The 1,153,433-nt window shown below is 44.6% G+C and overlaps 1 protein-coding gene and 1 long non-coding RNA gene across 2 annotated transcripts; one reads left to right on the top strand and one right to left on the bottom strand.

The window, feature by feature from the left end:
* Positions 1 to 194,870: 194,870 nt before the first annotated feature.
* Positions 194,871 to 763,341, bottom strand: LOC144828117 (band 4.1-like protein 4B). Its single transcript, XM_078686237.1, has 10 exons — positions 763,328 to 763,341; positions 762,982 to 763,135; positions 755,570 to 755,590; positions 752,912 to 753,037; positions 663,017 to 663,084; positions 514,567 to 514,671; positions 432,460 to 432,646; positions 346,627 to 346,704; positions 301,576 to 301,644; positions 194,871 to 195,032 (listed from the first exon to the last, which is right to left on the bottom strand). The coding sequence occupies exons 1-10, from the start codon at positions 763,339 to 763,341 to the stop codon at positions 194,871 to 194,873; spliced, it is 984 nt and encodes a 327-aa protein (XP_078542363.1).
* Positions 659,097 to 660,531, top strand: LOC144827447 (uncharacterized). The gene is made up of 3 exons (XR_013610190.1): positions 659,097 to 659,165; positions 659,278 to 659,381; positions 660,103 to 660,531. It is a non-coding gene; the product is annotated as an uncharacterized LOC144827447 (long non-coding RNA).
* Positions 763,342 to 1,153,433: the final 390,092 nt, after the last annotated feature.

The raw sequence follows: 1,153,433 nt of genomic DNA, 5'->3' as shown, positions 1-1,153,433 counted from the left end.
CCGAAACCGCCCTCATCGCAGCCACTGACGACATCCGAGCCCTGCTCGACAACGGGGAAACAGCGGCACTCATCCTCCTGGACCTCTCTGCAGCATTCAACACTGTCTGCCACCGCACCCTAGTTCAACGCCTCAGCAACATCGGCATCAAGGAGAAGGCACTGGAGTGGATCGTCTCGTTCCTCGCCGGAAGAACACAGAGAGTTCGCCTCCCCCCGTTTCGATCCGAGGCCACTGAAGTCATCTGCGGCGTACCACAAGGATCATAACTCAGCCCCACCCTCTTCAACGTCTACATGAGACCTCTTGCAGCCATCGCACGCCAACACAACCTCAACATCATCTCCTACGCCGACGACACCCAGCGGATCCTCTCCCTCACCAGGGACCCCGACACCGCCAGAACCAGCCTACACGAAGGGATGAAAGACGTCGCCGAATGGATGAAGACCAGCCGCCTGAAACTGAACTCAGACAAGACGGAAGTCCTCATCCTGGGACCATCACCCTCCACCTGGGACGACTCCTAGTGGCCCCCCGCCCTGGGCACCGCTCCCAAACCAACAGACCACGCACGCAACCTGGGCCTCATCCTGGACTCCTCCCTCTCGATGACCAGACAAGTCAACGCCGTCTCATCATCTTGCTTCCACACCCTACGCATGATCCGCAAGATCTTCCGATGGATCCCGACCGAAACCAGGAAGACGGTCACCCAGGCCCTCGTCACCAGCCGACTGGACTACGGAAACACCCTCTACGCCGTAACCACAGCCAAACTACAGAGAAGACTCCAACGCATCCAGAACGCCTCCGCCCGACTCATCCTGGACATCCCCCGACGCTGCCACATCTCTGGCCACCTGAGGGACCTGCACTGGCTCCCCGTCAACAAGAGGATCACGTTCAGGCTCCTCACCTACACACAAAAGTCTCTCCACGACCTGGGCCCCAAGTACCTCAACGACCGCCTGACCTTCTACACACCCACCCGCCAGCTACGATCGACCAGCCACGCCCTCGTCACCGTTCCACGCGTCCGAAGAGCCACCGCCGGAGGAAGATCCTTCTCCTACCTGGCGGCCAAAACATGGAACTCCCTCCCCATCCACCTTCGACTGACCCAGGACCATCTCGCCTTCAGAAGACAACTCAAGACCTGGCTGTTCGAACAGTAGCGGACCCCTTCCCCCCAGCGCCTTGAGACCCTCCCGGGTGAGTAGCGCGCTATACAAGTGTTATGATTGATTGATTGATTATGCAATGCACTGCTTATGACCTCTCATATTACATTGCAGCGGAGATAGCGCTGTCACAGAGGCTGTAAATACTCAATCTCTGCCGCCATTGACGGCGTGCAGCGAGGCCACGCCCACTTCGAGGCCACGCCCCCCGCCCTCTGTGTATTTAAGCGCTGAATGCGAGCGCTGTGTACATGAGTCACTTTCCCTCCTGAGGCAAAGTAGCCGGGAGATAGATCTACCATTTTTATCTTTTGTGTCACTGGTAACTTGTTGCTTTTAAATAATAGCGCACCTACTTTGTTTGCTGGCACCTTCAGCTCGAGCGTTCTGTGCAGCGGAGATAGCGCTGTCACAGAGGCTGTAAATACTCAATCTCTGCCGCCATTGACGGCGTGCAGCGAGGCCACGCCCACTTCGAGGCCACGCCCCCGCCCTCTGTGTATTTAAGCGCTGAATGCGAGCGCTGTGTACATGAGTCACTTTCCCTCCTGAGGCAAAGTAGCCGGGAGATAGATCTACCATTTTTATCTTTTGTGTCACTGGTAACTTGTTGCTTTTAAATAATAGCGCACCTACTTTGTTTGCTGGCACCTTCAGCTCGAGCGTTCTGTGCAGCGGAGATAGCGCTGTCACAGAGGCTGTAAATACTCAATCTCTGCCGCCATTGACGGCGTGCAGCGAGGCCACGCCCACTTCGAGGCCACGCCCCCCCTGCCTCTCTTACCCCCCATAAAACATGTGCATCCATCGGACGCGCAGCGGACGGGGGCAGCGGGCGCGCCTAAGGCAAGCCCGTCTTCGCCTGTCCTCGCCAAGTCATCGCCTCTCGCCAGTCCCCCTGGCCGGCCTTCATCAGCACCCCGTCACTATGACAGGGAACAACTACTTGCATATAACCTGGGAAGGCCCTGTGTCCACCTAACAGGTACGCTTGGTCAAACATGCCTCAAATGTAAGAGCTGTCATTTTACTACTGTTACCCCCACCGCATCCGACAACTCCAGAACTCGCCTACAATTATCCCTATTACGGTCCTCCATCTCAATGTTAGGTCACTCTCCAAACATTATTCCGAAGTTAACACCCTCTTACTGGATGAAAACTCAGACATCTTGTTCCTCTGTGAAACCTGGTTATTCGATGGCATTTCTGTCATACCTAATCTTACGCTTCCAGATGAATACCATATGCGAAATTTGAATAGAGATGGGAGAGGTGGAGGCATTGCTGTAATTTACAAGAAAACTTACACATGCACATTCACCAAAGAAGAACTTTCCATCTGTGAATGTGCTCACTTCAAAATCAATATTAACCCTAACTTCACTATGTCAGGTCTCTACATATATCGTCCTCCAGGACCTGCCTCAAAATTCATTGAAACTCTTCTTGAGACAGCTAACTCGTTAGTGACTAATACGGCGAACTTTACCATATTGGGTGACCTCAATCTTCATTTTGATTTACCTAATGACCCCACGATCAAAAATCTTCTTGCCGACCTCTCCGCCCTGCAACTCAACTCCCTTATCCACACCTCTACGCATCTAGCTGGTCACACCTTAGACCCAGTATTCACAAACATCGAAGAGGCTAAAACTGAGGTGCCTCTACCAATGGGATGGACGGATCACCACCTCATTAAATTGACTATCCTAATCAATAAAATTACGTATAAAAATGCACCAGTCCAACGGCCAAAAAGACCATGGCATAAACTTTCCACTAGTGATCTTCAGGCCACTCTTGGGGAATTCCATCTTGAGACTAAATCAGACATTGATTCTATCTATAGCAGATTCCATAGCTGGATCATGGGAGGACTGGATACTCTTATTCCAGCGAAATGGACGAAAGGACGTAGTACACCGACTAATCCTTGGTACAATGACATCCTTAAAGCCATGCGTAAAGACTGTAAAAGAGCTGAGCGTCTCTGGAGAAGAGAATACAACAACGATGACAAAAGTAACTATCTAGCTAAACAAAAAATTTACCACAAAGCCATCCGTGGAGCACGAACCGCCTTCTATGCGGATAAAATCAGCTCGAGTGCCACTCCCGCCAAAGAAATCTTTAAGCTTGTTAAAGAACTACAGAGCTGCAAATCCCCCTCCCCCAATATTTCCACTGCCCAACAATGTGAGGAGCTCGCCACGTTTTTCGTCGACAAAGTACACAAAATCTACAGCTCCTTCCCACAACACTCCCCTAACCGTGTTAATTGCACCAACCTCCACCCCAACTGCATCATTATGACCAACATTCCAGCAATATCCTTCGACAACCTCATCAAACTGTGTCGTAAAATTAAAACTGGCTCCCCGTTAGACCCCATGCGTCCGGCTCAATTTCTGGAGTCATTAGACTTCTTCCTACCTTCCCTGGCCTCTGTTCTTAATCTCTCTTTCTCTTCAGCCATAGTACCATCTGCATGGAAGCAAGCATGGGTTTCACCTATCATCAAGAAACCCTCCCTAGATCCCTCCAAACCGGAAAATTTCCGACCGATCTCGCTGCTTCCATGGCTGTCTAAACTTGCTGAAACCCATGTTAACAGCGTCCTGTCCCAACATATGGTCCAGAACAACATCCTGGACCCATCTCAAAATGGGTTCAGACCGGGCCATAGTACGGAGTCTGCTCTCCTGGCCACCACCGAGTACCTCCGGACGGTCCTAGATGCCGGTCAAAGCGCTGCGCTGATTCTTCTTGATCTCAGCGCGGCCTTTGACACGGTGTCCCATGACATCCTTCTTGATCGTCTGGAGACATTCGGAGTATCCGGCCTGGCTCTAAGATGGTTCCATTCTTTCCTTAAAGACAGATCCTTCCGGGTCTCAGCACCCCCTTTTCTATCGAAATCTCATCCTATTGCACAGGGAGTTCCGCAGGGCTCTGCGTTGAGCCCATCTCTTTTTAATCTTTATGTGCAACCTCTTGCAACAGTGGCCAAAGAGTGGGGTCTGACACTGGTGTCGTACGCAGACGACACACAGCTGGCCATTACTCTGACGGAAGGCCCATCCATCTCGGCTTCTAGATTCAAAAATGGTCTCTCCGCAGTAGCCCAATGGTTGACGGACAACTGTTTACAGCTTAATGCTGGAAAAACAGAAGTGCTACTCCTTGGTAAGAACACCAGCCATTGGAATGAGCACTGGTGGCCGTCTTCCTTAGGCACCATACCACCTCCCAAATCCCTAGTTAAAAATCTAGGATTGTGGATGGATACCTCACTTAACTATCAGACCCACACCAAAAAAGTCGCCGGCACGTGCATCGGCTTGCTGAGAAATCTCAGCCATATACTGGGCTTTTTTGACGCTAAAGTCCGCCAGCTTATCATACAAGCAACTATCCTATCGCGTCTGGACTACGCCAACGTTCTCCTCTTAGGCGCTTACAAAGGAGAGATAGCATGGCTGCAACGTGTACAAAACTACGCGGCGAGAGCCCTGGTCGGCCTTCCTCGTAGATGCTCGGCCAGAGCTACCATTCGTAAACTACATTGGCTACCTGTTGACTCCATTGACTCCAGAATTAAATTCAAAACCCTTATCATGACTTTTAAAATCCTTAAATTTGACAGTCCTACATTGCTGCGACCCCTTCTCACCCCTTATGTCCCATCGCGCAATCTGCGATCTTCCAACCAACATCTTTTATGCGTCCCTCGCACAAAACTCTGCCGCATGGGCGGCCGCTCCTTTAGGGTTTTGGGAGCCAAGTTATGGAACAAACTACCTCTTAACATTCGCTCTTTAGAAAGCTTATCTGCCTTCCGAAAAGCTATTAAAACTCACCTATTCCCCTCCCCGTAATTCCCCTCACCTCTGCGCCTCTAGGTTAGGTCTGTGACTTCTATAGCGCCGGGACGCCTCGTTGCTGGGGCAGCTGTTTGCGCTTTACCAAATAAAGAATAGAACATTACTCAGGACATGGTCAGTGATGTCACTAATCACATCACTAATTACATCTCAAGTAACATCTGTGATCACAGCATGTTGACATCATACAGTTAGTGTTGTGTAAAAGTGTTTGACACTGAAGGATATATACTGAGCTACCGCATACGTTAAATTACTATTCTCTCTGTACTTCCAATAAGTGTTAGTATTTCTAACATATATCATCTGAGCTATAAAAGCGTTATTAAAGTGGGTGTACTATTTATGAGTGAACTAGTCTCTACGCAGACACATGTCCCCTCCTGATGTATGTGTATGGAAGTGCTTGCGACACATCAAGCTGTTCATTGAGACTTTACCACATAGTGATGGCTGAGCTAGTTGTGCTTCACAACAAAATTACCACTTTGTTTAGACCTCTCTCCTTTGTGATGAATAAGTGTAGTAGCACTTTGCAATGCATTCATCTGTTCACTAAGACATCTATTTAGGGTGATGGCTCAGTGTAGTAGTGGTTTGCAACAGACTGACCTCTCTGCTGATCCCATCTGTAACTTAGTCCGAACAAATTTTCGATTTCTATTCCTTCATCTTTCAATACTGCAAGCATAACATAAGACATTCTTGTGCATCTGGTTGTATATTGAGTGTAAATTATGAAGAACCAGTACATATATCCAAAAGATGCCAGAAGCAGTGTGGATTTTAGTTTGATCAGTTACCAATTTTTGAAAAATATAATGTAATAAAGAACATACTCTTTTTTCTCCATAATTTCATGATGAGGATCTTCTAGATAAAAGACAACATTCACATTTACATTAGCATAGCAGTTGATACCTGAACTATTTTCTAACTGGTATCCTACAATATCATTAACAGTGTCCATTTTCATTTTCTTTGCAGCTTCTTAATTCTCTTGAACTATTTTCATTTTTTGAATCGCACTAGAATGTTTTCCATATTTCCATTTTGGACATACTAAATGTTTCTCATATATGGGATTTTCACATAAGTTAGGAGCAGAAAGTCTTCTTAACCGATTATACTCTCACAATTTGTATAAGCACTAATCTTATTCTCGTCAAAACCAATCAAATACAAACCAGATAATGTTCTTACTCGAGACAATGCAAAGTATGCCATGCCCTCTTTAAACACTGTACTTCCACTATTTACCAGTTCACTGTCTACACTTAAACCTTGCGATTTATGAATGGTCAACACATATGCTAAAGAAAGAGGAAACTGTTTTCTGCAAACATACAAGTCTCTTACAAGCAAAAAACAAACAGCACAACATCCAATCTGTTTACCTCTTCAATCTGATCAAATCTAATCTTTAAAAATTCAACTCCATCCCTGTTCTGATAATTAACAAAACCAACAACTGTTCCCATTGCTCCATTTACTAAACCTTTTTCTACATCCATATTATGCCGTAAAATTACCTGAGTGTTCGCACATACATATAAAGTCTTTTCTAAACCAGCAGTCTTAGATACAGACCTCCAAAGAATCCAATTTTGACTGTAATTTCTCTGAGAGAAGAATAGTAACTCCTTCGTGTTCCATTGTATCATTGGCTTCCATTTTCACTATTGGTTGTTTTTCCACTTTAAAAAAATTGTTATTGAATGTAGAACACTCTGGCAGTGTTGGCATTAGGCAAACTATAGACTTATTTTCTCCAATTTGTTTGTACATTATTTCAGGTGCAATGTTTTCATTTGGAAACAAGTTCATTAGCAGCCAACTTTGTAAAGCTTCTTTACCATGTTTTGTCAAAACACCAATTCTCATATCTTGAAGAATGTTTCCATAATGTTGATCACTTGCTTGTCACATATTCTTAATATATTCTTTATATTCAAAATGAGACCAAATGTTTACATTTCCAATACTTCCCAGAGATTTCCTAGTATCTACATGGACAAGTGTTTTTAAAACCTGTTGCCCTTTCACGGGAGTAAGTTGAAGTAGATCACCAAATTCAATAATATTCTCTCCTCCAAATAAAACATCATAATCTGTTTTTAAAATCTGTTGCATTCATAAATGTACAAAGGCAAGCATTAAGTTCGAATCCATGCTCAAAACATCAATGATCAGAAGTTTCATTTTCTTGAGTACTCTTGAGACTTCATAACAAACTTCTCCAAATAGCTTGTGATATTCCAACTTATTTACATGTTCAACTACTAGCAGGAGTAATCAATGCAATGTAATCCCTTTAATGGTGTGTGCTGCTAACCCAGTTGGAGCAGTTATAACACAAGATAAATGTGATTCAGTGGTTTTGTGTAGATACCTGGTCAAAACTTTAATTAAGAAACATGTTCCTGTTCCAGCTTTACCACTGATGTACATTTGAATAGGTTTAAATGACGTGCATTTGCATTCTTTTTTTCATGCAGTAATCCAAGCTCTATCTGTTGTGTCACTTGCTGTTCAATATTCAGTTGTTCTTCCAAGTTTCCTAACTCAATAATATTCTGTTGTGCTTGTTGCATTGCCATTTCTACTTCATTCAAGGCTATTGCTGCTTCATTTTCAAAAATGGGTTGTCCTAATGGATCTTGACTTAGTGGAGCAGAACTTTGACTATTTTGAGAACTGTCTCTAACTATTTGAGCAACAATAGTAGTTTCTTGTTCAATCTCTTCATTTAACATTGGTAGATAATTTGGAAAACATTGTGCATTGAATGCTATCTTTACATTCATTAAATGAATCTTCATAGCAGTCAAACTCTCCAAGTAATTCCATTTCACTACACCAAGGCTTGAAAAGTAGCAGAAGAGCTAAATAGAAAAATTCCCTTTTATATGGAGTTTCGCAACTGAGTTTCCTGTGGTTAATAAGATTTCCTTTGGCATGTTTTACCAAACATCCGTCACATCCAATTACTGCATATTTTTCTTCATTTATTTTTTTCTGTAACATTTCTCATAAACTGTAATGTTGCAGTATTTCAAAGAGACATATGTTTTCCAGATGTGGACTTATTTTAGGATAGTATGTATCCAACATATTAATTTGTACAATATCTATACTTTCTGGTTCATTCAATGCTACGTATTCAATTTCTTGTACAGAGTTCAATACTCGATTTCGTGTTGCAGCAAGACCTAGACTTACTCAAATGATTCCTCTTGACTTTGAATATAAACTTGCAGAGGTCAACCGATCAGAACATTTGTAGGATCCAATCTCTTGCTGGGAAAGCATCTTCAAACTAAAGCTGTACAATTATTTTACTGAGAGTCTTCTCTCGTGAAATTTCTTCCCACATTACTTTCAACTCCGTCTTTTCAGATTTGCTTATATATGACGTAACATAGCTAGCAATAGCAAGCAAATTATCTGCAACATACTGGATATCCAGGTTTGCATTCCAGAGTGTCAAAGTCACTGTATTGTAGTCATTAATATACTTTGAATCTTCAGTTCTTTTTATGTTGTAAGAATTCTTCAGAGATTTTCGAGTTATAGTATGCCTTACTGCTGACATGAAACTGTTGTCTCTTCCTTTTGAAATTAGTGGACGTGGGAATCCAAAGCGACATTTTGTATAACATTTTCCCTGTGACTTGTATTTCCGTCAACAATATTTTCCACATCAATGACTTTGAAACCATAACACTTGCTGTCTCAAGTTGTTTTCTCCTCCTTATTTTGGAATGGCACAGGTAATATACTTTTCAATGAAAGACAAGACACTTATCAGTATAATTTCCAAACTTTGGTGCATTCTTGATCCATTTTATTTTATTTTTTTATTTTTTTTTATTTTTAAGACCTTTATTGATCAACAGGGGTGATAGACAGCGTTCCGCTTACAACCCATCCGGGCCAGCCGCATGTATGTCGAGTCGTTTCACAGGTATGTAATGAACACAGCCTCAAGGCCGACAACCCTGAGGTTCGGCGGCGTAAACGGTCAATATCAACACTGTACAATTATACAGACATTTGGTGATGTGGAGATGTGGGTCTGTAGAGTTTTCTTTTCTTTGTAATATGTGTGATCCCGTGGGTATAGGGCTATGCTAGTTCTCAGCAATGTCTCCAAACGGAGTGTGGCTCGCTTAGATACCCATTGGGTATGAGGAGAAGTGTCAGTGGAGCGCTCCTCCCAAGAGGACGTGGGGCAGTAATAGTGAGGGATGAGGTTAGTCAGCATCCCAAGTGTGTTGATGAGCGAACACCAATACAGTTTATCCACCCCAGTGAGAGTGTTTGGTATTTGTACCGGTATCCAGAAAGGATCACTTCGGCCATGTCTGTTACTCTCAGAGGCCTCATGGTGTAGCGTGTGCGATATCCAACTTGGAAAGGCTTGGCCCAAAGAGAATGGGACCAGTATATCAATAAACTTTAGAACAGTAACATGAAAAATATATACGAGAGGGAGGGTAATGGAGGTGGAGATTGTCATGGGTTTCATGGAGGGGAGTGTGGTGCTAATGCATCGGTGGTGGTCCGGTTTGTGGACAGGTAAGAGACCATGGCGGGTGGCTCGCCCGCATGCTAAATGGTCAAGGAGGGATCGCCGTCATAGGGGCGTGTTAGGTGCGGTAATGCAGTATTGTTAGCGTGGCAACCGGTGGTAGAACCCCCAGTGATGGGTGGACGTGTGAGGACGTGGGTGTGGGAGGGGCAACACATTCACCAATGCGGGACTGCCAGATCTGTAGCGTGCGGCGATCGATGTATGGGGGTCATGCATGCAGCGAGCATCGCGGTGTATGCGGAGATGTAACTGTGCGCAGGCGGTGGAAGAGCGGGAAGAGGGAAAATCATATGAGTATTGGAGTCCGTTGGATGCGGATGTTCCACATGGTGTCATTGTAGGGAGGGGAAAGGGGTGCAGTATTTATGTCTTCACGTGATACCCTGTTCCACACATTTCTGTTGAAAGGACTGGAGGATGTCATCCCAACATTGCGCAATTGGAAATTTCCTAAGGCCTGCTGTCTCTTCCCGGCGTAGGACAGCGCTCTCCGCCCTCGCCCAGTTTGTGAGCGATAGGTACCAGTGTCGGATGTGTGGGGGTGTGGCAGCTTTCCACCGCTTGGCAAGCAGTCGCTTGGCCTTGATCAGTCCAAGATCCCAGTATCGAGCTGGGACCTTGTTCAGCCGTGTGCGTTTGTACAATCCCAGTATGCAGGCCTCCCATGTCCTCGGCTCTTGTTCTTTGGTGCAATGTGTAAGCAGTGTGAGTATCCCATCCCAATAATGTTGAAGGGCAGGACAGAGCCAGAGCATGTGGAGGAGGTCTGCACCCACCAGGGAGCAGCGGCTGCAGGCGGTGTCTGTGACCAAAAAGTACCTGTTTATTTTATCCAGGGTGAGGTATGCCCGGTGAAGTATGTAAAGCTGTATGATTTTAAAGCGAGGGTTACGTGGGATGTTAACTGGGCCAGCTAGGACCATCGCCCATTCCTTGTCTGTCCAATCCCTCCCCCTGGCCGTCGCCCATTTCTCCCTCAGTTGCACAGTGGTGGGATGAGCATGTAGAAGGAGAGCTTGTGCCAGCCAGTGAATTATGTGCGTGCCATTGCTCATAACATGGAGGTATTGTATAAAGTGGTGTTTGGGCAGCTCGCCAGATATGTCGCCCCAGGCGGCAGTCAGCGTGTGGGTGAGGGATGCGTGTAAGAGGAACTGTCCAGCCAGGAGAGGTGCGTCTTCTACGAGATTGGCGAAGGGGAGGAGGGCGCCATCAGAGTACAAGTCCCCCAGTGTGTCCACTCCTGCAGCGGTCCAGCTTTCAAGCTTCACGGCCGTCAGAGTCCCCGCTGCAGTCGGGGTGCCCAGTAGGGGGAGTATCGGGGCATACGGTATTGTCACCCGGGTGAGGCGCAGGCAGCGGAGGAAACATCTGCGCGCCACTGCAAGGTACAGTTGTGAAGGGCGGGGAGTCTGGGTCAGCGGGTGGAACAGGACTTGAATCTGTAACTGAGACCAGACAACGGTGTCCGTGGCGGTGTCCCCCAGGTTCTTACCACCTAGCCATCCTGACACCCATTGCATCTGTGCCGCCAGATAATATAGTTCCATGTTGGGAACCGCCAGTCCCCCCGTCTCGGAAGGCAGATATAGCTTCGCCAGTGCAATGCGCGGCCGACCCTTATTCCAGATCAGGTCGCGTAGCAGGGTCTCGAGGTCGCGAAACAATCGGCTAGGGAGATAGGATGGAATATTGGCAAAGTAGTACAGTAGCCGCGGCAGGACTATCATTTTTGTTAGGGAAACACGGCTGGGAACGTTCAGTGGTAACGTTTTCCAGAACCCTATTTGTGATCGGATGGATGCGATGCTCGCATCAAGTTTCCCTCCAATATATCTGCAGGGTCACGGTAGATGTGAACCCCAAGATATCGAAATGTCGTGGGATACCACTGTAGTCTCTCACCACGGATGTGTATCTCGCTCTCGGGAGCATTCGGGTCAAAGGAGTAAGCTCCTGATTTGGCCCAATTCACTTTCAAGCCCGACATTACCTCGAAGGTGCAAAAGATGTCAGTCAGAGACGCCGGGACATCACTCAGGTCTTTGATATAGAGGAGGAGATCGTCCGCATACAATGACACCGCGTGCAGGCCATCCGTGGTGCATTCTTGATCCATAACAGCATGTGTATCTGAGGGGCACCTCTGGCTTGGTACTCCTTTCCCCCCAAAAAATCAATAACTTCTCCAAGAGGTGGATTATTTTTTATTACAGATAAAAAACATCATAGCTTGAAACCTATGATTAAAATATCTGCACACATTTACAGGATCCAAGGGAAACAGATATCCAGCTGTCTTCAATTCAATGTTTTTAATATTAGAATTTGCTTCTCATAGAAATTCAAGTAAATCGTCCCATGCGTATTCAGCACAGCTAACCATAACAAACCACGTAGGGGATCCTGAGTTTCTTAAATTACATTTAAGTGCGCCGTGGTGATGATTCAATACTCATTAGTACCACGTTGACTCGTTCACTGCATATGAAAGTCCAAACAAGTCACTTTCAAAAAGAGGATGAAATTAATATGGAATACACTTTCGAAATCTTGGATCATCTGAGTACAATCTTGTTGTACGATATTCTGAAGCTGGAATCTGTACTGGTCGTTCATCATATTGTCCACCTTTTCCAGTAGGAAAGATCTGTGGAAAACAAAAAGCTTCGAAACTTTTTTCCCAAACACTCATGGCAGTTCCCTTCGCTTTCTTCATTTGGAATAATTCAATAGTGTTTCCTGTCACTTCTTTTGAATGTAGAGGATGTATACTATAATGTTCATATATTTCTTCACTCGGGTGTTGTCCACTTTTTCTATTTGGCCAGTTGACATTTCTCTTTCATTTTCTAAAGATATTTCTTGTTCTTCCACATATACATTTTTATAATAAATATTGTTTTGTACAAGATATAATGTAGACTTTTGAAGTTTAGTGACATCTACTAACTCTTGCCATATTTTCCGACTCTTTGTTGGTGCACCATTACTAGAATAACCAAAGGTTCACTTTCCTCTCTCTCTACACCAACAGTTTCAATATTGTTCTTAAAATCTAAAGGTAAACACACAACTTTTCCCTTTAACCCTCTTTGTAAATCTGTTGGAGGCAGCTTACCTATTTTAGGCTCCATATGAACTATAGCCTGAAACGGTTGCACAGATTGAATAAGAATGGACTCATACGTATTTAAATCTACCAGTTCCGGAGGAATAGGTACCAACTCTAGATTATATGGTACAGTTTTAGCTGGCCTTTTAATCTCTTCTAATTTGTTGTAACAATATTTACAAAAAGGTTGATCACTACCCAATTCAAAAAACCTTCCACCAACAAATAAGCACCAAATTGCTCCCACTTATCATTGTTTTCCTATTTACTTTTTAAATACACATCAACATTCCTAGTTTGACTTCCATGGTGAGTACGTTGACAACAAATACAAACAAAATTTGTTTTTTCACAAGAAAATACCTTAAACTTTGTAATTTCTTCTGCAAACCTCTCAGTAGTACTATCTTCTACCTCTTCTTCAACACCTACACTTTTTCTACACTCCTCTTCAGGACCAAAGAAACAAAACTGTATATCATTAGAAACTTTTTTTACATCCAATACTGAACCATGCAAAAGAGCAGTGTTCATTTCACTTAAAGATAATGCAGGACTTTTTACATAGTACAATCCTAACTTCCGCCTTTCTGAGTGATGTACTGCTAACATTCTTAAATGATGAAAAGTACTTCAAAACACTTTTCTAGAAAGACATACCAGAGAATGACCCTGCAAGTTAGTATATTCTCTCACTTTACAAAGATCTAGTCCTTGCAACATCTTAATCTTCTGTTTAACACTTTTTTGTACCATAATCTCGTAGGAAATTTTGTAATATATCAATAGATTCCTGTCATATACTACAAATACTACTACAATCCCACTTATACATTGGAGCTTGTGTACGTCTCCCTTGAACTTCTTCAGCTATTACTTCTTCCACATTTCTAGGAACCATCTTTTTTTTTCAATTGGACAACAACCCTTGGTATCAACTGGATGAGCTAATGTATTTTGTTGAAAATAGCTTTCTTCATTAAAAAAGGTTGAGTACTAGAAGTGTGCTTTCATTCACACGAAATATTTTTGCAAAAGTTAGTTTTATTAAACAGTTTATTTCTTTTACTTTTCTCCTTCATAAAGTGCATTGTTTTATTCAATGTTTTCATTCTCTTCAATACTAATATAAACAATTTCTTTTCAATTCAAAAGCCTGTTTGACCACACTTTGAATCTGTTCTTTCTTCTTGTAAAAGGATGATCTTCTTTTATATTTTTTACAATCTTTCAATAAATTTTGTAGTACTCTACTTTTATACAATCTCTTCCTAATGTCTTCATATTCTTTCATCCCTTTTTCAACATGGATTGTTTTCCTATCACCTGATTTTGCATTAATTTCTCTTTTTTTCTCTTCCTTTTGATTGCATTTAGTACTTTTCTTTCTCTTTTCCCCATTTTGAAAATTGATTACATTTTTTGAAAGACTTTTAACACATTATTTTGTTCTCTTACCAGAAGACTTTTTCTTCAACGTCACATGTTGTACTTCATCTACTTTCTGCTTTTCTCTATCCTTTAAATAGTTCTGTTTTCTTTGTTGTCTTTTCTTTTCAACTTTTCTGATCATATTGAATATTTTTTAATAATTATGGAGAATTTAAAAAAAAGTTTATTATCGTTCTAAAAATATTTATTATTATTAAAATAATTATATATAAATATTGTCATCTATAATTAAGGAAATAAATTGAGTAGTGCATAGATGAATAAAGAAGTGCAACAGTAGGACCTGGATGATTCTACAACTGCAAGGGTAGCATATAACTAGTCAATCAATAGGAGTGTAGGGGGAAATAAGGTACGGCCGCCCCCCGCTTAATCAACTGTAAACCAAAAAATCGCCTTACCTATTCAACAGAACATCAGAACTACACGACCACTAGAGGGGGTCTGATATATCATACTTAATCTAGACCCCTTGAATGTGTAAAGTGACACTAATCCCATAGGTCAAGGATGAGTATTTATAAAGAAGAGCAGACACAGGTCCCACAAGACACAAAAAATAGTGTGAAAACAGAGAGAGTGCCTCACGGTCGTGACACCCGAGGGGGTTCCTGGCTAGCAATTACCAGTATACCCGCTTCTCATCATCGGTCACTCTCTCTGTGTGTAGTGTGTAAGAAAGAAACCGAAACTTTCGCATGTGCATAAATGATAATAGTGAGTTGTAAAAGAGATGAACAGATACCAATGTGCACTATTACAAACCGTGTACTAATGCACCTAGAGCCCCAAAGAAAACAAACCAATGTGTTTGATTCAACCAAGATTCGAAAAATATATGGTGCGGGTTGCTGGCTATCTGTCTTTATTCTGGTGCTGCAAGCCTCCCAATTAAAAATGGTTACTTATATACCATCCGTATTTATATAGTGCCAACATGTTTCATTGCTCCACTTTCAGCACCTTCATCAGGGCAATCTTGGGTTCTCAATTCTTAATCTTCACACTTTCATTTACGTCGGACCTGCGTCAATATTTAAAACAGAACACAGTGGTGAGTTTATGCAGACCCTCCAGCCGAGGGTTTGTATTTGAGGACACTTTAAAAACCACACATTGAATATCCAAATGAGGATGAATTACCTTGTGATTGCCAAGTCAGAGCGTACCAGCAATCATGCAAAGGACCCCGTGTCACGTGATCACGTGTCCACCAGTGGCTCGGTATATCTCAAGCCCCCTAAATAATACCAATGTGTAAAAGAAATGCCGCATGTCAGGCAATAATGCATATATCACATAAAGACTCCACTCGGTTTGTTAATATGCGATATTGTGAGGGTGGCCCCGCTGTTCCTCAAAAGTTAAGTTACGCCGTTCATCATAACACCACCCTGTTTATAGCATCACATCGCTCAACCCACCAGCCATTTCCACGATTGTTGTGCGCTTTGAAATGTGAAAGTTGGTCGTTCACACTGTCACTCGAGCTGCTCATTTTATGTTAATTTACATCTACGGCCAGCCAGGCACATAATGGCCACCACCTCTACTTATTAATGTTGGTCATAAAGGAGTGCCCAACCGAACACTTCAAAACCCATTGCCAGTAATCATCACAATGGTGTCCATAGACACCGGGCACATACATTCATACTTTCAACCCACGCCTTACTAGTGCCGCGTCCTCCGGCGCCTCCGACGATCCCACAAACAAGCTCCCATCCGGACGCGGAAGTAACCACGTTGTGTGACGCAAAGCGTCATGCGTAGCCACAGCGGCCATATTGGGTAGGGATACTATCAGAATGTGCTGATTTCGGATTAGTCATAGATGTGAGCGGTGGGCTATAATAGGTTTACAAATTTGCTAGCAACATTTTCTGTAAGAATGATCTTTGCATGGAGAGAACAATCCTCTTTGTGCAGCGGAAAATTATTAAATAATTGCCACATTAAAGAAGACAATAGAGGTGAATATACCACCACCTTCCAAAAGAGGAAGGGTTTTAAATTTTTGTTTACTACCAACGCAAAGCTATCTAGCCATGCTGGTACTCACACCAGGCACTGTAGTGTAGGGTTGCCACATACTGAATGGCTGCTCATCCCTGCATGGGCTGGGCACCCAATCCCCTACGAAAGACTGGAACAACAAGGGTCATTTGATTATCAACAGGGGCCAGACTCAATGCGGGCTTAGAGTTCAACATAGTGGAATAATGGGAAGTACGCTCTGCACAGTGGGAAATTACATATCCATCTCCCCATACTACAGACAGGACAGAATGGTACAGGTACCCTTAGTAATGAAATACTGGGACTGCAGGATTCACCTCCTACTCACTTTATTCCAATCAATATTTTCATTCAACCCCTCCCGGTCCGCCATTTCTGAAAAAATCCACTTTGCCTCGCAAGAATTGTCTCCAAGTTGTGTGCATCTCCCACCACCTTCTCAAAGACTGTCCATGTGAGATCTTTTTGGTCATGTTCTTTTTCCATAGTGTTGTACTAAGCGGGTGGTAAGTTTCTTGGCTCTAATCGTGCTGAGGTGTTCTTGTATACGGATCTTTACTCTCCGAGAAGTGAGACCAATGTAATAAAGCCCACAACTACAAGTCAGTCTGTAAATAACGTGTGATGTATTACAATTACTGAAGCGGTTTAGGAACCAAGTTCTCCCATCGTGCAGAACAACACTTTTAGTTGCCGAGGTGTAGCTGCACACAGAGCAGCTCCCACAGGGATAATGTCCAGTTGGAATGGTACTTGGCTGGGCTGCCGAGGGGCACCGAGTGTGGACCAACTTGTCAGGTAAATTGGACGCCCTTTTGAAGGCAAACCTCGGTGCCGGCATCTTACTTGTGACTGTGTCCAGAATGGACCTGTGTTTTCTGATGATGTCTCATTATGGTGGACAGAAGGTCAAAAGTAGTAACCACTGGGAGACATATTTGCTTTTCTTTAACATTTCTTTCCAAAAGCGCTTCCCGTGGAGTGTTCAATGCCCTCTTACGTGCATGTTTTATCACCTTTGCTGGGTATTCTCTGTTCTTGAGTTTAATAACAAGCTCCTCTGATTGATCAATAAAGGCTGCTGTGGTGGAGGAGTTACGCCGGTATCTCAAAAACTGCCCCACCGGAAGGTTGTCCCTGAGTGTCCTGGGATGAAAAGATTTATAATGGAGGAGTGAGTTTCAGTCAGTACTCTTGTGGTGCACGCTCGTGGTCAATTTGCGATCCATCACGGCAATATCCACATCAAGGTATACTGCTGATACATTGCTGATAGTCCAGGTGAAGCGCAGACTGGTATCCGCTTGATTAAGCCACTGCAAAAACATATGGAGTAGGTCCTCTGTACCTGTCCAGATACAGAGGACATCATCGATATATCTTCTCCATAGTGAGATGTTTCCCAAATATGGGTTGGAGGGATGGTACACCACATTCTCCTCAAACTGGCACACATAAATGCAGGCCAGACTCAGGGGCAAAAGTGGCCCCCATCAAGGTCCCCGATGTCTGTAGATATAGCTGGCCCCTATACTCAAAAAAATTCCTGGTAAGTGCCAGCTCTATACATTGCATAACAAATGTCTGCGGCGTATCGTAGAACCATTCCATTGCCCCCAGGGCCCTCGCTGCTGCCACCAGCGTGGCATCCTGGGGGATGCCGGTATACAACGACTCAATGTCGATGGTAACCAGCAATTGATTCTCTGAATCAAAATCAATATCTTTCAAAATATTCAAGATATCAGTTGTATCCTGTACATAGGATTTTTGCGTGACCACTGCCTCACTAAGAAAAAAGTCAGCGAACTGGGATAACGGTTCGAGGACTGCCTGAATCCCTAAAACAATCGGGCGACCCGGGGTCAGGCGTTGGGATTTATGGATTTTGGGCAAGATTTAAAATGCCGGTACCCGTGGTTTAGTGTTGATGATAAAATCTGCATCTTTCGAGGTAATCCACTTTTTAGCCACAGCGTCCGCCACCATGTTCTTGATGGTCTCAAGAAGTTCAGAGGTTGGGTCACGCATAAGAGGATGGTAATTGGTGCGGACCTCTAACAATTTGGATATTTCAGCTTCGTAGTCATCAGTATTCAGCACAACAACCGCTCGCCTTTGTCGGCTTGCTTGATAGTAATAGTGGTATTCTGTTGTAAAGATCTCACGGCCATCCAGTCGTCCCTACTCATATTCTGACCCTGCTGTCGCTCTTGATTATGTTCAAGGGATTCTATCTCTTGTAAGATCCGTTGTTCAAATACTGCGATTTCGGGGCCCAGTAGAGAGTTGGGGGGACAAAAAGTCGAGGGGCGATGTAAATTGGTATCAAAAATCGACAAAGGAAATTTCTCCTTGTCAGCAAAAAATTTATGCAGCTTAATCTTCCTCATCATTTCGGATATCTCAAACCTGCATAAAAAGGTGTCGTGTCTGGGTGTAGGGACAAAGCCCAAACCCTTATTTAGCACCCCTCGTTCAATAGATGTGAGTTCATGAGAGGACAGATTAACCACTATATCATTACAATTGATTACTTGGGGTCCATGCTCATCCCCTAGTTCTGGAATGATCTGCCTCTGCTCCGTGTAATGCGGGGCGAGTGCGTCTGCCATGTTGATTGGGCTCTGCCCCTGCCTTGACCCCTTTGTGCCTGTCCGCTGCCTCCACGGGCGCCTTTCGGGGGTTGCCCTAAAAAAGCTCTCAGTAGAACCCCCAAATCCTCCTCCGATCTATTCTCTGGGGCAAAGTTCACCCTGTTACTAGTGAGTGCTGTATAGCCGTTAGGTACCTCCTCCTCCTAGCTGCTCCTATTCTCAAATCGCCAGTTGCTGGGTGTACGTCTATTGTCTCTCTGGCCCCAACTCTGGAAATACTGTCCCCGCCTCTGAAAGTTGGAACCACGAGGTTGTGCTACTGGTTTGTCCTAATATTCATCTTAAGTATAAGGAACGGCCCAAGTGTGTATAAAGCGTTCCAGATTTTTCTTAAGCTCCTTGATCTTCTGGTTGACCATGTAAGTTTTATATTCTAACAAGTCTCCCTGAATGCGTGCTAGCTGTTCCTTAGCATCAGTGAGTAAAGAGTTGTTCTTCAAACTGTCCTTTAAATACAAGATCCCTTTTAAAAGGGCCTCGCTCAATCGTCTATCAGTGTTGATAATCAGAATGAGCCAGTCCCTAGTGCATTTGTTTGCTATGAAACTCCAGTCTACGCGGAATTGCTTGTCCTCAAATCTTGGGTTCTAATCGCACTATTAGACTCGGGGGGGAAGCACCTGCCCTCAGATTGACTTGTAGTTTTTGGCTTTATTACATTGGTCTCACTTCTCGGAGTGATCCGTATACAAGAACACCTCACCACGATTAGAGCCAAGAAACTTACCACCCGCTTAGTACAACACTTTATGGAAAAAGGACATGACCAAAAAGATCTCACATGGACAGTCTAAGAGAAGGCGGTGGGAGATAAACACAACTTGGAGACAATTCTAGCGAGAAAAGAGGCAAAGTGGATTTTTTCAGAAAAGGCGGACCGGGAGGGGTTGAATGAAAATATTGAATGGAATAAAGTGAGTAGGAGGTGAATTCTGCAGTCCTAGTATTTCATTACTAAGGGTACCTGTACCATTCCGTCCTGTCTGTAGTATGGGGAGATGGATACGTAATTTTCCACTGTGCAGAGCGTACTTCCCATTATTCCACTATGTCGAACTCTAAGCCCGCATTGAGTCTGGCCCCTGTTGATAATCAGATGACCCTTGTTGTTCCAGTCTTTCGTAGGGTATTGGGTGCCCAGCCCATGCAGGGATGAGCAGCCATTCAGTATGTGGCAACCCTACACTACAGTGCCTGGTGTGAGTACCAGCATGGCTAGATAGCTTTGCGTTGGTAGTAAAAAAAAAATTAAAACCATTCCTCTTTTGGAAGGTGGTGGTATATTCACTTCTATTGTCTTCTTTAATGTGCCAATTATTTAATAATTTTCCACTGCACAAAGGGGATTGTTCTCTCCATGCAAAGATCATTCTTACAGAAAATGTTGCTAGCAAATTTGCAAACCTATTATAGCCCACCGCTCACATCTATGACTATCCTGAAATCGGCACATTCTGATAGTATCCCTACCCAATATGGCAGCTGTGGCTACGCATGACGCTTAGCGTCACGCAACGTGGTGGGTGTGGCCACGACCCCCGGCTACTTCCGCGTCTGGATGGGAGCTTGTTTGTGGGATCGTCGGAGGCGCCGGAGGGACGCGGCACTAGTAAGGCGTGGGTTGAAAGTATGAATGTATGTGCCCGGTGTCTATGGACACCATTGTGATGATTACTGGCAATGGGTTTTGAAGTGTTCGGTTGGGCACTCCTTTATGACCAACATTGTTAAGTAGAGGTGGTGGCCATTATGTGCCTGGCTGCCCGTAGATGTAAATTAACATAAAATGAGCTGCTCGAGTGACAGTGTGAACGACCAACTTTCATATTTCAAAGCGCACAACGATCGTGGAAATGGATGGTGGGTTGAGCGATGTGATGCTATAAACAGGGTGGTGTTATGATGAACGGCGTAACTTAACTTTTGAGGAACAGCCGGGCCACCCTCACAATATCGCATATTAACAAACAGAGTGGAGTCTTTATGTGATATATGCATTATTGCATGACATGCAGCATTTCTTTTACACATTGGTTTTATTTAGGGGGCTTGAGATATACCGAGCCACTGGCGGACACGTGATCACGTGACACGGGGTCCTTTGCATGATTGCTGGTATGCTCTGACTTGGCAATCACAAGGTAATTCATCCTCATTTGGATGTTCAATGTGTGGTTTTTAAAGTGTCCTCAAATACAAACCCTCGGCTGGAGGGTCTGCATAAACTCACCACTGTGTTCTGTTTTAAATATTGACGCAGGTCCGACGTAAATGAAAGTGTGAAGATTAAGAATTGAGAACCCCAGATTGCCCTGATGAAGTTGCTGAAAGTGGAGCAATGAAACATGTCAGCACTATATAAATACGGATAGTATATAAGTAACCATTTTTAATTGGGAGGCTTGCAGCACCACAATAAAGACAGATAGCCAGCAACCCTCACCATATATTTTTAGAATCTTGGTTGAATCAAACACGTTGGTTTGTTTTCTTTGGGGCTCTAGGTGCATTAGTACACGGTTTGTAATAGTGCACATTGGTATCTGTTCATCTCTTTTACACCTAACTATTATCATTTATGCACATGCGAAAGTTTTAGTTTCTTTCTTACACACTACACACAGAGAGAGTGAGCGATGATGAGAAGCGGGTATACTGGTAATTGCTAGCCAGGAACTCCCTCGGCACTCTCTCTGTTTTCACACTACTTTTTGTGTCTTGTGGGACCTGTGTCTGCTCTTCTTTTAAATACACATCCTTGACCTATGGGATTAGTGTCACTTTACACATTCGAGGGGTCTTAATTAAGTATGATATTGTCACGATTCGCTCCCTGTGCTCACATGCCCACCACTAGGGGGCTGAATTGTGGGGCTTTCCAGTGTTCTAATATGCCTCCAGACACTCCCCTGTATGCATATCCTGACTTCCAGGCATTTGGACATCATTTAGGAATTGACATCCATTCCCAATCCATGCCGGGTTTTGTGAAAGCCAGCCTGCTTAGACTTAAAGCCAGCTTACTCATGCCTGAAACTCCATTACCCAGAATTTCCTTTTCACTGCTTTGTCTCCACCCCTGCAGGCCAGGGATGGGTGGAGGAATTCAGCTCACCTGTGGCTGGCTGCTCCTAGCCTGCTCACACCAGCTGTATGTGATTACTGTGAGCTCTTTTAAGCCCCAGCTCCCTTCAGGCAAAGGTTGGTCATTGTAGCTGTTTACAGGTGAGACCAATCCTTGGTTCCAGAGTTCCCTGAGCTTTTGCTATTCTTGTTTCCAGTGTTTCCTGAGCTTTAATTATGCCTTGTTCCTGACCTGCTGCTGTTTTCCCTGTTCCTGAATTAGCACTGCTTGCAGTGCTACCCTGACCCCATAGCCTTAGTATTCCTTGTTCCTGAACTGCAGCAGTTTCCCTTCTCCTGAATTAGCACTGCTTGCAGTGCTACCTTGTTTCCCGAGTTCCTGAACTATAGCTATTCCCTGTACCTGAATTAGCACTGCCTGCAGTGCTCTTGTTTCCTGAGTTCCTGAGCTATAGTTATTCTTTGTTCCTGGGCTTCAGCTATTTCTTGTTCCTGATTTGCACTGCTTGCAGTGCTCTCTTGACTCCTGAGCTGTAGCTATGTCCTGTTTCTTGAACTAGCACTCCTGTAGTGCTACCTTGACTCCAGAGCTTTGGTAATTTCCCTGTTCCAGCAGTGCTACCTTGACTCCTGAAGCTTTGGTAATTCCTTGTTCCTGAACCTGCACTGTCTGCAGTGCTGCCTTGACTCCTGAGCCTTAGCTCACTTCTTGTTCCTGCCCCAGCACTGCCTTCTATGCTACTTTGTTTTCTTGATTCTTTAACCTGCACTATTCTAGTATACCCCTGTAGCCTCGCCTTCTGTATATCCCTCTCCAGTCCCTGCCTTTCTTCCCAATTCCTTGATTCCACTTCTAGTTTGCTGCCTTTCAATTCTGCTGTCTTACTTCTGTTACCTTGTATGTTTGTTACCTGCTTTCTGCCAAGTGTGCCCGGTCACTTCCTTCCTTTCCTATTAAGCACTCCTCCTTGCTAGCTCTTTGTCTATTGTGCTTGTGTTTAGTTCTACCCCTTTGCTGTTACTGCCTTGCGCGTTCCTGTTTGATCGCCAGGATCCCTGGGCTCAGCTGACTACCTAGGTGGTGTTTCTTGTTCACTGTGAGTTTTGTTTTTGAGTTACATTTATAACATCACTATAGGTATAAGCTCCACAGACCCTGCCTTTGTATCCATAACCTACATGTGGGTATTTGCAGTCAGTATCTGTAACAGCAATTGCGGGTAAGAAACTTACTGAGCTTCAGTCTTACCACGTGGAGCTCCTGAGTGCTTTACCCCACACCCCCCTTTATTGTTAATGTTGTATTATATGTATGTCTTGCACGTCCGTCCTGGGTGTAGTTAGTCTGAATGCTAAATTGCCTTGTGAGTGCCCTTCCTTTCTGACTCTTACCCATCTTGTTCACTTGTACAGCCTTTCCCATTGGATCCCTTTTTCTCCTCTGACTCCCTGTATGATCCTGGGCAGCACTGTACTCCTCCTTTCTGTGTATGTCTTCTACCCAGTTCCCAGTCCTTGTCCAAGTCCCTGACTGTGTTCCCCACATAGTCCCGGACAGTCCCTGACAGATATATCAGACCCCCTCTAGTGGTCATGTAGTTCTGATGTTCTGTTGAATAGGTAAGGCACTTTTTTGGTTTACAATAGCATATAACTAGTGCCTGGGTATTTGCATGACTAAAGGGGTAATACCTGGAGGATTACTGGAGTGCATAGCAAATTAGTGGATGATTTTATAACTGCACAAGTACTGCTTGGGTGATTGCAGGAGTGAGTGCTGAGGGAATGCCTGAGTGATTGGAGGAGTGCAAAGGTAGTGACTGGGTGATTTTATAAGTGCATGAGTATTGGCTGAATGATTACATAAGTACAAGGGCAGTACCTGCATGATTGAAGGAATGCAAGGGTAGTACCTGAGAGATTAAATAAGTTCATGGGTAGTGGCTGGGTGATTGAAAGAGCGCATGGGTAAGTGCCTGGGTGATTTCATGAGTGCAGGACTTATGCCTGAGTGATTACAGCAATGTATATGTAGTGACTGGATCATTGGAAGACTGCATGGGTAGTACTTGGGTGTTTTTATAGCTGTATGAGTGTTGGGCCTAGCCAAATATGAGGAAGAAGACTATTACATGACTCAATTATAAGTCTCTCCATGTTGTTAAAAGCATGCATACATATGTCCCTACATTTTCAAATCATCATCATATCTAAAATAAATATGCATACAATATTTCTGGAATATAGTGAAACTTACACATGAAACATGTAATAGATCTGCCTGAGTGATTGCATAACTTCATGGGTAGTGCTTGGGTGATTGTATGTGTGCAAGGGTAGTCACTGGGTAATTGTAGGAGAAGATGGATGGTGACTGGCTAAATGCATGAGTGCAGACATAAACATGAGTGCATGGAAACGTGTATGAATAGCACCTAATGGTACAGATGACTCATTAAGTAGTGCCTAGGTGAATAAATGAGTGCAACAGTAGGACCTGGATGATTCTACAACTGCAAGGGTAGTGCCTGGGTTGTTGCATGAGTGCATAGGTACAGCCTGGATGATTGCATAACTGCAGGAGTAGTACATAAGTAGTGCCTGGTTGATTGCATGACTGCAAGGGTAACATCTGCGGTATTACTGAGTACATAGGAAGTAAGTGGGTGATTTTATAAGTCCATGAGTACTGCCTGGGTGATTTCAGAAGTACTAAGGTAGTGCCTGAGTGATTACAGGAGTGGAAAGGTAGCGCCTGGGTGATTTTACAAGTGCATGAGTATTGCCTGAGTGATTGCAATGGTAGTACTTGTTTTTATAAGTACATGAGTGTTGGGCCTAGCCAAATATAAAACAGCAGACGGTTACATGTGCCTGGGTGATTTCATGAGTGCAAGACTAATGCCTGGGTGATTATAGCAGTGTATATGTAGTGACTGGATTATTGGAAGACTGCATGGGTAGTACTTGGGTGTTTTTATACCTGCATGAGTGTTGGGCCTAGTCAATTATAAAGAAGGTGGCTATTACATGACTCAGCTATAAGTCTCTCCATATTGTTAAAAGGTCAAGCTTGCGTACATATGTATCTATGTTTTCAAATCATCATCATGTCTAATAGAAATATGCATATAATATTTCTGAATTATAGTGAAACCTAGAAACCGAGACATGTAATAGATCTGAATGAGTGATTGCAAAACTCCATGGGTAGTGATAGGGTGATTGTATGACTCCAAAGGTAGTTGCTGGGTAATTGCAGGAGAAGATGTATAGTGACTGGCTAATTGCATGAGTGCACACATAAAGGTTCAGTGCATGGATAAGTGTATAAATAGTACCTGAAGGCATAGATGAGTCACTAAGAAGTGCCAAGGTGAATAGATAAGTGCAACAGTAGGGCCAGGGTGATTCTATGACTGCAGGGGTAGTGTGTGGGTTATTACATGACTGCATAGGTAGACACTGCATGATTCTATGATTGCAGGGGTAGGTCATAACTAGTGCTTCGGTGATACCATTTCTACAGGGATAATTTCTGGGGGATTAATGGAGTACATAGCAAGTGAGTGGGTGATTTTATAACTGCATGAGTACTGCTTGGGTGTTTGCAGGAGTACTGAGGGAATTCCTGAGTGATTAGAGGTGTTCGAAGTTAGTACCTGGGTGATTTTATAAGTGCATGGGCAAAGGCTAAGTATTTGGAGGAGTGTGTTGATCCTGGCAGGGTGATTGGAGGAGTGCAAAGGTATTGCCTGGGTGATTTTAGAAGTGCATGCATACTGGTTAAGTGATTAGAGGAGTGCATAGATCCTGAAAAGATAGTTGGAGGAGTGCAAGGTTATTGCCTAGGTGATTGAACTAGTGTATAGCTAATGCATTGGTGATTGCATGAGCTCAGAGGTAACATCTGGGGGGCTACAGGAGTACATAGAAAGTGCCTGGGTGAGTTTATCAGTGCATCAGTACTGCCTGGGCGATTAGAGTAATACTGTGGTAGTGCCTTAGTGATTGTAAAAGTGTAAAGGTAGTGCCTTGGTGATTTTATAAGTGCATAGGCACTGGCTACGTGATTGAAGGAGTGCATAGAGCCTGACAGAGTGATTGGAGAAGTACAAGGGTCGTGCCTGCATGATTAAAACAGTGTTTGGTTAATGCATTGGTGATTGCATGATTGCAGGAGTTATGTCTGGGGGATTAGAGGAGTACATAGGTAATGCCTGGTAATTCCATAATTGCAGGAGCAATATCTGAGAGATTACAGGAGTACATAGAAATTGCCTGGTGGTTTTATAAGTGCATGTGTACTGCCTGGGTGATTTGAGTAGTACTGTAGTAATACCTGAGTGATTGGAGAAGTGCAACATCCTAAGTAGTAGAAGAATACTGAAACTGCAGCACAAAAGTCAGGTCTATGACATGGTGTGCACTTTTGTACTGCAGCTTCAAAATTCTGTAACTACTCAGAGTGTTGGTGGTACTCAAAACAAAACATAAAAGCTAAACACGAGTCTGTTATAAATCTCACCATATTCCTGAAGATATGCATGCATATATGTCTGCCTTTTGAAATTATCATCATATATACCAGAAATAAACAAGTAGATTGAACTTTACATTTTAAAGACACGTCTACATTTCTGCAGTGTATTTCAAGTGTACATTTCCCCAGACTCCTAGAAAGTAGCCTAATCAGCAATCCCTTCTGCTAACATGTCTTAAAACTCACTTTTGTGCTGCAGCTTCACCATTCTACAAATATTGGGCCTAGTCAAACATAAAGCAGCAACCTATCACATCTACTCCAACCATATTCCTAAAAGCATGCATGCTTCTATCTATACTTTTTGCCAAATAATTACACATATTAGAATACATGTGCAAGTAGAAACATAACCACACTCACAAGACCATAAAGGCCTTAAAACTTGATAGACTACACTTAACATTTCAAACAAACCTAGATTTATTCAGCAACTTTCAAGTGAACTTCTCCTCTCCCAACATATCTTACACATCACTTTTCTACTACTAATTCACTATTCTAGTACTAATCAGGTAGAGCATTGCTAACAGCAAAGCAACACATCACTTATCTTTCATGAAAGTCTCCCCATATTTCTAAAACCATGTATGCATGTCTGTACCTTTTGCTAGCAACATCATATATAAAAGTAATACACAGATAAATGTATACCTGTGTTTTAAACATCTATCATCTTCAGACTCATAACACATACCATAATATATGTGCAAGTAGACACATATCTCAGTCACAACACCATTCACAGTTTAAAACTTCACAGACTACACTTCAATTTTCAAACAGACACTAAAAATTATGCGGTATATATAAAATATAACTTTCTACACATCATACAAATTGTAGGAGGATGGATATCTGACTATGGTTACCCCCAACTTTTTGCCTAGTGTTTAGCTGGTTTTCGACTGGGATCATGCTATTCAGGGCCCCAGGCTATCTGCTCTCACTGTAAAATGGACTCCATGTACATCTCTAATTGGATGGTGGGTCACCTTTGTGAGCTCCTGTATAGTGTACCATAGGTACCCAGGACAAAGGTGCATCCAAGGCCTACCAGGGGCTGCAGCATATCTTATGCCAACCCTGGCTGGCCATCAAATTGACACAACTGGCTGATCACTCAGCTGGGGCAATGTCGTGTAATCATCCCTTGCTTAGGTATAGTATTCCTATACCTACCATTATATATAGACACATATATACCTATAAGTCACTCCTATGGCAGGCCTTAACAATCCTGGAGGAAGAGTGCTTGGTTTTATGTGAGATGAGGCTCTAGCATGAGCTGAGCCTGTCTGCAGCTTTCAGAACCATGTCCTTATAGCTGTTCTATGATATAGCCATACCATATACTCTTAAGTGCATTATAATCCTCGCAGTTATTGCTAACTTTGGTTTGGCTTTATCAAAACATGTCGTGTACGGTGTTGTATGCTTTGGAATACTACCCCCTCGCCAGTTCTGGTGTAACCACCCCCTTCCCTGGTCCCACCCATGGGAGGGACCTAGCAGGTAATCCAGCCCCTTTGATTAGTATAAAGGTAGGAGCTGAGCCTAGAGACTTTAGATTTATCCTGAACTGAAACTTGAAACAAAACTCTGGACCTTCTACATTCTACTGCAACTAGAAGACTGAAGAATCTGCCTTGTGGCCAAGGAGTGACCACCCTGTGCAAACAGGCACCAACAGTGACTTGCCGGTTTGCTTTGTTGATGCTCCCGCCGGAGCCCGAGCACAAAGCCAGACAGGAACTGGACTTCCAGATTTCTCTGACCCCGATCCACAGCCACAGCACAGCTGAGACCCGTGGAGGTGACGAGAGACGTGGGACCAGACATCTTGGAAAACCTGCTTATTGCTAATTGTGCAGCTTCTGAGGCACCCTCGAAATTGTGCATTGGGGATTGAGAAGCCCCAGCCCCGAGCACCTTTTGCACCGATGCACAGCCCTCCACACTCACCGAGTGCTGCGTGGGGCCTGCGTGTGTTTTTGTGCTTGATGCGCCTTTCTGGTCACTTGCCCATTAGTTTTTGGCCTCTGTGAAGGCAAACCCTTGAACTTACACTGCTTGCCTGGTCGCTTCAGGCTTGCTCCTGCTTCCCTGAAAAGGAGAAGCCCCCCAGACCTTGCTGGTCTGAACAAAAGTCCATCTTTGATTCCTGCGTGGGTTGCATTTGCCAAGGCCTATTGACTCTGATCCAGAAGTCGACAATGCCGAAAGTGAGATCCTTTGTGGGACAGTCCATATCTAGCTTCTGGTCATCGCCGACGCCTCCTGGTCCACGTGGCTGCAGAGACAAGCTTTGCATCTGTACCTGATCACACCCGACATCGCCTGGTTCCTTCCTGGTTCCTTCCTGGTCACTGGCTAGTTACCCAGACTCTGTCCCCTCTGCTTTCAGGTACTCTTCATCCTTGATCCACCCTTGGATCCAGCCGGACATCTTCCTCCTGGTCGCCTGCAGCATCTTTTTTACAGGTCTCCTTAGGATTCAGCGACGAAACCTGACACAACTTGACACCTATGCACCCGGCTCCTGTGGGTGAGGTAACGCTAGTACTCCGGTGCTCCTGTGGGTATTGACTATCCAAGTGTCCTAGTTTTCAGTAGCTTTATCCTAGTCCATCTGGAAGTGTCCTAAATCAACTAGTTTCTAACCTTTACGTTCCCATTGTATCCCTATGGTAACTCGTGTGTGTGTTTAGACACTGCTCACGCATCCTGTGGGCCTCCTGCTTCCTAACCTTTGGTAGTCCAGTGTAGCCCCAGCGATTCCCTAGGCCCTAGGCCCACTCCCTGTTCGTGATGTAGTTCTTATACCACTATTTTAGTATATGGTTTGCAACGCCCCTAGGGCTAGACTGTATTTTATGCAACTTATTGTATGATAATTAAGTAACTTTTTATGTGCTTTGGCCTCTGACTTCATAAAGAGTTCAGAGGGGTTGTGTTAGTAATAAATACATATATGTTTTATATATAACCTGTGTGGTGTCCTTTCATTTGGTATTCAAGGGGTTACATATGGTAAAACAGCTGGCTTCACATGCTCTCTGAAGTTTTAGCCTAAGACTGCTTTGTCCATGCTACCACTAGGATAGCTGGTCTATAAGGTTGACTTTACAACCATCAGCATAAGGGTTGTTTGGACTGATACAGGGTGCCCACTAGAATACTAGAATAGTGGACATCACATATCAGGCCAACTTCTCACACAAATTGCTCTAATAAATAACACCTCTACAAACATCTCAAACCTCACTTTCGGGCTGCTGCTTTACCACTCTACAAGTACTTTTAATGTTACACCCACCCAAATACAAAGCAGGAACCCTTCACATGTCCTTACTAAAAGTCTCATCATATTCCTAAAAGCATACATGAATATGTCTGTACCATAACACTATTCAAATCTTAAAAATTCAAAGAATAACTTCCAATTTTGAGCACACACCAAACATTACGTGGCATATTTCAACTGTACCTCTCTAGCCCACTTCCACTACTACCCACAGTCTTGAGCCTACCACATAAAAAGCAATAACACCTATTTGTTATACATCATGCACCTTCGAATGTATAAGACATATGAAAATACATATACAAGTAGACACACACTTGAGACAGAAGTTCATGCACACCTTAAAACTTGAGAGACTCCACCTCCAATTTTAAAGCAACACCTAAAATGATGTGGTATGCTACAAATATACATATCCACACACTAAAAAGAACTACCATAGTCACTAATCCATCTTCCAATATACACTATTACCATACAAAATCTATTTCAAACAATATTTAACTACAATAAAACAAACTACAATACCTATCTCTACATGTATTATTTATATTTCAAACATCACAGTCCATCAATAATTTTTTAAGATTAAAAATAAACCTAATACATAATACAACTCAATTCAATTCAATTATTCAATTCAATTAGTCTTTATTTCGACTTTTGAGTCATAAAAGACACAAACATTTAAAAAAAAAAATACATTACCAAGCATTAATATTTACAGGAAAGACATCTTTAGAAATTACAAATTGTTAGTTCCACAAACAGGGTATTTCATCTTGACCAATAAAAACATAAATAGTATGTTTGGATAAAAATATTTAAAAAAGATTGTTAAAAGAATTTCCACAATTCATACCATAATAAAATTATATGAGCTACAATGCTTTCATTTTGGTACTGCGGATTAGCCACATCCACTTTAAGAATTTTGCTAGTGCAATCACAAAAACATCAGAACAATCTGTCTGGAAAATCCTCAGAGCTGCTGTCCCAGTCTGAATCCCCTTTTGGATACAGGTTGACCTTATCCATTTAAGACGTGGAGCTTTATACTCTGGGCATTCAAACAGGACGTGAGCTATACTTTCGGTATGTAATATACAAAAGGGGCACAAATGATCATTTTTGCTTGTAGACCATTTACTGGTAACTTGGTTGAGAGGAAGGGTCCCAACCCTAAATTGATGGAATAATTTCCTATCAAAAGGCGATGTGATTAAGTCCCAATATCTCTCATACAGAGGAGTATGTTTCAGCTCCAGGAAGACCCTAGTAAGCGAAGGATCAGTGTGTGACTGAAACACCTCCTGTGATACCATCGCCCAATAAGCTTCCCTTAGCTTAGTTTTTGAAGGGAATATGCTCTCCTGGGGGTTATCCCATAGCTCTCTCATACCTAAGGCCTTAAGTAAAGATTTAACCTTCCTGAACCATAAAATGTTGCCCCCTGTGTCCATATTGCGTGTTTCCAGCAGAGCTAACGCATAGTGAGAAAGTTCAGGTGTCACCCACAGTCTCCTCCAATATGCTAGAGGTCTATATCTGCAGATGTCCTGTATGCTATTGCACCCCAAATCCAATCGTAGTGGTACAATAGGTGTGGATTGTGGGAGCCCTGTTATACAGCGAAGAAATTTGTTATGTGACATTTGCAAGTTCGTAATGTCAGAGACCCCCCAAAGCTCTGCTCCATATAACATAGATGATCTAATTTTTGTGTCGTAGATTTTAAGTACTGGGGCCAGTGGTTTAGTAGCTGAGGACTTAAATTCTCTGATTAAAACACCAGTCAACTGAGCATGCTTGGTGTTTAGATGTGACATGTGTGGTTTCCACTGGAGCCTAGAACCTAGTATTATACCCAGATAGCTGAAACTGTTCGTCTGTTCTAGGGGTTCTCCATTCATAAAAACTCTACCCCTTACGTTCTTATTCTTATTCATGACCATGAATTTAGTCTTAGATACATTTACAGATAACCCATGGTCAGTACAGAATTTTTCGAAACAGCCAATTGATTTCTGTAGCCCCTCCTGGGTTTTTGATACTAGGAGAGTATCATCGGCGAACATTAGCAAAGGAACCGTGATACCATTCTGTTTGGGAGCGTCTGTATGGGAGTCTTTATAGTATTCAACTACCCGGTTGATGTATAAAGTGAATAATGTGGGTGCCAATACACATCCTTGCCGGACGCCTCTTGCCGTTGGAAATCTATCAGTCACCTGACTCTGGGTACCCCATCTCACCTGCGCATAATTGTCTTCATGTAGGTTGATCAGAACTGTAAGCAGTTCTGGGGGCATGCCTTGATCATAAAGGGCACGCCATAACCTGTCTCGTGGGACGAGGTCAAAAGCAGCCTTTAAATCAACAAAGGCTGCGTAAAGTGAGCCGCCCCCCAAAATCACCCATTTCCAATAAATTGTGGAAAACCTAAAAACTTGATCCACTGTACTGGTGGCTGGTCGGAAGCCAGCCTGAAGCTTGGACATGACCCCCGATTCCTCTATCCAGTTCTGAATCCTAAGAAGTAACATTCTGGCCACAACTTTCTGGATGCAAGCTATAAGGCTTATAGGCCTATAATTAGCTGGGTCAGTACGGTCCCCCTTTTTATAAATAGGTATGATTTCTGCTCCCCGCCACGTATCCGGCAAAGCAGTGCCTTTTACGATGGCATTTGCCAACAGTGTAATGTACGGGACCCAGACTTCTCTATTGTGCAAAAAGAGATCAGCTGGAATTTTGTCAAGGCCCGGGGCTCTGCCTTTGGGGATTAAATTGAGGGCATTATCAACATCTTTCATAGTAAACAAAAGTGTACTAGTAGATAATGGACGGATAATTGAATCCAAAGCAGTTGATTGGGAGCAATTATCATTGGAAACTGAATCCTGAAATACTCTATCCATCGTTCTGGAGGTACAAGATTTTCAGGCACTGGTTTTTGGTTCCCTTTACCCCACCTTACCAAGTGCCAGAATGCCGTCATATCTTTTAATTTGCTAGCTTCCAATAATTCCTCCCAATATTTATTATCCCACGCTTTCTTTGCTTCAAATTGCGTCCTTTTATAATATTTCCTCGCTTCTTGTATGATCTCTCTATCGGTCGATCGTACTGCTAAGGCTAGAGATTTATATTCTGCCCTACATTTTTTGTCATACCAAGACTCGGGTTTCAGTCTACCTTTGCCAGAATGTTTCTTCGTTTGAATACTAAAAAAATTACTTAGTTTAAAAAAAAGGGTCGAATGAATCTGAACTACCCTATTGTCATAGTCTACTTGTGATGTCTGTCCCTGTATTTCAACAGTTGCTTCCTTTACCAGAACCTCCATCTCATTAATAATATTTGGGTCATCCAAGCACTCAGCCCATCTTAGCCGCCTTGTGTCATTAGTCATAACAATATCATCTGTTGAGTCAGCTTTCACTGCGCCTTGTCCCTTAAATAGCAGTAGCTCGAGACTAAGCGGGTTGTGGTCGCTCTCAGGTCGTGGAATTATACACATTTCACAGACAGAGGACCAGAGTTCAAGATTCAGTATTATATAATCTATTCTGCTTGAACTCATACCGTTATTAAATGTTGGTTCACCCTGCTTGTCCCCTGCTGTTCTCCCATTAACTGCTCGTAACCCATGTTCAAGGGTGAAGGACTTAAGTTGAAGTGCTGCTTGGGTCCACTTTTTTATTGGCGATAAATTTAATGGGGGAATTTGCCAACAAGTATCTTCCTCCTCAGAGAGCTCTAAGTCACTGAGGTCCAGAGGCTCGTAGGTGCAATTAAAGTCTCCACATATAAGTAGGTTTGCACCTCCTCTCCAGGTACTGACATACTGACCCATTGCCTCAACTACCTCTGACATCTTCCCCCCTGGTTTCCCTCTAGCATACACATTAAAAATTATAAGGTCACCAAATTGAGGGGATTTCAACTTTACCACCAATATATCTCTGGAATTTGTTTCAAGTTGAGTAGTTGAATATCTATCATCCTGTTTGATCCAAGTGGTCAGGCCCCCCATTGGTCTGCCTTTGTTTGTGTGTGTTGCCTCAATCGCAAAGTGGAGATACCCAGATCTATATTGTGGTTCGGTGGCCCATGTTTCCTGCATGGCTATAATCGTATAATTGTCTATAAAGGTGGCCCAATCCCTGGACGCCAGCTTACTTTTTAGTCCTGCCACGTTCCAGGATGCCACATATTGACCTCCCTTGTATGACTGCGTTTGATTTTGAACCCAGTTATTACTTGTGCAAACTTCCCCGGTCAAAAAACACCCCAGCTCAGTCTGGCTTCTAACCTGTACTCCTGCAATCGGTGTTTCTCTATCCAACATCACAGAACAAATAGAATTGTTATCGTCTGTACACGTATTGGTTAGAGTAATACCACTTACACTATTACTTGCAGCAATATTAATTGATTCAAGCAGTTTATTCTCAGATGAATAGTTTAGTCGGTGGGTATTTCCAGTATGGAAATTAGGGAATGCATTCACTACCTCCTCTACTATCACTGTGTCATTGTCATTATTCCAACCCTGAGTTTCGGGAACGCACCAGGAATGATAAACTGGGGTTGACAATTCTGCTGCTGGGCTGATTTCAGTGTTTGAAATATCTACCTTGGGAACTCCTAGTGCATCAGCCTCCTTGAATCCATCAGTACCAGGGGTATTAGCATCTCCTCCCCCCTCCCCTCTTTTCCTTAGTCTTCAATCGCAGTCTTCCAAACCACTGAATATTTCATACCTATTAGATATCTCCAGAGGTGTAAGAGGTAATAGGCAATTAAACCTGCTGGGTGCTACATAATTATGCCTGGGGGGTATAGTGTCCCACCCTGGCGTAGTAGGAGCTGAAGTTGGATAATATACAGTAGGTGCATTGCTCATATACTCCATATTTGAAAAATGATTAATGGAGATGGCATTAGTTTGTAAATTTTGTTGTTGGAAGACTGCAGATCTAGGATAAAAATATGTTAGTGGGCGGGGGTTGATGTTATTGGTGGTACTACCCTGTCGCCAGTTTAAAATGTAACGAACTGCGTTCTGGTCCCTAAAGTTGACTACAACCACGTCTCCCCCAATGTCTTTTGGTCTTCCTCCTAACCACTGTAGGCGACGTACATGAACTATGTCACCATTAATGTGACTAGCAATTGGCCTGTATGTAGTCAACCAATGCATGACCTTATTTTTCAATTGAGAGAAGCCTTCCCGCTTATTCTCGGACAACTCAGGTACCCCAGTGAGAACCACCACGAACGGTACGGCTTCCGGCGGAAGTTCAATAGGAGGTCTCCTGGTGTGTGCCCCCCTAGGATACCTGTTAGCCCCCTCATCCGATCTTGGTTTTCCATTCAATGTTGGACCCAAATCCCTTGTTGACTTGCTAGCGGGGATGGTTGGAATAGAAATAGATTTCATTATTGATCTATTAGGGGGTACTTTAGGCTGGCTTTTATGTGTTGTTAGGGGGTTATTTGGTACAGGTGTTGTACTGATAGGCATTAGGTTAGATGCGGGTGGCAGAGCCGGCAACGCAGTGGTTGACGGAGTGGTGGCAGAGGATGTATATTTGTTTAATACAATTGGGGGGGGTTGGGCAGATGATAAGCTTTGGGTTAGTGTTGGTACATTAGCTACCTCTTTATTTTCGTCTATCCTGGGTATATTTTCCTTATTACTCAAGACAGACTCAATTTTCCCTAGTCTAAGCTCCATATTTTTGAGCCTTTCTACAATTGCTAGGGTGTAGCTTCTCCTTATCAGTTCAATGCTATCAAGTAGATCTGTATTTGGAATTGATTGTGTCCCATCACCCACTTGAACAGAATCGGTATGAGCCTCACTATCTGGTGGTAGAGAAGGTGGAAATGATGGAAGTGTAGTTGTAATTTCAACAGTATCTATAGCAGCGGTAGTACCCTTGACAATAGGAGTGGTAGTTTTAAGGTTTTTGCCAAATTCAGTATGACTCAGCTTCTGTTTGGTTAAGCCCGCTTTTTTACGTCTTTTTTTAGTAGGTGGTGGGCCATAGATTTTATGTGAAAGAGTTCTCTTGATCTTGCCATTATCTCTAGCTGGCTTAAGGGGCGTAGGTGTTGGTACCGTAATCACCTCAGATAAACTGAGTATGCTATTAGTAGTAGGAATTGTATTGCTGGCGCAGATTTGGATGGGACTGATAAAGGGCGCCAAACATTCTCTAAGCAATAAGGGTACATTGTCCATTGATAGCATGTCATTAATAGAGTCTGAACTTTGCATGTTGTTAGAATCTAAAGCTTGTATTGGCTCAGTCACAGACCTACTCTTAAGATTGCCAATCGAACGACGGCGCTCAGCTCTCCGCTCTGCTAGGAATAGGTCTTTAGAACTTTCTGCGGGGGTTTTGATTATAAAATTATCCAAAGTTCCATTGGTCATTCCCCCAGTTCTTTTTCTCACAACAATTTCCGGACTCAGTACTGTGGAAGACATTGGCGTATTTAAAATCGTAGAGCGATGCAAAGCACAGCAAAAATAGAAATGAGGATAGGCGTGGATCAACTTACTCCAAGTTCCCTAGAGTGGAAGTCACTCAGCCAGGGGGTCCGGCCCAGCCCAGTCTCCTCAGGCCTCTGAGGGCCTAAGAGGGCCCGCCCTTTGCCCGGGCTTTGCTCAGCGCGCGTCCCGCTAGCGCGTCAGTGGCTGATTCTAAATAGCGGGAGGGGGCGGGAAGAGGACCAGCTGCGGCGAGTTGGAAAACGCTGCGCCCGCTGGTCCTCGCAGTCCCTGAAGCTGTTGGTCTCCGTGGCCGGTCACCTTGCAGTCAGGCAATCCAAATGTGTAAATGCCACGAGCGGCGCCCGCGGAGCGGGGGCCGCGAGGCGTGGGACGGGAAACAGGCGTGGAACGGAAAACAGACACACAGGCTGAATCTCCTCAGGCAGCAAACGAAGGGTCCGTCAGAAAGCACACCGCAATGAATTTCCCAGCCCTTAGTTTTTGAAGTCCAGGCGGGAGGGGGCGGGAAGAGGACCAGCTGCGGCGAGTTGGAAAACGCTGCGCCCGCTGGTCCTCGCAGTCCCTGAAGCTGTTGGTCTCCGTGGCCGGTCACCTTGCAGTCAGGCAATCCAAATGTGTAAATGCCACGAGCGGCGCCCGCGGAGTGGGGGCCGCGAGGCGTGGGACGGGAAACAGGCGTGGAACGGAAAACAGACACACAGGCTGAATCTCCTCAGGCAGCAAATGAAGGGTCCGTCAGAAAGCACACCGCAATGAATTTCCCAGCCCTTAGTTTTTGAAGTCCAGGCGGGAGGGGGCGGGAAGAGGACCAGCTGCGGCGAGTTGGAAAACGCTGCGCCCGCTGGTCCTCGCAGTCCCTGAAGCTGTTGGTCTCCGTGGCCGGTCACCTTGCAGTCAGGCAATCCAAATGTGTAAATGCCACGAGCGGCGCCCGCGGAGCGGGGGCCGCGAGGCGTGGGACGGGAAACAGACGTGGAACGGAAAACAGACACACAGGCTGAATCTCCTCAGGCAGCAAACGAAGGGTCCGTCAGAAAGCACACCACATAATACAACTCACAAATGTATAACTCACCTTCCAAATTGATTTGTAGAATATAAAATATCACAAACTCATAAAAGATTTTCATATGCACACAATCAATGTAACGCACCACTCTCAGCAAAGTAAAACCAGTAATTGCAAACTTTCCCTCTCTTTCTCCACACAAGTACATGTAAGTAACAAATCACATTGCTTCCTACATGATTTAAAATGATAAAACACATTTCTATTGGTTAGACATATTAACCCTTACCAACTGACTTCTAAAAGTGCCCAAACTGGTTCTGGAATTTTTTTGAGTCACAACTCCACCGTGCACCAACACGATGGAGTCGCAAATCCATATGGGAGTTCAAAAATATATTACAAATAAAAATACCACTATTTTTTCACAACACACTACTTCTAAACATAGTACTGACTTGGGAAATTATACTTTAATAACATATCATGTATATATAAAATACCATTTCACATTTTAAGTCCACAGTTAAGTTTCAACCCTTCCTCCCTTCTGCTTAATGCCAGTTTCCATAGTAACAGTTCATGGAACATTCAACTAAACTAATAGGTCACATGTTCACCATATTTTCAAGTTCAGCACACACGGTTACAAATGCAAACATCAGGTGTGGTTGACTTTTACAAAATATGAGCTTATCCTATCTACTGTACCTTTCAAACATTTTTTACTAACCAATAACAAACATGCTTTCTAAAGAAAGTAAAATGCTTCCTATTTTTGAGTATACAATGTTCTTAAACAACCAATCAATTCTCTACTTTTTACAAAACAGCATCATGTCCACCATTTTAGATACCTCTCATTCTACCAACTGACTACCTCAGCTACAGATATCTTTTCATTACTTCCAGACATCCCTTCAAGATGCTTACACTATGAATTGTTGGACACAGCTATGTTTTGTGGTGCAAAAGCAATGCTGAGCGCAAAGGTATTAACAAGGACCTATCTTTGCTAAATGTGGATATTAAATGGATTGCACAGAGAGGATTAAAGTGGCACCAATTGATGCCTTTGGTTGAAAACTTTTTCCAACTCCAACACCCTGACCTCACGATTTTGCACTGTAGTGGCAGTGACCTAGGCACATTGACTGGTATAGGTTTGGAAATGCTAATGAACGACACATTTGCACAATTGATGTTGCTTTTACCTCAAACTGTCTTTGTATACTCTAATATATAGCAAAGACAGAAATGAAAGTGGTCAAATCAATGCTGTCCACAGATTGAGAAAGCTAGAAAAAATGTCAATAAAGCTGTTTCTGCTTACCTCAGAGACCATAGGATTGGCTCAATCTATAAAAACAATCTACGTTTTGATATGGATGACATCTACAGAAGTGATGAAGTACACGTCACAGATCAAGGAAACAGAGTCTTTCTCAACAACCTAAAGCTGTGCATTTGCACTTACATGTAGCAACAACAAATTCATAATGAAAACAAGCGCTCTTTTTAGAGCCACCCTATAACATAATAGTGAATATAATTTTTTTTTACACATACATATTTATTTTTTGTGGATTTGTGCACCCAACGTGAATCTGCAAAAGCATGAATTCAACGTACTACAACACAATACACTTTTCAAGATTAAATATACATTTTTAATTTTACATATTTTTACCAACTCTATTAATTGTAATCTTGTCATTATCTTCAATTACAGTAACTCTTTAAAACAACTTCACACATATAACACTACCTTCTAAATTATATACTACTTAATTATGTATTTAAGGTGAATTCGCAGAATCCAATGCAACGTTACACGGGGGCCTTGCTGAGAGCTGCGCTGGGTTCTCTTCCATTATTCGCTATTCACCCCGAGGACCCCATCTCGGGGGGCCTACCAGAATTACATTTTTTAAAATAATTAGAAGGGGGACCGCATGGCCCCCCTCCTCAGGCCAATAATGGCAAAGGGGACCACATCTCCTGGGGCCTGCCACCATTAAAAAAAATAAGAAGAAGAAGAAGGGGGACCATGTGGCCCCCTCCTCAGGCCAATAATGGCCCTGGGGACCCCATCCACGGGGTCTGGCCTAAGCGCTGGGGACCGTGAGGGGAGCCCCAATGCCCCCATTGTCCCTGCCAACTCCCTGCCTCCTGCGAGTGCCAACTTTGCTTTTGGGCAAAAGGAGCTGCTAACATGCAGGTCCCCTTGCCCAAAAGCAATTCTGCTTTGCTTCTTGGAAGTGGGAGCAGGTTTCCTACTCTCGCTTCCAAGAAGCAAAGCAGTGTTTGCTATGACAGGGCGGTAGCCATGCTTCTGCCGTGCCATAGCAAATAGCAATGTCTCTGGGGTGGGCACCCCGGGACATTGCAGACGCCAGAGAGTGGTGGTCCCCAGCACCATTGAGGGCTCCAGGAGGGGGGCTGCGTGGCCCCTTTCCCTTCGTGAAAAAAGTCCCGGGGAGGTGGTGATCCCTGGGGGAGTGTGGGGGGCTTGAGCCCCCTCGCACTAATTATTTGTCACATCCCCATGGAGGTGGCAGTCCCTGGGGCTTGGGGGCCCAGGAGGCCCCCCGCCCTTGTAGAAATAAAGTCCCGGGAAGACAGTCCCCAGGGCTGAGAGGGGAGGCTGTGTGCCCCCACACTTTATGTATAAAACCCCAGGGAGGTGGTGATCCCCGGGGCTGCGGGTGCCCCGTGGGCCCCGTGGGCCCCGTGGGCCCCTGCTGTATAATTACACATTGCCCCCGGGACATGGCCAACCCAGGGGCTTAAGGAAAATGAAGCGCGGGAGACCACGCTTCATTCTTTAGAAATTTTCTCGGTGGGATTCGCGCACCCAGTGTGACTTCTGCCAATAGAAGAACAAAAAATGCTTTTCTTGGCCCTGGGGGTCCCTGTGGGTCCTTGTGGGACCCCCTGACCAGCCCTAGGGGGTCATGGTGCTTCTACCCTTACCCCTTTCCTACATTTAAAACCTTTTTCTACTTTTTTTATATCACTCGGTTCTACCGAGTCACAAAATGGCTGCCAACAGACTCTGGTTTGGTCTGTTGGAAGCCAAAAAGAATGAAGCTCATACTCAGGCGGATTTGCGGCTCCTCCTCGGTCCTCGGTCCTCCTCGGTGCTCAGATATATTCTCAGGAACTACTGAACAGATTTACATCATTTGAAAAAAAGGGCACTTTCTGAACCAAGAGCTACCTTTTTGCCAAATTTGGTGTACTTCCGTTCAGCAGTTCGGGCTGTAGCCTGTTCCAAACATTCCTACGGAAATTAACATTGGGAAAACGTATTTTGGGACCGCCCTTTTTTCTCAGCCCCCACTTAACGCATCATCCCGAAACTTTCAAGACAGGAGCTGACCTGAGTGAACCATTAGTTTTAAAAGATTTGCAAAGATTTGTCAAACGATGATAAAGATATTGGCGAAAGAAAAAACGCTTTTTGAATAGAAATGAGGTCCTAACTATAACTACCTACTGTTGACCGCCAGTAGGATATATTTATATATATATATTATATTATATATATATTATATATATATTATATATACATAATGGATGTTAAGTACTCATTTTAAATAGCACTTATAGCTCTGAAGATGCCCAGGCTCAGGAGTCATTATGCAGCGAAAAACATATTACGACATGTCATCATCCACAAACGTCTTCATTTCTGTGCCCTGACCTCAGTTACTTTCTATCACTTAAAAGTTGCTCTAGTCTCCACAGCTACTATCTCAGGAATGTAAATAAAAGATCAATGTATTGTATCAAATGACGACAATTTATTCCACTAACTATAAAGACCAATGACCAGGTGAAAGTCGTGTTGTGGATATGAACGATAGTTTGTAGTGTAGTTCCTATATTCCCAATAGGCTCTGCGCATTGGAATAATATATTCAGCAGTGTAGACGTAGGACTGAAGTCGACTAGGTCTCTACTGATTATATTAGACTTAAGTTTTGCCAGCTAGCTCAGAGGTCACTAGAAACTTTCTCGAATAAAAGGAGGATTATAAAATAATACTGTAAAAGCATTGATATGGTTTCTTAGCCATATGATACTTTAAAATAGATAAAATATATACATACAAATATACATTGACTAACGTACTCAACTGGTGCTTCTAAATACGCCTACCCCGGTGTACCTGACTTAAGCCTAATACGTGGGAAGGAGTAAGTAAGTAGCAGTTTAAGTTAAGTTGGTTTTGCCAAGGAATCTGAATCAAGAATTCTCTTAAAGGGTTTAGTCATTCCGTACCTGGGTATTAGAAAGCAGGAGGTCTGGTATCTCTCTCTCCGGACTCGATATTCCAGTAACCCGCAAGAGTATCTGGAAACACCGGAGCTGGATTTCTCGGCAGGAGAAAAGACAGCGTCTCTCTCAGTGCATCAAAGAGGAGGGGCGGCATCTGTGGGCTCTCGCATCAGCTGGGCTCTCGGGCAAGTAGATAACTGCTCTGCTCCAAAACCACCACCGTGTGTTTGCTTAAGGCAACATTGGTATATTTATACCTGAAAGGTGCCGGGTTTTGACGTAAGGTTGGACATAAGACGTCAATAAAGATGTCACTAAGAACTGGCCGTTCTTAGAGTGCTCACAGGAGTTCTAGGACGAAATCAAAACAGAAGCAATGGGGAATTCCCAGGTTGCTGGAGGTTTGGTTTGTTTACAGAACTCGTTGTACTTTCTAGGAGCCTGGGGAAGTAGCCTTGCTTAATTTGGACAGCATGGGCTATGACTAAATATGGATATGATTCTTATGCCTTTATAGGGATATTATTTATTATAACCACACAAGGGCATAAATCAGGACTATCGAATTTAGAGTCCTAGATAGAATTACAACACCCACTGCACGATCGAATGTCTCTCATTACTTAAAACTAAGCAATAGTAAACATATAAACATATAATGATGCATGTGTTTTCCAACCCACCCCAAAATACATAAATTTGCATATTGAAATGGTATATGGTAATACACGAAAATGAGTATTAGTACTGTACGCTTTTCAAGCAGTGTTATCATTCAGAAAAAAGGATTGCATATAATTATCAGCTGAATGATTTGCGAAAATTACACATGAAATGGCTCTTAATACAGAAGAGAAGGTCGAGACCATTCCATCACATATTAATACAAAAATGCTGTACATGTGCTAGAGGCTGAGGTAATATATTGTCTCTAGAGTTCCTAAAATAGAAGCTACGTTCTTTAAGAATAGTTCTACTTTAAGCAGAGTACATGTGCCAGAAAAAGGTACATATTTTGGAAGTGGAAAAAAAAAAAACGTTTTCAAGGGAAAAATAGTTCCAAATACTTTCAGTAGCTTTTGTTTATCAAAGCTGAAGGCTCGTTGCTTAAAAAAGTTATTCTTTCTGTTCAGGGGAGAACATCATTTCAGACAGACTCAAAAAATTGGTCTACGGCTTCAGGTGAAAGTTCAACCAAGTTTGAAAATGCCGCAACAGTACAGTCGTGAAAATGATTGCTATCATCGATGTCAGGATCAGCAATGCTCACAGAAGGTCGTACCTGGGTGATGCTGCTCTCACCTCGTACTTCACTACCCCCTAATCGTAGTGGTGAAGTCTCAACGAATGCCGTCATCAGAATGGGTAGCCGGTGGGGACAACACGATGCATAAGCCGTTATTGGACTTAGCAAAGTATCTGTATCCAATGGTACTGCTGATGGTAGTGTAAGACAGACGTCCAACACGCACTCTTCTCCGCATAGCATACATCGAAGCACAGGTAAGATGCAATTCTGCCAGATGGGTCTGAATGAAAGAAACCAGGTCATATTAAGATCTCTTAGCCGGGCTAATCCAAGGACTTTAGTTATGCGGTCCCGATAGCGTATAGCTAGGATCGTTTCTTCCGTCGTTGCTCGAGTCTTGTCTGCGACTTTGCTTGCCATATCGGAGCAGAAGGATCAAAAATAAAATTCCTGCTACGAGTCTCAAAAGAAGTGGTAGGCCGCCAAAGACAGAATGGACAAAATTAGGAAAAATGCCCAGAACTGTTTCGAAGGGTGTTAACAATCTCGAAAAAAGTGTCTTAAATACATGTGGGATGCCACTGGTATCTGACATATTTAGGATTTGGCTTAGCATTTCTATGAAATGCATGGGGCAATTTGTTGATAAAAGGGTATGCATCTCTGCAGTTGTCCTTGCGACTTGCAGATCATACGTTTCTTTTGATGACGTTAAGGGCACCATTGTCTGTAAAAGAACAGACTTTATTCTGCTTAAAGTATCAATTCGAATAGAAGAGATATTCAAAGAAGTCCAAATTGTTGCCTCCGTATCTGGAGTGCTGTTTGGATACAATACTTGCATACAGCAAGTGACCATGGAACTCCCGCTCACGAGATAGGCTTTTCCTGGCACCATGCCACAACAGCTGTGGTCCACTATTAGAATGTAACTCCCGTTAGAAAGCTGTCTAAAGAATGGCACTATTTGTGTTGCAGGTGTGCCATGCTGGTGACATGAAAGGTTATTTGAAGTCCCCTCAAAGGCCCCATGCAAGTTAATACCTTGACAAAGAAGTATACCGCTCAGTGATCGTTTACAATTATTACCACTAAGAAATACATTCTGTTTCTTTTCACTGTAACATGTGTGTGTATATGGTAATTTCCATGATGACTTGATGTACCCTTTATCCAACCTTTCATACTGGCCCGCTGGTATATACTCTTGGCAGTATTTAAATTGGAAAGTTGTTATCGGAATTGTGATTATTCCATGTATTATCCATACAATGACAGGTCTTTCTGACATTGTCAATGGTAATCTCTTAAGTTTTTCAATGCTCAGAATCGTATAGTCTGCTCCTTTTTGTGCCAAACTGATTTGTGTATCAGTAAGGTTAAAGATAGTGAATAATGACGTTGTGTTGATTAAACGCCAGGGCACGTAGCCTGAACGCAGATTTTGCAACGTCCAGCCAAGCTGTACAATAGAACGTAACTGGGACTGACCATGTTGTAACATTAGTAAGTCCTGCTCTATTATATCAATAGCAGATGATACAATACTGTCCAGTGAATATATTCTGGAGGACAGAGTCATTAACCCATTGTCCACAACAGAAAGTGATTTTTCCAAATGAATACGATCAATTTCTCGTATTTTTTCTGCTGTTTCAATTTGCATTACTTTCCAAGCTTCGTTGTACGCAGCGTATATACCGGCCGCTATGAAACGTTTTTGACGCTGCTTGCGTGGTCCCATTATGAAATCACGCAAGTCAGCACCGCCTTTAAGTAAAGTCAAGTGTTGCTTAATTTCAGCCAGTGTGGATTTCTGTAGCCATTCGAGGCAGAGTTTCCCTACACTGTATGTTGTGACTATCCCTGGATGTTGTCTCTGGGAGTATCTAGGGTCTGGCCTGGTCATTTTGAACCCCTGTATTTTGTTCAGGAATCTATCTTGACAGTTATTTGTGTCTGTGGGCCAGATCAACCATTTTTTCCAATCAGGGTGTGTTCTGTTTTGGTTAAAAATATGGGACACGTCTATCTCCACATCAGTAGTGCTATTACTATCTGGCATGGGCATTGGAATAGACGGTTTGTTTAAGTCTTTAATTTTGGCTAGACCAAGACAGGTTGTCTGTTGAATGGTATCATTCAAGAATATTATTTGTTCTGGGATCATGCAGGCTCTAAATAATGCTTCTAGGCCTTGGACCTGCCATTCTTTTGTACCCCAGATGGTTTTTGTTTCAATGTTATTTTTCCAGAAATCAAAACCAAATGTAATCATTTTTTCATAAAATGTTTCTGAATAAATCAATTTAGTATTTGTCAGCATCGTTTTCATTCCTGTCTTATTTAACATTTTGAAATAAAACGTTTCTGCATCAGTTGTGTTAAACCCTGAGAAGTATGGGAATTTCTCGTAAAATGTTTTCGAACTGCTTTTAGGTGGAGTTGCACAATGTTCCCATTGATTATAATTAAAAAAAAATCTAGGTTGAGCAGATTTATGCAAATAGTGATGTGCAAAGTGATTATAACAATACATTTCTTCATAATTCGATGAACCCTGTAAGTAATCATGTTCTGTAAATTTTGCTGACATTACTAAATCTGACATCATATCATTAATACTTTCAAAGTCCCAATCATCAGAGAATGTACTCGGTTTTATTAAGTCACTTAATGAAATTTTTAACTGATGTGGATATTTCAAGAGCTCAACCGGGCCATAGATTTCGTAATCCGTTTTGTCCCATGCTACCCCACCGGGTATTGGATTGGCTGTGACATTCACTGATGATAGTTCTCTTTTCTCGATGTTAGATGACTTGTGTGGCTTTAGGACCAAGTTGATGTTCTGACTTGCTGTGTCCATTGTACTGTATTTTCCTTCAATTAATTTTCCCAAACAAAGAACCATGATGAGCCAAAGCAGAAGGAAAAGTACGCCTAACACACTCCAAAATTCAATCCATGGAGAAATCAGATACGTTTCTTTGAGTTGATGAAAGAGTTCTGTTACTTTGTCTTTAAAAGTTTTTGCTGTTGGCTGTTCTTCAGGTTCGCTTGGATCTTCAGAAAAGTCATCGAAATTGATGAAGTAGCCAGATGCAGTTCTGTCAATTGTTGGAATTGCTTCCGAATTTTCATTTGCTTTTGGATTTTTCTTCGTTTCACTAGCATAGTCTGAGGCTACATCGTTGTAGACTGGTGTTTCTTGACGAACTGTTGCAATTTGGGTTTCAAGAGGCACAAGTTACATGGCATTGTTGCATAGTCCTTTTTTATTCACTGCAGGTTTATCGAATGTGATTAGTCTCTCAGTTTGAACCTCTTGTATTGTAGCAAGTTTTGGTACTCTGCTACTTCTTGGGAGTCCACTGGGCCTACTACTTATTATTGGCCACATGATTGTGGTTTTACCAGGTCGATGGATACAACTCGGTTCTCCTTTTTACCAGCAAGGGGCGGTAGTACAACTGATCTTGTTCCGCTGACAGCTAAGACAGGTACTGCTTTTCTGTAAGAAGGCCCAAATTCCTTCTTCACCGCGATCTTCTCTCTGACTAGATCCCCAATCTTTGGAATCCAGACAGGTCTTGCTGGGACAGGTGGTTTTTCTTCAGTGGCTGTTGGCTGCTGTTTTAACTTTACGTTGCTCAGGCTTTTTCTTGTTTCATTTAAGTCCTGTAAAATAGCCAGACGATCTTTGATATCAAAGCATTTTTCTTCTACCACTGAAGTCTGACTATCTAAGTCCTGAATTTGCATTCTAGTCCCGAACAATAGTTCGTACGGACTGAAACCTTTTAGAGAATTTCTTGGCAGACTATCAAGACTACGTTGGACACTTGTTAAATGTTGGACCCACCCATCACCCAAACCTAATACCCTCACCGTTATAGATTGCTTTATGTCCCGGTTTTTTCTTTCCACAATCCCATTTCCCTCAGGATGGAAGGGACAAGAGTACCGCAATGCAATGCCCATGCTGGTCATGGCCTCCTAATAAGCTCGAGAGCTAAAAGCAGGACCCTGGTCAGAATGTAGCATGCCAATTGCGTATGTGCCGATATGGACTCGCAAATCTTTTATAACAGTTCTGGCGTCAGCCGAGCGCTGGTGTCTGCATTTTAAGTGAATCTGGTCTTAAACATAAATGGGACGCATTTCTCCTATTGGATTTCTGCGTATAGATAGCCTTATGCTTTCTAAAAGAAGGGTCCTGGCAATACTCCGGCCGGTTCGCCACTGCGATCTCTGTTGCAGTTTTGACAGCCCATTGCAAATTTGTAGTTGTGCAGGCTCATCCCCGGCCACCAGTATTCTGATTGTAATTCTTTCAGAGATGTCAAGATCTCCTGGTGCCTTAGACCTAATCCCATATGTGCTTCTTGAATCAAGAAGATCCTCCTGTTCGTGTTTGGAATCACTCTATCCCCCACTCCAGGGATTCGAGCAAAAGGAACGGAGTTTGCATCTATTACGTATGTATAATTGAGTGGATAGTTCAGAGGTAATGCTGCACGGTCGCCTTTCAAAGACGTTTTTACCGCCAGCATGGTTTCTCCGTCTATGTATTTTTCTGAACGCTTTTTTGTTGCTACGGAAGCCGGATTAGTTACTTCCGCTGTGGCTGTGTTAGCCAATGAATTCCCTGCAACGTGAACGCCATCACGCTGATGACTCAGTGTATGTATCACGTGAGTCTTTTGTAGTTCCTTCTGCAAAAGAACTACCTGTTCCCAAAGCTTTTTATGCTTTATTGTGGCACCTGTGTCATCTTTGAAACCGTTTTGAACCCAGTTCTGCAAGTCATTATTGTAAGATTTGACGCAGTAATGCGAATCGCACACTATCGGCATTTTCAAGCGCCATCTTTAAAGATCTTATTTCAGCTCGCTGAGTTGAACAGTTTCTGAGTGATTCAGTTTTGGTAATTAACGGTCTGAATTTACCCAACCGCCAGCGACCTTTAACAATCGCACACGCTGCGTTGTAGGATTTTTCCTCTACATCGTAATGTTGTGCAAATCTGTCCATGTAGATTACACATGTGTATTGTTCGAGAGGCAGAATTTCGATTGGCAGAGGATATTCTTTTTCATATGTTAGATCTTTCAGTTTTTTCATATTCGGGTCAAAATAGTACTTCACGTCTTCTGCAGCAAGAGAATTTTCCCATTGTATCCATTTTGGATCTAATGCCACATTAGTCAGATTGCGTGGGCTTCTTAATGCCTCAAAGGCTGATTCTACTGCAAAAACAGTTATCCTTTTGCCTTGTGCTTGGGCTCTCTCTTTTGCTACAGTAGTTTGAACCGCATTTATAATATTTTCTGTAAGACTGAACGTCTTTTCGGCTTGTGTGTACAAGTGTGATTTATAAGCTATTGGTACCTTTTCTCCCTTATTAGAGGTCAGGTACGTGAATCCACATCTTCCTGGGATGACTCGGATTACAAGGTTGCATATGTTTTCGCGTGTTTGTAATTTTGTTTTAGCTAACATGTCTGCTTGCAATGATCTTAAAATTTCTGTGTGTTTTTGAGTCCAATTGATTGGTTTAAAATCAGGTTTTATTAATTCATAGAGAGGTTTACCCTCTCTGCATAATTTAGAATGTATGTTCTTCCGAAATTCAGGAAACCTAGTATTGATTGTAAGTTCTTCAGCGTTTTTGGTGCTTGGAGTACAGCGCACTTCTCTAAGAAGTTGTCTGCTAGGCTTTTGCCTTCACTTGATAATTCATATCGTAAAAACAGGACTGTTAGATGGGCAATTCGTGACTTTTTAAAGTTGAATTTGTAACCCTCAGCTGCGAACCCAAGTATTATGGTGTTCACTCTTTTCAAGTGAGTATCCAAGTCATCATCTGTTAGATAGATGTCATCGAAATAGGATAATGCTTCATCATCATATATTTGTAGTAACTCTGTTACTCTTGCTGAGAATAATCCTGGGCTATTCTTGAATCCCTGTGGGAGTCGACAGAAATTTCTGTGACCCCAATATTGAGAAAGCGGTCAAATACCTGCTTTCAGGTGCAATGTTTTGACAAAAGAATCCATTAGAGATGTCTAATGTTGTTTTGTAATTTTTGCGCACGATGTTATTCATTAGTGCTGCACTGTGTGAGTTTTGTACTGCAAATGTTTTGCAACATGAGTTAAGATGTCTGTAGTCCAAAACTAGACGATATGAATCGTCTGGCTTGGAGACAGGAAACAAAGGATTGTTCATTTGAGAGGTGCATGTTTCAATCACCCCTTGGTATTCAAGTTGATCTAAGATCTCCCTGACTTGTTTTTTCGCTTCTTGTTTTATTGGGTACTGCCTTTGTGCAGGGGTTGAAATAGAAATGATTGCCTATGCCTCCGAGCTAATTAGAGTACACACTGATTCATGTACAAGTAAACCACAATTTATTAGTTTACCCAAAAACAGTTTATGTTTTCAAATTTTGGTCAATTTACAAAAAGGATATTTAGAAAAGACAGAACTAAGGCCACTATCAACCTCATGTCTTAGCCATATACAACTTCAAACAAACAGTTTATACATATATACAGTGAAACACACATAAATTAGACATTTTAACACAAAGGAAACTTTTTAACATAAACAAATATCACCATGAATACATTTATAGAGCATGGACCACATGACCTTACACATTTATAAATGATAAAGAACTTTTACCAACAATTATACATGAGAAGGAAGAAGTAAAGAGTGTTTTCAAAACAAATTCAACTCCCAAGACCTGAATACGACACAATCAATTAAATGTCAGGAACATTGCCCATTTCTGCATAAATCACATTGGCCAACTGGCCAGTAAACGTGAAAAAAGGGGGATGCCGACGCGTTTCGAATCCTGATTAAAGACTTGCAGGATTCTCGTCAGGGCAGTATAAATCTAGTCCATGGGAACTTATGTTAATTCTGCCCACAGTCACTCCTGTTTATAGAGGAATGTCGTCTAGGCTGTATGGTTTACGCTGCGTTCTACGTGGAATCTTTGCCACACTGTGCGGTGTTTTTAACCACTTGTGATTCTGCTCATTCAATTTCTGTCTTGCTCCATTCATGTCAATGGGAACTGCAGTCGACCCTCCAGCATTTTAACTGGATTTTGTGAGGAGGAGAGTCCTCATCCCATCATACATGATTTTTGTATAATGCAGGAGCTTGGGCTACTGCCCATTTTCTTGCATATGTATATTTTCTATGAATCAGAATATGATTTGAGAAGGCAGGCATAATCATTTCTTCGCCATGAGGGCACTCCCTGACAAACTCTGGTGGCCAATCTTTTTCAGCTAAAAGGATGTCATAGCCTTTTGAAAGATTATCCCAAAAGAGACCCCTTACTTTCCTAGTCTTATCTCCCTCTATACGCAGTGTTATTTCGTATAATTTATGAGGTTTGCTAACTATGGTATCTGCAGTTTCCACCTAAATGTATTCATTCGTGTCCACTGTCTTCAGAAGATTCATTAGGATCTTGCAAGCTATGATCACTTCTGCTGCGCTGTCTAGCATTGTCTGGGCCCACTCTCTGTTTTTCAGTTGTGTCCTCAGTATCCTCGGCATGTTTAATTATTTTAATACTGGCTACCTTCTTTCTTGGAAATTGTTATTTTTTACTTTGATGAGCAGGTTCCTTGTCTTTGGACTTGACGTGCTCTTCCCTGTGTTCTGACCGTCCTCTTCTTTCCGATTTCTGCGAGTAAGTCTGAAAAGATCGAGAGGGACGTGTATCAATATCTTGATATCTATCAGGTTTTTTCAAATTATCCCTATTTCTAAGGTTGTATCTTTTCTCAGAGGGCTCCCTCTGGGCTGACTTGTTTCCTCGGTCAGGAGATCTTTCTCTTCGTTGAGGAGACCTTCCTCTGGACTGGAATCTTTTTTCTTTGGGAGGGGATTGTTTATTTCCATCCCAGCTCTTTTTTGGAGTTTTTAGATTATTTTTAATAAATATTTTTTCAGGATTTTCAGTTAGTTGGGGTTTCACTGGTTTCCCACCCAAACTATCTCTACCTAGTTCTTCATAGGATTTTTCTATGATTCTGGCAAGTTCAAATGGCTGTTCTGCTATATCTGTTTCTTTCAATTTCTGGCAGATCGCCAGAGATGCTGCTTCTCCTTTTATATTGGCTAATAATATAGCCGAGACCTGCTTGAAGTCTTTCAGTAATTTCATACCCAGAGTTAAAGCAGGTTCTGGACCGTATTCATTTTTAATCTGTCTTAGTACATCTGGTATTACCGCCATGGACGGAACACCATGTGTTTTTGTGTAAATGGAAGCAAAAACTGTGCCCCAAGTGTCACAGTCCTCCACATGTGGTGCGATCCCCATTGGAAGACAGATAGTCAGGATTCTGTGTTTCTCTGTAGGTGTAGTATCTGGAAATACTGCCTCTATTTGAGTGATTTTTTGTGCTAACCAGAATGGAATTTGTTCCCATTTTGCGGGTGTTTTACCAAGACAGGATTGTATGTTCTGTGGTGTAATTTTGTTTGTGTTCCCCTGATGAGGGGTCAGCTGTGGAATGTTAATTGCTGGTTGGACCGTTGTGGTCCGCATTACATATTGGACTAATTGTCTATGTATTTTAATCAGTTGTTTTAGCTGTGCTAAAAGTTCTGGTACTGACATTTTTTCGATGTCTGGATGTGGTGTGTAGCTGGCTAGAACCGGGCACGTTCCTCCTGGTCTACCTAGTGGACCGAGCCTGGTGATGTGATTGTTATGTTTTAGGGCGCCTTTAAACCAGAGCAGGTGCTCTTGGTAATTTAATGGGATTTCAATCTCCTCGAAAGGAGTGTATTCATCCGGAGGTTCCTCTATTTTGTAATAGTGGAAGTCGTGTGTGACAGCGTTTGCTGCTGGAAAGTTTATCCATGAATAGAATACCTCTGTCTGCCGATATTCATGGGCCTCTATCACGAATATGACTATACCACCTTGTGATGTCAGTCCGTTTTCTATAAGTTTAATAGTTATAGTTCTTCTTATGTTGACCGGAATGAGTAAAGCATTCGGGTCATTCTGTTGGAGAGTTGTGTCTTCCAACAACAGTTGAGACGCTGTAGCATCTCTTTCTTCGTCTCCGTCAGGCATTGTACTGACAGAAGGTTTTTTTGGTTGCAGATCAGGTTTCAAGGAAACAAAGATTAGGTGCACAATATTTTGGAACACTGTATCCTTCAACGTTGACTAAACCAAAAACTTTACATAGGAATCTCTTCCTACTAAGTTCCGGCGGATTTTAACCTTTTACCCACTCCAGACGTCTTTTGGAGTATTTACGGGAAAAGGGTTCTGTGTGAAAAAGCACGACTGAGTTACTCTAACGTCTTGCGTTAGATTTATCGACCTACCAAACGTTGGGCGCCATGTAGTGTAGTTCCTATATTCCCAATAGGCTCTGCGCATTGGAATAATATATTCAGCAGTGTAGACGTAGGATTGAAGTCGACTAGGTCTCTACTGATTATATTAGACTTAAGTTTTGCCAGCTAGCTCAGAGGTCACTGGAAACTTTCTCAAATAAACGAGGAGGAGTTCAACCTCCCTGGATAGACAAGAAGGGATTAGCTTCTGACAACCATATAACATGACAACTTTGCTCCCTCAGAATAAGAGTGTATCTCTAGAGTCGTGTGAAAACAATAGACAGCTATTTCACTCAGTCAATCGTGCATACTTAGTTTCACCAGAGTGCAGAGAAAAGAGAGACGGGCGTTTTCAATAAAAGGTGTTATTTATTGAGTAGTCTTCTTTCTCATACAAGAGAAATTAATTGCCATAATTGCAATATTCATAGTAAAGTAAAGTGCGTACAGTAAAAGGAGGATTATAAAATAATACTGTAAAAGCATTGATATGGTTTCTTAGCCATATGATACTTTAAAATAGATAAAATATATACATACAAATATACATTGACTAACGTACTCAACTGGTGCTTCTAAATACGCCTACCCCGGTGTACCTGACCTAAGCCTAATACGTGGGAAGGAGTAAGTAAGTAGCAGTTTAAATTAAGTTGGTTTTGCCAAGGAATCTGAATCAAGAATTCTCTTAAAGGGTTTAGTCAGCTCCGTACCTGGGTATTAGAAAGCAGGAGGTCTGGTATCTCTCTCTCAGGACTCGATATCCCAGTAACCCACGAGGGTATCTGGAAACACCGGAGCTGGATTTCTCGGCAGGAGAAAAGACAGCGTCTCTCTCAGTGCGTCAAAGAGGAGGGGCGGCGTCTGTGGGCTCTCGCATCAGCTGGGCTCTCGGGCAAGTAGATAACTGCTCTGCTCCAAAACCACCACCGTGTGTTTGCTTAAGGCCACATTGGTATATTTATACCTGAAAGGTGCCGGGTTTTGACGTAAGGTTGGACATAAGACGTCAATAAAGATGTCACTAAGAACTGGCCGTTCTTAGAGTGCTCACAGGAGTTCTAGGACAAAATCAAAACAGAAGCAATGGGGAATTCCCAGGTTGCTGGAGGTTTGGTTTGTTTACAGAACTCGTTGTACTTTCTAGGAGCCTGGGGAAGTAGCCTTGCTTAATTTGGACAGCATGGGCTATGACTAAATATGGATATGATTCTTATGCCTTTATAGGGATATTATTTATTATAACCACACAAGGGCATAAATCAGAACTATCAAATTTAGGGTCGTAGATAGAACTACAACAAGTTCTAGTGTCCTAATGAATGCCAGAAAAGCAGAGGATAGAACAGAAAGCATTTCATAGTCTCGCAATAGGTGGCCACTTTGGGTGTGACTGGAGTTCTAGAGGAGATTTATGGGATATCAAGAAGTGGATCTGTGACTATGCTTCTTATTAATGCTTTTGGTAGAAGTTAGCAGTGATATTAAAAATAACTGTTCTGGGTGATCAGTCACCATCTCAGGAGGCAGAATTGGACATATTCTATTGCAAGTAATTTGAGCACATGGATATCCCTTGTATTGGCATGCTTATTAAATCACAAACCCTGAGTCAAGTTGCAGGAATTTAATAGGCATTCTTTTTTACATTTATGACTTCATTGGAGTCACTAGAAGCAGGGCTAGCTCACTCATTGCTTAGATTTAGGACTTTTAACATCAAATATGATTTCCTAGCATTATAAAATGCTTCAAAGGTAGCTCATCATGAAATTATTGCAAATGACTAACATACTGGATATCCAGACTGATGGTTACAATTGTTAGACTTATTTTGACTGTATATTATTTCACAAGAGGATAGATAGTCGAGAAATGCAAAGAACAGATCAATATGAGATATTATTTTTATGCCCAGTTACACATTTAAACTAAGCTTATCTATTTATATTTACTTAACAGGAGCAGATTCTGCATGTCATAGCAAGTGCTTTAGAAGTACTGCCTGCTGTTCTTTCTCCTCTCTCTTCCCAGTTGCTACAGGGTTCTTGCAACACTGTCTACAAATCCAGCTATAAGAGTCAAAGTGGTGGAGGGTGTTATCATCAGTCCTGACAACCCCATTGATCTGACCAGGTATTTGGCAGACAATAGGGTATAATAGGTTTTGTCTCAACCATTTCAGAAATTAATGGAATTAAGAAATAGAAAAAAAGTAACAGAAGAAAAAACTTATATTGAGAATATGAAGAGGAATAAAAATGTGCTTGATGAAAGTTTTGAATTACAGTTCCTTTCAGTCTGAATACTTAACCACATACTATGTGATTATCACATAAACCTCAGGTATCTAACACTCATATGAATGTGTAAACCAAGTGGGAGACTGGAGCAGGGCAGTCATGACAGGTTACTTGTACCGGGCCACACATTCCAGAGGGATAAAGTTAGGATAGATCAGGGGTTCATGACCTGTAGCTAGTAAGTTTTGTTTGTTTTCACTAATATCATTCCATCCCAGAAGCATTTAATTACTACAATATGGATTACATTACAGACAGGAAGCTTCACACCAAAGTGAATACTAAGTAGTGGGTGTCTTCAAGAGATGACAGAACATTATTTTTTTACATTAATTAAAATAGTTGATTTGAAAAAATGAAACAATATAGCAGTGATTTTTTGCTCCTTGATCCCTGAATTTTACTTTCCCATAAAAGGCATTTTTTAAAATAATTTTAAGAAATTCTGCCGTGATTCCTAAACCAATAAAGTAGTAGAGAAGTGTAGCCCTGGAAAAGCACTTGTACATTAAGTACCCACAAGGAGGACTCCTTTGTGTGTTGGTCTAATTGGCACTAAGTTGAAAAGGAGCTTGCCTACATCCTGGCCTGCACATGCAACATGTACAATAGGGAGAGACTGTGATATCACAACTAAAACAAGTGCAGTGCTTCCCTCCTTGTCAGCTGTTCCAAGAAAACTGCAACCAGTAGTACCCCTCAGGTGAAGAAGGTACATACACACCACTGGTTGGAGGCCTTACTCTAGAAAATGTATTTGTATGCATTGAGCTCAGCATGACAATGAACAGCCACTACCCTCTTGACACATGGATAGAACGTTCTCCTCATAGGAATAAACTCTTAGTTTCTCTGGGCCAACCAAACAGTTCATGCACACTATGCATATTCGTACCAGGCTGCATCACACAGCCTGGTCAGGAACATGCACAGGCTCCCTGTTAGAGTCTGAGCACCGATCCAGGGCACTCAGACCAATCACAACGCTGCATTGCAGCGTTGTGATTGGCTCAGGTGAACCTATGTGCTTGGTGCTACCTGCTGCCGGCCGGACTGGAGATGAAGAAGGAAGAGGACTCAGGGGAGGCGGCTGCTGGCCTGCCATTCTAAGGTTATTTCTTTTTTTATTTCTTCATTATTGTCTTACCGGCCCATCATCCTGCTCCCCATGGAGGCTACTCGACAGTCCTTACTCTCCCAGCTTGATTATCATGTCTGGTGTCATTGGAGTGACCACCGGCCCATCGCTCTCCTCATAACTCTCTTTTGATCTCTTGGAGTCACTAGCGTTGTCTTCGGAGTCTTTTAACATAGCCTCTAATTTATTGCTTGACCCCAGGAATGATTCTGTTGGCTGTCTGCCACCAGTTTGGCCCATTCTGCCTCCACCTGGGACCTTGTTAGGGCCACTATCTGGCCCCCGCATTGTCTCTTTTGAAATTTCTGACTCCTCCACTCCTGCTGCGTTTACTAAGCATCTTAGTCTGTGAGGGGGTAGTCCACTACTACATCCATTCACAGGCATCCCAGGCTGAGTGAAAAAGTGTGCCTTACTCTTGCACACATCTGCAGTTTTGCATGGAGGAATAAAACATATTTAAGGTTCAGTGTGTGAAAAGTGCTGCTTTACTCAGTAGAACATTTCCCATTGTTTTTCGGCAGCTCTAGTGTAGTGGGATTAGATGTTCACAGTGGTGTCTCACATCTTCCATTCTCCATGAGCTTGAGCCACCTGTAGGATGTAGTCATAGTCCCCGAAATTGAGTAACTGCACCACTATCAGTCTAGGTAGCGCCCCAGGTGCTGGACTTATGCTGGGTACTCTGTACACATTTGATCGTGAAAATCTTTCACACCTTGCCCCCAGCACTTCCTTGAGGAGTCAGCCCTTCAAGAATAGCTCCCCTACAGGCCCCTCTAATCATTCTGGGACCCCATCTATTCTCACATTGTTGCATCGGGTGCTCCCCTCTGTGTCCTTAATCTTTTCCTGGAATTGGGCAACCATCCATTGGAGGGATTGGAGTGCTTTGTTGCTCTCTTGACTTTGGGCCCTAGATCTGCCAGGACCTCTCTCCACCAGTTCTTGTGGTCCATCCGCAAAAGTCCGAGGTCCAAGGCCACAGCATGGAACTTGTTCCCCAAAGTGGTTTGTGTAACCCTAATTGCCACTAAAATGGTGACTGTGGGATTCTCCAGGCTATGGGCATCCTCTGGGGGGCCTTATCCACTATCCTTGTCAAGATACCTCGGAGGTTCTGCCGTTGAGCCCCATCTTCTGTGACTTGGGGTGAACCATTCCCTGCCAGTCTCTTGGGGCATCACTGAGTTATCTAATGGCCAGGACTGACTGTGTTGTATGGCTTGGTGAGCTGGAGGTCACTGTGGCAAGGCTGACTTATGCAGAGGAATGCTCAAACCACCCAACCCATTGGGGCCATCCCTCAAGACCCCCAACAGGTCTGGTCATTTGTCAGCCCTGGCCACCGGGTGTACCTCAGCAGGATACCAGCCACCAGGCACTACCACCCTGCCTACTTCAGGGTTTCCCGGATCAGGGGCACAGTCTGCCACATCAGCTGCTCCTTTGTCCACTGATGCCTCCTTTCATCTGGGTCCCACAGCTCGCACCCGGTCAATGAATTAATCCAATGTATGGGGGAGTGCCCCACATTCTCAGTCGTTCTGTTAGCACCCCGATCAGGCTGTGTCACTAGTAGGCCTTGTGTCCCAGCAGAGGTTACATCCTTCTCACCATGTGCCCCATCCAGCCTGTGGTGCCCTTCTTAGGGCACAACCTCAATGGGGGACACAGCGGCACTCCAAAGTCCCTGAGGGCGGCACTGGCCCTTTCAATGTCTTACCATAAGGGACTCAGGCCTAAAGCTGCCCTTCATGGATCTCTGCAGCAGGAGGCTGTTGCCAGCTGGTACGACTGGGCCACAGCTGCCCCCCATGCCTTAACAGGTTGCTTGGGGCCCCTGTCTCAGATAAGCTCACGCTGTGCGAGGCCACATAAATAGGCAGCCATTTGCGGCAGCTGCGACTCCCCAGGTGCCGTGGGTCTTCCTTCCTCTCTTCCTCTCTGTGTCCTAGCTGCAGCCTCTCCTCAACTCCTCTTGCAGTTGCAACGTGCCCGCCTCGAGCACTGCAGCTACCAGACCCATTGCTTATGCGGCCCAAATGGCCCGCTCTCCTTCAGCCATGCAGGATGCCCAGGCCAGCTCTTATTTGCTTTCATTTTGCGGGGCCTCTGGAACCTGCCCACAGTGCTAAAACATCACTGGCTTCTGTCCTGCAGCTCCGGGGGCAAGTGCCACATTGGAGCCAGTACAATCAGGAAGTTGGACTAGGCCGCAGAAGGAGCTCCTCAATGCACATCCGTTTTGGCTGCCATCTTGGCCACACCTCCTGATTTTCACATCTTTGTTGTGATGTGCCATGTATGTTGTGCTTTAATTGCGGTGTTAACTTATTTTGTGTATGTTATTATGTTATTTTTAGCGGTTTACTTTCGATAAGTCAACCAACACTGCTATGTATCAAGCTAAACGCAGCATGTGTGTGGAAAGATTCTGTGATAAGCAACTATTTACCCATTCTAAAGTGATAAAATATAGCTGCTCCAGCTTTTCAATCACAACCTGAAAAAATAACCCAGGATGACATAACATAAAAATATTTAACATTTTGCAAATACATTTACGTTATCATTATTTTTTTATAAATAGGTTTATATCTTTTTAACACTATCCACTCATGCCCTAATAAAACCCACAACCCAAAGAAAATAATTAAATACATTTAATAAATAATGTAAAAATATTTCAACATATGTTTACCAATTTAAATAATTAAAGTTAATGACAAATCCTTCGTAATTAATATTTCTTTTAAATGAGGTGTTACCCACCGAATACCGCATTAAACTACAAAGCTGAACCCATGACATATATCAAAAAATATAAAACAACCTATTTATTTGAACTTACAACTTAAACTATAATATATATTTATAATAATAAAATAACTATATTTTAAATTAATATTGTTAAAAAATATAAAACTATATACTCAGCCCATATATTTTCCCCTCAATATTTTTATTGTCACAATATTTTGACCACAATATTATGGTCAAATTTATTTTGGAGTTGATATTTAGAACCTGTAATAACCAGTGCCATTCTGCAGGAAATCGTGACATGAATGTGGCTTTCGGACATGGTTAGGTGATCGCAGCTTATATATGTATAAATCACCATATCCTTATATAGGCATAGAAATCATAACCATATTTAGGCAGAGCTCATGCAGTCCAAATACGGCAGGGCTACTTCAACTAGTTCCGAAAATCCACAACGATTTCTTGGAAAACTCAGCTTCAGCAGCCGGGGACTTCCCCTTGCTTGAATATTGATTTGTCCAAGAACTCATGCAGTTTTCAAAGAACTGAGACTCTTTGATGACATTATTATGTCCAACTGTACGTCAAAGTCGGCACCTTCAAGTTATAAATATGCCCACACTCGCCCAAGCAAACACACAGTGGTTTGGAGCGGTACGGCTTTCTACTTGCCCGACGCGCCCTGCTACAGCAAGTGCCGAAGGAAGCCGACCCTCCAGCAGACACACTGAGAAAGACGCACTGAGAAAGACGCTTTCTTTTCTCCTGCCGAGAAATCCAGCTCCAGTGTTTCCAAGCTACCCTTGCGGGTTGTTGGGAAATCAAGTCCCGAGACTGACCTTCTCCATTCTAAACTAAGGTACGGAGCTGATTAGACCCTTAGAGAAATCTTGGGCAGATTCTTGGCAAAAGAATACTACATTTATGCTACACCTCACTTCTTCCCTCGTACTAGGCTTAGGTTAGGTACATCGGGGTAGGCGTATTTTAGAAGCACCAGTTGAGTACTTTTAGCCTCTGTTATTTATGTATGTATTTATATCTGGTTTAGGAACCATACAATGCTCTTACAGTATTATTTTATTCTATTATTTATACTGTACGCATTATATTTTACAAAGAGTGTTACGATTGTAGTAGTTCATTTCTTAGGCTTGAGAAAGAAGACTGTTCAATAAAACCTTTTATTGAAAACGCCAGTCTTTCTACTTTCTCTGCACCTCTAGTGAAAAGAAGCATGACTGATTGACTAGGTGAAATATCTATCTATTGTTTCCACAACTCTGAAGATATGTTTTATCTTGGGGAAACAAAGTTGTCATGTGTATGCGGTTGTCAGAGACTAATCCCTTCTTGTGAATTCGAGAAAGTTTCTAGTGACCTCTGAGCTAGCTGGCACACACAATTAAGTCTAGTATATTCAATAGAGACCTAGTCGACCTCAGTCCTACGTCTAATCTATAGGATATATTATTCCAATGCGCAGAGCCTATTGGGAATATAGGAACTACACTACATGGCGCCCAACATTTGGTAAGGCACTAATTGACGCTAGATACTAGAGTAACTCAGTCAGACTTTTCACAGAGACCCCTTTATCCCATAAAAACCCCAATAGACGTCTGGAGTGGGTTAAAGGATAAAATATCCGCCCTAAACTGAGTAGGACTAAAAATCCTATGTATTCGTTTTTGGGTTTGTTCAACGTTAAAGGATACAGTTTTCTAAAACATTGTGCACCTTATCTTTATTTCCTTGAAACTTCTCTGCAAAATTTGCAACAAAAATGCAAGTTAGAAACAAAGAGAGCGGTGGAGCTACAAGAACTGCAGCCCAACCGGTTTAAGACACTACAGGTCTCCAACAGAATGACCCGGATGCTATAATCATCCCGGAAAACGTGAGAAAAGCCATTGCTATAAAGCTTATAGAAAATGGCCTATCACCGAGAGGTGGTATGGTTATATGTGTCATAGAGGCACATGAATATCGGCAGACAGAGTTATTCTATTCATGGATTGTCTTTCCACAGGCAAATCCAACAACATATGTGTTCCACTTCTACAAAATGGAGGAACATCCAGCGGAATACGTTCCTTTCGAGGACGTTGAAATTCCACTAACTTACCAAGAGCATCAGCTCTGGTTTAAAGGCGCCCTACAACATCAAAATCACATTACCAGGCTCGGTCCACTAGGTAGACCAGGAGCTACATGACCGGTACTAGCCAGCTGTCAGAACCCCAATTCAGTCGCTGGCATTAACCCGCTCAGGGGTGAGTCAAACAAGCAATATACTACCAAGAAACCATTCCTGGACCAGACTTGTTCGAAATCGGCGTTCCAAGATGGCCGCCGATTTCGATAATCAAGTAGCGGTCTAGTCTTCTGCCCGCAGCTGCTCGAGAATTCAGGTGAGGCGCGAGTGTGAAAGGAAGTGCGCACTTCACCTGAGATTCGACCGGAGAAGGAGCTAAATTAAGGCATTCTTAGTTTTAGTCAGGAGATCAAATAAGAATATATTTTCGAAGTTATTCAGAGATAAACGAAGTCTAGAGAGAGTGAAAAGACATTAGGTTATAGAACGAGGAGAATATAACCTAACGTTAGATACTTACAGCATACCTGAAAAACCACAGAGAAGACAGCGGTTGCGTCGAACTGGAGTTCTTCAGCGTCCGTAATCTACCTGGAAAGGAGCGAGAGCACACAGAAAGAAGAATTAAGCTAAGTGTCATTGAAAAGATAATTGTTTACAGAATTAAGATATTGGAAACTATACTTACCGAATAGACAGTTAATAAACTTCATTCGCCAATGGCGTGTTTTCGAAGGTTTGCACTAAAGAATTCACTAAAGAGTTAATTGGATATTAAGACACGCACACTACACCAACTAAGGAAATTAAATACAAGATAGACAGCCTTAGCAAGTAAGTGTAAATACTAAGAATATAATGAAGAAGTAATAAAATAGTTGATAAGGTAACTGAAGATAAAAATTGTGTATTCTAGTATCTGAGGTGCGATCCATCCAACAGAACACGAACACAGAACAAGAAAAGAAAAATAGGAAGAGTTAACAAACGAAAATTCAAATAGTGAAGTAAGTAGACGACTAAAAAGATAATACTAGGGAGTTAGTTAATATGAGAACGTCACGTGATTAATAGTACATATTACGTTACAGGTACAACTATTTGACTAGAACAGTTAACAAGAGTAAACCGAAGAGAAGCACAGATCTTGGGAGTTCCCCGGTATGTTAAGAAATAAATAATAGATATTTGAAGAGAAGGTTCAGGGAAGAACAGACAGGATTGGAAGATTATTTTATCCAATTCCCCCTTCCCCCAAAGGAATAGTTTAGTTTCGCTGCGGTTGAGGTACAAGTGTTCGAGGTATTTGTTGTGTTCCTGAGGTAGATCGGTTGCATAGTTCGTGAGCTTAAATGTCGGTCTCTAAGTTTTTCAGGTGTTCGTTCCGCTGCCTCCTTCATTGCTTCCTGTGGATGCTCTTCTCTTTGCCGGGCTGGTGTTCGTGTTTTGAGCATCAATGTCTTCTGTTGGAGGCCCTTGCAGGTATCTCTTTAGTTCATTCGGGTCATCAAACGTTTGTGTGCGTCCTCTGTCCGTGATCTTCAATTTAGTTGGTCCTGCGAACGTGAATGTTATACCGCTGTTTCGCAGCTTATCTCTGAGGGCCAGGAACTCCTTTCTGATGTCTACCGTGTGTTTGGAGTAGTCTTGCATTATTATAAGCTTGTTTCCATTCCACGTTAGGTTCTTGCCCTTCCTTGCCATTGCGAAGATTGCCTCAGTGTGGTTGGCTCTTAGTGGTTTAAGTATGATGGGTCTTGGTCCTTGGCCTTGTTTTGGTTTGAAAGCCGGCACCCTGTAGGCTTTGTCTACTTCGAACTGTCTGATGTACTGGATCCCCGTGATCTGAGGGAACAGTTCTTCTATTAGTGCTGTGCAGGATCCCGTTTTGTCTTCCACGCCTTCTGGAACTCCCAGGAGTCTTATGTTGTTCCTTCTGAGGCGGTCTTCCTGCTCCGCTAGCTGTTTTTCCATGATGGTTGATTTCTTGTAGATGCCCGCCAGGTGTTTTTAGGCTTGCGCACAGGTGTCTTCGATGTCACTGATCCTTTTCTCCGCTGCATCGATCCTGCTGTTTGTCTCACTTTGGTCCGCTCTGATTCCGGCTAGCTCTAATTGCATGTTGTCTATGGTCTGCTTGGTCGCTTTGGCGAGGTCGCTCCCTTCGTTTATTTTTTTTAGTAGCGTCTCTAGTGTGACTTCATGCTTTAAGTCCATCTTGGTTTTTGCAGTATGGTTGTTTCTTTGGAGCTACGTTTAAGGACCGCCTCAGCTATATGGCCAGCTGCTTCACTGAGAGCCTCCCAGCCGCCTCCCTCGTGTTGGTGCCTTTGGGCCTTTCCATTGACTTGCCTTCGTGTTTGCGTGGTCTACCTGTTTCACTTTGTATGATGGCGACGTTCTCTGTGTGTGCGGTTGGTTCTCTTAGAGTGGCGCTAATGACTACCATTGAGGAGTATGCACAAGTCTCAGGATACAAGCTAAACAAAGACAAGTCAGAATGCAAACCAATGAACATCCACATCACAAAAGCATCCCTGAACAATTCAGGCCTGACGTGGCAAACAAAACACCTAAAATACCTAGGCCTGTACTTCGGAAGGGACCTACAGTCGACCCTCGATTACAACGGAAGCAGACTTCTTAAGAAAGTGAAAGTGAGCATAGATACATGGTCTCCCAAATTCATTAGCTGGTGGGGGAGAATAGAGTCAGTGAAAATGATGCTAACGCCCATAGTCAACTACATGCTTAGCATGCTGCCACTGACACAGACGAATGACTTCCACAAACAACTAGACAAACTGCTCAACAACTTCATATGGAGGGACAAAAAGCCAAGAATAAGCCTCCAGAAACTTAGACTGAGCAAGACCTTGGGAGGCCTAAACCTCACCAACTATAAAATATTCCACACCGCATGCCTAGCCAGGCAAGGCATCCACTGGGTAGCCCCAAGCCAAGAATACAAACCCGCATGGCTGTCCCTGGAAAGAGTACTAATAGGAGGGCTTGACCCGATAGCAATGGTGACGGCAGACAAACACCCCCAGGCTAACAACACTATCCTGAAGAACACAAAGTCAGCACTACTCAGGGTAGATAAAAAGCTAGAACATAGTATCAGAGACACTGAGTGGATGGGGGCGTGGCTAAGCACGCAATGGCAGAGGTCGCACTAGGGTAGAGCTCCGGGTTAAGCTCCCCTTCCCTGGGCCGATTCTCCGCCATAATTGACTGCTGCAGCCCGAAATTGCAGGCGGACCTTCCAGACACCATATTCGGCATCCTCACCGACTTTGGTTCCGGAGACCCGGAGCGGCCAGCACCGGCCTGTCCTATGACCCTCCTGCGGGCCCTGGCGCTTCCCGCGCGGCGGGCGGATCACGCGAGGACGCGGATTGGGCCCGGCGCCCAGGCCTCATCCTGGCCGCACGCCCTAACAGACGCGGCCGACCGGCCAGCTGGCACTAACCTGCGGGAGACCTCTGACAACCCTGCACCCCTCTCCTCCTCGCTACTGGCCACCAGTGAGGGACCCGGCGTGGGAGGCGCGCTGCTGTTGAGCTGGGCGGGGGGGCGCGGCTGCCTGGCCCCCTGACGCCGCACCTGAAGACGACGCAGCTCCTGTGCCGTCGCCAACGGCGTACCGGTGGAGTGCTGGGGCCGGTTGGCAGACCCCCCCCTGAGCCTCGCCGGGAGATCGGGCCTACCTGGTAAGACCCCTCCTCGATTGACCGCGCTGCTGCGGCGGATGCTCCCAGGAGCACACAGAGAGCACTGACGCCATGCGCGAGGAGTCCGCTGATCACCTGCTGATACTTCTGGCACATTTTACACCTCCCGCCCGACCTGCGGCGACGCAGCCCGGACAAATGTACTAACCAGCGCACACGCACGCGTGGCGGATTGGCCGCTCCTTGTGCCGCAGACCTGCGATAGCCCGCCCCGCGCCAGACTCTTCTATATGCCAACTACGGGGCTGGCTGCTACCCGACCAGAGGCACACGACACGCAAAACCGTGGTTTGGACCTGACGCCTGGGCCCACGGACGCGGCCCACAGACGACGTTGCCCTGCCTCCTTGCCTCCATGCCTTTTCGGACGCGGGCCCAGAGAGCCTGCACACTGTCTTGGCCCTAGATCCTCGTTACACCCTGCACAACGCAGAGACTCTGCTTCACGGAGAGACGAGGTCCTACTTGACAGCCCTTGCCAGTCACGCCGACGGCGTGTGCTACCGTTCCACCCTACCCACAGGCCTGGGACACACGGAAGTGGTGGCGCAGTTTGGCCGCTAGCGTGGGAACTGGAGATAACGTGGGAAGTCTTATCAATTGCGGCCATTGCCTGAGTCGCTAGCTGGACGAAGTGTTCCTCTTCTGCTGCGCAGTTTGCGCTGTCCACCGGGCGACCCTGCACATGTCCGGAGGGGTGCGGACCCGCACTGGGACTGGAGGTGCCCCGCCAAAGGGTAAATCAGAAAAATCACAAGGCAAGATGGCTGCCGATCAAGTGGCCGCGAGACTGGACAGCGTACTGGCAGCCATGGAGCGCATGGAACAGTCTCTCCAGCTGACCAGAACATCGCTGGAGTCCAAAATAGACAGTGTTGCCATCGATCTCACCCACCTGCGAGATGACCACAGGAAGCTGACTGATCGGACTAAGACGCTGGAGGGAGCAGTCAAGGAACTTGAACCCACAGTCACCCAGACGGATAAGCAGGTACAGGACCTCCTGAACAGAGTAGAATTCCTGGAGGACCGTGCTGAGGACGCGGAAGGGAGGGCGAGACGCAACAACATCAGGCTTGTGGGGGTCCCGGAAAAATGGGAAGGGAATCAACCTGCCCAACGTGTGGAGGACTGGCTCAGAAACTTGCTACCTGAAGGTACGCTTTTGCCATTCTTCGTGGTGGAGAGGGCACACCGAGTTCCTACGAGACCCAGCACCACGGGCACTAACCCGAGGCCACTCCTTTTCCGGATATTGAACTATAGAGACAGGGACACGGTGTTACGGGAAACCAGATGACTTGGAGAAATCCGCATAGACAATGCTACAATAATGTTTTTTCCGGACTACACGGTCCAGGTGCAACGTCAAAGGCACCATTTCTTGGAGGCAAAACGACGTCTCCGCACTGCTGGCCTGAAATATTCTCTCCTCTTTCCTGCGAAGCTGAGAGTGGTGGCACGGGACAAAGCCTACTTTTTTGACACCCCAGAAGAGGTCGGCGAGTGGCTGGACAGCGGTACGGACACGATGCCCAGGCAGGCACAGGGAAGCGAGGCGCGGCCACGCACGCGAGGGCCACGCCGCCGCCGCAGGAACAGAGGCCAACAGACCCGCCACCCGGAGGACATGTCACGACACTCCCCGCCAGCAGATCAAATTATCCAGGAACAGCGAGATGCACTCCGGAGAGTCTCTCAATTGAGCAACTCGCCCTCATCGGAAGCTATCCTGGAAGACGGCCCACAGACAATCCCCAGCGATGATGACGCCATTTATGGCCTACCAGACTCCCAGGTATCCGTGGAACTGCCGGAAGTCACGCCGCAAACGGCGGACATGCTTCACTAAAGACATTTAATCACCGTTACCGGACCCTGCCGGGGTGCAGGGAATGGAGCCGAGGACGTGACGGCCACTGGACACTTTGACTACTAGTTGTCGCACTGCACGATCCTCACTGCTCTAGTGCTGGATGGAGTGACCTTCCTACAGCGAGAGTGCCTCCCGGACTAATAGACACTGAGCAGGTAAGGAGGTGGTGGAAATGTATTGCGCTGCACTTCTCTTCCCCGCCTCTCTTCCATGATTGCTACCCCTCCCATCTTGAGACTGGTCACTACTGGGCAGCTGGGAGCTGAGGACTGCTTGCACTCCCCCAACATTGTTGACCCAGCGGCGGTCCGTGCGACGCGGGGACAGCAAATGGTTCCCCGGATACAGATTTTGAATACACGGCGCATTCGACATAGGGCCCAGGGAAGAGCCACTAACCCTCTTCCTCTCCTTTTATCTATTTACACCGCCGATACTGTGATTAGCACATGACACCCCCTAGACTTGATTATTGAACTTTTACCTCTTTGGTGTGTTTGGACGGCGACATGTTCAGTGGCCGACCTTATGGTATTTGTTATGGTTTTGCATTGTTTGAGCATTCTGTTTTTTCCCCTACCCTTGCCCTTGGCACTTTACCCAACCTATTCCTTTATGACCAGGTGCCTATGTTTGGACTGAGCGAAGGGGGAGGGCTGGGGGGCCTGGGGAGATGTACGCCAGGGGGGTGGTGGGCGGAAGGGGCGGACGCTCCGTGTCAACACTGTGATTATGGCTGAAATCAAGATTTGCACCTGGAATGTCAGGGGCATGCACACACCGTCAAGGCGCTATCAAATCTATTCCTACTTGAGACGTCACAAGTTTCATGTAGCACTGTTACAGGAAACCCATTTGAACACATCAGAAATACATGCACTGCGCCGCAGATGGCGCGGGCAACTTTACGCTACCGAGTATTCCTCCTTTGCTAGGGGGACACTCATATGGGTTCGGTCAGGCACCCCGTGGGCGGTTATGGACACGCAGATTGACGTAGAGGGCAGGTATGTGATTGCCCGGGGCAGACTTGATGGACGCCCTGTCGTGATCGCCTCTATATACTCCCCTAACATTGACCAGGGTAAATTCTTTGATAGCCTCTCCATGAAACTGGCCCCTTGGCATGGAATCCCGTGGATACTCGGGGGTGACTACAACTGCATCCTAGATATTAACCTAGACAGATCCACCGCACCCACGACCACAGCTCTGACACACACCACCACGAAAGCTCTTCTAAACTGGGCCATGCGATGGGACCTCCGTGACGCATGGAGAGCTCACAACCCCACTACACGGACGTACTCCTACTGGTCTGGGGCCCATGCACTACATGTCCGGTTAGACAGATACATGATCTCTACTGAACTTCTCCCACTAGTCAAAGATACCCAGTATATGGGCCGCACACACTCGGACCATAATCCACATACTCTAGCGATTGCTTGGGAGAACCTGCACCCACCTATCCCCACATGGTGCCTGCAACCAGACCTCTTGCTAGATGCGACCTTTCATGAATCCCTGCTCACACAGACAGCCCAATACTTTGAACTTATCACTAACACAGCTTCCTCCCCCAGGTCGAGTGGGACGCCTTCAAGGTAGTGACCCGGGGACTCTGTTTGGGTACACAGGGACACATTAAGAGACAACTGGAATCCGAGCTGACGCGTATTGAGACTGAGTTACTAGCCCTCGAGAGCGCTGCGGAGGGGGATGCGGACGCTCGACTGACGGAGGCCAGGGCGGACCATGACTGCCTCCTGGAACGTTTACGCACCATTAACTTTGCGGCACATTCTACCCGCATACATCGTCAGGGTGACAGGCCTGGTAAGCTGTTAACCTGGCTGATCACACAGGAGACCCGCTCGTCTCCCATCTCGGCGATTCAGGCGGAGGGAGGTGGGTTACTCTACACCCAACGTCACATACATGAGGCGTTCACCAGTCACTATATCGTTCCCGTCTACGCGCCTCGATGTCTGACATAGCCGAATATCTCCTACCGCTACCTCTGCCTGTATTAACGGCTGGGCAGCACGATGACCTTGGAGCACCCTTAGACCCCGAAGAGCTCCATGACACCATATTCAACCTTTCGAATGGCAAGTCTCCGGGACCGGATGGCTTGCCGGCCGAATTTTACAAGGCTGCCTCTGGCGTCCTTATCCCCCAGCTGGTGAAAATGTACGCGGCAGCGACGGACGATTTTTACTTGCCCCCGACGCTTAATGAGGCTACCCTCATATCGCTGCTCAAACCCGGCAAGGATGGTGAGCTGATGGGATCCTACTGCCCTCTAGCTCTCCTAAACACGGACTATAAAATACTCGCCTCCTCGCTCGCTCGTAGACTGGCCCCTTTGATGCCCACATTGGTGCACCAGGACCAGAACGGGTTTGTGCCGACGCGCCACACCTCCCATAATATCCGCCGCCTACTCTGACTTCAGGAATATGCTCCACGACAATGGCCGCACGCTGGATGTCTGGTGCTAGATCTGGAGAAGGCGTTTGATTCCGTGGAATGGCCCTACCTCCGAGCGGTCATGGACAAATTTGGACTAGGCGACGACTACTTGACCATGGTTGGCCTCTTGTACCGCGGGCCTACTGTCCGAGTCCGCACTGGTGCTCTCCTTTCTGACCCAATACCTGTGCAGAGAGGCACCAGGCAGGGCTGCCCCCTGTCGCCCCTGTTGTTCTCATTAGCTGTGGAACCCCTGGCCGAAATACTTAGGTCCCGTGGAGAGGAGTGGGGTATACCGATGGCGGATGGCCTACATGTGGTATCGTTATATGCCGACGATCTTCTCCTTTATGTGAAAGACCTTAGTGATGTTCCGGAGTCCCTCACTGACATTTTTGACACTTTTGAGGCGATGTCGGGCTCGAGAGTCAACTGGGCTAAATCGGGAGCCTATTCCTTTGATCCGAATACACCAGAACGTGAGATAGACATCAGTGGTGTGACCCTGCAGTGGTATCCCACAACGTTCCGGTATCTGGGGATACATATCTACCGGGAACCTGCGGATATCCTAGACGGAAATCTGCTGTGGGCGATTGCATCCATCCGCTCGCAGATTGGGTTCTGGAAAACACTGCCGCTGAACGTTCCCAGTCGTGTAGCTCTGACGAAAATGATCGTCCTGCCACGCCTCCTATACTATTTTGCTAATATTCCGACGTACGTCCCCAACCGGGTGTTTCGGGACCTCGAAGCCTTATTACGAGACCTACTCTGGAACAAAGGCCGCCCACGCATCGCTCTGGCGAAACTATATATGCCGACCGAAGCGGGAGGGCTAGCTGTCCCCCATCTGGAGCTGTACTATCTGGCAGCGCAAATGCAGTGGGTGTCGGGCTGGCTGGGCGGAAGAGACTTGGGAGATACGGCCACGGATGTCACGGTCTGGACTCAGCTACAGGTCCAGGTGCTATTCCACCCACTGACCAAGACCCCGCGCCCGTCGCAGCTGCATCTCGCAGTAGCACGCAGATGCTTCCTCCGCTGTCTGCGCCTAGCGCGGGCGACAACGCCATATGCCCCAATACTCCCTTTATTGGGCCCCCCGACTGCAACAGGGACACTAACGGCTGCACAACTTGATAGCTGGACCACGGCAGGCGTGGATAGGTTGGGGACCTTTACTCCGACGGCGCTCTCCTCCCCTTCGCCACCCTCGTCGATGACACATCTTTACCGGCTGGGCAATTCCTATTGCACGCGACCCTCACACACACGCTGACTACCGCCTGGGGGGACATTACTGTCGAATTGCCCACCCATAACTTCCTGCAGTACCTACACGTCATGAGTAATGGCACACACATAATCCACTGGCTAGCGCAAGCTCTCCTTCTTCATACACATCCCACCACGGTGCAATTGAGGGAGAAATGGGCAGCTGACAGGGGGCGAGACTGGACGGATAAGGAATGGACAATGATTTTGGCTGGCCCGGTTAATGTCCCTCGTAACCCCCGCTTCAAAATTATACAACTATACATACTGCACCGCGCCTACCTCACTCCGGACAAGATCAACAGGTACTTCTCAGTCGGGGATACGGCCTGCAATTGCTGTTCCCAGACCGGAGCGGACCTTTTACACATGCTCTGGCACTGCCCTACTCTTCAGAAATATTGGGATGGGGTGACCATGCTACTGACGCAATGTACTGATGAACGAGTGCCGAGAACATGGGAGGCCTGCTTACTGGGATTGTACAAACGCACACGCCTAAATAAAGTCCAGGCCCGATATTGGGACCTTGGGCTCATCACGGCCAAGCGACTGCTCACCAAGCGGTGGAAGGCCGACACGCCTCCACATATCCCACACTGGAGCCTATCGCTGGCAAACTGGGCCCAGGCGGAGAGCATAGCCCTACGACGGCTGGCCTAAGAAAATTCCCGATTGCACAACACTGGGACACTATCCACCAATCCTTTCAACAGAAATGTGTAGAGCAGGGGATCACATGACGAAATGTAGACCATCCCTGCTCCCCCACGCAGCGATGAATGCCACACATTGTGATCACTTCTGGCGAGTCTTCTCCGTGTACCTTCCCCCCCCCCTGGCCCTGCTGTGATATTGAGACGTGGCTGCTGCTGCACTGCTTGCAGGCCCCCAAGGCCCCCGGGTCTTTGCCACTGTATGCTACGCACTAGACTGTTCAGTGCCGACGGTCATGCAGCCTTTTCCACACCCATGCCCCCACACACACTACCATAGATAGGAGTCTTCCTGCTGACTACGTGCGGAATAATACTACCCTAATACAACTGCCACACTCTCGCACTGGGAGCCCCCCCTTATGAACCTGACGTGTGAGCGAACCCCCTCCCGCACACCCCGCGCTACCCCGCCCGCTGATTAGTTACCGACATATAGATGATACCTCCCCCCCCACCACATAGCTACCTCCATCCCACTCCCCCTCTTCCTTTCATGTGCGTTTCCCAAGTTATTGTTATAAATGTTTTTCGACCTTTGGTCCCCCACTCCCCTGGACCACATTCTTCCCTGCTGCTTATCATACGCGTTGCGCCTTTTTGGTCTTGGGGATTACCTGTTAGGGCTGAGGTAATTCTACCCATCTACGACTATGGATGCCAGACGTCCCTAACGAGTTGACCATGTTATCTACTCCCCAATGACTGCCATACTTGCGGCACTGTGCAACATTATCCCTCCTTAATGCAATTCCGCTCCCTTCTAGGGAACGGGCTATCTTATTACCCTTTATGTGCCTTACAAGTGTTCTGGCGGGCCATGGCTTACTGACGGTCACTGATGAGTACTCCCAAAGCACTGAGTTCTTCTTTAAAGTTTGATTATAAGCATAAAAGAGAAAATGAAGACCTACAGACTTACAGTCGTTATTTTCACGTTGTATCCTTGCATTGCTGAATGTACACATGATTACGAATTTCAGAATCGATCATTTCAACGTCGCCGGACCTCCGGGTTGTCGGCCATGTGGCTGTGTTTTATTTATTTATTTATTTATTTATTTATTTTTCTTTCTTTCCATGCATGTGCTGCGATTTTACCGATGTGCGGCTAGCCCGGATGGGTTGTCAGCAGAACGCTGTGTACTGTATATTTCCAACAATAAAGGTCTTTTAAAAAAATAAAAAAAAATCAGAGACACTGAGTGGATCTCCCTATGGCATAACACGAAGCTCAAGTACAAAGAGAGAACACTAGACATGAAGGAGTGGTATAAGCGAGGGATCTCCACACCGCAACAACTAATGAGACAGGGACACCCCCTCACCTTTGACTCACTCAAAAACAAGTACAACCTCCCAGGCCTTGAATTGTACGCATTCCTAAAAATAAAAACCACAATTACTAAAGCGAACCTCAGCAGAAACCCGCCCTCCATCATAGAGTACATGTCAAACATAAACAAGCTAGGACACCAAACAGCCCACCTCTACAAACTACTCAGCCCGCACACATCGAGACTGAACAATAAAGCCCTTGAACACATGGAAAGAGACATGGGGAGAGGTCTGTAGGAAAGGGAGAAATCAACCATATGGCAAGCCGCAACTAGACATAAGATAACCCCACAACTAGCCCAGACGAAATACTGGCTGCTGTCCAGAGCGTTCTGGACTCCAGCTCACCTGACCGCTGCCGGTATCAGGGAAAATAACAAATGCTGGAACTGCCTCAAGGAGAAAGGAGACCTGGAACACCTAATCCTACACTTCTCCAAGGTTAGAAAGTTCTGGAACAAGATAAGGCAATTCATATCTGAAATGACTGGCCAACCATTACAAAGCAGCATCAAAGAAATCACCGCGATAGCCCTAGCCCCGAGCCCCAAAGCCAAAGATGACAGAGATCTGATAGACCTCCTCCTAACATCAGCGGTGAAAATAATCCTCACGAACTGGAAGGACACCAGGAAGGCCACCTTCAAAGTCTGGCTAAACTGGATCACCTTCTTGAGAGGGGCAGACAACATAGCCTCACACCACTCACCGAACCACCACTCGGGGGAAATGTGGAAGGCACTAGATCAGCACCTGATCACCCTCAAACCCCGTAAAAAAACCCCTCGGCCTCCAAAGCAGGAACCAGCTGACAGAGCCCTTCACCCCCCCCCCCCCTTGGGTCTCTTGCTTCTTTTTCTTTTTTCTTTGTCTCTTTCTCTTTTCCTAGTTTCTCCACAAAAATCCGCGAAGGAGGGAATGTAATTGTTTAATCGTCTGTACCACATAGCCCTATGCGCAGATGCGAAGATACCGCTGGACACCACGCTGTACAACCCTCGTTGTATTGAAATGAAACACGGAAACTGTACTGTATGTATGTATATATAAACACCTGTTTTTTTTAAATAAAAAAGTGTGAAATAAAAAAATTAAAAAAACTGTTTGGGGCACAAAAGATTGGCAGGTACAAGGTTTAGAAGCATTGTTCAGAGCCTGCATCATCCCAGAACAAATGATGTTCCTAAATGACACTGTTCAACAGACATCTTGTCTTGGCATTGCTAAGATAGAAGATTTAAACAAACCGTCCATACCTAAACCCACACCTGATAGTAATTTAACTTCAGATGAGGAGGTAGATGTAAATTATATTTTACAACAGAACAGAACAAATCCTGATTGGAAAAAATGGTTAATCTGGCCCACAGACACGAATAACTGTCAAGATAGATTCCAGAACAAGACACAAGGGTTACATTAACTCGGCCAGATCCAAGATATATCCAAAGACAACATTCAGGGATAATAACAACTTACAGTTTAGGAAAACTGTGCCTTAAATGGCTACAAAAATCCACACTTCTAGAAATAAAACTTATCCTTGCTTAAATATGACGTTGATTTGTGAGAATTCTTGATGGGACCTCGTAATCCACGTCATAAACGTTTCATATTCGCCGGTATATACGCTGCATACAATGAAGCATGGAAAGTCATGTAAATTGAAACAGCCGTAAGAAATTGATCGTATTAATTTAGAGAAATCACTCTCTGTAGTTGACAATGGGTCAACAACTCTGTCGTCCAGAATATATTCTTTGGACAGCATTGTATCATCTGCCATAGACATAATGGAACAGGACTTGCTAATGCTACAACATGGCCAGTCTCAATTACGTTCTATAATGCTATTAGGCTGGACGTTGCAAAACCTTCGTTCAGGCTATGTGCCCTGGCTTTTAATCAACACTGCGTCATTGTTTACTGTGTTTAACCTTACAGATAAACAAATCTCATTGGAACAGAGGGGTGCAGACTATACGGTGCTGAGCATTGAAAAAGTGGAGAGATTACCATTGACTGTTTCTGAGAATCCATCAGTTGAATGAATAATACATGGCACCATCACGATACCAGTGACGACTTTCCAGTTTCAGTATTGCTTAAAACACATACCAGCAGGCCTGTATGAAAGGTTGGGTAAAGAATACATTAAGTCGACCTGGGATTTACCATACACACACAAATGTTGGAGTGGGGGAAAGGAAGTATTTCTTAGTGGTAAAAATTGTGAAAACTCACTAAGCGGTACACTATTGTGTCAAGGTATTCATTTACACGGAGCCTGCGAAGGTTCCAAAAACCTTTCTTGCCACCTGCAGGGTTTGCCCAAAGCGGTTATAGATCCAATTTTCAGGCAGCTTTCCAATGCTAGCTACATTATGTTAAATGATCACAGCTGTTGTGGAATGATGCCAGGAATAGGCTATCTCGTTACTGTGTCTGCCAGGGTCACTTGTTGTATGCAAGTATTGTTTCCTAAAACCAAGACAGACGGGGAGTCGCCACTATGGCCTTCACTGAACATCTCTTCTATACGAAGTGATACTTTAAGCAGAATGAAAGCCATTCTTTTGCAAAAAACTGTGCCACTGACCTCGTCCAGAGAGATGTATGATCTACAAGTTGCAAGGACTTCTGCAGAGATACATGCATTATTATCAACAAACTGCCCAGTACATTTCTCAGAAATGTTAGGTTGTATCTTTAACATGTCTGATACCAGCGGTATTGCACATGTTTTTAAGACTATTTTTTCGGGACTGTTAGCACCCTTTGAAGCAGTCCTGGGAATTTTTCCTAACTTCAACCACTCTGTGTTCGGCGGCCTGCCTCTCATTCTGGGACTCGTAGCAGGGATCTTATTTGTATTCCACCTGCTCCGTTATGGCAAATCCGGCCACCAGCAATACCCAAGTCAGCATGGAAAATGCACTCCAGGCCATGAGGTATCATGAGAGAATAACACAGATCCTTGGCTTGGCTCGTTTGAGAGATCTGAATGCCACATGGTTCCTGTCATGCTGACCAATCTGGCAAGATTGCATCTTACCTATTATACGATGCCTGCTTTGTGGAGAGGAATGCGTGTTAGAGGTCTGTCTAACACTACCATCGGATATGCTAACGGATGTTGACGCATTACTGGGTCCGGTAACGGCTCATGTGTTGTGTTGCCCCCAGCAGCTACCAATCCTGATGATGGCATTATTGAGATCTCACCGGCAAATCCAACTGGAGGTGAGATACGCGGACCAACAGGCACACAGGTACCATCTGATATGAACATTGCTGACGCTGACGGCGATGCTTCACATCTGTGCACAATTGACCTGCTTAATGAAGTATTGGAACTTTCATCCAATGTGGTAGACGTTTTTTTTGCCAGCCTTGAATACTTAATGTTTTCTCCTGACACCGAGAATAACTTTTAAAATTAGCACACAGCGTTCTTTCGAACTCTGAAATTCAACCTTCAATTTTTTCAAAACAAAAACTACCAAGTTTGAATCTCTATATTTTCAACAGATTTATTTGACTTTTTCCAAAAAACAAAATGAACTTTGGCACAAAAAGTAATCTGCTTAAAGTAGAACTATTCTTAGAGAACAAGAATTCCTTGAACACTTCCTAGAAACAATATTGGCCTAATCCAGAAACCAAAACAGTTTGTATATTCTGCTATGGGATGGTCTCGGCCTTTTTGTTCTGTAACTATGAGCCATTTCATAAATGTAATTTTCGTGATTCATTCAATTAGCATTGCTAAATATCATATCCTATGCTTACAATGAAGTCATTTCCCTTAAATGTGTACTATACAAAATGCTCATTTTTTCGTATGCAACCATTTCAAATGCATTTTATATGATTTTTTGGGGGGTGTAAACACATGCTCTAGATTATATGTTTTAGTGCTTCAACTTAGATGAACATGATAACGTGGAGTGGGTGTTATATATCATTTTAGGACCCTATTGTAAGTTTCCCGATTCAAGGCCTTATATAGGTATAAATCACCATATCCTTATATAGGCATAGAAATCATAACCACATTTAGGCATAGCTCATGCAGTCCAAATACGGCAGGGCTACTTCCACTAGTTCCAAAAATCCACAATGATTTCTTGGAAAACTCAGCTTCAGCAGCCAGGGACTTCCCCTTGCTTGAATATTGATTTATCCAAGAACTCATGGAGTTTTCAAAGAACTGAGACTCTTTGATGATGTTATCATGTCCAACTGTACGTCAAAGTCGCCACCTTCAAGGTATAAATATGCCCACACTCGCCCAAGCAAACACACAGTGGTTTGGAGCAGTTCGACTATCTACTTGCCCGACGCGCCCTGCTACAGCAAGTGCCGAAGGAAGCCGACCCTCCAGCAGATGCACTGAGAGAGACGCTGTCTTTTCTCCTGCCAAGAAATCCAGCTCCAGTGTTTCCAAGCTACCCTTGCGGGTTGTTGGGAAATCGAGTTCCGAGACTGACCTTCTCCATTCTAAACTAAAGTACGGAGCTGATTAGACCCTTAGAGAAATCTTGGGCAGATTCTTGGCAAAAGAATACTACATTTATGCTACACCTCACTTACTTCTTCCCTCATACTAGGCTTGGGTTAGGTACACCGGGGTAGGCGTATTTTAGAAGCACCAGTTGAGTACTTTTAGCCTCTGTTATTTATTTATGTATTTATATATGGTTTAGGAACCATACAATGCTCTTGCAGTAATATTTTATTATTCTATTTATACTGTACGCATTATATTTTACAAACAGTGTTACGATTGTAGCAGTTCATTTCTTATGCTTGAGAAAGAAGACTGTTCAATAAAACCTTTTATTGAAAACGCCCGTCTTTCTACTTTCTCTGCACCTCTAGTGAAATGAAGCATGCACGATTGACTGAGTGAAATATCTATCTATTATTTCCACGACTCTAAAGATACGTTTTATCTTGGGGAAACAAAGTTGTCATGTTTATGCGGTTGTCAGAGACTAATCCCTTCTTGTGAATTCGAGAAAGTTTCTAGTGACCTCTGATATTGATGGCACACACAATTAAGTCTAGTATATTCGATAGAGACCTAGTCGACCTCAGTCCTATGTCTAATCTATAGGATATATTATTCCAATGCGCAGAGCCTATTGGGAATATAGGAACTACACTACAGCACCCTACTGTTGAAACCCCCAGTTTGGCATAATGACCAGTCTTGTCCTGCCTATTTCTAAATGCTGACCACAAGCAGAGAGTAGGTACTATACAATTAGTATCCAGAGGAAATGTATATTTACTAGCTTGCCTCAGTTTCTTGTAGCTTCACAGAAAGCTAGATGTTGCTCGGAACAGCCGGCAGAAAGCTAAAGAGTATGTATAATAACAGTACCAAATTATAGCAATGAGTGATGATTGTAGTTTTATGCAACTTTTTTAGGTGAAGTAATTTTTGAAAGCACACAACTTGTAATTAAACTTAAAAATTCTGTGCATCTTTTTTTTTTTAAAAAAACAGATCATCTGTGTCGACCTTGCAAGAGTTGAACTGAAACTCAAGTGACCCCTCTATAACTTTGGCTGTTTCAGTAACATTGAGTATTAATAGAAAATTAGCTGAACATCTGAGCTACTTTTGTGTAGAAAACATTGCTGCTTCTAAGACAACTAAAAAGATTGACACATCCTTGGGTTAAAGCAGCATATGAATGTTATGGTTCTGGTTTAATATACTATAAAACAAGGAAGCCTCCATATCCTAGTAGAAAAACAAATTCTAACTTCCTTAATACAGAATATGTGACGTTACAACGCATGCTAATACATCGCATGCCGTTGCAACGCAAATTTTTACTCTGACTTTCTGTCAGGGGGGCGCTGGAAGTTGGAAAAGATACATTTTCTATTCCAACTCCAGTGTGTGCAACAGTAGGGAAGGTGTTGGAGTTAAATCCAACACTCCTTTTGCGTTGCAACGACATGCGATTTAAAAGCATGCGTTGTAACAGTTCCGTTGTAAAGGCTGTTTCCCATCTAGTTGAGACATCTCTTGTCAGTCACTTGTAATAAGAAAATTACATAGTTGCTCAGTTGTGACGTCATAATACCTGCATCAGCGTAAAAAGCTGTTTAGGAAGCATCATTGCAGCTGCAGTTTAAACAACCAAAGCAAGGACTGTCTTTTCTTTTTTGTGGATAGTTTTTTAAGCCATCTGCAGTAATCAAAGGAAAGGGAGAGATTTATGACAAAATGTTTATATTTTAGAGATAATTTATTAAAGGAAAAAAACGACCTCCCTAACTTTCAGCTCTTTCTTCAATTTGTTTACAGTAAAATGATTGGCGGCTGGTGAGATTTGAAAGTGGTGAGGCAGAAAATTGTTGGCGTAGAACGGCGTGCGAGCGAGCGCAGCGAGCTGGCCCGACCCACCTAAGGAGGGTTCGGGGGGTTCTCCCCCCGAGAAAATTTTGAAAAATTAGCAGCCAAATGGTGGATTTTCAAGACTTTCGGAAGCCATTGTGCTTAACAGAAACAGGCCACTGCCTCCCCTAAAACTATCATCAGTTCCAAGGCCTCATGAATAAACCATTCTAAATTCACATCATTTGAACACTTACAGCAATGTGCAAGAAATGTTTACTCAGTCACCTGGCTGTCATTGGATTCCACATTAAACGTATGTGTCACCGCTATACAGGTATTAACGTCGTATGCTGAGTACAGTAATGAGGACTTCTAGTCTGCATATTTAAATGAAATCACTGTGAAGGCAGCTGAAATCTGCAAAAGGTGCTTTTTCAGTGACACTCTTTATACAAAACCCTTAATTAATCTTGAGAGATCACCACCAGTACTACACAACATAACACCCATTTGTGTCGTTCAGGAACAGTTAAAGCATGTCTGGAGTCCTATAAGTTATTTTTTCAAGCATTGCAATCTGTATCCATTTTACCTTTGTATTTCATTGACATCTTTATTTTTTTCATTGACAAATATGTAATGTCTAATGTTTTTCACAGTGCTGCTTCAGCTGGTTTTGCAGCCATTGTACTGTAATTACCGAGGGCCTCGTAGTTAAGTGAGTGAAGCATGTTGTCCGCCTCATTAGAAGTAAAGGCTGCAGTACCCCTACTGAGGTTCAAACAGTTTACACATAAACCCCCAACAAATGTGCATTACTGGGACGGATAGCCACACATATATGCTAATGCATACATACACGTGCTCACCATGTGCATTAAGTGCGACGCATACAACATGTGGTTAAATACTCATAGCTGCCAAGGTTTCAGATTGCCATGTGTGACATTTTCATAATTTCTGTGAAATTATGAGTGACATTTCAACAACTATGAGTGACACTTTCTCGCGAGCTAAAATCATCGAATGAAGACGAGGGAAACTTCGAAATATCAGAAATTACAGCCATATGAGCAACAATAAACTCCAAGAAGTTCTTGAAACTGCTGCAGAGCACCAGAAATGAAAGTGCACTAACCCTAGTGCTCCCTCCTGTAACATGACTGCACTGTAAGGAATGGGTAGGCATGCAAACAGCGGTGTGCCCTATACTACATGCTCCGCTTTTTGCATCTTCTTTTACCATCACCACATCACGTCTTTCCTCTTCTTCTTCACGTGTTATTCTTCAACCATCATCAAATGCTGAACTTCTTTCTTAGTTCTTACCAACCAAACACCATCCGCCTTTCGTCATTAGCCCATTGGATACCTTTCTTTGCTACCTGTACCTTACACCATAACTGCATCCTGCACCTGTCCCCACTCACCATCCCCTTCACTTTCACCATCACTACTACTAGCCTTCCATTACAAGGTGTACTTCGTTTTCACCACAGCCATAATTTGCACCATTAACAAACGCCGGGCCCTGCACCTTTCATCATCATTGCACCTGACCTGAGCCTTTCTTTCACCATTTCTAAAGAGCGATCCTAACACCTTCTTCAACACCAGTATTACACCATAACTGCATCCTGCACCTGTCCCCGCTCACCATCCCCTTCGCTTTCACCATAACTACTAGCCTTCCATTACAACATGTACTTCGTTTTCACCACAGCCACATCTTGCAGGGTCAGTCTGAGGATAAGAAAATAAGTTCAGATCTCCAAAAATGAGGACCTACTCCAAAACAAATTAAGCTCTGCCATTATCACAAGTACCAACCCGCTATTCCATTCAAGTGTGAGTTGCCCAATTTGACCATTAGTTGTGCTGTGGCGTTTAGGGTTTTCCTGCATTTTCTGAACATTACAAAGAATTCCACACTAGGCAAGATGTCTCTCGGTTAAATAAAAACCAGGAGTTATAATTACATTGCAGTCCTACAGTCGTCGTCATCGGGTACCAGCAACTGTTGACAGATCTCATACTCTGCGTATCACTGAAATGGCAGCAGTCAAGTGTGGGCAGCCCACAATAGAAACAGCTGCACTTTATCTCATTGTGTTCCAGCAGATTGTCTCAGAGAGCATCACTACGCTATCCTCACACTACCAGCCAAGTCTGCCCTGAGATCCCTGCGCCCGGTGTTGTGTTACTAGTGGCTGGGTGTCAGCAAGGCAGACGCACAACAGCTATGTCCTCCCTGCCCTGCCAGCCTTACCTGCCCTCACCCCTACCCCCGCACAAGGTCCTACGCATTTGGTGTTGAAGAATGTAGTGAGCAAAACACTATGCCCTTGCCACTATTAGTGAGCTCATTATTATGAACACCTATGATGCAAATGCCCTTGTAATGTATAGGTGAGGGAAAAAACACAAAGTGCTAGTGTGATTCACAAAGCTAGCTCTCTTGCTAGGTAAACAGACCCTTTCATCACACTGGAGAGCCACCAAACCCACAGATGTCTTGCAGCTGCACATTACACTCCTCCACTGGGGGTGGCCGATAGTGTAGCCCTACATTACGAGGAAGCCTGACAGCTATGTAAAAGATCTGTAGTGGTAGCCCGGGACGCCATGCTCACCCAGTTTACAAAACTGGTACGTTAGGACACCCCGTGACCAGTACTGCCCGTGACCAAATGACTGCATATAATTTTGCCCTAAACCTGGCCCTCTGCTCTGACCTCAATCGCTGACACACAGAACAACATGGTTTGAATTTGATTGCACATAGGCAGGTCCCATGGGCCGAGGTGGTGCCTTAGATGGATCTGCTCCGTGGGGGCTCCCGCCTGCACATGTATTATCTGAGGTTACCCTGCCAGCCCCTGCTCGTGCAGCTGTTCAGTTGCCCCCTCCCTAAAAGTTATGACATTCTTCTCCCCTTCTATCTTTTGCAGTTACACATACTTCATAACTTAGTATTGTGGCTCAGATTCCACATAGCGGACTCAGCCGCAACACACATGGACAACACCAGCACACGCTATTCCCTATGCAAGATCTGCCTTGAAGTTTTATATTTCCCTCAAACACTAGCCTGGTAATAAAGTGCAGAACGTAGGCTGAGCTTCGCCAACATCTAACTCGTGCTAATTATTTCTTTTGTGGCTGTATCTAATATTCAGATGTATCCAAACCTCTACAACTTTTTTTTAAAAAGGGGTGTTTCTCCTTGTACTACAATTTGTAAAACACTCTACCTCAGAGACACCAATGCTTTTAAAATGGAAAGCGTGCGATGCTTCCTTAACAGTGTCTTGTGCTTAACAGTGTCTTGTGCGGGAGAGAACTGTACAATTTCCTTTAAGTAAATTATATTACCAAACGTTTACAGATATGAGATATCATAATACCATGCCTGAATGGAAGATCCCACTGTGACTTGTTGCCGGGGAAGCCTTCTTTCGTTGAAAATAAATAATGTTCGAGCATATTTTGCCAGTCCTTTGCCACACTCTTTAGAGAGAAAGCAGTTCGTGTGTGTGGTGTGTGATTGGTGCGTGCTCCACACATCAATGCACCATGTGCAGTGTATGTTCAGCCCTTACGCCACTGCAAATGGCTAAAACATAGCGAATGTATTCATTTGGTGATGCAGATATCTATCTGTGTGCTATCGAATGTGGTAAATCACTCAAGCAAAAGAAAGCAAAGCATTATATTCGCTGCAAGATTTAGGCTGCCTCCCTACTTAACCATGATATGAAATTAACTGAAAAAAAATATATCCTACTTGCAGTGCTTTATTTTAGCTGGTGCTTGCAGATGAGTTTCACAGACACTTTATTTCGAGGTACAGGACATATTTTTAATCATTAAACTTTGACTCCCCAAAAGAGGAAAAAGAAGCAAATTATGGCAGCAGCGCCAGTGGACGTCTGAGAAAAATTTGGGGCCAGGTACTTATTCTTTCACGAGTGAAGGCTTTGCATACTCGTGAGATTTTTGGTTTGTGTCAATACTGATGTGTCAAATTACCACTAGTCCAATACTACTCAATACTACGTGTATCATTAGTTTCAAGTAAATTGTCACAACTTGTGACGCCGTTTATAATCTGGTACTTAAACTGCAAATTGGTCTAAACTGCTACAAAATAAATGTTTGTTTTGTGACTGATTTTCTAAAAGAAAATCGTATAATTATATTCTTTTTATTAAAACCGCTCTCTCGTCGGGATTTTGAGAGTATAGAATGCTGGGACATGCAGATTTCGTCCTGGAGGCTTTGTCAGTATTTCCAGTAAGGGGAGGGTGGTACCTTATTTAAAATGGAATGCTACAGTTTTCTTAGCACACTTTCTTAAAGCGCTCAGTAGATTTGGTTACAAACAAATATGTGGACACTGGACGTTGTTGAAAATAGTATCGATAATTATGTGCAGCAAGGCATTATCACAATTTAACGATCAACGGTTATTTTTCTCCTTTCTGGCTTTGAAATAATGATTTCAAAACACCATCGAAATCCTGCACAAGGCATGCAGTTATTTCCCAGGCTTTCTAGGATGTGCTGAGTGCATGAGTCGGTTTCTAAGTTTAGAACGTGAAATTTTCACCTTCGATCTGAGATATTATATTTTTGACACCAGAGTGTGTGGGTCCTAACTTATTTTGCAATTAAACCTAACTAAACTTTTCACTAAATATTTGTTATTTTCTGCACCTTACAAGATGATGCTTGGGTGTTTCTCTTAGATCTGATCTGAAATTTCGGTGACTAGCATCGCATGTTTGTTTATAGGCCACTCTAGTTTTATTTGGAAATCTGCAGTTCAACACCATTTATTTTCTAATCTGCGCCACCTTTCATAACTGTAGGCCCGGCCGCCCGGCCGAGACCTGAAGAGTTTGAATCATGAAGGGGAGGACTCAGAGAGCGCCGCGGCATTAGAAGACACTCAGACAACGTCTAGGTCTAGACTGTGACAACACATTCCTGGCTCCGCTTAATCAATTAATTAGGATGCATGATTGCGATGTGCGAAATAAATGAAAAACTTCCCGCCTGTGGGGCCCTACCTGCCCGAGTTCAGTTCACACGTCTCACTCTCTACTCTCTGCGGAGCCCGGTGACCGGTCTGCCCAGCCTGCCTGCAACCAAAACAGCAGGGCACGACCGGTAGAGTCGACTGCTTTCCTTCAGGCTCCCCGCTCCGACCTTGACCTCGTCGGTTAGCTTGAAAGACAGTCCGTCACTGACGGTCTAGAAAATGGCTGCTAGTCTTCTTCTCCTGATGCGCGGCGGCGGGAAGAAGTCAGAGTCTGCGCAGACGATACCCACTCGTCACAGGGGTGGGTCCACCACGCCCTGTGACGAGTTGGGAGGGGTGACAGTGACACACACGACAGCAAGCTCTCCTCCTCCACCTGATTGACGTGGAGACGTTAGCAATCCCGGGCTTGTGTGAAAAACGCCCGGGGCTAACTTAATCTCAACGCCATCAGGGGGTGGAGACTGGGCATCCAGGCTATGTCTTTGCGAGCTGATGACATCACAGCCTTCAGGGCTCTGAGGGTCTCAGCCGGCAAAGACATAGCAGGTGGTGCAGCGCGGCGGTATTGGCAGTGGGGGGCAGCAGACTTCGAGGCAGTGCCCCGTGTTCTTTGCCCCGATTTCATTTTTTTATTATAATTGAAAAAGAAACTAGTTAAGAAAAATTGCCTGGGGCTAAATTACCTGGGGCGGAGCCCCAACGCCCACAAAGAGAAACCGCCACTGGATTCTAATACATTTTCTGCAACTAATTACTAATGACTTTTTGGTGTGTTTAAATTTGCAGTAAAGAAGCTTTTAGTCGTCATGTCTGCAACCATATTATCTCTTCCATATGAAGGAGCAAGACCCAAAGGATTTAAGAGGTTTTGGGAAAAGTGATGGTTTGGCAATGTATTGTAAGGAATAAAATACCCTCTTCCATATATCATAAGGATATTGGAAGTCACTGTAAAGTTCCATGCCTGTGCCTGAACTTATCCTTCGGCTTTATTCCTTCATATGATCACCGAAATCCTCAGTGACAATGTCCTTAGAACAAGCTGCAGAAGGTACTTTATATCATATATTACTGCGTAAATTTGTTAATAGAAAGAGCTCCACATATAAAATAGAAATCCAAGAGAAGAGAAAACCACAGTAGTACACCATAATCTAATCAATGACATAGTATATTATGAAAGCTTAGAAGTTTTCTCACTAGCATCGTTTTCTTTTGTATCATTCGTATTACATTGTTTATTCAGCTTCCAGTTTATATTGGAACGCAAGTCTAGCACAAGCGGCCCGCGAGCTTAGTATTTGTGTAGTATTTTTTCAGTGTTTAACTTTGAGTCCGCGTCATGTGACATGGAAGTAGCCCCGCTGCCGGCAACGTTTACTCATTTATATTCAGTCTTAGTACATGGAAGCGCAAGAAGACGTCACAGGTGAAATCACGCGTTAATTTGCCGGCACAAAGCAGGCGGTTAGTAAACGAATATCGCTCTACTTTTCACGTTTTAACATTCGAGCTAAGTCTCGTTGTATAATTGAACGTTTGTTGACAGAGTGTTCTCATGTTTTTTCTACGCAGCAATTGTTAGCCACGTGGATTTCAGCCAATATGTAAGTCGCGCATTATTAATTTTTCCGCATAGTGTTGCACTATCGATCACGATTACTTGACTTCACAAGTTTTTTTTTCACCCCCACACGAGCACTGATAAGCACACACATCCCACAAAGTCTTGCATGGTTTGGAGCTACCATTGTACAATCTTGTACCCATTGTAATTCATTTCTGATTTTGATTGTGGTGCTTTTCATTTTTAATAGTGTTCGCTCCCTGACGAAGGGCACCAAATGCCCGAAATGCATTGGAGCTCATAAGAAAAATACGATGTGGAGCTCATAAGAAAAATACGATGTCTATATTGAATAGAGAAATGAAGGAATAAAAGAAAATGAAAATGTTGCAATGAAACAATTGTAAACAATAAAGAATGAAAGTGGACGAAACCATAACATGAATGGAATTGGAGTCCTTATTTAAAGGAACCATTATATGAGTGCCTGAAGGGGATGTAACCAATGATCCATTGGAAGCACGTCTATATACTGACATAGGACGCCACTGACGGAGGGCGTTTCCCATCAGAAGCACCTTGAACCAGTTCAAAACTGAATTTAATATTTACCTTAAGTACGCAGGCTGTGCACCAACACTATCACTTGGAAAGCTTAGATGCCTCATAAGGCAACAATGAAAATACCCTAACATCATATCACATATGTTTGTAGCATCCACTTTATGAAAGCCATGTCCTTAACTGGGTTTGGGACCAGTTCAATCAATAGCAAAAACATATGTGAATCCTCATTCATTCAGCAGCCTACAACAATTTCAAGAGGGGATGTCTAGACAGTGATTTTAAATGCAGAAATAATGTGCACGAGAGCTTGTACATGCTGACTAAATAAGCTGCTAGGGACCATTTTACATTGAATATTTTTTCTATGCAAGGTCAGTAAATGGCTTAGATTGAAAAAGCAAGAAATATTTTCAGTTTATAAATTTCTACATACAGCATTTGAAGGTCTGAAAGGAAGAAAACCTTAACTTCTCCCTTAGAAAGGAAATGGTATTTCTGCAAATGTGTCTGGAACATAATCTTTATTTCATATGAGGTGATACTGAATACTGACCTGACACAATATACAGTAGCAACCATTTACTGTTGTTCAAATACTGGTAATTCTCTATATGTGACAGTCTCTACTAAGTAACCAAGAAAACCATATTCATGTACTGGTTATCCTGGCTATCCTTGGTTAGCTTGGGATTTCCACCTGACTATGCCCTAATTTTATCTTGCCAGTTTTCTTTTCTGGGCTGGTCCCACTCTCATTGGTACTGGGTCTAGTGCTTCAGTGGACTATTGGATTTGCTCTTGGGATGTGTGTTTTTCCTAATAGTCAAAGGCTCAATTCTTTCAAGGCGACAAGATGACTACCACTGAATTTAGTCAAACTGAGCATCTGCTGTTTATCTCCAAGCCACCCTGAAGGGTATATGTACGCTTTACAAGTACAAAAAGGATTGTTACAGGGAAGGACATCCTTTGTACCAGAATCCTCTCTCTGTAGTGTCAATGTTTGCTGCCTCTCCCCTGGAAGATTTTCCAAATTGAACTTTGTGTCAGTAATTGCGCTGGGCGTGGAGTTGAACTCAAATCAGAGGTTTTGCAGGACTGTGTCACCATTCAATCTTTTGTGGCAGCTATCTCTTTTTATTGAGGTAGAAAATATTGGTACATATGCATTATATTGATTCTCGAATAAAAAGCAAAAAATACACAATTAAAAAGAATTAATTTCAAAATATTTCCATACACTATGACATTTTAATTAGCTGTTGTTTTGAAAGCATACTTAGATTCTAATGATCTTATTGCTCTTATTTTCATCTGTCATTGAATAAAAGAAGATACTTCAGTTGCATTCCAGCTCTGTGTTATTAAAGATTGAGGATAGACATAGAAATAATTGCAAGCTTTCATTTTGAGCAATCTAAATCATTTCAGCACATTCCATAGCTGAACGATAATGTACATGGGTCTGGTAGAATTTCATATCCAATATGAAGCTCAAAGGTTCAGAGATTTCAACCCAAAAACTGTGAAATCTCTGACAATTTGCTGCCATATGATGCCAACCCCCCCAATATATTTTTGAGAGCTTAAAAAAAAAGAAGAGGAACAATCTGATAAAATGTATGAATAATTTTTGTGGTATGGTAAATAATCCAATGTGAAAAGAACTCCATTCTTTGGACGGTTGATGCACAAAATGATTTATAACAAAACTGACATTTCTAATCAGCTATTGCATTGATATCTACACACTTGATTCTTTTTCAGATCTACTTAGATGATGAATTAATACAAATTCATATGGCTTTCTCTTAAGAATCTTTTAACAAATTCCAATTTCTTAAAATAAGCATCTAAAATTTAAAATAATCCTAATCTGTTTAAAAAAGGTCCAGTAAAGTAATTCATTTTATAAATCACTGATTTGGGGCTGAATCCATGATTTTTCTCTATCATTAATTAAAAAGACTTTCAAATATAATTTTCTTCCCACCTTTTAATAATAGCATCTTCAAAACAAAGGCCAAAATATCTACAGTCCTTTAAAGTTAAGTACTGATGTAGCTTTTGGCTATGAAATTGTTGAAGAATTCCTTTTTCCTGATGGTGAGTAATATCTTATTTCAAGGACAAACGCCGGGCCCTGCACCTTTCATCATCATTGCACCTGACCTGAGCCTTTCTTTCACCATTTCTAAAGAGCGATCCTTACACCTTCTTCAACACCAGTATTACACCATAACTGCATCCTGCACCTGTCCCCGCTCACCATCCCCTTCGCTTTCACCATAACTACTAGCCTTCCATTACAACATGTACTTCGTTTTCACCACAGCCACATCTTGCAGGGTCAGTCTGAGGATAAGAAAATAAGTTCAGATCTCCAAAAATGAGGACCTACTCCAAAACAAATTAAGCTCTGCCATTATCACAAGTACCAACCGCTATTCCATTCAAGTGTGAGTTGCCCAATTTGACCATTAGTTGTGCTGTGGCGTTTAGGGTTTTCCTGCATTTTCTGAACATTACAAAGAATTCCACACTAGGCAAGATGTCTCTCGGTTAAATAAAAACCAGGAGTTATAATTACATTGCAGTCCTACAGTCGTCGTCATCGGGTACCAGCAACTGTTGACAGATCTCATACTCTGCGTATCACTGAAATGGCAGCAGTCAAGTGTGGGCAGCCCACAATAGAAACAGCTGCACTTTATCTCATTGTGTTCCAGCAGATTGTCTCAGAGAGCATCACTACGCTATCCTCACACTACCAGCCAAGTCTGCCCTGAGATCCCTGCGCCCGGTGTTGTGTTACTAGTGGCTGGGTGTCAGCAAGGCAGACGCACAACAGCTATGTCCTCCCTGCCCTGCCAGCCTTACCTGCCCTCACCCCTACCCCCGCACAAGGTCCTACGCATTTGGTGTTGAAGAATGTAGTGAGCAAAACACTATGCCCTTGCCACTATTAGTGAGCTCATTATTATGAACACCTATGATGCAAATGCCCTTGTAATGTATAGGTGAGGGAAAAAACACAAAGTGCTAGTGTGATTCACAAAGCTAGCTCTCTTGCTAGGTAAACAGACCCTTTCATCACACTGGAGAGCCACCAAACCCACAGATGTCTTGCAGCTGCACATTACACTCCTCCACTGGGGGTGGCCGATAGTGTAGCCCTACATTACGAGGAAGCCTGACAGCTATGTAAAAGATCTGTAGTGGTAGCCCGGGACGCCATGCTCACCCAGTTTACAAAACTGGTACGTTAGGACACCCCGTGACCAGTACTGCCCGTGACCAAATGACTGCATATAATTTTGCCCTAAACCTGGCCCTCTGCTCTGACCTCAATCGCTGACACACAGAACAACATGGTTTGAATTTGATTGCACATAGGCAGGTCCCATGGGCCGAGGTGGTGCCTTAGATGGATCTGCTCCGTGGGGGCTCCCGCCTGCACATGTATTATCTGAGGTTACCCTGCCAGCCCCTGCTCGTGCAGCTGTTCAGTTGCCCCCTCCCTAAAAGTTATGACATTCTTCTCCCCTTCTATCTTTTGCAGTTACACATACTTCATAACTTAGTATTGTGGCTCAGATTCCACATAGCGGACTCAGCCGCAACACACATGGACAACACCAGCACACGCTATTCCCTATGCAAGATCTGCCTTGAAGTTTTATATTTCCCTCAAACACTAGCCTGGTAATAAAGTGCAGAACGTAGGCTGAGCTTCGCCAACATCTAACTCGTGCTAATTGTTTCTTTTGTGGCTGTATCTAATATTCAGATGTATCCAAACCTCTACAACTTTTTTTTAAAAAGGGGTGTTTCTCCTTGTACTACAATTTGTAAAACACTCTACCTCAGAGACACCAATGCTTTTAAAATGGAAAGCGTGCGATGCTTCCTTAACAGTGTCTTGTGCTTAACAGTGTCTTGTGCGGGAGAGAACTGTACAATTTCCTTTAAGTAAATTATATTACCAAACGTTTACAGATATGAGATATCATAATACCATGCCTGAATGGAAGATCCCACTGTGACTTGTTGCCGGGGAAGCCTTCTTTCGTTGAAAATAAATAATGTTCGAGCATATTTTGCCAGTCCTTTGCCACACTCTTTAGAGAGAAAGCAGTTCGTGTGTGTGGTGTGTGATTGGTGCGTGCTCCACACATCAATGCACCATGTGCAGTGTATGTTCAGCCCTTACGCCACTGCAAATGGCTAAAACATAGCGAATGTATTCATTTGGTGATGCAGATATCTATCTGTGTGCTATCGAATGTGGTAAATCACTCAAGCAAAAGAAAGCAAAGCATTATATTCGCTGCAAGATTTAGGCTGCCTCCCTACTTAACCATGATATGAAATTAACTGAAAAAAATATATCCTACTTGCAGTGCTTTATTTTAGCTGGTGCTTGCAGATGAGTTTCACAGACACTTTATTTCGAGGTACAGGACATATTTTTAATCATTAAACTTTGACTCCCCAAAAGAGGAAAAAGAAGCAAATTATGGCAGCAGCGCCAGTGGACGTCTGAGAAAAATTTGGGGCCAGGTACTTATTCTTTCACGAGTGAAGGCTTTGCATACTCGTGAGATTTTTGGTTTGTGTCAATACTGATGTGTCAAATTACCACTAGTCCAATACTACTCAATACTACGTGTATCATTAGTTTCAAGTAAATTGTCACAACTTGTGACGCCGTTTATAATCTGGTACTTAAACTGCAAATTGGTCTAAACTGCTACAAAATAAATGTTTGTTTTGTGACTGATTTTCTAAAAGAAAATCGTATAATTATATTCTTTTTATTAAAACCGCTCTCTCGTCGGGATTTTGAGAGTATAGAATGCTGGGACATGCAGATTTCGTCCTGGAGGCTTTGTCAGTATTTCCAGTAAGGGGAGGGTGGTACCTTATTTAAAATGGAATGCTACAGTTTTCTTAGCACACTTTCTTAAAGCGCTCAGTAGATTTGGTTACAAACAAATATGTGGACACTGGACGTTGTTGAAAATAGTATCGATAATTATGTGCAGCAAGGCATTATCACAATTTAACGATCAACGGTTATTTTTCTCCTTTCTGGCTTTGAAATAATGATTTCAAAACACCATCGAAATCCTGCACAAGGCATGCAGTTATTTCCCAGGCTTTCTAGGATGTGCTGAGTGCATGAGTCGGTTTCTAAGTTTAGAACGTGAAATTTTCACCTTCGATCTGAGATATTATATTTTTGACACCAGAGTGTGTGGGTCCTAACTTATTTTGCAATTAAACCTAACTAAACATTTCACTAAATATTTGTTATTTTCTGCACCTTACAGGATGATGCTTGGGTGTTTCTCTTAGATCTGATCTGAAATTTCGGTGACTAGCATCGCATGTTTGTTTATAGGCCACTCTAGTTTTATTTGGAAATCTGCAGTTCAACACCATTTATTTTCTAATCTGCGCCACCTTTCATAACTGTAGGCCCGGCCGCCCGGCCGAGACCTGAAGAGTTTGAATCATGAAGGGGAGGACTCGGAGAGCGCCGCGGCATTAGAAGACACTCAGACAACGTCTAGGTCTAGACTGTGACAACACATTCCTGGCTCCGCTTAATCAATTAATTAGGATGCATGATTGCGATGTGCGAAATAAATGAAAAACTTCCCGCCTGTGGGGCCCTACCTGCCCGAGTTCAGTTCACACGTCTCACTCTCTACTCTCTGCGGAGCCCGGTGACCGGTCTGCCCAGCCTGCCTGCAACCAAAACAGCAGGGCACGACCGGTAGAGTCGACTGCTTTCCTTCAGGCTCCCCGCTCCGACCTTGACCTCGTCGGTTAGCTTGAAAGACAGTCCGTCACTGACGGTCTAGAAAATGGCTGCTAGTCTTCTTCTCCTGATGCGCGGCGGCGGGAAGAAGTCAGAGTCTGCGCAGACGATACCCACTCGTCACAGGGGTGGGTCCACCACGCCCTGTGACGAGTTGGGAGGGGTGACAGTGACACACACGACAGCAAGCTCTCCTCCTCCACCTGATTGACGTGGAGACGTTAGCAATCCCGGGCTTGTGTGAAAAACGCCCGGGGCTAACTTAATCTCAACGCCATCAGGGGGTGGAGACTGGGCATCCAGGCTATGTCTTTGCGAGCTGATGACATCACAGCCTTCAGGGCTCTGAGGGTCTCAGCCGGCAAAGACATAGCAGGTGGTGCAGCGCGGCGGTATTGGCAGTGGGGGGCAGCAGACTTCGAGGCACTGCCCCGTGTTCTTTGCCCCGATTTCATTTTTTTATTATAGTTGAAAAAGAAACTAGTTAAGAAAAATTGCCTGGGGCTAAATTACCTGGGGCGGAGCCCCAACGCCCACAAAGAGAAACCGCCACTGGATTCTAATACATTTTCTGCAACTAATTACTAATGACTTTTTGGTGTGTTTAAATTTGCAGTAAAGAAGCTTTTAGTCGTCATGTCTGCAACCATATTATCTCTTCCATATGAAGGAGCAAGACCCAAAGGATTTAAGAGGTTTTGGGAAAAGTGATGGTTTGGCAATGTATTGTAAGGAATAAAATACCCTCTTCCATATATCATAAGGATATTGGAAGTCACTGTAAAGTTCCATGCCTGTGCCTGAACTTATCCTTCGGCTTTATTCCTTCATATGATCACCGAAATCCTCAGTGACAATGTCCTTAGAACAAGCTGCAGAAGGTACTTTATATCATATATTACTGCGTAAATTTGTTAATAGAAAGAGCTCCACATATAAAATAGAAATCCAAGAGAAGAGAAAACCACAGTAGTACACCATAATCTAATCAATGACATAGTATATTATGAAAGCTTAGAAGTTTTCTCACTAGCATCGTTTTCTTTTGTATCATTCGTATTACATTGTTTATTCAGCTTCCAGTTTATATTGGAACGCAAGTCTAGCACAAGCGGCCCGCGAGCTTAGTATTTGTGTAGTATTTTTTCAGTGTTTAACTTTGAGTCCGCGTCATGTGACACGGAAGTAGCCCCGCTGCCGGCAACGTTTACTCATTTATATTCAGTCTTAGTACATGGAAGCGCAAGAAGACGTCACAGGTGAAATCACGCGTTAATTTGCCGGCACAAAGCAGGCGGTTAGTAAACGAATATCGCTCTACTTTTCACGTTTTAACATTCGAGCTAAGTCTCGTTGTATAATTGAACGTTTGTTGACAGAGTTGTCTCATGTTTTTTCTACGCAGCAATTGTTAGCCACGTGGATTTCAGCCAATATGTAAGTCGCGCATTATTAATTTTTCCGCATAGTGTTGCACTATCGATCACGATTACTTGACTTCACAAGTTTTTTTTTCACCCCCACACGAGCACTGATAAGCACACACATCCCACAAAGTCTTGCATGGTTTGGAGCTACCATTGTACAATCTTGTACCCATTGTAATTCATTTCTGATTTTGATTGTGGTGCTTTTCATTTTTAATAGTGTTCGCTCCCTGACGAAGGGCACCAAATGCCCGAAATGCATTGGAGCTCATAAGAAAAATACGATGTGGAGCTCATAAGAAAAATACGATGTCTATATTGAATAGAGAAATGAAGGAATAAAAGAAAATGAAAATGTTGCAATGAAACAATTGTAAACAATAAAGAATGAAAGTGGACGAAACCATAACATGAATGGAATTGGAGTCCTTATTTAAAGGAACCATTATATGAGTGCCTGAAGGGGATGTAACCAATGATCCATTGGAAGCACGTCTATATACTGACATAGGACGCCACTGACGGAGGGCGTTTCCCATCAGAAGCACCTTGAACCAGTTCAAAACTGAATTTAATATTTACCTTAAGTACGCAGGCTGTGCACCAACACTATCACTTGGAAAGCTTAGATGCCTCATAAGGCAACAATGAAAATACCCTAACATCATATCACATATGTTTGTAGCATCCACTTTATGAAAGCCATGTCCTTAACTGGGTTTGGGACCAGTTCAATCAATAGCAAAAACATATGTGAATCCTCATTCATTCAGCAGCCTACAACAATTTCAAGAGGGGATGTCTAGACAGTGATTTTAAATGCAGAAATAATGTGCACGAGAGCTTGTACATGCTGACTAAATAAGCTGCTAGGGACCATTTTACATTGAATATTTTTTCTATGCAAGGTCAGTAAATGGCTTAGATTGAAAAAGCAAGAAATATTTTCAGTTTATAAATTTCTACATACAGCATTTGAAGGTCTAAAAGGAAGAAAACCTTAACTTCTCCCTTAGAAAGGAAATGGTATTTCTGCAAATGTGTCTGGAACATAATCTTTATTTCATATGAGGTGATACTGAATACTGACCTGACACAATATACAGTAGCAACCATTTACTGTTGTTCAAATACTGGTAATTCTCTATATGTGACAGTCTCTACTAAGTAACCAAGAAAACCATATTCATGTACTGGTTATCCTGGCTATCCTTGGTTAGCTTGGGATTTCCACCTGACTATGCCCTAATTTTATCTTGCCAGTTTTCTTTTCTGGGCTGGTCCCACTCTCATTGGTACTGGGTCTAGTGCTTCAGTGGACTATTGGATTTGCTCTTGGGATGTGTGTTTTTCCTAATAGTCAAAGGCTCAATTCTTTCAAGGCGACAAGATGACTACCACTGAATTTAGTCAAACTGAGCATCTGCTGTTTATCTCCAAGCCACCCTGAAGGGTATATGTACGCTTTACAAGTACAAAAAGGATTGTTACAGGGAAGGACATCCTTTGTACCAGAATCCTCTCTCTGTAGTGTCAATGTTTGCTGCCTCTCCCCTGGAAGATTTTCCAAATTGAACTTTGTGTCAGTAATTGCGCTGGGCGTGGAGTTGAACTCAAATCAGAGGTTTTGCAGGACTGTGTCACCATTCAATCTTTTGTGGCAGCTATCTCTTTTTATTGAGGTAGAAAATATTGGTACATATGCATTATATTGATTCTCGAATAAAAAGCAAAAAATACACAATTAAAAAGAATTAATTTCAAAATATTTCCATACACTATGACATTTTAATTAGCTGTTGTTTTGAAAGCATACTTAGATTCTAATGATCTTATTGCTCTTATTTTCATCTGTCATTGAATAAAAGAAGATACTTCAGTTGCATTCCAGCTCTGTGTTATTAAAGATTGAGGATAGACATAGAAATAATTGCAAGCTTTCATTTTGAGCAATCTAAATCATTTCAGCACATTCCATAGCTGAACGATAATGTACATGGGTCTGGTAGAATTTCATATCCAATATGAAGCTCAAAGGTTCAGAGATTTCAACCCAAAAACTGTGAAATCTCTGACAATTTGCTGCCATATGATGCCAACCCCCCCAATATATTTTTGAGAGCTAAAAAAAAAAGAAGAGGAACAATCTGATAAAATGTATGAATAATTTTTGTGGTATGGTAAATAATCCAATGTGAAAAGAACTCCATTCTTTGGACGGTTGATGCACAAAATGATTTATAACAAAACTGACATTTCTAATCAGCTATTGCATTGATATCTACACACTTGATTCTTTTTCAGATCTACTTAGATGATGAATTAATACAAATTCATATGGCTTTCTCTTAAGAATCTTTTAACAAATTCCAATTTCTTAAAATAAGCATCTAAAATTTAAAATAATCCTAATCTGTTTAAAAAAGGTCCAGTAAAGTAATTCATTTTATAAATCACTGATTTGGGGCTGAATCCATGATTTTTCTCTATCATTAATTAAAAAGACTTTCAAATATAATTTTCTTCCCACCTTTTAATAATAGCATCTTCAAAACAAAGGGCAAAATATCTACAGTCCTTTAAAGTTAAGTACTGATGTAGCTTTTGGCTATGAAATTGTTGAAGAATTCCTTTTTCCTGATGGTGAGTAATATCTTATTTCAAGGAGATTTAGAAATGTTTTTGAATGCAGGAAGGTCAACAGCTGATTCAGCGACCATTATATGGATTAGAAGAAATTTACATACAATGAAGAACTTATAGTATCTTTAGAGCAAGAACGGGTACTTGCCTGAATGACCTAGTAATATAAACACAGGTTTGGTAGTGCTAATCCACCATTCACAATTAAAAAAAGATATTTTTAATCATGGGCTTTCACCCCTCCAAATGAAATCTACATTAATTCAACCGATTTGATAAAAAATTCTTTGGGAATTTTAAAAGAACATTCATAATTATAAAATGTAAACAGTGTGAGAATTGACTACTTAACCAAGTTTAAATCAAATAAAGTATTTTTCTAAGTTCTTCTGACTACTTAACTAGTGATATTTTGACAATAATTAAAATTAGTAAGATTAACCACATATCTAGCAGCTTTCTATCTTTTAGTAATATAAAGACACAATGTAGTTCCAAAAAGAGTTGCATATCTAGTTATAGTATAGATACCTATCTAAACAATTGTTCTGGAATACATCTAGATTTAAGATACTCTGGACAATTGTCTGTAGTTGCATAAAACACTAATTTACAGATTTGCAATGATTAGTTTTGTACAGTCCAATGCAAGTAAATTGAAAGATTTCATCTTGGTATAATTGATTTATCTGCTCGTAAATAAGGATTCATAATGTAGGACTGCAGTTTACGTTTTCCCATTCATGTATATGGAAAGAGAATATTGTGATCTGAATGAATCACAATAGCCAATGGCACAATAGACAGTATAAATAGAAATAGCGATATTGACCAAACTTGACAAGTGTCTTGATGGATTTTAATCTTGCCTGCAAGTTTTGAATTATTAATTCTGGTAGTGGAGTCCTTAGAATATAAATTGTCCAATACAGTAACAAAACAGCTTGAAAAAGCATTTTTTCATGAAGTATAATATATTAGACCCCACAATTAACCGAACTGAAAACAAATTCTGCATTGATCATCATTGCAGACGTTTTACAACTATTTTGTAGGAAATATTCTATAGCTTCTATTAAGTGGTGTGTTTTAGCAGAGATTACTAGATAAAACCCCATTTTGATCTTGATGTATTAATTGTTGGACAATTTGTATAATGAGACTCACCAAGGTTTTAGCAGAAAGTTTGTAGTCTGACTTGAATGGACTAATTGGTCGGAATACATTTGGGTCATGTTGTTTGTCTTTTTAAAAGAATACTGCTAAAGCTTAAAAAACTTCATTGGATCTGACCTCCTTTTATAATGCCATTAAATACCTTGGAAGTTTTTGGGGGCAAAAGAACTGCCTTAGAAAACTCAGTTGGAATTCTGTCCTACTTGGTAGTTTTCCCACTGTATATGTTTTCAAAAGCAGTTCCAATTTCTTCAGCCAAAATCTTTTTAATTATCTCTGATCCTGCATCTCTAAATAGTTTAGAAGACAAAATCTCTTCTAAATATTTCATAATTACACTATCTACAGTGTAATTCACAGATTGGCAGATGGTTTTATAATGTTGAGGGAACACACATTTAATTTTGCTCTTCTTCCTCTCTGAGCAAGTTACTGTTTGGGTTGACAACTTGCAAACTTTTCTTATGATTGTTTTTTGATTTGGCTGCCCAAGCTACCATCTTCCCAACATGCCTGCTTTCATTGTAGGGTTGCTGCCCCATAGTTTTTTCCATTGACTAACTCTTCAGCAAAAGAAAAGAACGTTAATAACCTGTCTGGCTCGATTCAAATTGTTTATACTTTGCTTGAAACCTAATAATATTGGTGAGGTAGCTTTTTCGGATTTCAGTAGTTCTAGTTTAATTAGTCACTACCTATTCTTTTTTACAGTATACACTATCACCTGACTTTTGAAAGTGTCTTAAACGAATCTGTTAGATCTGGGGGTCTCTAGTTGGCAATGGTATTCACCTTTGTCAAAATAGGGACCCGTACTTCTAAGTCAGGATAAGGGGATTACACTCCTTAAATATCCCTGCTAACCCCCTTGGTAGCTTGGCACGAGCAGACAGGCTTATCTCAGAGGCAGTGTGTTGAGCATTTGTGAATATACACAGTAAAACAGTGATAACACTACAGATGGACACAACACAAGTTTTATAAAAATAAGTATTCTTTATATAGACTTAACACAAGACCATAAACAATAAAAATCCACAATACTACACTTAAGATTACTTAAAAGATGATTAAAGTCTCTTAGTTCAAGTTGATGGTAAGTGTGACAAAGTTCTCAACAAAGTACCTGGATGTTTAACGCAAATTGAACAAAAGGCTCGCAAAAGGGGAGATGCATTGGTTCCCTGACCCGGGGGAACAGTTGCGTCCTTCCTCAATGCTTGCGCAGAGTAGGGGACTCGTCGTGAGCCTTACCGGAGTGGAGGTGATGCGTAAATTCTCGGCCTGCGGGCCCTTTGCGGTGCGCAAGATGTCACCTTGATGCGATGCGATGATCCGGTTGCGATGCGAGAAGATTGTGCCCTTGATGCAGCAATGCGATGACGATGACGATGCGATGACGATGCGATGACGCCCTGGCAGCCTTGCGACGAATCTGTACTTTGGAGCCATGACAGGCCCTGCGACACGCTTCTCCGGTAATGCGATGGCCACTCTTTCGATGCGTCACGCTTCTCTGGTGATGCGACAGCAGAGAGCTTCAATGAACACCCGCTTCCAGGGAGATGCGGCGAAGGCTTGCTTCTCCGGCGTTGTGATGATTTCAGCTGTGGCGGCAACGCGCTTCTTCTCGATGCGTCGCGCTTCCAGCTCCCAGCGGCACACAAGTGTCTGGAGTCAGAATTCCCAGCAAGGAAATTCAGGAGGGAGCTGGAGGTGAAGTCTTTTGTCCCTGAGACTTCAGCAGGAGGAAAGCACAGTTCAAGCCCTTGGAGAATATTCTGTAGATGAAAGTCCTTACAAAGTTCTTTCTCCTTTCCCTTGGCAATGAAGCAACCACTGCAGGCCAACCCAACAAACAGCACCCTGGTAGAGGGGCAGTCCAAACTCCTGCAGCTTCCTTGGTTCTTCTCCTTGGCAGAAAGGTTTCTTGTCCAGAAGTGATCTAATTTCTTGGGATCTGGGTCCCAATATTTATACCCCAAAATCCTTTGTTCCCTGAAGGCAGAGGGGCCTCTTCCTAGTCCAAACCAGTTCCTGAGCACTTTGTTTACATGACTCTCTTCTTCCTTTCACTGTGCAGGGCAGAGACATCAGCCGCCCCACAGGAGGTGGACCCAGCACAGGGGAGGGAAGATTCAGCTCTGGAGCACTCTGTTGACATGATTCCTTCTCTCCTTTCACAGTGCAGGGCAGAGACATCTGGCAAGTCACAGGTGGTGGAGCCAGCATTGTAGATGGAAGGCCCTATTCAGGTCCCAGGTGCAACTCCTCCCTCCCATCTAGATGCAGATCTCTCTATTCACCACTGGGCTGCCCCAGCCTGTCTCCTGGAAGGAATCCCCCAGCCCTGTCACTCACAAACCCATGCAAGGAATAAACAACCCAGCAGAGGCAGGCCTGGATAGTTAGGCAAGAAAATACCTACTTTCTAAAAGTGGTATTTTCAAACACAGAATATTAAAATAAACTTTACTAAAAGATGTATTTTATTTTTCTGAGTTCAGGCATACTAAATTCGAAGTTCTACCATGTTCCCTGAGTCAGTTAGGATTATAAGAATGTAATAATCTAACTGCCCATTCTGGCCTATGAGAACAGGTAGCCTTCAATAGTGAAAAACGAAAATGGCTGTAATTCACTGTTAGAACATGCTACACACATCAGAGCATGTCCTACCTTATACTTACAATGCACCTCGCCCTTGGGCCTACCATAAGGTTGTCTAATATGAAGCGAAGGTTTAGGGACTGGCAAGTGGGTGAACTTGGCTAAGTCGACATGGCAGTGCGAGACTGCACACAGGCCTCGCAATGGCAGGCCTGAGACACACTTTACAAGCTGCTTCTGTGGGTGGCACAACCAGTGCTGCAAGCCCACCAGCAGCAGTTGATTTACAAGCCCTGGGCATACATGGTGCACTGTACTAGGGGCTGACAGATAAATCAAATGACCACTATCATGGAATAACCAATTAGTACATCAATTTAACATAAGGAGCACTTGCACTGTGGCACTGATTAGAAGTGGCACAGTGCCCAAAGCATAAATCCAGCAAAAAACATATCAAAACAGAGGAGGCAATCCGTCAAAAATGGAAGGGAGACTCACGCCAATGATGCCAGGTCTAACAGAATCCCATGCTATTGATAATGGGGCAGTATCTAAATGAATCTGAAAAAAATCCCTAATAAAGATACAAGTTGAAGTCAGCCATACCTGATCCTGCAGAAGTTGTTTATGAAAGGCCAATCTAGATGTGGGAGAAAAAGTATTTATGGTTTCTATTTGACCAACAGAGTGAGCAAAGAGACTAATTTGCAATGATTGCAGTATTTTTATGAAGTATTGCTTTGGAAATGAAAAACAAATCTACACAGGCAGTAGAGTTGAATCTTTTAGAAAAACATGTATAGTGTAGTACTGGGCTATCAACTCTCCATGGATCAATGAATCCGATTTAAGGGAAGAAATAAATCTATTGGTTTTTGGTTTCAGTTATTTCTTAAGGAATCTATTTCAGTCCCCTGTGAGAAATGTAAATCCCCTCCTAATTAATTGGGCTTTATGATAGAATTAGTTGACTATGAAGTTGCTGTAATGTACTTGATTGATCATCGATAAGGCCCCAGTAGCTTAGAGTATTATGTAGTTGCATTGCAAGAGCGGGTGTGACCCAAAACTATCTGCCTAAATTATTTGCCTTGAAATGAATATCAAGATTCCTCTGTGTCTTGCACTGGCAGAAGAGAAGACAGTGTAAGAGACCCAGCTCAGTATCAATATTGGGGGTCTATTAGTTTACTACTGAGTTGGTGAAAAACATATTATGTCAGGTTCTTATCTTCAAACCACTTTAAAACTGCACAGCATTTTGATTTGTAATTCATGTCATTAATATTGCAAGCTAGGATCTTAATAGATGCTTTTGTTATTAATTTTCTTCTGGGTCAGACAATCTCAGTAAATTCCTGTTACAACGCAAAATGGAGTGTGTTGGAACCTGGGATGACAGGTTACCTAGGGTAGCCTGGCCTAGGGTAAGACACAATACTAGAGGCTTAAGTGTGAAGGTTGCAAACCACCCAACAGTAAATCCATGCAATAGCACACAAAAAGGACACTACACCAATGTATGTAAAAATATGTACTGGTTTATAAAAAAAAAATAATATCTCTGCTCTTTTGTTCCAAAATTTACAGCTTAGGATATTTCAGTTTGTCTTGGAAATAGCAAATATACCTTATAAACTGCTAAGCAAATTATCAACTAGCTTTTTCAGTACATTACATTTAGTCAAGCACTATAACCATGTCTGGCAGGTAACACTAATATTTTCATAGATCAGATAATTACACAATGTACTCTGCTTTTACTCCTCCATAATTCTACTCCATCAGGGGGGGCAAGTTGTCACTAATTGTCAAGAACCAGGGGTTAAATGAGGCCTTTATATTCCTTTCACCCCACAGGTAAAGCCAGGCTTCTTGAATCGGTCAGTTTTGGGAAGTTATGTCACTCGTTTTTCAGGCCCTCCACCCTCTTCCTCTCAATCAGGGTTGCCCAGTGTGAGGAGGAAGCCAGACGATCAGGAGGCCTAACCAGCTCTCCCTCGCCACCCCTCACTCTTCCCTGCTTACTTGCGAGGGTGGCCAGCAGGCGGTTCTTCCGCTCACCCTCTGTGCCTCAAGACGCTTCTCCTCAGCTGATCGGCCCTCCCGCCCCCTCACAGAGGAGCGGAGGCCCTCCAAGGAGCAAAACCGAGGTGCTGTCACGGTGATTCAGCCACTCAACAGGGCTGCTCCTCACCGACAAGGATCTGTCCCTCGGCGCTCGGATCGGTCCCCAGCCACTCGACGAAGCCGCCTCCTCCTCTCAGCTCTCCTCAGCGGCGGAAATCGTCGATTCTCACACACGGGTTCTTCTGCGCATGCGCGGAGGTATAGTGTCTCCGCACCGGGCCTGCTCGGCCCTAGGCCCCTCCTGCAAGGCAGTCCCCAATTCAGTGGGAAATTAGCGCGCTGGCGCCGGACATGAGCACTTCGCTCTCACTCTCCTGATCCAGCCGGGCGCTGTCACAGAGCGCGGAAGGCGCCCCCGGGGTCCCGATCACAGCGATAGCCTCACAAGACTGCCCAGGCCTAATGGGACCTTTCTCCGCTCTCCGCCACCTTGACAGTTGGGAGAGTGATTGCTCACTTCAAGTCCAGATACTGGGAAGAGGAGCCCAGCGCTACCCAGGCCAGGAGCTTACTACTTGCCCTAGGGAGGGAGGGGGGATCAAAAGGGGGCTCCCACAGGATTAAGCCACAGTGCACTTTTCCAGCACTAGACCACCAGCCCTCCTTACTGGACAGATTTAGGGGCACAGGAGACCTCTTAATTCAGTTCCCAGATCACGAAAGTTAACCCCTACACCTAACTGTCCAGGGTCAGCAGGATGAACTAGCTTGGCTAGGACAACAGGAATGGGCGGTGGGAAAGCCTTGACAGAAGGCTACTCTTGTAGAGCAATCCACCCTTCAGGATCCTACCCCTACCAGACCTCAGCCTTCACTCTAACTGCTCCTCACTGACAGACAAAATGGCTGTCCAGCATTCGGCCTTTTATAGGCTGACCCTCAGGAGTCCAGAAGGGACCAGAAAGTTCTGGAACGCCCTATACTAGTCTATGGGCAAGTTCTGGGTTTGGCAGTTAGGGCAGTTGGTAGCCACCATTTTGTGGTTCCAACTATATTCCTGTCAGAACAGGACTCTAGGCCTGAGGTGAAAAACTATGGGGGGGAAAAGAACACCTATCCCCTTGACCAACACCTAGAAAAAGTTAGTGGACACAAAAATTAATTAAGGTATGAGGGGCAAAAAGGGGACAAAATAAATAATAAATTGGAGGGACTACGCAGAAAGCCAGACAGGTCTAACACGCGTCCCCCCCAGCTGAAAGTGGGGAGAACTACCCAACCCCTTGGGAGTCCTCATCACTAAGGCGGAAATACCTGGAGAGACCGTCTGCATTGGCGTGGTCCACTCCAGGCCGATGTTCCACCCGGAAGTCCATTCCCTGTAGGGAGATGGACCACCTCAACAGCTTGGGATTTTCCCCCTTCATTTGCATCAGCCAACGAAGGGGTCGGTGGTCAGTCTGAACCAGGAAGTGAGAGCCAAATAGGTATGGCCGCAGCTTCTTCAGAGCCCACACCACCGCAAAAGCTTCCCTCTCAATTGCACTCCACCTCCGTTCCCGGGGAAGCAGTCTCCTGGATAAGAAGACCACAGGCTGATCCAGGCCCTCTTCATTTAGTTGCGATAACACTGCCCCAATGCCATGTTCTGATGCATCTGTTTGGACAATGAACTCCTTGGAGAAGTCTGGGGCCCTCAGGACCGGTGCTGCACACATTGCCTGCTTTAGTTTCTCAAAAGCTTGCTGACAAGCTCCTGTCCAAATTACCCGTCGAGGTTGTTTGTTAGAGGTGAGCTCTGTGAGAGGCGCTACAATAGTGCCATACCCCTTCACAAAGCGACGGTAGTAACCTGTGAGGCCCAGGAAAGCTCGGACCTCAGTCTGTGTCTTGAGGGGTTCCCAGGCCATGATTGCCTCAATCTTTGCCTGCAGGGGCTGCACTGACCCCCTACCCATCAAGTGTCCAAGGTACACAACCGACCCTTGCCCAATCTGGCATTTGCTGGCTTTGATGGTCAATCCAGCTTGTTTCAGGGCCTGGAGAACTGCTTGCAAATGGTCCTCCCAACTGCTACTGAAGACAGCAATGTCATCCAGATAAGCAGCGGAGAAACCCTCCATTCCGGAGAGGACCTGATTCACCAGTCGCTGAAATGTGGCAGGGGCATTTTTGAGCCCAAAGGGCATCACACAAAATTGGAAGTGTCCCTCAGGCGTGGAGAAGGCTGACCTTTCCTTTGCTCCATCTGTCAAGGAGATCTGCCAGTACCCTGAAGTGAGGTCAAAGGTACTTAGGTATTGGGCAGCTCCTAGCCGGTCAATTAACTCATCCGCCCTAGGGATCAGATGAGCATCAGTCTTTGTAACTGAGTTCAGTCCTCGGTAATCCACACAGAACCTCAGTTCTGGTGTGGTGCCTGGTGGGGCGGCTTTTGGCACTAGCACCACCGGACTGGACCAAGGGCTGTTGGAAGGTTCTATCACTCCTAGCTCTAGCATCTTGGCAACCTCTCCATGGATGCTAGCCTTCACCTTGTCTGACAGCCGGTAGGTCTTTGACTTCACTGGTGGGCTGTCTCCTGTGTCCACATCATGGGTACACAGGTGGGTTCTTCCCGGAACAAGGGAGAACAACGAAGAGTACTGCTCCAATATCTGGCGGCAGTCCTCCCGCTGCTCAGGAGTTAGGGATGGGGAGAGAATCACTCCCTCCACCGACCCATCCTTCTCTTGAGACAAGAAGAGATCAGGGAGAGGCTTGCTTTCTGCTTCCTCGGCACCATCAGTCACCATCATCAGGATGACCTCTGGCCTCTCATGGTGGGGTTTGAGGCGATTGGCATGCAGCACCCGTAGGGGCTGTCGAGGGGTCTTAAGATCCACCAAGTAAGTGGCCTTACCCTTCTTTTCCAACACCTCAAATGGGCCTGTCCAACGATCCTGAAGGGCACTTAGCTCTCCAGGTTCCATCACCCACACTTTCTGGCCAGGCTCCAATTCCACCGGGTGAGCATTGTGGTCGTACCATTCCTTCATTACTGCCTGGCTGGCCTCCAAGTTGTCAGAAGCTTGCTTCCACAACTTGGCCATTTGGCTCCGGAAGGCCAGCATGTAGCTCACCACATCCTGAGGAGGCTTTCTGGGAGACTTTTCCCAGCTATCCTTCACCAGGCTGAGAGGTCCATGCACAGGGTGCCCGTACAACAGTTCAAAAGGGCTGAAGCCCACTCCCTTCTGCGGCACTTCTCGGTATGAAAACAGCAAACAGGGCAAGAGGACGTCCCATTTCCTCCGTAGGCTCTCAGGCAGACTTCTTATCATGCCCTTCAGGGTCTTATTGAACCTCTCTACCAGTCCATTTGACTGGGGGTGATAAGGAGTGGTGAACCGGTAAGTCACTCCACACTCCTTCCACATCGCCCGCATGTAAGCTGACATGAAGTTGGTCCCCCTGTCGGACACAACTTCCTTGGGGAATCCCACTCGGGTAAAGATCCCCATTAGGGCTCTAGCCACCACAGGTGCAGTGACTGTCCTCAGAGGAATTGCCTCTGGGTACCGTGTGGCATGATCCACCAGAACCAGGATGAACCTGTGACCAGCGGTTGTTGGTGGATCTAAAGGCCCTACAATGTCGATGCCCACCCTCTCAAAGGGTGTGCTAATGACCGGTAGTGGTTCCAGGGGAGCCTTCAGCTTCACCCCTGTTTTCCCACTGGCCTGGCAGGATACACATGTCTGACAGTAAGTGTTGGACGCCACTTTCATCTGAGGCCAGTAGAAGTGGAGGACAAGCCGAGCAAAGGTCTTGTCCTGGCCTAAGTGTCCTGCCAGGGGTATAGCATGAGCCAATTCTAGCAGAAAGGCTCGGTATCGTTGCAGGACTACCAAGGCCCTTGATGAACCAGGCAAGGGTACCTTGGGTTCACTGTAGAGGAGTCCATCCTCCCAGTAAATATGGTAATGTCCCGTAACATCACCTGCTGCCTGGGCTTCAGCCTGTCGCCTCAGTCCCTCAAGGGTGGGGCACTCCCTCTGCCCCTTACAGAATTCCTCTCTGGTAGGACCTCCCTCCACATGCCACTCAGCAGGGATGGGTAAATCCTCCAGAGAGTCTACTTCCCCCTCCACGGACTCCTGGTCCACCACCGCAGGTGGCCGATCTGTCACATGGGGTGTGGAAGCCGAAGCAGGCTCTTCCTGTCTCCGGGTCTGTCCCTTTTTGGCAGCGGGTTGGGCCATTGTTCCAGGCTCCAACCCAGGCGAACTCCCTCTCCGGGCAGTCGCAGACCGTGTGCTCACACAGGCCCAGTCAGGTGTACCCAGCATCGCAGAATGCGTCCGGTATTCCACCTCTCTCCAAGTGTTGTGCTCCATGTCATTCCCCAACAGACAATCGACTGGCACGGCAGGGCTTACGGCAACTCGAAGTGAACCTGCAACCCCCTCCCACTCAAAGGGAACCTCAGCCACTGGATAGTGGCCCATTCTGCCGTCAGCCATCGCGGCGGGGTGGAGTACATTGGGAACCACCTGCTCTGGAGAAACCAGTTGACTTCTCACCATAGTCATACTGGCTCCTGTATCTCTCAGAGCCTCCCCTCTCTGGCCATTGATGGTGACCCACTGCCCATACTTTGTAGTATTTGGGGGCACCTGGATCTTTGGAACCATCTCCCGTTCTCCCAGGGACACTAAGGTGACACCCGCCCACTCACCCCCCTTATCTAAGGGCAACTCCTCCCCGAGCACTACACTAGCTACTCCCGGTGGTTTTCCTCCGGTGGGAGGGGGTGGTCGCTTTGGGCATCTGACATCTCCCTTATAATGTCCAACACCACCACACTCAAAACAGTGGAGAACCCTTGGCTGCTGGCTTTGGCCAGGATTAGGGTTTCTGGGCGGGATTGCCTTAGGGGTGAAACCTGTTCCCTTCCCTTGGAAACTGTTTTGGGGACCTTTAGAGAACTCCCTCTTTTTGTCTCCCCCCTCCTTCTTCTGAGGGGCGCCCTGTCCGGCCTTTTGGGAATCCCCTCCAGTCCCCTTTGAGGACACCCGGGTACTTGCCCAGATGTCCGCCTCCTCTGCAAGCTTCCGGGGATTGGTCAGCTTGCTGTCCACCAGGTGTTGGCGCAGCTCGGGAAAACATTTCTCGAGGAGGTGCTCTTTCAAAAATAGATCATACAACCCCTCATAGTCCCTCACCTCACTGCCCTTGACCCAGCCCTCCAATGCCTTACGTGCGTAGTCAAGGAAGTCCACCCAGTTCTGAGTGCTTAACTTGTGGCTCCCCCTGAACTTCTGGCGATACCTTTCTGGGGTAAGCCCAAACCTCTTTACCAATGCTAGCTTCATGATGGGGTAGTTGGTTTGCTCCTCTGGTTCCAGGGCCAGCAAGGTGTCCCGACCAGTAGGAGGCATGTACCTATACAAACCACCCCCCCAGTGCTTCTCCTGCACCCCATGGGCTCTTAAGGAGACCTCATAGGCAGCCAACCATTTGGCTATGTCATCTCCCTGACTAAAGCTAGCAATAAGGTCTTTTGGCAAATAGGGTCTGGACTCCCTGGCTGTCTCTTTGGATTCGCTGCCACCATTTATTACAGGAGAGGGCCCCCGTTGCAGGGCCTGGAGTTCCAACTCTTTCAACCTGAACTTGTGAGCCATCCTCCCATCTCAATTGCCTTTTTTCCCTCCTGTCAGTAAGCTCGGCTTCAGTTAAGCTTCCCCCAGAGGCGCTACTGCCCTTGCTGGAGTAGGACACTGGTCCTGGGAGTAGGTTTTCCCCCTCAGGGTGGAATAATCCCTCTATCTCCACAACCGTGTCCCGGTCTGCCCCTTCATCCTCCTCCTTCCCTTCTTTGTGTGCCTCCACCCAAGCCCTGAGACTGGTCTGGAGTTCCCCCTTCTTGGCACCATGCTTAAAAAATACCCCCATTTTCTGGCAGAAATCCTTCAGCTGAGCCACAGAATAGGTATCTAAGTTTTCTAGTGCAAACTCCATTTTACAACAGGAAATACCAAGTTATACACACCAGGAAATTAGAGTTGCAAGGGCAACCTAAAGCCACCTCCCCCCCACCACCAGGAACAAATTTGGAAAAACAAAATTCAAATTAGGAGGGCCGCAAGGAGAAAACTCCTGGTGTAGGCCAGTGTATTGCGTTGAATTACTATTGAGTAGCTGCAACCAAGTCAGGATCCCACCGCTAGACACCAATATGTTGGAACCTGGGATGACAGGTTACCTAGGGTAGCCTGGCCTAGGGTAAGACACAATACTAGAGGCTTAAGTGTGAAGGTTGCAAACCACCCAACAGTAAATCCACGCAATAGCACACAAAAAGAACACTACACCAATGTATGTAAAAATATGTACTGGTTTATAAAAAAAAAATATCTCTGCTCTTTTGTTCCAAAATTTACAGCTTAGGACATTTCAGTTTGTCTTGGAAATAGCAAATATACCTTATAAACTGCTAAGCAAATTATCAACTAGCTTTTTCAGTACATTACATTTAGTCAAGCACTATAACCATGTCTGGCAGGTAACACTAATATTTTCATAGATCAGATAATTACACAATGTACTCTGCTTTTACTCCTCCATAATTCTACTCCATCAGGGGGGGCAAGTTGTCACTAATTGTCAAGAACCAGGGGTTAAATGAGGCCTTTATATTCCTTTCACCCCACAGGTAAAGCCAGGCTTCTTGAATCGGTCAGTTTTGGGAAGTTATGTCACTCGTTTTTCAGGCCCTCCACCCTCTTCCTCTCAATCAGGGTTGCCCAGTGTGAGGAGGAAGCCAGACGATCAGGAGGCCTAACCAGCTCTCCCTCGCCACCCCTCACTCTTCCCTGCTTACTTGCGAGGGTGGCCAGCAGGCGGTTCTTCCGCTCACCCTCTGTGCCTCAAGACGCTTCTCCTCAGCTGATCGGCCCTCCCGCCCCCTCACAGAGGAGCGGAGGCCCTCCAAGGAGCAAAACCGAGGCGCTGTCACGGTGATTCAGCCACTCAACAGGGCTGCTCCTCACCGACAAGGATCTGTCCCTCGGCGCTCGGATCGGTCCCCAGCCACTCGACGAAGCCGCCTCCTCCTCTCAGCTCTCCTCAGCGGCGGAAATTGTCGATTCTCACACACGGGTTCTTCTGCGCATGCGCGGAGGTATAGTGTCTCCGCACCGGGCCTGCTCGGCCCTAGGCCCCTCCTGCAAGGCAGTCCCCAATTCAGTGGGAAATTAGCGCGCTGGCGCCGGACATGAGCACTTCGCTCTCACTCTCCTGATCCAGCCGGGCGCTGTCACAGAGCGCGGAAGGCGCCCCCGGGGTCCCGATCACAGCGATAGCCTCACAAGACTGCCCAGGCCTAATGGGACCTTTCTCCGCTCTCCGCCACCTTGACAGTTGGGAGAGTGATTGCTCACTTCAAGTCCAGATACTGGTAAGAGGAGCCCAGCGCTACCCAGGCCAGGAGCTTACTACTTGCCCTAGGGAGGGAGGGGGGATCAAAAGGGGGCTCCCACAGGATTAAGCCACAGTGCACTTTTCCAGCACTAGACCACCAGCCCTCCTTACTGGACAGATTTAGGGGCACAGGAGACCTCTTAATTCAGTTCCCAGATCACGAAAGTTAACCCCTACACCTAACTGTCCAGGGTCAGCAGGATGAACTAGCTTGGCTAGGACAACAGGAATGGGCGGTGGGAAAGCCTTGACAGAAGGCTACTCTTGTAGAGCAATCCACCCTTCAGGATCCTACCCCTACCAGACCTCAGCCTTCACTCTAACTGCTCCTCACTGACAGACAAAATGGCTGTCCAGCATTCCGCCTTTTATAGGCTGACCCTCAGGAGTCCAGAAGGGACCAGAAAGTTCTGGAACGCCCTATACTAGTCTATGGGCAAGTTCTGGGTTTGGCAGTTAGGGCAGTTGGTAGCCACCATTTTGTGGTTCCAACTATATTCCTGTCAGAACAGGCCTCTAGGCCTGAGGTGAAAAACTATGAGGGGGGAAAAGAACACCTATCCCCTTGACCAACACCTAGAAAAAGTTAGTGGACACAAAAATTAATTAAGGTATGAGGGGCAAAAAGGGGACAAAATAAATAATAAATTGGAGGGACTACGCAGAAAGCCAGACAGGTCTAACAGAGTGGATTTATCGTCTCCAACTGATGAAACCTTTTGGATTGAACGATCGCATCAAATTCAGTTGTTATCTGTAATTGTACTTTTATGTATTTTTTCCACTTTTTCACATTTTCATGTTTTACGCATTTGCTTACTCGTACTTTTACAACCCACCCCTGAGTGGTGACTTTACTTTGCTCTTTAAGTACGTCCATGCATTCTCACTTCTTTCACTCTTTTTACACTTTTTTCACTTTTATTGATAATACCGTTTCGGATCTTTTTTTATGATCCATAACAGCATGTCCGTTTCACTGCTCACTTTAAAACTTTATTACCTGCCCTTTGACCAACCTAATATGGCTCCCACACCAGTCCGTCATTTAGTTTTAGTTTCCCATCACCTTGGCTCATCCAATCACAACGCATAGGCGTTATATACCTCATCATGTTCTTCCCCGTATCTTTGAATCTGGATGCCGAAAACCGGCGTCGCCCCACGAAGTCGCGTTTGCGCAACTAAGTAAGTCTTCCACTTTTTTTGACGGTATATCCCGCTGGTTACATTTTGTTAGTCCATTACTAATGTAGTGTTTTCATTTTTTAGCCTTCTGGCTTAATCTGACGTGCCACATATTCACTTTGTAAGTACGTGATTTATGCCACAACCTTATCACCCCACTTTTGCTGCATAGAGCCCCAACCACAGCCCGGTCACGATGGTCGGTAACGTCACGTTTCCTTCACTCGCATTTATCCTTTTTCCTGAACCAGACACTAATACACCTTACCTACACAGTCGAACCTTGAACACCACGGCTTTTTGTAAACTACGAGCACGGGCACCTTGCACACTTTTTTAACCTTACCAACACGTTTATTCACATAAGCTTGGCTTGACTGCTTGTTATATCTTCTTCATTTTAGAACTCCTTGATAAAGGGCTGGGATGCCCGAAATGCATTGGAGTCTCAATTGAATGGCATAATAAAACTCAATATGTTATAAGCCTGAAACCATTTGCAACTGATATGCCACAAATATCATGAATATAGAAACTTGATGAATAAAGGAACTCATTAACATTTTTGGAGTCTTTAATGAACCCAAAGGAGTGCCTCAGATACAGGGATGCGCCCACAGTGATGTGTGCACTACTTATTATCATAATGTAAGCGTCACCGGATGGAGACACCACCTGGGAGAGCACCCAATCGTTCGAAGTTGAGCCACTACAACTTGTCTTTGAAATTCAATACAACCACCAGCTGTGCACCCTCCACCCATCACTTATTGTCATTACTTTCTTTCCGCCCATAAGAGGGTAGCACGCCCCTATCAGCACCACCATGCAATTTGATGAAATTAGCAAATCAACCGAAGCGAGAGCTAACATCCTCGCCTACAGCGATGAAGAACGCCAACGCATCTATTCGCTTATCGAAGAAGATATCAGTCAAACTCCCACAGGACGCACCAAAGAGCAATGTATTAAGCAACTTTTATACTTTTCAAAACGCCATGTTAACCAAAAGCTCCATGTGAGCACACTACTTAAATACCATAGAGCCTTAAGAATTCTACGCGGACTACGGATAGCCCTAAAGCCCTCCCTTTGTAAAAACTCAAAAGCTTTCAAAGAGAAATGGAATGGTATCCTTAATAAATGCAGTCTAGACTTAATTCTATTAATAGTCAAAGAACTATCCTGCATCCTCAAAGATTTGGATAAAGACATCAAAGAAATCGAAGGAGAATTAATTGACTTGTTAACGTCTGATGAGTTGTCTAAAACACTGGAAGAAATCAACTTACAACTAGACAAACACAGCAAAGAAATTAATGAAAGAAAGGTGAGAAAGTTCAGGAGGGACACCCTGGACTATAAGCTGGACGAAGTCTACACTTGGGCTGATGTATACGCCCAAAGACGCAGAAATAAACCGTATAGTGCCCAAACAGATACTTCATCATCCGGGAGTGACTTGTCTAACCGCCCACCTAGAAAAACCACTATGCAGACCACAACTGTCTCTAGACCTGACCAACATTCAAGTAATGAAGCCTCCACTTCAAAAGAAGGACAACGATCCAGTCCTGTCGATTTTTTAGAATTGGGCCAGGACGAAATAGAAGACCCAGGAGGAGCAAAAAGAAAGGAAAGGGAAAAGAGCCCTCCAAATACGCAAAGCACGGTCACGAAGAAAGACCCTAAACCCAAAAAAACACCTAGTCATAAACATCTCAGATACCAACCTTTCATCATACCAAATGCATCTGTTGGAAAAAGGGACGTCATTTATCCCTTCCACACAAACCAACTTGTTAGAACTTGAAGTCAGCACGTTTAAATTCACACGGAAACTAAAACTGCGCCACTTCTTCGATAATGTGTTACCACCTAGGACAGAAGAAAAACCAGATAAGCTTAAGGGACTACGACCTTCCAGTAATTACCAAGCACCATGCAGCCACAAGTGCATAGACTTATTTGAAAACTTGGTCAAAAACGACCTGACTAAAATCAACTTCAAAAAAAAAAATAACAACAATATCACACAAAAAGATAAAGACATGCTAAAGAGTTTGGCCAACAATCCGGACATTAAATGCATTAAGACTGACAATGGCGGCGCCCTTGTGATCCTAAACACTGAGATGTACAATAGGAAGCTCAATGAACACATAAATGACGATACCACTTATATGAGATTGGACAACAATCCCACACATCAATTTCAAGACACGCTCCAAGCCATAGTGACCAAGGCTCATGATGCTGGCATCATCGAGGATCGCACAAAAAATTACCTTTTACGAGATCATCCAAAGAGTCCGTCCATACACATGACTCCTAAAATCCACAAATGCCTTGAAGATCCGCCATTCAGGCCTATCGTGTCTACCAAAGGGTCCTTGCATGAACCGGTGGGAACATTTTTAGACAAGTACCTTCAGCCCTTAGTTACTAAGATGAAAAGCTACGTTAAGAACACCACCGAACTTTTGTTGAAACTATCTGAAACCAACATTAATGAACTAGAACCTCTAGTGTTATGTACTGCTGATGTCAGTTCCCTCTACACTTCTATCCCCCACGCAGGGGGCATTGAAGCCATAGAAAAAGCCATCCTCAACAGCGACATAGACCCCCCCATGCAAGAATTCCTCATGGAACTTATGTTATATACGTTGTACCACAGCTATTTTAAACATGACAACACCTGGTATCTCCAACTATCCGCAATCTCAATGGGGAATTGTGCGACTCCCACCTACGCTAACATCTATATGAAAGAATTTGAAGAGACACATATTTATGGCAACAAGTATTTCAATGACAGGATTAAACTATACATCAGATATATCGACGACTTATTTATTATCTGGAACGATACCAAAGCCATCTTACAACAGGCATTGAGCGCACTAAATACCAAGGATGAAAGAATACAACACACATGGCAAATGAGTGAAACCAATATTACTTTCCTGGATGTTACCAATAAGAAAACAGCACAAGGATTCACCACAGACTTGTACCATAAATCCACGGATCGTAATAACACTCTACATTATACTAGTTTCCACCAGGGATCTCTTAAAAAACACCTTCCGTACTCCCAAATGTTACGTGTGAAACGCATAGTGTCTGACGAGAACATATTCAAACAGAGAATCAAAGAGATGAGTGATCGATTCACAGAAAGAGGATACCCAAAACCCATTCTTGATGAAGCCATAAAGCGTGCTGAAGCAATTAGTAGGCAAGATGCTTTAAAAAAAACATCATGTCAAAGGACCAACGTATGGTATTAGTGTCAAAATTCTCTACGTAAAGTGTTACCTTCAAGAAAATCATTCTCAAACACTGGCCCATTTTACAAATGGAACCCGATTTCAAAGACATATTTAAATCACAACCTATATTTGCCTACACTCGTAGCAACAACATCAAGGAAATCTTGGCTAAAAGCATGGAAACCACAACAGAAAATAAAGGCACTCGTCCGTGCATGAATTGCAACAACTGCAACTGTATTATCAAAGGCAACAACATCACTCACCCCATGAAAGGCAACGTCATTAAACTTAATGTCAATGCCACTTGTGACACATCTAACCTTATTTACGCCCTCAAATGCCCCTGCGGGAAAATTGATGTAGGGAAAACTGAGAGAAAAATCAAAGTGCGTATTAATGAACATAAGTCGAACATCCGCACTAGGAATGAAAAATCCAATGTTGCCACACACTTTTCAGAACTTAAACATAATATCGCTCAACTGAAATTCATGGTTCTGGAAACCATCACAAAAACTGAAGGAAGAGACAATCGTAAATTCCTGTTACAATGCGAAATGGAGTGGATTTATCGTCTCCAATCGATGAAACCTTTTGAATTGAACGATCGCATCGAATTCAGTTGTTATCTGTAATTGTACTTTTATGTGTTTTTTCCACTTTTTCACATTTTCATGTTTTACGCATTTGCTTACTCGCACTTTTACAACCCACCCCTGAGTGGTGACTTTACTTTGCTCTATAAGTACGTCCATGCATGCTCACTTCTTTCACTCTTTTTACACTTTTTTCACTTTTATTGATAATACCGTTTCGGATCAGTTTTTTATGATCCATAACAGCAGGTCCGTTTCACTGCTCACTTTCAAACTTTATTACCTGCCCTTTGACCAACCTAATATGGCTCCCACACCAGTCTGTCATTTAGTTTTAGTTTCCCATCACCTTGGTTCATCCAATCACAACGCATAGGCGTTATATACCTCATCACGTTCTTCCCCGTATCTTTGAATCTGGATGCCGAAAACCGGCGTCGCCCCACGAAGTCGCGTTTGCGCAACTAAGTAAGTCTTCCACATTTTTTGACGGTATATCCCGCTGGTTACATTTTGTTAGTCCATTACTAATGTAGTGTTTCATTTTTTAGCCTTCTGGCTTAATCTGACGTGCCACATATTCACTTAGTAGGTACGTGATTTATGCCACAACCTTATCACCCCACTTTTGCCGCATAGAGCCCCAACTCCAGCACGGTCACGATGGTCGGTAACGTCACGTTTCCTTCACTCGCCTTTATCCTTTTTCCTGAACCAGCCATCAATACACCTTACCTACACAGTCGAACCTTGAACACCACAGCTTTTTGTAAACTACGAACACGGGCACCTTGCACACTTTTTTAACCTTACCAACACGTTTGTTCACATAAGCTTGACTGCTTGTTATATCTTCTTCATTTTAGAACTCCTTGATAAAGGGCTGGGATGCCCGAAAGGCATTGGAGTCTCAATTGAATGGCAAAATAAAACTCAATATGTTATAAGCCTGAAACCATTTGCAACTGATATGCCACAAATATCATGAATATAGAAACTTGATGAATGAAGGAACTCATTAACATTTTTGGAGTCTTTAATGGACCCAAAGGAGTGCCTCAGATACAGGGATGCGCCCACATTGATGTGTGTACTACTTATTATTATTACTTTACAGAGTTTGCCAGCGAAGCAGTACTTTTCTTTTTTTGTCTTTTTTTAAACAACATTGTTTTCCCTGGTGGAGAAGTGCACCAATCGTGGGGTACTGCGATGAGTGATTGATCGGTGGATTGTTAACTCTAAACCATGTTCTTACTGCTTCCATTTCACAAGCTTTACTTTGCTTTTCCCAGGATGTTGGTACTTTTTATTTAGGCAGCATATTGCTCTCTTGCGTAGGGCGTAATTTCAATGGAGTTGCAAGAATATTATGGTTCTAAAAGCACTCACTACCACCTTCCTGGCCTCTAGCAATTTTCAGAAACAATACACCAATGTCATGATAACGCTGATGGTTACTGTTTTTTCCTGGAGAGAGATCAGAGTTTTGTCTAGTGGAAGTTTTGGCTCATGGAAATATATTGTATTCTATTGTAATTGCATTTATATAGCTTTTACTATCCCTGACAAGGCTCAAAGCGCTTTTTCGGTGAGTAGCACGCTACTCCAGGACCCATAGAGGATTAGTGTTGAATTAGTATAGTGAAACATGCAAGTACATTTTAAGTGGTGGATAGGTTAGTCAGTTATTTGGATTAGGAATAATAGTAGAAGCCATACTTGTCAGAGAGATCTTTTGTTACTTGAAGTTTGTAAGTTAAAATCCTAACATACAACAGTGAGCTATTAACTCATCTAAGAGCTGCATGCAGGATGACAATTAATTTACGCCTCACCACTTGGAAATGTCACCAGCCGCCTTATATAACTGATTGAATATGGAAAAATCATTGAGTCAGATCGTTTCGTATTAGCAGTTAGAACATCTGTTCTCTCTACAGATGAATTAATGAATTGATAATCAGAGCTTGCAGATTTTGATCAATTTGAGTGAATACATATGTATTAAAGAAAGAGTGAATTGCAATCTCTATTTGTTGATCACCTTCATCAGATTTTCGTGGTGGCTTTCATATTTCAAACTCAGCCAACAGCCTCAGAATGATCTGATTCTGTATATATAGCGCCTTATGTCTTTTAAGATACATTATTGCGTTATTATTAGTTGCTTATAACAGATTCAAATGATATTGCCCTATTATGCTCAATCAATGAATTGATCTGATCAATCAAGTAGGCTTTGCAGCTCATCTGAGCCTACCACCTCTTAAGTTGTTTTTGCACGGCTGGCTGTATTGCACCAATTGGTCCATCCTGAAGATCTTTTCCACTGCTCTTCCCTCTTGTTGTTCAGTAGGTGCAGTCATTGGGGGCTGTGATGGTAAATGGGTACTGCCTTGCTGACTAATCCGTGAAAGAGTGGATTTGAAATTTGAGAAATTCCTCTTAGCCTCTTCGAAGTGCCTCCACGCTCTTTTCTAAAGTTTGGATTATGAGCTGGCTTAGATCAGGCAGGTTATTCCATGGGAATATGGTTGCTGCATGTTTGTTTTCATGCACATGACCCCTAAAACCAGCACCCTTGACCATAGATACGCTAAATGGAAGAAAATTAAAGAAGATAGGAAGGGGGAAGAAATACAATTATGCAATTTTTAATTAAGCTTATAGCTGCTTGGCAGCTGAGTATATGAAGTGTTTTTAACTTTGCTTTAACAGAAATAGATAATGGTAAATGACATCAGCAGACAGCGTGCGTATATAATTGAAAACCTTAGCAAATGTGGCTCGTGCCCGGCTCCACAAGCATGTGTGCACTTACCTTGGAGGTGAAAAGATCATTGAGATTCTCTTTAAAGTTTTACTGGTTTTACTTGTGATCCTGCACCGAATCTTCGGGGCAGTGCAGACCGAGCTCCTCATGCCCGTCAGTGACTGGACACTCCTACAATCCAACATGGCAACTCGAATCTAAAGTTCTTGATTTTCACTGTCACAGCACGAACTGTCCCCGGTGATCATTCACAGCATGATAAGACAACATTCTCAGTAAGTGACAAGGAAATTCGATATCTACTGATAGCACCAAGGAAAAATTGACACGGCTTGAGTCAATTCACAGTTTTGATTTCATTTAATAATATACAGAAAGCATTTCAAGGCTGTGTTTTTAAAAACAGGACCCAATAACAACAGGGCGCCACATGTTGTGGAGATCTTGTTGAAACATGAAAAGCCGTGAAGACTGAAAAACAACGGCTGGGTGACAACTCAATTGCACTACACACCAGTCTTTAATACAAAGCAATTGACTAACTCTAGCTTAACATGTGAAAAATAACACATTAACACATATTAATCGTGGGCCATACAAATAACAAAATGAGCTAATTAAACAGTGCTCCATCACAGTAGAATCTGACATCCGGTAGAAGAAAATATTCTCAAAGGAATGTATTGAACAGTTATAATTTCTACAGTTAATAAAAGCCATTTTACTAAAAGCTAGTCAACAGGCTAGAGCAGTCTCTGTCTAATTTGATAACATGCTATAGGTTGTCTAAGTATCAGGCTTTGTTATTATTTGCTACAGGTATTGTAAAAATGTTTATTTTTTATAATGCTGCATAGTGGAAATCCAATGCTTTAGGTAAGAAAGTGGCTTGGCTCCTCAGATACTGAATGTACCAACTCTAAATAATGAGTATGCTTCTTTGTGTGTTTTTAAATGTATTTATATAAAAAGATATAAATTAAATGTGTCGCTCGCAATATGAGGGCCTATAATCGTGCCTTAGAGGTTACAGGAACAGAAGCATCTGAGTAATTCTTCTGTAACCACTGGAAATGTATATTTTTTTCTCTACAGATTAAGAGCAGGACCTGAAGTAAGTAAACAAAACTAAGGCATCAGAAAAAAATTCAAATGGTTCAATGTTTTATATTTTGAAATGTAGCATCAGCTTGGTAATATGTCTGTGATGTCGAAGCTTGCTCACAAGGTTAACTGTGGATTACTGCTCTCATTTCACTCCACTAATGCAGTAGGATCATTGCTTAACAATGAGCGAAGAAATTAACTCAAACTTCTTGCGATTATCATTTTAGGAAAAGTTTTCAATGTTACCATAGGAACTCAAATGTTATAAAGTAATTTAATGACATTTGAATCAGTTATTCTCTAAACGTACTGCCAAGAAATGTGAACAACTTAAACACTTAGCAAATTCACATTAATGCGTCAAGTGCTCAAGCAAAAACACAAGGCCAGCAAGGTAAATTCCTAGCATTATGACACAATATTCTTAAAACGTGTTAGAATGTCTGTTAGAGCCGCTTCGTGTTTGGAGGAGGTTGCTGTGTGTCAGAGAAGGACTGCAAGTCCCAGGGGGCCTGCTGCTGATTGCCCGCACCTGAGCCTGTCACACCCTATTTCACAGCTCGCCGCTCCTGCTTCGCAGGAGCCGCTTCGTGTTTGGAGGAGGTTGCTGTGTGTCAGAGAAGGACTGCAAGTCCCAGGGGGCCTGCTGCTGATTGCCCGCACCTAAACCTGTCACACCCTATTTCACAGCTCGCCGCTCCTGCTTCGCAGGAGCCGCTTTGTGTTTAGAGGAGGTTGCTGTGTGTCAGAGGAGGACTGCAAGTCCCAGGGGGCATGCTGCTGATTGCCCCCACCTGAGCCTGTCACACCCTATTTCACAGCTCACCGTTCTCGCTTTGCGGGAGCCGCTTCGCGGGAACCGCTTCATGTTTGGAGGAGGTTGCTGTGTGTCAGAGAAGGACTGCAAGTCCCAGGGGGCCTGCTGCTGATTGCCCGCACCTGAGCCTGTCACACCCTATTTCACAGCTCGCCGCTCCTGCTTTGGGGGAGCCGCTTCGTGTTTGGAGGAGGTTGCTGTGTGTCAGAGATGGACTGCAAGTCCCAGGGGACCTGCTGCTGATTGCCCACACCTGAGCCTGTCACACCCTATTTCACATCTCGCCGCACCCGCGTCACGGTACGCGCAGGTGCGCACGCTGGGCGAAGCCCAGGCCAAGGACGTGCCCATTAGAAACCAGATGAGGCCGGACTGGGCCCACCCACTGAGACTGCTCACCTCGTAAGGTTAGTCCTCGTCAGCATACTGTTGTTAATTAGTGGAGTACACAGAGGAATTTTGCTGTGTTTTTGTTTAAATTCTTCTCCTCATTCCATCTAAATTTTCACCTGAGAATGAACCTGCGAGAGGGCAAGGGGAGATTGGGGCCGCCCCCAGGAAGTGTGGTGGGGACTTTGGACCAGTTTTTAAATAGAGCCAGCTCGGTCCTTGCCCATGAGATAGCGCTAACCGAGCGTCGTCTATCTCTTGATCCCCAATTTTCTAAACGATCATCTTTGGGCGTTATAGCGTCTGCATGTACTCCTGAACATTCTTTGGTAATAGACGCTGACTCCCCTGATAAGGCAAGTGATGCTGGTCAGTTTTGTAATGGGCCATTGGAAACCTCTGCATCGCTGGTTACTGATAATATATCCCATCATGCTGAGTCGGTCCAGACGAATGCAGCACCCACCCAAAGCAATCCACCTCCACGTATTGCTACAAAGTCAGCACCCCAATGTAAAAACAAAGTTCCTGCTCCAATCCCCGATCCACCGCTTATATGAAAGCGGGCCCTCAGAGACAGAAACCGGTGAAGACCCAAAGGACAAACACTAATGGTGGAAGTATTACTTCATCAACGGTAGTGACGGAGGATTCGGCCCTCAGTAGGTCTGGAATCCTGACCTCAGGGATTACGGGTGGCTCCTCTGCTGAAGCAAATGAGGCTATGTGGAACAAATTGGGGAATTTAATTGTAACATCCTTAACTCCTATTATCCACAGATTGACTAAGATCAAGGAGAGACTAAATAACTTTGAACAGAAGGTCACGACAAATCACAATACTATAGAGGGTTACTGACTCAAGCCAACTGATTATCTACATCTTCCGAGCTGAGCAATGCGTTAGTAACCGATTCCAACGCGTCAAATCTACCGGCAACTAGGTTGATGTTATTGCCGTGGGGGAACAATGGTACTGTGCCCATTAACCATGAAGCTGGGATAACGAATGTGGGAAGAGAAGTGGGTGAAATAGGGAATGTGCTTAGTGGTTCTGGTCTAGCTACCCAGGGTGCTTGGAGAGGGGAGGAAAGTAGACTATCCATAGGGCTAGTAGGTGAAATTGTACAACAGTCAACTACCCGTGCACCAATAAATCGGGTTAGCTCTATACCAGGGCCACATGGCCGAGAGTACCCCCGGATGCACAAGGGACTAGACAATACCCCAAAGTTAGAGGGCTCTAGAGTCTTACACCTTCCCCCGGCCACAGCCCCTTTGGTGGTGGTTCTGAGGAATGTCCCAGTTTTACAGGACGGTCAGATCGAAACCACCGATCAGCTGATGGCAAAAACCATGCACTGGCTTACAACACAACTGAAGGAGGCTGTGGTGGGGAATTGGGATATCTGTAACCAGATGATTATGGCCAGACAATCATCATCGATAGGTCATTCTACAAAGGACGGGAGAGGGGACTGTATAGTTGCTAATTTTAATAACGAGATTGTTGTAAGATTTCTTTTGGACCACCTAGGTAGCACTAATTTAGAGTATCATACAAGAAAAATCTCTCTTCTACCCCTAGGGTTCTTTTATAGACCCCGCCACACTCCCTTGATGGGTTGGGCAATTCCACCTGCATTGAACCACTCAAGGGTACCCCACAGAATCGTATACTGACCAGTTGACTTAAATGTAGTTAATAGATTTGCTCCTCTTTCTGGTTTAGATGCCTGTGATTGACTACCAACCACAAATTTGCCCATTAGGTCTTTTTCAGATAGGGGGGTTAGCATTGCTCCCCCTTATTAAATATATTATCATGGAACATTGCTGGTCTTCAGACAAAAAATAATCTCTAGTGAGTGGTTGTGCTTTATAGAGAATCAACATGACATTGTTCTACATTCTGTCCATCAACTGTGTTTTTTGCAATTTTCACCCCGAGTGGGCTGGGTATGCATATAGCCAGTGTCTAACCCAGGGTGGTGTGGAGTGCAAAAAAACGATGGATTTAGGCCCAGATCCTTGTACTGGGGTGAATGTATGACATTGTTCTACATTCTGTCCATCAACTGTGTTTTTTGCAATTTTCACCCTGAGTGGGCTGGGTATGCTCAGACGTGAGTCCCAGGCTCTCCACACCACTGGAGTCAAGCTATCCAAGCTGAATGAAGGCTGATAGCCAGAAACCGGTCCTTGGATGCTTGATTCCGGTCTCGGAAAGACATGGCTTGGTAGTTCGGACTGGACTGTTCCCATGAGGCACAGGGTCAGAGCTGATTTGCATATAGCCAGTGTCTAACCCAGGGTGGTGTGGAGTGCAAAAAAACGATGGATTTAGGCCCAGATCCTTGTACTGGGGTAAATGTATGACATTGTTCTACATTCTATCCATCAACTGTGTTTTTTGCAATTATAGAGAATCAAGACATGATTATGTTCCAGGAGACTTGGTCATTGAACACGATCTATCATTCTGGGTATTTGGCTTTTGGTAAATTGGCTGTTCCCAGTCATAAAGGGAGACCATCTGGGGGTTTGCTTATCTGGGTTAGATAGCAGGCATGTTGCCAGGTGGAAGAGCTATTAATAGATGACCCTGACATCCTGGCTATCAAAATTCGTTTTGAACATGGCTAGATTTCATATTTGCCAATGTTTATGCAAGAGGGCTAGCGGGAGGAAAAGCCTCTCCTACTATCTCTAAACTTGATTTATTCATCAAACCATTGAAGGGGGCAAACCACCTAGTAGTAGCAGGTGATTTTAACTGTACTTTTGAGCCCCTGGTCATAAAAGATGGAAGCCTGTCCAGGGATGAGGTGGCAACCTGGGGTATACCACTGCTGGAGCTCACCCCGATTAACAAATGGTCAGAGGCAGTCCTCCAGCTGAAAAGTTTATCTCTGGAATTAGGCCCGAGGGCTGTAAACGGAAGGTTGAAATCAGACTGAGAGGGTACTCATACTCTTAACAATGGGATAAGAAGTGGCAGAATCGACTACTTTCTTATCAATTTGGAACTGTGTGTAAGGCTAGAGGATATGAAGGTCCAGAGTAGACCGGAGAGTGATCATGACCCCTTAATTTTAACTCCTAAAACAATTGGTCATTCTACGGCAAGTGCAGGTATTGAAATAGCCACAGCTGAAGTGACTATGTCCAATGATTGCCGTAGATTAAAGTGGGCACAGGTCTCAGAAGGTTTGGGTACTATGGACCTGATAAAGTTAACCCTTGAAGATACCCAATTAGTTCTCTCACAGCTTGATTTGCATGAGACTTCTCTTCCTGGCCTTACAAAGGTTCATGAGGAGCTATTCATGAAGTTGAAAACCTTTTTTACAAAATATGAAAGGAGCTCTAAGCAGGTCATGCAGAAATCTGCAAAATGGTATGATGGGGCATGCAGGGCTGCTTTTAGTCACCTCTCCCAAGCTTTTAGGTCAGGTTTGCCGCAAGAAGTTAGGGAAGCTATGGTTAGATATAAGGAAACCCAGCGAAGGGCAAAGAAGACCTTTGATGACAAAAGATGGCAGGATTTACTAAATGCAAGTAATGGGAAAAATTGGGTGCGGTTCTGGCAAACAGTGATACAGGGCCCTCACTAACTAATAATGTCCTTCCTGAAGCATGGGCCCTCACTAACTAATAATGTCCTTCCTGAAGCATTGGCCATGCACTATCAGACCCAGTCTGCCTCAACGAATAGTAATCCAAGCCATTATCCACAAGTAATGTGTGACACTGTGTTAACCTTTGACATAGGGGAAATTAAGAGAGCACTGGATAGCGTGGCCGCAGGTAGGGCCGCGGGTCCGGACTCTATCCCAGCAGACATTTTTAAATGTGACAAGAAAAAGTGGCTCAAATATATACATCATACGGTCAATGGACTAGCAAGAGGTGCTCCTTTGCCAGAATCTTGGCGTGGGGCAGAAATTATCCCTATCTACAAAAAAGGGGATCGTGCCTGCCCAAGTAACTACAGGCCTATAAGTCTCATAGATACCATGCAAAAGAGTGTGGCCAGACTTGTGCTGAGTAGGGTAAATACTTTGATAGATGACTAAGAAATTCTATCCACTATCCAAGCTGGCTTCCACCCTCATGTCAGCACTATTGACCAAGTTTTTAGATTCATGATGATTTATTGAAAACTGTGGTTTTAACAGGTGGACTTGCTACGCTGCATTTATAGATCTAAAGTCAGCATTTGATCTGGTGCCCCGCTCTAAGTTGTGGGATTCACTTAAGGAAGTAGGGATGCCCCCTGCGATTTTACATTTCATCATTAAACTACATGAGTCTAATTATGCTCAGGTTTGGTGCGGCCAACAGGGAGAGATAACAGATCGGTTTCCAGTGTCCAAGGGGTACGGCAGGATTGTGTTTTGGCCCCACCCTCTTTTCTCTGTTTATAAATAATGTTATCTCGTACTACTCTGAATATCCAACTGATACTCATACTCTTGCTGGCGTGAGGGTTCCACTTTTAATGTTTGCAGACAACACCCTAATTTTATCCAAAAACACAATCAGGTCTGCAACGAGCTCTTGATAGATTCACTTTATTTTGTAATGACCATGAGCTTATAGTTAATGTTGGTAAGACTAAGTTCATGGTGCTGCACAAACACAAAAAAGTGAAAGGCAGAGTTGTAATGAATAACGCACCGTTGGAGCAAACTGACACCTTTACGTACCTGGGCATGACAATGAGCAAGAGGATGAATTGGAAGCCTCAGATAGATTTACTAGCCCTCAGGCATAATCAATTAGCAGGGGCCCTTTTAAAAGAGTACCGGCTGTCCTATGCTAAACCAGTAGGTCGAGCACTTGCCATATACAGTGGAAAAATCAGGGCCTCCATAATTTATGGTGCAGAACTCTGGGGCTTCGATAACCTAGGCCCCTTAGTCCTGGCCCAAAACAAGTTTCTGAGATCTTTGACTGGCCTTCCCCAATCGTCCCCCCTCAAATCCCTACTTTTAGATCTGGTTTGTATTTTTATTGAGGAGGCAGCGGGCTTTAGACCCCTTGCATATTGGAGACGACTTTTGACAACCCCTGAGTTAGTACCATATGCCAAAGCAATTAAGCATATCAGAGAAGCTGATATGTCTTCAAAAATTACTTGGCTGAACAAAATTAAGGGCATGTTGGTCGACATGGGGCTTAGGCACTTGTGGGAGGACCCAGAAGGGAATCAGTTCCCATCTAAAAATTATTTTAAATCTCTTTATTGGGACATGGTTTGTCTTAAGTCCCTGTCACTGGTGGATAGTGTATCCCTGACCGGCCTCTTTTTAGATCAAAAGTATGAATGTAGGTTGGTGACCTATTGGGATGTCATCACGAGACCTGGGGACAGGAAACTGTATCACCAATTTAGAGTGGGTACCCTCCCCTTGAAAACCTTTACGGCAAAATGAGGAGATGGCGAAACAAAATGCACTGTGTGTACATCTCAGGATGAGTTCATACTCCATGTATAAATGGATTAAGCCGATTTGCCACAATAGCATTGCGTATCTTACAGATAGACATAAGGGAACCTGTAGTCATAGCTATGGCAAAATTCTTGAGCTGGTCATGGGCCCTTAGAAGGAGTAGTTTGAAAAACAATGCAGGCTCCATTTTGCATTGATGAAGAGGATTGTGCTTGATGTTTTTTTTCTCTGATGGCTATGTGGGAATATTGTTTCTTCTTTTTATGCGGCTCCCTCCTGACATAATTATGCTTTGCAATGAATGTAAATTTTACTTGTTTTTTTTATATAACTAATTTAGTTTTTGATAATAATTGTATTCTATGAAGTGTGGAACACTTGGTTTTATATAATGGTCTTATATGTGTCTTTTATGGTTGAAAAACTATCAAATAAAGACAAAACTGAATTCATCACGGTTAGAACATTTAAAAGTCCTAATTTACAGACGCCTAAATTGTACCTTCAAAGAAGCATATGTTCTAAAAAAAGGTGCATGGAGTAAACTCAGTGAGAATTAGAATAGTAAACCCATACCTCTCTATAAAGGCTTACCTTGACAATATACTGGTAGTCAATACTACTGAGTTAATATGTGTGTCTGTTGACTGACCACAATATTGTGAGATGCAACCTGTAAATTCTAGTCAGTTTATCAGATGTGTCTGCATAGCTTCAAATGATTAACTCATTAAATGAGAATTTCAAAGACAAGGAGAGTTCAAGACAGTCTTGTACCGACATAATGCTTACTAGAATAAACCAGAATCAATATGGAGAGCTATTTTAGCTGAAGCAATAATAGAATTACTCACCAAATCTCAAAATGGGTGTCATAATAGTTGGAATTTTCTAGATTTTGACTTTGTTTTACATTTGCTTGACAGTATTTTAGATAAAAACTGATTCACCTCATCAAATTTCAGCATCATTGAAAAAAAATTCTTTAACTTACGACAGCTATTTTGGAGCTCATACATTTTTGTAACCCTATTTTATCAATCTTCTTTTTGTTCACTGCTACCTGAAACACACTCGTATTTGGTGTATCTACATTTCTTGTCACTTTTTTCCTTTGGTCTATACAGCTTATTTATGATTGTAACTTTGTCCTGATGAAGCACATCATTAAATATTGTATGTCATGAAAGATGTGATGGCAGGCAGTTTTCAATTAATAAAAGTTGGTGGAAGGGAAGCATTTATAAGCTTATCATTGTATTACAACTTACACAGTGTTGCTTATAATTGTCCTCTTTATAGTATTCTGGAAAAGATGTTCATATATTTATTTGCTAAATCTAAATTTCTGGGCTCATCTAAGGTCGGCAATAGATATGCAATATTAAAATTAGGAAGTTGGATTGCTAATTGCCTGACCATCCTAAAGATAGTCAGAGGTAAGAAATGTTCTCTAAACCTTTCCTCGTTCCAGGCTGCAGCAAAGACAGACATTTAAATCAGTTAAAATGGAGAAAAGAGAAGTAATGTGCACATTTCTTGTTAGAAAGTGAACTGCTTTTCGGTACACACTTTGGAACACTGTGAGGACTGCAAGGCAGTCACACCATAAAAGAAAAGGACCGTCCACAGCAGACATATCCTCTTAGCATGGGTAGCAAGCCATAATGTCCATGAATGGGAAATTGCACAAGGGATGTAGGAGGGGATAAAAGAACTTGACTGCATTTATTTTCAATGCATTCCTTAACAGGACAAACCATTTCACTCTATGCTCTGGGGCAATACTTTCCAACATATTAACATCTGTTACCACCAACATAGTAAAAGTGGTTAGAACTTAACCACTGAGACAGCAGTCCAATATGACTCATCCCAGCTCTGAGCAACCTAAATATATTTCAAACACAAGTCAGCTCTACAGACTGTATATGTAGCCAGTCTTACCCTGAGAAAAGTGTCCAGTGATAGCTTTGGCCAAACTAACAGTTTATGACACATAATTTCATTGGTTCTTACCAAAAGCTTTTGTCCACTATTTTCTTGACACAGGGCGTGAAAACAATTCACGTAAAAGCCCTCCCAGCACCTGCAGTTGCTGCACCATAGATAATTAGCTCAAAAGTCTCCAGTAGAATACAGAAGTGAATTCTTATGAGAAATACCCCTTCTCAAGGGAAAATGAATACCACAACATAATTCTGCAGTCGTCTGATGAGTATGTGTCCCAGTGCACAATGCTGCATTCCTTGTACTGTTTGTACTCGGGTAAACTTTCAATAAAAAGCATTACAAATAACATAATTTGCTAATCCATGCTGCACGTGATCAGACCACAGGCTAAGCTATTTTGGGGCGAATGTCTTCAATGATAAGTTCCTGACATTCGTAGAAACCTCTCCATGCCTCAAAGATAATAGAACCATTTAATATGAAAAGCCAAGAAGACATGACCTCAGGAAAGATTCCCCACAAGCAACCAATACCATTGCCTCCATCCTCCCAGGGTGAAAACAGAATGTCTGAAGGATGAAGTACAAGAGAGCAAGTGATGAAGACTACCCATCTAAGATGGTACCACTTCATCTCATTTGCTTCCATCATAGCAGTGATACTCTCGCTGCCACTTTGAGGTTTGAATCTCTAGGCCTCCTGTCCTGTGAATTATTGGCTGTAAAATCACACAAATATATGTTGCACCTTAAAATCAGGTTAAGCCTTGTAATTTAGAAGCTAGTGAGAAAAAGTCATATAGAAGTGCTGAATCAAAACCACAAAAGTAGAACTATGGCATGTTCATGAGCACATATCTTTGAAAACAGAACATCTACCCTCCTCATTAGCTTGATACCTAGGTCAATATTAAGCTCGGATTTCAAAAGCATTGGAGGAAAAATCCTTGCTCCCTAACACAAATGTTTTTTTTTTTAAACATTCAACACACCAGCTGAAACTAACATTTCATGAGGGGTACATTCTACAGGAGTCAGTAGGTTAGTGTGGCTGCAATGCTGCATACTCCTTACCCAAATGCCCAGGACAATCCTGAAATCCATGTGTTCATAATAAGTATTCCCAGTCACCTCTTCCTGTTTGTTCCTTCTTGGATTTAAGGACCAGTCTATTTCATTCAGATGAACTAAAGCAAATCTGACTTCACACTAACCATCATGATTATTCGTAACCTCTAGCTCATTTATGCTCAAACCCCTTGAGAAAGCTTTCACATAGTCAAAAGGAGTGTTTCAAAGTAAGCTGCATATATGACTCTCAACATTGCTATCAGATAGTCCAGTTTTGTAATGTCTAGGTGCATCTGCTTCAGGTGGTACAAGGTGAACACAATCTCTCTATTTGATGTTAATACCAACACCTCATATTAAAAAACATAAAGGGTACATCATTAGCTAGAGGGGGAACATTACTGGAAAACAAATGAGTATCTGCAATCAGAGTTCAGGATGTGCATTTATTAGTTCTCCCACCAGTATTGTGAATATCAGGGCATCATGCGATCAACAAAGGTGGGACAACAAGGGATAAATGCCCACCTGTTTATATGAAACTTCCAACTTACCCAAAATCGGAAAAAAACAACTGGGACAAACTGGGAATGAAGGTAGAAGTGGAGGTCAAAGTTTACCCTGGTACACTGGGGAGAGGTGAAAGGTCCAAACTATTAGGAGGTGGAAATGAGCAGAGAAATGGCTGGGTCCTTCCAGCTTGGAGTCCAACTGCCTGTGAGAGGCTGTGATGTGGGACCGGTAGTCTGAAGGGATATAAAAAATGGGGGGGGGGAATGCTGTGAGCCAGTCCCCCAATCGCATTGTGGATTAAGCAGGGCTGGAAAAACAGGGTGTAGATCCCAAGTAGCGAGTTCCGGGGTGGGGGTTCAGACATTAGAGGGAGCTCTTGATGAAGAAGTGAGCACGACGTGAGGCTCCATAAAATTTGACAGGAGTCGGTCCCATTCATGAGCAATGATAGACAGAGGAGACACTTGGCTTCCTCTCCATGTAGAGCATGGCCTCGACTCCGAGCCCACAACCTGTGTAAGTTGTCAGGCCTTGCTAGTGGGAGGCAACAGGTTTTTCCACTTTAATGGAATTGCATGCTTCACAAGGATTACGGCCAATTCCAAGAAGCAAACAGACGCCTTCCATGTCAACGGCCATCTGTAAATGGACAGCGCCCCTGCCTTCCATAAGGTCACTCTCAGTAGGTATGTGAGGGCGAGAATGTCTGTGCAGCCTAACATTCTTTATGAGGAAATCCTGAAACCTTGATGCTGCGAGATCTATCAGAGACTTGGGGATATCCAGTTTCGAATGGTTAATTTGATGCCTAACTCCTCTAGTAGCAGTAAAAGGGAGTGCTGGTAGATTGCATCAAAATCAGGGGGGAATGTTCAATAGGAGCTGTGCAGCAAATCCATTTCTGTCTGCTCTAGTATTGAGGTGATTTAATACGAAAATAAGGGTGGGTTTGGTGGCTCTCTCCAGGTAGAACCCGATTTGCAGGTCTGAAAATTGAATATTTTAATCCATTGTTTTTCTGATATTTTAGAATCACAGGCAGGATTCTTGAGACCACCCGAAATCCTGTGCTTCCTCTGCTCAGAAACTGCTATTGAGGGCACGCACATCAAGTTAAACATTATAACAAGAAGCACTTTGGCCACATCCTCAGTTCCTTTGCATGCCAGCAGGATACCCAAAATGTGTGTCAGACGTTTGAATCCTTTCTAGTGTATAAAACATTTGCTTAAGCCCCAGAGTCCCTGGGGGCCCGCAACAGGTCCCCGCAAGCAGACTCTGCAAGCCTTTCCGTGGCATGCGGAAGGCATTTTCCCGCCAACATTGAAATATGCCTGGCGGTGTCTAACAGACACCGCCACCTTCTTGAACCTTTTCCACCCGGTCGACTTGACAACCGGGTGGAAAAGCCGCAGACGATCTTTCCGTCCGCCGCGGACCCCCCAGCCATTGTAATATGGCAGGGGTCTTTGCTGAAAGGATGGCGGGCGGATCCCCCCGCCAGTCCGGCGGTGACTCCCGCCAGCCCAGCTGTGGCGATCCGCCCGCCTTCATAATGGGGCCCTATGTTTGCTTATTGTACAATTTCTTTCAACACGCACACCAAGGGACCGCTAACATTGCAATATTTGAAAAAGAAGAGAATGGAGAGCAGATGACGAGGGAGTTTATAGGACCCAAACTTCCATGATGAAAAATATACGTGCATAACCTGTGCTTCTTCTCTCTAGCGATTTTTCCTGAAAGGGGGGGAAGACATTAAAGCACTTGCATTAACATCTCTGTTTTTTGATAATCGCAAATGCTGTTAGGGTCACTGGGGGCCAGCCCTTAATATTTGGGACCATTAGGAAAGACGGACACCGTCTATCTAACCACTCCTGCTCAAAGTTAGCTATAGAAGGTACATAGATCAGGAAAACTTGGTGGAAGTCTACTTTTTACTTTTTCTTAATGTTTTCTATTTTTCTGTTTACATTTCTATGTAATATATCTACCTACTTTGTTCTTAGAGGATAGTTTTAATTATTGTGCCTTCAATTGATTTTCAGGGGATCTTTTTATCATCATTTTTCCATTGGTGACATTTTCCAGTAGCTGCCTTTCTAACATTGCTTTTGGTAGTTATTTTATTCAATATTAGTGATTTTTTAAAATGAATTTTGAATGCTATATTCTCTTACCACAGGATTTGTATTTGTTTACTTTTATTCTCTCTTTTATCACACCATTTGGGCCCCTTATCCCTTTTGCTTAATTTATTTTAGCTCTGTTATTACATTTTAATATTTTATCACAGCAAAGTAAGCCATGTTCTCCTCGATTGAAACTACCTCATCACCGTGGACGTCAGTGTGGGTAATTGCCTACACTTTGTATCTGTAGGCATTCCTGAGGGTCTGTTCTGGGACACAAATGTTTGTTGCATGCTTCACAGAACTGGTACTATGGCGATCTGTGCTCATGGGTACCATGTAACCATGTTTACCCCTTAGCTCATGGTACAGATGTAGTCCTGGCATAGAAGAGGACGACCTAGCTCAATAAAACTGTGCAGAGTAAGGATAGGGATGAGTAATAATAATCTAAAACGTTCATCATATAGCCCTTCATAGCTGGCTATACTGACTATTAAAGGCCTGCTCCAGTGTTAAAGGCCTGAGCCGATGGCGAGGGCCTTTAACAAGGGAGTGGAACTTTAATAGCTGGTACAGCCCAGCTACGAAGGGCTATAAGGCTATTAGAACATTCTGCCCCTAGAGGGCAGAATGTTCTAACAAATAAAACAAAGGCTTTAGGGAGCGCAAGGGGATTGAAATACCCTCATGGCTCCCCAAAGCCTTTATTCACAGCCAAAGCTGTGAACAAAGAAGCATTGGAATGTTGGAGCTCTGGGCTTATACCAGCCAGTATAAACCCGGAGCTACTCCATTGTTTTCAAAGGAGCTTCCAACATTCCAATGTTCTAATATCGTTTATTGAAATGTGCAACTTACAAGCAAGGGAAATACTCTGATAATATATGGAGGCACTTTCTTCTCAGATATGTCCTCTTTTTGATAGAAATGTTATGTTAAAAATGTTTTACACTCTATGCATCAAATTTGCACTATATGTTTGCCATCACTGAGCATTAAAGGAACAAATAATTTTCAAAGGAATAAGCTCATTATAGTTTGATTTAAAAAAAAATGTGCTAATTATTGCCTTGAGGCCTCTGAACATCTCCAGTGAGATCACAAGTAATTTTCTTTTCCTATATTAAGAACCCTCTTAGCTTGGAAAAATCAGATTGCCTCTTCTGTAAATGTTTAGGGATTAGGGGATAAGAAAGACATTGAAATTGTCTACCCGTACCTGAGCAGAGATGATTGTCAACATACCTCCTCATAAAATGTATCCACACACTTTAATTAGTCAGGATCGTGAAATGTTTTTTGTTGTTCTTGTCAACATCTTTAAGGTTAGTGTACGAAAAACACGCCACTAAGGAATGGGAAAGGAGTGCAGTGATATGGAAAAATAAAGAAAATGTATGTGCAGTCATAGTAAAAAGATGTGACTGTTTAACACTACAAGGAATATTTATCCCACTAGTTTTAGATCAATTTTCTAACACTCAAATGCAGAAATAAATATGCAATGCTATGGTTAATAGTAACTCATTCAAATGGGAACTGCTCAATACCCTTCCTGGTAGTCCCAAACAAAAAAACAATATTTTAAGTGCTATTGTTTGGGGGCTGTCTCAAGGGCACACAAGGATGAAAGCCTTCTCTGCTCTCTATCTGTAGCGGAATAGGTTTGACATTTAAAGTGCACAAAAATCAAACAGGTGTCTAGTTCACTGGAACAGAAAGGAAAGTGATTTTAAGCAGGATAAATAATTGTATTGTCTTTTTGTTACTTGTTCACAGTTTAAAAAAACATTGCCACTGAAAAGGTGGTAAATGGCAATGTAGGAGGAGACACATGAACTTAAAATGTGATCACATTCTTTGTAAATGCTCAATGTGCAGTTTCAGCTTAATTTGGTGATGCAGAATACAGCAGCTGTCACTCCTCATTGCAAGCCAAGCTTCTGTGCACATGCCCCAAGCGGTCTGCTTTAAAATACCCCACCAAACGATGGTCATGATGACATCACTCCAAAACGCTGACCTCCACTTCACAGTAGCAAAAAACACAAATAAAAGGTGTGCACCCTCCAAACAAATCAGAAACCCCATAAAAGGCCGGAGGAAGGAGGGTAGCTGAGAAAAGTCAAAAGTGTGCTTTCTTACTTGGCAGGTTTGTCCATGTGAGTATGGGATCACCGACATAATATAGAATGACAAAATATAGACTTACCAAAATATAGTCACCAAAATATAGAATGCCAAAATATCGAATTCCTATCTACAAACAGGTAAGTACAAAAATATCGAATCCAAAATATAGTTTGTAAAAAATAGTCAGTCAAAATATCGAATTTTTTAAAATGTCTTAAAAGTAATTTAAAATTAATGAAATAATAAATATAATTAACTAAAACATACTTAAAAATACTCAAATAACCTTAAAATTAAGATATAATGAATTTAAGTTATTAATAAAAAATGTACAATATTTTACCGTAGGATAGCAGGAGGGTAACATTTAATATTACCACTCCAGTGAGTGCAACAGTAGGGAAAGCGTTGGATAGCGTAGGGGTAAAAAATACTATTCCCACTCCAGTGAGTGCAACAGTAGGGAAAGCATGGATAGCATAGGGGTAAAAAATACTATTCCCACTCCAGAGAGTGCAACAGTAGGGAAAGCTTTGGATAGCGTAGGGGTAAAAATTACTATTCCCACTCCAGAGAGTGCAACAGTAGGGAAAGCGTTGGATAGCGTAGGGGTAAAAAATACTATTCCCACTCCAGTGAGCGCAACAGTAGGGAAAGCGTTGGATAGCGTAAGGGTAAAAATTACTATTCCCACTCCAGAGAGTGCAACAGTAGGGAAAGCGTTGGATAGCGGGAGGGTAAAAAATACTATTCCCACTCCAGTGAGTGCAATAGTAGGGAAAGCGTTGGATAGCGTAGGGGTAAAAAATACTATTCCCACTCCAGAGAGTGCAACAGTAGGGAAAGCGTTGGATAGCGTAAGGGTAAAAATTACTATTCCCACTCCAGAGAGTGCAACAGTAGGGAAAGTGTTGGATAGCGTAGGGGTAAAAAATACTATTCCCATTCCAGTGAGTGCAACAGTAGGGAAAGCGTTGGATAGCATAAGGATAAAAATGACTATTCCCACTCCAGAGAGTGCAACAGTAGGGAAAGCGTTGGATAGCGGTAGGGTAAAAATTACTATTCCAACTCCAGAGCGTGCAACAGTAGGGAAAGCGTTGGATAGCGTAGGGGTAAAAATTACTATTCCCACTCCAGAGAGTGCAACAGTAGGGAAAGCGTTGGATATTGGAAGGGTAAAAATTACTATTTCCACTCCAGAGAGTACAACAGTAGGGAAAGCATTGGATAGCGTAGGGGTAAAAATTACTATTCCCACTCCAGAGAGTGCAACAGTAGGGAAAGCGTTGGATAGCGTAGGGGTAAAAAATACTATTCCCACTCCAGAGAGTGCAACAGTAGGGAAAGCGTTGGATAGCGGGAGTATGAAAATTACTATTCCCACTCCAGATAGTGCAACAGTAGGGAAAGCTTTGGATAGCGTAGGGGTAAAAATTACTATTCCCACTCCAGAGAGTGCAACAGTAGGGAAAGCATTGGATAGCGTAGGGGTAAAAAATACTATTCCCACTCCAGAGAGTGCAACAGTAGGGAAAGCGTTGGATAGCGGGAGGGTGAAAATTACTATTCCCACTCCAGTGAGTTTAACAGTAGGTAAAGTAATGATTTAATATATTATTAAAAATGTATTAAATATCAATACCCATAAAACATTAATTGAAATTAATAACCAATTTAATATTATGTAATAATTAATTAGAAATACAACTACATATTAGTTATTAAAAATTAATAACATATTCATAATTATTTAACAACTAATTAATTTTCAATAACAAAAACTAATTAATAATAAAAATTAATACCAATTAAAAATTAACAGTAAATTAATTATCAATACACAAAAAGTATTTTTAATATGTAATTAATTACAATTACATTACTTCCCACCCTATTCCCCTATAAACCCACATCCCACTACAGAAAATACATTAATACAATTATCATAATTATCAAATATTTAATTAATACAAAATAATTACCAATTAACAAAAATTAATTGCCAATTAATAGAAATTAATTACCAATTCAAAATTAATTAACAATACATTTAAAATCAATACCAATAAATGAAAAAAATTATTTACTTAATTACATTTAAATTACTTCCCACCCTATTCCCCTATAAACCCACAACCCGCTACAGAAAATAAATTTAGAAAATTAACATAATTAACAATTAATCAATTAATACAAATGAATTGGCAATTAATAAAAATTAATTACCAATTAAAAAATAACAATAAATTCAAAATGAATACCAATAAATAAATAAAAATATTTAATTAATTACAATTAAATTACTTCCCACCCTATTCCCCTATAAACCCACAACCCGCTACAGAACTAGAAAGCAAAATTTAATTAAAAATTAATAATAATTGCTCAAAATTAATTTTTAATTTAATATAATTAAATTACTTCCCACCCTATTCCCCTATAAACCCACAACCCGCTACAGAAATAAATTACGCAAAAATTAAATAACATAAAATTCATTACTAAAAATACATTAAACATACATTACAAAAATTAATATACACTTTTCACACATATACTAACATACAAAACACTTTAAAAAAATTGATATTATTAAAAAATCGATTTATTTAATGGCTATATTGTATACTTCGATATTTTGACTTCTATATTTTGAAATTCGATATTACTTACCTTAAATTCGATATTTTTAACCACTATATTGTGTCCATTCGATATTTTGTCCATTCTATATTTTTACTTCGCTATTATGTCCATTCTATATTTTGGAATCGATAGTATGACTGTTTACCGTGAGTATGGATGGCAAAGAGTCAACAATTGAATGGAAGATACAGTGCATGCATGGATAAATGAGTGAGCGAATGGATTTTGTTACAAGAGCCGGAGGCTCCGATCCTGCTATCTTTTCTTGCTTTTATGTCAATAACAGCTATCTTTTCTAGAATTTACCTGAATAACAGCCAAGATAACTAAAACTCTCAGCATGCCTAGAGAAAATACCTACAGTATGCTGTCATAGAGAGTAACAACCAATCACAAAGGCGACTCTATAAATGTCTTGACAGGGAGCAACATGTCTTCTTTTCTTGCTGCTTGCAGTGAAGATAAGTATATGTACACCTATATCTTTAATTGTCTGTAAAGAATTGCGAAACTTTGAATAATTATATTTATTAGGGCTTTTTCTTAAGGTTATGTCATAACCCTCATCACCTGGGTTTTAGCTGACTTTCATTAGCCCAATGTCTTTTTTCTCAGCGCAGTACCCATTTTTCCCTTAGAGGCACTGAGATGTTTCTCTCACAGCCATTCTGCGCCCTTCTGATTCCCGTTTTTTGGGTGTCGGAGGCTGTGCATTTCATATGCAGCTCTCGCTGAGGCTGCAGATTTGGACTACGATGCTCCATCTCACTCTACCTGTTGCCTCTCGCCCTGACCCTGGCTCTTTTCCTCAATGACATGTCTACAGGTCCACCTGCCATCTTTAGTTCATGCCCCTTGGCCAAAACATTACACATGAATGTTTGCACAAGCCAATAGTTCATTTCTGCTTCAGACTTTTCAAAGAATTTTGAACTTAACAAAATTAGATATTTAAACCATAACATATAGGGGCCGATTGCGATCCGGGTCGGAAGGGCACCGAACGCGATCTGGCCGAAAAAACTACGAGCCGTACGCGTGTTTTCCGCCCGACTCGTACAGCTGTACGACCGAGCCAGTATGATGCGAGCTACGTGAAAGTCACCAATCGAGTCGTTTCCGGGTCCGAACCGCTCCATACGTCTCAGCCGTAAGCTGACCTTGGCGTGCAATGTATGCGATTTACAACCAAGCCAGTACAATGCATGCGTTGGACAGCCGGTGCAAGCCGAAGTGTCCGGCTCGCAAAACGTCCAGGAAGCTGCCTTTGGGGGTCGCCGTCGGACCCCCTCTCACCCACAGCCCTACGGCTCGGACACAGGGGAAGACCCAAGGGTCTCCCAAACACAGGCATGTACTGTGCGGATGGCACTGACGTGTACCCACTGTAGGGGGCGCCCTTGCGTGAGACGTACCCATTCAGTCAATGGGAGCCCATGTACGTGTCGTACAACCGGCTCCAATTGACTTCTATGGGAGTCCGACCAATCCGAGTCCGGCAGCATACGGCCGCACTGTACTCGCTCGATCGGACTGCAGGACTCTGGCTCGGTCGGAAAACACTCCGGATCCGGCTCGGTCGGAGAGCTTTCCAACCCAGATCGGAATCGGCCCCATAGTGTTATAATTTATAAACGTATGTATATATATTTATTTGCTGCCCTCCTTTCTTGATTTTTTCCACTTTCTATATATTAAATAATGGAGATTTACTCTGAAGTTGAGGAGGCTTAAATATTTCAGGACGTTTTTTTTTTATGGACGATTCAGTGCAGCAGGCTGATTCAATGTCAAATATTTCAAGACTTTCGAAACTTCCATGCAAAAGACATTGGTGAATGATTCTAAAGATATTGATGCCAAAAATGCCCCAAAACGTCTTTCAGATAATACAAATACGCCTAAAGACTCTCCTTTTCAACCTCTTTCTGAGGGAGGTGATATTTCAAACAAGCTTAAATTACCTATCAATGTTGTTCATTTACGAGACACAGATGACGATATTGGTGATACGGATAATGATGTGAAGAAGGATGATCCAGACATAATCATCTTGTCTGGGCCTGTGAAGCGGAAGCATAAAACTTCTCTTAATGCATTGGGAGAGTCATCTAAAACTAGTACTAATAATCTTTCTGAAACCCTACTTCTTTTTATAGGTCAACCTATGCTTGATCCTACTCTTATCTGTCACCAATATTCAAAGGGATGGCCTCCTTATGAGCATGTATCCCTTTATATCTCTGACAATCCGAAGCAACCTTTGGATACATTTCCCATAGTTCAATCAATCAATCAATCAAGACATTTATAGAGCGCACTACTCACCCGTAGGGTCTCAAGGCGCTAGGAGGGGGGGGTGCCGTTACTGCTCGAACAGCCAGGTCTTGAGCTTCTTCCTGAAGGAGAGGTGGTCTTGGGTCAGGCGCAGGTCGGGAGGGAGGGAGTTCCAGGTCTTGGCGGCCAGGTAGGAGAAGGACCTTCCTCCTGTTGTCGCTCTTCGGATGCGGGGGACGGCGGCGAGGGCGTGGCTGGTGGATCTGAGGTGGCGCTTGGGAGCGTAGAAGTTGATTCGGTTGTTGAGGTATCCTGGGCCTTGGTCGTGTAGGGCTTTGTGTGCGTGGGTGAGGAGACGGAAGGTGATTCTTTTGTTGACGGGGAGCCAGTGCAGGTCTCTCAGATGTCCGGAGATGTGGCTGTTTCGTGGGATGTCGAGGATGAGTCTGGCTGAGGCGTTCTGGATCCGCTGGAGTCTCTTCTGGAGCTTGGCGGTGGTTCCGGCGTAGAGGGCGTTGCCGTAGTCCAGTCGGCTGGTGATGAGGGCCTGGGTGACAGTCTTCCTGGTCTCGGTGGGGATCCACCAGAAGATCTTCCGTAGCATGCGTAGGATGTTGAAGCATGACGAGGAGACGGCGTTGACTTGTCTGGTCATGGAGAGGGAGGAGTCCAGGATGAAGCCCAGGTTGCGTGCGTGGTCCGTCGGTTTGGGTGCGGTGCCCAGGGCGGGGGGCCACCAGGAGTCGTCCCAGGCGGAGGGCGAGGAGCCCAGGATGAGGACCTCCGTCTTGTCTGAGTTCAGTTTCAGGTGGCTGGTCGTCATCCACTCGGCTACCTCTTTCATCCCTTCGTGCAGGTTGGCTCTGGCGGTTGCGGGGTCGTTGGTCAGGGAGAGGATCAGCTGGGTGTCGTCGGCGTAGGAGATTATGTTGAGGTTGTGTTGGCGTGCGATGGCCGCGAGGGGGTCATGTAGACGTTGAAGAGGGTGGGACTCAACGAGGATCCTTGAGGGACGCCGCAGATGACTTCGGTGGCCTCTGACTTGTACGGTGGTAGGCGGACTCTCTGTGTTCTTCCGTCGAGGAAGGAGGTGATCCATTCCAGTGCCTTCTCCTGGATTCCGATGTTGCCGAGGCGCTGCACTAGGGTGCGGTGGCAGACAGTGTCGAATGCCGCGGAGAGGTCCAGGAGGATGAGGGCCGCTGTTTCTCCGTTGTCCATCAGGGTTCGGATGTCATCGGTGGCAGCGATGAGGGCGGTCTCGGTGCTGTGGTTGGCTCGGAAGCCAGACTGTGATGGGTCGAGGGATCCATTCGTCTCGAGGAAGGCAGCCAGCTGTTTGTTGACGGTCTTTTCGATGACTTTGGCCGGGAACGGGAGGAGCGAGATGGGGCGGTAATTCTTGAGTTCGGTGGGGTCCGCTGTAGGTTTCTTGAGTAGAGCGCTGAGTTCTGCGTGCTTCCAGCTCTCCGGGAAGGTGGCGGTGTTGATAATGTCCCGCAGGTGGGGTGCGATGACAACGTCGGCCTTGTTGAAGACGTGGTGAGGGCAGGGGTCGGTCGGAGATCCGGAGTGGACGGAGTTCATAGTGCGGATGGTGTCTTCGGTGCTGATCGGAGTCCAGGCGCGGAGGGTGGTGGTGGGTGGCGTTGCTGCGGTTGTGGCGTGCGTTGGTTGGATGCTGAAGCTGTTGTGTATGTCCGCGATCTTGTTGTGGAAGTAGGAGGCGAGGGAGTTGCAGAGGTCTTGCGACGGGGTGATGTCGTTGTTTCCGGCGTTGGGGTTGGAGAGCTCTTTCACGATGTTGAAGAGTTCCTTGCAGTTGTGTGCGTTGTTGTCCAGCCGGTCCTTGTATGTATTTTTCTTGGTGGCGCGGATCAGTTGGTGGTGTTTCCGGGTGGCGAGCTTGAGGGTGGTCATGTTGTCCATTGTTGGTTCCCTTCTCCATACTTTCTCGAGGGCTCGGCAGTTCTTCTTGGAGCTCTTGAGTTCGTCGGTGAACCATGGGGTTTTTCTGCTGCCGGGTCTGCTGGGCGGGGTCCTCAGAGGGGCGAGTTCGTCCGCGCAGTTGCTGATCCACTTCGTGAGGTTGACGGCGGCCTGGCTGGGGTTCGCTGAGCCGGCAGGAGGGTGCTGGCTCAGGGAGGCGGTGAGCTGGTCGGCTGTGATCTTGTTCCAGCTTCTTCGGGCAACCTGTTGCTGGTGCTGGTGGATCGTCGTTCTTTTGAAGGTGAAGTGGACGCAGCTGTGGTCCGTCCAGTGGAGTCCTGTTGCGTGGCTGAAGGCGATGTCTTTGCTGGATGAGAAGACGGCGTCGAGTGTGTGTCCGGCGAGGTGGGTGGGGGTGGACACCAGCTGCTTGAGTCCGAGGTTGGCGAGGTTGTCGAGCAGGGTGATGGTGTTACGGTCGCTGTTGTTCTCCAGGTGGAAGTTGAGGTCCCCCAGGAGGATGTAGTCGGCGGAGGGGAGGGCATGCGGGCTGATGAAGTCGGCGATGTCCTCGCTGAATCGTGTGCGTGGTCCTGGGGGTCGGTAGATCAGGGTGCCCCTGAGGGTGGTCTTCGGGTCGGTGTGGATCTGGAAGTGCAGGTGTTCGGCGGTGGTTAGGGTGTCATCGGTGTTGGTCGTGATGCGGATGGTGTCTCTGTGGATGATGGCGATGCCTCCTCCCATCTGGTTGGCGGTGCGGTCCCTCCGGGTGATCTTGTAGCCCTCTGGGATGGCGATGGCGATGTCGGGCGCTGAGGAGGCGTTCATCCAGGTCTCCGTGAGGAAGGCGATGTCAGGGGCTGTGGTGTCGAGGAGGTTCCAGAGTTCGATGGCGTGTCTGTGGACGGATCGGGTGTTGAGCAGGATGCATTTGAGGTGGTTGCTGCTGGTGTTCGGCTTGGCGGGTGCTGGTGCAGGGTAGGTCCGGATGCAGGTGAACTTGCAGGCGTGGCAGCTGAAGGGTCCGTGGGTGTGCTTCGGGGTGGCTCAGTGACATCCCGGGATGCCGCCGGTGTTGAGTGCGATGAGTTCGGCGGCGTTGTAGGTTCGTCGGGTCGGCTTCCGTCGGTGGGGGCCAGGGGTCCTGGCACTGGGCGCGGTCCAGGCGCGGACGGGCGCGGACGGGCTTACCTTTGGCGTGCCTTCGGCGCACAATCGGCGCGCCCGCTGCGCGTTCGCACGGTCGCCATATATGGCGAAGTGCGCGGGGGGCGGAGCAGCTGGGAGGCGGGAGCGGGGAGGGTACAGAAGGCAAAAAGGGGCGGGGTTAGCGGCGGTGGCGGGAAGCGGGGAGGGAGGACGAAGGGCAGCTAAGTAACAGGCAATGCAGAAAGGAAAGGAAAATACAATAAACTAGAAAAACAGGCAATACAGAACGACAAAATACTATTCAAAAACAGCAAAGACAACAGGGGCCGGTCAGGCGAGCACGGACCACGCCGCTCGAAGGCAGGGGGCGTGGTCACGCGGCGGCAGCGAGGCAGTCAGGCAGGGTAGGCACACTCAGCAGCTGGTGGCCGTGCGGCGCGGGGGTGTCCTAGAACTAGGTCACACTCACCTGCGTCGCACGGTCGCCATATATGGCCAAGTGCGCGGGGGGGCGGAGCAGCTGGGAGGCGGGCGCGGGGAGGGTACAGAAGACAAAAAGGGGCAGGGTTAGCAGCGGTGGCGGGAAGCGGGGAGGGAGGACGAAGGGCAGCTAAGTAACAGGCAATGCAGAAAGGAAAGGAAAATACAATAAACTAGAAAAACAGGCAATACAGAACGACAAAATACTATTCAAAAACAGCAAAGACAACAGGGGCCGGTCAGGCGAGCACGGACCACGCCGCTCGAAGGCAGGGGGCGTGGTCACGCGGCGGCAGCGAGGCAGTCAGGCAGGGTAGGCACACGCAGCAGCTGGTGGCCGTGCGGCGCGGGGGTGTCCTAGAACTAGGTCACACTCACCTGCGTCGCACGGTCGCCATATATGGCCAAGTGCGCGGGGGGCGGAGCAGCTGGGAGGCAGGTGCGGGGAGGGTACAGAAGGCAAAAAGGGGCGGGGTTAGCGGCAGTGGCGGGAAGCGGGGAGGGAGGACACAGGGCAGCTAAGTAACAGGCAATGCAGAAAGGAAAGGAAAATACAATAAACTAGAAAAACAGGCAATACAGAACGACAAAATACTATTCAAAAACAGCAAAGACAACAGGGGCCGGTCAGGCGAGCACAGACCACGCCGCTCGAAGGCAGGGGGCGGGGTCACGCGGCGGCAGCGAGGCAGTCAGGCAGGGTAGGCACACGCAGCAGCTGGTGGCCGTGCTGCGCGGGGGTGTCTTCATTCTGAATGTCATGTCCTTCTTTGCTCAATAACGTTACTGCCACGCCCACTATAGATCGAAATATGCTTTTATTGTTCACAAAATTTGGAAACCTCCTCTAACAAAAAATGTTTTAATGTGGCATGTAAATGAAATTTTACACACATTTTCCTTCTATCAACCTGATAATTCTTTATCTCTCAATTTTGTATCTCCAATATTGACAATCCTTCTATGTCTAATGTCTTTAAAGCATCTTTCTGATGTCAAAGCTCTAGATGTCTGTACAATATACTTTTCAAGTGTATTTTTCCAAATTCGTAGAAGAACTGAAACAAAGTTAATGTCTGTGTTTTACCTTTACTTTTCTGATCAACAAACATTATACGCAGGAAGTTGCTTAGGAGAATATATTTAAAAACTAAAGATCTGAGGAAGTGATCTGCTCCCCAGCTTCTTATATCCTTTAAAATTCCCCACAATCCTGTTTCATCTCCTACCTTAGCCCATTGGATTAAGTGGTTTATAAGTTTCTAGAGCTCGCGCTACCAAGGGTGCTATGACATCTAAGGCCTTTTGGGCTGGAGCGGGTCTGGATAACATTCTCAAATCTGCTGATTGGACAAATATTTCCACTTTTAGAATTTTCTATTGCAAACCTGTTTCTCATGTTGGTAATACAATTCTTGCTATGCTTTAAACTAGCATAACAGGTAACCTTGGGTCTTGTAATAAAATGGTGATTCCCTTAGCTTTACTGAAAGAAAGTATTGATTTTATTAAACACACGGACATGAATATCATCCCTCCACATGTGCATTCTAACCATCCCTTTCTTTTTCCTATAGCGTCAGTCTCATCCACTAACCTTACTTCCTAAGAAGGAATTTCAACTTCATCATATTCTTGGATCTCATCAATTTCCAACTTTTTCCAATCCGTCCTATAAGGAAGGACATGTGGATTAATAATAATGTCTTTAATCCTCAGTACCCTCAATTTAGTTCTTTTATTAACTGTTTTAAGAACTGTTTTGCCCTACTTTTGTTTTTTTCTATTGTGTATGATTACAGTTCCGATGTTTCAATATTTTAAGCTGCTCCTGCAAGTAAAGAGGACTTGTTGCTCCCAGTCAAGACATTTGTACGGTTTACTTTATGTGATTGGTGTTTACTCTTTATGACAGCATACTGTAGTTATTTTCTCTAAACATGCTGGGAGTTTTAGTTATTGTGGCTGTTATTCAAATATATGGAAGAAAAAATAGCTACTATTCAACTAAAGCAAGAAAAGATAGCACAATACTCACCGCTGTGTCTATAATAAAATCTAGACTTTCTTTCCCTAATTTTAAGAATATCTCCACGAAAGGTTATAAAGTGACTGCATGGCTGGATGCAGATTGTTTACACCAATCTTACAGAATGAGGCCTTAGAAAGCACACACAATATAAAGTATTACTAACATTATGCAAGGGCAAGGATTACATCAAGCGTGGGTACTATCATGCCACAATTTCCCGCAATATGTCAAGGATTACCATATACCAGTAAAAGCATTGCACATAGATATGTGCCCTTGTGTCAAGAATTCAACAATATATCAAAATGTATCACCATTGTGAATGTTCATATTTTCCTCATAAATCAGTAGTGCTTAGTGTACGTTCAGATTTGAAGCATCGCTCATTAATCATACCTATATGTTTAGATTTGCCAGTGCATGTTCAAACTAGCAATGGACAAGGCTGTAAAAGCCTAAATTACAAAACACTGAAGCTCGATAGATGAAGCACAACAGAGTAAAGCTGGTCAATAGCCAAAGACAGAGGCAACTATTGCAATGAAGGCCATGCTTTTACCATGCCTCCCACGGACACTTCTCTCACTGCTTCTGTTGGGTTCTGCTGTTGGAGTAGGTTGCCATATTATTTAGCGATGTTTAACTGGTGGACTTTATTTGCTGCATTGGGCCCTGAGCTGAAGTTAATCTAACTAGTGCAACCCGCCATTATGAATTACACATGCCCCATCCATGCTGCTTAGACCAGTGACCCCCCCCTTTCTAATGATGCACCGCAGACTACGCTGAGATATTCGTGCATTCCAACTTTACCCAGTGAGCCTGAAGGTTTACCCTACTCTAGCAAAAGTTATGGATTTCACCCCAGTTGCCGCCTAAATCCACAAGCTCAACTTTACCCACATGGGCCCATGTTACTATCAGGGTACAAAGTCCTTGTTTGCACCATGGCGCACCTTTAAAACTGATGCGCAGGGTGCCAACAGGGATAGTGCACCCTATTATGATGCACGCTCTGTCCTCGGGGAAGATGTCAACTCATCCTGCCCTGGGGAGGCGCATTCAGAGATAGAGCAGCTGCTTCAAAGCCACTCCATGCTTCTCCCTGAAGGCAACCCCTGTCGGTGCTTTAAAGAAAGGTCAGAGATCGCCCTGCAGGTGGGGACATTGAGCGACTGCGCTCACTTGCAGGGGGATATCTGTGGCTGCATTAGAAACCCCCTTTCCACCTTCTGTAGGGATGCCCTGAGGGGGCACACTGACAGCGCACCACCTTTTTGTGGTGCACTGTCAGTGTGCTTCCTTAGGGGACTGTTTAACTCTGCACCTGCATCCAAATACGGCGCAGGTACATACGCAAAGCATTTATCTCATTTGGATGGGCCTATATCTGCATGAAAATAGGGGAACACTCTCTCAAAATAGCACTGGTGCTACATGTGCACCTGTGATACCAGTTGTACAGAAGGGGTTGCACAAGTGTCTGCAGCCTCTTTTGTGATACCGCGGTGCGCTGGGGGTGCACAAAGCTGACGCACATTCCCGTTGCATCCCCAGGGTACTATGTATGATACAGCGCCTGGGCTCTCATGTCTTATATTAGCACAACTCTCTATTGCATCCTTCTTCTGTCCAAGAGTTGTCATGAAACAATATTGAATACCAGTGTCAGGCAACTAATCCATGAGTCTCCTGGGCAACAGGAGAACCACCATAGAATTAGAGGAAGAACAAGGGAGTGCGGACCTGCTTGCGACGTGAACTTCCATTAGAACCTTGTTTGTCATACCAGTGGTGAGCATAAGGAGGCCTTAGGTACTTCCAAATAACTACTAAATTGTGGGGTGCTGTATATGTTTTTCATAATTTGGGGATTTTCAATTAGCAAGAATGGGTACCATTCCAATACAGTTGCTTTTCACCATAATTTGGAAAATAAGGGCAAAGGTTAAAGAGTAAAAGCTCCAAAAAGAGATAAACGAAAGATGTAATTTCCAAACCTGCAATGGCACTTAATGCCAAATCAATAAGACATGCAAACTGAAGCAAGTCATGGATCAGGGAAGACATCTTGAAAATAGAGCTTCCCTCAATAACACCAACACAGGCCGCATTATAAAAAAATAATTGAAGTACAGTAAACAAATATAGACAAATTTTGTGTCTTCCATGCAGCATTCTTTTCGACAAAAAAAATCTTTTTTTAAAAATACACCTGACAAAGATCAAGGTGCATTTATATTCTTATTTAGCTCCTACTTCAGGCAAACGTTACTGACGCAATGAAGCAACTGCGGATGCCTCTGAAAACAACAAATCTCTTGCTTTGCAATGGATGCTCTGTTTAAGAACAAATTCATGAATTCCCAATCCGATAGCAGTAATGTGGCAGTAAGAAAAAACATTATCTGAGCTGAACGAAAATATGAACACTTTATTCAAGCAATGGCTAAAAGGGGCTGACCCAAAGAATCCAATAGCAGAAAGGGCCTGATCCAGAGGCCCTTGCCATCTAATTTTGAGGACACAAACTTTGGTGAAGTTATATGTGTAGAGTATACGAAGCACTAAATGAAGGAACATAATTATAGTACGTTTACAAACTTGTGTAAACTTTTTGAAGAAAATCAGTAAAGATAACCAGAATTCCAAATTATAAAACAAGGGGGAAATGTGACTGGACATAAAGGAAACAAGAGGATTTGATTTAATGGAAGTTCCTTGGAGGTTCCTGAAAGTGTCTCCCTGTTTTAGACATAAATGGATCACTTTGAAACAACATGTCGCTCTGCTCTTGTAATTTTAATATTCTTATTTGCAGCTACTGGAAAAAAGGAAAGTTTTAAGCCAGAAAACATTATTTCTGTTTCTTATATGTTTAATAATTAATTTCCTTCAGATTAACAATAATGTCAGCTGCATCAGTTGGTTTGTTAGTGCTTACTGCTCAGAGGCAGTATGTGGAAAGAGTTTACTGACTCAGGATATCTAAATTAGTTGGCATGACACATGGTCTGCAAGCCAAATCTTTACTCTACTTTCTATTCATAATGAAATATTTGTATTAAGTTAATTTAAAATACTTTTAAAAAACAAAAGGAAAAGTTGCAGGTCCTGGGGTGTTTGATGAGTACTTTGTGGCTTTGAAGGCAGGAAACTAAGGGTCTCATTTATGGCATTTTGGCGTAAGGCAGCACAGCAACGCACCTTGCTGCGCTGGCATATGCCACAGAGAAAGGGCAGGAATGCGCCGTATTTAAGCAATACAGTGCATGTCCTTTTTGCCTGCGGTGACTCCGTTTTGGCAGCCTAGCGCCAACGGAGACGCCTTTTTGCAAGGGTGGCTCCGTTGCAGGCAGGTTTGTTTTTGTGCATAAGGGGCAACAATCTTAGGAGGCGTTTTCCTCTTTCTATGCGTGCTGCAGCAGACATGGAAGAGAAAAAAGGAGGGGTAAAAAAGATTTTTCTCCTTGTTATACCTCACCTCAGGAGGCGTACGCATTTGGCTAACATCATTTAGTAAATCTGGGGGACCGCCAAATTCCATGGGTGGGTCTTGGGAAAACCCACTACAATGCCCATGGAACACATCCTGGTGCAGAGTACGACAATGCAGTGATTTGCGCTGGGTTGCCTTACTCATGACTTATGAGGCCGCTCAATGTAACGCAGGGTGGCATTGCATGGCTTCATAAATCCTTATGAGAGCCCTGCGTCACGCATTTGCCACTTTACGTGCTGCAAAAGTGACACAGGACTCTCATAAATTAGCCCCTTGATATACATACAACCCAAAAATGTGCCATCTTTGCATGCTCATTTAATACGTTGTATGGAGATAATCTGTTTTATTTCCGCTCTTGTATTGTGAAATTTTAAACTGAATTAATTCACGATATCCGACAGTGAGATTATATTTCCTGAGATGGTAAGCCTGGAAAAAGTCACATGATAATAGTTTGTGCAGAGACACATCATGACTGTTACTTTGAATTTAAAAAAAGCACATTCATTAAAACTGACAGTTTATAATCAGTTGATAATGGATTAAGTTATAGATACGGCGATGTTTGTCACTGAGCATGTTATTTCAAATGTCAATCAGCAATTCTGCAACACTAACAAAATAGCTTGAGTAAATAGGATGTCTTGTGGCTATACAAAATACTCAAACATGGAAATATTACAAACATATTTATCTTCTGTACAATACAAGGCTCCGGGTGATATGTATAGCGCTCATTGAGTTCTGCCAACTCACATACTGGTTTATTCGGTTCAGTTGGTGATTCATGACCGATAACACCTCATGTATAACAGGCCTGCGTATTTCAAAGCAAACAACATATTATCTTATACATAAATGTATGGTGAGTAGACTAGCTTTTTCAGGGAATTTTTTTCCCTACATTTAAGGTCATTTTCCTTGGCCCTCAGTTACGAAAACAAACAGTTTCCGCAGGTCAATGTCATATTTAACACATGGCGCTTCTGCATGTGAGAATTATTCAAAATGGCACATTTTGTCTTCTATAGGGCTATTAAAATAGTGTGTCACGTCAATCTCTGTTCAGCTCTTTACATATGTACAGTACAAAGCTTTCTGTGAGGAAACCATTGTTCGGTAGTCCCCACCCTCCTTTCTTCTTCATTTTACCTAAAATAACCTTCACATTCTTTCACGAGTGGCGTATCTCAAAAGTGCATTTCAGCAAATGTAAGAAGGGGTTGTTGCTGGCAGGTCCTCCCCCTATGATGCCATAAACCATCTTGCTTTTCTTTCATGCGTATGCGCAACAAATTCTCTTCAGCAGTACTTGAGACCACCAGCGATGCAGCGGAGGGCAGCCAGATGCTCACAGCAACACCCTTCGAGAGGCCATGTGGTGCGAGCGCAGAGGAATGTAGACAGATGGAAGGCACGTGGAAGGCCCCGGTCCATTCGCCATGGGTTGTGAGGCGGCATCTCACAGTTCGGTCATCAACAGCCTTTTCATCATCTTCTCTCGTTCAAGTTCCCGCCTTAGAGCTTCGGAGCTGAAATAAGGCAGAGGTATTTAAAACCACGAAGTACAAACTGTACAAGAGACACAGTAGTAGTGTGTGTACCATGAGCCAGTGAAACCATGTGGAAAGCTAAAACAGTGTATGCCTCACCCAAGCATATGACAAGTAAAACAAAGAAAAACCAAATAAAAGTTCCTGAAGGAAACTCGTGAGCTAATATTCTCAGCATGAAAATTCAAATAATATTTTATTGGTTTTTTAATAAGATCTTATAAAGCATTATATATTAAATAAAAAGCAGGTGGAGGTGACTGGGGTTCACCCAACAAACCCTTAAAGGGCCTGGGCAGGTGTGAGAAGAGGGCCCAGGGTTGCCTTGGAGCTAGGGTGCCAATCAGCAAGCTTAGGCTGCAGCCCCACGGGGGCTGGAAAGCTGCCCCTGAATTCAGAATCTCCTAGGAGACAGACAGGCTCAATCCACACTTTGGACCTCTGCAGGTAAGGGCCTATCAAACATTTCACTCTAGCAATACCATTTGTATACAACTTTACTCACTCTCCTAGCCAAATAATCGAGGGCAGAATCCCTAAAAAACACAGCTTAAACAGCTCACAGCAGATGACTGCTGTCTCAGAGCACCATCTGTTCACTCTCTGCTGTAGAATATCCCTGTTGCTAAGGGGGAAGGTGGGGGGTCTGGTTTCATTCACTTTCTAACACAAAATGGGAGCTGGGGTGGATTGATTAACATACAGGTCTGAGCACAGAACAAGGGAGAAATTAAGGGGGGAAAACAGGTAGTCATGGGGAATGTGAGAAAAAGAAAAAAGATTTTGGACTGCAAATCCCATAATTCAACAGGTTACATGAAACAGTCACAGGCAGGTAAAAATCACAAGTTTCCAATACTATAGGTTAAATTATGTAATCACAGGCAGGTTAAAAACTTCAATTGAGAGAATTGATACAACCACAAGCAAAAACAGTTAAAATGATGCAATCACATGAAGGGAAAATCGCTTTTAAAAGTTCAGGAAAGAGACAGCACTAGTCTACCTCCTTACCACCGCCTGGTCTTTGGTTCACTGCAATCTGGGGCACAGGAAAACAGCAGCTCCAAAAAATGGAGGTGCATGTTTTTGGGTTCACCCAAAAAACCCTTAAGGGACCTGGGCAGGTGTGAGAGGAGGCCTCAGGGTTGCCTGGGAGCTGGGGAGCCAATCAGCTAGCCTAGGCTGCTGCCTAAGTGGGCTGGAAATCTGTCCCTCAATTCAGAGTCTCCTAGGAGACAGGTTCAACCACACTTTGGACTTCTGCAGGTAGGGGCCTATCAAATTTGTCCCTCTAACAATACTGTTTGTATAAAACTTAACTCACTCTCCTAGCCAGAAAATCGAGTGCACAATCCCTAAACACAGCTTTAAACACAGCTTAAACAGCTCACATCAGGTTACTGATGTCTCAGAGCACACCCTATTCACTCACTGGTGTAGACTATCCCTGTTGCTAAGGGGGAAAGGGGGGGTCTGGTTACTCTCACTTGCTAACACAAAACGGGAGCTGGGGGTGGATTGGACTGCAAATTCCACAATTTAATAGGTTAAATGAAACAGTCATGGGCAGGTAAAAACCACAAGTTTCTAAACAAAATAGGTGAAAAATTATGTAAGCACAGGCAGGTTGAAATCTTTAAGTTCTAATCTGTAACCAGAAGCAAAAACAGTTAAAAATGATGCAATCATGGGTAGGGAAAATCGCTTTTTAAAGTTCAGGAAAGAGACAGCACTAGTCTGCCTCCTAATCACCTCATGGTCTTTGGTTCACTGCAATCTGGGCGACAGGGACACTGCAGCTCAGAAACAATGGAAGTGAATGTTCTGGGGCTCACCCAACAAACCTCAAGGGGCCTGGACATATATGAGAGGAGGGCTCGGGGTTGCCTGTGAGCTGGGGACCCAATCTGCAAGCTTAGGCTGCTGCCCAAAGGGGCTGGAAAGCTGTTCCTCAATTCAGATTCTCCTAGGAGACAGACAGGCTTAATCCACACTTTGGACTTCTGAAGGTAAGGGCCTAACAAATTTTGCCCTCTAGCAATACTGTTTGTATAACACTTTGCTCACTCTCCTAGCTAGAAAATCAAGTGCACAATCAATAAATAATACTTCAATTTTTAAACTGTTACAACCACAGGCAACAACAGTTAAAAATGAATCAATCACTGGTAGTGAAAATTGCCTTTTAAATTTCAGGAAAGACAGCACTAGTCTGGCCTCCTTACCACCTCCTGGTCTTACAGCAATCTGGGGCACATGCCCCCTCGACAGGTCTCTGTTGTAGGATATCAGTGTAGGGAAAGGTAACAGGTGTACAGGTTCTAGAACAGAGAAATTATTCATGAGAACCACTCCTACACTTCCTTTGCAATCGCCAAATCTTCCATTGTTAGAGAGATTTAGATATTTCCATGTATCATCAAATTAGGTATGTAGGCACTTGCTTCATCAATAACCAATTGAGTGAACATTCACCCAGAGTGACACTTTAAGAGTGATAATTTCTTTCCTGAGACCCATTTAATAATGTTGTTAGAAATTAGTTTCAAATCAAGGTATTTAAGTTCATCCTGAGCCAATAAAATTACATCTGCAATATAGCTTCAATACAGTTTGATTCTTGTAATTTAACTGCCCTTCTAATCACAGAACTGACCGGTTTTTATTCATTTGGCAATATATTCTTCAGACTTGAAGTACTACCAATTAATTGCAAATGTTTCCACAGGGAGAGGACAATAATGAAGGGCTTTTTCCAAAGGCAGTCTGAGACATCTTAATTTGAAGACACTAAAACTGAAGATTTAGATGCATCTACATCATCCTAAGTGTGTTCATTATTCAATTGCTCGTCTTCATTTGAGCATACAGTACAGTCTTAAAATGTTTATTTACAAACATCCGTTTTGATAAAGCAAAGTTTACAAATTATGACTATCTGGGCTGTTCTTAGATGGTGATATGATATACAACCAATTCAAATTTGTATCCAGCATCGTTAATTTGTTTGACTTAGTAGAGGCAAAGTTCTTTTGTTTTGGCCAATGTTTGTCTAAACATTTTGCCTCAGGCTACAAAAGGTTTTACCTTTAAAATGTAAAATATAGTCTTACTAAATCAAACAAAGAAGTATCTATATTCTGGGCCCTGCCCACTATCCAGCTAGCAGCGCGGCAATAGATTTTTGCACTTCGCATGCCGACGCTTCATTAATGCTTTGCTGACGCTTAGTATCAGTTGGTGCATTCTTGTAGTTGTCAACAGGACTCCAGTAAAACTAGGATAGGATGCTCAAAATGCTAGGTGAGTACACACCCCTTAATTTGAAAAATATTATGTGCCAGGGCTCTGACCAGGAGGAAACTGCAGCTTGCACCACCCATCGCTCTTGTCATTGCTGCCAAAACAACTACTAACCATCTCTCTACCATGTAAATGTGACAGGTCAGATTATTCCAGGCCTCTAAAGTTAAAGGTATGGCTGGGGAGGCAGGTATTAGCAATTTTAATGTATATTGTATTCTTAAACAACCGTTGTTCTGCTTATCTCTAAATTAGATAAGCAACACCACTATGTGGTAGACTGTTCTAAGTATGGTGTTGAGAATTAGATGCCGTTGTCGAGCACTGGAAACCAATTAGGTGCCGGTCCCGAGCACCGGAAAGCACCTGCTCAAATTAAGCACTGAATTCCCCTGCTCTACAGAGAATACAGCTGAAATAGTCTCCACCTTTACAGTTGCACTCTTCTAGCTCCCGATAGGACTGCAGTAAAATCAGGGCATGATACTCAAAGTCCTCATGCTATGTATGTACTCACTCCTTCTCAAGAGAGAACACAGCTTTTGTCTTTTAGAGGCCCAAGGTGAAAAATCTTCAAACTCACTATGTAGGAGACAATTCTTCTAGTAAGTCTTAATGTTCCCCGAATCCAGAGACTATTAAACTTGAAGTCCCAATTATGGTGTGTATAAAAATCTGTTCTTCTTTAATATGATAGCTGGGTATGGGAGACACAAAAGTTTGTGAATTAGACTTCTGAGGCCTTATGGGTCACTGACTATAAAAGGTCAGTGAAGGGGTCAGTGCCTGACAACATCTCCCAGTTATTTTGGCTTAATTCTCTTCTGTCAGTTTATCACTCAGTGTTTGCGATCCCTCGCTGTTTGCTATTTTTCCCATCTAGATTACCTACTTCTCTAGAATGTTTTTATTTTCACCCCTGTGTGCCTTCTATTTTCTTTGCTTCTTTATCACTTTGACCAAAAGTCTTCTTCTGCTCTCCATCTTGGCAGCCCCTCTGTGGTATTTGAATCAGCTCCTGCAGCAACCTCTTCAACCAGCCTACCGAACCGATATGCTGCCACACTTTGCTTAGGCAGTCCCAGATCCTCTCCTTCGCAATTCAGATCCACGCTTGATTCTTGGTAGTACTAGGGCTAGTCACAGAATGCCCTCACCCTGATTGAGGTGAACTATAAAAACCATTGGTTTGATATATTCAGTTTTTGTCGATTTGCAAAGTTTCATACTGCTTCTTCACTCTCTTGCTTTCTCTCGAAGATACCTTAGCATTGGTTCCTAGACTATCCAATGTTGCTGTTGGCCCCAATCTGAAGCCATGTCTCTGGTGTTTTTTCCCTTCTCTCATGCTTCCCTGGTTTCTAAACAATGTACTATCATTCAGTGCCTTGGATGGAACACGTGGATGATTGGGAATGTCATCTATAATTATTTTGGCGAATTACACTACTATCCTTAAAAACAGACAGCTTACTACACCTCCTATTCTCCTCATTGCAGTTTCTGGTGACAATCTATTGCAAATACTGGCACAACCAATGCCAGGGAACTTGAATCTGGTCAGTAAGCGTGAGCTCTTTTACTAGATTGTATAAATCAGTTAACATTTCTTTTTTCTGAGCCCACCAACTGTGCTCAGTGAGAGTCTAGTACCACCATAGAGGATGTGACCAAGTGAGTAGTTCTAAATTGGGTTCTTGAATCAAGACAGCCATGAAAAATAGAGTCCCAAGTAATCTTACACCAGCTGATTAATTGTCAAGAGAACCTTGTTTGTTCTAAACCATTTTTGCCCAGTGCCAGTTACAGTGTGTAGTGAATGTAAATAGTTTCCATACATACACTTCCAAGGTTATGTTTATCTGGTCTTGATTAAAAAAAGATGTATTAATATAGGCCACACTACTTATCTTATATTAGAGCTCATGTTCAATGTTTTATGATCAATTCATTGACCAGTTCCAGGCAGTATTTGGTAAAAGGCAAAACAAACAGATTGCTCATATTGAGCTATTGGTTTCTCGGTAAGGTAACCAAGATTTGGTAACAGATATAGCAACTTTCAACAATTGCTAGGGGAAATCTATGACCTTTTGAAGCAGCAGCAGTTGCTTTCCATAAGAGATTAAAACAAGAATTGAAAGATGCGTGATCTTCTAGTTGTTAATCATCCGGCCACTATAACAGTGTTAATTGATTTGGAACTTTACATCAACTATCAAGAAGTAAATCTCAAATGAGGAAGACAGCGAGTTTCTCTGAATTTGGAATGGAATATCTTCAAACAAATGTCAGACAGTCTGACACTTGAAATAGATCTCTTTCCATTAAAGGTACACGGAAACGTCTTTATTAATAGAAGATAACTAGCGGAGATGAAAAATAACCTTGTCTGTATTGTGGCCAATTAAGTAATTTTTTTAAGCTATGTCCTGTGTTGTTGGGAAAGCTCACAATAGACAGATGGAGGTCAAGCTTGAAGATTGCAAATTCGTATGTAGGCACACTTTTATATGGCTGTGGCCCTTTTGACAACCAAATAACCTTTACCGATTTTCACTCTGGTTTATTTGGAGCTACTGCCTGCTTTAAGGATACATTTTATTTGTATTTCAACAAACAAATGATATTCAATTGTAGGATCAAGCCGCCAAACCTGAGGAGATTCAAGTTATAGACCAAAAAGCTCTTACATCTTGCATTTGCAAAGAAACAAACAATATATTCAAGGCCAAGTAGAAGCTATTGTGTTTGACATCATTGATGATGTAGCTTTTTCAGTTATTGTGGAAACCTCTTGGTTTAGACAGCATGGCGCTAGGATAGACTGGGGATTAAGTCTATTTGGATTGGTTAAGAGTATTGCTGGAACACATGCGTTCCTTAAAAAGAGGTGAAAACGAATCAGAATCTTAGTTTTGTACTTGTACAAAAGGCAAATAATATTCCAGTTACAGGTAATAGTTATGAAGAAGAAACAATTCTTGAGGTTAATAAATATTTCAGAGAAGCTGACAATCTACCACGTGTGTCGCCGAGATCGGCTTTAGGCTAGTGTGGTCAGTCGTGCCTGGCGTCTACTTTGAAGACTTCATCGGTGGATTGCTGGCGACCCTGTAGCTGTTCGAATTAAATAAAGGGAAAGCGTTTTGATTAAGAAGCACTTGGAGAAGAGGGTGGCCCGCGTCTCTAGTTTGCCACGCGTGAAATATTGACACTTGATGATTAAACACGGTCCAGATTGAGTGTGCTCTGGACAGCCGTTGGAGAATTATTTTTGGTGGAAATAGTAGTTACCTATTCACCCTTGTCCTGAGGAGGCCAAGATTCCTGGAGGCCGAAACGCGTCCGCGTCGACAGTTGATTCTCGACAAGAGGAGTTTGAGGATTCTGTGTACCTGAGTATTAGTTTGGTTAAACACAAGTTTGAAGTCAGGTTCATATATTTTTCTCGAACCAATTGTGTTCGTACACGACTTCCTCTTAGTGGACCTCCTGATTGAATAGGGGGACACTGCCTATGATTGTTATTTTTGTGGGGTGAAAATAGAATTGTTTTATGCACTTATTTCCTGATTTATGTGACATATTGATGCTGTTTGCGATTATAAAATTGTTCAGTAGATATAGGTTTTTCAAGGTGATTACAGATAATTGTATATATGTACATTTGATATAACATAGAATGTGATTTGTTAAAAATAGTACTATCAGTTTTGAAGTACAGATTACTATAAATAAAATTAGTAATCATGATTATGACTAGTTTTGTGATCATTGTACAGTAATGTGCCAAATAAATTGTAGAATTGCTTTCTGTTAGTTTGGGAATTAACCAACCCCGACTTGTATTGATTGTTTGTATTAATCCCTCCCAACCAGTTTGTGCTCCTTTTTGAAACTCTACCACTTCATCATCCATTTAACTGCACTATGGATTTGATACCAGAAGCATGCATTCCACATGGGAAAATAATAGTGGTTTATTCGCTATTCTACCTTACCTGCTGGAGCCCCAATCTTTGCTATACCAAAAACAATGGGGAACATTGGCCATGTGTGGGCTATCAAGAGTTGAATTCCAGAAATCTATCAATTTGAACTCTGCCCCTAATATTAGTCTTGATGGATCAAATCAAGGAGGTTGTGATCAAGCTGGATCTTTGAAAAGCCTACAATTGGGTCAGAATCCGTGAGGCAAATGACCAGAAAATAGTGTTCAATACTAATTATGACTGCTATGTGTATTTGTTGATGTTGTTTGGTTTATGCATTGACCCTGAAGCATTCCAGAATTCTGTGAGCAACATTTTTAGAGGTCTATTAGATCATTTCATAATGTTTTATCAGTATCAAACTCTTGTCCTAGAAGTTCTTTCTCAATAATGAAAACATTAATTGTACGCTAAATCAGAAAAATGTGTATTTGGAACTGATAACATTACCTTTTTGGATTTTCAGATATCCAGCGATGCCATAAGTGTGGACATAAAAAAAAGTCAGAGCCGTTCTGATAACTTTACCTTTTTGGATTTTCAGATATCCAGAGATGCCATAAGTGTGGACATAAAAAAAGTCAGCCCCACCACCTTTAATGCAAAGATAAAGGCTTTGAAGATGTCTATAGACATTTTATTGAACTTTTCCACCAATGTGAGGCTGATCACATTGCTCACTGAAAAAGAACAACTTTGTATATGAGGCAAGGAAGACAGGGCAGCATTTCAGACCTTGAGGGCAGCATTCATAACTATGCCCATTATCAGACATGCTTATACGCAACTGCCTTTCATTGTTGAAACCAATGCTTCAGCCTTTATTACTGGAACTGTCCTGCTGCAGAGAGAACCTGCGACAGAAGCTGTGCATTTGGTGGCATATAACTTAACATTTTCCACTTCTGAATGCAATTACCCAGTTTATGATATAGAACTTCTGACAATTAGAGAGGCTTTAACATCGCGGAGACACTACTTGGAATGGGAGATACATGAGATCAAGGTCTTGAGTTCTTAGGAAATTGGGTTACTGGTTGAGGAGGGTGAAAGTCCACTCAAATAGCAACCACAAGTCATGTCAGGGTGAAGTCACAACTGAACTCTAAATTAACCACTGATAGCTTGGCCCAAAGCAGCCTGGCTCAATGCAGCGGCAATGTGTAAAGTATTTATGCAGCAAATCATACAGTAATAACGTGCCCTTAAGCCTGGGAGTGAGACTCGCAGAGGAGAACTACCAAGTACTACAAAAATATCAAGCAAGCCAGGAAGCAACATTTAACACAGCAGATTGCACAGGCCGGCAACTGCTCTAAGGAGCTTTTTAACATTTTGCAGAATTTTATTAAGCCGACTGCTTGTGACAGCTCTGAGGACTTTTCACAAGACCTATGTGATGAAGTCTCGAGATATTTTGAGGATAAAATAAAAAACATCTACGAAAAAATAGTGGCAGCCAATGATGCTATAAAAATCTCCAACATAGACCATCCCTATCCCCAAATATCGGTGTCTGGTAATAAACCCACCCTTTCATCTTTTCCTCCGATTACCAACACAGAGCTCCTTTCCCTCTGCAGCCACATTAAATCTGGGTCGCCTAATGACCTTATTCCAACTAAAATGGTCGGCCCCATGATTCCCATTCTGGGCCCGCACATGCTGGATGTGATTAACATCTCCCTAACTAAAGGCCAGGTCCCTGCAGATTGGAAAAGGGCGGTGGTGAACCCGATCAGGAAAAAGGCATCCTCTCCTTGGACAGACCTCTCCAATCTACGACCTATCTCCCTCCTGCCTCACCTGGGTAAGGTTACAGAGAGACATGTGAACACCTATCTCTCTCAACATCTGGAAGCGACGGAAGGCCTGGACTACTCACAATCTGGTTTCAGGCCTAACCACAGCACAGAATCAGCCCTTCAAACAGTGACCAACAACATCAGAATGGCACTGGATGAGGGCAGTTCCCTGATTCTGGTGCTGTTGGACCTTTCCGCCGCTTTCGATACGGTGTCTCACACTGTGCTCCTTGACCGCCTAGGTGAGGTCGGCGTGGAGGGAGGAGGTCTGACTTGGTTGAGGAGCTTTCTGACTGGTCGTGTCCAAGAAGTTAGGCTGGGCTCCCACAAATCCATGCTAAGGGAGCTCAATAAGGGCGTGCCACAAGGCTCATGCCTCAGCCCTACACTTTTCAATGTGTATGTGGCACCCCTAGCCAACTTAGCTAGATCTTTCGGTTTCACCCCGGTGTCGTACGCTGACGACACCCAACTCCTTTTCCCTTTTAAAACTCTCACATCTGCAATAAAAAGATCTTTTGCAGATGGTATGAGAGCCATTGCAGACTGGATGTCAACTAACTGTCTGCAGTGCAATGTGGGGAAAACGGAGGTCATGTGTTTTGGACAAGCGGCAACATATTGGTCATCTGATTGGTGGCCCGTGGAGCTTGGCCCTGTCCCCACCCCCAAGAGTTCTGTTAGGAACCTGGGAGTGCTCTTTGATCAGCAACTCACTTTCAAGGGACATGTCAATCAGGTTGCTGGTACCTGCTTCCGGGCTATCGGGATGTTGAGACGAGTCTTCCCCTATATTCCAGACCATCATAGAAAAACGCTCGTGCAGGCTCTGGTCATCAGCAGGGTGGATTACTGCAATGGGCTGCTCCTCGGAGCTAACGAGGAGCAGCTCAGTAAATTGCAAGTAATCCAAAACACAGCAGCAAGGATTGTCCTGAATGTTCCAGCTAGGACTCCTTCCAGTCCCCTGCTGAAGAGACTCCACTGGCTTCCAGTGAGGAAGCGAGTCCAATTTAAGACTCTATGCACGATTCACAAGAGCATGATAGGGGAGGGCCCGAAGTACATGATTAAGATCTTTCAGCCCTACATCCCGGGGCGTTTTTTGCGCTCCAGTCATCAGCAGCTCCTGCAGATACCAAGAGTAAAAAAAACCAGACAAGGTGGCCGTGCATTAGCCTATGCCGGCCCAACACTCTGGAATTCCTTGCCCCCAGAACTCAGATCAATCTCCAGTCATCTGTGTTTCCGGAAGAATTTAAAGACGTACCTGTATCCAGATAAATAAATTACTACTCAGTTTCTGCACTCTTTATTAGTCATGCTCTCGTAACTAGCACAATCTCGTGGTACAGCAATAGCGCAGAGATACCCCTTCGGGAGTCTAGTCTGGCGCTTTATAAGAATATAAAATAAATAAATAAATAAAACTTTGGCCCGACTGGTGTTCCACTGCGGGGAGGCGAGCTGACACCTGGGAGGTGTATAACAACCTCGGAGGCGCTTTGCGGGACTGCGAGGACCAGCCTGCATTGCGGCATTACATCACCTGCAGCTGGTCCTCTTCCCGCCGACGCCCGACTGCCTGCATAAATCCCCCTGCAGCGTTTTGTCCTGTGGTGCCCTTAAGCCTGGGAGTGAGACTCAGCTTTTTCTTGGACTGTTTCCTGCTTAAATCACCACCTCTCGCGGCCCCCGCTTCGCGGGTGCCACTCGTAGAGGAGAACTTTGGCCCGACTGGTGTTCCACTGCGGGGAGGCGAGCTGACACCTGGGAGGTGTATAACAACCTCGGAGGCGCTTTGCGGGACTGCGAGGACCAGCCTGCATTGCGGCATTACATCACCCGCAGCTGGTCCTCTTCCCGCCGACGCCCAACTGCTATTTAAGCCTATACTCCTCCGCGCATGCGGAACGCGCACGGGTGAGCGCCGGGCTAAGCCAGGGCAAAGGGCGGGCCGTTTGAGGCCGTTCGAGGACGCTAGAGACCGGACCGGGCCACCTCTCTAACTCCCATCACCCGGAATCCACACTGAAATCGTATGTACTGTTACACTACTGACTCTCCATTTGCGAGCTCCTAAAGACTCAGCTTTATTGACCTTCTGTTCATGTAAGACATTAACTTCCTGTATTGGTCTAACAGGAACAATGGTGTTAACCAGAGGAAACAAAAGTAAGGTATCGGGGGTGGGGGCAAGCTGTTAGGCCCCATGGACGACTTCATTACCAAGGCAAATTTATTTATTGACCAAAGTATCACTCTGATGGAAGGTGGGGTGTCCTTGGATTTAGCGTTCGCTAAGAGATCCTCTATGGGTAACTTAGCGGACGCAAGAACCCCCGTAATAGACAACAACTCTGGGCAAAGGACCCTTTGTGAGGGTAGGCGTAGCCAACCAAACAATGTGGACCTGTCGGCTTCCCAGCTCTCCGACTAAGATAAGTTCAGACCTAGAAAGGACACCAGAGCTGTTACCCCAAATTACACCGGATGAAATAAGGCAAGCAAGAGGGAGGAGGGAGGGCGCCATAAGGAAAAGAAAGAATGATCTGAAAAATTCCATCCCCAATGAGATCGGTGACACGCCCAGCATGATAGAGAATGCACCCCCTAGAGCTGAATAGGTAGTAGTTTCTGCGATCATAAACCAGTCAGCACATGATTCTCCTGACTCCATTAGCCTGAAATCCCCTATTCATTTATCCTATAGTAAGGAAATAACCGATAGCAACAACTCACAGCTGCTAAATAACATCGCAGACTTATTGAAATCTTTTCTTGAACCAGTAGAAGCAAGACTAGTGCAGATAGAGTAGCAGCTATCTAATCTTACAAACCTTACAAAACCCATGCAAGTGCCGGGGACCCAAAAAACGGGGGAAAACAAACAGAACAAACAGATCCTTCCCAAGCTCGCAGCTACTCAAAAGAATGTATCTATACCTTCAGATGTAACACCTAAACTAACACTCCCTGAAACATTAAATAAGAACAGACTAGTGAAACCCTCCACTAATGCTGCCATAACTCTACCCCAGGGTAATGCCCTGTCAGTAACAACACCGGCGCCTAAGACATCGGCGCCTAAAAAAATTGGTGCCTAAAACTCCGGCTTCTAAAACTCCGGCTTCTAAAACTCCGGCTCCAAAAACCTCGACCCCAGTATCCAACAGAGTTGGCCCTAGGGGACCTCCCGAAGTTAGATTCCCTGTTGATATGCCACCGGAAGCATGTCCCTTTGTAGTGGTAATGACAGGTGTGCCCGAGTTAGTGGATTACAACGCAGAACCTACGTGGTCATTGAAAAACAAGGCCCAACATTGGCTAAACACCAATCGCCCCATTCCATCAACTTGGCCATGTAGGATTCTGATGGTACGTAGGACTCCCTGGGTGGGAAATGGCAGAAAAACAATTCCGGGAGATTGTATCGTGATTACATTCGAAGACCCCCGAGTAGTAGACTATATTTGCTCTTGGGAGTACTCGAGTGTAAATGGAGGTATAGGCACCAAACCACTTTCCTTTTTCTACCCTTCAAGACATTGCAATTGGCCCTTTAATGATCATGATACCCCCTGGGATGTAGCAGCTCCCCGTCACTTCGAATATGGCAATACAAGGCAAATAGCAGGCCCTCGTTGCCATGATTATGATAGCTCCTGGCACACAGTGGGCCCATGCCATCGGGGAGGAGGATGGGATGACTGGGGTCCGCACACGCAGAGGACGGCTTATAGAGAGCCGCCTCGCTGGGATGCCTGATTCAGCATCCCGACGAGGAATAGATTTAGTGGCCTCGAAATGGTCGATTGACCACTAACGGCGGCCGAATCTACTAATCCTAAGCCACCCCATTTAACGCCTAAAATAAAAACAATTTGTTCAGTAAATGAAGCTGCGGCGGTTAATCCAGAACCACAGCCCCAACCTATCCTCTTCTGGAATGCTGCGGGTCTCCATCCTAAAATTGACGATGGGACTGCCATGTACTTTTTGGAGCCGGGTAAAATTATCTGCCTCCAGGAGACATGGTCCATGACGGAGCTCCACCTCTTGGGTTATAAAACATACTTCATTCCAGCTCTGGGCAGCAGTGTAGGCAGACCTAAGGGAGGGCTGACTACGTATATTGCAAACACTGTGAACCACCTAAAAGTGTCCATAGTCGATTCTGACCCAAATTTTCAATTACTTTGCCTTTCCTTTAAGAACAAGGAGTCTATCCTCTTGATTAACCTCTATAACAACTTAGAGGAGGGCCAATTCCTGACCCTTCTCTCTAACATCCAGGAGAAACTAACCCAGTTCTATCAATCTAAAGCAGGAAAAGGGGCAATTCATCTTCTATGGGGAGGGGATTTTAATCTGCATCCATGCCCACATGCTGAGAAAAATCGTTGTGGGATAGTGGATGAACATGACGCTCCACTCATGCATTTTGCCCATACTAAGGTGGGGATTGCTATGAACAACGTGTTATCTGACTTAGATCTCGTAATAGCTAATAGGTTAAGCTCAGGCTCAATCTTCCTACAACCAACATATGTGGGAAGGGGATACCAAACGACAGTTGACTACATCCTCCTGTCGCCTGGATTGTTACGCATAGCTAGATCTTTCGAGGTCCTGACTAACACACTAAGCGATCATTCTGCCCTGAGGATGGATCTTTATTTATTAACTCCAAACCCCTAACTACAGGTATAGCGAAAACTCTTGCCCAGAACAAATTGGAGCTAGGTAAACAAAATGGATATACATTAAAATGGGGGAAGATAAACCCAGCCGAAATTACCGATAAATTGGTAAAAGCGGCATACTCAAACATAATCAAATGTCTGGATCTACTAGAAATGGACGAAGAAGTCCTACATAATTTTACCCAGATATTAGAGAAAATTAAGGGACTTCTTACAGTAAATCCAAGGAGCCCGAACCCAACCACCAAAGGGTGGTTTAACCATAGTTGTACCGTGGCCCTAACTAACCTAAAGCTGGCCCTGAATAAAACACCCAGAGATTCGGAGCAGATCCAACTCCTTAGACAGCAATACGGAAAGGCACGTAAACCAAGAATACAAGAACTAAAACAGAAACTATGGGACGATCTCCATACTAGTGCCGTCTCCAAAAACAGTGAGGCTTTTTGGCGAACAGTTAGATCCCCCTACCTAACAGACGATAACAGCCCCAAGATAGAAGTGGCTATAGAGGAAGACACCTGGGTGTCCCACTTCTCCAAAATCTTTAAAAATACAGTAACATCAGTAGGGACAGAAAACACACATCTAACAGTTGAATAACCAATACCCCTGCATTTTGACATCTCTGAGGTACTAGTTGCACTGGAAACAAGCAAAAATGGGAAAGCTCCAGGTCCAGATGGGGTCCCAGTGGATCTTTTTGAATACAACCTGGATCTCTGGGCCCCCATTCTCACTAGAGTGTGTACCGCAGCTGCAAAAGTGGGACTGATAGAATCCTGGACCAATTCTATCATGGTCCCAATTTTAAAAAAAAGGGGATCATCAGGATGTCAAATGCTACCGCCCCATCTCACTGCTGGACTCTCTGGGCAAGGTCGTTGGCAGGGTAGTCCTTGAGTTACTCCAGCAGTGGGCTGAGGAGGGAGGCATTATTTCCGATCTTCAGTTTGGATTTCGGGAGGGGTTTGGAACGGTAGAGCAGGCTCTTAATCTTAGCCTGATAGTGGGCAAATATACCCAAGCAAAGAAGGACACGGTCTATATGGTGTATGTAGACCTGTCCGCCGCTTTTGATTGCGTCTCGCACGCAAAACTCTGGATGGTTTTGATACAAATGGGAGTGGATCCCCCTCTTTTAGATTTTTTGAGAGAGCTTTATTCTAAAGCCTCTGCGAGGGTGCGCTTCGGCGCGAAGGGGGAGCTGACGGCATCTTTTGGAGTGGAGCGTGGAGTCAGGCAGGGGTGCGTCCTGGCCCCCTTTCTCTTCTCATTGTACACGAACGGCCTGGAGGAAGAGATGCTGAGGGGGGCCCAGGATTTCCCACGGGTAAAACAGCGCCTGATTCCCACTCTGCTTTATGCAGATGATGCTGTCATTCTGGCGCGCACTCCGAGCGAACTACAGAAGTCTCTGAATAGGTATATGGATTTCATGGGTGGGCTGGACCTACATGTGAATGTCAAAAAAACGTTTGTCATGGTAGCAGGCAGTGGGAAAAAATTAGCAAAGGATATCTATCTCAAAAACCAAAAACTTGAGGTAACTGCCCAGTACCCGTATTTGGGTATCATAATTGACGAAAGGCTGAACTGGAGGCCAGCAGTAGAGGCAAGGTGTCATCTCTTTAAAAGAGCTATAGTGGCCCTGATGAGCTTCTCTCAGAGACTGGGGAGGAGGGCACCAGTGGAGCTACTAAAAATGTATAGCGCAAAGTGTCAGGCGATTGCACTATATGGGGCGGGAGTCTGGGGTCACGTAGATGTTAGCGCCCTTCAGGTGGCAGAAAACACCTTCCTCAGATTCCTTCTAGCAACACCGAGACGCACCTCAATCTACGCATCCCATTTGGAACTTGGTATCCCTATTTAGAGGATTTGTTAAAGATCCAACCATTATTGCTTTGGCGGTGCATCTGGACCTCTGACAAAAATGCGCTGACACAGGCAATCGTGGTAGACTCAATGGCTCTTGATCAAACCTCAAAAATAACATGGCTTCGGTATATTAGAAACTTCCTCAAAGATCTTGGCATTGAGAAGTATTATCTTCAACCCGAAGGTATTATTGATCTACCAAAGAGAGCGTTGAAACAACTGTCTCTGAGACACCTAGAGTCCTTGAGGTTGACCTCTGAGTCGACAAAACCCTCGGTCCTCCATGCCAACATGATCCAGGCCACATACTTTATCCAGCCTTATTTAACATTACAGATTAGTACGTATGATAGAATGTTACTGACAAGATTCAGACTAGACTTTTTCCACAGATTAGTAGCTTTTCCCGATAGAAATAGATGGGACTCAATTCTCCCTGCTTGTCCCTGTGATGAGGAATCAATACAGACTAATTTACATACAATATTGTTTTGTAAATTCCATCATCCATACCGGAAAATCTGGCTACTACCACTATTAAGGCGATGGGGACTTAGACAATGTCGTCCTGCAATGCTACGTCTCCAACTGCTAGAATCTGAACCTGTTTGCTATCATGTCCTTAATTTTCTAAAATGCGTTACGAAGCATAGGAAAAACCTGTAAAATTCATGCTGGATTTAATCCCAGATGACGCAATGAAATAATTTGATTTCTTGTTTTAAACATATTAACTTCCCTTTGTCTGAATTTTATCCTGTAACATGATCTTTTTTTTTTTTTATGAGAAATTGTAGTATCAAATGTTGCTTTTATGGTTTTCCAATGTGCAAAGCCGAATAAAGAAAGAATTTATTATTATAATAACATGAAAATGCAACACAAGAAAAATCCCACACCAGTCTAAAAAACATAGATTAAAATGTAAAAAAGTATTTGAGACCAAAACGAAAAAATCCAAATTCCTAAAACCATTGATATGCAATTTAAAAGATTTAAGTAGAATGAGTGCTTACAAGCACAAAGCGCCACTTGTGGTTATCTGGTTGCAATGAACTAGGACAAAGTCACAAGTAAAGGCCAACCATGATAGAGTGCGAGCCAGCTACAGGAACCAAGTTAGGTCCACTGAACAAAGTATCGTAAATCCTGGTTGCGGAGCATTGTGAGGTTCATCGTCTCATACACCAGTGGTTCTGGGGAGCTGCTTGGTTGCGATGCACGGTTCTGTGTCAAGGATGCATTGTGCAGGAGCTGTGGGGCTGCAATGAGAGGTCCTGAATCAAGGATGCGTCGCACTGCAGTGGTTCCAAGGAGCTGCGAGGTCCAGCTTCGGAGATGTGTTGCACAGCAGTGTTTCCGATGCGTGGTCTGCGAGTCAATTAGTTTTGCTGTGTCAGTTCTGCTTGGACCACAACTGGGCTGGCAGTGCACCTGAAGGCCTATGTCCAAGGGTCCATGACTGGGGTGGCTCCACCTGGGGGGCTAGACTAACAACAGGCAGAGTCTAAGTGCTGGATTCAAGGTGGGTGAAGCCTTTTCTGTTCCTGAGGCTCTGAACAGGAGACAGCCAACTAGCCCTCAGAGCCACTCTGGTGGTCCTGGGTTTAAGATGCAGGTCTAATCCTTTTTACTCAGGCAGTAGGGCAGCCGACTAGCAGTCCTTCTTGCAGGAGAGCTTCACAACAATCCTTCTTAGTCTTCCATGGGTCCAGAGGCGTAGTGAAGAGTTGGATCTGAGGGTCCAATATTTATACCTGGTGCCAGTTTTAAAGTAGGATAAGGTTCTGGAGATTTTTACCTCGAAGTTGTTTAGAATTTTGTGCCTCTTTGCCCTTGACCCAGCTTGTCTGGGTCCACAAACGACTAGTGTGAAACCCTTTGTGAGTTTGCTGAGCCAATGAAAAGGAAATGAAATGAAAAGGAAATCTATAAAGCGCAAAAACATTCACCCAAAGGTGTCAAGGCGCTAGCTCATCAGACGAAAGATAACAAACAGATTTTACCACATCAGAGATAAAAAAAAGCCAAGTTTGTAATGCCTTTATGAAGGCCAACAGATGAGTTTCTTCTTTTAACCTTAGTGGAAGTGAGTTCCAAAGTTGGGTTGTACCGACCAGGAAGCTTTTTCCACCCCAGGAACACTTTTTAAACTTGGGAACTACCAGGTTATGAGCATAAGATGAGCGGAGATGGCAAGTCAGAATATAAGGCGGCAGACTTTGTTTAAAAAAGGCAGGTCCTATGTCATGAACAGCTTTAAAAGCTATGCAGAGGGCCTTAAATTCGATTCGTATCTTCACCGGCAACCAGTGTAGCTCTTTAAGCATCATAGAGACAGATTTATGTTTTGGAACATTGACCAGCAGGCGTGCTGCTGCGTTCGGCACGATCTGCAACTTGGTCAAACATTTCTTCCAAAGATTGATAAAAAGGCCATTACAATAGTCGGCCTTGGATAAAACAAGAGCCAACATCACTAATTTCCGCAGTTTAGCCGGGATAAAAGGAAGAATCCTTCTAAGTAATTTTAAAGTGTAAAAGGATGCCGAGGTAACCTGGTTCACAAGACCCTCGAAAGAAAGCATGGAATCAAACGTGACACCTCAGTTCTTTACTTTATTCACTGGATTTGGTAAAGAGCCCATCTCCAAAAGACACAATGCAGGAGACCAGAAGTTTGTGTGGCTGCCAAAAAGAAGAACTTCGGTCTTACTGGAGTTTAATTTCAGACAGTTCACTGCCATCCAGTCACCCACTTGACGAAGACAGGTGTGGAACTGTGCTGCTGTGTCTGACAGTGAGTCTGTCACTGAAACCACAATCTGAGTATCATCGGCATAAGAGATAGCCGAGAAACCCAGTGATCTAATCAACCTTGCCAATGGAGCAACATAAATATTAAAAAAGAGTGGGGCTCAGCGAAGAGCCCTGGGGTACTCAACAGGGCAATGTACAATTAGGTGACTTAATATCTGACAGAGCCACAAACTGTTCCCGATCTGATAGGAAAGACCTGAGCAAGGCAAAAGCTTTACCCTTAATGCCAATCCTATCTATAACTTCCAGTAACTTTTCATGATTCACAGTATCAAAAGCGGCCGAGAGGTCAAGCAGCACAAGTGCTGCACTACCTCCCGCATCCACTGTCTGCCTGATCAACTTGGACGCTGAAATCAATGCCAACTCAGTACTATGAAGCCTTCTAAAACCAAACTGAGTGGTATCCAGTTCAGAAAATAATGTTTTCCAATGTAGTGCGATAAAACACCATTCATGGATTTTTCAACCATTTTTGCAGGTAAGGGGAGTCTTGAGATAGGGCGGTAATTACTAGGATCTGCCCCATCAAGGTTTGCTTTCTTTTAAGAGGGGAAGAACCAAGGCCAGTTCCAATTAGTGGGAAAGATACTAGAGATAAACATTTTATTAAAAAAAGATACCCGATGAGACGCAAAAACGTCGGTAATACATGTAAAAGTTTGGGTGGGCATGGATCCAGAGGAGAGCCAGATTCAGTAGATAGCAGAAGATTATGCCACAATGCTTGTGTCAGTGCTGGCCCATTCTGCCAATACCTAATCCTACTTTGTCTCACTGTCTGGGAATACTACGCAAAGATCAACTGCGAGCTACACCTCGTCAAATGATCCAGGACACAAGCTGCAGGCACCAAATGGTTGGGACAAGAAATACCAACTTTCTAAAAGTAGTATTTCCAGAATTGGGGCTTAAAATCTAACTTTATCATTTAAGATAGTTTCAAATTGCAATTCTTTAGACACCACACTTGACATTACTACCTGTGAGAGCCATCAGGCTTAGGGTTGTCTTCCCCTAAACGTTTTCCTTTCCTTCTCCTTTTTGCTGATATCTTTTCTGTCCTTAGGACTTTACCGCTGCTAAAAAATGCTAAAGGGCATGTGCTCAATTTTTAAAGCATGGCTTACATTGGTGAAGTAACTGAGCCGTTTTCATGCTACATGACCCGTAGCGGTAGGTCGAGCATGGATTACTCCACTTGAGTGAGTATATACATGCAAGGGCTTTTGGCCGGATAGAGAACAGATTTGAATAAGGAGAGGCTTTTTGAACCTTGTGATACGGTTCATAGCACATTAAGAGGGGCACACCGAGTTTGGAATTGAGCCATTAATGGCTTTTGCACCATGTTGGTACCTTTACCCTTGTCCTGAGGAGGCCCCGAAGAAATTGGGGGCCGAAACGCGTCAACAGTTTTGGCAAGAGGAGTCCGCTCTAATACAATACATTTTTCATGACTTTTCATGCGCACTTGATTAATGTTTGTAGAGGTATTGTAACTTTGTGTGCATAGAGGGCTACCTCACAATGGATTACCTAGATTAAATATGTGAACACTGATGTTTATAGAAATAAGTGGGTACTGGCAACTTTAATTTAATCTATGTTCTTTTGTTTATAAATGTTTGTGATGTAAATTTCTACATATATATGTATGTTTATGTCTCTCAGTTTAAATACAAATAATAATGAATGATCTTTTCAAAGAATGTCTTCATGGTATGTGTTTTGTTTAAATGAATTCTTCATAAATTAAAATGGGACAATGAACCAATGATAGGGTAATTTAATGTTCCCTAATAGTAAGTAAATGAAGAGATATTAGTTCCTCCATGCCACCTCTTTTTGCATGGTAGTTTGTTTACCCAGGTGTAGGAGGGTGATTTGGGTATACCCCGTCGTTTATATATATATTGGTCATTCAGCATCCCGTACAGACCAAACAGACTCTGGTGCCTGACATATTCAGGGTTTCTACTAGTGAGCCATATCCAAGCAGGGTGGCTTCCTGACTACCTTTCTTACCAGGGTGCCCTCCATTACGACGATGCATACAACATCAAACTTCATAATATCCCAGGCACAAAGAAATAAATATAGCTTCCTGTACCTTCATAACTTACTTGGCAGGGAGTCTACCGGATTCCTCTCCTTATTCGGGTGCCCTCTATTATATCGATGCTTACAGCAGCAAACCACGAAATTCTCCATCCTATGAGAGCAACTTGTAAGCTTATAACTTTTAAATAATAATGAGGTACAACACCTGGATTGCAACAGGTCTGATCCTGATATCCATGTGCCAAAATTATGAACGTTTGACACAACTAATCTTTTAGAACAGGTTGACATCTCGGCATAAGCTTGCGACTAATATTTTGATTTAAGTGCGCAATGTGATTTTAACACAATGGCTACTTGAACAGCTTATATCGAAATTCCAGATATTTACAGTTTTATAATTGATTTCTACACTCTGCTAAAAAGTACTTTCTCCTCAAACTACATACTGGATGTCCCAATTGATGAAGAGGTTCTACATATATATATATTTGCAACCGATGCAGCTGCATTCAATGTACCAGTTGCTTATTAAAGATTTATTTGCTTTTTGACTTCTTATGAACTCTTCCCTAGCCCTGTATATGGAACAGGAGAGCAGGCTCTCATGTATTATCATTATTCCATTTTCTGAACTTGAAAGTATTGTCATTTTGAAACAACTGTCGAGGCATTAGAGACGATTAATGGCACCAAGACTATAATCCATGGAAAATGTAATGTGCGATTTTGACTGCATGACATTTTCTGATATAAAGTTTTGCTAGCATAAATGGATTTTCATCTAGATAAATATATAGACCATAGCAGACACTAAGAAGAGGTAATGGAATTGTTATCCTCTAAGGTACGTTTTATTGACTATGTTGTTTATTTCAGCAAGCAATCTCTGTTTCAGTGTCCATACGCCTTAAGTACTAAGTAATTCACACGTTAGCTCACACTATCACACTTATCACAGCGGGACAACTTGTTTATCCTTTCTTTCTTCCCCTCTTCCTACCCCCTCCTCATGCTAAGTCTTACTTGAATGCTTACACCTGGTTCTGCCAGCACTTATACAATTAGCTTCACACCTATCTTATTCCTTCTCCTTAGGGGGCCACCAATGATCACCATGTGTACCCTTTTAACACCATAGGAGGCTTGAACTGAGCATTTTTCTATCATATCTTCACAAGAAGTGATTGGTGTCCCCTCACTCCACCCTGTGGGGGTGGTCACTTAGGAACTTGGGATCCTTAAATTCTGATCATTGTTTGATTCTTATTTTCCCATCTCCTTTGCAGCCTTGAGAAAGTTCCAGGCGTATCAGCCATAAGGGATGAAACAAGTGTCAGCTGTCTATAAAGATTGCACTGTACAACAAACAGCACTTTTTCATCTTTATTAGAAAATGGAATTACTTACATGGAATGTTCACCCACAACAAAGGCTGGGTATTTTAATAGACAGGAAGATTGTGCAGAACCCTACAGTCAATCAATATGGGGTTGGTAAACCGCAACTACTCACCCGTGAGGGTCTCAAGTCGCTGGGGGGAAGGGGGGGGGGGCTCAGTTGAGTGATGGGGTCATCAAAAAAGCCAGGTCTTGTGGTCTTTCCTGAACTGGGGCAGTGTGGGAGATTGCCGGATGTGGAGGGGGGTGGAAGGGGGTTTCAGGCTTTGGCTGTGAGGTAGAAGAAGGACTGTCCTCCTGTTCTAGTCTTGCTGATGCTTGGATGGTGGCCAGAGAGAGCTGGGCTGATTGGAGGTATCTTTTGGGTGCGTGGAAGGAGGCAGCTGTTCAGGTATGCGGGTCTAGTGTTGTGAAGGGCCTTGTATGAGTGGGTAAGGAGTTTGAAGGTCAGTCTTCTTTCGACTGGAATCCAGTGGAGATCGCGGGGGATCAGTCTGGGTGCGACGTTTCGACAGTCTGCAGTTTGTAGAGAAGTTTAATGCTGATTCCAGTGTAAAGAGCGTTGCAGGAGCCCAGTCTGCTTGTGATGAGTGCATGCGTGACATGAAGAAGGTCATTTAGATGATGATGAAGAGGGTGGGGCTGAGGGAAGAGCCCTTGGGCACTCCACAGTTGGTCTCTGTTGGTTTTCAAGAGGTAGGGAGGGTTACACACTATTATCTGATTGAGCCATCCACATGTATACCTCCTTTAAACATATCTCAGTCTGCCATTGCACCAAGGTGTGCAGTTTTAAACTGCCAGTTTGACCTGGCAAAATAAACTTTTGCGAGGCCCAAACCTTCCTTTTTAATACATATAAGTCACCGCTAGGGTAGGCCCTGGACATCCCAGACGACTGGGTGCAGTGTACTTAAAAAGTAGAAACGTTTTACACGTCCTGGCAGTGAAAAACTTAGAAAATTCTTTTTTCACTACTGCAAGGCCAACCTCTCCCATAGGATAGCATTGGAGTTACCTTATTACACTTAATAAGCTGTAATTTGCAAATGGGAACAGGTGACCAGTTCATGTTTGGTGTCTTCGGAATGTAATGAAAAATCCACTCTCATGGTGAAGTCGGATTATAAATGATAATTTTGTCATTTTCCTGCCTTAGCCATTTAGTGCTTTTAGACTGCCTCTGGGTCAAGTGACTTAGTGTGGCTCAAATGGCTAGTTGGCTGTCCTCCTGACCAGAGGGTCAGGGACAGAAGGCTCCAACAACCTTGTACCTAGCACCTGAACTCTGCCATCTGTGAGTACGACCTTCAAAGTGGTACCACCCCCTGAAGTTCCTCTGCCAGCCCATCTGTGGTTCCAGCAGAACCGACGCATCTCCTCCACGGTGTATCTCCAGCAGAACCGGCGCATCACCTTTGCTGTTCAACACATCACCTTTGCAACCGATGCATCGCCTCTGCTGTGAGGGTACTTCAGATACAAAAGCCTTTGCATTGATTCCGCAGCTGCACTGAACCGCTGCCTGTGAGAAGCTTTCCGGATGCAGTCCCACACGTCTCTCATTGATGGCAGCCTGGACGACAACAAGATTCTCGCACCACAGCCGTACAGCTCCTTGGAACTGATTTATCTCCTCTATTGCACAATGAATCTTCGACGCCGGACTTCGCATCACAAGCCCTCCTTGACGGGACCTTTGACAATGACACAGTACCTCGTGTCATACCTTCGAATCACCTCGGAACCAACATATTGCCTCGGCTGCACAACGCATCCTCAGCGCGGAAGCTTGCAACACTCCACAAACCTGGATTTAAGGTACTCTTGTAAAGCAGGCGTAACTCAGACCCTGTAGCTGGCCTGCGCTCCTTCGTGGTTGGCTGAATTTGTGAATTTGTCCCAGTCCGGTGTGACGAGATATCCACAGTCGGCTCTTTGTGCTTTCTGGTGCTATTTTCACTGAAATCTTAAAACCTACATATCTCCAGTTTTTCTAATTGGATTTTTGTTGTTTTGGTCTTGTTTATTTATTAAGAAGAACTCTATTTTTCTAAACTAGTGTGGGATCCTTTTGTGGTGTGTTTTTACTGTGTTACTGTTTGAAGTGTTGCACAAGTACTTTGCACATTATCTCTGAATTAAGCTTGACTGCTCTTTGGCAAGCTACCAGAGGGCTGAGCACAGGTTAAGTTCAAAACCTTTATTCGAATACCATAGTATCCATGGAAGTGTAAAATTACATGCAATAAAATACATATGAAATAAAACAGTTCATAAAACCAGTCAGCTAAAATACTAGCTCTCACAAAGATAACAGACAGTTGATACATCAAACACTGTAGCAAGTCTGCTCAGTATTAGTAGACCTACAAGCTCGTACCACTGCCCTTAGGAATGCACCTAGATCAATTGTCACTTCATCATTCTTAAATTGGAAAAGTACATTTAGAGCTTCTCTGAGATTACTAATATAACACTTTTTATTAAAAATGAAGCAAAAAATGTCTTGGGTACATAGCATAATATCCACAGAACAATTTAAAATCTGGCATTGTTTGACTAGACTTCCCATCACTGGAGCATGGCAGGGAATCAAGATTGGAGTTAAAACCCAATGGGAAACATAGCATATATTTCATTTTGTCTGCCCTGTAGTGGAACAGTAAGCTCTGTTCCCAGTGCCCTGTTGATCTGGTCATGTATCCCACAATCTGACCTGAATATAGACAGCCAGACTCGTCTTCCACCTCTCAATTAGCGTTCTTTCAATATCAGCTAATTCATAAAGAGCCTGGCATAAATATTTTTTAAGTAATGTCAAGGTGCATCTCTGGGTCCGTAGAAACCTTGTATAAGTGGACCGAACATAGGCCATATTCCACACTGGCAAGCCAGGGGATCTCACAGCTTTTGTTGCAGCTAAGGAAATCCTTAATAATAGCTCTGGTAAGGCTTGCCTCCTTATATTTCCAAAAAAACAGACATTGAAAGGGTGGTGGCGTCTAACATAGTCTTCTATGTATGGGATGCTCAATTCTCCATGACAGATCAGATGAGAGGGCAAAATAGGTGCCATTAAAACCTATTCTCGTCGTCGGTCTGTACAATATTACATTTACGGATGCCCCAAATTTCAGCCCTATACGTTGCAATGGGTATACATTGTGCTTTATAGAATTGTAACAAGGGTGACAGGGCAGCCCCTCCTCTGGGCTGGGGTAAACTAAATAAAGTACCAATTGCCTTTGTGAATTTTTATCCTACAATGGGTCATATGAGGTGCCCAAAATCCTGTGGAAGCAAATGTTAGGCCCAAATATGAAAAAGTGTTAGTGCAATTTAAAATCCTTTCATCTATTAGAAAGGTGGGCATACAACATTTCTTAGGGCCGCAGGCCATGATATAAGGTTTAATAAAATCGGCTTGTAGGTCAAGTGGGGCCAAAAACTCAACACACCCATGAATTAAAAGGTGCAGTTCCTCTGGGTATAGCCCCATCAGGACAACATCATCTGCGCACAGGAGGGAGTGTAGTATGGGAACTTTAATTTTAGGGACATCGGATGTAATGTTCGTTAAATACGGATGGAGGTTATTAATGTATGAAATAAATCAAAGTGGTGGCAAGATACACCCTTGTCTTATACCACGAAAACACCTATGCCATAAGTAATCTCCCGAGCTGTAGATATTCTAAACCTGGTCCTCATGTCCTGAGCCCCAGGTGGTTCCAGTTTATTAGTGTTACTAGTTTTCTCCTGGTCACCTTCAGTTGATTTAATGGCATTATTTACAAGAGATTGTCTTTCAGGAATTGCCCTATTATTTGTCATTGAATTAGTCAAGGCTATTGATGCAGGCCTGGCATTCTCCAGAGTTGTTAATTTTTTACTAATGTCGATCATGTTGCTTTTGATGTGACTTAACTGGGCCTTAATAGGCTTCAGCTTGTTCTCTAAAAGAGAGCATGACCTTTCACACAGGGTGTCTTGGTTAAATGAGGCTGTATTAACACAGGACGATGTCTGCGTCGATTGAGTATGTGACTGGTTAAGACGCCATGAGGAAAGTTCGCCCTGTCGTGTGGCATTAGATCTTCTGGCCCCTACAAGTGACTTTGTAACAACCTTTTTTCTTTTAACCACAGGCTCGTGTTCTGATAAAATGCTAATGGGGCTCTGAGGGAGTGGTAGCCTTCAATTCCGTTGATAGCCAAGTCCTGATAAGCAGGAGGGATCCATGGGTCAGGACTCTATGCAGCATTGCACGGGGAAGGATTTCCCAAGCAGGCCATATAGTCGGGCCACGAGCAAGTAAAAGTCAATGCTCAGTTAGCATTAATCCCTTCGAAATCATCCCCATGGCCCTTTCAAACATACTATCAATGGTTGTGGTGGAGCTGGGGATGACGGCCGTGCCCGCTGAACCCCCACCAGCCTTGTGTTTGCCCATGTTAATAACAAATGGCAATTACTAAAGGGACAAAAGATGATAACTTGAAAAGCAATAAAGCGAAAGAGAGTGGGCTCCGCATAGCCTTGTCCAGACGTGCGCAGACAGGAAGCAGGGAGTGCTTTTCAGCGTATGGCTGGACTTGCCCCCCTTGTGCGGTACACTGCAAGCTCACCTCCTGGCTTGTATGGTGGAATGTTATGGCCTCCCTCCAAACAGGTAGGGCCACAGTAGCCCAAATCACCCTTCAGTTCTGCACAGGTTAATTTAGGCTTTGCTTGTGGCTTCACCCTGACAAGGATTGTGGTTTCTGCTTAGGTAGGATTTCACCCCCCCCCCCCCCCTCAATCAGAAACCCAATTTCTTACACTACCTGCTCCCAATTGAAGTTTATCACTTATTAAATGTAATAAGGTAGCCCAATGCTATTCTATGAGATAGGTAGTATTTGCCGTAGTAAAAAAAATGAATGTAAGTGTTTTTCACTACCAGGACATGTTAAAGTTTAAAGTACATGCCCAGCTTTTTACTTACATCGTACCCTGCCCTATAAGCTGGTTAGGACCTACCATTGGGGTGACCTATATGTATTAAAAAGGAAGGTTCTGGCCTGGCAAAAAGTTTATTTTGCCCAGCCGAAATGGCAATTTAAAACTGCACACACAGGCTGCAATAGCAGGCCTGAGACATGTGTAAAGGGCTACTTAAGAGGGTGAGACAATGAGCTTCTGGCCCACTGATAGCATTTAATTTACAGGCCATGGGTACATGTAGTATCACTTTACAAGTACATTAAAAGTGCCAGTTCTGTGCAAGCCAATTTCACCATGTGCAGTCCTAAACCCAACACAAATACATTCAGCAAAACCAGGGGGAGTATTGCAAAACGTTTGGGGGTAGACCACACTAAGACTGACAGGTTTAACAAGTTCTATGGAGTCCTTCAATATAAGGCAAGAGAAAGGCCACTGCGCCTTGGCCTGGTCGCCCCCTCGCTCCTCACCTCTCCTGCCCCAGAGCCTCCTGCTGCCTGAGCACAGCGCCGCTGAGAGCCGACGCCGACTGCAGCGCCCCAGCCGCCGCTGGGCCGCCCGCTTTGCCTGCTCCCGTTTTTCCCGCCGCTTCCTGACTGCGGCCCCGCCCCCACGCCAGACGATTGGACTACACGATCCCGCCTCCCAGCTGACCCGCCCTCCCGGCTCCCTTCTTATGACGCCCCCTCAGCGACCGCGCAGCGGGAGACCGATTGAGCGCCGAAGGTGCGCCAAAGGTAAGCCCGTCTGCGCCCGTCCGCGCCTGGCCCGCGCCCAGTGCCAGGGCCCCTGGCCCCCACCGACGGAAGCCGACCCGACGGACCTACAACGCCACCGAACTCAACGCACTCAACACCGGCCGAACGCCGGGCTGCTACCGAGCCACACCGAGACGCACCCACGGACCCTTCAGCTGCCACTCTTGCAAGTTCACCTGCAACCGGACCCACGCCACACCAGCACCCACTAAGCCAAACTCCAGCAACACCCACCTGAAGTGCATCCTGCTCAACACCCGCTCCGTCCACAGACACGCCGTCGAGATCTGGAACCTGCTCGACAACACAGCCCCAGACGTCGCTTTCCTCACGGAAACCTGGATGAACGCCTCCTCAGCGCCCGACATCGCCATCGCCATCCCGGACGACTACAAGATCATCCTGAGGGACCGCGTCAACCAGACAGGAGGAGGCATCGCCATCATCCACAGGAACACCATCCGCATCACGACCGACACCGACGATACCCTCGCACCCGCCAAACACCTGCACTTCCAGATCCACGTCAACCCCAAGACCACCCTCAGAGGCACCCTCATCTACAGACCCCCGGGACCACGCACACAATTCAGCGAAGACATCGCCGACTTCATCAGCCCGCACGCCCTCCCCTCCGCCGACTACATCCTCCTCGGGGACCTCAACTTCCACCTGGAGAACAACAACGACCGCAACACCACCACCCTGCTGGACAACCTCGCCAACCTCGGACTCAAGCAACTGGTGACCACCCCCACCCACTACGCCGGACACACACTCGACCCGGTCTTCTCTTCCAGCAAGGACATCGCCTTCAGCCACGCCACCGGACTCCACTGGACGGACCACAGCTGCGTCCACTTCAGCTTCAGGAGGACCCCGTTCCACCATCACCAGCAACAGGTTCCCCGCAGAAGCTGGAACAAGATCACTGCAGACCAGCTCACTACTTCCCTGAGCAAGAACCCTCCCACCAGCACAACGAACCCCAGCCAAGCGGCCACCAACCTCACGAAATGGATCAGCGACTGCGCAGACGACCTCGCCCCTCTGAAGACCCCGCCGAGCAGACCCGGCAGCAAGAAAGCACCATGGTTTAACGACGAACTCAAGAGCTCCAAGAAGAACTGCAGAGCACTCGAGAAAACCTGGCGCAAAGACCCAACACCGGACAACATGACTGCCCTCAAGCTCGCCACCCGAAAACACCACCAACTGATCCACGCCAACAAGAAAACCGCATTCAAGGAACGACTGGACAACAACGCACACAACAGCAAAGAACTCTTCAACATCGTGAAAGAGCTCTCCAACCCCAACGCCGGAAACAACGACATCACCCCTTCGCAAGACCTCTGCAACTCCCTCGCCTCCTACTTCCACAACAATATCGCGGACATACACAACAGCTTCTGCACTCAACCGACGCACGCCACGACCGAACCACCGCCCCCCACAACCACCCTCCGCGCCTGGACCCCGATCAGCACCGAAGACACCGTCCACACGATGAACTCCATCCACTCCGGATCTCCGACAGACCCCTGCCCTCACCACGTCTTCAACAAAGCCGACGCTGTCATTGCACCCCACCTGCGGGACATCATCAACACCTCCTTCGACACCGCTACCTTCCCGGAGAGCTGGAAACACGCCGAACTCAGCGCCCTACTTAAGAAGCCATCAGCCGACCCCACCGACCTCAAGAACTACCGCCCCATCTCGCTGCTCCCGTTTCCGGCAAAAGTCATCGAGAAGACCGTCAACAAACAACTGGCCGCCTTCCTCGAGACGAACGGCTCCCTCGACCTCTCGCAGTCTGGCTTCCGGGCCAACCACAGCACCGAGACCGCCCTGATCGCAGCTACCGATGACATCCGAGCCCTGCTCGACAACGGAGAAACAGCGGCCCTCATCCTCCTGGACCTCTCCGCGGCCTTCGACACTGTCTGTCACCGTACCCTAGTACAGCGCCTCAGCAACGTCGGAATCCAGGAGAAGGCACTGGAGTGGATCATCTCCTTCCTCGCCGGAAGGACACAGAGAGTCCGCCTCCCCCCGTTCAGATCGGAGGCCACCGAAGTCATCTGCGGCGTTCCTCAAGGCTCCTCGCTCAGCCCAACACTCTTCAACGTCTACATGAGCCCCCTCGCAGCCATCGCACGCCAGCACAAGCTCAACATCATCTCCTACGCCGACGACACCCAGCTGATCCTCTCCCTCACCAACGACCCCGCCACCGCCAGAGCCAACCTACACGAAGGGATGACAGACGTTGCCAAGTGGATGATGAACAGTCGCCTGAAACTGAACTCGGACAAGACGGAAGTCCTCATCCTGGGATCTTCACCCTCTGCCTGGGACGACTCCTGGTGGCCCCCCGCCCTGGGCAGCGCACCCAAACCCACAGACCACGCACGCAACCTGGGCTTCATCCTGGACTCCTCCCTCTCCATGACCAGACAAGTCAACGCTGTCTCCTCGTCATGCTTCAACATCCTGCGCATGCTACGTAAGATCTTCCGATGGATCCCCACCAAGACCAGGAAGACGGTCACCCAGGCCCTCGTCACCAGCCGTCTGGACTACGGCAACTCCCTCTACGCCGGAACCACCGCCAAACTCCAGAAGAGACTCCAGCAGATCCAGAACACCTCAGCACGACTCATCCTGGACATCCCCCGCCGCAGCCACATCTCCGGACACCTGAGAGACCTGCACTGGCTCCCGGTCAACAAGAGAATCACCTTCCGGCTACTCACCCACGCACACAAAGCCCTACACAACCAAGGCCCAGGATACCTCAACAGCCGCCTCAACTTCTACGCTCCCAAACGCCAGCTTCGATCGACCAACCACGCCCTCGCCGCCGTCCCCCGCATCCGAAGAGCCACCACAGGAGGAAGGTCCTTCTCCTATCTGGCCGCCAAGACTTGGAACTCCCTTCCGACCCACCTCCGCCTGACCCAAGACCACCTCGCCTTCAGGAGGCAGCTCAAGACCTGGCTGTTCGAGCAGTAGCGGACCCCCTCCCCCCAGCGCCTTGAGACCCTCCGGGTGAGTAGTGCGCTATATAAATGCTTTGATTGATTGATTGATTGTTATTCTCCTAATTATAACATAAAATCACCTATAGACAAGAAGATAGCCAACGCAAGTTTAATACATTGTCTACAAATGGTTAAGAAAGAGAAGACTCAGTGCCTGCTCATAACATATTATCAGTTGCCACTGAAGAAAGAGAAATTGTAGATCAATGTATGAACCAAGGCTGATTCCAGCAATGGCAGATGAACAGTGAGTAACGGCTGCAGAAAGAGTCATAAGATTGAAGAAAAGTGGGAACACCCCAATACTGGGAAGATGCCTTTTATTTGCCTCATCAGGGATTGCAATTTAAGGTCATGAAGTGACGCTACGATTCTCCTATCGTAGGACATTCTGGTCCTTGAAAGGTGCAAGAGTTACTACAAAGACACTTTTGGAGGCCCAATATGCCCATATCTGTCAAGAATTATATCACATATTGTTCAGTTTGCCTTCAGGGCAAAACAGACAGATAATCCTACAGGAGTACTGCAAACTTTTTACCATTATCACAAGGGTTTACGATGTTGTTGCTGGTGTTGAATTATTTTACTCAAAGATTGTGACTCTGAGAGGGTTGCCAATGGAATTAGCTCAAATATTCTTGGCGTACATCTTCATGGACTGACTGATGTCATTATCACTGACAGAGGAGCTCAATTTATTGCCAATTTTTGGAAAGAAAATGATGAAAGCCATAGGTGTTAAGCATTTTCCATCTACCTGGTATCATTGATGCGTCAAACCAGGGAACAATATCTCCAGTGCCTTCAATTAGTGGATCAGAATGAGTGGAGCAACTGGATTCTCACTACAGAATCTGTCCATAACTTGTGATGTATTCCTATAGGTTCTGTATCGATCCCCCTATTCCTGACCCTGTTCTGGTTAACAATTAACTAGCAGCCATCCCATGATGCAAAAACCGTTATCTGATTAAGCCACACCACAGCACAGGAACGCGTTATCTGATTAGGTCATAACGCTTGCCATCTAATTAGGCAAGCAATATTCCTCCAGCCCCTGATAAGGCATACGGAGTTCTCAAAACAAATCAAACCTATGACAACCTGGGAAAATCCCTGCGGCCATTGTTTTGATTTCACCGAGAACTTCAGTAAAGAATGTGCTAACGACCAGTTCGTATGACATCCTTATTGATGTATCTATGTCCATCCTTACGTCAATCTCGGCACCTTACAGGTATAAATATTACCGACATTGCCTTAAGCAAACACACGCGGTGGTGACGAGATCGGAGCAGCGAGACTTGCCGAAGAGGCCAGCACAGAGCGGACCCCGCTGGCGCTGCCCCGCCTTCCTGACGCGCTGAGAACGAGACGCTGCTTTCTCCTGCCGAGAAATCCAGCTCCGGCGCTTCCAAGCAGCCCTTGCAGGCAGCCTGGAATATCGAGACCAAAGACGAGAGATACCAGCCCTCAACCATTCTAGATCTCAGGTACAGAACTGAATAACCCCTTACAGAGAATTCTTGAGTCAGTCACTTGGCAAAACAAACTTAACTTAAACTGCTACTTATCTACTCCCGCCCACGTATTAGGCTTAGGTCAGGTACACTGGGGTAGGCGTAGTTAGAAGCACCAATGGAGTACGATTAGTCAAATGTATATATGTATGTATCTATTTTATCCATTTTAAACAACCATATGGCTTAGAAACCATATCAATGTTTTTACAGTATTATTTTATACTTCTGCTTTTATCGTATGCACTTTACTTAACCATAAGTATTGCAATAATATCGATTCATTTCTCTTGTACGAGAAAAGAGACTGATCAATAAATAACATCTTTTATTGAACACGCCCGTCTCTTCCTTTTCTCTACACTCTGGTGAAACTAAGAATGCACTGAACTGACTGAGTAAAATAAGTTGTCTTTTGTTTTCACACGACTCTAGAGATACACTCTTGATTAGGGGAGAGCAAAGTTGTCATGTTCTATGGTTGTCAGAATCTAAATCCCTTCTTGTCTATCCAGGGAGGTTCAACTCCTCCTTGCCTATTCGAGAAAGTTTCTAGTGAACTCTGAGCTAGCTGGCAAACCCAAAACTTTAAGTCTAATATCGTCAGTAGAAGACCTAGTTAACCTCCGTCCTAGGTCTATACTATTGAAGGTATTATTCCAATGCGCAGAGCCTATTGAGATAATAGGAACTACACTACATGGCGCCCAACGTTTGGAAAGGCGATAAAACTAACGCAAGACATTAGAGTAACTCAGTCGTGCTTTTTCACACAGAACCCTTTTTTTCCCATAATACTCCAAAGACGTCTGGAGTGGGTGAAAGGTCATATCCGCCAAACCTCGCAGGAGGAGACTCCTATGTATGGTTTTTGGTTTAGTCAACGTTGAAGGATACACTGTTCCAAAATATTGTGCATCTAATCTTTGTTTCCATAAGAAACCTGATCTGCAAACAAACGGAATAACCTTCCTGTCGGTAAAATGGTAGACAGTGAAGAAGAAAGAGAGACAGCTAGAATAGCAGCTGATCTAGAAGCAGCTGATAATACTATGCAAGAAGCAGACCCGGATATAATACTCATCCCGGTCAACAAAAGGAAATCTGTAACTTTAAAACTTATAGAAAATGGACTGACACCTAGAGGTGGCACAGTCATATTCGTAATTGAGGCACACGAATATCGGCAGACAGAGGTATTCTATTCATGGATAAACTTTCCAGCAGCTAATGCTGTAACAAAGGTCTTCCACTATTACAAAACAGAGGAACCTCCGGAAGAGTACATTCCTTTCGAGGAGGTGGAAGTACCACTCAAATTCCAAGAGCACCTGCTCTTGTTTAATGGCGCCCTAAAACATAATAATCACATCACCAGGCTCGGTCCACTAGGTAGACCAGGAGCAACGTGGCCGGTCCTAGCCGGATACACACCACATCCAGACATCGACGGGATGTCTGCAGCAGCTCTTTTAGTACAACTAAAACAATTAATAAAAGTACATAGACAATTAGTCCATTATGTAATGCGGACTTCAACAATCCAACCGGCAATCAAAATTCCACAGCTGACCCCTCATCAGGGGAACACAAATAAAATTACACCACAGAACATACAGTCCTGTCTAGGTAAAGTACCCGCAAAACGGGAACAAATACCTTTCTGGCTAGCACAAAAAATCACTCAAATAGAGGCGGTGTTTCCAGACACCACTCCTCTTGAGAAACACAGGATTCTGACTATCTGTCTTCCAATGGGAATCGCACCACACATAGAGGACTGTGACACTTGGGGTACAGTCTTTGCTTCCATCTACACAAAAACACATGGTGTACCAGTAATACCAGATGTGCTAAAACAAATTCAAGATGAATATGGTCCAGAACCCGCTTTAACTCTTGGTATGAAATTACTGAAAGACTTCAAGCAGGTCTCGGCTATATTACTAGCCAACATAAAGGGAGAAGCAGCAAACGTGGCGATCCGCCAAAGGTTAAAAGAAACAGATATAGCAGACCAACCAGCTGAAATTGCCAGAATCATAGAAAAATCCTATGAAGAACTAGGTAGAGATAGTCTGGGTGGAATACCGGTGAAACCACAACTGATTGAAAGTCCTGAAAAGGTATTCATTAATTTACACAAAAAAAGAGCTGGGAAGGAAATAAACAATCCTATCCAAAAGAAAAAAGATTCCAGACCAGAGGAAGGTCTCCTCGGCGGAGAGAAAGATCTCCTGACCAAGGACGCAAGTCTCCCCAAAGGGAGCCCTCTGTGAAAAAATACAACCTTAGAAATAGGGATAATATAAAGAAACCTGATAGATATCAAGATAATGATACACGTCCCTCTCAATCTTTTCAGACTTCCTCGCAGAAATCGGAAAGAAGAGGAATATCAGAACACAGGGAAGAGCACGTCAAGTCCAAAGACAAGGAACCTGCTCACCCAAATAAAAAATTACAATTTCCCAAAAAGAAGGTAGCCAGCATTAAAGTAATCAATAATGCCGAGAATACTGAGGACACAACTGAAAAACGGAGAATGGGCTCAGACAATGCTAGACAGCGCAGCAGAAGTGAGCATAGCTCGCAAAGTCCTTATGAATCATCTGGAGACAGTGGACACGAATGAATATATTCAAGTGGAAACTGCAGACACCAGAGTTAGCAAACCTCACAAAATATATGAAATAACATTACGTATAGAGGGGGATAAGACTAGAAAAATAAGGGGTCTATTTTGGGATAATCTCTCACAGGGCTATGACATCCTTCTAGCTGAACGAGACTGGCCACCCGAGTTTGTCAGGGAGTGCCCTCATGGCGAAGAAATAATTATGCCTGCCTTCTCAAATCACATTCCAATTCATAAAAGATATACACTTGCAAGAAAGTGGGCAGTAGCTCTAGCTCCTGCTTTATATAAAAATCATGTAGGATGGGATAAGGACTCTCCTCCTCATAAAATCCAGTTAAAATCACAACCTACTGCACAAAGGCAGTACCCAATTAAGCAAGAAGCTAAAAAACAGGTAAAAGAGATCCTAGATCAACTTGAATACCAGGGGGTGATTGAAACTTGCACCTCACAAATGAACAACCCTTTGTTTCCTGCCTCCAAACCAGACAACTCATATCGTCTAGTTTTGGATTACAGACACCTTAACTCATGTTGCAAAACTTTTGCAGTGCAAAACTCGCATAGTGCTGCACTAATGAATAACATAGTGCGCAAAAAATACAAAACAACATTAGACATCTCTAATGGATTCTTTTGTCAAAATATAGCACCAGAGAGCAGATATTTGACTGCGTTCTCGGTAAATGGCTCGCAAAAAAGTTTCTGCCGTTTACCCCAGGGGCACAAGAACAGCCCAGGATTATTCTCAGCGAGAGTAACAGAATTACTACAAACATATGATGACGAGGCATTATCTTATGTCGACGACATTTACCTAACAGATGATGACTTGGATACTCACTTGAAGAGAGTGAACACCATAATACTTGGGTTCGCATCAGAGGGTTACAAATTCAACTTTAAAAAGTCAAGAATTGCCCATCTGACAGTCCTGTTTTTAGGATATGAATTATCAAGTGAAGGCAAAAGCCTGGCTGACAATTTCCTAGAGAAATGTGCTGTACTCCAAGCACCTAGAACACTAAAAAACCTACAATCAATTCTAGGCTTCCTAAATTTCGGAAGAACATACATTGCAAATTACGCAGACAGGGTAAAACCCCTTTATGATCTAATAAAACCAGATTTTAAAAGAATCAATTGGACTCAAAAACACACAGAAATTTTGAGATCTTTACAAACAGACATGTTAATTAAAACAAAATTAGAAACACGTGATAACACACGCAATCTTGTGATTCGAGTCATCCCAGGAAGATGCGGATTCACATACCTGACCTCTAATGAGGGAGAGAAGGTACCAATTGCATATAAATCACACTTGTACACAGAAGCTGAAAAGAGTTTCAGTATTAAAGAAAACATTGTTCATGCAGTTCAAACGGCTATAGCAAGAGAAAAAGACAATGCTGACGGTAGACGTATCACAATCAGAACAGCGGAGTCAGCCTTTGAGGCATTAACAACCCCATGTAATTTACCAACAACAGCGTTGAATCCAGAATGGATACAATGGGTGAATTCAATTACAACGGACAGAGTAAAATACTACTTTGATCCAGAATTAAAAGAATTAAAATATCTAGAATATGAAATGACATACCCCTCTGCCAATCGACATTCGGCCCTTACGACAGTACACCTGTGTGATCTATACAGACGGCCATGCTCAACCACCAGGGTGGGGAGAACAAGCATATAACCCCACATGTGAAATCACAAAAGAAGTGTGGCACGGAGGGAAACTGAGACCTCTGCTAATAAAAACACACTCAGTAGAAACTAATTCAGAAGAACAAACTGAAATAATAGCATTGAAAATGGCGCTAGATAATGCAGATCGCGAATTCCCGACACTTATAGTGTCCGATTCATATTACTGCGTCAAATCATATAACAACGATTTGCAGAAATGGATTCAAAACGGTTACAAAGATGACACAGGTGCAACAATAAAGCAAAAAGTGCTTTGGAAACAAATAGTTCTTTTACAGAAAGAACTACCAAAGACTCACGTGATACACTCACTGAGTCATCAGCGTGATGGCGTTCACGTTGCAGGGAATTCATTGGCTGAGACAGCCACAACGGTAGCAACTGAATCGGCTTCCGTAGTTAGAAAAAAGCGTGCAGTAAAATACATTGACGGTGAAACAGTGCTGGCGGTGAAAACGTCATCAAAAGGCGACTGCTCAGCACTACCGATCAACTATCCACTCAATTATACATACATAATCGATGCAAACTCCATTCCTTTTGCTCGAATCCCTGGAGTGGGGGACAGAGTAATTCCAAACACGGACAGGAGAGGCTTGTTAATAGCAGACGCATATATGGGTGAGGGTCTCAGACACCTCAAACTAAAGGATTCTCTGGAAGAATTACAATCAAAATACTGGTGGCCAGGCATGAGCCTGCAGCATCACATTTTTGTAAAGAAATGCCCTGACTGCAACAGAGAACGCAGTGGCGAGAGAAACGGTATATTACCATGGCGTTTCACTCCAGAATGGATCAACAATAAAAAATAATGCGTCTAATTAACATATAAAGACTAGTTTCCACTTGTAATGTAGATCCCCAGCACTCGGCTGACGTCTGAACTGTTATAAAAAGATTTGCGAGTCTATAATGGCATATACGCTAGAAGCATGCTACGTTTGGCTAATGTTTTTTCCTCTTGCCCTAAAGCGTGTGGAAAAACATGGTCAAATGAGCATAGCATAGCGGGACTCTTCTCACTTCCTACCTGAGGGAACGGGATGGTGTAAAGAAAAAACCAAAGGCATAAAGTAATCTATAACAGCGAATGTATTAGGTTCGGGAGCTGGGTGGGGCAAACATCTAATAAGTGTCCAACGTAGTCTAAACAACCTGCCAAGAAATTCTCTGAGGGGATTCAGTCCGTACGAATTATTGTTTGGGACTAGAATGATGGTCTTAGATCTTGACAGTCAGACTTCAGTGGTTAAAGAAAAAAACTTTGATATCAAAGATCGTTTGGCTATTTTACAGGACTTAAACGAAACAAGGAAAGACCTAAGCAACATAAAGTTGAAACAACAGCCAACGACCACTGAAGAAAAACCACCTGTCCCAGCAAGACCTGTCTGGATTCCAAAAGTCGGGGATCTAGTCAGAGAAAAGATCGCGGTAAAGAAGGAATTTGGGCCTTCTTACAGAAAAGCAGTTCCTGTCTTGTCTATCAACGGGACAAGATCAGTAGTACCACCGCCCCTTGCTGGTAAAAAGGAGAACAGAGTTGTATCAATCGACCTGGTAAAACCACAATCATGTGGCCGATAACAAACAGTAGGCCAAGTGCACTCCCGATAAGTAGTAGAACACCAAGGTTTGCTACAAACACAGAGGTTCAATCTAAGAGGCTACTCACATTTGAAATGCCTACAGAACAAGGACAAGGACTATGCAACAATGCTATGGAACTTAAACCTCTAAAAACCCAAATAAAAACATTTAGCAGAGACACACCAATCTACAATGAAGTAACAAATGACTATGCTGCTGCAACAAAACACACTAATAAAGCAAACAGTAATCCTGAAGCAATTGGAACAATAGACAGAACGGCATCCGGCTACTTCATCAACTTCAATGACTCATCTGAAGATCTGAGTGAATCAAAGGAACAGACATCAACAAAAACCTTTAAGGATAAAGCTAAGGAACTTTTTAAAGAACTGAAAGACACCTATCTGATTTCTCCATGGATTGAATTCTGGGTGGCCTTAGGTGCACTTATCCTCATACTTTGGCTCATCATGGTACTATGTTTGGGACATTTCATTGAGGGAAAATATGCTAAAATGGACACAGCAAGCCAGAAAATCAACTTGGTCCTCAAACCACACACGTCTTCACACGTCGAGAAAAGAGAACTTTCTTCAGTCAACTTCACAGCCAATCCTATACCCGGTGGGGTAGCATGGGACAATACTGATTATGAAATCTATGGTCCGGTTGAAATCCTGAAATATCCACATCAAATCAAGATCTCATTGAGTGACTTTGTAAAACCAAGCTCATTTGCTGATGATTGGGACTTTGAAAGTATTAATGATATGATGTCTGACCTAGTAATGTCTGCTAAATTTACAAAACATGATTATTTGCAGGGTTCGTCTAATTATGATAAGATGTTCTGCTATAATCACTTTGGTAACCATTATCTGCATAAATCTGCACAACCTAGAAATGTTTTAAATTATAATCAATGGGAACACTGTGCAACCCCCCCAAAAGGTAGCTCAAGAACTTTTTATGACAAATATTCATATTTTTCAGGGTTCAACACAAGTAATGCAGAAACATTTTATTTCAAATTGTCAAATAAGACAGGTACGAAAACCATGCTTACAAACACTAAATTGATATATTCAGACTCATTTTTTGAGCAAATGAGTACATTTGGTTTTGATTATTGGGACAAAAATGTTGAAGTAAAAAGTGTTTGGGGTACAAAAGAATGGCAAGTACAAGGTATAGAATCATTGTTTAGAGCCTGCATGATCCCAGAACAAATTATATTTTTGAATGATACTGTTCAACAAACTACCTGTCTTGGCCTAGCCAAAATTAAAGACTTAAACAGACCGTCTATTCCAAAGCCAACAATGAACAGTAATAGCTCTATAGATGAGGAGATAGACGTAAACCATATATTAAGCCAAAACAGAACACATCCTGATTGGAAACAGTGGTTGATCTGGCCCACAGATACTAATAACTGTCAAGACAGATTCCTGAACAAAATACAGGGGTTCACATTGACCAGGCCAGACCCTAGATATTCCCAAAGACAACACCCAGGGATAATTACCACGTACAGTGTGGGCAAGCTCTGCCTTCAATGGCTACAAACTTCCACACTGGCAGAAATTAAGCAACACCTAACTTTACTTACTGATGGTGCTGACTTGCGTGATTTCATTATGGGACCGCGCAAACAGCGTCAGAAACGCTTCATAGCAGCCTCTGTATATGCAGCTTATAACGAAGCCTGGAAAATAACTCAAATTGAAACATCAGAGGAATACGGGAAATTGACCGTATTAATTTGGAAAAATCACTTTCTGTAGTGGACAATGGGTTAATGACTCTGTCCTCCAGAATATACTCTTTGGACAGCATTGTGTCTTCAGCAATCGACATAATATCGCAAGACTTACTGTTGTTACAACACGGTCAGTCCCAATTGCGTTCTATTGTACAGCTTGGCTGGACGTTACAAAATCTGCGTTCAGGCTATGTGCCTTGGCGTTTAATCAACACAACGTCACTATTCGATATCTTTAACCTTACTGATAAACATATCAGTATGGCACAGAAGGGTGCTGATTATACAATCCTGAGCATTGAGAAACTCGAGAGATTACCAGTGACAATGTCAGAACGACCTGTCAGTGAATGGATAATACATGGGATAATTAATATTCCAATATCTACTTTCAGGTTTCAATACTGCCAAAAATATATACAGGCTGGCATGTACGAAAAATTGGGTAAAGGGTACATTAAGTCAACATGGAACTTGCCCTATTCACATGCATGTGTCAGTAATAAAGGCCAGAAAGTGTTTCTTAGTGGCAATAATTGTGCGATGTCACTAAGCGGTACACTTCTGTGTAATGGTATTAGTTTACACGGAGCCTGTGAAGGGTCCTCAAATAACCTTTCATGCCACCAGCTAGGCACACCTGCAACACAAATAGAACCATTCTTTAGGAGACTATCGAACGGGAGTTACATTGTAATTGTAGACCGCAGATGTTGTAGTTTGGTGCCCGGAGTACCTTATCTCGTAACTACGACTGCGAAGGTCATGTGCTGTGAACAAGTATTGTTCCCCAGCGCAATGCCAGACAGGGAGGCAAGGTTATGGCCGAATTTGAAAATTGCTTCTATTCGAATTGATACTTTAAGCAGAATGAAAACAGTGCTCCTTCAGACGCCGACCAGGCTCACGTCATCAAAAGAAACGTATGATCTCCAAGTTGCAAGGACAACGGCAGAGATTCATTCATTGTTATCAACTAATTCCCCCATACATTTCGCAGAAATCCTGAACGAAATCTTAAATATTTCTGATACCAGTGGAGTCTCAAATGTATTTAAGACAGTGTTTTCGGGGGCTTTAACACCATTTAAAGCCATTCTGGGTATTTTTCCGGACTTCGTCCATTCCATCTTTGGTGGACTTCCTCTCCCTTTGGGACTAGTGGCAGGAATCCTATTTTTGATCCTGTTATTTCGCTATGGCAGACCGTGTCACAGACAAAACACCTGCGACAAGGGAAGAAACAATCCTAGCCATTGGATACCGGGACCGGATATCTAAGATCCTTGGACTATCCCGGCTTAGAGACCTGAACATGACTTGGTTTCTTTCATTTAGACCAATGTGGCAAAGATGTGTTTTACCTGTATTAAGGTGCTTGCTATGCGGAGTAGAATGCGTGTTGGACACCTGTCTGACGCTACAATCGGATGCGCCAATGGATGCAGAAACTTTGTTGGGTCCGGTCACGGCTCATGCATTGTGCTGTCCCCAGCGGCTACCAATCCTGATGACGGCATTCGTGGAAACTTCACCACTACGATTGAGGGGTAGTGAGGTTCAAGATGAAAGCAGCATCGATCAGGTACGACCTTCTGTCAGCTATGCTGATCAAAACATCAATGGAGGCAATCATGCTCATGAATGCATGGTGACCACTTTTTCCGAGTTAGTGGAACTTTCACAGGAAGCTGTTGACAGCTTTTTCGACAGTCTAAATGATATGATGTTCTCACCAGAGCAGAAATAATGACTTTTGAGCAAGCTAGCACGCGGCGTTCCAACCACGGTAAATTTGGACTTCAACTTTAATGCTAAAGTAACGTGAACAATTTTTCTCCAGTCTACGAACAGCAGTTTTTTCACAACCCCCAAAATATTTTTATGATTTTTTCGGGACACTTATCTTCTGCTTAAAGTAGAAACTATTCTTAGAGAACTAAATTTCTATTTTAGGAACTTTAGAGACATTAGCTGTCTTCTGGCATGTTCATGGATATTTTATTTTGTGATGAAATGGTCTCGCACTTTTTCTTCTGTATTAAGAGCCATTTCATGTGTCATTTTCATATCTTATTAATAATGATGTATACATATGCGTGATTAATTTAGCATTCCTCTACTGCTTATGTGCATATGATTATATTTTTCTCGTATATTACATAATTTCATAATTTCGAAATGCATATGGATGTATTTTGGGGTGGTACGGTATACACATACACTACTGTATATTTACTATGCCTAGATTTGTAAACATGGACATAGTCTGCGTGGAGTGGGTGTGATGTATTCCTATAGGTTCTGTATCGATCCCCCTATTCCTGACCCTGTTCTGGTTAACAATTAACTAGCAGCCATCCCATGATGCAAAAACCGTTATCTGATTAAGCCACACCACGGCACAGGAACGCGTTATCTGATTAGGTCATAACGCTTGCCACCTAATTAGGCAAGCAATATTCCTCCAGCCCCTGATAAGGCATACGGAGTTCTCAAAACAAATCAAACCTATGACAACCTGGGAAAATCCCTGCGGCCATTGTTTTGATTTCACCGAGAACTTCAGTAAAGAATGTGCTAACGACCAGTTCTTATGACATCCTTATTGACGTATCTATGTCCATCCTTACGTCAATCTCGGCACCTTACAGGTATAAATATTACCGACATTGCCTTAAGCAAACACACGCGGTGGTGAGGAGATCGGAGCAGCGAGACTTGCCGAAGAGGCCAGCACAGAGAGGACCCCGCTGGCGCTGCCCCGCCTTCCTGACGCGCTGAGAACGAGACGCTGCTTTCTCCTGCCGAGAAATCCAGCTCCGGCGCTTCCGAGCAGCCCTTGCAGGCAGCCTGGAATATCGAGACCAAAGACGAGAGATACCAGCCCTCAACCATTCTAGATCTCAGGTACAGAACTGAATAACCCCTTACAGAGAATTCTTGAGTCAGTCACTTGGCAAAACAAACTTAACTTAAACTGCTACTTATCTACTCCCGCCCACGTATTAGGCTTAGGTCAGGTACACTGGGGTAGGCATAGTTAGAAGCACCAGTTGAGTACGATTAGTCAAATGTATATATGTATGTATCTATTTTATCCATTTTAAACAACCATATGGCTTGGAAACCATATCAATGTTTTTACAGTATTATTTTATACTTCTGCTTTTATCGTATGCACTTTACTTAACCATAAGTATTGCAATAATATTGATTCATTTCTCTTGTACGAGAAAAGAGACTGATCAATAAATAACATCTTTTATTGAACACGCCCGTCTCTTCCTTTTCTCTACACTCTGGTGAAACTAAGAATGCACTGAACTGACTGAGTAAAATAAGTTGTCTTTTGTTTTCACACGACTCTAGAGATACACTCTTGATTAGGGGAGAGCAAAGTTGTCATGTTCTATGGTTGTCAGAAACTAAATCCCTTCTTGTCTATCCAGGGAGGTTCAACTCCTCCTTGCCTATTCGAGAAAGTTTCTAGTGAACTCTGAGCTAGCTGGCAAACCCAAAACTTTAAGTCTAATATCGTCAGTAGAAGACCTAGTTAACCTCCGTCCTAGGTCTATACTATTGAAGGTATTATTCCAATGCGCAGAGCCTATTGGGATAATAGGAACTACACTACAAACTCTTGGCAATCTTTTGTGGGAACCTCTCCCTCCTAGTGTTCTTTTGGTACATATCCCTGCACCTCCTCCACATGTATTTATCCTACTCAATTTCAATAAGTCACATGTCTCTTTAGGCACATCATGGGGAAGTTAGAAGCATGGTCCAGCTGCATTTGCTTAGGACAAAGTCAAATATAACAGACAGGCTGATAGTCATTGTAGACCTGCTCCATATTACAAGGTTGGAGGCAAAGTAGATCTGTCTTTGAAATATCTACATCTGCCACAGTCCCACCCTAAGTTTGATCCTTGGATTATAGGTCACTTGTCTATTTTTAGATTAGTATGATAATCTTGAAGCAGCTTGAATTACCTAAGAGGTGGACAATGCTATCCATATTCCGTATGTCTTAAATCAAACCTGCAATCACTACGTTAGAAACACTACCACCTTGCATATTAGTTGATAGCTAACAGCCATAGGAGGTGGAAGCTATTCTTGTTTCCATTTTTCAATTTAGTCAGCTCCAGCATTTAATGTTTTGGAAAGGGTAGGATGCCTTGGAAAAATCCTTGGAGACCAAATACTCTATGCATGCTTCTCGACCGGTGTCTCAATTTCATCAGCTAAATCCAAAGAAAATAGGTACCAGTTTAAAATCCAGTGAGAGGGGTTCTTCAGGTGGGGAGGGGTTACTATCTGGAAAATCAGGAAAGTTAGCACCAGCATAGTCCAGTTACTCAGGCATACATGGTCAAGATCCTCCTTTCAGTTCAGAAGAGGTTAGGCTTGGCAAGGATGGAATTAGGAACGTGCAAGCTATGCTAGTGCTCACTTCAGGTTGTTTACTGCACTTCTGGGTCATTATGGGTAAGAATGTGTGCTCTCTTACCTCTGTGTGCCCTATATCTAGAAGTATGACTCGATTCTTCATCTCTGCAGATGCTCTATAACATTCTGTATCAGCCCTGCTGCAACCTCTCCATCTGCTGAAACAGCGTGCTACTTCATTTCATTTTGGCATCGGCAGATGCTCCACCATTCGACTCCAGACCTGGTTCCTGGTAGGTTTGTGGCTAGTCAGATTATATCCTCATCAAGCGAGAGGTGTGTTATAAATGCCATTGATGTCATATATTCAGGTCTGTTTCTTTGTCTCTCTCTCTCTTGAAGCAGTTGTTCTAAGACTACCCTATGCTGCTTGTGGCACAATTTCGACCAAGTGTCTCTGAAGTCTTTTTCCATCCTGCTGTTTCCTTTGGGTCCTAACCAGAATTATTATTTAGTACCTTAGTTGCAACAGTTGGTCATATAGTATATTTGGAAATATTGTTTTTGGCGAATAACAATTTTATCCGTAAACACTGCCATCTATCCACTGCAACTCTCAATCTCTCAGCCCTCTCTACCTCATCTAAATGTGCTCTTTTAATCCCACCTCCCTGTAACTCTGCCCCATATACTTAACCTCTCAAACTCATCCGTTGCGTTTCCTCACTTCTTCCTCTCTCCAGATCTCTTTATTTAACCTCCCTCTCAGTTCTTTCTCTCCCTCCTTTATTTCTATCTCAACTCTCCTTCAACTTCATTTCTCTCTGTATTATCTCTCTCTTACTACCTCATCTCTCTCTATTCCCTCACACTACTTAACCTCTTAATATACCTCAGTATTCATTCACTACTTCACTTCACCATGTCCCCTCACTCTTTCTACCTTTGCTCTCAGTGCTTCCCATTTTTTTCTTCATTTCTCCCTTTTTGCAACTGCTCTTTCTCTGCTTCCTTTTTAAGCCTGTCATTACCTTCCCTTTCTCTCCCTCTCACCTCTTTTATGTTTCACGTGCCCTCTCTAACTCACATCTTTCTTTACTACTTGCTCTTTATACATCTCTGTACCTCACTTTTCTGTCTATATCTCTTTCTATCATACAATACTCTCTACCTCACACTCTTTCGTACGGCCTATGCATCAACTTCACTTCTCTTTTTTCTCTACCAAACCTCGGTCCATCAACCTGATCTTCTTTTCTCTCTACCCTCATCTCTTCTTTTACTCTTCACCCCTCTTACCCTCTCTACTTTTTTTCTCTGCCTCACCACTCTTGTTATCTGAACTGTCATTCAATGTCTTCTCATTTTGTGTCCCGCTTTACCTGACCACTCTCTATCCTGTATCTCTCTACTTTGCTCACTACTTCATCTCCAAGATTTGTCTACAACAACATTTCTGTTCCTCTACCTCTTTCTAATTTACCTCTTTCTACCATAGTTTCCTCTCTATCTCCCATCAGATGTATCCCACCCTTCCCTCTCTCTCTACATTTCCTTTGCCCTATGTCCAGCTCCGTTCTACCACACACTACAACCTTACATCTCCCTCTTTCTCTACCTATTTCTTCCTCTTTCGACCTCTATGTCTCTCCAAATCATTTCGAGCTTATTTTCCCGTTGTTGACTTCTATATCCATATCATGTTCTGTACCTATCTGTCTTCTTTGTTCCTTCCCCTCCAATTTCACTTCCTCATCAGAGTTGGAGGTCACTCTCTAGCCAGAAAAGTGTCACAAAGAAAGAGGAGGGACATGGCAGACTAATAGAATTAAGAAGAAAATTATCATATTTCATATAAGAAAATGGTAAAAATCCTTGATCTCACTGTTGCAGCAAGAATTCCAGTTATGAAGAGGGATTTATTTGTGATTACAAATATCCGATAATTAAAACTACAATTTTAAGCACTATATCAGTATCTTATTTTAATAATATGCACTATTATACTACAATGAGGAACAGGCTACAAGAGACAATTCCAGATAATTATTGTTGTTGCAAAAGATAAACTCTAGAATAAAGCAATTCTACTTTTATCTGTCCTCATTTTTAAAAGTTGAATGTATAACTGCAGGTATCTTTACTCGATCTGGATAAAATCTTTATTATATCGGCATATTAAGAGGATACATTTTGCGCTAAAATACAGCACCAAATTCCAGTTTTTGAATTTTGCATAATTTTTCCAAAAAGTGTTGTACTTACATGTTGCACGCCCCTAATGTTTACCCTCTGCTGAAAAGGCAGATCGGAAATATGTACAGAAATGGGACTCGGAATCACATGTGGTACTGGACATGGTAATTCTGTGTCCCGTATCTTATTTCACATTCTGGGTTTGAAAATTCTTGATGGCCAGTAACTGGACGAGAGGAAACAGTCAACATTGGTAACTACTGGTCTGGTATTATCCCCTCCAATAGCCAGCAACCTCGCAATGGGGCCCACTGAAACTATGGCATGATAATAGAACACAAATCTGTTGATTTTAAAGGTCTGGAGACATTTTTTTAAACTTAAAGATAGATTACATTGCACACCAATCAAGGAAACAGTTGAATAATACATTACCTGTCTACTAAAGATATAGGCTTGTGCGATGAATGACTTAGCTGTAGTACTGATGCCATCTCCATGGAGGGTCTCCTTGCTGTCATAGGAACTGGAGATAATCTCTTGGGGGAATGCTGCATAGCATAGCACTGAAGAGTGTTTTCTATCAATTCTGACTGCAAAAATATAAAGCCCAGAACTGTTTAGTACTTCTTCAAACTCCACTTTTATCAAACAAAGTAGTACATCAAAAATGCTCCCAAAACTGGAATGGATTAATTAAGAAAATGAGAGCAAAGCTGATCTCTTTAAAGGGATTACAAGGCTCTCTACCAACATATCAACCAAATAACTAAGGAACATATGTTCAGAATGATTTAGGGTTGCTTAAGGCTCTTTCTTGAATCATAGGGTGGTTATTAGTGGGGAGTGGGGTTTTCTCTTTCAAATTGTCTATAATTCCCACTTATATTTGATCTCTAGAACACAGCTGGACTAATGCAGAGGCCACACTCAGTCTACCAGATGTCGCCCCAGCTTTAGAGACTGTGGCCCTTAAACTCCTACTCAAAGGACTATAGGATACCGGAATATAGACTACAGCTCTAAAATGGTTTCGGTTCTACCCCACAGGCAGAACTTAAATTGTACCTCTAACTTCATACCTATCAGCCCATTCTCTCGATTGCACTTCTCTTACTCAATGCATACTTGCCCCCTCCCTGAGGTTATAAACTCCTTTAAACTCAATGGTTACAACTACATTGACGACGCACATAGTATTCTTAAACTGGCAAGATCATCTGACCTTGTGAAATCAGGATTGATTAAATGCCTACAAACAGGCAACACATGGATATTACAAAACTATCTGAAACAAATTCCTTAAAATACTAAAATCTTAACCAGTAGAACATGGAAAACATATGATGCAACAACAGTCAGTCCAAAAGACACTGGGTCTTCGCCTAGCAGTACCTAAGGGTGGTCATGGACTCCAAGCTCACTTGTAAGATAGGTGAAAAATCTGACCAAATGTGCCTTTATCTTCATGAGAACATTATGAAGGATGTTTCCCTATCATGGCTATTCCCATACGATCTAAGCCTCAACTGCCCTAGTACCTAGACTATTGCTATGCACTCAACATAGGGGTTACAAAGTGTTGCTGAACACGTTTTATGCCTGAAGAGACATAACTGCATCACCACTGCTCTAAAAGCCTTAAACTGGTTACCTGCAACATAAAAGATATCCTTCAAAGTGCTCTGCATTGCCTACAAGACAATCTGCTGCACTAAACTTGTTTTTCTCCAAAACACATTCCAAGTATACACCTAAAGGAGAAAGCTCAGATCAAGATTGGAATCACTAATATTCATCCCTCCTTACAGTCAGAAGATGCTTCTTGGTATAAACCTGCAAACTATGGAGCACACAGCCAAAGAAAATAAGGATGCTCAGCGATCACGTAGATTTTCAGGTCAGAGATGAAAACTTGGCTTGTCCCCAAAACATGACCCAATGTCTACAAAACTTCATATGATCTCTTGATGAAATTGATCAACAACAACCACGATAGATTATACGAAGGGCTAGGTGGCTTAAGGCAATAGTGCAAGTAAACCAGAAATCCTTGGGCAGACTCACCATTGGTTCCCACAACTGTGGGCAGGTGGATTATACAGGCATTATCTAGGGTTTAATCTCTTTGTATAACAATCTTAACATACATACAGAAAGTACATGCATGTGTGGCAGTAGCTATCTCTTAAATTCTCTGAAATGTGCACGCCCAGACTAGTGAGGTGCTACACACCATCTCTAGCTTGCCACCAGTTTTCACTTACTACATCTAAGTTTTATCCATACAGGCCAATCTACAAGCAACACGCTTTGACTCACGTACCTGAAGGGAGCTCCAGAAACAGATGAAAATGAGAGTGCTTCAGAGACATGGTCATGGCCATGAAGCGAAATATAAATTATGCATAATGAGTAGCCACTGACTTAGCAAGAGAGAAGAGCTTTAGGTCTCGCATGAAGTATGGAAAGAGCTTCATAAATACTAGTGCATCACAATACTATAATTAGTCTCGTATTCCCCAAAGTTTTCTGCATGTAGGTTTTTCACATTAAAAGCTCCCTTTTTAAGTTGTTTAAAATAATACATACAGTGCCAAGGTTGCCTGGAAAATGAATTGAAAGTTCTCTTGCTCAAGTTTCAGTGCAATTGGATTCATGAGTTTATCTTGGGGGGCCTCTGTATATCAATTATGAAAACAACTTTAGGGTAATATGGTGATAACAATGGACCATGGCCAAGCCACAATGGTATAAAGAAGAGTTTGACTGTCGCTCCATGCATCACGGGCAATTATCCTGGAGAAGTCTATCATTAAAGAACTCATCACTGCTGTAAGCTATGTTGCAATTTTGAAACTCACCCTGCTACATATGTGCCAAAAATCAACTGTGAGAATAAGCCCCCCGTGCAGAACCAGATGGAACAAAATGGCACCTGGGCCATGAGGGATCATCAACCAATGCACTACTGAAATACCAACCTTGTGTGGCCACCAAGGCAGAATAGAGTCATAAGGAAGCAATCCCTCTTGAACTATTTGAGTAGGACCTGAGTTCACTCAGGGGAAGCATGTGTGGTAGAAAAATGTTGCTTAACAAGTTGGGGCATAATGCAGCATCACTAAGTATATAGCACAATCTGACTGTAAAGTGTTCCCTAAGATAACAAAATGTGCCCAGTAAATTTAGGATGTCGACTAAACAAGTAGAACTGCGGCTACGATGAACGTGCTCTTCATGTTGAAAGAAAAAGCTGGGAAGTATTCCGCAGTCCAAATCAACACTTGAAGATGACAGCCAGAAAGTAATGCCACAAGATAACTCGAAACCTAACAAAACAGATTTCTTTGGGACTAATAAGGAAACCAGAACATCACAGGAATTCAAAGTAGACGTTGCCGAATTAGATCTGAATCTGGTAAGGAAAGACTTGTGAGCCATTACAGAGAGGGTGTCCCAAGCTAAAAAGCAAGTTGTGAATACTGAAAGTAAGGTGACCACACTACAGGTAAAAGATGACAACCTCCTATATTAATTAAAAATACTAGAAAATAGAGCTGAAGATGCAGAGGGAAGATCATGCTGCAACAAACTGAGACTAGTGGGCCTCCAAAAGATAGAGGGGGAGTGTTTGGATTTATATCTGGAAGACTGGTTCACAGAAACGCTCAATCGTAAGAATCTTTTCCAATGCAGCATGCTCAACAGCTTTCTTTCAAGTACTCAAACTGTTTTGCCAGGCCATTGGCATGGGGCCAAAGAGGAGTCCTTTTTTCATGCTTTATAATTGAGGTGATTTAGAAATTCTTTACATTCTCGACTATTGAATGGTGGGCCGTAGTCAGACCTTAATAATGCAGGTACACCCCATGTCACAAAGATGCCATCTAGTTTTTGAATGACCTTTTCATGTTTAGTGGATAAAAGGTCTTCCACCAAAGGGAAACAGGAGTATTCATCGACAATGACCAGAAGATGGAGTTCATTCTCAAGAGGGCCAAGGAAATAAATAGCAATTATGTTTGTGACAGGCTCCTACTGGCATGTGCCACGATATGTCCCTGGTCATTTGGCTGTGTGCTGTGCTGTGCAAGGATTGTGCCCAACCCGACAAGGCTAGCATTAACTACAATTCTAACACATACAATTATGGGGGACCCTAGGGCTAGTTTAATGACCGTGCTCTGGATACACGCCCTTCCAAACCTTTACAACAACAAGAGTACCAGAGGGTCAAAATAATAACATGGAATGTTTGGATAACGGCCGAGAATTAGTACCACTAGCCATATCCCAACTCTTCTTAACAAAATAAGAATAATCCAAACAAGTGTATGGTCTTAAACACCCATCAGTCACCACTCGGAACCGCCCTTCATCATTTGGGGTTCCAGGGACCCACACAACAAACTTCTTGATAACAATCAGAAAAGGGCCTCATAGATGATAAACGGTCCGTCCTGTGGGCAGTGTGGGGTCACTTTTTTGTCAGGAGTAGTTGGTTATATATATATATGAGTGGAGTGGCTAATGGGGTAACAAACTAAAGTGCCGTGCAGAGAAACTGTGATACCAAAAGATGCGGAAAAAGTGTAGATAAATTGGTTTAGGAAGCAGAAAACTATTTTTAATCGGATATAGCTTCCAATACCAACATTAAAAATAGCCAAGACAGAGAAAAATTATAAACTGTCTAGTAGTGGAACGTGGTCAACATGTTTCAGCAAATAACGGCCATGTGGCCTTGCTTTCTTCAGGACCTTGTCAAAACGACTACTGCTACTGCACACAAAACCACAATGTGAACAAAATAAAAAGAAACAGTGTTCTAAAGAAGTGAAACAACTCAGATACTGGTATAGAAGTCACCTGGACCTCCTAGGTGTACTCTTCCGTATCTTCTTACAAATTCGGTTGTTCACTAAAAGAGTTAAAAGAATAGCATGAGTATATCACACACAACCTGTCTCCAAACATCCTTGTCTACATTGTAATGAGTAAACTTCATCATCAATAAGGCCTGTGAAATAATGAGGCCGATTGCACTGTATGTACTAGTGTCTCCTAGTTTACACAGAACTTGAAGATTTTCAAATTTCATATAGTACATCTTACCCGATGTGTAAGATGTGCAGACCTCACCCCACCTGGCTGCGGCTCAGGACATAAGTGAAGCACCGCTCTGTTGAGGTGAATAAATGCAAAAAAGATCACTCACCACAAACGTATTATAACACAGCATGGAATTCGCTCAATTTAATAATCTCCGATTAGAAGATGGTGAATATCACTACCTTCTGTTCATCATGTAAAAAAACGTCTATTTATAAGGTACTGCTCCCAAGAGCGTTCTACTACTGCACTTCATGAGATGAAACTGCAAGGATGAACTCAGCATGTTTTTCTATGGCTGAGGTCTGTTATCAAAATCACGTAACCCTCCTCGTTTGCATGGACTTAACCCACTGGGGGGAGTGATATTGTTCTGCCTTTAACGGGTCTTCAAGGACATTCCGCTTATCGTATAGTGAGCCTGAAAAGCACCCGACATCATAGCATCACTAGGAAGAGCAATGTCGTAATAGCTCTACCGATCTTATATCGACACCATAAGTGGAACAGGCCCCCCATGCCTCGCTGTGATCATATAATAGTGTGTCTAAGGCACTTACACGCTTGAAACTTGTGCGCTAGAATATCAAAAATAACCAAAAATAACCCTACCTCTCCATCGGTACTTCAACGCGGCATCTGTGCCCTCTGGGGAGGTGGCGCCGGCTCGCCGGGAATGGGTTTAAGTTAGACTGCCTAGGATAGGCCGAGTATCCCACGTGATAGAGAAACGGGCTCCGCGATAGGTCGAATCTACGCCGGCCAAGTACCGAGTGCTGTGATAGGTTGAGCACTCGATACAGTGACCAGTCCCATCGCGGTGCCTCGTAGTCATGGTGAAGTTAGTAAATACATATCGGCAAGGTACCAGGACGAACCCGACTAGACTCTGCAGTGTTGCACGCCCCTTTCCAACTGTAGATACCTGACACTGTGCAGCCTTAGTTCACCGGGCAAGAGCAAATATTGCCCCACGGTCAGTGACATTATATTAAGTATATAAAATGTAATGTTACTGATGGCAAATCATGGGGTCATACAAACAGAACCTTAACTAAGGGAAAGACATAGCGTCTACTGGCAGAGTTCTAAACTCACAGAGAGGACCAAGGTATGTCATCATTGAGCCCTGTATGGTCGGTGCTAAGTTTCAGCACCCATTTTTGTTCCTTCACCAACAAAAAATTACTCACATTGGTTACATGTGAAGGAATAAACGGTTTCTCTAGAACCGTCCATTGGAAAGAAGTGGGTGAGTGATTTGAGTTAATGAAGTGGGTAGTGAGTTTAGTCGCCTGTCGTTTACAGTTGATGGTACTCCTGTGTTCAGACACCTCACCTTGATTTTACGGGTTGTCATCCCTACGTATCTGAGTCCGCAGGGACAGGTGATCAGATAAATCAGTTTATCACTATTACAGTTGGTGAATTTTGTTTGTCTCCAGGGCCTAGAAGTGCCAATGTCAATTTCAGTGGTTTTAGAAGTCTGTGCACACGATTGACAGGTACCACATGGATGGTGGCCAGACACTGGAGGCAAGTCCCACAGAGTGCCTACTAACCTGGGTGCTTCTTCTCGTGGTCTGGTGTGGACCATCCTGTCCCTTAGATTAGGTCCTCTTTTAAAGGCAAACAGAGGCTGTTGAATAGATTGAGGTCCCGAATTTAAAATAGGCCAACGTCTCTTTACAGCCTTTTTGATGTTATTGGATAATGTGCCAAAGGTATGTACAAACGTGAGCCTTTCCAAGGGTTCCTTTGGAGGGGACGGTTCCAGTAGTGCTGCTCGATTGTTGTTGCTCGCCCGTTTCATAGCACGGCGTATCAGGCGTGGAGGGTATTTCCTCTCCACCAGCTGGTTATTGAGAGCGGCAGAATGAGCTTTGAAGGCCAGACTGGTGGAGCAGTTTCTTTGAACACGTAAAAATTGCCCAAACGGCAAATTATCCCGTAACGACTTGGGATGGTGACTGTCGTACATCAAAAGGGAGTTCCTAGACATGGGCTTTCTGTACAGTTCAGACTGTAAACCGTTGGCAGTGGCCTTGATCAGAAGGTCGAGAAAAGCCAAACTGTTTCCACCAATCTCTATGGTGAAACGTAGGAAAGCATTTCTGCTATTCATCCATCCAAGAAAATCCTGGCAGCTAGATCTTGAGCCCCGCCATATCACCAATATATCATCGATATATCGTTTCCAGGTTTTTATCTGGTCAATGTAGGGGTTGGACTCATTCAAGATGTGTTTTTGCTCGAAGGAATGTACATACAAATTCGCCAGGCTGGGGGCATAAATGCTCCCCATGCTTGTACCTGACACTTGCAAGTATGTCTTTCCCTCGAACTTGAAAAAGTTCTTTTTCATGGCCAAAGTTGCACAGGCCATAATAAAGTGGACCGGTGTGATAGTGTCAATCTCGTTGGTATCCAGCAGGGAATGGATGACTTCCAGGGTTTCGTCCTGCGGTATAAAGGTATAAAGGGCCTCCACATCGAATGAGACCGGAAGGTCGGTCGTGGCATCAAAGTCCAGATCTGGCAGTAGACGTAAAACGTCGGTGGTATCTTTCAAGTAAGTAGGCATCTTCTGGACCATTGGACGTAAGAAGTAGTCTACGAATGTCGACAATGGTTCCAGAATCGAACCAATGCCTGAAATAATCGGTCTTCCAGGCGGTGGGCGTTGTTCCTTATGCACCTTCGGTAAAATATAAAAATAAGGTGTCACCGGATGTTCTGTGTTTAAGAACAAAGCCTCGGACTCGGTCACCCAGCCCTCAGCTAGAGCCTCCTCAGTCATGTTACGAATTGTTCCTTGTAGTTCCATAGTCGGATCATGATCCAACAGGCGGTATGATCTTCTATCGCTCAGTTGTCGCAAACACTCGGCTCGATAGGTCTCTGTGTCAAGGAGGACAGTGGCCCCACCCTTGTCGGGTGGCTTAATAGTTATAGATTTGTCTGCAGATAATGATTTCAGAGCCTGATGTTCGGCTTTTGGGAGGTTGCAGAACATTCTATTGTCCTGTCTACACATTTCCTCTATGTCGCGTTCAATAGCTTGTTCAAAGGCCAACACATGGGCCGGCATAAGATGGGTAGGTGGATTAAACGTCGATTTTTGTTTCAAGCCTGTGTTAGTCACCTGATCGTATTGTTCTGATCCCTGTTTATCAGCGAAAAAGAAGTGTAATCTCACTTTCCTGATGAATCTAGCCAGTTCTAGTCGAGTCTCAAAATGTTCGTTCCGATGTGTCGGAACAAAGCCAAGTCCTTTGTTCAAGGCTGCTTGCTCAGTCTGAGTCAAAATGTGTTTACTCAGGTTGATTACGATGCCCCCTCCGTGTTGTTCTGTTCTTTGTTCTTGGCTGACGTGCTCCGTAGATTCCTGGTCGAACTCGATGTTGTTGGGGCGCTGAATTGTACTTGAGGTTGTATTTGAGGGTGACCTCTCCTCCTGCCCCGTGATCTGCCGTGGCCATGCCCTAAAAAAGGCTGTCCGTTGAAATTAGTAGGGAGATTGGATGGATAGTTAGGTGGAAAGGGGCCCATCGGTGGATGGAAAGGACCTTGTTGGTTGGGGAAAAAAACCGGACCTCCATACTGCCAAGGATTTGGTGGCCACCATTGTTGTCCTTGATTTTGTTGATTCCCTCTCCAGGACTGATTGAAATTTTTCTTTCCGCGACCTCTACCATGCCTTGCTTGGTGGTCGCTGTCAGAGTCACTCCCAGAGGTGCTGCCATCTGAACCAGAGGTACCATAACTTGAACTGGTTTTTTGATTGTTTGGATTAAAGACGGGTGGAATATATGACTCACTGGTATATGGGTACATTCGGTCAAATTTAAATTTGTCCAAATCTTTCCTGAATTTCTCCATTTTGGTAAATAGAGTGTGTTCCTTGTAGTCACTATTGCTTTTATCAGACTCATCTTTATTCTTTTGGAAAACCTTATTGGAAAGGGTGGCTTTAATTTTGGACTAAGTGATTTGAATTTCAACAAGAATGGCATCTGCTGCCAATTTTGAGGTCTTAATAATCAAGATTAACCAATCTCTTGTGCACCGCCAAGCGATCAATGCCCAGCTCTTTAGAAATTCCTTATCTTTGAGGAATAACCTCGGGGCATTAGTGACAATAAGTCCAGTGGGGGCACAGTTATTGCGTAGATATTGGGCCATGATGGTACCGTGTAATGCCGTCCTAGTCATGGATTTTTTGAGGCCCAGAAGCTTGCCCCATTCCTCTTCATTGGTCGCAACCGCCACGGGTACAACGTCCAATAAATCGGGAATGTCGGCTAAAGCTAACTGTAGGTCCTCATCGTCAAACGAAAGGCCATGGCTGTCAGCCATGATTGGGTGATGGAAGGAGTTATTTAAGCGAATGAGCAAAGAGATGCCCAGGAGACTGCTGTGTGCTAACACTAAGAGAGCAGATAAACCCACCCAAATTAGAGGTGGATTGCGTACAGCCTATTGAGATCCGTACACTACATAGTATGGGTCCACAGTCATGCGACTGCTCAAATACAATTCTAACACATACAATTATGGGGGACCCTAGGGCTAGTTTAATGACCGTGCTCTGGATACACGCCCTTCCAAACCTTTACAACAACAAGAGTACCAGAGGGTCAAAATAATAACATGGAATGTTTGGATAACGGCCGAGAATTAGTACCACTAGCCATATCCCAACTCTTCTTAACAAAATAAGAATAAGCCAAACAAGTGTATGGTCTTGAACACCCATCAGTCACCACACGGAACCGCCCTTCATCATTTGGGGTTCCAGGGACCCACACAACAAGTTGGCCTATTTTAAATTCGGGACCTCAATCTATTCAACAGCCTCCGTTTGCCTTTAAAAGAGGACCTAATCTAAGGGACAGGATGGTCCACACCAGACCACGAGAAGAAGCACCCAGGTTAGTAGGCACTCTGTGGGACTTGCCTCCAGTGTCTGCCCACCATCCATGTGGTACCTGTCAATCGTGTGCACAGACTTCTAAAACCACTGAAATTGACATTGGCACTTCTAGGCCCGGGAGACAAACAAAATTCACCAACTGTAATAGTGATAAACTGATTTATCTGATCACCTGCCCCAGCGGACTCAGATACGTAGGGATGACAACCCGTAAAATCAAGGTGAGGCTGTCTGAACACAGGAGTACCATCAACTGTAAACGACAGGCGACTAAACTCACTACCCACTTCATTAACTCAAATCACTCACCCACTTCTTTCCAATGGACGGTTCTAGAGAAACCGTTTATTCCTTCACATGTGACCAATGTGAGTAATTTTTTGTTGGTGAAGGAACAAAAATGGGTGCTGAAACTTAGCACCGACCGTACAGGGCTCAATGATGACATACCTTGGTCCTCTCTGTGAGTTTAGAACTCTGCCAGTAGATGCTATGTCTTTCCCTTAGTTAAGGTTCTGTTTGTATGACTCCATGATTTGCCATCAGTAACATTACATTTTATATACTTAATATAATGTCACTGACCGTGGGGCAATATTTGCTCTTGCCCGGTGAACTAAGGCTGCACAGTGTCAGGTATCTACAGTTGGAAAGGGGCGCGCAACACTGCAGAGTCTAGTCGGGTTCGTCCTGGTACCTTGCCGATATGTATTTACTAACTTCACCATGACTACGAGGCGATGGGACTGGTCACTGTATCGAGTGCTCAACCTATCACAGCACTCGGTACTTGGCCGGCGTAGATTCGACCTATCGCGGAGCCCGTTTCTCTATCACGTGGGATACTCGGCCTATCCTAGGCAGTCTAACTTAAACCCATTCCCGGCGAGCCGGCGCCACCTCCCCAGACGGCACAGATGCCGCGTTGAAGTACCAACGGAGAGGTAGGGTTATTTTTGGTTATTTTTGATATTCTAGCGCACTAGTTTCAAGCGTGCAAGTGCCTTAGACACACTATTATATGATCACAGCGAGGCATGGGGGGCCTGTTCCACTTATGGTGTCGATATAAGATCGGTAGAGCTATTACGACATTGCTCTTCCTAGTGATGCTATGATGTCGGGTGCTTTTCAGGCTCACTATACGATAAGCGGAATGTCCTTGAAGACCCGTTAAAGGCAGAACAATATCACTCTCCCCAGTGGGTTAAGTCCATGCAAACGAGGAGGGTTACGTGATTTTGATAACAGACCTCAGCCATAGAAAAACATGCTGAGTTCATCCTTGCAGTTTCATCTCATGAAGTGCAGTAGTAGAACGCTCTTGGGAGCAGTACCTTATAAATAGACGTTTTTTACATGATGAACAGAAGGTAGTGATTTTCACCATCTTCTTATCGGAGATTATTAAATTGAGCAAATTCCATGCTGTGTTATAATACGTTTGTGGTGAGTGATCTTTTTTGCATTTATTCACCTCAACAGAGCGGTGCTTCACTTATGTCCTGAGCCGCAGCCAGGTGGGGTGAGGTCTGCACATCTTACACATCGGGTAAGATGTACTATATGAAATTTGAAAATCTTCAAGTTCTGTGTAAACTAGGAGACACTAGTACATACAGTGCAATCGGCCTCATTATTTCACAGGCCTTATTAATGATGAAGTTTACTCATTACAATGTAGACAAGGATGTTTGGAGACAGGTTGTGTGTGATATACTCATGCTATTCTTTTAACTCTTTTAGTGAACAACCGAATTTGTAAGAAGATACGGAAGAGTACACCTAGGAGGTCCAGGTGACTTCTATACCAGTATCTGAGTTGTTTCACTTCTTTAGAACACTGTTTCTTTTTATTTTGTTCACATTGTGGTTTTGTGTGCAGTAGCAGTAGTCGTTTTGACAAGGTCCTGAAGAAAGCAAAGCCACATGGCCGTTATTTGCTGAAACATGTTGACCACGTTCCACTACTAGACAGTTTATAATTTTTCTCTGTCTTGGCTATTTTTAATGTTGGTATTGGAAGCTATATCCGATTAAAAATAGTTTTCTGCTTCCTAAACCAATTTTATCTACACTTTTTCCGCATCTTTTGGTATCACAGTTTCTCTGTACTGCACTTTAGTTTGTTACCCCATTAGCCACTCCACTCATATATATATATATATATATATAACCAACTACTCCTGACAAAAAAGTGACCCCACACTGCCCACAGGAGGGACCGTTTATCATCTATGAGGCCCTTTTCTGATTGTTATCAGGCAGTTTGTTGTGTGGGTCCCTGGAACCCCAAATGATGAAGGGCGGTTCCGAGTGGTGACTGATGGGTGTTCAAGACCATACACTTGTTTGGCTTATTCTTATTTTGTTAAGAAGAGTTGGGATATGGCTAGTGGTACTAATTCTCGGCCGTTATCCAAATAGCATTAACTACAACCTCTTTATGTAGTTTGGGATTAAAGTAGGCCATTTCAGTGGCATTCTTAATGGCTTGCTTGATGTGTTGGAAGCTCTTCTCACACTCTCGTGACCAATGAAAAAATTGATTATTTTTTGTTAGTTCTCATAATGGTGCACTGACCATATCAAAATTAATCTTGAACAGTAACTGGCCGGTCAGAGAAAGGATCGTAACATAGAAATATCTTGTGGGGGGATTTTCAGCAGATAATGCTTGCACTTTTGCTGGATCAAGTTTCATACCCCCATAAAAAAGACATGACCAAAGAATTTCAAACCGTTCTTGTGGAATTCACATTTGTTTGCATTCAGAGTCAAGCTTGCATTGGTCAACAAATGACATATTTGCATGAGAGTCTAGTCATGTTCTTTCTATGTGGCTCTGAAAACTAATATGTCATCACTATAGTTATATGTATTTACTACTAAAAATATGAATACTGGCTGTCTGACACATTGAATGATGTCTAGGGAAAGTAGTCCAGCAGAGGATACACCAAACCTCAATTGCTTATAGCGAAACAAACCAATATGTGTAGAAAAGGTTGTAATGCACCCGAATATTTCTTCAAGCTCCAATTGGTGCTATCCTTTATTTAAGTCGAGTCGAGAGGAGAACTTTGCACCATTTAGTTCAGGTATCAAATCAGTAATGTGTGGACCCGGAATTCTCTATTTCTCATTTGCCTTGTTGGCTTGACACATGTCAAAGCATACAAGTAGAGCTCCTTCATTGTCTGTTTTGGGCACTACGACAATGGGAGAAATCCATTTAACAGCGCCTTGCAAGTAAAACGCAATTCATCTGTGTCTTTGATCAATAGGACGAACATCTTAATTAATGTGTAACTTTACTTTAATTATTTTGAGTTTCCTAGCCCATGAAAAAGTGAAGAAAATCGACATACAATTTCATGATGAGCATTCATATTGTAGTTCACATATATATCCGTCCCATATCAGCAACAGTATTAAAACTCAGCAAACAGGCATTTGAAGCTGTTCCTTGAAGCACATAAATAGCGCTTGCACCATATTTTTCTTGTATTTCATTGTGGCTACAAAGGATCCTTGTCTTTTTAAAGGCATCAAAGCAGTCCACATGTATACTTTTGTCTTTGACTTAGTAAGTTGTAGTAACAGAGACAGTTCTAGATACTTCTCCTCAGGCATGATATTTATTAATGCACCACTGTCAATTATGAATGGTGTTGAACACCCATTTATCTTACAGTGATGTTTGGACAATGTTTGAAATTGTTTGGTGCATCTTCATGTTGATTTTTCTTTACTTTGAGTTTTTTCACACATTTGACAGTCCCACGTGAAGGAAACATCAACACTGCACAATCATCATTGTCACTTTCACTGGAAACTTATACTGAGGAACTTTTGTCGATGATTTAGATGACAATCGCCTTACTCTGGTGCTGATTTGCCTCAGTTAGTGTGACAGCTTGGCCTTGTGGGAGCGTCTCGAAAGTCACTGATGTAGCATTCCGTCGGCCATTTTGTCTTCACACTGTGACACACTTACTTTTCTTTTTGCCCTGCACGTCATCACTAAATGGTTCACTTTACCACTGCCGAGGCATGTTTCTCCAAAGCAGGACCTTTACTTTTGTGTGGAAATGACCATCAACATCTGTAACATGTTCTTTTTTTCTGTGGAGACATCACATTGTGTTCCTCAGCCTTGTAACTTGACTTACTTTTTAGGCTAATGACTGACGGCCTTTGGGGGCCTCTGGCCTCTATGTCAGTCGCTTGACAATTAGCACACTCTTCAGCACAAGTGGCATTTAGGACTTGTTCTAAACTCAGAGTTTTCTCCAGCATTTGTCGTCAAAAGGAATCTGACAGACATCCGTTGATTTCTCTGAGGAGAGTAGCTTCCTCATCGTTAAACTCATTGAATCTACAGAGCTTTACCAGAACATCCAGTCTCTGAACAAATTTATCAATGATTTCACCTGGTCACTGGCATTCTTGACTGAATATGTATCTTTCATAATCCACATTTGGCACTGGATTAAATTTACAATCAAGGTTGTTTTGATTTGTTCGTACATCACTTCACATTCTTGTGGTAACTTTTTCATGGCTTCCTTCACTCCTTCACCAGCCATGTTCCTCTGATACTTTGTAATCTTATTTTCATCTCATCTATGAAATCTTCCAAAGTCTCTCTCTCTCCATGCAGTCGATCTATTGCCAATATTGTGGTTTTTAGCCGTATGAAATACAGTTGACGGTTTTTTAGAATGCAACAGATGGTTATGGATTGGTGGACAGTAGTGGTCTTTCAGGTGCTTTGTGTGGCACTTAATCAGGCAGAGCTTTTATAGTGCCTTGAGTTGTGTTGGCTGTGGGGTCAGCCCTGCCAACTTTTGCCGCTTGGATCTTACCCTTGCTCTCCATTGGAGCTCTTTATTCGATGGCTGTCTGGGGGTGTTCTGGGCCCCTATGTTGCAGCTTTGGTGGTAGGCCTGTTCTTCAATGTAGCAGCTCCACAAGTACCACCCCAGACCCTTCTTCTGGGGTCACTCAGCAGCACATCATTGCACGGTGATTTGTTAATGGTTTTGGTAAGTAGATAAACCTTGCATTCTATTAGTTCATGAAAGCAGATAACGTTATGATTTTTGTCGGCTTTGTGCTTAAATGTTTCTTCACAACCACCTGGTTAATCTCTGCTTCATAGCACATGAATACAATTTCATTTGTAATGAAGTATCATTGTGTGCTGGTTTTGTAACCTGGTTTCATCCACCTTTAGCGTTCTTTACTCCTTATAGCATATGGCATTAATTTGTGGATTGGTGAAGTACCTTTTATTTTCATCCATGTCATTCAGTTGCAGGCCACCAATATGTACGCTTTCAATTTCTCTTTCTTTATCTTCAAGCATTTTGTTCCGGCTGGCATTGCACTCAGACTCCACTTGTCCCAGTGTTGATTGGACACTTCGACTGCAGCACTTGCGGCATGCACAAGCAGTTTGCGGTACCACGACAAACTCTCTAGAAGAGCGTTTTCTGTGCAGTGTCCAGATCCTCTATCTTGTTGCCAGTTGTAGTGTCCTGCCAATCTAGGCACTCCTTAATGAATATGCCACACATGGGGAATAGTTTTACAAATATTTATCCCGCTGTGTGTTAGTTAGATCTCAAGATACTAAACCTGTCTTCACCTCATCCCTCCAACGCTTACATCACAGGTCTGTCACAGGCCCACGGTTTACAGTGGGAGGCAAAATAGTTCCAGCATTCTTTTATTACAATACACTACACCTAGTATACATATGCCTAGAATACCACTCTCTTAAAAGTGAATACACATACTATGCACAACTTCATAATATGTACATCATGATTTACTTTGTACTGTTTGGCAACACCTATACGCAATACCTGGCAGTGCCACGTCACATGGGTATGATGCTGTCAGACCACTCCCAGACTCATGTTTAATATAACATAGGTAGCTATAGGGTAAAATACCTACCAGGAGATTTCCAGTTTAACCCCTGAGGGGGGTGACATTTAGCAAATCCATGGGCACTGCAATCACAATTTATTTTACATCAAACTAGAACACAGCCACTGATATTGGAATAGATTTGGATGCCTTGAACATTGTAATATGAGTCACTGCAGTATCCCAGGGCAAGTATCTTGTCAAACAACTGGACACTACCCTACTAACTAACGATAGGAACCTATCCAGGTTACATGGGGAATACACTTGGAGAGGGTTGTTAAGAGGACCTCCCCTCTAAGATAATAGCAAAAGCAATCGAGGAAGAATTACTTCCGAATACATCATTTAGTCAAGCATTTTTTAGAGAAAGGGCAAAGCTGGCAAATTACTGTCCTGGCTTCTGAAGCATGACCAGGTGTCCACATAAATTACTGCGATTATGGACATACAAGGAATCACAATCCACCCATAAAAGATGACACATCTACAGTCATTTACATCTGCTCCAAACAGCTATAGAAAATCTTTGTCAGACCCTAGTACAGTGCACTGAGTGTGCCAGGGTTTGTAAAACAAATGCTGCTAGTGAGCTTACATCACTGGTTGTATCACCCAGTACGGTGTTTCTCTGGTCTGTCATTGCAGAGCCTGTGTGCATTCTGGTACTGCCATGCTGAATGGGCAAGTGCACCCACTTGTCAGTCCCTAAACCTTCCCTTTTCTGCATATTAGCCACCCCTATGGTAGGCCCAAGGGCATGGTGCATTGTAGGTAAAAGGTAGGACATGCCCTGATGTGTGTGGCATGTCCTAATAGTGAATTACAGTCATCATTTTCGTTTTTCACTATTGCAAGGCTAACTGTTCTCCATAGGCCAGAATGGGCAGTTTGATTATTACATCTTCTAATCCTAACTGACTCAGGGAACCAGGTGGAAATTCGAGTTTAGTATGCCTGAACTCAGAATGATAAAATACATCTTTTAGTCAATTGGTTTTAACATTCTGTGTTTGAAAATACCACTTTTAGAAAGTAGGTATTTTCCTGTCTAACCATCCAAGGCCGCCTCTGCTAGGTTGTGTATTCCTTGTCTGGAGTTTGAGTGACAGGGGCTGGGGGATTTGAGGAGACAGGGTGAGTCAGCACAGAGCTGAATAGAAAGATCTGCAAGTAGATGGGTGGGAGGAGTTGCACCTGGGACCTGAATAGGGTTGTGCCTTCCCTCCACAATGCTGGCTCCACCTCCTGTGGTGCGTCTGATGGCCCTGGCCTACACTGTGAAAGGAAAGAAGGAGTCTTGTCAACAAAGTGCTCCAGGACTGACCAGAACCAGTTTGGACTAGGCAAAGGCCTCTCTGCCTTCAGATAACAAAGAGAAACTGGGGATAAAAGGGGGAACCCAGACCCCAGAACTTTAGATCACTTTTAGGAAACAAGAAGAAACCTTTGCTGAGGAGAGGAACCAGAGAGACTGAGGAGAGACTATCCCTAAGCGTGAGGGATTGGCCTGCAGTGGTTGACTGACTGCCAAAGAGAGGAGAAAGGACTTTTGTGCAAGTTTCATTCAACTTGTGAAGGATCTCCAAAGGCTTGAGGTAGAGCTTGCCTCCTGACTGAAGTCTCAGGGCTAGTAGACACCAACCTCTGCGCACCACTACTGGAAATGCTGTTTCAGTAGCTACAGAGGAAGGGAGCTGCGACCGGCTCTGACGACCGGCTCTGTGTCCCGACGGTATCGGCCAAAAGCACAGTACGCATCTCGTACCGCAACCCTGGTGTCACCGACGACGACGTCCGCTGCCGCCGCTGTCACCGAACCGCTGCTTGCACCATGACTTGTGGGCACCGCACTTCGCACCGCCTCGCTTCACCAAACCAGACTGGTTTGAGCGACGCTGTCGCTGCTGCTGTCTTCGATTTCCAAGACAGCATCATGGTTGGGCCCTGCTCGTAACTTGATAATGCACCGCCTCCTTCCACACCACATCTGGGCCGACTGACGCCAGCTCCCGCCAACCGGCCCTGTCGCTGCAGCGCAACCTGCTAGCACCGCATTGAGCACCGTCTCGCCCTGCACCGCATGCCTTGGCTTCACAGACGCTGTCCCGATGACATCACCGAGCCGCTGCCTGCACCACATCAAGAGGACACCACGCCCTGCAGCGCTTCCATCTTGCAACACAACCGCAATGGTTGCCACATCCGGCTCGCACCCTCGTGCCCGCCGCAACGAGTAAAAGGTACTGTGACCGAGTCTGTTCACACTTGTGCTGACCCGTATTGATGCGGTCAGCTGGATTTGCTGGACTCTGTTGTTTGTACCATCGTAGTAGCCCGACGAAACTACCGACTCGTATGAACTTTGATTTTCAAGTATTCCCATAAAGAGCATAATTTTTGATACAGTATTGTGGATTTTTGTCATTTATGGTCTTGTGATAAGTCTATATAAAAATGCTTATTTTTAATATACAACCTGTGTGGTGTCCATCTGTAGTGTTATCACTAGGTTACCGTATGTGTTCACTAATGCTTGACACACTGACTCTGAGATAAGCCTGTCTGCTCGTGCCACGCTGCCAAGGGGGTGAGCAGGGGTTATTTTAGGAGTATACCCCCTTACCCTGACTAGACGCAAGGGTCCCTATTTGGTCAAAGGTACCTACCTCTGCCAACTAGAGACCCCCAAATCGAACATAGAGGTAATAAAGAAGAGATGAAAAAGAGATTTCCTTGCTATGCGTGCGGCAAGTTGGGACATTGGAAATGCGAGTGTAAGGTTTATCTAGAGAATAATGAAATTAATCAGGATTTTAATCAGCAAATGCAGGCTGGGGTGTGTAGAAATCAGATGCAACCGCAACAGGTAGTTATACAGGTACAAATACCACAATCCCCGATGCTAAACAATGTGAATGCTCAAGTACAAAGATACAGTGCGAATGTGGGTTTGAGTGAGTTAATAATAATCAAAATGCGCAAATGGCTTCACAATACTGGTTGCAGTGCCAGGAGAATGATTCAGATACATCACAATGACAGTGTTTGAGGGGGGAGGAGGAGTGCGTGCTTGCCGCATTGCTAGAGGTAGATCACTGTGGTCCTTTTGTGGATGGAAAAATTGAAGATAATATAATTACATTCCTTGTAGGCACTGGTGCTACCCATTTCACTGTGAGAACTGGAAATCCCTAATCTACCCCTCTCGGGAGATACTATCCACGTTGTAGGCGTTTCAAATCAGTTTATCAAAACTCCAGTGACAAAACCAATGAAGGTACACATTGGAGATTTTAGAGACTCACATTGTTTTGTGGTGTGTGACACAAGTCAAGTTAACCAGCTAGGTAGGGATTTACTTTGTAAGGTGAATTGCATCATCTACTGTGCACCAGATGGTATAACATTTCATATGCAGGACGGGTATGTGGAGTTCAAAAAGATGATGGCAAGATAAGGGACAGAAGTGAATGATTCATATCCTTTATTTATCTGCCTGTTGAATTGAGAGACACAGTGATGACTAATGTATAGGAATTTTCAGGGAAAGACATTGGATTGATGAAAGGAGCTCATCATATTCAGATTTCAGTCAAACAAGGTGCAGTATTTTCAAAAATGCCATAATACAAAATAAGCCTTGAGACTATTACAGGAGTAACACCTGTAACTAAATTAATGATTGAACATGGCATTTTGAGAGAGATACTAGGGAGTCCTTGTAATTCACCTATTATGGGGATAAAGAAACCGAGTGGGGAATATAGGATAGTTGAAGACCTGAGGAAGATTAATAAGATAGTGATACCTTGTTGCCCAATAGTGCCAAACCCAGCAGTAATTCTTTGCCAAATTTCTGGTGGTGCGGAGTGGTTTACCGTGATTGATTTGTGCTAAGTATTATTCTCGATACCCTTGCATCCGGATAGCCAATATTTGTTTGCATTCCTGTTCAGAGACCGTGTTTTGGCATGGTGACGAGTTCCCCAAGGGTATACAGAGTCCCTCCATTTTTAATCAGATTTTGAAAAAATGCTTAGAGTCATTGATGATGCCAGAAAACTAGGTATTGGTGCAATTTATTGACAACTTACTTGTTGCATCGAAGACGCTGGAAGCATGTCTGATAGATACAATTGCTCTACTGAAACTTTTGGCAGTAGGTGGGCATAGAGGTCACCTGCTAAATTGCAATTTTGTCAAAAAGAAGTTCTATATTTGGGACACAACATTGAGAAAGGAGTCAGGAAAGTATCACAGGATTGAATAACTGTGATCTTGCAAATGAATCCTCCAAGAACACAGAAAGAAGTTTGAATGTTCTTGGGAATGGTTGGATGCTGCAGACAATGAATCAGTGGCTTTTCACTGACAGCCAAGCCATTACAGAGATTGACACAGAAAGATGTGACCGATCCTATTGAACTGGCTGAAGAATGCATGAGGGCATTTATAGAGTTGCGAGGCAGCCTTTGTTGAGCACCTGCATTGGGAATCCCAGACTACAGCAAGGACATTGCACTATTCTGCTGTGAGAGAGATGGTTGTGCTCTTACAGTTCTAAAGCAAACACATGGAACAGCACACCGTCCAGTGGCATATTTTTCTGCCATGTTGGATTCAGTGGCAGAGGTGTTACCAGGGTGTTTAAAAGCAGTTGCTGCTACTTGTGTGAGTTTGGAACAAAGTGAATTGATTGTGAGGGACATTCATTGAGAGTGTATGTGCCACATTCTGTTGAGATCTTGTTGATACAAAATCGAACACAGCATCTTACAAATAGTCGGTTGACAAGATAAGAAGAGTGATTCTGGGAGGAGAGAATTTTACAGCGACAAGATGCACAAATTTGAATCCAGCTACATTATTACTAAGGCTTCCTGTTTTCCGTTATTACAGATTTTTACAGATAAATACAGACAGAAAACATTTATTTTCTTGTCTGTAATTATTTTTAAATGTAGATAAAAACGGAAATTGGGTTGCTTTTTGAGTGATTCTAAATACTGTCTGCATTACTGCCAGGCCAATAGCTGTGTCGATCGAATAGTAAGGGGGTTAAAAAATTAAATAAAAATAATTTTAGCAAAGAGGCTTAAACAGAATTAGCTATGCATAAGGTTGATACTGAAATGTGCATATTTTCTTATAAGTGCATTGACTTATCTTCTGTGGAGGTTTACAACATGGAAACCTAGTTGCCACTCAAGCATGAGTGCATATTTAGCAGTTAAACAAATGTGGAAGTATACTAATTTCAGCTTCATTTTTCCACAAAACCCAAAATAAATATGGATAAATACAGATAAAATTAGCAAAGCATAAATATGGATAAATACAGACAGAAATGTCAAAAAAATAAATACCATAAAACCGGGAGCCCTAATTATTACAAGTCAAAGTTGCAAGGAAGTGGTGGACAAAGCAGATTATGATTGTTTGGATGTGAATGAATTGTGTACAAAACTAACCCTGGGCGGAGTTCGCGGAGTTACGCTATGTGGAACTTCGCGAAGTGGCCAAAAAACTCAGATAACGCTATGCGGAGCTCCACAAGCGGCGGAGTTCCATAGAAAAATGCAGTTTGTGGTGATTGCACAGTGCAGATGCTTGTCCGCACTGTGCAATCATCGCGAACGACACCCTGCATAGCGCAAGCAGTCCCTTCTTTCCCTTTTCTACCGCTTGAGTAGATTTTTACTTGAGCAGCAGCTTTCTCAACACGAACAAGCAATTTCTCATAGTGAGCGGTCGCGAGCATACGTGACCACTCGCAATGACAAACCTGACCACCCCGCGTTGAGAAATCTTGCAGGGACGTTTTTTTTCCACGCTTGCACTCGCCAAATTGATGTTTACTATCGTGAATTTGAAAAAATAGTTGATTTTCCTTGCACACATTTCTGAATTGGTCGCATTGACCAGGGCATGTATAATTGGCAAAAATGTGTGAATAACCATATTTATTGATAGTCAATATGATTTTGGGGTTGTGCACTGTTCTGGACAATTTCAGGGACAATTGTGGTTGCAAAGTGGATTTTTGACATCGTCTGGTTCACCAAATCGAAATGGTAACTATGTTAAGGAGTTACTAGATGCACTACAATTTCCCACAGAGATTAGAATTGTGAAGTGTTCTGCACACAAATCTGGAAATGATTATATGACCAATGGTAACAGATACGCTGATCAAGTTGCATGTTTTTGCGCCCAAAATTCAATTTCAATTAACAAAGAAACACAGAAATCTGATGCAAATTGTCATCTAATGTTTCATTCAGTGGAGAAATTGGAAGAAATTAGGCAATTGCAGGAAGAAGCTAGTCTGGAGGAGAAAGAGATTTGGATCAACGCTGGTTATTCACTTAGGGCAGAAGTGTGGGTGTACACTGATGGAAGGCCAATAATGTCAGACAGCTTGTTGTCATAAATGGCAAGGATGCAGAATATGGATTAACACCTGTAGGCAGAGAAGCAAAGATTAGGCTTTTTAAGAAACATGGTATAACTCCAAATTCAGAATCATTGCCAGAGGTGCATAACTTGCCAGCAGCAAAATGCAGAGAGTAAAACTGTTATCAGTGGGGAATAAATTGGAAAAGCAGCAGGTCCATTTACCAGACTGCAGGCAGACCATACCAAGCTTCCTCTATGTAATGGATTGAAATATATGTTGGTAGTGGTCTGTCTGTTCTCTCGTTGGGTAGAAGCTTATCCAACAAGATTAAATGATAGTCTAACTTTTGCTAAATTGCTGCTAATAGAGACAACACCCAGGTCTGGATTTCCAGTCTTTTTAGAAACAGATAGAGGAAAACATTTCAACAATGAAATAATTTGGATGATTTGTGCAGCATTGCAAATTGAGCAAAACTTACATTGTGCCTTTCGACCAGAAGCTTCAGGCATGGTCAAACAGATAAATGGCACTATCAAATCAAGACTTTCAAAAGTGTGTGCGTCCACAGCACTAAAATTACCAGATGCTTTACCATTAGTTCTGATGAGTTTGAGAAGTATTCCTGATTAAAAGACTGGATTATCGCCCCACAAAGTGATTATGGGGAGAGCAATGAGGCTGGCCATAGTTCCAGCAAATCAACTGATAAATGTAACTGATGATCTAGTGCTCGATTATTGCAAAGCATTGGCTGATGTGGTGCATTCTGTGTTTCATCATGTTGGAGAAGTTGCAACCACAACACAGCAAGAACAAGCACATGACCTAAGTCCGGGAGAGTGGTTCCTGGTAAAGAAACATGTAAGAAAGTCTTGTTTGAAAGCACATTGGCATGGGCCATACCAAGTGATACTGTTGACAACGACAGCAGTGAAGTGTGGTGGCTTACAGAATTGGATCCACGCAAGCCACACAAAAAGAGTCCCAAGTCCACTTGAAAGAGAATAAACAAATGAAAGTAATCAAAGAAATCAAGATCAGGCTGAAATTCAAACAGAGTCTGAACAAAGTCGAATAAAGCGGACAGCAGCTACTGGGTATCGTGAGACTGTTGTCAATGCCAATGAAGGAGAATGTTTGATTCAAAAACAGGTACAATTGATATAAGACGCAAACAAGAGAAGTTTTGAATCAAGTCATGAATCCGGTGATTCTGTGCATGTGAAAAAGACAAGAAAAGGAGATATATGGCCAAAGGGAGTGAAAAGACTGAAATACGCTTTAAATGAAAAGGTTCCAAATACAATAATAGAGCCAAACAGAATAAAGTGACTCTGAAGGAGATACAGTTCAGAGAACAAAAAGAGCAACAGTTCCAAACAAGAAGTACACAGCACCTGAATGGAGATACGTGGTGCTGAACCAGCTGAACACACAGATCAGTGTGGGGAAAAGACTATTACAGAATCAAGTCACAAGAACTGTTATGAACCACCCTAAATGATCTGTGTAAAAAAATTGGGGTGCAGGAGATTGAAAAAAATCAGGAAGAGTGCAGAAAATTAAGTTGGTATTGAATTAGAGGCTGTGAAGATATTTAAAAAAGAGAGGGGTGAAGCAAGAAGACTTAAGAAGTGCTTGGATACACTACACATCATTTTTCACTAATATTTTGTGCCAGTTTTTAGTTTTTGTTTAGTTTTTAAGGTTTATGTTTTTTGATTTTTCTAGAAAATGGCAAAGGTAAAATTTCAAGAGACTGGATATCAAAACCAAAGTTTTAAACGTAGATATACTAATGCTTGCTTTATAAGTATTTTACTACTAATGCTTGTTTGGCTAACACTAATTGTTGTTGTGCCTTATTTTATGTATCCTACTATGAATAATATTTCTAATAATTTGGTGAGTGAGAAGGTAGATGTGGAAAATCTTAAAGAAGACCGCAGACTAACATTGAGAAAGTAACAGGTGATAATATATATCACAAATATATTAATGATTTTTCGTTAAATGTTTTCACCAAATTATAGTAAGAGTACATGGATACTATGGATGTGACAGAATGTTATGTGTGCATGCAATTACCTTTGTCTGTGTTTAAGGGGGTGACATATCATCACCTACCTTTAACATAAAGAGTATCGTGTAGTGTAATAACAAGTTTGGTCTATGAAAAACGAAGTCTGCAGTACTTCTTTTCAAATTATGATTTAGTATTTTATGAAGTGCCTATTAGAAAGAATATGAATAAGGTGAATAGTTTGAAAAATGCTTAGTATTTTAGAGAGTTCTTTCAATCTACCAAAACGGTGGATACTGTGTATGCACATCGTAATATTTTCACTTGTAGTTTGCGTCAGCAGGAGATTGAATTTATAAATTTAGTGGAAGATAGGAGACAGAGTTTCAAGACGAAAGATGCTGAACAAAAGTTGCATACACCTCCTTGGGCTTTTAGAGAAGGTGATTACAAAAGGGGTGAGACATATGCTACAATGACTCTAGACTGGCATCATTGGGGAAAGCTATGCACCCTAAGACAGAAAACTGACTTCAATAATTATGTCATTGGTTCTAGTGAATGTGATCATATTTTCCTAATTATTGGAGGTTGGGGAATAAGAGGTGGTAAGGATCATGTTTTCCTTGGAATATATTATGTGTGTGGTAAGAATGCCTATTATAGGCTGCCTGCACATTGGTATGGGTGTTGTTCTATGGGAACTGTGTTTACAAAGATCTATCATTTGGATAAAAGTCATGGAACCAATGAAAAGAAGAGTGAACTAACACAAAATAAAAGGGGAATTAGGGCTGCAGAGATTGTGGATGATTTTTTGGAGCATTGATACCTTCAGTTGGAGTAATTTGAAATTAACACAAATTTAGAAAATTGTCCACAGTGATTAATCGTTTATCAACAGACACTGCTGGTGGGTTCTTAACGATTGATACAGAAATGTTTTCTATAAGATCTATGGTCTTACAAAATAGACTTGCTCTAGATGTATTATTGGCAAAAGAGGGCGGAGTCTGCAGTATGTTGAAAATTCAACAGAATTGTACATATATCCCTGACAAAAGTAAGAACCTGAAGGGATAGATTACAAATATTACACATTTATGGGAAGATTTAACTGAACTGAAGGTTGATGGTTCTTGGGAGAGACTTGGCAAGGGTTTCTCCTCAGTGGGTAATTGGTTTTCTACTTTTGGTAATAGCTTGTTAGGAAAAATACTAACACCAATAGTTGCTTTTGCTACAGGTATACTAATTATTTTTTTTTTTTTTAAGACCAATGGTCCCAAACTTTATTTAGTTTCACAGATAAGTTGGTAAGTATTCACTCAATATCATAACAATGAAGTACTATTACAATTGGTACTCAACGAGTAGCACATATTGACAAGCCAGTTATACATGAGTGAAAAGAAACAGTAGCCAGAGGAGATGCATTAGTCCGCAAGCGGCAGCGCCAGGAAATGTCTCGTGTTGCAGTGGACGCGGTCCGCGACACTGCAAGAGGACCAACGTGGTCATGAAGACCAGCAACCAATGACTTGAGTCGTGTTCCTCGGTTAGCACAGCAGCAGTCAAGGGCAGGATCATATCCCACATAGGCACATGGGACGTTGGGTTGCAGTCTCCTGTTCATGGCAGTGTCCAACCAGTGTTGTGCGAAACATAAACAAGGAGGGGAAATCGAAGATTACCATGAGTACAGCATAAACAGTCTCGTTATCAACCAAGAGATTCAACTGGGAAGTAAAAGAAGAAGAGGGGAAGGGAGAAACTTTTCAACAACCGTTAGACTAGCATTTGCGTGTGCAGCAGTGTATCTGAATCTCTAGCCGTGCGTGGTGTACTCCATGTGGGCCGTGTGGGGGCGGGGATAGCTGAGGATGTGATGTCGCCGCAACTGCGGGGCGGGGGGGGGGGGAAAGGGGTGGGCGGGGGCGGGTGGCGGCAGGGGACATCTCCCGTTGGGCAAGGGCCTGGCGGTCGGGGAAGGCGGCAGGGGGGGGGTAGGGGCGGGGGAGGGGGGGGGGGCCCGCGTCAAGTCCGGACAGTAGTCAATTGGGTCCCCTCTATTCCGCGTCGGGATGGCACTCTATACCGGCCTGCGCGCACGCCCGATGGTACGCATTCAGGGCAGTGTCCCAGTCCTGGGCGATCGGGTACTTCCGTAGGCCCGCAGTCTCTTCCCTGTGCAGAGACACACTCTCCGTGCATGCCCAGTTGCCCAGAGAGCGACGCCAGTCTGCAGGGCGCGGTGGGGTGGCACTTTTCCACCGTTTCGTGATAAGGCGCTTGGCCGTGATGAGGCCCAAGTCCCAGAAACGCGCCCGTAGCTTGGTCTGCTTGGTTCTTTTGTAGAGTCCCAGCAGGCATACCTCCCACGTCTTGGGGAGGGTATCGCCTGTGGCCGCCGTCAGTGTGTCTGTGACCGCCGACCAGTACGAGGTAAGGTGGGCGCAACTCCAGAGTGCGTGCAGGAAGTCCGAGTCCAGGAGGCCGCATCTGGGACACGCCGACGACGTGAGTCCAAAGTAGCGATTCAGTTTGTCTGGAGACAAATACGCACGATGGATGATATAATATTGGATGGTCTTAAAGCGCGCGTTGCGAGGAATATTCCTGGCGCCCGCTAATACCGCGGCCCACTGCTTGCCTGTCCAGTCGGAACCTCGGTCGGTCGCCCACTTCTCCCTCAGTCTGTGGGAGGAGAATTGGGTATGACTGTGCAGTGCTTGTGCCAACCAGTGCACTATATGGGAGCCATCGCCCATCACATGTAGGTACTGGATGAGCAAATGAGTGGGTGGCTCGTGGCTCATGTCACCCCATGCCTTCGTTAGCTCACGGAGGAGTCTGGCGTGTGCCAGAAATTGTCCCGCTGGCAGATCCGTATCCGCAGCCAAGGTCTCAAAGGACAACAACTCTCCGTCGCTGTACAGGCCGCCCAGTTCGTCCAAGTCCGCCGCAGTCCAACTGCGCAGCTCGGCCGAGGACAGCATGCCAGCGCCCAAGGGAGTACCTAGTAGAGGTAGGTTCGGAGCATAGGGTACCGTACTTTTGGTGAGTTTGAGGCTCCGCACAAAGCACCGCCTCGCGACTGCTACATGGACCTGAATGGGGAGCCGGCCCCTCGTTAGGGGGTGGAAGAGTGTCAGCACCTGCACGGGGGACAGGGTGGTGTCAATCGTGGCCGTGTCCATCAGGTTCTTGCCACTCAGCCAGTAAGCGACCCATTGCAGCTGGGCTGCTAAGTAATATAGCTCCTGATTGGGAACCGCCAGGCCTCCAGCGTCTGTGGTCGCGTATAGGGTCTTCAACGCTACCCGGGGTCTCCCTTTATTCCAGACGAGGCACCTGGTGAGGGTTTCCAGCTCTTTGAATATGCGCGCCGGTACATACACTGGCAGGTTAGTATAATAATAGAGGAGCCGGGGGAGCATTATCATCTTGGTTAGCGACACTCTGGCCGGCACGTTCAGCGGAAGGGAATTCCAGAACGTGACCTGGGCCGAGAGCGAGGATATAGCCCTCACCAGGTTGCCCTCCAGGAGGTCCACAGGGTCTCGATATATCAAGATCCCCAGGTACCTGAATACCGTCGGGTGCCACCGGAGTGTCTCCCCCATCATGCGCACATCACATTGTGGCATCTCGCTACTGAATGCATAGGCTCCCGATTTGGCCCAGTTGACGCGGAGCCCCGACATGTCCCCAAACGTTTGGAAGATGTCCGCGATTGCCGCAGGTATACAGGTGAGGTCTCTGATATATAACAATAAGTCGTCGGCGTACAGAGACACCGAGTGAATGCCATCAGCCAGCGGGATGCCCCAGGTGTCGCCGGAGTTGCGGAGCAGTTCCGCCAACGGCTCCATCGCCAGGGCGAATAATAGAGGGGAGAGGGGGCAGCCCTGCCTGGTACCCCTCCCAATGCGGATCCTATTAGAGAACAACCGCCCAGTCCGGACTCGTATCTCGGGCTCTTGATAGAGAAGCCCTACCATCTGTACATAGGCATCACCCAGGTCATATTTCTCTAGGACTCGGAGGAGATATGGCCACTCCACCGAGTCGAACGCTTTTTCCAGGTCGAGTATGATGCATCCCGAGCGCGGCCAGGCGGGGGTCGCATACCGTTGGATTCTGAAAAAGCGGCGTAAATTATATGACGTGCTCCGGGTGGGCACAAAGCCGTTCTGATCGGAGTGCACTAGTGTGGGGACCAGTGGCGCAAGTCTCCGAGCCAGCGTCGCTGCTAAGATTTTGTAATCGGTGTTGAGGAGTGCCAATGGTCTGTAAGAGCCTAGTTCATTCGCTTCTCTACCCGGTTTTAGCAGGGAGATCACGTTAGCTTCATTCAGGGACGCCGGGAGTTCAGCATCCTCCAATGCCGCCGTATACACCTTCAACAGTTCTGGTATGAGCACCAGTGAGTAGGCTTTGTAGAACTCAGCCGGGAGTCCGTCAGGGCCCGGTGCCTTGCTATTGGAGAGGGAGAAGATCACCTCCCGTAGTTCCTCACCGGTGAGTGCAGCACCTAGCTCTGTCTGGTGGGCAGCAGTAGCTGTCGGGAGCTGCAGTGTCGCCAGGTAGTCCGCGATCTCCACCACCGTGGCCCGTAGCCGTGAGCTGTATAAGGACTTGTAATGAGACGTGAACGCTTCGTGAATCTGTGTCTGGGTGTAGACCTCAACGCCCTGGGCCGTGCGGATCGACAGAACCGACGCGGACTGTGAGTCCTGTCGTACCAGCCACGATAGAAGCCTACCAGGTTTGTCACCTGCATTGTGGGTGCGCGCGGAGTGTGCTGCGAAATTAATGTTCTTCAGTCGCTCCATCAAAACAGCATGATCCGCCCTGGCTGAGATCAGCTGGGAGTCATCGCCCTCCGCTGCTTCCCGTTCTTTATCCAGTAGTGCCTCTTCCGCCCGTATCAGATCTCTCTCCACCTGGCCTCGCAGGCTCGCCTGTATACTGAGGCAGCTACCCCTGGTCACCGCCTTGAAGGCGTCCCACTCGGTCCTCGGGGAGGGGGTCGAGTCACTATTGTCCTCGAAATACTGTATGATCCTCCTGGATATCTCCTCTCGGAATGGGGTGTCGAGCAGGAGATCTGGTTGCAAGCGCCACGTGGGTATAGGCGGGCGCGGGCGCCTCCATCCATATACCAGAGTGTGTGGGTTATGGTCCGAGTGTGTCCGTCCTAGGTAGTCAGCGTCTGTCACGGAGGGAAGCAGGTCGCGGGACAGCATGTACCTGTCAAGCCTGAAATGCAATGAGTGTGCTCCCGAGTAGTAGGAATACACTCGGGCGGTGGGATTTCTGACTCGCCAGGCATCCTGTAAGTTCCACTGTGTTGCCCAATCAAGTAGGGCCCTGGAGGCCGTCCGCACTGGAGCGACTGCCACTGGGGGGGACGAGCGGTCAAGGGAGACCTCCAGTACACAATTGTAATCCCAACCCAACAACAGGGGTACGTCTGGCCAAGGCGCAACTACTGCCGATAATCGCGTGAAGAATTTCCCCTGCTCTACATTAGGTGCATAGATGGAGGCTATGACAATCTGCTGCCCGTCCAGTCTGCCCTGTATGAAGACATAGCGCCTCTCGGAGTCGACATTACTGTGTGTCAGTGCAAACTGAACTCCGGGCCGAACCCAGATCAGGGTCCCTCGCGCATACGCTGAAAAGGTCGTGGCGAATATCTGCCCCCTCCACCTACGGCGGAGCGTGGCTACCTCAGCGGCGACCAGGTGTGTCTCCTCTAGTAGTGCAATCTGGATCTGATGTCTTTTAAGATAGGAGTACACCTGATATCTACGTGAGGGTGTGTGCATGCCCCTGACATTCCAGGTACAAAATTTAACTGTAGCCATCACCGTATTCATTTCGCCCAAGCACCCGCCCCCCCCCCCCCCAGACCCCAGCCCGCCCCGCCCACACGACCACAGCAGAAGCCAACAATGACCATCTTTCCCCCCCCCGTCTCCACCCACCGACCCAAGGATGCACGCTGCAACACTTCAGTGCCAACACTAGTCTCAAAAAGAGGAACTTGAACAGAAACATAATACCAAAAGGGCAACTACAAAACAAGTCGTCGCCCATACGCTCTATCGAGCTCAATCAATCCGTGAGTTCAATGGGGGGATGTCAAAGTACAGCACTAAGGTAGAACAGGGTAGTGTGGTATGCCAAGAGAGCCGTGGTGGCTCCCCTCCACGGGCAGTGGGTCAAAGGGCACCCAAAAGTCAGTGGCAGTGCCCGCAGATGGGCCAGAGTTCCCAATGTCACTGGGCTCGGATGATTAGTCCCAGGGTGGATCTCAACCGTTAGTCCCCCGGGGGGGGGCACTCACCTCTAGGGGTCCGTCCACCCCACCAAAACTGTGATACCGATGGTGCTCCTGTGGAACCGCTCCAGCACCTCCCCTGGCAGCCGCGGCGACTCCACGACCGGCCGGCAGGTGGGGGGGTTCGGGAAGAGAGAATAGACCCCAGGGACGAGGCCGGTCGTGGCCACCGGGGCCTCCAGGTGCATCGGTGTGGACCCTCGATCGGGTCAGCCTCGGAAGTGAGCAAGCTGCTCCATGATGACAGTGGCAGTGGCCTAGCCAGGGCTAGGTCGAGGAGGGTTGCCTATGCTATTAGGTCCGATGTTTGGGGTGTGACATCCGGTAGGCCCTCTGCGTTCGGATCATCAGGCAGTCCGTACATGTAATCGTCGTCTTCGCTCCCGCGTGACCGAGGGCTGGCGTTGGAGATCAGGATAGGTGATTGTGATCCGCTGATCTCAGCTGTTATCCGGAGGGCCTCTCGATGTTCGTTCTGAATTTGCACCGGAGTGGGGCCGATTGTTGCGTCCACGGCCGGTGATCCGGCTCTCGAGACGCGCCGCTGCCTCCTCCTGCGGGTGCCCCGGTTTCGGCGTTGCTCCATCGGTGCGGGCCCGTGGTTCGCGTCCACTCCCGAATCCAGCCAGGTTGCCGCTGCCTCCGGAGAATCGAAGAAGTGGGTCTTGTCCTGTGCCACCACTCTGAGGCGTGCCGGGAACAGCAGTGAGTACTTGAGAGCCAGGCGCCTGAGCCGCTGCTTCACCGCGAGGAACGATTGACGCTGTCGTTGAACTTGTATGGTGTAATCAGGGAAGAACATCACCTTGGCGTTGTCCACCCGTTATGTCCGACAGTTTCCGCGTTTCGCGGAGGATGGCGTCCCGGTCACGGTAGTTCAGCATCCGCATAAGCATTGGTCTCGGGTTAGAGCCCTCTGGTGGTGGGCGGGATGGTACTCTGTGTGCTCTTTCCACCACAAAGTGTGGTGACAGCGTGCCCTCCGGTAGCAGCTCTCTGAGCCAGGTCTCCATGTGTTCCGCCGTCTCCCTCCGCTCCCATCGTTCCGGCAGGCCTACTATGCGTACATTGTTCCTTCTGGCCCGTCCTTCTGCATCCTCCGCCCTATCTTCGAGGAACTCCACCCGGTTGAGCAGGTCTCGGACGTGCTTATCTGTCTGTGCCAGCTTGGGCGAGGTCTCCGCTATCGCATGTTCCAGGGCCGTGGTGCGGTCGGACAGTTTCCTGTGGTCCGCCCGGAGAAGTGTCAGGTCCACTGCTACCTTATCGATCCTGTTCTCAAGTGACGTACGGGTCAGCTGCATGGATTCCTCCAGTCGCTCCATGGCCGCTAGCATAGTGTCCAGTTTGGAGGCGGTGTGGTCTGTCTCCGAGTTCTTCGCCATCTTTCCTTTGTTCAGAGTCCCACCGGTGCCGGTCTTAGCTCTGGTCCCCCCTGACATGTGGCTGGTCGGCGCAGCGAGGCGGCCGGTTGGGCTGGCTCCCGCAATGAACACAGTTTGGGCCTGTGCGCGTGGGCCTCCTAGTGAGGTACTCTGCTCCACTCGTGCCGGGAGGTGCGTGGTCCGCGGGGAGGGGGGACCGCTATACCGCAGATCTTCAGGGTTTGGCGCTATGATCCCGTCTGGGGATGACAAGATGGCTGTGTCGTGACTGGTATGGGACCTCCCAAGCGTGCTGGGAGCCTCTGCGAGCGTCTTCTTTGCAAGTCACCTCCCAGCCGTGCCTCGTGGCAGTCCGCCAGGCCGGGCCGCTTGGTCTCTCCGATCGCGCCCGCCTCTGGGTCTGGGAAGGTACGCTCTGCCAGGCGACTCCGGGCGCCGCCAAGCGCCACGTGGGGTTCCGCGCAGTTCAGCGGAAGGCAGTAGAGGTGAGGAGTGCGGGGCCACGTTGGTTCCCCGCCCGTTCAGGCCTGGGCAATCCTCCCAACGTAGGGCCGGCTGCCAGTGGGGCCGCTCCTTTGTGATCGCAGTCTGCGCGCCGTGCGGGCCGGGCCCCCGAACGCTGGACGGGTCCGGCGCCGGTTAGTGTCTATGTCAAGGCGGTGGGCGGGCACGGGGGTCTAGAAGATAGGACCTTGCAGCCTCCGTCGCTGGTCGTTCGGGCCCAGGGGTAATATCGTCCGCGTGGGTCCCCAAACAGTCGAGTCCGATCTCCCTCCTGTGTACGCTAAGCTTGGCGGGGCGTCCCCAGGGACGGCGGGTAAGGTGGTCCGATGTTACAGCTCGTCATGAGCCAGCGCGGAGTGTCCGCCTACAGCGTCCGGGGCCCCCCGAGTAGCTGGGTCGCCAGGGGCAGCAGCTGCTGCGGCGAGAACTCTCTCTCCTTGCTGGGTCAGGCTCAGGGCGGAGGGCAGGTGAGGAGGGCCCAGGGGACAGGGCCGGTCAGCGTCCGTTGTTGTTTGTCGGGACCCTGGAGCTATTGCATCACCGCGGTGCCCCAAGCAGCTGGGTGTGATCTTCCCCCGGTGTCCACAAGGCTCGGCGGGGCTCCCCCAGCGTCGGCAGGCAGGGAGGGTCGGCGTCGCAGTTCGCCGCGGGCCAGGGTGGTGTGCCCACCGTCAGTGTCTGGGGCCCCGGAGCGGCTGGGCCGTCGGGGGGTATCAGGTGTCGCGGCGTGATCTCTTACCACCACTGGATCGCGTCGGGGAATGCGCTCGTGCCGCGGCCTACCTCGTAGGGCCGGATCACCGGTCTCCAGTGGGTAAGGTCGCCGACCGGAAGTGAGCCCCGGGCGGGCAGGTGCCGAGGCTGTCGCCGGTCGGAGGGTCAGGCATTCCGATACGTCTACAAATTTTTCTGGTGGCGGTTTGGGCTCCCGGGTGCACTCGGTTCGAGTGTGGGCTCGTCGCCGCTGGAAATTAAGGAGAAATGGCCCGTGGTAGGGGAGCTTTACTCGGAGCTCAACCCGGGCACGTCCGCTCACATCGCGTGCTTAGCCACGCCCCTTGCTACAGGTATACTAATGCTGATATTAATATATAAGTGTTGCAAGTGCAAGAGACAAGCACTAGGTACTAAACGAAGAGCAAGAAAGAGAAAGAGAAAAGAAATAGAGTTGGAAGACATAAGAGGAAATGACTATGAAATAGTAAAGAATATAGATGGAGTTATGTTGAAACAGAGGAAGACTACTGCTTTCAAAGTAGAATAATATGATGACAATCAGATTTTTATGTTTATTTTATATGATGGTTCAAGTCGCCATCAAAGGGGGGATTGATGGGGCAGGGTTTTCGAGAAATAAAACCTGCCCGGATTGAACTTCTCATTGTGTGAATTATTAACAAAATGGTGTGAAAATGAACAGTGCAAAACTAAAAAGAGGAAAGATGAAAACTGCGCAAGCGCGTGCTGGGGAAGTTAGTGTAGGCCTTAAATGCACACGATTAATGCAGACAATAACTGCCAAAATGCCACTAATGGTTTGAAAATAATGTGCAGAGCGTAAAAAAATGCAAGCAAAAGCATTTATAAAGTGTTTAATAGTGGAGTTTTATAAAATAACAATGATAATCACACTTGTATTTGTTTCTCCTAGAGTGCATTTTACTGCTCTGGAGAGAAGGCCTAAAGAGTCTTTTTAGGTTTAATTTGCATATTAGAATGTAGGAAGGAGAAATATGTCATCTGTCTTTTGTGAGTTCCTGATGTGGCAGGTTGGGCAGAGGAAACAAACATTATGAATGGAATCTCCTTGCCAGGTGAAGTATGTGGACACTTGTATTCCAAGATTGATACATTTGCGAGATGGAAAAATGTACAAGCCACAGAAGAGCGATATCATGAATTTCCTCTGCTGAAGGTTGATGACCTTTGCTGTCAAAGACAAAGGAACTGTTGAAAAGTTAGGTACTTCAAGAGTGGCCGCTGAGCTGGAGCTCCCCATGGAAGCTCCAGGGCTTGGGATCACTCTTTTGTGAATATCCCTGGGTATGCCCTCCATCCACCCTGCTGCTTGACATCAGCTTAAAGAGTAACCTGTTTGGAAAGTAATGATATGACTTAAAAGCATTTATTGAAGTAATTGAGGCATCTATCCTACCTTTTGTTCTTTCCGCCGTGTTGTTAATGCTGCCTAGGACTGCCTCAGACCGGAGTGTGAAGCGGAACATTCTGAGTCCTGTTGGATGCTAATGCTCTCTGTCCTGCATGAGTATCTCTCATCGCCTGGAATCTTGTGCCTGCTTCCCACAGAATCTGGAGCTCGTATTGTTGTGGTGAGGATTGTGTTTATGGCCTATGTAAAGAGCACTCCACCCCTCCCCATCCTGGCCGTCGTGATCCAGGAGTTGCCCTTGCCTAGAGGGTCCGATCCGTCTGGCGGCTCACTTCATCCCATAGCTCTGCTGTTGATATGCCCCGTGCTCTGTGGGGATGCATTAATGATCTGCGGATGCAGACTTTGGCTCCCGAGCATTGGAGTTCCTGGGGCGGAGGGAGCTTCAATAGGGCGAAGTAAGGAGCCCATCCATCACACCGCCCCCTTCAATGAGGCCGTGATACCGGAGTCCAAGATCAGATCCACCCTCGGCTGTCGACGTAAGTGCCGGCCCCCGCACCATGATCTTAGGCCCACAACTCCTGTGCTGACTCTTGAGGTGTTCCTGGAATGAACTCCATACTCATAGAGAGAAAGAAGCACCGTAGGTGCCGTGATGCTTCTTGCTTCCCTTAAGGCCAGCAATTCTGCCTCATGACTGGTGTCTGATGACGGACGCTGGTGGGACTGCTGATAGCCTTGGTAGAGGCGTCGAGTGCAGTGTGGGTTTGGTTGTAATCGACAGCCTTCGTACTATGCACTATCATCTATGCCTCTGGAGAGGTGCTCGACGGTCCAAGTGGCTATTGTTTTCAAAGAACTCTCGCTGCAGCTGTCCAGAAACTGTCCTCTGCTCGCTGCGATCCTGTTGAGTTTCAATGGAAAGTGCTATCAAGTTCATTTCAGGTGATGCGTTCATTGGGTTCTGATCTCCCTTGGTCCTGTATGACCTCCCTGACTTCCCCGCTGTCTCGCTAGTAACAAGTAAGGGAATACTGGCATGTGTGCTACTGATCCATCCCTTATTGCTGTTTTGTGTTTACATACAAGCCAAACTGGGTCCGTTGTTTCCTAGCTCAAGTGGGGCCCTTGAGATTAGTTAGGCACATAATTAATGCCCCTTTTGTTGTCCGTTTCGGCCTCCTCCCAGGCAGTGGAAGAAGGGTGCCCCCCTCCAGGAGCATTAGGTACTGCTGCTATGGAAAGAGAAATGAGCCCGTTATTTATAGGGCCAGTCATGGAAAGTGTACTAGGCCTTTTCCTTACTCAGCATTGGCGGCCATCTAAGAGTGGGCTCTTCCTCACATCTCACCCACATGGGCCTGCTTAGTTCCCCCTTACCCGAACAGAGGGTAATGATTTTATTGCCTTTATGAAGCGGCTTGCCTGAACTGCTTACCTCTGAAGGTGTAAAGTACATTATTGCCTCCTTGGAGTAGGCTCTTCCCCATATATCCCACATTGGGTCTGCTTTGTTTGCCCTTTTCCCAGGTTACTAGCGTACTTAGCCTTCCTGGGTGAGGAGGCGTGGCGGGGCGGGTTGGGAGCCGAACCCTCCGAAGCTCCTTTCTCCTAACCTAGGTATGACAGACCAGAACGCTTTATGAATCATTTATCCTCCGAACCTATCAAAAAATGCTGCAAGAAATTTCAAGCATAGACTACTTAAAACACATCCAGAAACTATTATTTTAGACCCCATCTTCTCCATCGACAAGGGTATCTCAAAAAATGATCTCATCTTCTACACCTAAAGACACGCTCAATGGAGGAAGGCCATTTACTCTTCTCAATATCTCCTTTTCCCGCAAAACTCCACAAGGTCTCAGAGTGACCATTGCGTCCTCCCGGCCTTTCAGAGCTGAAGCCACTATCTCACCTTACAAGAACGGAACCATCCTTATCCAAGCCTCTGACCGCAATCTATCGCTGTTTGAAAACTTTTTCCCCACCATCATGAAGACAGTCGATAACTTCAGTGTCGCTCCCCATAGTGGGGCTAGTCCCGCAAGGGTTCCCTTGTCTGTGCAAATTATATCCCCCTCCTCTGCATCACCAGTGGCCAACCTGACATCTGTCCGGGAGCTCCCCCCTTTTGCTACATCTATTCAGAATACCAATTCCACCGCACTGCACGTTGTTCCCCATATGGTGCAAATTCTATCTCCCTCCTTGTCATCACCAGTGGCCATATCAACATTTGCCCCAAAGGGCCCCCCTCTAGCTACCTCTCCTCAGAATAACAATTCTTCCGTACGGCATGTAGTAAATGCGAGGGTTCCCCCTACTGTCCAATCTGTATCTCCTGCCTCTTCACCTTCACCTCAAAGCCTGTGGTTCCATTTCCCGGAATCCCTTGCCCTAGGGCCCACTCACTCGCCACCGGCCCCTCTTGTCCCTTCCCCCATTAGCTATCCTCAGCAGCAGGGTTCCCAGGACCTTGCTTCACATTCCCATTCACACACCTCATGGAAGACCGTCTGAATGAGATTGTACTCTGCCTTCAACAACTTAAGGCTGATATTCGTAGCCTATCTCACATCACTGAGGATCTCTCAGCTAATTCCAGATTAAGTCGCCCCCATTTGACCAATCTACATCTACGCTTGCTCCCTGACTGCGGTTGCACCTGGCGTCCCCCCCCTATCCTAGGTGAACCACATCCCACTCCTCCCACACAACCCATAGTTGGGCCTCGACTGCGCACCCTAATAACCCCGCTCGCCCCCTAGATGTAGATCCTCCTTGTCTGAGAGTGATATTCAATCTCTCCTACTGTCTTATATTCTGCCACTTCCTTCCACCTCATTTAACTGGCATCTAATTGAAGCAATCCCCTCTGATCCCTTCAGGGAACCTGAGCCAAATACAAAGAACTTTAAATTTGAACAACCTCAAGACAGTCACCGCCATGCTACCCCCATCAACGGACATCCCCGTCAATCTCAAATGTGCGCTCCTAAACTGCAGATCGGCTGTTAAACACACTGCAGATATTGCCAATCTCATCCTTTTCTAAGATCTTGACCTTTTAATGCTGACAGACACTTGGCTAAATGACTCAGCCACTCCTAGTCTGGACCTTTTAATGCTTCCCAATTTTTATATCATTAGGCTGGACAGAACTAGTGGCCATTGGGGAGGCATTGCATGCCTATATCGTAGTAATCTAAATCATTCATGCCGACCTCCTGCCGTTTTGTGAATATCTATGCATTGAAGTGATGGGGGCAACAAGCACATATGCAATCTACATATGTTATACCACCCCCTCGCGACAACCTTCCCTTCACAGAACAGATCATGGATATTATTTCATCTAACACAGATTTCCAGGGTACTCAGATCTTACTGGGAGACTTCAACCTCCATTGGAATGATATGAATGATATGATTATCAACAGCCTCAAATCCTTCCTAATTGACCTTAACCTTACCAAACTATGCGACAGGCCTACTTATAACAAAGAAGCCATACTAGACCTGGTCATTGGTAAGCCCAATTCTCTCCTCCTGGAGGTGATCCTTCCTTGTGACTGGACGGACCACTACTGCATCACCTTCCTTGTCCTTGAATCGTTAAGAGCAAGCAGATTCCAACCTAGGAACCCAAAACAGTTGAAAAGATGCCTTCGGAAAATCAACTCGCAAGATCTGACGGCACTCTGTGATAGCGTCTTGCCACCCCTTTTGAACATGTCTGATGTTCATGACCTAACTGCCCACTATAACCATGCAATGCTTAAGGTTCTTGACTCAGTAGCACCACTTCAGCTTAAACAAGTGTCCTCTAAATGCTCCAAACCATGGTTCAATGATACTCTTAATGCCGAAAAAAGAAATTTAACACTTGCAGAAAGGAAATGGCGATCGCATCCCTCCCTTGAACATCTCTGTCACCTGAGATCCTTACGAAGCACATACAATAAACGCATCAGATGCTCGAAGGCCACCTTCTTCAGAACCCAACTGGATAAGGCAAAAAAGCCGCCCTAAAAAGCTGTTTGAACTCATCAAGTTCCAAGCTAATAATCATCCCAACCTTTCCTCGCTGGGTCAAGGGGCACTCCCGAACTGCGAAGAATTCGCTGTCTTCTTCACTGATAAGTCTACCAAGATTTAGATGGAATTAAGCTTAGCCCGTGATCACCCGATGCCCTTCAGAGTTGACTAGCACTGACCCGTCCCAGCCCTTCCTCCTCAAAAACAATGAATCTTGGAATCTGTTCCAAACCTTGGATGAACCGTCTATACGCAAAATGCTGTTGACATTGATATCTTCCATTCACTACAAGGACCCTTTGCCATCAAACCTGTTCCCGGAAGTGAGATCCTCCTTACTAACACTCTGGACGACAATAGTTGATGCTTCTCTTATGCAAGGTGCTATTCCAGATTGCCTTAAATCAGGTCAAGTTACCCCGATCATAAAGAAACCAAATGCTGATCCCTTGGACCTCCTTAATTTTCGCCCATCACTAACATCCCTACCTTAGCAAAACTCCTGGAGAAATGTGTGCTCGCCCAACTATGTCATCATATTGACCACTCCCAGCTCCTGGATCAATGGCAATCTGGTTTCCGCCCAGGTCATATTACAGAGTCGGCGCTAACACACATCGTTGATGATGCGCTTAGAATGCTGGATCACAATGAAGCGTGTCTATTGATCCTTCTTGACCTCTCATCAGCATTCGATCCTGTCAAACACGATCACTTAATTGACCTACTGGAACATAGGATGGGGATGCTCGGGTCGGATCTAAACTGGTTCTCTTCGTTCCTTCACAACAGAACCCAAAGCTTCAAGGTGAACCACTCCTTGTCTCATCCTGCACCGGTCACCTTGGGCGCTCCCCAAGGTTCAGCACTGTCCCCCACCCTCTTAAACCTGTTCATGGAGCCTCTGACCAAAATTCTAAAATCATCCAGCAATCATTATCATATGTATGTGGATGATACCCAAGACATTCAGTCCCTCAACTCAGTCCTGCTGGAAACACAAAGCTGGTTGACAAGTAATCACCTGAAGTTAATGCTCTTAAAACGGAATTCTTATTGATCTCACCCCACAACCAATCTCCTGTCATGGAACAATGGCTGAACGAGCTGACTGCTCTTAACTGTAGACCGCACCTTGTGGACTCAGCATCTTCTCTGGGTTTCATTCTGGACGAAAACCTAAACATGCAGAAGTACATAAGTTCCCTCACCAAAGGAGCGAACTTCCAACTCACCCTACTCAGGAAACTCGAACTCTTTCTCCCTGTTCATGACCTTAAGGTGGCAGTACAAGCATTAGCTTGACTATGGTAGCGCAACTCTTTGCGGCCTGCCTAGAGTTAGGACGGCTCCGCTTAGGGCCTCCCTCAATTCTGCTGCTAGACTCTTAACTGGCACAAAAATACCACCACATATCTCCGGACTTGCGAGTCCTGAATTGGCTTCCATATGGAGGTCGGATTTTGTTAAAAATTGCATGCTTGGCTCACAAGGCCATCCACTTCAAGACCCCACTGTACCTTGCTTGGAAACTAGAGCTCTCCTGCGGTTCCAGAGCCTCTAGAAGCGCCAGCACCCTTTTGCTAAAACCACAAAAATTCAAGAAAAAAAAAGACCTACAACCGAACCTTCTAGGGATGGCGCCGAGGATTTGGAACTCCCTTCCACCTGAAGTCAGGGTGAACCCCACCACTGTCTTCTTCAAAAAAGAAGTTAAAGGACTCCGGATGAAGAAATGTCTTCTTTAACATGCCTCCTTTATTTGTTTTTGGTCCATACCCGCTGGCTATGGCCCAACCACTTGGTTCACAATTCTTCTTGGACCTTTCTAGATTTGGTCCTTATTGAGCTGACAATTTTGTTGTGTTTTTTTTTCCTTAGGATAATGTTTGTCAATTAGACTCTGATTTTGTTGCCTTGCTGATTCTGTATGTTTGATTATAACCCTTGTGATGCTCAATCTGTAAGGCGCTCTGGTACCCTCGGTGGTGATGTTCGCGCTATATAAAACTTTCAAAATAAAATAAATAAGACACCTGTTGGATTGAACCAATTACATTTAAGAATTCTTGTGTAATGATACATGAGGGGTTGGATCTTTAGTGAATTGAGGGTATAACTATTAGTAGTAAGAGGGTGGGGGCTTGGGCGTGTTTATTCCAACTTTGCGAGAGGAGAGAGCTGTGTTGCTGTTTCCTAACTTTTTGGCTGGCTGTTGTTCTGCTGATCCTGACTCTTTGACTTTGTGCCTCAATTCTTCTTGGGGATGCCCAGCTTAGTCTTATGGCCAGAGGGTAGCTTTCCAGATTCCTAGTACTTTGAGTGATTGGTTAGTATGATATTCTGAATTTGCATAAATCTTATTTGCAATTGGCTTTATCCTTTTGTCTTTACGCCTATGCGCTCTCTCATTGCGATGTACAATCATGAATTATTTCTTTGCTGTTCTTTTGAATGCTGATCTATTATTCAAGCTGTATTGTCCTTGATTAGCAATTCACATTATTTTAGATAAAGCATTTTGACTTATAAACAGAGTTTGTCATTATTAGCGTAATTGATATAATTATATTGAATGATTATTCTTCATGATGATAATCTTTAGAATTCTGATAATATGTGCAAATCCCTATCTACTAAATAAAGTTATATCGGAGAAGGAAGAGGATAACTAAAATGATAAGCAAATTGGTAAGTTTTGGAAGTGGGGGTCCTTATCCCTCACTGCCCCCACCAAATGCTGGAGGCGGGAGTCCCTTACCCCTCGTGTTAACGTTAGGCTAAGTAAGGACACCGTCTGAGATAGCCCTGCTCAACCCCTTAGTAGCTTGGCACTAGCAGCCAGGCCTATATCCAAGGCACAAGTGTACAATATGTGCAACCACACTCACAGAAACCCAATGATGTCACCACAAATAGACTCCACACGAGTTTTTATAAAATGAGTATAATCTTTATATAAGAAGTTATAAGATATGACCAAATGATACAAAACCAACATATAAGAATGGGTTGTATTCCTTCCGGTGGTTTGGTAGGTTCTAATCCCAACCACCACTTTTAACCAACAGTTAAGCTCACTTCTAACCATTTCCAAAAGGGTAGACAAGTCGTATTGCTAGAATCACACATGTTGCGAACTAAAAGAAATACTGCAATGCGTAACGATATTCTCTTGTACTGTGCAACAGAGAAACAATGCCATACGTAGCACCACAATCATGTACTTTGCAATAGAAGGAATAATGCCAAGCATATCACTACCAGCATGCCCTGTACCACGAAGAAACAAAGCAATGTGTCACGCTACAATCATGTACTGTCCAATGAAGAAATAATGCAATGTGCCACATTATAATCAGGTACTGTGCGATGAAGAAATAATGCAATGCGCCACGTTACAATCATGAACTCGGCAAGGGAAAAATAACGCAGTGTGTAGCGCACCAAGCATGTAGTTCGTCAGGCACAAATGAGGTCAGGAGTCATGCGACAGTTCGATAGTTTGTTAGCAGCAATAATGCAAAGTGTAATACGACAGTTTATGGGCTCCGTTAACACCAATATGGATCAATGATGACACAAAAGTACTGCTTCTCACTTCGGCCACAGTACTGCCCTCCTTGGGCCAGCACGGGCCTAGATCCGAGCCGAAGCAACAGGCTCACGCAGTTGACAGAAGCGAGAGGCCGAGAGAGTGTCCCTCCGGGGCCGCATTCCACCCAGGTGATTATCCACGTTACCTGGGAGGGTGCGACCCCCACTCTCCTCTCCTCCTTCAGCAACTTGGACCTTGATCCAGAACTCCGTCAATGGGTACGGCGAGCTCGGGCCAGCGCTCAGCTCCTCCGGGGCTGCTGGTCCGGGCCGCTGCTGTTTCACTCCAAGGGCCCAATGACCTGACTGCCCCTCCTTCCAGCGGTCTGAGACCCACCCTCAGCACTGTGGAGACTTACTTCGAATTCGGGGCACTCACTACCCAGGCACTCCTCACCAGCGACTCTGGTTGCACCGTGACACACACACTGCGCGTCTGAGACTCGCCTCTTCTCTGGAGCTCACGATGACCCGGATCTCTTCACTAATGCCTCTGCTTGCACCTCGACACGCACCCCGCGTGTCCGAGTCTCAACTCTTCTCCCGGTGTACACGATGACCAGGCGCTCCTCACCAACGCCATGGCTGCACCATGACACGCACCCTGCACGTCTGAGTCTCACCTCTTCTCCGGGTGCACACGTTGTCCAGGCACTCTTCACCAACACCCTGGCTGCACCATGACATGAACTCTGTGCGTCCGGATCTCACCTCTTCTCCCGGTGCACAGGAGGACCAGGCGCTCTTCACCAATGCCCTGGCTGCACCAAGACATGCACTCTGCACATCCGAGACTCGCTCCTTCATTCGGTGCACACAACAACCAGGCACTCCTCACCAACGCCCTGGCCTGCAACATGGCACGCACTCTGCACGTCCGAGACTCATGCCTTCATTCGGTGCCCACAACGACCAGGCGCTCCTCACCAATGCCCTGGCCTGCGCCACGACATGCACCCTGTGCATCCGAGTCTCACCTCGTCTCCCCGTGCACACAACAACCAGGTGCTCCTCACCAACACCTTGACCTGCACCTTGACACGCACCCTGCGCGTCCGAGACTCAGCTTACTCCTGCTTGCCCACGATCACAAGGCACAACCTCTGAGGGTCTCAAGCTGCAAAAGCATGCGCACACCGCGTTGCTTGGGACTTCTCCGGAAACTTTTATGTTCTTGTGTTTCCAAACAGGGAGCCAGCTCACCTCGGGCCCTCGGGGTAACAAGACACAGCACAAAGCACAGTCTTCTTCAAGCAGGGGGACCCAGCGCCTCCAAGCACAGTCTCAACAGCCTCTCCCTTGGTTAGAACAGCAAACTGCAGACAAGCCCCAGATCACGAAGTAAGGATTGGTCTTGCCACAGCAGTGTCTTGCCACAGCAGTCTCTTCAGTTGCTCCTTCTTTAGCAGAGGTTCCTCTTGACCACCGAATGGGTTCAAGCCTTTTCAGTCTCAATCCATATCTGTTTCATTCCAACGTTCAGAGGTTTCAGCTCTCATAGTTATACCCCTTAATGCCTTTGAAATTCGTTTAAGCTCAGGGGTCCCTGACCCCTCCCTAAATGAGTTCTGGGTGTCTCCCTCCCAGTGCCACCTTTCTCTCTTTGATACTGGGGGTCTGGATCCTGTATCACTCAGCAGGAGATGGGTCAATTGGTTTATAGCACCAGCCCAGGCCTTTTCACCTCCCGGGCTTCTCCTCCCCCTATTCTCCAGATGCAGAGCAGCCTGGTGCCATCTCAACCCCTCCCTGGGTCGAGACCTCTTCCAGCTCCTCTCACCTTTCAGGTCCAGACAGTCAATCTACATTCAATAGAGACACACAGAAATGCTTAAAGCTCAAAACTCAGACACTTTCTAAAAGAGTGGTTTCTGAACACACAGTGACAAAACCACCTTCATAGAAAGATGTGTTGTGACATCGTGAGTTCATACATACTAAACTTCACCTCTCCATTTTAAACTTACAGGAAACTAGGCTACCAGAACACAATACCCAGCCTCCCCCATTCTGGCCTAGGGGCAGAATGGTCTTTCACCAGTGAAAACGAAATGGAGTGTTTTTCACTATCAGGACATAACACACACCTTAGGATATGTCCTGCCTTTAACCTACACTGCACCCTGTACAAGGATTACCCGGGACCTACCACAGGGGGGCCCAATGTGTATGCAAAAGGGCAAGTCAGGCCTGAAAAGTGGTTGCACTTGTCAGGACAACATGCTAACTTAGCAAACTGCACGCAGGCTCTACACTGCAAGCCTGCGTTCCCTTCTCGGCGCGCCTTTGCATTTCTAGTCCTGGCACATAGAGTGCACATCACTAGGGACTTTATTAGTAAGGCAAACATACCAATCATGCTCAACCAATTACCATTACACTTTACATAGGGAACACTTGTACTTTGACACTGATCAGCAGTGGCAAAGTACCCAAAGCATCTAAAATGTCAGGAAAACGGTCTGGGGGAAAACAAAAAGTTTAGGGAAATTTAGCCAAAAAAGCCAAGTCCTACAGTAAGTTTAGTTTGAACTCATGCAGCGTGAAAGGAACTGTAGGTATTAAATTAGGTCCAGATGATAGAAATGTTGTCAGTCCACAAACGCTGGATAACTTAACTCTCTCAGTGCTGGGAAAAGACAAATTGAGACGTAAGCAAAGATAACAGCTAGAATCATTCATATTACAATAAGTAATCATAGAGGCCATTAAGGAGCTAAACACTATTAAAACTCCACTGATAAACTTCCTGAACAATGTTACCAGATATATAGTGGTAGGCTGGGTGACAGACTATTGCAGGTATTTCAAGAAGGGAAGTACCGCCTGGACTTTAAGGCTTACCATCCACTTTTGCTGCTGGCTACAGACACTAAGGTATTACACAGAGTACTGGCATCACGTTTAAAAAATATAATTTGGCACCTGGTGCACTGTGATCATTGTCGGTACATACGAGGTAGGAGGACAACTCTTAACATTAGATGCCTACATCATATATTGAGTGAAACAATGGGCAGTGCAGATCAAATGGCTCTGTTGTTGGCACTAGACACACAAAAAGCGTTCAACACTGCCTCAAGGCATTATCCGTTTGCGATACAGGAGGCTATGAATTTTAGCCCCTCGTTTATTGCCATGTTCAAATTACTGTTCATGAAACTGTTTGCTATAATGAAGATGAATGGAAACATATCAGAGGTTTGGGAGCACAGAAAGACACGCAGCAGGGGTGCATACTTTTCCCACTGTTGCTCGCTCTGGTGATGGAGCCCCTAGTGTGTCAATTCTATTGCGCCTTGGACAACTGACATGGACATCATTTGGGAGTAGTCAGGGGTAACAGCTGTGACCTCAAGATTGCGCCCTGCTAATCTAGGCACTTTGTTTGAGACCCCTGGCTTAGAGGAGGCAAAGGTTTGCCCCTTCTGAGGTCAGGGGTCTCAAAGGATGTGTCAGGATTAGCAGGGAGCAATCTAGAGGTCACAACTGCGACCCCTGACTACTCCCAAATGATGTCTATGACAACTGGGTGATGAAAAATAGGGGCAAACAAACATTTTGTTTCCCTGGATGTAAAATAAATCTTACTGTACCTAAGAAAACCAGCAGGGGCAATGACACCCATACTGGCAATACCTAATGAATTTGGCAGAAAGTAAATAAATACAAATGTCACTTAAATACCAAATAGCCTGGTAGTTAACGGTGCCAATACAGAATTTATCGATTTTGGGCATGCCTTGGGAACTAGATATGTTTAGATACTTTGGTATTATGGTAATAAACGCAGAATCCAAAATGCATGCTTTGAATACCCTAAAACTGATTGGGTGGGCCGCAGAAGTCCAGGACTCCTGGGTGTCTCTTCCCCTAACCACAGCAGAACGCAATAGCAAATGCAAAAATGTTAGTGCTGCCTAGATATCTGTACTTGTTCCATTGCAGTTTACACACAATCTCAAGGCTGTATATCAAACAACACAGAGCAATATTGAAAGCTTTAGTGTGGGGTAAAAAGTGCAGATATGTCAAGATGAACATCTTACCATACACACCTGAAGACAATGGGCTTATAGTATTGGATATGGAAGGCTATCTTTTGGCAGCCGAGCTACAGTTGATAGCGGGATGGTTTGGAGAGGGGACACACATTGATAGAGTTGAGGGTAGGTCTGCTAGATGGGAACAAAATGATAATGTGCCTTTGCTTGGGGTTTGGGAAACCCCATGAGACACGTCCACTAGTCACAGACATGAAACAGATGTGGAAAAGATTCTGTGTCAGATAATGTAGTCAGATGCTCTATGCTCCCTGCTTGCAGGTATGGCAGCTACCACAGTTCGTATAGTTGAACAGTGTATGGACAAGTCAAAAAGGAAGAGAGGGGAATGCGTTACATTGGGAGACTCATGAAAGTCGGAGCCCTGACCTCACTAGATGTGGCCATTGTAGGAAGGTGGATACCTGACTATGGTTACCCCAGATTTTTTGCCTTGTGTTTAGCTGGTTTTCGACTTAGTTGGCCTGGGATCCTGCTAATCAGGGCCCTAGGCTATCTGCTCTCTCTTTAAATGGACTCCATGTACTTTAGGTACATCACCAATTTGGTACTGGACACCTTGTCAGCCCCTGTACCATGCACTATAGGTGCTCAGGGCATAGGTGCATCCAAGGCCTACCAGGGGCTGCAGCATATGTTTTGCCACCCCTGGCTGGTACTTACATCGACACAACTGGCTGTTCACACAGCTGGGGCAAAGTGGTGTACTCACCCCTTGCTTAGATATAGTATACCTATGTCTAAACCTATATCTGGACACATATGCACCTATAGGTCACTCCTATGGCAGGCCTTTACAATCCTGGAGGCAGAGTGATTGGTTTTATGTGAGATGGTGCTCTAGCAAGAGCTGAGCCTGTCTGCAGTGTTCGGAACCATTTCCTTACTGCTGTTCCAGTGATACTGCCATACCATATACTCTTAAGTGCATCATAATCCTTGCTGTAAATGCTAACTTTGGTTTGGCTTTATCAAAACATGTCATGTTTGGTGTCATTCACTTTGGAATACTACCCCCTCGCCAGTTCTGGCGACGGGGGTAGCATTCCACCCTTCTAGAGGGAGAAGACATGTTACTTTACTTAAAACGCGGTTAATCCTAACCAGAGCCCCAGCATCACAAAATCCTAAGTAATTGTCAGAACCAGCTTTTGCACCAGCACCTGGTGGACTCAGATCTGACCTCTCCACAAGAATTGGGTAAGAGGGCAGACAGATGGGTCAGAACCAGGATTAGGCCTAAGAATCAGGGTAATGACCAAAAGAAGGCTCAAGAGAAGGGTGGGGATAAATCTAAAGAAAAATCTCCCACAGGGCCCCAAAACTCCAAGAATGGGGGTGGGTCCCAAAACAACTCCTCTACCCAGAAGAAACCTTACTGCCATGACTGTAAACAGCCTGGCCACTGGAAAACAGACGGCTGTTGTCTAAAGAATAGCAATAAAGAAAATATTCCTCCAAGTAAAGCTCCAACACCTCCTGTTACTGTCAGCAGTAATCCCCCAGGTGGTGGGAGCACCCCCAAGAATTTGGGTGGGTTTTCTTTTGGAACTCAGGTGGACTCTGGCCTGACCAGGTCCCCTAATACAGATACTCTTGTCTATGAAAATGGCATGGGGTTTGCCAACTTCACTGATTGCCCAAACACTTTGAGCAAGTATAGACAGGAGCCCACCATCAATGATCAAAAAGTTGAGGCCTACAGAGGCACAGGGGCTAGTATCACTATGGTGACTGAGAATCTAGTCCCCTCAAGGCAACTTTTACCTGGTGCCACATATCAGGTGACGAACATTGATGGAGTGCAGAAAAATCATCCCATGGCAGTAGTAAATCTCAGCTGGGGAGGTGTCACTGGCCCAAAGAGAGTGGCAGTGTCAGCAAACTTGCCTGTAGATTGTCTACTTGGGAATGATTTGGAAATCTCAGCCTGGGCTGAGGTTGAACAGGAAACCCATTCTAAAATGGTAAATGTCCATGGAAAGGTTAGTGGGGCTGTGATGGCCACAGCCCCAATCCAAGATGTCCTTCCTGAAAAGGTTGGTAGGGCTGTGCAAGACTCAGTCCCATCTTCAGCAGAATCCCTTCCTAAACAGATTAGCAGGGCTGTGATGGTAACAGCCCATACCCAAACCTAGTCCCTTCCTGAAAAGGTTGGTGGGGCTGTGATGGCCACAGCCCAAACTCAAACTGATTCATGTGTTGTGAAGCCTGAAACTATGGATCACTCCACACAAACAGAGAGCATTGAGGAGGAAGAGAAATCTCCCTCCCACCAGACATTAGGAAAGGATCAGCCTCCTCAAGGAACTGATCTTACCCCTTGTGAAGAAATGGCCCCAGAGGTAGTCAGTCCTAGCCTGACAGAGCCCCTGATGTCAGTGGACCCTTCCAAGGTGGGACCCAGTCTGGAGCAGGTAACCTGCCCCTCTCTACCCTGCCTCAGTCAGCCCAGGGCTGCAGAGGTCAAGGAGGTCAGTGAGCCCCAAAGGGCCCCCTGTCAAATAAAACACCCCATCAGCAGATTAGGGGCACCAAAGCTAGCAGCCCTAGCCAGGTGAAAACTTTAAGAATTCCTGAGGGATCCCCCTTACAACTAGTTAGGGACCTCCCCCAAATGGACACTGCTGGGCACAGCCAAACCTGGGACCCCAAGGCCCCAAACCTGATCTGTCCCTCCAGTAAGCCAACAGAGGGGACCCAGCCTCCAGCTGTAGGCAGCCAGAGGTTGACCCTGAGAGCACAGTGCAACTCATTCAACGAAAGAAAGGCACACATGGTGGAAGAGGATTGGAGGAAGCTGAGCTCTACATTAGTGGAGCCTCACTTCAGTACTCCATCTCAACACCAGCCTATTACTTTACCAAAACACACCACAGGTAGTGATTCCCTATGGTGGAGACCCTCTGATACCCCTAGGGTGAGGGATTGCTTAGTGGACCATGAGACAGGGGTTAACCATGCTAGTGCAGGTACTTCCTTATATGGCCACTTAGGCAATATAGGCTTACCTGGTCAAGGATAGCCTTATCTCCTTTCGTTTGGGGGGGCTATGTAGGAAGGTGGATACCTGACTATGGTTACCCCAGATTTTTTGCCTTGTGTTTAGCTGGTTTTCGACTTAGTTGGCCTGGGATCCTGCTAATCAGGGCCCCAGGCTATCTGCTCTCTCTTTAAATGGACTCCATGTACTTTAGGTACATCACCAATTTGGTACTGGACATCTTGTCAGCCCCTGTACCATGCACTATAGGTGCTCAGGGCATAGGTGCAGCCAAGGCCTACCAGGGCTGTAGCATATCTTTTGCCACCCCTGGCTGGTACTTACATCGACACAACTGGCTGTTCACACAGCTGGGGCAAGGTGGTGTACTCACCCCTTGCTCAGATATAGTATACCTATGTCTAAACCTATATCTGGACACATATGCACCTATAAGTCACTCCTATGGCAGGCCTTTACAACCCTGGAGGCAGAGTGCTTGGTTTTATGTGAGATGGTTCTCTAGCAAGAGCTGAGCCTGTCTGCAGTGTTCTGAACCATTTCCTTACTGCTGTTCCAGTGATACTGCCATACCATATACTCTTAAGTGCATTTTAATCCTTGCGGTTAATGCTAACTTTGGTTTGGCTTTATCAAAAGATGTCCTGTTTGGTGTCATACACTTTGGAATACTACCCCCTCGCCAGTTCTGGCGAAGGGGGTAGCATTCCACCCTTCTAGAGGCAGAAGACATGTTACTTTACTTAAAACGCGGTTAATCCTAACCAGAGCCTCAGCATCACAAAATGGATGCTGCTGCCCCGACACAAGTCTGACCTCCTGCTGCTGACCGACACTTGGCAGGGGAGGCCTGGACAAAGGGTTTCCTGTCACAGGGAGGTGCTACACCACCCCAGACAGGAGATAGTGGATTGGAGCAGGGAGGGCTGAAAGAAACTAGACACTGCCTGGGGCGCACAAAGTGTCCCAGGCAAAATCCAGTCAAACCGGTTCTAGGGCACTCCAGCCCCAGCTCTGGCGCGAAACTGGACAAAGGGAAAGGGGTGTAACCACCCCCTTCGTGGGTCCCACCCATAGGAGGGACCTAGCAGGTAATCCAGCCCCTTGATTTGGAATAAAGGTAGGAGCTGTGCAGATGCACATCAGATTATCCTGACTGAAACTTATGAAACGAAACTCTGGACCCTTTGACATCCCACTCGACGTGGAAGACTGAAAAATCTCCCTTGTGGTCAAGGAGTGACCATCCTGTGCAAACAGGCACCATCCAGCACCTCCACATTTGCTTTGTTGCAGTTCCCGCCAGAACTCGAGTGACAGAGATCAACAAGACCCAGCGTGCCTGCCTTCTAACAGCCCGATCCACAGTCCCTGCAAAGCTGAGAACCGTGGATGCGACCTGAAGCGTGGGGCCGGCCATCTTGGAAAAACTACAAAGCGCTGACCGTGCAGCATCTAAGGGTCTCTCGAAGCTGTGCATTGGAGTTTAAGAAGCAACTTTTGCACCGAAGCTCACCCCTCCACACTCATCAAGTGCTGCGTGGGGCCCATTTGCATTTTCCTGCTTGACGCGTTGGTCCGGTCGCTTGCCCGTTGGCTAGTGGCCCCAGTACCAACGAACCTTTGAATTTGCTCTGCTAGTCTGGTTGCTCCAGACTGGTCCTCGCTCCCCTGAAAAGGAGCACCCGCTCAGTCCTTGCTGGTCCGAGTAAGAAGCAATCTTTGAATCCTGCTGGGTTGCATTTGCCAAGGCCTGTTAACTCCGATCCGGAAACCGACACCACCGACAGCGAGAGCCTTTGTGGGACAGCTCGTGATTCACTCCAGGACATCCTTGGTGCCCCAGAGTCCACGTGGCAGCGGAGACAAGCTTCAAGACAACCACCTGATTGCGTCCGACATTGCCTGGTTCCTTCCTGGTTCCTTCCTGGTCACTGGCTAGTGACCCAGACTCTGTCCCCTCTGCTTTCAGGTACTCTACATCTTCGATCCACCCTTGGATCACACCGGACACTTCTCTTCTGGACGCCTGCAGCATCTTCATCTCCAGGCACCATAGATCTTCGTGACGAAACACGACACATCTTTGCACCTGTGCACCTGCTTCCTGTGGGTGAGGTAACTCTTGAACGCCGGTGCTCCTGTAGTGGTTTACACCTCTAGTGTCTAAGTCTAAAGTTTCGTCCTTCTAGTCCAGTCGGAAGACTCTTAAAACTGTAACTCGATAACTTTTACGCACCATTGACTGCATTGGTACATGCGTGTGCTTTTAGCGCTGCACCTGAATCCCGCGGGCTACTCCCGTCCTAACTGCTGTTAGTCCAGTGTAGTCCCAGCGATTCCCAAGGCCCTAGGCCTTACCACTGATCGATTAGTGATACTTATACCACTTTTTTGATATATGGTTTGAGTGGCCACTGGCCTCACCCATAATTGTGCAACTTTCATATGTTATACTGTGCTTTTGTTTAAACGCTTGTGCTTCTATACTCATAAAGAGTAGAGGGGATTATTCGGAGAATAAATACATATATTTTTAAAATATATAACTTGTTTGGTGTCCTTTCATTTGATATTACAGGATTGCATATGGTAAAACAGCTGGCTTCACATGTCCTCTTGAGTTAAGCCTTTAGGCTGCTTAGTCCATGCTACCTCTTGGATAGCTTGTCTTTAAGGTTGACTTACAACCACCACCATAAGGGATTGTTTGGACTGATATAAGGTGCCCCCTGAATTGGAGACATCATACATCAGGCCAACTTCTCACAGCCATGGAAGCCTTGAAGATGATGCCATACACAACACAATCCATCAAATATGTGGAGATACGCAGAACATATGGGGAGAGGATGTGGTCCGTCGGCTAGACTGCCGACTTTGGTGCTGGAAACCAGGGTTCGAGCCTCAGGGTCGCGTCCACATCCTGTGATTCTGGGCAAATCACTTAGGGCCTGATGTAGGTAATCGTGAAATACTGAGTCCTTAATAGCGAATTTTACCAATTCGTTATTAAGAATTCAGTATTCTAGATGCACGTAAAGATTCAGTAAAAATTACCGATTCGGTAAAAATCGCCAAAAAAATAGCGATTTGGAATGAATCGGTAAAAATAAATACTGATTCCCCATAACCGATTCGTTATCACCGAATCCGTAATACCGATTTGGTAATTAGCGATTGGGTAATTCAGAAAATCAGTTATTGTCCAATCAGCCAATCCTGTGCATACTCATTACCTCCCAAGCAGGAAGTGGCCACACCCATGCAGGAGCACTGAACCTGGAGCTGATTGTGAGGCAGGGAGCAGAGCAAAGAAGCCAGGAGCAACTCAACTGAATTTTGCAAACAAAACTGAACAAAATGGATAACCAGCAGGAGAGGGAGAAGGAGGCAGGTGACAGAAAAAGGAAGCACAAAGTCAGTGAGAGGGAGCTGGAGGTCCTTACTGAGAATGTGACCAAGGACCACAACAAATTATTTGGCAAACAGTCCCTGCATGTGCCTGACTCACAGGAAAGGCATATTTGGCTTGCAAATATTTAAAAAAATGCTGCTATGATCTGAGGAAGCGTGCAAAGGGGAGGGTGCCAGAAAGGCAGAAGCAAGCCATCCGTACAGGTGGAGGGAGGAACACAGCACCTGCGCCAACTGCCCTGGATCTCGTGGTCGAGTCCACCCTCCAGCCGGAGAATGTGAGTGGGATTGGGGATGCAGACAGCTCAGTTAGAGCTGCTAACAAACAAGGTAAGATGCACTCACAGCATGCTGTGCCCTCACTCCCTAACCCCCAATCCCCAATGAGGCATAGTGACTCCCACTCCACTACATGTTTTACTTGAAACCTGCAATGCATTATGGGAGATGTAGTCAGAAATAACACATGTCAGAACAGTCAGTCCACTGAACCCAACGGCATGTGACACCAATTAGCAATTAACAAGCAGAGGACAGTCAGTGTGATTGGCAGGCATGACATTTATTACAATACAAATGCTGCCAGATAAGTGAGCAAATGTGCATTCTGTCTTCACAGGCGAGCCATCTCGCAGGGCAGCAGAGGGGAGCAAAGGAAAGGCACCCAGGACAGAGAGGACACAAGAGGAGAAGGGTCAGTCGCCTGCAGGGCACACTACCCCACCACCACCACCGCCACCATCAACACCACCATCACCATCACCGCCACCACCATCACCACTGCCACCATCAACGCCACCAGCACCGAGAGGCAGGAGGCATGCAGTGGCCAACCTCTAGCAGATGGAGGTGTCCGAGGAGGGCAGCATAGGAGGACAACAGTCCACGGTGGCTGAGGATGCCAATGGTGCAGGCTCAAAGTCCCCCACAGAGCGCGCCCGCACATGTTCCAGACGCCGCAGGGCAAGGGCAGCCAGACCTCATTCTCAGCGCAAAGATGAGAGTGTGTTCGCTGGCCTTGAGGTGAACATGTTGAAGGTCCAGTGCCTGCAAGGAAAAGCCATTAGGTCAGTACAGCAGCAGATGGCACAGATGAATGGCCACATGCAGCGTATTGAGAAGGGAATCTGTACCATGAACACTACTGTGGCTGAGGGCATGAGGGACGTGTCCGAGGCAGTGAGGCTGCTGTGCAGCAAATTAGATGAGGACCGTTTGTCAAAGCGCAGGGAGAGGGAGAAACTTGACAACTACACCAAGGATGTAAACCGCCTCTCCTCTGCAACCTCTCTGCTCTGCAGGCGCTCGGTGGCCATGCAGGAGGAGATGGCCCACTGCAGCCGTGATGTGGCAAGGGGGCTAGTCACAGTGACCACTACACTAGAAGTGCTCCAGACCAACCAAGTGGCCACTACAGGTGATGGGGGGAAATTGAAGAGGCTACTGGCTGCAGTAGTCTCACGTCTCCTATTATAGAGTCCAGGAGGCGCAGCGAAAGGCACAGCGCTGCCACAGGACAGACTGGCAGTGAGGACAGTGGGGGCAAGGAACGCAGCAGTGCAGCGCGTGGGCGCAGGAAGTGAAGCCAGCCATAACATGGTTTTCCTCAAATGGGTGATGTAACCCATTTTCTGTATGGACACTGCTTTTGATTTAGGCCTGGCATGTGACGCACATCACGTTGTGGTGGTGTGCTATGATCATTAAACACCAGCACTCACATAAAGAAACTGGCTATGTCTCCTTACTTACTCAGAAATAGTTGCATGTTATCTCAACCTGTCTGTGTCTCCCATCTGGTGCTGCTGCCACACCTGCTGCGCTGTTCTCTGGCTGTGGACAGTCCTCACCCTCGTCCTCAGAGTCAGTTAGTTCCACTGCTGTTCCTTTCTTTGTGGCAAGGTTATGCAGCATTGCACATGTTGCTATTATTTTGCAGCAGATGATGGGGCGCTACTGACGTGCACCTCCACTTTTGTGGAGGCAACGGAACCTGCTTTTTAGTAGTCCAAAGGTGCTCTCCACAACGTTGCGTGCGCTTTTATGTGCCACATTGTATCTTCTCTCACTTGGGGTGGAAGGGTTGAGCTATGGAGTTAGGATAAATGACCGCACGGCATATGCGCTGTCACCTGAATGGGAAAGGAAGTGCCATTAATAGGAGTCACCAATACATTTATCCAAGGTATACATCAGGGTGTGTCACATTGATTTACCTAGCAGGTATCCTTCTCGAAATTCAGCAGCAGTCAGACGTGTGTAGATCTCACTGTTCCTGAATATGTAGGAGTCGTGGGTACTCCCTGGAAATTTGGCCACGATGTCAGTGATGATGTTGTTTGCATCACATATCACCTGCACATTGATGAAATGCGTGGATTTGTGGTGAGGTATATGTATTCTGTAGCAGCAGTTGGGCAGATTGGAATGTGGGTCTCATCAATGCACCCTATTACATGTGGGAACTGTGCCTTTTGGTAGAAATCAAGCTTTGTCTTCTGCTGTTCCGCCTGTGTGCTGGGGAAGCGCATGTAGTGATGCATTCTCTGCATCATAGCATCCAAGAAGGAGTTGAAGAAACGGGACAGGCAACTCTGTGACACCACCTGCCACAGCTATCACACCCTGGTAACTTCCTGATGCAAGTAGGTGCAGGCTACAGACACCTGAACATGTGTTGGTATGGCGTCCGCCCTTGGTGTCTGATGCTCCAGGAATGGGTGCAGGTCCCGTATCAGGTCTAGGATGGTTTGTGGGCGTAGCCTGTACCTCTCATGTATTTCTGCCTCAGTCATTTGGAAGAGTGTGACACACGCTCCTCCCGTCTCCAGACCCTCAGTCTTGCTGCTCGCAAACGTAGCTGCCTTGCTATAACGTAGAGGGGCGCCATTGTGTTGACACTGTTGCATTTTGGGGCTGTTTATATGCAGTATACCTTCTTAAATAGCGATTTTTGGGAAATTCGGTATTACCAATTTTGGGTATATCGCATTTGCGAATATTTACCGATTTCTTATTTACCGAATCGGTATTTTGGTGTTTCAGTGTCTGCCAATCGCTAAATAAGGATTCGGTAACTTGTTTCCCTTATTTTTACGGATTCCTTATTAGCGATGGCGTTCGGTAATACCTACATCGCACATGGGTAAATACCGGTCGGTAGCACAGAAATTAACCGAATTTCGGCATTACCGACCGGTATTTAGCCTCCTACATCTGGCCCTTAATCTCCCCGTGCCTGAATGTGTTATGTAAAAACGGTGCTCATGTAAAGCCCTCCAATGCCTTCTGGTCGAGTTTGCGCTATATAAATATGCAAAAAAACAAAAAATATATCAAAAGTTCTTCTGTTTTAGTGCCTCCTGTTAGCGAATCACGGGCGCAGGCATTACCACGATTACCCAAGTAAGCATCTGCTGAGGACGTGTACACAGTTGGGAGGTGGACTCACGCTTATATGCGAGGTGTCTGGTAATGCAATGTTTCGGCTTCTACACTTTAATTTGGTAAGCAAAACCTATATATTGCCAGCTATGCTATGCTACACAAAATTAAATTGACAGGGGCCACGTCCTGTCTCAGATACAATTAACTTGACACCACATATCTTTATTCGGTATGGAGTTGCCCAAGGATAGCAAACTAGTGCAAAAAAGAGAGCTGTTAGAAACAAAACACATACATGCTTCACAATTCTAATTATCCCACTGAGTTTATTAGGTATTAATGGCATAAATTCGAAACGCAAGATTAAGAAAAGGTTTGTATAGTTGACTTTACTTTTAGCTTAGAACGAATAGCAATCACATGGCTCAGAAAAAGGATGGCAACATTAGAAAACCTTTGTTTTTAAATGAGGAGACCTCAACACAGAACACAGCATTACAACTCATTTCTTGGTTTTTTATGCGCTTTTAAGAATGTGTGTGTATAATAGTTTTATTTGTATATATGGTCAATTGTTATGGGGCAAACGTATCTAAATAAACTTATACGTTAACTAACAAAAAATAAATTGCAGTACTAACTGATATTGATGAAGTGTTTAAAAACTGCCCAATACATGTAAATAAAAAAGTATAACTTACAATCAATCTTCGGCAATACTTCTATGTTTAGTCAAAGCAGTACAGTTTTATTGTACGATATTCCCTCTTTGTATTAATATACTTCTGAGTTTCAATAGAAACACAAAACTGAATGTAAAAGAAGACAAAGAAATAACTTGACAGGATGACGTATTTGCATTAGACACAGAGAAACGAGACCTTGGTGTACATCATACTGTGGCATGCTCAGCCACTCCACTGCGATTAACTGATGTCTGCACTATAACTTCCAAATTATTAAATTATGCATGGTAGCTCATCCAACCTTTATCGTCCAGCCATTCCGATATCTGCAGGTCTGCAATTTTAAAGGCTTAAAGCTAAATTGCGAAAGAAAAGAAATGAACAGGACATGCCAAACTATTTACACCAGAAATGGAGTCATGCTTCCTTTTTTGCTGCTAGTTATAGTACGTGCTATTTCTGAATTAAACATCGGTGTACCCTGTACTGTACCTGCCGTGTGTCTGCCAGAGATCATGCACTGCTGTTGTCCATGCTGCTGTTTCATGTTTGTTTAAGAAAATTAAGCTTTCGCTATCTCCTGTGCTGCCATTGCTGTTTCAAAATTAGATTTTTGCTATTGCTGTCTTTGCTGTAACTATTCTGTTTTTGAGAATAGCTTGCAGTATTGCCTCCTTATGTATGTATCATTATCCTTCCCGCTTGCTCGGGTGTCTACAAGAGAAGTCTGCACTGCTTGCCTATTCAAATATTTTGCTTTGGCTGAGAGTGCAAACTGCTGTCCGTTTTGCACTAATTCTATGTCAGGACGAAGGCGAGGATTATGCAGTCCTTTCTTCTCTTTATTATAATAGCAGATTCAAAGAAAATAACATAAAACTTTCTGGAACTACAACTCCCATGAGCACATGGGGCACAGTGTCCATAGTAACCGCCAGCCAATGGTGATGGTGTCCTTGGTATAACTGGCCGTGACGTCCCTTCCGCTTCCTCTTTCTTCTCTGCTCGTCAGATAAGTCAATTTCATATCTTTCTGACTTCTGTGGTATTTTATTGTTAGAGATTTGTTAAGCGATTTGTGCCTAGGCATTACTGCTATGTTTCTTGAAGTGCGCTTACTAGCGCTGTTGAGTCGGCAGAGTGACGCGCGCCAGGCGCTGCTTGCGCCGATACTGCCGCTTCCATCGCGGACCGTGTGAGGCGCGCCCTCGCGTTTTTCCCGGCTCTGTGGGGCGCCGTGGTGTGAGGAGACGCTGCGCTCGCGGTCTTCTTCTCACTTTGCGGCGCGCTGAGGCGTTATACCTTTCGCCTCACCAACCCTCGCCTGACACCCTCTGCGGTGATCCTTAACCGCGCGTTGCGGCGCGACGCCATCTGGTGGCGGAAACAGGTACAGCACCTGCATTTTTAGCAGATAGGCTGCGAGAGCATCGGCGAGGGGGCTGCCCTATTGTATTTTAGGATAAGGGCGTTTGGTGCTCACACCCTCACATTATACAACCTCAGTGCAGGCAAAACCCCCCTTTCAGGAGGCGGAAAATGTATGCATCTTCCAACCCTTGCCGCCGGCGGTGGGTCGCGCGCTTTCACAGGCTCTGTCACGGTGCTGGCGCCCTGGCGGGAAGGAGTGGACGCTCTTGCCCATAGTTTTCCCGGGGTGTCTGGTACCACAGTGCCCGTCGATCGTGGACCTAGAGGCGCGCAGGGTGGGGGCAGGAAATCTGCTAAACGTCACGCGGGGCACCTGGGGGAGTTGACCGCTTGAGGGACTCCTTCAGTAAGAGTGCGCGGACGTTAACACATGTACCCTGCCGGGAGGGGTTCTTCCCCGGAGACGATGGCGACGAGGTGGCCCCGGAAACGGACCAGGAGAATGGTTTCCCCGTGGAGGGAGAGGGTGTTATTGATGAGGACTCCTCAGAGGATGAGGAGGAGTTTTTCCGATAGGCCTTTTGGGGGCCCAGGAGGGTGACGACATGACCTCTGACATGTTTTTGACCCGGCAAGGATTTACCACCCTAGATTGTTGGAATGGATCCCGGATCCTAAGCTGGCGGCGTATGTCGCGGGTAAAGTTCGCCAACCCCTGGACTAGGAGGTTTGGAAGCGCATGCGGGGTGAATGCCCTCGCCCGAAATTGGAGGGCAGGGTGGCTGTCACCCCGGATATTGACGAAAAGTTCTGCGCGTTCTTTGCGGAGTTCATGAAGGATCCTAAGAAGGGCATAGATCGTTCATGGCGCAACTGTCAGGATAAGCTCCAGGACGCTGTGGGCCCCGTGACTCAGATCATCCAGTTGGCCGGGAGGGCCAAGGAGTCGGGGACGGCGATGTCCACGGAGGTCGTGGCAGGTTGGGCACAGCGAGCCCTGTGCTTCTTGGGTACTGCGAACTGTGCATTGGCGGCGGAGCGGAGGAGGTCTCTCCTCATTAAAATAGATCCCAAGCTTGGGGACCTGGCCTCGTCAGACGCAGGGCCTATTGCACAAGGCAAGTTGTTTGGCGAGCCCTTTCTAAAGGAGTTAAACAAATTCGTCACTACTTTCTACGCTTTGGACAGAGCGCAGACGTCAATCAATCAAAAAGATATTCCCGGACGGGTTTTTGCTAGGGCCCGAAGAGGACGAGATCGCTCCTCCGGCCACCAGTACCAACAAGGCCCTAATAATAACAAGTACCAGCAGCGTCGTAACAACGGCTGGAACGACGGCCGACAGGCAAATTTCTACCCCAGTAGAGGCGCCGGCAAAGGGCGCGGAAGGGGCTTCCGTGGCGGAGCCAACGCACCGGGAGGTACCCCTTTTTTTCCCCATCCGTCCTGGGGGGGAGGCTACGGGACCGTCTCCACAACTGGTGCAAAATCACTTCAGACCCGTGGGTTCTCCAAACAGTCCGGGGTTTCCGGACAGAGTTCTACGGTTCACCCCGTCAGAGTGCACGGTCTCGCCCTCTAGTTTTTCCTCCGAGGACAGGGTTCTGATCGACAACGAAGGGGCAGAACTCCTCAGGAAGGGTGCGATTCGCCTTCACCCGTCGAGGTTCTTAAACTACATCTTTTTGGTCCGGAAGAAGGACAAAGGGTTTCGCCCAGCATAAACCTGCGGAACTTCAACAAATGGCTGGTCTACCGCCATTTCAAATGGAGGGGATTCATCTCCTGCGCGATATCTTCCTCAGGGGGGGATTGGATGATACGTCTGGACCTGAAAGACGCCTATCTCACAGTCCCCATCTTCCCGCCTCATCGGCGTTTTTCCCCAATTCCTATGGGGCGGGGAGGTTTGTCGAGTTTCTAGCACTCCCCTTCGGCCTCTCTTCGGCCCCATGGTGCTTTACGAAGCTCCTGCGACCAGTGGTGTAGACACTACGCGGGAGGGGCATACAATTGATCATATATTTCGCCGATATACTACTTCTCGATCAATCGCAGGACCGGTTGCGCTGCAACTTGACTATTGCTCTGCCCCAGGAGCTGGGGTTGGTAGTTAATTCCCAGAAGTCTGTCCTTCTTTCGATGAGACCGATCACTTTCTGGGGTTCCTCATAGACTCGGAGTCGTCCTCCCTCAGCCTCCCTCAACATAGGTGAACAAGATTCGCAGGAGCTCTCCCAGGTCCTGCGGAAAGACAGAACCTCCCTTCGACAGCTAGCTAGAATCGTGGGCCTCCTTCCATCCTCATTTCAGTAGCAAGATAGATGGCTCACTGGCAGTTCACAGGGACTGTGAGTGCTTTTCGCTGCAGCGGTATAACGATAGGGGGCCGCTGGTCGGAGGAGGAACTCCAGCTCCACATCAATTGCTTGGAACTCCTCCAGCTTCACATCAATTGCTTGGAACCCCTAGCGGGTTCCTTCGCGGGGTAGTCTCTGACTCAGAAACAGGGGTCGTGCTGCTTCTTGCTGCGCATAGACAATGTGTCAGCGGGACAGTATATCAATCGCCTTGGCGAGCCTCGGTCTCGGGCCTTGGCAGACCTGGCGAAGGACTTCTGGCACTATTGCCTGGAGAGGCGGATTTTGGTGTCGGCGGAGTATCTTCCGGGCACACAGAATTCGATAGCGGATTGCCATTCCAAGAACTTTCGCGACTTCAGCAACTGGCGACTGCACCAGGCGGTCTTCCAGGTTTTGATGGACTGGCGGGTGGACCTTTTCGCGTCCCGCCTCAACCGTCAACTCCCGAGGTTCGTGAATTGGAGGCCGGACCCGGAGGCAACAGCAGTTCATGCGTTCTTGCAGGACTGGACACTAGAGCAGGCTTATGCATTTCCACTTTTCTCATGATTTCACGAGTGGCGGCTCAAGTTCGCCAACAACAAGCGTCCCTGATCCTAGTGACCTTTTTTGGCGAGCCCAGGCCTGGTTTCCTCTATTGGAACTGTCTTGGGACTGCCAGATTCGACTGCCCTGTTCCCTTTATTGCTATCGGGCCCTTCTGGAAGAGCCTCACCCGCTGGTGCTTCAGGGGATCTTGCACCTCCTGGCTTGGTGGATTTTCAGGGGACGTTGGCAAGACGGACACCTTTCGGCGGAGGCTGAGGACCTCATCTATAGAGCCTGGGCTCCGGGAACTGTCAAGAGGTACCGCTAGGCTTGACAACAGTGGTGAAGTTGGTGTCTGGGAAGACACGCCGATCCTGTGGGGGCAGGCGTTAGCCACATCCTGATTTTTCTGGCCGTATTGGCCCAATCTGGACTAGCCTACCGGACTATTAATTCTTTCAGGTCCACCATGTCGGCGGGACATGCCCACATTGACGGTAAACCGGCGGGGGAACACCCTTGGGTATGCAAACTGAGGAGGGGTCCACACCCTCTAAGCCCCCGGAACCCAGGTACGAGTCCCTCTGGGACGTCAATTTCGTACTACGGTTCCGTGGCTCCTGGCGGGATAATCAATACCTTACCAGGAAAGAGTTGTCGACCAAGCTAGCGATCCTGCTGTGTCTGGTTTCGTGCAAACACATCTCGGATGTGAGGGCACTGGTTATCACGGCACGTATGCTCACCCCAGATGGAGACACTTTAACGGTCGTTAGGAGGACCAAGACCTGTATCAGGTCGGTATCATACCCTTCTTTCCAGACCAACCCATGCTGTGTGTGGTGCGATGCCTCAAGGCGTATGAGGATATGACGGCGGAATATCGCTCTCCTGGAGAGCGTCAGCTCCTTATTGCTCTGCAGAAGCCTTTAGGGCCGTCTCAGCTCCATCCATCGCCCGGTGGGTCCGTTGGATCATGACGGAGGCGGGGGTGGATGTCACCAGGTTCGGTGCTCACTCCGCGAGAGGAGCAATAGCCTCTAAGGCCGTGCAGGTGGGCGGTCGACTGGAGGATATTATGGCTGCGGCGGACTGGTCCTCCGAGTCCACATTCAAGTAGTTTACTTTAAGCCCATCTATGGCGCGGCAGAACTGGTGGTGAATAAGTTTTAAACCTGCATAATCCTCGCCTCCGTCCTGACATAGAATGAAAAATTTCCTAGCTTACGTAACGGAAAGTTTCAATTCTATTAAGGACTAGGAGGCGAGGATTATCCCTCCCGAGACTTGCTGGTCTCGACCCACACGTAATCCTCGTATTTTGGTAAGTAGTGACTTAACGTTTACTTTGATGTGTTATGATGCTGTCTGGACTACGTTGGAATACAGTTATTGTATGTTCAAATGGGTTGTGTTCTCCTTGACATGGTTTCAATGGGGGGTGACTTCTTGGATGTGCGGTAGACTGCCTTTATATGCTTCCTTACACGGAGGAAGAACAAGATAACTTTGTCTTGTGTTGATTTAGGACACGACCTGACGGATTGATGAACGTTCCCGGGATTTTTCCTCACAGAGAAGAAGAGGAAGCGGAAGGGACGTTACGGCCAGTTATACCAAGGACACCATCACCATTGGCTGGCGGTTACTATGGACACTGTGTCCCATGTGCTCATGGGAGTTGTAGTTCCAGAAAGTTTTATGTTATTTTCTTTGAATCTGCTATTATAATAAAGAGAAGAAAGGACTGCATAATCCTCGCCTCCTAGTCCTTAATAGAATTGAAACTTTCCGTTACGTAAGCTAGGAATTTTTTCATTCTTCTATAGCACCCCTATAGTAATGTTCTGTGCACAGCTTAAGGAATAGAAGGTTAGTCCTATGTCAGCCGTGCTGAGAAGTTCTAGTACTCTCCCATGGTACTTTCTCATTACATGGAAAGCTTCCCATCAAAAAATGCCAGCTCAGCACTTGTTGTGCGTATGTTCGCAAAGCTTCCACCACTGATGCTTGTGCTTTACCCTTTCTGGGTTTGCAAAGAAAACCCGTGCGACCCTTTCATGTGCATCAAACCTCTGTTTCCATATGAAACATGCACTGATGCTAGCTGTGTGTTTTTGTGAAGTGCTTGCAGTGATATCGCTTCATGTGCACCATAACATTATTCATCATACCTGCTCAGGGGTATACGAGAGGATGCCACATTCTAGGCCCATGAAAATATTCAGTAATTTGGCGAACACTTCCATTCACAGATAAGACCAAATTGAATCACTTGTCTCTGTTCCTCATTGACGTTTTTTTCCCCTACTCTCACTGATTAGCATTTTTAATTTTTCTATTCTTCCTGTTTGACATTTTAGCTTTTTCCTAAAATCATGTCCCTGACTGGATGGTCTGCATCTGTACCTGCAAAAATGGATTTTGAACTGGCCAAACTTGAGGGCCACACTGTAGCTCAGCTCAAGGACTTTGGACTTCTTGTAAAGAGCACCACCAGGAAGGTGGAGCTGCAAAACTATCTGCAAGTCTGGTCAGAAGACCATGCTGCATTGAATGTGAGCCCAGAGGAGGATGAGTATGAGGAGGAGGAGCGGGATGAAGAGAATAATTTGGACCAGAGCCCAGAAGAGGGTCTTGGACAGCTGTCTGTTGGGGAGGGGGTAATAGCCTTCCAGTATTGGAGATTCCACCCTGAGCAGGGAGCAGTGTGTCATCCAAAGGCCTGCCCTAGAGGAGCTTTAGGATGTGAAGGAGGAGAGGAAATTGAAATGAGTACTGGCTAAGCTCACATTGGAGACGGAGAAGGCTTAGAGGAGTAAAGATGAGCCATAGAAGAAAGGTAAGTGCTGTTGGCTTAGGAGCTGAGCCTGAAAGAGCTGGACATAAGAGCCAGGAGGGCTGAGTCCAGCCAAGAGGTGCAGCATTTCTTGAGTGTCCTCTGACAGGAGGGTCCACGTGCCCAAGGGTCTGGTGTCTGACTTTGTGGTGGGAGACAACATAGATAGATGGTTTGAGGCTTCTGAAATTGCCCTAAAGATGCAAAGGGACCCAGAGAGGATTGGGTAAGCATATCCCTAGTGAGGGGAGGGGCACTCTACTGCCTCTAGAGGCAGGTGACATATGATATGATATTCCCACATGAGGCAACCATTAATCAGGAAATTTGGTCTGATCCCAGAGAAGTACAGGCAGGAGTTCAAGGACAGTCAGAAGCTTCCCCAACAGACCTGGGTGGATTGTGTAGATTCCTTTTGCAAAGCACTGGATGGGTGGGTGAAGGGCAGTGGTGGTCAAAAGATCACCAAGGGCTATATAACTTGATTGCACAATAGCACCTGTTCAGTCTTTGTTTTCCAGATCTGTGCCAATACCTGATTGAAAGTTGGCACACTATTCACAGGGAGATCAAAGAAGATGCAGACAGGTTCAATGGTAAGGGGGGAGGAAAGGGTTCCCATGCCCCTTCTGAGAAACAGGGAGGAGGTTCTGGTGGGCGGTGGCCCAGGCAACCCCACTGCTTCGATTGTTCCCAGCTAGGACACAAGCAGGAGGCTGTCTGTTCTAAGAAACAATCTAAAGGTGGTAGCTCTACAAGGGTGACCAATGTGGCCTTATGGATAAGTAGTCCCCATGGGCAGGTCATAGAACATGCCACGATCTCCCTCAGCTGGGAGGTGGAGAGTGAGTTGGTGATCCCTGAGGGTGGGAGTCATCACTTCCACCAGGTGAAAGTGAATGGGGTCCCAGTCACTGCTCTGAGGTACATCAGGGCTAGCCTAGCTGGACCATGGTAGTGGAAAGGTTGGTTTCTCCAGAGCAGTACACCAGCCTGGCGTGTAGAGTAACTTCAGCCAATGGGCAGGACTGTATCGCCCTATGACCCTAGTATCCCTAGAGTGGGATGGGCAGGTGACACAGAGGAGGGTCATAGCTAGTCCCCAGATGCCCATAAATGGCATTCTGGGGAATGAGTTGCCCCCAGTGTCAGGGAAAGTGGGAGGGGTGGCCACCACAGGCAGGTGCCTTAACAGTTTAGTTTTCTGGGGTACTCCTCCCAAGCGTGGAATACAGGACCCAGATGGAAGAGCAGGGTAAGGCAGAGCCCACCCCTTTCCCCTGTTCAGCCTAAGGCTGGTTGGGTGACCAGTCTCAGGATACCACCCCTGAACAGGTGGGAGGAGGAGTGGAAAACGGGTGCAAGGCACCTGGGGCTACTGCCCCCCACTCTGTGAAACAACAGAGGTCAGAGGCATTAGGATGACCTGGGGCCTGGCTGTGAACACTGACAGCGGTCAGTGGCCTCTGTAGGTTGTTGTCTTTATGGACTGAGTTTTCTCTGGGTTGGGGACATAAGTCATGCCCAAGGGGTGGAATGGGCCACATTACGTTTTTGGACATGGTGGTACTGTCTGCATACTAGGATGCATCTGTGTGGCAAATAAGGTTAGGTGCTGCACAGATGGGGTCCACAGATGAGGAAAAGGGGTTCACATGTGTCAGTTCAGTGGCACAGGAGAGTATCAAAAGAGGGATCCAAATTGAGTTGAGTGAGGCATAGAACTGACAAGTGCCCCCGCAGTAGTAGGCCATTGCAGATGTTCTATCTCTTAAGCAGGTATTGATTAGTCCACCCTAGCTTTAGGCTGGGGGGGGGGGGCGCTCGTATTGAACCTGGCACTGTATTGCAGAATCACCCCTAAACCTTTTGCCTTCTTCCTCTTCCCTTTTTTTGCTGGATTTGTTTTTGTTAGCCTTAGAACTCTGGCCATTTAACCACTGCTAACCAGTCCTAAAGTGAATGTGCTCTTCAAACATGGTAACATTGGCTTATGCACAATTGCCATATTTAATGTGCTTACATGTCCCTAGTAAAGTGCACCACCACTGCCCAGGGCATGTAAATTAAATGCTACTATTGAGCCTGCAGCAGTGATTGTGCCATTCACCTAATTAGACATTTACACGTCTCGGCCTGCCAGTGCAGAGCATGTGTGTGCAGTTTTAAACTGTCATTTTGACCTGGTAGGTTAACCTCTTGCCAGGCCCAAACCTTCCTTTATAATACATCTAAGTCACCCCTAAGGTAGGCCCTTTAAAGCCCCAATGGCAGAGTGCAGTGTATTTAAAAGGTTATACAGCTTTACATGTCCAGGTAGAGAAAAACTCTTAAATTAGTATTTCATTACTGCAAGCTCTATCTCTCCATTGGCTGATATTGGGATTAGCTTATGCAATTTTATAAGTGTAATTTCCAATTGGGGAAAGACTGATATTTCAAGTTTGGTATCTCTGGACTCACAATTTAAAATCACAATTTAGGGTATAGTCGGATTTTAAATTGAAATTCTGAAAATACCACTTTTAGAAAGTTGGTATTATCTTTAGCCGCTTGGTGCCTTTGGCCTGTCTCTGAATACACTTCTGGGGTGGGTGACAGCTAGGCTTTGTGCATTACTTCTAGACAGCTGTTCACAATGGGAACTTAGGTGTAACTGGTTGGGCTTAATGGGCCATTAACTGGCTTGATGGGGGCTGAGATAAACACTGTCTCATTTACACCTGAATAGACTGTGTCCTGTCCACACACAATAGGTCTCAATGACCCTGCATTGTCACTCCAGCCAGCTTGAGGCCAGGTCTGGGGAGGCAGGGCATCTGTGCACATCAAAGGCATGGCTCTGGAAGCGTCTTCCCTCTTTAAAGGCACAACTGTGCATAAAATAAGGAACTCATACAACACCACTTCAGTACACTTCTGGACCTTTGGATACTCTGCCAGGAAGGACTGCTGTGCTGCTGAAAGTACTTTCACTCTGCTGGACTCCTGTTCTGCTGAGCTGTACTGATCTGTGTTCTTCTGCCCTCCTTGCCAGGTAGTGAGAAGGACGGGACCTACATCTCTCCAACCCAGAACCAAAGTGACTCCAATAGATTGCTGGGTTGCCTCCTGTTTTCTGAAGTCTCAGGGACACAAAAGACTTCCACCTCACCTGCTACAATGCCTGGACTCTCCTATTTGTGAGTCTACCTTGCAAAGTGCTGCCACTATAGCCCTGGACCCTTGGAAGTGGGCCTAAGGTGCTCTGCCTTCTGTGGTCCTGTGGAACCGACACCATATCACGCGAAGCCTTGAAAAGCAACACCGTGCAGAACGCGCACCAGGATTTAGGGTATTGTGTTCAGAAAGCACAGGTGGCTCCCTGGAGCTGGCCCATGCTCCATTGTGGTCTGCCTGGACTTGTGACTTTGTCTTGGTCTGGCGCGACCAGATAACCACAGTCAGTGCTTTGCGCTTTTATGTGCTATCTTCACTTAATTTAAAAAAAAAAAAAATATCTCAAGTTCTATTTGTTGGATTTTTATAATTTTGGTCTTGTATTGCTCATTAAATTAACGTGTGGTGCCTTTTTGTGTGGTGTTGTCACTGTTTTAAGTGATGTACAAATACTTTACAAGTTGCATCTTCAGTTAAGCCGGACTGCTCTGTGCCAAGCTGTGAGAAGTTGGTCTGGTATATGCTGACCACTAATTATAGTGGGCATCTTGTACCAGACCAAACAACCCTTATTGATGATTAGGTTAAAGACAACTTTTATTGAAACCTATCCTAGTGGTAGCTAAGTCTCGAAGGAATGTAAACTAGCTTGTTTTACCAGATCAGAACCTCCTGAATGACCAAATGAAAGGAGAACCACACAAGGATTATATAAAATATATGTATTTATTACTAAACACTCTCTACGAACCTCTTTATGAGATTAGAGGACAAAGCACACAATATTAAATCACTAGAACGTCAGTAAATAGCACAATACACAGTGGGCTCCAGGGGGAGGCACAACCATATACTAAGAAAGTGGTATAACAACCATGACTTGACTAGACACAGTGTCTAGAGCAGGTAGAATCACTGGGACCCCAAGGAACCTCCCATGGTAGTGACACAGGGGACCCACAGAGGACGGGTGCAGTGTGAGAACACAGGCAAGAGCTCCGTACAACCCTATGGGAAAGTCGTGGTTGGAATTTTGATGATTAAGGACACTTCGAAGAGGACTTTGAGCACACCCTGTCAAACATAGAACGTTCTAAGGCCAGCACCCTTGTGAGCACTGGAGTACTCGTTTTACCTAACCCAGGGAAGCCGGGTGCATAGGTGTCAAGTGATGTTGGGAATCTTTGTCGATTTCAATGGCATGATGCGGAACAGTGCTGCTGCGTGAAGAGGAAAAGTGTCCGGTGGAATCCAAGCCTGGATTCGAGGTGAGAAGAACCTGAAAGCAGAGGGGACAGAGTATGGGTCGCTTCAGGGTGAACAGGAGTTGCGTAGACAAATGCCCACCAATGTCCGATGCTTCAGGTGAGATCACATGATGCTTGACTCTGCAGCCACGGGGACCAGGAGATGTCGATGATAACCAGAGCCTGGAGGTGAGCTGTCTCATTAAGGATGTCGAGTGCTGGGGGGGTCAGTATTCGGATGGAACACCAACAAGCATTGGCAACCGCAACTCGGAGGAAATCAGCTTCTGTGAAGACCAGCAAGGTCCTGGGTACTCTCCAAGCAATGGATAGTCAGGGCACGTCTGGAGCAGCCAGGAAGGCACACAGAAAGTCAAAGTTACCTTCACAGGGACAACACAGGCCAATGGACCAGGGATTGCGAGGGGACCTTGAGTTGAATCACAAAATACCAACCCATGGAACACTCGTGGAGTGTAGGCTGGAAATCTTCTGTGCAATTGTTGCTCGGGGTCAGGACTATAAGTAGCCCAGAGCACAGCCTCAGGGATCGCCGAAAACCATATGCTACTGCAAAAGTATTTGGTGCACAGGGGTTCTGGTGCACGGTTCCACGAGGGATACAGGCCTCAGAATAGCTGAGAGCGCAGATCAACCACAGAGAGCTTGGGAACCCATCTCATGTGTTGCATAAATCTTCGGAGTCCTCAGGAGCTTCGGAGATGCAAACCGGTCATATGCGTTTAGGTGCCTACCTAGCAGGGGAGTAACTCCTTTACTCCAAGGGAGATTCTTCAGTCATCCAGCATTGTGCAGATCGTTGAAGTACTTGGTTTCTGTAGCAGAGTTTAGTCCAGGTAAAATCTAAAGTCCTTTAGTCAGGAGTTCCTATTTTATACCCAAGGAAGGGGTGGGACAAACTCTGGGGACCCACCTATGGGAGGGTCAGGACAAAGGGGTGGCAACACCCATGTCCTTTGTCCAGTTTCGCGCCAGAGCAGGAGCAAATGGCTCCTGAAACCGGTTTGAGCTGGACTATGCACAGGGACACCAAATGTGCCCCCAGTGCAGACATCAAAGCACTCTCAGAGTGCACCCAGCCAGCCCCAATACACTAAAGCCTGTCTAGGAGGTGGTTACAACTCCCTGTGACAGGAAGCCTATTGTCAAACCTTTCCCCGCTCGAGCTTGACTTAGCAGCAGGAGGGCAGACTTGTGTCTGTGGCTGGCAGCATCTATTTTGTGATGCCAAGGTGGAGAAAGCTGGTACTGGGTGTGTCGCATATGTCCCTTTAGGAGGGTGGAATCATACCTCCACTGCCAGTTACTGGTGGGGCGGTATGATTCCAAGGTGTTTGACACCAAACACATGTTTCTAAGGAGCCGTTTTAAAGTCAGCATTTACCGCGAGGTTATAATGCACTTGAAAGGGGGCGTGGTCTGGCCACGCAGGAAGATGGCCGCCTGATCGAACAGCTCCGCCAAGGGACGGACCCCTGATGAGCTTTCTGCTCTCACCTGGTGATCAGGATCCTGTCTTTCGTTCTCCTTCGCCAACGGAGTTCCTGCTGAGCTCCGCGGTGGTTTTCTGAGGCTCTGCGACGTCGTTTTCCTCATTTCCCGGCATGTTGTCACGGAGCCTGTCAGCCCTGCAGCGCGAACCGTGAACTGAGCGCGGATGACGCCGGGCCTCTCCTCAGGGTAAGCCGCGCCCCCTGCAACTCTAGAGCCGGGCTTCCTCACACTCTAGGCCGCGCCCCCTCAGACGACGAGGCCGCGCTCCTCAGCTTACGGAGAACATGAAGCGCCTAACACTGTGTATATTCCTAATACACGGCGCCTTGTTTTAACAGTGTTTTTAGGGGATTTCTTTGAAGTATAACAAACGAACCCCTTGAGACTTTCTTTCAGATGACGTACTTCACCCTCTAGAGCTCCTCTACACTATTTACTAAAGGATTTTCTGTTCTGCCTCTTCCAACTCAGTTTTATGTGCCTCAGTGTGTTGATATTGCAAACATACGGACTAATATTGCTTCATATTGTTGGAATTTTGCAGGCAGGACTATAAGTATTATTGTCATCTTTAATATTTCAGTTTGTTATCTTACTTGGACTTTCTACCAGTTCTGTCTCCAAGAAACTTTTGACTTTTATTCATAGGCATTGTTTCCTATATCAATCCTACAAGCTCATACTTTCCTCTGAGGCAGACCTGGATGTATGATATTTTTCTTTCCTCACATGTTGCCTCCTTCTTTGAGATGCGCTTTACCTTCAAACTCAGTGCGCGCTTCTTGATGTGTATGACCATTTTCTCGCCATTACATTGCTACTATACTGCTGTACATATTTACTGTATTTACATGCTTTGCTTTTGAGGGAGTCTTGGCACGCAAGGTTGCTTCTTCCAGCAGCTCCCTGGTTATGTGAGATACTATTTAGTATTTTGTTACAATGCTGTAATACCTTTTCCGATTTCAGGCACTAGCTGTATGCTATTTGTATTGGTCATTTTCTTGCTGCATACAATTTATTACCTACTTGTTGTTTGATATTCCCCTGGCTTCACCATTGCCACATATTTCCAATATTTCCTCTATTCGCTATTGTAGACCGCCATTGAAACGATACACAGACATGTCTAACAATAGGAATGGTGGTCGCAGGCCTAAACAACCACTTTTCAATGAAGTGGTAAAACAACCCTCTCCTTTGGCAGTTAAAGGTAACGGCTCTACGTCACCCCCTTCGTCGCAAACCTATTACCTCAGAGCGACAAGTCCCTGTCTGACACTATGCAACGCATTTTGCAAGAACTTTCTGGGGTCAACCGGTGATTGGAAGGCCTGGATATTGCTATGACTTCATTGACTGCAGAAACTAAGTCTATCAGGGCAGAACTTACTACTTTTCATACCAGGATTGACGTCATTGACCCTAAAATACTGGACATAGAGGGTCAACTGGATTCTTTTCAGGGTTCCGATCAAGATCTACTCTTCCTACATAGTAAGATCGTCGATTTGGAAGATCGCAGTCGTAGAGACAATATCCGTTTTTTTGGCTTTCCAGAAAATATTGAAAAACAAGATGTGAAGTCCTTTCTTTGTGATGCCCTTCCAACTTTGACTGGAATCTCTTTTACTCCTCCTCTTGAGCTCCAACGTGCTCATAGATTGGGACCACCACGTCCTGGACCTTCTGCAAGACCTAGACCAATCATTGCTTGTTTCCTTCAACATGAGCAAACTAGACAGATTCTGGCTCGTACACATGGCTCCTTTCTGTTTCAGGGTCATACCATCCAAATGGCTGCAGACTTCTCTAAAGGAACGAATGAACGGAGGAAGGCGTTTCTCTCCATGCAACCCCAGTTACGTCAAATGGACATCAAATATGGATTATTTGAACCTGCACGTTTTCGTATTACTAGGAATGGAGTGTCCAAAGACTTCTACGATCCTGCACTTCTACAGCAGTTTCTGGATGATGTCCGGTCCGAGGATATGGAAACTCAGTCTCCTTCCACTGCCTGATCCTCTCATTCCAAGCCCTCATCTACGAATCTGCCAACATCTCATTTATATACCTCTCCTGATTCTAGACAACGTGGCAGAGATCTCACTCGTCTGCCTCGTTCTCAGGAAGACAAAGATTCGGCTCTACGCTCCGTCTCTTCTCACACTAATACACAACAAAGAGACAAGTCTAGATCGCATCTTAAGATGCCATCTGATGCTGACTGAACCCTTGTATAAGCTTATAGCAGTGTTTACTGTTCACAATGCTTTTGTTGCTTGCTTAGCTCACTGAGATTTTACTGTATGGTATAATAAGGTTTATTTTCCTTAGAGTTCTATATAGTGTTTTATGCCCTGCTCTTCTTCTATATTTGCTACTAATATGTGTTTTAGTTTTCTAGTTATTCAATCATTTTCAGAATTCACTTATTATATGCTATAAGGCTGTTCCTTATCCCACAGGAGATCTCTTTGTCCCCCCTGTTCATTCCCCTAGTTACGGTGTTGTTATTGCTGCCACGTCTCTTGCTAAAATGTTTCATTTTTTTTATTTTTTATCTTTTACCTATTATCTCTTTCTCCCCTTCTCTATGACATTGTTGGTTTGTTCCCTTTCTGTATTTTTTCTTTTCAGTAGCTTTATTTTCTCGTCTTCTTGTTTTATTATTCTCGTCCAGGTTTTATTCTAAAGTCGTGTTTCCCTGTTGTAGTATGATCACTGTTGCCCTCTGATTCATAATGGGGCTTATGCCTTCATGTTCATATATGTTTTTGCATTAGGCGTTGGGCCTCCTCAGAGTTTATATATGATTGCAGTGCAGGTTCTCCTTTAAAGTTGCTATTTTTTCCCTGGTGGTCCTTTTTCCAATGCATTCCTTTTCCTGTGAAGCTGTGCTTGTTGTTGTGACATTATCTATTTCCTTCACCCCGCTTTGGACGGTTTCACGTATTTTTTCTAATAAGTTTTGCTGTTTTCTTAGGCTTCTTTTCATATGCATTCTCATCTATACTTTTTATTTCCTGGCCTCCCCCCCCTCCTTATGATGGTACCGGATCTTCTTATTCTTCTCAATTAATTTGCATATTTCTTTCACTCCCCCTTTCCTGTCTTTTCTATTTCATATTTTCATTTTCCTGGCTTTCATTTCTTTCTCCTCATATTCTTCTCTTATTATATGGTTCTCTTCTCAAGATTTTAATGATCTTTCTATTTTACTGACTATGTTCCATGAAAGTATTGTATGTTTTTTTTTTTTCAAAACTTTATTGTTGCAACTATGTTCTCAATGCATTTCATAATATTTGGTATTATTAATTATTCCCCCAGATCCCCCTTCTTCTTTGCTTGAAGGGGGTCTGGCCTCCCTTGGCGCTGTTGTCGGTGCACCCAGACCCGTAGTTAACAGTCCAGGTTATTTTTGTCTTCTACTTTCATACTCACTTTTCTTTTTCCCTTTCTTTTTCCTGCTTTCTTTCTTCTTTTCCCTAACCCTTTTTTCTACCCTCTATATACTAGTTTGTTTTCGGTTTCGGTTTCGGTTTCCCAGAGTAGCATTTCTCTTCTTTTTTGTCTCTGCTTTTCCTCACTTCTTGTTCACTCAATCCTATTATCATGCCTTCTATCCATCCGTTGTCTGTGATTTCTTGGAATGTCCATGGCCTCACCCATTACATAAAATGTAAGAAAGTTCTTTCCTATTTACATTCTAAGCATGTGGACGTTGCTCTATTGCAGGAGACTCATTTGGATGACATTGAGTCTAGCAAGCTCGGCAGGGACTGGGTTGGTAAAGTCATCCATAGTTCAGTCTCTAAACCTGATCCCACTAATCCTAACCCTATTTGTAAATGCGGAGTAGCCATCCTTTTTCGAAAGTCACTTCCTTTCACAATTTTAAAGTCATGGTCTGATCCGGAAGGTCGATATGTTTTTGTCAAATTGAAGCTTGGCAATTCCTTCATTTGTCTTGGTTCTGTATACGCTCCTCTCGGTTCCAAAAAGCAATTTTTTCTTCGACTTAATCGTCTTCTTACGGTAATAAATGCTTCTCAATTTTTCATTGGGGGTGATTGGAATTTGGCACTGGATCCTGTTCTTGACATTCTTGCTGACACTGGTCTTGTTGACCACTGGAGACTAAGTCACCCACAGGATAAAGAATACACGTTTTTTTCTTCTACTCATGGTACGTTTTCGTTCCTTGACTACTTTCTTCTTTCGCAACATTCAGTCCGATTGGTTACTGATTCCAAAATTTTAGAAGCAGCTATATCTGATCATTCTCCTGTTCTTTTGTCTCTGGATTTGGGTCTTATGAGCCCGGGGCGCAAGTCGTGCCGTTTGAATATCAACAAATATAAAACGCCAAAAGGTAAACTTCTTTTGAAATCCCACTTACGTGATTATCTTCTCAATAATGAAGACTCAGTTTCCTCTAAACGAATGGTCTGGGCAGCTGCTAAGGCAACCATTAGAGGTCAACTTATGCGGGACGCTGCTCTTTATAATAAAAAGCACGCTGCCAAGCAAATTGATCTAGAAAAAAGTTATTCGCCGACTCTCTCAATTATATATTTCGAAACCAACTCTCCAAAACCGAAAGTTATTGGAACAGGCGCGTATGTCCCTCAATACTCTTCTTACTTCTAAGGCGGAATATGCCTTATAAAAAATGAAAGGGCGTCACTATGAACGAGGAGAGAAAGCTCGTCGGTTATTGGCTGCGTAGTTGCGTCAAAGAGAGGCCGCTATGGCGATTCCAGCAATCAAATCAAGCGGTGGGGATATTCTTACTCGGCCTCAAGAGATAGTTGAGGAGTTTGCCTCATTTTACCGATCTCTCTACTCCCCAAGTACTCAGGTAGACACGCTAGCGATGTCTAAATTTCTAGATGAAGTACATCTTCCGCGGCTTTCCGATGATGGCAGAGCTCTACTTGAGGGAAATATCACGAAGGAGGAAATTTCCTCAGCTGTATCTGCCTTACCGTATCATAAAGCTCCGGGAGATGATGGTTTTCCTCCTGAATTTTTTAAATGGACTGGTCAGAGTATGATTGATACTCTTCATGCTGCCTTTGGGGAAGCCGTGGAGGAGTCTTCTCTTGGTTCTATCTCTAACAAAGCCATCATAGCGGTTTTGCCAAAACCTGGCAAGGATCCTCTATTATGCGGTAGTTATCGTCCTACATCTCTCTTAAATTCTGATGTTAAGATTCTTGCCAGCATTCTCGCATCACGACTTCGCAAGGTTTTACCTTCTTTAATCCATAACTCCCAAGTCGGTTCTGTTCCCGGTCGTTCCTCCCGAAATCACTTACGTACTCTCTCCCATGCCCTATGGTCCGCTAAGCATCTTGCTGATGATGCCCTACTTCTTTCTTTGGATGCTGAAAAAGCATTTGACCGCATCGAGTGGGAATACCTTTTTACCATAATGCAGAGATTTGGATTAGGCGATCAGTTCATAGCTAAAGTGCGACTACTTTATGATAGCCCATCTGCTCAAGTTAACTGTGGAGGTTTTCTCTCTACTCCATTTCCTATTCGGCGAGGTACCTGTCAAGGTTGTCCACTCTCCCCTCTTCTTTTCCTTTTGGCTATGGAACCTTTGGCTGCTGCAATTCGTCAATCGGCTGCTATGACCGGTGGTCCTCTTCCAATTGGTCATTCAAAAATGTATTAATATGCAGATGATATTCTTCTCACACTTACTGATCTTTCCCGCTCTCTCTCTTCTCTCCTCCGTGTCATTGATGATTTTTCTTCTTTCTCTGGCTATAAGATAAACTGGGATAAGAGCGAAGCCTTGCCTATGTCCATTGGTACTACAAAGGATGCAATCTCTGGTTTTCCATTTCATTGGCAACCTTCTCGGCTTAAATATTTAGGGATACTCCTCAATAGGGGATTGGATAACGTTGTCACAGACAATTTAACTCCTTTAATTGCGCAAATGCAAAGAGACTTCGATAAATGGAAGGCCTTGGGTTTATCTCTTTGGGGACGGGTTCAGGCGATTAAGATGGACACCTTACCAAGTTTTCATTATGTTCTGGGTATGCTCCCTTTGACTATTCCTCTGGTTACTCTTCGGTCCATTGATTCCAAAATTAAACTTTTTATAAGGGGTACAGCTAAACCGCATCTCACCTTAGCCAAATTAAAATCCCACCAATTGCAGGGAAGTTTGGGTCTTCCCTCTATCGAGAATTACTCCCTTGCCCTTCATCTTTCCCATCTTTCTTTCTTTTTACCTAAGTCTAAAGACATCCCTCAATGGGTTCCACTTGAACGACACTTATTGGCTTCTGGCCCTGGTTTGTACCTTTTATATGGTAAGGGTTCCAGCTCTCGTGACCCCAAAAACCCTATATTATCTGCTATGTATAAGTCTTGGCAAAGAAGTAATCGTCTCTTTAAATTTAACTCGCAGCTTCATTTTAATGCTCCTATATGGTCTAACTCGGCTATTCGGGTTTGAGGTCGCACTGTGTCCTGGCCCCTGTGGCAGGAGGCTGGTATTCACTCCCTGGAACAACTGTTTCATGGTGATAATTTTAAATCCTTTTCCCAATTCAGTGAGGAATTCCATTTACCGCCCACGCAATCCTGTAAATATTCTCATCTTCAACAAGCTATCACAAAACATCTAGGCTCCCCAACTGAGATGTTGTCCGCTTCTCCTATTTTATCTTATCTGAATTTATGGGGAACTTTTAAGGGTGTCACCTCTGGTCTTTACAAGACTTTCCTACATCCTCTATTTTCGCAACCCCTTTCAAAAGCTCTTCAATTGAAATGGCAATCACGTTTATCTGTGGCATGCTCAGATACTCAGTGGGATCTCATTTTAGAAGGCTTACATAAGGGTGTTGGAGAAGCTCGCCTTAAATTTTGTATTTTTAAAATTCTTCATGAATGGCACTGGTCCCCGGTCAAATTACATCATGCTAAGTTACTTTCGCATTCTTTGTGTTGGAGATGTTCGGCTTCCGGTTGTGATATAACGCACATTATTTGTGAGTGCCCTCGTACTAGGTCATTTTGGCTTTTTGTACGAAAGACTTTGGCTCATTCTATGTCATTACCTTTACCCTTTACCTCTGCAAATATAAGTTTACATGATTTTCTTGGCCTTTCAAAGTTTACTAAACCACAGACCCGTCTTTTTCATACTGCTCTAGCCACGGCAAAAATTAGTAAATTGCGTCATTGGAAGTCTTCATTACCTCCTTCGCTGGAGGAGTGGTTGGTGGCAATGATACAAACAGCTTCCTATGAACGTATAATCTATAATTTGCAGGATCAAGCTTCTATCTTTCTCCAAGACTGGTCTCCATTCCTGGAAACCACAGTGGATAATGACTCTGTCTCTACATCTTCTTCTTCTCTGGCTACTTTTCCTTCTTAATTCCACCTTCTTCATAACATGCTCACTCTCTTTTACTCCTCTCTTTTGCGCTCCTTCTCCTTCTTCTTGCTTCCATATCTCTTCCCAATTAATTTGCTACTCTGGGCATTCTTTTCTTTTTCTTTCTTTTCTTTTCTTTCTTTCTCTTTCTCTTTTTCCTTTCTTTTCTCCTTTTTCTTCTCTTTTCTTTCTTTTACCCATATTTTTGCCCTATGAATTCTAGAGGATTTGTTGTTTTATGCCTCCTTTGTTATATTTTATGAATTGTTTCCTCATTTATGATATGTTTCATTTTTTCCTCTGCATATGTATCTGCATTTGTGATTTATATAAACTTTTCTTATTAAACAATTTCAACACAAAAAATAATGCACTTGAAAAAGTATATGGTTGGCTGCTTCCCAAACAACCCCGGAAAATAGGTCCCAAGGGCTGCAGAGGGGCTCTGCTCATGCATGGGCAACCTCTCACACAAAACTCAGTACCCTGCCTTCAGGATTGATAAGGCCTGTCATATGGGTGACTGATAGGTTTATATGTGCAGTGATATAAGGTAGATATATTGAATCTATATCTAAGTACGGTTGCAGTAGCAGACCTGTGGCGTCAGTTTGAGTGTTCTCTCAGGGGTGGCACAATAAATGCTGCAGCCCCTGGGGGCCTCTGGGGTACCTATGCCCTGGGTACATAGTATACCATATACTAGGGACTTATAAGGGTACCGCAGAATCCAATCTTGAGTGCACCTAAAGTACATGCAATCAATTTAGAGGAGAAAGCAGCTAGGCTGGGGTCCTGGATAGCAGGATTCCAGCCAGTCTAAGTCGAAAACAGTAAAACATCTGCTAAAAGTGGGCGTAACTATAAGAAGCAGATCCTACTCTCCTACACAAGCTACCAGATGGTGAGCACAGGTTAATTTAGGGTGTGTATCTGACTCACCCTGACTACGTTTGTGGTTTCTGCTTGGACAGTGTGCATACCAAACGATAACCCATTTTCTAACATAGTGTTTTTTTCTGAGACCGCAAACAGCTATAGGTATTTGCAACAATGTGGCTGAAATCCAACTTTCTGCATGATCACCCCTGATGTTATGCCTTTTTCTGGAGCCTAATTGTAGCTAGTTTTAGGACTCTGTCTCATGTGACACTAGATATTCAGTGCACAGCTTGTGTATCTGGCCTAAAATGCTATTGGTAAAACTGGTTTTAACCAAATTGATTTATTAACTTTAATGTAATGGCATGGTAGATGGAGGAGAAATTGCACCAGTGGAAGAGAAATGAATGTCATATGTGGGCTTCAGTGAATATTTGCACTACTAATATACTTGACAAAAGACTTAGCTACTTGTAGAATCAATCTTCTTTTGTAGGGCTGCAGTTTAAAGGCACTGAGTAACATATAGGTAGGAAAATTGCATTTGCTTTTTAAGGAAGTCGATTCCTTTTAATGTCAGCCCTAAAGGTGCATTGTAAGCCCATAAGGCAGCATGCCTGTAATATAAAATGTTGCACATTATATGCTTAAAATAGGTGTAAAATAGGACTACAAGCTATTTTCACTATAGTCGTTACGCAAGATTATCCATAGACTAGCCTGAGTGTAATTAATGTGTATATTCATTATATTTTTAATGTCTGCGCAGTCCCCAGGATGTTTCTCTATTGTCAGTCTGCCCTATTTTGTTAGTGTTTTTGTCTCGTGCATTTCTGTTTTGCCATCAATGAATGTTGTGTTTAATGAACTCCTTTGTCCATTGTATTTCTGACCTTATATGGTCCTTCATCGCGGGTGTACTTGTTACTCAATTAAAAGCAATGAATTAGTTCAGTACACGTAACTCTATCTGAGCCAGAAGTAGCTGAAAGCCAATTCTTCCACTATCACACCACCAGATACAAATATATATTTTTGGCAGGCGTTGATGACTCTGCCTGAGCAGAATACCCTGTCCCCAGAAACCAGGATAGCAGAAGTGTTCAGCAGGGATTGTCTATATGGGAAGCATAAAGCACAGCTGGTAGAACAAAAGACAGCATAAGCAGTTCTTTTTTCTTACAGATCCTGAATTGGGCTTAAAGTGTCTAATTCCTGTCTTTTTCAGAATCCTCCTAAACCCACTGGCTCCAACTACAACAGGAGGGAAAACAGCTCTGACCCTGACAGAGGAGTGGAAAGCTCATGTAAATAGGGGATTGGCTTGAGATATGCCTGGAGATCTCCCAGAAGGATGAATTGTTCAGCCATCTTGAAGTTTGGAGTTCTTGGAATATTTACACTAAAGTGTAGAGGAAGTGCTGCAAAAGGTGGTGGGCATAGGATGAGAGAAGAAAACAGCCTGGATTGGGTTCGGAAAAATCTCCAGTCACTGACTATTGAACAGAATAAGACTGGCACATCACTACCACCTCCTAGAACTTTCCTGGATGTGGGTAGACTGCACCTGTAGAAGAAGGCCCTCTTGAAAGAAAGACGGCTCATGACGGCTCCTGAAGAAGAGGAGTACTGACTGCTGCTTGGCACCCACAAACTGGAGCAGCTATCCAAGGTTCAAGTTGCTGTCTTTGACAGCTCCAGGCCCTAAAATGGAGAAGAACTCCTGACTCCAATATGGTGACAGAGAACTGGGCTCTGTAGGTGACCTGATTATAGAGATACCTAGTATCTGCTCTGAGGGTCTGTGGTTTCCAGGAGTGACCAGAAGGAGCTGTTCCAGCTGTTAAAGAAAAATGGACAAGGTGCCGAGGCTTGTCTGGAAAGTCTCACCTTAGGCATACAAGAAAAACAGGTTTGTCTTGCTCTGAGTTTTTGACGCACAGAAAATGAGATGAGCTGGATTTCGCAGAACATGTAAGTGGTATGGGGGCGCTAAGTGGCGCGTGAACAAAATGGCTGCAATGATGTTAGGCTCTTGCAGCTCACCGCCTTTATCCAGGACATAATCCTGCTTCTTGTACCTTAAACTACTTCAAGCTGTGAGGAAGTGGAACCCAAAACCCGGTGCCAGGACAGGCCGATTTTGGTGCGGGGGGCAAGGCGGATGCCCGGACTACAGAGAGAGAACAAGTGGTGCCGCCAAAGAGCCCTGTATGGCCTGGAGCTGCGGCCGGGCTTGCCTGAGCACTCAAAGACCATGGCGCCCATGTGGCTACTGGGCCGCGCCATTGCCACACTGCAGAAACAGACTCAGGGGTGAGTGGGATGCAAGCTGAACCAGACGAGCTGCTGGCCAACTCTGCTGCCATCGCGGGAGGAGATACTGCAACCAGGGAGGCCGGTGTAACTGCTGCAGGCCCCCTTTCTCAACGCTAAGCATCACCCGCGCAATTGAAAGTGAGCTGCATGCCATTCATCGTTACCTAGATTGCCGCGGATAACAAGGGCAGTGCAACTGGGCAAAAGTCACCCGGCAGATAGCAGGAGGCGTCGTTGACACCGGGCTATCCCAAGACAACCCTGTGCTGCTGCAGACGCGGCCTGTATCTGGATCATCCGCTGAGGGCAGCAAGACGAGGAGAGGTCCATCCTGTTAGAAGATACTCGCCCCCAATTGCACGGCGCATGAAGGACATAACGCTGCTCTTAGAGACTCACGCTGCCATGTTATAGCTGAACAGCGCTCATTGCCTTTGGTATAGTTCTCCTCACTGGAGCCTAAGTCTGCCTCTAATCAGTCCACGGTATGGGACCCTAATGAGATACCTGGCACTGAGCCCTCCTGGAGGAAAAAAAAACTGCAACCTGAGGAGTCGGGGGAGCACAAACAGGGTGCTGGGTGGCCTTCCACTGCTCCCCTAGGGACAATCACGGACCCTCCTGTGAGGTGATGCTAGCTCAGAACTGCTAGTCCTCTAGACTGGTGTGCGGCCCGCCTCGAAAGGGGATTGTGAGAAACCTGCTTTACCTGCTGGAAGTACACCGGACTAGCACACACGATACATACCGCCCACCCTTGAGAGCTGCTGAGCCCCTACCTACGATACCGGGCGCTGCTCCATGTCAGCCATGGGGAAAGCAGATGCCAGGCAGCCCCGCCTTACCTTTGAAGCCAAAAAGGTGGGCCGCACGCAGCAGGAGGAAGTTGGAGATAGCGGGAGGATGCTGTGCAGGGGGCAACCTCTCCACCGGAGGATGATATGAAATCTCTGCTAAAAGAGGTGCGCCAGCACCTTACTACCATTGCAGACAGAATGGATGCCATGAGTAACCGTATGGATGCCATTGTCCATAAGCTGGAGGGGCACGATGAGCACATTAAAGAAACAGAACGCCGTGTTTGTGAAAGATAGCACCTCCAATATACAGACCCATGTGGCGCAGATGGATAAACTACTCAAGATAATAGCAGCAAAGAACACAGACTTGGAGGCGTACAGTCGTAGAAATAATATACACGTCCTGGAAATTCCGGAGAGTACGAACACAGGTAGAATGGAGGATTACTTTGAGAGGCTGCTGACAGAAACAATTGGCGTGGCATCCATATCCTCTCAATTTAGCGTCGAAAGGGCGCATCGAACTCTCGGCCCTAGGCCTCCACGAGGAGGCCCGCGGCACCCCATAATAGCGCGTCTTTTAAATTACCAAGACCGCAATGCCGTTCCCAAAATGGCACGAGAAAAGCGCTAACTTGTTTATGAAGGCTAAACATTCATGATTTATCCGGATTTCATGAATGCACTACAGGAAGAACAAAGCAAGTTCAACTCTGCCAAACAGAAGCTGAGACAGGCCCAGATAGACAATGCTCTTCTCTATCCTGCGAAGCTACAAATCACACACCAGGGCAAGCAATCCTTTTTTACCAACCCTCAACAGGTAGCTGACCTCTTAAAGAGGCTGAAACGACAGAACAATTCCTCGACGCCGGACAGGTCTCGTAGTAAAAACCCTGATGATACAGGTCAATTGCTGAGAGCGACACAACAATACAAGGCTCGAGAATCCTGGGGAAATATCCCCCTGCTATCTCTGATGCACTGGATGGGATTTATCAGGCCTACTGGTATAAGGACAAGCTACATTAAGTACCAAGCACCCTCACCTTCGAGAGACTTGATTGTTCCAATGTCCTCCCTCTCTGGGGGCGGGGAGGAATCCTGCTTGCCCCTGGCAGTTCCCCCCAAAGGGTGCACCCCCCTTAGCTCTTGTCGCAGATTAATCTGCAGAGGTTACTCGTTGATGTTGGGATGCGGGGAGGGGGGGATTGTACTTGCTGGAATGTTTGGGATGCTCCAGTGGAAGGAGGGGGAGAAGGGGTTGTTAATGGGGTTACTTTGGTACATAAGGCATGCTACATCAGACAGACAAGGTTCAGATGCTCAATACGACGATCATTATTTTCTAACGTTCTTGAATGGCTAACACATTGCATCCCCAAGGTCTAAACGTCCTCACTTGGAATATTAGAGGGCTGGGCGACCCTAGAAAGCGCTGGAGGGTTTTGTCATATCTAGATCGCCATCAGACACAAATTGTGATGCTCCAAGAAACCCATCTCAATCCTCACCACACCCGCACCTTTGCATCCAAATGGGTGGATCACCGATCGTTTTCATCCTACTCCTCATACTCCAGGGGGATGGCCATACTCATGAAGAAGAAGACTGCTTTTGTGGTTGCTGGCACGGCCAACGACAGGCAGGGACGCTATTGCATGGTGTGGGTTAAATGTGCCCCGAATATGTCACTTTGGTGTGCTGCTATGGCCCCAATATTTATGCTATGGAGTTCTTTACTGAGCTGTGGGGAAAGATACTAGATATTGGCTCCACTCACATATTATGGGGTGGAGATTTCAATGTATCTCTAAATCCTGGTAGGGATAGGTCTAATCCCACACCCCATTACTATACTAAGGTGCAAAAAATACTGCAAGACATAATAGATGATGGAGAGCTGAAAGATGCATGGCGTCAATTACATCCTCACACTGCGGAGGCCACGCGCTTCACAGCACAATCTGCTTCCTGGGCTCGGCTAGATTATTGTCTCATATCCAGGGGCCTTGTACCTGCTCTGCTATCCATCAAGCAACTGGCACGTACCTTTTCTGACCACTCTCCTGTAAGGATGGAAATCTCCCCTCTTGGGGGGCCTTCCACGCCCGAATTTTAGGTTGTCGCCCCTTACACTGTTTGATGAGGTGTTTCATGGCGAACTAGGTCAGGAAATTGCTGACTTCTTGCAGAGTAATAAGGGCTCGGTGGAAAGTGTTGAGTCAGTATGGGAGGCGTTTAAGGTTACAATCAGGGGGTTCTACATATCAAAGAGTTGTGGCGTCCTATGGGACATCCAACGCACCCTACGGACACTGGAGAAGGAGCTTAAGGACTTAGAGACTAAACTTTCAAGGGGCACTGATGGCAGAACAGAGAGTGAGCTCCGGGATACTCTTTCGGACTACGCGGACACAGCAGACAGGGAGACAAAATTCAGGGGAAAGTACTGGCTGGCTAGACTCTACGGGGAGAGAGAGAGAGCAGGCAAGGCTTTGGTAGAGACCATACACAAACCTAGATTCTGCAATTATATACTGGAGGTTGAGGGGCCTGAGGAAGTGGTATACAGGAACACAGCTGACATTCTTACCATATTTCGATCCCACTACTCCGGACTCTACACTTCGGGGAGAAGGGACACACTTGATCTAGACACTTACCTTTCTGATGTGGCACTGGGGTGGTTGGGAGATTCACAGAGGGAATTTTTGAGTGCACCATTTGAACTAGACCAGATCAGGGAAGCCATTATGCAAATTAGATCAGGGAAGTCCCCTGGGTTGGATGGGCTCCCCATTGAATTCTACAAAGCGTACATTGATGTACTCGCTCCCATTCTCCAGGAGGTATATGAGGATGCCCTAGAACAGGGTAAGCTCCCACACTCCATGAGAGAAGCTCTCATCATCTCATTACTTAAACTTGGAAAACCACCAGCCTCTTGCGCCTCATACAGACCTTTGTCACTTATTAATTTATGATGCCAAAATTCTCGCTAAACTCATTGCCAATTGCCTGAGTCTGCTTATGGAAAAACTGGTCCTCCCTGACCATTTGGGATTTATCCCGAGACGTTAGACCACACATAACTAGGTTATATTTGAGATGTCATCGGTGATGTCATCAGTGATGTCGCTGACCATATCATGGGTGATGTAATATGTGACTTCATCAACAGTGCATTGCGGGGGCGCGAGTTATAGTTAGCTGAACTAACTATAACAGGGAAATTTTTATGGTTTTGTACGAGTGAAATTTCCAACTAACTATAACTTTCCCTAAAACCTATATTTTTTTCAGTGAATTTCTAAGGTTTTTTAAATGCTAATTTCTAACTATAACGTGCCTGAAACCTATGGTTTTTTCAGTGAATTTCAAAGGTTTTTTTAAAATGCTAATTTCTAACTATAACGTGCCTGAAACCTATGTTTTTTTCAGTGAATTTTAAAGGTTTTTCAAATGCTAGTTTCTAACTATGCCTACAGAGGTAGGACATGTGAAGAAAGAAGAATAAACGCACAGAAAGAAGCAAAAGAAATGCAAAAAGACGCAACAGAAATCCACAAAGACGAAGAAAAGTGCAGGAAGAAGCAAGACATGTGCAGAAAGAACCAATAGAGGAGCAGAAAGAGAACTTGTTGCAAAATCATCCTGTGCCTACAACTCTTTCAGACAGGGACTGGTGGTAACTGACTGACTAACCAGGCCTAGAGCCAGTGCTATGCTAAAAGACACTTAGAATACAGTGAAAACACCTACATACACTAGGCAACACTATGCGTTGGGGTACCCCTGTGATTAGCATGACCACCTCTATAAGGCCTAGTACATAATAGGGCAGGGGGATCAAAACTACCTCTTAAATTGCGCTACGGCGCGCGTTTGCACAGTGGGGAAGGGAGGGGGGCCTGAGGTGACGTGTGCAAACAAGCCCTGTGGTCGTTTTAAGTTGAGAGATTACGTCCCCTTGAATACTGACGGTCCCTGGGGTTCAACTAGCCAACCAGGTACCTCCAGTAAGCACCACAGAGCTGCGTTGCAGAGAGGTGTAAAAAGTGGTGTGGTCTGGACCACCCCTGTGAAACACAGGCCTGCGGCACATTATTGGAGGTACCTGGTGGCCTAGTTGGCACCCAGGGGCCCTTAGGATTGAAGGAGAATTAATTCCCCAACTTAAAAAGCGCCACAGGGCATGTTTGCACACGTCACCTTAGGCCCCGCTCCCTCCCTTTACCGCTGTGCAAACGGCCCCGTGGCACGTTTTAAGTTGGGGATAAAATCCCCTTGAATCCTGATGGTCCCTGGGGTCCAACTAGCCCACGAGGTTCCTCCAGTAAGCGCCACAGTGTAGCGTTGCAGACAGGTTTAAAAAGGGGCGTGGCCTGAACAACCTCTCTCCAACGCAGCCCTCTGGTGCTTACTGGAGGTACCTGGTGGGCTAGTTGGCCCCCAGGGATCCCCAGTATTGAAGGGGAATTAATTCCCCAATTTAAAATGTGCCACAGGGCGTGTTTGCAGAGTGTTGCAGGAAGGGGGCTGCGTGGCTCCTCTTCTTTTCCCTTTTTGTGGGGTCTGCAGACCCCATCCCCAGGGCCTGACCCCTTTTTAAAAAGAAAAAAAAAATGAAGTGGAAGGGGGCCGCGTGGGACCTCCTCCCATGGCCATTTCTGGCCCCGGGTGCCCCATACCCCGGGGCATGGCCACATTTTGTTTTTATTTTATGTGGAGGGGAGCTGCGTGTCCCCCCTCCTGAGGCCTCTATTGGCTCCGGGCCGGCCGTTTTTAAAATATATTTCTTTCTTTTTCTTTTTTTATTTTGGGGAGGGGGGTTGCGTGGCCCCACTCCCGGGCCACTTCTAGCCCAGGGGACCCTATACCCCGGGGCTGGCCCTCCCCTTTGGGGAATGTGGGGGGAGCCCCAAAGCCTCTACGGTCCCTGCCAGCTCGCTGCCTCCTGTGGGAGCCGGCTTTGCTTTTCCCCACAGGGAGCTGCTAACATGCAGCTCCCTGTGTGGAAAAGCAACATGCTTTGCTTCATTGAAGCAAGAGCAGGTTTCCCTGCTCTCGCTTTAATGAAGCAAAGCAGTTCGCAATGACAGGGCTGGAGCTGCGCGGCTCCGCCCTGTCATTGTAAACAGCAGTGGTCCGGGACACTGCAGGAGCCGGCCCTGGGGTGTGGCGGTCCCCAGGGCCATCACTGGCTCCAGGAGGGGGGCCCGCGGCCCCTCCCAACATTGACAAAGCCCCGGGGGTGGTGGTCCCCGGGTCTCGTAACAGACCCCCACATTTAAATATTAGTGCCCCAGGAAGGTGGCAGTCCCTGGGGCCTGTGGTTAATTAAAAAAATAAGCCCTGCTGGTGGCCGTCCTCTGGGCAGTGGGGGGCCGTTTGCCCCACTAATGAATTAATAAAAGGCCCAGGGGGTTGCCGTCCCTGGGGTGTGCCCCCTGCAAATATTTCTGAAAAGCCCCTGGGGGGTGGCAGTCCCCGGGGCAGTGTGGGGTGATTGGGACCCCCCACACACTTTTGAATGGCCCCTGGGACCTGGTCCACCCGGGGACTTTAATACAACAGAGCACGGTAGCCCGAACTTCATTTTTTTAAATTTTTTTTGGCTAGATTCGCACACCCAGCGCAAATTCGGCGGATTGTTTTTTTTTAATGCTTTTTTGGGCTCTCGGGGTCCTTGTGGGACCCCCTGAGCAAGCCTAGGGGGTCAGGGTATTTCTACCCTGCCCATTTTTCTTGTTTTACACTTCTGTTTTACTGTTTTCGTGTTCCTCGGTTCTACCGAGGCACAAGATGGCTGCCAACACTTCCTGATTTGGAGTGTTGACAGCCAATTAGCATAATGTTCTCAGAAACTACTGAACGGATTTACACCATTTAAAAAAAGGATGCTTTCTGAAGCAAGCACTACCTTTTTGCCAAATTTGGTGTAATTCCATTCAGAAGTTTTGGCTATAACTGTCTAAATTGATTTTTTGACTTTTATTTTTTTGAATTTCTCACAAACTACTGAATGGATTTCCACCATTTAACGAAAAGAGTACTTTCTGAAACAAGGGCTACCTTTTTGCCAAATTTGGTGTAATTCCGTTCAGCAGTTCAGGCTGTAGCCGTGTCTAAAGTTTCCAATGGAATTAACTTTGAGAAAACACGTTTTTGGACCCCCCCCTTTTTTCTTGCCCCCCCCCGCTTGACGAATCACCCCGAAACTTTCAAGATAGGAGCTGACTGGAGCGCCCCTCTAGTTTAGAAAATTTCGCGAAGATTCGTCAACCGGCACCAAAGTATGTATATATATATATATATATTCACTGAAAAAACCATAGGTTATAGACCATATATAGTTAGGTATTAGCATTTAAAAAACCTTTTTTTACTCACACAAAACCATTGAAATTCCATATATAGTTAGTTGTACTAACTATATATCGCGCACCCGCAATCCACTGCTGATCATGTCACATATTACATCATTCATGACATGGTCAGTGACATCACTGATGACATCACTGATGACATCTCAAATGACATCACTGATGACATCACTGATGACATCTCAAATGACATCACTGATGACATCACTGATGACATCTCAAATGACATCACTGATGACATCACTGATGACATCTCATTTGACATTACTGATCACATCACTGATGACATCATTCATATGATAATACGATGAACCTCTTCAGACTCTAATATAACCTTAGATACACTCAGTGTAAACAGACACTCACAGACTGTCACTCATCCATGGAGTTACTCACACACCTAGTCAGTCATGCAAAGAATCAATCACACCTCCATTTCCTCAACTATACAGTTATACACACCTTACTTATTCAAACATATACTAACACATATTTACTCTCTTTTACAATGCCTGATACAAGTTCACAATGATCAATACAGCCACTCACACATTCACTGGCTCTTATGCACAGTTATTTATATATGTCAACTGTCACATGTACTGTGTTTTACATATGTACTTACTTTGACATGTAGCACTGAGATATCCATTCACTCACCAATGCACTCAGTCAACCGCCCATACAGGTGTTTCTACATGCACTTTTGAACCCATACATCTAGTGAATCAACTGCTCACACATCTATGCACAGAGTCATACACCTCCCAGCCACCCCCACACACACACTCAGTCTCCCATACAAATACTTGGGCAACCAATCAATAACCCATATACTTACTCATATAGCTACTGATCAACACATGCAGCAGTTTACAGAACAACAGACATAATGATGCACAAATTAAGACAGTTTAGTCACTAACCCATGCACTCAGTGACACACATTTATTCACTCACTCATACAGTCAGTCATGCACCTACTAAATCCTTCATCCAGACACTTATACATCTACTCATTCTTCAATATGTAAGACATATTTTAACTTTACAGAAACATACAGTCACTGGATGTTGTCATCAGTGATGTCATCAGTGATGTCATTTGAGATGTCATCAGTGATGTCATCAGTGATGTCATTTGAGATGTCATCAGTGATGTCACTGACCATGTCATGAATGATGTAATATGTGACATGATCAGCAGTGGATTGCGGGTGCGCGATATATAGTTAGTACAACTAACTATATATGGAATTTCAATGGTTTTGTGTGAGTAAAAAAAGGTTTTTTAAATGCTAATTCCTAACTATATATGGTCTATAACCTATGGTTTTTTCCAGTGAATATATATATATATATATATATATATATATATATATATATATATATATATATATATATATATATGTATATATATCACACCAACGATTGCTTCATTAGCAAAGCAACCAGAGGACACAGCGGGGAGCAGGAATTCTTTATTTGAACACCTTCGGCATAATGCATTTCGGCACATTTGCCTTCCTCAGATGCCGCTGATGACACAAGGGTAACACCCACACCACTTTTGACGATCTTACGGCTCTCCCAGTGGTGGGAGTTCAGCTGTCCACACTTTGGTAATTAAAGTCTCTGCTGTGTAGTTTCGAGTCCTACACTACAGCTCCCAGCATGCCACAGGCCGGGGGAGTACTTGCTGTGGGGACCAATGTTCTCAAATAAGCGCTTTTTATTCCGCACAAAGGGGTGCTTTGCTGTTTAGTGGTGAACCTGGGTCAGGGGGTGTCCTGGATCTCCTTGAGTCCCCTTCGTCCGGCCCCAATCCCGAGAATCAGCCGGGCCCTGGAATGCCGGTACAGTGACTGCATTCACCCGTGAAGTCACGGACTGCTTCTGGCAGAAGCCACTTGCTTGGCCCGATCTCGAGGCAGTCCTGGGTTTCCCAATCCCTTGAGAATCTACCACGTTGCCAAACAAACCCCCAGGACACTTCAGGACGGGTCCTCCAAACGCGCATCTGGCAAGCGCGTGAAACATCACACCAACGACCGCTCCATTAGCAAAGCAACCAGAGGACACAGCGGGGAGCAGGAAATCCTTTATTTGAACACCTCCGGCATAATGCATTTCGGTATATTTGCCTTCCTCAGATGCCGCTGATGACACAAGGGTTACACCCACACCACCTTTGAAGATCTTGCGGCTTTCCCATTGGTGGGAGTTTAGCGGTCCACACTTTGGTAATTATATATATATATATCTCCATCACAAAGAGAGCATCCATTTGAGGAGCCACACCCAGAAAGTTTAAATTGCCTTTATTGAGAAAAACAGCTTCGTGGCTTTCAGCAGGAAGACTTTCTTCAAACAATATTCCCCAACGCGTTTCGAACAGTGTCTTGGTTAAATGCTTGTATGGGTTTAAAATGTATACGATATCCGCTTTGGTTGGGAATAAATATATGCATGTGCTTGAGCGACCAAGCTCTCATTGTGTATCGCCTGTGAATAAAAAGAAGGAAAGATGTAACTTATGTGAAAAATAATCAAGCTGCTAGTTGTCCCCTCGATTTTCAGATGCCAGCAACCTCTGACCAAACATTTGCGTCAAAACCAGCGGCGGATTGATTAGCAGCTGGCCTCTGACCCTTGTTGCGGAAATAATATTCAGTTTAGCCCAGTATTTCAAAAACGAGATCCAAAAGCCTTTGTTATGAAAGAAGAGACAGGAAGAATCACAGCCGCTTCCCTGGGGCCCAACTGAGCAGAAAGTGTGACTAATAAACAGTTGTATCAGATTCCCAGCGCGTGCTTTCGTCCCAATTAGACTACCTGTCCCATAATGCAGCTTACTGACCGATGGAAAGCGCGGTAACACAGGCTCGAGTCAATAAAGTCTTTGTAAAATAAACCAAGCAAACTAGGCAAAGTCTCGAGGTGGATAGCAATTTGTAAAAATAGTCTTAAAGTGGGGAAACAGTCTCAATGTCCAGAGTGACATGCAGCAAAAAATAAAAAATGGTATCAAACCAGGCGCAAGTTAGAGATTGAGGGGGACTGATGAATGAAATTAGGATACGTCAAACCCACCTCACTGCTTCGGCGTAGGCCATCCGCAGTGCCCAGTCACCAGGTGGCGCCGGTATTCTGGGGGAGGCATTTCTTGCTGGTATATATACATATTCGTACTGCAACTTGGTAAGAGTGTCGGTTTATATATAAATATAAATATATATATATATATATATATATATATATATATTACCTACTGGCGGTCGCCAGTAGGTATATATAGTTAGGATTTTTTCTCTATGGGATTTTTGAAAATTCTATGTCTAATAACTTTGGCGTTTGTGGACGGAATTGGCTGAAATTTTCTGGAAAATGGAACATTTTGTTTCTGAGCAGCCCCTGGAAATTTGGGGGGGGTTCGTCAAGGGGGGGCCGAGAAAAAAGGGGGTCCCAAAACGTGTTTTTAACATTGAGTTTTCCATAGGGCGGTTGGCCTCACTTTTAGCCCGAACGGCTGAATGGATTTCCACAAAACTTGGCAAAATTGTAGGGACTGGTAGCCCGATGTGCCTTTGCTAGGTCTCAATATATGTGCTTCAGTGGATTTTGAGAAATTAACGTTCAAAAAAAGATATATATCTGTAACAGCGGACCGGGCAGCGCTCCGGTTCGCGGACTTTTCGCGGTACGGAGCTTTGTGAAGCGAAGCTGATTGGTTCTCCGGCGTCTGTGAACATTCCAAACAGTCCGTAGCGGCCGCCATCTTGTCTCTCGGTAGGATCGAGAGACAAGAGGAGGCCAAAGCGAAGGGGCAAATGACCATAAGGGGGCATAGTAGATCCTCGCTGACCCCCTAGGTTTGATGTGGAGGTTTTAAAAGGGCCCCGCGGGGCAAAAAAAAATAATAATAATAATAATCGAACGGCTGAATGGATTTGCACGAAACTTGGCAAAATATTAGGGACTGGTAGCCCGATGTGCCTTTGCTAGGTCTCAATATATGTGCTCCAGTGGATTTTGAGAAATTAACGTTCAAAAAAAGATATATATCTGTAACAGCGCTCCGCTTCACGTACTTTTCGCGTTACGGAGCTTTGCGAAGCTGATTGGTTCTCCGGCGTCTGTAAACATTCCAAACAGTCCGTAGCGGCCGCCATCTTGTCTCTCGGTAGGATCGAGAGACAAGAGGAGGCCAAAGCGAAGGGGCAAATGACCATAAGGGGGCATAGTAGATCCTCCCTGACCCCCTAGGTTTGATGTGGAGGTTTTAAAAGGGCCCCGCGGGGCAAAAAGAAAAAATAATAATAATAATCGAACGGCTGAATGGATTTGCACGAAACTTGGCAAAATTGTAGGGACTGGTAGCTCGATGTGCCTTTGCTAGGTCTCAATATATGTGCTTCAGTGGATTTTGAGAAATTAACGTTCAAAAAAAGATATATATCTGTAACAGCGCTCCGCTTCGCGGAGATAAAATTATCTCTGTATTACCTAGCTGTTGCTAACACCAGTTAGCGACCGCTAGTAGGAGATAGCGACCATCTTGGGCCCCACTTTGCATGTCAGTGATATTTATCACTAATGACATGCAAAGTGGGCATGCCAAGATGTTAGCGACTTGAAACAGTCGCTAACATCGCTATCTCCTATTACCAACTTTTGGAGATATTCGTGCTAAGCGCGAATATCTCCAAAAGCTACCACCTGCCCTGAGCAGTTCTTAGCCATGTTATCCAATGGGAGGTGGATAACATGGCTAAGAGCATTAGCTCGGTAATGCATGAATATCGCTGAGTTTTCAGCGATATTAATGCATTGCGGTCGTTTTTTATGGCATTTGCGATAAACCTTGATAATAGCAAGGTTTATCTGCGATAATTTCTGACGATGCTTAGCGGTAAAAAATTCGTTGCTAAGCATCGTTAGGGATAAATATCGCTTAACTTTGGTAATATGCCCCAACGTCTGTTAACGTTCGATTCGAAGGAAATCAGGAAGTGTTGAAAAACATTGTCTGCGCCATCTTGCCTTTTTTCAAATGCCACACTTTTGTCGTGCACGGCAGCCATTTTAGATGACTTGACCAGACCCACTCTCTGCACGCTGTCGATCCTTAGCATGGCTCCCCACCCTCGCAAGCATCTCCCCCAGGCACTGGTCACCCCCGCTCTCTGTCTTATGCATGGGTAATAAACCTCCCCCGATCTGCGCTGCTCTTCCCTGAGAATCACACCCTGTGCCCGCCCGACACCTCCCTTTCGCCCTATTCACTACCGCACCCTCTGACACTCCTTTTCCTCTGTGTCCGATTGTCCAGGCCGGTCCTAGGCTATCAGCTAGCCCTGCAGATGTAGTTTATGGCCCCAGCTGTAAAGAATCACCCCTCTTCAAAGGAGTTATAGTAGATCAAGGCCCACACTCGATGAGATCCGTCACAGCACACGCGTTCCTACTATCTGAAAACCATCCTGTATTGTGATTGGGGAGGGGACCGAGCCTGAAGCGGAAGATTCCAGGGATGACTCTTTGTACATCAAAGTTTTTACAATTATGTGTCACATTAAAAATATATAGCACTCCAACAAAGTAGTAAGATTATAAAACTTTAATAACTTATAAATATATACAACAAAACAAAAACATATAAACATTTTTAGGGAAAAACAACGAAGTAGCGGTCGGCTGTGCGAATAGTCCCAACGCAGCACAACGTCCAGATTTCTGGACGGCACCCAGGTGATGTTGCCTGGGTGCCGCACTGATTTCGGCATCCGGCGTGGGGCGTCGCGGGGGTGGGTCATCAGTAGCAAACTGTTGTGCGAATAGTTCCAAGGCAGCAGAACGATGGCACCAAGGTGATGTCCAGTAAGTTGCCGCACTGGTTTTGGTATCCTACAATGCTGCTCCGAATAACGGCGTGGGGCGCCCCGGGGGGGGGGGGGGGGAGGCGGCGTGAACGGGCCTCTCCAGGTGGAGTCTCGTCTGTTGTAGTGGGGCGCCCCTTTACCGTTTCAGTTGCCATTCCGTCCGCTTTTGGTCCACTGTGTCAAAAGCCGCAATTCAGCTGAGTTGCGCCCACTCTTGCGGTGCAGCGATAGGCGGCTGCCACAGGACTCTCAAAATGGCGGCAGGCTCTTTTCTTTTTGGGCCTGGTCCACTGAAATGGCCCTGGGACACCTTGGAAATCGGACGACTGTCTGCTAGGTCTTGGACCCCATTCTCGAAAGCGTCCCCTCCGCCTTGAGGATTCAACAAAAGTTTTGGGGGCTCCCGACTCCTGCAGGCTTCTGGTGGGGAGCGGCTGCCATGATTGCTCGCGGAATGACCACGACGGAGCCACGAGATGGTGGTGCTTTCATGCTGACGCCAGCTTCAGTCTGAAACATCCAGAAACAAGGTGGGGCTTTCATCGTTTGGGAAAAAAAAAAGTTTTCATCCAATGAAAAGTGTTATTTTTAGGTCATATGATCAAGCCTTCCATCATTAGGAAACCAAAAGTAAAATGAACCAATGAAAAGTTTTATAAACAAGTCACATGACCTGTTATGCGGCATAGGGTATAAAATGCGGAGAAAATACGTTGGCACGTGAGGCGGCGTCAGTAGCGGACCGATGTGCGAATAGGCCGAAGGCAACACAACGCGCCAAGATCCGGATGGCACCGAGGTGGTGTCCAGCAAGTTGCAGCACTGGTGTGGCCATCCTACAATGCTGAAAGTCGGCGTGGGGCGCCACGTTGGCCTGTGAGTTCGCGTCAGTAGCGGACCGATGTGCGAATAGGCCGAAGGCAGCACAACGCGCCAAGATCCGGATGGCACCGAGGTGGTGTCTAGTAAGTTGCCGCACTGGTGTGGCCATCCTACAATGTTGAAAGTCGGCGTGGGGCGCCCCGTTGGCCTGTGAGATGGCGTCAGTAGCGGACCGATGTGCGAATGGGGCCAAAGGCAGCGCAACAATATTTTCGGAATAGAAGACACCACAAGGCGCTGAGATGCCAACATCCGGATGGCACCGAGGTGGTGTCTAGCAAGTTGTGGCACTGGTGTGGCCATCCTACAATGGTAAAAGTCGGCGTGGGGTGCCCTGTTGGCCTGTGAGATTGTGTCAGTAGCGGACCGATGTGCGAATGGGGCCAAAGGCAGCGCAACAATATTTTCTGACTAGAAGACACCACAAGGTGCTGAGATGCCAAGATCCGGATGGCACCGAGGTGATGTCTAGCAAGTTGCTGTACTGGTGTGGCCATCCTACAATGCTGAAACTCGGCGTGGGGCGCCCCATTAGCCTGTGAGATGGCGTCAGTAGCGGACCGATGTGCGAATGGGGCCAAAGGCAGCGCAACAATATTTTCTGAATAGAAGACACCACAAGGCGCTGAGATGCCAAGATCCGGATGGCACCGAGGTGGTGTCTAGTAAGGTGCACTGGTGTGGCCATCCTACAATGCTGAAAGTCGGCGTGGGGCGCCCCGTTGGCCTGTGAGATGGCGGCAGTAGCGGACCGATGTGCGAATGGGGCCAAAGGCAGCGCAACAATATTTTTGGAATAGAAGACACCACAAGGCGCTGAGATTCGGTTAGCACCGAGGTGGTGTCTAGCAAGCTATGCAGCTGAGTTGCGTGCGCACTTGCGGCGAATAGGTCGAAGGCAGCACAACAATGTTTTCTGAATAGAAGACACCACAAGGCGCTGAGATTCGGTTACCACCGAGGTGGTGTCTAGCAAGTTGCTGCACTGGTGTGGCCATCCTACAATACTGCTCCGAATAACGGCGTGGGGTGCCCGAAGGGGGGGGGAGGCGGCGTGAACGGGCCTTCCTAGGTGGAGGCTCGTCTGCTGTAGTGGGGCGCCCCTTTACCGTTTCAGTTGCCATTCAGCTGAGTTTTGGCCGCTCTTGATGCTACAGCGACAGGCGGCTGCAACAGGACTCTCAAAATGGCGGCCTGTTCTTTGGATTTGGGCCTGGTCCACTAAAATGGCCCTGGGACACCTTAGAACTCGGACGCTCGATTTTTTTTTCCTTTCCTCTACATGCAAAAAAAGGTAAATGCCCGGTACGTTATATGCTTCATCTGCCACGATGTACTCTCCAGAGGAACCGAAAAAAAATATAGTTATGTTAACTATACCATGCATCGTCATATGGAGAGGTGGCACCAATTAATTATAGTGCTGCATAAAAGAGAGATTTGGAGGAGAACCCCCGACCTGCCAGTACATTCATCAAAGAAGTGGCACTGACAGCATCAGAGGCAAGGGAAACGGTCCCAAATATTTAGAAGAACTTTGCAAAGATTGAAATGACATGTTTAGATTGTGGCAAATTAATTTCATGTGGACAGATGAGTGTTACTCTATAAATACAGCATATGAACATCATCATAGTCGATGGTTGGTAGAGACATTTTGACTATATCCTGGACCTGCCCGTCCTCGCCCAAAATGGTGCCGGAATAAATGGGACTCGTAACTCCTTGTTGTGTACTGGTTGCAGAACCTTGAAATCACGAGATACGTATGCAGTTTTGAAGCACATGGCGGGCGGGGACGAGAATTGATTGAGTATTTCGACATCCCTATTGATATTAAGTTCTGATGTGTTATTGATTACTGTACTATTGAAAGTTCGAATTAACGTCACGCATGGTACTTGCCCGCAAATGTATATCTAGATAATTTTATTGTAACTGGCCCTGTCGTATTTTAATTATAAAATGTACGTCCACCGATTCCGCAACTGTTAGACACCTTAGTTCTTGCAACCTAATGGCCCGCCCGTTACGTTCCTCTACAGTGTAAATGTCTACTCATCATATACGATTACAGTTTGCTCCGTGGCCGGCCCACGTGGTTATAGGCTCGTATTTGTATAATGAAATTTTCACAATAAAGGTTTTTAAAAGAAAACATGGTAGTAGTATATACATTGGTAAAGTTTTTAATAATAGTCACTGTTTTAGAATCATTAAAAGGCAAGTGAAATAAAGCAGACCAATCACATGAAGGGTAAAAGGTATAATACGCAGGAACGCAGTAAAGATAAATGGTCAAGGGCTGTTGTGTTTTCTACTCCTGCAACATAAAGTGATCGATAAGAATCTCTTATTCAGGCGTATCGGCGACTAAGACAGCAGGTCGACCCTCTTTTGCTCAACGGCTCCGTCATGGGACGAAGAAACGCCCTTTTTCTCGAAAAAAGAATATATTTTACTTGCAGGACAGTTGTAAATTTTCCGGGAAAGTACATTTGCCTGGAACATTATAACATATATTTAAGAAAAAATAATGTTCGGAAGTAATAAAAAGCGTAATTTTTAGGTCATATGACCAAGCCTTTCATCATTAGAATAAGAAAAGTAAAATGAACCAATGAAAAGTTTTATTAACAAGTCACATGACCTGTTATGCTTACGTTACGCGCTGCGCGTCGCGCCCCGGATGACTTCCGGATGCGCTAACGCGGCGCGTCATATGACGCATTACGCGACAACGCAGGTCCAGAATATAGTCAAAATGTCTCCACCAACCAACGGTCGGAACACAACCCCTTTCAGCAGGCTAAATAGTTCTGTTAAATGACAACAGAAGGGACAGGCAACAAGAACCATCAGTCAAAGAGGGGAGGGCTAGTTCTTCTCTACCGGGTTACATTGGGGCGCTACCGGAACTGATCGAATTGGTAGTCTACAGTGTTTCTGGATGTTTCAGACTGAAGCTGGCGTTAGCATGAGAGCACCACCATTTCGTAGCTCCGTCGTGGCCATTCCGCGAGCAATCATGGCAGCCGCTCTTTATCGTTATTTTGGGCGGGGTGGGTGGCGGAGCCGAGCTGTATTGCAGCCATCATGGTGTGGAGTTCAGTTCATCTCACTAGTTTCGTATTTGTCATGAGGGGTTGTTCTTAATGTTTCTATTTTAGCGAGGTCAAAAAGAGATCCCATTAGTGGCCTACTGATTTTGCTCGATTCCTTTTGTTTTTTTACACGATTTTTCGTTATCTGCAAAGACTAAACAGAGTATTGCGACTCTGTGTTTGTTTGTAAATAGAGAATGATCCAAAGAGAACCAATTCTAAAACAGTAAATGCTTGGATAACAATCAATCAAATGGAGAGAGAAGCAGGCACGACGTATTACAACGGGGGCAAAGGCCTGCGTTAACTACCTTTCACTATCTGCAAAGAGAGAGTACTCCTAATAGAAATGAGGGGGGGGCAGCATTCAAAGCAGATCAGTGTGCATAAACACGAAAATGTTTTTACTTACCACGTACTTGACATTCGACAGCTTATGATATTTGCTATTAAAAAACCATTGAAATTCACTGAAAAAACTATAGGTTATAGACCATATATAGTTAGGAATTAGCATTTACAAAACCTTGAAAATTCACTGAAAAAACCATAGGTTATAGACCATATATAGTTAGGAATTAGCATTTACAAAACCTTGAAAATTCACTCAAAAAACCATAGGTTATAGACCATATATCGGTAGGAATTAGCATTTAAAAAACCTTATTTTACTCACACAAAACCATTGAAATTCCATATATAGTTAGTTGCACTAACTATATATCGCGCACCCGCAATCCACTGCTGATGATGTCACATATTACATCATTCATGACATGGTCAGTGACATCACTGATGACATCACTGATGACATCTCAAATGACATCACTGATGACATCACTGATGACATCTCATTTGACATCAATGACCACATCACTGATGATATCATTCATGTGACAATACAATGCATCTCCTCACATTTTAATATAACCTCTGTTTCACCCAGTGTTAAATACAGAATATAATTTTTGAAACCATTGACACACCAATACTAGTTACTACATACGCACTCACTGATTCCTACGTCTACACACACCTTCACTCATTCACCCATACAATCATTCATACATACAATCACTCATCTTTACAACACTATCATATGCACTCATACACCTATACAGACACTCACAGTCTGCCACTCATCCATGGAGTTACTCACACACCTAGTCAGTCCTGTAAAGAATCAATGACACTTCCATTTTCTTGTCTATACAGTTAAACATAGAGCACCTTACATTTTCAAACATATACTAACACATACTTACCTTGTTATACAATCATTGATACAAGTACACATTGATCTGCACAGAGTCACACACCTCCCAGCCAGCCACACACACACTCAGTCTCCCATACAAATACTTGGACAATCAATCAGTAACCCATATAGTTAATCATATAGCTACTGATCAAAACATGCAGCAGTTTACAGAACAACAGACATAATGATGCACAAATTAAGACACTTTAATCACTAACCCATGCACTCAGTGAGACACATTTAATCACTCACTCATACATTCAGTCATGCACCTACTAAATCCTTTGTCCAGACACTTATACTTCCACTCATTCTTCAATATGTAAGACACATTTTAACTTTACAGAAACATACAGTCACTGGATGTTGTCATCAGTGATGTCATCAGTGATGTCATTTGAGATGTCATCAGTGATGTCATCAGTGATGTCACTGACCATGTCATGAATGATGTAATATGTGACATCATCAGCAGTGGATTGCGGGTGCGCGATATATAGTTAGTGCAACTAACTATATATGGAATTTCAATGGTTTTGTGTGAGTAAAATAAGGTTTTTTAAATGCTAATTCCTAACGATATATGGTCTATAACCTATGGTTTTTTCAGTGAATTTTCAAGGTTTTGTAAATGCTAATTCCTAACTATATATGGTCTATAACCTATGGTTTTTTCAGTGAATATATATATATATATATATATATATATATATATATATATATTCACTGAAAAAACCATAGGTTAGAGACCATATATAGTTAGCTGGACATTTTATTGACATAAAACCAATGAAATTCCATATATAGTTAGTTGCACTAACTATATATCGCGCACCCGCAATCCACTGCTGATGATGTCACATATTACATCATTCATGACATGGTCAGTGACATCACTGATGACATCACTGATGACATCTCAAATGACATCACTGATGACATCTCAAATGACATCACTGATGACATCATCTAGTGTCTGTGTGTTTTTGTAAAGTTTAAATATGTTTTACATATTGAAGAATGAGTGGATGTATGGAAGACTGAGTGTGTGTGTGGCTGGCTGGGAGGTGTGTGACATATCAATGTGTACTTGTATCAGTGATTGTATAAGAGAGTAAGTATGTGTTAGTATATGTGTGAAAAGTATGGTGTTCTGTGTTTAACTGTATAGATGAGGAAATCGAAGTGTGATTGATTCTTCACAGGACTGACTAGGTGTATGAGTGCATATGATAGTGTTGTAATAATGAGTGACTGTATGTATGAGTGATTGTATGGGTGAATGAGTGAATGTGTGTGTAGACGTAGGAATCAGTGAGTGCGTATGTAGTAACTGGTATTGGTGTGTCATGATGTCATCAGTGATGTCATTTGAGATGTCATCAGTGATGTCATTTGAGATGTCATCAGTGATGTCATCAGTGATGTCACTGAAGTATGGTGTTCTGTGTTTAACTGTATAGATGAGGAAATGGAAGTGTGATTAATTCTTTACAGGACTGACTAGGTGTGTGAGTAACTCCATGGATGAGTGGCAGTGTGTGAGTGTCTGCATAGGTGTATGAGTACATATGATAGTGTTGTAATAATGAGTGACTGTATGTATGAGTGATTGTATGGGTGAATGAGTGAATGTGTGTGTAGACGTAGGAATCAGTGAGTGCGTATGTAGTAACTGGTATTGGTGTGTCATGATGTCATCAGTGATGTCATTTGAGATGTCATCAGTGATGTCATTAGTGATGTCATTTGAGATGTCATCAGTGATGTCATCAGTGATGTCACTGACCATGTCATGAATGATGTAATATGTGACATCATCATCAGTGGATTGCGGGAGCGCGATATATAGTTAGTGCAACTAACTATATATGGAATTTCATTGGTTTTATGTCAATAAAATGTCCAGCTAACTATATATGGTCTCTAACCTATGGTTTTTTCAGTGAATTTTCAAGGTTTTGTAAATGCAAATTCCTAACTATATATGGTCTATAACCTATGGTTTTTTCAGTGAATTTCATTGGTTTTTTAAAAGCTAATATCTATAGCTGTAAAATATATTCTTTATTACGTGACGTATCACGTAGCCACGTGAGACGCCTCATGACGCGTCGCATAACCGTGACGTATCGGCTCTGCAGCGCAAACAAAACCCGTAACGTAAGCGTGCCGGAGCACGCTTACAGATATATATATTTTTTTTAACCTTAATTAGACAAAATCCACACGTGCACATATCTTGAGGCCTTGCAAAGGCACATCAAACAAACAGTCCCTACAATTTTGCCAAGTTTGCTGGAAATCTATTCCCTTAGTTTTTTTTTTACTGTTTCTCTTGGTTTTCCCCTTGTTACGCTTACCAGGACGCTACCCGGTACGCGAACCGGACGCTCCAAAAACACAAGATGGCGGACTCCCGTTACGCTGCCGGTTAGCTGCCCGGTTCGCGTACCGGGAAGCGCCTCTACCGCGAAAAATCGCGGGGGACTTTAATATCCCCCTCATCAATCCTAGGGGGTCAGGAGGGGTTTACCTTGCCCCCTTTCCTTCATTTCCCCCTTCTTTTTTCACCACATCTTGTCTCTCGATCGTACCGAGAGACAAGATGGCGGCCGCTCCGGACTGTTTAGAATGTTGACAGACACAGGAGAGCCAATCAGCTTCGCTTCGCGAAGTTCCGTTACGCGTCAGGTACGCGAACCGGGGCGCTAACCGGAGCGCTGTCACAGATATATATTTTTTTTAAACGTTATTTTTTCTCAAAATCCACTGGAGCACATATATTGAGACATAGCAAAGGCACGTCGGGCAAACCATATCTACAATTTTGCCAAGTTTCATGTAAATCTATTCAGCCGTTCGAGCTAAAAGTGAGTCCAACCGCCCTATGGAAAAATGAATGGGAAAAACGCGTTTTGGGACCCTCCTTTTTTCTCGGCCCCCCCCTCGACGAAACCCCCCCAAATTTTCAGTGGCTGCTCAGAAACAAAATGTGCAATTTTCCTGACAATTTCAGCCAATTCCGTCCACAAACGCCAAAGTTATTAGACATAGAATTTTCAGAAATCCCATAGAGAAAAAATCCTAACTATATATACCCACTGGCTATCGCCAGTAGGTAATATACATATATAAACATATATAATCTGCATATCTATATAAATATAAATGCATGCATACATATAAATATATGCATACATATGCATGTTATTTACATGAAAGTTTTAAAAACACTAATAAAAGCAAAGCTAAAAAGCCACCTCATTACAAACAGAATGGCTTTAACTTAAACGAGGGCGAGATCTATTGCATTTTCAATGCTTGTTTACTTTGGTTCTATCAAGAAGGCATTCAGATGTGTCACACATTTGCCATAAATTCTGAATGTTAGCACTCTAGTTGCTCATTAGATCACTGTAGTAAAGCTAGTGCTCACCAGGGAAGTCTGCTGCTAATCATGGTTTGCAGCCATTTTCCCGCATTTTTTATCCCGCAGACTTTCAGTCCGCATACCATTATCCCGCAAGGTCATTGACCTCGCATACCATTATCCCGCATTTTTTCAAAACGCATGTGCATTTATCGCGCATGCCTTTACAAAGAATTACGTTTTAAAGGCATGTATGGTAAATGCATTTGCGTTGTGAAAACCACGATGACGAGAGAGGTAAGTGGGTTTGTGTTAATTTTTTCGTGGGTTAGTGATTGTGTAGTGTAGTGTAGTGTTGTGTAGTGTAGTGTTGTGTTAGTGTAGTGTAGAGTTGTGGTGGTTGTTTAGTGTAGGGTCATGCTGGGGGTAGTGTTTTAGGGTTTAGGGTTGTGTTGTAGTGTTTGCGTAGTGTAGGGTCATGCTGGGGGTAGTGTTTTAGGGTTTAGGGTAGTGTTGTAGTGTTTGCGTAGTGTAGGGTCATGCTGGGGTAGTGTTTTAGGGTTTAGGGTTGTGTTGTAGTGTTTGCGTAGTGTAGGGTCATGCTGGGGCTAGTGTTTTAGGGTTTAGGGTAGTGTTGTAGTGTTTGCGTAGTGTAGGGTCATGCTGGGCGTAGTGTTTTAGGGTTTAGGATAGTGTTGTAGTGTTTGCGTAGTGTAGGGTCATGCTGGGGGTAGTGTTTTAGGGTTTTGGGTAGTGTTGTAGTGTTTGCGTAGTGTAGGGTCATGCTGGGGTGTAGTGTTTTAGGGTTTAGGGTAGTGTTGTAGTGTTTGCGTAGTGTAGGGTCATGCTGGGGGTAGTGTTTTAGGGTTTTGGGTAGTGTTGTAGTGTATGCGTAGTGTAGGGTCATGCTGGGGGTAGTGTTTTAGGGTTTTGGGTAGTGTTGTAGTGTTTGCGTAGTGTAGGGTCATGCTGGGGTGTAGTGTTTTAGGGTTTTGGGTAGTGTTGTAGTGTTTGCGTAGTGTAGGGTCATGCTGGGGTGTAGTGTTTTAGGGTAGTGTTGTAGTGTTTGCGTAGTGTAGGGTCATGCTGGGGGTAGTGTTTTAGGGTTTTGGGTAGTGTTGTAGTGTTTGCGTAGTGTAGGGTCATGCTGGGGGTAGTGTTTTAGGGTTTTGGGTAGTGTTGTAGTGTTTGCGTAGTGTAGGGTCATGCTGGGGGTAGTGTTTTAGGGTTTTGGGTAGTGTTGTAGTGTTTGCGTAGTGTAGGGTCATGCTGGGGGTAGTGTTTTAGGGTTTAGGGTAGTGTTGTAGTGTTTGCGTAGTGTAGGGTCATGCTGGGGGTAGTGTTTTAGGGTTTAGGGTAGTGTTGTAGTGTTTGCGTAGTGTAGGCTCATGCTGGGGGTAGTGTTTTAGGGTTTAGGGTAGTGTTGTAGTGTTTGCGTAGTGTAGGGTCATGCTGGGGGTAGTGTTTTAGGGTTTAGGGTAGTGTTGTAGTGTTTGCGTAGTGTAGGGTCATGCTGGGGTGTAGTGTTTTAGGGTTTTGGGTAGTGTTGTAGTGTTTGCGTAGTGTAGGGTCATGCTGGGGGTAGTGTTTTAGGGTTTAGGGTAGTGTTGTAGTGTTTGCTGGGGGTAGTGTTTTAGGGTTTAGGGTAGTGTTGTAGTGTTTGTGTAGTGTAGGGTCATGCTGGGGGTAGTGTTTTAGGGTTTAGGGTAGTGTTGTACTGTTTGTGTAGTGTAGGGTCATGCTGGGGGTAGCATTTTAGGGTTTAGGGTAGTTTAGTTGTTTAGTGTATGCTAAAGGCATATTCGTTCTAAAAGTTTTCGTTATTTTAATTTGCGGCCTAATAGTACATGCGGGATTTTTTTTGCGGACTGATGGTATGCGGGATTTCGTCATATATTCGCTAATCATACTTTCAATGGCAAAATGAACCCCCTCATTTTGTTCCTTTTTAAATTAAATGTTTTAAGAGTTACCACTTTATTCCAATCAAGATGGCTTCAGGTGTGCCATACCTTTGTAATAAGTAGTACTGTTAGCACTCTAGTTGTTCTTTAGAACACTCTGGGACATTCTGTCATTGGGCTATAGTTGGGCTACATCTGGCTGATATTTGGGCTACATTTGTTTTTTTTTGTCTCTGGTGGCCATCTTTGGGCTACATTGGGCTACATTGGGCTACATTTGGGCTCCAACATATATATAGCCCAATGTAGCCCAATATATATTTTTCAAAGTTAATTTTCGTAAAAACCACTGGAGCCTATATCTTGAGACATAGCAAAGGCACATCGGGCTACCAGTCCCTACAATTTTGCCAAGTTTGGTGTAAATCCATTCAGCCGTTCAGGCTAAAAGTGAGGCCAACCGCCCTAAGGAAAATTGCATGGGAAAAACACGTTTTGGGACCCCCCTTTTTTCTCAGCCCCCCCTTGACGAAACCCCCCCAAATTTTCAGGGGCTGCTCAGAAACAAAATGTTCAGTTTTCCTGAAAATTTCAGCCAATTCTGTCCTCAAACGCCAAAGTTATTCGACATAGAATTTTCAAAAATCCCATAGGAAAAAAATCCTAACTATATATACCTACTGGCTATCGCCAGTAGGTAATATATATATTCAAGACTGCGGACGCAGTCGAAACGCGTTGGTTGCTTTTTGTTGCTAAATCCCCCACATGGATTGATGAAATAAATCACCTTTATTGAGAGAAGCGTGTCAGTGCCGTCTTTCAGCGACTCCATTCCTCCCCGGGACCGGGGAGATCCTGTGATAATATATATATATATATATATATATATATATATATATATATATATTGCGCAACGCGTCCAACAGCAGACAATGACTCCCACCCTGCTGCAAAGACACCTATTTTATTTTTAAAGTGATAGTGCCAGTTTGAATTTCACCATGTGACAATAGCATTAATAGATATAGAAGAAAGGTTATACTTCAACTTCACAACACGAATGTACAACATATATCGTTATCACAGTAAAATACAAATAGTTACTTCTGCAATTGGTTTCAAATCATACAATATAATGCGTAGCATCTTGTTTGTTGTAGCCACTGATATACCCGTTTGTCTTGGCAACATAATTGACATACGAAAAGCTTATGACATTTGATGGGGTATGTCAATCGAAGCACTGGCCCGAAACATATTAATATAGGACCTTATGTGGTATGTTGATAAAATACTAAACTCAAACCAAAAAATAATTTAAAGTGCATTCGTATTAAAATTCAATTGAGTTATATCAGCACGATATGTATAATAACAAATATCATTTAAAAATCCACCAAGAGCATATTATTTATATTTTTACAGCTTTCTTATAAAGTGCAAAAAATGCAAAGAAGTGCAAATTGGCAACGTAAACATGACATCTCAGTAACCATGATATTTATGAGTACATTATATACAGGCATAATGCATTGCTTGTTTCAGCTAATATAGTTATCCTCCTACCTGGATATATAGGATTGGAGAACAGTCATAAATGTAATCTCAATAAGCTGCCAAATCATGTGCAAAAATGCAAATTAGTGCAAATTAGTAAATCATGTGTAAAAATGCAAATTAGTGCAAATTAGCAAAAGATGTGCATATGTATTTCTCAAAATCATACTTGCTCCTTGTTGCCAACAATATCAGTGTGCCCTAAGATTGATAAAATGCCAAGGTTTCCAAAATCACTACTCCAATAATTCATATCATTATCATCTCAAAGTCTGACATGAACTAAAATTCCAATTAATAATGAGATGTCCCTTTGAAAACTAGCAGCTTGGATTGACTTCATATGTCTTAGACTTATATAAAGTGCATATGTGCATCCAATTCTACAGCTCCTAAAAGAGAAGCCACGAAGTAATCTTCAACTGATGTCATGTTATATTGTGTTAAAAACCTTTCTCCTAATAAAATAATCATCATAAAAAGTGCCAAAAATCAGAGTGAGAGTATATACATGAGATTAAAACACATCTCATCTAATGTACTCAAAAATAAATGAAAAACAAGAAGAAAACTGATATACTTAAAATAGTAAATTCTCATCATAACGCAGCAACAGTAGTTCAATTCTACATATAGGAGGTTTTTTAGATTGATTTCAGTTTCAGTTTATCAATGTGTGCAAATCATGTCAAGGGATCCACTAATTCCTACAGCAGATAACGACTCTCGCCCTGCCGCAAAGACACCTCGGACACGGACCATCCAGTTAGTGCAATATTTATTCAATTGTAGCAGATATATGCCGCATGACGTGTCGGCTCTGTGGAGCCTTGCTCACATGACAACATCCATCATTAAAGTGATCATTTTTAAAGTGATAGTGCCAGTTTGAATTTCACCACGTGACAATCGCATTAATAGATATAGAAGAAAGGTTATACTTCAACTTCACAACATGAATGTACAACATATATCGTTATCACAGTAAAATAAAAATAGTTACTTCTGCAATTGGTTTCAAATCATACAATATAATCCAATATATATATACAAAAGAGCTCCACTCATCAGGCACGAGGCACAAGATATAATAGTGCATTGATTTAATTTCTGCACCAATACATATTTTTTACCATGGCACTCATGTTTGCTATCTGATGTTCTATAATGCTCTGTAATTAAGACACTGGGATGAATGACTTTGAATGGACTGATACCTTTTTCTGAAAAACATAGTTTAAGGTTTTCCCAAAACACAGTACAAATTCAAGGAATATGCAGAAAGCGTTTTTCAAACTAAATAGTCATTGCCTCAAAAGCAGATTCAAAAACGTATTCATTTTAATTGTAATTTCTACTTACTGAAAACTGAGGCACACTTGGAAAAGGATCATAATAAGGATTAACTGCGTCAATGGGGAATGTTTTTATCTGAAAAAAGCAAGACAAAGAAAGGACATGTTTTTTTCTGAAGATAACATGACATTTTTCCAATAATACCAGAGTTGAATGAAGCAAAGAAAGGGTTCATGTGCATAGGCATATGCAGCACAAAAATACTCAGATGTTAATACTACACCAGCATATTAGAAACCTGAAAGTAGACAAGTTGTCACCTCTACACTTTAAACAGAACGACTGGCATATTGAAGTCACCGATGCATTTTGATACACATACTTACTTTTATAATCACTTCATTTTACCTGCACTATAGATAAATCCACAGTTTTTGCAGACAAAGATTAGTGTAATGTTAATAATAGTCTACATAAGCAACTACTGTGATTACTCTCTTCTGTTATCCAAGCTAGATTAAGACTTTGACAAGGTGTTACTTTTAAATGGCGATAGCCCTCAATCACTGGGGAGAGAAGATGTGGCTATCAGCTAGAGCTGCCGACTTTAGAACTGGGAAAAGAGTCTTCAATCTCGGTGTTGACTCAACATTCTGTGATTCTGGACAAATCACCTAATCTCGCTGTGCCTATTAAAAAAACAATAATGAATGTGTTTTTGTGTAGTGTAACTGGTGCTCATATAAAGTGCTCCAATACCTTTGGGTTCAGTTTGTGCTATATACAACTTCTAAAAAAACAAAAGAAAAGATTGATGTCACATGATTAACCATTGGGACAGCTCCACACTCTGCAGCCAGAGGAGGTTACCCAATACAAGCTCTTGTAAGAAACTCTTCGTAATGGGTAGAAAGATATCTCCTGTGTGTGTCGTTACTGTTATACCTGGAATTGTATACCATTCTAGTTGTTCCTAGCCGTGAGGTAGTAAAGGAATTATATAACTTAAAATAACCATTAAATAGAAACAATATTTTTTCACTATCTTCCTGATGGTAAGGTTCTAAAAAACTGAATAGACTGACCAAAAGTTGTAGAGGACAGGTTTCATTTGACAACCTAATGGGTGTCTTTTGCTACTCTATAGGATGGAAAACAACTGCAGGGTTGATGAGAGTCATTCAGACACTGCTGCGTGGCCCACGCTACCCTGCAGGGTCAGTGGGATCATTGCTTGACAGTAACATTGTCTCAGGAGCATGGAAAGAGTATCGGGCTACCAGAAACCCATAGTGGAGCCGGGCACCCAAAGGCCCTTGGCAGGATAAATTCACCCCTTTCTTTTGCTACATCCATCTCTCTATGTGATTGCAAACGTTGTTTTTTTGCAACATGTTTTGTAGTTGCTGATTGCACGGAATTTTCACTATGGCAATTGAAGCGTGGAAGTTTAGCTTTAGTGATAATGTCAAACAGCTTTTTTTCTTTCCATACAAATCTCTCCTGCTTTAGTTCTGCATGTAGGCTCAATCCATGTTCAGGGATATCTAGTAGGCCTGCCTTTATATTGTTATCCACATATTGTTTGGTCACAAAGTTGTGTAGTCACACAGGCTCAGTCATTTCAAGGGGTTTTCCTTGCTGCTGCATGAAATGAAGAAGGCTGTTAACATGCTTATTAAAACGTTCCCCTCACTTTCCCCGCAAGTTTGTGGTGTGTAAAAGTTTTGCGATGGCCCATTAATTTTTAATTTATCATCTCTCTGAAAACATTGCAAATAGAAAGGACGTCATGGTAAACTAGCTGCCATTGAGCAACATATTCACTTTTACGTGTCTGACCAACAATTCTCTTGGAGATTTTTTTAGACCTGTGGATTGTCTGTTCCAGTTTCATATCTGGAGCATTGAACATTCCCTCTCTGTCTTTACAGAATGCCTTTGGATTAATTTTCTGTAGAGGTAAGGTTTTTCCACCTCTAGCTTCTTCACTCTTTCCATATACCAGGACCCATATATCAGGTAGTTTATGCAATTCAATACACAAAACACAGTAATAAGTGACTCCACAGTTAAACGTGCAGCTCCCAATCACCGTCCCCTTCACAATGTACCACGTTTTTCACTAGAACTATCATGTGTAAAACACTTCTGATTTTTCGTCACATTCTTTGACAAACTCTATGAACTTGGTTTTCTGATTTGAAACAGAGTGTATTGAACATTTCCTGGCTTTGCATTATATTTTTTAAATGAAGTGCACCCTGTACCTTGTTAACTTCTGAGATAAGATATGCAAAACCTAATTTGTCATTCTTGTTCCAGAATTATTCGAACACAATATTTCTATGGCCTCAGATGTGATGAGCATCCCTTGTAGTGAACAAAACTGACTGGACGATTTAGTTTCCAAAGATTTCAGTCACAATAAGTGCATCATCTATGCCACATCCACTTAGATAACTTCCTGCACACCACAACACAACATTTCTCATGAGGAAAACACCCATTATTGAATAAAGATCATCAAATTCTACTGGATTGCTCATACAAATTCTAGCTACTGGAGAGAAAACACATTCATTAATTGTAGAAAATTGCCAGGATAGGCTGGTCTTCAAGCTGAGCATGCATATTTTGGAAATTCTTTAGAGCTGTGTATACTTTTGCGTAGTTTGTGACAGGTGATGGTATTACTTGTAAAAACCCAACCTTCTTCATGGGACTGTATTCTGGGAGATTGGAACATGAATTCCAGCCCACGGAAGAACAGGCTTTTTTCATCCTTCAGTCCGCACCGAATAAGCGATATGATAAATTCTGTTAAATCAGCTTTGTGAACAGCAGGATCAGGTAGAAAAAGATCCATGTCAATTTGAAACATTTTGGTAGACTGAGACATATTGATGGCTTGTAGTGTTTTTGCACACATTGGCAAAGCAATTGGCCATTGATACAGTCTTGAAAAAGCACTTGTAGTGAGGATACAGGTTCAACTGCAGACATTGCTATGTTAGCATAAGTGAGGTATGTGCTTAAACACCATTTTGCTACTTTTGCCGCTTTGCACACAACACTATATGGCTCTCGTAAATAACCTGCTTGTGCTCTTTCACATGAGAACTGTTTGTTTTTCACAAATCTAGGCGCGCTGTGCCCTCAGTCTGCACAGCGCGTTCAAGGTCAAATAACAATGTATGCTGTTGATTCATGTTGATCAGTCCCACACACAATAGACATAACAAAAATCGCAGCTCCTCAAACTCGGGTGCTTTTACTATTGCATTGCATGCATGAGGAGGCACTTGGAGACAACCTTTCCAACATCGAGGAGCTGTACTTGTCCTGGGATGTGATTCATTCCATCTGATCTTGGCGGTATGGGGTCCCCCGTCAAAGCCTAGAGGTCTTCTATTATACATTAAAACTAGCTCCGAGCACGGGGAGGGTGGTAACGGCACTATAATCCTGTTTCCACTGTCATTTATAATATGATTTCCCCTTTTGTGTTTTATGGAATTGTAACATTGCTGATCGTTTTATTCTTATGCATCTGTTTGTTAGTATTGGCGAAAGTATTGCATCTTAGAGCACGTTAGTTAAAATAAACATTTTAAACTATACTATGTCTCTGATTACTCACGTTGTGGACTGGTATGAGAGCTAGAATGAAAGAGTGTTCTTGATTCCCACTATTCCTGAGAGTTTCCTAAGTCGCATGTTCTAGGTTGTCTAATCATTGGTAGCTCGCTGTTGCACGGAGAAAGAATGAGACACTAATGCTAGTCAGATCGGGGTTCTGGGCACTGAAGTGGGTTTTTTAGTACACCATAATACACTGAGGTCCTTGTTTTGTGAACGTATGGTAGCCATCGTTCTTCTAAGGGGCAGGACATTGGGTTTGCCTGTTGCCACTTTCACGGAAGACTTTGATTTTTGTTGTGATTCACTGTTTTCTGCTTTTTTTGGACAAATCTTTTTCAGGCTTTTTTCCATTGTATAAGACGTGTAGAACTTGTTACAATGATAAAATATTTGAACCTCTCCACTTATCAGTTTCACTCTTTGCGAACTTCGCCTTGCCGTATTTCTGCATCATTTCGAACTCTCTACTATCCAGCTGCAGTTGATGTTAGCTTTTCTTTCGGATTAGTTTGGCATATGACACATTTTTCTTTGTTGAAGGAGTCCTCAGATTTTGTGGTTAGCAACACTGTCAGGAGGTAAGAGTCATCTGCCACCACCTGCTTCGGTCATGATTACAAGTTTGAATTAACGGAAAACTTGAATCAAACACAATATTAAAATAAATTACCAATATGATGGATGAAACACTTCATTATAGATCTGCCATTTTGGAAAATTGTGGAAGGGTTGATCTGAGGAGGTATTTTCTGTCTCTATAAGATTACTTGACCCCCAAAACCTATGTTTTTACATAAAAATGAAGTATATAAGTCTTATGGTTCCTGCAATATTAAATCATCAATGCAACACATTCGCCATTTTTAAAAATGTCGCCCAGAAAAATTTGGCCCGCATTAGCAATGTCTACCCAAGCTAAATGACTTCTCAAATGATACAAAATCACAAATCAAACATATAATTTTCTGGACAACTATTTTTTTATGTAGGTGTATAAATGGGTCAGAACTATATCCATCGCTTAGAATTTGCATAAGTGTGGTATGAATCACTTCCTTAAAAAAAATTATTTTTATTTAACACTTGCACAATATTGATTGGGAGAAACTAATTTTGCTTTGGTCCATGTTAAAAAAAGGTTCCTCATAATGGTGAGTCTGAGGTAATTTAATAGAAAAACAACATGTTTCCTACCTATCACTCATTTTTGGTTATTCTGTAATCATGTACCCATTTCTTATTAAGCAAGAACAAAATAGCGAACAACTGCTTTTCTTTATGTTTTCCGAGGTCAATGTGTTGAATTTTGAGCGAAGCTTGCGTGTTCCATTCCACTCTGTGGATGCACCAACAATCATGCAATATGTACATTTGTCTTTTATGCACTGGAGACAGTTGTAACTCCCATTACATTTACTTCATTCAGCGCTCTTTGTGTTAATACCAGTGGGAAGCAAGACGTGTCTTTCCAAATTTTGAAAAACGAGTGTACGGAAGGGCAGTTACACACTTTTCCACTTTGATTTATTTGTTTAAATGCTATCCATTCAAACACACTATTTTAGATGCGTCATTGTAAGGCCTAGCATGACATGTATTCAGTCTACACATTACTGAAGATAATTGACTGAAATGTGCTGCTTTTATTCAACCTGGTTAACTGGTGTAGCAAGCCACCGAGCGCACAGCCATCGAGGGTGGCATATGGGGCCTCTTGCTGCCTCATTTAATTCAATACCATCAGCAACGGCACCAAATTTCATATGCATTGGAAATTCAAAGGAAATCCCAAGCATCATTAGGAAGGACTGAGTGGTTACTCTAGTTGCAATATCGTGAATAAAAGCACACAACCTAATTCGTTGCCTTTGTAGTCTGTGTTATGTTAGCACAGGGAGTATGGCAGGTGCATGCAAACAGAAACACACATCGATGAGAACGGGCAGATAGAACAACTATTCAGGCCCATAAAAAGAGACATACAAGACACTCCCTAAAACATTGTCAAATTTCCAAGTGCCAGGCAAAGCTGGGCCGACATATTTGCTTGAAGATCTTTGTATTCACAACTGATTTAAATTTCAGAGGCCATTTGGGCAACCTATGCTTTTGGTCTATTAATGGATCTAGGCACAGAGAGCGCAGAGCCTGATTACACAAACTAACCGTGTGGAGCTGTTTTTATTAGGTCTTACCTGTGTGAGCATGAGTTAGCGCATGCACTCTCGCCAGGGCCGGACTGGCCGTAGCGGGCATGGGCGTTTCCCCTGTGGGCCGCCAGGGTGGGGGCCGGACTTAGACCCCTGGGGACCGTTTTTGCTGCAGGGGGCCAGCAATATCAGCTCCCTGTAACAAAATTGGCCGAAACCGGCCCTAACATACAGCTCGGCCGCACCCTCTCCTCACCCCAGAGGGGCCGGACAAGCAGTTTTCCAGGGCCGGCATCGATTCCCAGTCCGGCCCTGACTCTCGCTTACAAAACTCTTATTTAGTACTGCTTACCATTCGTTGGTATCACTGCCTCTCTTTTTTTCTGCCTTCTGATGGGGCAGCGCTTGCAATGAATCACCTCCCTTTCTTTCTATGGCACAAGGACCAAGCACAGATTAACTATGCTTGATTAGTGTTCTTCAACTGGCCTTCAACAGCTCCAGCTGTGAATCAGGTACTATTTCTTCTGAAAAAAACCCACTAAGTACGGTCAACACTAGCATTATCATAGCACTATTTGTAACCTTCTACCCACCATGTGCCTGTTTCATTAAACGCAGTGCTGGCCACTTCATAGTGCTTTTTAAAATGATCCGGTTATCTACCCCCCGTTACCCACCCTCAACCCATTGCCAAAGCCAATGCTTGTTTTCTGCCCTAGTGCTGCACTAAAACATGCATGTTACAGCCGTTCCCCCGTGACACCACTGGCTTTGTACCCATATCAATGTCCTGAGGCGAGGGCAGTCTGTCCTTCATCTGGGAGGTCATGAGCGCACAGAGCTGAATCTCTTGCTCAAATTGTCTGATGGGGGCTTATAAGATGCATTCTATTGGAGTAGGCTACCCATGTCTCTTGCAGGATTGCCTACATTCGTTTTTTACATTAGCTGAAATAACTCCCTAAGTCTGGTCCTGGACGCATTTCAAACCTCTCATTACTTTTGGGTTCCCATGGGACAATTTGAGCAAGAGTTTCAGCATCAGACTAGTGATTGAAACTATGTAAATTATTAGACTGATTCAAGTTTTATTTTGAAGCATGTGAAGTCTAGTCAATGTTTGAAATATGTATGAAACACCAAATGCATTTGATTTATTTTTTATGTGCAATATTGTGTTTAAGTGATCTTTTGTAAACAAAAGGTTTATTGATTTTAGAAAATTGTAATGTTCTTGTTCTAACCATTTGGTACCTGCTGCCTGGGTCGTAGGTCACATGATTAAGTGTAGTTAATAGATTGCCTTTGTGTATTTCGCCCAGACAGTGACACAACGGGGAACTCTGTTTTGGCGGGATGGGCCATTCTGCCAAGAGGGTGTAGGGTAAATTTGTACCATGTCTCTATTACATTTTGAGGGGCTGTCCGAGCACACACTAAGGTACTTGACACTAGCTCATTGTCACTCCAGACAAATCAGAACCTCAAAAAGGAAGAAGTATCCAGAACCAGATGTGGGCATAGGTGTTTCCTCCTACTTCAAAAGCTAGCACTAGATATACATATTGAACCTCTTGAACCACTCATTAGATCACTTCTAGACATGTGAAAAACTCAGAAGAAGGGCTACCCTGATGCCCTGTTTCTGGAAAGACTTTCCTGCTGCAATAAGAATTGCCCTGCTGCCTGAGGAAGGAAGACTGGACCTGCTCCTTGAATCTAGCACCATCAGATTGACTCCAAGACCTGGCTAACTGGCCTCCTGTTCTGAGTTACAGGGATATAACAAGCTCCAGAGACCTGGTCCACATCTGCCCAGCTTCCCAGACTCAATTGGAGCTGCCTGTGCCCTGCTGCTGGCTTCGGAGTGAGTTCTGATCCCTAAGAGGTTCCCGTCAGGTCTTGGACCCTTGGTTGGCATCAGAGTGGACTCCTCCCAGCTCAACTGTGGGTTCCCTTTGAACTGATGCATCATGGCATATTTTGATGCAGGACCTTGTAATGCAGCATGTCACAGCTCCTGATTGGTGGCCTCATCGGAACTGATGCAGCACCTCACACTTCCTGATCGGTGGCCCCATTGGAACAGACACAGTGCGATGCAGGGCCTTACATTTCAGTCCAATTATAACCAAGTACATTAACCGGGGTGCTGAATTCTGCCCTGTACCTGGCCCGCGCTTCTCCGTGGTCAGCTTGAACTTGTAACTTTGTCCCCGTCTGGTGCGACCAGATAACCCCATTCAGAGCTTTGTACATTTTAGGGCTACTTTTACCTACGACTTTAAATTTGCTTATCTCCAGTTTTACTTATAGTATTATTGTCATTCTGGTATGTTTTTATTAAAATGTACTCCTTTTTTCTAGATTGGTGTGTTTTGTTTTCACTTTATTACTGTTTGAGTGCTGCATAAATACTTGGCACATTGTCTCTAAGTTAAGCCTGACTTCTTTTGTGCCTACCTACCAGATGGTTAAGCACAGATTAATTTTGTGACTTTTTATGTTGTTACTTGAGAATTGTTCCACCCCCTAAACCAATAACCCAATTTCTCACTGAGAGGCTCTTTGGTAAGGTAAATGTTCACCCTCAGGTGTATTAGGTTTTATTTTAAAAGAGTAGTAGCTATTTGTGTTGATTCATAAACAGTCAAAGTCCTGAGAGGGAAGAAATATGAATTTGCCCAATTTATTTTCAATCCAGAATGTTCACTAAACTTTGCTAACGTGGACATTACTTCCCCTATGCAGGTGCCCCTATTTTGTAAATGTAAGGGCATGTCATCCACTTACAATGACACTATATGCAGTCTTTGACTTAATTGTACACCCTATTTTTAGAACCGTTCCTCAGTAGGCAAGAAAGCAGCCGCGGTCAAACAAATTGTGTTGCGCGCACTGCATTGCATTTGGGGATGCAGTGCACGCATCGAAATTTGTTTGATTTATTTCAATGTTTACTTACCTGCAAACCTCCATTATCCATACATTACTAACCCCCACCCTGCCCCTCCCCCTCCCCGCGTCACCGCCCCGGCAGGTACTCCCCTACCGACCGCGGCTGCAAGCCAGTGGCTCCATGGCAAACAATACTGTGGACAAGAGACAACACTGTCTGGTGTTGCTTACAAATTTTTCACAAAGCAGAAAAGACTTGCCCTGTCTTAATCCTGGCCATTGGTGAGGAATTATAATATCGACATCCATGTCAAGTCATATGTCACAATACCCATTTTCCTAACCACTTCCTGAAGGTATAGCCAATTCAGTGTGTTGAATGCTTTTTCACAATCTAGTGAAGCTACCAAAGGATCCTGTCCACCTTCAGGATTGCAGTCCATCATATAAAACAGGTGTCTTTTGATCATGCATACGTCGATTAGGTTGTGCCAACTATGCGACTTCTACAGTTCCTGGTTAGCTTGTCCAATCCACCCATCTTTAAAGGCATTTCCTGAATGTGCGCTATGTGTGTTGACATTTTAAGTATGGTTATAACTTCTGGTTACAGTTCCTCTTTCCTGGACATTCCATGTCAAAATATTACATCTGCCTATTTACACATCAGTTTATGACATCAATGTTAATAAATGTAGTTTTGCTATAGTTGCATGCCAGGCAGAGCACCCCCACTGTACCTTGATTTCTACTGCTATAGGCTTTTGTACAGGATATAACACTGAAAAAAACTTAAACCCAAAGCCCTCACTCAGGCTGCAACAGGAATAATGCTCCACCTACAAAATGGTATTTGCTATGATTGAAGGTAGTGCCTTATTGGGGGAAGAGAGATTGATTTAAATAAGTTCCATCAATGACCCAGTCTATGAGGAATATCTTAAATCAAGCCACAAGCACTCAGTCCCTCTCCGAGTACCAAGAACATCTGAAAATAGCAGTGGCATGTCACCTATGAGCTGGATTGTACTTATGTGGGCAAAAGAGAATTTCATTTGAAGTCATAGGTGTAATCTATGGTCCCATCAAAGTATTCACTTCAGAGTTCTTCATCTCTGATCCTGATTCATCCTGTTTCGCTGTGTTCTTGCTAGAATGAGTCCATGAAAGTACTGCCCTGATACTGTACCTCACCACAATGTCCGCTGTGTGCATGGTTACTCTTGCTCTCTAGTGGGTGCATTAGTGGTTCATTTCCTGGTTCTCTTTCCGTTTGGCCTCCAATGTGTTCCTGGTTCCAGTATCTCTTGCAATATCTTGTTGAACTTGCCAGTGTTCTTGTCAAGAGGGGATTCTACATGTTTTGGAGTATTGGCTGACTCTTTGATTAGCTTGGTAGGCTCGGTGCCACCGTCCTTGGCTGAGATTGTATTTACTTACTTGGGCTTACCACTGCCTCAGTGTGACCACCTTTTTCCACTAAAATTCACTCACTGTCCACACACACCACACTGTTTGGTTGACAAGATAAGATGGTCTAATGGACTGCCCATATACATGGGTGAGTTTGCTCATTAATATGCCACTGCCTGCATCACCAGCAAAGATGGAAGATCCAGATCTGCCCACAGGTATATATGTCGCTGTGAAGTGATAAGGGGCACTGGGATTTGTGTGCCATCTGCTCCATGGATTCTCTGTTTTTCCTGTTGTCCCTCCATTGGTCCTGTTGCACCTAGCTTTAGTTGGGTCAATGATATTTCCAGCGGGGAGATGAGAAGTTGTGCCCAGTGAGGAGCCTGATGGTCCCGCACCTCCATTATATTCAGTTGCACCCTGTGAGGAGCCCCTTCAGCACCCAATGACCTTATAGATGTACACTGCCGTAGATCTTGATCATGAAATTAAGTGGTGTATCCTGCTCTCCTTACTTCTTGTCTTCCCAGCTCAGGATGATTAATTTCACAGCACGTTAGACTGGGAGCCTCTCAATCAATTATTCCAGTGAGCTGGCCACCATCAACAGCTCCGACTCGCTGATTTCCATCTCGGTAAGCCTAGACCTTCTGCTCTATTACCACCCCTCCACTGGCCTGCATATTCCTGGTGGTCATAAAGAGAAAGGAATCGCTGCAGGTGGGTGCCCCCACTACCACGAGCAGTGACAGAGCCCTTTAGAGGATCACTGCAGTTCTCGGCCACTCATGAAAGGGCCACAGCTAAGTGCATCGGCCTTGTGCTCCCCACCACAGACTCATAAAAGGCACCCCACCACCATAAGGGCTCTCCCTTCAACCAATCACTCATGCATCGTGCCTGAAGTCACAAGCCACCCGAGCGCAGTTCCTCTCATCAGGGCAGGCGGAGCAGATAATACATGTCCATTTCTTTTTCTACTGATCTTAGTGGCAGCCATCTTCTTACAGGGGTCACTCTCTCCACCACCAGTACATTCATCACAACTCATCCTAACATCAGTAATCACCCTATTTTTGTTGCTTAGGGCTTTCAGGCTCCCACAGCTAGTGGGATGGGTGGCTATGTGCAATATTATCTGTAGGATTAATTTGTACAAGGCTGGAAGCTTCAGAGCAGTCACGGGGTACATCTTACTCAATTGCGGACTTTTCCACGCCTCATCTGTTGTCTCTTATCCCATTCCCTTTTTTACACTTCCACTATTTGTTTCACATATACTGTGTGTGAGCATTAGTGGTTGTGGTGAGTGGTGGAAGAGTGTGACACTCCAGTTGTATCAAGAGTACAAGGTTAATGCATTCTAAGACTGGCGATCAACAGTTCCACCTGCCAATTAGGCAACTTTTTTTGCTTAACCAATGTGGCAGTGGGTAATCTGCCATATTTACAGTTCCCTACCAGGCTGGCTATATCTCTCTGCAGATGGTTTACTTAAAGAAGAGGGGAGAGTCAGTGGAACATGTGCCTATAGAACATAGGCACATGTTTCTGCTACCAATATAAGCACTTCAAAGCTTTTTTTGATTTTACTGTTGTGTCTATTATCAACCCAAATTAATGTCAAATTCACATTTTTTTAAATATTATAGTCCATTTAGCTCTGGCTAAAAAGAGCTTTAGCTTTCCCTGTCAGAATAATGCATTTACTTTAAGAGGCTACTTCCTAATGCATTTCATTTTGGTTCGAAGAAATAGCTTATAAAACCCTCCTGATAAACTGAGTTTATCAGTGGCTAAGCTCCCACACCAACCTTGCTAGAGGTCCCCTGGAAAGTAAATCAAAGGCCCAATACAAATATGCTTTTCTCAATGTTAAGCGCCATAAGCCTAGTTTCATACCGGCTCTTAGAAGTAAAATACATTTGAAATAGCTAAGATAGAAACCAAAATTATAAGAAGAAAAAAACAAAAACATATTTACTATTGTGCCAAAAATAATGACTATTAATACATGAGAAATTAGAGAAAGTGAGTAGTGGAAGGGATAATAATCCCTTCACACTTGTCTATGCAAATTACTTAAATAAAACTCTCCCAAAACAAGGATTAAAGTACATAGAATGAAATGTCCCTAACCATTTACTTAGCAGGTTAAACTCAGCACCAAAGTATATGTCTACTAGTGATCTCAGCATGCCACAAATTATTTATACGGTCAGTCAAGGTAGGAAAAAAACTATTACTTTGTGATATGGATATCAGTTATCTGCAGTGTTAGACCTGTCAGCCTTAGGTTGGTCTTTCCCCAGGCATTTTGCTTTCCTACTCAATTTTTGCTGCTCTTGTTTTTTCTGGCCTTAAGACTCTGCGCACTTTAGCATTGCTGACCAGTGATAAAATGCATGTGCCTCAAAACATGGTGATATTGATGTATCCCCAATTGGCATATTTAGTTTACTGATAAGTCCCTACTAGTACTACCGGTGCCCAGGGCCTGTGTTAAAATGCTATTAGGAGGCCGGCAGGTCTGATTGTGCGACCCACTTAAACAGTCTTTTAAACATGCCCCAGTCCTGCCATTGCAGCCTGTGTGTACAGTGTTAAACTGCCATTTTGACCTGGCCAAATAAAACTTTTGCCAGTTCCAAACCTTCCTTTTTAATGCATATAAGTCACCTATACCGTAGGCCCTAAACTGCCCACAGCCACAGCAATGCCGTTAAAAGGTAGGGCATGTAATGTTATGTTTACATGTCCACGTTTTTGACTACTGCAAAGCCTACCTCTCCCAGAGAATAACATTGCAGCCACTTATTACAGTTAATTAGGTGTATTTTTCAAACGGGAGCAGTTTAATGGTTCATGTTTGGTGCCTTTGGCATTGTAATGAAAAATCCCCTCTTGTGGTAAAGTTGTATTTTTAAATTACAATTTTGAAAATGACACTTTTAAAAAGTTAGCATTTTTCTGCCTTATCCATTTAGTGTGCGCAGCCTGTCCCTAGGTTACAAGACCGAATGTAGCTGACAGTTGGGCTTTGTATATTCCTCCTAGACAGCCACACACAATAGAGCGCTTAGGTGAGCCTTCACTGGCAGGATGGAAAGGTACAGCTGGGTACAGCTCTACTTAGACTTAAATAGGGTGTGTCCTGCCTCCAAACTAAAGGCTGCTACCCCCTGCAGTTAGTCTGGAGCAAGGGCATAGGAGGCAGAATGCTGGAGACTTCAAAGGGAAACTTCTAGAAGCTTTTCCCACTTCAAAGGCAGAACTGCATATACATATTTGACCTCAGACACCAACTCTTCAGTACACATATGGCCCGGTGGATACTTTGCCAGGAAGGACTGCTGTGCTGCTGAAAGGACTGCCACTCTGTTGGGATGCTGCTCTAATGGCCTGCTTCCATGCTATGCTGACCTGCTGCCCTCTTGCCTGGATGAGAAGGATTGGACCTGCATCTGTTGAACCCAGGACCCCATATTGACTCAAAGGGCTAGTTGGCTGGCCCCTGACTAGAGCCTCAGGGACAGAAGGCTCCAACAAACTTGAACCCAGTACCTGGACTCTTGAACCTGTGAATCATATTCTGCCATGTGGTGACACCTTAGTCCTGGCCTCTTGGAAGTGGGCCTAAAGGTGCTCTTCCAGCCAATCTGTAGATCCAGCAGAACCAACCAACCATCTCCTCTGCTGTGCGGCGCAAACCCAAGCAGAACCAATGCATGGATTCTGCTTCAACAGTTCTCCCAGCACAAAGAACTCACAGCCCATATCGAAACCACCACTGTGAAATGCTTCACCTACACAGCCCCTCATATTGTAAATCTCTTGTTGACGGCAGACTTGATGATTATGCGGGTCTCACATCACAGCTCTTCGGAACCGTCACATTGCCTCAACTGTGCAATGCACTCTTAAAGACGGATTTCACATTGTAAGCCCTCATCAACGGGTTCCTTAATGACGATGCTGGACCTTGCATCCCAGCTTCACAGCCCTCAGGACCGTGCATTGCCTTGGCTGCATGGCGCATCCGCTGCGCTAAACCTCGCAAGGCTCCGCAACCAGTATTTAAGGTGCTCTTGCTTGGCGGGCCTAACTGGGTCCTATTGGCTGCCCTCGCTCCATCACGGGTGCCCTGAACTTGTGACTTTTTTCCGGCTTTATCCACAATTGGCACTTTGTATTTTTGGGTGCTATTCTCACTTTAAAATTTAAAATTGCATATCTCCGGTTCTAATGTTTTGATGTTTGTTGTTTTAGTCTTCGTTTTATTTATTCAAATCTACTCTATTTTTCTACCCTGGTGTTGGGTCTTTTTGTGGTGTGTTATCACTGTGTTACTGCATGAAGTGTTGCACAAATGCTTTACACATTGCCTCTGAGTTGAACCGAACTGCTCTATGCCAAGCTACCTGAGGGTTGAGCACAGGCTACTTTAGAGTTTGCTTTTAACTTCATCCTGATGAGGATTGTGGTTCCTTCTTGAGTAGTGCTTCATCCTCCCCAACCAGTAACCCAATTTCTTACATACATTCACTGTTGTAGACATCAAATCTATATGCTAGTACATCAACCTAGGTTTAAGGGGTGTCAACATTTTTAAAAAGTAAGCTACTACCCGGCTTTGGTGATTTGTGTCCTGATGAAGTTGGCTCAGAGAGTGAAGAGTGGGCAGACCCATGCTTCTGCTTGACGTATCTCGCCTGGCCTGGTCTTTTGGCACAAAGATATGTAAAACTTATAAAAACATGCAATGCGGTCTTTGCTCTCCTTGGATTTTCACAGATATTAATTTCAAAGGAACCTTCAAGCACATCTGCCTCCACCACAGGCAAGCAATATAAATCATCATTTAAATAACTGCTTTGGCCCATGAGATATATTTAGAAGTTAGCTTCTCTAAAACTGGCAGGTCAACCATTGTCAATCAGGCAGATTAGTCTAAAACATGTTCAGGCACAAAGGAGAACACGCTTCAGTGTCATGCATTAGGCAAACAGGAAGTTCTTCAACATCCATAGGTCCTATAAAGCATGATGGCATCAGACACACATCATCCAAGGCAATAAAAGCCAGCTTACATGCAGCAGACACATTACGTATGTGTACTTTTAATAAAAATGTAATGCCCATGCATAAGCAGACCATAAGACCCGACCAGGGTAAGGTCAAATTCAGGTCAGAATATCGTACACAGGTAGTGTTCTTTTCAGAAGCACATGAAGTCTGAGCCAGGTACACACGCCCAAGGCCACAGCCAAAATTAAAATTGGTTGTTTCTGCAGTGGGAGGCGCGACTTGGGGGTGAGCTGGGGATTGCTAATGGAAATTCCATCAATGCAGCGTAGGATATTTGAAATCCAACAAATAATCCTAACTCTGGATATATTTTAAGTGCCTGCATATCTTGACTTAATATTATCCTCCGAAGATGTTTTTCATTGCATTAGGAACACAATACTCACCTTTGTCACCCTTTTCACTGCAGTTTGGCACAGTGCTGAATCCGCCAAACATGGCGGTAAAGCTGTAAATGTAAATTTGGCACTTGAACCACCATCTTCTTCGATGGATTGACCATCGCTTTGCAGACCTGATGGCAGACACTTCTGAAATTCACTGGCGGAATGTCACCCTGTAAGGAGGCTAAATGTGGAATGTTAAGCCTCCTGGAGACAGAAAAGGGTTAGTTGGTTTGTTAGAGATCCTTCATTGCCTGCCTACTCTGAATTATGTAGGTAGACTTGAACAAGTTGGCACATTCCGAAATCGAGATTCAAGTTCCATAAATATTTTACAATATTCAGCATTAGAAGAATTTGGAAAAACATCTGAGACACACCCCTTTGCAGTCGTGACTTTATAGTTAATTCTCTCATGCAACAAAAAATAATTTTGGGGGATTGGAATCTAACTTGCAGACAGGTGAATCTGTTCTGACTGAACTTCCCTCTGGAATGGCGCTTTTAATGAGATCCCAGAGACTCATTATAATGCTTTAGATCTAGAGCCCACGTGAGTGTTTATGTTTCCTTCTCGTACGCAGCTCTTAAAAAATGTTGGGTTGCAGAAGACTTGACTCAACAAATTATAATACCCAGACTTGCAGGAACGCGAACATACCACCTTCGTACCAAATGGCTTTTCTTTTGCCATAGAGACATTTGGAAGGAAAGAAAGAAGCCAATCAATTCTATGTTTGACTGATAGAAAATAGTTATTGGTTGTTGTAGGAAATCGAAGTATTCGACCAGATATGGTCCTAGCTAAGTTATTTACATCCCCCTCTTCAAAGCATTGAATGTGATGTTGATGTCTATTAGTAAACACCAAGTTTTAAAATCCTTTATTAGATGTGCAATAAACTAATTCTTAAATCTTAATTTGCTGTCAATGTTTTTTTAATAGCTGTACACTTACATGTTGGGGTTAAATGCATTTCTCTTGTGGAGAATTGGAGGGTCAAAAGTCCATGAAACATTGTGCCACTGTACCTTCCCTACCTCCATTAACACAATCTTCACGGGCCATGGCTGGTTACAATATATGTATACATTTTTGTGGTGAGTTATCTGCACCCTAATGACCTTACTATTCAAAGTAAGTGCAGTGGTTTGGGGAAAATGGGGCTGATGATCTGAAATGTTTGTGAGCAATGTTTGATGAGGGTGGGTCACATTTACTATTCTAACTTCAACCTAATACACAATTGGAAATGTGTATACGTTTGGTAGGGTCAGAATTACATTTTTACTTCAGTCTAACAAATATTGGGGAGAGTGCATGAATTGGGGTGGTGGTCTGTGTGTGTGTGGGGGGGTGACGATTCTAACACTAGTGTAATAAACATTAGGGAAAGAGCATACACTGGGAGTTTGGGGGGAAATTAACTAGCCCAGTTCCAATTTAATAAATATCGGGACCATACATACATTTTGGCGGGTCTTTTAGTATTGTAACGTCAGTTCAACAAACATTGTGGAAAGTGCATACATCAGGAGTGTCAGATTTACTACACCCAAAAATCATTTCTGAAATAAAATTTAGGATCATAAAAGTTAAAGAAAATCAATTAAATAATTTCAAACACATACAAATTAAGCAGAATGATAAAAAAGCCAACTAAATATTAATTTAGAATAAAAGTAATTACTCAACTGACTCCTCAAATATGATAACCTAAAAGAAAAGTGTTAAAATCTATTGTAAAATGAAAAAGTATTTTACAACCCAAAAATATAATTTTAAAATGGAATATCTTTTACTTTTTCATTAATTAACGTTTAAAATGTAAAAAAGCACTACCCAGCCATTCCCCCAATATACATGTCAACTTATAACAAAACTAGATTGTGGAATTTATGGGCTCGCTTGATCTGCTAACCAATTATTTAAATATTTTGCATTGGGTGTGGACTAAAGAGCATCCCACTTGCAGGCATTGCGGCTAGGAAAAAACATTTACTAAGCACAACCACTTTTTCATATTGAGGGTGATTTTTAATTCTACTGGCTCATGGACACCTAATATAGTTTGAGTGCAGGGCTAAGTTATCCTGGGCTGTTTGTTGGTTCCCTCTTCAGTCTGTGGCCTGTGGTGCCTAAATTACAGATTTATTCCTCATAATGTGTACCAGTTGCTGCGTATCGGGAGGGAATCTGGGGCCTCAGGAGCCCATCAGTAATCCAGGTGGAGGAAAATTGTTTTCGTCGGAAGCTTTTATCTGTTAGTTTTGTACCTCGTATTTTATTTGCCATGAGGAGCTGGAGTTAAGTTACCTAGGGAATCGAATTTGAACCTACCCCCCTCTGTTATGGCTGTCCACCAGGAAAAACGAAGAGGAATCACTAAAAAGAAACATATTTGACGAGTGTTTAGTGTGTGACAAAAGTCTTGACATTCCATGGTTGGCATTTGAGAAAAAATCTTTTGATAATTTTGGTTTACCTCAGGCATCTACTAATGTTGCAAAATGCACCACCATGGGCAGGAAGCAAGTTCAAACTTTATTGGCATCCCATGCACACGAAAAAAGATCAAGGGCCGACACTTTAAAATAGTCTATTCCCACTTATTTGTTGGTAAATTCTGAAAAGACTTTTAGCATCTAGTTATGTAATCGAAGAGGACATTGAGAATGTTCCCTAATATTTAGTTTTCATTCTCCCACAATAGAATATGTATTATGCTTCCCACTAGGCCTCCAGAGTAATCCAAAAACATGTGTGTGTTCCTTTAATGACTCCTCAAGACAGGCGAAGCAACATTTTAATTTTTTGTGGTTTTTATAAAAAATTACAAAACTGTTTTTAATTCCTTTTATTAAATCTAAAAATGTGATACATTGCTCTCAAGCTTTTAATCTTTTAAAACAACTTTATGATGAAGAAACTTGTTTGTATGTAGGCTCGTTCTTACATGCTGCAGTGCATTCCAGAAGGACACTACACTTTGAGTGATATTTTAACTCGTTGTTAGATTGTTTATTGTTGTTAAACTTGCACATTTATTTATTTATTCTAAACTTTGCACTTTTATGGTTGCTTCGCAGACAAATAAAGTTTCTTCTGATTCTGATTCCATAGCAAAAATAATAAAATTATGTATATATAAAATCATATCACCTAATTAAGTTAATTGCAAAATATAACATGTAAATTAATAACAAACTATATTTTACTTTGAAAGATTACCCATGCAATTGCTCAATAAATAGCCTTGCTAAAAATAAATAATTGTAATGTTATAAAAAATGTTCAAACAAAAATAAACGCCAAAACACTACCCAGTAAGATGCCAATACACGCCTCAAGCTTAAACAATAATGAAATAATTTTCTGGCATCTACACAAATATTTTCATAATTTAAAATCAAGCATATTAAAATACATTGCAGTTAAAAATGCATATTTAACACGTTATTCAATTATTCTTATGATTTTATATGTTTATTTAAAACACTACCCACTCAAGCCCCCAATAAACCTCTTGACCCACAATTAAAATGTATTACATAATTAACAAATTAGACATGAAAACAAATAAGTAACAATAAGAAAAGAAGAGAGAAGTGACGCAACTCGCACAACGCAAGAGGAAAGATGCAGACGAGCCTGGAGCCGACGTTTGGAGCACTCAGTGCCCTTGGAGCCATCAGGGGGTTTGGGCTGTGTCACTGTGAGGGACGCAAGCTGAGACCTCCTGCCCCCCATTCCCCAACTCCATCAACCTTTTCAGGGGTAGCTGCGCTGCAGCGGGCCGCAGATAGAGGGCCGTGGATCGTGAAGGCTGCAGTAAGCCGCAAGCCTCAAGCGACTGAGCATGTGCGGCAACCGCATCAGGCTGATGCAAAGTGTGAGTCCCAGGTGCCACGGAAACGGCCCGGTTAGAGCGGGTGCGGTTTGTGCCTCCTTCGTGTGCCCCCACTTACTCCGCTCACCCTAGGGAACACGCTTCTTCTTGAGCGTGCCCTCCAGTGGTTTGTCAAGTGGTGGGCGGGTCCAGCACTACAACCAAGAGCCACCAGGTGCTCTACAGCAGACTGTGGGACCTGCCCGGTCAGCCGCATTGTCATTTACTGTTACCCTGGTACCGGTAGCCAGCAGATGCCCACCAAGAGCCCACGAAGGTGCTGCAGCATCGAACTGGTAAGTGTGTGTACGGGGCTGAGGGGGGCACCATATGAACAGCGGGTATTGTGGGATCACTGCCGGCCACTCGCCCCCCTACCTGCAAAGGATCTCCACCGTACCTCACAAGTATACTCACCAGGTTAAAGGGTGTCAGTCAAATCAGCCCAGAGGGAGTACAATAAAGGTCCTAGGACACCTCTTAGGACAGCATTCAGTTTTTGGGTGCCAACTGTCCACACCACAGAAGGCGTACATAGTACTCTGCCTGCTGTTAACAGCCCAATTTATTAACTAAGCTAAACTCAGCCCGCGAAGTGCAGCAACCCTTCACCAGCCCCTGGCCCCCCACGGCATACCAGCCTCACAAACACCAATGGGGGTGTCATCATCTGCTAGTTCTAACTCTCATGAGTCAAACCTTGGAACATCAACTTCTGTAGTATCCACTACAAAAATGGTGACATTGAGGGTTTACTTTAGGAATACTGCTGCTGCCCTAAAGCCATGATCAAGCACACATGCAGGGACATCGGACACCACCCAGGCAAGCCTTGCCTCAGATTTTCTTCAAACACGGGTCCAGGCCATGATCCATGACATTCCCAGTGGGCCAGGTTATAGCCCACATCTGTCTGGCACCAAAACAAAGGTCGAACATTCCTTCCAAGAATTGGCTGAGGGTTGCCCATCACTACAGGGTCCCGAAGACTTATCTCATGATCTACTAGCCGGGCATCCTTACTCCGTGCCAGTCTCCTTGCCAATCACCAGTTAAGTGAGGTCTCCCAGTTTATTTCTAACCCAAGCCCGTTTTCCCCCTCATCATCTAAATTACAAACTAATATAGACAACCTTGACGGGAGCAAAAAAGCACCCAGCCCTCAGGCTGTGCAATGGGCAAGGTCCCCCTCAGGCAAAATCAAACTGCTGACCCCAAAAACCTTATCAAACCCAATCAATCAGTGCATTCACATGGTGCCCTCTGAGGGGGACTGTAACATCAACACCTCCCTTGACTTATCTATTTTTTTACCACAGATCTTAATAAGTCCACAGATTGGGAAGGTCGCCGCCCAAACGATATGAATGTGCTTTGGTCACAACTTCTGCAAACCCTTTAATCAAATTATCAGCGCTAAATTACCATTCTGACAAACTGGAATTACAGGTCGACCTCTTACATACACTTGCCGTGTACACCGCTGGGATTGATAAAAAAATAGAGGCTTTCAGCAGGCTGATAATAAAAGCACAATCTACAATTTTTTTTAGCACAAGCAGTATGCTGCTGCTCTCCAATAATTGACTCTCTGTCCTCGTTACCCCATTTTCTTTTGTCAGTATTAATTGAAGTTAAGAAGCTAGCATTATCAGGGCAGGCTTGCATCCCACAACAGGACCTCCGTTTGACAGAACCAGATGCCCAGAAGGAACATAATAGGAAGAAAGATTCTACCAGTTGTAAAGCCCCGCCCAATCTTTCGACGTCATCCAAGCAAATAGTTCCCCCAGTTATTAACTCCACTCTTGAAAATCAAAGTGCCATCTCAAATTTATTTTATTTATTTAAGAGTTTTATATAGCGCTAGCCAGCCCCGAAGGTATCAGACCGCTTTACAACATATATTGTGATGCAATCAGTTATTCAGTATTATAATAAACAGCATTGAAGTGTCTATATTCTGTGCTGGGCAGGATTCCTTTGGTGGTGGAGTTTTGACACATTGTGAGGCATCTCTCCATTTAGAAGAGGACGGTTGAGGAGGAGGTCTTTGAGCTGTCTTTTGAAGTTTACGAAGGAGGGATTAGTCCTGATGTGAACTGGTATGGAGTTCCAAATTTTGGGAGCATATCCCGAGAAGGAGCGGGACAGGGTTTTTTGTTTGCTAGTTTTCGTGGGATGAGAAGAAGAGTGTTAGTGCTCCTGAGATTCCTTGTTAGTCCTGCCTTTTTGAGTTTGGAAGCCAGGTAGGCCGGTTTACCGGTGTGAAGAGCTTTGTGTGTGAGTCAGGCAACTCTGAAGTTGGTACGCATTTCGATTGGGAGCTATTTTAGCTCTCTTAGAGAGGGAGAAATGTGGTTGTATTTCTTTACTCCAGTGATCATCCTAGCAGCTGCATTTAGAGTTGCTCGGAGGGAAGCTAAGTGGGATTTTGCCGTGCTCGTGAGTGTTGCATTCCCATAGTCCAATCTGGACAGAAACATGGATTGTGTCGCCAGTTTAAGGTCATTGTGGGGGATGAAGGGTTTTATTTTGTTGAGTAATTTTAGGTTCGGGAATGCGCTCTTCATGAGTTCTTGATATGTTATGACAATGTTTAGTTTTGGGTCCAGAGTGATTCTGAGTAATTTTACAGAGTCTGTTAGGGTAAGATTGCAATTAAGAGTGTCAATGGATTTTAGCCATTCTGTGATTAGGAGGGTCTGCTTCTTGTTGGATATGAAAAGGATTTCTGTTTTGTCTTGGTTCAGCTTTAGTTGGTTGTGGGACAACCAGTGTTGGACTTCTCGCAAGATGTTATTTAGTTTCCATATGTCTACAATTGAGGATGTTTCTACGTTGCTCTGGGTAACATATTCATAGAGGTGGAAGGGCATGTTGGCTTTTTTGAGTATGGAGGTGAGGGGTTCCATGTAGATGTTAAACAGTGATGGGGAGAGAACTGATCCTTGTGGGACTCCCCTAGTTATGGGGGGGGGGGGGTTGGACGTGAAGTTGTTAATTTTTATTCTTTGTGAACTGTTCTGAAGGAAGGAGGTAAACCATTGTAAGACAACCTCATCTGCACAAATTCTCTCTTGGAGTACAGTTATGAGCAGATTGTGATCAACCGTATCAAAGGCTGCCGATAGGTCAAGGAGTATGAGTAGGCAGACACTGTCTGCATCGGGTGAATTGTAGACATCATCTATGACATTCAGGATCATTGTCTCTGTGCTGCAGCCTTTTCTGAAGCCTGATTGGTGAGTATCTAAAAGGTTGTTGCTGTCAATCTGTTGGTTAAGTTGGAGGAGAACATGTCTTTCCATGATTTTGTATAGGAGGGGGAGATTAGAGACTGGCCTGAAGTTGTTGGGGTTGTTTGGGTCCGCGCCTGTATTTTTTAATAATGGTATGACTTGTCTGATTTTTAGACAGTCTGGCATGATTCCAGTACTCAGGGAGCTATTTATTATCTAGACCCAAAGAGGGGCTAGGGTGAGGTTGACCTTTTTAGCCAGTTGGGCGGGAATAGGGCCAGCTATGTGTGAAGATGTTTTGGACCTGATAATCATTTCCATGATATCTGCTTCGGAGATGGGGTTGAATGACTTCCAGCTGCTCAAAGGGTATTGAGGGGGTTGTTTTCCTCATTGCTGGGAGGCGGGTTATCGTTGGATGATGGGGGGTGGTCCTTCAGGGAGTGTTTATTCTTGGTGATTTCATCATGAAAGAACTTGGCAAAGGTGTCACATAGTTCTTTGGAAGCCTGCATGGTTAATGCATGAGGTTTAGCTGTTTGTTGTTTATGGGAGATTGAAGAGTTCTTTGGGATGATTTTTGGCATTGTCTAGAGCACTACGGAAGAAGGTAGACTTTTTGTTCTTGATATGTATTTTATATTTCCTGCGTTCTGATTTGAGTTGGTCGAGGTGGGTTGGGGACGGGTCTTTCTGCAGCTCTGATATGTCTTCTTTCAGAGTTTAGGTCTTTATTGAACCAGGCTCTCAATGGGTTATTCCTGACTCTTTTTTGCCTCAGGGGGGCTACTTGGTCTAGTATGGTTGTGTTGGAAATGGCCCTTTTTGCAGGGTTATCCCCAAACTTTTTGGTTCGTCCTCCCTTGTTTTTCCTGACCAGTGGTTGTTGGCAATAGGACTCTGGGCTCTTTACCACTGCTGATCAGTACTAAAGGGCATATGCTCTCTCTGTAAATTGTTATTGTTATTGGTTCTCCATGATTGGCATATTTGTTTTACCTGTAAAGTCCCTAGTAAAGGGCTGGTAATTCAAATGCTACTAGTGGGCACGCAACACTGATTGTGCCCCCACCTGAGTGGCCCTAAAATGTTGTCTCAGGCCTGCCACCGCAGCGCCTGTGCGCAGTCTGTGAACTGTCATGTTGTCCTGGCCAGTGTACACACTGACCAGGCCTGACCCTTCCCTTTTCTTACACATTGGACATGCCTGTGGTAGGCCCTAGGTACCCCCCTGGGCAGGGTGCAGTGTATGTGAAAGGTAGGACATGTACTAGTGTGGGACACATGTCCTGATAGTGAAATACTGCCAATTTCTTTTTTCACTATTGAATGACCACCTTGCCCATATGATAGAATGGGGAATGCTGTGTCCCATGTGTACCTGCATATCTCCCCATAGGAGCAAGATGGGAAGCTGAAGTCCGGTATCCCTGAACTCAGAATTTGATAACGCATCTTTTAGGAAAGATTGTTTTTAAATTCCGTGTTTGAAAATAGCACTTTTAGAAAGTGACTATTTTCCTGTTTAACCTTTCTGTGTGCCTCTGCCTGTTTGTGTATTGACTGTCTGGTTTGTGAGTGACAGGGGCTAGGGGTGGCTCCAGGCGGCTGGGTGAGTCAGCACTAGGCTGAATTGGCCCATCTACATGCAGAGTGGTGGGGAGGAGTAGCACCTGAGTCTGAATAGGGCTGTGCCAGCCTCCCACAATGCTGGCCCCACCACCTGTGATGCGTCTGATAGCCCTGGCCCACACTCACAAAGGAAGAAGACATGCCCTGGCAGAGGGCACCTAGAACTGGTATGGACTGGATCCTGGACCCCTCACACATGTAAGAACAAAGACTTTTGGGGTATAAAAGTAAGAGCTGAAACCCCAGTAAAATCAGACTACTTTGGAACCAAGGAGAAACTTCTGCCCAAGAAGACCACCTGAAGAAACTGAGAAGTGCTGCCCTTGCTGTGTGTTCTGGGGCTAGCCTGCAGTTTACTGATTCTGCTGAGGGTGAGGCTAAAGGACTTTGCTGTGTGCTGTGTCACCCTACCCCCCCCCCCGCTTCAAAAGAAAGGACTCTGCTGTGTCCTAAGAATCTCCAACGGCCTGAGAAGAGCGCCTGAGAAGAGCTGGCCTCCTGTTGAAACTCAGGGAGATAAAAGTTTCCCAAAGGAGACTTCTACAAACAAGAGGAAAGTGGACTTTGCTGTGTGCTGTGCTTCCCCCCACCTGCTTGAATACCAGACTTTGCTGTGTGCTGTGTCTGCAACCCAGTCTCCAAGGGCCTGAGAACAGCTTTCCTCCTATTTGTAGGACACAGGGCTACAAAAGTCCCCAAGAATACCATCTTCTAGAGCGCTGTGTGCACGTCTCCGCTTACACCTTGTGCTCATCAGCACACAGCGGAATCCTGCCGTGTGGTCAACTCGGTGTCCGCATCGGCATACAGCTGACTCCTGCCATGAGGTTTTGCATTGCCTCAACCCAGCCTACAAGCAACGGCCTGCGCGGGGACTGCTTCGCGCCGAATTGCCAAGTATCCAAATCACCGCCGCGAGCCCAGGACAAAGATCAGCCAGAATAAATCACCGCCGCTGGCTCTGGAGCGTCATTGGCTGGGAATCCCTACGTCACCTCAAGCCGCGCTGGGATTGGCCCAGTGTCACAGGTTGCTTAGCAGCAGAGGGCGCTCATCTCTGGTAAACTCCACGTCCGGGCTGAGGGATCCAGGACGCTGAATCCCTAGGCGATCGGCCAAGAATTGGGAGGCGGAGTACCCCGGCGAATGGCTGCCCAACGGACAACGACTGCAGATCCAGGTAACCTCTCAACAAAGCTGTCCTCCACTGCAGACATGAGTGGGTATTTATAAATTTGTATTGCCCTCCAAACCTAGGGTAAGGCAAGAGAGCATGGGTGTCATTGTCCTCCCTAGCCCTGTTAACACCGGGGAGGAAATTCATTAACCTTCCCTGAATGAGATAGGGAGCCCATGATAATTCTTCCTGGTCCTAGCCAGTTCCAAGATGTTGGGGAAAAGTCTTCTTTTTTCCTCTGTTACACAGGCTGTGAGAGATATTCAAAAAAGGGTAGGATTTTTCTAGGGGTGGGCAGAACTCTCGTAATTTGCTGCAGTGTAGTTGCATGTAATTATAGCAAGCTTTTGTGAGATTACGCGGAATTAGGCTAAGAGGGTAACCCAGCATTTTCAGCTATTTCCTTAGCGCAAAATGCACCAACATGTCCAAAATGGACCAACAACTGTACCAACAGAACAGTAACAGTAGCATCCAAAAGCCGCTCGTGATCACTAGGTTGGTCATTCCCGTGGTCATGCTGATGGATTTTGTGTTAAATTACTCATATATGCACACAGTGGCATAATCACATAATTTTAGGGCATTTTGCATGGAAAGACTAGCATGAAATTACTGAAATTACTCTGGCATAAATACAATTTTATCCACGGCTAGATTTTTTCCACCCACTTGCAGCATTAATCCTTGTGCTGAGTTGCTTTCATTTTTTTCTTTCTTTTCTTGATTTTCTTGTGTTTTGCTCCTAATGTTTGCAAACAGTGGGAAGAAAACTCTTCTGAGTGCCCAGTGTTCTGCACTAGGGTTCTATTGTCCATGAATGCCTTGTCAGGTATTACGAAACCTTTTTGAACCACTGGGCATCACATTTTGAACTACATGTCCAAAATCGCTTTTTCATGAAAAGACACCGAATGACTGAAAGGCTGCTGTTCCAGAAGAAATTTGGCGATAGTCCATTCAGTGGAGTCACAGTTAGCGCTTGGAAATACATTTTAAAGCTGAGTGAAAACCAATTTTGAATCTAATAACTTTTGAACTGTTTCATCACTCAATACACACGTACCAATCAAAGTGCAGACAGAAGTGCATGCAGAATATCACAATAACGAGCTAAGGAAACCAAGTCAGGTTGTAGGCACACAGTGTGTGTTAGCTGATGGAGGGGCTTTACAAGGTGATGCATTGTTTTTAAAATACCCGAGCAATAATGTACACCATCAGTAGGCTGCTTGTCCTTTTAATGGAGATGTTCATGAAATTGAGCTGGGGGTTCAGTTATAGTTGAGCCTTTAGTCACCAATCGGCCTCCAATATGTAGGGAAATGAATGGCAATTCAATCATGGAAAATTTTGAAAGAGAAGGGGACTTGAAGGAAGCAATTTGTATGCCCTTATGTTTACTGCTTTCAGGAATTCTAAAATTATGCGAACTCAATCGGTCCTCGACTCCTTGCAATCCACCCATAGAACTCACTAAACCAATATTAATACTATCCCAACACTTTGGCAACAAGGTAGGGGCTAGCAAAATAAGACAAGATTAGAAAATCTAGGTTTTCAGATGTTTGCTGCAGATTGTCAGTGAGGGGCAGCTTCTCAAGGACTTGGTCAATGTGTTCCACAGCTTGGAGCTCAAGTATGCGAAGGAGCAACCCCCCATGTGAGCTAGTTTGACTCTAGAAACCGTACAGAGGTACTGGTTGCTCGATGGAAGGGAGCGAGCAGGCTGGTAAGGCATCACCAGTTCTTGTTGGTACAGCAGACCAGTGCTCGACCTAGCTTTATGCATATAGCATAATGCTTTGAACTGTATCTGTGTGTCCACCGTGAGCCAGTGAAGTTCGCGGAGGAGATATGACACAGTGGCATGTTTAGGAAGATGGGATAGAAGCCTGGCGGCAAAGTTCTGAACTACTTTTAGGAGTCTAAAAGAGGCCTTATCTGGCTCTAAGTAGAGGATGTTTCCGTAATTCAGTCTTGAAAAAAGCAAGGCCTGAATGACTGTCCTCTGTGCTGAAGCAGGTCGAAGCTACCTTGGCAACCTAGGGTTTCATCAACAGACTGACATTCAGCCAAAAACCTAAGTTCTTTACTTTGGAGGCCAGGTATAGGAGAGTGCTTAAGGTCACACGCCAAAGCTGGGGCATCATAGCAGGGGGTTCTTAATCAACATCATACCCTCAGTCTTATCACCATTAAGCTTTCATGAGTTGGTGTTTATCCAGGTGGAGATCTTACACAGGCAGGAATTCAGGGCCTTAGAATTTTAGACCATGTCCGCAAGTAGACAAACATGTATATTAAATGGCATTAGGCTTTAGGCCAATCCCTGATGGATTCCAGAAGTAAGAGCATAAGTCCCAAAAGGCTAATGAGAAGTCGTATAAGGTGAGGAGGTTAACTTTCAATCTTTACTAAGGGGTCGATTACAATGTCAGTTGAAAAGGCTCAGAATCGGATTCGGGTCTGCCGAATTGAATTCGGAACCGGTCTTTTTGACTGATTCCGAAAGCTTTCTGAAGGACCGATCACGATGTTCAGAAAGCATTCGGCCTTACCGACTCTGTTCCGGGTGGCATTCGGAGGAACCAAGTCATTCTGAGGTGACTCTTACAGGTCTACTGACTGCGTATCCATCCGAGCGATTACTATGTGGGATTCAGAAAGCCTTTCCGAATCAGTTTGTCCATACAGATCAGCAGTTGGAATCTGAGTTTGGAGGACCATAGCAGGCCCCCTTTACCCAGAGCCATCTGAATTAGGCCCGTAGGGGTACCCAAGAGACCCCTCCTTTCAGACCATGCACAGTGTGGCAAGCACCAAGGGGTGCACGCCACAGGGTGCATGATTTTCCCCACCCACCCCTTTCTTCAATGGAAGCCTGTGTATTCAGTCAGAACACAGTCTCCCATTGAAGTCAATGGGAGTCCAACCTAATTGTATCCGGAACCATTGTAATCGGTCCGACTTCCGAATCTGATTTGGTCCGAAACCATTCCGAGACGATTTGGCCGGAATGCTTTCCAGCCGACATCGTAATTGAGCCCTAAATTTGGGAATTTGTCAGGGAATCAACGAAGGAAACAGTCATTGATGGTAAGGGATGTTCAACGATTTAGGTGGTATCAGGGTTGAGTTTGGTTCATTAGGTCCGGGTAAACGGGGAATCACTGTTGAATCCATACAAAGTTTTAGACTGTGTTCTACAGTCGATAGATATTTTTGCAGATCTTGCCCCAATGGATTTATAAATAGAGCTAGGACTCTATCTCTTTTTAATACTATACCTCAGTTTTTTAAAGTGAGGTATCATTTTACTTGGGACACTAAGTAGAACGCTGTGGGGACATTTGTGCAGGTACGGTGATTCCACACAAAAATATTTGGAAAATGCAGGGTTTTCAGCTAAAAATGACGTTTGCAGGGGATTTTGGGTAGGGGAACTTTGGGGGATCCACGTAAGCTATACATCATTGAACTTCCTAGGGTGTCTAGTTTTCAGAAATGTGTGGGTTTGGTAGGTTTCCCTAGATGGTCGCGAGCCTGGGACCAAAAAACCAGGAATCCACACAAAACGTTTTGTTATCGGTAATTTTGAAGTCTCAACAGTACGATTTGGGCATTTCCTGTTGCAGCCACTATGCCTACCCACACAAGTGAGGTAACATTCTGATCGAGAGACCTGGGGGAATGCTGCGTGGTAGGAAATTTGTGTCAGCCTGGTAATCCAACAACTTTCCCACACAGAAATGTGAGAAAGAATTGAGTTTCTCAACAAAATTTGAGGTTTGCAGGGGATTCTGCGTAAGGAAAGGTTGGAGGACCCCCTCAAGCCATACCTTGCTGGACTCCCCCAGGTGTCTAGTTGATCAGAAATGTGTGGGTTTGGTAGGTTTCCCAAGATGGCCCCCTAGCCCGGGGTCAAAAACTCATGGGACCCCCCTTGCAAAACCAGGTTGTTTTGTGATAGGTAATTTTGATGTTGCCTCAATAGGTTTTGGGCCCTTGCCTGTCGCAGATACTTGACCCACCCACGCGAATGAGGTACCATTTATATCGGAAGACTTTGGGTAATGCTGGGTGGGTAGAATTATGTGGATCCACACAGATTCCTGGATTTCCCACCACAGAAATGTGAGTAGAATGTGTTTTATGGGACAAAATTTGAGGTTTGCAAGGTATTCTGGGTAAAAGAACCTGGTGAGAGCCAGACAAGTCACCCCATCCTGGATTCCCCTGTGTGTTTAGTTTTAAACAATGTATAGGTTTGCTACGTTTCCCTAGGTGCCGGAAGAGCTAGGGTTCAAAATCTACAGCTAGGCACTTTGCAAAAAAAGAGGCCATTTTCACTGTGAAAATGGGGTGTGTCCACGTTGGGTTTTGGGCTCTCTCCTGTCGCAGGCACTAGGCCTACTAACACAAGTGAGGTACAATTTTTCTCAAAAGATGTTGTCAGAACTCCGCTTGTCTTACTGTAGTCTTGCGGGGTGATCTCGCAGAGATGACATGAGCATCCACCACCGTCTCCACCTTACCCTAGTAGAAACTGAGACTAACAAGGATGTAGATGGGACCGGGGGAAGATGCCAGGAAAACAAAGGATGGGTTGTGGAAAAAACTGGATGGTGACCTCTTGTTCCTTATGACCCCTTGAGAAACGCCACCTGGAATGGGAGAGCAGGGATGGATTCTTACTAATGAATCATGCACACCCCCACTCTCTTCAAGAGCACAACCTTACTGGTACATCAGCATAATCACCATGTGGAAAGCACCAGGGGAAATCATTAGCAAGGTCAGCAGGTCATCAAGGAAGACTGCAAAGCAAACTAGCGCTCCTGCATGTGGAGAACTAAAAAAAAACAAGCGCTCCTTCGAGTAGATAAACCCCGACAGTGACTTAGCGCTCCTGCGCATAGAAAACCTTGAAAGCAAAGTAGCGCTCCTGCGTGTAGAAAATCTGGAAACCCAGCAAGCACTCCTGCGCACGGACACCCACAAAACAACAAGTACTACTGAGCACAAAATACCCAGAAAACAACAAGCGCTCCTGCGCATAGAAAAACCCTGACACCCAGCAAGCACTCCTGTGAGTGGATGGCCAGAAAACAAACAAGCGCTACTGTGTTGTGCTCTAAAGTCATTGGTTCCAAAAACCGCATGTAGAGAGATGTGGCAAGTAACAGAGGCATACCTTAATCATTAGAGACGCGCCAAGCGCGATTCTCTCTGCATGTGCAAAATTCTCGGAAGTGGAGTTTCAAGGATGTCTGTCTGGGCGAAGGCGTTAATCCAAAGCATGGATGCGATGGGAACCGCTCTGGTTATGCGGATTCCCCCGGATGCGCTGTGATCGGAGTGACGTCAGCTTCCGGTCTCCGGAAGCTAGATCGCTGACCTTGCACTGCGTACCAAGTGCAGATTCATCCTTCCGCATTCGTTCTGGGAGACTGAATCGTGACATGGGCAATGCGGGGTAGGTAGAATTTTGTGGATCCACGCATATTCCAGAACTTTCCACCACAGAAATGTGAGGAAATGTATTTTGTTGGCAAAATATTGAGGTTTGCAAGGGATTCTGGATATGAGAACTTGGTGCGAGTGAGACAAGTCACCCCATCCTGGATTTCCCTGGGTGTCTAGTTTAAAACAATGTATAGGTTTGCTAGGTTTCCTAGGGGCCAGCAGAGCTAGGGCTCAAAATCTACAGCTAGGCATGTTGCAAATAAAGGGTCAGTTTTCACTGTGAAAATGTGGTGTGTCCACTTTGCATTTTGGGCTGTTTCCTGTCATGGGCACTAGGCCTACCCAAACAAGTGAGGTACCATTTTTCTCTGAAGACTTTGAGGAATGCAGGGTGGGTGCAATTGTGTGGATCCACGCAGATTCCAGAACTTTTCACCACAGAAATATGAGGAAAATATGTTTTTTTGGACACATTTTGAGATTTGCAGGCGCCTCTGGGTAACAGAACCTGGTGAGAGCCAGACAAATTACCTCATTCTGGATTCCCCTGGGTGTCTAGTTTTTAAACATGTATAGGTTTGCTAGGTTTCCCTAGGTGGCGGCAGACCTAGGGTTCAAAATCTACAGCTAGGCACTTTGCAAAAGAATGGTCCTTTTTCACTGTGAAAATGTGGTGTGTCCACATTGCATTTTGGACCGTTTCCTGTCACTGGCACTAGGCCTACCCACACAAGTGAGGTACCATTTTTCTCGGAAGACTTTGGAGGATGCAGGGTGGGTGGAATCATATGGATCCACATAGATTCTAGAACTTTCTACCACAGAAATGTGAGGAAACTGTGTTGTTTTTCTTTTACACATTTTGAGGTTTGCATGTGATTCTGGGAAACAGAACCTGGTAAGAGCCAGACAAATCACCCCACTCTGGATTTCCCTGGGTGTCTATTTTTAAAAAATGTATAGGTTTGCTAGGTTTCCTTAGGTGCCGGCAGAGCTAGGGTTCAAAATCTACAGCTAGGCACTTTGCCAATAGGTCTCGCTTTTGGGACATTATATATTAAGTATTTAGTTATGCAGCAGAATATCCTTGGTGCAACAACATCAACTGTTGCATGGCTAAACATTGATAAGGTCCCAAAGGCGAGACCTATTGGCTATGCCAATGCTTGTTGTTTGAAGCTATAGCACGGACTAGACTTGGAATTTGAGTGTTCCTTACTGAGTAGCCTTGTCTCTGAGTTTCCAACTCCCCACATCTCCTAGAAGTAAGCCTTGGCTGCTCAGCTTTGTTAATCCTGGAGAGTCAAGTGTCCATCGAGAAGAACTTTGATATTCAATTGCAGTGCAATACTATTTATTGCCTTGGAGCAGCAGTGATAAACAAAACTACCCACACAAGTAACTGAACAGTCACCATTTACTACCCACCAGAAAACTCCTCACTTGCTCACTGCTTCCCAGATTAGTTGCATTCTTGAAAATCAGGCATTGGCAAAGTCAGTAGGTCTCTGCTTTAAGTATTTGAAGTAGTAGCTTTGCCAATGCTTGTTTGTACCAGCATGCGTGAACTCATGCACACGTACGGCCTGCAATCGTTAATGCCTTTGTGAATAGGTCCCAAAGTTTTGAATCATATTGTAATCAACCCACAAAATAGCTTCAATAGAACTTTGGAGTAATTCATGTTCTACATGGCTACTAAGTACCCATGGGTACTTACATAGCTTAAACATCCGCGAGTGGTGTAGTGAAGTGACCTGACACCCATGTGGCATACAACGGGTACAGAATTTAACCAATACATTACTCCGTTATTCATAGAACAGACACTGCCCCCATTTCCTGCACAGAAACAAAGATTATATGTTCAGAAACGCTTGCCAGACATTTTAGATTTAATCAACTCTGAAGGAAGTGATATGCTCCTCTACACTTCTCTAAAAGGATTTTACTGGGGGATTGTGTAGTGTAGCAGTGAGTACCAGCGACGGGTAAACTTGGCTGTCGCGTGCGTACCAGTCCCAAAGACGCTGGACAGTAGCCCTTTCAGAATGCACTAAATACTCTTTATACAGTCCACGAGATTTATTGGTTTGTGTGATACTAGCATCAAACGTAAACATCTCAAAACAATTCTGCATTCTACGGCCGTGTTAAAACAGTAAATGAAACTGGTGAAAATCACGTGGCAGTTGCCTGGCTCTTGTAAACCAAAAAATAATAAAGCAAAGAGCACAAAATGAGATATTGAAGCCGGAAGCCAAGCAAGCACGACCACGCTAATTAGAAACAGATGGCCCCTGCGCCCTGCTGCTCGTTCCCGCAAGGTGGATGCCACCACACACACAAGTGTTACAAAAGTACAGACAGATTCCAAAAGGTTATCTCCTAGGGAAGCGCATGCGCACTGCGCTAGGCTCGACCTAAAAAGGGTCAATTTTCACACAAGTGAAGTACCATTTATCTCAGAAGACTTTGGGGAATGCGGGGTGGGTAGAATTTTGTGGATCCAGGCAGATTCCAGAACTTTCCACCACAGAAATGTGAGGAAAATGTGTTTTTTGGGACAAATTGTGAGGTTTGCAAGGGATTCTGGGTAACAGAACCTGGTGAGAGCCATACAAGTCACCCCATCCTGGATTCCCCTGCGTGTCTAGTTTTAAAAAATGTATAGATTTGCTAGGTTTCCCCAGGTGCCGGCAGAGCTAGGATTCAAAATCTGCAGCTAGGCACTTTGCAAAAAAAAGGATCAGTTTTCACTGTAAAAATAAAGTGTGTCCACGTTGCATTTTGGGCCGTTTCCTGTCACGGGCACTAGGCCTACCCACACAAGTGAGGTACCATTTTTATCGGGAGACTTATGGTAACACAGAATTTTAGAGCAACTTTTATCACCTATTGACTTTTGATGCATTTCTGCCTTCCAAATGAAAGACAATATGCAAAAAAGAAGTCACTTTGAAAAATGACCTACGATTCTCACGCTAGTATGGGTACTCACAATTTCGGAAATGCGCAAATATCTACTGTTTCAAAACTCTATATTTTGTTCCAATTGCAGAAATACATAGGTGTCTTTCATACCGATTTTTCCATGTATATATTTTCCCAAATTAATTGGTATATACCCGGTACATAATAAAAACCATTGCAAGATGCTGCTCAGTTATTGGCTCCGAGATTGTCGGGTTCTTGGTGAACCTACAAGTCCTATATATCCCCACAACCAGAAAGGTCCAGCGGATGTAACTTCATATTGCTTTCAAAGAGCTGTGATTATTAGAAGAAGTTACAGGTAACAAAAAGTTGGCACAAATGGCTGCTTTTTTCAACAAATTTTCAATTTTTCCTATATTCAACTGTTAGTTTCTATAAAGAAACCTTGAATTCAGAATGTTGTCTACTTTTTCAAAATGTATAGCTTTCCAGAATTCATTATTGCTTTCATACCCATTTCTACCATTAACTGGAAGAAGGTTGAAAGCACAAAAAATAGCAAAAATAGGCAATATCCCAGTAAAATGGCAAAAATGTGTAAAAAAATATTGCTTCTCTGACAAAATTCTGTCAGTCCCTGAAAGTTGGGGAAATGGTGATTCCAGCCCCACAAACCCTTTGTTGATACCATTTGCAGGAAAAAACGGATGCTTTCATTTGCAGCACTTTTGTCCCATTTTCAGTAAAACATTTTTTTGCTGTATTTTGGTTAATTTCTGGGTTCCCTCCAGGGGAATCCACAAACCCTGGGTGCCTTTAGAATCCCCATGATGTTGGAAGAAAAGGATGCAAATTTGGCGTGTATACCTTATGTGGTCAAAACGTTACAGGGGCTTAAGCACGAACTACCCCAAATAGCCAAAAAAATGCTTAGTATGGGGGGAAAAGGCCTAGCAGCAAAGGGGTTAAGATACTGTCTAAGGACATTGACTTGGTTGTATTACCTAAGGCATCTGATATAGCAGCATCTTGGCCATATGCTACTATTCATTTCCACTCCAGTGGTGGAGGAAGTCCTTAATTCAATCAACGACCTCCGTTGTGCAGGCTATAACATCTATGAGAAATTTTCTTCCCTTCAAATCTAGTGGATAATTATTGGGAAGAAGCAAGTAATCAGCTTAACTCCCAGGTTAAGCAGAGTATGACTAAGCCAAAGAACATAGATTTTCATGGGATATGAAAGCCATCTGGGTAGAGGGATTGAGAGAATTGCCATAACAATGTCAGCAAATGGAAGGCAACTATATTCAAAACCTATTGACCGGCAGGAAAATTATGAGCAAGATTAGAATTGGGTGGCGGGTACACTTGGTTCAGAAAACGTAGCAGTGAGACCTCTATTTCAATAGTCGCGATGCTGGTGATGCTTCGTTTATGTCATGGACTATTGCTGGTTTTTAAAAGAAACTCAAATTCTTTAAGGTCTATTTTAGATGATAAAAAAGACTTGCTGCTTACTGCCCTGCAAGAAATCTGGAAAATGTATGAATTTGTTTTGAAAGATTATGTTGTCTTTAGTGTGGAAGCAGTCAGGGGAAAATTAGGATGGCTGGTGTGGGGATTAGCATTTTTGGTCTCAGTAAAACATAATATACCAACACAAAGAATTTTTATGGAGTTACAGGAGTTCTTAACTATTATAATTTTGGGGTTGGGAAAACAAAGGATTCCTATGGGAGAAATGCTTGGTCAGATGTAGTTATGGTTAATACTTATTTTTCACCACAGAAAAATCAGAATAGACAACTATTGGTTTTGTTAATTGAAAAAATTTGTGTAAAACTCCCATTAAATCCATTTTCATTATTGGGAGATTGGAATCCAAATATTTCTCACAGACTGTTGGAGGGTTTGTAGCTGGAGAAAGACAAGGGATAGGGAATCCCTTGCCAAGTCCTTGCTCATACAACGGGTGATGTAAAAGGTTGGAAATTAATTACTATTTTGGACCGTTTGAAAATGACCATTATCAACGGAAGGTGTACAAGTGATCAGCTGGGGAAAAACACGTTTGATAATGGGAAATCAAAAAGTCTAATTGACTACACTATAATCTCTTTTGGAAGAGTTTATAGAAGTAAAATATCTTGTAATTGGGGAGGCTTTAGGTAGTGACCATAAGCCACTGTTTCCCACTTTACAAAGTTCAATAGGTTTTAGAGCTAGTTGGCAAAATAGCGCTTTGATTAGGGAGGAAAATAAGCATAAGGTCATATGGTCGGCTGAACTAAATAAACAGACTGTGGACAGGAATAATATTCTCTTGAGAAAACAAGTTTACTGCCAGCAATGTGTTATTATGGTGGAATATGACAAATTGATCTCTTCAGTCACAGAGCTGACATCAATGTCCTTTAATTCTGGAAGTGGCAGTAAGGGTATATTTGGATCGCCTAAGGAACAGGCAAAGAGTGAGTTATATAAGAAAGTAGAAAAGGCCTATAAAGAGGGTAGTTACAATACAATGGCGCTAAAACATCAGTGTAGAAAGGAATACAGACTAGAACTTAGGAAAATTAGTTGGAGGGGGAAGGATGTTGCCTGGACTAGAGTAATAACAGCGCTCCATATAGGGAGAACTAAAGAGTTTTAGGATGCAGTGGGTAGTACATTAGGGACACTTGACTAAGTGTATGTTACAATAAAGACTGCATACATTGGTTCTCCAGCAGCATTCTTTAATTCCCACAGTTAAAAGTATTAAACAGATAATAAGAAAGCTAAAAAGCTCAAATGTTCGGGGGCCAAAGGGGTAGATGGATTATCAGTGGATATAATAAATCTTAACCCCAGTTCATGAGCACAAGAACTGACTCAGGTGGTGGGAAAATTCCCTAAGCCGGTTCTAGCCAGAACAAAAGGCTCTCTACTAAAATGAAATGAAGTGGATAAACTTAATCTAATGCCAACAGTGCTTACACATAAACAGGCAGTTATAATGACCTGTTTAGATCATAGTGCTATCCCAGAACAGGTAACTGTAGCCTTTTTGGAGTTATTGGCGGAATTTAGAAATCAACTGACACGGTCATACTCAAATTAAAAGTTCCAACCTGAACGCTGCACAACATGCACTAAGGCATTATCTAATCTGCACAAGGCCCTACGCATGGTTCCTTAAGACATCTCCATGGTAAGAAGCCTATGGGTCAAATACAAGGAGGCAAGAGAGAGGCGCCTCCTCTCTCAATACTTCTCTATGCAGATGATGCAGTGCTCTTAGCTAGGCTTCCTTAGGCGCTGCAAAGGCTTATAGAGGAGTATATTTGCTTTAATGGACAGCCTGGACCTCAAAGTGAATGAAACTAAATCATACATCATCATCATGGGGATGCGCCCAAATAAGAAATACAAAATACAATATACCCAAGTACAGTGTCGAAATATTTAAACTGAGAGCCAAAGCAGGACACAGGAGATAGGAACTTCCAAAGGTATGCTATTAATATAGATCCTGTCCACCGATACTGGCCACCATGGCCCTCTCAGCATCCTCCTGATTATTGCCTATCACTGACTGGAATGGGTATGCAGAGGCTGTTGTCAGGTTCAGGCTGTCTCTAGACCTCTTGTGCTGTCCTTTTGTCAGGGACTGTCCGGGACTACGTGGGGAACACAGTCAGGGACTTGGGCAAGGACTGGAAACTGGGTAGAAAACATCACACAGGAAGAGGAGTACAGCGCTGCCCAGGATAATATAGGGAGTCAGAGGAGAAAAAGGGATCCAAAGGGGACGCCTGTACAAGTGAGCAAGATGGGTCAGACTCAGAAAGGAAGGGCACTCACGAGGCAATTTAGCATTCAGACTAACTACACACAGGAAAGGCGTGCAAGACATATATATGAAACAACATTAACAATAAAGGGGGTGTGGGGTAAAGCATTCAGGAGCTCCACACGGTAAGACTGAAGCTCAGTAAGTTTCTTACCCACACTTGCTGTTACAGATACTGACTACAAATACCCACATGTAGGTTATCCATGCAAAGGCAGGGTCTGTGGAGCTTATACCTATGGTGATGTTATAAATGTAACTTAAAGGCAATACTCACAGTGAACAAGAAACACCACCTAGGTAGTCAGCTGTGCCCACAGATCCTGGCGATCAAACGGGAACACGCAAGGCAGTAACAGAAAGGGGGTAGAACTAAACACAAGCACAATAGATAAGGAGCTAGCAAGGAGGAGTGTTTAAAATTAAAGGAAGGAAATCACAGGGCACACTTGGCAGAAAACAGGTAACAAACATACACAAGGCAACAAAAGCAAGACAGCAGAATAGAAAGACAGAAAACTAGAACTGGAACCAAGGAAATGGGATGAAAGGGAGGGACTGGAAAGGGATATACAGAAGGTATACTAGAATAGTGCAGGTTAAGGAATCAAGAAAACAAAGAAGCATAGAAGGCAGTGCAGGGGCAGGATGAAAAATTAAGCAACGGCGCAAGAGTCAAGGTAGCACTGCAGGCAGTGCTGGTTCAGGAACAGGGAATTACTAAAGCTTTAACCCCTTCAGTGCTAATGACAAGGGTAACTCGTCATGGAGTTTCCATTGATTTCAATGGAAAGTCAATGGGAAGAGGGGGATGTACCTTAGCAGCCAAGTGGTTAAGGAGTGAAGGTAGCACTGCAGGCAGGGCTAGTTCAGGAACAGGGAAATTAATAGAGTTCAGGAGTAAAGGTAGCACTGCAGGCAGAACTCGTTCAAGGAAACAGGACATAGCTACAGCTCAGGAAACAAGGAGTCAAGAGAGCACTGCAAGCAGTGCAAACCAGGAACAAGACAATAGCTGAAACCCAGGAACAGAACACAGAATAACTACAGCTCAAGAACTCAGGAAACAAGAGCACTGCATGCAGTGCTAATTCAGGTACAAGGAATAGCTATAGCTCAAGAACTCAGGAAACATGGTAGCACAGCAAGCAGTGCTAATTCAGGAGAAGGGAAACTGCTGAAGTTCAGGAACAAGGAATACTAAGGCTCAGGGGTCAAGGTAGCACTGCAGGCAGTGCCAATTCAAGAATAAGGAAAACAGCAGCAGGTCAGGAACAAGGCATAACTAAAGCTTAGGAAACACTGGAAACAAGAATAGCAAAAGCTCAGGAAACACTGGAACAAGGATCGGTCTCACCGGTATACAGCTACAATGACCAACCTTGGCCTGAAGGGAGCTGGGGCTTAAAAGAGCTCACAATAATCATATGCATCAGGTGTGAGCAGGCTAGCAGCAGCCAGCCACAGGTGAGCTGAATTCCTCCACCCATCCTTGGCCTGCAGGGGTGGAGACAAAGCAGTGAGCAGGGAATTCTGGGTAATGGAGTTTCAGGCATGAGTAGGCTGGCTTTCACAAAACCCGGCATGGATTGGGAATGGATGTCAGTTTCCAATAAGTGTCCAAATGGCTGGAAGTCAGGATATGGATGCAGGGGAGGGTCTGGAAGCTTATTAGAAGACTGGAAAGTCCCACTATGCGGCTCCCCAGCCATTCCTTTAGCTTTGAGGACCTGGAATAATCTGAACTGTCACTTGTAAGCTAGAGTGATGGTTAGTAGTTGTTTTGACAGCGATGACAGGAGCGATGGGTGGTGCAAGGTGCAGTGATCTCCTGGTCAGGGCCCTGGCACTACTTTTTCTTTACAAATTAATCACTACTTTTGAGTAGCTTTGGTCACAGTAAGCAGCAATGTGGAAATGCTCAGTTTGGGTCTGGGCAGCACAGCTTCTTTTCCTTGCTAGTTTATGTGTTGTTGTACCAGGCCTCTCAGACTGACACATGCTCTAGTCAAGTTCAGCACGTCTGTGCAGCCTCTTACTCCTGGAAATGTGAGAGATTTAGGTTTCTGCCTGAATATGCATCGGCCGAAACCATTTATGCATGCAGAGGCAAACATTTGTTGGCATTAAAGTAGAAGCCAAAAAAGCAGAGACGTGGCTCTCAGGTTAAGCCACACAACTTCTACATTTATGAGACCAGGCCAAAGCTGTCAGGTGGTAGCACACAGTCAGCGTTTTGGACACAGCTGCACAACATCTCCCTCAAATGCATGGGAGCTGGAGGTATTCTGCAGGGGCAATACCAATCAATGAATTCTTAACTGGATACGGGGTGATCCCAGGCCAATGACCTTGTCTTGAAGGAAGTTCTCCCATGGAGTGTTTGGGACATATGCCGATGTCCAAGTTCCAGTGGACCAAAGAGGAGACAAATCTTCTTGACTATGTTCCTGGTAAGGTCTCATGGAATCATAGGCTAGTCATCAACTTCAAAATGGTGAACAAGTTACACACTGGAAATACCCCAGCTGACCTTCCCAAGGTGTCCCGGGCCCTATCGCACTGACATACACCTACTTGCATCTATCAGTTGTCACTGGCAGTTCCTCTGGTTACTGAGAAGGGAGACCACCTTGAGTTCAAAGTGCTGTCATCTGGCCTGAAACCTGTCTACCATGTTTTCATGAAGGCCCTGTTCTTCAACATGGCCCAAATTTATCATCAGAAGATAGTGATCTACCCATACATGGGCAACTAGTTATTGCACGTACTCTCTCCTGTGACTGTGGAAAGAGTCTGAAGAAACAGCGGAGTAGAAAAAACATTAAAATACACCCCACGTGTAACAGTACTTCTGATTTGCATTGAGCAAGCAAATAGGGCAAGTCCAAACTTCCCTATAATAGTTTGGAGTTTGGGGGTTACCTATGGGGTTTATAAAGCCCATATCTCCAGTCTCTCATACAATTTCTCAGTTTCTTCCATCTCCATTTTCCAGGCTTCTATTTTGCCTGAATTCCTACCTGACATTCTTTTCTTCCATATATCAAAATTATTTTTCTGCCATACATCTCATACTCCATTGTTGCATGTTTTTCCCCGTTCCTTTAGTGCAGAATTTTGTCCTCCGACCTTTCTTCTTTGGTCTTCCATCTCTTTGCTCTCTCATCTAATCTCTTCCCCCCACTGATGTTGTGTTAATCTTTTATTTTCACCTATTTGTATTTACCTTCATTTTCTTTTGTATTACGCCCTGATTTCAGTTTTCCCCTTCCCTATATTCTGAAATTGTCTTTTCTTTCTATTCTCTTTCCTTTGCTGTTCCTCTTCCTTCACTCTTCCCATGTCTGCCCTTTCTGCCTTAACTCCCCTTCTCTCTTTCTTTTTTAATATCTTTTTAGCATCTTTTTCTTTTTTCTCTTTCTTTCTTCTCCCACTTTTCCTTTGTTTGCTCTTCCTTCTTTTTCTTCTTTTCACCTTTCCTTCCCTTTCTCTCTCATCTTTTCCCCTTCAATAATGTCTTTCTTTCTATGTTTCTTTTATCATCCTCCCATTTTTCTTCTGCTTTAGTAAAGTTTCCCTACTTTTTTATTCTTTTTCATCTGAGCTTACTTGCTTCTTTTTTTCTTGCCCACTTTTTACTTTGTTTTACCCTTCTTTGAATTCTTATTTTGCTCTTCGCTTTTTCTTTCTTTCCTTTCATACTCTCTTGTGTCTTCCTTCTCAGTGTTGTCCTTCTTTCTTTATCCTATGTTTATTTATTCTTTCTTTGGTTTCTCTATTTATTGTGCTCTCCCTTTCTTTCTATTGTCATCATTTCTCTGTTCATGCCACCGAGCCTGGTCCCTGTAAGAGCCCTCTTATCCCATCTCATGACTGTCAATGGTAATTTCATTTCTTGTTTTTATGAATGTCTGCTGCAAACGAAAGAGGCTCCTACACAACAAAGCAAAGTTGTGTGGGACCGACCCACTGGCCCAACAGGCCCAGTAGCAAACCTCCCCCTCCCACTTTAGCTGACAGAGCAGAGAGTGATGATTCCATTGTGGAGGATCTTGTACGGCTCCTCAACAGAAGCAAATGCCAGACAATTCAGTCATTGAACCATAGCTTTCAAAAGAGCACAGTTTCAATATACAACCTTCTCAAATCTGCTCAGGTTGTGCAGTATAAATCAATAAAATAAAATGTACACCTAATTTCCATCATGGAATATAGTTTTTAAGTCAATTGCATATGTCTTCATGGTCAACAGAGGTTGAGACTGTTGAATGGCTATGTTACAGTTAAAAGAAAATATTAACAGTTGGATCACCATCTTTTTCACTTCAACATCAACATGGCAAGATGCCCGTAAGCCTGAAACCTCATAAAATGCAGCAGGAAAGAATCCAATGCTATCTTTCACCCTGCTGAAAGGACTGCAAGGGCCTAAAGAAGCAGAGCCATCATGATGAAGTTCACCATCTCCCCTCTAATGCTGTAAATGAATGGGGGGAAGACAAACAATCGCTCACTGAGCCACTGCAAGATCAAGGCATCCCATGCTTCTGGATCAACAAACCTTGTGCCAAAGGGTGACCAAGAGCATTATCTGGGTTTGAGGAGGGATTCAGGAACAAAGCCTAAGGTCTCTTGCTGATGCTCAGAAGCACCAAAGGTTAATATCATGCTTTCTCAGAGCTGGGAAACACCCAGCTGAGATGGGGCACATTGTCCAGGCAACAAACATGAACAGCCATAAGGGAAAAGAGATGATTTCGGCTCAACTTCTTGGTAGAAATCCCAGGAAGCCTAAGGGCCAGGAAGAGTTTCTCCATCCCTGTTGATAAAGGCAGTTAATATCATGATGTAGAAATGAACCATAACAGCCTTCCCCGGACAACTTCATCCATATAGGGAATGCCATAGAACCTTTACAAACTCACCTGAGGAATTTGTGAAGAGGTGTGCCTTGATCTATTTTCTGTAAGTGAGCTGGGTCAATATTTTGACATTGGGGATGGAAAATTCAAGGCTTTGTTGTTCACTCCAAAGTGTTTTCCTCCTGTTGAGATTCTGAATGTAGATACTTGAAGAAGAAGGGTCTCAAGACACCTTGACCGTTTAAAGTTCCAGAGATGGTGAGTAGATCTGCTAAATATAGATGGGTATTTTCCTGCATGGCTTTATTGAAAAGGCAGCAGATTTTAAATTGTATTCTACCAATGAAGAGGTGCCAACAGCGGACATGAAGTGTGGGGGTGATGTGGTTGAATTTATTTGTACAGCACACTATTCTACCTCCCAAGTACAGTGCAGGTTTAAGTGGGGCAACGGTTTGTTGGTGGGCTCATGCCTTTATGGTGTCTTTGGTTTCACATCTGTAGATAACGAGCAAATGGACAACTGTTTTGAGATTATGTGAGGAGATGAGGTGGTGCCTTTTCTTCAAGATGTTGACAAGTCTGAGGGGCAAGCGAAGTGTGAACTTTAATAGTTTTCACAGCAAAACAATCTTCCCCATAGAAGTATTCAGCATTTCAATTCAGATGGTCATTTTGACAATAGGGATCATATAATTAACCTTCAATCCGCTGATTACATCACTAAAAATATTGACTAGCTGTATCTCAAACGCAGCATTTTAGAATAAATTGATGTATGCATTTTACTTTAGGCCTTCATCATCCTTATTTCTTCTTATGCATGTTGCTGTGATGGTGGATGAAGTTGCCCCTTGGCTCAATACTGTTTCTCATCATAAGCTGGGTTTGATTTTTCACAGCTACCATGAGATCATTCTTCAATGCCTTTTTCTTCCATTGTCTTTGGTGGATGAGCATGCTTGGTACACACTGGCTGTGAGGCATTCTAGCCTTATTTTTCTTTACAGGTCCAAAGCTTTCAGGAACTTTATCACTTGTTTGTGACATTTAGCTTGGCAGGTCAGTGACACAAAGCATCTAACATGACCAGCAGGTGGATTGCTTCCAGCAATGCATTTGCATATTGTTTAGGTGAGGCCCTGCTGCCTTTAGGGATTCAGGTAAATATGCATGAGTGTATGTATGTGGTATAGGAGAAACTGAGTTTAAAGACTGTTGAGTGCACTTCATGGCCTTTCCACTGGGAAGGGCAGCTTCATTAGCTGTGATATATGAGAATCCTCTTTCTGAGATATACAGAGCTGCTACTTTCTCATCTCAGCGTATGTTTGTTTACCCCTTTCAGCTTGCGACTTTAGATGGGGACAGAAACTCTTTGGTATTGAGTATCCTCTAGCCAATTTTCTTTTTGAGTATTTGTAATTCCTGGAGCATATTGTTTATTTCTTTAGTACTTATTTATTTATTAGTTTGATATTATGCCAATAAGGTAATACAAACAATTCATATTTACATGCAGCTGTAAAATGTATAATACCTCCAAATACATATTATTCATTAAAACCCATTTCATATATACCTGATAAATCCATGCTCAGAGCTATACAATTAAAAGTCTATGACTATAATTGATTCAAAGTAGAAGCTGTTCTGAGTTCTGGGAATAAATAATCACAAGGTGTTGCAGAAGGTGTTGCTTTATGAAACATTCATTGGGGCAACACCGTAGGTTATAATATGGTGGTATGCCTCAATATTAATGACTGGGTTAAGTAATAGGGACCTATAGGTAATGCTCAGATTATTAACCGCTAATCTTCATTACGCCTAGTCAAAATTTTCCTCATCTCCTTCACTCATTCATTGCAATCCACCTAACTAGTCTGTTTGGCCCTTGGTGTTAGGCTGGATTGATCAGACGAATACCGCAAATGTGACCCCTCTATAGAATCCAGTGTTGGTTGGGTGGTGCTTGTATTCAGAGCACATTTCGGCAAGTTCCTGCTTCAGATGTGGAGTTTATCCTTAATGACTGTGGCCAGGAAAAACTGGACTAAGAGTAATGAATATTACCAGTAAATACTTCAAGCATTTGCAAGTAACTTTTGAAACAAAAAATATCTCTGAAATATATAGTGGATGATTTCTGGTGTGTGAAAGTAAGTATTATTAGTAAACAAAAAAGAAAAAAAAGTAATCAGATAAAAGTATGATATTTCTGTAAATAGATTGTGGGGAGGCATATAGATTGATTAGGTTAGTCAATTGATCCAATATTCAAAGGCTGTCAGTTCATTATGGATGAACTTTAACAACAAAATCCTAAAAGCAGTGTTGCATACATAAATACATACAGATAACACAAGCTAAAAAGGCATTCTAATACTGTGAGATCAATGTTAAAAAAATAAACAGTTGATCCATTCAACTCTTTAAACATAGAGAAGTTTATATATATCCAAACAATAACTATGTATTTACCATGGGTGTTGCTTCTGTGAAGTCCATGAGCAGGTCACCTGGCTCCAATGAATATGAGCTGCTTACGCTTGTTGGGCTCTAAATGCAGAAACAAATGATGAATATAGGATTATTGGTTAAGAAGGTTAACAGGGGATTATTCATAAGAAGACAGTGATGTACTGAGAAAAAGCACAGTTGGTATGAAAGGATGGCCATCTCATTCACCGTCGTCAGACACTGTTTCCAGTACTAGTCTTTCAAATGGCAATATAATTCAACCTGGGTGTTGTAGTCGTGGCTTGATTCTATTAAGCCAGTTGCACTAACACAGCTGGTACTAATGATGACATCAGTGAGGTGATCACACTGGTAGGAAGAGATAGGCATATGTGACAATTTAGTTATCAAACTCACCAATCTCACTATTGACACTTGGATGATACAAACATGATATATGCTGCTAGAGCAGAATAGAACTCTTTACCTCTATGTTGACAAGGGCAATGGCACCCATCCTACTCTGGATCAGAGTTTGGATTAACACTAATCTTACTTTGAACCATAAAATACTTAAGGACTGCTTAAACCTAGATAAGGCTAAGGACATTCAATGGTTAGCATACATCAAGCGGACAGTAATAGAACTGGGGCGTCCAGGGATTTTTTCAATCCTTCTGGACTGAAAAAGGCAGACCTGACTTGGGTTAAAATTAACTTCCCTAAATACAAGGAACTTGAGCGGGAGGAAAAACAACTAAGTAAACCCACTGTCAGGGCCCACTATATGTTAATTTCCTGCCTATCCGTTCAACCATACTTAGCATTTGTCACTAATCCATTCCATAGATGGCTCTTAACAAAAGCTCCGGTTTAATCAGATCCATACGGTCCTAAGCGAACAAACTGGGTGGACCAAGCCTGAAAATGCGGCCGTATGTAAATGTGATGATTTTTCATCACAAGACACTATGCACTTCATGCTGTTTTGCACTTTCTATCACGATGCCAGAAGGACGTTTATTGTTCCCCTGTTGAAAGAGAAAGCATTTATACAGGCTAAACCTGCTTTACTTTTTTGCTACTATTGGAATCACCTGTAACAATGTATAGTGTGGCAAGTTTTCTTGTTGCATCCTTTCGAAGTAGGAAGAAGAGACTTGCATTGTAGTCATGGGGGTTTTCAGGATAGCTGTATTATATTGACTATGAATTATGGTTTTTAAATGAGGAAACCTTTTATATGTTTTTATTGTTATTATATTATACTTGAATGTACTGTATGCATTTTATGAATTGTTGAATTTTTTTTATTGTGTATAGCATACTTTTATGAATTTTTGAAAAATCGAATAAAGTGGTTATGATGATGATGACAAGGGAAGAGTGAGTAAATAGTGATGCAGCCATCGTATGATCACCTCCAGAAACACAATATGGGGTTTGTCCAAAATGTATCTATTGGGTGATGGTGTTAGAGTCCCAGGATTACCACTGGCAATACCAAATGTTTCTATTTAGAGTCACCATACGAAAATGTACCACATGTGTGTGTGGTGAAAATCTTGCATAGATCGTCTCCCTTTGGAAATCAGAGTTATATCTAGTTGTTCAGATGTTTTATAAGATTTTTTTTTAACAAACTCTGTAATAAATATTGTTTAATATGCTTAAATAAAAAATTTAGAAACTCTGGTCTGATTTCTGAAAGTACCTCCAAAAAAAAGTCACCCTTCACCTGAATCCTTATAACCATTATGGCTCTGGTATTCAAATTCATCCATGAATTTGAGAGGTCACTCCCATCAGTCTTAGAAATGCGCCTTCGGAAAACAATTATACTTAAGCTCATTTATATGAGAGTTGAAGGACATGCTCATGAACTATCAGTGTGGGACTACATCAAAGGAATGGTATTAACAATACTGGAATTTGTGGAGGATTCAATTAACTGCACAAGAGATTTCTTGGGGGCGGTACTAGCAAATCAGTCTTGACCATGCTCGAGTGAGAACAGTCCTGCCTGAGCTGCCAGGTCCTTTCTGAACGGAACACAGGGAACCCAATAACGTGTTTTCCCTGATTAGGGCTTATCAGTCAGTATAGCTTGGTCCCTGTGTCACAGTGACCACAGGACTCATGTCTGGGCACCCCTTCACACTTAGGGTATCAACTGCAACAATAACAAGGACATTGATGGAATGCTTCAAGTAATCCCAGCCACTGGCAATTGCTCGGGCTGGACTGTTCCCAATGTAGCAGAGTCAATTCTGATTTGCATATGGCAGAGCCCAAACTGAGGTGCCATGGTGTGCAAAATAACTATGGACTGGGATGCGGTTACGAATAATTACCTTAACTAAGTTTAATTCAAGTTTTCCGTCCATTGCTTTTTGTATTCTTTAGTTTGTTACCCTAAGTGAGACGGGTATGCCCAGACATGGGTCCCATGTTCAATGTGTCACTGGAACTTAGCTACACCTGGCTGATGAGACCTAACTATGGCGAAAATGGTCCTGGGTTGCTTGTGTTCCAATTACAGGGGATACCTGGTCTGGCAGTTCGGGCTGGACTATTCCCACTGGAGCAAGTCAGGAATTATTTGCATATGGCTGGGTCAAAACTGAGGTGGCATGGTTTGCAAAATGATAATGAACAGAGATGTGCTCTGAGTAATTACCTGTGGCTGAGATTAATCCAAGCATTCCATCCATCACTTTTTTATATATTTTACTGGATTCAATAGGAGCAATGCAGTCCTCCACCCCTCAACTCAATCAACACTCAATATAGCATGTTGAGTAATAACATATTTGAGGAAATGGGGATGGGAAAATGGAGGAAACGGGGTCGCTAGATAGCACTACACTGACTTGTCACTCTATGTGGCACTGACATCTGCAGTTTGGAATGGATATTTAAAGACTAAATAGGGTATCCTGGTAATCAACCAGGAATGTTCTGCATTAAACCTTAACATGGAAAGCTTATGCCATAATGATATTTCTGTGTAACTAATTCTCTATGGTTTTGCTATAAGAAGTAATTATCTACCAGCTCCCCGTCTCGATTGGATAGCTAACTACCTCAGGTTTTATAATATGCACCTTGTGCTACTGATTGATTTAGAGTGTAACTTGTATCTTTTGCAACAGAACAGTCATTAACAGTCATTAAAATTCAATGAGAAATATTCTAAACAACTGTATCACTTACTAAATACCACCTGTACCCTGCATGCACATTTATATATACATAAAATAAATAATCATAATCACAATGCTAGATGTTTTTTCTTTCATTCATGGAAAAAAACAAATTTTAAAAAAATGTAAGCAATCCTAAAAGTCTTAACCTACTAAGTCCAAATGTTCAATTAATAGTTTGAAGTTTGTCTCGTAACAATACATGGCTGACAGAATATTTCTTTGTACTATATCTGTTCTTCATCAAGAGCTCAAGAAAGCTAATTTTCTCCCAAAGCGAGTTATAAATCGATATGTTAGGGTTCTGGCTACAGCAACATTGTAGCACAATTGCATAGCAAGGATGGGATGTTACACAAGAGAATGTATACCCAATAATAGAAAATGGCCGATACGATCTCAAACCATCATGAGAGTTCAAGGACTACTGGGAATTGTAGTTTTGTTGCCAGGTGCCTTAACATAGTTTGCTCTCAATGAGCACAACGATAAAATTTAGGGCAAATTGGTTTGAACATTGTGCCTCAAACTTACCAAACCATCATTGTTAAGAGACCCCTTTGACTTTAATATCATGCATATAAACTGCAAATGCAAAACTGGTAGCGGCCTGGCAGTCACTTTTTGTCAAAAATTTGCTGTAAGGGTTTATTTGATTAAATGAAACTTGATCGCAGATTATTCAGACTCACTATTTCACCTAATGCTTTCACTACCTTTTGTTGTATGTTTGTGTGCCACCCTCCTGGTGGCGGGGAATTTGGTACAGAATTTGCTGATGGCATTAATGTATTGGTCTTGTGGGCCTTTAAATGTCTTTAGGGGACATGAATGTATGGATGGATTCCCCATTATCCATTAGTCCGCTGGTATCTTGCACCACTCCTGTCCTCTGCTTACTCATTTAGTTGTATATTACCTTGACATTATTTTCATATCAAATAATTGTTTGCCAGATCTTTCATATTTACTTGTAACGGGATCAGACCGCATAAAATTCAGTTTTTCTCTGAATTTGGGTAAGGTTAAACCCCAGTCTGTTTTGCCATCTTACACTTCACTCCCTAAGTGTAAATTCTCTAACATTCAGAACAATAATCTCATTCTCCAAATTGAAGTGACTACAGCCAAATGTAGGCTAATAATTTACTATTCAACTCTTCGATTGCTTCGGGTTTAGATATGCTCTCCCCTGTTAATGTATATGTTTTCGATTATAGTGTACCTTCTTTCCTACGGTGCACACCTACTTTGTCTTCAGTGATTGGGACCAGCAAGCTTTTGAAAAAACACCTCATTGTGATTACCCACCGGAAACAAAAGCTAACTATGCTGCTTCACTTAAAGATTGCAAAAGGGAGATCTGGCTGAGCTATTCCCAGTTTGATGCTTCACAACTTATAACAATGAATAATACCTATCAATAGTGTAACAAAGCTGTTACCCCCCAAATGAGTCATGTACACTGTGGAGGGTGGTAAGTACTTTATTATATATTTATGGCAGGAGAGTGCCGGTAATGTGTCCAGACCGCTCGGCTATCGGCACTAAATCCGCCTCTAAAATGGCAGCTGTGCTCTACGTCATCGCGTTTTCCCGCGACGACTAGAGCGCGACACTACATATCTCCCTTCTTTATATAACAATTAACAAAACATAAAGTCTCTTTCTCGGGTCACAGTTATTTCACTTCAACCAGTTATTAGTCTCTGTATTGGCAGGCCTTACTACTGTTCTCCCTGCCCGCGTATGTCTTACGGGAGTGGAGGTGAAACTCTAAGGGTTGCCCTCTGCCATGCTTGCCTGTCTCCTTCCAGTTCCCTTAGGACTCTCTCTCTCTCAGGAGTCTCATCAGTCTTTTCCTGATGTTCTCCTGCAATTGGATTGTCTCCTTCTTCGTGCTCAACTCCTCTTCCTTCTACTCCTGAGTATTCTTCTCCTCCACGCTGTACCACACTGTCTGTAGGTGAGCTTTGGCTCTGTTGTGTCCTTGATCTTTTCTCACTGGCCCACTGCAATATCTTGTTGCATTTGGACATGCCATCCTGTGACCAGACATTTCCGTCGCTAAGCAATGCTGCTCTGTCATACACCTCCTTTACTTGCATGGGCAAGCTGTATTTGCTGTCCCCTTTCCTTCTCAACTGGGCAAGTTTTACTCTGACCCACTCTCCTCTTTCTAATGAGGTCTCCTTCACATTGCGTCTCTTATTGTAGTGCTCTGTGTATATTCTCTGTGCTCTCTCCAAGTTGTGCTGAACGACTGCTGGTGACCATTTACTTGTGATCGTATTTTCCTTCCACGCCAGAAGGAAAGGGTCACGTCCTCTTAGGATTTGGAATAGACTGGTGGTTGTGCCTAGGATTCTGAGGTCCCGGACGGGGGGTAGATCCTTTAGATTTGCGGCTGCAAAACTGTGGAACTCTCTCCCCTTGGGACTGAGAGGCTTGGAAAACCTTACTCTATTTAAAAAAAAACTTTGAAAACTCACCTGTTTCCCAGGGTAGTGTAACCATGTATTGTATGTGTACTGCATCAGGATAGTCTAAGCGCCAGGATGCCCGTCGGGTGACAGATACGCGCTATATAAGAATACCTATACATACTGTACCCAGTGCCAGTGGGTGTAATTTGGTAGGCTCACAGCATACTCCGCACTTCCTTTTCTCAATCCTTGCCCATTGCTATGGCTGCTTGTATGGAACCCATTACAACACGATTAAACCTTTCGACTAAACCATTGCCCGCCCGCTGGTATATAGATGTGTGTTTTACCTTGATACCATTTCGTTCCGTGCATTTGTACCACTTTCTGATGTAAATTGGGGTCCATTATCACTCGAACGGAGCGGGGTATGCCTTCTCTGAGGAAAGTGGCAGTAAGAAATCTGAGGACTGTCTCCGTGTCCATCTCCTCCGGTATGTCTACTTCTGGCCACTTTGAATATCGATCAATGAGAACACACACATACTTCGGGGTTCCCTGTGCATCCAGTACCGGCCCAAGAATGTCTATAGACAACACCTCCCAAGGGTTGGCGAACTTCCCCAGTGACGGCCGTAGTAGGGTTTGAGATTTAACCGCTCTTTGGCACTGGTCACATTACCTTACATATCTTTCGATCTGGATGTCCATTGCCGGCCACCAGTACACCTGCTTGATTCTCATCTTCGTTTTCACGATACCCAGGTGTCCTTCATGCAATACGGCTAGCAGGTGCGGAATCAAAGACGCTGGAGGGACTACTTTATCCCCTCTAAACAGGAATGTTCCCTGATCTCCAATGGACAACTCCTTCCGTACCTCGAAGAATTTCCTGAGTTCTGCTCTGAGGTGCCTTTTTTTCGGGCCATCCTTGTAGTAGGAAGTCTTTAACTTCTTTGATATCTGGATCATTTTCATAGGCTTGTTCCTATTCTTGACCGCTTATCACTTTCTCCAGGTCTTCTGCAAAGGCCACTCGGACTTCGTCCTCGTCTGCGCTAGTAGGTCTTCCTTCATCGCTGATGCTGGGCTGAGATATTCAGCTGCCTTATTCTTAGTTCCTGGGATGCACTCAACATCATATCTGTAGTCTAACAATTTCAGAGTCAGCTTGGTGATGCGGGGTGTAGCGCTTGCATGACCACAGGACGTGAGTAATTTGACCAGGGGCTTGTGGTCTGTCTTAAGCTGGAACCTCGTGCCCCATATGAATTGGCGGAATTTCCCCATGGCCCATACCACTGCCAGCATCTCTTTTTCTATCACACTGAATTTCTGTTCTGTTGGTGATAGGGACCTGGACGCAAAACTGATGGTCACCATCTCTCCAATCTTCCTTTCTTGCATAAGGACTGCCCCTAGTCCGTTTTTGCTCGCCTCAGTGGTCAATATGGACTGTCCCAGTGGATCATATCCTTGAAGGGGGATTGCCTTGTTGATGTCTTCCTTTATTCTCTGGAATTCTCCTTGTGCCTCATCCGTCCATGCAAAGGTTGTTTTGTCTCGTATGAGCAGCCGCAGGTGGTGTGTCTTGGTGGCGAAATGCTGCACAAACTTACTGTAGTATTCGACCATCCCTAAGAATGACCTCACTTCCTCCTTGTTCTTCGGGGCAGGTGTTTCACATATTGCTTTGACGTTAGCTTGTTTGGGTGTAATGCCCTGCTCACTGATCTCATGACCTAGATAGGTGACTGACGCCATTCCGAACCGGCACTTTTCTCATTCCACCGTCAGTCCGTGTCCTTCCAAGACTTGTAACACCTTTGCCAGCTTTTTGTCGTGGTCGGTTTGATCCTTGCCCATCACCAAGATATCATCTTGGAAGTATTGTACTCCCTCTATGTCTCTGAACAGTTTGTGCATCAGTTTTTGGAACATGGCCGCTGCTGACGCAAGGCCAAAGGGCATCCGGTGGAACTGGTAGCATCCGAAGGGTGTTATGGAGGATGTCAGTTTTCGGCTTGTGTGGTGTAGGGCTATCTGGTGGTAGGCTGAAGTGAGATCAATGGTGGAAAAACCATCTTATCCCCTTTGTTTTTGCCAACATTTCCTCTATCCTTGGTATAGGGAATTTCTCCACAATTATGCACTTGTTCAGTTCACGTAAGTCCACGCATAGACAGACCTTGCCACCACCAACGGGGCCAGCCATTCTGAACAGTTTATCGGTTCGATGATCCCGTTGTCTTCCAGTCTCTGCAGCTCCTGTTGCACTGAATCTCTGACTGCTATTGGTATATTCCTCACCTTGTGGGACACTGGCGTGGAGTTCTCCTTAAGATCTATTCTGTGCGTGAATTTTGTTAGTTTAGCCACTTTTCCTCTAAACACTGTGGGGAATTCGCCTTTAATTTTGTTGAAGTTCGGTTGATGCTCTGTGCCGGTCATCAGGACTTGCATGTCCCCTCCTGGGTTCAATTGTATGCCTAAGTTGCCTTGATCCATCCATCCAAGAACAGAGGGACCCTTCTTGGCTACAAATAGTTTGCACTCTGCGCTGCGATCATTGAACTCGAACTTCAGGACTCGATACCCTACCATTGGAATGGGTTCTCCTGTAAACATGACAGGACGTATGTCAGGGGGGTCAAGGTGCGACCCCAGGCTAGGTTTGAAGCTTTCGATCCACACTGTCTATTGTACAATGGTGTACGGAGAACCCAAATCTGCTACCATCTTGACCGGTACACCTCCTATAACCATGTCATATTGTGGTTTCTTGGAGCGTCTGCAGTCGATGCCCAGCACTTGTTCTTCGACGCACAATACATTGTCTTCTTCGTCTTCTCCTCCTTCTTCTTCAACTCCCATGTCTTGTGTTACGTATTTCACTGTTGGTCTCTTCATCTTGCGCCGACACACTTTTCCAAAGTGTCCTACGATTCCATAATACATGAATTTTGCTCAGAAGGCAGGACAGCATTTGTAGTACGCCGCATGGGATGGGCTTCCGCATCTGTAGCACGTGTTTGCGCCCTCTTTGTTCGGTTTCTTTGGCTGTGTGGGTCGTGTGGTCCATTTGTTTTGCGCCTTCCCTCCCGCCGCCGTTGTTTTGCCTCTCTCTGGTGGTTCTGCTTCGTCGACTCTATTGACCATGGGCCTCGTGGTGGTCTCTCTCTTTGCTGCGTCTGCGCATCTTTTGGATAGTTCCGCCTTTTTCACCATGGCTATGACTTCCTTCAGGGTAGCGTCGCCGTTCACCCATATTTTGTCTTGGATTGCTGTGTTTGTCGTGTGCATGACTATTTGGTCTTTGATAAACTTGTCATGCAAGGCACCAAATTTGCACGTGATCGCTAGTTTCTTTAATGCTGCGACGTAGTCGTCTATGGATTTGCCCGTTGCTTGTTTCCTCTGTTAGAAGTTGTATCTGTCTATGGACGTGCACACCGCAGGTCTGTAATGGTTGTTTACGTCTTCTATTGCGTGCCGAAACATGTCGTCATCCGTGGCCTGTCGTTGAGTGGGGACCAGATTCTGGAAGACTCTGATTCCTTCTGGGCCTAAGTTGTAAAGTTATATTCTCTTCCTCCTCTTACTTGGAAATGCTTCTCCACTTTCATCCTCTAGGGCTTCTAAGTAGTTCACAAAATATTCTCTCCAATCCTTCCACTTCATCAGGGCTCACCCGGTTTGGGTAGGAATGGAATTGGAGTCGTGAGTGAAGACGCCTGCGCACACATTTCGGCGCATCTTTCTGGTGCTGCCTCTTCTCCCCTGGGACTGCCCGGCACGCTTGTACTTCTGTGGTGCATTTGGTTCTGTTGGGGCTCCAAGGCACCCTCCTCTCCGTGCTGCGCTTGTTCCGCCAGGGCCCTGGATATCCTGTAGGTGCTTTAGTGGGTGACCTTGCTCCTGGTGGGACATAATTTCTCTCTGCTTCTCTCCTTTCTCCCTGTAGTGGTTAGTCCCACTCTGTGGATTGCCTCCCTATTTGGCGTGCTTCTCTGGTGCTTGGTAGTGCCTGTATTGGCCTCTTCTTCCCCCGTGGGGTTCTATTTCTGCTCTGCTATGGGGTAGGGCTGCCCCCCTTCCTCTTGTTATATGAGTTATACCAGCTCCCTTTTATTCTTGGTTGGTTTCACTCTGGGTGCTTGCATGTAGTGGTGTTGTCCTCTGCCACGCTCTCCTGCTGCTTGTACTGCCCCCTGGGTCACTGTTCCACGTGTCTTCCTCGCTTTGCTCTCTGGTGGGTCCTGGTGTCGCCTTTCTTTCAGGTCCCAGCCTCGTCGCCACTGAAACAATGCTGTTACCCCCCAAATGAGGTACGTACACTGTGGAGGGTGGTAAGTACTTTATTGTATATTTGTGTCAGGAGAGCGCCGGGAACGTGTCCGGACCTCTCGGCTATCGGCACTAAATCCACCTCCAAAATGGCGGCCGCGCTCTACGTCATCGAGTTCTCCCGCGACGACTAGAGCGCGACACTACAAAAATGTTTTTAAAATTTTGAATGACTTTTCCAGATCTGATAATACACAACAATCAATTTCTCAGTTGTTCTTGCTATCTGAATCAATGTCTTCTTTCTTTATGGGCAAGATCCAATTACTTTTCAGACATTTCCGACAAGTCAGAAAGCTGTTCAACAATGGATAATGACTTTACAGCCACCCTTTAAGAGACATTGAAAGTTGCACATTCATTATTTGTGATCAAACCAATGACAATTGTGCATAAAAGACAGATTACAAGCTGGATTATATCTGTCTCTTCTGATGACCACTGTCCAGCACAGATAAAAGTAGCAATTATGTTATGTTATGTTATGGAGTCTTGTATAGCGCATGGCTACCCCAGCAACGGGGCGTCCATGCCTAAAGCTAGTACGACAGAAAGTGTGCTAGATGGACACAAACAGCCAGGTTTTTATACGTTTTCAGAATTGCAGGTGATTTGAAGTGGCCTGAGCTTTTGGGGGGATAGAATTCCACAGTTTAGGGGCCAGATACCTGAAGGAGCGGCCACCGGCTCTACTCCTCCGAATCCTGACAGTGCGAGCTAGAAAAAGGTCAGCTGAGCGAAGTGCGCGCGTGGGAGTATAAAAGGAACAAAGTCCCTGCAGAGATTTGGGGCCAGCGCTATACAAGATTTTATGAGTAAGGCAGAGGGTCTTGAATTGAATGCGTTGCTGTATCGGCAGCCAATGTAGTCGTCGGAGAAAGGGGGACGTGTGACAGGTTTTGGGTAGGGCAAACAGAACGCGAGCAGCAGCGTTCTGTGCTCTTTGCATCCTATTTATCACAGTCATGTTGGAGCCTAACATAAGGGCATTACAATAATCCAGGTGAGATAAGACTAATGCCTGGACTATAATCTGGCGGGTAGGGGGCTCAAAGAAACCCAAAATGGGTTCGAGAGAGCGAAGACGCCCATAGTAAGTACCTGCCACTTTTTTTGCCTGGGACTCCACATTGAGTGAGTTATCAAGCATCACCCCCAAATTTTTTACTGACTCCTTGGGTATGGGAGCTGGTCCCAGCGCAGGAGGCCACCAGTGCTCGTCCCATGTCTGCGTGCCATTGCCGATTAGAAGTACCTCTGTTTTGGAGGAGTTTAACTGAAGACAGTTGTTAGATAACCACCTTGATATAGCCAGGATATCTTCTTGGAATTTAATTTGGTCCACCACATTGTTATTTGAAAAGTTGAAAATGAGTGCGTGTCGTCCGCATATGATATTAGCTGGATCTTACGTTCCCGGGCCATCAAGGCCAGGGGGCGGACGTACACATTAAACAATGTGGGACTGAGCGCAGACCCCTGAGGCACCCCACATTCAAGAGGGAGCCTGCTGGATGAATACGGCGGGGCGTGCACCTGGAAGGAACGGTCAGATAGAAATGACGCAAACCAATCCAGGGTCGTTTCCCTGACTCCGATCTCCCACAGTCTCTCAAGTAGTATCTTGTGGGAGACCGTGTCAAAAGCCGCACTCAAGTCCAGCAAAACCAAAATAGAGGTCGCGCCCATATCCAAAGAAGCCCTTAGATGTTCTGTGACTGTTAGCAAGGCAGACTCCGTGCTATGGTTAGCCCGGAAGCCATTCTGGGACTTGTCTAGAATCCCATTGGACTCCAGGTATGCAGTCAGAGTGGAGTCGACATGTGCTTCGGCCACTTCCGCGAGATAGGGAAGCAGCTAAATAGGTCGGAAACTATCTGGCCTAGAGGGGTCCAGTTTTGGTTTCTTCAAGAGGGGCACTACTTTGGCATGTTTCCACGATTTAGGAATGGAGGCTTGCTGTAAAGATCGATTAATCAGCTCTCGGCCTTCCTGCAAGACAGAGTCACAAAGTGATCTGAATAATTACGGTTTGATGGGATCATCCGGGGATCCTGACTTTACTCTTAGAGCCAGGTGTTCCATCCCTGTCTGCTCTATAGGTGGAAAGGTTAGTAGGGAGGATCAACTTTATCTCTGGCAGGGTTGGGGAACCCCAAGGGGCCATCCGGTTGTAATAGGTCATATATCCCTTTGACTTTATTATTAAAGAAACAGGATAGTTCTTCACACTGTGCATCTGACACTATCAAGTTGTCTGTGCCTTCGGGAGCCTTAGTTATATCTTTCATTATTCCTACAGCTGCTGCAGTATGATATAAACGGGTGAATTTATCTTTTGAACCAGTCACTCCTCTCTCTGAATGGAAGAGCATGTGTAATTCATCAATTCAAACACCTCTCCTTAGATTTATCAGGAAGTAAGGATGGTAAATAAAACAGGACATGGTAAGCAGCTGAAGACAGCAGGGACACACATTCCAGAATGAAGTCTATCGAAAAGATGGAGCAGGACCTGAGGCGGCTGAAGAGGTGTATGAGGAGGAAGGGGCGGTCAGAGGCAAGTGGCTGATCAACAGAAAAACAGGAGGAGTAGGGTAAGCATTTGCAGTTTAGATTAAGTAGAATCAGTTTGATGGAAGACATTTCACTTCAACTTCTTTTGTTGTAGAATTTCCCTCTGTTGAAATGTTTTGTTCACTTTTAGCATCCTCTTTCACATTTGTTGTGTTTACCTGCTCCCTTCCTGGTTCTTTTTTCCTTTTTGATGTATTATTTCGAGATTCTTTTGTGTTATGATTTATCTGTATGGTCCACCATGTCTGTTGGCAGTCTGTATGTGTGTCAATTACTGGTATTCCTGAGTCTGAGGAGGGTTCCTGGAACTCTCTGAGGTTGTCTACTACCCTGTTTAATTTACAAAGAAGCTTGAAAATGTGGGGCAATATTTTAATATATGTTTTGTACGCTATATTTAAGAGTCACACGTGAGGAGCAATAGTAAAGCCATGGGGGGGGAGGGGGATTGGATGTGCCCCGATTTAAGACCTGACTGGTGGACCTAAGGGCAATATGTACAAACATTTTGTTACTCGGTATTCTGTCGTAAGCTGGTTACCCGTCGCAAATACTCTGGCTTTGTAAGCAAGAAAATCCTTTGTAGGTGTTTATTTAGCAAAGTGAATGGATTACATTTCAAGAAAAAGTGAATCTATAATAGCAAATCTTTAGTCTTACGTTTATTGCATTCAGAAATAGCAAATAATCGCAAAAGCACCATTATGCACATGCAAATTACCACCAACTCAACCCAAGTGGTAACTGTATGCAAACTATTAAAGCTGAACCAGAATGCATCTGCGGTTTCCAAAATGGCTGCTCTGTATGTGATAGCAAAGAGAATGTTTATAATGGCTGGTTTGTCAAGAGGATTTTCAGACTGAGGATTACACTATTTGATCAAACTGAGGAAGAGATATATGCAAAGTAAAGGCTATTGAGCACTGTTATTCTAGAGCCCACAGCTCGATCAAAGCCTCAGCTTGAGAGAAACACCTTGAGCAGTAATTCCATCCCCACCCATGTGAAGTTGTTATGTTGTTTGTATCTCCTAGCATCTGGTAGCTACCAAGTTGGTATTGCAGCTGGTAACATGTCACAGAGTGCCCTTTCTCATTTTTGTCGCCCATTTCTAGGTGCTATGTTAATTCGCATTCAGGCCTATATATATTTGCCCAGAAATGCACAGGAATTGCACAGCATCGAAATAGACTATAGGATTCCCAATTTTCCTCATGTTACTGGATGCATAGAAGGCACACATGTACTTATATGCCCACTATTTGACACTAAGGGCCTCATTACAATGCGGTTGGACGCTCATCGTATCGTAATGGGGACCAAACAACAAGTAGTCGGAGGTCACAACTGCCAAGTTATTAGGCGACCGCCATGTAGGTGGTCAAAATCATAACTTATTCCATTGTCGCTTCTGCCTTGCCCCAAAAAGGACCACAGCACAAGCTACATTGGAAAAACTGATGTTTTCAAACATCCATGCCCCATGTACCAGGCACAATGTGGTACCCGACACATAAGGCAGGGATGTTTGGGGGCACCACAGCCCCCCCCCCCCCCCCCCGGGCACATCGCAGAGGTCCACCTGGGATTGGAAGGGCCCCTTACAGTCCCATTCCAGTCAAAAGATATGGCTTTAATTCATTGTTCTTTTGCTCACTGGGGGTGAGTGATTGAAAAGATTCAGCACTCCGTCTATCATCTTGTTTTGTTTACTATGTTTACCCTAAGTGACAGGGTATGTCCAGACGCGGGTCCCTTGCTCACTGTGCCACTGGATTCAAGCTTACCTGACTGATGAGGGGTGATATCCCGAAAAATGGTCCCAGGATGCTTGTTTCCAGTCCAGGGAGGACCTGGTCAGGCAGTTCGGGCTTGACTGTTCCAATGAAGAGCAGGGTCAAGACTGATTTGCATTTTTGCAGCGTCCAAACTGGTGTGGCATAGTGAGCAGAAGAACAATGCATTAAATCCAGATCTTTTGACTGGGGGTTGAAAGGTTTTTGCACTCTATCCATCATCTTGTTGTGTGTACGATCGTAATACCTACGACAGACCCTGAACAGGCACCGCCCTTTTTGTATGCTATTACGTTCCGACTGATGGTCCGACTGGTTCCTTGAGCCCATCAAAGGCGTTGGTCGGTCCCTTGGCCAGCTGCCTCCAACTGCATCACATCATAATGCGGCAGTTGGACAACGGCACCAGATGTCAGACGGACCACCACCACGAGGCTGTCGGTGGTGGTCCGTCCGACATCATAATCAGACCCTAAGTATTTTTTGAGGAATTTCAAAAATACTCATTCCCTTAGCATCCAATTGGTGTGTGATGCCAAAAATGTAATTACAGATATTGTTGCTCAATTTCCAGGGAGCACCCATGACTCTTATTTTGCTTCATAGTGGCATTTATGAAAAGCTACAAAGAAGGGATTTTGAAAATGGATATTTGGGGGTTAAATTCATACAGTCATTCATTTCATCTTTATTTCGACAAGAAAATGTCATAAAAGAGGACACAATAGAATTACAGCATACATCATTACAATTTTGACATAAAATGACAAGAATAAAACTTGGCAAGAAACTAATTCATCATAAAAACATTATCTACAGTTAAAAAGAAAGCCGACTCAAGGTCCCTCTGATCACTAATACCCTTTAAGCACCCTGAAGTTGTACACAAGTACATTAGATTTCATTTTACCACATGCTTTCTTCTGATGTTCCACATGGCAGCTAAAAATTTCGTTACGGCAAAAACAATTACTGGGGATAAATATGTATTTAATATTCTATAGGAGTGAAAACACTGCCTAATCCCCAAGTTTTTGCAAATTGGAACAATCCACTTCTTCCTAGGTGTCTGATAGGAAGGACAGAAGAACACTACATGCAGATCATTTTCTAACTCCGCGGTGCAGGCTGGACAGTTTTTGGGGGTATGGGGGTGCCATCGGCTAGTGAGGGCTCTAATTGGTAGAGAGTCATGTCTCCATTGGAGATACAGCTTCCTGAGACCAATGGGGCTGATATCATCAAGGGCAGTCTCCAATTTATAATAGTCTTTCACTTCCAAGAATGTGCTTGACAGTGTCCCCACTTGGACATTCAACAAACAAGCAGACAAATTGTGATCATAATACAGACTAACTAGCTCTTTGCGGGATATGCCACTGATAATCCACAATAAGGGGCAACCTAACCTCTCGAAATCCTGCCTTATATATTTTAACCAGGGGAGTTTCCAGACTTTTGGGAGTTTTAGCAGTTCTGAAAGCTCTTGCCTGTAACTGGCGAGTTATGGGGTTACCCAGAGTCGCCTCCAAAAAGTTAAAGGCTTGAGTCCCAGTTCCTCCTTAAGTGATCTCAGTCCCAGATCAAACCTAAGGGCGAGCAGGGGTGTACTAGCGGGCAAGGATACCAACTGCCTAAGAAAGCTATTTTCCGTGACGGTAATTGCAGGAGGACAACTGTGGCCCCACAGTTCGCCTCCATAAATCACCGCTCCCCGTGCCTGCATTTTATAAATTTCAAGAGGTGGGCCGATAGGTTTTGACGTGGATTTTTTTAGTAGTTTAAGAATCTCCCCCGCTTTTTGGGAGAGGTTTAATTGAGTTTTAATCTGGTGTTGAGCCCAGGTCCTATTTTCATTAAGAGTTAGACCCAGATAGTCAAACGTCTGCACTCTTTCCAGACGAACACCGCCTATGGCAGGATTTGGGCGTGATGTTTTCCGAGGGTTAAAAATCATGAATTTAGTTTTGGATGTATTTATTTCCAGTCCCCGGTCATGGCAGAACGAGACAAAGCCATCCAAGACTCGCTGTATACCCATCGAGTCTTAGCGAGTAACAGGGTATCATCTGCAAACATGATCGCAGAGATTCCTGAACTAGCGAGCCTTGGGGCATCTCTGTTGGGGACCGCGTTCAGATGAGTGATTACTCCGTTGACATAGAGGCAAAACAGGGTTGGCGCCAAAACGCAACCCTGCCTTACCCCCCTGCGAACGGAGAAGCTAGATGACAAATTGCCATCTCTCCCACACCTGACCCTTGTGAAATTCTGATTATGGAGTCATATTATGATGTTCAAGAGGGGAATTGGGATGCCTAAGTCCCCTAAAACGCTCCAGAGTTTCCTTCGTGGGACCAAATCGAAGGCCGCACGGAGGTCTACGAAAACAGTATATAGTGAACCACCCTCCACTTTGATCGTTTTCCAGAAGAGCATGGTTAATCTGAAAATCTGGTCGGTAGTGGATACATTCTTTCTAAAGCCCGCTTGGTACTCGCTTAAAATTTCAAAGTCCTATACCCAGTCCAGGAGGCGGTCCAAAATCAGCCTAGCGAAGAGTTTCTCAGATACATCTATTAGGCTGATTGGCCTGTAGTTTCCTGGGAGCAGAGACGACCCCTTCTTGAAGATAGGGACCAACTCTGCTCCCAGCCAAGTACTTTGGACTGCCATTCCCCCAAGGACTGAATTAAAAATTGTTAAAAGATAGGGTGCCCAAATCCCGGGTTCATGTTTATAAAGATCTCCCGGAACCTTATCCAACCCTGGGGCTTTGCCCACAGGGAGCTTAGCTATAGCAGCCCGGACCTCGCCTAAAGTGAACCTAATCTCGGATGAGACAGGGACAGGAGCTGTCAATACATCAGCTGGGGGGAAGTTCGTGCCAGAGATATCCCCCTTATACAGGGTAGTAAAATGTTCTTCCCATACCTCTGCAGCAATGTTCGGTGCTACTGCCAGCTCTGGTTCAGCCGAGCCAGTGCTCACAATCTGCCAGAACTTACGTGCATCTTTGACCGCTAGAGCCGATGTTAACTTTGCCCAATTGTCATTTCCCCACTCAATCTTAGCATGGTGGATTAGGTTCCGGTAAACTTGCCTCCTACTCTTTATAAGTTCCAATGAATGATAAGGAATCAGCACCCATCCAAAAAAGTGTTTTCTTAATAATTTCAAAGGTCCATAGTGCATATCAAAGTATGTAGTCTTGTGAAAATAAGTCCGGATTTCAGTGAGATTTACTTTTTCCAAAGTTCTTTATTGTGATAATACAAGTCAGGAAAAAATCCAAGATCACATATGGATTCTCTTCTTAGCCAACGCGTTTCGTCTCACACATTGAGACTTCTTCAGGGCTCAAATACTGAGTGATAGTCAACAGTCAGTACACCGTGTTAAAATTTCGTGAATGCGGCAAGATAGGCTAGTTTCTTTATATCTTGATGAAAAGAGCTCGCAAAGTTGTAACTCATGCAGGTTCAGTAAAATATTTAGAAAACACTTTTTTGGATAGGTGCTGATTCCTAATCATTCATTGCAATTTTTGGGTTCTGCCTTTGAAGGAACAGACAGGGTTGTGTTCTTTGGATTTCCAAGCACCATCCCCACTACTCTCAAGCCACAGGTGAAAGCAGGTGCATTTTTCTTTGCCTCAACCCTTACTTTTGTGTAGAATTCTTTATAAATTCCCTATTATTATTCTGTTTTAATGCAGCAAGGAGTTCGCTTTTCGCCAATCTGCATGCCCTGTTGTACCAGGATGGCTTCCTTCCTGCCCTTCCTCCACAAGGACCTAGGGTATTTAGAATGTCTGACAGGCTGCTTAGTAGTGCTTTATTAAGTTCTCCCAACCTTTCATAAAAATCATTCGTAGAATGCTGTTCGGTAAGAGCTACTACGTCAGCCAGTGCTGGGATTACCAGGGCATACAATTTAGCTAGCCCATTAGGATTATTGATCAACTTATCCTATCTTACCCTGCGTCTATTACTTGACAGGGTGGCTCTGTTGGGTGTATCGGACTGCAATATTAGGCTGCCCTTATGAGTACCAGGTATGATAAAATCCAGAATTAGAGGGTTGTGATCGCTCTCCCCCCTGTGTATAACCCTGAAGTCTAATATTCTATTCCAAGCCCTATACTCAACAAAAATATAATCAAGTCGTGCCTCCCTCCCTGGCTTGTTAAAGGTGGACACGGGCGGGTTATCAGACTTTGTACGGCCATTGCATGCCCTGATCGAATGACTCAGCGTCAGGGAGGTGATTTGAACGGCCAAGGGAGTCCATGTCCTTGCCGGAGGGCCTGCCACTTGAGGAATTTTCTAAACGTCATCCTCCTCCTGATTTACGCCATCCAACAAACCATCAAGTTGTTCAAAGTGGGAGTTAAAGTCTCCTCCCACCACTAGCGTAGCTCCCTGTGGAATGTTAGTTAGGAAGGAGGATAGCTCTTCTATGGCTTCAGATTCAGAGGTGACACTCACAGGTCTAGAGTAAATGTTGACCAGTGCCAGTCTGAAGCCATTCTGCCACTCTCGGATCACGCACTGAACATCCTCTGAGGCTGTATCCATAATTCTGGCACTGCAGCCCAGGTGGGTTGCTACCCAAATTGTTAGACCCCCTGACGGTCGACCTTTTCCCGCCCACCTTGCAGGGACTGAAAATGAGGCAAATCCTAGGCGAAACTGCTCCACCCGCGCCCATGTTTCCTTGAATAAACAAATGTCATTCAGATCTATAAATGACCCCCAATCGGGGCAGGCCAGTTTGTTACAAAGGCCCGCTACATTCCAGGAAAGGATTTTTAGTACAGACAGGCCGGGGGAGCTGGTGGGAGGTTGCATAGAGGGTTCTACATTGATAGTGCTCACCCGGCCAGGGGGTAAATGGTCACGAACAAGGTGGCCAGTATCAGAGATGTCTGCCACTGTCCCCAGCTGGGCTATATGGGGCACCCCCCTTCTCTACCCCCAGTGCCTCCCTCCCGCTGATGTCAATCTACCTGATCGAGGCAGCTGTACCTATTAGTGTATGGATAGTTGCCCAGGGTTGGTACATCATATCGGATGGGCCTGTACCTAGCACCATGAGAGCCTGATCCCACCCTTGTCCAACCTTCATCAACCCCAGGGTGCATGCAGATGTTTCTTGGTGGGTAGAAACAGGACAGAGGCAGCAGTTGAATAGTTGTGTTTCCCGGGCTGCCCAGCCAATTACAAATATGAGAAACGATCTGCGAATCCCTGAAGTTTACCAGAATACAATCACCCTTGATTTTCTTTGTCGTGTTTCCCACCCAGGGGACCCTCCTAACCATCAACAGTTCACCTCTCATGTTGGGGGGAAGGGGCCTATGAATATTCAGCCAACTGATCACTTTGTTTCTTAAGGAATCAAAGGATTCTGGTACAGAGTTGGTAAGCTCAGGCACACCAGCCAAAATTACAACATGGGAAGCCGCCTCTGGGGGTAGATTAACTATATTTTTCCGACTTAGTCTACTAAGGTTCTGGGCAGATCGGACACCAGTCTCAGTGGGGGTCTTCTCTCGCCTCGTTAAGTTCATTGGTACTGCCAGCTTAGATTTCTGTGCTAAGGGCACGAGGGATAGATGCCTTGGAGCGGGTACAGGAATAGTGTTTGGTAGATTAGGTGGAAGTACACTTACTGGAATGGAGGGATTAGTTTTCTTTGTATTTAACAGACTCGATGGATTAGATGGATTAGGAGGGAGGGGGACCCTCGTATTCGTCGGAGTCACTCCTTGGGTGCTACCCATAGTTTTCAGATGATCCTCGATACCCCAGGTCACTGTTTCTATTACTTGTAACCTAGTATCAATGGAGTCAAGTCTGGCCATCAGGGTATCTAAGAATTTCTTCTAGACTTTAGTAACACAATGGGTGGGCTGATTCCTCCCGCTACACGACCCCTCACCAAAAATAAAAGAACCAGGCTGCGCTGTCACCTGTGTTTGAGAGGGCTGGGTTGAACCCACAGTTACATTTACAGTTGTAGGGGGGGGGGATTCCACTCTATGGGGTATTTTCTCAGTGTTACTAAGGGCATGCCCTTTTTGCACCTTGAAACTGTCTCCCTCTTTTCCTTTTCGGAACATCACCTTCCCGCAATCCTCGTGAGTGGGATAAATTTAGGTCGCTCCCCTCATCCAATATCAAAACTGTCTCAGATGTTGAAACAGAAACAACCTCAGGTATGGTCTGGAGGGAGTCTCGTTGTGAGGATGAAGAGGTCCTTAGCTGTTGCAAGACAGACTCAATTGTTTGGTCAATGCTGTCCAGAAAAGCTATGTGAGAAGCATCCACCATTTCAGGGGATCTAGCATTTGCAAATAATCCCAAAGAGGCTTGTCTAGTACTTTCGATCCCATCCGAGAGCCGTTTTTCTAGAACCGTCAGTTCATTGTTCACCACAGAGTTAGCTCTAATAAGGAAACCATCCAGAGTAACTGCAACCATGGAGGACGATGCAGTGGCTTTGCTCCTTGTCTCCCTTGACGACATTTTCCTTGTTCCTTAGATGAATCCCACCCAACCTGGGTCAGTGAAATGCCAAATGAAATGACTCCTGGAAAACTATCCACAGGCCAAGGGGGGTGACCCGGTCCGGTCTCACCCGTGCTCGAACGGGCTCAAACGGGCCCGCCCCTGGCCCGGCTTCACCCGCGCTTCACCCGCGTGCGTCCGTGAGTCACGGGTGTAGGTGTGGTCTTATAGGAGGAAGCGGGGGTGGGAAGAGTCACCAGGTGCGGCCGATGGAGGCGCCGCAAAGACTTCTGGGACTCGCAGTCCCGCTCCGCTACCCTCCTCAAAGCAGTACGGTCCGCTACAGGATTCCAAGGGTCCAGGCAGGCAAACGAAAAGGCAGGTTCCCCAGGCTTCAAACGGAGACTGCACCAATCTCCTCAAGTCCGCGACTGCGAGCGGCCCCCGCGAAGCGGGGGCCGCGAGTCTAGATAAGGACCTGGGAGGCGAAGGCTGGGGTGGGAAGAGTCACCAGGTGCGGCCGATGGAGGCGCCGCAAAGACTTCTGGGACTCGCAGTCCCACTCCGCTACCCTCCTCAAAGCAGTAAGGTCCGCTACAGGATTCCAAGGGTCCAGGCAGGCAAACGAAGAGGCAGGTTCCCCAGGCTTCAAACGGAGACTGCACCAATCTCCTCAAGTCCGTGACTGCGAGCGGCTCCCGCAAAGCGGGGGCCGCGAGTCGAGATAAGGACCTGGGAGGCGGGGGCGGGAAGAGTCACCAGGTGCGGCCGATGGAGGCGCCGCAAAGACTGCTGGGACTCGCAGTCCCGCTCCGCTACCCTCCTCAAAGCAGTAAGGTCCGCTACAGGATTCCAAGGGTCCAGGCAGGCAAACGAAAAGGCAGGTTCCCCAGGCTTCAAACGGAGACTGCACCAATCTCCTCAAGTCCGCGTCTGCAAATACACATAGACATTTTTCACATATACCTTAAATGTTATTTTAATCCCATAGCTAAATATGTTTTGTTTGTTTATATGTGATCATACATATGCCTTATGCCCATTTATAATGTCACAATATCTGTCACCCACTACTGCAAATGAACATTGTTGCAATGTTACACACCATAGAACCAGAAGAGTCATTGAACGTACTTTTGGACTACTAAAAAGTTGCTTAAGATGTCTGCATAAGATTGGTGGTGCCCTACAATATTCACCTAAGACACGTTGCAAATTGTAGCAACATGTGCTATTCTGAACAATATATCTACATAAAAAGGTTTGATTGTAAGAGTATTAGATTCTGACTCTGATGAGGAAGAAAAAAGATACTACCACCTTCCACATATGAGGAAACTAGAACTGCAGAAGGGCGATTCAAACATATAGCTAACGATTATTTTTCATGATAAGTAGTCAAAAACATTAAATAATACATTAATAATTTGAAAGAAGAATTGTAGTTGTACAACTAAATATACCTTTATTTTCAGATGAGTTCATGTATATCTGAAATGATGCCTTTCTTTTTAGACGGCTGTTTATATCAAAGTGAAAAGGAAATGAGAGGAATGAAAGGAAATGAGAGTTCAGATTTTATTGAAGGATTGCGTTGGTACGAGTAGATGTCTTTGGTCCAACATTTTACTCAGCACCACAACAACTCCTGCTTCAACGCAGATTTAGACTGTCTGTAGCTGCGATGCTGCTCATCTTGGATTGGTCTTCAGTTTCTCCCACTCCAACTTTTGTGCCACTAACAATGTGTGTTGTTTAGTGACTTATATGAGTACTCTTGATATATCTGCACTGTAGTACCTCATTTCCACTTGCAAGCTCACAGTACGCCGTGATACGGTGGTTGTTGCTTGTGCTGGACGATTGATTGCACGGGATAAGCCATCAATATGGGTTGAGGTATGGTGCTCCTTACAGTTGACGTATACATTGTCCAGGACGCTTGGGGAACTACAGACTATGCATATGAGTGCTGGCCACGAGACACTAATTGTTTAAGGTTCGATAAAAAGAACAGGACGTACCTTCCCTGTGTTGCACTGAATGGTTAGTGGGGTACACGCCGGACATATCAATGTGAATATATCATATCAGAATACGTAGAGATTATATGGTGGCTGACGCTAACCAGAAATTCTGTCAGAATATTAACTTTGGAGCCCTGAAGAAGTCACGGATGTGACTAAACGCGTTGGCAACAAGCAATTCTGTTAATTTTAACTAAGAACTTGAATAAAGAAAATTGAAAAATCTACAATCAACTCTTTTTGAAATTCTTATGTGTGGGAAGTTTCTGTCTGAATATCTATTATCACTGTGAAATATAGAAATTGGATAAAACAAATACTTGTGTACAAACCTTGGTGCGGGTCAACTTTTTGGGATATATGCTCCTTACATCTGTGCTGTATATTTTCCTGATGTAATTCCTTATATAGGATTGGGATTGCATCAGTCAAATTTGCAAAACTGTCATTTATCGACATCTGATTTGCAGCTAGGGTACTAGATACAGTTTGTAACCCAGTGGTAATGTTTGTAACCCAGTGGTAATGTTTCTATCTAGTGTTACTAATTTTGGTTTATTAATTTTATTTGCTTCCATTGCAGGTGCTGAACTTTTAGTATTGAGGCTTCTAACCCTCCAAAGAATTGTGCATTTTCTGCACTTAACACATTTGCAAAAAGGACCGTAATTGAGTGAAAGACAAGTAACAAGTCGATATTTCCCCCGCAATTGTCATAGTCTCACTACAGATTCCTGTGCAACAGTTGGTTTGATGTCCTCAACCCCTTCTTCAGCTCTGTCTCTATGTTCTGTAGCTGCAAGACTCACATGTGCAGCAAGAGTTAGACTGGCCTGGCTGCCACTATCATTGGGGTCATCTACATGGATATGTAAACCTTCCAGACTACCCCCTTCTGAATGGTCACTTTCGTGAGGAGATTTTTCTGTTTAAAAATGGATTGAGATTACTTTAATGTTTTATACTTGGTTGTACGTTCTCTCTGCTTGTCACATTTACTATAAACTATTTTTGCCATTCTATTTGTTTGTACGTTTTTAACACTACATTTCCCATAAGGAAGTTTAAAGTGTGTTTGTGTATACTTTGTTGTAAACTTTAGGTTTTGGAACTGACCACATTGGTATGGGCTCTCAATAGGTTTAGTTCTCTGACTTACACCTTTAAATATACAATGTTTGGTATGACAATCCAATATTTAACTTACCTTGTGAGGTTCCTGGAAGGTCTGATGGGTCACGTGATCCAAATCCACTCACAAATTCTGAATCCAGTGTGGTTTGTATTAGTTCTTCAGTGGCAGTTCGTGGGGTATGGTGGGGGGGGGCTCCTCCTGTCCATTTTGCCTCATATAGGCTGCTTGTTACCACCTTCTCCTTGGTATCTGATCTGAGATCATAACATCTCTTCAGTATCTCCTCTATGGATCTCTGGGCCACTCATACTGCATTGAATGTTTTCTTGTATTCCCTTCCATATCTTCTTTTTCTGGGATTTAAGAACCGTCATGGATGACTTTCCAAAAAGTTGGTCATGGTGCCCAAAACACGCTTCTGTAAGGATTTCCAGTATTTTCTCTGTGAATATAAGTTTTCTTCTTCTGCTCCCTGCATCCTTGTCACTGCTCTTACATTACATTTTGGGGTCCAAAATGGGTGGATGACAAACACACACTCTGATCAGTCATGGATTCTCCAAGGGGGTTCCTGCACCAATACTCTCCATTTTTCAACACATGACTACTTCCTGGTTCTGATGTCATCATTGTATGCCAAATGTGGTGCTCACTGTTTGCGACTCCATTAGCTTTTTAGGAAACTGCTAAATGTGATTTCCTAAGTACTGCATGACTAAATAATGAATCACTATTTTTTAGCAATTCATTTCTTATATGCCAATTAGTGATTACCAAATTGCGATTTACAAAGATTCACTTTTTGGAAATCGCTATTCAGCAAATTCATACATATGGACCTACCTCCAGTACTTCTCTCGCGGGCACATGCATCATTGTCAATTGCATTCGCAAACGGTGCGAATCGCAATTTTCGGCCGTTTGCAAATGCAATTGACAAAATTGGGATGCATCATGTTTTTCGCAATTTTAGAAATCGCAATCATGTTGCGATTTCTAAAATTGCGATTGCATTTAAGAAATAGCAATTTGCGATTTCTTAAATGCAAGGCATGAACATTTTAAATTTGCGAATTCGCAAATAGGGAGAGGTAAATTACCATGAAGTTGACCTTCATGGTAATTTGCGAAAACTTTCAAAAATGCACAAAAGTGCATTTATGAAAGTTTCATTTTACACACACACATGCCCTTGGGGCATGTGTGTGTTTAAAAAATGCACTTAAAGTTATATTTCAGGGGTGCAGGGGCGGGTCCTTTGGACCCCCCCTGCACCCTTGAAATTGCATTCTCAATTTGCTAAACGCAAATTGAGAATGACTTCCCATTCATTCCTATGGGCCTCTAGGCCCATAGGAATGAATGGGAAGGTATTCCTTAATTGCGATTCGCAAATTGTGAATCGCAATTAGGGAATTTTAAGAAATCGCAAAAAAAAAGGCGATTTCTTGATGCATAGCCTTTTGCGATTCCTTAATTGCGATTCCTTAATTTTCGCAATTAAGAAATCGCAAACGGCAACAATGATGCATGTGGGCGTCTGTCTTTTACATAACCCCATTTTCCCCTGAGATGAGAGCAAATAATACTGTTACTGCCCTGCGTGTGCACTTCTCCTTAAGTCAGGAGGATAGTGGATTAGCACTGCTAATCATTGCTGCAGTTTTCTGCACAGCATTCAATTAGTTACAGATACTTCTATAATAAGTAATTATTACATATAGATCTCTTTAGCTAGTGCATTTGTCACCTGAGCTAGCTTACCTACAGGACACAGTTTTAAATCTTGTAGTGATCGACTCAGCTTTCAGTCTGCTAAAAGTGAAAATGGACCAATGAGAAATGTAGGAAAAAGTGCTGCAAAGGGGCACGGTCCACTATGTGGGCAGGGCTTATAGTGCGGATATTCCTTTAAGCAAAAGTGGCAAACAATGTAAAACACTGTCCTTCACTGGATCAAGCATAGCAGTATCTATATGAAGCGACAGTCTTAATGTGGCAACAGAAGGTGGATACATGCTCCTGCAAAACAATGCCATTTGTTGGTGTTACATGGTATGAGTGGTTATCTAAGAGGTCAAGCAGACTGCAGACCCCTCAATCTATGTCCCACCAGTTCTGTGGGTTTCTTCTGAAGCATGCACGCCTCACCACGCGTCAACAGATAGGCAGGAAATAATTTTATCCTGCAGCTATAAGACCTTTTGGCGGCCATGAATAAATTCATCAGTGGACTCACACTACAATGTAACACTGTTGCCATCATTCCTGGCACGTGGGCTCTGGTCAGGGCTGCCTTCTCTGGTAGGGACTGCCTTTGGAGCGAGTTTTGAAGGCTTTATAAACTATTTTGCAAAAACGCATCATGGTACTTTAAAATAACAAACTTGCAATAGAATTATACATTTCTTGTTGCTCCTTCAGAGAATCCTTCTACCAGGGGTCTCAGTGACTCTGGCTGCCCCTGGGCGTTGTCAGGGGAGAGGGAAATAACAAGGCAGATAGGAGAGTGAAAGGAAGAGTTGATAAGGCAGGCAGATGCAAGAGAGAGTCCAGAAGAGGTGAATAAGACAGATCAGGTCAGGAAAACAGATGAGACAGCAAGGGGAAGACAGTTTAGATGGGACAGAAAGACAGATGAGAAAGACCGTTCAAATAGATAGAGATGGAGAGGAGGATCCAGGTGTAAGAGAAATAGTAAAGAGAGTGTGTAGTATTCTCTGTGTTGTGCCTCTTAGGCACCTGTAGTTGGAACCTTGTATGCTTCATGGTTCCAGGCTTTGTCTGAGAACGCTATGTTTTGACAGTTGGTCTCTGTCACTGCTCCCTGTCGCTGTGCTTCTTCTAAGCTCAATAAACGCTTCATTTACAATTCCTCTGAAACGTCCTGAGTAATTTACTACAAATTTATTGGCGACGATGCTTAGAAGAAGGTAAAGAACCCGCCTGCCTTACCTCGCATATCCTCGTGTGGCAACAAATAAGGATTAAACTTCGAAAGAGAAAGAAGTGCAGCCGCTCTGATATCAATGACGAACCAGCGAAATAAGACTGGAAGCGAGATAAGTGAATTTTGTTTACTTTCAGCGCTTAATCGGCGTAAATAAAAAAAATAAAAAAGAAGCTTAAGCGGACTCTCCGGCAAACGCTCCCAACGTGTGACGTCAACAACCTGTCGTCAGCAGCGTGCGCTGGTTGGCAACGCATCTGTGCATTCTCTGTGTTACGTGGTTGGCAACAACGTTCAGTAAAACTACTCACGCCTCACAAAGGACGCGCTTCCTTGGCAACCAAGCTGCTCGCGTCTTAGAGAGAGCGCACTTACTTGACAACGCGACCACGTCAGCAACAACGTTCGGCCAAGCTGTTCGCACTTCGGAGAGAGTGCGCTTCTTTGACAACACGACCACGTCACGCTTCTTTAACGACGCGCCTTAGCAACAAACAAAACTTGTTCATTACAACTAAGGCAAACGCACTGAATGCGCAGAACTGTTTTCATGTGTCAACATATTTATTGACACAGATTGTGATCCAGTGTAGTTCAATCTAAAAAAAAAAAAAATAATAATAATTAAAAAAAAAAAAAAACCATGAACAATTTTTCCTATTGACAGCGACAGAGCAAAAAAGTACAAATTAATATTTCAGTGGAATTTTAAAAGAATACCACATTTCACTTAAGATGCAGTCTGTGTCTCCTCCACCTCCTTTTTTGGAGACCCCAGGAAATCCACCTATTAGTTGGAAAAAATGGTTTGATGCCTTCGAGACTTATTTGGGTGCAATAGGCGCATCAAGATATCGCGCAGAGAGGAAGAAGTGTATTTTGCTACATTCTTTAGGTTTTGAAGGGAGAGAGATCTATAAACATTTGCCCCCTTTAACTAGAAACAACGCAGAGGAAGATATAGACGAATATACCGAGACTAGAATGAAACTTGAACTGAGATTTGATGTTAAACCCAGTCTTGTAGTAATTAGACACAAATTCTTCAAAAGGGACCAGCTACCTGGGGAGGACGTTGAGACATATATCTCTAGTTTAAGACAACTGAGCGCAGAATGCGAATTTGAAGGTTTTAGAGAGCAACTAATTAGAGATCAGTATGTTTGTAAATGTGCAGACAAGTCAATTCAACAAAAACTACTGACGTTGGGCAATCCAACCCTTGAGGAGACTATCCGTATGGCCAAGAGTATAGAATTGTCTAAAAAAGAAGTGAAAGAACTTGAGAGGAAAAACGAAGAAACTGTTTCAGTAGTTAGAACTAAGGAGAACAAAGACAACAAAACGGCTTTTGGTCAGCAACGTTTTGAGAAGAGTAACTTTGCCAGTTCCCAACGTTTTGAGAAAAATGCTTTCTCCAGGAGTGACATTTGTTATAGATGTGGCAATCCCTCACATAACAAAAACAACAGATTTTGCCCTGCCAGGAATTCTACGTGTCGTAACTGTGGAAAGTTTGGACATTTTGCTAAGATCTGTCAAGTTTCTAAACAAGGGAATTCGACTTTCAGCAATAAGGACCAAGGGCAGAACAATGTTAATGTGGTTGGGGATGTCACAGAATTTTATGGAGGGACTGGGAGGGACTCTGATCCTATCAACTGTATTCAAGACGACCTTAGGGACATGGTCGTAGTAGTACGAGATGATGGTGTCATCGTTGGGGACCCTTCAGAGTGTGTTGATCCTAATGAGGATTTTGGTGTAGGTGATAAAGTCATTTCCTTATTAGTGGATTCAGGCGCAAAAGTGACGATGATCACTCAAGAATTGTTTAATGAAACTTGGCCTGAAAGGGAACTCTTGCCTCCAGATAGAGCTCCTGTTTCCTATGAGGGACATAGGATATCTCTTTTTGTTTTTTTTTAAGATATTATTCAGTTCAGGGGTAGGAACATTTTTGGGAAAGTATATGTCTCCATTAAAGGCTTGAACATCTTGGGGTGGTTTCACCAAGGGTTGTTTAAGATGATTCTAAGACCCGGTACTAAAGAACAGATTAGTATTGATGAGTCATGTGACTATTCTGAAAGTCTTGCAGTTGTAGATTCTAATAAATACATTGAGAAACTAATTCTTAAGTTCCCTACTGTTTTCGGAAACAGCCTTGGCATGATTAAAGATTTCAATCACGAGATAAAGGTGAAGAATGGGGCTATTCCGATTAGGCACAAAGTCAGGAGTGTCCCCTTCAGTGTGAGGGATGCCCTTGAAAAGGAGTTGAATGACTTGTGCAAGAGAGGGGTCATAGAACCTATAGAGTCGTCCTTATGGTTGTCTCCTCTTGTTGTCGCCAGGAAGAGGAATGGTGATTTGCGCGTCTGTGTGGACTTGCGCAGTGTAAATAAAAACATATTGATTGATTCGCACCCTTTGCCTAAGATTACAGACTTGTTGTCTCTCACCAGGGGTGCAAGGTGGTTCACCAAGCTGGATTTAGCTTCCGCCTACCACCAGGTGGTGTTGAGTCAATCATCTAAACATCTAACTGCCTTTGTTTCTCCTTTTGGGAGTTTTCAATACTGCAGAATGCCGTTCGGACTTGCTTCGGCTGCGGCAGTTTTCCAGAGACTAATGAATCAAATGTTTAAAGATGTTCCTGGGGTAATTGTGTTCCAAGATGATGTTTTGATTTTTGGGGAGGACAAAGAGGGTCATGATTTTTCTTTAAGTCAAGTTCTAGAAATTATGCAAGACAAGGGAATTGTACTGAAATCTGAGAAATGTGTTTTCCTAAAGGAAAAAATGGAATTTCTGGGGCATGTAGTCTCACATAAGGGGGTGGAACCACGTCCTGGTCTTGTTAAAGCCATTGTAGATGCCACTCCACCTGTTGATAAATCTGGTTTGAAGTCCTTTATAGGGCTCAGTGAGTTTTACTCCAGGTTTATCAAAGACTATGCATCTAAAGTTCAACCTCTCACAAACATGTAAAAAAAAAATGTGCCTTTTGTCTGGGATAAGAACTGTCAAGAAATTTTCGATTGGATCAAGTCACAGCTTGTGAGTGAGAATGTGCTCAAACCTTTTGATCCTAATAAGGAGTGTATTGTCACTGTGGATGCAAGTGGTTTTGGCCTTGGGGCTGTTCTCACTCAGAAAAATGGCCAAATAGACAATACTATCGCTTATGCCTCAAGGGTGTTACGTGGGTCTGAGGTTAATTTCTCTGTCATCGAGAAAGAGCTTTTAGCTTGCTGGTGGGCAGTCAGGAAGTTCAATCCTTTTCTTTGGGGCAGTCATTTCATGATTCGAACGGATCATAGCCCTTTAGTTTCTATTTTGTCTGGGGAGAAAATCAAAGAACATACTCCCAGAATTGCTAGGTTGTCCACTAAACTACTACAGTATGACTTTGACATTGTGTATCTCCCTGGTTCGAAGAATGTCAGGGCGGATTATTTTTCACGTTTTCCCATAACTGAGAATGACTATGGATTTGAAAAGGAGGATGACCTAGAGGACTGTTTTGTTGCTGCGGCAGATCTTGAAGGAATGTGTGCCATCAATGAAGTTGAGTGGAAGGAGGAGTTGTTGAAAGATGAGGTCCTTGTTCAAGTTGCTAATTACCTGAAATCTGGTTGGCCTAAGGAGAAGAATGTTTCTGGAGAGTTCCAGACCTACGTTAAGGTTGCTGACGAGCTTACTGTTGAGGATGGCATTCTCTTGCGATGTGGCAGACTTATTCCTCCTGAGAGCTTGAGGAAACGTCTTGTTGAGGGTGCTCATGAAGGTCATTTGGGGAAAACTTTTACAAAGCGTAGGTTGAGGGATGTGTTCTGGTGGCCACTAATGGATGTTTGTGTTGATACTTTGATTGATAATTGTGTCATTTGCAAATCTTCTGACAAAAGTCACAAGGTAAGGACACCCCCTTCAGAGCCTATTCAGCTTCCGGAGAGAGCGTGGGAGAAGATTGGAGTTGATTTAGTTGGCCCCTTTTATCTCCTACCTTCCTCTTCTCGCTTTGCCATTGTAGCCATTGATTATTACTCAAAGTGGCCGGAGATTCGATTTGTCAAGGAACCTTCTTCTGCTAATGTCATTCTTTTTTTAAAGGATATTTTCTTGAGAGAGGGTTTCCCTTCTGTGGTCATGACGGACAATGGTGTGCAGTTTGTCAGTTCTGAATTTGAGTGTTTTCTTAAACAAGGTGGTGTTGGTCATAAGAAGAGTTCTTTGTATCATCCTCAGGCCAATGGCCTTGTGGAAAGGATGAATCGCGTGCTCAATAATTGTGTGCAGTGGGCCGTTGCCAGCAAGTGTGTTGTTGAGAATGCTGTACGTTCCATGCTATAGTTTTACCGCACTACTGCGCATTCTTCCACTGGAGTTTCTCCTTTCGAACTTTTAAGGGGGAGGAAACCTTCTACAAAACTTTGTCCAGGATGGATGTCTAAGTGGGTGAAAATGAATGTGATGGATGGCATTGATGGTTTTGTGAGGCACAATATTTCGGCAGCTCAGAGGAAACAAAAGATGTATTTTGATGAGAGAAAAAGATCTGTGCCTCATAATATCTCTGTTGGGGATGTCATTCGCATAAAGAACTCCGTTCATGTCACCAAGGGAAGGAGCACATTTTCTGAACCACTAGTGGTCGACAAGGTTTGTGGGAATGCTGTGCGTGTGAACAACAAGGATTGGTGGAACATTTGTAAAGTTGTAAGGGTTGGTAGGAATGATGTGTTACCCAGTTCTGTTGGTAAAAAGGGAAATGGTAATGTTGATGCAACTTTTGTGTCAGAGCCTCGCAGGAGTCTCAGAGTTTGTAGGATTCCTGCCAGGTTCAGATAATTGCACTGTAACCTTATTGTACCAGATAGTTGTACTGTAACCTTATTGTATTCTTCTCTGCTCTCAGCTGTGTCTTTTCTCTTTTATTCTTTATCTTTTCTTCTTTCTCATTATCTTCTTACTCATGTTTTCTTTCTTCTCTTTTTCTCAACTATCTACTTTCATTCGTTTTTCATTTTAATGTAGTATTCTCTGTGTTGTGCCTCTTAGGCACCTGTAGTTGGAACCTTGTATGCTTCATGGTTCCAGGCTTTGTCTGAGAACGCTATGTTTTGACAGTTGGTCTCTGTCACTGCTCCCTGTCGCTGTGCTTCTTCTAAGCTCAATAAACGCTTTATTTACAATTCCTCTGAAACGTCCTGAGTAATTTACTACAGAGTGTTGTGAGAGCTTGGAGGAACAGAGAGAGGGGTATCCAGGTGAGAGACCTGGGCAATTAGGAGCCAGGCAGGATTGAAAGAAAGAGTTGACAGGTGGGAGAATGGGCATATGAATGTCATTAAGAGGCAAGCAGGCATTGCAGGTGCTCCCCCTCCTGGTTAGCCGTTTGTGACCCTGGCAGTGCTTTGGTGACTCTAGGAGTCAGAGGTGACAAAACCAGCACCAAGATCACAGGAGTGGCTCGCCATTATGGGCATCAGGGTGCCCACCTCCTAGTTTACTGCTCAGCTGTTATTCTGTACTGCATAATAGTCTATTATTCACTATTAGTTTATTAAAAATGAAGCAGCAGAAGCTGTAACATGTCATCAAGTGGCAGCTGAGGTAACTAAAATAAAATGTTTATAAATGTATGTTGTGTCAGTGCATTTGGGTGAGATCATGTTTGTATACAAGAGATTTTCCGAATGTAGGAGTGTGTGTCTGAATGTGTGAGCATGTGTGCGTGTGTATCTGTACAGGTTTGTGTGTGTTTGTGAACATGAGTGAAAGGGTAAGTATGAATGAGACTGACAGGCAGAAAGGGAGTATGATTGAGTCAGAGTTAGTGGATGGGATTGATAATGAATGAGTAAGAATGAGTGTGAGAAGTAATAGATAGTGGGAATGACAATGCGTGAGAATGAGTAACAGTGAGTGTAACTAGGAGTCAAATAAGGAGTCAGAGTGAGTGAGAATAATGGAGAATAAGACAATGAGAAGTAGAGTGTGTGCATGGCAGTGTGAGTGAGAAAGTATGATTGAGCAAGAATAGGAGTGAATGTGAATTAGAGTGAGCAAAAATAAGTGTGTCAGAGTGAATGGGAATAAATGAAACTAAGTGGAAAAAGTGCAAATGAACATAAGAATGAATGCAAGTGAGAGGGATGGAGAAAGTGTAAGCAAGAGTGAGTCAGAGCGACATAAGTGAGAGCAAGAATGAATGCAAGAGAGCGAGAATAGGAAGGAGTGAGTGCAAGTAAGTGAGCATGTGTGAGCTTGAATGAATGTGAGAGGGTGATAATAAGTGTGAGTGACTGGATGGAAGTGAGCTTGAGTGAGAACATGGTATAATACTTGTAAGTCTGCAGTTTGGTCTTCACATGCTCAAGGAAATTATTGACTTAGCTAGTCACCCGTTAAAAAACGCTGGCACTGGCATACTGGGGGCAATTCTTGCATAGGGGTACATGTGACAAAATGCTGTAACCTGCACATTATATGTAATTCTTGACAGGAGGTAGGACAACTGTTGCATATGGGGAGCGTGGGGGGAGGGCAACCATGACAGAAGGCTGGCCCCAAAATACTAGAGGCTTTTTTGGCATAAGGGGGCACCCATACCACATTGGAAATATTAGATCAACTAATCAACAGCATTGAGTTTCATTACCGTTTCCATTATTATGAAACACCTTCAATGTGTAATGAGAGCCCTTATATAGATCAACTGTAAGTGAAATGTGTGCTATATTTTGCTTTTTTCATCCCATTTTTTCAAAATGTTTCCAGCAGAAAATAATGAAAACCTTACAGTTTTTGGCATAACAAAGGTAGGTTCCCAGTGCTGTTTGGTGTTTTTGTGCCTCTGTATCCTCATCAGACAAACATGTAACATTTCATGCAGCACCAAGAGAAAGAAGCAATGTTCCTCTGACATGTCAGCACCCTAATATAGAAGGTTGTAAGCTAGGAAAATCGAAGCCCAGATAATGATGGAAAAGAATAATGATACTACAATGTTGAGAGACAAAATGTAAAGGTATGTTTCTATACATTTTCTATACTTCGTTCCATATATATGCACCTTGGTATCCATACAAACCCCCACATTTCTAGTATCATGGAACATAGCTGGGCTAAAGCAAAAACTAATTGACCCAGAATGGCAAGGGTACATGAATCAATATGATTTCTGTATTTTACAAGAAACATGGGCCCTGGATTCACCTCATAAGCTCGGCTATAGAACATTTAGTATGAATGCTGTCCCGTCAATAAGAGGTAGACCATCAGGAGGCCTAGTTATATGGACCAAAATCTCCCTAAAGTTAGAAATTAGCCAACTCGAATTTCCCTCCCCTGATATTCTAAGGGTAAAAATAAACACACAAAACAAAGATTTTTTTTGCTAAATGTCTATAGTATACCTAGAGCAGCTAGTGTAGAATCACCAGTACTAGAGATATCGGATAACTTTCTAAGTACTATAGACCCTAGGGTGCCAGTAATTATAGGCTGGGACTTCAATTGCATGTTTGAGCCAATCGTGGGCCTAGAAACCCTCCTACAAGAAGAAAATAAGGCAAGAGGTATTCCACCATTGCAAGCTGGACCTTCTGTTCCATGCACAATGGCGGCAATGCAAATGGTTCGATTGGTCTCAGGGCAATTGCAATGCAAATGGTTCGATTGGTCTCAGGGCAATTGCAATGCAAACGGTTTGATTGGTCTCAGGGCAAGGATTGAGGGCATGCAATGGCAGGCTGCTGTCAGACAGCCCAAGTGCATACACATTCAAAAAAGACAATACTAACATTAAAATTGACTATATATTAGTGAGTATTACCTATGGGGTAACCTCATTGATTTAAAAGTAGAGCCAAGAGATGAAAGTGATCATTTTCCTCTGAGTTTGTCAATGGAGGGAACATTTCTCGAAACCTGGACTTTGGGGGAAAAGCTCTACCAAGAGTAACCCTCCTCCAAACCCACTGATTAGCAATAATCGTAGATCACTAAAATGGCCTTCTATTATTGGAAATTCCAAAACCATAATAAACATCTACAACACCTTTGTAGATGCATTAGCTCCTTATATAAATACTGCCTCATGTGAGATCCCTATTGTGGAAATTCACTTCATTTTGGCAGATAAACTAAAAAACTCCTGAGTAAAATCCCTCGTGAACCATTGAACACCATTATATATTTGTCTCATAATCCCTGGTTCACCAAGGACTGCCGTGTTGCAAAGCTTCTACTGATGGCGGCAGTTCGGTTCAACAACATAGAAAAAATAAGAGCTATAAGGAAAAACTATAAGAAACAACTAGTGCAGGCAAAAAAAGACTTGGAGGACAGTAAATGGAATGAATTGCTTGAGACAGCAAAAAAAATAAGAATCATAGGGGCTTTTAGAAATTATCAGCACAGGGAAATAAAACAGGGAACTCCAGTTTGGATCTCTATTTGGACTCAGGCACCTGGTGCAGCCACCTTTCAGCCTTATATTTAGACATTGCAGATCCTGTAAATATTGCCAATCCTACAAAGGGTATAAGTCACAGGATAGTTGATTAGCATGAACTGAACAGCATTCCTTATCTCACACTGGAAGATACAGTGGCAGCAATAAAAGCAGTAAAGCCGGGGAAAGTCCCAGGTCCGAATAAGATCCCAGGAGACCTGCTGAGGCATGATAATATGGTCTAGGCACCCTATGTAAATTTACTCTGCAATGCTCTAGCCGCAGGAGCACCAATACCTGAATCATGGAATGGGGTCAAAATAATTTCAATTTTTAAGAAGGGGAATCGCCAAGAACCTGCTAACTGTAGGCTAATAAGCTTAATAGACACCCTACAGAAGGTCTATGCAAAACAAATCCTTTTACAGCTTATTAATTGGCCAAAGGAAAATAACATTCTGTCTCAATACCAAGCAGGGTTCAGAGCTAGAACTAGTACAATCAACCAGGTCTTCAGATTATTGTGTATCATATGGAAGTACACCAAACTTAAGGGAGGCCATATGTACACAACCTTTATAAATCTTAAGGCTGCTTTTGATCTCATTCCTAGGAGCTCACTGTGGAACTCCTTAAAAATCCAGGGAGTTCCTGATGACCTTCTGATTGAAATAGTACACCTCCACAAAGCTAATTACACAAAAGTTAGATGGGGACTCTGGGGGGAACTTACTGAGGCAATTCCCCCCAAAAAAGAGGAGTAAGACAGGGATGTGTACTGGCACCCTACCTCTTCTCATTATATGTAAATGATGTTGCACAACATCTTCAGGGTTGCAAGTACGATTCAGCAAAGTTAGGAGGGGTGCCAGTATCTGCTCTACTCTTTGCAGATGACACAATTTTAATATCACAAATGCCCAAGGGATTGCAGAACCTTTTAGACTGCTTTAGTCAGTACTGCACTGAAAAAGGTCTTGAAATACATTAAAACCAAACCAAATACATGACCATAAATCCGCACAAATCTTTTAAGAAAAATATAATTGTTGCTAAACAAAAAGTGGAATAGGTGCCCAATTTCAATTATTTGGAAATTACCCTTGTCACTAAATTGTAATGGAAACCTCAGATGCTTAAGTGGAAGTCCATTTCGGTTCAAAATTCCATGGCAATTGTAAAAAAGCTACAGAAAAGTATATCTAAAGCAGTGTCACCTGCTTTGGATGTTTGTAAGAGTAGGGCACAAACAGCAAACCTCTATGGTGCAGAACATTGGGGCGTTATTAGACAGACTATGCTTACTGTGTAAGAGAACAAATTCATAAGGATGCAATTGCAACTCTCAGTACGCACACTTATGGTCCCCATTAATCAAGATATAAATCTCAGGCATATAGAGCTCAAGCCATATTAAGACCCTGTTGCTTTGGGTCCATCTGTGGACCATAAAAGAGCTCAAACACTACAAAGAGGGGTTAATTGAGATATTAAGATTTGATTACAATGTTAAACTTCCTTGACTTTGGCATGTGCGTAGTTGGTTTTAAAATCTAGGCTTAGTGTTTGGGATGATCCCTATTCAGTAACACATCTTTCAAAAAGAATTTTGAATAACATCTTCTGAATGTACACTGAGGATAGTCTGCATTCTAGTTCAAAAGTAGGCTGACCACGCAGTTTTTTCTATAAAACCAGTCCTCTCATTTGAAGTTTAAATGGATGAAACACAACCCCATTTAGCTAAGTCCCTCTATATGACATTCTGCTTTGATGTTTTACAGATCAAATCCAATACATCGAAGTGGTATTGCAATAATATCGATGACAGAGATGCAATCTACACCTCATGCACACAATATGCTGTCGAAAATGACCCCCATATGTTATTTGTTTGTCCATCATATACGATCCCTCAGAAAAAATGGGCAAAACCAATTTGTCGTTACATGGGAATTAGGTCTCTCTCACTTAGGAGTGCTAAGAATTTTAAAAACAGATACATCCCAGAAAATCGTTTTTAGTCTTAGTAGATATTTATTTGGCACAAATTTAGTAGGCAAGAGAAAGGGACTGAAATTTTAACATATTAATTACCATTTTAAATGTTGGTTTTAGTATTGCACGTTGTATGTAGTTTCTTGTTCTTATATTTGGAAGAGGACAATGTGGTCCATGCACTCGCATTTTATAACTTTGCGAAAGATCCTACACTTTACTGTTCTTAAATTAAATGTTAGTTTTTAAAACCCATAAGTAAAGCCCTACCCAAAAGGGAGAAAGTGATTGATGTATTTGCACTTTATCAAATGTATGGCTGGTTTTGACATATATTGCCTGAAAATTGAAGGGGCATTATAGTACTATAGTACAGTACTATAGTGAATGGATAGTACTACTATCCATAAGTTATGTCAAAATTTCTTGATTTTATCAAACTCTAAAATAGGTGTTTGGTTGCCAGCTAAGACTCAATATGTGTAGGATTGTAAGATTATATTGTATTATACATTTGACTTGACCTGTGTTCAAAATGTATGAAATTGATACATTTGCATCTTTTATGATTTTTTTCAAATCGAAAAAAGATTGTACATTTATGTACCTTGGTGATATATATCTCTTCAAGGTACATTAATGTGGAGTTACGAATAGTAAATCCATGCCGCTTTCTGTTGCTTCATCCCCAGCTACACAGTGAGCTTAGTATAACACGACTTTATCTTTCTGCATGTAACTGCAAACTCAATATTCTAATCCGGCATTCATTTCACTATGCTTTAACGCTTACGTCGCAATTCTACAGAGTCCATCGGGAGCCACAAGGGTTCTGTCATTACACGTTCACAAGACACTACAGCTCCACCCCTCTGGGCCTAAATCCATAGTTTTTTTTCTCACCATGCCATTTCAGTTTGGACCCAGTCATATGCAAATCAGGCTTGACCCTGCGCCCAATGGGAACAGTCCAGCCGAACTGCCAGGCCAGGTCCTCCCTGGACTGGAAACAAGCATCCTAGGACCGGTTTCTGGCTATCAGCATTGCATAGCAATATGGCCATGTCTGAACTGGGGTGGCGGAGTGAGCTAAAGAATGATGATGGATTAAACCCAGATCAGTTGATTGGGGGTGAGTGCTTGCAATGTTCAACACTCCATCCATCATCCCCTTTGGTTTTGCTTTGTTCGCCCTCAGTTGGCAGGGTATGCCCAGCCATGGCTCCCATGCTCACTTGCCACTGGATTCAAGCTAGCCTGGCTAATGATGGCTGAATAGCCAGAAACCGGTCCCAGGATGCTTGTTTCCGGTCCAGGGAAGACATGGCTTGGCAGTTCGGGATGGACTGTTCCTATGAGGCACAGGGTCAGACTGATTTGCATATGGCCATGTCTGAACAGGGGTGGCGGAGTGAGCTAAAATATAATGATGGATTAACCCCAGATCAGGTGACTGGGGGTGAGTGCTTGCAATGTTCAACACTCCGTCCATCATCCCCTTTGGTTTTACTTTGAATCAGTGACAGTCATCCTTCAATGACTATGAAGTGTAGAGTTCCCTCATCATTAAATTAATTGAACTTACAGTGTTTGATGAGCGTATCCAGTCTCTTAACAAATTTGTTGATGGTCTCACCAGCTTCTTGTCTTTATTGGCTGAAGAAGTACCTTTGTAATCTACATTCGGCATTGGATTGACCTTGAGATACCAAGCTGCTGCCAAGGGAAGGGTGGGGGGGGTCGCTAAGGGGGGGTAAGGGAGGGTCACCTAGGGGGGTGCGAACTCAAAAGGAAAAAAAAGAACCAGGATTCTCAGCTAAAGACTTACTTAAATGGGTACCAAATAAAACATTAATCGAGTCAGATTTTTGTTGTATAATAAAGTTTTATATGCTCGAGGTGATGCTACTACTATTTCCTATAAATATTGGGTAGATTAAGTATCCAAACTTGGAATGTTGGAGGGCTTTTAACAGGGGATAAGCGAAGACGTCTGGCTGAGCTGCTTAAATTAAACCCAGTAGATATACTCTGTCTTCAAGAAACCCATGTACAATGGACTAGAAAATCGTGGTTAAATATGAATGGGTACAATCTTCTGGCTGCCTCCACACAGTCCTCGAATATAAGGGGGGTTGCAATATTAGCCAAAAACAATCTCGGACTAGGGCTACGACACCTTTCAGATCCTCATGGCAGATGGGCAACGGTTAAACTTGCTTGTGGTATAACCATTTGCACCGTTTATGGTTCAAACCAAGATGATCCCACAATTTTTGAGGAACTAGAGATCGAATTAGCCACCTGGCAAGGCCCGTTAGTCTTGTGTGGTGATTTTAATATTTCACTAATACCACCATTATCTAACATCTCTTCCAAAACAAAATATCGAGGCCGTAAACCCAGGGTATATAAAGCTGTCAGGAGGCTTATAGCTAACCTTGGCTTAACTGATATGTGGTTACAAAACAATATGCACGATCAAGGATTCACCTACTTTTCTCATCCTCATCAAAAACACGTTCGAATCGACTATATGTTTGTTACGGGGGAGCTTGCTTCACAATCGAATATTAAAAAAATCCCAAGAATAATTTCAGACCACAATGCATTAATTCTTGAAATTACGGTCATTCCTCTATTTACCCAGCAACGGTCTTGGTCGTTCGATAGGAAATTACTGTTTAATAAGGAATTTATATCACACATTAAAAAATGGACTGAAGAGTTTTTTAATATAAATCGGTTCAGCGCGTCTAGAAACGTAGTTTGGGACACATATAAATCTGCCCTAAGAGGAGAGATCTCTAGCTTTCAATATGCCGCACGAATCAAAATAAGAAATCATTATGAAGCAAAGGTATCTGAACTGGCTAAAGCTGAAATAGAGCACACCTCCCTGATTGTACAGGGCAAAGAAGCCAACAATCAATGGCTTCAGGTAGCGGTTTTAAAAGCTGAACTTAATACTAACCTTAGCCAGAAAGCTGCCCAAACCTACAGAGCTTATAGAAACAAAGCTTATGAGAGTGGGGAAAAAATAGGTAAACAATTGGCATTACGAACCCGTCAAAATAATGTCTCAAATAATATTACCACTATTATTGATGGTGGACAGACTTATGTGCAATCGGCTGATATTATTCTCCAATTCCAACAATATTATCAAAAATTATACTCTGAAGAAGTGACTAATTCTGAAGATGACATCGATAGATTTCTGGCTGGTTTTCTTAATAATTCGGCAGCTACCAGTTTATTAGACGATGTGGCTAGAGAAGAACTTGAAGCCGAGATCACACTGGCTGAAGTAGAGGCAGTTTTATCGCTATTATCGTCTGGTAAAGCAGCCGGTCCAGACAAACTGCCAATTGAAATCTACAAAACTCTTAGTTTTCAACTAAGTCCCCTATTACTGGATTTGTTTTTGGGTGTTCAGTTCAATGGCATTCCTCCATGTTCTTGGGATGAGGCTAGTATTATAGTATTTCCCAAGAAGGGAAAACCACCGAGCAGTTGACCTCATATCGCCCAATTTCTCTGATAAATTCGGACTCCAAATTATATGCTAAAGTAATGGCTCTCAGACTCAGCGGGATCATTGGGCACCTGGTCTCTCTGTGGCAGCATGGCTTTGTTCCGGGAAAAGGAACCACCGATCATACCCGTCGGGCTATCGCTCTTTTTGACGCCATGACGGTCACGGGGGACCAGATGTCTATGATCTTGCTTGACGCTGAGAAAGCCTTTGATCGTGTCTCGTGGAACTTTTTGTGGGTTGCCATGGCACGTCTTAATTTCGGCCCCAAAATTTCTCAAATCTATAAAATCTATGTATCGACACCCTAAAGCAAAAATATCAGTGCTAGGTTTGGAATCCGGATACATTAACATTGCAAGAGGTACAAGACAGGGGTGTCCCTGTTCGCCCCTGCTCTTCGCCCTCTATATTAACCCCCTTATTCTAAAATTGTTAGAAAATAATAACATTAAGCCAATTCTCTGTAATCAATTTGAAACAAAAGTATTGGCATACGCTGATAATATCGCGGTATTAACATCCCACCCGACGGAGGCGATGCAGGAAATTGAACGACTGTCCCTGCAATATGGCAACTACTCGAGCTATTCTCTCAATAGGGGAAAACCCATTATATTGTGCACCGATAACACTCAGATACAAGAAGAGCTAAAACAGCTACATATCTTGTAGTGATTATGTCTACTAATACCAAGACCTTAGTAAAAAACAACTTTGATCCACTTATAGATAAGATCAAGACAGATCTGGATAGGGTAAATGGACTATATCTTTCCATTATTGGCAGGGTGAACTATTTGAAAATGAACATATTACCGAGATGCTTATATCTTTTTCGTACAATTCCTCTAATTGTGGATCCTAAGATACTTATGTTGATTAACAAACTTATGTCTAAATTTGTCTGGCAATATGGCAAAATTAGACGTTCACTATCCTACTTATCTAATCCATACAACAGACGTGGGCTTACGGCACCGAATATTATGTTGTATCATTGGGCAGCCTTTCTAAAACATCTAAAACCAATGGTTCTAGAACCACCGCCTGTTTTTGGGACAACTATTACCCCAATCCCCACAATATATGAACTTGTACTTGGCCAAGAAGCTAGTGGCCTTTTACTAAGAAAGACTGAAGCTACCCAATATAAACATATCAAGGGCGAAATCATAAAAAGCGCTTGGATAATTTGGAACAAGGTACTTAAACACATGCAGATAGGCAAAATCACCCGGTATACGCCTCTACTCCATTCCACTATTACTTCTGGTCTTGATTTTGATCACACGGCTAAGAAATGGCAAAGATTGGGTATAAGAACAGTTAAGGATGTTTGGGTAAATGGCCCACACACTGTTTTTCAAGATGTAAAAATAAAATTCGGTCTTTCTGAAGGGGACTTTCTTAAATTTGCCCCGCTTCACGCTAAATTATTTGCTAAAAGTGATTTAGTTAGTCTCCAGAAGATTGATCTAATAGAAGCGTTTACTACGTCAAAAATCAGGATAGGAACATTCTATGATATTCTTGTAACTAATACTAGCGATGATATTGAGAAAACAGAAACTAAATGGGCGGTGAAATTCAACAACCCCGATATTGATATAGATAAAGTACTCGATATGGGCAATAATTTGTTTATGGCCAGCAATTTAAAGGCTCAGCTGTATAAAACAATATACGATCTATATTTTACCCCGGCCAAATTATTTGCGTGGGGTAAAAGAGAGACCGATTTATGCCCACATTGTTCACTAGGTCCAGCGACACTAGTTCATATGTTTAGCAGCTGCCCCGAACTTTTTCTCATAAAAAGCATGATTGCCTCATTTTGGGAGAAAATCTTCCACCATAAACTTCCTGAGTCTGACATCCTATATGTTCTGGGTTATGATGGATCTTTGAATTGAACCAAATCTGAACAAAGATTAATATTTATAGGCACAGCGGTATTCAGATTAATTTTGTCTGCTCGCTGGAAGGATGATTTACCACCTAGCTTTCAAATGTGGTTAACTCGCTTCCTCGCTGTCTTTAATTATGAATTTGCAATATTTGCCACTAGGGGAAGCAAAACAAAGCTTCGTGGTGAAGAACTATGGAGCCCAATTTCTACTTGGAAAGAAGGTTTATTTCCCAGTGGAATTGGTTGAGATAAATGAGATTCTGTATTTTAATTTATTCATGTCATTAGTCTTTTTGTGAGCGTCCTCCATTACAAATGTTCTTTAATTCTCGTTTATTATTACTGTTAAGCTTTATGCTATCATTATCTTTGGTCCCTAGTGTATATACTTTATTCAATGTTTCTAAGTTAATTGTATTGTCTTATGCTGTTACTGGTTCTTTAATAAAAAAATTAAAAAAAAAAGAGATACCAAGCTGCTTTGATTTGACTGTAATTAAGTTCTTCTTTTCTTTGTGGCTTCTTTTACTCCTTCACCAGCAAGATTCGTAAGGTACTTGATAACTGTTTACTATCTGCTTCTCCAATTGCATCATTAAAATCCTTGAATGTCTCTTTTCATGCAGTCCATCTATCACTAATATTCAGCTTTTTGACAATATTAAATGGCAGTGGTGCTTTCACAAAGGAGACAGCATAGCGACCATTGGTGGAACTTAAAAATGTGGAGAGCAGAATTCTTTCTGACGCTTCTTGGTGATCTTGTTTATGCAAACCATCTCTGAGGCCTTGCGATATGATGGCCACTGGGTCATCTCTGATAATGACAGGAAATTGGACCTCTTTGGGCTCGACTGGAAAGCAAACCTTCACGATTCAGATCTGTGCTCTCCGCTTTTCTGCACTTTGAAGACCTTTAGAGTTTTGATGGTGTGCCACGTTGGGTATGAATGGCTCTACAAGCACAACCCTGGATGCTTCCTCTGTGTCATTCCCTCCAGCGTTGTGACATGATGACTTTCTTTAATCAGAATTTGTACTCAGATTACCATTTCTTGTATTCCTTTGCCTTTAGGCATCTCTTTGTGCTGTCTGACACCTGGTTGAGCTCTGCCTCGCAGTGCTTTTGTTTGCAGTGTCATCTTACCCTTTGCAGCTCTTTCAAAACCTGGTTGCATATGTCTTTAGCATTATCACTCCATATAAATGTATGACTTTGAGTTGCTCAGTAGTCCAGTACATCACTTTGCAGCCTTCCTAGCAGGTTTTCAGCCAACAATGTGTAAACGTCTTAGTAAGGCTTTTGTTATCTTAAAAATGCTTTACAATGAACTGGGGCTGCACTTTGACTTCACATACGTCAAACATCGATTGCGCACTTCGATACAGGCACATGTGGCACTCACAAGCAGTTTGCTGGACCACAGCAAACTCCTTGGGAAAGCACTGCCGATCTTTGGGTGACTTATCCCCTATCTCGTTGCCAGTTGTAGCATCCTACCCAACCCCGGTATTCACCAATGACTGGGCCACGCACAGAGCTTATTATAACACGTCTTTATTTTTCTGAGTGTAATCTCAAACTCAACATTCTAAACCTGCATTCCTTTCACTATGCTCTAATGCTAACATTACAGTTGTAATGAGTCCATCAGGAGCCACAAGGGTTCCGTCATTACAAACTCACATGACACTTCATCCTCTGTGAACTTTTCAATATTTTGTCTATATTGTTGTAACAATATTATGTCTTGTTGAAATTTGGCATTTGATACTCCATACTACAATAATATAGATGGTACCTATGTGATGGCCTTTTATGGTTCTGGATGTCTAACATATTAGATGAGTTGCATTTTGCATTAGCTGATGGACTGATAAAATGTATGTGTAACTTGCCATTCTCTCCTTGAGGCTCTGTATTATAACAAGACACATTCTCACTGTGTTTCTTTCACAACCTGCTGGACTTCTGCGGCAGCACAATACTAAGTACCTGCCTGTCACCATCCTCTCCACTCTAAACAGAATATATAACAGATGCACAACATTTTTGTGCAGTTCTAGGAAACCCCATGTTTAAATCTGGCGATGCAAGCCAATCATCAAATCAGTGCCACCTTTTAAAGCACTGGGATGCCTCCAATTAGCAATCTATTGGTGCACCCCGTGTTGGCTCGAGACACAAAGCCTTTAGAGAGACTTTGACATTGATCACTCCTGCTATTCCACCACTGAGCCTCTAGAATTAACATAAAGCCACTTAGATGTTTGCTTTCACCCAGTGTACCCATAAAAATAATTAGGAACAACATTCTCTATCATTATGAGTCACTGACGGCAGTGGAGCAAACTGTTTATGCATCAAACTAAACTGTAAATCAAACCGTTTTGGGATGTTTGATACTTAAGACTAGTAGACATGGTGGAAAAGCCTGTGTAGAAATGGCCATGATTGTTTAGAAAACATTGTTTTCGCAGGAAAGCAAATAATGGTGCAACGCACAATTGGACACCCTGTACACCAAGACTGGTAGTGTGGGTTAAGACCAGCTTTCAACTGTTTAGAACAGCTTTCAACTGTTTTTTCACATAATTTCCAGCATGCACATGCTCTTCACTATCGTGTTGGGGTCCTTATTTCTGGCTAGGCTGATTACTCACCAGCAGATCTGAATTTTTTTCTCTTGTTGGATTAGACATTAATGGTCACCGTTTTGGTCAATGCTCTAATTGTGGTGGTGCGGCTTCATACATGCCAACATTTTGAAACTAGTAAGTGGGTGATTTCAAATACAAATCATGGTAATGCATTTTCCCCATTGGCTTATATTGTAGCAAATGCAATTTTAGGTAGGAGGCACCTAAAATTAAGCTATTTTTGGCTTAAAACTCAGGAGTCTCCCACCTGAATGCCGGCTAGTGGCATGTATGATGCTTGTAATGTGCAGCCCCTTGGGTGAGTAAAAAAAGGAATACCAAGGAATACCACAGGCTGTCAGTTTAGTCAGTCCTCTCATCAGGTAAGTCTGCATTGCTTTGCTAAACATTGGACCTGAGCTGATTTGCTTCAACTCCCATCTTTGTCTGTTTCTTTAGTTATTGACAAGACAATTTTCAATAGGTAAATATGCTATTCTTTTTGATGCCACATTGCTTTATCTTTTGAACCCAGTAAAGTGCCTGGTAGGCCCGGCCACTGATGCATGCAGCTGTTGCAGGTACTTGCACACCAGCAGCATACTCACTGGTGTTTCGTCTGGACTCCACTCCAAGTGGAAGGACGAATCTTTATCATTATTATAAATAATTTTATTTATGCCTGATGCCAAGCCTGGTCTCAGGGTGCATGTTATGGTCAGACGCAGCTTCTGCTATGGCCGGACGGCTCACTACATACCCTTTGCTTTGGGTTGCTGGCCCCATTAGCTTCAAGCTATCTGCATTCAACACCGGGCTGCTGAGCTGGTTGCCTTAATTTTAGTAAACAAACAATCAGCTAACCTTGCTATTTCGTCTCAACTAACAAATGTTTAGCAGATTCGGCCATGCTGAAATGTACACTTATCAATGCTCATTCCCTGGTAAAACAGGTATGACTTTTTTACTTAGTCATCAGTTAGATTTTTTAGTCATTAATGAGTCTTGAACCTCCCCATACCTAATGTTTGCCTGTCTCAATGAATTTAAATCCCGTGGTGGCTCCTAAAGCAGAGGAGCATCGTCCCACTGCTCACTGAGTAATCAATTAAAAATAGAAGAATACAATGATAATAACTTAATGTCATTATCATTTATTTGAACTTCTGGCTCAGTTGGTTGAGGGCAGGCTGGGCTGTTTAGAGGCTGGGGGAGTGGTAGGCACTTCCTAAGTGCGCATAACATTTTGGCCGGCCGTCTCGGGCTGACCAAAATGTCATGCGCACTTTGCATGTTCTCCACCCAGGCTGCATTAAAACCTAGGTGGAGAACATGCCCAAGCCCCCATCCCCTGGCTGAGCACCAAACCCCGGCGCTCAGACCAATCATAATGCTGCATTGCAGCGTAGTGATTGGCTCAGGGGAGCCAGGGTGATTCCTGCTTCCACAAAAGCCCGACAGAGGACGGAGGCAGCGGGGCTGACCACATACAGGTAAGTGTTTTTTTAAACTTTATTTTTAATTTTCTCCCCGCCCCCCCCCCCCCCCCACACCTGTTCAGTAGCAGCCGCTAATGTTTATAGCTTTCCTATATCCTACGCCCGATAGGAATGGGGGTGGTCTACATTTCCTGCTCAAACTTAATTATTTCCCCATTGCTGAATTACATGTAATTTCTATTGTTATGTCATCATATCTGTCTATCACTGGTGTCCTTTGTTATTTACCTCCTTCTACTAGTTATATTTTTGGAAATTCATGTTCAGATTTTTGTTATTTGCTTCAGTCTTAAGTTAATTATCTAGAATGGTACTTGGTATTTTTAATATGTAGATAAACCTGCCAAATAATTCTGCTTTCCGATCTGGTGCATCACAACGCCTAGGCTTGTGACCACCTAGGCTGAGGAGAGCTTATAATGTTCCTCATGTGTCCCGGTGCAATGTTTGTTGGAAGGTCTGGACATGATGTCCTTTGTGGTCCAACTCAGTGATGGTTCTTAGTATGGTGTCGATGGAGTAGGGTTTTCGCTAAATAAAACCAACTTGGATTAAACCTCTCATTGTGTGGATTATTAACAAAAGAGTTGAGTGAAAATTAACTAAGAAAACTTAACACAGAGTACTTGGGAAGGGAAACAGGAAAAATGTGAAAATGTGCTGTGAAAATGATCAGTGCTTCTTGTAGGCCGCAAATGATTAATGTACAAATAATTGCTAAAAAATAATACTAGAAGCAAAAAGCTTTAAGGAGAGACATATCTTTTTCTCACTAGTTGTTTGAAATATGCACTTAAGATGTGGAGAAGCGCAATGTAATAATTAAGCTTTATTATGGACTGTCAATTTATTTTGTATTTATTTTTCCTAGAGAAAAGGGCACGTTTATAGTTTTTCAGAGAAGGCCTCAAAAACGCAGTTAAGTTTAATTTGCTTTCTAAAATGCAGGATGCAAAGAAAGGTATTATGTCATTCATAGATAGATGTTCCTTACTTGTCGATGGCTATGTGGAGAGAGTAATCCACCGACCTTCCTTGCTGACTGGGACAATGTTTATTTTTGTGGATAACTGTGCTGAGAGTTTTTTTACGAAAACTACAAGAGACACGTGCAAGCTATGGAAGAGATTAATGTAGTTTCCTCTGCTGAAGGACGATGACGACAGCCTGTTTCTAACAAAAAACTTTTGAGAGTTAGGTGCGATTGAAGTGGGGTGATCTAACACCCTCTGTTTTGGACCAATGAGAACTGTGAATGCTCGAGGATTTGATACATGTAGGGGTGGACTTTAACGAATTAGGATGTAACTACTAGTGATAGAATTTTTTCAAGAAGAGAGTACATGGAAAGAGAGGTGTTTAGCTCTGTGGCATAGTGCTGTATTGCTGTTTCTTTACCTAACTGGCTGGCTGCTGTTCTGCTGAATCTGATTTCTTAACTTTGCTTCTCATATCTTTGTGAGGGTGCCCCCAGCTTTACCTTCCGGCCGGAGGGTTAGCACTTCGGATTATTAGCATTTTATGATATATAGTTTTCTCTAGGTTTGTATGATTATTCTGAAATTACATTGATCTTATTTACAATGCTCTTTTGTCTCTTCTCCTATTCACTCACTCATGGCTCGTTGTGAGATGTTATCATGAATTACTGAATTGTTGTTTTCTCTTGTGTGATGATCTATGATTTAGACTGTATTGTGCGCTTGAACATTCATATTCTTAAAATAGATAAAAGCAAGTTGATAAGTAATCAATCAGAGTCTGTCATTCTTAATGTCATAGGTTGTTTGTGCCCACCTAGTCCAACACTCGCCATGTATGATGGTGCCTGGTGATTTCCGTAAAGCACAATCTATATCTTTCATCAAAGGAACAGAGTTACTTGTGAACAGGGCACACAACTTGGAAAAGTAACAGTGGAAGTGAAAGGTCTCATACACTGGAGGCCCTAGCTTCCAAACCCCATGCAAAGAGCATGGAACTCACCGTAGAAACATTGGCAGCATATTTGCAGTGGGTCGCCCCACCAAAGAGGCCCTTTGTGAGAAGAGACAGATATAATGCACAGAGCACCTGTATACCATACCACATCGACCCAGATCTGTGACTGGGGGTGGGTGTCTGGAAAGTTTCTGTGCTCCGTCAATCATCTCCTTGTGTTTGCTTTGTTTGCCCTAAGTTGGCAGGGTATGCCCAGACGTGGGACCATTGCTCACTTTGCCACTGGATTCAAGCTAGCCTAGCTGATGAGGGGTGTGACCCCGAAATCTGTCCCAGGATGCTTGTTTCCGGTCCAGGGAAGACCTGTCTTGGCAGTTCGGGCTGGATTGTGCCCATGAGTAACAGTGCCAAGATTGATTTGCATATGGCTGGGTCTGAACTGGGGTGGTGAAGTGAGCTAAAGAATGATGATAGATTCAACCTAGATCTGTGACTGGAGGTGAGTGTCTGAAAAGTTTCAGCGCTCTGTCCATCATCTCCTTGCGTTTGCTTTTTACTCCACATAACCAATCATTACCTGCTGGCATTAAAACGGCACAGGCAAGCGCCCGACTATACCTGTCTCACCAAACAAAGTCAACATTGCACTGCTCCTTCAGGTTAGAGGGGGAACCAAGAGGGGCCAAAACACCAGTCAATTAAGCACTAGTAGATCAAGGTGGTGTTAGGCAGTGTAATCGCCTCAGAGCAACTGCATGAAGCGCGAAAGGCCAGTAAATGGCCAGCATCATGAAGACAGACTCACACTCGCTGGCTTTGCTATCATTCTCCTGCATCTCCAAAGCAGCAGGAAATGTCACACCATGGTGCACGGTGGATTTGTAACTATTAGAAGTACTTCTGTGAGAAGAAAACCTTTACCACTGTAATGCCAGCCCTTGAGTAAGAAGATTGTTAGCTTGTCGCTATATTGTCAGTCCTCTGTGAAAAAACGTATTTGAATGCCCCTGCATAGCCATATTATAATATGTCAGGTATGATGCTTGCTAGCCACAAACAGAAAACCCATCGAACTCCCAAAATAACTATTTATTCTGGCCATTTGCCTATAAATGTGTGCACTGCCCTATAGTTCTACATACATTACTATGGCAGCTAAAGAAAACACCCTCCTGAGCCAGCTTAGAACATAGCCTCTCACGGCCTGATTCATGAACCGAAATTGCGATCGCAAAAGCTGCGAAAAAGCTAATGCGAGCGCAATAGTCAAAATCGGTATTCATGAAGAAAATAGCGAATTCGCAAACACAGAATAACGAATACGCAAAATTATTCGCAGAATCCTGGCAGTAGCCCATTTGCGAATCGGAAATTGCGAGGAACCACGGATACAGCGAAACATATTGTGAAACCGCAATATAATCGCAATCGCTATTCAAGAAAAATCGCTAATTGCGAAATACCCGTAAATCGCAAATTGCGAGGCGCTTTTTAAGGACAACCCAAAGCAGGTGGTAACCATCAAAGCCTATGAATTTTTTTTTTGAAAAACCGTTACCCAATCAGAAACAGGTGCTGGCCTGACCAAACACACTTAAGGAGATACAGCAGCAGCATTAGGAGTCTCACAATGCCAGGACTCTACATGGTGGTCAGGCGGCGAAGGCTACAGCGAGCAGCACGGAGGAGACGTAGGATCCAGGAGAGGATATTCCGCCAGCGGGTCACCCTGCTGGGCCAAACCAGAGAGCAAATATACGCAAAGTACCGCCTGAATGGGGCAATGATCATCAAGCTAATTCAGGACCTTGACCCCCTGATGCAGCACCCAACAAGGCGGACCAATGCCGTGCCCACACATGTCCAGGTATTGTGCAGCCTGCACCTTCTGGCCTCCCGGAGCCTCCAGGGGATAGTTGCTGTTGCAGGGGGGATATCCCAGCCCACCATGTCCCGCTGCCTGAGGAGTTTCCTAAATGCAATGCTGACCCAGCTACACCACCACATCAAATTTCCCAACAGCCAACAGGAGTTGGATGAGACCAAGCATCAATTCTACAATGTTGCGCATTTCCCACATGTGATAGGATGCATTGACTGTACCCACATCGCCATCTGCCCACCAGCTGAAACGGAGTACATGTACCGCAACCGCAAGTCCTACCACTCCCTCAACATCCAGATGGTGTGCAATGCTAAGACATACATCACGGACATAGTGGCACAGTACCCGGGGAGCACACATGACTCCTTCATATTCCGGCACAGCGGCCTCCACACACGACTGGCCAGGGGAGACTTTGGTGAAGGACACCTACTTGGTAAGCACACTTGGCCCACAATGTTACACTGTGATGAAGTAGCTGCGCTGCACAGGCACTCACCCTCTGCTCCTCTCATGCAGTTGACAGTGGCTACGCCCTCCGTGAATACCTCCTCACTCCATACCTCAACCCTGCTACACCACAGCAACGGCGGTACAATGTAGCACACATACGCACAAGGAATTGCACTGAGAGGACATTTGGGCTACTAAAGAGCAGATTCCACATACTGCTCAAGACTGGTGGGGCCATGTACTACAGTCCTGATGTGTGCTGCCGCATTGTGGCTGTGTGTGCAATACTACACAACATTGCTACCAAGCGCCGGATACCTGTAGAGATCTCTGGCAGTGAGTCGGAAGGGGACGACCGGCCACCTGCACATGTGCGTCAAGCACGCGGGGAGAATCCAGCTGAAGGACACAGACGCCGCAACCACATCACAATGAACAGTTTCTAGTGCACCCACTCCCCTCACCCCACAATTCACAAATGCATGCCAATGGAAATAATGACAGGAGCCCGATGTACAATGCTAGAATAAATATTATTGTAGAAGGCACAATAATAATGACTTTTTGCAATTCTTAACATGTGAGCAGTATTGCGCCATACTCCTCTAAATCATACACAGGACATGCTTCTATCATCAGCATGTCCCTGCCAATGGACAGTAAAGTCAAGTGCGCCTCCGGCGCGCGGCACCCAATCGCCTTTCAGGCTCATCCTCTCGGACGGCACGTGAACCCGCAGTGGGCCTGCTGCTGCGGCGTAGCACACCAACCTGTGAGGCAGACAGGCTGCTGACACTGGAGGTCCCCTCACTAGTGTCGTCCCCACCACCATTGGCTGGGATGGTTGGATGAAGTGCCAGTACGGCACTGGTGACCTGCTCCAAGACTCACGCCACATCCTCGCAGCATTGCACCAGCTGCAGCTGCATAGCTAGGCACCGACGTGAGAGCTGGGAGGTGGCATTACCAATGACATAGTTCGAGCGCGTGTAGGCAGATAGCCGCGTAAGTAGCTGGCGGTGACGGCGGCAGGCGGTGTTGCGCTGCGAGATGATGGCCGCAGTGTTCGCCTCCATAGCAGTTGTCATCCGCTCTATCCTGTCCGACACATTTGCGACATTGCGGCCAATGTTGTGGAGCTGGAGTTGCATTGCCCCTTGGCGTCGTGCCTGCAGTTGATGGATGCTCAGCATCCGGCGCTCTATGCTCTGCTCTGGCACGCGCACAGCCATCCCCCTCCTGCCGCTGCGTGCTGTGCTCTGCTGGCGAACCCTGCCATGCCTGGCCACAGTGGGTGTGCGCACTGTCTCCGCACTAGCAGCACCAGATGTTGAGGGTCCCGCTGGTGGTGGTGTTGCGGTTGACAATGGTGCAGCGCCTGATGGTGCTGGCGCAGATGGTGCTGGTCTGGCAGCAGGGATTGGTGCAGCGCCTGATGGTGCTGGCGCAGATGGTGCTGGTCTGGCAGCAGGGATCGGTGCAGAGCCTGATGGTGCAGGATGTGTGGCTGTTGGCACCTCCTCTGCATCCTCTGGTGCCTCGTCTATGTGCAGCCTGTCGCTGTCACTGCTGTTGTTGTCAGCGCCACCTGTGAGTGGAAGTGGACCTAGATTAATTGCATGTATCTGTCACACGTGCAGTTGCTACATGCATGCTGGCTGACATTCCCTGACTGGCTGTGGCATTGCGTACTTTGGGACATGTCTGGCTGCATTGGGGTTTTTGTACATTGTGGGCAGACTACATGTCCCACAATGCTTTTGGGCATGACCTAATGTGCATGGATTGCATGACTTGGGTTGATTATGGGAGGCTATAGGGTCATGGACATTGTCAGGGGACAGGGTCGCAGTCGCATGCCACTTACCTTGGCTGTCTTGGGTGGGTCGGGATGAGTCCAGAGTGATGACCCCTATACACGCCTCTGGCTCAAGTGTGTCCTCCACACGGTCCTCCAAGGGGATGTTGGGAGGGACTGTAGGATCTCCTCCTCCAGTAGCCAGGGTCTCGCCCAGCCTCTCTGCCACCCTCTCCTTGGCACGACCTCGGAGGTCGTACCACCTCTTTTTTAGCTCCTCGAGCGACCTGTGTGTCACGCCCACAGCGTTGACTTTTGCGCCGATCCCCAGCCACAGTCGGCGTTTCTCCGCTTCAGGCACCCTCCTGGAGTCCTTTCCAAATAGTTTTGGGTAGTTTTCTACCACTCCCTCTATCAGGTGCTCCAACTCCTGCTCACTAAATTTGAGCTTCCGCTTGCGCCCGGTGTCACTGTGCCCTGGTGCTGCATCCTCTGCCATTGCTGCAGTCACAAAAGTGAGGATTTGAAAGTTTGGAGGTGTTCTGGAAGGAGCTCTGTGAGATGCAGCCTCGAGATCTGCCTCACTGTTCTGTATGGGGGTGGGAACTGCCTGCTTCCTGGTTGTGATGTCATCACTGTGCTCGAAATGCGACTTCCCGTTTTAGCGATCTCGCTATTAGCGAGATCGCATTTAGCGAACTCGCTAATAGCGATATCACAATTCCTACACGGATTTTGACCGAAATAGCGATTTTCCAGCGATTTTTGAAATTCGCTAACGCTTTTTGCGGCCGCGTGCGAATCGCTTTATTTTCTTGCAGATTTTGATGAATGCCGGTCTGCGAATTCTAAATTACGATTCGCTGTCAATCGCAATTTCAGAATTCGCAGAATTCGTTTTTCATGAATCAGGCCGTTAGTCCTCCCAGTGCTCAAATAAACAGGGAGTGGATTTTGTGAATTTAGCACCGCACAGGTGACCAAAGTTGGACGCAAAAATGTTTTTTGATTGCAAGTAGTCCTCATAATAAACCACATGTACATATTTAAGAGGCTCATTAACACGCCTTTAGCCTGGAAAATAATATGCATGGCCGAAGATATGAAAACAACATAGAAGAAGGCCACTAGAGATTTTCATTAGTATGTGTTTTGAAATTGGAACAGGTACATTGATGATGTTTGTTTGAATTATTAGTATTAATTAACTTCACATATTTAGGAACATTTGTTGAAAAATATGTATTTCACTGCACTCCAGGCTAGGAACATTGATCAATACGGGATAGCATTTTATGGAATGAGGGCGAAGAGAAGTATCTATCACTAGGAATTTCAGAAACATTATGCCAATAGCGCCGTTGAAAGCAAGGAATGGCAGTGGAATCGGTAAATGTTGGGTAGAATTTAAAAATAATTATACGGGAGGGGGGAGGTTGACGATTCTACTCTTCTTAGTTTATCACATTATACTCACAGTAAGGTAGTGCTGTCAAAGTTTTCCAACATGTCTTTCCCGATTTTAGGAGCAGATGATGTTAATTCTGAAACCGAATAAACTCTTTTTTTAAACACCCTAACACCTCCCTCTATGACTGTAAGTATACCTCTAATATTTTTGGTAATGATCTCAGTAATTCTCCTAGCTATGTACCTCACTGAATGAGATGCTTTCTTCAATGCCATTGCTATAAACAACGTTAAATGCCCTCTTAACGTACTTATCTGTTAAAGTCCCTCAAAAACACCCCATTAATTTGTTAATCAAATGGTTCAATGTTTTCTGTTATTACAGCCGGGGGATACTTTTTAGGTCACAATTGTAAAAGGTAACCAGTTCTATAGGTGCTGACATGTATCTACCCTATCTAGGATCCACTTAGTTAGTGGTCCCAAAACTCAAGTAGCAATTCCCTAATGGCATTTTCTGTGCAGGCTCCAAATTGATATTTCCTTCAATGTATCTGTTAGACTCACAGAGGAGGCAGAGGGGCTGGATTTCAAGCAGCAGAGTGCCCAGCCATTGCTGTTGGGGCCTGACTGCATTGTGCCAGAGGGCTCTCAAAAGCCGCACAACATCCCCACGGTGAGGGACGCTCATGGAGGAGGGATCAGGGAATGACTTCAAGCCCCAAAGTGGCTAGCCATTGAAGTCGGGGCCTTACTTCATCGCAATGAACAACCCGGAGCGCAGGACGTTCATAGAAGAGGCAGCGGGGCAGGACTTCCGTCCTCAGAGTGCCTTCCAATGCAGGTGGACTTGAATTCATCGCACTGGAGGGTGCTCAAAAGCCGCACAACCTCCCTGTGGCAAGGGATGCTCACAGGGGAGGCAGGATTTCAAGCCCCAGAGTGCCCAATCATTGCAGGCGGGCCTGACTTCATTGCGCCGGAGAGAGCTCAAAAGCAGCACAAAATGCCCATGGTGCGGGACATGCCTGGGCCTGGCATGCCAAAGACCGGGTCAAGACCTGGCCCATCTGCACCCATCCGCTGCAGCACAAGGCTGGCCATCCCTCTTGGCCCTTTATTTCATTTATCTATTCATTCTGCAACAATCTATTATGCTAGGAGGGATTTCACCGCCCTGTCGACTATGGGTAAAAGAAAGTCTTCTGTTTTATCTGGGTCAAGCAACAAACGTTTAGTGTCTGGCTCCATTACTAGCTCTCTGACAACCACAATGGGTGCAACGCATTTTGAAATTGAAAGTGTGGAGGAAAGATTGGGAGCTACAAGAAAGCCTTGTCGCTGGCTGTTGCTGCCGGCCCCACCCCAAAAACATTGGCAGTTTGCTGAGAAACAGGACACTCACAGGGAGGCCCTCAGGGGTCACTATCCAGGCACCCAGCCATCCCTGTGTTTTCCAGGGGGATTTGGAAATCATGCCAGAGAATACACCAAACATTGGCACGGTGCCTGGGAAGGACACTGCAGGATCTCTGCCGACCAAAAAGAAGACAGCAAATGTACACCCAGCATGCTTGGCGAAGCCGGGCATCAGGAAACTATCTGCATCTTCCAAGTTGTTAAATAAGCCAGTTTATGACCCACCGGCTGTTAGTAGCCTTCCTAATCCAGAAACGAATATAGGCCTACCAGCGCAACAAGCCTCAGACCCTAACAAGAACACACGCATCTCCCTTAACGTCAACATCAAACACCTGGAGAGCTTTCTTACGACTCTGCTCAACCATGTAATTGCTGCTCTTAAGGGCATAGACTCAGTACTGAAAGAGCTTACAGCACAAATCTCATCCGAAACTTTGGGTTATGCTTGGCCCGCGAACCTGGGGCCACCACAAGGTGCCTGCAAGGGAGGCGCTGAAATCAGTAGAGAGCATCATGGAGATTTAACCAGAATAGACACAACTCCGCCCAAATAAACAAGTTCCACAGGACATAATGGTTCTCGGCAGTAAAAGGTGGTATCCTTCCTGTCCGCTGATTCCGGCCGCAATCTAAACCAGGATGCCAAACTAGCTCAAGTAAATTCAAGTCCCACATTTTTGTGACTCTCACCGGCATGCATCCCTTTTGTGGTCGTGCTAAAAAATGTCATTCACCTACGGCCAAGCCAACCTGAAACTGAGTCTCAATTGAAGAATTAAGTAACTCACTGTCTAGGCATCTCCCTTGCCAACGTTAGCTGTGATGCACTCTATAGAGCCATGGCAACAGTCCCAAAAGAGAGGAAGGGAACTGCACTGTGATTAACTTTTGTAATGCACAATTGGTGGGTGCCATACTTCATAGACTGACTGGCCAGTGTTTTTGACTGACTGACTGACTGGCTTTGAGCATCCTGCATATATAATATACAGATTGTTCCCCTTGTCTATTTCTATAGGCCAAGTTCAACTATGTCACCTAATCCAGCTCCCTTGACATCTATAGCATGAGGTCATTGACCATCTCAACCCATAATCACTTTTCTCCCCTAGCAGAGGTTAACTCACTGGGTTGGAATATTCTAATGCCTAAAGCAGGGAAGCTTACCTTAGGTAATCAACTACCTGGGCTGAAACCATGCGAGAACAGTGGATGCCTTATGGGTATGTGTCTCAACCCCTTACTTGATGCCCTTACTCTTTGCCTAGTACTACAGCACAAGCGATAGTATTTACACCCCCACCGCATAGCACTGACCATCATGCTAATGCCGCAGAACCACGAAATCCCAATGACCCAGGACGTGCAGAACTGTTGATTCCCACACAGCCACTGGAATCAGGAGCTGCTGTGGATATTTTTTATTTTTATTTATTTTATTTAAGGCATTTGTAGAGTGCACTGTGACCAGACTGGTATCCAGGAGCTGAATCATATGCTGCCTCAGGGAAGAACAGGAATAGTAAATCACTGTGGGCACTTACTTCATAGTAAACAACTAGGTCTTATGGGCTTTTCTGAAGGTCTGTATGCGTTCTCAGGCTGGGCGGAAGCTTATTCCACATATGAGCAGCTTTGATTGAGAAGGCTACACCACCTTTTAAAAACATTTGAAACCTAAGTACCTGAATGAAATTAGCTGGGGCAGATCATATCGTTTTAGTCTACAGCTTGAAGGGCCTTGAACACAATACACATGGACATAAAGAAAATCCTCTACTCCACGGGGAACCAATGAAGATCTCTCAAAACCGATTAGGCTGAGGATCTTCTAGGTCTATTTATTAACTTGGCAGCCACTGTCTGGACTCTCTGAAGTGTCTTAACCAGGTAATTCAGGGATTCAAGGAGAAAAGCATTACAATAGTTGAGTCAACCAAGTATAACGCTCCGAGATATTGAAATTTTTGTGTGCATAGGTAGCACCTGGAATGCTTATCTGAATCCATGAAGTTGGGCAAAACAGACACTAGCTACCTTACTGACATGCCTGTCAAGAGAGAGTTGATTGTCAAAGGTGACTCTGCGATTACGAACTGCCTCAGAGGGACGCATCTCTGTCTCCAAAGGTAGTGGCCAAAAATTGGTAGGTAGACACAACAGAAATCTGTTTCCCAAGCAGCAGAGGAATTCTGTCTTACTCTTGTTCAGTTTCAGGGAATTTGCATCCATCCACTTCACAATATCTGTCATGCAGGACCGAAAGGTGTTTACCACATCCTTCTGATTGTTATTAAAATACAGCATAAAATGTGTATCATTGGCATAGTTAATAACTGCAATATGCTGTATTTTTGTTAAAGAGATTAATGGCTTCAAATACACGTTGAACAGAATCGACTCAGGGCTAAACCTTGTGGCCCTCCGTGTTGGATACATCTGAAGTCCGATCAATAAGGTGGCAATGCAACTGCCTGCCAGCAGTCCTGCAGGTAAGATTTTATCTATTCTAACATGGTTCCACCAACACCCAATAACTCATGTCTTGCCAGCATGGTGTGGTGGATAACCGTGTCAAAAGCTGCGGATAAATCAAGCAGAGTCAGCACGACAGACTGACTGTTGTCTGCACTCAGGCGTATTTCATCCAAGGCACTCAGTAGAGGTGTTTCAGTGCCATAAACAGACCTAAAACAACATTTTTCTTCTTCCAACAATGAATGTGTTTCCAAGTAAGAAGAGACAGTCTTACTAATATAACTTTCCAATATCTTCACTGGAAAGGGAAGTAAGGAAATTGGCCTAAACTTACATTAAAATGCCGGGTCAGCAGATGGGTTTTTCAATAAAGATGTAACTATGGCTTTTTTCCAGCAACAAGGTACCACCCCTAAATCCAATGATTGATTGCAGCATAATCTCAAAGGCGACAGTAACTCATAAACCCACTTTTTCCACTATCTACAGGGGAGCGAATCTAGAAGGGATCCATGCATAGTGGTCATGGCAATGCTGAAAACTTTCCTCGGGAATAGGTTCAAAACAATTAAACCGACAAACAGATCCAGTATATCACCATGTTTTAGACCAGTGGCCTCTGTTCTATTGTTGTTAAGTAGAGAGGCACCAACCACAGTGGACCTTTCAATAGGAGGAAGTCTGTCTACCTCTGAGGAAACAGCAATGTCCTCTAGAATCTTGTTGAACTCATCAAAAAACAATATTAACTCATCACACAATTTCTGTGAAGGAACTACCACTTTTTTAGGCAGTGGGGGTTTGAAAGGTCACAACAAATATCAAAAAACTTGTTTGCACTATTAGATGCAGCTAAAATTGAGTTTGAATAGCACTCAGCTTTTCCTTTTTCAACCTCCTTTTTATAATTATTCAAGGTCTTCTTAATATTTTCTTTGTCTTCCTGTGTATAATGGCGACCCCATCTCCGTCTTCAAGCAAGCTTCGCAGCTGTTAGTGACTCATTATACCATTGGGCGGTTGGCAAGGTTTGTGATTAGTGAGGGGAATCATTTCATCCAGCCTTGCAGTGAATTCTTCATTGACGATAGAAAAGATATATTCTATTATATTCCTACGGTCAAAAGAATTTGAGAGACCATAGACAGGACCATTAGGAGGCCTGGTAATGTTATGCCAGGCTCTGACCTGAATTCCCGGGTTTGCAACCGTCATCCAAGAGTACAGTTTCTGAGTATGTAATTCAAAAGAGATAAGCATTTGATCAGTCCAACAGAGAGCAATGATCTCATTTACCAATATTAGACCCCCACAGGTCTCCTGTGTGGCCTCCTAGGTGTGTAGAGGCAGTTACCAATTGTTGGAGTTCAGCAATCTTACAAGTACACCACCGTTTTTTATACGGAGAGGAAGAAACATCATTAGCCCGAGAGATTAAAATCCGCAATAATAAAAAATATCAGACTGGGCAAGAGCCATATTAGCAACAGTTTCTATAAAGGAGTGCAAGTGCGAGATCCGGGAATCTGGGGACCTATAACATATTGCCCCTGAAAAGACATTAACATTGCTATTCTTAATTGAGACTCCTAACACTTCTATGTTTTGAGATTAATCAATTGCAAAGGGGAAAAATCCCACTTTTCATAGTATGAAATACCAACACCACCCCCCCTCTATTTAACTTAGGTTTATGAAAGGCCTTGAATCCCACAGGACCTGCCTTAGCTAGGTCCACTGCTCAGTGGTAGTCCTGGTTTCACTAATATAAAGGGTGTTCCACTTTCCAGATTCCAAAATCAAATAGATCTCCTCTGAATGTTTCACTAAGGATCAGGCATTGAGGAGTCCACATCTCAGGAAAAACCGAGGCCCCAGGAATCATGACCGGGTGGCATCCTAACTACTGCTTTTGACTAATGGCGTGTGAGACTGCTTACGAATGGTCAAATGCTGGTCTCTTGTATAACGTAGCTTAGTTTGGTGAGAAGGAGCAGTATTCTCCTAAGCCTTCAACATGCCGCTGGCAGCGTGGCTTGCACTGAACGCGACCGGAAAAGCGGATGGGGCTAATAAAGGCTTGCCTAAGGCAGGCCTTTAGCGTGCCTGCTTTGCTGCCGCGCCAGTCTGTTCATTTAAAGGCCCCTCACTCAACAAAGACTGGTGCGACAACAAAAATGGCGAACCTGCTCTAACATGCGAGGACTGTCAGATACATGCAAATTGGCAAATGTGAAGGTCAGCAGATGATTCGTTTTTTACAATAAAAATCCAACATATCAGTGCCCACAAGAGTTCCCCACCATAGACAACAGTGCTCTGTGGCCTCGTCAGCCTGCTCATTTATAGGCCCCTTCCGCAACAAAGACTGGTACAGCAACAAAAACGGTGGCCCAGCTCTAACAGGTGAGAACCAACAAATATGTGCAGACAGGCAAATGTGCAAGTCCCCACCTTAGACAACAGCGCTGCACAGACACATCAGCCTGGTCATTTATAGGCTCCTCTTGCAACAAAGACTGGTGCTGCAACAAAAATGGTGGCCCGCGCTACTTGGTGGGGACCGTCAGATATCCAAAAATAGGCAAATGTGGAGCATATTGAAGCATATTGGAACATGTACTGCCCCAATCAACTCTGATATGTACCTGCTCTTTTGGAACATTGAGGGTATTTCCAGAAAGGTGAACATCGTTAACTGGTTTAACATGATCTCAGACTATCAGATTGTCTGCCCACAAGAGACGTGGTCCTGTAGCAATCAGCATATCAACAGGTTTTATTCTGAGATGACACCGGCTACCCCATAAATATGAGCACACCACAGTGGTGTTCTGCTAACTTTAGTTAAGGTGGCCTGGCAGGCAAGATGACCAGAACTTCTCTGTGTTCACATTTTCAGATAATTCGGTTTTCATTTGCAGCATCCCCGCATATTGTGTTGATCAACCTTCATCATCGTTTCATCAGCAGAAACACCTCAATAGTGGAGTCTCTTGACTAGTTGCTTAGCAGAGTTCTAGATGGGCTAAAAGGGGAATAGGCTGTATTATGGGGAGGTGACTTCAATTGCTGATTGTGCTCTATTTCTAACAATTTAATGTACGGCCTGGGGACAAAGATACAGCGTACTACTCTCATTTCAAAGATAACCCAAGTGGTGACATATTAAACATAGTAATGATTATTCAAAGTACAGTCTTTAGCCGGGACTTAGTCTGGCCAGAGGTTGATAAACAAGTGACTTTTAAGGGGAAGGGTGACGGCAGCATGATCAATTTTATCGCAATATCCAAACAGTGGGGTACAAATGTGTTCAACTTCACCATCCCCCAAAGTTGCCTGAACGACCTCGACCGGCTAGCCCTGAGTTTATTCTTGGGCCTACCACCACCTCAACATAAACATCTAGCTCCCTTAGTTGAGCACACCAGACACAGGGGAATTCATTGTAAATGGCAGAATATCAACACCGGGATTTAATGACATACTTAGTCAGGAAAAGCATGGAATACTTTATGGTATGCTTAGGCTACGAAGCCAACCATGTAGACGTACTGTGGACCTACAGTGAAATCTGTAAACGTGCAGCAGACCTGTTGTTAACATCACAGCTTCGGGGTGACACCAGATCCAAAAAGTTGTTTGACAGGTCCTGCGCGCAAGCACATAGTAGCCTACTTAGGGCCGTAAAATTGCCTCCGAGGGATAATGAAGAAGTAAGGTCATGCAGAAAGTTGTATAAGGATGTGATTCGGGCTCAGAAAGATACAATAAGAGGGGGGGCTTGGGAACAGCTATGAAAGGCTAGCTATTAACCAACATTTTCCTATTCTGGAGAACAGTGATTTCCCACTTTTTTTAGACCATCCTTAGTACCAGCATCAATTGGACTATCCCATCACATATATGGGTACCTCACTTTACCAAGGTCTATGAGTAAAAGACCCTGGAAGATGCGAAAAATAACATAGAGGAATGCCCAGTCAGTTCTGGGGATGAAGGCCTCCTTCCAATTGCAGCAAAAGAGGTCATTTCAGTAGTGGAATGGTGCCCGAGCAACGAAACCCCCAGACCTGACAGAGTTCCAATCGATCTTTTTAAAGCACCCTCGAATTCTGGGTCCCACTTCTAGTAAACGCGCTGCACAGTGCAATCCTTGTCAGCCCCCCTTAGTCATGTGCGAATGCAATAATTGTCCCTCTATTTAAGAAAAGTGACGGAGGGGACTCATGCTGCTACCGCCCCATCTCCCTTGTTCACTCAATGGCCAAAGTGCTGGGCAGAATATTTTCCAAATAGACTGGAGACTTGGGCCACTGAGAAAGGCATTTTAATAGCAGTTGAGAACGGGTTTAGGCATGGAATGGGAACAATAGGCCTGTGCCTAAACCTTTATCTTTTGATCTGTAAATATGTGTCTGCCGGGGGGGACACCTACTTCTTGCCTTCATGGACCTCAGTTCGGGCTGAGAATGTTGACAGTGGCAAGCTATGGAGGAGGATGTTGGCGAATCATGAGATTGTCCATCTGCTTTCCAAACTATGAGTATGTAGAGGGATGAGCCAGTTATGGCCTAAAAGACAAATGAGACCACTGAAACAACTTGGTTTACAAAGAGCAGCACCAGCTTGCATCGGAACAACAGATAAGCAGAAGAGATGTAATCTCCGTTTTTTATACGGAGGCAGATGAATGAGAAATTATTATTTTAACTTTATTTTCCGCTAGCATGTCATGATGCCCCTGATGAAGGGAGTGGTGCTCCTGAAATGCATTGGGCTCACGCAATAAAACATGACATGGAATCTTCCCATGCTTTTGAGATTTTGTGAATTTGGATGTTACAGCATATTGGATCAAATGAATTGAACAGAAGATTAAACAAGGATAAATAAAATAGGCAAAAGGATTAAGGAGTACATGAGCAAGTAAAATAATTAATAGACATTTAATTCATTGGATTCAAGCCAATAGGTGGCTGTGCAGCTTTGTGGGACCGAGATCGGTCCCCTCGTGATTTACTAAAAGACAAATGTACATCCCCCATTGAGAATAAGATTAGGCGGGCAGTGAGACAAGGCTACGTACAGGCCCACATTTTATTTAGCCTATATAGAATATATCAATGATCTTGACACCTATCTGCTGGGAACAGAGTCAGATTCACCAAGGGCAGGCACCAAGTGCCTTCCAGTGCTCATGTATGCTGACGACTGTGTCCTAATGTCTAGAACTGTAGTAGGTTATCATAAACTGTTGGACAGATTTGTGTCATTTGTGGATGAATCTGTGCTGTCCCCCAACAAAACTAAATCTTTCACCACGGTATGTGGTCGTTCGCTGGGCAAACCAAGCATGTTAGTGGCACCAAATGTCAGTGTGTCTCATGCTTTACATACCTGGGGACCCCATCCAATATTAAGTGCTCCTGTAAACATCTGATCAAAGTGAGATCTGTACAGTTAGAGCTGACCATGGTATCTCTGTTCAAGTTTGCTGCCAAACAAGGTTCATCTCCTTTAGAGGTGCTAATCAAAATTCATATTTCGGTAGCTTCCTATGATGCAGACATATGAGGGTTCTGTGACCCTGCGCAGTTGCAGCTTGATAAAAATAACTTCATATGCAGACTCCTGAGACTCCCTAGGACTGCACCTGCTGTAATATGTCAAGATGAACTAGGTCTAAAATACTTAGGGAGCTCTATAAAAATAGCACGGATTCTGCTGTGGTTATCCATTTGGTCCAGACCTGAAGTGCCACTCAACCAAATGGTGATTGCCGCCGACTGTCTGAATTTAGACAAAGGGCCTGATTTAGAGTTTGGTGGAAGGGTTACTCTGTCACAACGGTGACGTATATCCCGTCTGCCTAAAAATAAATCCCATAATATCCTCTGTGATTTATTTGTCCTGCTAATGGGATATCCGTCCCCGTTGTGATAGAATAACCCCTCTGTCAAAATCTAAATCACGTCCAAAGTCTGTAATATTAAATGGCTTTCTTATGTGAAGGCCCAACTGTATTCAATAGGACGCCCGGATCTTTATTTTCGACAACCCATTGAATCCTAACTTGTCAGCTGGAGCCTGTGTTAAAGCTGACTTAATGGCTCTTCTGACATGGGAAAGAGCAGTAGCCGTGAGTGGCAAGAGGTCAATGGAGGCCTATATCCCTTTAATTACAACTAACTACATGGAGCCATATTTGTGTGTCTAGCTGGTGAGATGTCATCTTAATATGGCCCACGTACTGGTCTCCTACCCTTCTGAGGCCTGCTGTGACAGAGACTTTGTGTCCTGTCTTTGTGATTCAGAATCCATAATATTGATTTATTAACTCTTTATGCAGATTCACTGCCCCCTCTCGCGCCCTTGTCCTGATGAAGACCCTCTAGCAAGGTTTCATCCCATGCCTGCATCATTTTGGGTCGAAACGTCGACACTCCTTCTCATCTTCAGCCTCTTTCCTGATTTATCATTTGTGATTTCCTTAGGCATGATTTTGTTTTAATCAATTTATGAATTGTGAATTTTAGTTTGTTAATTCATTATTATTTCTGGTTTATTGAGGTCATAGTGACCACTGTCTTTTTCATTCATTCAGTATCTTCACTATCCAAACACTACCCTTCCCTTTCCATTTCTTTAGGGGCATTAAATGTGATCAATAATGGATGTATTTTATGAATAATTTCCTATGGAACACGTTGTAAATAAAAACAATGTTGATATTTTTTCTTTGAATTTATTCAAGTAATGGTCTATACGTTTTAATTAGAATCACAGCGCTGACATTTTTAAAAGCAAATGAACACAATTACTGCATGTTTTCATGTATTAATTTATTAATTTTATCTGATAACAAGATTTCCATATCCAAATTATTCATATGCAATATTTCAGTGCAGTAAAATCGTATTTGAGAAAAATCGCAAGTGGAAAGACCTCATGCGATTTCCAGTGTAGGAAAATTGCATGAGGGAAATTAATGCAGCTATGACATGCAGAATGAGAAGTCCTCGAACATCGGACATTGACATCTAATTTTGAACAAATAAATATTTATTTAATGATTTACTTTATATATTTTTTTAAATATTCATTGGCTATTTACATTAAAGGCTGGCAACATGTAAATTACTTAACATTGTGCTATTCAAAATTCCTTAAAACAGTAATTCCTGGCAATAAATAATAGCAATCAATAGAAGATTTAAAATTTTAGGTATGCTTATACCACAGTAACATTAATATATATTTGATCTACCTATAAAGCATCAGGTTGAATTCTGGAGTCACAAGGACAAACAACAACATTAATAGTGTCAAACAACTACATCAGTAGTGTATCAGCGCATGCCAAATAAATTAAATGTTCTAAATAATGAGGTCGGACAAATTGTTGATTTTTTCGAAAAAAACGGTTTGGAAATTTATTTGAAATAATCTATAGGTTTTTGCAAATGATAACAAAACAGAGAAAACTTCTCTTCTATGATATATATGTATCTTACTATGTAATCAAAATATTTTTCTGCAAAAACTAAACGAAGACAAATTGGAAAAAATAGAAACTATTATAAATGTAGTCAACATTTATAAAGGACGTTCCTTTAAGATTGACTTTTTTGGGATAAGGCAGCTGAAAGGTCACCAAGTTGAGCCGTATGTGCAGAACTCCATCTAGGACATACTGGAGACACATGTTGGGGTAAATTAGAGGTACTAGTAGGTAGAGGGAAATGACTGCTTGAAGAATTAGGAGGTGGGCTTATTTGTGTAGTGGTAGGTGGGCTCAACACCCCTTAGTTAAAAGCAGATGCTTGTATATCTATTGAACTAAGCAAGAAATACTGCACACCACCAGACATGGTAGTAGAATCTCAGACTGCTTGAGCCAAGCAGCAGATGGATCTCCTAGTTGGTCTTTATTTTTGATGATGGATCTGAGGCTCTCTTTGCGCAGCCCACATCTATCTTCATATCTGTATGCAATGTCGAACAGAATGCAGATGTTCTTTCTGCTGAAATCTCACCAGTTGCCCTATGGACTCTGTGTCTTTAGGTGCTCTGACTCTTCGAGACATGCTGTAATCAGGCTATGGAACACAGTCCTCTCTCTAGCCTGAGGCCTGGGACCTTCGTGTGATGTTATATCTTAGTGACGAAGCTTACACTGTGTACTATCCGGCATCTCACCCGGACGGTTTCTTCACCGGCATGGCAGAGCTTTGAGTGAGCAATTTCTAGCGGGGGAAGTTTGGCTCGGCTTGGGGGACCCTAAATTAAGACTGTGGCCCGTATTTATTGAGTTGCTCGTAGATAGAGCAGCCTCATTTGACTCGACTGTTTCTGAACTAATTGGCTATTTTTTGTTGCCTGCATTAATTGATTTTTTCGATTCTTGGTCCTGGTTATGAACTAATTGGCTATTTGGTGTTGCCAATGTTGCGATCCTTGGAGACACATATATACATGAGTTGAAAAATATTGGCAACAAGAGCGCCTCATTATTTCTGGTTTGAAGCACCTTAATTTGAAGTTCTTGACAGATAATCACTTCCATGCTGCGGATTCATTGTTCCTACATTTTTTATCGTATTTCTTATCGGATACTCTAGTATCCATTATTGTTTGTCCTGATGATAACCATCGAATTCTAATATGGTCAAAATGCCGTTGAAGCCTACAAGTGGCCCTGATTGAAGAGGACGCATTTTTGTTATGTGTTGTTTTTGTTTTGTCTAAACCACATATATGTATTTTTCCTCAGCCACTTTTTATGTATACACAGCATATTGTCTTTATGGTTGTGTGTGTAACTTGTTGAGCGCTATCAGTGTTTAACTGTTTCTGTTATCATTGCCTTATCAATATATTTTCTACATATATACAATTCGAATCTGTGGGGGTATCACTTGTTTAAAATATTTCTCCATTCTTCTCTTCTCCCTTTTTTCTCTCTGTTCTTCTTCTCTTGATTTCATTATTATTTGCCCTAATTCTTTGGTACTTTATTTCATACTACATATGAGATTTAACTTGAACCTTTGTTAGGATTCTACTAATCAGGATATGGGCATTGAGCAACACCCATCTTTCTAATTGGCTCCTTTTACTGTCGTTGGAAAATGGTTGCTTTTCATTGGTCAATATGATCCAAATCCCTCCTTTTTTTTTTGTAACCCCCCATAAGGACTGCCCCCTTACAGTTGGTGTTACTCGTCATGGTATTTATTACTGTCTGAGCATTCTTTTTTTCGTTTAGGCTCAGGACCTCACTCAAGCCCACGCTGGCTCCCTTTCCTCATAATTATGAACAGCCACTCTTTATATCAGTGAATGCACGCTCCCCCTCCTTGGCTACAGGTCCACCCCCTCACCCTTCACTGCTTGTCCGCCCCAACCACCTCTCCGAAGCCTGCTCGTTGGTTCTTTTGGTTTAAAATACAGCTTCACACTTAATCTCCCTGTGCCGTTTCTCCCCACCCCCTCACCCCTCCCGCAACACTGCTTGACCACCCCTCTGAGATCACTGTTTTTTGTTTGATTTTCAATTTAAATTAGTTGAGTTTGGGCAGGAGATTCAAAGATTTGACAAGAATCACAGAATCAGAATGTTGAGCAATTGGTGAGGCTCGAACACTGATCTTCAGCTCCCGAATCGGCAGGTCTGACATCAGGGCACAAGTCCTAAATAAAGAAGTGGGGGGACGCTCAGAGACAGGATGTGACGTCACGACAGGAAGTGACGTCACGAAAGAAAAAAACATAGAAATATAGTAATAATCACGTTTCAGTGGGCCCGGCCCCCGGTGCCACTGCACCAGTAGCAGCTCGCCCCTGGGTGTATGGGGGGGTGAATGAAGTCACGGGAAGAGAGGAGTGAGGGGACGAGAAATGGGGAAAGGATGCGCGCCTCGTAGTTAAGAAAGTGTGAAGGCTCAAAGGGGGGGCGTGAGCAGGTCACGAACAGAGCGCGGGGGGGAGGGAGCATCTGTGAGAGGGGAGAGCGGGGCACAGACTTCAGGAGAGGGAGCATGAGATGGGTAGCGAGTGAGTGGGCAGGGGAGGGTGATGGGAGGGGTGGAGAGAGGAGGAAGCAGGATGCGAGGTCAAGGTTGGGAGATCGGCGGTGCGCCGGTCCAGTAAGTAACACCATCATTGTCCAGTCCAGCTTTTGGTCAGGGGGGACGGCGTCCACCCTGTAAAATACGTTAAAATAAGTGGGGGGACGCCGTCCACCCGCGTGGTACCCCGACTCGAGCCCTGTCTGACATCCTCTCCCTCTGGGGATAGCATGCTACAGAATAACGTCTCTGAGCCTGAATGAATATGTAACTCAGAAAGACCAAAGGATGTTTATTCAGAAAATAGCATGCCAGACACAGCAGTCAAGGTTGAGTGGACAGTTACAGTAAAAGCATGCCTCGCATTTACTGAATGCACCTCTTATTTTTTTAGGTGGTCTAATGGACAAAGCTGCCGACTGTGGTACTGAAAAACCAGGCTTGAACCCTGGCGTTGGTTCAACATTCTGTGATTCTTAACTAATCACTTAATCACTTGTGTCTAAAACCACGCACATTAACAAATAATAATCTAACTGAGTGCAACATAATCTGGTGCTAATGTATAGCCCAATAAGGTCTTTGGCCAATTTTGTGCTATATAAATATACAACAAAAAGGTAAATGTTCAAAGTACTTCTCTTTATGAACGGCTAGATCAGCTCACATACAAATGGGTTTTGAATAAAAAATAAAGGACGATTTTCCAAATATTGTTGTTAGAATAAATCGATGATTTTCATTTTAGCATATGCTATCGAAGCACAGATCTTTACGAAATAAGAAAAATGTCATTCTAGCGTGGCATCTTCTTTTTCATAGGTTTGGATCAGCTGTCCTGGGTGATTCCACTTCGGGTAAAGGGCAGTTATTTTGGATTGGTTGCTCTCCCTATCGCCGTGAAAGGACTTTAACCCCACATTAGCTATTTTGACTACGTTTAAGTTAGACTAAGCCGTTGATTGCTATGGAAAAATACTGTAAACATGGCAGAAATGTTGGAATGGTGCATCTTAAGATCACCTGAAAATAGCATGTAAGTACACTTATTTACCAAGTTAGACTGCTGCAGATGTCGTGATTGTTAAACAATGGTAATCATGCGGCAGGTTCCTATGATTGGCAATTAGATTGTAGATAAAATCAACTAATATTATGAAGAAATTAACACTGGGTTCAATTCCTCATTTGTTTTTTGTACGCTTGGGAATTGCGTAAATCCAAGATGGCAGTCATGGATACCACGGGCAGAGGGGGAGTACGTTCCTCTGCTTACCCGTCATACATTTATATGGCATTCTGTGAGGGCGCCCTCTGTGCATCTGCTTATTCCAACTGTGGTAGTGGAAAAATGGCGGATTTAGGGCGATTGAGGAAAGCTGATGCTTCCTGGTGGTGTGCTGATGACTGCGGAGTGCAGGGATTCGCTATTCAAGTAATGGGCTATGCATGGATTTTAGAAGTCTGTCTGCAAGGTGGGACCCAGGGAGAGCCAGGCGCGAGCTGGTCTTTCCCTGGGTGTGTTCGCGCGAGGGAGGAACAGGTGGGGGTTGATTAGGGGTTTATAAGGGGAGATTAGGCAGGCGGGCTGGAAGTGCGTAGCGGAAGGCTAGGGAAGGGAGGTTCTTTTTTGCCCCACCCACCCTCCCCCTTTTTTCTCTTAGTTGGGTTTTTTACTTAGCGGTGCTCTAGGCGCTGCTCTGGTCCTCGGGATTTGCCACGGTTAGGACAGGTGTCTTGGTTCTTTCAGGAGGCGGTTTTTGCTAGTGGGGTGGGCAGCCTGGAGCGGGTTGGCCATCCTGAAGGGTAGCTCATTGGGAATCCAGGGGGTATTCGGCAAGAGTTAGTTTCGGGTTCAGTTAGGTAGGGATGTTTAGGCATACTGTGTAGATTGGAATGTTTTGAAAATAAATAAATAATTAATGTGTTAAAGAAATGTATTATGCACCTGTCTTAAAATAAAGTGGCCTTTCTTGCTCCTAGAAGAAGTGTGGACAGTGATTTTCTTGCGCGATGCTTTTGGTACGACCAGCGGATACATCACTTTCAGCGCCACTTTGCATTCTGGAACGTGTAGTTTTGCCCATTCCATTGCAACAACTCTTTCTAGTTACTCTTGCACTGACTGACCCTCTTACACCTCTACTGGGGGCTATTTTCAGTCTTGGTTTTCCCATCAGGAGGATTTATAACCCCCTTCCCCCGCCTGCATTTAGCCACAGTCTCAAGTTGTGTGTGTGTGTATTGTCTAAGGGTGGCACACTTTATGACCTTACACTTAATTTTTGCTATATCTTAACTCTGGATTTTACCATTTAATCTCCGAAAAACATTGAATTTAGCATAACATACAACTGCGTATGTTGTGCTGTACTTTTACACACCCGCTGTTTAGATAGGAGGACCAGCTGTTCAGATAGTCACCCTCCTCACTTGCTAAAAATCATGACTTCCAAAAATGGCTCTTATTTCTTTTTCCTTTCCTTTACTTGTTCCTCTGTGAAATTGATCCAAAAAAGAAAGAAACTCTTTGGCCTCAAATGTGTCTTTTTCTTACATTTTTCTATTCTAAAGTGCAGCCTCAGGATAGAGAAAAAAAAAGGTTTGAAATATGAAAAATAAAATAAATAAAGCATTTGCAATGCAATAGGTCTCGCATTACTGAAAGTTTGAGCAATTGGCATTGCAAATAATATAATTTCTTGGAATTTTACTTTTTGGAAACAAACATCCCAGCAGGAGCATAAGTTATAAAAGAAAATCCACGAAAAAAGGAAAGGGTCCAGTACTATAGTCTGTTATTAGGTGTCCCTGTGGAATTGTAAAGGGACCTCTATTATCCATATAAGGTAATGCACCCTTAATGCAATTATAAAGAGAAAGATTGCAGATGAGTACACTTTTCCATTTGTTTTTATTAAAACTGGGATTTTTGTGATCTTGAGTTTAAAAAATGCACTATAAAAATAAACAACAATGGTGCATTTTTAAAGCGCAAGCTTACAAAAATCTCACTTCCAATAAAAACGAATGGAAACATCTGCTCAGCTGCAATCTTTCTCTTTATAATTGCATTAAGGATGCACTACCATACGTGGCTAATAGAGGTCCCTTTACAACTCCACAGGGACACCTAACAGCCTGTGGTGCTGCAATTTTTGCTTGCTTTGTGGATTTTATTTTATTACCTATGCTACTGCAGGGATATTTTTTGACCCAAAAAATTATGTAACAAACATCATTTGCTACTCAAATAGCAACAACTTTCAGTAATGCAAGACCTATTGCAATGTAAATGCTTGTTTTGTGGATGCGAACAGCATTTGTAGTGTCTTGATTGTGCAAGAAGGGTTACGTGGTTCAATTCAACCCCCAACCACTCTTCTAGAAATATTATCTAGCTTTTGAATTACAGTGCTACTGGTGGTTATGACAGCTGCAATGTCCTAAGGTGTCACTGGATGTTGATCCTGAGAGGAAGAACTCCATTCTATATCAGACCCATGTTCTTGGAAAGGCACATTATCTACTTATTAGTCCTCCTCCCCTTCAGCCAACACAATGTTATGTGGGACAGATGCAGAAGTTAGAGGTGTTGCCAACAAAGGAGTCATTGAGTAGGTTAATGGCCCTAACTGATTCCTGCAAAACCGGTATTATTGATTGTGCCTGACCACTGCTGTCACCCACTACCCTGGTCATGGCTGTAGTAGTTGCAGTAGTAATTGAAACACAGGTCGGCTGGGTAGTTAGTTGGAAAAAAGTTAGCGGAGGCAGATGTTGTGCTCCATTTTGTTGTGGTGGGACACTTTTGCAGCGCTCAGTACAGTTTTCGTAGCAGGTAGCATTTTGGAACCAGTAGTGACTTTTTTTTTAAAGATGGTGCTTTGTGGAGTCTTGTTATTGGTGGTGGTGGATCATAGGTTATGGAAGCCTGTTACTCCAAGTCCTCCTGCTCCATTGCTGTCTCCCCGGCAAAGTTAATGGGGGAATGTAATTAATATTTTTATCTTGTCTTATCTTGAATTATTTCTTATCAGATAAAGAATGTTGCATTCTGCAAGCAAAATTATTTTAGAACAATTGCTGAATCTTGAGCATTCATTTAATGGTTATTGATAAAAAAAATTATCTAGCCTATCCTTTATTTTATTTCATAAGTGTAGGTTATATAAGCATTAACAGACTCCTCTATTTGTTCAGGTTCTGCTCCATCTTCCATCCATACAGCTTGCAGTGTTGATGATGATGCACCAGACGTGTTCTTCCCATGGTGTGAACTTAAGTTCTGGAGGTGGTACTCATCCAGTGACGAGAATTCTAATTCCAAGAATAATATGTATCTTCAAATCTTGGAATCGTTTCTTGCAATATTCTATAGTTCGTGCAATGAATGAGACTGCATTCATTTTAGCTGTTATCTGCTCTCAGATCTTCCCTCAAGTATTAGCACTAGTGTTTTACATCAAAAATCCCATCAGCCCGACCGTTTGATAACACCCACTGCCACAACGTGAAATTCAGATTCAGTGAATTTGTACTTTTTTCACTCAGGAACCGTAGTATTGAAGGCTAATGAGGAGGAGGAGCAAGTTGGCGGGCTAAAGATGCCACGGAGTTGCAGCCAGGTCGGAGGTCCCCTGCTCCCACGAGAAACACAGATTGAGGCTTGTCTAGTGATGGCTTTTCAGCCATAGTCTCAATTTAAGTCTTTAAAGGAAAGGAAAAAGAAGAAGAAAATAGAATAACTCGCCTTGTGCCTCTGTGTTCCTGCGGCGGATACTGCGCTTCCGTGAAGGACGACTCGGGTGGTTGCTGCGGGCTGCTCGTCTGTCGATCCCGCGGCTGCTTCGTTGGTCGGGGCATGGTTGGCCGAGTCTCGCACTGTCGGTCGCTCCAGCAGCTCTGGCTGCAACGCTTTCTGACAAGGCCTCAATGTCTCCAGCGCCATGAGTTAGGATGGCGCCTAAGAATGTCTCCAGGGGCACCCGAGCGGGAAGAAACGCCGCCACATCCGAGCCAGCTTCTATCACTGAAGGAGCGGACTCCGCGGTAATGGCGGCAACGGCGGTAAAGGCAGGAACGGTACTACTACCTCTGGGGAAAAATGGCCAGCAATCCAGTAAGCAGCTGATCCGCACCCCATTATTTCTTGCCTCAATTGACTCTTTAGCTGTCAACGGCGGAAAGTTCACTGCAGGAAACAATGTTGCCGCTAATAAAATCCTTGATGATTCTGCAAATACAGCCATTACCCCTGTGAAGATCTGCAACAATGTTACTACTCTGGCTCAGCCCACAAGTAACCGCCCTAATCCTAGTTCTCCCTCAGTTAAGCGGTCAGAAGTGCCTAATATTTCGAAGCTTACCACAGGGGTTAAAACAATCAAGGCTGGGGATGTAAGCTTGAGGGGCCAGAATGATCCCGGAAATTCCGAAAAAACGAATATTATTGACTTGAGAACTATCAAACTGACAGAAACATATACAGAGCCATTAGATGAGCCAGATAAATCATTATCTGAATCTCTTTTGGAAACAGATCTGATAATGACGTCAAAAACATTAAATATGGGGTGTCCTTCTATGTTATCTTCGGCTGAGCCTGAGGGGGACAATTCAGGGGTGCATTTAACGGCAGAGGTTATCTCTGACTACAGATGAGATGACTGATGCTACTGGTGAAGGGGGCGAGGTATGTTCTAACGAAGACTATGAGGAATTTACTGAAGAGGTGGAAGACTCGGCTAGCTCCCCAGCAGACGCAGCTAGATCTTCTGGCTGTAAGAAGGGGAAGATTAAAGCAAAGAACAAATTAAAGAAAAGGAAAAATCTCAACATTGCTAACACTTCTATTTCTACCTCAACATTACGAGGGAAACTTATTGTCAATAAAAGCCCTCTTCGGAAGTGGATCCAAGCAAAAGGTGGGGTTAAGAATATGGCATTGCGCCTCTCCGGCACTAGTCCCACGGAGGGAGATTATCTGAAAGACTGCCCTTTATCTAATGGCTCTTCTACCTTCTCTACCCAGCGTGCATGTAGGTACAAAACAAGCTTTATCAGAGGGGAATCAGCCTATAGTTGCATCTAGAACTACGACAGCAGCAACAGTAGTAACTATACTAGGGTCCGCCTCAGTGGTTGCTCTAGGGATAAACAATCATTTTTCAAGCTCCGATTCAACCCAAGTGGCCACCCTGCTTACAACTCCGCCTACAACCAGTACAACCAGTGCTATTGCTCCTGACGATTCAGAAGATACTCATTCCCCACTTAGTCTGATACTACAGACATTGACTGATCACCGACAAGAAGCACAACAACACTTCCTGCAGTTGAGGGAAGATAATAGCAAAATGCAAAATTCCTTACAGGAGATGGCTGGCAAGCTTGGTGGAATAATCCAGGAGACTTTGGCAAATAAACATCAGGCACAGATTGGGAGTCTACAAATCAAGCTGGAAGATATGGAGAATCGGCAAAGGAGACAAAAGCTCAGACTCTTTGGAATACCAGAAGAGTCAGAAGGGGCAGACCCGAGGGCATATGTAGTCCAATTGTTCCAGAAGGCTGTCCCGGATCTGTCTGATTGGGACTGGGACTCACAGCTCCAAAGAGTCCATAGACTACCGTTTAACCAGAGAAACAAGGGGGGGCAATTCCTTCGTCCTTTCTTGATTTATTTTGGGATTTCTTATTGAGACAGGCAGTCTCATTGAAAGCTAGACCTAATTCTCCTGTCACAATAGAATCTGTCTCCTTCTTTGTACGATACGATCTAAGTAAAGCAACGATGGAAAGACGCTGGAAGTTACACCAGCTTATAGATCGGTTTAAATCTTTGGGGGGGGCAAGCCTTCCTCCAAGAACCCGCTCGTTTAAAAGTAGTGAAGGGTGGTCATACATATTTTTTTTACGGATGACAAGGAAGCGGAGCAAGCACTCTCTAAATTAACATCTTGAAGCCACGGTGGGGGGGGGGCAAAGATGCTTGCTCAGTATATTAGAGATTAATAACTCTGCAACTTAATGCCTATGTATTCAGCTTTATGAAGGCCTTTATGAAGGGCATACTCAATGGGATCTGTTTTTTTCTATTCTTACTCCTTTATTCTTCTGCTCTGGGATTCTTAGGTTAGGTCCCCTCTTAGTCAATATAGTATTTTTCTCTCCTTTTTTAGCTACGTATAATTATAATAAATTACAATTTACCCGAAAATTTTTAGACAGTTTTTTCTTTTCCTTTTTTTTCTTTTCTTTTTTCTCTTTTTCCTTTCTGCATTTATGCAGGGTTGCAGGGGTGACCTCCGATGCTGCTACTCTGCAGGGATGCCCAGTCAGCAGCAGCAGGGTATAGAGGGGTATCCTCCCCCAAGGGACAAGGGGGTGGGGTATGGGGTGGGTGGGCGCAGGGGGGGTTGGCTCCAGGAGGGGGGTACAAATTTTAAAACTAACAGCATGAGAATGAGGTTTGTAAAATCTGGTAATAGGGAGACAGCTATTTGTACGGTTAGACTGGAAGGGGACAACACATTAATGAGATGTATCGATTGAGAAGCTTGGCCTGGAATGTAGCAGGTCTCAATAGTAGAAATAAGAGACGACTAGTTTATGAGGAGCTAAGAATGTACAACCCTCAAATAGCTTTACTATCAGAGACTCATATCTCCCATAAAGACCGAAAGTTACTGGGGCAATTAGGCTATGAAGTAATAGTTTGTTCAGCATTGAATGTCTTAATACGAGGTGTTGCTATTTTGAAACAGAAACAATTTAGAGTAGAAGTTGTTAAAACTGCCGTAGATAATGGGGGAAGATGGGCTATTGCTCAATTAGTTTTGGAAAACTGTAATGATGTATTTTGTGTTATATATGGACCGAATACTGATGATCCTTCTATTACTGACTGGTTGAACATGGAACTGTTTGAATGGGAAGGAGAGTGTATAATTATGGGGGATTTTAATTGCATAATGAATTATGACATAGATACCACTAGACGGGGAGCTTTTAAACGGATGCGCAGGTCTCGAGCCGCTATTATAAAATTGGGACGCATACACAACATAAAGGATGCATGGCGCACAATCCACCCTAATGTAGCAGGGTATACCTACTATTTTGCACCACATAAGCTATGAACACGCATCAATATGGCTTGGGCTTCTGATAAGATTTTAGAAACCCGCATTATGGAGATATGCCCAAGGGTCATCTCTGACCACAATCCAATCCTTCTCTCCTTCAATATTTCACCAAAAAGGCAGGGCCCAAGGCTATTTTCGTTCCCTAGATATTTATTATCAAACAAAGAGTTTATCTTACATTTAAGAAACATCTGATAGAGTTCATCGAAATAAATATTAATTCTGCTCTACCTACTGTGGTATGGGATACTTGTAAGGCCAGTATAAGGGGGTTTACGAAACAGTTTGTTTGGAGTCAGAACCTAGAATGTAAGAAAGCAACCAAAACGATGATCACTGATATATTGTCACTGGAAAACCAATTAGCGGAGGCTTTATGTCAGGGCTCAAATAATGTAGTGAACTGGGTTATAAGCTGGTGAATTTTAAATCTGCTCTGAAAGCCACATTTAGAGAAAAAAGCAGTGTAAAATTGCATAAATATCATCTGTCTCAATACGAGAGCGGGGATACAATTGGTAAAATTTTAGCATATAAAGTCGCAGACGATAATGCTAAAACATTGCTAAAGAAAATAAAGGGACCTAATAATTTGGTATGTAGCCAACCTGTACAGATATTGGAGCAATTCATCAATTAATATAGAGCCAAGTATACTCCAGAAAGTCATCCTACTATGAATAACATACAAAGGTACTTGAATGCTAATATAATAAAGAATAGGGAAATAGAAGGATTTGATTTATTGACAGAGAATATAACTATGTCAGAGATTAGACTTGCAATTGCTGCCTTGCCATCGGGCAAAGCTGCTGGGGAAGACACGCTACCACTAGAATTATACAAACTTTGTACTGACGAATTACTCCCACTCTTTAGTCAGGTAGTCAGCTCAATTGGCGTAGGCGGAAAAGCCCCTAACTCGTGGAATACTACAAAGATTGTATTTAAAAAAAATAAAAAGTCAGCTGATGAGTGTGGGTCATATAGACCCATCTCACTCATAAATAGTGACGCAAAAGTGTTTGCTAAAGTTTTAGCTACACGACTAGCGCCACTTATCCCGCATTTGGTAACCCCCCAACAGCACGGATTTGTCATGGGCAGAGATACAACAGCTCATGTAAACATGGCTATAACAGCATTCGACGTGGCGGAGATAAATTCCACCCCACTCGGTATGTTACTGCTGGATGCTGAAAATGCTTTCGACCGAGTGGGGTGGGATTATCTCTGGGCAACAATGACAGCCCTTGGTTTTAAAGGTCAATATTTAAGCTGGATACAAGCTTTATATGATTATCCAAAAGCTAAAATTAGCTATGCAGGGATGACATCCTCTAGTTTTATAATATCTCGGGGTACTCGGCAAGGGTGCTCTTTGTCACCCTTGCTGTTTGCGTTGTCTATGGAGCCGTTTCTTTCTGCTGTACAGACTCTATCTCGAATAGCTCCCTTTGATCTCAGCCTGAACTCTTTAAAAATCACAGCTTATGCTGATGATATTGCGATATATTCTACAGATGTGGTAGAAGCTCTACATGGAATAATTGAGGAGGCCAGCATGTTCGGGGCAGTGTCCGGATACAAATTAAACACCAATAAAACACAGATATTAATGAATTATAAATCCCAGGTCCCAGTACAAGGGGTATATAGAACAGCTACATATTTAGGTGTTAACATCTCTCCTAAAATAAGCGAAATAGTTGTACTCAATTATGAGACTTTACTTAAAGAAACAGTCGTTATACTAAAAAAATGGATAAGGTGCCGCTTAGCATTATTGGCCGGATCAATCTAATTAAAATGAAGGTACTACCTACATTTCTTTATTTATTCAGGTCCTTCCCATTACGTGTTAATAATTCTTTTTTTAAAAGGTTAGACAAGATCTTTAGCAGCTACATTTGGGGGTATAAAAAAGCCTGTTGATCAACTGCTTTGCTCAAGCTTTCGTCAAAGCAAGGGGGGCTTAACTTTCCTGATTTTCGGTTATATTTTTTCGCAGCTCTTCTTGGTCGTCTCCGTAGCCTACTTAATCCAAATAACCAATATTATTTTTACAAATTTATGTTAGGAGAGGACTCCAATATGTTTTTAGCTAAAGTGAATGACCCTAATTACTTTAAAAGGGTCAAATTTAAGACCGCAAGAGAGTGTGTTCAAATTTGTTTTTTGATTCTCACTATATGCAAGACTACGTTTTTTCATCCTAAACTCCCTTTGTGGGGCAAACCAGAACTTCCTGAAATGTTTCATGATGGGGCTTGCAATATCTGGGCTATTTCTGGAATAAAAACCTTGGGGGACCTTTACGGTAATAATGGCTTTATGGATTTTGAGATATTAAAGATCCTTTATAATTTGACTGAAGCTATGCGGTTTAAATATTTACAAATTCAAGATTATTTTATACGTAGTATGAATCTGAGAAAGATCTCAGACTCAGATATTTGGAATTGTTTCTATTCCGCCAAGATTAAATCATTAATTAGCGAGGGCTATAGATGTCTCAATTCCTATAAAGCCGATGACTGTGTGAAACTGGCAGAGAAATGGAGTATAAGATTGGGTACAAATATAACTGTTAATCAGATCTCAGTCGCTTTTGGCAGTATCAATAGGTCAGTCCAGTCTTCTAGTCTAAGGCTACAACAGTATAAAACAATATGCTTTCTGTATTATACACCATAAAGAATATCAAAATGTCTCTAAATAGCCCAACTAGCGATCGGTCTAAATGCCCCAAATGCGATTTAAGAGCGGCCGATTTAGAACATATGTTATTCTCATGTCCAGAATTGACTGAGCTCTGGCTAGAAGTTTAACAGGTTCTGAATCAAAAACTTGCTAGACCTCTCTCTCTCAGTGCATCAATAGTATTGCTAGGTGTACATACTCTGAATAGCTCACAGAAAGATCTTATAACTATTCTACTCGCATGTGCTAGATTGATTATTGCTCGGGTGTGGATATCACGGAATCCACCCCACATTATGGAATGGTGGTCTTTGGTTAAAGAAACATATGCTATGGAGTCCTCATTAGCTAAAATAAGAGGAGTACGTATATTAATGAAATTGGATAACATTTGGGGTACTTTTATCTAAGATTTTATTTCTGTATTGTATGCATCTGCTACTTCTGTTCTTTAATTGATTGATTTTGTTTGGACAAACTAATTATTTGTCCTGATGTTTAACTAGCTTCCCCCTTTGCTTTCTTTTTGCATAAACAAATGGATGGAAATTCAATGTTGACAAGGTGTTTCCACATGTGTGCTTCTGTCCATTTGTTGTTCTGGCTGCATAAACCACATGTTGTAAAATCAGACCCAGAAAATTCAGATGCAGAAAAATTTCACATGGTACAATTGATATCTCGAAACCCATATGGAAATGGATAGAGGCTGCTTTGCAAATGAAGGCCTTTATGCTGGATTATTGCCTATGAGCCACTAATGGCAGAACTAATTTGGACAGGAATGAGGTTGTTACTTACTTATGATAATTTTATCAATTCCAGTCGCGTATACTATTTTCTAATAGATCTTGGTCTGTGGTCCTCTGGTGTAGACATGAAGGTTGCCAGCAGGGTAGAAAATGATCATAATCCCCATGCCTTTTTTTTTATTTTATCTGTTTAAAATGTCAAAATTACCAACACCCGCTTTCCCACACAAGGAATGTTATGTCCTCTAACGTGAGGATTAAAGTGGCTTCAAGTTGCAGAGTCACCTGACATTCTGCAACAAATAAATAAGGACCTTCAGGACTGTTTAACAGAAATGACTCACTCCCTCTTCCTTAGCTTGTGGTGCAACAATGACAGTCATTCAAAATACATTTTTCAAGAGAATTGCGGACCACGTATTAGTTCCCATCAAGGACACAAAAGAAATCTCCCTATAGAAAACAGTTGGTTCAATAAGGAGTGCAGATCGTCACGCAGATTTCTGGCTGAAACAATTGGATTGCAGGATGTCCCACAAATTCGTTTGGACAAGGAGACATATCAAAGGGCTCAGGAAAAGGCTAAGAAAATACAGGATGAAGGAAAATGGCAGAACCTGACAGCGGCCTGTGCTGTCAAGGATCCCACTAGGTATTGGGCCCTTGTAAAGTGGGAGAGAGATGCTTGTGCAAAACCCCCTCACAGGCCATCCGCCTGGGTTGCCTATTTTCTAACCTCTATTCAGTAAGCCTACTTCTCAATGAGCAGGCTAACTTGTCAAGAGCTTTACCCTTAGAAGACTATGTTATCCCATCTGACTCCCTTTTTGATCTAGCCGATTTCTCCTCAGCCTTGAATGCTATTACCAGATGCAGGGTACATAGGTTAGGCGGCATCCCAGCTGATATTTTCTTACAGGAGAGAGCCAAGTGGTCCCAGTATTGGTGGAGTCAGCTTGTATGTTGACTTCGTTGACCTCAAATCAGCTTTTGACCTAGTTCCTCGGAGTAGGCAGGTGTTAGGTGATATGGGCATCCCTGGGTATCTTTTGAATTTATTGATTCACCTAGATGAGAGCAACTTTGCCCAGGTTCGCTGGGGCACTCAGGGCCAAGTCACAGAACAATTCTCAATTCTCAATAAAAGTGTTCGCCAGGGCTGTGCCCTGGTGCCCATCTTGTTTTCCAAATATCTTAATGATGTCGTTCAACATCTGTCATAATTTTCAATTGATGCCCCAACTCTGGCTGGTCTAAAAAGATTGACTCTGCTCTTCGCAGATGACACTTTATTAATTTAAAAAACTCCGACTGTCTTCAACACGCTCTATCCCACTTTGAGGAATTTTGTAATAATTGAGGTTTGGAAATCAATTTTGCGAAAATGAAGCTTATGGCATATAATAAACATAGATCCTTTAGAGGTAGCTTTGAGTTGGGGCGTATGCCCATTGAAAGTGTTGAGTCTTTTAGCTATCTGGGGGTTACTCTATTCTAACTTAACATGGAAGTACCAGGTGGAACGTTTGACCCTGAAACATAGGCAAGTCACAGGCACCATCACTAAAGAACATATTTGCTCTTTCACCAAACCTATTACACCAGTATTGTATTACAAATATACAATGCCAAATCAGTCAGTTCAGCCTTTTATGGTTTAGAGCTGTGAGGTTTTACTAAGATGGATTGGCTAACTAGCACTGAAAACAGATTCCTAAGAAACTTGATTCTATTACAGCAGAGCACCCCACTTAAGCCCCTGATGATGGACATAGGCAGGCAATCTTTGGCAGATAGAGCTAGACTCTGTCCACTGTTGTTCTGGAGGAGGTTATGGACCTAACCAGAGTTAGCTCAGGATGTTTCAGCTTTAATGAATGTCATAGAGGCTAATACATTCCATACGTTTGTCTGGCTGAAGCATGCCCACAATTTATTATCAGCTATAGGTCTTGGTGAACTCTGGGACAATCCCCATTCTAACCCAATCTTGTCGGCCGAGATAATAAAGAAACGTTACTGGTTATGGGTAGCTGAAAAAGTGGTTAGAGTGAGTATTAGCAGCACCTTGACTGTAAATGTCTTTGATTTTGAATCCATCAACACCTTGGATTCTTATCAGGATGCAATCACGGTACCCCTTGACTTGAAATTATATTTCAAATTCAGGGTAGGACGCTTGCCTCTTAGATCATTTACCAAAGGCTGGATCCCTGGAAGAAATGCATTGCGTCAACATGTAATGTGTCATCTGAATCCATTGGGCATGTTTTATTTGCCTCTCCGAGGTATGCAGTTCCTCGCAAGACATGTATCAAACCGATTTGTAGGACATTGGGGACACGTAGCAGTGCCATTCCCCTCTGAATACACCGATCACACGCTAGACTTATTTATGCACGTGCAGTAGCAAAGTTACTGTGAAAGATGTGGTTCATTACACAAGGGTGCTGGCTGCTGTAGAAAACCCTTTATAACACTCCAGCTGGTACAAGTAATCAATTGATATGAGCCACTATGTGTAGCTCTTTGAGAACCATTGGAATTGTTGGGGAAATGCATTCTGTTGTATGTCTGTATCTAGAGTATGTGATTAGTCTTGAATACCAAACCCTAGCTTTTAGCAAAATGTTTTGATACTAGTTTTATCTTGTTGCCCATTATTTTATTTATTATCTTCTCATATGCTGCAATGAATTGGAACTCATACTTGAATTATATTGTTTTATGTAATATTTATTTTATCTGCAAATTGGTATTGTTTTTGTATTGCTATTATCACATATCTGTCAAATAAAGCGTTATGGTGAGGTTATCTTGAAGCCCCCCTAAAAACCTCGTAATTAAGTAATTTTTGTAAGTCCACGGGAGATTTTATCTAATGATAATTGTAAAATTGGGTACAAGTTTACCAAACCTTCTTTTCTGTCCAACTTGAAATCAGGGCCACCGTCTATTTTCTCCCTGCACTTGGGCAGCCATGGGGGCATTTTCAGTACCTGGGCAACTATGCCACAAATGGCACTCCTGGGTAAAAAATAAGAAACTGGCGTCCCTCTCGAAATAGAGTGCAATGAGTAACTCTGTGATTGGCAGTCATGTGCTGCATAGTCTTCAAAGTTTAGGGTTTACTCTTACAACTGCGGACACTCCACTGGTGTAACCCAATGCACACCCAACTGAAAATACAGTGGAGTAATCACAAGTTTGGCAGGTGGGATCACTGTCAATTTACGGACGTACTCGTAGGTTTGCTAAACTCTAAAACACCACTATATTTTCAGTGGAGGTTGGAGACAGCATGTTTGCAATGGTTACATTTGCAGGTTGTCTACAGTGCTATCAACTCACAAGAACAAATATAGAGGAGGAGGTTTATGCAAGGTCAAGGAAATGTACCAGCTGCATAGATTTCAAGCCGGTCTCCTGGGATTATTTATGACTGCCTTAAATAGTGGAAAACTACATAAATCATTGGATAATACATGCACTTCAACCATTTCAATTTTTGTGAATCATGCCCTTAATTCTAAATTCACATGCACACAGTACACGCTCAAATATTAGAAAAATATTGAAAGAAACAAAATTCACTACTAAATATCGATAACAACTGAAATCAATGAAATTAAACATGTTAAGCTCCACACCGAGAAAGCTAACATAGCATTTAACAAGCAAGTTTTGATATGCTTTTAAGTAGCCTTCCTGAAAACCCTGAAGAAATCAAACACTTACACTTGTGTAGAAGGAATTTAGCAAAAGTAGTGAAATGATGTCTGAAAACTTCCAGCCACGCTGTTGAGGGATCTGTGTGCTCAATCCTGATAAAAAAAGCATTATTGTGACAGATTCTAGAAAGCCCTGAGATCTGATGTTGTATTACAATTTGATGAGCTTTTTTCAGAGAAATGTCCTGCAATGAACTGGGCTCACCAAACCAGGAATTTATACTGCTCCCTATGCCATGATGGCACAGGATGCTCCGCAGCAATAGATACCAGTAAAGCAGAGCCTCATCTGGAGTCGCTTGTTTTCCTTGTAAATACTACCTCGCCAAACAACTTAGACTATACTGCTTTTCTGGGACGAGGTCAGAAATGATTACACCTAGCTGGTTCTGTCTATAACAAAACAAGCAGGTGGAATTTAACCCAGAGAATTTTGCACTGAGAATGATTCAAAATCTTCCAGCCATCACCTTTTAAATTACCTAGCAACCTAGTAATTAAAAATAACAACAGTCAATTTGCAAATATAAGTCCCCTCTGTTTTGCTACATGAAAATATCTGGCAAAATGACCACTGAATTTCCAAGAACTCACCAGCTACATGTGGCAGACATTGTATTGGAAGAATGCGTGTCGCTAATTAACACCTTCACAGGCCATGAAGGTCTAGGAATGGCTTTGCAGCAGAGGCCAACATACATAGGCGTACTATTTTCTGGTGAGTCATTGAGGACTATTCCAACTACATACTGCTGCATAAGGAGGAAAGGTTGAACGTATTAATTCTATATAGGCCGCATACCTTAAGCAGTTATGGAAAAAAAAGGAAGCATTAACTTGAATGAGGCTTTATAGGGAATAATGATGAATGTATGTGAATGTTATTGAACTAGATTCCTGAGTAAGGGGGAACCTGTCATTTTAACTGACTCCTTTGATGGTTTTATCATACCTTGTTATACCGGCCGTGCAGGGGATACACATACCTGTTAGGGTGGACGCTCGAAAAATGAATATTTTAAATAGCTATAAGTATGGAATGTGCAATTTGGGGAATCTGTTTTATTGTTGTTTTTAGCATTGTAGTATTGTATTGGTTATCATATATTTTTATCTTTATATTTTACAATCGCCTAACTGACTTAAGCAGTTATGTTAAAACTCACACCAAATCTAAGCAATTCTTTCACTTGGACGAAGTACACATCCTGACCTAAGGTGCTTGACATCAGGTAAAATGTTTTAGATCTTCATTGAGAGGGCAGTTTTTGTTGCAGTGCGACTGCTGACTGCATTTGCTTTTGTCGCAAATGGCATCCTATGCCAAACTTTAACATATACTTAGTTTGAGCCAAGAGTTAGGTACTTGCTCATGATTCAATGGTTTGCTCGTCTATATCAGCTTACTCCTACTTCTTATAGCTTTCCTTCTTATGGTTTTGTTTGCCCTGCCACTTGATTATTTTTTTTTCCTATGGTTTGATTTGGATGAGTTGTATCCTTCCACTGCTGACGCAAGGGAACTATTTCAACAACTTTTTTCACATTCTTTCTCAGGCCCTTGTCTGGTTAGAAATCCTTCCTGCCCCCTCACACCCCACCGTCTACTCCCTCTTTTTTTTATTTTATTGGATTTTACAAGGAGGTGCTCATGCACCAGTGACCATCTTAAAATGGTTATGTATCATAATGAAAAAGCAATTAATGGTGGTCGCCCTTGCCTGTTCATGTGGGCACGTGGCTAGTGACACTGGTGAATTTTTGTTTCAAGCAGACAAACATCTGTAAAGTCAATGAATCTGAACTTGCTTCTTTTAGGTGAGAACAATTGACTTTCCCAAAGCATGATTTCTGATATTTGACATTGTTATTGGTAACACCCAAAAAATAGAAACTGCATGTCGGTAACCTTTGTAAAAATCATGAACCTGTGCTGGGTGGCCTGCCAACTGATCATGTGCCCTTAGCATTCCCCCCAATATCTACCCTTTAATTACATTCCACATCTCCTTGCTGTACCTTTTCACTTGGTGAGGGCTGGTTTTGCCTATCTGTTGAATGCGGCACATCATTTCTTTGTGACCTCGGTGATGCTGCTTCAGCTTCTGCTGCCGCTGCTGCCGCCGCCGCTGCCGCCGCCTCTGCTGCGGCTTCAGCTGCTACTGCTGCCAGGGCCGGAGGTAGGTCATCTTCATCACTGTGATTACTGCGGGAAAATAATGTTTGAATGATAAGAACATTTATTTGGATTCAGAAGGAAGAGCATTATTTTAGGGCACGATTGGGAGCAATTAGAAGCTTAGAGGTATTCAAAATGATAGACACATAGAGGAAAAATCAATAGCAACCTGGTAAAAGTTATTTCATGAGTGATTGTTTGCATTCACTGGAAGTTTATTCGGAACCACCAGGAGAGAGAATACCAGGCATATTATGGAGAACATGTAACTGTGGTGAAAAAATTCCTTCATCACCCTCCTATGTCGATATATTATGTACTTTATTCCTAGCACCATTATTTACTCGAAAATTACTGTAATCATATCTGGCGATAAGCCATTTCTTTGTTTATAAATAAAGGTCACCATCTGCTCCGCATGCCTTCTTTCCACAAGGGTATCCATAAGTCTTAAACACTGTGTTGGGTTGAGAGATGTTTACCCATACGCAATGTATTCAACCTATCATTGCTATTTTCAAGACTCAACCCAGTAAATAGCTTAGCAAGATGAGCTTAGCAAGTTCGAGAGATTTGTGTGTGATATGTAAGTTGCAGTTTCAAATTCTGGCAAGATCAACTCAGTCTTTTATTCTTCTGAATTCAGGTACCTGAGTAACAATGTTGACTGGATAATACAAATTCATATAAATACTTTCTAAGTAATGCATTCAGGATAAACATTCTTTATAAATGACATCAGAAATATCACACCTCAAAGTTCATTTATGTTTTTTTAACCTGGTCACTTTGTTTTCATAGTGTCTACGAACCGAAAGGTCTTCACATCTGCTAATTTCAAGATGTCTCTCCTCTTTACTAAACCTGTAGGCCAACAGAGCGAAAGAGGTGGAACAGACAGAAAGATTTGGTTCAGTAGTACAATTATAACACTTTTGATTCCCTTTCATTTGTTTCTATTTGTTACTACCGTGAAAACAAATATATACATTTTGATCTTGTTTCTCTTTCTTTCTGCCTCACTCTCCGTGGGCAGACAACTTTCAATGCACATGGCCTTTTGCTGTGTGAAGCAGAGATGGTGTGAAGGGTGATCCTTCCAGATAGGCCCTATGCTCCACCCTCCAATGGTGTTCAAACCCCGCTGCACATCTTCAGCTAAGCGCCATGGTAGATGAGGCACATGACCTGCACCCCAATCTTCATTTGTGTCTGACCCACCCACTGCACATGGCCTTGGGCCGTGCTCAGCGTGGTGGGTCATCTGATTAGGCCCTGCCCCCACCCTTCATAGGATTCTGCATCTGGAAAAAGCAAATCAGTATCTTGTTTGTCAATGTTTTGTGATCAAAATCTGGTCACATTGAAAATGTACCCACATGTCAAAGGAGGTGGTAGCCCATTTGTAAAAGAGAAGGGATCAATTTGTGAATGTAAAAGAAAACGGTTGTTGAAGAGCAGGCAGTGTTCCAGTGGATCACTGCCAACTGTTATGCAATTTAAAAAAAAAAGAAAACCTTTTTAAGCCTCCCCATTGGCTGCATTGAAAAAAGTTTACTTTATTGTACATAAATCGCAGACATAGTGGTGTACTGTCTTCGTGACAGTGACCCATCATATTGAGTCACACTTTTCAAGCTACCTAATCAATAATAATTAGTTACGTCAGATTGCGACTCAATCAGATTCTGGGGTAGATTTGCAAACTTGTCATGCAGTGCAGCACAGCAAGTCACCTTGTTGCGCTGCGCTGCGCTGCACTGCGTGACAAAGAAAGGGCAGGAATGCCCTATATTTAAGGCATTACAACGCATTCCTGCCTTTTTCCCTGCGCTGGCGCCCTTTTGGCAGCCTAGCGCCAGTGCAGGCACTTGCGCACTATGGTGCAAGGGTGCCTGTGTTACCTGCGGGATTGTCTTTGTGCAGGAAGGTGCACCCTCCTGCACAAAAACAATCCTGGGAGGAAAATTCCTCTTGGATGTAACGAGGAGAAATAAAGATATTTCTCCTCGTTGCGCCTCACCTGGGAAGGTGTATCTTTATGGTGCATTCCCAGGATTATGGTTAAACACAATGTAGCCCTACCACAATCAACACACCATCTACTTTTTGACCATAACAAGGGTAAGTGACCGCAGTGTCTAATTCTATACCCTGGGTGTGTGCATTCACACTACCCCTTAGGCCAGGGTGTCTCAGTAAATCAACAAAAACCAATTAAAACCACAGGTCAACGAGTACTAGAAAAAGTGTGAAGGGTAGAGAGAGTACCTCACGGTCGTATCACCCTAGGGGGTTGCCGGTTTAGCAATGTCCGGTATACCCACTTCTCATCAATGGTTACTCTCTCTACATAAAGGAAATGATGTACTCACAAATATACTAGTACACACAGTGAGAATAGTAACAAAGTAACACAAACACCACAGTGAGTGAATTTAGACAGTACTGTGACAACATGTATACATAGACCCCAAAACAAGCAACAGGTAAGTAAAAAACTGGAAAAGTCTTGCTGGCAGTCTCCTTTCTTTATTCTGATGCTGCAAGACCCTCCATTAAAAAATGGTTAAATATATACCATATCCTTTTCTTTTCAAGCCAACATGTTTCGTTGCTATAGATTCAGCAACTTCATCAGGGCGTAAAAGGGGTTCACTATTCTCGAACTTCACATCAAATTTTGATTGAACAAGGACCTGTGTAAAAATAAAACCAAAGCATTGCAGTGATTGTGCTGAAATGCTGCACCTCTACAACGAGAGAGTGCAGTTCCAGACATCCCAAGTTACTCGCACGAGCCTGAATGAAATTCCTTGTTTACCTTATGGTTGCCCAGCCATTATGTACCGGCAACCATCAAAACGACACCATGTCACGTGATCACGTGTCTCGCAGTGACTCGTCCTAGTCAGAGCCACCTATGTTGGAATAAAGAAATTATATTAACAAATTGCAGACTGGCCTGTTTGTCTACAGATGGCAATCATCATAACTACGTTGCCAATTTCCTCATACAATAATGTATGCCCGGCTACACTCCTGTACGAGTGTCAACACCACTCGGGTTTGTGATGGTTTGAAAGATTTAAAATACCGTCCACCCTTTCCGAGGCTTCAAAAATCAGTTTGCCCCCGAAATTGTTGTTTAGCCACGTTGAGAATTCTTTATCCCATAGAGGAATCATATATTTTGTATTCGTTTTTTCACTGCATCAGGATTTTTACAAAGATTTTAGTCAAATAGCAAGCCCCATGCTCATTTCCCCCCCAAACAATTGTGGGTTTGGTTCAGCATGCCGTTTCATTTTAGTTAGTCAAGGGGGAATTGAGAGTAAGGGGGTGGAGATCAAAAAGGTTGTGCTTTCCTTTTTAGCTGACATAGGAATCTTTGCTGTCAACTACATAAAAAGTGCTGATCAGATATACACTAAACCTTGCATGCAACTGGAACATTACTCAGGGATGTGATTTAAATGGATTTGGTGTAAATTTGTTTGGTAGTTTTCAAAAAATGAATGTTGCAATACAATATTGGGTTGTCTTGAAAGGGTTAAATGTTGGCGCTATTTTGTCATTTAAGTAGGTTACCTATAACTTTAGCACTGTTTCCTGATGTTGCATCAATTATGGCAGATGCTTACATTGTTTATCTTACTCTTAGTTCTTTTAAATGTGTGCAGATTAATTAGGGGTACACTTAACAGGGGGCAAAAGGTGTTAATTTGCAAATAACTTTGGCACCATGTGACAAATTAATTTGAAATGTGGCAGACATTTAGGAAGGTGGTCCTTCTGTAGGCACGGAAAGGTTCATGGAGGTCAATTGAAGGGGTCAAAGTTAAAGGTGGGAGCAACAGGTTTTCAGGTGCTAATAATTTATTTGCTGTTTAATGAATCTGTGTGAAATTTGGAAAGCTGTCAGCAATTTAGTCTCAGTGAAGGAATTTCAGGTTTCATGCCAATCCTGAAAGGGACAGACTTAAAGGGGGGACTTTTTTCTGGTTGTTCGCAACCCTTGGCAGAGATTTACCATATTTAACTTCCATCGGTGTTGAGAGGTTGAGGGGAAGCAAAAAGGGAGTATTCAAAAAAGCAGTCTTGTAGAAATCTTGGTCTCCACCACAGATAAAAGCAGTAAATGGAGTTACATCAAGCTCTGAAGAAACAAGAACTTTACTCGGTGAATTGTCTTTGCTTGGCATGGAGTAAATCGCTCAGTACTTTTTGAGTAAATAGCATTGCTGACATGTTTTGGGTGGGCCTGAAAGGATTAACAATTAGGGATGTCTGGACAATTAGTCCACGGACAGTCTTTGAAACCCAGGTTTGCCGACTGTTGCAAACTCAAATTGTAAAAAATAAAAGCCTACCACTAGACAAGGGAAATTTTTACTCCTGCCATCCATTTTAGGTCTGCCGTCCAAGAATAGGGCATGGAGACCCAAAGGCTGTGATTGGCTGGGCACTTCAGAAAATATTCTGCCATCACTATGCAGGGCTCAGTCCCCACATACTGTAAATAAAGACAAATTAGAGAAGCCAAGACAGTACAAGGAGAGCAAACCAGCAAAAGTCATCGAGAAAGCCATCAACAGCTAACTCGCCACATTTATCAAAGAGCACAACATCCTTGACTCCTCCCAATCCGGCTTCAGAAAAAAACACAGCATGTAAATTGCCCTCCTCACCACAACAGACGACATCCACACCCTACTGGACAAAGGAGAAACAGCAGTCCTCATCCTCCTCGACCTCTCAGCGGCGTTCGACACAGTCTCTCATCGCACCCTAATACACAGACTCCATGATGCAGGGATTCAAGACAAGGCCCTCGACTGGATCCACTCCTTCCTCTCCGGCAGAACACAGCCTATTTCATCCCCCATGTCTCCAAATACATAGACACTGACACATATTATTCTCTCATTTTCTTTTTAGAACTGCCCCTGATGAAGGCACAGCTAACGTGCCGAAATGCATTGGGCTTCATGTTGATCATTTGAAATGTAAAACACAGTGAAAATGTTGTATAGATTGTTTTGCTTTCATAATTGATTTGTATATGCATATGAGAAAATTGTTATGATGAAACAATAACATACATAAGTTTCTTGTATAAATTACTTCAAAGATTTGTTGAATAAATGCGAGAATTATTATCAAGAATATATGGTATAATAGTTTGAGCATTGCTTAAAGTGCACAGCACCAGGTGAACAGTGCATGATTAGGTGGGACACCACTCACCATAACTTAACAATTTTCGAGAAGGCATGGAAGCCGTCGACAAATTGATGAAAAACAGCTGCCTTCAACTAAACACCAACAAAACAGAAGTACTCATCAGGGGCCCACCCCCGGATGCCTGGAATGACACCTGGTGGCCCCCCGCCCTCGGAAGTCCGCCCACCCCCACGGACCACGCACGTGACCTGGGAATCATCCTGGACACTGAACTCAAACTGGACCACTAGATCAGAACCGTTTCGTCCTCCTGCTTCCACACCCTCCGCCTCCTACGCAAGACCTTTGAATGGATCTCCCTTGAACACAGAAAGACCGTCACTCACGCCCTGGTCACCAGCATACTCAACAACGGCAACGTACTCTACGTCGGAATAAACAAAAACCTCACACGCAAGCTACAGAACTTCCAGAACGCCGCTGCAAGACTGGTCCTCAACCTGCCAAGACACTGCCACATCTCCCAGTATCTGCGCACACTCCACTGGCTCCCCATCAAAGCTAGAGTCACCTTCAAGATGCTCACCCACGCTCACAAGGCCCTCCACGACACCGGACCAGCATACCTGAAGAGCCGACTCAAATTCCACGTACCCCAAAGGGCCCTAGGATCAGGCCAGCTCTCCTACGGCATGGGCTCTCGCACCAGAAAGACCAGATCAGGCGTCCGCTCCTTCTCCTTCCTCGCGGCCAGAGCCTGGAACGCCCTTCCTCTCCACCTCAGACAGGCAACATCTCTCCCCATCTTCACAAGAAACCTCAAAACCTGGCTCTTGGACAGATCCCCTCCTTGATGGACTGGAACCTGCCAAATCCCCCTCTGCCAGCACCTTGAGCCCCTCACGGGTGAGTAGTAGCCGTTAACAAACATGTGATTGATTGATTGAATGATTGAACCTTGAAACAATAGCTAATATGGAGGGTCCCAAAGGGATAACTTAATTTGCTTAAAAAATATTTTTTAAAAGGACATTTTGCTGCAAGGCTAGTGAACCCTAGGCCAATGTTCTGGAACTGCTGAAGAAGACAGATATGCAAACCACAGACCACAAGTAACAGCCCTTGAATCCTTGCTCCCCCCTCCCCCGCAGTTGCACTGATCCTGCGCACACTGATTAGGATTTCTAAACTTGGCAAAAAATACGTACAAAATCATTATAAAAATACATAATAATAATAATAATGAGGAAAATAGATGTAATATTTTTTTTAAAAGGGGACCAGCCCAGGCTTGCCTATCGGAGGTTATGGCAAGAATCCAGGTCTTGTAGCCAATCCCTGCTGTGCAGCAGGGTTGGCCAACTGCAATGGATTGGCTGCACAGTCTAGCCATAGGCCAGGCCAGGTGGCCAAAATGCACTGAAGACCATGTGTAGCAGGGGTCAATCAATTAATCAATCAATCTGTAGGTTTGCAGATCGCTACTTGTCACCCATGAGGTTATCCAGGTGGTGGCAGGGTCCAGTTGATTAGCCGAAGAGCCTGTTAGGGTTGGCTGCCTATGGTGGGTTGGTGGATTGGTCAAACCGTGCTGCTCCCGGCCAACGCGATGTGTTTAGGTAAGCTGGACGTAGTATATCATTAAAAACTTAATTAACTACAATTAGAGTAAAGTTACAGTTACAATTGGTTATAACACCTAAACATATGTTTAAAATACCTCTATGGGACTCAAATGTGGTAGGGTCTCACAAACTCGTGAACCCCAAGCACTTCACTGCATTTTAACCAAGGTTTCTAGTTTCTAGTTTTTAAGGGCCTGTGTTTCTAGAATCTATAAAGTGGTGATGAATATGCTGCTAAGTGGTCATATATGTGTTATTGGGAAAAAGCTTTAAACATACGGATTATGATGAAGGGGTGTGGAACTCTGAGATTAGGCATACATGGAAGTTTGTTCTGTGTGAAAATCGGGCGATCCATATAATAAGACCCTTTTTAAATGCCAATATATGGCAATATATGCCTGTGAAATTGCACGATATGTACCGCACTTCTGGAGAGGATGTGGTAGGAAAGGAAACATCCTGAATATAAGATGAGAATGCACCAGAATTTCACCTTTCAGGGTGAAGATGGTGAAGGATTTGAAAGAACTGGTAAGATACCCCATTCATTTGGATCCCAGAGCTCTGTTGCTGGATAGAAGAAGATAGCCAGGTCTGACTGGCACCTGAGGTGGCAATGTTTGGGATCAGTAAAACTTGCCACTACGTTCCTACGGATTAAAGATGAAGAACCCCTGTTGGCACAATGACACTACAGGCTTTGGACTATTCTAGCGCTGGAGCACTCCTAAGTCTGTATCGAGCAAGACAAACACACTGGAGATAAAAAGAATTAAACGGAATATAAAGCAAACTTTGAACCGACTCCGTACACAGCCTGAAAAAGGGCCTTTGCAAGATGCTCTACACGGTTTAAAAGTAAGCCTAAGAAAGGCAACTTGGGAAATCAAAAGACAGGCGAACGACGAGCTCTGGGCAAAAATAAAGTATGATTCGAAACAGAAAAACTGTGCTAAATTTTGGCAAACAATTCACAGCTTGCAGCGGCCGGGCCATCAAGGAATAAACTCCTACATATCAGAGGCAGCTTGGGCTGACTTCCTGCACAATCACTTTAATCAAACCGATGATGGTAACTCCACAACCTCGACAATACAAGAAACAGATAACAATCAGAAGGACAATGAAACAGGAAAGACTGAAAGAGGGTCCAGAAATCCGAAGGAAAGCACAACGGGAAAATACGACCTAAAGAAGACTGTTGGGGCAAAGAACAACAGCACATTAATAAGTACCATAGAGAACAAAATCAACTTAACAGCGGATCGGATAAAAACTCAAATAAAGAAGGGGAAAATGGAAGGAGCTCCAGGCCCAAATGGAATACCACCGATAATATTTAAACACGACATCGAATTCTGGAGCAACACACTACTACCACTCTTTGTGGGCATACAAGAATTAGACACCTGCCCCGAATCCTGGCAAGGATCGACCATAAGCCCAATTCACAAGCAAGGAGACAGGAGTGATCCTTGCAATTATCGGTTGATCGCTCTACTCGACATAGAAGCAAAGTATTATGCGGGCATTTTATTGGACAAATTGACATCTTGGGCACCGTCAAAGCACATAATCCCGGCAAATCAAACAGGGTTATGCAGAGGACAAGGAACTACTACCAATGTTATGGCATTAACTCTGCTGACAGACGCGGCCAAAGTAGGAAAGAACTCCATGTTTCTATGTTTTATCGACTACAGCTCAGCCTTCGACCATGTGGACCGGGGCAAACAATGGCAAAAGCTTGACAAATGGGGGATACAGCAACCCCTCCTGAAGCAACTAATCTTACTCCACACTAAAACCAGGGTTAAGATTAAGCTGGGAGACGGGACGCACCTCTCTAGGAGAATCAACACCTCTAAAGGACTAAAGCAAGGGTGCATCCTAGCCCCTACTTTGTTCAATCTTTTCCTGGCAGACCTACCAGGGGAACTGGACAGCATCAAATCGCATGCCCCACGATTGGGGGACATCACGCTGTCCAACCTCCTCTACGCTGATGACCTGGTTCTAATAAGTCAAACTCCAATTGGCCATCAGCAACTTCTAAACACTACCAGCACATTTTCACAGCGCAATGGATTAAAAATCAACCTAAAGAAAACAAAAACTATGGCTGTGAATTATCAAAAGGCCAGGAAAAATTGCTGGTACCTGAACGGACACAAACTAGACCATGTAGCGTTCTACAAATATCTGGGAGTCCTAGTAGACAGTAGAGGCTCGTCCAAACCGCAATTAGAGACGTTACATCGAAAAGGCACCATGAGCTGTTTTGCGATGATCCCCTTGAAGAAAATATTGCCAGACTACATGCTTGACCCGCTTCTACAAGTATTGAGAGCTCGCCTTCAACCAATGCTAACATACGGGAGCGAATCAACTCTCGGAAAAGATGCTCTTACCCTCGACAGAGTGATCAGCAAAACTTACAGAACCATCTTTCGGCTACCCAGCTATGTATCTCCTGCCCAAATCCGTCTGGAGTTCGGGGTTCAAAAACAGACAGTGGAAAGAAGGGGCAGCTTCATAAAATGCTGGCATAAGATTAGAAATGCAGAGCAAGGCACCCTAAACGCCCACCTTTGGACTGAGCTGCAGCGACGAGAATTTTCATACGCAAGGAAGTATCTGATGGAATCGTTAGAAGTACTCAAACTGTCTGACCTCTGGAACACCCCAGTAGATCACAAAAGTTTCAAAAAGCTAGTAACAAAGGTTACAAAAATAACATCGCTATTAGAGGATAAGGAAACTCTACCAAAAAGGGCACATGGATGGACAGTCTTAAACGACTATAAAACATTAAAGACCCAAGCGTATATGGACCACGGATTCAAACAGAAGACCAAAGAGAAATTTTTAAAACTGTGATTCGGTATACTACCAATTCTCCCTCACCTGGCCCCAAGGAAAAGGAACCAGGAAGACAAAACTTGCCGTCTCTGCAGTGCAGGACCTGAAGATCTAATCCACATAATATGTATCTGCCCTATCATAATGGACAAAAGGAGATCCTTATTACGCGCAATATGTAATCAGAAGGGCATTAGAACCTGTAGACAAGCAGTCAAATTATGTTTTAATCCGCAGGAGACCCAATTAAACTGCAGACTTACAAAATACTTTGACACAGTGACGGAGAGAATTAAGGAGCCACAAAATGAGGAAACAGAGTAATATTCAGACAGTGCCTCCGAGCATAACTTTGGGTCCGCAGCTCAGACGAACAATAACAAAAACGTAAACTGTTAATATGAACTTCATAATTTTAACTCATGATAATTAATTTTTACCTTTGACATGTATCTCTTTTAAAGTTGTGTACCTTAAATTGTGAGTTTTAATTAACTGTGCAATAAACTTATCTTATCTTATCTGGTGCTGGAGCACTTGACCAACAATATAAATGGGGATCATGTATAGTTTGAGGAGATTGTCCTTCAGAATATGATCTCAGGCTTATGAGTAAATAAAGAGACAAATCACCTTGTGGGAAACCTGTCCAAACAAATGCAGGCCATAATAGACATCCTAAAACTATCACAAAGTGATGCTTGGTCATGCGACTATTGTAATGGATGGGTTTGTTTTAATGAGAAGGTGGGCTTTACACACCGACTATCTTCTACAAGATATTAAGCAGCAACATTAATTCCTGCCAGAGAACCCTTTAGTGATGTTTACCTTGTTTAACTATTGGATCATTTCTCAGGAAATTTACAACAAATTATTCCAGTTTTAGCATACAGTTTGGAGGCCTTATAAGGTAAGTCAGAGTTTGTATTTAACCTGACAATACAACATTATGTTCAGTGTTTAAGCTCCTGAAAGCTCCTTCATAATGCCAATTACAATCACAGTTTGGCCTACCAGGGGGTAATAAAGGGCTAATTTTAAAAGTTCTGCTACCAGGTTTGCAATGCTCATTTAAGCTGTACTAGGGAAATATCTTAGTGCATCATGGGGTCCCTGTGGTTAAATCTCCATTTTTTAGTGTCTACCAGGTGTCAAAATTTGGATGTATACTTATGTATTTACCATTGTGAACAGGCCCTTATGTGTATTCATGCTTTGTAAATTTACTTTTCAACAGCACTAAGGAAGCGCTGTTGTTTACTGCCCCCTTTAATATATTTTCAACCTTGTATGTATGTACATAAAGGTATCTGTAGGGTGAAAGCCTACTTGAAAAGCAGCAGAGCCATGAGCAGAGGAGTGCATGTCCTCAGTAGGATAATTTACAGTGAGGCATGCCTGAAGTTTTTCCTTGCATTTCTCAGTTTTCAGCCTCTTGCTGTCCTGGCTTCTCGTGTGAAGCTGTGTGCCAAAGGCGGTTATATTCCTAGCCAGAGATGTAGAAGTGCCATTTTTGGTAGTCCTATATATGAGATATCAGGTTTGAAGATTATGTTGATGTGGAAGGGGAATCCCATTGGTAGCTTTGTATCTTTGGAAGTGGTGGGGTGTAATACTTTCTCTGAATTTTAGCAAGCAAGTGAAGCGAAAAAGCCAAACTTCTTCTAGAGGGCTCGGAGGAAGGAGGATTCTCTCCCCACAAAAATTTTGAACCACTGGGGTCAAGTAGTGTATTTAGTGCACAGGTAGAAACTAACTCTAGACAATACACTCTTAAAGGCCAATCAATAAATATTGAAGTATGTTCATGCTGTGCCAAATCAATGAAGCCGGACGCTCTCCAGGAGTTGACCCAATGTTATTCAAAATGTGCAGTGTATGCTCCCGTATGTCAGTAATTATTCTCATTTTAGGAGGGCAATCATTTTGTTATGGATGCTCCCCATATGACACAGCTGCCCCCTTATGCCAAGAATGACAAAGAATAGGCCAGACCAGAATTTTGTCATTGAACGTATCTGTCTACCATGGATGACCCATATGACAAAAATTTCCTTTAGTAAGTTAGGACTAGCCAGCATTTTGTCATGGTTGCCTACTTTCCCGAATTTGCTATAGTTAGTCTCACTAATGTCAAGAATTATCTCCAGTATGTTAGAGCTATAATTTTGTAGCCAATGTAGTATGAGGAAAACGTTATTAATCAATAGTCCATTGTAATATATTTATTTGAAGAGTCACATATTTAAATCATAGTGACTTCATTCGAAGGACATGTATTCAAATAGAAATTCAAAGTATCCAATTGCATTGATAGTGTCCCTATGCATTTCGGGACTAAGGCCCTTCCTCAGGGGACAGTTCGCCATCTGTAAGTGAAGAATACAAAGGTTCAGGAAGTTGAAGAACCTCCACGGAACAAGTACAACAAAGGAAAAGTAATGTGAGTGAGGCGGAACTATAGATAATGACAGAATGTGCGGAGGTTAGAAAGGTAGTCAAGCGGTGAGCAAAGTCTATAGCACTGTGCTAAGTGAAAACGGAGTGCGAGAAAGAGTACATGCGGAAATTGTGTGGGGTGCTCAAAATAGCTCAGAAGTCCCAAGATGGAGGACGACCGTCAAAGTGAGAACAATTACGGTCGATGAGAAATACAATGGTTAACGGATCAATAAGGTGAAGGCTGATGTGACATTGGTGATACAAATGTAAAAGCCAGACAATATGTGCGTTAATCCCCAGGGTGACGACTAACTACAGAAACTGCAGGCGTTTCGTGCTTACCGGATAGTTCAGGAAAACGACGTATCTAATGTCTCTCAAGCGTGTAAAAAGTTCAGAGTGAGAACACGAACACGGAAGTAAATACTGGTGGCGGACAGTGTGACGTGCGTGGTAAAAACAAACGAAGGACTCGCGTAGGGCAAGGGTCAATAAAGGAAAACAGCGGAAACACAATGTAATCATGATTCCATTGCGTTTCCGCTGTTTTCCTTATTGATCCGTTAACCATTGTATTTCTCATCGACCGCAATTGTTCTCACTTTGACGGTCGTGCTCCATCTTGGGACTTCTGAGCTATTTTGAGCACCCCACACAATTTCGATCACGCTCCCACACTCACCCTTGTTTAGTCACGACCCACTCGTTTCCCCGCATGTACTCTTTCTCGCACTCCGTTTTCACTTAGCACATTGCTATAGACTTTGCTCACCGCTTGACTACCTTTCTAACCTCCGCACATTCTGTCATTATTTATAGTTCCGCCTCACTCACATTACTTTTCCTTTGTTGTACTTGTTTCGTGGAGGTTCTTCAACTTCCTGAACCTTTGTATTCTTCACTTACAGATTGCGAACTGTCCCCTGAGGAAGGGCCTTAGTCCCGAAATGCATAGGGACACTATCAATGCAATTGGATACTTTGAATTTCTATTTGAATACATGTCCTTCGAATGAATTCACTATGATTTAAATATGTGACTCTTCAAATAAATATATTACAATGGACTATTGATTAATAACGTTTTCCTCATACTACATTGGCTACATTTGTTAAACTTTCTTTGTAGGAGAATTCCTCTCCACCAGGAGTGCCATTGGAAGTAATGCAGGTGTTTCCTGCACTCCTCAGTTCTTTTGTTGAAATTTGGAGTCCCCACCGGCCAGGAGGGACTCATTCCCTGGCACCCAAAGATACGACTACCACTATATCTAGCAGATCCTCATTGAACTTTTACAGAGGGTGTGCCGCAATCCCACACTATTGCAGAGCTATAATTTTGCATGGCTGTTACTTATGTCAAGATTTATCTCTAGAATGCCTTCACCTGCATGTTGCCAGAGGTTACGCTTATTCCAAGAACTCCATCTAATGTTCTAGCATTTTGCCATGGGTGCCTTCGTAAATAATGAATTACCTGCAGTGTGCCAGGGCCAGTGGCATACTCGCAAGCATAATAAACTTAGATGCACACTCACTCATGCTCACTTATACCCTTACTCATTCTCATTTTCATTCACACTCCCTTTCTCTCACTCCTTCACACTCTCATATTGCCGTACACTCATTCTAACGCACTCGGTCACTCTTAATCTCACTCACTAGGGGCCAGATTTCTCAAGGTTTTGCGTCGCCCTTGCACCATGCAACAGGACAGAAGGGTGATGCAAAACCTAAGTGAGATTTATCAAGGCCACTTTGCGTGGCCCTGCATGGCTTGATAAATCTAGAGTAATGCAAGGCAGCGCAAATCACTGCCTTGCTTTACTCTGCCCCAGGAAGGTGTTCCAAGGGTGGAGGGCAGCTGTTCCCACGCATCCACCCATGAATTACGGCACATTTCCATATTTATCATTAGTGGTAGACCTAGGAATGCAAATAAACAAAAACAGAGAGGTCAGATCAGTTTAAAAAACCACAAGACGGAGTCAAATGAGGATCACACACCCTCTCTGGGTGGGAAAGAAAGCCCTCACACACCGACCTAGTCAGTGTCATGCTTCATCATCGGGCCCCACCAAAGAGGCCGAGTGCCTCTTTGGTGTGCTGCGACGCCAGAAAGACTGCGGAGCTGGTTTTGTGAGGAGGGCGTGCTGTGAGGTAAAGTTAAAGTTAAAAGTGCCTGAAAAGGTATCAGAAAAATAAATTTTAATTAGTGATCCCTAAGGCACAGAGAAAAAGTATTATGTGTATGAATTAAGCTGCCAAGGTATTAGGATTGGTTAAATTCATAAATACATTACATCAGTCAACATGTTTCTGCCATATGGGTGGTTTCAATTTACCAAGGCATTCATCAGGACTAAACCCCGGCGGTATGGACTCTCTAATCGTCCACCGTAACCTGGAGACGTGAAAGTGAAAATCTAAAAAAAGGTGAAAAAGTGCTGGAAAAAAGGAGAGCAAATAGCTCAATCCAAAAAAACTCCAAGTTGTAGAGTAAATCAGCACTTGTGAAGTGAAAAACACACAAACAAACATAGACAAACATACATAAAATCAGTATCTGCCTTCATGTTTGATCATGGTGCTCCATAATAAGTGGCATACAAGGTGTTCCCAAAGTAGACACTAAGTTTTAACACCATCCAAATAGCCCTGTGGGGATGATAGCGTTAACTCTGGGAAGTGCAGTGCTAGAGGTGTATTTAAAATACGACGATAAATGAGGTTAAAAACACAATCTGTGTACTCCTTATGAAGGGATCAATGGACCAAAAGGTCTGTGACCCCTTTTGATGGTAATTCGGAAAATATCTCACTTTAAAACAGGGCGCTACTTGCACCATGGGTCTCGGGAGGGGGGTAGGAGCGTGCCTGGCACAGCCTGTAAAAGAAGGAAGGTTAGCATGAAAACTCCGTGCAAACGGATTACCACTTAGCTCATTTTTTGTAGAGTAGCAGCGTTCCTGTAGTAGTGGTCCACTTACGCCCTCAGCGCTCACAACCCACTATACAACCTAGGAGTTGCCTCGATACCGGACCCCGACGATGGGGAGCGGGGCCGGTAGCTCTGTGTTTAAAGCGCCAGTGTACCGACTCGCGCCCTTCCGGGTGGGCGCGCCCAACCAAAACGAGGTTTGGAACGCGCCCGCCCACTCCGGAGAGGCGCGGCCGTCAACCAGAGCGAGGCTTGGATTTCAGAGCCAATCTGGTGAGCATCAGCGTTCCAACAGGGTCGTTAGTACTTCGTAAATGTCACATCACTATTTCATGAGTGTCATTTTAATCAGCAAATTTACCGGTGGGATAAATAATTACGCTATTGATTAGTGTAAATCACTTTCAGAGAACAAAAAACTCATATCACCTTTACAGTTCATGAGGAAACTCAGAGTGTGTCTAGTTCGTAAAAGAGTGGCTGTGTCAAGTACTATTCGCCTCCACCAGCTAAATTGCTTTTGTATTCTGGGGTAACAATGAGAGAAAAAGAAAAAGAATATTTAGAGTATTGATTTCGGGAGAGCACCACCAGAAAACCTGTGTGGTGGTTGGCATTGGGTTTGTGTAAAAAAGCTGTTAATGGGGGAATATGACAACTAATTCAAAAGGTGTGATTCACAACAGATTATTGTCAGGATAACACAGCGTTCCATGGGATGTCATCGTTCAGACCGTTATTATTGGTACCCAAGCGATACACCCATCGTTGCTCCTTTTCAAAGAGTCTCTTAGTTATGTTCGTGGTTCCCCTCACCATCTCAATTACAGTCCACTTCATGTCATTTGGTGTGTGGTTATTCTCAAGATAGTGTCGACTTAGCTTTGTTGTTACCTTTTTACATCTTACATTGCTGCGATGTTCGCATATACGCAGTTTAACCTTGCGTGTTGTCATCCCGACATAGCGGAGTTGGCAAGGGCAGGTAATCAGGTAGACAACGTTAGTTGTATTGCAATTGGTATGTTCTCTCTGGGTCCATATCCTACCTGCTTCTAGCGATAGTGTTTTGGTTGCTTCTGTGAGGTGACAGACGCTGCAGTCAGAGCAGGGGTAGTGCCCAATGACTTTCGGCAAACCCCATGCCGCAGTTACTGTAGGTATCACAACGGGTAACTTCTCTTTTGGGCGAGTGTGCACCAAGGCATCTTTCAGACTTCGACCTTTTTTGAAAGAGAAAAGGGGTTTCTCCCAGTTCTCTTTACATGATGTCAGAATGCTCCAGTGTCTATTAATTGTTTTTTTAATCATATTTGAGAGACTATTGTATGTGGTTACACACATGAGGGGTATTGTGTCAGAGTCATTGATCTTTTCTTCCAAAAGCGCTTCTCTTGGTTGATTCCTTGCCCTCTTAAATCCTTTGTTCAGGATTGGTGCTAGATAGCCTCTATCTTTCAGTTTTTCTGTGAGGTCTAAGGACTGTATTTGAAGTCAGAGGGAGTGCTACAATTTCTCCTTAGTCTAAGGTATTGACCATAAGGAAGATTCTCTCTTAAAGGACGGGGATGAAAACTGCTGAACTCCAAGAGGTTGTTTTTTGCTGTAGGCTTGTGGTGGGTTTTGGTTGCTATTCCAGTTCCATTCACTGAAATTACAACGTCGAGAAAGACAATGTCTGTTCTGCTTTTGGTGTTTGTAAACCTCAGGTTGTGGTCTAGGGTGTTTATCCATGTCAGAAAGGTATCCAGATCACGGTCATTCCCTGTCCAGAGAAGCAGGATATCGTCTATATAGCGCTTCCATAAGAGCATCGACGATGAGAAAGCTGCGGTGGGTGGTAGGATGTGTCTGGCCTCGAAATCAGCGACATAAAGCCCGGCCACACCAGGGGCAAAAATACTGCCCATAGAGGTCCCTGAGCATTGGAGAAATAATTTGTCTTTAAAAGAGAAGAAATTCTCTTTTAGAGCTATGGTGGCACACTCGAGGATAAAAGACTTGGGTGTCTGATAGTCCCATTCGATGGAATCTAAAGATTTTTCCAGAACTCTGATGGTGTCGTCTTGTGGGATGCTTGTGTAAAGACTTTCTACATCTAAGGTCACTAGAGTGACCGAGTTCTCTTCAAACGTCACTTCCGATAGTATTCGTAAGAGGCTCTTGGTATCTTTGAGGTAAGTGGGAGTTGATTGCACTAGGGGTTTCAGGAAATAGTCACAAAACTGTGACAAGGGCTCGAGGAGAGACCCAATACCTGACACGATGGGACGCCCCGGGGGTGGCAATCGATTTTTGTGCATTTTGGGTAGTGTATAGAAATATGGTATAACACTGTTTGTATTCATCAAAAATGCGGCTTCATTTTTAGATAAATGACCCCGTTCCTCTGCGTCTTGGACCAAAGTCGTGATTTTACTTATCAGTTCTGCAGTAGGGTCTGTTGTGAGTGGGATATAATTTCTAATATCCCCAAGCATATCAGTGCAGGTTTTCTCATAGTCAGTCGTATCTTGAATAACAATGCCTCCTCCTTTGTCCGCCGGCTTGATGGTTATTGAGGAGTCGTTCTGCAGTTGTTGTAGTGCTTGGTATTCAGCAGTGCTGAAATTCCCAAATGTTTGAGGATTGTTGCAGGATTCCAGATCTTTATATACAGCCTGCTCAAAGGCTATGATGGCTGCAGGTACGGTATGTGGAGGAGGGGTGAAAGTAGAACTCGGTCTGAGTCCTGTGTCACCTTTCCTGATTGCCTCATTAGGGTCGTCTTTCCCTTCAAAAAAAGCTTTTAATTTAAGTTTACGAAAAAAGCCAGCAAGTTCGCAATGTAGCTTAAACTTGTCAGGTTTGGATTTCGGTACAAAGCCCAAACCTTTCTCCAACACCAAAGTCTCAGTGGACGTTAGTACTCGTGTAGATAAAATTGGTCACTAGACTTACATCCCGCTCGTTTCTGGCTGTTGGTTGCTGCGGGTGTGATTCGCTACTGGGTCGTCCTCTTCCCAGGATACTCTGTTGTTGCCTCTCCTCTTGCCACGGCCCCTCCGGCCACTCTCTAAAAAAGGCTGTCTGTATTGGTTGGGAAAATTTGTTGGGGGCATAAAGCCCGGATTCCAGCCCATAAATGGAAATTGAGGTGGTTGGAAGGCATAGGGGGGGGCCATCATCATTTGTGGTTGATGCCATTGTTGATGTTGACCCTGGTTGCCTTGCCTCCCCCTATTTTTCCTATTGCCACGATTACCTCTTCCCTTCGTTTGTTTAAACGAGTTGTTACTTGAGCCACTACTATTGGAGGAATCATCATCTGAGTGATCAGATTTGCTGGCATTTCGTGTTGGTGGGGTGAAGGTTGCAGCAGAGTAAGGGTACACCTTCTCAAAGTCAAATTTCTTCTGATCTTTTTGAAGTTTAGTTGCTTTTGACTGCATAAGGTTGTCTTTGTACTCATTGAGTTCTTTATTGAGTTTGTCCAGTCGTTTCTTAAAACCGGTGATTGTTGCCTTGAAGTGGGATTCAGTTTCCCTAATTTCCACCATTAGTGCCTCAGAAAGTCTGAGTGCTGTTTTTATTATCAGGACCAGCCAGTCGCGTGTGCAATGCCACGCGATCATGGCCCAATCTTTCCTGAAGGTGGCGTCATTAGGAAAGATGCGGGGGGCATTTGTGACTAGCAGACCTTTTGGGGCCGCGTTAGATACCAGATATTGCTTAAGGATAGTACCATGAAGAATGGTACGTATGTGCTCTCTTTTTTTCTCTGTAAGGGTTTCCCATTCAGTAGTGTTGGCTATTGCTTGTGATATTTGTGGATCTGCAAATATTGCAGGATCCGATATTAATTCCTCAATTTCTGATTCAGAATATGTCAGACCCATGTTCGCCATGGTGAAGTATTAAAGTGAGAATTGAGGAGTATGGAAGTAAAATAAGCAAAGATAGAGGGTTTATTTTGCTTACAGTAAAAAACTCTCACAGCTATGCGCTGCTAGGATACATAACAACAATGGGAGAGGTAGGGAGAATCAAGGACACTCTCTCAGTCCCCGGTTAAGTGCAAATAAACAAAAACAGAGAGGTCAGATCAGTTTCAAAAACCACAAGACGGAGTCAAATGAGGATCACACACCCTCTTTGGGTGGGAAAGAAAGCCCTCACACACCGACCTAGTCAGTGTCATGCTTCATCATCGGGCCCCACCAAAGAGGCCGAGTGCCTCTTTGGTGTGCTGCGACGCCAGAAAGACTGCGGAGCTGGTTTTGTGAGGAGGGCGTGCTGTGAGGTAAAGTTAAAGTTAAAAGTGCCTGAAAAGGTATCAGAAAAATAAATTTTAATTAGTGATCCCTAAGGCACAGAGAAAAAGTATTATGTGTATGAATTTAGCTGCCAAGGTATTAGGATTGGTTAAATTCATAAATACATTACATCAGTCAACATGTTTCTGCCATATGGGTGGTTTCAATTTACCAAGGCATTCATCAGGACTAAACCCCGGCGGTATGGACTCTCTAATCGTCCACCCTAACCTGGGGACGTGAAAGTGAAAATCTAAAAAAAGGTGAAAAAGTGGTGAAAAAAAGGAGAGCAAATAGCTCAATCCAAAAAAACTCCAAGTTGTAGAGTAAATCAGCACCTGTGAAGTGAAAAACACACAAACAAACAGACAAACATACATAAAATCAGTATCTGCCTTCATGTTTGATCATGGTGCTCCATAATAAGTGGCATACAAGGTGTTCCCAAAGTAGACACTAAGTTTTAACACCATCCAAATAGCCCTGTGGGGATGATAGCGTTAACTCTGGGAAGTGCAGTGCTAGAGGTGTATTTAAAATACGACGATAAATGAGGTTAAAAACACAATCTGTGTACTCCTTATGAAGGGATCAATGGACCAAAAGGTCTGTGACCCCTTTTGATGGTAATTCGGAAAATATCTCACTTTAAAACAGGGCGCTACTTGCACCATGGGTCTCGGGAGGGGGGTAGGAGCGTGCCTGGCACATCCTGTAAAAGAAGGAAGGTTAGCATGAAAACTCCGTGCAAACGGATTACCACTTAGCTCGTTTTTTGTAGAGTAGCAGCGTTCCTGTAGTAGTGGTCCACTTACGCCCTCAGCGCTCACAACCCACTATACAACCTAGGAGTTGCCTCGATACCGGACCCCGACGATGGGGAGCGGGGCCGGTAGCTCTGTGTTTAAAGCGCCAGTGTACCGCGTCGGGCCCTTCCGGGTGGGCGCGCCCAACCAAAACGAGGTTTGGAACGCGCCCGCCCACTCGGGAGAGGCGCGGCCGTCAACCAGAGCGAGGCTTGGATTTCAGAGCCAATCTGGTTAGCATCAGCGTTCCAACCGGGTCGTTAGTACTTCGTAAATGTCACATCACTATTTCATGAGTGTCATTTTAATCAGCAAATTTACCGGTGGGATAAATAATTACGCTATTGATTAGTGTAAATCACTTTCAGAGAACAAAAAACTCATATCGCCTTTACAGTTCATGAGGAAACTCAGAGTGTGTCTAGTTCGTAAAAGAGTGGCTGTGTCAAGTACTATTCGCCTCCACCAGCTAAATTGCTTTTGTATTCTGGGGTAACAATGAGAGAAAAAGAAAAAGAATATCTAGAGTATTGATTTCGGGAGAGCACCACCAGAAAACCTGTGTGGTGGTTGGCATTGGATTTGTGTAAAAAAGCTGTTAATGGGGGAATATGACAACTAATTCAAAAGGTGTGATTCACAACAGATTATTGTCAGGATAACAAAGCGTTCCATGGGATGTCATCGTTCAGACCGTTATTATTGGTACCCAAGCGATACACCCATCGTTGCTCCTTTTCAAAGAGTCTCTTAGTTATGTTTGTGGTTCCCCTCACCATCTCAATTACAGTCCACTTCATGTCATTTGGTGTATGGTTATTCTCAAGATAGTGTCGACTTAGCTTTGTTGTTACCTTTTTACATCTTACATTGCTGCGATGTTCGCATATACGCAGTTTAACCTTGCGTGTTGTCATCCTGACATAGCGGAGTTGGCAAGGGCAGGTAATCAGGTAGACAACGTTAGTTGTATTGCAATTGGTATGTTCTCTCTGGGTCCATATCCTACCTGCTTCTAGCGATATTGTTTTGGTTGCTTCTGTGAGGTGACAGACGCTGCAGTCAGAGCAGGGGTAGTGCCCAATGACTTTCGGCAAACCCCATGCCGCAGTTACTGTAGGTATCACAACGGGTAACTTCTCTTTTGGGTGAGTGTGCACCAAGGCATCTTTCAGACTTCGACCTTTTTTGAAAGAGAAAAGGGGTTTCTCCCAGTTCTCTTTACATGATGTCAGAATGCTCCAGTGTCTATTAATTGTTTTTTTCATCATATTTGAGAGACTATTGTATGTGGTTACACACGTGAGGGGTATCGTGTCAGAGTCATTGATCTTTTCTTCCAAAAGCGCTTCTCTTGGTTGATTCCTTGCCCTCTTAAATCCTTTGTTCAGGATTGGTGCTGGATAGCCTCTATCTTTCAGTTTTTCTGTGAGGTCTAAGGACTGTTCTTTGAAGTCAGAGAGAGTGCTACAATTTCTCCTTAGTTCTGCATCACACGTAGAAAGAGGAAAACGCCTTTCAGGATTGGAAGGTGTCCCATCCTGTACAAAAACAATCCTGCCTTCATAGCAGGCACCCTTGTGACATGACTCAGGGTGCCTGCATTGTTACTAGGCAGCCAAAAGTGCGCCAGTGCCAGGAAATGACAGAAATGTGCAACATAATGTTAAGTGCGGTGCATTCCTGTCTTTACTTTCACACAGCATAGCGCAGCAAGGTGGCTTGCTGCGTTGTGCAGTGTGAAAAAATTATAAATATGGGCCTAGGTGTGTAACCTTGGATCCCTACATTTTTCCCAAGAATGCTCCTCTTGAGCACTAGAATATAAAGGCTATTTCCCCACATAAGTTGAAGATAATGAAACAGTTCATATTTACTTTGAGAAGTAAGGCAAGAATATCAGAAAAGTAACCATATAGGAAAACATGGCAATCCCATCACCCCTCGTAAAAGTCATGTCATGTTTTAGGTCTCCCCCAAAAATTCCTCGTGGAGAATACCAAAACTTACAGTGGGCTTTGGCCAGCCCATTGCTTATCCGGGCGCGAAGGTGAAAGTGCTGCACTCTTAGCTCTACCACACTTACCCATCGCAAATTTGCACTTTGTATTAACTCTGTTTTACTGATATTGCTTTATTCATTTTATGCTTGTTGAATTGAATTTGAAAATTATGTTTTAAACCCTAGAGGTAATTTGTACAATCACTGGGGAATTTCTCTTCCTACTCCATTCGGGGCTCATAGAATCGGCACGTAGGAACGATAGAGAGGCATTTCGCAGCTTAAACTATAGATGCTGGGAAGAGGCGGGAGGTTGGAAGTCTAATTGCAACTCCACCTCCTGCTTAAAGGACCGCTGTGGGCCAGGCGCGCATTGGACATGCTCAGAGTGTGCCCTGCAGGTGTGCTCGTCTGTGCCCGAGCAGGCCTGCGGTCCAGGAATCCTGGTCCTCACAACCTGCCCACCCCTAAAGGAGACTGCCTTCAGTGTGGCAATGCGCCACATACGACCAAGAATACGCAGTCTATAATTGCTGGCCTACAAGTACCCACATGGAATCTGGGATTGATCAATGCCCGTTCAATCCAGAGGCACATTTCAAATATAAGAGTCATGCTAGAGGAAGACACCTTAGACATACTGTTTGTCATGGAAACATGGCTCAATGACAGCTCAGGCTCAGACATCCATCTCGCCCTTCCCTTAGGCTATCACATACATAGATTAAATCGGGTAGATAAAATCGGGGGAGAATCGCTATTATCCTAAAAGATGATCACCTCCCGGTCTTTTCTTCATGGGTCCAGTTTCATATCACACTCTCCCCCATTCGCACCTTCCCAGGTGTACTCAATTCGATTCAATTCAATAAATCTTTATTCGGCTTAAACAGCCGTAAATACATTAATAATACAGATACCAATAAGACCAACCACAAAAGATTGACATTCGTATGATCCAAAAACAACAGCATCCAATTACAGCATACAGCAAATGGTCTAACATAAATTTTTACGTGCGTCATTTAAAAAGAAATAACATTCAATGGTCGGTTGGAGTAGCATTGACTAACAACCTACATTAGCTAGACACACAATTAAGTGCATCACAAAGAGAGCTGTTAACCATTTTGTTCCTTAATTTAAAGTGCTTTTCTGATAACATTTATAGCAGCTAGGCAAACAGACAAGGTTTCCAAGTTAGTTAAGGATCTATAACCTTCATAATATGAGTTGCTGAAACTAACTAGAAATATTTTAAGATCAATTCAAAGCAGTCTTAAAATGTACATCATTTGTCATTTGACCAGTTGTAAATAGCCGTGGAAACTTTTGTAAAATTGGCAGCCGCAATGCAAATATCAGGGGTGGCCAATGTATGAAAGAAATTAAAACCATCAATATCTGTACAGGGGCGAATTTTCTTTAACAGTTAGACTAAAAATGTACTCCATGGTGTTTTATATAAAGTGCAGATTAGGGTAAAGGCATAGTGCTTTGGTTTGTAAAATTATCACACGGACAGGGTATAAGTTCATTCGCCCACCCTCTCTAACATGGAAATGCCAACAAAAACTGCACAGTGCATAAATGGAATCTAGTGAAGTAAAATCTAGTCTGCAAATTTGTGGTAAATGTTAGATAATATTGCAATGCGGCAGCGGACATCTGCAGTGGGGCCATCTCAGCATGATCGGGATAACATGTATTTCCCCTGCATTAAAGGGCATCTTTAATAATAAGTTTGGCATTCGATGGAATGCTTTCCGGGTTATCATAGACTTGCCCCAATCCTATTTCATGATATTTGTCCTTCAGAAAGCGAAGCCATGATATTTTGAGGGAATTGGCCAGCCTTTGACACTCTAATTATTTCTCGTGTGAACATTAGCTCTTCAGATAGCCAACTTTTAGCCCATAGAAATAAGGGGGTGCAAGATATACGACCCTCTATATACTTTAATCCCAGTTTCTTGTGACATAAGCGGGTGGGGGCCCTATCCGGGGTCATCAGAAGCCTTTTGGTAAAAGTATTTTCCACTACTTGTAACGTTTTTTGTGATGACCCCACACCCCTGCCCCATATGTTGCAATAGAGAGGTCTTTGGCTTTATAAAGGGTCATTAGTTCCCTCACAGGCTTGTGGCCTAGTTTGCACGCAAAACAAAATTGCACATCCACAGCCCTAGTAGTATGATGGACTTTCGGTGTAACAAGTGGGTCCCAACAGCTTGATGTTAAATAAATTACCCAAGTACATAAAATTATCAGCCTTTTCTATTCTTTTGTCCCGTACGACGAAATTTTTAGTTTTCGTGCTCTTCGGACCACATACCATGATATAAAATGTAATCAAATTTAGTTTTAAGTCAAATAAAGACATAAAATCGGTAAAAGCATCAAGGGATTTCTGAAGACTATCAACTGCCATGGCCATTAACATGGTGTCATCAGCATAAGACAATAAAGGACCAAATTTGCTGCCAATTTTAGGCATATCCAGCTTCCTGTTTAATGAAAAAGCCTCCAACCATTTGTGTATATTAAAAACAGAAAGGTCGCTAAAATGACAACACCCTCTGTTGAAGCTATCAGATCAGTTTTTTCCCCTTGAGTGCCACGTCTTAAGGTAACTGTAGTGTTAAAATGTAACCAGCGGATGAGTAATACCAGTGCTTCTTCCACACCCATTCTTCCCAAATTATCCCACAATTTCTCCCAGTTAACAGTGTCAAAGGCAATAGACTAATCCATGAAGGCTATGTGGATCGAGCGCTTCCTGGCCTACACTTATTTGTTAATAATTAAGGACAGATTAAGGCATTGCTCAGTCGTACCTTGCCCCCTCCTAAAGCCATATTGCGTTTTAGGTATCACTGCTGTGTTGGTTGCCCAGGTCTCCAAACGGGCAAGGAGGAATAAGCTTAGTACTTTTGCTGTGGCATCTATAAGGAAAATTGGCCTATAACAAGCCGGATCACTTCTATTGCCCTTTTTTTAAAATGGGGACCACTAGTGCCTACTTCCAAGATGTGTGCATTAGACCAATAATTACTGCCTTAAATACATTCCTCAGTAAGGGTGCCCACAAATTAGGATTGTTTTTAAAAAGATCAGGGGGCACCCCATCTGGTCCTGGAGCTTTTAGGCAAGTCCCCTGAGCTAAAACCTCCTCAACTTCAGTTACTGTGATAGATTGACTGAGTTGGGTGGCAGAGGTAGATCTACTGGCAAATCCCTTGTAAACTCCTCTATCTTCTTATGCTGGGGGTTAAAGATGCCACTAAAATGAGCAACCCAAGCATCTCCCAGGATCAGTGAATCCATCTGCCTGACTTCTTCAGTGAATAATGGGTGATTAATAATTTCACCAACATTTTTTGTGTCTCTTAGGGGTCCTGCTCTCTCCAGATCTTCCCATGCTGAACATCTCTATTCTGCTTTTCTACCCTCAATTGTTATTTTATATTTATACCTTGCGGCTTTAACTAAATCTTCATTGCTGGGAGTAGCATGGAGGGCACTTTTAACTCATTGTGGGCCCTGGAACAATTGGAGTTGAACCATCGGGCATCCTGGGGTTCCCTATGCTGAAAGCTCCTCGGCAGACGCTTGGCTACCTCAGAACACAGTGATCCAAACACCCGGACGACCTCCCCTAGGGATAAGTCTAGCTGTAAACAGCCCATTACAGAATGGCGATTTCCTTTGATAATATCTCCCTCAAATTTAAGGGGATCAGTCTTAGACCAATTTAACCTAACTCCTTTATTCAGATGGTGATGAATGGGGCGATCATCACCCTCCCCCACCTGAATCTTTACATTGAGGGAAACGGTGAGGGGGTTGTGATCACACGCGCAACAAGGTTCCACCATAAAATCAGGAACAAGCATAGTGAATTGTCTAGATATTAGCATAAAATCAATTGAGCTGGCCCTCCCAGAGCCAGCATAAGTAGGGCACTGCGATGAGAGGTCGCCGGTCAAACTGTTTATAAGTCCTAAGTCATTTCCTACAAGAATATGGTACTCATTTATAGGCCTCCAGGTACGAGTAGCATATTTATGGAGCCTGACTTACTAACTAGTCTTGCGATAGAGAAATACCACATGACAATATTAGGGGACTTCAACCTTCATCTCGACGCACAAGACACCCCCACTATAAGGATGCTGCAGGGGGACCTTGAAGCACTACAATTAACCTAACATGTGTCAACACCTACACACGAGAAAGGGCACATATTGCACCTTATCTTTTCCAATGACCCCCAGATCATGATACCTAAAGCAATCACAGTCCCCTGGTCAGACCATTTTCTTCTCATCTCAAGCTCACCTAAACCTGCCCAGCATACCAAGGTTAGAGCCCACACCAAAGTGACTAGAAGCTGACCCAAGCTGGTCCCTGAAACCTGGCAAACAGCCCTAAGGGACAATATCACCAATAATACTCGCAAACTAGAAGAGGACTATCAGCAATAGGAGAACCGGATTATCCTGTCATTAGATGTGTGTATCCCCAAGGTAACTATCAATAGTAAAACACATCCCAAAAAGTCTCCATGGTACAACAACCATTCTCATATTACAGAAAAAAACGATGCAAAAAACTAGAAAGACACTGGAGAAAGGAGTATGAAACCCTGCTCTTTAATCTCAATATAAATCCACAATCAGGTCCTATCATAACAAAATGAAGCGTGTGCAAGCTAAATATTATGAGAATAAAATCTCCCAGGCTGCAATCTCCCCAAAGGATTTATTCAGAGTGACAAATAACAAAATGTAGAGGAGGGTCTAAGGGGAAAATAAGTTTAAAGACTACCTTGCATCCTGTCCCCCAAACTAACTAGCAACAAAACACAGGGGATGCTCAGGGTCTAGATCCGACTACAAACTAACCAGACACTCAAATGTAGTGTGAGAGGAGTAGTCAAGAATCAGGAGAGAAAAGTAAACAACAATGAAAATAGATAACAGTGTGAAAGTGTACCCATCAGCCCATCCCATTGACGGAGTCTCATCATCTGGGTTTGGGTTAGAAACTGGTATCTACTAGTCACCTCTTTTGTATATACAGAGGGAAACTAGTATAAGATCCACCAGTGTGAGAAGTTGTCAACAGGATGTGTTGGTTAGGCTGAGAGTAAAGAGACAACAGTGCACATGAAAAAGGGGGTTGAAAGTTTGAATGTGATATTAAAAATGCCTGTTATGGTGCCAAAAATACATTTTTATTAAGGGGGGTCAGCATAACGGCAAGATTAAAAACAAAGTGAAGATAGTATCTGGAGCAAATATTACTATCAGTTGTAGAGAAAAATGGTCAACATGTTTCAGCCTGTAAAGGCTTTCTTCAGGACCTATATTTTAAGTGCTACTGCAACAGTGAAAAAGATAGTTTGGACCTACCAGTCAACAGTGTGGTAGTCACATGTCATTGTGATAAGTACTCTCCCATCAATAGTATGGGGAAAACTTCACCTCGCCTGGCACTCGCTCAGATTAGAGGGACCCCACTCTGTCCGTCGTTGTCCCAGTCATCCATATATTATTTGCTCCAGATACTATCTTCACTTTGTTTTTAATCTTGCCGTTATGCTGACCCCCCTTAATAAAAATGTATTTTTGGCACCATAACAGGCATTTTTAATATCACATTCAAACTTTCAACCCCCTTTTTTCATGTGCACTGTTGTCTATTTACTCTCAGCCTAACCAACACATCCTGTTGACAACTTCTCACACTGGTGGATCTTACACTAGTTTCCCTCTGTATATACAAAAGAGGTGACTAGTAGATACCAGTTTCTAACCCAAACCCAGATGATGAGACTTCGTCAATGGGCGGGCTGATGGGTACACTTTCACACTTTTATCTATTTTCATTGTTGTTTACTTTTCTCTCCTGATTCTTGACTACTCCTCTCACACTACATTTGAGTGTCTGGTTAGTTTGTAGTCGGATCTAGACCCTCAGCATCCCCTGTGTTTTGTTATTATTCAGAGTGATCAAAACCCTGACCAACCCCCATGAAAGTAATATCCCCTTTCACACTACACAAGCAAAATGCAATGACATTGCATCGTTCTTTCACAAAAAAGTGACAGACATATATGATCAATTCCCGAGTAATATGGAAGTCATGCCAGATAAAGGAACTAAGGTTAGAGAATCATCATCATTTCCCATGCTAGCTCCATTCCCTAGACTAGAGGAAGAGAATGTGTTCAACCTAAATTAAGCGACTAAAACTGACTCTCCAGTTGACCTAGCACCTCCACATATCCTAGCTAAAGCATACTATTCTGACATCTTTAATGGAATTGCTTAACCTGTCACTAGGCACAGCCCTAGTTCATAAACATTGGAAGCACGTGGTCATCAGAACCTTACAAAAAAAAGCTAATCTCGACCTGACAATATTCAACAATCTTCGTCCTATTTCCCTACTGCCGTTTCTTGGCAAACTCCTGGAGAAACATGTAAATCACACATTGGCCAATTGTTTGGAGGCTAAAAACATCCTTCAACCTACTCAGTGGGCTTGTGCTTGTCCAATAGCATTGTGGCAGCTTTACTGGTTGTTACAGAGGAGCTGAAGGTGCTACTAGATGATGGTGGGTCAGCCACTATTCTCCTCTTAGATCTTAGTGTGGCTTTTGACACCGTGGCTCATGCTATCTTAAAAGACAGACTAAGGGACGTAGGATACCAGGGAGTAGCCATGGATTAGCGCACCTCTGTTTTAGAGAACAGATCTCATCAAGTGATGGAAATGGACTGTTTCTCAGATCATGTTCCAATTACCTGTGGTGCTCCACAGGGCTCGTCTCTCAGCCCTACACTATTTATAACATTTCTGTGCGACAGCTCACCAATATAGTGCAGGAGTTTGACATATCGGTGGTGTCCTACGCATTTCTTTTAATTTGCTCTTGTCTGTTTTTATCCCCTTTCTTGCAGCCACTGCCTGAAGTCTTACTTCTCTTGCGATCCTTTTTTTCTGGTCACGCAGCTGAATGTTAAACCATGGTTCTTTCCTGGTTTCTATTTCCTTCTGGCGTCCGGGAATGACTGAGAATTTATGTATAAGGACTTGACCCAAGTATTCCCAATTTTTTTACTATATCTAGTTCTTTCAATGTCCCTGTTTGGTTCACGTAATCTTGAATTGTATCCATGATTGCCTTTGTGTCTAAACCTCGCCACTTTAAAATCCTCAAGTTGTACTTTTCTGGGAGTTCAAGTAGGGTCTTTAATTTATGTAAATGAACCAGGTTGATGTTAAGCTTCACAATTTGCGGAAAATTATTGCTTTCTGGGCATGGACAGACTTGAAAGGAATCAATCATGTGGATGAAGTTTTTGTTAGTGAAGGTAAAGTCAATTAATAATTGCCTTTTTCTGCTCAGGTGCGTAATGGCAGCTGGTCTATCTCCATTCGGGATTATTAGACCTAGTGCTTTCAATTCTCGGTTTAGTATTTGATTTCCCGGGTCGTCTTTCCTCTTCCGTCTGTTCTGTTTACTCATGATGAGATTACTATTCAAATAAGCAGGTTATTATGTCTGTGGGTTCTTTGTAGCACCTTTATCAGGTTCACCAAGGTAAGGAATATTTCTTTCTTCATGTTTTTCCCAGGATGAATATATACATTGATGAGTATTAATTGCCAAGTTGTCGCGTTGGAGACTTGAGTCAAGAAAAGGAGGTACAAAAAATAAACATGAAAATGGAGGAAAGGAAAATGAATAAACCCGCCAAAGCCAAAGAAACATCAAAGGCAAATTTACCAGATGATACAAAAGACATAGAACAAAGCAACCAAACTCCGATAACAGTCAGTATAAACAGGATGGGACGCACCTGCAGGTTTGTTATCACAGTCTAAAATCTAGACCCCAAGGGTATCAACATACAAAAAATATGGGAACCCGGAATACGAAAGGAGGCTGAAGTGAGCCCTTGGTTCTCTCTGGGCTTTGCGAAACTGCTTTTCCTTGTCCAGATGAGTCAGGGAGACCCAGGAGCTGAGCAGTATTCCCCCCCTTCAGCCTGGTACTGAAATCTATGGGGGGAAGGAAGGGGAGAAGGATCCGGTTTGCACTCTTGCGCAAGCTCTGCCTTTTACCTTTTCCTGCCCAATCCATATATTTTGGGGAGGCATTGAAAAGAAAGAGGCAAAGGATGTGTATTAGGACATTGTAATGTTGGGAGCAGCGCCCAATACTAGTTTATATAGGCCACTGCTGCTCCGTTGTCTTCAATAGAGGGCTCAACATTTCAATGTTCTAATTAAAGTGGAGTATATTTCTAGTTTGTCACTTTTAACCTTAGGGCTTGATTTGGAATTCAGTCAGTGAAATTTTTCAGTTTCTAGAGGAAACACTAAATAAGAAGTAGGATTTGCTCCAACTTACTTCCTATTCCTAGTGTGAAGGAAACTCAACCAGTGAATTCAAGTCCATTCTTAGTTCTCAATTACAACATGACTTTATATCAGGCCCGTGTTGTGAAATTCTTTATTTTCAAGACCTGTCTCCACCTGTCTCACTCAGGCTGGCAACAAAATTGTAATATATGCTAAACAAAAATCACCTGCCACCAAGGCATAAGTTGGGGCTAGATGCAGGTGCAGGGAGTCCATCCACTCTTTTTTAGAAAGGGCACTCAGTTTCCCGCAGCAAGAGGCTAGGAGGTGTCAAATTGTGCCCCAACACTGCAGCTGCTTGCATTTGCAAACACTGCATTCATGTGACCTGGCCTCAGGCATAGCTGTCAACTTTCCCAGGTGCATGCATGCCTATTTAGGCCGGTCTGGTTCTGTCTCAGAATTCAGGGACTTTGTAGATATATTTAACTAAGTATAAAACCAGGACTTCAAGTCCCAGAATTCTAAGGATAAATGCAGTGAGTGGCCTAACTAGTCACAGATGGACCTAGGAAACTTGGTAGCTATGCTCAGGATTTTTGTAAACCTCCACTTCCCTGCCAGCATCCCCTTTATTTGAGCGAATAGCCCAGGAATGGGTTATTTTTAATCTCTTATCTGAAGAATAGAGCATTTCACACCCTTCCCTTCTGTTGTTTAACGCACTGGAAATTGGAAATAAGTTTGTGTTTTGAAGCAAAATAAAGAACAAAGGCAGGAAACAAAAGATGCATTAGCAACATGCTTAATGTTAGACAAAAATACACCCAGAACATTTGTTTGTCAGTAAAAGTAGTTTAAAAATGTAATCACCAAGTTACACTCTATTTAAAAATATTGACGTTTTTAGTCATTTTTAAGTTTAGTTACACATTAGTATGTGGAAAAATGCATGTGATTTATAAAAAGGTAAACCAAAAATGTTCTTTGAGATTAGACGCATTTGTTATTTTTGTAAAATAGGCCCTTGACCTTTTAAGTGAGGGTGACTTACACGGCATAACACCACTTCTTGTGAGGTCACTTCCCATGGCATCATCTTGAATTGTATATGATAATTAGCGCCCCCCCAGTGGGCCCTTCCTACCCACGAAGTTAGCCTTCGTGAGTCACCGTGGTGTTGTGGCCCTGCTGACAGCGTGACGGCAGGCTTGGTCTATACATATGGAACAATTCGAAATGACACTCCCACATTCCAGAATAATGACCTTAAAGGCATCAGACAACTTCACAGCAAGTGCCTGCCTAAGCTTAGAGTTCACTTTAGTTTTGAACTAAAAACCAAATGAATCAGCCATTTCGGTTGGACACATTTAAGTGATATTTAGGGTAGAAACAAAGGAGTCTTAACTTTTTTTAACTTTATTTACATTTTATTGACCAGCGTTAAATTGCCCCAGTCACAGCACCTAATAGGTATTATCCTTCTGATAAGGCAGAAAACTTAAGTAAGTCAACTTTTTCACCTTTAGGTATGATGAGCAATGCATACGTTCCCTCGTGGGATCCATTGCACATCTATCTTCCTGTTGCATTAACCTAAAAAAAAAATCCTGGATTTGTGGACCCGTTTTTAGGTTGTGCCTATAGCGGCAGGGCACATGTGCTACTTGCTTTGCAAGGCATGCAGTATTCAGTATGGAGTGGAAACTCTGTGGAAGCTTCACCCACTCTCCACCCATCTTTTTGATTGGCTTGGTCCCTAAATGCTGCCTTCCGATTAGTTTTAGGCTTGTTAGTCCCTCCTCATGGTGGCCATTTCGTCATTTGTATCCTTCCATGGCTACTGGACCCTTTACTTACAGTGTTGCACAATATGTTTTCTTTAGACTGTGAGCACTTTTTTCTTCCCATGGCTCCCCCCCTCCCGCAGTCTGTGCCTCCTCACACCCCCTGCGCACTCTCATTGTTCGTGCCTTCTCGCCTACCCGCACTGATGTTTTTGCCATTGTAAATGCTTGTTTTACATACTCTGCTTCCGTAGCAAACATTGTGATCCATGTGCAGTTTTTTTCCTTTGTCTGGTCTACTACCGCGCTGACATCAGTACGCCATGGGCGCATGCTCGGGTGGGGCCTAGGTGTTCCTGGGGCTGACGGTGAGGTGGAAGCAGACTTGGGAGGTTTGAGCTACGAGCAGAGTTCAGCCTATAGAGAGGCTCTGGGTATGGGGGAGGCCCTGCCATGGTGAAGAACGCGAGCACCGCCCGTGGAGCTCTGGTGAGAACAAAAGGGGAGCAGGTGGGAGAAACCGTATCTAAGGAAGGGCTACTCGGGTCCTAGTGGACGGGTACAGAGCCCTGGGCATGGCATACAGTATGAACGCACGGAGACTGGTGAACCTGTAGGAGATCAGTGCCGTGCTTCAATGAGGGAACGTTAGTTTAGAAAAGGAGATCTGAAAGTTTACCTGAGCACTCTTCCCAAATAGAGGGAACACCAGCGGACCCAAGGTTGCGGCGGTGTGACAGGGAGAGACCACGGGGTTCATCGGGGCAAGGTGGCCGTTGACCAGTTTATGCTCCTGGCGTCAGGCTGGAGAGGGTTTCGATGATCTTCGCCTATAGATGTTAGAGCGTGTTACTGTGAGTGAGGCAACAAGCACCGCGGGGCAGGTGGTTGAATTGGTGTTAACGCTTTACTAGTTGTGAGATGTTTTGTAAAGCCGATCATCGCAGCAGGGGTGGAGTAATATCAGCCCTCCTGTCATTATTGCCTGCTACGGTGATTGGCTTCACAAAACATCTCGCCCCCAGTAACACACTCTGATAACTATACAAGTAAATGGTCTTTTAAAGACCTGTGAAGGACCTGGGTGCAGCTGTGTGTGTGCCCGCCAAGCTGTCTCAGCCGGGGCTGCCACAAACTACGGGGGGGCTGAAGCCCTTTCAGCTCAATGGGAGTTGCGCGCCTGTCATGATGAGAGTAACTGATGTGTGGAAAGAAGTCACCATATGGGGAGTGTAGGCTGCCCGGAAGAACATACTGCGCTCGGAATGACGATAATGTGAGAAGTAATTCATTGGATCATGTGTACGTTGTTTAAATCAACTAATGAAGATGAGGAGGATATTAGTATATGGATCAGCAGGCGCATGTTGGGTGGGGGTCTTATTGGAGGAAAGAGCTGGATCTCACGAGAAGAAAATTGCAGTTAGCTTAGCTTTGCACATGCAGGTCTTGCTTGGAAAGGGGCCATCTTGGCTATGTATTTCGCCACAGCAATTGCGTGGATCCTCTGTTTGCAGATGGCAGCACAGATTTTAACCTCAGAGGAGGTGATTAACCCCCCTCCTCCCAGCCATTGGTTATTAACAGACATGTCTACCTGGTAAGCATGTTTGGCCCCTGTGATAGATGGCAGATGTCCTGCAGAACCATCAACATATTTGCTGCCAGAGTACAACATCTCAAAGGGAACAGTGTATAAACAGTCCCCTTTCCATTCAGAAGCAGTCCTTGCGGAATAGTAAATAAGTAAGTAAAAAATGTATTGTTTTTGATTAATTAAAACCATTACAAAAATACACTCTAATACATTTTTGGGTTAATTAACCTTTTCAATCAATACCCTAGTAAAAATCGTATGTATTAACCCCTTCCATGCTCATGACGGAACGGTTCCGTCATGAGCTACGGTTGAGCTGTGCTCATGACGGAACCGTTCCGTCATGACCACGCCCGTTTCTATTACCCCCCAGCACCGGAGGGGGAAACGCGGTTGCATGGAAAAGGTTAAGAAATACAGAAATGTTTCCAAAATTCAGAGTTCCCGATGTTTACGTTATGCTCTAAGCCTCTGGAGTCTATACGTGGGTTACGGTTGTGAAGGATTAAACTTTTTTGTTGTTTTTACGCTCCCTCAGGGTGCCACTGGGCCTTGCTTAGAGGCTGCTAATGGCGAACAAAGCGATACAAAAGGGGGTGGTGATGGATGGAGCATCTGAACCAATCAAACACTCACACCCGCTAGAGGCTACTAATAGCAGGAACTTGACTAGCTTCCCATTTAATTGTGGGTCCTTTGGATTAAAGCAGGCAAGTACTGCTTGTCTACGGGTATGTATGCCTCGTGGATTTTTAGGAGGCCTGCCCTTTCCTCTTTTAGCTCGATGCAGGAACATATTAGATGTTCAATGTCCTCAGTTCCGACCCCGCATGGCCTGCATATTTCCCGCAGTTCTCTCTCAGCCACGGTGGAAGATGTGGTATGGCTGGGAGGATTCCTAGCCTGTATTTTAGGAAAGATTCTTTTGACTTCCCGGAGTACCTCAGTTTGAAGTATGCCTGCGGCCCAAACGATTTGTAGCTGCTCAGCGTCATCCATGTATGGCTCCTGCATGCAAAGGCAGCTTTGTCTTCTGTAAGAGAAAGTTTCTTAATAACCTTATTTACGGTGTGCTTAAAGTGCGAGTGCGTTGTTGGAATTTTCCATAACTCTGCTAGTCTGGTGATGGCCAGCGATTCCTTTAGGTAGCCTTTGGCCGGTGAGGTAGATGTGCTGCACAATTCGCCAGAGCTGGTTGTTCAATGTATTCCTGGACAAATTCTTGATTTTAGGCCAGCACTTGATGTACAAGCCTCGCCTTGCAAGGAGTTGCTTTGTTAATCCAAACTCGAGTCAAATCTGTGCTGGCGAGGTATATGGCGGGAGGTTTAGCATAACTCTGTATGTTTTTGTCAAGCATCCTTGCCTCTCAGCACTCCGCTGCCATAAGTGATTGACGGAGGAATTTTTGCTTGCGTAACACGAAGCAGCGGTGAAAAAATTGGTCCAGTCAATTTTGTTTTGAGTTGCCTTAGGGTTGTCGCTATCACCATCCCTTTCCTCTTAATGGCCTCAAGCTGTTTCGCAAATTGACTGCCCTTATCAATTATGACACCTAAGTATTTATACACAGAAGAATTCGCAATTGGAATTTTTCCCAGAGACCAAAAATGAGACTGTTTTTTCCCATTGATTGTCAGGGTTTTGGTTTTGTTGATGTTAACTTCCAGGTAATTTTCGGCTGCATATCCATGCAATGTACTGAGTAGCTTTTTTAGACGTACTTGAGTGTGGCTTTCTAAGACAACATCTTCCACGTAGGACATACTGGAGATGGCTTTCCCCCCTAATCGTGGGGCATGCGGATTGGGGGACTAAGGGCCGATGTCATATCTGCTGTAGAAAGGTTAAAAAGAGTTGGTGCTAGCACACAACCCTGTTTGAGACCTTTGGCTGTCGGTATGCTCCTCGAAAGGTGGGAGCCATTACCTAGCTTAACCTGTGTCCACATGTTGGAGTGTAACTGTATCAGAAGATTCAAAAGAGATGAAGGGATCCCCCAGAGAGCCAATTTCCTCCACAGGTTAGCTCAGTTGAAGTTGTCGAACACTGCCTTAAAGTCCACAAAGTAGAAATGAAGAGCTTGTTTGGTTAATTTTGCCTTATCAATAAGTAATGACATTGTTAATAGGTTAGTAGTTAGTAGTACGGGTCTCTCTGCAGAACCCTGTTTGGCAAGGAGGAATTATGTTGCGCTCTGTTGCCCTTTCGTGCAGCTCTGTTAGTAGATTACCAGCAAAGTATTTTGCCTCTACATCGAGCAGTGCAATCAGGCGGTAGTTTTTTGGTAGGTTTTTGTCTCCAGCTTGGTGAAATAATAGAGCCCTTCCATGATGTGGGCCAGCACCCAAACTGTCTGACAGAGCTGAAGAGAGGAGCCAGAATTTCTGACCAGTATTCTGGACCTTGTTTGAAAAAAACTGGTGGAATCCCATTTGGCATGGGTGCTGCTCCTTTCCTCACTTTAGAGATTTTTTCCCTGATCATGGCAGCATTGATTTAATTAGCTTCAGCCTGATCAGTCATCACAGTTTGAGTTGAAAGAGCAGGCTGGATGTCTTTGGGTACATCTAGTCTGGATACCTTTTGGTTAAAATGAGACTCTAAAAAAGTAGGTCCATGTGTTTTCTGTAATGTGCGATATTAGACCGCCAAGTGCTGGTTGTAAAATTGTCTTTATCGTTGACCAAAATAGAACACTATTATATCTTTTAGAATCATGATGGAGTTTGGCCCAGAATTCATTTTTGTTTGACCTGTTATTGTCCCACTTAAATTTCCTAAGTTCGGCATTGCTGTTGCGGAGCTGTTGGTATAGGTCCTTGTCTACCGGGCGTTGCCTTAGTGATCTCAGCAATTTGTTTATAGATTTTTTGAGGCGTTTCAAGGTGGACCTTTGTGCACTCGTAGCCTTCCCTGCAGCCATTGGGTCATTGGGCGAGAAGTGTCAAACTACGGATAGGAGTTCGCAAACAAGCTGTGAAGGTTTCCCATGCACAGCTAGGATTTCCAGTGGGATAGTTAAGATAATTTAGCTGTTGTTTTGCTGCCAAGAGCAATTCCCTGGAGTTTGCTATAGATTACTTAATTCTTTTTAGATTTATGGTATGGCATGCGTGCATACCTGCTGGGTTTGGGATCGATTTGTCTGGGAGTGCTTGGATTAAGACTTCCTAGGGCCGATGGCCCCTGTCCCCTTTGTCTCCTAGGCAAAAGCCTATGATGTGTTGGAAAACTGAGAGAGACAATAAGGTATAGTCGATTGTAGTGGTCATGTGTCTCGTGTGTAATGAAGCGGCCAGCGGAGAGTTGTCATCAAATCTTCCATTTAGCACCCTTAAGCCAATGTGCTCCAGTTCTTCTAGCAGCTCTAGACCGCTCTTAGAGGTTTTTCCATAGTCGCTATGAGCTTGAGTTGGGATATTCCAATGAAAAGACTGGACCTGAATATTTTCATTTGAGGTGGTACCTAGGATTTGTTGATTGAAGTCGCCAGACAGGATGAGGTTCGGTGTGGTATGCAAACTCATTAGTTGAAACAGGTGTCCGATTAAGATTTTTGATTCCTGTTTTTCCCATTTCGGATTTAGATATATGTTGATCAGCAACATTTCCTCCTTTTTGGCTCTGAGGTTTATTGAGCCTTCATAGTGTTTACAGCTGGGAGGAGAGAAGGTGATTCCTGCGCATTATGGATTTGTGTTATTTTAATGTAGGTAGCTAGACCGCCTGATAGACAGCCGTATTTGCATTTCCTTAGAGCAGGAGTATGGAAGCAAGTGTACCCTTCTATTTGCAATTGCTCCTCCAACCATGTTTCCTGCAGGAAGATGATGTCAAAAGATTTTAAGTAAACAAGGAGTACGGCATCTGCAGCCTTGTTGTTCAGCTCATTAATATTCCATGAGCATAGCCTCAGAGGTAATTTTTCAGGTTTTCCACGATTCCTTATTGAGTTGCTCTGTCATTGTGGGTGGCTGAATGTGTTGATGGTTCTAGTAATCCGAAGATGATCCAAAGCAGCTGGATTGTTGTCTATTGTACTCATTGGTGGGTTTGATGCCTGTTCTGTTTGAGGTGACTGTCCTCGAGCTCCCCTGAGAACGCAGAATGTTTTATTTCTGTTGCAGAACATTCCTCCTTGTGTTCTAGAAAGCAAAGGGAGTGGATATCTCATGTTGTAATACACAGAGGATTGTATCCTCCAAGCTTTAAAGGTTTCCTGTTCTTCCAGAACTTTTATTGTGATTTGAATAGACCTCCAGGTGGCTTTAGTGGATTCCCTGCCTTGTGCTTTTTACGACTTTATGAATTCAACTGAGAAAAGGTCAGTTGAGCTGATGCATTTTATTGTTGTTATTGCACCTAGGAGTTGGAGGATATTCCCTCTATTCAGGATGTTGAAAGGATCTTTCGAGTCATATTCTGGCGTAAAGAGGATGATAGCAGAGTTCCTAGTTTGGTTAACTGAAGGGGCTGTTGCAAAGTTTAACCTCAAGTGGTTGTCCCCGACGATGTTGATTGGCTGCTAAGTTGGCTCACTAAGGTTTTTGGGAATTTTGGGTTCTTGACACCTAGAGCCTGTGGATGCTTCTAAGCCACAGTCTATGTTTTTGTTTAGATTTTGTGTTGCAGAGGGGCCCTGGTGCCTGATTGTTGTTGTTGTCGGCTCATGAAGGGCTCTTTGTGTCTCATTATAGGCTTTGCTGGTGTTATTTTCCCAATTCAATACTCCTGATGCCTGAGTCGGGCCCGGAGTAATCCTGTAGATTGGAGGCTCATTTAGCTTGGTTAGTGTTTTGTGATTGGCACCTTCTGGTGACAGCAACAGTAGGTCTGTGGTGGAAGCCAGCACCTGGTATAAACCATACATTTTGCTCAGTTGTTTGGGATGGTCGGCTGGTTGTGCTATCATTGTTGTGCTGTTTCTGTCTGACTTTTGTTCAATTGCCTTGGGTGTATCTTGGTTCCTAAGTGATGACAAGACTGCCCCCGGGGATGATATTAGTGCTTGAGCCGCATCCTTATCTTCCTTTGAGTGGATTTTGTTTGGCTGGTTAGTTCTTCCGTCAACTGCCGGGGCATGTGCTGAAATAACTTGCATGGGTGCTAACTGCTGTGAAGTTTTTATATCAAAAAGAGGATAAACTTTTGTAAGGAGTGGTATTTTTTTACGACCTTTTCTCCTAAGTTGACGGCGTTGCTTTGCGTTCTGAGTTAAAGATTGCTCTTTGGGTGGTGGAGGGGTCCTGAAGATCGGGCTGCCCTCTTGACGACTCATGTGATTTAGGCCAGCAGGGTTTTGAAGAATGGGTTCCCTTTTCGATAACCCATTGGGCGCTACTTCATTTGGGTTCACCATTGTTTTCTCTTGGTTTTGGCCCTTAGGCAGGCCCTCTATGAGAGTGGTTATGATTGATGAAAGCGACAATAGTTTGTTGATGGTGATGATAGGACCACAGCTGCAATTCAGTTTGGCTTCTTTCTGGACTCTGCTAATTTGAAGGGTTAGTTGACCCAGTTTCTCATCTATCCACCCCACAAAAAGAGCCAGTGTCTAGTAATGTCAGTTACAGGTCCATTTTATCTGACTGATAGTGTAACACATCAACGGTTTGTTGCATTGTGTTTAGTATGATGTCCCATGTGTTCTGTGCCTGTTTCCTGACTTGACACGATGAGCCCGAGGAAGAGGTAGAGGGGCTTTGGCGGGAAGTTGGATTGTTATCCGCTGCTTCCTGATCACTGTCTTGTTTAATGCCTAGATTAGTACCAGTTCCAACTGTAAGCATAGGCTGTTTTTCTGGAGTATCCAAGGTGTACGAGGCGACTGGAAGGGATTGTTGTCCAAAGCTCACTCCCCATGCCTTACTGGAAGCATGGGTCAAACGCTGTTCTAAATATTTCACAATTTTATCGTGCTTTGTGGCAAATTCTGGCATTTCTAGTGGCACCACATCTTGCACTAGTTCCATACAAGTAAGTCAAATGCCCCTTAAATGTCTTTTGCTTAATGCCAGGTCCCTCATCAAGCATAGTGTGGAATGTGCAATGCTCTTGGAATATCATGATATCAAATTAGCCTGTATTACCGAATCTTGGTCGGATGAAGCCTTAGGGCCTGTGCTTGTTAAAGCCACGCCCCCGGCTATCTCTGCCATACCCAGGACAGACTCCTTAAGAGAGGTGGAGGGCTGGCAGTAATTTATCACCATTCTTTAAAACCCACTTTTACTAAAGTATCTAATCAGTCATGCGAGGCACTGGCAATTGATATTCAAACCTCGGATCACGACACATTCAATGGGATCCTCCTGTATCGGCCTCCGGGACCCAGGGGTGCGTTTTTAGACTCCATAGGTTCCCTCCTAGAGGATGGACTATGTAACAAGCACTTTACAGTTATGGCCGATTTTAATTTTTATCTTGAAGACCCGCTTGATCCAGACAATGTGAAACTTCAGCTTATATTCCAAGGAGGCGATCTCAGGCAGTTAGTGCTTGATCGTACTCACTCTGCTGGCCACACATTGGATGGCATCTTCTCTAACAACCCTAAGGTGATCTTTTCGAATGTAGAACAACTCACTTGGATGGATCATTCGGCGGTGCTATTTGACCTCAAACAAGCCATGCATAGTCCGTATAAACCCTCAACCAAAGCAGCATTAACGACAAGGGCTTGGAAGAACATTGATTATGCTGCTTTGGGCCATATGCTAAAAAAATCTTTACCTGTACCCTCCACTGATGTAGAAAACGCTACAACTAATTACAGATTGGGTGGATTCTGCTTGTAAGACACTGGCACCCAATAAGCGGTGCATCTCCAAATGATCAGCGCCTTCAGCCCCCTGGTACTCCGAAAGTCTAAAAAAACACAAATTAGACTGTAAAAAATTGGAGAGAGCCTGGAGGAGAGAGTACAAGACCTCCGACAGAGAAGCGTACAAACGGGGTCTTGCTAGTCATAAGAAAGTGCTCAGCGATACCAAGAAGGCTTACTTTGGAGAACAAATTAGAATGGTCAGTTTGTCATCTAAAGCCTTGTTTGAAACTATTTCCATGCTCACTACGGTCCCCAGTCCCAAGATAGAAAGCAACACTGAATTGTGCGAGACCTTGGCCATTTTCTTCCCACAAAAGGGGGAAAATATTTTCCCCTATTTTATTCTTACATCTAATGCCTCTAAGGAGGTGTTGTCCTCAGCGAGTGCTGAGCAGAAAGGGCGCTCCCCTAGATTTGATCATTTTAATCCGTTGGAGCAGCAAGGAGCCATCAAATTGATATCAGAGATTCAGTCCAGTTCTCCTTTGGACCCCAGTCCAGTATCTGTGTTGAAAGCAGTCCCAGATACCGTTGGGAAAGTTCTCACTCCACTGTTTGCCTCCATATTCAATACTGGTCACTTCCCTGGCCTATGGAAGACAGCCTCTATCCTGCCTTTACTAAAAAAAAACTAATTTGGACCCCACAGACCCGAGTAATTATTGCCCTTTCTCTCGTCTTCCCTTCCTGGGTAAGATGATTGAAAAGGCCATGAATGGTCAACTTAGTCATTTTCTTCAGTACAACTCCCTGCTAGACATCACGCACTTTGAATTTCGTCCAGAGCACAGCACTGAGCTGGCGCTAATAAAATCTATGGATGAGATCAGAGAGGCCTTAGATCAGGGCAGGCCGCCATACTCATCATACGGGACCTCTCTGCCACTTTTGATACGGTCCATCATAAAGTTCTGATGGACCATCTATCGGCGGTCGTAGTCCAGGGCAAGGCCTGGGACCTCCTGAAATAGTTTTTGACCAATAGAATACAAACAGTGGATCTTGGCAGAGACAGCTCTAGGCCTTTTTCTCTCCCTTGCGGAGTTCCACAAGGCTCCTCGCTTAGCCCAACACTATTTAATGTCTATGTTGCCCCAATGGCACCTTTGATCAGATCATTTGGTTTCCAGCTAACCTCCTACGCAGATGAGGCAGAGACTGGTGTTAAATGCCATAATTGTATGCAGGCCATTGCTGCATGGATGGCGTCAAACTGCCTTAAACTTAATGCAGGGAAAACCGAGGTTATCATCTTTAGGAACACGGCACGCTTGTGGACACCTGATTGTTGGCCAGATACAATGGGCATGCTCCCAATTCCGGCGGACAGGGCAAAAAAACAAGGGATGATTGTAGATTCGAAACTGGCATATTGTGATCAGGTCAGTAGGGTCGTTTCCTCCTGTTTTTTTGTCCTGCGCAGTTTGCGCAAGATTACATTTTTCGTTCCGGAAGATAGCATGAAAATAGCAGTCAAGGCGCTCATCCTCTCACGTCTGGATTATTGCAATGCTCTCTTCATTACCATCCATAAGAGACAACTGGCTAGACTCCAGATTGTGCAGAATGCGGCAGCCAGACTGCTCTCAGGGACCACTAAGTTTGCCTCTGTAAGGGCAGAAATTGGAGCCCTTCATTGGCTCCCTGTCGAATCCCAGATTCAGTTTAAGGCTTTGTGTCTAGTCTTCAAAGCCCTAAATAGCACTGGCCCTGATTTTCTGAAGCAATCCTTTCATTGGTATGTTCCTGGAAGAGCCTTACGTTCCATGCAAACAAAACAAGTTACCCTGCCCCGCGTCATGAAACAGAGCTGGGGTGGAAGGAGTTTTCGGTATTGTGCCGCCAAAGCATGGAACAGTCTACCTTTCTCTCTAAGGAACTCTATAGAGCTGCTCTTGTTTAGAAAGGGACTAAAAACCTGGCTCTTCCGGTAAACTGTTCCTGCCCACCGGGCCAGTTATAAGTACCCCTCAGATGGTAGTGTACAGCGCCAGGACACCTCAGGGTAGCAGAGCACTTTAAAAATCTTATTAACATTAACTAAGTCCACCCACTCCTGTGATCTTAGGTAAGAGAGGGCATCCTGCCCACCTCCCCTAGAATCAGACGCGATTTCGGAGGTCTCCTTGGGTTTTTCAGTCCTGCCCCCCATTTCCGTTTCTGGGGACAAAGGGGCCTTTGTAAGCTTGATGGCTTCAGACTGTGTTAGCAGGTCGTGAGGGGATTTTTGGGAATCTTTTTGAGGCTGGATCTTGTGCTGGTGTTCGAGACAGCAACTCAATTGGGATCTGCTTATCTCATCTTGCCCTAAATTTGTGCTCTTACCATCTTTTGTCGTTGTCACATGTAATAGTTGTACAACTTTCTGCTTATTGGGATCGATTGTAGCGGTTGTGGCAGTGCAAGTGAGGGTACCGATGGGCAAGGATGGGCAGATGGGATGCTCCTACACTTTCATTTTGGCTTCCCCACTTGTAGGTCAGTGGAGCTGCTTTTGTTGTATTCCGAGGTTTTGTCTAATGTCTAATGTTTAACGGGGAGATCACAAGTTGGACCACTGGAGTTCCCTCTATGGCTTGTACCATAACTGGTGTAATGGATAGTTGTAAGGGGAGTAGAGGATCTTGAAGGCCCTGAATTTTGCCATTAGAGGATAATATGGACGATGCAGGGTCCTTTAGGAATTGAAACTTTGAGGAGCTTTTCATTTGATAAAGGTGTGGTGGGTGGCCTCCAGGTCACTGCTGTGCTAGGCCACAGGGGGTCTTTGCTTCCTCGGAGGGAGTGACCAAATTTGTAGTACTTGGCTTTGTCTTTCCATTTTGTTTGGTTTTATGCATGGGACCACAGACTGGCCACTTTTCCTGCCAGACCTCATGGTGGAAAAATTCTAAGACCTCTGAGGCTTCCCTACTTATTTACTCCTCGCATTGCATTGGGGACTTTGGGGACTTTCCAAACTCGTTTGGCTACCAATGGGAGGATTACTCTTCAATTCAGTTTCAGTTCTTTTAGTTCTTTAGATAGGCTTCAGAATGATTTCGGATTGTCCCAGCTCCAGTGCTGCTCTTGCTGCTGCTGCACTGCTCTCTTACTTTCTTACTCTCCTTCTGGGCAGACAACAGATTCTGGGCAGATGGGCTGACGACAGATTCAGTTACTGGTTCTGGTTCTCGCAGGGGGATCCAATACCAACACTACAGGTCTCACTGAAGTGTGAAGTGCATGTCGAACGTCGGGCAGAGGGCAGAGAACGCCGGGCAGAGAACGCTGGACAGAGAGCAGCGCAACACTATCACGCTTCCATGCTACAACCGGCTTGCCCTCTGCAGACCAGGTTATGGCTGTCTTCTAACTTTTTGCCTTCTGACACCCCCCCGCTGGAAGCACACTTTTGCTGATGGCAAGGGTCCCAGTAGGACCCGGTAAGTGAAGCCTCTCCATGTTGATAGCGGCGTTATGTTAGAGTAAGGGCAGTGGGGGGAGGCGGCTAGGAGGGGGGAACAGAGAAAAGGGCGAGTGGTGAGGAAGGACAGGGAAACCGGGAGGTCAAACAGAGCGGGCAGGAGCAGGACACTCTAGCGAGCCGCGAGCTGCACCCAACCTAGTTGGGCCACTTCTGTGGGACTCTCACTCTGCGGCCGCACCTAATGCACAGCCGCTGACCACCACGGTATGTAAGCCCAGTTGACTCCACCTGATGTTGTCAGCCTGGTGTTATCCATTCCTGTACACTCTGGATTGTTGACAGGGTTGTTACAGGATCGGCCACTGCACCACAGCAATCCAGGACACCGGATACACTGGACACTGGTAGACCGCACGCCAGACACTGACTCCAAACCTGCCTCAGCCTGCTTGTGAAATCCACAGGGTGAAATGAGGCCATCAGATGTGCTGTGAGGACAATGTGAGGGGGCCCAGAATAGGGCTGAGTGCTCCGAACCCCCCCTACTGGTTCATTGACGCCCTCACTGTGAAAAAGCAAAAATCAACAAGTGTGGCGGGAGCAGTGAGACGCGAACAGCAATAATTCGGTGTCCTCTCGCTCACTTACTGACGGTCGGGTGGCGGTCGGTGCAAAATTTTGGCAACTGAAAAATCACAGGTAGGATAGGTTAGGTCTGTGGAACAGTGGAGGGAGGAAGCAACAGGAAGCATGCACTGCCAAGGTTGGTAAAACGGCATGTCGGCAGTTGTACAGATAATTGTACTGCCACTGGTATATTTGCAACTATACAAAACATAATACTCACACAACTGGAAGAGTACACTGCTGCAGTGTTATTTCGAGATAGTGAACACACAACAAATCAGTCAGGGTGGATAGTGTTCCAAGGTAGGCCCTGGTCATTTCTGGAATTCTATCTGAGCACCTTACAAAGCACCGAGAAACCGATTTACACAAAGGAGTGCTTTATCATCAGTTCAAAACGATATTCATTACTCGTAAGCGCGCTTTGACAGATGGAGCACTGATTTCCAAAAACTCTTCTAAGGCTTTTCATCCTTGTTAATATGCACGATATCACCACTTCCTGATAGCATGGCCGCATCTGCCGCTGTCAGTAAGCGCCACAGCCTCATCTCTGAGGGCAGGCACACTGTAGCCTCAGTGCAGTCTGGGGTGTGCGCGCTGACTGAAAGCAGTGCGTGAGACTAAGACCGTTTAGTCCATGACATCAGTGTCTTTGAGTCTATTATAGTCAAGGGTGCCTTGAGAAGGCCTTATTTAGTGCTATTTAAGAATACAATAATTTTTTTTAATGGTAATGATTTATATTGTGATGGAACGAGGGTGAAAACAAAAAATGTTGTATACCCCTTGTAAAGTTGGCTTCCCATAACTGTAATATGTATTCATCGTGTGGTTTTAAAATTAACCCAAGTAGAATAGAAAGCACACACACAAATACACGTGGGATACTAATATGTTTGTGTCGGAAACTTAATCCATTAATTATGTGAAGTTGTCTTACTAATATAGTGCGGAAATGCTATAAACTAATGAAAGGCTTTGCATGAATACATTTTAAATGTATTATTGTGGCAGAAATTATGGAGAATTGTAAGAAAACAATACATAATTGTGGCTTAAAAGGCTAGGTAACCACTAACAGGGTGAACATAGAGTGGGGGGAGGTAAACAGAAGGGCTCTACTTCAAAATCTAATGTTTAATTGGGTTTGTTTCTATAATAGTTCCTGTTATGGCCCATGCAGCCTATTAAAAAATGGAAGGTTTGCGAGACTCCAAGTGAGTGCCCCTCCACACATGTGCGACTGTGCTCGAGAGATGTGCAAGCAGCCTGTGCCTGTGCGGTTGATGTCAAGGTCAGCGTGGCCTGAAAAGCAGAATGGTGGCAAATTAAAGATGTCCGTGTCATGAGCCTGGGAAAAATTATGAAAGTGATAAGTTAAAGGACAAGGGTGAAGGAGTGTAATAATGAACAATCGAAATCATATTATGCATGAAGTTATGACTAAGCGGAAATATGGACAATGAGGAGATGAGGTTATCCTCATCCACCCCTTGAATGGACCAATGAGAACTGAATGTGGACCCTAAAAGTTTCAAATTTTAGATAGATAGTTAGGGAAAAAAGGAATAAAAGAGGTCGTTTGGAGGAAAGAAAGGAGCGTGCTTTTAAATTATTTTTCGTACCACGACATGCTGTTGGACTGATTGATTTTCCTATGGTGCAAAGACTGACATTTTCTTGACTTTAACTTTTGATGGGAACAGAGTCCTGATGGGAGGTGGACATCAAGAAAGAATAGAGAGGCTGTTTTTGGGAACCATTCTACGCTAACTCTAATTTCCATTGCAGATACAATTGGTAATATGTCTTTGACTTATTTTTCTGAGCTATTCTGCTAATAAATGTAAACTGTTTGAATGTATCTTTCTTTTTCTTTAGGTGAATTAAATGTTTTAATGGTGTTCAAATTAAAGGTTAAATAAAATAAAGTCATGCTAGGAGATAAAATCTTTAAATAAAAATTTAAAAAATGGAGAATTAAGCTGGTCTTGTTGTCCATTAGTTAACTTTTATTAGCTGATCCATTGACCAAACAGTGGGGTGTCTTAATGTTTTATTAAGAGTTAAACCATGGCAGGATCTAATAAACTGCAGATATATATATATATATATATATATATATGGTATACAATTTAGATTAAATAGATGAAGTACGACACTCCGCTAATCCAGCGGGTCCTCCTCTAGTTTTCACTGATCTCGGGAGCAGTGTGATTTGTGTGAATGAATGAATGACTCACGGTGTCATGGGCTCCACCGACAAGTAAAGTGTGATAGCTCCTAGGATATATAGTGATGGTTTGGAGGTTTGGTTTGGAGCAGCGCTGGATCAGTTTTCTTGCTAGCAGGAGTCTGGTTGCTATAGGTTAACTTGGACAAGTAATGTATAGAATTAGTAGGGTAATGTATATAGAGTTTGGATGTACAGAAATGATGACTAACATTATATGTTGCATCTGTATTACGTTATGTGAAGTCGGAATTTTGAGGCTTCTGGGAAGCCCAGGAAGAGGAAAGTGTGGCAAGTAAGTCGCACATAACAAGAACATACCCCTCACTGAGATATAATTTAAACTAGGTAGTATATCCTACATTCAAAAATAACATTGTCCAGGACAATGTTATTCTTGAATGTAGGATATACTACCTAGTTTAAATTATATCTCAGTGAGGGGTCTGTTCTTGTTGTTTGCTCATATTTCCCTGCCTCCCTCTCACTGTATCAGTTTTCAGGGTCCCTCTATTGTTACTTTTGAAGTAAGTTGCACATTACATAGTCTGTTTCAAAGTGATAACATCGTCATGTATCACAAGTTAGGGACATTTTAGGTATAAAAGTGGTGAATGTATAGCGAAGGATACCTGTAAAATCTTGGCTCAAAGCACAGGAGTCAAATGTACTCTGCATAAAACTAAGCCCTAAGAGAGTAACAGAGTTGATACCGGAGCTTGAGAGAAGGGTAAGGTAGAGGGAAGTACTACTTTATCGGCAAAACTATAATTCTGTGGTAGAGAAGAGGTAAGCGCTGTCTACTGGAAATACAGAATAATTGTGAGTTTGAGGAAACTATCACTTTGGTTTTAGCAACACAGACGAATGGAGATGTGTTATGTGGTTACTAACTGATTTTAGTTGTATAAAGGTGTAAAGGAGGGGTCAGCCAAAACTGCAGAAGCCGGAGCAGGGCTGACATCAAAAGTGTCACGCTGGGATTGGTCCGCGTGACTAGAATAGAGTGGGCGCTGATTGGTGCTCTAGCAAAGGCTGTGTAAGTATTGCTTGAGAGCGATTGGAACGTATTCTATTCTGATTCGTGCGTTAGTATGAACCGCTCTGTGATAGGTTGGTGCAGCGAAGCAGTCTGCGGAAGAGTGTGCAATTGTTTGAAAGTCAGGAAACAGTCGAAAAATTGAGTTTTATTATGGAGAAGAAAGAGAAAAACCTACATGGTTTAAGAAATTAAAGAACGTGTTTAAAAGGGTGATGCACCGTTACATCGCAACTTTTACAACGGGAGTCTTTTACAACGGAACTTTTACAACGCAGGATCCATTACATCGGATGCCATTACAACGCATGGCATTACATAGCAGATGCTATTACAACGCATGGCATTACATCGTAAGTATAGGTAAGTATTTAATTTTTTTAATTTTATTAATATTAATTATAATTAAATATATTTATTTATGTTTTTTAATATTATTAATTTATTATTTATTATATTAATTAAAGTAATTTTTAAAATAAGTACAGGTGTACAGGGGTGTTTTTAGGTTTCAGGGTAGGGTTTGGGTTTTGGGGTACAGGGGTGTTTTTAGGTTTCAGGGTAGGGTTTGGGTTTTGGGGTACAGGGGTGTTTTTAGGTTTCAGGGTAGGGTTTGGGTTTTGGGGTACATGGGTGTTTTTAAGTTTCAGGGTAGGGTTTGGGTTTTGGGGTACAGGGGTGTTTTTAGGTTTCAGGGTAGGGTTTGGGTTTTGGGGTACAAGGGTGTTTTTAGGTTTCAGGGCAGGGTTTGGGTTTTGGGGTACAGGGGTGTTTTTAGGTTTCAGTGCAGGGTTTGGGTTTTGGGGTACAGGGGTGTTTTTAGGTTTCAGGGTAGGGTTTGGGTTTTGGGGTACAGGGGTGTTTTTAGGTTTCAGGGCAGGGTTTGGGTTTTGGGGTACAGGGGTGTTTTTAGGTTTCAGGGTAGGGTTTGGGTTTTGGGGTACATGGGTGTTTTTAGGTTTCAGGGCAGGGTTTGGGTTTTGGGGTACAGGGGTGTTTTTAGGTTTCAGGGCAGGGTTTGGGTTTTGGGGTACAGGGGTGTTTTTAGGTTTCAGGGCAGGGTTTGGGTTTTGGGGTACAGGGGTGTTTTTAGGTTTCAGGGTAGGGTTTGGGTTTTGGGGTACAGGGGTGTTTTTAGGTTTTAGGGTTGGGTTTGGGTTTTGGGGTACAGGGGTGTTTTAGGGTTCAGGGTTGGGTTTGTGCTTAGGGCTAATTAAATTATATTTACCATTTATAAATTAATTAAAATATATTTATTAAATTAAATTAATTATATTATATTAATTACATTTTTTAATTAAATTAATTAAATTAAATAAATTATTTTAATTTATTTATTTTAATTATAATTTTTAAAAATATTTAAATTAAATTAATTTCATTATATTAATTAATTAAAATTAATTACAATTTTTATTAAAATTAAATTAAATAAATAGATTTAAATTTATTAAATTAAATTAATTACTATTTTAAAATGTATTTTAATTAAATTAATTAAATTAAATTAATTAAATTAACTTAATTAAATATTTTAAAAAAAGATATACTTACCTATACTTACGATGTAATGCCATGCGTTGTAATAGCATCTGCTATGTAATGCCATGCGTTGTAATGGCATCCGATGTAATGGATCCTGCGTTATAAAAATTCCGATGTAACGGAATGCGTGGTAAAAAACCGCGTTGTAGTGACACCAATCCGTTTAAAAGGGATAAGGAAATAGTGACAAAAGAGGGAAAATTGCTTCCTCCACCTAAAACACCTGCATCATACATGCATATGGTGTCAAAATTGGGCTAGATACACTAAGAATGACAGCATATTAGCATTTCCAGAAGTAGGTTCTTTTAGCACTGCTGTACTCGAAATTTGAGATAAAAGATGACTACGCTTGAACCAAAACCTAGACCAACTCAATTTGAGGCATTGACCGAGTGGGAAGATGAGATGCATGAATTGGAGCGAGAAAGGTTTGAGGAGTTCAGAGGACCTAGGAGTAGATTTGCGAGGTTTATGGGGAACGACTCATGAGAGTAGAAGGCGGAGATGGAGAAACGCTGATATTTGTGATGGAATGTATCCGGTAAGGACAGTTGATGAAATGGTAGGATAGAAGTGTACTGAAAAGAGAAATAATATGTAACCCGAAAGGAAGATTTATGAGGATTGTGAAGCAGAGGATGAAGTGCTTGAGGAGATATTAAATAGAAGTCCCCCTCCATATCAACCGAGTTCTGTAACAGTGACTCCAAGTGCTCTGCCAATGGAGACCAGATTTACTGGTACCCCAAGACGATTTTCTGAAATTAAAGACAGTACCGAAAGAGAGGAATTGAGATATGATTCTAATGCCCCATTAATGGAAACCAGACTTTCTGGTACTCCCAGACAAAATTGTGAAATTAGAGGTAGCATGGATAGAGCAGAGAGGAGATTTGAAGGAAACCCAAGTACGTCCGAATATGTGCGGTCTACTAATGAACTGACTGAAAAGATATAGGAACTCACTAAAAATATAGAAGCTGTGACTATCCTAGAAACAATAGGTCCTGTGATTCCAGTGTTCGAAAACCAGAAAATAAAAGAGCCATTGTTAACTATCCCTTTGAATCAAAGTTTGCAAAAAGTAAGAGAAAAGGTTTATCCAGACTTATCTGAAGTTAGGCATACTAGTCAGATGACTCCGCCTGACTTGACCTTCAATCAAAGTCTCCCATATAAGTTTCCAACGGGTGTGGAATCAGATTCTGCAACACCCGAAAGAAGTATAAAGAAAATTGATTTGTCACAAACTCCTGTAGGACCAACAGAACAGGAATTAAGTGATTGGCTTAAAACACTAAAAGTAAAGGATCAAGAACCTAAAGTGTTAGATGTGGTCAGATTGAAAATTGACATGGAAGAATTAATAATTGGAACAGATAGGTTAAACGCCTACCAAGATGATGAATTAATGTTCATTTGTAAAAGCATTACATGGAGAGCTAAAAACCTGCATGATTGACTAGAAGGATTGGCAAATGACCTCAATATAGACTTTGCAAAGACTAAAATATTACAAAAGCCTTACAGAGTAGATTTTACTGAAAAAGATATTGACAATATGAATACTGCCGGAAGATTAACCCAGATAAAGGAATTGATTGTGTTGTTGAGAAAGTGGGGCGATGTAGAACAGTGGAAGAATAAATGGACAAAGAAAAGGGAAGAAAGCAATGATAAAACATCATTAGCGTTTCCAGTTAGAGAAAAGGAGCCAGTAGCGTATGAATTTCCTATGAGAGAAATACCAGGAGGAGGGTATGTGCATGTTCCTTGGACTAGACAGGATATATTGTCATTTACAAATGATTTCCCTAGGTTGCGAGAGAAACCAGTGGAATGGTACCAACAAGTGGATCGATTTGTAAAAGTCTCAGAACTATTACGGGAAGATTTAGATGGGTTGTTTAAAATAGAAGTACGAGCAGACCTATGGTCTGAATGTAAAATAACTGTAGACTGCCAAAAGCCGAATATCCAAGAGATCCTAAAACAGGTGCTCCTGGACCTGAGGTGTTGTGAAAGTATGAACAGGTAATAGTATTCTTGAAGAATAAAATCCCTCCGAAAGAAATAGATTGGGTAAAGATTGACAGGACATTGCAAGAACCTAAAGAATCAGTACATTCATTTTATGAGAGATTGTTGCTAGTGTTTAAGCAATACAGTGGATATGAGGAATTGAGTGAAAAGGACATGAGTCATTTTGTCTATCGTTTTGTCTTTGGATTAAGACCAGAGATAGGAGATATGATCAAGCATAAATTGATGGGTTGGCAGTCATGTTCTATCGACGAAGTGTTGAAGCAATGCGAAATATTGCAGTGATGAGATTGAGGTTCAGCAAAGAAAGCTTAAAGAGAAAGCCATGTGGGCACAGGTGAAAGTGGCTGACCATCAACTAGCTCAATTAGAGAATAAAAGTCCTGAAGGAGGTCAGGTGAAAATGAAGGGAAATTTAAATAAAGGAAAAGGAATGGGTAATTTTGAAGAGACAAAGAAAAAGTTTCCATGTCACAATTGCGGCAGGTCAGGGCACTGGAAGAACGAGTGTAAGTTGCCACCAAGAGTTAATCCGGAAAATACATCATTGACTCCGCAGGTGCTGAATGAGGTAATTCAGCAGTCATCGTCATAGCAACAGGTAGTTACCCTACAGAGTCAGGTGCCACAACCACCACTTCCACACAGTGTAAATCTACAGAAATACAGTGCAGAGACAGGATTCTTCAGAGGAGAACAGGTAACGAGATCACCTAGAGTGAATGTGAGTACACAGTATTGGCTGAAGGAAGATGGGAGTGAGTCTGATGATAGCTACTGACGGTGCCTAGGAGAGGGAGAAGAGTGCGTACTTGGCGCAACTCTAGAGGTAGATCAATCTGGTCCTTTTGTGAATGGAAAGGTGGGTGATGTAAATGTGACTTTCCTAGTGGACACAGGTCTCACCCGTTCTACTGTTAGATCAGTAGAAGTTCAAAATATTCCTCTCTCAGGAGACAGCATCCAAGTAGTAGGTGTAGCAAATCGGCAGATTAAAACCTCCCTGACAGAACCAGTTGGAGTAGAAATTGACAATTTCAAAGATATGCATTGATTTGTAGTGTGTGAGAGTCGTCTTGTTAACCTTCTTGGAAGGGACATACTGTGTAAAATGAACTGTGCCATTTACTGTTCACCAGATGGTATTGAACTCCAAACTCCAGATGAAGATAGATTTTATAAAAATGACCATGTCACTGATAGACTCAGAACAAAATAGCATGTTTCCTGTATTTGACAAAGAAAAGATACCTTGTGAGTTAAAAGAGTCAGTCAAAGAAAAAGTGTGGGATTTCAAAGGAGAAGATATTGGATTAATGAAAGGTGTGGAGCCTGTGAAAGTTTCTGTAAAGGAAGGAGTGAGCTACCCAAATATTCCCCAATATAAATTGACAGCAGAAATAATCGGATGAATAACTCCAGTGATAAACAAAATGATTGAACAAGAAATGTTAAGAGAAATAATAAGCAGCCCATGTAATTCACCAATAATGGGATTGAAGAAGCCTAATGGAACATTTAAGATAGTGCAGGATTTACGAAGAATTAATAACATTGTTGTCCGATGCTGTCCTATTGTGCCAAACCCAGCAGTGACCCTGTACCAAATTCCACATGATGCAGAATGGTATACAGTCATTGACCTATGTAATGCGTTCTTAACAGTTCCATTACACCCAGATAGCCAGCCAATATTTGCTTTCCGGTTTGGAGACTGTATTTTGGCATGGTGCCGAATTCCCCAGGGATATACTGAGAGTCTCTCCATCTTTAATCAGCTGCTAAAGAAGTCATTGGAGAGTTTGAACATGCCTGGAAATTCAGTATTTGTTCAATATATTGATGACCTGTTGGTGGCATCAAGAACCAAGGATGCATGTGTTTCAGATACCATTGCATTACTGAATCATTTGGCAGAAGGAGGACATAAGCTGTCACCATCAAAGTTACAGTTCTGTCAGAAAGAAGTACAGTATCTAGGTCACACGATTGCCCAAGGAGTCAGACAAGTTATCATAGAAAGAATCAGAATGATACAGGGAATGAAACCTCCTAAAACTCAGAAACAGGTGAGAATGTTCCTAGAAATGGTATGTTACTGTCGACAATGGATCAGTGAATTTTCCCTGATGGCAAAACCATTGCAGAGACTGACAAGAGCAGATGTAAGAGACCCCATAGTGTTGAACAAAACAGAAATGGAGGCTTTTGAATGACTAAAAACCAGTCTGTCTGAAGCACCAGCATTGGGAATGCTTGATTATGAGAAAGAGTTTGAACTGTATTGCAGTGAACAAGGGGGATGTGCATTATCAGTTCTAATTCAAAGACATGGAAAATTGAGAAAGCCAATTGCATATTTCTCAGCTGTTTTGGATACAGTTGCCAAAGTATTGCCAGGATGTTTGAAAGCAGTGGCTGCTACAAGTGTGAGTTTGGAACAGAGTGAAGGTATAGTGATGGGATATCCGTTGAAGGTATATGTACCTCATTCGGTGGAAATTTTCCTCACTAGGACCAAAACACAGTACCTTACCAATAACAGGATGACAAAGTATGAAAAAGTATGAAAAAGTAATTTTGGGTGCAGATAATGTGAAAATGGCACAATGTGTGAATGTAAATCCATCTACTTTGTTACCCGATGCCATGGGTGTGGAAGTGAGAAATGAAGTTGATCATAAGTGTTTGGATGTTCTTGAATATTATACCAAACCAAGACCTGACATTATTTATTTTATTTATTTCTTTATTTCGGCCAACGGCCATAAAAGACACACATATATACATTCATTACCTCATATATCATAACAATATACGTGCATCAAATCATTTAGAACAATAATTTCAATAATAAGGTGCAAAATTAATTTTAACCAATTGCATCATAAACATCATTCATTTAGCAGGGAAGTACAATTTTTAGCAGCAAAGTTCAGTATTTAAAATCAATCCAGCTTCAAAGCACCTGTCCCAATTTCTTTCGGACAATAAAAACCGAGTGAAGAAACCTACTGATACTGAATACAATGAACTGTGCAGTATTTGTTTTTAAGATCCTGTATGCTGTAAAACAAGATCTGGTTCCTAAGAGAACACACATAGGTTTGAGCCATCTTTTTCGAGCTTTCAGGTATGCTTTGCATATAAACAACATATGGACCTCATTCTCCTTGCATAAATCTGAGCACATAGGACATCTCTCACTTGTACTATTAGGACAATCCAGTTTTTTATTTGTCCAACACTCGATGTTGGAATTCAGCATGAGGTTCCCATACCTAAACTTCAGGAAGAGAGTCTTGGCAACAGGAGGCTCTATTTCGTCCAAGAAGGATTCAAAACACGGTTCACTTTTGAAGGATAAAAAATGTTTAGTTAAGGTGCCGATTCTACTTTCATGAACATGTCTGTTGTTCATAAAGCACCAATATGCTCTTTTTACCATGGTTTTAGCAGAGGCTGGTAAATTCTCTGGGTTTTCCCAGAACGAACACAAACCCAGATTATCGAACCATTTTTTAACATGCCCGAACCACCGAAGGGAATTGAAAGAATCTAAATTCAATACTTCTTGAAGACCATTCCTGTAATCTATCAGTTCTGGAGTGGACCAAATCCTTATCCAGAACATTAATGGTCTTATGATAGTTAGGTGGTCGGTTCGTTTGAAATTCAAATCGAGCTGGAGAGGTATTAGTGGTGTACTGGTTGGGACCTTTACAATTGTTCTCATAAATTTGTTATCAAGGCCTTGGAAACTCTCCCTGGCCCAAGGTCCCCATATCTCAGCCCCATATAAGGCGGCAGATTGAATTTTAAATTTGAAGAGTTCAAGTACAGGAGTTATACTTTTACTTGTACTAGCATTCAATCTACAGATTATAGGTTTTGCATCATGGGCATATGACACCTTACTTTTCTCGATTTGAGCCTTCCATGTTAACTTAGAATCGAGTACTACCCCCAGATAAGTAAAGTTCTCCACAGTACCTAAAGTTTCCCCATTCAGGGTCAGGTTCCCTCTGTCCGGTCTAATAGGATTTAAAGCCATACATTTTGTTTTATCAACATTTATTTCTAGCCCTTTGGTCACACAGTAGCTGCTGAAGGAGTTTAAGAGTACCTGGAGGCCCTTCTTGGTTTGGGATATTAAGATGGTATCATCCGCGAAGAGCAACGCAGGCACTCTCTCTCCATTCAGCTGTGGTGAATCATTGTTGCAAGCATTAAGATAATCAGGCACATCATTAACAAAAATAGAAAACAGAGTGGGGGCCAGGACGCATCCCTGTCGGACACCACGCTTGATCGGGATATCTCGCGTCAGTTCACCTTTCGGACCCCATCTGATGTTTGCGTGATTTCTAGCGTGCAACTCGATAATGTGGACCAAGAGACTTTCTGGCAGACCGGCTGTGTTTAGCCATCTCCAGAGCAGATTGCGAGGAACAAGGTCGAATGCCGCCCTCAAATCAATAAAGGCTACATATAAATGACCTTTCCTAATGTGAACATACTTCCAAAACAGACAGCAAAATCTAAAGACCTGGTCTATCGTACTGGTCTTAGACCTAAAACCTGCCTGAAATTTGGAAAGTATAGCCGACTCCTCCAACCAGTCATTTATCCTAAATAGTAGATGCTTAGCATAGAGTTTTTGCAGGATGTCCATTAAACTAATAGGTCTATAATTAGAGGGAACAGATCTTTTTCCCTTTTTAAAGATCGGGACAACTTCTGCTGCACGCCAACTATCAGGAAAATTACAACTTACGGACAGAGCATTAAACAAACGGTTGATATAGGGAGCCCAAACTTCAGGTACATGTTTATAGAGGTCACCCGATATTTTATCTGGGCCGGGAGCTTTGTTATTTTTTAATTCATTAATTGCCCTATATGTTTCTTCCAAAGTAAAATCAAGACATACAGGTAGTGGAAGTGAACATGAGAGCTCCTCCTCCTTACCATTATCATATGGTTTGTACAAATTGGAAAAATGCGTCACCCATGTCATTTCATCAATGAACGAGTCTTTCACAGGTCTACCAGCATGCCCCCCGTTTGCCACCAACCTCCAAAAGCCAACATTATCGTTATGTTTTGCAGCAAACAACATGTCAGCCCAAATTGACTCTTCCCATGTTTTCTGCGATACCCTTTGGACCCGCTTATACTCCTCCCTGGCGAGTCTAACATCATCTTGGGATTTGCTTCTAATCGCATTTAGGAGCTTCCTCTTAGCCATTTTACAAGCATGATCATACCAAAGTTTTCCGTGGCATCCCACGCGTACATTTTGCTGTTTCTTCCTCGGCAATTTGGACATATGGATTCTTAATTCATCAAAGAAAACCTTATGTAGCTCAACAAAGTGGTCGCAATTATCAGTAGACAAGGGTTGTCCTACTAGGGGTGTAAAAGTCCTATCAAATAATGAGTAAACTGCAGCCAGGGTCTTACCCTCACTTAAAAGATGCGGCCATTTTAAAGCACGTCTATTATTATTAATTGTATGTGCATGCTCACATTGATCATCAGCAACTACCTCACTTAAGGCGGGGCCGTGGGTGTCTCTGATTATGTGTGGGTCAATAAAAAGTTCCAGAGGAAAATGATCACTCTCGACCCTTAATGATACTTTAAAATCGATCATAAAATGCCAAATAGTTAAAGAAACAAAGATGTGCTCGGAGCGCTGGTACAAAGTTAATATAAAAACCGCTGTGCCTCTGGCCCCAGAACGGGACTGCTGCTGAAAGAAAGTAAGTGTCCCACCCGTCAGAGGACTGGGTCGCCTCTAAAAAGCCTCGTGGGGGGGCGGGGGCGGGCCAGCAGGGAGAGCGGACCGGAAGCTCTTCCTTGGTCTTGCAGGGACTTCTGGGAAATGAAGTCCCCGCACACTCGCAGCCCCGCTGACGCCTCGTGCCCACTACCGCCTTACCGCCACAAGAGATGCCCCGCTGAGTTGGTGTTCACTCCTCCCGTCGAAGCGGCACCCGCGAAGCGGGTGCGGCGAGTTGTGGGCTTGGTGCTCGGAGCGCTGGTACAAAGTTAATATAAAAGCCGCTGTGCCTCTGGCCCCAGAACGGGACTGCTGCTGAAACAAAGTAAGTGTCCCACCCGTCAGAGGACTGGGTCGCCTCTAAAAAGCCTTGTGGGGGGGGCGGGGGGCGGGCCAGCAGGGAGAGTGGACCGGAAGCTCTTCCTTGGTCTTGCAGGGACTTCTGGGAAATGAAGTCCCCGCACACTCGCAGCCCCGCTGACGCCTCGCGCCCACTGCCGCCTTACCGCCACAAGAGATGCCCCACTGAGTTGGTGTTCACTCCTCCCGTCAAAGCGGCACCCGCGAAGCGGGTGCGGCGAGTTGTGGGCTTGGTGCTCGGAGCGCTGGTACAAAGTTAATATAAAAGCCGCTGTGCCTCTGGCCCCAGAACGGGGCTGCTGCTGAAACAAAGTAAGTGTCCCACCCGTCAGAGGACTGGGTCGCCTCTAAAAAGCCTTGTGGGGGGGGCGGGCCAGCAGGGAGAGCGGACCGGAAGCTCTTCCTTGGTCTTGCAGGGACTTCTGGGAAATGAAGTCCCCGCACACTCGCAGCCCCGCTGACGCCTCGCGCCCACTGCCGCCTTACCGCCACAAGAGATGCCCCGCTGAGTTGGTGTTCACTCCTCCCGTCGAAGCGGCACCCGCGAAGCGGGTACGGCGAGTTGTGGGCTTGGTGCTCGGAGCGCTGGTACAAAGTTAATATAAAAACCGCTGTGCCTCTGGCCCCAGAACGGGACTGCTGCTGAAACAAAGTAAGTGTCCCACCCGTCAGAGGACTGGGTCGCCTCTAAAAAGCCTCGTGGGGGGTGCGGGGGGCGGGCCAGCAGGGAGAGCGGACCGGAAGCTCTTCCTTGGTCTTGCAGGGACTTCTGGGAAATGAAGTCCCCGCACACTCGCATCCCCGCTGACGCCTCGCGCCCACTACCGCCTTACCGCCACAAGAGATGCCCCGCTGAGTTGGTGTTCACTCCTCCGGTCGAAGCGGCACCCGCGAAGCGGGTGCGGCGAGTTGTGGGCTTGGTGCTCGGAGCGCTGGTACAAAGTTAATATAAAAGCCGCTGTGCCTCTGGCCCCAGAACGGGACTGCTGCTGAAAGAAAGTAAGTGTCCCACCCGTCAGAGGACTGGGTCGCCTCTAAAAAGCCTCGTGGGGGGTGCGGGGGGCGGGCCAGCAGGGAGAGCGGACCGGAAGCTCTTCCTTGGTCTTGCAGGGACTTCTGGGAAATGAAGTCCCCGCACACTCGCAGCCCCGCTGACGCCTCGCGCCCACTGCCGCCTTACCGCCACAAGAGATGCCCCGCTAAGTTGGTGTTCACTCCTCCCGTCGAAGCGGCACCCGCGAAGCGGGTGCGGCGAGTTGTGGGCTTGGTGCTCGGAGCGCTGGTACAAAGTTAATATAAAAGCCGCTGTGCCTCTGGCCCCAGAATGGGACTGCTGCTGAAACAAAGTAAGTGTCCCACCCGTCAGAGGACTGGGTCGCCTCTAAAAAGCCTCGTGGGGGGGGCGGGCCAGCAGGGAGAGCGGACCGGAACCTCTTCCTTGGTCTTGCAGGGACTTCTGGGAAATGAAGTCCCCGCACACTCGCAGCCCCGCTGACGCCTCGCGCCCACTGCCGCCTTACCGCCACAAGAGATGCCCCGCTGAGTTGGTGTTCACTCCTCCCGTCGAAGCGGCACCCGCGAAGCGGGTGCGGCGAGTTGTGGGCTTGGTGCTCGGAGCGCTGGTACAAAGTTAATATAAAAGCCGCTGTGCCTCTGGCCCCAGAACGGGACTGCTGCTGAAACAAAGTAAGTGTCCCACCCGTCAGAGGACTGGGTCGCCTCTAAAAAGCCTCGTGGGGGGGGCGGGGGGCGGGCCAGCAGGGAGAGCGGACCGGAACCTCTTCCTTGGTCTTGCAGGGACTTCTGGGAAATGAAGTCCCCGCACACTCGCAGCCCCGCTGACGCCTCGCGCCCACTACCGCCTTACCGCCACAAGAGATGCCCCGCTGAGTTGGTGTTCACTCCTCCCGTCGAAGCGGCACCCGCGAAGCGGGTGCGGCGAGTTGTGGGCTTGGTGCTCGGAGCGCTGGTACAAAGTTAATATAAAAGCCGCTGTGCCTCTGGCCCCAGAACGGGACTGCTGCTGAAACAAAATAAGTGTCCCACCCGTCAGAGGACTGGGTCGCCTCTAAAAAGCCTCGTGGGGGGGGCGGGGGCGGGCCAGCAGGGAGAGCGGACCGGAAGCTCTTCCTTGGTCTTGCAGGGACTTCTGGGAAATGAAGTCTCCGCACACTCGCAGCCCCGCTGACGCCTCGCGCCCACTGCCGCCTTACCGCCACAAGAGATGCCCCGCTGAGTTGGTGTTCACTCCTCCCGTCAAAGCGGCACCCGCGAAGCGGGTGCGGCGAGTTGTGGGCTTAGTGCTCGGAGCGCTGGTACAAAGTTAATATAAAAGCCGCTGTGCCTCTGGCCCCAGAACGGGGCTGCTGCTGAAACAAAGTAAGTGTCCCACCCGTCAGAGGACTGGGTCGCCTCTAAAAAGCCTCGTGGGGGGGGCGGGCCAGCAGGGAGAGCGGACCGGAAGCTCTTCCTTGGTCTTGCAGGGACTTCTGGGAAATGAAGTCCCCGCACACTCGCAGCCCCGCTGACGCCTCGCGCCCACTGCCGCCTTACCGCCACAAGAGATGCCCCGCTGAGTTGGTGTTCACTCCTCCCGTCGAAGCGGCACCCGCGAAGCGGGTGCGGCGAGTTGTGGGCTTGGTGCTCGGAGCGCTGGTACAAAATTAATATAAAAGCCGCTGTGCCTCTGGCCCCAGAACGGGACTGCTGCTGAAACAAAGTAAGTGTCCCACCCGTCAGAGGACTGGGTCGCCTCTAAAAAGCCTCGTGGGGGGTGCGGGGGGCGGGCCAGCAGGGAGAGCGGACCGGAAGCTCTTCCTTGGTCTTGCAGGGACTTCTGGGAAATGAAGTCCCCGCACACTCGCAGCCCCGCTGACGCCTCGCGCCCACTGCCGCCTTACCGCCACAAGAGATGCCCCGCTGAGTTGGTGTTCACTCCTCCCGTCGAAGCGGCACCCGCGAAGCGGCACCCGCGAAGCGGGTGCGGCGAGTTGTGGGCTTGGTGCTCGGAGCGCTGGTACAAAGTTAATATAAAAGCCGCTGTGCCTCTGGCCCCAGAACGGGACTGCTGCTGAAACAAAGTAAGTGTCCCACCCGTCAGAGGACTGGGTCGCCTCTAAAAAGCATCGTGGGGGGGGCGGGCCAGCAGGGAGAGCGGACCGGAAGCTCTTCCTTGGTCTTGCAGGGACTTCTGGGAAATGAAGTCCCCGCACACTCGCAGCCCCGCTGACGCCTCGCGCCCACTGCCGCCTTACCGCCACAAGAGATGCCCCGCTGAGTTGGTGTTCACTCCTCCCGTCGAAGCGGCACCCGCGAAGCGGGTGCGGCGAGTTGTGGGCTTGGTGCTCGGAGCGCTGGTACAAAGTTAATATAAAAGCCGCTGTGCCTCTGGCCCCAGAACGGGACTGCTGCTGAAACAAAGTAAGTGTCCCACCCGTCAGAGGACTGGGTCGCCTCTAAAAAGCCTCGTGGGGGGGGCGGGGGGCGGGCCAGCAGGGAGAGCGGACCGGAAGCTCTTCCCTGGTCTTGCAGGGACTTCTGGGAAATGAAGTCCCCGCACACTCGCAGCCCCGCTGACGCCTCGCGCCCACTACCGCCTTACCGCCACAAGAGATGCCCCGCTGAGTTGGTGTTCACTCCTCCCGTCGAAGCGGCACCCGCGAAGCGGGTGCGGCGAGTTGTGGGCTTGGTGCTCGGAGCGCTGGTACAAAGTTAATATAAAAGCCGCTGTGCCTCTGGCCCCAGAACGGGACTGCTGCTGAAACAAAGTAAGTGTCCCACCCGTCAGAGGACTGGGTCGCCTCTAAAAAGCCTCGTGGGGGGGGCGGGGGGCGGGCCAGCAGGGAGAGCGGACCGGAAGCTCTTCCTTGGTCTTGCAGGGACTTCTGGGAAATGAAGTCCCCGCACACTCGCAGCCCCGCTGACGCCTCGCGCCCACTGCCGCCTTACCGCCACAAGAGATGCCCCGCTGAGTTGGTGTTCACTCCTCCCGTCGAAGCGGCACCCGCGAAGCGGGTGCGGCGAGTTGTGGGCTTGGTGCTCGGAGCGCTGGTACAAAGTTAATATAAAAGCCGCTGTGCCTCTGGCCCCAGAACGGGACTGCTGCTGAAACAAAGTAAGTGTCCCACCCGTCAGAGGACTGGGTCGCCTCTAAAAAGCCTCGTGGGGGGTGCGGGGGGCGGGCCAGCAGGGAGAGCGGACCGGAAGCTCTTCCTTGGTCTTGCAGGGACTTCTGGGAAATGAAGTCCCCGCACACTCGCAGCCCCGCTGACGCCTTGCGCCCACTGCCGCCTTACCGCCACAAGAGATGCCCCGCTGAGTTGGTGTTCACTCCTCCCGTCGAAGCGGCACCCGCGAAGCGGGTGCGGCGAGTTGTGGGCTTGGTGCTCGGAGCGCTGGTACAAAGTTAATATAAAAGCCGCTGTGCCTCTGGCCCCAGAACGGGACAGCTGCTGAAACAAAGTAAGTGTCCCACCCGTCAGAGGACTGGGTCGCCTCTAAAAAGCCTCGTGGGGGGGGCGGGCCAGCAGGGAGAGCGGACCGGAAGCTCTTCCTTAGTCTTGCAGGGACTTCTGGGAAATGAAGTCCCCGCACACTCGCAGCCCCGCTGACGCCTCGCGCCCACTGCCGCCTTACCGCCACAAGAGATGCCCCGCTGAGTTGGTGTTCACTCCTCCCGTCGAAGCGGCACCCGCGAAGCGGGTGCGGCGAGTTGTGGGCTTGGTGCTCGGAGCGCTGGTACAAAGTTAATATAAAAGCCGCTGTGCCTCTGGCCCCAGAACGGGACTGCTGCTGAAACAAAGTAAGTGTGCTTTTTGTAGTGGCCCAACTATCGAAGCAGTCTCCTTAGCATATTGATAATCATTGGACCAAATAACAGAAAACTAGTGCCCTGAAGCGTGCGCCTGACCACTCCTCTGGTTCACCTTCCACAATATACACCACGAACCGCAGCCTGACATTAAAGATGAGCCATTGCCTGAATCTGATTATGTAATGTTTGTAGATGGTTCATGTTTGAGAACAGATGAGGGTGCTCTGAGTGCTGCGTATGCTGTATTTACAGTGGCAGGTGTTCTGGAAGCATCTTGTCTGAAAGGAATTTGTTCTGCTCAAATAGCAGAGTTGATTGCCTTGATTCGAGCATGTGAACTGGGAAAAGAAATAAAACTCACCATAGTGAATGACAGTCAGTATGGTTTTGGGGTTGTCCATGATTATGGTCAACTGTGGTCCCAAAGAGGTTATTTAACTTCTGTGCAGGATCCCCCATCAGAATTGCAGAGTTTGTGAAAATGCTGATTGATGCAATCCAGTTACCTGAGAAAATTGCTGTTGTATAATGTGCAGCTCACAAGAAAGGAGATGATTATGTCACCAGAGGCAACCGCTTTGTTGACTCTTTTGCTTAGTGCTGTGCTAAAAATCATGCATTTATAAATAGGGACAGAAAAGCTGAACACGTTTCAAGTCCTTTAATGATAACCACAATAGTTGAGACTTGGCAGGAAGTAAAACAGATGCAGGAGGAAGCAAGTGAGGAAGAGAAGGAAATTTGATTAAAATCAGTATGTTGACAAAGAGAGGAGGATGAAATTTGTGTTTATAAAGATGAAAGACCAGTAATGCCTGATAGCATGATCTCTAATATGGCCCGAATGTACCATGGTCAAGCCCTTATTGTGAGGGATGCCATGATCAGGATGTTTTTAGCAGACATGGTATAATCCCAAGTTCAGAATGATCGCTGAGAGCCTTTTTCAGGAGATTTCTCGTTTGCCAGCAGTTAAACCAAGAAGAAAAACAGTTGTGAGTTTGGGAACCATACGACGGGAGGGAGGTCCATTTACACAAATGCAATTGGATTTTGTCAAGATGCCACGCTGTAATCGGCTTAGATATGTACTTGTGATCATTTGCCTATTTTCCCGGTGGGTGGAGACCTTCCCTACCAGACGGAATGATGGAGTGACTGTTGCAAAATTATTGTTAGGAGAAATCATTCCGCGTTTGGTTTCCCAGTAACAATTGAGACTGACCATGGAACACATTTTCACAATGAGTTAATGCAGATGATTTGTGAAGCACTGGACATTCGTCAGAAATTACATTGTGCTTACAGACCAGAGGCTTCTGTGGTAGTTGAGCAAGTAAATGGAACCATAAAGAACAGAATTGCAAAAATGAGCTTTGCCACTGGACTGAAATGGCCTGTTGCTTTGCCACTTGACCCTAAGGAGCATACCTGATAAAAAGACAGGATTGAGTCCACATGAGATTTTGATGGGAAGAGTAATCAGACAAGCATTTGTGCCACTTGATGAACTACTGACTATTAATGATGATATCATACTGGATTACTGTAAAATCCTGTCTGAGGTGGTAACTTCTGTGTTCCATCAGGTGGGAACTGAGGCAAACTCGAAAGAGAAACATCCAGCTCATGATCTAGTCCCTGGAGATTGGGTTCGGATAAAGGTACACAGGAGAAGAAACTGCCTAGTTCCTCGTTGGCAGTAGCCCAGACAAGTCATTCTGGTTAGCACGACTGCAGTTAAATGTGCTGGTGGAAAGAGATGGGTACATGCCAGCCATACCATCTGTGTGCCTGTGCCAGAAAATCCACAGGACGAAGCAGAAAGCACAACTGACTCAGATTCCGAAGGTGAACCAGATAAAAATCTAGATACTGAAGCTCAACCTGTTTGTCGATATCTGGAAATATCAGATGCGAGCTCTGCGTCTAAAGGAGAAAGTGAAGTCATCAAAATACCAAATGCACAAGTTACTTACCTTCGGTAACGATATATCTGTAAGAAACAGTAGTTAGTGTTAGATTCCTTACCTTAGAATATTCCCAGGCGTCAGACTGGATCCGGAAACTTTTGCATAGCAGTACCCTTGCGTGTCGGTAGGCGTCGTCTGCGGCTCCGCGTCAGTCGTCGGCGCCGTGATGACGTCGCCGGAGTACTTAGACTCCGCCCTCGCGCGCTGACGTCAGTTCTTATACACAGCTTTTCCACGCCAGAAACGCAGAGCCATGATAAAAACCAACACTGGTGCCATGAAACTAGGGCCCTAAAAGGGGATGACCGTAACCCTAGATATCGGTTTGCAGAACGGGGAGGATGGGTGGGGCAGTAAGGAATCTAATACTAACTACTGTTTCTTACAGATATATCGTTACCGAAGGTAAGTAACTTGGGCATATGAAAGAAACAGGTTAGTATTATATTCCTTACCGTAGAATAGATACCCCAGCAATACCAACCCCGCTGGTGGGTCTGCGAACCAATGATCACACCAGAAAGTCCTGGAGGACGGAACGGCCAAAGAAGCCATCCCTCCGGACTTGGCTGTCCAGGCAGTAGTGTCTTGCGAACGTGTGCAGCGAGGCCCACGTAGCTGCCTGACAGATGTCCTGCAAGGGGACTCCCCGGCCCAGGGCAGTAGTAGCCGCCTTGGCCCGAGTGGAATGGGCCCTCAGCCCAACAGGAGGCTCCTTCTTAGCCAAAGAGTAGCATGCCTTGATGCACAACACGACCCACCAAGAGACGGTCCGTTTGTGCACCGCCTGCCCCTTCTTAGCGCCCACGTAACCAACAAAGAGTTGGTCATCCACCCGGAACTGGCGTGTGCGATCCAGATACTACGATAGCGCGCATTTTGGGTCCAGACGGTGGAGCCGCTCTTCCTCTTTAGAGGGATGCGGAGGCGGAAAGAAGGTGGGCAAGGTGATGGACTGCCCGATGTGGAAGGCTGTGACTACCTTGGGCAGGAAAGAGGGTCTTGTCCGCAACACAACCTTGTCCGGATGGACAGAAAGGAAAGGAGGTTTAGAGGAAAGGGCCTGGAGCTCACTCACTCTCCTGGCAGAGGTGATGGCAACCAGGAAAGCAGTCTTAAGCGTAAGAAGACGGAGAGGACAGTTATGAAGTGGCTCAAAAGGAGTGCACATCAGGTAAGTTAGAACCAGGTTCAAGTCCCACTGGGGCATCACGAAAGGAACAGGGGGGAACATATTAGTGATGACCTTCAAGAATCTGTTAACAATCGGGGACTTGAACAAAGAAGGCTGATCAGGTAGCCTCAAGAAGGCGGAAAGGGCAGAAAGGTAACCCTTGATAGTGCCCAGAGCAGAGCCCTGCTGGGCAAGAGAAAGAAAGAAGAGGAGAACCTCAGAAAGGGGGGCAGAGAGTGGATCCACAGCCTTTGCTGTGCACCATTCCACAAATCTGTCCCACCTGCAGGCATATACGGCTTTGTGGAGGGACGCCTGGCTACCAGAATCACATTACAAACTTCAGGAGGCAAGTCAAATGGCCTCAACTGTCGCCGCTCAATCTCTAAGGATGGAGGTGGAGACTGGACAGGTTCGGGTGGAGGACCGTCCCCTGCTGCTGCGACAGAAGGTCCTCCTGAAGAGGCAGACGAATCAGGGGATCGACAGACATGCTGAGTAGCTCTGGATACCAATATCTTCGTGCCCAGTCTGGAGCCACAAGGATAACTTGGGCCCGGTCGTGCCTGATCTCTTCAGCACTCTGGGCAGAAGTGGTATAGACGGAAAGGCGTACAGACCGCAGCTCCACTTGCGACAAAAAGCGTCTCCGAGCGAGTGCCGCCTTGGAAATTCCAACGCGCAGAACTGATGACATTGCGCATTCTCTTCTGTGGCGAATCGATCTAACCAAGGCTCTCCCCACTGCTTAAAGAGGCCTTGCGCCACGTACGAGTTCAGACGCCATTCGTGATCCATCATGCACCGACGGCTGAGTTCATCTGCCCTGGCGTTTAGGGAACCTGCCAGGAGTTGAACCACAAGGGTCACGCCCTTATGTTCCAGCCACTGCCAGAGGCGCAGAGCCTCTTGGCATAGGGTCCACGACCCCACCCCACCCTGTTTGTTGCAGTACCACATGGCGGTGGTGTTGTCCGTGAACACCTGCACTACACTCCCCGGACAGAGGGGAGGAATGCCTGGAGTGCAAGCCGGATCGCCCGCAGCTCCAGAAGGTTGATATGGAGCTGGGACTCCGCCGGAGACCAGAGGCCTCAGATCTCCCCGTCTCCTATGTGGCCTCCCCAACCCTGGAGGGACGCGTCCGTCACAACTACGTGCTCCGGTTGGGGTAGGGAGAGGGATCTGCCGCTGACCCAATCGTGGTCCGTGAGCCACCACTGCAACTGTCTTGCAGTGCCCTCCGAGATCAAGACATGGTCGGACAAGTTGCCCTGATGCTGGGCCCACTGAAACTTCAGGTCCCACTGCAGAGCCCACATCCGCCACAGGGCGTGATGCACCAGAAGGATGCAGGAGGCCATCAGCCCCAGAAGCCGCACCGTCAACCTGACCGAGACACAGGATAACGGCTGAAAGATCGGGATCAGAGCCTGAATATCCCAAACCCGCTGTTCGGGAGGATAAACCCGAAACTGCGCCGAGTCTAGAACTGCTCCAATGAAGAGGAGCTTCTGAGAGGGACACAGGTGTGACTTCGGCACATTGATGGAGAACCCCAGCAGGTGCAGGAGGTCGGCGATAGTCTGGAGGTCGCTGATGACTGTTTGGGGCGAGCCCGCCTTCAACAACCAGTCGTCGAGGTAGGGGAAGACTGAAACCCCTAACCTGCGCAGATGAGCTGGGACCACCGCCATCACTTTCGTGAACACCTGTGGGGCGCTGGTAAGGCCGAAGGGGAGCACAGTAAACAAAGTGCTCATGGCCTACCGTGAACCGCAGGACGGGGATGTGGAAATAGGTGTCCTGCAAGTCCAACGCTACCATCCAGTCTCCTGGGTCTAGGGCAGCTAAGACGTGAGCCAAAGTCAGCATCTTGAACTTCTCCTTCCGGAGGAAGCCGTTGACGTTCCGTAGGTCCAAGATAGGGCGTAGGCCCCCTTTGCCCTTTGTGGGTACCAGAAAGTAGTGGGAGTAACAACCACACCCTACTTCTGGCCCAGGAACGCGCTCGATGGCCCCCTTAGCCAAGAGGGCCATAACTTGCTCTTGTAGAAGTTCCAAGTGATCCCCCGACATGCGGTGGTACTGAGGTGGCATGGCTGGAGGGTACGCCTTGAAGGGGAGGGAGTAGTCCCTTTGGACGATTTGCAGCACCCACCTGTCCGATGTGACAGTGCGCCAGTGGTGGTGGTGATGGCGGACCCTGCCCCCCACTGGCGTCACATGGACCTGAAAGCACGGACTAGGAGGGTTTTGAGGCGGATGCTGCAGGGGTAGGTGTGGACTGGCCTCGCCGTTGTCCCCGACCACCGCCACGGCGGTTTCCACATTCGCCACCGCGCTGGATGGTAGTCTGCGGCCCGTGGCTGGCAGTACGTGTGGGGGTTCCCCTTCCTTTGCCACGAAAGGGACGAAAGGCAGCCGTTTGCTGGCGCGGGCCGAGAGGTCCAAGGACTTGGACGTAGCCCTGGAGTCCTTAAACCACTCAAGCGCATGGTCTGCCTTGTCGCCAAAGAGGCGACGGCCATCAAACGGCATGTCCATAAGGGTGTTTTGGGCATCAGCCGAAAAGTTGTCGGACCTCAACCAGGCGTGCGGACGAATCGCCACCATCGTTGCCATCGCTCTGCCCAGTGAGTCCGTGGTATCCAGCCCACACCGGATGGAATACCGTGCTGCATCTCGACCGTCCGCAAGGGTTTGGGGGAGTTTAGTCCGGACCTCCTCCGGACATTGTGGCAGCACGTCCGCGACCGTGTCCCACAGAGAGTGGGTGTAACGGCCCAAGAGGCATGCGGTGTTGTTTGACCGCAATCTCAAACTCAGGGAGGAGAATACCTTCATCCTGTATTGCTCATACCTCTAGGATTCCCGATCGGGGGGAGCCGACGGGAATGCGGTCTGGGAGTTAGAGGCCTGGATGACCAGGCTCTCGGGGGTGGGGTAGGTGGACAGGAAGCAAGGGTCACCCGGAGCCGGGCGGTGGCGCCTGGCCAGGTTCCTATCTGCAGGCAGACCTCTAGCGGGCTTGGACCAAGTGCCCAGAAGAACGTCCGACAAGGCCTCATTAAAAGGCAGCAGAGGCTCGGCCGAGCTTGTCTGCGGTTTAAGGACCTTGGGGAGGAGGTTAGTCCTCACGGCCGTGACGGGGAGCTCAAGGCCCAAGGCCTTGGCCGCCCTCGTCAGCACCACGCTATAGGCAGCCCCCTCCTCCGTAGCCACGGTAGGAGGGGAGACAAAACCAGTGTCGGGCGAAGTGTCCAGACCACTGGCCTCCCCAAGATCACCTATCCAGTCCTGAAAAGACTGACAGTCACGTGTCAGAGGGTCCACGGACCCCTCCCAATCCCCCTCGTCACCCGTTGCCTGGTACTCAGGCTCAAGGGATGGGGCCGGTTCGTAGAAGTAAAAGTCTCCCATCGGCGTCAAGAGCGGCGCCGGACCGGAATTGAGGATAGGACCGGGGACGTCGTCGTCCTGGGACGGCGCCGGGGGTGACACCTTGGGGGCCGGCGCCGGCGAGGTCGTGAGGTCGACCGGCGGCGACCCGGATCCGGCAGGGCCCTGCGGCGTCGGGACCGAAGTCACCGACGGCGTCGGGGCCGAAGCAACCGACGGCACCGGGGCCATAGCACCCGGCCTGCTGGGGGACCCAGTCGGGGTCGCTTGGCCCGAATGCGCCGCGGAACCCGATGGAGGAGTGAGCGACCTCATGGCCATGATGAAGGCCTCGATCTCCTCCTGCGTCGCGTGCTGCCCAGGGACCGGCGGGTATGGAGCAGTGTGCGACGCCTGCGGCTCCAGTGGAGCAGCGGGGCGGTGTCGCCCGAACCCCCGGCTGTGTCGCGCGAGCGTCGGGGGGGAAGCAGAAGAGCGATGTCGCCTCTTCGACTTCTTGTGCCTCTTATCTGAGGACTTTGAGCCCGAACACTGATGACGACTCCCGGAACTGTGGTGACTCCGGCCCCGCGACCGGTCCCTCGATCTCCTTCCCGACTGGGACCTCAAGCGGCGCGGGGCTGACTGCCGGAGCTCGAGTAGCTTGCGGGACCGCTCCCATCTAGCTTTGGACGTCAGGGCCCGGCAGTCGGAGCAGGACTTGTCATTTTGGTCTGGGCCCAGACAGTGAAGACACCGGCGATGGGGGTCGGGTCGGTAACCGACATGAGTCGGCTGCAATCGACGCAGGGTTTGAACCCGGGCATCCCCACCAGCACCGTCGAAAATATGATCAAAAGGATCGAAAAAGTTAGGAAAAAATCGACTAGGGTACAAGTTTTTCCGGATCGGCGCTTGCTGGCGCGGAAAAAGAAGAACTGACGTCAGAGCGCGTGGGCAGCGTCTAAGTACTTCGGTGACGTCATCTAGGCGCCAACGACGCCGACGATGCCTACCGACGCGCAAGGGTACTGCTACGCAAAAGTTTCCGGATCCAGTCTGATGCCTGGGGATATTCTAAGGTAAGGAATCTAATACTAACCTGTTTGTTTCAGATTCGGAAGATCGACCTGAATGTCGAGATTTGGTAAGGTCTGATACCAGTGTGGACACTGACCAAAGTGAAGACAAAACTGGTAGTCAGATAAGTACTGAAGGGCCGTCTGAAAGCAGGAACAGAAATCTTGAAACTGGTGAAAAGGAAATAACTCACGATATGGATGAGCTTCCGAGTACCAGCTATGTAGAGGCTCCTAACAGAGTGAAAGAACTGACCAAAGAGAAAACAGATTCAGTAAAGAAAACAGATTTATAAAGTTCACCACAAAGGAAACAGATGAGAAATCTGAAACTGAGTCTGATGACAGTGAGGATGAAACTCAATTGAGGAGAAGCTCAAGAAAGAGAGCTTGGAGAGTGGAACGTAACACTGTTGAACCTGAAACCAAGAAACCAGGTAAAGGAGATAATTGGCCTAAAGAAAATGATGGTCTGAGATTCAAACTGGTTAATAAAGCAAAAATCCAAGAAGATCAAGTAAATGAAATAACCAGTCAAAAGGAGTTGTTGGGAGAAAAGATAGAAATTGTACAAAGGCCAAATAGAGTAAGGAGAGCTTTGATTCACCCACATTGTTGCTGACCGGGAGACGTGGGGAGTGCCCGGGACCCTTCGTGACTGCTGTGGACCTTTGCCTGCAGCGCCGCCCATATCGCCAGTGCCGCATCTGCCTGGGCTGAACTACACTGCCCAGCAGCACTTGCGGCATGTCACCAGCGTGGGCGGGAAGCGCCTGGAGGCGCTTAAAAGGAGGCCAGAGCTCCGGTGGTAACAGGAGCTCTGCCACTTTGATTCAACCACATTGTTGCTGACCGGGAGACGTGGGAAGTGCCCGGGACCCTTCGTGACTGCTGTGGACCTTTGCCTGCACCGCCGCCCATATCGCCAGTGCGGCTGCTGCCTGGGCTGAACTACACTGCCCGGCAGCACTTGCGCCGTGTCACCAGCACGGGCGGGAAGCTCCAGGAGGCGCTTAAAAGGAGGGCAGAGCTCACGCGCGCGGGACGCGCATGGGTAGCGCCGGGAAAGCCCGGGACAAGGGCTTTCCCTTGTCCCGGGCTTGTCCCATAGCCCATGGACTACTAAGATCATCAAGGACTCGGTTAGTGATATTCAGTTTCATTTTTTAAACCAAGCGCAAAATAAATGGGCAAAGGGTGGGGGGTGGTGTGGTTGGAACTCTGGATGCCTTTCTAAACAGGGCTGAATCCGTTTTGCAACATGAAATAATTTTGACAGAAAAAAGACTCTCCTTGGGTATTTCTATGGGGCACAAAAGGTCATCTTTAGGGGCTGTTGGTACAGCTAAATCCACAGTAGCAGTGTTACAACCCATAGATCATCCCAGTTCTGACCAACAGGATCCAGGGTCTGTTAACACTGATATCATTGATTTAAATCCAGAGGTTGACATAGTTGAAGTATCAAATTTGAATGATTCCAGTGAACAGGTTGCTGGCCAGTTATCCAAATTAACAGATACCATGTTTATAGTTCCATTGAGTCCAACAACAATAGTTTCAAATGAACCACGGTTATCTAATACTCCTACTATCCTTCCACTAGACATGCATGAAGATCTGAATAGCGTAACTAGCCCTGTTTTATCATCAAGATTGCGTAAACAAAAGCCAGCTGTGGGGAACAAGGGTTATGATTATTGGACAAAAAGAAAACTAATCCTCCTGTGAGGAATTCTAAGCCTAGGAAAACTGGGGGGGGTAGTCCAAACAAGCAAATCAGATTGCGAGATGGTAACCGGATTAGTGCTAAGAAAATCAGTGAGCACACAAACCGAGGTAGACTATGAACCACACACTCCTTGGCTAGAGGAAATAATAGGGAAGTTAGAGAATAAGATAAATCTCTCCTTGCAAATTGGGATCAAGGCTAGAATGGACGATGTAGAAGATCGCATGAGAGCGAATTTTTGCCTATTAGAAAATAAGATTGAGCAATTGTGCAAATTAATGGGTAACTCCGTAAGAGGCAATGTCACTGTCGGCTCAACCGCTCATGCGGATGGTGTCTATGCACAACCCCAATTAAAACCACATGGGGATGCCGGTACTCTCCTTGAAAAAGATGAAAGGATAGACTCGGGGCATAGAGATGATTGTTTGATGAGATCAAATAATATTGTACACTAGATGAGGGACACAATGAGAGCGGGCATCAGGGTACCTATGTCAGTCAGGTGAGCCTTGCAAGAAGACCGCAACCAGAAATAGCCCCTGTTAGTCTGAGCATGCACCCTGATAGGACAGGAATACATAGTCCAAAAGGCACTGATCTAATACCTAATACTGATGTTCTAGAGTTACCACCCGCATCCTCCCCATATGTAGTAGTGTTAACTGGAGTCCCGACTCTAAAAAAGAGAGCAAAAAGAAACTTGGTCTAACCTGCGAAATAAAACAGTGGACTGGCTAACAAAATTTAAACGGTTCCACCCAGTAAATACTGGTGACATTCTGATGGTTCGTAGAGTTGGGTGTCTGGGTGATTCTCCAAAGAATATTAGAGGAGACTGTGTAGTGATGAATTTCAGACACCCACAGCAAGCTAGGAGAATATTAGAGTTCCATGAAGAGATCTTCCCCCAGAATACGTGCATCAGTACTCTTCCATTGGGCTATTTTTATAAACCAGTTGTTGGAAGCAATAGGATTAGCTTGGTCCCCCAAGTCCCATTAGCAAATAGATTTGATGGTCTATCGTCTTTGGATGACCTAGACTGACTAAGTGGTATAACTGTCTCTGTAACTCCCCTGGTAAATTATGGTGAGGATTCACACGATTCCCAAAATACACAGATAATATCTATATTAGAGGGGACAAATGCGTCCCATAAAGAGCGGGGTCCTGAGTTTGCCCCGCTGTTACAAGCTTTAAGCCCAGAAACTCACTTAGGGTGTCGGAGGATACTAATGTATCAATTGATTTGGTTGAGAATATGGATTCTGAACCAATAGAAATAAGAAGGAAATTGGAAGTGAAGCTTACTTCCTGGAATATAGCAGGTCTCAATAAGAATGTATTGGATATGATATGGAGTGATTACATAGTCCAGAGTGATATAAACCTCCTACAGGAGTCTTGGTAACTGGAAACTGCTCACAGATTGGGTTTTAAAACATTCAGTGTGAATGTTAGCCCCTCTGTTAGAGGAAGGCCATCAGGGGGTTTGGTAATTTGGATAAGGATTACCCTTGAAATTGATATCATTCCATTGCACATCCAGTCCCAGGATCGCGTGGGTGTAAACATTGTTACAAAAGATAATAAGGAATTATATCTAATTAACATCTATAATAGGCCAGGCACATCCAATAAAGAATCGCTGGTAATAAAGCAACTAGACTCCTTCCTAGATACACTAGGGCCCATGTCGCGGATAATTGTTGGTGGCGACTTCAACTGTAAATTCGAACCAATATTGGGCTTTGATAATCTTTTTGCAGAGCAAGACATGGCGAATACTATTCCGGCCATAGATAGCAACAGGGAGGTAAAGTGCACGGTCGCAGCGGCACAAATTTCAAAGCTTACTGCAGGACACGATCTGAGGGCATGTAATGGGCGTCTGTTGTCAGACAGACCTACGGCTTTTACATTTTGCATAGGTAGCTCACGGAGTCAGATAGACTTCATATTGGTCTCAATAAATTTCTGGCAGTATGCCATTGATTTTAAAATTGACCCCAGAACGGAGAGCGATCATTATCCCTTACAATTACTATTAGAATCCCAGCTTTTTATGTCTACTTTAGTGGGGATTGAAGGGAATGATTCTGCTGTCTGTGACCTCGTAACAAGTAATAATAGACGAGCCCGAAAATGGCCCTACATCCTAGCTAAAAATGCAGTGATGACAAACATTTATAATACCTTTGCTGATATTATCACACTACTCCAAGATTTCTCAGCAGGGGAAAGTTGCGTATTGGATTTGCATAACTATTTGGTAGATGCGCTGATTCCCGTTTTTAAGCAATATATACAAAGAGAAAACTGGAGCAGGGAACAATCAAAGCGAGGTGGGAAATCCATGGTATAACAAAGATTGCAGTTTAGCTAAGACTACCCTAGTTCAGGCAATTAAATGCAAAAATATACTAGAAATAAGGGAAAGAAGGCATAACTACAATAGAACTCTTGTAGAAGTAAAAAAAGCCTGGGACGATGACATTTGGACTGACTTAATAAACACAGCGAAATCCAAAGACCAGGCTGCCTTCTGGAGTCTAATAGCGAGAAGAAATAAGACAGGAAGGACTGATAAAGACCTTTTCCTAGATGAAAAAACATGGGTGGAACAATTCTCTCGTCTGTACTCTGATAACATTGGGGATCCTCCAACAACAGAAAAAGACTTGGTAATCGCAGCAAAGTCCACTAGTATGCATTTTAGTTTAAAAGAGACCATAAAAGCAAAACAGACCATTAAATCGGGGAAAGCTTCTGGGCCTGATAAAATCCCAGGAGACTTACTGAAGCATGATATGGAAGTCTGGGGCCCGTATATACATTTTTTATGTAATTCAATAGTTGCAGGCACGCCAATTCCTGACACATGGAAAGGGGCAGAGATTGTGACAATTTTTAAAAAAGGTAATCGCTATGATCCAGCAAATTATCGCCCAATTACTTTAATTGATATTTTACAGAAAGTTTTTGCTAGGCATATTTTAAATAGACTGTTTGAATGGATGGATGAGGCAGATATACTATCAAAGTATCAAGCGGGGTTTAGAATTAAAACAAGTACCATCGATCAAGTGTTTAGATTCACATGCATTTGCTGGAAATATATTATTTTAAGGAAGGGCAGTTTATATATTGCCTTGGTAGATTTGAGGGCAGCTTTCGATCTGGTCCCCCGGGTCCTACTATGGGATTCGCTAAAACATACCGGGGTACCCGAAGAATTACTCGTGCAAATAATTAGGCTCCATGTAGGAAACTATGCAAGAGTAAGATGGGGGCCGAGGGGGAAACTATCTAAGGCAATACCAGTGAGAAGGGGTGTGCGCAGGGGTGCGTGTTGGCACCCACACTCTTCTCACTGTATGTAAATGATAACCCTAAATATCTGGAAAGTTGTAAACATGACTCTCCACAACTAGGGGGCGAAGTTATCTCAGCATTATTATTTGCTGATGATACAATTTTAATTTTGCAAACTCCAAAGGGATTGCAATGACTAGTGGACTCCTTTAATACTTATTGCACTATCAAGGGCCTCAAAATCAATTCAAACAAAACTAAATACATGTCAATAAACCCCCATAAATAGTTTAGGAAGACTCTAGTTTTAAACAACCAAAAATTGGAATATGTGGAAAGTTTTAACTATTTAGGGATTACCTTGGATAGTAAACTGTCTTGGAAGGGGCAACTGGAAAAGAATAGGATAATGTTGCTCCAAAATTCACTGCCGATATTGAAAAAACATGGGGCTAGTGTTTCCAAGGCTGCTTCTCCTGCTCTGGAGGTTTTTAAGTTTAAAGCCCAATGAGCCGCACTTTATGGGGCAGAGATTTGGGAGCCATATTGCAAAAAGAATTTTGAACGGGAAGAAAACAACTTTTTCCGGAAATTACTAAAACTCCCAATTAGAACGCCCTTCATCCCAGTAGGTATGGATCTTAATATCAAATGTACTGATTACCATGCAATATTAAGACCATTACTATTTTGGGTCAGGATTTGGTCAACTCCTGAGCTGTCTCATTATAGAGAAGGCCTGGAGGAGATTATGAAAATGGACCGAAGTAAGGATATTCCTTGGCTTAAACATGTTACATTATGGACGATGAAGTTAGGTCAATCCCATTATAGGGAGGACCCATTACAGTTGACGTCATCTTGTAAGCAACATTTAAAGTCCACTGTTTGGACCTATATGAACAACTTTATGTTACATAGGTTATCTGTTGGGTCTTTAACTTTGAAATTTATAGCCTTTAAAGATGTCGCTCAATTTTAACCTTTTTTGGACGAGGTACGTCCCCCGCTAGCAAAATCCCTATTTCTGCAGTTTAGATATGGGGTTCTAAAAATAAACGCAAATACATCTAGATGAGGCAAAAATAAGATGAACAGTAGTCATGACTGGTGCTCCTTATGTACAGAAGAGGTTAAAGAAAATGATGCGCATCTACTTTTTTTCTGTCCTGCATATAAAATAGCCAAGAAACGATGGATCAGGTCTCTCTGTAGATATTTGGGTGTTAGAAGTTGCAGTGAGGCCGAACGTATATTAAAGACTGACACGTCACAACTGGTTGTCTTTTGTGTAAGCAGGTTTCTTTTCAATGTACATCTGATAAGGAATAAAGCTGGGTTAAAGCTTTAGTGTTAAAATTTCACATCCCTCCTCTAAATGTTGAGAAGAAGAGCATTGCACTTGCCAAATTGGTTATGTTCACTGTGATTAATGTCTCGTCTCCTTTTGACAGCACTTTTGAGTTTTTTGATTGGATACATTTTAATATAAAAATGCCTAGCTTTTAAATGTTTTTTTAAACGTATTTATGATAATAGATAGGTTTTATGGCGTATTTGGAACGGATCATAAACTGCATAGCAATTGATGCCCTTTTCTTCTGTATCTCAACTTTTGGATTAATTTTGGTATTGTAAAATTGTTTTTAATGTATCTTTTAAGGTTGTAATTGACCGAAATAAAGATTTATGAATGAATGAGTAAGAAGACCAAATCAAAAATACAAGTCACCTGAATGGTCGTACATCGCTTTGCGTCCAATAAGGGAAGTAAATAGCAGTCAAGAAAATTTGAATTATCAAAGTGGAGAAAAAGAAAGTGAGTGAACTGAAACTCAAAAGAGAGAAAAAAGAGTACCTAAACTGGGAAACCAAAGAGAGGGAAAGGTGAAGGAACAAGATTGTTGAATTTATTGGTGGTAAGGACACTATTAAGTGCAAAAGAGATTTGAAAGAGACAATATAAAGACAAAAAGATTGTGGAAAACGCTGAGTAAAAAAAAAATGGCTACTAATAATGTAACAAGATCGAAATTTACTATTTTTAGAAAATGGTTTAGAATGTGGTTAATATGTACAGGGCTATTGATGTTGGTATGGTTGATATTATCTATTGTAATGCCTTTTAGGCCAAATTTTGAAAAAGCAAAGGCAAATGAGGGAAAAGGCCTATGAGTCAAAGGGTGAAATCATGCATATGTATAGACCTGAAGTACATCAAGATAATTTGATTAGTGATTACTCCAAGAATATATTTTCGAATTTATTATCTGAAAATGTGAGAACCATGGACGCTAGTGATTGCTGCACATGTGTGAAATTACCAGCATCTGTATTAGAGGGTGTGACGTACCACCACCTTCCATTAACATATGGGGTTACATGTAGTGTGTTAGATTGTTTGTTTCACAGAACAGGTAAATTAGAGTATTATTATTCCAATTCTGATGATGTTTTTGCAAAATTGAAAGTTGTGGCTGAATTGAATCAAATCAAACCTGCAAAGGTTTTTGGAGAATATTTTCTGGGAACACAAGAACTGACCCATGACTATGCATTCAAACATAATTTGACTTGTAAAATGAGAAATGAGGAGAAAGCCTTTTTAGATATGGTAGAGGAAAGAAGGAATCAATATAAGAGGAAGGAAAAAGCAAAGAAATCTCAATCTACAATGTGGATGATAATATAGAGGGACATAATGTGAATGTGGCTATAAATATAGATACACCATTATTATTAGGGAAATTATGTATTCGAAGAGACAACACTGTGTATGATAATTATTTGTGGGAGCAAGTCAATGTGAAGATACATATAGTATAAAAAGGGGTTGGGGATTTAAAGGAGGTGATGGTCCAGTTTTCCCTGGCATATATTTCCTATGTGGGAACAGAGCTTATTATAGATTGCCTCATCATTGGTATGGGTCCTGCTATATAGGTCTGGTCTTTCCTAAAAATGTTCATGTAGATAGAGGAACAAATAGAATTCATGAGATAGGTAAACCTTTAAGTCGTAGGAGAAGGGAAAGTGTAATAGAAATAATAGGTGATGTTTTTGAAGCATTGATACCAGCAGTGGGTATATCTTTTAATGCAAACAGAATTCGGAAATTGTCACGATAGTAGATCGTTTGTCAACAGATACTGCAGTGGGATTTTTAATGGTAAACACAGAAATGGTGGCTATGAGGGCTGTGGTGATGCAAAATTGACTTGCTCTTGATATAATTTTGGCAAAAGAGGGAGGAGTCTGTAGAATTTTGAAGGTACAGCACTGTTGTATCAACATTCCTGATAAAAGTCAAAACATTGAAAGATATATTACAAATCTTACAGAATTGCATAAAGAAATTATATCACTGGAGGTTGATGGTGTTCTTGAGAAACTTGGTAGATGTTTTTCAGCCGTTAAGAAATGGTTTTATGGAATAGGTAGATCAATAATAGGGAAAGTATTCATTCCAGTAACACTAATAATAGTGATATTTGTAGTCTTAAGATTAGGTTGTAAACTTAGAAAACGAATAAACCTTAAAAAGTCTATCAAAAAAGGAATTTGAAGAGAGACATAAAGAGAACGTAAAAAGGGGGACTTTAAAACTGAAGGGTTTAAGGAGAAACTTTAATAAAGACAGAAAGAAAATAGAAGATACTAGAGTATAACTCATACTAACTAAAAAAATAATTTGAAACATGTTTTGAAAATGTTATGAAAATGTGGGTGTTATTTGGTGATAAATCACCAAAAGGGGGAGTTGATGGAGCGAGAGTGAAAACAAAAATTTGTGTATACCCCTTGTAAAGTTGGCTTCCCATCACTGTAATATATATTAATCGTGTGGTTTGAAAATTAACTAACGTACAATAGAAAGCACACACACAAATACACGTGGAATACTAATATGCTTGTGTTGCAAACTTAATCCATTAATTATGTTAAGTTGTCTTACTAATATAGTGCGGAAATGCTATAATCTAATGAAAGGCTTTGCATGAATGCATTTTAAATGTATTATTGTGGCAGAAATGATGGAGAATGGTAAGAAAACAATACATAATTGTGGCTTAAAAGGCTAGGTAACCACTAACAGGGTGAACATAGAGTGGGGGGAGGTAAACAGAAGGGCTCTACTTCAAAATCTAATGTTTAATTGTGTTTGTTTCTATAATAGTTCCCGTTATGGCCCATGCGGCCTATTAGAAAATGAAAGGTTTGCGAGACTCCAAGTGAGTGCCCCTCCACGCATGCGAGACTGTGCTCGAGAGATGTGCAAGCAGCCTGTGTCTGTGCGGCTGATGTCAAGGTCAGCGTGGCCTGAAAAGCAGAATGGTGCCACGTTAAAGATGTCCGTGTCATGAGCATGGGAAAAATTATGAAAGTGACAAGTTAAAGGACAAGGGTGAAGAAGTGAAATAATGAACAATCGAAACCTTATTATGCATGAAGCCATGACTAAGCGGAAATATGGACAATGAGGAGATGAGGTTATCCTCATCCACCCCTTGAATAGACCAATAAGAACTGAATGTGGACGCTAAAAGTTTCAAATTTTAGATAGATAGTTAGGGGAAAAGGGTATAAAAGAGGTAGTTTGGAGGAAAGAAAGGAGGGTGCTTTTGAATTATTTTTCGCACCACGACATGCTGTCGGACTGATTGATTTTCCTACGGTGCAAAGACTTTGACATTTTCTTGATGGGAACGGAGTCCTGATGGGAGGTGAACATCAAGAAAGAACAGAGAGGCTGTTTTTGGGAACCATTCTACGCGAACTCTGATTTCCATTGCAGATACAATTGGTAATATGTCTTTGACTTATTTTTCTGAACTATTCTGATAATAAATGTATACTGTTTGAATTTAACTTTCTTTTTCTTTAGGTGAATTAAATGTTTTAATGGTGTTCAAATTAAAGGTTAAATAAAATAAGGTCATGCTAGGAGATAAAATCTTTAAATACAAATTTAAAAAATGGAGAATGAAGCTGGTCTTGTTGTCCATTAGTTAACTTTTACTAGCTGATCCATTGACCAAACAGTGGGTTGTCTTACAGCCAGATTCATCAAGGGAAATTGCACTCGCAAAGGGCCAGATTCTGAGAATCTGGCCCTTTGCGAGCGCAATTTTTGCATTTGGGATTCATCATCCCAAATGCAAAATTCGCTATTACAGAATTCGCATTTTAGCGAGGAATAGCATTTAAGGAATCTCTATTTGAGATTCCTTAAATGCAATTCATAAAACTTTTAAAATTTGCGAATTCGCAATTTCTGGCCGCTATTTACCGCGAAGTCTGACTTCGTGGTAAACAGCGAAAAATTAGAAAAATTCACTTTAGTGCTTTTTTCTTAGTGGTATGTTACACACATGCATGTCCTTTGGACATGTGTGTGCGCAACATCAGGCTACATTTCCATTTCAGGGGTGCTACAGGGTGTCCTTTGGACACCCCTGGCACCCTTGAAATCGCATTTTTATTTGCGATTAGCAAATTGCTAATCGCAAATAAGGATTGACTCCCCATTCATTCCTATGGGCCTTTAGGCCCATAGGAATGAATGGGGAGTTATTCCTTATTTGCGATTAGCAATTTGCTAATCGCAAATAAGGAGGCTGTAGGAATCACAATTTATTTTGCAATTTCTACATGAATCCCAATTTGAGAGTCCTTAATAGCGATTCCTTAATAATCGCTATTAAGGACTCACAAATCGGGACCATGATGAATCTGGGGGTTAGTGTATTATTAGGAGTTAAACCATGGTAAGATCTAATAAACTGCAGATATATATTGTATAAAATTTAGATTAAATAGATGAACTAAAACACTCCGCTAATCCAGCGGCTCCTCCTCTGGTTTTCACTGATCTTGGGAGCAGTGTGATTTGTGTGAATGAGGGACTCGCGGTGTCATGGGCCCCACCGACGAGTAAAGTGTGATAGCTCCTAGGATATATAGTGATGGTTTGGAGGATTGGTTTGGAGCAGCGCTGGATCAGTATTGTTGTAACTAAATTACATTCCACTGGTAATATTATGAGCGTTACAAAAACTGTCTCCGTGTAGCGCCACATATTCTAGTATTCCTTGCTGTGATTTTATCCTTATGAATTTAAAGTGCTTGTTTAGCACTTTTAAATTTTCTCCAGGTTATAAGCTAATTGTTTTATGGCTTTTTTGTAACCATTTTAAGGGATAATATGACTGTTGCAAAGAATGTGTACCAGCAGACTACAGCAATATATTTTATGTGCATAGCTCTGTGGGTTACTTCCTTTGTCACAGAGATCATTTTGTTACTGTGCAGTTCATAATTTACAATAGTAATCTAGCACAGTGAGCCAAAAACTGCTATCAAAGAGCTGCATGCAAGCACACTCGTGCATGTAGTCATATATTCCAAAACGTAGGGCAGAATTACCAAACATGCTGACAGGTCTTACTCTTATAGTATTACAGACTTTCTCCCGAATTTCAAGAGCTAAACACTTATAGACCCCATAGGCGAGACCTATCGGCTATGCCAATGCTTGTTGTGTACAGCGTTTCAGTCCATTCTGAAAATTCACTGCACAAGTCTTTTTCCGCACACTCGCCTGATCTCCGTTTCCGAACAATAAATGCTGTATTAGAAAAAAAGGGTGCAAAGCTGAAACTTACAAGCTGTATTGTCTTGTTAACTTCCGCATACGAGAAGGCTTTATTTCTTGCTTGTCTGCAGCACCAGCTGATTGTGTTGTTTCCGTTCGCGAGGGCGCTGGACTTCTGAAAATGAAAAATAAAGGAAAAGTTTGTACTTTTGTCATAGAAGGCACGCATATTAATTAAGCATATGATGTAGTTGCACTGAAACATTAAGTACTAGGCCATTTGGCACAGGTGGTTGTTGGGTGTGAGTGAACTAACAATTATATTCAAATAAAGAGGTCCTCTCAACTCGCATGGCCTGGTGTGAGACACTGACTAAGAGTTTAGCTGAGATGTGATTGTGCTACTTTTTTAGGGGGGGGGGGGTCCTTTCCGACGCGTCACCTGCTCATGCTCAGAAACATCATTCACGGCATCAAAGGGGCCTCTTCAGGATTTCATCGTCTGTTTCATTCCCCTTGCAGCAGAATGCGCCAATCAAAATAACTGCGAACATTCTCATGCACTTCGGTCTTTAAACAACACACAATCCTTTCACACATAGAACAAGCTTTAACAAAGCCCATTCGTCTGGCTTCCATCGAAGGCCTAAAGAGTTCATGTCTACAGATGTGAGAGGGGAAAGTTACAGGCAGCAGAGGTATGGACAGAGAGAGGCATGGCAAGGGGAAGTATGAGCAAGGAAAGGTGGAGGCTGGATATAATCTGGAAGAAGGAAGTCAGGAGAGGCATGGGATAGACAGGTACAGAGAGGTGGGGATATGGAGAGGTGGGGATATGGAGAGGTGTGGAGAGGGAGAGGGGAGAGCAGGGAGCCGTGGCGGCAGGGAGAAGTGCGGGTGTAGAAATACTGTCCGGGAGAAGTACGGGCAGGGAAGGATGCTGTGGGAGAGAGAGGTGTCTGGGAGAGGTGCAGACTTCAAGACGTGTGGGAAAGAAGTAGGTATAAGCAGAGGTATGAGTGAAAAGAAGTCTGGGCAAGACAGGAGCGGGTAGGAGTGGTGAGGGCAGACATAGATGTGGAGATGTACATACAGGTTGAGCCACGGCCTGGTAGAGGTACAGGCAAGAAGAGCAAGAAGCAGCAGGCGGTGCGGACTGAGACTTGCTGCCAGGAACAGGTGCAGTGGAATGGAATGGATGTGCAGCAAGGATACGGACAGGGTGAGAGGTGAAGGCGGAGAGAGGTGTGATGGAGACAAGTGTAGGTTGGTTACAGGTTGGGCAGTGATGTGGAAAGGGGGGCGGTATCCCCTCCCGCCTCCCCCCCCCCCCGCTCTACAATGCATCCGCCGGGACGCCAAAGGGCTCCCTGAGGCTGGGACAAGTTCTATCAGTGAGAAATACTTGCAAAAGAAAGTTATAAACGAGGAGCGCTACAGGGAGCTGAGGTGCAGGCAGACAGTAATATAGGCAGGTAGAGGTACTGGTTGCAAGTTCGTGGGGGGGCCTGCTGGGGGCTATCACTAATAGGAGATGGCACTGGGATAGGGCCTACGGGGCACCAGAAATAACGGGCTCACCACTCTCACTCTTGGTTCCGTGCCGTTAGCCATGAGCGCTGACGTCACCCTTTATTTATACTCCCCGGTACGCGAACGGCCCATGAATGAATGAATGAAAGGAGTCTTTTATCGCGCAACTTAGCCCAAGGGCAACAAGGCGCCAAAGCAGGTCATCTGACACCTAATCCACCAGCGTCAGCTTTACTGGTCCACTTCGGAGAAAAAACAGGTTTTTAGGGCTTTGCGGAACAGAGCAAGCGAGGGTTGCCCTAAGAGTTCAGGAGGAAGAGAGTTCCACAGTCTGGGTACAACAGAGGAAAACGCTCTGCCTCCCCATTTCACTCTTACAAACCTAGGGACCTCAAGGAGATTTTTGTTGGAGGAGCGGAGGGATCGACTAGGGGAGTAGGAGTAAACGAGTGACCTAATCCCCTCTGGGCCAGTGCCATAAAGAGCTCCATGAGCTAGACAAAGAGTTTTAAATGGATCCTGGAATGTATCGGGAGCCAGTGTAGGCTTTTCCGGGCTGCCGAGGCAAGTCTAGGGAGATTTAGAACCATCTTCGCCGACGCATTCTGGACCATTTGGAGACAATGGATAAGGCTCTTGTTAATGCCCAAATAAAGGGCGTTACAATAGTCCAGGCTAGAGGAGACTAATGCCACTGTGGCCTGTTTCCGGGCACCGGGGGAAAGATAATGGGCGATCTTTCTGCGGACCCTGATGATGCTACAACAAGTAGAAACACTCCTGCTGACCTGACGGTCAAACGAGAGCGCAGTGTCCATTATCACCCATAAATTCTTAGCATACTGGCAAGGAAGGGGGCATTCCCCAAGTGAGGGCGGCCACCAATCACTTGACCAGATATCCTGACAACTCCCAAAGATCAAAACCTCCGTTTTCTCCCCGTTCAGTTTCAGGAAGTTCTGTACCATCCACTGGGAGACAGCCTCCATGCAATTCCTGAAATTCAGGGCTGAGTCCTTCATGGGCTGAGTGAGAGAGACCATTATTTGGGTGTCGTCAGCATAAGACAGCACCTCCAGCCCAAATGATCTAACCACCCTTGCAAGTGGGGCCACACAGATGTTAAACAATGTGGGGCTCAATGAAGAGCCCTGGGGGACCTCACAATGTACAGGTTTGGGGGCAGATAGAAACTGGCCCAATTTCACTCTCTGTTCCCTTTCGTTAAGAAAGGAAGCAAGAAGGCTCAGTGCGGGGCCTCCGACCCCTATCTCTCTAAGACGGGAGACCAGAATAGATGGAGACAGGGTGTCAAAGGCCGCCGTAAGGTCTAACAGGACCAGAAGAGTGGTATGGCCCTTGTCGACCTGAGAGCGAATGTTGTTAACAACAGCAGTGAGGGCACTTTCAGTGCTATGAGATCTCCTGAAACCATGCTGAGAGACATCCAAGAGGACCGAGTTCGCAAGGAAAGAACTAAGATGGAGATTAAGATGGGATTCCAACATCTTTGCAGGGGCAGGAAGGAGCGAGATAGGGCGGAAATTTTTAAGAACCCCTGGGTCCAAAGTAGATTTTTTGAGAAGAGGTTTTACAACCACCATCTTCCATGAGGAGGGACACCCCCCCCCCCCCCCCCCCCCCCCAAGATCACTCGATTCATGACATTCATGAGAGGGGGAATAATCACTTCTCTGCAAGCTTTCAGAACTTTCAGCTGACAAAAATCTAAAGTGGAGCCCAATTTGGTGTTGTCCAACAGCTGAATCATCACCTCAGGTGTTAGGAGAGGGAAGGACAGAAAACTCGAAGGTTGTTCACCAGGTAGTCTCCCAGCTTTAGAAAAGGCAGGGATAATAGAGGGTTCCATTCCCAAGTTTAAAGATTCAAGAGTGCCATAGATAGCCACGATCTTAATATGAAAAAAGGCCGAAATACTATCGCACAGCTCTTGGGATTCCACTATAGGATCTACTAACTGGGGAGAGGATAGGGAGTCTATGATTTTAAAAAGATCTCTGGGAGAGTTAAGGGAAGCAGTAATCTTAGAGAAATGAGCCCTCTTTTCCTCTAAAGTGGCTAGCTTATATTCCTTTAAACGGAGTTTATGTTGTTCCTTCTCCGAGGGATCGCGATGGGCCCGCCAGAGCCTCTCCTGTTTTCAACACCCTTGTCTCAGCAGCCCAGGGAGTTGAGATGGCAACATTTTATTACATGAGCCGGGTGGCTCACTACACCGGTGGCACAGTGAAGTACAGGAAGGGCGAAGAGTGAGCTGAGGGAGGTACAGCCAAGGAAAGGTACAGGAAAGGGGCAGTGCATGTGCAGGGGGAAGGGGGGAGGGTTGGAATGGTCTAACACATAGGTGCACACCGAGAACAATGGCGGCAGAAAGAGGTGCTGACAGATGTATGTGCGCAATAGGTGCAGCCTGACAGGGGTGCAGAGAGAGGTACATGGGGGTCTGGTAAAGGCTGACCCTGGTCTTGACTGGGGGAGCAAACGATAATAATAGGCTGGCGATGGGTGCAGGTGGGCAGGGAGAGCTTCAGTCAAAACACATCCAGACTGACAGAGGAGCAAGCAAGGAGAGGTGCCGTCCGGCAAAGGAAGTTCAGAGGCACAGACACAGGAAGGAGTACAGTGGAGAAAGAGAAGTACATGCAAGGAAAGCTACAGATAGGGAGAGGTACAAGCCTAAAGAGGTACGGCAAAGGGAGGTATAGGTGAACTAAAGTACACTGAAACGTTGACAAAATGGCAGTTGTTGGTACGATTTCAAGAATACCTATATGCATGCACGTTTGCCAACAATTATTTTAGTTCAAGAGATTTTGCTTACACCCGTTCTATTTTTGATTCTCTAACATCTTGCTTTCATTCTACTTTCATTCGCATACCCTGGGCAGGTAACTCCGCTCCACCAGCAGAGTTTGCGGAGATTTGCCTACTCCGCATTCTGTGGCACACACAGAGGTAGTCAAAACTTCCCCTCCATGGCAGAGCGGAGTTAGCTGCTCCCTCCCCCCTCCCAAATGCTTTAAAATGATAAAAAGAATGAACTTACCTATGTTTCTGCTGCCTCCCCTGCCTGGCCGCTCTCCTTCCTGCTCCTCTCGCACCCTTCTATATAAAAAAAAACACTAAAATGCACGTCTTGCGAGTGCGCATGCGCAAGACTTACAATGTAGGTTTTTTTTCAATGATAAAGGATGCAAGGCAGCGAGAAGAAGAAAGGAGAGCGGCCAGGCAGGGGAGGCAGCCGAAACACTGGTGAGTGCCTTCTTTTTATAATTTTAAAGCATTTGGGAGGGGGGAGGGAGCGGAGCGATGTGTAGCTCCATTGACTGTTTTTCAAACTCCTTGGAACTACGCGTAGCGGCACTACGCCAGCTCTGCCCACCACTCAGAACACTGATAAAAGAAAGATGCATTATGACTAACATTTGTTGCTTCAGTGCTCAAGACAGCCTTATGTGTGACAAAACTAAGAATGTGACAGAAAAAGAGTTAATAGCAGTGTTTGTGTAACAACATCATGGGAGCTAGACAATAGCATTGTGTGTTTAGCTGTAATTCTAAAAGATATTATCATGACAACTAAGTGAAATAAATCAAAGAGCAAGGGATGTAAGAGGCTAGCACCCTTAACACCTTAAGCACTGAGGCTTCCCCTGAAATCGGAGCCATTTTTTGGTCTGGTGTTAGCCAAGGCCATTCGATTTTAGTAAAAAATATATATACTTAGTTATCTGCCATGCACTAGTAAGCCAATATATTTTTCTTTACAATTTGTTTCTATTTGTTTTTCTGTGCGAGGGCCCAGCAGCTTCACATGCATAGCTTTCAGAACCTCGCAGCCAATTGCAAATCTGCAAACTGGCAAATGCTTGTATTTTTTTTGTCTTAATGTGCTTCCATCCTAGCACATAAATGCCTGACCCTGCTGGTGACCATCCTTAAAAGGCCTTCAAAACTGGTTTAAACTCCTGTTGGTCTTGTGTCTTTTGCATCTTATATATTATGTGTTGTGACCTACAAAATAAAGGTGCCATAAACCTGAAGTATTTACAGTGATAATTCCAACCAAACAATCAATCAGGGGTTTATAGGGTGCGGCTATTTACCTGTGACCTCCCCAAATGAACCCATATCGCCCTCCACCTGAGAGATCTCCACTGGCTCTCCATCCAGAAGAGATGCCAGTTTTAGGATCCTCACACACCTACTAAGCAATGCTTGACCTAGGACCTGCCTACATCAAGCATCAACTGAAGCGCCAACAACACTCTAGACACCTGTTATTCTCTTCACTCGCCCTCGCACACACCCCGCATCCGTCGCAGCCGCTCCTTCTCCTACATCGTTGTCAGGACCTACATTCCCCTCTTGCTCTGTACAGCACCCTTTCATGCAGATTCCAGAAAGAGACTCAAGACCTGGCTCATCGACAGAGACACAGCACTCAGATGCTGTTCATCCAAGTACGAATAATTCATACACTTAAAGGATCACACAAGCTTCATATATTGATAAAGGTTTATAACACAATAAAGGACAACATTAAAACCATTCATAACATATATCTGCCCAAAATGACCAGGACATTTCTGTTCATCCCACATTTACTGTGTTTAGCACATCTGTAGATTTCTTTAAGACAGAAAAATGCATCTGAAGGGTAGTGCAGTGCCCTGTTGAAGCATAGTTTACCAAAGTATCAGTGTCTCAACCGGAAATCGTTAAGTAAGACAAGTAAATTTAATAAGACAATTCAATGTGAGAGAGAGGGTAAATAAGGGAGACCACAATAGTTAGAGAAGAAAATTGCTCTATTTGGAATGAAAGTAGTTATATCAGCACTAACCCAATTGTAGATGTGCATATACGTGCTCATGAAGAGAGTGAATGGCGCAAATGACACGTGACAAAAGTTAAGTAACAGTGAGAAAAGGCGCAACAAACAAATTAGTTGATGGTCACGAAAACAGTCAGCAGATAATTTCACAAAAAAAGATTCAGCTGTTTAAGGAAACCACAGTAACGCCAACAAGTGCAGTGGAAGGTCTACAGCATTTCAACCTGTATAATTTCAGGTCATCATCAGGACCGGGTTACAGGGATAGGAAGAGTGCTGTAGAGGGAGGGAAAAAAAGGGGGCGAGATAAAAACTGGGAGGTACCTGTAGATGGTCAAAACAGGGGGAAAAAGAATAGGAGTAAGGGCTACCTGTAGTGATTGTGAGGTGCCCGGAGGGATAGAACTAATCAAGTCCTGGAAAAGGCTTCCAGGAACAGTCTCTGGAAGAAAGAAATGTAATAATGAGGTAGTGGTTCCAAGGGATTAATAGGAGGTCACAGTTATTTGCACGCCAAGGTGATAGTTCCAGGGATTGATCTGAAAGCTTACAGCGTGGAACACATGGGGTCTGTGTAGAACCCAAGGGTTTTGTGTTAAGATAAAGGCCTGCGGTAGCTTAATGAGGCGAATTAAGGAAACTGAGTCGTCACAGGATGAGTCAGAGGTGTGTCATGGATTGGTAAAACCTGGGCACCAGCTGGGGAGGAAAAGAGGAGGCAGTGGAGTGAGATGCTGGGTGCATCCACTGGAACTACAACAGGGAGCGTAAGGTAGGGGAATAGGTGGTTACCTGTTGAAGTACAGATCCATATGGTATCTGTATGATTCCAGACTCGATGGGGTTAGTCGATGGGAGTCAATCCAGGGTTGGGTGTCCTGCAAAAGTCTGAACCCGGAGGGCGATTAGATTGAGCAGTACCCCATATTGACCGTCACAATCTAGTGGTGAGTGCAAGTGTCCAGGAGACGTAGTCGCACAAAGGGGTGGGTGTGGGGTTATGCGCAGGGTTAAGAAAAAGACTAAGCAGCCAGGAGAAGGTAAGTGTTGGCATAGAATGGTACCCATGGGGAAACAAAGTTTGAGGCGAGGAGAAAGGCAATGGAAGACAGATTGTCAATACCGGTGGCACGTATACAGTGTGGAACATCCAGAAAAAGATTAGCTGGATTGGCCGGAGAAAAATATTCAAAGGTTTACAATAAATATGTAGAAAAAACAATTAGCGTTAAAAGTGTAAAACTGAAAACTTTCAAATTTTTGTAGAAGCCAGGGCATTTATAAAGATATACAATTATTGGTACTGCATTGACCACTGCATGTATTATTGACAGATAAAGACACGTTATAGATATGTATAGACAAAATTGTACAGTACAGTTCCATGTACATTTCTTGTTGTGGCTTCTGTTGTGCTGGTGAATACAAAATCATATATATACACAGTTGAGGGAACACAAGAGTCACACGAGTCATATGTACAAGAGTCATAAATAGTATGTGCAAGAGTCAAATACAGTATGTGCAAGAGTCATATACAACTAGGTATCAATTGGATTTGAGTAAGAGGAGTATCAAGGGGCATAAGGGGACACTAACTACAGTGAACATCAATGGTAGTGTTCCATTCGTCCAGAGTGCTCAATCCTTGATTGACGGAGTCACAGCATGCCATCCATCGATATTCACACTTAATTAAGAGTATTTGTAAATTACCGCCCCTTAAGGGCAAACTAGTTTGTTACTGTATGATGTCTTACTGAGTTGTGCAGAGGAAACAGTAGACCCATGTTTTTGGAAGACTGTCAATATAAAGCTACAACTAACTGGGCATGTTCTAAATATAAATTTAAAAAGGACGGTTGGTTATATATATGATACATATTTTTGAGGATAACCACAAAATATAATTGGCAAGATTTCTCCATATTGTAGTGCTTATTGAACATTTTTTGGAAATACATTAATTTGGAGGCATTAGTTTAAGTTTGGGGATAAAGGCATACTAGAAAATATAAAGTTTCCTTAACCCCCATCAAGAATCAATCAAAAGTTAGATTTAGGGTTATTGCTTCAATTTCTTACTTTGTTTTTCGGTTGATATGCTGTGATCTCTAACCAGTGATGTGTGTGTCGAATGCACAATTCGTTTCTCATATCTGTTGTATTAATAGAAGTTTACATATTTCAGGCCCCATCTAATTAGACACACCAGAATCAATAATATGAAATAACCATGACTCTCATAAATGAGAAGTCAGAACTAGAAGTGCCCTGTAATGTATTATATTGCTAGTGCTGATAACAAAATGCATGCTGGAGGGATGAAAATATGTCTCATGTAGCATATTGCTCAATCATCTTAAGATATAACCTCTAATATTTTTATATGTGTTATTGATTTAGTGTATTGGACTTTTTGCTTGCATGCTTCATCAGATTTAATTACCTCCCCCTTTTAAAAAAACATTTTTGTGACGGCCCTGTAACTTCCTAGATATTGCTACAGGTCCTTGCTGTAGCTTGCAGTGTGCCACATCCCATGCGAGCAATGGCCATCTTGAAAACTGCTTTCCAAAACCATTGCAAGCTGGTTGTGCGCATGCATGTGTAACTATAAATGAGATTCTTGGAATGCTTTTTGGAAAAGGTTTACGAAAAACATTTTAAGATAGACCTTTGTGTACACACTCATGGGCAGCCATCATCCAGTCTTAAAGTTTACTAAAATAAAAGGACATTAGCAAGCCTATTTACATGCAGTCTGTGCGAGACCTATTGGCATTGTCAATGCTTGTTTTATATTTTATTAAGCTTTCATAACTTTTTCCACAAAAGATATGCAGGACAAATTTGTGTCCTACTGACATGTTAAGGATTTTAAAAGTGCTCAGGGTTATTAGATTTCACTGGAGAGAACAGAGACAACTGTCAAAATGTAGCATTTTGTTTGCAAAATGAGAAACATGCTTTGCAAGAAAATGTACGTAAGAATGGCTTCAATAAAAGGGTTGCTATGCTAAGATCACCCTATTCCCAGCTTCAAGGAACATGGAAAGTTATAACAAGAAATCTTTTTTCTATCATGTTTTTTGTAGTTTTCTTTCCAATTTTTCCAGTGTCTACCTACGTGCAGTTTGTGGGAGAAAGAGGTGTGAAACCCATGGGTGAACCCAGAAAGCTGTACATTTCTGAAGAGTAGACAACATTCTGAAATTGACAAAGGATCATTAGTGCAGAGAGCTCATGATTTTCCCAAGTCAATGAATAGTTGTAATCAAAACGAATAAAGGAAATCAATCAATCAATCATAATACTTTGTTCAACAAAAATTCTAATCATAAAAATACATAAAAGAAAACAAACTCTTACAATTGGGTGCATAGGGAAAAAAAAACAATCTGCATACTATTACGGCAACGGATAGTACATTTAAAAAAGGATCAATACATGTAGTAAATCAACTTAATGCTCAAAGAAACAAATAGGGCATGTCAACATGATCTATAATCAGTTTTAAAATATCTTTTTTAATTGCATTTATATTTATAGCAAAATTATACTCAACACGATTACAGAACTATGGTAAGAGGGACACATTGTACATTATACATATCTGATAAGCATCTTGTTACAATAATTATGAATGCAGGATATCAATCAACTCTATCTCCCGGTCCCAGCCAAGGTTTCCAGAATAAAATCCCCTCCAAATTCGGTGCATCAGAAAAATGATCCCTCTTTATGGTGCTTCCTATTTTCCAATAGGAAGTATTCATTTTATGTATTAAAATCGCCCATAGTAGCTGTATATGTTGCCGAAAAACACAATTTGCCACGTATTAGTGTAGACAGCCATAATGTAGAAGAATGTAATAGCCATATATGAAATTAAAGGAAGTATAACACAAGAGGATTCACTCTGTGCCACTGTACAATAAACATACAACTACAACTAGTAACAAACTACCAGGGGTCTTTCATCTGTGTAAACTTCCCTAATCTATGGCCGACACTGTTTTTGGGACCGGGTGGGAGCCGGGAGGAGGGGGGGGAGGGGAGTCAACATTCGCCCTATTCGTGGGGTTCCACCAGAGTGCTAATACTTCTCCCCCCACCCTGCAGGAGCACCAATCACCGCGTCCGTTCTTCACCCACCCCATATCTGCTAATGTGTAGAAGTACATGTTTCATCTGTGCCTTCGGGGTCACTCGAGTTTGTATCTGAGGACTGTGCAGGTGTGTGTCGTGTTTCCCATGCCTTCACAATATCAGCCCAGGGCTCCGCAAGAGGTCTACGCCATTTCGTGATTTTATCTTCCTTTATCAAGGCCCTCTCCTCCGCTCTCGCCCAACAGGAAACATCGTCTTCCCATTTGACCACTAACAGAGCCTGCTTCGCCTTCCACTTAAGAGCCAGGAGCAAAGCCAGATCTACGAATTTAAGCCCCAACAATTTCGATTTGGTCTCTGGAATAACCCTAGGGGACAAATATCCGGGATGCATGCCATGTTTTGTGACAAAACCCCATTAATCATGTCTACAATTTTAGTCCAATAATCCTTAAGCCCTGGGCAGGACCAAACCATATGGTCAAAGTCCGCATCCCTCTGTTAGCATCTGGCGCAGGCCTGGTCCTCCCCCCATATACCACGTTCAGCTGATGTGGGGTGAGATAAGTTCTATGGAGCATGTTGAACTGTAGGAATTTAAAGGCCGCGTTTCAAGACACCTTTTTTGGGCCACCCAGAGCCTTCTTCCATTCCTTCTCTGTCAATTGCCTATTCAACGTACCTTCCTATCTCTCCTGCAGGTGATGTAGCAGAAGGGACGTCATTACATTATTGCGAGGTATAGCCACTTCACCAAATGCCCGACCGAGTCCAGAGTCACAATTGCCTATAGAGTTGCGTGACTATCTGCCTCTTTTACAGCAGTCGCCCATAAGTCAGTCAGTGCCCCCCAGATCCTATGGTAATTCAAATACTGTCCCGGTGGCAGCTCATGATATTCCATGAATTCATCTAGTGTAAGCAGTTCGCCATCTCTATAACCGCCACCAACCGTCTGCGCTCCAGCGTCCTCCAATCCCTGTAATTGTCGCTGCGAGAGAGGAGGGCCCGTCCCGCCTGTGGGAGACTGACAAGAGGAATGCTAGGTGCGTAGAGCGGCGCATCCTTGGATCGTGTCATACATCTGTCTCAGCATGTCATCGCCACGGAGAGTAACACCCCCATATGTTTGATCTTCTGGCAGCGATTAAGCAATTAAGGCCCACGGGAGAGGCGTGCAGTGTCTAAACACAGAAAAACCGCTTGTGCTGTATCAGTAGGTAGAGATAATGTATCCAGCCCTCTCTCGTCTAGCCAAAGAGCAAGCCATTGTGGTTGGGCTGATAAATAATAAGCCTCAAAATCAGGGGCCCCAAATCCACCACTCACAAGAGGCAGCCTTAAAGTCTTCAAAGACACTCTGTTTCGTCCAGCATCCCACACCAGATGCCTCAATATCATGTCCAATGTCTTAAACCAGCTCTTAGGTATTACCACTAGTAAGTTGACAAAATAGTGGAGAAGACGGGGCAATACCACCATCTTGGACAGTGCCACTCTAGCCATGACTGGTAGTTTAAGTGTACGCCAAAAGGCCACGTTCATCCAAAGGGCCCTTAGTGTGCCTACAAGGTTCCCTTCAAACAGGTCAACCTGAGTGTGATAAATCCGAATTCCCAGGTATTTAAATGAGACTGGTGCCCATTCCAGGTCCAGCGAAGGGTCAGAGGTCTAGGAAGGGTAGGGTGCAATGGGAATATATGAGTCTTCCTCTCATTAAGTCGCAAGCCCGAGAGCGCAGCAAATTCCTCTACTGTGAAGGATTGCTTGGATCCCACTAGATCCATCTCGTAGATAAATAAGCACATCATCTGCGTATAACAATATTATATGACAGGATCCATCAAGTGACACTCCCAATCTCTCACTTTCTTTTCTAATTCGTGCTGCCAAGGGCTCCATCGCCAAAGCAAAAAGCAGTGGTGATAGGGGATGTGAGAAGTTAGCCTGGTATATGATGTCCACTATTTCTAGTGGGCACCTTGCATCAGTCTAATTGACCCTTATTGATGGTAGTTGTAAAATCAACCTTATAGAAAGCTATCCCAGGGGTAGCAATGGCGAGCAGTCTTCAGGCTAAGACTTCAGAGAGGGCAGACTCGAGTCTGTGGCAGCAGCATCTATTTTGTGATGCTGAGGCTCTGTTTAACTTTAACCGGGTAAACCAGTAACTACATGTCTTCTCCCTCTAGAAGGGTGGAATGCTACCCCCGCCGCCAGGACACGACATGTTTTGATAAAGCCAATCCAAAGTTAGCATTAACCGCAAGGATTATAATGCACCTAAGAGTATATGGTATGGCTATAACATATAACCGCTATAAGGAGATGGTTCCGAAAGCTGCAGAGGGGCTCAGCTCATGCTAGGGCACTCTCTCACATAAAACCAAGCGCTCTGCCTCCAGGATTGTCAAGGCCTGCCATAGGAGTGACTTATAGGTGTATATGTGTCTATATAGGTATATAGATATAGGTATACTATATCTAAGTAAGGGGTGATTACACCACCTTACCCAGGCTGTAAGAACAGACCTGTGGTGTCAGTTTGGAAGGCAAACCAGGGGTGGAAAAATACATGCTGCAGCCCCTGGTAGGCCTAGGGTGCACCAATGCCCTGGGTACCTATGGTACACTATACAGGGGCTCAGAAGGGTGACCCAGTAACCAATCAGGTATGTACCTAAAGCACATACTATCAATTTAGAGATAGAACAGGGCTGTGGGCCTGATTAGCAGGTCCCCAGCCACACTAAAGTCGAAAAAACAGAGAGTCACAGCAAAAAGTGGGGGTAACCATAGAAACAGACCCTACTCTTACACAACCCTCCCCCCTCCAACGCAGGGACATTAAACTAACCTTGACCAGTTGAGTCTTCATGTTCTTAGTGGAAATATCTGGAGAGTCCATCTGCATTGGCATGGTTACTCCCAGGTCTGTGACCCACTGTATAGTCCATCCCCTGTAGGGAAATGGACCACCTGAGCAGTTTGGGATTTTCACCCTTCATCTTTTTTAGCCACAAGAGGGGCTTATGGTCTGTCTGAACTGTGAAGACAAACAAGAATAACCTCAGCTTCTTCAGGGCCCAAACCACAGCAAAGGTCTCCCTCTCAATAGCTGACCAACGTTTCTCTCTAGGGGTCAGCCTCCTGCTAATAAAAGCTACTGGCCGGTCTTGACCTTCTTCATTCAATTGTGATAGTACAGCCCCCTACCCCCAACTCAGAAGCATCTGTTAGAACAATGAATTATTTGGAGTAGTTTGGACTTTGCAGAATGGGAGCAGTGCACATGGCCTGCTTCAGGTTATCAAATGCCTTTTGACAGCTGACTGCCCACCGAACTTTCTTAGGCATTCCATTAGAAGTTAAGTCATACCCCTTGACAAATCTCCTATACTACCCCGTCAGGCCCAAGAAAGCTCTGACCTGAGACTGGGTGGTTGGAGCAACCCAGTCTATTATGGTCTAGATTTTGCTCTGCAATGGTTGAACCTGGCCTCCACTTTCCAGGTGGCCCAGGTACACAACCTGACTCTGCCCTATCTGCCTATCTGGCACTTAGTAGCCTTGATAGTTAGGCCTGCTCTTTGCAGGGCCTCCAAAACATTTTTCAGGTGGACCAGGTGATCTTCCCAGGTGGAGCTAAAGACAGCAATATCATCAAGATAAGCTGCACAGTAGTCATCCAGGCCTGAGAGGACTTTGTTCACCAACCTTTGAAATGTGGCAGGTGCATTTTTCAGACCTAAGGGCATACCCACAAATCGATAATGCCCACTAGGGGTTGAAAATGCTGTCTTTGGCTTGGCCTCATCAGCTAACCTGATTTGCCAGTAGCCAGCTGCCAGATCAAATGTGCTCAGATATTTGGCAGAGGCCAAATTATTCATGAGCTCATCTGCTCTGGGTATTGGATGGGCATCTGTCTTAGTGACAGCTTTGAGACATCTGTAGTCTACACAAAACCTCATCTCTCTCTTACCACCCTGGGTGTGAGGTTTTGGCACCAGGACTACTGGATTAGCCCAAGGGCTATCTGAAGGTTCAATTACTCCCAATTCCAACATTTTCTGGACTTCTGTCCTGATACAGTCCCTGACATGATCAGGTTGCATGTAAATCTTATTTTTAACAGGCAGACAGTCCCCATTGTCCACTTCATGAGTGCACCAGGTTGTCTGACTTGGAGTCAGTGAAAATGTCAGGAATCGTCCCTGAATCGCGCCTACCAAACTATAAACTACAACTCCCAGAAGTCCCTGGGAGCCTTTGTACGCGTTTACAAATAGACGCACGACGCACACACGAGCGTGCGTAATTCTACTGGCGAGGGCAGACTTCGTACCGGTACCTGCTAGGATGTGTGTACCTTGTCATTGGACCCGAGGCTGGGGTGATTCCTCATCTACCTTCCAAGGCAGCGGTTAAGGATTACCGCGGATGCCTTTCTTTAACATTTATTTCTTTGGTGGCTGTTGACTTTCAAGGCAGCGGTTAAGCAAGCGCCGTGGATGCCTCCCTTGACGTTATTTTACTCTAGGGGCTCGTAAACATTCAAGGCGGCAGTTAGGAACACCGTAGATGCCTTCTTTTGACATCTTGGAATTCTCCTGTGCAGCAATTATCAGGCGGCGGTGACGTAACCGCGGAAGCCTGATCCTTTGGTTCTTTTCTCTTTGCGAGTAGCAGAGGGCGGCGGTATACACACCGTGGAAGCCCAGTATTTGTAGTAATTTCTGTTGGTGCACAAAATTTAGTCCCTAGTTGTATTACATGGATGCATAGAAATGCTTCAGCTTATTTCATTGATGAGCTAATTGTCATTCATCTCCTTCGTAAAAAGAAACTAATCTTTGTTATCCTTTTCCTTGATTATGCTGGAAGGAAATCTTTTGACTGATATTTTGAACTGTTATTTCCCTAAGAGAACTGGTGAGCAAGGGGTATAAAATAGGGATAAGGAAGTATAGTCTGCATGTGTATATTGGTTAACACATGGTCCTTTGTGTGCATTAGGTTTGATCTATTGGAGCACTCTGTTATGACTGAAGTTCTAGCAAGAGTAAACTGGTCCATTGGTAAATAAGGTAAGCTGATTCCACTAGCGAGAACATATGAGAGTAGACTTTACTATGGCCTATGTTTCTGATCTTGTTGCCTTTTTTTGTTTGAGGTTCTCATCCCCGCTGTTCCTACCCTTTCCCATCCCTCGCCTGATCGCCCTAAAACTCTGTAAACTTTTAGTTGGAGTTTGGGGATGTCAGAAGGTGGACCTATTTTTTCATCATCCAGATCCTGAGGAGTACAGCCCTGACAGAAATATGCACCCAAGAAAAGGATACTCCTCCCGGTCTGGGTGTTACAAACCATGGCGTCTATGGATGATGTTGTTCAGTCTTTAGCTCCGGTACAGCAAGAGCTTGCAGCATCTAGGCAAGAGACAGCTGCTTTAAGAGAAAGAATAGATAAACTAACCAGAAATCCGTTTGATGAGAACGTCACTATCAATCCCCAAATACAGGTAACGGTTCCTCCACCTATACACCTAGCTAGTCCTGAGAGATATGCAGGGGATCCCCTTAAGATACAGATCTTTTTGACGCAAATAATGCTTCATTTTTCCTGTAAACTATCATCATTTACAACCAATCATTCCAGGGTGGCCTTTGCAATTTCTTATCTCATTGTGGATGCTGCTAATTGGGCGGTTCCTTTAGTCAGGAACAACGACCCAATATTGTCTGACTGGGAAGCTTTTCGAACTGCATTTGAACGGGTGTTCAATAGACGGACCACCACTTTTAGTACGGATAAGGAGTTATTGGAGTTACGACAGCGATGAAACGATTTGGTGACCTATCTCACGTCATTCAATCGTTTAGTAGCCGAAGCTGCTTGGCCAGAAGAAAAGAGGATGGCTCTTTTCTACGAAGGGCTGCGAGACAGCTTGAAAGACGTGATAGCCCAGATCGATCCACAGCCGGCCAGCTGTGCTGACTTAATCAGTTTGATGCTTCGTCTAGATGGTAGGATGTCTGAGAGATGTGGAGAAAGGCCATGGGGTGAAAGGGCTTATTATAGGTCAGACAAGAACCCTAGGAAAGAATGTGTCACCTATGACAATACTAGTGAACCCATGGAGATAGGGGCCATTAGGGCTCCTCTCTCACGTACTGAGAGAGAGAGCCGCCGTACACAAGGGTTGTCCTACCAGAACAAGAAGGCGTCTGTTTCTATTGTAAGCACTGAGTTTGGGGCATCTGCCATTTCTTTTTCTAATGCACCTGTGGCAAGAGATTGGAAAATACCCCCTCTAGCAAGCAACAAGCTAAAGGATACAGAATCGCATATAGTGTTGGTAGTGGGTCTGGAGCACAAACAACACATACACCAGGTGTTAGCCATGCTGGATTCCGGAGCTACAGGGAACTTCATTGACAGTGGGTTAGGAAGCAGTTGGCAATAGAGAGTCTACCGCGTGAAACCCCTGAAGAGGTTTTGGCAGTGGATGGCAAGCCGTTAAAATCAGGGTTAATTACCAACCAAACAGAATCCCTACAGCTTTCAATAGACGATGGGAAGCGTTAGCATTTGGAAGACATTACACTTAACATCATAGAAGCTCCTCAATATGAGGTGATCTTGGGGATGGCATGGTTCTGGCATCATAATCCTACTATCAACTGGAAAGAAAAGACAGTCAGTTTTTTGTCTAAAGAGTGTGAGGAACATTGTTTATGGGAATCTAGGTCTCAAGCTGCAGCCTTGTCATATCCTTTTCAGGTGGCTACCGCAGCAGAAAAGGAGGTATCATTGCCTGTTGAATACTCTTTATTTGCAGATGTGTTTAGTAAATCCCAGGCAGAACAACTTCCACCCCACAGGATATACTACTGTCAAATTGATCTGATTGAGAGGGCTAACATTCCAGCCTGTAGGGTTTATGCCTTATCGGATCCTGAAACAAGACATCTCCGAGAATATCTAGATCATTTTCTGAAATTAGCTTTCATTCGACCCTCTCGCTCTCCCGCTGCTTCTCCTCTTTTCTATGTAGCAAAAGCTAGTGGTGAATTGAGGGCTTGTTGTGACTATAGACAATTGAATAAAAACACCATACATACTCGATACCCACAGCCTTTGATTACGGTTTTGCTAGATCAGGTACGGGAAGCTACCATTTACACTCGGTTAGACCTGAAAGGGGAGTATAATTTGGTCCGCATTAGAGAGAGGGACGAGTGGAAGACTGCTCTTAAAACAAGATACGGGCTGTTCGAATACACCGTTATGCCCTTTGGGCTGTGTAACACCCCGGCAGCTTTCCAATATTTCCTGAATGAGGTCCTGAAAGAAGTTGTGGATTTCTTCGTGGTGGTTTACATTGATGATATTCTTGTATATTCAGTGTCAACCGAGGTCCATACACAACATGTTCTGCATGTTTTGGAGAGATTGAGGGAATACCATCTGTTTTGTAGACTGAGTAAATGTGAATTCGGAGTACGAGAAGTGGAATTCCTAGGAGTGATTTTATGTCCAGAAGGGTTGAGCATGGCAGAACGAAAAGGACAAGCAGTGCAAGAATGGCCCCTTCTCAAGTGTGTTTGAGATGTACAATGCTTTTTGGGGTTTGCGAATTATTATCGCAGATTTATTTTGAATTTTTCCCAAGTGGCCTTACCCATCACCCGGTTACTTCGTAAGGGTGTAACCTTTATCTGCACTCCATAGGCCTCTAAAGCATTTACTTACTTGAAACAGGCTTTTACCACAGCTCCCATGCTAAAACATCCTCAAATGGAGGCTCCTTTCATAGTTGAAGCTGATGCTTCGGACGAAGCCACCAGAGCCATATTTTCCCAGACAGACAATCCAGCTAAAGTTGTCTGCATTTTAAGAATCGATCAATTCCTCACGGAAGTGACCAAAAACAAGTCAGCAAACTGGTGGGTGAAATGGGCGATGGAGGACAGCAACCGTTGTATAAAAAAAAGGTTGCCTTCCAGAATGAAAGATTGTATTTATCTACAAAAGTGTTACAGAAAAAGTCTTTTGAATGGTGCCATGTGTCACCTTTAGCAGACATCCTGGTATTCGCAAAACCATTTATTTAGTGCGACGCCATTTCTGGTGGGAAACTATGATGAAAGATGTTCGCATTTGGATATCACTATGCGAAGAATGCGCTAGAGGAAAAGGGGAGACCATGGGAAAAAGGGAAAACTCATGCCTATGCCCACCCCTCATCAACCATGGCAGAATATCAGTATTGATTACATCACCAGCCTTCCCATGGAGCAGGGGTACTCTGCCATTTTGGTGGTGGTGGATAGCCTCACCAAGATGGGACATTTTCTTCCATGCAGGAACTTGCCTACGGCAGGTCAGACAGTACAACTACTACTCGATGGGGTCATCAGTTTGCATGGTTTGCCCAAGGTGATCGTGTCTGATAGAGGGCCCCAGTTCATAGCAAGTTTTTGGAAATCCTGGTGTAAGGCTCTACAGATAGAATCAGCGGTATCAACTAGTTTCCATCCTCAGACCGATGCTCAGACGGAATGGCTAAATCAGACTTTGAAGAAATATCTGCGTTGTTATGCCATTGAAGCACATAACTCCTGGGTATCTTTGCTTTGGATGGCAGAGTTGGCATATAAGAACGTGTTACATTGTTCTGTTGGTGTATCTCGTTTTAGATGTCTGCTCTTTGCTGACATCTGGCAGAGAGGCACTAGCTCCTGCCCTTAAAGCCATGACTAGTGAGGTGTGGTGTGTGCACCTACCTACACTACTTGTTTCCTACTAGAACCTCTCTAGAAGTTGTAGTCAGGGTGTGCTAAGCCCTTACCACCTACAGCTGCTAAGTTCAGTAGAACTTATGTATTATAAGTCTTGATTCATATTTACCTACAGGTACCTTAATGTGATTCTTCAAATGATATTCTCAAGATTATTTGGTAAAACAATGCAAGCTCTTATCCCATTCGCTGCACACCAATGTGAGAAGTTAGCCTGGTATATGATGTCCACTGGTTCTAGTGGGCACCTTGCACCAGTCTAATTGACCCTTATTGATGGTGGTTGTCCAGTCAACCTTATAGCTATCCTAGGGGTAGCAATGGCGAGCAGTCTTCAGGCTAAGACTTCAGAGAGCGAATTAAGCTAGTTGTTTTACCAATTATAATCCCTTGAGTACCAAATGAAAGCACACCACACAAGGTATATATCAAATATATATGTATTTATTCTAAACACAACCCCTCTGGACTCTTTATGAGGTCAGGGGTAAAAGTACAATACAAGGAACTTAATTAGCATACGATAAGTTGCACAGTATACCGTGTGCCCTAGGGGCCTCACAAACCATATACTAAAATAGTGGTATAAGAACCAGTGAGAAATAGAAAGGAGGCCTGGGGCCTGTGGAATCGCTGGGGCTACTTAGGACAACCAAGGGTTAGGATTTAGGAGGCCCACGGGAGATGCGTGCAGTGTCTAAACACAGCCGCGGGTTACGATCGACTTTCTATGGGAAACAAACAAGTTACAATTTTAAAGAAAAAGGGTACAAGGAGGTGAACTGCGATGGAAACCCTTTAGACTAGGATACTTGGAGAGTCAATACCCACGGGAGCACCGGAGTACTCGGGTTACCTCACCCAGGGAAGCCGGTGCATAGGTGTCTTTTCGTGTCGGGTTTCGTCGTCGATTCCAATTGAGAGCTGAGAAGAAGTGCTGCAGGCGACCAGAGGAAAAGTGTCGGGGTGGATCCAAGGGTGGAGCGGAGATGTGAAGAACCTGAAAGCAGAGAATACAGAGGCGGGGCCACTAGCCAGTGACCAGGGCGGCAATAGAAAGATGCCACCAGATATCGGGTGATTTCAGGTGAAGTTTGTCTCTTCAGCCACGAGGACCAGGAGGCATCGACGATGACCAGGAGCTGGATTTGAGCTTTCCCACAAAAGATCTAGTTTACTGTGGTGTTGGTATCTGGATTGGACCCAACAAGCCTTGGCAAATGCAACCCACACAGGATGTCAAGATTGGCTTCGGTGCAGACCAGAAAGGTCTCTGAAACTTGTCTTTTGTAGGGAAGTTGGAGCAAGCCTTGAGCAACCAGGAAAGCAAGTTGAAACAAAGGATTGTCTTCTTGGGGGCTCACTAGCCAATGGACTAGGAACCGCAAAGATGCATTGAGCAAAAATGCACAAAGTGGGCCCACGGGACACTCGTGGAATGTGGGCCTCTGAGCTTCGGTGCAAAAGGTGCTCGGGTCTGGGGCTTCAAACATTCAATGCACAACTTCGGGATACCTCGGAAAGACGATGCAGGTAGCAAAATGCAGAATGTCTAGGAGTTCTGGTCGCACGTCTCTCGTGTCCGCCACAGGTCTCTGCTTTGCTGTGAGTGAAGGTCGGGATCAGAGATGTCTGGAAGTCCATATCCTGTGTCACAGATTCTTCAGGGTCCGGCGGGAGCCTCAAAAATGCAGACCGGCAAAGATGCTTTTGGTGTCTGTTTGAACAGGGTGGTCACTCCTTGACCACAAGGGAGATTTCTTCCGTCTTCCAGTCAAAATGGAATGTCCAAGGTGCAGCATATATGTTGCAGTGTTTCGTCCAGGGTAATCTAAAGTCCTAGGGACTGGGGTTCTATACTTATAGTAAGTTTACGGGTTAGACTAACTCTAAGGTCCCTCCTATGGGTGGACCTGGGGTGGGGGTGGTTACACCCCTTCCCCTTTGTCCAGTTTCATGGCAGAGCTGGGGCTGAGTGCCCCAGCAACCGGTTTGAACTGGGAAGTGCATGGAGCACCTAGTGGGCCCCAGGCAGTGTCTGAAAAGCATTCACTGAATGCAACCCCCTCTGCCCCAATACACAAAAGCCTGTCTGGGGAGGTGCCAGCACCTCCTTGGACAGGAAACCTATTGTCCAGGCCTCCCCTGCCGGAGATTCATCCAGCAACAGGAGGGCAGACTCGTGTCTGTGGTAGCAGCATCCATTTTGTGATTCTGAGGCTTTGTTTAACTTTAACAGGGTAAACCAGTAACTACATGTCTTCTCCCTCTAGAAGGGTGGAATGCTACCCCTGCCACCAGGACTGGCCGGGGGTGGGTAGTATTGCAAAGTGTTAGACACCTTACACGACATGCTTTGATAAAGCCAAACCAAAGTTAGCATTAACCGCAAGGATTATAATGCACTTAAGAGTATATGGTATGGCTATATCATAAAACAGCTATAAGGAGATGGTTCTGAAAGCTGCAGAGGGGCTCAGCTCATGCTAGGGCACCCTCTCACATAAAACCAAGCACTTTGCCTTCAGGATTGTCAAGGCCTGTCATAGGAGTTACTTATAGATGTATATATGTCTATATATGTATATAGATATAGGTATACTATGTCTAAGTAAGGGGTGATTACACCACCTTACCCAGGCTGTAAGAACAGATCTGTGGTGTCAGTATGGAAGGCAAACCAGGGGTGGCATAATACATGCTGCAGCCCCTGGTAGGCCAAGGGTGCACCTATGCCCTGGGTACCTATGGTACACTATACAGGGGCTCACAAGGGTGACCCAGTAACCAATCTGGTATGTACCTAAAGTACATGGTATCAATTTAGAGAGAGAACAGCTGGGCTGTGGGCCTGATTAGCAGGTCCACAGCCACACTAAAGTCGAAAAACCAGAGAATCACAGCAAAAAGTGGGGGTAACCATAGGAAGCAGACCCTCCTACAGGTGACATCCCTGTTGAGTCCCCTTATGAATGGCATATGGTGCTGACACTTTATTGCCCATACGTACCCGAGCTGTGGGACCCTCATATAAGAGGAGGACCCAGTTTAACCACCCAGCTCCCTTCTGCATCCTTTCCATCGCTGCCATTAAAAAGTCCCAGCGCAGAGAGTCGAAAGCCTTTTCCAGGTCTATCGCCATCACCACTGCATCAGGGTAGTTACCCAAATCCCTGTGGAACAAGACATTGTATAGTTTCCGCAGATTATTGGACATGGAGCGCGATAGGATAAAACCGTTTTGGTCAATGTGGACCAACCTTTGCATGTGCGGAAGAAGCCTCATTGCTAAAGTTTTGCTTAAGATTTTAAAATCCATGTTCAACATGGATAATGGAGTAAATTCCATCACTGTTGGGTGTTTATTCATGGTTTTTGGTAAAGGGATCAACAATGCTTCTCTAATTGAGGGCGGTAGCAGTTTTTCTCTAAGCACAGCTGCATACATTTGTTCAAGCCTCGGGGCTAATATAACGACAAAGGCAACGTAAAAATTCAGCCATTAGGCCATCAGGCCCAGGTGTTTTCCCCCGTCCTATTTCCTTGATTGCCGTTCTGATTTCACCTGCCCTAATCAGCGACGCTAGTGAGTTTCAGATGTCTCATTCCAGTCCTGTCATCCCCAGTCCATCGAGATAAGCGAATAATACGTCTTCCTGAGTAACTCCCAGTTGTTCATAAAGTGTCTCTTAATATTCTCGAAACGACTCGTTAATAGCCCTTGGGGAGCAAAGAACCTGCGAAGTTACATTGGTGATACTAGGAATCGGTGCACCCCTACTTTCTGGTCTAATCAACCAGGCCAATAACCTACCAGCCCTGCCCCCTCCTCATGCTGCCTCACATGGTAGTTTTTTAGGTCCAGTACCCGCAGCCTGTCCCAAGTGGAATTATAGAGACTTCATACCTCCACCAATTTATCCTGTACCGCAGCACCTCTTGCACTTTCCCTGTCCAACTCCTGAATTTGGGTTTCCAATGTTCCTAGTTCCCGAGTGATCTCTTGTCTAAGTCCCACCACCTGTCCCAAACAGGGTCCCCTAGTTACTACATTAAAGGCATCCCATTCCACCAGTAAGGAGCTAGTGGTGCACTGATTCTCCGCAAAATAGGTGACCAGAGCCGCTGAAAGGATCTGCGGAAAGCGATCATCTTCTATCAGAGCAGGGTCCAGTCTCCACAACGTAACTGGGGCCCTCTCTTGGGAGTTGAGGTAAATCTCATAAGCAGGGGAATGTGATCCAAAATGGATCTACCCAAATACTCAGCTCTAGACTTGCATTGAAGCCAAAAGAGTGGAGCGAAAAAACATGTCCAGCCTTGTATGCAAGTCATAAGGGAGGAGTATGATCTCTGGTGAGTATTATGTAATCTCCAAACGTCTATCAGGTCCCACCACGTGACCCAGTTTCTGAGTCCCTTAGCCATTGTGGCAGCGAGCGTACCTCGCAATGAGGGAGTAGTTCTATCCCGTCAATATCACACACACAATTAAAATCCCCTCCCAGTATCAGGCTTTCATGTATCCCACCAGCCAAAGTTCTAGAGAGCTGTTCCAGAAAGGGAATCTGCTCACAATTTGATGCCTATACACTTCCTATTGTTCCACTTTCAACTTGCCCATAATCATAACATACCTCTCTTCTGCATCTATTATTTTCCAGGAGAGCTGAAAGGGGACCCAGGCCGAATCCACACAAGCACTCCGCTAGCAAAAGCTGAATAAGTAGTTGCAAATAATTACCCTCCTCATCTACGTTTCAATCGATCCACCTTCTTCTCAGTGAGGTGGGTCTCTTGCAACAGCGCCACATGCACACCCCTACGTCTGATATAGTTCAATATACTGTAATGTTTTAAGGGTGAGCCCATTCCCCTAATATTTCGTGTAGGGAGACTGAACTCCGCAGTCCGATCAATCATTCGTGCCATCGGTCCATACAGTAACCCCCTCCAGCACCCCCCACCCCTACAGCTGGAGACTTGTCTCAGACCTCCTGGTATGTAGCAACAAATCCATCTTTTCAACTCCCTCACCCATGAGTGGACTGACAATGGTCAGCTGCCCAAACTTGCAAAAATACTGCATGTCACTAAACTACAACAAGTTGTTAAGGCCCCCAGCTACGAGCACAAGGGGAGCATGGCGATCGACACTAGTATCTAACAACTTTTAGTTAATCATGCATGATGTCAGAGCCTTAAATGACCGTTCCAGCCCGTACCCAGGAGTGCCCCCCCTGCCACCCTGCCCGCCCTCCCCATCCCCTCTCATCTCAAGGAAGAGGATCATACCTACGCATATGCGAACATAGTCAATCGACCCAATAATAGAGGCAAAGAAAGTACAAAGAGGAAAGGGAAGAAGGTAAAAAATTCCACAATCACTTATCCAAAAATCCCATCTGCTGTCTGAGGAGTCACATTTGGCATGCCAACGCTGCCATTGTGGGATGTGTCTGAGTCTGACTCATGAGTTCCATGTTTTGACTCCGATCCTCTCTCCAATGACAATCCCCTGCTTTGTATCATGACCGCAACTGTCTACAGAGCGCCCGCTCTCTCCGCTGCTGTCCTTGACGGGCTCTGCCTCTTAGTAACCCTCCGGCGCTGGTGCCTCCATAGCCGTTTCCTGGGTTATCTGGTCTCCATTGTTTGCTTCCTTCTCGGGGCATATGTCGACATTCCATTTTATAGGCTTCAATCCATTCCCAGGCAGAATTAGGGTCGTCACAAAACTGTGTTTTCCCGTCCAGCATTAGCCTCAGCCGAGCTGGGAACATCAGCGAGTATTGGATTTCCTCCTCTCGCAGGGCTAGTTTGACTTCTAAGAAAGAAGTGCCATGTCTTTGGACCTCTAGTGCATAGTCCGGAAACAGGGATACCTTATAGTTCTCCACCCTGTATGGCCCTTTGGAGCGTGCTCTTTGTAACAAAAGATCCCTATCTCGAAAGTGCAGTAATCTGGCTACTACAGGACGTGGGGGTCTCCCCGGTGCTGGCGGTCTAGCGGGTACTCGATGAGCTCTTTCCAAAGTGTAGAATTGCGACCTCCGGGAGCCATGTCTCTAGGTATTCAACCATGTCCTGACCTTCCACTCCTTCCGGCAGACCCACAACCCTCACATTGTTACTGCGGTTTTGTCCTTCAGCATCCTCTACTCGCCGCTCCAGGACACCGATTCTGCCAGCGAGTTCGTCGACCTTCACTGTCAAAATCTTTTGCGCCAGGGCGAGCCCTTCCAGAGTTGGTTCCGATTGTTTCACCCTGTCTGTTAGTTTAGCATGTCCTGCCAACAGCAGGCCCAGGCCCACCGCTACCGTACTAATGTCCTGATGCAGTGTCGCCTTGGTATCAGCGATGGCTTCTAAAATCTTGGTCAATTGTTGATGCACAGGTATCTCCGTTAGTTCACCTCCAGTTTCTTTAAGTTCTGAATCCATTGCACTATCATCTTGTTCCGGGGAGGCCCCACCTGCTTCCCCATTTCCAGGGCAGTATGTTCCCTGCCTACAGATCTAGTGCGCCCAGCCCTAAGAGGATGAGGAGCAAACGCTGATGCCTCCGTCTCACCCCACTCCAGAGTGCAGTTAGTACGCCTTCTCCTATTGACTGTGGGTACCTGTGACGGCCCCTTTGACATTGACTATGATTCTTGCCAGCCCCGACAGTCACCAGGCCCACATGCCACAATCCTTCATGAGAGCTTTGCCTTACCAGGGTCCGGGTCCGACCACAACAGCCCCCATGTGCACCCTCTATAGTGAATCACAGCGCCTGTCTTCTCACCTCCGTCGAGTTGCCACAGTTGTGGACCGTGCAACTATCAAGAGTCACGTAGCTCGAAGGGAATTAGGAACACCCTAGTGACTTCTATGGCACAATCCCAGAAGTATCACTATGATGCCGTGCCCTCCAGGCAGGCAGCGGTCAAACCTAGGTTAAGAGTGCTACCGTAACCCGAGCCATATCAGCACAATAGTTTGCAGTGAAGGTTGGCGAATTCCCAGTGCTTTACCTGCATGGGTCCTAATCAGATGACACCTTTTCCTACTCACTGCAAGCCGCGGCGTGCGGGGGTGGGGTCCCAGGACAGTTCAATGGAGCCGAGCGTTCTCAACGGTCATGCTACGTTGACGGGGAAAGTCTGTTCAGTGTTCAATTTGCCTGTTCAATCCCTCTAAGCTCCCAACACCCATCAGACGACCAGCAGCAGAGATTGGGTCGCCACTATGTATGTCCAAAGAGCACTCTCAACACACTTGCGGTTTCCCCACCTCTGTGGCTATGTAGGATCCGCAATGTAGCAGGTCGTCGGGCCAGGTTATCACCTCAGGCCTCCTCATCTCTCAGGACCAATAAGCAGCCTCACTGCCGAAGGTTCGGGCACCGTTGTAGCCCACTCTGTTTGCAGCCAACCACCTGCGCTCCTTCATGATCCGGGGGAGAAGTGCGAGTCTTGATGGGTCTGTGTACCACAGTATTCCTCTAACTGCCGCCTGCCCCCTTTCGGCACTGCTTTCTCCCATCAGTGTAGTTGTCTCTCGCTGGTGAGGGTAACAAGGTGTTCCAGCCCCACCGGTCGTCTCCTGGGCTCGACAGTCATCACTAGGGGAGGGCGTTCCACTGTGTGTGCAATACTGTGTGAAGAGGTGTCCCAGGCAAAACCTCAGCGCTCACCTCTCTTAAGTCCGGAACGTCTGCCGTCAGAACAGGAGTGCGGCCTGGTCTTGTGTGCTTCTATGCCTTGGAAGCGGGCGCTTACACCGCTGGATCATGGGCTCAGCTGACTGTTGTTGCCGTTGCTCAGCTATTCTATCTCGGTGCGGGTCCCCGGCGCGCCGACAGCACATTTGGTGCCTGAAATCACCGCCCAGCTCTCTCAGCCCGGTCCGCTCTCTTCACTTTTGCATACACAGCTCGCTGCTCTAACCTCGAGCTGCCATTTTTATTTCAGCTGCGTCAGCTGGGCATAGCCTGTCCAGGATCTCTTAAGTGTCCCCCAGATCACCAGCAACACCCTCAGCTTCACCAGTGCCTCCGGCAGGTCGGGCCACCAAGTGCTCGCCCCTGGGCACAGGCGGAGTCACAGTTACACAGGATAATTGAGCCAGCCAGCACGAAGCTCTCAACTCACGCATTCGCCATCAACTGCTCCGTAGCCACGCCTCATGATCTATTATCATGAGCCTTCAGAATAGGTAATAGAAAGAGCCTAGAGTACTTTCCATATTATTTACAAAAGAGAGTGAAGTGTAATATCTAGTTGTAATGTTTAGGGAGAGACATCACCAAGGGACAAGAAGTTGCACATACCCCTACTTACTGAGCCAAAGGGAAACAGAGCAGGCTCTGTACAGTACCCAATCTGAACCTCAGAAGTAGTGCCCTTTCCCATTGATTAAATTTATGTGACAAATAAGGCTCAATGCCAGCAGTATTTTACAGAAATATATACTGCCTGCTGATAGGCTTAGCAAGTTTGCCCACATCCCTCTTAAGCCTCCTGTCTTCAGAAAAGCTTGCTTAGGCTAAAGCTTGTCAGACAAGGCAAGTATGAAAAAATGGAAATAAATGACAATATTTCCATCTGTATTTCTGCCCTGTTCGATGTACAAAGGTAACATGCAGTTACATCCTTCAGACTGGTCCCGTCAAAGGGATATATGATGTTTGTTGGGTGTCTAAAACATGTGCTACCCAGAGCAATCAATTGAGCTGCAGCTTATAATGATTTTCCATTGTGTACTGGTCATTCAGTAATGCATGCCGCTTTACAGCCGCATCAATATTTTACACTATTTTCTGTCACTACATAGTGCCAACTATGTCTGTTGCTCTTGTATATTGATGTTCAAATTCTTAAATTAATTACAAGGCTTTACATTCTGAACATTTATATATTTCGGTTGGAAAGGGGACACCCTCCACTTTCTAGCAGTAAGGCTTCCATTATGATCAGTGCTCTGGGAGTTCAGATATACCCTTGAGCACCAATAAGAATTAAAGCAGCCTTATTGCTTATTGCTCTGACTGCTTTTATTTTCACTAAGTGTGATGTTTGCGAGCATGCCACGTGCATAGTAGCCTAAAAAAAGGAAAGATGTTGCCGAACCACTTGTATGAAAGGCTTTTAATAAGAGTGCAGAGCTAGTTAATATCATATCCTCTGGTATAAAGTGGTTAAAAGCACGTCATTCTCAATCTATAGTACAAACTACAGTCCCATCACTATTTTTTTTCATGAGAACAGAAGTGCGAGAATGTAACCATCATCGAAATAACATTACTTTGACAGACAACTAATTCAGGAAATCACAAAGCATGAAAAACACATGCAAGCAAATGGATGAGCGGGTGACCAAAAACCCACTCTCTCACAATACATGTTCTTATTGTACTTTTGAAAGACGTGATGAAATTACGCTGTTCAGACAGCTAATCCAAATATAAAATAGTGGTGCACGCGTTGGAATTTGGACTGTGCCTATCAAGTAAAAACCCTCTTCTTCATACTGTAAAGTGACAAACATGACATATAACATAGGCCGCGGCACTGTAGAGGGATCAAACCATTTTCTAAAAGGCCCTCAGATGGCACAAGACATTTATGTACCTGAAAGGCAGCTCATTTAATTGACATTTTATACTTCCTTATATGGCACTGGACCCCATCAGTTTGCATTTCATTCATTTTAATATATGTACTGTACATGAACATTAGAGGGAAAGAAACTATCAGTGGCGGATCTTCCGCAATGGCGAAGGAACCTCGCCCCAATCCCTGGCTCAGAACCAGCAAATGTAAAATAAAACGATGTTCTTGCAAAATGTTATTTTTAATGTCCCAGCTCTTAGCAGGCAGGGTTGGAAGGGGCGGGGCTTAAGCATGGGAGGGGTCGGAGGAGTGCTACGTGCACTCAACTCCGTAAGTGAAAATATACGTTTTGGTGGACCATCTCAGGCCGACCAAAACACACATACGCACTTAGGTTTTCTCCAGCCCAGCTGCATTTAGCCTCCGGGCTGGAGAAACCCCACAGACTACCTGGTCTGAGCAGGGCGTCTTTCCTGCCTGCTAAAATAAATCCCTGCGCTGTTCTGCAACACTGATTAGATGGGAGTATGGGTCCAAGGGACTACTGGGACCCAGGAAGAGGAGAGGGTGCGAAAGCGACGAGATGCTGGAGGCAGCCGGCAAAAAAAATTAAAGTTTTAAACATTTTAAATAATGTATTTCTAAGACACCCCCCCCCCCCCCCATGCGCCCCCCTGCGTGACCCTACCCGCCTCACCGCCCTTTGTTTATGGCAGTCAACGTTGGAAACTATGAACATTACATTAAAATGGAAGCAATGGAAGACTGGGGAACTGATTTCAGTAGGTCCTCAGTATCTAAGGTGTGAGAGTATGACGTCTCGGCAAAAGAGCAGTAAGAAAACTGATGAATAATAATTTGTATTTGTAAAGGGCAAACATATCACCCCTTACGGGTCTCAAGGCGCTGGGCGTCATCGTGGAGATTAAGTGAGCTATTGTCCAGAGTCACATGATGCTGAGCTAAGCTGCAATGGGGGATCGAACTGTAAGCCCCGCACTCCTGAGTCAGTCCCTCTGGCTTCTGCGCCACACCTCCGCTAAAGTGATAATCATAAACACATATGTAAATGTATTGCGACTTATATAGCGCACGTATCACCCGAAGGTATCAAGGCGCTTGCTTAGGGAACCCGTCCTGGTATTCCCCTGTGAGATACCCCCGCAGGGTATCCACAAGGTGAAAGCCAGGCATCCCGCCGCGAGGGGCCGTAGTGGAGATTAAGCAAGCTATTGCCCAGAGTCGCAGAGTGTGACCCCGTGAGTCGAGTAGGCACCGGAGCGAGAATTGTCGAGTCCATGGAATTTTTGAGCCCGAGACCCGCCGAGGCGGGGAATCGAACCCTGGTCCACGGCCGATCTCAGCTTCCGGGTCTGCCACCTCTAACCACTGAGCCACGCTGGATTGTGCAAGAGTGAGGATCGAAGAGAATTCATGCTTGGCTTGCTGTATGACCAAAGTCTTAGATGAAACCTTACAGAATGACTGATTTTGAGACATAAATTACATACTGCTCTTTCTAATCATGACTAGACCAGAGGAACCATAATAACTAGTCTTGTGATGAGTAAGTATACACTTTGTGGGAGGGTTACCGAGATGTAAATATAAAGAGCTGTAAAATGGCACAGTGTTAGTATGAAAAGACAAGAGCTAAGGTAGGTTATCCCAAAGGATAACAACATTTACCTATACACTCTTGTATCTACTTTTCACTTTCTCATTTATGGTGTTGGTGTTCAGAATACAGAATTCGGTGGCGTAGCTAGACCGGTTGCCGCCCATGGAGGTCCCAGCATTTGCTGCCTGTGGCTGCCTCATGTAAGAGTAGGGGGGTGCTGGTGATTCCTGTGTTTGCTGCCCGTAACAGCCACAGGTAAGAGCATAGGGGGGAAGCCGATGCCCCCAAAACTCATGTCACCCGGGCCAGAGCACCCCATCCCCCTCCTTGCTAGGTCACCGATCAAACTGTAATTTTAATAGAACAAAAACTTTCATATCTGGGCTCAACATTCTTTCTGTTTTTCTAATGCACAGTACTTCAAATGGAAATTATATCAGGGGAACCCACAAATTCAGGTAACAATAAAAGAGGGTGGAGTCATAAGAGAGGAGCTAGAAAGCGTAGCACTGCAAGGGGTGAAATGAATGCAACTGTTTGAGAAAATTGTGTGCAATTTCTGCTTTGAATCCTAAAGTGGCTCAAATGTTCGATGTACCTGCTGTAGAGCATAGCATTTAAATGCAGGCCACAGAAGTACTTTAAGATTTCTCAGTGGTTTAATCAATCAAACATCTTTATTCGGAGATGATATGTCCATAAAAGCACAAATCAAATCAAGATGGCAACATAAAAATGCATTGATCGTTAAAAAGAAGTACAATGTCATTAAAAACTATTTCTAAATGGGAACTTATGGGTTGTATGAGGTTTCTGCCGTAAAAAAGGAAAATAGATTGTGTCAAAAGGCAGGGATCTGAATATTAAGACAATTATCATAAATACAATATTAATATACAATCAATAAAAGTCCTTCGTGGGGTACACATGGTTCGCATGCACGTACTGCTGCTTTCAGGAATGAGCCTACACGAAAAATGAATTCATCTTCTTCCAATTTAAGGATTTTCATGTAAGCTGCTTTACGATGAATGGTTGCTCTTTTTAAAAAAAATGGCATCAAAAATCCTTTTGCATATTTTGAATAAAAAGTGTAACATTGTTTGGTTGCTACGTTCATCACAGGGGCATGGCAGTTGGTCAAGGTTGGCATTATACCCCAGAGGGAAGCATAGTCAAAATCACAGTGTACCGGCCCTTAGGCGAAAGAGCAATCCTCTCTTCCATCGACGTATGTGTTTTAGAAGATAGCTGGCAAATGATAGGCATCCTCTATGGACATATACCTGAACACTGAGGTTTCCTGTACCTATTTTTCATATCTTGCATTACTGTACTGTGTGTACAGAACCTCCTGTAATGTTTTTTTGTTTATACCCTCAAAATCAGTAGGATTTAGGAAAATGTGCATTAGATTCATGCTTTTAAGCTCTCCCTTACAGCGGCAAGCCAAGGTAAATCCCTACTGTTAGAGCTGGGGGTCTCTAGATGGCAATGGTATACACTTTTGACACTTGCTTCTAAGTCAGGGAAAGGGGATTACACTACTGGATAACCCCTTGGTAGCTTGGCACGAGCAGAGTGGCTTATCTCAGAGGCAGTGTGTTAAGCATTTGTCAACACATACAGCAATACAGTGAAAAGACTACAGATGGACACAACACAGGTTTTATAAAAATAAGTATTCTATATATAGACTTATCACAAGACCATAAACGACAAAAATCCACAATACTGTACTCAATAAGAATTCTTCAAGAGGGTAGAAATAGTTCAAAAATATTTTATTCGCTTAAAAGCAGTTTTTAGCAACAGATAACCCCAACTGGAGTTAACACGACGTTAAGGTCAAAGAAATCCCAAAGTACGGCGTCGACCACGAGGTGCGCAGCGTCAGGCCCGGAGTCAAGACAGACCCACAAAGAGCAGTACCTTTGGGAAAGCGAAAACAAAGACAGCTCGCGGCGTCGGGGAGATGTGGCGTTGTTTGAGCCTTGCGGCGTCGGTTTCTTGCTTCCGGGGAGATGAGGCGTTGGGACCTGGATGCTTGCGCAGGCAGGGGAGGCGTCAATTCCGTACCGGAGAGGAGGTGATGTCACGATGACGCCGAAACCATGGTTCTGTACAATGTCGATGGATTCTTGACCACCCACATCGACGATCGGCTCCGCGATGATGTCGGCTTCAGAGTCGATGCGGCACAGCAGTAGGCGTCGGGCCAGCGGCGCAAGTCAGAGCAGCGCTCACGGCTATGGCAGGTTTACAAGGTTGTCGCTGGCGTCGATGTGGCACGGCAGCCCGCATCGGGTCTACGCCGCAAGTCTGAGCAGCGCTCACGACTTCGTTGCAGATTACGGCGTTGCTCGCTGGCGTCGGAATTGCAGATTCCTTCTGTAGCACTAGAACAGCAAGTTCAAGATGCAGGCAAACAGAAGAGGGTGAAGTCTGGTATCCCTGAGACTTCGGTCAGGAGGCAAGTTCAAATCAAGCCTTTGGAGTAATATTCTGCAAGATGATGAAAGTTCTGTAAAAGTTCCTTCTCCTTTCCTTGACAATGAAGAGACCACTGCAGGCCAACCCAGCAAACAGCGCACTGGCAGAGGGGGCAGTCCAAACTCCTGCAGCTTCCTTGGTTCTTCTCCTTGGCAAAAGGTTTGTCTTGTTCCCAGAAGAGATCTAAAATCTTGGGGTCTGGGTCCCCATATTTATACTCAAATGCTCTTGGTTCTCTGAAGGTAGAGAGGTCTCTGCCTAGTCCAAACCAGTTCTGGTCAGTCCTGGAGCACTTTGCTGACAAGACTCCTTCTTTCCTTTCACAGTATAGGCCAGGGACATCAGACACACCACAGCAGGTGGAACCAGCATTGTGGAGGGAAGGCACAACCTTATTAAGGTCCCAGGTGCAACTCCTCCCTCCCATCTGCATGCAGATCTCACTATTCAGACTTGTTCCGACTCACCCTGTCTCCTGGAATCCCCCAGGGCCCTGTCACTCAAACTCTAGACCAGGAATATACAACCTAGCAGAGGCAGGCTTGGATAGTTAGGCAAGAAAATACCCACTTTCTAAAAGTGGTATTTTCAAACACAGAATGTTAAAACCAACTTCACTAAAAGATGTATTTTATCATTCTAAGTTCAGGCAATATAAATTCGAATTTCTACCATGTTCCCTGAGTCAGTTAAGATTATCAGATGTAATAATCAAACTGCCGATTCTGGCCTATGGGGAACAGGTAGCCTTGCAATAGTGAAAAACAAAAATGGCTGTAATTCACTATTAGAACATGCTACACACACCAGGGCATGTCCTACCTTATCCTTACAATGCACCATGCCCTTGGGCCTACCTTAGGGGTGTCTGATATGAATAAAAAAGGACGGTTTAGGGACTGTCAAGTGGGTGCACTAGCCAAGCCGACATGGCAGTCACAGACTGCACACAGGCCTTGCAATGGCAGGCCTGAGACACACTTTACAAGCTGCTTCTGTGGGTGGCCCAACCAGTGCTGCAACCCCACCAGCAGCATTTGATTTAAAAGCCCTAGGCACACATGGTGCACTGTACTAGGGTCTGACAAGTAAATGAAATAACCCAATCATGGAGTCACTAATTAGTACAACAATTTAACAGAGGGAGCACTTGCACTGTGGCACTGAATAGCAGTAGCAGAGTGCCCTAAGCATCTGAAACCAGCAAACAGATCAAAAATAGAGGAGGTAATAAAAAAAATGGAAGGGAGACTCACGCCAATGATACCAGGTCTAACACCTACCCTTCTTGCACTTAAGACAATCTGTTATTATATCTCTGGTGATGGTAGCTGCCGTGTTTTTCCAGATTGCAAGCCAGAATATGGCCGGGTGAGCCCTGATATAATCTTCAACATATGGCAATTTCAGTTCTTTATGACAAACATACAGAGATGAAGAAATCGGGGCTCCCAGGAGTTTCCTGCTAAATCTATTTTCTTCATCATGGATGCTATTACAATTCGTAAAACCCCAGACTTCTGCGCCATATGTTGCTGTGGGGATGCACTGTGATTTAAAAAATGTTATTAATAGCTAAAACCACCTCTGTCTTTTTGGGTTGAGGGAGACCAAGGATTGAATTGATAACTTTTGAAAACTTACTTCTGCTATGCTCCACGTGGTCAACCCAAGAGCCATTGACTGCGAATACCAGCCCCAGATAAGGAATAGTGCAAGTGTGGTGTAAACTTTCAGAATCCACAGTGATTGTATTAATAGGGTACTTATTCGGTCCACAAGCCATTAAAAATTATTTTTTAGAATTAGTCCTTAAATCTAAAATGGCCATAAAATCTACAAAACCTTGTACTAAGGCACGTAGGGCATTAGGTGTGCGGCCTATTAAGACCGCATCATCGGCATACAATAGGGCGAGTAGTGTGTTGCCATTTATTCTAGGAACATCGTTAGTGAGTTTTGCCAACAATTTATGTAGATTATTAATGCATAAAATAAAAAGGAAGGGGGCGAGAACGCACCCCTGCCTGACCCCTCTATCAATTTTGATGTCTTTTTTATACCGCCCCATCCTTGCTGATCCTCACCCGGGCATTCAAGTCACTATGCAAATAAGCTAAAAAATTGACTAAACTTCATCCAGGCCGTATTTTAAAAGATGAAACCAAAAGCGTGACCTGTTAACATAGTCAAAGGCAGAGGTAAGATCCATAAAAGCCAAATAAATAGGGGATTTAGGGCTATAGTACATTTGCCGATAATCAAGTTAAGATTTAGACACTGTTCAACTGTGCCTATTTTGCTTCTGAACCCTAACTGGCATGGTTGTAAAATATGATCTTCCTCAGTCCATAACCTTATCTTGTAAAGAATCCTCCCTGGAATTTTCAATATATTGCCGATCAGGGAGATTGGTCTATAACAGTTTGGATTAGATCGGTCACCCTTTTTAAAAATAGGTATAATGATACTAGTAGACCATGTACTTGGAATTGTGGCGGTAGTTAAGTTGTTAAAAATATTTAATAAAAGTGGTGCCCAGAACTCAGGTTTATTTTTAAATGGGAAGCCCGTCAGGACCGGGAGCTTTGTTGCCCATACTCTGTTGAATGGCGTCTTCCACTTCTGACAGGGTTATCTGAATCCTGGTGGCAGCTTGAAATTCGTAAGGGTCCTCATTTTGAGTTGGGGCTGATAGATTTTAGAAAAATTGGCCTCCCATGCATCGCTAGTTATGTTACAGCTCATGGGTGTCAATGAGTGTCCCATTGACCTCATATCTTTGACTGCAACCCAAAAGCCATTCCTGTTCTTTAACGTAGTGGCACACGCGAGGTTGTCCCAATGCTCTTTTATGATTTCGTCCTTTCGTAGCCTGATAACTAACTCCTAATGTTGCCTCAGTTACCATATTAAAAAAAAATTGATGTTATCAATCCCTCGCCATACTAATCTTAAATTATCAGTAGATGGTGATAAATACCTTGTGCGACACTCTTTAGCATAAGTAGGCTTAAGGGCAATTCTCAGTGTTATTTTAATAGGATTATGGCCACCTTGGAAGGTTGGTATAACCTCAGCTTTTAACAGACAATCTTCTAAAGTAGAAGAAATGAAAACATAGTCAATGGTGGAAGCACTGCCCCTACCTCTATATGTTGGTTCGACATGCTTGTCTTTATAGGGTGCTGCAGCAATTTCCATTGCGCTAAGTAAGTTGTGGTTACATAAGTGGTCCAATAATTCTATCCCCGTATTACATGGGGGCACATTGGTGAGGGAATCCATAATTAATTTATTTCCACTGGAAATCCTACCATTAAAATAACCCTCCAAACAAATACCGGCTACATTATCAAAGCCCTTATGGTTTTGTAAAGTTGAAATAAATTTGAACAGATTAATAAAATTCATATTAGGTATCGTGTAAAAATAGTTATTATAAAAATTAATTAGACAAATAGAAACCCCCTTATATAAATCAAATCCTGAGACTTGTCATTTTTAGTGTCAAAACTTTTACACTGCCTCCTGCAGAAATATTAACTCAAATTGAGAGCCCGCCAGATGGGCGACCTGCCTTAGGAATGGGGACAACGATATTAAAACATTCGAAACCTACCAAATGTAAATCCTGCGTAGCCAAAGTTTCCTTTAACATAAGGATGTCCTGTTTTTGGACTATTTCTTTCCAGTCTGGCAGGCTTATTTTGGATGCCAGACCGGCAACATTCCAGCTTAATATGTTTAGGTTTGAATCAAAACCAGACCTAGTTGGAGTGTGGTGCCCACGAGACAGATGCTCATTTAATGCAGGGATAATCTCATTTGGTATATGAGCGGGTGGCAGTCAATCCTGATTGTCTAGGGCAGAAAATGGTTAAAACATATTATGCATGGTTAGGGATATGGCATCATTACTTTTTAGTCCCAAAGTTGGTTTATAAAAATATCCCAATGGCAGTGACCAAATATGGCTTGAGCTAGTAGCTTTTGCTTCCTGTACCCTCAATAGTGATCTAACCATTGAGGGATTTCGGAAGTTAACGACTATACAGTCCCCCTCGATTTTCTTTGGAGACCCTGTGATGACCTTTGACTACCATTATTTTAATTGATTTTGGTGTGTTATTATATACTAGCATGAATGTACGACATCCTGCATATGCCTTGTTTCTCTTAAAGGTTTTCTTACTTGTAATCCTGCAGTATTTCAGTGGGAGCTGACACAGTAGAACAGCCTTGCATGGAACAGAACGTTTGGGATGTGAATTTGAAAGCATGAGAGAGAGAGGTGTTGAATGTCATTTTTGTTTTTTAAGTGCAGTGTTATGAGTAGTGGTGCACAAATGTGCACTGTGTTGTACGTTGAGAGATGAAGCATGTGATGCTATAAGCAGTGGTGCACAAATGTGCATTGAGTTGTACAGTGGCAAGTATTATTAATTTTTTACTATGGCTTTGCCATGGCCTCATGTCATCCTGAATTCTGACTCTGCCTTGCTTTAGCTTCTCTGTGCTCACAGACACACTTGCAAGTTGTTTGGGTTAATCACGTTCAAGGATTTTTTTGGAGAGATTGGTTAATGTTCCCTGGAAGGCTTTCGTAAGCTTTGTCAAGATAAAGGCTGAAACATGCGAGGATGTAGAGAGAACGTGGGAACTCCTTCCTGCCGTGGAATGCTTACCTAGAAGCTGGCCAGTTCCAGTAAGTTTCCCTGTGCAGAGAGAAAGACTCTCGAACTTTCTAGTGCGTGTTTTAAAACTAAAAAGCTGAGGCTTGGTGACACCTAAGTTGGGAGCTCACTTACAGAGTAGACGTACTACTGTAGGACAAACGGAACCTGAGTCCCGGTCGTGAGTCCAAGCCCAGCTGTGAACGCCCCCCCCCCAGCTTAAATTGGCGAGAATGGCGTGTGAACGATTGGGGGAGGTGACTTCTTTCTGACTAGTGCCATTGTGAAGCCTAGTTCCAGTAGCTGTGGTCATTTGAGGTGTTTGAGTTTTGATTATTGCCATTGTGATGTGTGGCCAGTGGCTTTGATAATTTGTGGTGTTTTCTTTGTGATGTGTAAATGAGTCAGAATGCACATCCGAAGTAATAATCTGAAGTATTCAGTGTATATATATCTTTCTTATTTCTTGCAGGACATCCAGTATATTTGATTGAGTTTTATCTCATATTATTTGATGCTTGTTTATTCATTAGTATTATTCTTGCGTTTAACTATTGCATTTACCAAGTGTGTTATTATTGCTTATATATATATATATATATATATATATATATATATATATATATATATATATATATATATATATATATATATATATATATATATATATATATATATATATATATATATGTATATGTGTATATATACATATATATATATATATGTATATGTGTATATATATATATATATATATATATATATATATATATATATATATATATATATATATATATATATTACCTACTGGCGGTCGCCAGTAGGTATATATAGTTAGGATTTTTTCTCTATGGGATTTTTGAAAATTCTATGTCTAATAACTTTGGCGTTTGTGGACGGAATTGGCTGAAATTTTCAGGAAAATGGCACATTTTGTTTCTGAGCAGCCCTTGAAAATTTGGGGGGGGTTCGTCAAGGGGGGGCCGAGAAAAAAGGGGGGTCCCAAAACGTGTTTTTAACATTGAGTTTTCCATAGGGCGCTTGGCCTCACTTTTAGCCCGAACGGCTGAATGGATTTGCACGAAACTTGGCAAAATTGTAGGGACTGGTAGCCCGATGTGCCTTTTGTAGGTCTCAATATATGTGCTCCAGTGGATTTTGAGAAATTAACGTTTAAAAAAAGATATATATCTGTAACAGCGGACCTGGCAGCGTCCCAGGACGCGTACTTTTCGCGCAACGGAGCTTTGTGAAGCGAAGCTGATTGGTTCTCCGGCGTCTGTCAACATTCCAAAAAGTCCGTAGCGGCCGCCATCTTGTCTCTCGGTAGGATCGAGAGACAAGAGGAGGTCAAAACAAAGGGGGAAATAACTATAAGGGGGCATAGTAGATCCTCGCTGACCCCCTAGGTTTGATGTGGAGGTTTTAAAAGGGCCCCGCGGGGCAAAAAAAAAACAAAATAATAATAATCGAACGGCTGAATGGATTTGCACGAAACTTGGCAAAATATTAGGGACTGGTAGCCCGATGTGCCTTTGCTAGGTCTCAATATATGTGCTCCAGTGGATTTTGAGAAATTAACGTTCAAAAAAAGATATATATCTGTAACAGCGCTCCGCTTCGCGTACTTTTCGCGTTACGGAGCTTTGCGAAGCTGATTGGTTCTCCGGCGTCTGTCAACATTCCAAACAGTCCGTAGCGGCCGCCATCTTGTCTCTCGGTAGGATTGAGAGACAAGAGGAGGCCAAAGCGAAGGGGGAAATGACCATAAGGGGGCATAGTAGATCCTTCCTGACCTCTTAGGTTTGATGTACCATTTTGCCAAGTTTGGTGTAATTCCGTTCAGCCATTCAGGCTGTAGACGTATGTAAATGTCCTATGGAAAATTGCATGGGGAAAACACATTTGAAAGTGTTGAAATTTAGAACCAATTAAAATGTTACTTTGGTTTTGTATTTGTGTGTGATGAAAGTTAATTGGTTATGTATATATGTCAAATGAGAGGAAACCACAGCCATTTTGTGATACTACTGTCTGAGGTACATTTGTGAGGAATTTTTGGTGGTGAATTTCTGGTGTTTGATTTACACAGTACTAACACTTCTGCTACTTTTAAAAAGGTGAGTTGTTAATTTGTAAGGGGAACTATGTTGTACACTTGAAGATAATTTGAAAAATGTTTTCTGTTATTTATTTGCAGTCCTTCTGTTATACTAAATACTTGATAAAGTTAGTTTTATATTATGTATTACTAAAAACGATAAATGAAAGTGATTATTTTTTTTTGCAATTTACAGCAAGCAATTTCAAAATAAAATGGCTCACAATGAAGAGACCGTGGCAATTTCTTTTGAATTGTCCACTACATTGATTGAAATTGAGAGCACCAATAATGAAATATTGTCACAAGGAGGACATGACTTGTATGATTCCATTAGATTGATTGAAATGGACAGCACCAAGAATGAAATATTGTCACAAGGAGATGACTTGAATGATTCCACTACATTGATTGAAATTGAGAGCACCAATAATGAAATATTGTCACAAGGAGGAGATGACTTGTATGATTCCATTAGATTGATTGAAATGGACAGCACCAATAATGAAATATTGTCACAAGGAGGAGATGACTTGAATGATTCCACTACATTGATTGAAATTGAGAGCACCAATAATGAAATATTGTCACGAGGAGATGACTTGAATGATTCCACTACATTGATTGAAATTGACAGCACCAATAATGAAATATTGTCACAAGGAGGAGATGACTTGAATGATTTTTTTGATCAATCTCTTGATGGCGAATTTATCGAGTGTTTGGAGACCATAGAGTTACAAGAATCATCATTGGAGACTTTTAATGAGGACATTGCTGATGAGGACATGTTACTAGTTCTTTCAAATTTAGAAAATTCTGAAGAATAAATTTATATTTAGAAATCAAAAATTGTTTGAGACATTATTCATTTTTATTTTTAATTTATGAGGTTGTAGCGAAGTGATTGTAGTATAAAATGAGACTTATAGTATAGAGTGCAACTTTTTATGTTACATGGTAAGTTTACTCATATTTACTTCCCTTCTGCCACTATATTATCTCCAATGTGTATTTGACATCTCTTCTTCATCTCCGGCCTCCTTTCTCTCACTGTGTGTCTCCGATGCATCTTATCGCTGCTATTTTGTGTAATTACAGAAGAGAGTAAAATAAAATAGTTCGGAACGTGAAAAGGGGGCAAAGTAGAGTACTCCTCACCCCCTAGGCCTTTTTAGGCGGTCCCAAAAGGATCAGTTTCTGCTTTCCTGAGAGATTATGGTATGAGTTCCATATACCACAATAACTTGCATTACAACATGCAAGATATCTATCTCCTATTACCAACTTTTGGAGATATTCGCGCTAAGCGCGAATATCTCCAAAAAGTAACACCTGCCCTGAGCAGTTCTTAGCCATGTTATCCAATGGGAGGTGGATAACATGGCTAAGAGCAGTAGCTCGGTAATGCATGAATATCGCTGAGTTTTTAGCGATATTCATGCATTGCGGCCGTTTATTATCGCATTTGCGATAAACCTTGATAATAGCAAGGTTTATCTTCGATAATTTCTGACGATGCTTAGTGGTAAAAAATTGGTTGGTAAGCATCGTTAGCGATAAATATCGCTTAACTTTGGTAATATGCCCCAACGTCTGTTAACGTTCGATTCGAAGGAAATGAGGAAGTGTTGAAAAACATTGTCTGCGCCATCTTGCCTTTTTTGAAATGCCACACTTTTGTCGTGCACGGCAGCCATTTTAGATGTCTTGACCAGACCCACTCTCTGCACGCTGTCGATTCGTAGCATGGCTCCTCACCCACGCAAGCATCTTCCCTAGGCACTGGTCACCACCGCTCTCTGTCTTATGCATGGGCAATAAACCTCCCCCCATCTGCGCTGCTCTTCCCTGAGAATCACACTCTGTGCCCGCCCGACACCTCCCTTTCGCCCTATTCACTACCGCACCCTCTGACACTCCTCTTTCTCTGTGTCCGATTGTCCAGGCTATCAGCTAGCCCTGCAGATGTAGTTTATGGCCCCAGCTGTAAAGAATCACCCCTCTTCAAAGGAGTTATAGTAGATCAAGGCCCACACCCGATGAGATCCGTCACACCACACGTGTTCCTACTATCTGAAAACCATCCTGTATTGTGATTGGGGAGGGGACCGAGCCTGAAGCGGAAGATTCCAGGAATGACTCCTTGTACATCAAAGTTTTTACAATTATGTGTCACATTAAAAATATATAGCACTCCAACAAAGTAGTAGGAATATAAAACTTTAATAACATATAAATATATACAAGAAAACAAAAACAGTAAAAACATTTAAACAACGAAGAGACCGTGGCAATTTCTTTTGAATTATCCAATAGATTTATTGAAATTGACAGCACCAATAATGAAATATTCTTGTCAGTAGCGGTCTGTTGTGCGAATAGTTCCAAGGCAGCAGAACGCGCTGAAATCTAGATGGCACGAAAGTGATGTCTAGTAAGTTGCCGCCCAGCAAAAAACGGCGTGGGGCGCCGCGGGGGTGAGTGAGTCCAGTAGGCACCACAGCTATTCTTACCGGCATTGCAGAATTACTGCTGGGGACAATGCCTGTGCTGTAGCAGGGTCACAGCAGAAACAAAAAGGATTCTGTTGAAGATGTTGTTGGTTTTCAATTTGAAAACAGTTCTGGTGTCAACTGCTATGCTAATGTAGTGGTTAATGTTTTGTTTTCTCTAGAAAATGTAAAAGAGGGGGAGGCAGTCCAAAGTTCCGTTAAAAGGGCAAAGGAAAGGATCGGTGGTTTGAACTATCAGTCAAAAAGGGGAGGGGGTGCAATAATTTTTCCTACCGGGTCACACTGTGCTTTCACCGGAAGTGAGGTCTGCAGGATTCTAGTAATTCAAAGTGAGGCTGGCGCCAGCATGGGAGCGCCGACGTCCCGCGGATACAGTTTCGTCACTCCACGGGCGATCATGGCAGTCATTCCCCATCGGGGGTCGGAGACTCCCGCGGCTCCTCTAGAATCTTCAAGGTCGTGGAGGACTACGGTGGTGGAGTCAACCAGTGACCGGGCCATTTCTTTATGCTGGGCCCGCTCTTGCCAGGTCGACCGCCATTTTGAGAGTTCGGCAGCTACCGGCGATCGCGGGGTCACATGAGCGGACGGGCTCCACCCTGCCGGGCGAGACGTTGCAGCATGGCCACAGTGGAAGAACCCTTTTCCGGGCGCCTGGAGCGCTGAGGGTGCAGCTGGGAAGCCTCCACCTGGGGAGGCGGGAGAGGCCTGTTCGCACCGTCTCTCCCTTCCAGTGCACCCCACGGCGTCTCGCTTGAGATTTGTTATGGCCGGACCAGGCGATGAGGACGAGGGGGGGGGGGTCGGAGGCATGTGCAAGACATCCCCCCCAGTGTTGTCGCAGCCATTATAAAAGAAAGAAGTGTCCCGTCCGTCTTCGGGCCGGGCTTCCGGTGGATGTCGGCCGGACGCCCCTGGCTCTGGCCCCATGAACGGGTTTCTTGGTTTATCGGCTGCAGCCGGATCCCGTCGGCCTCGGCCCCCCGACCGTTGGTGGTCGGACCGGAAGAGCATGTGGCGGGACTACCTGCAACTCTCAAGGGCCACCGCGGCCGGACTGGGAGAGAGAGGGGAGGGTCGAGGAGACATTCCCCCCCCCTGCAACTGTTCAGCGTTGTAAAGGCAATCCCCTGGCCGGGTCCCGCTGGCCTCGGCCTCTCCTCCGGCTACACCCTACGTTAGGATCTCCTGGCCGAGGCGTGGCAGCAGGACCTGCCTTATATGGGCTGCTCCCGGCTGGGCGTAGCCGGAACCCTGCCCCACCTTGGAAGTTTCCAGAGTGGGGGTGGATGTTCTACTGACTTGCATTTTCCCTAGTCTATCGATTTTTTTGGCGTGGCAGGCGGTGGGACAGCGAGGGGTGATTTGGTTTCTCTTACTGTTTTTCTGGTCTCTCACCACTGGCATATTTTAACGTTTTCTTGTTTCTAGGACATTAATAGGTTTTATCATTACGTTATGTTATCGTTTCTTTGTTCGTTGTTTAATAAAAGTTCATGTTCATCAGTGGCCTACTGATTTTCGTTTTCCTATTTTTTTCTTTCCAGGTTGTTTCATGGTAAAGTTTCTGTTAACAGGATACAGTGATCACTTCGTTATTATTGCATATGTCCTTTTCACTAGGGGTGCTCTCTGGTCGGGCCAGATGACGTATCTCTAGTAAATGGTCCGGGTGAAAAAGGTGCATCAATCAGTGGGGAGTAGATAGGCATGACAGATTACAACGGGGGAGAACGGTCCGCATTACGTACCCTTTCACTACTTGCAATGATTTTCCTACGTTTATTTGCAAACAGGGAATACCTCCAAAAAGAACTAATTCCCAAACAGTCAATGTTCGGACAATCAATCAATCAATGAGGAATGAAATAGGTACGACGTGTTAAAGGCTTGCGTTACCTACCCTTCACTATCTGCAAAGGGAGAGAGAATATTCCTATTCTTCCTCGTTTGCAGGTAGAGAAGATCCTTAAGAGAATTAACTTCGAACAATTCAATGCTCGATTGAAACAATCAACAAGGGGTACTGTGAACACAAATGAACGCCGCTTATATACATACGCATTGCTATTTTCAACAGGTTGTTCCTAATGTTTCTATTTTAGCGAGGTCAAAAAGAGATCCCATTAGTGGCCTACTGATTTTGCTCGATTCCTTTTGTTTTTTTACACGATTTTTCGCTATCTGCAAAGACTAAACAGAGTATTGCGACTCTGTGCTTGTTTGTAAATAGAGAATGAACCAAAGAGAACAATCAATCAAATGGAGAGAGAAGCAGGCACGACGGATTACAAAGGGGGCAAAGGGCTGCGTTAACTACCCTTCACTATCTGCAAAGAGAGAGTACTCCTAATAGAAATGAGGGGTGGGGGGCAGCATTCAAAGCAGATCAGTGTGCATAAACACGAAAATGTTTTTACTTACCACGTACTTGACATTCGACAGCTTATGATATTTGCTATTAAAAAACCATTGAAATTCACTGAAAAAACCATAGGTTATAGACCATATATAGTTAGGAATTAGCATTTACAAAACCTTGAAAATTCACTGAAAAAACCATAGGTTATAGACCATATATAGTTAGGAATTAGCATTTACAAAACCTTGAAAATTCACTGAAAAAACCATAGGTTATAGACCATATATAGTTAGGAATTAGCATTTAAAAAACCTTATTTTACTCACACAAAACCATTGAAATTCCATATATAGTTAGTTGCACTAACTATATATCGCGCACCCGCAATCCACTGCTGATGATGTCACATATTACATCATTCATGACATGGTCAGTGACATCACTGATGACATCACTGATGACATCTCAAATGACATCACTGATGACATCACTGATGACATCTCATTTGACATCAATGACCACATCACTGATGATATCATTCATGTGACAATACAATGCATCTCCTCACACTTTAATATAACCTCTGTTACACCCAGTGTTAAATACAGAGTATAATTTTTGAAACCATTGACACACCAATACTAGTTACTACATACGCACTCAGTGATTCCTATGTTTACACACACATTCACTCATTTACCCATACAATCATTCATACATACAATCACTCATCTTTACAACACTATCATATGCACTCATACACCTATACAGACTCTCACACTCTGTCACTCATCCATGGAGTTACTCACACACCTAGTCAGTCCTGTAAAGAATCAATCACACTTCCATTTTCTAATCTATACAGTTAAACATAGAGCACCTTACATTTTGAAACATATACTAACACATAATTACTCTCTTATACAATCATTGATACAAGTACACATTGATCTGCACAGAGTCACACACCTCCCAGCCAGCCACACACACACTCAGTCTCCCATACAAATACTTGGGCAATCAATCAATAACCCATATAGTTACTCATATAGCTACTGATCAACACATGCAGCAGTTTACAGAACAACAGACATAATGATGCACAAATTAAGACAGTTTAGTCACTAACCCATGCACTCAGTGAGACACATTTAATCACTCACTCATACAGTCAGTCACGCACCTACTAAATCCTTCATCCAGACACTTCTACATCTACTCATTCTTCAATATGTAAAACATATTTAAACTTTACAGAAACACACAGTCACTGGATGATGTCATCAGTGATGTCATTTGAGATGTCATCAGTGATGTCATCAGTGATGTCACTGACCATGTCATGAATGATGTAATATGTGACATCATCAGCAGTGGATTGCGGGTGCGCGATATATAGTTAGTGCAACTAACTATATATGGAATTTCAATGGTTTTGTGTGAGTAAAATAAGGTTTTTTAAATGCTAATTCCTAACTATATATGGTCTATAACCTATGGTTTTTTCAGTGAATATATATATGTGTGTGTGTGTGTGTGTGTTCATTTAAATTTGATTCATTTTGGCATCTGGAAAAGCCTTTCTATCAGAGAACATTATATAAATAAAAAACCCTTATTGTTATTCTAAAAAAGAGAGTCTTTGCATTATGTAAAATAAAACCCTTTTCTAGGTGTTGTTGAGTTTTACGTTTTGCTTTGCCGTGTTTGAGCCACTGTGTGGGAGATTCTGTATTATCTGAAAGGCGACGCAAGACATCCCTTAACAACAATATTTTCCTATTCTGTGGACAACGATGGGACTAATTGCAATGGTGGGACCACCTGACATGTTGTTGGCTGTCCCGTGAGAGGCATTACAATGTGACCACCACCACGGCGGTCACAATGCCTACATTTTGCATAGCAGCGGGCGCTGCTGGCTGTAGCACCTGTTGCAATGCAAAAATGGACACTGTACATATCCCTGCACTACATGGCAGGCACCATGCAGTGCCTCTTGCCACATGGTGCAAGGATATGTAGGGAGGCACAATGAGTGCCCCCCTGTGGCCCCAGCTTAGGGCCAGGAAAGAAGGGGGGCCCACCAGAGGCCCCCAAATTCCCTTTCCGCCTGCCTGTTCATGACGGGTTACCCGCCATGAACAGGCAGGCAAAAAGGGACATCGTAATCCCTATGGTGGTGCCTTGCAGACACCGCCATCATTGTAGGGAAAGCGAGGCACTCCATCACACTGACAGGCTCAAGGAGCTTGTCAGATGTGTGGCGGTCGGGCTTTCCGACTGCCATCATTCCGCCAGCCATTATAACATGGTGGGTGGAAAACTTGCAAACAATGGTGGTGAGGCCACCACTGACAGGCTGTCCGTGGCAGTCTCACCACCATCGTCATCAGGCCCTATATTTGCAGGAGTCTGCCATAAGCACTTGCTTCATCCCAATTACGCAAATATTTTCGTTGGCTGGTGGGAGAAGCACGTGGCATGGGCATGTGGCAATAAACAGTGGGAGGGAAAAGGGGCCCCTTGGCCCAGGTACATAGATGATCTTTTTAGAGTTTGGTTGGGTACCCAGTCACAGGCAGAAGAGTAAATTGCGATCCTTAATGAGAACAATTTGAATTCAAGATTCAAAAATAGTATCAGTAAAACAGAGGAGTCATTCTTGGATCTGTTGGTGTTTGAGAAAAAGCTACGTACCAAACTGTATAGAAAACCTACAGCGGAAAATACAGTTCTGCATGCACAGAGTCAGCACCCACACAATCTCATTAACAGTATCCCTAATGGCGAGCTTTTGAGAATCAAACGCAACTGCTTACAGAGCGAGGATTATTTGAATGCAGAAAGCGATGCCTAGACAGATTCGGGGAAAAGGGATACACCAGGAAGACACTGAAGGAGGCAACTGAGAAACTGCACATGACGGAGAGACAGGAGCTCCTTATTCGAAAACAGAGGAATCTAGATGAGATGGGGTAAGATTCCAAAGTTAGGTGGGATACTTGAATTTTCTACTGAGTTGACACAGAATTCAGAAATATTTCAGAGGAATCGGGGCATTGTCCAAACAGATGGTCTGCTATGGAAAATTTTACCATGTAGGCCGAATATCGCATACAGAAAAAGTATGTCTTTAAAGGATATCCTGGTCCATAGTCATTTTATAGAGAAATCGGTGAAAAAGTCAGAAATACCTGGGTTCTACCCATGTACCAAGTGTAAACACGTTGCCGATGTTTCATCAAAGTAGGAGCGACAAGCGAATTTTTTTTTAATTGACCAGGTGTTACATAGGAAAAGACGGGGATGCAGAGAAAGATTCTTGAGACAGTTATAATCACGATATATTTTAGAGTGGAGAACTCGTACACCATGGGGTTTGAATAGAGAGGAAGAATTTGGACACACACACGATAGGATGGCATTTTGTATGTTAATTAAATGGTCTATTGAAAGCCTATGTAGGGCACAGGTGTCAAGATCAGTTCAGGTCACTTCTTAAAATCAGACACATGAATCAGGTCCAAAACCCACTGTGAATATCCACTGCTCATTTTTCTTAAAATATTTTTATAGTCGCAAGCTCTTTCAGGGCATTATCAAAATTGGTTATATGGTTTATGCAGTACTCCAACCTTGACAGCCCTTTGATTTTTTCATGATGTCAACTGCTGATGTCTCTTGGCATGATATATTCTTTTAAGAATTTGGTGAACACACTTTCTAATTGCTTAATTTAAATGTGGATGAGTAGGATCATAAATATAGGTTCAGGGTCCGGCTATAGTTATCTATATATTATTTGAAATAATTTATGTGGAAGTCATTAACCATCACAGTGGTTGCCAGCCAATATAGGGCATGATTGATTAGATCTGTTGAATTTATTTAGATGAATTCTTCTATGTAGATTAAATCTAATATCTGCCTTACATGTCTACAGTCCAAATTTTATTCTTTGCAGTGATTGTAAGCTAACACAGGGCGTTATTGAGGACGCCATTCTGGTTGATGCACCACTCTGACCGCAAACTAGGTTTGATCCCAATATTTATTGTTGTTTTTGTTAGGCACTTGTTTTTCATTAATAGTTGATGTATTTATTTTTTCATAACTTTACTTAATTGCAGATCAATGTCATCATGAGTGCAGGTTTATGGATATGTTAATTTTATGTGTATTCATTTTCAATGTGAATTGCGAGACTGTTACATTTGAGTCCCTCATCAATGTTTACAATGACCGAGCTGCCAAATCAATTGCGTTTTCGTTAAAAGGGGATTTAACACATGGGTCAAACTGACATTGACAAAGGCCAGGAGGCCAAAACGCATGTGTCAGTTTTTCTGAAAGCTGCATGCCAAATAAACAAGTATTGGATTAAACGCGCCCCCTGGTGAGTTTTAACTTGGGGGATTAAGTCCTTTTGAACCCTGAGGGTTCCTGGGGGCCAACTAGCCCACCAGGTACCTCCAGTACGCACCACAGAGCTGTGTTGCAGAGAGGTATAAAAAGGGGCATGGCCTCGAACCACCTCTCTGCAATGCAGCTCTGTGGCACTTACTGGAGGTACCTGGTGGGCTAGTTGGCACACAGGGACCCTCAGAATTGAAGGGGACTCAATCCCCCAAATTACAACGCATCAGGGGCACATTTGCACACTTGTTATGTCAGGCCCCGCCCCATCCCTGCATCACTGTGCAAACGCATCCCCATGTGCATTGTTAGTTGGGGGATTAAGTCCTCTTGAATCCTGAGGGTCCCTGGGGGCCAATTAACCCACCAGGTACGTCCAGTAAGCACCACAGAGCTGCGTTGCAGAGAGGTGTAATAAGGGGCGTGGCCACAGACCACCTCTCTGCAATGCAGCTCTGTGGTGCTTACTGAAGGTACCTGGTGGGCTAGTTTCCCCCCAGGGACACTCAGAATTCAAGGGGACGTAGTCCCCCAACTTAGAACGCGCCACGGGCACGTTTGCAGAGTGCTGCAGGGAGGGGGCAGGGCCTTCGGCAAGTTGCCGGTTTATTTTTTTTGTTTTCCTTTCTGGGAGGGGGGCTGTGTGGCCCCCCTTCCCTGGGCTACTTTTGGCCCCTGGGATTCCACCTCTCGGAACCTGAGCATTTTCTTTTTATTGAAGAAAAAAGAAACAGGAAGGGGGCTGAGTGGCCCTCCTTCCCTTGGCCATTATTGGCCCCGGGGACCCCATCCCCCGGGGCCTGGCCTGGTATCTTTTTATTATTATATTTCCAGGCAGGGGGGCCACGTGGCCCCCCTCCCCTGGGCCATTTCAGGCCCTGGGGACCCGATCCCCCGGGGCACGCCCTTTTTTCTTTCTTTAATTAATATGAGGGGGCCACCTTGGCCCCCCTCCCGGGGCACTGCTGGCTCTGAGGAACCATCCCCGGGGCTGGTCTTCTGCATTGGGGACTGTGAGGGGAGCCCCAATGCCCCCACAGTCCCGCCGGCTCCCCGCCTCCGGCACAGTTTGCAGAGTTTGCAATGAAGCACGGGAGCCCGCGCTTCATTTTTAAAAAAAATTTCAGCGAGATTTGCGATCCCAACGTGAATTCTGCTGTTTAACAAAAAATGCTTTTTGTGGCCCTGGGGGTCCTTATGGGACCCCCTGAGCAGGCCTAGGGGACAGGGTGTTTCTACCCTATCCCCTATTCTTCTTTTTAACCTCTTTCACTGTTTTCTTGTGACTCGGTTCTACCGAGTCACAAGATGGCTGCCAACACGTCCTAGTTTGGAGTGTTGGCAGCCAATCAGAGTGAAGCTCGTGCCCAGGAGGGTTCGCAAACCCTCCTCGGTGCTCAGATATATACATTTTTTCTTTCTTTAATTTCTCAGCAACTACTGAACAGATTTACACCATTTAACAAAAAGGGCTCTTTCTGAACTAAGGGCTACTTTTTTGCCAAATTTGGTGTAATTCCGTTTAGCAGTTTGGGCAGTAGCTTTGTCCAAAGTTTCTTATGGAAATTTACATGGGAAAAAGGTGTTTTGGGACCCCCCTTTTTTCTCGGCCCCTGCTTCGCGAATCACCCCAAAACTTTCAAGGTCCTAACTAATACCTACCTACTGGCGATATATATGTACCCACAATTCCCTCTCATTTGATGAAAGAATTGATGCCGCATTCCAAAGTGGCCTGAATTTCAACTTATTTCACAAAACAGAATCCGGTCACCTGGACCTTGCTCATTAGCTGCATTTAATAAATCATATAAACACTTAATTTACAAGCGTCTATCTTTTCTTTCTATCTCTTTTTGCCATTGATACTCAAATTAAACAAAACTTTCTTAATTTAAATAACGTGCATCATGAGTGTATTAACTTACATTTGTTAACGTAATATTATGTTTCTATAGCAAGTACTGTACCATGGGTAATCTTCGGTTCCAGATATGAAACTTGCAGTCCATAGGGTTATTGTTCATGACAAGTACTGCTTGTAAGAGATGCAAATAAACAATTTCCGTTTTCTGTGACTGCTGTAATACATGAAAACTCGTAAAACTAATAAAGAAATGTAAACAAAAAAATTAGTGTATTAACTTAGAAAAATGTTTTTGGAGAGAGACGCTCTTTGTAAAATCTGATACAAATGAAAAGAGCTAAAATGTGCTTTACATTGTTCAAGAGGCGTGCCATTCTTGTGTGTGTTGTTGTTTGTTTTAACAAAAGTGCTGTGACTTCAGTGTCTTATTATTGTTCGTATTTTTCATGACTCCAGTGTCTCTTTGTTTTCTGTGTTTACTACTAACTCCTGCGCTATTAGCGTGAAGGGTATAATGTCCCCTTTCATGTAGGACAAGAGCCAAAGTGGGTGTAAACTCTGTTTATTCCCCGGAGCGCCGGGAACAATCAACCGCTCTCTAGCTGCGGTCGGCGCCTAACTAAAATGGCCGCCTTCCGCTTCCGCTGCGCTCCCCTTCTGGTTCCGGCCCTCTAGCACTAGACCGTCACCACATATTTCCCTCTTTTATACAAACACATTAACAATTACTTTTCTCTTACTAGTAGTCCATCTCAAAGTCCTTGAATCTCTCTGGAATTCTTGTAACTCTTCCTGCTCTCGTCGTAGTCACTCCTTCTCTCTGTTCACTTGCTTGACCTTCTGAGTTGCGAACCACGGTCCCTGTTCTCTCACCATTTTCTCTGGTCCCTTTTCCTTCCCTTCCTTTGCGACTCCCGCCATTCTCTTCACCTGTGCTCCTGACTTCCTCGTCCTCTCTGCCCACTCTATCTTCCACTTGCTGCGTGCCTTGTTCTACTTGCCCCTTTCTCCATCCACAACTTTCTTCCTCGCTTCTCTCTACATCCTCTACCTCCTGATCTGTCTCTGGTCCCCATTTCAAGATTTTGCTGCATTTCGCCATCCTGTCCTGCGACCACACCTTGCCATCGCTGAGTAGCGCAGATCTGGCGTATGGCTCGAGAACTTGTAGGGGTGGGGTGAACTTGCTTTCTCCTTTTCTTTTAAGTGTGGCCACCTTCACTCTTACCCAATCGCCTCTCTCTAATGTTACTCCTTGAACGTTATGTCTCTTGTTGAAATGTTCAGTGTACGTTTCCTGTGCTCTTTCCAGGTTTCTCCTAACCACGGCTGGTGACCATTTGCTCTGCACGACCATCTTCCTCCACACTGCATTGTCCTTTGTGAAAGGCTCTCTCCCCCTTAGTACTTTGAATGGGCTGTACCCCGTGCTGCCTGGTGTGATACGGTAGGCCCATAACATTTTTGGTAACTCTTTCTCCCAGTCCAGTCCGTCATTTATGGCTGCTTGAATGGTGCCCATAATCACCCTGTTGAAACGTTCAACTTGTCCATTCCCAGCTGGGTGATATATTGGCGTATGTTTGACCTCTATACCATTCCTGGATATGAAGGCCTCCCATTTAACTGATGTAAATTGTGGCCCGTTGTCACATGTGATTACTTTCGGAATTCCTTCCTTGAGGAATATGTTTCTTAAAAAGGTTATAACTGTCTCGGTATCCACAGATTCCTTCACTTCCACCTCCGGCCATTTGGAGTACTTGTCAATCAACACAACTGCGTACTTTTGTATTCCCTCCGTGTTGAGAACGGGTCCCATAATGTCGACGGACACCATCTCCCATAGTCCGTCCGGCACGGGGAACTTTCCTAATGGAGGTCTCAGCATGCACTGGGATTTGTCCGCTTTGGCACAAGACTCACATTGCCTTACATATCGTTCCACTTGAGAGTCAATGGCTGGCCACCGGTATGTTTGCCTAGCTAAAGCCTTAGTCTTTGTGATTCCCTGATGTCCTTCATGCAACAGTGCCAACAAATGATCTATTACTCCACGGGGGGGGGCACCACTTTGTCACCTCTTAGTAGGAACAGGGGGTTCTCCCCTAGTGACATCTCGTCACGTACTTCCCAGTACCTCCGTAAAGTTTCTCTGAGATGTCTCTTTTCAGGCCATCCATGAACCACGTACCCTTTTATCACCTACAGATCTTCGTCCGACTTGTAAGCCTCTTCCCACTCCTGGGCACTGATCACTCCCTCCATGTCCTGAATGGTAGCCACCACGTAGCCGTCCCACTTCGGGGTCACTTGCTTGTCTGCCCCTTCCTGTGCCGCTGCTCGACTCAGGAAGTCAGCTACCTTATTTTGTGGCCCCGGTATGTGCTCCACGTCGTACACGAAGTCTAACAGTCGCAGCATCATTTTCGCTATTCTGGGCGTGGCGTGAGCATGTCCACTCGATGTCAAAACCTTTATTAAAGGTTTGTGGTCCGTTCTCACTAGGAACTTGGCCCCCCAAAGGTAGTGCCGGAATCGCTCCATCGCCCAAACTACAGCTAGCATCTCTTTTTCGATGACGCCAAACTTTTCTTCATTCTGCGCCAGGGACCTTGAGGCAAAGCTGATCGTAGACATCTCGCCCCTCTCTGACTTCTGCATTAGCACCGCTCCCAGGCCTCTGTCACTGACATCGGTGGTGAGAACGGAGTCTGCTTCAGGATCGAACCCTTTCAGTGGTATGGTTTCACTCAGTTCCTGCTTCAACCTGTCGAATTCTTCTTGCTCTTCCTCGTTCCATTTGAACCCATTTCTCTCCTTAAGAAATTGACGCATGCAGTGAGTTTTTGTGGCAAAGTTGGGAACGAATTTGCTATAATACTCAGCCATCCCCAGGAACGACCTGACGTCCTCCTTCTTCCCCGGGGTTGGCGCTTCCAAGATCGCTTGCATGTTGGCTCTCTTCGGCTCAATGCCCCTTCTACTCACTTCATGTACGAGGTACGTCACTGACGGCACCCCGAGTTTGCACTTGGACCACTCCGCAGTCAACCCGTTTTCTTGCAGTGTGCATAGTACCTGGTGTAGCTTATCATTGTGTTCTTGTTTGGACGCTCCCATGACCAGGATGTCATCCTGGAAGAATTGGACACCTTCCATCTTGCTGAAGAGTCTGTGCATAAGGTTTTGAAACACTGCTGCTGCCGATGCCAGCCGGAAAGGCATTCTGGCAAATTTATAGCAGCCGAAAGGCGTGATAAAAGATGTGAGGTGACTGCATGAGGGATGCAGCTTCACCTGGTGATAGGCCGAGGATAGATCCAGCGTGGAAAACCACTTGATGCCCTTAGTCTTGGCTAACATCTCGTTGATGCGGGGAAGAGGGAATTTGTCGACCATGATGTTTTTGTTCAGCTCTCTGAGGTCGATGCACAGTCTCACCTTCCCATTTGGTTTCTGGGCTACCACCAAAGGCGAGAGCCACTCCGCGCTTTCAATGGCCTGTATCACCCCACTCTTTTCTAGCCTGTCCAGTTCCGCTTGGACTGCCTCCCGGCACCGGAAAGGGATGTTCCTCACTTTGTGTACGACTGGTTTTGCTCCTTCCTTCAACTTGATGAGATGTTTGTACTTGGTCAATTCGCCTATTTGTCCATTGAATACCTTTGGGTACTCCCTGCGCCAAGCCTCATTGTCGCTGTTTTGTTCCATGTCCATCAACATTACTTTCTCTATACCTCCCGGGTTCAGTTGTATTCCTAACGCTCCTTGGTCCTTCCAACTGAGTACCGACGGCCCCTTTTCCGCAACGTACAGTTTACACATGGCATGTCTTCCTCTGAACTCGAAAAGCAGTGGACAGTATCCTAGCATAGGTATTTTCTGTCCTGTGTACGTGACTGGTCATAGGTCCATTGGGCGCAGTTCCTCCTTAATTTTCATTGCGAATTCCTTTTCCCTCACTTGCTTTTGTATTATGGTGATGGGAGCTCCACTGTCAGCTATCATCTCTATGGGCACTCCTCCTATATGCATGTTCAGCCTGGGTTTGTCCAACTCCGTGCACCCCACATCCAGTATCTGGGCATCGATGTAGAGGAATTCCTCCAGTTCTCCTTCTTCTTCTGTTCGGTTCGCTTCATCCTCCTGTTGTTCATGGTCTACATACCTGACCATGGCTCCCTTGGGCTTGCGACGGCATACCTTTTCATAGTGTCCGAAAACACTGCAGTATGCACATTTAGCCCTGAACGCCGGACACACCTTGTCGTTTCCCAAGTGTGCTGTGCTTCCACATCTGTAGCAACTCGGTCTTCCTCCTCTGCCTGTCCTTTGGGCTGTACCTCCTGGTTGCGGGCCCCTTTTATTATCTTGGTTCCTCGTTGTGTCTTTCTGTTTGGTCCTCTCCCCTTTGTAGTTCGTCATGACTCTGCAGACCGTCTGTGTGCCTCCAGCATCCCTTCTAGCCGCTTGCGTGCAACGTTTGGACATCTCCGCTTTCTTTACCATGGCCCAAACCTCCTTTAAAGGTGCATCACTGTTCACCCACAACTTCTCTTGGACATGAGTGCTCGACGTGTGCATTATGATTTGGTCTCGTATCAACTCATCATGGAGAGCACCAAATTTGCATGTTAGTGCGAGTTTCTGAAGTGCGGCGACATACTCGTCGACTGTCTCGCCGCCTTCTTGTTTCCTGTGGAAGAAACTGTGTCTGTCGATGGCCACACACACCACGGGTCTGTAGTGCGCATCAAGGTCTGCAATGGCGGGGCTAAACACATCGGTGTCGGTGTCATCCCTCTGCCCTTTTACAATGGTGTCAAACACTCTGATGCCCTCTGGGCCCAAGTTGTGTAATAGGATCTTCTTCCTCCTTTTGCTCAAATACGCCGCTCCACTTTCCTCTTCAAGTGCCTCTAAGTAGTTCTGGAAGTACCTTTTCCAATCCTCCCAGGGCATCGCTGGCTCCCCTCTTGATGGGAGGAATGGTACCATCTGTGTGAGGGAGGTGGATTGCGACGCCATTCTCCTGTCCACTCTGGGGCCTGCAGGGGCTGGTAACGCTCGGTTGGGCGGGCTGCCTGGCGCCTGTCTCGCGTCTGCGTCCACTTCGCTGCGCCCGCCGCTAGTCGTGCCCCCTGACGCCTCTGTTGTAGGTTGTAGAGACCGCGGCCTTTCTCCGCCGTCCTCAACAGACCCTCCGCTCTGTACTTACCGCTCCGCCAGCATGGCACGGAGGGATGCTCCCTCACCTTAAGCTGCTTGGGATCGCACCGCCTCTCGCACCACGTGTCACCCTCCGCCTGGTCACCAACCTGCGTGGCGCTCTGTGCGTGGCTCTTCGCCCCTGCGGTATTCCCACTGACCGTAGGTGCTGCTTGATGGATAGCGGCCAATGAAGAGCAGGGCCTCCGCAGCAGCTGTTGCTTGCACTGTCCTCTGCCACGCTCCGGGATGGTTCAACGGCCCCCTTGTGGCGGGAAACACGAGTCTGCCTCCGCTTGGTGCTGTGCTGGCGGACAGCGACGCGCGCCGCCTCACTCTAGGTGCCGCGGGTGAGTGCCACACCTCGTCGCCATTATAATGTCCCCTTTCATGTAGGACAAGAGCCAAAGTGGGTGTAAACTCTGTTTATTCCCCGGAGCGCTGGGAACAATCAACCGCTCTCTAGCTGCCCTGCCCTGGCACTCAGGCCCTCGTTACCAGCCGACTGGACTACGGCAACGCCCTCTACGCCGGAACCACCGCCAAACTCCAGAAGAGACTCCAGCGGATCCAGAACGCCTCAGCAAGGCTCATCCTGGACATCCCCCGTCGCAACCACATCTCCGGACACCTGCGAGACCTGCACTGGCTCCCGGTCAACAAGAGAATCACCTTCCGTCTCCTCACCCACGCACACAAAGCCCTGCACAACCAAGGACCAGGATACCTCAACAGCCGCCTCAATTTCTACGCTCCCAAATGCCAGCTCCGATCGACCGGCCACGCCCTCGCCGCCGTCCCCCACATCCGAAGAGTCATCACAGGGGGAAGGTCCTTCTCCTACCTCGCCGCCAAGACCTGGAACTCCCTCCCGACCCACCTCCGCCTGACCCAGGACCACCTCGCCTTCAGGAAGCAGCTCAAGACCTGGCTGTTCGAGCAGTAGCGGACCCCCCCTCCCCAAGCGCCTTGAGACCCTCCGGGTGAGTAGTGCGCTATACAAATGCTTTGATTGATTGATTGATTGAGCTGCGGTCGGCGCCTAACTAAAATGGCCGCCTTCCGCTTCCGCTGCGCTCCCCTTCCGGTTCCGGCCCTCTAGCACTAGACCGTCACCACAAAGGGCCGTTCGCAAACCCATTCAATTAATTTGTGCTTGGTGTTTTTAATTCAAACCTAGTTAAGCCATTTGAGTACTTATTGCTCTTTTCATTCATTGTAGTAAATGTCTGATTCTCATTTCAAAGGACAGTCATGTATCCCCTCTCTTTCGATCAATCCACACAAAGTACAGTGTGGTACATGTAGTGGATCTGTCAATATACACCTTTGTTTTGCTTCCCTATTCAGATTTGTGGTGGAATGTGGTGCCATGATTATAGTTCCATGAATGTGGTTTCATGTGACTATCATACAATTTGTATGAACTTATTTGTTAATCCTGCCCCTCAGGAGGCTTACAACTATGTGCAATGATTGTGCCTAACTGGGCTTGGCTGCGTGAAACTATGTCTCGTATATTCAGTTTTTGGCTTTACTGAAATTCCTAATTCAAATTTCAGCCTCTCCTATACCTCAGTGACTGTTCAATTAAAGCTGGTGTGTCTGCTTTGATGCTTTGTGATAGGCAGCATTGCATGGACATGGGGACTCCTACGCTCATTCCTAGGTTTATTAGAGGTGGACATGTAATACCTCATCCTGATTAAGCCATCTTGGGGCAAGAGTTCTAGTGACAATATGTGGTGCGATTCCCTTTATCTTAGTATTCTTTCTCTTCACCTCCTACTCCAATTTTGTTACTTGATCAATTGCATAGTACTTAAGTTGTTCCCAGTCCCTCTCATGATTTGGTTCCAAATACTTCCCTGTTGTATTGTTTCTATTTTAATTGAATGTGGCTCTTCGATGTTATGAGATTCTTTTTTTGGTTTCACAAACAGTGCTTCCTATGTACTTTAAGCCACACAGATATTCAATCACATAGATGGTGCACTTTCTTTTACATGTGATGTGTTGTGCAATACGAAGAGACTGCTAAGCAAAGAAAACAAATTACATTTCAGTGAGATAAACAAGACTATGAACAAGGCAGAATCTTCAAATTGCACAGAGATTTAGTTTCTTAAGACAGAAGCAACAAGTCGATATGTTCACTGCTGAGCGATCAAGCAACAAATCACTATACACAGAAAGAGATCAAAGTGGGGAAGAAGGTAGCTCCAACACAACAACCAGAGTCAAAAGCTGACTCTGTTAAAGAGATGTATGTGTCTTGCAGTCCAGCAACAATATAGGGGGAAATGAAGGAATACCCAATGGGGAAGAGGAAGAGGTAGAGGGCAAGGTGCGAGAGGAGACAGGCAAGAATGGGACAAAGAGGCGAAAGGAACAGAGAAATTGGGAGTTCGGACAAGTGCAGCGACCAAGAATTGAATGCAATTAATTTATCTGATAAAACAGTGATAGAATCGGAACTAACCTTACTCAAAAAAAGCCTCAATTTATGCCCAAAGGCATATATGGATATCACTCAAACAAGGATTGACCTGTATAAATACTTATAGAAAATTTAACTGGACAAAGTATTTGCTAAAGCTAAAAACAGAAAGATCAAAGACACTAAGAAACCATCATGCATTGTTTTGACAGCAGAGGATTGAGAAACTCTAATCACTCTCATTAACTTAAGTGACACACAAAATGATGAGGAAATCCCCAATGAGGAGGATGGTATTGAGTCACTAGGAGTGGGACTCACATGAAAAAATAAACACATCTCAATTCTATCCCACCCTCCCACCAGGGAATGAAGTGGATCAATATCATGAAATTGTTATTAACGATCTTTACAAAAAGTTTAGAAATACTTACAGGAATAACTTAACTAAACAAGAGAGAGAGGCACTGTCAAAACTACAAAAAGATGAGAAGCTTGAAATCAAACCTGTTGACAAAGGTGGAAATCATTTAAATAAAAGCGAATATATTAAAGAAGTAAATCGACAACTCTCAGATGAAACCTGCTGCATGAAATTAGACTCCAATCCAAACACACAAAGACCAGTTGCAACATCAATTGCTATAATGGGTGCAATCAAGCTTAATAGATCTAGATGAATTGAAATACAAGACAATCAAACACTCCATATTTCCTACAATATTCTGCTTGCCAAAGATCCACAGATCAGAGGAACCCGTTGGTTAGGCCTATAATCTCTGCCAAGAGATTATTATTGGAGTCGGTATTCAACTATGTGGATCACTTTTTTGCACCATTGGTCAAAGGCTTACATTTCTATACATGGGACCAGGGGGACCTCCTGCAACATCTTCAAGACACACCCTGGCGTGAATCATACAAACCTATCACCATGAGAGTGATTTCACTGTTTAAGAGCAGTGAACATAACACAGGGAACAAAGCCTGTGAGCACTTTCGAATATAAAGGAACATCCAATATTTGGAACACAACAACATGTTACTTAAAATGATAAAAATGTGTCTTGAAAATAACATATTTCTTTTTAACAAAAAACTGTATCACCATATCAGTGTTTTTGTCCTTTTCATTGAACTTTGTCAATTTAACCATGGGGTGGTGGGAGCAGAAGATTGCTTGGGCTTCAGAAAAGGACATTCACATGTGCAAAGTTTTAATGTGGTTATGATTTATTGGTGATTTATTCCTCATTTGGGAAGGCCCAATGAGGGAGTTTGAAACCTATTTCAACAATCTGAATACTGCCAACTTGAAATTCACATATGAAATCAGCAACACTAAAGTTACTTTTCTGGACTCAGAAATCTACATATGTGAATGACTGATCCACACCATGTTGCACAGAAAAGTCATAGTAACTAGCTCAGTGTTACACGAAGAAAGCTTTCATCAAAGCTGCCAGAAATGCAGCACTCATTATGGGGAATTGATGAGAACCAAGAGAAACTGCTCACAGCAAAGGGAACTGGAAAAATACAGCCTTGCAACAAAAAATCGATTCAAAGTCAGGAAATACCCTGAACAAATGATCAACAAAGGTTTTGACACGGTGAGATCAATAAAGAGATCAATGATGCAACAGAAGAAAGAAAGGTCAGACATAAAACCTATCAGATTCATAACCACATTCTCAACAGAATCAAAGTCAGTGCATATTGATATTTAGGGGAGTAGAGCATGTGGTCTCACTACTCAAGCCGCTAGGGGACTCATCACCCAGGGCCAACATTATAACAAAGGGGAGGGGAAATGTGGCCTTCCCTCCTCAAACCTTGTAAGCCCTGAGGACTCATCCCTGGGCTAGCTATTTTAAAAGGAGGAGGGGGGCATGGGACCCCCACTTGCCAAGCCCCAAAAAGCCTCAGGAACAGTTTCATTGCTTTTTCTGGTTGAGAGCACACATTTTGTTATCCTGCATGTAGGGAAACAGAGATTGCTCCCAACCAGCGGGAACAGAGATAAACCTGCTCCCGCTAGGCAGGAGAAAAGTCAGCTCTTGCTGCACCCAGAGTAGGTTCATGCAGGGAGCCGACAGAGCCATGGTGGCCCTGGGGCTCACGCATAGCCTCCAAAGTTCTGTGTGTCTCAGTGGGCATCAGGGCAACACCTGAAGGCCATGGGGGCTGGAGTCCGTATGGCAGGTATGGCTCAGGAAGGGGGGTAGTTCCCTTAAAAAATTAATACAGCCTATACAGGCTAGGGAGGGCTGTACACCCCCTTTCCCTTAAAAAAGAATATGGCCTCAAGGTGGGGTCCTGGGGCCTGTGAAGGCTCAGGGAGGGAGGCTGCACTACCCCTCCCCAATAATTAAAAAGAATTAAGATTTTCCAGGATGGATGCTGGCAAGGGGGGCCAGCAGGCCAGTGGGGGTCCTAGGGCACCACCCAGCACCCAACAAAAATAGGGTTCTGGGAATCCTAGGTTGGCACAGGAGAGCCAAAATAAAAAAAAATATGACCAATAATTGAGCGGTTAGAGCTGCTCAATCATATACATTGCTCCTTGAAGGAGCACCCCATAATTGCCGACAAGGGCTCTTTAAACATGTGTTTAGCTTGGTGATGTCCCTAGAAGGGTCAAGACACCACCAAGCATGTTTTTAATATTGGTCGGGCTATAGAGAGTGCAGAAGCCCCTCAGCAATATTTAAAAAAAATGTTTTATATTTTCTGAGTCATTAAATCTATGACCCCCAAAGGAGCTTACTATATTTTTTAATCACTCCCAACTTGAGCTGTATGCACCTCAGCTGAAGTGATAGCCTCCTTTTAGTGGGTTCTATGAGTGCACTTTGCAGTTTGAAAAATGTTAAGAAAATGCTCAAAGACATGCTGATGTGTTTTTTCTTAATTACATTTAGTTATATTGTTTATGACATTCACTTTTATTAAACATTGCACTGTGCAAATTACTGAACTATACATATCATTGTAATTATTGGCCATTTGTAACTAAATCAATGCACATGATTTATATACGAATATCTTGATCCCTTCATTAAGCCAATTTACCCACTTTTTTTTGGTTTTCTCATCCTTTTACATAGTTAGTGGGTCTGCCTTACTTAAAATGACACCCAGTCCCTGTGCTCAACCCCCAACTGCCCATAACTTGGGCGTGGGGGTTGGTCACCGGCAGGGGTTGGGCGCAGGGCCTGGCTTGCTGCAAACTGCTGTACATGGCTGAAGGTAGTGCGTGGCATGGAGCTTGCTACCCACTAGGGGTTGCACAGAGGAGCTAGCTGGCTATGTGTGGGGATGGTTGCCATGCCCTGCGGCCAACCCCACACTGTTCATGGCCTTCGGGCCTCTGAAGAAAACCCTAGAAATCCACTGAAAAAAACAAAGCTTAAAGTGACATAATAGTTGGGTACAGTAACTTATTGTAGTTGTCTCAAGTAACTGTAACTTGAGCCATAAAGTAACTATAACTCTCCATGCAGGTGGAAGATGTCTTTTTGTTGAACAACTATTAGCATAAACATTCAAGGTGAGAAGAAATAAATGTGGTATATTATGAACTAGAAGCCAAGGGGCAGATGTATCAAGGGTTTTTTTTCTCGCAAACAATGCGAATCGCAAAATTTCATTGTTTGCGACAAAAAAAACAGGAAATGGATGTAAGAAATAAATCGCATCACAAAATATGAAATCGCAATTATTGTGATTTCTAAATTAGCGTGAAGCTGTTTTCTGCGAAATAATGTGTGAATCCTAATTTTGCATTTCCTTACCTTTGCGAAATTCGCTAACAAGAAATAACAGATTAAGAAATCGCAACAGGATGTATGAAAAAATCGCTAATTGGGAATTTCTGAAAATCGCAATTTAAGAAATCGCATTTAACACCAACTACATGCAGGTGGTAACTTAAAAAATATATAAAAAGGCACCCAGAATGCACTTAATTGTTTCCTAAAATGGCTGGACTATACCTGATAGCCAGGTGGCTGCACATTCAAGCTCTTGCACGGAGGAGAAAGAGACAGGAGAGAATCTTCAGATTACGCATTACGCTGTTTGAGCAGACTGAAGAGGACATTTATGAGAAGTACAGACTTCATCCTCACACCATTATTGACCTCATCAATTAATTGAAACCTTTTTTGGAGCACCCAACAGGCAGGACACAATCAATTCCCACCCATATGCAGGTATTGTGCTCATTGCACCTTTTGGCATCAGGGTCTTTTCAAAGCGTCATTGCAGAGGTTGGTGGGGTGTCACAAAGTGCCCTATCATGCTTTTTTCATGTGTTTCTGGATGCAATGCTGAGCAGGCTTCAACATCACATCTACTTCTCAAACACCCAACAAGCCATACAGGATACCAAGTTGGAATTCTATCAAATTGCACGCTTCCCACATGTGATTGGATGCATAGATGGAACTCATATTGCCATCACTCCACCATCAGCCACAGAATATGTATTTCGTAATAGGAAATGCTACCACTCTGTCAACATCCAGATGGTGTGCAATGCCAAATATATCATCAATGACATAGTGGCAAAGTACCCAGGCAGCACACATGACTCCTTTATCTTCAACACAGCGGAATTCATAGATGTCTGAGTCACACTCATGCAAACATCCATCCATCCATTCATCTTTTGACATTGGAACATAATGCCACTTTTCTTTTGTCATTCATGCAGGTGACAGTGCCTATACAGTGCGTGACTTCATCCTAACGCCATACTTGAACCCTGCAAATGCAAGTGAAAGACGGTACAACAAGGCACACCGGTCAACACGTGGGGTCATTGAACGCACATTTGGCATATTAAAAAGCCATTTCAGATGCATACACAAAAGTGGAGGCGCTTTGCAATACAGTCCAGAAACCTATTGTAAAATTATAACTAGCTGTGCAATGCTGCATAACTTGGCCATGCGCAAAGGTACAGACATTGAAGTGAGTGAGTCAGACACATCTGATGATGATGACATAACTCCACCTAGAAGGGCTGCGGCAGGAGTAGGTGCTGTGGCTGGCCGTCAAAGACGGTCTGAGATTACACGGAATTACTTTTAGGTAAGAGAAGAAAAACTACATTTACATTTTTTTTTCCAAGTGTTGTTTTTATTCACAACACACAAACCAAAGTGCAGGTTTAGAACTTCAAATTTTGGATGTAAGTAAATGAAAAATAACTCAAATGTCAAATGAAGCCATTTTCCACAATGCAGTAATGTACAAAGTATTGCACTTTAAACTGTCACTTCTTGCGGTGGCGGCTTGAAGCAGGATGTTCCTGTGGTTGTCTGATTTCTTGCTCATGTGCTGTGCCAGCACGCCTTTCACTTCTGCGCTGGGTCAAGTGATTAGTTGGTGTGGGGTTCCTACTGCTCCTACTGGAGGTGTCCTCACTGTCAGCAGAAGCAATGAGAGGTACTGCACCGGAGTTGGAGGTTTGCAAAATTTCTACTGCAGAAGTCACTCTGTCCACGCTGTGTGCCATGTTACGGGTGCATTCGCTCATTTCACGCTGCATGTTAATGCTGCGCCTGGTGAAGTTGCTAGTGACAGTGCATAGGCGGTTAATTGTTTTTGTGTAGCCAGGCATCCTCATATGTGCATGCTGGGCAGCCTTGTTGCGAGCTTTCTCTGTACGTTCAAGGGTCTGACACAGTTTTTCTATTGATGCAGACATGCTTGCTTGATTTCGGTTCAATAGTAAAAGCTGTCTATTTATTGATCCGAGGTCCTTATGTTGCAGGCACTGCACGTGAAGCATATCCTGCTCAAGACCAGCAAAAACTGTGCCTGCTTCCATTTGCCCACTGCTGCTCCTACATGTCTGATACCGGAATGACCGTGTTCTCCTTTGACTAAGGGGTTGGTCTTGTGAGTCACGAGGGCCAACTGTGCCTTGCTCAGTGTGTATTGTACCTCCATCTCCATTTTCATCATCCTCCAATGGTGGCAGAGGAGCGACAGGCCTGCGCTTTCTGCGCACAATTTCTGTAAGGACAGTGGCATCAGGGCCTCCTCCTTCAGTATCAGATGTGACATGGGGAGGTGATTCATCCCCCTCACTTTGTTCCCTGGATTCCCTTGAGTGTTCTGTGGATGTAGAGTGAGACATATGAGTTTGTTTTTGTATGTGCATTTAAAAAAGATATATATATTTTTCGTTTTTCTGTGACAAAGGAAAACTAACTAAAGTATAAGTTTACCTTCATAATTAATTTCAAAAACTTCATGTGTTTCTATGATGTAAACATTAAAAAGTCAGGATTGCACTACAAATCCCATGATGCATTGTTTCCTGCGTGTTTCACAGTCTCACTGGAGTACTACATTCCTCACACTGACAACATGCACAGAACACACACACATGCATTACACACATTTTGATGAATCTTTGCTTGCATCTTACCTTCTGCTGTTGGTGTAGGCTCAGAGCTATCAATGTTAGCCACTCCACTCACACTCTCTGGAAGCAAGGTTGTTCCAATTAGTTCCTCATGGGGTTGGTTGGTCTGCTGTTGATGTACCACCACCAGTTTTGTTACTCCCCTTGATCCTTTCTGCAAGTTTCTCTTTGGATCTTTGACGCATATCATACCATCTTTTTTTTATTTCATCAATGGTTCTATTGGTAACCCCAACAGCATTTACTTTTTCCTGGATCTGCAGCCAAATTTTTCTCTTCCTTGATTCTGGAGCTTTTAAGGCCTTTTTTCCAATAAGTAGCTCATGGCTTCTATGAGGATTTCTTGTTCCTTTTCTGTAAATTTTTGCTTCCTTTTCCTCTTCTCAGCAGACATTTCCTCCTGTGCATTCTGTGACTCAATTGCACTCCAAACAGGTCTGCTCTGCCTCCAAACAGTGTTCCAACTGCCACTGGGTGTGGCTCAGGCAAGCAGGTGCAGGCAATCACTCCAACTTCCTGTGTGTGATGTCATCAGCTTGTTCCAGTATTGCAGATTCACGTTTTTTGCGATTTCTTAATTTGCGAAATTCGCAAATTAAGAAATTGCTAAAAAAATCACAGATTTATTAGCGATTTTTCAGAAATCGCTAAATAATCTCAAAAAATTACATACGTACCATTTTGCTATTCCTTAATTGCGATTCGCTACAAATCGCAATTAAGGACTCGCAAAACAGGAAGATGATACATCTGCCCCCAAATTGTTAATCATTTTGCACTTTATGAAGATGAATTATGGTGTACTTAGGCTTTAGCTACATCATGCACCAATTACATTACACTTTGTTCCCTGGATTCCCTTGAGTGTTCTGTGGATGTAGAGTGAGACATACGAGTTTGTTTTTGTATGTGCATTTAAAAAAATATTTTTTTTTCTCGTTTTTCTGTGACAAAGGAAAACTAACTAAAGTATAAGTTTACCTTCATAATTAATTTCAAAAACTTCATGTGTTTCTATGATGTAAACATTAAAAAGTCAGGATTGCACTACAAATCCCATGATGCATTGTTTCCTGCGTGTTTCACAGTCTCACTGGAGTACTACATTCCTCACACTGACAACATGCACAGAACACACACACATGCATTACACACATTTTTGATGAATCTTTGCTTGCATCTTACCTTCTGCTGTTGGTGTATGCTCAGAGCTATCAATGTTAGCCACTCCACTCACACTCTCTGGAAGCAAGGTTGTTTCAATTAGTTCCTCATGGGGTTGGTTGGTCTGCTGTTGATGTACCACCACCAGTTTTGTTACTCCCCTTGATCCTTTCTGCAAGTTTCTCTTTGGATCTTTGACGCATATCATACCATCGTTTTTTTATTTCATCAATGGTTCTATTGGTAACCCCAACAGCATTTACTTTTTCCTGGATTTGCAGCCAAATTTTTCTCTTCCTTGATTCTGGAGCTTTTAAGGCCTTTTTTCCAATAAGTAGCTCATGGCTTCTATGAGGATTTCTTGTTCCTTTTCTGTACATTTTTGCTTCCTTTTCCTCTTCTCAGCAGACATTTCCTCCTGTGCATTCTGTGACTCAATTGCACTCCAAACAGGTCTGCTCTGCCTCCAAACAGTGTTCCAACTGCCACTGGGTGTGGCTCAGGCAAGCAGGTGCAGGCAATCACTCCAACTTCCTGTGTGTGATGTCATCAGCCTGTTCCAGTATTGTAGATTCACGCTTTTTGCGATTTCTTAATTTGCGAAATTCGCAAATTAAGAAATCGCTAAAAAATCACAGATTTATTAGCGATTTTTCAGAAATCGCTAAATAATCTCAAAAAATTACATACGTACCATTTTGCTATTTCTTAATTGCGATTCGCTACAAATCGCAATTGAGGACTCGCAAAACAGGAAGATGATACATCTGCCCCCAAATTGTTAATCATTTTGCACTTTATGAAGATGAATTATGGTGTACTTAGGCTTTAGCTACATCATGCACCAATTACATTTTGTTTGTTGAAACAATTATTATAAATGTCATCTATCTCTTCATTACTGCATGAATCGTTAAGCAATGCAAACTAAACCTTTTTTTATTAACATGTATTTTTAAAGTATACAGTAACTTCGGAGATATGACTATATTGTATTGCTTACAATGTTTTAATGGTTTTATGGGTTGTTTTGTATAATCAAATGTTAACTGAAGACTGTGAGTACCCTTACTATGGGAATGGAAGGGAGATACTTTTTAGGTAAAGCATCAGGGCGCATGCACTGTTTGCAAAATCTGCTGCAATCTCTGTTAACCGAGTGTAATGCCGCTTTTTGCTTCAAATGGGTCAGTCCTGCATCACTTGTATTTCCTGGCTCCTTATTGGTGGCGCTACTGAACTCTGAACTTCACTTCAGTTTTTTTAGTTCAGGAGCACCGGCCAACTACAGTTACCTTACGCTGTAGTTGTTTATGAGGTTCTCTGGGGACTACTTCTTTCAAATTCACCACTCCTCACTCTACTTGAGACCAGCTGCTGGCCGCCCACCATAGTTTTTATAGTGTTTGTATGTGCTCTACTTCCCAGCAGCTGCCGCTGCTACAACCTCAAAGCCCTGCCAGCGCAGCAGCGACATGGGCTAACGCTCCTAGAAGCCTGTCTTTTGGCAGACCGAAAGTTCACCACTTCCCACTCTACTCTCGTCCAGCTGCTGGTGGCCCGTCATAGTTTTTATAGTCATTGTATGCCGCAGCGACATGGGCTAAGCATCCCAGAAGCCTGTCTTTTTGCAGACAGAAAGTGGGTTGGAGCCATGCAAAAACCTGGCTGCCACAGTCAACTGCGCTCTCAGTTCTCAATGGAGCATGTGACATGCGAGCAGCAGGATCAGTGAAACTTTCAGTGCCCAAACCCTTGGAATTCCAAACAAAATGAACATTGTTATGAAGCCAAGATCGCGCTCCACAGGATCTTTGAGCGCGACAGATGGCACTTGGAAAATTCCTCTTTACATACCTTAGGTTTCTTTTGTATCATACTAATTAAGGGGGGGGGTGCTGCGTGGGCTCACATACAATGGGGACAGGACCCAATTCTTGATTTGGTACATGCCTATCAGGTGGCTTCACCCAAGCGCCACCAGATTAAAGTGGATTACTCGAAAGAGATGATAGGTTGGTCCCCGGTTTATGTATGTAAGTTGCTTGGGTACAAATTCCAAAATCCAATTTCGTTTTCGATATGGTATACTGTATTTATTAGTTGACAGAAATAAATTATACAAACAGCCAACACGTGTTTTACCCTTATGGCCCACAGGCCAAGGACTTTCTCAAGGCTTGTTTTAGGCAAACAAACATAGTATTGTACAGAACATATAGAAAGACATGACATATTCGAGAGATGGAAGGTGGTGAGATACGATGAGAAGGAAAAGAAAAAGGGAAGGAAAATGGGCAAGATGGTGGGGTCGTGAAGGGTAAAGAAAGCATGAGGGTAAATGAGATAGCAAGTTTAGGAATCTTTGACAGGTAAGGGTAATATAGACCAGCCAAGTTGTATCCCCCGGGTGACAGATGGGGGTCAGGGGTAAGAAATAGGAAAAGTGAGTTGGAAAAAAGGGGGGGAAGATGGGAGAGTGAGAGTACAAGGAGGGTCAATGATCTATAGATTGATATCGTCGTCCCCTGGTCAGCATAAACATGGTGAAACAAAACAATAGGCAACTATCATGCAAGGCATGCAAGTATCCTGAGAGAGACATCCTCATACTGGTGTCAGCGAAGACAATACTTCATTAGTTTAGCATAAGAACAAAAGTAACAAATAAATATGTAATACATTTTAGAGGCTGAGCCATGGCCAGAGTTAGAAAATTACAAGTATTCTGGGCGAGGCATCCTCATATTGATGTCAGCAAAGACAATAATTAATTTGTTTAAAATAGCAACAGAAGTAACAAATAAATATATAATATATTTTTAGCCAAAGTCAGAGTTAGTAAAATATGTCTAACCAGATAATGTGATAAGGAAAACATTTTATCATGGAGCAGAAGCAATTAGGAAAAAGGGTCAAATGAGGCAGGTAATACAGTGAACCTATAAGGGCAGATTAGTACTTAGCAGAGGGTATTGTAGCAAATGCTCAGTGTATCTTGTAAGACAGGGTAGTCTGCCAAAGAGATAGGAGCAAGAGGAGGTAAAGCAGCAAGAAGCAAGATCTTAAAGTAATGAGATATGTTGCAACTGTGAGTCTAATAGTGGAAAGCATCCTATCAGGAAAGTGTTGTAGCTGTTTGGGTCTGGCTGCAAAGGTGCAGGATATGTGTTAATAAGAACATCAGAAAAATTCAGCTGAGTTGAGCCAGTGGTTGAGGTGACGCAGTATGTTAAGTGGTGTGTTCGGGAGTAAAGCGGTGGCAGAGAGAAATAATTCCTGTGAACGTCAGGTTAATGAGACCTTAGAGTTGTGCCAGAGGTTGAGTAAATGCGTTATAATAGGTGTTGTGATCAAAAAAGTGCGGTAGCCGAGAAAATGGCTGTGAGTGCGGACGCCAATTAATGTAATCAGATTGACGGTATGGGATATAAAGATGTGAGCAGTGAGCCTAGGGACATGTGGGAGTTGAGTTAGACACTCGAATAATATCAGAAACGAATGGTATTAGATAAATCACAACATTGTAGGAAAGGTGTAAGCGGTAAAGTGTGGTGGAAGAGTGTGTGCAAAGATTTGATAAGTACAAGTATGTCGAGCGAACATAAGTGCCATCAACGGCAGGAAAATCTGAATGGAGGCATAACACAACTTGGGAGAAGGATGGTCTCTGTGGTTAGGCTGAGTCAAAAGCCTGCTCCTACTGGTCTAAATATTAGGGTGACCAACAGGCAATGGGGAAAATTCAGGACAGTGAGTGTAAAAATTTAGGACAGAAGGTCAAAATTCTGGAAAAAAATTCCCAATAAAAGGTACGTTTTACAGACACGTCAGAGGAGGTTGCGCAATAGTATATAAGTAAGTAAATAGACAACCAACATAAGTACAAGTCAAAATAAGTTTATTTTAGATTGTGACAATCATGCACTTAACGTTTTTTTCAGTGTGCACACTGTTTTGAGCAGCTCTGAAGGTGTTTTTGTGGTAGTTCATATGATCATAATCTATTTATATGGTCAATGCACTGAGTTGTTCAGTTCAATATTTGGTTTACAGTTCAGGGTCCTGAGCAAGCACGTTTGGTGAGAGAAAAAGTTGAGAAGATCTGTTCGGATGAACTTTATTACTAGCATCTCATATCTGAGTGCCACTCTGAGATATAAAGCTGCACACATAGGATGTAGCTAAATGGGTACTGCACTGCTGGACTAGAATGCAGTCCTCCGAGTGGCCAGCTTTGTGTCAGATGGATATATTAAATTCAATTAATCATGGGGGAAGGATCACTTGTCCTGCAATACCGGGGTATTCAGAAGGAATGTGGGGTGTCTCCAATAAAAAACCCTCATGCACGTGTTGGGAAGTCGTGGTAGCGGTATATGTTGGTTCTCCGCTCTTCATACACGTGTGTGCATAATTATAGGGTTAGTTTTGTTATGCAGCCTCCACCAGGAGGTTCTTACCCATGGTTAAAACAGTAGTGCTCTAGTGATGTGGACAGTGCTTGTATTTAAAAAAAAAACGGACAGCCAGATGTTTAACTTTATTAAGTCTGGATTCGGGTAGCCCGTCAGGGAATGCTAATAAGTATGCGTTCTGTGAATATATTAGGAATTCTAACGCACTAGCAGCCGGTGAATAAAAATGGCCGACATGTTTCAGCCCAATATGCCAGTTTTAGGACTTGTGGGCTTTCTTCAGGACCAACAGTGAACAGTGAAAAAGTGTGAGTTTACAATACTATTGATCTTATTGCAAACATTTGTGAGAAAAAGGGAAATTATCAACCTGTTTCTTCTTAATATGGTCTCAATGTACCTGTAACATATGATAAAATATACAAATTGATAATGAACAACATACAAGGGTAAGGGTGGGGGAGACACACACAAGTAGTGATTCACTACAATCATACCAAAATCATAATCGATTTTGTGGCAACTCGAAAATGGCAATACTTTACAGTCCCCATAGTAAATGGCAGTGTCAACTCTCTCTTTCTCCTCAAATATGTAACATGCATAAGATAAAAATACTAAGCAGATGGTGCTGTTGACCGTCTTAATTTTCACTCTCTACAGAAGTGTGACATGCATGAGATAATCGATCTGTGCAGGTAGTGCTGTAGACCGTGTTATTCTATAAGCATGCATGTTAAAGCCTTGATTCTAAAAGGCTCGCTAAAGTGCACTGGTCAGAAGCGGGCGCATGTGTATCGTAGATGTTGGAATTATAAAAATGCCATCGTCGGCATGTGGGACCGCTATCCATCTAGTGAGCGCTTAGTACGAGGCAAGTTTGTATCAGGGCATCGGTTGTGGACATACCTTAAGTGTGCGATATCCACAATTCCTTCGGGTTTAAGGGGGTTCGAGGGGGCTAAACTGAAGGAAGAAGAATTAAACGGACATTAGTTCGTTTATACTTGCGGTTCATGTAACAGTTGTGCCGGGTGGTTAAATTCCTCTTCTACCTTGAGCTCCTTTCCCCGGGCGTCGCATATGCTGACTCTGCCGCCCGTAACCCGGAAGTAGCTCGAGGTCGCTACCAGGTCTGAATATATTATACATATAATTTTAGCGAAATCAAAAGGTTTTGGCTAATGTGAGACCTACTAATTGCGCCAACGTCCATGGGCAAGCACATTTGCTGTTAATGACAATGGCATTGCACCCCCAGTCTGAAATATGAAAATTGCACCAAGTCACTGAACTGCTGTTGTATGCACATACAGCAGAAGAGAGAACAAGAAAAGTCCCACATCTCTCCTTCCCCGTGCATTCCTATTTCCAGAGCGCTGAAAGTATGCTTAGTCTTAAATATTATAGAAAACAATTGGTTCTGTTGGACGATAAGATGTTTCACACTTCCTTTTACACAATAAATGAAAAAACGATTTCAATTGAGAACACACCCCGAAAATACAGGGAGAGTTGATTTACTCTTATATATTTCAAGAAGTATTGAATATTAAATGGCTGTCACAAATACAAGTAAATTGTGACACTTTCCCATCACACGTTTGTACACATTTCTCTTGGCCAATAGTCAATCAGTATTGGGTCTTGAATTACATGTGTTAAATAACGAGACAGTACAGAAATTTGACAATTGTTTTAATTTATGTCACATATGTATGTTTTGTATATAGTGTACTGTTCACTTCAACAGTCACCACATGTCACCTTCTCACAATTGTCACCTCTGTATTTTCGCAATTCACTTGTATTTGTGACAGCCATTTAATATTCGATACTTCTTGAAATATATAAGAGTACATCAACTCTCCCTGTGCTTTCCTGGTGTGTTCTCAATTGAAATCGTTTTTTCATTTATTGTGTTAAAGGAAGTGTGAAACACCTTTTCTCTTGTATTGAATACATTTATCACAGCAATTGTATCGCACAACAGAACAAATCGTTTTCTATATTGTCTTAAATCCATACATTGTGCATGAGAAAGTAAAAGCAGAGTCTGGGAAAAATGAAACACACATATTCTCTTTGGTTTTTTCAGTTGTGCAGACTCTACTCAAACCGGCCTGAGGGATCAGTAAAAGGAATATGGAAGGGTAGGAGAAGCACTTGATGAAACTATTTCAGCGCACTACACAATATATTTCACAATAGCAATAGCAGGAGTGCAGAGAAACTATTTGCGGAGCACCGTATAAAGTGTTGTCATAACAGGAGTAAACATTTAGAAGGATGATATTAGCATAGAAATGGTAATCATTGTACCATGTCTACATAGATGTGTAGAAGGTGTATGACATGAAATGCCTGATCAATGCTAACCTTAAGTTATTGAAATGCCCACTGTATAAAAAATCCAGTCCAAAAATGCCAGCAAGATATGCACTAGTAAATTTGAGCGTAAGCAAGAAAAGTGGGTGAAAGTAGGGTAAAGGTAGGTAGGTAGGAGAGCAGTATAGTTATCCCATGAAGCTGAGGATCACAGGTGGGGCAGTATAGACTAAAGTATTATGCCCCCTCCCTTGTAGCTTGTTTTATATGTCAGCAGATGTACTGAGGTGATATCATGCAAACCCCTTAGGTTTACGTCTCCGCTGACTCTAGCTTGCAGGACACAAATGACCTTAAATGGTGCATGATATGTTTCTGCTGACTGCTGCAGTAAAGTGATGTAGAAGAGCTACAGGAGAGCCATGCATACAGTTCCTATTATAGGGCTTTAAGTGGGATGAAAAAGCTAGGGGGTCTGTCCAAGGGGCTTGGCCAATGTAACTATGGGCATGGCTCAAAAACACGTAAGCTAAGAAATATGTGCTTAGCATATTTTGCCGCCCGATTGGTAAATTTGCTGCTTCTGTCAGTGCATCCAGAGAAATAACATAATAAGTAACATTCCATCTAGAACAAGACAGGACTATTGGCTTTGTCAATGGCTGTTCGTTGCATAAGACAAATAAGCAACAACTTTGGCTTCATTGTAAATAACATTGAAAAAGTTTCAGTTCTAAAATTAGGAGACTGAAATAACTGAAACCAGTCTCTTTGAAGTTACATCAAAGGCAGTGAAGGGTGAAACTGCTGCCGAGTTAAGATATTGTTTCCAACCCTGAGGATTAGGGCAATATTGGAGAACCCGATATGGTCCCGTCTCAGCAACCGCTTTTTAGAACTGCATCCGGTGCTGAGCACCGGCAGAACCCAGCCCACTTAAAGCCCTGACCAAGTAAAGCATCCTGATTCATGAGGGTTACCGGCGGAGCGGGGGTCACAGAGGAGCACTTACCTGTTAGTCGCTGCTACGCCGCCACCGCCAGGAGTCATTTTGGGGCATACAGGCACCTGATTGAAAGCCGCCACCGCCGAGAGTCATCTTCTTCCACGACCACACGCGCCGCCGCTCCGGGACTTCAATTCCCGGCAGCCTACGCGGCGGCGCGCCTACCAACGACGCGAGGGCGCCAGGAGGAGGCGCAATAAAGCGCCTCAGTTACCGGCGGAGCGGGGGTCACAGAGGAGCACTTACCTGTTAGTCGCTGCTACGCCGCCACCGCCAGGAGTCATTTTGGGGCATACAGGCACCTGATTGAAAGCCGCCACCGCCGAGAGTCATCTTCTTCCACGACCACACGCGCCGCCGCTCCGGGACTTCAATTCCCGGCAGCCTACGCGGCGGCGCGCCTACCAACGACGCGAGGGCGCCAGGAGGAGGCGCAATAAAGCGCCTCAGTTACCGGCGGAGCGGGGGTCACAGAGGAGCACTTACCTGTTAGTCGCTGCTACGCCGCCACCGCCAGGAGTCATTTTGGGGCATACAGGCACCTGATTGAAAGCCGCCACCGCCGAGAGTCATCTTCTTCCACGACCACACGCGCCGCCGCTCCGGGACTTCAATTCCCGGCAGCCTACGCGGCGGCGCGCCTACCAACGACGCGAGGGCGCCAGGAGGAGGCGCAATAAAGCGCCTCAGTTACCCGCTGCGCGGGACGCCCGGGGCTAAGCCCGGGCAAAGGGCGGGCCCTCTACGGCCCTCATCGGCAGGAGGAGGCAGGGGCAGGGCGCAACCCCCTGGTTCATCAGAGACGTGCCTACAAGTAAGACTCTGTTGCTGTGTTGTTTGTTAACCGTGTGATATATAGATGACGACTAAAAAGAAACCTGCTGCTCTGCCCGCAAATACCATGGATAACTATGTTGTGCAAACAGTAAAGAAAATAAATGAACAAAGGAGGGAATCACTTGGCCTAAGCCAGTCACCAGATTTGCGCAGGTTAAGCCCTACTTTACCTCTGTCAGCTGAGGATAGCCCCTTCGTGTTGGTGGAAACTAGGGTCTCACCAAATGTATCACCTATGATTGAGACTGACAGCCAGCCATTGATCACGCTAGCATCCCCTGTTATTCTGGACGTTGACTCTGATAATGTTATTGATTCTGATCCAGAAACTGTAACTGGTCCTGTGGAGGATGATCTACCACTGATTGAGCACACACCCCGGCCTGTGCGCGCCTGTGTGAAGAATCAGCGGAAACAGGGCGGTCAAAGGCCAAGAGCGAAAAGGAAAAGAACATTATCCCCAGGTTCCTCGAGAGCTCCCCAAAAAGCAGTAGGGGAAGGGACTATAAGAAACAGAGGAGATGACGAAATGTTTACTAAACTGCTTGAGGCTGTAGAGGGTAAACTCATTGAAATTGTAAAACCTCTGATCTCTAAAATAGATAAATTGCAGGCGGAAGTAAAAAGACTTGGAGGCGTGCAAACAAAGTTGACGGAGGAAATAGGTAGTCTTAACACTTTACTATTAACAAGAAATATTACCGAAGGGGTTAATCAAGTCGGAGAAGGGACATCTGGTGTGCTGACCAATCCAGTCCATATGCCGGCCCCGAAAGTTAATCACAATATAACAACAGCAGAAGGGCGTCCGTTGATAGTAAATTTACCACAAGTACAAGTTCACGGTACAGACCCACTGCAGTTTATTGAGGAAGCCTCACCCGTTGTACTGGTATTAGCTAACGTACCCCTGTTGGATGACGGTATTACGGAGTCATCCAGCTCTCTGAGTAGTAAGGCCCTTCACTGGCTCTCAGGTAATATGAGGTTAGCGCCTGGTGGGTTACAGCAACTGGCGCATGATATCAAAGCAGTTAAACGTGTTCCCTGGATAGGGAATCGCCCAAAAAGATTTAAAGGGGACTGTGTGGCGGTAACATTTGCACACCCCGATGTACTTCCTAATGTCCTAACACATATTCTTCCACCCCAGCGTAGAAAAGGTACGGTGGTTCCCCTAACGTTAAAATTCTTTCATGGGGAACAGCAAAATGTAACCCTACCAAAAACGCCAGCATTAGGATTGGATAACAACTTGAATATGTATAACCGCTGGGCATCCCCCCTAGTACCAAGCATGCTATTGCACAATAGATATGATGCCCTGTCTGGTCTTAATAACTGCGATTGACAAGAGGTCAGACACGAGTTTGCCGAAGTGGTTGCAGGAGTAGATTTACATCAGTCCCCAAATACTACTGGTAGTATACTGCCTAAGTCTGTGGGTACATCTTGCAATACCTTAGAGGGGGCATCAACAACTTGCCTTATTGCTAGTTGGAATATAGCTGGACTAGTTTCTAAATTAGAAGTACTAGGGTGGTTAGAACTAATTAGAACATTTGATATCTTATGTTTACAAGAGACCTGGTGTCTAAATTTTAAGGGCCTTGATGGTTTTGTAGCATATGAGTTACCAGCAGTGGCAACTACCTCAGGGAGGGCCAAAGGTGGTTTGCTAATTCTGATTTCTGTGAAAACGCGAAGTAGGGTGAAGGAGCATATCACTGTGGGCAATAATTCCCAACTGCTGTGGTTAGCTGATGAGGCAGACAAAAACATTTTGTTGATTAATATGTATAATAATGTTTTTGATGCCAGCAGACACACGGTTATTTTAGAATTAGACGTCGCAATCAAACAACTGATGAAAGCTTCTAATACAGTTTTTGAGTTCATATATGTTGGAGATTTTAACATTTCTGTTTGCCCTCTCTCTAATCAAAAGTTGTGTGGCATCTTGAACCGTGTTGGAGAGCCAGCTACACATTTCCAACACAATACATATGGAGAAACTCTGAACTCCTTCCTACTCGCCTACGATTTGGAGATCCTAGAGATTGAGCAGGACGAGAAGGGTGATAGTTTGCCAACCTTTGTGGGGAGAGGGGCGAACACCGTAATTGATTTTATTTGCATGTCTTCCGAATTAGCTCATTTTAGTTCTGATGTCAAGGTTGTAGACCATATGGTCAGTGATCATAACTGTCTTGTTATTGAAACTAGGTTTTGGGAAGTTTGTATAATTCCAGATAGTAGCCCTATCTTAAACATTGAGGTATATAGGCCGAATGGATTCAGAATAAGGTGGGCAGGGGATAAAGCTGAAGTAACTTCTAATTGCATTATCTCATGCTGCTTAAATGACATTACTTCAATTATTGATGAGAAACCAAATATGGAGGCCTGTATTTTTTATTTTACAAAAATCAATGTTTTTATTAGTGATAAGTTTACTAGGTCTGCTGGAAATTTTAATAATAAAGCAAGGGGATGGTTTAATAATGCATGTACTGTGGCACTGAAGACACTAAAAAAGGCATTATCCATCAAACCTAGAGACAAAACAGTTGTAGCTAAGCTTAGATCTGACTATAATTTAGCTCTTAAGCAAAGGAAAGTTGAACTACGTGAGGAAGCTTGGGAGCGACTTGATCTAGCGGCTGTATCAAATAATTGTACTCTTTTTTGGGCAGTTGTAAACAGCCCCTTTTTAAAAGATGATAAACTTCCCGTGTTAACCTCAAACGTGGGTAAGGAATCATGGGTACAGCATTTTTCTGGCATTTTTAATCCTAATACGGTAACGTTGCCGATAAGTTGCTCCTGGCCAGTACTTAACCTAGATATCACCTTACAGGAGGTCCTAAGTAGTATCAGGGCTAGTAAGGGCGGTAAGGCCCAGGGACCCGATGGTGTCCCAGTTGATGTGTACAAATTCGCACCTGAGACTTGGGGGCCAGTACTAGTCAAAGTTTTTAACGCTGCTGTTCGCTATACTATTCCGTGTACCTGGTCCGAATCTATTATAGTTCCGATTCACAAGAAAGGGGACCGAGGAAACGCTAAAAACTACCGGCCAATTTCATTGTTGGATTCGTCCGTCAAGATTATGAGCCGTGTACTCCTCGTCCGATTAGAAGAGTGGGCAGAGTCTAATCAGATAATGACAGACTGCCAATACGGGTTCAGGAAAGGAAGAGGTTGCATTGAACAATGCTTAAACCTGGAACTCCTGATAGGGAAATATACCCGAGCAAAAAATGGTTCACTCTACCTCTGTTTCGCTGATTTGAGCAGCGCTTTTGACCTGGTGGATCACGCCATACTATGGACTACCTTGCTAGAAATGGGAGCACCTAGGGAAATTATATATTTTCTGGCCCGTTTATACGAGAGGCTTAGCTCGAGTGTCCGGTACGGGCCTTCGGGTGAATGCACAGACAAATTCAGGGTCAGGAGAGGTATCAGACAAGGGTGTGTTTTGGCACCCTTGCTTTTCACTCTGTTTATTAATGAAATAGACTCGATCCTAAAGAAGGCACCAGCGGACGCCCCTAGAGTAAACACAAGTACCATCCCCGTGTTACTCTACGCGGACGACGCTGTGTTGCTCTCTAGGACTCCCAGGGGTCTACAGCTTTTGATGGATAAATTTGTGGCCTTTATTGAAAAAAGAAAGCTGGTCATTAACAAAAGCAAGACATATGTAATGGAGTGTGGAGCTAGTAAAGTTAAAACTAAAAAGCCCTATAGGTATCTCATTGATGGCCAAGTGGTGCAGTGTGTGGACAATTTTTGCTACCTGGGGGTTAACTTTTCCAAAAATGGTCGCTGGGATGTCGAGCATAAGGTGGTGCGCGACAAAATGATCAGGAGTGCCAATGGAATATTTGCTTTTGCAAGTAAATTAGGTAGTAGAAGGCCTAAAGTAATGCTTAAGATCTTTGAAGCTAGGTGTCTATAGGCTGCCCTCTACGGAGCAGGGGTATGGGGGGTATCCAGGGTAGAATCTCTACAGGTAGAAGAGAATACATTTCTGAAAAAATTACTGTGTCTCCCGACCTCCACTGCTAATAGCTTGGTCCATAAAGAATTAGGACTACATCATCTAAATGATCTATTATTATTGAGACCTCTGATGTTGTGGCGTTCAGTCTGGATGAAAGACGAAACCTCATTTAATAGGGCCATCATTGAGGATTGTTTACGTCTAGACTATTTTCTCAAAATCCCATGGATTAAATACACAATTGAATCCTTCTCTAGTGTGTTTGGGTTTAACGTTACATTAGATCACTGTTCTGCTTCGGATCTCTCTAAAGAGAGTCTGAAATCAATTTTCTTAAATCATTGTGCAGAAAGACGAGCCACGGATGATCTTAAACTTTCCACCTGTATACGTTATAACCATTTGAACGAATTTGTGGGCCTACACCCTTACCTCCTCCAGGTAACTAAAGGGCAACACCGGTTTGTTCTTACCAGGATGAGGATGGGTACGGTCCACCTATTGGTTGCATTCCCTGAGATTAAGATGCGCCCTACAGGTCCATGTCGGTGCGACAACATTTCAGAACAAAGCACAGAGCACTTTCTTCTTATATGTAACCTGTATAGTGAATGTCGTAAATTCTTTTTAAAACCTTTATTTATTAAATTTGGAACAAGAACTGTTAAAGCGGCAATGAAATTACTTTTTAACTTGCATCATCCTGACATCTGTTTTTATACGGCTAGTTATTTACTTAGGGCCATTAGCTATAGGAAAAGCATGATTTTTTAAAACCAAATATAATAATTTCTTAAAACATTTTATCTATTGGAAACCTTTTTAAGTGTGTCACTTGATTTGTTATATGTATCATACTGTATTTTAGCGGATTGCGATCGTCAAGTGTATTTTTCTTTTAACATGTATTGTATGTATGTACTTTTATGGACATGATTTACATGTTTCCGAATAAAGTTTTGAATTGAATTGAATTGAATTGATTCATGTGGCACCGGCACACACAATATCACATCCCATCTGTGATCTATTTTGATGTTAGGTGCTAGGTGACATTGATATATTGTATATTTACTGCAGCTAATATACTGGCACTGTCCAGAGCCGGGCTGTATATCCACAGTAAAAAGTGCAAGAAGAAAAAAATTCTCTTTAATGCAAGAAGAATGCTGACATGTCAATCCACCAGGGGAAGCATGTCACAAAGGTTTTGTTGCAAAGTCTTTGAATCACACTTCCGATCGCAAATTATCATTTTACAATGCACAGAACCTGTTTTAAGAGTGAGGAAAGTGTTTCTGAATTGTGAAAGGGGTTTTGCAACTTGTAAACATGAGACGGAATGAAAGAGCTATTTGCATCCTCCTTGTGAGTGGCAATGTAATGTAACAGTGGTTTGTGACCTCAGTTGTAGTTGCAAAGTGCACACCTCACATCTTCAGCTTGGAACACCTTAACAATACCATGGGAAAATAAATCGTTCACCTTAGGCAGCTTTAGGTCAATTAACCCCTATTTAGTTCTCATTCAAGCAGCCTTTACATGCCCAGATTACCCAGGCCCCACATTTACATTTCTTTGAAGCAGCTGGGCACCCTGGCTGCCCCTCCCGCTGAATCACTGGACAGGAGACCCCCTCTCTTCTGCCTGAGCTGAGCCATCTCAACTGCTAAACATTTGCCCTTTGCCACCAAGGCTAAAATTACGGACAAATTCCGCCGTGGAGACTTTGTTCACGGACAAAGGACATGACAGTAAATTCACGGACTGTCCGTGAAAATTACGGACGGTTGGTCACCCTACTAAATATAGACTGCCGAGGCAGGTGGACTGTCAGCGTCTATGGCTGGAAGGCAAACTGGGGGTGACCTTTGCCTAAACCCCTGTGCCCTTTTTCTTTCACCTTGGCCTCCCCACACAATTACTGCCCTTCCCTTCACTCTGGCCATATATGTTTATTGACACCATGCCTAGACTCCAGACCACATGCTGCTCCGGGTTACTTGACTTTCCCTTCGCTCTGGCCTCCTTCCGTTTTATGACCTCACGCCTTGATAACTGGCAACCCGCTGCTCCTGGTATCTTTCCATTCATGTTTACGGCAAGATGCTGTCACTCCCAGCTTGCCTCCCAGCCAGAGACGCTGAGAGTCCATCTCCCTTGACAGTATATATTAAGACCAGAAGGAGCAGGCATTTGAATCAACCTGACCACAGAGACCATCCTTCTCCCAAGATGCTTCACGCCTCCATTCAAATCTGTACGTCCTTATCCTTGTTTTTTCCTGCCGTTGACGGCACTTGTTCGATTGACATACTTGTACTTATCACGTCTTTGCACACTCTTGTTCACCTCACATTGCCGCTCACACCTTTCCTCTGATGTTGTGATTTAACTTTTACCACTCGTTTCTGTTATTAATTGAAAATCTAGCTCAACTCCCACATGTCCCTAGGCTCATCGCTCACATTCCTATATCCCATACTGTCTATCTGATTACATTAATTGCCGTCTGCACTCACGTGCATTTTCTCGGCCACCGCACTTTTTTGATCACATCATCTATTATTACGCATTGCCTCAACCTCTGGCACAACTCTAAGGTCTCAATAATATGATGTTCACAGCAATGATTTCTCTCTGCCACCGCTTTACTCCCGAATACACCGCTTAACATTATGTGTCACCTCAACCACTGGCTTAACTCAGCTGAATTTTTCTGACGTTCTTATTAACACATATCCAGCACCTTAGCAGCCAGACCCCAATGGCTACAAAGCTTTCCCGATAGGATGCTTTCCGCTATGAGGCTCACATTTGCAACATAGCTCTTGCTTCTTGCTGCTTTACCTCCTCTTGCTCCTATCTTTTTCACGGACTACCCTGTCTTACAAGATACACTGAGCATTTTGCTACAAGACCTTCTGGTAAGTACTCATCTTCCTTGACAGGCACACTGTATTACTTGCCTCATTTGACCCTCTCTCCTAATTGCTTCTGCTCCATGATAAAAAAAAATTCCTTATCACATTATCTGATAAGACATATTTTACTAACTCTGGCTCAAAATGTATCACATATGGAGTAGTTTCTTACCTGTAACTCCAGTTCTGTAGTAGGGGTATCTCTGTTATAGTCATAATCTAGTGAATAGTCCCGCCCATGTGCGTGGACCCTGGAGCAATCAAAAATAATCTCTTAAGCTGTCCTCTTTGCAGTCCTGCATAGACACTTAAGAGAAAATTAAGACAAATAATGCAGCCTAACATAAACAAGGCTACAAAGGCCACCACTTCATCGAAACCATGAACAGGATAGCCTACCATGTCCGGTTTTACACTGATTACCAAGTTTTCCTCACAGGAAAAACTCCCCTTCACCAAAATCCTTGGAATGATAGAGAGGAAGGGTTGGACAGACAAGCCCCCATAGGCTGCCATTATGTGTTTTGAAAAGGGATACCGTGCCTTTAAGGAACTCTCCAGAGACCCTCTGTATCCCATGATGCACAGCCAATTCCTTTTACTTTCAGTTCTTTTTGAAGGTGTATAAAGCCAGGCCTGCAGCATACATTACAGTAAAATTTTCTCCACCGGGGAGGAGGGCGGGCACTTATGACTATAACAGAGATACCCCTACTACAGAACTGGAGTTACAGGTAAGAAACTACTCCTTCTGTAGTAGGGGATCTCTGTGTATAGTCATAATCTAGTGAATAGAATGGCAAGCCCATCCCAAAACACCAACCGGGCGGTGGAGAAAAACAGATAACACCACTACTGTGCAAACAGATTTCTCAATGAAGCCTGCCCAACCTGAGCATCTGCTCTGGCATCAGAGTGCAGACAGTAATGCTTAGCAAAGGTATGGACCGACTTCCAAGTGGCAGCCCTGCAGATCTCTGCAATGGGAACATTACGAAGCAAAGCTGTTGTAGCTGTGTTGCCCCTGGTAGAATGAGCCTTAGGCTTACCTCCTAAGGTCTTGTTAGCCTTCTGGTAACATAACTGGATACAGGACACAATCCACCTAGAGATGGACTGTTTTGAGGTGGCAAGACCAGTCCTGACTGACCCATAATTGACAAACAGTTGGTTTGACCTACGAATGTCCTTGGTCTTATCCAAGTAGAATTTCAACACCCTTCTGACATCCAGGGAATGGAGAGACCTTTGCGCTGGAGTGGAAGGATTCTGGAAAAACATGGGTAAAGTTATGGTCTGATTGACATGGAAATCACCAGAAATCACCTTAGGAAGAAACTTAGGGTGAGTACACATCACAACCTTAGCAGCATGAAATACAGTATAAGGTTCCTGACAACACAATGCCTGAATTTCACTCACCCTGCGGGCCGATGTAATGGCCACAAGAAAGGCCGCCTTCTAAGATAAGTGCTGCAGAGAAGCCTTATGGATGGGTTTGAAAGCCTTTTTCATCAACCAGGACAGCACCACATTCAGCTCCCATGATGGCGAAGGACGCCGGACAGGAGGAAACACTTTCTTCAATCCTTCCAAGAAATCTTTAATCACAGGGATCTGGAAGAAGGATGTCTGTGAAGGGCATTTCCTATACGCAGTCAACGCTGCGAGGTGAACCTTAATCGAATTAAAATTAAGGCCTGACTGAGCCAAATGCAAAAGATATGGAAGAATTACATCTTCCTTGCAGGTCGTAGGGTCATAGTTCTTGGAAGTACACCAGATGCAGAACATCTTCCACTTGTATGCATAGGAAGTCCTAGTGGAAGGTCTTTTAGCTTCCTTAAGTATAGTCATGCAATCTTCAGGAAAGTGTCCATATTGCACTATCTCAGGAGCCATGCCGCCAAACTCAACGATGAGAGGTTGGGGTGCACCATCTGCCCCCCGAACGTCGTAAGAAGGTCCGGCCGACACGGCAGCCGCATGTGGGGTAAGAGAGACCGGTGAAGCAGGTCCGTGAACCACCACTGCCGGGGCCACTCCGGAGCAATGAGGATCATCCGTGCTCTGGATTGAGACAGCTTGATGAGCACCGCCGGAATCAGGGGAATGGGTGGAAAAGCGTACAGAAAGCTGTTCGACCAGCTGATCCATAGCACGTTTCCCAGAGTCCCCGGTTGGTAATATCTGGAGGCAAAGTCTCAGCATTTTCTGTTTTCGGCGGTGGTGAACAGATCTACGTCCGGAGTGCCCCACCTGTCGAAGATGTCTCCAAGTACTTCGTTGTTTAGAACCCACTCGTGGTTTTCTTGCACCAACCTTCTGAGTGCGTCCGCCTGAACATTCTGCACACCTGGCAGATGGGTAGCCGTTATCGTCAGTCCTCTGGCTAGCAGCCAGTGCCAGATTGCCGGCGCTTCCTGTGACAGTGTGCGAGCTCTCAACCCCCCCTGCTTGTTGAGGTAATACATTGCGGTCGTATTGTCCGTCTGCACAAGCATGGAGTCGGTCTGGAAGGACGGATGAAAGACCTTCAGTGCCAAGTGAACAGCTCTGAGTTCCAGGAAATTGATGTGATACGTGGATTCCACCGGGGACCTCGTTCCCTGGATCTGTAGATGGTCTGAATACGCTCCCCAGCCCTGGAGAGAAGCATCCGTGACGACAGTCTGAACGGGAATGTCCTTGTCGAATGGAACCTCCTTGAGGAGATTCTCTGCGGAGCACCACCATCTCAGGGACTGTTGAGCGTGGAGGGACAGCTTGATCCTGTCATCCCAGCTTCCCCGCTTCTGGTCCCACTGGTCCTCCAGACATTCCTGCAACGGCCTCATGTGTAGGTGTGCGTGTGGTGTGAGGAAGATGCAAGATGCCATCGACCCCAGTAGAGAAGACACCGTCCTCACTGTTGTAGATGGAACAGCTATGAGAGCCTGAGCCTTCCGAAGGATCGATAAGCGTCTCTCCTCCAAAGGAGACACGCTTGCTGAAAGAGTATCGATGGAGGCTCCCAAGTACTGCAGGCACTGGACAGGTGTCGAAACGGACTTGGACATGTTTATGTGCAACCCCAGCTGGTTCAACAGAACAGCCGTCCTGTTGAAGTGCAGTTGCGCTTCCTGGAAGGTGGAGGCCTTGATCAACCAGTCGTCCAGGTACGGGTAGACAAACACCTTGTTCTTTCGCAGGTGCACTGCCACCACTGCCATGCATTTCAAAAAGGTCCTGGCTGCAGACTTCAGTCCAAACGGGAGTACGGTGTACTGATAGTGATTGGTGCCGGCTAGAAAGCGCAGGAACTTCCGGTGTTCCCGTGCAATGGGCACATGGAAGTACGCATCTTGCAGATCTATTGCACAAAGCCAGTCCCCCCTTTGCAGCTGAGGATAGATCTGGTGCAAAGACAGCATGCAAAACTTTTCCCTGCGAATCCATTTGTTTGCTTGTCGCAAATCCAGAATGGGCCTGAACTCCTTGTCCTTCTTGCGTGCCAGAAAGAACCGGGAGTAAAGACCCTTTCCCCTTTGAGACAGAGGGACGTCTTCTATCGCCCTTTTTCTTAACAGGGTATCGGCCTCTGCTTGTAGCTTGCGCAGTTGGAACTGCAAGCAAACCGGTGGAATCGCTGGAGGTGGGCTGACGAAACGAAGACTGTATCCATTGCAAACAATATTCAGCACCCACTTGTCCTGAGTAATTTTTCTCCACTCTGCCAAGTAATGTTGTATGCTTCCCCCCACCGGAGCGGGTAACGGAAGAGGGGGAAGTAGCCCCTCAGGGCCTAGACCCGGCCGGGCCTTTGGGAGTAGAGGAGGACTGTTGACCGCCTCTGCCCCTCTGGCGCTTCTGGAATGGCCGCCGCTGGAACTGCTGCTGCTGTTGATGCTGCTGGCCAGCTTGACGACCCTGTCCTCTTCCCTGGGCACCGAAACGTCTCTGGAAGGGACGGAAGGTCTTTTTCTGCTCTTTCGGCTTCTCTAACCCGACAGCTGTCAGGGTTTCTGCCGCCACCTTCAAGCGGGCCATCTCATCATCCGCATGCTTACCAAAGAGCGTCGCCCCAGAGAACGGTAAGTTGGCTACTCTCTGCTGCGCCTCTGGCTTCAGCGATGTCAGGCGCAACCAGGCATGGTGTCGAAGGTTAATCCCATGGCAATAGCCATGTGCCGCCAGGAGAGAAGAATCCGCTGCTAAGCTGATCACCTGATTGGATACCATCATGCCCTCGTTGATGATTTCCTGAAAGTCTTCCCTCTGGTCCCTGGGAAGGTGCTCCAAAAACTGTTGAAGGGACTCCCACAAGGAACAGTCATACCGACCCAGGAGAGCTGCGGCACTAGCGGCTTTCATGGATGTAGCAGCTGTCCCTCATACCTTTCTTCCCACGGAGTCCATCTGACGGCTCTCCTTATCTGGAGGCACCGTAGAAGATGGAGCAGTAGTGTGCTGCTTCCTGGCCGCTGTGACGATCACTGAATCCGGTACCGGGTCTGATCGAAGGAACGCGGGATCAGAGTCAGGGGGCCTGTACTTCTTCTGCAGCCTGGAGGGAGCGGACTTCACTGACGCCAGAGTCAAGAAGAGCTCCATAGCCTGTTCTTCCAGCCCTGGCACCAAGGGTAAAAGTGGGCGAGACAACTGTCTCTTATGCAAGGTCTCAAAAATCACTGATGTAGAAGGTGTGGGAACCGTTAGAGACATCCCCAGCTTCGCTGCACCTCTCAAAAGAACCTCCTGAAACGATACGATGTCATCCACTGGTGACACTCTCCTACGTGGTGAATCCGACAGGGTGGGTGAGTACTCCCGGGCACTGGAGGAGTCCGTATGACGGGACCTGGACCTGTCCCTTCGATGACGATGCCGGTACCGTGTAGAAGATTGACGGTCACTCCTAGATCGGTGCCTCCGTCTGGACTGAGATCTAGACCTCCTAGGCCTCGGGCGCTCCACTGGCCGTACAGGTGGGATCTGCGGAGGCAGAGCGGGGGTCCTCGGCTGTGGAGTCCCCTTAGGAGGCGACGGGAAGCGCGGCAGAGACACTGACCGTGGCGGAGGGCGCGGTGGAGAAGGACGAAGACGATGAGGCGGAGGAGGAGGCGGAGGAGGAGTTGGGGGATGAGGGGGTGTTGGAGGAGGAGGAGGAGGAGTTGGACGATGAGGAGGCATAGGAGGAGGATTCTCCTTAGGCAATTGAGGAGGCGTAGGCGTCCTAGGCCTAGAAGGTGAGTAGGTCTGAGAATATTCAGAGCCCGAAGACCTAACCACTCTCCTCTTCTTCTTTGCCGACCTTGACGAAGATGTCCTAGAAGAAGTCTTCTTTTCAGATGAGCGCCAGCGCTGCCGCGACCGGGGGCTCGTGGATACCGAGGACACCGTCCTGGCCCTTGATCGCTTCCTCGATGTTGATTTCTCCTTTCTCGACGTCGACCTCTTCCTCAACGTCGAATGCCTCGACGACGATTCCCTCAACGTCGACTTTCTTCTCCTCGACGTCGAACGTCGAGTCGACCTTGACGGCGAACGGCGGTGACGCCTCGACGGCGAGCGCCGGTGCCTTCTGGACTCATGTCGACGGTGTCTTGACGTCAATGTAGTCCTCGACGTCGAACTCGTCCGAGGTCTCGACGTCACTCCCCTCGACGTCGAACGGCGACGTCTCTGCAACCCAGAGCCCTGGGTCGACGGGGAGCATATGGAGGTCATCCCTCTCGAAGTCTGGCAAATCTCACAGGCTTCTGGGACATGAGAAGAAGGGAGGCAGAGTATGCAAACTCTGTGAGGGTCTGATTTGGCATTCTTCCTGGCACACTCAGGGCACTTATCGAATAAGGCAGGCATATTCGACAGAAAGAGTGTGTAAAACTGCCTAAAAACTACAGCAGAAGAAAGAGGCAGACCCCAGACGTCGAGTGAAACACTCTAAACACTTTAAAAGTGCAAAAATTGAAGAACAAAACCCAAAAAGGGAGAGCTCAATGCTCCAGGGTCCTGCTAGCAGGAGCCGGAAAAAAGAACTGAAAGTAAAAGGAATTGGCTGTGCATCATGGGATACCGAGGGTCTCTGGAGAGTTCCTTAAAGGCATGGTATCCCTTTTCAAGACACATAATGGCAGCCTATGGGGGCATGTCTGTCCAACCCTTCCTCTCTATCATTCCAAGGATTTTGGTGAAGGGGAGTTTTTCCTGTGAGGAAAACTTTGTAATCAGTGTAAAACCGGACATGGTAGGCTATCCTTTTGATGGTTTCGATGAAGTGGTGGCCTTTGTAACCTTGTTTGTGTTAGGTTGCATTATTTGTCTTAATTTTCTCTTAAGTGTCTATGCAGGACTGCAAAGAAGACAGCTTAAGAGATTATTTTTGATTGCTCCGTGGTCCACGCACATGGGCAGGACTATTCACTAGATTATGACTATACACAGAGATCCCCTACTATAGAATTATTTGTTACTTCTGTTCCTATGTTAAACAAATGAAGTATTGCCTTCACTGACATCAATATGAGGATGCCTCTCCCAGGACTTGCATTCTTCTAACTCTGGCCTTGGCTCATGCCCTAAAATGTATTACATATTTATCTGATTCGACATATTTTACTAATTCTGGCTCAAAATGTATCACATATTTATTTGTTACTTCTGTTCCTATGCTAAACTAATGAAGTATTGTCTTTGCTGACACCAATATGAGAATGTCTCTCTCAGGATACTTGCATACCTTGCATGATAGTTGCCTATTGTTTTTTTTCACCATGTTTATGCTGACTACACCACGCGATGATTATATCTATAGATCATTGGCCCTTCTTGTACACTCTCTCTCATCTTCTCTTCCCTCTTTCCCCCTTTTCCATAACTCACCTTCCCTATTTCTTACCCCTGACCCCCATCTGTCACACGGGTGCATACAACTTGACTGGTTTATATTACCTCTCACGTATTCCTAAGCTTGCTATCTCATTTACATTCATACTTTCTCTACCCTTCACGACCCCTCTATATTGACCATTTTTCCTTCTCTTTTTCTTTTTCTTCTCATTGTATCTCACCATCTTATATCTCTCTAATATGTTTTCACATATGTCATCTCTTTCTATATGTTCTGAACAATGCTATATTTGTTTGCATAAAACCAGCCTTGAGAAAACCCTTGGCCTGCTGGCCATACTGGTGAAACACGTGTTGACTGTTTAATTTATTTCTGGCAACTAATCAATAAAGTATACCATATTGTATGTGCTATTTTCTTGTGAACTTGACACTACATAGCATACTCGTTTTCTTTACTTTGGCTTTTGCTGATGTAGACCAAGTTGTTCTCAAATATAAAGCACTAGATTACTGTTTTCAAAGAGAGCACGGTGTAAAAACACCATCTGTAAAGTAAGATATATTGTATGTGTGCTGCGTTTAACTAACTAATGTAATTTGTATAACGCAATGTGACTAATGTGACGTAAATAGAGGTTTATAAAAGCACTAGCTGCCTGTCCCGACGTTGTCCGGGTATGAAATAGAATGTGTGTAATGTTAGTATTTGGCAAGGGCAATTTATTTTAAAATCTCGCGGTAGACAACATTTTTTGTTTCATTAGAATCGGGACGGAGAAGGCCCTGCTGCAGCCCTGGTGGATGTTAGCAGGCGCGTGTAATTGGTGTAGTGATCCGCCGCCTGAGCCCAGCTACAGCCCTGGTTGATGTTAGCAGGCGCGTGTAATGTCGTTGAATGAGAGAGTTATCAGCCGCAGGTAAATCCGTTTAATGAGAGAGTTGAGTGACAGCGAGTAGGAGAGGCTGCAGTAATTGTCCCGCAGACACGCTCATTTGGGTGTTCCTACGCTTGAGGCCCAGATTCAGGCCTGTTTGATGTTAGCAGGCGCGTGTTACCCCGCTTGAGGCCCAGCGCGCAGCCCTGGTTGATGTTATCAGGCGCGTGTAATTAGTGTACTGATCCGCCGCCTGAGCCCGGCTAGAGACCTGGTTGATGGTAGCAGGCACGTGTAATTTCGTTGAATGAGAGAGTTCAGTAAAAGCACGCAGGAGAGGCTGCAGTAACGTTACTTACCATGCCTCCAGCTGAACGCGTTTGTCACGCCCCAGCACACGGCCACAGCAGACGATCTTCTGATTAATGTACTACCCACATGGCATGAACGGCGGAACGTAGCACACGCCCCCGCGTTTCTCACACCCCCAGCGTGCCCCTTGATGCGGCGCAATTGCATTCATTGGCATGAAGGCCGGACACACGCCCCCAGCGTGTCACGCCCCCAGCGTGGCCCTTGATGCTGCGCAGCAACGTAATTGACGCTTGTATGTACGACTCACATGGCATGAAGGGCGGACACCCCCCCCAGCGCTTGTCACGCCCCCAGCACACGCCCACAGCCCACGATATGATGGCTGTACCACACACCCCCAGTGTTAGTCACGCCCCCAGCCCACGCCCACAGCACAACGCAGACACGCCCAGAAGGGACTACTTTGCTGGCACGGTTCTTTTACCTTTTAAATGTATATGGTGGCCCTCTGCATAGCCTATGTCCTTCTGCTGCAACTGCCCTTTCCAACGCTGTATTGGGTGTTGTGATTGGTGCTGTGGTTACTGAGATTACCCGCCTCAAAGGTTTGGGCTCTCTCTTTATAATATTAGTATGGATTATTAGCTGCATTTACAGCCCCGCTCCCTCTCAGCTGCATCTGAACACAAAGAGCACAGGCGCTTTTCTATGAAATTCTTGAGTTGCATAAATTGTTTTGCAGTACCCACCATCACCACTGATGGCTGAAGAGTATTGTTGTGAAAGATTAAAAGTCTGATATTTCATTGCGGAATGAGCATGGTGTGGGGATATTTGTCTCTTGCTCACATGTATGTATTCTAAGGTCGTAACTCTTTAATGTATTTCTGGGATGTTTTATTAAATGTATCCTTCCATTGGGTCATTTTAATGGCTTTGAAATGTCACACTAACCTCATTTGGAACACATCCAAACAGAGTACATGTGGTAGTTGGGAGTGCAGATTTGCATCTGTACTCTTTACCCTCTTGCAAGTTTCTCTGTCTGCTTCACCATCTCCCAAGAGCCAACAGCAGCAACATTCCAGGGCTCTTCGCACAGCAATCAAATGAGCATTTCCTACAATGAAACTTATCCCGCTTTTTCCTAAAATGATCCAGGGTAATTGAAGCCTGCTAAGGAGAAAAGCTTGTCCAGGAGTCCTTACCTTCCATTTAAGATTTCAGGCTCGACTGTGGAAACCTTGCTGATGCAGCCTGAAATGCAACCCCTAGCGCACGGGTGGCAGCTCGGATCACCCTTATTGATTCCCTTGCACAATATGGCTACCCTCTGGTCTACTGAATAGGTTGGTGTCTTTGGGTGTGTGGTTGGGCCTAGATAATTTGTTGTTCAAAATGGTACCCGTGTCCTCCCCTCTGTGTGTAAAAACAGAGGTGATTGGCACAGAAGGGATGCAGTTAATACCTCAGCAGTGACCTATCAGCATCCACTGTCCAAGGTGACTCCAAGGGCATCTTTAGAGTGCAGTGTTGTGGTATTTGGAGCTATGCTGTTTGGAGCTATGCTACGTGTCATTCTCACGTCACTGGAAGAGTACTGCAGGGATAACAGCCAGAGAAAAAAGAAGAGTTCGTTTGTGGTAGTAAGAACCAACACAAAGTGCAGAGAATGGCATGCCGATGGCGATGGAATATATATTTATGAATTTGGGCTGGATAAACTAACCAAAAAGGCACAGCGGACAAAGGAAAATAACAATGTAAAGCTGAATGTGTTTATTGCCTAATACATTGGTTAAAGGCCTGCGCAATCAGTGGTCCTTCCGCCCATATGGCACGCGAGGCCTGCGCCACCCCGTGTGCTTTGTCAGAGGTGAAGAATCTTGATGAGATCCAGGATGACACTGAATGTCCTTCCTGCCACAACGCTGTCAATCATTAGACTGGAATTAGCTTTCATGGGAGCAGCGACGGCAGCTCTCTGCAAATCTGGGATGATTGTGGTATCTTACGCATGCTGCGGGTCCACCTCTTGGGATATAGACCTTTGCTGAATGGATAAACCGGTATGTTACACCTACAACGCAACTTTTACGTAGCATTCCGTTACAACGCAGATTTTACAACGCGGGATCCATTACATCGGATGTCATTACAATGCATGGCATTACATCGCAGATGCTATTACAACGCATACTATTACATCGTAAGTATTGGTAAGTATTTAATTTTTTTTTAATTTCATTTAATATTATTTAATTGATTTAATTATTATTAATTATAAAAAAAAAAATTTATTTTTGTTTTTAAATATTATAAATTAAATATATTAATTTAAGTGATTTTTTAAATAAGTATGAGTATAGGAGTATATGTTTTGGGGTACTGAGGTATATGTTTTGGGGTGTTTGGGTATTTATAGGTTTTAGGGCAGGGTTTGGGTTTTGGGGTACAGGGGTGTTTTTAGGTTTTAGAGTAGGGTTTGGGTTTTGGGGTACAGGGGTGTTTTTAGGTTTCAGGGTAGGGTTTGGGTTTTGGGGTACAGGGGTGTTTTTAGGTTTTAGGGTAGGCTTTGGGTTTTGGGGTACAGGGGTGTTTTTAGGTTTTAGGGCAGGGTTTGGGTTTTGGGGTACAGGGGTGTTTTTAGGTTTTAGGGCAGGGTTTGGGTTTTGGGGTACAGGGGTGCTTTTAGGTTTTAGGGCAGGGTTTGGGTTTTGGGGTACAGGGGTGTTTTTAGGTTTTAGGGCAGGGTTTGGGTTTTGGGGTACAGGGGTGTTTTTAGGTTTTAGGGCAGGGTTTGGGTTTTGGGGTACAGGAGTGCTTTTAGGTTTTAGGGCAGGGTTTGGGTTTTGGGGTACAGGGGTGTTTTTAGGTTTTAGGGCAGGGTTTGGGTTTTGGGGTACAGGGGTGTTTTTAGGTTTTAGGGTAGGGTTTGGGTTTTGGGGTACAGGGGTGTTTTTAGGTTTTAGGGCAGGGTTTGGGTTTTGGGGTACAGGGGTGTTTTTAGGTTTTAGGGTAGGGTTTGGGTTTTGGGGTACAGGGGTGTTTTTAGGTTTTAGGGCAGGGTTTGGGTTTTGGGGTACAGGGGTGTTTTTAGGTTTTAGGGCAGGGTTTGGGTTTTGGGGTACAGGGGTGTTTTTAGGTTTTAGGGTAGGGTTTGAGTTTTGAGGTACAGGGGTGTTTTTAGGTTTTAGGGCAGGGTTTGGGTTTAGGGATAATTAAATTATATTTACCATTTTAAAATTAATTGAAATATATTTAATAAATTAAATTAATTATTTTACATTAATAACATTTTTTATTAAATTAATTAAATTAAATAAATTAATATTATTAATTTAATTTAATTTCATTATAAAAAATATGTACATTAAACTAATTACTTTTTTTAATTAAATTAAATTAATTACAATTTTTATTATATTTATATTTATTAAATAGATATTATTTTATTAAATTAAATTAATGACAATTTTTAAATGTCTTTTGATTAAATTATTTTAAAAAAATTATTTACAATAAACTAAATAACATTTTTAACAAAAAATTCAACTTACCAAAAATTACGATGTAATGCCATGCGTTGTAATAGCATCTGCGATGTAATGCCATGCATTGTAATGACATCCGTTGTAATGGATCCCGCGTTGTAAAATCTGCGTTGTAACGGAATGCGTTGTAATACAACGCGTTGTACTGACACCAATCCATATAAACCTGATGGGACAATATGGTTATCTTGGCGCATGGGCAATAATGATTAATGCAAATCTGATTATGAGCTTCGAAGCCATAGTTGTTGATTATTTATCTTCTGCAACTAACACCTATTGACAAAGCCAATAGTCCTGGCGTGATGTAGGTGTAATGTTACTAGTTGTATTAGGATGGATGGATGAAGCAGCAAATACCAGTGGGGCGGCACACTATGCTAAGCACAGATTTTCACTTTGTGTTTTTAAGCCACGCCCTTCATTACATCGACCACGCCCCTTATGTTTTCATTCCACTTAAGGCTCTGCCTCCAGTATAGTGTCTTCCTGCTGTAGAGGGAGAGCAAGTTCACTCAGACCAGCATACCAGCCAACTTGAGCAGCAAGCATTGGCAAAGCCAATAGGTTTCACCTATGTGAAGCTTATTGTCTTTGGCAATCTTAATGTAAAAAAAAGGTGTTATGATGCGTGGACTATTGACTGCATCACAGTGCTTTTTTTCCATGAGGCATGTTGCACAGCAGCTCAAGTGCTGTGTAATATGTAGTACCAATTACTTTTTTTTTTGTAATGCAGATTTATATAGCGTGAACTCGACCCGAAGGTATTGGAGCGCTTTACATGAACACCGATTGCGTAACACAAGGACACATTTAGGCACGGGAAGATTAAGTGATTTGCCCAGAATCACAGCATGTGGACACAAGCCCAAGGCTCGAACCTTGGTTTCCAGCACCAAAGTCGGCAATCTAGGCGTCAGACCACATCTTCTCCCCTTGACAAATGACAGAGCCAATAGATTTTGTAAAGACAAAACCTGCTGGCTTTGCCATTGCTTGTTTAGATGGTTGGAAGAGGGATGGAGTGCCTTGAGCAGTCTGGTCAGGACGCTGCTGCAGCTCATTTAAAATAAGCATTTGCAATGCAGAAGATTTCGCATTACTGAAAGTTTGAGCTATTGATGTGGCATTATTATTTGCAACACCAATAGCTCAAACTTTCAGTAATGCGAGACCTATTGCATGCATTGCAAGTGCTTGTTTACTTCAGCTATCTTTGCTGGTTGACGCCTGACATGTGACTTCTTCTTTGTTGATTACCCTTCACTGTGGAACATGCACATATCTCTGCAAAGAGCTAGGAGTATTCAGATTCCTTTCCTGCTATTTACAAGAATTCATGTGGGAGATTTTTGCATTGATAATTTCTCTCAGGTAATAATTATTCTTAGTGTTGACTACACTTTCTTCAGATCTACCCTCGGGAACTATTGCAAACCGTGACCAATCCTCCATTACCATTTTAACTGCATGTGGGACCCATTCTGCCCACTAGCCCATGTTGTAAATATTCCATATGGGGTTCCCACCCTACATCCTTTCAAATGATTTCAGATGTTTGCTAATGTGTGTGCTTGATGCTTCCTCCAGCCCTTGATGGTACTGTTTAGCTTTTTCATTAATTTTGGGGCATACCCAGTTTGCTGAGCAGTATAGCAGATTTGGACTCATTTATTTCACTCAAATCTGGAGTCTCCCAGCAGTTCTCCAGATCCAAGGCCTGGAATGTCGATCTTTCTTAAGTTGAGTTGATGGCTCTGTTACCTGAGACTGTGAGAAGTTGGCCTGGTATATGATGCTCACTAGTTCTAGTGATCACCTTGTACCATGCCAAGCAACCCTTATGGTGCAGGTTGTAAAGTCAACCTTATAGACAAGCTATCCTAGGGGTAGCATGGACTAAGCAGTCTTAGGCTAAACTCTGTAAAGGCATGTGAAGCAAGCTGTTTTACCATACACAATCCCTTGAATACCAAATGAAAGGACACCACACAGATATATATTGAAAATATATATAGATTTATTTCTACAAATAACCCTGATACTCTTTATGAGCACAGAGGCAAATGTGTTAAAACAAAACACAGTTTAAATACACAAAAGTTGCACAATTTGGATGAGCCCTAGGGGCCACCTAAACCATATACTAAAATAGTGGTATAAGAACCACTATGGGGAAAGTGAAGAGGCCTAGGGCCTGGGGAATCGCTGGAGCTGTTCGGGACTAGCAGTGAAGAAGTCGGGAAAGGCCCGCGGGACTCGGGTGCAGTGCGGAAAGTGCACGCTTTACCAATGCAATGTCAATGGTGCGTAAAAGTTACAAAGTTAGTTAAAAAGGAACCTTCCGAGTGACCTAGAAGGATGAAACTTTAGACACAGACACTAGAGGTGTGTACCAGTGTGGGAACACCAGCGGAGCTGAGTTACCTCACCCACAGGAAGCGGGTGCATAGGGTCGAAGTAGTGTCGGGTTTCGTCACGCAGGTCGATGGTGCTTGGAGCTGAAGATGCTGCAGGCGACTCGATGTGAAGAGTTCCGGTGGATCCAAGGGTGGATCTGAAGAGGTGAAGACCTGAAAGCAGAGGGGACAATGTTCAAAGTCACTAGCCAGTGACCACCGTGGAACCAGAGTGGAACCAGGCGATGTTGGGTGCAAACAGGCGTCGAGGTGTAGCTTCTCTCTGCAGCCACGTGGACACGAGGGGTCAAAGACGTCCAGGAGTCGGTCACGAGCTGTCCTATGGAGGCTTCTCGCTGTTGGCGGTATTGGCAACTTGATTGGAGCAAACAGGCCTTGGCTAATGCAAGCCACGCAGGAATCAAAAAAGGCTTGTTACTCGGACCAGCAAGGTCAGAGCAGGTGCTCCTTTCTACAGGAGCGAGGGCAAGTCTGGAGCGACCAGACCCGCAGTGTAATTTGTCGTTTTCGTCGCCAAGATGGCCGCTAGCCACGTGGCAAGAGGCCGGGATGGCGCGTCAAGTGGCACGGTGCAAAAGGGCCCCACGCAGATCGTGGAGATGCTGGGGGGCTGATCTTCGGTGCAAGGGCTGCTCGAGATTGGGGCTTCTCAAACCCCAAAGCACAGCATCGAGGGTGCCTCTGATGCTGCGCAGTCAGCTTATCGGGGGTCTTTCAAGAGGTCCAGTCCCACGTCTCTCGGTGCCTCCATGGGTCCCTTCTTTGCAGGGACTGTGGATCGGCCGGTGAGAAGTCTGGGAGTCTGGGTCTTGTCAGGCTCTGGGCTTGGGCTCCGGCGGGAGGCGGCGGCAAAGCAGATGTCGAGTTGCTGGTTGGTGCCTGTGTTCACAGGGTGGTCACTCCTTGGCCACAAGGGAGATTCTCTTCCGTCTTCTGTGCAGCAGAATGTCGAAGTCCAGTCTTCTTCTGTATTTCAAGTTGATTCAGGATGATCTGAAGTCTCAGGACACAGCTCCCACTCTTATTCGAATCTGGGGGGCCGGATCACCTACTAGGTCCCTCCTCTGGGTGGAACCAGGAAGGGGGGTGGTTACACCCCCTTTCCTTTGTCCAGTTTCGCGCCAGGACTGGGGCTGGAAAGCCCCAGCACCGGTTTGAACTGGCCTATGCACAGGGACACCTTGTGTGCCCCAGGCATGTCTGATTCTATTCAGCCCTGTCCTACCCAATACACAAAATCCTGTCTGGGGTGGTGCTAGCACCTCCCCAAGCAGGAAACCCTTTGTCCAAGCTGCCCTCACTGGTAGGACTCCCAGCAGCAGGAGGTCAGACTTGTGTCTGTGGTGGCAGCATCCATTTTGGGATGCTAAGGCTCTGTTTAACTTTAACCGGGGTTCAGGCTAGGTACATGTCGTGCCCCTCTAGAAGGGTGGAATGCTACCCCCGTCGCCAGAACTGGCGAGGGGGTAGTATTCCAATTCGTATGACACCTTACTCGACATGTTTTGATAAAGCCAAACCCAAGATAGCATTTAACCGCGAGGTTCATAATGCACTTAAGAGTATATGGTATGGCAATATCATGAAACAGATAAAGGACATGGTTCCGAAAGCTGCAGACAGGCTCAGCTCATGCCAGAGCACCATCTCACATATTTCCAAGCACTCTGCCTCCAAGATTGATGAGGCCTTCCATAGGAGTGGCTGACAGGAACATATGTGTCCATTTTAGGTTAGGTATAGGCATACTACACCTAAGTAAGGGGTGGTTACACCGACTTACCCCAGCTGAGTGATCAGCCAGTTGTGTCAAATATGGAGGCCAGGCCAGGGGTGGCACAATACATGCTGCAGCCCCTGGCAGGCCTTGGAAGCACCTATGCCCTGGGTACACTGTTACAGGGGCCAATAAGGTGAACCAGTTCCAATTTCGTTATGCACCTAAAGTACATGGGTTTCAATTTAGAGTGAGAACAGCAGGCTGTGGGTCTGATTAGCAGGCCCACAGCCACATTAAGTCATAAAGCAGTGAAGCAAAAAGCAAAAATTTGGGGTGACCATAGGATAGCAGACCCTACTCTCCTACACAACCCCCCCCCCCCCCAAACGCAGGGACATTAGACTAACCTTTACCAGTTGTGTCTTCATGTTCTAAGTGGAAGTACCTGTAGAGACCATCTGCATTACCATGGTCAGTCCCTGGGCGGTGCTCCACTGTAAAGTCCATCCCCTGTAGGGAAATGGACCACCTGAGCAGTTTGGGGTTTTCACCCTTCATCTGATTAAGCCATAAGAGGGGCTTATGGTCGGTCTGAATCTTGAAGTGAGTGCCAAACAAGTATGGTCTCAACTTCTTCAGGGCCCACACCACAGCAAAGGCCTCCCTCTCAATGGCTGACCAACGTTTCTCTCTGGGGGTCAGCCTTCTGCTAATAAAAGCAATGGGCTGGTCTTGACCATCTACATTAAGTTGTGAAAGCACAGCTCCCACTCCCAACTCAGAAGCATCTGTTTGGACAATAAACTCTCTTGAGTAGTCAGGACTCTTCAGGATAGGTGCAGAGCACATGGCCTTCTTCAGGTCATCAAATGCCTTTTGACAGTATTCTGTCCACTGAACCTTTTTGGGCATCTTCTTGGATGTCAGATCATTAAGAGGAGTCACAATGGACCCATAGTTCTTAACAAACTTCCTGTAGTACCCAGTCAGGCCCAGGAAAGCTCTGACCTGAGTCTGGGTAGTTGGAGGAGTCCAGTCCTTTATGGTCTGAATCTTACTCTCCAGTGGTTGAACTTGGCCTCCACCCACAAGGTGGCCCAAGTACACAACCTTACTCTGCCCTATCTGGCACTTGGTTGCCTTGATAGTGAGGCCTGCCTTTTGCAGAGCCTCTAGCACTTCCTTCAGGTGGACCAGGTGATCCTCCCAGGTGGAGCTAAAGACAGCAATATCATCCAGATATGCTGCACAAAAGTCATCCAACCCAGTAAGGACTTGATTCACCAACCTTTGGAAGGTGGCAGGTGCATTTTTCAAACCAAAGGGCATCACCACAAACTGGTAATGCCAACTGGGGGTAGAAAATGCTGTCTTGGCCTTAGACTCCTCAGCTAACCTGATTTGCCAGTAGCCAGCTGTCAAGTCAAATGTGCTCAAAAACTTGGCAGAAGCCAATATGTCTATGAGCTCATCTGCTCTTGGAATTGGATGTGCATCTGTCCTGGTGACAGCATTGAGTCCTCTGTAATCCACACAGAACCTCATCTCTCTCTTTCCATCTTTGGTGTGAGGTTTGGGGACCAGAACCACTGGGCTAGCCCAGGGGCTCTCTGAAGGCTCAATGACACCTAACTCCAGCATCTTTTGCACCTCAGCCTTGATACAGTCTCTGACATGGCCAGGCTGCCTGTAAATTTTGTTCTTTACAGGAAGACTATCACCAGGGTCCACCACATGGGTACACCAGTTAGTCTGACTGGGTGTCAGGGAGAACATATGTCGATATGACTGTAAAACCTGTCTACAGTCATGTTGCTGATGTTCAGTGAGGCTGCCATCTAAGGCCACACCATCAACTGAGCCATCCTCAGGATTCTGAGTCAGCAGGTGTGGGAGAGGGTCACTCTCTTCCTCCTGCCCCTCATCTGTAGCCATGAGCAAGCCCATGTCTCTCCTGTCAACATATGCTTTCAGCCTGTTAACTTGGAGCACCCTGTGGGGGCTCCTGGTAGTTCCAAGGTCCACCAAGTAGGTAACCTCTCCCTTTTTCTCAATGATTGTATGGGGTCCAGACCATCTGTCTTGGAGTGCTGCTGGGGCCACTGGCTCCAACACCCATACCTTCTGTCCAGGCTGGTACTCAGTCAGGACAGCCTTTTGGTCATGCCAGGCTTTCTGTAAGGCCTGGCTAGCATCAAGGTTTTTGGATGCCTTCTCCATATACTGAGCCATCCTGGAGCGGAGACCAAGTACATAGTCCACTATGTCTTGCTTGGGCTTTTTGAGAGGTAACTCCCATCCTTCCCTCACCAGACATAGGGGCCCTCTTACAGGATGTCCAAACAACAATTCAAAGGGGCTGAAGCCAACTCCTTTTTGTGGGACCTCTCTGTAAGCAAACAGAAGGCAGGGCAGAAGGATATCCCATCTTCGCCTGAGCTTCTCAGGTAATCCTTTGATCATGCCCCTTAGGGTCTTGTTGAATCTTTCAACAAGCCCATTGCATTGTGGATGATAGGGAGTGGTGAACTTATAGTTGACACCACACTCCTTCCACATAGCTGTCAAGTAACCTGACATGAAGTTTGCACCTCTATCAGATACTACCTCCTTAGGAAACCCCACTCTGGAGAAAACTCCAAGTAAGGCCCTGGCCACAACAGGAGCTGTTGTGGTCCTAAGTGGAATTGCCTCTGGGTACCTGGTGGCATGGTCCACCACCACCAGTATGAATCTGTGCCCAGATGCTGTAGGGGGATCCATTGGTCCAACAATGTCAATCCCCACCCTTTCAAAGGGCACCCCCACCACAGGTAGTGGTATTAGGGGGGCCTTTGTGGTACCACCTGCTTTGCCACTTGCTTGGCAGGTTACACAGGAGCGACAAAACTCCTTTGTATCTTCTGACATGTGAGGCCAGTGAAAGTGACAGACAAGTCTGTCCCATGTTTTGTTCTGGCCTAGGTGTCCTGCTAAGGGAATATCGTGTGCCAAGGTAAGAAGGAAGCCCCTAAATTGCAGAGGTATGACCAACCTCCTGGTTGTACCAGGCTTGGGGTCTCTACCCTCTGAATAAAGGAGCCCATCATCCCAATAAACCTTATGGGTACCTTGAGCATTCCCAGCAGCCTCAGCAGCAGCCTGCTGTCTGAGGGGTTCAAGAGAAGGACAGGATAACTGAGCCTGCCCCAAGTCTGCCCTAGAAGGTCCCCCTGTCCCCAGAAACTCAACCTGATCAGGTTCAAGCTCTATAGGGACAGTTCCTCCAGGGGTCTCAGAATCATCTTCCTGTGAAGGCTTATCCTCACTTGGAGGCATTTGGGAAGGCACAGCCTTTGCTCTCCTGTTCCTTGTCTTGGGAGGTACTTGGTCCATTGTTCCAGGATCCAAGACCTGAGGTTCGTTCAGAGAGGCACTTTTTGGCCTGTGACCTGGTCACAGCAAGGACATGTGATGATATCCCTAACATCTCTGCATGAGTCCTGTACTCAACTTCTGACCATAGAGAGCTCTCCAGGTCATTGCCCAACAAACATTCTACTGGGAGATCAGCACTAACCACAACTCTTTTTAGGCCAGTTACCCCTCCCCAGGAAAAGTTAACAATTGCCACACTATGTGTAGTAGTGACATTGCTGGCATTGGTCACCAGGTAATTATCACCTGGTATGTACTGTCCAGGGTCCACAAAGCTAGGCGTCACCATAGTGACACTGGCACATGTGTCCCTGTATGCTTGAGCCACTTTTTCATTAATTGAAGGTGTCTGTCTGTACTTGCCCAAATTATTGGGACTGACAGTAGGGGAAAAATCAATCTCCCCATCACAAATCAGAACAGCCTGTGTGGGGACTCTGACTAGGTCAGAATCTCCATCAGTTCCCAAGGTGATACCCACTACCCCCTTAGTCTGTGGTCCAACACTGCCAACTGTACTAGTGGGTGCAGGTGCCTTAGGGGCTGCAGTGTTGGTGGCTCCACCCTTTTTACAATCACTTGTCCAGTGAGTGGTGTTTTTGCAAAAGCTACACCAGGGTTTTCTTTGACCTTCTTTCTTCTTCTTCTTGGAAGTTTGGGACCTACCCTCAGTATTAGTTTGGGGCCCTGTTGAAGACTTCTGGTCTTTAGCTTTCTGCTCCCCACCCTTCTGGTCTGTTTTCTTTTGGTCACCACCCTGGTTCTGGTTCTGGTTCTTTTGCTTAACTCTGGTTCTAACCCATTTGTCTGCCCTCTTTCCCAATTCTTGGGGAGAGGTTAGATCTGAGTCAACCAAATGTTGATGCAACTGCTGGTTCTGACAGTTATTTAAAATCTGTTCTCTCATAAGCAAATTGTACAATCCTTCATAGTCTGTAACCTTACTTCCCAGCAACCAGCCCTCCAGAGCCTTAGTGGCACATTCAACAAATTCAGACCAGTCCTGAGTTTGTGTCTTCTGGGTGTCTCTGAACATTAACCTGTACTGTTCAGTGGTTAAGCCTAACCCATCAATCAGAGCACTCTTCAGGACCAGGTAGTTTCTAGAATCCCCATCACTAACTGTGAGGAGTCTGTCTCGGCCTCTACCTTCAAAGGAGAGCCACAAGATTGCTGCCCACTGCTCCTGAGGGACCTGCTGTACTTTGCAAGCTCTCTCAAGTGCAGTCATCCACTTGTGGATATCATCCCCAACTTTGTAGGGGGGCACAATCTTACTCAGGTTTCTATTGTCGTAGGACCTATCTTTATCCTTAGGGATAGTGCTGCCACCAGTGGAATCTAATCCACTCTCTCTAGGCTGCCTTGCTCTAGCAAGTTTCTCTTTGGCCAGGGCAACTTCTAATTCTTGTCTCTGGATCCTAAGTTCAGCCTCTCTCATTTTGGCCTCATGTTCCCTTCTCTGAGGGCTAGTGAACTCCCTTCTGGAGTTATTATGAGAACCTCTAGAAACATGGGAAGTATTGGACTCACCTGAGTGATTCCTCCTCCTCCTATGCTCCTGGTTAAGTCCATTTGGGGGTCTGAATGGGTTGGACCCACCTTCAGTCCCAAATAAGCTTAGGTTAGCCTGGTTAAGCCTGCTGACTAACACCTGGCTATCTCTATCATCATCAGACTCACTTTCTTATACCTCCTCCCCCTCTTCTTCTTCCTCAGGCTGAGAATTCCCAGGGGTCTGGTCTTCCTCATCTATCTGGATGACAGGGGCAGGGGCATCAGGGTTATCATCTTCAGTGGGAGAGCCTCCATCTCCAGTCCCCGAGGTGCCTGGTTTGGAGTTCTTTAGAGCTTCAGACTGGTCTAACAGCTCTCTGAGGTGTCCTGCTGTAGGAGTAGGACCTGTTTTGATTCCTCTCATGGAACACAGTTGCCTCAGTTCCTTAAATGGAAAGATAGCAAATTTGGATGGTGCCCTTGGAGGGTCACTCTCAACAGAGGTGGTTCCAGTGGATCCCTCTGCTCCAGACATTGCTCTAGTGTGGTGGATGTGTTGCAATCTACCTACACTGGTGTTTTCCTACAAAACCTATCTAGTAGTTGTAGTCAGGGTGTGCTACTCCCTATCCTCTACAACAACTAAGTTCAGTAGAACTTAAGTATATCTAGTCTTGTTTTAGTGTACCTATCAGGTACCTGTATGATCTTTCAAATGATATTTTCAAAGATTGTAATGGTAAAACAACAGCAAGCTCAAATCCCAATCCGCTGCTCACCAATGTGAGAAGTTGGCCTGGTATATGATGCTCACTAGTTCTAGTGATCACCTTGTACCATGCCAAGCAACCCTTATGGTGCAGGTTGTAAAGTCAACCTTATAGACAAGCTATCCTAGGGGTAGCATGGACTAAGCAGTCTTAGGCTAAACTCTGTAAAGGCATGTGAAGCAAGCTGTTTTACCATACACAATCCCTTGAATACCAAATGAAAGGACACCACACAGATATATATTGAAAATATATATAGATTTATTTCTACAAATAACCCTGATACTCTTTATGAGCACAGAAGCAAATGCGTTAAAACAAAACACAGTTTAAATACACAAAAGTTGCACAATTTGGATGAGCCCTAGGGGCCACCTAAACCATATACTAAAATAGTGGTATAAGAACCACTATGGGGAAAGTGAAGAGGCCTAGGGCCTGGGGAATCGCTGGAGCTGTTCGGGACTAGCAGTGAAGAAGTCGGGAAAGGCCCGCGGGACTCGGGTGCAGTGCGGAAAGTGCACGCTTTACCAATGCCATGTCAATGATGCGTAAAAGTTACAAAGTTAGTTAAAAAGGAACCTTCCGAGTGACCTAGAAGGATGAATTTTAGACACAGACACTAGAGGTGTGTACCAGTGTGGGAACACCGGCGGAGCTGAGTTACCTCACCCACAGGAAGCGGGTGCATAGGGTCGAAGTAGTGTCGGGTTTCGTCACGCAGGTCGATGGTGCTTGGAGCTGAAGATGCTGCAGGCGACTCGATGTGAAGAGTTCCGGTGGATCCAAGGGTGGATCTGAAGAGGTGAAGACCTGAAAGCAGAGGGGACAATGTTCAAAGTCACTAGCCAGTGACCACCGTGGAACCAGAGTGGAACCAGGCGATGTTGGGTGCAAACAGGCGTCGAGGTGTAGCTTCTCTCTGCAGCCACGTGGACACGAGGGGTCAAAGATGTCCAGGAGTCGGTCACAAGCTGTCCCACGCAGGCTTCTCGCTGTTGGCGGTGTCGGTAACTTGATTGGAGCAAACAGGCCTAGGCTAATGCAAGCCACGCAGGAATCAAAAAAGGCTTGTTACTCGGACCAGCAAGGTCAGAGCAGGTGCTCCTTTCTACAGGAGCGAGGGCAAGTCTGGAGCAACCAGACCCGCAGTGTAATTCATCGTTTTCATCGCCAAGATGGCCGCTAGCCACGTGGCAAAAGGCTGGGATGGCGCATCAAGTGGCACGGTGCAAAAGGGCCCCACGCAGATCATGGAGATGCTGGGGGGCTGATCTTCGGTGCAAGGGCTGCTCGAGGTTGGGGATTCTCAAACCCCAAAGCACAGCATCGAGGGTGCCTCTGATGCTGCGCAGTCAGCTTCTCGGGGGTCTTTCAAGAGGTCCAGTCCCACGTCTCTCGGTGCCTCCATGGGTCCCTTCTTTGCAGGGACTGTGGATCGGGCGGTGAGAAGTCTGGGAGTCTGGGTCTTGTCAGGCTCTGGGCTCGGGCTCCGGCGGGAGGCGGCGGCAAAGCAGACGTCGAGTTGCTGGTTGGTGCCTGTGTTCACAGGGTGGTCACTCCTTGGCCACAAGGGAGATTCTCTTCCGTCTTCTGTGCAGCAGAATGCCGAAGTCCAGTCTTCTTCTGTATTTCAAGTTGATTCAGGATGATCTGAAGTCTCAGGACACAGCTCCCACTCTTATTCGGATCTGGGGGGCCGGATCACCTACTAGGTCCCTCCTCTGGGTGGAACCAGGAAGGGGGGTGGTTACACCCCCTTTCCTTTGTCCAGTTTCGCGCCAGGACTGGGGCTGGAAAGCCCCAGCACCGGTTTGAACTGGCCTATGCACAGGGACACCTTGTGTGCCCCAGGCATGTCTGATTCTATTCAGCCCTGTCCTACCCAATACACAAAATCCTGTCTGGGGTGGTGCTAGCACCTCCCCAGGCAGGAAACCCTTTGTCCAAGCTGCCTTCGCTGGAAGGACTCCCAGCAGCAGGAGGTCAGACTTGTGTCTGTGGTGGCAGCATCCATTTTGGGATGCTAAGGCTCTGTTTAACTTTAACCGGGGTTCAGGCTAGGTACATGTCGTGCCCCTCTAGAAGGGTGGAATGCTACCCCCGTCGCCAGAACTGGCGAGGGGGTAGTATTCCAATTCGTATGACACCTTACTCGACATGTTTTGATAAAGCCAAACCCAAGATAGCATTTAACCGCGAGGTTCATAATGCACTTAAGAGTATATGGTATGGCAATATCATGAAACAGATAAAGGACATGGTTCCGAAAGCTGCAGACAGTATCAGCTCATGCCAGAGCACCATCTCACATATTTCCAAGCACTCTGCCTCCAGGATTGATGGGGCCTTCCATAGGAGTGGCTGACAGGAACATATGTGTCCATTTTAGGTTAGGTATAGGCATACTACACCTAAGTAAGGGGTGGTTACACCGACTTACCCCAGCTGAGTGATCAGCCAGTTGTGTCAAATATGGAGGCCAGGCCAGGGGTGGCACAATACATGCTGCAGCCCCTGGCAGGCCTTGGAAGCACCTATGCCCTGGGTACCTGGGTACACTGTTACAGGGGCCAATAAGGTGAACCAGTTCCAATTTCGTTATGCACCTAAAGTACATGGGTTTCAATTTAGAGAGAGAACAGCAGGCTGTGGGTCTGATTAGCAGGCCCACAGCCACATTAAGTCATAAACCAGTGAAGCAAAAAGCAAAAATTTGGGGTGACCATAGGATAGCAGACCCTACTCTCCTACAGAGACTACCTTTTGTAAAAAGGCCAACTGTAAAAAAACATTTTAATAGTGCCACACTTGCAACTGTAATCAGTCCAGACACAGGTGTGCTCTAGAACTGTTGAAGTAAGTATCAAACAAATTGAGGTATGATTTTCTAGAAACAGGACTTGAGCTGTCAAAGTGCAGCCTTTCCAACAGATTTGGGTATCATTGTGTTTGCTGGATCTCTTCATGTAACAGTTAGGACCTGTTAGAAGTTGTGAGGATTTATATTCAGAGATTCCGGGCTGACTGAATTACTGATACCTGCCAGACTCTCAGTACAGAATTACTGCAATTATGAGCTTGGGCCCTCTTTATTCCTTCTTTCCAGAATTGAATGCAGACAATTAGAACCTAATCTGAGAAAGGAGCATGCTGCCTGGCAATGGCACAATAAAAACTTTCCTTGTGTCTTTTGAGAAAATCTGACAGGGATAAGGGAGCTGATTCAGGCTGCAATGCAGTCCTTTTGCAAAGCAAATTTTCAAGCAGAACCTGCAAAATCCTTGCATAGGAAAAACAGGTCAGTGATAATTGTGCAGAACAGAATACCACATGGGAAATCTGCTCCAAGCAACTTGCAATTATGGCCTGTTAGACCTGTCAGCCTTAGGGTCGCCTGCCCCCAAACGTTATGCCTGTTAGGCTCCAATTTTGCTGATCTGATCTTGTTGGTTTTAGGACTCTGTGATAACCAGTGCTAAAATGCATGTGCTTTCTCCGTAAACATGGTTTGATTGACCTATCCACAATTGGCATAGTTAATTTACTTATAGGTCCCTAATAATATGCACTACATTTGCCCAGGACCTGTAAATTGAATACTATTAGTGGGCTTGCAGCACTGATTGTGCCACCCACTTTCATTAAAGCAGGTCTCAGACTTGCCACTGCAGAGCCTCTGTGTGCAGTGTACACTGATATGTCAACTTGGCATTTAAAACCCCATGCCAAGTCTTAAATTCCTCTTCTTTTTTATGCATATAAGTCACCCTTAAGGTAGGCCCCAGGTAGCCTATAGGACAGGGTGCTATGTAAGTAAAAGGTTGGACATGCACTTTTGAGGTTTATATGTCCTGGTAGTGAAAAACTCCCAATTTTGTTCTTCACTATCGCAAGGCCTAGCTCTCCCATAGGTTTACATAGGGGATTCCTTGTTATTTCTAATAAGTGTAATTCCCAATTGGAAAAGGTCGAGCTGTCATGTTTAGTACATATGGAATTATAATGATAAATCCTATTTAATGGTAAAGTCAAATTTGCCATTAAAATTTTTAAAAATGGCACGTTCAGAAAGATGGCATTTTTCTACTCTTAGGCCTGTGTGCTTGATGACTGTCTAGAATACACGCCTGGAGTGGGTGACAGCTGGGCCTTGTGCATTCCCTCCAGACAGCCACACAGAAAAGGAACTTAGGTGTGACTGATGGGCCATCCTGGGCAGGATGGGAGGGAGGCGCTAGGCACAGTCTCACTCCTATACCTCAATAGGTTGTGTCCTGTCCCCACATACAGGACTGCTTAACCACCTGTAGTCAGTGGGGAGCCAGGGCAGGAAGGGACGATCTCTGTGCACTTAAAAACCCCTCTGTGAAGTATCCCCCACTTCAAAGGCACTACTGGATATAAAAACTGGACTTCTGGCCCTCCCAACCCAGTACACATCTGGACTAAGGAGACACTACCAGGAAGAAGAACTGCTGTGCTGCTGAAGGACTGCCACTCTTCTGGACTGCTGCTCTCGAAGAACTCCTGTTATGCTGTGATGACCTGTCCGCTGTCATCCTTACCTTGGTGAGAGGAATTGGACCTCCACCACTTGAACCCAGAGTGACTTCAAGGCCTTGTTTGCTTGCCTCCTGTTTGAAGTCTCAGGGACACAAAAGACTTCCAACAACACCACAAACAGCACCTTGACTCTGCAATCTGAGAGTCTTGCCCTGCAATCTGAGAGTCTTGCCCTGCCAAGTGGTGCCAACTCAGACCTTGGAAGACGATTTAAAGTGGTATAACATACATAATCCATGCATCAATGACGTTGTGTCACTTGGACCGGCAAATTTCAACGATCCAGGACATCGCTTCAGCGACTGCCCAATGCATTGCCTCCATTCCCGACGTATGCTTGACTTGTGCAGTTGGGCGAGAATGCATCACCTTTAGCCTGCGGCTAGACAATGCATCACCTCTTTGTTTCTTGCCTCACTGCCCCGTCAACTCAACTAGGGTACTTTGCAGTGGTTCAATCCTGGATCCTGTAAACGTCCTGTGCACCATCACGGTCGGCCTGAAATGTTGTCTTCGTCACAGTCAAGCGCAACCAGATACCTCTGGTTTGCACTTTAAGACCCCTTAAGCACTATACTTCAAGATATTTTTTTTAAATAGATAACTTATTGTATTTTGTTATTTACGTTCTTGTTTTGTTTATTAAATTAAGTTCTACTTTATTAACCAGGTCTTGTATCTTTTTCTGTGGTGTTTCCATTGTTTTACTGTTGGAAGTGTTGCACAAACTCTTTACACATTGCTTCTTAAGTGAAGCCTGACTGCTCTCAGCCAAGCTACCAGAGAGTGAGCACAGGTTAATTTAAAGTCAATTAATAACTTACCCTAACTAGGATTGTGGTTCCTACTTGGACAGGGTGCATTCCTCTGCCAACCAGAAACACTATTTCTTACATTGATGGCAGCAGTGGGATAGCACATGTGTTCGTGCAGTACCAGCCAGTGATTTGGTGTACACTACTGTTCCACATCTAAAGACCAATACAGATTTTTCTAATTCTTCCTTAGTTTTTAATTGGCTTTTTCCCCCTTTTCCAAATTTAAGTGCCTTAAACCCTTGCATGTTGCACCATGGATGCCTGCAGCTTTGATACTCTTAGCAGGCCTGAGTTGCTGAAGCTTTGTACCCAGAGGGGGCTGATGGCAGACAAGAAGGCCACCAAGTTGGATGTGCAGGTAGCCCTCAGGGCCTTTGAGGAGATACAAGTTAACGCAGGAGTGGATGAGGTGGGTGACAATGAGGAAGGGGAAGAACTGTATGTGGATGAGGAGAAGGAGGACCCAGGGTCCAAGGAGAGTCCCATTTTTGACCTAGCAGATGACATGGATGCCCCTCGTGCTCAGGATGCAGCACGGAGCAGTGTGTCTGCCAGAGGCCTGTCCCCACAGGAGCTGGAGGACAGGAAAGAGGAGAGGAATTTTACATTGAAACTCATTAAACTGAGGATGGAGGAGAAAGATTTGGTACATTAGCTTAAGCTTAAGGAGCTGATCATCAAGGTCAAGCAGGCATAATCCAACAGGAGTGGTGGCAGCATACCTGCAGTGTCCCAGAGAGAGGGAAGGGTTTGCATACCAAAAGATTTGGTGCCCATCTACGTGGTGAGAGACAACATTGACAAATGGTTCTCAGCTCATGTGGTGGCTCTAAGGGTGCACAGGGTTTCTGAGGAGTACTGAGGGTAACTTGTAGAGGTACATGCCTATAGTGGGAAGGGACATACTCTTTATACTAGAGGTAGAGGTCCAGACACAGTACACCCTTTTGAAGGTAATTCTTGTCAAGAAAATTGGGTTAACTCCTGAGAGGTATAGGCTGAATTTCAGGGGTAGCCACTAGCTTCGTACACAACCTGAGTGGATGTCTTGGACTACTCCAGCAAGGTACTAAAGGGCTGGGAGAGGAGAAGCAAGGTAGATGATTTCAGGGGGCTTTACAACGTAATCATGAGGGAGCACATGCTTGATATTTGTTTTCCAGATCTACATCAGCACCTAGTGGATAACAAGCTGACTGACCCCAGGAAGCTTGCTGAGGAGGCGGACCTTTCGGTAAGCACCAGAGTGTTCAAGAAGATATCTGGGAGGACTTCCAAAAGGGTGGTCAGGGTTCCTACCATAAGAAGGAGGGTGGAGATAAAAAGGAGTTCTCTCAAGGTCCCCAAAACAGTTCTCAAGGGAAAGGATCCCATCATAATCTGTCCACCAGAAAAAGAGCTTCCTGGGCAAGAGTCAGAGCAAGTCCCCTAAGTGCTATGAGCATGGGCTTTACAAGGGTATCCCAGTCCAAAAAGTGCATGGCCTCCCACTGGAGGTAAGACACCAAGGGTGGCAAGTATGGTGCTCGGGAGGGGTTTGTCCCAGTCATTTGAGGGGGGAGTTAGTGGGGTTACCCTAGTGTCCCTGAATAATACGGAGATAGTGCCTTAAGCCCACACAACTTCTAAAACTGCAGAGTATAGGCAGCAGGTCATCATAAATGGGCAAGGTGTTTAGGCTGTGAGGGAAACATGAGCCTATATGACTATGGTAAGCTTGGGTGGCCCTATAACAGATTAAATTCAATATATGTATTTTTTTTATTTCTTTTATTTTACAGAGTTTTATATAGCGCAAACATGACCCGATCAGGTATCAGAGCGCTTTACATAGCACCAGTTGTGTTACGTGAGGAAACATTCATTTTTGTTAGGCACGGGGAGATTAAGTAATTTGCCCAGAATCACAGGATGTTCAGCATCATTGCAGAGACTCGAACCCAGTTCCCCAGAATCTAGGTCGACCACCCTAGCCGTTAAGCCAACTCCTATCCCCAACATTTCACCGGTTGTAGTAGCTGACAGCTGTGAGGGTCATTATCAAGTGGCACTTGTTCATTTGAGTTTGGTGGGTCTCATGTCTTCTGAAAGTTGCACTGAGCCCTTTCATGCCTGTGGAATGTTTGTTAGGAAATGACTTGGAGCACACTACCTGGAAGGAAGTGGAGCTCAAGTCACACCTAGAAATGTTTGAGTTGCCTGAATGGATTTGTACAACCACCAGGTCCATGGCTACCCATAAAGGGAGTCAAGGAAGTCTGGAACCTGGAAAAATGAACCAGACAGCTGCCAAAAGAGGGAAGGGCAAGGGGGATGAAAAATTAACCCCTAAACGTCTCCCAGCTGAGGTGAATAGAGTGCCAGAGAAGGTTGCCCCAGAGCCCACTGAGTAGGGCAGTGCCTTCCTTGGTGACCTATCTAAACTTGCTGGGTGGCATGTAAAGTTGGGAGCGACCAGGGAGACATTCTGCAAGACACAAACGGAGTGCCCATCCCTGGAGTGTATGCAACAATTGGCCAAAGCTCAGGCAACTGGTGATGCCTCTGGTAATCACCACATTTTCTGGGAGGTAAACCTCCTGTATAGTGAACCTACGACACCATTGCATGGGGCAACAAGGGCACTGGTCATTCCCCAGTGCTACTGGGACTGACTCATGAAATTCCCCAAGCAGGACATCTGGGGCAGGACAAGACCTTTGCCAGGCTTGTCCCCCACTATTGGCCCCGGATGAAGATTTCCTCATGCATGTTTTGTAGGACTTACGTGACTGACCAGGTCAGTGGAAGTGAGTGCAGTAGCTGAAAGCTCCCCTGAATCCCTTGCCTGTCGTTATCACCCCCTTGAGATGGTGAGCATAGACATTGTAGGGCCCATACATACCCAGATAGCTTTTGGCAACAGGTTTATCCTGGTACGGGTGGATGATACCACAAAATCCCCAGAGGCCATACCACTGAGGACTGCAACTGCACCTGCAGTGGCTAAGGTCCTCATGGGGATTTTCACTAGAGTGGGTTTCCTCAAAGGAAGTTGTGTCTGACAGGGGCACCAACTTCATGTCTGCATATATGCAGTTCATGTGGAAGGTGTAGAGTTACTTACAAGTTCTCCACACCCTACCATCCCCAGACCAATGGGCTTATTGAAAGGTTCAACAAGACCCTCAAAGGCATGATCAAAGGCCACGCTGATTTCATGAGGCATAAGTGGGACGTTCCCTTGCCATGCATACTCTTAGCTAACAGAGAAATGCCACCGAAGGGGGTTGGCTTTAGCCCCTTTGAGAATCTGTATGGACATCCTATGAGGGGACCTCTCGGTCTGGTAAAGGAGGGGTGGGAGCAAGCTCCCAGGAATCCTCCCCAGGATGTGGGTAGCTACATGCTAGCCCTCCAATGCCACATGGGTAAGTTTTAGAAGTAAGTGTCTGAAAAATTGAAGGTCAGCCAGGAGGTGACGAAACAGTGATACGACCGGAAAGCTACGAAAGTGGAATTTAAGCCTGGGCAGTAAGTGTGGATAAAGGTGCCCATAGAACCCAGGGCCCTCCAAGACCATTGGACTGGGTCCTATGAGATTGATGAGAGGAAGAGGGAGGCCACCTACTTGGTAGACCTCATGATCCAAAAGCACCCTTTAAGGTTTTTCCATCTCAACCGTCTAAAACTCCACTTTGAAAGGCCTGAGGTCATCATGTTGTTGGTGACAGATGTGGGAGAGGAAGAGGAGAGTGATCCTCTCCCTCAAATTCTAGCCTCTAAAGAGAAGGATAGGTCAGTGGAAGGTGTAAACCTTTCCCAACCCTTGACTTCAGAACAGGAGAGGGATTGTCACCAGTTGCTGGGACAATTCTCCTCTTGGTTCTCCCTTACTCCCGGTACAACCCATCTGTGTACCCATGGTGTGGATACAGGAGACATTCCCCTTATCAAGAATAAAATCTATAGCCTGTTGCATAAAGTGAGGGCCAGCATCAAGGACAAAATGTCCAAGATGTTGGAGTTGGGGGTGAATGAACCTTCCAGTAGGCCCTGGTCTAGCCCTGTGGTACTGGTTACCAAAACTGCCCCACCGAGCACTACACCAGAACTCAGGTTCTGTGTAGATTGCAGAGGGCTCAATTCAGTCAACAAGACTGATGTTCATCCCATCCCCGGAGGGGTGATTGACAGATTAGGGACTGTGCAGTTCGGGAGTACTTTTGACCTTACTTCAGGATACCAGCAGATTGCCCTACCTGAAGGAGAGGTCAATTTTCTCCACTCCAAAGGGCCACTACCAATTTAGAGTGATGCCCTTTGAACTCAAGAATGCCCCTGCCACCTTTCAGAGGCTAGTTAATCAGGTTTTGGCTCAAATGGACGCCTTCAGTGCTGCTTACTCGGGCGACATAGCTGTCTTCAGTAACAGCTGGAAGGACCACTTCTTTTACCTGCAGGAAGTGCTTCAGACCCTGCAAAATGTAGGAATAACTTTCAAGGCCAGTAATTACCAGATACAGCAGGGGTCTGTGGTGTACTTGGGACACCTGGTGGGCGGAGGTAAGGTGCAGCCACTCTGTGCCAAGATTGAAATCATCATGGCCTGGGAGCCCCCAACGACTTAGACAGAGGTGAGAGCATTCCGAGGCCCTTCACAGGATATTATAGGAGGTTTCTCAAGGGATATGGCACAATTGTTGCCCCCTTGACGGAGCTCACTTCTAAGAAGCAGTGCAGAAATGTGATTTGGACAGAGGCACACCAAAAAGCACGAGACTCCCTAAAGCAGGCAATATGTCAATCCCTGTCTTCAAGGCCCCAGACTTTTCCATGGAATTCATTGTTCAAACTGATGCCTCAGAGCATGGCATAGGGGCAGTGCTTTCACAACTTAATGAAGAGGGCCTAGACCAATCTGTAGCTTTAATCTCCAGGGGTTTACTTCCCAGGGAACAGAGGTGAAGTATGTTTGAAGGGGAAGCCTTTGCTGTGGTCTGAGCAATGAAGAAGGTGAGACCATACCTGTTTGGGACTCGCTTCCAGATTCAGACAGACCACAGGCCCTTCAGGGGCTACTGCAAATGAAAGGTGAGAATGTTCAAAATTTCCAAAATTGTTGAGGTGGTCTCTTTCCGTACTTGGAATGGACTTTACGGTGGAACATTAACTTGGGACAAACCAAGCCAATGCTGCTGGCCTCTGTTGGTTCTTCTGCCTTAGTGATGAGAACTCCCAATAGGATGGGTCGCCCCCACCAGCTTTTAGCTGGGGGGACACATGTTAGACTGATCAGCCTTGGGGTGGTCTGCCCCCAAAACTTTTGCCTCTTTGCCTCCAAATTTCCTCATCTGTTCTTGTTGGTTTTAGGACTCTGGGCACTTTACTACTGCTAACCAGTTCAAAAGTACACGTGGTCACCCTCTAATACATGCCATTATTGGTTTACACCTGTTTGGCATATTCAATTTTCTTGTAAGTCACTTGAAAGTGGTATACCAAATACCCAGGGCTTGTAAATTAAAAGCTACTAGTGGGCCTGCAGCACTGCTTGTGCCACCCACAGAAGTAGCCTTTCAAACCTGTCCTCAGGCCTGCCACTGTATTGCCTGCATGTGCAGTTAACTGCCACTTCAACTTGGCATTTAAAACTACTTGACCAAGCCTTAAACTTCCCTTTTATTACACCTAGGTTACCCCTAAGGTAAGCTCCTGGTAGCCTGTTGGCAGGGAGCTGTGCAAGTAAAATGTAGGACATGTGCCTTTATGTGTGCACGTCTTGGTCGCGACAAACAGCCTATTTCGTTTTTCACTGCTGTGAGACCGACTCTTCTCACAGGCAAGCATTGGGAATTCCCTTTTATACTTTTCAGTGGTAATTCCTGATCAGAAAGGAGTGGTGTTGCCATCTTTAGTAAGTTTAAAATGGTAGTGATAAATCCTACTTACTGGTGAGTTAGATTTCACATTACTATTCTAGAAATGCCACTTTTAGAAGTGGGCATTTCTCTGCACTTACAACACCTTGTGCTTTTCAGCCTGTCTCCAATACACGTCTGGGCTGGGTGACAGCAACACTTTATGCATTCTTGCCAGATAGCCACAACACAGAAAGGGCTGGGTGTGACAGAGGATACATCTGCATTCCTCTTCCTGGGCTCGATGAGGTGGTTCATACTTAACTATGAATAGGTTGTGTCCTGCCCTCACAGAAAGGGCTAAGTTACCCCTACTGATCATTTGGAGCCAGAGCTGGGCTGAAAGGGATTGTTGTGCACTTCTAAGGGTTCCTTTGAAGCCACTCCCTACATCAAAGGCATTCTGAGTATAAATACTTGGGGTTTGACCCCACATCATTAGACACTGCGTGGGACTTGTAACCAGATGCTGCTGGCTCAACATCTGCTCATTGCCAGGAGAACTTCTGTACTGCCAGGAGGGACAACCATTTTTGCCAACTGCATTTCCAACTGCTGTGCTGTCAATTTTGATAACTGTGTTGGACTGCTGCTGGCGGAGAGCTGGGCTGGAGGAGGGACTGGCACATTGCAACCTGATTTATTATATTGGCCCTATTGACTGCTACCTTTCTTTGTGCCTCCAAGTGTTCTCCAAGGGCTTGTTTGTTTCCCTCCTGTTTTGCAATCTCAGGGCCATCAAATATTGCACCTAATTCTCACTGCAGGACTTTGCCATTCCTGGGTCTCACACTGCTTGATTTACATCAATGAGGACTCAAACCAGTGGAGAGCACTGCAGTCATGTGGTTGTTTCCAACTATTCGCACCGGGGCTGTGTGAAGCCAGGAATCTCTGTGCCTTTCGACTAAAGCAGATGGAAACCAGTGATCCTTTCTGCTAAGAAACGGCACTTGGTCTTTGGGACTGCACTCCAGTGCTATTGCCCAGAGTTTAGGTCTGAAGTGGCATCTTGGCTGGGTATGAGCATACAGGCTGCATTCCAGCCAGAACATGTTGCCTGGGCAATGTGGGAGACACCGCTGATGTCAAAGCTGCTCCACTGCGCCCCCAGGGAATGGCTTCTATTGGACGACATGTGCGCTGCTTCCAAGGCCCACCGAGGCTTGTACAGTACTGCTTGAGGAATTCCGAGTGGCCTGTGGAGCCTTCCTTCCCCCGAAAGGTACTGTGGGACTGACCAGGGCCATGGGAGGAGGGAAACTGTCTCATGCTCCCTCACGGATGACTCTGGGTTTCTGAAAAGCCCTTACGAGTCCAAACGCCCACAACAGGCTGCAGACTCATCAGAGTTCACGTTGGGCATTCCAAGTGAGTCAAAAACTAAAACCACTCGCCAAGGTGTGTCTGTGCTCAACTTTCCCCGCTCCTGCACCTTCAAATGCCCAGCAATTAATCCCCAACGGGGATTGCTGCCTCTCAACGATGCTACGGGAATTACTGTGAAGTCCTATTAAATGTGAGTGTATTTTCGCCTACCTTTCACCAAAAAGGTGCTCATCACTTCCAGGCATCTACCGTAAAGAATCAAATAGAAGCACAGGTGCTTCTTTGACCTAAGTTTATGGGGGTATTTGTTGCAATATGTTTAAAGCCTGCATTTTTATTTTTGAAATGTAGATACTATATCATTATCGTTCGGACCTTATTTTGCCACAGGACGAGTGATGTGTTTAAAAAAAATGCATTCACTGTGATCGCTGACAATTGTATAATGTACAGATATTTATGGATATATGCAATTTTGGTCTTATTGTGTTATGTACAATATAGAACCTATTTTTATATAACCATGCGTGGAGTCTCTTTTGTGGTGTATTCATTGTGTTACTGTGTGTCTGTCTATGTGTTGTACAAACACTTTACACATTGCCTCTGTAGATAATTCTACCTCCTCTGTGTATCTGACTTGCCCTAACTAGAGTGGTGGGTTCCTCCTGCTGGGGTGCAAGCCTTAGCTAACCAGGAACCCAACTTCTAACAGCCACCCACTTAAATAGCCCTTTAAAACATGTCTGAAGGCCTGCCACTGCAGAACTTATATGTGTGGTTTACACTGCCATGTTGATTTGTCATTTAAAACCCCTTGCCAAGCCTCAAACTCCCCTTTTTTTTTTTTACATATGTCACACCTAAGATAGACCCTCGGTAGCCCATAGGGTAGGGTGTTATGTAAATTCAAAGGTAGGACATGGACATTTAGGCTTTACATGTCCTGGTAGTGAAAAACTCCCAAATGTGTTTTTCACTAATTGTGAGGCCTACCCCTCCCATGGGTTAACATTGAGGATTCCTTGTTACATCTAATAAGTGTAATTCCCAATCGGAAGGAGTTAGAGTGGTCATGTTTAGTACCTATGGAATTGTAATGATGAATCCTTTTTAAGGATAAAGTCGCACTTATCATCACTATTTTCTCTTAGCCCTGTGTGGCTACTGCCTGTCTCCAATACCCTTCTGGGGTGGGAGACAGTTGGGGCTTTTGCATTCCCACGAGACAGCCACACATAAAAGGAGTCTGGGTGTGATTGATTGGCCATCCTGGGCACAAAGGGAGGGAGGAGCTAGGCACAGCGACACACTTACACCTGATTAGGCTGTGTCCTGTCCCCACACAAAGGACTGTTTAACCCCCTGTAGTGAGTCTGGAGCCAGGGCAGGAAGGGAGGATCTCTGTGTACTTCAGAGACCCTCTTTGAATTCTCCCCCACTTGAAAGGCACCACTGGGTATAAAAATGGACTTCTGACCCTACCAACTCAGTACACTACTGTACCTGTGGATACACTGTCAGGAAGAAAGACCGCTGTGATGCTGAAGGACTACCACTCTGAAAGACTGCTGCTCTATAAGAATGGCTCTTCTGCTGTTCTGACCTGTCTGCTGCCCTCCTTGCCTGTGTGGGAAGGACTGGGCCTGCACCACTGGAACCCAGAGTGACTGCAAGTGTTTGTCTGCTTGCCTCCTGTTTGAAGTGTCAGGGACACGAAAGACCTCCAACTAGACCACAAATAGCACCTGGACTCTGCCATCTGAGAGCCTTGCCCTGACAAGTGGTGACAACCCAGTCCTGGGCCCTTGGATGTAGGTATAAAGTGCTGGAACAGGCAACATGCATCAACGTTGTGCCATTCAGAACTGGTGCATCTCCTTCGACGGTGAAGCATCTCAAGGATCCAGTACCTTGCATCCCTCTATTCCTAACACATTCTCGATTTGCGCAGCTCAACGACAACACACCCCCTACAGCCTGTGGCTCGATGACAAAGCATCAACTCTTTGCCTCTCGCATCACATCCCCATCAACAATGCAACTGAAGTACTTTGCAGTGGTTCAGACTTGGACCCTGTAGCCAGCCCACACTCCATCGCGGTCGACCTGTGCTTTTGACTTCGTCCCGGTCAAGCACGACCATATAGCCCAGGGTAGTACTTTATGCTTTTAAACACTATATTTCAAGATAGTCTTCAAAAAATGTGTAACTCTCGTTCAACCTATTGTGTTTTTGCCGTTTTGGTCTTGTTTTGTTCATTAAGGTAAGTTCCATTTTCTAACCACTTGTGGTATTTTTTTGTGTGGTGTTTTAACTGCTTTATTGTTTGAAGTGTTGCACAAATACTGTGCGCACTGCCTCTTAAGTTGAGCCCTGTGCCAAGCTACCAGAGGGTGAGCACAGGTTAATTTGAAGTACGTTTATGCCTCACCCCGATTAGGAATGCGGTTCCTGCTTCCACAAGGTGGATACCTCTGCCAACCAGAAACCCAATTTCTAAAAGGGCCTTTAGAGTCGACTGTGGACAAACTCTGTGCAATAAATCACGTTTCAATTTGAACACACTTTTTGATCTTCACACTACTTCCGTACCCTCTTATTCTATGCCAATTCATAGGTGTCCTTTTGCAGTGAGTGTTCAGCATCACCATTCCTAAACCCTTCATCATCTCACCTCATTGCATGCTCAGTTCCAACCTCTGAAAACGAAAAGATGTGCACTCTGACTCTGGTAGAGCATTTCAGGCAACCTTGCCCAAGAAACTTGGCAGAGCATGTTACTCTATTGCCTCTTCCACCAAGACATCATATAGTAGACATTGGAAAAATGTAATCACATCTTTCCCCTGCAGCGATTTTTGCATTCCTCAATCTCCATATTCCTGCTTAGTACTTTGGACAATCAATCTACAATGCTGTGCTGATTATATGAAGCTGTACTTTTACATCTACTACCATGCCACAGAAATAAGACTTTGTTGTAAAGATGCCTGTTTAAGGATTGAAAACAGATAACGCTGCTTATCATCCATCACCCAGGCAAGGAGTCTTAGCAAAAGGTTGAGTCTTTGCTCAATGTAAGTGAATTGCCATACTCCATGTGCATTTGCACACAATTATTCACTGTTTGACTTAGTGAATGCGTTGCAAACGTAACTGTAAAGTTTGCACTGCCTGGCATTTTGGACGTGCAAGTCACAAAACATACTCTAGCATTCAGTGGCCAAATCGATCAGCTTATCGATTCAAAAGGCTTGAGCATAAAAGATAAAATATGGTAAAAAAACCTGTGATAATCAATTATTGGGCACAGATAAATCCTCAGCTTCGTGGAGTTCTTCAGTGTGAGCCTATGCTAAACGTATATGTTTTTCCTGGTCATTTTGAACTCACTCTTGACTAGGATTGGTGGTCAAACATCAGACAGGGTATAGGAAATGTATACATTTGCTCTTAGCTCATGAACCTGCTATCATTATATCACTGCCCCTGCATTTTCCTCAAAGATGCCAGTTATCAGCATATTGCATGTGATATATTCACTAAATTGACATCCATGGGGCAGTGCCAATTTGTGGGCATTGTTATTACTAAAAACCCTTCAGTGATATTGTTATAGGTCGTGGTGTGTTTGTTAATACCCCACTGAAGCTGGTTCTCCAAATGTACCTTCACCTGAAAGTATGCCTGCTTTCTCTTAATATAGCATTATAGCCCTCTGTAATGGCCTATTCCGGCCCTTAAAGGCCTGCTTCAAAGGTCTTGCTCTAAATCTTAAACAGATAACAGCCACACATAGGGCCACTGCTGTTAGCTGCCGACCTTTCACAGCAAAGGCTGTGAAAGGAGGTTTAAGTCAGCTCGTCGTTCTCCCTGGGCTCTGCTAAATTGCTTTGCCTCATTCAGCCAAGCCAGGGAGACCCAGGAACAATATTTCACCCCCCTCATTCTGAGGCTCCAGTAACACTGTGAGATATTGGAGGTGGGAGGGTGTTAGACCAAGCATCTTTGGCATGGTTACCCCTATCTTTTTGTCTCTACCTCCTGTATTTTTGATGCTGTGCTGGATTTCGTTTTTGCTGGTTTAGATGCTTTGGGCACTTTGCCACTGCTGTTCAGTGTTAAAGTGCAGGTGCTCCCTGTGTAAATTGTTATTGTGATTGGTTATCCATGATTGGCATATTTTTGTCACCAAGAAGTCCCTAGTAAAGTGCACTGAGTGTGCCAGGGCTGGTGATAACAAATGCTACAGTGGGCCTGCAGCACTGATTGTGCCACCCACATGAGTAGCCTTAAAATAGTGTCTCAGGCCTGTCACCGCAGTGCCTGTATGCAGTCTGTGAACTGCCATGTCCTCCTGACCAGTGTCCCCACTGAACCCTTCCCTTTCTGTATACATTAGTCACCCCTATGGAAGGCCCAAGGTACCCCCTCGGGCAGGGTGCAGTGTATGTGAAAGGTAGAGCATGTACTTGTGCAGGTGACATGCTCTGGTAGTGAATTACAGCCATTTTCGTTTTTTCACTATTGTAAGGCTATCTTGCCCCATAGGCTGTCATGGGGAATGCTGGCTACAGTGGCTACCAGCATGTCTTTTTTTTTTCGTGTATCAAGAGGGAGAGAGAGGACCAGAAAGCTAGTCCGTATCCCCGGGATTATATGTAGTTAATCAAAAAGAGACTAGCTCGAATAGACAGGATTAACAAAAATTAATTTTTAATTTTTTGTTCAAGGACTCAAGTATGTTTCGTCACGGGGTAGTGGCACCTGGTTGGTGTGCTCATGAAGCCCTCACCCACCAACCTAGTTGGTGGCATGCTTCATCATCGGGCCCACCCAGTGACACCTAGCGTGTCCCGGGTGTGCTTCGACGCCTGATTACAGCGGAGCAGGTATGTCGCTGAGTGTGCGGTGAAGGGTGTTATGGAATGTGGGTTAAAACGGCTTGGTGGGGATCCCAGTGCCCAGAGGCAAATTAGACTTTAATAGTTGGGTTAAAAATAATAAAGCTGTTGGATGTTAGAGGCGAGTTACGAACTCCCACATCCTGAAACGGGTCAACATATTTCAGCCAGTGCCTTATGAGTAAGCTGGCTTTCTTCAGGACGGATAAAATATGTGTTTGTGATTAAAACTAGTGGGTGTATACTTCAGACTATGTGTATACACTCCCTAAAGTGTTTTTCTATGTGTGAGAGGGGGATTCTCAAAACACGCTAGTTTTGGTAATATGCTACTTCAAGGCTGAGAAGTGGCAAGGGTTGGCCAGAATTACTGGGCAGAGCCTGCTTTGGACCTGTAGTGCCTCCTTCGCAGTACCAGCATGTCTTCCCATTAGAGCAAGATAGGACATAAAAGTCTGGTATCCCTGAACTCAGAGTTTAATAACACATCTTTTAGGAAAGGTTGTTTTTAAAACCTTTGTTTGAGAACAGCACTTTTAGAAAGTTGCTGTTCTCTTGTTTGACCTTTCTGTGTGCCCTGGCCTGTTTGTGAATTGACTGCCTGGTTTGAGAGTGACAGAGGCTGGGAGCCCCCAGGAGGTTGGCCGAGTCAGCCCTAGGCTGAATGACTGCATCTCCATCTTGAGTGGTGGGAGGGGATAGCACCTGAGCCTGAATAGGGCTGTGCCTGCCTTCCACAATGCAGGCTCCACCTCCTGCTGGGCGGCTGACGACCCTGCCCCTCTCCCTGAAAGGAAAGGAGAGGCCAGGAAAACAAAGTGTTCAAGGAACACCCAGAACTGGTTCAGACCGGGCTCAGAGCCCTCCTGCACAAAAGGATCAAAGACTTTTAGGGGTATAAGTACAGGACCCCTGACTACAGAAAATTAGATCATCCTGGAATCAAGAAAGAACCTCTGCCAAGGAGAAAGCTGAAACTGAAGAAGGAAGACTGTTCTCCTGTTGCACTACTGGACTGACCTGCTGTTGCTTTGCTGCCAAAGGAGAGGGGAAGGACTTTGCTTTGTGCTGTGTCCCCTTGCTTGAAGGAATCTCCAAGGGCCTGAGAAGAGCTGGCTCCCAGTTAAGAAGTCCCAGGAACAAAAGGACTTCACCCCTAGCTTCCCTGAACTCTGCTGAGAGAGGTCTGTCCTTGCTAGAGTGCTTGGGCCAGTTGTGGTGCCTCTGGAAGTTGTACCTGTGTTGGGAAGCTGGAAACCAAGATTGTAAAGACTTTCTGCAAGTTTTGTCGCATCGCTCGCTTGCGGAGCGCATCCCCGTCAGTGCGAGGAAATTCCCGCTACTACGAAGGCCGAGATCGTCGCAGCGCCTGTTGCCGCTGCCAGAGCCATCGCATCCTTCATTTGCGGGACGCACCAGTCCGGTGCGGAAAGAATACCATTGCTGCGAGTATCATCGCAGAGCCTGTCGTCACTGGGTGAGATCGTCGCACCCCTTGCTTGCGGACCGCATCACGTCGCTGCGAGTGTCGTCGCAGAGCCATCGCATCAAGGAGCTGAGAGAGGAAGATCACCGCCGGTCCGCGGTTTTGAAATGATATTCTTGAACTGTGTATGTTGGATTTTTGTCGTTTTGGTCTTGTGTAGTTTAGATTAAATACCTTTATTTTTCTAAACTGTTGTGGAGTCAGTTTGTGGTGTTTTCACTGTGTTACTGTGAGTGTTGGTACAAATACTTTACACATTGCCTTTGATAAGCCTTGACCGCTCGTGCCAAGCTACCAAGGGGGTGAGTAGGGGTTATCTCAGAGGGTTTCCTCCTTACCCTGACTAGAAGCAAGGGTCCCTATTTGGACAGTGGTACCTACCTCTGCCAACTAGAGGCCCCCAGTTCTAACAGAGAAGGAGGTTCATGTATGTCCTTCTGCACAGACTCTGTCTTTCACTTCCCCTGCCCAACCTATATATGTTGGGGAGGTATGGCAAAGAGAAAGGTGAAGGCAGTGGATTAGTACATTGTAATGTTGAGAGCAGAGGGCCTATACCAGATTACATAGGATGCTGCTGTCCATTGTCTTCAATGGAGCTCTAAACATTCCAATGTTCTAATAATTATTCGTGTATTCCACCTGCTATCAGTGATGGTGGAAGTGGGTGAGCTGGTATTTGGGAGACAGAATGAACTGAGACATCCCATTTCCAAAAATCTTAGTTTAAAAGAGGTTTGAGATCATTGATGCAAACACAGGTTACAGTATGGCATCAGCACAATCAGAGAGAAAGTGCAGCTTTGTTTTGTCTTTGTTTTTTCTAAGGGTGAATACAACAGCCTCCTTAAAGGAGTGTGGAACCTTACCCTGACTAATGGATTGCTTAGGAAGAGAGATGGCTATATCAGGAAAGCAGGAAAAAAAAATGTTATCTGAGGGGGACAAATTTCGTTCCGAGAACCAGATTTAACTTTAGCAATCAAATCAATAAACCAATATTTACTAATGTCCGGGAATGCCGACAGTACCATGAAATTATTGTCTTCTAATGAAGTTTCAATGGTTAGCAAACTGGGGTGGGGGGGAATACTGTATTTTAGTCCCTTTATTTTATATACAAAAAGATATTTCAAGGCATCACATAACTTTTGAGAGGGAACCACTGGCAGAGCTACTCAGCATTGAATAGTTCTCTAACAGCCTCAAATATGACCTCAGTTAAATTTTCTGGGTTTGAAATTTCAGTTGAAAAGAAAGTAGATTTTGCCTTTTTTTTTAAATGTTGGTGCTGAACAAGAACTTTCTTAATTTCACGCAGAAAGCAATTTCACAATTTCCGCTCTGCTTACCGGAGTTTTGCAGACTTTAACTCATCCAAGAACCATTTAGATGCTTTACGACATCAAGATTTTTTGGTTTACCCAAGAGGGGGCATAGATGTTACTGGCTACTGTCAGAATAAACTTAATAAGGTGATGGTCTGGCCATATTCAAGGACAAACAGTAAGATTGGAAATAGTTAATTTGGAAGACCAAATCCGGTCTAAAGCATGGCCTTTAATGTGTGTGGGTACATACACATGTTGACCAAAGTTGAGACTGATTAATGTGTCAGTTAAATCTACAGCCGTTTAGCCGCTGTTATCTCTATTCGCCCCGTAGTTTAAATCTCTAAGAAAAAGGATTTTCGCATGATCAATGGCCAAAGAGGCTAATAAATCTGCCACGGGTTGGGAGAATTGATGCATATGACCCGGGCTCTAAACATGAGGACAAATAGCAGGGGGGAGGTGGGTGAATCTAATGTAATCAAAATATTATCCACCATAGGCATCGATATAGGTGTAAATGTGATAAATATGAGAGAATTTGTGGCCACTGCAGCAACTCCTCCTTTTTTCCCTGCCGCCTAATTGTGTTAATAAGATACAAATTTGCAGGGAGGGCTGCTAAAATATTTTGTACAGATTCATCTGTTAGCCAGGTTTCTGTTAAGAGTAATATAGTAAGAAGATTCTAACCTAACTCTGTCAAATATCTAAAAGAAAAGTGCCAATCAACAATTTCTAAAAGCGTAAAGTGAAATGATGGCAATATTTTAAGGTCAAGCTACTTCTATCTGCGTGCCCGCGCTGCAGCCAGTGTTTTGTAGGGCTTAAGCTCTAACCGACTCCTCCCACCTAGTATGCAATAGGTTCCCCCCAACCAATGAGAAGCACAGTCAGTACGTCCTGTGTGGCATCAAACAGAACATAGAGGCAATTAAAAAAAAATAGGTATTGTAAAGTGCTAATCAACAATTTTTAAATGCGTAAAATGAAATTTCGACAATATTTTAAGGTGCAGGACATCCAACTACCCCCCCAAGGAGGACTATTTGATAAATGGAGAAGCCATCTTGGGGAAAAGTTGCTCCCTCGCTCTGAGTCTGTGTGTTTATTAAACTTTCACTTGTTGCACTCCTTTGTGTCTGGTCTGTGTTTGCTGTGTTGGGTGTGCCAAAGGCCTTCTTGGGCGTTGCTTTGGTATGCCTCATGAGTGATGACTGAGTCGAGGACGAGGGACGTAGAGGTAATGCTATGATTACTTTTGGTAATCCCCATTACTCTTAGTCCTACTGGTCCTCGACCCAGTCATACTTCCCACCTTCCCTCCCTGTCCAGACCTTTGTTGCTTGGTGTGTCAGGATGTGCTTTTAGTGGTTGGGAGTGTTATAGCACCTGGCAGGAGGGGGGGAGGTGGAGCCTAAATCGTTTCCTGTTTTGTTTCCTGTCTTGTGGGATACCTCATGAGTGATGACTGGGTCGAAGACGAGTGGGACTAAGAGTAATGGGGATTACCGAAAGTAATCATAGCAGTCACTTTCACATCTAGAGACCTCTTAGTGGTATGGGTAAAATGAGCAATTGCCCAGGGCCCCACCTTCCAAAGGGCCCCGTTGGAAATGGAGTTTTGTATCTCTCTCTCTCTCTGCTTCTTTCTTTTTCTGCCTCCAACCTCTGCATGTCTATGCCCAATATCATCTAAAGGATATTTTGGGCCCCTGAAAATGCATTTTTCAACAGCTTTTGATAGGCCAGATTTCTAAAACTTTGTGTGTCTACATACAGTTTTGAATTATCAGGAAATAGGTAATAAAATCCTAACGTGTTCTGAACAGGGGCCTCCAAAATATGTTCGACAGGGGCGCAAAAATCCTTAAAATGCCATGGTTTAGTGTATACTCAAAAATACAGACACTAAGTGTAGCAGCGGCCGAAAGACATCAAAGTCCTTTCTCACTTTTAATATAATTTGCTGCTTGTAAGGGATATATCTCTGAGGAGTAGTAAAACTCACTGCCCTCATGGAACGCACTACGGGCTTTCACTTTGATTAGTGTGACGCATTACCAACAACTAAGAAACCTTCTTTCAAGTAAACACATTCACTCGCGCAAGAAATCACTGTCCACACTTCTTCAAGGAGCAAGAAAGGCCACTTTATTTTAAGACAGGTGCATAATACATTTCTTGACCACATTCATTATTTATTTATTTCATAAAATTCCAATCTACGCAGTATGCCTAAACATCCCTACCTAACAGAACCCGAAACTAACTCTTGACTACTACCCCTAGGATTACCCAACGAGCTACCCATCAGGATGGCCAACCCGCTCCAGGCTGCCCACCCCACTATCAAAAACCGCCTCCTAAAGAACAAAGACACCTGTCCTAACAGTGGCAAAGCCCGAAGACCTAAGCAGCGCCTAGAGCACCGCAAAATAAAAAACCTAACTAAAGGAATAAAGGGAGGGTGGGTGGGGCAAAACGAACCTCCCCTCCCTTGCCTCCCGCTACGCAGTTCCCAACCGCCAGCCTGACTTCCCCTTATCTACTCCCCTAATTAACCCCACCTGCTTCCTGATTACTCGCGCGAACGCACCCAGGGAAAGACCAGCTCGCGCCTGGCTCTCCCTGGGTCCCCCCTCGCGCAAGAAATCACTGTCCACACTTCTTCAAGGAGCAAGAAAGGCCACTTTATTTTAAGACAGGTGCATAATACATTTCTTGACCACATTCATTATTTATTTATTTCATAAAATTCCAATCTACACAGTATGCCTAAACATCCCTACCTAACAGAACCCGAAACTAACTCTTGACTACTACCCCTAGGATTACCCAACGAGCTACCCTTCAGGATGGCCAACCGCTCCAGGCTGCCCACCCCACTATCAAAAACCGCCACCCAGGAAAACCTTTAGCGTTTTCCTGCCCCACCTAAAAGTGGAAGGGAAGGAGCACACCACAACTGCACCTGAAGAACTTTGGCAATCAAATCCCTGAGCTCCAGAAGGTAAAAAGAAGTGCCTAATGTAGACAGATGGACACCGTCCTCACAGAATAAATGCGTTTCTGAAACTTTCAAATGATAATGAGCCAAACTTTATATACATAAATGGTTACAAAAAAGTCGCATTGTTCTATTCACTTTGCGTCTTGCCTTCTCCATGGCGGAATAGCTCCTCGCCCCACGCCATTGCAATCGAGGCACGAACTCAGTCCATATCACCATGGTGCTCACCCATGTGGTCTTGATGACTTCGAGATCTTGTTTCATTAACTTTAGCAAAGTCAAACCAGATAGAGAAAATAAGTCGTTTTCCCCAAGATGCAGCACCAGTAGATCCGGAGGGCCCCCCCAACCCTTCGAAACCAGAGAAGCCAAGGCGGGAAAAAGACCGCCCCAGCGCATGCCCCCCGTGCCATGCCAGGAGACTTCATGTGTCAGACTGCTTAAGCCCAGAGATCTCCCACAAAGCTGACGTGCAGCGGCTACAGCAGCCCTTTTAACAAAAGAGTGCCCCAGGATCCACACCCTCCTTTTGGATCCAGCGACTGAGGGCCAAGGACCTAGGAGAAAAAGACATGTTAGGCAAAGCAAAGGCGGACTACTTTCTCACATACTTTTCACAACATTTAGAGCGCCAACGCCCAATACGACTAATTTGGGACCAATCCCACCCCAACCTAGCGGCCTCCGTCGCCGCCCCAATCCTGAATGAATGGGTGCCGAACTGAGAAGGATCCCTCCCCAGGCCCAACAAAACCTTGCGGAGGACAGCTAACAATTGAGGAGCAATGATGGGGCTGCCATCAGCATGACAAAAAATTGCCCCAGGGGTAAAATGAGGAGAGGACACAAAAACCTCCCATTCCCCAAAAGGGCAGCATGCAGACACACCACTCCTACCCAGAAACACCCACTTACCCCTCCCCATCTGATCAGTTTTGGACATCCGCAGCCACAGACGCACCCTGTCATGCTCCACCACCACCTCACTGCTGGACATACCCACTCTACCCCTCAAACCCAGCAGTTCAGAGGCCCGAAATGCCCCAAAGAATAACCACACAAAGCACAAACGAAATTTGTGGCACTCAAAAGCATCATAGCAGCACACCTCCAATTGCGATAAAAGCAACTGAAGCAAATCAAAGGTCACCGGCTGCCGTAGCTTCTGACCACCAGCCCGAAGCCTACCCAACCCTTTTAGAACTTTACGAACCAACACCCCCCCAACAGGATCCCTCCCCCACCAAAGCTGACCATAAAAAGACACCCCGGCCAACTTGCCCGAAATGGTCGTGTGAGAGAGGCCTTTGTCTGCTAAATGTAAAACAAACTGCAATAAGAATTGTTCATCAGATAACCCAGCCCTGACCGGACCCGCCATCTCCTCACCAAACTGCAAAAACTCATGCCAGGCCTTCACATAACTCCGCCGTGTAGAGGCAGCCACTGAATTTTCGACCAACTGGTGGACCCTCAATCCCCCAAGTCCCATACGTACTAAGGGATCGCCGTTGGTTCCAGGTCCGCCCCGGGAGCCAATTTGCGGAATTCGGACCACTGAAAGCGAGATAAAGAATCAGCGATACAATTAGTGGCTCCAGGAACATGCCGAGCTTTAAAGACAATATTCAGTTGTAAACACCGCAACATGAATGTGCGCAAGAGCCTCAATACACGCAAATCGCGGGCCCTTTGTTTATTAACAAGGTCAACTACTGCCATATTGTCCACATGGAACAATACGGAGCGATTCTGAAACTCCTCCCCCCAGATACACAGAGCAACCAACAACGGGAAGAGTTCCAAAAACGCAATGCTGCGACCCTGTTCCTTCCAGTGCACTGGCCAGCAAGCCGCGCACCAACGACCTTCCCAAAAGATGCCGAAGCCGTAAGCTCCTGATGCATCCGTGAAAAGCTGCACCTGCCACACAATGTCCTCATCCGCAAAAAACAAGGACACGCCATTGAAATCTTGCAGGAAACGCAACCAGACAGTCAAATCGGCACGGACAGCAGTTGTAATGCGCACCCGATGATGAGGAAGGCTGGCGCCGGACATCAAGAGGCCCAGACGTCTACAAAACGTCCTACCCGCCCGAACAACCGGACAAGCAAAATTGAGGTACCCCAAAAGCTTCTGGATTTTTCGCAGGTCTATTTTACGCTCCCCCAACACCAATCGGATGAAATCAGACATCTCCCGCACTTTAGCAGCAGGCAATCGCGCCATCATAGTCAGTGTATCAATTTCAATCCCTGAAAAAGTCAGGGATGTACAAGGACCTTCGGTCTTATCCGGCGCCAAAGGAACGCCCAATTCCTTGGTCATAGCCTGAAAGATTGCCAAAGCCGACTGACACTGCCCAGACTGACCCTCACCAATGAAAAGAAAGTCATCAAGGTAATGGCAGACCATGACGTGGCCGCTGACAAAAGTGAAGCGCCACTGCAGAAATGTACTGAAGGTCTCAAAGAGGGAACATGACACCGAGCAGCCCATGGGTAATACTTTATCGACATAGAAACAGCCATCAAAATACATGCCCAATAGACCAAAATCCCAAGGATGAATGGGCAGGAGCCGGAAAGCCGACTGAATGTCACTCTTTGCCAGCAAAGCCCCAACACCTGCCGTGCGAACGAGCCGCAAGGCATCATCCACGGAAGCATATGTCACTGTGGAGTCAGCTGGGTCAATGAAATCGTTGATGGATGCACCCTCAGGCCAAGACAGATGATGGATAAGGCGAAACTCCCCCACCGCCTTTTTTGGTACCACACCCAGCGGAGAGACGATCAAATCAGGGAGAGGACAACTCAGAAAAGGACCAGCAATCCGACCCGCTGCAAGCTCAGCATCCAGCTTCTTCCGCACAACCTGAGGGCACTCCCTCGCAGACTTCAGATTGTCAGACCACCGACCCACCCGGGGACCCTGATACCTAATCCGGAACCCAACTCTGAAACCCCAGGACAAAGTCTTAGCAGCCTCAAAATCAGGATAGTCCACCAACCACAAATCCAGAACATCCTGCTTAATAGGAGTAGGAGCCCTTATGTACAAAGTGTGGAGGTTGGCCCCTGCCCCCTGCACCCCTCCCCTGGTCTCCAACACGCTGTCCGGGAAAACACTGGGTGAGAGCATGTCGCCCCCCACACTGCGCACACTCATGCTTATATCTGCAGGCTGGTCGGTTACACGAACCCCTGTTAAAATGCCACCACGCGCCAGAGGAGGAGGACTGTCCTCTGCCCCAAACCCCCGCCCCAGCAAGAGCGGGGTGAAATGGAAAGGGCCGATAATGCACCGGTTGTCCGCTAGCCGTGTGGGTCGTAGCGGGCGGGTGAGCAGATGCCATCCACTGCAGCCACAATTCCGCATCAACCTCACCCCATGAACGCTCTGGAAAAACACTCATACGGGCCCTGAACTCCTCGTCGTACGACAACCAGGCAAAGCCTCCAAAATACCTTTGAGCTTTACGTATGACATCAGCATATTTAAACATGTCTACCGCCTTACCCAGATGACGCTGGCAATAAAAGCTGGCATAAATTAAAAAGGCCGAAGTCCAGTTCTCAATAGACGTCGGGACTCGAGGCCTCCGAGCCAATTCCAATTCCTCCTCCTTCGACCCTTCCTTAGCTTGGACATCTCTATGTAGAAGCCGAAACACATCCACAAATTCACCATTCCAGATGCAAGCTTTAGTTTTCTCAGACAAATGGGACCCCAAAGGCATCCCCACCCCAGAATAAGGCAATCTTTTTGGCAGGATACTATCCTCCGTAACAGGCTTTGGAACAGCCACACCATCCCCAACTGTAGAAACTTCCCCTGCAGGTTGCATATTAGAAACAGTCAAACCCACCGGCCGCTCAAGCCTCGGTGCCAGAGCGACTCGCTCACCAATAACCCCATCACCCGTACCAATTGATCTTGTACTCTTAACAGGGAGACTCTCCCTTGGTGTCCACACGGCCCACCATCCATCCTTACCTCTTGGCAACTGCGCCGACTGCTGCTGAAAATCAACATGATCCCCTTTAGAAGGTCTAGTCCTCGCTGCCTCACGTACCGCTGCATGGTCCGCATGTGACTCCTGCAAAATACGAGAAACAGGGGGTTGCCCCAGCCCACCCCTCTGGGCCCGTGCTGCCAAAAGCCCAACATCTTTATCCCTCAATTCCCCTTCTTCCAAATCATCATCTTGTAAATCCAAATATAAAGCTTCTCCAGAAAATGAAACTCGCGCACTGCCACTTGGCAGTGCCCCATCACCAATTCCCCCATCATAAAACTGCCAGTCAATGTCCTGAAAGCTCCGCCCGCGCAAAACTGCAGAAGAGAGATCCGCTCCAGATAACTCCCCCGTGAGCCCACCACTGGAAACAGCCGTAGGGACAGTTCCCGAGCCCGTAGAACCAGCCAACAGCCGCCCAGCCGGAGGAACAACCTGAAAACTGCGGCCGCTCAAGACAGACAAGGAAGAATCAGCAAAACTGTCCCCCCCCACAGCGGCAAGGGAAACACCCCTCGAGGAGCTAGCGACCGACGCCAACCCAGAGCCACCACCCGACCCGGACGCCAACACACCCTGGTGGGCACCAGGCTGGCCCCGAGGAGCCGGGAACAGCACCTGGCTGGGGACAGAGGGCGGCCCCCCGAGGTCCAAACCCAACCCACCGGGTGCCAAGGGCTGCAGGGAAGCAGAAGGAAGGCCAACATTACCAGGAGCCATGGACCTGGTGGCCAGGGAAGGCGAAGGGGGGGGCACATCACCTGTGGTGTCCATGCCAGTGGCCTGGGGGGGAGCCCCAGAGAGGGAAAAAACGGGCAGCGCAGCAGTGGGGGGCCCAAAGTCTGTGCAGCCCTGAGCCAAATCACAGTGTAAATGTGGGGGGGCTGAGCCAAGCACAGGGGTGGCAGGAGAGAGCAGGTAGCACTGCCCATAGACCCACAAATAGGCTGACAAGGCAGGCACGGAAGGGGAGGGGCCCCCGGAAACAGCAGCAGGAAAATGAGCCCGGGCGGGGCACTTGGTGTCTAGGCTCCGCCCCCGCTTCGCCCCAGGACCCACAGAAGGCTTCCTGGACTTGCCCGGAGGAAGACCGCCCAAGCGCTGGGCCTGCCGGCCCACAGTGCGCCCCGCCTCCCCCCGGGCGCCCCACGCAAACCAGCACTCTGCAAAGGCAAAAAACATACCTGCTGGTGGGCGCCCGGGTCACCCGGCGGGGGCTCCACAGCTGCGGGAATCGGGGCCGGCAGAGGCAAAGCCATCGGCATGGCCGCATCACCGTCTTCCTCCTCCTCCGAGCCGGGGGACATACAGGCAGACACCGCCCGCGACACGCCCTCCGAAGCCTTGCGAGGGGGGCGGGCTAATCCGACCCACGCTTCCGCCGGCACTCCGGGCCGCAGAAGGTCCTCACGCCCGGCTGCACACAACGTCTGTACAGCCCTCCGCACCTCCGCCGCCTCCTCCATGGCCCACTTGCAAAAGGTAAACACCAACGCGAAGCAAAACGAACCTCCCCTCCCTTGCCTCCCGCTACGCAGTTCCCAACCGCCAGCCTGACTTCCCCTTATCTACTCCCCTAATTAACCCCACCTGCTTCCTGATTACTCGCGCGAACGCACCCAGGGAAAGACCAGCTCGCGCCTGGCTCTCCCTGGGTCCCCCCTGGGCAACGGAGCATTTCTACTGAAGTGTATGCAAATGAAAAACTATAAACACAAGCCGAATTGGTTCTGATCTACAAGTGAAATATTTGACATCAAATACTCCCAGTGGCACAATCAAGCAGTAGCAAATATCAACTCATTATTTTGCCAGATACATACTCACAGTTTTACAGTGTTACGAAATAGGCAATTAAAATGTAAACATCCCAGCCGAAGTATCCGTATTAAACACACTTTATGGAGAACAGTTTCCAAGACCGAGATATTCTATTTAAATATGTGTGTGTGCAGGCATATGACATGCAATTAGCTGGCATCTCTTCCAGTTTGACTTCAAGATTATTTTTTTTGTGCATATTATGTTATTTTGGGACATATGTACAGCGCTCCGCACAACTTGCCAATCATTTCAAAGCTCTTAACAAACCAGCGGACCGCAAACAGAAATCAGTGACCTTTTAGCACCTGTCCCAACGATTTGTGCAATTCACTAAACATTATGTTTGTCAGTTCGTTTTTGCACGCTATGTCCACCGTCTTTACATTAGCTGGTAATAATGTACATACAATAATAAATATGTCAACCTCTGACAGCAAGCTTACAATATAAGAACAGAACATCTCTAATTGTTTAAGTGTTGCTCACTGGACATGCACTGTCTGTTCGGACTTGGGAGACATATAATTAGCTTACATTGGGCTTACCGTCCCGCCCGTTGCTTTCCATTGGTTGGCTTCATTGTCACTCATTTGCTTGCGTCTTATTCATTAGCTGGTGTAGGCTTTACTTTCTACATTTATGTTTGTCCCTCCCCTGCAGCTTGGAGGCATTACTTGACTCTTTACACTGCTAATTTTTCAGGTGCTAGGGTTTTCTTGCTCCACAAGACTGATGTGTTTTCCAGCTTTCTCACTGATAACTTCACTTCCCCCCTCCAAGCTTTATGTTGCGCTCTCACTCTTGCCTGTGTGATTCTTCCCTGCCGACTGCCATTGCTCTCTCACGCGTTTACATTTCCTCTCCTGTACTGCATGTTGCTTTTTCCCCTGTATCCTCCATGTTGTTGATTGCACCTTTGCCCCCATGTGTTTTTCTTCCCGCTTTGTGTTGCTTCCTTCGACCCTCTGATTCTTCCCCCAGCCTGTCCTCGTGATTCTGCTTCCCCACCCTCCGTATTGCTTCCACTCCATGTTGCGGTCTCTCACTTCTGTTTCACCCATTGAGCTCAACTTCAAGAGAAGCTGAGGATACTTGGATCTGGTTCACCTGGTAGCAAATGACCTACCCAATGCCGCCACTGATGCGTAGCTCCAGTTGTGCTACTGCCCTCCCAGAGTGGGTGATGCAAGAGACCAAAGCAGTTGCTCCAGTGCCAGATGTGAGCAAAGCCGTCATCATCATAAATAACTTTATTCAATTCAACAGAATCATAAAAGTGTACAATTTAAAAAAAACAAATTTACAAAACAAATTTACAAATGGTTTTTCAAATCCAAAGGTTGAGACACATATCATACAAGAAATCATAAGCACATTATTAATAGGCATTTTGTTCTATCAGAAAAGCCATACTTCATTAAAAACATCTAAAAGTGCACAGTGCATTTTTAAATTATAACGTCTTGCACATAGGTTGGTTAGCCTCTCACACTATCAAACTTAATTTGACACACTTTAGTTACATATTTGCATATCCTGGTGGCTAAAGAGACCAAAAAAAAATAAAAAATTACCTTTCAAAAAACCAGCTAAAAACACGAACTAACGGGTATCTCATGTATAAATTGGGTAGCCTCTCACACTATCCAACTTAATTTAACACACTTTAATTGCATGTTTCCATATTCTGTCAGCTGATAGAATTGTTTTAAAAATGTCCTATAAATTGATATACTATCAGTTTCATGAGTTTCATTTTCCTTCAATTTAAAACACAAAGTATCAAAACAGAAATTATAATTTCAATAACGGTTCCTAATTGAAAGTGCCAATCTAATGAAGCTAAGCATAGCACTGCAAATAGCAGCAGTGTGTAATGATCTTAGATGCTCATAACCTTCTTTAAAGTTACAAGGTCGGATTTCCTTTAAAATGGGTTTAATAAATCGGTTTCTTGAGGTCTTATAAAGGGTGCAGAAAAGTACAAAGTGCAGAGTGCATTGTTGAGCTTCATTATCACATGGGCATGGGGGTAGCCTCTCACACCAACCCCCTTGCTTCGGGAAAGCAACTAAAAAGTGCAGTGCACTTAATCGAAATCTTGTTAGATAAAAACGCCATTGCGTATGTAATGTAAACGGTAAGTAAAATTGGTGCTGTAATTTTTCTCCCTGATATAGTTGTTGTTCTACATTTTTTGACGATCCCAAGATGTTACGGTATGCATTCTTAATTACCATCTTTGTGTCTGAATTAATAGAATCTGGGTTATCATAAAAGTTTCCAAGGTCAATTTCATAAAGAGTTTCCCTTACATAAGACAACCATGGGATCTGCGTAGCGTGATCCAACTTTACACAATCTTTTAGGATTTCTTTTGAAAGCTGCAACTCCTCAGAGGACCAAATTTTTCCCCATAGGAGTAATGGGGACACATGGATAGTATCACTCAAAAATTCTATACCCAACTCAGTGTGACAAAAAATATTTGGAGAACTAGTTGGAACAGATAAAAGACATTTTAAAAACGTGTTCTCCATAACTTGGAGTTGAGCACATTTATAGTATCCTCATACCCCTGCTCCATAAGTCGCAACGGGAAAACATTTTGATTTGTACAATGTTTTTCATTCGGCAATTGGTTTTTGTCCTAATTTGTTTGTAAAAAAAGCAGTCACTCCTTTCTGCTCCACAAGTTATAGATTTTACTCCAAGAACGCCACAGTTTAAGATCATATATTTTAGGCCTTGTTTCTGACACAGCTTTTAGCTGCTTGTAGGTAAAAGCCTATTATGGACCACAGTGCTTTAAGTGAAGTGAAAAAGATGTGGTGGCCTTTAAAATGGACATGGCCCAAAAAATTAAGGCTACTGCTTAAAATATGCAAACTACAATCAAGTGCTTTATACATCATGCTGCCTGACCAACAGTTATGTGGCTCTTCGTGGAAAATCTGCTATTGCACCCAGACATATCACACATGATCAAACATATGCCTAAAATAGGCCAGACCTATTGGCTTTGTGAGTTCTTGTTGCTAGATTCCTAGAGCTGAGTAACAAAAGGGTTGTGTTGTAAAAATTAGAATTTGTAATTAAAAACGGTACATATATGACCATCACTATGTGTGCACTGAAGAGAGTCTAAGGATTGATAAGCATGTAATCTTAATACTGTTATGGCCCACTGACCCTCACTGCCTTCAGCCTCAGCTCCAGAGCTCTCAATTTTGTCCCATGACAAGCATCCATCCACAACCAAACTCTTACGGACACCTAACGGCGACTCTGCTCACATGTACCATGCACGCATTGGAAAACCCAATAGCTCATCCTTTTAGAGCCAAGGCCTCTTGGATTTTCCAATACTTAGTCAAGTAAATTTCAATTGCAATTTCAAATTGCACTAAAGCAAATTGAGTTCATACATTTCAACAAGTTCAAAATCCTTACTTATGTATAATATGCAGTGTATGTAGAGTAACATATTGCCATAACCATTGGCAAAGCCAAGAAGCACCAAAGGTGGGACCTATTGGCTTTGCCAATGCCTTTTTGATATTAGCATGAAACCCCACTCTACTACCAGGCTGTTGGATCTAGCCCCCTCTGCAGGGTTACCTCCCAAAAAATTTCTTTACTCTTTCTAAATGTTTGTAGTTGGTACTAGGAATCTGTGCACTTTATCGCTGCTAACCAGTGCTTAAGTACTTGTGCTCTCTCATTTAAACATGGCAAACTTGGCTTCCACCTGACTGACACATTACATTAACTTAGTCCCTTGTAAAGTGGTACAGCATGCAGCTGGACATGGCCTGTAAATTAAATGCTATGCTATCCTGGCTGATGAGGGCTGAAAGCCCGAAACCGGTTCCTAGGATGCTTGTTTCCAGTCCAGGGAGGACCTGGCCTGGCAGTTCGAGCAGGACTGTTCCCATTGGGTGCACAGTCAAGACTGATTTGCTTATGGCTGGGTCCAAACTGGAATGACATGGTAAGCAAAAAAAACAATGGATTTAGGGCCAGATCTCTGTACTGGGGTGAACGTATGACATTGTTCTGCATTCTGTCCATCATTTGTTCTTTTTGCATTTGTCACCCCGAGTGGGACGGGTATGCCCAGACATGGGTCCCGTGCTCTCCATGCCCCTGGAGTCAAGCTATCCTGGCTGATGAGGGCTGACAGCCTGAAACCGGTCCTAGGATGCTTGTTTCCAGTCCAGGGAGGACTTGGTCTGGCAGTTCGGGCTGAACTGTTCCCATTGGGAACAGGATCAAGACTGATTTGCATATGGCTGGGTCTAAACTGGAATGGCATGGAGAGCAAATAAACAATGGATTTAGGCCCAGATCTCTGAACTGGGGTGGATGTATGACATTGTTCTGCATTCTGTCCATCAATTGTTCTTTTCGCATTTGTCACCCCGAGTGGGACGGGTATGCCCAGACGTGAGTCCCCTGCTCTCCATGCCACTGGAGTCAAGCTATCCTGGCTAATGAGGGCTGAAAGGTCAAAAACGGTCCTAGGATGCTTGTTTCCAGTCCAAGGAGGACCTGGCCTGGCAGTTCAGGCTGGACTGTTTCCATTGGGCGCAGGGTCAAGACTGATTTGCATATGGCTGGGTCCAAACTGGAATGGCATGATGAGCACAAATCGATGGATTTAGGCCAGATCCCTGTACTGGGGTGAATGTATGAAATTGTTCTGCATTCTGTCCATCAATTGTTCTTTTTGCGTTAGTGGGCCTGCAACATTGTTTGGGCCATCCACTTAAGTAGCCTTTTAAAACATGTCACAGGTCTGCCATTGAAGTCTCTGTGCAGTTTTAAAGTGCCAATTTAACCTGGCAATATAAACCTTTTGCTAGCCTTAAACCTCCCTTTTTTATACATATAAGTCACCCCTAGAGTATGCCCTAAACAGCGCATAGGACATGTTGCATTGTATGTAAAGAGTTGGACATGTGCTTATATTTTTTACATGTCCTGGTTGTGAAAAACTCCTAGATATATTTTTTACCTTTGTGAGGCCTACCTGTCCCATTGGTTAACATTGAGCTACCTTATTACATTTAATAAGTGATAACTTTTGTATCAGGCAGAAATATCATACTTGGTCTCAAAAGAATTGTAATTTAAAACACTCTTTAATGGTAAAGTCGGATTTTAAGTCACAATTCTGAAAATGCCAATTTTAGAAAGTTGTCATTTTCTTGTCCTCATTATTTGGTGCCTGTGTCCTGGGTCACATGACTGTGATAATCATGGCAGCTGGCCTGTACGTATTTCTCCCAGGCAATGAGGCAAAGAGAACTAGACTTGGCAGAATGAGCCTTCCAGCCAGGATGTGTGTTTCCTGCCCCAATTACAATTCAAAGTAGCTGCCTCAGCACACTCACAAAGAACATCACCCTAGACCTCTTGGTGCCTGTGCTGGGGAAGGGGGGATTTTTCCAGAAACCAGACGTAGAAGGGCATAGAAGTTTCTCCCACTTCAAAGGCTGGCACCAGGTATACCTTTTGGACCCTCAGACTAACTCTACAGTTCATTCTGTTTTGAGATCATTATTTTTCAATATATTCTTACATGTTTATAATGCCTATATTGGCATAAATTGAAGCAAATAAAAAAAAGTGGAACTTAAAATTTACAAAATGTGGAATGCACATGAGCTGGACTGGAGAGGGTTAAGCACATTGTTTGAGGACAGATATAGAATTGGGCAGTTGAAAACCAATAATTTCAATATTTTGGAGACAACAGAGGTTTGAGACACAGGAAGGTAGTTAAGATTGGAAGGATTAGCAGTGGACTTAATCCCAGAGGCAGGGCTACTGCAAATTTGAAACAAGATGGGTCACTAATAAGATTAAGGAAACAATCCAACAGAAAGGTTAGGCAGAGTAGAGCTTAAGAGGGTATAGAAAAAGGGGTTATAGTCTGCGGCAGGAATGGACAAAAGCAAAGCATTGTAGTTTAGGATGGATTAGCCATCTGACTATGGGAATTCACTCTATTGATCAAATCACACACAATGCAAGTAAGCAGCAAAGGTTAGGGGTTATAGAGGAGCAAAAAATGGTGGTGGAATAGTAAGCAGTATGTAAGTAATTTTTTTATTGTATTAGTTCATAAAAACCTTTACAAAATCACTCAATGACGAAATTCATAAAAATAAAACCACAGTTACATCATGATTAGTATCCGACAGTAAATAGCTATGGTACAATTTACGTTATCTACGCAACATATTCCATTCTAGCTAATTTGTGCAGTACTCTTATGGAATATCTGTTCATTTAATATGCATTGAGCAGTCCTTGATTTCCCGGTTTTAACAGTCTCGTAAAGTGCCTGGTGCATTGTGCATGAAGAAAAAAGTACCACTGGGTTGCATATATTGTAAAATAACAAACTTAAAAAAAAAAAGGTTTTGACATGAAGGTGCAGCCTCATCATTAAAGTTATAACGGAATAAGTGCTGCAGTTCCGTAAAGTGCCTGGTTCCCAGTACTTGACAAGAAGCTACTTTTTGTATTTTAATAAGCAAGATTACCATGCCTTGAATGCGACTTTTTTGCGTTGTGCATTTTTTAATGGGGAATGCTAATTCCAAGAAATGGCGAGCCTTCGTTCGAAAGCTGCTTATTGTGCACCGGTTTTCTTCATTTTTTCCTCTGCCATCCCCATGAATCGGGGATGGCAGAGGAAAAAACAGGCACACCAGCTGTAGATCTCCTCCAAGGCATGCCTTCACTGCTTGTCTGCAGGATCTTATCCTCCTGTTGTTGAAGATAGTTTTCAGAAGCAGTCGTCGTTCAGGATCGAATTCTCAACAGGTGCATGATAGATGCATGATGCTCTCTTCTGCTTTCCCGCAAAGACGGCACTTACTTGATTCCAATAATCGCTTCCATGGTAAGCAGTATGGTTTGAGTGTCTCTAATAGCACAGACTTTCATGAAGGAGAAGAATGCAAAGTCCTTTTCTGATAGTGAAGAGTGTGTTTTGGGTGTGAGTATTGGAAAGAGTAAATATTGATTATAACCGCAAATTTTTTTGGGTGAGGAGAGAATATTTCCTGTCTTTCTTCAGTTTTTAATTGGTTAGCAGCGGCTCAGCTGAAGTGCAACGAAGACAAAACAGAAATTTTGTTGTATGGCCTATTTCCGCCTAATTTTAGAGAACTATTGTGGCCTCTGGATTTTCCCCAGCCAAGCTCAGTTACCATCCCTGCAAGGAACTTGGGAGTATGGTTTGGGGAGGATATGAGGTTTGAGGCACACATAAAAAGACTTACAGGGGTGTGCTTCGGTTCTCTTAAGGCTATGAGAAAGTTCTTTCCATATCTTCCATCTTCGGCAAGAGAGTCGGTCGCGAGGGCTTTAATACTATCACGGCTCGACTATGCTAACTCTCTTCTTAGTGGAACTCCTGCCTTCCTAGTCGCTAGATTGCAGATCATCCAAAATGCGACGGCGAGACTTCTCTGCAATGTGCCCTGTAGAGAGAGTGTACGAATCCATCTGAAAGAGCTACATTGGCTGCCAGTGACTCAAAGGATTACTTTCAAAATCCTAACATTAGCATTTAAAGCAGTCAATGATCTTGGGCCTTCGTATCTGAAGAAAAGATTCAGCCGCTACACCCCCACTCGATCTTTACGCTCAGCTGATTGTAATTTACTGAGTGTACCCCGCTTTCGGCGAGTGCGCCTTGGAGGCCAGTCAATTGCTGTCCTTGCGGCTTCGGCCTGGAACACTCTGCCTTTGTTTCTGAGATCAATTCAGAATTTTATACCTTTTAAGAAGGCACTGAAAACGCATCTTTTTAGGTTTGCTTATTAGATCATTTTATTTTGGCCACCTACTTGTTTTCCCTTTTCGCGCCAGGACACTCTGGTAGTAACAGAGCGCGTTATAAAACAGCCAAATAAATAAATAAAAAATAAATATGGTGATCAGATTGTGGACATAAATTGATGTGGTGCTGCTCAAGTTATCGAACAGATTTCCAACAGGCTGTTTATAGGCTTCAAGTTTTGTGGTAGGCTTATTCCCACGCCATTTGTGGAGTAGTGTTCAGGCCTTGATTTCCATTGTTTGGATAATAGGTGAAATCCACACTTGCAAACGTGAGGATACTGGAGTAAAGGTTTGCAGATGGTAATTAGAATTAAAGGCATGTTTCAAGGTGACACTAAATTAGCATTATATGGTAGTGGCTTGTAAAGGTGCATGGAACTTTTGCAACTGATTTGGGAAAGATGAAAGGGATCAGAAGGTGTTAATATGAGGGCAAACATGGAAAGTGCATTGATTAGTATTTGCAAGATGACCTGGTGATAGGGAGAGAGGTCAATTATAGGTGTACCGAGAGAGGTAGTTTTTTGGATAGCAGTATTAGAGCAAGTATCTTTGGTGAGAGGTGGTGAGGAGTGAATGTTAACTAAGGAGTGATCAGAGAGAAGTTGTGAAAATGGTGTCAAGAAGCTGATTGTTGATATTTAGTTTGAAGTCTCCAGGAAGGATGAATAAGGTAGTAGGTGCAATTTAATCAACCTATTGAGTTAATTAAAGAAGGGAAATTCTTTGTTTATGGGATAATTTAGTAATGACTCTCCTACCTTAATGGGATTCCTTAAACCTTTGATTATTGGGTGATTCAGAAAAGGGGGTGGTGATGAACAGAGTGTCTGAATTAAGCAGACCACTCTTACCCAGTCCAAAGATCAGGGCTTGATCCATCACCGTTATTTAGCTCACTGCCCCATCCCAGCTCAGAACCTGGCTATATGCAAATTAGTCTGTCCCTGGCCCAGTGCATCATGGGAACAGGGCAGACCAAACTACCAAGCCAATTCTTCACCAGAAAGGAGACAAGCTACCGGGGACCGGTTTCTGGCATTTCAGCCTCGTCGGCCCGGCTTGCTTGAATCCTGATGGAGCAGTGAGCAAGGGACTCATGTCTGAGTATACCCTGCCACACCTATAGTGGCCAAAAACGATTCAGAAAAGGGGGTGGTGATGAACAGAGTGTCTGAATTAAGCAGACCACTCTTACCCAGTCCAAAGATCAGGGCTTGATCCATCACCGTTATTTAGCTCACTGCCCCATCCCAGCTCAGAACCTGGCTATATGCAAATTAGTCTGTCCCTGGCCCAGTGCATCATGGGAACAGGGCAGACCAAACTACCAAGCCAATTCTTCACCAGAAAGGAGACAAGCTACCGGGGACCGGTTTCTGGCATTTCAGCCTCGTCGGCCCGGCTTGCTTGAATCCTGATGGAGCAGTGAGCAAGGGACTCATGTCTGAGTATACCCTGCCACACCTATAGTGGCCAAAAACGATTCAGAAAAGGGGGTGGTGATGAACAGAGTGTCTGAATTAAGCAGACCACTCTTACCCAGTCCAAAGATCAGGGCTTGATCCATCACCGTTATTTAGCTCACTGCCCCATCCCAGCTCAGAACCTGGCTATATGCAAATTAGTCTGTCCCTGGCCCAGTGCATCATGGGAACAGGGCAGACCAAACTACCAAGCCAATTCTTCACCAGAAAGGAGACAAGCTACCGGGGACCGGTTTCTGGCATTTCAGCCTCGTCGGCCCGGCTTGCTTGAATCCTGATGGAGCAGTGAGCAAGGGACTCATGTCTGAGTATACCCTGCCACACCTATAGTGGCCAAAAACGATTCAGAAAAGGGGGTGGTGATGAACAGAGACTGGGTAAGAGTGGTCTGCTTAATTCAGGCACTCTGTTCATCACCACCCCCTTTTCTGAATCATTTTGTCCACCTTAAGCGTGGAAGGGTATACTCAGATGTGAGTCCCTTGCTCATTGCACCATCAGGATTCAAGCAAGCCGGGCCGACGACGCCTGAAATGGCAGAAACCGGTCCCCGGAAGCTTGTTTCCTTCCCAGTATAAGAATTGGCTTGGTAGTTTGGTTTGCCCTGTTCCCATCATGCACTGGGACAGGAACAGACTAATTTGCATATAGCCAAGTTCTGAGCTGGGATGGTGCAGTGAGCTAAAAAACGGTGATGGATCAAGCCCTGATCTTTGGACTGGGTAAGAGTGGTCTGCTTAATTCAGGCACTCTGTTCATCACCACCCCCTTTTCTGAATAATTTTGTCCACCTTAAGCGTGGAAGGGTATACTCAGATGTGAGTCCCTTGCTCATTGCACCATCAGGATTCAAGCAAGCCGGGCCGACGACGCCTGAAATGGCAGAAACCGGTCCCCAGAAGCTTGTTTCCTTCCCAGTATAAGAATTGGTTTGGTAGTTTGGTTTGCCCTGTTCCCATCATGCACTGGGACAGGAACAGACTATTTTGCATATAGCCAAGTTCTGAGCTGGGATGGTGCAGTGAGCTAAAAAACGGTGATGGATCAAGCCCTGATCTTTGGACTGGGTAAGAGTGGTCTGCTTAATTCAGGCACTCTGTTCATCGCCACCCCCTTTTCTGAATCATTTTGTCCACCTTAAGCGTGGAAGGGTATACTCAGATGTGAGTCCCTTGCTCATTGCACCATCAGGATTCAAGCAAGCCGGGCCGACGACGCCTGAAATGGCAGAAACCGGTCCCCGGAAGCTTGTTTCCTTCCCAGTATAAGAATTGGCTTGGTAGTTTGGTTTGCCCTGTTCCCATCATGCACTGGGACAGGAACAAACTATTTTGCATATAGCCAAGTTCTGAGCTGGGATGGTGCAGTGAGCTAAAAAACGGTGATGGATCAAGCCCTGATCTTTGGACTGGGTAAGAGTGCTCTGCTTAATTCAGGCACTCTGTTCATCGCCACCCCCTTTTCTGAATCATTTTGTCCACCTTAAGCGTGGAAGGGTATACTCAGATGTGAGTCCCTTGCTCATTGCACCATCAGGATTCAAGCAAGCCGGGCCGACGACGCCTGAAATGGCAGAAACCGGTCCCCGGAAGCTTGTTTCCTTCCCAGTATAAGAATTGGCTTGGTAGTTTGGTTTGCCCTGTTCCCATCATGCACTGGGACAGGAACAGACTAATTTGCATATAGCCAAGTTCTGAGCTGGGATGGTGCAGTGAGCTAAAAAACGGTGATGGATCAAGCCCTGATCTTTGGACTGGGTAAGAGTGGTCTGCTTAATTCAGGCACTCTGTTCATCACCACCCCCTTTTCTGAATCATTTGATTATTGGGTGGGCTGCAGTTATTTTGTACAAAGTCACCAACAAGGTGGAGGCCTCAGCATTTCATTTGGCAATAGTCATGGGATTTTCCACAGTAAAATACTGAGAGTGATAACTAAATCAATGCAACAATGGGAATAATTTGGAGAATGCTGAATTAACCAAAGGGCATGCACAGATAAAGCCCACCCAACATACGACCTTAAAATAGGTTAATAAAGATTTTCAAGTAGCTGATCCAAGTATGAGAAAATAATGAAATGATACAGTAAACTGATACAGGACTGGTACTTCCCCAGTCTTAAACTAATGTGGCAGCCTTTGTGGCTATCTGATGTTAATTTTGCAGTCCAGCTTGAGGCTTTCACTGACATTTGTTGAGTGAGACCCCTGCACATAGTTTTTTGTATTTTATTTTTGTACTGTATTCTGTCCCGTTGGTTTGCTGTTGTGACACCTTTGCTGTAGCCACATGGAGATTTAGTTCCAAGAAGGACGGTTCTGCCCATGGGCTGTTTGGCTATTGTTATTAATCCTGCTCTTTGCATGCATTTTTATCGATGGAATACATTTTTTATTTATTCTTTTTTTTTATTGAACATCATCCTGTAATCATGTTTAGTGGTCATAAAATAGACTTTTGTATTTGTACTAATATGGTAGTTGCCCAAGTATGCCACTCTTATGGGAAAAAGGGGGTTCGCCCTAATACTTTACCCGCATCTGGGCGAAGAAACACTGAAAAATAGAAAAAATTATGCGGCGTAATGGATCTGGGAATCTCTTATTCTGGAAGGACACTTAAATTATTCCTTTGCCTGGAATATATATCCAAATGGGATATTGGTGAACACCAACTTTGTCAATGTTCTTTTCTTTTTCTATATTGGTTTTGCCTCGGTATTTATTTCCTTCGCATTTCCTTTTATTTGTGTATCTGGGTTTGATAAATACCAAGTAAAAAAAACCCTTTAGCAAAGTTACAGCGGTAAGTGAGCTCGTAGCTGTAAGTCTTTCTTTGTTTTCCATGTATCCCATGGATTTAAATGCAATGACGTACCAGTTTATGTCACGTAATTCATATTGCGTGAGCAGTTCTGCTGTAGACGACTCTTCGTACGCGTGGTGACTGAAGTTATGTTTATGGTAAGCGGAAAGCACCTTATTCGATTGTCCATCTAAGAACAGGCTGTAGGATTTTTGTGGTTTAGCCACTAGGGGTATTCATTGCTCTTGTCTTTATTATCCTTTGGAACAGACCTAGATACTGGGAAATTCGACCGTAGAGTGTCCAGATACCTCCGTGATACGTGAGGCTCCCTTCCGGGAACACGAGCAGCACATCGACTATCTAGCGCAAAAGTATGTATGCACTGTAAGATGTTGAATATTGAACCTATTGTTGTGGTCTTCGACATAATTTCCAATGCGGTGTTGTGTATAAGGTATCTACATTTTTGTTTAATAGAACTATTCCTCCTGGGACCATTGTTAGTTTGCCATTGGTTATTTTTGGGCCACTAAGCAAGCTGGATTATGTAAAGGTTAGTGAGAATACCTGGCGACGTGGACACATGTGTTCTTTCTACTAACATTTCACAACTTCAGGGATCAGTGGAATGGAGGAGTGCACGTGCAAGATATTTACCCTAGGTTGTACTCCCACTGACTATTTTTAGTGTTTTATCAATATTGTTTTTCTATTATTCTTTTTTTTCACTTTTTATTAACTTTCTCCGTACTGTTTATTTAATACTTGGACGAGACACGTGCTCTTGCTTGGTCAGTTGTCATTGCCCGAAAATGGTAAAGGTTGAGATAACCATTTGATATGACCTAAGACTATGTTTCCTTATTTGGTGATCGTAGAGTTTTTACGTTTTTACCACTATCCTTTTTTGTTCACCCTTTTTGTACTCACACTTTGCTTACTGCTGCGCCAAGATAGCGCTCTGTTATTTAAGTTAATATGCTAACCATGCTATCCCTCTTTTTCCTGTGTAAATATTCTGTCTCCCTTTATAAAATATATATGTCTATGTGTATATTTGTAAATACAAAGAATACATTTTGTTTATTGTAGGTTTCCTTTTGCCCCAGTCCTGATGAGGCTCTAACTAATTGGGCTGAAACGCGTCGACACCACAATCTGGAGAAGCCCCAAAAACTAGAATTAAGCGCAGTCAGGAATTGTTGAGCACAGCCTAATGATTGAAGAGGGTTTATGAATTTTCCCTCTTGTGGTGCTTATATAGATGGGCTTCCACAATAAGAGATTCCTATATCCATTCCGCTGCAATTTTGTTTTTTAATTTTCAAGCATGCCACTCGACAGACTTCTTTGTCAATCATTTAGTCTGCCACTGAAAATGTCTGTAATGTTTGGAAATTCTGTGTCTTGCAAAAGCTCTTCGTCATACAATCGATTTCACATCTTATATTTATTCATTCTTTTTAATTGCATGTGCTTTTATGGTCTGTTTTTATGAACCGAATAAAGCTTGAAAGCGAACGTGGCATGTGATGGTATTTTTGGAATTTGATAGCAGTTTTGCTAAATATTCTAGTTTTGGGGGGGCAAGTGACAGTGCTTCTGTGTCACAATACAGCACTTTTGTGATGTGATAGCACTTATTCAGTACCGAATGGCCATCTCTGCCCATGAAATCTTAGTAAGGCTATCTATTGGCTTGGAGTAAAAATAATGTTTTTACCCATCCATGTATTTGCGAGGTTGGTTGTCACTGAAACAATGGCCTGTTGGCACCAGGGAATCTCAATATAGATGTTCTTATAGCTGACCAGGGGTTCTTCCCCAGTCTTAGACTGATGTGACAGGCCTTTTTGGACATAAGATGATATATTGGAATAAAATTGCAATTTTATCCTGGTCCCTGTATTAAACCCATTCTCCATTGCATCACAACCCTCCTGAACTTGTGACTTTATTCTGGCCCACCACGACCAGACAGCCGCAAGTGGCACTTCGTGCTTTTTGGTGCTATTTTTCATGTAAAACTTTGAAAAGTCATATATCCGATGTACCTGATTGGATTTTTGTAGTTTTGTTGTGATTTTATTTTTTTAAATGTACTGTATTTTCTAAATTGGTTTGGGATTTTATTGGTATCGTGTTTTCACATTTAAAACTGTTTGAGTGCTGCAAAAACAATTTACACTTTGCCTCTAAGTTAAGCCTGACTGCTTTTGTGCCAAGCTACCAGAGGATTAATCACAGGATTATTTAGTGACTTTTGCGGTTCACCTTGAGAAGGATTGTGCTTATTATTTTAGTGGGGTTTCCACCCCCCTCAACTCATAAACCAGTTTCTTACAAATAGTGTTTGAATGCCCCAAAAGACTCATGACCAAGTTTCACCAACTATAACTTCAGATATAAAAAAAATAGGCACGACAGGCACCTTATAGTCAATGAACTAGGCCTTTCCCATTTCCCACTTGCTAGCTATTGGGCAAACTGTGAGAACGTTTTCGGATTCTGATTTATAGGCACAGGATCTATGGAAACATGAACCTGCAGATTGGGTGTACAAATGTGGATAATCCTCCAGTATGACGTTTTTTACTCCGTTTTTTTACGTAGATGGGCAAGTATGTTGAGGAAATGTCTGTGAAAACTGCGGTAAACACCAATGATCTCATTGGCTTGTGGATAGGCACAAACAGTTGGGTTGCTGTTTTCCATCCCGTAAACACAGGCAGGATTACACCAGTAAAAGTCTGAAATAAGTGTCTTTCTTGTGTGATAAAGTAAATGGTAGACTCCCATATATAATGGGTGTGCAGCGGAGGCTTTTTATGCACTGGGAAAATGCTTTTCCACTGAAAAAATAGAAAAGGAAAGAAATAAAAACTTTTCCCTATTTCCACCATGCATACTTGGGCGGAAGATCAGCCTAAATAACAAATGCATGCATGACTGACAGGGAGTACTCCTGGAAATGCAAGATTTGCGAAGATTTCTATGCATACTGCGATTTTATTCTTTGAATCACGACAACTATATCAAATTTGCAATTCATTGAAAGAAGCATATAATTCATAGATGCATTTATATTTTTGGTGAAGCAAGCCCATAAGTCTGATTTATTATACACAATATTTTATATGAATTGTAAAACCTTGATTATACCGGATGCTATTGCACTTTACACTTTTATATTCAGCAAGAGTATGCGTTGAAAAAATAATTTCTTTTTTCAGAAGAAGTTGGTTTTAGAAAATATTGGGGCGGACCAGATAGGACACCAAGGTCTTCCACAGCTAATTGTGTAAGATTTATTGTTTCACCCGAGTCACCAAAAGCCTTATAAAATACTGCAGCTGGGTGGAATTTAATGAACAGACCTTGCGATACATTTGCACATTACCTTTACCAACATAAAGGTTCATTATGTCATTCAAAATTGTGCACGATGTTGCCATATCCCTGTTCCAATGTGTGATAAACAAAAAGAATCCTTCATTAATTGCATGCCCTCATTCTGAGTGGCCTCTAAATTCCGATGGGGCTGAAAATTATGATATCCGCAGGAACACCACAAATATAATTTTTTTTCACACAAAGATTTCGGTTGCTGAAAGCAGTCCAGAATGTCTTTGTGAAGTTACATTGAAAAATTAGGAATTACTGGAGAAATAAGAACTGGGCTTATTGTTTTTTGATAATGCCTCATTTCTTAGTGAACCTTTAGGGTCCAGGTAATAATGGGACAGCTTTTCCCCACCCCTGGAGTTACCTGTTCCCCCAACAGCCCATTGGCTGGGCCACTCATAATGAGGGGCCATAGTACTATGACAATCAGGCATTGATCTAGATGAAAAATGCTTTATAATGATCAAGAAAGTTAATTTCGTAAATATTTTATTCATCATTCAGTATGAGTCACACACACCACAACCAGCATTCATTGTCTGAAACTGTCACACCTTCTCAGCCCACTAAATTGCTTTACTACAAACAAAAAGAGACAGACCTTACATTAGTGTCCGGTAGGCTTGACGTCTTATTAAGATTAACGAGAGGTTTCTCTTCTTTCGGAACCTATGAGAGAAAGAGATTTGATTTGTAAAAAAACAGACATCCTTCAAAATACAACATAAATATCGAGTTACAGAGGCAGCTATGAGCAAGATCTATGTTGTCTTCTGGACTCATCTGATTTTGGTTTGCTCTGCAGTTGGGGGAATTTGGCCAGGATCAGCTGCATCATCGGATACATATGTGCCTATTCGTTCAGGTTGGAAAGTGCGTTGTTATTTCAGCTATTTCCCTGCTATGCAAGCAGCAATTGTACTTATGCTGAAGAGGTAAATTCCCCATTGTACAGTTACCACGTACAATTCAAGTATGTGAAGCCAAAGTAGCTGCGACGCGGTTCAACAATCTACGTTTGAAGACGTGGTACTTGTGCGGCACAGAATACACAGCACATATGTATGCAGGCGGCATGAAATAAACAAAGGAAACAGGAAAAGCATACAATAAAGTAAACGATTTTTCTGATGAAGATCACAGAATCCGATAGCAGCGTTTGTATTACTGTTAAAATGAAGCATTTCATAATAGGGCACCCTGCTTAAACAAGATGCACCCCTAGGGATTAGTTATAGATGAATTGCAGGCCTGTCCATCTTGGCTAAGGTCCTTGGAATGCGATCAAACACCTCAAGGCCCCTATATTGTAGGTCGTCCTCATTAGGAGCACGCCTGGCGAAGGGGTGGACACTGCCTTAGGGTACAATCTGGAAGAAAAGGCTATGTATCATTGACAACAGAACAACAGAAGAACTGCCACATTTGGGGCCGTATATAGGTGGCCAAATACCGGTCGGTAACTGCCGATTTCGGCCGTTACCGACCGGTGTTTGGAGTTTGAGATGTAGGGGCCTTAAAATTACAGATTCAGTAAATTTACCAATTCGGTAATTTACCGAATCGGTATTTACCGAATCTGTAATTTGATATGTAGGTGGCACTGTAAGCAGTGCCACAGGGCCTTAAGGATTCGTTATTTACCACCAACTACTTGGTGGTAAATAACGAATACCTGTGTATATGCAAATCTGTGCATGTACACCTGTGCCATGTGGCACACATACATGCCCTAAGGGCATGTATGTGTGTCACATGGCACACGAGCACTGATCAGGGGTGCAACAGGGTGTCAAAGTGACACCCTGCCACCCTTGACTATTCAGTAATTTTACCGAATCGGTATTTACCGATTCGGTAATTGCCATTGATTCCTATGGGCCTCAAGGCATACCGATTCGGTAATTACCGAATCTTACGATTCGGTAATTTTTACAGAGTATTTACCTACATAGCATTTACCGATTTGTAAATACCGAATCGGTAAAATTCGATATTTACGAATCGGTAAATACCATTTACCTTCATGAGGCCCTTGATGTGGAGGTACGTTCCACGCAACAGCAATTATGCTTTACTGAAGCACAAATCTCATCAGAGATCCCCAAAAGAAGATGTAAACGACCTTATATGGGGCATTTTCTCATTCCAAAATTAACACAGGAATGTGTAATACCATTAGGCGTTTCCTACTGGCATTAATAAGCAATTGTGTGCGGCCCATAGTTTTGTTTCAGCCCAATATGCCCATACACAGCTGATGGCCTGCCCACAGTGGATACAAAAGATCGCAGGCCACCAGCATTGTTACAGACAGACCTGATTGTTGGATGGAGGACTCCTGAAGATAGAGCCCTCTTTCATATGCAATGTGGATGTAAATTCTAGTGAAAGAGGGGCAGAACAGCTTTTCCTGGACTGCTGGTATTGAATAAAACAGCCCCCATTTCGGTAAAAGCCACCCCAGGGTCCCTGTCCCCTTCTCTCTTAAGGCTCGGCTAGGCTGAAATCTGTCAGTTTCAGCGTGATGCTGGCTGACGTCAGTCTCAGCCAATGAGGGACCCAGGCGGGGAACTGGCAGCTATGGCCGTATTACCTTCATTTCCAGCCCAGGCCTTAGATGGACACTGGGGCTGTGTGGGAATTACTGGACCACAGCGATAGGTAGCTGCTTACTGTAGATGTTCTACTATAGTAACAAGCAGGGTCCTGTGCCCAGGCACAACTCACTGCTACCCTGCTCCGTCCGTGGGCTCCAGCCTTGAAGATCACATCTGCTTCAGCTGGAAATCTCTTCAATAAGCAAATAAGGAAGAGGATGCAGTGCAAGTGACTGTGTGTATGTGGGTGGTTTTGTGTATGAAATCTGAGGGCCAGTAGTTGTTGTTTGAGGGTTGACTAATGATCCCTGAGCACTGTCTGAGTTTGGGGTGAGTGTGTCAAAGGTTTAGGTCATTGTTTCTTCAGGGCTGGCTGTTGTATCAGAGGGATGGCTATGGAAATCTGAGGGCCTGCTCACAGTTTGTGAGGGTCAGCCAACGGTATCAGATGGCTAAATAAGGGGCGTTTGTTTAGAATCAGATGGTCTGGCTGCTGAGAGTGTCAATGGTTTTCTAAAGGGGTCTAAGGGCTTACTGAGTGTCTCTGAGCTGCAGATGGAGTGGCAACATGGTGAATAACTGTAACTTATAGGGGGTAAAGTGCTGTTCTTTAAAACTAAATTGGGTTCAAAGAGCAAGAAATATGGTTGAAGAATGAAAAATGCCGTTGTTTATCTTCCCTGAGTGCTAGCCTTAACAGCAGACAAAAGGGTTGGGATGCTAATTTCTTAGACAATAAGCCCTGCCGAAGCCATGCAAAAAGAAAAATCAACAGAGAGATTTACCAAATAAAGACTCACTATGCATACTGCAGTCTCCCCTAGAGGTAATAGAGGCAAATGTGTCTATGATGTAATGGGACCGATGGCACTCCCATTGAGTTCCCATCAAGGTGAGGACGACACATCTCCCTAGACCTTACCCTGGGTGCTGCTGCACACTCTCAGGCAGCAGCTGCATCAAGGATCTTGCATTACTTTACTGGTGGCGTTCTTTATTTTTCTTCCCACCTCCAATGACTTTGTGTAGTCAGAAGGTGCAATGGATCCTCTCAATGTATAGGGAGCAGAAACATTGAACAGCGTCTCTTTATCTCTTACATGGGCAGAGTTCAGCTTATTGAAATACCTAGAAGGGTTGTTTGCTAATCTGGTCGACTTTGGATTCCTTCATTTATCTTCTGGTTATCCCTCTAGGCGGAGTAATCAAAGTGTCTCCCCTTTTGTATCTCAGCCAACACCACTGTTAGACGAAGACAAGAACGTCAGTAAGAGAGTGTGCACATGCCAATTTTGATACTGCGGCTGACCTTGGCTTATCAGGGCATTTGGTGTAATGGACGGACTTCTCTCTTACTGACGTTCTTGTGTTTGTTCAGTCCAGACTTTGAATACAACACTTTCCTGCAGATTGCGTTGTGAACTTCAATTGTAACAGTTCATGTGAGAAGTGTCACTTCTGCCGATTATATATTTTTTGTTCTTTGGACCTCGGGTGCCGAGGATCAAGATCCGAACTATCTATTTGCTTTGCATATACTACATGTATACTGATTAACGATTAGAGCCTTGAAAAAGTCGTCTAGTACAACGAAACACGTGTCGGCTGTTGTGTAAATTACACTGTACAAGAAACAGGACAATTCATTAAAGTGAATGCAACCATCAGTATCGTGTAATAACTTCACAACGCTTGGAGTCTATTTTACTAATATGTACCCGTCTATTCGACTGGCTGTTTGCATTTACATTTTGTGATGCTCTGGACATTAATTATATATTCCTTGGTATTTTGGGTATTTATTTTCTCATATACTTTATCCTAGTGGGGTGACATAGTGTTATCTATTCCATTAAGCACACTTTTACTGTGTATATGTTTTTACCAATGACCTGAAGACTGTGTATGTGCCAGCATTTCTTATACGCCATTGTCATCTCAGCAATGTTTGATTCATTCCTGAATACTAATTATAAAATGTTCACAAAAATCCTGGCAGAGTGTTTAAGTAAAATAGCCAGAGATTTGATACACACGGATCAGAAAGGGTTTATTAAAAGAAGGTGTCTACATGAGTTAACATACGGGCTTATATGGGCCATCAATTTTGCAACTACCCATTCAACCCCCTTAGCAGTAATAACTAGCTTTTGATAGAGTAAAGTGGTCCTACTTGTCTACTCATTTGAAATGATACGAGTTGGGGGTAAATTCTGCAGAGTAATCCAATTTATATATTAGGATCCCTCAGCAAGAGTATTAGTGAACTGGAATGTTTCCTCATCTATTAAATTACTTAGAGGCACACGACAGGGCTGCCCCCTATCCCCTCTCTTGTTTAATCTCTACATAGAACACCTAGCACATAAACTGAGAACGACAGCTAAAATTCCTCCTTTCTCTCAGGAGGGCTGGGTAAAGAAGGTTGCAATATATGCTGGCGATCTTATGGTTTTCTCCTCGGATCTCGCAGTAACCTTGCCGGCCACCTTACAGATAGCTTCGGGTTTGCCAAAGTGTCCAGCTAGCCCGTAAATGAAGGGAAAACAGGCCATGGTATGGAACCAGAGAAAGGATAACCCACTGATCAAGACGGAGAATAGATAATTGGGTGTAAAAACTGTGCATGGTATTAATTAAATTCCAGAAATAAACCTGGGTAAAATATGAAGACAAACAGTACAGTTAATAAAGGGATGTGTACACCTACCCCTAACAATTCATGGTCGGGTCAATCTGGTCAAGATGCTGATACTGCCAAAAATCACTTTCCTATTCAATGCGATTCCCCTGCATTTTGAGAAATCTTTGATTGATAAATTCAGCAGGTAATAAACACCTTTATTTGAGCATATAAGGGGATCAGGATTTCATGGAAAAAGCTGTGGAGAAGAAGGGAGAAAGGGGGGCAATCCCTACCAGATATTCAATATTATGTCAGGGCCTTTCAACTGACTAACGCCAGAATGCTTTTTAATACACCGGATGAATCAGAATTAGGGAATATTTTATGGCAATGATAAAAAAAGTAATATGGGTGAAGACAGGTTCCTTTTCAAATTTGGAGATCCAAAATTCTTCAAGAAAATCTAACTTAAAGTACTACATGCACTGGCAAGGATGCCGCAGACTATTAGACGATGGTAGAAATTAGACTGTTATTCCCATTCAGCCCCTATTTGGGAATCTCCAGGCACCCCGGAATGTCTTAAAGACAAGTTAGTGCTACCAATAAGGAATCCACGTGTGCTTTACTGGGGAGATTTTACTCAAGACTTTAACTTTATACCATGGGATAAGTTAAACGAGTTGTTGTGTGGCAACTCTCGAAATTTAACTAATTGCACTAGAAAAGTTGGGAACAATAAGGAATCCACGTGTGCTTTACTGGGGAGATTTTACTCAAGACTTTAACTTTATACCATGGGATAAGTTAAACGAGTTGTTGTGTGGCAACTCTCGAAATTTAACTAATTGCACTAGAAAAGTTGAGAACAAAGCCGGAATCTGTGCTTGAGCATTGGAAACTCCTTGGAAGAACAGCTTGTAGAGAAACCCCCAGGAAAAAGGAAGTCTGATTTTGGTATTAGGAATTACAAGATGCCACAGATAGAGAATTCAGCCTGGCAGAAGAATTGTGGGGAAGATGCTTACAGAGGTAGCAGTTACAAAATACCTGGTAAGTATTGATGCATACATTATATTCCATTGTCAAGCCTGCTTCTTTAAAGAGAAACCACCTCTTTTCAATACTTGGGGCATGCATAACACCTGAGAATAAGTTGAAAAGGGTGAAAGGAAGACCTACTAAAAGAGCAAATTGTGATCTAGAAAATGCAATGGATGTTCACATGCTTCTGCAATGCCTGGTGTAGGAAAGTAGGATCTGCTTCTTATAGTTACCCCCACTTTTTGCTAAATATGATACTGTTTTTGACTAATATAACTGGGATCCAGCTAATCAGGACCCCAGCCTATCTGATTTCTCCCTAAACTGTAAGGTTATGTACTTAGGTACATTCCAGATTGGATACTGGGATACCCTTATCAGTCCCTAGTATATGGTACCCATGTACCAAGGGCATAGGTACCCTAGAGGCCTCCCATGGGCTGAACCATGTATTATGTACTATGCATGTACCCAGCCCGTGTAAGCTGGCACATGCAAAAAACACAGTTGATGGACAGAATGTAGAACAATGTCATACATTCACCCCAGTACAAGGATCTGGGTCTAAATCCATCGTTTTTTTTGCACTCCACACCACCCTGGGTTAGACACTGGCTATATGCAAATCAGCTCTGACCCTGTGCCTCATGGGAAAAGTCCAGTCCGAACTACCAAGACATGTCTTTCCCAGACCGGAATCAAGCATCCAAGGACCGGTTTCTGGCTATCAGCCTTCATTCAGCCTGGATAGCTTGACTCCAGTGGTGTGGAGAGCCTGGGACTCATGTCTGAGCATACCCAGCCCACTCGGGGTGAAAATTGCAAAAAACACAGTTGATGGACAGAATGGTGAACAATGTCATACATTCACCCCAGTACAAGGATCAGGGCCTAAATCCATCTTTTTTTGCACTCCACACCACCCTGGGTTAGACACTGGCTAAATGCAAATCAGCTCTGACCCTGTGCCTCATGGGAAAAGTCCAGTCCGAACTACCAAGCCATGTCTTTCCCAGACCGGAATCAAGCATCCAAGGACCGGTTTCTGGCTATCAGCCTTCATTCAGCCTGGATAGCTTGACTCCAGTGGTGTGGAGAGCCTGGGACTCACGTCTGAGCATACCCAGCCCACTCGGGGTGAAAATTGCAAAAAACACAGTTGATGGACAGAATGTAGAACAATGTCATACATTCACCCCAGTACAAGGATCTGGGCCTAAATCCATCGTTTTTTTGCACTCCACACCACCCTGGGTTAGACACTGGCTATATGCAAATCAGCTCTGACCCTGTGCCTCATGGGAACAGTCCAGTCCGAACTACCAAGCCATGTCTTTCCCAGACCGGAATCAAGCATCCAAGGACCGGTTTCTGGCTATCAGCCTTCATTCAGCCTGGATAGCTTGACTCCAGTGGTGTGGAGAGCCTGCACATGCACCACTTAAGATATAGGTTTACTATATCTAAGGGCCACTGCACTTAAAACCTATCAGTCACCCCACAGCAGGCCTAAACAATCCTGAAGGCAGGGTGCTTGGTTCTAAGTGAGAGGTTGCCACTGCATAAGCAGGACACCCCTGCAGCCTACGGAGTTCATTCTCCCGGGTTGTCAGTGCATCAGCCAATTACGACATATAGAGTGGCATTATGCGACCGCGTGATGACCAAATCTAAAACAGCTGAAATTAACCCTATTGTGTTTGGTGTCAAACATTGTGGAATCGTACCCCACATCGGTAACAGGTGTGGGAGGTATGATTCCACCCCTCAGAAGTGAGCTTCCTGAGGTCCATGTTGTTTCCGGTACCACCCTTCTAGTCCCAGACAGCACAAAATGGTTGCTGCTACTCAGAGACACATTTTTGCCCTACTGCTGTTGAGCCAAGCTCAAGCAGGGGAAGGCAGAACAATAGGCATCCTGTCACAGGGAGGTGTGACCTGCCAGACAGGATTTAGTGTATTAGGCCATGGTGGGTGCGCTTGCCAGCGACCGAAAGTCTGCATGAGGGGCACAGTTAGTGCCCCTGTGCATAGCCCAGTTCAAACCAGTCCTGGGAGCCGTTTGCTCCTGCTCTGGCGCGAAACTGGACAAAGGACAGAGGAGTAACCTCTGCATTGTCCAGATCCTCCCCTAAGACGGTCCCTTGAATCTGTCCAACCATCTCCTGTGGGTACAAAAGGGCTTACCTGGCTGTAGGATCCTAGATTCGATGTGGACAAGATTCTGAACATTAAACCACTAAGCTTCGTTCGTCTGGACACTCTGAACTTCGTTTGGGCCCGACTTCATCTTCCTCTCTGAGGCATCGTCTGTGCCTGTGCACCATACAGGCTCTGTGCAGGACCTGGGAGCATCAAAGACAATCAAGGATATCTCCCTTGGAGTGAAGGAGTCACTCCCCTCCATCCGAGGCACAACATCATAACTGACCGGTCTGCTGCTTCTGTGCTCCTATGGACTCCAAAGGCTCCAGCAACACAGGAAGTGAGTTCCCATGGCCCTTGAGGTCTGAGCTGCCCTGTTACCAAGTTTGAGACCAGAATCCCTTGTGGGGGCTGCAATATTCGTACCCCTCTGCACGTGTTCATTTGCAAGTGCATATGCTTGTTGGCATTTCCTGAGCAATTGCATTGGGTTCTGAGTATCTCCAACCTCTGGCACCATTTCCTACAAAGAATTCCGGCCGCCTCGCACCGAGTGCTCTGTGGGCTGCTGCTTAGTGAAATCGCTTGAGGTCCCCTCACGACTCCTGTGCCTCTGACCAGTGGGTCCACTTGAGGGTTTAACTTTGCTTTTCTTAGGCTCCCCTGGCTGCTCCAGGCCTGCCCTGACTCCCCTGTGTTTGGTGAGTCTCCTGGACCTTGCTGGTCTGAACCGTAACCTTCCTTGACCTTCTGCATGGGTTGCCATTGCCAAGGCTGTTTGTGCTCCTGCCAGACACCAACCCATCAGCACTCAACATCCTTTGTGGGACAGGTCATATCCGGCTCTTGGTTGTCCTCGAAGTCTCCTGGTCCCCGTGGCTAAAGAGTCAAGAACTCCATCAACGCACCTGAAGCACCCAACATGGGTGGGCATTCGTTTACCGAGACCCTGGTCACACCAAGACTCTGTCCGCTCTGCTTCCAGGTACTCTTAGATAAGAATCCACGTTTGGATTCCAACGGACACTTTTCTTCCTTCCAGCAGCAGCTCTTCTTCGAAGTCCTCAATTGGGTTCGATGGCGGTTTCTGACGCCATTTCCGACCTTTGTACCCCGCTTCCCTGGGATAGGTAACTCTGGTACTACAGTATCCACGGGTGGGGTGGCTTGCCAACCTCCTAACTTCCACGGGGTTTCTTTGAAGTCCACTGGGAAGGGTCCTTAAACTCTAAAACTTCAACCCTAACTCTCCCTTAGAATTGTACAGAGCATGCGGTTGTGTTCCCACACTGCACCTGTCCTCCATGGGGTCCCTACTTTCTCACTTTGGGTGGTTCCTTTGGTTCCCATCGATTCTACAACCTCTAGACACTGTCTTGACTCGAGTCGTGGTTCTTATACCATTATTTTAATATATGGTTTGGTCTCCCCCTGGAGCCCACTGTGTATTAGTACTATTTACTATTGTTTCTGTGCTACATTATTGTGTGCTTTGTGATTATCTTCGTGTAAGAGATACTGTGTCATACTAGAGAGTGCTATATATTAATAAATGCATATTTTTATAACTACTGTGTGGTTCTCCTTTTATTTAACTAATACTATTAGGTAGCATTCTGGTAAAACAAGCTTAATTCAAGACTAAGCCTGGATGCTGCTCTCCACAGCTACAACTTGGATAGTTTTCTAAGGTTATCTTTGAACTCCTAAATCATCATAAGGGTTGTTTGGACTTGTGTGAGTTGCCCACTTTAATTAGTGGACAGCAAATACCAGGCCAACCTGTCACACCTGGGAATCATGAGGTTTTGGGATGCAGTGGAAAAGACCATTTCAGGTATTTTGGGCCTTTCACCGATCATCTTTGGACTGATTGAAGGCATTTCAGGAACTGTTAGAGATTTTCTGTTTTACTCTATTCTACTGGCAGGAAGAGAAATCTGTTTGAAATGGGTGAGAGGTACCCCACCCATCCCCCTCCCCCAATACTCGAGGTAGTTAGAGTCCTTATTTATATATCTAGAATGGACTTATTAGGGAAAGATTCTAAGAAAACGTTCTGGTCACTGCTATTGAACTGGGCTAGGGTGTTGTGGGAATTAATGGTTATCGAAGATGCAATGGATTTCATACCATGCCCAATGATTACACTTGTATAGTTCTTTCTTTGCTGTGATGGTGACCCCCTCATTTGGTGCAGCTGCAGTTAATCGAACAATCTGAGAGAGATGTACCTGCAGGGAGGTAATGTCTTTTTCTGATGCCTGGCTGTAGGTCAAGCTACTAGACATCGGAACCTGAGGTGAATGACAACAAAAATAACTTACAAGAAGGCTAACCTTTCCAATAGAAGATCAGTTAGTCCAGCTGTTAAAAAGTGAGAGGATGCCATTCGAGGATCACATGATGCTTCACTAAAATGTTTTGCAGCCTAAAAACCTCACTCCTCAGGAGAAAGCATTGAAAATCAGACAGAGACTAACAGGTAGATTCATGAAAGGAAAATTGGCTCGCAAAGGGCCAGATTCTGCGAATCTGGCCCTTTGCGAGCGCAATTTTTGCATTTGGGATTCATCATCCCAAATGCAAAAATCGCTAATTGCGGAATCGCATATTTGCGAGGAATTGCATTTAAGGAATCTCTATTTGAGATTCCTTAAATGCAATTCATTAACCATTTTTTTTGCGAATTCGCTATTCCTGGCCGCTATTTACCACGAAGTCAGACTTCGTGGTAAATAGCGAAAACTCAGAAAAATGCACTTTAGTGCATTTTTCTGAGTGGTATGTTATACACACACATGTCCTTTGGACATGTGCGTGCGCAACATCTGGCTACATTTGCTTTTCAGGGGTGCTACAGGGTGTCCTTTGGACACCCCTTGCACCCTTGAAATCGCATCCTTATGTGCGATTAGCAAATTGCTAATCGCAATTAAGGAATAACTCCCCATTCATTCCTATGGGCCTTTAGGCCCATAGGAATGAATGGGGAGTTATTCCTTATTTGCGATTAGCAATTTGCTAATCGCAAATAAGGAAGATGTAGGAATCGCAATATTTTTTGCAATTCCTACATGAATCCCGTTTTGCAAGTCCTTAATAGCGATTCCTTATGAATCGCTATTACAGACTCGCAAAACGGGACTTTGATGAATCTAGCTGATAGTGCACCTTATCCTCTTTCCCTAAAAAGCATGTCAGCACAAAGGCCCAGATTCATTAACCTGTCACACAATGCTTTGCAGCCCTCTAAGTTGCTGTCCTGTATTTTGTGACAGGGAGAGAGCTGGAAAGTTCCATATCTACAGAGATATTGGCACTATCATGTTCTCTCCCCAGCACTGGAGTGGCACTCGATCAGGCTGCCGATCACCAAACTCACACCTTTGCACCATATTGCAAAGGTGTCCATGGGAGTCTAGTATAGGTTTTGTACTTAGAGGCTAACATTCCAGCACAAAATCCCATGCCTAGACACATTTTAAACCTCTTCTAGCTGTACAGTGCAGCACACATGCAAAGTGGGAAAAGTTAGGAGAAATAAATGCATTTCTCCTTTTTAACGCCTGCTTTCAAGTGGCGTTAATTTTTGGTGCAAATCCCTGTCTACTATTTTTAGGAGATAGGACTTTGTGTCCAAACCATGGGTGATTGCGCAGGAATGCCCTTGGAACTCATATGGAACACCCTCTTGATGTAGAGTAATGTAAAGCAGCACTGCACACTAGTTTGTGTTTTTTTCAGGCAATTTCCAGAGCAAAACAAGTTTTGTGCTTTAAAGTAAATCTAATAAAAAAAAGAACTGAGTAGGTTTGCAGTGCAAACCCCAATGCAAAAGCTTTGTAAATTTGGTCCAAAGTTTCACCACAAAGTACATTTTTAGAGACTCAACATTATAACTGTTTGGCTGTGCCATTCCCTTATGTCTCACAGATCAACCTCTGTTACTTGACAGAATATTTCAGCTAAAGTTGACATGGTGAGATGTCCTCAGGAGGCAGAACAACCAGTTGGAAGCTATTCTTCAAACTTGAGTAATAATTCTCAGTGGGAATCTAGAGTCATCTAAGAAAGAAACTGACAGTGATGCAATTAAGATCTTGCAAAATTAATCAGAAAATCAGTGATAGCTGTGACAGCAGGAGGAGATATGGTGACAATGTGAAAAAGAGGGTCCCTCTTCTAGCAGTAATTTATTGATTTATCGCACTTTGTTTAATCAGACTATAATAAATCAAAAAATGGCAGAAGAGCATCATAATTGACAACACAATATGTACAAATTATTATTTGTTATGATATATTGTATTTACCTTTTGTCTGTTCAAGCAAGTAGGAAAGAATAATAAGTCAAAAGGTGCCCTTGAGTATTAACATTGCGAATATCTGAAACATAGGCTATCCTGTTTTAGGTTTAAACCTATCATAACTCCACAGAAAGGGAAACAGCCCTTGTCAGTGGGAACACATAAGCAGATACAAACCAGCACAACCACAAACTAAAATGCTATTCAAAGAAATGAAAGTAATATAGAATGAGTAATGTTTATATGTTCCTTAAGGAGCCAACACACTGTAACTTTGTTATAATAGGTAGCAACAAGAAAGACTGGTATTGTGGGGAGGGGGGTGGCCGGCGGTCCCCTGCCCAATCCATCATAATCCCACACTCCTATGCACTGACCTAAGGTCGAGACAGCCCAGAAGGCACCATGTCTCTCCTGGGCTGGGAATTTGTCATCCTCAACCGCTTGGACCTACTCCAAGGGCTGACAGGAGCTCCCGGAGAGGCGCAGCTTCCTAAAGAACTTCGCTGCAAGGCGAGCAATGTGGCTGCAGAAGCCTGACGTAGTCTTCATCCACAGGTTTAAGAAGCAGTGTTGGAGGTACGGACAGGCAGGGCCCCTGCTGGGAAAGGCAAGCCCTTGGGACAGCACCCGCACCTGCATCTCTGTGATGAGGCCCCCCACCACCAGCAAGAGGAATACAAGGGTGTTGTGAAAGGTTGCTGGCCCATCCAGAGCTGAAACAGAGCCCTTTGCCTGGACACCTAAAACTGGATCCTGCACTCTGGCATGGCTGTGAGGGGGCGGTGACACTGCAGAGGAGAGGAGACAGTGGAGTAGCCTTGCTTGGTGGCTGGTGAGTAATGAGGCCAGTGGGACTAGGCCATTCTGTCTGCCCCCCCCTCCTCTTCTCTTGCCCTCCCTTCTGGAGACTTGAACTGCAACCGGTGTGTGAAATAGGTGGGCACCTTAGTCCTTGTTAGTACTATGGGGAAAGAGAAGACAGTCCTCCTGCCCAGGGAACAATAGACACATTCACCTGTCCAGCTGCTGGGAAGAAAGAGGGCAGAGGAGACGGACTACAGCAGGCTGGTGCCCCCACTGACTCTGCAGCATCCATTCTTCAGGTCATCTGGGAATCCAGGGTGGCGCTGGAGGGCAAGATATGGGAACTGAGTCAAGGTTTGTCCCTTCTGTGCCACGACCTCCGTAACAGGGTGGAGAGGGTCTCGGAGGGGAGACTATCCGTTGTAAGGGACTCAATGGATGCCCTTCAGGAAGCCATGGCCACCCTTCAGCGCAAGGTCAGACTTTTGGAGGCCAGGGCAGATGATGCAGAGGGCAGATGCAGGAAGAACAACATCAGCATAGTGGGGGTTCTGAAGGGCACAGAGGGTCCACGCCCACTGTCTTCATAGCAGACTGGCTCTGATTGTGGGTTCCTGGAGAAGCCCTATCTGCCTGCTTCATGGTGAAGTAGATGCCCAGATCCTTGATGACAAGCCACCCCCGTGGACCCTACTGAGACAAATATTTGCGAAACTTTTGAACTTTGTCAATACAGACGCTGTTCTGTGGGAAGCACAAGTACTTTGGGAGATACAGTGCAGGGGCACTAGAGTCATGCTTTTCTCAGACTATACCCTAAAGGTGCACCCGCAAACATGCACATTCCAGTTAGTCAAGGAAAAGCTTTGAACCATGCAAATCAAATACATATTGCAATTTCTGACCCCCCTCAAAGTCATCTACAACTACGACACCCTGTTCTTTGATACTCTTAAAGCTCCATGGGCCTGGTAGGAGGAATGCCCGGGCCTCCAGCCTGGGGCGGGAGGCCCTTAGGTCGTCCCTGACAAAGAAGCGCCCAACTCCTCATGGCAACAGTTGCCACAACACCCTAGAAAGAACAGACGGCAGCATAGATCGGTCAATGCTATGCCATTCTGCCCGAAGCAACTGAGGTCGACCTCGACAGCTGGCTCCCCGGACTGTGAGGAGGGGACAGGAGACACTACGAGAGCTTCAGAGACCAGGCAGAGGTTCACTCTTCTTCATGACACATCTGGGGAGGGTTCCCCTTTTCCTTGGCAGCAATCAGACAGGGAGCCACCAGTGGCCTGCTCCCTACCTGTTGTGTTCATTTTGTTGGGGAGTGTGCAGTTGGGTGACAGATGCTTCAAGGGGGAAAGTTTAGGGTGGAGGGAGGGTTTCTGCCTGCTGTGGATCACTTGGATGTTGGTACCCGTATGTTGTCTGTTCTACTGACTTAGATGTGCATACATGATAGAGCCCCTCCCTGATCTCGTGCAGGTGCCACCTAACATCCCATCCAACACAATGGGTAGAGACAGACTAACAGGCCCATTAGGGGAACACATCATAATCTGATGGAGCATGAATGGCTTCAATGATAAGATTGAACAGGGGCTGGTTTTAACATACACCATGAGCCACCGCCCAGCAGCACTCCTGTTCCAGGAAATACATCTGCTGAGTACCAACTGCACTTTCCTGGGGCTGCATGACTACTCCAGGTTATACCACTTGAGCTACACAAGGGGCTCCAAGGGAGTGGCGATCCTCCTTCACAAGACATTCCACCTAATGGCGCATGGGGTACAGACTGACCCCTTGGGGAGGTTCACGGTCATAAATGGGACACTGGAGAGACAATGCTTGACACTAGGTAGTGTCTATGCACCCCCAAATTGCTTGGAGAAATGCTAGAGGCAGTTATGCCTCTTCTGACAGAGACCACAACCGGACTTACACAGTTGAGTGGTCACTTTATTGCAGTAGTGGATCCCGGGTGGGACACAACATCCATTGATAATGAAGGGGGGAGGTAGAGGCATGAGAGGGGGTCACTCAGATCCCTTAGATCATATTATCATGTATCAAATGGAGAGTGAACATCACTGGTCTACGTATCAGAATCCCTCGAGTGTTATTCCGGAAACTCTCAACCAGTAATTACTGCATACAATGTATGTAATGGCCACTAGGGTGTCTTATTAGGTAGCGTCATCATTGGGTCCACAACTGGGTACTCGCTCCTCAAGGTCAGTGACATCTCCATCCTGAGGGAGATACTGGCGGGGTCTGTGCAGTGAAAATAAAATTACCTCCTGTACCTTAAAAAGTGAATTTCAATGTGAACAAAAAGGATAGAGGTAAGGCTAAAAGGTGAATATGGTGATGATGTTCAGATGCATTACAAGTCCTTAGCATAACAAGAAAGAGGTCGACATGTTTCGGCCTTTGTTGCCCCAGGGGTCCTTGGCCTTCATCAGGACCTTGTTTTATAGTCAGATGCCTTATATGGTTATTCTGTATGTTTTTTCGGGGAGTACACTTTACTCACGCATCTTCGTTATTACTGTATAACAATTTTTTTTACAGGAATGTATCTTGCCTGTAACTTGGGTAAAACAGGAGGAGTCAGTGCTTAGATATTTAGACATACATTTTCATATCTGTGAGTGCTTCCATCTTTTCCCAATGCCATGCAACTTTTTTGCAAGCAGTTACACCCTGTACATGCATATAACACTCAAGCTGCTCCGAAGGGTTTTCTTCGTTGTAGGGGTACATGCAATTTCTTTTGTATTTCGGTAGTGGTGCTGTGCATTGGCTGAGAAAACCGTACTTGGTCCTTGTAAACAAATGCCAGTTAAAAACAAGTAAAGACAGTGTCCTACTTGTGATGTGAGGGGGCTTTTGGTAAAAAAGCCCCTTTTTTGTGATGTGGTAAGGCACGTTGAATTTTCACAGTAATACTGTTATGTCTTAGCGACTATTATGTTGGTAACATCCAGACGTACTGGCTGGAGGTGTAGATGGGGAGAGAGAAAGTAGTGGCTTAAAAGACTGTTGTTGTACAGTATTGTCACATAATTATTAATTGGTCTACTGATGTGACTATGTCCAACAAGAGCATCTTTGACGATTTCGATGCGGCCACTCAGCGTTTCGCCAGTCGTTGAGCACTTAAAAAAAAGTGTGGTCATGTGAATTGCCAAAACTAGATGATATTAGGGCCTTGTATAGGTCCTTTTTATGGAACAGATTAAGGTTGTGGGGTGTTTTTTTGCCCCGGTAATGCGGTGTCATAACCAGCAGGCTTGAAGGTACTTTTACGAAATTAAAGGCTAGGTATTAACTTAAAACAGTTGTGCTATTTCCTGTCTAATATATATCTTATGGCAGGTGAAGATCTGCCTCATAGGAGTCGGGCGAAGTGAGGGTCTTGTAGCAATATACATGTAAAGATCATAAATTAGAAGCAAAAAGCAAACTTAAGCTCTCTCTGTCAGAGCTTCTAGGCCATCCTGAGAGTGGCCCGTTCCATATGCCTTAGGGAGTGAACAGCAGCACTAGAACTGGTGGACGTGTGGAGATGGAAACACCGCACTGAACAACAATACACCTTCTACTCCCTCCCCAAAACAACTCCTCCCGCTTGGACTATTGATTCTGCCTTCCTCTGCAGTGTGTCAGGTTATGTGGAAACATATTCTGCCCTAGGTGCTCTTGGATCATTCCTTGAGCTGTTGGTTGTGATGGGCGCCGGACGGATGAACAGGGAGTGGGTAGGCTGAAGGCCTGGTGGCTCCTTGATGGCAACTTTGCAGATATAGAATACAGAATAGACCGAAAGTGCCCAAACGGATATGTAACAGGGACACAAAACTCCATCACCAAGAAGGAAGCAAGTGACATTTCTATATACTGGTGTATTGGATGCAAATGGCAACAAGAGAATGAAGCTATATAAAATTTGGGATGGAGACTTGCCTCCGATCGGAACTGAGAACTTATGGCAAGTATCTCAATAAACACTTTGGAAAACAGTTAAGTCCACATCTCTGAGCTTTCTTTTCACCATCCACAGAACATAATGGAGCCCAAAAAGAATTGTAAAGATGTTGAAACAAGCTGAAGGCAGATGTAAGAAATGCAATCTAATTCAAACTGATGACGTCCACATACATGAAAGTAATATTGGGAAGAAAATGGTAAGATGTTACCTGCAATTTCAAGATGGGAAATTATGATAAGCCTGACCTTCATTATCTTTGGTATTAAAGGGAAAGCTGAATTTGTACATCTGAATAGAACAGAAAAAGACAATTGTTTTACATGATACTTATTGCCAGAGTCGGAATCTTAAAACTGGACCCTGCCTACAGCCCCAACCTTACATGAATGGTTAAACAGAGTTTGCTACGTCTGAGTTAAAAAAGTAAAAATGCTACAACAACATCAGATTGACAATCTGGTCACATTTGGATCATTGGAGGAAGCAGCAATAGGTCCTACGATTACACCAATGAAGTGGTCTCGGACTACTTAGTGGTCACAAGTGAGTCTTGATCTCCAGAGATTGATATAAGAGATATCACCTTAAGATAAGGCAGGAAACAATTTGTCTTGAGAGTTTCAATGTATCAGGAACTTTATATGGTACATAAGAGTTTTAAAAATTACAAAGAAAAGTAGACAATTGCCAGCAGAAGAATGAGCTAAGATTGAGGAAGATGATTCAGTGTTTGGCAATTTTTAATCATCATTTGGGAGACCTATCAGCGAGGACTAATGAAAGGATGAAGTGGTCAAGGATGCTGAGCCGGTCAGTGCTAAAATAATATTTTCCAGGGTTGGAAGATCATCCAGATATGCTTGCCATGACAATTAAGGCATGCACGGATTTCTGGTCGCCAGGGATGGATCCGATTTGGAAATGTATGTCAGGAACTGTGCAAGGTGTGTGCAGTATGATAAGTTGTATATGGTAAGAGAGTCTCCTATTGTACCACTGAAATATTCGGATGAACAGTGAAAGAAAATGGGTGTGGACATTTGTGGGCCATTCCTATTTGGAAGTTGGCTAATTGTGATGATTTATTGTTTTCAAAATGGGCTAAGGGATACATGGTGATTGAGGGGACGAATAGGAACATATTTCTCTGTGATATTTTCATGAGGGGAAGCTTTGCCGAGGAGATAGTAACAGATAATGCACCACAATATGTTTCTGCTTGCACACAGCTCTTGAAAAAACGTGGCATAAAACATCAATAAAACTCTTTATGCCTTTAAAAAGAGAATAGTTTAGTGGACTGGGTTAGTAGAATCCTAGGGGAATGTCTGTAGATGGCTGAGAGGTACAATTTCAATTGAAAGGATGAATAGAGAAAGATGTGAACTTTTATGACTACTACACAGTCTGTTACTCTCCAGTCCCCATTTGTGTTGCTGAACCTCCAGACACTGTGATATGTCCAAGATGGATGGTAAGGTGTGAGAAGAAAGATTAAGAGCTAAGAAACGTTCAGAGGAATATTGAGGCAAGCAAGTAGTTTACAAAATTAGACTCTATAAGAAGTTCAGTGAGAAGAGTGGTGCAAAGGTTTCTTAGCACATGTCAGAGTTGGTGTGATAGTAAAGAAAGGTGAAATTAATTTGTCTGAACCAAGTAGGGTTCTGCATTCATTTGGAAACAAAGTGTTGCATGTCAGTGAAGAAAAATGAAGCAAGAGAAGACTGCTTTATCCTAGGTGGGAAAGAAAAAGAGATGAAAATGGAGTGCACTTATGGTATATCTGTCATTGTTAGAATTGATCTTTTGCCATACAATGTCTTCTTATTTGTTTTTAGAGTTGTCTGAAGTTACACTGATTACTGTTACTGATTTTTAATTTGTTGAAGGAGGAGATGTATTACATTCCAGGTTGTAAAGGCACCATGTAGAATGTTACAAAAAATTGCTCTTTTTGGATGATTATCCCTATATTTGTTTGACTGATGCTCTTGGGTTTGGACGCTGTACACTAGGACCCTACTAACCAGTCAACAGTGCATTGGTCCTTTGTTGAATTGGGTAAAAGTTTACCTTTAAGGGCCTAGTATATGGTACCCAGGACACCAAGGGCCTGTAAATTAAATGTCACTAGTGGACTGCAGCACCTATTGTTCCACCATAAAGTGGCAATACAAAGCACGTATACAGGCCTACCATGGCAAAATAATAATTTTACCAGGCTTAAACCTTCCTTTATAAAAAGTGTAGGTTACCTCTAAGGTAGACCCCAAATGCCCTCTGGGCAGAGTGCATTGTATTTTTAAAAGTAAGAAATGTATATTTAAGTTTTACATTTCCTAGCAGTGAAAAATCTCCAAAGTAATTTTTTACTGTGGCAAAGCTGGCTCCTCATAGAAACACGCTGGGTTACATTATAACACCTTATAATGCATAACCTCAGGTTAGGAAAATCTAGAGCCATGATTTGAGGACTCAAAGTAACAGTAATTTAAAATCCAATTTAATGGCCAAGTTGAATTTTAAATTACTATTTTCAAAATGCCACTTGTAGAAAGTTGGCATTTTTCCAGTCTAAAGCCTCTAACATCCTTATCAGAATTAATCCCAAAATGCCTGCTTGCCTCCCGCAAAGAAGTGTGAATGGCTCACAGTAAAGGGAACAAAAGGACCTTGGTTGTGAGCCGGTGTGACCTCCTCCTGACAGGATGGCCTTTGGGGTGTGCCCACAAACTGTGCAAGCATCCCCTGTCACATGCACATATCACTCACACCTAGGTCTGCCCCGCCATTGCCCAAGTAACCAGAGTGGCACCAGTCCCAGTCAGGGAAAAACATATTCCAGAAATGGTTTGCAGGGGATGTTCCTCATTTCCTTAGACACACCTTAGAGCTGTGCCAAGAGATCCGGCAAGGGGAAGACATGTTCTGACATACAGATTTGGAAATAGCAAGACACTGTAGGATTTTTTAAGGGCAATGCCCAGGAAAATGTCAGTTGGTAGGGTTGCCCAGGGAATTTTTCCCTATTGGCGAGTGTTGTAACCAGCACTGTCTGTTTGGCTGACGGGGTGCCCCAGCCAGGTAGAGCACACCACTCCTGTCAAAGGCAGGTGATTACACACACTGTACAACCCGTGCTCACCCTTTGGTAGTTGGCACTGAGCAGTCAGGCGTCCTACAGAAGCAATGTGTAAAGCAAGAACACAGCACGCGAACACAACAAATTCTCCGCACAACACAAATGAGAGACTTCACCCTCGACATCGAGAAATGTTGTTTACATTCATGGCAATATTACTAGCAGTACTAGGCCCAATTCTTGTTGATCATATCTCCATAACATGCACCCTTATGCAGCATGACACGTTGTCAGCCCCCTGGCTACCCTCACAGTCTTAATCATGTAATTTCACACGGAAATAGGGTGCACCCTGGGCTATGACAATACTAGTAATATGAGCATACATTGAATTTATTACACTTTTAGCAGTGCCACAAGACAATGCCACATGGATAAACCCACGATTGAGAGGTAAAGTGCTTTTGGCAAAAGAACAACGTACAAACCAACACTGCCAACGAGTGTCATGAAGCACAGGTGGTTCACAGATGGTCACTCCAGCACTCTCGCACTCACTTTGCACTACTATGCAGTGCGACAGGTACCAGCCCAGTTCGTATGGGCACTTTCACACTCATAGGCACCCAACACCCTAATTAGACGCTCCAGGATTTCGTGGTTTTCATAATAATTGTGAAATTTGCTCTTTTGTAAAAAGACACCACTTTTTACAAAAGTTCTTGGGAAATCGCGGCTGGGTGGCAGAAAGCTTCAGAAGTCCTGTCTCCTGCAAGAACGGCAGAGCCACGCGTGCATGGCGATTCCTGCATTGCACTCTCAGCAACTACCTGCAAGCAGCAAGGGGGCTTTTTTTGTCACCTCCAGCTGTGTTGAGGATAAAGGTCAAGATAAGGGGCCATCAGGCGGCTCCTTTTGATCAGGTATGCTGACTGGAGATGGCTTGGAAACTCACTTAAATGCAAATACAACAGAGGGAAAACAAAAGAACACAGCATGTCATCTCTTCACATGTACGTGAGAGGCACGCTTTTTACTTTAAGTTCCTTTATGTAAGTAAGTAAGTGCACTGTAAGCATGTCAGATGTGTTGGTCTGTCAAAGTATTTACAAAAATAACAATTTAAATAGTACTATTTTATTTGTTTTATAGTGCTACTTCATCCCAGTGCAGGGCGTCAAAGCGCTTTACATAACATACACATTAGACATTAATCATATAAGTGTGTAAATCAATGTACAAGATGTGTTACATGAGTCAGTGAGGGTTATAATGTGTAGGAGTTGCATGTCCTTCACAGCTCACTGTGCTATATTGGAAGGATTATAACTTATGAGCTGCAATTAGCTAAAGAAATTCTGTGTTCAAAGTAGCAAATTACTTACCTACCTACATAAAATAAAAATTTCTCATCTGCATATTAGGTGATGGGCTTTGCCGGAGGCACATTAACCTTCTTTACTATTTTGATACAAATCTGGGACTACAAGAAACACAGATCTCTCCAGCAAATGCTTTAAACTCCAGATTAATCTCACCATTATTATTATTCCCAGAGATTCACTGGGCACCTCTGTAGCAGAAGCCTCAACACCATAAAATATTTTAAAATGCAGACTTTGCAACCAACTGCCATGCTTCTCCTTGTTGCAAATTTCCTTTGAAAAACAAATGTTATTAGTTGAGACCCAGTTATTGCTTTGGGATTGCACCACTTTTTTTTGCAGCAAGCCCAAAGCAGAATCTAATTTCATCAATCTCATAATGCGCTTAAATGTAATCATGATATACCTGATAAACCTATGTGTGAGGTCATAATATCTGATGTCATTTCTAGAGCAATCACTTTCTATGATCCCACGTGCAATGCCACGTGATATGGCGTCCTGTGCTATGGTGGCACACGCCATAATGTCACTTGCGAACTACCTAACTTGGTTAGTCCCCCCCACTTCTTTTTTTTAAGGACTTGAGCCCTGGAAGGGGGGTGGGTGTGGGGCGAGGCGGGATTAGTCAGTATAATCATGTGTGCAACTTGTTTACTGTGCAGTTTTAAGTACATGAGCAACCGGGAAAGAATCGAATTACAGAAAACCATAGTGTAGGCTTGCAAGCAGGGTCAGAGACGGGAGAATGGAAGGATTGATGCCACTGGTCAAGGTAGGGGTGCCTGCACCCCATTCTGGGGCAAGAGTAGACAGGAAGCGGGGAGCAGCATTGGGCACTAACGCATCTCCCCTCTTCTTGTTTTGGGACCCAGCAGGCGAGAATTTAGGCATGCAAGAGTGTCTAAGAATCTTGCGGGCACGGCAATTTAAAGGTAGAGCAATATGATTGGCTCTGGGATTTTTATTTCCCTTGGGCCATATCGCTACTGCAGAAGTCAGAGTCCCCAAGTTCTCTGATTGGCTGCCAGCAACATTCGAAAAATGTTGTTGTTGCCAGCCATTACAGGACTGGGGACTTAGCATAGTAAACAAATACTCTCAGACACTTGTCTTTTTGAAAGTGGAATAGTCTGCTAAAACAGTTTCCATTGATTTAACACTGAAAAATAATGATTATGAGTCAAATAAAGTGCCACAATGCCGCTAAATTTACATTTTTATGCCACTAAATTTCAATGTTTGTGTCGCAAAAGTTGCAAATCTATGCCACTTATACCAAGCAGGTCAATAGATAACACACCTCCGTCTTGTCAGAGTTCAGCTTCAGTCTGCTGTCCTTCATCCAGTCGGCTATGGCCTTCATTCCTCTGTGGAGGTTGGCTTTGGCAGTGTGGGGGTCTTCGGTGAGGGATATGAACAGCTGGGTGTCGTCGGCGAAGGAGATGATGTTGAGGTTATCTTTTCGTGCGATGTGTGCGAGCGGTGCCTTGTAGATATTGAACAGCGTCGGGCTGAGGGAGGATCCCTGTGGGACGCCGCAGATGATCTCGGTGGATTTCGAGCGGAAGTGTGGGAGGCGGACGCTCTGGGTTCTGCCGGAGAGGAAGGATGTGGTCCAGGCCAGGGCCTTCTCTTGAATTCCGGCGTCATGGAGGCGTGCTGATAGGGTGTGGTGGCAGACTGTGTCAAAGGCTGCTGATAGGTCTAGGAGGATGAGGGTGGCTGTTTCTCCTTTGTCCATCAGGATATTGATGTCGTCAGTGGCGGCGATGAGAGCGGTCTCTGTGCTGTGGTTGCTGCGGAAACCGGATTGGGAAGGGTCCAGGATGTTGTTGACTTCGAGGTAGTGGGTTAGCTGTTTGTTGACAATCTTCTCTGTCACCTTTGCCGGGAACGGGAGCAGGGAGATGGGCCGGAAGTTCTTGAGGTCCTTGGGGTCCGCCTTGGGCTTCTTCAGAAGGGCATTGATCTCGGCGTGCTTCCGGCTTTCCGGGAAGGTTGCTGTCTCGAAGGAGCTGTTGATTGTTTTTCGGAGGTGGGGCGCGATGGTTGTGCTGGCTTTGTTGAAGATAAGGTGAGGGCAGGGGTCAGATGGGGATCCGGAGTGGATGGAGTTCATGGTTTTGATGGTGCCTTCGTCGTTGACGTTGGACCAGGCGGTTAGGCGACTGGTGCGGGTGGAGGTCGCGGGGGTGGTGGTCTCGGTCATGGGTGCTGGGGTGTCGGAGTTGAAGCTGTCGTGGATGTCGGTGATCTTGCGGTGAAAGAAGGTGGCCAGGGAGTCGCACAGGTCTTGTGATGGTAGGATGTCGTTGGTGTTGGAGCTGGGGTTGGAGAGTTCTTTCACGATGCTGAAGAGTTCTTTGGTGTTGTGTGCGTTGTTGTCTAGGCGGTCCTTGAAGGCGGTCCTCTTGGCGGCCCTGATGTGTTGGTGGTGTCTGCGGGTGGCGCTCTTGTGGGCTGTGTGGCTGTCAGGTGTTCGGTCGTGGAGCCATTTCTTCTCCAACTTCCGACAGGTGCGCTTGGAGATCTGGAGGTCTTCGGTGAACCAGGCGGCTTTCTTGTTGGTGTGGTTGGTTGTGGAGGTCTTAAGAGGGGCAAGGGTGTTGGCGCAGTCGTTGATCCACTGTTTGAGGTTGGTCATGGCGGTGTCTGGGTCGGCGAGGTCGGCGGGTGGTCTCAGGGCGAGGGCGGTGGTCAGTTGGCCCTTGGTGACCTTGCCCCAGCAGCGGCGTGGTCGGTCCAGTGGGGTTCGGTGGTGTGGTTGAAGGAGACGTGGGGGCTTGTGGAGAAGATGGGGTCCAGAGTGTGTCCAGCAGCGTGGGTGGGTGTCGTCACGAGCTGTTGGAGTCAGAGGTTGGCGAGGTTGTCGATCAGGACGGTGGTGTTGGCGTCGTTGTTCTCGAGGTGGAAGTTCATGTCCCCGAGGAGGATGTAGTCCGTGGAGGCGAGGGTGTGGGTCCTGACGAGGTCGGCGATGGTGTTGCTGAACTGTGGTCATGGTCCGGGGGTCTGTAGATGAGTGTTCCTCTGAGGGTGCTGTTGGGGTCGGTGTGGATCTGGAAGTGCATGTGCTCGGCAGTGGTGAGGGTGTCGTCGGTGTTGGTCGAGGTTCTGATGGTGTCTTTGTGGATGTTGGCGAATCCCCCTCCCACTCCGTTGGTGCGGTCTCTGCGGGAGATCTTTTAGCCCTGTGGAATGGCTATGGCGACGTCTGGTGCTGAGGTGGCATTCAGCCAGGTCTCCGTCAGAAAGGCAACATCGGGGGCGGTGGAGTCTAGGAGGTCCCAGAGTTCGATGGCGTGTTTGCGAGCAGAGCGAGTGTTGAGGAGGATGCAGCGGAGGTGGTTGGGTTCTCTGGCTGGTGGTTTGGTTGGCTGGATGCTGGTGAATCTGCAGTTCCGGCAGGCGAAGGGCCCTTGGGTGTGCTTCGGGGTGGCCCTGTAGCAGGGGTGGTCTCGTCCAGTGTTGAGTGCATGGGAGGTGCTGGAGTCGTAGAGCAATCTGGCGTTGGGGGGTTGCGGGGTCCAGGGGTTCTGGTGCTGGGCACGGTCCAGGCGTGGACGGGCGCAGAAGTGCTTGCCTTTGGTGCGCTTTCGGCGCGCCCGCTGCGTGGTCTCCATAAGAGGCGAAGTGGGAGGGAGGAGCAGCTGGGAGGCGGGAGCGGGGTGGCCAATGGGCGAGGGCAGGGGGTACAGAAGGAAAAAGGGGGTGGGGCCACGGGGGAGCAGCGGCGGGGAGCGGGGGGGCACAGAGGGCAGGGGCGCAAGGAGCGCCTGAAAATACAATACAAATAACAAAAAATACAATTAAAGTAACAGCAAAGGAAAAAGGTTGGCAGTACAGAGGGAGAAAAGAACACAGTTACCAGGGGCAAACCCTCGGCAGCGGCGGAGCAGTGGGGCAGAGACTCGGGAAGTCAGGAGGAGCCGTGCAGCGTGGGGAGAGGCCTGGGGTCAGGTCAAACTCACCTTCGCCGCACGGCCTCCATAAGAGGCAAAGTGGGAGGGAGGAGCAGCTGGGAGGCGGGAGCGGGGTGGCCAATGGGCGAGGGCAGGGGGTACAGAAGGAAAAAGGGGGCAGGGCCGCGGGGGAGCAGCAGCGGGAAGCGGGGAGCGGGTGGGGCACAGAGGGCAGGGGCGCAAGGAGCGCCTGAAAATACAATACAAATAACGAAAAATACAATTACAGTAACAGCAAAGGAAAAAGGTTGGCAGTACAGAGGGGGAAAGAACACAGTTACCAGGGGCAAACCATCGGCAGCGGCGGAGCAGTGGGGCAGAGACTCGGGCAGTCAGGAAGACCCGTGCGGCGTGGGGAGCAGCCTGGGGTCAGGTCACACTCACCTTCGCCGCGCGGCCTCCATAAGAGGCCAAGTGGGAGGGAGGAGCAGCTGGGAGGCGGGAGAGGGGCGGCCAATGGGCGAGGGCAGGGGGTACAGAAGGAAAAAGGGGGCAGGCCGCGGGGGAGCAGCGGCGGGGAGCGGGGGGGCACAGAGGGCAGGGGCGCAAGGAGCGCCTGAAAATACAATACAAATAACGAAAAATACAATTACAGTAACAGCAAAGAAAAAGATTGGCAGTACAGAGGGGGGAAAGAACACAGTTACCAGGGGCGAACCCTCGGCAGCGGCGGAGCAGTGGGGCAGAGACTCGGGCAGTCGGGAGGAGCCTTGCGGCGTGGGTAGCGGCCTGGGGTCAGGTCACACTCACCTTCGCCGCGCAGCCTCCAAAAGAGGCGAAGTGGGAGGGAGGAGCAGCTGGGAGGCGGGTGCGGGGTGGCCAATGGGCGAGGGCAGGGGGTACAGAAGGAAACAGGGGGCGGGGCCACTGGGGGGCAGGGAGCGGGGGGCACAGAGGGCAGGGGCGCAAGGAGCACCTGAAATTACAATACAGATAACGAAAAATACAATTACAGTAACAGTAAAGGAAAAAGGTTGGCAGTACAGAGGGGGAAAAGAACACAGTTACCAGGGGCGAACCCTCGGCAGCAGCGGAGCAGTGGGGCAGAGACTCGGGCAGTCAGGAAGAGCCGTGCGGCGTGGGGAGCGGCCTGGGGTCAGGTCACACTCACCTTCGCCGCGCGGCCTCCATAAGAGGCCAAGTGGGAGGGAGGAGCAGCTGGGAGGCGGGAGCGGGGCGGCCAATGGGCGAGGGCAGGTGGTACAGAAGGAAAAAGGGGCGGGCCGCGGGGGAGCAGCGGCGGGGGGCACAGAGGGCAGGGGCGCCTGAAAATACAATACAAATAACGAAAAATACAATTACAGTAACAGCAAAGGAAAAAGGTTGGCAGTACAGAGGGGGAAAAGAACGCAGTTACCAGGGGCAAACCCTCGGCAGCGGCGGAGCAGTGGGGCAGAGACTCGGGCAGTCAGGAGGAGCCGTGCGGTGTGGGTAGCGGCCTGGGGTCAGGTCACACTCACCTTTGCCGCGCAGCCTCCAAAAGAGGCGAAGTGGGAGGGAGGAGCAGCTGGGAGGCGGAAGCGGGGCGGCCAATGGGCGAGGGCAGGGGGTACAGAAGGAAAAAGGGGGCAGGGCCCCAGGGGAGCAGCAGCGGGAAGCGGGGAGCGGGTGGGGCACAGAGGGCAGGGGCGCAAGAAGCGCCTGAAAATACAATACAAATAACGAAAAATACAATTACAGTAACAGCAAAGGAAAAAGGTTGGCAGTACAGAGGGGGAAAAGAACACAGTTACCAGGGGCAAACCCTCGGCAGCGGCGGAGCAGTGAGGCAGAGACTCGGGCAGTCAGGAAGAGCCGTGCGGCGTGGGGAGCAGCCTGGGGTCAGGTCACACTCACCTTCGCCGCGCGGCCTCCATAAGAGGCCAAGTGGGAGGGAGGAGCAGCTGGGAGGCGGGAGAGGGGCGGCCAATGGGCGAGGGCAGGGGGTACAGAAGGAAAAAGGGGGCAGGCCGTGGGGGAGCAGCGGCGGGGAGCGGGGGGGCACGGAGGGCAGGGGCGCAAGGAGCGCCTGAAAATACAATACAAATAACGAAAAATACAATTACAGTAACAGCAAAGAAAAAGGTTGGCAGTACAGAGGGGGAAAAGAACACAGTTACCAGGGGCGAACCCTCGGCAGCGGTGGAGCAGTGGGGCAGAGACTCGGGCAGTCAGGAGGAGCCTTGCGGCGTGGGTAGCGGCCTGGGGTTAGGTCACACTCACCTTCGCCGCACAGCCTCCAAAAGAGGCGAAGTGGGAGGGAGGAGCAGCTGGGAGGCGGGAGCGGGGTGGCCAATGGGCGAGGGCAGGGGGTACAGAAGGAAACAGAGGGCGGGGCGACTGGGGAGCAGCGGCAGGGAGCGGGGGGGCACAGAGGGCAGGGGCGCAAGGAGCGCCTGAAATTACAATACAGATAACGAAAAATACAATTACAGTAACAGTAAAGGAAAAAGGTTGGCAGTACAGAGGGGGAAAAGAACACAGTTACCAGGGGCGAACCCTCGGCAGCAGCGGAGCAGTGGGGCAGAGACTCGGGCAGTCAGGAAGAGCCGTGCGGCGTGGGGAGCGGCCTGGGGTCAGGTCACACTCACCTTCGCCGCGCGGCCTCCATAAGAGGCCAAGTGGGAGGGAGGAGCAGCTGGGGAGCGGGGCGGCCAATGGGCGAGGGCAGGGGGTACAGAAGGAAAAAGGGGCGGGCCGCGGGGGAGCAGCGGCGGGGAGCGGGGGGCACAGAGGGCAGGGGCGCCTGAAAATACAATACAAATAACGAAAAATACAATTACAGTAACAGCAAAGGAAAAAGGTTGGCAGTACAGAGGGGGAAAAGAACGCAGTTACCAGGGGCAAACCCTCGGCAGCGACGGAGCAGTGGGGCAGAGACTCGGGCAGTCAGGAGGAGCCGTGCGGTGTGGGTAGCGGCCTGGGGTCAGGTCACACTCACCTTCGCCGCGCAGCCTCCAAAAGAGGCGAAGTGGGAGGGAGGAGCAGCTGGGAGGCGGAAGCGGGGCGGCCAATGGGCGAGGGCAGGGGGTACAGAAGGAAAAAGGGGGCAGGGCCGCAGGGGAGCAGCAGCGGGAAGCGGGGAGCGGGTGGGGCACAGAGGGCAGGGGCGCAAGAAGCGCCTGAAAATACAATACAAATAACGAAAAATACAATTACAGTAACAGCAAAGGAAAAAGGTTGGCAGTACAGAGGGGGAAAAGAACACAGTTACCAGGGGCAAACCCTCGGCAGCGGCGGAGCAGTGAGGCAGAGACTCGGGCAGTCAGGAAGAGCCGTGCGGCGTGGGGAGCAGCCTGGGGTCAGGTCACACTCACCTTCGCCGCGCGGCCTCCATAAGAGGCCAAGTGGGAGGGAGGAGCAGCTGGGAGGCGGGAGAGGGGCAGCCAATGGGCGAGGGCAGGGGGTACAGAAGGAAAAAGGGGGCAGGCCGTGGGGGAGCAGCGGCGGGGAGCGGGGGGGCACGGAGGGCAGGGGCGCAAGGAGCGCCTGAAAATACAATACAAATAACGAAAAATACAATTACAGTAACAGCAAAGAAAAAGGTTGGCAGTACAGAGGGGGAAAAGAACACAGTTACCAGGGGCGAACCCTCGGCAGCGGTGGAGCAGTGGGGCAGAGACTCGGGCAGTCAGGAGGAGCCTTGCGGCGTGGGTAGCGGCCTGGGGTCAGGTCACACTCACCTTCGCCGCGCAGCCTCCAAAAGAGGCGAAGTGGGAGGGAGGAGCAGCTGGGAGGCGGGAGCGGGGTGGCCAATGGGCGAGGGCAGGGGGTACAGAAGGAAACAGGGGGCGGGGCCACTGGGGAGCAGCGGCAGGGAGCGGGGGGGCACAGAGGGCAGGGGCGCAAGGAGCGCCTGAAATTACAATACAGATAACGAAAAATACAATTACAGTAACAGTAAAGGAAAAAGGTTGGCAGTACAGAGGGGGAAAAGAACACAGTTACCAGGGGCGAACCCTCGGCAGCAGCGGAGCAGTGGGGCAGAGACTCGGGCAGTCAGGAAGAGCCGTGCGGCGTGGGGAGCGGCCTGGGGTCAGGTCACACTCACCTTCGCCGCGCGGCCTCCATAAGAGGCCAAGTGGGAGGGAGGAGCAGCTGGGAGGCGGGAGCGGGGCGGCCAATGGGCGAGGGCAGGGGGTTCAGAAGGAAAAAGGGGCGGGCCGCGGGGGAGCAGCGGCGGGGAGCGGGGGGCACAGAGGGCAGGGGCGCCTGAAAATACAATACAAATAACGAAAAATACAATTACAGTAACAGCAAAGGAAAAAGGTTGGCAGTACAGAGGGGGAAAAGAACGCAGTTACCAGGGGCAAACCCTCGGCAGCGGCGGAGCAGTGGGGCAGAGACTCGGAGAGTCAGGAGGAGCCGTGCGGTGTGGGTAGCGGCCTGGGGTCAGGTCACACTCACCTTCGCCGCGCAGCCTCCAAAAGAGGCGAAGTGGGAGGGAGGAGCAGCTGGGAGGCGGAAGCGGGGCGGCCAATGGGCGAGGGCAGGGGGTACAGAAGGAAAAAGGGGGCAGGGCCGCGGGGGAGCAGCAGCGGGAAGCGGGGAGCGGGTGGGGCACAGAGGGCAGGGGCGCAAGAAGCGCCTGAAAATACAATACAAATAACAAAAAATACAATTACAGTAACAGCAAAGGAAAAAGGTTGGCAGTACAGAGGGGGAAAAGAACACAGTTACCAGGGGCAAACTCTCGGCAGCGGCGGAGCAGTGAGGCAGAGACTCGGGCAGTCAGGAAGAGCCGTGCGGCGTGGGGAGCAGCCTGGGGTCAGGTCACACTCACCTTCGCCGCGCGGCCTCCATAAGAGGCTAAGTCGGAGGGAGGAGCAGCTGGGAGGCGGGAGAGGGGCGGCCAATGGGCGAGGGCAGGGGGTACAGAAGGAAAAAGGGGGCAGGCCGTGGGGGAGCAGCGGCGGGGAGCGGGGGGGCACGGAGGGCAGGGGCGCAAGGAGCGCCTGAAAATACAATACAAATAACGAAAAATACAATTACAGTAACAGCAAAGAAAAAGGTTGGCAGTACAGAGGGGGAAAAGAACACAGTTACCAGGGGCGAACCCTCGGCAGTGGTGGAGCAGTGGGGCAGAGACTCGGGCAGTCAGGAGGAGCCTTGCGGCGTGGGTAGCGGCCTGGGGTCAGGTCACACTCACCTTCGCCGCGCAGCCTCCAAAAGAGGCGAAGTGGGAGGGAGGAGCAGCTGGGAGGCGGGAGCGGGGTGGCCAATGGGCGAGGGCAGGGGGTACAGAAGGAAACAGGGGGCGGGGCCACTGGGGAGCAGCGGCAGGGAGCGGGGGGCACAGAGGGCAGGGACGCAAGGAGCGCCTGAAATTACAATACAGATAACGAAAAATACAATTACAGTAACAGTAAAGGAAAAAGGTTGGCAGTACAGAGGGGGAAAAGAACACAGTTACCAGGGGCGAACCCTCGGCAGCAGCGGAGCAGTGGGGCAGAGACTCGGGCAGTCAGGAAGAGCCGTGCTGCGTGGGGAGCGGCCTGGGGTCAGGTCACACTCACCTTCGCCGCGCGGCCTCCATAAGAGGCCAAGTGGGAGGGAGGAGCAGCTGGGAGGCGGGAGCGGGGCGGCCAATGGGCGAGGGCAGGGGGTACAGAAGGAAAAAGGGGCGGGCCGCGGGGGAGCAGCCGCGGGGAGCGGGGGGCACAGAGGGCAGGGGCGCCTGAAAATACAATACAAATAACGAAAAATACAATTACAGTAACAGCAAAGGAAAAAGGTTAGCAGTACAGAGGGGGAAAAGAACACAGTTACCAGGGGCGAACCCTCGGCAGCGGCGGAGCAGTGGAGCAGAGATTCGGGCAGTCAGGAGGAGCCGTGCGGTGTGGGTAGCGGCCTGGGGTCAGGTCACACTCACCTTCGCCGCGCAGCCTCCAAAAGAGGCGAAGTGGGAGGGAGGAGCAGCTGGGAGGCGGAAGCGGGGCGGCCAATGGGCGAGGGCAGGGGGTACAGAAGGAAAAAGGGGGCGGGGTCACGGGGGAGCAGCGGCTTGGAGCGGTGGGGCACAGAGGGCAGGGGCGCAAGGAGCGCCTGAAATTACAATACAGATAACGAAAAATACAATTACAGTAACAGTAAAGGAAAAAGGTTGGCAGTACAGAGGGGGAAAAGAACACAGTTACCAGGGGCAAACCCTCGGCAGCGGCGGAGCAGTGGGGCAGAGACTCGGGCAGTCAGGAGGAGCCGTGCAGCGTGGGTAGCGGCCTGGGGTCAGGTCACACTCACTGTCCCAGACACCCCAGATGGAAGTTCACCAGCCCATCTCCCTTGGCACAAGGCCACTCATGGATGAGGTCACACTTCATCTGGGTCCCTGGAAAACAGGTGGGGAATAGACAGTAAGCATAAACAAGTGGTAGATGAGTCGGACCAGACACTTAGAGCTGCAATTCCAAACCTACCTGGAAATGAGGCACTATGCCCAGAACACCTTGATGTTGGTTGCACCAGATAATTCGAGACACAAATACAGATGCCTCACAAGGTAGAATGAGACTCTGCAATGGGTGCAGCTCCCACCTCCGGGGGTTGAAACCTGTGAATCAGACACTGCACACATTGAGCATGTTGTCCACGTGGCACACAAGAGAAATGCGGCACAGTTGATGAAGTGGGCCACTTTCGATCCCGCACCCGATGAACTCACTCACCACCAAGACACTAATGCGTGCATGGTTCCCTGCAGTTGGGGAACCATTTCGCCGTAGATGTGGGCAACGTCTTGAGCTCTGCACTAGGTACTCAGATCTTCAAAGCTGACACCATGCTGTCCAGCTTTCAGCAGGCGATGTGGACACCTAGAGGTCAGCGTTCTCCAGATGTCACCAGTAGATAGTGTGGGCCCCCTTGTAGGAGATCTTTGATGTCCCTAAGACCCATGAGAGAACAGAAGACCAGTCAACTGGTCCTTCAGAGCCCACTTCAGGATACCACACTTAAGTAGGTTGTCTGCACAGGCCAGCCACTATTAAGGAAGGCATGCAGTCCTTTCCATGGGCAGTTATCCTCCAAGTGCACAACAGAGTCCTCTGGCAAAGTTCACCACGCAGTCCATGTTGTCCGGTCCTGCATCACTACAAGTCGTTCTCTCGGCTTGGTGGGGTGGCCAGGTGTCACAATCTCTGAGCCCCATATATTTCAACAGTCCCACAATTGGGAGAGGTCAGCTATCTCAATTGCATGCCCAATTGTTTATGGCTGTCACTGGGGAATGCCCAAATGTGTTCCCCCGGCCTCCGATATTGACCGTTGCCAAACACCATGGCACACAAAAAATGTGATGCATAGAACTGTTCCATATGTGACATTTTCATGCAAGATATGCCAAGCCTACCTTTACCATTGTAATGAATATGGCCTAGCAAATCCATTTATAGGAAATATCACAAGCCAGCACCACTGCAATCCATTATTGCAGCTTCAAATTTAGGCAACCCCTTCCCCATGCTAGCTCAAGGGACGGGCAAGCCTCCTTGGTAGAGGAATCCCCATGGGTCTTCCGTACTACCTGGGAGGTAAACACCCATGGGTGCCTGCCCTGTCCTTCACCTTCCATCCGAGTGGTGGTGAACGGTCCCTCTCCGGTAGGGCCGGGTTTGTTACAGGCCAGCCGGAGTCCGCGCACAAGGGCTCTCCCACAAACCTGCTGTGGCAGGTTCGATATATGTTTAAATGCACATTCTGTGTGAGTGCGCACACCGGCATGCAATAGCAAGTGGGACACGATGGTAAACCACACCAGCGGTGCAAGTGTGCACCCAGGATGCAAAGGCAGGCCTGACCTACATTTACAAACATCATGTCTGCACCACCTCCTAACATGTCAGAAGGGTGCGCGCACTTTTACACTGCAGTACAATGGAAAGGGTCCAGAGCCTCTAAGCTCCACATAAGAACCAGAATGCATGCCAGGGTGCAGTGGCAGGCCTGTGGTCCAGGTCTCCAGGACACCCGTGGTGTCCGTGTGCTATCCAGCCAACAATGGTGGTCCGGCTTCACCCTAAGTACTTCCGTGGTGCCAATGCACACATAGCAAGGCTGGTGGCAGGGGCCTAGAAACATCACTGGCGGAAGGGCCCAGGCCAACTGGCACTATCAAGTCAGGCCCAACACAACCTTGGTACTAGTGCACCCACTGCTTGTCATGACAGGTGGACGATCTGCTTCATCCCCTCAGATAAGCGCCGCTTCCTACGAAAGGTAGAAAGGGTGTGCACACTTTCACAATGCAACATCAGCGGGGATGGGCTCCGGCCCTACAGCTGCAAAGGGGTCTCTGCAACCTCGGGAGATGTCCCATGAAGGGAAACTGACCTCTGAAGTAGGGGGACCCCATCTAGGGTCCTCCCCTGTTCGGGCAGAGGTCATGCTCAGGACTCCCCCCGGCTACTCACCTACACCGGGCTTCACCGCTCGGACTGTACCCTGGAGCCTGCTCGAGCGTTAAGGGCAGTGGCGGCTTGAAGTGGGAGTGCTGCGGGGCAGCGGGGCAGGGGAGGGCAGGGTGGGGGGGGGGAAGTGGAGTTGGACATCCAATGTCCACGAGTAAAGTTATTAAATAAATACATAAAACTATTTACCTTGCACTCGCTGCATCGCTAAGTTGGCACAAAAGCTGCAAGAAGCCCAAATCTCTGCTGAGCCCAGCTGACCAGTTCCAACTGGGATAGCCTTGGACCCTGCTGATGGCTAATGGGAGATTGAGTACTGGCCCTCAAACGGTGCCCAAAATGTCCTGGACGTTTGGCTGGCATTAGAGTGTACTCTTTTAGATCAAAAACTGCAAGACTAGACACTTGGCAACGTTTTCCAAATTTTTTGCAAACTGAGGCTTCCACAGGACCATCACCGAGCTGCAGCTGCCAATCTCAAACTTGCCCTGCTGAAAGGATCTTCACTTCCAGCAAAGATTTCAAGTCAGAATGTAAAGGAGTTTGCGAGGAGCAACCCAACGATGAAGACATCCTGGGCATCGACTTCGTACTTTGCCTGCTTGGAGTTTTCAAGCCTTCGGAGTCTGGGCCCTGATAACGGAGCTCGGAGCTCAGTCTCTGAAGCGTAAAGTTTGGACAACAAGTCTGGATGTGTTTCATCTTCTTTCTGCCATGGTAACTTTTCCTAAGCTTCCCAGCCGGAAGGTGCTAGGCGTAGTGAACAAATAGTCATGAACCAATATTCCCCACTCTGGAGAGAACATAGTTAGGAACAAAAAAAGAATCCTCCCCCCCCCCCGATTCTCACCCCCCACCCCTACCGTGGTGGCGGCACCATTCATGCAGTTGAATTAACTTACGACACTGGAGCTCCACTCAAAATTGAAAGAGATGAAGGGCTCTAACGGTGGATGGGCAGATAGCCGATGGTAGTCCCCGTGAAAGAAAAGTGGCTAGGGGGCCCCACTTGAATTCAAAGTTCTTATAGTTATCTCTGAAAATGTGACATGCGTTCCAGGCTAAGCAGTTTCCATAGACGAGTGCGCCAGTGGGAGATAGCTGGCGCTTCTTTCCTTTTCCAGGTGGCTGCCAGGGTAATCTTAGCTGCTCCTATACAAAGCCACATTATCATTTTATCAGCTCGAGTCTTATGTTCTAGGGAGGGGTCACGAAGCCCCAAAAGGACACCCGCTATGGTTGTGGGGATGGGGTATCCCAACATGTCCTCTTTACTGTGCCATTTTATAATATAAGTGAATGCCTGGGAGACCTACACCTCCCTCCTTATGAGAGCGACGTAGTAGGGATAAGGCGAAAAGGGCGCGTCCTCCCTGCCATGCAAAGCGCAGGATCATGGCCTTCACTCGTCGAAAGAAGTCCGCCTCTAATTCTATGGGTAAGACCTGAAATAAATAAAGGAGCTTAGGAAGAAGAGTCATTTTCACGGCGTGTATCCAGCCTAGCCAGGACAGAAAAAGAGGTTTCCACCTTGTGAGTTCTGATTGGTTTCAAGTTAGGATGGGAGGAAAATTGGCAGCATATAACTTCTATACTGTTGGTGTTAACTGGGCTCCCAAATATTGAATAGAGGAAGTAGCCCACGGCAAAGGTGTAAGAGACTTGAGCCTGTGAACTTCCGTTTGCGGGAGTTTGAGGTTGAGAATATACGATTTGTCTAAATTTATTTTAAAGCCTGCTACTGCTTCAAAGTGTTCAAGCTGCCATCTTGTTAAATAGCCGCGCAAGGTGGGGGCTGATGTCGGAGGAAAATATCTTATAGAAGATGGCGGTATAATCGTCCGTTCCAGGAGCTTTGTGGGGCTTCAGGGCTTTAATAGCAGTGGTAACCTCTTCTATGGTAATAGTGGCGGTAAGTAATTTGTCCCATTCAGTAGACACCTGGGGAGGGGCAACACTTGGAGATACTCCCGCTGGGTATTTGAATCAAGAGCCTCCCCTGAATATAGAGTTTTGTAAAAGGACCCAAAGATCTCGGCCTTGTCCTCATCTTTATGTGTATTGTCCCCAGAGGGCCCCCGAATGCCACCTATGTACTCTCTTTCTCGTTTATCTTTTAGTTGTCTGGCAAGGTGTTTACCAACCTTATTGCCCTGAGTGTATGAAAAAATGCAGCAGTTTGAGAAGTGTAAACTCCGCCCTATTGTTATAAATAGCCCGGAGTTTATCTCGGAGCACTGTCAGATTGCGTAAGGTTTGCCTAGTGGGATTCAGTTTATGAGTGTGTTCAAGAGCACACAGCTCCATCTCTAGTTGCTCCCTCTCTCTAGTGTGCTGCGTATTTAGTGCAGTATTAAGGGCAATACATTTCCCTATGAAGATCGCCTTAAACGTGTCCCAGGAGGTATACTCCGACGTGTCCTCCGGCTTATTGATAGCAAAAAATTCAGAAATGGTTTCTCTTAATTTGTTACAAGATTCTTTGTCCCGAGCTAGCGATGACAGAAAGTACCACCTGGGAGTAGTCGGGCGTTCCCATACCAAGTGAGACGGATAGAAAATAGGCTATGGTCCGATACGGACAGGGGAAATATCTTGGCCTCCTGCAGAGCCCCCTGTAAGGATTGGCTAATAAAAATGTAATCTGGTCGGGAATATGTATGATGAACATGTGAATAAAACGTGTAGTCTCAGGTCTGTGGATAGAGAGTGCGCCAAGTGTCTGTATGGGCTGTTGTGTGTCCATAGTAAAAGAGCCCATAACAGAGCTCTGTGAGCGTGTGCTGGACAGTTCTTTCTGCCATATCAAATAGAAGTCACCCATAAGAAACATTAGACCTTCCACAAAGTCTGTTAATTTCCCCAAGGGTGTGTGTATGAAGACTGTCTGACCAGTATTAGGGGCATATACCGCTACAAAGGTACACAATTTCCCTCTCAAGCGTCCCTTGACCATAACCCAGAGGCCAATTTTATCACTTTGGACTCCCAATGGCTGGAATTGTATGGAAGAACGAAACATGAGTGCTACTCCCCTATGTTTTGTGTGAGCCGAAGACCTGTAGATTAGCGGAAATTGTTTGTGAGGCTGAGTGGGTTTCTTGCAAGGCCTCTATGTCAAGTGATGATCGATAATGGACTTCCATACTTTTATGCGCTTTTGGGGGGAATTAAGACCCTTAATGTTTCAGGTTCCACTAGTGATCGGCATAATGTTATAGGAAGGAACTACCCCTCTCTAAGGACCCCAGCAAACCCATCATGATCTTAGCCTGTCCCGTATCAGAGAACTCCTCGTAGTCAATTGTTAAAAAGCCGCCACCACTTCCTTCCCGCTCCCACCCCAAAACCCCCAAAAGAATGAAGACAAACATGAACTTATGAACAGTACTAAAACCATTGCTAGGTCCTCTTGTGGGGCTAAAACGCCCCCACATGGACCTGGGGGGACAACAGGTCCGAGGACCCAGTTCACGCCCATACCGGCAAGACTCTCTTATGAAAATCATCTTTGTGCCGCTAAAAGGCAGGTCACTCTATAGGACCATGTCCAGGAGAGCAAATACAGCAAGCCATCTGTATTAAAGAGTAAGACATTTAGCCGGGACCCAGATAACAGTAAAGAACTAAAGGTTAACATAGTATTGGGTGACAAACCCACCATTTTTTAGAAAAAAAGGAGACCGCATTGTTCTTACATATGGAGCCCTCTTAGTTCGTGACGTCTCCACATCGCCAATAGAGGGCCAGGTCCCCAGAGGTAGGGGACAAAGAGAAGTCGGAAGGTGGAGGTTTGTGGTCGTAATAGGGTTGTAGATCCGCAGCTGCTGCCACCAGAGATATTCAGAGACAACATCCTCAATGGTGATTGTTCACAGGGCCGTGCAACTCCCACTGGTGAAGGTTAAAGGTCTCACATCCATCGCGGTGCAAACTGTCATTCATCATCGGCTTCCTCTCTGTGTACCCGTCGTCCAGGTGGAAGTTGATTGTGAGCCCTGGGAGGGGTCTCCAGTTTTGCCTTGAATGGGGCCATCCTCCTCGGGGGAGAGGCCCAGGAGCTCTAACCCTTCCTTTAGTTCAGTAATGTGGCGTCGCTTGTTCTGGAAATCAAAACTGAGCCCAAACGGATAGGTCCACCGATATCTGAGGTTGTCAGCTCATGGTTTAGTGGTGACAGGTCTGAGCAGTTGTCTCCGTACTAATGTAGACAGCGCGACATCTTGATATATGGTGCAGGAATGATCTTGGAAGGAGATGGAGTCTTTCGTTCTGGCCGCCTGGAGTACCGCCTCCTTGACTTTGTATGAGTGGAACTTCGCTAGAATGTCGCGGGGTCTCCTCTTTTCGCCATTCTGCATGGTCCCTACCCGATGGACTCTGTCTAGTTTTATCTTGAGGGTCTGGGGGCTCAGAATCTCCGCGAAGAGTCCCTTTATGTATGAAAGCCTCTAGGTCTGTCCCTTCCGCACCCTCCTCCAGGTCGCTGACACGTATGTTATCCCTCCTTGCTCTGTTTTCAAGATCCTCCGCCTTGAGTTGTGTCTGTTGTAACTGCTTCTTAAGTACACAGACATCTTCATGTAGTTCGGTAGTGTGCTGTTCTTGCTCCTGGTGCTGCGTCTCTAGATCCAACACTCTAGTGCCCACAGAGTCCACATCATGTTGGAGAGAGGTCAGATGATCTGTTAGGTCAGTTCGCTGTTGGTCTATGGAAGATTTGATGTCCTGACAGAGTTCGGTACGCAGTTCAGTTTTAAAATCTTGAAACCTATTCAGTAGATCTGCCTTTGTGAGGGCCATGGCTGCCCCTTCCGTGTCTCCTCGCAGCGTCGGGCGTTTGTCGATAGTCAAGAAGAAGTCTGATAATTTACTGGGCGTCTTGCTTGTCCCCTTCTTTGGTGGCGTAAGGATGACACCCCGCGAATCTCCGCAGCTCTGTCTAGGGTATTATCGGGACTCCAGGTCCAGCCTCAACCGGTTCACAGAGGGAGGCGCGAGTGAGGTTCGCTTTGCATCCAGGCTCCCCTACAAGACAGTGGTGGTTCCACCCCAGGTCACCCGCAGGAGCCGGTGGTCAGTGCCTCGACGCTGTCAACAACGCCGTGTCAGGAGGAGGGTGCTATGCCAGAAAGAGGTACCTTAGGTATGGAGAAGGCCGTGTGTGGCATCCAGCTCAGACAGGGGGAGCAAGGAAGGAGAGGCCTCCTGGAGAGGTAGGTGTGCCTCATCACAGTGTGTGTATCTGCTAACCAGGTTGGCACGTGTAGGAGAGACTGTCGTAATTGAGCATTGTGCAGGTGTTTTCGGGATTGTACAGGCTGGGAATCCACGCGGGATGGAAGGTGTACAGGAGAGTGGGACTCTATCCACCCAGTCCCGGGTAATGCCGCCAACCAACCCTCTGTAATCACAGAGGGGAACCACCACTCGCCCCCTCAGATGCACCTTCCACAGAGGATCAAGCAAGAGTCTGCATTGATAGGAATTCACTTGTCGGCGTTCGCCGCCTTTTGGAGTAGCGCGGCCACCATGTAAAGTCAGGCATTCAGGATATTACGAGCCGCGGTCTCCTCCGCTCCCAGACACACCTCTGCATGCTCCTCGGGGCTTACGGCTGCAAAATGCCAGCCGTCGGTGTGTCCAGTTGCCGCAACGTTCATCAGGCAAACCGCGCCGTCGCTCGTCACGGCAGATCTCGTTCGCCATCTTAACCCTCCTAGATTTTCCCTCCAGGAGAGGTCGGAGCAGAATGAAGCCGGTACAGGCACTTCGGGGACAGCAGGACTCACTCCGCCGGTGCCTCACATCTTCCGCCGCAGATAGTCTCCGTTTATGATGATTCCAGCCTCAAGTAGCCTCCAGTAACAGCACCGGGATAGCGCACGGACCAGGAGCCGAGACGGTCTACGTCCGATCAGCCATCTTGCCCGGCCACGCCCCCGTTTTCTACTTTTTAACCTGTTCTTGCATTGATAAATGCTTCACACATTTATCCTAAATTAATCCTGCTTGATCTGTGCTAAAGCTACCAAGCGTTGAGCTGAGGTTTGAATTATTGGACTTCATAAGGAACAGTGGAATTATTACTTGAACAGCACTACCATCCATTTCAACTAATAATCGACTTTCTCACAGTTACTCTATGACGTGTTCATAGAATTCTTTCTCTGGCAGTTGCTCTGTCAGAAGCCTTTGATACTGAATGTTTACAAATTAGAACATTCTGGCCTCTAGTGTAAATGATGAGCATACTCATAATCACTCTAAGTTGCGCCAACGTTTTCAAAGTGTTCACAGTCTTTGCAGATAAGGCAAATGGTGCACAGAAAGAATGCAATATTCCTAGGCCCATATAATAGAGCTGAGTGAAGATACTATAAGTCAGTCAGTCAGTCAAAATACTTTATTTCGATAAATCAATATCATAAAAAGACAATAGCACTATACAATATTCACACAATCTAAAATACATAATTAATACAGAATAAAATCATGATTAATTTACACGATCTATATATTTACAAAAAAGATATAAAAAGTGTTTTCCTTTAAAAGTACATGTTAAGATACATTAAAATACTGAAAAAGAGGTCAGTTAGGTAGGGCTACATAATCACATACATGTTACATTTATACATAAAAAATTTCATAAAGTAAGCATTCCCTATAATGTAAACAATATTCAATTTCATCCACTATAGAACCATATTAGTAGAATTATTGGTCATCTTCCTTTTCTTAATCCTAACAGCCCCCACTAGGAAACTAGCAACGTGGAACATAATCCTAGGGGTCTGCAGTAACTGTAAAAACAGGAGCGCTGGCTTTACCTGAATGAACCCTGCCTCCTTTAAAATAGGGATCAGGAATTTCGTCCTTACTGCCGTGTAGTGACCACAGAACATCAAAAAGTGCAATGTGTTCTGGGTAGAGAAATTATCACATGTACACAGCATTGCATTCTCAGGGGTACACCAAGTTGGAAAATGTCTGAGGTTCAAGTGATTCAAGTTAAACCGGAAACGAGTTAAAAGAAAACGGTGATAGGGTTGGTTCACAGTAGTTAAATACAGTTCAGGGCCTACTTGGGTGCTCATGATAATGCTAGCCCTCACCGTTGGTATCTCTAGTTCCATTTGTTCCCTCTCCAGACTTAGCAGTTCTCCCATCATACCTTTAATCACGGCAATGTCCTTTGTTGTTATCGAGGCCGGGGAAAAGAAGAGCTCTGGTCTCCCTAACTTGACAAGACTGTCTTTAATGTAAGCTAGCCACGGGATTTTATTTACTCTATCTAGCTGTAAGCAGTCTTTTAAAATAATGTGGTTAAGGGGGATTTCCTGGTTCAACCAGGTCTTCAGCCAAGCTAGAACAGGGGCCGCTTTAATCAAGTCTGAAATATATCCTACTCCTAGTTCAGTGTGGACTATGTAAGTTGGAGTGGACTGTGGGACTGAGAGGACAGCTCTTAAAAATGTGTTCTCGGTAATCTGGATACTGTCCGAGGAACAGTATCCCCAAATTGCACTACCATATGTGGCCACCGCAAGACATTTTGCTTTATATATTTTTATTAAGGTTGCTATTGGCCTAGCTCCTAATTTTTTCGTAAAATCCTGAAGTGCAGAAGATGATCTAGCAAGAGAGATGTTTCTGTTTTTTAACTGGGGACCCCAAGTGCCTCTTTCATCAAAATTGATCCCCAGGTATGGAAAAGTGGCTACTCTACATAACTTTTGTTTGCCACATGTAAATGTTTTTAAAAACTTGTTCTTATTATTCTTGCCCATTATCATAATTTGAGACTTCTTTACATTTATCTTTAGGTCCAAAGAACCCATGAAGTCTTCAAAAGCGCCCAAAAGGCGTTGGAGACCAACCCCAGTCCGTGAGAGCAAGACGGCATCATCCGCGTATAGAAGAACTGGAATTCCAAGTTCTCCTATACGTGGGATGTCAAGGGATGCCTCTTTTAATGCAGGTTCCAAAGCATTTATATAGATGGTAAATAGGAGGGGTGCAAATATGCACCCCTGCCTGACCCCCCTTTCAGAATTAAAATGACTCGTACAGCGTCCCTCCGAGGTAACTCTAACCGATGCTATAAGACCGGTATGCAAATCCACTAGAAGATTAACAAGGGCCCTATCCAGGTCCATTTTAATTAAGATTTGCCACAATTTTGAGCGATTTACGAGGCCCTAGTGTATTTGTCCACCAATAAGTGCAGATTAAGACCTTGATCTATCGTACTCCTTTTTGGTCTAAAACCGTACTGAACATTTGATAGGGCCCCTTTCTCATTCAACCAATCATTCAGTTTGGATAAAATAACCCGGCCCAATATTTTCACCGACGAATCAATCAATGAAATAGGTCTGTAACAGGAGGGGTCTTGCCTGTTACCCTTTTTAAAGACCGGTATGATGATGGATTTTTTCCACGAGGCCGGGATGTTGTCCTGTTTGAGAGCATTAAAAACATTACATAAAACTTTAGACCAAAATTTCGGGGCACATTTGAAAACATCCCCTGGTACCCCATCGGGGCCCGGTGCTTTGTTTTTCAGAGTCAGGTCTTTTGCCCTTTCTACTTCTGCCGCCTCAAAAGTGACGGCGAGGACCTCTGCATTACAAGGTTTCACTTCCAATGCCTCAGGGATTACAACAGGGGCATCAGCACAGCTGGTTTCTAAATATATCTGTCTAAAATGTTGGATCCAGCCCTCGTCCAGAATGTTTGCCTCAAAGGGGGTATTCTCATCTCCAGAAAAAAGTGGCTGATTAATAATTTTCCAAAAATAGGCAACTATTTTTTAGAGTTTCTCTTTTTAGAGTTTTTACAATCTGTAGAATATAGTTAATTTCTATACAGATATTATCAAACGCCACTATAACCTCTTTACATTGTGTTCGATTCGCTAAGCATATTGCAACTTCATCCTCTACTTCAGAAAGGACCTCTTGAAGAAATGTTTCAGGGACTATTTTTAACCATTTTAACCTGCGCTTCTGATCTTTAACTGCGACGTTTAATCCCCCTCTATGTTTCACTGTTTTTAATGAGAGTAAATCTGTGTGCTTCACTTCAAGTAAAACGGGATTATGGTTGCTAAAAACTGATACCTCTGTGTAATAATTTATCACATGGTTCAACAAAAAAGAAGACATAAAAATATAATCTATGGTAGTGCCATACTTTTACTGTCCCCGCAGCCTGACTCATATAAGTTCCATCTCGCAAGAAAAGTTTCAAGATGCTCACCTCGCCTAGTGTGTTCCAGGTGGATAGATGAGGAGAGGGGAAGACCTTCATCATCCTGACTAATACATGGTAGGGTGCATGGGTGAATATTAAAGTCCCCTAAAAATATTAATTCAAAAGTATTTACATTTGCACTATAGACTGACAAAAATGTATCTAGTACTTTCAAATTTTGGCCAGTACACTCATTAGCATTAAAATTTTAAAAATTTACAAAGAGAATTTTGGCTTTATCCTGAGTGGAAAGTTCAACAATCAAGCAGTTTTTACAACCAGAAATACACTGGGTTAATTTACCTTTTACATCCAGTTTAAATAAGATTAATAATCCCCCCTTGGCTCTTCCTGCAGCACTACTAATTGCAAGATTGCAAAAGTGGCTGTAGCCATCCAAAGAGAAACTATTCAATTGGTCCCATGTCTCTTGAAGGGCAATGATGTCAAAAGATTTTAATGTCTTTAGCCATTCAGCGTTCCCGATTTTATTCTTTATCCCAGCAACGTTCCATGTAGCAATTTTTAGAAACAGTGCTGGTGGCTGGACAGAGCCCCCAGGGCAGTAGGCAGTCAATCGTTTTCCTCGAGCGAGGATAGAGCAGTATAACGATTGTATAATGGTAGGGTGTGGTCAAACTGCCTATTTGCTAGCTGATGACAATATGACTCCCCATTGATTTGATGCAGAGGAGCCTTTGGAACACAACCAACCCCCCCCCCCTTCTGTGTCCATTTACTGGATACCTTTGCTGATGTGATGGTGGATATTGGGTGTTATCCAAGTGGTTGTAAAAGAAACCAAGGGGTCTAGCACATACAGTATTTTCCACAGTAGGTAAAGAGGCGGCTCTGAGGAGGACTGTTGCCACATGTTGTGGATGCTTAAAGTTTACAATAATACAGTCCTCTCTCGAGCTTTTTCTAGCGTTGCCAATCCAGCTGACTCTACGAGTGGATATTATATCATTTGAAAAGGCAAGCGGAAAGCCACAATTCCTATTTAACCAAGCGAGTGTTTTATTCTTTAAGGCAGCATGGGTTTCTAACCTTGGATCAGTCAAACAGGAGTCAACCTCTGGTACATTTGTTAATACCACAGTGTATGGAACACACTCCGGCGGAAGGTTGACAGAATTTTTCCTCCTAGGCCTACTTCTCCCACCAATTTCTCGCCCTACTGTGGTATTCTGACTGCCATTATGTGATGTGGATGGTTGTACTGATGATTGTATTGTTTCAGTTCCCACAGGCGGTAATTTAGGGGGTGGGGTTTTCTGTGTACGTAGGGCTGATGAAATCTGTGCAGTGCTCGCTGAGCCTATGTCCCTAGTACTAGCAGATGCAGATACTACGGCCCCTGCTATGGTGTTACCAGAAGAACTAGAAGGACCAGAAGGGGGCTCGTGTATGTATGAGGCCGGGTCATATGGGTGTCTAGGAGGTCCCCTAGTCTAGAGACCTCTTGAGCGACCTGCTCTAACTTTGCCACCAGTGGTCTAATCATTGCTTCTAGTTTTGCCTCAAGGATAGTTGCCAGAAGCTCTATATGGGCAGGCTGCAAAGTATTTGCCTCAGCATTATTTATGGGTTCTGGTGGGAACGCTTGTATGAATTTCGAGAGGAACGTCTGACAATTTTCTACCTGACTGTTGCTGTGATAATTCTGTCTTTAATTGGAAGGAAAAAATGGTCATCACTCCCTTCATGGTGGCGGTATAATTCCACCGCGCAGCCCGCTTTGTGCTTCCCTGTTCCAGTGCTATTGTGGGTGTGACAGCTAGCTTCTGTCTGCTCTCCTCACTCTATTAAAGATGGCCTTGTGGCAGACGTGCGCACATGTGCGCAGCAAATTCGCCAAAGACAATCCCATCTGTTCCCGTCAGCATCCCAGATGCGGCTAACACCAGTGACTATGGCCTTTTTGGGAGCCAAATGTATTCCTCTCTAGGCCCACCTGCGGCTATTCCTGTGGCAATACTTACACTAACCCTAGTAAACCCCTTTTTAAAGCTTTGTTCGATAACGTACGGTCTATGCCAAAGCTTGCAGTCTACATCCACGGCCTTCTTTGCGATGAGAGAGCCAGTGTTCTTTTTATTACAGAAACTTGGCTGTCGGCTTCCTCTAAACCTCTCCTGGAATCTGCCATACCACAGGACACAAGATTTATAATCTTGACCGTACACATGGAAGAGATGTAAGTTTAGCCACTATTTTTCAGGACATCTGTCGATGCTCGATGTTCTTGTTAAACAACCTTGTAGAGACAGAAGCCATTGGGTTATGCATTGCTCTGATGCCCATCAATCGGTCGAGGGACTCTTGATTTATCAACCCTGTAGCCCAGCCATTCATTTCCTGGACTCCCTTAAAGAGGGGGAATTCCAGGTTCTACTTCACTTTGCTCACTGTATCATACTTGGGGACTTTAATATTCATTGGGACTCCTCTGACAAAATATATATATGCACTTAGCCTCACCAACATCGTGGTTCTGCTCGGCTTTTCCCAATTTGTCTTGAACTCCACTCACATGAGGGTCATACCATTGACTTGATCTTTTCTATCACCAGCTTACATATATCATATCCCGTCCCTCGTCCATGAATGCCCCCCCCCCGAATGATGAATAATTTGTAAAGCGCGGCAAATACCCTGGGGTGTCTAGGCGCTGCCTTTGATAAATACTGAATGGAGTGAAACAAAGAGGTGGAATTATGCTGTAAACAGTCAAGTTTCTAGTCCCTTTCTAAAATTGAGGAGATTGGATTCTTTCTTCCACAAGGTAGGCAAGGAGTTCCATAGGCTGGCAGTTGTAGCAGAGGAACTCTTTGCTCCCCATCTAACCTTGTAAACTCTAGGAACAATTACATTTCCCAGTTCGGCAGATCTAAGGGCTCTGGTTGGAAAGTATGGCTTTAGAAATTTCTTCAGCTGTGGGGGCCCCATATTGCTGAAAGATTTGAACGCGAAACATAGTGATTTAGATTGAATCCTCTTGGCCACAGGTAGCCAGTGGAGTTGGGCCAGGGCAGTGGAGACTGAATCAAATTTAGGAATGCCCAGCAGTTTGAAGTTTGTAAATGCTGCGCCTCGAAGCAGGGCGTTGCAATAGTCCAGTCTTGAGGATATTAGCACTAACACCACCGTCTATTTTAATTCCAAAGGTATTGCTGGGAGAATTTTCCTCAGTACTTTCATGATTAAGGGCCATATGTATCAACACATTTCCCCATAGACACAGAATTGACAAAACCCTTTGATACATCTGGCCCAAAAAAGCAAGCAGAGGTGGCCAAATTTATTTGTGCCTCAAAAGACAACATGTCAAAAATGACACCTAGGTTTTTAGCCTTGTGCATCCGGTTAGGCAAGGGGCTGAGTTGAACCTGCCACCAATTATCTGTCCAAAATGAGGAATTATTCCTTAGCAGCAGGACTTCGGTCTTAGAGGAGTTAAATTTCAGACAATTGTCTGTCATCTATTTTGCTATGTGGCTCATACAGTCACAGAACCTTGATGCTGTCTGCCTGACAGAACTGGTCACTGAGACGGTGATCTGATTGTCGTCCGTGTATGACACGATGGCAAAGCCATAACTTCTTACTAGGCTAGCAAGAGGAGTAATTTAATAACGTTGGACTCAAAGAGGAGCCCTGCGGAACCCCAGAAGGCAGTGTGAAAAGGGGCAATACAATGTTCTCCAAATCTACTTCCTGAGATCGCTTAGACAGAAAGGAACTTAGAAGGGACAGTGCCATGCTCTTTGATACTGATGGAATTTAACCGGTTCCTCAGCAGCCCATAGTCAACCGTATCAAAGGCTGCTGACAGGTCCAGGACGTTCAGAGCTGCGTTCTCCCCGCTGTCTAAGATCTGTCTCCGTAGCTGTGATAAGAGCCAGCTCTGTGCTGAGCACAGAATCTAAACTGAGAGGAATCCAAGATGGTGTTACCATTGATAAAGACTGATAGTTCAGTATTTATTGCTCTTTCAATTACTTTTGCAGGAAAAGAAAGTCTTGAGATTGGTGTATTGTTAAGGGGTTCCTTAGCGTCCAGGTTATATTTCTTTAAAAAAAGAAGTATAGAAGCTTTCTTCCACTCTATAGGAAAGTGCCCTGTGGTGAACATTGAATTAAAAATCCTCTTCAATTGAATGGCTTTAATTTGTGGGTAAATGTGAAGAATTTTTGGAGGACATGGGTCAGAGGGAGAACCAGATTTCGTAGCAGCAATTAGTTTGGTGGTTTGTTCCACTGTTAAAGTGGTGAAGGAAGAAAGGGTCTGGAGGGGTTGAGTCAGAAGGAACCTGCATTTTAACAGGAAAGGTTGAAGGAGATTTTATAAACTCTGACGATGTTTGAACCAAGCGATTGTCCTGCTGTACAAATAAGTCAAAGACAAACTTGACTTTATTCTGGAAGGATTTTGCTAATGAGTTGCAGAAATGTCGGCTAATGCTGGTTTCAGGCACCGCTGGCAACTCTGCCAGTGTTTTTACTGTAACAAACAGGATTTTCAGGCATTTGCTTGCCGCTGTGATTTCCCTAGAAAAATATTGAGCCTTCTCCCTGAGAATACAATTTTTGTAAGTTAGAAGGGACGTCTTATAATCTGTTTGAGTAGTTGGGTTTTCTGCGAGTCGCCACTTCCTCTCTAGTTTGTTTCTGGGCTCTCAAGGTGTCATTAAACCAGGGTTCTGATGGTGTTCTTCTCGCTCGTTGACACTGTTTAGGGGGGGGGGGCTAATTGTGTCAAAGCTGAGTCAAGCCAGGCATGGTATTGAGCGGTGACTAAATCGGATTCAGTAGACAAATTTGGTAGCGTTTTAAGCAATGTCGATTTTAGAGAGCTAGCCTCAACTTCCTTCAAAGGGCGACTGACATAGATTTCTCTGGGTGTCTTAGGAAGCTTTTTATATGGCAGTTGGATGTCGAATAGGACAGCCTTATGACCAGACCATAGGCAGAGTCCTTGTGCAGCTTAGAAAGGGGTTATCAGTGAAAATTCCATCTAAGCCGTGTCCTGCCATATGGGTTGAGTCCAACACAGGTTGTCTCATTTCAACTCTATCCATTTGATATAGAAGAGCTTTTGTGTCTGGGTTAGTGAGTATTTCCAAATGGAAGTTAAAGTCCCCTAAAACTGCAAAATTGGGGTGGTTGGCTTTATGTGCTAAAAAATGATCACGGTTGTCTCAAAAAGTTACCTCGGATTTAGGTGGGTGATAAAATAAAATTCTGTTAAATGAGTGTTGGCCATGCAATTCAGATGCTTCAGAGTCCTTGATGTACGTATTCACTTGAATATAAAACTTGAAGCTGGCTTTAAGAATGAGGGTTAGAGGAGGCGTTTGCCCATGTCTCAGTAAGAAAGGGTATTTCTATCAGGTTACCCTCCATAAATTCACGGAATGCAACAGCATTCTTTATTAGCGACCTCACATTGATAAGAGTGCAAGATATACCCCTACGTTGCGCCTCAGTCGTAGTGTGGGTCTGTATAACTCTTGGAGCATGTTGAATACTTAGCCCGCAGTAACTCCACCTTGAAGTATACAGGGGTCAATGGATGGTCCTGAGCATGTTTTACCTGACTGGTGTATTTTAATAAGTGTGTCTTGGCCATAGTGGCTTTTAGGCCTTGGATCAGGGGTGGCTGGCCCAAAACCAGCAGCATGGCCAGCACAGAGCGCGTTCCGGGCTCAGATGGGCGTGCCTTTGGCACACCTGCTGTGCGCCTGTTGCGGGCGTCCGCTGTGCTTACGGATGTTGCCCATTTTAAACAGAGATCAGCAAGCAAAAGAGGCTCGACCGTCACCTCCCAAAGATAGCAGTCAGCTGGAAGTGAGTCAAGTACTGATCTAAACGGCCCAGCTCTCTTTGCAACAAATAGAAAAAACGGTGGCGGACCAGAGAGCTGAACCTACAACAAATAGACTGCAGCTACCAACTGCTGCGTGAGTGCAAAAATGCAAAGATGGCAGTGAAAAATGTAAATGACAGTTAAAATATTTTAAAATAGCATTGAGCGCGAGTAGTCGTTTCACTTCCAAACAATAAGATCAAAGGCTAACAGAAGCGTCGCAAACTTAATTTTGGTTGGGACATAACCCATCAGAGATGTCAAAAAATTCCTGCCCCTTCACCAAACCTGGACTGTTCCCATGAGGCACAGGGTCAGACTGATTTGCATATAGCCATGTCTGAACTGGGGTGGCAAAGTGGACTGTAGAACGGTGATGGATCAAACCCAGATCTTTTGACTGGGTGTCGGTGTTTGATTGGTTCAGATGCTCCGTCCATCACCACCCCCTTTTGTACCCCTTCACCAAACCCCAGCATTGCTCCAAAATCCCCCAGGACAGTTTGCTAACTGCCCTAGAGAATACACTACCTTGCATTCGCTACCCGTTAGAAAACTGACCCCCGCCCCCCATATGCCCAATTGGAAGGATGAATCGCTCCTGCCCCTGGTTCAATGAACATCTCAGGCAGGTCAAGAAAATCTGTAAGAAAGCTGAAATAGTCTGGCGAAGCCACTATCGGCTAGAGGATAAAATGAAATACAAGTCAGCACTTAAAAGCTATACTTATTTAATCAATATTACTAAAAAAAAATAATTTATGAGCATAAGATTGAAAAGTCAGATAACAAGCCAAAAGAAATTTTCAAGATTGTCAAAAAGTTTATTGATCCCACTGTATGCCCCCACAGTGTAGAACCATTGGCCACTTGGTGTTAGCAACTGACCTCTTTTAAAAAAAAAAAGAAAGAAATTGCAGAAATTCGAAGTGGTCTTGCGGCAATTAATTTTCTTGATGTTTGCCCTCGTCCCGCTAACATTAACTGTGCTCTGTTCACTTTTGACCCAATTTTATTAGACAAATCAAGACTCACCATACTTAATTTGAGATTAGGACCCCCCACCGTCCCTTGCCCTCCATCTGTTCTAGCGAAGGAAGTAGATGCCATCAATCCTGTGCTAAAATGCCTTCTTCAGAGATCTTTGCCATCTAGAATCATTACCTCTACCTAGAAGCAAGCCAAGAACATGGCGCTCCTGAAAAATCCCAATGCTGATCCCAATATCTTAAGGAAGCACAGGCCAATTTCCATGTTACCAGCTTCATTTAAAATTGCAGAGAAGTTTGTGACTCATCAGCTTTCTAGCTATTTAAAGTCCAACAGGCTCCGTCACCCCAGCCAGACAGGGTTCAGACACAAATTTAGCCACAAAACTGCCCTTCATGAGGTATATGAGGAGATCAAATATACCTTAGATGGGGATTGCAAAGCAGTCCTAGTTTTGTTACACCTCTCAGCCGCTTTTGATACAATTCCACACTCCAGGTTGCTGGCCCACTTTAGTGTTATTGGCATCAGGGGCACATCGCTAAATTGGTTTCAAGACAGATGCCAAGAGCTCTTCTTGTCTCCATCTCCTCTAGTAAGAGTATTGTCTTGGAGTGGGAGTGCACCAGGGCTTGGCCCTTAGTCCTATGATGTTTAACATCTACATGACTCCTCTCGCTTCTTTGGTCTAGTCCTTTGGGAAAAAGATAATGTGCTATGCTGATGACACTCAGCTACTCCTACAATTCAAGAATGATTAAACACTGGATCATGAGGCCATTAAACCCCGCATCTCTGGAGTATTTCAGTGGATGGGTTTTAGCCAACTCAAATACAACCTCAAAAGGACAGCGATTCTATACTTTCATCACAATTTCACTTTGGACTTACAAGCTCAAGGGCTGGATTTGACTCATTCACCTAAAGCCCAAGTCAATGTAGCAACTTGGGTGCCAGGATTGACACACAGGTGACCCTTCAAACCCAAATCAACACAGTTGTTGGTACTTGTTTTGGTTTGATGTGCATGGCAAAACATTTCTACAATTCCTCTCCTTACCAGCCAGGACTACCATTCTTCTTGCCTTGGTAGTGTCCAGATTTTATTATGTTAATGCCCTTTATGCAGATCTCCCACAATATCAGCTGCAGAAATTGCAGACTATCCAGAATGCATCAGCTTGTCTGGTACTTCATCTACCTAGAAGAGCTTCGCTGATGACCCATTTAAATAACCTTCACTGGCTACCGGTCAAAACAATGTTCAAACTTGTGACACTCATGCACAGGGCTCTTCACCAGTCAGGTCCTGAGTACCTGTACTATAGCATTCAATTCTACTCTCCCCTTAGGACTTTGCAATCTTTTTCTGGGCATTTTGCCAAAGTTCCTAGGGTAAAGCGAGATCCTTCTCTCTCCTGGGTCCGCAAGCTTTAAGTAGTTTGCCAGCTGAGTTATGCCAAGTAGTCAATGAACGTTCATTTAGAAAACAGTTGAAGACCTGGCTTTTTAATCTTTAAATACTTCTCTTTCTCGTACTTATCCATTAGTGCGGGGACACTCTTGCGAGTAGCCGCATGCTTTATAAATCCAGTAATAACAATAACTTTGACTCTCAATTAAAGTAAAAAGTATTCCAGCACCACAGCGTTACCGGACCAGCAAGTTCCCCGGGGGTCATCTGGCCCGAAAATCTTATCCACACCAGCAGGATCCGAGGATCAGCACCTAATTTGTGGGTGCCCTGAAGCTGCCTCTGGTAAGTCTTTCACACGTGGGCCAGGAGGGTTATGGTCGGAGGTCTTTGACTACCTCACATGCAGTCCTGCAATGGCAGTGGCAGCGGCCATGGTGGTGTTCTCAATGCTCCTCTGATGGTTGGTAAGTTGCTTGGTTTCTTTCTCATGGATAGGTGGGTTGCTTAAATCCTGGTGCTGGTCCTCAGTCACAGGGTCACCATTGTGGCTTACTTCCTCCATCGACAGTCTCAACCAAGCCACACTTCCTGTTTTGTCCAGATATGCATTCCTGGCATAAAGGGCCCTATTCCTTCTCTGCGCATGCTCCTTGGCCTGATAGGCGTAGCAGTAATCTTCACAATGGACCCCACCTGGCATAAAGGGTTGCCAGTTTGTACTGCAAACGGGCTACAGCCCAATAGCAAGACAGCAACCTTTACAGCTGCTCCACCTGGTATACAGGATTCAGGGGGTTTCAGCCAAAGGGATGACCTATTTGGTGCAGCAAATGTAATGTTTTACTACAAGGCGGCCCTCCTCTAGCATACAGAGGTCGGCAACCTTTCCCTGCACAAGGGCAGGGGCCCAGTTGGTGCAGTAGCAATCTACTACAGGGATACACTTGCCAAAATCCCTGCACTGGACCTCGTCCCCTCCACCATGCTCATCTCCCTAACAGGGTACACTGTTCTTTGCAAGCAGACAGACTCTGGTGCTCCAGGCTCCAAGGGCAGGCTGTCTTGGATTCCCTGTTGATGTACTCTCTATCACCTGGGAGACCGCAGGCATTGTCCCTCAGTCATGGTGACAGGCTCAACTCTTGCAGAGCTTCTCCTCCTAGCGCAGCCTGACTGTCTGTTTGACAGTTGACAATTTTTGCAGTCCCATGCACCCATTTTTATAGTCCATTCCCAGATCCCAAGCTAGATTTTGAGTCTGAGACTTTGAAGTTTATGGTGGAGGTCTGCTTTCTTTCAAAGTGCCCTCTCCTTTGTTTTCTCTTTCTCTAGAAAGCAATCCGTCACAGCAGGAGTGACTCAAGATCTGACTGCCCTACAACATAGACCATGGCAGTTACTATAGGTTCACACCTGGATGTCAGCCATAATGATACGGGTACCAAAAGGTTACCCCAGGGCCTCATCCCTACTCTTTATAATATTATCAGCCCCATCTTCTTCTCTTTAAATCAAAGAGCAATCTTTGAAGTGAACAAAAAGCCTGGCTCTCCTTTCCTCCAGTGTGACCCACCTAGCTTACAGGAATATATAAATACAGAAAGCTGTCTGGGGTATTACTCTACTTCCTCTCCTCATGTTCTTCCAGTCAGCCCTAGGTCCCCCAAATGGAACCCAGAGTCTTTCATGTACTATACTATTCCAGCCAAACTGTTGGATCCGGCCATTTCTGCAGGGTTATCCCCAAACTATTTGCCGTTTTCCGTCTATTTTTCTGACCTTATTTTTGTTGGCTTTAGGACTCTGGGCACTTTACAACTTCTAATCACTGCTAAAGTTCACATGTTTTCCCCTCTTATCAAGGTATTATTGGTATACACTTGTTTGGCATAGTTGATTTACTTGTGAACCCCTTGTAAAGTGATATAGTTTATACCCTGGGCCTGTAATGAAACGCTCCTAGTGGGCCTGCAGCACTGTTTGTGCCCACCACAGAAGTGGCCTTTCAAACCGGTCTATAGTCTGCCACCGCACAACCTGTGTGTGCAGTTTAATGCAACTTTAACTAAGCATTTATAACTAATTGCCACACCTTAAACTCCCCTTTTATAACCCATAGGTTAACCCTAAGGTAGGCTCTAGGGGGCCCTTTGGGCAGGGTACTATGTAAGAAAAAGTTAGAACGTGTGCCTTTATATGCGGCGTGTCCTGGTAGAGACAAATAGACTATTTTGTTTCTGGCTGCTATGTGGGAACTTTGGCTAGCATTGGGAATTCCCTTATATACTTTTACGTGATACTTTCTGATAAGAAAGCAGTGGCGTTGCCATGTTTGGTTTGTTTAGAATAGTGGTTTTAAATCCTGCTTACTAGTCTAGTTGAAATTTACATTATTATACAGTTAATTAAAACCATACTGTACAAACATATCAATATATAATGAAATATAAAACTTTAAATGTAAAAGTTAAAAAAAAGGGAAAGTCCTAATCAGTTTCTTAATACTAAGCATTATGCAGTGCAGTTAAGATAATATTAACAAACTTCCCTGCTCTTCCTAGAGCCTGGGCTGAGTTGTTGCTAAAACACAAATCCGATGCTTCCCTGCAGTGTCTCAATGTCTTTTCCAGAAAAACTGGAGCCAGTAGGCGGCGACGACCTATGGCAAAATGCGGGCAACAACATAGCAGGTGAAGCCAGGACTCATGTGGATAATTGCAGAGCCTGCATGTAAGCTGCCCATTCTGCCGGGCCCACAGCGGATTAAAATCAAAAATTGGTAGAGCTAACAGCCTCATGTACAGTATTTTATTGCGAGTCTCTGAGTGAAGAGAATAGCTGAAATACGGTTGAGATATCCCCTTGATATATGAATCATTCAGAGCTGTGAAGAGTGCGTTTTTAGAAAGCCCGGCAACGTCTGTCTGGAATGACGCTAGAGTGGTTTGGCTTTTTATTGTTTTTTTACCACATTGACAGGGGAATGGTTGGATTAGTGAGGGTAGTGGCTTCGATCTTTGATGTGGAAATAGCGAGATGCAACTGTTTGTGCCAAGGAGAAAGTTAGTCCGTAAACACAGCTTGCAATTGTTCTTTCATAGATTGTGCTGAGCTCGTAGAGTGTAAATATGGAATTTAATTAAGTCTCCCAGACAGAGGAGGTCTGCTCTTACCAGGCCCAGCTCAAGTCTCAACCTCGACCTCCTTGCATGCTGCGGAACAGAAAATATTTTCTTGTAGGCTTTTATTTGTAGATTTGCAAAGAATGTATCCATTTTTCCAGGGAAGGCCAAATGGCCGTAAGACACTACTGGAAGTAGTTTGGCCCGTAGCACCCTTAGAATTGGCTCGGCTGTGGGGCTGAGCAAATGACGGTTCAGGCACCTCCGGCTATGTATAATCCCCATGCCCTTAGGCCTTAGATATCTGAGGTGAGATGCTTGGTTTGCCTTTTCGTTGAACCAAACTCCTAGATAGTTATAGCTGGTACAGGTCGCTATATGTAGTCCCCCTGCTCGCCAAGACAGATTTTTCTTTTTTTTGTATTTCCCAAAGGTCATAACTTTGGTTTTTGATTTGTTCATCAGAAGATGGTTCTTTATATTATACTTATTAAGGGCAATGAGCGATCTTTGTAATCCAATTTTTGTGTGGTACATTACTATTCTAGAAATGCCACTTTTAGAGCGTGGCGATACCAAAGGGGATGATTTGCTCCAACGCTCCGTCCATCATCCCCTTTGGTATCGCTTTGTTCGCCCTAAGTTGGCAGGGTATGCCCAGACGTGGGTCCCTTGCTCACTTTGCCACTGGATTCAAGCTAGCCTGGCTGATGATGGCTGATTAGCTTGAAACTGGTCCCAGGATGCTTGTTTCCGGTCCAGGGAAGGCATGGCTTGGCAGTTCGGGCTGGTCTGTTCCCATGAGGCACAGGGTCAGACTGATTTGCATATGGCCATGTCTGAACTGGGGTGATGAAGTGAGCTAAAGAATGATGATGGATTAAACCCAGATCATTTAACTGGTGGTGAGTGTTTGATTTGCTCCAACACTCCGACCATCATCCCATTTGGTATCGCTTTGTTCGCTCTAAATTGGCAGGGTATGCCCAGACGTGGGTCCCTTGCTCACTTTGCCACTGGATTCAAGCGAGCCTGGCTGATGACGCTGATTAGCCAGACACTGGTCCCAGGATGCTTGTTTCTGGTCCAGGATGCTTGTTTCTGGTCCAGGGAAGACATGGCTTGGCAGTTCGGGCTGGACTGTTCCCATGAGGCACAGGGTCAGACTGATGTGCATATGGCCACGTCTGAACTGGGGTGGTGGAGTGAGCTAAAGATTGATGATGGATTAAACCCAGATCATTTGACTGGGGGTGAGTATTCTTTTTTGCTCCAACGCTCTGTCCATCATCCCCTTTGGTATCGGTTTGTTCGCCCTAAGTTGGTAGGGTATGCCCAGACGTGGGTCCTTGCTCACTTTGCCACTGGATTCAAGATAGCCTGGCTGATGATGGCTATTTAGCCAGAAACCTTTCCCAGGATGCTTGTTTCCGGTCCAGGGAAGACATGGCTTGGCAGTTTGGGCAGACTTTTCCCATGAGGCACAGGGTCAGACTGATTTGCATATGGCCATACCTGAACTGGGGTGGTGGAGTAAGCAGGAGCGCATATCCATCACCATGGGATGAATGTTTCCTTCCCAAAGGATACCCCTCCCAGATAAGAACACCCGAAACCTGAAGTGGTTGGGCAGTCAGATCGATAAAACTGACAAGAACGTCCATCAGCATTCCCATGGCTCCATCCGACTGTGTCCCTTGCAAAAGAATAGACCATTTCAACATCTTGAAAATCTCTCCCTTCAAAACCATAAACCATTTTCAGTGGTGTATGATCTGTTTGCACTACAAACCAAACAAGTAAGGCTGAAACCTATGCAAGTCCTCATTATGGCAAATCACTCCTTTTCAATAGCTGCCCAATTCTGTTCCCTGGGTAGTAATCTCCTACTAATAAATTCCACCGTACGGTCCCTCCTTTGTTATCCAATTGAGCTAACACTGCTCCAACTCCTTTGCCAAGGGCATCTGTCTGCACAATGAAAGGCTGACTGTAGTCAGGTGCTTTCGGTACTGGTTCAGTGCATAGGACCTACTTCAGTTCCCCAAATGCTTTCCGACACTTCTCAGTCCCAATCACTTTTTTGGGCTGCTTCTTGGTAGTCAAGGCAGTAAATGGGACAACAATACTTCCATAGTTCGTCACAAAGTTCCTGTAATACCTGGCAAATCCTAAAAAGCCCCTCCCCTCAATCTGGGGAGAAGGCACTTTCCTCTCCATCACAGGTTGAACCTTGAAACCAACAGGCATATCTTCCCATTTCCCACCTCATGCCCAAGGTGGACTACAGAGGACTGCTCCACTCAGCATTTGGGCACCTGGATGGCCAGTTTCATCTCCTACATCCTAGCCAACACCTGTTCAAGGTGCCTAAGGTGGTCCTGCCATGAATTGCTGTAAACTGCAATGTCATCTAGGTAGGCCACACAGAACTCTTCAATCCTTTAAGAACATTGTTAATTAGGTGCTGAAAAGTTGTGGAGCATTTTGCAACGTAAAAGCTTTACCTTGAATAAATATAGCCCCTCTGAAATAGAAATGCAATATTCTCCTTGGCGACTCATAGCAAAGCAATCTGTCAGTACCCACTGGTCAGAGCCAAGGTGCTCAAATATTTACAGTACATAACCGATCCACAAGCTCATCCGCTCAAAGAATTGGATGGGCATCGGTCTTGGTTACCTCACTGAGAACTCAGTAGTCCACACAAAACCGCACGTCAGTAGACCCTTGCTTTGGTACTAGAAGCACAGGACTAGACCTTGGACTACGAGATCTCTCAGCGACCCCCAGGTCCAGCATTTTGGCAACTTTCACTGTTAATGTAGCCCTGAACCCGGTCAGACATTCTGTACATCCTGCCCTTTGCTAGCAGACTGGCCCTATGTCTATGTCATACACACAGGCAAGTGTCAACCCTGGATTAAGCAAGAAGAAGGTGGCAGAAAGTCCCAAAACCTCTCGATATCCCTTCTGCTGCTCAGGCATTGAGTGAGGGGCTAGTTGAACAATTGCCTCAAATCCTCTGCCATAGCCATGACTTTCTCTGTGTGAGGTCTCCAGCGGTAAGGCTTTAACCTGTTTGAATGGAACCCTTGTGGCACCTGTGTCCACCATGTAATTAGCGTCAGAAATCTTCTGAACTAGCTTGTTTGGCTCACACCATTTGTCTTCCAAAGTTCTGCGACAAACAGGCTTTAGCACCAACACCTCACAACCTTTTTGATACCCAGTCAGTGTAGCTTTCTGGTTGTACAAATTTTTCATCAGTGCTTGACTGGCCTGAAGTTTTTCTTTTGACTGACTCATGTATTACACCATCAACATCCAGAGGCCAATCGCATAGTCCACCACATCTTTCTGTGGAGACTTTGAGGTTCTTTCGCACCCTTCTCTGAGTAAGGTGAGCTGATCCCACACTGGTTGTCCATACAGAAGTTAAAATGGAGTGCACCGTACACCCCGCAGTGGAATCTCTTGTTAGGCAACCAAGAAGCATGGCATGAGAAGAGCCCACTTCCTCCTGAGGGTCTCTGGCAGAGTCCCCATCACGCTCACTAGTGTCTTGTTAAACCGCTCCACCAACCATTGTTTTTTTGGGTGGTAAGCCGCAGAGAAGTGTTATCTCACATCAGCTTGCTCCCACATCTCTTTTACATGAGAGGAGATAAAAATTGGTTGCCCGGTCAGAAATTACTGTCCTTGGAAATTAGACCTAGAAAAGATACCCAGGACAGCTCTCACTACCATCGATGTAGTCATGCTCTTTAGAGGTACAGCTTCCAGGGACCAGGTGGCATGATCCACCACAACCAAGAAATACCTGTTGCCTGTAGTCAAATGGACCAAATATGTCTATTCCCAACCATTCCAACAGAACACCTACAACTGGAAGAGGCACTAATGGTGTCTTAGTCCTCCCTTCGGTCTTTCCACTCACCTGGCAAGCTGGATAGGTTTTACAGAAATGTTCTGTGTCCCTGCACATCCCTGGCCAGTAAAATAGAGGGTTTAACATAGTTAGTTAGGGTAGGTCTAATCCCTAAGTGTCCTGCTAAGGGCACTTCATGAGCTTGTGACAACAGAAAGCTTCTGTGCACTAATAGAACTACTAGCCTCTTGCTAGTTCATGGCTCAGAATTAACTGGCTCGCTATAAAGTAGGCCATCCTCCCAGACAACACATTTTTTCCTGACCAGTTCTTTGCTGACCTGTTCCTAGGCTTCCTTCCAAACTCCCAAAGCATATGGCCCTCCTCCTGTGCCTTGCAGAAATCTTGCCTGGGTAGGTACTCCGGCAGCTAGTAAACACTGCAGTTCAGGAAGCTACCCAGACTCCAGCACCTGTTCTGCTTCAGGAGCCTCATCCTCTTCTCCCTCTGGAGCAGAAGTGATGACATCCATGGCCATTGCCTTCTCACAGTCACCCTTTCCAACAATCTACCTTGTTCTGGTCCCTGAAAATCAGTAATGATCTTGATCTCACTCTGAGAATGATGTGTAGCGTGCAATCTGGTCAACCCAGCTGACTTAGTCCATGACATAAAGGCTTTTGTTCTTGGCACCAAGCCTGGGGCAATCAAATCATTGCCCATTAGACATCTAGCTCCTTGCTTATTCCGTACACCGAACATCAATCATGGCTGTCTTGCTGTTGAGCTCAATTTGAACTCAGGCAAGCAAGTGTTCCATGCCCTTCCCACTGGCTACCTAATCTGCATCTGTGATCCCAGGTATCTTCTCTTTCTTAAGGTACTTCCTCTCAATAACAGTGAGGAAGGCTCTAGTATCTCTCAGGGCAGGTGTTTTTCTCCCATTGATACTAACTTCCTGCACAAACCCCCTGGTTTTAGGATGAATGTGCTTCTGGGCATCAGGGTCCCTCACCCAGATCTCTATAGCTACTAGGCTGAGTGCAACCAGGCCCTCTTGGGTCCTTTTACCCACGTGTAACATGCTAGCTATCACAGGTGCTGTTGGGTCTGGGTCTCTCACCTAAAGTGTCCCACCTTGTGGCACTCGAAGCATATCAACATCTTGATTGGAGGAACTTTCCTGTCCTCCCTTATGATGCTCCTTCCCGGACATGGTATTACCATTTTTGCCCTCCTCGAGTCCCATGGAAATGGCCCTGGTCCTTAGCCTCCAGTTTGGATCAAGTCTGTGGAGAGCCCCTCTCCCCCTTTGGCTTAGAATGGTGCTGCTCTAGCCCTTGTGAACCCTGTTAGCTAGGTACTTGTCCACCAACACTGAAAGTTTTTCTGGATTCCTCTCTGTCAAATCAGACAGGCATTGCCTAAGTGGGGCAGAGCACAGTCATCATCAACTAGTTAAAGAACTAAAACTCCTTGGCCTCCATCCCACTCATTCCAATCATGCAATACACTATTGTTAGAAATGGGATCTCTGGTTGGCTAAGGCTTGTGCCAAAGCCAGGCAGAGACCACCACTCTAGTCAGGGCAAGGTAGTTACACGCCGAAGATAACCCCTGCTCACCCCCTTGGTAGCTTGGCACGAGCCGTCATGCTTATCCCGGAGGCAATGTGTAAAGCGTTTGCGCAACACACACACACAGGCGCCCCCCCAAGTCAGGAACAGCACAACAGAGAACCTTTTCATGGGGTCGCAGCCCCTATATTTATATTAGCAAATCCCTTTGTCACAGCACAGGGCATGGGGATACCAGTTAGGACTGGTTTAGAGGGGCTTTGGAGCACTTTGTTTTGCCCAGCTCCTCTCTCCTTTCTCAGGTGGGGGCTCAGTGATCAGACGCACCTCAGGGGGAGGCACCAGCATTGTGGAGGAAAGGCACAGTCCCATTAAGGTCCCAGGTGCAACTCCTCCCTCCCATCTACATGCAGATCTCTCTATTCACCACTGGGCTGACTCCCCCTGGCTCCTGGAGCCAACCACACCGCTCAGCTCCTGTAAATCACAAGCCAGACATGCAATTCACATCAGGCAGGCAGACACACAGTACCCAGAAATGCCAACTCCTAAAAGTGGCATTTCTCCACCAGTCACCATAAATCTGTGCACACCATTGTGCAGCATTTATCCTCACGACTTCATACATACTAAACGTGCCCCTGCACTCCTCACATATCAGGAATTACCAAGGACACACATATCCCCATCCTATGGGAGGGCAGGCCAATCTCACCACACGAACTCAGAGCGCACACACACTTTACACTGGGCCATCGTGCTAAAGTGCCCAGAGGCCTAAAATCACTACAACCATGTCAGAGCTTAAGGCACAAAGTTTAGGGGAGAACCTGCCAAGTCCAACAACCATGAATTCAAGTGTCAAACAGAACACCTTTTACTCTCTTGCAGTCTCAAAATCTCTGAAGGTTCTGAGTTGGTTTCAGCCTAAACCATCTAATCAGAACCTCCTTCATTTTCTCTTAGACAATCTGGTCTGCCACAAGCATCCTTTTAATGACTTCTGTCCCTTCCAATGGCATGCATCTCATTAAGGAAGCGGACTAAGAAACATTATGAAAGGCCTGCGCCTTACAAGCTACCTAATCTTCACAATCCATCCCAAGATGCCCTGACCTTCTACATACACATGAATAAGATTTCTCTGAACTTTTGCCACAAACTAGCCTGAACTTGATGTAGAGTCACTCATTCCAGATGGAGTTGTCATTGCTGCCATCCTATGCTTCTCTCTCTCAAGGTCTATCCTTTCCCTCTCCAGCTCTCTTTCCTTTTCCTTCTGTTCCTCCTACTCCCTCTATTTATCCTTCCTCTCTGGCACTTTGTCTTCCAAAACCAATTCCTCCTGTCTCTCCCTCTCCTCTTGTTGCCAGTGAGCTAGTCTGAGATTCTCACTCTCAAATTCTCTGCCCCTCTCACCTTCTTCATTCTTAGCTTTCTGACGTGCTAGTTGCAAGCTCAGTGTCTCTGCCAGGCTCAAGTTACTCAAAGGATTTACCCCTGGAATTAGTGATAGCTGTACCCTAGAAATTCAAGGCTGTATACACACCTGGGGTATTCTAGAAACTAAATGTGGCGAGTGTCTTGGTGAAACTCTTGGAAATGCATTAGGGGCACAATCTGCATGTGTCTGGAATAGATCTGTCCTAAGGGGACCCTAGACCCTTACTTTACAGTGCTCTTTTCCTGGGTCCCTACCATGGGTTCCTCTTGAGAGTAAACTACAGGCTCATCTCTTTCACAGTGTGTCAAACCCATACATCATCAACAATATAAGGACTGCTCCAAGTCTCTCTCTGCCACCCCCACCACAAATATGTTAACAATCATGCAAATACCCACATATCCTTTAGTATTGATACAGCCACAAAACATGCTATGGCCACCAACTTACCTATGATGATATCAACAATGAATCTGCAAGATGAAATCCCAGAAAATAACTTCAACAAAACAACATGTCAAAAGCAATATCCAGTACACTGGCCACATACAAATACTCAGGGGTTGGAATATCGTCTTCTACAATCTCGTCATCGCCATAGTGAAAAAGTCTGCACTCCCACAAAAGAGACAACAACTAATTACAAGAAAGAGGATTCAGGAGACAGCCAAACTGAAAGACATAGCTGACTCAATGCATATACATTTGACTTTTGCTTTGACGCAAAGAAGATCAGAGCATGTACACCGTCGGAAGCCCCTAAGGATAACTGTCTAAAAGCAACATTAATATGCAAGGAACCTGTCGGCCATCAAGTGGCACCCAGTTCTGGAGAACCAACTTTTATCAGCATTACATATGCCAGTCGCACTCTGCACACCATGTAAAAGCTGTCAACTACTCAAAGCCCAGTATGAAAGGAGGCCATTTCGTCAGTGATTCCAAATACACCACTGTTATCCACTTGTCCTAAAACATGCTGAGAAGCACAGCAAGGTATTGCAGCAGGAATTTTAAGCATCATATCTTAAACTGCAAAGAACAGCTGAACCAGAAGGCCTCAAGTGTGAGTTCAGAGTCTGTCCCTGTTGGGACAGTAATGTCTTTTGCTTGGCGATGGGCGTGCATCCTTGCTCATGCCCCACCTATACTGATGTCTGGATACCTAATACTGTTTAGGTTGAGGCTACCGTCGCACTTGGAAGCAGTGGGCGGAGCCGCAGATCTTATGATCCTACAGTGTGGGGATTTGTCCCGCCTTCTCTTCCATTGGCTAACTCCATAAATGGAGGCTAGCCATTGGAAGAGATGGTTGTCTGTTACTCTTTCCCCCGTCACGACGCGATTCGGGGGGGCGTTTCTGTCTCTTTTTTAAGTCCCGCCCCCACCCTCCCTCCTGCCGAGGTCCGGGGCTTGATGCGATCCGTGGGCGTTTCTGTCTCTTTTTTTTTAAATCCCGCCCCCCACACCCGCCCTCTCGCCGAGATCCGCGCTGAGGAGTGCTTCTTATTCCTGTTTTATTTATTTATTTCGAGGGAGCCCACCCCTCATTTGTTGCCGTGTGAAAATCACCGCCGGTCGGCCCGGGACAACCCCCTGACGTCCTTCCCCAGGCCGCGCTATGATTGGCTGCCGGCCCGGGACACCCCTGTGACGTCATTCCCCGGGCCGCGCTGTGATTGGCTGCCGGTCCGGGACACCCCCGTGACGTCATTCCCCGGGCCGCGCTGTGATTGGCTGCCGGCCCGGGACCTGACTTGTATACGGCGCATCGAGAAGAACGACGAGCTCTGCTACATCTCCACCATCGATTGGACTCGTGTTCTCGAATCCGTGGAGGGCAACTTAATTTATTCTAACAAGGATGTGATGCAGTGCGGGGTGAGCTAGGCCGCCAGTAAGTCCATGCACGAGGTGCTTGCTCGCTGGCTTCTCTCGCCCTCTGACTGCATGCCAACGGCACAGGGGCTTCGTTTCAGCTCTGTTTTGTATAGTGTGGCTTCATGCCAGCACCACAGCGGCCAATGTCTGAGTCCTGTGATGTATAGTATGACTGCATGCCAACAGGGAGGCTTGGGTCTGAGCCGTGTTATGTGTGATACGCCTGGGAAGAGAACGCGACGCGATGAGCACACAGTACTCTGGGTAGCAGCGGTTTGAGTTTTCAAATGATCTTTGAAATAGCTTTTTTGTCGAACTTTTCTTTTCTTATTGAAGTGTAGCTGGCAAAGAGAGAGAGAGAAAGCGCATATACATTATCACACTAAAGGGCTACGAGTAAAAGAAACTGTTCTTCAAAAAATTTGCGGAAGGGTGGCTGGCAAAACGGCCAGGTCAACAACACCGGGCACGAGCCCAGACCGCAGTGTAAACAACATGCAGAGCAGGGGGTGGGGGTGCTAGGCACAGTTGCCACCCAGCTTGCAATGTTTTTCATAGATTGCTGTGCCCGCAGCTACCCTATGCACAGGCGAGGTGGGCCTAAAGTTACGTGGACCTCACGTTGCACAGGCATCAGCCCTGTACTCGGGCCGCAATCGGCAGAGCTGTCCCTCAGGTTTAAAAAAAAATTACAGGTTCAGGCATGAGACAAAAAAAAAGCAGTCGTAGATTATGCACCTCTCAGCAGCAAAGGCCTTGTTTATTTATTTTTATTTAATGCGATTTTGTGCATGCTGCAACAGATTACCGAGAGCTCATACCCATGAGACAGCAGAGCTATCTCTCGGCACACTTATCGCAAAAGTAAGGCTGAACAGCAAAGCTATCCTGCAGGCAGCTGTGGAGGCTGCACTCTCAGATGGAGTCAGAGGGAGGGGAGCTTAATTGATCTGCAAATGCATTCCTGCAAAACCGTTTTCTATCAGGCCTGAGGTCTGGATTAATGGGATGTCTCTGGTGGTATTTGGGAAGGGAGTTAGGGAGTAGCCATCACTCCCATCAGTCCTGACAGGGGGCAGGAGCTGTGACAGGACAAAGGCCTCATCCGAGGACCTTTATTGTCCTCAGACAATGGGTCGCGTGTGCCACGCAGCAGCCCCCCAGGTGGGGCCCCCACTCTCCTGAGTACCCTGGAAACAAAGACTTGGGAGTGAGGCCCACAGCTGCTTCCACAATGAAGAGGAGGACATATGGGAAGCCATATCACAGCCTCCATCCCTCCTCCCCTTTACACCCTATCCCATTCCAGCAGCTTGCCATGCCACTAACTCCCCCGCCCTTCACCCGCCCCAGGCGGACAAGGAGGCACGGGTCATAGGGGAGGGAGGCGGAGAGCAGCAGACGCATTGAAGAATGGGACAGCCGAGCGATCCTTCTGGCTCTACAGATAGCCCAGACTCCAACCACGCGCATCCGAGTTATCTCTCGGCTTACACAGATCTCATAGGTTCATGCCTCAGGCAGGGTAACGTTTATTCATCTCGGAACGTGGGTGTTGTAGTCAGAGGTATCTCACAGTTTATATAGTTCATATGGACTTTGGCCTTAAATAGAAGATTCATCTTTTACATTACAGGAGACAATGGAGTAATTACCCAGGTAACACCTATCATAAAGGGTCAGGTGTCAGAGAGCAGTTATCTCCCAAACTAACAAGATCTTTTTGGCTCAGGCTACAGATATATCTGGAGTATAATACAGATTTAACAAACTCAGGCATTAGAACTCTCAGATCTATGCTTTAACTTGGTCGGGTCCTGCCAGGTCTCAGATATCGCAATAATTAGAAATTGAGGGTAGATTCCCAAACATTTTGTGCTGCGTTAGTGTCACAACCAGCACAAAATGTTTTTTTTACCAATTTACTTTCCAGCGCAAAACTTGTTTTGCGTTGGAAAGTACCCTACAAGTAACGCAAAGCAGACCGAAGCATTGCTTTGTGTTATTAAGCGCCAAGGGAGCATTACATGGGTGGTACATTGGTGTTTCCATGCAACCACCCATGCCTTTTGATGCAAAACCCTATCTTCAAGCAGTAATTGCAAACAGGGTTTAGCACCAAAAGTTAATGCCATCTGAAAGGAGGCATAGAGAGAAGAAATGTTTTCATTTCTCCTTTCTTTTCCAGTGGATTGTGCAGTTCCCCACCTTGAAGCAGGTGAAGCGCATTGTTTATAAAGTGGGCTATAATTGGACTCGTGCTGCTGTAGGTATGTTTTCCACCCCCTCATCCCTTCTTGTGTAGGCTGGAGACTGGCAGAGCAAGAAGGGCGACTGGATGTTCTTCTGCCCCGCCTCTCCTTGGGCAGGAACAGTCAATAGCGGCAACTCGTACTTTGCAACTTTATCCACTGGGAGTTGGGACTTCTTGTTCATTGTGGAAGCGTGTTTACTACACACGCTGAAGTTATGTAATAATATAGTTATGTAAGTATCAAGAGACGATTTGGTTTGTAGTGTGCGTGACATGAGGAAAAGTTGGTACTGCATCGTAAAATGTCACCCTTAAATTGTTGCGCCTGCAGCACACCCAACTATTTTTTCTAACCTTAGTTCGAAAGAAGTACATTTGTGAATCAAGCCTTTTGGGTTGCTTTTTGAGTGTACTGTATAAGCCAAACAAAGTAGTTTGTGTAAAGAAAAAAAGGATTAGAAAATTATTTCATAATTTTAAAGTTGTCTGAGAGAAAATATATCAAAGAAGTCCATCAATCTTGCTGCTTCAGAGAAGTTCTTTTATTCAATTGTCCAATTTTTGCTCCAGTTTCACTTTCTGGTAGTATTCTTTCAGTTATTTACACTAATATTGCGTGACTCCAAAGAAATAGACATCCTGCCAACATGTTTCGTGATTTTATCGCTTCTTCAGGCCTGTCAGTTAACATAACGATAGTTACATTGAAAACCAAATCCATTCTATCGCAAAAGAATTATCAGGAGCAACTAGAGTAGTGGACTTGTTTGATATGATTCTGTCGGAGAACTTTGAATTATGTACTGGTATAAAAATACACTGGAAGGTAACCAGTGCTTTGGAGGAGCGCTGGGCATTTTTAATTTTTTACCTGTGTCAAATCAAGCATAAGAAAAGTTTTTTTTTTTTTTGCTAGCCTTCGACATTAAACAGTAATTTTTTCAGGCCAAGAGTGCTGTATCCAAGTCACATTACAGGATATTGACAGGTTATGTGAGTTGCATTTAGATTTATTGTATTTAAATTTACTTTATGTAGATATGCTGATACGCCGGTTAGGTAAGGCCACTCTGAGCCTTCATCTGTTTGCTACTGAAAACTCGGAGATGCATTATGTCCTATTAGCCCCAACAAGGTATCCATTTATGGATTTTTTTAAAGACCTATTACCTATTTTTGTCTCTCTTTGAAATACTTAAACTGAGTAACCCAAAATCCTACTTTAGTAGAACTGTGAGTATAAAGAACATTTAAAGGTGTTGGAGGAAGAGCTGAGGTTTTGTGAGAAAAGGACAACATTCCTGAAGCTTCATTCTCCTTCATATTTACTGCATGTGGTGAAACCTAGAAGGTGCCTTCGTTGAGAATGGTTGGTGACTTACCTTCGCTAAACTTCTCTGAAGATCAAGGAGTCATTATCTGAATTGTCTGTGATATTTTGAAACCTAGCCCACCACTACCCCCCAAAAAACAACTGGCCATATTTATCTAATAATTATGCCCGTTGAAATTACACACACAGCATGCAATCGGTTAATGAGAAGTTTCTGCTAAGTGTGTGTGTGGCTCTGGGTGTGTGTGGCTCTGGGTGTGGCTGGCTCTGGGTGTGTGTGGCTGGCTCTGGGTGTGTGTGGCTGGCTCTGGGTGTGTGCAAATTGGCATCTAACTCTAATTAACGTGACTTTGTTAATAACTTATAGCAGCTCTACTCAGCCACTGTTGTTATTATTATTATTGTTCTAAATATTGATGCGTAAGGAATGGATACCGCAGTACATTAACAACTGTAGAATTCACTCGTTTTAATGTTGGGAAGTCAAGATTTTAATAACATACTTCAGAACGCGCATGTGTGAACTACTCGGCTGAGCATCACACATGCACGCTACCACATAGAGAACATCTAGTGAAGCCTGGCGATATGTGGCTGAAAACAACACATGCGCATAAACACCTTGGCATGACGAAAGTGATCGTCAAGGGCGCATGCGCAGTAAGGTAGTATTTCTTCACGCATGCGCAGTTCAAGCAATACACGCAGGCCTCGCCTTAGACGACTAAATTAGCGAGGACCTGGCGCTGAGGATCAGCTGTAAGCACTTGAATCCAACACTATTTAACACAAGCGGTCCTGCCGTTCGGTACCTCCCGGGGTTAGCTCTACCCCACGCCGAGGTACCGACGGACAGGTGAGTTTCTGCTAAGGATGCCATTATATCTAGTTGTACTTTGGATTATAGACCATAGTTTCTGATAGTAGAATAACTAGAGCACTTCCACCTATGATTTTAACAAACTGTGACAGTACTGCTATATCTTGTTGTAGTACATGATGCCTGGTCACTAAAAGCCAGAATTTAGATACCACTTTTACATCTAAGGAACACTGTGACTCAGATCTAGCGTCACTTTTGAATCCCATACTGAATTGATGCACAGACTTCACCTTTTTATGACCCTGGGTGTAGATACCCCCCTATATTTTTTTAATGTAGTTATATGAGAGATAAAAGACAGAGTGGTTAGTAATCACTATAGTGTCTATTGTGTCCGCAGAGCAGGTCCTCCCTCCTGAGCAACCTGTCTGGTAGAGGTGAGGCAGAGCTATCCAACTTTTGTGGGTAAGTTCATTATACAATACATATATGACAAGAGTAAAAAGTGACTTAGTTTATAAGTACCATATTAAAGAAGTATGGAAACTATTTAACTAAGAATTAAACTGTAAAGAGTTGCTGTTGAATTTCCCGTCCTTACACTCCTTCTCCTAATCTTAGACAAATGTACTTTGTATATATTTTTTTGCAGATATCCAGGGTATGACCTGACACAAGCAATAACATTGAGCAGGAATACTGGTGATATAAAATGTATTTTCAATTTCATGATTTTTCACTAATTTTGCAGCAGCATTGTAATAATACCTGGTCCTGATGAAAGCCGCTGATACTAAAGTTAGATCAAGAGGCTGAAACATGTTGACCGATCACTACCAGTGGTTTAAATCCATACCACTGTGCTGTTACATTTTTAACCCTGTCAGCTAGTACACAGGAATAAAGTTTAATTGTGTTCTATCTAGGCAGTTTTAATTCACACCCGTCCTTAAACACAGCGCTGCAATTTACCTCACTTAACCCTTACAGCACACATATGGGATTACCATCCTACTCCATATAATCCTCAAAACATCTCTGAGCCCCTTCCTTAAGATCCCTGAAGTAGTAGCTCCCAGTGGTGACTAAGTTTTCTCCATTGGTAAGGAGGCCCCATATGATGAAGCATGTCACCTTCAGGTGAGTGAGGGGTCTTATCCTTAAGGGATGCCTTCCCCTGTGTCATAACACCTATTGGGAGTTGAGAGGGTAATTAAGGCTTTTTCCTTAGCTTCACTTCACTTTTGCATATATAAGAGAGACTTAGGTGTATTTTGTAGTTTTTGAGAAACCTAGAAGGTGCCTTCGTTGAGAATGGTTGGTGGCTTACCTTCGCTAAACTTCTCTGAAGATCAAGGAGTCATTATCTGAATTTTCTGTGATATTTTGAAACCTAGCCGACCACTACCCCCCCAAAAAACAACTGGCCATATTTATCTAATAATTATGCCCGTTGAAATTACACACACAGCATGCAATCGGTTAATGAGAAGTTTCTGCTAAGTGTGTGTGTGGCTCTGGGTGTGTGTGGCTCTGGGTGTGGCTGGCTCTGGGTGTGTGTGGCTGGCTCTGGGTGTGTGTGGCTGGCTCTGGGTGTGTGTGTGTGTGTGTGTGGGTGTGGCTGGCTCTGGGTGTGTGTGGCTGGCTCTGGGTGTGTGTGTGTGTGGCTCTGGGTGTGTGTGTGGTAGTAATTGCTGTCTGCTGAGCTCGTCCGTAGGGTACAATAGGTCTCACATTTGCGAGAGATTAAGCTATTGGCAATGTAAATGACAATGCCATTTATTTATCTGTTTTCAAAAACAACACATAAATACAAATTTTGTCATTTACAATGCCAATAGCTCTAACTTTTCCAAAGGCGAAACCGTTGCATTGTAAATGCTTGTTTTTTTTTTGTTGTCATGGGAGAACACAGATCATAATTGTGCGCCATGAAATAGGTCTGTCTCATGGACTGTGGTGCTTTTAGACCGAGAGGGGCACCTAAAGCGCTACCCTCATAGTGATGAAAGGCCTTTGGTAGGAGTTAAGCAGCATGAGCGTAGTGGTGGCAGCATACCATGCAGTGATCACCAGAAGCCAACTTGTAATTAAACTAGCAATGGGGTAGGATAGTGACGAAGGCATTGTGGGTCATATCCACAGACACTTCTTGAGATTTGTGTCTTTGCTATATTATTTAATTGTTGCTTGAGCTGAAAAGACATCCTTGGGGGCATAGAACACACTATCATGCATGTTCCATTCCAATGCAATCTTTTAAGAAACTGAGCAGCTGGGTTAGTGATGATATGTTCTTGACGTAGCAACCACAATGCATCCACAAGCACAGGCAGCTCTTCACCTCCGAGACTGCTGAAATCAAAAGATTGGGCCACTCATCAGAATCATATGTAAAATTGAGAGAAGTGACACCCTTAAAGAAGCTGGAACCTTATTTTATCCTCTGCCACACAAAAGGCTGATTATATTCACTGGGACATAGGTACTTGCATGGAAAGCCTCAATGGATCCCACCTTGTTCCGTGGGAAGAAGCTTTCATATTCTGGCTTTTCCAGTGGTTTGAAATGTACTTTCAAGGCAGTTACTTCCATAACCGAGTTATAAGGAGAGCCAGTATTTGAAAGTCACCTAAACAGTTTGTGGACATCACCAGCCTCCAGGTGCATCATATGGGAACTCTTTGCACTACTTCTGGAGGGAGTGGAAGTGGTGGGGAGGAACATTTGCAGTTCATTGCCCCAGTCTTTTGGGGCCATTGAATTAGCAGAGTCACAGTCACGGTGATGCTCCTAAAGTCCTCCTTTCACTAAATATCTCAGTCTAGTCTTCATGTTATGGGAGTGTGCCTAGGGGGGAAGTTGGGCGGAACTCCATTCGTGCAAGATCCTTTTCACAGTTCCGTTGAGTAAAACCCGCGGTTCGGTTTTCTTTTCTTGATATTGTGTTATGTTAATTGCCCTTCTCTCTACACATGATGGTTCTTGGGATAGCGGGTTGGGGAAATTTGGGGTGTTGTAAAAATTGCATCACATCAAACACTGTTGACATATTTACCAGGCAGTAAATCCACCCCAAAAAATCTCGCCAGGCTCTCTTTGGCTGCAATAGCTGCCAAACCTCGTTCCCCGATATCTTTCCTACAGGGGGAGCACACAGTAATTCTCCATTTTCTCGCTGTTGTATATTCCAAGACTGCTGCTAGCAATTGTTCTAGAAGAAAGTATGTCTAATTCTAATCTTTAATATATTCATGGCAAGTTTATGCGCACTTTGTGGAAAAATAGGACTACATTTTTAAAAAAAGGCTGTAAAGAGACTTTTATCTTGCTTTTGTTTCCACTTTGTGGAAAAATAGGACTACAGTAAAAAAAGACGGTAAAGGGACTTTTATCTCGCTTTTGTTTTAATTTTAGAACCATTGTGGCTTGCAGCATGGGGTGTGTGTGGATGAAAGGGGGAGGCGGCAGCTAGTAAAATGGCAGGAATCTGAACATTAGCATGACACCTTTGACCCGGCAGTCCTTCTTAATGGCACAGGAGCTCGTTTTGTATTCAGCCGGTGTGGGCAGGCATAGATCTGCTCTAATAGGATTAATTACAGAAGCATTTTCCGGGAATTAGTTTAAGTTACAGCTGTAATCTAATATTCAGCATACAACGGAGAAGAAGCCCAGAGTGCATCAGATGAATGAGAATACAGTGGCAGCAAAGAGAATTGATGCTGGAATATTTTAAGTCACTGAAGCATCTACAGAAAGTGAAAGTAATTTGTCTGATCCTTTCAAGGCACATAATAAAACTATCGGAGAAGAGAAATCGAACACTTGTGGAATGACACTCAAAAAGAAGTACGCCTTGACTGTAGAGTTGATTTTGGACTAAAAATACATCAAGGGATTATGATGGAAAAAGAAGGGGGTAGACAGTAGCTACAAATAATTTGTGCAGTTTCAGTTAGTGCCATCTAGTCAATGTGATGCGCAGTGTAAGCAGTCACGCAAAAATCCAAATAAAACTTTAGTATCCAAATTGGAATCGAGCTATACCTGGCTGATGGGCCCTGTGGTGTCCCTGTACAGGCCTCCCAGACAGAAGACACGGGACACATGTGTTTGCTTAGTGGCTAGCAAACTAACTGACCACGCCCAGAGCCCTGGGCCTTTTATTGACTCTTTACGTAGCCCACGCAGACGTCGGGCTCAACTAACTGCCTTCTCCGTTAGAGGGGTAACCAAACAGGGAAACAGTGGGAGGGGGCGTGTGCCTCTGTGGTACGCTCCACAGCCGGCAACACTACATTCCTCCTTTGCCTAGGGATAAAACAAACTGGGATGCAAATAGTTCACAAAAGTCTTTGCAGAGTCATTAGGGGTGCTGCAATGAGTACTGCCGGTCAGGATTAATAAAAGTTCGCCAAAAGTCTCTGACACGGTCTCTGAAAAGAAAATGACAAAGGTTACAAATCAGAACAGTCTTACTTTATTCTCGGCGGGGTCAGCCGTCTTGATCTGTTCAACGCCAACACTGGGCCACGAAGTTCCGATACCTCTGGGAAGGCTTGGGCCACGGGCGTAGACTGTATCTCGTTTGGCTCCGCTCTTCTGCCGCAGTCTGGGACTGGTCTCCAGTCTCTCTCTCATTGCCATTGGGATCTCCTGCTGGAGTGAGGTCACGGGCTTGGCTCGCTGGAGTGTCTGAGTCCGTCGGCTCCGACGGTCGGTATTGGGGGGTCAGAGGCCAGTTGTCTGATTCCAGGTCTTCTCCTGATTCGGGTGTTCTTTTGAAGAATGAAATGTTCCTTGTCACTGTCTCTCCATTTTTGACAGCAGTGACCATGGTCCCATTTACCTCTGTTACTCTCCAAGGATCAAGTTCAAATGGCATACGGAATTTCCCGCCAGGATGGCGGTCTTTTACCAGGACCATGTCTCCCGCTTGGATCGGGCTGTCTGCTGCCCTCCGTTTCCGGGACGCCTGCTGGTTGTTCTTGGTACGCTGTTCCATGGACCGGTTTTTGGGGATCGGGGCTAGCTCCCACGACGGGTGGTGTGGAATAGTATCGGCTATAGCCCGGTTGAAAGAGAGTCGGCTTGGAGACACTCCTGTGGTGCAATGTGGGGTCAGGCGATATTCACGGAGAAACTGATAGATAGCTAGCTCCAGACATTGGCCATCGGCTGCTGCAATTTGGATAGTTTTATTCAGAGTCCTCATCAGCCTCTCTACTTCACCATTGGCTTGAGGCCACCTTGGGGTGATCCGTCTATGTTTGATGCTATGGCTCTGCAGGTACTCTGTGAATTCACTGCCGTTGAATGGGTGTCCATTGTCAGTGCGAACCTCCTCCATGAGCCCATGGGTGGCAATAATTTTCTCGAACTTTGGGATTACCTCAGCTGCTGCTGTTGATGTGACGATCTCAACTTCTGGATAGCGGAAGAAGTCGTCCACCACTACGAGCATGTACTTGCCTCCGGGGAGACTGCCGAAGTCTGCGCTTACACGTGCCCACGGGGACGTTGGCCCTTCTTCAGTGATCACAGGCGCTGGAGGGTTTGGTAGGCTCGTCGCTAGGCACAATGGGCAACTTTGGACCACCTCCTCAACCGCTCTGTCGAGCCCCGGGAACCACAACTTGCTCCGGAGTCGGCTCTTGGATTTAACGATCCCTTGGTGTGACCCGTGGGCCAGCAAGGCAGCTCTTTGCGTGAGGCTGTTGGGCAGTACCAGGCGAGGACCTCGCAGGAGGCATCCTTCAGCTGAGACGGAAAGCCTGACTTGATACAGGGCTTTTAGGGCCGCCTGGGCGTCTGGGGTGCGGAAAGATGCTGGGCTTTGTAGCGCCTTCCAATCGTCTAACTCTAGGGCGCGGAACGCTATTTGGATGCAGTCATCGCTCTTGGTGGCACTCGCCACTTCCTCTAACGACATGGGTCGTGGCCGTGACCGTTCGACGATCAGCCGGACGTATTCTTCTGTGGCCGCCGCTTCAGCTGCTTCAGCATCGGTGACTGGACGGGCATGCCTTGATAGATAATCCGCCGGGTTCCGTGTGCCCGGCCGGAACTCCACTGTGAACTGGAACTCCTGCAACTGCAATACCCACTTTTCAATTCTCGGAGGTGGACGAGAGGATGAGCCTTGGAACAACGGTATGAGGGGCTTATGGTCGGTGATCACTGAGAAAGGGTGTCCATAGAGGTATATGTGGAAGTGGCGGCACCCCCATAAAATGGCGATGGCCTCCCTTTCGATCTGAGAATAGCGTTGTTCGGTGGGCGTCAGTGTGCGGCTGGCATACGCTATGGGTGCCCATTCCCCGCATGCTTGTTGTTGCGACAGGACCGCCCCAAGGCCTGTGGGGCTGGCATCCACTAGCAGCTGCGATTCATGTTGCGGATTGAAATAGGCCAGGGTGGTGTCTGCTGACAGGGCTGCCTTCGTCTTCTCAAAGGATTCCTGTTGCTCTGGGCCCCACTTCCAGGTGGCATTTGACTTCGTGAGGTCGCGGAGGGGCCCGGTCAGGTCGGACAGGTCCTTGATGAAACGCCCGCAGTATGTTACCATGCCTAGAAAACTGTGGACGGCCGTGACAGACTCGGGTGCTGGCGCATCGTGTATGTCCTTGACTTTTTCTGGGTCAGGCCCTACTCCTTGGTCGGAGAACTTGTACCCAAAGAAACTGATGTCTCTGCGGAGGAACTCACATTTGTCTCTGTGAAGCGTCAGGCTACGCTCTCTTAGCCGATTGAATACTGCCTGGAGGCGTCTGAGGTGTTCCTCTAGGGTCGGGGCGTGTACCAGAATATCGTCTCTCACGTTGAGCACTCCGTCGAGGCCTTGTAGGACGTTGTGAATGATATTCTGAAACACCTCGGCTGCGCTCGATATGCCAAAGTTGAGTCTTGTGTACCTCCACAGGCCAGCGTGGGTAGAAAAAGTCGTGATTGGGCGGGAGTCGGGATGAAGGGGGATCTGATGGTATCCCGTCCTCAGGTCCATCTTGGAAAACCACTTGGATCCTGCGAGCTCTCCGATGATGTCGTCGATGGTCGGCGTCAGGTGACGTTCTCTTTTAATTGCAAGGTTGGGGAGGCGCATGTCCACACATATCCTTACGGCCTCCGGCTGCTTTGGCTTTTTGGCAACTACAATGGGGGACACCCATGGTGTGGGCCCTGTCACACGTTCAATGATGCCAGCTTGTTCAAGCATCCTCAGCTCAGCTTCGACTTTGGGCCGGAGGTGAAAAGCGATCCGTCTGTGCCGGAGGGCTACGGGGGCCACTGACTGGTCAATGTGGAGTCGGACAGGGGGGCCTCTTAAACATCCGATTCCCTCGAATAGCGAGGAATGTTCCGAAACTAGATGGTCCAACCCTTGGGCTTGTACTGTCAGGGCGAAGTGTATGAGCCCCAATTCTCTTGCTGTTCTGCAACCGAGGAGGAACCCTGATCCCTCTCGGGAGACGTAGATCTTCGCCTGTAGTTGTGTCGAGTCGTGGGACACCGTTGTCCGGAACACCCCGCACAGGCGCAGGGGCCGCCGGGTTCCGTAGGCGAACACCTGCACTCTCGTGGGGTGGAGCGTTGGCGCATTTTCAAGGTCCTGGTAGACACTAGCGGCCAAGAGATTTATCGTTGCGCCTGTGTCAATGAGGGCTCTGACTGTTTGGCTATGTACTTGGACGGTGCACATCGGTTCGGCTGAAGACATGGCTGCCAAGGTGTTGAGCATGCACACCACATGAACGGATGCAGCGTCTTCGCCATCGTCGTCCATGTCGCTGCTTGTCGGTGTGTTCGGCAGTGGTGCCATTTGACGCACTCTCCTGGGTGGGGCGCCTTGCTTCTTCCTTTGCGACGAGAGACAGACGCTCGCAAAATGGTTGGCCTTGCCGCACGCACTGCAGACTTTGCCCTGGGCAGGGCAGGCGCCTTTGTGGGGAGTGGCACCCCCGCACCACATGCACGCCGCAGTTTTCGCGGGTTGGGCCGGTGTCGGCCGTCCTTTTCTGGGGTGTCTCGGCCGGTCGTCCGCGGGTTGCGATTTGATGGCACACACCGGTTCTGTCTTGACCGCCACTGCAGCTTTCGGTTCCATGTGGGCCGCACGGGCTTTGGAGAGTTCTTTAGACCGCCCTAGGGCCAGAATGTCCCGCATGGACATGGCGTCCATCTCTAGCACCCTCTCACGCAGCTTCAGGGATACGCACCCTTGGATGAACTGGGCGCGAATTTCATCCTCCGCATCCGGGAGTGTGCATGTGCTGGCCAGTTTTTTGAGCCGAGCGTAGAATACATCTACAGATTCCTCCGGGAGCTGTCGCGCTTGACGGAGCAGGAAACGCTCGTAATCCGCGCTGGTGAAGGGCTCAAAGTATTTTGTGATGGCGTCCCGCAGGGTCTTGTATGTGTGGGGCGGGGTACCTTCCGCAATGTCTTTAGAAATTTCATGAATAGCTTCTCCCCCCATATGCAGCAGCATGGCACGTTGGCGGTGTTGGCTGCGACAAAGTACACCTCCAGCCGCTCCACCCACTTCTTCCACCGGGTGGCCTGGGAAGGGGGGCTTCCGGTGACGTCAAACGGTTCCAGAGGCGGAATGTTGGCCATGATAGAACAGCGAAATGGGCCCAAACGGCGTCCGGACGAATGCCAGGGAATGCAGAGTACTTGCCGGCAAACAGGAGGACACTAGGGGCAGACTCCGCGAGATGCGTGAGGTTTAGCAGGGCCGGTGACACGCGCAATGCGTGAGGAATGGCAGGCCGGCAGTGCAGCGCGCGTACCACGTGGTTCTTGGCGCACAGCGCATGCGCGGGTCCCACAGAGTTCAAACAGGACAGGGCCAGGCCGCAGAGACGGGCTCCTGTGCAGCGGGTGGTGGACAGACGTCACGGGGTACCTGGCAGCAGTCGCGGGGGCCGCGGAGCGGCGGAGGATCAGCGGCGGCAGGAGCAGCTGAGCGGAGGCGCATCCGGGACACGCAGCGCCGAACGGAACCTCGGCAGGCCACACGAAGGCACCAGGTGAGCCACGCCGGGCTGGAGACAGCGCAGGGATGCCGGGGGCAGGCCGCACGTGCAGCCGGCGTGAGGAAGGACAAGTGGTGGCTGTGGGGCACGCAGGGGCCGGAAATGCGACCACCCTCGTCGCCAGTGTGGTGTCCCTGTACAGGCCTCCCAGACAGAAGACACGGGACACATGTGTTTGCTTAGTGGCTAGCAAACTAACTGACCACGCCCAGAGCCCTGGGCCTTTTATTGACTCTTTACGTAGCCCACGCAGACGTCGGGCTCAACTAACTGCCTTCTCCGTTAGAGGGGTAACCAAACAGGGAAACAGTGGGAGGGGGCGTGTGCCTCTGTGGTACGCTCCACAGCCGGCAACACTACAGGCCCTAACCAGGGTAAAACCTGTCCAAGGTTGTCCAAGGTTGTTTCTGTTCAGGTTCAGCGAGGACCTGGCTTTGCAGTTCGGTGTGGGCTGTTCCCATTAGAGAAGGATCAAGTCTGATTTGCAAATAGCTGAGTCCAAAAAAACTGAGGTGGCATGGTGTGCAAAATAACCATAGATTGGGATGTGGCCCGTGTAATTACCAGTGGCTAAGATTAATTCAATTATTCCATCCATCACTTTTTTGTATGCCATAAAATAAAACTTTAGAGCACACTTCCACATCTGCCGAGGCTCGGTCATTATTCTACTTTAAATTACACCTCTGTTGCTTTTTAATGTTACAAAACGTCTACTTTTGGTGTTGCTTTTCTCCTAGGTGTGATTTTCCTGGCTTGCCTAGGAAATTAACTGAAGCTTTTTAATTAAGTGAATTGACATCAGTTATTAATACCATAGATCTATAACTGCACGCAGCTTTGATTTCCCCTAGTGCTCGTCAGGGCTCCCAAGGAAATGATGAAGACTGCTCAGGTGCCTTCAGAAAACATACGCTCTGCTTACTTAATGCCCTGAATACACACTAACATACTAAAGATATTTTTATTTGAAAAACGATGGCTCATTATGCACGCTGAGACTAAATAAAAAAATTATCCACTGAATCTATTAAACACTGCATGCATAATTACATCCCACAAGATTTCAAAATACACGAGCAATGATTATGAAAACAAGTGCGTGTGTGCTGTCAGTTTCTTTTCCAACCCATGGGCCAGTCAGTCAGTCAGTCAAATATCTTTATCCGGTTTATGTGCAAACCATAAAAGCATTCTAAAAACAGATTATGTCAACAAATGTAAATCCCTAATATACTAAAACACAATCAAAGCTCATAAATACCAATAAAATCAATGAGTGAGATTAGTACAAACTAGTTTAATTTTAACACAATGATAAAAATGTACATAATAAAATATTAGGTTATTTTCCTCAGGGTTCTTACAGCTACAGATAAAAAATTGGCAATGTTAAAAGTTTCCCAAACATCTGTCAACATTTGCAAATAGAGAAGGGCTGGTCTCACATGCATAAAGCCTTTGTTACTTAAAATTGGAAAAATAAAACGTTTCCTAATTACAGTAAGGTGTTCACAGAAAAATAAGAAGTGTGTGATATCCTGTCCCGAAAAGTTTTCGCAGGTACAAGGGCCAAGATCATCTACCTTCTTCCAACCTTTCTGTTCACCAAGAAGAAAATGAAATTGATTAAGTCTGAATCTGTTTAATAAGAAACGGTGGTTGTTATTTGTAACATAGCCCAGATATGGTTCCATGAATAGTGTTGTTTTACATAGCTGGTGGGCCCTTACTGTCACCTTTACCAGCTCTCTCTCTTCTCTATCCATGGTAGCTATGCGCAGGTATGTTTCCTTGGACCATTTTATATCTCCCTTCTCTAATGTTTCTGGGGAGTTATATAATTCTGGTCTACCCCGCTTAACTGATCGCTTCTGAACGTATTTGAGCCAGGGTATACACAACCCACGATCGAGTGACATGCAATCCTTCAGAATATTATGGTTAAGCACTAAGTCTGGATTTAACCAGGTAGCTATCCATTTCTGTAGGGGTGCCACGGCAATTGCATCTTCAACAAAGCCAATTCCACATTCCTGGTGGACAATGTAATTTGCTGTTGTTTTAGGGACCGTTAGAAGGTTCTTTAAAAACCTATCTTCGACAATCTGTATGGCCTTCGTGTTTTTTATGCCCTACAGGTCGGCCCCATACATGGCTAATGATATACACTTTGCTCTGTATATTTGAATTAGGGCCTTCATTGGCCTGGCTCCTAACTTCCTGACGAAACCCAACACAGCAGATGTTGCTCTTGTCAAGACATTTTTTTTCGCTGTGATTTGGGTTCTCCAGGATCTTTGGTCGTCGAATAATACTCCCAGATATGGGAACGACGAGACCCTGGTTAGTGTATGTCCCTCGCAATAAAGGGTTTTGACCTTTAACGATTTCTGTCCAATGGCCATTATGTGTGATTTTGTAAAGTTTACACTTAAGTCTAATGACTTCATAAAGGCCGAAAAAGAGTCTAACAATGACTGGAGTCCCACTGCCGTTCTCGCTAGGAGGGCGGCGTCGTCCGCATATAAAAGTGCCAGAATCAAGCGTTTCCCTGCACAGAGAATATCTTTACAGGAGGCAGTTGGGGTGGTATCTAAGTTGTTAATATATAATGTAAAGAGCAGGGGCGCCAAAATGCACCCCTGCCTGACTCCAATTGAAATGGGTATACCTCCCGTACAATTGCCCTGCTGGTCATACCTCACCGTTGCAGATAAATCCCTGTGCAGATCCGCTAAAAAATAGACGATGTTTTTGTCTACGCCAAGGGTTAGGAGAATGGACAACAGCTTTGACCTGTTTACTCGGTCAAAGGCCGAGGACAGGTCCATGAAGGCCAAAAATAATGCTCCCTTCTTTGCCACCGTATATTTAACTATCAATAGTTGCAGGTTTAGGCATTGATCTATTGTGCCCATCCCTTTTCTGAAGCCATACTGGCTACAGAAAGCGTTCCCGTTTCCTCAAGCCATCCAGTCAGTTGGCTTAGGACGACCCTGCCAAGTACTTTTACAGAGGAGTCAATTAGAGATATCAGGCGATAACCGCTCGGGTCACCTCTATTCCCTTTCTTATATATTGGTATAATGACAGATCTTGCCCATGTAGGAGGCAGGCCCAAATGACAAGCATTGACAAAGACAATATACAATATCATTGTCCAGGTCTTTACATCTGCTTTAAAAAGGTCTGCCGGGACTCCGTCTGGTCCCGGAGCCTTATTACTCGTCATTTGCATTATAGCTTGCGTTACCTCTATCTCTGTAAATGACAATGAATATTTTTCCATATTTAGGACTGGACCTGCCGGCATCCCTTCCCCATCATAAACATATCTAAAATGACTGTACCAGTCTTGTTCCTGGATACCACAATCAAGCTCACTGTTGCTTTTGTCCTGGAAAAAAGGCTTATTTACCACAGTCCAAAATTTGGCGCTATTTTTAATTACATCGATGGATAAGAGCTCATTCCAGGCCTCCTCCCTGATTTCATTTTTTCGCTTTTTTTGTGCCTTTTTGTATGAGTTCCTAAGGGCAGCTACTTCCACTTTATCAGGAGGTTTGGATTTCAACGCTACCATCAGCTTCCGATGTGCTATTGAACAATTGTGGTCGAACCATTTCTCCCCATTCCTAGATTGACCCTTGACTACTTTTTTTAGATCACTATCGATCTGGGTGCAAATTCTACTGTAGGCCATAAGGACCTCTTCACTGACAATACCATCTGTTAAACAGGTAGACATATCTTGCCCAACCTTTGCCAGCAAGTTGTCCTTTAAGTCCTTAGGCACCACCCGGCACCATTTCAAGCGTCCTGCTTGATCGGTGGGTCTTAAATCTAGGATTCCAGCTGTCAAATTAGTTGTATTTTTTTTATTTAGGTCATCTGTCAAGGTCAGCCTTACAGGGTTATGATCGCCATAAGAGGACCAAGAAACATTATACTGGCAAACCCTGTTTACCACATTTAGGCTGACAAAGATATAATCAATAGTTGACCCAGAGCCTTTGCCTTTAAAAGTTGGAACTTCCCCTCTAAATTGGGTAGGGTAGATCAAATTGTTTCCTGCAACCAAATCTTCTAAATGCGATCCCTCCGGGGAATGCTCAAAATGAATATTATCTTGGTTAGCTGGGCCTAGACTATCCCAGACAAAAAAATTACCGTTGCAACAGTGAACATTAAAATCTCCAAGCACTATAACCGAATAACAATTTGTGCTGTTAACATTGTACATTTCTAAGAAATCATATAAACTGACTAAATGTTCATTAAAAATGGCCTTATCAAAGGAGTTGTAAAAGTTAACAATGAGCCAGTTACCGTTGGTTTTGGTTACAATTTCCACAGCCAAACAGTATGGTGTACCTGTCTCCACTTTGGTGTAAGTCTCCTCAAGTTTTAATGAGATAAGGGTTAAGAGTCCACCCTTCGCCCTCCCCATAGGGGAAGCAACTGCTGGCGACCAAAAGGCCGCATACCCGTCCAGGAGAAAGGTATTTTTTGTGTCCCAAGTTTCCTGGAGCCCGATGATATCACAATCAATAAGACAGTCCCTCCACTTTGCGTCATTTGCCTTACTGTTTAACCCGGCAATGTTCTAGCTAAGGACCCTGGTTCCTAGACGAGGGACCTTAGCTATCGCCATACCATCACTGCAGCCACCTTGTACATCCCCCAAAATGTCTGTGATGTTGGGATTGCCACCCCCACGTGTACTCCCTGCATTTCCGCACTCCTCCCCCACAACCAGTAAATAAGCTTCTACACCAGGTAGAGAGTGGATCCGGCCAAGTTCGAGTCAATCATTGGAATCTAGACCACTCAGGGGTTGATAACGATTGAATATGACAACCCCACGGCCAATAGACCCATCAGTGCTGTTACCTCGGCCCCTAAATGAATCATTAAGGGGCTGCTGAGTTAAATGTCTATAAAAATATCCCAGTGGTCGAAGTGTAATATCCTGGTCGTTATGGGGTAGAGAGGTAGCTCTTAACAATGCAGTATTGGCAAGATGTGGATTTCTAAAATTAATAATGACGCAGTCACCACTAATAATCTTATGAGATCTTCCTATCCAGCTGACTCTTCTAGTGGTTAAGAACTGGTGTGATAGTGCCACTGGAAACCCACACTCTCTATTAAGCCATGACACAGTTTTATTCTTCAGGGAATCATGGGATTCTGGCTTGTTTGGGTGGCCAGTCTCTATTACAGGTGGAACATTAGTCAGGACTGCCACGAACGGTGCACATTCTGGTGGTAGATCTGGTTGTGAGTTAGCCAGGCATCTATTCTTCACTTCTGCTTGCCCTATCTTTCTCTCTGGGCCTGTTACTGGCGATGGGATTTTGCGCACAGTTTCCGGGGCTACAGATACTGCCGGTTCACCTGTACAAGATCCCCCATTAGGAAGCTTAAATGTCTCATTATTAACCCTAGGACCCTTTTCAGCAGCTTTATCGCTTTCAATTGTATCAATATCGGGTCCCAGAAGGCTACCTAATCTCACAACTTCCGCAGACAGCAGGTCAAGTTTGGCAAATAGGGGTTTAACTAGCTTGGCAATTTTTGCATCTATAATGCCAATCAGGAGATCTAATTGCTCTGTATCTATTTTGACTATGGAGTTGTTAACTACTGACTCAATAGCACTTCCAACACTAGTGAGTGCTATTGCTATTGCGCCCCCCCCCCCTCGTTTATTTTGTGTGTTCTTACGAGATCTCAGTACTCTCTGTGTTCTCGGGGCCGGGGAGCGCTGAGCTGGGGAATCATTAGAAACACCCGATTTATCCTGATTATGCATTGGTTCTATGAATGGAAGAGCTGGATCTTCCATATTTACTAAGTCGGGTTGATCAGCATCACAACTATCATCCGGTGGGGATGCAGACAATACAATGGGCGATGTAGGCGGTGAGACAGAGGAAGTCCCCCGGCCTAATGATTTACGTCGCTCACTGTTGATTTTATTCACAACTTTCACAAGATAGTTGTCTAACGTGGCTGTTACAGGGGGGTTTTTAACTGCTTTGGCTTTTGACATTATTAATACTTACAATTATTTCAACCGTCACAAAGACCAAACTACGATAGTAAAAGGCTTATTTCAACTCCTTGACCTACGACCTTATAATTCAAGCATTTAAAACAATCATACACTAAATAGTTACAGGTCTCACTTTGTTGGGGGTGCTGAAGCTCAAATACAATGTTCCGAAAACCAAGGTCCGTGGCCCAGCCCAGCCTCGTCCTGCCTCGGACGGCCACAGACGGCCCGCCCTTTGCCCGGGCTTAGCCCGGCCACGCGGGGGAAGGGATTTTGTAGCGCCTCCTGGCGCGTTCCTGGCGGTGTTAGTGCGGCTTCCGGCCGCGTTGCAGGCTGGAACCTGCAGTCCCTGCTGGTCTGAAGTCAAGGGCTCTCCCCCGCACTGCGGCCGCAAGCAGATGGAAGATAGCTTGCAGCGGCGGAGGGAGAGAGAAGACCAAAGGAGGATGAGGGCGCTGGAACTAGAGCAGGAACGAAATGCCCCCACACGAGCAGGTACTCTCTTGCCAAAACGGGCCCCCGCTCCACCGGGGAAGGGGCGGATTTTGTAGTGCCTCCTGGCGCGTTCCTGTCGGTGTCAGTGCGGCTTCCGGCCGCGTTGCAGGCTGGAACCTGCTGTCCCTGCTGGCCTGAAGTCAAGGGCCCTCCCCCGCACTGCAGCCGCAAGCAGATGGAAGATAGCTTGCAGCGGCGGAGGGAGAGAGAAGACCAAAGGAGGATGAGGGCGCTGGAACTAGGGCAGGAACGAAATGCCCCCACACGAGCAGGTACTCTCTTGCCAAAACGGGCTCCCGCTCCACCGGGGAAGGGGCGGATTTTGTAGCGCCTCCTGGCGCGTTCCTAGCGGTGTCGGTGCGGCTTCCGGCCGCGTTGCAGGCTGGAACCTGCAGTCCCTGCTGGCCTGAAGTCAAGGGCCCTCCCCTGCACTGCGGCCGCAAGCAGATGGAAGATAGCTTGCAGCGGCGGAGGGAGAGAGAAGACCAAAGGAGGATGAGGGCGCTGGAACTAGGGCAGGAACGAAATGCCCCCACACAAGCAGGTACTCTCTTGCCAAAACGGGCCCCATGGGCCTTATTTAGAGCATGGCGGATTGGATACTCTGCCAAAACACAACAAATATCCCGACCACCGCTCTTGAGGTGCCACAGGCTATAATGCAGTTGTTCTATTGTTAACAGGACATCTGCCACATTTGCCATGGAGTATCCCATCCGCCAATCTCTAATTAAAGACCTATATCTGCAGTGTTATCCTGTCTGAATTTATAAGTCTTCTCCTTGGGACCCTGTGTGATTTAACCTCTGAGTAGGTATTGAGAGAGCACAATTTTGCTATTCCAATTGTAGGGGTGCATTATAATCACAAATAGTTCGCATCCACATATAGTCTGTTATCGTATTGACATTAGGTCATTAGATTGTGTATTGTAATAACATGTAAGTGGAGTGATGTACTATTTTCTTTATGTGGGCCAAAGAATTAATGTTATAATTGTATGTGCTTAGATGAAATCATAAATGTGTAAAAGTATATTCATGACTAATGAATGTTTTGATACTAATGTTCATATAACGTGTGGATATTAATGACTCCTATATATATGTATTCTAAACGTGTGTATTGTTCCTATGTTAGCCGAACTTGGAAAGCCTAACTTTTGTTTCTCTCTGCTCACTCTCAATTTGTTTGCTAACAGAATTCATGTGCATGTGACATTTTCCTTTCTTCATGTTTCTGTTGCAGGTGCAAGAATTCGACCACGTTAGTTAGAATAATGTCTTTGTTTCAGTAGCTACACAGACATAGGGAGGAGAAGATGCCTATGAACAGTGGTGCTGATAATGTAGGAGGTGTTCTTTCTCGCCGGAAAAGGCCTGGAAACTAAAGTTATCGAGCAAGAGCCTGGAAGCACCATTGCCTCATGGAAAGTTACCAGCAAGGAGGGGTTTGAATGAATGAGGAGGTCTTGTGATGTGTTTGGGGGTGTGATTTTCAACTTTAGTATTGGGGTTAGGGACAGAGTCCGGGGTATTTCTCCCTTACCTGGAAAGAGGGGAGCATCTTCGAACGAGCTCTGTAGCGTTATGCTACTCTCTGTAGCGTTATGCTACTCGACCCATTCAATGTGAGTGTGCTTCTTAGGAAGACTTCACATGCTGACACCTTTCTGAGGACTTGCCTGGGTAAATGTTAAGTAGGGATGTCATGCTAGCAGTAGAGTAGGGACAGACTAATGCTTTTTGTTTACGAATCGCCAATGAAGGGGGCTCTTGATGTTGGTGCAATAATTATCTGTGTGCTGATTCTTGAGTGGGTCATTTTGTGCATGTTGCACCACCTACATTTTATTCATAGGTTTGGTTTTGTATTAGTGCCCATGTACCTTTATACTCTCGTCTTGAGGTGTTTGTATGTCCAACTTTTCTTGGCTTTATAATAAATGTACTAAATTTGGATCAGGAGTCCGTGCTCCTCTAGTGTCATGGGTAATGGTAATGTATAACTTGCTAATGATTTCCTCAGCCCTCCACACTTACAAGCAAGCAACAAAGACCCATCATCCAGGGGTTCCAGAGTAAAACTAGAAAGTGGAACTCGGCTTCCTCAGTATCCATTTCCTGCTTTCGCTGTAATGACAATATTTCTTTCTTTACAGTTTACTTTCTCTATCCTTCCATGTGACAGTTCAGTAGGGCCAATATTTAATTCATGCAGGATATGTATTATAGTGTATTGTATTGTGTTATAATTAGATGTATTCCACTATATAACCCCAATGAGGAGCCGAAGCATATTAGCAGATGGACAGCACCCCAAACTGTAGAGGAGTGACTGGTTGGGAGAGTGTTGAATCACAGTGGGACCCATGAGTGAGTGATTTTGGGGTTGAGCGATAATGGGCAGATTGGTGGTCCTTTGCAGTCTAAGGTCGCTGCGCCTAGTCATTTAAAGGCAGCAAGAGGAGTGAGAGTTAGAGAACCTGCACTTTAATGTACTTGATTGCAATGACTGATTGAGCTAGTTTTACTGAATCCACGGCACCGAAGTCCAACAAAGAAACAGCCCACTGATTTGTGTCAATGTCTTTGGTCACACCAGGTAGGATCCTCTTAGCCACCAGGATGCAAAGGTCTACCCACGAGTCCTGTGGACCAGAGCAAAAATATGTGGCCCATGACTCTTTCTTCAGGTCATAATAGAGGCAGGACTCATACTCAGACTATCAGTCCAGTCACCGACTGAGCAAGTTAGAACCGAATACCTGCATGTTGGCTTAATACAGCTGAGGCTCATATAGCGCACTGATAGTGTTGGGCTGCGTATGGAGAAAATGCTAGATGTTCTTTGAAAGTTCAACTCCCTGGACGAGTCAGGGGGTGTTTTCATCCTCACAACATGTGCAACAATATTACCATAAGAAACTACAGTGAACACATACGCCCTACTGGCATACTTGTTCATGTCATTTGCCTTATAGTACAAATGGCGAAGCTTTATTTGACTAATAAGCAAAAATGTAATATATATGCATGTGAACATGAAATATCATAAACTGCATAGCTAATAATAAAAGGTAGGTATGGTCTTACAAGATTTGGTAGACACAAATGTGGCATTGTCACACAACACGGCATGTACTTGATACAAGAAGTTAGTGCATATGATCTATCTAATCTCCCGCAATAACAGATGAGTAACCAATATGCATGATCGGTACACCGCTAGCCATGGTAAATGATATCAAGATTCCTTCTAAGAGAGACAAGGAATAACCCAGCTCCATGCTCAGGAGAACTGTAGCCATAGTCACAACAACTGACTAAGTATTATCCAGGGAAATGGGAGAAAGCAGATGTCTCTGAAAAGGAAATAGGAAAAGAAAAGATGTTGACAGTACTTAATTTATGTGTATTCTGGCGACAAATGCTAGAACCTTAAAGTGAGACATGAGTTAACTAAACAATAGATTTGAGGTTTTGTCCCACTCTGTCAGGGTGTTCTTCACTGTATTCATTTTCGGTCAGGGCTTGGACAATGCAGCTGCCAAAATGACCTATTTCTTAAAACATACATAGATTAGGCTTGCGGTCTTCCCTTTTCAACCATTTGCTGCCTTTGACCAGCCTCTTTCATCCCATGGCATGAGGTATCTTGCACCTAAAGGTAGGGCTATAGGCTGCATGGGAGTATCTTTTAGTCTTTGTATTCGATCACTGACACTGAACTGTGTGATAGACTATTTTACAACTATAGCTGTCTGTGTCTTCTGCTCCAGGTTCCCTCCAGTGTTTCTTGCTCTGTTCCTCCACTATTCGTCCTCTCTGTTCTGTCCTCTCCCACACTCCTTCTCCTCTGAGTTACTTATTACCCCTTCTGCCACCCTATGTATTCCATTCCCACCTCTACCTCCTTCTCAAATGGGGTCCGTACCATCCTCTGAAAACTCCCTACTCCCATGTGCACTCATTGTTTCTCCCTCTCACCCTTGCATCCCGGCACCTTCTCATAAGTGTCACTAATACAAGGTATTTTGTTCCAAACCAATGGAAGGGGGGTAGTTCTGAAGCATTCATTAGAGGCCTTCCTTTCTATGTCACACAAACTAAAGGAGGGCTGTAATGAATGCTCCCTTGGCAGCTAACATTAATTTGAATTAGAAAGAAGAGGTCTGTTTGGGTGGCAAGGTCTCGTCACTACAGTCTGCCTTTTGCTTTTTGTCGTGCATTAATGCTCTCATGCTTTAGCACAATAAACCCAGACCTATTGGCTTTACCAACTATTTTTCTCATTGAACTAAAACAAAACCCATTTATAACCGTAAAGACAGCACTGTCCCTAGTGGATTTAATGCAAATTGGAAATATTGATAGAATACAAATTCCTGCAGAAGAAAAGGACCTTCAGAGACTGTAAGAGGTAGATAGCTCTAAGCTAACTTCTAGTTTAGTGGCTCATCCAACATGAAAAACTAAATTAAGAATGCTTGTTCACAGAGTGAAGATACAGACTGATGTACATAATGCCTCAGATGTTGACATCATCACTGGGACCTAAGCACATTTCCATTGCCCAAACAAGTGATTCATTGGAAAATGTAATAATGTGGCTGATGTCAACAGTGCCAATGCACTAATTCTTTTACATTATCAGGAGCTTTTCACACTGTTAGTTGCAACTTGCTCATTGAGCAGCTTAGTAAATTGGAAATGGGGTAATATTGAATGCTTGGCCTCCTTTGCAATGGAAAGAAGCCTGAAAATTATCCTGGGGTCATCTACTGCCCAGGTTTACTGGATTTCATCTGGCGTTCCCCACTGTCCAGCTTTACCTTGTAAACCTTTATGTGTGAATGTTAGCTAAACTCATATATTTTTAAAGTCTCATTTTATTCACCTACGCTGGCAGTACTCAACTCTTATGAGGATTGGAGGAATGGACCAGGCTCTACAACAATGCTTATTAGCAATGTGCACTTGGAAAGGTACCCATGGATTCAAACTTAATATAGACAAGCCAGAAGTCTTGAATTGTCATAGCCATCCTTTTAATTAGTAATTTAGTTTATGTACAGCCGATTGCCCTTTGATGAAGTAAGGTAACATCCTTGGAATAAAAACAAATGATTTGCTTCACATGAACTCCCAAGTGGCAGCAGCTACTTTCTCTTGCAACTTTCATGTGAGGAAACTCTTATCATTACTTCTATAACCTTCTCCATGGAAACTAGATGACTAACCACTGACACCCATATTGGCTCACTTCTGGATTACAGCAATAGCCTTTATTTAGGCATTGAAGGATATCTTCTTGGCTGTTTGGAGCCAACCAAAACCAGGCACATTGCATGGTTATCATTGCTCATTGGCTCAAGTTCTTAAACCCTTTTATTGGCTTCCTACTGAAGAACACATTCCTTTAAGGTGCTCTGCCTTGTTCTAAGTTTTTTTTACAGAGCCCTCCGTTTGGGCCAAAGCTTTGTCAAATACCGTCTGGCCAGATTTCTTTGTTTAGCAAACTCCAAGATGTCGTAGGGCTCATTTAAGTGCCATTTTTATTCGGTACTGACATTTTCTTTATGGAACTCACTGCCTAAAAATTTGAGACTGATCCATAACCATCTTTAATTTAGGAAAGCACTTAACATTTGGATTTGCTAACTAATATCAGAATAAGATTGCACTTCTCCCTTTCCCTTAATCAGTCACAACAGCAAGAGATCCCATGGAGTTAATGTGCTCTATTTAGTTCATTATAACTTCATATAAAATGAAACAATGTATGTTCCTTTTAAACTGATCCGACTGTTTTAAAAATGTCCCATTGACAAAAAATCTGCAGGGTGATACCATGCCTAGATACTCCCCAAAAGAGTCATTGATATGGAAATGATATCAATAGAGATACCCCGTTAATGTTGAGAATTGCTTGAAATAGTTGATCAAAAAAATCTTGGACATCATTCCCTTAAATGATTTGATTGTGATCTGAACAGGATTAGTACAAAAGCAGCCACCATGGTAAAATGTATGACCTTACAGGGAGAGATCAAGTATTCTTAAATCACTATATCCTAGAAAGGGTTTCCTTAGCCACAGTTTCACCAGCAGTGGCTACATTATGTTTAACAATTAACTTATTTTCACAGTTTTATAAAGCACAATGGGTATTGGAGAGCTGCTCAGAAGAGAAAGTATATATTGATCAGATAAATACTTGACATTTCAATGTTTTTTGGAGTAAGGGGGAATGAGAAACATGGCTCAGATCCAATAGCATAATAAATCTTGAGGGGGGCAGTGTATTGTGCCGAGGGTCCCTCCTGTATTTGAGCCCTCAACAGCTCAGGGGCTGCGGAAGATAATGGTACTCCACTGCTCAGAAAGTCATGGAGAGTCATCCCACTGGTTGGAAAAAAGAGTAGATACAAAAAAAATCAACCATTTTTAAACAAAAATAAAAGCTTTATGCTAATTTGTATCGATACTTGAATCAACGCATTAATCGTGTAGCAGCTCAGAAGCGTATTGCGACATGTTGAACCATTTACACATTTCAGGGATAATGACTAAAATATTCAGATGAAGAAGTGTGGGGACTTTTTTATGGTCAGTCACAAACATTTATTTTTAGGTGGAATTGCAAAGTTAATATGCTACAAATATCTGCCATTAAGTGTTAGTTTTTTTTAAACAACTACATACCTGCGCTCCCACTCGGAAAACGGCATCTATCTGAGCTTTAAGAATATTACATTTCAAATGATCAGGGACCAAAGATGGTGACAGCGGAGAATGAAGGCTTTTCTCAGAAACCATTTTTTCTTCACCCTGTTTTTAAAATGGAAAGGAGAGGACAAAGAGTTAATATGAAAGAGAGGTGGAGAGTTCCTTGTTCTACTACAACATATGAACACAGTAATCTAGTGTTAGACATCTAGTCAAATAAATGCAAACTTCTAACAGACAGTGGGTGTTCCAGGTTTCTCTATAATATTAGGAAACTTGATGATTAGTACAGAGGTGTGCCTATTTTAAACAAAGAAAGGATTTCTGTGAGAGATCACCCACCAAGATATCCCACCTCCTTAAGTAATGAGGGGCCATCATAGAAGGGTTAGATATAATCGTGACCGTAACCTAAAGCTCACAAGTACAAGTTGTGAAGGAGCAATCCTAACACGGATACAACTAAACTCTTTAAATCTAGCCTTCTATAAATCTAAGTAATGAATGGGGACAGAAAATTAATTGCATCAAGAACCAGTCTTAAATCAAATTTCCTGAACAAGAAGGATGGTCTAATTTTGAAATAAAGGCCATTTTTGCATGGCAAAGAGAGAGGAAGTAAAATCAGGAATTATCCCCAACAGCCAGTCAGTCAGTCAGTAGTGAAACCTTACACTTGCATTATAGTGTGAAAATGAAATGATGCAAGTTAGCTAAATAGCCCGATGAGGACTGTTATTGCCAGAATATCAGCATAAACAAAAAAAATATTACCCACACTTTTGCCCTCTTCCCCATAGAGCTAACTGGCAGTCTTGGTCAGTGATGACCCTGAACTGACAGTATCCTATGGTGTACCCAAGTAACAAAAATGTTAGAGTCATAGGTTCAGTAAGTGTTGCCATTCTCTATCTAACTATTGATCTTTCGAAACATTCCACTCCCATCCCTCAAAAGTCAGTTACACACAAATGTACCCGCCATATCCTACTTGGACAAACCTAGCTAACAGCATCATTCCAAGGACACTCTCTAATAAGATTTTTTGTACAACCATCTCTTACAACGTCACCCTCCTTTCATCTACCAATCTTTGAGTTGTCCATGAGATATCATATCCCTTAGTCAATATCTTCATTGTAAGCAAGGCAGTCTGAATGTAAACTAAGTAGACTAGATAATCACACTAACCTATTAGTTCCTAGCCAGCTGTTCTTACCCTACAATGACATTACTCAGTTAGACTGACAAGAAGTGAACCTAGAAAATATCTGAGTCAGTTGTCGACCACAGAGCAACTTAATGATGCACGCAACCACAACAACATCAGCCATTGCAAAGAGGAGGTTTAAGCTAGCCACACTGAAAACATTGCTGGAGGCATTCACCACAGGTGACAAGCATGCTTCAAAATTGGGGTAATAGTAAAATGCCTCCAAGTCTTCATCCACAATATGAAGCATCGCTACACATATTGCTGTCAAAATTATTCGAATCTCTAGCATCCACACATTTCAAGGAAGCTAGAAATGCTTGAGGCATGGCAGGGACCATTCTGGAAGCTGAGGTAAAAGGTACTGAGGCTCTGTATGCTTCATTCTCAGTCTAAAATGGCGGGCAGGGTGATGCCTTTACTTCTGGGGTCAGACCAGCCCATATCAAATACAGACCTCCACAATATTGTTGATAATGTTACATGTGGTTGGTAGGCTTCGGGGTCTTGGTAAGTTACCACCAACTATCCCCAGAGGCACTGCTGTTGTTTTACAGCACACCCTTTTCGTTCCCCTTGCCATTAACAAGTGAACTTTGATTACTGAAGAGTACTTCTCCAACTGATGAAAACAACTGTTTGTGTATTATAGCCTTAGAGCCTGACATAGTGGGTTCTACCGGCCATTAAAGGCCAGCTCCAGCGTTAGATGAGGGCCTTTAACAAGGGAGCGGGTCTTTGATGGCCGGGAGAGCCCACTACGGAGGACTCTAAGGATATTAGAACATTTCGCCCGTAGAGTGCAGAATGTTCTAATTTGTGATAATAAAGGCCTCTCGGAGCCCGAAGGGGTTTAAATCCCTCCGGGCTCCGAGAGGCCTTGTTCATAGCAACTGTTGTGAAATAAAAAAAACATTGAAATGTTGCTCTCCAATCTTTTACCGGCTATTAGAAGCCCGGAGCACTCCATTGTCTTCAATGACACACTCAACATTCCAATGTTCTAATGACATATATAAATATGAACACTGTGTGAACTATTACAAATGTCACATTGATATTTATGTGACGCTATTTCCTACAATCAAAGATCTGAGAGGCCAGCATAGGGTTTCTTCAATGGACATATTATACAGATATGTTGGTTTTTCTCTTACCTACCCCATCTTCATTATTTCCCTTTGATCCTTCAATAGTCCCTGTATTCTATCAGGGATAGGCTTTAGATTGTGGAGTGACTTGGGATTATCATCAGGTCACAACTTCCACCATGACGATTTGCTAGGCTATTGATCCGGTTACCAACTCCTAAACATCCCAGACTCAAGCTTTATAAGAGATTAAGAAACATTTAAGAACTACAAGAACAGAACTATCCTAGTTACTTGAATTGATAAATCACCTTCAGAATTGTGCAATACCTTTGCCACTAAATGAATCTCCTAATCCTTTTGGTCAGGCGTTGCCCTCTACCTTCGGTACTGAGACTAAGTGAGCATTCATACTTTCCTGTGCTTCTACTCCACCACTTATTACACCTGACTCAAATGGAATTGTAAAAGCACCTCCTGAAAAATTTAGTGGTGATCCAAAAGCATTTAAAGCATTTTTGGCTAGGTGCCAGGCCCATTTTCTGACCAATTCCCTCCTGAGATATCAAAGGTCACCCTCTGTTATCCCTTATGAGTAAAGATGCCTTACAGGGGCAACACCAATGATCCTAAAACAAAATGTAGATTTACAAAATGATGATACATTTCTTCTGAATTTAAAGAGATCTCTGAAAGGAAGCAAACTGAGCAAGAGGTCCATATGGATTTATTTATGACGAAACAAGGAACACAAGAACTGGTGTCATACATAGGCAAAACATGGCACAGACCTTTTGTACAGATAAAGCAATTAACACTCAATTTATAGTTCGAGTAAAAGAAGAACTTAGAGATAAGAAGATCCTAATGAAAGTCACTGAATTTGGGATGTGTGGTAGAAACTAGTTGATCATATTTAGGGCTAAGGAGTGATAATAACTCAATTCAACCCCATCTTCCCCAGTTTTAAATCTTACCAGAAGGACCCTGGAACACTGATATAGACACTGCCTAGGCAATTTTAACCAGCACTTCATATAGATCCCACACCCTTTTTTCTTGCAAGGAAAAAAGGTTATAGCATGCCCCTGTCCTCACAGGATCTGGAAAAACTTGATGATGAAGCATGTACCTGAAGAACATTCAGTGAGTGAGAGTTCTGTTTCAGAAAAAAGATTTTCTCTTAGAACGAGTAGGCTCCCTTCACATGATCCAAGCTCTACTCTCTTTTGATTGCTACATTTTCAAATAGCAACAATCTATTTAATTAATGCACCACCCTTTTCCATAATGTTGGGTTCCCCATGGCTACAAAAACATAGCCCACGTACAGATTGGGCAAGTGATACAAAATGCTTCTCTTATCCTGAGTCCCAGAAGCAAAGCTTCCCGGCAAAGAAGAATGTTGCAGTCATCACCTCCTCTGACCCCTTTCCTAAGGAAAAACCTCTTTCACTAGTATTTCAAGATCTTGCTGATGTATTTTTGTGAAAAAGGACCAAAACGACTACCTCCACATAGACCCTATGTTTGTGTTATTGATCTGGTGCCTGACTCAATCATTCCTTGTGGGAAAAGCTATTCACTTACTCAGTGGGAGGGTAAGGAATTAAAAACGACTTCACAAAAAATTCTACCAAGTCATGGTTTTTATATTACATTTAACATCACTAGGATTGTTACCTGTATTCTGTATCCCTGTTCTTCAAGGAAAACTAAGTCTGTGTATCAACCACTGTGAGCTTAATTCAATTAAAATTTGAAACAAACACGTTATTTCACTATTTTCTCTTCTTTTAGGCCAGATGACAACAGCTTACCTAATTTGAGAGGTGCTTCTACCCGGATCCATGTCTGAAGTGTGGATGAATGGCATACCACCATTAATAGGAATTGTTGGAAATGGCCCTTTTTGCAGGCTTATCCCCAAACCTTTTGCTTCTTCCTCCCTTGTTTTTCCTGACCTGTGGTTGTTGGCAATAGGACTCTGGGCACTTTACCACTGCTGATCAGTGCTAAAGTGCATATGCTCTCTGTGTAAATTGTGATTGTAATTGGTTATCCATGATTGCCATATTTGTCTCACCAAGAAGTCCCTAGTAAAGTGCACTGAGTGTGCCAGGGCTGGTGATACAAATGCTACTAGTGGGCCTGCAGCCCTGATCTTGCCACCCACATGAGTAGCCCTAAAATGGTGTCTCAGGCATGCCACCGCAGTGGCTGTGTGCAGTCTGTGAACTGCTATTTCAACCTGGCCAGTGTCCCCACTGACCAGGCCTAACCCTTTCCTTTCTGTACTCATTGGTCAACCCTATGGAAGGCCCAAGGTACCCCCTTGAGCAGGGTGCAGTGTATGTGAAAGGTAGAGCATGTACTAGTGCAGGTGACATGCTCTGGTAGTGAATTACAGCCATTTTCGTTTTTCACTATTGTAAGGCTATCTTGCCCATAGGCTATCATGGGGAATGCTGGTTACAGTGGTTACCTGCATATCTTCCCATAGGAGTAAGATAGGACATAAAAGTCTGGTATCCCTGAACTCAGAATTTAATAACACATCTTTTAGGAAAGATGTTTTTTAAATCCTGTGTTTGAAAGCTGCACTTTTAGAAAGTGGCTGCTTTCTTATCTGACCTTTCTGTGTGCCTTTGGCTGTTTGTGAATTGACTGTCTGGTTTGTGAGTGACAGGGCTGGGGGATTCCTGGGGACAGAATGAGTCCGCCCAGTGGTGAATAGAGAGATCTACATCTAGATGGGAGGGAGGAGTTACATCTGGGACCTGAATAGGACTGTGCCTGCTCCCCACAGTGCTGGCTCCACCCCATGTGGTGCATCTGATGTCTCTGCCCTGCACTGTGAAAGGAGAGAAGGAATCATGTCAACAAAGTGCTCCAGGGCTGTGCTTTCCCTCCACAATGCTGGCTCCACCTCTTGTGGGGCGTCTGATGTTTCTGCTCTGCACTGTGAAAGGAAAGAAGGAGTCATGTAAACAGAGTGCTCCAGAACTGGTTTGACCGGACTCAGAGCCCTCCTGTACAAAGGGAACAAAGATTTTTGGGGTAAAAGTACAGGACCCCAGACTACAGAAAATTAGATCATCCTGGAATCAAGAAGGAACCTCTGCCAATAAGAAAGCTGGAAGACTGAAGAAGGAAGACTGTCCTGCTGTTGTTTTGCTGGACTGACCTGCAGTTGCTTTGCTGCCAAGGAGAGGGGAAGGACTTTGCTTTGTGCTGTGTCCCCTTGCTTGAAGGAATCTCCAAGGGCCTGAGAAGAGACCGGAGTCACTGCAACAAGCCCGCTGCGTCCAGCGGTGTTGTCGCATCGCCTCCCCAGGGTCTCAGGAGTGACGCACCGCTTGCTTTTCAACGCTACAGCTTTCACTTTGAACTTTTGTTGCATCTAAAGGTACTGTTGGCTAAAACGTGACGCAACTGTGGATTATTTTAACACAACCTTAAGAACTCTTTTGAAACCATATTCTTGAACTGTGTTTGTTGGATTTTTGTCGTTTTGGTCTTGTGTTGTTTAGATTAAAATACCTTTTTTCTAAACTGTTCTACCTCTGCCAACTAGAGAACCCCAGTTCTAACAGGAATGAAGAATGGAGAAAAGAAGTCTGCATCGCAGGGATAAGAACTGAAAACATTGCCAACCACTGAGGAAAGAGCAGTGTTACAGGTTGCCACAAGACTTTCTGAGGAAAGAACAGCAGAAGCAGTATGATAATTCAAAGTATAAACATGGCACCTGGCAACATGTGTTGAATGTCTCTGCTGTTTCGTGGTTGACCAAATCCGTATCCAGCTTCCCATCCCTCACCTTTGTTGTTTTCTTCTGTTTCCCTTGCTTTGCCCTCTCTTCAGCTCAAGTTCCTGGAGGTACTCACGAATGGGCATTCTCCAGTTTTACAGCTTCTCCTGTCTGCTCTGCTCCTGTTTTTCCTTCAGTGAACATTTTCCTGAGCTCCAAAGTCAGTATGTAGGTCCCCCCACTGCCCCGTCATCACTATTACTACTATAGAAACAAGTATGTAATTTTGTCTGTGTTCTATTGACTATAACATGTTCGATGAAGCCACTGTTGCTTTATGTCTTTTGCTCCTTTACTTCATGCTGCTTGTGAGGGGGTCAGAGTATACCTGCTGTGATTATCTGGACCAGTGAAGGAGCCATTACCAAGTGCTCAACAAGACAGGAGGAGTAGTTTTTCTTCTCTCTCTCTTTCTCTCTCTCTTTCTCTGAACCCTCTAATTTTCACTGCATTCTGCCTGTCACTTTTGTCATTACTCTATTCTATTCATTGAAGCACTTGCAGAGCATGTAGCTACCTGTAAGCATCCTAGCAATGTTAGTGCAGCACAGACTCGTTGAAGAGAATTTTTATTAAAGGGAGCTATTCTAAAAGAGCCATGTATTTATTAGCTTCTAGAATGTAAGTTCCTTTTTTGTAGATCGCAATAAAAAGGGAAGGCTGTACCACAATTCAGCCACATTGTATGAGAAGGATGGCCCTCCGACTTCTTCCCTTCTAACCTTAGGTACTCTGGCCAAATGTGCATTAGAGGGTCGTAGAGTTCTCCCGGGAGAATAAGAAGATAACAAAGAGCAGTAGGTCAATGACCCTTTGTCTGAAAGTGCCCTGTGGGCAATACAAAGTGATTTACATTTGATCCCATTGCCCACTGGGAGCCCTGGAGGGAACTCAGGGCTTGTCGGGCGGATTAATGTCTGGGTATGTTGTACAGTATTCAAGCAGCAGAATTCTGAACCACCTGCAGTTTCCATATTGTGGCTTTTGGAACTTCCAAATAGAGTGAGTTGCCATAGTCCAAATGGAAAGACTAGGTGCCTGGACCACCAACCTCTTGAAAGTAAAAGGAAGCTGAGGGAGAATTTTTCAGAGCATCCTAAGTATGTCATAACAAATGGCTGCAAGCTGTACTGCTTGGGATTCAAATGTAAAGTATTTGTCCAGCCACATTCCTTGGTTCTTTATGGCTGTTTTTGGGGGAGGATGGGGATCTAAACAACTCAGCCAATCCAGACTTTAAGGTTGTTGCCCAGGATCATAAGCTCTGTTTTGTCTCCATTTAGTTTGAGGCAGAAGCTATTCATCCAACTGGTCACTTTCTCCAGGCAGGGGCCTAATGAGGAGGGGCAGAGTCTTGATTCTGTGTAAGGGAGGAGACCAGTTGTGTATCGTCTACATAGTAGATTATCGAAATCCCGAAGGGAAGAACAATATCTGCAAGTGACCTCATATAAAATGTTAAAAGAGTAGGGCTCAGCGCTGACCCCTGAGATACTCCACATTTTAGGAGGAAGGTTTTTGACGTACAGCCTCCATCAAAAACCTGAAAAGTTCTGTCTTCAAGAAAGGACTTCAGCCATGAAAGGGCTACTCGAGAGATTCCAGCACTCTGTAAGCTATCAACAAGGATCTCATAATTAACTGTGTCAAATGCTGAGCTAAGATCTAACAGGATAATAGCTGCTGAGCCTCCACATTCTAGCTGCCCTTTGACTTCTTCTACCACCTCCAGAAGGGCACCCTGTGTGCCGTGCTAGAGTCGAAATTAAGTCTGGGTAGAGTGCAGAATATCATGACTCTCTAAAGATTTGATAGAGTCAGATTGACATATTTTCCTAGTGTTTTGCTTGTCCCCACGAGAAGAAAATTCGGGCGAGATTTTCATAGATTGAGAGGATCCAAATTAGGCTTTTTTAGGAGTGTTTTGACAATGGGGTGTTTCCATACCACCCTGACAAAACGTGCAGTGAAAGAAAGGTTTGCCAATTTAAGCAAGGTGGGAAGTTTCAGGTCTGCTACTCTGCCTAAATTACAAGCGAGGTCCGGGTCATTAGGAGAACCAGATTTAACTTTCCTCAGGATCTCTGCAAGACTATCTAGTTTCCGAATAGGGAGGTCACTGTTCATGCCAGGATTGGTAACCGGCAAGTCTGACTAAAATTGCAAGTTCCAGAAGACTGTTGAACGATACCACTGAAGGAAACAAGGTTTGTGAAAGGGCTAAAACTCCAGCATCCTTAAAAAAGACAATTAACGGAATTCCAAAACGATTGTCGCTGTTGAAAGATAAAGAACTGCTTACTAAAAGAGCACGTGCCCGGATGGCCATAAATTAGTAGAAGATGCTCAAATCGCAGCCTTATTTCGCGATACCCTGGTCTGCAAAACTAAAAAATGTATTTATTAAAGCAAGATTTGGCTATCCCCCAGATTCAACGCATGCAATGCCATGGCAGCAACCATCTATGCCGACTCCTTGCAGACTGTGCAATCAATGGGAACAAAATATGATCCTCTTAGTTTGTATCCGTCCAGAAATGAAGGAAGAAAAAAGGACATATTTAAAAAACTAATTTAACATACAAGGAGTACGAACTTGTAGACAAGCTCTGGTAATTTGTTTTAAGCCAATTGACATAATCATGAATGCAAATTTTACATAATTTTTGATTTTAACAAAAGAGAAACTAGAAGCCTGTGATTTGAGCATAGTAAATTTGGTGGTTTAATTCGGTTAATATAGAAATTTAATTTGCACAGGCCAATTTGCACATAATTTATGATTTTATGAGGTGAAACTGGATTTTTTTAATAAAAAGAAAAGAATTATAGATTTGTAATATAGAGGAATTAAATTCACCCATATTATTTTTTCTTGGTCTTCAGAATTGAGAAACTGTTTTTTATTATGGGTGAGCAGTTGATGATTTTATATTGTATGATTTTATTTAATCAAGCAATAAAGATTTTTGATATGACTGATATCATAGATATTCTGAATTTTGTCTTGAAAAAATCTCATCAGGTCATTACACCATAACGGGGAGGGTTCCAGGTAAGGGCCAGTGGAGGAGGGCTTTAGAAGAGTTTTCACAATGTGAAACATTTAACGTGAGAAGTTAGCAGCACAATTAATGTATTCCTCAAAATATGCTGCCTGTGCTTTTTTAATTGCCTCCCCATAAACTTTTCTCCAAATCCTTTCAGTTTTTTACATTTTTGTTTACATTTTCCTAGATTAGGAGTGCACCAGGCTGGGGATTTATCTTTTACTAGCTTAGTAAGAGGTTTTAGAGGAATGACTTGGTCAAAGGTAAGTTCGATCCACTGGGAGATCTTTTCATTTGCTAGAGTTGGGTCTGACCCTAGAGTTGGTCTAGAATCCTTAAGAGCTTGTTTCCGTAGCTCAATAGGCAGTTGAACCAAGGGCGATTTTTTCAACTAATTGGTTTAGAGTTTGAAGGCAGAGAAGGCGTTTCCAGAGTAAAAGAGATCAAGAAGTGATCTGACCAGGTTACTGGAAATTAATCTTGAGATTTTCCCATATTATCATTGGAAAAAACAGGCTCAAGTAAATGGCCTTTGTCGTGAGTGGTTCCCAACACACTTTGCAACAGTTGGATGGCTAAAAGATCTCGTAAGAGGCCAGAGGCTTGAGTACATGCTGACTGTTTCAAATGGAGATTGAAGTCTCCTAGTATAGAAAAGTTCACTCTAGTGCTTGCCAAGTTTGCAACAACTTTAGGGAGGGATTTGAGAAATGTACTACTTGGTCGAGGAGGCCTATTCACTAATGCTTCTGAAAAAGTGAATGTAGGGGAGGAGCAAATAGCGAAAGGCAAGCTTTTGCAATCTGAAATTTGTGTGGGTTCGATAAGGAGACTAAATTCTTCTTCAAGGATTATTATAATCAATCCACCCTTCTTACACGGTCTTTACGCTGAATATAATATCTGAGGGGCAGAGCTTGAACAAGATCTAGCCCGGATTCAGCATGCAGCCAGGTTTCTGTCAAGAATGCTAGATCTAGTTTTTCATCCTTTAAAATGACAAAGAGTTCTAGCTTATGACATGAAAGCGATCTACAGTTAATCAGAAACATATGCCAACTGGTTTTCTCATTAATTTGTAGCTTTGGATCACTCATCACTGGACAGAGAACAGTATCCACAGGTGATTTCTCATTTAAAAAGGTCAATAGATTGGAGACAGCTCTTATTAAGGGACCCTCGTAAAGATAGAAGTTGTGGGGGAGAGTAAGTTAACTCACTTACTTGTGATGAACCATGGTTACTGGCCCCTGGACCCGTTTGGGCACAGACAGGCTTACCTTTGGGATGCCAGTGGTGCACCTGCTGTGCCTGTCTGCACACCGGGTCTCATTTTATGCCATGGGCCCTGAAACGATGGAAGGCGTGCAGTGCGGAGAGTATTGGACTGAAGGAGCAATTGATGCAACAAGAATTTGAATTAGTCTTATCAGACCTCCGGGAGAGACCGGCGTTTTGAACTCACCGATTGAAACAGTGAAGTTTCTTGAATGATCGTATAGGCAATTTTAAAGGAAGGACCAAATGAAACAGGAGCGCTTAAAAGGAATCACAGAAGAATTTGTGGAAATTAATTTCTTTATGTATAAATTGTGAGAAATGTAATGGAATCATACGTTATCGTTTTTTATGATTATTTTGCTAAAAGATTTACATTCTGGTGTCGAAATAAACCATTAAGAATGTGTAAATTATAGTGATTATGTTGAAAAATTTGTGTTATTGCAGATAGGTATAACCTAAAGCTACAGTGCGTGGGGTTCGGAACCTTGGGTCTCGAGATAGGGTGGCCCTGAAACGATGGAGCCATAACAAAAATGGTGTCTCAAATGTGCAAACAATGCAGTGCAAGAATATTAAAACAATGATTACAAGCTGACTAATTCTAAAAAATGCTTTTAAAATATACGCTTGACTCTGGACAGTTCAACAACTATCCCCTCGATTAGCAGCAACAGTGTAAGATTCCCCTGTGAGCGACACTAACAGCATGTCCACACACTCGGTCTCATTTTATTCCGTAGGCCCTGAAATGCTGGAGCGCTAACAAAAATGTCGGGACAAGAGTGTAGGGGTGATGTGGGCCATTTCCAGCATCTGATTCGTTGAAACCCTGACCCTCCCTTGCCTACCCTAGCTTCCCAGTTTCACTTTGGTCATTCCTAAGTCCTTGAATTCAATCATGGGCTGGGTCTTGAATTGTGGGTTGACTAGGTATTGTCGTCAGGATTCCAGCTCTGGTTGTGATGGCAAACTCCTGTAACATTCACAAGAGAACAATTATAACTAGGCCATAAAAACAATCTTAGGTCTTTCAAAGAGAACATCGACAAACTGGTGAGGGTCAAAAACATCATGTCATACAGTAATACTATGCAAACACAAGGAGATGGACGGAGCGCTGAACATTTGTAGACACAAGCCCCCAGTTACAGATCTGGGTTGAATTCATGATCGTTCTTTAGCTCACTTCGCCACCACTGGTCAGACCCAACCATATGCAAATCAGTCTTGACCCTGTTCCACATGGGAACAGTCCAGACCGAGCTGCCAAGCCAGGCCTTCCCTAGACCGCAAACAAGCATCCTGGGACTGGTTTTGGGATAACACCCTTCATCAGCCAGGCTAGCTGCAATCCAGTGGTAAAGTGAACAAGGGACCCACGTCTGGACATACCCTGCCAATTTAGGGCGAACAGAGCAAATACAAGCAGGTCCAGCGAAGAACTGGCTTGGCACTTCGGGCTGGACTGTTCCCATGAGGAACAGGGTCAATACTGATTTGCAAATGGCTGGGTATGCACTGGGGAGGCGAAGTGAGCTAAATAATGATGATGGATTCAACCCAGATATGTGACTGGGGTTGAGTGTCTGACACGTTTGAGTGCTTTGTCCAACATCTCCTTGTGTTTGCCTTGATACAGTAAGACTATCACTGGCCCATTACCCAACAACATCATCAGTACAGAGGTTAATGTTCAACAACAACCATATCCTGGATTTCCAGTTGTATGCTGGAGGCCCAACTATCAGTATGTAGCTACTCCCCTGTGCAACTTCATCAAAATCAGCCTTATTGGAGCTGCTAATCCAGTAACTTTTTAAAGATCAACAACTGCACCTCAAACAAATTAGACAAGGACGTTTCACCACCAGGGGCGACTTATAACAAAACGCTTCCATTCCATCTGGGACCCACATATTACTGCCTTCTCATTCCACCATGCCAGCTTATTAGGCGCAAAATACAGAAGAAGCTTCAATCTCATCCCACCTTTGCTTGAACTATACAATACTTAATCTACAGGCACCACACTTTAGTAAAATACCCTCACTGACTCCACTGCTCCAAATCACCCAATGTTCCCCAATAGCCTCTCCCACTGGATTCGTACAAGTAGTTGATATTACTTCTCAAGCACTTGGAGTCCATTACCAGACCACCTGAACAAAAAATCTGACCTTGAAGGAACATTTAGGCAACCTCCATCTCAATCAAGCTTTGTGGCTGTTCCTAATCACTCTTGGGGAACCTTCGTCCTCTTTAAATTACATCTTGACAACAGTTGTATAATCGGAAAATATGCATTTAACACATGCCTTTATGTTCGACAGTGCATGCCATTTAATTCGCCAGAATTAAAGTGGTTTGAATACAATTTATCCAGTTTCATCACTCATCTTACCTTCTCATCCTCCAAATCATACTGTTATCTTTGTAATTGGAGACTCCAAAGGGGTAGGTGTGGTGTCCGTGCTCCATGTGGCAGAAGTGACATGCACAGAAAAGCCTGTTTCCTCTTGATCATATTTCAAATGGGTGGCCACAACATATAGACCAGATCCCAACAGTTCCTTTGCCACTGCAGTAATGTTCTGAACAGCAGCTAAACATCTAATTTGCTGGATCAAGTACATAATGTAGTCTTTCGCCTACATTCTTTTAGCATGAAATCTTTTAATGCTTCAAATCAGGGTTAGATAATCATGGCCACAGGCTTGCAGTGGAGCAAATTGAAAACATGAACTTGTTGAGACTCAGTCAAGATATTATTGGTCCAGTGCATACAGCAGGTGAAACGTTCAGCTTAATATTTATGAAAAACATTCTAACTCCTAAGGTCTAAGAGCATATTTGGTCAGTTCATTCTTTCATTCCCGTCCAACTCCAAACATGGTGCATATACATGCTTCCCAACACAGATGAGCAAAAATGCATCTCAATATGCTGTCTTTAAGATCTTAGTGAGTCAGAATTCAACAGGTAGAACAAAACAAAGGGACCGATCTAATCAAGCAATCATGAGTCGTCCTTACAAAATAAAATCAATTCTCCAATGCAGTCCTGCTGCATTGGACAAGCTGGGTATCAACTAAATGGCAAACCACACACACAGCCCCAAAGTCCTCAATGAGAGGTTCAACCTTTAGGTCGACTTATGGAAAAGGCAGATACAAAACATGGATAGGCATTGCCAAACATCCTTTGACAGAAAGGGTCATAAAGTTATATTGGGGAGCCAAAATGCCCATGTTGGCAACCATCAATGGCCTTAGAGAAGCAAAGGAAATATTTATCAAGGTCATATGCACTACTCAACAATACTATGGGGAATTACTGCTGCTTTCCCGGCCAAAATAAAAAATTGTAAATCCATTTAAAATAGCTCTTGAGCGTCAACCTATTTTCCCAACTGCCCTGCCAGTAAATAACAAAGATTGTAGTGTATCAGTGCAACCTTGTCCTGCTATCTCTAGGAAGTAATATTCACCTTCCCTTAAAGTTGATGTGGTCAAAGCATCTCTTGCAGTGGGCTCAGTCACTAACCAATGGATGCATGTAATCATCTGCCTAGTCCAGGGAAAAGCAGAAAAGCAATCTATGCTAGGTTCCTGTAGTAGCTGCCACCTATAGACTCATTTCAAAGCTTTCCATAGTGCACACCTAACTTTACAAAGCACCTAATAAAATAAGTGAATACAAAATGGTGTAGCTGCAGGTTCTATCTAGGGAAGGGAAGTAGTTTGCTGCAGCAAAACAGAAATCACCATTGCATGAGGAAATGAACAAAAGGCATATACCCTTAGTATCTGTATGATAAGGGTGACCAGACATTTTAAGGCAACACAAAAAGGACAGGCTAACGACGTAGAAGAGCCACTAAAAAGATCAGCCTTTGACAAAAAAAAGGGGAACAGCAATTTATCCGAGACAAGGACTACATTTCAAACGCGTTCAGAAGGTGTAAACACACATTACAATGAAAAATAGAAGATGTGAGCATTCATGAGCATTGGCTGAAATGGGGCCAGTCCTGGCATTTTAGGCAATAGTAAGCTGGACCTCTGGGTCTTATATACTAGGCCTTGTAGTTTTACCTTGATCATTGTAGTGCCAGGTTAACAAACACTGGCACATGAAGTGATGCTAGCTGAAAAAAACTAAATACTGGCTGAAGGTATCGCCGACTCCACAAAAAAAAGCACTCCACTTTCACGAAGTAAGAATTTGAAGAATATCACTGGAAAGGCACTGCCCAAAATCATAAAATCCATCCGTCTCTGTTATGAAGTTAGCACACTAGTAGCTGGGAGTGGGAGGAGCTAGGGGGGCGAGAGGAAGAGGAGGAGTGGACGCAGGAAATAGTTAGTTAGAGCAGGGACAAGGTAGGAGTCACATGTTAAGAATAAAGCTCCTGTTATCACCAGAATAGTTGTTGTGTTTATTGTAGCTGGATGCTACAACTGGCGACGAGGGGTGGGATTGAGCAAACCCCACTGTGCAGAGCCTCGAACGCCTTGTCCCTAGCAGCTGTCGCGCTGCAAACGCACTGCACACTGGAAGCGTGTGTCCCAAGTGCAAGGCTAAAAGAAAGCAGGAATTGGGAGCCCACTCCGACCCTGTGGAGTGCCCCAGAGGTGTGGACGACGCCCACGACGTGCCGCCAGCAAGCGCTGCTGCGAGCGCTGAGATTTGTGTCCAAGCGAAATTGGACGTCGGAAAACCTCACGCCCGATGCGTGAGGTTTAGGAGGCCATCGGCGGAAGAACGCGGGAACTGCGGAGGCAAGTCGGGAGCCCACCCCGATCTCACCTGATGTCCGTGGTGGTGGTGGAGAAGTGAATCCTGGCGTGGACTGCCCCAGAAGCCGACCGCCGGTGAGTTCTGAGTGCCCCCGAGTGAAGGAGCCTGGAGAGCCAGCCTCGTGTGTGCCTGCAAGGACGGCGGCCATTTTGAAGTCAGGCACCTAGTAAGGACAACCCTGTGCAAGGCAACGGCGGCCATCTTGAAGTCAGGCGCTGGAGAGAAGACAAGCATTGGTAAAGCAAACAAGCATTGGCGACTACAAGAAACAAGCATTGGCAAAGTAAACAAGCATTGGCGACTACAAGAAACAAGCATTGGCAAAATAAACAAGCATTGGCGACTGAAAGAAACAAGCATTGGTAAAGTAAACAAGCATTGGCGACTACAAGAAACAAGCACTGGCAAAGACAAGTGAGATCGCTGCAGAATGTCCGACGAAGATGCTCAACCTCCACCCAGTGGATCACTGTTGCGAGCACCCGCTCCTATCAAGGTAACAACGGAAGGGAGCATGGGCCCCAAATGGCAAGAGTGGCTGGAAGAGTTTGAAGATTATATTGAAGGTTCAGACATCACCGATGAGAAAAAGAAACTGATTGCTCTGCGCAACCTGGCGGGGCGAGAGATAGTCAAGATACTCAAAGACCTGCCCGCTGCCGACGTCGATACTTATGTTAAAGCGTGTGAGGTCCTGAACAAGAAGTTTCTTCACAAGAGAAATGTAGACTGTGAACGACACACATTTCACTCCGCCAGGCAAGGGAAGGATGAGCCCATGAGTGCCTTCATGGTGCGTCTGCGGAGACTAGCCAAGTACTGTGAATTTGATTCTTTCTCTACTGACGCTGCCATCAAATCCCAAATAATAGACGGATGTCATTCGGATCAACTAAGGAGACGACTACTGAGGAAACCGCATGGTTTGGATGAAATAGAGGAGATGACACGAGCTTATGATCAGGCGGAGAAGTACGCCGCCGTCATGGAAACGGAACACAAAGGGAGTCATGAACAGGCGCGACGCGTACACGCCAGGAGTGACAGTTGAAGAAGCTCCAGAGACAAACAATGGAGGTCGCACACATCCTCCCGTCAAGAGCAATCAGGCTATCAACGTCGAGAACCATGGAGGAAGGAGAGACGACAGGAAAGAGTGAGAAAGTGCTACCGATGTGGATATGATTACCCTCATGTGGACAGCTGCCCGGCCATGGGCCAGAGATGTCGAAAGTGTGGTCGCACTAATCACTTCGAAGCGATGTGCGGGGATTACAACAAAGAGAAGCGAAGTGGCCACTCAGGTACCACACGATCCGACACACGAAGCAGAGCTCCAAGAGTGTCGCGGTCCGACACTCGAAGACACCATGCGCGAGCTGTCCAAGATCAGAAGGAGCGGTCCCCTGAATCGTCACATTCCAGCAGAGAGTCACGTCGGTCTCGGTGGGAGAGGAGGTCACCTTCCAGAGAATCCAGACCTTCGTCCCGAGACTCTGTTTACACCATTGAATATCTGAATTTGGCAGCAGACCCGGACCAGCTTAAGAGATACCCTCGGCTGGACATCAAAGTTGGAAATCACGACTCAAAATTTGTATTAGACTCTGGTGCCTCCTTGAATTACATTCCAGTGACTGAATATGAAAGGATGAGTCCACGACCTCCCCTGATATTCGCACCTGTGAGAGTTTTCACGTGGATGGCTAAGAAGCCACTTCCCTGCCTAGGGAAATTCTCGACGACACTTACACACGACAACACAACTATTTCAGCAGTCATCCACGTTATCAAGAGCCCTGAAGCAGACTGTCTTTTGAGCCTACCAACTGCTGAACGACTCCACCTGGTGGAAATTCTCTTCAAAGTTAGCGACATCCGAGACGTGACTCGCCTGTTTCCCAGGTTGTTTCAAGGTCTGGGCAAATTGAAAGACTGTCAAGTGCGACTGCACATCAACGAACAAGTCAGGCCTGTCGCCCAACACCCTAGGCGAGTACCATTTCACCTACAGGCCGCTGTTGAGGAAGAACTCCAAGATTTGTTGGCTGCGGACATCATTGAACGCACTGATGGCCCGACCCCATGGGTTTCGCCGGTTGTCATCGTTCCCAAAAAGGGCACGGCCAACAAAGTCAGACTCTGTGTGGACATGCGCTTGCCCAACACTGCGATAGAACGAGAGCGGCACCCGGGGCCACACCTGAGCGACATGATCGCAGCACTTAACGGAGCCACTGTGTTTTCCAAATTGGATTTGAATAAAGGTTACCATCAACTGGAATTGGAAGCAGGGTCCAGATATATCACTACTTTTGCAACTCACCTTGGGTTGTTTAGATATAAAAGACTGAGCTTCGGTGTGTCCTCGGCGGCCGAGATATTTCAGGAAATGATCCGGCAAGTCATTCAAAATATTCCAAACACGCTCAACTATAGCGATGACATCCTTGTCTATGGTTCTGACGTCAGAGAGCACGACATTGCGCTCAATCGTGTCTGCCATGCCTTATTGGCAGCCAATTTGACTTTGAACAAAGAGAAATGCGAGTTTCACCAGACCACGCTGAAGTTTTTCGGTCACATCTTTTCTGGTGCTGGCATGAAACCTGATCCTGACAAAATCATGACTTTAAACAACACCAAGAGTCCCCGGGATGTCAGCGACCTCAGATCGTTCCTGGGAATGGCCAGTTATTGTGCTCGCTACATTAAGGATTACGCTACAATCAGCCACCCCCTCCGCATGCTAACCAAGCAGGGTCAGCCGTTCGAATGGACTCCCCAATGTGAGCAGGCATTCAAGGAAATCAAGAAGGCGGTGGAATCGGCGAATCACTTGTCATATTTCAACCCAAAGCGAAAAACTGAAATAACTGTAGATGCAAGTCCGGTAGGTCTGGGAGCGATCCTGGCACAATATGAAAATGACTCAGATCAATGCCGCATCATTGCCTACGCGAGTCGTAGTCTGACTGAGCCGGAACATGCCTACTCCCAACCCGAAAAGGAAAGCCTAGCCGTGGTATGGGCATGTGAACATTTTCATGTCTTTATTTACGGAAAACATTTCACCCTAATCACAGATCATCAAGCTCTCATCACCATCTATGGAAATCCAAGATCCAAGATGCCCCCGAGGATCGAAAGGTGGGGCCTACGGTTACAAGAATATACCTTCACTATACTTCACAAACCAGGGAAATCTGAAAATCCAGCAGACTACATGTCCCGGCATCCTCTCCCATCATCAGCTTCCCGATCCTCCATTGCGGAAGAGTACATTCATTTTGTAACGGATCAAGCTCTTCCTCCAGCTATCCCTCTGGAGACTATTCGGGAGATGACAGCACAGGATGTCATCTTGCAGAGAGTCCTTCACAAAATCCGCAATAATAGATGGAGGCATGATCCTCAAGACGATAAAGCTGATTCCTTGACTCAACGTGAACTACAAGCCTTCCGGCATGTGAGTGGTGAGCTTTCCGTCACGACTGATGGCATATTGTTGCGTGATCAGAGGATTGTAATTCCTACACAACTGAGACAAGGAGTGGTCGCTCTTGCACATGAAGGACATCGAGGAATAGTGTCGACCAAACGAGCACTTAAGGAACGAGTGTGGTTTCCGTTCCTTGATCAACTAGTGGAAGTCACCTTGAAAGATTGCCATCTCTGCCAACTCACCAGCAAGGGCGATCCTCCAGCTCCTTTACATATGACCAGCCTGCCCAGTGGTGTGTGGCAAGAAATCGCCATAGACTTTTATGGACCCCTGTCATCGGGCAAATATGTGCTGGCCATCATTGATGAGTATTCCAGGTATCCCATTGCCTGTCTTGTGTCATCTACGAACGCTGCCAGTACTCTCAAAGTCCTTGATGAGGTCTTTGCAGCGTGGGGAGTTCCCAAGATCGTTAAATCAGACAACGGACCTCCTTTCAACGGAAATGACTTTGCTGCTTTTGCGAAGCACCTCGACTTTCATCACCGCAGGATCACGCCTCTCTGGCCACAGGCGAATGGGACAATTGAGAGGTTCATGGCCACCCTCAAAAAGGCCTTCCAACATGCTACCGTGGAAGGGAAAGACTTACAAACAGCGCTCAATGAAGTTCTTCGAGCTTATCGTACAACTCCTCATGCTACGACTGGCCAATGCCCGGCGACTCTCATGCTGGGACGTCCCATGAGGAATCGCATTCCCACGTGGGATGGAGCCCTGGAAGTATCATCATCTGAGAAGGACTCGTGGGAAATGAGAGCCACTGATGACCGCAACAAAAGAAAAATGAAGGCCTATGCCGACAACCGGAGGAGAGCACGGTCATTATCATTAAATGAAGGGGACAGTGTCATCGTCAAGCAAGATATGCAGAAAAAGACTGACTGTACATTCAAGGATGAACCGCTGGTGGTCTCCAGAAGGAAAGGGACTATGGTAACTGCGGAGTCCGAGCAGAGGCGAGTTACGAGAAACATCTCGCATTTCAAGAAACTGCCAACTGACACCTCAAGAACCATGATGAGTGACATACACAATCCCAGAGTTGAAGAACCACAGCCAAATGGTCATGAGAACATTGCTCCGATCACTGAGGCATTGAGTACTGATGGTCTGAGGGCCAGGTCGCCACGACCTCATCGTGACATACGTCCACCCAAGAGACTGATTGAGGAGATGGACTAAGAAGTCAGTATGCTCTGTTTGTTTTGTTACAAAGGGGGGAGATGTTATGAAGTTAGCACACTAGTAGCTGGGAGTGGGAGGAGCTAGGGGGGCGAGAGGAAGAGGAGGAGTGGACGCAGGAAATAGTTAGTTAGAGCAGGGACAAGGTAGGAGTCACATGTTAAGAATAAAGCTCCTGTTATCACCAGAATAGTTGTTGTGTTTATTGTAGCTGGATGCTACAGTCTCCAAGTCAAATACCCCAGCCTGCAAATAAATACATTACTAAAGCTGCGACCACTCGTCTACTGAACCCCAAGTGGCATCTCGACACAGAATAACAGGTTTTTATTTTATAAAGTAAAGCCTGGTTTGATGGCAGCAAAGTTGACTAAATGCATCTATTATAGTTCTATGTGTGTATACCTTCGAGGTCACATATTCACAACAAATGGGGTCCACTCCACAGTTCGTGTTTCCCCAGTTGCTAACATTTGTGCAAACAGGTTGGGTAATAATTAGCAAATGTTAGCTGTGCTCAGAGGTGTCACACTGTTAACTGTGCTAAAGAAGTGAACTGATTTTATTATTAACAGCACAGTACGGGGTCTAAATTACATAGACTGTTCAATGGTTATAACTTGCTCCTATAAATAAAGTATGGCAAGGTTGGTCTAATTTGCTTCTTTTAATTTTTCGTACGGCAGTGGCAATTATCACAGACAAATGTATATGTGTACGAGAGTAAATCACAACAATGGTTTTTTCCATCACAAATTGGCGTTGTCCCTCGTAAAATAAAATGGTGCAAAACAGCAGATTGTGAGAGAAGGTTATATGGTGGTAAACAGAATGGGGTGCAAACGATCATGTCTCGGGTAGCTTGTGCTTCAGACCCTCAGCTTCATACAGTATGTACCTCAGGTGTCTTGACCACAGAAAGCTATGGCAGCAAACATGAACAATTACAGGAGTTTTTCCCTAAGGTTTCTACTTTTATTTAACACATGGAGATGATGGGCGGAGTGCTGAAACGTTTCAGACACTCACCCCCAGTCACAGATCTGGGTTGAATCCATCATCGTTCTTTAGCTCACTTCGCCACGCCAGTTCAGACCCAGCTATATGCAAATCAGTCTTGACCATGTGCCTCATGGGAACAGTCCAGCCCGAACTGCCAAGCCAGGTCTTCCCTTAAAACAGCAGATTGTGAGAGAAGGTTATATGGTGCTAAACAGAATCGGGTGCAAATGATCATGTCTCGGGTAGCTTGCGCTTCAGTCCCTCAGCTTCATACACTATGCACCTCAGGTGTCTTGAGCCCAGCAAGCTATGGCAGCAAACATGAACAATTACAAGAGTTTTTCCCTAAGGTTTCTACTTTTATTTTACACAAGATGATGGGCGGAGTGCTGAAACGTTTCAGACACTCACCCCTAGTCTTTAGCTCACTTCGCCACCCCAGTTCAGACCCAGCTATATGCAAATCCGTCCTGACCCTGTGCCTCATTGGACCAGTCAAGCCCGAACTGCCAAGCCAGGTCTTCCCTAAACTGGGAAGAAGCATCCTGGGCCCGGTTTCAAGGTAGCACCCCTCATCAGCCAGGCTAGCTTGAATCTAGGGGCAAAGTGAGCAAAGGACCCACATCTGGGCATACCCTACCAACTTAGGGCAAACAAAGGAAACAAAAGGAAATGATGGACGGAGTGCTGAAACTTGTCAGACACTCACCCCAGACACGGATCGGGGTTGAATCCATCATCACTCTTTAGCTCACTTTGCCATTTCAGTGCAGACCCAGCTATATGCAAATCAGTCTTAACCCTGTGCCTCATGGAAACAGTCCAGCCCAAACTGCCAAGCCCCCTTACAGACCTCCTTATGGACAAACATCTGTCACGTATATCACTTTGGAATCAAGACCATGAAAACAGATTCAAAACCCTGAAGGATTGTATCTGTAAGGGGCAGTACTTCATTGCCCAGATTGCAACAAAACATTTGTTCTACAAACAGATGCCTCAGGACAGAGCCTGGGCGCTGTTTTGTATCAGTCGGACTTACAAGGTGATCTTAAACCCCTTTTATACATCAGTATGAAACTGTTTCCCAGAGAAAAGCATTACTTCACAATTGAAAAAGAGTGCCTAGCAATAAAATTGGCAATAGAGGCCCTCCAGTATTATCTTTTAGGACGTACATTTCTGGTCCTCACTGATCATGCTCCCCTCACTTGGTTAGCACAGAATAAAGAATCTAACCCCCACATTCTACGCTGGTTTCTAGCAATACAACCATTTTCGTTTCGCACTATCTATATCCTGGGAAAAATGAGAATTGGAGATGACTACCTTTCCAGACACCAGTCTTCTGAATGATCACAACGGCCATTCCTAAGGGGAGAGTTATGTAAGGAGGAATAAGGGTCAGAACAGGAATCCATCATGACCAACACACTCAACCAGGTCCTCGAGACCGGTAGCGTCCCAGTGTTTCCTTGAAAGAAGGTGAATGAGTGGCCTCACCCCTCGAGAGGTCAAAGGGAGCACAAGGAGAACAGGAAGTCGTCACAGGAATCGCCGGCAGGAGAGAACGACTTGAAATCCAGCTCGATCAATGGAGAAGAAGGAAAAGAAGCTGGCAGAAGCCGACCAAGGAGAAGGGGAGATTTGACTCCAGAGAGGAGCGACAGCTGCATTGAGAAGTGTAGAGACGGGCTGTTTCCCTGCCGAAGCAGCCTGGAACCCGGATACAGCTAGAGGAAGAGGACTGGTGGCAGCCTGGGAGACACAAGAATGGGATTACTAGATGAGCCGCTGTTACTGTGCACCACCCTCTGGTCTGGGGCCAGGAGGGTGATGAGGACGCCTCAGGTCCCAACGCCACGACCCAGGATATGGGTTGTAGTCAGAGGCAAGTGCCGGGAGCTGCCCTATCCTTTTGGTGGGGGGCAACAAAGTAGAAGCATGTTTTCTTTTTGAAAGGGAGATGCATGCAGTTGTACTAAGGTGATGTTATCCCCCTTGTGCATAAACACCCCCGACTGGTGAAGGTGGCACTGTGGTTGGCGACCAGTGAAACAGTGACTCTTTTCTAATCCTCCATTTTGGGGTTTTGCTTTTCCTTTTTTCGGTACTCTGAGAGAAGTGTTGCTTCCTGAAGGCCTGAGAGAAAAGACCTGCCACCATCCTTTGAAGCCCTCAGAGAATACCCTGAATCTCCTACCAAACTTTTACTTTAACTGTTATACTGAACCAAATAAATGTATATGCACCACAAGGCCGCCCAGTGTATGCCTCAACTTCTTACACTGCTACAGCCCTCAACACTGTAGTGACAATACAAGTCTTCACCTACATTGAAAAAGTATATCCAAGAGCACACAAGCTGGACAAGTGATGCTTCACCCAGTATAGGTTTTTACTTTGAACTCAGGGATTGTAGTTCTATTTATTATGTTGTAAAATGAAGAGACACGTTCCAAAGTGAAGGAAACACATTGACTGGACTAGCTACTGGGCAGCTAGAGAGTTCTGATATATATATTTATCACACACAGCATTACAGTCCAGGCCTGTTAATTATTATTAGGAGAATTTCCCATCTGACTCATCGTCTCTCGCTCTTCAAAGTATCTGTACTTTTTATGTAAAGGGTCATTGCAGTCTGATGCCTCTCACCAAATGTACATTCTCCCGGCCTGGTACCAGGAGGGAGTCACTGAGGACACACAGTCACTGCAGCACTTTGGGCAGAACAGCAGAGTAGAGCCTGAACTCTAGCAGCCAGCCAGGTTCTTACTTTCACAAATGCTTCTTCTGCGAAGGACTGGTTATAGAGGGTCATGCGATAATGACTGCGTCTCCCTCCCTGTTACCAAAAATCCTCACTGCTATTGATTAGAGCAGGGCAGTCTCTGTGCAGTCTTACCTTCTGCAGCATGTTGAGTGGGCAGCTTTTGGCGTCACCAGGAATTCAAGCGAGATGCCTTCTGATTGGCTTACTACTGTGCAGGTTAAAGGGGGACAGGTCTTATGTTGATGGGGGAAGGGTCTTATTTACTGGGCCTGTTCTACCTACTTTTTGCACACCATTCAATCAGTCTCACTGAGCCTAACTCCAGAACTTCTGTGATTAATGGGTGACATTTGTCAAGCTAGGGACAGGCTCACAACCTCCTGCAGTGAAGCAAATATGAAGCTGAGATAGGCCAACACCTGCAGTTGCTGCCATCTGACCGTGCCTATATGGGCAAGCACTCAAAACAGGGGCAAATATGCATCCTAAGAGAGTGCGCCGGGACAAGCTGATCACCATATTTATGATACTCAGTAGCACCTCCATGCAAAATACAGCCACCCAAGTAGTTTGTGTGAGGCGAGACAAGGCCTGCTTCTACAAGTCCAGTCAGAGCCTCTTCTCATAGTACGAGTATAATTTTCTCTGGCTTTAAAGAAGCCGTATCCATTTGCTCCTACTCTTACAGACTCATTCCCCTTTCCTCAATGTTTGGAGACCAACATTCCTGGAAACCAGCTTTTAGCTCCTATCTCTGATGAGTTACAGAATTTTTGGATTTTGGGAATAAAAAGAGCAGGATTTAGTTATTCTTTTCACACCATCAGACTAGTTCTTGGAACATTGGACCTTTTTTGCTGTCAGGAGTTATCAGTCATTCTCTTCTCTCTAGGTTTGAGGATTCCACTGATCTCCTTAGGCGGACGTCGGGAGTAACATTCTCTGCATTTAAAAAAAAAAAATTGTGTGCTATTTGAATTGATTGATTCTATTTACTGTCACCTAATTTTGTGTGTTTTTAAACCCACTTACCACTACCTCAGTCTGGGCAGCGGATCCTAGCGCCGACTGTACTCGCACATAAACGCCACTCTGGTGAGGACATAGGCCACGCCCCTTTTTAGGCCACGCCCCTTCGCATCAGTTAAAAGCGCCGTTTTTGAGCGCCTCCAGTTGATTCCACTGATCTCCTTAGGCGGACGTCGGGAGTAACATTCTCTGCATTTTTTAAAAAAAAATTGTGTGCTATTTGAATTGATTGATTCTATTTACTGTCACCTAATTTTGTGTGTTTTTAAACCCACTTACCACTACCTCAGTCTGGGCAGCGGATCCTAGCGCCGACTGTACTCGCACATAAACGCCACTCTGGCGAGGACATAGGCCACGCCCCCTCGGCCACTTACATCATGTGCTGCCACCGGAAGCGCAGCGGACGAGCGCAGGGGGAGCGCCTAAGGCAAGCCCGTCTGCGCCCGTCCGTGACCATACGCGGCCTGGGGCCCGTCCCCCTGGTCAGACCACCATAGACCGGTGTGGGATGGTAACCTATACGAGGCAGGCGCTATTACATCTGCGCAAGGTGCCTCCGCCGGAATGCTCACACACGCTGCACGTGGAGCAATGGCCTTTTAAGTGTGAGGGTTGTGGCTACACAATCCACAGAGACCGAGAGACGGGTAAGGAAGGTAATGAACTCTCTGCCTTACTACTGAACTGTCGATCATTGAAATGTCATAGTATGAACATTTATGACATGCTGATGGATGACAACCCTGACTTGGTTTTCTTGACAGAAACATGGCTGGATGAGCAATCCCTCCCTGACATTATAGAGGCCCTTCCCTCCGGCTATAACATTCTCCAAATTAATAGAGGGATACAGAGGGGGGGGGGGGGATAGCTATTGTCCATAAAACCGAGCTGCCATGTTCTCTCGAACCGGCTGCCATTAATAACTGTGAAGCTGGGCTATTTTCTATCTCGGTTGGCCCTAACTGCACCATTAAGGGTTACCTTATCTATCGCCCTCCTGGTGTGGCTACCGCGTTCATTGAGAGTCTCCTGGAGGCCCTAACGCAATCTGCTTTACGCCATAATAAGTTCATGATTGTAGGAGACCTCAACGTGCATTTGGATGATGTCAACTGCCGAGAGGCTGTATCCCTGATCAATTCCCCTAGAGCTCTGATGTTTGTTTTGGCTGATAATAGAGCCACTCATCAAGCGGGGCATTTGCTGGACCCAATCTTTGTAAATTGGGAAGATATAAGCGTATCTGCCCCGATGAAGATCCTGTGGTCGGATCATTATCTGATCCCTCTTAAAATTGGAAGACTGCCCAAAAGGGTGCCTTTACAGAAACCCCCCGCCATCAGGCGCAGAGACTGGAGGAAATTCAGTCACGATGTCTTCAGTCAAACCCTAGGACAGGAACCCCCAAAGCTCAGCGACAATTTGGTTGAGGCATGCAGGATGTATGATGATTGGGTTGGGGGTGCACTGGATAAAGTTGCCCCCTGGACTCAAAAAGCTATGGCACGGAGCACGAAATCCGCTCCGTGGTTTACCGCCGAGCTGCGGGCCGCCAAAACTAAATGTAAGACTTTGGAGCATAGATGGAGAGCGGAATATGCCCCCTCACTATGTGAAGTCTATAAGAGTGGATTAAGGTCCTATCACAGTCAGATTAGGAAATCTAAAAGAGATTACTATAACAAGAGGATTGACTGTTCAGATAATACATCTAAAGAGCTCTTTATGATTTTGAAGGAACTCTCCGCCCCTCTAGCGAGTTCAGGGGAAGTCCCCCCCTCGACAGAGTCATGCAATGAGATTGCAGACTTCTTTGTAGGGAAGGTAGAAAAGATCTACGCATCTTTTCAGATAAACTCAGAACCCACAAATTCGCCAGATCCTAGCTGTGAGAAACAGGCAATGAAAAAACTTAGGGAGTTTGTGGTCCCCCGAGCAGAGGAGCTAATTAACATTTTATTAGATATTCACTCTGGATCCCCCTTGGATGCGGTCCCAGTGAGGATTCTTCACAGTCATCTTCCCCAGGTAGCGGAGCACATAGGTAACATGGCCTCACTTTCCTTCCATGAATGTCTAGTTCCGGACAGCTGGAAATTGGCCCAAGTTGTCCCGATAAAAAAGAAAGCCCACATTAGCATGACACAACTGGACAACCTTAGACCAATCTCCCTCCTTCCCTATTGTGCGAAGGTAGTAGAGAAATTGGTTAACCGACAGCTGGTGAGCTTTGTGGAGGATAATAAGCTCTTCCACTCGTCTCAGTCGGGATTCAGGGCCAAACATTCGACGGAGACCGCCCTTCTTCTATCCACGGAACTGTTGCGGAGTAGGGCTGATGAGGGTCACACGGCCGCACTGGTCCTATTGGACTTAAGTGCGGCGTTCGACACCGTATCACATTCCGTATTACTGGACCGCCTAAGTGAGAAGGGAATAACCAGTCCTGCTCATGAGTGGTTGGTCTCCTTCCTCAAGAACAGGAGATTTCAAGTGCACTGCCCACCATGCAAATCCAGTATAAGATGTCTTAGACAAGGGGTTCCACAGGGCTCGATTTTGAGCCCCACGTTATTCAATCTGTACATGGAACCCCTTGCCAAACTGGTGGAGTCATATAGTGTTGCCATTGTCTCTTATGCAGACGATACACAACTGGTGATCAACCTGTCCCGTGATCCAGTTGTGGATGCTGAGAAATTCTCGGCCTGCTTGGTGGCACTTGATGGGTGGATGAAGCAGAACTATCTCCGCCTCAATGGTAATAAGACAGAAGTTCTTATCGTTGGTCCCTGTCCTTCCATCAGGACATCCGCTTGGTGGCCCGTAGAACTGGGCTCTGTCCCTGCCCCGGTGGACTCAGTCAAAAACCTTGGCATACTTCTTGATTCTAACCTAGCCTACACTAATCATGTTGGTAATGTTGCCGGCAAATGCTATGGCATTTTGAAGGTCTTGAGGAAAATCCTTGACCTACTGCCTCCCAGCACCAGAAAAACAATGGTTCATGCCTTGGTCACCTCCCATTTGGATTATGGGAACTCCCTCCTATGTGGACTCAGTAAAAAAGGCCTAATGCAGTTGCAACGCGTCCAGAACGCAGCTGCCAGGCTTGTCCTGAACCTCCCTAGGAGGGCCTCTGGGAAACATGCATTGCGTTCCCTGCATTGGCTTCCAATTAAGGAACGCATTAAATTTAAAACTATGTGCATTACCCATCGCATAGCTCACAAAAAGGCACCTTCATATCTCCAGGATTTGCTTCCTATCTATCGTCCTTCGCGCCTTCTCAGGTCGATGGGCAGCATGCTATTAGTGGTTCCTCGGATCCACAGAGCAAGGATGGGAGGACGGTCCTTTAGACTCCTGGCCAGTAAAGATTGGAATGACCTGCCCATCGAATGGAGGATGGAACCGTCTGACACAAGGTTCAGACAGAGGTTGAAAACCCCTAGTGCTCCTCCTCCCTGAGCTAGGCTGATACGATGATTAGTGGGATTTTCAGCGCGGGGACGCACTGTTCCTTGTGCAACCATGCGCTTAACAAATGTCATTAATAATAATAATAATAAATCCTCTTAGAAGAGGGTATACTCTCTCATTCTCAACTATGCTAGATGGCAATAATTCCTAGCATTCAGATTCCACAGCCTGCTGCAATGGCTACTTAATGATTCTCTGAACATTCTGTTTCTCAGCCTGCTAATATCTGACAAATGTCTTTCCTGTTCTTTCATACTTATTACTAAAATGTTTTCTATTGTGCTATAATATGTGGCTTTCAGCTTTCTAATGAAATACCTGACCATTGTGGTTATAACGCGTTGCATGAGATTTTCTGAGTGTGGTCCTCTCATGACAGCTAAATATTTTGGAGGGAGACCTTGTGGCCTTTCAGACTGTGATACAGTAACCCGTTAGACCAGTAATTTTCAGGTAGACCTGTTAGACCTGACATCCTTGGTGTGGTAGTCCCCCAAACCCCTTCTATTTTGCTTAATTTGTTTCTGTTGTCTTTAAGACTCTGCACACTTAATCACTGCTAACCAGTGCTAAAGTGCGTGTGTTCTCTCCCTAAAACATGGTACAATTTCACTACACCTACTTGGCAGATTTAATTTACGTATATGTCCTTATTAACTAGTACTGCATATACCCAGGACCTGTAAATCAAACACTACTGGTGGGGCTGAAGCACTCATTGTGCCACCCACTAAAGCAGCCTTTTAAAACATGTCTCAGGCCTGCCATTGCTGCCTGTGGTGCAGTTTTAAACTGCCTTTCCGACCTAGCCAAAATACTCAGTTAACTCCAGTAAACCTGAATTTTCGCGCTACAGTGGCCACCAGCGATGACCGGCAATGCTAGGTCTGCACTTCGTGCTACAGCAATAACAGCTTGTGGTGACCAGCAATGTGAAGTTCCAGCAATGACAGAGCTTGATGCCCGACTGGCTCTTCATGCTACAGCGACCACAGCCTGCGCAACCTAACCTGCTCTTTGAGATAAAACAATGAGCATCTGCAACTCTCTCCCTGTTTCTCCCGGCCCCCTCCACTGCGAACAAAACTCTTTGCACCGGACTTTGAGATGTTAACATTTTCAGCAGGACTAACTTGGTACCTGTGTCCAGCTTGCATTCCATTGGGGTCAGGATGAACTTGTAACTTTTTGCTGGTCTAGCATGACCTGATGACCATTTGTGTCTCTTTGTGCTTTTAGGCACTATTTCTACCTAAAACGTTGAAATCGCATTTCTCTGGTTCAATTGATTGGATTGTGATGATCTGGTGTCATTTTATTTATTAAAATTACTATATTTTTCTAAATTGGTTTGGGATTTTTCTTGCGTTGTGTTTCCACTTTATTACTGTTTGTGTACTGCACAAATTCTTTGCCTACAGTTAAGCCTAACTGCTTTGTGCTAAGCAACAGAGGAATAGGCACAGGTTAATTTAGTGACATTTGTGGTTCACCCTGACAAGGATTGTGGTAGTTGCCTAAGTGTGACTTCCACCCCAGCCAATCATTAACCCAATTTTTGACATGCTCATATTACCAGTCTCATCCAATATGAAGAAACATGGGTTTGCAGGATATTACTGCTTACAGACAGTTTCAGAAATGAATAGTCTATTGTGGATTAACCTGTGCGCTTTGCAATGTATGCTTGATCCCATGAAATACATGGGGAAATATCTCAATGTTTCTCTCTAATACCTTGTGAGCTGAAAATTACTTCCTGGAAATCATATGTTCATGATGCGATGATGATATGACGATGATATGACGATGGTGTGACAATGATGGTGTGACACAGGGGCTGTTACATCCAGGCTGACGAACTATATTATTTCTCGTTGGAAGGTGTGGTGGTTGACTTTTCCTTCGTTAAGCATCTTCTTTACATTTCCTTGCTGGAGCAGATGTTCTTTGCTCCTTGTCAGGGCGAACATACGGACTACCTTCTTCGCTAACCTATGCCCCTGCTTTGCTAATAGCAGGAGCCCCTTTCTGATTTAACTTTCCTTGGAATCCTTGACTGAACCATAGCTAAGCAATGCCCTGCTGAGTTTTTCCCCTCGAGAGCCTATCGGGTTCGGTCCTATAGACTTTATTCAATTTTTCCCCTCTGGATCTGTTCAATGCGTGGTTTTACACTACACTTGTAACTTGCGAATTGAGACTTGTTACTGTATTATCTAATCATTCATGAATGTGTCCGTTATTATTACAACTAATTATAAATCTAAAAACAAAACTCCTTTAATGTCTAAGTCTCTTGATTTTTAGGAATGTTCTTTCCACAGGGACTGTGCATGGGATTTTTAGATAAGTCAAAACGGAACTCCTTAATGTCTGAGTCTCTTGATTATACTTTAGTATATACTTATATATGTATGTACTTTGTGGGCTTTGGAGATCAGCCCTAGGACTTGTCTGCTTCCGCTTAGGAACTTTTTTTTCTGTTCAACTGCCGCTATCTAACGGTCTTAATAGAAAATGACCAGCAGCGGTCAGTAAAATACCAGAATTGCTTTCTGCTTGGGGACTTGATTTTTTGTATTTTTCTGGCAACCGCCTCTATTTAACTTTCTTGATAAAAAACAACCAGCAGAGGTCAGTAAAATCCCAGTATCACTTTAGCATTCTCTAGACTCCAGTCGATAGAAATTGTCTTCCATAGCACCCGTAGACAATATTATTTTTACAAATCTTGTATTTTCAGTGATATGACCACCGAAGACCCTGATTTTATATTAAAAACAGAGCTTTGGACTCTACCATTTCCTGCTGAAAAGCAATATTTCTCTCCATGTGTTACCATATCTGGTGTGTCTCGCAGTTTGGTGCTTATTTTCCCTCCAGTAGATGTTTTAGCACCCAGGTTAATGTGCTGCAAAGCTAAATACAAAGGCGAGGCTGTTTGCATTGCAAATGCTTGTTTGTACTAGTTATAGGACTATGTCTGTTGTGTCCCTATAGGTACCCTTCTTCATCTCAACTGCCTCTAGGGGAGCACTCTTTAGCAGTGGCATACATGCAGGTAGCTCTGGGCACATCGCATTGGCAATGCATGTGTATTTTTACAATTGTTTCCTTTCACAATTAATGATTCTTCTAGTTTTAATGGAATTCTTCAGGTGTTGACTAAAAATTAAGTATAAGTGTACCTTTGTGTTTTTAACGAATAAACCAAAGTGCTTCATACATAGGTGTGTTTAGATTGTTTGTTTGAGCGGGGGGGAAGGGGGGGGGGGGGGGGGGCAACGGTTCTCGACCCCCAAAACAGTAACATCCTGTCAATACACCCACCTAGTGGATGGTCTTGCCCTTCCGTTCCTGAGCATTTCCAGACTCTACGAGCCCGAAATCTTACCATATTAAAAATCCCCAATTATTTGTGATTACTCATAGCCTGTGTTTTCAGATTTGGTCTTTTCCGTACCAACCATGCACATGAAAGACAGAGAAAATGTGGGCATAATATTGTGGATCAGAGAGTAAAAATTCACAGTTCAAATTATTTTTACATACGAAGCCAGTTCAGCTTACACTCTACACTTCGCTCATCTTCATTGGTAACAATTTCTAGAAAAACCTTGAACTGGCCTGTAAAGGCCATGCTGCTAATTGGTTAAAAAAATGTTACTTTGATATAGCACCTGTATAAAAAGCTCAAGCTTATCAAGGGTTTACACTAAACGACTTCTTCATTTCGCCTGCTAATGCCGTGTTTGACGAAAAAGAAAGATATAGGCTGGGTGCATCTATGTCGATAAAAATATATGTAAAGAAATACCTTTCACAAGACACATTATTAGCACCATTTCCATCACATTAGAAAGGTTCCTTAAATAGAAGGACTACAGAAAATGTCTTTTCACCCAAAATGCATTTCATCCATCCTCTACTAAACTTACTCTAATCTAAACTCAACGCTGACACTAATGCCCCAATTACAAGTAAAGCGAAGCAATATCCCTGGGTGGGATCCCACTCTGCCTGATTGTGTATGGCCCTGTGCTGCTGCACTCAGATTTTGGGAGTATGGGAACACCAGACCTGGTTTCACCAATTGGAAAATCTGCTCAGTAAAATTGTTATAGACTTGTACTACAAGCAGTGCCATCCCTGACACCCTTGTACGGCACAGGGAAGCATTTATTACGCCAAAACCCCCCACCCTTCGCTCTGCATCCTCTCTACCCAACCCTCCACTGCCCCCTTTTTAGGTCGAGCCTAGCACAGCCCTCACGCACTGCTATAGGAGAAGGCCTCTTGGAATCACTTCAGACTTTTCAGTAAACTTGTTCATGTGGCTTTACATTTTCCACACATTGTATTGAAAGCACACGATTGGCCAAAGGCGGGTGCATGCCCCACCTTTTTCAGTAAATGTTTACTCCCATCGCCTCCAGCTTGCCGGAGCGAGCCCCGGCACGCAGGGTGCAGGCTGCATTCCTTTGTGGATCATTAAACACAGCGTGGTCGCACGCAGCTGGAACCAGACAACTTGTATTTGCATGCAGGGGATCTGAAATAAAGATCTCTGGTTTATTATTTTTGTGCGTTTTTTTTCCAACCGCGGGAGTTTCTCAGCAGTGTTGTTTTGATGCCTTGTGACATATGTCAATCAACAGGATGCTAACCCTTGCTTATTATTAGTATATTTTTGGAAACCGTAGCAGTTCCTCTTCTAGTTGTGGAGTGGTTCTTTCACCTTTTCACTGAATTGATTGGAGCTCCTGGTTTGACATTGGTAAGGATATATAATTCGTAATTGACTTTACGAGGGGCTATGTACCAATTGCAGTGAAATGTTGTTATTAACTAAGATATACATTGCTGTTGTTTTGGTTTGATTGTAATCTCTGCCTCCGAGCCTGCACACTATGGTCAAAACAGATTAGGTTACTCAGTCGCCTGTCCGTGTTCTAGACATTTTTTTTCTTTTTCGTTTCATTTTTTTTATGTTGCAGGTAATGGCGGAGCAGTTTTATCTTAAAACATAAACTATTTTGTTTGTGGAATGGCCACACACCCGATCTCTCATCTTTTAACCCCACCCACCCTTTGCTTTTTCTCTGTGGCCTTCATTTTGCCAGTAGATGCCACAGGTGTAATTCATTGAAACCGTGCTGTTGGCCACTCCGGTGTTGACTAATTACAAGACGTGTGTGTACGACTCGAAACGTTTATAAAACACAAATCTTGGCATTCTTAGGCGCCAGAACAGCCTGCACGATTTGAATGTAAACTAACCCAACACCATGGCAAATGGTACACTCCGCTGGAAAAGCAGAGTGAGGCGGGGTCATGAGGAATTGTGTGCCAAAAAACCCGATAGAAAGCACCTCAAAACCTATATACAATGAATCGATCATTAACACCCATCTAATCTTTCTCATGTCGGTGGAACCGCAGATTTGTTGATGCATGTCACAAGTTATTATTATTATTATTATTATTAGGGTTTTGTAGAGCGCATAGTAACCCGGAAGCATCCCAGCGCTGAGACCAGGATAGTCGAGAGGGTGGATTGTCAGGGAGAAAGGGGAAGGGGGATCAGGGGAAGAGGTGCGTTTTCAGTAGTTTCCTGAACCGGAGGTGATCTGATTCTGTCCTTAGTTTACGGGGGAGGGTGTTCCAAAGTCTGGCTGCGTTCACGGAGAAACGCCGTCCGCCTGTGCGCGCCTTTTTCACTCTGTGAACTGTGATGAGGTGTTCGTGATCCGAGCGGAGGGATCTTGTAGCCTTGTAAGGCCTGATAAAGTTTTTGAGGATGGGGGGGCCTTTATCCTGCAGGAGTTTATGGGCCAGACAGAGAGCCTTGAATTTAACTCTTTCTCTTACTGGAAGCCAGTGAAGGTGCTTCAGAGCTGGTTTGGCCGAGGATCTAGCCGGAGTGTTGGTGAGAAGCCGGGCTGCGGTGTTCTGAATCCTTTGTAGTTTATTGAAGGTGGCTTCGGGGGCTCGCAGATAGATGGCATTGCTGTAATCCAGCCTAGATAGAATGAGGCCTTGGATAAGCAATTTCCGGGAGATGGGAGGGAGTAAGGGCAGGATTTTCCTGACTGATCTAAGAAGCCCGAAACAAGTCCCAGCGTTTTTTTTGGCTTGGGTTTTGAAGGACAGATCTTTCTCTAGCCAGATTCCCAGGCTTTTGATCTCGGTTTTGGGGGCCGGGGGTTCACCCAGACAGGAGGGCCAGATGTTAGGGGGAAGGGAGAGCCCTTTTTGACCAAGGAGCAAGATTTCCGTCTTGCATCCGTTGAGTTTCAACGCTGAATTGTTCATCCACCCCTGGATTTTGGAAAGGCAGCTGTGGAGGTTAGATGGTTCTTGGTTGGGATGGGATAGGGACACCACTAGCTGGGTGTCGTCCGCGTAGCTGATGATTTTCACTCCGAACGGGGTGACTACCTCCTCCAATGGGGACATGTAGACATTAAATAATGTCGGGCTTAGTGAAGAGCCCTGCGGCAATCCGCATTGGAGGGGGACTGCAGGGGAGCGGATGTCGTTCTCCCAGACCTGGAAGGAGCGGTGGTTTAAGAATGACGTGAACCAAGCCAGGGCAGTGCCCTCCACACCGATGTCTCTGAGTCGCTGGATTAGAACCCGGTGGTTGACAGTGTCAAAGGCCGCACTGAGGTCCAGGAGGATCACTGCCACTGATCCTCCTGCGTCCAGAATGCATCTGGTCTCCTCCACTGCAGCCAGGAGGGTGGTGTCCATGCCCTGACCCGGGCGGAATCCAGTCTGCGAGCTTCTGAGCAGGTTGTTAGACTCCAGAAACTGGGAGAGCTTTTTATTCACTATTTTTTCAGTGATTTTACTAATTCCGGGGAGGAGGGAGATTGGCCTGTAGTTGGCCAAATCCAGAGGGTCTAGTAGAGGTTTTTTAAGGAGGGCCTTGAAAACAGCCGCTTTCCCGCTGGGGGGGACCTTTCCCTGAAGTAATGATGAATTGATGAGGTCAGTTAGAGGGGGGACGATCGTGGGAGCCACTTTTTTGAGGATGCGCATAGGCACCGGGTCGCTAGGGGAACCACTTTTGATTGTGGCGAGCGTAGTCGAGACCTCTTCAATGGTTACCGGGCCGAGGGTGTTTAGGTGGATGGTGGTTGGGTCAGATTTGAAGCAACCCTCATCGTTGATACTGTGGTCGACTGGGGGTAGGGTGGCGAGAATTTTCTGAATTTTCTCGTCAAAGTATTTTGCCAGTTTGTGGCATTTATCCTCAGAGGTGTTGGGATCTGGGAGTATCTCTGGCCGAGGGTCCGGGACTTTGAGTAGTTCTTTTAAGATGATGAAGGTTTCTCTGGCGGAGCAGGAGGAGTTTTTTATTCTTTCATCAAAGAATTGGCTTTTGGTATTGCGTAACGCGAGTTTATAATTTCTTCGGGAGGCGCGGAAGGCATCTTTTTTGGCTGTGGATTTGTCCTTCCTCCATGAGCGCTCTGTCCTGTTGCACTCCTTACGTAGTAAGTTAAGCTCAGGGGTGTACCAGGGGGCCGGGTTCACTCTTTTGGCTCGTTTCAAGGTACTTGTTTTGGGGAGGAGACCGTCCAGTGATTGAGTGAGCCAGGAGTTAAACTGCATATCCGCAGTGACTGGGTCAGGAGCCGGGGGGGGAGAGTTACCATGAGCGTGGAGGCCCATTCTTCCGGCGAGAGTTTGTGCCAGCGTCTATCGGTGACCCGGGTTTTAGACGGTTGGGGTGGCGGGACAAAGAGATGCCAGTAGATAGGAATCAAGAAATGGTCTGTCCATGGTAGAGGTAGGGGAGTACAGGTTTTAAGGTCGTGGATGTTGGTAAAAACGGGGTCCAGAAGATGTCCTTTATCATGGGTAGCCTCTGAGTTCACTAGTCGTATGTCAAAAGACGTGAAATCAAGAAGAAGTTCGGAGGCAGTTATGTCCTTGGGGTCTAGTAGATGGAGATTGAGGTCTCCCAAGATTAGAAAGTTGGGAGTTGTTGTTGCCATAAGGGTAACAGTATCAACGAGCGCGCTAGAGAACTAGGCTCGGGCTCCAGGTGGGCGGTATATCAATATACCAGAGAGGGAGGTTACAGGTGAGATCTGTAAAGCAAAATGGCAACTTTCGCAATCATCGATATTGCCATTGTTAGTTCTACAGGTGAAATGCTCTCTGTATATTATTGCCAGGCCACCTCCTCTGCCGAGGGGTCTGTTCTGAGAGTGGATTTGGTAGCCAGGTGGTAGAGCATTGACGATATCGGATTCGGTATCGGGGGTGAGCCAAGTTTCCGTAAGGAACAGAATGTCGAAGGCGCGATCTTGGATAAGAAGGTTTATCTCGTGGGAGTGTTTAGGAAGAGACCTACAGTTAAGAAGGCCGAGCTGTAGGCCGTGGTATTCTGGGTCGGTAAGGGCCGGGTTGCAGAGGTCGCAGTTAGTAAAAGGTTTTTCTCCTGTATAGGTGCAATTACAATTTATGTTTTTCGAAGGGTTAAGTGCGAGGAGCCTACCTTGGGTGTAGGTAAGTCGGCTTTTGGAAGATTTGGGCATAGTGACTGGGGCCGGCCGGGCCCGGACCGGCACAGACGGGCTTGCCTTAGGCGCGCCCGCTGCGCCCGTCCGCCCGTCCGCTGCGCGTACGTGGAAAGCACATTTTATATAGGGGGTGTTCGGGGCGTGGCCTAGTAAGAGTGGGCGTGGCCTGAGGTCAGGCTCGATGATGGCGGCAAGTGCGAATTTCCCTAGCCCGCAGCAGCGTTTACCTCAGCTGCGCGGGGGTCACAGGGTGGCGAGAAGTGCCCAAAAGTACACAAGGCAAGGTAGGAGTGAAATATTTAAAAATAAGTCAAAGTTACAACAATTTAAAAAAAAGCAGCTTTAAGCAAACAAACAGAGCTCCCGGCTGTGCCTCAGGAGTATCGCGGTCTAGTTCGAGCTCGTAGGCAGCCCGGTTATGAAGGCGGGGGCGTGGCCTAGTGAGAATGGGCGTGGCCTGAGGTCAGGCTCGATGATGGCGGCAAGTGCGAATTTCCCTAGCCCGCGGCAGCGTTTACCTTGGCTGCACGGGGGTCACAGGGTGGCAAGAAGTGCCCAAAAGTACACAAGGCAAGGTAGGAGTGAAATATTTAAAAATAAGTCAAAGTTACAACATTTTAAAAAAAGCAGCTTTAAGCAAACAAACAGAGCTCCCGGCTGTGCCTCAGGAGTATCGCGGTCTGCACAATGCACAAGTGTGCATTTCTGAAGCATTGCCAGGATTCTGACTGTGATAGCAGCAACAAGAACAGCCATCCTATTTATATTCTATTCATAGTTTTTGATGTGACACCTCATAATCTTTAGGGTGTCAGGGCGCTTTACGTGTGCACCTGTCGATAAAGCGAGGACAGAATTACACGTAAGAAACGATATTTAAAGGAAACATCTTTAAAGGTAAATAAAAGCATATGTGATACTATTTAGAAGAGAAAAAAAGTATTTACACGAGGGCATTGGACCTCAGGATCATTAATTCTCAAATAGGCGTAAGACTGGTGCATTTATCAAAATGCATTTCCTGCAACATATATCTTTTAAAATAAAAAAAATCTGAGTCTCACTCGTTTAGTGAGAGTGTCACGCCTTAGGGATGGCTGGCAGATGGATGGCCAGTCCGAGTAGCCAAATTTGCTTCATTCGAGTTTCACTTGGGCACATTTATTTCCCTTTCTAAGGAAACAGAAAAGCTTAGAACTTTTTTTATGATAACTTTTCAACATGCTGGACAACAACCACACTGCTCTACATCATTCATAACTTATAATACATTGGCAAAGCCAGTAGACCTGACTTAACACTGACAAGGTCCCAAAGGCGAGACCTATTGGCTATGCCAATGCTTGTTTCTCTTTACCATCAACTCATATTAGGAGGTACATATGGGTGTTTATTCCCCAAGAAATTGACAATCTCATGCAGAATTTGAATAGGAAAAATGGGTCCATGCAGTAGTTTCCCGTTTGATAGGGGTTACTTCGTAATAGATGAATTTATATGCAGGGATAGCAGACAAAATCAAACATTCCGGTCACCCATTATCTCCACACATAAATCCACCCTACATGTAATAGAGGCCTAATTATTAATCATTATACTATGCCTGACCATTACAGTATAAAGTAACTTTAAATCTATCCCTTGAATTAACCTTAACTCCTTGTAGCAACGTATTATTTGTGTTTAAATACGTTTTAACTAATATTGAAAGAAGTACTTTTGAATATAATTTAATATGTTATCATAACAAACTTAAATAATTTTCTTCATAACATCTTCTTTTGTGGTTGGTTCTTTTACAGATTCAGATGCAAACATCACAAGCATCTTTTTAACAGTCAGAAATATAGTCCAGGAAATTATCCACGTCAGTTTGAAGTAGATTTACCCTGTTTATAATGATGTAAAAATCACAAAGATCCCTCACACAATTCTACAAAAGTCAATAATTTCCATGAGTACTTCTCAATATAGTATGTAGTCATGTAGATTCCACAATACGCTGACAATCCAAATGAGTATTGGCTAGATGTGTGTCTTTATATATAACTATTTTGTTAATTTTCTTCCCCATAGAGAAACAATTATCCATATAGAAACCCGTTACCGCAAGCACCTGTAAAATAAAAAGACATTTCCTGTGTTGTGTCCCCACGGAAAGCATACTTATTGCTAACTTTTGCAAGATTAGTTTTCTATGTGCTTTCAGTGAGAGAAGCCATAGAAAATATATGTGAATACTCAAAGGTTCTGGCTTTGTTTGTATTTGTAAGCATTTTCAGGTCACACCTCCCACTCTCCAAATTCTCCTTTCGTCTCTTTTTAAGGTCTGGCTTGACAGTCAGCTGTTAGAAAGACTGCCATAAAGCACTTCCCCTGCAGTGGAGTTTAAATGGGAGCTATGTATGATTCCTCACATCTCCTAACCCAACACCAACCATACACTGAATAGTGTGTTGTGTAAACATCGGACTTGGAAATGGGAACTGGATAAAAAAGGGAACAGAGATGCTTGGTAGCACCAATCTGCATGGCCATACAGCTGGGCATTGGCTTCAACTGGAGGAGCATTGATATCTAATGATAAGAATTCATTAGCAGTTTTATAAAGCTTGCAACAAGGCATGATTCTCAATACTGTATATGATATGCATTCAGTACATCTCTGCGTCTCCAACTCTCTAAGGTTCGTTGAATCTCAGTGGCTTCCTAGAGCTAAAACATGATTATAATCTATGAAATAAATGTTGAGAGCATTCATTACCTTTTATATAATAAATTCAACATTAGTATTACAGAGTTCACCTGACAACACTCACTTTCCCAACCTTCTTCATTAGCCTAATGCCATAGTAGTATCAAACAAAAGACTGTGATGAGATGAAGATCTTTTTCAATCTTTGTGTGGAAATAGTGCTTGAAAATAAAGTCAACATCTTTAAGTACAAATAGTTTTCCTAGAAAAACACTTTGTATCCAGTTCAGTCTTTGTTGACTCCAATATTTCCAAAACCTTGGCAACATACGCTTTGGACAACAAGGAACTTATAGTCTGTGGCTACAAAATAGCTGCTGCCATTTGCAAATCTTGTTATAGACCTGTGTCTTAATGGGTCTCACATAGTACGACCAGAGAAGACGCAAAACCTTTCACCGAACAGTTCTAACACTCTCTGCCCTTTGATAGTCTTTCCTGCTTCTGAATGCTTGCACCCCAAGGCAAAATGTTTTCACTTCTGTGCTTGTTAATTGGGAAGAGGAAAGTCCAGACCACAGATCATGACAGTGATCCCCTCAAAAGTCAGCTGTCTCAGTGGTGAAGGTCCTTGTGTATCCAATTTACTGGCATGAAACTCATGCAGCAAATGTGGGGCATGACGATAGGAGGCTGGTTCCCTTCCAATCTAATAAATATTGTCTTCTAACAATGTTCTATAGATCTAGATTATTATGAGCTCCATATTCTTTTTCAACATTCACCCGAAAAGCATAGGATTTGGAGCAAGACGTCCTAATAGAAAAGGGTTCAACAAGGACACATAACATATGGGACAATGTTTCATAGATTGGGGCTAATTAATCTGTACAGGAACAAAATTCAGAGTTTTTTCAATGGTAATTACAGTTTAGAAACTTTCCTCAACTGTACTTTTTTGTAATTAACAATACTTTCTCACTCACCATATATTTCGGTTCTTGGATTCCTTTTCTATCAGCATATAGCTTATACGTAGCCTTAGGTTTTTCTAATGTCGCTGCTCTGACATTTGAATTTGGGATGAGTTCCATACATACAAATGAAAGTTGATATCTCCTTGGCTGGATGTTCTGTATGTTACATGTTAGTTCTGCTAATCACAGCACTGCTCAGTACATTGATTCAATCATACAGTTTGTTCCTCTGTATGAGGATGATAACTAGTAGAGTAAGAACCACTGTTGGTTATAACAATGTGTGTTATTCCATGCAAACAAATAGAATGGGATACAAAGATTTTTGACAACTCTGTACAAGAGGGCAAAATTGTGTAATGAAATAAAATGCCCAATCTTTGTTAAATGGTTTATAACTATTAGAATGGCAATACCAGTTTTGCTTTTAAGTAATTCTGCTGTAGTGATGTATACCATGGTTTAGGTGAAGAGGTAGTGGTCTCACAAATCAACAGGTTTTAATTGGGAAATATTAATGTGAGCACAAATGAAACATGTGTGAACATAGTACTTAACAGCTGCAAAAGTGGTCACAAAATCTGTTCCAACTGCTGATAATGGTTTTAGCCAATCCACGATGTCCAGCAATTTCAGGATCATGAAGTCAACTCATAGCCTGTTGTCTTAAATAAGCTATGGATAATTTCAGACTCATCCTTCTGACGTTTGCCTTCCTTTTTGTGACCAAAGCATCTTTATTAAAAGACTGTGATTCTGTACATGTACCTACATTTATTAGAGCTATGGAATTACTATTTGGAGTTTCAAATGGCAAAATCAAGTGGTTGATCATTAACTGGCTTTTTTCCATTTTCAAGTGGACTCTTCTGCAGTGATATTGTTTGGACCTGATTTATAGTTAATCACAAAATCATTATCGGGAAAAAACAATGTCCATCTAAGTTGTCTGTTAATGAATGTACTAAGGACTTAATTAAATGTACATTTCTGTGATTTATATATAAACTCTAGTTTGTTTTTCTCCTAATACATAGTATCTTCATTCTACAAAATATCTGCTAATTGGCAAACGTTTTTTGTCTGTGATGATATATTTTATTTCTGCTTGTGAAAACATTTTGGAAAAATAGGCGATTGGGTGTACCTTTTGAGTCACTGGATTCCTCTGAGGCAAAACCTCTTCCATAGTATGCAGTGAATCATCCATTTCAACAATAAATTAATGCTGAATATGTGTATGATGCAAATATGGGCACAGGGAAAATGTTTCTGCATAAAACAGAATAAATGGCCAGCCTCCTTGGACCATATGAAAGCAGCAACTTAATAAAGAAGTTTGGTAACAGCTGTTACACTTTCAGTAATTTCATAAATTAATCTAGCTAAGCCTAGAAAACGTTGAACAGCATTTACACAGATTAGCTTTGGTCACTGAACTGTTGCTGAGACTTCCTTCTCTTGCATTTGAAGGATGATTATGTAACCAAAATGTATGTAGTGGTATGAAATACACACATTTTAGCAAAATGATACCAGTCTCCTAATCTTTGCAAAAGTGACTGACATGTTGTTCAAGTACCTCTAAACCTCTAAGGAAGGTGATTAGATCAAAATGTCAACTAGAAAGAAAATACAGAACATATTTGAAAAAACTCTAAAAGCTTCATTAATGAAATATTGACAGACAGGTGAAGTAATACAGAGTTCAAAAAGCATGACATGATATTCAAATATTCCAAACATTGTGTGAAACAGCTTTCCATTCATCACCCTCTCAGAGACGTATTCAATTATATGCTCCTATGAGATCAAGTTTGCTAATAATATTTGCACGTTTGATCTGATTTACTAGAACATTACCAAAGGCAGTGGGTATCTATTTGAACTGTAATGCTATTATTGCTCTCCAATCTATACACATTCTTAGATCACCCTCGTTCTAAGGAAGGAAAGAAAAATCAAACATTTTCTTTTCTTATCAAATACATCATGGAACTGCCATAACAAGAAGGTACGATAATCACATAGCCAGCGCCATGAGGTGTCACAATTGCTACTAATACCTTGAGGGGCTACTATTGGAAGATTCACCAGGTATCAGATAATTGTTCACATGATAATCTGAGTTCAACTGTAGTGTTCTCACTGCCCAATCTATACTACAATTATACAGTATTAACCATGGAAAACTCAAAACCAGTTTTAAGTGTAGTACATTAATGATATCAAAACAATTTTTTTTATGATGATTCCCAAAGAAAACCGTGGAATTCAGATGTGAATGGAAAAATACAGTACCTGAAAAGAAGGTAAAGCCATCAACTTCCTTATCCTCTTTAGAAACCCTTTTCCTAATCACTGGCCTCCATATGTGTTGAGCAAACCCAATGATAATATAATTCCTGGATGCTCCTCAATCGAAAATCCGTAAAACAATCATTTCCTGCCCATCCAACAAAGTCTTTTTAATGGAATAATTTTATGAGCAATTAGTGCCTTCATGGTATTCACAACCCCAATTGAAACTGACGTAATGTTTTCTCTCAACAAGGCAGCTTCTATCTTTGTTAAGAAATCCAGTTGTCCAATGAATATTTCTTTTCTATATGTGAAGTTACTGATGCTTCACTTTTGAGAATCTCAAGTTCAACCCTAACTACGCTTAACAAAATGTTTGGATGTAAGACAGTGCATACATACATCTTGTACACATCGGCTTTCTCTCTGATGTGAAACAGGACATTTTGCACTACCTAACTGCAACGGTTTTGGGATCCTTTGAGATTACACTCTTTTCTACTTTTTGGTGTACCAATATTACTTTAGTCCCAGTTTCAATTTTCTTGCAGGAGCATTCGGTTAATCGATTATCTAACTGTACCACCAGACCTATGAGCTCAGTTCACTTAGTAGGAGGGTTGTCTACCTGTGCTAATATATCCTTCAACTCACTTTGTAAACATTGTTAGAATAATGTTGATCGTTGTATTCAGGCCAATGCATTTCCACCACTAAATGATTAAATGAGGTAATAATGCAACAGGTCTTGATGGCTCTGTTTCAAATTCAACTACTCATTATCCAGAGGAGTATGTGACTTCCTATCCAACAGCTTCCACATTTGCTTCCAAGAGGCAGAAAAATCATATAACAAGGGGTCATTAATGTGCACTAACGAAATACTCCAATCGGCAAATTACCTCTTATAAAACAAGACAAATTCCACTTTAGTTCGATCATCTCAAAATGTCATAGGTTTACAAAGGAAATACCAATGTCGTTGATTGAGAAATAATAACGCAAATGTCATTGGATCTCTGAAATTCTCTGTGAAATATCTAAATATTCTATAGGCATTTTGTGTGGGTATGAGTGTACATAGAATTTTTGGTGGGTCTTACAGCCAAAGAATCCGTGGTTTTAGATTCTGAGGGTAGTGTCACTTGACTTCATCTTCCTTTACTTAAGGGAACCTATCTCCTATTTAAGTGAAATTATGACTGTAATGTCTTATTTTCTGACCTCTTCAAACTGACCTTCTGATGTAACTTAATCACTGCATCTAAGATTAGGGACATAGTGTTTTCATCATCCATAATTCAGATTGCAATGATAATGTGGGCTAGGAAATCCACCAGACATCATTAACCTTTTAGTCCAGATACAATTGAAGCACAAATGCGTCTACAATTCTTTAGATACATCCATGTGCTGTCAAGTGCAAAAATATCTCATTGTTTGTTCAGCTAAATGCAGCTTCTGTTTGCTTTGAATCTCTCTAGGTGCAATGTTTGGCTGTCATATAGAACTACTGGTAAAAATTGTCTGTAACATTTCTGCTGTTTCCTTCTGACTATTTCAATGGATTGGAATGGCAACATTGTTAAATTGTTGCCCTTGAAATAGGCCACACCAAATTTGGATGGGTTTTCGCTGATTGTAAAGACTTAGGATATACCTCAAGTTCACCTCTTCACTCATCAAGCTTCCCTCCTGCATTTACTTGGGTTTGAGTTTGTGAGTTTTCTACTGTATGATGTGGGGGTTCTCCCCCTTTCTCTTTATTATCTTTCTATTCTGGGTTCAGCAGGCAAACCTTGATTAATTTATGTGTTGTACATTGTAAAGTGAATTGCTAATCTGTGCACCACAATTAAAATAATTGTCAAGATAAAAAAAAGTCATGGGGCCTTTCTCCAACCCCTGCCAGGTAACAATCTAGCTCTCTGACTGGTTTGTTTTCTCACTAATAAGACCAGTAAGGACCAGGTCTCCCCACAACAGACTATATATAAGAGTCTCAGAGCTGAAAGACCAATTGCCCCGGAGGATTCAGAGGAAAAAAGTAAAAACCAGTGATTAGCTACTGGTGCAGCAAGACATAGTGAGTGACCATGTTTTTCATGTGTCTTATACTATGTGCCTGATGTCACATCTCTCATTTATAGAGTAGGGTAGGTTTGTCTTCTTCTGGTCAACAGTATTTTTACTTGTGGTGTCTTGGGCTTGTCTTCACTTGGGTCTATCTGCACCTACTAAAGCCCTGGAGTCTGATATTCGGTATACCAAGGTCTGATTTCAGTCTTAAGGATTTGAGCGGAGCCACAGTCCCAAGTACACATCCTGAATTTCACAAGAGCATTGACTCAGCATCATCTCTTTCCGCTCAACTTAACAATAGACGCCTGTGAACATGAATAGGCTTCACTCTGACTTCTAGTTTGGTTATGTGTTTCTGGGTTCTTGAGAAGGGCCCTCATCCGCTGAATGGAAGGAGCCAGATGTGGTCCAATTGTCTCAGAGTGGGTATAACTTTGAGAAACATGTGTGCATATCCCTTGCACGAGGAAGGGAAAGGATGTTTGCCCTTTCACTTGGGGATCAGCAAGAAAACTTCCAAACCATTAGCACTTAATAAAAGTTGACATAAGGAGGTAAGGGGAAATGGTTTATGGAACAAATCTCTTTATTTGTTTATCAGTAGGCACACTAAACAGGAGCAGTCATATAACAGTAGTTAGCTATAGCCTACAAGGGAAAATGGTTTAGAGCAATGTCATGCTTCCAGATTAATTAATAGGTAGAAATTCACTTGCAAGCATGGTCCTCAGTAAATATCAAGGTATGACAACTTCTATTTCCATGGTCATAACCTTTATGCTCTTCTTTTTTCCTCACATATTCCTACGTTCCTTGTTTGGATGCAGATCATATATCAAAGTCATGGAAATGCCATTTTCACTGTTAATGTTGTGACTCTTTCACCAGTTGGTGATTTACCAGGAGTGGGGTTTTCCATACATTGCAGTCCTCTTCCCCATTCATTATTCTGGGTCATACCATCAAATCAAAAGTGTCTGTTGGCAACTAGGGTGTGTCCAGATACAAACAAAGATGGCCGCCTAAGTCAGCTGCTCCGTTCCAATACCTTAGCATCTATCACATTTCAATACAATGGCAGCATCCTTCTGTGAAACTGAGAGGGTCTGGCCTTGAAGACCAGACAATCAAGTCAGGGTAAAAATCACAATTCCCAGCACTGTCTGTGTCTTGGAAGTGGGATGTGGACCTGAGAATCTTGGCAGCAGTGCAGATCTGCCATATTATGTGAAAAAAGGTACTTTATTCCAGCACTACTAAATTATGCCTGAACATGGCAGATGCATCAATATGAGGTGAGGCATCACTACCCATAGTGGATGATACAAAATGTGCAAGATAGTGTCCTGGGTGCTCCAATACACCACCACTTAGTGGGGTAGGACATAAAGTACTGGTGATTGTGTGACTTCATGTTGAAAGGGATCCCAAGCACTTATGCAGAGAGCTGCAGTTTCCGATAGACTGGTGCTTGGGAGGCCACCCATATTGATTCCTTGCAAGGAATATATCAGCACAGCAGTGTCGGCTCCTCCTCTATGGTGGATGAGCATCGCCCGACTGCTTTTAAGCAGTGTGAAGAAGCATCATAAAATAATAACTTTAAGTTACTGTCATTTTATGCTTCATGCTGCTTTGCAGGCGGGCAGGTGGGCAAAGCTGCTCTGCCCTCGGAGCAGGGCAGGGGGAGGAGAGGTTTGCCCACTCCTAAGTGCGCAATGAATGTTTGGTCGCCCCTCTTGGGCCATACAAACCAGTCATGCGCACTTTCCCCATTTTCCATGCAGGCTGCATTACATCCTGCATGGAGAACAAGGCCTGGATCCCATCCCCTGGTTGAGCATCCAACCAGGATGTTCAAAACCAATCACAACGCTGCATTGCAGTGTTGTGATTGGTCAGGGGAGCCTGGGTGCCTACTGTGATTGGCCATTAGGGCCTGGCTGTGCTTCCGTCCAAGATGGAGAAGAGCAGGAGCAGAGACGCGGGACCTGGCACAATGGTAAGCTTTTTTAAAAATGTTTTTCCTTTTAAAAATATACGCGACCCCCCCACGTGCCCCCACACGCAACCCGCCTGCCCCTCCACCTGCGAGTCATGCCGGCCACAGATGCAACGTGGCGATCTCCTGCAAAGGGACCTGTTGTTCTGTGGTAGTGTGGTGATACAGCCTTCACACCCTGTGCCAACATTTGGTGCATTCCTGTTACACATATCACTGGAATTGCCCAGCTGGACAGAATCCGATCACCATTCAAAAACTATTTCTACCTATTGCTTTTTATCACCGCTGTACTATGCAGCTTTGAGGGTAAGAGACCTTTGAGCATGGGACCAACATAGCTAGATTGATTGTGCCAGCCCCTTCTGGTGCAAAGGAGAAGGCTGACTTACGTGAAAGTATGGTAGACAGATTATCAACTTTCAACAACCAAGCTTAGCGGGGGAAACTCTGGCAAGGTACTACCATATTCTCCTTTTGCTACGAGTGTCTCTTTTCTCCTTGGTTTTCTTTCTATAATCATTTACCTAATTCTGAGTCTGGATTTCATGACCAGTCCAACCAGCAAGGGGAGACTGGGTGTGATCTTCCTTTTTATTCCTCCTTTGTTATGTTCAATAGGTTCCAGGTGATGAACACACTACAAGATATTGACTGACTAAATTATAGGGGGCTTGAATCATTGATGCTTTGTGATTGATGCATTGGAGGTAACTTGGTGGCTTCTGTGGTAGATCCACTTAATCAAGATCCATTGGGTATTACTGGGTTGGAGACTGGTGATGTGAGTGTTAATTCTAGGTCTATTACTACCAACAATGAAGATCGCTTCAGCCCAAATCATGTCCCATTAATGCGCCAGGCCTGAGTATTATAAATCATGAACTAGACAGGTGTTATAATATAACTACATGGAATGTGAGGAGGCTACAGAATAAGTTGGGAATTCCTGATTAGGCAAAATAAAACCTATTTCTGGTTTTGATATTATTTGTATCCAAGAAACGTGGTGTGTGAAACCACATTGCACTTTATGCTGCTGTGTAACTTATATACGAGCTTACGGTGCTACTATCTTAGACCCATTCTTGTTGAACAGAAACATAAGGTCTCATAGGGATGCTTTTAATTTCATGCTAGCGTTAAACGACTTGTGTATTTTAATGTTGCCCTATTTATTACGGAGGCTATTTGCATAAGGGAAAGTGCTACATATTAGATATCATCATGATGCGGAATGCTTGAATGACTGGAAGGTGATTATGACTTGTTTGCTATGTGGTTTATTGGATTTGTTTTTAACACAGTTTATTTTATACTATTCTATGTAATTTTATGGCTGTTTTTAACTTGCCGAAGAAGGTTTTTTTTTATCGAATCGATAGACAGAGAGAAATGGGAAAGAATGATCAGAGGAAAAGCAATCCAACATTTGATACAATAAAAAAGCCAAAACAAACAAAGATACAGTGACTATACAAAGCAGGATACCTCTAGGTGAGACAACCTTCCCACCACTGACAACACAATCAATACTATGACTATTTCAGTAGACCAAATGAAAGTAAGCTTAGATAATTAAGTGGCTTGGAGAACCTGAACAGAGACTATCAGATCTTGAAAAGGATGCCACCTAGTTGAACTAGACTCTTGAAAGTATGGCAAAAGTTCTCCCTGTTATTAAAGCGAAAAATGAAGAATTGGAAGCATGTTCCTGCTGTAATAATATTCATATACCTATGTAAAAGGTGGAAATATTTGGTGAGATCGTGATAACTGAGCTATTTGGGAAAGATAACCTTTCAGATATCTTTGTGACTGAAATTGCCCACAGATCCTTGGTGTGGATACCACCACCAGGTGCTCCTCCTCAAATAATAATTGCCAGCATTTTTAACCACATTGACAATGATTTGTGCTCAGGTTGGCAAGAGATGAATGAAACTTAAACATTAAGGTGCTGTAGTTGGTTCGATAGGTCGAAAGGAAGCAGAATGCATGTTCTTTGTGTAATAATGACATATGATCTCCCGTTCTATTGAAGCTCAGCAAAGGTATAACCTGGTGTTGACCTAGATGGATTAAACCCAGATCTGTATCTGGGGGTGAATGTTTGATTTGTTCAGCATTCCATTCATTATGTGTTCTTTGTGCTTTTGAAGTGGGAAGATTATGGCCAGATGTGGGTCCCGTGCTTACTGTTCCACTGGATTCAAGCTAGTCTGGCTGATGGGGGGGGTGTTACGCGGAAACCTGCCCCAGGATGCTTGTTTCCTGTTCAAGGAGGACCTGCCCTGACAGTTCATGCTGGACTGTTCCCATGGGGAGCAGGGTCAAGACTGATTTGCATATGGCTGGGTCCAAACTCGGGTGGGGTGGTGAGCAGAAATAAATGGATTAAACCCAGATCAGTGAGTAAGGGTGAATGTTTGATTTGTTCAACATTCCGTCCTTCATTTATTCTTTTTGCTTCTGAATACATTGTGGCATGACAAGTATCATTGTTAGAACTGCTTAGTTACTTCATTTTCTGGTTGTTCTCTGCTAGTGCTACAAATATAAATCCCAGTGCCAGACCAGATTGTACCAGCTGGGTATCCCTTTGACAACTCTGTTAGACACATTATCTTTTCCTTGACCACCATCTATCTTTCTGCCAAATTTAGAGTAATTCCGTTCAGCAGTTCACTGAGCACTCACAGGTGATCCCTTCACTTCCCTTTTCCCCAACATACGTCCAAGCAAGACATTGATTCCTTTTCCCTCCTTTTTTGCATATTCCCGAGTGGCGTTGGATCAAGATATTGACCAGACCCGGTGACGTACCGAAGGCAGCCAGGGAAAAGAAGACCCGGACAAGGAGTATTGTCACAAGCCTTAAGACTGGCTTTTCTCAGGAGGAGACGTTTATGTTTAATAAAGCCCGCTTTACCCAGACACGGTCTCCAGAGCATTCTGTCCCCATGCCCACAACTGGTTGAGAATGCGGGCACAACTGCCATGAGTACCTCAATAATGGAAAACTTAATCCAGCAGCTCATCCAGGCCCAGGAGAAGTTAGGATGGGCCACCGAGAGACAGATGTCCTCGGCACAAGCAGACCGCACTGTCTTTTTTGGACTCAATGTCTTCCCAGATGGACAATCTACAGAGGATGATGGCTGACCATGCTTCACATCCCCAGGCACCGGGGAAGCCGCATGGGCTTTCGGGGTTTCAGTACAAAAGTTTCAGCCAGGAGAGGACCCGGACGCTTTTTTCTTAAACTTCAAGAGAGCGGCTCAGGCCTGTGGTTGGCCAGAGGACAAGTGGCCCTTCTTCCTTGCGACCCTACTGACTGGTGAGGCTCAAGCCCCCTACCAGGTGGACAATGCTGATAGAAATACAGCATATCCAGCTATTAAAAAAATAATCCTGGATTATTTAGGGTTGGATAAAGAAGCGTTTAGGTTGCAATTCAGTAGAGAGAGAGAGGCGGACCTGGCGAAAATCCCAAGACCCTTTTTTTTGGTTAAAAGCAGCAGCCGATAAATGATTAAAGCCGATTGAAAGCTCCAAAGTGGAAATTATGGATAGAATATAATTGGAGCAATATTTGGAAGCCTTACCGTATAATACCCAGAAGTGGCTATGACCGCAAACTAAACTTACAACGGCACAAGCCATTGAAATAGGCACTACCTGTGCATGGGCTCAACCCCGACCCACGGGTTGGGAGTACGACAAGCCTCATAAAGCCTCTCTGTCAAAATCTGGAAAAAAAAGCCTACCGCCCTCCTCCAGAAATTCCCAGACCTAAACTGACAAAACCTGAAGGCCCCTCTTCAAATGTCCGTAATGCTTTGAATGTGGAAAGGGGTGCCCCCAGAAAAAGCCAACCGAGATACCGATGGAAGTGGGGTACCTCCCAAGGAATGTCCTCTACAGTTCCGAGTTGGGAACCACTTTTTTTGTGAGTGTGATGGTGAATGGGAGAACCATAAAAGCCCTCTTAGATTCTGGGTTTAGACAGTCAGTAATTCTGGAGACCTTAGTGAGACCCACACAATTCCTCCCTGACACAACAGTGCACATTAGGTGCGTATATGGGGACGTCAAACAATACCATGTAGCTAACATCAGGCTTCATCCCGAAGGTAAGAGATTCCTACACTTTAGGAGTTGGGGTTTTAGAGGCCTCAGCTGAAGAGCTTGTTATAGGTACAGATAATCCCGGGTTTCTAGACATGTTTTTGAAATCCGTACAAAACCTGTCAGGGGACCGGGAAACAGGGAAAACAAGGTCTGGCTTGATGTCTCCTGACCCTTGGGTCATGGATAGGAGCTTTAGGTTCGCCCAGCTGAACGACCCCACTTTGCAAAATGCGTGGCAGAGCGCCCAGAATAAGGACCCCACCACACCACAGACATACCCTCACTTCACAGTTTTCAAAGATCTGTTATACAGGATCGGTTCTCAGGGCGATGAGCCACAACTCCTGGTCCCGATGGCATTCAGGGATCAGATCCTTTTCTTTTCACACTCCCACCTCACTGCAGGGCACATAGGGGCAGAGAAAAAATCACAGAATGTGCTCCGGTATTTCTGTTGGCTGGGGTTTATGGGAGGTGAAAAGATACTGCCAGGGGTGTGATATCTGTCTAAAAAGAAATACCCACCGCCCTCCCCCAGTTCCCTTGCAGCCACTCCCGATCATCGTATTTCCATTTGAAAGGGTCGGCATGGACCTTATTGCCCCCTGCCAAAGGCAAGGAGAGGGCATCAGTATGCACTTGTCTTAGTCGACTATGCGACAAGATATCCTGAAGCCTTTCCACTCAAAGCACCTAAGTCCTCTAGCATAGCAGAACTTCTTGTGGAACTGTTATCACGAGTCAGGTTTCCTAAGAAGATCCTGATGGATCAGGGAGTACCCTTTGTCCATGCCTCATGAAAGAGCTATGTAGGACCCTTAATCTCCGTCATCTAAGGACTTCCGTGTACCATCCACTAACAGATGGACTAGTGGAACGGTACAACTGGACCCTAAAACCGGTCCTCGGAAAAATGCTCCAGAACGATGGGACGGAGTGGGGTCAACTGCTCCCACTCGCTTTTATGTGATCAGGAGCCAAGTAAAAAGCTCACTAGGGTGTTCCTCATTCGAAATGATATATGGGAGACAACCCAGGTCTCTATTGGAGATCACCAAGGAAGCATGGGAAAGGGAGGAGGCAGAGGAAACTCTGGGGTTTCTCGAATATAGGTGAGTGCTGTGGTGGGGTTTGCCAGGGAGTGAAGTTTAAAAAGTGCCTGGCTCGTGGGGTAACAAAAAAACCTTTATTTGGCCCCCGGGCTGGTACTAATAAAAAGGTGAGAGAGGAGGTTTTGGCGTAACCTATGTGCGCTACCTCCTATGTGTGTGTCAACATGTTTTGGTGTAAAAACACCTTCTTCAGGACTGGGGTACACAAATCCCCACCTTACTCACGTTCCTCTACTTTTTCAGAATTTTTATATACTAAAAAAGTGAAATTTACAAGTGCAGGTAATATAATGTACCTACTGGATAACCGCTATTTAGCTGACCTGTAAAGGAAAAGGACAAACATTATTTTCAGGTGGTCCGTTCCTTAAAAAACCATAGGCGTGTCGTCCCGTGGATACAGTCATAAAAAGGTGCGGTTCGAATTTCTAGACACGTTGGTGTCATTCTACACATGGAGAACGTGCTTACAGTGAAAATATATCAAAAAAGGACAAATACTAGACAAACACACATGTACCATAAAACACACACTCTATTTTTAAGCGAATTATGGGTTGTAGTTAGCCCCTGTGATTCTCGCTCAGTCATAAACTTATTGTGGGAAAAAGAATATTCTGTGAAGCTCACAGTGGGCATAACATACTGTTTTGTCAGGAGTCTACTACTCCATTAGACCGTTTTACCGTAGGGGTTACTCGTGCTTCCTTGCTACCTGTAAGAAATAAACAGAAATACTGCTTTGCCCGGTACTTACATATTCGAAGGGGTGGTAAGATGGTCTTGTTGGGTTTGTATTACTCACGAGTCTATGAGGAGAATCCCTCTTCGCTGAACCTTACGCCGGCTCCGCTGGTTGTGCCGTGGTGTTTGTAAAGAGCCCTTTTATACTGTTTGTGCCTCGCCCTTAATTGAATAATTGACAATCTGGTACACGTATTTGGTCTGTAAGTGCTCCCACGCAACCGTAGGTCGCAGCTTGCCGCATCCCGTAGAGGGGTGCGAGGACCCCGATGATGAAGCATGACACCAAGGGGCATGTTGGTGTGTGAGGGGTACCAAAAAACAACCAGTGTGTTCCCAACCATCGTAGGGACACCACCTTCCCCCATCCTAATGGATTCCTTTTGTTTATAAAACTAACCGAGGGAGAACGAATCCATTTCAGATTATTCTCTCCCTCCCCCCTTTTGTTAAGATTTGTATACAGGCAGCGCACAGCTGGGGGAGCTCCCCTATCCCAATCTAGACACGTACTGTCAACACACCACACACATAGAACACACGCTCAATTACACTAAGATGGAATCAGAACACGGACTTACGTTCGGCAAAGAAGTCATTGACAAGATCCTGGCGGCCCTCAACCCGTTTGAAGGGCTTAGCAGCACTGAACCAGGACCCAGTGTTGTAGACTGGGATGAACTAATGAACCTGAGGAAGACACAGATAAGGGCAGCACTTCACGGCCTACTAATGACCGAGTACCTGAGGAACAAGATAGCACCACAGGGTCTCTTGGTCAAAAATGAGCCATTCATCTTCCAGAATGACAAAGTTTTCAAAAAAGAATGGTCATTGATCTTGTGGCATTGTACACGGGATTGGTTGGTACTCATAGTAAAGACCGCCACAAGGATCTCACAAGAATTGAAATTGGACATACAGAAAATTGAGGTACAACTCAAAACTTATATAAAACCTGCAGAGCTCAAAAGAAGGCTAGACGAACTAAACCAGCAAATGGCTGATTTTGAAGCCACACTGAAGCAAAGCAAATTTAAAAAACTGGGCAAAGACAAGGATCGATTCACTCCCGAGACAGCATATCCATATACTAAAGATGACTACATCTCAGGGAATACGAACAGTGACAACGAAAGCAATGGTTCCGATAGTGGTTCCTCTGGATCAAGCACCCACAGCAACCAACGACAGAGGGGCTATCAGAGACGACAGGGCCAACCATACCCAAGACAACGAGGATGGCGAGGATACCAACCTCAACCATACTTTCCACATTTCTTAGGACCAACACCTTTCACACCATTTAACTTTGGACAAGGACCAGCGGGACCTATGTATCAGCCATGGGGCTCAGAGTTCGATCCGAACTTCTACAACAACCAGTCTTTTTTAGGGACACGCCAAGGAACACGCAGAGGAAGGAACAGAAAAGGCAACACAGTGATGTGGCAAGACCCCAACCAGGGAGACCCCAGGGTGCACACCAGGAGCATGACAGGAGCCCTGCAGAGCAACCCGTCAACCAGCCGCAAGGGGACCTAGTGGTAAACATCACACCATGGGAACTTACGCCTACACAAAGGGCCGTACTAAATAAAGGCCTGAGTTTCCTCCCAACTAATAGATTGGACTCCTTCAAACTCCACACAGAAATGCAGGAATTTTTCAGAAAGATCAAGCTACAGGTCTTCTTCAAAGATAAAGAGAGTGTCCCTGAGACAGACACAGGATTGAGACCGAAGTCGACCTTCACACCACCGGATGCCTTACTACCCATTGAGGTTTTGGCTTTCGAGAAGGCAGTAATAACTGATCTTAAAGACTTAGACCCGTCTGAACGTACGGTCTTTCACAACACAAGCAAGATAGAACAAGAGGCCATCCGTGAGCTAACCAACAACCGTGATATTACCATAAAACCCGCCGACAAAGGCGGAGCCACGGTTGTACAAACAACAACAGCATACAACCAGGAATGCCTAAGATTGTTGTCAGATAGACGAAACTACACAATACTGACTGATGACCCGACGGAATCCCTAAGAATAACCATTGGGGGGATGGTAGAGGAAGCTTTGGCACACAATTGGCTCTCCAAAAAAGAGTCAGAGTTCCTAATACAGAAAAGCCTGAGAACACCATACTTCTACTGTATCCCGAAGATACACAAAAACCTGGACAACCCACCAGGGAGACCTATCGTCTCCGGTATAGGTTCCATTCTAGAACCTCTCTCGAAGTTTTCAGATGCTTTCATCCGTCCACTCATCCAAGGAACGGACACATATCTAAAGGATACAAAATCAGTTTTACAAATGCTAAGAGATCTCACTTTTGATCCAGAGAACCAACTTCTGCTCAGCCTAGATGTCGAGAGCTTATACACGAGCCTCCCACACAACGAAACACTAGCAATAATCGAAGAAGTCCTGTACAGCACCCACTGGCGATACCAGACTCCAAGGGGAGTAGTAATGGAATGTATCGCTTTAGCTTTAACGAAAAACTTCTTTGAATTTGATGAGACGATTTACCTACAGAGTCATGGAACAAGCATGGGGAGTACATTTGCGCCGATCCTAGCCGGACTGTATGTACACCACATGGAAACAAATAAAATTCTCAATCACAACAATCCCTACAGACAACACATACTGACTTGGAAAAGATACATTGATGACATCTTTGTGATCTGGCAGGGGAACCACGAGACGGTTCATGGATTGGCTTAATACCCAAGACCGCTTCCTCAAATTTACACACTCAGTTTCGAATGAGACACTTGTCTTTTTGGATCTCAACATATACCACCAAAATGGAAAACTAGAAACCACTACACATTTCAAACCGACAGCAAGGAACTGTCTACTCATATATGACAGTTTTCATCCACGCCATCTACGGATGAACCTCCCATACGGTCAATTCCTCCGACTGAGGAGAAACTGCACCCAAGTGGACAACTATAAATCACAGGCCCAGGATCTCAAAGTCAAACTGCAAGCAAGACATTATCCAGACTAGATCATTAATGCAGCCATGAAAAGGGCTAGGAACAATAACAGGGATGCCCTTCTGGAGGACAGAAGCGGACCGATCACCAAACAAACAAGACCAATATGCGTCACAACATACAGCTCCCATTCAAATGAAGTGTCAAAAATCGTGAACAAACACTGGCGCATTTTGACATGTGGATCACTGGAGATTGAGAAACCAATGTTTTCCCACAGACGCGGGAAGAACCTTAAAGACATACTAGTCCACACCCGTCCAAAACCACAGCCACGGCAACAACTCCCAATACAAGGAATGCAAGGACATTTTCCTTGTGCCAACTGTGCAAGCTGACACCTAACCAGAAAAAGCAAGCAGCTGACCTTTGCCAATGGAACAAGATGGGAACAATGTACATTTACGAACTGTAACAGCAAGAACGTAATCTACATGATTGTGTGTCCTTGCAATCTCGAGTACATTGGCATGACCACCAGAGCCGTAAAGACACGCCTCAGTGAACACAAGAGTAACATCCGCTGCAAAAAGAGTACCACGAAGATGGCGGCTCATTTCCTAGAGCTGGAGCACTGCGTCAACGACATCAAATGGACGGTTATTGAGCAATTACCCACTGACCAGGGTCTATTTGAGAAAGAACAACGCTGGGTTTTCCGCTTTAATACCCACATCTCTGGGCTGAATGATGCAATTCCCTGGGGTCAACTGACACCTTGAGCTACCAGCAGGAGAGAAACATATCCGTATGTACCAACCTGGATTAAGAGCCAGTATAACTTCCCCCCTTTTTTTGAATTCGAACAATTTCCATATAAAGAATCATAACATACTGAGCCCAGGACACTCCTTAGTGATAACTAGGTAAACTTATTTATTTTCATCTTTTACTTATTGCCCACTGACCTGACTAACTATGTCACAACCTTATCGAAATCGGGCTAACCCGTTTTTTTAGAAATCGTTTTTTTGTCTAAATACAATATCTATACCACAGAAGGCACGAACTCTATTCTACGTGAAAAGATTAGTGCCAGTACAAGCTTTTCCGGGCATGCACGGCGGTAAACAGGGCCCCGAAACCCAATGCGCATGCGCTTCTCTTAGTGAGCAGACGATCACGCATGCGCGGTAGCGATAAGTGTAGAGAGACAGACTAAATTACCGGCAGACCAAATACGGGCATACCCGGTGTACCAGATTGTCAATTATTCAGTTAAGGGCGAGGCACAAACAGTATAAAAGGGCTCTTTACAAACACCACGGCACAACCAGCGGAGCTGGCGTAAGGGGCAGCGAAGAGCGATTCTTCTCATAGACTTGTGAGTAATACAAACCCAACAAGACCATCTTACCACCCCTTCGAATATGTAAGTACCGGGCAAAGCAGTATTTCTGTTTATTCCTTACAGGTAGCAAGGAAGCACGAGTAACCCCTACGTTAAAACGGTCTCATGGAGTAGTAGACTCCTGACAAAACAGTATGGTATGCCCACTGTGAGCTTCACAGAATATTCTTTTTCCCACAATAAGTTTATGACTGAGCGAGAATCACAGGGGCTAACTACAACCCATAATTCGCTTAAAAATAGAGTGTGTGTTTTATGTTACATGTGTGTTTGTCTAGTATTTGTCCTTTTTTGATATATTTTCACTGTAAGCACGATCTCCATGTGTAGAATGACACCAACGTGTCTAGAAATTCGAACCGCACCTTTTTATGACTGTATCCACGGGACGACACGCCTATGGTTTTTTAAGGAACGGACCACCTGAAAATAATGTTTGTCCTTTTCCTTACAGGTCAGCTAAATAGCGGTTATCCAGTAGGTACATTATATTACCTGCACTTGTAAATTTCACTTTTTTAGTATATGAAAATTCTGAAAAAGTAGAGGACCGTGAGTAAGGTGGGGATTTGTGTACCCCAGTCCTGAAGAAGGTGTTTTTACACCGAAACATGTTGACACACACATAGGAGGTAGCGCACATAGGTTACGCCAAAACCTCCTCTCTCACCTTTTTATTAGTACCAGACCGGGGGCCAAATAAAGGTTTTTTTGTTACCCCACGAGCCAGGCACTTTTTAAACTTCACTCACTAGCAAACCCCACCACAGCACTCACTTACAAACTCCCTCAACCACACCACACATAGCCACTGTAAGTGCTCCCACGCAACCGTAGGTCGCAGCACGCCGCATCCCGTAGAGGGGTGCGAGGACCCCGATGATGAAGCATGACACCAAGGGGCCTGTTGGTGTGTGAGGGGTACCAAAAAACAACCAGTGTGTTCCCAACCATCGTAGGGACACCCCCTTCCCCCATCCTAATGGATTCCTTTAGTTTATAAAACAAACCCAGGGAGAACGTATCCATTTCAGATTATTCTCTCCCTCCCCCCTTTTGTTAAGATTTGTTTCTCGAATATACACAAAACCTGAAAAGTAAGATAGGGAAGCTACGAGACTCGGCGACTTGGCATATTCCTAGCTAAAAAGGAAACAGGAGAAGCAGAAGGACCTTTACGACAAAGGGAAAAAATGGGGGTGATTGCAAATCGAGGATTGGGTCCTGGTCCTGTTGCCCTCATCGACCTGTAAGTTCAAGTCTGAGTAGCTGGGTCCCTACAAAATCGTTGATACAATTGGTAAAACAAGCTACAGAGTCCAAATAAAACCCTCTAAAATCAAATCTTTTCACATTAATCTATTGGAAACATGGTTGGGGCCCCTACCTGTAACGGCTCATTTCACCCTGCCATCCTTACACCAGACACAATACACACTGGATGAATTAGTGGTAAATACTGATTTAACGGAGGAACAAAGACATAACCTTGAGAAGGTCTTAAAACCCTTTTCTCAATATTTTCCGACAGAAAAGGAAAAACGTCTTTGGCGGAACACACAATAGAAACCATCCAAGGGAAAGTAGTAAAACAAAAGCCCTACAGAATAGCAGCTGCTAAAAGGGAAGCAGTACAAAGAGAGGTGAATCAAATGTTGGAATTAGGGGTCATCCGTCCATCGAGGATCGAGTGGTCTTCGCCCATAGTCATGGTACCAAAACCTGACGGCTCCACATGTTTCCGTATGAACTTTAGGGCCCTAAATTCCATCACATCCTTTGATGCCTACCCCATTCTATGAATAGACAATTAATAGAGAAACTAGGCAACACTTCCTACATCACCGCATTCAATCTCACTAAGGGTTATTGGCAGGTTCCTCTCAGAGAGTCCGATAGAAAGAAAATGGCTTTTGTCACTCCGGATGGGCTTTTTGAATTTACGGTTCTCCCATTCAGACTACACGGGGCTCCCGCCACCTTTCAGCGCCTCATGAACCTAGTACTGAACAAACACCATTCTTTCGCATCAGCATATCTGGACGACATCGTGGTGTTTAGCCCAACGTGGGAACCCCATATAGAGCACCTCCAGGCTGTATTAACGTCCTTACAAGATGCAGGGCCCCATATAAATTAAAAAAAAATCCTGGGTGGCATTTTAAAGGGTCAAATATTTGGGCTTTGTTTTGGGCCATGGCGTGATCACCCCCCAATCAGAGAAAGTAAGAGCCATTTCAGAAATTCCCTTTCCCACAACCAAAAGAGACCCGAGGGCCTTTTTGGGGTCTTTGGATATTACCGGTGGCTTATTCTGAAATTGCCACGCCCATGACCAACTTGCTCCGTAAAGAACATAAAAACGAAGCACTTCACCATCCCAGTCAGATGGTTCTCAATGCCTTTCTTAAGCTGAAAACTGCCATCACCACTAGCCCAGTACTAATTTCTCCTGATTTTTCTAAGCCCTTCACCCTGCATACGGATGCTTCAGACTATGGTATGGGGCAGTCTTATCGCAGGAGGCCTCAGATGGTATTGAGCCCCCCATCCTCTACATCAGCCGTAAACTGTCATGAGACCAAGTATCCTACAGTGGGGAAAAAGTGCCTTGACATCAAATGGGCAATCGATAAACTGTGTTTTTACCTTGAGGGGCTCCCTTTTACCCTATTCACGGACCATGCTCCACTCCAGTGGATGGCACGTAACATCGGCCAGAACCCCTGAGTGCTTCGGTGGTTCCTGTCTTTACAACCTTTTTCCTTTACTGTTAAACACCAGAAGGGCTATGCTAATGGTAGTGCAGACTTCCTCTCCCGAGGGTTCCCTCTACCCGAACGGGAGAATCCTGGAGGGGAGGAGTGTCACGGGTCCCCCTACAAACCTTTAGACTCTGATGTAGAATGGTGGTCGGTTCCCCCTGTTCCCCCTGTCACTATGCCTCTTATTCCTCAGCAGAAGGAGTGGACTGCAGACTTGTTTTCAATGCAGAAAAGTGGACACAGGTGTATGGGAAAGCGGGCCCTTTAAGTCGATACCAGGCTGTGGACAGACCGCCTCTCAGACCAACGTCAGTACCCCATGGCCACCGTTCCCTTTAAGGTGTGTGCGGGCGCACCTTTCCTGACGTCACCGCGCACTGCTGTGTTTGGAGCGCGCACACATCCCGGTCGCGCGAGATAGCCGGGCCGCCGCTGCTTTAAAAAAGTGAGTGGCGCAAAAATCAGGCACTTTTTGAATGCGGGGTGCCGGAAGAGTCGTGACGGAGTTCAGGTAAGGCGGGCTTGGGGGCATGTGGCTGTTAAAGTGCGGGGCAGATTTTGGGCTTTTGTTAAAGTATTGAGTTAATCAGAGCCCCTTCAATGCTTCTCCCCAGGACCGCGCATTACTAAGAAGAGGGTAGAGCCACTTTAAAAACACAGCGTGTACTTTTACACGCTGTGTTTTTAAACTGGCTCTACCCTTTTCATAGTAATGCGCCGCTTCGAGAGCAATTCTGGGCTTATGTTTAAATATTGATGTTAATCAGAGCCCGTGAAAGGGCTCTGATTAACATCAATACTTTAACAAAAGCCCACAATCTCCCCTGGACCGCGCATTACTAAGAAGAGGTTAGAGCCACTTTAAAAACACAGCGTGTAAAAGTACACGCTGTGTTTTTAAACTGGCTCTACCCTTTTCTTAGTAATGCGCCGCTTCGAGAGCAATTCTGGCCATATGTTTAAGTATTGATGTTAATCAGAGCCAGTGAAAGGGCTCTGATGAACATCAATACTTTAACAAAAGCCCACAATCTCCCCTGGACCGCGCATTACTAAGAAGAGGTTAGAGCCACTTTAAAAACACAGCGTGTATAAGTACACGCTGTGTTTTTAAACTGGCTTCACCCTTTTCTTAGTAATGCGCCGCTTCGAGAGCAATTCTGGGCTTATGTTTAAGTATTGATGTTAATCAGAGCCTGTGAAAGGGCTCTGATTAACATCAATACTTTAACAAAGGCCCAACATCTCCCCTGGACTTCTCATTACTAAGAAGAGGGTAGAGCCACTTTAATAACACAGCGTGTACTTTTACACGCTGTGTTTTTAAACCGGCTCTACCCCTTTCTTAGTAATGCACCGCTTCGAGAGCAATTCCGGGCTTATGTTTAAGTATTGATGTTAATCAGAGCCAGTAAAAGGGCTCTGATTAACATCAATACTTTAACAAAGGCCCAACATCTCCCCTGGACCTCTCATTACTAAGAAGAGGGTAGAGCCACTTTAATAACACAGCGTGTACTTTTACACGCTGTGTTTTTAAACCGGCTCTACCCCTTTCTTAGTAATGCACCGCTTCGAGAGCAATTCCGGGCTTATGTTTAAGTATTGATGTTAATCAGAGCCAGTGAAAGGGCTCTGATTAACATCAATAATTTAACAAAAGCCCACAATCTCCCCCGGACCGTGCATTACTAATAAGAGGGTAGAGCCAGTTTAAAAACACAGCGTGTACTTTTACATGCTGTGTTTTTAAACTAGCTCTACCCTTTCCTTAGTAATGCACCACTTCGAGAGCTATTCCGGCCATATGTTTAAGTATTGATGTTAATCAGAGCCCGTGAAAGGGCTCTGATTAACATCAATACTTTAACAAAAGCCCACAATCTCAGGCTATCAAATGCCCCCTCACCGCAACTCTGAGTTGATGATGTCTCACCGTCTTTGGCATTAAGGAATGGTCTCAAGGCTCATCGCTGCATCTTCCTCCCACCAAAGGACGACCCACTTCCCACCAGTTCTCCACTAATGCCTTGCCAAATGTAACCCTCTTCTCTAATTCTCTTCATAAAAGTCCACACATGAATGTAGAACCCAACAAGGTGGCCACAGTCCTTTGTTGCTGCAGCGCCTCAATGCCTTGGGGGGGGCCATGTTCACACCCCATAAACACACTCATTTAAATAATAATACATAAAGGATAACTGGAGTCCCGTTGAATTTAACAATAGAAATAGCTTCTATTTGTGCCATTATGAAACAGCAGTGCGATTATGAAACAGCAAGATACAAGGTTCTAGTTATTCATGCAAAAAATATAGATCTGTGGTCAGTCCTACATCTCATGCCTTTACTACATGATATTTTACAATCTGCTTTTTACCATGCATGCATTTACTTTATTACTTCATAGAAAATGCATTTACTTAGCGTGTAGGTTTCTATTTAATCCATGCATTGCCAAAACTAAGTGGACTCCCAATGTAACCACTAACACGATGCAAAAACAATATGGTAAGAGTATCTCATGGTGATGATAACTGTGAAGTGCAGGTACTGCACCTATAGATTTCAATGGTTCTCTATTACCCCTTGCATTGATGTATTCATTGTAGACATTAAGTACTTTTGCTATGTGGAAGAACATATCTCTATATAGAATATTGTGGTTAGTCTTGTTTATAAGTGACTATTAGTTATCAGATTCCTTTAGTTAGGAAGGCCAGCAGCTCCTTAGAGTTAGATAATAAAATTATGGAAAGAAGCTATTTAGTTTGTGAAGTTCATTATATAAGTGGTCAATGTTCTCCGTGATAGTATAGCGATAACCCCTTTATAAAAGCAACCCCAAATTCCTTTTGTTTAAAAGCATAAATACCAAGTTATGAAATACATAGGGAGAAACATGGCTGCCAAATTGAAATGAAGACATAGTAATGGAATTGTTGATGAGGTGCTGTGAAATTAAGATGTACCTATCTGTTTGTATCTAGAAGGCTTCTGTTTGTAGTAGGGATAGTGCACCCCCGAAGTTTTGGAACTGTGTGGTATTATATACTCACCTAAATTGGTATTCTCTTATGAACATTAGATTGGTAGTTACTAGCATCCCGTGTAGGACAGAGCTGGGTTTTTATGTATCTTTAGGCTTTAAGAATATCTTTGTCTAAGAGTTAAAATTGTGCAAATGAATGAAGTCCTTCTATGTCGGATTTTTGCCCCGTGTGTAATGTTACTGCACTCATGCAGGAGGCACAGCAAAGTCACCTGGATTGCAATACAAGTATATATTGGTTTCCTTATTGCAAAGGGCTCAGTTAAGTGGTGCTCATAGAAATAGCTACTGCATTGTTTTTACTATGCATACATGTTTACTGTGGTAATCTCCAAAACTTGGAAGTGTGGAGAGAACAAGTTAGACAATTATCCAAAGATGTTCTTGTCGTGCTGTGGCTTCCTCCCTAGCCCCTTTCTTATTCATGAACAGTAACACCCACTGTGACTCTGGCCCCGAGGAGGCGAGACGTCTCTTCCTCGTCCCCGCATGTGTAAGCGGAGCCGAGTCTGCCATAGACGGACTGCCGGGGCCTCTTGTTGTCCGCTGCTTTTAGGGATTTGCATCTCTTGTTTCCAGCAGCCTTTGTGATGTCTGGCACAGGGCCTCCATGTCCGCTCTCACTGGAGGGAGTCCCTGACCGAGGGGGAATTGCTAATTTTTTTAGGCAAGATTTAAGAGTGAATGTTTTTAGGTGTGGCATGACAACGCAGTTTTGACCTATTGTTATCTATTATTTAAAGAATGGCTTGTCTCTGCCCTGGGAGAGCTAAAGCCCATTCTTTCACGAATTGATTACAATAGATCCAACAACAGTGCTATCAGCCAGACCTAATGATAACCGTTCTAATGGAGAACTGCGCTGTCAAGGCACACCTGAATACATTCACTCTTAAATTTTGCCTAAAAACATGGTATGTCACTCTCTCACTACATACAGTTGGCTGTTTTGGTGCCTCATCCAACCTCATATGTAGAGCTTAACGCGCAGTGGATGAAGGACTATTGTACAGCGCAGAAGTACATTGAATAATTAAACATTACGTTAAATTTTACATTGTATACAGAAGGCCAACATTTTTCTTTAAATTTGGTTTACACTGCAGCAGGCTTTTAAAAAAGTTTTTTTGTTAGGCCCCAAAATGTAAGCCAGACATTTAGTCTGTACCAATACTTGTTTAATTCTGTTCTGGACCTGATTGTGCTTTTCCCAGTGCAAGAACGTATAGACTATACTGCCTACCAGTATAGATGACATGTGACTCCTACCCCTTGTAGGCCTCAGTCTTATGTAACATTTCCTATATACTGATTAGCACAGTGATGATTAATGGTCTCTGTGCAATGCATGTGTGATGTAAAGTTTTCTGACCTCTTTAAATGGAATGAGTGGGACTATAAAACAAAATGAATCTAAGAGACAGTGGCTATGGAAACATGAGGCGCACTGTCGAATGGAGGTAGTGAGGCCATCTGTGGTGGAGGTGGTCATTGGGAGGTGGGGGGGCACCAACAAACATTGTCGAACAGGGCGCCACCAGTGCTAAAGCCGGCACTGGTTAGTAATGCGCGGCTTCCTAGTATGAGTGACACTATCTCGCAAGCAAAATAAAGCATTAAAGATTAGGGAAGCATATAATTATCAGTACAGACACACATTTCGGCTGTACGGGGAAGATTGTGAGCTTTTAAGTATTCATGTTAATCAGAGCCCCTTCAATGGTTCCTGTAGAGCACAAGGACTAGGCCCTGCACTACATAATTTCGACATTCATCAAGCATGTTTGCTAAGTATTGTCGTCTAGAAATGCTATTTGAAGTTGTACAGTTGCGTAGCTAATACTTTTTTTGAAGTTACATGTGTTTTTTTGGGGTATGTGTTTTTGTGAAAGCTACTTTGCCTGGAATGTTGCTCACATGTGCTAAATGCAAAGAATGGTACAGATGATCAAGTAGCCCATATCTAGTTGCAGAAGGGGCTCTTCTGCGCTAGGAGATTAAGTGCTCAAGAAGCTAGTGCATTTTACATGCTATCTTCAAGTTACTAATCTTAAAGGATCAGGCTTAAATTCCCATAGTTTCAGTATTTAAAACCTGCTTGGCCCTCCTACCCCCATCGCTCAAAGGTCTGAAACTGCCTGCTGCTCTTGGGTGACACTTGATGAAACTTCCCTTTCTGTCCTTACATTGAAAAGCTGCCAGGGCATTTGGTCTGGCATTGAAGAGATAAAGAAGGTGTAGTGATAGACCATGTTTGAATGTCCAGAAGCTCATTAAAGTTTTTTCCGGTCCTTAAACCATGGCAGGGTTTGTGAAAACCCCCTAATTGTCCCTTTGGACAAGAAGGGCAGCCGAGGCAACCCTGTCAATTACTATCACAAGAGTAGAGCAAGTTTCAAAACACAGCGTGTACTTCTCAGTAAAGTGAGCATAGCTGCCAAGGTTTCATAGTTTGTAATTATTCGCGCATTTGCTGAAGATCTTGTCTTCAATTGTAGGTTCCCAGTCTGTAAGGTATTTGGATTTGAGTGGTCAGGTGCGAGTACCCACAAAGACAAGGTAATTCTGTTTACGTTCCTCGTTGGGTTGGGGGTTGCTGTGTAAATAGATTCACAATCTGCACCCCTTTTCTTTTGCAGGTTTGTGAGACCGGACTACAAATACAATTGTACAGGCAGACGTGAGTACAGGCAGAACAAACAGGTAATTGCTTGGTAGAGTCAAACTGTGATGCATCTAGTTCATTATAGTATAATATACTTACCCATGTTTTATGGTGTTGCAGGTTTTGCAGCCTGAACCTCGCACATTTAAACAGGTGTATGTGAGTTCAAACGGAAGAGGTAATTATTTGGTAGAGTTAAACATTGGTGCATCTTGTACATTGTGGCATAGTATACATACCCATGTTTTATTCTGTTACAGGTTTCGCAGCTAGAACCCCATACATTGAAACCAGTGTACGTGAGTTCAAGCAGAAAAGGTAATTATTTTGGTAGAGTTAAACGGTGGTGCATCTTGTACATTATGGCATAATATACTTACCCATGTTTTATTCCGTTGCAGGATTTGTAGCCAGAACCTCATATGAAATGAAATGAAATGAAATGAAACAAATATTTATAAGAGCGCACTGCGGCCAAGCGGCTTCCTGGCGCTAAGGATCACAACCATGTCTGCCAGGGGTCCGGGGGGAATTAGCCAGGAAAAGCCTGAAGAAAAAGAAAAGTTTTGAGAGCTTTACGAAAGTGTGAGAAGATGGGAATATACATTTAAACAGGTGTAGGTGCGTTCAAGCAGAAGAGGTAATTGTTTGGTAGAGTTAAACTGTGGTGCATCTAGTACACTGTAGTATAACAGATTGCATTCATGAGCTAGGCATCAACGTAAGCCATGTTCCCTTATTTTGCAGGCTTTGTGGCACAGCAAGTTCAAACCGGAGGGCACTGAAATTTTCAAGCACAAAGCTGTAACTTTGGGAGAGTGTGGTGCTTCACCACAAAGGAAGACATGTTGCCTTGTATTCAAGGAAGAGTGGATGAAGGAGATTGTGGAGGCTGAGACACAGAAGTCACAAAGTAAGGTTCGCATGCAACTCGGGGAACTATTTCAATACAGTCCAGACGTGGGCTTGATTTGCAAAGCATGTGCCGAAGCCAAGATTGTTGGGGACGTTTCTACAGGGAAGAAATGGAGTGATGGCTGGAAACTGGACTACATGAAACGCGATCTACTTAGCAAAGTACACGAGTCTGCCATGGTGATATTGAGAATCAGAAGTGCTGCTGTCAGGTTTGGTTATGGAGTGCGGGCAATGCTGACGGAAACTGCCACTGACAAAGCAAATAGAATGGAAGTAGTTGAACGCCAAAGATCTATGCCTGAGGAGCTAAAGATTCTCATCAACAACGTGTTGCTGGCAGTTAAGATGAATACTTTAATGTTATCTATACGGGACATCCATGATCACCTAGCTTTGTATGTCAAGATACCAGACAGCTGGAGGAGCAATAACTATGCCTTTGAGTTCCTTGAGGCCATCAATAGCGTGATACACTGTGAAGCTATGGCAGAACTTCGGCAAGCTTTGTATCACATCTTGATAATTGATGAGAGCACAGATTTCTGTTACAGAAAGGCTCATCCTGTACTTTAAATTCCGAGCATGAGAAAGTTGAGGAGAATGATCCAGTTGCTAAATATTGTTATAAGAAGCTATCGGACCCCAACTACCATATTTCCCTTGCACTACTTAATGACATTCTGTGTGAATTTGCATCTCTGTGCAAACTATTCCAAAACAGTTTTTTTGACTACTGTTGAAGCTGTACAGTATGCAAGAGCAAAGATTGGCCAAATTAAGCAACAGTATTTGGGGGACACTGTCTTTTGGAGCAGCAATTTAAGAGATCTGATGGTGTTGTACAAGGAAAGGCAAGAGTTTGACAGTGGGCCTATTTTATCTTTTGTTTCCCTTCTTTGTGAGCACATGCGAAAGAGGTTCCCTGAAGGTGACCTGAAAGAATGGGAAAGTTTTGAAATCTAGGCAATAGCAACACAATCGCATTTTGATTTTGGGACTGAGAATATACAAAGGATTGTTGAAAAGTATAAAAATGTCTTGGTCCTGGGTGATTGTGAAACACCAGAAGATGTTCGACAATACAGAGACTATAAATATGTGGTGGCAGAACATGTAAAGGGTGGGTTATTTACCAACTTTCAAGACATGGTGACTTTCACTGTACGCAATGCTGCTCAGTATAGTGTGGTGTCTCAGCTTGTTGATGTCTGCGCAACGTTTCAAGCATCTAGTGCAGACTCTGAACGAGGATTCAGCCTCATGAATACTATCAAGAGTAAATTGAGGAATAGACTAGAGCAGAAGCATTTGGATATGCTGATGAGGACAAAGGCCTACCTCCTGAATGTTAAAGTTGACCTAGACCAAGTTTATCAGCACTGGAAAAATGGCAAGGATCTCAGTGAGAAGCAACCCTGTCACCCATCTAGTGATGCCACTTGACGTGTCTGAACGGCCCTCTCCCTTATTGTGTATATGTGATATTGTATAGGCTCGCAACATTTCCCCACCCAATGAACAGTGCACCAGTTAAGAATATTGATTAAAATCTTATGATGGTACCACCATTGGAAGTCTTGTGCTTTTCTAAACTTGAAGTGTACTTGCCTGTGCAACCAATTCATGACATGGCGTGTTTATCCAATTTGCAAAGTGCCCCTAAGACCCTTATTGTGGTGCTGTATGTGTGAAAATGCACCATCTTTTCACTTTTTAAAGTCAACGTTTTGAGTGACATTTGGTGCCGCACACACGCGCGGTCTATTTCCTGGTGCACATAGCCATGGTTGCAGCGCACAGAGACCCTCCACTGCCGCACACAGAGGAAAAAAATTAGAGGGAACATTGCCCATGGCCAATAAGAAGAGAGGACGTCAGGACCAGAAGAGAGTACGCTTCCTGAGAGAACCAGGAAGAAGAGAAGAACAACATGAGAGGGAGAGACTGGAGATTGATGCTGGAACCAGCAGGACCGTCTCTACGAACCCCGGAAAGCAAGAAGGAGCCGAAGCAGCCAAGAGGCCACCGTTCCCACGCTGCGCCGGTCCACGCTTCAGGAGAAGCATGGCTTTCCAAGGTACGGAGCAGGGTTGCGGGGTGAATCGGGACACGGAAGAGGTCTGATCCGTAGAGGGTGTTTTCCCCACTGTGACCTCCTGCTCTGTTTTCCCGGTTCTCTTGAACACTTGCACCTGATCTGTATAGCACCGAGCACTCACGGGTGATCCCTTCACTCCCCTTTCTCCCGACATACGTCCAAGCAGGACATTGATTCGTTTTCCCTCCTTTTTGTTACATATTCCCGAGTGGCGTTGGATCAAGATATTGACCAGACCCGTCGACGCACCGAAGGCAGCCAGGGAAAAGAAGACCCGGACAAGGAGTATTGTCTTGAGCCTTAAGACTGGCTTCTCTCAGGAGGAGATGTTTATGTTTAATAAAACCTGCTTTACCCAGACACAGTCTCCAGAGCATTCTGTCCCCATGCCCACAAATATATATAGACCACCTGTTTATCTCTCTAACATAATTGCAACTCCAACTGCAACGTAATTGGTAACCTCCTGACATTTTCTTCTTTTTTTTTTCTTCTTCTGTAATTCCTCCTTGCTTTCTACTTTCTTTTATTTGTCAGTATTATTGCTATTATTATTATTATTGTTATCATCATGTATAATGTTCTTTTTATGGAAAATGTCATAAAAATATTTTGAAAAAAATAAAAACGTGTCTCAGGCCTGCCACTGCAGGCTGTAGTGCAGTTTAAACTGCCATTTTGACTTGGCAAAATAAAACTTTTGCCAGGCCCTAACCATCCTTTTTAGTACATAGTACATAGAAGTCATCCCTAGGATAGGCCCTGCACAGCCTAAAGGGCAGGGTGCAGTGTACTTAAAAAGAAGGAAATGTACTTTTACGTATTACATGTCCTGGTAGTGAAAAACTCTTAAATTTGTTTTCCATTACTGTAAGAGCTGCCTCTCCTATAGGATAGAATTAGTTTTACCTTATTACATTTTATAAGTGTAATTTCCAAATGGGAATAGGTAACCAGTCCATGTTTGATGTCTCTAGGATCCTAATCTTAAATATATACTTATGGTGAATTAAATTAGAGTTTTGAGAATGCCACGTTTAGAAAGTTTTACTAACAACCGAAGCTGAGCCTTAATAAATCAGTTAGGCTAGGCCACCTAAAACCAAAAAATTGCCAATACTGACTTCTCTTTACCATGCTTAATTGTATATGAACACTCTCTTTAATAATATTGATAATCAAATCTTCTTTTACACATTTTTCATATCAGTTTGAAAATATGTCCTATACAGAAGCATATTACAAAAATTGGGACAAACGAGAGGGTGATGGAAAAAAGCCCTGTTCACATTTAAGAGGAAAACTGGAGGAACAAATGGGGTCACAGGTGTCACTGCGTAGAGTGATTAGAGAGCCGATACAGACCGACTGGTCCGTGTCAAATACAATTGGTAATTGGAGACATGTAGGAGGAAGATTTTGTATGATTACATTGCAAACCGATTGACAAATCCAAGTGTGTATCAGTTCTATGTCCTGAAGAGAACCCTTGAATAATGTGATGGGTTTGAAACGTGTCAAAGACAACATCACATCCTACAAGCAAATAAATAGGACACTATAATCAGGGAAATAGTACTAAACTTGATAAAAGTATCCCCTGGTTAGATGATATTCGCATTACTCTGTTGAATTGCCAACTTGTGTAAGATGTGTCCTGCCTACACACAAAGGGCTGCCTACCCCATAGTTAGTCTGGAGCCAGGGTAGGAAAGGCAGGATGCCTGGGGACTTCAAAGGGATACCTCTAAAAGCTTCTACCCCACTTCAAAGGCACAGCTGGGTATAAATACTGGACCTCAGACACCACCATTTCAGTACACTTCTTGACCTGTGGATACTCTGCTAGGGTGAAGGGCTGCTGAAGGACTGTCACTCTGCCAGACTGCTGCCTTTCTGTGCTGACCTGCTGCCTGCTTCCTTCCTGCCTTGATGAGAAGAACTAGACCTGCATCTCTTGAATCCAGAAGCCCATAGTCACTCCAAGGGCTTGTTGGCTAGCCTTCTGACTTGGGCCTCAGGGACAGAAGGCTTCAACAACCTTGCTCCTACACCTGGATTCCCTCATCTGTGAGTCTACCCTGCCAAGTGGTACCACCCTAGTTCTGGATCCTTGGAAGTGAGCCTAAGCTTCTTTGCCAGCTCTGTGGATCCAGTGGAACCTACACATCTCTGCTGCACAGAGTAACCAGGAGCAGAACTGACATATTTCAGCTGCTGTGTGGGTCAGAACCGCCGTAAAGGTCTGCATCACAGCCCATCGCTGCAAAGGAACTGGTTCGCCCGATGCATCCTCAGCACAAGCCCTGGCATCCCTCATCGACAGCAGCCTCGACAATGACACCAGACTCTGCATCGCAAATCAGCAGCTCCTCAGAAACGACTCATTTACCCCTCTGCACGACGTGTCCTTGACTCCGGGCTTTGCATGACACCGCAGCAGGACCTTGCACCGCAGCTTTACCACATCTCAGAACCGATGCATCGCTTTGGCTTACGGACCATCTTTGACATGGACCAATGCAACACTCCATAAACCAGGATTTGAGGTACTCTGTTTAACAGGCCTAACTGGGTCTTTATAGCCGGCCTGTGCTCGATTGGAGTTAGCCTGAATTTTTTACTTTCTCCTGGTCTGGCACATCCATATATCCTCAGTTGGCGCTTCATCTCTTTTGGCACTATATTGACAAAAAACTTTATAATTGAATATCTTCGGTTCTAATGACTGGATTTTTGGTAGTTTTGGTCTTGTTTTATTTATTAAACATTGCCTCTGAGTTAAGCTTGACTGCTCTGTGCCAAGCTACCGGAGGGTTGAGCACATGTCAATTTAAGAATTGCTTCTGACTTCATCCTGAGAATTGTGGTTGCTGCTTGAGAAGGGTTACACCCCCTCAACGAAAAACCCAATCTCTTACAGACTGCTGCTTTAAACTGACACTTTTGGCTGCTTTACTTGCTGATATTGAGACACGGTCCAGAAAAATTACAGCACTCGAGCTGTGGGTGACTATGGCGTGGCTTCAAGTCCATTGCAGAGGCTTGAAGGCTACCTCAGTATGCAACCTTCTCAATGAGACATCGTAAAGTTTGACCTCACTATAACCAACTGCTGCCAAACCACATTATATATGAAGCTGTTGAGGTCATACCTAGAAAGCAAAGGTTTGAAAAGGCACAATATGCCTTTTGATAGCAGTAGTATTGATTAGTGCTGTGCCATGATTTATGGGATGTGGCATAGTCTCGATATTAGTGTACGTTGTTCAGTTTCTCGGGGGAGCTATCACTTAAGGACTACGGGCCAGATGTAGGTAGCCAAATACCGGTCGGTAACGGCCGAAATTCGGTAATTTCGGCCGTTACCGACCGGTATTTGGAAATTCAGATGTAGGAGGCAAAAACTTTCCGATTCGATTAATATGAGTCGGTAATCTACCGATTCGGTATGTACCGAATCCCTATTTACCGAGTTCTTATTTACCGAATTGGTAAATAAGAAACGGTAAAAAATGTCCATTGAGATGTAGGAAACCCCAAAAATACCGAATTCCATGAAATTCAGTATTTAAGAGTCGGTACTTACCATGGATTGAAAGCAGGTGGTACCCAGGTGCAGGCTATAAAAGAAGGTCCCAAAATGCAACAGTGCACCCAGAATGGCGGTATTCTACGTCATAGCAAGGAGGCTACAACTACAGGCAGCAGGAGAGAGGGTATGGAGAAGGGAGGAGCAGGTCTACAGGCAGAGGATAACGCTCTTCCAACTGACTGAGCCAGAGATACTGCAGAGGTACAGGCTACACCCCAGAAACATCCTGGACTTGATTGGGGACCTCCACCCACACCTGGATCACCCAACACCAAGGGCGCACGCCATCCCACCCCATGTGCAGGTGCTGTGTAGCCTACACCTGCTTGCTTCTGGGAGCTACTAGAGTGTGATAGCTGCAGTTGGTGGTGTGTCCCAGAGCTGCCTGTCCCATTTTTCAGGAACTTCCTTGAGGCCATGATGCAGAGAATGCATCATTACATCCGGTTCCCTGACACACCTGCAGAACTTGCCTAGACCAAAACTGATTTGTATCAACTGGCACACTTCACTCACGTGATAGGCTGCATAGATGGCACCCACATTCCACTCTGTCCACCTGCAGCCACTGAACACATATACAGGAACCGTAAATCAACGCACTCCATCAATGTGCAGGTCATATGCAATGCTGGCAACATCATTACAGACATTGTGGCTAAATTCCCTGGGAGTACCCACGACTCGTACATATTCCAGAACAGTGGGATATACACACGCCTTGTTGCTGGAGAGTTTGGGGATGGATACCTGCTAGGTAAATAACTGTGACAACCCTGATAGTCATAGCAGATGAATGTATCTTGAGTATGTAACTAATGGACCTCTCATTTCAACCTAGGCGATAGTGCATATGCCCTGCGGTCTTTTGTGCTCACACCCTACCTCAATCCAACTACCAGGAGTGAGAGGCGTTATAATGTGGCTCACAGGTCTACTCGCAACATAGTGGAGCGCACATTTGGACTCCTCAAGAGCAGGTTTCGCTGCTTTCACAAGAGTGGAGGTGCACGCCAGTATACTCCCATCCTGTGCTGCAAGATGATAGCGACCTGTGCCATGTTGCACATTCTTGCCAGAAAGGAAGGCACAGAGGTGGAGCTCACATATCACGAGGATATTGATAATGACCAAGAACAGACAGAGCCCCATGCAACAGGAGCAGCAGCAACAGACGGGAGATTGAGACGGGCAGAGATCACACGTCGATATTTCTAAGTAAGTAAGGAGACACAGACAGGCGTAGTATGTGAAGTATAAAGTTTAATTGTTACTACAGCATGTAAAAGATTCAACACCATGGTCGTACAATGTCTATGTCCATGACTGGGTGGTCGCAGTTCTCCTCACTGTGACCTGTCCTGAGGGTTGAGGGCATTTTTAACGTTTGCGCCCACGCACTGCAGTGCGGGATGTACGAGGCTGGGTCTCAACACTTTTGGTGGTGCCTGGGTCAGAAATTTGGCGCCTGCCGCTCCTACGCATCTCAGTGACAGGAGTGCTGGAGCCACTCCTGCTGGTGGACCCTTCAGTTTTATCAACACCTGTGTCTCCAGCAGTGCCTGCCTGGTTTGTGAGCATCTGCCCTATGGCAGAGGTGACTCTCCCCATCCCCCTTGACAAATCTGTGCAGCAGTGCACAATTGCATCCTGCATGGCGACAGAATGCCGGCACAGCAGTGAGGTTGCTGTGGCAAAGCGGTTCAGGGCTTTTGACTGCTGCCGCATACACTGGCGCTCCCTGCGCCGCTCAGAGTGGTCTCTATCCAATTTGTCACAGAGAGAACTCATGTACTGTGTGATGTCTGCCATCCCCTTTGCAATTGACTGCATGCTCTCAGCCATGTTGCCAATTCCATGGTCAATGTTAGATATTTTGCAATTGATACTGCGCACCTGCCTGAGCACTGCCAACATTGCCTTCGCCTGCAGGTGCTGCACCTTTACAATGGTGGCCTCTAGTCCACAAAGACCCCCTCTCCTTCCTGGCCTTCATCTCTCTCCCGTGCCCTTCGGCCAAGGACACTGGCCCACACAGCGCCTGCAGTACTCTGCTGCCCAGCCTTGCCAGCCACAGGTGGATTACTTTGCATTTCACCCTCCTCCTCCTCCTTATCTGAGGTTTGCAAGATCCTCAGAGGGGGCACAGCAAGCCTCCTTGCCCTTTCCTGCACAGATGACTGTGTTGTTGGTGTTGGGGAAAGTGCTGCTGGCTCCAACTCTTGTGTCCCAAACAACAGAGGTGACTGAGGCTGTGGTGTTGTCGGTCGCTCAGGTGTTGTGGCTGTGGTGTTGTCTTTCTCAACAGCGCTGTGACCTGGTCTTTCTTTCTTCTTTTCCCTCCTCTCAGTTGTTGGTGCCCTCTCCTCCCTTTCTGGTGCTGTACTGCGTGAGGACTCTCCTGTGGACAGATATGGACATTGGGTCAGTGGTGTCGTTCACCTGTGTGTCATGATTAAATTACAGTTCTATCACACAATGGCCTAGTCTACATCAGCTTCTCAAAGTTGTGTGTGGCATGCCTGGCTGAATTCTATGGTGACTGCATTGAATGTATGTACCTATGACTACATCTCCCATGATGCATTGCTGGACATCAGTGAAACCTGTTCTGTAGTGTTATGCTTACACCACAGTAGGGAAGGGGGACAGGGAAATGGGTGGGGATTACTGTCCATGCATCTTACCTTGCTTCTTTGCAGCTCTGGCAGAGCAATCAGCATCACCAATTCCATAGATGCTTTCTGGCTCCAGGGTGGATTCCACCAGCTCCTTCGGGTCTGTTAGTCTTGGTGCTCTGTTTTTTCCCCCACCAGTGGCTCCAGCTTCCTTTCTTTGTGCAGCAAATTTTTCTTTGTGATGATACGCAGATTGTACCATCTTTTCTTGAGGTCATCAATCTCCCTGTGCGTCACCCCAATGGCATTGACCTTTGTCTGGATGTCAAGCCATGTATTACGTTTCACAGACTCTGCAACATGCAGAGACTGTTTACCGAAAATTTGGGTGTGGTGCTTGACCACCTCTTCAACAAGCACCTGCAGTTCTGTTGGGCTGAATTTTATTTTCCTCCTGCGCTCTGCTGCATCCTTCTGCCCATCCTGGGACTCCATTCTGGTGATCAGGTATGTTCAGGGAAGCCTGCTCCTCTCTGTTTTCTCCTGGTCTGCAAAAAGTTCAGTTGCTCTGCACCTGCATGGGTGTGGCCACTTCCAGGTACTGGGGAGGGGTGGTTGCATCTGATTGGTTGGATCCTCTGTAGCTTTGCTGTGGGGTGTGGTAGGTGTTCCTGATCGGTTCACAGGCTCACATGGGTTCTTTTTCAAATTTCCGATTCGGTATTTACCGATTCGGTATTTACCGAATCAGTAAATACCGAATCGGTAATTCCCATTCATTCCTATGGGCAGGGGGGACCATAGGAATGAATGGGTATTACCGAATCGGTATTTACTGATTCGGAATATACCGATTCGGTAAATACCGATTTCATTTTCCGAGTGATACCGAATCGGTAATTTTTACCGATTTTTTTACCTACATCCCGTTTTCCGAATTTTAAATACCGATTCGGTATGAGTTAGTATTTAAGAGTTGGTAATCAGGATTTGCCTACATCTGGCCCTACATGTTTTATGGTGTATTATCATTGGCCCATGCTCTCCAGAAGGTGTGTTGACTGAGTAATAACTGCTCGTATGAACATTCACATTATTAATTGCAGCTTCATTCTGATGGGTATGGTCTTCTCTACAGAACAGTAAGGCATAATTTAGAGAAGTATTAATATTTATATCAGTAAGATCAGTTTTCCTTTTATTTGTATGATGAACAAAATTAAATAAAGTTTAAAAGAGAGGAGTTGTTCGTCTTACTGCTAGAATCGCAGAACTACAGCACCTAAGGCTTTTGGTGGATCTTGTCATTTCAATTCAGGTATTTTGCAGAGCTTCTACTAGTTGGCGCTATATGCACTGTTGGGCATCAGTTCATGCCTGGTATTAAACCAGCATTGGCAAAGTCAATGAGTCTCACCTTTTACAAAGCAACAGCACCTCAAGTAATTATTAGATGTCCTTCTCAAGTCAGAAACACAGCATGACATCTTTAAAAAGACCGCCGGCCTCAAAAAAGTTACTACATATATTTCTCAAGTCAGAAAGAACTGATTCATGAGTCTGCCACAAAGCTGCAATAACTCACATTGTTACTAAGGGTCAGATTTACCAAAGGCTTGCATTGTCCTTGCAGGACACAAGTAGTCACAAGGCAACCCAAATCCTTTAGTGGGATTTACTAAGCATTGCAAAGCCACCTTGCATGTCTCTACCTGGTTTAGTAAATCCAAAGCAAAGCAAGGAAGCGCATTTCACTGCCTTGTGTTATCTTGTGGCAGGGAGGCGTTTTATGGGTGGAGTGTGGGTGTTCCCATGCATGGATCTATGGATTTTTGAGCATTCCCAGATTTACAAAGAATTGTTAACCTGGGAATGCATCAAAATCGTATGCCTCCGAGATCGAGGCATAACGAGGAGAAATATCTTTATTTACCTCCTTTTTCTATGTGTGATGCATTCTGCAGCACACATAAACAAAGGAAAATGCTTTCAAGGATTGTTTTTGTACAGGAAGGTGCCCTTTCCTGCACAAAAACAATCCCGCCTGTAATGCAGGCACCCTTGCACCATGGTGCAAGGATGGGTGCTTTAGTGCTAGGCGGGATACAGTGAGCCAGTACAAGGAGGTAGCAGAAATGTGTCATGTCTTTGTAAATAGAGCGCATGATGATGAATCAATATCGCAACTTTGAAAGAATGTCTTACTCTTGATTACTATAGAACACTTGTGAAGACAACCTAGTACATGTAGGGACTTGCAGTCACTGGTTAAGTCAAATGGCTTCAACTGGATTATTGGGAAACTGTGTTTTGAGCGGCACTGTACTTATGTCCCAGTAAAATACCTACTGCCTTATGCTATGGCTGCTAGTAGGAAGATGCAAAATGCAAGTCAATAGATAATATATATATTCACAAACCTACAATTCCTCAAGTTGTTACTAGAGGTCCTTCTCGAGTCAAATGCTAAATTTTCAATATTCTTGCTTGCACTGCAGTGCCTCAGGGTGTTATTAGAACTTACTCTTGAGTTGACTGATCAGAGCAGAAGGGTAAAGTGGCCCAATACTGTTCCATCGGCTTTCGTCCAAAATCTGATTATTTCATTTTATGTTGATTTCCATACCTGTCTGTCAGAAGTAGAGTTGCCACATTAAATGTTGACATTATTAAGGCAACAGTGGTCCCTTACAAACATTAATACTTAATGAATATAGACGAAGTTGTTGCTATATTTGAAAATGACATGCCCAGCCGGGCAGAGGTCTTAGTGTTTACTTTTCAGTCAATGTAAAACATAATTAACACACAATATACAAGACAGGGCGCAAGCCTGTACCCAGTTTATCACACAAGAATCAAGACAAGGGAACAATTAAAGGGAACAAACAAAAGGGCTTAAGCAAAAGCTTAGCGTTCTGTAAACTTGTTAATTGCACAGTTTTGATTATAAAGCAGAACAATATTGACACCTTCACACTTTTAAAGGGCATATAAATCATTCCATGTGTGTAAGGTGCACATATTTGTCACAGTTTTGATTATAAAGCAGAACAATATTGACACCTTCACACTTTTAAAGGGCATATAAATCATTCCAAGTGTGTAAGGTGCACATATTTGTCGACGGCGTTTCGATCCGTTTAACTCATTGTACGGATCTCATCAGGACATGTAATGTATGCCTAATATTAAGACAGCCTCCTTTGCCAAGGTTAGATGAACCAAAAACCGTCAGGCGGACCACAGTGGGTAATTAGGGGACGGTCAGGGATAATCCGGTATGATAACCGATAATGAAGAGTTAGTGCTGCTCAATCGCGGGTGCCAGTACGGCTACCGGCACCCGCGATTGAGCAGCTTTTGCCTAAGCCCTTTTGTTTGTTCCCTTTAATTGTTCACTTGTCTTGATTCTTGTGTGATAAACTTGGTACAGGCTTGTGCCCTGTCTTGTATATTGTGTGTTAATTATGTTTCACATTGACTGAAAAGTAAACACTAAGGGGCCGATTAGGATGGCGTTTTTTCCGCATCCTCCGGGCCGGCGGAAGTGTCCGCCGGCCTGGAGGATGCGGAAAAACCGCGGCGGAGACTCCAAAGACCCACCGCCAAATTAGGATGGCTGGTGGGTCTGGAATTCCGTCCGCCGCTTTTCTGCCGCGGTCGGCTTCCGACCGCGGCGGAAAAGCTATAACATGGCAGGCGGTGTCTATGAGACACCGTCCGCCATATTATGATGTTTGTGTAAATATGCTTTTCCACGGCGGCTTTTCCGCCATGGAAAAGCATACGGACATTCACTTTGGGGGCCCGTTGCAGGCCCCCTGGGTGAATGGGGGGGGGGGGTGCACATGGGGGGTACCTATGGTACCCCCCTGCATTTGCGTACACAAAGCAGCAGGCACGTGCGGTGCCTGCCGCTTTGTGCATGTAAATGCAACACATGCATTTTTAACATTGCGGCGGGTGCAGCTTGAAGCTGCACCCGCCGCAATGTTAATAATAGAGGATGTGACGGCCACCCTGGCGGTCACATCCTAATTGCCATGGAGGGACCGCCGCTGCCCATGCGGACGGTCCCTCCTACTCAGGGGTGGCGGATGGACGCAAGTCCGTCCGCCATCCTAATCGGCCCCTAAGACCTCTACCCGGCTGGGCATGTCATTTTCAAATATAGCAACAAATTCGTCTATATTCATTGATTAAGTATTAATGTTTGTAACGTGTGGTAAATAAATAAATAATACCTCTCTTTTTGAATGCATAAATGAATAACAGATAGCTCAATAAATAAGAGTCAAGATTCGAGGTAGTAGGAGTTTTGCAGGTTTAATACAGCATAAGGACAGGAACAGGACAACCTGCACAGGAATAGGATGGCAGGGCCCGGCAGCTGCCGGGACAGGATCTGGGATGAGCGCGCTGACTTTTAATAACAATACACGAACATATATACTAAAACAGTTGCATTACAGTACATAGGATAGGCGGAGCAGTGGGTGTGGTCATTAGCAGTCGCGAAAGATAAGGGTGAAAGTGGGTGTAACAGAGGCGTATACATAGACATGTGATGCAAACGTAACAGAATATGTCATGAATGGGGCGGAGACATGGAGGGGGCTACCTAAGGAGCCGGGACCTCTAACCTGGTGGTGCGCGCAAACTGACAATGACGTGTTACTAGGAAAAGCTGGGGGCTATGAACTCTGTGCTAGGAGCAGAGACTGAAGTCTGGAGAGTCTGGAGAGTCAGGGCGACATGTACCTAAGCAGTATCTAGTATCTGATGTTTAGAGAACATGTTGATAGAATCCAAAAGTTATCGGGGTAAAGGCTAACAGACTCTAAGACTGGAGCATGCATTATTCTACATGTAGTGCGTGATGAAGAATATTAAATGACCATTAATACAGTATTTCCCTTACATGGAGACGTAAAGGCTAGACAATGACGGAAACTATTGATGCGATTCAGTAGCTTTAGGAATGCAGAGAAGGAGGACTGAACTGATAACTGGAATCATAACATACTCTTGGCAGACTCAGAGGCAGAGCCAGGCTGAGCCGGGCACTGTGAGGCAGGAAGTAAGTGAAGGGTCGAGGATACAGGTGGGGGCTGTATCGCTCCTCAGTGAGGCTTCAGGAGACAGGAGCTGAATCTGGTGTCCAGGCCCTTTTGAGGCCTAGAAACGGGGACTTTACAATGGAATAACGTGTACACTGAGAAACGTGGCAACGTAACTTTACATAGGCCTGATATTCGTAGTATTCACGAGAACTGGAAACTGACATACTAGAGGTGGACACAACTATAATTGCGTCTTTAATCGAACATAGGGAATACATATGCATATTAATCATGCACACATAACATATGATGGAGGACGCGTAGGGACACAGAACATGGCAAAATTTACTTTTCCACATTCCCTCCTTGTCACTACGTTTCCATCAGGAAACATCAATATTCATGATACCATCTATCATTTCATACAGTATCATTTGCTCGTCTCGAATTATCCTGGAACGGGATTTAGAACGGGGCTTGGGACTAGGAATACAAGAGGTAGCACAAATGCCGCAAATCGCAGGGCCACATTGTATACAGAGGCAGCAGCTAAATATGATCGCTACTGCAATACCTAGAAAGGACAAGACTTTCCATCCCCAGGCGGAAATTATATTCCAGAACCAACCGGACCATGTCCAGGTGCCTGGATCTTGGTGTAACAGATGGGCAATTTTATGGAGTCTGGTTATAGCTGAATAAACAGACGGCGCGTTATTTGGAATGAAAATGCAGCAACTAGATCCGATGACTCTACAGGCCCCGCCCCTATCGGCCAATATGACGTCAAGGACGAGACGATTCTGTAAAACGACAAATCTCATAGCAGATTGCTCTTCAGTTAAGTTACCTAGAGCAGAGGCAGTCTCATTTACTACAGCTTCAAGGGTTCTGGTTAATCTACGAATTAGCTTACTATTCTGGATAGGTCCTATAAAGAAAAAGAAACCTCTATTGAAATCTGTATACTGTTCTAGGGCAGTTTCAGTATAATCGACAATGGGGGACTCGATCTCCCTTCTATGTCTAATGTGTACTAGATGTGTGTTTCTATGATAATCAGATGGGGCTAGGAAAACAGGTGGCAGTAGGAAGGCAATGTAACAGGTTCCCTCCCAATCGAGGGGCAGACGAACATATGCAGTTTGACCACAAATAAAATAAGAATGACGTGAAGCTTTGAAAATAGATTTCCCACTGTCACTATATTTGACAATAGTAGTACAATCGCTATGTCCTACATGTACGGAACCATTATAACATAATTCGCCTTTGACTGGTAGTACTGAAATAGCAGGTAAGTCTGGAGTGGAATCAGACTGAACATTCAGGACCATGAAATTCGAAGAATAATTTCCTAAATTGTAAACTTCGTTTTCTAGATCTAACCCTGTTCTGTGGGGAAGACCTTGCTTGTCTGGGAAACATGTACTGTTAAGAAAAGACATATCTGTTGAGGATGACGTTAACGTGGACCATGCTCCACACGAACCATTATGTGAAAATGGATAAGGAAAGAGTGGCAGAACTCCCTTCGGGGTCTGGAAAGGGGGGAGTCGACCACACACCCAACAATTAGTGGCATTGCTGGTCTGGTGTGAATAATGTAACATACGGATGAAAGAATTATTACGCATAGCGAGGCGGTAAGAGAGTTCATGAGGAGGCAGATCACTAAACGTGTGCTCTACTGTAACATTAGAAGACTTATTTACATGAGAAACGGGAAAATACAGATAAAATGCATAACTGGTGCAGGAAATCATAATACTGAGAAATAATATGAAACATAGAAAAACGATACATCGGATTGAGTTTTGACTAACTTTCTCACTATGGGGGTCTATTTTATACATGTCAGAAACCGGTCTAACCGTTTCACCTAGGGGAGGACTTAGACAATCAAACTGGCTGACTTCTTTTACTAGACCTTAACTTGAGTTTATACTCCTGTTGCGGAGTTTTCTCTAACAGGGAAGGGTTCGTAGCAATGTCTTTTGCGGGACAGTCCTTAAGAATAGTACTTTGGCAGTCCTTTGAATCCTGGGAAATGTTCTTTGAGACAGGTTTCAGTCCATTAAATTTTTTAATATGCGAAAGATGCACCCAGCCTTTGCGTCCCTCCAACTTCACGGCTGTACGGGTGGCCAGGAGGACCTGTCGGGGCTCCTTCCAGCGAGGCTCCAGCGGACTTGAACGGTCGAAATTTCGCACTAGGACCATGGATCCAGGAACGATTTCATGCGGTGCCACCTCGGTATTGTCTGGAAATGCCGGCAGCAACCTGTGAACGACAAGAGTTGAGGGCAGACATCAAGGAAGCTAGGTAATCTGTCAGCATATTACTTGAAACATCGGTAATACTTCGGGGTCTAGGTGTACCCCACATATTTGGGGGGCGGCCGAAAACGACCTCATACGGGGACAGACCTGATCTGGAATGTGCGACCATGCGCATATAGAACAGGGCGACCGGCAGAGCTACTAGCCAGTCCACACCTTTCTCTTGACAAACTTTTGCAATTCGGATTTTCAGGGTCTGATTATGTCTCTCTACTAGACCGGCTGCTTCTGGATGGCGTACACAATGGAACTTCCACTGGTATCCTAACAAAAGGGAAACATGCTTCATGAGTTCAGATGAGAATGGTTGGCCGTTGTCAGAATATACGACCCTAGGGAGTCCATAACGGGGGAAGAACTCACGAACCAACTGCTTGGCAGTGGTCGCGGCTGTGTAATCTGGAACTGGATATGCCTCCGTCCACCTGGACAAAGCGCATACAACTACAAGGACATACTTGAAACCTCGACATCGCTCCATCTGAATGTAATCCATCTGGAAGACTTCAAAAGGGTGGTCAGGGGGCTGGAATCCACCTTGTTCCACCGGGACACTTTTACCTGGATTAAACTGGCAACATATCATACAGGTACGGACTTTCTGCTTGGCTGCAGCTCGTAAATGCTTGTTGAACCAAATAGTCTGGATACTGTCTAACATAGCTTTTTCTCCTAGATGTGCTGGGCTATGTGCAGTATTGATAATGACTTGAACCATAGAGTCGGGGAGAAACCATGTGGCTCTACCCTTCGTTAACCATCCTTGATCTGTCTGTACCCCTCCTTGTTCGGACCATTTCTTGATTTCATCGGGAGTAGCATGTAACTGGATATCTATGACATCTTGAGTAGGGTCCTTAACTGTCATACAGGTAGTTGGATCTGGAGTGTATGTCGGTGTCTTATTTACTGGAATGTCTGGTGTCTGAGCTGTAAGCTTGGCTGTGCGATCTGCTAGATCATTACCTTGGGAAATAGTGTCAGTAACTTTCGTATGTGCTTTGCACTTCATGATAGCGATAGATGTCGGTAAATGTATTGCATCTAACAGAGCTTGAATAAGGAGACCATGCTGAATCTTGGTTCCATGAGAAGTCATGAAACCTCTCTCTTGCCAGAGCACTCCAAAGTCGTGTACGACTCCAAATGCGTAGCGTGAATCTGTGTAAACATTAACTTTCAGGTTCTTGGCGTGAATGCAGGCTTGTGTCAGAGCAACTAGCTCCGCTGCTTGAGCAGACAGGGTGTCAATACGGTGTGTCTCTATAACTTCGGTGTCAGTAGTCACTGCATACGCGGCTACTAGTTCTCCTGTACTAGTTCTCATGCAGGAACCATCCACATAAAGTGTCAGGTCGGGATCTGGTAATGGAATATCTGTCAGATCTTGTCTTGGCTTTGTCATGATGTTAACTACTTCCACACAGTCGTGTGTGGCAGAATTCGAAGTAACTGATGGTAACAGTGTAGCAGGATTTAAAACGTTGCAGCGTCTGATTTCTATGTGTGGCTGGAACAGTGTCAATTCATAACCTGTTAAACGTGCAATTGTCAAGTGCTGAGTTTGTGTTCGGTTTAAAAGAACTTCCACGGAGTGTGGAACTTGTACTGTCAGGGAGTGTCCTAATACTATGGAATCACTTTGTCTGATAGCTAGTGCAGTGGCTGCAACTGACTTGAGGCACGCAGGCAGAGCCTGGGCTACAGGATCTAATGTGCTCGAAAAATAAGCACAGGGCTTGTACTGTCCTGCTTGATCTTGTGTGAGGACAGATAATGCTGTACCTTTGCGTTCAGTGACGAAAAGTGTAAAAGACTTACTGTAGTTCGGTGTTGCTAGAACTGGAGCTTGACATAGGGCTTTCTTTAACTCATTGAAACTAAGTGTATGTTCAGATGTCCAAGGGAGGACAGTCGATACGGCTGCCTCCTGTGTCGTTAACTGTATCAGTGGCTTGGCTAGAAATGCATACTGAGGAATCCATTGTCTGCAATAAGAAGTAAGGCCGATAAAAGCACGTACCTCCTTCTGGGTCTTGGGCTGAGGAAGACTCGCTATTAACTGAATACGGTCTGGTGTCAACTGCCTACCCCTCTTGGACAGTAAGTGTCCTAAGTAGACCACTTGCTGGACACAGAATTGAAGCTTCGAAGGGGACACCTTGTGTCCCATCTCGGCTAGGAAATACAAGACTGTAAGGGATGCTCGCTCGCAAGCACGTTCAGAACGGGCTGTGATCAGTAGATCATCGACATACTGGAGCAGGGCAGTGTCAGTTGGCATGTGAATGTTGTCTAGTTGTCTCTTGAGTGCTTGACTGTAAATACTAGGACTTTCTGTGAAACCTTGAGGAGCGCGTGTGAACATATAGCTCCTTCCATTTAAACAAAATCCGAAAAGGAACTGGCTGTCTGGATGAATGGGAACACTAAAAAATGCGTTCTTGAGGTCTATGACTGTAAAAAATGAGGCTTCGGAATCAATGGCTGTCAATAGGGAAGAGATATCTGGGACAACTGGGTACTGGGGAATAATACATTTGTTAAGTTCTCGGAGATCAATCACTAAACGATATACTGGAGGTGCATTTGGATCAGTACGTTTCATAACAGGAATGATCGGAGAATTGCATACATTGGAGTCAGTTTCTACAACTACTCCTTGAGCCATGAGCTCGTCAATAATTTTGGATAAGGCTGCTACAGCCTCAGGTGGCAATCTGTACTGCCTGATTCGTGGCAGGACTACACCTGGCTTGAGAGTCACACGATGGGGTGTGATTTGCATAAAGCCAACATCAGTTGGACCTTGCGCCCATAGATGCTGCGGAACATTAGATAATCTCGGATCAAAATCTCGTAATACATAGTGACCCTTGAAGTCACGTAGGAACAATCGTATTCCCTCTGGGGAACAGCATATAACTGCACCTAATTCTTTCAGTGTTTTAATGCCTAACAGATTTTCTGGACATGACTTAGTAAGTAACAGATCAGTAGTGCGGGACAGTGGACCTACTTCTAGAGTAACTGGCTTTGATATTTCATTTACAATAGGTTTTCCTGAAAATCCAAGGGAAACATTTCTTGAGCCTGAGAGCGGAGCCCCTGGAACTTCGGCGTGACTAATTGTGGTCCTACTTGCCCCTGTATCAATCAGAAACTTTCTATCTTTCCCTAATACTTGACTATGAACATAGGGACCTTCTTGATCTACAGGTATCTCGATGAGAGGCAAGCCTACCTCCCTCTCTAGGCTGTTTCATGAATATGGCTGATACTCTGGATACTCGGACTGTGCATACTGGTACATCTGCTGTGTAACATGCTGTGTTGCAGCGATAGGCTGCGGTGCTGTAACTGTCTGTTGTGCATTCTGTGGCTGAGGAGTCTGTGTAACTTGTTCTTGTCTCGGCGGACGTGGTCTTTCTTTAGTCTTACCGGTAGCTATGTTGTGTTTCAGAACTGCACACTCGTTTATAAAATGACCTGGCTGTTTACAATAATTGCAGTTTCCTTTAACGGGAGCTGCAGGATGACTGGCTTGATTCGGACCCCTCTTCTGACTGTCTTGAGGAACAGATTGTGCAACTAGTACTTTCATTTTCGTGTCTTTCATACGTTTTCTCTCGTGATCTTGTTCTTCTCTGATTCTATTCTGGTGATATTGAAGCATCTGTAACATCTGGGACGGGGTATTAGCTTGCCAGGTACTTTCGACTTTCAAAACTCGGTTTTTAATTTGTGGGCTTGAATTCTCGACTAATTTAGTAACAAAAAGATGAGGGTATGACTCACTACTTGTCTTGAGGCCACTGTTGATACTAAAACATTTCTCGAATCTAGAATAAAAATCACTAGTGTCTTCGTCTTGTTTCTGTTTACAGGCTGAGATTGCATCCCAGTCTTCCTTTCTAGTTGTCAATAATCTGGGTAAAACTTGTATTAATAATTCTGGTAATTCTTTACATTTATCTCCAAGACCGGTACCTGGTACTCGTGCCTTGTCTTCAGCTTCTAGAACTGCCCAATCGATCTTTTTCTCTCCCACCTCCCATTCTTTTTCTTTGAGTTTCTCATATACCCCTGCGGGCAACAGGACTTTTAACATTTTAATAATATCTGGATACGTGTATTCTCCCATACGGAGCATGTCTTTTAATTCTCGGTGGAACCCTGCTGGATCTTTATCATGACAGGGAATTAACTTTTTCATCTCTAAGAGTTCCATCTTTGTGATCGGGGTGTAAACAAACACTCATTGCATTTCACCACCGTCTGTCTTAACTGGATGCACTTCTCGTAACGGATTCTGTCTATCTATGTAAAAGGGTTTACTTTCTGGAGGTGAGACATGAACAAAATGCGGGTTCAAAAACGTTCTGTATTTGTGGCGCTGTTCTAAAATGACACTAATTAAATCGGTACCTAAACCTTTCCATCTATACTGGAGTAACTCGTTCAGGACATCGTGTAACGGACCTGGATCAGAATGTTGACCCTCATACAATGTAATGAGGTGCTGGATCATATACATACCCGCCAGTCGTCCAAAATCTGATTATTTCATTTTATGTTGATTTCCATACCTGTCTGTCAGAAGTAGAGTTGCCACATTAAATGTTGACATTATTAAGGCAACAGTGGTCCCTTACAAACATTAATACTTAATGAATATAGACGAAGTTGTTGCTATATTTGAAAATGACATGCCCAGCCGGGCAGAGGTCTTAGTGTTTACTTTTCAGTCAATGTAAAACATAATTAACACACAATATACAAGACAGGGCGCAAGCCTGTACCCAGTTTATCACACAAGAATCAAGACAAGGGAACAATTAAAGGGAACAAACAAAAGGGCTTAAGCAAAAGCTTAGCGTTCTGTAAACTTGTTAATTGCACAGTTTTGATTATAAAGCAGAACAATATTGACACCTTCACACTTTTAAAGGGCATATAAATCATTCCATGTGTGTAAGGTGCACATATTTGTCACAGTTTTGATTATAAAGCAGAACAATATTGACACCTTCACACTTTTAAAGGGCATATAAATCATTCCAAGTGTGTAAGGTGCACATATTTGTCGACGGCGTTTCGATCCGTTTAACTCATTGTACGGATCTCATCAGGACATGTAATGTATGCCTAATATTAAGACAGCCTCCTTTGCCAAGGTTAAATGAACCAAAAACCGTCAGGCGGACCACAGTGGGTAATTAGGGGACGGTCAGGGATAATCCGGTATGATAACCGATAATGAAGAGTTAGTGCTGCTCAATCGCGGGTGCCAGTACGGCTACCGGCACCCGCGATTGAGCAGCTTTTGCCTAAGCCCTTTTGTTTGTTCCCTTTAATTGTTCACTTGTCTTGATTCTTGTGTGATAAACTTGGTACAGGCTTGTGCCCTGTCTTGTATATTGTGTGTTAATTATGTTTCACATTGACTGAAAAGTAAACACTAAGGGGCCGATTAGGATGGCGTTTTTTCCGCATCCTCCGGGCCGGCGGAAGTGTCCGCCGGCCTGGAGGATGCGGAAAAACCGCGGCGGAGACTCCAAAGACCCACCGCCAAATTAGGATGGCTGGTGGGTCTGGAATTCCGTCCGCCGCTTTTCTGCCGCGGTCGGCTTCCGACCGCGGCGGAAAAGCTATAACATGGCAGGCGGTGTCTATGAGACACCGTCCGCCATATTATGATGTTTGTGTAAATATGCTTTTCCACGGCGGCTTTTCCGCCATGGAAAAGCATACGGACATTCACTTTGGGGGCCCGTTGCAGGCCCCCTGGGTGAATGGGGGGGGGGGGTGCACATGGGGGGTACCTATGGTACCCCCCTGCATTTGCGTACACAAAGCAGCAGGCACGTGCGGTGCCTGCCGCTTTGTGCATGTAAATGCAACACATGCATTTTTAACATTGCGGCGGGTGCAGCTTGAAGCTGCACCCGCCGCAATGTTAATAATAGAGGATGTGACGGCCACCCTGGCGGTCACATCCTAATTGCCATGGAGGGACCGCCGCTGCCCATGCGGACGGTCCCTCCTACTCAGGGGTGGCGGATGGACGCAAGTCCGTCCGCCATCCTAATCGGCCCCTAAGACCTCTACCCGGCTGGGCATGTCATTTTCAAATATAGCAACAAATTCGTCTATATTCATTGATTAAGTATTAATGTTTGTAACGTGTGGTAAATAAATAAATAATACCTCTCTTTTTGAATGCATAAATGAATAACAGATAGCTCAATAAATAAGAGTCAAGATTCGAGGTAGTAGGAGTTTTGCAGGTTTAATACAGCATAAGGACAGGAACAGGACAACCTGCACAGGAATAGGATGGCAGGGCCCGGCAGCTGCCGGGACAGGATCTGGGATGAGCGCGCTGACTTTTAATAACAATACACGAACATATATACTAAAACAGTTGCATTACAGTACATAGGATAGGCGGAGCAGTGGGTGTGGTCATTAGCAGTCGCGAAAGATAAGGGTGAAAGTGGGTGTAACAGAGGCGTATACATAGACATGTGATGCAAACGTAACAGAATATGTCATGAATGGGGCGGAGACATGGAGGGGGCTACCTAAGGAGCCGGGACCTCTAACCTGGTGGTGCGCGCAAACTGACAATGACGTGTTACTAGGAAAAGCTGGGGGCTATGAACTCTGTGCTAGGAGCAGAGACTGAAGTCTGGAGAGTCTGGAGAGTCAGGGCGACATGTACCTAAGCAGTATCTAGTATCTGATGTTTAGAGAACATGTTGATAGAATCCAAAAGTTATCGGGGTAAAGGCTAACAGACTCTAAGACTGGAGCATGCATTATTCTACATGTAGTGCGTGATGAAGAATATTAAATGACCATTAATACAGTATTTCCCTTACATGGAGACGTAAAGGCTAGACAATGACGGAAACTATTGATGCGATTCAGTAGCTTTAGGAATGCAGAGAAGGAGGACTGAACTGATAACTGGAATCATAACATACTCTTGGCAGACTCAGAGGCAGAGCCAGGCTGAGCCGGGCACTGTGAGGCAGGAAGTAAGTGAAGGGTCGAGGATACAGGTGGGGGCTGTATCGCTCCTCAGTGAGGCTTCAGGAGACAGGAGCTGAATCTGGTGTCCAGGCCCTTTTGAGGCCTAGAAACGGGGACTTTACAATGGAATAACGTGTACACTGAGAAACGTGGCAACGTAACTTTACATAGGCCTGATATTCGTAGTATTCACGAGAACTGGAAACTGACATACTAGAGGTGGACACAACTATAATTGCGTCTTTAATCGAACATAGGGAATACATATGCATATTAATCATGCACACATAACATATGATGGAGGACGCGTAGGGACACAGAACATGGCAAAATTTACTTTTCCACATTCCCTCCTTGTCACTACGTTTCCATCAGGAAACATCAATATTCATGATACCATCTATCATTTCATACAGTATCATTTGCTCGTCTCGAATTATCCTGGAACGGGATTTAGAACGGGGCTTGGGACTAGGAATACAAGAGGTAGCACAAATGCCGCAAATCGCAGGGCCACATTGTATACAGAGGCAGCAGCTAAATATGATCGCTACTGCAATACCTAGAAAGGACAAGACTTTCCATCCCCAGGCGGAAATTATATTCCAGAACCAACCGGACCATGTCCAGGTGCCTGGATCTTGGTGTAACAGATGGGCAATTTTATGGAGTCTGGTTATAGCTGAATAAACAGACGGCGCGTTATTTGGAATGAAAATGCAGCAACTAGATCCGATGACTCTACAGGCCCCGCCCCTATCGGCCAATATGACGTCAAGGACGAGACGATTCTGTAAAACGACAAATCTCATAGCAGATTGCTCTTCAGTTAAGTTACCTAGAGCAGAGGCAGTCTCATTTACTACAGCTTCAAGGGTTCTGGTTAATCTACGAATTAGCTTACTATTCTGGATAGGTCCTATAAAGAAAAAGAAACCTCTATTGAAATCTGTATACTGTTCTAGGGCAGTTTCAGTATAATCGACAATGGGGGACTCGATCTCCCTTCTATGTCTAATGTGTACTAGATGTGTGTTTCTATGATAATCAGATGGGGCTAGGAAAACAGGTGGCAGTAGGAAGGCAATGTAACAGGTTCCCTCCCAATCGAGGGGCAGACGAACATATGCAGTTTGACCACAAATAAAATAAGAATGACGTGAAGCTTTGAAAATAGATTTCCCACTGTCACTATATTTGACAATAGTAGTACAATCGCTATGTCCTACATGTACGGAACCATTATAACATAATTCGCCTTTGACTGGTAGTACTGAAATAGCAGGTAAGTCTGGAGTGGAATCAGACTGAACATTCAGGACCATGAAATTCGAAGAATAATTTCCTAAATTGTAAACTTCGTTTTCTAGATCTAACCCTGTTCTGTGGGGAAGACCTTGCTTGTCTGGGAAACATGTACTGTTAAGAAAAGACATATCTGTTGAGGATGACGTTAACGTGGACCATGCTCCACACGAACCATTATGTGAAAATGGATAAGGAAAGAGTGGCAGAACTCCCTTCGGGGTCTGGAAAGGGGGGAGTCGACCACACACCCAACAATTAGTGGCATTGCTGGTCTGGTGTGAATAATGTAACATACGGATGAAAGAATTATTACGCATAGCGAGGCGGTAAGAGAGTTCATGAGGAGGCAGATCACTAAACGTGTGCTCTACTGTAACATTAGAAGACTTATTTACATGAGAAACGGGAAAATACAGATAAAATGCATAACTGGTGCAGGAAATCATAATACTGAGAAATAATATGAAACATAGAAAAACGATACATCGGATTGAGTTTTGACTAACTTTCTCACTATGGGGGTCTATTTTATACATGTCAGAAACCGGTCTAACCGTTTCACCTAGGGGAGGACTTAGACAATCAAACTGGCTGACTTCTTTTACTAGACCTTAACTTGAGTTTATACTCCTGTTGCGGAGTTTTCTCTAACAGGGAAGGGTTCGTAGCAATGTCTTTTGCGGGACAGTCCTTAAGAATAGTACTTTGGCAGTCCTTTGAATCCTGGGAAATGTTCTTTGAGACAGGTTTCAGTCCATTAAATTTTTTAATATGCGAAAGATGCACCCAGCCTTTGCGTCCCTCCAACTTCACGGCTGTACGGGTGGCCAGGAGGACCTGTCGGGGCTCCTTCCAGCGAGGCTCCAGCGGACTTGAACGGTCGAAATTTCGCACTAGGACCATGGATCCAGGAACGATTTCATGCGGTGCCACCTCGGTATTGTCTGGAAATGCCGGCAGCAACCTGTGAACGACAAGAGTTGAGGGCAGACATCAAGGAAGCTAGGTAATCTGTCAGCATATTACTTGAAACATCGGTAATACTTCGGGGTCTAGGTGTACCCCACATATTTGGGGGGCGGCCGAAAACGACCTCATACGGGGACAGACCTGATCTGGAATGTGCGACCATGCGCATATAGAACAGGGCGACCGGCAGAGCTACTAGCCAGTCCACACCTTTCTCTTGACAAACTTTTGCAATTCGGATTTTCAGGGTCTGATTATGTCTCTCTACTAGACCGGCTGCTTCTGGATGGCGTACACAATGGAACTTCCACTGGTATCCTAACAAAAGGGAAACATGCTTCATGAGTTCAGATGAGAATGGTTGGCCGTTGTCAGAATATACGACCCTAGGGAGTCCATAACGGGGGAAGAACTCACGAACCAACTGCTTGGCAGTGGTCGCGGCTGTGTAATCTGGAACTGGATATGCCTCCGTCCACCTGGACAAAGCGCATACAACTACAAGGACATACTTGAAACCTCGACATCGCTCCATCTGAATGTAATCCATCTGGAAGACTTCAAAAGGGTGGTCAGGGGGCTGGAATCCACCTTGTTCCACCGGGACACTTTTACCTGGATTAAACTGGCAACATATCATACAGGTACGGACTTTCTGCTTGGCTGCAGCTCGTAAATGCTTGTTGAACCAAATAGTCTGGATACTGTCTAACATAGCTTTTTCTCCTAGATGTGCTGGGCTATGTGCAGTATTGATAATGACTTGAACCATAGAGTCGGGGAGAAACCATGTGGCTCTACCCTTCGTTAACCATCCTTGATCTGTCTGTACCCCTCCTTGTTCGGACCATTTCTTGATTTCATCGGGAGTAGCATGTAACTGGATATCTATGACATCTTGAGTAGGGTCCTTAACTGTCATACAGGTAGTTGGATCTGGAGTGTATGTCGGTGTCTTATTTACTGGAATGTCTGGTGTCTGAGCTGTAAGCTTGGCTGTGCGATCTGCTAGATCATTACCTTGGGAAATAGTGTCAGTAACTTTCGTATGTGCTTTGCACTTCATGATAGCGATAGATGTCGGTAAATGTATTGCATCTAACAGAGCTTGAATAAGGAGACCATGCTGAATCTTGGTTCCATGAGAAGTCATGAAACCTCTCTCTTGCCAGAGCACTCCAAAGTCGTGTACGACTCCAAATGCGTAGCGTGAATCTGTGTAAACATTAACTTTCAGGTTCTTGGCGTGAATGCAGGCTTGTGTCAGAGCAACTAGCTCCGCTGCTTGAGCAGACAGGGTGTCAATACGGTGTGTCTCTATAACTTCGGTGTCAGTAGTCACTGCATACGCGGCTACTAGTTCTCCTGTACTAGTTCTCATGCAGGAACCATCCACATAAAGTGTCAGGTCGGGATCTGGTAATGGAATATCTGTCAGATCTTGTCTTGGCTTTGTCATGATGTTAACTACTTCCACACAGTCGTGTGTGGCAGAATTCGAAGTAACTGATGGTAACAGTGTAGCAGGATTTAAAACGTTGCAGCGTCTGATTTCTATGTGTGGCTGGAACAGTGTCAATTCATAACCTGTTAAACGTGCAATTGTCAAGTGCTGAGTTTGTGTTCGGTTTAAAAGAACTTCCACGGAGTGTGGAACTTGTACTGTCAGGGAGTGTCCTAATACTATGGAATCACTTTGTCTGATAGCTAGTGCAGTGGCTGCAACTGACTTGAGGCACGCAGGCAGAGCCTGGGCTACAGGATCTAATGTGCTCGAAAAATAAGCACAGGGCTTGTACTGTCCTGCTTGATCTTGTGTGAGGACAGATAATGCTGTACCTTTGCGTTCAGTGACGAAAAGTGTAAAAGACTTACTGTAGTTCGGTGTTGCTAGAACTGGAGCTTGACATAGGGCTTTCTTTAACTCATTGAAACTAAGTGTATGTTCAGATGTCCAAGGGAGGACAGTCGATACGGCTGCCTCCTGTGTCGTTAACTGTATCAGTGGCTTGGCTAGAAATGCATACTGAGGAATCCATTGTCTGCAATAAGAAGTAAGGCCGATAAAAGCACGTACCTCCTTCTGGGTCTTGGGCTGAGGAAGACTCGCTATTAACTGAATACGGTCTGGTGTCAACTGCCTACCCCTCTTGGACAGTAAGTGTCCTAAGTAGACCACTTGCTGGACACAGAATTGAAGCTTCGAAGGGGACACCTTGTGTCCCATCTCGGCTAGGAAATACAAGACTGTAAGGGATGCTCGCTCGCAAGCACGTTCAGAACGGGCTGTGATCAGTAGATCATCGACATACTGGAGCAGGGCAGTGTCAGTTGGCATGTGAATGTTGTCTAGTTGTCTCTTGAGTGCTTGACTGTAAATACTAGGACTTTCTGTGAAACCTTGAGGAGCGCGTGTGAACATATAGCTCCTTCCATTTAAACAAAATCCGAAAAGGAACTGGCTGTCTGGATGAATGGGAACACTAAAAAATGCGTTCTTGAGGTCTATGACTGTAAAAAATGAGGCTTCGGAATCAATGGCTGTCAATAGGGAAGAGATATCTGGGACAACTGGGTACTGGGGAATAATACATTTGTTAAGTTCTCGGAGATCAATCACTAAACGATATACTGGAGGTGCATTTGGATCAGTACGTTTCATAACAGGAATGATCGGAGAATTGCATACATTGGAGTCAGTTTCTACAACTACTCCTTGAGCCATGAGCTCGTCAATAATTTTGGATAAGGCTGCTACAGCCTCAGGTGGCAATCTGTACTGCCTGATTCGTGGCAGGACTACACCTGGCTTGAGAGTCACACGATGGGGTGTGATTTGCATAAAGCCAACATCAGTTGGACCTTGCGCCCATAGATGCTGCGGAACATTAGATAATCTCGGATCAAAATCTCGTAATACATAGTGACCCTTGAAGTCACGTAGGAACAATCGTATTCCCTCTGGGGAACAGCATATAACTGCACCTAATTCTTTCAGTGTTTTAATGCCTAACAGATTTTCTGGACATGACTTAGTAAGTAACAGATCAGTAGTGCGGGACAGTGGACCTACTTCTAGAGTAACTGGCTTTGATATTTCATTTACAATAGGTTTTCCTGAAAATCCAAGGGAAACATTTCTTGAGCCTGAGAGCGGAGCCCCTGGAACTTCGGCGTGACTAATTGTGGTCCTACTTGCCCCTGTATCAATCAGAAACTTTCTATCTTTCCCTAATACTTGACTATGAACATAGGGACCTTCTTGATCTACAGGTATCTCGATGAGAGGCAAGCCTACCTCCCTCTCTAGGCTGTTTCATGAATATGGCTGATACTCTGGATACTCGGACTGTGCATACTGGTACATCTGCTGTGTAACATGCTGTGTTGCAGCGATAGGCTGCGGTGCTGTAACTGTCTGTTGTGCATTCTGTGGCTGAGGAGTCTGTGTAACTTGTTCTTGTCTCGGCGGACGTGGTCTTTCTTTATTTTTACCGGTAGCTATGTTGTGTTTCAGAACTGCACACTCGTTTATAAAATGACCTGGCTGTTTACAATAATTGCAGTTTCCTTTAACGGGAGCTGCAGGATGACTGGCTTGATTCGGACCCCTCTTCTGACTGTCTTGAGGAACAGATTGTGCAACTAGTACTTTCATTTTCGTGTCTTTCATACGTTTTCTCTCGTGATCTTGTTCTTCTCTGATTCTATTCTGGTGATATTGAAGCATCTGTAACATCTGGGACGGGGTATTAGCTTGCCAGGTACTTTCGACTTTCAAAACTCGGTTTTTAATTTGTGGGCTTGAATTCTCGACTAATTTAGTAACAAAAAGATGAGGGTATGACTCACTACTTGTCTTGAGGCCACTGTTGATACTAAAACATTTCTCGAATCTAGAATAAAAATCACTAGTGTCTTCGTCTTGTTTCTGTTTACAGGCTGAGATTGCATCCCAGTCTTCCTTTCTAGTTGTCAATAATCTGGGTAAAACTTGTATTAATAATTCTGGTAATTCTTTACATTTATCTCCAAGACCGGTACCTGGTACTCGTGCCTTGTCTTCAGCTTCTAGAACTGCCCAATCGATCTTTTTCTCTCCCACCTCCCATTCTTTTTCTTTGAGTTTCTCATATACCCCTGCGGGCAACAGGACTTTTAACATTTTAATAATATCTGGATACGTGTATTCTCCCATACGGAGCATGTCTTTTAATTCTCGGTGGAACCCTGCTGGATCTTTATCATGACAGGGAATTAACTTTTTCATCTCTAAGAGTTCCATCTTTGTGATCGGGGTGTAAACAAACACTCATTGCATTTCACCACCGTCTGTCTTAACTGGATGCACTTCTCGTAACGGATTCTGTCTATCTATGTAAAAGGGTTTACTTTCTGGAGGTGAGACATGAACAAAATGCGGGTTCAAAAACGTTCTGTATTTGTGGCGCTGTTCTAAAATGACACTAATTAAATCGGTACCTAAACCTTTCCATCTATACTGGAGTAACTCGTTCAGGACATCGTGTAACGGACCTGGATCAGAATGTTGACCCTCATACAATGTAATGAGGTGCTGGATCATATACATACCCGCCAGTCGCTGCTCGGCTGGGGGCATTTTCAGAAACATTTGTGCCACTATTTCGTCTGGAAAAGTGGTAGAATCAGTAATCCATCGGACTGCTGATCGGACTAGTTCTTGTTCATGCATGGTACTTAACTCGCTATAACCGATTCGTGATTTCAGAATGTGATCGGTAGCTTGAAATACTTGTTCCAGAGAACCTTGATCTGGTGCTGGATGATGAAAAACTGGCTTGTGTTCTAGACGTAAATGGCGATCTGGAAATCTAGATTTTCCTACATACGCTATTCTGTCGGGATTCTCGTCCTCTACCTCTTCTGTAGAAGAGTCATTTTCTTTCTCGCTTACTTGTGCTGCTTTGCGTTGTTCGTGTATCCTTATTATTTCTTTACGGATTTTCTTGTACATACTCTCTATACTACTGATGGTTCTGTGCTTACCCTCGGCTATATTATCACTCCACCTTGTCAGGACTTTCATTTCGGCTCCATCTTTGGTCGGATAATCTTGTTCTCTTATTAGACAATTAATCAGAAACTTTAATAGCATGAGCTGGACTTCAGCTTTTCTTTGGCACATGACATCACTAATACTTTCTGGATCATTCCCTGTACGGATGAAACGATATATTCTGTCTAGATCTTCTTTCATATCTGGTAGGGTGACTAGATACTCGGTCACCTTTCTCACGCGTAATGAATATAAAACCATATTATCCTCGCCTGGGACTGGATCATAGCCACATTCGGTAAGGGCTTTTCTTATTTCTGCAACAGACTGATACCTGGGCGTACGCTGTGACGCTTGTGCATGTAATTCGGCTAACGTTAAACGCTTGTGTGGCGGCGGGGTTTGAGGAGGACCTCCCCCTGCGGCCCCTAAACTAGAGTCGTCTACTGATGCTCTTCGTCCTGGCAGAGTGGGAAATGGAAATGTAGGCTGGACTTGTATGGCGGGCTGGACCGGGGGTACCGTAACAGGTACTCCGGTGTCTGGAGGAGCGGGAAGTGCCTGATTTACAGGGACTGGCGGGGCAGGAACAGGATTTGCATATTCTGGGACTGTGTCGTCCAAATAGGACGAAATAAAAATATCAGCTGCGGTCGGTTTGTGACGTAGCTTGAGCGGAACTAATGGTGGCGGGAAATTACTGGATGCCTCCGGGGTCGCTTTTGGCAAGCCCTCGGCAAGAAGAGGATACATACCCTTAATAAGGGCATGCCTCTGTCTGTCTGACTGTTCGGTTTTAACTCGTTCACCAATCTCGATTAATTCCCTTTCTTGGGCTCGTTCTAAAGATTCTCTACTTAATTCTGACTTTCTGATTTCTTTTTCGGTTCTTTTATGAGATTCTTTGCGCCATAACTCAATGGCATCTTTCTGTGACTGTCTGGCTTTCTTTTTCCATAATGCTTCTTCTACTCGCATGATGCACTCGGCATCCCATGTGCCTGATACAGGCCATCTATACTTTTCTTCTAACTGTTTGGTATACTCTACCCATAAATCTAGATACAATATGGCGCTTATGCCATGCTTTTGATACATAAAATGACCTGGACTGTCCCTAGGCGGAACAGGAACTGCTGCTTCTAGCAGACCTTTTCTGGTTTTTAACTGACGCAGTTTTGAAAAGAGCGGCATGACTGATCTATAACCTGGACACAACACAATACACAATAAACACGATAATTACTTCGCACTCATACCACGACATTAAAATACATGAATAACATTCAGAATAACAGTTCGAACAGAATACTACCTGGAATACGGAAAACAGAATACATGAATTTTCTCGAGAACAGAACTGACTAGAACAGAAACTAGATGCACTGCTGAAACAGTACGAAACTTACCGGTCTCATACAGAGACACGTCAGGACCCGCATCCACCGAAGTGGACACTTCGTTTGTGGGTCTGTGTACCACCAACCCACGGACCAGAGTCAATTAGATTGACCCTGTCTAGATACTACCCCAGCAACGGTACTCACCGGGCAGCAAGAACGGAAGGCCTCGGACTGGACTGGACTGCTTCGACGTCGGACGGACGAACTTCGGACTTCTGTTACGGGTGGGCCTCCGGATACCTCGGACCTTGGACTCTCGGCTTGGGCTCTGGTCGGGACTCGCCGCGTTCCTCCACCGCCTCGTCTGGATGCTGGACCGCCTCCTCCGTCTCCTCCGTGGGCCTGAGGGATACTTGAAGCAGAAATATCTGCACGTGCACGGTATGGTTCCGTCACGGCTGCAGAGGGTCAGGGGGCCGGCGTGGCTTCACCGGCGCGTGGGGAAAGGGCAAGTCCCTATTCGGGCGCCATTATGTGGTAAATAAATAAATAATACCTCTCTTTTTGAATGCATAAATGAATAACAGATAGCTCAATAAATAAGAGTCAAGATTCGAGGTAGTAGGAGTTTTGCAGGTTTAATACAGCATAAGGACAGGAACAGGACAACCTGCACAGGAATAGGATGGCAGGGCCCGGCAGCTGCCGGGACAGGATCTGGGATGAGCGCGCTGACTTTTAATAACAATACACGAACATATATACTAAAACAGTTGCATTACAGTACATAGGATAGGCGGAGCAGTGGGTGTGGTCAATAGCAGTCGCGAAAGATAAGGGTGAAAGTGGGTGTAACAGAGGCGTATACATAGACATGTGATGCAAACGTAACAGAATATGCGTCCTCCATCATATGTTATGTGTGCATGATTAATATGCATATGTATTCCCTATGTTCGATTAAAGACGCAATTATAGTTGTGTCCACCTCTAGTATGTCAGTTTCCAGTTCTCGTGAATACTACGAATATCAGGCCTATGTAAAGTTACGTTGCCACGTTTCTCAGTGTACACGTTATTCCATTGTAAAGTCCCCGTTTCTAGGCCTCAAAAGGGCCTGGACACCAGATTCAGCTCCTGTCTCCTGAAGCCTCACTGAGGAGCGATACAGCCCCCACCTGTATCCTCGACCCTTCACTTACTTCCTGCCTCACAGTGCCCGGCTCAGCCTGGCTCTGCCTCTGAGTCTGCCAAGAGTATGTTATGATTCCAGTTATCAGTTCAGTCCTCCTTCTCTGCATTCCTAAAGCTACTGAATCGCATCAATAGTTTCCGTCATTGTCTAGCCTTTACGTCTCCATGTAAGGGAAATACTGTATTAATGGTCATTTAATATTCTTCATCACGCACTACATGTAGAATAATGCATGCTCCAGTCTTAGAGTCTGTTAGCCTTTACCCCGATAACTTTTGGATTCTATCAACATGTTCTCTAAACATCAGATACTAGATACTGCTTAGGTACATGTCGCCCTGACTCTCCAGACTCTCCAGACTTCAGTCTCTGCTCCTAGCACAGAGTTCATAGCCCCCAGCTTTTCCTAGTAACACGTCATTGTCAGTTTGCGCGCACCACCAGGTTAGAGGTCCCGGCTCCTTAGGTAGCCCCCTCCATGTCTCCGCCCCATTCATGACATATTCTGTTACGTTTGCATCACATGTCTATGTATACGCCTCTGTTACACCCACTTTCACCCTTATCTTTCGCGACTGCTATTGACCACACCCACTGCTCCGCCTATCCTATGTACTGTAATGCAACTGTTTTAGTATATATGTTCGTGTATTGTTATTAAAAGTCAGCGCGCTCATCCCAGATCCTGTCCCGGCAGCTGCCGGGCCCTGCCATCCTATTCCTGTGCAGGTTGTCCTGTTCCTGTCCTTATGCTGTATTAAACCTGCAAAACTCCTACTACCTCGAATCTTGACTCTTATTTATTGAGCTATCTGTTATTCATTTATGCATTCAAAAAGAGAGGTATTATTTATTTATTTACCACACGTTACAAACATTAATACTTAATCAATGAATACAGACAAAGTCGTTGCTATATTTGAAAATGACATGCCCAGCCGGGTAGAGGTCTTAGGGGCCGATTAGGATGGCGGACGGACTTGCGTCCGTCCGCCACCCCTGAGTAGGAGGGACCGTCCGCATGGGCAGCGGCGGTCCCTCCATGGCAATTAGGATGTGACCGCCAGGGTGGCCGTCACATCCTCTATTATTAACATTGCGGCGGGTGCAGCTTCAAGCTGCACCCGCCGCAATGTTAAAAATGCATGTGTTGCATTTACATGCACAAAGCGGCAGGCACCGCACGTGCCTGCTGCTTTGTGTACGCAAATGCAGGGGGGTACCATAGGTACCCCCCATGTGCACCCCCCCCCCCATTCACCCAGGGGGCCCGCAACGGGCCCCCAAAGTGAATGTCCGTATGCTTTTCCATGGCGGAAAAGCCGCCGTGGAAAAGCATATTTACACAAACATCATAATATGGCGGACGGTGTCTCATAGACACCGCCTGCCATGTTATAGCTTTTCCGCCGCGGTCGGAAGCCGACCGCGGCGGAAAAGCGGCGGACGGAATTCCAGACCCACCAGCCATCCTAATTTGGCGGTGGGTCTTTGGAGTCTCCGCCGCGGTTTTTCCGCATCCTCCAGGCCGGCGGACACTTCCGCCGTCAATAGCAGTCGCGAAAGATAAGGGTGAAAGTGGGTGTAACAGAGGCGTATACATAGACATGTGATGCAAACGTAACAGAATATGTCATGAATGGGGCGGAGACATGGAGGGGGCTACCTAAGGAGCCGGGACCTCTAACCTGGTGGTGCGCGCAAACTGACAATGACGTGTTACTAGGAAAAGCTGGGGGCTATGAACTCTGTGCTAGGAGCAGAGACTGAAGTCTGGAGAGTCTGGAGAGTCAGGGCGACATGTACCTAAGCAGTATCTAGTATCTGATGTTTAGAGAACATGTTGATAGAATCCAAAAGTTATCGGGGTAAAGGCTAACAGACTCTAAGACTGGAGCATGCATTATTCTACATGTAGTGCGTGATGAAGAATATTAAATGACCATTAATACAGTATTTCCCTTACATGGAGACGTAAAGGCTAGACAATGACGGAAACTATTGATGCGATTCAGTAGCTTTAGGAATGCAGAGAAGGAGGACTGAACTGATAACTGGAATCATAACATACTCTTGGCAGACTCAGAGGCAGAGCCAGGCTGAGCCGGGCACTGTGAGGCAGGAAGTAAGTGAAGGGTCGAGGATACAGGTGGGGGCTGTATCGCTCCTCAGTGAGGCTTCAGGAGACAGGAGCTGAATCTGGTGTCCAGGCCCTTTTGAGGCCTAGAAACGGGGACTTTACAATGGAATAACGTGTACACTGAGAAACGTGGCAACGTAACTTTACATAGGCCTGATATTCGTAGTATTCACGAGAACTGGAAACTGACATACTAGAGGTGGACACAACTATAATTGCGTCTTTAATCGAACATAGGGAATACATATGCATATTAATCATGCACACATAACATATGATGGAGGACGCGTAGGGACACAGAACATGGCAAAATTTACTTTTCCACAAACGGACCACTGTTGCCTTAATAATATTGACTCCCAAGGTCCCTTGCTGACTTCTTTGGGTCCCCTTGTTTTTTTTCAAAAAGTACATTAAATGTTGACATCATTTACCAATATCTGTAGGTTTATTAAGTCTGCATTCCTCATAACTGCTGCCTCACCAATCACCTGTGTAGAAAGATGGTTTGATAGGCAATGATCCAGAACCCATAAGGACCTCTGGAACTTTTTGCAGGATAAACCCCGCTGTCAAGAAAAAGTCAAAAATGCCAGGGCTACGTTCAAAAAGGTCCGAAAGGAACTTAAAGTTCAAATCAAAGAAGAGGCCTGGGATAAGCTAGTAATGGCTTGTCTGCAACGTAACAGCACTGCTTTTTGGGGTGCTATCAACTTGTCTCTCTTCCATAAATACCATCTCCTCAATCAGGCTTGTACCATTTCATCCCAGGTCTGGGTGGACCATTTCATGGCCATCTATAGCCTTGAAGCAGAGTCGGTGCCTACAGAAGGTCCCCGGAGGGAGTGTAACTTAACTTTTAATTTTTCTAAGGTTAGAGCTGCTTTCTCACAGTTGCCTTTACACAAGGCAACAGGGCCTGATGGAGTACAGGGGGACCTATACAAGGCTGACATAGACTTGTGGGCACCCATATTGATACTACATTTAAACTCTGCTGTATTGGGTAATTTTCCCCCGACCTGGTCTCAGTCTATATTGGTCCCCATTTTTTATAAGGGCAATAGATCACACCCGGCCTGTTTTAGACCCATTTCCCTTATAGACTCGGAGGTGAAAATGATTGGTAGGGTTTTATTAAATCACCTCACCGAGTGGGCAGAGGAGCGAGGCTTCTTGTCTGACTATCAGTACGGGTTTCGCCCAGGTCGGAGAACAGTAGAGCACACCATGAACCTTTATCTTTTAACTTGTAAATATACCAAGGTCAAGAAGGGGACCATCCATCTGGCCTTCAGGGACCTTAGCTCGGCCTTTGATAGAGTTAACTGCTCTAGGCTTTGGGCTATGATGGAACAAATGGGTGTAGACGTAGACTTAATTAACTTCTTGCGTGATTTGCACAACGATCTTTCTGCTAGCGTTAGGTTTGGTCCCAATGCGGAATGCACTGAGCACTTTGAGCTTCAGCAGGGGGTGCAATAGGGTTATATTTTAGCTCTTTCTTAATTTATCTTTTATATCAACAATATAGAGCAGGCCTTGACAGTTGCAGTGTAAACGTCCCCAGAGTAGGTGGCCATCCTATTCCTGGCTTGTTATATGCAGAAAACACAGTTTTAATGGCCCGCACAGCCAAAAGTCTGCATAAGCGGTCTTGAGATTCCTATTTTCATAGCGTGGGGGTGCCCACAAAAGAATCCTAAAATCTGGATGAGGTGGGTGGATTATAGAGGCCTCCTCCTGGAGCCTGTTCCTACTGGAGACGCAGCGATTCAGGGATAGCGGGTAGGGCGGCGGTGCAGGAGACCATGGTGCAACCGGAATTCTCATTGATGTGAGGCGGGTAGTGGTGAAGCTTCAGCAGTGGTGCAAGACAGTGCAGTAGGGGGGGTGTTCAGTATTATGATTTTTTTCTTTTGCAAGATATGTTCATTAAATGTAACACAGTTTGTATATTGTAAAATGCAGAAGTTGACCTCTGGGTTACAGAGCTTCTGCATGATATTTGACGATTGACGCAATAAAATTTGTTTTAAAAAAAATGTCTGAATAAGCTTCTTATTCTTTTTATTAGTTTTATGAATAGCCTTGACATATCTACAAACTTTCTTAAGTCACACGTCTTGAGGTTTGGCCCATCAAATATGAAAACTATGAAGCATGTGATAGATGGCCAACATATTACAATGGTGCAAAAGTTAAAGTATCTGGGGTTGGAATTGGATTCCAAGTTTAACAGGCAATCGCACATAAACCAGAATGTCTCTTCTTTTAGCAGGGCGATATTTGGCATCAGGGAATTTTCCTGTGGATTGGGGCGCACTCATATCCAATCGGTCTTGAAGATCTATAGAGCCAAATGTATCCCCTTAGTGTGTTATGGTATTGGAATCTAGGGATACAGCCAGGTTGCACCACTCCAAGTTGCTGAAAACAAGTTTTTAAGGAGTCTCCTGGGAGTTTGCAAAAGTTCACCTCATGAAATTGTCCATGAAGAATTAGATATGGATTTTTTAATTAGTCGACTTAGCCTTAATCCATTAAAACTCTGGAACTCAATTTGGACAAAGGAGGAACCGAGTTTTAGTAGGCTGGTTTTGCAAGATTATTTACAACTTGAAAGATCCTCACAGATTTCTTGGCTGGCGTATGTGGCGTGTAGATTGCAGGCCATAGGGCAGCTGGATATGTTTACCAAAACCTTAAACATAACTCGAGCTGAAAATGGGTCAAAACCGCTCTTAGTGATAAGTTGATGTCAGAGCCTGAGAATGTCACTTTAGCAAAACACTATATGCGACACACAATATTATTGAAAACAGTCAGTAATATCGAGCCATATCTGACTTGGAACATGTCTCGCCACCAACTACGACAACTGACTTACTTTAGATGGAATTTATTTCACAGATTCTAATCATGGCTGTTTTAAGTATTCAGATTTGCCTTTTTGCAATTGTGATATCACATTGATCAATGATACTTTACATGTGGCCATGCTTTGTCCACAATACAGTAACCTACGATACAAGTTCATATGCCCCATTTTATTATCACTGAATTTTAATCAAGTTAGACCAGCCTACTTTTCTTACAGTTACTGAACTCCTTTTCTATTTGTTTTTTTCCTGTGTGTTTTCTGATGGGAGTCCTAAAACATAAATGATTATGGCACTGAAATTTTGTACGTTGTTTTTAAATGATCCATCTTTTATGATTTTAATAATATAGTCGTATAAAGATTATAAATTTATGAACCAGAACAGAGAATTATTTAAAAATGTATTGTTCAATTTTGTGAGATCTTAATTGTATTTTAATGTATCTCTTTATTGTACTTTTATGGTCTTATTTATTTAGATAAAATAAAGTTAAATATCACTAATACTACTACTCTTAAATCAGATGCAAAAGCAGAGAAATTCTCCCATGAAGCTGCAGTGACGCTTGTCGTTATTAGTTGTCCCTCACATGTCACATGCAAAAGCATTAAAATTCTCACATGAAGCTGCAGTTCCGCTAGCCATTACTAGCTGTCCCTCTGACGTCAACAACGAAAGCATTGAAATTCTTACCAGAAACTGCAGTTCCACAAGTCATTACTAGGTATACCTTTGGAGTCAAATTCAAACGCACTGAAATTCTTTCATGAAGCCACAGTTCCACTAGTCATTACTAGATGTCCGTATCAATTCAAATGCAAAAGCACTGTAATCCTTACATGAAGCTTCAGTTCCACTAGTTGTTAGTATGTCTCTCACAAATCAAATGGAAAAGCATTGCAATTCTTTCATGAAGCCATAGTTCTACTAGCTGTTACTAGGTATCCCTCTCACGTCAAATGCAAAAGCATCGAGATTCTTAAATGAAGAGACAATTCTGAAAGTCATTTGGTAGGTGTCCCTCTCAAGTCAAGCGCAGAAGTATTGAAATTGTTACAGGAAGCTGCAGTATCACTAGGCATTTCTAGGTATCCCTCACAAGTCAAATACAAAAGCATTGCTATTCTTTCATAAAAGTGCAGTCCACAAGTCCTAACTAGGTGTCTCTTGCGAGTCAAGTGCAAAATCATAATAATTCTTACATAAAGCTGCAGTCCTACTAGCCGTCACTGGGTATCCCTCACAAGTTCATTGCAAAAGCATTGGAATTCTTTGAAGAATCTGCAGTTTTACAAGTTGATACCAAGCGTTCCTTTCAAGTCAAATGCAAAGGCATTGACATTCTTACATTAAACTGCAGTTCCACTAGTCATTAGTAGTTCTCCTGCACAAGTCAAATGCAAATGCATTGAAAGTCTTTACTAGGTGGCCTTCAAAAGTCAGACGCAAAAGCATTGACATTCTTACATGAAGCTGCAGTTCCTCTTGCTGTCATTAGAGGTACCGCTCAAGTCAGATGTAACTGCTTCAAAAGGCTGAGGGAGTGTGGCTTTAATATATAAATTTGCATACTCACTTGTCTTATTCTAATAATTTACACTTGTTTTCCACAGTTAAACTATTTATCAAAGTTGGCTCATAATAATGAGTTGTAATTACAGATTTCAAAACATTTCTTGATTTCTTTCACAGTAAGTGATTACACCCTGATAAAAATAGAAGTTTTTATTCATTGGTAAGTGAAAGTGCATTAGATAACTAATTCTGGCTGTTTGTTAATAGGTCAGTGTTATTGTATGCATGAACTAGCAAAACTTTGCTTGGAATCTGGTGAGTAAAGAGTAGGTGTTTCCTTTATGGTCAGCAGCGGAGCTAACATTGAGTCCCTGAATGCATTGTACAAACTTGCAGAGTTTAGGGGAAGAATAATTCTTTGAAAAGCTGCAGTTCCCCAAGTAGTTGCTGGAAGTTTCTCTCAAGTCATATACAAGTGGTTGAAATGTCAATAATAGATGTGAAGGTGGTGTGGTGTCACTATAGAAATCTTCATTATACTCTGAATTGTGTTCATTTTCTGTAGGGTAAATACAATTATACATTTTCAAAGCTGATTTATAGTGAGGAATCAACATTGAAATGTACAATAATGTTCTTGAGATTCATGGAAATAGCTGATAAACCCTATTATACATAGGGATTTCAATCATTGGGAAGTGTAAGTGTCATACAAATTCTATTGTTGGGGAACTATTTTTAGGTGTATGTATAGATATGTAAGGGATTAATTCAGTCTCTCAAAAAGTGAAAGCATCCAATGCTGGAGTCCACTTGTCTGCTGATCTATACCTTCTGCTAGGGTAGGAGGGAATATACTTTGAGAGACATGTCAACAGACCAATTGTGAAAGACTGTTGGTTGGAGGCACCTATATATGTTTATATTTTTTTTATAATTTGTTTTGGATAACAAGAGGCTGGCAAGACAGCTGAAGCTGTCTTTAGGCCGGACTTAAAAGTGGAAGGTTGGGCCGAGGAATATGCCAAACATTTAAATCTTCATTTCTCCAGGGATTTGCCTTTGTTTTGGTTGTATTCACTTTAGGGGATCGTATGGACTTCATATGCATGTGTCTTTGAAAAATATTTTAAAGGCTATCAGAAATTAGGTTCTTCCAATTCAGCATGTCATAGGCTCCAGTCCCTTATATCGTGTCATGGGGCGTCTTGCTTCTTGTAAGCTTATTCTCTTGAAGTTGGCATCTTTTCACAAACCTTCATATAAACTTTTCTTAATGTTTGCAGTTGCCTCAGAACTGGATTCTTGATATTGGTCCCTGGAAGAAAGTGAAGCCATTCCTCCTAGACATAAACTTCAGAACTGCTGTTTAAGCTCTTTTGTGTTTTGTCATCTGAATGGTGGCACAAAATGCCTCATTAAGAGCCTGAAGAAATGTGCCACATCACCCCATGCTGATGGACCTCTACGGGCTCCTCTTGCTGGCTAGCACCCTCTTCAAAACCAGCTTATCATCCACAAAGCTAAAACAACAGACATCCCAACTATGACGTACAGGCCATATCTAGTGGCCAGCTGCACATTTGCAGCCAAAACTGCATCAAACATGGAAATGTGCAACAATGAAAACAAGGATCTGTAATATCTCTGTATCTATGTAGACCACTCAAACCCTTCTCCAATTTAGAAAAGAGAAAACATCATCACAAAACAGTGACGGTCCATTTCTGCCCTCCGAATCAAGCTACCCCTCCAGTAATTTGTTGACTGTATCATAGCCCCGGCTCATGTACATCACTCCACTGCGTTCCACCTAGTTCATACTATACCATCACTAAAATCTTACTTACAAATGTTTTGAGTGACATTGTTAGGAATGTATGTATGTAGATCGTATTGGTACTTATATAGGTCAAACCTAGCCAGGAAACATTAGCGCGCTGTATAATACATAGGGGTTGGGAGACGATCTATAAAATTGTGTACATCATGTTGATACACAAACACATTTCACACAATACATTACATTTTTTAAGGCTCAGGAAGAGTAAGTGCTTTAATCTGAATCACACTATGTTGAGCCAAGCAATCTGGCAATGATTCAAACCTGGGTCTACAGGCTACAAAGTCAACAGCTGTAGCCACTAAGCCACACCTCTTTAAGTTAGGGTTTAATTGTCCATAATGTAAAGTAAAAAGGCCCCTTTCTAGCAGGTGTGAGCAGTAAAAGAACCATAATATGGATGTTGTTTGACGCTCACACCCCGGGCCCTGTGATATTGCAGTTAAAAGAGTAAGAGATGAGCCCCCTCACCCCAAAGGGACAGTGCACCAAGACGACAGTTGGTCAAATAAGGGATTTCTCTTTCAGTGCAAATCAAACCTGACACTCAATTCGCAACTTCACTGACCACAAACATACCAACCAAACATTCACTAAGACCAATATCACTAAAATCACCAAGATATTACTAAGTCATATACAAATTAAATATTTGTATTCTAATACATAATATTTATTTTAAAACCAGTCAATGTGGTGAAAAATATGTGCAGAATAAAATGTGAACAAAGTCTTATAGTTCAAATCATATACACTTTTATTAAAAATATCAACTAAAAATTAATTAATTCCTAGTCTCAATTTATCAAAGTAAGCTTATAAATTGTTTTAAAACATACAAACATTTGATACATTGGTCAATTGCCTAATCACAACATTATTAAAAAACAATTTTGCTAAAAGGGAGAGTACATTTGACATTCATGATTGTCATTAGAGCTACTCCAATCCTGAACCAAATCGTTGATCAAAATACATTATAGCTTATAAGGTTTTCCTATTTCCATCAATGTTAAAATCGATTTAGTGTCACAAAGACTGCATCAACGCATTTCAGTGGATTTATGTAGATCCAAAACACCTTCTTCATGAAAGTATTAGATGTCTCCAGTAAAAATTTCAGGGTGGTGCTCAAACCACACTACTCCTATTTAATGGGACCCCAGGTTATTCCATCTACATGGCTCCACAAAGCTCACATTGGTAGATTTCTCAGGGCCCGAACGACGCACGTGCCGGTTGTAACACTAGGTCTATCTTACTAGCGTCTCGCACAGGAATTGAGGTGGAATAACCTGGGGTCCCATTAAATAGAAGTAGTGCGTGTTGAGCACCACACTGAAATCTTTGCGGGAGGCATCTAATACTTTCCTGAAGAAGGTGGTTTGGATCTACATAAATCCACCAAAACGCGCTGATGTAGCCTTTGTGACACTAAATTTACTTTAACATTGATGAAAGTAAGAACACCTTATATGCTAGAATGCATTTTGATCAATGATTTGGTTTATGATTAGTGTAGCTCTAATGACAATCATGAATGTCTGATTTACTCTCCCTTTCAAATTTTTTTTTTTTAATCATGTTGTGATTAGTTCATTGACCAATGAAACAAATGTTTTTATGTTTTAAAGCAATTTAAAAGATGACTTTGATAAATTGAGACTAGGAATTAATTGTTTTTTTATATGATACTAGCTTACCCGTCACGCGTTGCTGCGATCTCCGAAGAAAGGAAATTCAAGAAAACTCATCATGATAACATTGCGTCATTTTTATTGAAACTTATTCATTTTAATATGGAAAAATTTCAAAGTGTCGTTTTAATTCTTTTTATTTATTTGAGTGCTTGTGGTGACACGATTTTTTAGTTTTCCGTCAGGTGTGTACATCAGTATTCGAAAGATTATGAGGGCCCTGGGGGTACCGATATTTCAAAAATGTTTATGCCGGAAACGTTCGCGGGAGTGTACTCAACAACTTCCCAAAGTTTTGTTGCGATCAGATGAATTGTGTTTTAATTCTATTTATTTATTTGAGTGCTTGTGGAAACACGATTTTTTGTTTTTCCGTCTTGTGCGTACATCAGTATTCGAAAGATTATGAGGGCCCTGGGGGGGGCGATATTTAAAAAACAAATTATGGCAGAAACCTTCACGGGAGTGTACTCAACAACTCCCCAAAGTTTCAAGGCGATCGGATGAATTGTGTTTTAATTCTATTTATTTATTTGAGTGCTTGTGGATACAAGATTTGTTGTTTTTCCGTCTGGTGCGTACATTAGTATTCGAAAGATTATGAGGGCCCTGGGGGGCCGATATTTAAAAAAACAATTATGCCAGAAACCTTCGCGGGAGTGTCCTTAACAACTTCCCAAAGTTTCATGGCAATCGGATGAATGGTGTAGTAATGGATAAAGGACAAACAGACAGACAGACAGACATACTTTCGTTTTTATATATATAGATAGATTTTGAATAGATGTGTATATGACTTGAACTATAAGACTTTGTTCACATTTTATTCTGCACATATTTATCACAACATTGACTGCTTTTTAAAAGAAATCCGATGTATTAGAATAAAAATATTTAATTTATATACCACTTAGTAATATCTGGGTGATTTTGGTGATATTGGTCTTAGTGAATGATGGGTTGGTATGTTTGTTGTCAGTGAAGTTGCGAATTGAGTGTCAAGTTTGATTTACACCTGATAGAAAATCCCTTATTTGACTGACCAAGGGAAATCTCTGCTATCTACGCCGCATACCGTTGCTGCTCACTGCTGTCTCCCTAACGGGCTCCTGTCATCCGCACAGGTTCCTCGCTGCTCATTTTGCCTGCCTGCTTGCTGTGGGCTATTGACACCAGCCCAGACTCTTCGCCGCTTTGCTGCTTGCTTGCCGTGGGCTCCCGACATCTGCCCAGGTACCCCCCGCCGCCAGTGACGCTACACATCCCGCGTCGCGGCCCCCGAGAGGGGGGGACTACAGCCCCCAAGAGCCTTTGCGGCTGACGCCGCCAGCTCCACCTGGTGCCCGGAGGCGCATAAAAGGCCGGACACCTCCCGCGACGCGGGAGCGCGCGCGGGGAGAAGCCCGGGACAAGGGCGGGACCGTCTGCGGCCGTCCTAGGCCAGACGAGGCCGGGCTGGGCAATATCTCTTGGCCCCACGATACCGGCTGAAAAGTAAGAGACCCTACCTAGTGCTCGAACTATTTACTATTACACTGCATGTGGTTAAACTATTCTTTATGCTACATACCGTTGGAACTTTTAATTAAGCAATGTCTAAAGGCCACACTAAAAGCAGGAATTCATTGGCGGGCGGGAATTTTAAAGGGACAATCGACCACTTCTTAACGAAAGTCGCAAATAAGCTAGATCATGAGATTGCAGCCGCCGAACATCGCATGTCCATAGAACTTCCTTCCAACAAACGTTCCTCTCTGGGCTCTATTCAAACAGCAATCTCCCTGCCCACCCAATCTACAGGAAACAACCCCTCACACGACCCAGGCACCCCCTTACTTCTACAGGATCGCCAGAAACAACACAATCCTCCAAGGGGGAAGACATTGACATGGTTAACCTGGACTCCTCTTTGGACTCTACCCATGGAGAGTCTCCCTCCCTCCTGTCTAGTAAATCCGGTAGAAGGAAAAAGACCAATCGGGTCCTTTCCTCACACCTAGCAAAGGGGGCCTTACCAAAAGGCAAGCGGGGCGGGGTACGCCATTTGGGTAGACAAGCAAAATCAATAAGACCTCGGAAAATCCCTACTAAGACACATGGAACCCATGGCTCCCATACTATGCACAAGACATCTCTCCCTGTAACTCCTTCAAATGAAGGCATATTAGAAAGCATGGAACAGCTGGTAAAATCCCTGCTGTTACCACTCTTAGAGCGAGTCAGGAGGCTGGGCGACCAAATGTCCTCAATATTGGATATTACCCATTCCAATAGTGAGACCCTTAAAAAATTGACATCACACCATTCACCAACTGTGTATCATGACTCGCTACCTCCAAAAACCAACACCACAAGGGAACCCCCCCCACAAACAGTAAAGCAACTATCAGTGCCCACTAGTAAAGAGAATGTCCCAAAGCCACCCAGGGAACCGGGAATGGGGGGGCCCTCAAATAACCCTAAAACAAGCAATGCCCCAAAGACGAGGGCATCTATTCCAGCTACCGATACACATAGACCTGGGCAACACATCGATTTACCACCAGAGGCAGCCCCTTATGTTATTATGCTCATTGGGGTCCCAGAGTTGGGAGAAGGGAGGATTGAAAATTACAGAGCCCTTAAAAATAAAGCAATCAATTGGCTAATTAACAACAGACCACTGCCCCCCAACATAAACGGGCAAATAACCTTGGTGAGGAGATTATCATGGGTAGGACCTAGAGTCAAAGACATTCAGGGGGATGTTGTAATCATCAATTTCAGAGACCGGAGGGTAGTTATCCACATAATTGACTGGTATTTGGAGAGAGGGGAGGGGTGCATATCAACCGTGACCTGAGCTACTTCTACCCCCCATCTCTAATGGCCTCCTCAAACCTACCAGCCACCACCGATACTAGAGATACCCTAATAAATTTCCATCTTAACTCCAGATTTTATTCATCTAAACCCTCTCATTCTAGGGCACCTTTATACCAACCACGACCAGGCATACCCAGACCATTATTCCATCATCCGGGCAGACCCCACCGGGCAACGTTTAACCCATACTGGTCAATCCCCCTAGGAACTTTTTACGAACCCTTAGCAAACTTGGATGCCCAAGATTGACAGAAGACGGTTTTCGAAGTGGGGAAGGTGCATAGCACAGGCCTAGAGCCCACTGTACACCGGACTAGTATACAGAGTAACTTACTTTTAGACAGAGCGCAGGATAAAAATATAGATAGGGAAACGACGACTCAGAGACCCTCTAACCACCTGACCAACAAGGAACTAGTTAACCCTTTGTTGGACTCCAGGGTACAACCTGAACACAAACCTAGGGAAGCCCCTCCACCGAGCCAGATCATGGCCGACATGGAACTGAATAAAAACAAAACTCCCAAGTTAATTAAATTTACACATAACATTATATCCTGGAATGTAGCAGGCTTAGTAAATAAAGTAATAACTGAATGAGTGTTATCCCTTTGCACTCTCTTAACACATTCAATCTCTAGTTATCCTTTTTTGGGTTGGCGCCACCTATGTCGCGCGGCGTCCTTCCGCGCCTTCAATGACAGTGAAATTTAACAAGTAGATCAACTTCTTGTGAATAGGTGCGCGTGACTAATACAAGAACCACAGCGGGATTCTTCACATCTGTAGAATATATTTTTATTGTTCAATATTTCTTTATATTGTGTTCAATGTTTGTAAATAAACTTCGATTATTTCATTTCATAATCTTAGAGTTCCAAATACCAAGAGTACAATTAGATCATATTGTTCACATCCTTCATTACCCAATGCATTTCGGGTCATAAAACAAGCTGACCCTTCGTCAGGGGTCTGTAACGAAATGAAAACAGGACCATTAAGTTCATCATTCTGTTTTTCTCACAAGTTCCCTATTATCTACATGCAATTAAACTTATACACAAAATCTCGGTTTCTAAACGAAATTACTACACAACGTGAATGTCGCCTATATGCAATCGTGGCTAAATGTACTTTATCAGCTGAATGAAACAATGGCTCATTAATAGTCTTAAAGCACAACAGCCCATCTTCATCATGAACTAGATATCTACCACTGTCATTCGTTGTTGACACAAAGCAGTTGAAATGACCATGCTTAACGGAACGCACTAAACGTTTGTCGCGCTAAGAGCTGCAGAATGCTTACATTTGGGATCAGCCGATCTCTTTCGGTAGTTGTGAACGCTCAACTGGTGTCGTTTACCGCGCCCTGTTTGACTACATAATTCAACATGTCTGCATGAGCACGTGACCGGGGAGATACCCAATCACTAGTAGCCGGCTTCAGAATACTATCATCACGTGACAGGGGAGTGGGTGCGCTGTGTGTTGTCATTCGCGCTGTGGTTGAATAAAGTTACATTGCATATATATGCGTACCTTACAGAGTTAAACATGTAATCGCACACCATAATGGTTTTTAGCACAATATACGTCCAATGTTAAAAATACATAAACAAGAACCATGCATATTATTAACAATTCTCGATGTTTACACGAGACCCAGAATTACTTGAACCCACATTGTCTCATAGGATTCACATTAAAGAAAACATGAGTGTTCAATCCGATCATTGAGCCCCGTGGGGTGCTCAGTCTGTAATTTTTTGATCCAAAAAAATTCTTTCTTCAGTCTTTGTTTGGTAGGATCCTGGTCTTCGCGTATGGAGAGCTTTTCCAGAACTATAAACCTCAATTGGGAAATTTGATGTTTGTGTTCTAACCAATGTGTGGCAATGGATGATTTGGCATTTTGTAAACGAATATTGCTTTTGTGTTCCGTTATTCGGATCTTTACTTTTCTTTCGGTTTGGCCAACATACGCTCTGCCGCATGGACACTTAATCATATATATACAGTTCATCGTGTCGCATGTGCTCGTGTGTTTCAATTGAATGGAAAACCCTTTCGTGGGGTGTGTGATTGAAGCACTTTCCATCACATTTCCGCAATGTGTGCAATTGTGGCATTTGAGCATCCCTCGATATTGTGTAACGATTGCCTTGGTGCTGCTTAATATTTCTTTCATGTTTCTTGATCGTTGGAATGCATATGTCACTCTCTCGTTATACAATCCAGTGAGGTCAGGTTCTAGCTGGATTAATTTCCAATGTTTATTGATTATTGCTTTAATTCTAGAGGCATCGCTTGAATATTTCAAAACGCACACAGTCTTTTTGGTCAAAGTTTTACTTTTGGATTCTAGCAGTTTCACTCGAGGCTGAATCGCCACAGTTTTTAATGCTGTGTCCAGCACATCTTTTGGATATCCTCTTGCATGATATTTTTCCATTTGGGTTTTCAAAGCATCTTTGAGATCATTCTCATTGGAGGTTATTCGTTTGATCCTGATGAATTGAGATGTCGGCAAGTGTTTTTTAAGAGTATCAGGATGAAAACTTTGGAACAATAAAGCTGAATTCTTGTCAGTAGGTTTAGTGAACACCCTAGTGGTAATTTGATTTTCATGAATGTTGATCTGTACATCAAGGAATGATATGGTCTTAGCATCGATCGTGTGGGTAAATTGAATCCTTGGGTTACGAGTGTTCAAATCACTGATATTCTGTTCTAATGCTTGCTGGGTACCTTTCCAAATTATGAATAAATCATCAATGTACCTTCTGTACATTATCAAACCTTCAGTCCATGAAGTGTTCTGTAGTATGTGATCTGTTTCAAATGTATTCATAAAAATATTTGCATACGAGGGGGCCCCCCCAAATCCCATTGATGTCCCACTGCTCTGGTTGTAAAATTTATTGTCCCATTCAAAGTAACTGCTATACAAAGAAAATTGCATCAGTTGTAGAATCAGAATTTTTTGGTGATCTTCAAGAGAACTTTTGAGTAAAACCCATTCTAACGCTTCTACCCCTTCGTTATGGGGGATAGATGTATATAGAGCTGTGACATCGATGGTACATAGCCAATAGGGTTGATCTTTCTCTAATTCAATTTTCTCCAAGAGGTTCAAAAATGCAGTAGTATCCTTAAGATATGTACTGAAGCCTTGTACAATCGGTTGCAAAAAAGTATCGATGAAGTTGCCAATAGGTTCTGAAATAGATCCACACGCTGAAACTATGGGTCTGAAGGGCGGGTTGGTGAGGCTCTTGTGAATCTTTGGCATCATGTAAAATTTAGGTCTTCTTGGATATTTGGTTTCAAAAAATTGTTTAGTTTTTTCTGTGATCCAGTTCATTTTGAACGCATGTTGGATGATCTTATTCAGCATTGTTTGGTACTCACTTGTCGGATCCATCTCTAACGGCAAGTAGATTTCTGTATTCATTACGTGCTCATTGACGTGTTTTAGATAAAATTCCGTGTCCATTACGACAAGGGCTCCACCCTTGTCTGCCTTTTGGAAAGTTAATTTGGAGTCATGACTCAAGTTTTTCAAAGTATTCCATTCGCTGGCTGTTAGATTATGTTTCTTGGGTTTCACAAATTGAATTGATTGAATTTCTGAAAGAACAGAACGTTCAAATGCTTCTATGGTTTTGTGGGTAAACGGCGCACAAAATGTGCTCTTAGGTTTGAAGTCTTTGTCCCATGTGGACATTGATGTTGATGGTGGTATGTCTTTGAAAAAATATCTTAGCCTTAATGATCTGAAAAACTACTACAGCACAACTACTACGTCAATTCGAGTACATGAGTCGTAAAGAAATCAACCAAAGGCTACATGCCACAACTTTGATTCATTACCACAAAAACCAACGGATACCCAGAGGCCTCAGAATAGCCCTTAAACCCATGTTGTGTAAAAATAGCAAGAAATTTATGGAACGCTGGTACCAGATCCTCAATAAGTGCTCCTTAGATTTAATTCTATTGATAGTGGAAGAGTTATCAAAAGTTCTCATTGAACTAGAGGAAGAAATTAAAACTTTGCAAACGGAGATCAACAAAATACCGGATTTAGGAAAAACACTTGAAGACATCAACCGCAAACTTGAGAAATATGCCAAAGAAGTCAACGATAGGAAAGTAAGAAAATATCGTAGAGACACTTTGGACTACAAGTTAGAGGAAGTCTACACGTGGGCTGAAATTTATACCCAAAAACAATGGCAACAGAAACCCAATCAACAGCAGCCAAAAAAAACGACCACCACAACGTCCTCACAGGAAAGTATGGTATCAGATTCTGAAATATCTCAATCAAGGACACCAATCAATAAAACCACAGAATTAATAACCAAACTAGTGCCAAGCACATCCAACTCACAATCTTTTTTAGAGATAAGCCCAGCAGCCAATGCTCCACCATTAATAACCCAACCAGAAGAGGGGGCAGATACAGATCGCAGTATAGCAGAAAGAACCAGGAGCCAGATGAGCAAAACGAACTAGTTGTAAACATTTCATCTAAAAACCTAACTCCTCTTGAGACTAAAGTATTGAATAAAGGCATAACCTTTGTACCTACATATCGCTCCAATGCAGCTGAGACAGACATCGCTTTATTCAAATTTTTCAGATCATTAAGGCTAAGATATTTTTTCAAAGACATACCACCATCAACATCAATGTCCACATGGGACAAAGACTTCAAACCTAAGAGCACATTTTGTGCGCCGTTTACCCACAAAACCATAGAAGCATTTGAACGTTCTGTTCTTTCAGAAATTCAATCAATTCAATTTGTGAAACCCAAGAAACATAATCTAACAGCCAGCGAATGGAATACTTTGAAAAACTTGAGTCATGACTCCAAATTAACTTTCCAAAAGGCAGACAAGGGTGGAGCCCTTGTCGTAATGGACACAGAATTTTATCTAAAACACGTCAATGAGCACGTAATGAATACAGAAATCTACTTGCCGTTAGAGATGGATCCGACAAGTGAGTACCAAACAATGCTGAATAAGATCATCCAACATGCGTTCGAAATGAACTGGATCACAGAAAAAACTAAACAATTTTTTGAAACCAAATATTCAAGAAGACCTAAATTTTACATGATGCCAAAGATTCACAAGAGCCTCACCAACCCGCCCTTCAGACCCATAGTTTCAGCGTGTGGATCTATTTCAGAACCTATTGGCAACTTCATCGATACTTTTTTGCAACCGATTGTACAAGGCTTCAGTACATATCTTAAGGATACTACTGCATTTTTGAACCTCTTGGAGAAAATTGAATTAGAGAAAGATCAACCCTATTGGCTATGTACCATCGATGTCACAGCTCTATATACATCTATCCCCCATAACGAAGGGGTAGAAGCGTTAGAATGGGTTTTACTCAAAAGTTCTCTTGAAGATCACCAAAAAATTCTGATTCTACAACTGATGCAATTTTCTTTGTATAGCAGTTACTTTGAATGGGACAATAAATTTTACAACCAGAGCAGTGGGACATCAATGGGATTTGGGGGGGCCCCCTCGTATGCGAATATTTTTATGAATAAATTTGAAACAGATCACATACTACAGAACACTTCATGGACTGAAGGTTTGATAATGTACAGAAGGTACATTGATGATTTATTCATAATTTGGAAAGGTACCCAGCAAGCATTAGAACAGAATATCAGTGATTTGAACACTCGTAACCCAAGGATTCAATTTACCCACACGATCGATGCTAAGACCATATCATTCCTTGATGTACAGATCAACATTCATGAAAATCAAATTACCACTAGGGTGTTCACTAAACCTACTGACAAGAATTCAGCTTTATTGTTCCAAAGTTTTCATCCTGATACTCTTAAAAAACACTTGCCGACATCTCAATTCATCAGGATCAAACGAATAACCTCCAATGAGAATGATCTCAAAGATGCTTTGAAAACCCAAATGGAAAAATATCATGCAAGAGGATATCCAAAAGATGTGCTGGACACAGCATTAAAAACTGTGGCGATTCAGCCTCGAGTGAAACTGCTAGAATCCAAAAGTAAAACTTTGACCAAAAAGACTGTGTGCGTTTTGAAATATTCAAGCGATGCCTCTAGAATTAAAGCAATAATCAATAAACATTGGAAATTAACCCAGCTAGAACCTGACCTCACTGGATTGTATAACGAGAGAGTGACATATGCATTCCAACGATCAAGAAACATGAAAGAAATATTAAGCAGCACCAAGGCAATCGTTACACAATATCGAGGGATGCTCAAATGCCACAATTGCACACATTGCGGAAATGTGATGGAAAGTGCTTCAATCACACACCCCACGAAAGGGTTTTCCATTCAATTGAAACACACGAGCACATGCGACACGATGAACTGTATATATATGATTAAGTGTCCATGCGGCAGAGCGTATGTTGGCCAAACCGAAAGAAAAGTAAAGATCCGAATAACGGAACACAAAAGCAATATTCGTTTACAAAATGCCAAATCATCCATTGCCACACATTGGTTAGAACACAAACATCAAATTTCCCAATTGAGGTTTATAGTTCTGGAAAAGCTCTCCATACGCGAAGACCAGGATCCTACCAAACAAAGACTGAAGAAAGAATTTTTTTGGATCAAAAAATTACAGACTGAGCACCCCACGGGGCTCAATGATCGGATTGAACACTCATGTTTTCTTTAATGTGAATCCTATGAGACAATGTGGGTTCAAGTAATTCTGGGTCTCGTGTAAACATCGAGAATTGTTAATAATATGCATGGTTCTTGTTTATGTATTTTTAACATTGGACGTATATTGTGCTAAAAACCATTATGGTGTGCGATTACATGTTTAACTCTGTAAGGTACGCATATATATGCAATGTAACTTTATTCAACCACAGCGCGAATGACAACACACAGCGCACCCACTCCCCTGTCACGTGATGATAGTATTCTGAAGCCGGCTACTAGTGATTGGGTATCTCCCCGGTCACGTGCTCATGCAGACATGTTGAATTATGTAGTCAAACAGGGCGCGGTAAACGACACCAGTTGAGCGTTCACAACTACCGAAAGAGATCGGCTGATCCCAAATGTAAGCATTCTGCAGCTCTTAGCGCGACAAACGTTTAGTGCGTTCCGTTAAGCATGGTCATTTCAACTGCTTTGTGTCAACAACGAATGACAGTGGTAGATATCTAGTTCATGATGAAGATGGGCTGTTGTGCTTTAAGACTATTAATGAGCCATTGTTTCATTCAGCTGATAAAGTACATTTAGCCACGATTGCATATAGGCGACATTCACGTTGTGTAGTAATTTCGTTTAGAAACCGAGATTTTGTGTATAAGTTTAATTGCATGTAGATAATAGGGAACTTGTGAGAAAAACAGAATGATGAACTTAATGGTCCTGTTTTCATTTCGTTACAGACCCCTGACGAAGGGTCAGCTTGTTTTATGACCCGAAATGCATTGGGTAATGAAGGATGTGAACAATATGATCTAATTGTACTCTTGGTATTTGGAACTCTAAGATTATGAAATGAAATAATCGAAGTTTATTTACAAACATTGAACACAATATAAAGAAATATTGAACAATAAAAATATATTCTACAGATGTGAAGAATCCCGCTGTGGTTCTTGTATTAGTCACGCGCACCTATTCACAAGAAGTTGATCTACTTGTTAAATTTCACTGTTAGTAAATAAAGTCTCACAAAACTTATGGCTCGACTTAGTTGCCAACTACAATATTCTCTGCTTCCAGGAAACCTGGACCATAGATGAAATCCATCTATTTGGCTTTCAGACATTTCATTTATCTGCACAACCAACTTCTCAGGGAAGAAACAAGGGAGGTTTGTGCACATATGTCTCCACCACTGGTGGGCTCAAAGTACTCAGGAATTTGTCCACTGAATACTATCAGATTTTACCACTCAAATGGGGTAACGCCAAGAACATGATTTTAATAAATTTTTATAATAATGTGCCTATACACATTTTGGAAAAGGTCATTAATAACTTGATGCATAGTGTTACCATCATCAAGGACCAGATAGGAGGCGAGATTATATTGATCTGGGTAGGAGATTTTAATTGTACTGTCTGTCCTAACTCCTCGAAGGACTTGTGCGGCCTTGGCGAGTATAAGGACGACAATCCGACCCATTTCACTCACTCCACATCTGGCGACACATTTAATAAAATGATCTTCAATTTTAACTTATCCTACATTAATGAGTTATGCTCCCCAATCGCCCACTTTCAACCAACATTTCATTGGAGGGGGTGTAACTCTATAATAGACTTCACTCTTTTATCAAAAACCCATGCCCAGATAGTGACCGCATGGGAAACACTGGATGTCATTTATGGAGACCACAACCCGATCTCCTTTTCTATAAAACTAGAGGGGGCAAGAACAGGCTCGGGGGGACAAATTTTTATATCAGCCAGAGATTAGTTTAGGGCGTAGAAACGGCTATTCTATTAAATGGAATAAGGTGGATCCAGAGAGACTGTTAATAAACCCAGTAACGAAATCGAGGGAAGAAATCTACTCTTGTCTGTCTTTAACTGAAACCCCAGCAAAAGTCCTGGGCTCCTTCCTAAAAATTGAAATAGAAATAAAAAAGCTTCTGACCAGGGAACATCGCTCCGGTCCAAACCGACCAAACGGTTGGTTTGATATTAACAGGGCAAAAGCACTTAAAGCATTTAAAAAAGGTCTTGCATTCATCTCCAAGATCTCAGATGGAGATCCGCCTAGCCAGAAAGCTATATTCTAGGGCAGTCAAAACCAGGAAACAATCCTTGAAAACAGAGGCTTGGTCAGCTCTAATCAATGCCACAAAAAACAGGGCTATGACCGCCTTTTGGAAGGTAGTCAACGCCCCACATTTGCAGAATAAACAGTCAGACACACTAGATATCGCTATTAATGGTGAAACCTGGATCAAGCATTTCGAAAGTCTTTATGCTAATGCAAATTCCACAGCTTCTGTAGTTTCTACACTAGTAACAACACCAGAGGACGATGATATCCATACCGTGGATGTATTCCTGCTGGGTATCACCTTCACCTGTGAAGAGGTTACCGCTGCAATCAAACAAAGCCCCTCAGGCAAAGCCCCGGGCCCGGACGGGGTTCCAATAGATGTCTTTAAAACAGAAATTGACCTCTGGGCCCCCATGTTAGTCAACGTCTTGAACAGCGCAAACTCCCATGGTTTCATCCCCACTTGGACCGAAGCTATAGTCGTTCCTATCTTCGGAAAAAGGAGAAAGGAACGACCCTATTTGCTATCGGCCAATTTCCCTTCTCGACGCCTTAATGAAGGTAGCAGGCCGCATAATTTTAAATCGAATCCAAACTTGGGCGGAGGAGGGTGACATCATTTCCAGTTTCCAGTATGGATTCAGAACGGGCAAAGGCACAGTCGAACAGGGATTAAACCTGGCCCTTGTTTGTTATATCAAAGTACACTCAAGCTAAGAAGGGTAATCGTTACATCACTTTCGTTGACCTGAGTTCAGCCTTCGACTGTGTGGACCACAATAATTTCTGGTCCACACTTTCTGATTTGGGCATAGATGACCAAATCCTTACATTCATCAAGGAATTCTATAGGGGTGCTGGAGCCAGGGTAAGGTACGGCACTCACGGTGAGTGCTTGGACAAGTTCCCCATTAGGAGGGGCGTTAGACAGGAGTGCATACTAGCACCCCTACTATTCACCCTTTATATAAACTCCATAGGTAATCACCTCAAAGAGTCGCAGTTCGATTATCCAGTGATCAAGGGGAAGTCGGTGCCAATACTCCTTTACGCAGACGATGCTGCCATCATGTCCCGAACCAAGGTAGGCCTACAGAGAACCGTCCTGAGATTCTCCAACTACATGAACGATAAGGGACTAAGAATAAACATCACTAAAACTTTCACTATGGCTTGTGGGCATGGTTCTAAGAAGGCATCCTGCCCAATATTCCTTGAGGGTAGGAGGATTGAGACCACCAATCAATTCTCTTACCTAGGAATAAATTTTGACAGGAAAGGCAATTGGCACACTGCCATGAGGGCAAGAAACTTAGCGTTCTCACGGGCTGTAGGAGCCCTGAATAACTTCGCGGCTAAAATAGGAGGTAGACCCGTGAAGGAACTGACCGTAATTTATAAGGCAAAATCTATCTCCACGGCCATATACGGTTCAGGAATCTGGGGAATCGAAAATGCATCATCGATTCAACTAACCGAGAACCAGTATCTCAGATACCTGCTTGGGGCTCCCAAATCAACAGCAACCTACCTCACACACATCGAACTGGGCTTATTGTACATTCTAGATGCCATAAAAATTGCGCCCATACTACTATGGCATAAGGTGTGGGTCACGCCGGAGACATCCTTAAACCGCAATCTAATCTCCGACTGTCTGACCCTAGATGGTGTCAGCAACATTAAATGGCTGGCATATGTTAAAAACTTGATGACTGAGATTGGCCATCCAGAGTACTTTACTAAGCCATCTAGTATGGAGGTGGTTGCAAGAAAGTCACTGAGAAAAATGGCTCTGGACTATTTAGCCAATTACAGATGGGATATGGAAAAATCTAAAAACTCAGTCTTGGATTACCAGCAAATCACTGTTAACAAAGGGCCTCAACTGTACCTTACAAGCGATTTTAACTGTTATTCTAGAATGCTACTGACCCGTTTTAGGTTTTGTAGTTTCTTTCGCTTAATCACTTTTCCAGTCTGTAATAACTGGTAAAGGATGACACTCACCTGTCCATGTGATGAAACCTCCGCCCAATCAAACATTCATTGTATTCTTTTTTGTAAATTTTATTCAGCTCCTAGGGCGGCCTTTTTTAAACCATTCCTGAGGGCATGGGGCCTCCGCACTTGTAGAACTGCTTTCATTAGGCTGCAACAGCTAGAAAATGTTATCGTCGTACAAGCTGTATTAAGTTTTTTAAAACTAATGATTAAGTTCAGGAATTCAATGCAATGAACTTTGTAAATCAACTGCATTTTAGATCTTTTTAACATTCTTGGTATTACTAGATTTAACGTTGTTGTATGTATTTGTACTTTATGTGCCACGAATTTTTTTAATTGTATGCTTTTATGAATTCAAACACGAATTTCGAATAAAGCTTTTTTGAAATTGAATTTGACTAACCAAGTGATATTGCACCTGTTGAACCAATTATAGCTAAACCCCTGGTGTTTATCTTGGTGGTGTGCAACCAAACAGCTGGGAAAGCTATGTTTTCTAATGTCCAAGCTTCCTTACCTTCAGGTGTTTTGCAAAACATTTGCACTATCTTAGGGATCAAGGTTTCTCATCAAAGATGTCTCTTGGATTCATGTAGAAAAGGAGCTCGTTCTCCATTCTTTCCTGACCATTCTTCCGAGAAGTTCAGTCTTTCATGTGATTAGTATCTGCATTGAATACTCAAGATCTTACCTGGATGACGGCAATCTCTTAATTTCAAAGATGGACGTAGGCAAGTATAAATATTTACTTCACTGATTTGTTAGTGCTTATGGTAACCTAGATCAATTGCCTGCAGTCCTGAGAGGTGACAGCCCATTGGGTCGATTAATAACGTTTCTTCCTTCCCTATATCTGTATGGCTACTACCTTCAACTTTCATTTTTTACTACAAGTAGTATGTGGGAGTCTCAGGCCCTTGAAGTTTTGGATCTAGGGTTAATTCGGAGGTTCTGCAGCCTTCATTGTACTGATTGTTTTTATCTATTTGTCATTCAGGTTTACATATGCTCCAGCTGCACGAGGCAGCATGCAATTTAACTTTAGGTCAATGGGATCAAACCAAAGCATGACTCTTTCATATTCACATGATGATTGGGACAAAAAAGTTAAGGAGATAATTCCATGCTTATCTACCAGTAATAATCTTTACTATATTTCCATTTTTCTAATTTGCTCATCCTTGTCCTCAGAATGCTTTGTCTTTGGTCCATGTGATCTGAGTTCATATACAGAGGTGTTGTGAATGAGGCTATTCTTTATGTCTACATTAAATTCTAGGGATATGGGTGATATGTGCACCCACACTAGAAGGAAGATGGGAGAATCTAAGCAATGAATATAATTGGTCAGGATTCAAGAATGTTTCTCTCTCTTTTACAAGGTCCATTTTACTGATTCACACACTGCAATATATCGGTGAAGAAGAATGCAAGACAGTGCACTCTTAAATTTAGGGCTGTATCATGATGGACTCCTCTGTCTCTTTGCAGAGTGCTTCTGCACTCTATGCTATTCCACTATATGATACTCCTCTGTATGCCAGATCCTGATACCCCACTCTGCTATATCATATTTCCCTCTACACCACTCCACTGTGTACCACTCCAGTCTGGGACACTCCACTAAATGCCGCTCTTCCCCATACTATTCCACTCTAGACTCCTCCACTGCATGCCATTTCACTTTGTGCTATTCCACTATATGCCATTCCACTGTATACTCTATGACAGTACACAGTATGGAATATGCCTCCTTACAATGCACGCCTTTCCCCGCACGCTATTACAACACGGTTGTTACAACGACTGCATTGTAGCAACGCATACCAGTACCCCACAAGTCATAACAGCGACTTTCTCTAGAGGGGGCGCTGGATGTTGGAAAAGTATAATTTACTATTCCAACTCCAGTCTGTGCAACAGTAGGGAAGGTGTTGGATTTTAAATCCAACACCTTCTGACCCCTCCGCTAGTCGTTGTTATGACTTGCGGGGTAATGGTATGCGTTGTTACAACGTGGTTGTTGTAACAAACGCATTGTATTAGCCTGCGGGGAAAAGGATTCGTGGTAAACGATGTTTACCCACAGTATGCCACTCCATTGTGCACTTCTCAAATGTACACCACTCCACTATACACTATTGCAGTGCATGCGACTACACTCTAAGCCAATCCACTCTACACCACCCCACAACACTCTATTACAGAACACTCTATGCCATGACACTGTCCACTACCAGACCCTATCATACAACACTCTACAACATGACAGGAGTATGGAAGAATCTGAACAATTCATATAATTGCTCAGTATTCAAGATGTTTTCTCTCTTTTTTACAAGATGGTGAACCACCCATTTCACACACTGCTAAACACCAGTGAATAAGATTGCTAGAAAGAGCATTGTTAAATTTAGGGCTGTTTCAAGATGGACTCCCCTGTCTCTGTGCGGAGCACCTGTTTTTATGTGCCTCCAATGTGTAAAGTCGAAAGAGGCCCTAGTGCCTTAAATGAGAGTAGAGAACTATTGAGTTCAAATCAATTCACTTTAAGCATTGCAGGTGCAGTAGCATTGCAAAGAGGCCACATGCCCTGGTGTAAGCAATGAAAATGGCCCCCAAACTGCTGTTGGGGTAGTAAAATACAGTAATCATCAAGGTTCAATGGACCCCTCAGGGCTCTGGGCACCAGTGCACTGCACCTGCTGCACCAGTGGTAGCTACACCCCTGTGCAGGCGCATAAAACAGGTGCTTGGCTCTGCGCTGAGCCAGCAAAGCCCATCATGATATTTGCCTCGACGCGTGAAGCGAATGCACAGGCTCTAGAGATGGGGTGTTGAACATACCACAGCCACCACACACCCCACAATACTTTATGGAGAGCTGGTATCTCGTTTCCATTTTTCAATGTATTACCACAATTTGGGTGTCCCCACTGTAAACATTTGTTGCTTGGAAAGTGTAATTCTTCTGCTGAAAACTAACAAGAATGGTTTATATGCAGTTCCAGTCACTGACATTTGAAGAAGTAGCTCCCATATCTTTTTAATTTTCCTCTAGATTTCCCAGTTCGACACTCTGCTTAGAGTAAGCCGTGTAAGCTTTTCCACTGAAAATCGTTTCCCGGGGAACCAAAAAAGAACATGGCCGAAGAAGCAGAAAAAAGCTATTAAATTGCTTTTCAGATGTATTTATTTGTTTGGAAAGATTTGTTTTCCGCTGTTGTGTCGCCTCACTGCCACTTCAGAGCACAAGTTTAGATAGTAGAAGGGATAGTGGTGAATATTTAAGCAATAGCATCTGCAAGTGTTTTCTTTGTATTAGTAAGAAGTGGGAAATTATCAAAAATAGATACTGTTTCTGAGGAGGACTCAAATATTACGATCTGTGAGGTGATTAATTAGAGCAGAGGATTAGGAAAAATCCAACAAAATGAAAATCGAAGAGATACCTAAAGGAAAAGTGTAGCAAATGAGTAACGCATGGAAGTCAGTTCACTAAAATGCCATGGGTAGCAGAAGTGACGTCACACACCCTTTGCGGAACGGAGACTTCGCACCCATAACTTTACTACATGCAAGTTACCTTCATGAACCGGGTCCACTCTCACCTGCATGCGCACCATTTACATTTAAAGCATTTTTTACTTAGGTCAGCTACCATGGAAAGTCATATTCCAGCTAATTGTACTCCATTTTTAGTACACTAATTATTTATCATTAGTGTAATAATAAGTTACCAGAAAACAAAGAGAATGGAGCTCCAAACGACATCCATAAGGACAGCTGCCACTGTGTTCCTGCCACTAATTTTGCCACTTCTGAGACAAGGGGTCACAAAGGCAGTGCCAGGAGCCGCAAGAAGCATGCAAGGGGTCACAGCTGCAACCCCTGGCGACCCCTAAAAAGTTGTTAACTGAGCCACGCAGACAGAAGTGTTGTAGAGTTGTAGTATGTGAGCAGTGGTGCATTTTGAAGCACATTGTCTCAAATGTATGAGTAAGGATTAGAGTTCTATAATACTGCGATGCCCACTGAACACATTTTCCACTGAAATGTCCATTACATTTTTCTCAGACGTTCAGCTTTACTGCTAAACGTATATGGTACACAATCAACACCTTGTGGACATTTGGCTACTGTGCATATTTATCACACAAGTAAGGTGTCTTGTTATGTTTTGATACTATTAAAATATGTGTATCCATCACAATTCGAAATAAGAAAAAAGTATTATGGCCTTCTGTTTTTACAGGCCCTCTTTAACTGTTGCTTATGTATTTTGGAATATTTTCATAATCCATTAATAAAAGTATTTCAATTTTTGTTGTCTTAGAAAACATTTGACATACTGCAGCCTTCTTTTTTCACACTCGCTGTACCTCAGGAGAATTGTCACTTGGTTGCAAAATTCACTCATTTTACAGAAGGCGAAAGTAATCATCAATCTGCTTGTTAAAAAATGTACAAGGAGCTATTTGTTAGAAGACATCAGGGACGGCCGACATGGCTCGCGGGTGGAGGAGGGGGGTGGTTGTGGGGGCTGCAGTGGTCACGAGGGTGTCACAGGGGGTGTTGCTCAGGGAGGAGCGGGGTTTAGAAATGTCTTCTGTGCTCCTGCTCTCCTGAGTCCGCTTCCAGGAACAGGAAGCAGGCAGCCAGGCTTCCCCCCCTAAGCCAATCACAACGCTGCAATGCAGCGTTGTGATTGGTCTGAGCAATCAGCCAGGGGCTGTAGGGGTGGGCATGTTCTCCATGCAGGCTGTAATGCAGCCGGCATGGAGGACTGGGAAGTGTGCATGACTGCTTTGGGCAGCCCGAGAGGCCGACCAAATAGTCATTGCTCACTTGAGTGGGCAAACCATTCCGCCCCTGCTCCTTGAGCAGAGCAGCCCCACCCCACTCCCGCCCACAAAGGAAACATAACGATAATAAATGAAAGTTATTATCATGTTATGTTTCCTCTTTTTGCACTGCTTAAAAGCAGTGAGGCTACGCTCCTTCACCACTGGAAGACATTGCCTGTCATTTGACCACTATCTTTAAATGCACAGCAAATACTAATAGATAAAGAAAAAATATGTTTTTATTGATAATCCTCTATTTTAATTCCTGCAAAGTTATTCTGGGGATGCTGCACCCCCTTGTTTTAGCACCCCTGTGTAAGTTATGATCGCAGTAGAGGTTTAGATCGAGGCTGGAGTATCTTGGCTTAAGGCAAGGCTGTCAAAAGGGGGCAATAGAGTACAGAGAGGGCATTATTCCTTAAATCCCTGCGCTCTTGCAGGACCTGAGCTTGCACTGCAAAAACTGTTCCTAGATTTTGAAGCAAGCTGTCCCTCTTTATTCATCGCAGCAAACACTGTAAAACTATCTGGGGCAGGCAGATGCTGGAGCTGCTATTTTAAGTTTTCTTGCAGACATGTTTTAAAACTTGGAAACAGGTGCTTGTGACACATGGGTCCATGCTAGAAAATCTGACATGACCGAGTTTGAAATCTGTCGTGAGGAAAGCCAACTCATGGTGGCAGTTAGGAAGGCCGAAAGCCGAGCTGCCGTGGATCATCATCAGGGCCGGACTGGGCATTCCGGGTACCGGGTAATCCCCCTGTAGGCTGAATGGGATGGGGGCCGGTTTTGTGCCAGGGGGGCGGTTCTGTTGTTTGGGCCGATTTGGACCATGGTCGGTCGAAATCGGCCCCAACAACAGAACACAGTGAGTGACCACCATTGCTGACTTACATTATTTATGCACAAATCAGGTCACCTGGCTGTCTGACTGAGGCCTGGTGGTGATGACTGTCACTGTGAGCACAAAAATGCTTGCTGGTGCTCCGACGCGTGTCCGCTGATTTCATTGCAGCACAGGCAGGCTGGCTTGATCATTGATCACATCAATGATGATCATGGTCAGGTGACAGGTCAGGTGGTGATGTTTGAATATTAAATTATAATGAGGGCTCCTGCCGCCTGATCATAGAGCCTGCTTGATGATGAGTGCAGCGCGTATATGTCGCTGACTTAGTATTTGCACGCCGCTGTTATTTTTAGGGTGTGCTGGCTGCTGCTGCCTGGTAGTGATGATCAGGGGGCAGGGCTCATGCGCATTGGAGAAAAAGTGCGCGTGACTAGAGACTGACTCTGAGCCTAGGTTAGGTCGAGGGAGGCTGAGGCATCTCAGAGGCCAGAGGGAGACAGCGACTGGAAAGAGAGCGGCTCAGCGGCACCCCATAATTTAATTCCCCCTGTCTGCCAGTGCCGCCCGCAGGTGAGTGCTATTTGTTCTTTCCTTGCCAGATCTGTTGCTTTATGGGTGGCGTGGTGGCAGTGTAGTGCCTGGGCAGGTGGCCTGCCCTGTGCCTGGGGCCGGGTGGCGCGTACAACTCGCGACCGGGCTAGGGCGGTTCAGAAATTTCAAAAGCAAAAGGGGCCTAAGGAAGGAAGGGGCAAGAGGGCTACTACTAGGCCCCGGCCCGGTTCCACAGCACAGTGGCACTGCACTGGCTTTTCTTTGTTGTTTCTTGCTTAATTTGAATGTGAACTGCAGGAGTGAGGTGGTGGCTGGCCTCAGGCTCAGGCCTGGCACTGCAACCAGCACAGGTTTATGATTATCGCCTACTGCCTGACACTGAAAGCCGCAGGACTGAGTGACTGTCCGGCGCTGATTGACAGTCTAGTTCACAGTGCAATGTGTGTCCCCTGACTCTTTCCTCTCCTTTCTTTTATTTGGTCCCGTTAAATGGATCCAAAAAAAGAAAAACACTTTTGCTGGCAATGTCGTATTTTACTGTTATTTTTATTCCAAGGTGCAGCATCGGGAATAAAAGATTAAAAATATGATAAAATAACTAAATAAAGTAAGACAGAGTAGTAGCAAACTGGCCTTGATTGATTTTAGTTACATCCAAACACATTAGCGTCACTTATACAGAGTTTGCCAGTGACACTCTATTTTTGTTTTCTTGTCTTTGTTTTCCCTGGGCTTGCAACTAGTACACCAATCCTGGAGGTACTGCAATATGTGTACTGGAAAACAAAATGTGTACTGCGGCACTGCAGCCAGGGATGTGGTCTTTTTCACCATACTGCTTACATTTTGTAAGGACATAAGCAATGGACATTAAAATGGGTCCATTCAGGGCCCTGTAGTCATGTCCTCAACTTTTCAGGCAACAGCACTCACTGATTTCTGAATAGTGAGTGCAAAAGTGCTAAGCTAACCGTGTTGTTCCTGCTTACATTTCACATGGTTTGCTAATTTTACATCCCTTATGAGTGTTTGCTTTTCCAGGATGTTGTTACTTTTTTTTGTAGGCCACATATTGCTCGTCTAGTGCATCATTTATATTGAGCCGCATCCATGTGTTTATAGCCGGCAACAATTGGGTTGTAATTGAAGGCAGTATGAGTTTTTCTCAGTGTGGCAGTATGGTGTTCAGTGGGGGAGAGGATGTGGCACTATGGCCAGAGCTGCTGAATTTGGAACTGGGGAATCAGGTTCAGCCATAATAACCAGTCCATCAGACCACTCTCCTGAGACAGCACAATCCCATGCTAGACATTAGAAGGATTCGCAAGACCTTGGAATCCCTGGTGTGTTAGCACCAGCAGGTGGACCCAAGCAGTGGCAAGTGTGGTTTAACCTTCAAGGCTTGTCCACCACAATCCCTACTAAAGTTCACCTCCAGTCTTGCGGGCAGGCCTATGAAGCAGCACACCCTAGAACAACAGTGACTCTGTCACTGAGGTCACAGGACCCTTGAGAAGGGCCAGCTCTAGGGCAGTGCAACCGGTGTGACCGCGCCAAGTGCTGACTTTGGGTGGAGGCATTATGTTTACAAGTATGTTAAGGTTTTAACCGCATCGCTGCGGCGGCTTTTCCCGCTGTGCGCGGTAATTTTAAAAATACCGCGTTACATGACGAGCTCAGCTCATCATGAGCGCACGGCAGGTTACTCTCATGACGAGCTGAGCTCGTCATCAGCCTGGAAGGGGTTAAAGGCACTTGCTGCCTCCTTCCTGGCCTCCAGTAATTTTCGGCATCAATAAAAATGTCATGATGATTCTGGTGTTTAATGTTCTTCCTAGAGAGAGATCGGAATTTTGTCTAGTGGAAGTTTTGACTCATGGAAAGGTAGCTCAGAGGGTTAATGTGCCTGCTGCAAAGAACATGTACCATGCAGATCACAAAGTGCACATCATGTAAATAGGTCTGTGGGCTACTGCTTTTGTCAGAGAGACCCTATTGTTACTTGCAGTTAATAAGTTAAAATCCTAACATAGAACAGTGAGCTATTAACTGTCATATAAACTGCAAGGTATAAATTAGAGCATTATGTTTCCACCTCCCCCCCTCCAGTCTTTGATTATCCTAAATGCATCTGAGAGATTGTGTGGTTATGGTGACTTGAGGGGCACTGTTAAAGGGTGGTAGTGGGCGAATCCATGGCAGAGGTGGTCATTGGGGGCAATAACAAACATTAATGCACAGGGCACCACCAGTGCTAAGGCCAGCCCTGCCCTTGAGGGCAGTCTGCCTCACCCATAGGTACCTCAATTGGTCTTGTTTCAGAAGTAGTTACTGCAACTCATCAGGGATCTGCAATGCAGGATTTGCACGCACACCAGACTAAGTTTGCAAACTTCACAATCTCTCTGCTTCATGCAAAAGCACTTTTAACAAGTGCTGCCTGCTTTGAGGCCACTGGAATCTTGCAGCAAAGGAGGAAAAAATTATGCCACAGTGTTGACTAAATTATGCATTAAAAAAAAGGCTGCAGCGTAATGCAGTATGTTTTCTGATATTTGATTATTTTTTACATTTGTACACATGCTAACAGTCTCTGGGAAGATTTTGCCTCGTTAGTACCAGTGGAACATACAAATGCAGCAGTGACAAAGGTGACCAGTCAGCCTTTGCAATAAGCCATCCACTCCGCAGCAACACAAGTCACATTTTTTATTAACTTTTGATATGTTTGAGGTTTAAACAATTTATTAGTTTAAATGCTTAGATCATGCAGCAGATCTTGCATTATGAGGCAAATACGGCAGAGCCATAATTATATAGAAAACTAGCAGCCCATCCCGACCTTGTCCGGGAGCAATCAGGCTTCCCCGACCCCTGCCTGCCCCGACATTGGCCAGCAGCCCGGGCCCCCGTCCGCCCCGTCCCCTGGCTGCCCCGACCCCCGCCTGCCCTGACATTGTCCTCCGGAGGCTTACCTCACACAATTATGCTAGAGGCCCAGTGTTGCAGTGGTGCCCAGCAGCAGCGCCCGAGGCACTGGGGAGCTTTCTGGGTAAGTGGGGCTCTGGCGGTCTGTTTGCAGGGAGGGGAGGATGAGCAGAGGTTGCAGGGATAAGAGTGGGAGTTCAGAGAGTATGGAGCGGCCGTCGGGAGTCGGGAGCTTGAGCACAATTATGCCAGAGAGTCCCCCGCCTATCTCGAACCCCGCCTGCCCCGACATTGTCCCCCGGAGCCCTTTTGTTGTAACTCCCCGTCCCCCGCGTGCCCCGACCCCCGCCTGCCCCGACATTGTCCCCCGGAGCCTTACCTCAGCCGCCGCTCCTCAGTTCAGTGCTCCTCGCCGCTCCGCTGCTGCTCACCGCCTGTGTGCCGCTCGTCAGTGCTCCTCCCCCGCGCCATGTCCGCCACTCAGCCGCCGCTCCTCAGTTCAGTGCTCCTCGCCGCTCCGCCGGTCTGCTGCTGCTCACCGCCTGTGTGCCGCTCGTCAGAGCTCCTCCCCCACGCCATGTCAGCTGCTCCTCCTTGTGTTCCTGGACGCCGCTCCTCCTCGCGCTCCTGGACGACTTCAGCACGCAGGTCGCGGCCGGCGCTACTTCGAGGGGACTACATTTTTTTAAATGTAAATTTTTTAAATATAACGTATTTTTTTAATTTATATAGCCTATGTCCATCTGCACACCCTGAGGACTCCAACGATGTATCGGGTGTGTGGATTGGCGCTGTGGTTTCCGAGTTTACCCGCCTCAAAGCCTCAAAGTTCTTCCTTTATAATAGTAGTATAGATATATGCAAACTAGGATATGTTGCCATTCATGTTTGAACTGCTGTTGTGGAAAAAGGGAGAAGTGCTGATGACAGAAACTCTATGGCGATACATAGCTTGTGCTTCCACATGTTATCGTATTTGGTACATTCTGTGATTAGAAGCATATCCCACTTTGTGAATGTATTTTAATGTCAATAACTCATTATAACCTTAAATAATCATGTGTATCCATTGGTTGATTAAACTGGGCAGTGAAATGCCAAACAAATACTACAAATTGGGATGTTTGTGCATTCTTGCGACACCTCTGGCTCTGCCCACTGATCCAATCCTTGGGTTATTCCCGCCCTCTGATTCACCACCCACAGTTCCCTTTACTTTTTTTCACCCACTTGGTAACCTGATGCTCTTTAAGGTCATCATCTACTATTTACTGTGCTTTGAAAGTTGATACAATTGAATATGTAATGAAAAATGTGCTATAAAATTCACCATTTTGGTCTGTTGTTTTCCAAAAGTTCCCCCCCCAAATCCCCATATTAGCGGTCAGGCAAGGGCGGGTCTGGCAAAATTTGACAGGGCTGCTTTCAGTTCCAGTCCAGGCCTGATCATCATAGTGACTGACTGAGCTCGGTGATATTTCAATTCACAGCCACTGAGAACCCACTCATCGTTGGAAGGAGAAGCTCTGTTTATATTGTTGCACTAAATGGACTACACAGACATGGCTTGTTAACTCCCAGCTGATGCAGGAAATTAAGGATTAGGAAAATCGACAATGCTGGAAGGAAAGCCGCTCATGCAAAAGGCCTTTCTGCTGCCCTAGAAGTATACAAGCAGCACACAAGGCCTAATGCTACTTCAGACACGCTGGAATAATAATGGAAAATCCCCGAATTTAACCCTGTGTGATCCTGGAGAAGCAGAAGGCTGAAAACATCACTCTTTTATGAGATATCCTGGCCTGTCTACAGTCATTCATTGGAAGCTTACCACAGCAGACAAACGTCTATATTAGAGAAACTTCCACCTCACTATCCATTCATTATCATGACGCCACTGCGGAAAGGCTACAAGCTACCGCGACAGAGATTCTTATCGAATCTGACACTAAAACCTCCACTGTTGTAAAAATAAAAGCCAACGAGGAAATCAAACAAAGAAGAGTAAAAAAGAAAGTGAGTGCCAATAATGCACATCACATAACCGTAAAAGGAACGCTGATGATGTAGCTTCAAAATATCACAACTCGCTCATGTCCACCTAATAAAGCATTTGATCAACTACAACTAATTGAAGATAATGGACAATTCTCTGGGGGTAGGGGGTGGGGGCTGGCTCCGCAACTAAAAGAAGAAATACTAGCACTGAAAGTCCCAGGTAGTAATGAATAGAATAAACAGACCCTAGAAGCAGAAAAAAATGGTCATACACCGAAGATGCTGATTAAACAGAAAGAAACACACCAGCAACACTAATAAGGAGCCTGCACTCCCTGGCCACAACTAAATATAGAGGCAGAAAGAAATGCTTCAATCTAGAAATGGATATGGGAGCCATCAAACTCTCAAGCGGCTGAGTATGCCCCAAGAATTAAACAAGGAGATCAGAACAAAACCTAGGTACAGACTTAGACCCAGTGGCCAATGGTAAATGGTAACAAAATCAGCCAGCACCATATTCAACGAAGGCGAAGAATTTCTAACCTTAGAGTAGACTGAAAAGGATGACTGGAAGGAGTCCAACAAAGAGTCACAAATCAGAGGACCATCACTGATAAATGACTAGAACCCAAAGGTATATTTTGCTGATCACCATGATGGGGATAAACTATGTAACAGCAGAAACCTCCTAATTACAAACCTGCCAGCAACAACAGATCGTGAATCATCTGATTCTTTTAGAAACAATGTTTTTTCAGGTTTTCGAGAAAATTGGGGGATGGACAAATATGTGTAAAGATTAGAAATGTATCAAGAGTATTATTCTGCAAGAAGAGTCTAGAGTCCTATCCAAGGTAACAGACAGAAGCATTCCAATGAACATTATCCAAAAAAGAAAATCACTGGCCAAGCCTCCAGAAGAAAGTCATCCTACCACTAGCTGGTCCAAGAAAGCAATCGCAAAGAGGTTTATCTTGCAAAAAATGGAAAGCAAAAGGATACAAAGGAAGGAGACACGTACTCTCAAAGAGAGCATCAAAAGGAATCTCGTTTACTAGCATAATCATTGTTTTACTTTACTGAAGCGTTACTAGTATTTCATAAAAATGCCCTGGAACCTTATAAAATCTGTATTAGTTTGAAGATGAACTAAGCCTGTGCATGATCTCCACCCATGCTGAGCATTACAGCCAGTGGAGAACATGCAAAGTGTGCATGACTGTTTGGCCGGCCCAAAACGGCTGGCCAAACCGTCATGCGCCCTTAAGTGCACATACCACTCCTCCCCCTGCTGACGGTGCTGACATCCAAGCCCCACCCCAAAACTGGCTCTAGGATGGAAAAATAAAATGATAATAACAGTGAGTTATTATACTTTTATTTTTCCTTTTTTACACTGCAGAAAAGCAGTGAGGCGACCCTCCTCCACCTTAGCGGAGGAGCCACTGCTGCATGGTCTTTTGAAGACTTACCGCAGAGGAGGGGTTGCGTCTGTTTCTTACTGTGCTCCGGTTATGATGCGACAAGCTGGTGCCTCAATGCGTGGCGATGATCCGGTGCGATGCGACAAAATGGCGGCTTGATGCGATGCGACGATCTGGATGATGTTGGAATGTTTGCAGCCACATGGCAGGTGCTGCGACAATCTTCTCGCTGATGCATCGGGACTCTTTCTGGAACTCCCTCTGTTTACCCTTGTCTCCCCCACTCGTCTGCTGGAGACCCTGCCCACCTTTGGCTAAGTCTCCCACACGACCCTTGTTGATCCGGGTACTGACCCAGCAGTCTGCCTCCTTAGCAAGCTCTCTGGGCACAGTTGGCTTACTATTAATCAGGTGCTGGCGTAGCTCTGAAAAACAACTACTGGACAAGTGCTCCCTTGCAATCAAATCATTGAGCGCCTGAAAATCATTTACTTTGCTACGCTTCACCCAACCATCCAATGCTCTGCAAAAAAAAAAGACACATATTCCACCCAGGTGCTAGACTCCATCTTCTTGCAATTCCTAAATGTCTGCCTATAAAGCTCTGGGGTCAATCCATATCTTTCTATGAAGGATTCCTTCATGGGGACATAAGAATTCTGATCCTCCTTTGGCAATGCTAGTAAGGTGTCTCTCCCTTCATCCATAAAGCAGTTCCAAAACCCCGCTCCCCAAAATTTCTCAGGGAACTGGTGGAACATCATCGCTACCTCATAGGCCTTAAACCACTGCTCAATGTCCTCCCTCTTCATGAATTCCTTAATGACATCCTTAGGAATATATCCTCTTCCTATTACAGGCACTGAAGGTGTGCTGCCACCAGAGGGAGTGATCTCTAAGCTCTTTGCTTTTAGCTCCAGCTCCCTCACCAATCTCTCATGCTCTAAAAGTATCTGCTTCTCTTCCATGGCTAACCTCTTATTTTCTAACTCCAATTTCTTCTTCTCTATGTCATCCTGACTCCCCACTTTGAGCTTAGCTAGCTCCATCTCATGCACTCTGCTTTTCTCCCTGTCCTCCAGCTCTTCTGGGGACGGGCCCTTTGAAGAAATACTACTGCCCACTCTAGAGGGCACTTTCCCCCCAGCCAGGCCCAATGGCCTCTCCAGCTGCCAAACTAAATTCTTTTCTTCCTCCCTAGGCTCTTCAGGATGCTCACTGGCATTCCTAGATTCCAACCAGGCCCTCAGCGCCTTTTGGTATTCCTCTTTCCTGGTGAGACCTCTTATAGAGGTTTTAGATTTCTTGCAAACACCTATGAGGTGTGGCAGAGTGTAGGTATCAACCCTCTCTACTTCAAACTCAATATCCACAGATGCAATGGATACTATTTTGCTCATGTTGAATGTGGTCGCTTAATGGTCTGCACTCACTAGTAGTGTACACCAATCACTGTATGTAAATCACAAATACAAGTCCAAATCCTCACCGCTGCCCACCAATGTTAGAAATGGGGGTCTCTTGTTGGCAGTGGTTTGCACCTTTGTCCAAATAGGGAACCTTGCTTCTAGTCAGGGAAAGGGGGATACACTCCTAAAATAACCCCTGCTCACCCCCTTGGTAGCTAGGCACGAGCAGTCAGGCTTATCTCAGAGGCAGTGTGTAAAGCATTTGTGAACACATACAGTAACACAGCGAAAACACTACAAATGGACACCACACCAGTTTAGAAAAATAAGTAATCTTTATCCAAACAAGACCAAACTGCAGATATCTACAATACAGTATCAAAAATAGGCTCTTCAATGGTAGAAATAGTTCAGTTCAATGCAAGTTGTAAATGCGACACTTTTCCAACAAAGTACCTTAGATGCTTCACACAAAATAAACAAAAGGTCGCAGGGAAGGCGATGCATCAGTTCCTTTCTTCGGGGAGGCGGTGCACCTGTTCCTTACTGCAGCGCAGGGAAGGCGATGTGCCTGTTCCTTACCGGAGAGGAGGGGATGTGTCAGTTTCTTACTGCATTCAGGTTACGATGCGACAAGATGGCACCTCGATGCGCGCTGACGATCCTGTGCGATGCGACAAAATGGCGGCTTGATGCAATGATCTGGACGATGCGTGAACATTTGCGTCGGGACTCGTGGGGATGTGACACGCTTCTTCCCTGTGGCTCGGCAAAGCGTCGGGACCAGGTGCGGATGAGGCCTGCGTCTTTTCCGTGACTCGGCGATGCATCAGGAATCGGTGCGGATGCCACACGCTTGTTGCATCGATCTTCCAGCCCCCAACAACAAGCAGTCTCTAGAGGTCCTAAACAGCAGTAGGCACCTATTTGCAGGTTGGAATTCCCAGCAAGGGAATTCAGAGGAGCTGGGGGTGAAGTCTTTGTGTCACTGAGACTTCAGACAGGAGGCAAGCTCAATTTCAAGCCTGTGGAGATCTTCCTCAAGATAACAAAGCAAACAGCAAAGTCCTTTTCTCCTTTCCTTGGCAACAAGTAAACACTGTAGGCCAACCCCAAACAGCAATCAGCACAGGGGCAGTAATCTTCCTTCAGCTTCTCCGGTTTCTTCTCCTTGGCAAATGTTCCTCTTGATTTCCCAGAAGTGATCTAAAGTTCTGGGTTCTGGGTCCCCCTTTCTATGCACACAAATTATTTGTCTCTAAAGGCAGAGAGTGTCTGTACCCAGCCAAAAGCAGTTATGGCCTCACTGGTGCAGCTTGCTGACAGGAGGTGGAGACAGCATTGTTGAAAGCAGACCTGGCCCAGGCAGGTAAAAGAAAATCTCCTCCCCCTACTCTAAATTCAACCCAGGTCCCATTCAGCCCAGCCCTGACTCATCAGACTGCTGGAGCCGCAGCCCTCTCCCCACTCCTGTCACTCACAACCATACATGCAATACACACACCTAGCAGAGGCACACTGGATGGTAAGGCAAGAATATACCTACTTTCTAAAAGTGGTATTTTCAAACACAGAATGTAAAAATCACCTACACCAAAAGATGCATTTTAACATTCTGAGTTCAGGCATATTAAACTTTATTTTACTATCTTGTTTCCTGGGTCAGTTGTGTTTATAAGATGTTATAATCAACTTGCACATTCTGGCCTATGGGAACAGATAGCCTTGCAATAGTGAAAAACGAAATTGGCTGTAATTCACTATCAGGACATGCCACACACATCGGGGCATGGCCTACCTTTCACATACAATGCACCCTGCCCACAGGGGTACCTTGGGCCTCCCATAGGGGTGTCCTTTAAGTAAGAAAAGGGAAGGTTAGGGCCTGGCAAGTGAGTGCACTTGCCAAGTCGACATGGCAGTTAGCAAACTGCGCACATGCACTGCAGTGGCAGGCGGAGACATCCTTTCAGGGCTACTCGTGTGGGTGGCACAATCAGTGCCACCCACTAGTAGCATTTGGTTCACCAGCCTGGGGACAATTAGTTCACTTTACTAGGTAACTACTAGTAAATCAAATGTGTCAATAAGGGAGAACTAATCATAATAACAATGTACACAGAGAGCATATGCACTTTAGGACTGTATGCAGAGGTAAAGTACCCAGAGTCCTAGAACCAGCAAACACAGGTCGGGAAAACATAGGCGGGAGAAGCAAAAAGTTTGGGGATAACCCTGCAAACAGGGCCATGGCCAACAAGTACTTACTAGGAATTGTAGCATTTTATTCTGTGCACAAGGATAGCATACTTGGATTTGAGGTCGTGTTTGAATTGCAGGTCAAGAAACCTAGCTCAGAGTGTATGTAGGTAGCAACATAGGTACTACATCCCTTTCATTAGTGAGTTTGATATGCTTCCCATATTCTGAAAACAGGGCAAGGAAAAAGGTTTGGGTCCTGTATCTGAACTGGCTTGGACCACTCAAATATACTCAACAAACAAAATAGCCAGACAGATTTAGTTTGTTAGATTTTTGATCCCATATTCTGAAAGGCAGACAAAAGTTTTTTTGATTCATTGGCATTGTGTTTAGATATCTGTTTTGAACTTGTATTGTGATTTGTAGCATGCACAGGGGAAGAGTCGAGAAGAAGTAAAAGAGAAACAAGAGAAATAAATTCAAGATAATCAAACTTTTTAAAATCAGCAAGGAGGAAATCGAACTATGAAAACCTCAAGTACAAGACAGAGAGCAAACTAGACCCCACTAGTTGGAAGCAGTGCAGGTCAAGATGAGGAAGAAAATCAGGCAGATCAAGGAAATACGACTTAAGATGCTACCTTGAGCCAAGCTGAATGGCCTAGAACTGTGAGAAAAGGAATCAGCACGTTGCAAAGGAAAGAGACGGAAGTTCAGCTTTAGCAGTAATAAAGCTGACTGAAAAAGAAACTGGTGAAGCAGTAATCAGAAAATCATCAAGAATAAGAGTTCTAAACAAAAAATACACTGCTCCTGAATAGGCATATTTGACAAAGATTGTGCCAGAAGAATAGGACATTGATCTGACAGATTTCCAACTTTTGCTCCTTGAAGTGGCACATGAACTGAGAAACGTATTCACTGATGCTAAATAACTACTTGATGGAGTGAACACTGAGCTATGAATTTTTTACTTTAACTTTTGAAAAGATTGAATTGTTTTGAGAATAATTGTTGGCTGATTTCCTGCTTATATTGAGCCTCTAGTATTTTAATTGCCTGAATTCATTTAACTGCTCTCAGTGACATGCCCACATTCATTTTCTAAGAAATACCTGCATTTAACTATTGCAGAAAGTTAAGTCCGCTTTTATCTTCTGAAGACCTGCCCACATTTAACAATTTTAGAAACCTTGTTTTGAAGTTGGCCCCTTTCCTACTCAACATACACATAAATGACCTGCTGGACAACACTCTTGACTCACCATAAATGATCCCAGCTCCAATCCTACTCTATGCTGAAGACTCTGTGCTCCTGGCACTTGCTCCAAACACCTTACAGAAAGTACTCCAACATACTGGAAAGACAACAGGACTAAGATAAAGACATATATAAGTAAGATCATTGCCTGGGACACTCAAGCCTAGAAATTAAGCTTCAAGAAATTCTATCTGGAAGGAGAAATTATGGAAAGAGTGCCGGACTTTTCGTATCTCAGCATAAACCTTAGCTCCTCAGATTCCTGGAAACCACACTTGAAGAAGTCCACAGAGAAAACAGAAATAATATTTAAGGGCATCCTCTGCTTTACTCACAATGTTGGAGGAGGAATCTACTTTACTACCCATCCATATCGAAAGCAAAATTGACCCAGTTAATACGTATGGTGTGGAGAATGAGTCAGTCATGGAAAGAATCTCAGGTCTAGGAGTCCTACAGAGAAAACTGTGGAAATCCTTGCTCCTGCTACAATAGTCAACCCTAAAGGCTACTCTTCAAGCAGACCATGCATATACCTGGTTCAATCAATCACAGAACTTGTAGAGCGCACTACATACCCGTGAGGGTCTCAAGGCGCTGTTAGGGGGAGGGGGTGGCTGCTGCTACTGCTCGAAGAGCCAGGTCTTGAGGAGCTTCCTGAAGGTGAGCAGTTCCTGGGTCTGCCGCAGGTGGGTGGGGAGGGTATTTCCAGGTCTTGGCAGTGAGGAAGGAGAAGGATCTGCCTCCGGAGGTGGTACGATGGATTCGTGGGACGTCGGCGAGTGCGAGGCTGGCGGAGCGGAGCTGGCGGGCGGGGGTGTAGAAGTTGAGTCTGTTGTTCAGGTAGGCTGGTCCGGAGTTGTGGAGTGCTTTGTGAACATGGGTGAGGAGCTTGAAGGTGATCCTCTTGTTGATGGGGAGCCAGTGAAGGTGTCTGAGGTGGGGGTTGATGTGGCTGCGACAGGGGAGGTTGAGGATCAGATGGGCCGAGACGTCCTGGATGCGTTGTAGTGGCTGTAGGTGTTTGGTCGGGATTCCTGCATAAAGTGCGTTGCCGTAGTCCAGCCGGCTGCTGACGAGGGCTTGGGTCACCGTTCTTCTGGTTTCGATAGGGATCCACTTGTGGATCCTGCGAAGCATGCGGAGGGTGTTGTAGCAGGAGGAGGAGACGGCGCTGACCTGCTTGGAGAGGGAGGAGTCGAAGATGACTCCCAAGTTGCGTGCGTGGTCCATGGGAGTCGGTGCTGTTCCTAGTGTTGTCGGCCACCAGGAGTCATCCCAGGCAGACGGGGTGGGGCTGAGGATGAGGACTTCTGTCTTGTCCGAGTTCAGCTTCAGGTGGCTGCTCCTCATCCACTCGGCGACGGCCTTCACACCCTCGTGGAGGTTGGTTTTGGCGGTCTGTGGGTTCTTGGTAAGGGAGAGGATGAGCTGGGTGTCGTCGGCGTAGGAGATGATGTTCAGGTTGTGTTGGCGGGCCACTTGAGCGAGGGGGGCCATGTAGATGTTGAACAGCGTCGGGCTGAGGGATGAGCCCTGGGGTACGCCGCAGATGAGGTTGGTAGCTTTGGAACGGTGGGGTGGGAGGCGAACACTCTGGGTTTTGTCGGAGAGAAAGAAGGTGCTCCAGTCCAGGGCTTTTTCCCGAATTCCGACTTCTTGGAGGCGTGCTCTTAGTGTGTGGTGGCAGACCGTGTCAAAGGCAGCTGACAGGTCCAGGAGGATGAGGCTGAGGTTTCGCCGTTGTCTAGTTGGCATCGGATGTCGTCTGTGGCGGCAATGAGGGCTGTCTCGGTGCTGTGGTTCCGTCTGAATCCGGATTGCGATGGGTCTAGGATGTTGTTGTCCTCGAGGTGGCGAGTCAGCTGTATGTTGGCGATTTTCTCAATGACCTTCACCAGGAATGAGAGCAGGGAGATGGGGTGGAAGTTCTTGAGGTCCTTGGGGTCCGCCTTGGGCTTCTTGAGGAGGGCGTTGATTTTGGCATGCTTCCAACTTTCCGGGAATGTCACTGAGTCGAAGGAGATGTTGATGAACTTTCGTAGTTGGGGTGCGATGGTGGCGTCTGCTTTGTTGAACACGTTGTGTGGGCAGGGGTCTGCTGGTGATCCTGAGTGGATGGAATTCATGATCTTTCGTGTCTCGTCGCCGTTGACGTTAGCCCATGATGTAAATGTAAATGTAAATGTACATGTATTTATATAGCGCAAATCACTGACCGAGGTCGGTATCTAAGCGCTTGCTTAGGGAACCCGTCCTGGTATTCCCCTGTGAGATAACCCCGGCAGGGTATCCACAAGGTGAAAGCCAGGCATCCCGTCGTGAGGGGCCGTTGTGGAGATTAAGCAAGCTATTGCCCAGAGTCGCAGAGTGTGAACCCGTGAGTCGAGAAGGCACCGGAGCGAGAATTATCGAGTCCGTGGAATTTATGAGCCCAAGACCCGCCGAGGTGGGTGCGTTTCGGGGCGGCCTGGTAGCAGCGGCGGTCCCAGCCGGTGTTGAGAGCAAGGAGGGCGTTGGCGTTGTATCGGAGTCTGGCGTTGCGGGGGGTCCATGGGTTCTGGTGCTGGGTGCGGTGCAGGCGCGTACGGGCGCAGACGGGCTTGCCTTTGGCACGCCTTCGACGCGCCAACGGCGCGTCTGCTGCGCTTCCGCGGGGCGTCCTCCATAAAAGGCGAAGTGGGAGGGAGGAGCAGCTGGTAAGCGGGAGCGGGGCGGCCAAAGGGCATAGGGGGATGGGGACGGGACAGAGAAGGAGAAGGGGGCGGGGCCACAGCGGCAGGAAGCGGGGAGAGGGGGTACAGAGGGCAAGGGGCGCTAAGGGCGCCTACACTACAACTGACTACAATACGAAATGAAAATAAAAATAACTTAAAATAACAGTATAGAAAGGCACAAAGCAGTCACCAGACCACAACCACTGGAGCACACAAGCGGTGAACTCTCAGCAGCGGCAGCAGGGGGCAGGAGTCACGGGCGCACAGGGGGAGCCGTGCGGCGTGGGGAGCGACCTGACCTGCGAGCAGGGTCAAGTGTTGAAATTCAATGCCACAAAAGGGTAATAAGATATGTGGACAAACACAGCAAAGCAAACTCATCTTACTTGATAAATTCTTATTGGGAGGAATTTATCAACTGGAACAACAAAGTCATCAAAAAGTCAAATTTGCTGAAGAAGCTAAGAAATGTAATCTACAACACAAAATGTTCTTTTCCCATAGATTCCAATTACCTAAAATGGCTTACAAATCAACAATATAAAATAAATACACAAACTCAATTTAAAAAAATGACAGGAGAGCCCCATAATAGTTAAAAGCATCCCATGGAGATTTACGAGGTGCATTTAAAAGCTACCAACTCTACAAGGAAGGATTCGCAAAAACGTTGCCCTGGCAAAATGTAACATGCCGGACTACCAAGAATGAAGTTAAAGATGGCATCAGGAATATTATGCAGAGTGTGACTGTAATGAAAAGTTTAATTGAAAACTTTGGACATAATTTCTTTGAGTGTGAATGGTACTCTAAAATAAAAAAAATTTACTTTGTGAGGAAATCCTACAGAGAGTCACACTATTGACCACTTTACTATGCTCTTATTCCTGTTGGGAGACGTTTTCCCTGAAATTGTGCAAGAGGTTCGGGCCTTCCTTAGGGCAGTGTACAAAATCAGACATTCTAGAACTTGGTATCCAAGCCTCAAATCTGAATAATCAAGCAGCAGCTTAAAAAGTTAACTCTACATATCCAGGATGACTCAAAATACCCACTGAAACAGAAAGAACATAAGCGCTAGCATAAAGCAAGTCCAATACTACCGCCTTTGATTATCCATTCTTCTAACACTCTGTCTGTCTGTTGCCTCACTTACTTTATTAGTGGATATTCAAGGAGGCACTTGTGGCCATCCATCAATTCTTGTGTCAACATGCACTGAAAACAGAACTGGTTCTCACCTAGAAAAGGTTGGCTAATATCAAGGACGAGGGCAAACAAGGAGGGACCTAAAGTTGAAAAAATTCTATCTTTTATTCTCATATTCCTTATAGATACACCAGCTGACCCCCTTTTGCTTCACCCATTTTTGCTCTCTGGTCAAATTTTACATTTTATTGTTACCAATTTTGTATGCAAAGGCCAAAATGAATAAACGCGAAATAAATATAAAGTAAATACTGCAAGAAAACAGAGGTAAGTACAGAAAAAACAGATTGACCAGATAAAAGTATCACGTAATCGGCATCCACTAAGGCCAAGGTCAAACAGGGCCTTCAGAATGTATAGATGAAGCAACATATCAAAATCAAGCTGCATACAGTTATACGGAGTCAACACTTGATTAGTAAAGAATTAAAAAAGTAAGTGCAGGTACCCGCAGTTTTCTCTACTAGCCCACTGCTGGTGCTGTTGGATGAAGATGTTGCCTAGTTTTGATTCCACCTCATGCCTCTTTAATCCACCACCTTAAACTTCACAGCTCTTCTTCTCACTATTGTAGATTTTTTCCCCATGCTTTCTCCATTTATCACTGTTTTCCTATCATTTTCCCCCTTCTTCTCACTTCCTTTTCTGCCATTCTCTCGCTTGCTCTGGATCAAAGTCTGATGAAGAAAAATAGGTCCTGGGTGGCAAAAATAAGCACTGGGCCCACCAGCTGCAACCACTAGCATGAATAAAGCACATGAAGAAGTGGAGTTAAAGGTTATCAGACTAGGTGAAACAATGTTGTAACATAATCTATATTTAACCTGGGGATGTCTATTCACCAAAGCATGTTGAGTAAGTAATCTAGTACTCCACTATTCACTATTGCGTGAGCATAGGTATCCGCCTGCTCGCAATCTCTTATATGAGGAGTTAATTGCCATCAGAGAAGACGTATACATTTTTATGTTCATATCGAATTGACAACGGGAAGTTGTAGGGATATGCGGAACATCTTCTAAATAATGGGAGCTTTAAAAGTAAAAAAAGTAGGGGCAAATGGAGTGTTATATAAATATAAAACACACCAACAAAACAGTAAAACAATAGCTGTACACCAAGCTTACGCCCATATGTACTCCAAAAGTACCCCTGACCAAATAGTCTCAAATCCACTGCAGTCAAGCCTTGGAGAAAGTCAAACACCACACTTGGCCAATCACTGGTACCAAAAGGCACTTACATATAAATCAATGGAGGCAGGGAAGAACATTTATTTGAATATTTTTATATACTTTTTTTCTTTTCTTTTAATTTCTAACAAGACCTTTATTGACTGATCGCAAAGTTGACACAGCAGGGTGCCTACATCCCTGCGGGCCGGCACTGTGTCCCATATGAGTTCACAATGGAGAGGGGTATGGTAATTAGCACAGCAAGCCGCCTACAACCCATCGAGCTGGCCACGTTAGGAGGACATGCAAGTTATTCAGCCAACTATTCAGGTCTCTTACAAACATAAATACCCCTAGAAACGTAAAAAGCCACAGTTCTCCTGCTATTGATCTGCATCTGGGTTGACCATCCCTGCCCCGTTCCCCCGTGTATCACCATCCCACTCCATCACAGCTCTCAAATCCCCCGATTGTGCAGCACCAGACAGCCCGCCACCTCCAATATCTCATGAGCTGCCCTCCGGTTCGTGTTCCTCCCCCTCCCGTACGTCCGCCTCCCCCAGCAGCTGGTCTGGGTGCATGTCATCAGTATCAGTATGTTTCAGGAGGTAAGTTTGCAGAGGGTCCCAAATGTCCCGTGAGCGAGATATAGGTGGCATCAGTTCAGCGTAAGTATGTAGCTGGTATTGAAAGTGTATAAGATCGTTCAAACACTTCTTAAATTTTGGAGCTCTTCCTCTCCCCCATCGGAAGGCAATCCTTTTTGCCAACAGAAGGGCCAGAGAAGTGTATTTTCGTATCTTAACAGGCAGCGGCTCAGTGTACCCCAAGAGCACCACAAGGGGGGTGTCAGGCACATGCACCCCTGTCATCTCGTCCAATGCACTAAGGGCCTCCCCTTGTATTTCCGGATCAGTTGGCAATCCCAGGCCAGGTGTCTAAACCCCGCTCCCTCAGCTGGTGTATAATAAAGTTGGTGTAGATATCTATAATGTATGAGTCATAATATGCTGTTAGCCGAGATTTCTCCAGTCTGCCGACAGCAGAAGGACCACTGTTCTTACGGGAGGGGTGTCCCAGGTCCTCCTCCCACCTGGTCCGGGCGGGGTCTCTCTCCCACTCCCTCCGTGTAGTGGAATATAGTTGCGATACTACATGCTCTGGGGCCTCCTGCTGTGTTAAGACGTGCAGGGGGCCATGATGGGAGGTTTGAGTGTGAAGCAAGGCGCAAGGGCCCGAACGTCCTGCCTGAGTCGCACATAGTAGAAGCGTTCCAGCGGGGTAGGGGAGGAGGTACCAAAAAACTCGTCACTGGTGCAAAAAGTCCCTTGTGTATACAGTTGACCCCAAGTGAGCCGAGACAGGTTCCGTAACATCCAACAGCATCCTCCCTCCTGGGTAACAGGCATATCGCGCCTTCCCCGCAGAGGTGCCAAAGGTGAGTATCAGGGGCCCTGAAGCTTCTGCGCCAGGTCCCGGCAAGCGCGGGTGGTGCTTTGGACGGTAGTGGACGCCAGGTGTCTAGGCACAGCGGGGGCGCTCAAATATGTCGAATAAGGAGTGGGAGCCATGTGTCCATCTTCCACTGCCAGATGAGGCATTTACTGGGGAGGGGTGTATTCAGTAGGCCGCAAAGTGAGCCTGAGCGCAGATAAAATATAATTCAATGTCAGAGATCTCCAGACCCCCGGTGTTAAAGGGACGTGTAAGGACCTCCCAAGCCAGTCTGGGCTGCCTCCCGCCCCATGTCAACCTGATCAGCTGTGATTTAATACTTTTAAAAAAATGGCGGCTTGGGGCGTAAGGTACGTTAGTAAACAGGTAGAGAAGCATAGGTAAGATCACCATCTTAAAGACACTCTGGCAGCCATGGATAAGGGCATCGCTATCCATCTGGGTATTTTGTCCGTCAATTGATCCAGTACACGGCCATAATTGTCCCTCATCAATTCTTCCTGGCAACGGGAGATGTGGATGTCCAAGTACGTCACCGAGTTTGCACACCAAGCCAGTGGATAGTCAGGCTCGAAACGCGAGGAGGAGTCCGTTAGGGGGAATATCTGGGATTTTCCCCAATTCACCTTTATTCACGATAGCCTACCAAACAGTATCAGTATACGGAGGATTGGAATAAGGCTTATGCCGGGGTCTCTCAGATATAGCGTCAGATCGTCCGCATACAATGATATTAAAATTTGTCTTCCCGGGTAGACCAGGACATGCTCCCGGTGATGTTGTCTGATTTTGGCCGCCAGCGGTTCAATGGCAATAGCAAATAAAAGGGGTGACAAAGGGCACCCCTGTCGAGTGCCTCTGGTGATCGCAAAGGGGGCCGATTGTACACCGTTACTAAGGATCCGTGCCTGCAGCCCTGAGTACAGCAGGTTGATCCAGGCCAGAAAGGGGGGTGGGAACCCCATGCGCTGCAGCACAAAGGCAAGGTAGTCCCATTCCAGGGAATCGAACGCCTTAGTAGCGACGAGGAATATTGCTGCAGTGTTTATTTCTGGATCCATGTCCTGCAGTAGTGCGAACAGTGTGCGCAAATTGTGGGAGGTGTCTCTAGTAGGTTCAAAGCCCGACTGGTCTGGGAGGACCAATGCGGTCATCAGGGGGCTAATACGGTTAGCGATTAATTTAGCTAGGATTTTCGCATCCACATTTATTAAGGAGAGGGCCCTGTACGAATCACAATACTTTTTTTTAAATTCATTTGTTTATTAGCATTTCAAGAAACGACAAACAAGAAAAAATATAAACATAAAGGGAGTCGTCAGTATCATTGACAATAGACAGTGGCAGCAGAATTACAGACAGTCTGTATAAATACATCGGCAGTGCGCGCAAAATATAAAAACACTCTTAGTAGGGATCTAAGGAGGGAGGAACATCTCCTACATTTCACTGAGACCCACAATTAACAAGGACTGTTTGAGGAATGGACCTCACATGGAAGTGTATTGCCGATCAGTCCCCTGCACAGGGCCCTCAGTCAAAACACCCGCCCAGGTCATGTCTCCTGGTCACCTTCTATATATCCTTGGAGGCTACGTCATGGAGCGACGGGTTGTCATCGCTCAAACCATCCCCGCCCGCCCACCCGATCATCAGTGCTCTCTTCTGCTGTTGTGTCCTGCTCAAGCTTCCCTTCCAGAAACACGGACCAGAAGTTCTTGGGCCGATTGTGAGGAGGCAATAGGTCGCTGTAGAGTTCTGATTGTGTGCAACAATAGATCAAATCCCTGGACCACACTGTAAATGTAGGGGTTGGGACTCTCATCCAGGTGCGCGCAACGCATCGTTTAGCAAGGAGAAAAGCTATGTCGACAAGTCGCCTGGGCGTCGGACGAAGTGGCTTTGAGTAGCCCAGTATTGCTAATAAAGGATCCGGTATCAGCGTGAGTTGCGTGATCCTATTAACCTCTCCATACACGGCGTGCCAGAAAGAGAGGACGTCCGGAAAAGACCAAGGAACGTGTAAGAAGTCGGCTATCTGGGCCCCACATCTCTCGCAATTTGGGCTATCACGTAGTCCATATCTATATAGTCTTTCTGGCGTATAGTAGGACCTATTCAGGTATCTAAAATGAAGTAATCTATGGCAGCCATTTAGGGATATCTTCCTGGTACTTGTGCAACAATACTGCCACATGTCCTCCTGCAGCTCCGTTTGCAGATCAAGATGCCAGGCTAATCTCGGCTTTGCATAGTTCGTCGTCCGCTCCGAGGAAGCTATTTTATAGAGGTGCGTTATTAGTCGTCGATTTAGCGTTGACCATATAGTCATAAGCTGCAAACGTTGGGAGCTACTCCATGTCATCGCCCAAATGATCCTTAAGCGCGTGTCTCACTCTATGGAACTGAAAGCGGACTAACTGTGGGTATGTTATGTCTTCAGTCTCAATCTCTTCCCAAGTTCGGGCAGTGCCTACGTCAAACAAGTCTCCCATATTGCGGATATTTAACACTTTCAGAGCCGCCAGCGCACCTTTATCCAAACACGGAGTCAGCCAGGCGCACCAAGCAAGAGCTGCATTTGGTGCATACAGTAGGCTGCATGCTTGGATATCCATCATGTCCATCACGCATGCGTGACCGAATTCACAGAGTCAAGAAGACCTGTTTGTCGGTCCGGTGGGTTCACCATTAATGCGGGCAAGGGAGTTGGGTCTGCTATGATCATTTAGATGCGTATGTGGGGTATGTTTGCTGGACCATGTATCCAGTGATAGACATTTGCGCTCTGCGCCATGCGATAATAAAGTTCACGATCCGGCGCATTCAGGCCCCCCGCCGCGTACGGCGGATAAGAATGTTCCACGCAACTCAGGGTTGTTTCCCAGCCCATGCAAGTCAGATCATTAAAGCTTGTAGTTGTTGAAAGAAATTGGATGATAAGATCATTGCTATGTTACTGAACAAGAATAAGAAACGCGGCAGAACAACCATTTTCATTAGGCAAATACGCCCCAGCAAGGACAGCGGCAGGGTGATCCATTTCTCTATATTATCCTCCAACTTGGAGACCGCCACCGCGTAGTTCTCCCACAGGACAACCTCCGAGTCCATATGAGACGAATCCCCAGGTATCGTACCGCCTCTGTTGTCCACTGTATGGGGTATTCCGGATAAAATTTCCGCGTGGCAGGGGTAAGCGGAAACATGATGGATTTATTCCAGTTGACGTAAAAGCCAGAGAGGGAGCTAAACAGCACTACCTCACGTAGGACTGGTGATAGGTGCATCTCTGGCTCTCTGATATATAAAAGGGTATCATCCGCATCTGTGGATACAATCAAATTGAAGGTAGGGAATCAAATGTCCCTGTGACCATGGTATTCGCGCAAGGCACGCGCCAATGGTTCCGCCGCAAGCGCATACAGGATAGGCGAGAGGGGGCAACTCTGTATCGTACCCCTGCCAATCTTAATAGTTTCCGTGACGAGTGATCCTATACGGACACGAGAAATGGGGGAAGTTTACAATACCGCTAGGAGCTGTAGAAATAGCTGTCCCACTCCCATCCGGTTCAGAACCTGTTTCAGGAAAGGCCACTCGACCGAATCGAAGGCCTTCTCCATGTCAAGGAAGACCGCCACCACAGGCACCTCCGGCCGTGTGTGTTGGAAAGCCGCAAATACCGTTCTGATGTTATACGTAAGGTTGCGAGTGGGAACGAATCCAGCCTGCTCCGGGGCCACTAATGAGGTAACCAGAGGGCTAAGTCGATTAGAAATAATTTTGGCGAATATCTTCGCGTCGACGTTCAGCAGTGACAAGGGGCGGTACGAATCACAGTCACTCGGGTCTTTACCTGGCTTAAGAATCGCGACAATGATCACTTCGCAAATTGTTCTCAGCATAGAGCTTGTGTTCGCCAGATCATCAAAAAGAGAAAGTAAGTGGGGTATCAGGACGTCTGAGTACGCCTTATAAAAGGCGACAATGAGGCCATCACTTCCCGGTGCGCTACCGGCCTTCATTGCCGACAGAGCCAGTACAATTTCATCCCGTTCAAACGGGTGCACTAGGAAATCATGATGTGTATCAGTGAGCCAGGACAGTTTTATATGAGAGAGGTAGTTCAGAATGCGCTCCTCCGGAATTGGACCTCGTGAAGCAATAAGTGCTGCATAGTATTCCCGTCGTTGTACTCCCGTAGAACCTTAGCAAGTTCCTGGATGAGGGTCACACTAGTATCTCGGAGACGTTTATGCTCCAGATCTTTGAGTTTAGTTTCTAGTGTCTGTAACCTGCTTCTAATCGATTTCAGTACCCCCGAATGTTTGGATATAGTGATGCCCCTAATGTACAGCTTGAACGCCTCCCACACGCTCTGGAACTTATCAACAGAGCCCACATTGGCCTCAAAGAACATCTCGATGGCCGTCGCAAGTTCCTCCCTAAAGAGCGCATCTAATAGAGAGTATGGAGGGAAGCGCCATGCAAACGGAGGGATACGTCGCTCTGGCGTCGCTATCGACAGAAGAATCAGTAAGTGATCCAAAAATGTACGTGGGAGAATAGTGCAGGCCTGAACGTTGGTGATTAACTGCGATGCGACAAACCAATAATCTATTCTGGTGTGCATGTTATGTGGGGCTGAATAGTGTGTGTAGCCTCCCACTGCGGGATGTCTATGGCTCCAGACGTCACATAGGTCCAGTCGTGTAAGTTGCGTCTCTAGGGCTCTAGCAGAGGCCGACGGGCGGCCATCAGGGCCGTCCGACCTGTCAATGCCTGGTTGTCTTGTCATGTTAAAATCGCCTCCCCATAGGACCGTCTCCACCAAGTCAGTTGGGATCTTAGCAGCTAGTTCTAACTTCTGTGTAGAAGTCTGGATGGTCGTAGTTAGGGCCATATGTATTCACTATGCATAGATCCATACTCTTACCGCACCACCTAGTAACCACGTACCTCCCCTTGCTGTCCGTCACCAGCGGCGTCATCGTCAGAGAGGCTTTTGGACTGACCCACGTGAGGACGCCCCTCGCATGTGTTGTGAACCCAGCCGCATGTACGTTGCCCATGAGGCCTCGGTAGCGCAGCATGTGGCTGTCTGGGGGGAGGTGTGTCTCCTGTAATATGGCTATATCTACGCCATGTCTAGCTAGGTACTGTAAAATCTTTCGGACCTTCCGGTGATCATTAAGTCCACGTACATTCCAGAATGCCCCGCCCAACCCAGGAGCAGTTAAACCCATAATAGCAGAACTGGACCCCTCCGCCCCCCCCTGTAACCAAACTCAGTGGATATCACGCGAGGGCCGAAGTATCCCGCAATGTGCAAGCTCAGACAAGAAAATCTTTACATTGCTTCCCGCCCCCGTTCCATATCCCGAATATTATGCGTGTAACCATCAGCTCAAACCAGCCTCCCTTGTCAACTTATCAATAATCAGCTGAACCATGTGTGATAAAGAAACAAGCATTGCCCCCGGATGTGCCATCCGCCCCCTCACTGCGTGGAAGAAAGGGTAAGTTATTGTACAAATCAACAGAGTACATGGCTTGTTATCTCGAGCTGCTCATGGGCGATCATCTGTACCATATTAAGGATTCTTATCAACTGTAACCACCTACGGCAACCAGTCCCCTTGTTGTGTCTGGTAGCTCAAACCAATAGAGCGGGGCTCCACGTATGCCAAGTGCAACCCCCCGCTTGAAACCCCCGCTACCTCCCGCCCCACGCCACACCATGCTTCCTAATTAGTGCTTCTTGTCTGTGTGAAACTCAGTCAGTCCTGCTCCTCCAGGGAGCCGCCCACTGCGCCAGAGTCTTCACTCGGAGGAGAGCGAGTCTCCTTATGCCAGTCTTTAAGGGCTTTCTGAAGGGCCTTAGGGTCCGTGAAGATCATAGATTTCCCCTGTCTATGGATCCTCAATTTCACCGGGTATAGCATCAAGTAGTCTGCACCCATTTCCCGCAGCTGGCGTTTCATTGGTGCAAACTGTTTCCGTGCCTCCTGCACCCTAGCGGTGAAGTCCGGGAATAGCGAGAGGACCGAGCCCTCATACTGTAGTGGTTGCTTGTCTCTCGCCAGCTTCAATGCCACATCACGGTCCCTGTAATTGAGTAGTTTAGCAATAATTGGCCTTGGCGGTGCTCCCGGCCGTGGCCTCGGACCCAAAGAGCGGTGGGCCCTCTCCACCACAAACATCGCCGAAAAAGCTGTGTCGCCAAGGAGCTTCTAAAGTAGGGTCTCTACAAATGTCTCCATATTTCCGGTTGAGTGTTCTCTGGCAAGCCCGTGATGAGGAGGTTGCATCACCGAGAACGAGCTTCTAAATCCTCATGGGAGAGGTGTGGCACCGCGGCCAGGGCGACTGACGCTGGAATCTGGGGATCACGGTTCGATCCCCGGCTCCGGCGGCAGGTTAGCCCAGCACCATGTGACTCTGGGCAATAGCTCGCTTAATCTTCCCGACGGCCCCCAGCGCCTAGAGACCCTTACGGGTGATTGTGCGCTTTACAAATGTGGATTATTATTATAGTCTTGTCTAGAAGTGTCTGCATGGCTCTGCTCATCTGCTTGTTTTCGGTGTCTAGGGAGGTCTGCGCTTCCTCTACCTACGTGAGGCGGCGCTCCGACATGTCTATGCGTTCCGCCTATTTGTCGAGCCTTTCCGCCATGCGATCCATGCGGTAAGTGAGCGCATCTAGCTTGGTTCCTATCGCAGTCATCCCCCCTGCAGACTCTTTTCCATGGTGATGAGCAGTCCGCGTAGGTCCTGTTGTTGAGTGTCTTCCGCCACCTCACGGTCCCCCATCTCAGTCCCTCCTTTTTGGTTGAGATCTGTCCGTGCGCCCCATTCCAGCAGCTCAGATGCCACCACACCGTCGAGTGTCGCCCGGAACTCACTGCACACCTCCGAGCAGGTCTGCTACGAAGAGCCCCAATTGCGACAGACCTGCCCCACTGTTTTCTCAATACTGTAGGTGCGTTCCGTCGCACCACCGACCCTCCGAGTCAGTGGCAGTCGCTTCTCAGCAAACAAATCCCCTATACGGGGTAAACCTGCGTGGGTCCCCTCCAACGCACGGTCCTCCCATAAATCCCCAGTTCCACCCGGCAGGGGGCGAGAGCCACAGCATGCAGCAGGGGCGAACAGAGAGCTCCACAGCCCGGGGAAGGCGGAGGAGGCAGCGCAGAAATGCTCCCCACGTGTAACGGCTGGTCCCTGGAAGGGGGGTTAGTGTATCAGGGCCCCCCACAGCTCTCACAACTGCGCAATACCGCTCCAATATACCAGGGGCTTCCCCGGTCTCAAACTTGCCTCCACTGTCCTTGGTGGCCGCAAGCAGTTGCCACCACAATCCCAGGGTGTCTGCGGCAGCACCAGCCAGCCCCTATCAGCTCAGGAGGGGTCGTACAGTGACCAGTGGCTCCCCACTGCAGCGCAACGATGCAGCGTGAGCCTCGGGGGAGCCGCCGTGTCAAGGCCCAGAACAGGCCGCTATCCAGGGCCAAGCGACGACCTCCAGCACTCTCCAAATGCGGCTCAGCGCTCCGGGCCCAGGCCTCCTTCACCACAGGACACAGCACAGTCCAACAAGTTTCACCACAGGACACAGCACAGTCCAACAAGTTTCTCAGGCGACCGCCCCTCTGCCCCAGGCACGGGAAGTCTAATCTGGCCCAGGGTCGGGTGGAACAGCTCAGCTGGCCTCGTGCGTTCCGGCCGCGATGCAGCCGCAATCCGCCCTGATCGTCAGAGGAGTAATCGCGGGCAGGGAGGCACTCCTCCCGGTGGAGGACCGCGAGTGCAGCGGGCCGCACTGCCGTGTGCAGGAGCCAGGGGACGTGCACAGCAGAGTCTGAAGCAGGGCCGCGCTCACCTCGAGTCGGGGTATCATTGTCCCACCAGCCGCCTTGATGTCAGTAGAGCCCCTGTGCCTCTAGTGTAACGGGGGCCGGGAGCCCCTCGCTTCTCGGCTCCAGCGAGGGAATGCCTTTCTTTCGCGGCTGAGCCGCCAGCACAGTGGGCACGTTTCCATCTCCGCCCCCTCACAGTCAGCGTGATCTCGCTGCTTGCGGCGCCAACGCCGTGCTACCAGGCCTCAAAGTTCGGCACAGGAGCAGCAAGCGGGCTCCGGGGTACAAAAACGCTCCGGCTCGGTTCAGCAGGTGTCCAAAAGCTCAGGGCGATAGCCGGAGGTCAGTACCGATCTGTGTAGATGCAGGATAACTTGAGGATAGTCAGTGAGACGGGGGAGCTCTCGGCTCAGGCAGCCATCTCGGTTGCGAGCTAGCTCCGACCCCACGAATCACAATAATTAGAATCTTTACCTGGCTTGGGTATGGAGATAATGTGAGCTTCTCGCATAGAGGGGGGGAGAACTCCAGACTCCCTGGCCTCCTCGAATACGTGTCGCAAGATCGGGATGAGCAGGTGATGAAAGGTTTAATAGAATTCCGCCGGGAGGCCATCCGGCCCCGGCGCCTTTCCAGATGATAGCTGCTTTATAGCTGTTACTATCTCCTCATCCTCGTGATGTCGTAGAAGGAATTTCCATTGGCCATCCCCCAACCATGCAATCGCCGTGTCCTCAAAAAAGGATTCAAACTCAGTGGAGTGGTCTCTTTGGGTTTTATACAGACGTTTATAGAAGCTTCGGAAGGTCGCCACTATCTCCCCCCGTATCCCTATCGGTCTGGCCATCCTCATCCTCCACTTCTAGTACTGTATTCGAGAACCGCGGGGGTTGGATAAGGGATGCCAGCGCCAGCGCCTGTCTCTCTCACCATACTGGTGCGTCCCATAGTATTTTCCCTTGAATTTACACTCGCTTTCAGCAGTGTCCTGAAACTCATCTAGTGTACTCTGAAACCGTGCCTGCAGCTCGGGCGTCGGGCTATCTGTAATTGAGTTTCGATATGTTTGAGGTCATCCTCTAACCTACGCAGTCGGGCCCTAATGTCTTTCAGGATTCCCCAACTTTTGGCTATGCACAGGCCGTGGATGGTTACTTTAAATGCCTCCCAGATTGTGGAATAGTGCAAAACCGAGTTTTCGTTGCGCTGGAAGATGTCTGCAATCTCCTGTTCAAGCTCCTGTTTAAAGACTCAGTCAAGCAGGGAAAGAGGATGAAGGCGCCAATTCAAGTATGGATAGCTTTCATGTGGTGGGGTGAGAGTGATGAGCACCGGGGAGTGATCGAAGTAAACGCGAGGGAGATGGAGGGCGTGTGTCAACCATGGGATAATCCCTTTAGTGATAAGCCACATGTCCATTCTGGACCAGAAGGCCCGAGCCGTGGTAAAGCAAGTCCCTTCCTTCTGCAGCAGGTGCATTTGTCGCCACGCATCAACAATCTCATGATCAGCAACAATCATTTTCAAAGTGGATTGGCATGTAGACCAGTGGTGTGGTTGCGGGTGTGAGCAGTCGAGAGCGGGCTCAATAGTGACGTTCAGGTCCCCTCCCCATAGCAAGTGTGAGGAGCCTATTTCCAGGATCATACAAGGTGAGAGTCTGCTTGAATAACCCCCAGATGTAGTATTCAAGATCTGTTGCTTGTTGTACACCATTGCTATGCCATGTGCACTTTACTCCTAAACTGCTGCCCTTTCAGATTTCCAGTGTGGCACACAGAACATAGGCCAGGGTCTGCATGTACCCGACAGAATTTTGCATGAGCTCCTATTTGATTGCTGCATCACAGTGTTTAGACAGTCTTGAACCAATAATGAATGGTGGACTATGTCCCTGCCCGCATATACCATCCTGAGACACCACTGTTGCAACACCATGATGTCCCAACCAAATTTACAATCATATGTTTCACATGCATAGATACCATGGCATAGATAATTCACCTAGGCCCAGATGTAGGTAATAGCAAATTACCGAATGGTAAATACCGAATTTTACCGATTCGGTATTCACTATTCGGTAATTGCTATGTAGGTAAAAAATTCGGTAAAAATACCGAATCTGTAAGATTCGGTAATTACCGATTCTGAAATTAAAGAATCGGTATTTGCCATTGATTCCTATGGGCCTTGAAGCCCATAGGATTCAATAGCAAATACTGATTCGGTAATTACCGAATCGGTAAAATTATCGAATTTACAAGGGGGACAGGGTGTCACTTTGACACCCTGTTGCGGCCTGTTTCAGGCTTGTGTGCCATGTGACACACAGACATGCCCTTAGGGCATGTCTGTGTGCCACATGGCACAGGTGTACATGCACAGATGTGCATGTACACTAGAATTCGTTATTTACCATGGAATAGTATTCCATGGTAAATAACGATTCGGTAAGGGCCTGTGGCACTGATTACAGTGCCACCTACATCTTGATTTACAGAATCGGTAAATTTACCGATTCGGTATTTTACCGAATCTGTAAATTTACCGAATCAGTAAATATACCGATTCTGTAAATAAAATGCCCCCTACATGCCAAATCCCAAATACCGGTAGGTGACGGCCGATTTCGGCCGTTACCGACCGGTAATTGGCGACCTACATCTGGCCCCCATTTCCTACATACTGCATCTTATAACTCACATTAATACACCCCACATCTACGGTGCAGACAATGACCCAAAGGACAAATAAAAGTACATTCACATGCCTCAAAATAAACATGTCTACTATAATTATTTAAAAAAATGTGAGAATCTATTTTTTGACTGGTACAACTAGGGTGCGGTTTAAACCTTGTACATGTTGTTTCATTTACATAATTTGTTTACCTATTCTGCCTATGTGGCATATGTCTCCACTTCTACCATGGAGACTGAAAACTATGTATCAACGTGTTTGAGAAATCTGCCAACCACACCTAACATGAAATTATATGACAATGAATGACAAGAGGAGGAAGTAGTCCATTTTCCTGAGCCAGTCAATAACTCCCAGATTATCCTCTCCCATCTTGCTGCTAACTTTTTCCACAACCACCTTCCCCGATGACAGAAAATAGTAAAGAGGACCCCAAGGCTGTCTAGGGAGCAATTGGAGGTAATCAGGTAGCGGGTATCTCAAATATATCCTCAGCTCTATGAGTGACCAGACAGGACCAGAAACCCAGCTAATGATGTAATGAGGATAAATATCTAGCAGGACTTCACTTTACTAATGCATTGCAGTGGGTGTTCAGACCCATTGAACCAGGGAGTGCTGCAAGCACTGGGATGACCTCTTGTTCTGAACAAGGCTGAAGGCACATAATGTGCTGGGAATCTTTCCAGCTCCATTCACGGTACCCCAGGCAGTCCTCATTGCACAGCAAAATATTGTGAACAGCCTGGCCAGACCTCCATGCTCAGCTTTAGGGTAATGAGCAGCAACAAGTCTGTAAGTCTTACGATATAAAAATATATTATTTTATCTGTTGAATTAAGGTTTTGTGGTGCCATGTCTAATGTTTAGGTTATATTTGTATGTCCATATTATCTGTATTGTAGTTTTCCCCTCTAAAATGTGTAATTGAATATATTTTATTAATGTATTTGTCCATTCTATCCAAATTTTGCATTATTTTTTGTTTTTAAATGTATTGCAAAATATTTTAGCACACAGGTACGCGTTACAGAAAAATCTGTGTTTTATCTAAAATGTTTTGGTCACCATTGTCATATGGCTTTATGTATTACAGTGATCGATTCTGTTTTTGAATGTTCACAAAACAAATGGTCTAGGTTAATTCTATCATGTCAGACACACATAATAGACAGTTTAAGCAATACTTATTGGTCATTTTGACATAGTAACATAAATAAAATGGTCAATATCTAGTCAAGTAAATACACTGTTACTTAGAAGTGTGCTCCATAACATATCTTGCTGATATCTATGCATGCTGCATCAATGAGGCACACAATCCTGACCTTCAAATCATGGCTATGTTCCTATTTGCAGAGATAAGTGAATGGAAGGCTGACATTGCTTTAGTGAGCCTAGGCATACCATGTGCGAAGGTGACATTTCTATATGTAGATCACAGAGAGATCATAATGGTATAGTGGGAAATAATAGATGCTACAGCTGCACCTTTGTTAACTAGAGTCATCCACTGTTGAAAGTGGGATGTCAGAATTATAACCTTGCATTGCATGTGAAGATGTTACTCTTTGTCCCAAATAACAATGTACTGTTGAACAACATATTTTGGTACCGGATATATCCACTTATGAGTGTTTTCTCTTCACAACTTTCCATTTCAGTGGGCTGGCTAAGCCATAGCAAGAACCAGTAGAACAAAGGTGAAAAGGAAGAAAGACATAGTACCTGGCTGACAAGGATGATAACAGCACTTAGGAGGAGAAGGGAGCATTCTAAGTAAGGGAGGGTGTGCCTTCCTGGAGAATCACTCACTCACAATCCAAGAGACTCTTATAGGAGGCTGTGGAGACCATTGAGGGTTTGGTAGATCTGACCACCACATTCTAGGAGGAGTCAGACAATGGAGCTCAGAGTCTGAATACATCCCCTCCACCACTTAAGAGGTCTCTCACAATAATGGGGCCTCGGGTACTGCTCCACTATTACCTCTCTTCTTCCTGCAAGTGCCCATTCTCAAGATCTGCAACTAAAGGTAAGTTATGCAAATGGCAACTCCAAGCCCTCTTATAATGTCCAGCACCATGCACCTGAGTATATTCCCTCTAGTGCTTTACAGTAGGCCTTCAAGCAGCTTATTGCTGGTCGGTGGGCACTCTCATCTGTGTGTCCAATCTTCAAAATGTAGTGGCAGAGGTAAAGACATACATTGAGAGGCATGCTGACAAGTAACAAGAGCTCTGCTGGTTCATGTCTTCCTAAACTACCTCAATTTCTTCTCGTTCAGAGAAATGTTACTGAACCAATGCATTGTTGTGTGTCCCCTAGTATGTTCTCCCCAGTTTCCCCAAAACCTACCCCAGGGTGTCCTAAATCTGAGGTGTCCAGTCCCTCTGCACCTGTGGAGGAACTACAAGTGGTCCTGATGTCTGATTCTGAGGATGATCAGAAATGTTTACCCTCAACCCAGAATAGCCTGTCCAATACATTTTTGTCTTTGTATCTTTCCTGTGGATTTGAGCTTTAATTTTGGACATTTTAGTATTATCCCCATTGGACTGTATACATTCACTTGCTCCATAATGATCCCAAAGTATGTTTTCCATTCACCCCACCCCCCTCCAAGTTGACTATACCTCCCTGGACCCAGGCACTATGTTTAGTCTTTCTCTCCTTCCCAACACAGTTGACTTTATAACCAAAGCATTTTCTTAAAAGCCTTTTTATTTAGCAAAAAAAATGTAAAAATAATTTCGTTTAATACTTGGATGGGTTGTCATTTTTTTCTGGGTCTGTGGGCATGCCTGCATATATATGTGTGTATGTAGATGTAAGGGAAAACATTTTTTAATAGATACTCTAAAGCGGGGTTGGCTGACAGTGACTATGTGACCCGCAGTCACAGTGTCACCACATTGCGTGCTGGCCACTCTCTATACCAAGATACAAGAACACTGGTGTTTCCCAATAACCACGCTTTTTCATTCTGTCAAGAGCAGCTGTGGCTGAAAATGATTCCAGAAGTCTACTGTTTTCTGGGAATATTCGGCGTGTATCACTAAACACAAACAAAAAGTCACAAAACCATTGTTTTTTTTCTTCATTTCTGGTATCCATACAGGTCTATCCCTTCAGAAGTGAGACATAGGGAAGGCCCTCGCAAGCAATGTGTGAACCCTTGGGCTCTACAAGTGGTGCAGAGTCCATTGCAACAAAAGGTGAGAGGACCTACAGGGCTGGACCAGAAATTCAATCGAAGTCCTCCCAACGTGGGAAGTGTGTGGACGGCAACTTGACCCCCTAATGGCCAGCATTCTTGTGGTGGTCTATCCCCAGCTTGATGGGCAGTTGAGGGCCTAACAGTAGCAACAAGGGGGTAAGTTCACCGGTTACCTTACTATTTTTTTGTTGCAACCAGGATTTTACCCATCAACATTAAGGGGGGCCCATGTCCAATGCTCAAGAAGAGTTCTTGAAGGTGTACATTTTACCCAATGTGTATGATGATGTACGTTGTCTAGAAATGTGTTGAAAAGTATCCCACCTGATTCCAGTTAACAACCAAAGGAGTGTTTTGAGCAAACACATGGCTACCTAAACTCCACATATACATCAGGTTCTTTGATGTCATGAGGGACAGTTGTAGCAAACAGGCCAATAGTCCTTATTGTGTCAGATGTGATGCTCCTTCACTGTCATGGATGATGTAATGGTAGTTCTATCACATGTGACATAGCATACTAGGCACTTATGATGCTATCAATGTACCAAATGTCAAATTGGTAAGTTGAGAATCTCCACATACAAGAGTGAGCTTGTGATCCTAAATGACAAGTCACATCAAAATTAATGGCTACATTTTGGAAACAATACATATCCAAATTGCGTTTAGCCAGTAGCAACCGGCACTGCTCGCAAGTGGGGTGGTGGGCGTGAGGGGTCATGGAGGTAAAATTCGGAGGAGGGGTCGCGGGGAAATAAAAAAATAAAGTTAAACGTACCTTTCTGCTAGGTCCAGCGTCTTTTCTCCTCCTGCTCTTCTGCCTTTGACAGGAACAGGAAGCAGGGAGCCAGGTTCCCTGCCCTAAGCCAATCACAACGCTGCAAGCAGCATTGTGATTGGTCGGGATGGCGCCCAGCCAGGGGCTAATGAGGTGGGCATGTTCTTAGATCAGGCCGCAATGCAGCCTGCATGGAGAAGGGAAGTGTGCATGACGTATTTGGGCGGCCCGAGAGGGCTGACCAAACAGTCTTTGCGCACTCAGTTGTGGGAACACTACTCCTCCCCTGCCCTGCTCAAAGAGCAGAGCAGCCTCACCCAACCACCAGCCTGCAATGTGCAAAGCAAACATAAAATGGGAATAACTTTTAGTTATTACCATTTTATATTTTGGCTTTCGTGCACTGTGAGAAAGCAGTGGGGCGATGCTCCTCCACCGTAGTGGAGGAGCCGCCCCTGTGCTTAGCATCAGAAATACTGTTTCATACATGTTAAAAGTGACAGATGTGCATGATGTCCTACTCCTTTACAAATGTGTCTGTATGCCAGTCTGTTTTTGGACAAATAATTGTGATAAGCATACAACTTTATTTGAACCACAGACAGGAATGTGTATACATTGGTGACAGAGTAACACATATCCAAAACCATACCCCAATATCCTTTGTCATATCCAGATGATAAATCAATGAGAGAGAAACATTTAAAACTTAAAAGGGATTTCCGCAGATGGAATGTTCCATCAGATATATGCAGGAGCATTCCATCAGGAGCACTCAGAATCGGGTCCAACTCATGACCAATTAGGCGAATGTTAAAATGCATCAAGGTGTATCATGTTGCATATTGTGATTAACACGAGAATGATTGAAATACAAATTTATATATGAATCAGTGCATGTAATAAGTACTGTGATGTTGTCCCAATTTTGACTAAAGTGAAAGCAAGCATATTTTGTGAAATAAGTTCACAATGGTAATACAAACTTCACATAACTAGAGATATTTAAAAGTCAAATGTGAAAATGTTTTTGGTCTGTATTGAAGTGGATTTAATATGTATCAAGGCCTATTTATTTACTTATGCTTTAGAAGTCATTTGTCAATCCACCCAAATATTTGCTTCTTACTGTCTTCAACAGCATAGGTAACAACGTTGTATGTGATACATTGCTAAGCTACTTCAGTACAGAATTAATTTATGTTTTTTAACATTTGGCACATACTTTATGCACTTAAAGTAAGTGTAACAATTGTCAACTGCCCAAACAGAGGTAACCTGCTCACAGTTTCTACTAATGTTAGTGCAACATTTCAGTATTTGTGGACACATTTATTTATATTTTACTTACTGAGAATGAAAAGTATGCAGAATTTAGGTCTTGTTGAAAGGTATTTTTGGTTGATATCCTTTTTAGTGACATCAGTTAAATATTCTAAACTACAAAGACCCATCATTCTGAGGTGTGAAACAATTCCTGCAGGGACATAATAATGGATGAGAGATACAATCATACATGATATAGGAGCTATCATGGGTAATGACATAACTGTGACCAAATGTTTTTCTGATAATGTTACTTACATGCATGAGCTAATGCTAATGTACAAACAATATTTGACAGCCTTGAAGCAGGTGAAATCTGAAAACTTAAGAACTGTTTTGTGATTAAAGATGATGCTCAGTACTGTTTGCACAGATTCAATAATACCATTGTATATGTATTTCAGCATCATTCGTAGCAGGTGAAGGAAAAGGTGCCAACATAGACGGGTAAGCAGCTGTGCCCGGTGGTTCTGGTGCTGATACCACCAACAGTGAGGGACCCAGTGGCCAGAAGGGTGAGTGGAGTACAACAGAGGATGGCAGCTCTACAACTTCCTCTTCAGAGACCTCCTCCAGCAAACACTTCCTAGTGGTGGCGGATCCAACAGGAAGACTACCAACTGCATCCTGGTCTGCCACCCACATCCCCTCCCTCCCTCTTCCTTCCCCCTCATTGGCCATACCCACTGCCCTAAAAGGGGTGGTGTCTCCTTCACTCCAGGCACCTCACCCCGTGCCTCTGTCCCTCTGGTTGTGCTGAGTGAGGAGGCAATTGACCTCCTCTGAAACATCTCTATAGGCAAGAGTGCACTACTGAATGCCATCCAGGGTCTTGGCTGCCAATTACAACAAATGGTGGCTTACCTGGAAGGCATTCACAGTGCTATGTCTGGCCTACAGAAGTATTTTCAAGGTCTAGGCGCCTCACTGACCACACCCTCCCACACTTCCCAACCTTGCACCCCATCTCACACCACTTCTCCATCCAAATTCCCATTCCCAGACCTGTCCCAAGCATGCTCACACCTGTGCATGGACCCACGCAAACAGACACAAGAAGCACACCCACACAGAAATGCAAACACTACAGAGGGCACACAACAAAACATACAGACACCGCAGCCACCACCACACCCACATGCACCACCACCAGCATATCCGCAGTCATTGCAGCCACCACCACTCCCACATGCACCACCCCACCACGAGTAATAATAATCATCCATATTTTTAAAGCTCAAAAAAATTACCACAAGGCAGAGGGGGGCCGACTGCAAGATTAAGTGAGCTATTGCTCAGAATCACATGGTGCTGTGCGAGCTACTGCCGCCACCAGCACCTGGGACCAAACCGTGAGCCCCGCGTTCCCAAGTCAGCTGCTCTGGCCGCTGAGCCACACCTCTGGAGTACAGTCAGCGACACTGCATACACACCACACCCACTTGCACCTTAACCCCACCCAGGATCTCCACAGACACTGCATTCAGCACCACACCCACATGCAACACAACCATACCCAGTACCCCCACAAACACCACATCCACATGCACCATCAGCACAACCACAGACACTGCTTCCACCACCACACACAAATGTTCAAGCCCTCCCACCAGCACCCTCACAAACACCATAACCACCACCACACCCACAAGCACCACAACCATATCCAGCACCTCCACAGCACACCCAACCACACATGCACACCAGAATTTACACACACAAAATCAAACACCCACTCTCATACACACAACAGACACCTATGATACAAGACACACCCAAACAGGCACAATATACACCAGACCCACAGGCACCTGCACCCTCAATAGATGCATGCACAACAGACACTGCAACTCCCTCTACATCCCAAACCCAACTCCCTCCCAAACACCCTACCCATTTTCCAATTGAATATATCCTGTTTAACCTTGCCCCAAACCACCCCTTCCAAACACAAGAGTACCCCTCCCAAAACCATGCCCCCACCCAACCCCAAGGGCACCCCTCCCTAACCCAATCTCTCCCATGTAAGATTTGTGAGGTGTCTGCTTTGGCCACTAAATGCCCCTTCCTGAGGTTCCCCTTGGCAGTGGATTAGGAGTCAAGCTTTGCACCACTACAGGATGTTGGAACATTATGGACTGCCATTTGGCTTTGTTGAACATTTTGAGGGAGTTATCTCATTGTTCCTAACAAATACATACTTTCGAGTTCACTAAATTAGTCCTGGCATTCATTTTCCTTAACAATTGTTTGATTCCTAGCAATGTTTCTGAGTAAAATGTGAAGTACTGATCCAGCTTTACATGGTGGCAGGCAATACAACATATTCTTTTTATGTCAACTTTGTTGAGTGCATACACTGGGTAACATAGTATGTGACGATCATTAAACATTAGGTGAAGGCATTCATCATAGTAATGGGCACTTGCACCCACTACCTGATGTTACACATTTTATTTGGATGTATTACTGCAGGTGTGTTTGTTTCACCTTGATTACTGATCAGTATGAAAAATATTTCTCACTACTGAAATTGGATACAGTACAGGACATGCAGTAGAGAAGGGGAAATGTTACATTGTTGTATATGTTGAATACTTCTAATTTGTGATTGACATTGATTTACCTGTTAATTTGTAAGATAAAGGTTACACTTTGTCTAGTGCAATTTCTTCATCGTTACATTGCCCTTATCCCTTAGAGGTGTGTTGCATATGTTTTTAATGTGGGAATTTAAAGAATGTCTTTGAACACACCTGTATGGTGACTTTTTGATTTTTATTTGGATATCTTTCTTTGTACAAGTGTGCATTTGCTTTTAAGGCAGCTTGCACTAAATTTATACAGACTATGTGATCATACAGGTGTGTTTCTTTAAAAAATGTTAACGTCAATATTACAGACATACTCACATTGATATGCTATTGCTTGTAAGTGAGATTTATTAATGCACGAGTCCTGTGCATACGTTAACCACTTCGGCGCTCATGACAAGTTCAACTTGTCATGAGTGACGATGCTCGTACGCTCGTGACAAGCTGAGCTCCTCATGTAACTTGGCTTTTTTTAAAAACGCAGCGCACAGCGGGAAAACCACTAGCGCATGCGGTTAACAGACAAGTCAATAGATGAAAGTGGTGCTTACTGTCAATTGCATCCACAACGGTGTTGATTTTGTTCGCCATCATGCAGCAGCGGCAGGATTTGGAAGATCGGATACATAGTGGTACAAGAAGTGTTTTAGTAAAAAAAGGTGATTTTCTAACTTATAACCCTTCCATTCCACCAACTCAGGTGTGGAGGGTTTACCGCCACAGTCACCTTTGAGGGAAGGCACATCGTGATTGGCCTGGTGGGGGAACTGGCGGTCCTCACTTTGACAGCCGCCTTTGACTATCCCGCCATCGATGTGGTCGAGATTCTTGGCGGTGATGGCAGGGCCACAGCGGTCTTTCGTCTACGAACCCATTAACATCTCAATAGGGTGAGTGGACCACTAAGACGCGGGCGGCAAGACCACTGAAAAAGGCATAGCGACACTCAATCTGCCAAGATCTAATTCAGGCCCTAACTCCGAAGTTAAAAAACATTACTGGGTCGAACCTAGTATCTGTATTCGATCTACACTTCATTTCAGTCAGCCTCATTTGCACCTAGTTATCGGTCAAGCGCAACTTGATGAGCACAGTTGGTGGCGCTTGATGTGTTTTGGCACTTTTTTTACACTCCATCTTTAAAAATGTATAACTCAGGTTTCCCCTATTGGCTATTTGCCATGTTTCTGTTTATGTATTAAAGGTTACTATTTTTCTAAATTAGTTTAGGATTTTTCTTGTTTTAACTTTATAACTGTTGTGGTTCTGCATACATACTTTACACATAGCATCTAACTTAAGCCTGTCAGCTCTGTGCCTTAATGACTGTGGGGATAAGCTCAGGTTAATTAACTGACCTTTGATTATTATTTGAGATGGCTACTCACTGCTTTCAACAAGCATCCCAATTTGTTACAGTCAGCATCCTATTATTGACATGGGCACAGGGGCAAAGAGACCATCAGGAGTTAATGCAAACCCACAAATGACCCTGCAAATAGATTAAGGCAGCTTTATAGACTCCCCAGACCTCCCCCTGCAGGCACGTTCAATCACTCACTGAAGTAATTCAACACGCTATACCTATGTCCAGATTTCTATCACCAATAAAGTGATAATGGATATAACTTTTAACTACATACTGGAGAAATAGCATATCTATCAAGACATTCACATTTTGTGCATGTTACCTTATGTTTACTGGTGTTCAAGCACCTAAAACAAAATGTCTCCATAGACTTTAATAAGGTAACCCCCCTTTACAAACCGTGAATGCAATACAAAAGTAGTTTGCATTCACCTTAATGGGATCACCCTCTTAAAGGCTTTAAATGTCCTCCAATTTTAAGTCAAGGGTTTGACTTAAAACTGTGCATTTGCCCCTGATAAGACATCTTCTGCCAGGCCTCATGGACAATCCTCATTAGTTTGGAAAAATACAATACACACATTCCTGGCTCGGATAGGAACATGGCACACAACCTTGGAGCTATGCTTATAAACCTAGTGTAAGAGAAACCCCCCCCCTAAGTGGGTTACCCTTGCTTTCTCCGTTATTCATCAATTTGCAATGCCTTAAAATATTCAGCGAAGGTCTGGAAATGAACATTCACCCCATATAAACATGTTTGTTACATATAATTTACCCACTCTATTTAAAATGGGCATGTACCCCCATCTACTGGTGGATAATCTATTGTCAACAAATGTTCTGGCTTTTCTCACAAATTTTTGCATATGGCTTTGGCTTCAAGCCAGAGCTTACTTTGAAATGTGCCTCTGCAACCAACATTAGGTGGGCTCAGCCTTTACCTTGTTCAGCACAGAGTACTACTAATACCCCAATCTTTACTGATTTATAAATTGTACACATTATAATTCCCACAGGTGTCCAACCCCCGATACACACTGCCTCCAGTCAAACACTGCAGAGGGGTGACCCTGAAGACAGCGAACCCCCACTGTACAGACGCTATGGCCTGTACATTGGTGGTCAAAGACCAGACCCTGCTCTCTCTCTTTGTTTTTAAACTTGGTACCACAGTTACACAGAGGGAAAATCTTGAGCACCAAGGTAAAAGGCACAGGTACTAAGGTAGCTGTAGCCCACCATATCTTTTTCAATATTTTGGTTTAAGATAGCTCCATTTTGGACCTACCCACATGGCTCTGGGGATCTGCCAAGGACTTTTAACAATAATTTCTCAAAAAAGGCTGATTGGATTTACAACAAATACCAAAACACTGCAACTCAACCCTCTACCTTGCATACTCTTCTTATAAATTATGTAATTTCAGATGGCATGAGTGTTGCTATGTATACTATGATTTAACATGCTATAAGTGATGTAATATGAAAGAGTGTAAGCAGTGAATGGGAAAGGCTTGATTTATAGTTAATTTAGTCTATCTTGTGTGTTGACAACACTGTATGGAGGTGCATAAGTTATAGTAGTATTTGGATGAGGTGCAAATTATAACTATGTTATAACTATAAATTAAGAAGTTATAAAGTGTGTTTAGTTAAGTTAGTTTTGTAAAAAACAATCACTCACACAACCACTCATACATAGACACATACAGTCACACAGCCCTCACATATTATAAGTTAGAAATTGTATCACTCAGTAGTACAAAAGATATAGTAATTTAACTTTAGTATTACCTTAGTATATATGTTTAACTCTCATACACATTTAGAAAACACTCACAATCACTGGATGATGTCATCAGTGATGTAAATTTGAGACGTCATTAGTGATGCCATCAGTGATGTCACTGACCACGTCACAAATTATGTAATATGTGAGGGGCATGAGTCATAGTTAGCCGAGGTAACTATAACTGCTGAATTTCAATGGCTTTGTACAAGTGAAATCTTAGGTTTTTTCAGTGAGTTTCTAAGGTTTTTTCATTTTATTTCCTAACTATAACTTCCCTGTAACCTTTGTTTTTAAGTGAACTTCTAAGTTTTTTAAATGTTATTTCCTAAGTGTAACCTGTTACCTTTGAGAGTGTGAGAGTGTGTGTGTGTGTGTGTGAGAGTGAGTGCATGAGTGTCTCAGTGCGTGTGTGAGTGTCTCAAAAGGTGTGTGAGTGGGTCTGGGAGGGGCTGCATAAATGTTTCAGTGGACGTTTGAATGTCTGTGTGGGTCTGTGAGTGGGTGCATGAGTCCCTGAGTGGGTCTGTGAGCGAGTGTGTGAGTCCCTGAGTGGGTCTGTGGGCGGGTGTGTGAGTTTTTGAGTGGGTCTGTGAGTGAGTACATCAGCCTCTGAGTGGGCCTGTGAGTGAGTGCATGAGTCTGTGAGTGAGTGCATGAGTCTGTGAGTGAGTGCATGAGTCTCTGAGTGGATCTGTGAGTGTCTAAGTGGGTCTGTGGGTGGGTGCTTGAGTGTCTGAGTGGGCCTTGAGTGGGAGTATGGGTGTCTCAGTAGGTCTGTGAGTGGGTACGTGAGTCCCAGAGTAGATCTACATGTGGGTGTGTAAGTGTCTGAGTGCCCCCTGTTTTACCCTCTTCTGCCTTTCCTGCTTTCTTTTCTGCCCTCTGTTTTGCCTTTCATGCTCGTTATTCTGCACTCTGTTTTGCCTTCATCTTTTCCAGACATTGTCAGCCCAACTTTGTTTCAACCTTTTTTATTGATATTTCAGAAGTGTAAACAAAAAGGAAAGGAACAGTTTACAGACATTGGTTGCCCAATATCAAATAGGGCTTGATATTGGCGACCTTGGTGCAGGGTTGGATTGTGATTAAAAATTGGCCCAGGCACGCTAAAAAAAGTGGCCCACATTTGCATATTGCCTTTCCGAAAAACACTGCTTTGGCGAAATTTTATTTTAAAAAAGGGGGAGGGTAAAAAAATAATGCACAAATTAATTTACACTGGTGAAACACACCTGAAAACAAGTGGGGCCACTTCTGCTCAGGCCCGCTGCCCCCTCTCAGTATTCATACATAATGGGCCGGCCCAGCGAGAGAAAGGGAGTGATGTCATGTCTGCAGGACACAAACCTCCAGCGAACTGCAGTCGCGACTCGTCCCAGCACTGGAGCATGCTCAGGCAAACGGTTGCAGAACTCAAAAGGGTGCCACCCCCAAAGGGGAATGCTTCCCGTTCTAGCATTCGGATCGACTTAGTCCATTTCCAGATCTTCTCCAGCTCTTCTGGGTCGGTGTGTCATCACGTCTTCGTGCCTCCAGCTTGAGCCTTGTAGCAGCGTTTACCGCCACTCTGGCTTTCCTCACTTCTTGCTCCTCTCTCATCGCGGCGTCCGCTGGCACCGCCTCCTCTGTTTCCTGGCTCCTACGCGCATCTCTTCCATCATCTATTTTGCGGTAGAAAATGAATACCCTGTGTGTATCAGAAATGATTGTTTCTTCTCGCCTCTGATCCCTAATACTAGGATTTTTTTTTCTACTGTACTGGTTGAGAATATGTTATTTTCTATGGAGGTAGCCACCGTTTTTTGTTGTGTATTTTGGGATGCACATGAAATCCCTAAAATGCTAATTTAATTAAGACCATGATGTGTAGAGATCTTAGTTTTCTTTTGTTTGAGGTTTCCAGAAGTAAGGGGACCTAACAGTTTTTATTTAGTTTTTCCACTATCAGGATTCTCTTTATAGCCGCTCCAGCTTTATAATAGGTAGGCAACATTATTACATTACGGAGCACATATTTCTCACCAAAAACAGAATGACAGTTTATGTATCTTTATTTGTGTCCTTTTGTGTTTAGATGTTTATGTTCTACCATTCACCCCAGTTCTCAGCCCACAGGGAAGAAGGGAACTCTAAAGGTAGATCCCATATTCTATAACAAGAATAGTAATTACAACATTAGGAATACTCTGTGTAACATATCTCTTCTCCTGCTATTTCCCTTTCTTTTCTACTGTACATCCTTTTTGACACTCTGATTCTACATAGACTTGGGTGCGACTTGGGACTGTAGTGTTTTTCCCTCCTTGTTTATTCCCTTCTTCCCATGGTTACTGTTTGTACTTTGACCACGTTGGGTACGGCAGGTGATCGGATGAAGTAGTGGATTTTCTCATCTTTTGCGTGATGTTCCTGCAGAAACGTGAGTAGGTTTTTCAGAGACTCCTCTGCCCGTTGACAAAAGGGAAGTAATGGATGCCCATCTTCCACCAGAAAGGCCAATCAGGCACCCACTGGCCCGCTAGCGGCATCCGAACAACACAGACACCGCCCAAATCGTCCCCCCAGGCTGTCCAAAAAAGCAGCCCACAGCTGGAACTCAGATGCCTCCCCCTCGGGCATTGCCCGAGTGCCCGCGTTACCAATCCGGCCCTGCCTTGGTAGTATAATATAGCCTGCTTCTCCACATCGCAAATGTCAAACATCTTAAGCAGAAGTACGTAACATCAGCTAATGACAATTTAATAGGCTCTTGACTAATCGACAGTCAGCACACACTTATATGCTATACGATATTAAACCCGAGACTGGTAGTCTAATTATACACCCACAAGATATCTAACACATCTAATGTGGAATTATGTGCTAGGCCACATATGCAAAACTGAAGTTTATAAATGAAAAACAGTTTGAAATAATTTTTTTAAAGGGCAAATAAGAAGAAAGCCAAGCAACTTTATGGTATTGGACATTATACGCATAAACACACACACTCCTTGAATATTTTTTCATTATGAAGTTAACAAAAATTAAACTTCCCTAACATCCATGGAGAGCAGGGTTGAACTTGATGCATACTTTGATTTGTGTAATTGTAATAAAAAATAATTAAAAAAACATACAATGGGTAGCATATTTGTACTGTTTGTGGAGAAAATAAAAGCATTTCTTCTACAGCTAGTTGAATTTTTGCTTCTAAAACAGCGGTTCTGTGAGCCCCACCCCAAAGCGCATGTAACCTGGATCTAAGAATGAGAACATGAGGTAGAACTGATCCCCTTATACCACATAAGAAACATACACAAACGTAACAAGTCTGCTTTAAAATGTATGTAAAATTGATCAGAGCCACTACGATTATGTGGTGGTGCAGAAGTCGAGTTTTCTGCATAATTAAGAATTTACCACACTTGCCACTTAATCTACCATTTTCTGCACAATTTGCCAATTTCAACTTTAAAAAGTTGTATCCAGCTCAAACGGATCAACATTTTCCCCAAAAATTACTTTGTTTTGTTACTATTTGAGTCATATGCAAAACTTTCCTCCTTTGGTGTTTCCTATGCCAGTTGAAAGAAGCTGGATTAGGAGTATGACATTTACACATGAAACATACTTTTGCTTGTATTCCCAAAACTAAACTGCTGTATTTTACAGATTACCTAAATGCTAATCTTAAATATCTGGATTTATTTTTTATTTGAACTGTCAGTTTTTTTCATGTAAACTGTTTCTCTTATGATTCAGCTTCCTAGACCTTTCGAAGAAAGCGTGGGTAATAGGTGCATTTTCCCACACGTCCAGTATGACATACAGATGGATATTTCAGATTTAAATATTACGTTTTAGTAACACGTCATAGGTTTAAATAACAAATGAGGAATGCATTTGCACTTGTTTGCGAAAATTCATTAACTTACCCCGAGTGGTTGGTCATAACATTTTCATAGGATTTCTTTCCTCCTTTGGTACTCCACTGGAAGCGCCAAAACTTTAAAAGTATGAGCCGTAAACTGTACAACTGAGGCATATGTGCACATAGTTCACAGACAAACACCTGTGCTTACACCTTAGTAAATTAGGTGTAACATCCATAGTGAAACTTACACTTTTCCACTCTTAATTCAGACATAGATCTTCAAGACAGTTCCATTGTAAAGATATTCAAGCACCATGCTAAATGAGAGATTGCCATTTGTGCACCTATCCTCTCTTAGAAATAAGGGTATTTCGTGGGACTATTTGTTGCGATCTGGCATTATCTTGTGGTCCCTTGTGACACAATAAGGGTTTAAAGTAGGTTTAATGGAAGAACTCTCTCTGTAAGGCACTTGAAGACAGCCTCCCACCTGCTAACATAATGTACTTGCACACAGCCGTGAACCCTTCTCCTGAAGCTCACGTCAAAGTCTATCATTGATGTCCCCCTAGTTTAGCTCCCGTCATGTACTCTTTTTTTGTGGCTGTCACTGCAGCCTCCCGTGCACTTTTGACATTTCTCTCTCTTGGTCGGGGGTAGTGAATAAGTGAATCATCTCACCATAGCCGGCAGGGCGATCACTGGATGCCTCACCATAGCAAGCACCTAGGAACCATAAAGCCCATATGGCTCTTTAAAGCAAAACACAATTGACAAAGTGTAAGTGTTCAAACACACGTATGTTTCATTATATTTCTGCAAGAAGTACAATATTTAAGTGTTGTTAAGGGCTGCGTAACAACACAGCCTTCCTACAGAGAGGACTATGGGGGAATGGCTACAGGAACTTGTACTAGTAAAGACATAAGAGTCTCAGGAGGGGGGCCCCGGGCAGCCCCCTCCTTTTTTTCATTCATAGCCCCAGGGAGGTGGTGGTCCCCGGGGCACGAAGGGGTTCATGAGGCCCTTCCTATTACTATAAATATAAGCCCCGGGGAAGTGATGGTCGCTGGGTCATAAATTAGCCCTTGGAGGGGGCCCTGTGTGCATGCATCTTTGAATGCCCCTGGGACATGGCCCACCAGGGGCTTTCTTTGCAAATAAGTGCGGGAGACCGCTCCTGGTTTGTTTTCAATTTTTGCCACAAATTTGTGAATGTTTGCGATTTTGCTGCAAATTTTTTTAATGCTTTTTTATCCTTGCGGGACTCTAGGATCAAGGCTACAGGGTTGGGGTATTCATGCTTGTCCCTTTTTCTTTTTTTTGCTTGCTGCATTTTTATTTGGGACTTGACGGAAGCCGCGTCCTAACATGGCTGCCAACACTTCCTGGTTGAAGAGTTGGCAGCCAATCAGAGCTCGGCAGATCTCTGCATGAGGCTTTGCGCCCACAGATATACAAATTTGGATTTCCTTTACTATCCTGCAAACTGCTGAATGGATTTACATAAAATAACTGAAAGTGTGATCGGTGAACCAAAAGCTACTTTTCTGCTAAATTCGGTGTAATTCCATTCAGCAATTCGGGCTGTGCTCATTTTCAAAGCCCCTATGGGAATTAAATCAGTAAACACACTTTTTCTTACCACCCCCTTTTCACATCCCTGCATCATGGAGCACCCCAAAACTTTCCATGCACAACTAGAATCACCGTGACACCATTTTGCGAAATTTCATGGTGATCCGTCAAACGGCGCCAAAGATATAGACTAGTCAAAAACATTTTTCCTATGGAAACAGGGTCCTAACTATCACTACTCAGTAGGTAAGATATATATATTGCTCGAACTCACCGATGTAAGTCCGTGCGGAGCAGACACCCAACGTAAGTACTAGCCCCATCGGGCGGTGTCTGCTCCTTTCCCCGTGCCTGCCTTCTGCTCTCGTGGTGAGCGGTGAGCAGCTCCCCTGACCCCTCACCTCACCGCTGCAATTCTGATATTAGGCCTGTTGACAACCCCTGAGTAGGGGGTAACCTCCCACGAAGTCGCAGTCCATCAAATGCTGATCAGGCACAGGTTCCACGTAAGCGGGGTGCCGGTGTTATCATAAAGATTTTAGTCACCACACATTTACCACCAAATCCGCCGGACCTCTTTAAAGGTGGGTGCTCTTTAGAGTGCCGATGGCTGCCCTCAAATACCACACTTCCTTCCTTTTTCCAAAAAGTCGAGCACACACGGGTTCTCAGGTGGAAGCTGCTGTTTAATTAACCATCAGCATGACGTGTTTCATTATCCAAACTTCCTCAGATGCCGTAAGTCACAATTGGTTCTACCACCCTCCTTTTGAATCGTCGATGCTCTTCTATGATTGGCTAAGGCATCGCAGGCATACTGATACAGTGAATTACTTGAACTCACCTATGTAAGTCAGTGCGGAGCAGATACCCAACATAAGTATTAGCCCCAGTGGGCGGTGTCGCTCCTTTCCCCGTGCCTGCCTTCTGCTCTTGTGGTGGGCGGTGAGCAGCTCACCTGATCAATCACCTCACCACTGCAATCCTGATATTAGGCCTGTTGTCACCGTCTGAGTAGGCAGTAACCTCCCACGAAGTCGCAGTCCATTAAATGATGATCAGGCACAGGTTCCAGGTAAGCGGGGTCTGGCGTAACCAAAAAGATTTTAGTCACCACACATTTACCACCAAATCCGCCAGACCTCTTTAAAGGTGGGTGCTCTTTAGAGTGCACTATTACAATGGGAGGGTTTCCCTACAATGGTTGGGAGCACCCAGTGTTGGTAAAATACCCCTCACACATCAAAAGAACCCTTGGTGTCATGCTTCATCATTGGGGTCTTCGCACCCCTCTACGGGATGCGGCGTGCTGCGACCTACGATTGCGCGGGAGCACTTTCTTAGATGACTATCTGTGGTGTATGTGAGGGTTTTTGTTTTATGTACGTGAGTGGTGAGCTTATCGGCGAGTGTTGTTTAAAAAGTGCCTGGCTCGTGGGGTAGACTCAAAAATAATTTTAATGGGCCCCCGGGCTGGCGCTATTAACAGGTGAAAGAAGCGGAGGTGTGGTATGCAGGGCAACGTGCATCACCTCCTGTGTGTGTGTGTCAACATGTTTCGGAGTCGGAACTCCTTCTTCAGGACAGGGTACACAAATCCCCACCTTAGTCACGTTTCTCTACTTAAAATGTGATTTATTTACAAAAGTGAGATATAGTGCAGGTTATGCAATGTACCTACAAAATTTGATTTCTTTGGTCGCTATTCAGCCGACTGTTATGAATCAATTCCAGTGCCTCATGAGCCTCAGGAACGTAGGGGTCCTCGTGCCGGTTCGCTACGAAGCCTAAGAGAATATGCCTCCTGACTGCCCCATACGCGGCTCCGCCGCGTGAGTAAGGTGGGGATTTGTGTACCCCGTCCTGAAGAAGGAGTTCCGACTCCAAAACATGTTGACACATACACACAGGAGGTGATGCACATTGCCCTGCATACCACACCTCCGCTTCTTTCACCTTTTAATAGCGCCAGCCCGGGGGCCCATTAAAATTATTTTTGAGTCAACCCCACGAGCCAGGCCCTTTTTAAACATCACTCGCCGATAACCTCACCACTCACGCACATAAAACAAAAACCCTCACATACACCACACATAGTCATCTAAAAAAGTGCTCCCGCGCAATCGTAGGTCGCAGCACGCCGCATCCCGTAGAGGGGTGCTAAGACCCCAATAATGAAGCATGACACAAGGGTCCTTTTGGTGTGTGAGGGGTATTTTACCAACACTGGGTGCTCCCAACCATTGTAGGGAAGCCCTTCCATTGTAATTGTGGATTCCTATTGTTTATGCATAATTTATTAGGGAGAACGAATCCATCTAAATACCCTCTCTCCCCTCCTTGTTCTTTACGTTGCTCGTTAGAGTGCCCATGGCTGTACTCAAATACCAAATACCACACTTATTTGCTTTTTCCAAGACGACAAGCACACACAGGTTCTCAGGTGGAAACTGAATCCCGGTAGCTGTATCCCGGTAGCGGAGCGTCCTCGCGGTAACTCTGTTACCACGAGGACGCTCCGCTACCGTGCCTACGTACCACAGAACTTGTGCAATTTGGTTGCTTCCAGACAGACCGTGATGTGGCTTCCGATGTAAATAATCTCATGGCAGTGAAATGACCGTTCCTGCGCAACAAATTGAATTATCACTCACGCCAGTTATCACGTGCGGATGAGGTTTTCAAACCACGTGTTGGTTGCCTCCTAATCCCCCACATCCCCGTCCTGAAGAAGACTCGCAGTCCAAGGCTCAACCACCCTATGTGCCACAAGCCAAGTCAAAATGTCGACGAATATCTACTCATACACCTGGACCCGTCCCAACTCTATTACGTGCCTCACATAATAACAATCGGTGATTGTAAGGAATTGATGTAAATAGACCAGGTAAAATACTGTTGGGCCAGGATACTAAGATTGATACTTTGAGTCAATTCCACACTGAACTTTCCTCATTTTCTTTCATCTTCACTCTGGGATTATCTTCCCACTCACCCACCAAGCTTTGAGCACCTTCTCTCTTTTGCATGTTCCCCCTTGGGAGCAACCTTACCAACTTTTTTGCCAAAATTTATAAATTGGAATAAATGTACCTTGTTTCATAACAAATACAGTTGCTGCACATCCTTTTCCTTATGTGGAAGTATTGTTCTCTCCAAGAGCGTGGAGTTTATTTAAGCTCGTAATACAAAAGAAACTGTAATTATTTTTACTTTAATGATTGATTGGTTTGAGCACCATTGTTATTCTATATCGTTTAATCAACCATCAGCATGACGCGTTTCGTTAACCAAACTTTCTCAGATGCCGTAAGTCACAATTGGTTCTCCCACCCTCCTTTTGAATCGTCGATGCCCTTCTACGATTGGCTATGGCATCGCGGGCATACTGACACAGTGAATTGCTGGAACTCACCTATGTAAGTCTGTGCGGAGCAGACACACACATATATATATTTCTGTATATATATATATATATATATATATATCAACCAACTGCTTTAGCACCAGCACAAGTGAAGTACGCACTCAGGGTGCTCAAAATTAATTTATTGCAGTGAGGCTTTGAGACAGACCAGTTTGGTAGAAAAGACGTTCGCCACAATAAATTAATTTTGAACAGTTCTCAGAGTGCGGACTACACTTACGCTATTGCACGAGCAGTTGGTTCGTTTAAACGGGGTCCTGTGCCCCGCTGCCCTGCACCGACCTTGCTTGGTGAAAGCGGTTGGGGTAAACAATAGGGTGGTATAATTAGATTTTTTTCAATTTTACAGCACGATTGTGAGTTGCTTTCACGATAAAGTAGCTGTGCGAGCACCCATAATGCACATTTAGGGCTTTACACATGAAATTATAGGATGGCATAACACAAGTGGCATCAAGATCAATAAATGATACTCGCCCATTCAGAGCGTTAAAATGCAACTTTCTCACATATCTAAGTACTGTTATAATAATGCAATGTGAATAGAAATGCACGCTCAGAGATGGCCGACAGGAGAAAATCAGATGGACATTTGATTTCACGTCCATTGTTGATGTTGATGAACTGCATAAACAACCAATGGAATGTGTATTTATTGACGCTGTTGCATGGCGCCCGCCATCATTGAGAAAGGCGGTACCCGAAACGCATCTGTGCGTACTTGTACCCAAATAAAATCTGGGTAAAACTGCTCCTGTGAGTGCTGGTAATCTTTGTACCTCGCAGCTTGAATATTGAAGCGTAATTTCGCCCTCGCACATGCAGTACCCACCCGCGAGTGCAGGGACAGAGGTGATCTGGGGAAGCTGGAAATATATTTCCCTGCACCGCCGCCTCTGAGCATTACATGCAACAAATTACTCTACCGGTGACCTGAGTGTAAAAGCATTGAAGTCCAGGAATCGGAAGTCTGCTGCAGGTATTGGCTTCATGTGTCGGTAAGAAAATCTACACATAATTATACATTTGAGGGCTGGTAGTAAGGCAGCACGGCAAGGGAGCCGTAGTACATGACTAGGTGAATTTATACATGTAATCCTCTACATCGTTATTGAAGCAGCGTGCCGTGAAGCAACAATGGACATTTTTAAAAAGAAAGGAGATTCTCAGAGAAAAGAGAGTGGTGGTGGCCCGTTAGAGTACAGAGGGGATGAGCTTAAAACGAAGTTTGTGAAATTGGAAAGGCTCTATGAGAGGGAGACCAGAATATGGTGGGAGGCAACATCCTTCCAGAATTGTATTGATGTTCAACACATACAGCAAGGTTGCGAATTTACAAGGTTCCAGCGTATGAGAATACAGATCCGTTATTGCTGGAAGAATGGGCTGACCACACAGCTAACTCCTCCAGAGGCATGTTAGTCTTCCTGGTGAAATTTGCCTGGAGTGATCGAGAACATGCCCAACAGGAAATAAGTATTTTGGAGAGTGAAATTGACAAGAATGGGGATAAAAACAAACAAGAGAAATTGAAAAGAGGAATGAAGAAACATCTATTAAGTTATGAACAGAAGATCAAGCATAGGAAACAAGAAAAATGTGAACATGATGCAACAGACTATGAGTAAGGGCGCGTCCTCACGTTTGCGAAAAGATTTGATGCTCTGTGCCGGCAATTGTTAAATAAAAAGAACCGCACGACTGTGGAACAAAGAGAGACATCTGAATCTGATGTTACAGATACAGACCAGTCATGCGAGAAGAGCGGAGCACGTGCTGCAACTAGTGAACCATCCACCCTTTTCACGAGGAATTCCGTCTGATCAGACAGAGGTGGCACAGGGGAGGAAGAGGAACAACACCTGACCAAAGAACAAACTAACAATGAGGAGGGGTGGCTGGAGGAAGCGACAACAGCGCCTCGCCACAAGTCACTTGAAGCAAACAGGGGAACAAACGCTAATAACTGAAAATCTTACAATTGTAAATCTGATCCCAAAGAAATCGACAGCAACGGAAAAATTGGTTTGTGGTTAGGACTTACCTTTTGCCCTCTAAAAGATTTGAATATACCCAAACAAGGCTTGACCTATTTAAATGTTCAAGGAAAATCAAGTATTTTAAATTAAAAAGACCTGATTGTAGGGAAAGTCATGCCAGAACTGTGGATACGGACATGGATCTCCTGACAGTGAATGATCTGTAGACACTGGCTATTTTGAAGAATTTACAGGATGAAGAGAATCCCAGTAGAGAGGCAACCTTCATAAAAAGAAACAGAGCTGAACAGTTGGGAATCACTCAAGTGGACCCAAGAAGTCCATTTAAACCCACATTTAAATTCATTCCACAAATGCCTATGGATGCTATCGACATATTCCCAGAAACTGTAACGAAAGATCTGATGAAACTACAAACAAAAAAGGACAAGAGAAGAATTGCAAGCAATTTTACTAAGGAACAAAGGGAATCAGCGAAAGGTCTACAAGAAGATCGAACTATTGTATACAAACCGTCTGAGAAAGGCGGAAATTTAGTACTCCTAACAGCCGAGAATTATTGAAAAGAAGCACTTAAACAGTTAAATGATACTTCCAGCTACATGAAGCTCATGAAAAAAGAACTTGAGAGTAGTGTGGAAGGATATCACAAGCTTATTGCTAAGTGGCCGCAAAGAGGCATTTTAGAAGAAGAAGAGTACACCTTTCTTGGCTGCAAACATCCAATCCTACCGACCTTTTACCACCTTCCCAAGATTCATAAGAACAAACCAAGCTCTTCCGGCCGTTCTATAGTTTCATCACAGGGCAGTCTAACAGATAATATGTCAATATATGTGGATTACTTTCTGTTTGAGTATGTAACACAATTGGTCTCGTATACACAGGATACCAAATAGTTTTGAGGTGAATTGAAGGTGTGGTCTGGGAGTCAGACTTTGTGATGATCACACTTGACATTTCAAATCTTTACACCAGCATTGAACATAAGAAAGGCCTGGAGGCAGTTAATTATTTCTTGAATGGACGTTCATTGAAATTTATTGAACACAACTGAATGCTGATGGAATTTGTTGACTTCTGTTTGAACAATAAAATGTTTATGTTCCAGGACCAATTGTTTAGGCAGATACAAGGTACGGCCATAGGCACCTGCTTCCCCCCAGCTATGTGAATTTATTTTTGGGCTTGTGGGAGAAGCGGGTGGCCTGATGGGACACCAATGATAAGTGGAGCTGCAATGTAATTAGCAGGAACAGATAGATTGATGATTTATTTATCATTTACAAAAGAACTGAGCAGTCAGCCAATGACTATTTAAGAGTGCTCAATGAAAACGATTTGAACCTCAGATTCACTGGGGAAATCAGTAAAGAATCTGTGAATTTTCTAGATCTAACAGTGTTTGCCTCAGACAGCAGATTGTGCACCACTTTGCATAGGAAGCCGACTGCGGGGAATTCCCTTTTACATGTGAGCAGTTGCCATATTGAGAAATTAAAGAATGCATACCTTCTGGGGAACTATTACGCATCAAGAGAAATTGCACCATGGAGTGCGATTTCCAGGCAGCAGCGACAGATAGCATAGAAAGGTTCATGATTAGAGGGTACCCAAGGGACATTCTAATTGAGGCAAAAAGGAAGGTGGAAGTTAAATCTAGATTGGATTAGGTAAATGATAATTCAACTGCCAAATTAAGAAGAGCAAAGGTGAAAGAGACAGGCCAACAAGATTTTAGAATGATTACTAACTATTCAAGCAATGCTAGCAAGATTAGGAATATGCTACGAAGAAACTGGCAAATCCAAAAATCAGACCCCATTATAGGGGAAGATCTACCTGGATCACCCGTGATATCATTTAGGAAGGCACATTCATTGAAAGATCACTTAGTACAGAGTCACTGTCCAAAGGAAAATAGACCAACTGTTTTTGAAAGAGTAACAGGTTTCTTCCCTTGGGTAAAATGCAAGGCGTGTAAAAACAGTAACAAAGTCTTGTCTTATGATGTACCAGGTCTTAAGGTACCTATGAAAATCAGGAAGTTCATGAACTGTACTATGAGCTACAGAGTGTACTGTGTAGTATGCCCATGTGGTCTGAGGTGTATTGAAAGCACTATACATCCAACTAAGGTGTGAATCCTGGAACACCTCAGAGCCATCGCCTCCAAGGATGTAACGTATCCGGTGATGAGACACTTTGAGAGTCATCATGACAGCAAAAGGGATCTGTTGAAATTCTTTTGCATAGAGTATGTACCTAAAGATATAAGGGGAGGAGATAGACAATTGCTGCTCCATAGATTAGAATCAAGATACATCATTGATACCCAAACAAAGATGTCAACAGGGTTGAACAGTGGAGAGGAAACGGCAATACACTTGTAACCGAATATAATGAAATTGGTATAGTAATTAAGTAAGTAGTGAATCACAAGATTGAGAATGTCAAATTGAGTGTCACATGATTGAACAGAGAGGTTCATTTAACATTGCATGTAGACCACATACATTGTGTGTGAGTTGTATCACTATGAAATGGGTGTGTGAGCACTTGCTATGCCCATACAGGGCTTGATAAATGACATGATAGAGTTGTGTGGTACTTGTCGCATCATGATGAGTAGGTGGTAATCGCCCATCAAAGGTGGTATAATATGATTTTTAAAGTTTTTTACAGCATGATTGTGAGTTGTTCTCACAATAAAGTAGTTGTGCAAGCACCCACAATGCCCATATGGGGCTTGATACGTGAAATTATAGGGTGGCGTAACACAAGTGGCATCTCGATCAATAAATGGTAATCGCCCATTCAGGGCGTTAAAATGCAACTTTCTCACATATCTAAGTACTGTTATAACAATGCAATGTGAATAGAAATGCATGCTCAAAGATGGGCAAAATTAGAAAATCAGGTGGACATTAGAATTCAACTCTGTTGTTGATGTTGATAAATTGCTTAAACAACCAATGGAATGTGCCAGGCCCTAACCTTCCCTTTTCTTGCACATAAGGCACCCCTCAAGGAGGCCCAATGTATCCCTATGGGCAGGGTGCAGTATAGTTAGGACATGCACTGGTGTGTTTTACATGTCCCGATAGTGAAATACTGTGTATTTCATTTTTCACTATTGAAAGGCTGTCTGTCTCATAGGTTCGCATGGGAGCTGCCTTGTAACATCCTACAAGTATAACTTTCTAATGCGACAAGATAGAGAAATGGAGTTTAGGCTCTCTGAACTCAAAATTTAATATCATACCTTTTTGTAAAGGTGGTTTTTAAATTGTGTGTTTGAAAATGCCACTTTTAGAAAGTAAAAAGAACTATTGATGGACAGAATGCAGAACACTATCATACATTTACCCCAGTACAGAGATCTGGGCCTAAATCCATAGTTTTTTTGCTCACCATGAAATTCCAGTTTGGACCCAGCCATATGCAAATCAGTCTTGACCCTGCGCCCAATGGGAACAGTCCAGCCCGAACTGCCAGGCCAGGTCCTCCCTGAATTGGAAACAAGCATCCTAGGACCGGTTGTGGGGTTTCACCCCTCTTCAGCCAGGATAGCTTGATTCCAGTGGCATGGAGAGCACGGGACACTCGTCTGAGCGTACCCGTCCCACTCGGGGTGACAAATGCAAAAAGTACTATAGATGGACAGAATGCAGAACAATATCATACATTCACCCCAGTACAGAGATCTGGGCCTAAATCCAGTGTTTATTTGCTCAACATGCCATGCCGGTTTGGACCCAGCCATATGCAAATCAGTCTTGACCCTGCGCCCAATGGAAACAGTCCAGCTCAAACTGCCAGGCCAGGTCCTCCCTGCACTGGAAACAAGTATCTTAGGACTGGTTTTGGGGTTTCACCCCTCTTCAGCCAGGATAGCTTGATTCCAGTGGCATTGAAAGCACAGGACTCACGTCTGAGCATACCCGTCCCACTCGGGGTGACAAATGCAAAGAGAACTATAGATGGCAGAATGCAGAACAATATCATACATTCACCCCAGTACTGAGATCTGGGCCTAAATCCATCGTTTTTTTGCTCACCATGCCATTCAGTTTGGACCCAGCTAAATGTAAATTAGTTTTGACCCTCAGCCCAATGGGAACAGTCCAGCCCGAACTGCCAGATCAGGTCCTCCCTGGACTGGAAACAAGCATCCTAGGACCGGTTTCGGGGTTTTACCCCTCTTCAGCCAAAATAGCTTGATTCCTGTGGCATGAAGAGCACAGGACTCACATCTGAGCATACCCGTCCCACTCGGGGTGACAAATGCAAAAAGAACTATAGATGGACAGAATGTAGAACAATATCATACATTCATCCCAGTACAGAGATCTGGGCCTAAATCCATTGTTTATTTGCTCAACATGCCATTCCAGTTTGGACCGAGCCATATGCAAATCAGTCTTGACCCTGCGCCCAATGGGAACAGTCCAGATCAAACTGCCAGGCCAGGTCCTCCCTGCACTGGAAACACGTATCCTAGGACTGGTTTTGGGGTTTCACCCCTCTTCAGCAAGGATAGTTTGATTCCAATAGCATGGAGAGCACTGGACTGACGTTGGAGCATACCCATCCCACTCGGGGTGACAAATGCAAAAAGAACGCTGTGTGTCTTTTGCTTTCTTGCCCTAAGTGTGCCAGGTATGCCCAGACGTGGGTACTTGGCTTACTGTGCCACTGGAATCAAGCTATCCTGGCTGAAGAGAGGTGAAACCACTAAACCGGTCCTAGAATGCTTGTTTCTGGTCCAGGGAGGACCTGGCTTGGCAGTTCGGGCTGGACTGTTCCCATGAGGCACAGGGTTAGAACTGACTTGCATATGGCCAGGTCTAAACTGGGGTGGCATGGTGAGCAAAAGAATGGTGGATTTAACCCAGATCTCTTGACTGGGGGTGAATGTTTTGATTGATTTGTTCTGCATTCTGTCCATCTATTGTGTGTCTTTTGCTTTCTCGCCCTAAGCGAGCCAGGTATGCCCAGACGTGGGTCCTAGGTTCACTGTGCCACTGGAATCAAGCTATCCTGGCTGAAGAGGGGTGAAACCACTAAACCGGTCCTAGAATGCTTGTTTCCAGTCCAGGGAGGACCTGGCTTGGCAGTTCGGGTTGGACTGTTCCCATGAGGCACAGGGTTAAAACTGACTTGCATATGGCCAGGTCTAAACTGGGGTGGCATGGTGAGCAAAAGAATGATGGATTTAACCCAGATCTCTTGACTGGAGGAGAATGTTTTGATTTGTTCTGCATTCCGTCCATCAATTGGGTGTCTTTTGCTTTCTCACTTTTAGAAAGTAGGCATTTTCTTGCTTTACCATTCTGTGTGCCTCTGCCTGTTTGTGTATTCACCATCTGGTTTTGGAGTGACAGGAGCTAGGGACATGCATTCACTCTAGACAGTCACAATGGGGGTTGAGGGGAGTCCTGCCTTTCCGGAGTGACTCAAAGCAAGGCAGGATAGACCATTCTCCATTTAGAGTGGTGGGAGGAGTTTTCACTAGCACCTGAATAGGCTGTGTCGCCTCTGCACAATGCTGTCTCCACCCCCTGTGGTCAAGCTGGACAAGGGAGGACATAAATGGTTTGCAGTGAGCTCAGTGACTCCGAAACAAAGACTACAATGAGAAACTGGGGTATAAGTATTGGACCTAAGACCCCAGAACTTTTAGATCACTCCTGGCAACAAGAGGACCCTGCTAAGAAGAAGAGCTGAATAGCTGTGTGAGGAGCACTGCCCTTTGATATGTGAGTGACGGTTTGGCCTGCAATTGCTGCATATATCTGTGGGCAGCAGAAAAGGAATGACTGTGTTTGCCCTGCTGTGGTATCGTGCTGCAGAAATCTCCATGGGCTCGATACAGAGTTTACCTCCTGATGGAAGTCTCAGGGAAATCGATCCTTTCTAGAACAAAAAGGAACTTGCTTGAAAACAAAGCTGAGAAAGTTGTGTTAGGAGCGCTGTCTATGTGCAAGGGGTGGGTTGGCCTGAAGCTGTTGCTTCTATATGGTGCCGGAGAAGCACTGTCCTGTTCTTCACCTATGTAAATGGAAGCGCGTGGTAAGAGCTTTTTCCTGCTTGCCGGGCCTGCCTTTCCCCACCAGCTGTGGGCAACCTGAGGCACTGTGCAGGCATGCCAACTGTTGGTTGCAGAGAGGCCACAACAAAGGAAACTGCTGTCCCAGAGGATATCCCTTACAGGGAGGCCCCCAGGGATCCCCCTTCCTGCCAGCATCTGGAGGTCAGCTCCCTCCCTCTTACTGCCAGCCGAGGCCGTGCTCAGGAGGGTGGGGCTAGTGAGAAGCTGATGGACCGGCCCGACAGCGGAAAACAACATACGTGCAAACAGTCCATGGAGGCTTGCAACACTGTACCCGTGCCCCGAGGAAGCCTGATAAAGAGTGGGGCTGGGGGAAGCAGTGAACCCGTCCTGCTCTCTTCCACTCTTGGGTAAGAGGACTGCCTCAGCAGATCTTGTGGAAAATTGTCATACTCATGTCAGAGGGGCAGGCTGAGAAATCCCTACCCTGTTGTTTCTGAGGTAGAGGCAGGGAGGCCCAGCGAGGTCTTCCTACAGCACTGCATGGAGGGGTGCTCCCACCCCATGTACACGCATACTTTTGGGGACATCATTGGGTCCACTAGTCAGGTGGGAAGGAATCCTCCACAAAGATACCACTCGACTTTTTCCCAATGTTGGAATTACTTTAATACCTATAAAAGACACACAAGTGCTAAACATTGTGCATTGGAACTACCATATAAAGTGCAGTAGAAGTGCAGGGACGTTTCACCCTATGTGCTCATGGTGATTACGGTGAAAAATGTGTTTTAATCATAACCTGCAGCACGTTTAGGCCCTGATGTGAGAAAGTATGTGTGTTTATTTTTATTTATTTATTTATTCATTAAGGAGTTTTATATAGCTCTAGCCTGACCCGAGGGTATCGGAGCGCTACACAACAGTTTTTGAGCAAGATTCATACAATAAGCAGTATTCTACATATAGGTTCGGCAGTCCAAGTGTGCTGAGCAGCATTGAGGTAGAACGTGAGTCCTGAGATAACCTCAGAGTGCACGTTGTCTTGGGGTTAATACAATAAAGCAGTATTCTACATGTAGGTTCGGAAGTCCAAGTGTGCTGAGTAGCAATGAGGTAGTCCGTGAATCCTGAGATAACCTCATAGAGTGCACGTTGTCTTGGGGTTGAACCAATTAAGGGGGGGAGGAGCAGTTGGGGGACGAATAGCACGGAGGAGGTTAGTCTTAGAGCTACAATGTCTGGAAGAGACGACGAGCAGGGAATAGCATTTTGATGGCCGCTATTCATTCGGGAGGGAGCGGTTGAGGAAAATAACTTTTAGGTGTTTTGGGAATTTTGTGAAGGACGAGATAGTCCTGAAATTGACTGGGATGGCGTTCCAGATTTTGGGCACGTTTCCAGCAAAGGACTGTGCAGCAGTTTTTTGTTTGCGTGTTTTCATACGGATGAGTAGTAGAGTACTGGAGCGCCTGAGGTTCCTTGTCTGACCAGCCCTCTTGAGTTTGGCAGCCAAATACTCAGGTTTTCCTGTGTGTAGGGCTTTGTGTGTGAGGCAGGCAGTTCTGTACCTGGCACGCAGTTTGATTGGGAGCCATTTTAGTTCTCTGAGTGCTGGTGAGATGTGGTTGTATTTCCTGATTCCAGTGACCATTCTAGCTGCTACGTTGAGAGCAGTTTTGAGGGGAGCTAGGTAGGATTTTGTTGTACCAGTGAGGGTGGTATTCCCATAGTCGAGTCTGGATAGCACCAGTGATTGGGTGGCTTGTTTGAGGTCGTTGGTTGGGATGAATGGTTTTATTTTGTTGAGTAACTTCAGGTTGACAAAGGCACTCTTTGCGGAGTTCTTGATGTGTTTGTCCATGTCGAGTTTTGAGTCTGGGGTAATTCCTAATGATTTAACAGAGTGGGTCAGAGTGTGATTGCCGTTAGGAGCCTCCAAAGCTTTTAGCCATTCTAAAATATGAGGGTTCTCCTTTTTGTTGGAGATGAGGAGTATTTTGGTTTTGTCTTGGTTGAGTTTTAAGTGGTTAAGCGACAGCAAATGTTGGATTTCTTTTAGAGTGACATTCGGTCTGTGAATGTCACCAATGGAGGAGGTTTCTAGATAGATTTGGGTGTCATCTGCATAGAGGTAGAAAGGGATGTTAGCATTTATGAGCAGGGTGGTGAGGGGTTCCATGTATATGTTGAACAGTTAATGTGAGAGCACTGAACCTTGGGGGACGCCCCTGTTGACGGGCTGTAGGCCGGAGGTAAAGTTTTTTTTTATCCTTTGTGAGCGGCTGTGTAAGAAGGATGAGAACCAGTGTAGGACCACCTCATCAGCTTCTTCCCTTTCTTTTAAAGCCTTGATGAGAAGGTGGTGATCAACCGTGTCAAAGGCTGCTGCTAGGTCTAGGAGAATGAGGAGGCAGCATTGGTCGGTATCAAGGGATTTGTGGATGTTGTCTGTGATGTTTAGGATCACGATCTTGGTGCTGTAGCCTTTTCTGAAACCCGATTGGTGGGGGTCAAGAAGGTTAATGTTATCCATGTGCTGAGTCAGTTGTTGGAGGATGCATTTTTCAAGGAGGGGTAGATTGGAGATGGGTCTGAAGTTATTCAGTTCCTTGGAGTCAAGGCCTGTTTTTTTTAGCAGTGGCGTGACTTGGCCAACTTTGAGGCATTCAGGTATGATGCCGGTTCTCAGGGAGCTGTTAATGATCTTGCACCAGAACGGGGCTGTGGAACGTCTCAGTTTGGTGGGAATCGGGTCAAGGATGAGAGGCTGGTTTGGAGGTGGAGATCAGTTTGAGGATCTCGGTTCCGGGATGGGGTTGAAGGTATGCCTTGCTTAGTCAGGATAAGGAGTACTAATGCAGGATGGCCTAGTATGCACAGCATTTATGTTTTAAGTGTTTCTCTACCTACCTAACTGCTGCCTTTCATGCCCTGATATTATGATTTATGTTGTTTTAACCTTGTAATGAGAGGATAACGAATATCATTTCAGGACCTGCATAATGTGTACAGTCATGGTGTGCTGTGTTTTCATGATGTGGGCAACCTAAAAGTATTAACTTTATTGCACTAACTGTGATGTTATGGCACTTGCCTAGTTGGCAAAAGTGATTTATGATTTATGTGATTGTGATCTATTTGTGTTATATACAGTATATGAGATAGTTGTATATAATCCTGTGTGGAGTCTCCTTTGTGGTGTGTTTAGTGTTCCACTGGTGTGTGTGTGTATATTGCAAACGCTTTACACATTGCCTCTGGGATAAGTCTGGCTGCTTGCGCCAAGCTACCAACGGGGTGAGCAGGGGTCATCTTGGGTGTGTAACTCCCTTACCCTGACTAGAGTGGTGGGTTCCGCCTGGCTTAGGTGTCTAACCTAGCCAACCAAAAACACCATTTCTAACATCAAGATACATATGTGTGGAGGTATATGTAGCAGAACTTTCCTTAACCATATTAAATGGCCTACATAACATTCTTTTCCTCAACATTTTTCACATGATAGTCTGTCCCACGATATTTGTGTTTCCGATATTTTGTCCAAATACTGAGCTAACATGAGCCTGATCAGTCATTGTATCCCAATCTACTATCAGAAATGTATCAGTTAACTTGAAAGCCCTTTTTAAGTGCTGTGTATGCATAAGAATGATTATTGAGATTTATGTAGATATTAAGCTATTCCACATGTGAGAAAATGTATCAATATCATACGTTCGAATCTGCCTTCTGGATTTTGTTCCAACAAAAGATTGCTGCTTGGAGGGCTGCCCCATTTGCAGATCTCAATGCTTATTTCATTCTGATAGATTGTATGAGGATAGAACTAGGTAGGGCCAAAGCTTGTCTTCAAAGAAGGATCTCAATTAAATGTAGACGAAAGACCAGTTACACCTACTTCATTGGAGTATCATAGAATATCATTAGAATTCACTATACCACACAGGCCCATTTAAGTGATACAGTACATAAGCCACCAAGAACGTGGCTACAGTGGTTCAGACCTCTCATTGTATTTTTAGCCAACTACCCTTGAGTTCAAGTATAATTGATCATCTACTTCTAATCCTAGATAGCAATACTAGTGTACTAAATTGAACTGTTTATATTCATATTAGTATCCCACTCCACTACATACATTTTGATGTAGCATGATGTATTACTCATTATCAGTAAAATAACGCATGCACAAGTTATAATCTATGTTGCATTCCAACTTAAGTATGTGACAAAAGCGCAGTCATCTACACACATTAAGGTGGGAGCCATAATCAAACCTAACCTTGGTGGGATGGTTATTTTTTTTAATGGCTAAATTCAGTCAGACCAAAATAAATGTATAGGCTGGGGCACTAGAACACACCCCCTACATAATCCCAGACTCCGTTTGACTATTATGATTGTTTTAAAACATACTACTCAGCAATGACTGTAGGATTGAGCAAATTGAGCAATCTTTTGTCATATTCAGCACCTCGTGTTTTCATCAAATAAATGACTGATCAATAGTACTGAACACCTATGGAAAATCTAGAATGTACAATAAAGCGGCTGCAGTCTTATCTCAAAGAGTAAATCCTGCGCACTAGGTTAACGCAAGTCTCTTTTGATGCCTTTGATGAAACCCATTTGGAAAAGTGGTAAGATTGTCTTGTTCTTTGACCTTAGCTTAGCGAGAACACCATATTGGGTCAGAGTTAACAGGACTGAAAGCTATAGTTAAGAAGGCCCCTTTCATCCTACCTTATCTTTCATTCTATATTTTTAAGTATTAAGTAATAGTTATGTTTAATTAATTGGAAATGATTTTTAATTTTTAATTTAAAAAGGTTTTTTTATAGTTAGTATCTTTTAAATTATAAGTTATTTAAATGTAAATGTACTATAACTTTTCAACACTAAAATAGTATATACTTTTTTGAAAAGTAAAAATAATGAATGATTTTAAATTTACTTCCTATGGGGTGTTATTTTTAGCCCGTGTCGCCATTATTTTCTATCACAGTGGGTTTCAGTACCTTTTCATGGGCATGTGTGCTGCATACCATATTCTTTTTATTTTTTTTTATTTTTTATTGATTCAGTTCAAAGCCACAAAAGACAAACAGATTTATATAGCAATTACAGAATCAGAAATAATCAAATATTTAAAAAAACAATATCAAATCATGATATATAAGCAACTATATCATCATATTGAACCAAACATAGAGAGAGCAGTCATTTTTTCATGGATCCAAATGATCAATCATTGCCTGCCAAATTTTATACCCTTTTTGCATTTTCCTAACAGATTTAATCCGGTAAAGGTTAAATTCTAAATAAAAAACATTGTAAAACTTTGCTCGACACATTTCATATATAGGAGCTTCTGGCTTCAACCACATTGATGATATACATAGGCGAGCTACCGCCATAGCCATAAATAAAACATATCTGTTGTGTTGATACCCTGGAAACAAGTTATTATCATTAGATAAACCAAAAATAATCATCTCTCTTGAAATTGTGACATCACACTTTGTGATATAAGCTAGAAATGTTTCTATAGATATAAAGAAAGATTTTAACACTGGGCAATCTGAAAATATATGTACAATATCTGCTTGATCAGATTGGCATCTATAACATTTCCCATTGTTAGCATTACCCCATTTCATCATTTTAAATGGCGTATGATAACGGTTAAATAAAGTTTTATAATGTTGTGAGTATAGGTTGGCAGACAAGATAATTTTATCAGCTATATAAATTGACTCTTGAAAGGGCACAACCAGTGTGCCCAGTCTATTACACCATTTGGATTCCTGCAATCCCAAATCATCCTGTTGTAAATTCACCAAATGATTGTATATAGTCCCAATACGTGAGGGTTTTTTGAGCATATCGATGAAGTCATTATGGCAAAGCGGTAAAGCATTTGGGTGTTTAAAAATAAAATCCCGTATTTGTAAGTACTTAAAAAAGTCATGTTGGGAGAGACTATAGATATCTTTTAGCTCCTGAAAAGAGGCAATTGTGCCATCTTTAACCATATTGCCTATAGTTAACATACCTTTTTGCCCCCATATACCCATAGTATAATCCCAGAATATTAACGGAAGCAGTTCTATAGAGTTGCATGGAGTATAGAAATTAATACGCCCAAGGGAGATAAGCTTCTGTATGGACCGCCATCCTTTAAATGCAGACACCACCAATTTAAATCTGGTTCTTTTATAATAACTGGGTTCTAAAAAACGAAGTAGCATTTGCTGAGATTGTGGGCCAAGTAAAAGAGAAAAAATATCAGGGCTCTCAAATATAGGGGAGTTCCACCCATCGCAAAATACTTAATATTCTGCATAAGACACGCCAAATAATATAATGCAAAATTTGGAGCTCCCAAACCCCCGCGTACTATTGGTAGTGTCATAAATTTAGACGCCCTGCGTGCCGATTTCCAACCCCATAAAAATCTATCAGCTATAGATTGTAGTTTCCTCTGTTGTAATACAGGTATCTCCAATGGTACTGATCGAAAATAATATAAAACTTTAGGCAAAATAGACATTTTTGGAACATTGCGTCTCCCAACCAATGACAAATGTAAGCACTCAATTTTCTCAAGTTGATTTCTAATTGATTGTAATATATCTGACCAATTCACTGTGACTAACTCTTGAAGCGACAGTCTAATTTTAATGCCAAGATATTTAGCCTCTGTGGTAACCCGATTGTCATTAGGGCAAAGTCCTGGTGAGCATATAACCTGTGTTTTCTGGATATTGAGTTTATACCCCGACACATTACCAAATTCACGAGTCAGGTTTTCGATCTCGTGTAATGCAGGTTCCGGATCTGATGTTATGATCGCTACATCATCAGCGTAAGCTAACACATGTACATTGCCCCCGGGTAAAGCCATAGATTGTATATGTGGAGATGTCATCAGCATTTTTAACAGTGGTTCTATGTACATGGCAAACAGTAATGGTGAGCATGGGCACCCCTGCCGTGTGCCCCGAGTGATGTTAACTGCTGTTGATTCTTGACCTGACAAACAAATCTTAGCCCTAGGATGTCTATACATCACTTGTAAAGCATATATAAATCGCGGTCCAAACCCCATCTTTCCCAAGATCGCCCATAAAAATACCCATGCAACGCGATCAAACGCTTTTTCAGCGTCTAAAAACACCAAACCAACGTTTGTACGATTTGCAGTTGCATAGTCTAAAGTTGCAATGACACGATGTATGTGATTGATCGTACCACGACCGGGAAGGAAGCCATGTTGTTGATTGGAGACAAGTGCCGGAACAACTTGAATCAGCCGATTCGCAAGAATTTTAGAGTAGAGTTTCACATCTACATTAATAAGAGAAATAGGTCGATATGACCCAGGAAGATGTGGCGGCTTATCTTTCTTTTTAAATACAATTATACTAGCATCGTCCCATGATGGGGGGGATTTCCATTTTGGGCATCTAAAAACGTTGCCAACATATCATCTTTAATAATGGGAAACAGTATATGGTATATCTCTAAAGGAAGTTTATCGGGGCCGGTAGCCTTCCCCAGCGCCAGTTCTTTAAGGGCGCTTTCAAGTTCTTGCATTGTAATTGGCAGCTCTAGATCTTCTTTATTCTAAGGGTAGACTGTTTTAGGACTTTTTTAGTTATAGTAACTTTAGAAATGTAGTTTATGAATAGCAATGGGATCTCTCTTTTGAGGGTGAGTGTTTGAATTTGCATTTCCAACACTAAACACCTACTTACCCTTCCCTAAACCCCTAACAGTTAAGGGTAAGTATTCCCACTTATCTAGCCAATCCCCTTAGTATTCCAGACATTTACTATCACAATTTATGACCAAATCATATACCTACGTGTGTGGAGATCTCTGCACAGCTGGTAGATATCTTTACACGGAAAATACAGAAGAAGAGGAGTGTAAGCTCTAAGCACTTAGGTTTATGAATTGCATTTTGTATTATGTGAGTAGTACTGTTATATGTACTGCAAAGTGGAGTTTGTGAATCATCCGCAAAACCTTAATTAATGCTACAGACAAAAACATTTTTGCCGTCAATTTTCTCTATTATCAGTGTTCATATGTGTCAATTGTTGTTATCTCAACTGATTGCTGAAGCTGAGCAAGAGGCCAATCCAGTGTATTGCTAACCACTTTTCTTCAATTGTTAAAGTAATACCCTGCCAGCAGAGAATGACCTCTGCCTCAGTAGATGCCCGCAGTTTGCTCACAGCCAGAGTACCTCCAGTTATCTCACAGGCATCAGCTTATTTTCACCCCCATCTTTCAACAGTTCACATCATTACTCCTGTATTATCGATTCTCTCATCTTCCCTGGCGTTCCCGGAAAATTACTATTGTGTGTGGTCATCCAATTATGACCACAAATCATGGAGTGCTGTGCAAAAGTGACCTGTTCAGTAGATATATTCATGTGGTGGGTGTCACATCACACAATGGCTGCTACCCTCAGGTTAGATGTTCAAAGTCAACTCTTCTTGTTGGGTGTCTCATTATATACTGTTAGGGTCGAAAAGGGTCCAGAGTCTCAGAAACCTTTCGTTCATCCCCTTGCTCATGATCATAACACTGCTAGGGAATGATAAATTGTGCTCTGTGTTTTTTCTGATCGTTTCTTCTCAAATCTGCCATTCAGTTGTATCCTTAGGAAGGGAATTAAGTGAACAGTGAAATGAAGCAATAATGAGTGCACTATGGTATTTTATTTATTTATTTATTTTTTTATTTATAAAGTTTTATATAGCGGGAACTTGATCCCGAAGGATATCAGAGCGATTTACAATTTGAGGCAATTAAATAACTTCCCACCCTATTGCCCTATAAACCCACATCCCACTATGGAACTAAAAATGCAAAATTAGAACAAAATAATGTAATAACTACTTAACATACCTACTTCTAGGGTTTTTCAGTTGGACTTTACCCATTAGTCTGTGATAGTGTCATTCACATTTTTCTTCCACCCACTCCAGCATGCATCAAGGGGCAATTTGTCACCTCACTTCAGCTATTGACTGACTTCCCTATCAGTTACTGCATGCTGCTCTTTCACAAGAAGCACATTGACACACAAAGTAATTTCAGTCAGTGCCTAAGACTACTATGCTAATATGAACTTTTTTGAGAGCCAAAAACATTTTGACTTTAGCCAATGGTTTATTTTTTTTATTAGATCCCTCCAAGAAACCCCCAACCACTCCCACAATGGAAAACTAACAGCTCAGGCTGAACATGGAACAATGTTGTCACAGTAGGATGAGCTAACACCTTGCCAGATGGGCACACTATCAGGTGTTCAAGGCCATGGTGCTGGGTCTCAGCATCTCCTTAACGTGGGAGCAGAAACCTCCCTACAGAAAAACATCACACACAGAATGGCTTATTCATTAGTACATCAGAAAGCAGCCTTGGAAAGGCAGACAGAAAATAATGAACTTTCACAATTTTGAGGTGATCCAGAATATTCTCAAGAATAGTCCTGAAAATCTATTCCAACCAACTATTCAGTTTGACTTTCCACTTTGTTGAAAACCTGCATGATTAGGTCAGGTGAATAAATGCATTTACACATTTAATTTACATCTTTTTCCCCTCAAATCTGAAAATATTTTTCCCTAAGGAGAAGCCCCTCCCACAACACATTCATGAAACTTAATGGTATTAGATTTAAATGAGTGCATTCAACCCTTTTAAATGAAACCTTAAGGGTGTTTTTCAATGGTGAGAACTGCAATGCAAGATTTGTTTAGCAAACAAAAAGCCTACTGTTTGCAGGAGTGTCATGCATTTCGAATGGCCAACTACAGTACCCTACAATACTGCTCTCTCAACCCTAAGCCAAAACATAGGACTTTGTAAAATGCTACAGAAGTGGTAAATACCTTGGATCTAAAATTGGACTGACTCAGCTTCTGCAACTCAGAATTCAGGGAAACAAAAAAAAAAAGAAATCGCAATTTTCTTTTCAAGCATGCAGACCTTCTTGTACCTTATTAATATTGATATGAAGAGCAGGCCACGGAGAAGCTACTTTTGTTGTTTCAACCTCCACCTTTTTTAGATGAGATGTAGCATCTTCATACAAAATCGGAACTCCAGCGCAGGCTTCTAAAATGAGACCAAAACAAAAACAGAGAAATTTGATTTTTGTTGTTTTTAATCGATAATTGAGCATTTCAAATATCTAATACACAACGCGCAACACGTTTCAGGTTTATATCAGTGTATTCTTTGCCCATTCTTTTGTTCTTATTATTCCTGCAATTTATGTTACTTAATATAATTAACCACTTTAATTTTATACTTGTCCATGTAGGGAATATGCATTACACTGACGTTTGGTGGGTTTTTCAAACCAAAGGGAGGAAGGTTCTTCATTATTATGTCATCCATACATAAACAATGATCACATATAATCAGGGCCACTGGAAGTTTTCAGCAGATGAAGGCGAAATTATGCAGCAGGGTTGAGTAAGTTATGCCGCCAAAAAGCCAAGTTATGCAGCATAATGCGGCACATTTTGTAATAGTATTACTTAATTATTTTGTCATTTTTAAACTTGGTAACACTGTATGGACATTGGTTGTACCTCATTAGTACCAGTTTAACACCGAAATATAGCAAGAAGCAACATAAAGGTGACCAGTCCAGCTGTGGAAAGGGCCTTCCACTATGAGACAATACGTGTTGCTGCATTTTTAGAAACTTTTGAACCATTTGAGTTATAAACAAAAAATGTTTTTGCTAAAATCAGCAGATTATGTGGCAGATGATGGATTATGTGGTTAATGTGGCGAATTATACATATGCGAAAATCGCGTTGGCCGGTCAATTGCATAATTCCAGTGGACCTGCCTATAATGTAAGGTATCCTACTTTACTAATTGCGTAAATAAACTACCTCATTCGCTTAGGCCAGTAGGGCCTAAAGATATGAATTGAGTGTTTATTGCCATAACTAATACTTTCACACAGAGAGCTATATATGAAGGTTGTGCTAACTGAATGTTTTTATTAGACACAAAAACACCAATAACAATAATAACAATAAATGATTGCTTAATGTATTCTACTCCGAGTTCTGTAAAAATGCCCTATGGTTACTGATTTCTTGAGATCCTCCTCACTATCAGTCCCTAAGTGCCTGAGTCCAGTAGCAGGTTATCAAGTGCTCTTTCATCCAGCAAGAGTTTAACAAACACCTGCACCCAGCAATGGGTTGCTATGAGATCCTTACCAAGCAACCACCATATTCAGGTACAAACACTATAAACAACTGTCTCTCCTATAATCGAGGAGGACCCAATCATGCCTGAGATCCATGCCAGACATAGTATATTTCACACCGATTAGCCAGCAGCCCTTTCACTGGGGCTGTACTAAGGTATGTGGTAAACTATTTTCATGGCACTGCCGATCTAAGTTTAAAAGGATAGACAATAATCTATGACGTTTGTAATCTTTTTTACTCTGCTTTGTATGTCTTTCTTAGTATTTAAATTATAATCGAAATTATTCTAATCCATTGTTTATACTATAGTCTATGGCCCTTTGAATCCCCACTATTTGTATTGCCTATTTTGGGTTCACTGAAGTGGTCAAGACAGGGTTAGACTCGTCCTGTTCCCTGCGAGTCATCTGGTAAGTCTATTGTCTTTCAAATGCCTCTCACTTAAATCTGCATAGCACAGGTGGAAAACACATCCGGGTTTTTAAACCTCTTTGAGAGTGGTCTCTATTTGTCTAACACCTTCTAATTAGAAGAATACAATTCACTCAGGTTAATCATTTGAGCTCCAAAAGGACCACCTAAATAGAAAGAACCTCTATCTATGTATGCATGTGATAGTTATATAGAACAAACTTAGCCAAAAGGGTATCAGAGCTAAAAAAAAAAAGGAGTATAAGAAATGTTTCCTTCATGTTATGCATTTTAAAGGAATGAAATTTATAAAAAATAGTTTTGTGAATATTTTCAATTAGATAGTTGAAACTTTTATAGTGATGTAAACAATCAGATAAGCATATTGTAATCGAGAAACAGATATATTTTAATTTACAAGGAATGTTTTTACATTGAAAAATACAGACCAATGGATTTTGCCAGAGAATGTACCTTATTTGATTTTAGGAGCCAATACCAAAGTCCGAGTAGGTCTGAAGATCAGCCCTCAGCATCAAAACGAAAGGCTCTTTGAAGTGCATGGAATTTCCTGATTCCCGTGCCCTGCTCCAAGATGGCTGCAGTGACAATGTGGAGGTGATGAGTCTTTTGTGTGAAGGCAGAGCACAGCCTATTTAGTTGCAAATGTGGATGTGCTCACTTCTGCCCCCACCATCCTGCCAGTAGATAGCCCATTCAGGCACCCCTAGTCCCGCTATTGTGCGACTGTCTGGGTGGAATTCACAAAATCTGTCAGTTACACCAAGTCATGTAACCCAAGACAGGTTGCAGACACAAAAGTACTAAGGGCAGGAAAATGCCAACTTTCTAAAGGTTACCAAAAAAGGGCACTTCACTCTTGCACCCCACTGTCGCACTGTATCTAAGGAACATTTCTCAAAAACAACCATAGTAGGTTTACCATTTTTTTCTTATCATATTCCAAATATTCTTTGCCTTATCAATCATCACTCTTCCTGCATACTTTAAACATCTCTGAGACAGCTTCATTGACCTTGAATACTTTATTCCACAGTTTCAAATGCCTCCTGCTGCCCATCCAGGCTTTTGTCAAGCATCACGTGTACTCTTACTTATGCGAGGAAGAGTAACTACTTAATTATCAGTCATTTTGTGCTGAAATGAAACATGGAATTACAGAAATTACTCCAATTACTTTGGTGTAATCAAAATTCCGCACAGGCCTGATATAAATGCCTAGTGATAGAGCCATTTATGAATTGATGATTGATTTAACTGAATGCATTTGATAGTTATCATTCATGTACATCTTCCAGTCAGGCAACAGCTCCCTCTGTTCAAGAGCATTCGGAAACCACCAGCCACAAGAGAGACGGTGAAGGAGACTAGCTTTACCAGTGTTTGCAACCAAATTGGTGTAAGGATCCAAGCTGAAAAATTGAGCCAATCTCCCAGTATTTTTCAGCACAGATTTTAGGAATCTTTAAGGTGGAAAGGAGTTTAGGTTCTACTTTAGCTTTAGTTTGCATTTATCCAATGTTCACTGTTTCAATAAGCTTGTCATGAAGTTCCTCAATTTTCAGCATTACATCACATATTTTATTTGACTGAGTTGCATACAGTTGAATGCATTCATTTCTCTAGTTTTGTTCCATGCCTTTTTTTATTATTCTATTTCACTGTTTTCAGTAAAACTCTGCAACAGACGAGGCACCAAATCTTCCACATCCGACAAATTACCCCAAGGAGAATGGAAGGCTCCAATAGCCGCCCATTGATCCCTCGAAGTGAAAAACACCAATCCTTTTTCAAAGCCCTCCCAAAGGAGCTGCAGAACCTACTGCAAAGAACAAGCCAAAGGGGACAGATCCAGAGCGATACACTAGAGCAGAAAATTACCCCAATGACGTCCATAGGATTTCAAGGTAGAAGGCATACAAGACTGCTGAAGAGCCACTGCTAAATGCTCAGGAACCCCCCAATGTCGCCACCCCTTCCTCTCAACTTCCAAACCGACAGCCGTAGCTGAGGGAGAGACAACATAAGAGCAGACCACAGGGTAGACGGATGGCAAGGGAGAAACCAGGGACCCTGCACAGTCAACAGCCACAGAGAGGGAAACCACGACCGACAAGGCCAAAACGGAACCACCACAATCACTTCCCGGGACTCCCCGCCCAGGTGGCCCAAAAACCTGGGAATCAGAGCCAGTGGAGTGAACGCATTGAGGAGGCGAGAGGACCAAGGAATGGTCAGAGCATCCACCCCCAGGAGCTCCCCTGATAAACCCAGGAGCAGAACTGAGGAAGCTGGGCATGGTGCAGGGAAGCAAAGAGGTCGAGATGGGGAAGACCAAACCTCCTGCACACAAGCTGAAAAGCCACTGGAGTCAGAGACAACTCATGAGAGGTGGGGACAAAATGGCTGAGAGCATCCATCACTCAACTGAATCACCCGCTGAAGTGACTCCATCCAAAAAGGCAGATGAACCACCCATTTGTTCAGAGCCTTGAAATGCAGGACCGGCCGAACCCCCTGTCACTTTGGGAACCAGGAAAATAAGAGAGTAGAACCCCATCACCACCTCCAGAGGAGGAACAACCTGAATTGCCCCTTTATGCAGGAAAGACTCGACCCCAAGAGAAAGATCAGACCTCTTGGCCAGACATGATGGCAAAAGAGTCGGAAGAATCCCAGATTCTGGAGGAGGCTCTGAGAATTTGATGACATGACCCTGACGAACCATGTCCAGCACCCATATGTTTGAACATGACTGCACCCAAGCCGAAAGGGAAATTCTCCTTCAATTCCTCCCCAAACATCATAGGTGCCTGAAAAGGCAGGGGAAGAGTGCAAGCCTTCTGAGCGGAGTCCGTTTTCAAGTCCTTTGGCACCAAATTGCAGCGGGCAGCCACCCCTGCACCACCGGACAGGGCTGAGGCCTCCACCACATCAAAGGAGACATCCGAGAGGAACTCCCCCTGTCTTTCAATATGCTCCAAAAGCCCAGAACAGTCGGAAACATCATCCATCGACTGATACAGAGCTTTTACATCAGAAATCAGGGATTGAACCACATAACTACCATAAATGCCCGCTGTCAGGGCCAGATGAGAACTAAAGTATACCTTCTTGCGGAAAGCATCCACCTTTTTAACAACTGGATCCTTAAGCACTGCATCTTCTGCCAAGGAAGTCTGACCCACAAGGCTGGCCACAAATTAATCCATAGGAATAGATTCAGGAAGTTCTTTAAACATATCCTGAAGAGGGTAAAGTTTTGTCATAAACCGTTGAAGCATGATACGGTTGGGATCCTTACATTCCTGTTTCAAGACCTCCCTGATGTAAGGGTGGACAGGAACATCGACAGCGGTCTAAATTTGGAATTGACCCACCGGACATTCTAACGGCCTCTTCATATGGAAAACCCATGTTAGATTTGACTTGTTTTATCAATTCTGGCAACATATCCTTGTCAATGTACTTTCTCTTATGCTCCACACTCCCCATCCATTTGTCCTCTGAACTAGAAGAATTTGAGGAATGAACTGGCAGACGAGCCCCGCCACCCCTCATCTCATGCAAAGTCTCCTTGATCAAACAGTTGACACTAGCATCATCTCCCTCCCGGCGGCGTTTAGACCTGGCTGGAGAAGAATACAAAGAGGACTTTTACGAGTAGGCTTGTCCATGATAGATTAGAGCCAGGTACCACAGGTGACAAAGTCCCTGAGAAGCTCTACCACCAGGAAGACAAAGACACAGACCAGAACCTGCAGGAGTGTCAACATCCAGTGACAATCAAGAAGATCCAGTGCACTGGAAACTCAGAGGGAGAACCTTGAGATCCACATGACGGACTCAAAGAATAGTATCCAGACAGAATGATATTCAGCCCCCGGTATTCTCAGGCGGTCTCCCATCCAGGTATTAACCAGGTCTGACCCTGCTTCACCACCTCTGTTTAGTCAAATGAAGGTGCAATCAGGGTGAGTGGGCGCAGGCTACTTGAATGCAAATGAGGCCAGAAAACAACAATAAAGCAATCCGTTATGCGAACGTTCCTAAGGTCGGCTCCTAAATCCCCTGCCGTTATGATACCAGCACCACAGTGTCTGACATCCGGTCCGGTCCCGTCCGGCACCCGGAAGTCAGGCAACACAACCTGGAAGAGGACCTGAAGTCACCTCTATCTCCCTGGGAAAGAAACAATGCGCCTTCCGACAAACCTGGCAACACAGGAGTCGTGGACTAGGAACCCTGCGGTGAAAACTGCCTGAGGAAAACTCTAACTCCCCCCTAGCCCAGCAGGGAGGGAGAGGAAGCCATGCCAGGACATCCACACTGCCCAGCAGCGAAGAACGTAAGTAATCCCCAGGAGCGACCATGCTCCTATATTGTCCCCTTCTGTCAGTAGACAGAAAAAAAAGAACAGGAGGGATGATGGGACAGGTACGCTTATGTACTTCCAGAGGGACGGGGTGGGGTAGGGCCAGCATTCCTTTGTTTTTTTTATTCAGTCAGTGAGATAGATTATCTCACTTTGTTAATGGAGGGGACAAGGACAGGAGGGACCTGGGGGTAATTGAACTTGGCATGGCATCATATACATGGCTGCAAGCATGGTTTAACAGGGTTAGGGGAGACAAGAAGGGTCAAGATTATCAGTCAGGGCAGCTAGGATATACATTACTTTTGATTTTCATTTTTATTATATTATTTATGATTACTGATTACTGCATTATTTTCTTACTTCTTTGTGTTTTTCTTTAACATACAGAATTCTCAGTACATGCATTACGTGGAAGCATACACTAAAAAAGTTTCCACGGGGTTGATTCCATTTGAAATGCGACAAAAAATATGTTTCAGTTATTGTTTTTTTAGAACATCAGGGATTATTCCTTTTTCTAGGCAGTTTCTGAAGAAAAGTAGTTTCTTCATGACAAAGTGTGCTAGACTCAAACTAATTGGTAGGCATCCGGATCCAATTCCTAACTAGCTTTCTCAGATCCAACTACCAGTTTCTCCTCGCTTACATGCCTCCTTGCTCACAAGCCAGCCCACAGTAGAAGAAACCATAAAAGTAATTCATCGGTAACCTCTTGTTGAGTCTGAAGATTAGGAGTTTTGAGACTCCAGTTTATAAAATTCAAACTTTGGAATTTCATACCTATCTTGCAGTTTTAGTCTACAAAAGAAGATCTCCTCTCACCAACTACCTTTTAAAAAAAATAATATGTGAAACTTGACACAGCTGAACACATACCTGAGCCTACTGGACTTTTCTGCTGCCTAGGTTGCACAGTCACTCAAATAATTTTCTATTGATGTCCGATTAATACATTTTACATTCCTTACGCGTTTTTATAATATGTCCTGGGATTAAAAATCAGGATAGTATGTCCCACTAAATGGCATATAAAAATGTAAGATAAAATAAACCACACTCCAAGAGATTTCATTTTCATGCGAGGAGGCATCTTCAGAGCACTGTCCACTGCTATCATTGTTTACTATAAACACCCTCGGGGTACCCATCTGTGAGGGACCCACCGAGGTGTGCTCAACAGGGAACCAGGCTAAGCCTGGGCGAAAGGTCTGGCTGCCGTCAGTGGTTGTGATTGGTTCATACTTCCGGTAACATCCCATTGTTGTAGATCTACCACGGGTAGAATGAAAAGCATATCAAAATAGTTCAGGAGGCTAAGCAAAGGTGGCAAAGACAATGACTTGCTTGAAATACCCAGTCCTACATAGGTGCCTGTGGAAAGATGGGGCTTGGGTGTGAAAAAACATTTTTGATAGGCCCAGATGCGTTTTTGAAACAGAGTGTGCCTGCTTCCTTGCGTTATATATATTATTTTATTGAGGAGGACCCCAAAGTTAACAAGTTTTGTTAGCTCATTATACTATTTAGATTTCTATTTCAGATACCTTTAGGGCACCAAAATGTTAGAGACATAGTACCAAAATCATGAAGAAATTTGACACTTCATGCAGTGGAAAAAAACATAACTTAAATTTTGCTTGAAAATGCTTCCCCACGATTAAACTGGAAGTAAAAAGTTGTAAGAAACTACATAGACAGTAAGGAAATAATAAAGGAAGTTCCAGCGATGGATTGGTCTAGTTTAGAAAAAAAACTCGTGCTTCGAATTACTCTGTTGCTTTCTGGAGAATTGTAAACAGTTTAAGTTACTTTCAGTCAACTTTCAAGTGCAAAACCAGTTTTCAAAAATGCCCCCCAAAAACATATTGTGCAGGTTGGCATCACTTTTGTGACTTTTATGCACCTAGTTGTGTGCAATTTTTGTACCCATTTAAAAAAAAAATGAAAAGGGGGAACCTAGACGTTATCATCACCCCATAATTCTTGAGCGGAGAATAAGTTTCTCGCTGAAACACATTACGTTTTTGACCTGGAAAAATAGAAATGTCGAAATTCACATTTATTGATAATGAAGTATTCAGTTAACTTTGGCAGCTCGCTTCATCTGGCCATTATGAACCTCAGTTTGGCCTACGATGGTGTATATATAGTCACGGATGTGGCCTTGCTTCCTTATCATTGACTCTGTATACTAATAGTGAAGAGAGACTTTAAGAAATGAGTAAAAAGATACTCCTCCTCTAGGCAGAAAAATGATTCAGGTACTATCATATGCCGAGGAAGCTGCTGTACACATGATCTGGATGCCCAATGGTTTAAAGAGTCGCTTTTGATAGATACCCATGATTCTTTTATGGCTAACTTGGCATGCAATATCAATTTGGAAAAAACATTATACGCACTATGAGCTCAAGGCCGCTTAGATTAAGACCAACGAATCCAGCGAGTATTGGTACTCCCTTATCTACAGGTGCTCTTTGAAAGTGGCAAAGGGCGGTCCCTTTTGATACAGCACAGGAAGCAGACATTTCCCGAGTTGCTTGCATGCAGAATTGTTAACAAACCTCTGATCCATATTCGTACTATTTATTTGTTAAAAAGCAAATTGTGGAGATAAGGTATTGCACAGGAATTTGTGACTTTTTCTATGCGCCATTGTTGCAGATAGAGGAAAACAGGTTCTGCAGACGTCTTTTTGGTTTACCCGAAAGCTCTCCACATTTTTCCTGTCATGAGAAGCTCAAATGACCTCTTATTGCTATGCATCTCAATATGGTCTAACCCTACCACTCATTTAGATCGTGATATAATTAAAGATTGTTTAAGTGGTCACCATATAGCAAAAGTACCTGTTCTGATTTGGGCGACAAGAGTTGTGTGATTCGCTCTGAGGCATATCGAGAAAGATAACATATGGTCACAACAAGCTTTCTTTTTTAAGATAGAAAACGTGCATCAATGTAAACAAATGAGTTACATAAATCTTCGTATTCGCGTTTAGTCTCTTCTATCACCTCACTAGATTCAGAATGGGCAATGTACGTCACACGTTCTCATTTCCTAAAGGCTCGGCCTATTCAGAAACATTTCTTCCTTGGCACACCACGTCACAGTCTAATATGCACTCTGTATCTTTCTGAAAACAAATTATATATATATATATATATATATATATATATATATATATATATATATATATATATATATATATATATATATTTATATATAGTGCGAAAGTTGTTTAGACTATTGTTCAAATGTGAACATTTTAGTGTATTTAGACATGCAAAGATTATTATTAAAACTGTTACTTTGTTATGTCAAGTCCTGTTCTTACATACTGCCGTCAAATTAGGAATAAGCGCTTACTTGATTTTAAGTGTTTTATTTCTAATTGAGATTGAACGAGTAACATTAAATTGTTTGAACAGTGCAGGATTTTATAATGTAAAACTATTACTATTGCTGTTTTTTTATGCTTATTGAAATAAACACATTATCTGTCTACACACTCCCCAAAGAAAGGCAATCTGTTATTGCCTAGCTGTCAATCTGTTCGTGGCCATAGCAACTGGAGCAATTTTAATAAATACTGGGGTCACCTGACTACTCTATTAAACTGTTTAATTTAGCAGCCCTGTAACTGAATTAGGGTGGCTCATTATTGGCATAATTAGGTAAAAAAATGTCAGTTATTCAAAATGCCTTACTTTACAGTGTAAACTTTGTGGCATGACACATGTCAGATCAATTCCATTTTAGTCAGAGATAAACTGGAGTCAACCAAGCGCACCTTATTTTAGGGGGCTCAAGACCACAGCAAATTTTGAAAAAATCCAGAAGTAAAATGTATGGGGAAATACATGAAGGAAATGGAATTCCATATGTTACTATCTGTGAGCTTTGTTTCACCTGGTATTGTGTGTTTAAGTGACAAAAGAACAGTCCAACGGTACACCGGTTAGGCCTGTTGTTGCGGTTGAAATATGGGGGCATGCACATGGGGAATAAAGGGATACACTGGTGATGTGTGCTGTGGTGTGTAGGTGCATGGATCTGTTCCATCTATTGCAGTGGATGTTTCTCTCTTTGTTGTCTGTTCATGATGCCATTGACATTTTTGATTTTTGCTGTCAATTCAGCCTCATTGCTCTGAAAGACTACCTCTACACAATAAAAAAAAAACTACATTGGTGGTTGAACATATGTGAAAGACATCTGTCTTTGACTGACAGTCATGTTTAAAGTAAAGCTGCGAATGTGGTATGACCTGGTATAAACTTGTACGTAACTCTCCAAAGCTTGAAATTTGGCATTTCAATTTACAATGTGATAAATATCTGCCTATGTCTTGGGTGAAAATGTTGTGATAAAAGGCTAGACAGTGAGGGTGTTGTATACAATTAATGAAGGATGCGGGGTAGATATTTTCTATTGGTGATTAGTGTAGAAATCCCTTACATCGGTCTTGCAGTATCATTGATTCTGTAAGTTGGATATCATTATGTGACAAAGCAACACAATGAGTGACTGTCCAAGATATATTTTTCTGTAATAAAAGCTACTTATTCCTCCTCTTATAATTCAGATCTTACTAATAAGATATATTCTCTAATAAGACTGTGCTTTGGACGATTTCTTTATCCAGGATCATCATCTGTGCTTTTACAGACATAAATATGTCAGCTAAATTGTGTCATATTTAAACAATATGTAATATCATAACACTACACAGGGGTACTTGCTTACTTTAAAACATCCTTAAAAATGTCTTTTAGTTCAAGCGATGATATATCAACATACATTGCACTTCACATAATGCACCAGACCAAATAATCATCTAAAACGTGATCTAGACAAAGCACACAGAAAAGGTGTCTCTAATGCGTAATATCTGATATTACGGCCCCGAAGATGTTCCATTTCAATCAATAAATCAATCAGTATTTGTAGAGCACAGCACTGTCCCCCCTGTGGGGATCTGGGTGCTGGGGTGCAAGGTCTCTGTTGAAAAGCCAGGTCTTGAGTTTCTTTCTGAAGTCCAGAAGGGAGGATGTTTTTCGAAGGTGGAGGGGCAGGGCTTTCCAGGTCTTGGTGGCAATGCAGGAGAAGGAATGGCTGTGACAGAATCAGAGTATGTGTGTGAGGGCTAGTGAGGAAGAGTGCAGGTGTCTGGCGGGTTGATGAAAGGTCAGTTGGTGGTTGATGTGGGCCGGTGCTTTATCATGTAAGGCCTTGTAGGCTTGCTTCAGGATCTTGAACTGTCATCTCTTCTGGATGGGGTGCCAGTGGAGGTTTCTGAGGTGGGGTGTGATGTGGGTCTATTTGAGGAGGTCCAGGATGAGCTTGGCTGCCACGTTCTGTATGGTCTTGGTCTTTTTGAGGAGATGGGTGGAGATGCCAAAGTAGAGTGCATTGCAATAGTCAAGGCCCGAATAGTACACCCTTAATACCCCTCCAGCTTGATTTGAATTTTAAAAGAACAGATTATTTTGCCATTATAAGACCATTAATGTTTTGGGTTAGGTTGTGGTCCACCCCAGAACTGCTCGAATACAGAAATGGCCTTCAAGAATTGCTGATCCTTGATTCTTTTAACTCTATTCAGTGGCTTGTGCATATTAAAAAATGGTTCACGCTTCTGGGCCTGTACTCAATGTGGGAGAATCCTGACAATCTACCGGCTTTTTCCAAATCCATATTAAAGCGAGCCTTCTGGTCTTACATGAGTGAAAGGCTCAAAAATGAAAGCAGAGTTGGTTCTCTAATCCAAGATTTTTTATCCTTTAAAGATGAACCCCTCTTCGAATCCTTCTTGGATGAAATAGAGCCACCTATTGCAAAGTCCCTCTATCTGAAGTTTAGATATGGGATCCTTATGTTGAGTTATAATACAGAACGTTGGTCACAGAAAAGATTGGGAGGCCCGAATGTCAAAAGCGGGTGTTGTTCTATGTGTTTAAACCCCTGTAAGGAGAACGAGGTCCACATGTTGTTTGTATGCAGTGCCTACCTGAAGGCTCGAAAGAAATGGCTAAAACCCATGTGCACTCTCCTAGGAACCAGATCCTGCTCTACAGCATATAGGATCATAAAAAGCAATACAACTCAGTTTATTGTATTTAGTATAAGCAGGTTCCTTTATTCTGTGTATATTACTCGCAGGAAACTTGGTCAGATACTCTGAGTAGAACTTTTGTATATGCAGATAAAAATTTGTTGCCAAAATGAAATGCGTTTTAAAATGAGGAGATGAAAAGTAACTTTTGTACTACATTTTTAAACTTACTGTTTTAAAATGTTGTTGTATGTATGCTATTATTGTTTGTTTTTTGCATATATGTGTCTTTTATGGCCAAACTGGTCGAAATAAATAAATAAATAAATAAATAGTCAAGGCAGCTGGTGACAAGGGCCTGGGCTAGGGTCCTTCTAGTGTTGGCTGGGATCCATATGAAGATTCTGCAGAGAATGTGGAGCTTGTGGAAACAAGAGGAAGCAACTGAATTGATTTAATGCTTCATGGTCAGTTTGATGATGAGGAGGATACGGAGGTTGCATGCGTGGTCTGTTGGCACAGGTGTAGGTCTGAGTTTGGCTCGCCACAAGCTGGGGTTCCATATGGATGTGTTTCTACCGAACATCAGTACTTCTGTCTTGTTAGAATTGAGTTTATGAGGCAACTGGCTCTCATCCAGTTGGCTACATTGGTCATGGTATCGCTGCAATTTGGTCTGGTGGTGGGGGGTCTTCGGTGAGCGAGAGGACAAGTTGTGTGTCATGGAATCTATAATTCACAAGAGAAAGACTGTGCAAAATATAACATTGATGCATTTTCCAATGCTGTATGTTGTAGGGTGACATACATCAAGTCATTATCGACACTGATTCCAGCCCTGAACATTTTCATGATAGACTAATGCATTCTGGGTGTTGTCTTTTTTTTGCTTCAATTTAGTTAATTAGACTAACACATCTGAAATCAATGATTTGTAGGTGAAACATTCAGTTGCACATGGTGTCTGTAATGATCTGCAATGAGGTCAACCTCACCCCAAAATTCTATTATTCTTTGTATAAATTAAATTTAAGGAACGTGCTCTCCAACAAAACCTAAAGGCACCCATTGGTGCTGTGTTTCATCTATGACATAGGAAAAATTAGAGACAGAATAAATAAACAGAATTAGTTATTCACTTTTTCCAAGGTGCTTTTTAACACAATCTTACATATTGTATGAGTTGATACCTCGATAATATGTGATAATTGCCTACATAGCATCTTTTGTTCTATTACAACATTAGCTTAACAGCATGTTGTTTTACAGAAGTGAAGGAACAAAGCTTTCAAGACAGATAAAATAACAACAATAATGTAAAATACTTCGAATCAGCACAGCTGTTACAAAATGAGACAACCCAAAACAGAAAATCTAAACAGTAAGTAATATGGTGCTAAATAGCACTCTGTCTTAAGCAACGCCAGCCAAGTATTTCTTGTAAGATGGATCCAGGCAGATATTGTGCATCTGTCTTCATTATAAGAATAACATGTACATTTAGTAATAGGTTATGTTTTATGTGTGTTGGGAAGCATGAGTGTGTGCATGTGTGTGTGTATAATAAAAGTGTGACTGTTTATTATACATCATACACACTGACGTATTGTTGGCATTTAATGATATTATGAAAAAACTCAATGCCATTCATTTTATCCACTTTCTATGAATGAACCTCTGACTGAATAGTTGTAAATATGTTTAGTCAGATTAAAAACACAAATCTATAAAAACACAGTCATATAAACAAATGTATCCTTTACAGTACCTAACTATGCATTGCTTTAGCTAAAACATTTAGAAAAAGATTCAATGTTCTTCAGAACATGCCTTTAATAGCAAGATGGAGGCATTTTCGTAACTCATCAATGGCACATCTCATTCCTACTGCATACCCATAGTACATTTTAAAGAACTACTACTTATGCTGCCAAATTATTATATACTGTCTGGTACACCTGGCATCCTTGGAGTGGCTTTCCCCTGTATTTTGAAGGAGGAATTTTCCAGGAGAAGGATATAGTCCGGCATCAGCTGGGCGAAACAAAGGAGATGTCCATCGGCAAACAGGTCGCCTATGGTATGAAGTGACTGAACTGTCCAATCCACCATGTCTCGGTGCGTGTAAGTAGTGGGGAAGCAGGGGAGACATATGAGGTGAAATGCTGGGGCATAAGCCGGAGTGCTCTTCGCTAAGTGGTATGCATGAGATATGCACGTCCAGGCCATTGCCAGTTGTAGTGGTTGCACAGGGGGAGGAATAGATTTGGGGAGTAAGAAGCTGCAAATTGTGGATGAAGGAAGGGCTCTCTTCACACCGCTAGTCTTTCCCATACACCGTCCGGTGGTCCATTGTGATAGCCATTGCAGTTGAGGTGCTAAATAGTGGGCTTCTAATGGGGGAGTGAATCATGAAATCACTAATTCATACATTAATTTATAATAGGGAGAGCATATGCACTTTAGCACTGATCAGCAGTGGTAAAGTGCCCAGAGTCATAAAACCAACAAAAACAGGTCAGACAAAATACAGGAGGAAGGCATAAAGTTCAGGGGTGACTCTGCAAAAAGGGCAAAGTCCAACACCCCTGCAGTCTACCTGTAACTGCAGTTTCCAAAGAGCAACTCAGTGTCTTGAGGTGCCCAAAATAAGGTTGACAAGTAGGGTGTTCAAATCCTTGACGAACTGATGCAGTGGGACAACTGGCAGATTAGCAAAATATTGAAAGTAGCCGAGGTAAAAGAACCATTGTAGCATGAGCTATCCGGCTAATAGGGGCTAAAGGAAGGGAATGCCAGAAATGAATTTGGGCTCTGATACCAGGTAAGACCGCACGAAGATTACCCTCGTACAAGTCTAGCGGGGTATGATATAAATGTACCCCCAGGTAACAGACTGCTGCTCCCTGCCAACGATGGGGTGGTTTGCCTAGATAGACAGGAAGTGCAGTTTGGGCTGGGATGAGGGGATATATAGCAGATTTCTCCCAGTTCACAGGCAAACCAGCAGTCGCTGTGAACTCAGTCAAGGTATTTTTATATCAGGGAGTGATGTAAGGTAACGTTCAAGAGATATATCAGCAGATCGTCTGCATATAATGACACAGAATGGGTCCTATCCACCAGTGGTATACCCCAATCTTGTCCCTCGGTCTGCAATCGGATGCCCAGCGGCTCTATTGCAAGAGAGAATCACAGAGGTGTTAGAGGGCAGCCCTGTCTGGCCCCCCAGTGCCCCAGGAAGGAGGCCGATATGGCTCGACCCAGTCACACCCTAGACTTTGGCCTAGTGTATCATAGCCTGGTATAAGCCAGTAATCTGGGGCCCTCTCCCAGACAAGTGAGTTCAAGGAAGAGGTACAGCCACATCAGCATGTCAAACGCCTTCTCCAGGTTCAGTATTAGGCTGGCAGCCTATTGAAACCGACCCTGTATGCAGTCTTGTACATGAAAGAGGCAGTGGACATTTTGTGATGTACTGCTCCCTGGAACAAATTCATTCTGATCAACATTGATTCACTCTGGGAAGACGAAGGTGTATTGATCAACAAGAAGTTTCCCAAGTATTTTGTAAGCCGCACCTAGCATTGCTATTGGGCAACATGGCGTTAATCGTAAGGGATCTCTGCCCCATTTGAACAGAGAGACATGAAGGGAATCACGCAGCGAGGGGGAAATTCCCCTGCTGATAATGAAGCCCCGTACATTGCAGCCAGGTGGGAGACCAAGAGCATCATAAAGGTGCTATAATATTCTAGCAGTAGGCTGCTTAGCCCAGGTACTTTGTTGCGGGAAAGATCTTGATTTGCTTGTGCCACGTCTTACGTGGTGATTTCCGCATCACATGCTTGGCAGACATTATTGAGAATTAGGGGCAGTTCAATCCTGGCAAGGAAGTGTAGCAAGTACTCCTCCAGAGTGTGAAATGGAGCACTATAGACTGTTGAACAGTAATCATAAAAGGACTGGAGGATCTCCTCCTGTGTGTGGACTGTATTACCGCTAAGTGATGTTATCTCGGTGATTAGGGCAATTGTGCGATCCTGTTGTATCTGCCAGTGAAGAGGGCGACTAGACTTGTCGCCCTCCCTGTGTACTTTTGCTCGGTGGACGGTAAAATTAAAGCATCAGAGAAGCTCTAATAATGTAACATACATACTGGCTGCAGTAACTTGTTCAATCAATTCAGGATTGCAATCTCCTGCTTTTCCCAGTTTGGTAAGCTGCTGCTTGGAAGCTGTAATTTCCCTAATCAGCCACCTTTAGATCCCCAGTTTCTGCTGCATGCAGTCCCCTCTAAGCACTACTTTGAAGGCAGTTTACACAACTATTCTAGTGAATGCCATGTTGTGGTTATCATTACACAAAGGGGGGTTTACCCAATTAAGTCACAGGGACCTGGGTGCTAATTGGTACATAGAGAAAAGGGGTCCCTGTACACGTCAAATACCTTCATAAAACACACAATATTGGCAAAAGAAAAATATCAATACGTATAAGAAAACAAAGTTGTCAAACTGTTATTTAATCACAGTGTGCTTTTCAACTGAATAATTTAATACTTGCCTTTGTGCATTTAAGAATGCAACAAATCCCTAAAACAGAGTATGATGTGTTATTTGGAGACAAACACGTCATAGTTTTTGGAGATCTACTACAACTAACTCCTGGGAAAGGACAGCCAGTATTTAAAACAGTTACACATGAAGACACCAGAAAGTGCCTGAGAAGCATTGGAAATTTTAATATTTGGTCATATTTCGAATATTCAGAACTCATTACAAATATGCGACAGGCAAAGGATGCTGATTATAAAAGTATTCTTGAAGATATAAGAATTGGAAAAGTGAGTGAACACGGCAAAGAAGATTTACAGGCACGATTACTTACAAACTTGTTTCCAAACGAAAATATTCTCCCAGAGAATATATATAGAAAAATTGCAGAAAAGAAATCAGTGATATGCTTGATGCCAACTCTGCAAGAATGTTCAATATTCAATGAAAAAATCCTAAAGTTAGAAAATCAAGAAATTATAAAACTGGAGGCTATTGATAGAATAGAGCATGAAGGAGCTACTATTATTTTGTCAGAAAAGTTGAAGTCAAAATTGGATTCTTTAGAAAAATCAATATCTAAAACTGCTGGTTTAGAAAAGAATCTATATGCATGTATAAATTGTCGGATAATTTTACGACGTAATTTACAAGTGGAAAGAGGTTTAGTAAATGGAGCAATGGGTAATGTTGTTGATTTTGTGAATGACCCAAATAGAGATGACATTGAATTTTTGAAAATCAAATTTGAAGAAATTGAAGAAGTACAACAATTGAGTCGTTGTTCAGCTCGATTTTTGCTTGTAAAAGATTTATATGTCCGCCGAAAACAGTTTCCTGTTTCTTAGGCATGTGGGGTGACTATTCATAAATCTCAAGGTTTAATTTAATTTAATTTAATTGTGGGTTTATATAGCGCTAGAATCGACTCCCGGAGGAGTATCTCCGCGCTTCGCCCGCTGGGAACCCGTCCTGGCTCACCCTGAGAGATGGTCCCTAATGGGTATCTCTAAGGTGCGACCAAGCATCCCCGGCGGTCTGGGGGGCCGTTGTGAAGATGAGGCAAGCTAATGCCCAGAGTTGCCGAGTGTGGTCCCTGACTGGAGAAGGCACCGAGGCGAGAATTATTGAGCCCGCTGACCCTGGTCCACGACCCTGCCGCGTCGGGAATCGAACCCTGGTCCCGGGCCGTCCTCTGCTTACGGGTCTGCCGCCTCTAACCAGTGAGCCACACCACTCCACAGTTTAAGTGTAGATAGTGCTTTGGTGAATATTGGAAGTACTGTTTTTAAAGAGGGTATGGCATATGTTGCTTTATTTCGAGTCAGAACTTTATCTGGATTGTACCTGATTGATTTTGATGACACAAAGATTAGTGCGGATGTAAATTGTGTAAAAGAGTATAATAGGTTAAGAAGAGAACATGCTCCCAATTTACCTCAATATCCAGTACTTGAAAAGCGTGTGGTAAGCCAAAAAAGAAGATATGAGAAAAATTGTAGCAAGGTTGCAGAGAAAAGAAAAAAACTAGATGAACCAGTGATAGTAAGCAAAAAGAAAAAGGATTCTATTGAAGAGGTTGTTGGTTTTCAGTTTGAAAACAGTTCTGGTGTCAACTGCTATGCTAATGTAGTGGTTAATGTTGTTTTTTTTCTTGAAACTTTATTACAAGAAATTGTTGAAAATCGGGACAAAAGATTTTGTTGTTTGTTGAATTCTGTGTTTGAGAAATGTAGCAGTAATAAAATTAAAATAGAAAGTGTTTCTGATATTCGAAATGTTTTAGACATATGTTCTGGTTTAAATCAATTTTCACAGAATATTCAGCAAGAATGTCAGGAATTTCTAATGTATATGCTTGTTGTATTGCAAGATGAAGGTATAGATATTGAAAATCTTTTTGGCCTTCCTTATAAATGGCAACATGACTGTGAAAATTGTTTGTTTTCAAGTAGTACTGAAATAAACACTGAAAGATTTATATATTTGACTTTACCAGACTGCAAATCAGTGCCTTTTAATAATCTAGTTAGAGAAGCAAATCAAAACATGGTCTGTACACAATGTAACTCACAAATGTTATCTACATTATTTATACAAAGATATGGACAGTATGTAATTTTAATGCTACAACGATGCAGACCTGATGGAAGAAAACTGACAACTTTAATAAAAAAAATTGTGGCTTCTCAACCATCAATATCAGGAAAAACTTTTGTAACTAGCAATTATTTTCCATGATGGTCCTTCTAAAACATCAGGACATTACACAGCTTATTCAAAATGTACAAAAGGCTGGACTCATTGTAATGATACTCAATTGATTTTTAAACAACGTTTGCCTTATGACTTACCAAATTCTTACCTAGTGTTTTTACAACCCAAATTTTAGGGAAAATAATTGGCCTGGGAAAATTACTGCTGTTAAGAAAGGGTAGTCTGGTGTTGAAAAGTACTTTGTGAGTGAGGGTGATGAGGTTCAAAAAATTCTTGTAGTTGACGTAGAGGTAGTGTAAGTGTATCAGATAGTGGGTGATGTGGCTATCAAAGGAGATGTTGATCATCAGTGAGGCAGAGGTGTTTTAGATTTGTTGTAGTTGTTGGAGATGTTGGTGACATTTTTTATTCCCTTGTAGAGGTTTCTTTTAATGGTATACAGCTCCTTGGTAAGATAAAGGATGAGCAGAGTGTGATCGGCATACCAGATGATGTTGAGATTCTGATAGCATGCTAGTTGTTTAAGGTTCTATGTACATGATAAATAGCATCGGGTTGAGGTATAACCATTGTTAGATGGTACAAAAGATGTTGGTGCTTTTGATTCAGAAGGTTGGGAAACGGATGCTTAAGAGTACTATTAAGTATCTTCCAAACTAAGGATTTCCCACCTACTATTTGGCCATGACGAATGGTATTTGAAACAAAAAATGACTATTTTGGGTAAATGTTGTTAGCCTATGTTTGTACATTACTTTATTTAGAGTGTATAAAAAAGAAGTAATAAGGTTTTGTTACTTTGTGATTGTTGGAAATATCCCTTACTTACGTAAAAAAATTGCTGTTCGAAAAAGACATTAAATATATGTTTTTTCTAAATGTTACATTCTTAATGAAAATGTTGAATGGGGTTTTTGAAGACAATCTTATTGATTGTCTTTTTTTTGCCGGCTGTTATATGATGAGTAATATTGAACTCACTGTTTTCAGTGAAATTCAATATATTCTGAGAACAGCAAAATAAAATACATAACATATTGTACAAATGATTTTGTATTGTGAAATATATATTATAACTCAATTTGTTCTTCTCTTCCACAGATATTATATTTATTAAAAATATATTAACTTTTCATTACTTATAAGGTGAGTATGACAAACAAAAAATACTTTCTCATCACTCTCTTACTTCTCTTTCCCTTTTTCACTTTCTTCACTTTGTCTCTTACTCCACTTCCTTTGCTCATCTTACTCTCCTTCCCTCACTCTCTTTACTCCCCTTAATTCACCTTTACACTCCTTCTCTCACCATCAGTACCCTTCCCTCACCCTCACTTACCTTCTCCTGCTCCCTCTTTCCTCTCTGTGACCCTCACTTTTCTTTTCTTTCTTCCTCCATCACTACCTTTCTTTTGCTCTATCCCTCACTCTTTTTTCTCTCCCCCCTCACTCTCTTTCCTTCACACCATCCCTCACTTACTTTCAGTCACTCCCCTTCTCTTATTCCCTCACTTGCTTTTGCTCACTCTCCTTCCTTTATTCCCTCCCTCACTCCCCTTTTCTCCATCCGTCTCTAAGTCTCTTCCTCTGTCTCAGTCACTATAACTGCCTCACTCTCTCACAGTCCCTCACTCTCCCTCTCTTTCTCTGTCTCACTGTCTCCCTCTCTCTCCACCAATCTTGCATTTCTTACCTCTCTCTTTCCATAAATTCTTCTCTCACTCACTATTTTTTGCTTCACTCCACTTCTCTTACCCTCACTCCCTTTACCCTGCTCTACTTCTCCCTCTCCGTCTCTTACTCCCCTTCCCTGTCTCCGTCCCCTGCTCCCCTTTTCTCACTCCTCCTCCCTCACTTTCCTTTTCTTACTGCCCTTCCCTTACTCTTTCACTCCCCTTACCTCACTCCCCTACCCTTAGTCCCCTTGTTTCAGTCACTCTTTGACTCCCCTTTCCTCACTCACCATACTACCCTTTCCTCACTCATTCCATCAGTCCCTTCCTCCCCTTCACTCAGTCATTTCAGTCATTCATTTATACACTACACATTCATTCAAAAAAATTATGACACAGTATATAAGAGATATAGGGCCCGATGTAGGTCGGTCGGTAACGGCCGAAAATCGGTATTTTCGGCCGTTACCGATCGGAATAGAGACAACGGGATGTAGGAGGCCGAAATCCGGCGAAATCGGCGATTTTACCGAATCGGAAAGTCACCGAGTCGGTAGAATCCCGAATCGGAAAAAAGTAGGAATCTGAAAAATCTCCGAATCGGTAGAATACCTAATCGGAGATTTTTCAGATTCCTACTTTTTTCCGATTCGGAATTCTACCGACTCGGTGACTTTCCGATTCGGTAAAATCGCCGATTCGGTATAAATACCGATTCGGTGATAATCCGATTCGATGCGAAAAGCTGAAGAATGAGATGTAGGTAAGCACTGAAATACCGAATTTGCGTCAAATTCGGTATTTCAGAGTCGGAATTTACCATGGATTGGAATCAGGTGGTAACCAGGTGCAACCTATAAAAAAGGACCCAAAATGCAGTTCTACTTGCAACATGGCAGCTTTCTATGTCATAGCAAGACGGCTACGGCTACAGCAGGAAGGAGAGAGGGAATGGCTGAGACAGGAGCAGGTGTACAGACAGCGGATCACCCTGTGCATGCTGACAGATCCAGAGATCCTACAGAGGTACAGGCTGGACCCAGAGACCATCAGAGACCTCATTAGGGACCTCCAACCCCTGTTGCAGCACCCCACCCCAAGGGCACACGCAATCCCTGTGCAGGTGCAGGTGCTATGCTGCCTACACCTGCTGGCGTCTGGCAGCTATCAAAGTGTAGTTGCTGTGGCAGGAGGGGTGACCCAGAGCAGCCTGTCAAGGTTCTTCCACAAGTTCCTTGATGCCATGATTCAGAGGATGGACCACTACATTTCCTTCCCTTCCACCCATGCAGAACTGGCACAGACAAAAGCTGAATTCTATCAGATGGCAAGATTCCCCCACATCATTGGCTGCATAGATGGCACACACATTCCGATTTGCCCCCCTGCTGACACGGAATACGTATACCGCAATCGGAAGTCACGGCACACCATAAATGTGCAGGTGATATGCAATGCTAAGTGTGTCATCACTGACCTGGTTGCAAAGTTTCCGGGGAGTACCCACGATTCCTATATCTTTCAGAGTAGCGGAATCTATGCACGGCTGATGGCAGGGGATTTTGGTGAAGGATACCTCCTAGGTAAGACACAGTGTCAGACCCCCATAACCAAAATTGCAGTGTGAAGTACATGTATGCATGTGAGTAATGTTACCCCTTTTCCTCCTAGGCGACAGTGCATATGCCCTATGCTCGTTCATTCTCACCCCGTACCTCAACCCCTCAACACCCAGCCAAAGGAGGTACAACCGTGCCCACAAAAGCACGAGGAATGTAGTGGAAAGGACCTTTGGCATCTGGAAGAGCCGGTTCAGATGTCTGCACAAGAGCGGAGGTGCAAGGCAATATACCCCCATCAACTGCTGCAAGATTATTGCTGTCTGTGCAATGTTGCACAACCTTGCAGTCAGGAAAGGCACTGAGGTTGAGTTATCCGACTACGAGGACCCTGATGATGACAATGCTGTGCCACTACCACAACCTGCTGGAGTCCCTGCACCAACTGACGGCAGATACAGGCGTCAGGAGATAACAGACAACTATTTCTGAGTGAGTACAGATGCACAAACAGGTCAATGTATGTTTTCAGAAATGAAATTTAATAATGTTGCATCAACGTTACTGCACTGATGTGCAACAAAAGAAAAGGTAAACAAGAAGTGTTGAAATGTCCATTGTCCGGGTTGCCTCACCCTCACTGCCAGTCTTATTTTTTGCTGCGCTTAGCAGCCCCACTAGGATGAGCCTCACCCCCTTCTGTATGCCCAGCAGCCTCAGCTGAGCGCCTGCTGCTCCGGCGCAGCTCTGACACTGCGCTGGCCGGGCTGCTGCGGCTGCTGCTGTCCCCAGCCTCGCCCAGGACGGGATTCACAACAGTGTTGGAGATCAGTAGTGTCTCCATGGCGGTGGTAATACGGCCCATGCCCCTAGTGACCTCTGACATGTTCTGTGTGAGGCTGGCCTCCATGTTTGCCCCACGTTGGCATAGCTGGGCGGTCACAGCTGCAAGGCGGTTGAGTGACCTATTCTGTATACGTGCATCCCTGCGACGACATTGCTCATGGTCATCCATCCTGTTGCAGAGCTGGGTGATGGCAGTGGTCATTCTGCCAATAGATGTTGCAATCTCCTTGTTGCTATCTACAAATGTCTTGAAGCCCTGTGCCATTTCCCCCATCTGCAGGTTGTGCAGGCGCAACTGGCGATGGCAGGCCATGATGGATTTTGCCTGCATTCTCTCAATCGTCACCATACTGGTCTCCAGCCCTGCGAACACGCTGCCTCCCTGTGCTTGTATTGGACTGCTGGTTGCACGTGGCCTCCGTGGATTTCTGCTGCCCTGCTGTGTGTGCTGGGGTGACGCTGGTGTCACAGGGTCTTGTGCAGGAGCCTGACCCGCTGCTCCCTCCATGATGATTAATGGAGCAACAATTCTCCTCCTGGCAGGGGATGTGGCAGGTGCAGGGTGGCTCTGTGGTGGTGTGATCTCCGGGGAGAATTGCAATGTGGGCGACTGAGACAGAGACAGTCAGGGGGAGTGTGGATGTGTGAGGGAATGTCCAGTGTCTTCCTCATTGCCCAGGGCACTGCTGTTGTCCTCCTCCTGTGCTGCTACACTGGTGCTTGCCACCGCCACCGCACTGGCTGTTGGTGCTGGAGCTGGTGCATGAGTTGGTGCTGCTCCCCCGCCTGATGGTGCCCCTAGGTATAAAGAAGCATTTGTCAACTGAGTGCTAATGTGTTCCAGTCACTACTATTAAAGCATTGCACATCTCATTGCAAAAACGTAGATGCAGTATTACAGTTATTTTTCTTATGCTTCTGCAGTGGCATTATTGGGTACTTTTGATGACTACATTTAGCAAGATGCATTGCTCATGTCTGTTGCTAGCAGTACTGGCCTGGGGTTTGGCTGTGCATTGGGTCTATAGGGGAGGTGGCTGGTATGGTGTGTCAAGTTGCGCATGCTTCTTACCTGTAGCTGTAGCTCGGAATGAGCTGTCCAGGTCCCCAATTCCCACGACACTCGCCCTCTCAATGGTCGTCGCCACTAGTTCCTCCAGCTGGGTGAGGGGTGGCGCCCGGTTTGTGCCTCCTCCAGTAAGTCCAGCCTGCTTGTGCAGGTCAGCCAGTTTTCTCTTTGTCACGCCACGGATATCGTAAAACCTCTTCTTGAGGTCGTCTTGGCTCCTGTGGGTGACACCAACAGCGTTGACTTTTTCCCCGATGTCTATCCACAGCTTCCTCTTGGTGCTCTCCGGAACAGTGAGGGACAGCCTTCCATAAAGCTGCCTGTGCACCCTTACCACCTCCTCCACCAACGTTTGCAGCTCCATGGTGCTGAATTTGGTCTTCCTCTTGCGCTCTGCCTTCTGGCTCTCAGTGCTGTTTGCCATGTCTCACAGGGATCCTGCTAACACTGCTGCTCACTCTGTTGGCTCAGCTCAGGCAGCCTCTCCAGAAAGTTCTGATGAGTTGCACCTGCCTGGGTTGCCACTCCCTGTGGGGGAGGGTGCTTCCAGCTCATTGGCTGATGTCTTCAGTGTCAGTTACCCTGCTCGACGAATCGGCATTCTCCGATTCGGTATTTTCCGATTCGGAATATACCGAATATGTTCGGTAAATACCGAATCGGTATGTATTATACGTTCCTATTGGCCTTTCGGCCCATGGGGCGTATTTCTATTTCCGATTCGGCGTTTACCGAATCGGTAGGATCCGCATTTTTATTTACAGATTCGGACGTGTCCGATCCGGGCTATACCGATTCGGTACTTGGCGAATCGGTACGTATCGACTCACGATACCGATTGCTACCGAATCGTTATTGTTCCGATACATTTTTGCTACATATCATTTTCCGATTGTGAAATACCGAATCGGTACGGATCGGTATTTTAAAATCGGTAAATGCGTTTTACCTACATCGGGGCCTAAGCTCTTCTTTAAGAAGTGAAGTTAGTTCTTACAAGAACTGGTTTATTTATTTATTTATTTTTTAAACTTTTGAGGGGTTTTCGAACAATTTTATATTTTTGGGGATTTTTTAGAACAAAAATAAAAAACAGGTAACGAAAAACTGCTCAACAGGAACAAAAATAATAAAAGAAAAAATTATTTGCGGGAGCATGTGTGCTGCCTAATCTTCATCTCAATCAAATTAACACTCTGCTCTCCCTAACAGAGAATCTCATTGCAGAAGTTGCAACGTATATGGACAGTACCCAACAGTGGCCGGATATCCAAAGCAGTGGAGGAAGGAGATGCTCCTGCAGAAGAGGTGCTGGGGACAGCAGCTGGAGGGTTGGCTGCAAGGGCTTTGGTAGATGCCCTTGCAAAGTTAACCGGATGCATATTTTTTACGTGCCTAATCATCTTATGTATACTAAATGAGTAATGCTTTTTCGGATCTCCTCTTGAAAGCACACTTCCACAGATTGTGCTGGTAACTTTGGGGGCATTAACTTTCTTCTGCCCCTCTGGATACTTAAAAAACTTCCATATAAATGAATGTTTGCTCTTCTTAGGAAGTGGTTGCTCTGGAACAATGTCAATATCTGAATCAGATGATGAATCTTCTGGCTGGTGTTGCTCTGTCATTTTCTCAAGTTGAAAAGCAGGAAGAAAACTCGGAAGATCCTTCTCCCAGGAAAGTGAAAGAGATAGTGAGGGAAGTGGGTGGGGTGTTTGGGAAAGAAACTACTATGAACCAATCAAAAGTGTTGTTTTCAAGTCACATGACTTTACGTGCGCGCACGTTGCGCGACCGTCGCATATGAATGACGTTTTACCCGATTTTCATAAATACTTTTAAAAACGTGAAAAGGAGGCAGGGGAGAGACTCCTTGACCCCCTAGGCCTTCTCATGGGGTCCAAATCATAAAAACTAGCTGTGCCGTTGCATATTACAGGATACAGTCAATGTATTACAATATACAAAGGCAGTTTGTGGAAAAATAAATATATAAAAAATATAAAAATTGATACAGAAATTAGAAAGTTAAAAAACTTTTGAAATTCACTTAAAAAACCATAGGTTTCACACACGTTATAGTTAGGAATTAGCATTTAAAAAACCTTGCAAATTCACTAAAAAAAACATAGGTTTCACACACGTTATAGTTGGGAATTAGCATTTAAAAAACCTTGCAAATTCACTGAAAAAAACATAGGTTTCACACACGTTATAGTTAGGAATTAGCATTTAAAAAACCTTGCAAATACACTGAAAAAACCATAGGTTTCACACATGTTATAGTTAGCTGGACATTTCACTCATACAAAACCTTTGAAATTCCCCAGTTATAGTTAGTTCAGCTAACTATAACTCGCGCGACCGCAATGCACTGCTGATGATGACACATATTACATCACTCATGACATGGTCAGTGACATCACTCATGACATCACTGATGACATCTCTAATGCTTATCCCAATTCTCCGCACGGTGGGGTGCCAACCTATAGGATTTAGGAAAACGTGAACTGCGGAGGCCCATCCAGGGTCTTTTTTCCAGCAGAACATTTTGCACGTAATGTATGCATCGACACTACCACTCCCAGAATCCTCAGCACATCTCATACAGAGTAGCCCATCAAGGGGCGTGCCATTAAAGGAAGAATTGGGATAGGCAGTGACCGGGCTGTGTATTTCATTCGACCACATGCCTTTGAAGAAGAGAAATCGAAACGTGTCGGCAGTGGCGCAATGACTGTTAAAGGATGCAGTGAACCGTTTCCATACCTGCAATAAATGGCTTTTGCTTGGAGCCTTGGTGGTGTTTGAGTGCTTCCCAATTCAACGGTCAAGCAGGAGCAGGAGCAGATATATATATATTGACACTGACGAAGCTTGCTCTAAGCGAAACGCGTCTGTTAAGGGTGTGAGGGTTGCAATAAACATCTGAAAATCGGAGACCTGTGTGCTAGCCTATTTTCAGCCCTACGGGAGTGAAATTGTGTTCGAGTGTGTAGCGGTTCACCTCCGCTGGTGGAAGCACCCGGGAGAAGGAGGAGCGACGGCGGTGGAACGGAACGGTGCATAAAAAAAAATATATATATATATATCCATCTCACCACCCCTGAATCCCCAACAATATTTCTGTCCTAGTGAGTCAGATTGTGTCATTTATCCTTCAACTGCCACTGGGAGTGGAAAGCCAGCCAGAAGCCAGGGATAGATAATTAAAAAAAAATGGGGTTGGCGTGTCCGTGGCAACAGGCCATAACCAATGCCAGGTGGCAGATTGAGGGATTTGCTCCCAATCTGCCTCCCCAAGATGAGGTCAGAAAGCCCATTAGACACCAGGGACAGGTTTAAGAAAGGTTGGTTGGAGGCCACCTGTTATGGCATCTGGCCATACCCCCAACCCTCTAGCCCTAACAGACTTTCAGCCCTCCAGGAGGCAGATGTCCAAGAGAATGCCAGGGATAGATTTCATTTTTTAAGTGGATGGGGCATGCATATACTGGCTTCACTCCCACCCCTTAATCTCCAACAGTCATTTGTCACTCTCCCAGATCCTAGAGCATCCCAATTGGAACACTGCCTCTAATGTGTCTGCGGCCCTCATTAGACCGGATCAAAACTCTAAACTTGTAAAGAATTAATTGACACCACATTGACTTCCGCAGTGTATGTTTTGCCTGGGTCCTTTTGTGGGAACTTACACTACTGCGGTATTATTTTTTTGAGACGTGTGGGAATACTGAGTGGTTGCAATTTTGTGGGTATCTGTAGACCCTGGAACATAGTGTGATTCATACAATCATTCCACCCTGGACTTCCCTAGGTGCCTAGTTTTCAGAAATGGCAGGTTTCCCTGGGTACTGGCTAAATTCAGGCCCAAATACTGCAGCTAACTACATCACCAAAATAGGTGAATTTAAAAGACAACATCTTGATGTTTCATTTGGAGTGTTTTGTGCCCCAGGTGATAAGTCAGCCACAACAGTGAGGTACCAGTTTTTTCAGGAGAAGTGTAGCAACACAAAATAGAGGCATATCACTGAAAGTTAGAGGTCAGAATCTGGTTTACTAAACTGATTGGTTTTGTTTCATATGAAAACTATTGGATCCAAATAGTTATTGGAAAATGCTTGTTTTATTTTTGATTGAGCAAAGGTGCTGGTTCAGGCATTGAACTAGATCTCACAAGAAACTAACAGCGAAAACGAGTTTTGCTCCTTCCCGGTGTGCAGGCCTGAGGGTTTCTCAAGGCTGATAGCAGACACAATAAGGGATAACAAACGTATATAGTAAGCATATCAACAATATACATTCATCTATAGTCAATATGCATTCATAAGACACCCATAAATAAGCACATAGCATAAGGTAAATATAGATAAATTAACAAATGGCAGTCCATCAGTAAATATGTAGCACGGTATACAGAAGTATCGATAATGATAATATCACATTTAATGATGATCCCACAGTTTTGTATTTACACAGAAAAGATGTATTATCCAAAAACAGTTATATAATGGACATTATTTCATAATCCCAGAAAAGTAAAGTAAGCAAAAAACAGATGGCAAATTGATATTAGAAAGAATACGTACAGTATCAGGTATATATCAAAGTCTAAGACCTTATTGATAAAAAATGTTAAGAAGGATCAATAAGCAAAGGAAAAATATAGAGAAAACATTTGTCAAAACAGATTTAAACTGCTAATCTTGTAGAGGGAAAGTTGCCCAAACCTTATAGTGGAGTGAATATATAACAGAGAGGAAAAGGTGAGCCCAAATCTATCTCAAAAGTGAAAAAAGAAACGAAAAGTAAAAAAAAATACAGCTTAAAGAGTTTGAGACTGAGTCCCCGATAGTCTTAGAGTTTAGTTGCAAACATGCTATTGTTAGTGAGCCTTCTCATATAAGGTCGAACTGATATGCACAAGCTTACCGACGAGAAAGGCAAAAGTGTTTAATTGTAGTATTTTGTTGCATGTTTCTTATGATCAATATCCAAGAGGAAAGAAGAAAAAGTTGAGCCAAAAATAAAATGATATGCTGCAAAAAGTCCTGTGGCTCCTAACATAGGGGGGTACTTCACTCAAATACCTGTATATATGAGGTAGATTCGATGCGGTCTCAACAGACTACAAATTCAATGAGGTCCTTGTCGGTAAAGTCAAACCTCCATAGCAGGAATGCCAGGGTTTTTAACGTAATCACCTTCTGGTTAAAATTCATGAACGGACAAGAGCATAGAGCTCAAAATACAAGCCCTGCATCGTCAGAAGGTGGAAACTGCCACCAGTGGAATTCACAAACTCTGGGTACCTTTGGAATCCTCAGGATGTTGGAAAAAAAACTTGCCATTGATACCCCTATACTTATACCTTAGGGTTAATCCCTTATATTCTTGGCCATCCCCCCTCCAGTGCGGAGCTCTTTTTTTGGCTATTTGGGGTAGTTTGCACTTAGGGCACCATGCCTTTTTTCTACATAAGGTATCCACACCAGAATTGTGCCTGTTTTTTCCAGGGTTTGTGGATTCCCCCAGAGGGGATGACAAGATAGGCAAAATATGACTACATTTTGAGTATTTTGGATAGAATAGGAAAAAAAATGCTCCAGATGAAAGTGTCTAAAAATAGCATTAACATAAGTTTGTTGTGACCAAGTCACCATCTTCTCAGCTTTCACAAACATGCAGTTTTGGCATTTTTCAAAGAGGTACCCAATTTTTCTTATTTTCATGTGCTCTCAATCTACTTCCAGTTTATGGTGGAAACCAGTGTGAACCCCATGGGTGATCCAATAAAGCTGTGGATTTCTAAACAGGAAACACATTTCTGAATTCAGTACATGTGTAGATGCCTCAAGGTTTCCCCAAAGAAACTAACTGTTGAAATAAAGGAATTTTGAAAAATAGAAGGAAAAAACAGCCATTTGTGACAATCTTTTTATCTGTAACTTTTTGTCCCTATGGCAGACTTACAAAAGCTATGTACCATTATGTATGCTAGACACTTCTAGTTGTTCTTCATGAACCTAAGTAAGGAAGAGCAATCAACTGAGCTGCCCCGTCAATCGTTTTTTATTATGTACCGAGTATAGACCAATTCATATGGTGAACTATGTAGAGTGAAAAATGAGTATCAAGAAAAACTCACAATTTCTAATATGTGCATAAGATATGGAGTTTAGAAGCAGTGGTTATTTGTATATCCCTGAATTTATGGGTACCCGCACTAGCATACAATTTAGAGGGTATTTTTCAAAATGTTTTCTTTTGTACATACTGACTTAAATGCCATTGGTAATAACAAATGTTATACTATTCTATGCTTCTACATTTCTTCAGATAACAATGGTACCTCATTTGCATGGTAAGGCTTAGTGCCGCAACAGGAAACAACCCAAAATGCAACATGGATACATCAAATTTTTCCATTGAAAACTGACCCTTTTTTCCAATGTGGGTAGCTGTGGATATTGGGCCATAGCTCAACTGGCACCTAGGGAAACCTAGAAAACATGCACATTTTTGAAAACTGGACAACTGGAGGAATCCAATGAGGGGTGACTTACATGGCTGTCACTAGGTCTTTTTACCCAGAACATATTTGAAATCTCAAACTTTGACTAAAAAGCACATTTCCCTCACATTTCTGTGATATAAAGTTCTCTAATCTGTCGGGAGCCACAAACGTCCTTCCACCCAGAATTTCCCTAAGTTTTCCAATAAAAATGGCACCTCATTTATGTTGGTAGACCCAGTGCCTGTAAGAGGAAATTACCCAAAAAGCAACTTGGATACATCACATTTTCCCACATGAAACTGACCCTTCTCTTGCAAAATGGGCAGCATTGGATTTTGAGCCCTAGCTCAGCTGGCAGCTAGGGGAACCAAGTAAATTTGAAAATTTTTGAAAACTAGACAGCTGAGGGAATCCAAGGTTTCTTTTCAAGCAATTTCTTTTATCTTTAAGGCCTGGAACGCAACAATAAGGCAGGTATCGTGAATTGTACCAGTGCAGTAATTAGAGGATGAGGGTACAATACATATTTCTAATAATGTCTGGTACAAATAGCATTTCCTGAGCTAATATGGTGCCACTGTATTGTGACCTTATTCAAATGTCTTTCATAGCTTTCCATGGTCACAAGTCTACCAAGTTGGGACACATGCATGGCACTTGCACCCCAGTCCTACAGGACAACAGAGTTGTAGCTGAGTTCATGCTGTTTTGTCACAAGGCAAGGACGACAATATGGCTGCTGCTTTACAAGACTACTGTGCCCAACAGAAGGTCCGGCAAGTGGTTCTTACCATTATTTTGGCAGTGACTACCCCTTCGGAATTTCTGTGGCAGCATATGAAACTGCTGTCCCTTCTTTCCGCAGTCCATACTTTCTTTAATCAAAAGTGAATGTTCTTTGCACAGACGTTCCTGCACTGTCTGAATTTATTGTCTTCAGTCCTCCAGTGATGAACAGGAACCCAAAACGCAAGCCTGAAAATGTATTAAATGCTGTTTCATTTTGTGGGGTGGGATTTACGACACTTAGCTGAAGTTTTTGGAGGATGCCCCTAGAAGAAGAATGTATAAAAATGTGGGAATATATCTATTTTTGCACCTGGGTAATTATAGTCAGGGCCACTTGAATTATGCGATTCTGCGACTACGTTTTCCACATAATTAAGGATAAGCCACATTTACCACGTGATCCATCATTTGCGGATTAAAAAAAAAATCTATAAAGATATAGTAATCAAACGGGGCGGGAGACGATCGAAAATTGATTTATTAAGAGCTTATTAGCTGTCCCAAAATCTACTAATTCCTTCATTTCCCACTCGGAAATTAGGCTAGGGTTTTATTACTGATATTATAAAGCTCATAGTTCAAAAAAATCTGGACACTGACCCAAACTTCCTTTAACTGAGCAGTACTCTCTGACTGATTAAAACTGGACCATCGCCTGAAAATCCCTAGGATTAGGTACATTTACAAATCCTACACTCGCAAGCATCTGGTTGATCTTTTCAATATACTGGAAACTTTTCAGGCCATCCTTTTGAATACTATAAAACAATGTTTTTAGTCAAATGCTACAACCAAAGATTGCGGTTAGAAGCCAAAAAACCAACAGTGCAGACATATGTTGAAATTTGTACATGTACTTTCATCAAGCCATAACTAATCTGGCCCACAATACCGCGTCATAGGTTGCGATTGATGAGACTGAACACTGTCCTTTATTTAGTAGCCTGTCCTACTGAGGGCACCTACATTCTGAAATGACCTCACTGCCCGTGCGACAGTTGCTCCGTACAAAATACTTTATGTTCTTTTGTAAATATTATGTCTCACTGGGAAAACTGTACATTTTACCTATTCTAAAGCAAGCTATTATGAGATAATGTAGGGCCCATCTCTTTTCTTACAGACCTTGCCATCACCAAGGATTTCTTTCTCATTTGCTACGTACATTTAGAATCAATCATTTTCATTATGTGGTAAAGCATCGTACAACACAGCTCCATTGCCTACATTCAATTGCCGGCAGCGCGTTTTCTCTTGACAACATACACAGCGGATGGGTCTACAACCCGGAGGGCAACCCCGCGAAAGAAGTACCGGGCCAGAACACACAGCTAAGGCAGTTGCGTGGATAACACTTTAAACCAGAAAAACAAACAGAAAAATACAAACATCCCCCCTGCCCTCCGAACCCCCATCCTGCCACCCCCCCACCCCTTATCCGCATCAGTCTCTAACTCCACCGCCTACTCCCCAGCACCCCAGGTACGCCCCACTAACACTCAGACAACCTTAGCGACCCCCCCAAGGCTCCAGAGGAATGAGCTGAAGCTTTTGTAGGTACTTCGGGCATGTGACCTCCCTAAGATCCTTAGAAAGGAGTTGCAGGAATGGGCTCCATAGTTTTGCGTACTCAGTACCCTTCCCATCCATGCCCAACGAAAGGCGCTCCATAGCCAAGAGATGCCAAAGCCTTTGAATACAATCCCTCGGGTCAGGTGAGGCCGGGGAACCCCATTGCGCCAATAGGACCTGCCGCGCTGCCAGCAAAGCCAATGCAATCTGCCTACCCCTTAGCGAGCGCAGAGGAAATGACTTAGGATGAGGAAGTCCCAGCAGCATGTGTTCTGGTGCTTGGGGAAATGCGAACTGGAAGGCATCGTCCAAATCATCAAGAATCGTTTTCCAATACCGCTCCAATTTCGGACAGTGCCACAACAGATGCACTAAAGTACCCGAGAGGCAACACCCCTCCCAGCAGAGGCCTGACTTCGTTGCATCCCATGCCTTGATGCGCGCCGGAGTATAGTACCAATAAGTGGTACCTTATAGGCGGAGTCGGTACCCGCTGTGTTAGAGGCGGTGTGGTGTACGTGATAAAAAATATGCTCCCATTCCTTACGTGTCAGCGGACGCCCCAACTCCGTCTCCCATCGAACATGCGCCTTCGTACACTGTGTTTTGGGGTGTAGCAGAATCATAGCGTGTAGGTCAGACATAAGCTTACGGTCATCTTTCTTGCAAACTACCCATTTTTCAAAGGCAGTCAAAGGGTGGGACATAGAATCAAAATTAGATGGTTGAGTTACCCAATGCGCTAACTGCGAGTAATGGAAAGCGTCGGACTCTGGCAGAGGGTAATAGTCTTTACACAGCTGGGGGAAAGGAATCAGGCCTTCGAGGTCAAAGAGGGAGCCCGCCCTTTTACAGCCCTCCTCCCGCCAGCGATGGAAGACCGGGGACGCACACCCCGGCGGAAAATCTGGATTATCGACAATGGGAATCATAGGGGAGGAAAATGTAGTCCAACCCCTACGCTGCACCAACTGATACCAGACCTTCAAAGTCAGCGAGGTCACCGGAGAAGAGTAGAGGCCCCAAGCTCTATGTTTACGTGGCAACCACAACCATAACCAAAACTCACGCCAAATGTTACACCCTGCTACCGTCTGATCCATAAAGTTCCAATGCTTGCTAGACAAGGGCCTATTCCACTCCATGACATATCGAAGACAGGACGCCTGATAGTAGGCCATCAACAAGGGGAAGCCCATCCCACATGCAGACTTAGGCGCTGTAACAAGAGACAAAGCGAGCCTTGGCCGTTTGTTATTCCACAAAATTTCCGAATAGTGCCCGGCGGGGGACTCACTGGGAGCATTTGAAAGATGTAAAGGACAGGCGGAAGCACTGTAATTTTCACCGCCGCCAGCCACCCATTCCAAGCCAAGTTGAGGCGGGTCCAATTTGAAAGCGACTTGGTAGTCTGACCCACCAGCAGCTTATAGTTAAGAGAGACTGTTTTAACTATCGAAGAGGACAGCCGGATACCCAGGTATTGGATATCAGAATGCACCCAGTGAAAGGCAAAGTCTTGTCGTAAATCTTGCACCTCTGCATCGGGAATAGAAATGTTAAGGATTTGCGATTTGGAAAAATGTACTTTAAATCCTGCAACCTACCTAATTCAAGGAGCTCAGCTGATAGATACCGCAAGGAGGAATGGGGCTGAGTAAGCGACAAGATAATATTGTCAGCATATAAGCTGATTTTGTGCGTATCCGCGCCTAACTTAATTCCTGCAACACCCACATTTGACGGTATGCGTTAAGCAAAAGGCTTCATATAGAGCGCAAAAAGCACCGGGGATAAGGGATACCCCTGACGTGTCCCTCTAGTGATGGGGAAGAGAGCTGACTTGCATCCATTCACTCGCACCGCTGCTTTAGGGGCCGCATAGAGGCACTGTACCCAGCGCACAAAGTTGTCACCCGTCCCGAAGGCCTTCAATACTGTAAACAGGTATTCCCAGTCCACGTGATCGAAGGCGTTCTCCACATCGATGGAGAGATGAAAGGCCTGCACCCTAGAGCGGTGAACCAGATCTATGAGGTGAAAAAGCCGCTTGGTATTATCCCCCCCGTCGCGTTGGGATAAAGCCAGCCTGGTCTGGATCTATGACTCCATCCATCAACGGGCTAAGCCTCGCCGCTAAGATACTCGCAAACAGTTTGGCATCGATGTTAAGGAGAGAAATCGGCCTATACGATCCGCATACTCTGAAATCCTTTCCAGGTTTAAGAATAACTGTTATCGCTGCCTCCGACATGGAGAGAGTCACGTCTCCTGTATCCAGAAAGGAATTGAAGAGACGGGTTAAAAGAAGAGCCAACTCCACACAGTAAGTTTTATAAAAGATGGCAGAAAAGCCATCTGGCCCCCGGGGATTTGGCCACCTTCAGCCGCGCAATCGCAGATATGACCTCCTCTATATGAATCGCGGCATCTAGAGCATCCGCCGACGTCCTAAGGAGAGGCGTAATGTTAGAGGACGCCAAATAGGCCGCTATTCCCCCAGAATCTGCTACCTCCCCTCTGTACAGACCCTGATAGAACTGCTGGAAAGACTCCACAATAAGTGCATCAGTGGTGTGCTCAACTGCCCGAGGGTCCCTCACGGACTGTATGGCTGTCAACTGCGCTCGCGCTCATAACCTATGCGCCAACATTCTCCCCCCTTTATCCCCGCTAAGGTATAATTTATGCCGCAAGTGCAGGAGGGTGTGCTCTGCCCTATCTAAGTCGAGGTGCTTCAGCATGCGCCGCTTTGTCTCTAGCTCCCTCCAAACTTGTGGAGTCTGCTCCTCTTATGGATCGCTTCCAAAGCACCCACCTCACCTCCTTCTCTAACTCTGTACGCTTCTCTTTGCGTAACCGCACGTATGACGCCGCAATTGCAATAAACTCCCCCCGCACCACCAACTTCAGGGCCTCCCATACCGACACTAGGGACATACCTGATCATTGTCCGCTAGAAAATGGGTAATAGTATCCCGTATGCGTGTGATCACCAATTCCGAGTGGAGTAAGGAGTCACGAAAGCGCCAGCCAGACGGCGCCAGACGCTTTTCCTGGGAGGTGAGCAATACCGAAACGAGGGCATGATCAGAGAGGGAGCGTGGGGTAATGTCTGCTGAGGACAGGTGAGACAAGAGAGAGGATTTCGCTAAGAAGTAATCTAAGAGCGCATACGTTTTGTGTGCTGCTGAGTAGTAAGTGTAATCGCGCTCTAGGGGGTGTTGGACGTGCCACACATCATGTAGCCCACCCTCTAACAACCACTGTCTCCCCCCCTGTGACATTGCTCCTGCCTGGTAAGATCGCTGCTCAGGTCTTTCCATTCCCGGATCCATTACTATATTCAAGTCCCCACCCACTAGCACCGATGCATCCGGAGACGCCAAGACGGCGGAGAGGGCCGCCCGCAGGAAGGCTCGTACTGTGACCCCACCGTCAGCCTTGTGTCCCCCCACTGGACGCGGACAGCCAGAAATCTCCCCTTGATGTCAACCACCTGTGAGAGGACTTTGCAGCGCGCGCGGGAATTAAAAAGGATAGCCACACCATGCTTCTTCGCCGGACCTGAGGACCAGAGTTGAACGGGGAAGCGCCTATCTTTCATCCGCTTAGTATCCCTAGAGAGGAGATGAGTCTCCTGCAACAGGCAGACCTCTCCCTCCGCATTCTCCAATTGGGAAAGGACTCTAAAAATAGAAATAGAAATAGCCGAGCGCTTAACAGGGCTGTTCAAGCCTCTAACATTCAAGCTCACAATCTTTAGATCCCTACCCATAACCCCTATAGGGAAGGTAATAGCCAGTGCGACACCTCAGGTCAACAGTGCTAAGGGGGTCAAGGTGAGTGGCCTGCAGGTCGGACCTTCGCCCGTCCATCCAGAGAACTGATGCAGAGCCCCAAAAACAACCCCAAACCCCCAACAAAACCCCAGACCCCGAACCAAAATACTGGACAACAGATAAAAGAAAGAAGCTTAAAAGGCTTGTGGAATGACTATAGTCAGTCTTACAGAACCAACTGTGAGGGGAACATGGCGCCATCGTGCAACCAAACACACACCTGATACAGGGCACTTCCGACTCACAAGGACTGAAATAGCCCAGTAAACACACTCTCCTCCCACCACCTCCCACCTCCGTCGCCGCCGAAGGACCCAACGAGTGCCAAGTCTGTAGATCTCAAGGGACCCCAGAATTGTCAGTCACTAACTCCACAGAGGTAACAGCAGCTTCTCTCTCCAGCAGACTCGTGGATAGGTCCGGTTGCACCGGCGGGGCAGACTTCCCAACTCGTTGCCATTCAGTGGAGCGTCTGCGCTGCCGAGCAGGTGATCCGACGTTCCCGGACAAGGAAGCGGGTCGCTCCAGACCCAGGTGCTTGAAGGCAGCATCTAGTGAACAAACTTGCAGAAGCTTGCCCTTGTGCTTGAAAATAAGCCAAAACGGGTGGCCCCACAAATAGGGGATGCCCTGCTCCCGAAGGTGATTAGTGATGGGCTTAAAGGCTCTGTGCTTGATGCGGGTGAAGGGCACCAAGTCCTGGAAAAGCGCTGGTTGATGGCCTCTAAATTTTACCGGGTTAAGGTCGCGGGCCTTCTGAAGGATCCTCTCTTTAATCTGAAAATCATGCACACACACCAGTATGTCTGGTGGCGGAGCATTGGCACCCCGTGGCAAGCCTACACGGTGGGCACGATCCAACTGGATTTCCCGTTCGCCCCCTTCATCAAGTATCTGACGGAACAGCTCTCCGACGTACTCCCGAAGATTATCTCCTTCCCCCTTCCATAGGACCGCTCGGATTCTAATATTGTTCCGCCGTGATTGATTTTCAAAATCTTCGGCATGGGACTGTAGATTCAGGTTTTGCTCTGTTAGGCGAAGTACATCCTGCTGAAGTTGGTGGAGGTCGTCTGCGGTGCCCAAGTCATGCTCTTCCAAGGTCGCCACTCGCTCCCCAATGGCATCAACATCCTGCCTCATCTCACGTACATCCGAGGATAGCTGAGAGCGGAGCTCCGAGATGTCCTCCTTTATGACTGAGAATAATTCTATCATAAATGCTTTGGTCGCAGGAAGATCATTATCGTCATGCTGCGAGGACTTGACATCCGACTGCGAGACAGCTTGGTCCACCGCCTTTTGGAGCGGGTCTTTCAGGGGCTTGTCCCTCCTATTCCTGGAGGTCGACATCATGCCGCAATCAAGGGCCCGGATGCAGCAAAATGATAAGCAGCTCCCCGGGGATGCAGCCGCGATTCACCCACGTCGGGCACCAGGCCCAAGCCCAACCGACAGCTCCTCACCTCACCACGCCACACGACCCCCGCGGCAGTCCAGAAGAAGGAGGATCAGAGCAAGTCCAGGACCCAGCCTCTCAAAGCATCAGAGACCCCTGGACAAAAGTATTGAGTCAAGCAGAAGCTAGGGACTCATCTAAGGGCCCGGAATTCAGCCACAGTAAATATACACCTAGGGCGGGGGCGGCGACACTCCACGCCACACTCAGTTGGGCTTCACCCGGTCACACCGTCGCCCACCTCCGGTCCGCTTCGCCCCGCCATCCGCTGAAACACGGACCGAGAAAGCGTTGGAGGAGTTCCACACTGCGCCAGCCCCTACTCTCACATAGATGCAGGCCTCCAAGCACTCCGCGGGGCAGCAGCCCCCTCTGCGCTCCTTCCACTGCTGCCAGCTGGGGTAGGACTCAAAGAGGCCCTAGAAGCACCATCCACCACGCCGTGCAGACTAGGCCCAAAGCTCAATGAGGGAACGCCGCCTGCCGACACATGGGCCGAGGACGGGTCTCCCGCTTCACCCAGGGTCTCCAGACCCCAGTTACACGGCAGGGCCCACATAATGGCAGTACCAGGGGGGCACCCAACACCACCGCCTGGCTGAGACCTTTCCTCATCGAGGGCAAGCCCAAGCCAGCAGCCTCCTGTAGCCCCAACTGGCCTCCAGCAGGGCCTCCACGCAGCCCAAGGCGCTAGAGAACTCTCTGCCGCTGTACACAGTCAACCGGATGAAAGGAGCCCTGCCCACCGATGCTCGGGCCGACTTTAGGCACCACACACTCTGCAGAGGTCCTGATTCCCACCAGTGCAGCAGGATGCCCACAATCTCCACGGCGGAGGAGGGCCACGTTTTGCACTCGCAATCCATTCAGTCTTCTCTGTAGGCGCGAAATCGGCCCCCGTACCTCTCCAGCGGGACCACCACATCAGCAGGCAAGGAGGGGAGGGCCCACGGGCTCCAGCACTATTAATGTGGCCCGGCTCCCACTCCATACTCAGGGCCTCCCACCGTCCGCCGAACTACGGACCGATCTCCTGGTCCTACTCCAGCCGCCCCTCCGCTCCTCACCTCCGTGCCAGAAGTCCACTGTCTTATCGACGCAGGAGCACACACCCGATCCCCGGGGGGCTCGACTGCTGCCGCCTTCCAGGGAGAAGTACGCGGGCCGGTCTGCACTACTCAGGGCCGCCCGCGACCCCCGGCTCCGGTCTCCCCACGTGGACCAGGTCGCAGGAGGGGAAAATGTCAGCCGCGCCCCGGGCTCAGCTCCGTCCGTAAAACGCAGCCACCACCGTCATAGATCTCTGGGCAAACAACCAGATTCTGCTGCTCCGATGTCCCCAGATAGCTCGCCAGTCAGTCGCAGGATGGAAGACAGCCCCTGAACCACCGCCCCCGAATCCCGCCGAACCACAGCAAGGCCCGAGCCAGCTCAATCGGAGGGGGTGGCAGCAACACAACAGGGAGCACGAAAAGAAGCACACCCCTGGTATCAGAAGTGCTTGGAGGTACCGCGGCTCTCCGTGGCAGGCTCGGATGGGCACCAGGTAGGGCTAAATACAACGTGATACACAAGCAGCGCCGGAGGGACAGAAAAGCACGTCCTACTCCGCCGCCATCTTAGCCAGGCCCCCCTGCTACATACATTTAAAGGGCTAAGAGACAGAGGGCAACTGTCTCATAGGAATTGTGTCGTTTTTTAGTTTTTAAATCCTTTGATGGATTTCATGGTTTATTTTATGATACAATGCTGTGTAAATAAATATAGTGTGCTGAAAAGAAAGCAATTAAGAAATTCATATTTTAATATTTTATGCAATGTTTGTTATTTGTGGCTCCTACCATCTCTGTTAACATAGCAGACCGTCACTCTGAGGTTTTTGTTGATGGGTCTAAATATCGAATGAGTCCAAATGTTGTAATTTTTTTTTGCCGCTTGATCTGTGTAGTAATTGCTGTTTTGCACTTTTTTTATACTGTGTAATTTATATTTATACTTGATTAACTTGGCCATCTTGTTGTCTTATATTGATGTTTCATTTATGTACTTTTATGGTTCATTTTAGCTGAGTGAATTTAACAATGACTGAGCAAAAGAAAATGTTTTTAGCTCAAACTGATCAAAAGTTACAAAAACATGTAGCAACACGTGTTGCAGCGCAATAATAATCCCTTTGCACAAATTGACTGGTAACTCTTAAGTTGCTTATTGCTGTGTTTTCGTGTTAATCTGAAACTAATGAAGTGAAAACTTTGCCTACACAGTAAGGGGTCTATTAGGATGGTGGTTGGAAAATCATCCCGACCGCCATGGACGCAGAAAAAAACACCCACCGGTACGGGGGGAAAACCAGAGGCCAAATTAGGATCAACCGCCAAAAAACATGGCGGAACGGGGCCAAGAAAAACCGTATGTAGCGGGCGGAGATGGCCAAAACCAGTCCGCGGTGATCGAATTCGCGGCAGAAAAACACCAACCATCGGCAAGTATAGCGGAGACACCGCACGGGAAATTAGGATATCCCCGATGGTTCCGCAATATGTTCCGCTGTTTCCGACCGCCGCAGTCGCAAACAGTAATGAATAGGAGAGCCGGCGAAAGAGCTGTAGCATAGCCACCACTGCGGATGCACCGTGACAAATATGGCGGTCGACAGAAAAACACCACAACTAGGCCACAAAGTGCACACAGCAAACTAGCCATGCCCCCCAAAAACACAAAACACACCCCAGTGACACAACCACATGGCAAAAAAAAAAAAATCACAGGACAACCCACACAACACACCTGACAGCACTCCCCCATTTGGACACACCCACAGCGCTGAGTATAAAACCAGCCCCTTCCATGACCAGAATCCTTTGCAATACTCCAGAAGTGAAGGGACATACACCACAGCTGAAACGAGAGACAAAGAGCACAACATCACTAGCCATCCCACACAGAGCACCACCACTACTTCTATATCTGCACTACTAACCCCCCTGCACATCACACACCAAACACATCACTACCACACCCACCACTCACACCCCTGCACCCACAACCACTTTGCACAACACACACCATGGCAACACATAAAATGCCCAAATTCACAGAGAGTGAGTTGAAGGTTATGGTAGATGAGATAGTCAGAGTGGAACCACAATTGTTTGGCAGCCTGGTCCAACAGACACCATTAGCCACAAGAGCACAAATGTGGGCAAGGATAGTCGAGAAGGTCAATGCAGTAGGGACCACCCCATGATCAAAAAGGAAGTCATGAAGCGGTGGCATGACTTGAAGAGGTGTCAAAGAGAGGAGGAGCAAGAACCGTGAGCTGGTTGACAGGACTGGCGGTGTCCCTCCCATTCCACCAAAACCATTCACTCCATGGGAGGAGAAGGTGCTTTCCATACTGCATCCAGAGAGTCTCACAGAAGTACCCGGAGGAGTGAAGGCTGGTAAGTACAAACAAATGACTACCACCACACTGCTATGTACTGTCTTGCACAACTACAAAGCTACACCACCTAGGGCAAATTCCATTCATCGGCACCACACACTCACAAAAACATGTCTCACAGATCCAACATTCACTCCCTCCCATTCACCCCAAACATAGCTAGCGACATTACCATGGGGGCATGTGTACAGGCAGCCAGCACTACAACTCTCACCAGGTCCCCTTGTCCCACAGCATCAGCAAGATGGAGCCCTCCCCCCACCCCACCCAGAAGCATGTGTCAGCCATTACATAACCCACATCAAACTTACAGGTAGGTGGCCATCTTCACAGTGAGAGTGTTTGTGGGTGGGAGGCCTGCACTACTACTCCCACCATGCCCTCTGTCCCACACCTGAGCAGGATGGAGCACTCGCCCTCCCAGAAGCAGTTGGAAGACATTGCAGTACACCAAACAAAATTACAGGTAGGTAGCCCTCTTCCCTGGGAGGGTGTTAGTGGGTGGTAGGCCTGCACCACTACTCCCACCATGCATCCTTGTCCCACAGCCTAGCAAGATGGAGACCTCCCCCACCCCACCCCACCCAGAAGCATGTGTCAGCCATTACATACCCTCATAAAACTAACAGGTAGGTAGCCATCTTGCCATGGAGGGCTGTTTGTGGTTGGGAGGCCTGTACTACTACTCCCACCATTGCCCCTGTCCCACACCTGAGAAGGATGGAGCACTCCCTAACCCAGAAGCAGTTGGAAGCCATTGCAGTACACCAAACAAATTTACAGGTAGGTAGCCATCTTCCCAGGGAGGGCGTTTGTGGGTGGGAGGCCTGCACCACTACTCCCTCCATGCCCCCTGAACCACACCTGAGAAGGATGCAGCACTTCCCCACCCAGAAGCAGTTGGAAGCCATTGCAGTAAACCAAACAAACTTACAGGTAGGTAGCCAGCTGCCCTGGGAGGATGTTTGTGGGTGGGAGGCCTGATCCACTACTCCCACCATGTACCCTTGTCCCCCAGTACAGTAAGATGGAGCTATCTATACCACCTAGATGCATGTGGCATCTAATGGATCACTACAAACAAACAGGTAGGTAGACTCATTATTCTGTCTTGTGCCACTGCTGAGGAGGATGTAAACCCCCACCCCGCATACACAGATGCCAAATGCTAAAACATATCAGGTAAGTAGCCAGTGCGTGCACCTAGCCATTCGTCACAAAAAGAATGGAGCCATATGACAACACCAGCCCTCTCATTGCACAAATATGCACACCAAACCTATTGTCACGCAAAGTGTGCACACAGCTAAGCAAAGGAAACTGTCACAGCAACCAAAGTGTGACACACCAATGCCCATGTAGAAGAAAGCTGTGCACAATCATGCACAGCACCGATTGACATGTGTAGTGCCATGGGGCCAGAGAAACAAGGACCATATGAAAAATAAGAAAGCATGTTTGGTGGTACAAATCCAGATATGAACATGAAATGAAATGAAATGATTCGTACTTGTCAAGCGCACTTATACTCAGGAGTGTACGCATACCACTGTGGAACCCTTCCTGGCTTTTCCCTGTGAAATGCCCACTCCTGGGCACCCCCAAGGTGAAGCCAGGCATCCCAGCGCTGTTGGGGCCGTTGTGGAGATTAAGCAAGCTATTGCCCAGAGTCGCAGCGTGGGACCCATGGTTAGAATAGGCACCGTGCGAGAATGATCAGGTCCTAGGAAATTGAGCCCGAAACCCGCCGAGGCGGGAATTGAACCCTGGTCCCGGGCCAGACCTCTGCATCAGGGTTTGCTGCTCTAACCATTGAGCCACACTTCTTAACAACATGACAAGACAAAGGTATGTAGGAGATGACAATGGACAGTCCATGCCCAGATGTGATGTCTGCCAGGTCATATAAATCAACAAAGAGTCCTCACTGAAAATATATGTTGCGCTAGTCCCTAGATGTCAACATGTCCCTGTAATCACAAATTATGCACGTGTCGCATGGTATGTATTGACACCTTACACCATGGACAAGTATTTATTTATTTATAAAGTTTTATATAACGCGAACATGATCCCGAAGGATATCAGAGCGCTTTACAATTTGAGGGAAAGGAAGGTAATAGTAGCAGTACAATCGTCAGAGGGGGTACCAACTTCAACAAATCACATATGCATATCAAACAAAAGGTTACAATCGAAAGGGACAATAAGGGCAAGATAAAAACTGGAACATAGTGAACTGGAAGGAGAGCAAGTGACTAGTTAAGCAGAATAACACCAAACGCAGGACTTAGGGTGTAGGTCCACAGCATTAGAGCAGAGGATCCAAGACCCTTTTAAAGTAGGAACTTGTTCATGAGGAATATTTTTACTTCCAATTTGAAGGTAATCTTGGAGGAGATTCTGCATATTTCCGGTGGGAGAGAGTTCCAGATCTTTGGCACAGAGCAGGAGAAATTCTGTGACGCGTTCTCTTTTTGCGAAAGATCTGAGGTTTCAGGAGGAGAGATTTAGCACTCTGAGAAGGTCGGCCGGCCCCCTCCTGATAATTCCAGCTTTTGTGCTAGATAACTGGGGGTTATAAGTAATGCATGTACTACTGCATCATGTCAGGAGGCACAGTAGTGCACATAGAAAACAATGTGATGATCAGTCAAATGTGTAGTGTACAAACAGTGAATGACACACAGCTAACACAAAGCTTGCGGGGTGTGCTACAATGACCATTTCCCATCTGACCCACAGGTGACCAAGAACTGACTGCAGAGGACAACACCAGCAACCTGCAGAGCCAGTCTTCCCCGGAACTTTTGACTCTCGGATGTTGATTCCCAGGATTCTTTGGACGAGGAGCCCGAAGCCGGCCCATTTGGTGTTCCAGGGCGTAACAGGTCCCGGGACCCCATCGCCCCCCACCATATCTGCTGCAACATCAACCTCCATTCAGACCCCTGCTGTTACAGCCAGTGCAGCTTCCACCACCACCACTAAAACTGCCTGCAACACTCTCCCTGTCCCACAGGATGACCACCCCAACCCACCGACTGAGGAGGGTAGGGAGAGGATGCGGGTGCCTACAGTGGAGAGGCAACAGGTCTGTGGCAGCAGGGCAGGTGGGAGGAGCATGGTCACCCACAGATGACCAAAGCCTGGGACCGAATCCCTGGAGCACATACACAGAGTCCTTGGGGCTTATGAACAGGCCCAGGGACAAACGGGCAGGTCAGAACAAGATTCCCATGAGCTCCTCCTGCTGATTGGGTCCATTGACACCCGCATGGGCCAAATTGTGGATCTCTTGGGCCAGCTAGTGGCGGTACTGAGGGACAGGCCTGTGCAACAACCAACACCTCTCCCTCCCACTGGTGGTCCGCAGGATGACAGTTCACCATCCTCCCCTGCGGCCGCAGAGAGGGGTGAGTCCTCAGACCCCACAGCTGAGGCCCCCCCTGCCAAGCGGCAAAGGGGCCATCCGAAGAAAACCCTGGGAGTATCTGTTGGCAAAGCACCTGGCAAACGCCAGTCACGGAGCCAGCCATGATGGCAACCCTCTTCCCCACTGCATTGACCCTTTTGGACTGTCCTACCCCACACTGCCTTGTGACTGGCATCTGTCTGTTGGACTGGGTCACCACATCTATGTGGTGACTACTCGATTATCTCTTTTACCATAATTGTCAACTCACTGCTTCACGAATCACCTCACTATAAATGTTCATCCGCTCACATGTCACCATTGTAAATAAACAACTCCTTACACACATGTTATTGTACCTGCTCCGTCATTAGGCCAGGATGTACACTCTTCACCATGATTACAATGTACCAGGAGTCTGGAGTGTATGTAGGCACGGAGAGGTTGAAGGCACCTAGGAAAACACACAGAACAACATTCACTAGTCTGGGTGTGGCATCACAGACATCACACAACACTTCACAACAATTGAATCCCACATGCACACATCACAGTGGACAACAAGTGCACACATACATATCATGTAGATGTTCCGAAATGAACTGTCCCCGAAACATTGTCAGCCACCACTGAGTCTACAACCGGCTCCTGTCACAAATCTCACATACACCTTCACAACAACAGCAACATCATCAGACAGTGAGTATGTTGTACATTGTCACCTACCTTCAAGTGAAGTAGCGGGTGATGAGCTGTTGACGCAGGTCAACACCTTCCTCCTCTCCACTGTTCTCATCACTGGACACGGGTTGGTTTGCAGGCGGGGGCCTTGGCTGCTCATGATCATCCAGGACCAGGGGAATCTCTTTGCAAATGGCTAGGTTGTGGAGCATGCAGCATGCCACTACAATCTGACACACCTTTCCGGGTGAGTACATCAGTGCACCTTTAGTCTTGTCTAGGCAGCGGAAACGTGACTTCAGCAGACCAGAAGTACGCTCCACCACACGACGTGTCCTCCCATAGGCATCATTGTAGCGGACGTCAGCTGGAGTCCTGGGATTCCGCAGTGGGCTCAGCAACCAAGGACGGTTGGGATATGCAGACTCACCTAGGTGTGACAAACACAAACATTGCAATGTCGCTGAGGCAGAGGACAGCAGGTCACACACACAGCACGCCATATGATTAGGCATACTCACCCACAATCCATGCACGCTTGGGAAGCAGATTAGCCATCCGCTGGGATACAATGCTGTTACTTAGGATGTATGAGATGATCATATCTGCCTGGCACACCATTTGCACATTTATGGAGTGGTAATTTTTACGATTCCTGTAGATGTGCTCAAGGCCAAAATGGGTGCAATCAATGGCACCAACAACATGGGGGATGTGTACGAGGGGATATAAATCTCCCTTCACAGCTGCCAATTCAGGCCCCCTGGGGAAATGGCTCTATCTATCCTTGTAGATCATCATGACGGACAGTAGATCATGCAGCATCATGCTGAACAAAGGTTGTGATATCCCACCTGCACTGGACACTGTGTGCTGGAAAGATCCAGTGGCAAAAAAATGCAGGGCCGCCATCCCTGCGCCTGGGCTCCTCCTCCGCTTACCCCGTATTCATGGTTGCCGAACCCCATCTACAGCCTCCTCCTTGTACAGCACTTGACCTTCATTTCCGCGCTACTCTGTCTTCCTTTCTCCCTCCCCAACATCACCTTTAAAAATGGCAACCCGGTCCTGATGATGATCCTAACTTGAGAGGATCGAAACGGCGTCGACCCACCATACAGCGCAACTCACAGCGCACCCTCAACTTTGGTTCGCAAACAGTTACATTTCTTCCAAACATTGAAGAGGGACCATTGTTTTTGTACAAAATATTTTTCTTCACTTTGTCACCTTGCGTCCCTCGCGGTGTCTCCACCTGTCACTCGCGCCGTCACTCTTTGTTTCACGAGCACTACGTGCACAAAGCCCCCATTGGTTGCCTTCGCATTTCATGCCCGCAGTACTGTTATAACTGTCCTATATAAACTGAACATTTTTAATAAATGATGCCATGAGCACTTTTGGAAAAAAACTGGGAGACTCTCCTTTCTTTGCTACCTTGGAATGTTGTGTACATACCTGTGTATCTACCTTTTTCATTGAATCAATTTGAGACATTTTTTAAATACGTACAACCGTAATAGCGGCCTGCTTCCTGAGTCTATAATTGACAATACGTGCTTGAGAGGAGGTTTGCACTGTCAGTAACAAACCTACACCGTGAGCCCGAGAGGAGTCCTACAGCTTGAAAGTAAGGAAGCTGCACGGTGCGCCTGAGAGGAGTTCCAAGTCGTTGTTGTCAGACTGTTGTTGAACCTATGATACTGCCAGGAAAATGGGCATGTGAGGGTAAGAAAACTTCACCGACCTGGAGTGTGAGAGGGGACATGCACTATTTGGCGCCTAAACTGTAATTAAACACTGGCCGTGGGACCTCAATAGTAGGGAAAAGTGCCGTTTTTTCAACCACTGAGGTGCAATTGTACACTTTAACATTCTGCCCTTTCACATTGACAGGCCTGTACTTAAACTCTCCCCACTCGTAAAGAGTAAGCATGTTAGTTCCGAAAATATAATTTCCCTAAATATTCGTAGACTGACCTAAGAATATTAAATTATTCTCTCCTCTAATATATATGAAAATATGTCTATACCTCTTCCCAGATTTTCAGAGGAAGCAATCAAATCGGAGCCCTTATTGGAGACACAGACGGACAGGTGAGTTCTGCACTAGCCACAGGGCAAAAAGACCCCACATGTTATTAAAGGCACCTGTTTGGTCGTCAACCAATAAAAACATTGCCTGTCTGATCGCAAATCGTGGTTTGTATCAATGTGTGAAAACATATGGATGTTGTTCCTATAGTAGATTTTGGGTAGCAGGAAAGTCCTGGTAATTAAAAAAGAGCAGAATTGTGAGACTGCGGATGAAACTGTGAGACTGCCAGGAAACCAGGTATGTGAAGGTAAGAAAGCTGCACCAACCAAGAGTCTGAGAGGGGACATCCACTAGTTTGATTAAATTGAACTTCAAACCTCCACTGGTAGTGCCCCCTCTGTGAGCATGACTGAACATGCACTCTGAACCGGGGAGGCAGGTTGAGCTCCTGCCGTCCCATGCTTCCACACCTGCCCTTCCTGCTCTTTACTGTGCCCATGTGATCCTGTTGCCCAATGTGCCAACAGGGCCTCTTACTGCTGTAGGACTACTTGTGCTCTCTTGGCTGGCGCTGCTGTGCTCGCCAGACCCGGGGTGCCAGGCTCCTTTCCTGGTGTCAAAGCTGCGGCTGCTGATGGTTATTGGTAGACCCAGATTAGGGATTACTGGTCACATTGGCTCTGGTTCTGGTTTCTGTTGGTCCAGGGCCCTGTGTTTCGGGAGGCTTTGCAGGTTTCCTGCTAGTGAAATGGTTCTGAATTGGATGAATGGTGCCTGCCTTTTTTATAAGCGTCCTTTTAAAAGCAAACTCAAAGATATTGTGTGCACCTGTGTGTGTATGCGTATAATTAACATTATTTAGGTGTAGGTTTATTTGTGTTGGTTAACAACCATTGAGCTTCACAGTCCAAGACCTCTTCCAAACTAAATATTGATCAACTGCTCACTAACATGCAGAGAAAAATATCACACTCTGAACCAAATGAAATGGCGCCGGGGCAAATAAAGTGCTACAGTAAAAAAGAATGCCATTTGTATAGTAAGCTAGATGGTAACCTTGCTGAACCATCACGATAATTTGCGGAGAGAAGTCCACAGATGCTCAATAGGCCATCAAAAAAAGCAACAGCATAAGTAAGAATGCTGAATAGACGTAGTTGCATCTTTTGAGAGAGAGGTGTCACCCTGCTCCTGTACATCCCTCCAAATGAGAGACTGACAACTTGAAGCTGCACAAGTCTTCAGAATTCCATACCCTTAAGAAGGATCTCAGTATCTATGTGGTCATGAGACTCCTTGGTGCCTGGCTATATCCTTATAATGTACGGTAGTGGGTGCTTTCAACACAGAAAACGGGATGACTGGCAACTCTGTGCTGTTGTGCTTGGCTTAACCTATGATCCAGAATATTATACAGAGAGGAATATAGCAAATAAACATTTTAGACACTTTAAACATGCCTATTTCAGAGTGGAATACACTGCTAAAACATTTTCCATTGATTTGAGGCTAAAAAGGAATGATTACAAGTAAAATAAAATGCCGCAATAATGCCGCACTATTTCTGTGCCGCTAAATTTCCATTGTTGTGCCACAAAATTTGCAAATCTATGCCGCAATATCCTGGGGGTCTGACTGAGCTGTCTGTGGTTTGACTTCACTCTCTGTGCCAGCCTTTTGTGCTTTGATGGGCTGAGGGTGTTGTTCTATGCTCCTTGTCTTGCATGTGATGTAAACATGCTTGGTGGTTGTCTCCATGGCCTTCCATTTGAGTGCACCTCACTTTGGCTTTCCTATTTGTTGTACTCCATTGCTGGTGGAATGTGGTCTGTGTCTGTGTGTCAGTGTGGGGTATGGCTGTGTGACTTGGCAGGCTGTGTGTCCAGTAGGATGTTTGTTCCTTGTATGTGTGTGTGTTCATTTAGTGCTTGTACTCAGTTTTCTTGCCATGGGTGTGGTGTTGTTGTGGTGTGTGTGTGTTGCCCTGTCCCTGTGCTTCTGTGCTGAGTGTTTCTCTGCAGCCACTCCTGCTGTGTCTGTCTCCCTGGTTGTTTGGTGTGTGGTGCAGGTTGTGGATTCACCTGGCTTGTTGTTGTGCATGGGGGCACATGGCATGTCACTTCGGGGGGGTTAGTGTGCGGAGGGTGGAGGTGTGACCCTGTGGTCTTTGTGCCCTGCCCATGCCTGGCGCTGGCCCTGCCTTCTGCATTGTGCACATGTATTCCCTTGTCTTTACAGCTGTAGTGACGTGACCTGGACATTGCTGCATGACTGTAGAAAATGTGATTCCTGGATGCGGAGGGGAGACTTGGTGGCAGGTGAGTCATGTGTGGGTACACTTGTGGATGTGTTCTTGTCCCCACCAGGGCGTTTGATGTGGATTTGGACCCTGTAGCAACACATGAGTGTGTGTTGTGGTTGTGGTATTGCGTACCTGCGCGGCGTCCGCAGCCGTCCATGAGTTGCTGGTGATGTATAAAGTACAGCACTGGAAAGACTAGTAGGGCTGAGTCCATTGCGGTCGTGTCCGGGTGGTGTGGACCGAGACTCTGGTTTCGCGCTCAAATGTCGAGCTTTCGCCGTCTCTGATTGGGCCGTTTCTCCGCTGCAGTGCCACTGGTTGTTTGGGGCATCCTAATTTGTGGAGTGGGGTGGACGTCATTCCGCACAGTGGTGAGTCTCCATTGGCTCACACCGCCGCGGTAGCGGGCGCACTTTGATGGCGGTACGCGTTGCACCACGGCGGATGTAAATTGGGCTATGTATGGCCATCTTAATATGGCGGCCGTGAGGTCTGCTGCTCGCGGGCGGTAAAATGCATTTTTCCTCACCGCCAGTGCTGTGGTGGTGCCACCGCCCGCCATCCTAATAGACCCCTAAGTGCTAAGATGAGTACAGATGATAAAGTAATGCTAACAGAAAATATACCACACAGTTTTGTGTTTTGATGCAGATTAATTTAGTTATTCCTGTCACATAATTTGGTCCTGCCCTGCCACATAAATCCAGTTGGCCTGAGTACAGTCCACATTATTGATGGGAAAACTATTTCAAAATCAATAATTAAGAAACAACACAAAATTGAACCAGATGAGGAGCAATTGAGGGTTCACTGATAGAATATCTACCCCCAAAATATCCCCACACAAAAATATTGAGTTATAAATATCAGTGTAAAAAATATAGTTGTACAAAATAACGATTTCAATATATGTATAAAAAATAAATATGTTAACCAATATAATATATACATTTAATTTAAAACAATTTACCGTGCGTACATAAAATGTAATATATATATTTACTGTAAAACAATTGTATATATGAAAATATACAAATATATATACATACACCAATAACATTAAATCTAATAAAAAAAGATATATTATAAATTAAAACATTAAACTATTTAAAAGCTTTAAATCTAAATGTTCCACTTCCGTGAGTGCAACAGTAGGGAAAGTGTTGGATGGGTTATGATAATTAAATTACTTACCACCCTTTATCCCTATAAACTCCACAACCTACTACCACAAAAACTCCAAAATTACCATAATATTATTAACAACCAATTAATAATTAATTAGTAATAAATTACTTCCCACAATTAACACTATAGAATATAAACTAAACAAATATTACTAAATAAAAAATAATCATTAATTTATTATAATTAAAATACTTCCCACCCTATCCCCCTATAAACCCACAACCCGCTACGGAACTTAAAAGTGCAAAGTTTTATTAAAGTAAAATTGATAACTACTAAAAATGTAAAACATATAATAAAAAACAAAAACAAAACTTATACAAAACATAGATCACATTCATTTATTATACATACTAAAATACATAACACTAATTAAAAAATCGACATTTTAAACAACTATATTTTTGTAAACAATATTAATGACGTCAATATTTTTTTAACGATATTTCTTACCTTAAAGTCGATATTCTTGGCCACGATATTCTTGCTGTTGATATTTCCGTATCACGATATTTCCAACTCGATATTTGAGCAAGTCGACATTTCCAACTCAATATTCTGTCTGCACACCGCGTTTGAGATCCTCAATTGAACATGACATTTAAATACCAAATGTTTTCAGCATTTGTCTAAAAAGAATGTATTGTATTGTGTTTTCTCCCAATATAAGTAGTAAACAGAGGTGGTTTCCTGATTAACGTATGGGGGTGTTTCCCCCATTTGTTCTGGTTCCCCCGGGCTCCATATTTAATGTTTTAATTTAATTCAATATTTTTTTCCTAGCCACAGTGTAATGCTTTTATTTCAGTACAGGTGGGTTTTCCTTTTTTCATGAGTGAGGGTGGACGTGTGGGTGAGACTTAATTGATTGACACAGGTTTAGCCAGCTGGGCCTTGGAGTGAAGGGTGCATGTCGGATTGGATGGTTGCCTTTCTGTGACCACACCGACAAGCGCACTCGAAACCCTCTCTTACCCGTGCAATTTTAGGAGCCTGGGGGATGACAGCCACAGCCCCAAAGTCTCCTAAGGACCGCTGGGTTCACGTGACCAAGCCAATCCTCGCAGTACTGTCATGCTGTTTGATAGCATAAAAAGCAAGGGAGCAGCATCTAGACTGGCTCAGGAGATGCGGGGTAGGACTGGAGGGCCAAGCTGTACAACAAATCATGGTCACAAGGTTCCATAATGCACGCCCTGAGGCAGTTCACGAATTCTGAGCAAATGTTCAGGTAAGAGTCGTGCAGTCTCCTAAGGAAACAGGAGGATTGTTTCAATTGCACTACTTCTGTAAATAATCGCTACAAACTGGTATTGGGAGAAGTGTTATTAGAATAATGATGCACACTCTCCACCTGTTTCCCTTGTTGCTTTCTAGCTTGTATTTCTCAGTGCCACGACTCTCCAACATGTTTGCGTTTTTTAACTTTATTTCACAACTGTGCTTTACAACATTGCATAGCACAGCAGCCCTATGTGTGCTATCTGTGCAGTGCACCTGCCATGGCAGTGCGCCCATCCAGGTGTGATTCTCAGCCACCTTGGCTATGAGCAGTTTATCTCTTCAGCAGCCACCCCATGTACCTCGCAGAGCTCCAGGCCTGGTAATGAGCACCCAGGACTACAATGGCCAGATGCCTGGAATCGTGATATACCTACTGGACGTCAAGTGGGTCTATCTAGATATCAGATATGTCCCCACCAAAGCCTAGTCTCTAAAGTGAAGGATAGTATCTTCGCTTACATCGTCAAAGATGAACATGTGACCGCGTTTATTAACTGACCTACCTCAGAAATTGTATGTTCATCTTTGGAGGCAAGAATGAGGATACCTTAAATACCACAGTTTAAGTTTAATATATACTTGCCATGAATGTAGTAAGGAGCACAGGGCATTCGAGCAGGCAAAGTGCATGCCTTCCAAAAGCCCCCATATGATGTGAAGCAGTAAGTGAGTGAACTTAAATACTGCATTCTGGGAGTTGTAATATCGCTTCTACTACTATGATCAATAATTCCGGCATGGTAAGCGCTCCTACAGGAGTCACAGTATACCGATATGGGGTTGATCTTGAGAAATGTTTCAACATCATAGAAGCCAAATGTAACTTTGAATACAAAAGTTGAAATGAGGCCTGTGTTTTTGCTAGAGAACTGCAAGACAGAGAGTTTCAGTTCTTCCTATTTTTGTTTCATGAAATAATGTCTCATGTTGACAAATTATATAACCAGCTACAAAAACGTGAAATAGAAACTGGATTTGTGCAAAGAGCTACAATTCAGTCAGTTTGTTGCCAGCATGAACAAAGTCAGATAAGGGATTGACCATTTAGAGAGCAGCCTGCTGAAGGGTTCTAATTTTTCAAACCCAGAAAAAAAAATCTGCAGTCTAGTCAGAATTGCAAAGAAATTATGTGACACTTTCCTAGTGCATACAAAGGAACATTTTTCTTTCACAAAGCTTTTGGTTAGTGCCACATTACTGCAAAGTAATCAGTTTGCAGATTATCTTTCCTTCCCTGAGCAAGCACTGAATGAGGCTGTGGAAGTGTATACTATGCTCAACAAAGACAATCTGAGAGCTGACTTTACTTTACTGTACCAAATGCATGTATATCGACAGGCCACTTGTGCCCTTTCTTTGCCTGCTTTACTTTAGAAACTTAATATAGAAAAATCACGAAGATAGACAGTGGCTTTCCTAAAAATAGTCATATCCACTCGAATGACAACAACAGAGTTCGAACTGTGTTTTTCAACTTGGAACAGAATCAAGACATTCTTGAGGAACACCATGATTGAGGAAAGACTAACCCCCACATGCATCATTGTAGGAATTTGCGATTCCTAAATTGCGAAAATTAAGGAATCGCAATTTAGGAATTGCAAATTCCTATGCATCAAGAAATCGCAAAAGTTTTTGCGATTTCTTAATTTTCTTTATTTGCGATTCCTTAATTGCGAATCGCAATTAAGGAATCGCATTACATTGATTCCTATGGGCCTAGAGGCCCATAGGAATCAATGGGAAGGCATTCTCATTTTGCGAATTCGCAATTAAGGAATCGCAAAATGAGAATGCAATTTCAAGGGTGCAGGGGGGGTCCAAAGGACCCCCCCTGCACCCCTGAAATGTCACGTAAGCACATTTTACTCACACACATGTCGCAAGGGCATGTGTGTGTGTAAAATATAAGTTTCAAAAATGCACTTTTGTGCATTTTAGAAACTTTTCTGCAATTACCATGAATGTTTACTTCATGGTAATTTTACCCTTCCTAATTGCAAACTCGCAATTTAAAAAAAATCATGCATAGCATTTAAGAAATCGCATAATTTGCGATTTCTTAAAATTGCGAAAAATGAAAAAAAAGATGCATCCCAAAAAAGGTTTTTGCATTCGCAAACGGCCGAATTTTGCGATTCGCACCGTTTGCGAATGCAAAAAAGCTTGATGCATGTGGGCTATACAGCCTGATTCATCATTCTCCCGTTTTGCGAGCCCCTAATAGCGATTCATAAGGAATCGCTATTAAGGACTTGCAAAACGGGATTCATGTAGAAATTGCATAAAGAAATGCGATTCCTACACATTCCTTATTTGCGATTAGCAAATTGCTATTCGCAAATAAGGAATAACTCCCCATGCATTCCTATGGGCCTACAGGCCCATAAGAATTAATGGGGAGTTATTCCTTATTTGCGATTAGCAATTAGCTAATCGCAAATAAGGATGCGATTTCAAGGGTGCAGGCTGTAGCACCCCTGAAATGTAATCTACATTGGTGTTGCGCACACACATGTCCTAAGGACATGTGTGTGTGTAACATGCAACTTAGAAAAATGCATTTAAATGCATTTTTCTAAGCATTCGCTATTTACCACTAGGTTTGACCTCGTGGTAAATAGCGGTCCTAAATTGCGAATTCACAATTTTTTAATGTTTCATGAATAGCATTTAAGGAATCTCTAATAGAAATTCCTTAAATGCTAATCCTCGCAATTTAGCGAATTCTTTATTAGCGATTTTTGCATTTGGGATGATGAATCCCAAATGCAAAAATTGCACTCGCAAAGGGCCAGATTCTCAGAATCTGGCCCTTTTGCGAGCGCATTTCGCTTGATGAATCAGGCTGTAAATGCTTTAGGAATGCTCTCCATTGAGAGAGACCTTGTTAAGAGAATTCCAGATTTTAACATTCAAGCCATTGAGAAGCTCATACTGCCTACTTTGCAATTGCTATCTATCTGATCCAAAACACCCATTTAATTTTTGATAACTTTGTTCTGCTTGCCTATTACACTTGTGTTTATAATATGTGGTGCTCCCAAGCTTGTCACCGAGGTAAGAGGGGTACTGCAGGTCATGATGACTTTGCTGGCACACTACATCATGAAAATCAGCTGCATCACTTTCAATGTTTGTAAATGATGCAGTTGGTTTCAAAGATGTAGTGGACAAACGAGGGGATCAAAGGGAGTGATATGATCATATTTCTTTATCACCTGAATGAGACGTAAAGGGTCTTGTAGGTTGCCCTCTGCCTTTTAATGTTTATTGTTTTCTGTCTCATTGACTCTGACAAATCACAATAACTTGTATTTTCTCTGTAGATTTCATTTGTAGAGGCATATCAATAAATATATAAATATGTTAGGTAATCACTGAATTGTTATCTCAAAGTCTGTTATGAAGTTCTCTGGTTATGCTGACTAAGCCGCTACCCATGTCATTAGTATATTAAATCTCTTTATTGATGTCATAAATACACATCTACAATTGCTTTATTAACCTTCTTGCTATATCTCAAATTTGCTTGAAAATGCACCATTTGCCCACTTTTTTCCAATCTTTTCCCGGGGGAAAAGATTCCACCCTTGAACTACCCTTATGAATGTCAGGCTACTATTGCTCGCCACAAGGCACACATCCTGAACTTTTACGCATCCACCACTTTCAAATGTCACTAGCCGCCACTGCTAGTAAACACAGTAAGGTTTTCATTTGTATCAGAATCATGCACACTAAAATTAAATAAAGTTGCCTAATAGACACTTGTCACCAACCTCTTGATATGTTACCCTCAACCAGGCCTCTAGTATGGTGGATAATACCTCCCTGGGGTAAAAACAAAGGTATGATACAGAGCGCGCAGAGCATAATTTGATCAGTGGTTTCCAGTTTGGCCCACCATCTCTGTTCACTTCAGCCAGACCAAGACAGAGGCAAACTCAAAATGAGGCAAGAATGAAGAAACGAAAGACAGAAAAACAGTTACAAAGAAAGCAGGGATGATAAAGAACTTGTGACAGAGAGAGAAGGATATGGGAGAGCCTGTGCTGGATGAAAGAGGCAGGAGCTTGACTGAACCAAGTGCATTACATTAGCCCACATATGGCCACATACACATATCCTTTGACGCAACCCCCAAATGGGTTTCCTTTTCTTTCTTACTCCTTGTTTGTTCTATTATAACGAAGGCTCCCTGTTTTCTGTTTTTACTGATTTGTACAGATAAATACAGACAGAAAAGATTTATTTTCTTGTCTGTATTTATTTTTAAATGTGTATAAAAACAGAAATTGGGTTACTTTTTGAGAAATTCTAAATACGGTCTGCCATGACTGCCAGGCTAATAGCTGTGTGGCTTGATAGGTAGGTAAGGGGGCTAAAAAAGAAAGGAATTTTAGTAAAGAGGCTTTCACAGCAGTTTATATGCACAGGGTTGATACTGAAATGTGTATATTTTCTTAAAAGTACATTCATTTATCGACTGCGGGTGTTTACAGCATTGTAACGTAGTAGGCATTCAAGAATGAGTGCATATTTACCGGTTAAAAAAATGTGGAAATATACTAATTTCAGCTTCATTTTTCAAAAAAACCCAAAATAAATATGAATAAACACAGATAAAATTAGCAAAAATGAAATATGGATAGATACAAACTGGAAATGTCCAAAAAATAAATACCATAAAACCGAGAGCCCTAATTATAACTGATACTTTTAGGGACCCCTCCCCCGCTACCTAGATTGTTTCAATATGTTTCCTGCATGTTTAGCAATCACTTTTATAATTCGGGTATTTGATGATGGCTTTATCCTGGAGCTAAACCACACAGGCCCACCTCCACTACAAGTGAGCTATGTCCTTGCAAGAGGCTCTTGTTTGGTTTTGATCATGTATTTTATTGTTCCCTTTCAAAAGCTTGACCACTAGTACTTATTTTACAAACCAAGCACTGCAAGCCTGCAATAAACTGTTCAGAAAAACATCCCTGAACCCGCGTGGCTACAAATCAATGGTAAAACTAAAAACAAGCATTGGCATAGCCAATAGGTCTCGCCTTTGGGACCTTATGTGTTTAGCCAGAGCGATTGGCTTTGCCAATGTTTTTAAGCTATGCTGTAGAGCATTGTGGTTGCTGTGCAGCATGTTCAAAAGTTATGTTATGTTATGTTATGCATTTTTTATTAGGCGCACAGCTGCTCCAGCGAAGGAGCGTCCTGGCGCCGCGACAAGGTAGCAGCACAACACAACAAGATAAAAACAACAGTGGGGATGGACTAAGGGAACAGGAAAGTTTTCACCGCTCGGCGGAATGAGAGCAAGTCCCTAAGGGCGCGAATCGCCGGGGGGAGTGAATTCCACAGCATAGCCGCGCGGACTTGGAAAGAACGTCCGCCGGCTCTGCTGCGCTTGACACGAGGGACAACCGCTAGTTCCAGATCAGCAGATCTTAATGCTCGTGCAGGGGTGTAGTGGGCCAGAAGTTTGGACAAGATCATGGCTGGGGATCCCTTAAGTATTTTGTAGGCGACACAGAGGATCTTAAAACTGAATCCGCTGGGCCACCGGTAGCCAATGCAACGATCACAGGGTGCTAGAGGTCGGACAAGATCTAGGTAGTCCAACCACCGCTCTCGCAGCGGCATTCTGAATCCGCTGCAGACGACCAATTTCTGCTTGGTTTAAGCCAGCAAATAAAGAATTCGCGTAATCCAGCCTGGAGATGACAGTCGCTTGGATCACGAGTTGCCGGGTAGCGGCATCAAAAAACTTAAGCACCGGACGTAGTCCCCGTAGAATGCCAAAACAGCAGGCCGCCGTACGTTTAGTATGACATACAAACGTAAGGGTGGGGTCTAACCAGACTCCGAGGTTTTTAAGCTCGGAGACTGGGAGAGGTGTAGGACCCAGATCCCCCGGCCACCATCTGCCTCCCCAGAGTTCCGGTTGCTTCCCAAAAATCATGACCTCGGTCTTACTAGCGTTCAGCTGGAGGCAGTTGGACGTCATCCAGCCAGCGACCGCCCTCAGTCCATGTTGTAATCTGGGTGCATCCACATCGGCATCCCCGCTGATCGTGACCGCTAGCTGGGTGTCATCGGCGTATGACACCATTGTCATACCCCATTGACGAACAACCTCAGCCAGCGGCCTTACGTATAAATTAAACAACGTAGGACTCAGCGAGGAGCCTTGGGGGACCCCCAGATCCAGCAGATGGGGTTTGGACTGGTAAGGAGGGACGGTCACGCTAAAGGTCCGATTGGCTAGGAAAGACCGGAACCATTGGAGAGCGATGCCAGTGACACCAGCCTCCTCTAATCGACGCAGAAGGATGGGATGAGATACGGTGTCAAAGGCGGCGCTCAGATCTAATAGCACCAGTGCCGCCGTTTGACCCGCATCGAGCACGGAGCGCAAATGCTCTACCATATACAGCAGAGCCGTCTCCGTGCTGTGGCCCGCTCGAAACCCATTCTGCGTCGTGTCGAGGATATCGGCTTGGTGAAGATGTTCCGAGAGGACCGCGTTGAAATGCGCCTCAGTCACCTTGGCAGGCCACGGCAGAAGTGAAATTGGCCGATAGTTTTCGGGCTTACTTCCATCCAGGCTTGGTTTTTTGAGAATAGGCCGCACCACGGCCTGTTTCCACTTGAGTGGGACTACGCCGGATGTAAGCGACGTGTTGATCAAAGAGCATAGCGGTGAGATGTCATGCACCGCCAGATCTTTGAACACAGCCGGGCAGAGCGGATCTGCTGGAGACCCCGACCTCAATTGACAAGCCAGTTTGCCAAGGCTTTCAGTTGTTAAGATCGGAAAAGAGTACAATTCCTCAACCGTCAAGGGTTTGAGAGGTGAATCTGCAGGTGGACTGGCCGGCGGAAAAGCCCGATAGATAGCGTTCACCTTCTCCACAAAAAAATCCGCCAGAATTTCACAATGCTCCACAGAGCTCTGGAGAGTAGCAGTCACCTTTTTGGTGGTAAGATCTTTCAACACCTTGAAAATAGTTTTAGAGGGATTGTCGCTAGTCCGAAATTGTAAGGCGTAAAAGGCAGCGCGGGTTCTGCACACTGCTCGATGGTAGAGTTTAACAGTGGCTTGGTACACGGCCTTCTCCTGGTTGTTGTAGGTTTTACGCCATGCCCGCTCTGCACGCCTACAGGAGGTCTTGAGTACCCGCAGCGCATCATCATACCATGGGCTAGTATTTCTGGCCCCGGATTTACACCAAACTGTGGGGATAAGGGAATCTAATGCCCTAGTCACCCAATTACAGAAGCCATCATATCCTTGATCTATCGTACCAGTTATGTCTAGTGGGTCGGACGATAAAAGCTGGTAAAACTCGTCCAGCTTTAGTTTATTCCAACGCCGTCTAGGGGTTGGACATGCCACTGGTTTGGACTGCATAACGGGTACGGGGCACTGGATCTGTATCAAATAATGATCAGTCCATGCCAGCGGAGTGAGGCTAGTGATGCTGGCTTCCGCCAAGTTGGTGAAAAATGGGTCGAGAGTATGTCCCCCTATATGAGTGGGTTGTGCGATCATCTGGGCCAGCTGAAGCGACTCCAAATCTGCAATAAAACTAGCCACCGACGGACTAGAAAGATTATCAAAGTGCAGATTCATATCCCCAATAATGGAGAAATTGGAGCACCCAACAGCCAGCTTACAGATGGCATCTGGTAATGCAGCTCTAAAGGCCACCTCACTCCCGGGGGGTCGATAGATCAATAAGCCCGACCAGGTGAAATTGGGCGTGATGGCAACTTTAAAAACAGCGCTTTCGCAGCCAGAAATCCTCTGTCCCTGCCACGAGCAAGGGTAGCAGGACTTGACCGCGAGAGCTATCCCTCCGCCTCTAGAACCTCGGTTGAGTGTAAATACCGAGTATTCCGGCGGGAACGCCAGGTTGACAATGGCTGTATCGGCATCCTGCAGCCAAGTCTCTGTCAGGCAGAATATGTCTGGCGAGTCGTGGCATAACAGGTCGAAAATGTCCAAATGGTGCTTTACCAGCGACCTGGCGTTCAAATTCCAGATGCTAATAAAGGGAGATGAACCGGCAGCCACAGTGACACACTCCTTAAGTCCCCTTCCTAGGGGGGCGGGAAGATTGAACCGCCCACAACCACATGAAAGGGGGCCGCCTAGGGGGTCCACCCGCGGAACCTCACAGGACCCAGATGACAGACCGATGGCAACAAGACTATCTCTGGCATAGCACAGCATAATGGACCGATGGAAAAACCACAAGGGGCCACAGGCCTGCCCCGTCCTGCACGTCCTGTCGCGGACGGGCGCAGACGGGCAGGACTCTGGCACGACTCCGGCCACGTGAGGACACGCCCGCTGCGCGATCCCGCTGCGCTAAGGGAGGAGCTTTAAAAAGGTGTTCCCAGGCGGCACATGCGCAGTAAAACGCTGGCAGGTCGAAATGCCACAGTTGACTCACCCCACTCCAAGATGTCGGCCAAAGTCGAGCAGGACACCCACCCCAGGACCAGACCCGCCCAAACGGCGGTGCAGGGAACAATTTAGTGTGCAGGTAAGGGGCAAGTTAAAACGGGGTCAAAGGACCAGATTTAGCAAATAATACAGTTAAAATTAGCAATTTTCCTTAAAGCGCGCGCCGCGCTCTCGCAGCACTCAGCTACCTTGTCAGGGGCAGAGCCAGGCGGGACTCGCCTTAAAAAGGTGTTCCCAGGCGGCACATGCGCAGTAAAGCGCTGGCAGGTCGAAATGCCACAGTTGACTCACCCCACTCCAAGATGTCGGCCAAAGTCGAGCAGGACACCCACCCCAGGACCAGACCCGCCCAAACGGCGGTGCAGGGAACAATTTAGTGTGCAGGTAAGGGGCAAGTTAAAACGGGGTCAAAGGACCAGATTTAGCAAATAATACAGTTAAAATTAGCAATTTTCCTTAAAGCGCGCGCCGCGCTCTCGCAGCACTCAGCTACCTTGTCAGGGGCAGAGCCAGGCGGGACTCGCCTTAAAAAGGTGTTCCCAGGCGGCACATGCGCAGTAAAGCGCTGGCAGGTCGAAATGCCACAGTTGACTCACCCCACTCCAAGATGTCGGCCAAAGTCGAGCAGGACACCCACCCCAGGACCAGACCCGCCCAAACGGCGGTGAAGGGAACAATTTAGTGTGCAGGTAAGGGGCAAGTTAAAACGGGGTCAAAGGACCAGATTTAGCAAATAATACAGTTAAAATTAGCAATTTTCCTTAAAGCGCGCGCCGCGCTCTCGCAGCACTCAGCTACCTTGTCAGGGGCAGAGCCAGGCGGGAATCGCCTTAAAAAGGTGTTCCCAGGCGGCACATGCGCAGTAAAGCGCTGGCAGGTCGAAATGCCACAGTTGACTCACCCCACTCCAAGATGTCGGCCAAAGTCGAGCAGGACACCCACCCCAGGACCAGACCCGCCCAAACGGCGGTGCAGGGAACAATTTAGTGTGCAGGTAAGGGGCAAGTTAAAACGGGGTCAAAGGACCAGATTTAGCAAATAATACAGTTAAAATTAGCAATTTTCCTTAAAGCGCGCGCCGCGCTCTCGCAGCACTCAGCTACCTTGTCAGGGGCAGAGCCAGGCGGGACTCGCCTTAAAAAGGTGTTCCCAGGCGGCACATGCGCAGTAAAGCGCTGGCAGGTCGAAATGCCACAGTTGACTCACCCCACTCCAAGATGTCGGCCAAAGTCGAGCAGGACACCCACCCCAGGACCAGACCCGCCCAAACGGCGGTGCAGGGAACAATTTAGTGTGCAGGTAAGGGGCAAGTTAAAACGGGGTCAAAGGACCAGATTTAGCAAATAATACAGTTAAAATTAGCAATTTTCCTTAAAGCGCGCGCCGCGCTCTCGCAGCACTCAGCTACCTTGTTATAATAAAAAAGTGTTATAAGTATTTTTGTTACCTTATATCTAACTAAAAAGACATCAAGAGAGTTAAGTTTGGAAATAGTACCTGATTTACAACACGATCCGTGAAAGGACACTAGGGGACAATCAAGAGATGCTAGTTTCAGAGGGCAGACTGAGGTGGTGCTGGGTGATGGTGAGGTAGTGATGTGCTGGTGCGGAGGTGATGATGAGGTAGTGGTGCTCACTGATGCTCTGGTGGTGCTAAGTGATCCCAAGTTGCTGCAGAGCTGAGGTCATGCTATACCGATGCCAAGGGGTTGCTGTGCTGTTGCCGAGGTGGGGCTGTGCTGTTGCCGAGGTGGGCCTGTGCAGTTGCCGAGGTGGGCCTGTGCAGTTGCCGAGGTGGGGCTGTGCAGTTGCCGAGGTGGGCCTGTGCAGTTGCCGAGGTGGGGCTGTGCAGTTGCCGAGGTGGGCCTGTGCTGTTGCCGAGGTAGGGCTGCGCGTTGCTGAGTTGGGGCTGCACTGGCACTGAGGTGATCCACTAATGAGGAGGTGGTGGTGTGCTGATGCACAAGGAAGGAGAGTGAGAAAAGCAGCAGGAGGTAGATGGAAGGAGAGTGAAGACAAAAAAGCGTGAGGCACAAGTACGAAGAGTGAGGAGGAGAAGAGCAGCGAGAGGCACAAGGAAGGAGAGTGAGAAGAGAAGTGTGAGGCACAAGGAAGGATAGTGAGAAAAGCAGTGTGAAGCACAAGGAAGGAGAGTGAGAAGAGCAGCATGAAGCACAAGGAAGGAGAGTGAGAGGAGCAGCATGAACAGAAGGAAGGAGAGTGAGAAGAGCAGCGTGAAGCATAAGGACGGACAGTGAAGAGGAGAAGAGTAGCGTGAGGCACAAGGAAGGGGAGGTAGGAGGAAAAGAGCAGCGTGAGGCATAAGGAGAGTGAGGAGGAAAAGAGCAGCGTGAGGCATAAGGAAGGAGAGTAAGGAAGAAGAGCAGCGTGAGGCACAGGGGAGGTAGGAGGAAAAGAGCAGCATAAGGAGAGTTAATAGGAAAAGAGCAGCGTGAGGCAAAAGGAAGGAGAGTGAGGAAAAAGAGCAGTATGAGGCACAAGAAAGAAGAGTGAGGCAAAGAGCAGCGTGAGGCACAAGGAAGGAAAGGGAGGAGAAGAGGAGCGTGAGGCACAAGGACGCAGAGTGAGAAGAGAAGAGCAGCGTGAGGCGCATGGATGGAGAGTTAGGAGAAGAGCAGCGTGAGGCACAAGGACGGAGACTGAGGAGAAGAGCAGCATGAGGCAGAAGAAAGGAGAGTGAGGAGAAAAACAGCGTGAGGCAGAAGAAAAAAGAGTTAGATGATCTCAGTGGAGACCGGCACCTGGCCCCCTGCGGACCCACCTGCGAGAATGTTGGTCTGGACCTGGGCTGGTCCCAGAGCCGCACCGCAGGACCGCGGGGGCCCTCCGGTGACCAGGCCTAGGTTAAGCAAGGAAGGAAGCGGTCTCCCTTGAGAAGCACTCTGATACCCAAAACCGGGTCATGTTCGCGTTATATAAAACTCCGTAAAAAAACTAGAACCAACAGACATTGTCGAGCATTAAAAGCAGCCCCAATGTACACATTGAATCAACTACATGTTGCGGTATTTCCATACCTGTCATAGATGGGTCTGTTGTAAACCATTTGGAACTAGAAAACTGGAGCCCCGGAGGCCCTTTGAATTTAATAATACGCATTGGTTACTGAGCATACACCGCTGGCAAATGTGCATCTTGCGCCTTTCATATTTATTCATTTGTTTATTTTTTGCGTTACATGATTTCTCTTTGTACATTACAGCACACACCTAAAGGTCTCTTGGTGCTCAATTATGACACATAGTTCAACACTGACTCCACAAAATGGCTTTCACTGGGAGCAATGATAGAGAACAAACAGGTACGTTTCCAGACATTTCTTGTCGAACTCTAGCAGTCAGAAGCAGGTTACATTACACAAGAGCACATGCAGTTTGTCTTAGGCAGGCACAGGGTTATCAATTAATTTTCCCAGAATCGTAGGATGTTGAACTGACGCCCAGGCTCAAACACTTTTCCAAAGTGGCAGCTCTGGCCATAACGCTTGAAATGGGCACGGTTCAATGTGTCTTCTAAAGGGGTTATTCTGGCGTGAAGCCTCCTGTTTTTTAGCAGTAACACCTGGCATCACTGGGGTTGTGTGCTTCAGGTATAAAAGGTGTGTCAATATTGTGGCACTCACTGCGACAATGGCTTTTCAAAGGAAATGGCGTCCACAACTCCAACATGTGAGGTATTCGGAGAGCACATTTCCGGATCACGGTCCTGTCACCCACTTAGCGCTCTGAAGTAACCAAAGAGATTTGGGAGCGCTCTCTTAAAACTTGTGAAAAATAGAGAACACGTTTTCCGAGACAACCCGCCCATACCTCCAGGGAGCCTAAATCACCCCGCCATCCCCCACCTCTGCTTACTTTGTCTCTAGAATCGAATGTGACGCTGTGCCCATTCCCTGAGGACTGCTAGCCCCACGCCGTCTGTGACTCGGTCTTGCATCTGTACTTTTTGTATTTAACTTTTATGACTGGAAGTGTGCCTGTACTCTTCACCTCTCTGTGCAGTATTTTGCCGGTTCTTCTCAAGTTCAGCGCCCTTGCATACTTGTCCTGTTCACCCACACAAACTACCCCAAAGCTGGTGAATCGGGTTCGAGTCTAGGCAGAGACGATCAAACATCCTGTGATTCTGGGCAAATCACTTAATCTCTGAAAGGCAATGTGTCCATCTGTAATGCAACTGGTGCTCACATAACGCAACTAGTGCTCATATAAAGCACTCTGATACCTTCAAGTCGAGTTGGTGCTAAAATAAATAAATAAATAAATAAATAATTGCGCAAGATTGGCAATAATTTGTTTACTTGGAAAAAAATAATCTTCAGTCAACTGAAGTCAAATTGCCGATCTGATAAATGAAAATATATTTTGTTTAGAATTAAAATGTTCTCCAACACCACCGGGGCCACAGCGCCTGGTGAAGAAGGGAGGGTGCTGTAAAGTGAGTTGCATTGCATAGAGCAGCCTCTCCTTACAGTGCGGATCAGACTGCTCGCCAACTGCACACTCAACACCTCTCCAAGAGCCAATCAACACAAATATATTCTGTCATCAGTTCCAGTCATTACAGCCAGAATTATAAGCGGAACAAAATAACCCTCCTGTATTTTATAAATGTTGAATTTAAGTCGTCACAGGGACAGGACATGCGAGCGTACGCATTACACAGTGTGCAGGATGAGATACCAACCCGAAGAAGGCAGGTTTGTTTCCGAAAGGATAGCAGGGCCGCTTCACTCCATGCCCCGCTTAAGCATTGTCCTCCTTTCCAACTGTAGGTCAATAGATATTTGAAAGCAGATTTGTTTCTCCTAAAATATACTTCAAACCATCTGCCAGCTGGGGGCATTCGCTGAGAAAGAAGGGGCACTCGAGAAGAACGAACTGCAAGAATGAGACTGCAGCCGCGAAAATGCGAGAAACGCCAACCTGGAGCACACAGAGTCTGCCGTGCATGTAGGTGCGCATGCACACGTGCGCCCGCATCCACACATGGCAGGGACACAAACTACATGCACAGAAGGAAGCAAACGTGACATGCTTGGACACACACACAGCATCTTATCCCACGTCAACACGAAAACCACATCACGCAAAGCACAAGCATTGACCACGCGGCAGTAAAAGTAACGCCGCGCGGCCATGAAAGCGAAAGTCATTGCGATCACTCTGAAAGCGAAAGTGATTGCGATGACATGCTAAAGCACGCTAGGGATGCGCGCACAGCAGTGCGCACGCTTGTGTGTGTGACAGTAAGCTGGTGACCGCTTTGGTAGCACTTTTAAAAGCAGCTACTAAATGTCTCGGCCAACCCAGCGCATGCTCTGGATCAGACGAGACCTAATGAACACCATTTAAAATGCCTATGCCCCATACCCCTCTTAAGGTTTAAAACTAACTTCTGCGGTCTCAAATTTAAAACAAAATTGTTCAATTTAGATTTGAGTGTTATTTTATAGTAAACTAAAATGTTACAACTAACTTTGGCGACAGACGTTCTCAGTCTACAGTATCAACACCAAGGCCCACCAAAATGTAAAAGACTGGGCCTGCATGTGTTAGGTAGCCCAAAAAAAGCAAAAATATTTTAGTGCACCTAAACTTCGGCTTCCTTATGCACAAAAACTACAACCTCTTAAAAATCATTTTTGAGAGCTAAGAAGGTCGCCGGATAACAAGTGAAAAACCAAGATAGGATCGCTGTTTTTGAAGTAATTTCCTAGTTCATCGGATTGTTCTAAGACTTGGAGCCAGGCGGAAGGTAAGGAGCCCGGTTCAGGCACTCCCATCACCAAGATTTCAATATTAGCTGCATTCACACAGAGGCAATTTTCATTCACCAAATAGAATAAGTGATCCAAGCATGAGGTGATGGTACAGTGGTTTTCATCATCATTCTTAAGCCTAAAATGGATTTCGTATTCATAAGAATGCATTTGCATGCTCATCTACAATTATTGCTCAAGGATCTGCACCAGAGGGCTTACATATAGGTTGGCTATACATAGATGGTAAAGAGAAAAATAGGAAAGCAGCGAACCTAGTGATAGACAGCATGACTCCATTCAGGGTGACTATTCCACACCCCAAGGAGGCGATTTGAGATGTACACACCCCTCTAAAAGATGCATTCCGAAGTAATAGTTGGGTAAAAGTGCTTTCAATCAGGCACGGTGAAGTGTCGCCGGATTTCAGCTGAGATTTTTACATGCCCACACTGACAAAAACACACACACACTCTCTCTCTTCAATGGTTTGAAGGCCTTAAAAAATGTTGATTAGTTTGAAAAATATTGTGTTTTAAGTACGCCTAATAATCCACACTCCTCTCTCTTTTCCCTGCCCCTTAAGGCTACCTCATGTCCTGCTTCTTACATAATGTGTTTTAACAAGATTGCTGGGAAATCTGAAGCTCCCATCCCCCAATCATCTCTTGACTTCCATTTCTCTGAATGTGAGAAGCTGGCCTGGTATATGATGTCCACTAATGTAAGTGGGCACATTGCACCAGTCCAGACAACCTCTATGGTTATTTAAGAGGTCTCAGGCAGCCTTAGAAAGCTATCCGAGTGGTAGATGTGGAGAGCAGCCATCAGGTTTAGTCTTGAAGGAGTATAAAGCTGCTTGTTTTACCAGATGGAATCTTACAGTATAGATTAAATAAAAGACAACCACACAAGGTATTTATAAAAATATGTATTGATTATATAATACTCTCTAGTAAGTTCCAGTCTCTCCCACAAGGAGATATACACAAAGCACACAATGCTATAGCAAAGAAATCACAGTAAATAGCACTAACACAAAGCGGGCCCGTGGGCAGACCAAACCATACACTAAAAAAGTGTTAGAAGAATCACGTCTCAAGTCAGGACAATGTTGAGAGGATGTTGAATTGGTGGGACCCCAAGGAACCACCCAAGGTGAGTAAATAGGGACCCCCATGGAGAGCATGTGCAGTGTGAGTACATAACCGCGTGCTACGTACAAGTCTATCTGCAAGTCGTGGTTGGATTTTTAAAGATTAAGAACCTTTCCCAGAGGACCCTGAAGAAATCCCATGGGAGACAGAAGGTTGGAGAGCCACCCCACCCATGGATACCATGGTAAACAAGTTACCTATCCCGGGAAGCCGGGTGCATAGGTGTGAAGTGGCATCGGAAACCGCAGTTGAATCCTAAGGAGGACTTCAGGAATATGTCGATGACCTTGACTCTGCAGCTACGGGGAACTGGCGATGCTGTGGATAACCAGGAACCGGATGCGAGCTGTCCCACAAAAGATGTTGGGTGCTGAGGGGTCAGTGTCCAGCAGGCGCACCAACAAGCCTTGGCAAAAACAACCCAGGCAAAAAGTGAAGAAGTTGCAGAATGAGGACCAGCAAACTCCAGGAAATTCACCACAAGCAGAGAAGTCAGGACAAGCTCAGAGCAATTTGGGGAGCCCAAAGAAGTCATAAGCGACCCTCCACAGGACCCCCAGGTCGAAGACACTGAAGTCACCAGAGGACCTCAGGCAGCTTTACAAAACAACTGGCCACGGAGCACACTGTGTGATGTGGTTAAAGATCTTTGCAGGAGAAGTTGCCAGATGTTGGAGCTACTTGGAAACCAATGCACTTGCTGCAGAGTTGCCAACAAGCATTTAGCACTTGCAAAAGTATGTGGTGCACTGGGGTTTGGGTATGGCAGCCCCCACAAGGGATTTTGACCTCAAACTGGGTGAGAGGGCAGTTCAGGCCTCAGGGAACATAGAAACCCACATGTGTAATGTTGAACCCTTCAGAGTCCGTAGGAGTTTGGGATCAGCAGATCAGTCAGCAGTGTTGTGGTGCATGTGAATGCAGGGGAATGACTCCTTCACTCCAAGAGAGATAATCTTCAGCTGTCTTGGATGCTCCACAGGCCCTACACGGATCCTGTATGGTGCATGGCTGCACATGAGGCAGCAGACTGAGAGGTAGACAAAGTCAGGCTCAAATGAACTCCAGAGTGCTCAGACAGTGGAAGTGCAGTCATTTCAGTTCTGAATCTTGTCCATATGAATCTAGGGACCTACACCCTGGTAAGCCCTTAAGTATCCCAAGGAAAGGGTTGGGAAGATTCAGGGGACCCTCCCATGGAAGGGTCTGGACAGGGGGGAGGTTACTCCCATGTCCTTTGTCCAGTTAAGCACCAGAGCAGGAGGCAACGGCTCCCAGGACTGGTTTGAACTGGACTGTGCACGGGGACACCAAATGTGCCCCTTCTGCAGACTTCGAGGCGCTGGCAAGTGCACCCACCCAGCCCTAATACACTAAATCCTGTCTGGGAGGTGGTCACACCTCTCTTTGACAGGAGGCCTATTGTTCTGCCTTCCCCTGCTCAAGCTAGGTTCAGGAGTAGGAAGGCTGAAATGTGTCTCTGGTCGGCAGCAACCATTTTGTGCTGTCCGGGATTAGAATGCTGGTACCCGGAACAAGAGCCTAACAGAGGGCTCTCCGGTAGGGTGTAGCCATACCTCCCACACCAGTAACAGTGTGGGGGTATGATTCCAACATGTTTAACACCAAGTTCCAATGCAGCCGTTTTCTAGATGGTCATCGCGCGATCACGTAATGCCTCTATATATTAGTATACGGCTGCTTCACTGACAACCCAGGAGAATGGACTCTATAGGCTGCATGGGTGACCTGCTCATGAAGGGTCACCCTCTCACTTAGATCATGCACCTTACCCTCAGGATTGTAAAGGCCTGTTAGAGGGGTGATTTATAGGTTTTAATTGCAGTGACCCTTAAATATAGTAAACCTATATCTTAATTAAGTGGTGCATGCACCAACTTACACAGGCTGCAATGGCAGGCCTGTAGGTCCAATTTGAATGGTCTCTCATGGGTGGCACAACACATGCTGCAGCCCATGGGAGACCTCTGGGGTAACTCTGCCCTGGGTACATGGTTATCATACACTAGGGACTGACAAAGGTACCCCTGTATCCAATCTGGGGTGTACCTAAGTACATAGCATAATAGTTTAGGGACAAAGCAGACAGACTGGGGCACTGATTAGCAGGATCCCAGTCAGACTAGTCAAAAACAGTATTACACCCAGCAAAAAGTGGGGGTAACCATAAGAAGCAGATCATACTTTCTGATCATCTGATTCATACTACACTGATCATACAGTGGTAGGATAAACTCAAAATGTGCTAACCCCATATCAGCCAGGCTTGCTGGAATCCAGTGACACAGTGAGCCTGGGACCCACGCCTGGGCATAACCGGCGCACTTGGGGTGTGAAAGCAAAAGACACACAGATGATGGACGGAATGCAGAGCAAATCAAACATTCACCCCCAGTCGATAGATCTGGGTTAAATCCATTGTTCTTTTTCTCACCATGCCACCCCAGTTTAGACCCAGCCATAAGTAACTCTGTCTTGATCCTGTGCCTCATGGGAACAGTCCAGCCCAAACTGTCAAGCCAGGTCCTCCTTGGCCAGGAAACAAGCTTTCGGGGAACAGTTTTGGGGCATCACCCCTCATCAGCCAGATTAGCTTGAATCTAGTGACACAGTGAGCCACGTCTGGACATACCCGGAGCACTAGGGTGAGAAAGCAAAAGACAGACAGATGATAAGCAAAAGACACACAGATGATAGGCGGAATGCAGAGCAAATTAAACATTCACCCACCAGTGGTTTCTAAGTAGCATTTTATTAGTTTAATCTGGACAGGAATTCGATGATCCAGTCCATAAATTGCCCAGATTGTGTCTTCTATCAAACCATCCGACATACAAGTCTTCATAGTTATTCCAGCACCTATCCAGTTAACTGGATTTCTTTGACTAATCAGCTGTGCCTTCTCAGCGTTTCTGGCTTCTTTAGCTGTCAAAGTACACAAACAGACACATCTCTCCCCATAAAACTTCTGAGGAAATCTATCTGCAACAACCCTTGGGTTGGATTCAGGGGAGCAGACACTCAGCCCAGAGAAAGAAACATATCTTCTAATATTCCTCCAAATCACCATAGTCATTGCACAAGGCTGGTGAGTCTTCTTATATTTCCGATATTTTTCTGAAAAGCCAATAACTTGAGCAAAGGGTTTTAAAATATTTACTAAATTTCCAGTGAGAGTGACCTATAAACTGCAAATCATTTTGAATAGATGCCCCAGGTAGGACAGTGGTCTTCCTCAAAGGTTTGACCTTTATACAAATGATGGTTCAGCAGTGTCATACATCAAGCAGTAGTTTGTTTCCTTTTCATTGAGATTTTTATTTGATGGAATTTGTGAGAGGGATGCGGTCTCTCACTGTACTTGCTCCTTAGGTATTCTGTTGAGGTGACTAGAGTCCTCCAAAACAGTCCCAAATAACACCCTAAGACTCCGCTCACTCCACACTGATCTAGCACTGGCATGTTTCATCAAAAAAGTACATTTTGTATAGTCATCCCTTTGACTCCTAGGTGGAATACCTGAATGGCTCATGGGGCTCCCACCCCAGACAGCAAGACAACATGTGACATGTAAATAAATAAGTTGCCAGCATATAAGCAATCACACTATAATGTGTGTCAATTATTCTTACAGAAGGCTGGAAGTGGGACTGCCAAGCATCAAATGGCCTGCCAGTGGCCAAGTTCAACCCGTGCAACGCCAGTATTGTGTCTCCACTTCGTACAGTTCCCACTGACATATGAACTTGTTTTGTCGTGCTAGTTTCCACCTCAAACATAGTAACCTCCTCACACGATTGGCATATTTTTGTCAACAGCCCACCTTTGCTTATAAACTTGTAATCCCTGGTTTTTCCTAGTCACCGTGTAAGGCAGTAGAAACACCTACCACCCCTAGCAGAGACAGGAAGAGCAGTATCAGTGGAGCATAGAGATAACTTCAAGTGATGCAGGAGACCAGAGACAGAGACGGAGTATGACCCCAAAGCAGAGAGCAGCACCTAAGTGCAATGAGACAGCAGCCCTGCAGCCTGCACTGACTTACAAATGTATATACCCACTCATTCCTGCTTAAGGGGATTGCGAGTAGAAGTGCTGGCCACACACTGTGAGGACAGCATGCAGTGGAACAAAGAGCAGACTTTGGAAGATGTGGGAGACATGACAGACGAGCATGGTTCCCACAGCACACAGTAAGATGAAGCTGTATGGAGCGGCTGCCTGGGGCTGATTGGACAACTATAAATGTCAGTGGTTATCATTTTTACAGGAATACTTTGGGAGAGGGATATACTGCCCAAAAGGATTGGTTGCCGAAGAATAGCAACTACGACTTCCAACTATTGTTTAAACTCCAATAACTTTTAGACTTTTAAAAACATATTTTTGGTGGGTTGCTAAACACCTTTTAAAAGATGTATTAGCCTTTTTTTTAACACCCAAACGAGTTTTATAGGGCCAAGAAAGCAATAACAGCTCTTTTTAAACTTAGTAATAATCTTTATAACATCTTATATCATTACATAGGTTGATTTTCGTAGAGAAGTGGAGGCAGCACCAGGGATGAAGTCACACTTTAGCCAGAATGGTCATTTCAATTTCCTTTATTCTTCTTTATATAAAAACACAGGACAACAGCCAACCGCCAATGCGTTTTGTTCCCTTTATAGGAACTTCATCAGGGCTGAAATCAATATTAAACAACACATAAATAACCACATATAAAGTACATAGGACCAAGTACACACGGATATACAATAGACCAACATCACATACATATATATATATATATATATTGTACATAAACACAACATTTCATACCGAATGGCACTAGAACCTGATATAACAACAATAGACAAAACCTACAATATGTTTCCACAGACAAATTTAAAACCAATTACAAAAGACTAAACCATCACAATTTCCACAATCTATAAAAACATACATCCTAGACACTTAACACATCAGTGTTAATATTGATTTACTCATCAGTGGTGACTATGTGCACATCTTTACTAATTAAAGTACAAGGAAAGATGGAAAATAGAAAAGAGAAAGGGGGAAAAACACACACAAAAGTATAAAGTGGATAAGAATATAAATATATACGAATACCCTCACCAAAACGTTTTTGGGATGGACCACGTTCCATTTGGTAAATCAAGACAATAATAAGCCAAATAAGAAGTACAAAGTGGAATCCGTTTTCTAGCCAAAATAAACAGAAAAATATAAATATGTTTTTTATCATCATCATTTATTTATATTTTATATTTATTTATTTATTAATAAAGTTTGCCTTGACTATAAATAAAGATAAAAAAAACTGTTACTTGTCGCATGCAAGCACAGAACATCATCTATATTGTGTAAACTAGTTTCTAGTAGGAGCAGTCTCAGCGGATATATGTACAAAACCACATATTAAACTATAATCCTGGCTTAAGCTTCAAGTTACAATCCGGTTTCAAAGTGAAGGAGGGAGGGAGGACAAAACAAATTAACAAATCTGGTAGTTAATAATGGGCCGGCACATGCACTATATTGTATATATCTAAAAGAAAAGGGCCATCCTACAGCCCATATCCAGTATTAGATATGCTATCCTTTTGACTTCACCTAGATAATGTCAACACACCGTTACAGCTGGGGTCTGTTTGCTGCGGTATTTCACTCAGGGTTGTCTGACAAGGTTCTATATAGTAGGACAAACTATATGCATCCAATCTCCAAGGTGTCTGAAGGACACAAATATGTGACATACGGAAATTAAGTTGAAGGTGCCAAACAAAGTCAATGTATCAGAGATATTTGAATCGGGAAGAATAATTAGCCGAAGAGAGTTCCACTTATATGTAAAACGGCACTGGGTTTCAGCTGGGTTTCTGTCTGATGTAGTAGTTCGCTCAGGATTATCTGGCAAAGTTCTATTCAGTAATACGAGCTATAGGTAGTCAGAATCCAAGGAGTCTAGGGGGACATAGATATATAAAATAGGGAAAGTTGGATTGAAATATTCAAGAGACACTAGCGTAACCCAAAAATGATATATCCGAGATGTCTGACTCGGAAAGAGTAGTTACCCAGAGAGAGTTCCACTCACATGTAGATGCTCTTGAGTGTCTGCATACTCAAAAAAGATATTGGGTCTGGAAGGTGGAATCCAACTGTAATCAACTGCAAAAGTATATATCACATAATTATTAATCCCAGAATGTCATCCCACCCAGAATGTATACATGTAGGGGCCGATTCTGATCCTGGATTTTTATTTTCCATACAAATAGGATTTGTATTTTTTTCCATACAAATTGTAAAAGTCCCTTCCAACCCGTATAGTACGATTCGTACGGAAAAAATACATACAGATCGGCCCGATCCTTACAAATCGGATCGGGAAAAGCTGTACGACACAGACTTGTAAAAAAGACCATACAATTGGTAAAAAGGCTGTCCAACCCGTCAAGTACAATTCGTACCGGGTTGTCAGCATACGATTTGTATGGAAAATGGCCTGTATACGGGGAATGACTCGTACCGGGCAACGAAGCGAACCCCTATATGCCTCGTACCCTGGTATGACTCGTTCTGGGGGTATGACTCATACCGGGGTACGGGTCGTATAGGGGTATGAAGCTTAGAGGGGTCCCCCCACATGCGAGGCATGTGTATGGTGCGTACCCCAACATCGCGCATGTACGCACCGTAGGTACGCGACTTTGGGGTACGGTGCGTACATACGCGATTTTGGGGTATGGTGCGTACGTACGCGATTTTGGGGTACAGAGCGTACATACGTGATTTTGGGGTACGGTACGAACATACACGATTTTGGGGTACGGTGCGTACATACGCGATTTTGGGGTACGGTGCTTGTACGGTGCGTACACGACCAGTACCCCTTCATCGCGTATGTACGCACCATACCCCACTTTCCGTGTCATCCGTACGCACCGTACATACGCACTGTGCCCCTGTATTCATGGGGTGTATGGCGCGTACATGAGGGGGTCTGTCTCGTACTGTTTTCGGGGTGTAAAAGGTTTTTCCGGCACTTTTTGGCTCTTGTAAAAAAAGAGTCGTACGGAGTGCCGTTTGTACGAATCGTACTTGCCGGGTTGTAAACTGCTGCCGGGAATACATGGGAACGTCACGTACAGAGCAATCCGAATCGGAATCTCAAGTATATACGAGTTGTATGGTCTTTTTTACAATTTGTATGGAGTGCGTCTGTTTGTATGGATCGTACTTCCTAGGTTGTAGGGGCCTCCTTACAAGTACGAGTTGTATGGGGAAAACGCTCCATACCACGATTTGTACAGCGTTTTTCCAGGATCGGAATCGGCCCCATAATGTGTGAGAGGTGTATCTCAAGGTGTCATTAAACATCAAATATATAGGCACACTAGGCGATTGTATTACGCAATGTTCAGTAATTACAATTAAGTCATAAAACCATTTTGTCAATTACGTCCATGAGTAGGGCTAATGGAATCTAACTGGCTATACTCAACATAATACGGATAGATACATCATACACTTATATCAGTAATCTGTAGATGACGACCATCTTTCGGTAGGAATGAGGTTATGAATGATAAACCACATTTGTTGGAGTCTGAAAATAAAAACATTTTCTTATACTAAAACCATACACCCAGCAAATGGACATAAGGCCTGAACTGATGTGTGTCCCATTGCGACATTGGAATCCTTGAATAAATACACAGTGCGACCTGATGTAAATGTCCTACTCAATCATACCTTTACAGTTCCAATAATGCAAGCAACATGCCTCAATGTCACTAGACTAAAAGGGAGTAAACGTACCCCTGGCCTTAAAGTCGGGCGAGAACAATTCATAGCGTATGTAGACCAAGTTCTGAACATAAACCATATCCCCTCCGGTATGAACGGCCAACTCCTCCCAAAGCTCCCCCACCTTGATTCTAAGCCCAAATCAAAAGCCGATATTCATATTCCCCAAATTCGAAGAGACAATCACAGCCTCAATCAAAGTGTCGTCGAGCGGTATGCCGCCCCAACCAGTTTGCAAAGGACTCACCCAATCAGCCTTGGAGTCCGGCGATAGTATGTACGTCCAAATCCACGGTACGGAAAAGCAACACCCAGCCCGATAGATTCCCAGCATATTTTAACTTTCCTAGACGATACACGTACTCAGCGTGTGACGTCAATAGAGCTCATTGGTGGAACATGAGCTAAATCCCAGGATTAATGTCGACGCCATATTGAAGTAGATCAACGGTGCGGTACTCGCGATGCAGCGTCCATATCCCCACACATTGATTGTAATTTAACATACATCAGTTTCCCAATACGGAAAAATGGTGCAGCAAAATACATCATACTTTGCGCCATAGTCATATATTATGACCAACAATAATCCCAACCACAATGACCCATATGTACACACAAGTCTTCAAGAACTATTCAAAGTGCCTCAATCCCATCAAAACATGACCAATAATAACATACGTTGCATATACGTATATGGCCCATGTTATAAAATTATAGTCATTCATCATGGGTTCCACCCGTCTTTCGTGGTACCATATTAGAATAAGTAATAAGCCCAAAATATCATAAGAAATAACAGAACATCAGGCACCCCATACCCACCGGTAAGAGATTTCCCATATATCTACAGTTCTATATTCCTAAAAATAAAACTGATAAACATTGCATATTATAAGCCAGTAAATACAAAAACGAAGAAGAAAATAATGACACGACATGACGGCCAGATGAAAAATCTCCAAGTACCCTGGGTGCCGGGTCCATGGAAATAAAGCTCCAACGCCCTCCTTATATAAATACAGTGGGCGAGGACAGCACATCAAAAAAGGTAGAGGTCTTATCCCGCCCATGTGTGCACTGTGTCCATAAAGGAATCAAATTGGACCATCAGCCGCTTTTTTGTGCTAATTACTAACCGGAAGGAACGTGGAAAGTAAACACATTTTTTTTAAACACTTTTTAAAACAACAATAGGGTTGAATAAGGAAAGATGACAGATATTAGGACTTGGGGCCAATATGGTCAGAGGTCCCACCCCACTCTGTTAAATGCAACAAGACATAACCAACATGGTACTGGTTAACAGAAATCATGTCAAAGAGCCATTAGCGTGTCTATTTATAGTCATGTGAGTAAAGGAGGGCCAGTTGTTACAGTCAAGGTCAACACACAGAGGTTACATATTAAAAAAATAACTGGTAAGTAGATAGTCATATTCCAGGAATACCACATTTATTGGTCAGAATTCCTTCTCACTGGGGTACCACGCAAATGCCATAGGGCGAACTTAACACCGGGTGATCCTATTTCCGTATGCAGACTACAAAAAGTAATGCATTTCATCATGTGTGTTGTGCCCAAACTGTATCGATTACAGACAACATATCCATTTTGACTCCGCCCGTCTAAGCAATAGTTCTCTATTGCCTCCCCTCATGTTAAGGGTAACATGTTCAATGGCATGGAACCAAAATGTATCATCTCCTGAGTGTATAGTGTTGTAGTGTTCAGTGATAGGGTATCTGGAATCTCTACCCATAATCGCTCTGCGATGTTCCTAGATGCATAGTTTAAATGGGCGTATGGTACTGCCCACATAGATCTTTCCACATTTATAACCAAGGACATAAACAACATGTGTGGTGTTGCAATTACAGAACTGATCAATGGCATACATCCTCTCATTGTTGTAAGAGAACGACGTGGATTTGTTCTTGTCCATGGGACAAATGTTGTAGGTCCCACCCGTAAAGAAGCCTTTAGGTTTGGGGGGGAGCCAAGTCCCACCACTAGGAGGTGTTGTCATATAGCTTGGACACAGTTGATTTTGTAACAACATACACCTCCTGTAGGTAATTGATGGTTGGTTACCTATATGTTCTTTCAGTCCAGGGATAACCGTTAACAAATGCCAATTTTTACTAAAAACATTAAAGATTTTGTCGCTATGCATGGTATATTGTGTAATGAACTTTGCCTCAGTCGTGCTGCCACATGATTGCTTGTTAATTGGTTTGTCACACAAAGTGGCATCCCTATCAATAATACGTATTCTTGCCTCAGCTTTATCCAAAGTGTAGCCTCGGTTGAGGAATCTTTTTTTGGTTTCCATAACGTTTATATGAAAACTTCCTTGTTCACTACAATTCCTCCTGATGCTAGTCAGTTCCTCAAAGGGTATGTTTTTAATAACTGAGCTCGACGTATGTGATATATACTTTTGCAGTTGATTACAATTGGATTCCACCTTCCAGACCCAACATCTTTTTTGAGTATGCAGACACTTAAGAGCATCTACATGTGAGCGGAACTCTCTCTGGGTAACTACTCTTTCCGAGTCAGACATCTCTGACATATCGTTTTTGGATTACGCCTGTGCCTCTTGAATATTTCAATCCAACTTTCCCTATTTTATATATTTATGTCCCCCTAGACTCCTTGGACTCTGGATACATATAGCTTGTATTACTAAATAGAACTTTGCCAGATAACCCTGAACGAACTACTACATCAGACAGAAACCCAGCTGGAACCCAGTGCCATTTTACATATAAGCGGAATTCTCTTCGGGTAATTATTCTTCCCGAATCAAACATCTCTGATATCTCTGAAACATTGACTTTGTTTGTGACCTTTGAATAGTTCAACTTGAATTTCCCTATGTCACATATTTGTGTCCCCTCAGGCTCCTTGGAGATTGGATGCATATAGTTTGTCCTACTATATAGAACCTTGTTAGACAACCATGAGTGATCTACCGCAGCAAACAGAACCCAGCTGTAATGCTGTGTTGACATCATCTAGGTGAGGCCAAAAGGATATCATATCTAATACGGGTATGGGCTGTAGGATGTCCCTTTTCTTTTAGATATATACAATATAGTGCATGCGCCCCCCCCCCCCATTATTAACTACCAGGTTTGTTAATTTGTTTTGGCCTCCAGCCTTCACTTTGAAACCGGATTGTAACTTGAAGCTTAAGCAAGGATTATACTTTAATATGTGGTTTTGTACATATATCCGCTGAGACAGTTTCGACTAGAAACTAGTTTACACATTATAGATGATGTTCCGTGCTTACATGCAACAAGTAACAGTTTTTTATCTTTATTAATAGTCAAGGCAATGATGATGATAAAAAATGTGGCGTTTTGTTATCTTTATATTTTTTTCTTTATTTTGGCTAGAAACCGGATTCCTCTATGTCCTTCTTCTTTGGCTTATTATTGTCTTGATTCACCAAATGGAACATGGTCCATCCCAAAAACGTTTTGGTGAGGGTATCCGTATATATTTATTCTCTTATCCTCTTTATACCTTTTGTGTGTTTTCCCCCCTGTCTATTTTCTATTTTCCACCCTCCCTTGTACTTAAATTAGTAAAGATGTGCACATAGTCACCACTGATGGGTAAATCAATATTAACACTGATGTATTAAGTGTCTAGGATATATGTTTTTCTAGATTGTGGAAAGTGTGATGGTTTAGTCGTTTGTAATTGTTTTTAACCCCTTCGACGCTGATGACGAGCTGGGCTCGTCATGGCGTAGCCTCCTCGCACGCTCATGACGAGCCCAGCTCGTCACGTAAAGTGCGATTTAAAAAATCTCAGCGTACGAGCGGAATTCCGCCCGCACGCATGCGGTTAAATTTGTCTGTAGAAACATATTGTAGGTTTTGTCTATTGTTGATATATTATGTTCTAGTGCCATTCGGTATGAAATGTTGTGTTTATGTACAATGTATATATATATATATATATATATATATATATATATGATGTTTGTCTATTGTATATCTGTGTGTACTTGGTCCTATATACTTTATGTCATTATTTATGTGTTGTTTCGTGTTGATTTCAGCCCTGATGAAGTTTCTATACAGGGAACGAAACGCGTTGGCTGTTGGCTGTTGTCCTGTGTTTTTATATAAGGAAGAATAAAGGAAATTGAAATGACCATAGTAGCTAAAGTGTGACTTCATCCCTGGTGCTGCTTCACTTCTCTAAAATGTGTATCTCTGTATTTCCAGTGAGACCTAACTGCAGCAGGTCTTGGAGACGATTGGCACAGGACTCTATTATTCTGTGGACATTAAGATTGAAGTGCTTAACATATAGTCAGCTGCAGGATCAGTAGTTTTTTGTATAGTTCGATTTTCGAACTGCGAGACGTATTTTGGAAAATTATCATTCAAATGCCATAACTTGAGTGTTTCACTAATTTCAGGAAATTGGTGAAATCTTGCATAGAATTTTAAGAAGCATAGGGATGTGAAATTGCTCAATTGTGTACTTCTCTTGTGAAAACAGAGACAAAATCAGGCGCACAGGAACATGTGTGTTACCTAAAACTCTACAAATGAAAGCTTCCCATGTTCACGCGCTTAAAGAATTCAACATGCATCTTCACACCACAATATTTTAAATAACGTTGAATTTTAGCAGAAAAATATGGGTGCGGCTAATAAGATAAACGGCTTAATTAAAAAAAAACTCCATGGAGAAAATGAAATCTTAGCGATTTATTATAATAAATGTATTTACAACAAAACATGTTTTGCGTGCTCCATAAGCCCTATTTTTTTCAGACTGTGGATACCTATTTGTCAGAAGAATAAAAGGAAACGAACGCCCTCTAACCAGTGGCGTTACCTAAAGAAGTGAGTTGAGATTACTGTAGAAAGTGACAAAAACTAAAGTTCCACAATCCTCAATGAAAAATTCTATTTGCATTTTTTCCCATAAAAAGTCTCTTTCACGCTGCGTGACTGAGGAAACGATTTTTTTTAGTATCGATGTTTTATTGACACTGATAGAAGCTCACTATTTACACTGAAAACGATTTTTTAACTAAAAATTCGCGTTCTGTCTCTTTTTGGCAGCAATAGATTTAACAAAAACAGTAATCAGTCTCACAAACAACGAGGAGAATCTCTCTTCCCCTTGTTGCGTTTTTTTTTTCTCTTTAAGGTTAATGTTAAATTTTTTCACCTCACATCCAGCCCATCAAAAATTTAACAGAAGTCAGGTGTGGGTGTGACGATTCTGTGGAAGACAGTCCGCCGACTTCCACCTCCTTTTGAGAATAATAAAGTGCGCCTTCTATGCAAAGTCCCTCGTGCAGTCCCCATTCTCTCTGATTCTATGCCTCGCCTCCCCCTTCGCCCTCTTCTATGCAGGCCCCTGCTACTTACTTTCATTATCGTGCATTCAAGTATTGTGAAAGATATTTTTCCATTTCATTGTGTAGCTCCTTGATGAATACTTCTCCCCACTTCAAACCCAATATCCGAGTTCATTTTTCTATTACCCTTTCAAGTGATGGAAAGCCCGTATGGCTTCCGTCATTTTTAATGGCTTTTTAAATCAAGACGTTTCAATATTCTGTGATGCATTTTCAAAAAAGACAGTGCAGGTGGATTTATTTCCTTTTAAAGTAACATCACATCTTAGACCATTGGATGGTTTATGATACTGTTATAAATGCCATTGTGATGTAGACCGAGTGACTGCTGAGCAATTGGGCCATTGAAAGGAAAATAGATCTTTGAGAGTCGCCGTAGTGACTTCTGTAAAACCTTGAGAAATCTTTCCGGGTTACAGAAAAACTGCAGCAAGAACAGAACTACAAAATAAGAAGAAAAAAAACTGTTTTTGTGCAATTATGTGTCACGAGTGCGGTTCATTACCCTGTAGCGTTTATGAATTGAGTGCCCTAAAATAGACTCTATATTGAAGCAATATCTATTAAAGTTACAGGAGAAACAGAAAGAGGGGGGTGGGGCTTGTTTCGACGCAGCTGGACTAATGGTTTCCATATCGAACACTGACTGGCCATCAAACAAATCAGTACAGGCCTCACAAGCTTCACCTCATAGCGGTAAAACGTAAGGTGTTTCTTCAAATTCCATGAATTCCTTCTGCTATCTGTTTTGCTAAACACATTCCTAAATCGGCATTTCACCAAGTAAGCCTCATTGTCTTTCGCTTACTTAAGCTGTGGGCATTACCTACAGGTAGGTGTGCCACCCGCAATTGTGGCGCAAGTCAAAGGCAAGAGCATATCATATAGTGAAAGGAAAGGGCTCTCAACCCCTGGGAGCATCTGAGAGCCTGTGGACAAGTGAGCTACTTGTTCGCACCGCGCCCTGATTTCCCCCAACACAAACACACACACACCCTTCACCACAGGCCCTCACCTCTTCATGACCCTTGCTTCAGGCTCTCACTGAATTTAGAATTCAGGAAGGGTGTTGATGTTTTAAAAAAAAAAAGATTATACAAAAAAAAAAAAAATCAGGGAGGTAACACATGTCAACTGCACAGGCCCCCACCGTTCAGGGGTTAACTGGTTAAAGTGATAATGATGCCCATAGCAAACATATTTTTTTAATTTAGCAAACGGGCATTCCGGGCCTACCCATCCTCGACCCTTGTGCTCTCAGGCAAATGTGGCAATTAAAAAACACTCTTCTGCCTCTCTCACTCTTCTTACTTCTCCCTCTTAACCTCGCTCTACCTCCCGTCTACATCTGTACCTGCCAACCCCGTCTCTCTTCACCCCTCTCTTCCTCACTCTAGCGCTGCACAGCTTGAGGCTCCGGCGGTTTTGGTGCCCACATTTTTTAAAGTGAAATGTATAATTCAATGTTGTTAGACACCAGTAGCACCTAAATGATCATAAATTCAAAATTGTTCTGAATGAAGAGGCCCGGAGGCTGCATTGGCCAGGGCCGCAGTAATTCTTAAAGGGGCCGATGTTCTAGCACGCTAGTTTAATCGGCACCCCACACTGGTGAATAGGAGTTGATGAACACGGGAGGTTCTTATTTTGATAGGAAAACATATTTGCATATTTACGAAAACAGAAAACTCTTATTTGAGCAATGCTGGTTTCCGAATGCTAAAAATAGGACAAATGCCGTACTGTACTGCTGTCCCGATTTATAGTGTAAGAAACGTGCCAGATGTCAGAGAACGTCTGATCATTAGAGCAGTTCTCTCCACTTAATGTCGACGTTAAGCCGTTTTGGCAGCACTGACATCGAAGGGAGGACTGAAGAGCCTGGGCGTGGGGATTATAGGATGAAAACACCACATTCCGCATGGCACGCGCAGTGCAGTTGGCAGACAATAATGCAGTTATTCGACAATCTGACAGGCGGGCTCGAAAATATAGGTAGGCCCTTTCAAGAGATTTCTAATTCGTCCACCTGGTACTCTATAATAATAGATATTATTAACAGTCCTTTCGATAGTATACTCACACAAATGTAAAACAAACCATCCAGGTAAAGTGCAATGCAGAAGAAACGCTACTTAAAGTAAATCAGCTCTGAATAAGGCACAGATGAACTTGTAAAAATGAAACTTTTCTCTGAAACTCTCCCATAATTCTGCAAAGTGTGGAGTCCTTCTGGAAAACTTTGTGATCCGGCCGCTGTGCCTTTTTAGGTGACAATGTTTGGTATCACAGTATTTGATGCCAAGAAGTAAACAACATGCTATTTATATGACTTTTGTGTTCCTTTACCTAGTGACAGGATGAGATCTTTATTATGTGAGGGATTTCTCCAGTCAGATTCGCATATTGACACAGTTAATCAAGACTGAAACAAGTAGCGCCACCAGCGATGTAAACAATCCTTCATCTACTACTTATGGACCTTCACTGATGCTATATAAGAAGATTCTTATGAAAAAGTGTAATTAAAATAAATTACACTAGGGGCGGAGCCTAGCTAGGCAGCAAGATGAGTGCTCTAAACAGGGCTGTGCTAGCCGAAAACAAAATCCGTCCACCATCCTTTACCATCGGGTTCCCGCACAGCCCACAAGTAGAAGACAGCTTAGCTGTGACTGCTGTGTAGTTGCACATATGACTGACACGCCTCCTCGTTGTCGGGGGAGGGGGGCGATACTGTGGGGACGAGGTCTGCAGTCCACTCTAGGGCCTGAGAGTGGCTGGGTCCTGGTGGCCGTGTGGCAGTCTACCCCTCCACTGACTTTGCCGTGTGGGACACCCGCTACCTGCTGGGGCACTGGGTGCTGGCCAGGGGCTGCTGCCCTTGGGGGCTCCGCTGGTTGTCTGCTCGGGAACCACCTGCCCCCAAAGTCACTGGCCAGAGCCCAGGTCAAACACCATAGCTGCCAAGGTTTCAGATTGCTAAGTGTGACATTTTCAGAATTTCAGTGTAATTATGAGTGTCTTTTCAACGGATGTATGACGTTACAACGCATGCTTTTACATCGCATGCCTTTACAACACGGTTTTTACATCGCATACCATTACAACGCATAGCGCTTTTGGGTGTTGGATAGTGAATAGTTTAATTTACTATTCCAACTCCAGTCCCCGTGGACACTAGGGAAGGTTATTGGATAGTAAATTAACCTATTCCCTATCCTAGAGCGCCCCCAGCGCAATGTGTTGTAATGGTTTGCGTTGTAATGACCGCGTTGTAATGGTAGTGCCTTGTAAAAGTTTCGTTGTAAGTGATGTTTCCCCTTTTCAACATCTATGAGTGACACCATATCCGTCACCACTGGTCAGATTCACCCCACCATGACCGGCGAGTTAAGTGCGACTTCAACTATGTTTCATGGCTCAGGGCTCCTGAAAATTACTGTGCTCTAGTAATGTACAATAGAGTAAGTTCTAATAAAATGTGCATCTGTCTACTGATGTGAACGGTTGTATGACACTACAACGCGGGCTATTACCACGCGTGCCCTTACAACGCTGTTTTTACAACGCAAGTCGTTACAACGACTTGCGCTGTAAGCGCTGGATAGTGGAATAGTTTAATTTTCTATTCCAACTCCAGCCCACGTTACAGTAGGGAAGGTGTTGGAATAGAAAATTAAACTATTCCCTATCCAACAGCGCCCTCCAGCGCAAGTCGTCGTAACGACTTGCGTTGTAAAAGCAGCTTAGTAATGGCAGCGCGTGGTAATGCCCGCGTTGTAAAGGCTGCTCACCGATGTGAACTCACCAGCTGAGCTGAAGCCATTCTGCCAGAGCTAAGGTGTGCCCCACTCTCCACGGCTTGTATTCATAACCGAACACCCTTTAAAGGGGGCCAAGCCCTATCGAAAGATTACTTGAATGCACCAACACATAGAAAGTGGGGGGTGGGGTGTGAGCTCTGATAACCAAAGTTCAGTAAAATGTGGAGCAGGGATCTAGGCGGTAAGGTTTTTTTTTGTTTGCCAGTTCCAAACACTACTAAGGCAGTGATGTTGACTTTTGTTCAATGCAGTTTTTACTTGCTCACTAGTGGTGTCATTCTTTGGAATCATAAACACACATTAGTACCACCAGAATATTTGGGGCCATTGCTCTCAACCTGTTAAAGTTGTGAGTGTCCCCTGACAATGAAATCGTAGGTCAACTCAAAATTAAGATTAAAATGTTTCTGCCGGAGAAATGAACTTTTAGGAACTTGGAGTTGTTTTAGTGGGGCCAGCCAGGCCTTCAAATGAAGGTCATGTGACTGCGACCCATAAGACAAACTGGCGCAGGTGCAGTGTATTGCGGTTAACTCAGGGCACAGAAAGCTTCACTCAGTCCACAAAAGTACCTGCATCCCTCGTGGAAAAAAGCCACACTGTGCAGCTGAATTGACGGCCAGCCCCGTCATCCGGCTGCTACGACTCCTAACGCAGCAGCTACATGATTCTTTCTCGCTCAACCCTGAGCAAACACACAGTCTCAGGTGCAGTCCGTGGGGGGTCAGGTCCAGTAATGGATACCACGTGCCGGCAGCTCTCTGCCATATTGCAGGGGCAGAAATGTGTGCCACTGCAGGTACGCAAAAGGCCGCCAGTGGTCGAGTCTATGAGTCGCAGGATACTGTGGCATGGTGAGAGCTGGCTACAAAACCCCCATCAGCACTTACACTAGTGCAGATTATAAAAACTTTAGGAATGCTGTCCCACCCCGTTCGTGTCTCAAGCGGCAGGAGTTGAACTAAATTAAGAGTGCCTCGCTCGTCTCACAATGTAGTCACTAGTGACGTTCCAGCCACATGGTGTTGGGTGCTTAAGTGTTAAGTTGTAGTACTGTGCACCTCTAGCAGCTTTAGGTCATGTGAATCAGAATATTGGGTAAATGTTTCCAATGCAAGCAGCAGAGACAGCCCCCAAGCTGCAAGCAGCACAAATGAACTGGGCTGCCAGCTTTGCCAGCTTTGCTCGGACAGAGTGCTAATTAAATTACTATACTGCAGCGCTCCAGCTTGACAGCTGAGGAGGCGCTACAATGCATGATAATTATTTTGAATGCGCTGAAGCGGTGACCTGCCTTAAAATGCACTATGCTTACGCATGATGCTTGGCACTTGGCAGGGCTGCTTACCGGCTGCTTACCGGCCGCTATCTCTGATCAATGTCGACAATGAAATATTCGCCAAACTGCTGGCGAACCGCCTCCTTCCTCTACTCCACTCTATGCCACTCCACTCTACGACAATCTACTCCACTCCATTTACAAGAGGTTTACACTCCTGAGGCGGAAAGCCGGGAGCACGCTCGTTTCTTTTAAACATTTGCTGTGTACTTAAAAATAGTTTTTACCTTTTCTTCACTCCATCAAGGGCATACTCCCGCCCTAATTCACTTCAAAAATCGCCGCGCAGCCGATATAAACGGTGCCACGGCCCCAGATTTCCGCCGCCATTCCCCTTCACCAGCCCAAGGCCACGCTCACGGCCCTGAGGCCACGCCCCCTGCTGAAACCTACTACTTAAGGCGCGCTGTCGCTTTAACCCGCAGTAAGAGGTTTACACTGCTGAGGCGGAAAGCCGGGAGCACGCTTGTTTCTTTTAAACATTTGCTGTGTACTTAAAAATTGTTTTTACCTTTTCTTCACTCCATCAAGGGCATACTCCCGCCCTAATTCACTTCAAAAATCGCCGCGCAGCCGATATAAACGCTGCCACGGCACTCAGATTTCCGCCGCCATCCCCCTTCACCAGCCCAAGGCCACGCCCCCTGCTGAAACCTACTACTTAAGTGCTATTCTATATTGTATTTAACCGCGCAGTGCACACAGAGCCTCGAACAATCCCAGTTCTGAAACATTCTTTCTTGCCGCGGAGGCGAGTTGCACGCAAACACTAACAAAGGTGGGAACTATCTCACAATTAAACAATGCAGTATGAAGAGATCTCAAAGAGCACTGAAGCCAGGGCAGATACTTTTGCTTTTCAGGAGGGAGAAGCCTCCAGAATTTATTCTTTGATTCAAGAAGAGATGACTCAAACATCCTCAAGCAGGACCAAGGCGCAAAATCTTAAGCAATTAATTTATATATCAAAACGTCATGCTAACCAAAAACTCCATGCAAGCACACTGATTCGTTATCATAAAGTATTAAGGATACCGAGGGGACTACGTATTGCCCTTAAACCCTCGCTTTGTAAAAACTCAAAAACTTTTCAAGACAAGTGGTATGCCATTTTGAATCGTTGTTCGTTGGATCTGATCCTGTTGATCATAGAAGAACTTTCAGGAATTCTAATTGAATTAACGAAGGAAATAGATGAACTCACGGAGGAGCTGTCGAAAATGATGACAACTGATGAACTAGATACAGCCCTGAAGGATGCCAAAGAACAAATTGAACGTCACATCCAGGAAGTGAACGAACGAAAAATCAGGAAATTTAAACGAGACACACTCGATTATAAATTAGGGGAAGTGTACACATGGGCAGATGTGTATGCCCAGAGAAGAAGAAACCGTCCCCACACCCCGTTCACAGACACCTCATCATCGGGAAGCGACGCAACTAATCGACCACCATCCAGCAGAACCTTTCAACCAAGGCAGACATCACAAGTTGAGAAAATGGGGAAATCCACAACAAGGCAGGAGGGCTCTACAGTGATTGAAAAACCGATTACTTCAACAGATACCACCACCGCAGACGAGCATTTTTTAGAGTTAGGTTCAGACCCACAAGAAGAGCCAGGTGGGGAAAAAGAAGGCCCAAACACACGAAGTGTGACAACAAAGATAAAGGAGAAAGAGAGGAAGAAAGTCACACCCAAGAGCACCTAGTAATCAACATTTCAAAATACAAGTTAACATCACAAGAACTTAAAGTTTTAGAAAAAGGTACTTCATTCGTACCGACAACTCCTACCAATTCTCTTGAACTAGATATTAGTTTTTTCAAACTAATGCGAAAATTAAGGTTGCGTTATTTTTTTGATCATATTGTTGATAAACCAAGCACAATAGAACAAGATCAACTCAAAGGATTACGAGCAAGAAGCACATATATGGCTCCAACTAGCCATAAGACCCTAGATCTTTTTGAGACTTTGGTGAGGCAAGATTTAAACCGGTTGAAGTTTGACAAAAAATCTAAGAGAAACTTGACGAACAAGGACTGGGATGTCCTAAAAAAATTGTCGAATAACAGTGACATCCTTTGCACAAAAGCAGACAAAGGCGGAGGCCTAGTAATAATGGACATCGACATGTATCAGCGCAAAGTAGAAGAACCTCTAACAGACTCCAACACTTATGCTGAGTTAAAACAGAATCCCACCATTGAGTATGCGAAAAAGTTAACAGAATTGGTCGACCAAGCAAGAGCTAAAGGTACCATCAACGATAAAACGAAGAAATTCCTAATCAAAGAGAACCCGAGCAGCCCCATGTTTTACATGATCCGGAAGATACACAAGAACTTATGGGACCCCCCACTACGTCCCATTGTATCCACAAGGAACAGTATTCATGAAGCAACGGGTCAATTCATCGACAAATACATGCAGTCCACGGTACAAAACATGGCAAATTACATTAAAGATTCGACAGAATTCTTAAAGAGATTAGGTCTCTTGGAAATTGATGAGGACGAAGATTTAATACTATGCACAGCAGACGTCAAGGCGTTATATACTTCGATACCTCATGGTGCTGGGATAGAAGCAATGGAACAAGCAATTCTAACTACCGAACACAGTGAACAAATGCAAGTCTTTTTGATGGAGTTGTTAATTTTTACGCTCTATCATAGTTACTTTAAAGTGAACAACAAGTGGTATCAACAATTGGTGGGAACATCAATGGGCAATTGTGCCGCCCCGGTATATGCCAACCTGTACATGAAGGCATATGAGGAACAGTTTATCTTGAATAACCCCACCTGGACCAACAATCTGAAAATGATAGTTCGTTATATTGATGACGTCTTCATTATTTGGAAAAACACAGAGGAACTACTCCAACAGGTGCTAAATGAATTGAATGAGAAGAATGAGAGAATAGAACTCACTTGGGAAATGTCAAGAGTTTCTATCACCTTTTTAGATGTCAAAGTGAAGTTGCAGCAGGGCAAAATAGAAACGGAAATGTACAGAAAACCAACAGATAGAAACAACACCGTTCATTTTCAAAGTTTTCACCAGGATTCCCTAAAGACGCATCTACCAACATCACAGATGATGAGGGCAAAAAGAATCACCTCTGAAACTGAGAAAGTGAAAGACACATTGGAAAAGATGGGTGAAAGATTTCGCAAGAGAGGATACCCGTTAACCTTGATCAATAAAACTATCGATAAGGTTCAAAACATCTCCAGAGCAGAACTGTTGAAAACCCGCATTAAACCAAAACAAGAGAGAATGACGATTGTGTCAAAATACTCCACGATGAGCCACAAATATAAACAGATAATACGGTCACATTGGAACATTCTACGTGCGGAAAGCGATTTTGATAAGAGTTTTGAGCATCAGCCGATTTTCGCATTTACTAGAGGTAAGAATCTAGGGGAAATGCTTAAACATAAAAAACCGAAAGCAGAGACACATCGCGGCACTAGACCTTGTTTGCAATGCGGCCATTGCAACAATATTATCAGGGGTAACGTAATCACACATCCCATGAAAGGTCATCAAATTAAGCTCCAGGTAACTGCGACCTGCGACACAGCCAACGCAATCTACATGTTGAAATGTCCTTGCGGCAAGGTTTACGTAGGAAAAACCACCCGCAAGATAAAGATAAGACTAAACGAGCACAAATCAAACATCAGGACTGGAAACATTAAGTCAGCAGTATCAGCTCACTTCAAAGAAGCAAAACATAATGTGTCACAACTGCAGTTCGCAATTTTGGAAGTGATAGAGAAAACTGAAGGAAGAGATAATAACAGATTTCTTCTGCAACGCGAGAACAGCTGGATGCACCTGTTGAACTCGCATAAGCCTTTTGGACTGAATGATCGAGTGGAGTTCACATGTTATTTGTGAACTGGGAGCAATAACACTGAGATACGCATTTTTGCATTCCCTGCAGGGTGGGATGCATGAGTCATCCATAATTTCTCATATTAAGTAAAAGCAGGGTCACTGCTTATCCACAATTTTTTTTGTATGTCATCTTAATTTTTTTTGTATGTCATCTTAATTACACTGTGTCATATGTTACATGTTCTATAACATGGGTACCGTTTTGTGAATTCTCCTATTTTCATTAACATCGTTTTCACACATTTTTTAAAAAAAAAGTTAGCTTATATACTTTATTCATCCGAATTGCCAATAACACGAACACACAGCAATAGCGAGGATTCGGCCGCACCCATTGGCTGTGGACCCGACCACGTGATCGGGAGCACAACCAATGAGAGCGGAGGACGCATAAACGCTCACTAAGAAGTATGTTAAATGAGCAGTAAGAGGATAGCCATCGCGCTTATGCCGACATTATCTATGGCAGGAGAGTGAGCAGTCTGAGGAAGACACGAGTAACAAGTACAAAGTGAGTAACTGGGCATATAACAACAGCTAGCAAGAAAGTGGAGCTTCAAACACTTTCACGCCTAAGCGTATGTTTAACATTGAGGGAAGTTTCTTTGCTTTCTTGATCAGTGACAGTGTGGCTTGGAATGCACAATACGAGGACAACGATAAATGCGCAGTTATATCGGCGTTTTTATTTTATTTTGGCACTTAATATGTTATGTTTATCCGAGGGGATAGAAACCGTTTTGAGCATGTATATTTTTGTTTAGTTACCGTAGTAACATTGAAAGTGATGCTTGTTTGCATTTGATACATCAATTACGACATGTATTGACACAGAACTTTATCATGCCTTGTTTTCAGCTTACTTGGTCCCGAAAGAAGGTCTTAACGACCGAAATGCATTGACCAAATGTAATGATATGTACCACAGAATGCTTAAACTGAAGGAAAAAGAAAATTATTTGAAATAAACTATGAATATGAACTTCTAAACTTGCAAGTGAATGTTGTAAGGAACACTGGGCAAACCCCAGTAGGATTATACAGCAGTGCTACAAGGGATGCCTTTCCTCTTCTGAGGAAGGCACAACTTTATGTTCTATTTGTTTTGTGTCATTTTGTATTCGTTTCCTTTTTTGCAGGGATTTACCAATATGGACAAAACATGGAGGTGTGCATTCATAGACTGATATGTAATCTGAACTGTCAGGACAACTGACAACTATGACCTTAGTACCTAAATACTATCTCACACTATGCTTTTTCTTTATAAAATGTAACTTCATCAATACCACATATTGTCTCAAGAAAACTGAGAGAGCTCAAAGGGCTCAATTGTGAGAAAGTGGTTTATTTGTTGAAGGGGATTGGTGTCCACCCCAAGTAATAAAGTCACTTTCTTGCTGGGGTCCAGTTGTTAAAGGTTTCAGTAATTTAAACCTGATGTGAACCCCTGGAATATGTGAGTCAGAGCAGACAGGTTTAACTTACAGAAAATATGTAAAGCAACTTGGAGTACCAACACAGTTAAAAAGTCAGAGACGCAACACAATAAAAATGCTACTCCAATTTATAAAAAGAGAGATAATAAGCAAAATAACATCCAAACAACACAACTAGGGGAACCATAGATATAATTTTTTAGAGATTCAAGAGAAAATTACGCCATGAAGCCCAACACCCAAAAGATGCAGTAGACTGGGAACTATGGGTTATTTGCACCTCACCATGATTGAGCATGGGTTATACACACCAAGTTCATTGGCCCTGCTAGGACCTGAAAGTAGGTAAGTTAAAAAAAAGTTTTTAAGTCCCAATTTGAAAATGGGCTTTGTTGTTTCCCTGAGGAAAAACTCTTCTTCACTTGGGAAAAACCTGATTCAATGGAACCTCTGGGCTGAACCTTTCAGGGTGGGTCCCCTTGAAGCTCTAGAGCAAACATTTTGAGAAAGTTCCCAAACTTCTTTTGATGCGCAAACACTCACAAAAATACACTTCCAATACATTCAGGACATTAGGGAGAGCACCTGGAGACTATTAGGGTGCCAGGCAGAGGACAAAGGCACAGCCAGTCAAAGTCCAATTGCCACTGGTCAGCTGAAATTTTCAAAGCGAATGTCCTCTTTTTATTGTACCTGGAGCCACCCAGGGGATCAGCCTTATGATCCTTGAAGTTCTTTCTGTGAGAATTTGCCTGGTATATGCTATCCATTAATTAAAGTGAGCACCTTACACCAGTGCAAATGACCCATATGATGTATGAGGTCAAAGATCACCTTTAGAAAGCTATCCTAGTGGTAGCTGTGGAGAGCAGCCTTCAGGCTTAATCTTAAAAGAATGTAAAGCAGCTTGTTTTACCAGAATATCACCTCCTGAATGAATAAATGAAGGGGAACCACACAGTATTTATATAAAAATATGTATTTATTAATATAACACTCTCTTCTATCCTCTACATGAGGATAGAAGATAAAGCACACAATACGAGATCAATAGAACAGTTGTAAGTAGAACAATACACAGTGGGCTCCAGGGGAGACCAAACCATATACTAAAATAGTGGTATGACAATCACAACTAGACTAGAGACAGTGCCTAGTGTACGTAGAATCGCCAGGACCCCAAGGAACCACCCAAGGTTATGACACAGGGAGCCCATGGAGGTCATGTGCAGTGAGGAAAGACAACTGCGTGCTCCAGACAACTATGGGAAAGTCACGGTTGGAAAGTTAAAGTTTAGGGACCCTTCTAGGAGGACTTCGAGCAAACCCTTTGGAACTTAAGAGGTTGGAGAGCCACCCCACCCGTGGATACCATAGTACCAGAGTCACCTATCCCAGGGGAGCCGGGTGCATAGGTCTGAAGTGGTGTCGGAAACCGCTGTCGTTCTCAATTGAAGGATGTGAAGAAGTACTGCTGCCCTGAAGGTGAAATGGGTCCGGGGTAATCCAAGCTTGGATTCTGGAAAAAAGGAACCTGAAAGCAGAGAGGACAGAGTCTGGGTAACTTCAGAGTGACCAGAGGCTCATGAGACGATAGCCCACTGATGTTGGGTGCTTCGGGTGCAAAGAAGAGATGCTTGACTCTTCAGTCACGAGGACCAGGAGATGTCGAGGATGACCAGGAGCCAGATGCGAGCTGTCCCGCAAAGGATGACAAGTGCTGAGGGGTCGGTGTCCAGCTGAAGCACCAACAAGCCTTGGCAAAAGCAACCCATGCAGGAAGATCAAACAGTTTACGGTGTGGCCCAGAAAGGTCCAGTACTCACCAAGCAATGGGGAGTCACGGCACATCTGAATCAACCAGGAAAGCACAAGAGAAATCAATATGACCCTCATGAGGACCCATAGGCTGATTGACCAGGAGTCGCAAGGGGACCTCAAGCAAGATTGTAAAGCACCAGCCCACAGAGCACTTTGTGCAAGGAGGCTGGCGTTCTCTGGTGCAAATACTGCTCAGGGTCAGGACTACACAGATTCCAAGGCACAAGCTTGGGAATTGCCAACAAGCTTTTGCAACTGCAAATGGATGCGGTGCACAGGGGTTCAAGTTATGCAGTCCCCACAAGGGATATTGGCCTCATACTCAGTGAAAGGGCTGATTAATCTCAGGGAACCTCAGAAATCCATCTCCTGTGTTGCTAAAGTCTTCAGAGTCCACAGGAGCTCAGGAGCAGAAGACCGGTCAGTTGCAGTTAGGTGCCTGCGAATGCAACGGAGTGACGCCTTCGCTCCAAGGGAGATTCTTCAGTTGTCTTAAGTGCACCACAGGTCCTGCACGGAGCCTGTATGGAGCAAAGGCACAAACTAAGCTTAGGACGGAAAGGGGGACAAAGTTGAGCCCAGTCGAGGTCCAGCGAAGTCCAGAATGTCCAAATGGTCAAAGGTCAGTCGTTTCTTCCTGTAGAATCTTGTCCACATAAAATCTAAAGTCTTACAGCCAGGTAAGCCCTTTTGTACCCATAGGAAGGGGGTTGGACAGATTCAGGGGACCCTCCTAGGGGAGGGGCAGGAAAAGGGGTGCCTCCCAGAACGGGTTTGAGCTGGACTATGCACAGGGACACCAAATGTGCTCAGGTGCAGCATTTCAGGCACTCTCAGAGTGCACCCACCCAGCGCCAATACACTAACCCTGTCTGGGAGGTGGTCACATCTCCCTGTGACAGGATGCCTATCGTGCTTCCTTCCTCTGCTCTAGCTTGGCTCAGCCGCAGGAGGGCAGAAATGTGTTTTATAAAAACTGCCAAGCGTGTGGCAGACGCTATTTTGGTAGAAATCCAAGTCCTTGAGGCCCAGATAAAGACTACAATTACGAATATTACTTTTAAGAAAAATCAGGAAGAGCCCAACAAAAGTAATAAGGAGTTTAAGGATAATATCCTATTCTCGAAAATAGAAAAATTAAAAAAAGACCTAGCTAAGTTTACACAAGAGCGGACCTATCCTTACACTGGAGACAACTATGTCCCCCCTGAATATAACAACAGAGGATGGAAGCTGGGTTCCGCATATGTGAGTACCAGTTCTGATGAAGGATCTAATTCTAGTGACTCCGACACTTCCTTGAGAAACGGACAACAAGTGAGAGGACGAGGAAATAACTTTTTTAAATAAATGGCTTGGAGGACCACCTAATCCATACCAACAGTGGTGGCAACCACATCCATGGCAATGCCCACCAGCCCCTTTTCATACTCCTATGGGCCCAATGGGACCCTTCCAACCACCAGGGTTCCAAGGCAATTTTGATAATCAGCCTTTTTTAGGGTATGGCCGGGGACGTACCAGAGGGAAATGGAGAAATCAACATGACCAGGTCCATTGGAGTCCAACTCCACCTCCGTCTCCACGGAGCTTACGCAGCAGGAAAAAGAAATTACCGGGGCAACCCGGGCTGAGCACGGAGACGGACTAATAATGAATCTGAGTTCCAGGTCACTGAATAAAGATGAAGAGAAGGTACTGAACAGAGGACTAGATTAGTCACCACCACAAAAGGGGATGCTTTCCAGACTAATTGGGAATTGGCCAATTTTTTCCGTAAAGTGCGACTAAATTTTTTCTTCAAAGATAAGAATGAATCCACAGACCCTCTGGATATGAATACGGCTTTGAAAAAGAAATCTACATTTAACCCCCCAACCCACTTGGTCCCTGCCCAAGTTTTGACCTTTGAGCGAGCCGTGAGTGAAGATGTAGCTGCCATATTTGATGGTGATTCTAAGACTTACTGCAACTTTCCTAAAAATGAACAAGCAGCTTTACGTACCCTAACTTCAGATGACCAGATCACAATTAAGCCGGCCGATAAGGGTGGGGCGATTGTGATTCTTGATACTAGTGTATATCGAGCAGAATGCCTAAGACAATTAAACAATAGGGATGAATACCGCCCACTCAAAGAAGACCCTACTGAACGACTACAAGGTGTGATTGCAACTATGGTGGACGAGGCGGTAAATGAAGGGTGGATCACTGTACAAGAATCAATATATCAACAAACAAAACATCCTGCGATGCCCTATTTTTATGTCCGCCCGAAGGTCCATAAACCCACGAGACCCCCGCCAGGATGCCCCATAATCTCGGGCATTGGATCTTTGCTAGAACCGCTGTCCACTTTCGTGGACCATTTTTTGAGACCCATAGTGAAAGAAATGCCAACTTTCTTACATCATACCAAAGACGTCCTGAGAATACTTCCAGATGTAGAATTTAACAGTTGAACTGATGTATTGGTCTCATTCGATGTAGAATCTCTCTACACCTCCATCCCCCAGGATGAGACTTTGGACGCCATCGCCCTTCTTCTGTCTAAGTGGAGAAGCGTGGCTCAGTGGTTAGAGGCGGCAGACCCGGAAGCTGAGATTGACCGTGGACCAGGGTTCGATTCCCCGCCTCGGCGGGTCTCAGTCTCAAAAATTCCATGGACTCGACAATTCTCGCTCTGGTGCCTACTCAACTCACGGGGTCACACTCTGCGACTCTGGGCAATAGCTTGCTTAATCTCCACTACGGCCCCTCGCGGCGGGATGCCTGGCTTTCACCTTGTGGATACCCTGCGGGGTTTCTCACAGGGGAATACCAGGACGGGTTCCCTAAGCAAGCGCCGGGACGCTTACGGGCAGCTGTGCGCTTTACAAGTCCAGCACATTTACATTTACATTTACATTTACATCTAAGAGAGATCTGAACTCCATTACTCCTTCACATTTTATTATGGCATGTGCCCAGATTGCCATGAAGGAGAACTTCTTCAAATTCGAGAATACCATCTATCTCCAGACTGCGGGCACCAGTATGGGCAGCATCTTTATGTTCATGAATTTGAACAAGAACATGTCCTGATTGCCGAGAATCCTTACAGAGAGTCAACACGTCTTCGGTAGCGATACATTGACGATATTCTCGTCATTTGGCGGGGAGAAATATCAGAAATTGAGAGCTTTCTGATATGGCTGAATAGTCGGAAAAACTTCTTGAAATCACGGTGGAGATCGACAGACAGAAACTGGCATTTTTGGACCTATTGATAGTAGCCAATCCGGAAGGGTTGCAAACAGAATTATATTCCAAACCTATGGTGAGAAATTCGTTATTGAGCTATGATAGCTTGCACCCTAAAGCCCTCAAAGATAATTTGCCCTATGGGCAGTTTTTGTGGGTGCACAGAAATTGTTCCACGAAAGATAGTTTTACCAAATATGCAAAAACATTAATATCGCATCTGTGCGATAGACAATATCCATCTAAGCTGGTGAAACGCTCTGTCAAACGAGCTATAAATAACAACAGAGAGGCAGGAACCGCGCACACCCAGTAAAGAACTTACTAGGCTAACATTCGTGAACACATTTAGTACGGCATCAAATGCGGTCAAGAACAGTATCCATAAACATTGGAAAATACTTAATATTGGAGGAGAGAACATTCCTGGATCACTGTTTTCCTTCAAAAGAGGTACCAATTTGCGTGACCAACTGGTCCATACTAGACCAAAGACTGGCCCAGTTCTAAACCAAGAGACGTTATGGGGGCTCCCTAATGTTCAAGGCCACTTTCCATGCGGCACCTGTGCTGTTTGTCCTCAGACTAAAAAGTCCAAATCAATCGACATCGGAACAGAAAGACCATGGGTCCAAAAAAAGTTTACTACCTGTAATAGCGAAAGAGTTGTGTATTTAATTACATGCCCTTGCCAGCTTAATTATGTGGGCATGACAACCCGCAAGGTTAAACTGCGCATATTGGAACATAAAAGCCCCGTTAGATGTAAAAAACAAGCCACTCGGCTAACTAGTCACTTCATAAAAGCAAATCACCGCCCTTCAGATTTCACCTGGATGGTTTTAGAACAACCTTATATCCCGGGGTATGTGACAGACATCTCCAAGTTCCTTCTACTCAAAGAACAAAAGTGGGTATTTAAGCTAAAGAGAGACAAGATTGGTTTGAACGATGCAATACCATGGGTGTTATTATAACTTCGAAATTCAAGAAACGCATTCCCAACATCCCGAAGCCCTATCTTTTAATTCTATTACATGGTACTGAGCTAAATGTTAAACAGTTCTAGTTGGTAGGGATTATGAATCGCCCTTAACCTACAATATATAGAAAATCTTTGTGTACCAGTTATTAAGCATATCAACTACACTTGATTATTTATCTATAGAAAAGGGCTGAGGCAGCTTTCTTTACCATGGTTGTGGTTGTAAATTTAAATGCAGTGGTCACTATATGTTTAGCTATTTGTTCTTGAGTATCATTATTTGTTTTTAGCGCTGTAAATCTGTTGACTCTGTGAACCATCGAGAGAGGGTTGTAAAAATATCTTTGTCCACAAATTGCTAACGAGGACCTGTGGCAACAGTAATATTCATCATTGGTCTTATAGAAAGAGAAGGCAGTATCTAATTTAATCCAGAAAAAAATGCTGCATGAGATCACACTGTCAACGATTTTTCGTTGTTAGTGTCTATCAGTAAACTTTTTTCTCATATGACAATACACAATGGCAATGTTCGGTTAAGCTGTACATTACAGTAATGATAGCAGCGTGTGTTATCTTCATCGCTGCTGAAAGCAATACCGCCTACGTAGGATAGTCTGCATATTCCCTGTAGACTTCAATTCCCATGAACCCATTTGTCACATGGTAATGACGTCATTATGTGCGTGACGGACGTCTCAGTGATACGGAAGATTGAGATACATAAGCGGGATTTTTCCGCCGCGTCGGTACCTCCCCGACGGCTCAGTTGACAGACGTGAGGTACAAACGGAGAGGTATGCCCGTGATCATATACACCCCCTATTGGTGTTTCGTATTTACCAGGATGTTCGGGGACGAGTTTTTGCTCTCCCGTGTTACTTGAGATTGAGAGGATAGGGCAGAGGCAGGTGCGTCTTGTAAATACACAATTGTTGCCGGCTTTAGAGTACTAAGCTGGCTATGTGTCATGCCCAGTAATCGAGTACAACTTTCTGCTATTCAAAGCGCAACTAATGAGAGTGACACTGAGTTGATGGTGACTAGTTCTTTCAATAGTGCCCCTTCTGTGTCCTTTTTGTGGCATCTGCATGAGTAGGTGATGACAATACTCTAGACTTGCACCAATATCCGTGTTAGATCGAACTAGATTAAGGGGGTTTCTGGTTATTACGGGGATATTGTATGTGGCATTTCTATAAATATCTGATGCCTAATGGCCTTAGATGGTTTGCTTTACCAGAGAGTCAGTTTGGTTCAAGACACTATAGGCCTTCAACGGCAGAAACTAATGTTTGTATGGTCCTATGCTGGCTGTTGATGTTATGAGGATCTGCAGTTAAGATAATAGTTAGTTGTGGCACAAGGTAGAGGTTTGAACTAGTACCCCTGTGGCCACAATGTTTGCTATTAAGGTTGATATTGTACACAACATCAACAATATGCATGGATTTATAATCTTTTATGTTGATATATAGTGATTATGCCATTTTTTAAGCAGTAAAAGTAGTCCTTTCAAGTGTGAATAACACAGGAACATGCGCAGAGATGAGCACAGCAATATAGATACCGTTGGTACGAAAGATATTAGATCAACATAGCTGTGGTCTTTTTTCTTTCTAGAGCGGGGCCTCCCTTTTATCCTGAGCAGTTGCCAGGTGAGGTGAGGTACTTTCCTTGCAATGTCAAGGTAAGAACAACAATCTTTTCACCTAATTCTAGGTAATGAAAGCTTGCTTAGATATATGCCACTTCTTTTGAATTGATTACATCTGCAATAACTGTTGATTAACCCCGGGAAGATGCACGCCATGTCTACATTTTTTCCTATTTTTTCTTACAGAGGCCATTCCATGTAATGGGTGATTGCAAAGGAAGATCTATAAATACCTATGAATGAGGTGATTTGGTTGTATCGTTTCCAACCATTTTAATTGCATTTTGGTTCAATATCACATTATTCTTTTATTTAGTTTCACAAATTGCAGTAGTAAATGTAGGTGGGTCCTGACGAAAGCACTAGATAGAACGTTATCAGATTGTGCTGAAACATGTTGATCACTGTATAAGAATTTAGAAGACAGCTATTTGGTAAAACTGTCTTGTTTTGCACTGTTTTTAATTTGAATTGTGGGAAACATTAATAAATTGGTTGGTTTATCATAATCTCAATTTTAAACTTCACTTTACACCTATACACTTGCCTCAGTTCCCTCACACGCCACTAATCTCATCACCTAGGAGTCCTAACAAGACCATCCTCGGGCTCCCCATCACTATGATAGGGTTGTAGCCCTTAGAGTCACCAGTGTGACTATAAAGAGGAGACCCAGATAATGAAGCATGTCACCATTTGGTGAGTGAAGGGAATCCGTCAAAATTATTTTTATTTTGTCATGTTTTTTCTTATTAGTAGTGGCGAGTGTCTCTTTGGTGCGCTTTTTTTCTGCAGTTCTTGCAAGTGTTATGGAATAATTCTACAGACCCTTGGATACTTTTTGTATTTAAGTATTCTAAATTGGGGTGAGGTATCCAAGTTGGTCTTTAAAAATTGCCTCAGACCCTCCATAAAATTTGTGTTGTTTTTGGGCAAAAATGTTTCTCTGGTCAGCAGTATCCATTTTGTGCTGTCCGGGTCGAGAAGGCTGGCACCGGTTAGACCAGTGACCCCACGAAGCTCTCTTCTGAAGGGAGGACTCATACCTCCCACACTAGTCACTGGTGTTGACGTATGATTCCAAGGTGTTTGATACCAAACACGATATGTTTCTATGCAGCCGTTTTCGAGATAACATTTACCGTGAGGTTATAATGCACCTCTACCTATATGTCTGGCTGAGTCGCAGGCAACCGAGGAGAATGGTCTCCAAAGGCTGCAGAGGGGCTCTGCTCCTTACACAGGCTGCAGTAGCAGACCTAGAGTTCCATTTTGCGTGGCCTCTCATGAGTGGCATAATGCATGCTTCAGCCCATGGGAGGCCTCTGGGGTACTTATGCCCTGGGTACATGGGTACCATATACTAGGGACTGATAAGAGTACCCCACTATCCAATCTGGAGTATACGAAAGTACATGTATGTCAATTTATGGGAGAAAGCAGGTAGACTGGGGTCCTGATTAGCAGGATCCCAGACAGACTAGTGAAAAACAGTGAGACATCAATCAAAAAGTGCGGGTAACCATAAGAAGCAAATCCTACTTTCTTACATATTCTGTCCGTAGATTTGAAGTGTAGGGTGTCCAACCTCCTCCGACTCTCACACAAGTCACAGATGTCAAGTCCAGCAGGTTCATTCCATCTGCTATCCTTTCACATGTCCAGCAAAGTTTTAAAGAAGGCTGGGTGAGGGTCCAGCTTTGTAGGGTTCACAAACCTGTGGGTGAGGGGTACTCTAAGCCACTCCTAGTTTCCTCTGACTATTGAGTAAAGGTTCCCTGGCCCAAATCTACCTACTTTTTCAGTAGTTTTGTTTGCTTTACTACAAACAAGCTTAAAATACAATGTGCCAGTTTCAAGATGGTGAAAGTCTCTGCCTACACTAAACTAGGGGTCTGTGGGTGGAGGCTATTTTATTTATTTATTTATGCAATTTATTTAGCGCACAAATACCCTAAGGTGTCTCGGCGCTGTACAGATCAAGTGTAACAAAGGGATCGAGTTCTTACTGAATAAAAAGCCATGTTTTTAATTGTCTCCGGAAAGTCATCAAGGAAGGACAGGATTTTATGTGGAGGGGGAGAGTGTTCCATAGCCTGGAGGCCGCAACTATGAAGCGTCTGTCCCCCCAATTCACTTTTTTAGTGCGCGGAATTTGTAGCAAATTGGCTCCAGAGGAACGCAGTGCTCTTTTAAGTGTATTGACTAACAAGGCCTTTTTTAAGAATTCTGGCCCTATGCTGTTCCTGGCCTTGTAGGTGATGCATAACGCCTTGAATTTAATGTGGCTCCTAATCGGGAGCCAGTGCAGTTGTTGGATAATAGGGGAAATGGAAGAGAATTTTGGAGTGTGAGTCACGATTCTGGCAGCGGCATTTTGGACAAGTTGTAGCTTGTTCAGTACTTGTTCTTGGGAATTTACTAGTAACCCGTTACAATAGTCAACCTTAGAAAGAGCCAAGGTTGACATCAAGGTTTTGCCTGCGCTGGCTGGCAGAAACTGAAGTAATTTCTTAATCATCTTTAAGGTGTAAAAAGATGCTGAGACTACCGCATTGGCATGGCTTACAAATGACAGCTTGTTGTCAAATAGTACTCCCAAATTCCTGACTTTATTGACCGGAGTTGGAGGAAGGCCTAAGTCAGAAGGCCACCATACTGGAGACCAAGACGGGGTCAGACTGCCAAATATCATGACCTCCGTCTTGTCTGAGTTTAATTATAAACAATTGCGATCCATCCAGGAACTGATTGCTATCATACCGTCCTGAAAGTTGGCCGCAACTGTTCCTCCGTTAATATGAACAGCAAGCACCAACTGGGTGTCATCAGCATAGGATGTTAACCCAATACCGTATGATTTAATGACCCTCGCTAAGTCCGACACATAGATGTTAAATAGCGTCGGACTTAGTGAGGATCCCTGGGGAACACCACACAGTAAAGTGAAAACAGGGGAGAAGAAGTCACCCATTTTAACTGACTGCTCACGGTCAGAGAGAAAAGACGTCAGCAGTGATTTGGCTTTGTTCTGAATGCCAATCTTTCCGACACGGTCGATCAGAATGTTGTGTGATCGACCGTGTCGAAGGCCGCAGACAAGTCTAATAATATTAAGACTGCTACGCCTCCTTGATCCATGATCACTCTGATCTCCTCTGCCACCTTTATTAGGGCAGTTTCAGTTCCATGACCCTTCCTGAATCCGAATTGGGTCTCATCTAGAAGATTATTCTGGTCGATATAATTGGCCAGCTGATAATTCATAATTTTTTCAAATATTTTTGACGGAAAAGGAAGGAATGCAATAGGTCGGCAACTTTTGGATTCTGAGGGGTCCAGACTTGTTTTTTTTAATAAAGGTTTAATGATTGCTTTCTTCCAAACTGAGGGGTAGGAACCTGACCTAAACATAGCATTGCAAATGTTTGTCAGGATGGGAGCTATCAAATCAGTCACTGGTTTGATTATCATAGGTGGGCATGGATCCAGTGGTGAACCTGACTTGATGGTAGCCATAACTTCCTTTATCTGAGAAGGGGTGGTTTGAGTCAATTCAGACAGAACTGTGGAACTAGGGGAGTGATTTGTATTGGAACTAGGGATTTCTGAGATTAGTTTTGTGGAAAAATTAGCATAGATATCATTGACCTTAAGTTTGAAAAAATCTGCCAGTTCATTGCAGAGATTTTGAGATGGTTCGATGGTGGTACACATGGGTGGAATGGACAGATTCGAAACCACTTGATAGAGTTGTTTGGTTGAGTTTTTTGCTAACTCTATTTGCTCCGTATAATATTTTAGTTTTTCTGTAATTAGCAGCTTTCTGTAAGTGGCTAGGGCTTTTTTGTAGGCATCTCTATCATTATTATGATAGAGTTTTCGCCAACGTCTTTCTAGATTTCGACAACGTTGCCTTTCCAGTCTGAGGGTTTCGGAGAACCAAGGGGCTGAAGGTGTCTTGCGATTTGGCCGTATAGATTTTACCGGGGCCAATGCTTTAAAGGCATTATTGAGCCAGGCCATATAATTTTCTGAGGCGATATGGGCATCCTTTGTTTCCCCTGGTTGGGTAGCGAGCAGAGTGGACTGTAAAGTTGAATCGTCCAGATTCTTCTAGTCTCTAAATTGTGTGGACCGGTTTGACAGGATTGTGTTTTTAACATTCCTGGTTGTGATGGTAAACATTAGTGCAGCATGGTCTGCCCATGTTAAAGGCTGTAATGAAAGTGAGGTGATATAAGGATTATTGGAAAAATACCGTCCAGTGTATGCCCAGCCTGATGGGTAGGAGCGGTACTCAATAATTTGAGACCTACGGAGGAAAGGTCAGACAGTAAAGTTGACGAATCTCTATCATTAAGATTTTCTAGATGAAAGTTAAAATCACCTAATATAGTATAGTCCGGATTAGCTGCTATAAGCTCTAGTAGTGTATTGAGGGATGCTAGAAAAGGGGTTTGAGGGGAGGTGTGGCGGTATATAAGAGCACCATTGAAGGATTGTATGGGGAAAAGTTTAATGCAGAAAGTGAGTGCTTCCGCTGACTCGAGGTTGGTTGGTTCTATCCTTGTGACCAAGTTATCTCTATATACAATGGCAATACCGCCTCCTCTTTTCCCTAGGGGTCTATCCTGCCTAACCACCAAATATCCATCTGGGACGGCTATACGAAGATCAGGACCGGATGATTGATCCGTCCATGTTTCCGTTATAAAGAGGAGGTCTAGGTTCTGAGTTTGTATAAAATCAAAGATATCCTCTTTATGTTTTATCAGTGACCGAGCATTAATGAGCGCACATTGTGTAGTTTTGGCCATGGTGTTTAATTGGGGCAAATGTTGTATTTGTTGAGGAACTGGGAATGTGAGCTTATACGTGCAGTTTGGACATTGTATGGTTTGTAAGTTAATTAGAAAATCTGCCTTAAAGTGGGGACAGCGCGAGCTTCTCATTGTATTTCTTATGTTCCTCAAATAATATCTAGAGTATGAGATAGCCTTACCTCCTTGATGGCATCTAGGAGGGCCAGGGGGCATGGCGCTCAGCGCGGTCTTAGCGCGGACGGGTGCAGACGGGCTTGCCTTAGGCGTGCCTTCGGCGCACTGCCGGCGCGCCCGCTGCGCCCGCCCGCTGCGCCGTCGTGGATAGTTGTTCATATATAGGTGGGGAAGAGGAGGGTGGGAGTCAGCCAGCAACTGGAGCGCTGCCCTTGCCTTCCCCCAAGATGGCGTCCGCCTTCTGTCGCCCCAGCACATAATCTGCTGTGCGAGGAAGGTAAGTGGATATAGGGGAGAGCTTGGGACTGGAACAGTGCAGTGTCAGGTTTAAAATCACAAGACAGAACACAGAACGTAATATTAAATTTTTTTTAAAATCGAAAATAAAGTAAAAACGTGAATAGCAGCAAAGATACCAGAGTAATATCCCTCCTTGTCTAACAACCCCCGGCTTCCGCCTCAGGGGTGTAAATACACTTGATCTGTGGATAAAGGGTAACTTTCTGAAAGTTAATTTTACTTAATATTTATTAGAAGTCTGACTATCCCACTGGATTGTAATTGTAATTACTTTTAAAATAATGGTTGAATTATTTTTGCAGGTGATCCCATTCAGAAATTCAGTATTAGTATTTAATCTGTACTCTGCTTTTCTACATAGTACATCTAGGTTTGCCACAGTGAAAATAGCTTCCAGGACCTTGTCACTTTAGGGACAGGGTAACATTACTTTTCTACATGTCCCATTTTTAAATACCATGCACCCTATTACGTGGGCCACAAGGCCTACACAACGGTGACTTATTAAGATTTAAGAGACGTTTTTATCCGTCAAAAGTGTTATTTTAACAGGTCGCTCTGCAGGTCTAAACTTGAGCAGTCGGGCTACAATGGGGGCCCTGAAGTCATGCTTTCCTTGTCACACAAGGAGATGGCATAATAAGTGTTGCAGTCCACAGGGGAAATTTAACTTTCAATGTTGTAGGTGCAGTTTCTACACCATATACTATAGCCTTAATATAGTGTTAAATACTCCAATCAGGGACTAGCCAACAACTAAAGGTCTGAGCACTGGACAGTAGTGCCCTAGTCTGCAAGATCTAAAAACCAGCAATACAATTCAGCAAAAAACATGGGAGCGATGATGCAAAAACGAGCATTTTCTCGAAGCGATTGCAACACATCTCACTGAACTCTGTGTTCATACATTCGAAAATAAAATATTTAAGTACTTCCCCTTTGGGGCGAGGACAATACACTATTTCTTAACTTTATTAATACAAGTGATGGCAAATGTAATTATCTTACTCAGAGTGCTTTAAGCTCCTGTATTTTTTAGCCAACAAAAACACTTGTAACACAAAGATACCAGTGTCTATGCCTGTAGGACGATCCGTGTGACTTCCCACTGGTTCTCATGCTTCAAGTGTTTGCTTTGCGTTTGTGAAACAATGTGTTTAGATTCACAGCACAATATATACAAAATACACTTGAATATGTTTTTAGAAGATCCGGGCTGTGTTTATCTCCTTAGTTCGAATTCACTGTGTCCTTGCATTCGCGAATGTTTAATATTAGTACATGATAATTTTTGTGATTATTTCTGTAATAAGTTTTTTCTGTGTAGTTCTCCAGTTTTCAATTTGGTTTGTTATTTTGCGTTATTCTGCTCTCTTTTAGCTCTACACTTTACCTGTTTTCCTCCCTGCAGACACACAGCCCGAACTGTTGTGATCTACAGCGATGTTATGCCCATCTGTGCGAGATAATGTTTTTTATAAACTGTAAATAGCGTTGTTAAAAAAAAAGAACAGCTGCCGAATATACATTGGAGAATGGATCTACCATTATGAAATTACTGTCATGTGCATATAAAAGGGCGTGTGGGTGTCTGTGTGTGTGTGTGTGTATGATTGAGTGTGTGTGAGAGGAAAAGGGGTAGAAAACTGTGGGCAAGTGAACCATGTCACCACTAACAAACCGAACAAGACACAATATGGCATAGAGCAACGTTCTCCAAAGTCTTGGAGACCGGATCCATGCCAGGTTTTTAATGTAATGTAATGTAATTAGTGTTTGTATAGCGCGGGTTACACTCCAGGGAGCATCTTAGCGCTTCAGAGTGTGAGAGAACATGATGGTATATTGTTCTTATGGTGAATCATTGGTTAAGATAACTACATTTATCTAAATGGGGATATGCTAAAAATCTGGCATGGATCCGGCCCTCCAGGACAGTCTTTGGGGAAACCTGGCATAGAGCAATAGGAGGAGTACCAAGAATTCACAACTGGACGTGTTGGGTATAAAACCACTTTGGCTTCTTGCTAAAATTGAATGCCTGGCATCAGGACTTCATGCTAAAAATTGAATGCTTGGCATTGTCTTGCTAAAATTGAATGCCTTGCATCGGGACTTATGCTAAAAAGTGAATGCTTGGCATTGTCTTATTGCTATGAATTCGTCACTGTGCCCTAACATTGGTCTTTATTCTTTAATTCAACAAGGTCATCAGTGATTTGGGGTTGGAGCCACACGGTTGAACTGCACAGGGTGGCACTTTCTAACACGTATGCCCATCGGTCACATTTTTTATCTTCACCTCACCCACACATTCTCTCTCTAGTTGAGGACATCCATAATCACTAACAGATAAATGCAAACACTGAAAATGTTGACAAGTGATGAGATTCACAGGTTTAGTAGTCAACAAAGAAATTAAAAGTCCACACTCCACAATGTATATAATTAGCCGTACATTTAAGAAAGGTGTGTGAAAAAGGCAGAATGTTTCACTGGCTCATGTGTGGGGAATGCTGTTTCTTGCTTTTAGACATGTGCTGTCACATCTATTCATATTATCATTGATTGTTTTTAATGTGCATGGAAGCCTAGTCAAAGTTGGCCATTGCTATCAATTAACCGGGCAAACATGCTTTAAACCCAAAAGAAACAAATAATAACAACAGGTAACAACCATTGGCAAAGCTAAAAGTTATTGCTAAGGTATACATGGAAAGAGTGTCTGGGTTATGTAATAGAGATATGTTGTTGTAATTGTTTGCAATGCACCCGTTTCGCCAGCTTTATGCCTTTTATTTCTTTACATGGGAACCTCAGTTGTTGTCATTTAAATGCTATTTGCTGAGTACTTGCAAAACATACATCATTCAATGCTCAAATTGTCAACACAAACACAGAGGAGGGCATTTTTCCCCTTTTTGAAATACGTATCCGATGTTTGGGACTGTTCCTCTACCTTTCGGCTTTTCTACCATTGCCTGCTGAGTAATTTGTAGCTACGATTTTTCTTTTTTTAATTAGTTCAGTAGTCATTTTGCTGGGAGTACAGATAGATACCAAGGTCTTCACCTTGCTCCTAATTATTGCCGTCGCATTTTATTTTCTGTGGCAATCTGTATTTACCTTCTTAGTGGAATCAAACCATTTCCTCTTAACGAAAATCAATATAATAAGGTAATGCACATTTTAAAATATGTATTTGCTCACATGTATTACAGTTGTAATGCTGCTGTCTGGTCTACAAAAATAGGAATGAAAGCACAATGGCCTGGGATGCACAGGAACTGTGCTCCCCAGTGCTGTACAAGCAGTTAGAGAAGCCAGAAGCTCTATTTTATGAAGGAAATCAGAGGAACAAAAAGCACAGACTTCTACTACCATCAACGAATGACATTTTGGAACCTTATTGTTTGGATTTATGTAATTGATTTTGTATTGCAGGCCGTTACCTCTCTATTTGTTATTTGAGATAGCCCTGCTCACACCCTTAGTAGCTTGGCACGAGTAGCCAGGCCTAGCTCCAAGGCACGAGTGTACAGTATGTGCAACCACTCCCAAAGCAACCCCCTGGTGACACTACAAATGGACTCCACACAAGTTTGATAAAAACGAGTATAAAATTTATACAGGCGTCATAAGACAGTCCGGCAGTTTGTTAGCAGCAATATTGGCAATATGTATTACGACAATCAGCCTATACGATAATAGTTGCCCCTCCACACGTATCAACTATAACATAAAGTACAGTTTCTTACTCGGGCCCCAGTACTGCCACCCCTTTTGTCAGTAAATGCCCTAATCTGAGCCAAAGCAATGGCTCACGTTGTCAGAAGGACTGAGAGGCCGAGAGAGTGTCCCTCTGAGCCCACACCCCGCCCAGGTAGTGATCCACGTTTCCTGGGGGTGCAACCCCACTCTCCTCTCCTCCTTCAGCAAACTGGGCCTTCCGTGCAGAACTTTCTCAATGGGCCTCAGCGGCTCGGCCTGGCAGCTCAACTCCTCGGTCCGGGCCGCAACTGTTAGGAAGATGTCAGGCAGCCGCAAAGCACACATACCCCAAGCCCCTGAGATTACTTTTATTCCGGGTGCACGTTCACCACCACACCCTCCGGGTCTCCTCTGGCACGAAGCTACACACACAATGCGGATGGGACTCCACGCTGACTCCGAGTGCACGCTCACCAGGCACTCCTTCCTGCGGTCTCAGGTGGCACCAAGACACGCACACCGTGCTGCAGAGACTCACTTTCTTCCAGTGCACACGATGATCAGCCGATCACCTCCACAGTCCCAGGTTGCACCAAAGCACGCACACTGCTTCACTGAGACTTACTCCAACTCCGGTGCCCCGATATCCAGGCGCTCTTCACTAACGCCTATGCCCGCACCACGACACGCTCACTGTGTCTGAGTCTCACTTCTCCTCCGGTGCACTCGATGACCAGGCCCTCTTTATCAATGCCTGCGGTGCACCCTGACACGCACCCTGCACGTCCGAGACTCACTCCACTTCCGATGCACACGTTGGTCAGAGGCTCCTCACCAACACCTCCTGTGCACCACAACACGCACCCTGCGCGTCAGAGACTCACTCCACTTCCGATGCACACGCCACCAGGCATTCTTCACTAACACCTGCGGTGCACGACTACACGCACCCACCATGTAGGAGACTCACTTCACAGTCGATGCACGCGTTGACCAGGCACTCTTCATCAACGCCTCCTGTGCACCACGACACGCACCCAGCGTGTCCGAGTCTCACTCCTCCTTCATGTGTCCAAGATCACAGGGCACACCTTACGATGGTCTCTAGCTGACACAACACTCGCCCACCGCGTTGCTTGAAACTTCTCCCGAAACTTTTATGTTCCTGTGTTTCCAAACAGGGAGCCAGCTCACCTTGGGCCCTTGGGGTAACAAGACACAGCACAAAGCACAGTCTTCGTCAAGCAGGGGAAACCAGAGCACCAAGCACAGTCCCAAAAGCCCATTCCTTGGTTAAAACAGCAAACTGCAGACCAGCCCCATATCACGAAGCAAGGGTTGGTCTTTCCTCAGCAGTATCTTCAGTTGCTCCTCACTTAGTAGATGTTTCTCTTGACCACGATAGGAGTCTAAGCCTTTTCAGTCTCAATCCATTTCTGTTCCATTCCAATGTTCAGGGTTCTCAGCTGTCATAGTTATACCCCTGGATGTCTTTGAAGTTCGTTGTGCTCAGGGGTGCCTGGCCCCTGCCGAAATTAGTTCTGGGTGTCTACCTCCCAGTGTCACCTTTCTCCCTTTTATACTGGGGGTCTGGATCCTTAATCAGTCAGCAGGAGAAGGGTCAATTGTTTTATAGCAGCAACCCAGGCCTCTTCACCTCCCGGGGCTTCTCCTCACCCACTCTCCAGATGCAGGTCAGCCTGGTGTGACTCAACCCCTCCCTTGGGTCAAGACCTCCCCCAGCTTCTCTCACCTCTCAGATCCAGACAGTCAATCCACATTCAGCAGAGACACACAGAAATGCTTAAAGCACAAAACTCAGCCACTTTCTAAAAGAGTGGTTTCTGAACACACAGTGACAAAACCACTTTCATAGAAAGATGTGTTATGACCCTGTGAGTTCGTACATACTAAACTTCACCTCTCCATTATAAACTTATAGAAAACTAGGCTACCAAAACACAATGCCCAGCCTCCCCCATTCTGCCCTATGGGCAGAATGGCCTTACACCAGTGAAAAAGAAATTGAGTGTTTTTCACTGTCAGGACATAGCACACACCTCAATATATGTCCTGCCTTTTACTTACACTGCACCCTGCCCAGGGGTTACCCGGGACCTACCACAGGGATGCCCAATGTGTATGCAAAAGGGAAAGTAAGGGCTGACAAGTGGTTGCACTTGTCAGGACAACATGCTAACTTAGCAAACTGCTCGCAGGCCCTACACTGCCGGCCTGAGTTCCCTTCTCCGCACGCCTTTGCATTACTTGCCCTGGCACACACAGTGCACATCGCTAGGGACTTTACTAGTAAGGCAAGCATACCAATCGTGGCCAACTAATTACCATTACACTTTACATAGGGAACACTTGTACTTTGACACTGATCAGCAGTGGCAATGTACCCAAAGCATCTAAATTGGCAACTCTATGTCAGGAAAATGATCTAGGGGGAAAGCAAAAAGTTTAGGGAACTTTAGCCAAAAAGGCCAAGTCCTACAGTGGGCAACAAGTCAATAAAGAGAGAAAGGGTTCTTACTGGTATTTGGTATCCATACTAATATTATAAAGAGAGAGCCCAAACCTTTGAGGCGGGTAATCTCAGTAACCACAGCACCAATCACAACACCCAATACTGCGTTGGAAAGGGCAGTTGCAGCAGAAGGACATAGGCTATGCAGACGGCCACCATATATATATATTTTTGCAGAGTTTTATATAGCGCAAACTTGACCCGAACTGAATCAGGTATCAGAGTGCTTTACATAGCACCAGTTACGTTACATGAGGACACACATTCATTTTTGTTAGGCACGGGGAGATTAAGTGATTTGCCCAGAATCACAGGATGTTTGGCGTCGTTACCAAGACTCGAACCCAGATCCCCAGTTCCGAGGTTGAGCGCCTTAGCCGTTAGGCCAACTCCTCTATACATTTAAAAGGAAAAAAAATGTGCCAGCAAAGTAGTCCCTTGTGGGCGTGTCTGCGTTGTGCTGCGGGCGTGGGCTGAGGGCGTGACTAACGCTGGGGGCGTGCGGTACGGCCATCACATCGTGGGCTGTGGGCGTGTGCTGGGTTGCGTGACAAACGCTGGGGGCATGTGTCCGCCCTTCATGCCATGTGAGTCGTACATACAAGCGCCAATGATGTTGCTGCGCAGCATCAAGGGGAACGCTGGGGGCGTGACATGCTGGGGGCGCGAGAAACGCTAGGGGCATGTGTCCGGCCTTCATGTCATGTGAACGCAATTGCGTCGCATCAAGGGGCACGCTGGGGGCGTGAGAAACGCTGGGGGCATGTGCTACGTTCTGCCCTTCATGCCATGTGGGTCGTACATTAATCAGAAGATCGTCTGCTGTGGCCGTGTGCTGGGGGCGTGACAAACGCGTTCACCTGGAGGCCTGGTAAGTAACGTTACTGCAGCCTCTCCTGCGCGCTGTTACTGAACTCTCTCATTCAACGAAATTACACGCGCCTCCGACCATCAACCAAGGCTGTAGCCGGGCTCAGGCGGCGGATCACTACACTAATTACATGCGCCTTCTAACATCAACCAGGGCTGCAGCTGGGCCTTCTCCGTCCCTATTCTGATGAAACAAAAAATGTTGTCTACTGCGAGATTTTAAAATAAATTGCCCTTGCCAAATACACACATTCTATTTCATACCCGGACAACGTCGGGACGGGCTGCTAGTTTATTTATATAATTGCATAAGTTACTTGAAACCATTGCATTACAATAGAGCCTTAAAAAAGTAAGAACATCACAATTCATAGAATAAAAACAGGATCTGAGAAATTGCAATAATTAAAAAGCTTTTGTTTTAAGGGCTTCTTTTCATGATTTCAATTGGGCACTGTTTTTTTTTTTCTTTTTGGCTAGACCCGTAAGCAAGTGTCGATGTAAGAGCAGGGTGCATTGCATTTAAAATATTGGCCATTTATTTTTAAGTTTTCCAAGTTCTTGTAGAGAAAAACTCACAAATGTGTTTTTTACCATAGTGCGGGCTATCTCTACCTCCTCCCATAGGATAAAATTGGGTTAACGTATTACATTTAATATGTGATAACTTTTGTTTGGGAGTAGGTAGAAATTCCATTTTTGGGGTTAGGGAATTGTAATATAAAATCCTCTTTAATGATAAAGTCACAACTCTAAAAATGCCACTTTAAGAATGCTGGCATTTTTTTGTCCTAACCATTTGGTGCCTACAGCCTGCTCCTTGGGCTTTGTGTATGTCTCCCAGACAGCCACACAATAGAGAGACTGGGTGTTAGCAGGATGGGTCACCCTAACGTGATGGGATGAGCAGAGCTGTCACCTGTTTAGCATGCACTTCAAAGACACTGCCACTGCTCACCCACAAGGAACCTCATACTAGCCTATTGTGCCTCCAAACAAACTGTGACCAGAGCAGGGAGGCAGGACATTTCAGGCACTTCTGTGGGGGAAAATCTCCAGACGTTTCTTCCACTTCAAGGCAGGCATAAGGTATAAAATTAGGACCCTCATGTCCACTCTTCAGAACACTCCTGGACCTGTGAATATAACAGAAGAAGGACTGCCCTGCTGCCAGAGGAATTTCCTGTAGTCTGAGGCCTGCCCTGGTGTCTGAAAAGAAAGACTGGCCCTGCCCTCCATCGTGCATGGCCTGAACTTGTGACCTTGGTTCCTGTTCAGTGCCCAGAGACCTTCAATTGGTGCTTTGCGCCTTTTGGCACTACTTTTAGCAAAATCTTTAAAATTGCATATCTCCAGTTCTACTAATTAGATTTTCGCAGTATTGGTCTCAAATAATTATTAAAATGTACTCTGTTTTTCTAAAATTATGGATTAAGTCCTACATACATACTTTACATTTTGCCTTTAAATTAGGCATGACAGCTTTTGTGCTAAGCTACCAGAGTGTTACGCAACAAGGATTGTGACAGTTGCTTGAGAAGGGTTTACAACCCCCTCAACCAACTACCCAATATATAATGTAATGGATATTCGAATAGCGCTCTGTTACTCCAAGGAATGTCATGGTGCATCGCACCACAGATATTGACATGTTGAATGATCAGAACCTTTAATCCTGATTGAACAGCCATGTTTTCAATTTCTTCTGAAACTCTATAGAGTCTGCCATGGGGAAGTTTGTTCCAAGATGATGCTCCTAAAAAGGAAAGGGACCTTCCACCAGCTCTGGAGCGCTAGATCCAAGTGACTTGGGCCTGAAAAGTGTTTGCTGAACAAAGGTATCTAGTCAGAGCATAGGGAATAATCTTTGCTCTGAGGTAACCTGCTCCAGATTTATGGAGAGCCTTCTGTACCTGTACCAGGGTCTTGAAAAGAACCCTCTTCTTAATAGGGAGCCAATGTCATGCCTTCAAATGTGGAGGCACATGCTCAATGGTCAACCCAAAAGGGGACAGGTTGCTGTGTTTTGGACTACCTGCAATTTATTGATAAGATGGCCCGGAATGTTCCGGTACACAGCATTGCCGTAGTCAGGCCTAGATGTTCTTAGGGCCTGTACTAACTGTTATCTAGCTTTGAAGGAAAAAAAGTGAAGAAATGTCCTTAGCACATGCAGCAATCCAAAACAAGTCCCCACTCATGCGTTGACCTGATGAACAAAGGAAAGATGGTCATCAAATGTAATACCTAAATTCCTTACAAGCTAGCTTGGTAACCAGGGGGAGGGGCCGACACCATCCAATAGAATTACCAAGGCTCAATGGCCTTAGAACCAAAGAAAAGTAGCTCAGTTTCTGCATTGCATTTGAGCAGTGGTTTATTAGCCAGGGAAAAACTGCAGTCATACAGGCTCACAACTACTGTCTAGCTTCTGTCATATTGCATTGTAACAGACTATATTATTCGACTGAATGGACACAAATGGGACTATCTGTGGTACCTGGAAAAATCTAACCACTAAATGCAACTTAATGGTAATGGTAATTGTTTCCAGTCCAGGGAGGACCTGGCCTGACAGTTTGGGCTGGATTGTTCCCATTGGGCACAGGGTCAAGTGTGATTTGCATATGGCTGGGTTCAAACTGGAATGTCATGGTGAGCAAAAAACGATGAATTGAGGCCCAGATCTCTGTACTGGGGTGAATGTGTGACATTGTTCTGCATTCTGTCCCTCAATTGTTCTTTTTGCATTTGTCACCCCGAGTGGGACGGGTATGCCCAGCCATGGAACCCATGCTCTCCGTGCCACTGGAGTCAAGCTATCCTGGCTGATGAGAGGTCCTCCAAAAAATAAAGAAAAGTTCCACGTTTGCTAATGGGATAAAACTGAAAGGCACAGGATGGACTCACTGTGACTTGAAATGTTAAAATAGATCAAACATTTCAGGAGAAAATTACAGATTCGCCTGAACCTTAACAGCATCTTCCATTGTGTGTGCAGCACAGGTGTGTACTTACTGTTTGTACTCGTAACTCCATGGTTCAAGTCTTTGTTCTCCACAGTGACTGCGCCATAACTAGAATGAAGGTGGTGGTGATGGTGGTAGTGGTGCTTTCCAGAGGCTTTGGACATATATGGGGTGCCACCATTTTCTTCAGTGGTGTACGGGTTGAAGTCAGTGTTATTCAGCACTTTTGATACTGAAGGATAGCTGTAGAAAACAGAACAAGAACCAGATTATAATGCGAATCCCTAAATATGTGCACAAGACATGTGAGTAACATGAAAGGTTGGCGGTCATCGAAATCCTCATAGAGATGTGATGGGATTGTCGGTACTACCTCTAAGACACACTCCACTGGTTCTCAAATACATGGCATTTCCAATAATTCCTAGCAACAATATAAACCAGTTAGCCTGGCAAAATAATCAACTGAAGACATAGCCATTTAAAAGCATCTTTAAAAATATTGATTGAAATAGAATACAATAAGCGCTCACTGCATCTGCGTGTTGGAATGACCAATCACTGTGGTCTAGGCATCAGACATTAATTTGCATCAGAATCACTGAACAACCCTATGTCTTCAACTAAACATTTGGCATCCATTCTGTGTTCAATATTCCTGATAATGAAATCAAAAATATAGGAGGCTCGACCAGCATCATTTGATATGGTGCGTTTCTTTATGTGATGACATGCAGTCCACACACCTGTTGCCCTCATCCCCACAAGGTGGTTTGGATATTATTTTATATGGTAGCAGATCTATTCCTTCCCGAATTTATGTCCAGAAAGAAAACAGCAAACCATTTAGGAGCTATGAAGGTGTTTAAAGGACTGAGAAAGAAAACTCAAGTTTAAAGAGACAAAAAACAATTGTCCGTTTAAGCTTTCTATACCAGGCAATGTGTTTCACTGCTTTATTATCAGACATAAAAGATGACAGGAAAAGTGTCGTCCGTTCACCTTGTCCCTTGAGTCGTCAGTAAGGGCATGACTAGAGATCCGCTGGTGGGCCTTTGATAAATAAACAAACACATGAGATTTCTCTCGATGAGGCCTAATCCTTTTTTATGATATTTGTTTTGTTGATTTAGTAACTGTGGTTACAATTACTCCATTCTCGCGCTGAATCAGTTACTTTTACTTGAGAATCTGTAGTTTGGGGTGGAGCACGGTTTGATCCTCTCAGAGGTGCACTTTGCAGCAGAGGGAGGTCCCCTTATAAATTGAGTTTCTACTTTGGTAATTGATACATTTCTAAAAAAGATTAAAGATGGGCATCACGTCTTTCCAGTTAGTGACTCAGAGATACAGTCAGGACTGACTTAAAAACTCGGGGTGCCTGTTTCAGCTCATGAATATCTATCATATGCAACAAATGTCTCTTCCAATTACAATTAGAAGTTTCTGCAAAGAGTGAATCAGTTTCTTGATGAGATGGAACTTAAAACAGAGCGGGGTGATTATCAGATCGAAATTGGACTACTCCAACTCACTGCTGGCAGGAACCACTGAAAAGGACGTTTTACAACATCTAATACAGAAATCAGCATCCCGGACCATAACAAATACCTCCTAATTTAGACGCATCCCACCAACCCCGAGAGCAAGTCAATTGTTCCTAGTTATCACAACAGAAAGATTCAAGTTCTTGAGACTCGTCTACAAGATTTTGTTTGGAACCAAGTGCAAGTGGACAAACTGCATTTCACTTTATTGAACATCTCCTCCTATACACTCAACGGGCACGTTGGTGGTAGCACATTTCCAATAAAAACAAGGGTAATGTGCTGCCAGAGTAGGTGCCCTTGATGCGGCAGCTACTCTCATTTAGCAACATTTTCAAAATGTTACTTTAACTGTTTGAGATATGGCTACATACCGACACTTCTTGGTCCCATGGTGCTTGGTTACCTCATGGTATTCAATACTCGGGAAGAACTTATGGTAAAGATTGTATGTCAGTGTAGACTTAAAAAAATATAAATTGTGACCAAATTTCAAATCTGGGTGGGGGAGGGGGTTCCTTTAAGGTGTAGTTTCTGCTTTCTCATTTGGGACATCGGGAACTGGGAAAATAATCAAAATCGCAGTGCCAGCAGTAGAGCGCAGGGCCTGCTCTTTGCTTCCTAACACACTTCCCCTCAGGATATTGGAAAAAGGGAATATGGGCGGATAACTTAATCAAGATATCTCAGAGGAACAGGAACACCAAATATATTTAATTTATAGAAGAAAAAAAGAAAAATAACACCCAGAACCCAGAGCAATCTATATTGGGCATAGCTGCTATTCTGGCCCTTTTCCACCCTGTAACCTATAAACATTAACTCATGTTCGGGAAGGTACGATAATATGATGTTAATATTTAGCTCTTTTTCAAGTTAGTGTTGATTTTCAAGCATTGATTTGTGGAAAAAAGCTTTGTTATGCCTTCGAGGATGGTTCCTATCGTATTATGGCGATTCAAACCTTGTGAGTAAAAGGAATTTGCCTCTCATAGTATTTTTTACATTGCCTTCTGTTTACCAGCCTATATTGTAAGGAGGTTTCTTCGGGTGTTGAGCACTGCTAGTTAGAAACTGATGTCATGTTATTTGACTCAACTGTTTTTATAGCCCTTCAGCCCGAGAGTTATGATAACACACACGTGGAGTACTCTTTTTTAGGTCTCGGCTAAAGACAGATTTAGCTGTTTGTCGGAACAGACTTTTGTTTTTAATAATTAATTTATACTTAGAGGGGGCTGTGGATTAGCCCCTACATCATGATTAAATGGCTTTGATATCTATCTCGAGTTTCTGCTTTCCTCCCTAATTTTCTCTTCCTGTGTTTGTCCCACTGAAATGATGATCCAACAAAGGAAGGTATGTTGCTTAATTTATTCTTCTATAGTGGGAACATTGCCAGGAGGGAGAAGTGGGCCAGGAACCCACCAGTCAGAAACTGTAGTCTCCTGAGCCTTCCAATCCGACAACACGTTCCATGGAATGTCAAAATGTGGAAGGCTCCGGAGCACCATCGTCTCTCTTACAATGAAACGATATACAAAAAAACTGTACAAAGAATATCAGCTTCAAATAATAAATGGGTCATAAAAACCACATCAACTTACAGAAGTCAAACTTAAGAACGTTTTTACAGATTACTATACAACATGCAAGAAGGAACAATGAAGACACACTAACTGTGCGATTCTCACCATTGCATGAAATAGAAAAGCGATTCACCCTTTTGATCAGCCAACCATACTTCAACCCCTCCCTTGGAACTCCCAGGTGACACACCATCATCCTTTTCCCTTAGCACCCCTTTGATAAGAAATGATCGTGCCTTCCTTCCCATCATAATTTCAAAAGGTGCTTTAACAGTAACACTATTGGGAGTTGTTTTGTACGCCCATACCAGCTTACGCGCAGCCACTCTCAATTGCTCATCTTGATTTAGGGCCAACTGGATGCCCTCTTTCAATGTCCTGTTCCATTTTTCATCCAGACCATTACTTAGCGGATAATTTAAAGCTGACCTGATGTACTCTTCACCTTACAACTGCAAAAAGGACTCCATAGCCATTGATGCATACTGCACACCGTTGTCAGTCACAATTGCCTTGGGGATCACTGATATCAGGGAACACTATGCTTCTGTCATGGGTATCAAACTGCTTGAGAGCAGGAGAAGACGCAATCTCCCCCTTGATTTGCTTGAAAGTACGCTCACATTCAGGACACCAGATAAACTTGGCATTCTTGAGCATGAAACCCCACATGCACACAGTCTTGTCCGCAAACCTTAGAAAGAACCAGCCAATGACCTAAATAATCAACACCAGTGACACCAAATTATTTTTTTCTCCAGTTTACTAGTTATCCTACTACGTTGCAAAATACCCAACACCTCAGAAAACACTTTGTCGTGTTTTGTCACATTTTCAGCAAAAATAAATATGTCGCCTTGGAAATACGTCACATTACTTAGTCCCTTAAACAGCTGGTGCATTGCCCTCTGAAAAACAACAGAAGCTAACGCCAAACGAAATGTATGAGCTTGAATATGTATACTCCTTCTGGGGTAACAAAGAATGTAAGATGTCTAGAATCTGTATGTAACGGTATCTGATGATAAGCTGGTGACAGATCTAGGGTAGAGAACACTTTTGCAGCCTTGATCATCACCAACATTTCCCAATATTAGGCAGAGGAAATCTGTCAACCCAAATTGCCCGATTCACATCCCGCAAGTCAACACACATCCTCAAGCCCCAATTGGGCTTCTTAGCCATGACTACCGGGGCCAATCATTCTAAGGTCTCAATCTCCTTGATTAGACCAGAAGCACACAATTTCTCCAATTCTTTCTTCAAAAGCTCCCTCATCACCATAGGCACAGTCCGAACCTTGTGCACATTAGGAACCACACCATCCTTCAACACATTCTTATGGGAAAATCCATTAAGTAACCCTGAATCATTCTTGAAAACTTCAAGAACGTTCTCCTGCAATTTCTCAGACCGCACATCACTCACACTTGATCCAGAACCCAGTATTTGCTCAGTATGGTTAGGATCCAATTTGATTATCAGATCCCTTTGTTGAGGTCGCCCCAATAAACATGACCCATCCTTGGCAATGTACACTTTGGAATTTCTCTCTGCTTAATTTATTCTGTTATAGTGGGAACACTGCCAGGAAGGAGCAGCCGGCAGGAAACCGCCTGTGAGAAACCTTTATCTCTAGATCCCTTCAACCTGACAACATATTTTATGGAATATCAGAATGTGGAAGGCTCCGGAGCATGATGCAACTCCCATCCAATGGCCTATTAGTCTCACATTGTTCCGATTGCCTGTATTTTTTCTCTGCTTGAAAGTCCCCAAATTCCAAGTCCATTAGGGGGCACCATCAATCTATGTCTTCCAGGGAGGCCAATGGTTCGAATTCATTTCTGGTTTCCAGATTGTACATGGGCTTATTAAAGGCAGGACAATTGGTACTCACAATAGCAGTTACCTGTGACAGGACAAAAGGCCTATAAAAGTAACCCAAGGGCAGCACCTCTATGGATCCTGTGGGGTGAACTTGGCTTAAAAAAACATTTAAAAGTGTTTTAACCATAATTGGGAATCTAAAATTGATGAGCACACTGTTTCCATTTGCCTTATTTTTGTTGGGACCTATCCAGAGTGTTCTTCTAACCATTATTACCGTGGTTAAAAGGTTTAAGGACCACCCGACTTGCTTCTAGGCCAATGGTTATTTTTGTTCTTCAGGGCAGAATAATCTTCATACGTGGACGCAGGTATGGTTAAAATGTCCTTCGGCACTATAAAGTACAGGGTCATTCATTGTGAAGTTGAGGGAAAGTAGTTGTATTTTTTCCTAGGGCTTTGATGACTTTGCCAATGTCTCTACCCCTGCCACTTTCCCTTTGTCCATTCCTTGCTGTTATATCTACTCCCACTCTCCCAGCCACCGTTGATTGAATTACCAGCATATTGTTTGTGGAATAAGAGCCACCCAATACTGTTAGATTATGCTCATTGATGCTCTCGTAATGCCATGTATAAGTTAGCATTCGCTGCACCATTTTCTTTTTCAGGCTTCATTTTGTTTGAGGTTCGAAAAAAATCCTTCCCTGTTCCGAGAAATACCCTTTGCTAAGTTTTGTTACTGTAACGAACAACTGTTGGTGCCAGTGCATAGTTTTCCATAGATCAAGAACCTCTCCCACCTGTCTGGTAGTTTGATCGCAGCATGGGATGGAACTGCCATGAGAGTGTTCTGAACTGTGTAAGATATGACAGTGGAAACCTTTTTTATGTCTTTCACTTTTCGGCCACATCTGTTTGGAACATTCTAATGAGGGCATGTTCTTAGCTAACCATGCAATGTACATTATGTAGCTTTATGCTTGCTGTTCCTCAGTTCGCTCTGTAGTATGGTTACGATACTGTGCAGATGGAGCCCCGCTCTGAGCCTATACTAATAAAAGATTATTGGTGTATATTCTCCACTGTTTCTCTGACCCTTCATTTGGTATGGAAGGCTGAGAGGTGGTCTGTGGTGACCCGGGTGCCCCTAAGCGGGTCACTTCCTTCAATACTATGCTAGAAAAATTGGGGGCAGTATGTAGGTAACCCCTGGTCATGTACCTTGGGCAGGAGGCAACCACTTGTGCTCCTGTCCACTGCTTGGCCGCGAACAGGGGGTTATGTTTAATTAGTTGTGCTTCAATAGCCCCATGGCGGTCATAGATAGGTTCAAGCTTACCCAGCAGGTATTCTATGAGATCACTGCTTAGATCTTTCCTTTTGTCAAAGAAAGAATTCCCCTCAGCTGTCCCCTTCTATCCCCTTATCATGCCTAGGGGCAAGAGCTGAGATACATGGCCTCTTTGGTTTGGTGCCTACTGCAACTCTCTTCCTTTTTCTCACCTGCCACTTGGTATACCACCACTGGGTTGGGATTTAAGTTGCGCCTCTCCCAAATCCATTGCAGGAGTACTAACTGCTGCGACCCCAGGTCTTGCTCTGGGGCTAGAATATTGCTTATTGCACTAAGGTCACAATTTTGAGCTTCTATTGGGGCCGATGAGGGACTTTAGGGAACAAGGGGGGGGGGTAGAGTGACAGATAGGGTTCAGCAAGCTCAATCTCTTTAGTTAAAACTCCAACTGCTCTCTGTAAAAATCCATTGAGGGTGGTGCCCAGAGCCCCTTGGAGAATCACGGGAATCTTATGCCTTCCAAATTTAAAACAAGTTTTTTCCTGGTAAAAATAATTTTTAAACAGCAGTACCTGTGATATGATGTAAATAGGGTAGCCTGGCCCACCCTCCTCCGGGCGATGATGGGCAAAGCTGGGCCCGGTCTTGGCTTGGTCTAGGCCTAATCTAGGCCTAGGCACATACCCGGGTGCATCACACGCACATCCCATGTTCACGGGAGAACACAGCACTTAAGAGCACTTATTCCTATCTTATTTATGTCAAACACATTTTAAATAACAAAACCATAACAGAATCAAAACGTATATTAATCTGTTGAAGCTATCATTCATGCACCACTTTCACATTACTATAAGCCATACTCATATTTAAACTAAGTACAGAGGTGCGCAACTGATATTAATTTAAAGTATAAATGTGAGCTATTAGTATGAATTGTAGTCATGTGAAATTGGTGTGTAAATGATACCTTCAACATATAAGGTTTGTGTTTGTTAGAGTTGTGTAGTTTAAAGTGTGTTTGGCACAAATAGGATAGAATTAGGTACGTAAGGGGTGTAGATATAAAATCAATAGATAACTATTACTTAAGAATTCTAATGTTAGTGGATTTTAATTTGGCTTTGTATATCAAACATACATCAAGCTTTCCTAACTATAACTTATCTTTAACCTTTGTTTTTATTGGTACATTTTATTAGTTCAAATGAGCTTATTAAAAATGTTGTAATATACTCTTTAGTTTTATAGAGTGGAGCGTTATTAACTGGAGTGTGGTACAATATAATGGTAGATATTGTTGTAAAGTTTACTGTGGTGTAGTATATACTGGTTCGCCGGAGAGGAGTAAAGTGGAATGAGGTATACTGGAGTAAGGTATAGTGGAATGGCATACAATGGAATGGCTTTCAGCGGAGTAACATTGAGTGGAGTTGCATGCAGTGGAGTGACGTACAGTAAACTTGTATGTAATAGGGGCATATACTCGAGTGGTAGAGTGTTGTAGTGTACAGTGTAGTGGTAGACAGTGGGATAGCCTACACTAGAGTATGGTAAAGTAAATGTACGATGTGTAAATATTATAGAGTGTATTTGCGTATATTGTAGTGGCATACAGTGAAGTGCTATACACTGGAGGATTGTGCAGTGTGGGGGTATATATTGGAATATTGTAAACTGAAATAGCACACAGTGGAGGGGCATACAGTGGAGTGTAGTACAGTTCAGTGAGGTAAACTGAAATAGTGTGCACTGGAGTGGGGTACACTGACGTGCTACATAGTTCAGTTCATAAACTTTATTTCGATCACTAAGATTGTCACACATGAATAAATAATATACATTAAAACCATCCAATTATAAAACATTAAAAGTATAGTATGATAAAATCTCAAAAAGTCATACCAAAGATAGAAGCCAGCAGCAAAACAAGTTTTGTGAAAAACCCATGCAAAAGGAAGGCCCCTGCCATTAAAGGATTCATGACAACACTGAGACAGGTGAGCATTGATGACATCATACAATATATTAATGTCTAACAGTGTAGTTTTGAGTTAACAGTGTCACAGGCCATTCTTGAGACAATAATAAACAGACTACAAATACTTTTAAAGTGACCAATGCATATGTGGCTAGTCAACATTGTCACCTCCCCCTTTTCGCTCGGACTTAACATTGGATCAAAAGGATGTTCACAATTCCAATAAATAGCGTAGTTTTGAGTTGACAATGTCACAGGCCATTCTTAAAACAACAATAAACAGCCTACATTTCCTTTTAAAGTGACCAATGCATTTGTAGCAAGTCAAAATCATCACCTCCCCCAAGGCACTCGGACTTAACATTGGATCGAGAGGATGTTCACAATTCAAATGCACACTGTCCCGGTATAATTTAGTCCCTACCTTGTTTACTCTTGGAACGCCTAATCCATAGGGCCCTAAAGTATTCAGTCACACCAAAGACCACCAAAATACTTGTATCGGTGCACAATATTCTGAATGCCTCTAAAAACCGCATGGTGCCCAGAGTACTGCAGAAAGGAGCAATCTACTTTGCCCTGAAGTTATGATAACATGGACAAAATAATAATATGTGTGTCAATGTTTCTGAGCCCCCTTGACATACCGGACACTAGTCATCAGTTACATCCTTCGCTTGCCACTTACTGGTAAATCCTTTAACGTGTAAAGTTCTGTATTTAAATTGAAGGTACAGTTTTCGTGGTGGAGCAGGGACTATTTCATCGACAGTTGGCCCATACGCCTGCATTGTTTTATATCACTAAAGGCTAATGAGAGCCTTCCTTTACACCTTGTCACAGATTCAACAGCTGCAAACACCTAATTGCTTTCTTTGATCCTAACTCAATGCACAGATTCTCGGGTTAAGACCAATATGATTCTAACCCCAATTTCTGAAGGAGTACCTTAATGGCTCAAAACCAGAGGATTTTTTCAACACATTGGGATGCCAAGAATTACTTAGGCCCACCCGGTAGGTTTCAACAGCTGAGAAGGACCACAGCCAATGCCAGAAGGTGAGGAGTCTTCATTCAATTTTATGGAAGGATCTTCTTTGAGGCAGGTCCAGACAGACAGGGGTCAATTGGAATACTCAAAGGAAGGTTGATTAAGAATCTTAAAAACCAAGGCTCCACTGTAGCTAAGCTGTGTGTGTTCATACAAACCCAATTTTAGCCCCGTACATCACCTACCCAAAAGCCTTGGTGGTATAGATATCAAGGGGTGGGGCTATCTTTCTTGAAAGTTGTCCTTCTTGAAATTCTAGCTAAATTTGTTGTCTGCTGGATTAAGGTCGCATGTGTCTTTTCGAGATGCGGTGCCCACGTCAAATTCGGCTCAAATTCAGTGTAAGTATTATGCTTAGATAGTCAAAGTCAGCCATCAGATCTATAGGGGTTTCCCCAACGAGCATATGTCTCTTGCAGCAGGTCACCTTTCGATTTCAGAAAAACATACACTTAGGGGCTGATTACGGTGTCGGACAGAGTTGCCTCCGCCTTACATTGACTCTGTCATGGAACCGACCGACACCCAGTCGGCAGTCCCGACGGGCCCATTAGGATGCGACCGAACACAGTTTGGTCACATTCCTAAATTTTACAATGGAAGCATGTATTCCGACAGTAAACTGGCTGGAACACATGCTCATATTGTAAAATGGGAGGTGCTGTTCATCCCTGCACCTCGTGGCAGGCACCTCAAGGTGCCTGCCACGGGGTGCAGGGATCAACAAGGGGCACCAAATGTGCCCCTACTCGGCCGCCAACCGGAGGTTGGGCACCCACGAGTGCCCTGCTGGGGGGCCCCAAAGTTGAGATCCGACAGACTTCCTGTGTCAGAAAGGCTGGCACGGAAAGGCTGCCGAAACCCAACATCGTAATCCCAAGGGCAGAAATAGCCGCCCTTGGGATTACTGGCTGCATTCCGACTGGCTGACGGGCTCTCTGAGCCCGTCGGGTGCCAGCCGGAATGACCGGTTGGATTCCTTTCCAACAGCCTCCATTGAAATGAGGCGGTTGGAAAGGAATTTGACGGGCATATTACGATGCGGACAGAAAGGCATCGACTGACAGTCGGAGCCTTTTCCGACAGCATTGTAATCGGCCTCTTAGCTCCTAGCCCTGCTCAGCGCAGAAGGAATTGAAGGTGTTTAGCAACTACTGGAGCCCTTGGGTGACTTAAATATCAACAGGGTGTCATCTGTAATGAGAAGAGTCGGCAACCTTCTCCCTCCATGTTTTGGTGCATCTCACCTATTCCTATTCACGTACTCTATCATCCCATTCATGTCCAATGTGTACAGGGTAGGGGCGGGAACACACCCCTGCCTCACCCCACAATTTATCCTGATGGGTTTGGTCACTTACCCATCCTCCCCCCATCCTACTTGGGCAAGATTATCAGCATGCAGTTTCACCAAGATGTTCAGAATAGGAGCGGGGATGCCTATTGCATCCAACACCCTCCAAAGGTTACCCCTGGGGACCTTATTAAAGGCTGTGCATAAATCAACAAAAGCAACAAAGAGTTTACCCCTGTTTATATTTACCTCTTTCGAGTAAATGCAAGTAAAATGGAAGACCTGGTCGATAGTACTGACATTGGCTCTAAAGCCCGCCTGCAAATCAGACAGGACATCCTCTCATTAATCCAATCCTGAAAATGTACCAATACCTGTTTGCAAAAAGATCATTTATAGAGAGTCAATTAGGCTTAGAGGCTTATCATATACTGGATTAGATCAATCCCCTTTCTTGGAAAGTGGAATAATTTCAAGTAATATCCATGAAGTAGGAATATCAATGTCAGAGAGGATGGTATTTGATAGGAAATTCACATAAGGATCTCCACACTTCAGAATTCACCTTGTTTAGATAATTTGAAATCCTATCAAGACCCGGAGCTTGGGTCGGAATGCATGAGTTTGTTGCAGATACTGTTTTATTTGAAGAGAACATATTTGCTAGACTGATTTATTTCACCCTTTTCTAAACTGACTCTGTCTACCTGCCCCAGTATAAGTGCCATTCAGTGGAGTGGGGTATAGCCAAGTGGTGTCCACTAGGCTTATATAACATGGAGTGTGGTACTGTGTCCTGTTGCAAAATTAAGTAGAGTAAAATAAAGTGGCATATATTGGAGTGCCATGCAGTGCAGTGCTGCCGAGCTGTAGGCGTGGACTACAGAAGGGTACAGTGTAATGCGGTTCAGTGCAATAGCATATACTGGAGTAGCATAAACTATATTGCGATACAGTGGAGTACTGTATGATATATTATTGTGTAGTGTAACAATGTTTACTTTAGTTGCTTTAAGTGCTTAGATGTACAGTGGGGAGCCATATAGTGGAGTAGCATACAGAAGAGTGTAGCACAACTCAATACGGTTAAATATAGAAGTGTAGAATGTAATCACATACAGTCAAGTGTGGTTTAGTGGAGTGGCACAGAATGTAGTCTTCTAAAGTGAAATAAGATACAGTTGAATGTACTATAGTTCAGTGGCGTGCAGTGCATTTCAGGACAATTGAGTGGCACACAGTGTAGTAGTGCACAGTGGAATAGCGGACACTCCACTAATGACTGCCGTTACAAAAGTGCAAGGCAACAATTTTGTTTTTAAGTACAGTTTGGTTGTGTTCTGCGTTATGACTTTCAATATATAGGTAAGTATTTGCTTTGATATTTTTGCCCTACTTAATAACACTTTACTACATTTGCAATAGGCAGTGCAAACATTTTTTTTTAAATAGGTAGTAGCATGGTATTACAGCAGTACCCAAAAAATAATTTTCTATGGTTACCATATTTGTCTATATTTTTTTCAGCACTCATCGCAGAAAAGCATTTGTTTTTTCAGTAGTACAGTGATATTTAGCCATTAACGCCCTACTCTGTACACTTTTTTCAGCATATTTAAATATGTTAACATTTGAAAATACACTTTGGCATTAAAATATGTTGTTTTATAGTGTACTTTCACATTTTCATTTTTTAAGTACTCAGTACTTTAAAAAAAAAAAAAGTAAACTTATAAATATTTTTCCTTACCTACTACCACTTCATGAGTGGTACTGACTTTGAGATGTCATCAGTAATGTCACTGACCATGTCATGTGTGATGTAATAGATGAGGATTTAAGCAGTGCATTGCTGGGGCATAAGTTATAGTGTGCTCAGGTAACTATAACTGCTGAATTTCTATGGTTTTGTGAGTATGAAATCTGAGCCTAACTATAACGTCCCTGTAACTTTTGTTTTTTTCAGTGAATTTCTACAATTATTTTATGTTATTTCCTAACTATAATGTACCTGTAACTTTAGTTTTTTTGTGTGAATTTCGACTTTTTTACATTATATTTCCTTACAGTAACCTGTAACCTTTGAGAGTAGGTGTGTAATTGGTAGGTGTGTAATTGGTTGTATAGGTCGGGGAGTGGGTGTCCAAGTAGCTGTGTGGGTCGGTGAGTGGATGTGTGAGTGTCTGTGTGGATCTGTGAGTGGGTATGTGAGTGTCTGTGCTGGTGTGTGAGTGGGCCTGTGTGTGGCTGAGATGTTCTGTGAGTGGGTGTATGTGAGTCTGTGAGTGGGTGTGTGAGTGTCTGCATGGCTGTGTGTGTGGTTGTGTGAATGCATGACTGCATGTGTGGGTCTCTAAATGGGTGTGATAGTACCTGTGAGGTTATCTGAGTGGATCTGAAAGTGTTTTTCCCAAAGTGTGCCAAATTCTCACATCTGTTGCAGATTTACATAGGGGGCAAAAAACTCCTGATATAACTCAATTTTGTACCAAACATAGGTCTCTATGATACCCCTCTAACATATCTATCCGAGTTCGGCGGAGATGGGTAGGTGTTTCCACGCGGTCACGGGCTGATTAAGCTACACCCGATAGCTTAACCCCGATGTACTGCCCCGCCGACTACTCATGTGGCTCTTAGACCCTGACCACTAGGCATAGGACTTCCCACAGAGGTAAAATATACCTACACCACATACATGACACTGGCATGTTATTGAGTTCTTTTATTATTTTTTCACTCCGATAAGGTCCTGATGAATCGCAGGTGATTTACCCAATTGCGAGAAACATGTTGACCATTTGTTCTTCGAGACTCGTCTAGGGTCACTCTACCTAACGAGGTGACACCGAGCGAGCTTTTTTCACGGTTTTAATTGTAGTAGGGGGACCTCCAGAATAAAGTAGTTTCCGGCACCCCTTGGTGCATTTTGATCATCACACCAGGCTTACCTGCTATCCTGCCCACACACCCGCAATTCACCACAGGGCAGTTGGATACAAAAGATCTCCGCCAAAGTGCCCCTCTTTGAGGTGAGCCCGTCGGGGATTGCACCGCCCCCCCCGACGAGGAGCAACCGCCGATGATGAAGCATGACACCCTTCTGGGTGTGTGAGGCAAATACATCCAACAAAATGGATGCCCAAAGGTGTAATACTCACACCTTCGGTCACGCCACCTTTACCTAATTTTCCCATTCTCTCAGGAACAGTTCAGCATTTCTCTTGTTGAATTACTTGTACTAGTTACGGGCACTTGCTGTAACTGGACCTTCCACCCTCTTAAGTGGTAATCAGTGTCCGTTGATCTATTGATCACTCTCCCCTTTTTTTGATAAATACCCCTCTAACATACCAATGGGTCAGGGTACCTCTACCCTGACCTGACCTGACCTTGTCAGAGCCGGTCGCTCCACCCGCCGCGCGGCTCCTCCTGAGTGCGCCGGTTCCCCCTGCTGCTGTCGCCTGTTTGCCGCTGCCCCCAGGGCGTAGGTGCCTCTTGGTTGTGTTTATTTCCTGCTTCTGTGCCTAATTTTTGCTTATTTGTCTGACCGTTGTGCCCCTGTATTTTTCTGACTTTTGTGCTTCTCTCCCGCTGTTGTTCCCCCGCTCCCTGCCGCTGCTCCCCCGCAGCCCCGCCCCCCTTTTTTCCTTCCGTACCCTCTCCCCCTCCTATTCGCCACCCCGCTCCCGCCTCCCAGCTGCTCCTCCCTCCCACTACGCCACTTATGGCGGAGTCCACGCGTACGCGCAGCGGGCGCGCCGATTGCGCGCCGATTGCGCGCCGAAGGCAAGCCCGTTTACGCCAGTCCACGCCTGGACCGCACCCAGCGCCAGGAACCCTGGATCCCAACGATGCCAACGTACCCGACGAATCTACGATGCCGCGCACTCAACTCCGGCCGGAGCCCCACCTGCCACCTGGCCACCCCGAACCGTACCCTCGGACCCTTCACCTGCCAAGATTGCAAATTCAACTGCATCCATCCCGGGCCAACACCCAACAAGCCTACCACCAGCAAGAACCACCTCAAGTGCATCCTGCTCAACACCCGCTCCGTCCACCGACACGCAGTCAAACTCTGGAACCTCCTCGACACAACAGCAGCGGACGTCGCTTTCCTCACGGAAACCTGGATGAATGCCTCCTCAGCCCCCGACATCGCCATAGCCATCCCGGATGGCTACAAGATCACCCGGAAGGACCGCACCAACCAAACCAGAGGAGGCATCGCCATCATCCACAAAAACACCATCCGCATCACGACCAACTCGGAAGACACCCTCACAGCCGCCGACCACCTGCACTTCCAGATACACACCGACCCCAGGACCACCCTCAGAGGCACCCTCATCTACAGACCCCCGGGACCACGCACTCAATTCAGCGAAACCATCGCAGACTTCGTAAGCCCGCACGCCCTCGCCTCCCCAGACTACATCCTCCTAGGAGACCTCAATTTCCACCTGGAGAACAACAATGACAGCAACACCACCACCCTGCGGGACAACCTCGCCAACCTCGGACTCAAGCAACTGGTGAACACCCCCACCCACTACGCCGGCCACACGCTTGACCCCGTCTTCTCCTCATGCAAGCACATCTCCTTCAGCCACTCCACCGGACTCCACTGGACTGACCACAGCTGCGGCCACTTCTCCTTCAAGAAAACCCCGACCCACCGGCAACAGGCCCCCCGCAGAAGCTGGAGCAAGATCACCGCCGACCAGCTCACCACCTCCCTCAGCCAGAACCCCCCCCACCACCACGACGGACCCCAACGAAGCAGCCCGCAACCTCGCACAATGGCTCGCCGACTGCGCAGACAAACTCGCACCACTGAAGAAACCACCCAGCGGACCCCACAGCAAGAAAGCCCCTTGGTTCACGGACGACCTCAGAAACTCAAAGAAAACCTGCCGCTCCCTGGAGAAAACCTGGCGCCAGAACCAGACAACAGAGAACATGACAGCCCTCAAGAACGCAACCCGCAAGCACCACCAACTGGTCCGTACCACCAAGAGAACCGCCTACAAACAGCGCCTGGACAACAACACCAACAACAGCAAGGAACTCTTCAGCATCGTTAAAGAGCTCTCCAACCCCAGCGCCTGTAACAACGACATCACACCCTTGCAAGACCTCTGCGACTCACTCGTCTCATTCTTTCACCGCAAGATCGCCATCATACACGACCGCTTCGGCGCACAGACCAACTACCCAACCAGCGCACCCAACCGCCACCCTCTGCACCTGGAACCCAGTCAGCACCGATGACACCGCCAGCACGATGAACACCATCCATTCCGGCTCCCCCACCGACCCTTGCCCACACCACATCTTCAACAAAGCCGACTCCATCATCGCACCCCAACTTCGCGACATCATCAACAACTCCTTTGCATCAGCCACCTTCCCGGAAAGCTGGAAGCATGCCGAACTCAGCACCCTCCTGAAAAAACCCACCGCGGACCCCACGGACCTCAAGAACTTCCGACCCATCTCGCTCCTCCCGTTTCCCGCCAAAGTCATCGAGAAGACCGTCAACCAACAACTCTCCGCCTTCCTCAAGACTAACGGATCCCTCAACCCGTCACAGTCCAGTTTCCGAGCAAACCACAGCACCGAGACCGCCCTCATCGCAGCTACCGATGACATCAGGTCGAAACCACGGGGAAAGCACCGCACTCATCCTCCTGGATCTCTCAGCAGCCTTCGACACGGTATGCCACCACACCCTGATACGACACCTCAGCGACACCGGTATCCAAGGCACGGCCTTGGATTGGATCATCTCGTTCCTCGCCGGCAGAACCCAGAGATTCCGCCTCCCCCCGTTCCGGTCCATGGCTACCGAAGTCATCTGCGGCGTCCCACAAGGATCCTCGCTCAGCCCCACCCTCTTCAACGTCTACATGAGCCCCCTCGCGGCCATCGCACGCAAACACAACCTCAACATCATCTCCTACGCCGACGACACACAACTGATCCTCTCCCTCACCAACGACCCAGACACCACCAGAGCCAGCCTCCAGGAAGGAATGAAGGACGTCGCGAAATGGATGAAGCTCAGCCGCCTGAAACTGAACTCAGACAAGACGGAAGTCCTCATCCTGGGACCGTCCCCCTCAACCTGGAATGACTCCTGGTGGCCTCCTGCCCTGGGCACCGCCCCCAAACCCACAGACCACGCTCGCAACCTGGGATTCATCCTGGACTCCTCCCTCACGATGACCAAGCAAGTCAACGCCGTCTCTTCGTCCTGCTTCAACACCCTGCGCATGCTCTGAAAAATCTTCAGATGGATCCCTACCGAAACCAGGAAGACTGTCACCCAGGCACTCGTCACCAGCCGACTGGACTACGGAAACACCTTCTATGCCGGAACCACAGCCAAACTACAGAAAAGACTCCAGCGCATCCAGAACGCCTTCGCACGACTCATCCTGGACATCCCCCGACACAGCCACATCTCCAGCCACCTGAGAGACCTGCACTGGCTCCCCGTCAGCAAGAGGATCGCGTTCAGACTCCTCACCCACACACACAAGGCTCTCCACGACCTGGGCCCCAAGTACCTCAACAACCGCCTGACCTTCTACACGCCCACCCGCCAGCCACGGTCGACAAGCCTCGCCCTCGCCTCCGTCCCACGCATCCGCAGAGCCACCGCCGGTGGAAGATCCTTCTCCTACCTGGCAGCCAAGACATGGAACTCCCTCCCCATCCACCTCCGGCGAACCCAGGACCATCTCTCCTTCAGGAAACAGCTCAAGACCTGGCTTTTCGAGCAGTAACGGACCCCTCTCCCCCCAGCGCCTTGAGACCCTTCCGGGTGAAAAAGTACCAATTGCATACAAATCAGATTTGTATGCACAAGCAGAAATGAAATTTACATCAACAGAAAAAATTCTGACAGCAGTTCAAACCGCTGTAGCAAAAGAAAGAGCTCTAGCACAGGGGAAATGCATTATGGTCGTAACTCCTGTACCAGCCTTAGAGGCAGTTACAAAAGCTAGCATTCCGAATGCAAAAGCCTTACATCCAAGATGGATACAATGAGTTAATTATCTTGCTGCAACTGATGTTGAATATGTTTTCGATCCTTATTTGAAAACACAAGCATTTCTACAATACGAACACGAATGTCCTCTGCCTAATGAAATTCTACCTCTAGACCAGTATGAATGTATAATTTATACTGACGGATCTGCACAACCCACTACGGGGTAAGCAAGCTTATAGTGCAGCATGCGCGATCGTTAGAGGTCATATGCGCAATGGCAAATTCAGACCTACGGTCACAAAAATACAATCTCTAGGAGACTGTACAGCTCAGCGAGCTAAACTACAAGCATTTAAAATGGCACGTGAAAATACGGATCGCGAATTCCCCACACTCATAGTGTGCGATTCTTTTTAGTGTGTTCAATCTTACAATGAATATTTGCAGAATTGGCTTCAAAATGGTTTCAAAGATGCAAAAGGTGCCACAATCAAGCACAAAACGCTTTGGGAACAAGCAGTTCAGTTACGAAACGGACTACAAAAAACTCACGTGATACACACGCTGAGTCATCAATGTGTTGGCGTTCACGTTGAAGGGAATTAATTGGCTGATGAAGCCGCAAAGGGGGCTGTGCAAACGGCTTCCGTAGCTGCAATCACTCGTTCAAAAACGAAAATAGACAGTTAAATAATACTGGCTGTCAATGTTTCAAGCAATGTTTCAAGCAAAGGCAGAGGTGCAGCGTTACCTAAAAAGTTTACACTCAAATACTCATATACAATTGATTCGAACAATGTTCCATTTGCTCGAATCCCTGGAGTGGGGGATAGGGTAATACCAAACATGGAACATAGATTAGGACTAATCCTAGCAGCACATGAAGGGATTGCCTCTACGCATGCAGGTGTTTCCGCCACAGTATCGTTATTAAAACAGAGATACTGGTGGCCAGGTATTAGGAAACAGACCAGAAACTATGTTTTGGACTTGGAAATATGCCAAAGAGTAAAAGTCTCCACTGTGAAACATCCTGCGCAGATGCCTCTGTTATTCTAAGATAAACCACTAGCGTTTATTTACCTGTACCACTGTGGTCCCTTACAAAGGGATGGTAACTATAAATATATCACGGTCACAGTGAATTTGTGTTCAAGGTTCCTATGGATGTGGCCTTAGCGCTCGGCTGACACTCGAACTGTTATAAAAGATTTGCGAGTCTTTATCGGCACATACGCAATTGGCACACTACACTCTGACCAGGGCCCTGCGTTTAGCTCTCGAGCTTACAAAGAAGCCATGGCCAGTTTGGGCGTAGCATTGTGGTATTCTTCTCCATTCCATCCTGAGGGAAATTCTATTGTGTAAAGAAAAAAACGGGACAAAAAGCAGTCTAAAATAGCTAGGGTATTAGGTTCGGGTGATGGGTGGGTCAAACATTTATATGGGGTCCAAAGTGCATTTGCCAAGAAGTTCTCTAGGGGGTGTCACTCCATATGAGGTCCTATTTGGGACGAGAATGTTGGTTCCGGACCTTGATTGCCATGGAACAGTGGTGGAAATTAAGAAATTTGATATCAAAGATTGTTTGGCTGTTTTAAAGGACTTAAATGAACAAAGATCGAAACAATGCAACGTGCTCCTGAAGCCTACCACCACTGGGGAAAAAACGACTGTCCCAGCAAGGCCTGTCTGGATCCCAAAGCTTGGTGATCTAGCCAGAGAAAAGATGGCGGACAAGAAGGATTTTGGGCCTTCTTACAGACAACCAGTACCTGTCCTAGCAATCCACAGATCAAGAACAGTATTACTGCCGCCCCCTGCTGGCAAAAAGGAGAAAAGATTTGTGCCCATCGACCTGATCAAACCACACTATATGGCCGATAGTAAGCAGTAGGCCAAGTGGACTCCGACAATGTAGCAGACGCATTCCTCTAGCTACAATCCAAGAGGTTCAAACTGAGAGACTCATCACCTTTGAAGATTCTACAGTGAGAAAAGAAGGACAAAGCTATGGAACAGGTTCCTCTTGAAACCCAAATAACAGTCCGTTCTGATACACCTGTCTACAACGAAGTAGTGGTTCCAGCGATTTCAACAAATCCGGATTCAATTCCAACCATTGACAGAACTGCCTCTGGCTATTTCATTACCTTTGATACATTTTCTGAGGATCCCAGCGAACCTGAAACGACGCCAGCACAAAGAACTTTCAAAGAACACGCAACAGACTTTTTTCATCTTGTGAAAAAGACTTATCTGGTTTCACCATGGATTGAACTATGGCATGCTTTGGGAATATTCTTCTTTCTACTTTGGTTAGCTCTGGTAATAACTCTGGGTATGCTGATAAATGGAGGATATATTCAAATGGACACAGCAAGTAAAAAAGTGAACTTACTTCTCCAGCCACACAAATCATCCCATCGTGAACAAAGAGACTTATCATCAGTGAACATCACAGCTGTTCCTATACCAGATGGCATAGTTTGGGACAGAACTGATTATGACATTTTTGGCCCGCCGGAGCTTTTAAAGATTCCACACTTATTCAAAATTGTATTAAGTGACTTTATAACCTCTAGTACCTTTTCTGATGCTTTGGACTTCGGGACTGTTAATAATATGATGTCTGATCTAGAAATGTCTGCATTATTCACAAATCATGAATATTTAGAGGGTTCATCAGACTATGATCAAATGTATTGTTATAACCATTATGGTCATCATTTTTTGCACAAGTCTGCAATGCCAAGAAATATATATATATATCCAATGGGAACATTGTCCTACACCTCCAAAGGGTAGCTCAAAAACTTTTGCAATACAATTTCCATATTTTTCAGGGTTCAATGTATGCAATGCTGAATCATTTTATTTTAAGAATATTAACAAGGGGGGTTCTGGCTAGCGGCAGACGGGAATGGTCGCTCTCTGAAGCGACTCTGCAGCCCTCGCCTGATTATCCCACAAAAAAATCCATTTGCGGCCCGGGTGGTTCCCTCTATCTCACGGGAATGGCTCCTACTATCGAACCGTCGGCCACACGCCATGCAAAGATTAAGCTTGGTGATCGCTGGGGCACGGTGCCCGACCTGGAGTGATAGGCCCGGAGCCAAGCAAAATGGCGGCTGGATCCTGGGGAGCGGTGTAGAGACATAGACTGTCATTGGCGGCCGGCGCAGGGATATCACGCTGCTGAGGTGCAAGCATTGACTCCAAAGCTCTGCCTGCGAGACGGCACAGCTTGACTGTTGCCGGAGGACGGGGTGAGTGCGATCGGCTCAGCGGCATTGACGGGGTGCTGATCGGGGGCCTGGTGAGGCGGGGCGAGTGCCCTGGATTTGCAGCCTTCTCACTGGAGCGCCGGCCCACCCTGAGGGGAGGCCCTGCAGCGCGCACCTGTAGATGCAAGCCAGACACTGAACAACTGGAATGCGGAGGTGGGTTAACCCACACGCAGAGGGCCCTGACCCCCGGATGGTGCTGGCACAGAACGGAGCATCCCAGCGCTTAATCGAGGCCCCGGCTTCGGGCCTGCTTGTCTGGGTGCTGAGACTAGACCCCTGCATGAGAGGGAATCGTAGTGGGGGTTTCCAGTGCTGCAGATTGTCTGTTTTCTGCAATATGATGAGGAGCCATACTCTGAGGGGGTGGTGAGAGAGGGAGTGAGGCGGACGTGGCCTAATCCGGAAACCGAGGCCAGGGCTTTGGGGCCTACTGGACTTGACAACGTTGGCTAGGTGGATGCCCCGAGAGGGAGGCTGACTGGGGAGGTCCACACGGCCCGAAGATCTCGGCATCACCACCGTAGGTGGAAGCAGGGCCTGCGACTACTGTGCCCACCGTGAGTACATAAAACACTGCTGCCTTGCGTACATTGCCGACTTAGCGTGACCCAAGCTGACTGAGCAGGCATTTGTAACCCGACCCGCCTGGCCTCCCCCCAACTGGGCGCTGTACTGTCTCGCATCCTGCTTGGTCCCCCCCCCCCTCGGTTTCTCACTCTGCCGGGCAGCAGTCCGGAGGTGGTGGATCACAATAGTCTTACAGCCACCGTCGCGCACAGACCACAACTGGAGGGGTGCTCTCCCGCACTGGACTGTTTTGTGCTGTATCCCCGGCCACACTATGCGAAGTAAACGCACTCTCACAAGGACTAAAGGGTCACCCGGAAAGTGTTGGACTTCCCTTTGCAAGCCCAGGGGTCGACGAACGCCACCTCTCTCTAGTTAAGTCACCTGGAACTCCGACAGGCCGACGGAGGCTCGCATCTCCTCTGAGCAGGTGGAGGGTATTGAAGGTGGGTCCCACTGACTGCACTGCGAATCCTTGTGGATTCCTGGGCTTCTTCGCTCCATATTTACCACCGTGGCCACTAACAGGGGGTTTAAGTCCCAAACACAAAAGCAACTTGCAAAATTTGCTTGGTCTAGACAGGGAGAAGATACCAAGACAACGCCAGGAGAAGACCCCAAGACTTCACAGTCCCGCCCCTCCTCAAAGATTCTCACTCTCAAAGATGTTATGAAAGCTATCGCTGGGGTGCGAACGTCACTGGAAACCCGGATTGACGCTGTTAATATAGAAGTCACCCTAATCTGTGACGATCTAAAGAAAATGGACTCCAGAGTGAAGGATGTTGAAAACACCACAAAAGCTTTGGTGTCCGACACCTCTGCTCTTCAGCGACATGTAGCTCAGCTCCAAGACCGCCCCAAAAAAATGGAGGAGCTCCTGGAAGACTATGAAGGAAGGGCGAGGCGGAACAACATCCGTATCTTAGGGGTCCCGGAAAAATTGAAGGGACAAGCCGTTGATCTTTTTGTGGAAGATCTGGTGCTAAATATTCTTCAACCGAAGCGCCTCTCGGGGTACTTCTCAATTGAATAAGCCCACAGTGTACCTGGTGGATGCCCAAAGCCTGGTGCCCCTTCTAGACCTATAAGTGGGAGGGTCTTCAATTTTCGTGATAGGGATATCATCCTGCAGACAGCAAGAGTGGGCCCACCGGTCAAGATTGATAACGCAAATATCACCTTCTTTCCTGACTTTACAGTCAAAGTTCAGGCCCAGAGGCGCAGCTTCACTGCGGTCAAAAAAGCCCTATGAGAAAAAGAGATCAAGTACTCTATGCTCTTCCCCCCCAAACTCCAAGTTGAAGTCGAAGGGAAATCATAGTTTTTTCTCTCCCCAGACGACGCGTGGGAATGGATTGAAGGTTGGCGCTGAGTTGGGAAATCGCCGTAGGGCAACGGCGCTAAAGATCACAGCAGCGGTCAGCGTGTTCCGCCGCTATCAAAGCACCGCTGCATGGAAGAGGACCCAACAGGGTGATACTGGACTATCACGTTGACCTCCTCTTCAATCTTATTGACTCTATGGGAGGCCCTCTTGGGCCCATTGTGTGGTCCCCTATGGCCCCAATGGGGAACCACCCAGGACTCTACCACTACCAACGCTGAGGAATCGTGTTCCGTGGTGAGGATGCGTCTCAGGGACATGAGCTCCTAACAGTTTGTATCTTGCTTTTTTTCCTACAGTTTACCTGGCTACTGCTAGTTGAGTATTTACTGTTCCAATATGCTGTGAACCATATTATTTTGCATTAGGCGAGGGGTGATACCGGTTGGACAGGCGCCCTTCCACAAATGGGGTGGGCGACAGGCACTCTGCCATGTTGGGGTGTGGAAGGTTGTTATTCCACGTGCAGGGGGGCAGGAAGGGAGGACAGGGGTGCGGTGGGGGAACAGTTGGGCTGTTCGCTGTCATTATTATATTTCAGCAGTGCATTCAGATGTACAAGGCAGGGAGGGAAGTACATGGAGGGGATGGGGGTAGCTAGGGTTTTTTCTGGTATAGTTATGTTCACACAGAGCGTCTGCACACACTCAATTCTACTTAGATCCAGGACTGAACAATACACTTGGTACTCACGCGGGGGGAAAGGAGGGAGGGAAGGCCTGCCCAGCATGATCCCGGTGTCCTGCTCTCCCACATCAGAGGGGATAGGCACACTAGTCACTCCAAGGTTGCATTTCCTCTTTGGTCTATACTATTACCCACCATGACAGCTACAACAACAAGCATTTGCAATGCAATAGGTCTCGCATTAGGAAAGTTTGAGCTATTGGTATTGTAAATTACACATTTTTTATTTATGTGTTGGTTTTGAAAATAGAGAAATTAACAGCTTTGTCATTTACAATGCCAATAGTTTTAACTTTTGCAAACGTGACACCTATAGCATTTGTAATGCAATATGTGTTGTATTTACGTGACTTAGATGTATTGATATTACAAATAACAATGGCTTTTAATTTTTTTAAATAATTAATACTTAAATTGAAGTTATTGTAATTTATAATGGCAATAGCTTAAACTTTTGTAAATAACTTTTGTAAAGATTATGTTCAGTGTATTTTATTGTGACGAAAATCCAAGAACAGAAGTAAAATATTAACATCTTTTTGTGACATTTGTAATAAAGCTTGAAACATTGGGAGGACATATTTGAACCAGTTGTTGAATGGTTGCACAGATTGGCGCTGAGTGATGTTGTGGTGGTGACGAGTGATGCTGTGGCGTTCAGTGATGTTGTGGTAGCGCAAAGTGATGTTGTGGTGCCCCTGAGTGGTGATGCTGTGGTGGGGCTGAGTGATGTTGTGGTGGTGCGATAGATAGATAGAGTGAGGGCGATAGATAGATAGAGTGAGGGCGATAGATAGAGTGAGGGCGAAAGATAGATAGTGAGGGCGAAAGATAGATAGTGAGGGCGATAGGGAGAGTGAGGGAGATAGATAGATAGATAGATAGATAGATAGATAGATAGATAGATAGATAGATAGATAAATAGAGTGAGGGCGATAGATAGAGTGAGGGCGAAAGGTAGAGAGAGTAAGGGCGAAAGATAGAGAGAGTGAGGGCGATAGATAGATAGTGAGGGCGATAGATAGATAGTGAGGGCGATAGATAGATAGTGAGGGCGATATATAGAGGGAGGGTGATAGATAGAGGGAGGGTGATAGATAGAGGGAGGGTGATAGATAGAGGGAGGGCGATAGATAGATAGACAGATAGAGTGAGGGCGATAGATAGAGTGAGGGCGATAGATAGAGTGAGGGCGATAGAGTGAGGGCGATAGAGTGAGGGCGATAGAGTGAGGGCGATAGATAGATAGTGAGGGCGATAGATAGATAGTGAGGGCGATAGATAGTGAGGGCGATAGATAGATAGATAGATAGATAGATAGATAGATAGATAGATAGATAGATAGATAGATAGATAGATAGATAGATAGATAGATAGAGTGAGTGAGTGCGATAGATAGGTCGATAGACAGATAGAGGGCGACAGTAAACATCCCGTATTCAAGGAATTTACTGTGTGCAATTTTAATTTTGATTCTACGTTTCAATGCGTCCCCTCGAGCACCTGTGTTATGCTACTAATATAAATGAATTTGCAGATGTCAATCACTGTAACCAAACAAAAGGAGGCGGACATGTGGCCTCTGGCTTCAAAGGCACAAAACCTGAGTTCAGATCTTAGTTCCTGCACATAGGCAAAGCGTCTTTTCTGACAGTTTTGTGCTTTCGGAGCGGTCGGGCATAGTGAGTGCTGAGAAGCCGGACTACCAGTGTGCTCATTGTTTTGACTGCCTCCTTACAGTTTTTTTTCTATCCAGCCATGAAGTGAAGGCAACTCAGCAAGTTAACTACACCACATATTTCTGCGTGCAACAAGAAGTATCTGGTGTCTGACTCCAGTCGGGGCGAGTCAGATGTTTATCCTTTTTTGACCAACAAAGTCAGTTTGAAATGTACAGTAATATAAATAAAACACACTGCATTCCTTATGCTGTGGGCTCAGAGACGAGAATAGACAGGGAAGGAAGGCCCGGCAGAAGAGCTGTTATGTCTGATGCTTGTGGATGTCTGATGCTTGTGGATGTCTGATGCTTGTTGATATCTGATGCTTGTTGATGTCTGATGCTTGTGGATGTCTGATGCTTGTGGATGTCTGATGCTTGTGGATGTCTGATGCTTGTGGATGTCTGATGCTTGTGGATGTGTGATGCTTGTGGATGCCTGATGCTTGTGGATGCTTGTGGATGTCTGATGCTTGTGGATGCCTGATGCTTGTGGATGCCTGATGCTTCTGGATGTCTGATGCTTGTGGATGCCTGATGCTGGTGGATGCCTGATGCTGGTGAATGTCTGATGCTTGTGGATGTCTGATGCCTGACGCTTGTGGATGCCTGACGCTTGTGGATGTCTGATGCTTGTAGATGTCTGATGCTTGTAGATGCCTGATGCTTGTAGATGCCTGATGCTTGTGGATGCCTGATGCTTGTGGATGTCTGATGCCTGATGCTTGTGGATGCCTGATGCTTGTTGATGTCTGATGCTTGTGGACGCCTGATGCTTGTGGATGTCTGTTGCTTGTGGATGTCCGGCGCTTGTGGATGTCTGATGCTTGTGGATGTCTGATTTTTGTGGATGCCTGACGCATGTGGATGGCTGACGCTTGTGGATGGCTGACGCTTGTGGATGGCTGACGCTTGTGGATGTCTGATGCTTGTGGATGTCTGATGCTTGTGGATGTCTGATGCTTGTGGATGTCTGATGCCTGATGCTTGTGGATGTCTGTTGCTTGTGGATGCTTGATGCTTGTGGATGCTTGATGCTTGTGGATGCCTGATGCTTGTGGATGCCTGACGCTTGTGGATGTCTGATGCTTGTGGATGTCTGATGCTTGTGGATGTCTGATGCTTGTGGATGTCTGATGCTTGTGGATGCCTGACGCTTGTGGATGCCTGACGCTTGTGGATGCCTGATGCTTGTGGATGCCTGATGCTCCTGGTTGTCTGATGCTCCTGGTTGTCTGATGCTCCTGGTTGTCTGATGTCTGATGCTTGTGGATGCCTGATGCTGGTGGATGCCTAATGAAATGAAAAATTGCACTTATATAGCGCGTAACTACCCGGAGGCCTCGCAGCGCTTTAACTGATTACTAATGGCGGGCTAAGGGTAGATTACCACGCTGCTGCGTACAAGTGGGTCTTTAAAGCCTTTAATGCTGGTGGATGTCTGACGTTTGTGGATGTCTGACACTTGTGGATGTCTGATGCTTGTATATGTCTGATGCTTGTATATGTCTGATGCTTGTGGACGTCTGATGCTTCTGGATGCTTCTGGATGTCTGATGCTTCTAGATGTCTGATGTCTGATGCTTGTGGATGTCTGATGCTTGTGGATGTCTGATGCTTGTGGATGTCTGATGCTTGTGGATGTCTGATGCTTGTGGATGTCTGATGCTTGTGAATGTCTGATGCTTGTGGATGTCTGATGCTTGTGGATGTCTGATGCTTGTGAATGTCTGATGCTTGTGGACGTCTGATGCTTGTGGACGTCTGATGCTTGTGGATGTCTGATGCTTGTGGACGTCTGATGCTTGTGGACGTCTGATGCTTGTGGACGTCTGATGCTTGTGGATGCCTGATGCTTGTGGATGCCTGACGCTTGTGGATGCCTGACGCTTGTGGATGCCTGACGCTTGTGGATGTCTGATGCTTGTGGATGCCTGATGCTCCTGGTTGTCTGATGCTCCTGGTTGTCTGATGCTCCTAGTTGTCTGATGCTCCTGGTTGTCTGATGTCTGATGCTTGTGGATGTCTGATGCTTGTGAATGTCTGATGCTTGTGGATGTCTGATGCTTGTGGAAGTCTGATGCTTGTGGATGTCTGATGCTTGTGGACATCTGATGCTTGTGGACGTCTGATGCTTGTGGACGCCTGACGCTTGTGGACGCCTGACGCTTGTGGATGTCTGACGCTTGTGGATGTCTGACGCTTGTGGATGTCTGACGCTTGTGGATGTCTGACGCTTGTGGATGTCTGACGCTTGTGGATGTCTGTTGCTTGTGGATGTTTGATGCTTTTGGATGTCTGTTGCTTGTGGACGTCTGATGCTTGTGGACGTCTGATGCCTGACACTTGTGGATGTCTGATGCCTGACGCTTGTGGATGTCTGTTGCTGTGTTATGCTACTAATATAAATGAATTTGCAGATGTTAATCACTGTAACCAAACAAAAGGAGGCGGACATGTGGCCTCTGGCTTCAAAGGCACAAAACCTGAGTTCAGATCTTAGTTCCTGCACATAGGCAAAGCGTCTTTTCTGACAGTTTTGTGCTTTCGGAGCGGTCGGGCATAGTGAGTGCTGAGAAGCCGGACTACCAGTGTGCTCATTGTTTTGACTGCCTCCTTACAGTTTTTTTTCTATCCAGCCATGAAGTGAAGGCAACTCAGCAAGTTAACTACACCACATATTTCTGCGTGCAACAAGAAGTATCTGGTGTCTGACTCCAGTCAGGGCGAGTCAGATGTTTATCCTTTTTTGACCAACAAAGTCAGTTTGAAATGTACAGTAATATAAATAAAACACACTGCACTCCTTATGCTGTGGGCTCAGAGACGAGAATAGACAGGGAAGGAAGGCCCGGCAGAAGAGCTGTTATGTCTGATGCTTGTGGATGTCTGATGCTTGTGGATGTCTGATGCTTGTGGATGTCTGATGCTTGTGGATGTCTGATGCTTGTTGATGTCTGATGCTTGTGGATGTCTGATGCTTGTGGATGTCTGATGCTTGTGGATGTCTGATGCTTGTGGATGTCTGATGCTTGTGGATGTCTGATGCTTGTGGATGTCTGATGCTTGTGGATGTGTGATGCTTGTGGATGCCTGATGCTTGTGGATGCCTGATGCTTGTGGATGCCTGATGCTTGTGGATGCCTGATGCTTGTGGATGCCTGATGCTTGTGGATGTCTGATGCTTGTGGATGCCTGATGCTTGTGGATGCCTGATGCTTGTGGATGCCTGATGCTTTTGGATGCCTGATGCTTGTGGATGTCTGATGCTTGTGGATGCCTGATGCTGGTGGATGCCGAATGCTGGTGAATGTCTGACGCTTGTGGATGTCTGATGCTTGTGGATGTCTGATGCCTGACGCTTGTGGATGTCTGATGCTTGTGGATGTCTGATGCTTGTAGATGTCTGATGCTTGTAGATGCCTGATGCTTGTGGATGCCTGATGCTTGTGGATGTCTGATGCCTGATGCTTGTGGATGCCTGATGCTTGTTGATGTCTGATGCTTGTGGACGCCTGATGCTTGTGGATGTCTGTTGCTTGTGGATGTCCGACGCTTGGGGATGTCTGATGCTTGTGGATGTCTGATGCTTGTGGATGCCTGACGCATGTGGATGGCTGACGCTTGTGGATGGCTGACGCTTGTGGATGGCTGACGCTTGTGGATGGCTGACGCTTGTGGATGTCTGATGCTTGTGGATGTCTGATGCTTGTGGATGTCTGATGCCTGATGCTTGTGGATGTCTGTTGCTTGTGGATGTTTGATGCTTGTGGATGTTTGATGCTTGTGGATGCTTGATGCTTGTGGATGCCTGATGCTTGTGGATGTCTGATGCTTGTGGATGTCTGACGCTTGTGGATGTCTGACGCTTGTGGATGCCTGACGCTTGTGGATGCCTGACGCTTGTGGATGCCTGACGCTTGTGGATGCCTGCCGCTTGTGGATGCCTGCCGCTTGTGGATGCCTGATGCTTGTGGATGCCTGATGCTCCTGGTTGTCTGATGCTCCTGGTTGTCTGATGCTCCTGGTTGTCTGATGCTCCTGGTTGTCTGATGTCTGATGCTTGTGGATGCCTGATGCTGGTGGATGCCTAATGAAATGAAAAATTGCACTTATATAGCGCGTAACTACCCGGAGGCCTCGCAGTGCTTTAACTGATTACTAATGGCGGGCTAAGGGTAGATTACCACGCTACTGCGTACAAGTGGGTCTTTAAAGCCTTTAATGCTGGTGGATGTCTGACGTTTGTGGATGTCTGACGCTTGTGGATGTCTGATGCTTGTATATGTCTGATGCTTGTGGACGTCTGATGCTTCTGGATGCTTCTGGATGTCTGATGCTTCTGGATGTCTGATGTCTGATGCTTGTGGATGTCTGATGCTTGTGGATGTCTGATGCTTGTGAATGTCTGATGCTTGTGGATGTCTGATGCCTGTGGATGTCTGATGCCTGTGGATGTCTGATGCTTGTAGACGTATGATGCTTGTGAACGTCTGATGCTTGTGGACGTCTGATGCTTGTGGACGTCTGATGCTTGTGGACGTCTGATGCTTGTGGACGCCTGATGCTTGTGGATGTCTGATGCTTGTGGATGCCTGATGCTTCTGGATGTCTGATGCTCCTGGTTGTCTGATGCTCCTGGTTGTCTGATGCTCCTGGTTTTCTGATGCTCCTAGTTGTCTGATGCTCCTGGTTGTCTGATGTCTCATGCTTTTGGATGTCTGATGCTTGTATATGTCTGATGCTTGTATATGTCTGATGCTTGTATATGTCTGATGCTTGTGGACGTCTGATGCTTCTGGATGTTTGATGCTTCTGGATGTCTGATGCTTGTGGATGTCTGATGCTTGTGGATGTCTGATGCTTGTGGATGTCTGGTGCTTGAGGATGTCTGATGCTTGTGGATGTCTGATACTTGTGGACGCCTGACGCTTGTGGATGTCTGACGCTTGTGGATGTCTGACGCTTGTGGATGTCTGACGCTTGTGGATGTCTGACGCTTGTGGATGTCTGACGCTTGTGGATGTCTGTTGCTTGTGGATGTTTGATGCTTTTGGATGTCTGTTGCTTGTGGATGTTTGATGCTTTTGGATGTCTGTTGCTTGTGGACGTCTGATGCTTGTGGACGTCCGATGCCTGACGCTTGTGGATGTCTGTTGCTTGTGGATGTTGGTTGCTTGTGGATGTCTGTTGCATGTGGATGTCTGTTGCATGTGTATGTCTGTTGCATGTGTATGTCTGATGCTTGTGTATGTCTGATGCTTGTGTATGTCTGATGCTTGTGGATGTCTGTTGCTTGTGGATGTCTGTTGCTTGTGGATGCTTGTGGATGTGTGACACTTGTGGATGTCTGACGCTCGTGGATGTCTGATGTTTGTGAATGCTTGAAGCTTGTGCATGCCTGACGCTTGTGCATACCTGACACTTATGGATGTCTGATGCTTGTGAATGTCTGATGCTTGTGGACGTCTGATGCTTGTGGACGTCTGATGCTTGTGGACGTCTGATGCTTGTGGACGTCTGATGCTTGTGGACGTCTGATGCTTGTGGACGTCTGATGCTTGTGGACGTCTGATGCTTGTGGACGTCTGATGCTTGTGGACGTCTGATGCTTGTGGACGTCTGATGCTTGTGGATGTCTGATGCATGTGGATGTCTGATGCATGTGGATGTCTGTTGCTTGTGGATGCTTGTGGATGTGTTACACTTGTGGATGTCTGACGCTTGGGGATGTCTGATGCTTGTGGATGTCTGATGCCGGACGCTTGTGGATGTCTGACGCTTCTGGATGTCTGATGCCTGATGCTTGTGGATGTTTGATGCTTGTGGATGTCTGATGCTTGTGGGTGTCTGATGCTTGTGGATGTCTGATGCTTGTGGATGTCTGATGCTTGTGGGTGTCTGTTGCTTGTGGATTTCTGTTGCTTGTGGATTTCTGTTGCTTGTGGATTTCTGTTGCTTGTGGATGTCTGTTGCTGTGTATGTCTGATGCTTGTGGATGTCTGTTGCTTGTGGATGTCTGTTGCTTGTGTATGCTTTTGGATGTGTGACACTTGTGGATGTCTGACGCTTGTGGATGTCTGATGTTTGTGATTGCTTGAAGCTTGTGCATGCCTGACGCTTGTGCATACCTGACACTTATGGATGCCTGACGCTTGTGGATGCCTGACGCCTTTGGATGTCTGATGCTTGTGGATGTCTGACGCTTGTGGGTGCCTGACGCTTGTGGATGCCTGACGCCTTTGGATGTCTGATGCTTGTGGATGGCTGGCGCTTGTGGATGTCTGATGCCTGAAGCTTGTGGATGCCTGACGCTTGTGGATGTGTGATGCTTGTGGATGCCTGACGCCTGTTGATGCCTGACGCCAGTGGATGCCTGACGCTTGTGGATGCCTGAGGCCTTTGGATGTCTGATGCTTGTGGATGCCGGATGCTTGTGGATGTCTGATGCTTGTGGATGTCTGATGCTTGTGGATGTCTGATGCTTGTGGACGCCTGACGCTTGTGGATGCCTGAAGCTTGTGAATGCCTGATGCTTGTGCATGCCAGACTCTTTTTGGATGCCAGACGCTTGTGGATGTCTGAAGCTTGTGGATATCTAATGGGTGATGCTTGTGGATTTCTGATGAAAGTGTGCACTAACAACTGGTGATGTGTGCGTGCCTGGTGAAAGTATGGATGGCATTAATTTGGCTAGCAAAATAAACAAAGCTGTGAGAGCATTTTTAATCTCCATTAAAGATACATAATGGAAAGTTATATACGTTTTGTGTAAATGTGACAGAAAAAAAAAGATAATCATCTAGTGTACTGTGTAAACTTTAAATGTAGTACAAATATCGTGTAAGCAAAACAATACATAAACTCCTTTACGTTGTATATGACTAACAAATAAAGTATTTTTGAAATGAAAAAACCTTACATTGGCTAAAATCCCTAACATATTGCTAACAGGGGGGAAATACTTAGATGAGCCCAACATAGTGCCGTTCCAATTTTACCACAAACACATTACTGTTTAAGATACTATATATTTCTAAATAAAAATACAACCTTTGTATGTCAGGAGTTAAGCGTAAAATAACTCCTCACAGAGGAAATAATGACGATGTCTGGATGTCTCCGTGTGGCTTGGCCTCTGCTGGCGCCTCGGGTATGTTTACTGCTTTCACGTGCAAATGCAAATCCATTAATCAAGCAGGATGGCAGGATGGCTCTGTCTGGCTTCAGGCCCATTGGCGACTCTTGTCTGTTTGAAGGGCTAGTTAAAACAAGAGCCTGGTGAGGGGGGGGGGCTGGGGGGGGTGGCGGATGCTCATAACACTCGAGTGAGTACCCGTAGGCAGAATACAAGCCATTGTGAGGGGTCTGTATCACTCATACTTTTATGAACAGACAGCTTCCTCTTTTTTAAAGCACTTTACGCACAGTAAAACACATTCGCAAGCCATTCTGGTATGTGTGCATGCATCGGCATGTGTGTATGTAACGAGTATCTCGGGCGCAAGTAGTCGCGACAGTTAACACACCCGTTTTTTTCAATGTAGTATAGTATATCACGCACCATGGGTCCCCAGGGGGGCGGAATGACACTGTATTCTTATTTATATTCGAGAGCACACTGCACATGCGTTATCGTGCGGTGTAGTCTGTTCGTGTTGCGGTGGAGTGGCACAGGCGCGAATGACACTGTATTCTTATTTATATTCGAGAGCACACTGCACATGCGTTGTCGTGCGGTGTAGTCTGTCCGTGTTGCGGTGGAGTGGCACAGACGCGATAGTGGTGTATTGATTTAAACAACCTTCAAAGCAGGAAAAACTGAGCCAGCACACTGGAAGTGAAAGCTGTGACTTTCAGGCAGCACAGAATATTGTAGCAGGCACGTTAACCCACAGAGCTACACCATGCGCTTCTTGGTGCCAGGTGGACCCTGCTGAGATGGAAGTCAGTTATGATTTGTAAATACAGAACAGACAGACATGGTGCAGCACTCTTCACACCTGCAAGAGCGTTCCTCGCACACTGATAACTAGAAACAAACAAGACAGTTCCACAGAATTGCTGCAAACAACATAGACAAACAAGTACGTATTTTGTGAGTAAGTTAAACAAGGGAAAGGAGCAATGGAAATGTGAGGAGATTCGAGGCTAAGGAAGTCCTAGACATAGGAGGGACTGTTAGGCTGCAAGTGAGGAAATGGGGGAAAACAAAAACAGATAAAGAAGGCACGGAAAACAATGTAACGAAGCTGAGCTAGGAGAAATGTGGAATGGGAATATCGAAGAGTGAGGAAGAGAGACAGAGCAACAGAGTAAGAAATAAATATATGAAAATAAAACAAGAGGGCAAAGAAGAAAGAATAAAACAAGCAATGTCCTGAGCAAATGGTGGGGGCCTGAAGCAGTGGAGTGGGATAGGTGAGGGGGGAGTCACGGGGAGATTAAGGGAAGTGCAGGCGGGGGGGACATGAGAGGTTTTAAAAGGCGCACATGAGAAGGGTTTCAAGAGGACAAGTGGAGGTAGCGGGAAATCAATGAGGGATTTACTGAATGGCTGCAAAACAAGCAACAATGAGCGAGGCGAGGGGAGGACACTCAGGGAGAGAGAGGGGTGGCAGGGATGGGGACAGAGTGTGGGAGGAAACAGAGAGAGACAGGCAGAGATAGAAAATGGGAGGGATTGAGAGATGGATAGAAAAGGAGAGCACAGGCAGAGAGAGACAGAGGAGGTAGGCCAAGGGAGTCTGCGAAAGAGAGAGGCAAAACGAAAAGAAATTAACAAGGGGGAGCGGCATGCATAATCCTGATCTAGGAAGAAGCCCAGGGGAGCTTTGAAGCTCTCGGAGAATGAAGTGTGAAGCAGTGGGCGGGGAAGCACAGGAGCAAATGGTAAGGGGAGGAGAAATGCTGCTGCCAGAAGGAAGGCTCGGGCAAGCTCGTGCACAAGAGCACATGCACTCGTGGAAATCCTCTTTGAGAGCCAATCAGCTGCCTGAAGAGAGCCTTTGGGGAAAGAACTGGATCAGCGACATAAGGACTCACCCCTGTTTTCTATTTCTGCGAAATAGAAAAGGGGCGAGCCCTAAAAACCAGGTTGTCAGTGATGACATGGAACGTCAATGGTCTGGGGAACAAGATCAAAAGAGGAGTGGTCTTACAATATCTTAATTTATTTATTTATTTATTAGGCTTATTGAGCACGACAGCTACAAAAAAAAGGGTTTCCCGGCGCTAAAAAGATACTGAACCAGAAGGGCAGGAAAAAGTCACAGGAGGAAAACCAGAACAGGTCACTGGTTAAGAGACATTCTCCTGACCTGGATATTATTACAGGAAACACATCTGGTGGGCAACAGCTGCAAAGCTCTTAATAGATGGGGGTACACACTTCTGGCCCATGCAGGATTTACATCCGGCTCCAGAGGAACTGGGATTCTAGCACGTAAAAACTTTGCATTCACACCCACCCAAGTTTAGACTGACCCACAGGGCAGGTTTGCAGTTGTGGAGGTGCTGTGGGAGGGCAAGTCAATAAACGTGATATCGGCTTATGTTCCACCCTCCCTGGGTAAGTCGGCGCTGCAGGACCTAGGTAACATTCTCATAGACCTCCCTTCTGGTACGCTGTTGTTGGGCGGGGATTTTAATATGGTAATGGAAAACAGATTTGACAGACATCCCTAACCACCATCTCCCAAACGTAACACTCACATGGCCGAATTGATCCAAGAAATGGGTCTTACGGACATCTTGCGCACTCTATATCCCACCACCGTATATTTTACACACTACTCTAATGCACACAAAAGCATGTCCCGCATTGACGATTTCCTCACTTCCCTTACAGATATCAGCCACTTTCAATACCCCCAGGGACTGCAGAGGCGTATCTCGGATCACTCCCCCGTCACAGTAGAGTTAACTTTTCATAGGGACAATACCCGAGGCCCAATTGTTATTAACCCCTGGCTCCTCGCGATCCCTGATATCAGGGAGACCCTAGCGGACCAAACAATCCACTACTTCCAGGAAAACCTTGGATCTGTTGACTCAGCAATTACCATTTGGGAGGCGTATAAAGCAGTCATCAAGGGCCACGCATTAGCACTGAAGTGCGGATATCTACAAAATCAGAACAAGCAGCTGACACAACTAGAAAGTTATCTGCTTCAATTAGAAACTGAACATACCATATCCCCCTCAGACGCCACGGCCCGCTCCCTATGAAACAAACAACTGGAATACAATGCTCTAGCCCGTGAAAAAACTCAGGCACGCCTCCTCCACACCCGCCACAGAGTTTATGACCTAGGTGAGAGAGCTGGGAAATTGCTGGCTTGGCTCGAACGTCGAGACCAGGCAGATAGAGTGGTCCCTGAGCTCCTTCAGGATGACGGTAAAAGGTTAACAGACCCTCAAGAGATAGCTGACACATTCGCTGACCACCTGGAGATAATGTATACGTCCAGGTCGGTAGCCTCCCCTGAGGACTCACGCCAACTCCTCGGTTAAATGAATCTTCCCATCGGATAGTGACAGGGAGGCCCTAGATGTCGAGATAACCACCGAGGAAATATGTAAAGCCATATATGCCACTAATTAAGGGAAAGCAATGGGACCAAACGGGCTCCCGATTGAATTTCTCAAGGAGATGGCCACCAAGGTGGCCCCCCACCTTAAAAATATGTACAAGGAGAGTTTAGAACAAGGTGCTCTTCCCCTGGACCAGAGACTGGCCTCCATTGTGGTCATAAGTAAACCCGACAAACAGGCGACAACCTGTAGCTCCTACAGGTCCATCTCACTGATCAGCTCGGAAGCCAAGGTGTTGGCCAAACTCCTGGTGTCCCGTCTAATGGCAGTCCTCCCCTCATTGGTCCATGAGGACCAATCTTGGTTTATACCGGGCCGCAACACCGCTCTAAATTTCCGCTGAGTACATAACTAATCGGGAGGCAACCCTTCATACTAGAAGACGCGGTTATACTGTCATTAGAAGCAGCCACGGTGTTTGATTCAATAGAATGCCCTTATCTGTTTGAAGTCTTGGAGCGGTTTGGTTTTGGACCCCGGTTTCAAAAATTGGTGAAATTATTGTACACAGCACTGTTGGGACAGGTTCGGGTCAACAATCATACTTCACTTACATTCGCCCTGCAGAGGGGAACCAGACAGGGTTGGCCCCTATCTCCCCTATTATTCACATTAACACTCGAACCCCTAGCTAACTGGGTAAGATGGGATCCCTCGATACGCGGCATGCGATGGGGAGAGGACACTGAGGACAAAATCTCGCTGTTTGCCGACGATATCTTGATTTATTTGGCATCCCCACGGTCATCACTTAATAGTCTGCTTCACGTCATCACTAATTTTGGTAAATATTTGGGGTATACCATTAATTGGTCCAAATCCGTATTCTACGTCCTGCATGGCCCACCACCGACACTACACGCTTAAAATTGCCACTGGGGGATTCAAATACTTGGGTATATATGTTTCAAGTGACCCACAGCTATTTTATGATACCAACCTTATGGGCCCCCTCCGACGGGTAAAAAATTATGTTAAACACTGGAGGACACTTCCTTTGCCACTCCTGTTTAAAATGCTTGCACTCCCTAGATTCTTATATGTGCTCCAGAAATGCCCGTTCCCAATTAATGATACCTACTTTGCAGCTGTTGAGGGGGAGGCCTGTGCCTTGCTGTGGGATGGAGGTGCACCCCGTATAGCCCTCCAGAAACTAACCAAGGGGTGGTACGATGGTGGAAAAGCCCTCCTGGACTTGCGCCTCTACTACTGGGCTACGCAACTAGCGGCCACGAACCAATGGATACATGGATCCCCTTCTAACCCTGCATTCCACCTAGATCAGTATCAAACTGGACGAGAAGGATACCTAGGCGCGTTCTACAGTAGGACCCGAAAGGGCCAATACCTGGGACCTATGTCGCAAACAATGCATATCTGGCATCAGGCCACTAGACAGCTAGGATGGGCGAAAAAAATTACTAAAGCCACACCATTCTGGTCCTCCCAACGATTGGGCCTGCTTTGCCACCACAAAGGATTCGACAAATGGGACACTATTGGGATAACTAATATAGGAGACCTACTACGCAAGGGGAAACTCCTCACATTTAAAGAACTTCAAACCAAACATGCACTTACACCGAGTGAATTTTTTAGATATTTACAAATCAGACACGCACTCCTCGCCAATATCCCAGAACCTATCCTCATTACCAGACTCATCCCCTCTAGAAGATAGATTACTGGATGAACCACTCACGACTAAGGCAGTTTCATGTACGTATCGCAAACTCTGCAACAACATGCCTGACCCCTTGGCAAGGGGATGTGGGACCAATAGACCAAGAGGACTGGCAAACCGCATTAATGTCTCCCAGGGAAACAGCAATTAACCACTGCTTCCGCCTTATCCAATTGAAAATCCTACACAGGTCCCATCTATCGGGGGTACTCCTGGCTAAGATAGGTAATCGAACAGACCCGTGGTGCCTTAGATGTTGTGGGCAAGAAGGTACCTTTTATCATATACTATGGGACGGCCCGAGGTTCTCCCTATATGGGAAAATGCGACCCAGAAAATGAAAGACATCCTGGGTAAACAGATCCAATTGCCAGCGAAATCAGGGATATTGAATATATGGGACCAGAATGACCAAACGGAAATCGAGCAACAATGGGTGGCATTAGGGTACTTGTTGGTGAAAAGGGCCAAAGCTATGCTCTGGGGTTCTGATAAAAGACCTTCTATAATTGGGTGGGTAGTGGAAATGGATCCCTGCATGATAGCAGAGAAGGAGGTCTATAAATTGCGTGGTTTTCCCAAGAAGTGGGATAAGAAATGGGGGCAATGGAACATCTTTAGAGTAGAAATCTGTACGTCACCAACGGAAGACATGGCAATGCATACTCTGACTGAACTCTAAAATTCGGTGTGCTTGGACCCTGTACTATATGCAAAATGATGTACTGTATTGCTGCTTATTATGCTTGAAATGTAATGTGATGTTGCCAGACCGGCACTGTGCTTTTACTTTAATAAAATTGTTCACTACAAAAAAAAGAAAAGAAACAAGCCTTTAACAAAAAATATGCTAACAAATACGAAACAGATTTATTCTGCAGCCTTTATTGCCCAACTATCTAGACAAGGTTTCGACTTTGGGAAAAACAACATTGAGACAAAAACTGTCTGGGGTACAAAAGATTGGCAAGTGCAGGGGGAAGAAGCTTTGTTTAGAGCCTGTGTCATCCCTGAGTAAATTATGTTTTTGAATGACACTGTCCAACAAACGTAATGCCTTGGGTTAGCCAAGATCAAAGATATGAACACACCGACCATACCTATACTACACGAGAGGAGGTCGACGTACGTTCTATTTTGCATCACAACAGATCAGATCCAGATTGGGACAAATGGTTACTCTGGCCCATAGACACAAACAACTGTCAAGATAGATTCCTGAACAAAACACAGGGATTCACTATCAATAGGCCAGATCCCAAGATATGTTCAAAGACAGCATCCTGGGGTAGTAACAATATACAGTGTAGGGAAACTATGCCTTGATCGGCTACAGAAATCTACACTTGAGGATGTAAAACAACACTTATCTTTACTTAAAGATGGCACAGACCGTAGGGAATTCTTGCTAGGACCAAGAAATCCGCGTCAAAAACTTTTCATATATGCCGGTATCTACGCTGCTTATAATGAAATATGGAAGATTACCCAAGCAGAGACTGCAGAATGAATACGAGAAATTGATCGTATTGATTTAGAGAAATCTCTCTCAGTAGTAGACAATGGGTTAACGACTCTGTCGTCAAGGATATATTAATTGGACAGCATAGTATTCTCTGCCATAGACATCATGGAACAAGACTTGGTCATGCTGTAACATGGTCAGTCTCAACTATGTTCTATAATTCTATTAGGCTGGACGCTACAAAACTTGCGTGCAGGCTATGTGCCTTGGCGTTCAATCAGCACTACGTCACTGTTTTCAGAATTGAAACTCACTGATAAACAGTATAGTCTGCTCCCCTGGCACAAAGGGGAGCAGACTATACGGTGCTGAGCATTGAAAAACTGGAAAAATTACTATTCACAGTGGCAGAAAAAACAGCTACTGAGTGGATCATACATGGTAAAATTACTCTGCCTGTTATAATTTTCCATTTTCAGTATTGCCTAAAACACATACCAGCAGGCAAATATGAAAGGTTGGGTCAAGAATACATCAAGACATCCTGGGATTTACCATACACACACAGATGTTGGAGTGGGGGGCGTGAAGTGTTTCTTAGCTGTACAAACTGTGAAAACGCACTGAGCGGTACTGTCCTTTGTCAGGATATTAATTTACACGGGCATGCGATGGTTCCACTACAAACTTATCCTGTCACCGGCAAGGCTCACCAGCTGCAGTGATTAATCCAATTTTTGGACTACTTTCTAATGGAAGTTACCTCATGTTGAATGATCACAGCTGCTGTTGCATGTTGCCAGGTATCCCATATCTAGTGACTGTTTTATCCAGGGTCCAGGGGTGTGGAATTTAATAAAATATCTAATTGTCCATGGGGCAGGCTGCTTAATAAATGTATTTGTCCTGTAACAAAATCCACTTGTCCCCTTTGTGCCATGTAATTCGGCAACAAATTACGCAGCAATCTCATTATATAAGAGTTCTGCTATAGCCTCCCTGATTATGCTGTGGTTCATACATAGTAGTGTTTGAATACCAGCAATTCACTTATGCTGCTATGTTTCTGCAGGTCTACATACTGGGGCTGAAGGTAGTGGTAAGCAATAGTTCCAGGGTTGGAATGCCCTTTTTAGTCTGTGCAAACCTACTAACGTGCATGTGTTAAGGGTTTTCACTAATTCTTCTCTAATCATTTCCCATACTGTGAACGGTTGGAAATTTACTACTGACAGTGGCAGACTTAAAACTTCTTCCAGGGTTGGGAAAAAAGTGGTTGGAGGAAAACTGACCTTGAGAACATTCAGATTTTCACATTAGCAAATCTACACCTGCATATTTGCTGCTGCTAAAATGCAGTTCACAAATATTTTCTGGGATTACTATTTCTTGGCCTACTTCTGTAAATTCTTGTGAATTCATGCAAACTGTACATATGCACTTAATGCAAGGATATATACCATGGATGCACTTTTGAGACTTTCTTTAATAATTGGGCCTCTAATTAGGCCTGGCGTTAACCATGACCTTTTGTTTTGTTTTTTATTCTGTCTCTCTCCATCTGTCTATCAGCTGGCGTCCCTGTAAGTGACAGTATTTTGCACTTTTAGAAGAAGCATATTGGCACACAAAGTAGTTTTGTTCAGTGCCCAGAACCGCTGTGGCAATGTGTGCTGAGACCAATAGTTTTTTGTTTTGCTTTTGCCAATGCTTGTTAGAATGGTGAGGACCCAGCAGCTTCCACACTGTTAAGGTTTTACAAAAACCATGCCTAAACAAGTAACACCTTGACAAAACCAAAAGGCTGACCACCAATTTCAGACCCTCTAGATTTGCTAATGCTTGTTTGTTCTTGGTTTCCATGTTCGTATTTAAACTGGTTACACTGATATTCCATTCTGAATATTTTTGGTAAATACTGACATACATCAACATGTTACTAAATGATGCTGCAAAGATAAGGTACCTAAAATCTTACAGTAGTTTAGCTAAATGTTGTCTTTTCTTAAATGCATTTTTTTGTGAACGTTTTATTTTGAAAGCAAAGAATCATCACTCTTGCTTTCAAGCTTCTGCAAATATTTGCATATAATCAGAGAGCATTCTGGGTGCATTATACAGAGCCTCATATTATTAAACTTTGAAAATATGTGTACACTTGTATACTGGAACCAGTGTCAGTAGTGCAGGCTGAGCTTAAAACATTTACTTTTAGAGCTCACCCTAATAATAAAGGCTTTGCGTTAATGAACCATATGTACAAGTTTGAACAGCATTAACACACATATTACATATAAAACACTTTACCTTAATTTTAGAGAATGCCCTACCCTGAGCCACAATGTCGTACTGTAAACTGGCAGCCAAAGGGTTTGTGCTGCAGGGGGGTGGGCCTACTTGTTCCAAGGAAAAAATGCACATTAAAACTTGTTGCCCTTGACCTTAAACAATATGTCCCGGGCTTCGGGATATAGGAATTCCACAACCCTGAGGGTCACTTGCTGTATGCAAGTATTGTTTCCACAAACCAAGACAGCCAGGTAGTCGCCTTTATGGCCTTTACTGAACATCTCTTCTATACGAATTGATACTTTAAGCCGAATGAAAGCCATTCTTTTACAACAAACTGTGCCACAGACCTCGGCCAAAGAAACCTATTATCTGCAAGTCGCAAGGACTTCTGCCGAGATACAAGCCCTTTTAAATACAAACTGCCCTATGCATTTCTTAGAAATGTTGGAACGTATCTTAAACATGTCTGATATGAGCAGTATTGTACATGTATTTAAGAACATATGTTCAGGACTGTTAGAACCTTTTCAAGCAGTCCTCAGAATACTTCCCATCTTCGTGCACTCTGTGTTTGGCGGACTGCCACTACTTTTTGGACTCGTTGCAGGGATCCTATTTTTGCTCCTACTGCTCCGATATGGCAAGCCAAATCTCCAGCGTAACTCCAAGCACCATAGAGAGAGCTCTATTGGAGATGAAGTGTCGTGAGCGCAGTGTCCACATTTTAGGTTTACCTCGTCTATGAGAATTAAATACCACATGGCTTCTGTCATTTAGACCAATCTGGCAAGATTGCATCTTACCTGTTCTACGCTGCCTGCTTTGCGGTGAAGAATGCGTGCTAGACATCTGTCAAACACTCGCATCAGTCACGCCTATGGATATTGATACTCTGCTGGACCCGGTAATGGCCCATGCTGTGTGTTGTCCCCAGCGGCTACCAATCCTGATGACGGCATTCATTGATCTCTCAAAGAAGCAAATTGCTACTGCTGAGGTACGAGAGGAAACAACAGGCACGCAGGTAACATCCGATACGAACATTGCTGATGCGACCAATGCTGACAGCGATACTTCTCATCTATGTGTGGTTAGTCTTCTAAACGAGGTAATCCAACTTTCACCTACAATGGTAGACAACTTTTTGTCTACAGGATTAGAAGATTTTATGTTTTCTCCAAGCTCTAACACTGACTTTTGATTCAAGCACACAGTGTTTCGGAGAGACTCTGAATTTGGCCTTCATTTTTTCAAAACAAAGACTAAACATAGAACTTGTTCCTATGATTAATTGTTTTTTCCATATTAGGGCAAAGTAATCTGTCATTAGTAGAACTATTCATAGAGAACAGAATTCTTTGAAACACTTTCAGAGACAATATGTCACATTGTCAATAACAACTGTTTTATGTAACTTGACATAAAATTGTTTTTCCCTTTTTTCTTCTGTATTTACGAGCCATTTCATCATGTATATATGTTTATTATTCATTCATGTAGCATTCAAACGTTTACCTATGATTAGAATGAAGCATTGCTTTAATGCGTACAGCAACACTTTTTAATGCATTTTTTAGAAATATGTTTTTGGACATGTTTTTAGCAAATCATGTCATACTCTATTTTTAGATGTTTAACATGTTTAGGATTTAGTAACGTCGTTCATACGAAAGCGGAGTGGGTGTTGTGTGTCGATTTAGATTCCGTATATAGATTTCCCGATTATGCCCTCATATAGGTACAATTCACATTGCCCTTATTTAGGCATACAAAATCCAGCCCTTATTTAGGCATTCTGCATGCTAACCAAATACTGGCATGGACACCTACATCTGTTCATCAACGCCACAACAAGTTCTTGGAAAACCAGACTCTTAAGCCTTTAGGACTTCCCCTTGCTTGGATATTGATTTCTCCAATAACTCATTTATTATGCATGAACATCTATTCCTTAGTGGTTCATTCATGACGTTCTTATGCCCAACTTTTACGTCAATACTGGCATTCCTAAATACCTTCAAGGTATAAATATACCTTCAGTTGCCGTGGCGAATCACGGTCCACGGTTTGGCTGCCTACTTGCACGACGCGGCTCGCCATGGCAAGTTCGGAAGGAAGTCAAGTCCCCAACTGACGCACTGACCAGACGCTGCCATCCTCCTCGCAGCGAATCCAGCTACAGTGTTTCTGACTCCCCTTGTGGGGTGTTAAAGATCGGGACCCGGAAAGAGATTCCAACCTCACTCATTCTAAGGTATGGAGCGGACTAAAACCTAGAGGGACTTTTGGCAAATCTTGGCAACTATAGCTAGGCTAGACTCTAGTTAAACAGCACCTACTTCTTCCCTCATACTACACTTAGGTTAGGTACACTGGGGTAGGATTATTTTAGAAGCACCAGATGAGTATTTTAGCCTGTGTTATTTATTTATGTATGTAGTTTTATGAATATATGTCATAGCTACAAGCCATGCTATTGCAGTATTATACTTCGCATTCTGTCTTACGATTGTAGCAGTTCATATCTCTTGCATGAGAAATAAAACTGTTCAATAAAACCCTTTTTTTTTAAGCGTCCGTCTATCTATTTCTGTGTAACTCTGTAGAAACGAAGCATCCACGAGTGACTGAGGGAAATGATTATCTATTGTTTCCAAGATTCTCAGATTGTTCCGATTCTAAGGGAAACAAAGTTCTCACGTTTATGCAGTTGTCAGGAACTAATCCCTTCTTGTTTATTCAAGAAGTTTCTAGTGACCTCTGAGTTAGCTGGCACACACAAGTAATTAAGTTTAATGTGCTTGATAGAGACTTACTGACCTCAGTCCTATGTCAAAACTATAGTGTAGATTATTCCAATGTGCAGGGCCTATCAGGGATATAGAAACTACACTACAATAATAGGATATATATATATATATATATATATATATATATATTTATTTTTTTTCACCGATCTCCGGTATAATTGGAAATGCTGTCATCGGGCGGTCCGAGCAGGGACACCGGAAGTCCCAAAACGTACTTTCCACAATCTCCTTCGTTCCAAAAAAGATTACTCGGACACCTTCCTTCTGCAAATAAGTGTAGATTTATTCGGCAACAAACAACGCGTTTCGGCGGTTAAGCCTTGATCACGCTTGAGTGATATATATATATCCACGACAACACACTCCTTCTGGACCTCCAGGACCCTTGAAAAGTGGGGTGCACGCCGGCGGAGTGTCCGGCAGTTCAATATTTTTCAATAACGCCAAAAATCAGTACTCTCTCAGGACAAAGTACGACAAAGCATTCGATTGTGGGTTGTGTTGTTTTAATTCACTATATATATATATATATATATTAGCCAGCCAGTTCCGAAGAAAATCGCACTCCAGGACACAGGAACTTTTCATGAAGCTTATTTATTTAAGCATAATGAAATCCGCCACCTTCACCACCCACCAATGTTTCGAACAAAAGATGTTCTTTTTCACGGTATTGTGAGTCAGTTTTTAGTTTCACCCTTATATAGTGTATTACAAGAAATCAGAGGGATGCATTCTGGTAATGACAGTTTCAAAGTACTTCAGCTTTTTACATTTTTCAATTAAGACTTTTTCAAACAGTGGCGCTTGATGTTCATGGCGACATATTTCATTTGTGGCTATCAATTAATGGGTTCATACTGAATATTTTTTTGTCTTAGTGAATTATATTAAGATTGTGATCTGTTTATATACCAAACTGTATGGCTATCATTGCACATAAATTACTCTAGGTATGGTACCTTCAATAATTTTGCAGGCAAATTATTAAAAGCTTTACAGAAAAGCAATTTATCGATACAATTCAGGTATAGTACTTTCAGTATTATTATTAATTCAGATGGTTCCAAGCCTATGGAAAATGTCCAGATGTTACTGTTCAGGGTATAGTACCCGAGTTGTAATTAATGTCACTTGAAATTATAGATGGACATACATTTCATCCCCGTTTAGCCCATACGGGGTCTTAGTTTTGAATCGAATGATGGGACATGATTCCAATTTTCTCAGTTTTAGAGTGCGGTTTCCTCCTCTTTCGTTGGCAGGTACAGTGGCAATGCCGAAATAACGGATGTCTTCCCAGTTAGCTTTGTGTTGCAAATGAAGATGTTTTGAGATTGCGAATGTCATGTCTTAGTTATGGATAGCTCTAAGATGTTCCAATATACGCTTTTTGAGCGGGCAAATCGTACCTCCGATATAGCGCATTCCACATGTGCACTCTATCATATAGACCACATGGAATGTCTTGGAGAAAGATCTGGATATTGGCAAAGTACTTGGAAATCAACCGCAGATCACATATAGAAAAGTTATCTCTCTGAAGGATAAACTGATAAGAAGTCACTTTTCAGTATCAAAAGCAACTACATGGCTTACATCCAAACAAACTGGATTTATACACTGTGGAAAGGGCAAGGCCTGTAAAATTGGTAAATCAGTATCCAACATCAAAGATTCGAGAGGAAAACTGTTTGAAATCACAGAAAGGATAACATGTGAAACACCGTTTGTGGTCTATATGATGGTTTCAAATCGCATGAACTAGATATTGTTTATAATCTAGAAATATACTATATTTGATTATATGCTCCTTTTCATTATTTCTTTATTCTAATAGAAGTTGACTTCTATAGCAGTGGGGTTACGAAAAGTGGAGCATTACGACTTAAACACCCATAGGAACTAATATACTGGTGCAGCCATTTAAGCCCACACTGCGGTTCCTCTCAAAATTAGTCTTAGGAAAGTAGTTAAAACTGAAAGAATGAACTAACAAAAAAATCTAAAGGGATGGTGCCCTTATCCTTCTTGACTGCCCTCATCCGTCTTGATTTACCTGCGGTTTATGACACCGCGGACCACTCCTCTCTGATTTTCCACCTCAAACAGATCGGTATTAATAACAAAGCACTCGCCTTACTAGGATCTTTCCTGACAGGCAGAGAATACTCAGTGATGCTAGCTAAATTCACGTCTAAACCTTTTCCCCTTCCCTTTAGGGTCCAGCAAGGATCCTCACTCAGTCATTTACTTTTTAGGTCTCAGCCTGATCCAGCGCATGCGCTGGTCTGGCCGAGACATTTTCTAGCTGCTTTAAAAAGTGCTACCAAAGCAGCGACCAGCTTACTGTCACGTGCACAAGAGCGCGTGTGATGTGCACAGCTGGCATTTGGCTTCTTTGATGCCCTTCCCTACCCCCTCCCTTCTCCGACTCCTTTCTCGTTTGGCTTCACTGCCCCTCCCCCGCCACAGAGCGCATCAAGTAACCCTACCCAGTAACCAAGCTCACCCTACAATTTGAACACATTTGCCCGATTTCCTGGGTCCCGGAGACAAAACGCGCCCGATTTCCTGGCCAGTCTCACCATTAAGTCCTGTCACCCGTCCTTTCACCTTTCCATCCTCTTTCACCTTTTCTTCCTGTTTCCCGTCCTTTCTTCATCCCTTCTTCCTTTCACATTTTCCTTCTCCTCCCATTCTCTTTTCTCTTTCTATCTAGCCATCTTTTGCTATATAAACTTTATGAAATGTATGCTGCAGCAGGGCGCCCACTGCTTTCGTATCATCAACATGGGTCAAAGCTCCCGCTGTGTGCTTTTTAATATATGTTTCAGAACTAGCCTCCCTTATGAGATCCTTTGGTTTCTTACCAATGTCCTACGCAGATGACACACAGATCATGATTTTGGCTTCTAACAATGACAATTACCTTAATCTCCATTTCCATAACTATATGAGAACCACTGGCAGCTGGATGGGCAAACACTGCTTCAAATTGAACTCAGAGAAAACTAAGGTTATCATTATTGGCAATACCCCACTATTTTGGAATCCTACCTGTTGGCCCCCAGAATTAGAGGTACTCCCATCCCCGTCCACAAAACAAAGAACTTTGGAGTTCTGACAGACAATAAATTAAACTTTAGCAAACACATCAATGCATTTGTTTCCTCATGTTTTAACACACTCAGGTCTGCCTTTTATACCCCCCAATTCAAGGTAAACAGTGGTTACCCTACTAATACTAGCCAAACTTGATTACTGCAACAGACTTTAACTTACTCTCCAAAGGCAATACCTTAACAGACTGCAATGTGCACAGAATGTGGGTGCCAGACTCCAACTGGACATTCCAAAATTTCAGCCAGTTTCTCAATCCCTTAAAGGGCTTCAATGGATACCAGGAGGAAAGTTCATCAAATTCAAAGCTCTTTGTCTTAACTTTAAATCTCTTTACAACTCAGGCCCGACCACCTCAAACATTCTTTAACCTGGTAGGCACCCAGAAGGAACTTACGCTCCTAAAGGATCTTTTCTGGTAACCGTCCCCAGATTTAAAAGGCAGAAATGGGGCAACAGCTGTTTTGCCTCAGGAGCCTCCAAACTCTGAAATACCTTACAGTTCTTTATCAAACTAGTTCCTTATTTACTAGTTTTCAGAAAGTTGTTGAAAACGTGGCTTTTTAACAATTAATACATTTCTTCACTTCCAGGTATGCCACGCTGAGCCAGCACCAAGACATCCCGGGTATTTGATCGCTTTATACATTTATTAACATAAAGTAACAGATAAAACCTAGGAAGACCTGGATTTATCTTAAAATCTTTCATGGATGCTTGCCAACCTGTTTATTTAAAAATTGCAACTTGACTGTGAGACAGGTTCCATATGCTTAGAAACAATTCAACTAAATATATAACCACTGAAATAGGCTAAGTGGCTGGATCAGAAGATGACATGAGAACATATTTTAGCAGTATAATTTGCTGCTAGAATAAATATCCCAAGTCCAGATGAAGCGTTAATAGATCTGATTGGAAAACAAATCCATATTCCAGTTCTTCTACACTTGTTAAGGTTACTTCTCTCTCATGGTACAAGCAGTTATTACCATCGCAAACCAAAGAATAGCACAGAGCCGGCTAGTTTAAGGGTCTGGCTCTTAACTAAATAATGGTACTAAATATTCAGAGGAATCTTTCCAATTGATTTCAAAGCATATTCATGAAGATCAGCAGGGATTCAATCCCAATATGTATTGACATACATTCTTGCTCTCTTTTTCAGTAATTGGCAATTTCTTGGCAGTCATTATGTGCTATCAGTGCTGAAACCGTGCTTGATACAGTTTCCTGGTAATCTTGATGGGCCACAATGACACAGGTAGAGTTTGGATTGAAATGTATAACTGATTTCCAAGCAATCATACATCAGTGCCCTCAATTCTGATAAAAATCTAATTACAGGGGCAGGTTACAGTAACTTGGCACACTGAACAAAGTGTCCCATGAACCTCCTAATAGTTTCTTTGTGTTGAGCTTCTGATGGAGGAAAGTCATTCCTTTGATACAATATCAGCATATGAATTTAGGTGGAGTGACATTGATATTAAACTCTATGCTTAAGACATATTTAAATACAGCAATAACATTATTATGCACTAGAAATTAAGTAATGAGATATGTGGTCAATATTCCATAACAATGTTAATAGGCATCATGAAAACAAGGATTTTGAATTTACCATCTCTTACCAGAGATAGTAAAGCAGAGATACAGTTTGCATAGCTTAAACGCCCAGGGAAAGTTTTGTTCAACTGCTACTAGAAGCAAACATCTTAACAAATGGAAACAATATTCCATCAACAATAATCTGAAGAAACAATATGATAAAAATGGAAGGTCATTGTTATTTCTGTTAGTATTTTACAGTATGTACTTGTTGGTATCTGCTATAATATTTAGGGTAGTGTTTCATCATTTAATAGGTGTTGTAAAAGAGCTCATATAATTTGTCACAAATTAACGAAGTAACAAAGGGGGGTTATTGTTGCCACACTATAATTTCATTTGGGAGGAAATGAGTTAATTAGAAGAACACACAGTCATTTCTACTTGATCATGGTGCCTGTGAGACAGGACTGTTACTATATCATGATAGCATACAACCAGCTGAGATCATAGTTAAACTTGAAAGCAAATCACATCAAGGTTCTTTTTTCAACACTTATAAGTTACTACCACAACAGATATGAACATATTTTGGAAAATCAGGCTTTCCCCATCTAGTCAAAAGACTTAGATTGCCAAATGCAATTATTGAAAGACACAAAATTGATATCTTAGGAGTTGTTGAAAGTGGTACCTATCAAATACAACAGGAGAGATGGAAGGTTACCAATCCAGAGTATCTTTTCCCTTATCAAGAATACACCTTATCAAATGTACTACTGGATACATGGAAATTTCTGGTATGATAATGTAGAATATGTGTCCCATCTGTGGTGCTACTGAATGATATTTAAAAATGTGTTTGTTTTAGAACAGAAGGCCCTCACCCACACTCAGGCAGAATGCATCATCATATGGCCCCTCGTCACACTGGTCATAAATATTGAACCAGTGTAGGCCACAACCCTTATAGGCACAGCTCTTTCTGACCATATTATAAAAATCAGGTTGTGAAGTGTATCAATAAAGGAAAGATAAAAGGATGGTGTGGTTAAAACTGCCTACTGGATCACAATTCTTTCATTCATGTCACTACTGAGTAGGACTAAAAACAAATGCAGGGCAATGCTTCAACCCTGTTAGGAGGTTGGCATGTTTCAGCCCTCAGTCAAAAGCTATCCATGAGTGTGTAGGTGCATTCTTCAGGACAAAGACCCTTCTTCATATTGTTCCTATCAATTGTTTGTAAAAATTGTTGAATAATCAGTTCTTAGCATGACCATAAGAAAATGATTACACTAGATCAGGTAAATACTTAGGTGAGCCAACTTTCCATCATCCCATGTGACCTGCAAAAATAAACATAAATAATGGGATAAAGATGATAAATGAAACACCAAAAATTATATACCAAAGATGAACCTCACCAATGGTCCACTACTAAAGCAATAATATAAAAAAAATGTATGCTTCATTGTCCTTTGTGGCTTAACTCTTGTACCCAGTTGTGATGTCACTTTACACTTGAATATTGAAGAAAACAACCTGCAGCACCCACGTGAGGTTATATCATTTTCAATTCAGTCTCTATTCTTATTCTTAGCCTGTCAAAAGTGGTTATTGTTCATTATCTTGAGGTTGGGTGAACTTTCAAGATTGTAAGAAATATTACCTATTATGATAATATATTCCAATTTCCATTTTGAGCCGAGAATAATAAATCCCACTAATCAACAATATAATGGGCATGCTAGCTCATATATTCTATGGGTTTGATCCACAAAGGTAAACGTATACTTTTGCATACGTTTTTGATTGCTTGCTATTCAGGAAGGTATTTTACTAGAAGTATCTTTACGACTGGGGAGTCTCTGCACAAAAAACAGATAGGACTGTCCTATCTTGTTATATGCAGAGACTCCACAGTCATAACGATATTACTATTAAAAAACCTTTGAGAATAACAAGCAATCAAAAGCTTATACAAAAATGTAAGTTTTCCTTTGTGAATCAGGCTCTACTAGGCGTTTGGGTGGCGTAAAGTAACTTTATTTGGAAAAACCTTGACAACAGATCGAGCCCATCAATAATGAACTAACCTCAAATGGCAATGCAGGTAACACTTTTCAACATGGAGGGGCCAAGAAGACACCAAACCAGGTCTATTCTACATCTAAATTTAGGTGTTGTGGTGTAATACACTGGTGTGTTGACAGCAATAAGCATCAAGCCTGAAATGCTTTGGCTTCTTCTCGGGCATTTGGCTGCATCTACACATTAATATGGGAAATACGTCCACCTAAGTACTTTAATCGGAAAGAGCTATTAATATGATTTCCGCCTCTCATAATAAAAACGTTAACTGTAATATCACTGAGTTTCATTCCCTTTTAATGGGTTCAATCTATATTCAATGTTTCCACAACTTATATTGCTCTCAGTTAATCAACAGTGGGCGCAATATTAGACACATACAATGAGATACAGGAGTATTGAAGCTTGAGCAAAACTAATCGTGGAATAGATTATTGAGACCACAAGTGACCACAAATAATACAAATTACTATGCCTGTTAAAGAGTTGAATAGTGATCAACCTTATTCATGGTTTGTAATGGAAATTAGGAATGTATTATTTATAATATTGCATTATTTCTTACAGTCTTGGCAGTTCCCCTGACCCCGTGATAGTGAATATTAATAATAATCTTTTACTAGCAGGCTATATATGCACGGTTCATCTTTGATGTAAAATTGTTGATATTTAATTTGCTATCCTTGTCCTGCTGTTTATAGTTTTCCTTGCATGTCCCACATGACGTTAAGAAAGTGGCCAGCACGGGAAATTACTAATTCAGAAATGTGATGTCATGTTACATTTAGGTTCTAATATCACCACTAAGTGGAAATAATGACTAATATTTCACCCTGCGCAGCAAGGCAACTTGTTGCATTGTGTGAAATGGAGAGAACAGAACTGCGCCATATCATGTTCCTCTTTCGATGCATGATGCTCAATGCACAATGCATCAAAAGAGGAAGAAGCACCGAAAAATACTGATAATTCACCCAGTTACAACATGCTTCAGTAGGCACACCATTTTGGCGCAACCCTAGATTCACTGCCTTTGTAAATCTGCGACTGCGTCAAATTCCATGGGCTAACTATAACTTATGCCCCCGTGGTGCCTAGCACATGGATGTTTTGGGAGGCACCATATGTGACCCGAGGCCCCATAGAGGAAGCCTACAGGGGATGGGGCCCTCAGTGGTGCCTTTTGAGATGTCATCACTAATGTGAGGTCATAAGCAGTGCATTGAGGGGCGTAAGTTCTAGTTAGCTCAGGTAACTAAAACTGCTGAATTTCACTGGTTTTATATGAATGAAATCTCATCATAACTGTAACGTCCTGTAACCTTGGTTTGTTTCAGTGAATTTCTACGTTTTGTTTTAGTTCAAAATATTTTATTGAAGACATTTTTTCACATATATGAAACACAATACAAAAAATAACACAGAACTATAGAGTATAGAAAGCAAACTACAATATATAAGAGAAAGTACAATTGCAGTACCAACATTATTATTTATACTATGCTTATATTGTTATATAATTTCTACGTTTTTGAAAAATGTTATTCCCTAACTATAACGTCCTTGTAATATTTGGGGTTTTTCTGTGAATTTCTATGATTTTTTAACTAGTAGTCACATTTGCAGAGTGGTGAAGAAAGGGTACCAGGCCTTCGACCAGCTGTCAGGAATCCTGCAGTGACAGACTTACTGGGGGTAACAGGGTGGGTAGTTGGCCCTCAAGCACCCTCTGGACCCAAGGGGGATTCATTCTCCAACCAGCAGTGTGCCAGGAGGATGTTTGAAGAGTGGTGGAGAAAGGGGGTGTGGCCTCCAATGTCCTCTCAGCAATGAGGCTGTGTAGGACTTACTGGAGGGAAAAGGAGGGCTTGTTGGCTCCCAAGGACCCTCAGCATCCAAGGTGATTTAATCCCCCAACCGGCAGTGCACCAGGAGGCACGTTTGCAGGGTGGTGGAGAAAGGGGGCATGGCCTCTGAAGACCTCCCAGCAATGCCACTGTGTGGGACTCACTGGCAGTAATAGGAGAGCTTGTTAGCCCACAAGGACCCTCTGGACCTGAGGGAACTTCTTCCCCCAACCAGTAGTGCACCAGGAGGAGTGTTTGCAGAGTGGTGGAGAAAGGAGGTGGGGCCTCCAACGTCTTGCTGGTCCTTTTCTTTTTTTGTCTTACTTTTTTCTTTATTCGAGGAGGCTCCCTTTCCAGGGCCAATTTTTTCCCCGGGGACCCCATCCCCTGAGAAAAGGCCATTTTGAATGGGGTAGAGGGGCCGTGTAGCCCCCTTACCTGGGCCGATTACGGCCATGGGGACCCTATCCCCTGAGGCCCAGCCATTTTTTTTAAATGTTTTGTTTTAAAGTAAAAAAGGGAGGGGGGCTCCCAGGACAATAATAAAAATTAAAAGCCACAGGGATGTGGTGGTCCCTGGGGCAGGGAGGGTCAGCGAGGTCCCCCAATTTCATTGTAATAAGCACTGAGGAGGTGGCGGTCCCCAGGGCTGCAGGGGCGGCCATATGGGCCTCCAATGCACACATTGAGTATATAATCATGGGGAGGGGGTGGTCCCCCGGGCTGTGTGGCTGCCGTGCGGGCCCCTGCATGTTTATTATTGTTAGCCCCAGGGCAGGTGGCGGTCCCCGGGGCATGCCGCATTAGCACCCCCGCATAGTTTTAAAAACATGCCCCTGGGATTTGGCCCATCTGGGGGCTTCTTTCAAGAGATGCACAGGAGCTTGCATGCCTTTTTTTATTTTGCCGCAGGTCCACCTGTAAATTTGCTGCCAAAGTTAAAAAAAAAATGCTTTTATCCATCAAGGAGCCCCCTCCCCACATATCTGGGCTTCAGGGTTTTCCTACTCTGGCCCTTTTCTTTATTTTTCACTTTTTTGTGGGACTTGTCTTCAAACCAAATCCCAAGATGGCTGCCAACACTTCCTGTTCAAATTTTAGTCTTCAAAAGCAAATAATCCAGGGGGAATTACCTTGTCGAAAACCCCTTTACAACAGTATATGTTACAGGTTTGCAGATTACTTTTGTGTAAAAAGAGATTAAATTAGATATGAAATGCTTTCAAAGACTTATTTAAAACTCACCCCTGTATCTGTCCATTTTAGCTTTTGTCTGTAGGATCCTATTCGAAGCCTGCATTCCTCTCATTATTTTACTATTTTAATAATTTCTTTTGATTCTATGGTGTATATTTGATATAATTAATGTTCCAAATGAAGTATTACCATCCTAATCCATAGTTATACAGTGTGCTCAGGGGATCAAGGAGACATGGCAAACTAGGTGGAGAAAACATGGGCATATTATGTTTTAGTGCTGACATAGGTCCATCAGGGCCAGATCAAGTTTTAGGGTATTCTCATAAGATAGATTTGCATAGAATGAATCTAATTGAAACCTATTTACATAGTCAGAGCTTATACTGAAAACCTGACATGCATCCTGCCCTCCTAGATCTTCATGAGATACACCTTTTTCAGCGAATTCTAACATGCACAAATTCAATAAATCAAGTGTCCTTAATTTGGAGAGTAGCCCGAACAGCTTAAGGCAAATTCAACAATACACCCAGTGCTCACTATGGAAAGTAAAATATCAATAATAGAAATGTAAATAATTAGCTCAGGGGGCTAAAGTTTTTTTTAAGGGCAAACTGCTGAAAATTGAGGTTGTTGTATAACAAGGCTGCCTAGTCTTCAATCCCTGCTTACCTTTTTCTTTCAGACACTGAAATTCCTGTTTCTCTTTCCCTGTTGAAGGCTCTTTTTTCATCTCTGGTTTGTTCCTTTGTCACCATTTTACTTTCTCTTCCACTCTTTTCTACATTTTAACACTATGTTATTATCATTTTATTTTTCTGGTTTACGTGACAGGGCTTGGCTGCGTCACAACCAGAAAGGGGAGGAGTGGTGGGCACTTAAGCAAGCATTACTGTTTGACTGGCCATTTTGAGAAGGTCAAACAGTCATGCCCACTTTGCATGTTCTATACGAGGCTGTAATACACAGGCTGGTGGGGAACATGCACAGGCTCCCACTGCCTGTCTGAGCACCGAACCACTGCGCTCAGACCAATCACAACGCACATTGCAGTGTAGTGATTGGCTAGGGGAACTTGTTTGTGCATCCTGGTTCAAGCAGGAACAGAAGAGGACGAAGCAAGGCGAGGCAGCGGTCCGGCAGCAAGTTAAGTATTTTTTTAAAACTTTTCTATCCATGCCCCACGTTGCTACATGGAGGAAGCCGCCACTACTATGAATCCCAACACACCGAAGAAAGGTCCAGTAAGAGAAAGAGAGACAGGAATAAGCAGATGAAAACACAAAAGCTATTGGAGGTCAGTCAGTTAAAGGGTGCATTGCTAGCTTTTCGGCATGTTGTTTACGATTGGGTTCTAACTCTTGTCCAATGTTATAACCAGGATCCCATGTACATAGGAAATAGATTTTTGGTTTGCTAATAACTTTGCCAGCATTTGATAAATATTTACTTAATTAAACATTTTGAAAAACTAAAGATCATCCACTTAAGGTCCTACCTGGAAAGCTTTGGGGTGATCAATGAAGCGGGGGAAGAGAAAAAATGAAGGTCTCAAAACCAAATTTCCCTATGCAACATCTATAGGGGTTGTTGGAATGTGCTACAGGAAAATTGGCTAAAAGAAATCATACCAAATTTGGCAGAAAGCTAGATCATGGTAAAAAAAGTAGGATTTTTGTGATTTGGTGAAAATCGGTTCAGTAGTTTTTGAGATATTAAGGTTCAAAATATTTTATATGCCTAGACAACTGGATTCATGAGAGTCTAGCAAGAGTCCCACGGTCACGCAAAATCAAAAATAGAATTATCGATTTTTCCCATTAGCCGTCTCACTCTTGCAGGGGCAAAGAGCAGGGAAGAATCCTAATGATGTGTAAATGATCAGAAAAAGGTATATAAGGGGCCAGAAAAAGGCATCCCGACCCTCTAGTAATTGAGAGAAGTATATATTACCTACTGGCGGTCGCCAATAGGTAGTTATAGTTAGAACCTATTTTCCATAGGAAAAAAGTTTTTTGATTTGCCAATATCTTTGGCGCCATTTGATGAATCTTTGTGAAATTTTCAAAACTAATGGTTCCCTCCGGTCAGCTCCTGTCTTGAAACGTTCAAAGTGATTCATCAAGCGGGAGCTGAGAAAAAAGGGGGGTCGCAAAATGCGTTTTCCCCATGTTCATTTCCATAGGAAAAATTGGAACAGGCTACAGCCCGAACTGCTGAACGGAATTACACCAAATGTGGCAAAAAGGTAGGCCGTGGTCCAGAAAGAAACCTTTTTTTAAAATGGTGTAAATCCGTTCAGTAGTTCCTAAGAAAACAAAAAAAAGAAAACTTTCGATATCTGAGCACAGAGGTGTCTCGACTCCTCCCGAGCACGAGCTGACTTCTTATTAGCTGTCAACACTCCAAACCAGGAAGTGTTGGCAGCCATCTTGTGACTCGGTGACTGAGTCACAAGAAAACAGAAGAAAAAAGGTTGAAAGACAAGAAAAGGGGGTAGGGTAGAAACACCCTGACCCCCCAAGGCCTGCTCAGGGGGTCCCACGGGCCCAGAAAATGCATTTTATTTCTATAATTTTGGCCAAATTCGCACTGGGCTCGCGAATCCATCCAAAATTATTTTTAAAAAATAAAGCGCAGGCTGCTGCACTTCGTTTGTTAAAAAGCCGCCAGATGGGCCAGGTCCCTGGGGCAATTGTAAATTAAGGTGTGGGGGCCCGTGGGCACCCCCAGAGCCCCAGGGACCACCAGCTCCCCGGGGCTTCAACCTTTAGGCGCGGGGCACACCGCCCCCGCAGCCCCGGGGACCGACACCTCCCCAGGGCTTTAATTAAATAAAGGAGGGCCTACCAGGCCCCCCAAGCCCCAGGGACCGCCACTTCCCCAGAGCTTTGTTACAATTTGGTGGGGGGCCTCACGAGCCCCCCGAGCCACAGGGACGGCGACCTCCCCAGGACATTTATTAATTTGGGGGGCCTCAAGGGTCCCCCCAAGCCCCGGGGACCACCACCTCCCCGGGGCTACCTGATATAAATGCGGGGGCTATGCAGCCCGGGGAACGCCACCTTCCTGGGGCTGCATTAAAAATTAAAGTGTGTGGGGCTTGAGCACCACAACTCTGCCTCGTGACCACCATTTCCCTGGGGCACTCATTATTTAAATTCAGGGGTCTGTTACGGACCTCCGGCCCCGGGGACCACCACATCCATGGGGCTTTAACACATGAGAGGGGGGGCGTGAGGCCCCTCTCCTGGAGCCCATGGCTGGCTCCTGAAATGACACGGGGTGCCCACCCCGGGACATTGCTGTTTGCTATGACAGAATTATTTACAACAAGGGGTAGTGAGGGACAGAGTCTCTGAATTAAGCAGAATACTCTCACCCAGTCAAGAGATCAGGGCTAGATCCAACACCGTTTTTTAGCTCATTGCACCATCCCAGTTTCAGAACCTGGCTGTATGCAAATTAGTCTGTTCCTGTCCCAGTGCATGATGGGAACAGGGCAAACCAAACTACAAAAGCCAATTCTTACACTGGGAAGGAAACAAGCTTCCGGGGACCGGTTTCTGGCATTACAGCCGTCTTCGGCCCGGCTTGCTTGAATCCTGATGGTGCAATGAGCAAGGGACTCATGTCGGAGTATACCCTTCCACGCTTAGGGTGGACAAAATTATTTACAACAAGGGGTGGTGAGGGACAGAGTCTCTGAATTAAGCAGAATACTCTCACCCAGTCAAGAGATCAGGGCTAGATCCAACACCGTTTTTTAGCTCATTGCACCATCCCAGTTTCAGAACCTGGCTGTATGCAAATTAGTCTGTTCCTGTCCCAGTGCATGATGGGAACAGGGCAAACCAAACTACAAAAGCCAATTCTTACACTGGGAAGGAAACAAGCTTCCGGGGACGGGTTTCTGGCATTACAGCCGTCTTCGGCCCGGCTTGCTTGAATCCTGATGGTGCAATGAGCAAGGGACTCACGTCTGAGTATACCCTTCCACGCTTAGGGTGGACAAAATTATTTACAACAAGGGGTGGTGAGGGACAGAGTCTCTGAATTAAGCAGAATACTCTCACCCAGTCAAGAGATCAGGGCTAGATCCAACACCGTTTTTTAGCTCATTGCACCATCCCAGTTTCAGAACCTGGCTGCATGCAAATTAGTCTGTTCCTGTCCCAGTGCATGATGGGAACAGGGCAAACCAAACTACAAAAGCCAATTCTTACACTGGGAAGGAAACAAGCTTCCGGGGACCGGTTTCTGGCATTACAGCCGTCTTCGGCCCGGCTTGCTTGAATCCTGATGGTGCAATGAGCAAGGGACTCACGTCTGAGTATACCCTTCCACGCTTAGGGTGGACAAAATTATTTACAACAAGGGGTGGTGAGGGACAGAGTCTCTGAATTAAGCAGAATACTCTCACCCAGTCAAGAGATCAGGGCTAGATCCAACACCGTTTTTTAGCTCATTGCACCATCCCAGTTTCAGAACCTGGCTGTATGCAAATTAGTCTGTTCCTGTCCCAGTGCATGATGGGAACAGGGCAAACCAAACTGCAGAAGCCAATTCTTACACTGGGAAGGAAACAAGCTTCCGGGGACCGGTTTCTGGCATTACAGCCGTCTTCGGCCCGGCTTGCTTGAATCCTGATGGTGCAATGAGCAAGGGACTCATGTCTGAGTATACCCTTCCACGCTTAGGGTGGACAAAATTATTTACAACAAGGGGTGGTGAGGGACAGTGATGCACTGGGCCAGGGACAGACTAATTTGCATACAGCCAGGTTCTGAAACTGGGATGGTGCAATGAGCTAAAAAACGGTGTTGGATCTAGCCCTGATCTCTTGACTGGGTGAGAGTACTCTGCTTAATTCAGAGACTCTGTCCATCACCACCCCTTGTTGTAAATAATTTTGTCCACCCTAAGCGTGGAAGGGTATACTCAGATGTGAGTCCCTTGCTCATTGCACCATCAGGATTCAAGCAAGCCGGGCCGAAGACGGCTGAAATGCCAGAAACCGGTCTCCGGAAGCTGGTTTCCTTCCCAGTGTAAGAATTGGCTTTTGTAGTCTGGTCTGCCCTGTTCCCATGATGCACTGGGCCAGGGACAGACTAATTTGCATACAGCCAGGTTCTGAAACTGGGATGGTGCAATGAGCTAAAAAACGGTGTTGGATCTAGCCCTGATCTCTTGACTGGGTGAGAGTACTCTGCTTAATTCAGAGACTCTGTCCATCACCACCCCTTGTTGTAAATAATTTTGTCCACCCTAAGCGTGGAAGGGTATACTCAGATGTGAGTCCCTTGCTCATTGCACCATAAGGATTCAAGCAAGCCGGGCCGAAGACGGCTGAAATGCCAGAAACCGGTCCCCGGAAGCTTGTTTCCTTCCCAGTGTAAGAATTGGCTTTTGTAGTCTGGTCTGCCCTGTTCCCATGATGCACTGGGCCAGGGACAGACTAATTTGCATACAGCCAGGTTCTGAAACTGGGATGGTGCAATGAGCTAAAAAATGGTGTTGGATCTAGCCCTGATCTCTTGACTGGGTGAGAGTACTCTGCTTAATTCAGAGACTCTGTCCATCACCACCCCTTGTTGTAAATAATTGTGTCCACCCTAAGCGTGGAAGGGTATACTCAGATGTGAGTCCCTTGCTCATTGCACCATCAGGATTCAAGCAAGCCGGGCCGAAGACGGCTGAAATGCCAGAAACCGGTCCCTGGAAGCTTGTTTCCTTCCCAGTGTAAGAATTGGCTTTTGTAGTCTGGTCTGCCCTGTTCCCATGATGCACTGGGCCAGGGACAGACTAATTTGCATACAGCCAGGTTCTGAAACTGGGATGGTGCAATGAGCTAAAAAACGGTGTTGGATCTAGCCCTGATCTCTTGACTGGGTGAGAGTACTCTGCTTAATTCAGAGACTCTGTCCATCACCACCCCTTGTTGTAAATAATTTTGTCCACCCTAAGCGTGGAAGGGTATACTCAGATGTGAGTCCCTTGCTCATTGCACCATCAGGATTCAAGCAAGCCGGGCCGAAGACGGCTGAAATGCCAGAAACCGGTCCCCGGAAGCTTGTTTCCTTCCCAGTGTAAGAATTGGCTTTTGTAGTCTGGTCTGCCCTGTTCCCATGATGCACTGGGCCAGGGACAGACTAATTTGCATACAGCCAGGTTCTGAAACTGGGATGGTGCAATGAGCTAAAAAACGGTGTTGGATCTAGCCCTGATCTCTTGACTGGGTGAGAGTACTCTGCTTAATTCAGAGACTCTGTCCATCACCACCCCTTGTTGTAAATAATTTTGTCCACCCTAAGCGTGGAAGGGTATACTCAGATGTGAGTTCCTTGCTCATTGCACCATCAGGATTCAAGCAAGCCGGGCTGAAGACGGCTGAAATGCCAGAAACCGGTCCCCGGAAGCTTGTTTCCTTCCCAGTGTAAGAATTGGCTTTTGTAGTCTGGTCTGCCCTGTTCCCATGATGCACTGGGCCAGGGACAGACTAATTTGCATACAGCCAGGTTCTGAAACTGGGATGGTGCAATGAGCTAAAAAACGGTGTTGGATCTAGCCCTGATCTCTTGACTGGGTGAGAGTACTCTGCTTAATTCAGAGACTCTGTCCATCACCACCCCTTGTTGTAAATAATTTTGTCCACCCTAAGCGTGGAAGGGTATACTCAGATGTGAGTCCCTTGCTCATTGCACCATCAGGATTCAAGCAAGCCGGGCCGAAGACGGCTGAAATGCCAGAAACCGGTCCCCGGAAGCTTGTTTCCTTCCCAGTGTAAGAATTGGCTTTTGTAGTCTGGTCTGCCCTGTTCCCATGATGCACTGGGCCAGGGACAGACTAATTTGCATACAGCCAGGTTCTGAAACTGGGATGATGCAATGAGCTAAAAAACGGTGTTGGATCTAGCCCTGATCTCTTGACTGGGTGAGAGTACTCTGCTTAATTCAGAGACTCTGTCCATCACCACCCCTTGTTGTAAATAATTTTGTCCACCCTAAGCGTGGAAGGGTATACTCAGATGTGAGTCCCTTGCTCATTGCACCATCAGGATTCAAGCAAGCCGGGCCGAAGACGGCTGAAATGCCAGAAACCGGTCCCCGGAAGCTTGTTTCCTTCCCAGTGTAAGAATTGGCTTTTGTAGTCTGGTCTGCCCTGTTCCCATGATGCACTGGGCCAGGGACAGACTAATTTGCATACAGCCAGGTTCTGAAACTGGGATGGTGCAATGAGCTAAAAAACGGTGTTGGATCTAGCCCTGATCTCTTGACTGGGTGAGAGTACTCTGCTTAATTCAGAGACTCTGTCCATCACCACCCCTTGTTGTAAATAATTTTGTCCACCCTAAGCGTGGAAGGGTATACTCAGATGTGAGTCCCTTGCTCATTGCACCATCAGGATTCAAGCAAGCCGGGCCGAAGACGGCTGAAATGCCAGAAACCGGTCCCCGGAAGCTTGTTTCCTTCCCAGTGTAAGAATTGGCTTTTGTAGTCTGGTCTGCCCTGTTCCCATGATGCACTGGGCCAGGGACAGACTAATTTGCATACAGCCAGGTTCTGAAACTGGGATGGTGCAATGAGCTAAAAAACGGTGTTGGATCTAGCCCTGATCTCTTGACTGGGTGAGAGTACTCTGCTTAATTCAGAGACTCTGTCCATCACCACCCCTTGTTGTAAATAAGTTTGCTATGACAGGGCGGAAGCACAGCTCTACCATAGCAAACTCTGCTTTGCTTCATTGAAGCAAGAGCAGGAAAACCTGCTCTCGCTTCAATGAGGCAAAGCAAATTGCTTTTGAGCACGGGGAGCTGCATGTTAGCAGCTCTCCTTGCTCAAAAGAAATGCCGTCTCCTACAGGATGCGGGGAGCCGGCGGGACCATGGGGGCATTGGGGCTCCCCCCACGGTCCCGAATGGTGAGGCCAGGCCCCGGGGATGGGATCCCTGGGGCCAGTTGTGGCCTGGGAGGGGGGCCATGTGGCTCCTCTCCCCTGTAATTTATGAAATTATTGGGGAACAAACAGAAGGCTGGTCCCAGGGGATGGGGTCCCCGGGTCCAATAGTGGCCTGTGGAATTATGTGGATAGAAAGTATGTGGTATTTATTTTATAGGAATTATGTAGAGTGGGATTATGTGTTATGGAGAGTAATTATGTGGTATGGTAGTCTGTGTTGTGGAGTGGTAATATCAGGTTTAGTCTTCCTCGTTTCCATAGCTCAACTATGAACTCAATGAGACAAAAAAAAGAAGGAATCACTGAGGAGCACTTCTGGACCTAGTCAGAGGTATGAGCAGGGCCACTGGAATCATGCGACTGTTTGGCTTCACCAATTTTTGCACAAATATAGATTTTCCCCATTAGCCACATAATTCATCATCTGCTCTCAAAACTGTATATTTGAACAAAAAAAGCCTAGCTTCTAGCTCAAATGGCTCAAACGTTACCAAAAATGCAGTGACAAGTGTTACAGCGTGTTGGAAGACCCTTTGCAAACCTAGAATGGTCACCTGTTACTTATTGCTAAAGGTGGGTGTTAAATTGGTACTAATGGAGTGCAAGCCACTCTTGTTTCCTACTGCACTTCTCTTGCCTCTTTCTGCAAATCTCTTCTACGTTCTGAATCTCTCTTGCTTCTTTCTGCATGTCTGTTTCCTCTTTCTGCACCTCATTTGTTTCTTTCTGTATCCTCTTGCCGCTTTCTGCACCCTTCTTCCCTCTTTCTGCACCTCTCTTGCCTTTTTGTGCACCCCTCTTATGCCTTTCTGCACCTTGTTTGCCTCTTTCTGCACCTCTGTTCCTTCTTTCTGCACTTCTTTTGCTTCTTTCTGTACCTGACTTGATTCTTTCTGTACCCATCCTGCCTCTCTCTCTACCCCTATTCCCTCTTTCTGCACTTATGTTGCTTCTTTCTGCACTAATCTTGCTTCTTTCTGCACCTCACTTGACTGTTTCTGTACCTCTATTGCCTCCTTCAGCACTTCACTTGCCTCTTTCTGTAACTCAGTTGCCTCTTTCTGTAACTCTCCTGCCTCTTTGTGTACCTCTATTGCCTCTTTCTGCACCTCACTTGCTTTTTTCTGCATCCCTTTTGCCTGTTTCTGCACCAATCTTCCCTCTTTGTGCACCACTCTTGCCTTTCTTTACCTCTGTTCCTTCTTTCTTCACGTGTCTTGTCTCTTGCTGCAACCTTCGTGCCTCTTTCAGCACCTCTGTTGCTTCTTTCTGCAGTTTTCTTCCTCTCTGCACCCTTTGTGCCTCTCTCTGTACCCCTCTTTCCCCTTTGTGTACCTCTCCTACCCCTTTCTGTACCTCTCTTGCCTCTTTTTCCACCTCTGTTGGTTCTTTCTGCACCTCTTTTTTTTCGTTCTGCACTTCACTTGCTTCTTTCTGTACCCCTCTTGCCACTTTCTGCACCTCAGTTGGTTCTTTTGGCACTGCTCTGGCGTCTTCCGGCACCTCTGTTCCAAATTTCTGCATCCCTTTCTTGCCTCAGTCTGCCCACCTGTTTCCTCTTTCTGACTGACTGACTGAATATTTATAAAGCGCACTATTGCAGAGGCGTCTTGGCGCTGAAGTATGGACAAACCGGAAACAGATAACAGATTTAAAGTTTGGTGAAGAGCCATGTTTTTAAACTTCTCCTGAGGTACGTCCTGCTGGACTGTAGTCGTAGCTGTGCTGGGAGAGAATTTCACAATTTAGCTACTTGGAATGAGAAACCCTTACCTTCCCACCTTACTCTTCTTATCTTGGGAAGGTGTACCAGTGCAGTATTTATGGACCTTAGGCACCTGTCTTGCTTTTTTCTGCCCCCCTTTCTGTATTCATCTTCCTTCTTCTTGTACCTTTCTTGCCTGTTTCTGCATCTCACTTGCCTCTTTCGATACTTCTCTTGCTTCTTTCTACACCTCTGTTGCTTCTTTCAGCAATTCTCGTGAGTCTTTCTGCATTCCTCTTGCCTCTTTCTGCACCTCACTTGCTTCTTTCTGCATCCATGTTGCCTCTTTCTGCACCCCTCTTCCCTCTTTGTGCAACTCTCTTGCCTCTTTCTGCACCTTTCATGCCTCTTTCAGCACCTCTGTGACTTCTTTCTGCACTTCTCTTCCTTCTTCCTGCATCCCTCCTCCCTCTTTCTGTACCTCTCTTGCCTCTTTGTGCATCCCTCTTACCTTTACGTGCACACCTCTTGCCTTTTTTTGCACCTCTGCTGGTTCTTTCTGCATTGCTCTTGCTTCTTACTGCACCTTCCTTGACTCTTTCTGCACTTCTGTTGCTTCTTTCTATACCTCTGTTGCTTCTTTCAGCAATTCTCTTGCTGACTTCTCTTCCTTCTTTCTGCATGCTTCCTGCCTCTTTCAGTACCTCTCTTGTCTCTTTGTGCACCTCTCCTACCTCCTGCTGCACTCCTCTTGCGTCTTTTTGCACCTCTGTTGGCTCTTTCTGCACTGCTCTTGCTTCTTTCTGCATCTCACTTGCCTCTTTCTGCACCTCTCTTCCTTCTTTCTAAACCTCTGTTGCTTCTTTCTGCACTTCTCTTGCTGGTTTCTGCACCTTTCTTGTGTCTTTCTGCACCTGTTGCCTCTTTCTGTATCACTTTTGCCTCCTTCTGCACCTCTCTTACCTTTTTGTGCAACACTCTTGCCTCTTTCTACACCTCTCTTCCCTCTTTCTGCATCACTCTTGCCTCTTTCTGTACCTCTGTTGCTTCTCTCTGCCCTTCACTTGCCTCTACCTGCACCCCTTGTACCTCTTTCAGCACCTCTGTTGCTTCTTTCTGCTCTCCTCTTCCTTCTTTCTCATCCCTTGTGCCTCCTTCTGCACCTCTGTTGCCTCTTTCAGCACCTCTGTTGGTTCTTTCTGTACTGTTCTTGCTTCTTTCTGCACCTCACGTGCCTCTTTCTGCGCTTCTCATGTTTCTTTCTAAACCTCTTGCGCTCCTTTCAGCAATTTTCTTGTCTTCTTCTGTGCTTCCCTTGCTTGTTTCTGCACCTCCCTTGCGTCTTACTGTACCTCTGTTGCCTCTTTCTGCACTTCACTTGCTTCTTTCTGCACCTCTCCTGCCTCTTTCGGCACCTCTGTTGCAACTTTCTGCACCCCTCCAGCCTCTTTCTGCACTCCTCTTCCCTATTTGTCTAACTCTCGTACCTCTTTCTACACCTCTCTTCCCTCTTTCAGCATCACTCTTGCCTTTTTCGGCACCTCTGCTGCTTCTTTCTGCACTTCACTTGCTTCTTTCTGCACCCCTCTTCCCTATTTGTCAACTCTCTTACCTCGTTCTACACCTCTCTTCCCTCTTTCAGCACCACTCCTGTCTTTTTCTGTACCTCTGTTGCTTCTTCCTGCACTTCACTTGCCTTTTTCTGCACCCTTCATGCCTCTTTCAGCACCTCTTTTGCTTCTTTCTGCACCCCTCGTGCCTCCTTCTGTACCTTTGTTGCTCCTTTCTGCACTTCTCTTGCTTCTTTCTACACTTCTCTTGCCTCTTTCAGCACCTCTGTTGTTTTTTTCTGCAGATCTATTGCCTCTTTCTGCACTTCACTTGCGATTTTCAGCACCTCTATTGCTTTTTCTGCAGCTTTCGTGCCTCTTTCTGCATCCCTCTTTTTTCGCCTCTCTTGCCTTTCTGCACCCCTGTTCCCTGTTTCTGTACCATTCATGCATGTTTCTGCGCCTCTCTTGCCTCTTTCTGTACCTCTCTTGCCTCTTTATGCACTTCTCTAGTTCTTTCTGGCCCTTGCACACCACTTTTAGCACCTCTGTTTGTTCTTTCTGCACTGCTCTTGCTTTTTTGTGCACCTCACTTGCCTCAACCTGCACTTCTTTTCCTTCTTTCTGCACCCCTTCTGCCTCTTTTTGGAGCTCTATTGGTTCTTTCTGCACTGCTCTTGCTTCTTTCTGCACCTCACTTGTCTCTTTCTGCACTTCTCTGGCTTCTTTCTACACCTCTGTTGCTTCTTTCAGCAATTCTCTTGCTTCTTTCTGTAGTTCTCTTGCTTCTTTCTACACCTCTGTTGCTTCTTTCAGCATTTCTCGTGCCTATTTCTGCACTACTCTTCTTTCTTTCTGCACCCCTCCGGCCTCTTTTTGCCCCTCTCTTGCCTCTTTCTGCACCCCTCCTACCTTTTTCTTCACCCCTTGCCTCTTTTTGTACCTCTGTTGGTTCTTTCTGCACTGCTATTGTTTCTTTCTGCACATCACTTGACTCTTTCTGCACTTCTTATGCTTCTTTCTACACCTCTGTTGCTTCTTTCAGCAATTCTCTTGCCTCTTTCTGCACTTTTCTTGCTTGTTTCTGCACCTGTTTTGCACATTTCTGTATCCCTCTTGCCTCTTTCTGCACCCTCTTTCCTATTTCTCTACCTGTTTTGCTCCTTTCTGCACTTCTCTTGCTTCTTTCTGCACTGCTCTTGCTTCTTTGTGTACCTCTGTTGCAAATTTATGTATCCCTCTAGCCTCTTTCTGCACCACTTTCTCACTTAAACAGACAGTTAGACAGCTACTAAATCCTCCATCCAGGCATTTATATATCCACTCAATCTTCAATACAGATTGATATATATATATCTATAATACATATTTAAATTTCAAACAAAACCACATTTACTGGATGATGTCATCAGTGATGTCATTTGAGATGTCATCAGTGATGTTATCAGTGATGTCACTGACCATGTTATGAATGATGTGATATGTGACACCACCAGCAGTGCATTGCGGGCGCGCGAGTTATAGTTAGCAGAACTAACTATAACGGAGGAATTTCTATGGTTTTGTATGAGTGAAATGTCCAACTAACTATAACTTTCCCTAAAGCCTATGGTTTTTTCAGTGAATCTCAAAGGTTTTTTAAATGCTAGTTTCTAACTATGCCTACAGAGTTTGGACATGTGAAGAATGAAGAAAAAACGCACAGTAAGAAGCCAAAGAAATGCAGAAAGAGGCAACAGAAGTCCACAAAGACGAAGAAAAGTGCAGGAACAAGCAAGACATGTGCAGAAAGAACCAACAGAGGAGCAGAAAAAAGCCTTGTTGCAAAATCATCCTGTACCCACAACTTTTTCAGACGTGTACTGGTGGTAACTGACTGACTAACCAGGCCTAGAGCCAGTGCTATGCTAAAAGACACTTAGAATACAGTGAAAACACCTACATGCACTAGGGAACACTATGCATTGGGGTACCCCTGTGATTAGCATGACCTCCTCTGTAAGGCCCTAGTACATAATAGAGCAGGGGGATTAAAGCTACCACATTAAACGTGCCACGGGGCGCGTTTGCACAGTGGTGAAGAGAGGGGGGTGCCTGAGGTGACGTGTGCAAACACGCCCTGTGGCTGTTTTAAGTTGGGAGATTAAGTCCCCTTGAATTCTGAGGGTCCCTGGGGTGCAACTAGCCCACTAGGTACCTCCAGTAAGCGCCACAGAGCTGCGTTGCACAGCGGTGTAAAAAAGGGCGTGGCCTGCACCACCTCTCCGCAACTCAGTCCTGTGGTGCTTACTGGAGATACCTGGTGGCCTAGTTGGCCCCCAGGGGCCCTCAGGATTGAAGGGCAATTAATTCTCCAACTTAAAATGCGCCACAGGGCATGTTTGCACACGTCACCTCTGGCTCCGCCCCCTCCCTTTACCACTGTGCAAAGGCGCCCTGTTGCCTGTTTTAAGTTGGGGGATTAAGTCCCCTTGAATCCTGAGAGTCCCTGGGTCCATCTAGCCCACCATGTACTTTCAGTAAGCACCACAGAGCTGCGTACCAGAGAGGTGGTCCGAGGCCATGCCCCATTTTACACCTCTCTGCAATGCAACTCTGTGGCACTAACTGGACGTACCTGGTGGGTTAGTTGGCCCCCAGGGACCCTCAGGATTCAAGAGGACTTAAGTCCCCAACTTAAAATGTGCCACAGGGCGCGTTTGAACACTTGTAACATCAGGCCACACCCCCTCCCTGCACCACTGCGCAAACGCACCCCCTGGTGCGTTGTAAATTGGGGGATTAAGTCCCCTTGAGTCCTGAGGGTCCCTGGGGGCCAACTAGCTCACCACTTACCTCCAGTAAGCACCACAGAGCTGCGTTGAAGAGTGGTGTAAAAAGGGACATGGTCTGGGCCACCTCTCTGCAACGCAGCTCAGTGGCGCTAAAACATTGTTTTTTATAGGAAGGGTGGGCTGCATGGCCCCCCTCCTAAGGCCTCTATTGGCCCCGGGGACCCCATCCCCAGGGCCCACCTTTATTTTTTATTTTTTGAGGAGGAGGGGGGGTCGTGTGGCCCCCCTCCCGGGCCACTTCTGGACCCAGGCACCCCATCCCCCGGGGCCTGGCCATCCTTTTTTTTATTTGGAGTGGGGTTGTGTAGCCCCCCTCCTCAGGCCATTTATGGCCCTGTGGACCCCATCCCCCGGGGCCTGGCCTCCTGTTGGGGACCGTGGGGGGAGCCCCAATTCCCCCACGGTCCCTGCCGGCTCCCCACATCCGACGAGAGCCGGCATTGCTTTTCCACATGGGGAGCTGCTGACATGCAGCTCCCCGTATGCAAAAGCAATCTGGTTTGGATTTTGGTAGAGAGAGCAGGTTTCCTACTCTCTCTTCCAAACCAGGCTCCTGCCCTGACATAGCAAGCAGCAGTGTGCCGGGGTGGGCACCCCTGGACACTGCAGGAGCCAGCCCTGGGGTGGCGGTCCCCAGGGCCATCACAGGCTCCAGCAGGGGGGCCGCACAGCCCCCTCCTAAAGTGTACCCAGCCCCGGGGTGGTGGTGGTCCCGGGGGCTCGAGGGTCCTATTCAGACCCCCAAATTGACATATTAGTGCCCCGGGAGGTGGCGGTCCCCAGGGGCGTGTGGAGGGGCTCAAGGCCCCCCACACAGGTATTTTTTTCTTAAAAAGAAGCCCCGGGGGTGGCGGTCCCTGGGGCAGCGGGGGGCCGTGTGCCCCCGCACAATACTTAATGAAAGCCCATGGGGATGGTGGTCCCCATGGCATGGGAGGCCTTTGAGGCCCCCATACATTAAAAAAAGAAGCCACGGGGGTGGCCATCCCTGGGGATGGGGGGGGGGCCCTGGGCCCCCGCAAATATTTTTTAGACATGCCCCCGGGACTTGGCCCACATGGGGGCTGAAAAATAACGAGGCACGGGAGCCCGGGCTTCTTTTTTTTATTTTCACAGCAAGATCCACGAACCCTCCACGCATCTCGACGATTTTCTTTTTTTTAAAATGCTTTTTTTGGCCCTAGGCAGGCCTAGGGGGTCAGGGTGTTTCTACCCTGCCCCCTTGTATTGTTTTACGCGTTTGTTTCCCTGGTTTATTGTGCCTCGTTTCTACCAAGGCACAAGATGGCTGCCAACACTTCCTGGTTTGAAGTGTTGACAGCCAATTAGAATGCAGCTCGTCATCGGCTCTTCCGTGCCTCTACATATTGATATTTTTATTTTTTATTTTCTCAGCAACTACTGAACGGATTTACACCATTTAAGAAAAAGAGTGCTTTCTGAACCAAGCACTACCTTTCTGCCAAATTTGGTGTAATTCCATTCAGCAGTTCCAGCTGTAGCCGTGTCTAAAGTTTCCTATAAGAAATGCATTTTTTCACCTCTTTTTCTTGAATTTCTCAGGAACTACTGAATGGATTTACACCATTTAACAAAAATAGTTCTTTCTGAAACAAGCGCTACCTTTTTGCAAAATTTGGTGTAATTCCGTTCAGCAGTTCGGGCTGTAGCCGTGTCTAAAGTTTCCTATGGGAATTAACATGGAGAAAACATGTTTTGGGACCCCCCTTTTTTCTCGGCCCCCTCTTGCCGAACCACCCAGAAACTTACAAGATAGGAGCTGACCGGTGCGGGCCATAAGTTTTGAAAATTTTGCGAAGATTCGTCAACCGGCGCCAAAGTTATTAAGAAAACAAAAAACGAATTTCCTATGGAAAATAGGTCCCAACTATAACTACATTCTGGCGACCGCCAGTAGGTACTATATATATATATACACACACACACACACACACACACACATATATGCATAATTTTTTATAGTTTTCTTGTTTTTTGGGGGGGGAAGACCCCACAAACCTTTATTTTTATATTTATTACCATATTATACAATATACCTAGCCAACCCTAAATCCTAAAAATATCTTTATCACCCTATACCTCTACCTACCCCAAACCCTAAAAATTACCCTACTGCCATATGCCTTTAACCAACCCTAAACCCTAGAAATATACTTAGCACCCTATGCCCCTACTCACCCCTAAACCCTATAAATACCATTACCACCCTATGCCCCTACCCACCCCATAACCTTAAAAATGTGCATCCCCCGTACCCCTACCCATGCGTAAACCCTAAAAATACCCTTACCACCCTATGCCCATGCCCACAGCTTCACCCTAAAAAGTACGCTTTCCCACCCCATATCTTAAAAATTCCCTTACCACCCTATGTCCTTAGCCACCCCTAAACACTAAAAATACCCTTACCGCCATATGCCTCTATCCACCCCTAAACCCTAAAATGGCCTTAACATCCTATGCCCAGATCAATCCCTAAACCCTAAAAATGTCTCTACCACCCTATGCCACTACCCAACCCTAAACCCTAAAAAAAACCTTAACACCCTATACCCCTATCCATCCCTAAACCCTAAAAAAGACCCTTACCACGCTATAGCCCAATCCATCCCTAAGCCCTGAAAAATATATACATACACATCCGACATACATACTTAATTTATACTTACCATGCATTGTATAGGCACCAAAAATGTCATGCGTGCGAAAGGCGTGCATGGTAAAGGCAGTACGCTGCAAAAAAATTGTTGTAAAGGAAGATTCCAGGTTCAAACTGTCTTGTTATCAGAATCTTAGGCTAATGTGTTTACTTTTTTGTAAAGTCGTCTGCTTGGTGCATTGAGCTAATATAACTTTGATTAATGTTCATCGATCTGCTTGTCCCAGAAAATGGGAGTAGGTAATAGAAGATCGTGTTAAATAGATTTAATACATAATCTCCATTAAACAACGCCTGGTCTGTTGACAGGGAAATTGGACTACAGGAAATAACTGCCATTTATCCTGTAAAGAGTTCAACGAAAAGACATTCATTTGACATTAATTGGATTTTTGACCAAGATCAGGTGCCGTCCTTCTGGCACATGTCGACAAGTGGAGCTCTGTTTACGATTAAGATAATGACTAATACATCCCTGTGTCTAACACGAGATAAGAACAGTATGAATTGACTGGGGGTTCATTTTGTTAGCTCAGTATGTTTATATTAGGCAAATGTTACCTGCAATGTGAAAGCAGAAAAGTACATTGAGTGATTATTCAGGAACAGCCTCTTGGAAGTACTTTTATGTTGATGCTTCCCAAGATATCCAAAGGAGAGGCATGGAAATAAACCTACAGTCATGGACGTCATTTAGGGTTCACCAACTGCCATCCCTGGCTTGCCCCTTGTAACCCCTGGCCCTGCCTTTGTGACCGCTAGCCTCAGAGGTGGCAAAATTAGTGCCAGGAACACAGTAGCAGGAACCTTATGTACCTCAGTTAAGGCCCGCACTCTTTGTTTTCTGTCATTTCTTTTCACACTAATAGTGAATAACATTACATTATTCACTATTAGTGTAATAAAAAAAGATGGTACAATTAGCTGGAATAGGATCTTCCCTGGCAGCTTAGGTAAGTATAATAATTATTTTAAATGTATGTTCCATGTGTGCTTGCATGAGAGAGTGTGGGCAAGTGTAAAAGTGTGTGTGAAAGCATGTGTGTGGGTGAAAGTGACAGTCAAAGAGCATATGATGTCACTTCTGCTACCCATGGCATTTTGGTGAATTGATGTCCATGACACTATTGAGCAAATGCTTGAGAATAGTACGTCTTCGGCTACTTTGATGTAGTGCATCAATCAGAAACGCCGAAAATACCAGCATTTCGGTGCACATATGTGACATTTATTTCCGTATGCAAAAACATATCTTAAGTAGAAGTACTCAATACAAGTGGTAGGAGACAAACAAATGGGTAGTTTCAAAAGAGCATTTTGAAGTAACACTAGCACAGAGGTATCCAAGGTGAACTAACCGTTCAGGGTCGGCTCCTCCACTGAGGCCGGGGAGCGTCGCCCCACTGCTTTCTCACTGCGTGAGAAGTAGAAACATAAAATGGTAAAACTACCATTTTACGTTTCTGCTTCTTGCACTGCGAGAGAGCAGATATGTTTGGCTGGGGGTGGGCAAGGCTGCTCTAAGGCAGGGGAGGAGCGGTTGTCCACTGCTGAGGGAGCTGACTGTTTGGTCGGCCCTCTGGAGCCGACCAAACCATTCAAGGGCACTCTGCCTTTTCTCCATGTAAGGTGAATGCTGCATGGAACCGACATGGAGAAAATGTCCTCTCCATAGGAACCTGGCTGGTCGGCGACCCGAGCAATCACAACGCTGCCATTGTAGCATTGTGATTGGTCTAGGGGAGGGGAGGGAGGCTGCCGGCTTCCTTTTCTTGCCAGGGGCAGGTGAGCAGGAGAGGCGCAGACGATGCGGGACCGGGCCGGCAAAGGTAGTTTAGCTTTTTAATTTAAATTAACTCCCGACCCCGTAGCCACGTGACCCCGCCCCCCCACCCATGAGTAATGCCGGCTGCGACTGTAACCGTTTTTTGGGGAGATAATTGGCAAGTCTTGGGAAATGTCAGTTGTAGACAGATTCTTGTGGACCTTCATAAAAGCACTTTAAGACAGTTAAACTCAGCGAGCAGATATTTTGAAGAATATGCACGAGATCCCTCCAAAAAACAGGAAAATACCTGAGAAGCAGAATGGCCCAACATGTCTGATACTCAAAAAAAGCTGGAATTATACTCCTGTAGATTTGGCTTTTATTTTGAATAAAATCGCAACGTATTTGGAATTTTTAAACAATACAGGATTATAGCTGGAACCTGCGTCTCTCACATTCCCATTGGAAATCTAATGCTTAATTATTTTCAAACTGTAACATGTATATTTCTGCAGAAATTACATGCTGACGGGCATTTTCTAACTTCCATTCCTGTTTTTCCAGGAGGAAAAAATCTCCTCATGAATAAGCCTCTACCCTTACCCAGCCACCAGTGTTAGGGATGCTCCCCCTTTCCCATTCTGAAACCACACTGGTCCCAAATCACAACATTTTTTATGGCCATAAGAATCCTTTAAAGGACGCAAACGTCTCCGTTTATGCTGAACAGCTATCTAGATAAGAATACTATCAAGCAAAAATAGTCCAAGTAGTGCATAAATGCACATCCCAATTGTGTACAATTATGTAGTATTAATCCCCGTGCAAATGGTGGGAGTGGTAGATACAAGGCACGACTTACCAAGAGAGTTTGTGAACGCCATAAATCTAGTAATTGCCTTGGCATTCACAAACGTCTTGCCAACCCTTTATAAGCCTGGAAATGGCCAGTGGTTTACTTCAGGCAAGGACACAGTAACTCCGTTCTGGGGGGGAGGAGTGATGGAATACCCTTAACATTATATAAGTATATGGTTTCTCCAACGGAAAATGTTATATTTACGGATTAAAAAACAGAAAAAGAAATCAAATATGTATTTCGAAAGCAAGAAGCATTTCACCAATATAGAATTAACTCTGCTTATAACACTACAATAGGGAAATGTCATGTCATAAGACCTTCTGAGTAGTTCACACCTAGAAAGCTGTGAATGGTAAAACTTTCCCTGCACACCACTGTTAATGTTTGTAAATTCCCAGAAGTCATACATATGTGTGTATGAGTAAACGTATAAAGTGCAAATGTACAGCTTTTCTTTCTGAATCGAGCCCGTTTACTCCCGCACTTGACAAATTAATGCATGACCATTGTCAGGTCGAGACTATCTTCACAGGTGTCTGAAAAGCCTTAAACATGTTTGCTTGTGGGAGTTCCCCACCTTTTGTAGGTGGAATTTACGGATGTATGACAGTAGAACGCGGTTGTTTTCAACGCGGTACTTTACATCGCAGAGATTACAACGCAAGTCGTTACAACGACTTGCGTTGGAGGGCGCGGATTTAGGAATCTTATAATTTTATATTCCAACACCAGTCCCCGTAACAGTAGGGAAGGTGTTGGAATATAAAATTACAAGATTCCTTATCCCACAGCGCCATCCAGCGCAAGTCGTAGTAACGACTTGCGTTGTAATTGCAGCGTGGTAAAGGTCGTGCGGTGTAAACACTGCGTTGAAAACGACGTTTCCCGGAATTTACTGGTGAGGGACATTTCACCATTCTGGTGGAATTGTTCAAATGTGGAAATCCCAGATTAAGTACAAATTCCCATGCTTGAATCAGTGGTCTGGATTTGCATCATAATTGAAGGCAGTTGTTGATAGCTAAAGAGTAGTGAGAAATCTCCCCCTCCGACATGGAAAAGCTCTTGGAAAACCTCTAGAGAGAGTGGAAAGGGGTATCTCCGAGGATTTGTCAACTAAAACGCCTCCGCCAATGGCACAACATAAATATATATCGCAGGGCTCAGGGTATAACAGGGGAGGGAATCGGGGTGAGACAACCAATAGCAGTTCGAACTCCTTAGCAATAGATTTGCCTCCTCAATCGACACCATTAGTGGTAATTTTGGGCAATGTACCGCCCCTTCATCACGGCTCGACTGAAGTTTTTTATCAGCTTAAGAACAAGGTGATTCATTGGCTCTCTAGCAATACCTCAGTAGGCCCTGAAATAGGTCACAACATCATTATGGCACGACGAGTGGGATGGGTGGGGGAATTTCAGAAAGCCAGGTGGGGTGATTGTATAATTGTGAATTTCAATGACCGTTTGATCGTTGAGAGAATATTCGGAGAGACCCAAGCAAGACAGTTTAATATGGGCTCTGGAATACAGATCTTTCCCTTGGGTTTCTTTTAACAACCCGAATCTTCACTCAGTAATTATTCTATGTCACACTCAAGTTGGCAGCCACGAAGACCGGCATTTGATAATAGATCTAATAGAGTTCGACATCTGACCCCCGTATGGTAGCAGACAGCGCATGGGGGGAACGTCACCCCCTGTCCTTCCCGTTAGCGCCAAACATATTCGCTGTCCTCTCATCGTTGAAGGACTGCGACTGACTAAAGGTACTTATAGACTCCAATGAACCGCTGCCATCCCCCAAATACCAGAATACAGGGGTGGGACCTCCCGGACCGTTCACGGATGAAGGACCCCCAGTTGTGTGCCCAGAGGATTTAAAAGCGACTTCCCCTATGGCCCTATCCAGACAATCGGCCCACAATGTTATCTCCTGGAACATTGCAGGGTTGGCGGGGAAGGTACAAGATCCAAAGTGGGAAGAGTTTATTAGAGCATTTCCGGTGATTTGTCTGCAAGACCTGGATGGTGGAATGCAATATATTTTTAGAAGGCTATAAAGCCTTTTTTGTACCAGCAATACCAGCAATAGAGCCAAAAGAGGTCTGGCCTTATATGGTGCTTTAGCCTTGAATTGCGTAGTTAAATCAATAACCTCCAACAATATTGACATTCAAGCAGTAACCTTAAAAGGAGGGAATATAATGCTGTCTATGATTAATTTTTATAATGCAGTAAACGCTAGAGGGGAATGTAAAATTGCCCAATTGGGCGATTTTGTTAGACAGCATTGTGGAAGTAATCCCCACCGCATCATGTTAACCGGGGACTTTAATGTACATCCATGCGGGAATCCAATGTATACTGCTATGGGAGATCTGGGATGTGATAGGTTGAAGGGTCTTCACTTTGAACATTCAGGTCGGGGAGATATGCTGAAGCACTTACTTAACGAATTTGACCTGGTTTCTGCCCTGTCTGTGGTGGACGTGTGTAGTAACCAGCTCGTCCCCACATTTAAAGGCCATAGCGGGGGTCCTTTATAGATCATATCTTGTTTTCTAGTGGTCTTCAATCCATCATATCGGGCTTTAAAATTCAGGAAAGCATCTACAGCGACCATAGTCCCATCTTTGTTCACCTGGGTGGTAATCTACTGAACCTACAGGAAAAGTCAACAACCCATGGCGTCCAGAAACTTACGGACGGAAGGCGTTGACTAAAGTGGTCAAAGGTGAACCCTGACCTTCTTTATGAAAATATCCATAGATCATGTGCCCTCGAGCTAACATCGTGGGTGTCCTCCGCATCCGTCCCACGGGACATCCTTCAAGCTTATGAGGGGATTGTTACAAAAGTAGGATCGATGTTAACCGTCGCTATATCTGGTCCACCAGACAGGGACCCCAAATGGTTCGACCACTCTTGCTCTAAAACAGCAAGAGAGCTAAAGGCTGCCCTGAAAACCAGTCCAAGAGACCCCCTATTGATTCGGTCCCTACGTTTGTCCTATAAAAAGATCTTGATAAAACGCAAAGATGATTTAAAGGATAAAATCTGGCAAGAACTTTTAGATCTCAACACACTATGTAATAGCGAGAAATTTTGGGGTATTATCCACAGACCACTGTTCGATAGGGATGGGGAGCATGAAGTTGGAACTAATATTACTGAAGATGACTGGGTGTCACACTTCAGTTCCATCTTCAAGAGTAACACACCGCAACTAGAATTATATGGCGGTGGGCAAGTAGCAACCTTACCTAACTTTACCATGAAAGAGGTTGAGAGGGGTATTTTAGGGCTGACAAGTAATAAAGCGCCGGGTCCAGACGGCATGCTCCCGGATCTTTTCAAATCAAAAGTGTCTTTATGGACACCGGTTCTTACTGCTGTATTGAATGCCGCGGCAGCATCTGGCTGCCCAGGGTCATGGGGAATCTCCGCAATTTTTCCAGTGTTTAAGAAGGGGGACCGCAATAGTACCACTTGTTATAGGCCGATTTCCCTCATTGACTCTGTGGTCAAGGTCGTGGGGGGTGTAATCTTGAACAGACTAACATCTTGGGCCGATGAAAATAGGGTCATCTCCAAAATTCAATACGGGTTTCGGCCAGGTTACTCCACTCTGGCACAGTGCCTTAATCTATACATGGTCCTCGGGAAGTGTACCATAGCCCGACGGGGCACCATCTACATGGCGTTCATGGACCTTTCCTCCGCGTTTGACTGTGTCAACCGGGGGTAATTGTGGGAGGCCATGGACGCCATGGGGGTGGAGGCCAACTTGGTTAACCTTCTGAGGGACGTGCACAGGGACACAAAGGCCAATGTTAGGAATTTTAATGTCCACAGGGGTGTAAGGCAGGGCTGTATATTGGCCCCCTTTCTTTTCAACTTATATATCAATGAGCTGGATGAGTGCCTGGTTAATACCGGAGTTGACTTGCCCTATGTTGGGTACAGGGGTCTGCCCGTTCTGCTATATGCAGACTACGCCGTCCTCCTGGCTAGAACAGATAGAGGTCTGCAGTCCCTACTGAATGCTTTTTGTAGTTTTATGGCTGCTCGCGATCTAGCCATTAACAACACAAAGTCTTACATTATGCAGGTGGGGCTGCGAACTAAGAAAGTGTACCCTTTTGCAGTTAATACAGAGAAGGTTCCCTTGACTACCACATTTTCTTACCTGGGAGTCCTATTTGACGACCAGTTAAAATGGGGACCATTACTGCAAAAGAAAAGAGGAGAGGTAACCCGGGAAAACACTGTGACCAGGCAGGTCACTCCCTCTGCCACCGCACAGACCCCCTGTGTGCCGCTGCTGCCTCTCCCTGCTCCGTGTTGTCTGCTGCCTCCCAGCAGGCAGACGGGTCTGTTCGCTCTTTCACTGTATTTTTTCCCTGCCAGACTGGTATTGGCTCTATCCCTCCCGCTCCATTGTAGCCCTTGTTTTTTGCCCGCTGTGCCCGTCTCTCCCCCGCCCCCTCTTGCCTTCTGTGCCACTTTTTTCCCACCGCTCGCGTCCCCCGCGGCCCCACCCCCTCGCTACCCATTGGCCGCCCCACTCCTGCCTCCCAGCTGCTACTCCCTCCCTCTCCCCCTCATATGGAGGCTGCGCAGCGGACGCGTGCGAAGACGCGCCAAAAGCAAGCCCGTCTGCGCCATCCACGCCTGGGCCGCACCCAGCACCAGAACCCCTGGCCCCCGCCGCACCCAGAGCACCCGACTGGGATACGACTCCGCCGCCCTCAACGCACTCAACACCGGACGAACACCCGCCTGCCACCGAGCCACCCCGAAGCGAACCCACGGACCCTTCACCTGCCAAGCCTGCAAATACACCTGCCTCCGAGCCTGCAGACCTCCCACCAGACCACGCAATAACAACAACACCCTCAAGTGCATCCTCCTCAACACCCGCTCCGTCCACAGGCACGCCATCGAACTATGGGACCTCATCGACACAACAGCACCAGACGTCGCCATCCTCACCGAAACCTGGATGAACGCCTCCTCGGCCCCCGTCCTCGCCATAGCCATCCCGGACGGCTACAAGATCGCCCGGAAGGACCGCGTCAACCAAACAGGAGGAGGAATCGCCATCGTCTACAGGAACACCATCAACATCTTGACTACCACTGAAGACACACTCTCCGCCACCGAACACCTACACTTCCAGATTCACACCGACCCCAAGACAACCCTTAGAGGAACGCTCATCTACAGACCCCCGGGTCCACGCACACAATTCAGCGACACCATCGCCGACCTCATCAGCCCGCACACCCTAGCCTCACCAGAATACATACTCCTGGGAGACCTGAACTTCCACCTGGAGAAAAACAGCGACAACAACACCACCACCCTGCTCGACAACCTCGCCAACCTTGGACTCAAGCAACTGGTGAACACCCCCACCCACATCGCTGGTCACACGCTCAACCCCATCTTCTCCGCCAGCAACCACGTATCCTTCAGCCACTCCGCCGGACTACACTGGACCGACCACAGATGCATCCACTTCACCTACGAAAAGAACACAGCCCACCACCGCACGCAATTAACCCCCCGCAGATGCTGGAACAAAATCACCACAGGCCAGCTCCACTTATCGCTGAGCCAGAACCCACCAGCCGACACCGCCGACACCAACGACGCAGCCCACAACCTCGCACAGTGGATCACCAACTGTGCAGACGACCTCGCGCCACTGAAGAACCCCCCAAGCAGGACAGGCAACAGGAAAACTTCATGGTTCACAGACGCCCTCAAAGAATCTAAGAAATCCTGCAGATCCCTTGAAAAAACCTGGCGCCACGAACGAACCACAGAAAACATGACAACCCTCAAGATCGCCACCCGCGAACGCCACCAGCTGATCCGCACCACCAAAAGGACATCATTCAAAGAGCAACTAGACAACAACACCCACAACAGCAAGGAACTCTTCAACATTGTCAAAGAGCTCTCCAGCCCCAGCGCCAGCAATAACGACATCACACCGTCACAAGAACTCTGCAACTCCCTCGCCACGTTCTTCAACCGAAAGATCGCAAATATACACGACCGCTTCGGACCCCAGACTCCGCCTCCACTCACCGAACCAGCAACCCCCACCATCACCCTCAGCGCCTGGACCCCCATCAGCACTGAAGACACCACCAACGTCATGAACTCCATGCACTCCGGCTCCCCCTCGGACCCTTGCCCCCATCATATCTTCAACAAAGCCGACAGCATCATCGCACCCCATCTCCGGAACGTCATAAAAGCTCATTCACGTCAGCCGCCTTCCCTGAGAGCTGGAAGCACGCAGAAATCAACGCCCTGCTGAAAAAAACCACAGCGGACCCCAAAGACCTCAAGAACTTCCGACCCATCTCTCTCCTCCCCTTCCTGGCCAAAGTCATCGAGAAGACTGTCAATAAACAGCTGACTGCCTTCCTCGAGACAAACAACTCGCTCGACCCATCCCAGTCCGGATTTCGAGCCAACCACAGCACCGAGACTGCCCTCATCGCGGCCACAGACGACATCAGGACCCTGATGGACAACGGAGAAACAACTGCCCTCATTCTCCTGGACCTCTCAGCAGCCTTCGATACCGTATGCCATTGCACCCTAATAATCCGCCTCCTCAACACTGGGATCCAAGGAAAGGCTCTGGACTGGATCACATCGTTCCTCTCCGACAGAACCCAGAGAGTCCGTTTCCCTCCCTTCCGCTCAGAAGCCACAGAGATCATCTGCGGCGTACCCCAAGGCTCCTCGTTCAGCCCAACCCTCTTCAATATCTACATGAGCCCCCTCGCCGCCATCGCACGCAAACACAACATCAACATCATATCCTATGCCGACGACACCCAACTGATACTCTCCCTCACCAAAGCCCCAGCCACCGCCAAAACCAACCTACAGGAAGGAATGAAAGACGTCGCAGAATGGATGAAGCTCAGCCACCTGAATCTGAACTCAGAGAAGACGGAGGTCCTCATCCTCGGACAATCCCCATCCATCTGGGACGACTCCTGGTGGCCCTCAGCACTGGGCTCTGCGCCGACACCATCGGACCATGCACGCAACCTGGGATTCATCCTGGACTCCTCCCTCACGATGACCAAACAAGTCAACGCCGTCTTGTCATCATGCTTCAACACCCTGCGCATGCTACGAAAGATCTTCCGGTGGATCCCCACCGAAACCAGAAAGACGGTCACCCAGGCCCTCGTCACCAGCCGACTGGACTACGGACACGCCCTATACGCAGGGACCACTGCCAAACTTCAGAAACGACTACAACGCATACAAAACGCCCCCGCACGACTAATCCTCGACATCCCTCGCCACAGCCACATATCCGCCCACCTGAGAAACCTGCACTGGCACCCCATCAACAAGAGGATCACATTCAGGCTCCTCACCCACGCACAGAAAACACTCCACGACATGGGCCCCGAATACCTCAACAACCGCCTCTCGTTCTACACTCCCACTCGCCAGCTCCGATCTGCCAGCCTCGCCCTCACCACCGTCCCACGGATTCGCAGAACCACCGCCGGAGGAAGATCATTCTCCTATCAGGCAGCCAAAACATGGAACTCCCTCCCCGCACACCTACGAAGGACCCAGGACCACCTCACCTTCAGGAAACACCTCAAGACCTGGCTTTTCGAGCAGTAGCAGCACCCCCCTCCAGCGCCTTGAGACCCTCACGGGTGAGTAGCGCGCTCTATAAATGTTTTGATTGATTGATTGATTGCTATATTTAACTTTGCGAAGAAAATGGGTAGGCGCCCAATCGCTGCTTTACTTAAGATCTATCAGGCAAAAAGTGTTGCACTAGGATGTTATGGTAGAGAACTTTGGGAGTATGTGGCAGCAGAGGGGTTTGGGGTGGTTAAGAACAATTTTTTAAAACAGCTCTTGGGGGTACCAAAGGGAACCTCTAACTTAATAGTTCATGAGGAAACCGGTATACCCTTTATTGGTGACATCAGAGCACTGCGGCCTTTAGTATTCTGGCTAAAGTTCTCGCTAAATAAAGATCTAGTCTTAAACCACCTGTTACTGAAAGAAGTATTGTCCCAGGACCACATGCTCAACATTCCATGGCTAAAATATTTAAAACGCTGTTTTTTTTGCATTGGGGCGCCCGGATCTTTTTTTAAATCCAGACTCGATCATTAAGGCAGACGTGGAGTTTGTGAAAAAATCTTTTATCCAACTGAAAAAACTTAATCGAGAGGGGGTGGAAATGGTAAAGCCAAGCATCCGCAATTACGTGATGCTCAAAACGACACCATCAATGGAGCCTTATCTATCATGGCCCATTTAGGGACATGAGCAATTTTTGTTAACAAGGTTCCGGTTGGACTATTTCCACCTTTTATTAGCTGTTCCGAGGGGCTCTCATAGAGGTCAAGTGTTACCATCCTGCGGCTGCGACAATATGTCTCCGCAGGATCTGGTACACTTTATATTTCTTTGCTCCCTCTATGATGCACCACTGAGGTTTTTTTAAAGCCCCTTCTAAAAAAACAGAATTTTATTCAGGTTCGCCCAGCCCTTTGCTATCTGCAAATATTGATTCCCGAAAGCACCTTATCCTTGATTGGATTTTTAAAATCAGCCCTAAAATTAAGAAACTGCAGGGAGATCAAATTGATTGTAAATTAATGAAATTATTACAGTTGTCTCCGATTGGTTGTCTGTTAACATCTTACATTGTTTTCTTTTTTTTAAAGTGGAAGGTTTCTTTTATAATGGTCTGAGCTCGTGCTCGTAGATTATATTTTAACTGTGTATTATTAACTGTGGTTTTGTTGCTTTTATGGTTTTTATACTTAAAAACCGAATAAAGTACTTTGAATTGAATTGAATTGAATTGACTACTTCCCATAAGTCGGATAATTTGCCGGCCTCTTCACCCTGGCACAAACTTACAATAGGAGATCGTTGGAGAAAGGACTTACATACACGGACAACCGAACAAACATGGCCACACATCCTGGCCCAGGCACACCATGGCTACTTATTTAACAAGAGTATTTAATGTAATGTTTTGTACTGTCTTTTCAATATACACGTGCTCTTTCAATTTATACGAGTTGGCTAATACTTGTCACTTATTTTACAATTCTTGTTATGGTAACTACAAACCAATATTGCTTTGCATAATATGGACTGCGAGCTAGAATGCTTTGTTGAACGTACAACCAATACAAATTGTTAAAAAAATATATTTGACAGTATTTGCATAACTACATGAAACCCAGCTGCACAAACAGTTTGGAGAATCGGACTTGCAGAGATTAAAACTTTGCTTTGGGGAATATTCCACGTGGTTAGACACCTTTCCATCTTTCTCCTGATTTAGTACTTGGGGAGGCAGTCATATTGGTTCTTCCAATCAGCCAACATGAAGAAAATGTTATCCTCTGTCAAAATATTTAACACCTCTAAATTTGTGTTCTTTTTATATTGTAGTTTTCCTTTTTAAACTTTATTTCGTAATCACTTTTGTGTTTTTTCTGCCGTTTCTGTCTTTTTTCCTATGTTTCTTTGTTTCATAGCTCCTTGACTTTGCGCCTTACTGAAAACATTATTTTTAATGAACATGTACAAAAAGGCTCATTAAAATGTTTATGATTTGTGCAGTGGCAAAATAATAGCAAATCTGTCTTTCAGGGTTGCCAAGGTAGTTGGAAAGTCCTATTATACCTATCAGCATATTGAGGCACAAGCTTTTTGGTATTATTTTATTATAATTAACTTGCAATGCCTCCCATATAAATGCAAAGGAACTAAGATTTAACATTGAGCAGGCACACGTTTATGCCATGTAAAGACAAGTCACTTAATGTCGGTGTGCAACAATATTTGCGTTAGATGAGTAGTACAAGGCCAACACAATCAGCATTGGCCAAGCCAAAAGATCTGGCCATGCGTGGCTGGTGCAATGTGTGTTTTTAAGTATTGTATTGTAAGAATATGCCACAAAAATCAAAAGAAGCAATGCTGCCACCTAAATGTGGCTGTCGTAAGCTTGGAATAAAAATCTAAAACTTAAGAGCATTCACTGGTGTATAAGTTTTACTAGTGATGTTTTTTGAAAATAACGAGTCTTTCAGATGTTCCTTGGGTTTTATTTATTATTATTATTATTATTTGAAAAGGAGAGAAGAATAAATACAGATCTAATAATGGCACTCAGATCACATGTAGCTACAATGTTACAATGTCACTTATACACTTTAGTACAGTAACTTTAGAAAGGAGATAAAAAGTAAAATAAAAAGGCTCCCAAAGTGCATGCAAACTAAATAGTGGTTATTTAAAGATAATGCCACTGAAGAACAAGCATTTACAATGCAATAGTTCTTGCAACTGCAAATTTTGGAGCTATTGGCATTGTAAATGGCAATGCCTTTAAAAAAAATATAAGCCATTGTTATTTACAATACCAAAAGCAACACCTATTGCATTGCACAGCGCGTGTCCGTTACTGAACATATCTCGTAATGGGATGGTGCTGTGCAGGTGAGAGCGGCAGGGTTTCGTAGTTTCAACGTAACAGAGTTAAATACCACTACTGGTGCGGAGTGGGGTTAGAGTGACAACGTGCACGGAATTATGTAACTTGGTCGGGGAAGGTGGTAGCCAAGGTAATGTAACATTGCATAATGCAGCTAAATAATCTCTAAAGCTTTTGCCCACTCTGTGAGATCTCCTGGGCCTGTTACTGTTTACTACTAACTCTACTCAATGGTACATTGTTAATCTACTCAATGGCTATACTTCTATCTACCTTGGGAGGATGGGAGGCTGAGTTGACCCGCCAAGACATGCACCCTAAGTATGGACAAACATTCCTCTAGTAGAATCAATACTGCACTAAGCCCCTTGAGACCGGGTTTATAGGTGAGGTGCAAGACCCTTCATGTCTCTATATATAAACAGGATGTATACATGAAAATAAGTTACACATAAGCTGCATATACATTCAACATTCTTCTATCCATGCTATAAACATACACAAATACACATAGCTATAATGTTTATCTGTATGCATTTACAAACATGCACAAAAATCTCGACACAAATTCACTGAAAACAACTGTGGTAAGAAAAAACGACCCACTTTTATAAGTATGAAAACAACCCACCTTTACAAACCCCAAGGCCTGCTCCGCGATCCAGCGAACTGCCTTGCAGCTTATTTCATAAGTGCTCGCAATGTAAATGGTTGCTTATGTGTGTTTACTGGTAATTTCTATTGTACTTATCTGGTTTACTTCTATATCTAGTTCCACATTCTAGGGTTAGAATGGTTCTACTCTCGTGCTGTAGTCAGCGACTTTGAGAGAGTTGCTACCTGTTGCATAAGTTGGGTGGACCTTCCTTGTGGTCATGGGTGCATTTCTAATTTGAATTAAATACTGCAGGAAAAATACTTATACTGGGAGTTAAAAAAATTGTAAGAAAAACCAGGACTTAATTTAATTAATTTCAATATCCGGTTAACATCTCATACAATGAACAGCTAATTTTCAAGACACTTCGCCTGGTCCCCTAAAAAGGACCAGAATGTAAAGCGGTTTAGGCAGCTGAACCACTTCAAGACACAACCCTTTGTCCTTAATGCACTTGTGCCCAAGAGCGTCCTGACATGCAGGAGAGGTAGGGTAAACAGGCGCCCCGGGTTTGCCGAGGCAGTCTCGATTTTTCACCAGCTGTCCTGGCAGCTTTAAGCAAACTGGTTCATGTCCCTGTTTTTGGAGAGGGTTTACTAAAAACAGTGGGAGGCAAGTTTTTAATTGTTACAACACAGGGCTAGATACCAGATGTATAAGAAAGCCATTTAATTAAAATGTATTTTTTCGAAATGTCACCGTTTTTGGTATTCAAACCTGGTCACCCCAATGAAGGAACTGCAAGTATTGCATTTCAGAAAAAAAGGCATTCAGTTCAAACTGATAATAGCAAAATAGTGGTGTAGCAGTTCTACTTGAAGATCTAGATGTTGTGGAGCTATTATTTCACCAAAGGTATGCTGAAATAATGTGTTGCTGACAAAGAAACTTAGCTGCAAAGTGCATTGTGATGTTTTTAAGTACCACAAAGGCGTTGAGCCACTGTCAGCTACGCTCAAGTGCACAGCAAAACTGATGGTGTCATGGAAACCGCGGCGAGACTCCAAGCTCTGCTGGAGCGGGGCATGGCAAAAAAAGCGGTACTGGTGCCTGCCTCGAGACACATCATTATTCAGAATGTATTTAGATCCTCACACAGGAGACTGTCCCAAAACAAAGGTGCAACTTGGTGGGAAAACAAACCTAGAGCCAGAGTCGTGTCTTTAAAAAAAACGCCTTGAATTCTGTGTGGGGGTGGTACATAAATCAAATCCTCTTTCCACAAAACATAGGTACCTAATTATCGCCGCTTTAATGTAGGACAGTGCTAAAATGATTATACTTAAGATAAAGAGTCCACAGCTACACAGTCGCAATAGAATTCAGTCAGTATGTTACGGTTTTCTAAAGAGAGCCATATGCCTGCTGGGACCCAAGTGCTCCATCCCCAATGGAAACCCAAGCATGACGGGTGGTGTTAACTTCAAAATACAAAACCAGCCTAAATTCCCCAGTTTAACAGGGGTGTCAAGTGGAACAAACTAAGCAGGCTCATCAGCTGTAGGTGCATAAAATATTTAGGATTTTAGTCTTATTTATATTTATTTTATTTTTTAAACTTGTAAGGCGCAACAGCTACCCAAGAAGGGTTTCCCGGCGCCGAGACAAAGAACAAAGATGGCAGGGGATTACTGGTTAATCAAGATTTTATTCGAATAACCAGGTCTTGACGTGCTTTCTGAACATGGCATGGTTTTCCTCCGTTCGAATGTAGAGAGGGAGTGCATTCCAGAGGGATGGTCCTAGGTGGGCAAAGGATCTGCCTCCCATTCTAGCAAGTTTAAATTTAGGTACGCAGAAGTTGGCGGCTGATTGCGATCGAAGGGTTCGATTGGGAGCATAAGGATGAGCCAAAGCTAAAAGGTATTTTGGTGCGGTACCTGCTTTGATTCTGAACATATAGTTCAGGGCTTTGAAGCGGATTCTGTTTTCGATCCTAAGCCAATGGAGCTCACGACGGTAGTTCGAGACTCCGGAATTTTTGTGGATTTTGCACAGTAGTCGAACAGCTGCGTTTTGGGCAAGCTGCAGCCGACTGACTACCGCTTTGTTGGAACCAAGGTACAGAATATTGCCGTAGTCAAGCCGAGATGTTATGAGGGCATTGACTACGGTTTTTTGAGTAGAGGAGGGCAGCATCCCAAGGATTTTCCTCAGCCATTTGATGATGGTAAGGCACAGGCCAACAACTTTGCTGGCCTGTTGTTTCATGGAGAGGGAACTATCCATGATGACTCCCAGATTACGTACTTGGGTGACTGGGGTGGGAAAATTACCCATCTGGTTGGGCCAGTGTGAGGGGTTCCAAAGATCTTGTTTCCCTAGTAGAAGAATCTCTGTTTTGTCTCCGTTAAGCTTTATTTGATTTCTTGTCATCCAATTTAGGATGTTTTGAAGCCCTAATTTGAGAAGGGATGGAGCTAAAGGACAAGATTCAGACAGGGAGAAAATAATTTGGGAATCGTCGGCGTAGGTCATGAGGATGAGACCTGACCTCTCCGCTAGATCGGCCAGGGGTCTAAGGTAAAGGTTAAAAAACAGGGGGCTCAAAATAGATCCCTGTTGCACTCCGTGTGGGGCTTCAAAGGTGTCGGAGCAGGCCAAGGAGGATGTTATTTGGAATGTCCGTTGAGCCAAAAAGGACCGGATCCATTCGAGAGCTTTCCCACGGACTCCGTTCCTGTATAACACCTTGATGAGTGTTTCGTGAGAAATGGTGTCAAAGGCCGCGCTCAGGTCTAGAAGTACGAGCGCGACTGTTTGACCCTTATCGAGGAGGTTCCGGATATGTTCTGTAACTCCTAGAAGGGTGGATTCTGTCGAGAAACCAGCCCGGAAACCCGATTGCGAAGGGTGCAGGAGCGAATTGTATTCAGCAAAGGTGGATAAGACTGAGTGGACGTGTCTCTCTAAGCATTTGGAGAAAGCAGGGAGAAGTGATATAGGTCTATAGTTTGCTGGGGTTTCTGGATCTGCTGTGGGGTTTTTAGCAATGGCGTTACCATGGCATGTTTCCAGAGGGACGGGACTGTTGAAAGCTCAAATGAAGAATTGAGCATATCCACGATAATTTCCAGGGAGCTATAGTCCAGTTGTTTAAGTACTTTGATGGGAATCGGGTCCCGGGGGGAGCCAGATTTGATGGTCTTAAAGATGGTCTTCAGTGTGTAAGTCTGTTGTTCCATCTTCTCACATTGGTAGTACAAATCACAAACTCGACCGCCACAGACTTTCACCTCTGCGATTTCAAATTGTATTCAATGTTCAAGAAGAATTTTTTTTTTACTACATTACATAAAATGTACAGATCGAAGACGAAACCAAGATTTTTTTCCTTTGAGAGGTCAGGGGCAGTGCATTCCGCCACGCTAATTAGAAACAGATGGCCGCCTAAAGATAAGAGATCGAAGACGAAACCAAGATTTTTTTCCTTTGAGAGGTCGGGGGCAGTGCGCTCCTTCACTCTAATTAGAAACAGATGATCCCATAAAGATAAGAATTTGTTCACGACAGCCGTGAAGCTGACAACCCAGTCCGGATGGGCAGTCCAAAAGTGAGAAAGAGCAGTGACCAAAAAGCATCCTTCTCAATGGGAAGCCAGCATTTAGCATAAACGCTGATGCGACCCAATGAAAAGGATGGGCAGGGCTTCAAGTCCCCTTCTGAAATCTCCTCTCTCGCAATATGGCTCGCCGAGCAAGCAGCGCATGCACGCTGCAATGCTAGGCGAGACCTAAAAAGAAACTATTTTTGGAGAAAATGAAAAATTTGCACTGGTGTTGTGCATTTAGTCAAAGTGGAGGGAGCCAACAGATAAAGTGTGCTGCCCCACGGCCCCATGCTTTATGCTGTGGCAGATGGACCCAAATGAGGAAGACAATTTAACATACCAATGGTGAAGCCTTTTCAAAAAAAGTCCCACTATGTATGAATATCACGTACAATTGTTTTGGAAAAGCAATAGTCTGATGACACAGTTAAAGCTGTCTCAAATGCCAGACCTAAAACCTACTAGGTCTACATGTAGTGCTACCACAAGGATGCATTGAGTTGTTAGAGTGACAATGGTGCCCAAAGGATATTGATATTGTATGTTTAGAGTCTTTAAATTCATAAAACATGATTTTAAAGAATGTTGTCTAATTAAATGATGAAGTTTGAGTGTGGTCAAAAGACAAAACAATGTACATCATATATTTAGATTGTAATGTGTGAATGCCACCAACATAAATTGCACATATAGTAAGTAGTACTAGCTTGCGAGGTGAGAGAATAAGCTATTAAACTGCATGCATAAAAAAGATTGCATTAGTTATTCTCATGAGCAGCAATACCTAGTCTTAAAAATATGAAATGCATTTGTATGGCTGTAGTATCACTGTCAACATCTAATCACCTTTCAAATATCAATACAAAATAGGTTGGGTTTATCCGTCATGGAATAGATTTAAAAGAAGTGCAATGGTTTGAGTCTTCTGTGATGTCATATGTAATGCCGTTGGTTAAGATGTAAGAGATGTCACAAGTGATGATTTCATTTGAGATGTTGTCTGTGAGGTCATAAAGAGTTTATTGGGGTAATATTGTTGCATTGCTAGTCATGTTTAGTGAAATGTCAATAGAATTTCAACTAGATGACTATTCCAAAACCAGACACAGACTGAGGTGGAAACCGGAGACCCAAAGATGACAATGGCCTTAGAAGCTGGCTCTGTTGCGCCACAGATATAGTTTGTGTCATGTCTTATTGGAACAACTGCTTCTTTAATTGCCTGTATTGTCCATTATTGCACAACAAAGTTGTATTTTCCTGTGTCCTGTCCCTAAGTACTGCCTGAACAAGAATCACATATCTTGAAATAGATGTCAAAGAAAAAAGAAAAGACAAATGTATTGCTATTTTCGTAGCCCTTTTAGTTCTTTTTTTTAATAGATTTGAGTTTAGTACTCTCCCCAGCTGTGCACATCTGTCTGTCTCAATTCTTTAGTTGGGTGCTATGCAAATGCCTGACGAAGTCACCTCATGGGTACAACGTTCTATGTAGAGGCAATTACTATACAACACAATAGTACCAGCAGAATCTCACTGAGTGTCACAGTGCTCTGGTGCTAGTATGAGTGATGGATTCCTCAAAATGGACATGGTACAATACAGCAGTTGCTTACCCGCAGTCATAAAGATGGTGTGAAGAAAGACTCCTGAAATTGGTACCTCTTAATTCTGGTCTAGTTTCTCACTTAGTTACATTGCTCAAGGAGGTGGTCTAGCAAAGTGAAATTCTAATGGGTGGCTTCTGACACCTTTAGTTACTGTTGTGGGGACATCACGTGCAGGCAAAGCACTTTGCGCACTGTATGAACAGCTGAATTATGGGTTGATCTTAATGCAGTAGAAGTGCAAAAACCTCCCACCAGTTCCATGAAAAGCCCTACTCCTGATTTGAGTGGTAATCTCTAACAAAATCTATATCTAGTCTATAGATAGATCTAAAATCCATGTCTACTTTATTTGTGTACTGAACTCAATAGTCATTTCTAATAATGGGACAGATATCTAAACTGCCCATGTCACAGTGCTATT

This window comes from Lissotriton helveticus, chromosome 4_1 (assembly GCF_964261635.1).
Source record: "Lissotriton helveticus chromosome 4_1, aLisHel1.1, whole genome shotgun sequence".
NCBI classification, from domain to species: Eukaryota; Metazoa; Chordata; class Amphibia; order Caudata; family Salamandridae; genus Lissotriton; species Lissotriton helveticus.
The sequence above is the reverse complement of the archived record's forward strand: the minus strand, read 5'-3'. Positions and strand labels throughout refer to the sequence as shown.

What these genes read in the sequence shown, in the direction of transcription:
- LOC144828117 (XM_078686237.1), bottom strand. An exon ending in TCACAGAAGCAACACCCATG is followed by an intron (nt 301,645 to 346,626) that starts GTAAATACATAG and finishes TGCTTTTTTCAG; the next exon opens with ATAAAAACATTCCCCATTGA. An exon ending in CAAGTGTGCCTCAGTTTTCA is followed by an intron (nt 195,033 to 301,575) that starts GTAAGTAGAAAT and finishes ATATTTTTGCAG; the next exon opens with TCAGAATTGATAGAAAACAC.